This window comes from Manis pentadactyla, chromosome 4 (assembly GCF_030020395.1).
Source record: "Manis pentadactyla isolate mManPen7 chromosome 4, mManPen7.hap1, whole genome shotgun sequence".
Classification (NCBI taxonomy): Eukaryota; Metazoa; Chordata; class Mammalia; order Pholidota; family Manidae; genus Manis; species Manis pentadactyla.
Genome location: NC_080022.1, coordinates 188,568,106 through 189,554,755, shown reverse-complemented (window position 1 = coordinate 189,554,755; position 986,650 = coordinate 188,568,106). Strand labels below are relative to the sequence as shown.

The window sequence follows — 986,650 nt, the reverse complement described above, 5'->3', positions numbered from 1 at the left end:
ACGGAGCGCTGCGTTCCGAGTTGCTACAGAGCCCTGAGCGATCGCGTGTCGGTCCCATTTTAACAAGCAGCTTTCTGTGCCGGACACCCGCGCCGGTTGCGGTGCCCTCGGTGGGTGCGGGAGGATTGGTGTCCATTTTGTTCTGTTCTACTTTTCTGTGTTGCTTGAGGGTTTTCTTAACAACAGCACTTTTTTTTAATGGAAAAAATTCACACACTTGGCGCACCCCCCTGTGCAGGGCGCTACCTGTGTATCCGATGTTGGTGTGTGTGCCGCCCAAGCGAGCATCAGGCAGCTTTATGGAGACGTAATCCACTGGCAGAGAAAACCCAGCCCGACGCGCCAGTTCAGGATGGACTTCAGTCGGCAGGTTTTGCAGCAGTGGGGAAAATTCCACGTGAACCAAGCCCATTCCGGTCTGTGCTGTGAGTGTGTAAGGCGAGAATGAATCAGCGAGGGAGCCATCCCCGCCCACTGCCGCGGGCCTGCTGGCGCCGCTGCGGCCGGCGCTGAGGGGAGCGAGGGTCATCCTGGGCTGCGGCCTTGGGCTGTCGGAACCGGGGTGTCTGCTCAAGTTTGTAGGTCCAGTGGAGAGAGAACTGGGCTAGGGGGTTCTGGCTACAGTTTGGACAGGGAGACAAAATCTTTATCACCACATACCATACAACGGGACCATTTGAAGTGCACAATTCATTGGTTTTCAGTATATTCAGGGCTATGCAGCCATGGCTGTGATAATTTTGGAGCATGTCCATCAGTCCCAAAGGCCCCCCCCAATCCCAAAGGCAGGCGCTCCCCATTTCCCCATCCCCTTGCTGCAGGTGCCCACGAATCCACGTTGCAGGGCTGTGGATGTCCACGCCTGCCACATCCACGGCCGTACAGCTGTGGCTCTGTCTGGCTTCTTCCACTGTGCAGAACGTTCTCCAGATCCTGTGCTGTCGTCTGTCAGTTTTTCCTAACTTTTTATTGCCAAATAATATTGCATTGTACAAATATACCACGTTTTATTGACCCCCTCTGCCAAGTGGTGGATATTGGGTTGTTTCTGTCCTTTGGCTATTGCTGCGTGGACATGTGTGTGAGCATCCTGTGGACACGCTTGTCACCCCTGTAGCAATTGGCCCAAACTTGGTCAGTGACCACCAGCTTCCCTAATTTCTGCCTCTGCTTCCAACCCAGGACCAACCAGAGCCAAATACACCCCCGTGCCAATTCCACTAGGCACACCGCCTCGTCACCCCACAGCTTCCCCAGGCCCGCAGCCTCCAAGGCCCCCTTTTCCTGATGAGGCTGTTCCCCTCCTCTGCCTGCCTGCGTCTCTGCTAGGCAGGCGCCCACCTGTGCTCCTTCGGCAGTTTCCACTCGTTTCCACGAGTTGTGGGTCTCGATCCATTCCGAGTTGATTTCCGTGCAGTGTGGCGGGGGGCAGGCTCTGCTCTGGCACGTGGATGTCCAGCGTCCAGCGCCATTGGTTGAAGGGAGCTTCCTTTCTCCATTGAATGGCCTTCGCACCCTTGTTCAAATTTCTTGACAATACCATGGAATGTTTTGTAAACTGTAAGGTCTTTAAGAAAAAAGGCCGAGGTGACCATGAAATGCTGCCCAAATGTGAAATTAGTCAGCTTCATTCCTTGGGGCCAGATGGCCTACAGGAGGGGTGGTGTGGACCAGGGGCTGCAGACAGCCCACCCACCGCTCGGCTCACACTCAGCTGGTCTCCACCGCACGCAGACGGGAACGCAGGGGGACTTGGGCTTGCACACCCCCTGGGGCTGCTTTTGCACTGTTCCAGCCCCAGCTACGGTCTCTGGGGAACTTAGACGGCAGTCCTCCCATGCCCTGGAGTCCCTCCCAGCGTGCCCTCTGCACCCTGCCCTGCAGCAGTGCACCCTGCCAAACCAGACGGGGCACTTTGGCCCTCCGGTCCTGGTCCAGGGAGGCACTGTGTAAATGGGGCCAGCTGGGAGGAGGCTGGTGAGATGCCAACTTCCCAGACGATCCCAGGGCTCTGAATGAAAGCAGATTTAAGGAGGGAGAACGTGGCTCCCGAGCTGCCCGTCTCTGGCATTTGCTGCCTTTTTAATGCTCCTGGTCTGAGAGGCAGCCGACCCCTCATGACCTGGCTGGCTCACCCCCTCCACCCACGGTCAGCACTCAGTGTGGGTTCCCACTGCCCTGGCAGGGGCATCTGTGAGGTGAGGGCATTGGGCTGGTGCCTCGACCGTGTAAGCCCGTGCTCTGGCCCCCCGCCCACCTGGGGCCTGAAAGTGGGCCATGGCTCTTTGGTGCCCACCTCCAGAACCCGAGCGGACCCCTCTGGAAACACCCGTCCCTGTACCACGCACCAGGAGCTGCACCTCTGCCCAAGTGCTGGCCCCTAGAACTGGGTGGGGCCCGGGGGCAGAGCTGTCTGCTGGTTTAAGGTAATTTGGGGACAGAATTGAGAGGAACGGCTACAAAGCCTGGCTGACCCTGCAGGGAAAGGCAGGGAGGGCATGCTGGAAACGGGCGGGATCCTGGGCTGGAGGCCCCAGGACTCCAGAGGTAAACCGGCTGCCACCCGCATGCAATAGCTGCAGAAAGTTGGCAGCCAACTGACCACCATGTTTTTTACATACAGTGTAAAAATTACCATCATAGTTAGGTTACATTTTTAAAAAAAGACTCCTTTGGAGAAGTGCTTAAGTATCTATCTACAAACACATCTGGGGTTTGCCTCCAAATAACCCCAGACGGGGTGAGGCCTGAGAGGTGAATGCTCACTGCCTAGGCTGGGCGACTGTTTATTGTCTTCAGAGCAACCGTCACCACTGATCTACTTTTAATGCATGAAACGCTCCACAGCCGTCTCCTTGCTCAGGGATGAGATTCCGATGTCCAGTGAGCTGCAGAAAGACCACTGTCCATCCGGGGCCAGCTCCACCTCCTGTCCTGGGGTCCCTGAAGCCCTCAGGGTGGTACCCACACCAGCTCCCAGACCGCCTATCTGTCCGGGGGTCTTCGATCCAAAGACCCAGCCCCTTCTGGGCTTGCTAGACACCTGGTCAGCGCCCAAGACCACCTCGCAGAGGCAGGAGAGGGGAGCCCCAAGGCTACCAGCATGCTCAAACGTGTGTGGGGGGGTCCTGTGGCCCTCACGTGCTTGCCAGGAAGGGATGACCTGGACCCAGTAAACCTACTGCTCAGACCCCAGCCTTACCCCTTTCTCTCCTTGCCCTAGTTTTGGCCTGATGCCTCCCCAGCACCCCCCAGTTCCTTCTTTCCAGCCCTGGGACCGTGGCCCTGGCCCCCCTAAACTGGAGAGCCCTCTGTGAGACATGGGGTGGGGGGTTGTCTTACTGCCCCTGGCCTGAAGGGCAGCCCCAGCCCAGGGACCATGTGCACACAGAGCAGTTCACCATGTTTTATTAGCACCCCTGCAGACCCTCTCTGGGCTGGGGAGACAGGCCGCTTTGGCAGCGGAACCCCAGTGATGGCATTTTGGCTGACTGGCCACGGGAGGCCTTGTGATGACCACTCTCCACAGGGGGCACACCCCACAGCCCACTTCTGCCCGGGGAGCTGAGGGGCACCATGAACTCCCTCAAGATGGCAGCCGCCTCTTGCCGCTGAGTTTTGGCCAAAGTAATCGTTAAAGCAGCTTGGGGTGGGTGAGCAGGGGAATGAGGGCTTGACTGCCACCGGCAGCACCCTTGGGCCGCATGCTCAGACCCTCCCCCAGGCACACGTATGCTGTCCCTGCGTCATTCGCATACTGGCCCGGAAGCTGTCGGGGCATGGCTACCTTTCAGGGTGTCAGAAAAGCCACGGTCCCTGTCCCAAGATGAGAAAGACGAAGTGCATGTGAGCACGTGTGACTTGGTGAGCAACGCTGGGGCCCTCACCCCCTACTCTGCCCACCCAGGTCCTTGATGAAGCTGCCAGACGGTGCTGCGGGCCCTGACAGCCGCTCAGTGAGAGGGGACCTTGGGGGCCAGAAGAGAAGGTTCTGGGAACCCCGGACCCCAGAAAGCTGGACAGTCCACCCCTCCCACCTCCAGCACCAACTGCCGACTCAGGGAGAAAGCCAAGCCGGGCCCGGACACCGGTCCTCCCAGTGAGTCTTCAGGGGCAGGGAGGGCTGCCGGGGCACCGGGTGGGGAGAGCCCGGGCGGGCGGGGGGAGGCAGAGGGGACGCAGGTCCTGGGAATGGGCTCGGCCCAGGCAGGCTGGTGCGGCAGGAGCCTGCTGGGGTGCTAGGGAAGGTCCCGGGTGACCGGGCACCGGGGCAGGTGCTGGGCTCAGGGCGGCGCTTGGCCTGCTGACCCTCCAGCATGCTGGACGAAGCTGGCCCTGGCTCGCACGTGGTCCAGCCTGCCCCGCCCAGGACCATCAAGGCGACACCTTGGTGCCGAAGTGTTTGCGAAGCTGTTCCAAAAACACGAACGTGAGCACGGTGTGGGGCACGAGGCGGATGCCAGCAGGGAAGAGGCCCTGGGTGGGGGAAGGAGGCGTGAGGAGCCCCGAGACGGGCCCCTGCCTGCTGCCCTGCCCCCGCCCCCGCCCCGCCCCACCTTGTAGAAGGCCAGTGGCCCCAGCTTCGCGGTGTCCATGGCGCAGTGCAGAACGCCCTGCAGGAAGGGCAGAACCAGAGGAGGAGCAGCTCTTCTCAATGACCGGCACAAACCAGAACGAGCCCTGCCAGGGCCCGCGGGGGCCCCGCATGTGGGGTGGGCGGGCAAGGAGGGCTGGACTGGTCACAGGCGACCGCAGGAGGCGAGGCCGGGCCCGTGCGCAAGGCCAGCGGCCAACCCAGAGGCCCTGGAGGGGCCCCAGAGCGGGGCCGTGACCAGAACTGGCAGGCGCGACGGGAGCAGGGGCAGAGTCTCAGGTACTAAAGACACGGAAGGCACTGTGCGTGCGGGTGACGCCCCTGCGGGTGCTGCACCCACTAACTTGAATGGCACTGCACTTCACTGACTGCAGGGAGCAGGATGCCTGGGCATGGGGTCAGACAGATTTAAGAACACCCAAGGCCAAGCGCTGCTCCAAGACGGGCTGGGAGGAGGTCACGGGCTCACCCAGCCAGAGCGCAGCAGCGGCAGGACGGGGCCCCTGCCCGTGTTCCCAGCCTAGCTCCTGGGCCTGTCCTCTTAGAGGGACTGGTGCCTGCAGCCCCCACTCACCTGATACTCGCCCTTGGCGTTCATCAGGCGGGTCTTGAGCACATCTAGGGGCTGGCACAGGAACGTAGCGCACCCACCCTAGTGGGGGACCGTCACCAATGGGCCTGCCAGGCGGGGGGGCAGGCGCCCCACACACTCACCGCGCAGGCCTGCTCTGGGACGTCCCTGGCCTGCATCCCTAGGATACCCCAAGGCCTGCAGGAACTGGGACCATGGGGGGGACACCAGGACTCCCCTGGCTCGGGCACCAGGTGACCTGTGAGCTCCTCCCCAGGGCCCAGCACCCACCAGACTCACCCACAGCATTCTGCCTTCTGGGCCCTTGCCTCAGCTCCCAAGGCTGGTCCGGAACCCCCCACCCCCACCGGCCCAGCACTCACTGCGATGAAGCTGGCCACGAGGTGAGTGAAGATGCCGTCGGACAGGTACCCTGTGCTGAGGACCAGCTGCTTGGCCTGGTCATAGCAGGACAGCTGGAGGAGGAGGAAGGGTGGTCAGCGTCCAAGGGATGGCTCCCGGCTCCTGGGAAAGCGGACACATCCACGGGGACACCGCCTGGACGGACCACACACCTGCTGTGGGTCACCAACAGTCACCGAGCCTGGGCGGACAGGTGAGGCCCCAGCACAGAGGGGCCCGGGCAAGATCGTGCATCTGACTGCCTTTGCCCACCTCCTCAGCCCCGACCTGCAGGCCACGCCCACTGCCTTCCTCCGGGATCTCTTGGGGTACCGAGGCCGGGCTCCCCACGCGCTGTCCCAGCACATGCCCTACCTGGCCCACGGTGACAAGCATCCCTCGGCTGGATGCCATGGTTGCGCCCGAGAACAGCCTCTTCAGACCTTCTGCTGGAGGGAGGGGGGTCAGGCGCCGGTCCGCATCCCTCAGGCCTCCCCCCAGGTCCTGCATGAAACCCCCCACCCCCTCTGTGTTCTCAGGACCCTCCCCAGGGCCCCACCTGAGGCCGCCCCAGGTTTGCTCACACAAAGGGCCTCATCTCCTCACCTTCTCGGGCCACACGGTACAGGCCGTCCAGGGCGTGGGCATAGCTGCCAGGAGACACAGAACGGGTCCACATGAGGCTGCCCCTGAGCACCAGCTCCCACAGGAGCGCCCTCCCGGGAAGAGCCAGGCCAGCAAGGCCACGATGCCCTCAGAGGAGCACTGCAGGGTCCAGGGACCACGGCCTCTTTTGACAGCTCAGCTCAGCGCAGGTTCCCCGCAAGGGGCCTCGGCACCTGAGCCCACCCCCCTCAACCAGTTCCACAAGGAAACCCCCGGGCACCAGCCGCTTTGGGGGGTGCCAGCTCGGAGGCAGGTCTGCGGGCTGTAACCAGGGTGGGGGCACGGGCAGCCCTGCGGGGCCCTTGCCTCCCCCTCCCTCCATGGTTTGTGCTCCGGCTGGGGGGCGCCACAGGCTCCCCCCGGAACAGACTGATGCTGACTCCTAGGTTTAACTGAGGCCTCAATTTGTAAACACAGCTTGAGAGCTGACAAGTGTCCTAGACTTTGTGAAAAATGGTATTTTTATTATTAAAACAAGAAAAAGGGCCCAGCCCCCAAATCCTTCTAAAGGCCCAAACTCACTCAACCTAAACCATCCTCCATGCAAACATGTTCAAGGTACAAGCGAGGGCCCACGACAAGCCCCTTGGACCCTCCCAGTCCTCGCCCCCCAATCCCAGTTTCCGCCCACATGGAGCGAAGCCGGAAGTCCTGGGGGCAGAGGCAGACAGTGTGTTCCCACAGCTGCCAGCTGCCCCTGCTCTGCTCCAGGTGACCCCCGCCTCCCCGGCTATGGCGCCTCTGGAGTCCCAGCTGGGCCCTGGCAGCTGCTCGGGAGTCTCACGGGCCTGGGCTCCCCTGCACCTCCCAGTCACACCTCAAGGGCAGAACTCAGCCCCATGACTCACTTTCGGCGCTGATTCTGGGGCAGCTTCACGTCATTCTGCATCCTGAAACCACCAGGCTGGCTCAGGGAGGGGTAGGGGTCAGACATGCCCTACACAGACCCCAGAGGGCATGCGGGGCTCACTGCGGCCGTGAGCCCCATCACAGGATTAGCAGCACCCCCCTCCCAAGGCCCAGGCCTCCAAAGGCCAAGGGGCTTTTATTCCAGGCTGAGTACTCTGCAGACCCAGCCAGTGAGTCCCACCAGCACTCAGGGGACAGGAAAGACCTTGACCATGAAGGAGCCACACTGACCTGACGTTGACCATATCTGCAGGGGTCCCCACGAAGCCTCCAATGCAACCTGGAGCGACAGACCCCAGAGCCACAGTGTGAGGGGCTGGTGAGGTCTGCCTGCCCAGCCCACCTCTGCCCTCCTGGCGGCTCACCGCTGATGGAGCCCAGCAGCACCTTCTTATAGAAAGGCAGGGGCCCCTGGCTGTCCTTGGTCACTTGGTCCCGCACAGTCTCGTAGATGGCGAACCGTGTCAGGGAGTAGGTCATCTGGGGGGAAGGGACCCAGCTCAGAGGGTGCAGGTAGAGGGGCTGTGCTGGGCACGTCTGCACCCCTCGGCCCTCCCCATTCCAGCCCTCGGGGTATGTGGTCATCACCATGTGGACCACAGGGACACCAAGGTGTCCTCCCAAGACCACGCGGCTAGCAAGCAGCTGAGCTAATATGCAAACCCGGGACTGGCTGATTCCAGAGCCCTGCGCCCTCTCCCCCTCCCCGGGCCGCAGCCTCCCCACCCCTAAGTGGAGGTCTCAGGTAAGCTGCGGGAGCCGGGCTGACCCTGCAAAAGCAGAAGCACCCCGCACACCCCCTCGTTCTGCGTCAGCTCCCCAGGCCTTGTGGGTCTTCTTCTTAAGCAGCTTGGGTGCACACAGGGCGAACACCGTGGGTAGGAGGCCCAGCCACACCTGAATGCCAGCCTGGGAGACACCAGCCACCCCCTCAGCCTGCGTGGCTCGGAGCTGCAAACTCGGACCAGGGCCTAAGGGAATCCCTTGGAAGAGCCCTGGCCACGAGTCCCCCCGAGGCTGAGGCACCTGTCTGCACAGGGAGGCGCTCAGGCCGCTGTAGAGCGCCAGGATGCCGTCGGAGCGCACCACCTGCAGTGCCATGCCCGTCATGCGCAGCTTCACCTCCTGCTGCGTCTGCAGATGCACCTGGGGGGGGTGACATCCGCTCAGAGCAGTTCCCTACCCCAGGCCTGCTCCGCTCTCAGCCTTTCCACAGCTACTGCCTTGACACCCTCACGATGACCCCGTGAAGGCAAGTGCCACCAGCATCCTCAATTAGAGACAGGAAACTGAGGCACAGGGGGGCAGAGGCTGGGAGGTGCGACTCCATGCTGACACTTGGCACCAACCTCTGTGCCCCGCTATTGTTTCACAGGGGCAATCCCTGCTGTCACGTGAGGCAGGCGCATTAGAGGCTCTACAGGCACGTCTCAGTCCTCAGCATCTGCAGAGGGGCAGGGCTGTCAGCCCCACTTCACCTGTGAGGAGACTGAGGCAGGGTTCGGACCCCGACAGGGCACTCTTTAGCCAAGCCCACCGCTCAAGAGGTTGTGGGTATAACCTCATAGGAAAGAGTAATGGGGACTTGGAAGAGGTGGGTGGGGATGGAGGAGGCCTCGTGTCCAGTTCAGCCATGCAAGCCAAGATGGACAGGGCAGGGGGCATTGGGCCTGAGGGCAGGGCAACCACGCGGGCAGCAGCCCCAAGGAGCAGTGTGAGGACTGAGCCAGGACGTGGGGCAGAGGGAGAGATCAAGCAGCTCTAAAATGATTTTTCCAAGGACCATGCCGAGAGGTGAAGACCCCGGCCAGGACCCCCATGGCTGCCAGTGACTGCCCACTGTGCCTCACACAGGGCCACTGGGGCAGAGGGCAGCCAAAGTCCTGCGGCCATCTGCCTCCCCTGAGGCCCTCCTGGCAGGGGTTCTGCCGCAAAAAAACCCAGCACCTTGGGGTGGGGCAAGGGGACAGTGACACCCAACAGGGCCTTGGACAATGGACATGGACCTCGAGGCTGGCCTGGGGCTGAGGGGGGCTCCGAGGGCCCCTGGAGGCTGTAACCATCCCATCAGAGGCCCCGCAGGGGCGGGGGCAGGGACGCAGGGGTGTGCTTGAGCACCTGGAAGGAAAACAAGCGATACCCGGAGAGGTTCCTTTCCCCAAACCAAAAAGCACCTTCCTCTCCACTGCCACCGCCCTCTGGCTCTGCAAGGCCACCTCTCGGGCCCTGGGGGCTACCAGGAGCGCAGCCCTCTCCCAGGGAGAGCCAGGCCTCAGATCTGCCGAGTCTGCTAATCAAGAAAACCAAACTCCTCCCTTTAGGAAAAAGGCTGCTGAAAGCTGCCCTCAGGCAGGGGGCCTGGCTGGGTGCCAGGTCTGCTGCAGCTTGGGTCAGCCTGGCCGCAAGGGCCAATCCCTCCCAGGGGGCCTGTAAGGGGTGCAGGCTGCTTTGGGGTGGGGGTAAGGAAGCGGTGGCCAGGTGGCAGTCCCATGTGACCACAGCTCAGGTCCCCAGGGCAAGGCCTCCTGAGCAAACTAAACTTAGGCCTCTGGCCCACCCTCCTTTGTTCTTTGTAGTGAGAAAGAAGCAGAAAACACCCCCCCACCCCCGTTGCTGCCCTGGGAGACAAGTGAAGCTCTGTTTCATTGTGCCCCATAAACAACTTTCTAAAAAATGTAGAAAGTGGGAAAGCTTCTCACCACCCTTGGTAAGGCAGAGCCTTCATGCACGCAGGGGCCATGGCTTCCAGGTGCCCACACAGTCCAAGAGCAGCCAGCCCAAAACAGGGGTGCCTGGTCAGCCCACTGGCTCAGGCCACATGCCTCTTTCCCTCTCCCTCAGTGAGTACTGGGAACCCACTAGGCAGGGGTAGCGGCCTGGTTCGTGCCCTGGGTGTGCTAGAGCCCAAGTGCTTCTCCAAGTGCCAACAGCTGTGCATCCCACCAAACCACCCCCTCATCTTGTAAGCAGGCAGAACTTGTGTCCTCACAAGCCAAACTGGCTCAGAGAGACCCAGTGACTAACCCAAGGTCACACAGGGTGGAAAGCACAGACCAGAGCCTGGAACTGGGCGCCAACGACCGGGAGCCGGCCCGGCACCTCCACCGCCCCCGGGGTTGTAAAGGCCCGGACATCTCCTTCTACCCCTTCAGCAGGGCCCCCGGGCGGGTGGGGCAGTGGGCTGATGCCCTGTGGGATCCCGGCAGAGCAGAACCAGGCTGGCCAGTGGCGGCGGGAGCGGACGACCCCGGCGCCTCCCCTCGCACCCTGCCGCCCGCCCCGGCCCCGGCCCCGGCCCCGGCCCCAACCCCGGCCCCTGCCCCGGCTCCGGCTCCCGCCCCGGCCGGCCCTCACCTTGAGCAGGTCCAGCGGGTGCGTGCAGCAGGCGGCCCCGCAGGAGGCCAGCCCCCCGAAGTACCAGCGCGACACACGCGTCTCGGTCGCCATGATCCGCCGAGGATCGCCGCCGCCTGCTCGGCCCCGGCCCCGGCCCCGGCCCCGGCCCCGACCGCAATCCCAACCCCGAACCCGACCGCAACCCCAACCCCGACCCGGGCCCGGGCTCCTACACAGGTCCCAACCCGCCCCGCCGCCCGCGAGCGTTCAAAGAGCCGCCCGCCGCCCGCGCCCGGTGCAGCCAATGCGCCCGCGCAGCGAGGGGGCGGGGTAAGGCCGACTCCGCCCACAGGGCGGGGCCATAGCCTTAAAGCGAGCGCGGCGGCCAGGTTGGTGAACCGGTGGGCGCGGGCGGTGCCTGTCCGCGGGAGCCGGCTGGGCGGCCTCTGCCCCTGCCCCTGCCCCCCGGACCCTGGCGGCCCGCCCCCGCGCCGGGGGCGTGTCTCCGAAGGCCACGGTCGCGGCGCCCTCAGCTCCCGCCCCTCGCGGCCTCCCGCAAACGCCGCGCCCGGCGTCCCATGCCAGGGCGCCCGCCCTGCGCTACCGAAGAGCAGAACGCCTCCTCGGGCCAGGCTGAGGACTGCAGGAAACCCGGGGCTAGGCCAGTTCGGAGACCAGACGCCCGCCCCCGCTCCCTGCCACGGCCAGCCCTGGGCAGCCACCTGGGGGAGGCGGGAGGCGGGGCGCGGGGGTTCGGGGTCCCCGACTCGGGTCGCCCTGGCCTCAGCAGACGCGTCCACCGCGCGCAGCTTCCCCCTCATCCCACCTCTCAGCAAACACGAAACGCAGGTGTGGTTCGAGCGTGAAGCACAGCTGGGCAGGGCCACGTGGACCGGGCGCCCTTTGCAGGTGGCAGCTACTGATCTGAGGTGGGGCCAGAGACCCCTTCCTCAGAGAAGGACCTGTGTCCTTTAGCCACTGTAGCCTCCCACCCCAAAAGAGAAGGGTGAGGGGAAACAATTCCTGGTTCCCTCAACCTGTTGAGCCCCTGAATAACCAGTGCCCCCTGGCCTCTGAGCAATGCCTGGGCAAACCCCGCTACTTGCCTAAAGTGACCACTTGGAGGCACTAAGAAGACTTTTAGAACCCCAGGAGGCCTCCAACCCGAGGTAACCAGCTGGGGAAGTGAGGAGCAGGCCAGAGATGGTGTCCAGGCCCAGAAATGCCTTCAGTGGGGGAGTGTGGGCCAGGCAGCAGCCAGCTTGTCAGAGTAGGGCAGGGTGGGATCGAGGATGCCAGATGGCACGTGTCTGGAGTAGGGTGGAGGAGGTCGCAGGAATTCTCTAGAAAAAACCAGAGTGGGAGCTACATCAGAATTCCGTAGGAAACGTGAAATCCCGTCACTGGCCATCGAGGTGGCCTTCACAGCTAAATACACAAGAGCCTCTAAGAGATGGTGCCACTTTGTTTAAAAAACCAGAGCTGACCAATGGGCTGCAGGAGGCATGGTCTCCGAGCCTGAGGTCCCAGAGCAGGCAGCGTCATCCCAGCACACTCCCTCCGACAGGCTGGCACAGGCCCTGCCCAGCATCTTGTTCAGAGTGTACCCAGATGTCTGAGTCTGATTGGCCCAAGGGCAACATGATCGGCCCCCCACCACAAAGTGAACACCCTACAGCCCAGAAAGCAGATGCCAGGCCCTGGGGTAGGTGCCGCCCCCTTGCAAGGTCATCTACCAGGCAGTCTCCTGAACCGGCTGCTGGCAGGGAGAAGCCGAGGCTCAGGAACAGGAGCTAGAAATCAAGAGCGGAAGTACACTGCTAAGCAAAACTGCCCTGAAGACTAGGGGTGCCGTGGGAGAGCAGCCAGCAATGTGGAGGAACCCTGGAAAACGGGGACTGCAAGACAGGGCACCCTTTTAAGAAAAAGGTGGATTTTGCAAACTACAGGTCAGGGAATGCAAAAGGATCCCCAATCAAGTTCTCAAATGAATCATGACTTGTACATAAGCCCACAGGGTGATGGGGAGCTCGGCCTGGGACCTGGAGTCTGGTGACTCCACAGGGTGCCATTCACACTTCCTCAGGGTGTTAGAGGAGGGAGGATGGAGCTGCATGGGTGGCCTGGCAGACACCAGGGTCCTTGGAATGGGGGGCAATGGGCGTGGGAGGAATGTGCTCCAGTTCTGCATCTCCCTCTGCTGTGTCCTCTATGACCATTTCATCAGCCTGGACAGACACAATGCTGATGCCTACCGGGATCTTGCGGTCTCATGGGGGCACCAACAGGGCAACTCAGGAGGAACAGCAGACCTACCTCCCAGAGCCAGGCCTAAGGGCCGAGGCCAGTGGGCTCCAGGGTGATCCTGGGGCACACCCCAGCTATTTCCAGGCCTGAGACACTTCACAGGCCACCTGCTGCCTGAAGCAGATCGAAGGCAGCTAGGGGTCCCAGGACCCCCATCAGGAGCCTGCGCCAGCGATCTACCTGGGGAGGTGAGGCCTCAGGTTCTCACAGCACCTTCAGGTATCTGACGGCAAGGTGAGGTGGAGGGCACCACCTGGCCACCATCCAAGGACCAGGCTGGTGTGAGGCACAATGAGGTCAGCTTGACAGTGGCCCCTGAAGTGCAAGGTCACCCCCACCTTTGAACAGTCATCCCCAGCAAGTCCAGAACAGGGAAAAGGCCCTGGGGTGGGAGGGTCCCAGTTCACCTTGGCTCCCCCAAAATGAGGCACATACTTTCCAGGTCACCAGCGGGGCCCTCTGACACCACAGGCCTTACCTGGGGGCCATCCCTAAGGTCAGACCACTCCCTTCCCCAGGAATAGGCCATTGGGTGGGTCAATAGGACCCACAGCAGGGCCCCCAGTGGCCCAGCAGTCACCTCTGCACAGGGAAGGCCCTGCAGAGATCTGCTGAAGGCAAATGAACCCCTCATTTGGCGCGGGCAACAGGCTCGGCCAGCAGGGCTCCTGGTCAGGCCGCTTCCCCACCCCCAGACCCTCCCACAAGCCTAGCCACAGGGAGGACGCATTAGGTATGTGGGTGGGAGGGCATGCCAGGCACACCCGCCTAAGAGCCTGCCAGCTCCCCTGCATGCCCTGAGCCATCCTACAAGGGGTGACGCTCCTGGTCCCACACAGCCAGCTGTGCAGGACACTGTACAGACGGGGGACAGGGTGCAGGGGCAGGACCTGGAGAGGGCCGAGTGCTTAGCCCCTCATGTCACAGGAACCACCTCCCCACAGTGCAGTACCTTGCCCTCCTGGTCAGCCCAGAACCCCCGAGGCCTCCCTGGGAGCAGGCCTTGCCTGCCCTCTGCTTCGGAAAGGGGGGCTGCACTACTGACTCTGAAGTTGCTTCGTTTCCTGTCAAAAAGCTGTTACATGCCCCACACCTAGCTCCTGGTGAAGACCTGGCATCGGCTGAGTGGCAGCTGCCACCCCTCCAGAAGGATGGGCGCTGCCTAGAACCCCCAGGGTACTACTCTGAAGTTCTCAGGACGGGTGCCGGTACACAGCAGACCCCAATGATGGTCTGCAGATCCTCCCATCCCACCGGTGCTGAGGGGACCAGGAATGGGCCTTGCTGTCCTGAGCCGGCCTTCCTAGCCAGCCAGCAAGCTGACTCCACACTGCCCAGGGCGGCCCAGCCACACAGCACTCAGCGCACACCGCGCCTAAACCATGTATTTTTCTCTGTAGCATCCAAGGGGCGTGCGTGTTAACTCGTGGTGCATTCCGAGTCCATCTCTAGGGCACCTTCCCTGGGGCTCCCCGGGGCAGCAGCTGCCCCTCCCTCCACATCTCCGGAGGTCCATCCATCTCCCAGGACGGAGTTAGCCACGTGGTGCCGACCTGCTCCAGCCGGAGGCTGCTCAGAAAGCTGGGCCGGCCATGGGGCGGAGTGGCCGGGGCCCATCAGGTCCCAGGGACCTGTCGCAAGTCCTCTGAGAGGCCTACTCCAGAACCACAGTGCCGCCCACCGCCTCCAGGGCTGCCTTGATCTTCTCGGCCTCCGCCTTGGCCACGTTGGCTCTGATTTCCTGGGGCAGGGATTCCACCAGCTTCTTGGCCTGTCAGAGAGCAGAGTCAGGAACCCGGCCCAGGCTGCTTCAACCAACCTGTCCCAGAAGGGCTGGCCTGAGGGCTGTGGGTGGCAGCGGCGGGTGGTGCAGCATGCGGAGGCTCACCTGGACGAGGTTTATGCCCTGGACGTAGTTCTTGATTTCCTTGATCAGCTTCACCTTGTCCACAGGCTTTGCCTCTGTCAGGCGGATGGTGAAATGTGACCGTTCTTTCTGTTTGGGGATGTCTTCTTCTGCTGCCTGAGGGACAGGGGAGAGGGGGATTGGCAAGGTGAGTGAGGATGGGGTAAGGCGTGTTCACTCCTGGGCCGCTCTACCCTGGAGCTCCAGAGGTGCGGCCTGGCAGCACCTGGGGACCCAGCGGGAAGCCACACCTGCTGGACTGTCCCGCCCCAGGCACTCTCCCTCACACAGCCCTGATTTAGACCAGGCTGCAACACCACACATCGTCCCATCTCTTTGGAGGCTGTCCAAGCCTGCCTCACTTCAGTTTCCCCATTCCTTAAAAATGGTAATTTAGGAGCTGGGGCAGGGTGACATCCGCAAGCTTTGCAGGGAAAAAGTCACAGGAAAGTACAGCCGCTCTCAGCTGAGCCTAGTTACGTGTCAATGACAAACTCACAACCAGTGTCAGCTCCTTTGGCAGGTGACCTACAGGGCACCCAGGCACGATGGGGCTCCTGCTGCTGTGTGAAGCCCAAGGCGCCAGTGGGAGAGGGGCCACCTGGCCTAGCTGGTCTGGATATGCTGTCCAATTATTACCAGCTTTCTCAAATTATCTCAAAAGCATTCCCATTTAAACAATCAATTATACTGTAGTTCTCTTTCCTTGCCCTCAGTGTTCAGCTGAATCTGGTCATCCAGTAAAGCCACCTTCCAGTTCACAGGGCAGGGGGTAGATGATGCCTGTGAAACCATCAGACACACGTGGAAAGTGGGAAGTGCTACAGGACCACTGACCTGGCTTCCTCAGTGGGAGATGCTGGGAGAAGGGGGCTGAGGGCAGTGACCCAGATCTAAGAGACTGAGGAGACCCAATGGCCAAATGCCACACACAGAGCTTGTCTGGGCTTGGGTAAAAGAACATTATAAACAAAGTCTAGGACTGTTAGTGAAATCCCAATAGGCCTTGAAAGGAAATCACGGCTACTTATGTTCATTGTGCTAATGGCTATATTTAGGGAGGTGTGCTGGGGCAAAGAGAAAAGGGCAGAGCAGACATCTGCTTTAAGCATCAAGACACAGGTACAACAGATGGGGGAAAAACCTTAATACCTACTGAGGCCAAGTGACGAACATATATATGGATAATTGCTATTATTTGTACTTGCAAACAAATCTGAAATTTTCCGTAACAAAACCTGCAACCACACCTCCCCCACACATTTGTGTGTGCCTTGAAGTCCGCGGGGTTTCCTGGGGAGACCCACAGCTGCCCATCACTTCCCCGGCTCTGCTCAAGCCGCAGACATGCCACGTGGCCCTTGTAGCCTCTGCCGAGAAGGCCTTTCTCTTCCTCCACTCCTCAAATTTTCTCCCAGAGTGCCACCTCCTCATTGCAACCTTGGAAATTGCAGCCTTCTCTTCCCCTTACGCTTCCCCCCTGCTTTTCCCCAGAGTACACATAACATTCCATACTACTGAACATAACTTCTTTCTTTTTCCTTCATTTGGCTCTTGGTTCGCTTCCCTCTGCAAGAAGTGGGGTCTCTATGTGGGCAGGGATGAAGTACCAGGGAGGCTGCAGGGGGCCCAGTGTGTGACAGAGGCAGGACTGAGTTGGGGTGCAAGTGGTCTGACCACGTGGTGTGAGGCAGGCTGGGACCCTAGCCTGGGCTCACCTCCGGGGCCGCTGCAGCAGAGGCAGCACCGGGCATCACACCTCCCATCTGCATGAGTCCGACATCCTGGATCTTCAACGTTTTCTGCAGGAACATAGGACAGCAGTTTCAGTAGCTGCCTGTCACACCCAAAGACTCTCAAAGACAAGCCTGGCAGTCCTCACACTCAGGGAGCACACTTTTGACAATGCACCACACTCGCCAAATACACCAGGAGCAAGACACGGGCCCACATTTCGCTACCCAGGTTCAGGCCTGTGATACCTTCAGGAGCTCGTTGAGGTCTGAGATCTCTAGGAGTGTGAGGCTGGCAATGTCCTGGACCAGCTGCTGGATCTTAGGGGGGTACTCCTTTGGGGCGTTATCCAGTGGTGCACCAGCGAGGGCCTCCCCCCTTCGATGGCTGCTGCACCTCATCAGCCTCACCGCGCAGACACAGGGCACCTGTTGCCTTGCCCCACTATTCAGACAAATGGTTACCCTGGCACGAGGGGGACATAGATTGGGCAGTTAAGCAGGTGCCATGAGTTCAGATTTAGTTCTATGGTCCCAACCCAGGGTTCTGACTCGGGGGTCCACGTGGATGACAAGGGGATCTCTCAGCTATTCATGTTCTTCAAAGATCCTTAGAATCCACACAATTGTGTGCAGACATGCTACCCACGTTGTTTCCGGTTTGAATGAACTGTACCAGCCCACGGGAATAAGGCGGTAACTTGAAGGCGTTCTGTTGCATAAAGCCTTTCAGAACCTGGGGCCCTTGGCGGCGAACGCCGGATCCACTTTTAGGAGCCCTACCACCTCACTGGGGGGCAGAGGAAACTGAGGCTCGGAGAGGGGCGGGGACCCGTCCAAGGTCATCCCAGGCCACACCCGTAGTCTCCGCGGCCCGCGAGGTTAGGGGTCAGCACGCGGACGCCCTCACGCCCCCCAGATCCGCCGGGACTCGCCGAGTCGAGGGGGCGCCTCCAGCCCGTCACCTGCGGACGCCTAGTGCCCGGCCGACGGTCCCCCCGTGCGCCCCTGCCCCACTCTCGGAGGCCCGAAGTACCTGGCGAGACGGAGCGCGGCGCCCCGAAGGCCGAGACACGGCCCCCATAGGGGGCGAGCGGCCGCCGGCAGCATCGGTCCGCGGGCGGGAAGGTCACACGCGGCTCCCCGGGCGGAGCGACGCTCTAGCCGCCGAGCAGCGGAGCATACGAGCTAGAGGCGGGCGCTCTAGCCGCCAGGATCGCCGAGCATACGAGTTACGGGCGGACACTCTAGCCGCCTGGGCCGAACATACAAGTTGGGAAGACCCTCTAGCCGCGCCTTGCACTTGCCTCCTCTTGCTCCCCCGGATTACCCAAAAAGCGGAGAGCTGCGCAGGCGCAGAGGCTCGATGCCGGTGGCCGGGAGTCAGGCTGTGGTCCGCTCTGCCCTCGCCCTGCGGGGCGGACGAAGACCAAAGGAAGCTGAGGCTTGGCGCCAGGTTCCGTCCGAGTGCGGGAGGCTGGCCTGGCCCCCGGCCAGGGACAACCGCCGGAACCCTTGACCATACTGGACTGCGCAGTGACCACTGTCGCCCGCGCAAGCGTCAGTCGGTGGTTTTTGGCTGGTGACGTCCGCCCTGCAGCAGGGCGGGCACGAGGGTCCGGATGCCCTTCCTCAGCTGGCCACGCCAGCCCGCAGCCTGTGGCACGTAGCACGGGGTGACCCCGCTGCTCTCTCCGGTTCTCTCCCCCTAGACGACTGCCTTCCCGTCAGCACAGGAGCGAGGCCCGGTCAGGGCTCGGGATTCTCTGCTCACAGCGTTTGCTACGGGTGGTGACAGAGCCCTGGTAGGGTCCGAATGATGGGGTCCTGGGCGGAGAGACCGGTCTTCACCTAGAACAGACTCTGTAAGCCCTGGCTGGCTCCACTGCTCAAGTCCTCTGCACTCCCGTCTGCTTCCCTTCGAGCGCCCACACATCTGGCTCGTGGTGTCTTCGGCTCGGGTCTCTGCAGCTGTCCCCAGCCCTCTGCCAGCGTCTGTAGTGAGGGTCCGGAGCCTTTGCACTTTGTATGTAGCGTGCAGTGTCTCCTCCCAGCTGTCCCAGGTACCACAGATGGTCTTCTTAGTCAGGGCTGAAGCAGTCCCGACTTCAGGTCAAAGTGAGAAAGCAGGGTTGCCCTCTGCCAAGCACCCTCCTGTTATCCTGGCCCTGCCTTTAACTGGAGTTCTGGTAACCTCTGTGCCTAATAAACAACTTCATTCCTTCGTAGAAGAGCTAATGAAATGCTGACGTCACCTAAGGTTTGGGTGTTTAAGGTGTATGAAATGTTCTGAACTCTGGGTGCCAGAGGCTGGAGGCCTGTATTAAACATTTCCCTCTAGGCTGCAGTCAGACTAGAGTAGTGGGCCCCACGGGTCTCTCCCAGGAGTCAGGGCAGAGCCGCTTGGCCCCCCAGTGAACACAGCTCCACGGACACTGCTGTGGAGCCGGGCCTGGGGTGGGCAGGCCGGCCACCAGCTGCCCACCTTCCTTCTGAGCAGACACTCTGACACTTGCTGAAAGACATTTTATTATCAGTTCCATTCCATCTACTCAGGGGACTGGATGAAAGAAGTTCAGAAGCAGAGACGCTGGAGACAAAGCCCCCATTTCTGTGAAGGCCAGGAGTGCTGCTGCTGACAGCCTGGGGCCACAGGGGGGTCTCTGGGGAGAGCACACGCCAGTCACAGACCACAGGCCCCGAGGACGCACAGGTGGGGATGGATGGTGCGGGCTGTGAGGGCAGAGGGGCTCCCACTCCAGCTAGCCCTAGAATGGCCGATGTGGGGCTGGGGGCTTCCTCTCACAGAAGGTCTTTCCCTCTTACCCTCCTCCCCGAGACACAGCCCCGGGGAAGGAAGTCAGAGACCAACTCACAGAGACAGGGACAATGCACATTGGGGCCTTGGGGACATGGAGGCAGCAGGCAAGGACAGAAAGGACGGGGGCTGGGGTGAAGAACCACCCCATTCACATGGAGCAGGGACACTACGTGGTGAGGAGAGGACAGAGGCGGGCAGGAGGATGGCACTAGTTAGAGACGGAGGTGGTGGTTCGGAGAAACCTAGTGTTACTCTGGCCAGTGAGCTCCAGGCCTGGGTCAGTCGAAGGAGATGAGCTGGGCTTCACTGCCCTGTGCTGGTGGCCCCTGTGCCGGCGGCTGTTGGGCCACGGGGGGCTGCTGCTGGGGAGGGCCACTGGAGGGTGCCATCTGTCGGGGGGGAGGGACACATGGCCATGGGTCTTTCTAGGCCCCAGCCTCCCACCCTCTAAGGGCTTCTCTCTAGCACACTCCATCCTGGCCTTGCCCCCATGTGTAGCCCATCAAGCCTAGCCTGGGCTGTGCCCGGGCCTCGTGAAGCCCTCCTCCCGGCTGGGCATGCTCTCCATCCTCTTCCTGTCCCGGGGTAGGGCTGACCCCAGGAGTTCCCCACCACCTATGGAGTTGAGCTTGTAAGTAAATGTGTGACTGTGCGGCCTTGGGTGCTGCTGTGTACGCCTGAGTCCTTCTGGCCCGCACAGTCCACTCCTCCCGGCAGCAGCCCTGGGAGAGCTCACCTGCTGATACAGGGGCTGCTGCCCCGAGAGGTAGGGCTGCTGCGGGGGCGGCAGAGGCGCATCTTGGCTGGGGAGGGTGGTCATGAGATTCTGCAAAAGTGTTAACAAACCCCCAATGCTGAGAAAGGAGACAGGTAGCAAGATAAATGAAAATGTTTCTGTCTTGGAAAAATCAATGCCAACCAGCTAGGGGGACCCTTGGAGGGGCAGGGGTGTTGAGCAGCCTGCCCAGTGCTCCCCGGCCTCCCAGCACAGGACCCTGGGCCTCCCCAGTCAGGACGACCCTCCCCATCTCCATCCCTCACCTGCATGCCATAGGGCTGGTAGCCCATGGACACCGACTGGCTCCCCACGTAAGCCATGGTGCTGGACTGTGGAGGCTGGGAGATGGCTGGCAGGCTCTGTGGGGCCTGGGAGGCCGCATTCTGCAAGGAAAGAGGTGTGACAGGAGCTGGGCCCCGCACCCGAGAGCAAGGACCTGGTGGGGGCAGGGAGCGGCCTTGCCCACCTACCTGGTAGCCCTGGGTAGCAGCAGGCTGGTAGGATGAGTAGGCTGGGCTGGTGGTGGGCCCTGCCGGGCCCTGGGGGGCTGCCTGAGCGCCAGCGGCCCCTGCTGGGTACATGTAGGCACTCACCATGCTGGGATCTGTGGGGTAAGAGAGAGCTCTCAACCCTACCATGGGGAGGGTATTGTGGGTCACTTCTGAGTTTCCCTTTTTCTTTTGCCTTTAGAGACCAATTCATGTTTCACATTCTCACAAAAGGAAAAGAAATGAAATCAACAAGGATGAGAGGAACCACGAAACCCAATCAGGTGGAGGAAGTGAACCAGGTAAGGGGACTTAGTGATGCAGAAGGGGTGGGACACCTGCTGTGTGCCTTCTGGGCCCACTTGGTCCCAGAGCCCTCAGTCTAAGAACACCAGACCACAGACATAGTAAACTTGGTCAGGAGGCACTGTCCCCCAGGGCCTGGGCTGGCATTCCTGAAACCACTTTCTGTTCTAGGAACAGGTAAACCAGCAAACAGAGACCAGAGGCGGGAGCCACAAACATGGAGTTGGAGTAAAGTCAGTTTAACGTGTGCAGACAGATGGGTGCACGTCCGCTCAGACACACACACACACATACACACACGTGCCCTTGCTGTCTGCTGAGGTGCGGTGACACCCAGCACCTGATCTTGTTTCTAACGCCATCCTCCACTGGAGGAACAGGGCTCCCTGGAGAGATGGCCGACTGCAGGGCTGGGAAGCCATGACCACAGGTTACATCTTGTACCAAAAAAGAGAGCATCTGAAATGGGCTGGGGCGTGCCAGGACACGGGAGGCGGCCTGCAGGGCTCCCCTGGGCCACACCGGAGCAATCTGAGCACCAAAACAAACAGTGGGCATGAAGGCCTGTAATCTTTTCAGTAAAATGAGTCCACACTGATCTGAATGAGACAAGACTAAGGAGAAAGGACGGTGTTCTCTCCAGCAGAGAGATACCTAACAAGCAGGGCAGAGACAGGACACCAAGCCACCCTGTGGCCAGTGTCACAGTGGGCTCAAACCAAAATAAGCAAAAAATACTAATACTAGTGGATACGAACTTAAAAAGAAGAGTATTTGTAAATCTTATTCTACCCAGAACACTTAATTACCAAAAGTCACTTTACAATAGAGAAACCTGGCAGATCCCCCCCAAACCACACGCCCAGTAATGGGTAAGGGCTCACTGCTCACAGAACATCACACAGCTCCATGACAGCCAGCCAGCAGGAGCCTGGAGGGTCCTGCTGGAGGGCCTGCCAAACCCACACGGGGTGCTCTGTGAGACCATGGGTCAGTGCTGAGTAGCCACATGAAGCAAATGCGGACGGAGGCTGGTTCCGGATTAGGGGAGACGAAAGAGGCAGGACACCTGAATACCACATACGCGAGGGGTTTCCGACTGGCACAACAGGCAACCTGGGCAACTGTGGGAGCTGGGCCCGGCTGTGGGTGAGGCCGCAGCACAGCCCGGGGGCTCCTGTCTGCCTGCCTGGGCCACCAGGTCGTTCTGGTTCTGGAAGATTCACCTGAATCCCAGGTGCAAGGGAAACAACACCTGCCTACCTACCCCCTAAAGTGGGTCAGGAAGAAGGTGTGCACACATGTGCTCACCTGGATATGTGTGGAGAATGCAAATGTGGCGAGATATTAGTGTCTGGGGATCTCTTTGTACCATTCTTTTAACTTTTCTGTAGACCTGAAATTATGCCATAATAAAGATAAGGAAAAAGTGGTGGTCTGGGGCTCATCTTGGCTGGTTGGCACCTCTGCCTGCCTCTGTTACCTGCTCCAGCCCCAGGCATGCTGGGGTAGGGCCCGCTGGCGGCCGGTGCTGGTGGGCTCATGTACACGGTGTGCATGGGGGAGCCCTCCACTGAGCCTGCTGGGCTGAAGGTGCCGGGGAAGCTTGCAGGGCCAGAGGGCTGGTAGAGCACACCTCCGGCTGCGGGCATGGCCTGGAGCTGGGGACAGAAAGAGATGGCTGTCAGGGAGGTTCTCTACCACTGAGTCCCTGGTGGGGGTGGGACGAGCGGTGGGCGCATGCCTGGGCATAGGGCAGGGGGAAGGCGGGCATCTGGGCCCTCATCTGGATGGTCTGCTTCTGCTGCTCCAGGCGCATCTGCCGTTCTTTCTCTTGTTCCTGCAGGCGCTGGATGGCCAGCTGCCTCTGCACCTCCAGATACTCCTGTGGGCCACAAGGCGGTCAGGGCCAGCCATGCCCCCCGCGTCCCCACAGCGGGGCCGGCCGCCACACCTGCTTCTTCTGGCGCATGACCTCCAGCTTCTGGGCCAGCTGGATCTGGCGCTGGCGCTCGGCCTCCTCGGCCGCCCTGCGCAGCTTCTCCCGGTGCTCCTCCCGCAGGGCGCTGAGTGCCCCCCGGGCATCGCGGATCTGCGCCAGCTTGTCCTGCAGCCCCTCGTAGTACACTGTGGGGAGAGGGCAGAGCCAGAGCCCCTGGCTCTGAGGGATGCTTCTCATCACTGGGACCGCCCCCCCAAGGGCCCGGGGCACCCCCGGCGGCACCTACACCTGCGCTCATCCAGCTGGTTGAGCAGCTCGAGCAGATGGGGGTGCATGCCGTTGATGGACTGGAAGAGCGAGAGCACGGCCGAGTCGTTGGTGATGCTGCGGCCTCGCACGTGGTTGCTCTTCATGCGGTTGACAAAGGTGGTGACAGCGTTCTGCAGAGCCTTCAGAAACTGTGCATGGCTCTCCTCCGACTCCCCGTTCTGGTACTGCTGCTGGGGCACAATGGGGTCCAGCTGGGCATCACTGAGCACCCCCTGAGCAGGACCACCCTGTACAGGGGCCTTGGCAGTACCCCCTGCACAAACCCGCCGTGCCAGGCCCTGAGCTCTGGGCTGCTACGCGTCTCTGGCTTGACACTCTCAGTGGCCCCGCAGAGGGGCACGCTGAGCAACCCACTTTATAAACGTGGGAACTGAAGCCTGGGGAGGCTCTGCGCTCACCCACAAGCAGGGTGCCGGCCAGGATGGAGCTGGCCAGAGCTTGGCTGGCCGGGCTCTTTGCCCCTCGCCCCTCCCTGTAGGTCTCCCACTGGTGGCGACAGGGGACCTGCCTCCCTGCAAAGGCCCTGGTTTCCTACTCCAATGGCCAACAGCGTCTAGAAGCCCCAGAATAGGGCAAGGACTTATCTGGGTGGTCCCAGACCACCCTAGAATATTCTGGTCTGTTCAGGACAGGCAGCAAGAGGCTAAGCTCTGGATGACAGCCAGCCTCCAAGGTCCTCTCTGGGCACAGGCTGGCCCTCGTGTCAGGATAGGTGCCTCGGTGGGGCCTGGCACTCTGCATGCCAGGACCTTTGTTCTCCACCCAGCCTGGTGAAGGGAGCCCAGCTTACCTCACCAAAGGGGCCACCAGAGGGGGTCAGGGGCTGAGAATCTGTCTCTGGGAGGGGATTCTGGAAGAGACCAGCAGAAGAGGGAGGCTCCTGGCCTGTCCCAGTGCCTCTAGTAAGGGACCGTGGGCTAGGAAGGCCAGGAGCAGCCCCTCACCTCCACCGTGTTTGAGGGCGCTGCGTGCCCCTCCCCGGGCAGGGCAGTAGGCTCCGTGAGGGACACAGGTGCAGACGGGGTGGGACTCTTCCGTGCTTCCTCCTGCTTCTTCTCCCAGTAGTTCCGGTTGAGGTACCGGGCAAGCTGCACAGGCAACAGGGGGTCACTCCCGAGAGCTGGGGAGCAGCGAGGGGAAGGCCCCATGCCCAGGAACACTCTCACCTCAGGTTCAATGTCCTCAGCCAGAGGTGCCGATGAGTTCTGGGGAGACACAGGGTCTTAGGGCCACGGTCTCGTGGTCCAGCTCCTCCCGGACCACCATTTGGAAGGCCCAGGTGGTGCTGCTACGACGACACAGAGGATGGCCAGAGCCAGTCTGAGGGGCCCCAAGAGGCTCCCTAACCATGAGAAGGCAGAGGCGTCCTGCCAGCCCTCCCGTCACCACACAGATGGTCCCAATAGGTAGGCAGCAGGCTGTCTGTAGCAGAGCCCTGCACAGCTTCCAAGTGACTTTCTGAATCTTTGACCCCTGGCCACCCACCCCTACTTACATGGGATCTGGCCAGAAAGGTTGGGTCGACCCCTGCAGAAAGTAAGTCCTGGAAGGGCCACAGGGTGAAACCACAAGGCAGACACCTTTGACCCCAGGGCTCCCCACTTCTTCCTGCTCTAGGGGTTGTGGGACAGGGGGCCCCTGACCAGAGCCAAGAGCTGTGGAGGCCAGGCTGCCCCTTGATGTGTGCCCAGGGGTCATGGCACCTCCTTTCTGGGGCAGACCTTCCATGGGAAGTTGTCCCAGCCCCCGAGGGCAGGCTCACCACTGGCGACGAGTACAGGCTGCTGGCGGGGGGTGCCGAGGAGGCCACGGGCACAGGCTCTGCCTTGGGGTACGCAGCATACGCAGACTTCTGTCTCTGTGGGAGAACCAGGAAGAGGTCTGTGGGGAGCACCCCGGCACGGCCCAGCCTCCACACTCCTCTGCCCTCCCCAAACATGCAGGCGTGCTCCCCTACCACCCGATGCCGCAGAGCCTCAGGCCGCCTCCTCCCGCCTCCCCCCGCCTCACCATCCTCTCCTTCTCCTCGGCCTCTGACTGTGACAGGGCCAAGGCCAGCTGCAGCTCCTCCTCCTCCTGCAAGGCTGTCTCGTCCCTCTTGGGGGGCAGCTGCAGAAGGACAGGCTGGTGAGCAGGGCCCAGGGCAGAGGCACCCCCCGGGGGGCTGGGGCCAGTACCTGGGACTGCTGCGACAGGGGGCTGGTTAGGTACTCCGGGGGCAGTTCCGCTGTGGAGGCCTTTCCTTCTGCTTTCCTGCAGGCGACAGGAGGCTGGGGGTGGCGAGCACCAGCCCCCAGCCCCCGAGTCCTCCAGGATACCGCCTGGGACTTCCCTCCCACACCCACATGACAACCACACCGTCACAGAAAGGCTGGACCCACAAAGCAGCCGTGTTGTCCCAGGGCCTCGGGACCCCAGCTGGTCACCTGGCCTCAGCCACAGCCCCCTCCCAGAAGCAAGGTTCAAACACACTCTGGGCCAGGCTGTGGCTCTCCGCAGCACAGGGAGGACACCACGGCCCCGAGGGGCCAGCGTCACCACCGGCACTGGGACCCACAGACAGCATGGGCCTCTGGCCCAGCCACGCTGCCCGGGTCCCGCCAGGAGACAGACCCGCACGGGGCCGCGTCCTTCCGAGACGTCTGCATCACGCAAGACAAGGGCCGGAAAACGCCTGGGCTGGGGAGCCCCCAGGGCGATGGGGTGCGCAGCGGGGCTCACTTGTTCAGCTGCTCGAAGCAGGGCTCGCACACGCGCACCTCCTTCTCGATGCCGAACTTGGGGATGGTGGAGGACCTGGAGGAGCACTTGCCGCAGAAGATCTGGCCGCAGGCCCGGCAGTGGTGCTGTGACGCGGGCAGTCAGGGCGCGGCCTCGTCAGGCCCCCGCCCCTTGGCACGCCTTGCCCGCCCGCCTCAGAGAGCACCGGAAGTTGAATTTAAAAGAAAGACTGGCAGGAACTGTGCAGGAATGGTGCTGACAGACGGACTGGGCAATGAGGGGGGTCTGCTCAGACGCCCCGGCCCCTGGCCTGAATGCCTGAGGCCTGTGCCTCAGCGGAAGAGACAGACGGCTCGAGGGCCTGAGCCAGCCAGGTAGGGCCAGCCGAGAGGAGGCAGTGGGCCACCAAATCCCACCAGAGCTTCACCTGGCGGCACTGACCATCAGGCCCCAGGGCCTTGAGGACCACGCTGGCCACACAGCTAAGGGCTGGATTTGCCCCCCACACCCCCAGCCACGGCCCAGAGGGGAAGGCCCTTCAGTGGGTGCAGGGCCTCCAGGTAGCAGTGGGTGGTCTGGGACCTGCCAGACCCTCCCCTGTGGCTGCTCAGGGCGGTCCAGGCTGGCTGTACTCACCTTGCGGGTCACCACCCCAAACTGCACCCTGCACCGGTGGCACTCCTCGGCATCTACCCAGTCAGGTGCCTGGGGGCGGCGGGCAGGGTCAGGTGACACAGCCCCGCCTCCCTGCCAGGACTCCCGCTCCCCACAGAAGGGGGAAGACCCCAGGGTGAGCCAAGCCACTGCAGACTCAAGGAAGGACCCTCCCTCCAAGAGGGCTTTCCTGTTCTATAAATGGTGACAGCAATGAAGAGTTCCCGCAGCTCTGGGAACATGTAAACATCTGTCTTACAGCCACATGAGCCCACTAGCAGAGCCCAAGGACACCTCCAACAGCCTGGATCTCAGCCTGCAGAGGAACAGCTGCACGGTCCACTTGAGACAGTCAGATGTCCTCATTGCCAAGACAAACAGCAGCCCTGCTCCTGAGAGCCAGACCCTTCTGCTTCCTAAAAGCACTCAAGTTCTAGATTCCCAGCACCCGCAAACTTACTCTCTCTGCAGCAAACATGGCGTCGCTCTCCTTGAACTCTGGGAAGACGTGTCCTGGAGAAGGGGGACAGTCACTTGCATGTCCTCACACGGTCTGTGGTGAGACCTTGAGGAGCTATGTGCTAGCTCTTGGTTTCTACCTCCCCAGAAAGATTTATGAGAGGTGTTCCACACACCCCGGGTGGCAGGCACAGAGACCGCATGCCAGGATCTCGGCCCATGAGGGTGTTCCCCATGGGCACTCTGCTCCGGCGTCCACAGCAAAGAGCCAGGCTTGCTCCCACCAGGTCAAAGCCTCACAGGTCCCTGGGCCTCTTGTCTGCCTCCCAACCGCCCAGTCCAGCCAACTACACATCCTAGTACTGCTCATGGCAGGACTCCCAAGGCTCTTTTGAGGCCCAGACCCCTTGGGAACTTCAGAAAGCTTTGCATGAATTCTCTAGGAAAGGAGACATGTACACACACCTAGAATCCGATGTCCAACGCAGGGATTGAGGGCCTGAGGCCAGCCCACCAACCTGGATGGGACCCTCATCACGTTCCCCACATGGCCCTGCCCACTCCACAGCCACCAGATACTACCCCTGCTCGTGCTCGATGCCCCTACTTTAGGACCAGGGGACGTGGCCAAGGGCTCTGCTCAGCCCAGACGTATCCTTCACTGCCTAGTCCGAATGCGGCCACACCCACTGCCTTCTCTGCAGAATGCACTAGCTCTCCGTGGCCGCTGCAATGGCCAGGAGGAACACAGAGGGGTCCCTAAAACCCCCACCTCAGTGGCCACGCACCCACTTGAGCCCTCCTGGGCTCCCCAGCTCTGGCCAGCACCTCGGCAGTTGGGCTGCTGGAGCCCAGGACTTTGGCACTGCGTCCACTGTGGGGTACAGGGCCCAGACCCCCTCTCCTGGGCTCACGCTCATGCTCAGGTCTGGCCTGTGTGCTGCCTGCTCCCCAGCAGGACCTAGCACTCTCAGACACGAGTGACTGTTAACCTGTCACTGTGTTGTCTGCCACACCACCCACCCCTGCCCTGATGGGGCATGTGAAGTCTGGAAAGACGGACTCAACTGCCCAGATTAGGGATGAGCCCATGCTGCCCTGTGGGGACACCTGCTCCGTGCTCTCACCACCACTCACAAAGTGAGGTACCATCCCCCAGCCCTGCACTGGCTGGACACAGCTCCCTTGGGCCCAGCTGGCACAGGGAGGCCCCTCAGTTCCTGAAGGCCATGTCCCAAGCCTGGGACCGGACCTCCCCAGCACTCACCCTCCACCTTCATGATCTGGTACGTGTCCTGGACTACTTTGTACTTGGGCTCATTCCGGAAGGCATGCGCCCAGGCCTGGATCAGGTACAGGATCTTGTTTCGGACGTTCACTTCTACCTGCCTCTGCAGAGAAGGACGAAGAGCATCAGAAGGGCCACTGGACATGCAGGTGGCAAAGAGACCTCTTGGTGTGAAGAAGCAGCTGCCAAGACCCCATTACTACAGCCAGGAGGGGAGGGGCCCTCAAAGAAGGCAGGGGCACCATGTGCTGACCACTGCCCAGGCCCAGCCCTCCTCACAGAACCTCATTCCCTGAGGACAAACTCAGGAAAAACTGGGAGACCCCCAAGGCCAAAGCTCCCCAAATTCCACTACTCTGTAACTGCCTTTTTTCCTCCTGCCCCACAGGAGCCTGACTGGCCCCAGAATTCCCTTGGTCTGCAACCCACCCTAGCCAAGCCGACACCACGTTTTAACACATAGGACCAGCCAGGCCTGCACTGAGCAAACAGGTGTGTAGTGACCGGCCACCTCCTGGTCACTGCGGGCCTGGGAGGGTGGAGTACCTGCACCAGGGAAAGCCCCAGATGCAGAGCCACCACTCACACCGGGTTAGGGCACAGCCAGTCACATTCTAGAGCTCTCTCGGGGACACTGGCCATGCATGACATGCAGGAGGGTGGCAGGACAAGAAAGCTGCTTCCTGGAGATGCTAAGCTCACAGCTGGGCTTCTGGTCCTTTCCCGTAACCCTTGTCTAGTCAGTGAACCCCCGCCACCATCCCGTCATAACCCTGTTCCTCCAAGAGGGGAGTAACTGGCTCAGACCATGGGCAGCACGGGGACACAGTTGTGCCAGGTTCTGAACCTGTCCACTCTCTCAGTTACAGGTGGGACTGGCCTTGGCCACCAGTCAGACTGGAGAAGCCCTGCTGTCAGTTCAGGTCCCAGGTGGGCTCTTGGCTGCAAGGACCCACAGGCGCCTCAGGCCCTGGAAACTGTGGCCCGGTCCTCTGGTGGTGGCAGAGATGCTACGTGAGCTGTATCCCCCAGCCGGCACACCTCCGAGGGACACCCTGTCACCTCAGAGAGTGGCTGCACCTGACTCCACGTCACACAGCCTCCCGGTGTCGCCACCCACATCACAATCCCTGCAGGAGTGGCTGGCTTGGGACGACCTCTAGGGGCCCTGGGGGCTTTTCCTCCTTTGCTACAGGAGGTGTGACACCTGCTCCCCATGGAACCCCTGCTCTGCTGTCTCTACCCAACTCTCCCCCACAGATACATCCAACTCCTGTGCCTCCCTGCTCAGGACCCTTCTGGCCTCTTCCTGGGACCCACCTGCGCACGCTGTTCGCTGGCTGCTCGTGCATGCAGCTCCGTCCACCACCTCTCCTGCACTCAGTGAGCACCCGCTGCCCTTCAGGCCGGGGCACTGAGCCCTGCCCCGGGAAGCTTTCCACAACCCCCAGATGTAAGACCAGCTCACTCTGGTGAGACCCAGCCTGACTGGGCTGCAGTCTGCACGCAGTGCAGGGACTCCCAGCACCAGCCTTCCTGTCCTCCGCCCTGCCCGGCATCGCTCCTGCCGCGGGTGCCAGTAAGCACCCGGAAACACGGCTGGCCCCGCTGGACCTCCCTGCTCTCTGAGGGCACCTTCAGCAGCTCCTTCAGCTCCTCCATGGTCTGCTTGTTGGCTACCTCGTCATGAACTGTCTGGCCACAGTTCTTCACCACAGACTCCATGACCTACAGATCCCAAAGAAGGGAAGGGTGGGGCTGCTGCTCAGGGCAGGGACCCCACCCTGGATGGGCCCACCGCCCCATGAGAAGGCAGACCCTGACAGGCCCATCGGAAGGGCCCGTGCAGCCACCTCTGGGTCTGGCAGTAGCCAGTGATCCACATGGCCCCCCCACTGGAACAGGTCACCAGGGACAGCCAAGGAGGGAGACCAGAGTCAACCCTCGGGCCCTATGTCTGTCAGCCTCAGCATTTGAGGCACTACTCCCACCCCAGTCCCCAGCAGGCAGGCAAGGCCACAGTGTGGATGCAACTCTGCCATCTTGGCCACTGGGCAAGGACCCTTAAGGCGACTAGTGTGCAGGAGTTGGACTACCTCCAGGGCATACAAGGCCACATGTGGGTTCTTGTCATTGACTTTCTTCTTAATGGAACTCACAGCATATTTTGCTCTGGAAAAAAATATATATTAGTGAAAGCAGAGAGAGAAACAAAGAAGAAAACAATCTCAGCAACTAAGATGAGAAAAGCCCCCCCACTGTCTGGTCAAGAATTCCGAGCAAACATTACTGTAACCTGCACCTCCAAGTTGTACAGAGAAAACCCTTTAACTGTCCCTGGGTCTCAAAAATCCTGTCATGCAGACCACCCAGTCTTCCCCTTAAGTGCCTAATGTGGTCAGCTTCCTCCAGGGCAGAAAGCCGCAGGCCCCTGGAGGATCAGTGAGCCCCGAGCCCCGTGCAAGGTGAGCCTCCCCTGCTTCTGAGGGAGCACAGGCCCTCCTCACGTACTGCGTGTCCCCCTGGCGGATCAGGTCACAGATCTGGAGGATGGACTCCCAGTCAGTCTCCAGCAGAAGCTGGCTGGTCGCTTTGTCTACGGCAGAAACGCATCGTTACAGGGCATATCCTGCTCTGCGATTCCCTACACAGTCCCCTCAGCTCAGCCACAGGGTGGAGGGGACTGTCTCCTCTCCATTTGGGCCGGACGGAAAACCACGGGAAAACCCTCCTGATGCACGACAGTGACGACCAAAGTGCTCTCCTTCGCACATGAGAGACGAAGAAACTGAAGAAATTACAGAGAATGGCTGTCCTGTGCTGTTCCCAATGCTACAGGCCCCCCTCGCTTCTCATCCAGCCTTCTAAGGCAGGTAGTTCCACCGTTCTCGCACGTAAAGAAACTGAAGAGAGACGAGGCCACACAGCTTCCTGGGGACAGAGCAGGATTCAACACTGTGCTCAGCTGCTTCTCAGCAGAGAATTCTGCTACCTCACCCCTCAGAGTACTGTTTTTTCATCAGTTTAACCATTCAACGAGATCCCAGTAGGGGCAAGTCCGCACAGCACGGACTCTAGCCCTCCACTTGAAGTGTTTTGTGGGGCGAAAACAGCATCAACCTCCAAGAAGGATTCTCCAACAAACACCGCTTACAACTATCACCTCTACTCTGTCACCACCGTGCCTAAAACATGCGCTCTGAGGGGCTGCCTCACGTCTCCAGAAAAGACGACTACGTGTTCCAATTAGGTGCGCCCGCTTTCAGTCCTATCTGGCAGTAACTTCTAGATCGCTCTTGGAAGGGCTGCCTGTATGTTCCAAAAACAAGGAGGGCGGCTCATCTGAGGTCTCCGGAACAACTTCAAGGAAAGACGTTGACCGTTCCAGCACCCCGAGCGCCCGTCTCAAACCCAGAGCGCTCAGTTTCACAGGGGGAGAAGGGTACATGCCCACAAACATCTGGTTTCCTTCTTAAAACCTATGGCTTCTGCAAAACCCTTTAACAGTCCCAGGGTCTCAAAAAACTCTGAGAGGATGGCCTTGCACCTCCGACAAACAGGAATGGCTGGGGCGCCTCCCCGAACCGAGCGGGGACCGCCGCGGCTGGGCAGGCTCCTGGGGGACCCTGGGGCTCCACCCCGACCCCGGGCAGCGCGGACTCCTGGAGGGGAGGGGTCTCCGACGCTTCACCGCCTGAGTCACCGTTCCCGTGACTCAGGATGCTGGCAGACGCTCCGGATCCACACGGAGCCGTCGCTGCCCCCGCCCCTCCCGGCCGCCTTGGGAGCTAGGCGGCCGCCGTCGCCGCGGCACGGGCCCGGCCTCCTCGGCGGACCCTCACTCCGTCGGTTCCCTGCCTCGCGGCGCGCCCACCCGGGGCGGCGCACCCACCCCCTGGCCCAGGTAGCGCGGCGGCCTTCCAGTTCCGCCTCGTTCGGGGCCCAGCTGGGAGGGGGCGGGAGCCGCGTTACCTAGGAGACGCTCGAAGGTGCCGCTGCCGCGCCCCATGGCGACCCCGGACCCGGACCCGACGCCGCGACGTTCCGTATTTAGAGCCTGCGCGCCCCCGACTTCCGCTTCCGCCTTCCCCGCGGGTACGCGCTCGCGGCCGTTGCGGGTCCCAGTCGTGAGCCACGAAGAGGCGGGCCTTTCCGCTTACCCTGTGCGACGACAGGATCGCTCCCGTTGAGCCTCAGCATCAAGAGCCAATGAGCAGCCTGGAGGCGAGTCCTATCCAATGGGAGCGAGGCGGACGGGGGTCTTGCGTCGCGGGGGCACCAAATTACGGGAGCCGGAAGGAGCGAGGGGTTGTGATGTGTCTCTTGCTGGGGGCCACCGGCGTGGGAAAAACGTTGTTGGTGAAGCGGCTGCAGACTATTCTTCCGCGCGGGGTTATGGGACCGGGAGCCGGGTGTGCCCGAGGGACCAGGGCTAGAGGCGGGGTTTGAGGAGCCGGGGGCACCATGGTTGGGGGGCGGGGTTGGGGGGGTCTCCGGGCACCGGGGCCTGGGGGACAAAGGTGGGGCTTGGGGGCTCTCGGGGCGGGGTCCGGCCGCCGCCCGCTCCCTCTACTCTCGGGATCCTTGACCACCCGGCACAGCTGAGCTCCTCGGATGGGAAGGGCGCCCTGGGCGATGCTCCCCCGACGCGGCCCACGGTAGGCGTCCGTCCTCCCGCAGGTTTAGTAGTCGGCATGCCCTTTATGGTTTTAAGATCTTCGGGCTGTTTTAAGTGGAGGGTCAGTGTGTTGGATACGACCCCGGAAGGTGAGTGAGGTGTCAGAGGCAGGAACTGCGCTCCACTGAACAGAGCTGCTGTTGTGGTTGCGGATGTGGGTGCATGGCGAGGGACCCCGAACCGCTCGCCCCTCACCACTGTTTAGACTGCTTCCTCTGGTCGCCCCGGAGGGCGAATCCAATTGATGGGCATTGGTGCTCTGGCCACAGCGAGCCCTGAGGGGTAGGGCCCTTTACCCCTGGAAGCATCCTCTTCCTTAGGGTTCTGCTTAGGGCCCAAGCCCTTGAGAGGGGGCCTGTTAAGGTTTAAGTAAACCTGTTAGGGTATAGGTAAAGGACTGGGCAGGTTGCTATACAGGAGATCCAATGGGAAAACTCTTGTTTTTTCTACCTGCATTGGGGTTTTTTCCACAGGTGGGCACCAACCTTACTGACATCGTGGCCGAGAGAAAGATCACCATCCGGGAGCTGGGGGGCTGCATGGCCCCCATCTGGTCTAGTTACTATGGAGATTGCCATTCTCTCCTGGTAGGTCACAACCCTTTGAACTTCCTTTGGCTTGTGTCCTCTTTTTGGTATTGTCTGGACGCACTTTGTATAGGATGGAGTTTGGGTCAGTCAAGAGTCGCATCAGCAGGGCCCCCTTTGAGTTGCTGCCCTCTGGGAACCTGCCTGGTCCCAAGGCTGGTCTCCAGGCTGACATGAACACTCAGGGGCTTCCTGAGGGTGGGTGGTTGTGCTCGGAGGTAACTGCCTGACGCCTGCTGTCCTGTTCCCCTGGGTTGTGTTTTTATGTTTGTGTTTGAATTCTACATCCCCTGGGTTCGTCCCATCCTGTGCCCTAAATTCCAGGACCCTTCCTGGGAGAACTGATGGCCACACAAGTAGAGAGACTTCCATGTAGGTGGAAACAAACAGGTGACACCAGGTCACTCATGCAACTCATTTTCCTCTGCTCCTGCCTGTCCCCAAAGCCCTTTATTTGCTCATGAGGTCTGTGATGCTCCAGGGTGGAGACTTGGCAGGGACTCTCCGTTAGTGGGTGGCCTCAACCTCCACTGCCTTTTCCCCAGTTCATGGTGGACGCCTCCAGCCCCACCCAGCTCTCTGCATCGTGTGTGCAGCTCCTGGGTCTCCTTTCTGCAGAGCAGCTGGCGGAAGCATCTGTCATGATACTCTTCAATAAAACGTATGGGTCTGTGAGCCCAGAGGGAGTGCGGGGGGTGTCCCAGGGAGGAGCTCCTTGGGAGTGTAGCCAGGAGAGGGGCTCGTTTGGGAGGGGGCACAGCAGAGGCTGGGGCAGCCCCCTCTGACAGAGCACTTCTTTCACTCCAGTGACCTGCCCTGTTACATGACTGTAGAGGAAATGAAGTCATTAATCAGGCTCCCTGACATCATTGCTTGTGCCAAGCAGAACATCACCACGGCAGAAATCAGTGCTCGGAAAGGCACTGGCTTGTCAGAGGTTCTGCGCTGGCTCCAGGACACCCATAAGACCAAGAGTTGACTACCTGTGGAGAAACGTGGCTGGCTGGCCCTGTGGCAAGGAGGAGAGGCTGGGGTCCCTTGGCCTCCAGCAGTTTGTGCTTATAGACACAAGATGACCTGATGTATAAGCCCAGAAGGTGGTCTTCTGTGCCAGTTTGCAATGACAGATAAACTAAGGCATACAGGTTACAGAAACTCCTGACAGCTGGCCTTTGAATGCAGATTGTCCTGTGGACTGGAGAGGACAAGCCTGCACGTGTCTAGGTGTCCAACTGCATGGGGTGGTGCTGCTGGGATCTGTCCCCCAATTACCGGGAAAACAGCTCCCCTTTCCCCACGGAGTCTGGGCTGCACGGCATTGCAGAGCCTGCTTTCAGCTACAGCACAAGCTCCAACCTGCTGAGTTTCTGATATGCTGAGGGTGTGACCCCTGCTGCACGACATGAGGCTCTAAAAACCAGGCCTAATCCAACAAGAGTGACATGTTCACTGGTTCCTTTGTTCAGCAAACATTTGTCCCTGAGGAGCCTGCAGAAAGGGTTCGGCAGGTAGGAGGGTGGGGGAGGCTGGGATGGAACGCAGAACCTCAGGGTCAAGGTGTCCTATCCCACTGCGTTCCATCCTCTAAGCCAGGGGGCTTGCGGGGAACACCTGTTGATTGGTGTGTTCATATTCTAAGGTCCCTGCAACAAATCCCACAAACTGGGGCTTACACCAGTGGGAATTTACACTCAGTTCTGCAGGCTGTAAGATAAATCACAGGGTCAGCGGGGTCGGTTCCTTCTAGAGGCTTGAGGAAGAACCCTGCCTGGCCTCTGAGCTTCTGCTGGCTGCTGGTAACCTTTGGTGCTCCTTTGCTAGTGGCTTGGAGAACTTGAATTTTGGCTTGTCTTTGTGGGACCCTCTCCTCATAGGGACACCTGTCATTGGCTTTAGGGCCCACCCTAAATCTAGGGTGATCAAATTTTGAGATTTGTGATTGCATTTGCAAAGACCCTTTTCCCAAATTTCACCTTTACACGTTCTGGGGTTGTGACCTGGGCACATCTCCTCAGGGCCACTGTACAGCCCACTGCCACGGGATAGGCAGCTTCCGACCTCAGCTAGCAGCCTGGACTCATCGGGCTCCAGGCTTCTGCTCTCACTTCCTCTGTGCGGAGTGGCAGGCTCAGAGCCTCAGCCTCTGCAGGTTCCTGCTCTCTGCTTTGGGACCAAAGCAGCTGGCTTTCAGATGTCCCCCCATTTCAGAGCTACGGCACAAAGCACTCCCAGGAGACATGCACTTGGCTGTTTCAAGGGGTGACCGGCCTATGCTGTCTGAGCAGAGCCTCCAGCCACGGGCTTAGTCTCTGACAAGTGAGAGTCGGGCCTGGTGACACCCCTAATGGGAAAGCTGGCCCGGGCTAAGTTGACTAGTTTCATAGCCACTCTGACAGGGCCTGGGAAGACAATTTCATACTTTATCAGACCAGTGGAAACTGGTTTTAAGACAAATTTCCCTTAACAGCCAGTTTCTCCCTCCACTCTCATGCAGCACTTGATGTGCAGGAAACAGGCCCTTCTCAGGGACCTGCTCGCCCTGTTCCTGATGCCATTCCCATGTCTCAGAACACCCTATAAAAAGGATGCCAACTGGGCAAGTGGGCCTGCTGCCCATCCAGGCTGAGGGACAAAAACAGAAGGTGGAAGCACAGGTTCGGGGAGGAGGGAAGATAACCGAGAGCCAGGGTCAGTCCAGCTGCACGTGTTCCAGGAGGGAGTCCCAGCCACCTACCGCAAACAGCACCCCTGGTCACTGTGTGCAGGGGCTGGGGTCACCCGCCACTCAAACATGGCCCCAAGAGAATACCAGTCCTGAGTTCAGGTACAGCTTCCTCAGTCTAAATGTTTAATTGGAAAATAAGCTTCCTCGTAGATACAAACTCTGGGAAGGGTAAAGGGACCCCCAGGACCCACCAGTCTCCACACTCTTTGAGGGCTGCCTGGCTGGGACTGGGCTGGGCCTTCTCAACTGTGCACCCCCTCCTTGATGTTGAATTTCCAAAAGCTTTGGAGCCTCCCCGCCTCTCTCACCTGTACCCCAGGTCAGGTAACACCTGGCTGCTCCCACCTTGGTGCCAGTGGGGAGGTTCAAACCCTGCAGGCCCTGGCATTGGCGGGAACCTAGCACCTGTTGGGATCAGGATGGAAGGGACTGCATAGCGGCCTTCCCAGAGGAGCAACCCCGATATCCCTCCTGCGCGAAATGCCCCTTCTAATAAATTTGCTTATTTCGGTTTCAATTCAAGCTGCCCCTATCAGGGAAGAGGCCATATCCAATTCTCCCTGAAAATTTTGAGTGCTGGCCCTAAAGGAAATTGGAAAAAAACCACTACTGCCCTTGTGAGTACCCCCGATGATGGGAGAGTGAGACCCCATGAGAACTGGACACAAGCTTATGGGAAAAAAGATAGGGAAAATTTACCTGGGTCAAGGTCCCTTCCCCTGCCCCTACGTGGCCTCCAAATGACATATTCAATTAATGGCGACAGGTGGGTAGAGAACACATGATATTCTGTGGCTAGCCCGCCAGAGAACTGGCAAACTATAAAACAAATGACAACAGGACATTACCTACTCCAGCTCAGAAAAACCTCGTCTTACTGAAAATGGGTCTGAGGCACAGTCTGTAAAATTTGTCCCTGTCCGCCAAAAGGTCATTGTGTTCTTTTAGAGCCTCTTTCTTTCCTACCGGAGATGAAGAATGGGAGTATAGCTATGAAAGAATGAGAATAAAAATAATACATAATTACATTAAAAAAATAGAATAGTGAACTTTAGATTCCAAGAATCTGGCACCTACCTATCCTTTGTAATATTTTCTGGCTGCAATAACTAAGAACAAAGCTTACTTAGAAACAAGTTAACTGCTAGGACCTGCCAAACGATGTAATCTCATTCTCCAAACTCATGTAACCGTGCTATGTGTCAATTAAATGATTCATATCTGTACTTCATGTAATCAAAGAGTGTATAATCAGGCTGCTACTCTTCATTAAAGGCCAGGCTCAGCTTTGCTAGTGTCTGTGTCCTCATCCATTCAGTCACCAACACCATCCATCCTTCAGGGACTCCTGGACTTGCTGGAGCTGGACTCCGGCACATACCCCTAACGCGAAGGACCCAGAGCAGGACCTCGCCCTTGCTGTTGAGCCATCCTAAACCTGGTCTCCCCTGAGACCTGGGTGGCATAAGGATCAAACCCCAACGCTCTTGGTGTAGGTGTCGCCATCAGCCTCCACATCCAAACCACAGCCTGGTCGGGCCCCACCTGCCTCAGCACTGTGCAGCCTGAGTGGTGGAGATGCTAATGCCCTCACCCTGGGTCTGTCGGGCTGGGGCTGCCAGCCGCGCTGTACCTGCACTGTTGACCCTGGCAGTCTCCATCATCCACTTAGTGGACCTAAATTGCTGTGTCTACAATGCATTGGCATTTAGGGACAGGATTACGGGAATGGCCCTCCCTAAAATGGCCCTGGGTTGAGTCAAGTCTGAACTGTGTGTCCAGAACAAAGCCGTAACACTAGGCTTGGGAACAATGGCAGGTATGCCCAACTGTCTGTGTCTCAACCCCACATAAGGGACATCAGACAGCCTGCATGACACAGGCTGGTGGGCAGTCACTTTTTAGGGGAGAAAGCAAGGGGGAGCACAGACCAGGAGCCCTCTCCTCAGCCCAGGGTGCGCTCCAGGCAAAGGGTTCGGCTGCAGGCCACGGGGCTGCCTCGACCACCCAGGTGCGGCAGCCCCCATCTCTTGCCATCACAGGCATATCTTTGGCTTCTTCCCAGAAGGGAGGCAGGGTGGCTGAGCCCCCTGCCGCTGCAGCCCCTTCAGTGCCCTGTAGGCCTGCACGGCCCGTTCTCTCTCCTCCCCAACGATCCGCTGTCGGGCCAGCGAGGTGGCTGGAGGCTGAGACACACTGCTGGGGTTCACAAGTGTTCTCAGCATCAGCAATTTCCTGCCAGGCTGAGGAACAAAGACGGAAGGTGGAAACACAGGTTCGCGGAGGAGGGAAGACACCTGAGAGCCCGGGTCAGTCCAAGAGCTGAGAGCCCAGCGAGAAGGCCGTGCTCTTGTGTCTGTGGACCCAGGCCAGGCAGCTCCCTACCGCCCCGTCCCTGCTTACCTGGCCCTTGCTCATGCGCATCCTGGGCTTGGCGGTCAGCTCGGGGGGCTGCAGGACAACCTCGCCAAACCTCACCGTGTCTGGGGGCAGAGAGCATAGCTGTGGCCTGCTGCACAGACACCCACTTCAGTCCCAGCACCCAGAGCCACAGTCTGCCTGGGTGCACAGGTGCCCGGGCCCTCCCCAGTCCCCTCTGCTGGGACCTAGGCTGACATAATCTCTTTGGAAAGAGTGACCTTGGAGCAGCTCTCGCTCCAGCCTTTCTGCTGCCTCTTCCTCCCTTTTCTGCCGGACTTTATCCAGTCGCCGCTTCTGGAACCTGGGGAAGAAAGCACAATGGCACCCAGACTCCTAAACACTCATCCCACGGGACTTGGGGGGAGGTGGAGGTCACCTTGCCCATGAAGGCTGCCCCAAGTCCCCACTCCTGCTACTACCTGTAACCCACAGCCAACTGCCAGAGGGTGCAGACCCCTAGGCCCCTCCAAAGTTCCAGGTCAGTGGGTCTTGGTGGGGGCCATTTTGGGTTACTGCAATGAGGGGAGGCCAGGGTGCTGCTTGACACCTGTGCTGCACAGGACAGGCCCCGCCTGGGAGCCACCCAGCCCCAAGTGTCAATTGCTGCTGCCTCTGAAGGGCCTGGCAAAGTAGCAGAGATGTGACAAGGCCCCTTAATGTGGAGCCTTTAGCCACAGTTCTGGAGATGGCTGCAGCTTTATAGACGGTATCTGGCACAGGTTTCCTGTGATGTCATTGTTATCAGCTAACATGAGTGCAAAAATGACCATCCCACAGGTAACTCCACAAAGTTGCAAACAATCTCATACTTTCACAGCTTTCAGAGAAACTGCTCATGAAAATTTTGGGTTGGTTCACTTCCAAAGTTGCAGTTAAGGCAGAAACATCTCAAAAGACTCTTGTTTGCTAAAATCACCTTCCCAGCCCCGCCTGCAGGCTCATGGAGGTGGCACATGACTTCGTTTCCAGCTGTCTCCAGGGCCGGGGGGGCAGGAAGGGCAGACATGCAGCTGGCAGTAGGTTCTCTCCCAGTGCTGGATGCCACCCTCAGGAACCCTTAGGGTCTCACCCAAGCCTAGTGGAGAGGCCGGGAGCTCTGCTTTCCAGACAAGCAGATGAGGCTGAGAGAGGTCACAGAGCCTGTGCCAATGACATAGCCAAAGGCTGTCCATCTCCTTTGGACCAGAAAGGTGACTACTGTAAACAGAACCCCGGCCCAGGTCGAGGGAGAGAAGGTGACACTAGCTGACCAGAGCTGCGTGTCAGTCTCAGCTGGATCCCACCCACGGCACCGACTCCCATGGGGGCGGGCATGGCTGTCCGGAGTGTACCAACTCTCATCTTTCTCCACTTCCCTACAACTGGCCTGGGGTGGACAGGTGGCCCTTGGCCTCACCTGGCTATTGGAGGCCTTAGTGTTTTTCCAGAGAAAGGCAAAGACCAAGCCAGGTGTCCAGAGCTCCATGGGTTCAGAGTGCTCCTGAAACCCCTGGCTAAGAAGCTCTGAGGCAGAGAAAATGCTCGCTGACTGACCAGGATTTTAACTTTTGACCATGTCTTCCCTGAATCATGGGCGGGGTGTGGGTGTCTCCTGGCAAGAAAATGTTTTTGCTGGAGACAACAGGGGACCCCCAGCCCTGCTCCCCCAGACCTCCAGTCCCCACTCACGCTTTCTTCCGCTCTGATTTCTCTTTCTTGGCAGCTTCCAGCACCTCGGGTTGCCGGCCCACCTGGTTCCTGCTAAGGAACAGCACGTGCTGGACCTCTTGCTCCATGCGCTGGATGTAGGCTGCACTGGACTCCCACTTCCTCTGCCTGAACTTGGGGACAGTGATATCTGGCTCCAGTCCCTTTGCTTCCTTCTCCATTGTCTTTCTGAAGGCCACCTGGGCTGAGGACAAAGGGAGACCTCAGAGGGGGCATGGTGTGATGGATAGAAGGAAGAGGGTGATGCCAGGCCGACAGCCCACGCTGGCTTCCCTTCCCAAGGCCCCAGAAAAGTAAGACCAGGCTCAGGTGGGAGCAGCCCAACTGCAGTGGCTAAAGAGGCTCAAATATGCCTGTAGGGATGGGACCCCCACAGTCCACAGTTCATGTCAGTGGTGTCCACCACAGCTGGGCTGAAAAACAAACAAGAAACAACCAAAATATCCATCAATAGGGGGCCTGTCAAATGAATTCTCCTGTTACCCATAGACTTCACTGCGTAGCTGTTGAAGACAACACAGGAGAGCTGCATGCAGGGATGAGGAAAGCTCTATAAAATCCACGGTAAGGGAAAATCCAGGACACTAAGCAATATCTAGGTTGAAAGTACAGCTTTTACACTGTGAATATGTGAAAACATGCACTGTATCTCTCTCGGGAAGGCATACAGAGATGAGCAGTGGTTTCTTTCAAGGATTCAGAGACAGAAGGAGACTGTCCTACTTCATACCTTTCAGAGCTACTGATTTTACCACATATGTGAGTTTGTATCTTTTAAATAATTTAACAAAAAAACGTGCTGGTTCAATGGCTCAAAATGTGTTGTCTTCCTCCACAGCCAGTGTACCTCCTCTGTCCTCCCCTTCCTTGCCTCTAAAACCCTCTATGAAAAGCTTAAGGTTTACATAGAAATTATAAAACAGCACTTCTGAAAAATTAGTCCCATATTTGGGAAAATAAATACATATATACACAAAAACACATTGTTCTGTTCCCCAACGGGCTCTGAGCGTTTTCTCTGGCAGAGGCTGACAGGTGGGCCCCTGACATGGCCTTGGGGAAGGATGGGAAGGCTAAGTTTCTCAGAGGGGATCTGATCATTTCCTTCCTTAACCTTCGGACACCATCCACTTCTCTCTACCCCATTTCTGCACTGTGATCCCAGGAACCATCATTTCTCATCTGTGAGGGCCTCACTAGCCTGCTGTGTCCACTCTCACTCTCTTTTTTGTTCTCTCACAATTTTGAACTCTCCTTTTTGTTCACTCTCGCAATTGTTCCACAGAGACCTTTTCTCAAATCCAAACCAACCTGATGCATCTTTGCTACTCTTGGGGGTGAAATCAACGGTCCTCCCACGAGGCCCCGGGACTCCCTCGGGAGTCTCATCGGAAACCACACCGCCACCGGCCTCCAGCCACCACTTCGGCCTAGAGACACAGGCCTCCATCGGTCCGGTGAGGGCTCCCGCACCCTCAGACAGTGCGGTCTTGACAGATTTCGTCTGCCCGAAACACCACTAAACTTTTGGGCAGGTTACGTGGATTGGGACCCAGCTGTATCGTCACCCGGCATGGGCCTGCACATTACCCTCTTTCTTCCTCTTCTTGTTGCTGATGGGGTTTCTCATCTCCTGGCGGCTCCTCATAATCTCTCGGAGCCGGAAAGGGATTTCCTGTTCGTCCCGGTTCTTGGGCTTACAATTCACTTTCTTCTTTTCTTTGCTGGTTAAGAGAAAGGGGTGGAGGCAGGGGTGAGACGCGTCCTAAGCCCAGCATAAGCAGAGTCAGAGAAACCGAACCTGGGCCTGGGAAGAGGAGCTTCGCACGCCAGCCCGGCTGCTGAGACGCGTGCCAGTCCAGGGGGCATCCTCTCCCGGGGGCTGTCCCTGAGCTGGGTGCTCGCAGGACGCTGGGCTGAGAGGCGCTCCGAGAGCCCAGGGGCCCATCGTCCCTGACCTCATCCAGGATGACCAAGGCGGCTCCCGGAGGGTGGTCAGGTGCCACACCGGAGACGCCCTCGCGCCTCCGCTCACCCGGCTGATTCTCCCGCGCGCCCACAGCACCGAAGGAAGGTGAGACCCACCTGCGCGGCCCGGGCCTTGGTCCCGAGCGCTGCCTGCCTCGCGGCTGCTGTCGCCGCTCCTGCGGCTGCCCCGGGCTCCCGGGCCCCGCCAACCTCGCGGGGGAAGCCATTCGGCGCCCGGCTCCCGCCATCTGCACGCCGGGCTCTCCCTGGACAGCCAGTTCCGCCCTTGCGGGCCGCACGGCCCCACGACAGCCACTTCCGCTTCCTGCGCTCAGCCTCGCGGTCACTGGGGCGGTACAGCTCCCTGGCGGGCCGGGATTGGCCAGGACGGCCGCCGCTCACGGGTCGTGGGCCGGCAGCGGGCGATGCTGCCGCGGAGCTTAGCCGGGGGAGGCCGCGCGGTGGCCGCTGCCGCTCGCGGCCAGGCAAGTACCTGCGGGGGTCTGCTGGGCGTGTTCGGGAAGCCGGGACCCAGGACTGACCGGAGAAGCCCAGCCGCCGCGCCGGCTTCTGCTCTTTCTGCCCGCTCCTGGCGCGCGGGGAGGGCCGCTGTGCGGCCGGGCAAAGCCCCGGGCTGTGCGAGAGGCTTCCGAGCGCGCTTCCTCTGTTGGCAGCATCTATCCAGCGCCTGCAGCGTGCGAGCCCTTCGGGGAGGCCGCGGCAAACAAGGAGCTAATGCTCCTCGCAGGAGGTGCTAGAGAAATAAGTAGAGGTCGGGCGGTGTCGGTGTTTAGTGCCCTGGCGTCGCATAAAGCGGGGAAGGGGGCCGGGACTGCAGGAGGCAGGGGGCTGCCCACGAGACTCTGGGGATGACTCGGCAGGTCCGGGCTTCTCACGTTGCAGAGGAAAACGGGTGAAGGGGTGATGCCATCCAGATGGTCAGAGGGGCAGCGTACGCCGTGCTGGCTGGAGAAGGGGCAGTGGCACGGAGCTTACAGGCTTGCCCCGGCCCCCCAGTCCTGTCCACGGAGCAGAATCGTCCTGGCTGGAGAGCCAGATGTCCCCCCACCCCACCATCTGCTGGAGTGCACAACTCCTGCGAGACCCTGCATGCAGCACTTCTCATGGGTCACTTCATCCTACCAAAGCATTAGGTCCAGTTTACAAATGGGAAACCAAGTCTGGAGGTGAGGAATTGTGGAAGGTCGCACAGGAAGTGAGGAAGCTAAGGACATGGAGCCTCCTGCGAGTGACAGGAGGCTGAAATCTTCCCAGAGCTGGGGGCAGGCCAGGCCTCACCAGCTTCCTGGAGACTCATACACTTATCTGCATTCTTAGGGGCCCGGCCGACTGTCCAGCTGTGACCGGTGCCAGAGGATTCCTGGAGGCGGTGGCATTCTTCACAGGCACCCTGCCTGGGTCCAAGTCTGTGAAGGCCGCAGAGAGCTGGGGAAGGAGGCGGGCTCCCACGCAGGCACAGACAGCGCCAGGCAGTCCAGGTCGTCCCTGCCTGGCGGGCGCCCCTCAGAACCTTCACACCACCTGCCACCTGAGCTCCAGCCGCCCACAGACTGTTGCATGAGCGGCTGCCCCAGCTGCGTGTGGGTGCAGTACGCAGATGCGCTGCTGCACCACTACCAGGATGGCGGGCAGCAGGCTCTGGCTGCCCTGGAGGAGCATGTGGCCGACGAGAACCTCAAGGCCTTCCTCAGGGTGCAGATCCAGCTGCACATGCGGAATGGAGGCTGAGCTGGCCTGGCCCCACATCCTTGCCCATTAGGCTCCCGCCTGCCAGCTCCCTCTCAGAAAGTAGCACAGCCTCCTTTGTTTGCGGCTCCCTTGTGGGGCTTGTGTCAGGAACAGAAGGAGCTATTTGTTGACCCCTCCTGAGAATAAACAAGTTCTCCGTGGTGGTTAGATGGGCGCCCCTGTTGTTGCCTTTGGGCTTGTGTTGCCTTGTGAGAGAGCAGGTGCAGGTTATCATGTCTCACCATCTCTGAGGGTGAAGTAGGACCCCTTTCTTTGAATATTCAACTGATGATGACCATGGGGCCACATCCCAATACCTCCCGTATCCCAGAGGTCCTGCGTGGAGGTCAGCTCTGGTTACTCAGCAGGGCAGCAGAAGGAGGACCACCTAGTCTTGTGAAGTTGCCAATGGCAAAACCCTCAGCGGAAACAGATGCCCACAGACAGCCTGGGAAGCACCCCATGTGTCCAGCTGCAGTCAGTTTCCAACTGTTGTGTCCTTGGGTGGACAGTCTACTGCCAGCCAGGCAGAATCAACCTGCAGGGGCCTGAGCACCACTTAGTCACCAGTCCTTCCCGCTGCTTAGCCATGGCTCCCAAGGCAGCTGGCCAGGGCAGATGGACCTTCAGGCCTTGGGCTTTAGCCCTAGAACCCACCTCCTGGCCAGCCTGTTCCTTGGCTACAGACCTGGCCACTGGACCATCAGCCCAGGTAGGACTTTATCTTAGGGCCCTCACTGCCTGTCCCCATCTCCTGCTGACCCACATCCATGCAAATGTTCCCCTCTCCCCCCCATACATTCCAAGCCTGGCCATACATGGCCTGGCCAGGGCGGGGGCCAAGGAATTTGGGCCTGTTTTACCTCACTTAAGGGAAAAGTTAAAATTGTAATACAATTTCAAGAGGGATTTGAGCTGATAAACAGTGTTTCACATAGAGATCTGTGGATGGGAGAGCTAAACCACACAGCCACAAAACATGGTGCCACAGGCTAATACCTAGTAAGACACCCAGTAATTCAGGCTGTCATCTTGGACAGCTGTCATCCAGAAAGTGCTGGTTGGCTCAGAGAAACGTGACTATAGCAACACGTGTTTATTAGACTCTGTAATCTCAGAGAGCATCTAATCTAACCCTGTCCTTGTACAGATTGGAAAAAGGCCCAGGAAGAGAGATTTCCCCTAGAGACTGCAGCACAGCAGAGCTCAGTGTGCCCCCGAAGGTCTGCAGCGTAGAGGTGGTGTATCAGAGGTGTGGGGAGAGATTTGTTTTCCTCAAAAATAAGAACTTACAAAAGGTTTTCTCTATGTCTATACGTATGTATACACATTATATGTGTGTGTGTGTACATGTGTATATACATACGGTTTTACACGTGTATATATCCCACCCAGTAGATCCTATGAAACTAGGCTTAATTTGGAATAAAACAGCCATAGCAAACCTGTGTGGTGTGAGATGTCCCCAGAGGGTATCCATCGGCTTTGCCCTTCACAGTGGGGCAGGCCCCATTCCTAGATGGCAAACACGGCGGTCGAGCCTGCCAAGTTTGTGGGATCTTGTTTTTCCTCATACATCCGTTTGTTCCTCAGGGACTCCCTGAGCATCTGTGAAGCATTGCCCTGGGCTAGACCCTAGGGCCCAGGGGACGTCTGGGCCCATTCCAGTCTACTGTGGAAGGCAGAGGTTAACACAGGAATTACCCAAAAATACAACTACGTGATAAGTAAAGATGGAAAGCAGCACTGCCATGAGGTCTCCACAGCAGGCATCCTGGTCTGGTTTGACAGGTTGCCATAAGGATATGACGCTGGGGCAGAGCTCAGAAGTCCGGGAGGAGGGCGCTGGGGAAATGGGAGGGAGAAAACACACCACACAGAGGAGCAGCAGAGGCGAAGGCCCTGGAGTGGGAGGGACGCAGCAAGAGGGAGAGATGAACGGTGAGGACGGTCAGGGAGGCCCAAGACAATGGCCGGTGCCATCTGGCCTTCATTTCAAAGATGAGCAGCTCCAGGAGAGAGTCCTGCCCTCCCCTGGCTATTCCTGAGCTCTTCCCCTTCCTCTCCTGACCCTGGTTCATCCTTAGTGTGTGTCCAGGCTCCTGACTACACCTGAGGGGGAGCCCCTTCCATCTCCTGGAATCCTTAGCGGTGGTGCCTGCCTGAGTGGCCTGCAATCTCATTAGTGTGCGTCAGAGGTAGTCTTAATCAGCTTGCCCAGTGTGGGGATAAATGCCCTGCCAGCACCCTGCTGAGGGAGGCTGTGCCGCTCACACCCGTGGCCCCAAGACCTGCCTGTGCTGGTGAGTAGTGACCTCCAGTTGCGTTTTCTGGCAGCCACTTACCTAGGGGTGTCAGTGGGTATTTGCCCAGAGGTGGGGGGCTGGCAGGCTTTCACCACCACAATGAGGACTGCGTCTGCGGGGGTCCACCCACCACCCTGTTCTTCAGAGGATGCCCAGCCTATTGCCTGTGCTTCCCCATGTCAAACTGGTGCAGGCTGTCCCCAAGGCCAGCAATGGTACAGGAGCCTCAGACCACACATGTTTAGCCAGCTTGAGTGGGCACTAGCCACAGGCTAGGGCAGCTCCGGCCGCAGTTTCCCTGGGGACAGCATAGTGAGAGCTCCATCAGGTCTCAGGGCTGCGCACACCAGGCCCGTGGCCCAGGGGGAAAGGGTCTGCCTGGGCTCTAAGGAGTGGGTGTCATGGGGTCTGAGCAGCCAGGACTACCTGGCCCGCTGCTGTCTCCCTTAGACCCTGCGCAGATCTGGCTCCTGAGCCCTAGTCCCTCCCGGGCTGATGCTTGTCCCAGCACAGAGACCGAACCTTAGGGAGGGAAAGCCCATGGCAGGGTCCACCCCAATCCCAGGCACCCTGCACCCACTGCCAAAGCTTCCTCAGCAGTTGACCATTGGTCCCTGCATCCCAGTTGGTCTTCGCCCTGATGCTCTAGAAGGCAGCTGCTGGTGACCCAAGGCTGGTATCAGGCACTGTAGCCCACAAGACCAGGGCAAGAAAGGGGACCCAAGAGGTCATGCCTTGGGGCATCCAGTGCTGGGGGCAGTCGCGTCTGTCTGTGTCATGTGCTCAGCCCTTGAACCTTCTGGGCTCACAACAGCCCAGATTAGATTCTCGCTCTGGTGCTAATAGGCTTGGAGGAAGCCAAGCTGCCCTTGGCCAAGGTCACCAGGGCTTAGGGCAAACGGGGAGAGGCTCTGGGGAAGAGGAGAGGAGGACATCCTGTGCAGTGGTGCAAGGACACCAGCAGGTGACACTGGCATCCAGAGCAGGCTCCAAGCACAGCTGAGTGGCCAGGGTATTTAGTAGCAGAGGGAAGACACTGGCCGGTGAGGGCCACAGCTCAGCTCAGCCGCTTCCTGCCCAGGCACCTGCCTTCCTGTTTCTTGAGTCACTCATCTCAGCACTGGGGGCCTGATGTGAATGAGACCAGGTGTTCCAACCCCCAGGGGCGGGTGGGAACACAGGGGAAGGGGGTGGGGAAACACCCAGTACTCTCATTCCCCCTGTCTGGCCCCAAGTGGAGCCCCACAGTGCAGTGCCAGGGGCTTCCTGGGGGTAGATGCTACTGTCCAGGTCACACAGAAGATGGCTGGGTCCTGCATCTCAGGGTTCCCTCTGCTCCGGTGGGCTGAGACCTGAGAGGGGCATCAGAAGTAAGAGGGCTGACGGGGACCCCCGGCCTGGTCTGCCCCCAGCGCCCAGAGTGAGGAAGTCCAAAGCCAAAGGTCTCCACAACATCTCCACCAGCCTGGCCATGAACCTGGAGCCACCCAAAGCCGAGGTCCGGTCAGCCACCAGGGTGACGGGGGGGCCCGTCACTCCCAGGAAAGGGCCCCCCAAATTTAAGCAGCGGCAAACCAGGCAATTCAAGAGCAAGCCTCCCAAGAAAGGCATCCAAGGGTAAGCAGCCCAAGGGAGGGGCGCCTCTGTGAAGGAGTGGAGGCTGGGTGCCTAGGACAGGAGGGGCGGGGGGCTGCGCTCTAGGGAGGGGTCTGGGGAGGGCGCTGAGCCATCCTTCCTGGCTGAGGGTGGTCCCAGCGTCCTAAAGAGGTAGGACAGTTCCTGAGGGCCTGAGCCGCGCCTGTCTCAGGGTGCCCCATTCGGGGACTGGGGGGCGGGTGGGGCCCGGGGGCTCCTGTCACCCTATCCAGCTGCCATTGCCAAATGGGCATGGAAAGCACGCCCATGACACCCAAAGGCTCAGCCACAGCCCATCAATCACTGTGCCCCGTACACACCCAGGGCACACTCACACTCTGAGTTCTCAGGAACCTGCGCTCAAGTGCATTCATGCCCCCACCCACCGCTACACTCTCTCCCTGTCCACCGTCCCTGACCGCTCTGTGTCCTTGCAGGTTTGGGGACGACATTCCAGGAATGGAAGGCCTGGGAACAGGTATGACAGCTTCTGTCTGGGGTCCACGCAGGTGCCCCTACTCACCCACCCACCAGTGAGTCCAGCGCCCCAGCCCTCCTGCCTCAGGCCAAGGCTCACTTAGGGTACCACCCCCACCCCCAGCTTGTCCCTCATTTTCTCCCCCAACGTCAAGACCCTACTGAAGGGGGGGTTGTTCCCACTGAGCAGGTTTGCCAGGCGCTTGGAGAGGGGTCCTTGCTGCTGCCCTTCCCCCTTCCTTCTGGCCTGCTCTCTCGGGCCTGCTGTACCCATTCTCTTCCTGGGTAGGGTGCCCACTTGACACCCCCAAAGCTGGTGTGTCCTGGAAGGAGGGTTGTACACCTGGGACTTGTACCTGCACCATTTGGGAGGTGGACAACAGTACCAAGGGGACAGTGGCCCCCGGGGCCCTTGTGAACCTCCTGTTCCCCTTCTCCTGCAGACATCACGGTCATCTGCCCATGGGAGGCCTTCAACCACCTGGAGCTGCATGAGCTGGCTCAGTACGGCATCATCTAGCCTGGACCTGAGCCCAGGGTGCCAGGGCAGTCTCCACCGCTGCCCACTGAGACCCCTGCTCAGGATTCCTTTGAGGAGGCCCACCCTCCGAGGGTGTTCAGACTGCCCAGCTCATGTCTGGAGACCCTCACAGGGCAGTTGCTCAGGCCCCCAGATGCACTTAACAGGAGCCCACCACCTCCCTGCAAGATACCCTCTCAGGCCAGTCAGGCCCTGCTTAACCTCTGGAGACCCTGGCCCAGACCCTCTCCTCTCATGACTAGAAAGCCGGGACAGGGCCTCCCAGGACTCCCCCATGCCCCGGTTCCCCGGCCTTAGGGAGTCCTAAAGGCATCAGCAAGGAAGTCAGACCCCTCAGAACTCATCATGCCCACTGGAAGCTCGTCCTTGCCAACCTAGCTCACGCTTGCTGTCCCTCTTTTAAAATAAAATTAGTGTGTCTCTGCCTGCTCATCAGGAATACTGTGAGCGGGGCAGGGCCCAGAGGCATGTGTGTCTTCAGCTGGAGTGTATGGACGAAGGTGCAGGGTGGTGGGGACAGCAGAGGTCTGGCCAGTCTGAGAGGGAAGGAAACCCATTGAGGGCTGAGCCTGGGCACCCCCATGGCCGGGGGCACAAGAGCAGGTAGGCCTGGGGGGTGGCAGGCAGCCCCATGTGCTCCCAGCAGTCAGAGCAGGCCTCACAAAGGAGGTGGGGTCAGACAGGGCCCACGGGCCCACAAACAGCTCACTGCAGGACGAAGGAATGTCTGCTCCACCACACAGGTGAGGAAACAGGTGCAGAGAGATTGTGCAATTCACCAAGTGACCCAGTCAGCCTATCCTAGTGTCCACTCATGCTAGACAGGCACCCACCTGCAGCCTGCCAATCCACTCCTGACACCACAGCCAGGAGAGCAGGGGCGCCGCCTTCCCCCCCAGACCTGTTCAGACTGTCCTGAGCAGCAGTCAAGGCCCAGATGCCACTCACAGGTGTGTCCACATGAGCCAAGTGTCCTCAAGGGGCCTGTTTGCACAGCAGTGACCAGTGATTGTAGGGAAGGCCTTTTGTGACCCATTTATGTGAAAGTCAGAAAAGGCTGTGCTAACCAAGGGTGGTGAATCGGAGCAGGGGTGACCACAGGGAGGGGTCAAAGGAGCCTGGGGGCTGGGTCCTGAACTGGTGTGGGGCCGCAGGTGATTAGATAGATAAGAACTCCTGATGCAGCCCACTTAAGACTGGTGTGATCTACTGTACAAATTATACATCTCAGTAAGATTTACTTCCCCCTGAAAGAGCACTCTCAGGGGAGAGGCCTGAACTTCATCCGAAACCACCGTAACAGGCAAGGAAGTGGGAGGGCAGGTGCCAAGCTGTGCTGGGGACATGGGACCTCAGAAGTGGACCTCGTGGCAGGGGTCGGATATCCGCGTTGGAAGTGGGCTGCATGGTGGGGGCTCAGAGGCAGAGACCTGGCAGCTGATGTCGTCCATGCCCCACTCCCATGCTTGTCTGCAGGTCAGTGTTGGCCCACTTTGGGCCACAACAGCGTTTGTGAGCTGCTGGCACAATGAGTGGTCCAGAGGCAAAGGCCAGCTGGGCCTGGGGAATCACAGAACGAGGAAAGAGACATCAGGCTAAGTCCTGGGGCGAGGGGACCCCAGGGAGTGGAGGCCCAGCAGGGGCCAGAGGCCAGGGTGTCAGAGGCATGTGGTTACTCAGGCACCTTTCCTGGGGGGGAATGGGATGACCTGCAGCCCCAGATCCCACCCTGGTGCCCCAACTTTGTCCCCCCTACTGCACCACCAGGACCCTGAGGGCATAGCCACCCCAGCCCAAATATTCCTGTGTTGGAGTGGGGGACACAGCCACCTGCTCTGGGAAACACTCTCTAAGCTGCACCCTCATTCAGGCCCAGGGCCCTGCAGCCCCCTGGTGGTTGACAGAGGCCCATCTTCCCAGGACAATGCAGCAGGAGTTGCAGCAAAGCCCTTGGGAGGGCATGGGTGGAGGTGGCCATGGGAAGGGCAGGGTCTACTGTTCTGGGACCCACCTGTGTGGGGTGTCTCCTACCCTCCTTCAGTCTTCCATGGCCACATGGATGCAGACATCCAACGTTTCACACTGAGATGTCTTGTGTGATATCCTTACCAAACCCCTCAAAAGTGACCTTCTAAGTGTGCTGGCTCAGCCTTTATGGAATGGTCCCTGTGTGCCCACCTGGTCTTGGTTGGAGGGAGCAGAGATACACAAGGCCTGGCCTGGGCCCAGTGTGTTATATGTGTTTGTGTGCACACATGAGCGTGCACATGTGAGTGTGTAAAGGAGCATGCACATATGAAGCATGTGTACAACTGTGTATGTGTTTACGCATGTGAACATGTGTACAAGTGGGTATGAAGTGTGGGTGTGTGTTCATGTGGGCATATGCACATGTGTGTACAAGTGAGCACATACATGTGAGCACTTTGTGCTCTGGCTCCAGGCTCACAGGACCCACTGCCCATCCTGGTAGGTGGCCATCCCACCCATGGCAGAATGACTCAGTCAATGAGGAAGCCCAGGTCCAGGGCACCCTGGTAGTGGGTGATGGCCAAGTGCAGGGTGTGCTCCAGCCGTCCTGCCATGGATCCCTGAGTGCCAACATGCAGGGCCTCCACATCACCCTCTGGTATCAAGAAGGCAAGGATGTCCTGAAGAAGTGGCAGGCAGGTATCCTCACAGGGTACAGCTAGGCACCTGCCAGGCTCACTGCACTAGCTGCCAGCCTCTGCCCCACTGAACCCCACTGGGATGCCAGTGGGGAGTCACATTTTAGGGCTTAAGACAGCCTCTGCTTGTTGAGATGGACCATCTTTCTTTCTGAGCCCAGATTTTTAGCTTCAATGGGTGAATTCCCTGTAGCTCTGCAGTGTGGGCAGGGCTGTCAGGGTGCTGGTCCCCCAGCACTGTGGAGCCCTGTGTGGGCCTCAGCCTGGCAGGTTCTGCAGCTGGTCCATCAGCACATCCAGGGGATAAGACAGACCCTGGTGAACTGGTTCATGGCCACAGTCCTGGAATTTTATACCAGTCGCTGGTAATTAAATGCCAGTTCACCCCTGATTTTTTCACTGTAAAAACACGAAACTATTTACTGCTAGATAACATCCTTCCTGTTTTGAGGTCCCTGGGCTGCCCTAGCCCTGAGCTTCTCTTCTCAGAGACAGGAAAAAATTCACTGTGGTCACCACTGTGTCCTAGTGCTTGGAGGGACCCCAGCCATGCAGACAGAAGGTAGCTTATGCCTCTCTGACCCCAGGCAACCATTTGCTCTCTCCTTGGCCTGGATGGCAGTAGGAAAGCAGGCTCAGAGCAGACCCCCACCCATCACCCAGTTCTACAAGCCCTGTGTGTGCACCTCCCCACACCTTCCTCATTCCATCTGAGATGCATGTGTTTATGTGTGTCAAAGTTGTGGTGGGCTTGTGGGGCCCTCTGGAGGCTGCAGAGGGCAGAGGCTGCCAGGAGACCCTCTGCACGTGCTCTCATGGCAGAAGAAAGGGTGACCTCCCGGGAGATGCCACCTGCCCCGTCCCATCCCCAGCACAGTCCCTACCACTGCCCCTCTTCTTTTGTTTGACATTTCAGTTCCAGCTTCTCTCCCGTTTTTTAACAATCATGGGCAAGGTCAGGTACAAATTTGCAGGGCCCAGAGCACAATAAAAATGTGGAACTTCTTGTTAAAAATTAAGAATTTCAAGACCGTGACGGCTGAGCGTGGAATCACACACGAGACTCTTCTGAATTGCACGGGTCAGTGGCCGCGAAGCTGGCCCTGGTGGCATATTTCATGTGGCACATCCTGTGGAAAAGAAACATTGATCTGAAATGCGGTTAAACTCATTTATTTCTCATACGTTAGATGCAAGGAAAATACCTTTCTTTTGAACCATTTCTCTGTGGCCAGGTGTATGGAATGACGTTTTCCCGGCGCCAACCACCGACGCCTGCTTGTGTTTCTCCCTGGACCGTCTGCGTCGCCAGGCCGCAAGGCGGAGCCCACGCCGTGCGAAGGGCGCCTCTGCGGGCTACGTGGGCGCCTCGAGCCAGGCCGGCGCAGGCCCGCCGTGCGCCTGCGCGGGCCGCCGGCACGGCCGGAACCCGCTTTCCGGGCTGCGCGGTCGGGGGAGCGCGTCGGACGACGCACCGGACGTGGCGGCGACGGCTGCGGCGGCTGCGGGGGCGAAGCTGGAGCGGCGGTGGCGGCGGCGGCGGGAGGCCGGGGCTGAGGCTGGGGCTGCGAGGCCCGCGGGGCGGCAGGCGGCGGCGGCCCGGAGCCCGAGCCCGGAGGCGGGGTCGGCCGCCATGGCCGAGAGCATCGTGAGTGGGGGCCGGGCGAGAGCGGCGCCGGCATGAGGCGGCAGATTTCCCGGCGCGGCCTGCGCGGAGGCCGGGCGCCCGGCCGCCGCCTCCCCGGCCCCTCCCTTCCGCCTTCGCCTCGCTTGGCCGAGCCGCTTGGCGGCCTGGGCTCCGCCGGGCGGGGGGCTCCGCCGCGGCGGGCTTGCCGGGCGCTGGCGGAGGGGTCCGAGCCCTTGGGGCCGGGCTGCGGCCTTGCTCGCCTCCTGTCTCTCCTTCCTGCGCCCTCATCCGCCCCAGCAAGCGCCTTGTCACCGTCACCGAAAGGAGGGCACCGGGGGCAGATGGGACCCTGGCAGGGCCCCTCCTCGCGAGCCGAAGCCGCGGGGCACAGGAGCCCGACGCGTTCTGCCGCGCGGTGGCGGGGAAAACTTGACAGCTGCCTGCCCAGAAAGGAATATTAGAGAGGCTGAGTTCACTTTTTGTCCGAAATTAGGAATTGGCATTTCCTCTTCCCCCCGAAAGTTGGAAAAAAAAGTCAGTGAAAATGGGGGAAAAAAACAGTCGTGTGTTGACTTGTGGAAAGTTTCCCCCAGAAAGTGTGTCTGCGGAAAAAAAAAAAAAAACCAACAGAGCGGTTGGACAGACACATTTTGGTTAGGTGAAGGAATATTTGGGATTTCCCTGGGGAAGCAAAGCAGGATTGAGTGGCAAGCTGTGTTCAGGCTTCAGCCTGTGACGGCCTCTGCGGTTTGGCCAGGCGTCAGGCATGGCGTTGATACCCCTTCCTGAAAGACTTGGGTCTGCAGGAGACCAGCTCCCAGTGTAAGCCTTCCCTCTAACCCTTCCCCTCCCTTGCCCTCCGTTCAGGGGCTCTGTTGAATGGAGAGGGGCCATGTTGAAACGACAGAGATAATAGACTCCTTTTAAAATAGGATTTACTAATCATTGGGGACTTCTAGAAAAAGGTTAAGTATTAGCACTCAAAATCTGCTTTCAAACTTTCCCTTTACTGTAATACTAATTGAATTCAAGTATCCAGGGACAAGCGGGTTGTTGCAGACGAGGCCATTTTTCTGCTAATGTGTATAAGGCAAGGCTCTCATTGACAGCATTGGGTCTTGTTGAATTACTTAGATTGTGATGAATTGAAACAGACCCTTTTCTAAAATTGACTTCAAAAGTTTGCTGTTCTCTTTTAATTCAGAAGGTCTTCTAAAAAATCGTGGATATAAATATGATTTTTATCTCATATTTCCTTGACTCCCCCAAGAAGTATTTTTATAAGTAGGGAGATCTAAGTTACCAAGAGGCTCTGTGTCCATGTTGCCAGGGGTCTCATGTGTATTTTACTTTGTAGCCTGTTGTTAGAGGCCAAGCCAGAACTTGCCTCTGTACAAGTTAGGCTTGTTTCTTGGGATTTCAATACTGGGCTGAGCTTGGAAACCTGGACTGCCATGGCCTTTTGTAGATGATCAAGTAGAATGACTTCTTAGGTTTTAGAACTCTCCAAAATGTGTAAGCCTCACCTTTCAGCTCCTCAAGTAGTTGGGTGTCATGCTTTTGACTGGCTAAACGAATGGTCGCAGAATCTCCCGCAGAGAAACAGAGCTCTTCACGTCTTAGTGTTTCTCAGTGTTGGGAGACAAACTGCAGTTACAAACAAATGGAAATATCTGCCTGATACCCTTGCTGCATATTATGAAACCAGTTTTCTAGGTGTTGAATCCAGAGCAAAGTATACTGGAAATCAGAAGTCAACAGAATGTGTATTTGCACTCCAGACAGATGAGTGAGAAGGTTAAGGTTAAACGGATGTAGTTAAAAAGCAGAAAGGTAGAACATCTTTGAGGTCTGAACAATTGGGATTTCATAAGATGTTTATTTGAAACAATCTTAAAAATTGAGAACAGTATGGGGACAAAGTCTCTTGAGTCAAGTAACAGTTCTTAGAAAAAGAGGCAGACTCAATCTATTTGAGGAAATTCTAGATTGTTCTGAATTTGATAAAAGTAGACAGTAGCTCTAAAGCCTTTGTGGCATTTTGTTGTAAGTGAAAATAGTGTTTTTAAAAACAACAGCTTGTGACATTTTTCATCTGTATCATGTTTTAAATACAACGCACAGTGTAGTAATTGCTGATGAGAAACTGCTGCATGAGTACCTTCTGGCATAATGTCGTCGGTCTTTCCTCCCATCCCCTGGGCGGTCGGAGCGTCATGTCTTGTTTGCAGCAGGCGTGCCACTTCATGCTTACTCACTAAAGCAGGAACTTGTACGTTGGCCAGGCTAGTAACCCACCTTCAAAAGGGCTTTGATCAGCATAAAAACCAAGTCCTAGAAAGTGGCGCTCTCTACCCAGTAGTCTTTCAGGCCTGCTGACCAGGCTTGCCATGAAAGTATTTTTTAAAACTCTGTGCTGAGTTTTATCAGAGTATTAAACACCTTTATTTTCTTTTAATCTTTTTATTAAAAGTAGATAAAAAATTAGAAGATATCCTATGATTCAAGGTGGGGATTTTTCTTGCTATTTCTTTTTTTTGGTAAATATGAAGAGAAAAGTGTTAGTATTTCAGATATATATGCTCTGTAAATAGTGGTTAAAAATTGAAGTTGCATTTTATGAGCGAGATGATAGCTGAGAATCAGAGCAGTACTCTTAGGATGTGTTGATGGGTCTCACACCTCTGCTTCATCTTTTACAAACATCGGGTTGGGTATTGCAAGGGGAAGGGAGGGTGAGGTTTGGCTTTACATTTCAGTGACCCAGATGCTGAAAGAGTGCAGATTTTAGTCTCATAATAGATCAGGATCAAACCCATTTGTGTAACCATCTTGTTTCATTTACAACAGATAATTCGAGTCCAGTCCCCAGATGGGATAAAGCGGATCACAGCAACAAAGAGAGAAACTGCTGCAACATTTCTGAAAAAGGTAGCTGTGGCCGGGTGTTTACCTTTCAGGATCTTCTTTATCCTACCTGTTACTCCCTTCCCATCCTCTGCCTTTCTCTTTGCCTCACTTCCTGATTCTGCCCACCACCCCCACATGGCTTTTCTCTGGCATGATTGGTTGGATTGATAGCGGGGATTGTGTCACAGCGGGCAGCTGCTTACAATTGTAGTTCTGACTTTATTTGCTCAGGAAGCGTACCTGAAATCCTAGGATTTCCCTCTGGGTACTTTGTTGTCTCCTTGCATAGGGAAACAGACCCGAGAGCTGGTCAATTGGAAGAGGTTGGAGTCGGAGAGAGAGTTTAGTTTTGGCTGCCTGACCAGGGGCACAATAGATGTCTCTTAGGAGAAATTTTCTTGGGAATACTCAAAAGCAAACATATTTATTACTCTGAAATATGTTTCCCAGCAAATGAAAATCCTTTCCTCTGTTTATTAAAATACTATGGGTCAACTATAAAAAGTTAAAACAATACAGAAAAGGATAAAGAAGCCAGAAAGAATCACTTGAAATTCTACCACCCGGAAATGACTGTCAGCATAGCACGTACACACGCATTCCAGCAGGCATGCCTGGGTGTGCACTTAGCAAAATGGATTGGACTGTACTATCGCTGTACTTCATCGAATCTAAGACATTATTGAGTTTAAGGAGAAACATTCATACTATTAAGAAAAGATGCTGTCACGCTTGCTTTCCCTTGTCATTTAGATTTTAATTACATAAAATGCTTTTTAGATTTACTTGGAAATAATTTTAGTCGTGTATTACTCATAGGCATGCATAAAAATAATAAGCTAAGTGAAATCAATTGGGTAGGATCGCCCTGTGGTGTCACATTCTGAGTTTAGCCCTTCTGAACTGTTTCTGACTCAGCTGTCAGTGTCTGTGTTTTCCTGCAGAGGGTCATGGTCTGCTCTCAGGAGGGTCAGTGGGCCAGCTGCTGACACCTGTTCTTGGGGCTGGAATTCTGTCTGTCTCACCAGACCAGCTTAGCAACTGGGATTCGTATTCTTTCCCTGATTGATCATTAAATGGCTTATTGGATAGAAATGCTGACAGATGAGAGTTGCCCAGCCATGCCACCTGGGTGGCAAGTTGATATATGCCCAGGCGGTGACCCATATGGCAGTCCTGTTGTCCTGCAGGCAAGAACTGTAAGCTCGTCAGATGCATCCATTCCAAAGATGTTAATATCTTATTTGATAATTTGTAAGCCACTTTTTTTCACTTAATAGATTGTGGACATGGTTCTATGTCAATAAATGTAGGTTTACATCTTTTTAAAATCGTGGCAAGAAATAACACATAAAATTTGCTATCTAAATCATTTTTAAGTGTACGGTTCAGTAGTGGCTGAGTACACTCATGTTGTGCAGCCATGATCCATCTCCAGGAATTTTTTCATCCTGTAAACCTGAAATTATACCCATTCACAGCAGCTCCCCTTTCCCTTGCCCCCCCCACCCCTCCCAGTATTTACTGCCCTACTTTCTGTCTCTATGACCTAGGCTTCTCATGTAAGTGGAATCACACTCATTTTTAACAGCTACCAATTTGGCTGTGCATATGTGCTCAATAAGTGGGTTTTGAGACGGCTTTCTTGTCTCCTCACAAACGTGCCTGAAAACTGTGTCAGCCGTTCTGCACTTGCTGTCCCACACTTGGTAGCCTCAATCCTGGTTTAGTATGTGGCCTTGTGCCCTCTAAGGAAATGGATGTTTGCAAGTGTGATGAGATGTTTTATGCTGACAGTGTCTCACAGAATCTTAAGAGTTCTTGGTTCCTTTGAGACCATCTAATGCTTCACATTCAAGAATTCTCTCTCTGAATCATCAGACCACAGACCCTCTGGGACATGTTCTTCTGTGCCCACCAGTGCCCCTCCTCACCTCCGTACTGAGCTTGCTCTGTTGGGTTTCTGTTGTTGCCCCCCTGAAATGGTCCTTAGTGAGTCATCCCAGGTCCTACCTGCTCCAGTAGTGGGCGGTTCTGTCCTGTCTTAACTGGCCTCTGAGCAGCACGTGACACGGACCCATCTTAGAATACTTAAACTTTTTTTTAACCTTGAAGTAAGATACATACTAAGAAGTGCTTGAAAAACATGGACAAATGAGTGATGACGGGGCAGACATCCAGGTCAAAGTGGGGGCAGGGCCGGCACTGCAGAGGCCCCGCCCTCCTGATGAGACTGACTGCTTCTCCCTCCTGTGTTTTGCCACCTCAGTATGCATTCCTCAGCCCTAAATTTTAGTTTCACCTGTTTTTCTGAACTTAACACAAATGGAATCATGGCACATACTCCTTTTTGATCCTTCAATTATAAATGTTTGTATTCTATACCATGTTTCTGATTTTATAGCATTAATTGCACATCAAAATTAGATGTAAATACAAAGTTTTTTTAAGATTTTAATCATGTTCTTATGAGACTCTTCTAAGATTTCTTTTTAAATGTCCAGGGCCTTGTGTTAGGTTTCTGTATCTTTAGATAAAAAACTCACAAAGTTCACAGAAGCAGTTACTTTTTTTTTTTTTTTTTTAAATTAAGGTGTCACTGATATACACTCTCATGAAGGTTTCATATGAAAAACAATGTGGTTACTACATTTACCCATATTATCAAGTCTCCCCCATACCCCATTGAAATCACTGTCCATCAGTGTAGTAAGATGCCACAGAGTCACTGGTCTTCTCTGTGCTACACTGTTTTCCCCGTGACCCCCCAACACCATGTGTACTACTCATAATACCCCTCAATCCCCTTCTCCTTCCCCCACCCCTCCCCTTTGGTAACCTCTAGTCCCTTCTTGGAGTCTGTGAGTCTGCTGCTATTTTGTTCCTTCAGTTTTGCTTCGTTGTTATACTCCACAAGTGAGGAAAATAATTTGGTACTTGTCTTTCTCCACCTGGCTTATTTCACTGAGCATAATACCCTCTAGGTCCATCCATCCATGTTGTTGCAAATAGTAGGATTTGTTTCTTTCTTATGGCTGAATAGTATTGCACTGTGTATATGTACCACCTCTTCCTTATCCATTCATCTACTGATGGACACTTAGGTTGCTTCCATATCTTGGCTATTGTAAATAGTGCTGCAGTAAACATAGGGATACATATGTCTTTTCACATCTGAGAACTTGTTTTCTTTGGGTAAATTCCTAGGAGTGTAATTCCTGGGTCAAATGGTATTTCTACTTTTAGTTTTTTGAGGAATCTCCCTATTGCTTTCCACAGTGTTTGAACTAATTTACATTCCCACCAGCAGTGTAGGAGGGTTCCCCTTTCTCTGCATCCTCTCCAGCATTTGTTGTTCCTAGTCTTTTCGATGTTGGCCATCCTAACTGCTGTGAGGTGGTATCTTACTGTGGTTTTAATTTGCATTTCCCTGATAATTAGCGATGTGGAGCATCTTTTCATGTGCCTGTTGGCCATCTGAATTTCTTCTTTGGAGAACTGTCTGTTCATATCCTCCACCCATTTTTTAATCAAGTTATTTGCTTTTTGGGTGTTCAGGCTTGTGAATTCTTTATATATTTTGGATGTTAACCCCTTGTCGGATATGTCATTTACAAATATATTCTCCCATACTGTAGGATGCCTTTTTGTTCTGCAGATGGTGTCCTTTGCTATACAGAAGCTTTTTAGCTTGATGTAGTCCCATTTGTTCATTTTTGCTTTTGTTTCCCTTCCCCGAGGAGATGGATTCAGGAAAAAGTTGCTCATGTTTATATTCAAGAGATTTTTGCCTATGTTTTCTTCTAAGAATTTAAGGTTTCATGACTTAGATTCAGGTCTTTGATCCATTTCGAGTTTACTTTTGTGTATGGGGTTAGACAATTACCCAGTTTCATTATCTTACATGTAGCTGTCCAGTTTTTCCAACACCAGTTGTTGAAGAGGCTGTCATTTCCCCACTGTATATCTGTGGCTCCTTTATCATATATTAATTGGCCATATATGCTGGGTTTATATCTGGACTCTCTGTTCTGTTCCATTGATCTATTGGTTTGTTCTTGTGCCAGCACCAAATTGGCTTGATTATATGGCTTTTGTAGTAGAGCTTGAAGTCGGGGAGTGTAATCCCCCCAGCTTTATTCTTCCATCTCAGGATTGCTTTGGCTATAGAAGCAGTTACTTTCATAGGAGGACCATGAGAAAACCTAATACATAAGTTCATGCATTTTCCAAAAGTGGGATTCAACGTGTGTGTATGGTACTGTTGCTGGTTCTCATAATTGAAAATGCACCTGTGTCTTAGTCCTAATAGGAAGCATGAAGCTCTGGTCATGTGGTCTTAGGGGATTTACCTTCACTCGAAGGGCTGTACCACACCCCGTACCCCATTGTGGAAATTCCTTTTCATCCCAGGAGTACTGTGGTAACTTTGATGCAGCTAATAATACTCCTGGTAAGAGATTATAGTTTACAGTGCTTGTCTACAGAAAAACATCATGTTTTTGCAGAATAGGTGAAAATACCACAATTCCTTAATTTCAGTTTATATCCTAGCTGTTTCAGAGAAAAGTCAAAAGTAGTATTTTTAGTCTTTAGTCTTACTCTTTTTGCACTTGGGAAATTTTATGGTCTTAATTTCCCACTGCTTTATTTTCTTAATGCCACTTTTAGCTTGGAAAAAAAATCGTATGATACCAAATACTATAGCACATCTGATATAAAATCTTGACTGTTTAAAGTCCTTTTTACTGTCACTCAAAATTTTAGAATGATAGGGTGCTCTGAAGTTACTTTTAATCTGTTTTTTTAATTAGTAGAAAATAAGGTTAGTCTGCAAAGTTAATCATTAAATTTATTCTTTTCTTCTGATAGTGAACAAATACTAGGCTTTACCAATAATTCTGTCATAGGAAAAAAGCAACAGGTAGAACAAGGTATATACTCAGGTGGCCCTTCAGTCGCCTCAGGGAGCCTCATGCCTCCTGGCCAATCTCATCCTGACCTGCACGTTTAGAGCTCGTCTCTTCGTAGTGCTTCACTTACTTCCAGCCTTTCCTCTGGCCTGAGTTTCTGTCGGGTGTCGTTCTTCTCCAGCCTAAAGAGCGTCTGTTGGCATCCCTGTGGTGGGTGAGGCCTGCTGATAGCAGATGTGGCAGGTGGAGGCCTGCTGGCCTGAAAATGTTTTCATTTCACCCTTGTATTTGAAGGGTATTTTTGCCAGATACAGAATTCCGAGCTGACAGATTATTTTTTCTTCTTTATTTTTATTTTATTTATTTTTATTTTTTTATTTTTTTATCATTAATATACACTTACATGAGCAACAGTGTGGTTACTAGATTCCCCTCATTATCAAGTCCCCACCACATACCCCATTACAGTCACTGTCCATCAGCATAGTAAGATGCTATAGAGTCACTACTTGTCTTCTGTGTGTTATACAGCCCTCCCCGTGCCCCTCCACATTATGTGTGCTAATCGTAAGGCCCCCTTTTTCCCCCTTATCCCTCCCTCCCCACCCCTCCTCCCCAGTACCTTTCCCTTTGGTAACTGTTAGTCCATTCTTGGGTTCTGTGAGTCTGCTGCTGTTTTGTTCCTTCAGTTTTTTTTCTTTGTTCTTATACTCCACAGATGAATGAAATCATTTGATACTTGTCTTTCTCCATCTTCTTTAGCACTTTAAAGATGTCACTCCCCTGGTCCTGGAGCAGTTTGACGATGGTGCCAGGGGTAGTTCTCTTTTTGCTTATCCTAGTTTGGGTTTACTGAACTTTCTGGATTTGTTACCCTGTGTTTTTCATAAAATTTGACGATTTTGTCTGTTTTCCAAGTATTGTTCAGTCCTAGCCTTACTCTCTTCTCCTGGGGGTCATTTGATACTGTCCCAGGGATTCCTAAGACTGTTCATTTTTCTTTCAAATCTGTTTTCAGATTAAGTAGTTTCTGTTAGCCACTCTTTAGGTTAAATGACTCTTTCTTCTGTCATCTCCCTTTTGCTGATAAGCCCATCCAGTGAATTTTCCATTTCAGTTATTGGATTTTTCAGTTGTACAATTTCCATTGATTCTGTTTATCATTTCTGGTTTCTCTGCCAGGATTCGGTGTTTCTTCATTTGTTTAACTCTACCCTGACAACCCCTAAATGTTGAGCTCTAGCTTGGCTCCCTCCTCTGGCCTCAGACTCAAATACTAACTGCTTGTCTTGCCCCCACTAGGGTGTCCAGGAGTCACCTCAAATCTCAGTGATAAATGGAAGGCCTGATTTTCCCTTCAGCCTTCTTCCTCCTTCAGCCTCTTCCATGGTTCCCTCACAAGTGTCCTCTTCCACTCGGTTCTCAAGCCAGAAATCTGAACATCGTCTGATGTCCTTCTTTTTCCTCACCCATCCTGCCCCTCATCCTGCCCCCTAGCAGGGGCTGTTGATTATGGTCACCGGAAGGCGTGCCCCTCCCTCCGTCTCCACTATCCTGGCCTTGTCTGAGCCCCATCTCCTCTGGGTGGGACGACTGGCTCTCCTGATTCCTCTTCCCAGCAGCAGAATGGCAATGAGAAATAAGATCAGTGGCTTAGCAACCCCCTGCCCTCAGCCCCCGTGGCTTCCCAGCTCCTCAGGGCCATGTGGTCTTGCATGCCGCTCCTGTCTCCCTGCCATTCTCGTCTCGTACTGTTGCTACCTGCCCCTGGGGCTCCAGCCTCACTGGGCTCTGCCCAGCCCCTTCCTGCCTCCCAGCCGTGGAACTTGCTCCCCCTGCTTGCGTTGTTCCTGGCCCAGCTCTGTGTGCAGCAGCCTTGCTCTCCTCCTCCAGGCCTTTGCTCGGGCTTTCTCCCCACCTTCTCTGCCCTTCCCAGGAGTGGCCTCTCCCACGCTCCCTCTTTTCCTGCTATGATGCTGCTCTCAACCTGTGGTTTTGTCTCTGTTGACTTGTCTCCCCCGTCAGATGGTAAGATCCTCCACGGCATGACCTTGCCTGTTTTTATTCGCTGTTTGTGTTCTGGGTGCCTGGTGGAGCGGCACACGGGCCCGCTTGTTTGTCACTGGGTGAATGGGTTTCCCCACACCCACAGCCACACAGCATGTAGGTATCACTTATGTAGAGGTGTCATTCTGCCCTTCGTTCTGTTTCTGTTAGGTCTCAAAATTGGTTGGGTTTTTACAGTTGATTTTAAAAGTAGAACTTAAAGTTTTCAGAAATGACCATGACTCTTGCTTGCTTCAAATTCTTAAATGTGTTGTCAGGCTTATTTGCACAGGGCTTTGCTTCCTTTTGGCCACTTTTCTCATTTTACTTGGCATCTGCATAAACGATACAGATTTCCTCACAAGACAGCAAATTAAGAGAAATTTGGTTAATGAAGCTTTAAATGTAATGAGTGTTCTTCTAATCTTGTCTGATGTACATGTGGTTAGCGTAGTGATGCTTTGATACTTTAATCTCTGTTTTTGGGGGCTTGTTTTAGGTCGCAAAGGAGTTTGGCTTCCAGAATAATGGCTTCTCAGTTTACATCAATAGAAACAAGACGGGAGAGATAACAGCATCGTCTAACAAATCCCTCAATCTGCTAAAAATCAAGTAAGTGCCCAGTTGGGGGAAGGAGTGGGAAGGAAATGACGCCAGTTGCCCACCTGGGGTGGCCCAGTGTCCCTGTTTCCCCGCCCCACACTAACTGGTCCTATGCACTCACCAGAGTGCAGGTGGCTGTATCTCCTGCCAGGCGTTGAGCAGTTCCTGAATCCACAGTTACGTTGTGCTGGTTTGATTGACTTGCAGGGTTCTGAGATGGGTGTCACAGAGAGTCACGGTCTTGGGGGTGCTGCACACTCGGCTGCTGGTCTGCAGGAAGACCTTGATGCAGCCCTGTGGAGTTCCACCATGGGGCTGCCTGGTGGTGGGAGGGTGGCAGTTGCAGCAGCCCAGTGCCCATACCCTGTTTCTTGCTGGTGAGAACCCCTTGGGCTCCTTAGAGGTGATCAGTAATGTCAGGAGGGTGTCCAGAGTGTAGAAACCTCCTGCACAGTCTGCCGTGCCACCTGTTGTTTAATTGGAGCACAGCCATGGCCACCGGTTCACGTTTTCATGCTACAAGGGCAGAGCTGAGTGCTCATGACAGACTGAATGGCTTGCAAAGCCAAAAATTTTACCATTTGGCATTATACAGAAAAAACTTGCTGACTGCTGTCTAAACTGGGTGTGCCTGCTCATGCATCTGGGAGAGGAACCCAATGTCGCTTAGTCCTCATAGCAGGCTGGAGGCCCTCCGGTTGGGCTGCATGCAGCATGGTTGCTGTGGTCACTGGCTATGTGGCTGGGCTGGGCTTTGCTGGCAGCTGGCTGGGTGCCTGTTTGCTTACCAGTCAGAGTAGGAGGCTGGTTGGCATGGTCATTTTTAGGCTCACAAATCGGTATATCTAAGAAAAAAACGCAGTTATAGCATTCGTTTATTTGTTCTTCAGCAAGTTCTTGTAAGGCACCTGCCGTTTGCCTGCTCTGTAATCAGAGAAAGCTTTTCATTGTTATGTCCATTTCCAGTGTGGCTGATAGTTACCTTTCCTCCCTGCTTATCAAGGCTCTTGCAGCTTGAGAATCACTTCTCGTGGGTGTTGTACAGGTCTGGATTCAAGTGTACCACCTGATGGCTGTGTGCCTGGGGAAGTCCCTTAACCCCCTGGCCTCACCGCCCTTGCCTGCAGGGGTGAGCAGGGGGGCCTTTGCATGGTTGCCCAGCGCATGCACATGGCGACCCCTGACAGGACGATAGCTCTATTCAAAAACTGTTCTGACAGCTGGGCACAAGAAGGGAGGCTACAGAATGAAACACCTTTGGGACAAGGCCATCACACTGCAGTGTTGTCCCTCCAGTGCCGTACCAAGGGAGAGGGCTGGCTCATCCTGAGGTGGCACCTGGAGTGGATGTCTTCCCGAGTCACGTTAGAGAGTATTCTTCCGATGAGAGTCTCGGTGATTCCTGAACAGGCCTTGAGAGCTGCCTGAAACCTGTCTGTATTCAGCAGTGTCTGAGACTGTCTGAGTGGTGGTTACCCTTCTGGAGTCCTGTGTTGGTTCTGCTACACTAGCTCCTGGCTTCTGCCATCGTAGTTCAATCCATTATGATTCTCTTGTTCGTTTGTAAGTGGTTTGTTTCCTGTTCGGGATGCTTTTAAGACCTTCTGTTTATCCTAGGATCCCACAGTTTGTGCCTGACCTGTCCAGGTGTGGGTTCTTGGTTTCTTTAATCCTACCTCATGTATGTTGTGTTTTTGTACCTGTAGCTCTGGCCTGGAAAATTCTTGGCCATTATCTCTTTAAATATTACCTTTCCCTGGCAGTGTACGCAGAGAAGACAGGTAATGGATTCTATAGTGTCTTGCTGCACTCATGGACAGTGACTGTAATGGGGTATGTCGGGGGGGACTTGATATTAGGGCGAGTCTACTGACCATAATGTTGTTCAAGTAATAGTACATTAACGATACCAAAATTTAAAAAAGACAAAAAAACAAAACAAAACAAAAAAAATATTACCTTTCCCCAAATCTTGTTATTTCAGTGATTACATTTTCACTCTCAAATACTCTGTTTGACTCCACCTCAGACCCAGCCGCTAGCTTCACAGACTCATAGGGGCCACGTGGGTTCAGGCCCCTTCCTGGTGTCTGCTCTTCTCTCACACTGGCCTGCCAGGCGTGCAGGGAAGGCCCTGGGTCCCTGCCACACGCATGCTGCTTCCCTCTCGGGTCTCCTGGTGTATGCGGGGCTCACAAGGACACTGCAGTGTCGTCCGTGCTGTCTGGAGGCCTGATGTGTTGTCTGGCCCGCCTGTTTGAGGGGCATCTGAGAAGAGCCACTGAAGCTGTGGGCCCTGCCAGCCTGCTTCTCAGTGAGCCTGTCATTTTGGGAATTTTCTTTTTGCTTGTGCTTTTGCCATTCCATTTCATTTAACATTCCCCGTACGTTCATATTCCATATCTTGTCCTTCCAGATCTGAAGTCCGTGGCTGTCTAAATGTGACTATTGGTGTAGCTGCCCACTCTTGCACATGGTGGTTTATTTCTCTTATACATTTAGTGACTGTTCTTTGAGGGCAAACTTGGCCAGGTTGGCCAAACTTGGTCTTGGGGAGTCCTGCAGGACTTTTCTATGGGGGAGGGTTGCATTTGCTTCTGCTAGCACCAGAGGGTGCCATGGACCCAGCATGCCTTTGAGTTAATTTCTGTCTTTGGGCTTCCTGAACCAAGTAGCATCCCTAATTCTGGACGCATGCAGAGCAGGCCTTTGGTCGCAGATGAGCAGAGGTGACTCTTTCCCACTGTGCAGTGGGTGGAGGCTGATGGCATTCCTCCTTAGTTCCTGTCCCAGCTGTTGACATCCTTCAGATGTGTGAAATATATGTGGTGTTTCAGGCTCAGCAGCCCACTTTGGGCAAGAGGCTCAAGGTCTCCTCTCTTCTTGTCCAAGAAACAGCTGTGTGAGCCCACCTCAGTTCCTGTAGTGGGCTGGCCAGAGGGCAGCTCTGAGCTCTGTGTGGTCTGTGTCTTGTCTGAGCTGCTGTTGCTGTTAGGGACCCTGGGGGAGTTGCTTGCCTTCTTCAGTGCTCCCCAGGGCATTTAGAGTGTCTGTTGAACTGAGGTAGCAGCTGAACCCAGTATCCTGTAGCTGTAGGGTGTTTAGGAACAGCTGGCCCACTGCCAGAAACAAAAGTCTTTTGTTAAAGTCTAGCAATTTTGTCACCCCTAAATTTCAGAAGGAAAAAGCACTGTGAGCACGTCTGCCAACAAGCGACAGCCAATGTCCTTTGTCCTTACAGTTTGGCACTGTAACCTTTGGCTCCTCTTCTTTCCTTTTGTTGGTCTTCTGCTGCCACAGGCTGTTCCTTCACTCTTTTTTGTGTGTCTGTATTGCTGGTAAGTATTTACCAAGTGGCAGTGCTGCAGTGTCCTCCAGAGGCCGGTGTTGATCTGTAGTGTTGCCAACATTCTCCGGTGGTGCAGGAGCTGCAGTGCCTCTGGGAACGGCTCCTGAGTGGAAGTGTGTGTCCAGCATCAGGGTGCAGCAGTTTGGCTGTGTTAGTCAGCAGTGAGTGTGAGCAGGGAAAGAGTATAATTTACATGGAAAATGATGGAAAACCAGATGTTGCTGTTTGAAACGTCACCTGTCACAGGCTTTTTGGAAAGTGGTATGTCAGTGGCGTTAAAAACAAAAGCGCTTCAGTCTAACATGGCCACTCCCAGAACTCTGCCCTCTGGAAGTGAAACTCTATGCTGCCTGCCATTGAAACGGGCAGGTAGCACACCTGTCTGCCAGTGTGGGAGCTGCAGGAAGGTCAGGAGGGAATCTGCGTAGCCATTGGAAGTAACTGTGCAGGGGTTCCATTGGTGCTGTTGGATGGGGAAGCAGTGCAGAAGCATGTCTTTGATTTCTCATTTTTGTTAAGCAGTGACATATGTCTATGTACGTGTGTGTGTGGGTAAACTTGAAGAGAATTGTGAGGAAGGTAATAGGTAGATAAAATGGGGAAGGATAGATGGCTAAGGAACAAATGGGAACGTGGGAGCCAAGCAGAGTCAGAAGGAGGGAGCACACTGCTTGCAGACAGCCCAGGCACGTGTGGTTTGCATGTTCATCTGTGAAGTCGGACGGGCAAACGGTATATCACGCTTTCTCCAATGCAGTAGTAAGAGAGACTACAGTTACAGAGAACCCGCAGTTGACCTTGAGACTGCTCAGGAGTGTGGGGGCGGTGGAGAGGGAATTCTGGTCTCTTACTGGAGAATTCTGGTCTCTGGAATTCTTGGCGACCTTGTGACCTAGGCTTCCAGGCTGGTTGGGTTTCCTTTTTGCAGCTGTCAGACATTCTCACCTCCAGGGTGAGCACAGCTCCGGTGCTGGAAGAAAGGACCGCAGGCCTCCACGTATGTTTGTTATTTGAGCAGGCATGGCGATTTGTTGTTCCTGTTTCCCTCGAGCCTTGCTGGACCCTCGTCTGAAATGGAGACGTCTGCTCCCCCGGGATTGAAGGCTTGTGGTGCTCCCAACGTGGTGGAAGATGAGATCGACCAGTACCTTAGCAGGCAGGATGGAAAGATCTACCGCAGCCGTGATCCGCAGCTGTAAGTGTTTCATGGGCTTGTGTCCCACTGGGGGCCTCAGTGGGTCTTAAGACGTAGTATTTGTAACATGTCCCTTTCAGTGGGTATCTTGAAATTTAAGTGTTGATTTTGACCTATTTCAATTTAATTTCACTTCGTTATTTTGTAAGCTTTTTCTTACTGTCGGAGTCTCAGAGTAGGTTCCACATGTACGTTGAAAGTTTTCAAGTATTTGGAAATAAGAGAATTGGAAGAAGGGAGAGGCCTTGACCAAGTCTTCAGCACTCTGTCCCGAGCAGTACTTGATTGCCGCAGGGCTGACCAGGAGCCAGCAGCTGTGTGGGGCAGAAGGGTGGAGGGTGCCTAATGCGTGCTTGACCTCAGCACTATGCCTGCAGCACACGCTTCCTGTTTTCTGACCTGAACGCCCTTTGCTCATGCTGTTTTGAGCCCTCACTTCTCGCATGGGATTATATACATGCTTACACTGTATACACTTGTTTTAGATTTTTTGCAATTCTATTTGAAGAAGCCAGTTAGAAACACCCAAGTTTATCCTCAGTGATGTGAAATGACCTGAGTGAAGGTTGGTTATCTCTGCAGAGGACTCTCTTCTAACTGCATCACTTGGTGAACATGATGGGGATTCCAAAGACTGCATTAGCAATTGGTGTCTTAGGTCAAAGGGCCCCAGGTGGTGCACAGCTGCAGGTGGCATGGGGCCACTTCGTTGCCAGAGCCATTAGCCTGCATGCCTCTTACATTGGCATCCTGCCAGGGCACCAACGCCAGCTCCCCCATGAACTGTTTCCTCAAGGCTTCCTCAGGAATCTTGTAGTGCATGCCTGTGTGCATGTGTGCACATCATGACCTGTTACCTCTAAGAGCCTGCCTAGTAGAAGACATAGGCCGTCTCTGCTCTGACACGTAGAGCTCACATGCATCTCAGAGTTCTGACCCCACTTAGAAAGTGATCTGATTAACCCTGGAGGAAACCAACACTTGGCTTTCCCACCAACCCACCACTGCCCTCAACACTTGTGCACAGTTCACTGTCATAGTGTACATGTGCACATTCCACGTTTTCTCACTAAAATGATGGAAACCCACAGAGCCAAGCATTTTTTATGCCTTCTTGCAAAATGCACGAAGTGGGTGTTTTCCAGACTTGAGCTATGTATGTATCACTCTTAAGGTTTTTGCCATATCCATGTACCAACTTCCTTGGTATTTGACATTTTTATTTCAAATGACTTTAATCTGTTCACTTTTATATTTAGTTAGTGTCATTTCAGCAGTTGATATCCATGAACCTCACAGGTTTGATGTGTTGGTCAGGTTTTTCTAATGTACATCCAAACCATTAAATTATTAAAAAATGTTTGTACTATCTAAAGTAATTACAGAAAAAAAATCCCACTAGAAGTCCATTCTTGACTGTCAGTGGGGTAAGCAATGGACCTATCTGAACTAGGAAATGAGTAGAAATTCATTGTGCTGAAATCCATCAGCCTGCTATCAGTCTAGGTCAAGGACCATGGCCTCCTGTGGGGCACATTTGTACTCTTGTTAACGTGTAGATGTGGCAGTCGTTGACTCCCAGGTGCCATAGAAGCCTGCCATTGGCCATGGAGGAGGGATTGAGTTTTGGAGTCGTTTTGTGATTGGGAAAACATGAGTAGGGAAATAACATGTATTTATTTGTAATGTATGGTATATGTTTTATTAAGTATGGTGTATTTTGTACTTGTGGAGTTCAGTTATTTATCATGGTGTACGCTTTAATATAAAAGATGTTGGGTAGCAGCAACAGAAAAACAGGCCTATTAATTGCTGTTTATTTCTTTGTTGTGTGCTCCCAGATGCCGACACGGCCCTTTGGGGAAGTGTGTGCACTGCGTTCCTCTAGAGGTGAGAGTCTCTGCGGAGGAAGTCCTGGGCTGGCGCGGCGGGCTGCTTCCCAGAGCCAGCTAGAGGTCCCTCCAGGTCCCTGCACTTGGTCATAGTGGTTAAAAGAGCCGTCTATTTATTGCCCTGGCCTCATAGTCCCTCTAGTGCAGGCTGCACAAAGGACGAGCCTTTATTTACGGGAGTGACCTTCTGGGTGGATTATGAAAGGCTGAAGCACCTGTATGGCAGTGATAAAGGGGCAGCATTAACAGTGGGCTCCCTGGATGGTCCTTTTAAACCCTGGCACAAAGCTGGACCTGGGGGTTTTTGCTTGTCATCATTTTGATTTACTTAGTCCTGAATCTCCTGCTTCCCCTGCTGATGTGGCCTGGTGAGATTGAGAGTTACCATAATAATGCTGACTGGTGACTTATTAATGCTGAATCTGCGGTAACGAGGCCAGCCCGGTTTTTATGAGGTTCTTGCTTTGTCCTGCGCTTTTTTCCCCTGAAAATTTCCTGGTAGTTACTTGACTTGGAGCATTTTGTATTTAATAGAGATTCATTATACTCTTGAGAGGTCACTGGTGCACACAGACTTGGTTCTAACCTGGAATGATCCATGAGGGCCAGGCACCCATTCTCCGTAGCTCTCCCCGGGGCCTGGCGGGAGCTCGGTCGCCCTGCCCCTGTGACAGTACTGACTGTGTGTTCTGGCAGCCATTTGATGAGGACTACCTGAACCATCTTGAGCCTCCCGTGAAGCACATGTCCTTCCACGCCTACATCCGGAAGCTGACTGGAGGGGCTGACAAGTAAGCAACCTGAGTGCAGTCAAGTGGCGCCAGAGGCTTCTGTGTGCAGAGCTCGTCTTGTGCATCTGGCAGGTGTTGCTTGAAACCTCTGGGCCTGTAAATGAGAAAAGTAAAGGTCAGGGTCTAGGCACAGAGCAGCTGAATTCATGAATTTGCCCTGATGGTAGAAAAGAAACAGGTGGCTAGAGACTCGGATGCCCTGCTGTCGTCCATGGTGCCCAGTGTGCTGGCAAATGCCAGGCTGGTGATAGGCTCTTTGAAGGCCCATGGGGACCTCACAACCCCCCCCTTGGTATGTGATTCCCTCAACTTAGTTGTACCCGAAGGTGGGTGGGATAAGGCCGTTTGTGTGTCAGTGGGGTCTGAGCCCATGCTCTGCTCTCTGGAGGTCATCTTGGCTCACCTGGTTCACAGCCCCTGCCAGCTCTTTGCCCTGGAGCCGCCTCTTTGTCAGCCTAACTTCACAGCCGTGGGAGCTGCAGTGAGTGGGCCAATGGTGCCTCAGCAGCGGCTGTCCCCAAGCATGCACTGTGGGCAGAGGCCTCTTGGGCCGCGTGCAGTGCAGCTAAGACAGTGGGAGAGCTGGGAGCATTTTGGTTTCTTAAACCATGTCAGCACATGCCTCTGTGACCCCCCTTCTGTTGACTGGGCCATCGTACCATGATTTCGTGAGTCTCCGTCAATGCAACAAGCAGGGCCAGTGGCTGAACCCAAGTCAGCAGCATTGTGTGAAAAATATCGTGTTGGCCTGATTATAGTTTTTCTCTGACAACCCAGTGACATCCTAAAACGATTTTCTAAAAAAGTTAGACAAGGAGAAAAAAATCTCACTTGAAGTCCATTCTTGACTGTCAGTGGGGTAAGCTATGGACCTTTCTGGACTAGGAAATGAGTAGAGATTCATTGTGCTGAAATCTGTCAGTCTGCTGTCAGTCTAGGTCAAGGACCATGGCCTCCTGTGGGGCACATTTGTACTCTTGTTAACGTGTAGATATGGCAGTCGTTGCCTCATCTGCTATGGCACGTGCCATAGCAGCCTGCCATTGGCTGTCGAGGAGAGATTGAATTTTGGGGCCATTTTGTGAATGGGAAACTGGCCACGGGTGAAGTCAGTTGTGTAGCTTTTCCCTGCCAAGTTCAGGGTGGGTCACAGGACTTGGCAATCTCCTAGGAATAGTTTTTATCTGAGTCACAAGCAGAGTGCTGATGTCTCTGATACGTATCCTAATCAGGTTTTTCCTGTGACTAAGAATTTTTTACAAATGCCCAAGTACTAGACCCATAATGTAAATGTTGCTCATAAATTAATAAAACTTAAAAAGAGCTCCATTTCCTCTCAGTGGCATGGATTAGATCAATAGGCACCCAATAGAATTCTTCAAGATCTTCATGGGTTTTTTTGACAGGCAGTAAAAACTGAAACTAGATAGGAAGATAATGATGCAGTCTCCTACTGTCTGAGTGTCTGGGACAGAAGCTAGAACCCCAGCAGAGGGAGTTTGGGCACGTTTTTCCCTTCTGTGGCCTACCGCGCATGTAGCTCCTTGGAGCTCTGTCCAGGAGACATAAGGTACTGGGCGAGTTGTTTCCAGTGTGCTGCTAAACTTTATGCCACTGTAATGCTTACCTTACACAGTTGTGTCTTCTTTATCAGGGGGAAATTCATCGCCCTGGAGAACATTAGCTGCAAGATCAAATCCGGGTGTGAGGGGCACCTTCCTTGGCCCAGTGGCATCTGCACCAAGTGCCAGCCAAGTGCCATCACACTGAACAGACAGGTGAGACAGCCACTGCATCTGGCTTGCAGCGGGAAGCAGATTGGCTTTCAGAGCTGAGGAGTGAGAATTCCCAGAAGAGACCCCTCCTAGGAGAGAGGCGGCCACCAGCAGAGTGTTAATATGGCCAATTCTCAGGGATTTTTGACTGACCAATTGACCCTTTCTTGGAGATCATACACTGAAGACGTTATTTGCAAGATCTCTCTGCTCTCATAGCATAGAGGGAGGCTTTCAGTGTTCTCTTCTGTGGCTTGTATGAAGGCAGAATTTTCTTGGTGACTTTAAAATGCTCAGGGTTGTAGCTTTGCCTTTTAAGAAGTTGTGGCTGTGGCAGCTGTTACCAGAACCATCCTGGGCCCAGCTCAGCACCTGTCTAGGCCGGGTTAAGGAGGAGGAAGAGCACAAGGGAACACCACACTGGTTCCGGCCGTTTCCAATCCTTCTGTCCGTCCGTTGAGGCCTGGCTACCTGGGAGAAGGTTGCGCCTCCTGCCTGTTTGGCAACCTCTTTCTTCCTTCCCTTTTCTTTCCCTTCCTTCCTCCCTCTCTGTCTCTCTTTTTTTTTAAAATTATTTTTTATTGAAGGGTAGTTGACACACAGTATTACATTACATTAGTTTCAGGTGTACAACGTAGTGATTCAACATTTATATACATGACAATTCTAGGTACCAGCTATCACCATACCAAGCTGTTACAATATCTTGACTATATTCCTTATGCTATACATTATATCCCGGTTACTTATTTATTTTACCATTGGAAGTGTGTACTTTTGTTGTTGTTGTTTTTGTTTTTGTTTTTGTTGGTGAGGGTATCTCTCATATTTATTGATCAAATGGTTGTTAACGACAATAAAATTCCGTATAGGGGAGTCAATGCTCAATGCACAATCATTAATCCACCCCAAGCCTAATTTTCGTCAGTCTCCAATCTTCTGAGGCATAACAAACAAGTTCTTACATGGAGAACAAATTCTTACATAGTGAATAAGTTACATAGTGAACAGTACAAGGGCAGTCATCACAGAAACTTTTGGTTTTGCTCATGCATTCCTCTCTGTCTCTCTTTTCGGAAACGATTTTTTGCCTTAGAGATTGGATTGGGAAAACCTGCAGTTCAGTTCAGGTGAAGTCCCAGTAAGATGAATTTGAATTAATTTGTGGAGGACACCTATCCCTACCCCACGCACTCACCAGAATCTGAAGTGGTCTTTGGGGCAGAACAGTTTCTTAAAGCATTGTGTGTGTGCATTTAAAGAGCTAGGTTAAGATATTTTTGAATGGTTAAATACAAAAATCATTTATTTTTTGATGGTTCTCATTTAGCCCATTGTTGTTAATTCTACAGAAATACAGACACGTGGACAATATCATGTTTGAGAATCACACAGTTGCTGATCGCTTCCTTGACTTCTGGAGGAAGACGGGGAACCAGCATTTTGGGTATTTGTATGGCCGGTATACAGAGCACAAAGACATTCCGCTTGGCATCAGGGCTGAAGTAGCTGCCATTTACGAGCCTCCCCAGGTAGGCGTGCCCAGCTTAAACAGCCCTCGGCCTGGTTCTTTGCTTTGGAGGCTGTGTGGTGCCCTTTCCACATGGCACGTTGCTCCTCCTGCTTTATCATTTGTCTATCTGAACATCTCTCTGTGCACACATGTGCACACGCACATGCGGACACATGCATGCTCATGCACACACACACAGTATTTATTTTCTGAATTACTGGAGAGTAAGATCATGGCCCCTAAATACGTCAGTGTGTTTTTCCAAAGAAGAAGGATATTCTGACTAGTACATTTATCAACTTAAGTAAATTGAACATTGATACAATGTTTCCATCTCATCTGCCATCTGTGTTCTACTTCTGTCAGTTGCCCCGAAAGTCACACAGTTGCCCCCTCTCTTCTCTTACTCTGTATCTCCTCTGCCCCGCCTTCAGTCAGCTGTCCCAGGAACAAAGGAATTAGAGGACCACAGTTAGGCATGTTATGTATTTCATGCCCCACACAGCTGTCTCAGAATGACAGCACCGGCCTCACTCCAGTTTAGGACTGGAATCAGGTCAGGATTTCCTGGTGGGCGGGAGATAGTCCTTAGGGTACAACCGACCACTGGGACCAGCAGCGGGTACTGTGTGTGCTGAAATGGGCGTGCTCGTGCCTGCAGTGCTCTGTGACACCGAGGAAGCAGGTGGGTGGGGAATGAGGAGAGGTGCGGGTAGGACACATTACGCATTGGCGGCTGAATCTGGGTGGTAGGTATGTAGGTGTTCATGGTAAATTCTTTAAACTTTGCTATACATTTGTAATTTCTTATAAAAAAGTTGACAGAACTTGGCATTTCCAAAGTCAAATCTACAAACTAGGGACCCCCTTCATTCCATTCCTCCCTCCTCTGCAGGTAGCCCCACTTTTGGTTCATAGTTCTGAGGTTTGAATGTTTTAATATAAGCACTACCCACACAACTGCCCATCCTGTCTCCCTCTGTTGTTTGTGTGTGTGCCACACCATGTGCACTGACCCCTGTGCTGTGTCTGGGCACCACTCCCTGGCTGACTGACTTTTTGAGTACACTCGGGTCTGAAACTGTAGGCCTGCGTACAGCCGACACTCCGCTCCCTGGCTGTGTCACACGCTCCTGGCTGTGGCCTGCCCCTGTTGACATGTTTGTGTTCACTGAAAGCTGCAGATGATGTGCTTGCTGTGGCCTTTTTGGCTCCTTTGAAAGGAGACACCAGATGGCAACAGAGGCCTGGTCAGAGGAGAGAGACAGGGATCTCCCTCAGGGACGCGCAGGCGCTCTGCACACAGGCTGTGTCTGGGAGCCCGAGGTGCTCATGTTCAGCTCTGAGGAGGGTCTCGTCCTGAAGAGTTTCAGCAGTTCTGTGGAAAGTGTGATCCAAGGAGGAATCGGAACAGAGACCTCCGGCGTCCGGACCGCGGACCTCAGCTGAGGCCGGGCTCTGTGCACCAGTGGAGCTCTGGTCTGGGCTCCTGGAGGCAGGGGCGGGGGCCTCTCGGGGCCTCCAGCCCGTGAGACGCTGGAGCTAGTGCTGCCACATGTCCTGAGACAAAATCCTTGGGTTTGTTCTGAGTTTGTGATTTGACTTGCTCAGGGGTGTTAATGATTTCCCTGTGGCTGGTACCCAGCAATGCAAAGTTCTTCTGTTGCTTTGCCAGAATTTGGCTAATTACTAGGATATACCCAGTCAGTGTTGCTCAATTTGGGATTACCTTCACTTTCCTGTTCCTGCACTGAGGTTTCTGCTCAGTACAATACTTGCTGCTAATGACCCACAGGCTGCATTTCAGCACAGATTACAGATCGGCAAGCTTTGTCCACTGCAGGAAGTTGGGGTCCTGTGGCCAGGTGAGGTTGCCTGGGAGCCAGCCAGAGCCTGAGCCCATCTACTGCCCTGAGCCGAGTGTTGCAGCTGCCAGCCGGCTGGCTGCCCATCTCAGGTGTCTTTCCGTTTGCTCAGGGTTGTGTCTGTCCCCCTTACCCCATACCTCTCCTGTAGAGCTTGGCACTGTTCCTGCACACATTTCCCAATTTACAGCCCTAGTACTGCCTATAATCTAGCCATGCCTGTTTGGAGTGGAACTACATTCAAGGGAGTTTTGAAACTAGCTCCTTTCCCCAGCGAAGGAACCTTAGGAAAACGTGTGGAGAGCCTTCCTTAGCTCTGAACCACCACACACGTGTTACAGAGCTGACGGAAACTAGCCGAATATCACACCTCATTTTCCAAGTCTTGATTGGAAGCGCACTGTTGTCTGAGGAGGGAAAAGCCTGGGGGGCTGGGGCTGTGTGTTGTGGGGCCTTAAGTGTTTGACAAGGGGGCCCAGTCCTCCTTGGTGCCCCTGAGGCCACCCAGAGCTGAGTAGCTGTGCTGCTGCTCTGAGACCACTTCTCACCTTCTCCCCGTAATGCCTCCACAGATTGGTACACAGAACAGCTTGGAGCTCCTTGAAGACCCCAAAGCCGAGGTAGTCGATGAGATTGCTGCCAAACTCGGCCTGAGGAAGGTACTGAGGCTTTCTGTTGGCCCTTGAGGGGGCCCTAGGCTCTGGCTGGGGACATCCAGGTGGGTGGCATGGCCAGGCTTCATCTGGGACTGAACTCCAGCTGCTAAAGGTCAGGTGCAGGCCCAGCACGTTTTGAAGCCTCCTGTTTTTAACTGGGTGCTGGTAGCTTTTATGTTTCCTCTGACTTAAAGTAAAACAAGAACATTGCCCTGAGCATAAAAAACCAAAAAATGGTCCCCATGCAGGGGCTGGTACATTTAAATCTGCTGACCACACTTCCTGAGAACTGCCTCAAAGAGGGGAGGAGGGAAGCAGCCAGGAGCCAGACTCCCTCTTGCCCTGGAGGGGACCTCTAGGCCAGTTGTGTGTCCTTCCGCCTACTGTGGCACACACACACACACACACCCCTGTGGTGCACCTTTGCTTCACACATACACCTGTGGCACACCTTTGCCACACACATACACTCTCTCTCTCTCTCTCTCTCTCTCTCTCTCTCTCTCTCTCTGCTTCAGTCACTATGGGATTTCCTGTTAAGTTTAGACGTCCCAAGTGTGTAAGCCTTCCTGGTTTTACTGGATAGTTAGATGGGAGTTTCCTTTTTGAGTTTCTTTTTGAGTCTGTTGATCTAGTCTATCCTAGGTAAAATTTATCCTTGCTAAAACTCCCAGGAACTATAAAGATGGGTATTTACAGGTCCATGTTGAACAGGCATTTTAATACATCTTAGAAGTTCTCTGTTCATAGTTATATATACTTTATCCTTTATTTCCTAATCGATTTAGAAAATGAAAAATTACGTACAGTTAAAGGGGGAAAATTGGAAATGTGCTTCATAACTTAAGAATGTTCTAGAGCAAAGTCACTATATGATTTTAAGAAAAAATGTCCTATTTCTGATAAGGAGTCAGCATCTTGATTTAGGGTCATATTTTGATTTAAACTCTGAAAGTTTCTCTTGTTCAAAAGAGAAATCGGTGCAGGTCTTGATTGTTACAAGCGTGTAGCTCATGGTGATCATAATTATAGTAGATCTGGAACTTACTTCAGTGTATTTCTCCAAAACCCTCGTTCCTTGGCCCTTACTTTGCTCAGCTTGATTCTGATTCTGCTTTATTTACTGCTTGAGGTCACTTACCCTCTAAGTCTCACTTTCTCCATTGCCATCTTCCTTGGGTTCTTTGCTTCATGTGGGCAGTTTTAAAGAAAATAAGTCTCCAAGATCTCTGTGTCATCTGTAGGAAACGGATGTGAAGAGTTCTGTATTAGATGTTAGGCACCAGATCACTTCTCCAAAGGACAGAAGTGGGGTGTGTGTCCAGATTCCAGGCCTCCTCGTCAACCTCCTGGCCAGGGCTGGTTTAGGAAGGCTTCATGGGCACAGGAGCGCTGGGGGCCACAGATCACACAGACGGCACCGTGATGGCAGAATGCGCAGGGAGGCCAACCCTGCCTCATGCTCTGGGTGGTGGTAGGGTGCACTGGTGACCCCTCAGACCCTTGTGCCCCGAAGCTTCCTTTGGCTCCCAGTGGAATTCAAAGGGCAGCTGGGCAGGGTCTCCTTTGTACTATTCCTTCTTACTGTAAGGGCCTTCCCTAGGATCTGTTTTCTATCTCATAGAGAAAGCCCTAGCGTCTGAACAACTTTGTCTTTATGATGTGTTTGCTGTCTGTCTTCTTCCTTGGTGACGGCTCCCTGTTTGCTGACATCCTGCTGACCTTGTCCACCAGCAGTTGGTACTGTAGGGACTTCTGATGGGTGGATGAACTCTGCTCATTTACTCTCATCTCCAGCCCGGCAGCAGCAGAGGAGGTTGGCCGGTGTCTGCTGAGCAGAGCCCGAGAGCCCAGGTGTGGCCTGACAGCCTTGTGGAGGAGCACCGATCTTAAGCTCCTCGGGCAGAAGCCAGGGAACATTTGTCATCTATTTGGGGAAAGACTCGGAAGATACTTTCCTTTTTCATGCAGGTTGGCTGGATATTTACAGACCTCGTCTCAGAAGACACCCGAAAGGGTACAGTCCGGTACAGTCGAAATAAGGTGAGGTGGGTGGGGTGCCTGCTGAGCCTCCAGCACTGGCTTGCGTGCACCCGAGGGTCTCTCCACAGCTCATCTTGGCTTTTAGTCCAAAATATTTTCAACACAGTGTTCCTGACAAATTAAGGCTGGGTTTGTAAATTCTGTTGCTTGGAGCAAAACCCACCTGGCTTTTACAAACCAGTGCTTTTTAGAGGTGTGGCCTGCCTCGTGCTTCTGGCCTTCAGAGTCACTTGTGGTTTATATGAGGAGTCCATAGGGCTAGCATTGGAAGGGTTTGTTTCACTGCAGGTTTTCACGTGTTATGATTTAGTTCTTAGTATTTTCTAAAGAAATAGAAGCAGTTTTTGACATGATCTGTAAAACTTGATACGCTGGTTCTCTTTCCTTAGGACACATATTTTCTGAGTTCAGAAGAATGCATCACTGCAGGAGACTTCCAAAATAAACACCCCAACATGTGTCGGCTGTCTCCAGATGGACACTTCGGATCCAAGTTCGTCACTGCAGTAGCTACAGGTATAAGTGGGGACGGAGTCACAGCACAGATATCACTTCCTTGTTAGTATGTTTTGTTTCAGGAGCTTTGTATTCTTGACTTACAGTGCATTTTCTCAATGGGCCAATGAAACATAGATTCCCCTTTCTGGTTTATGGTAAAAATCCTGAACTTACAGTGTCACCTGCAGAACTGCTTCTCACTGCCTCAAGGTGGCTCTTCTCATCTAGTCCTGGGCCCAGGGGAGCTTGATTCCAGATCCGAGCCCCGTCAGCCTTTGCTCTCCTTCGCAGTAGCCAAATGTGACTTGCTGTGCGGGAGAAAAGGGATGTGCTGTTTCTGTTGTCGGTTTTTGACATCATGAATGGGGGTGTCCTTTAAGAAACTGTTTCTACAGCTTTTTTTGGGATGATGTGTGGGTGTGTGGTGTTATTTCTGTTCATGCGATGTACATTACATACATGATAAAAGATTATGGCCTCTAAAAAAGTGGCACAACATCTTTTATAACATGGTTGAGATAGGTTGTTCTAGAAAGACAGGACCATACTGTTTACAAGGAATAAGAGTTTGAAACTTGGAGACCCAACTCATAAAAACATAATCTGGTCTGTTTTTTTAAAGTAAACACTTAGCCCCATCCTGTGAGGACCTGGTTTCTACCCTAAGAGTCGATAATCCAGTTCATTGATGGTGACCATCCTTCCCAGTTCTGGAGAAAGAAGCATGCCCCCAATTAATAAACACTGGTTTACAGACAGCCGGAATGTACAAGTAACCAGATATTTCATTAATCCCAGTTGAGCCTGTGGGAACCATGAAGAAAAGCATCTGTCACACCATCAGAGTTTTTAAGATCCACTGATTGAAGATCCACTGGATTGACAGGCACCTTCTTTTTGAAACGAATGTGGTTTGAGGAGTGAAAGGCAGTGCTAGTTTGTGTCAGGGACAAGTTTACTTCCTTAAGTTGTTGCTACACCAGGTGTCAGGTGCCTAAGGGAGTGGATGGGGTGCTGGCCAGGAGCGGAGGAAGTGGTCCCCTGCTGCACGAGCCCGTCCAGGCAGCAGGAGGGCAACTGAGACCCAGCGCCAGGGTGGGGAGCAGAGAACACGCACTTGGGCGTCATGCGGGATTTGGCCAAGCCAGCAAGCTCTGTGCTGAGAGAGCGGAAGGAGAGTAGCTTTCCACCGCCTGCATCCCGTTCCGTTGCCCCTCCACTGGGCTGACATTCTGGGGGCAGTAGGCTGGACTGGTAGTTCTCAAGCCTGTCAGACTGGACGCCACATTTTTAGAACATCTTGTGATACTCCTTTACTATCCAGAAATGAAGAATCATAGGGAATACTCTGCCAGTACATCCTGGGAAAGCTGAGCAGTGGCCTGAGCTCAGCGCGAAGGAGAAGTGGTGGTGAGGGCGCACGCGGCAGGCTGGGGTTGGCATGTCAGGCTGGCGGTGCCGTGACGGCTGGAGCTGGGGTGGGGGTGGTCCTGCGCGGGCTGGGCTGCAGACAGTGCCAGTGGCTCTGCTGCAGTGACCTGCCCTCCTGGATGCCTGGCAGTGCTGCCCGGCCCTGAGCTGGGCAGTGTCCCCTGCTTGCACGGTACTGCACTCCTGGGGAACGTCCTGTGTGTTAGAGCTGTGTGCATTTGCTTTTGCTGTTCTGTGTGATTGGTTCTAATCTCCGGTTATCATAATAGGGGTTTTTGCCCCTGTGGGTGTGCAGGGGATGTTCCAGGTCACGGGGTGCATGGACCAGTTCTTTTATTTGCGGGATCCTCCCACACATGGCAGAGCGTCTGATGTCTCTGACCCCGGCCTGCTGAAGCGGGCAGCCCCCGCCCCGTCACTGGGGCCGGCAGCATTACCTCGCCGGTGCCCAGAGCTGCTCCCGGGAGCACCGTGGTTTCGGGCTCCCGTGGTGGCCGAGCCTCTTGGTGACGGTTTCTGTGGGGAATTCCATGATGGACCAGAAGAACTGGTGCACCTTTAGAATTAGAATTAGTTTCTGACTTGGGGGCTGCCTGTACCTTCAGTTACTGATTCATCCCCTTGTTGGGACTTTGTGAATTATAGATTTTCTGTGGAATTTCTGCATCTGAAATAGGCACTTCACCGAAAGGCTTTAACTATGAGGCAGTAGACAGTTTACAGTAAGGTCTGCAGCAGAGCCCTTCTGTTTCTGTGCTGAATTGTCTCCCCAGTGATGTCGTGAGATACTCAGGCTCACAATTCTGTCCCTTTCCCAGGGGGCAGCCGAGGAACAGGGGGTTATCCAAATGTCATAGATCTTCTAACTCCAAATGAAGTTCTTCCCCTACATCTGTGGTTCTTGACCAGGGACATGTGGTACCCGGTGGAGCTGTTTGAAACCCGTCCATTGCCCAGAGTTCCTGATAGGCCAAGAGGGAGCCAGCCTAGTGGCGGTCATTCCCTGGAGACCAGGCCACTGCATCCTGGGGTGCATGGTGCCTCCGCAGCACAGTGCTCGCCTCTCCCCAAGCTGCTGGCCAAGCCATTAGCCCAGGTGCTAGGCAGCAGGCGCAGCAGGCCTGGCCCCTTGCTTCATGTCTGTGGCTCCCCACCCTCAAGAATGTCCCCAGCTTGAGGCCTTTAGAGGGAGAGAGCCAAGATTGTGTGTCATGAGCCTATGGGGCATAGTGGGAGGAAGACATGTATCAGAGCTCAAGCTCAGACTCCTGTTGGGATGCCGGCGCCTCTGTGTCTTGGTCATTGGGCATACCCGTTTATCTGAGCTGTGGAAACTACTTTCTGAGGAATCTCAGGAGCAGCTATGTCTGTGTTCCTTCTGTCAAAGCCCCTTCCCATCCACATGTGGGTGTCCTGACAGGCTGATCTGGGAAGGGAATGGTAGTTAACTTGTCTGGCCACCTCTGCATCCAACCAGTACTGGGTTTCTGGCAAGGTGAAATAAACCTCTCAAGATTTGGTCTCTTGCTCGATGTGGAAAAGGGGGGCTTAGTGAACGTATCTTTGGGGACTATCCATATGGACTAATTTTGCTTTTTTAGCAGCCTTCAGTTTTACAAATACTGTTCTCCATGTTTCTCTGGTTTTCAAATGCCAGATTTTTCTTTTCCTAATGACTTACCCCATTTTAATGATGAGTGTAAGAACAGTGCCCACAGTACTATGCCCACAGTAAAGTGATAGGCAAGTGCGCACCATGGGCGGCCCCGCCACACTCTTGCCCGGCCTCCACCTTGTCTCTTCACAGACCAGAGCCCTCATTTCTGGGGCCGTCACAGCCCTGAACACACTAGAGGGTGTAGGGCCCTGTGTCTGCTGCCCGATGTTAATATGGTGGTCATGGCTAGACCTGGCTGCCTCTCCCAGGTGTGTGGGCGCATGCAGGGGGATGCTAGACGGGTTCTCAGGTGTGCCTTTGGAGCCCAGTGTGACTCGGCATTTGGAAGCCAGCTGCTTCCAGCTCTGGTGTGCAAAGCGGAGCAGGCATCAGGCCCCTGGCTTGTCCCTTTGGAAACTGGCTTTGCCGCCGTCCTCCACCTATGCTGATTGTTGGCCCATCCAGCCTGGTTTCTGGTAAATGTTTGAAAGCTAGACAGACAACATTTCTGTTCCCTGATCAGTAACTTACTCTGTTTTGTCAGAAACTAAAATAGAGATATTGAGGTTTTCTTTAAATTCTCCAAAGCCGTAGAGAATAATGAACGTTAGAGTTGCCAGATGACTCTCATTCTGGAAGTGGCTGTATCTGTGGTGGGGAAGTCGGCATGTAAGTGGTCTTGGCTTACCTCTTGCAGAGGCTCGGGCTGCGTCCTCACAGCCAGGCACCTGCTTGGTTTCACCTGACCACATCACGCCCCCTCAGCAGCTTTTTGTACCACTGACCTTTCCCTACATCCCACTAGAGGTTTTTATGGAGTGGCTGAGCATGGTAAAGGGCGAAAGGCACGGAGGGCACTGTGCCCTTTGGTTGTGTCCACACCTGATGTGGCTGTGCAGGGTTCCAAGGTGGAGGCCGCCATGCGTGCTACAAACACCGGCACTGTTTTTAGTGAGCGTGGTCTCTGCTGCTCTTGTCCCTCATGCCTGCACCTCTCCTTGCCTGCAGAGGAGCTCACCCCTGTCTCCCATGCACTCAGGAAAGGAGGTTTGCTAGATGCAGGGCTCTGCCTGTCACTCACACACCTGCAGAAACCAAGAGCCCAAGTACCTGGTGATGCTCTGTGTAGTTTTGGGCAGATATTGGAGAGCGTTCAGCAATCTTTCCCAATTCCGAGACCTCTGAGGAGCGGTGGTGGCATCTCCATGCCCTGTATTCGAGGTCTTGTGCTCAAGCCACTCGCAAAATTTTTATTGACCATTTTAGAATTCTTACCCAAGATCAACTCTTGAGTTTGTTCTATTGGTCTGAAGTGAAGAACATCAGATGGGACCCGTGCTGAGTATCTTTGGGTGGATTCTCATTGAAGGTCTTTGTCTTGCAGGTGGTCCCGACAACCAGGTCCACTTTGAAGGGTACCAGGTGTCCAATCAGTGCATGGCCCTGGTCCGTGACGAGTGCCTGCTGCCATGCAAGGATGCCCCTGAGCTCGGCTATGCCAAGGAGTCTAGCAGCGAGCAGTATGTGCCTGATGTGTTTTACAAGGTAAAAAAGTATGGTGATGCAAACAGTTAAGTAGATGGAAAACAGTGTGAACACTGTCTTGGCCTTTACTAATTCGGTGCTTTCTGGCCCTATAGCCATTAGTCAGCTGTGGTTGTTTGAGCCCAGCTTGTGGGTAGAGGCATCCTATAGCTTTCTGGGGCTTCTCATTAGCTACTCAGGCATCCATGATGTTAGGGCTTCTATCCAGAGGTGACAATAACATGCCCCGGGTCTGGGGTTGTGTGACACTAAGTGAGCAGCAGAGCTTCAAGCTTCTAGAAAATGAGAAGACGGTATGGCCAGGGCATCGCCAGGAGTAAAGCTGTGTGGTTGGTAATCAGGCTCTCCTGACGGGACCACAGCTTAAGCTAACAGTTTAGACAAATAATTGCCCATTTCTAAATCTTTGTTTCTTGTGAAAGCTATAAAAACTGTTTTTATTGAGAAATGTCTGGTTCGAACATGTAGAGTCAGGGCGTCCCTGGAGGACTAGAGACACGGATCTCATCTTCAGGCCTGAGCTGTTCCTAGTCTTAACCAAGGTGCCTACTTGGTCCCCATTCAGGGCAGATGCAGGTTTCGTCTGGCACCATTCTCCTGCCTGGAGGACCCCTTTCACATTTCTTACAGTGCAGGGCAGTTTTTGTCTGTCTGAAGCGTATTTTGTCATCACTGTTGAAGGGTACTTTCACTGTAAAGCATTCTGGGCTGGCAGATCGGCCCCGCTGTGGTGTTGCCGATGGGGAGCCAGTTGTCACCTTGTGTTCCTGTCTATGATGCAGCTTCCTGCTGGCTGCTCATCACATCCCCTCTTTATCACTGCCTTTTTGCAGTTTCATTGTGATGTGCCTGGGCACTTTTCCTCAGGTAGCCTGTGCTTGGGGTTTGTAGAGCTTCTTGGCTCTGTGGGTCTTTTAGCCGTTGTGTTGTTTTCTGTTTGTGCCTTGAAAAACTGCTGCAAAGGGCGGCCGTGGAACTGCACTGCGTGCTGCGCCTCAGCCCTGTGGTCTGGATCTGGGCAAGCGTGGCTGTGCTCTCTGCTCAGAGTATGTTGGGGATGGCCCTGGTCTCCGTCAAGGCTTTGGTGTCATCTGTGGCATGAGGCGTTGGCAGCGCTCAGTCCTGGGCACCAGGGCATGGTGGTGCACGGCGTGGCTGTTTGGTGCTTCTCCTTCGGGCTTGTGGGAGCAGCTGGGACTGCCACCAGCTTGGGCCTGGGGAGGGCTCCAGCTCCTGATTTGGCCACCCACCCAGATGATAAGGTCATCTGATTTTAAGTTCAGTTGATGAGTGACCCTAATTACTCACCAAACCTCCTTTGCCACATGAGGGAACATATTCACAGTCCTGGGGAAAAGGGTGGGAAGCACTTCCAGTAGGTTTCAGAGTTCTCTGCATGGCATCCATTCTTTGATTGCTCCCTCTCCCCTGGGGCTCCAGCCACACAGGCATCTGGCTGCTTCAGGTTGTCCCCCAGCTACTGATGCTCTGTTGATGTTATTTCGTCTGCCTGCTTCCTGTGTTCCACTGTGGCGGTTTCTGTTGCTATCTTCCGGCTCGTGCAGTGCCTGATCCCCAGTCCGTCCCAGCTAGGATATTTCATTGCTCCAAGTTCAGTTTGTCATTTTTGTTTCCCATGTTTCAGCTTAGCTTTTTGAACATGTGGGATACAGTTACCATGTCTGTTTTGATGTCCTTATCTACTAATTCTGCCACTGGATCCATTTCAATGAATTTTTCTTGCTGATTATGGGCTGCAGTCATGTTATTTTAAGGCCCCGTGTCCAGCGTTTGGGTTGTCTGTGGGTTTGCAGCTGTTGTCTGCTTGGATCATTTGTCTTTCCTCTTCACACACTTGGTGAGTTTTTGCCATGTGCTGGTCTTGGTGTGTTAAAAAGCCCTAGACCTCAGAGGACCTTTCCACCAGAGAGTACTTTGCCTTCCTCCAGTGGGGACACAGGGTGGTGGGCTGTCTGCCTCATCGAAGCAGTGCTCGGCTGGGCCAGATCTGACTTCCACTTGGGTAGGATGGTCTACTGCTGAAGCCTTTTCAGTGTCACCTCCAGATGTTCTGAGCAGTGGCTCCTGCCTGGGCAGAGTCTGAACTCTCAGCCTCTCATGATCCAAGACTGACAAACGCTCAGGCAGGAGAGGGCTTCGTCTCAGTGCCATTGATCCCTTTCCCTGGCTTTTCATCGATTGCTTTTATTTATTTATTTTTAAAAATTTTTATAAGAAGACATCTATTTATTGTTCCTGCAGAAAAGACCTGGAGTTATAAACACTAGTCTTAATGTGGGGTTAATTTTCTTTCTTCTTATTTTTTTTTAATTTTTGTTATCATTAATCTATAATTACATGAAAAACATTATGTTTACTAGGCTCCCCCCTTCACCAAGTCCCCCCCACAACCCCTACTACAGTCACTATCCATCAGCGTAGTAAGATGTTATAGAATCACTACTTGTCTTCTCTGTGTTGCACAGCCCTCCCCGTACCCCCCCACACACTATACATGCTAATCCTAATGCCTCCTTTCTTCTTCCCCACCCTTATCCCTCCCTTCCCTCCCATTCTCCCCAGTCCCTTTCCCTTTGGTAACTGTTAGTCCATTCTTGGGTTCTGTGAGTCTGCTGCTGTTTTGTTCCTTCCCGTTTTTGCTTTGTTCTCATACCTCACAGCGGAGTGAAATCCTTGGATACTTGTCTTTCTCCACCTGGCTTATTTCACTGAGCATAACACCCTCTAGCTCCATCCATGTTGTTGCAAATGGTAGGATTTGTTTTCTTCTTATGGGTGAATAATATTCCATTGTGTATATGCACCACATCTTCTTTACCCATTCATCTACTGATGGACACTTAGGTTGCTTCCATTTCTTGGCTATTGTAAATAGTGCTGCGATAAACATAGGGGTGCATCTGTCTTTTTCAAACTGGACTGCTGCATTCTTATGGTAAATTCCTAGAAGTGGAATTCCTGGGTCAAATGGTATGTCTATTTTGAGCATTTTGAGGAACCTCCATACTGCTTTCCACAATGGTTGAACTAATTTACATTCCCACCAACAGTGTAGGAGAGTTCCCCTTTCTCCACAACCTCGCCAACATTTGTTGTTGTTTGTCTTTTGGATGGTGGCGATCCTTACTGGTGTGAGGTGGTATCTCCTTGTGGTTTTAATTTGCATTTCTCTGATGATTAGCAATGTGGAGCATCTTTTCATGTGTCTGTTGGCCATCTGAATTTCTTCTTTGGAGAAGTGTCTGTTCAGCTCCTCTGCCCATTTTTTAATTGGATTATTTGCTTTTTGTCTGTTGAGGTGTGTGAGCTCTTTATATATTTTGGATGTCAAGCCTTTATTGGATCTGTCATTTACAAATATATTCTCCCATACTGTAGGGTTCCTTTTTGTTCTATTGATGGTATCCTTTGCTGTACAGAAGCTTTTCAGCTTAATATAGTCCCACTTGTTCATTTTTGCTTTTGTTTTCCTTGCCCGGGGAGATATGTTCATGAAGAAGTTACTCAAGTTTTTGTCCAAGAGATTTTTGCCTATGTTTTTTTCTAAGAGTTTTATGGTTTCATGACTTACATTCAGGTCTTTGATCCGTTTCGAATTTACTTTTGTATATGGGGTTAGACAGTGATCCAGTTTCATTCTCCTACATGTAGCTGTCCAGTTTTGCCAGCACCATCTGTTGAAGAGGCTGTCATTTCCCATTGTATGTCCATGGCTCCTTTATCATATATTAATTGACCATATATGTTTGGGTTTATGTCTGGATTCTCTAGTCTGTTCCATTGGTCTGCGGCTCTGCTCTTGTGCCAGTACCAAACTGTCTTGATTACTATGGCTTTGTAGTACAGCTTGAAGTTGGGGAGTGAGATCCCCCCTACTTTATTCTTCCTTCTCAGGATTGCTTTGGCTATTCGGGGTCTTTGGTGTTTCCATATGAATTTTTGAACTATTTGTTCCAGTTGGTTGAAGAATGTTGTTGGTAATTTGATAGGGATTGCATCAAATCTGTATATTGCTTTGGGCAGGATGGCCATTTTGACGATATTAATTCTTCCTAGCCAGGAGCATGGGATGAGTTTCCGTTTGTTAGTGTCCCCTTTAATTTCTCTTAAGAGTGTCTTACAGTTTTCAGGGTATAGGTCTTTCACCTCTTTGGTTAGGTTTATTCCTAGGTATTTTATTCTTTTTGATGCAATTGTGAATGGAATTGTTTTCCTGATTTCTCTTTCTATTGGTTCATTGTTAGTGTATAGGAAAGCCACAGATTTCTGTGTGTTAATTTTGTATCCTGCAACTTTGCTGTATTCTGATAACAGTTCTAGTAGTTTTGGAGTGGAGTCTTTAGGGTTTTTTATGTACAATATCATGCCATCTGCAAATAGTGACAGTTTAACTTCTTCATTACCAATCTGGATTCCTTGTATTTCTTTGTTTTGTCTGATTGCCGTGGCTAGGACCTCCAGTGCTATGTTAAATAACAGTGGGGAGAGTGGGCATCCCTGTCTTGTTCCCGATCTCAGAGGAAAAACTTTCAGCTTCTCGCTGTTCAGTATGATGTTAGCTGTGGGTTTATCATATATGGCCTTTATTATGTTGAAGTACTTGCCCTCTATACCCATTTTTCTGAGAGTTTTTATCATGAATGGATGTTGAATTTTGTCAAATGCTTTTTCAGCATCTATGGAGATGATCATGTGGTTTTTGTCCTTTTTGTTGATGTGGTGATGATGTTGATGGATTTTCGAATGTTGTACCATCCTTGCATCCCTGGGATGAATCCCACTTGGTTGTGGTGTATGATCCTTTTGATGTATTTTTGAATTCAGTTTGCTAATATTTTGTTGAGTATTTTTGCATCTATGTTCATCAGGGATATTGGTCTGTAGTTTTCTTTTTTGGTGGGGTCTTTGCCTGGTTTTGGTATTAGGGTGATGTTGGCTTCATAGAATGAGTTTGGGAGTATTCCCTCCTCTTCTATTTTTTGGAAAACTTTAACGAGAATGGGTATTATGTCTTCTCTGTATGTCTGATAAAATTCCGAGGTAAATCCATCTGGCCCGGGGGTTTTGTTCTTGTGTAGTTTTTTGATTACAGCTTCAATTTCTTTGCTTGTAATTGGTTTGCTTAAATTTTGTGTTTCTTCCTTGCTCAGTCTTGGAAGGTTGTATTTTTCTAGGAAGTTGTCCATTTCTTGTAGATTTTCCAGCTTGTTAGCATATAGGTTTTCATAGTAGTCTCTAATAATTCTTTGTCATCGACTGCTTTTTGCATCCCCAGGTCCCTTCTGTCAGCTGGTCCTGTGGCCGAAATACCGGGAGAGTGCCTGTCAGGAGCTTGGCCTCCCCCACCTCTCAGAGTTAAACAGCATCCCGTGTGGGGACCAGGCTTACACCCAGGCCCTGGTCTCCAGTTTTGTAGCCTGCCTGCCCTGCACATCTGCTGAAAGCTTGGCTGCTCTCTCTGTCTCCCGCAGGGGCTGTGTGACCAGCCACACTCCTGTCTTCAGGCTGGCATCAGCTGCCCCAGGCCACTGTCGGAACCCTTTGGGGTTCAGTCTGTTTGGTCCTTGTTTATCTTTGCTGCTCCCATAGATCTCTGACAGCCTCAAAGTGCAGCTCTTACCGTTTATTTGTTCCTTGTTGTGGGAGTGCTGACCTGCCTTGATGAGGAAGGGGAGGTCCTTTCCTTTTTCTTCTACCGTTCTCGCCCACTTTGAATATTTCATCATCCTGATCATGCTTCTGTTCTAGAATTTTCCTTACAGCCCTTTCATGATGAGGAAATTGTTGCTCCCATTCCAGTAGGATGGCCCTGGTTTGCCTGTAGGTGCACAGCAGCACCCACAGGGATTGTGACGCTGGCTTCCAGTGCGCCTTGTGCTTCCTGGGAGCTTTGTGGGTATTTCTTCTGATCCTCACAGCAGCCATAGGGTTGGTTTTGGTATGATTGTTGTTGTCGTCATCTTCATCGTCCTCCCTGATTTCCAGTTGAGGAAAGGGAGGCTCCGAGGTTCACGTGGCTGGTAAACAGGAGAGGCATGCACGGAGGGCTGTGGTAGCAGATTCTGGGTCACCAGCGTGCTGCTGAGAGGAGCCTCACTTCCCAGTGAGCACTTTAAAACGTGTGACCCGGCCCAGAGGTCCCCCTCTTTTGCTGTCTCTGCCGCCTCTTCCAAGGTGAGCCCGAAGCCTTGCAGTCGGTCCCCTCTGTGGATGCCCCCCCAGGAGCGCGTGCTCTGGATCCGTGGGCGGAGGCCTGACGGCAGTGCTTGCAGGATCAGCGCATCTGGTACTGTGATGTCCCGCACACCCTTTCTTAGGTCAGTACCCGCACTGAACAAAATTTTCTCCTAGTCTAAGTGTATTTAGACACTGTGTTTATAAAGAAAATGATTTTGAACAGTAGGTACTAATACTGATGACTTTTGTCAAGAACATGTATTCTAGAGTGCCATTTAAGTCAGTTTAATTCCTTAATGGTTTTTCACTATGGTGTAATGTTTTCCCTTTCCCTATTTTGTTATCCTGGTTTGTTTTCATTAGAATGAGTTTCATTGCAGGCATACTGTAAAGATTTGATTCATCATAATACATTTTTGAATCATTTCTGTTGTGAAATAGCCTGCATATGAAAGAGTCAGTAAAATGTGTTAAGAATAATAAAACACACGGGTTTTATCCTTCAGCAATAGAATGATGTCAGTATCGAGGAGCCTTTGGGGCCCTTGCCCGCAGCATCTTCATTGTGTGGCTTCTCCACTGTTTGCACCACCTATAGGGTATCCTTGTCTGCCTCTTCAACTGTATGTAAATTTAAGCCTGTGTGAGATTATTTCTTGGTGCCTCCCACTCCTTCCTCTTTGATCAGCTGGCCTGAACTGCACCTCACGGGTGTGTGGGGCTCAGAGGCTTCGTTCCCACCGCTGTGGCTGGTATGCAGCAGCCCTGCCCCTGCTCCCAGTGGGCATGCGGGAAGCCTGTGGGCCTTCCCTTCTGTGAGTAGCCCTGCTGTCCAGCTCTAGTCTCTGAATCCTGGTGCGTGTTGCATGAACTTAGAGTCCTGGGGGCCGGGTGGGCCCAGGTGCGGGATGGCTAGGAGGTGGGGTTTGCGCTGTTCTTTTTGACCATGTACCAACAGTCAGAGTTCCGTTTCTCCACAGACTCACCACCACTTGGTGTCATGTAGTATCTGAAGTTTAAACGTGGATTTCTTCAGTTACTAAAGAGCCTGAACATGTTTAATTACATCACATTTTATTGGTTATAGTGTCTATTGATGAATTCTCTTTCATGGCCATTATACCGTGTCCAAGATATCTAGGCCAGTATTTGATAATTTCCTTAAAATGATTTTAAATTTAAAATTTAAAAAATTTTAAATAAATGTGTACACTTCTGGCCATTTGTTTTTTTGCTCTTTTTATTATTTCTAGCAAGTCTAAATTTTGAAACAGCTTGATTGAGATATAATTCACGGGGCTTGCTTCTTTAAACATAGTGTGTGGTTCAGTGGTTTGGAGTGTGGCCACAGCGCCGTGCAGCCATTACCAGAGTTGAATTCTAGAACATTCTGCCTCCCTGAAAGGAAACCCCGTTGTCCAGCTGTCACGCCCCTTCCCTCCTAGCTTCCCAACCCTGGGCTGGCACTGACGTGCTTTCGGCCCATGGGTTCGCCTGAGGAAATCATACAGTGTGTGGTCTTCGTGACTGGCTTCTCTTACACCTGACGCATGTCGTCAGGGCCCGTCTGTGGTCACAGCCTGTAGTACTTCATCCTTATTGAGGAATAAAGCTGTATGTGCGCACCACGCCACCCAGGGGTGTCAGACCACTGGGAGAGCGCCCGGGAGCAGAGACAGGCCTGCGTCCTCACGGGTCAGAAGTAGAGCTGGTGGCTGTCCGGCATGGTCCACCCTGCAGTCAGGTGTCCATGTTACAGGGGGGCGGGGGAGGGGACAGGAGTGTGTAGGGCAGCCATGGCTTTCGCCTTGTTCTGTCTCCTCCTCGGCTCTCTGGGATGGAGGCCATACGCTGCTGCTGCTGTGGCCAAGGGATGCTGGAGGGGGCCTTGGAGCTGTGCTGGAAAAGCCGGGCCCATTAGTAGAGGCCTGTCCTCAGCTGCAGCCGTGCCATTCCTGTCACTGCATCAAGAGGTGCCTGTGGGGCAAAGGACAGTGGCTCTGCTGTTTCTGCTCCTTTAGATTGTTGCGTCTGGGTGCGGCTCACTTGGGCACCTCTCAGACTGGGGGACAGTGAAGGAGAGAATGGGGGGGTGCTCCGTGGTGGTCTGTGAGGAGGCAGCTCTCAAGCCCTCAGTGAGGAGGTCTTCCCTCCTGTCTCCAGTAGTGTTTAGTGAAAGTGATCTGGCTCCCAGCACGGACCTCGCCCTTGGGCAGGTCATGTTTGTGCATCAGATGCTTTGAAGCATCACAAGCTGTAAACTATTATTAAATGTCCATACATCAAATCACACCTAGAAATTAGCATGAGGGTTAGCTGTTCTCCCCCACAAGTTCCTACCTAACAAGGTACATTTGTAACACAGTGTTTTGTAATGCAAAATCAATGTTCTGACTCATTTTTAGAACCTAAGACCTTGGTGGTGCTGTCCTGAGATTTAGACCGTTTCATTTAACCGTTTTTGGACCAGCTTGCTGGTCTGTGGGCGGTGACAGCTGGGGTCCTCACGGAGAAGCTCAGCATGTGTTTTATAGCTGAGGCTCTTCACCCGGGCTGCCTGGCATCGTTAGAGGACTTGAGCAGTGCTGTGGGCCTCTGGTTCAACCCTGGCACATGCTCCAGAGACTTCCATGCGTAGTAAGAATGAATACGTCACTTGATTAATCAAACCACCATCTGTTCTCTTTTCAAAGTTTTAAAAATTAAATAGCGAGTACATATGAGAGATTTTATTTATAAAATATGTTTAAGGAACAAAGAACACCAAACCCTGAGTCTCTACTCTGAGTTTAAAGACCAGGACGTTCCTTGTGGCCTTGGAAGCCCCTGGGACCCTCCCCTCTGCTTCTCCCTCCTTCTTCCCCCCTTGGGAGGGGACTGTCATTTTCAATGTTATGCTGAGACTCTTGCCTTCCCTCCGCGTGCCCTGTGTGTTGCTTTCCTAACCAGGTAGTGTTGCCTGTTGCTGCGCTCGGTAGGTGGGAAGTGGTGCCCTTCCTGTCCCCCAGAGACTTGCTGTGCTCACTCTCCCATGAAGCTGCCTGAGACCCACTGTGTGGTTGCCCGTGTCAGCCTCGGCCCAGCACCCTGGTTGTACCGAACTGACCTCCACTAGTCCACAAGTGTCCCTGTCACACCCCCCATTCAGGCTCCAACATGGCGTTTCATCGAGCTGTAACACGCTGACCCTTGAGGTCAGGCTCCTGTTTATTTGTTTATGGGCTGTGAAGTGCATGTTCAGTCCAATCCCTGTTTTTCTCCCCCAGTTGCTTTGTCTTCATCTTAGTCCCTGTACTCTGCACCCTGACCCTTCATCAGCTGGGTGTGTGACGTAGTGTGCTGTCCTTCCAGGATCTAGTGTCATGTGGTGCCAGAGATTTGCGTTTCAGGCTAGCTTTATGACTCTTGTCTTTGTGGTTTGGCATTTTGAACAGTAAACATAGTTTGTTGTCTTCTGTGAGGTTTATGATTTTGTCTTAAATGTTTAGGTTCTTAGTTCTCCTGAATTGTTTTAGATGTTTGGTGTGAGGTAGGGACCTGGTTTCTTTCTTAATATTTTTTAACCATGTGGATAATCAACTGTCTGAATCCCATTTATTGAAAAAGCCCCTTCTTCCCCTGTGAATCTGTGGTGCTTCTCTGTCATTGGTGTCTCCACAAACATGGCGTGTTTCTCCATTCCACTCTGCGGGCTGTTTTTCTTCACCCAGCATTAGCACCACATGCTCTTCATCACTTTATTGTTATTCTTTACACCTGTTACTCCCAGCCCATCTTGCTTTCCAGGAGCCCAGGCTGCTCCTGACATTTCACGCTTCCATATTAATTTTAGGACTGGCTTGCAAGCTGCCTCAAAACAAACAGGTCTCGTGAGGATTCTGTGAGCCCCGTTCGCTGCAGAATTGCCCCTGAGCATGGGAGGTGCCGTGCGCATGTTACTTTCCTCGTGTCTCTCAGGAAGTCTTGCCCGTCACTTGTCAGATTGTCCCTAGGTACTTCATAGTTTGTGCGTGTTGCAAATAGCATCTTTTAAAAATTGCTTTGTCAAGTGATTGAAACTGGTACATTTTTTGAAATTCAACTTTGCTGTATTCATTCCTCTAGTTTATTATATATTCTTTTCAGGTTTTCTACACAGACAAGCATGTTATCCCGTAATGACAGTGCTGGTTTCCCGTTCCCAATCATTTGCTCCTCGTGCTGGCTGGAGCTTCAGAGGGTATAGTCTTGTTTGTAATCATGAAATAAATGCCCTCAGGATTTCATCATTAACCATGACTTTGTTGTGGGTTTTTTATAGTTTTTTTGTTTTGATAAATATCCTTTTATCAGTTGGAACATGCTTTTTATTTCCATGGCTCATAAGTTTCTTAAACTTAAGAGGTGAGTTCCCTTTTGTCATGGACGTATTGTTTCCTTAATCATACCACCACTTTCTTAGGTTGCTTACTGGCTGTGTGAGAGCAGGCTAGAAGTGCTTCCTGGGATTGTTTACAGCCCTGTAGGGTTTGAGACCCTCATTTCACATATGTTTCAGGAAAATATAGTTTGAGCAAAGAGACCTATGAAAGCAAGCATTGAAGTAATCCTTTTAGTCTTCCTGTGGGCTTTGGTGTTGGATTTAAAATATACATTGTAAAAAGCACTCACACCAGTGTTTGTCTAAGGTTGTTCATCATGATCTTATCTGGGGTAACAGAAATTGGAAGCTATTTAAAAGCCCAGTGACAAGGGCATTAAATTATAACACATTTATATGGTGGAATATTGTGGTCACTAAAGGTGTTGTCTGAAAATTATTAAAAGAGATGGGATAAAAATTACTGTGTAAAATTAAAAATGTATTTGTATATGTAATTTATCCCAACTAACTTTTTGTTTTTTAAAGAGATGTAGATGGTCATGCATGTGTGTGCATTCACATGGAGGACAGGAGCAGAGAGCCGGGAGGTCCATCAGGAGGGCCACGTGTCCCCGCTCTCTGTCCTGGGCAGGATGGTACAGCCTGTGAGGCTGGCAGGAGTATCCCCTGTGCAGATGGGAAGGGCGCGTGAGACCCGTGATGTGAAGAAGTAGTGTGAGTACCACGTGTGCTCCACATGAGCCCCACATGAGGCATATTTATAGGCCAGGTGCTTTTCCTGAGGAAATTCGTGCTTGGCGTGGGTTGACTCTGGGGCACTCCTGGATGGGCGTGTGCAGGTTCCCTTCCCTGCTTTCCCTGCGATCCATTATAGTTTAACAGCAGGAGTTACCTGTGCCCATGCAAACACACTTGAGCTCTGCAGAGACAGAAGACATGAGCAGTGACAACCGCCATTTGCATCTAGCATGGTTCCTTCTCATTTGTGTTTCTGTTCTTTTAAATGCATTCTTAAAAAGTGTAATTACTGTGAATAAATGAGTACCTTTGCTGAGCATGTGGCCAGGTCATTTGAATCAGCCTGTATGTTTGTAACAGCCGGTGGCCGCTTCAGTTGTTTCTGGTTGCTTTTGCGGCAGCTCGGCAGCCACTGCAGCGTTGGGCACAATGCAGATGCCCCTGTCATCAGCCAGGGTAGGAGGGTTTGGCTTAGGGGAGTGACGTGGCCCCTTATGTGGACCTGCAGTCATGGTGTTTTGACGGTGTCTGGGGCCACCAGTCTGGAAGAGATTGGGGCGTGATGTGACAGTGGACATGAGAGGTAAGAGCCAGCCCAGCCCAAGGCCTCCTACATGGGCGGGTGGCTGTAAGGGAGGCCTGGAGCAGAGACAGAGTGTGCCCCCCCCAGGTAGCTTAGAGGGAGCTGGGTGCCATGCAGAGGAAGGGTTTCCTTGCCGAAGGTGCTGGTGAGTCCAGATTGGGGCGCTCTTGGCACCACATAGCCAGCGGGACCTTAACAAGCAGCTTGCATTGACGGCAAAGAGGTTGGTTAGCCTGGGTTTAAGGAAGAGACCAGCGGGATCAAGACATCTTGTTGAGGTTTTTTTAACGCAAGAGAAATAACCTGCAGGGTGTACTGCTGGCAATGCCCAGGAAAGAGGGGTGACTGGTGGTAAGAAGGCAGGGGCTGCCGTGGGGGCTCTAGGGCCTTCAGAGAGCTGGCAGTGGGTAGGGGATGGACGGCGGGGATGGAAGAGGCTTGAACTGAAGCCCAGTTTGCTCACAGGAAGCCAGGGTCTCGGCTGAGCCTGAGGCGAGAGTGGCGCTGGAGGTTTGTGGAGTGAGCGCCCAGCTGCAGGTCCTGGAGCCGGGTGGTCATGGCACAGTGTCACGTGTTTCAGACACACATCTTTAGTGATCACAGGAGTGCCAGTATTCTCAAAATGAACACAGAAGACATTTCATTACTATGAAGTCAGATGTCCATTTATGATAGAAAACCAGAAATTATAGGTTAATAAGAAAGTAGACCCCCAGCAGCAGTCTTCACCTGTTTCCTGCTGCCCCCATGCACATGTGCATAGGGAGGCTTGTCGTGGTCCTGCCATGAAGTCTGCAGCCTCTTGGTCCAGGCCAGGATACCTGCTTGGTGTCATGCCCGGGTCCTGGGATGACCGTGGTAAACAGGTCCCATGATGCCCTCCACCCAGGCTGTCAGGTGGTGACTATTGGAGATCCTGATGTGGCGCTGCAGGGCCTGAAGCATATGAGAGTTAGCCAGGTGGGGAGGGAGCCCATCCAGGGGCCATACGCCAGGGGGCTGAGGATCATTTGGGCTGGAGTGTGCTTAAGATGGGAATGGTGGGCTGTGAGAGGCCACAGAGGCAGTGGTGGAAGGTGGTTCTGGAATGTTCCTTTTGAATGTGGTGTGAGGAATGGCTCGGAGGCAGGAGGCTTTTTTTTTTTTTTTTTTTTTTGCTGTTCCCAGTGAAGTTTATTTGGTGCCTAGCCTGGCAGCAGCTGTTTGCCCGTGGCACAGGCCGAGGCTGGGCCTTACAGGGTCTCGGCTCCTACCAGGGAGAGGAATGTCAACCGGGACAGTGAGAGGCAGTGGCGAGGAGCGTCCTGCTGAGGCCAGGGCAGGCGGGTGATGGGGGGGTTCGTCATGTGTGGACATTCAGCCGGGGTGGGGGTGGCAAGGAAGAGGTGGAGGGCGGGCTAAAGGAAGCCTCCCATCCCCACTGACCCCTGGCTTCAGCAGGGCCCAGCAGCTCAGACAACAGAGGTGGGGGGTGCCGGGGAGGGGTTCTCCTTCACCTCCAACAGCAGGGAAACACACTGCTATTTGGAAATATATTGAAAAGACAGCCTGTATACCAAAGTTTCTAGAAAAGAGGGGACATCCTTTATAAGAAGAGGGTCGGGTGGCAGGTTCATCCTCAGGGCCTGGGGGCTGGTCAGTCGTGGCCCACCATGCACCAAGCAGCTGACACCGAGATCCTGGAGAGGGCCTCGGGCTGGCTCAGCGTGTCCACCTTGACATGCCAGAACGCCCGGCATAGTGGGCTGTGCAGGTGCCTCTTCCACGCCTCCTCCGTGTCCCAGAACTCATAGACCACGAAGGTGAAGTCATCCGACAGCCTCACGGCCGCAGTGCTTAAAAAATAAAAGCATTTTCCTGGCAGGAGGCTTTTTTAGCAATAGCAGCACCAAGTGCCAGTGGCTAGGCCGGGAGAGGGTGCAGGCAAGATGGGAGATGGCCCGGGCCAGCATGAGTGCAGGAGGAGAGGTCACCGTGGGAAAAGAGGCCTTCTGGGCACGGAGTTGGGAAGCCCGTGAGAAGGCTGGTGCTTGAGCCAGGTGGCATGTCTGCTTCCTGTGGCCTGTGGGGATGGAGAGGTTGTGCAGGAGCCCGGGATGGAATCAAGTCTGCAGTCTGGGCAAGTGGCGGGTGTTGGAGCCATAGGCTGTGGTCAGCAGCAGAGAGGGCAGCACAGGGGTGCGTTCAGGTGCCTGTGTGAAGTTTGAGGTATGGCACAGGAAGGCAGTCGAGCAGTGTGGACTGAGAATGCCATTCTCAAGGTTATCTGCATAGAAAGCCCTGAAATTAAGGAGAGAACTGAGGTTATTCAGAGGATGAAGAGCTTGCTGGACAGACATTGCTTTTAGGGAGCTGGCCCAGGTGCAGGGGACAGTCAGGTAGCTTCCTGGCATGAAGGGTATGTGTGGGGTCAGTGGAGAGGGCAGGGACAACTGACAAGTGGCTGCAGTGGAGAGAGGGCATCATCCTTCAAGGAGCTGGCTGTGGAGGGGATAGGGGCTCTCTGAGTGTCTGTGGAGCACCTGCCATAGCCCTTGTTTGCTGACCTGGCCCTCATCTGGTCACAGGCTCGTCCCAGAGTCTGGAGCTTGCCAGCCGAGCTTTGTGGGCCGTTCAGGAGCTTCCTCTCCGCATGAGCTCACATGTGCTCTAAATTACTGGTGACAAATTCCCAGAGCCAGCATTATTTTGTTCAGGGATAACGTATTTCAAGGGCTGTATGCATTCTCCCAAAGCTCCTCCACGGCCCCTTGCAGGCTCTGCTGCAGACCAGTTCGGGGTGTCCGCCTCCTCATCCCCGCCTCCCAGTGGCTGTTGTCTTTGTGTGTTGCATCTGTGCACTTAGGAGTCTGTGAAATGATCGCTCACATTTGCATTAATTTGTGAGGTCTTAACCTCTGGTCATATCTTGCAAACACGTAGGCTATCATTTTCTTTATACTTTTCATACTAAGAAGATGTTTTATTTTCTGATTCCAAACATCCATCTTCATTGTAATTTCTGCCTTTGTCATCACACTTGGAAAGTAATTCTTTTCCCCTAAACAATGTATTTACCTACATTTTCTTGTAGTGTTTTTATGATTTAATTTGACATCGAGATCCATAATCCATCCACTGTTTATCTATTTGTTATAGCCTCATAATACATTTTTGTATCTGTTAGGGCAAGACCGTGCACTCTTCAACCATTTGAAAACAAATGTTTAATCATAGGAGATTATATTTGCTTCTAGCATTAGGAAAATTTATCAGTTGATCAAGAAATTGCCAAAAAGAAAAGAGATTCTGAACAACGTATCAGCATCATATCCCGGTTTAGGAAATAGAACTTTGTGGTCCTTGAAACCTTCAAGCTTAGTTTTCATTCTTTCCCTTGAGTTGGAGATGGCATCTCACTCAGCATGAGTCTGCTGTCGGGGCAGGGGCCTGTGGCCGCAAGGGCTCCCCAAGGACCTTAGTACACATTCTGATGCTAAGGTCCCAAGTTCTGTGGACGGCCCTGTCTCTGACACTGCACCCCTCACCAGCTCTCAGATCTCAGGGAGACGAGCTCATGTTGGTAGCACTTCATTCCCTCCCCAGGCATTGGGGACCCTGTGCCCACATGCATGCAGTGTCTGGCCTCTCTGCTGAAGAAGTATCAACTGCTGGCTCTCTGCACGTGCAGGCGCTCTATGGGTGCTTGTCCACTGGCCTCTCCTAAATGATGATTCTTTCAGGAACTTGGTTCTGAGAACCTTGTCTTTTCCTGCCTTATCCTGTGATGTCTGCCGTGGAGCCGCCCCGTTGCTGACTGTCGCTGGCTATTCTTTGTGCCAGCTCTGTAAAAAGAGAAGCAGTATGTTAAGGATCTCGTTTGCCTTTTCCAAAGCAAGATGGTGCCGCCCAATCAGTGGAGTTTGCCCTTATCCTGGCACAAAGCCCCTGTGCCTTGGAGCTAACAGACAGAGATCTGTGCATTGCCATTTGATGTCACAACCGTGGTGCCGCTGTTTCCAGACGTGGCCAATAGCAGGTGCTGAGGCTTTGGGGACCTTGATTTTGGACTTGCCCAGTGTTTTGCTGCAGGTGGAGATAAAACAGCTGACACCTTGACAGCTGCCCGACTTAGAATTAAGACGTCTTCCTCTGAGTGTTCAACCTGACATCCACTAACGCACATAAAAAGTAATTGCCTTTTAAAATGGTGTATAGGGCCAGGGATTGGTTGCCGAACACATTTGAGTGAAGGCATGGGGGAGAGAGAGAAGTTACCTGTTTTTTCCCCTAGGGAAGAGAGAGGGATGCAACACCTTTATTTTCTTGGCGAACTGAAAGGTGCAGTTGGATAGTTAAATCTGAAAGAGAATAGCAGGACACACAAAAAAAGATAGAGGGGCATTTAACAAGAAAAATCCCTAGACAGGAAGATTAAAGCGAACAGGTGCTAGAAAAATGTTTCTGCATATCAGAGCTTCATTAGATTTGGAGATGAATTCCAGGTGGGCTAATTATGTATGATTTGTTGCACATTATTTCTTGTAGGGGCAAGTCTGTATTTTTGGAAATGGTGATTTAGTTTGATTAGATTTGATTCCTGCCTCCTACCATATCTCCTCCTTCAAGAAACTGCTGCTTCCTCGGTCCCCAGGACCCACTTATCAGGTTGATATCTCGGGTTGCCCCTGTCAAAGCCGGTGGAGTCATGGAAAGCTATGTTCCACCTGGCTGCTGTAGAGACGAGCACAGGGCAGCCACCTGTCACAGGGAAGGACAAGTGACTGACCCAAGCGGAGTGGAAAGTAATTCTAGCTTCAGAGGAAGGCATGAGACGGAGCTGTGTGGCGCTTCCAGGACTCTGTCCTTTGGTGGGTGCTAATGCCCCTGGTGTAGCTAGCTGGTTGCATGTATTTGGACCATTTTCTTGGAGGGCAAAGGGGCAGGTTCTTCTTGGCTACTCTAGGTTACAGAGACAGGTAAGGAAGGTATGGATAGACCGAGATGCGTTGCAGGCTAGAAATTTGAATTTCTAAACAAAAGGACCAGGGCCAAATGGGGCTCTGGGCTCCCTGTTAGAATACTGGACTTGGTGTGAGTATGGAGCAGACTGTGAAGGCTGTGTCCCAGGATGGCATGGTCCTCTGACGTCCTGGGGAGTGCAGGGGTGGCCTTGCAACACCCTGTACCCCTCAGAGAGATCCACCTGGTGTCCCTGTGGATCTGTATGCTTTAATAAACATAAATGTTTATATAAGGCCCCATAATTGGGAATTAACGGATGTATGATTTACATGTGACTCAGTGAATGATTTATATAATGTTAAGTGATGATTTAGGTAGAAAACATTAGCCTCTCTTGCAGAATCTTTAATGAAAAGCATTGGTTCATATGAATTTATTTCTAGAGCTGTTTGAACTCAGTGTGTCTGACATAAATCAGATCTAATTGTCATTTTATGATTAATGAACATATGCTGGCCACTTTTCCCCCATAATTAAACTTTATGTTCTGTGCGTTAGACAAAGCAAAACAAATTTAGACTTCGACAGATCGGCAGTGAGAGTTTTCTCTGTGTCTGCATATTTGTATGTGTACTCATTTGTGTGTGTTTATTTTATTGACACACAAGTATTAAGTTCCCATAAAGTTGGGTTTTCAGAGGTATGAGTAAAATTGTTAAGAGTTAGCACTCAGACTTGGCTTTGGAGGCCATGGAGTGTGGAGAAGGGCACAGATGTGGCCTGTGGGGCCCTGGGCTGGGCTGTAGGCAGTGTTCATGCCAGGCCACGGGCAGGGCTGGAGTGGCTCCCAGTGGAGACGCCTTCTCAGCCAGGAGCCCAGCTGCTTTCCAAGGTTATGGCCATCGTAAAGAGCTCCAAGAAATGATGAAAGGTGGGTTCTTTGCAAAAATGTGCACATTTTCCTTTCTGCTTTCATACACTTCAACAAAAATCATAATTTACAAGGTGAGACAAGCATGTCACTGGCCAACACACCTTCACTCATGCCATTCACCTTCGTTTTCTGTTTCAGGACATAGACAAGTTTGGCAACGAGATCACCCAGCTGGCCCGCCCCCTGCCTGTGGAGTACCTGATCATAGACGTGAGTGTGTGTCACCTCCCCACCCTGCCTCGGCTCACAGTGGGGGTCAGGGCTGCTCGCGGTGTCCTTGTGAGGGTGCCTTGCAGCTTGACAGCGGCCTCCGCCTGGTGCAGGACAGGCATGCAGGAGGGGCTTGAATTTGCTGAGCTGGCAACCCTGAAAAGCTTGCAATTTTAAGGGCTATTTTTTTAGTTTCAATCTTGTTATTTCCTTAAGAACTTTAAGTGTTAACGTCTTGTAAACTAAACCTGGCCAACCAGCCTCTGGAGGTCAGTGAGCCCCAGCATGGGTCTCTGTGCAGTGGGCACAGATGCTACCCTGGTCACGGCTCCGCTGCTTGGCCGGGCTCGTTCCTGGGAGGCACAGCCAGGACAGTCCTTGCGTGAGGGCATAGTGCAGTTTCCTGGGTGGAATTTTAGGAGCCAAGAAGGGGGTCTGGTGCCAACGCATCTTCCCTGAAATCTCAGCTCCTTTCTGGAGGCTTGCTCTGGTTGTGGAGATGTGGCCCCAGGCCATAGGGCAGCGGAGTGCTGCAGGACGGGAGCCCAAAACGTTTGCAGCAGTCGGAGCTCTGTCCAAAGGGGCGGGAGGCGGCACATTTCCTAACTGCTGCCTGCCAGCATTCGTTCAGGCTGCACTTGGACTTGGGGAGGTCATGTGGTTCAGGTTGTAAAGTACCATTGCATTTGGAGCAGCAGGTCCCTGAGCTGTGCCTGTCGATGCTCCCTTCCAAGAACATATTTATTACCTAGGCCTCAAAGGCATCTGTGTTTTAGACTACCTAGGGTGTAATTAAGATGAGAACAGATTGATGGCACACACGTAGGAGGCATCTGCGTGAGGCAAAGCCAGCTTTCTCAGGCCTCCTCTCCAGCAGCCCCACCCTCCCTGTGTAAAGGAGCTCAGCCCTCCTTCATGAAGTCCTTCCATGGTAGCACGTGGTTGCTGCCAGAACCTGCTGCTCTGTGGTAGCTGCTCTCTCTGTTCCTGTTCCTGGCGACAGAGGCTGAATAGTCCTTTGAGAGCAGGTTCCCAGACAGGTGTACTCAGCCCCTCACCTGGTCCCTGACCCAGGCCGTCTGATGTCCTCAGACCTTGTGACCAGGCAGCTATTTAGTTGGGAGGGGGTGGGCCATGTTCCCTGGGCTTCTGTGGAGGTGCTCTGGAGGTGTCTGGGTGCCAGATAGATGACCCGAGACAGGCTAGTTAGGGAGAGGGTTTAAGCACAAAATGAGGTGTTGGAAGCCCTGCATCCTCTCCCCAGGTGTCTGTATTCGGAGACTGCTCGTGAGTCTTGGCTCTCCCTCGCCATGGGGCGGTCACAGGTGCAAGCGCTTCCTTACTTACTGGTGCACATCCTGTTCCTGCCGAGCTCTACTCCTTCCGGCTCCCTAGAGGGAAGGACCTGAGTGGTCCACAGGCCTTTGTGCAGCATGGACAGCCCCTCCAGTCTTTAGAACCATGACAGCCTCTAAGACTCGGCCCCGCGTGTGCCGGCCGTTCTGGGGCTTTGCGTGTCTGGGCATTTTAATCCTCACAGCAGTGTTGGGGCCTAGGTACTCAGGGCATCTTTATCTTTCAGGTGAAGAAAGGCCTAGGATCATAGCTGACAGGCCACGCAGATGGTATGTGGCACGGTAGCTCCAGTCCACACGGCTGCCCGTGGGGCTGAGACCTGGGATGCAGCTGGCGGCTCAGTGCATCCTTCGGGATGCTGGTGCAGTCGCAGTTCACCCTGGGCCAGCCGGCCTGAAACAGTGTGCTGCCTTTGCTGATGTAGAGAACAGACCAGAACAACATTTTCATTCTTTAGAAATAGTCCCAGAGGAACCAGAATAGCTACCCTAAATCTGGGCGACTGTCATCTGCTGCCACTGGTGTCATATTTAGAGGAAGAGCTGTGTCAACCGAAAGGTGTTTGATGGCTCACACTTGGGGACTTGCTTGGGGAGGGGGGTCTGCCAGGAGAAATGAAAAGCTGTGTCTGTATTGATTCTTGCACACTTACCACTGTCCCTGTAGCTTCTATTGATTATGTGTTAGGTTTGAATGCACTCTGTGGTCACTAAAGCATGTCTGTGCCAAATGAAGGGCTTAGGCTCCCCTTGGGACACAGGTTCCTGACTCCAGTCTATCTCCAGGGGGCAGCAGGAGAGTGGCGCCCTGCACCTCAAGGGCCTTGGTCTTCCTGCCTGGACACCCCACTGCGCGGGGCAGTGGTGGAGAATTCAAAGGGCCCTAGTGAGCTCACTGGAGGCTGCTGCGCCTCTCGAGACCACCCAGGCTGATTGTGCTGTGTCCTGCAGGCCGAGTGACAATGACAGTGGCAGTTGCTGAGATGGCTCCTCGCCTTCTCCATGTCGTCTCTGTCATCATCCACGGCTCGTCGCGTGGAAGCTGCGCCCTGCCTGGTGCTGCGGGGCTTGGGTTAGGTGTCAAAGGGGCTGGCGTACAGGAACTACCCATGTGGCCTACGACCTTAAAAATGAGGATAAAAATGATTTTTTAGTTCGCTTTCCAGAGTTGAAGTTTGAGAATGTTCAGCTAAGGGTCGCACTAATAGTTGACTGTTCCCTCCAGTGCAGAGCTGCTAGGCTGCTGCTGCTATGAGTAGCTCAGGGTGCGGGGAGGGGGGATGCTCAGGGCTGCTTCGGGCACTGGAGGGCTGCCCACGGTCCGTTTAGCACAATTGATCTTCGGTTTGTGTTTTTGTTTATTAGATCACAACAACTTTCCCCAAGGATCCAGTTTATACTTTTTCTATTTCACAAAATCCATTTCCTATTGAAAACCGGGATGTGTTGGGTGAGACACAGGTAAGCTTTTTGTTTTTAAAAACATAATTTAAAGTAACTACGACTTATTTTTCTAGCATCTGTATTGTCCTTTCAGAAAGCCCAAACTTTCAAACTCTCCTGATTCATTCTTAAGACAGAGCCCAGCTAGGCCGTTCCTGAGACCCTGGGGGCTGCGGGACCCTGTCCAGGGCCAAGGATGACAGGCACCACAAAGGCAAATCCCTGTGAGCATCCAGATTTGCTAGAAGGACCGTTCTCAGCCGACTTCTTCTTTCTTCTCCCCAAAATTTATTTGTCGCCTTATGTCCTCTTCCAACAGCTGTTTTAGTGTCTGATTGTTAGGAGCGCTCTTTGTGGAGCTGTCTTGGCACCACTGTTTGCTCTGTGCTGGCCCCGTCTTGCCAACCTGCTGCATTTCTCAGGCGCTGCCGGAGCTGTGTGGGCCTTTCGCAGCCTGGCCACCTGGGTTTTCTGGCACCTGGTGCTAATCTCACTCGTCACCTCCTCAATTATGGCCTTTACTCACTGGCGGACCAGGCCAGGCCAGAATTGCTGTGGCTGCCTGTACGTGCCACATAGGTCGTCTGTGAACGCACATTGGTTCTTAGATCCTAACTTGTTACCAGGTATTGCAGAAAATAGGATTTTCTTCTGAAGCAGTGTTCATTTACCAAACCTCTGTGATGCTTTGGTCTCCTCTCTGCCCATCTGCACAGGGACTTGGGCCACTTATGGAGGTGCAGAGCCACTTTTCAGGAGGCTCTCTAGAATTTCTTCTTTAGTCCTGCTGAAGGCATTAAGGTTGCGTGATCCCCTGTGCGCACACATATGCATTTCCTCCTGACAGTCATGCTGCCCTGGTCAGCGTGCAACCAGGCAGGGAAGGCAGGCAGGACTCCTGGCCCCAGTGAAGCCCCCTGGAGAGAAGGGGTGTCCCTCATCTGTTTGAACGTGTCTCACAGCTGGAGCAGCTTTGTAAACCTGCTTTCTTACACTTCTTAGTCAGATGTCCTGAGAGCATTTTCCTGGGAGAAGAGGGCCACAGCTTATTCTGCAGCTGTGTGTCCCTCTGTCCCTGGGTCCCCTTAGCAGTCAGAGAAGCGGCCATCAGTGCTGTGTCCCACTGTCACAGGAGGAAAGCAGCTGTCTTCCAGGCCTGGCACTGCGGAATTGTAGTGGGATGTTCATGTCTGTTCTTCTCTTCTGCCCCATCGTTCTAGGACTTCCATAGCTTGGCCACCTATTTGTCCCAGAATACCTCATCCGTGTTCCTGGATACTGTCTCGGATTTCCACCTCCTACTGTTTCTGGTCACCAACGAAGTAATGCCTCTGCAGGTACAGGCCTGAGTGTGCATGGCTGTGGGTAGAGCGCCTGGCTCTGGCCCAGGTGGGCTTTGACTATGAAGAGGTGCTTCCTTTCCATCACAAAGCCAAGTGCAGCTGAGGGCTGGGCCGAAGTCCTACTGCATCTTGTGGGCAGTCTCTTCACAAGGGAGTTAATTGGTAGAAAGATGAATTTTTCACCTTTATCATTTGCACTGAAACAGCTTCCTAGGTGTCTGCAGCCCCCTCTCCCCCATGATGTGTAGAGGTTTTTTCATTAGAATCAAAAAACAAATGCAGAGGTAGTCTAGCTCTGTGTCTTCTGTCATGGAACATGAGGGGTCCAACAATTTTAAGTCCTTCCATCCTGTTTCAGAATCACAGCCTCTGCCGCTTAATGTGTCTCACCTCCTCCCAAACTGACTGGTTTTACCACGTTGGCCCAGCAGGTTGGGCAGCACCCAGGTCCCAAGTACACAGCTGCACAGGTGGCATTAAGACACACTGCCAGGGAATAAGAGGGCAGGTGTCCCAGTCAGCAGTTGCTGTCTCTGTGTGGGGACAGCAGGCAGTGGCTCTAGCCAGGCCCTTGGCATGTGCCATGTTGTGGGTACCCTGGCCTTTGGCCTTTTCTCTGCCTGACACCCAAGGAAATGCCAGAGAGAGAGAAGGGAGTTCTTTTCTGAGCCCCTGCGTCCCTGACTCAGTGTGTCTCCCCAGAGGTGACAGAATAGAATGGAGGCCCCCCTCCCCTCTGCTCTTCCAGGTCAGGTGGCCTGTCGGCATTTGTTTTCTATCCTGCTGGGTTTATCATGTGTCTATATTTCATTCACAAACTACTCACTGCTGATACTTGACACTAGGCCCCCTGAGAGTTCCCACTGGCTTTTGCTTTCCCTGTGAAGCCTAGATTGCTGCACCTCTGACCAAAGGGTCAGCCGCTGCCTGTCCAGCTGGACAGGTGTGGAAAGCTGGCTTCTCAGTGGGGCCTCCTTGCTGGTAAATGCCCAGTAATTACAGTCACCCATTAGAAAACTTATTCTGTAGGTCCTGAGAACTAACTCCCTGAAGGCTTTATAAATCTCTAGTTATATGAACTATTTCAGTTCTCTGCATGTCCACTCTAAAGGCCTAGGGTATAGAGTGCATTTTAAAGACATGGCTGAGAAGACAGAGGGAGAATATGAGGGGAAAGGACAGACTTCTGAGCCACGGGGCTCCTGCCCACTAATCTGAGCCTCTGGCAGGAGGGACACTAGCTGTGATGACCCAGCACCTGAGCACACATCCCCCGTAACAGTGGCACAGCAGCCAGCTTGGGGCTATTTGGTAGGAATTTAAATTTTATCTCACTTTAGCACTTGTATTTATAGACCCAAGTGTATATTTTGCATTTCATAGTGTCAGCCTATGAGGTTAGTAAAAATCCCCTTAAAGTATGTCTTAATGTTGGGGAGGAGGAAACCTATTAAGAAAAGTCTGACCACCAGACGCAGAGCAAGTTGGAACCTTCTGTTTTGGCTTCTTGCAGGACAGCATCAGCTTGCTGCTGGAGGCCGTGAGGACCAGAAATGAAGAGCTTGCCCAGACGTGGAAGAAGTCTGAGCAGTGGGCCACTGTTGAGCAGCTGTGCAGTGAGTGTCCTCGCTGTTCTTGGTCCCAAGGGTCACGGCCTCGTGCTCCGTTGCCAGAGCCCAGAGGGCTGGACATGTGTTCTTCTGCAAGTCTCCAGTACTTCCTGCAGCCTAGAAACCCGACCCAGACGCATTCTGCTGGGCATTGTGAGCAATTAGGCACAGCTGACCTCTGCCAGGCCCCAGGGGGCTGCTCATTGCTTGTCTTATGTGCTGTAAAGTCCACAGATCGCCGGTGTGGAGCTCTGAATTCTTACCTGTGTGCACACCAGATCCACTCGTCTCAAGCATCTTGGGAACAATCTGAAAGTTGTATTAGATAAACAGAAACTATATTCACATATGTGTTGAGAGGATGGAGCCCTTTTGGTCTCCTCAGGCTTTTTCTTTCTCCCCTTTTCCTGCCAGTCCTCAGAGCTTTCTCGATTGATAGGGAGGAAACAAGGTACAGAGCAGAATGTGGGGACCTTGTCTCCAGGAGCTTGGTTCACTCACAGTGCCACCTAGTGAGGGCCTGCAGCCTGTCGGTCTGGGGCTGGCAGGCTCACGCAGCTGCACCGGGCTCATGCCCTGCAAGGGTCCGTCAGGCCCAGAATGCAAAACAGCAGGCAGGGTTCATGACTCTTCTCCTTGTTTCTTTGAGAAACACTGGATGCCCTCATAAGAAATCCTTGAAAATAATATCAAAAAATGTTTATACCATTTTCTCAAAATAGTGGGTAGATGTTAGAGCCAATAGCAAAGAAAGCCTTCAGTGGAATCTAAGCCACAAGGGAGCCTCGTGGAGAGTTCCTGTTCTCTTTCTATGCTGAAATACCTAGAAGCTCAGTGGCCTGAGGGCCTTAGTGGTGGTGGTGTGGTGCTTTTTGTTCAGCTTCCATTGTGTACAGTTCCAAAAACCACACCTGGCTGAGACCATGGCCGGCCAGACGTGCAGACTGTGCTGCTTGCCCCATGTTCTGAAATCCTGCTCAGACGCTCTGGGACAGCGTGAGTTGTTCCCACCAGATTCCCTGAAGTGAGACCCTGTGACCTCAGGTCCTCGGGGGGCTGTGGTGTGGTGGTGGCCAGCGGCGCTTAGCACGTGGGATAACTCTCCCAGGCAGCGGGCTCTCCCCGCTCCTACGCCAGGGTTATTTTCTGAACCTTCCCACAGGAACATTGGTTGCAGCAGGCATTAATGTTTTGGAGTCTTCTCTCTTGTCCCAGAAAGACTACCAGAAGAGACTGAGGGTACAGAGAAGCTTCACGGGGCCTGCAGGCCAGGAGGTTGTCCTGGAAATGCATTATCCTGGTTGGGGGAAAGGAAAACTACATCTGAAAGGCTTCATTCTGAGCATTTAGCATGTTTTCACCATCTCCACTAAATGGGAACCTAAAGCTAGAGAGCTTGTAGGAGCTGGGGCCGCAAGGGTGGGGAGCCCCAGCTGTGCCAGGCATGAGCCCCACAGCAGCAGCCAGAGTCGGTACCACCGCCTGCAGCTTCTGCCAAGGGAGCTCCTCGGTGGTGAGCAGCGCTCACTTTGCATCATAAGACACAAGGCACCTAAGGAGACATCCAATGGAAGCCACGTAAGACTTAGCTGTTTGAGGAAAGCTAGCATTTTGCCAAAAGAAGTACTAAGTAAATGGAAAGAAATACCATCTTTCTGGGTTGGAAGGCTCAGTACATTTTTAAGATGTCGATTTTCCTCCAAATTGATCAGTATAGTCCAATCAAAATCCTCATAGATTTGGGGATGAGGGGGCAGGTGAAAAATAAGATACAAAATTTATCTGGAAATGCAGAGGCCCTAGAAGACAGTCTTGAAAAGGACCAAAAAAGTTGGAGAACATGCACCACCTGATTTCAAAACTGTAAAGCTACAGTGATTTAAGACAGGATGGTATTGGTGTAAGAATAAATAGCCTGGTGGACCAGATGGAGGACTGGGAACTGGTGATGACACGGCAGCTGAGCACTCAGATGGGGGGAAGACGGCCTCGTCAAGAAAGTGGAATGAAACAGTGGTTATCTGTCTGTTCAGAGGGAAAGCTGGCTGCTGCAGGGCACACCAGATACAAGGATCTGCTCAAGTGGGTCACAGACATCATGGTAAAAGCTGAAACTAAAAAGCATTTATTTAAAACGACAAGGTGACTTATCTTCAGCACTTTGGGGTGGACAGAGGTTGTTTTAGGCGGGATGCAGGGTCTTGTGATAGGACAGAGGTCAGTTGGCCTTGAACAAGTGGAACACTTAACATGGAAAGGCACAGACTGGAAGAGAATGCTTGACATGTACGTATGATCTAGGACTCATATCTAAATATATAGAGAATCCCTTAATAATCAAAACAAAGAGCAGGAGTAAAGGCTGGGTGACAGAGAGAGAGGAATGGTTCTATATAATCAGAGAAACGCAGACTAAAGCAGATGAGGCACGTGACATGCTCATAGCACAGTAATGATGGGACAACAACAGTGTCATGTGCTGGGAAGCTCACAGAGCAGCTGGGCCCCTGGAGTGCCCTGGTGAGAGTGCACACAGCCTGGCGGTGTCTTCGAAACATCACAGGGCAGTCGTCACCCAGGAAGCCCTTCCTAGGCTTTTACTCAAGAGACGGGAAAACAGGCGCACACAAATATTTGTGCGGGAATATTCGTGGTAGCTTGTTCATAACAGCTCAAAACTAGAAATGATCGAATGCTCGTTGAGGGGATGGATAGGCTGTGGCTGTCCACCCAGAGTAACCCCCCTCGGCAGTAAGAGGGGAGGTACAGCAAGGGGGCAGGCGGGTCGCAGCTGACAGCTTTATTGGCAGGACTCTGTGTGTGAGCAGGGTACCCACCGCTGGGGATCCCAGAGCCCCGTCCGTCCATTCCTGTAGGTGTTGCTTTTAGCCCCCATTTCTCTCCACAAGCTGTAACAGACACATGGACAGACGACATCTTGGCCATGCAGAAATGCTGAATGCTTGCTTCTCTTCCCGCTCTGCAGGCACAGTCGGCGTGCCCCTTCCAGGCCTCCATGAGTTCGGAGCCGTTGGGGGCTCCACGCACACCACCACAGCCTCCATGTGGGCCTGCCAGCACTGCACCTTCATGAACCAGCCGGGCACCGGCCACTGCGAGATGTGCAGCCTTCCTAGGACCTAGGGCTCCAGGCCCCGCCAGCGGGACTGGGTCGCCCTGCTCTCCCTGAAGCCAGGATCGATGTGACTGTGCCCACCGTGGGCAGCCCTGAAGGGCAGGGTGGGCTGGTGGCCCAGGGTCTCTGACCCACGGAGCTTTTGGCACCAGCTGCCTCGCTGGAGGTAGGGAGGCAGGCTGCAGCCGTGCGGGATGAAGCCCGGCTCCTGGTGGAGGCGCAGGGCAGCCTCTCCTGGATGCACAAGCCCCTTGGTGATAGAAGGACCCGGTGCCTCAGCCGTCGCCTGGAGCTGGCGGGCGCGGGGAGGGCTTGCTGCTGCCTCCCAGCGTTCTTTTTCCTTCCTTTTGGATGCTTTTTGTTCTTGACCCTCCCTGGTGTTGGGTGGGCCTCGGGCCGAGCCTGCCTGTGAGGGCCCCTCCCTCCCCTGCTGCTATGGCGAGTGGCTGTGGGCTCCCCAGCCCCGGTCTCCTCGATCTGCAGATTAATCTTCCCACCCTTTTTCCTGCTCTCACCCCACATCCAGGTGGGACTTGGAAAATCTGCATTGGTTGTAATAACAGTTACCAGTAATTCCTGCCCAGGAGACTATTTATTATTTTTTTTAAGATAAAAACTGCATAAAAGGGGAGAGAGAGAGAGAGACTAGTGTCCACTTCCTTCCCCCACCTTCAGTGAGTCCCTGCAGATGTGTGCAGGGTGGCTGAGTGTGGATGAGGCCGACAGTCAGTTTCCTCAGAAGTAAACCTCAGTGCCTGAGACTTCTGCGCGGCCGCCCAGCCACAACGCTGCAGACACGGCAGTCCCAGCAGGAGTGCAGGGGGGCTGCCGCTGAGCAGGGCAGCGGCTCTGGTCCCCTTCGCCCTGCACACTGTTCCTTCCCGTTGTCCTGCCTGGCCCCTGAGACAGTTCCAGATGAAGGGTAGGGGCAATGCCTGCTGTGAGGACCACATGGAACAGCTCATGGGGGCATCAGAAAGTTGACACTGCTGATGGTGTGAGGTATGGGCCGTCCTAGGACAGAGGTCATGGTTTGACTTTGCACATGTGCCCTGGGGTCCCTGATTTCTTCTGTGACTAGGCTGTGGTCTGGCCCTTGCTCCGGGAGTTGTGGGCATCTTGATGCCCCTTTGCCTTAACCAGAGCTGACTCTGAGCTGCACTGCACCCACAGGAGAGGCTAGCGCTAACATGACCATGCTGGGGACTTCATCATATGTCGGCCCTGTAAGCAGAAGGGCAGGCTGTAGATAAGAGAACACAGTGTGGGCCTCTCATGGTGAGGGCCATGCCTGGCACCTCCAGGCCCACCTGCCATGGGACATAAAGTGAAAGGCACAGCCTTGTCTGTTCTTGGGGCCGGAGGCTGGCTGGGTTGGGCCTGGCCAGGGCAGAGCTGTTAGTTCTGGAGGGCCAGGAGAGGCAGAGTAGCCGTCTGAAGCTCTGCGCCCACTCGCGCGTCTCCCAGCCCAGCTGCTGGGACTGTCTGGCCTTGCTCTGGGCAGCTGCACCAGCAGAGCTCCAGCCCCTTCCTGTCTGTTCCACGATCAGATGTGAGGGTGTGCATGGGCATGGTGTCCCCCAGCCCCGTGCTGCACCCCTGTTGTCTCCCAGCTCCAGGGGAGGGCCATCCAACCTCTGAGACCTCGCTGCTCGCCCCCACGAAAGGTCTCTCCTACTTGCTCTTGCCTTTGTCCACCACGCCGGCTTCCTTTTCTCTTCCACTGTTTTCTTCACTCTGAAGTTGTGGCAACTGCGTGATTCTTTTTCTGTTGTTTTTTAGCTAAAGAAAAAGCATTGTGATTTCTCTGTTTCCGGTTTTGAGTCACCCTTTGTTCAGTAATGTGCTTCATAATATTGGCCAAAGAGACGCAGAGCTCAACATAAGGGCATGGCGGCTGTCTTGCCAGAGGGCTCAGGCAGCTCAGCCACCTCACCTTGCACAGGGCAGGGGGCCCCAGCCCCACCTGCCCTAACGTGGACACAGCCTCCTGCCACCAAGGCACTGTGACCCCTGGAGGGGTGACTGAGTACGTTTCTGTCCGGTGAGCACGGTCGGCTGCCCACTGGGGCTGGCAGGTGTGCATGAGCTGGGTTTGCATTAGCATCATCCGGACTCCTGTCCTACATACGAAGGTCCTGCTGAGCACCTGTCTTGTCATTTCCTGGCTGAGGCCTCTCCCGGTGCCAAGCCTCAGTCCAGTAACTTGACAACTTCCTCCGCACATCACTGCCCTCCACTGATGGGTTTGGGCCATTGAAGGGTAGAGACCCCACCCCCTGTCCGGCCCCTCTGCACTGGGCTTCCAGTGTAGCATCTGGATAGAGGAGGAGCAAGGTGTGCCCGGCCTCCCTCAGGTTCCTTTCCTGTGTCTTTCTACCTGCCAGCCAGGCGGCTGCTCCTGGGCCTCTGTGTGGGGGACAGGTGCATGCAGCCAGGCAGTAGTTGAGGGAGGAAGTCTGGAGTTCCCCAGACAGCACAGGTTCAGGGGAACGAGGTCTGGAGGTAACAGGCTATCTGCCTGAATTGCCCCATCAGGTGACAGCCAGGAGCCACCTTCTGATATGGCTGCTGGCCAGTCTGCACCTTTCAGGACTGCATCATCCTCTGGGGACTCGTTGCTCCCTGAACAAGGATCTAAAACAGACCCCCTGTGGATGTCTGAGTGTCCACAGCCTGGCCTGGCTCTGGGCTCTGGGCGGGGCCCTTAGCCGGGCCTGCAGTCCTGTCCCTGAGATGACTGTTCTCAACAGCCACAGCTCCCAGTTCTGGGTTGTCCTGATGCACCAGACCTCAGCTGCTGACTCGGTTCTCAGAAGCGGAGAGGTTGTGTTGCTCCCCCCTACCCAGGGAATGAAGCAAATGGAGCGCATGGCTGGGAAACAGCCCTGGGCTCCTGCCTGCCATGCAGCAACTCCCGCTGCCTGTGAACGGCACCCTGCACGCCAAGATTTCCCTCCCCTCTGGAGGTGAGTTTACCTTAGAAAGATGCTGCTGCTGCTGACTCGGCCACATGCTCTGCTCTCTTGCAGGCTTCCTGCCAGGAGTGTGCACCTTGCACAAACATACAAGAGACCCCCTTGCTCCATGTCACCTCTTAGCCCTGTGGGCTGGCCTTCAGCCCTTTGCTCGTGTCTGAAAACCTCCAGGGACCAGCACTCAAAAGCTCCCCTCTGTGCTTGGCAAGTCCATGTGATCATCAGTCATCACAGTGTGGGGCTTTCCTAGGCTTGGGGTCAGGATTGCAACCCACGTCACGCCTGAGCAAAGGGAGGAGGACAGAGGAGTGACCCTTTGACAGCGCCTGCAGTCGGCCTGTCCAGTCAGGGCTAACTAACAGAGCTGAGCCCTGTGCAGCTCAGCCCACCACCTCTCAAATCCACTTCCCCACAGAACATTCCTGGCGTAGCCCCTTCAGAGTTGGGAAACAGACTGGGATGGGGACTTGTGTGAGCCTGTGGCTCACGAGGACGTGTACTGGGAGAGACATCCAGTGCTCTGTCACTTGGAGGGAGCATGTCCTCACTTTCTAATTCTGAAGCCCCAAGTGGGTGTTGGTCTTCCTCATGTCCCCGCACCCAGGAGAGCATTTCCAGCCCAGACTGCCTGGGAGCAGAAGAGGCACAGAGCAGACTGCAAATGCCAGTCATGTGTCCATCCTAGCACCAGAAGCTAGAATAGCCGCTGGCCTGGCGTAGGGCCCACCTCAGCCCCAACAAGACGACTAGAACTTTTGCTAGTGGTTCTGTGTGTTTTGGCAGGCACACCAGCTTCTATGGTGTCAGCTTAGCTTCCACGCCCAGCAAACGTTTGGCAGCTGGGCCTCTTCAACATGCCCTGCCTGGCCACGCCCCCCAGATGCCTCTCCTGCTTAGGGGTGTCTTGCCTTGGAGATTTTCCCACTGGCTTTTAGGGACCATCTGGGTCATAAAGTCTCTAATCCTGAAAAGAGCTCTTGGCCCCTCTGGTCAGAACCTCGCTCCACAGCCCTGGAGGATATGCAGAGGGGGAGGGGAGAGGTGTCTTGTCCTGGCTTCTCCCTCACCCCCAGGCTGATTGCTGGTGAGCCCCTCTCCTGCAGGACCAGCCGGTCTTCACACTCCACCCCCATTTGTCTGCGCCCAGCCCCATTGTCCAGTCAAGCCAACACTCCCAAGGGAGCTCGTGTTCAGGCACGGGGGGGAAGGGGTACTTCTGCTCAAGTTTCGCCCAAACCCCTGGGCACAGAGCGGCCCCGCAGCGCGGAGGGAGAATATCTGCTCTCCCGGGCCCTGAGCGGAGTGCAGCCGTTCCCCAAACCCTGAAGACTTTTCAGGTGCAGCCAGCGGGGCCCCCGAAGGTGGCAGCCCTGAGGTTCCCGCGTCTGCCTTTAAACGCGTGGACGCGTTGCTAAGCCACGCTGTGTCCACCAGCTTGGTCGCAGCCCGCGCGCAGGAGCCCAGGACCCTGAGCCCAGCCCGGCCCCGCCCTTTCCTTGCCCCGGCCCCTTCCGGTCCCGACGGCTCCGCGCCGCTTTACGGCGGGGGCCGCGCCGCGACGTGGGCAGCCGGAAAGCACCCCCGCCCCGCCCCCGAGCCCCGGGCTGCAGGATGGCCGGCCTCGCGCCGCGGGTAGACTACTTGGCGCGCTTCCGCTGCCAGCTCAGGGGCCTGGCGGCGGGCAAGCCCCGCGTGCTGTGCCACGGGGCGGAGATCTTCCTGTCCACCGGGAGCGAGCTCGTCCACGTCTACGACCAGGAGGCCAGGCGGCTGACCGTGAGCGCCGGGCGGGGGCCCGGGTGCGGGGAGGGAAGGTTGCTTTCCCGGGCCGGCGCTTTCGTGTTAAAACTTTACTCTTCTCGCGCCACCCCGACGCCTGCTTCTGCCCGTGCAGATGGTGTACAAGTTTCCGAGTCCCGTGTGGCACCTGGAGCTCCTGGCCCTTCGCAGGACTCTGTACATTCTGTGCGCCGGGAGGGGCATCTACTGTTTGTCGCTGGACCAGGCCAGCCGGTGAGAAGCGGGCGCCGGGCTTTGGGCAGAACCCATCACCCTCCCCGTGGAGGAGGCGGACCCGGCCTCAGGCGCCTCGCTGGCTCTGGCCCGAGGCCACCTTGCTCTGCCCTCCTCAAGCTCCCGCCCCGTGACCTCTGTGTCCTGCTCCGCTTGACCCTGGATCGGGTTCAGAACAAGCGCTCCCCAGCTCGCACGTGTGGGAATGGCAGCTCGGCCAGCCCCCAGCACCTGCGTCTTCTAACAGGTGCTTCTTGATGGAGAGTCCTTAGGAAGCAGGGTTCAGGCGGCTGAGTCTGCAGCCTAGGGTAGAATCCTGCCCCTCTGGCCTTGCTGGGTCCTTTCTCCTCTGGGGTGACGCCCCTTCGAGGTGGGTCTTGGCGAGTCAGTGGTCAGAGGAATCTACACTGGGGAGCTGGGCCCTTCCCAGTCATGTGGAGCCTAGTTGACAGTATCTGCTCAGTACTGCTTAAGGCATAAAAAGGTAGCAGGTCGGGTCACAGACTAGGCCTTGGGTCCGACAGTTCTGCGCTGATAGTAACTTTCTGTCTGAACCCTGTTGAAGCCTGGGTGGACGCTGTTGTGTGTGTGTCTCAGGATGACTGGTGCCAAGCAGAGCAGTCCTTGGGGCAGGGGGGAGGCAATGTGGCAGGCCAGCCGCTCCCTGCCAAGTCTTCCCCATCCTGCTGAGGGTCTGGGACGCCTCCCTGTGAAGACCCCAGACCCAGCATGCTGTGTGCAGGCTGTGAAGAGTGTGTGAACGCCCTGACGGTTCCCTGTGTTCCTGAAGGTCCATGAGCCAGGACGATGGGGATGACGGGGACAGTGGGGACAATGAGGACGATGAAGATGAAGACAGTGAGGATGGTGAGGACGGTGAACCCCCATGTCCTGTGGTCACCGTGGACCCAGACACCTGTGCCCTGCCTGGGGCCACGCTGTGTACTTTCACTCTACTTGATGGCATGCTTGTCACCGTGGCGCAGGGCCCAGCCCGGTGGAAGGTGCAGCTGTTCGAGTGTCCTCGTCCTGGGGAGGAGCCCAGGCCCGGATGCCAGATAGGCGAGGTGGAATTGCCCACCGGCACCCCCCTGGTTGGGAGCCCCACGGAGCCTGTGGCACCCTGCTTCCTTCCAGTGCTCTGCTGCGTGTCACCGCGAGGCTGCCCACAGGGCCCTGGGAGCTTCATGCTGGAGGACACCCTCTTTGGGCTGCTCTTTGGGGCGGACGCCTCCCTCCTGGAGTCACCTGTGGTCCTCTGTGGTCTCCCGGATGGCCAGCTCTGCTGTGTGGTCCTGAAGACCCTGGTCACCTCCAGGTTGGCCCCTGGTGACCCGAAGGCCCTTGCCAAGATCCTCCATCACCTGGAGGAGCCCGTCGTCTTCATCGGGGCTTTGAGGACAGAGTCGCTGGCTGAGGGTGTGGAGGATGTGCACAACGTGCGCGCTGACTGCCTGGTGGTGCTTGGCCACCAAGGCCGGATGCTGGCTGTTAAGGCCAGCTGGGACGAGGCGGGGAGTCTGGTGCCTGAGCTGCAGGAGTACCGCCTCCCGGGGCCTGTGCTCTGTGCTGCCTGTGGGGGGCCCAGCCGCATGTACCACAGCACCCCTTCAGACCTCTGCATGGTGGACTTGGCTCGGGGAGGCACCCCCTGGGACCCCACACAGCCTGGTGGGGGCCCAGGACGCCTGCCAGCTCTGCTGTGTCCGGCCAGTTTGAACATCTGCAGCATCATCACCCTCTCTGTGTCGAGTAGAGCGACTGAAGGTACGAGCCACTGTGCAAACCTGGCAACCAAAGCCTCGGGCGGGTGGAACCTCCTCTCTGGCATCTCCTCCCCTGTGAACTGGCCTGTCCGCTCCCTGCCTTGCTCCCACTTTCTGTACACCTGGCGTAGCCTCGTGGCTGCCGCTCATCTTACGTCCAGGGAGTGCGCGGCTGGGCGTATCCTGTGTGGGTTTAGGGGCTGGAGGTGTGCTCCTGGGCAAGGTCCACTTTTGGTGACCCAGGCCAGGAGCGTCTCTCTTCCGTGGCGGGTAGTCTAGGGACATGCAAATCAGCTCAGGCCCGGCCTTTGCGTTTTTCCTGAAGGCAGAAAATGCCTATACCGCTTCCTGAGTGGCTGCTCGCGTCCCGCCCTGTGCCATGGGTGGGTGGCGCCTAGGCTCTGGTGGTAGTGTTTTCCCCAGACGGTGCGTGGAGGGTTGTAGTCATGTTCATCCAGGGTTGGGAGAGAGGATCAAGCCACCCTCCTCCCAGTGCATATTCCCTGGAGATGTTTCCCCCAGGGTGTCACGAGGCCTGCTGTGGGCAGTGCTCAGCATGAAGGAAATGCTTTGAAGGGAGAAGGCCATTGTGTCCACCACAGAGGAGGAGGGCCGTGCCTGGGCATGGTCACGGCAGCGGGGCACGTGCGTGTCTCTGAGGGAGCTGCTATGCTCTGGACCCGTGTCCTGGCCGCCCCACCTCGGGTGAGCTCGGCTGCAGTGATATTGGGTTCAAGGGACAAGCAGGTGGCTGCTGCTCATGCCCATTTTGGAGGCTCCCTGAGCCCAGGATGGGAAAAGGGGCAGACGCAAGAGAGCTGGTGGGCCTTCAGGAGGCCAGTGCCAGCAGGGCGAGGGCAGGGAGCTGTGGGCCTTCCTGTTCTAGACAAGCTTGGAGCAGCTTTGCTCGGCTGATATAGTGCCCCGTGCGGGTCCTCCCTTGGCCCTCCGTAGTCCTGTCTACATGTGATGTGCCCAGACACCACCGCACCGCTGCCTCTGCCCGTGCCAATGTCCCCTTCCAGGGAGGGCCCTTCAAGACGTGTGTGCGGTGGGCATGGGCAGCGCTGGCTCCGGGGCCCTTTGGGTCCTGCTGTCCCTCCTCAGCGATGATCAGGTCTCCTGCTCACCTGGGTGCTGGCCTTCTGCCAACACTTGCTCAGAGGGCCCTGCAGCTTGCCCTCCTTGCCTTTTGACCGGACCCCACATGGGTTCATCTGCAGGTGGTGCCAAGCTCCTGGCCCTATCCGCCAAAGGCCGCCTGATGACCTGCGGCCTGGACCTGAACTCAGAGGTACCTTGCCCCACCTTGGCAAATGCTGGCCAAAAAATTAAGGACTTGCTCTCTGGAATTGGCACCGTCTCTGAGAGGTGAGCAGCTGGACTGTGGCTCAGGTGGCCTGGGGCCGTGTCCTTGGGAGGTGCCACCCTGGGTGATGGCATTGGTCCGGACCTGGCCTGTTATGCTGCCTCAGGCCCTGAGCGTAAAGGCCAGGCTGCCTCAGAGATGAAACGGGACTTTGCTGTCATCTCAGACCCCACGTCTACCCTGTAGGGGGCATGGAGACTCAGGGGTCCCTCTCTCCTTGGAGGCCTCAGGGAAGGTGCTGGCCGCCTTTTGTGGCCCATTCAGAGAGAAAGCAGGCTCTTCTCAGCCTTCACCTGGCCTACCCGTGGCCCCAAGCGTCCGTGGGCTCCAGGTCCCTATGCCTTAGGGCCGTTCCCAAGTGCCTGCTGCCCTGTGGGCTGTCACAGTGGCACTTCAGAGGAGCAACAGGGCCAACTTGAAACTTGTCAGGGAGCGTGGTCGGGGGCTGGGTTGGCCCTGTGAGCGGGGCCCTGCCGCATGGGGAGACGTTGGCTCTGATGGCTGGGCACAGCTTTGGAGGTTCAGCACCAGCGGGACCAGGAGGCCCCTCCCGAGCGGGGCTTGTCGGAGAATGAGGTTCCGGCCCCCTCCCACCTGGGAGGACGCAGCAACCACCACCATGCTCCTCACCCCGCCCCTGGGTGTCACGTCTGCTCTTTCCAGAGTGTCCTCACTGAAGAGGGCGGTGGACCAGAGGAACAAGGCCCTGACGTGCCTCAATGAAGCCATGAATGTGAGCTGTGCCCTGCTGTCGGGCCAGGAGGGTGCCCGGCCCATCTCATGCACCACAACCACCACCTGGAGCCGCCTGCAGCTGCGGGATGTGCTGATGGCCACGTGCCAGCTGGACAACCACAGCGGCTACAGCCTGGGCCATGGCTGGGCCCTTTGCATCCAGGTGCTCACCAGCTCCTGTGCCGTAGACCTGGACTCGGCCGGCTCAGCTGTCACCTACACCGTTCCTGTGGGCCAGCTCGGCCCCGGTGGTCGGAGGGAGGTGACCCTGCCCTTGGGCCCTGGTGAGGACGGCATGCTCCACCTGCCTGTGACCGTGTCCTGTGCCCTCTACTACAGCCTCAGGGAGGTCGTGGGCGGGGCCCTCGCCCTGTCGGCCTCCTCCAAGGACCCCTCGTGGGACAAGTGCCCCTGTGACATCCTGCCTGAGAAGGAGGGCATGTGCCTGCCCCTGAGCGAGCACACGGTGGACATGCTGCAGTGTCTCCGTTTCCCCAGCCTGGCTATGCCGTGCATGCAGGCCCCTAGCCTGCTTGACCCAGCCAGCGACCCTGTGGACACGTTCCTGGGAGCTTGTTGCCTTGGGCCAGGCACCGAGCCAGCAGGACCCTCATGGCAGCAGGCCAAGTACCTACCCCCATCAGTGGCTGCCATCAAGGTGTCGGCGGAGCTGCTGAGGGCCGCCTTGGGACGTGATCACTCAGGTTGGTGGCCCTGCTGGCTTCGTGCTGGCCTCAGGGCCTGAGAGTGGCAGATGCAGCGCCCCTCATCCAGGATCCCCACATGCACAGCCAGCACCTCTTCCCTCCAGGCTCGTCCCTGTCCCTGTGTTGTGCCACTTTGCAGTGGCTTCTCGCTAAGAATGCTGCTGCAGATGCCGTGAGGGCCCGAGCACTGTCCTCTGTCCAGGGAGTGGCCCCAGATGGCACTGCTGTCCACCTCACTGTCCGCCAGGCAAGTGGGGGATCGGATCTCCCGTTTGGGGAAGTAGACCTTAGCGGTTCTCAGAGTGGGGCCCACGGGTTGGCGTCTCTGGACCATCCAGGAGGAGTCAGGTCCCTGGTCCCCGCCTCCAGAAGATGCCAGCTTGATCCTGGGGTCATGGCACCGTTGTGCTGGGTGGCTTTGCAGGGCTGAGCCTGTGTGGGCCTGGCATCTCAGGGCCCCATGAAGACCAGCCCCTCCAACAATGTCGCGTGTGGGTCCCCGACCCTGCACACCGTCGGGACCTGTAGCCACCCCGCCCTGGCCTGGCGCTGCTTGGTAATGGTGTGTCAGACGCAGCTGTCGCCAACATCAGCCTCAAGCTGTGCTATGGTATGGTGCCATACCCCACTGAGGAAACCCCTAAACCGGGGCTGCCGGTTCCCAGCCCCTCCTCACACACCTTCCTTCCTGAGACCCTCCTGGCAGCAGGCCCAGGGTCACCTCAGGCTTGCAGAGTAGCCGGGCCTCCGGGATGCGCATCCCCAAGGGTGGTGAGCTGGCCATCGCCTACCACACAGCCCTTTCAGGCCAGGCCGTTGTGTCCAGGCTGGGGCATCCTGGCGTCTGGTGGTGGCCCTGGAAGTCAGGGTCCTCACAGCCCTGTGGGTGCCCCTGCCCACCCCACAGGTCCCAGAAGGAAGAGCTGCAGTGACAGCATCCTTCCTGAAACTCCCCAGGCTCGCAAGGGTCTTGCTGTGTGTCCTGTGCACGGAGCTCTACCCACATGTGTTGTCAGCCAGCCTGCATCGCTTTTCACCCTCAGCTGGGTGTGCACAGGACCCCGGGAAACCTGGAGGGCCCTTGGCCCACCCTGATATCCCAGACCGCTCCCTGTTGCCCTGCTTGAAGCCCTGACCCTGTCAGGCCCTAGGATGCCCAGTGGGGCTGTGGCTGTGGACAAGGTGTGGGGTTTCCGTGGCAGCAGGGGCGCGGTGGTCCCTCGTCATAGAGTGTGTGCTGTACAGTCTGGCTCCTGAGGTTCTTTCCTGGACACATGTTTGCAAGTGAGCAGATGGACTGTGGCCTGGCCGCTGCTGCAGATGGGGTTGCTACCAGGGGTTGCCGAGGCCCAGGCGCCGTCCTGCACCCAGCCTTGCCCATGTACAGGGTGGGAGGCAGCCCAGGCCAGGGAGTCGGGGTGTCCAGGGACTCACAGGCTCATGCAGGTCATGTGGACCATAGGGCCAGTGGGGCTGTGGGCAGCCAGCCTTCTGTGTTACAGGTGGCGGTGACCAGCCTGTGCCCAGAAGGACCCATCCAGGCTGTGGAGATCCAGGTGGAGAGTCCCTCTCTGGCTAACATGTGCCAGGCCCACCATGCCATCATTGGGCGAATGCAGGTATGTCAGTCCATTCTGGGTCGACTTTAGAAGCCTGCGGGCTGGGGACCCGGGACTGTGGTGGTCTGCGGCTGCCTGCGCAGGGTTGCCAGACAGCCCCGTGCCTCCTCTCTACTCCCGTGTGCACGCTGTGCGGGTGAGCTGTGGACAGTGGGAGGTGCAGGGCAGCTTTGCTACTTAGTCCCTGGCTAGAGGCCCTGCTTGTGCCATCAGCCCCCAGCACACTGAGCCCACGTGGCCGCTCGGTGGTTCCCACTGTTCCCTGCGTGGGCATCCTGAGGCTTCGTGCTCACCTGGCCAGGCAGAGGCTGTGTGTGGAGGTGGCGCCGCAGGGTCGGATGCCCTGGGCATGGATCCTGGGGCAAGGTGACTACCTGTCCGAGCTTCCACGTCTTCGCCCACAAGTGGGAGTTGGTGGCCAGCCGCTGGGGCTTCACCCTGGCTCAGGGTGGGCTCAGGGTGGGCTGCTCCAGGGCGTGTGGCCACAAGTCCAGGGTCTGAGAGCATACGCCCTCGTGTTCCTAATGGAAGTCCGAGCCCTGACCTGGGGTCAGGCAGCCGGCTTCCTCCCACCTGCTCTGACTGCAGCTCGGCCCTCACAGGTCCACGGTGGCAGCTGCCAACCAGTTTTGACGACTTAAGTGTGGTTCTTGTATCAGCCTCCCCCCTGGAACTTGCTATCAGCACATGTGCCCAGGCCCCAGCCTAGACCTCGAGGAGCAGGGGCCCTGCAGTCCCAACTTTGACAAAGACCTGTCACCTGTGCACGGAGGGGCCAGGGCCCTGCATTGGCCAGAGCAGCGGGCAGAGCCACCCGAAAGCTGGAGGGCCACCTCGTGACCGCCTCACGGGGTGCTGTGACCCTTGCAGTCACGTCTCAACAGTGCTGTGACCAGCCCACTGTGACCACGGCCTCATGTCCGCCAGGAATCTAGTCCTGAGCCTTCCCAGCCATCCGGGTTGTTGGAGGGCTCTGCCTCAGAGGACACCCAGAGAGGCCGGGCGGGCTGTCATCACCCTTCTGCTGGCCTCAGCTGTGTGGCCTTCCCCAGCCCCTTTGAGCACAGCAGCCAGGAGGTGGACAGTGAAGCTTTGGGAGGGCGTGCTGACCACACCTCCTGCAGGAAGAGGGTGCCATGTGACAGGACCACAGGGTGCCGCTGGAAGCCCAGGACGAGGTGCCAGAGAGCTGGTTCCCCTGAGGCCTCCCTCCTTGGTGTGCAGAGGCGCCGTCTTCCCATATCCCCCCTGGGTCCCTGTGTGTGTGGGTGTGCTGACCACTTCTCCTAAGGACAACAGTCATAGCGGCCCAGGACCCTCCCACAAACAGCCTCATCTGATCATCTGCAAAGACCCTGTGTCTAGATGCAGTCACATGCCTGGGTGCTGGGCGCTAGGGCCTGAGCACGTGCATTTGGGGCCAGCTCGGGCCCTGACGGAGCACCGATGGAATCCTCGTGTGGGCTGCCGGCCCCGGTCTGCACTGGCAGCTGGCTCTGTGCTCTGTAGAGTGGGGGGTCCCTGGAGAGCCGTGTTTGTTCCTTCCAGTGGCTTGGTTCTCAGGACCCTGACAGGTGAGTGGCATCTGCCCCAGGCTGGCGCTTGCTGCTGCCTTTAGGTGTTGGTACTGCTTCTCAGCGCTGTGCTCCAGAGGCTAGCAGGGGCCTCACTGCCTGGGCCCCTTGGAGCCTGGATCCGAGCCCCGGGAACACGCAGGGCTTCCTCCCGAAGGCCGGACACAGCAGCCCCAGAGGGCGCTGCAACACGGACGGGGGGTGGCCGAGATGCGGCGGGGGGCTGCAGAGGGCATGGGCGGGCGAGGTGGTGGGAAGTGTCCCCTGCAGCACCTGCCCCTCGCGTCCCTCCAGAGAATGGTTGTGGAGCAGGCCGCCCGGAGCCGCAGCCCGCCTGACCTCCGCCTGCAGTATCTCCACCAGATCCAGGCCGGTCACGAGGTGAGGCCCCTTGGGGAGAGAGGGCTGTCTCTAGCTGGGCGTCTCTGGGGGGACACACACACACACTGAGGTGTCCGCCAACCCCGTGGTGCTGTGCCATCCCCATGGCCAGGAGTCGGGCTGCGGGCTCGGCCCCACTGCAGGCGGGGGTGGGCAGAAGGGGCGCTGCCGCTGTGCCTCTGGCCCCCTTCCCCTGCCTGTCCCGCTGGCTAGGACCGCCTGTTGCCGGCAGAGCACGGTCTCCCCTCAGCCCAGCCACATCCCCAGGGCCTTCAGGGCCAGGCCGTGTAAGGCCACGCCCAAGTGGCATGTGTGTGATGGCAGTCCCCCAAGGGTCTGGTGGTGTGCCCAGCAGGAAGGAGGGCCTAAGCTGTTGCCACCTGCCCCCAGAAGCTGCTTCGGGAGGTGCGGACCCTGCGTGACCAGCTGTGTGCAGAGGACGAGGCCCGTTCCGGTGCTGCCGCCACGCGGCTCCTGCAGGTGTACGCACAGCTTCGCAGTCCTAGCCTCACCCTGCTGTGACGGCCGGTGGGCCCTGCCCTCTGGGGCCTGGCCATGCTGCCAGCACCCTTAGGACTTGCGATGCCCTCGTGGCTTCATAGACCCAAACACGAGAGGCTGCTCAGCAGCTCCTCCGCTTGGGGTGCTGTGTTGGCCTGGTTGTAGCTTCAGGTCAGGCCTCACAGCAGGACACAGCCCTGGCTCCCGAGCAGCCACCCGGCCACCCCGACGGGTGGGTGTGCTCCGAGGTGGGGCAGAGGGGAGTTGTTGCAGGGTGGTCAAGCTAGTACCTGCTGCCAGTGCCGGACGCTGCCCTGGCCCCAGGTTCCTGTCCTCTGCCCATGCCACCCTCTCCATCCAGCAGCTGCCCTCGACCTCCACACTTTCCCCAGTCACCTGGGGACCAGAGAAGCTGCATCCCCTCCACTCAGAGGCAGGGTCTGGACCCCAGAGCAGGAGCATTGTTGCCCAAGTGGCTGCAGAGGGCACGGAGACAAGGGCTCTGGGTTTGGGACTCGGGCGGGTGTATTGCTGTGGTTACTGTCTCCACTGGGCAGGGCTGCCCTTGCCAATGGCACCAGCTGCCTCCCACAGAGCCTCTCCTCTCGTCCAGCTCTGGGTGCCATGGCCCTGCCTCTCCCTGCAGCTGCTGGGGTCACTAGGTGGGAGGGTTCCTGTGACGGAAGCACTAAGATTCTGGGGCTCCTGCCAGTATCCAGTGGCCGCAGGGTGGGTTGTGGCCAGAACATTCAAGGTGCCTCTGGCCAGGGCTGCGCTGTGCATCATTTCCAGGCCCCCAGGGTGGACTGCTACCCCCCAGCCCCTCCCTCAGTCTGGGCAGTGGCCGGGCCCAGCTGTGATACTGGTGCCCAGTATTTGGGGAGGGTGACACTGTCCCAGACTTCCACATGGTGCTCTTTTGTCATGTGTGTGGGAGCTGCGAGGCCCCCGCCACAAGAAGCCGCCCTTTGCCTGAAGCCGCCTTGGTCTCAGCTCACTTTTTCTCCCGTCCTGCCACAGTCAGTGGCAGCTTTGCCTGGATCCCTGGGCTCTCTCTGGGCTGTGCGCTGCTTGGGTGAGCCCCACACTGACCCCTCGTGGCCCGGGGGCAGCAGGGCACTTAGCGCTGTGTTGATCCGGTGCCAGCTGTGCCCATCTGGCTGTTGAGGGCTCCAGGGTCCCTCCCAGGGAGAATAGAGGCCCCTTCCACAGAGAGGCCCCAAGGGTGCCAAGTTGGGGTCTGGGAGTTGGTGATCACCACATGGACCCCACACTAGAGAATTCTCCAGGGTGGGAGAGGACAGGCGGCCCCCCAGTGTCACCCAAGTTCCCAGGTGCTGCAAGCAGCCGTGACAGCTGCCTTCTCTGAGCAGACAGGGGGTCCACCTTGGGCCTCAGCTTTTGCAGGGTGGTCTCTATAAGGCGATGTGGGGGCGGTGTGGCACCAGCTGTTCTGAGGGTCACCCTCCTGTCACCTCCCTAAGTGCCACAGGGATGATGGTGTGGCTGGGGCAGCCCACTGGGCCCCCAGAACCAGCCTGTACTTGCAGGGAGAAGGGTGACATGTCCCAGGCCCTGCCCACCAATTAGCCCCTGCTGCATCGGCTGCGTGGAGCCCAGAGCTGCCAGCCTGGGTCTTTGGGTGCCTGTGGGCCCTCCCATGGGGACCCCAGCTGTGCAGGGGGCAGTATGGTGTGTGGAAGCAACACAAAGACATTCCACGGGACCCTAGGTGTCTGCTCGGCCTCCCCCAGTCCCCACTGTGCAACTCCTGACAGGCGGCGATGAGCCCAGAGGCAGGACAGCCCGCCAGCAAGCCTACCACCTCTACTGGGCCATTCCCAAGGCCCCGGGGGTGAGTGCCAGGCCGCCTTTGAGTCCACAGAAGTGGGGCTGAGGGAGCTGCTGCACAGGCGGGCAGCCCTGCGGGAGCAGAGGTAACAAAGGCAGGGCTCACGGCCATGCCTAAGGGTGCAGTCAGTCTTCAGAAAAAGAGGAGAAAGACTAAAACCAAAAGGGGTGCATGCAGTGGAGCGGTCTGAGGTTGGAGAGGAAGAGGACCAAGCAAGGGCACCGGTGGGAAATGCTGCAGGATGCAGTCCTCCGCGCAGCCAGGTGGTGGGACAGCGTCCCCTTGACCTTGGCCGTGCCTTTCCCTGTCCCACCTTGGCCAGTGTGTCACCCTTCGCCTTGAAGTCCAGTCTCCCAGTCTGGGCTGCTGGGGGGCCCTTACTGCCCCCCAGTAGCCCCTCCTTGCCACTGCTCCTGACTGCTCCACTCAGCGGGTGTCTAAGGCCATGTGCACTGTCTGACCAAGGTCAGCGAAGGGGTGACCCTCCCCCATGCCCTGTGGAGTGAGGGGAGCTGAGTGGCATCAAGCACTGCAGTCTCGGGCCTGGCCCACCTTCCAGGCAGCGAGTGTCCCTCTGCCCGTCACCACCAGGGGGCAGCCCAGGCCACCACTTGGGACAGCCACCTCTGACGCTTGGCCCGCGCTGGTCCTGCCTCTGTCCCTAAGGCGAGGGAGGGTAGTGAGGCTGGGATCAGGCAGAAGGCAGCCGTGAAGAGTGGCTGTGGGTGGTGCCGGTTGCTCCTCCCTGCCCCCAGGACGCCCCTTCCTCTCCCTAGACCTGTGCATCCACTGCCCTGGAGCCGCCCTGCACCCTCTCCCTGCTGTCCTTTCCTGAAGCACCCCAGTCCCGGCTGGCCCTCCTTGGCCTACACCTGCCAGACGCACCAGAGGCTTCAGGCCTCTGGCCAGGGCAGGAGCTGCAGGCGTCAGGAGGGGTGTGGAGCTCTGTGTGGGGTGACGCCCTCTGGGCGCTGGGCCTCTGCTGGGCCCGTCCCCACTCCTTCCAGCAGGCAATCCCAGCCCAGAGGCACGTCTCCCACCCCCTCCCACCTCCATGGCCCAGGTCACCCAGCCCATCCGAGAGGTGTTGGCCTGGGTCGGGATCCTTGGGGGCCAGGGTTTCTGGGTGCTGGCTGGTTTGTCAGCATCCATCTCGTCCACAGGACAGCTGGCCTGCTGGGGGCAAGGCCGGCAGGACTCGCCAGGCCCACGAGAAGACAGTGCCTTGGCCCGAGAGCCGCACCTGGCACGGGGGTGGGAGGCCTGGAGCCCCCTTGCAGGGGGAGGTGACAGCCAGCTAGGTACCAGGGCCGAGAAGGACCGTCCCCGGTGGCTGGCCCCACACAGCCCTGTGTGGGATGAGGGGGTGGCTTCTCCATCAGGCGCTTCCAGGAGCCCTTAGACGGCCCCCGGGAGGCGGGCAGTGGATGGAGGAGACCCAGAGACCCTCTAACGGCGCCGGCTCTTCCCAGCAGCCCGCGCCCACCTCTGTCCATCTTCCCTCCGGTGGAGGGGGTCCTCCTTGGTTTTGGGGAGGGGCCGTGCGGCAGCGCGTGGAGGGGGCAGGACGAGAGGAGGCCCCGGGCTGTCCAGTATGGCGTGGGGCGCTCAGTCACCTGGAGCCAGGGCTTCCTGGGCAAGAGGGATGGGGCGCTCGCGCGGACACGGCTTAGTGGGCCCGGGCGGGCCGCGCGCTCAGTACTCCCAGAGCGCGAGCCCCGCCGGCGCGTCCGCGTCCGCGCGCAGCAGCCCCGAGGCGCCGCCGCGCAGGTACTTGCCGCTCCGGGCGCGGATGGCCAGGCGGCCGCGCTCGCGCAGCTCCAGGAGGAAGTCCTCGGCGCGCTCGCCGTCGCTGCGCACGCGGCCGTGGCCGCCGGTGTTCCAGAAGCCGCCGCCGCGGCCCCCGCCCCGGATCTGGTAGGCGCCGTCGCGGAAGCTCAGGCGGAAGGCGTCGTAGACCGAGCGGTTGGTGTCCAGCTGGTTGGAGCCGCGGCGCCGGCACACGAAGCCGTCCGGGCCGCGCAGCACCAGGAGGGGCCGGTTGACGAGCTTGAGGGTGAACTCCTCGGCCTCGCCTGGCGGGGAGACGGGGCTGAGGGGCTTGTCCGCACGGCTCCCCGGAGGGGCGTCTGGCCCTGCCACCGAGCCCCGGTGCCCCAAGGGTGCCGCGGAGGGAGGGCGCTCGGAGGTCCCACCGCCGCGCCACGTCTGGGCGAGCGTCCTGACCCGAGTGTCTGACGGGCGCTGGGCAGCGGCCCTCGGTGGAGGACGGGCGGGGGGTGCTCACCGACCGAACCGCTGACGGCCGCCAGCTGCCCGTTCTTCTTCATGCACACGTAGCGCCCGTTGCTGGCCTTGAGGGCCACCCGCCGGCCACGCCACTCCACCTCAAACATGGTGTTGGCAGACCTGGAAGGGCAGGGCAGGGTCCCCTCAGAGCAGCAGGACGTGGGGGCTCAGGGCCGGGCTCCCCCACCCCTGGGGAAGGGAGAGGCGCCTGCCTCCCACCAAGGCACCCAGCACCATGAAGGGCTGCTCCCCACCCCAGGGGGCTCCCTCCCTCCCTGCCTGGGTGGTACAGTGGGCCGGGCCCTGTGGAGCCGGTGGTGGTGGTGAGGGGGGTAGGGGTGGTGTGCTCACACTTGGGTAGCCGTGGCCTGGATGCCCCCGTGGGTGACCAGGGTCCAGTAGCCCCCGGTGCTGGAGTAGAAGGTACACTTCTTTGTTTCCTGGTCGGTCTGCATCAGAAACGTCTCTTGAGCCAGTTCTTCATCTTGGTTGGCCGAGACATTGATCCCTGGAGGGAGAGGTGGGGAGCCCCTCATGCCTCTCCCTGGGTGGGGGGTCGGGAGCAGAGGGGTGGGGGCATGCTCTTGGAGCAACCCTGAAGCCAGAGGGGGTCCCATCTAGAGCCCTCTGGAAATGAGATTTGGAAGACACTTCTCAGAGGGTCTGGGAGCTCTGCCCCCAGGGCCATGTGGGTACACAACAGACCTCCCCACACTGCTCCCTGGAGGTCATGGCCCAGCTCTGGCTGGGCCGTGGCAGCACATCCCCTGTCTCTGCTCATCATCAGGTAATCCGTCTGTTCCTGCGCCCTTGACCGAGACTCATGCCATCCTGTTTATAACTGGCCCTAAGCCTCTGGGTGGACATGGCTGGGCCTGGGTCCACTTCTGCGCACTGAGCTGGAGCCCCCACCCCCCTCTCATGTGCATGGTGTCCCAGGAGCCCTGAGGGAGGCGCCCAGGGCCTCCATGCCCAGTGCCGTGGTCAGGCATAGAGCCTCCCTAGCGTCTTCCCATAAAACATGCCCCTGTTTCCATGTCAGCTGCCCCTCCCAGTGATGTGGCAGATCACAGACTTCCCCAGGAGGCCAGGCTCCTGCATGTCCAGCCAGGGAGCAGGTGCTGTCTACCTTCCCCCAGGAAAAAAGGGCAACAGCAGGCAGGCCCCTACTGAAGAGGGTGGGCTGGTCACCCTTCACCAGCTCCCATAGGCTGCTCCTCCAAAGCCCCCCGGGCCAAGGCCTGTCCCTCTGACACAGTCACTGCTCAGCGGCAAAGGCAGCCTGGTGTTTTCACTGCCAGCCCCATCATCCCACCAGCACGGCACCTGCTGCCCCACCCACTCAGCAGAAACAGACACGATGGTTGCCCTCCGGGTGCTGACGGTCTGCAAAGAGTGGCGGACGGCAAAAACAGCCCATCCCACACCCACGGATGCTGGGGACAGCCTCACCAGGAGGGTGACACTGAGGCGGCACTGAGAGGGGAGGGCGCCTTCCCTGCAGTTCCCCAGGAGAAGTGAGGCCAACAGTCCTGAGGCAGGGGCTGCACCTGCTGCTGCCATCTCTGAGGCCAGGGCTGTCAGTGTCCCCAGTGTCACCCACGTACCTCCTCCAGAGGATGCAGCCCAGAGACTGCAGTTTGCAGCCATCTGCTCCCAGGACCCTGACTTTGAGGCCAGAGAGGCCTGGAGTCCTGGTTAATACCTGTAAAAAGCCTGGGTCCCACTCCCTGGGAGGGACTGGTTTGGTGGTGGATGTGTGTCTGCAGGCATTTTGGGAGGTATTTTCTTGCTTCTACAAAGACAGAGCCACTGCACCTCTTTTCTCTGGACCTTTTCCTGTCTGGATGTGAGGCCTGGAACAGCAGCAGCCCTCTTGTGGCCATAAGGGCATCAGCCTGAGGTTGGAGCTGTGCCAGGAGAGTGGTTCCAACAAGAGGAAAGAGCAGGGGACTTTGTGATGCCACTGAGCGGGCAATGGTGTCCCGCCTGCCTCTGCCCTGTGCCCAGCCCCAGATTTCCATTTGTATGAGATAATCAGTGTTCTCATGGTTGGAACCAGTTTGTGGCCATTCCTGTTACTGCAGCAACCTGCCACATCGCCGTCAGCACCACCACATGTGACATCCAGTGGCAGGCGCAGGGGAGCCCACAGACTGGCTGACAGAGGCACAGACAGACGGGGAGATGGTGAGGCAGGTGCTCACAGGCCAGAGATGGGGGGCTCCGGTGCTGCCTGGCCAGCAGCATGGCTGGGACCAAGGCACAGCCACTCTGCAGAACCTGCCACTTGAGTGGCCTTGGGATCTAGGGACCCTATGCCCCCACCCAGACTGAGATGCCACATCCTGCCTCCAGCCGCTGGTCGCCAAGTCAACATCTGGATATCGGGCAGGCTGAGTGCGTCCAGGCTTATTGCAAGTGCAGCAGAGACACGAACGTGAGGTTCTCTGGCTTCTACAGTGGGAGGCAGAGCTGTCCTTAGTGGGGGGTTCCCTTATCAGAGGGACAGCGTCAGATGCTCAGAGACCCAGAGAATGAAATGGCCTACACAGCTGCCACCATCACCGTCACTACCACCACCATCACCACTTCTTTCCATAACCACCACGCATCTCGCTCACAGCCTGAACATGGAACAAAAATACCTCTGTTCAGCATTTCCACTGACCTCACAGAAAAGCTTTTTCACACCATTGCTGAATTTTATTGAAAATTCCAGCACAGGGACCTTGGCCCAGGCCAGAAAGTGGTATGGCTATACCATGGGGCCTGCGTTGCAAAGGACCAGGGCTGTCTGCCCTCCACCACACCCCAGGACCTGGCCGCACACCACACAAGTGCTCAGGAGATCCTTCCAGATGCCTGTCCCCCGCACAGCACTGGCCCTGAGGACCTGACTGCAGGCAGGGCCCCCAGAGCCACAGCGGGGCTGCATCCCCCGGGTACTCACAGCTGGGCCTCTGCCACCTGCACAGGGTGGCAGTGTGCCAGGCCAGGGATGCCCAGCCACTACTGGGTACACAAAGCCAGGAGCCCAAGTCAGAGCAGTGGGCTGTGACTAGTGCTTGGCCAGGGGCTGGCGCCTAGCCGCCCTGGGTCACTCTGGAACCTCGGCTTCCTTTCAGGGAAGTAGGAATCACGCATGTCCACTCCACAAGCGTGCAATCACATGGAGCTGGGCCACCGGTCACATGAGGCAGGTGGCCAACAATCCTGGGTGCAGGGGGAGCCAGGCTGCTCCCGCCTGCAGACACAGTGCCTTCCCACCAAGGAGCCCAAGCCTGGGAGGGGCTGCCGGCTCCCTGCATCCCCCCAGACTAGAGGGACCCGAAGGTGTCACCTCCCCCCACTCTTGGGGCCTGACAAGGACTCTCACTGGTCAGGGCCATGGGACCAACTGCTCCTTCTGGCTCTTTGCCTTGCCCTTGACCCCAGTCGGGGCGGGGGGCAGTCCCATGTGAGCAGGGCCTGCCCCCCTGCCCCTCCAGCTGGCACTGTCCATCCCGCATTCAGTAGCCACCTAGCAGCCCAGGGCCCAGCCAAGACATCCCCAGGCTGTCCTGAAAGACCCCTTCCTCCCGGCCCTAAAGTCAGCGACCAAGGTCCACCCACCTGCTCCGGCGGCACCACACACACATCCCACCCACGTGCTGCCGTGCCGCCCCCTCCCACCACAGCTGGCCCACCGCGCGCTGGTTACCTTGACGCACCGACACATAGCGGTGGTTGGCAGCCACCATCACCACCTGTGGGTGACTCTCCTCCAGGTCGAAAAGCTCATCCTTGCCAGGCCGCGTGTTGGGGCCGGCCCTGAGCGTGCCTGCGGGCCCCATGGGCGCCAAGTAGCGGCCATCGCAGTCCTTGAAGGCCAGCTTGCCCGCCTTGAACTCGAGCGTGTAGCGGGTGCGGGCCTCAGGCTCCCAGACAAGGCGGCCGTCGCTGCGCAGGTAGCGGCCGTCGCAGCATCTCAGGCGGTGCTGCCGCTTCTGGAAGGTGAGGGTGATGAGCGCGCCCACCCCCCACGGCGTGGTGCTGTCCGCTGCGAGCCCCTCCTCCTGTGCGCACAGGTGTGCGTAGCGCTGCCGGCTCACGCTCAGCAGGTGGGCCTGGGGATGGGCGGCCAGGTGCACGGCCCACAGCTCGGCCGGGGAGATGGCCGTTGCAAAGCAGGACAGCCGGTCCTCAGTGCCACCGAAGAAGCGGCCGTGCGGCTCCGACTGCAGCACCCAGCGCCCGTCGGGCTGCGGCAGGACCCGGAAGTGGCAGTCGCGGCCCGGCCGCTCCGCCTCACAGACCACCCGCCCGTCCTCCTCAGCTGACAGGTAGCGGCCCAGATGGCTGCTGCGGAGGAGCACGGCCCCGCCCCGCCCCGGGGCCGGCTCCAGCACCCACATCTGCTTCCTCTTGAGGCTGGGTGCCGAGGCATTGACCTTGAAGCCGAAGCTCTCAGCTGTCAGGTAGCGGTCAGCGCCGTTGATGAGCCCAAACCGGGTCTTCAGCACCGCGTGCAGGCCATCGCCGGGCATCTCCAGGACCCGCCCAGGCTCCCAAGAGGGGCCCGGGGAGCTCCCTGCGCTCTCGTGGTCTCCAAGGCCCCACAGAGGCCCCGCTCGGCTGGGCTGGCCCTTGGCCTCCAGGCCTGGCCGGCGTCATGGACCCGCTGCCCTTTGACCAGCGGCTGCAGGCCTGGGCAGCTCTTACCTGGCCAGCGGGCCACAGAGGGCGGGCGGGAGGGCGGCTCAGAGCCGTGCCGGCTTAGGAGCAGCGGCTGCCTTTTATACCGCAGCTTGGATTTCAGCCACTCCTGGACGGCTCAGGGGCCGGGGCCTGGGGCCTGCAGGGCTGGGGAGCGCTGCCTGCCTCAGGGCCGACCACCTCCTTGTCCTCACTGCTGGCTGCTCAGGCCCACGGCTCTGGCCCTGTCTTGTAGTCCCCCCACCTCTTGGCCTCTGTCTTTGCCCCCCATGTCAGGGCCCCTGGACCTGAAGCCTGGCTCACCAGCCCAGCCCAGCCCTTTCCTGGGGCAGAAAAAGCTGCCTGGTGGAAAACTCTGAGGCCGCAACCTGATCACAGCCCTCCACCCTCAGTGGCCGCCAGATCCAGTTACTGCTTCTCTGATTCCTGCTGCAAGGCTCCCCAACCTGAGTGGCTGGCAGCCCAAGTCATGGCCGTCCCCTTCAGCTGCCCCATGGCCGTAGCCTGTAGCCCCGGGCCTGATACTTACATGAGGGTGGCCTGGGCTGGGAAGCGGTGGGCAGGGTGTACCCAGGGCCCCCGTGGCACTCAGACCCAAGCCTGGGAACACGGTGGCACCTGGCAGCCATTCTGCCACATTCCTGCTGGGTCAGTGGCCTGGCCGTGTGGGCCCCCAGGAAAGGACCCCTGGTTTGGGCCAAGAGCACAGCTGTGTGATGGGAACAGTGACACACCCCCTTGGGAGCAGGGGGAGGCGACAAGAGCCCGAGTGTGGGAGAGAAGCCCTCTGGGACCGCCTGGGAGGCGTCGGGCCTGGGGTCAGAGGGCCGGGCTTCAAGTGACACCTGTGCCCTTGGCACTCCACGGGGAACATACGGCTGCCCCCTCTTGTACCGGTGGGCTCTGGTGAAGCCAGCCTCGCTGGGTGGCCTTGGGGCCGCACATCGCTGAGTTGGCGGCCTAACTATGGGGCCACTGGGGCCAGGCCCAGGGGGCTGTGCAGTGTGAGGCCCTCCCGGCAGAGGGATGAGGCCAGCAGACGAGGAGAGGCTGGAAGCTGGCCGCCCCTGGCCCCAGGACCTCCCAGCCCTGGCTGCAGGGCCGCTGGCTGCACCTTGCCCCTGGGCCCACGGGGCCGTCTCCAGGACTGCCCGGACCCACTCAGCTGCGCCTTGCCTGCCTGTTTTCTGCACCTGCCTCGGGGGCCAGGAGCCAGGACATGAAACCAGAGCTGCCCGTCCTGGGCCCCAGCCAGCCTTGGTGTCTTCTTCTGCATCCCAGCGTGTGACCCTCAGACCTCCCTGGGGACTGGGACCAGGGGCTCTGGGGCACCTCCGGCCACAAGGACCCTCCAGACTGGGCCCTTCATGCTCCAGGCAGTGCCCCTCCATCCCCCCGGGGCCACGATGGGGCCCCACGCCGTGAGGGTCCAATGGAGTGGAAGTGCCTTGGGCCCCGGAGGTGGGCACAGGGGTCCAGTTGGGGACTGTGGCTGGGCTCAGGAGTCCCTTCTCCAAGCCGTGGGCAGTGACCTCGCCCAGCACATGCAGACACAGGCGAGACCAGGACGCCCATGCCCCTGCTTGGGCCGGAGTGGGATACAGGAAGGTGGACCCACGCACAAACCCCTACGCCACGGGTCAGCCAGGGGAGGGCCGGGCTTGGCGCTCCTTGCAGGCTGGCGTCATCCACCTCAGATCTACACATTTATGGGGCACCAGCTGTTTGGCTGACAGGCCTTCATGCCAGGCATCCTGAGGCAAGGAAATGCAGTCTGGAGTTTCACTCCTACCCAGAGATGGTGGTGCCCCCATAAATTCCCCCAAGTGCCCAGGAGCCCAGGCCTAGTCCTGATGCCAGGGAAACTCCTTGGTCTGGGGGTATGAACCATGATGCCCCTCTCTCTGCACGTCCCAGGCTTCAGGAACACTCCAGGGCACTCCCGCAGTGGCTCAGCATCTGTGCCCGTGGTCCCCCCAGGCAGGGGCACCGCCTGCTCACCCACACCCTCAACTCCCAGCCAGGCTGTGCAGTGCCCCGATTCGCATGACGTCCTCATCAGTGCTGACGGGTGCTGGCAGGGCCCAGAAGGAGGCGGCCCAGGCGCCAGGTGCTAAGTAGGCCTGGCTCCAGGCAGCCTCTTGCTGGCAGAGGCAGAAGTGGCTGTGGCCTCTCACTCTCAGGGCCCTACAGCCACTGGTGGGGGTGGGATGGGCTACCTGGCAGTAACCCTGAGTATGAGCCAAGGGGGGGGCCTCTCAGGCCCCAGGGGTGCCTGGACAGGCGGGTCCCCCAGCACGAGCTTCCTGGGAGGGAGGTAGTTTGCACGGATTCCTACCCTCAGGACCCAAGGCCCTTGCCCGGCTGCCAGCTCATGGCTCCTCTCCAGATCCTCCACATGTCTTTGGACACAGTAGGTGGTGAGTACGTGCCTGGGAATGTTTGGGGGAGGTCTGGTTCTTGCATGATAGGCTGAGCTTCTGCAGACAGACATGCAGTGTGTGTGTGGGTGCGTTGTGCATGTGTGAGCGTGATTTATGTGTGAAGGTGCACGTGGACAGGAGTGGGGCAGAAAGAGCCATGGCACCTGCTGAGTTAGCCCCAGCTTCAGAGCCCACTGTGGTTGCCCAGCAGGGTGTTCAGGGTGTGCACTGCACAAGGGAACCTGTTTCAGGGGTGCCACTCACAGCCCTGGTGTACATGACTGCCTAGTGTCTGTGGTAGGCTGGGTTCCAAGCATTCCCCACTGTCCTCAGGCAACAGGGAGCACCCCTCACAGCACCCCTGAGGCCATGCTCCCTGCCAGAACGGGGATCACAGCCAAGCCCTCGGGGCCCACAGTGAGCCTGCCACTGCAGCCTGTCCAGGCGGCACTCTGGGAGTCCCACTCACCTCTGAGTCCGGTGCAGTCCCCTCCTGGGGGGTGGGAGTGTGTACCCAGTGTGTGCCATCTGTGACCCCTGGACCAGGTCTGGGCACAGATGTCGGGCCACCTGACGCACCAACTCCAACATGTTTGACTGGAGGAGGGGCACTTGGTCCCAATGGACACCAAGGAGCCACTTGGGTGAGCAGCACCCCTGGCCCAGAAGGCAGGCGTTGCCTCAGCTGTTAAAGCCCCCAGCAGACAAGGCTGGGCCGATCCTTGGCCCCCTGCTCCTCTTAGGGTCCCGCTGTGGCCGGGAGCAGAGAGGGCCTTGAAGACACCCAGGCCCTGCTGTCCATCGTGGTGCGCTCAGGAGCTGCTTCTGGGACACTGGGGCCTGGTAAGGCCTAGCCACTCGGAGGGTTCCCCTGCCCCCACTTGGGCCTCTCTGGGGCTACCAGGGAAAGGAGCCCTGGTCCCACACATCTAGACTGCTGGCCCCAGATGCAAGAGCCTAACCCGGCTCCCACCAGCACACCGCCTGCTGCCATGGGGACTGACGTGCGTGCTGGGCTGGGAGCCCGGGCAACGCTGATAGCGGGGGCATGACTGGCACAGGCCGGGTGTGTACAGGCTGAGGAGGGGCAGGTTCCACCTGAGGGACCACCACAGGCCACACCCTCCCCAGACCCAGGCCGTGGCCCCCTGCTAGTCATGCCAGACGCGCCCTCCCCAGAAGCGGGCATCGCTGGGATTGCGCTGTACAGAGGAAATCCCTAGGGGCCCACCCTGCGTCCCCACGCCCCGGTCTCAGCCTCAGGCCCTGGCGGTGGCCGCTCTGGCATTCCTGTCCCACCCTGCTCAGGCAGTCTGCCTCTCCCACGGCCAGGGCGTGCTGGCCAGCCCCTTCCAGGCTTCTGGGGTCTCCCTTTGCGCTCTGTCCCCAGGCTCCTTGGCCCCACACCTGAGCGCTATCCTGCTGGCCTGGGTGCTGCCGAGCACAGACCATGGCCCTGATTTTCCTGTTCCTGGGCCTGGCAGCTGCTCCTGGGGTCCAGCTTGGCAGACACCCAGAGCCTTGCCTGCTGCCCAGTTCCTGAAAACAGGCCCATGGCTTGGTTGCCTCATGACTTTTTTATGCAGGGCTCTGTGGCCTGCAGTTCCACTTACTGGGCCTGGGCGGCAGCCGGGTTAGTTTACTCGAGGCCTGCAGGCAGTTTAGGGTGACAGCCTCCCTCTGCAGGGCGGCAGGGCAGGGGCAGTGTGGGAATGAAGAGTGGGGAGGCGGCTCCTGCATCTCACACTGGGCTGCCAGGCAAATCCTGGGGGTGCCCAGCCTGAAAATCCACTCCCACCCCATTGTCCTGCCCCCCACCCTCCTGTCCTCACCCCTCTCCCTCCCTATCCAGCAGGGCAGCTCATTGAAGTGCTGGTTCCTTTCATCCACTGAAGGCACAGAACTGCGGGCCAGGCTGGTAAAGCCTCCCCTTGGTGCTGTCAGGGTGGAAGGCTGCTGAGATCTCCTGGCTTTGGTCTCTTATAAAATTATAAAGTCCTGGGGATGGGTGGATAGCAACCAGAGCTCTCTGGGCCCTGCCAGAAAACCTGGGGCTCCAGCAAGGCCTGAAGTCCTGAAGGAACCCCAAGGACAGGACCGAGGCCATCTCAGCAGGCCCAGGTGCCCTGACCATCGGGCAATCTCCGAACACCCAAAGTGCAGGGCCTTGCACATCCCTGGGACCAGAGGGGAGGGGTCACAGGAGTTTCTGAGAGTCAGTCCCTGGCTGCATGGGGAGGAGTCGGGGTCGGATCAGCTCCAAGAGACCAGATGGCTGCTCACTGTCCAGGCACACAGGTGCATAGCCAAGATGTGTCATCACCGAGCACGATAGCCCTGAGCCCACAGCTCCCCAAGTGGTCATGGCACCCTCTGCTTGGCTCCTAGCCATGTGCGCTTTCACACGTAAACACGTGAATGAACATGTGCACACACACCTAGGCACAGTCAGACACAGACACGTGCACACACACAGAGAAGCATGCACGCAGACACACCCCCAGGCATGCACACATACGCGTGCGCACACAGGCACCCTGCACATCTGTCGTCAGAGGCTCAGCTCATCACGAAAGATCCAGACTCCTTGCCAACCATCACAGGCACTTACTAGGTACCTGCTGTGTGCCAGAAACCTTGATGGCATCCAAAAAGGACCCAACTCAATCTACTTCTGGGACGAAACAGAAATGGACCATTTATTTGTGCTAGTGATTCAGGCTGTGCACATGGCCACCTTCCTTTGTCTAGTGGCTCCCGTGGGGACAGTGCCACAGTGCTCAGCTCCAGACATTAATGCTGGTCTGCTTTTTATAAAAGTCTTCTCACCTGTAGAAGAGGACAGAGAACAAGAGAGAGGCCTTGGGAATTAAATATATGGTAGTTTATGACAACTAAATGTGATATGTGATCTCAGATTAGGTCATGAAAAAATGCTATTATGGAAGTCACTGGGCAATATCACCATTGAAAAAGACTAGGTTAGTGGGCAGTGTCATAGTGATGATAAATCGCCTGATTTTGGCCACTGTACTGTGGTCACATAAGACAACGTCCCTGTTCTTAGAAAAACACACTGAGGAACCAAGAGGTAAAGGGCAGAGTGTCTGAGACCAGTTCCCGAATGGCTCAGAGATGAAGAGAGAGAAATAACAGTAAGGCAAGTGGGGCAAATGGTGAACATTTAGTAAGTTTAAAAGTATCTCAAAAAGGTTAAAGACTATACTAACTAAAATAATAAAATGCACTGCAGGGTCAGACGTCAAAGAAATGTCCCAGAAAGTTCAAAAAAAAAAAAAGAAAATGAAATAGAAGGAAAATAATATTAAAAGATTCATTTAAGAGATATGACACCCAATTAGTAGAAATCCCAAAACATAAGAAAAAGAAAAACCATGGAAGAAAGAATACAAGAAAACTCCCAAGAACAGATGGATACTGTGGCCAGGGCCTAGACGTGGCCAAGACCAAAATGGGAGACTTTTCTAAGGAGTTTTCACTAATTCACTAAAGTTACACACTTAGAAATTTTAGATCAGCAGAAATAATGGGAGAAGCCTAAAAGCTCATAGAAACATAGAACAGGCATGGGTGCTGGCTCAGGACTCACGAGACCCATTCCCCAAAGCCACAGGACAAGCAAGAGAGGGAGCCAAGCCTTCAAAATCCAAGGGAACATCTTCAACTTGAAATTTCCCCCTTCACCAAACTACCATTCCCGGGGAGGGTAAAATACAGGCTCGTGCAGATACGGAAACTCAAAATCCTGCTTATAGGCCATGCCTGCCCCTTGCCGGCTGGGTGACCCACTGAGCTGTGTACAGGGGAAAGCGGGGCAGCACGCTGCCGGCCCGCAGGAGGGTGTGCCAAGGAGCTCAGCAGGCTTGGGGGCATTCCCCGCAGCAGGTCACAGCCACAGTCTCCAGGGACCGACCCACCCAGACAGGTGCGAGTGCTGCCTGGGCCACCTGCCTGCGGGTGTCACGTGTCCTTCCCCAGGACTGACCTGACCCCAGCCGGGCTCTCTCCGTGCCCCACCCCTGCGCCTTCAGATTCTGCACCTGTGCTCCTACACCCCCACCCCAGGGTAGTCCATGGCTCCCCACTGCCATGTTGCCTGGGGGTCTTCCCACTGCAGTAGCCCTGGCCACCTTCTGAGCCCCATAGCTCACAGCCCTGGGCAGCCCTTGGAAGAGTGGAATAAACTCTCTGCTTCCCGCGACCCCAGCCTCCATAGTCAGCGGGGTGTGTCCTGGGGGGTGCACAGAGTCCCGCCCCTCCAATCCTGGCTCTGCCTTTGCTGCCCTGTGGCCTGAAGGATCTCCGAGCCTCCCTCTCCTCTCTGAATTGGTTCTCAGCTATCCGCCCGGGCCTAGCCACTGAAATAATCCAGTAAGACGACTGCCGGGCAGCCGGCATCCATACCCCGCCCCGCCCCGCCGCGTGTCCCCACAGCCACCTCAGGTCCGGGGTCTGCCCTGGCCTCACGGTAACTGCGTGGATGCCGTCTGCCCCTGCAGAAGGTGCTGGAAAGGAGGTGGGCTTGCGGGGCCCTCCCCTCTTCCGTTCCCTGGGGGCGGGCTGACCGCGATCCCACCTTCCCTGCCTGCGTCAGCACTGGCTGAGGTCACCCGCCACTCCCAAGCCGCTCCCGGTGACCCTCGGGCTGCGGTGACTCAGGCTGGCCCTGCGGCGCCGGCGCCTCCCAGCCCGGGTCCGTGGCTGCGGGTCCCTCCGGGCGCTGGAGGGCCGGATCAGCGACCGCGGCCGGGTCTCCTCGCTCGCCCCGGCGCGATGCGGGACCCACCTGGCGGCCCATCTGGGAACGACACCGGGGCCGTCTTAGGGCTGGGCACTGGGCCCCCGCGGTGGGCCGGGGCTCCATTTCCCGGCCAAGGACGCCTAGCGCGCTGTTCCTGGGGGTGTCCCCGCTTCCTGCGGTGCCCGACCCGAAGACTAGCGCACCATGGGCCGGCACCGCGCCGCCTCGGGGGCCCGGGGCAGGGGAGATGCGGGCTGCGCGGAGGGGAGGGGCTCCTGCGCCAGGTCCGAAAGCAGCTAACGGCAGGAGCCGCCGCGTGACCCCCTCCCGCCTGCCCCGGGCCGGAGAGGCGCCCCGGGCTTCCTGCCCCGGTTGGCGCTGCTTCGAGCACAGGCTCTTCCGCGAGCCCCGGGGCGCCGCTGATACTCCCTCTCGGGCCCACCCTGACTCTCCCGGGGTCGCCGGCACTGACCCGAAGGGCGCAGGTATCTGGCTGGGAACCAGCCTCCCCGAAGACACGCGGTCCGGGCTCCGTCCCTGGACCAAACTAGGACACGTGATCCTGCCCCCCAGGGGGTCCACCCAGCCGGATCCAATCGGCTTCCCGGGTCGACCCCACCCACCAGCTGCGGGTGGGCGGGGCCGAGCACAGCGACGTCCGCACCCCGGCGGGTCAGCGTCCCCAGCGAAGTGGGTGCTGCGGCAGGAGCGCGCCGCCAAAGTCTGGACACCCGTCGGAAGCCCACCTCCCTCACTCTGACCACCCGAGACGCAGATTCACCCCTTGATAGGCAGTGGCGTGGGGCGCTGGAGCCACTGCCCAGGGTAGTGCCTCCGGCCTGCGTCCCGGCCTGATCCACCTCCAGGTCCTCTGCGTGGCGCCAGGCATCCCTGGCGGTGGGGACACCTTTGGCGCAGGGCCCTGACTTAGTCTGGTTTTGGGGAGCTCGGCCAGGCAGGAGCAATCCCAGGGCGGGGCCAGAGGGTGGGTGCAGGAAGGGTTAGACCTGAACTTTCTGGGTCTCCCCATTGCTCCACCTGTGCCCGTCCAGCCCTGCAAGCGCACCAGCTGTGGAGTCACGCTTGGGGACACAGCGCGACAAGACTCTCCCCTGTGTACCTTCTGCCTCTCAGTGAAGGTCCTTCCCATTCCTTTCATGTTCTCTGATGATGTGCAGGTTCCAGGCACAAGGGACCCCAGTTTCACCATTGCACTGGAGAACTTGCATTCTGGGACAGAGGGCAGAGGCCAACAGTGAATAACCAGCGTCCAGACGGGAGATGTGGGCTGGGCTTGAGGCCAGGGGATAGCCTGGAGTGCTGCAGGGAGGAGGCAGCCAACTGGAAGAATTTAACCGGCAGAGGTGTAGCCAAGCCCCGGTCCAGGACTAGAGAGCAGTATGGGAGGGGGTGGAAGGTCAGAGCCCACCATGGCCACCTCCAGCACAGGATGAGGGCTAAGGTTCCGTCTCGAGGCAGTGGGTGGTACAGGGGGCAGGGCAGCCTGCTTTGCAACATGAATTGTGGGGAAGCAGGAGGTGGGTGACTGGGCAGGACAGGGCTGCGCTGGGCCTGCTGAGCACCAGGTTGGGGCTTCAGCCAGGTGCCGAGGTAGGGCTGTGCTGAAGCAGCCAGGGGCCTGGAGCGCTGGGTGTAGTGCTTGGTTCCCTGCCGCAGTCTGCGGCAGCTCACTGGCTCACAGAGAGCAAGAAGTGTGCAGAGAGGGGAACTGGGGCACGCAGGGGCGGAGCTGTGGGCCAGGGCCCACACAGGTGTCTGTGACATCATGATTGCTGGCAGTGTGTGAGCAAAGGACTCTGACCATTTCCGGACCACCCTCCAGGGCCAGCACTCCGCCCACCCCCAGAGCATGGGGGCTGCTGTCACTCTAAGGCATAGGGTCTGCCTTCAGAAACCGAGGAGTGGCGGCCCCATCCAGGGCCACTGCTCTAGGAATCTCAGATCTGATGCCCAGAGGTGCTGAGCAAGTACTTAATCAGCAGCAAAACCTGAACACTTGGGGGCGTCAAGGCCCAGGCCTGGAAAACCTCAGCAGTGAGGCCTGGTAAGGGGTGCTGGGCCACTGTATGGACCTGTCTCCCAGTGCAGGAGGGCCATACACCCCTCATGCTACTGGTCCATCTTCTTTACAGAAACTGATGGACAGGGAGGCTGCAGCTGGCACAGTGCGAGCCTGGCCCAGAGCCCAGGCTGTGCCTCCCAGACTAGTGCTGTTCCAGGGGTTCCTTGGCTCCTACTGCACCACGGTGGGGAGATGGGAACGTCCGAAAGAATCTTGGTCTCCGAAAGGCCTGGAGCCATCCACTCCACAGTGGGGATGAGGGAGGGAGGGGCCCAGGGACCATCGCCCGAGTATCTGTGCACCTGACCCTCCACCCTCATGTCAGGTGCACCCTGCGAGCTTGTTTCCCTGCCTGTGAAATGGCACCATGGTGGCAACCTGGACAACAGCGCAGAGGCCTGGCTGGTGCCTCCTGCCCCGGACAAATGGCAGTGATGGGCACTCAGCATCGCCAAGTGACTGAACGGCCAGCTAGCTGCCACGAAGGCTCCAAGGGGTGGGTCTGGGTGCAGGAGGGGGCTGAAGTCCCAGCCTGCGGCCAGCTGTACCTCCCTGCTCAGTCTGTGAAGTGCTGCCAAGACAGCAGGTCCCCGCTGGGCACCAGACCAGAGACAGAAGTGTGCAGCCTTGACCTGGTCCTTTGACTTGAAACTCATGGGCAAGCAGGCCAAGTTGGCAGGAACCTGGCCTTGCCTGAAGAGCATCCCTTAGGACCACTGTGCCAAACAGACGGAGCCCCTATCCCCACGCGAGCCAGCCCTGAGAGTGTTAGGTGACGGAAAAATCGTCTTGCGTGTGACCTGTCCACGGGCCAAGGGTAGGGCACATTTGGTCTGCCTCAGATTTTTTTTAAATAAAGTTTTTATTGTGAGATAATTTAGATTTACAGAAAAGGTGCTGTATGGGCACTACTGTGGCGGTGCTACCCTTCCCCGAGGCTGATGTCTTAGTGACATTGTCACATAGATGACCTTGGAAATTACCATTCATCAAACTCCAGCCTGACTTGTCTTCACCAGTTTTTCCCTACCATCCTTTTTTCTGCTCCAGGATCCAACCCAGGATCCCATGTTGCATTTGGTGGGAGAAGGAAAGGCATTCCAAGCAGGTGGAACGGCAGAGGAAAGGGCCAGGAGCACATACTCACCACCAAGTTCCCTGACCAACGTGCCTGCCATACAAGTAACACCCTGGTTGGAAGCCGGCTAGAGGCAGGAGGCAGGCAGTACGTGTGTGTGGAGGGGGCGCTGGGGGCCATGCTGCCAGCTGCAGGGTGCCCCGGATTCTGGGGAGCACCCATGGAGGCTGGAGCAGGAAGACGACAGGCTGACGTGGGTGTCGGAGGAAGACACCGAAGGACTCTGAGACGCGTCGAGCAGCGCCAGAACCCCGGAAGTGGCCTGGGGCTAAGTCTCAGCGCTGCCACACTTCCTTCAGGTTGGCGCCACCTCCCTTCGAGGCTGTCTTCTGAGCTATTAAATGTACAGAAGATGGAATGAGACACAGGAAGGTCACGATAAATCCATCAAAGCCAGCACCGGGCTAGAAAACACATCACATTCTTTTTCTGGGCCCCGGGTCTCCCCGCTCTCCAGAGCCAGGGCTGCTACATTTGTGCCGTCCCCTGCCTGCGGCGGGGGGCGGACCCGCGCTCCCAAGAGCGCAGCCCTGAGGTGACCCTGGGCGCGGTCGCGCACTGCCCAGCTGCAAAACAGAAAAATCACGGTGCGGCGTACGGCTCGCCCCTCCCGCGGCGCCGGACCGTGCGGCCGCTCACTCCTGCCGCAGGGGATGCGGCGCCCCTCGGCTCCCCACCAGGCACCCGGCTGCGCAGGCCCCGCTCTCTACGGCCACCAGACCTCAGGGCTTACAGGCACCCGGACGCCCACTGCGGCCGCGGAGTCGCGGGACCTCGGGGGGCGGGGAGTGCAGCCCGGCCCCGCCCCGCCCCCGCCCCTTTGTTCCGCCGGCCAATCGGCGGCCTCTTTGACTAAATAAGGCGAGGAGTGCGCCGGGGCCCCCGTCCGTTACTCCCCCCCCCCGCCACCGCCCGGCCGGTGACTCAGGCCCGGCGGCCGGGCGGGACGGGGCTGCCCGGGCCGTGGCTTCCCGGGCTGCGGGCGGGGCCCCGGCGGCGCCGAAATCGCCAAATATGGCCGCGCCGCGCGCCGCCGCCTCCCGCCCGCACACCTGCGGCCGCACCTCGGCCCCTGCCGGTGACACATCGTGGAGGAGGAAGTAGCTCCCCGGCCCTGCGGCGGGGGGCTGGCGACCCACCGGCCGGCCGCCCCTGGAATCTCGGGGCCCCCAGGTCCCGCCCCACTTCCCTTGGGCCGTGTACCCCACGTCCTGCAGCCCGCGAGGTGCGGAAGGAGGGGGACGGGGCAGAGTCCGGGGGCCACTGTTCCCTCCCCCACCTGCCCTCAGAAGCAGCGCGGGCAGCCGCGGCAGCCACCCTCCCAGCCCACGCCAGACAAAGGAGTGCGGGACGGAACTGGGTTCTCAGCCGGCACGGGGGCCTGAGTGGAATGTGGGGTGCAGGGAGGCCGCAGATACTTCCCACCTCCCCCATGTGCTCTGTGGCATCTTGGGAGCCCCTAGTGGGAAGCTGTCCTTGCATCATAACGCCCCCTACCTGGGGCTTGATTAGGCCCTGTCTGCGCCCACCGGCGCGAGTTAAGAGTGGGTTTTCAGGGGTCCAGCCCCGAGTTCTCCATGGACGGGGCACGCACCTGACGGACAGCAGCCTTGTCCTGCACGCCCTGTTAAGTCTAGGGAGTCGTGACCCAGCTAGGCCTGGTGATCGGAGTCGCCGTGGGCGAGGCCTCGTAGTCTGGGGGGCCGCACCCGCAGGTGAGCCCAGCAGCTTCCATGTGGGCCCAGCGTCTTCAACCACAGAGGTCACCACCACATGACCTTTTAGGGCTCTCGGAGCGCCCGGCCCCGCCCCGCCCCCCAGTCAGACACCTGCCCGGTTGAGCTGAGCACCCCAGGACCGTGGACGAGTCCCTGGCCTCACTCTGCCCCGCCCCACCGCCATCCTTCCTGAGCCTGTGTTCTTCCCCATGCCTTCCGTTTAATTCTATACTGAGCTATCCCAAAAGCTTACAAATCAGCCCAAGGGAACCACAGTACCTGGTTCCCCGTAGTTGCAAATAAAGCATTGGCGCCAGCAGGTGCACCCGGGACCCTGGCTTGACAGATGTTGCAGCTCAGGTTCAGAGAAGGTGAAGGGTGTGCTCTGGACCCGGGAAAACTCACAGCCCTAGGGCAGCCGGGGCCCTGCTCTCCGTGCCCAAAGGGCAGGGGAGCACCATGACCAATGTTCCCAGAGACCAGCAAACCCACTCCAGCTCCGGCCGTTCCCCCCCCACGAACAGGACAGTGCTCGCAGTACCGGAGGCAGCGACTGGTCGGCCAGTCAGAACCCCCCTTTTCCTGCCTCAGTTTTCCCACAAATCTCACATTAAAATGAAAGCCCCTCCCCAGCGTATGGTGGGTGGCTCCGAACTCGGAGCAGAACTCTCGCCCAAGGACAATCGGGCCTGGGATATGAAAGCAGGATGCGTTGGATGTGGGGCTAGTGGGGTCTCGGTCTCTGCACGGCCAGAAACCGCAGGCAGGGCACACCCTCCCCCGGCGGAGAGGGCTGCGCAGTCGTGGCTGCGCTGGGGGACGGGCGGCTCCTTCCCGTCGTCGCGGGGGCGACATCACGGCTCTCTGGGGTTCCCCCGGGTCGCCGAGCCCAGATCGCATCAAGGGCGGCCGGCGGGGCCCCACACCGCCCCTCCCCCAGCCCGGCACCAGCCTTTGCGGCCTGGGCTCTCTGCGGACATTCTGGGCGAAGCTCGTGGGGGGTGCGCGGCAAACAGCCCCCAAGCGGGGCAGGGCCGCAGGGACACACCCCGACTCAGCGCGCGCGGCCCAGCCCCGGGCCAGGCAGTTTCGGGGTGCAGTCGGGCCCTCCCCCACGGCGCGCGGCAGTCCCGGGGCGGGGCCGGCCGGTTGGCCCTCCCTGCAGCCCACCCCGCGATCTCCGGGAGACACCCGCACCCCCACCCACACGACAGCCGGCGCGGGGGTCCCAGGCGCCCAGTCTCAGGCACGCGGGGGTGGAGGAGGCGGTGCGGGAGGGGCCATTGGAGGCGGTGCCGGGCACGGGGCCCCACGTGCCCCGGCCGGGCGGGCCAATGGGTGCCCAGCATTCGGAAAGATCGCCATATATGGACATGTTCTGGGGCCGCGCGCGCCGCCGGTTCACGCGCGCGCCCCGCTTCGCTTAAATACGAGCGGGGGAGGTCTCGCTCGGTCTCAGTCGTTGCAGCCGCTCCGCGCCCTGTGTTGTCTTGCTGCCGCCCGTCCTCCGCGCTCCTTGATCGCTGCCTCCGTCGGTAAGCGGTCGGGCCCTCGCGCCCTTGCGTCCGTAGCGCGGCTCCGTGCTCCTTCTCGAGGGGCCCGGCCCCGCCGACCCGTGGAACAAAGGGGACCCAAGACGCGCCGGGCGGTGTGTGGTTGGGCTTGGTCGGCGGGCGCAGGGGCCGCCGCCCGCGGGGCAGGACGCCAGGGCGGGGCGGGCCGCAGTGCGGAGAGCCCCGGCGTGGCTCCAGTAGGCCGCTTCCGCCGCTGCGGTCGGGGCCGGGGAGCAGATCTTAGCGCGGAGGGTGTGGGGAGAGCCCGACCCCGAGCTCGCCGGGGCCTGCCCCGCCTAAAGTGGGTCGCCCCTTTGAACAGATCGCAATGGAAGAAGAAATCGCCGCCCTCGTTATCGACAATGGCTCTGGCATGTGCAAAGCTGGCTTTGCTGGGGATGACGCTCCCCGGGCCGTGTTCCCGTCCATCGTTGGGCGCCCCCGACACCAGGGCGTCATGGTGGGCATGGGCCAGAAGGACTCCTACGTGGGCGACGAGGCCCAGAGCAAGCGCGGCATCCTGACCCTCAAGTACCCCATCGAGCACGGCATCGTCACCAACTGGGACGACATGGAGAAGATCTGGCACCACACCTTCTACAACGAGCTGCGCGTGGCCCCCGAGGAGCACCCCGTGCTGCTGACCGAGGCCCCTCTGAACCCCAAGGCCAACCGTGAGAAGATGACTCAGGTAAGCGCCGCCCCGGCGCTTCCGCCGGCCCAGCTGTTCACGAGTCATTTTCTGCTCAGCTTTGTTTTCTGAAATTCAAGTATTTCTTTCAATATTTTCAGGGTTCTGTTCTTCTCCTGGCATTTCCTCCCTGAAGTCTCAAGGTTTCTTATTTGTGTTTCTGCCTGCGTCCTTTTCTTTTTCCCACACATCACATTTGTGGTGATGCCTGCATGGAGTGTGTGAGCATGGGGTGGCCCCGGGTCCCTGCCCCTGACTGAGCAGCCCGTCGCCTCTCCTCCAGATCATGTTCGAGACCTTCAACACCCCAGCCATGTACGTGGCTATCCAGGCCGTGCTGTCTCTGTACGCCTCTGGCCGCACCACTGGCATTGTCATGGACTCCGGGGACGGGGTCACCCACACCGTGCCCATCTACGAGGGCTACGCCCTGCCCCACGCCATCCTGCGTCTGGACCTGGCCGGCCGGGACCTGACCGACTACCTCATGAAGATCCTCACGGAGCGCGGCTACAGCTTCACCACCACGGCGGAGCGGGAGATCGTGCGGGACATCAAGGAGAAGCTGTGCTACGTCGCCCTGGACTTCGAGCAGGAGATGGCCACCGCCGCGTCGTCGTCATCCCTGGAGAAGAGCTACGAGCTGCCCGACGGGCAGGTCATCACCATAGGCAACGAGCGGTTCCGCTGCCCCGAGGCGCTCTTCCAGCCCTCCTTCCTGGGTGGGTGTGGGCACGTTGGGAGGCGGAGGGCTCCTCTGGCCGCCACCTCGGGGAGGGAAGCGTGACCGCTGAGGCCCCCTTGTCCCTCAGGCATGGAGTCCTGTGGCATCCACGAGACCACCTTCAACTCCATCATGAAGTGTGACGTCGACATCCGCAAGGACCTCTATGCCAACACAGTGCTGTCCGGGGGCACCACCATGTACCCTGGCATCGCCGACAGGATGCAGAAGGAGATCACCGCGCTGGCCCCCAGCACGATGAAGATCAAGGTGAGTCAGGTGTGGCGGGGGGCGTGGGCTTAGGCCCTGCTGGGCAGAGGCGCCTCCAGCTACAGCCCCCGTCTTGTCTTCCGCAGATCATTGCCCCGCCAGAGCGCAAGTACTCCGTGTGGATCGGGGGCTCCATCCTGGCCTCGCTGTCCACCTTCCAGCAGATGTGGATCAGCAAGCAGGAGTACGACGAGTCGGGCCCCTCCATCGTCCACCGCAAATGCTTCTAAGCGGACTGGGAGCAGATGCGACGCATCTGCTGCACGCGTTCCTCCGAAGTAGGAGCTGCCCCGGCAAGTGTACACACTTGATGCTAGCCTCACGAAACTGGAATAAGCCTTTGGGAGGAAAGTTGTCCTTGAAGCTTGTATCTGGTATCAGCACTGGATTGTAGAACTTGTTGCTGATTTTGACCTTGTATTCAAGTTAACTGTTACCCTGGTTAATGTTTTAATACCCTGTACATATCTTTGATTTAACCCCTTGACACGTGGCTCGGTCACCTCATGGCCAAGGTGAGAACATGTTCACAGGAGGGAAGTCCATTGGCGTGGTAAGAATCTGCGGGACTGAGTGTGCTGATCTGTGCAGGGTGTTAATACACGGGCTGCCTGTTCAGGGTTTCTCCAGAGGCTGGCAGGAGCCCCGAACCAGTTGTCATTTCTGTCTTGCCGGTCCAGTGGGGTTGGGAAGGTCCGAGCCTTAGGACCCATTTTCTTTTCCTACCCAGTGTTTTCCCATCAGAACACAGTGGGTGGTTACTTGCCTTGAGTTGGAAAAGTTTGCATTTACATCTGTAAATTTATTCATCCTTTTAATTTATGTAAGGTTTTTGTACGCGATTCTTAATTCTTTAAGAGATGGCAACAAATTTTGGTTTTCTACTGTTATGTGAGAACATTAGACCCCAGCAACACGTCATTGTGTGAGGAAAAATAAAGTGCTGCAGTAAACCGGGCAGTGGCTCCTGTTTTGGGGTGTGGCACAGTGGGCGGGGAGCTGCCTAGAAGGGTTTTGAGGGCAGGACGGCCTCAGCTCAGGTAGAGCAAATGGTTTCTCCCAAATGGGAAATATCATTACCAAGAAAGGCCTGGGGCAGAGCTGGCCTCACAGCGCGACCAGAGCAGCAGCAGGGCTACAAGCGGAGGTCTCTGGCTGCTGTGGAAGAGTGGGTGACACTCAAGTTAAACAGGTTTTCTCTGGTAAGTGAGCAAACCAAAGGGTGTAGAGCTTCCAGTGAACCTTGCAACCCCAAGATGTGTTCATAATAGTATCACCTGGCGTGGGTGTGGCTAATGGGCCCTGGGCTGCTGACTGCCCTTGTCCTCCCAAGATGACCTTATTCTCTGGAGCTTTATGCTCATACTCAGTGAAGGGTTCAAGCCTTGATGGCTGGCAGGCTGTGTTCTGCATCTGTTTAAAATTTAAAAATTAGTGGATTGGGTCAGGAAGGCAAGATTTCAGTATAATTGAAAAAGTTCAAAAATTATTTGGAAGAACTTGGATGCAGAGAAGGTGGTGATGTTAAAAACAGTAATGGACCCTGTCTGCACTTGCCAGGTAAGGGAAGCAAGTCTGGGGGAGTAGGATGGTAGTGCCAGCTATGCCAAGGGCTGGGGAGGGGGCTCCAAGAGTGCATCACGCCGGGAGGGGGGGGCGGTGGCATGTCACAGCAAAGGGGTCCCCGCCAAGCTCAGGCATCTATCCTGCTTTGTTCCCATGACCACCCATGGAACGCAGTGGCCAGTCACTTTTGCCTCTTTTTCCAGTTGGGGCTAATGTCACTGGTACTGAGAGTATATAGGGAACAGTAGCCAGCTCTGCAGTTGACTGGGGCTGCGTGGGGTGGCCACACTGCCTGACCCTCCTGGCTCCACCCTTCCTGGCATTGGGGCCAGTGGGTAAGTCCTACTTGGTGTGCCTGTTCCCCTCTGCCAATGGGAGAGCAGTGCCCACTCCACCCAGGTGTGAGGACTATAGAGTCTTGTACATGGGGGGTCACGTGTCAGCCACCTCACCCTGTGTTGGGGGGCAAGACTTAGGCAGTACAGGAGACACTGGCCTTTTTGGTGGTGTTTTTGGGACAGTAAGCAGACATCAGGCCTGACCACTGCATCCTCAAAGGATCATGGTGTGGAGTCGCTCAGGGCACCTCACCAGGCCCAGTGTGTGGGCACAGCTCACTCCCCTGCCCTGGCACCTTCACAGAAGGAGGATTCACTGCCTAAGAGAAAGCCTTCCCTCCGAGCCGCGGTGAGGCTGCGCCTCAGGCCCATGTGGAATATGTCCGGGATACTGCAGTGCCGCCCCCGTTGGCGTCATTTTCCCAGGGAGCTCTGCATACTGAGCACTCCAAATTGGTGAGCTTCAGGAGGAGATGGCACGAGAAAAAGGTTGGCTGTACAGCTGCCATGACTTTTGAAACTGCTCAAACCAAAGCAAGACACAGATGGTTCTGGCCTACGTGTACACACAAAGGAGCTGTCGTCACGGAGAGCATCATCAACGGTCAGCGGACACAGAGCCAACACGCAGCAGCTTCAAAGTGGAGAATGGGGTAAGTCTGCAGACTGTGCAGCGGCCGCACGCAGAACAAGGCGAGAACAAGTCGGGAGCACCTGCAGACACGGGGAGAAGGCACAGGGCCAGGCAAGCAGGGCATGAAACCTCGAAGACCAACACTGCCTTAGATGCCACTCAGCCGAAGGAAGCTTCTGGAAGGGATGTGTCCTGGGAGAAGCATCTCGTTTCCTAGGGGACTCAGTGTACCCCTGCAAGGCTCCCCTTCCTCAGGGCCACGCAGTGTCCTGATAGAGGTGAAGGATGCCCTGAGTGGGCAGGAGGTGATGAGTGCCTAGCCTTCCTGCAGTGCCCAGAGCCTGTCCACACATCCACGTATGGACAGCGACTGCTCAGCCAGAAGTCAACACCCCTAGGCAAGGGCTGGCATCCTACTCACTAGATACAATTTCAAATCCAAGGCCTTTTCATCCCAAATGGCCAGCGTTTCAGTAGAAGGCAGGGACCATTTCAAGGAGGGCATTCAAACCTTCACACTGGAGAGGCTGGCCTCTGGTGACTCAAGCTGTGGCTTCCAGGCCCTGAAGATCAGACACTGAGAGCTCCCCAGGGGTTGCTCCCCTCTGACAAACACAGGAGCTGCTGCTGGGCTGCCTGGTGCAGGTGTGCAGGGCCCCAGAGCCACCCATGGCTGTGCCAGCCTGCAACCCCAACCCCTCCCATGGTTGGCCATCCACCTATTCTGTCCCAAGGGAGGCCTCCCCTCCACTGTCAGCTTCCCGCTGGGCCCTCCTGGGAGGCCTGCCACGCGGCATGATTCTCAGGAGTCCTTTCACATTTGTAGGGCTGTCCTGCTCTGGGGGCAGTTACACTTCTCACCCCACTGACGGGTTTGGCCGTGGGATGTGTTCTAGACAATGAAGTAGGGGTGAAGGGGCTTTAAGAGCCTGTGTGGGGTGGTCCTGCTCTCCTTCCCCTCTGCTCTGGAGCCAGAGTGTTCCGGAAAGCTCTCTGCCAGCCTGGAGGCCTGAGAGATGCCCTCAGAGCCAACCTGGATGGACATACAGTGTGACCGAGAAAGGAAAGCCTGCTTGCTGTCGGTCAGTGAGATGCTGGGGCCACTTGTCCTGCAGCACCACTGCTCCTCTCCTGCCTGGTACGGCATCACCGTGCATGTGGATGGCACCTCCGGAGTTGTGCAGGGCACCCCTGCACAGTCCAGTCCTGCCTCCATTCACAACCTGGGCTGCAAGGTCTTTTTTTTTTAAATTGTGGTATTTTCATAATAGCATAAAAAATAATGAAATACTTAAGAACTAACATCACCAAGGAAATGAAAGTCTTATATAATGAAAACTACAAAACACTGCTGAAAGAAATTAAGAAAGATATAAACAAATGGAAACATCCCATGTTCATGGATAGGAAGACAATATTGCTAAAATGTCAGCATTACCCAAGGTGGTGTAAAGATTCAACGCAAATCATATCAAAATGCCAATGACATTTTTTACAGAAATAGAAAAGTCCATCCTAAACTTTATATGGAATCTCAAGGGACCCCGAACAGCCAGCCAAAAGAATTCTGAAAAAGCAGAACAAAGCTGGAGGACTCACCCCCCTGGTTTCAAAACTGACTACAAAGCTACAGTAATCATGAACGGAAACTCATCCCATGCTCTTGGGTAGGAATAATTAATATTGTCAAAATGGCCATCCTGCCTAAAGCAATCTACAGATTCGATGCAATCCCTATCAAAATACCAACAGCATTCTTCAACGAACAGGAACAAATAGTTCTAAAATTCATATGGAACCACAGAAGACCCCGAATAGCCAAAGCAATCCTGAGAAGGAAGAATAAAGCTGGGGGGATTATGCTCCCCAACTTCAAGCTCTACTACAAAGCCACAGTAATCAAGACAATTTGGTACTGGCACAAGAACAGAGCCACAGACCAGTGGAACAGAATAGGTAGTCCAGATATTAACCCAAACATATACGGTCAATTAATATATGATAAAGGAGCCATGGACATACAATGGGGAAATGACAGCCTCTTCAACAGCTGGTGTTGGCAAAACTGGACAGCTACATGTAAGAGAATGAAACTGGATCACTGTCTAACCCCATACACAAAAGTAAATTCGAAATAGATCAAAGACCTGAATGTAAGCCATGAAACCATAAAACTCTTAGAAAAAAACATAGGCAAAAATCTCTTGGACATAAACATGAGCGACTTCTTCATGAACATATCTCCCCAGGCAAGAGAAACAAAAGCAAAAATGAACAAGTGGGACTATATTAAGCTGAAAAGCTTCTGTACAGCAAAGGATACCATCAGCAGAACAAAAAGGTACCCTACAGTATGGGAGAATATATTTGTAAATGACAGATCCGATAAAGGCTTGACATCCAAAATATATAAAGAGCTCACACACCTCAACAGACAAAAAGCAAATAATCCAATTAAAAAATGGGCAGAGGAGCTGAACAGACACTTCTCCAAAGAAGAAATTCAGATGACCAACAGCATATGAAAAGATGCTCCACATTGCTAATCATCAGGGAAATGCAAATTAAAACCACAAGGAGATATCACCTCAACACCAGTAAGGATCACCACCATCCAAAAGACAACTAACAACAAATGTTGGCGAGGCTGTGGAGAAAGGGGAACCCTCCTACACTGCTGGTGGGAATGTAAATTAGTTCAACCATTGTGGAAAGCAGTATGGAGGTTCCTCAAAAAGTGCAAAACAGAAATACCATTTGACTCAGGAATTCCACTCCTAGGAATTTACCCTAAGAATGCAGGATCCCAGTTTGAAAAAGACACATGCACCCCTGTGTTTATTGCAGCACTGTTTACAATAGCCAAGAAATGGAAGCAACCTAAGTGTCCATCAGTAGATGAATGGGTAAAGAAGATGTGGTACATATACACAATGGAATATTATTCAGCCATAAGAAGAAAACAAATCCTACCATTTGCAACAACATGGATGGAGCTAGAGGGTGTTATGCTCAGTGAAATAAGCCAGGTGGAGAAAGACAAGTACCAAATGATTTCACTCATCTGTGGAGTATATGAACAAAGCAAAAACTGAAGGAACAAAACAGCAGCAGAATCACAGAACCCAAGAAAGGACTAACAGTTACCAAAGGGAAAGGGACTGGGGAGGATGGGTGGGAAGGGAGGGACAAGGGGGGAAAAGGGACATCACTATTAGCAGACATGATGTGTGTGGGGACACGGGGAGGGCTGTACAACACAGAGAAGACAAGTAGTGATTCTACTCATCTTACTAGGCTGACGGACAGTGACTGTAATGGGGTATGTGGTGGGAACTTGATAATGGGGAGAATCTAGTAACCACAATGTTGCTCATGTAATTGTATATTAGTGATACCAAAAAAAAAAAGCTACAGTAATCGAAGCAGTGTGGTGCTTGCGTAAAGACAGACACATAGACCACAGAACAGAAAGGAGCGCCCAGGACTAAGCCCCCCTGCTTATATGGTCAAATGATGTTTGACAAAAGTGCCAAGAATGCCCAAAGGGGCAAGGACAGTCTTTTCAACTAGTGGTGCCAGGAAAACTGGACATCCACATGCAAAAGAATGAAGTTAGACCCTTACCTCACACCATTTATAAAAGTCAACTCAAAATGGATCAAGGACCTAAATGTAAGACCCAAAACTATAAAACTCTTGGAAGAAAACATTGGACAAAAGCTTCAAGACATTGGATTCAGCAAAGATTTCCTGGATATGGCACCAAAGTCACAGGTGACAACACAATAGGACCTCATGAGAACTTAAAAATTCCATGCACCAAAAACACACTGTCTGTCTCTGTGCATTTACCACTAGGACCCTCACCAAAGTGGAATCGTACAGTATTTGTCCTTTTGTGACGGTCTTGCTGCACTGAGCGTACTGTCTTCAAGATTCATCTGCACTGTAGCACATGTCAGAATTTTCCTCCTTTTTAAGATGGAATAATACCCCATTGTGGGGGGAGAGCACATTCTGCTTATCTGTTCATCCATCGATGGGCACCTGGGCTGCTCCCACCGCTCGGCTATCACGAATCAGGTGGAATCCTGCTGCCGTGAATGTACACATACAAATACCCCTTCACGTCCGTTTTCAGTTCACTTGGGTCTATACCAAAAAGTGGGGGGTGGGGAGAGATCGGAAGATGGCGGCGTGAGTAGAGCAGCGGAAATCTCCTCCCAAAACCACATATATCTATGAAAATAAAACAAAGACAACTCTTCCTAGAATAAAGACCAGAGGACACAGGACAACATCCAGACCACATCCGCACCTGAGAGAACCCAGCGCCTCGCGAAGGGGGTAAGATACAAGCCCCGGCCCCGCGGGAGCCGAGCGCCCCTCCCCCCAGCTCCCGGCGGGAGAAGAGCAGGCAGAGCGGGAGGGAGACGGAGCCCAGGGCTGCCGAACACCCAGCCCCCGCCATCCGGGCCAGAGTGCAGACACAGTGCGTGCGCAGGGGGCCCTGGATGCTAGGGAAACAGGGCAGCAAGAACAGTGAGTGGGCACCGGAGGCCGGGTGCCAGAGGACATAAGAAAAGGGAGCGACCATTTTTTTTTTTGCTTTTTTGCTGTTTTGTTTTGGCGATCGTTTTTTGGAAGTCTTAAAGGGACAGGGACCCCAATACTAGGGAAACAGGGCAGAAAGACCGGTGAGCAGATGCCTGAGGCTGGCGCCGGAGAATAAAGAAAAACGAGCGGCCACATTTTTTTTTTTTTTAATTTTAATTTTTTTTTTTTTTTGTGGTCGTTTCGTTTTGGCAGGTGCTTTTTGGAAGTCTTAAAGGGGCAGGGCGGGTCACCTAATCCAGAGGTAGGGAATCCGGGATCTCTGGGCACCCTAACCCCTGGGCTGCAGGGAGCAGGGAGGCCCCTTACGGAGATAAATAGCCTCCCGGCCGCTCCTGCTCCAACGCGACTCCACCATTTTGGAGCAGCTGCCCGAGCCAGGCCACGCCCACAGCAACAGCGGAGATTAACTCCATAGCAGCCGGGCAGGAAGCAGAAACCCTGTCTGCGCGCAGCTGCGCAGCACAAGCCACTAGAGGCCGCTGTTCTCCCAGGAGAGGAGGGCCACAAACCAACAAGAAGGGAAGTCCTTCCAGCCGTCACTCGTCCCAGCTCTGCAGACTATTCCTATCACCATGAAAAGGCAAAGCTACAGGCAGACAAAGATCACAGAGACAACACCAGAGAAGGAGACAGACCTCACCAGTCTTCCTGACAAAGAATTCAAAATAAGAATCATAAACATGCTGACAGAGATGCAGAGAAATACGCAAGAGAAATGGGATGAAGTCCGGAAGGAGATCACAGATGCCAGAAAGGAGATCGCAGAAATGAAACAAACTCTGGAAGGGTTTATAAGCAGAATGGATAGAATGCAAGAGGCCATTGATGGAATTGAAATCAGAGAACAGGAACGCATAGAAGCTGACATAGAGAGAGACAAAAGGATCTCCAGGAATGAAACAATATTAAGAGAACTGTGTGACCAATCCAAAAGGAACAATATCTGTATTAAAGGGGTCCCAGAAGAAGAAGAGAGAGGAAAAGAGATGGAAAGTATCTTAGAAGAAATAATTGCTGAAAATTTCCCCAAACTGGGGGAGGAAGTAATCGAACAGACCACGGAAATACACAGAACCCCCAACAGAAAGGATCCAAGAAGGACAACACCAAGACACATAATAATTAAAATGGCAAAGATCAAGGACAAGGAAAGAGTGTTAAAGGCAGCTAGAGAGAAAAAGGTCACCTATAAAGGGAAACCCATCAGGCTAACGTCAGATTTCTCAACAGACACCCTACAGGCCAGAAGAGAATGGCATGATATATTTAATGCAATGAAACAGAAGGGCCTTGAACCAAGGATACTGTATCCAGCACGACTATCATTCAAATATGACAGTGGGATTAAACAATTCCCAGACAGACAAAAGCTGAGGGAATTTGCTTTCCACAAACCACCTCTACAGAACATCTTACAGGGACTGCTCTAGATGGGAGCACTCCTAGAAAGAGCACAGCACAAAACACCCAACATATGAAGAATGGAGGAGGAGGAATAAGAAGGGAGAGAAGGAAAGACTCTCCAGACAGTGTATATAACAGCTCAATAAGAGAGCTAAGTTAGGCAGTAAGATACTAAAGAGGCTAACCTTGAACCTTTCGTAACCACGAATTTAAAGCCTGCAATGGCAATAAGTACTTACCTTTCAATAGTCACCCTAAATGTTAATGGGCTGAATGCACCAATCAAAAGACACAGAGTAAAAGAATGGATAAAAAAGCAAGACCCATCTATATGCTGCTTACAAGAAACTCACCTCAAACCCAAAGACATGCACAGACTAAAAGTCAAGGGATGGAAAAACATTTCAAGCAAACAACAGCAAGAAGAAAGCAGGGGTTGCAGTACTAATATCAGACAAAATAGACGTCAAAACAAAGAAAGTAACGAGAGATAAAGAAGGACACTACATAATGATAAAGGGCTCAGTCCAACAAGAGGATATAACCATTCTAAATATATATGCACCCAACACAGGAGCACCAGCATATGTGAAACAAATACTAACAGAACTAAAGGAGGAAATAGACTGCAATGCATTCATTCTAGGAGACTTCAACACACCACTCACCCCAAAGGATAGATCCACCGGGCAGAAAATAAGTAAGGACACGGAAGCACTGGACAACACAGTAGAGCAGATGGACCTAATAACATCTACAGAACTCTACATCCAAAAGCAACAGGATACACATTCTTCTCAAGTGCACATGGAACATTCTCCAGAATAGACCACATACTAGGCCACAAAAAGAGCCTCAGAAAATTCCAAAAGACTGAAATCCTACCAACCAACTTTTCAGACCACAAAGGCATAAAACTAGAAATAAACTGTACAAACAAAGCAAAGAGGCTCACAAACACATGGAGGCTTAACAACATGCTCCTAAATAAGCAATGGATCAATGACCAAATCAAAATGGAGATCCAGCAATATATGGAAACAAATGACAACAACAACACTAAGCCCCAACTTCTGTGGGACACAGCAAAAGCAGTCTTAAGAGGAAAGTATATAGCAATCCAAGCATATTTAAAAAAGGAACAACAATCCCAAATGAATGGTCTAATGTCACAATTATCGAAATTGGAAAAAGAAGAACAGATGAGGCCTAAGGTCAGCAGAAGGAGGGACATAATAAAGATCAGAGAAGAAATAAATAAAATTGAGAAGAATAAAACAATAGCAAAAATCAATGAAACCAAGAGCTGGTTCTTCAAGAAAATAAACAAAATAGATAAGCCTCTAGCTAGACTTATTAAGAGGAAAAGAGAGTCAACACAAATCAACAGTATCAGAAACGAGAAAGGAAAAATTACGACGGACCCCACAGAAATAGAAAGAATTATTAGAGACTACTATGAAAACCTATATGCTAACAAGCTGGGAAACCTAGGAGAAATGGACAACTTCCTAGAAAAATACAACCTTCCAAGACTGACCCAGAAAGAAACAGAAAATCTAAACAGACCAATTACCAGCAACGAAATTGAAACGGTAATAAAAAAACTACCAAAGAACAAAACCCCCGGGCCAGATGGATTTACCTCGGAATTTTATCAGACATACAGGGAAGACATAATGCCCATTCTCCTTAAAGTTTTCCAAAAAATAGAGGAGGAGGGGATACTCCCAAACTCATTCTATGAAGCCAACATCACCCTAATACCAAAACCAGGCAAAGACCCCACCAAAAAAGAAAACTACAGACCAATATCCCTGATGAACGTAGATGCAAAAATACTCAACAAAATATTAGCAAACCGAATTCAAAAATACATCGAAAGGATCATACACCATGACCAAGTGGGATTCATCCCAGGGATGCAAGGATGGTACAACATTCGAAAGTCCATCAACATCATCCACCACATCAACAAAAAGAAAGACAAAAACCACATGATCATCTCCATAGATGCTGAAAAAGCATTTGACAAAGTTCAACATCCATTCATGATAAAAACTCTCAGCAAAATGGGAATAGAGGGCAAGTACCTCAACATAATAAAGGCCATCTATGATAAACCCACAGCCAACATTATATTGAACAGCGAGAAGCTGAAAGCATTTCCTCTGAGATTGGGAACTAGACAGGGATGCCCACTCTCCCCACTGTTATTCAACATAGTACTGGAGGTCCTAGCCACGGCAATCAGACAAAACAAAAAAATACAAGGAATCCAGATTGGTAAAGAAGAAGTTAAACTGTCACTATTTGCAGATGACATGATACTGTACATAAAAAACCCTAAAGACTCCACCCCAAAACTACTAGAACTGATATCGGAATACAGCAAAGTTGCAGGATACAAAATCAATACACAGAAATCTGTGGCTTTCCTATATACTAACAACGAACCAACAGAAAGAGAAATCAGGAAAACAACTCCATTCACAATTGCATCAAAAAAAAATAAAATACCTAGGAATAAACCTAACCAAAGAAGTGAAAGACTTATACTCTGAAAACTACAAGTCACTCTTAAGAGAAATTAAAGGGGACACTGACAGATGGAAACTCATCCCATGCTCGTGGCTAGGCAGAATTAATATCGTCAAAATGGCCATCCTGCCCAAAGCAATATACAGATTTGATGCAATCCCTATGAAACTACCAGCAACATACTTCAATGAACTGGAACAAATAATTCAAACATTCATATGGAAACACCAAAACCCTGAATAGCCAAAGCAATCCTGAGAAAGAAGAATAAAGTAGGAGGGATCTCACTCCCCAACTTCAAGCTCTACTATAAAGCCACAGTAATCAAGACAATTTGGTACTAGCACAAGAGCAGAGCCACAGACCAATGGAACAGACTAGAGAATCCAGACATTAACCCAGACATATATGGTCAATTAATATTTTATAAAGGAGCCATGGACATACAATGGGGAAATGACAGTCTCTTCAACAGATGGTGCTGGCAAAACTGGACAGCTACATGTAGGAGAATGAAACTGGACCATTGTCTAACCCCATATACAAAAGTAAACTCAAAATGGATCAAAGACCTGAATGTAAGTCATGAAACCATTAAACTCTTGGAAGAAAACATAGGCGAAAACCTCTTAGACATAAACATGAGTGACCTCTTCTTGAACATATCTCCCCGGGCAAGGAAAACAACAGCAAAAATGAACAAGTGGGACTATATTAAGCTGAAAAGCTTCTGTACAGCAAAGGACACCATCAATAGAACAAAAAGGAACCCTACACTATGGGAGAATACATTTGAAAATGACACATCTGATAAAGGCTTGACGTCCAGAATATATAAAGAGCTCACATGCCTCAACAAACAAAAACCAAATAACCCAATTAAAAAATGGGCAGAGGAACTGAACAGACAGTTCTCCAAAAAAGAAATACAGATGGCCAACAGACACATGAAAAGATGCTCCACATCGCTAATGATCAGAGAAATGCAAATGAAAACTACAATGAGGTATCACCTCACACCAGTAAGGATGGCTGCCATCCAAAAGACAAACAACAACAAATGTTGGCGAGGCTGTGGAGAAAGGGGAACCCTCCTACACTGCTGGTGGGAATGTAAGTTAGTTCAACCATTGTGGAAAGCAGTATGGAGGTACATCAAAATGCTCAAAACAGACTTACCATTTGACCCAGGAATTGCACTCCTAGGAATTTACCCTAAGAATTCAGCAATCAAGTATGAGAAAGATCAGTGCACCCCTATGTTTATCGCAGCACTATTTACAATAGCCAAGAATTGGGAGCAACCTAAGTTTCCATCGATAGATGAATGGATAAAGAAGATGTGGTACATATACACAATGGAATACTACTCAGCCATAAGAAAAGGGCAAATCCAACCATTTGCAGCAACATGGATGGAGCTGGAGGGTATTATGCTCAGTGAAACAAGCCAAGCGGAGAAAGAGAAATACCAAATGATTTCACTCATCTGTGGAATATAAGAACAAAGGAAAAACTGAAGGAACAAAACAGCAGCAGAATCACAGAACTCAAGAATGGACTAACGGGTACCAAAGGGAAAGGGACTGGGGAGGATGGGTGGGTAGGGAGGGATGGGGGGGGGAGGAGTAGGGGGGTATTAAGATTAGCATGCATGGGGGGTGGAGAAAGGGGAGGGCTGTACAACACAGAGAAGGCAAGTAGTGATTCTACAACATTTTGCTCTGCTGATGGACAGTGACTGTAAAGGGGTTTATAGGGGGGACCTGGTATAGGGGAGAGCCTAGTAAACATAATATTCGTCATGTAAGTGTAGATTAGTGATACCAAAAACAAAACAAAAAAACAAAAAAAAGGGCAGTTCCTGTGTGGTAACCTCCAATGAGTTCTACACAAGGGTATAAAGGGCACATAAAAGTGTAGGCAAAGGGTCTGTTTGTGTTTATACAGAAGATCAAAGCCTAATTGGGCTACCCCGAAAATGAACTAAGATACGATATGAAAAAGAACTTCCAACATCAGCACTCTCTGGAAGACTCATGCCAGAAGATGATCATCAAAAAACCCCAACAACGATCCACGCACTGCTACAGCTGTAGATGCACTCATCCCACCAGTTCCTGGACTTGCCATGGGAATGAAGGAGACATCTAAGCTGGCCTGTGCATACGGTAAAACAACAAATTTGACTGGATCTATACTGTTCGAACTCAACCAAGAATTAGGAGAAGTGCAAATTGTAGCGCTCCAAAATCTTACAACTACAGACTATTTACTGTTAAAAGAACATAAGGGATGTGAACATTCCCCAGGAATGGATTGTTTTAATTTGTCTGATTTCTCTCAGACTGTTCAAGTTCAGTTGGACAATATCCACCATATCATAGATAAGTTTTCACAAATGCCTAAGGTGCCTTAATGGTTTTCTTGGTTTCACTGGAGATGGCTGGTAATTACAGGTATGCTTTGGTTATGTAACTATACTCCTATTATGTTAATGTGTGTGCGCAATTTAAGTAGTAGCTTAAAACCTATCCATGCTGAAGTTACTCTACAAGAAGATATGTCAAAGAAATAATCAATCTTCCCATGTTTTCTTCCGCCTGCTACTTCTATAGCTTTTCTTCTTCCTTGCTAATTACAACCCTTAAATAGAATTCGTGCCTCATATCAAATTTACCGAGTATCATAATTCTTCCAAGTGGTAAAGATACCTCAAGACAAATGCTGGGCACAGAAGCTACAGGGCACAAATATGCAAAGAAATAAAAAGCTAACCTTTTCAAACAATAAGGCTTCTCTCTCACTTACCAACTTCACATTTCCCTGTATGGCCCCGGAAGATGACTGGTTAGCCAGAGACGGGTAAGATTCCTCAAGGGAGGAACAACCTAAGACAGGCACAGTCGCAGGGGGGTCATCAGGTGAGAAATTGGGGATCAACAGAGGTGAGGCTTAGAGCCTCACCCCCCCGTTGTGAGAGAAATCTTCTGCATACGTGGATGTTTTATTGCCCTGGTCTAGCTTGGATTAACACATAGTCTACAGGCACACACCTGATCATCTACATTTGCCCTCTTACAACACTAAACTATGTTTTCTACCTTTATTTTGTATCTACCTTCCACTTCAGCATTTTACTAAAAATAATAATAATAAAGAGAGAAATGTGGTATCCACATATAAATCAAGTATAAAAACCAAATGAGTATTCATATTTGAACTGACTGTTTATAGTTCATAATGCATGAGCAAAACCAAAAGTTTCTGTGATGACTGCCCTTGTACTGTTCACTATGTAACTTATTCACTATGTAAGAATTTGTTCTCCATGTAAGAACTTGTTTGTTATGCCTCAGAAGATTGGAGACTGACGAAAATTAGGCTTGGGGTGGATTAATGATTGTGCATTGAGCATTGACTCCCCTATACAGAATTTTATTGTTGTTAACAACCATTTGATCAATAAATATGAGAGATGCCCTCACACACAAAAAAAAATTAAAAAATCCAATGGTAAAATAAATAAGTAACCGGGATGTAATGTATAGCATAAGGAATATAGTCAAAATATGGTAACAACTTGGTATGGTGATAGCTGGTACCTAGAATTATCATGTATATAAATGTTGAATCACTATGTTGTACACCTGAAACTAATGTAATGTAATACTGTGCGTCAACTACCCTTCAATAAAAAATAATTATCTACAAAAAAAAAAAAGTGGAAGCAAGCCTGGGTCCCACAGAGCTCTGTGCTCCACGTTCTGCGGAGGCGCCCTGCCGTCTCCTGCCCGCCAGCCCTGCGTGGGGCCCCGTTTTCTCCACCTCGTTTTCTGCTTTGCTTGTAGTGCTGTCCTGGGGGGCGCCCCACAAGCTCTTTGAGCGCAAGGTCCGCGCTGCCCACCAGGGTCTCCCACACACTCCCCTGAGACCCCTGGAGCGGAGCAGGTTCCAGGACGGGCCCGAGACCCGCGTGCACAGACGTGCTCCCTGCCTTCCGGGACGCAGGAGCACGCGGGGGACCCCGAGGCTCAGAGCTCGGGGGGAGGCCTCGGGCCCCAGGAGGTGGCGCGGAGCCCGAGCACTTCGGGGTGTGGGGGGTCAGGGACCAGCCGTCATCGGAGCTTGGCCCTTGCGGGGGACCCCGGCCTGGGCGCACGCGGCCTCCAGAACCTGCCGCCCGTCACCGCGGAGGCAGGGCTGGGCACTGGGGGGCGGAAGCCCTGGTGCCGCGCAGCCCCGCCGCCCCCGCCCCCGGCCCCGCACCCCAGGGCCCCTCTCCCCAGGGCCCCGCACCCTAGGGCCCCGCACCCCAGGGTCCCTCATCCCACGGCTCCGCACCCCAGGGCCTCGCATCCGAGGGCCCCGCACCCCAGGGCCCCGCTCCCCAGGGCCCCTCATCCCAGGGCCCCGCACCCCAGGTCCCCGCTCCCCAGGGCCCCGCATCCCAGGGCCCCTCATCCCAGGGCCCCGCATCCCAGGGCCCCCGCACCCCAGGGTCCCTCATCCCAGGGCCCCGCATCCCAGGGCCCCGCTCCCCACAGCCCCTCATCCCAGGGCCCCACACCCCAGGGTCCCTCATCCCAGGGCCCCGCATCCCAGGGCCCCGCTCCCCACGGCCCCGCATCCCAGGGCCCCTCATCCCAGGCCCCCACACCCCAGGGCCCCGCACCCCAGGGCCCTGCACCCCTGCTTTCCCAGGCCCCTCGCCGCTTGTGGCAGGGAGGCCCCTGCCTGGCCCCGTGCGCCCTCTGGGCCGTGTCCTCGCACCCCGAGTGGACGCTGCCTTGGATGCAGCTCGAGGCTTCAGCCCAGGGCCCCGGGCTGCCACGGCGGCGCCACCAGGCCAAGGCCAGGCCTGCCAGCACACCAGCCCGTGTGCCGAGCCTGCAGGGCCGCGTCAGGGTCGGTCAGGGCGCAGGTGGGGGGCGTGTCTGTGGATCAGGGCGCCACAGGCACGGGGCGCGTGGGTCACGCGCGGGAGCCTGGCAGGCGGCCCGGTCCGGCTCCCGGCGGGCCAGCACTGCGCGGAGCGGGGCCGAAGCCCACCTTGAGGCAGGACCAGCAGGGCCCCCGCGGGAGCCGCCGGCATCCACCCCGCTCCCGAGGGGCCTGGGTCCTCCCTCCCACTCTCAGGCCAGCTCTTGGCCCCATCGCCCCGGGGTGGCCGTCCCTTGGCCAGGGAGCACTCGCCCCTTGTCCCCAGGGAGGCTTTCTGTGACCAGGAGCCTCCCTGGGGGCGGGTGGGGCAGCGCGCTGGGAGGACACCGTGAGGTCAGGACGCCTGAGGACGCACCGGGCCTGCCTGCTGACCTGCCCCTTTTCCGAAACGATGACTCCCTTGTCAGCGGGTGTGGGCCAGGGGCTCCTGGCCCTCTCCTCCCCTGTGAACGGGTCCTGCTGGGGCCAGTGGGATGGCCGCAGAGGGTGCGGCCCCAGCACCCAGGGGGTGGGACTCAACCTCCGATCAAGTGAAACCGGAGTGCTCCCTGGGAGGGGCCCCGGGACTTCCTTGGTAAAGAGAAGGTTTGCTGTGTGCTTTTCTGGGTGTCATTTATACTTCAGTAAAAAGGCGGTGACCCCCTTCCTTTTGTTGCGGCCCCAGGGTGCCTCTAGAAATAAGGAGGCACATAGGGGGCCCAAGATCTGGGCCAGAAGTACGGAGCCTGGCATACTTGCTTTCCCCAGAGTTAAGCTGTGACTTAGCAGGGGCCGCAGGACCAAGCCCTGAGTCCCCGAGACCCTCCTTCAGGGCGCCCTGCTTGCAGGGGAAGGAGCCACTCAGCTGGTTCGCTGGGCAGGGGCTCTGGGACCCTGGGCTGGCCCGTCCAAGGTGAGGCCGCAGCAGTGGCAGGCGCCCCAGGACCCAGCCTCACACCCACCCGTTGCCCCTCCCTGTCCTTTTGCAAACAACCTGTGCATCTGGAAGGGGCTCCGGGTGTCCCAGCCTCTGGAGAGCCCGCGCCTTCCCTGGGGTCCTGCCTGCCTCTGTGGTCAGGGTGTCTCGTGGTGATCAGGGCCCAGATGCAGCTCCGGGTCAGCCTGTCTGCCCGATGGCTGCACACTGGGCCACGGCCGGCCAGGGAGGACAAGGGGCCTGGTCCCCGCAGAGCCGCTGGCCCCTGCCAAGGAGGGAAGAGGCCAAAGCAGCAGAGCCTCCGCCACGGTTACCCCCTCCTGCCCAGCATCCGGAGCCTCTGGGGCCTCGGCGCCCCCTCAGGGGGCTGTGCCCCTCCTGACGCAGAGCGTCTGCACCCAGTGCGTGGGATCCTCCTGTGAGGGGGACTTCTGCTGTCTCCCATTTACTGATCTTCTCCGTCATCGACTTGCATCGCTGTGGACTCGTGGGTATTTACCTTCCACCCGGGGTCACCGTCCGCTGTGCTTTGTTTTCCCGCTGCTCCGCCTCTGGCCACCGGGCGCTTTCGGTCTGCTCCTGTGCTGCTCCGACGTGCCCCACGTTGCCGGGGTTTGGGGCGCCTCCTCACGGTCTGGCCCTCCAGCGTCCCGGGCTCATGTGCACCGCCTGCCCCAGTCCCGGAATCAGCCGTTTCTCCGAGGAGCCCTGGTTCCTTTTAATGGGGAATGGGGTCGGAGACTAGGAGCTGGGTGCTGGGTGTGCTCGTGTCTCCTGGGGTCCTTGCTTCTAGGCCCTCAGGTGGCAGAGCGAGGAGATGCGTGAGTGCATACGACCCCGTGTGCGTATATGTAAGTATTTCTATATGCAACCATCTCTATCCGTGTTAAGCTAAACATGAGCTCCTACTGGTACTTCCTTCTCCTTCTTACCTCATGTACACCCCAGCCTCCCTGCCGCTCATCCGTAAGCTCCCACCCCAGCAGGAGGGCCCTGGCCACCAGCAGCACCACCATCCATGTACTTGACTGGCCCATCCAGGGCATGCGTGTGGCAGTTGCAGCACTGCTGCCCAGCACTCGGGGGACACTGCGTCACCAGCAGTCCAGCCTTCAGTCTTACAGAACCTGCTCATTTCCGAAGTCACTCAGGCCAGCCCTGCGTCCCCGCCCCATCACTGAGGGTGGGGGGGTTCAAGCATTTGTATTGCAGTTGGTTTCTTTTGTCACAGTCTGCATTCCATCCTGGGAGCCCCCTGCCCTCCTCAGGGATTTTTCAAAGATGTGCAGGCATTACGGTCCCCTTCTCTGTTGTGAACGTCTGTGGGTTTTAACAAATACATGGTGTCGTGCACCCACCAGCACAGTTCCATGGAGAGTATTTTCCCCACCCTGAAATGCCCTGTGCTACAACTTCTCAATATCCTCCCCTTCCCAACCCCAGGCAGTCACTGATCTGTTTACTATCTCTATAGTCTTGTCTTTTCCAGAAGGTCATATCATGTAACCATGCAGCAGGGAGCAGAGCGTAGCCTTTTCATACTGGCCTCTTTCACTTGGCAACATGCATTTAAGGTTCCTTGTGTTTTGTGTTGGCACAGTATCTCCATCCTTATCATAAGCAGTGTCCAGTGTACAGATAGTTCTCAGTTTCTTCACTTATTTGCCTACTGAAGGACATTCATTTGCTTCCAGGTTTTGGCAATTACAAAAAAAGCTGCTATAAAAATTTCTGTGGACGTAAGTTTTCAAATCAGTTGGGTAAAATATCTGGATCATAATAGCTGCTTTGTATGGTAAGATTATGTTTATCTTTGTAAGAAGCTGCCAAACTGTCCTGCAGAGTGGCTGAACCATTTGCATTCCCACCAGCAAATGAACAAGAGTTCCTGTTGCTCCACATCCTCACTGGCAGTTTGGTGTTGTCAGGTTCTTAAAAGCTTGTGGTAAAATGCATATAACATAACATTTACCATTCTAGCTATTTGTAAGTGTTCAGTTCAGTAGCATTAACTACATTCACATTATTGTGCAACCGATCTCCAGAATTCTTTCCATTTTTGTAAAACTGAAGCTCTGTCCCCATTGAACACTAACTTCCCATCCCACTTCTCCAGCCCCTGGCACCCCCTCTTCTACTTCTGTCTCTGTTGATTTGACCTCAAGAAGAGGTATTTGTCTTCTTGTGACAGCTTATTTATCTTAGTATAATGTCTTCAAGTTTCACCATATTGTAGCATGGTCAGAATTTCCTTCCTTTTTGAGGGTGAATAATATTCTGCAGTGTGGATGAACCCAGTTTATTCACTCACTTACCAATGGACATTTGGGAGGCTTCCCTGCTGTTGGTTGTGAACGACACTGCTATGAACAGGGCTATGCAAATATCTTTTTGAGACCCTATGCTCAGTTTTTTTTGGGATTTACCCAGAAGTGGAATTTTTGGATCATAATTTGGTAATTCTTTAAGTTTTGGGGTGAAATGACATACCAGGTTTTTTTTATTTCAGCCATTCTAATAGTAGTGTAGCATTTCTTTAATGACAGATTATGTTTAGCATATTTTCATGTGTTTGTCATCTGTATACATCCTTTGGGGAGCTGTCTGTCCAGGTCTTTTGCCCGTTTTGTAATGGGGTTGTTATATTCTTATTGTTGAGTTTTAAGAGTTCATTATATATTTTGGATATGAGACCTTTATCAGATATGTGATTTACAAACATTTTCTCCAAGTCTGTGACTTCTCATTTTCTGGACAGTGTCCTTCACAGAGTAAATGTTTTAAATTTTAATAAAGTCCAACTTATTTTTTTCTTTCCTTGATCATGATTTTGGTGTTGTATCTGAAAAGCCATCACCAAATCCAAAGCTATGTAGATTTTCTCCTATGTTTCTTCTTCTAGAATTTTTATAGTTTTGAATTTTTATATTTAAATTAATGGTCCATTTTGAGTTACTTTTTGTATAAGACATAAGGTCTGGGTCTAGGCTGTTTTTTTTTTTTCTCCATATGTACATTCAATCGTCCCAGCACCGTGTCTTGAAAGGCTGTCCTTTGTCCTTTGAGTCTCTGTTAAAAATCAGTTGACCACGGGAACGCAAGCTGGTTCAACCATTGTGGAAAGCAGTATGGAGGTTTCTCAAAAAAACTAAAAATAGAAACACCATTTGACCCGGGAATTCCACTCCTAGGAATTTACCCAAAGAAAACAACTGCTCAGATTCAAAAAGACAGATGCACCCCTATGTTTATCGCAGCACTATTTACAATAGCCGAGATATGGAAGCAACCTAAGTGTCCATCAGTAGATGAACGGGTAAAGAAGATGTGGTACATATACACAATGGAGTATTACTCAGCCATAAGAAAAAAACAGATCCTACCATTTGCAACAACATGGATGGAGCTGGAGGACATTATGCTCAGTGAGATAAGCCAGGCAGAGAGAGATAAATACCAAATGATTTCCCTCATTTGTGGAGTATAACAACGAAGCAAAACTGAAGGAACAAAATAGCAGCAGACTCAGAGACTAGTGGTTACCAAAGGGGAGGGAGGGTGGGGAGGGAGGGAGAAGGGGATTGTGGGGTAACATGATTGGTGCACACGTGTGTGTGGGGTTACAGGAAAGGCAGTGTACCTCAGAGAAGACAAATAGGGGCTCTGTGGCATCTTACTACACTGACGGACAGTGACTGCAAGGGGGCATATGGGGGTCTTGATCATATGGGTGACTGTAGTGACCACAGTGTTGCTCTTGTGAAGCCTTCCTCAGAGTGTATATCAATGACACCTTAACAAAGAAAAATCAGCTGACCGTATTTGCATGTCTTCCCTAAGTGACTTATCTATTCACTCACTGATGGGCTTTTTGATTGTGTCTAGTTTTTGGCCTTCACAAACAAAGCTTCTGTGAACATTTATGTACAGGTCTTTATGTGAACCTATGCTTCTCTTTCTTAAGTAAACACCTAGGAGTGGAATTGATGGCTCACATGGTACATTTCAGTTTATGGGAAACTGTCAAGTGGTTTTCCAAAGTGATTATACTATTTTACACTCAGGCTGCCAATGCACGGCAGCCCCACTAGCTCCATGTGCCTATGAACATATGTTGTTCAGCATATTTTTATGTGTTTATTGGCCTGTTCTATATCTTCTTGTGTGAAGGACTTGTTCTAATCCTTTGCCCATTTTTATTGCATTGTTGGTCTTTTTATTATTGAGGGCTAAGAGCTCTTTATATATTCTGGACAGTAATAACTCATCAGATGAATATATTACAAATACTTTCACTCTGCAACTTGCTTTTTCACTGAGGAACAGAAGGTTAAGCTTTTCTTGAAATTTAATTATCCATTTTTTCTTTTATCATTAGTGCTTTTTGTGTCCTACTGTAAAGCCATCAAGATTTTTTTCTGTTTTTTCCCCCAAAATTGTTTTACTTACTTTTACCTTTAGATCTACAATTCACTTAAAGTTAACTTTTATGAATGGTGAAGGAGTTCATTTTTTCCCACAAAGATGTCTAGTTTTCCAGTACTTTGTTGAAAAGGCTTCCTTTCTTCACTGAATCATCTTGACACCTAAAATGTCAAAATTAGCTGACTGCATGTGTGGGTCTATTTCTGACCTTTCTATCTGTCCCTCTGATGTATCTGTGTCCCACATCTCTCTCTCATCTGTTATCTATGGCCCACCTCTCTGATCTATCATGTCTCCTTATGCCTATACCATCCTGCCTAAGTACTTCAGCTTTATATTAAGACCTGAAATCAAGTAGTGTGAGTTCTCCAACTTTGTTCTTTCTTAAAATTGTTTTGGCTATTCTAAGTCCTTTCCATAACATAGATATATTAGAATCAGTTTGTCATTTTCCACAAATGAAAGTCTCTTGGAATTTTGATTAGGACTGAATTAAATCTACAGTTCAATTTGAGAAGAACCGACATCTTAAGAATACTGAGTCTTCTCCAAAATGAACATTTTATATCCCTCCACCTCTCAGTAAGATTTACAGTTCACAGTTGAGTGTGGTGCTTATCTCTTGTTCAACTTATTCTTAGGTATGTGATGTTTTTTGATACACATATAAATGGTATTGTTCTTTTCACTTTCCAATTGCTCTTTGCTGGTATATAGAACTAGTAACAACTGAATTTTGCATAATGACCTGGCATCCTGTGATTTTGCTAATTCATTTGTTAATTCTAGAAGCAGATGTTCTATACACATGATCATACCCTGTAAGTAATGAATATTTCACTCTTTTCTTGCAGATACATTTGCCTTCAATTTAACTTACTAGTTTTATCTTATTGTCCTGGCGAGCATAGCCAGTGTGAGACTGAGGAACATGAGCACGCATGATGAGAGACGTCCTGCTCCTGACCTTAAGGGGTAAGGCGTTCAGCTCCTGTTCAGTGTGCTGGGCTGCAGGTTTTTAACAGATACTCCATCAGGCTCAGGAAGTTCCCTCCTATTTCTACTTTGATGAGGGTCTTTTTTTTTAACCATGCATAAGTGGATGTTGATTTTTGTCACATGATTTTTCTGCATCACTGAGAAGATCATGTTTTTTCCCCTTTATTCTGTTATCATGGTGAATTACACTGATTGATTTTTGAATGTTAAACTAACTGTGTACTCTTGGGATAAACCCCACTTGGTCATGCTGTCTTTTTCTTTTATATATTGCTGATTTGGTTTGCTAGTATGTTAAGTGTTTCTGCAGCTGCGTTTTGAGTAGTATTCATTCATATGTAGTTCTTCTTTCCTGTAGTATCTTTGCCCACTTTCGGTGTCAGGGTAATGTTGGCCCAATAAAGACAGTTGAGGGAACAAATTACCTAAAAAAAAAAGTTGAAGGGTGTTTCCTCTTGTATTTTCTGAAAGAGTTTTTATAATACTGGCATTACTTCATCCTTAAAAGTTTGATAGAATTTACCAGTGGAGTCATTTAGGGCTGGAGAATATATGGATGTAAATATGTGTGCATTAATTTATCTACCTGTATATGTGTATGTATGTGTGTGTGTGTGTGTGCATGTAACTTTTCTTCTATAAGTTATGGTAATTTCTGTGTTTCACAGAATTTATCTGCTTCATATAATTTGTCAAGTTTATTGGCATAAAGTTGGCCATAATGTTCTCTTATCCTTAATATGTGTAGGGTCTGTAGTGACACCCACTCTGTCTTTCTTGATACTGGTAATTTGTGACTTTCCTCTTTTCATTCTTGTCTAGTTTTATTAGTTTGCTAGGGCTGCCATAATAAAGTACCACCGACTGGGAGACTTAAATAATAGACATTTGTCTTCTCACAGTTCTGAGGCTGGAAGGCCAAGATCCAGGTGTGGGTTGAGCTGGATTTTCCTGACGCCTCTGTCCTTGGCATTCAGGTGGCCCTCTTCTCCCCATGTCCTCACATGGCTTTTCCTGTGTGTGTGTCTGTGTCCTGAACTCTTCTTATCAGGACACTGGTCATATGGGATCAGGGCCCATCCTAATGACCTCATGTTACCTTAATCACCTTTTTAAAGACCCTCTCTCCAAATACAGTCATGTTTTGAGGTCCTGGGGTTTAGGACTCCACACGTGAATTTTGGGAGACACACTTTAGTGCATAAAACCAATGCAGCTAGAGGTTTATCAAAGTTGTTGAAGTTTTTTTTTTATTTCAATAAACTAGTTTTTACTTTCACTGATTTTTCTCTATTATTCATTTTCTATATCATTGACTTTTGCTATTTTCTCTGTTCTTTCTTCTATTTTGGGTTTAATTTGCTCTTCTCTTTTCTAGGTCTTAAAATAGAAGCACAAATAATTGATCTCGGACCTTCTTTTTAAATATAAACATTTAAAATCATAAATATACTCTAGGTACTGTTTTAGCTTTTTATATATTGTGTTTTTGATATAATTTAGTTAAAAATACATCCTAATTTCCCTTGTGATTTCTTTTATGATCTATGGGTTATTTAGAAATATGTTGTTTCCTTCAAATATTTAAAATTTTTCCAGAATCTTTTGTTGTTGATTTCCATTTTAATTCTGTTGTGGTCAGAGAACATAGTCTATATTATTTCAATTCTTTTGAATTTTTTAAAACTTTTTTATAGCCCAAAATTTGGGCAATCTTTGTGAATTTTCTGTGTGCACTAGAAAAGGGTATACATCCTACCACATGGGGTGGAGCGATCTCTGTCTGTGGGTCCAGAAAACTGTGTTTTTCAGCTTTAGAAGTTCCTTTCGCCTTCTTGTACAGCATCTCTCTCTCCCTTCATTGTGTTCATGCTTTGTTTTAAATTCATGAACACATAAATAATACCTATTTAAAGATCTTTGCTGATTCCATCATCTTTCTCATGTCTTGGGTCTGTTTCTATTGACTGGTTTTTTCTTCTGGTTGTAGGTCACATTTTCCTGCTTCTACACGTCTAGTAATTTTTCAGAAAATGCTGGACATTGTAAATGTTACATTGTTGAATCTTGGATTTTATTTTTCTTTTAGAAACTTGTTTTGACAGGAAGTCAACTGCAGATTTTGATCTTTCTGAGACTATTTTAAAGCTCTGTTAAGCTTTGTTAGAGTGAGTCTAGATCAGCCTTTTATTCTGGAATAGTTTAGCCCTGCTACTATGACGTGACTTTTATGGAGTCTCCTTGAAGTGCCCTGGGTCTTTAATGAAGTCTGTTGGGAACCCAAACGTCTCTCAGTCTTGTGTGAGTTCTGGGAATTGTTCAGCTGTGCAGTTCCCTGGGGGCTGCTCTTTGCTGAGTCCCATGGGTTTCCTTGTACATATGCACAGTTTAAAATATACTGAAAGCCTAAGGGGGCCTCTATCTACATTTCTGGAACTCATTCTCTGCACGGCTCCCTCCGCTTAGACACTCTGCTGGCAAATTAACCATGTAGGGCTCTCCAAACTCCAATCTCTGTGTCTCAACTCACAAGAACTCTGGATTCTGTGCCTCAGTCCAGAAAAATACCTCCAGGCAGAAAGCCAAAATAATTGTAGAGCTCACAACTTTTATTTCCCTTCTTTTAGGGACCAGTCTTGGGCTACCTATTGTCCAATGCGTAAAAACAGTTGCTTTGTGTTTTTCCTTTCCAGTTTTCTAGTTGTTTATAGCAGGAGGGCAAATCCCATACCAGTTATCCCAAAAGCCAGTACAAAAGTCCTTCTTTACTTTGTAATATATATATTGTCACACTTTTACACACAAAGGATATATTCTTCCATGACCTGATTTTTCTTTTATTGACATGTTAGTGACGTTTTTCCATGTCAGTACGTTTAGATAGCCCTTCTGCATGGCTATGTGGTATTCTGCTGTGGAAACTTACCATCAGTTACCCACCTTTCTACTGATGGCTACTGAGGTGGCTTTAAGTTGCTTATACTATACATAACACAGTAATGGGCATACCAATTTATGCATCTTTGTGCATTTGTCTGGGAATGCCCATTTTTTTCAAGCCTCTCAGCCAATCAACACTGAGTTTTCTCCAAGGACATTTTCATTTTAAGACTTTTCCTAATTTTTATGGAGACAGTCCTATTTAATGAACAGGGACTCTTCCAAGCTTTTTGCCAACTAAGTTCAAATGAGGGAGGCCTGATCAACTGATTTCTTGCTTTCAATAAATAATACCTCATCAGATGTCTCCTAAACAACTACAGGTTCGTCAAGCTTTCTTCACTTGACACTATAACCTAAGCATTTCCTCATATCATTAAATATTCTTCATAGGATGGCTGGATCAAGGTTCATGCACTCTCCTCGTCGGACAGCTGCCACAGGCTGTGGCTATAGTCAGCCCCGTCATGACAACGTGAGTATTAGAGGCTCCCCTCTGCACCTACCACCATCCTTAAGAGGTATTACCAGAAGTGAAATTACTAGACCATTGCATATAGTCATTTACAGGCTGCTCATTTATATCACCAAATTGCTTTCCAACGATTTGCGCTGACTTACAGACAACAGGTTAAGGAGCCTCCTTCTCACCTGAGGTCAATGCCCCGGGCCCCATCAGCCTGGTGCACCCACCTCCAGCCCTGAGTCAGCAGAGAATCCCATCTGTCAACGGATGGTGGCAGGGCTGACAGCAGGGGTGGGAGTGCGTCCAGAGAATGTCTGGTGTGTGGCACTGGTGGTATCATGCTGTAGTGGGGTGGCCAGAGCCATGCGGCAGCAAGGCTGTGCCTACTTGTCCGGCTTGGCAGTGGGACCTGGAGCTTCCCACCCAGCTCCACACCCTTGATCCCAATCCCCCCACCCTGAGCACCTTTAAGCCTCCCAATCTTGTTAAAGGGTTCCTAACCATGACAACCTGTTTCCCTGATGTCTCAGAATCCCTCACAGGGTGGGAGGCCAATGTGCCGTTCTGGCCAAAATGGCCTAAGGGAGAATCCACAGCAGGGGCTTCTGGGAGCGGAGTCTCTCTCCCAGAAGGCAGATGTGACTGGCCCTGCCTTTTCATCCTTTCTTCATGCTTCGACAGTGGAGGTGTATGTGATGTTTGGAGTCACCTCGCAAACCATGAGTACAAAAAGCCCATGTTCACCTGCTATGGATGTTGGAGCAGAAAGACTGAAAGAGTCTGGGTTCTGGATGGGGACAGTGTCCACCTATGGAGTTCTGGTTATATGAGGAAAACACACTCCTATGGCTTTAATTTCTTATTGGGTACTCTGTTACTTGGAGTATTCTGTTACTGGCATCTGAATTTAGTCCTAATACCCCATTCTTACTTGGACACACCTGGGGCTTGCCTCTGCAGATGAGTGTGTATATTTGCATGATGCTTGATGGCTTAGAAAGGCTCACTTTCACGTGCAACAACAGTCATTTCAGGCTACGTCCTCAGTCAACATTCTTGGTTACAAGCAAAGGACACCCAACTCTCGGTAAGAAAAGACAGTTGATGAGATCAGGCAGCCCACCAAGTCCACAGGGAGACTGACAGCCGCTCCCTGCAGGTGGGCAGGAGCCCAGGGAAGCAGGCACCCATCCCGGGTGCACCCACAGTGGTCTGGCTGTGGGGTCTCCTGGCATTGCATCTTCCGCTATGGGCCCAAAACTCTCAGTGCAGCTGCTAGTGATCCAAAAAATCCGGTTCATCTGTCACTACTTCCAGACACAAAATCCCAGTGGGAACAACTGACCTGCCCGCTGGGCTGGGCTGCAGGCATGGGGGTGTTGGCCCTTGTCTTGCAGCCAGCTTCACGTGGGTAACCAGAGGCTTCAGGCACAGTTTGAGGAGGACGCCGCAGGGTTTCTCCTGTTTCTCAGCTCTGCACATCCCAGATGCCCACTCTGAGTCCACGCTAGCTTTTATCAAGGTGGCGAAGTAAACGCAGAATCTCCATCTGCATCTCTACCCCACACGGCTCAAGACGATCAGGTGGGATTAGACCCAAAGTCGCCAGCTCCAGGCTCACCTGGGGTCAAAGGGAACTATGTTCTGGTTGGTTGAGGCCTGGAGCGCTTGACCAATCAGCTGGAGGGAAGGTCCCATGCCGCTACTGTAGTCGGGGAGGATGGGAGGCTACGCTAACAGGAAGGGAGCAGCAAGCACTGCGGTCAGAGACTGTCTCCAGAGCCCGCCTACAGGGGGTGGGTCCCCCCAGCCCGGGTCCCAGCCCTGCCACTTAACAGCTGTGCCACCTTAGTCAGGTCACTAAGCCTCTTTGGGGGCTTCAGTCTCCTCATATGTACGTGGGATCATAAGACTGGAGGACCTACCTCATGGGTGACTGTGACCCACGTAAATGAGTAAGTGCTGCGATCCCCACCCCCCCAACCCACCCTCCACTTTCTGAGTAAAAACAGAGACTGGAAGTTGAGGCTTCATGCTGAGCCAGCAGTCACTAAGCAACACCCTGACTCCAGGTGGGGTGCTGGGTCTGCCAATGGCCCCTCCGGTGGTGAGCTGATCTCTGCACCCTGGTAATGCCCAGCCTCTGGGAGGCCCTGCCACGTGGGAGGGAATACCTGTGTGGGCAGATCCTGGAAGGTGGGTGGGGACAGGTGTCTTCCCGTACACAGGACGGCCAAGAACTTTCTGGGCAGAAGGGGTGCTACTTGCGACAAAGGTCAGCAGGCCTGGATAGCTCAGCGGGGACCTGTGGAGCCTGGACCAGGGCAGGAAAGGGAGCCCTGAGGCTCCTCCCCAGGGCTCTACCCTTTGTCAGCAAAGCCACAGGGTCCCTCTGCTCCTGTTTTTATCACCTGCTCATGGTAGGTGCCTGACCACATCCGTTTCTTTCAGGGCATGACCATTCTCTACTGCTGTGTAACAAACTGCCCCCAAATTTAGCAGCTTCAAACAACAGTATCTGAGGGTCAAGAAGCAGTTTACCTGGTGGTTCTGGCTTAGGGTCTCCCATGAGGTTGAGGTCAAGCTGTGGGCTGGGCCCATGGTCTCTGAAGACTCTTGTGGCCGTAGGCAGGAGGCCTCTGCCCCTTGCCACATTGGGGACATGATCTGAGGGCCGCAGTGTCTTCTAACCTCATCTCAGATGTGCCATGCCATTGTTTCTGCCCCCTCCTATTGGTTATACCCACCTGCTCCGGCAGTGTGGGAGGGGACCACGGGCTGTGAGTACCAGGAGGCAGGCTGTCGGGGCCCTGCTGGGGGCAGCCCACCATGGATGGCTCCTGGCGTGTGGGTGTACGTCAGCCCAGCTAAGTGTTTCTCTGGGAAGCTTATCAGCCAGTTGTGTTAGTATGAAGCCTCCAGTCCACTTGAAGCAGGCTGAGGGTCATACCTAGAAAGCGGAATGTGGTTCTGCTGGGATTCTTCTGGAAGCCCCTCTTGGGAGGTCCTTTGGCTCATGTGGCTTCAGCCTTCCCAGTTTAGAACAAGAGTTCCCTTGAATGCTCACTCCAGATTTCTTTTTGCTGAGAATATCCATTTGCTGCAATAAATCTTTTTTGTGATGCTCACATATATTGCCTGTCTTGGTGATTTAGGTAAAGGAACAATCCAAACTGCCCCCGTAGCCTTGGCCCTAGGAGGGTCAGGCCCCCACCCAGCCCCGAGACTGTCTGTCCCCCTGGGGGGCATGGGCAAGAGAGGCCAGGGGCCAGGTGGGCTGCCTGATGGGGCTTCCTGACTGATGGGTGTCCATGGCTACAGGCAAACGAGCCAGCTGCCAAGGACAGCACCAGCTCTGATGCCACCACAGGGGGCGTGGCCCAGAGCGAAACCGAGGGGCATCAGGGAGACAGGGACAAGCCCTTCAGTGCTGGGGACCCATGACATCAGCCATCCAGGGTCAGGAGATAATTTGTCAACTCTCTGCCCCACACGGCCCCTGTGAAAATCAAACAAGCAGTCTTGTCCATTTTTAAAGATATATTGAATGCATCAATATAAAAAGTCAGGCAGCAGTGTGGAGAGGGCGGGGAGGCAGATGGCGCTGTGATTTATCAGCTCTTATAATAAGTATTTCTGGGGTTGTTTTGGCTGCCTTCCACCAACTGCATGGTGTCTGTGGTCCCCTCCACTGAGGTCATGAGCAGAGCTGACACCCCAACCTGGCACCACTGCCAGGCCAGAGGCTGTATCTCCCAGCTGGTGTCTTGGGAACATCAAAGACAAACTACATGGGGAAGGAGACAGGAAAGGGCAAGGGGCAGCCAAGAGGGGGCCGTCCTGGCCTGGGAAGGTCTCTGCAGCCACCCTGGTGTGGTGGCACTGCAGGCCGCAGCACAGCCGAGCCGCCGTAGCCTTGCGTGGGTTTCAGCAGCTGAGCAGAGCCCCTGCAGGGCTGCCTTGGGTGCTCAGCACCAGCCTTTGAGGCCACGCTGGGCCACTGCCCTTGCTCCCACTGGGGAGCCTTTCCCTTCATGTCCCCAGCGCCGGCCGTGACCACTATGTAATGCTCACTGGCCTGGCAGGTGGGACGACACCTCCTGGTTGGCCGAGTGTGCATGTCTGAGTTTGGGGGGCTGGAGGACCTTTCCATTTGCCAGAGGCCATCGGGAATGTCTGCAGTGGCTGCGTTCTCTACTGGAATGCTGCTGTTTGCCGGGATTATTAAAGACCCTCTAACATGTGAGAATGTTAATGTTTTGTCACCTACGTTACATGAGGTGGTCTGGTTTGCTGCCAGAGCACCGGCTCTGGGGTGGGGCTGAGAGGAGGGTGACCTTGATCAGGACGGCGATCTTCAGACTTACATTCACTCCTGTATTGTTGAATCCCTAGAGGGCGTCTGGGAGTCAGGCAGGACACAGCCAGACACAACGTGCAGAAGGAACTCAGTCTTGTTAAGGGGAAAAGCTTACAACCAAGCAGTCTGGGCAGAGCCTTAGAGGAGGATATGAGCGAGCAGAGAAAAGCCAGGGCTGGGATGTGGAAGGGACAAGGAGTAGGGGGGTTTGAGAGTTTAAATAGGGACCACAGGAGGCGCCTCTAAGAAGACACTTGAGCAAAGATTTAGAGGAGACTGGGCGTACCTAGACAGAAGGCAGAAGGGAGGTCCCCAGAGGGACAGGCAGTGCAAAGACTCTTGGGGGTGGGGGGCGTTGGCCTGGGTGTATTCCAGGAACTCCAGGGAGGCCGGTGTCCCTGGAGCAGTGAGGTAGGGGGTCACAGAGCAGAGACGTCATACTACGAGGGCTGGCTTCCGGAGAGGACTTTGCCTTCTGGGGGCTGCGTAGGCAGGTGTCCGTTCTCTAGTGCTGCAGTGTGTGTAGCTGAGCAGGATTCCCAGTTTCCACACAGAGCTCTGAGGCTGGGAGAAGCGCCCGGCCCCGGGTCCGCAGGCCCTTCTGGGGACCTCCTGCCCTCCCTCCTGGCAGGACCTAGGGTTTCTGACACACATAACCAGACAGCCCTTAGGGAGCAAAGGTCCAGGCCCACGGAGGAGCTAAGAGGGCCTCTGGAAGTCTCCCCGCAACAGGAAGGAGATGGGGTGGTCGCTGTCAGGTCACGTGTCCTCGCGGCGCAGGGACCCCGATTGTGAATGGGGCGAGGTGCCGCCGCCCCGGCCATCCATGTCCCTCTCCAAAGGGCTCCCTGGAGGAGGGAGTGGAGGACAGCACCTGCTCGGCGGCCCTCTCACTCAGCCCTTCCCCTCCCTGGAGGTCCCACCGGCCTGGAGGGCCCCCGTGGGCGGCCAGGCCTCACTCTCGGTCAGCTGGGCGCGGTCACAAACCAGGGGCTTCTCCGTGCTGCGGCTGCGGGTTCCAGAGGCCTTTGTGCGGAGCCTGCCCAGGCCACGTGGGAAAGGGCCATTTCGGAGCCTTCAGAACCCGGGACGTTATCTCCGCAGAAGAGGCGGGGGTCGCAGCTGCCCTTGATTGTTGAGTTACCCCCCCGAAGCAGAGCTGACTTAAGGACGGTCCCCCCTAAGCTTTTCTCTTAATCTTGCAGCCCGCCGGCGGGGCTGGGGGCGGGGCCTGGGGGCGGGGCGGCGCCGCCGGTCTCTGCGCCGCCTTTGTCTCCGGTCACCCAGAGCACCCTGGCTCCGAGGGCCTGCCCGCAAATCCTGCGTCTCCGTCTCGTGCAAAAGCGCGGCTCCGCTGTAAAACAGGCTTCCCCCTCCCGGCCCTGGTTGGAGGATTCGGGAGACCCTGGCGCGTGGGAGGCCGGGTCGAGGACGGGTGAGCACCGACCCTCGGTCGGGACGGCGGCACCCGGCCACGTCGGAGGACTCCCCGCGCGGCCATAGAGTGGCGGCGCATCCGCAAGATTCCCAGTCCACGCCCTGCCGTGAAGCGAAAGCCGCAGGGATTCAGACACAGCACGGGGCACGGAAACCACGAGCACGGAACAGACGGAGGACACACCCACAAGGGCGGGGCCAGGCCGCGCGGCCCTGTGCGCGCGCGCCCGTGCCGTCTTTCCCGCCGCGCTCCCATTGGGCGCTGGGCCGCCGCGCCCCGTGGTTGGCTTAGGCGGTCGCGCTCTCGGCCAATGGACACTCGGCTCCTGGCCAGCGGCGCGGGGCGTGGCGGCGGGGGCTCGGGTCGGGGTGTGCGTGGAACGCTAACGCTCCCACTGCGGCGCTTAGTGGAGCGGCCATTCCGCGAGCTAGCCCGCCCTCTCGGTCGGCTCCTCCACCCCAAAAGGACCGGTGCACGTACCCGCCAGTCAGCCCTCCGCGAAGCCCTCGCCCTTCGGAGGGACATTCCCCTCCGCCTGTACCCCTCAACCTCTGTGTCGCCGGAGCTGTCCTGTCTCTCGGCTTTCAGTCTCCACCCCAAACTGCCATTCCGAAAAGGGCAGACAAGCCCACACGTTTAAAAACCAACAATATCACCCAAAATTAGCAGTGGTCCTCTTAGGTGGTGGGGTTGGAGGTAAATATAAAATGCTTTTTTCTCTGCAATTCATAAATTGTTTTCAACGAATGTATAATTTATAATGAAAATATTATATAATAAGGAAACTAACAAGTGTTGATGAGGATGTAGAGAAATTGGAACCTTCATACAATGCTGGTGCAGCCATGTAAAACTCCGGGGAAAGGAAATCCCCGGGGCAAAATGCCTCTAAAACCAAAATCAGCCAAAGGGAGAAATAAAGTTTAAAACCCGTTAATTGCTTAGAAAGTACAGTTCGGGGCCATTTCTCTTTCCTGCTCCAGCAGAAGCAAACCAGCTCTTTCCCTAACCTCTCAGGTTCAGATAAGCCCTCTGTTGACCAGGTAATTACCCACTGATATGGAGATGAACAACTCCACCCCTGAGGAACCCCTGTTTATATGTGTATGCACTAAAGCCAGGCAGGATATTCTGGAAATATTACAGTTTTACCCCCAAGCCATTATGAAAAACAGTTTGTAATTACCTCTCATTCCTAGGTGTATACCAAAGGCACTGAAAGCAGGGGCTCCAGTAGAAACTTGCAGTCTAATGTTCATTGTACCATTATTAACAATAGGAAAAGGGTGGGAACAACCCAAATGTCTATTAACAGGTGAATGGAATATTAGCCATGAAGAGGAAGTTTGGACATATGCTACAACCTGATGAACCTTGAGAGATGCTTAATAACATAAGCCAGATGTAAGAGAACATATATAGTGTGACTCCACTTACATGAAACTTCTAGAATAGGCAAATTAATAGAGGCAGAAAGTAGATCAGAGGTTACTAGAGGGTGCAGGAGGAAAGACTGGGGGGTTATTGCTTAACAAGTACAAAGTTTCTGTTTGGGATGATGAAAAAGTGCTGGAAATGGACAGTGATGATGGTTGCACAATATTGTGAAAGTAAAACCACTGAATTACATGCTTAAAGATAGTTTAAGATGTCAAATTTTGTTACACATATTTTATGTCAGTTTTAAAACTTAAGGATCTAATATGCCAAAACCTTTTACATTTGAAACGGATGAATTGTGTAGTATTTGAATTATATATCTCAACAAAGCTGTTGGAACATTTAAAGCCATAATATTGTTAACAGTGTCTGCCATCTCTTTGCTCCAGAAGTGCCCTTGGCTTGGGTGTGGCAGACGAGTTCAGAGGCGGGTGTGGATTACTTCTGGGTGGGCTGGGACAAGCTGCTTTACGAGGTGTGTGAGGGTGCTTTACTAGGGAGAGCTGTGAGGGGCAGTGTCTCACTAGAAAACATAGGATGCTAGAGGCTGTGGCCATTGCAGAGACAAGGCCCTGGGTCACATGGCCAACTTTATGGGGATAAAATCAGACCCAGCCCCTGACCCGGTGCCCCTCCCCCAGTTCCTAACCGGAGCTCCCTCCACGCGTCCCCCAGCCAGGCCCTCTCAGGGATCTGGGCGGAAACAAGCAGAGTCATCCTAAGAGGCGTCTTACTTTTTACTCTCAAAGGGCAGCTCCCTTTTTGGTCTCAGGTTACCTGGGATCCAGTCGGGCACACGGGCGCGGGAGCGGCAGGGGAGCTGTCGCCTGGATGGAAGGTCCCGCAGACCGATGTCAAGGCGCTGCCCTCCGGCCGCGTTTCCGGGCGTCCAGGTAGGCTGCCTTCTCGTTCGCCGCCGCTGGAGGGCGCCCCAGTATTGCTCCTGCCGGCCGGCAGGCTCCCGCGGGAGGGCCCGTGGCGGCGCCGAAGGTTGATCTCTTGGTTCACGCCAGGATGGTAAGCCGAGGTGAGCGGGAGGCCACACAGGCGGCTTTAGACCTGTTCCCAAACCCACCCGGCGCCGACTTCCGGCCCAAAGGCTGCACCGCAGCTGGAGAGGTTTGGGCGAAAATGCAGCAAGGCTCCTTTCAGAAGTAGTCTTGTTCGTTCCTGCCCTTTGAGAGTAAAGAGCAAGTTCACCCACAAGGCCCTGTGACTCCCTGTTAACTAATTCGAAGTTCAGCATCTCTGCAAGCAAACCTGGGCTAATTACCCTCCCGAGGGGCTGCCTGCGCGTCCCCAACACTCACTTCCTAGGACATGGCGTTAGCTGGCCAAGACCAGGCCAAGATTCTCGGGTCCCTCTGGCCCATCTCCAACACTTTAATGCTCTACTCAAGAGGGAGGTGGGGGCCCTGAGCAGGTGACGTGCCAGCAAGAACTGTCACCTGTCTCCCCACCCCTCCCCGTACCCACCCCTCCCTGCCTTTCCTCCTCTTCTCCTAGGACTCCTGGCTGCAGAAAGCTGGGTCTGGGGTTCCAGCTGCCTCCCAGTGGCCCGGGCTGTGAAGGGGCAGCATCTGCACTGATGTTCTCAGCCACAGGCTGTGGCTGCAAGTCTCCTCCTCATCTCCCTGTGAAATACCCTGGTTACAGGCTAATGCCTGAAAATGGGACCCTCAGCCACCTCCCAATCCAGAAGTTGGTCAGTGCCCTTTTCAGCCTCTGCCCTGTGGCTCCTGAGTGCCGGCAGGTGAAAGTCTCCTTCTGACTGCTCTGTCTTCCAGGGGAGTTTGCTAATGAGATACTGTCTGCCTCAGGTAGCCCAGTAAGTCAGTTGACATTAAGGGACAGACGTGGTCTGGCTGTCTAGAGTAACAGTGAGATCATCACCACCATGGCACGTGATGAACAAGGGCACTTTGGTGAGGGCCCGTGCCAAGGGTTGCAGCTGGGAGGGGAGTCTGTCTCGCCTGACTCACAGAAACCCTGGTCCCCTGCCCTCAACAGCAACGCAGGAGAGGCAACCTCCCGGGGCCGGGGGAAGGGCAGCTGAGGTGGTGGCGTAGTTCGGGCAGGGGGCTCCTGAGCAGCCTGGGTCAGCTGGGCCACAGAGCAGCCAGCCCCTGTATCATGCTGGGCCTGCCTGAGAAGGGGCTTCCGCTCCCGGGGGGTGACTGGTGGGCCCTGCCATCACCTCTGCGGTCTGTTTCCTCTTTCCTCCACTGGGTCCTCCGGCCTCCCTGGGCAGCCTCCTCTCTTGGGTGGAGCCTCCCAGCTTCCTGAGGCCTCCATGGGAGAGCAACAAAATGCCTCTGAAAGTAGCCTGTGGTGCCAGGATGCTCTGTGCCCAAAAGGGTTGTAGGGCAGGGTGCTGGGGAGCCCAGAGTGCTTGCATCTAGGATGGAGAAATGGGTCTTGCTGAGCATGGAGGGGGGTCAGGTGCCACTCCCCACTGAGTTTCCACACCACTCTGTTGTCATCCCCCCAGCAACCCTGGGCTGGTCTTTTCTTCCCCCACTGTGGTCAGCACAGAGGGTACCTGCCCCCGGACATCAGGGAGAGGGGTGCATCCCACTCTGCTCTTCACCCTGAACCCTGGCCAGGGAGATGCCCCCTGGAGACGAGCCAGGCCCTGCTGCCCCTTGGCTCTGCTCTCCTCCTTCCTGGGCACTGGGCTCCCCGCCACCCTGATGGGGCCTTTTAATTGATTCCATTTGTCTAACAGTAAAAACGCTCTGCAGATGTCAGCCTCCCAGCACCCCACCCCCAGGGAGCCAGCAGACACCTGCCAAGGCCCTGGGGCTGGGAGGAGTCCTTCCCAGGCCACTACAGCCAGGCTTCAGGTTATGTGCGCAGGGGGGTCTCCAGCCCTCCTGCTGCCTTTTCGGAGCTGGAATGGGTGGCCTGGTGCGGCAGGGCCAGGAACCATCTACGGCCAAGGGACTGTTCCGTCAATAGTGCCGAGAGGCATTTTGAATGCTGATCAAATTCGAATCTTTCTCAGGGAATTTCATTTTTTATAGACTCCTGGGTCTGGGTGGGTGACCTAGACTATCCTGTTTGGGTCAAGCTGCCATTCCTGAACTACTGTCAGGGCTCCATCGTCTACATCCACACAGGCTTGGGGACTTTTCCAGGTCAATGGGAGATGAAAGGGGGGCCGAGGATTCCTTGGGGCCTGAACCCCACCCTGTGAGGGCCCCACTCTGGCTTGGTGGTCTCCTTGGTTGCCACCTGGTGGAAGGGAAGGAGCTGAGCCTAGGGGCTCCCAGCTGATTGGGGGCTTCACGCCCCAGTGTAGAGACCAGAAGCCCTGTGTCCACAGCCTGGGCAGCACGGGGATGTGAGTGGGGGTGCGTGCGTGTTGCTCTCTCTCACAGGGATATGTTTTCAGGCAATTTTTGGGGGGAAGATGGTGGTGAGTTGGAAGGGAGACTAAGACCTGAACCCCTGATCCTCTAGCCTAGTCCGGAGCCCTTTCTTCCTGAGAGGGCCCCAGGCTCCTGGGGCCACCACTTTCCGCCCCAGAGGGAGGCCACTGCTGAGAGCGACTGAACAGTGGAGGACGAATTAGAGTTTGCACAGCTGGCCAGGCTGAGGCGGCGGCTTCCGCCCCAGCCGCCACCCAGCTCCATCTGGGACAAGAGTCCCCAGCCATGACTAGGAGACGACTGTCATTCTGAGCATGGTCTCCCGTTAGCAAAACCCGGACACCCAGTCTCCCCTCCTCTACAATCTCCCACGTGCTCCACGCAGGAAAAATCAGAGCCTCTGTATCATTGACTTGTTACATTTTAGAAGGATTCCAACCTCATTTTTTATGGGCTCTTCTCCACAATTCCTAGGAGACCGGCAGAAAGCAAAGGTAAGGGCACGGAGCGACGAAGAACTGAAAGGGCTTGTCCAAGGTCAGACCCTGCACAGGCTGCGTGTCAGGCGGTTGATTCTTTCTCAGCAAGTTGGAGGTGGGTGGGTGGGGAAGGGGCGGGAGGAGGCCACCTTGAGGAGGGCGTCGGGCCCCGGCCTGCAGCCCCTCACCGGCTCCGCAGCTGCCAGGGCCTGGGCTCCAGGGTGGGGGCGCGCATCGGAGGCCGGGGGCGGGGCACGCGGCGCCGCGGAGGAAAGAACAAAAGGGAGCCCCTCCTCCTCCCCCCCCCGGCCGCCGCGACCAATCGACGCGGTCGCTGCCGACAACGTCCTATGATTGGCTGCGCGGATGCCAATCGGGTGCCGGGGCCGCGAGCCCGTGCAGCCCCACGTGGGGCGGCGCGCTCCGCGATTCGCGGGCCGCGCCTCGGGGACTATACTGCACCCAGCGCCCGCGCGCGGTACCCGGGATGCTCAGAGGCCCCCAGAGCCGCCCCAGCAGTCCCTGAGGGCCCCTGAGCGCCCTTGGCCCCGAAGTGTTGTGCCATCTCCTGGGTCATCTGCTGTGCGGGCCGGGCCGTGTCCCCATTGCATATGCGGAGTTGAAGTGACAACTTTAGAGTCACCCAGCCGTTTAGGCTGAGGTTGTTGGGGACCCGGCTACCCGATTCCGCTGTTCGGCCGCGGGCCCTTACCTGCCCCGGGGGCCCGGGCTTAGGACTTCTCCATCTGCTCCCCGCCGTGTCCCCAGGAGGCTGCGCGCGCCCAGGGGCCAGGACGAGAAGGAGCGGGCCGCCTGGGTTTGGCTGGAGGGGCTGAAGCACGTCGGCTGCAGGAGGGAAGAGGCGGTGTGCTGTTGGATGGTGCAGCGACCGGGGGGATCAGTTCATTCATTCACTGGGCCAGCCATTGACATCTCCTACTATTATGTCCTGGGGACACAAACAGCGGTGGCCCCGAGGAGGCTTGGGGACTAGCCTCCCCCTAGTTTCCATTAGTCTCCCAAACTACTCCAAGTGGAACACACAAGAACGTTATCTGATGTGGGTAATTGAGGTGGTCTTAGGTTTTTATGGCACTTTTAAACAGGGTATTTGAGGAGAGTTGAATAAATGGAAAATGACTGAATTAAAGAGATCCCAGGGTAGAACCCAGGGCCAGCACCAAAGGGGAGCTGTTACGGTCGCAGACCTGAAGGGCAGCTGTAGCAGCAGGAGGGGGTAGGAGAGGCCCGTCTGGGAGGAGCTGTGGCCTTGGGGAGAGGACGCGGCGACCTGGCAGGAAGGAGCCTGGCGATGTGTGTATACTGGCCTCACCTTCCTGTCTGCTGTTCCGTCTGTGGGCTCCTCATTGGCTGAATCTAGGCCAAGTGGGGGCAAAGGAGACCCCAGTGATATTGTGTCTACAGGCCAGCCTCCAGCCTGGGGCCGGGCAGCTGGGGTGGTGCCATGTAAGGTGCTGAGCACCTGTTCTGAAGTGTGGATAAAAGCATCTTAGCAACGCTGTTGTTTTGTTTTGTTTGTGGGCTATGACATACAGTCTAAGTGGGACCCATGTGCGCCTAGGCAGAAATAGCCTCAAAAGGGGTGGAATGGGGCTCAGCTGAGTCGCTCCCTCCTGCAGAACCACTTGGAGCTCCTCCAGTAGTGGGAAGACATCCCGTAAGTAGTGAGCTGAACATGAGTCAGAGCTCATGGGCCATGAATGTCAGGTGCTGCCTCCTCCAGGATGCCCTCTTGGATGTTTTATTTTCATTAAACAGTTGTCATGGGGCACTGTTGGGACCATAAATCTGGGGCAGGGATTGTTGTCTCCTCAAGGTGCTTGCATCCACCAATGGCACATGCTGGACGATGAATGGACCATGTGTTTTGCCTGGGCAAGGTCAGAAACAGGGCTTCCCTCTGAGGCAGAAGGCATTTATTCACTCAACAAACCTTTTCAGGGTGGCCTTTTTCTGCCTGGCAAGAGCTCAGTGCCAGGGGGCCCCAGTGAGGAAAGGATGTGTTGCAGGCATGAAGTTCGTGGTCCAGTAGCACAGTGACACGTAAGTTCACGATGAGGCAGCCTGAGCCAAGGCTTGAGAAGTTCAGGAGGGAGGGGAGGATGTGCAGAATGGGGGCGAGGATGGGAGGCGGCCCTTGAGGTGGCTTTGGAGGGCAGGTAGGAGTTGGAGTGGTGAAGGTAAAGTAAAGAAAGGCAAGAGGCAAGAAAGTGAAACAACGCTGTCCAAGGATGTGGCATCGGGAAGTCTGGCTCTGTGCACCCCCACCTCTGTCATTTGGGAGGCAGGAGGCCTGGGCCAGACACCCGCACTCCATTCCCCAATCCCGTGGTGGTCATCGCAGGGTTATCAGGCAGGTTGGAAGGGAATGCACGTGCTGTGCCTAACACTGTGCTGCCCCCAGTAATCTCCAGCTCACGGGCACGCTCATAACCACTCCTGTGGCCCAGGAGGTGTGGCGGGTTTGGCGGGACTCAAGGGGCCTTTGCAGGGGCAGTTGGGTGTGGAATGAGGATGGCTCTCAGGACAGCAAGCTTGCCTCTCACTCCTCCAGTACATGTGGAGGTCGCCCACCCATCAGCCCCCTCTGCTGCAGAGCCCAGAGGTGGCCCCAAGATCCTTCTCAGCACATTCTCCAGGCAGCCTCCTGAGCAATTGCGGTTGGCATCTAATAGGATGTAACGTACCATTCCGGACTCAAACAGCAGCAGAAACTGGAATTTGGTGGCCTGGAATCAGAAGTGCCAATTCCAGACCCTGCTTCTCTGAGCCTACGCCCTCCCCGGGTCTGATCTCCATGTGGACGGAAGACCCAGCAGGGGGGTAAATGGCTCTGGGCAGCAGGGAGGGCCTGTCTTTAAGGGCAGCATCTGGCGTGGGGGTCAGGACATGCAGGTGCCCTCAGTGCTGTCAGAAAAGCCCTGGCCTAGGCCAGGGAGGCCACTGTGCCGATGCCTATCAAGGCTGAAGAGAGGGGATCAGGAGGAGCTAGGGGTGCAGGGAGACGCAGCCACCAGGAGCACGAGGGCTCGGCCTGGGGATGCCACAGACCTGGAGCCTCAGGGCGGGAAGGCCAGCGTATCCTGAACAGAAAAGGGGATAAGGAGGAGGAACCCGGCTGGTCTGGGGGTTACAGTGACAAGACTGACCTGTGGACCCACGCTGTGCACCCCAAGACCATGCCTCCTCATTTAAAAAATCCACTGAGGCGAGTGTCGAGACCCCAAGCTGACGGTGGGTGGATTTGCACATTCAGGTACAGCCATGCGGCAGCCAGCACCCAGTGACTCCCTGCCCTCCAAAGGCTCCCTCGTGCCCCTCCCATCCCAGGCCCCAGAAGTGCTCCGACATCGACCGCTAGACATTACTTTTGCCTGATGTTTACATTCATATTAACGGAGCCGCTCCGCCTGTCCTCCGAGGCTGGCCTCTTGCTCAACAGAAGCTGTGCGATTTGCCACATTGCTGTGTTTGTGGCTTATCCTTCAGCGTCGCTGTTGGTGGGTGTGCCGCGGCTTACTTGTCCCGTCTCCCGTCGATGGACATGTCGGTTATCTCCAAAGTTTGCGAACGGTGCTGCTGTGAACATTCTGGTGCGTGTCTGCTGGGTTCGTGCGTGGCAGGGGGATTGCTGCGAGGCAATGTCCAGCTCTAGAAGATATCCCCGGTCCTCCAGGTGGCTGTCCTGATCACCACCCCCACCAGGCGGGGCTGCCCGCACCGGTGCCAGCACTCGGGACTAGCCGTCCTTTACTGTTGGCTGTTTGGGGGCTGGGGGTGCACACTCCACCTCTGGATCTTCCTGACGCCCATGAACAGGGTGATTTCCTGAGGAGCTAGTCCCCCCACTTACAGGACACAAAGCAAGGGTACCTGGTGGGTGAGGCCACAGAGCCAGTGAGTGCCAGAGCTGCTTCTGGAATTCCCTGGGGCAGTGAGCTCCAGCACCAGGTCAGGACTGCCGCAAAGAGCTGGAGAGGGCGCTCTGGGTGTTGGGGGAGGTGGGGGAGGAGGGCGGGAAGCAGCAGGGCCGTGGGAGCTGGGGAAGGGCAGTGGGGAAGGCGGTGCTGTCAGCAGTCAGCACCCATCTGGTGGGGGCTTGCTGGGTACACACTTGTGCCCAAGCCCTGATCTGGGCATAGGAATGTGATGGCGAACACACACAGGCAGGGGCCCTGCCCTCACATTAATGACGGTCCTGGGAAGCAGGCAATCAAGGAAATCCACAATAAACACATAATTCCAGGCTGTGATGAGTGCTGTGTGCTGTGAGAGGGCCCGACCTGGCAGTGACATCAGGACTGAGAAGGAACGAGCCTCAGAGGTCACAATACTCCAGGGGGTCTCGGAGGCGGTGTCCTAGCAGAATGGGAGTTGGGGGTCTGGGAGGGAATGGTGAGAGGGAGACGTGGAAGTCCTCAGCACGGACAGGCCGGTTGCAGGAGGGCTGCAGAGCCTGGGGGTGGACTGGATGAAACCGAACACTCAGAATGAGGTTCAGTCTCCACAGAAACTCCAAAATACATTGACTAAACCAGGGAGACATTTCTTTCTTTTTCACATAAAGCTCTACTACCTTCAAATATGGCTTCTTCTTCATGACCCAAGATGGCTGCTTAGCCTCCAGCCATCACCTGCAACTTCAACCAGCAGGAAGGGAGAGGGGACAAAGAAGAGCACAGTTCCTCTGTTAAAGGATGTTTCCCATTGCATGTGGTATTCTTGCATTCACTCTCATTTCTAGCTGCAAGGGAAGCAGAAATGTGACACTGATTCTGGATAGTTGGGATCCCCTTCCAGTTGGGCTTCTATTATTGAGGGAAAAGGAGAAGCAAAACATTGGAGCAATACAGCCTTTGCCTCTCTGGTAACTGGAAAGGAGGGGATGCGCTGGAGGTAAGAAATGACCAGTGGATCTCTGCGCACCCCTGCGTGTTGCCCATCACTCGGTGCCCAGAAGCTCAGAGGCGTGGGGTGTGCAGAGTATGCTGGAGTCTCCACTGATGAGCCGTTCTGCTGGTATCTCGTTCATCTTATTTTCACAGACAAGGAAGAGAGGTAGGTAAGTGGCCTGTCCAAGGGCCCAGAGCTGGGACACAGGCAAAGAGAGGCAGGCCTCCTAAGAACATCCTGGCACTCCCACTCATCTGGCAGGGAGGGCTCAAGACCAGGAGGCCCCCGTCACTCCCTTCGTCAAGATGCTCCTCCTCTCCTGGTCCGTTGCTGACCAAGGCTGTCACCATCGCCTCTTTAAGCAGGACACAGGAGTGGCCACATATCCCCCCTCCATCTTCCTACCCAGGGGGCAGGGCAGGGCCCAGTGGCAGTGGCCGAGCTCTGGAGGACCTGTGTGCCCTGGCGCTGTACAGAACGCAGGCAGGGAGGAGAGTCCCCGGGAGCTGCCCCTCCTAGCCCCTGCATGCTCTTCCCCCTGGCACCAGTCAGGCCCCAGTGCGGGCCCGAGGGCAGGAATGCCCCGTGCCAGAACCAGGCCTCAGGTCTGAGTCTCTGATGCTAACTAACTCCCCACTGTTTTCTGTCTTCACATGTGCATCAAAATTCATAAAAGGGAACATTCTTCTTAAAATAAAAGTGGGCACTCTGAGGTGCAAAATGTCAAAAGTCAAATCCTGCTCCCAGGTAATGGGGCCTGGAGCTGACCAGGGGTGGCTGTTTCCAGAGCATTTCCATGCACACGGAAGTGCCACGTGCACACACAGAGGTGTGAACAGGATGGGACACCCCGTCAGCCTGGACTGGGCCCTGCTCCGTCCAGCACACACCCTCTGCCACGGGCTGCGGTCACCTGGGTTTGGTCAGACTGCCGCTGATGGGCAGGCAGGCTCTTCCAGACTTCTGCTGGAAGTCTGAGAGGTCAGGCACCTGTGAGAGGCTTTGGGGCGGAGGGTCCAGGGGCCTGCGGCTCCCTTTCTCCCTCGCCAGGCTGCCACTGGCTGCACCTGCCGCCTTAGTGTTCCCGGGCCAGGGCCTGGGGGAGCTGGGCCATCCGCGGTGGGCCTGTAGCCGCTCCGTGAAACGGGCATCAGCACCTGACAGTCAGGGCTGGAGCGCCCAGATCCAGACCCTCTTGGGTCCGACTGATGGAATGTACCCAGACTAGCTCAGCTTAACATGAATGGCAGGAATGGTGCTGGCCTCTGGGCCTCAGAGGCCTCGGACGTCAGTGGAGATGCGTTCATCTTTCCATCTGCCTCCATTGGCTTTGCTTCTTTCTGCCTGCTGGCCTCTTTCTCCCCATGCGTTTCCCCCATGTGACAGGGGGATGGGGCATGACGCACACAGGGCCAGGCCACCCATCCCAGCTTGGTGACCTGGTAGGGATGCAGGGGTCTCTGTCCACACCCAGGAAAGGGTCACTTCCCTGGCCAGGAGTCAGCGCTCTGGCCGTCCAGGCCTGGGTCCCAAGCTCATCCCTGCGCTGGTGGGGAGGCCAGGGTGGGGTGGCATGAGAGAACCGTGTGGGTGGGATGAAGGCAGTCCCCGCAGCAAGCAGGGGTGTCTGTTACAGGAAGAGGTGGCCGGGAGGCCCCAAGCTGGCCCTGAGGCACCCACACGTTTCCCTTTCCTGCACCCATGATTCCAGGGAGCCCTGCCTGGTACAGTGCAACTGTCTGAGAGTCAAAAGAAACACTTTCTTCCCATCGGGACAACCCAGGCCATGGGAGCCGAAGGGCCTGGGACCTCAGTCCCCTGGGGCATGTCTACCTCCCGGAGTGGGGGGTTCCACCCAGTGTCTGCAGCCTGGAGAAGATGCCAGAACTCCCCATCACCAGCATACCTGATACCCCACAGCAGGCGGAAGCCGAGGAAGGAAGGAGAAAGTAAAAAGCACCCAACCCCACACAGGTCAGATGATCTTCCTTCCAGGGCGTCACAAGCCAGTCGGTGTTTGTGGTCCCTCTGCTGTTGACCTTCCACGTTGGCCACTAGCCCCTAGCCAGCGCCCTGGACGGGTGGGCTCTCTTCCTGGCGAGCCAGCCCAGTCTTCATTCCCATGGGGATCTGAGCCCCATGCCTACTGCCTTCCTGCAGCTGCAAAGATTCCTCATTAACACATCTGCACGTCATGAAGGAGTGTTCCGGAGGCCCCAGGGCCCCCCATGCCCCTGCCCAGCTGCAGGCCACGCCCGCTCTCCCCATTCCCTGGGCGCAGCCGCAGCTCCTGGTTCCCGGGCAGGCAGCGCCCTCCCCTGGGTGCCGTGCTGCAGAGCTGCCCAAGTGGGAGAGAAGGGAGAGCCCAGGGTCGCTGCTGTGCTGTGGGAGGCTCTGCCGGCTCCAGCCCTGGCCCCTGGCCCCATAGCTGGGGCTGAGGGAGAAGCACCCCTCATGCAGATCACACAGGCGGGCCCCCTCAGCCTGCCCAGGCTGTACGGCTCCTGAGCAGTGGATGCCAGGACAGCATGGCATGGGCATGGGCATGCTCCCTGCGGAACTTGTGCTCAGAAAGAGTTCCTTGGCTGCAGGGGCTGGTGGGGTTCCCTGAGCCAGTCCAGGGGTTCACTAGGCCCACCAGCCATCCAAGTCCCAAGTAGTGTCTATTCCTGCTGAGGACAAACTGCTGCCCATGCATGACGGAAGGGTCCAAAGTCATTGACACACCCTTCCCGCTCGCCCACCATACCCTCTGCACGAGCTCACTGAGGAAGCCCGAGCCTGGCCAGAGGGAGGGGAGGTCATGGGTGGCCCGGGCGGGTCACCTGACTATTAAGCACTCTCCCACAGTGGGTATTGTTCACATGGGCAGGCAGATGCTCGGCTTTTGGGCACAGCCAGAGGTGGTCAGACGTCTATCCTCCTCCTCCTTGAACTATCTTAACTCATCTGTCATTCACTCCTTCCAAGCCCCTCATGTCTGGCCAGATGGCTGGGCACTGCCACAGCATAGATGCTGGCCTTGGACAACCAGATCTCTGCTCAATGTTCTGCCCCCGGGGAGGACTGTCCCGGAGGCAGAGCCTGTAAGGGCACTGTGGTCCCCTCGGGGCTGGGCTGGCACCCGCAAAGAGCTAGCTGTAAGCCCAGGCTGACCCTTCCCTAGCAGATCAAAGGGCCTCACGGAGCGGGCCTGTGGCAGGAGTGGGCTCCAGTGGCCTCCTGGGCCTTCAGGGCCTGTGTGGCCTCTTCTGTGTGTACCTTTCCTGTCCCATGAAGGCCAGGTGGGCTGGGGAGCACCCAGTTTATGTCAGACAGCTGGGTTTCAAGGTCAACCCATTGTCTTGATAAACACAGGATTTCCCATTTACTTTGAATTTCAGATGAACGCGAGTAATTGGCAGTTGTAAGCATATCCCTAATGCTGCATAGACTATATTTGTATTAAAAGTTATTCGTTATTTATCTGAAAGTCGAATTAAACTGGGTGTCCTGGGGCCAGGGATTCAGTACCATGTCAGGTAATACCCGCTCCACCAGCCAGAGGTGGCCCTGGGCACAGCGAACTCATGGGGCCACCAGAAAAGGTGAGCTCGCGGCTCCACCCACCAGGGAACCCAGGGTGGACCCCGATTGGTTCAGCCTGGGTCATGTGCCCACACCCAAGCCACTCACCTTGGGAAGGGGGCGAGGCACCCCATTGGCCTGGGTCACGTGACTGGAGGGTGGCGATTCACGTGGCCGCGTGTGCCCGGCAGGTGGGCTGGGAAGTATGCGGTGTTAAGAGGCTCTTCCTGTTGACAGGGGGCTTCTGGGCCCCTGGAACAGTGGCCTCGGGCAGCTTTCGAGGGCGTTGGCTTCCCGCAGGCACTGGTGGCCGCAGAGCCCCTAGGGGCTGGGTGGCCTTGTTTCCCTGCTGAACCCGCGGAACTCACCACGCTGGCCTGGCCGTGGGCTCGTGTCCCCCTCCTGCAGGGTCCCTGTGTACCTACCTCCAGCCTGTGCCCAGCGGGCACCCCGTGGGGGGCCGCTGCAGGGGCCTTGGGGAGCCCCAGGCTGGGTTCATCGATCCTGAGCCCCAGGACCGGAGGGAACGACTGCAGGGCCTGGTGGTGAAGAGTATAATCACCCTGCCGGTGCAGTCTCCCACACCCGCCCCGCTCACCCCGGGCCCTAAGTCTGTTTCTTGTAAGTGAAAACAGATTTCCTACCAGGGGCAAGATCTTAAACTTGTTCAAAGGCTCCCAAATAAAAAGGGTGGTTTTAACTTTCCCCTCTCAGCAAACTAACTCGTGAGGGGGCCCCCAGACCCTTCCATCACTGCAGGAAGGAGCGGGGTTGGCCCACCCCTGCCATCTGGGGGCTGGTTTTCGGTGGAGCCGCAGCCCCTGCCCTCAGGCTCCGCTGGAGCAGAGTCCCCACCGGCCCCAGGGCCGAGAACCAGGCTGGGGGCAGTTCTCTGCCCCGCTGTGTCCTGAGGCCGTGCCCATGGAAGGTGTTTTCCACCCTGCGAACTCTCAGCCTCCCTTCCTCTGGGAGTGGCTTCAGTTTCATCACTTTTCTTCAGATTAAACCAGCTAAAGGAAACAGCTGTGGGTGCCCCTAGAAATCCTTTATGTGGGGCTGAATTTCCTGTGAGAAGAGCAAGACCCCCACCCCCAGCCCCAGCCATGGTCCTTGACCTGCACTTCCTGGCCAGCAGCGGCTCCGTAGCACTGGGGGCCCTGTCCGGCGCCCTCGGGCGCGGCCAGCTCAGGGCTTGCTGGGTGTGACGGCTGCTGTGCTGGCCTTCTTCCCTGCTGGGTTCTGAGCTCCTGGAGGGGGAGGACTCCAGGAAGCCCCTGTGGGTACTGCCTCCCGGTGCCTGGCAGAGGGTCTTGCACACAGTAAGTCTTCAGCAGGTACTTGACGTGACGACAGATGGAGAGATGGATGGCTGAGAACAAGTTTTGTTCCTGCTGGGAGCAGTTCACACAGCAGGAGTTGGAGAAACCCCCTCTTGGATGGGCAGGGTGGCTGCTCTCAAGATGTTTGGAGTAGGCTGGAGGCACTGGCAGCTTCCCCACCAGCCCTGGGTGTCATCAGGGGCCTGGTATCCCTCCCTGGTAGGGAGGGTTTCCCTGAACAATAGGCATTGGCTTGGCAAACCTAAGGTGCTGGCCTTTGCCTTTTCTTCCTGCGGACGGGTGCGGTCTGCCTTGGGAGCCCTGCAAAATCAGACAGGAAATGTCCGTGTGAGTGGGCCCCACTGGCCCTGGAGTGGGGTGGCAGGTGATGGGGACCTCCCCAAAACTCAAAGGAATGGGGACATGGTCGGAGGAGTGTGGGACCTAAGGTCTGCAGCAACATCAGGTGCCGGGGGTGGCTGCTGTTCTCTGGGCTCCAAGCCGTTGGCCCTCAGTCGGATCGCCTGCAGAGCTGTGAGCGGACAGTCTCTGGGCGCCATGCAGGGATGACTGCTGCTTCCTGCCCCGGCCGGCCAGCCCCCAAGGCATCAGGATCCGCGGGGGCTGAATGGAAATTGAAACATGTCCAAAACTCAGAATTGATGTAAATGCCCGGAGAGCTGTGGCCACAGACTCCATGCCCTCAATGTGGCACTAAACGCAGAGGGGTAATTGGAAGTCCACCTTGTCCTCTTAGCCTGGCCCTCTCTGGACCCCCGGGGGTTGGGGAGGGGACCCGAGGCTCTGTGGAGGGGGTGTCAGGAGTGCAGAACGCTGAGTCAGTGGTCTGAACATGCCGGCCAGGTGTGGCTGAGGCTGCCCTGCCTTGAGTAACCAGCCTGGGGTTCTGTTTCCACCAGAGCTGATCTGAGCTCCTGGTGCGGAGGTAAAGGAAGGAGTCCAGTGCGATCCACAGGGCCCCGCCGCCCCCCCACCGCCAGCCCCTTACCTCCTGGGGGTCTGGCCCTCAGGAGGTCTGATGGAGACTCTCTCCCTGGGACCTGGGCCAGCTTGGTGGGGACACGGAGCTCGACAAATGAGCAGCATGTAACAGGGCTCCTGACAGGCTGGGTTCCAGGAGCTGGGGCCTAGGGAGGGACCCTCACGGGGGAGAAGGGCAGGAGGGAAGGTGCGTCAGCAACCCTGCCCCAGCTCACTGCTCGGAGCCCCCTCACCCTTGGCTCCTCTGCTCACCTGCCTGGAAGCCTGGGCCTGCCTCTTCGTTCTCCTGCTCTCGTCTCAGAACATGGCCCCATAATGCTGCCCTACTCAGGGCTGGGCCTGGGGCAGCCTGGCATGGTGAGGCCCAGGCTAGTGGAGGGAGGGAGGCATGCCCGTGGCCTGGGGGACCCTGTCAGGCTGTCTTCTTCTTGCGGGGGTGGCAGGTGGCTGCAAACCAGACACCCGGTGGCTCCATGAGCATTGCTGGAGAAGGCACACAGCCTCCCTGCGTGCATCCTCTGGGAAGCTCCCATCAGTCCCTGGGACAGGCCCCTGGGAGGTCCCCCGACCCCTGGTGGAGTTGCTGCGGCAGCTCCCAGGCCCTGAGGGATCTCCAGGTGGGGGGAGGCAGGCTCCTGAGCAGGACGTGCGGGTGGAATCCGGCACCCTTGTGTCCAGCTTGGGGCCCTGTGTGTGTCCCCACCCTCCAAGCCCTGTCACTGCCCACCAGACGGTTTGAGGAGGCAGTGGGCTGGGGAGCGTGAAGTGCCTGGCCCAAGGCTGGTAATGGGGCAGCAGTGTGGGACCCAGGGAAAAGCCCTTGCTCACGATTCCTTTGCAACCCTCTGTGAGCTTCACCCCATTCTCAGCGGTGAGCAAGAGTCTGGGACCCCTCTTCTCAGACGGGGACGCGGAGACCCCAGGCCGCACTGGGGGAGAGCCGCCCACACCTCAACCTGCTGCACTGCTCTGCTTGCCAACGCCATGGTTCTTTCCGGAGGCCTGTGTCACCAGATCTCGCGGTGCGCCTGCCAGGGGTACTCTGGCTCCGGGTGGGCACTGAGGAAGGACTCGGCTTTTAATGACCCGCAGCCTGTCCGTCTGCCTGGAGCTCACACGCTGAGCGGCCATGCTCTCGCCGCCATCCCGGGCCTGAGCAGGTGCCTGGGGAGCGGCAGGAAGGCCTGACTTTTAGAGGAGGGGTGGTGGTTTGTCACCAGGACCCCTGGAGAATGGGACGGGGTGGCAGCAGGATGGCAGGGGGAGTGGAATATGGGGGTCAAGGTCCTCAGTTCCTGGAGGAAGGCAAGGCAGCCCTTCAGGGTCACTCTCCTGGGAGCTGCTCTGTCCACTTCTTCAGCCAGCGCCGGGAGCCCCAGAGGCGGGTCCCTCCCTGCCCCCTGCAGCTGCACAGACGCAGGCGGCCTCTGGGGCCCGTAGGCCCTTGGCCTTTGGCTGGCTGGGTGCCCAGATGCCCCCGCACTGGCTGGGCTGCAGCACAGACATCCCTGTCCCCAGCCTGGGTCTGAGCTCTGTTCCCACCCAGCCCCCAGCCACCCTGCCCAGGCTGGGGCACAAACAATTAAAGCCCCTCAGTCCCCAATTGGTTTGTGGTATTAAAACCGAATTGCGATCAGCTGGGTTGTCATTTCTACCTGATAAAACGTCACTTTTATTGATCTCACTCGCCCCATGCCGTCATTTATCTTGCTTCAGCATTTCACATGATGACTCGTTTGTCTTGATCAAAGTGTAGTCCTGCACGATTAACCCTTGGGGCTCTGCAGCCTACGGCCCACACCCTGTCCCCGGCCCGGGTTCTGGAAGGCAAGGGCCACCCTTGAGTTAAGGTGGGGAGAGGGAGGTGGGCAGGAAGGCAGCTGGGTCAGGGTGTGGGGAGCAGAAGGAAGGCTGCTGCGAGCAAAGCCCTGGGGCCACCTCGTCCTGCTGTGGCCCTGTAGTCCGCTCACCCCCCGCCCTGCAGGGCCCCGCTCACCCTGAGTGGGGCTGCAGAGGAAGTGGTCCCAATCTGATCGCAGCCCCTCTCCCTATAGCATCAGACGTGTCCCATTGTCCAGCTCACAGCGCGGATGCCCTTGGGTGCCCCTGTGAGACCGGCTGCAGCAGGGGGCCCAGTGCTGGAGCCATGTGGCCTGGCTTAGCCCCAGTGCCACTCTTTTGGCTGATGGGGGCCTCACCTATGACACAGTTCCACGGGGAGGTTGTCTTGGCTGCATAGCTGTCCTGTCTTTTCCTGTCTACCTCTTTCACGGAACCATGGTGTCTGGAAGATCATGGCGCTGGTCTGGGCTGCCTGGTGTACTGCTGGCTCTGTGCTCGTTCCATGGAGAATCCAAACCTATGACCTGCCAGCAGAGGAGGGTTCCACTGGCTCCTAGGCAGGTGTCAGGGCTGACCTTTCTGTACCTTGTCATCCATCCTGTCTGGCCCCACCCCCCTCTCTTGACCCAGAGCATCCCTCATGACCTCTGGTGCCCACCAGCCTCCCTGTGTGACAGACAACTCATGGGCTGGGCAGGAGGCACCCCAGGCCTTTCTCTCTGCTCAGGCTCCAGTCTGTCCTGGATTCTGCCCCTGCCTGTAACCAAAGGCACTGAAGCTGGGGACTCCCAAGCCCACAGGGGGTCTCTGGTCCCAAAGACTCCCTCCCCTGCCACAGAGGGTCCCTAGGCCGGAGACCTGGATGAGAAGCACTCCCTGGCTCGTTCACACCTTCTGGCACCAAGTCAAGTCCCGCTTTCAGCCTGGCCCCAGCCCTCCAGGCCCCTCTCTCCTTCCTCCTGCAGCAGCCCTGGAACTGGGCTCATGTCCCAAGCTGTTGGGGGGCGGGCTAGCCAGACCAGGAACCTCCCGGCTCACCTGGGCGAAGTCAGAGGCTGCTGACGCGCTCAGACTCAGCAAACCTAAGGGCGGAGTTTGCCTTGGGGCCCATTCAGAGCAGATGTGTGCCACGCAGCCCCCGCCTCTGGTTCGGGAACCCCATTCTAACCACCCTTGTTTGGTGGGCGCAGAAGGGACTGAGAGAAGAGCTTGACAAGTCTGTCCTGCCCCCAGTCCCCAAGCTCAGGCCTCTGACCGGGTCCTGCGACCTTCTCCTGCACCCCGGGGAGGGGCCTGGCTCTGCTCTGTCTGCCTTCTCTGATCAGGTCCTTCCAGCAGAGGAAATGAGAAGGCAGGGTAGGATTGGCTGTGGGCAACAAGTGTGTGCTTGTGTGTGTGTGTGTGCAGGTGTGCAGGCAGACATGTGCATATGCAAATGACTTGCAGCTTCTCACACACCTGGTGGGTCACAGCCTCACTCCCTATTCTTACCGTGGTCCTCGTGCTTGCCCTGACAGGGTCCCCAATTCCAGCTGGCACCTTCTTCCCCACAGGTCCCGGAGGTGAAGGGAGAAGAGGGCACCCCCTCTCTGCCTATGTGGCAGGGTTCTGGGAAAACCCTCCCGGGCCTGCAGCCTCAGTGGGCACAGCCTTCTGTAGCTGGGGGTGTGCTGAGGATCCTCTGAGCTCCGCAGATGTACCTTCCCTCCCAGCACCTCCTGACTGTGCATTGTCAACTCTGTTAACAGTAAGGAGCACTTGTTTATTTATAGCTCTGCACACCTGCCAGTCCAGAAAATGTTTGCTGAATGAATGAATTCACACTTTCCTTGAGGAGGGCATCTCCTGTCTGGTCTGCTCAGATCCCACTCCCCGTGGCCACGACACCCTGGGGACTGCCTGCCTTTCCCCTTGGGCCTGGGCCTTGTGGGGGCTGACCCTCCCCACGTCCCCTCCAGCGGCGCCTGCCCTGGCTGCATGGACTTGTTCAGGCTGGACACTGACCCACCTCTGGTGAGATCTTTATAAGGAAAGGGGCCGTGTCCTGGGGGCTTCAGAGGCCAAGGCCATCCCAGGCCCATTCTGGCCACACGTTCCCCTTGCGGCCCAAGGGGCTCTGCTCTGGCTAACGTGGGGCGGGCCTCACCCGGATGCCCCAGTCTCAGGCCTCGGCCACATCTGCGAAGGCCCTTGAGCCACTGGGGCCCCCAGGGGGTCACTGTCTCAAGTGCACATGAATGCTGAGGCGCAGGTAGGATTCTGGAAGACTGAAAAGCTGTACAATAGTTCATATATTTATTCTTAAGCAAGTTATCAATAAAAAATTTAATACTAAAATGCCTTTACATAGAGTTTGCTGTTCATAAAACCTTTGTGTGTGTTTTGTTTTAGTGTTTACATTGAAAAAACATCCACCCATCCTCTTAGTTTACACATTTACAATAATCGTGCTTTTTGCCAGGTCCAACCATGGTCAGCGGGGCAGGGCCGCACCGTCCACACGCACACAGCAGGAGAAGGGAGGGGGCAGAGGGAGCCCAGCAGGCGGGGAAGAATCAGCGAGGGGGCCCGGGAAAGGCCTTCCCTTAGCTCGGTGCTCGGGGTGGGAAAGAGCCCTCAGTCCTCATTGCTGCAGCTGGGCCGCCCCGCTCGGTGCCTCTGCACAACACACGTCTTCTCCACTCGGCACCTTCTGCCTCCCCAGTCGTGAGAGGACCTTGGCCGCCACCTCCCGGATGACCACCAGGAATGAAATATTGCACTTGTGCAGAGACAGAGAGGAGAGTCGGGGCGGGGGAGGGACGCTGGGGTGCAGGGGGCCTCTCCCTGTCCTGGCGCTTCCCGCGGGGCCACCAGGAGCGGGAGGAGGGCGCTCTAGAGGGGCTGGGGGGGTCCTGGTGGAAAATAAAAGGGGGCTGAGGGGCCGACGGGGGCACTCAGCACCCACAGACACCCCTCGTTTCCTGGTCTGGGCTGTGGGTCCACAGGTCACTCAACTCACCCTAAGGAGCGGTGGCTGACTTGTGGGACTTTGCCGGGGCTCCTGGTGGGGCCTGGGGAACCTCGGTGTGGTGGGGCATGGGGGCACACAGCCCTCAGCGCGTCTTGAGGACAAGGGCTGTTGGTCCACAGGTCTGGTTCTGTCTGTCCCTCCTGACTGCTGGGGAAGGCGGCAAGTTCTCTGGGGCTGCCAGGTGGGTCTGTGGGTCTGGGGCACCCACCCGGCACCACAGAGCCCAGTGGTACTGGGTGTAGGGGTAAAGAGACCCCTGGGGGGTGCTCCCTGCACTTGGGGCCAGGGCATGGGCTCGGGCGGGGCGGGGGGATCCCTGCTCCATGCCCCAAGCTAGCCCAGCAAGCCCTCTGCCTGCCGCGTGACCACAGGCAAGGCCTGGAAACCTCCAAGTGTTGATGGGGCTGGTCCCCTCCCTGCTGTTAGTGGAGGCCAAACTGGCCATTGAAACAGAAATCAGAAAACTTAGAATATTCAGTAAATGAGATCAAAACATCACTTTTTCATGTCTATACTTTAAAATATTTGTTCATTTTTGTTTTGTTTTAAACAGAGGTAAGATACATATGGCTGCTATTGTGCTGTGGCCAGAGGACCGGATGGTCCTGGCTTCCACTTTAGCCTCTAGAACCCCGTATCCCCCTGAGGGACCCTCTTTCTTGCCCCCATGCCCCCCAAAAAAGGATTTCTTTCTTAGGAGATGGATTAGAAGGAAATACACTCGGGTGTGGCTTCCATCTCATGCAGGCCCTCCAAGGGTCAGCGGGGCAGCCAGGGCGCCCACCTCCACCCACCTTCGGAGTCACAGAAGCCGCGTCGGAACTCAGCTAGGCTGAGGACAACAGTGCATTTTCAAAGAAACCCCAGAACAAAACCTCCCCCACATACACACGCACACACCCATGCACACATCCCCTCACCACGTGTGTGGGGAAAAATCTTTCCCATTTTTTTTTTCCATAAAACTTCCCCGCAGAAATACAATATTTACATAGAGAAATAAATAGACAGCACACCTGACTCGGCTCGCCCTGGTGGGGACAGTCGGAGGTACTAGGGAAAATATGGCTTGGATTCTAATCTCTCGGGTCCTGCCGCGGGACAGCAGAGCGGCTGTGGCCCCGGGCAGGCCGCGGCTCCCAGGCCCCGGCGCTCTCTCCTTCCCGGGGAAACAGGAGGGAAGCCTGGTTCTTGCCTTGGTGGGTTTGCATATTTGCTCAGATGTGCCCCTCCGAGGTGCGGGGCACAGGCTCGCGTGGCGGCACGGGGTCACCACCGCCTGTCAGCCATCCTCCTGCCGCATGCTCCTGGCACCCCTGGGCACAGTCCGGGCGCAGGCTCAGCACACGATGGGCACGCCGTCGGCTGTCACCAGGCGCCCCGTGGTGGGGTCATAGGTGCCTGCCAGGTAGTAGAGGTCTCGCCGGTCCTGGCACTTCCGGCTCCGTGTCATCTGCTCATACTGCTCGCGCCCCACGACCTGGCACTTGTGGGAGATGGTCTGCACATCGTTCTCATCCTCGTGGCAGGACTGGTACAGTGCGTTCTGCCAGGCAATGAGGCGAGGAGTGTGTGGTGTTGGCAGCCGGCCTCGGTCAGCCTGTCCCACCCACCCCAGGATGCACCCCGGGTTCGGGAAGGGCCACTTGGAAAAGCTGCTTAGCTGTATGGCTGGGCACCCTTGCCTGGGACACTCTTTGGCCCAGCAGACTTAGAGAAACACTTGTTTCTGAGCCACCTGCAAACATGGGCTTTTCTTGGGGGAGATGGGGGAGCTCGCTGGGGTGTTTTCTGTCTCAGGCTGGCATGGGAGGCAGGGAGCAGAGGGCCTGTGGGGTGGGGAGGGGCTACTGAGGGTGGGACCCACTCAGTGCCACGTGCTGCCGTGGTCACAGCCCCCACAGTGAAACCCTCACGCATTTCTAGGAAGCTATGGCGGTGCAGCCAAAGGGACCCGGTGGGAGGAGGCGGTCTGGTGCTGGGGCCCAAGCCCTGGGCTGTGTGGCTTCCTGCAGAGCCTGCCCGGGCCCTGGGCCCAGAGGCCTCCGGTGTGGGGGACGCAACAGGATGTCTGCAGGCAGCTGCAGCCTTGTTGTCCACACCCCCCAGCCCTCACCTTCCCATCACTCCGCCGCTTCCCCAGCTTGGTCTCCTCTGGGTGGTAAAACCACTTGACCTTCACCACCATGTTGCTGCCCCATGACTCCCACAGGCTCTCGATGCGGCCGATGTAGGGCAGGTTGGGCCGCCCGGCCGACAGGAAGACGGCGCAGTCCCCGATGTGCAGCGTCTCCTTGCCCCTGACGATGGCCTTGTAGAACAGCTTCCTGGCCCTCCCCTTCATGCCCCGCCTCTGCAGGGAGACACCCAGAGGCAGGGGTGATGAGGGTGCCCAGGGGTCTTGGGGACAGGTGGTGGCTGGGAGACAGTAGAGACAGGACGACAGAGAGAGCACGTGGGGAAGACGGGGAGGCGTGTGTGAGAATGTGCATGTGGGCACCTTCGAGGGCGGGACAGGCGGTAGCCACAGACCCAGGACCTGGCCAGCCCCGCGGCTCTGCCCTGCACACGGGTCACGACATCAGGTGGACAGGGACTAAATGAACACTGGCGCTGGAGGTGTGAGGGCAGAGCCCAGAGATGTTCTCCACAGAGCTGTTTACGAACAGCTGCCCGCTGGCAGAGATCTCGCGCCCGCAGCAGAGCGCTCTGCCTCCCTCCCCGCGCTGGCTGCGCTGCCTATGGAAGTCGGAAGATGGCGGCCACAGCCCCCAGAGAAGGGCACGCTCGCATGCCGGGGCGCAAAAATCATTTCCACAATCACACTGGCAAAGGGCTCGGAGGGGAGCAACAAGGGTGGTTGTTTACCTCGCTGGATTACGGCTGCCACTTTGTTTTTCCTTTGAATCTCCCTTTTTTCTTTTGGTTGAAATTGAATAGAACAACCCGAAACAGGAGAGAGAGGGAGAGGGGGCCAAGGAGCAGAAACGCGCGCCCCCTCCCCAGGCACCCGGGGCTCCTGGGGGCGGGGAGGCGGCGGCCCACCCACCTGTGTGGGGCTCCCGGACCACTTCCAGAGCTGCCGGGCAGGCAGGAAGGCTGAGATCTTTGGCCGGTTCTCCACGGAGGGCGGCCGCTGCCTCCGGGAAAGCTCTTTGGCTTTGGAAAAGCTCGGGGCCTCCTTGCGCTTGAGTTTGGACTTGCTGCTGCCGGGGCCCGTGCCCGCGCCCGTGCCCGCCGCGGCCCTGGCGAGGAAGCAGCGCTGGGCGTGCACGTGGGGGCCACCCCCCTTGGCGCGCAGGGTCTCGGGCTGGGCCAGCAGGGCGGGCACAGGGTGCGTGAGGCAGGTCTGCAGCAGCAGGGCCGGGTCCTCGTCCTCAGAGCTGTAGGATGAGCCCTCGTCGTCGGAGGAGCAGAGGCTGGACGTGGACAGGGAGCCCGAGGAGGAGGAGGTCGAGGAGCCCGAGGAGGAGGAGGGCGCGGGCAGGCGGGCGAGGAAGCGGGCGGGCACGCCGGGGGCCAGCCCGGGCCCGTCGTCCTCCTCGTCCGAGTAGGAGCTGTGGCAGTCGCTGTCACAGGGCAGCGGATACTCGGCCTGGCCGGCGAACTTGCGCAGCGCCAGGCCCACAGGCAGCGGGTGGGCGGGTGCCCGCGCCTTCCTGTCCTTGCCCACGAGGGCCGGGTGCGCGTAGCTGGGGCTTGGCAGGGGCCGCCCCAGCTTGGGCCCCAGGTCCTTGTCGCCCATGAGCAGGGCCTTGCAGTTCTTGTTCTTGGGGGAGGTCACACCCTCGTGGTCCAGCTTGACCAGGAACTCTCCACCTGGCCTGCGCCGCCCGCCCTTCTCGGCCTCCGCCCGCTCCGCTTTCTTGGCCCGCAGCAGCTTGTGGGCGCCCCCGGGCAGGCCCATCCCGGCTCCGCTGACAAAGGGCGCGTAGGAACTGGCCAGGCTGCTGAAGGAATCTGCACGGAAGCCGTTGCCGAACACAGGTGCAGCCACGCTGTGCACGGGGAAGAGCGCCTCACGGGCGCGCAGCTTCTTGGCGCTGCCGTTGAGCTGGAAGAGGTTCGGCAGCATGCCTGGTCCCTTGCTGCCCACCGTTGCCGCGGCCACAGCCTTTCGCTTGGTCTGTGCCACCGGGGACCAGCTCAGCAGTGGGCTGCTCCGGCGGCCCAGGAAGTGGTCGGAGGCCCCCAAGGGGGACTTGGCACCTGAGGTTAGGAGCTCCGCTTTGCCTGGGTGGAGGCCAGGTAGGGTCAGAGGTACCACCTGCCCAGGCCCCCCGCCTGGCCCTGTACCGCCTGGTCTCCCACCCCAACCAGGGTGCTCTGCCCACTTGGGCTCTTGGCCGTCCCCAGTACCAGCTTTGTCTTTGCCGATGGATTTCTTCCCAGGGGTCTTGGAGGCTTCGGGGCCATCATGTGCCTTGGGGGACAGGCTGGGAGCAGCCTCGCTGGGTGCGGGGGCCGTGAAGGAAGCTTTCTTGGTCCTCCGGCAGCCGCTGGACACCAGCAGGGCGGGGGAGGGCTCAGTGCCTGCAGGGAAGGCCAGGGCTCAGTGCTGGGCCACGGGGCGACCGCTGCCCCTCGCACCCTCCTGGGGAGCCTGACGTCAGCGCGGGGGAGGCCCCAGGGCTCACACTGGATCTTGAAGTCCGGGGGCAGCAGCCTGATGTCGGAAACGGCGATGTGGCCCGTGTCGCCGTCATCAAACTCCACCAGCACGGAGTCCAGGTCCTCCTCCTCGTCGCTGGAGGTGCCTGGGGACAAGGCTGCCTGAGCACATGGCCCTCTGCTCGGGGCCCAGGGGTCTCTCTCTGGCTGCTGGGTGGCCGGGGTGAGAGGAGGACAGGAGGACTGCCAGGCACCTAACAAGTGATTCCGGGACGATTCTGCTCCCTGCGCGTCTGACCTTGGGGCCGCTGGGGAGACAACGGTCTCCTTCCACCTCCTGAAGCGGCGGCATCGCCACCACCCGTCACCCCCACCCTTAGGTGCGAGCAGGGACCCAGAGCCCCAGCCCCACACTCACTCATGCACAGAAATGCATGCCCGCCCAAGGCCCCCCGGATGCCGCCTGCCTGCCCACCCACGCGTCGGACCCGGGGGCCCACGTGCCCTGCATGGGGGATCAGGAGGGTCCACCCCACGGGAGTTGTCACTGGTTTTCCATCCCTGAACTGGGGCTCTGGGTCCCTTCCCCGCCGAGCCTTCGGGAGGGCTGGAGTCCCCACCCAACAGACCCCTTTGCCTCTGGAGACTGGGGGGCCGATCCCGTCTTCTGTCTGCCCTGCTCTGGCCGGGAAGCAGGGTTCCTCCCCAGGCACTCCGGGGGGCATCGGAGGGGCCTCCCATAGGCAGCTCTGCCCGAGGGAGGGGCTGACAGCCTCACTGGGGGCCCTTGGGCACGGCTTACCCCGGACCACGTTGCCCGGGTACAAGCAGTGAGACTTCTGGCTCCAGTAGGCACAGACCCTTGTCCCGGGCGGCAGGCACCTGCTGGACTGGGGCCGGACATCGAGCACCTGTGGGAAGGGGGTGGGCGGCTGCCTGGGCACGGGCAGGACCGGGCGAGGGGCGCCGGGAAGGGCTGGGTGCAGCCAGGCCCACCTCCCCGGGGCAGCGGGCCTGGGGGCCGCCCCTCACCGCCTCCTGCAGCAGCTGTTCCAGCGAGTAGACCCTCTGCCGGTTGCCCCTCTCTCCCTCGATGACGATGCTGAAGCTGAGGGGGGTGGGTGGGCAGCGTGAGGGGCCTGCGGTCCCCCCCAACCCCGCCCACGACCCTCCCTGCCCACACCCGCGCCTCACATGTCGGGGGGCTGCAGGGTCCTGACGCTGCCCGCGTATAGCAGCCTGTCCTCCTTGGGGACCAGCACAGGCAGCCCGTCCTGGAGGTCCTCCTTGTGGATGGCGCATGAGCGTGCTGGGGGGACAGGGCCGTCACCGCCCGGCCCCGCCCGCCGCCTCCCGTTCGCTGGCCGCCCCCTCCCGGCTGCTCACCCAGGGCGGCGCTCTGCTCCGCGCTCAGGGGGCCCCCGGCCTGCTCCTCGTCCTCCTCCTCGTCCTCGAAGCTGCTGCTGTCATCAAACTCGAAGCGGTCCTCTACCGCGAAGCTCTCCAGGAGCCGACTGACCGCCCGGCCCTTGCCCTGAGGGCCCACAGGGGTCAGCTGTCGCAGGAGGGGGCGGGAGAGGGCCAGGCCCTGGCTGCATGCCCGGGGGCGGGGACACTACCTGCTGGCTGGCAGCCTTGCGCTTCGCTTTGCTCACCTTCCTGCCCTCCCCCAGGATGGCCTTGGCATTGCGGGGTGACAGAGCGATGGACAGGGCCCCGTTCTTCCGCTGTTGGGGGGCAGGTTGGAGGGACTGGGGTGAGGGCGGTATCACCTCCCTGCCCACAGCCAGCTCAGGGTGTGACTCAGGCCGGCCTGGGCAGGGGGCACAGGGCAGGGCAAGGGTGGCGCGAGGGTCCCCGCAGGCCTTCCGGATCTGCCCCCGCCCCTGCCGGGCTCAGGACTCTCAGGTGCCCACTCAGATGCCCGCCAGCCTCACCCGCAGTCCTGGCGGGAGCACGGTGCTCTTGCGGGTGGCTCTCTTGAGGCGCTCGTTGGCTAGCTTGCTGCTCCCCTCCCGGCAGGTGAAGGCCCGGGCGGGGCTGAAGAGGGTGTCCCGGCTGGGAGTGGCCCCTGGCTCTGCCCGCAGGCTGCCCCTGGCTCTGCCCACTGCGGTCCTCCTGCCTGGGGGCCCGCGCCCCGGGGCCCGCTGCGGCTTGGAGCTCCCCTTGGCCCTCACCGTCCGCCTCTTGATCTTGACGCCACTCTCTGGGCTGGACAGGCGGCAGGCCCCTGCGTGCGGGGGGGCGTCACAGGGGCCCCGGCCCCCAGCAGGCCGGCCCCAGCCCGTCCTAGCCTCCGGGTTACCTAGCAAGCTCTGCCTCTCCTTCTTCTTCTTGGCCTTCTGGTTGGCCTCCATCTTGACCACGGAGGAGGGCGAGGGCCCCAGCACGGCCGAGCTGGCCCCTGAATGCAGCGCCGGCCCAGGTTCCTTGGGGGGCGCCTCTGTCCCCAGGAGGCCCTCGCTCTCACTGTCAGAACCACTGCCTGGGGGGAGGCGGGGGTCCAGATGACTCAGCCTCGGAGCAGCACCATTTTGGGGTGGAGTCAGGGGGCTGAACCTCGGCATGCATGTGGATATGTTGTGGTGCTGAGTGAAGCCCCATCACGGTCACCCCGGGCTGCTCTGGGGCACAGGCACCTGGACCAGGAGCTCAGGTGAGGGTGTTTGGACAGGGTTGGGAGGTGCCTCTCTCTGATGTTTTGCCCGCCTTTCTAACGCCTTGGGCAGTGGGGTGCCGCTTTGCATGCTTGGGGCACCCCCTCAGGGCAGCCCCTGCCCCTTCCTGCCAGACCACCTCCTGACTCCTCACCGCCCCCTCTGTTCTTTCTCAGGGAGGCCTGGCGGGGAGGAAGTGTCTGTTTTTCCAGGCTCCTGTTCCTGGACACATGTGTTCGCTGGGGGCCGGATAACTCCTCCAGGTCAGCCCGGCCGGACGCCGCAGGGAGGCAGGCCCGAGAGGCCGAAGGGCTATTTTTAGCCCCCTTCCCAGGATGTGTCCAGTGGCTCCTTTCCTCCCCTTGGCCCCTGACGTGGGGGTGGGGCACAGAGAGCCCCTGGGCTCTGCCCTGGGTGGGGTCTCCTTCCCCGGCCTATGCCAGCAGGAGGTCCTCCTTGGGCCTGGCACACTCCATGTGCCCTGACTCAGCTCCGGTGGACGTCCCAGCCCCTGCCAGCCTTCTCCTGCAGCCCCTGGGTGACCGTGGCCCACAGGCCCTGCTGTGGTGCTGGGACCATAGACTTGCCTGCTTCATGTGCTGTGGCCCCTACGGGCTGGGCCCCGGCATCACCAGTGGGCTGTCGGTGCCGGGCTACCCCAGAAACCTTGGTGCTCTTGGCCCGGGATAGCTTCTTCCGGATGCGACCCCCTGGGGCGGCCTCTTTACGCCTGAAGGGACTGAGGCCAGTGGGCAGCCCTTTGCTCTTGACCTTCGGCTTCAGCTGGGCCACCCTGTGGGCCCCTGGGGACACCAGCTCTCCCCGGCTGCTGCTCTTCTTACACCGAACCTTCTCCTGCAAATAGGCAGAGAGCAGCTGCACCTCACCGGGCCCCACCTGGAGCCACAGCCCGGGGGCCTCCAGCCTCCCCTCTGCCAATGCTCAACCGTCAAGGTCCCACTTCCCCAGGCCTCGCCCTCCACTGGAGCTGGTGCTTGTGCCTGCCTGTCCGCCACTCCAACTAAGGCTGCCAATCCTACTAAGGCTGAGGAACGGGAGGCCAGGGCCCAGATGTCTGTTCGTGTCCTGGGCGAGACCAGCCTCCTGCTCTGGGAGGGATGAGAAAGGGACAACATGCCACGTCCCCCTCACCGTCCCTCCCAGGACCCTGGAATAGGGGTGGGGTGGGGGTGTCCTGCTGCAGGGAGGACTGGGGTGCTGGCACCCATAGGGGGCCCCCACTACACCAAGTGTGCACCTGTCAACATGGACGGCATGGACCTTGCACCTGAGACATCTTTCTGTGACCTGTACTACGTATTCTTTCCTGTTCTTCTGCAGGTGGGCTGAGGGGTGACTGTCACGGAGCACAGCCAGCCCGGAGCACCACCAGCAGGTTCAGGGGATAGGGCTGCCTCCGCGTCTGCAGACGACATCCTGCACCCGGAGCCAGAGGGTGAGGCGGCCTGGGACTCACCACGGAGGCCGAGGCAGAGGCTGAGGTGGAGGCAGGCCGCAGGCCCGCGTAGATGCCCTTCTCCAGTCGGCGGTGCTTCCTCCCGGGCTCGTCACTGCCCCGAAGCTCAGCACACAGCAGGCTCAGGCTGGACCGCACTGCCCTGGGGGCACGGGGACGGGCATGGGCCACATGCAGCACACCTGGGCACCCCAGGCCTTGTCCCCTGACAGTCCCTGCAGTGGCAGCCAGGGCACCCCGGTGGGTCATGGGGCACAGCCGCATGTCCAGGAGGCCCCCTTTACCCCCCTGAGGGCTCTGCTTCTTTCTCTGGCCAAGGCTGTGTTCCTGGGACAGGCTCCTAGGAGCCTCTGCAGGGCAGGGGGCCGAACCACCGCGGAACCCTTTGGCACCCACCTCCCAGCCAGCCTCTGCCCACGGGCTGGGGAGGGGCAGCTCAGTGCTCAGGAGCCAGGGCCCAGTGGCCGGCTGGCCGCTGTGTGGCAGGCCCTGGCCCCGGCCGCTCTACCTGAGAACGGCCGTGGTGAGCGCGGCGCCTCTGCAAGGCCGGGGCGGGTACAGAGGCCAGCTGCCGCTGCCATCAGGGACAAAGGCGCTCTTGAGAGCGTGATCTTCCCACCCTCTCTGCTGCTGCCAGGAGGAGGAGGATGGGGGCAGTGGCCTGAGAAACTCGTGCCCAGGGACCCCCACTGCAGGCCCAGAGCCCTCGGAGCTTCTGTCCTCCACGTTCGATTCCAGGTCTGGAGGGAAGGGACCCTGCAGACCGTGCGGACCCTGCCCTCCGCCACCCCTCTCCCAGATGGAGCCCGGGAAGCCACTGGCACACACTCGTTTTCTCCGTGCCCCACAGGTGTGAGGCGGGGCTTGGCCGCCTGTCTTTTTGCCAGACGGGGGCTGGGACTGCGCCTCGCACCTGCCTCTTTCTCCACTGCACGGCACGAATGAAACGAGCCTCAGACGGAGGTTGAGGGCCCTGGTTCTCTTTTGCCTTCCCATGGAGAGGAGGCTGGGCCGGAGGTGCCCACAGCCACGGGCAGCTGCAGGAGGGCAGGGCCCCCGCAGCAGGGAGGAGGCCCACACAGGGCGGGGCAGGAGGGAGCCCATCCTTGGGAAGGGAGGGCCCTGGACTTGGTTTCCCTCCCTGTCCTGAGGCTGCTGCCCTCAGTCGGGGCCTGTTCCTGGGGTCAGTGGAGAAAGTGGCCACAATGCAAGCACTAGAGTGGGCTGCTGGGGCCGGGGGTTGGTGCCAGGCAGGCAAGAGCAAAGGGCCCATGGCCAGCAGCCCCCACCGTGCTGGCTGCTTCTCAAAAAGAGTCCCCTGGAGCCCCCTGCGGGGTGACACCTGGGCAGGGGGAGGGCCAGCTCAGGGTGGCCCCCCAGCCATATGGCCCATCCTTGCAAGGCCCACAGGCGACGGACTCCCTCTCCCTGTAACCTTCTCTGCATTTGCTAATGTTTTGTGACATAAAGCCCTGAGATTAATTTTTTGCCTCTGTCTTAATTGAAGGAACCATTTAGTGCCGATTTAACTATTATTACCGAATCATCAGGATTGATGCAGTGCGCACACGCGCGCGCCAATCGTGTTTGGAGGAGCTCGGAGGATTTATGCAAATGGGCCTGCCGGGAGAGGCAATTTGTAGCCGAGAAGGACAATTATACCAGGCCCGGGAGTGAGCCAACGACTGCGAGGGGCGGGTAATGGATAATAACATTGCGCCGGCAGCCGTGAGCGGCACGGCAGCGTGACCAACGACTTTATACAGTGCAGATAAAGAGGCTTCTATGCAATGCCGCCTCACACTCGGGGGGGCTGGGCCAGGGCCTGGGGCGCGCGTGGGGGTGATGCCACCGCCCAGCCCAGCCAGGTGTGTGGAGCTGGTGTGGCCGTGCGCCAGGCCCCCCGTGGCTTCTGAGCGGAAAGGAGCCCAGGGCCAAGGGCTGACAGTGGGCAGAGAGAGGACGTCTGTGCTGGGCTCTGCTGCTGGACACGCCCCGGTCCAGCATGCTGGGGAAAGAGCTGGGTCTTCAGGAGGGGCTGTGAAGGGGTTGCCGGCAGCCCAGGAGCCCGTGCCCAGGCCTCCAGGGCTCCCTGGGTCAGGCTCACCCCACTGCATGCCCTCCAGCCCGAGGTGGCCCATGCACACAGGACTCACTTGACTTGCTTGCTGTCGCCCCTGGGAAGCTGACCCCCAGGACGCAGGGCAGGCAGCAAGCTGGTGTGTTTGCGCTTCCTGGGCCTCCCGGGCCCTCGCCTTGCAGGGCTCCTCGCGCTCTCGTCTCTCCTGTGGGCGGCAGAAGGGGCAGTCAGAGGCTTACACCTGCCCACAGTGGCTCCCTAACAGGGGTCCAGCAGAGGGCACAGCCTTTGCGGACGGTGGGGGACAGGTTCTCTCAAGACTTGGCCCAGGGAGCCTGGCCCTCAAGGGTCAGAGGGAGGGCAGGGCCAGGCCCCTCCCCGCTGTCCCCACCATCCCCACCTCCCGGCTCCAGCTGTCCTGCAAGCACAGGTCAGGCGAGCTCCCGCCGGCTGCCATACCTGCAGGGGCTCCCTCATGGCCTCCCAGCCCTGCCTCCCCCCTCACACTGCCATCCTCACCCACACCCTACCCACCTGGCTCTCCCATCAGCATCACCCCCACCCCAGTTGGTTTCTCTGCTGGGTGAGCACCTCAACCCTGTGCTGCTTCTGGGGACCCTCCTGGACCCCAGCTTCCAGCCCAGCCCAGCCCGGAGGCTCCTTTGCATGAGGGAGTAGCCCTGGCCTGTGTGGAGCCATCACCGCGCGCCTGAACCCGGGGGTCCCCCTTGCCCTCCCCCAGGCTGGGGCGTACTCGCGGTCGTGCCTGCGCTGCAGGCGGGCCAGCTCCCGTTGCTTTTCCTTGTAGCGCCGCTGCAGCTCTGCCAGCTGCACACGCAACTCTACTTCCTGCGTGTCCAGCTGGTCAATGGCGGCCTTCAGCGGGCACACCTGGTGGGCAGGAGCACAGGGGCCTGTGAGCCTGGCCAGGGCCTCTCAGAGGGGCCGGGGGTGGGTAGTCAGCCTGGGTGCCCAGGGGTCCCCCTGGGTCATAGCACTGGGCAATGGGAGCACAGGGCCTGCCACTCACAGGCTTGATCTTGGGGGTCCAGCTGTCCTTGCGCTGCAGGATCTGCATGCGGGGGGTGAGCGTGGGGGCACTGCTGGGGTTGGCAGCAGGGGGTTGAGCTGAGGAGGCAGGGACGTCTAGGCCAGCAGCCTCCACCAGAGACCAGGCTGAGGCCAGGGTGGCCAGGCGCTGCAGGTTGAAGGCCAGCACATCTTCTTCTGTGGGGGACACGAGGGTCAGTGCATGTGGAAGACAGGCACACACTGCCCTTCAAGAAGTGCCTGATGTAAACCTGCATCTCAGAACAGCCCAGAACCCGCAAGGCTCCCGAAGACATGAGGACCAAGGATGAGGATGAGGCGGCTGGAGCAGCAAGATGCCATTGGGGCAGGGGCACAGCACCTGTCTCGGCTTCTGGTCCCCCGGCTGCTGCAGGCCAGGCCAGCTGGGATGGACAAGCCCTCCAGGCAGTGCCCAAACCACTTAACAAAGGCACATGGCTTGTCAGGCTTCCAACAGAAACTGCTTGTGTGCTTGCCTCTATTCCCACATTCATGAAAACCAAACCCGGGTGTCACAGCCCTAGTGGGATGGCGAGGGATGGCTCGGCGAGGGATCAGAGCTGAGCCAGGGAGGGCAGTATCCTTCCAGGGGGAGACGTGGAGTGGAGACTCCACACCCAAGTGCAACCACGGGGACAGGGTGGTGGCAGAGATGGCGGGTTGGGCATGCATGAGCAGGCTGAGCCCTCCAGGAGCTACAGCCGGGGACCAGCAAGGAGCCCTGTGGGGCTAGATGGGACCCGGGGCTGGCGGTGTCAGGGGGCAGTGGGGATTTCCAGGGCAGTCAGCTCTGTCTCCCGAGAGGGCCTGTGAGCAGCAACACCCCAGAGCTGATGTGCACACCTAACACCCAGAACTTGGCTTCTAACACCATCCTCTGAGGAAAGGGACCCGGCTCCTCAGAGGAATGGGTGAGTCCAGGGACGAGGGAGGCATAGGGTGAGCGAGGAAGCGCTCAGAGAATGACAGGGACATCAGTGCAGGCTTGGGCCGGCTGAGGGGGCCAAGCCTGAGCCAATTCCATCATCAAAAATTAAATAGCAGCGGTGACAAATTATAACCGATTGAAGAGAATGAGAATCCACAAGTCACACTGATAGAAACAAAAGTGTGAGGGAGTCCCGAAGAGGAACGGGATATTCTCCCATTTCACAGCACCTCCCTGCGGAATGCTTGATGACTTCAGAGGGGAAAGTGTCTGGCTGCCACCACCGTGAAGGAGCCGCCGGGAGAAACCACCCTCAGTATGGCACAAAGCAGAGCTGGTGCCAGAAACGCAAATATCTAGATGCCAGTTCTGGGCCAAGGCCGCCGGAGGCCCTCAGCCCCCAGGTGGGCTCCCGGGTCAGCAGTGCCTGGGGACTGGCGGCACAGGGCGGGTGGCTTCCTCTTCCCAGCGAGCCAAGCGGCTCCCCCACCAGCAGTTGGGCAGGGCTGTCTGCAAGTCCCATTTCAGCTAAGAGCTCCGAAGGGTCTCCTGGATCTTGGAGTCACTGGGATCACGGGAAGCCTCTCTGCTCCTGCCCCCACCCACTCCTCAGGATACGCCTGCGGAGGCTCTGCAGTCCGCGAGTCTGGGGCGGTGGTTGGTCTGGGGAGATGGGGCAACACCCTTCATGACCCTCTAGTTCTGGGGCCTGTGAGAGGGAGAGACAGTAACTGCCCACCCCCCGCCTCAGCGGGATGCCTCCAGTCCCTATATCCAGGCACGGGGCTAGGCTGCCCAGGCAGGCAGTGGGCTCTGCAGACAGATGACAGCGGGGGCCAGGGCCTCTCCACCACAGCCCTGCCAGGCAAGGTGGGGAGTTGGGGGGCAGGGAGATGGCAGTTCAAAATGGGGGTGGTCTGGGGACACGCTGGGATCCTGGCCCATCACCTGGTTTCAGGCTCACTGGGGAAAGAAGGGGCATTCATGCTCCAGGAGGAACAGGGTCTGGGCCTCCCAAAATTTTGGGGTTCATGGGAGGCCCAGTGGGCACTACACCTCTGGGCAAGCCCCTCTGAATGCAGCACGGGGTGTTCTGGGCCTCAGGGCCGGGCCACTGCAAGCAGGCCCCACCATCCAAGGCCAGACGAAAGAAACATCTGGCTACCTGCCCCCATCCCCGCAGGGTTTGGCCTGACGCCAAGTCCCTGTGTCCAGGTCAGAGGTCTGGGGGTCAGGCAGCCTGCCCGCTAAGCTCCCTGGACTTGAGCCGGGTGGTGGCAAACCAAGGGACCTGAGGCTAAGGCCTGCTGGAGGGGGCTGGGTGCCCAGGTCAGCAAGGGTGGGGCTTAGGCTCAAACCCCACCTGGCTGTGGGACCCAGGGGCCATGTCGACTTCCTGAACCTGATCATCTCCTCACCTCCATATCTTGGGGGCCCATCCGGACTCCCAGCAGTCACTCTGCCTGGCCTTAGGGGGCCTCCTGGGGCCCCTCTGAGATCTCTGCCCTCTCAGCCCCTGCTTCCCAGGAGGCTCCCGCTCTGCTCTTTGTGACTTGTTGCAAGAATGGGCTGATGTCCTAGTAACTTCAGGAAAAGTGCCCACTGTGCTTACAGGGAACTGCTCTGGACCTGAGCAATGAACGTACACCTGTACCAATGAACTGGGGCAGAAGAGGGGTGAGGCCCCATGGGTGGCAGGGGGCAGTGGAGACCAGGCCATGCAGCTTGCATGGCCGATACACCCTGGCGCTGGCAGCGCCTAGCCGGCTGGCAGCTGCAACAGCCACACTGGAGCACACGTGGTGCACACGTGAGCCTTCACTCAGCGAGCGGGCACTGGGCCAGCAGGCACGCCCATGCACAGACTGGGTGGCCACACACACGGAGCCTGACATCCGCTCTACGCACTCCCGCCAGCCACATGCACACAGGGCCTGCCCAGGCACCCCTGCCTCACCCTGCAGCCCCAAGCCCCAGTGGCGTCCGGTGGGCGCCTGACTGTAAGGGCTCCCTGGCTACTCCCCTCGGCACAGTGGATGGGGCCCCCTCCAGGAGAGGAGTGACAGAGGCCTTTGGGAAAATTCAGGAGCATTCACTTTATCTCCAAGCAGCACAGTGAGGGCTTACACGTCAGGAGAACGAGCAGGCCGTCCTGAGGACTTGGTGGGGTTCCTTCTATCAACACCAGTGCAGCACAATGCCAGGCTGGAGGTGCTCCCTGGGGAGGGGGCTTCCCCGGGGACTCCCAGGGCCACTGCTCTGGCAGGGAGGAGGGGCTTCTCTTAGCGGAGTGCCTGGGCAGCAAGGAGGGCCAGAGTGGGGTCCTGGGTGCTTGGCAGAGGGCTGGAGCTGCTTTGCAGGGACGTGGCCCTTGGGTCTGGTCCCTTGTCTCGCTGCAGGGCATGCCCTGTGCCTGAATGCTGGGCCCTGGGGGTGCGGGAAGAAGGGCATCTCCTCCCGCAGCAGCGCCAAAGCATAAACTGCTGGCATCCCAGCCTCCAGGCCTGGTGAGGCTGTGGGGGACATGGGGGATATGGGGGTCCTAAGGTGGGACCATCTGATCAGTCTCGTGCCATCTCCTCTGGTGGGAGGTAAGGGCCAAAGCACCCTGAGCCAAGCCCAGGCAGCCCAGGGCCAGGAGCATGGAGCCTGAGGTGGTGGGAAGCTGGGTTGGAAGCCCGCGGGCGGAGCACAATCCGCGCTGCGATGCCTGCCCACCACCCGGCCCCCGTGGGCCTCGCGCCCTCCTGCATGACACGGGCTGACCAGGGCCAACTGTGCCCCCCTCGGGGCGTTGTGAGCATCTTCAGCAACAGGAGGGGCTTCCCAAGAGGCCCCTCCTCTGAGACCACCCTCAGGGCACAGTCTTGGCCTCAAGGGCCCTAACCCTGGGGACCCACCAGCAGCCAGGGCTTACAGAGACATGGCATGGAGGGCCAGTGGGCAGAGGGGCAAATGCAGGACCATGCTGTGGGGCCAGCCGAGCTGCAGGCTGTGACCCGGACAGCTGGCCCTGACCCGTGCCTGGGGGGCTGGCTCCAGGGGCCCGGAGGCTTCTCAGGGGGCAGCGCTCACCTTGCAGAGCAGGCTCAGTCTGCGGCTGGCTCTCCAGGTCGGCTAGCTCGCTGAGCAGGGCGATTCCATGAGTTCCTGAGCTATGGGGCAGGAGGGCAGTGCTGGGGGGCCCAGCAGGGGCAGGGGGCTGGGGGTCCAGGGGGATGATGCCAGGCAGGTCCCCCAAGTCGATGGTGGCTGCCACCAGGGCGTCCAAGCCTGGCAGCGTCCTGCGCAGGTAGATGTTCGGGGCCAATCGCCAGTCACCCTCTGTGTCCTCTTCCAGGCCGTCATCTTCGAACTTGGCCTCCTCTTCCAGCTCTGCCTCCCCAGGGACCTGCTGCTGGCCCCGCTCGGCCCTATTCAGGGCCCCTGGGCTCCTCGCTGGCTGCCCCAGGGCCTGGGGGCCAGCCCCCAGCAAGGGCCCTTGCTCTGCCCCTTCCCTGCCCTCCACTGGGGTCCTCTCCTCTCCAGCCCCTCCCTGAGTAGAACTAGCCCAGCCAGGGGCTTCGGGGCCCCCTCCCTCAAGGAGGGCCCCACACTGCAGTTCTCCCAGCCCCTCCAGCGGGCTGGGGTCTGCTGCCTTCCCCGGGGCTCCCTGCTCGGCAGGGTGGGAGGTGTCGGCAAGGTCCTGGGTGGCCTCCCCAGCCGCTGAGGGCAGGCCAGTCTCTTGCTGGCTCTGGAGGCTGCAGGGGGGTGGCTCCCCGGGCAGGAACGTCCTCCCCTGCTCAGGCTGAGCCCCAGGGGCAGCGGCTTGCATAGTTTCGGGGTTCGAGAGGTCAGCTGAGTGCACGTTGCGGGACAGGGCGAAGCCAGAGCCGGCTGCAGGGCACGCGTATCCGGGAGGCCAGTCTGTGAAAGAGGGGCGCTGTCAGGAGAGCAGCCTGGGCACAGGTGGCCCCATCACAGACAGCGAGAGACCCGTGCCCAGGAGGAGGCCCAGCCCGCCCTCCGCCCTCGGAACGTGTGAGGCGAGAGCAGGGGCAGTGGGAACCCGGGGGCTAGCTGAGGACCCTCGCCCTGGCTCCTATAACAGTCTCGGGGCCCCCAGGGGCCATCCCTGCCATGGTGTGGTGTGGCTGACCAGAAAAGGAGCGGTTTTAAAACAAGATTCTGGAATCAGGGCTTTCCCTGAACCAGAGCGAGCCGACAGCCTGTCGGAGGCATTACGCCCCATTAACTGCAATAAAAAAAAAAAAAAAAAAGAAAAGAAAAAAAGTCCTAAAAAAAAAATCTCTGCTGGCTTGGTTTCCTTACTGTGGAACTGGGGCGGGTTTTATGTTTGTTGCGCGGGTTTCCAGTGTAAACTCTCAGCCTAATTCCGAGAGAATCAAATAGCTGTCGGGCAGCTGGCCACGGAGGGCGGGTTGCAGAGGCCTCGGCGGGGCCAGGACCCCCTCCACGTGGGCCCCAAGCAGGTGGCACCTCCGGCCCTCGTTCAGCTTTGCTGGGACCCAGACTTGCAGCTGGGGACGGATCCTGCCACCACCCTGAGCAGGCCAGACACCTCATCATTCACGGAGACGGCCAGGGCTGGCCACAGGGCCTGACCCTCTTCCTGCCCATCGGCCAGGGGCTGGTCTGGAGGGACCCTGAGCTCTCCAGGGTCTCCTGGGTCACCAGGAAGGGCAGTGGAGACCTGGGGCCTGCCAGGGGCTGGGTAGCCCAGGGTACCCTTGAAGGTGCCAAGCCAGGCGGCCCCCAACTCAACTCTGCCCTGCCGTGCGGTGACCAGGAGAAAGGCCTCGGGGGGTGGGGGCAGCCAAGGCCAGGGCCGCGCTCCCGCTCTCACCTGGTTCCGATGGGTTGAGGTCGGCTCCAGGCCGCCGGCCCTCTCCATGCTTGTCCTCAGTGGTGGGCAGCTTGGAGCCTGGCCCCGGGCTGCCCACAGGGCAGACAGATAAAGTGCACAGGGCTCGGGGACGTGGCGGTGGTGTGGGGCAGCTGGCAGGGGGCTTTGGGGTGGGTGAGTGGCAGCAGGGTGACAGCGTGGCAGGGCCTGTGGTGGGGGCTGAGGGGGTGCCCCTCGCTGTGGGGGTTAAGGCAACTGGCTTGTGGGCAGACTTCGCAGTCGTCTCCTGGGTCGGCTCCTCCAGCTCCAGGTGGTGGTCCTCCGGCTTCCGCTGTGGGGGGAGAAGTTGAGCTGGCTTGGCTCCCCAGCTTGGGCATCACCGCTGGCGCTGGCTGTGCAGTGGGGATGCCTAGGCCCAGCCAGGTCAGGTGTGGGGAGAGGGAGCAAGTGGCACCCCGGGTCCCAGCTAGGGGTGGCAGCGGGGTGGGTACCTGGAACTGGGTGGTGCGCTGCAGCTCCAGGGCCTGGGCGGTTCGCGGCTGCTTGTGCTGCAGAGCGTACAGCTCCTGTTGGCGCAGCAGCTGGGACCGTGAGTAGACAGGGAGCTGGCCCGGGTGCTGCATGTGTGGGGCAGGGCCCCGGCCCCCATACATGGGGGGCCACAGCGAGGCCTGGTCCATGACATCAGCTGTGGGCAGGGGCCGGGGAGCCGTCAGCCCCAGGGGAGGACAGGGTGCCTGGCTGCATCCTTAGCCTCCTGTGCTGGCCCCCTCCCCCACTCACCTCCAGCTCCATCCACCTCACACCTGCCTCCCGAGCCCTGGCCACTGTGCTGGCCTCACCGCCCTCACCCTGACCCCCACCCCCACCCGACAGCTCGCTTCCTCAGACCTGCTTCAGACAGCTCCACATGCAAGCAGCCTAGCCTGGGAGCCCCCTTACCGAGAGCATGGGGGGCAGTGTGGGGCGAGGGCTCCGAGGGCAGGATGACCAGCTGTGCAGGGCTGTCCTGGGGGAGGGGGAAGACGGAGGGCATGGAGCCGGGCACGGAGGTGGGGAAGCCGGGGGGCAGGTTCTGGTGCAGGGCGGGGTGCCCAAGGCCTGGGGAGACAGGGCACAGTAGTCAGGCATTTTTGGGCAAGGAGCAGAGACCCCAGACTGGCCAGGATCCACGCCAGTCTCAAGCCTCCCACAAGAGGCTAAGGGCCGGTCTGCCCCAGGCAAGCCCCAGGCCAGCCCCCCCACCAAGCCCAGACAGAACTTTTGCCCTGCGAGGGCCAGCTGGCTGACCCCCAGCCCCCTGCCCCCACCTGCCCTGGAGCACTGACCGTAGGAATGTCCTCCCATCCACAGGGAGGGGCTGCGGGTGCGCGGCAGCCAAGGGGGGTGGGCAGGGTGGGGGTGGGAGGCCGGGTCCCCACCCAGCTGGCTGCCCTGCAGGGAGGAGCCTCCGGCAATCATGAGGTGAGGGGCCAGGTCTCCTGGGCAGCCACTCGGCGGGTGTATCCGGGTGAATTCCACAAGGTCCTTGTTGTCCCTGTACATCATGGGCGGGAGGTGGAAGTGGGAGGGGGGTGGGCGAGGGCTCACCTGACTCCTCGACCCTATCTTGTGGCCATCAACCTCAGAGGGAGGGGGCTTGGAGGGTCATGGGGAGACCCCAGGCTCAGGCATCGGCAGCGGGGGAGTTGGCAGACACAGGCGGGAGCCCAGAAAGGCCTGGGGACGGGGTGCACAGCCCTGCCTAAGGCCGGTGCAGAACCTGACACCCTGGCCCTGGTATCCCGCGGGCCAAGCCCTCAGGCCTGGCTGGCCCTGCCCGCGAAGGTCCTGTGTCCTTACTGCAGCAGCAGCTCCCGGCCAGCGAGCCCCAGGCGGTCCTCACACAGGCGCGCCCTGTCCTCGTCGGCCTCCAGCTCCAGCGCGTGGGTGGGGCGGGGTCCGCCGCCAGCTGCACGGGTGGGAGACAGCAGAAGGGAAGAGGGCTGGGGCAGGCGGGGAGCCCGCAGCTGTAGCAAGCAGGGACCCCACTTTCAACCAAATGGGGCTGATGAGCAGAGGAAGGGTCTCCTGCCCTGCGGGCCTCAGGGAGCTTGCCCGGGGTGGGTATGGAGAGCGGGTGGGCTCTGGGGGCAGGGGTGGGGCAGGCCAGGCAGACGAGGGCAGGTCAGCAACCCCTTTCTCCCTCCCTGCAAAGGGCCTACCTTTGAAGGTGGGGGCTGCCCGGCCCTGCCGCCCAGTGTTGGAGCTGTAGGTCATCTCTGGCCGGCTCGCCGTGTCCTTCTGCCGGGCCAGGGCCACTGCGATGCCCACAGGTGGCTGCCGCACCTCTCCGTCGCTGTGTGGGGCATCGTGCTCCCGGTTTCGGGCACAGTCAGGCCTCTCTACCTCGCTGGGGGCCTGGCCTGGGCCCTTGGAAGCGGGGAACTTCATGTCCTGCTGGGCACAGCTGGCCTTCAGACCGCCCAGGCCCATGAAGGGAGCCTTCTGGCCGACCACCAGTGCCTGGTTGCTGTACTTGAGCAGGTTTTTCATGGCCGACACCTCATCAGGTGGGGCAGGCAGGTCCTGGGACAGAAGGGCAGCCTGCTGTAGGCCGCTGCTGAAGGGGTCCAGGTAGGCGCCGCCCTTGCGCTCCTCGCCAATGGCCATGGTGGTGCCCTGGCCTGACTGGACGCTCCATGGGGGCAGATGGGGCCCGCCATAGCCCAGAGATGCCAGTTCCAGGGATTTGCGCTTGGCCTCAGTCCCACTACCCCCGGGGTCCCCCTCTGGAGCCAACAAGTGCTGCTCATGCCGGATCCGGGCCACTTTCTGGGCTCCTGGGGGGCCCATGGGGACCTCCTTGCTGGCAGCCTTATCTAAAGTGCAGCAGGCCTGGGTGACCTTTCCACCCAGTGGATCCTGGTGACTTGGCCGGGCACAGTCCTGTGTGGGCAACTCAAAGTAGCTGCTTTTGTCCAGACCACCTTTGGGGAGCCCTGGGAAGGGGCCCTCAGGGCCTGCGCTGCTGAGATACTCCAGGCCCTTTAGCCGAGGGTTGAGGGTGGTCTCAAAGCCCCCAGGCCGCCGTTCGCCCTTGCCCTCGGCCTTCAGGTGGGCATAGGAGACCCCATAAGGTGCGGCATGGTCAGGGGCTGTGGCCCCATCGAGGTGTCGGTCTTTGCTCTCACCCACCACAGCACAGGCCTCAGCCGCTTGGAAGGGGCGGCTCTTGTCAGCAAGGTGGCCCACGGAAGGCACGAAGGTGGGCCCGCTGGCCTTCAGGTCCCGGGGGACTTTGTCCTGCAGCGGGCAGAGCCCATCGGGGCCTGCGTGCAGCTGCAGGCAGGGGAAGGAGCCGGCGGCTGTGCTGAGGGGTGGAGGGGGCCCAGCAGGCAGGCCGGATGGCACCGTGTAGGACACGGCGTGGTGCAACATCTGCCGCCGCTCCAGGCACTCGCTGAAGGCCGGCCCGGGCTCTGCGGGGCCCGCTGCCTCCTTGGGGCAGCGTCCGGAGGCTGTCCCGCCCATGCCGGGCCGCACCAGCACACCTCCCGCGCAGCCGGCCAGTGCGGCCTGGCCCACCTCTCCGCCGAGCACCTTGGTGTTGAGGAGGCAGGAGGCGAGGTGCTTGGGGCGGCCCTCGTAGGCGCCCCGGGCTGCAGCGCCGCCTTCCTTGCAGTGGCTGTCCCCCAGCATGGGCAGCACCAGCTTGTGCCGCTCCTTGCCGCCATCCTCTTCCGCCACCACCCGCTCCTTGCCCTCTGCCACCTTGCCTGCCTTCTCTCTGCCCAGCTCTTTGCCCATGAGGAAGCGGTCAAACTCCTTGGTACCCTTCTGCAGGGGCCCGGCCTCACCCCGGTCACGGCTACAAGAGCCGATGGGGTGGCTGGGGGCAGCCCGGGCCACGCTGGGGAAGCTGTGGTTGGTGGGCAGGAGCGTGGGCTGGGGAGGCAGGTTGCGCAGGTAGAAGTTATCTGCGTGTGGAGAGAAACAAGGTCAACAGGAGAAGCTGGGGCAGAGGCTGGAGAGCTCAGACTCCCAGGACACTCGCTCCAGGGGCCTCCCCATGGCCAGCTGGCAAAGGCCCAAGGTTACTGCCTGAGGAAGGTTTAAGTTGTAAAGGACACATTATGTAAAGTTTACCACTTTCACCATTTTGTGCGTGCAGTTCAGCGGCATTAAGAGTATCAGCATGGTTGCCCCACCACTATCCACCCCCAGGACTTTCTCGTAGTCCCAAGCTGAGGCTCTGTCCCCTTAGTTAAATGCTGAGCCTCCGCCCCTGCAAGGTCCTGACTTGTGTTCAGCCCTCCAGGAGATGGGAGCTGCACATGGCCCCACCCCGCACCCAGCCCAGGGCCCACCCATGTGGATGAGTCGGCGGGGAAGACTGGAGGGCCAGGAAGGTCTGGGGTAACAGGCATCTGCACAGTACTGGTGACTGGCCAGGTCTTTACAAACAGCCATCAGAACCTAAACGCTGAGGGGGCCATGGCCCACCGCTGGGGGCTGGCTAAGTGCACAGTGGCCCCCGCGGCCTGTGGTGTGATAAGGCCACTACACAGATTCCTGTGCCAGGGTGTCTGAGTGAGCCTGCTGCAAGTAGGACCATCCCTGGGGATGGCTAAGTGCCTGGCTCTTATTATCCCTTGGGGGTGGCTACGTGCTAAGACCCCCAGGAGGAAGTGAGGCCCAGGGTATGGGCTGGGTGTGAAGGACCCGGCTTGTCTACCTCCTGAACCCCCAGGGAGGCTCCCAGCTGCTCTGCCTCCTAAGTGTGGATGCATCGTAAGGACGGGGGTGTGGGGGTGTGGGGGGAGGTTGGGGGGCTTGCCTGATCATTTAAAGAGGGGAGGAAGGAAAATGGCTCTTGTGGGCTGTCCCTACCAGCCCACTGTCAGCTTTTAAAGTCCCTGCAGCTCTGGGCCCGCCCAGCCTCATGGGTGCACCAGCTCCCCACCCTGGGCCCTGGCCTGCTGTCCAGCCTGGGCCCTGAGCCAAGGCCAAACCCTTCCTGCCAAGGCCTTGCTCTCCACATGGGTCCCCAGCCCACCCGAGAGACGCCCCCCCGCTCCTCAGGCTGGGCCCAGGTCACCACCTCCGGGGTTCCTGGGAGCCACAGCCCTCTACACGCAGCTGGGGGCGGACAGGCAGTGTGGGTAGCCTGGAGCCCAGGGAGAAGACCAGGGGAGACGAGAAGCATTCGGAACCTGTAAAACTGTCCTCGACTGCGTGAATTCTTTGTCAATTTCCTGCTAATTAAAGCAGGGAGGGCAGCAGCCTGGGCAAAACCTAATTAGCTCAACCTCCAAAACCGAAGTGCTCTTGGACGGGACTCCACCAAACACTGACCGCCGAGCGGCCGCCACTGGTTGGGTTCCTGCGGTGGGACCGCCAGCCCACCCTGACGGACGCCGTCAAAATCACTGCACCTGCCGAGGCTGACCGCGGGTTCGGGGGACCCAGCCGTAGCTGGTCAGGGATGTGCCCAGAGCAGCAAGCACCCGGCCTGGCCTCACCCCCAGGAGACTGTTTCCCTGCAGCATGCAGGTCTGTCCCGCCCCTGGGGGGGGCGGTGGGGAGCTTTCCAGCCCGCGCCCAGGCGGGGTCTTGATCCCACCATCCCAGCTGGCCAGCCCGGGGCTGGGCCAAGGCCTTCTGCAGCCTCAGTCACCCTGCCAGGCCCAAAGGTGCAAGATGGGCCCCAGGACCAGGACACGCTGAGGTCCGACGGTGGGAGGCTGGTGGGGAAAGGGGCTGGGCAACTGCAGGGTGGAGGGCAGGAGGCCCAGTCGCAGGCACCCCCCAGGACAGTCAGACTGGGTCCCCTCGTGGGGCCCCCTTCCTTCCCTGAGGCCTCTTCAGGACGCTCTTCACCCGCCACCTCCTGAAGGCCCACTCGGGGTTTGGGGGCTCCTCTGCCCCACTCAGAGCCTCTGTCTCGTGGCTTCCTGCTCCCCCCTGCCCCCGACGACATCCGTCCTCGTCCACCCTCCCCACCAGGATGGCCCCTCTCCTTGGGTGGGGTCGGCCTCCCAGCCTCCAGTGCCCCACCAGGTGTGCATGGCTGCCTCATGGACACTCCTAGGACAGCCCCTCTGGTACCTCTGTGCAAAAACTGACAGTTCCTCACCTTCAGAGGGCTCCCCCCACAGCCAGGGCTGTGAATGGGGGTCACTGAGGACCCCCTGGCCCTCATGCCCCTTTCAGGCCCTCCATGGGACCCCAGGCCCCGGTTCAAGTCTATGGCATTTGTCATTTGAAAATGGCTCCTAACCTGACAACCTCTGGGCCCCAGAGGCCCCAGTGCCCCCAGGGCAGCCAGGGAGATCTTTCCCAGAGGCACAGGAGGCAGCAGCCCACCCGGGACAAGCCCTAGGGACGGCACCACACCTGCCCCACCTCCAGGAGGCCGCCTCTCCCGCGGGCTCCCGGTGGGCCCCCTCCAGGCTTTTGCACTTATGTGTGTGCCGTCCCCGCAGCTCTGCCTTATCGGCAAAGCCCCAGCCTCAGCGTCCCTCTCCAGAAGTGCTCTGCAAGGACCCCTCCTGCCAGTGGGGTGGAGCCTGTCCTCTGTCTGAGGGCATCATTGTCCCAGCACCTCCCAACCCCAAGACTCTGAGCACAGGCCGGGCTGTGGGGTAGCGGCCTGGGCCTTGTGCCACTCAGTGAGGCCGGAGTGCAGACTTCCAGGGGTTCCCTGTCCCCACACAGTGGCATGCTCTCTGAGCTGCTCTGGGACCCCCGAGCTACCAGGGCAGGGCGGGTACAGCTGCCTAGGGAGCTGGGCGCCATGCCCTCAGGGCTGCAGCTGTCAGGGCTGCTGCCATGTGAGACACAAGAGCTCCAGACAACATGGCTGTGCTCGGAGCGCTCGCCCCGCATACACCCTGCCACTAGGCGGCGGTCTGGGGACCCTCCAGAGGCCTGAGAGGCAGGCCCACTCTCCGTCAGGCCTGAGACCTAGAGGGGAGGGCCCACCCAGAGCCCCAGCCCCTCTGCCCTGGCCCCCATGCCTCCGGTGGGCCCTTGGAGTCCCACACCAGCACTTACCTTTTTGGGTTCCATAGAAACGATGTTGCCCATAGAGAACGTTGCCGTTTCCATGGTGATCCAAGTGGCTCATGGGTAGGAAGGTGGATGCCAGACTCCCCGAAAATCTGGGGTACCCTGGAGCTAGAGAAGCAAGAACCGTCTGCAGAGGTGCCTCCGGGACCCCTAGCCCACACCCACCCTGACCCCAGGGAGGCGAGGAGCTGGTGGGCAGCTCAGGAGCGATGCCCTGCAGAGCCTGGCATGTAGCCCACCGGTGGGAAATCAGCCCATAAATACATCATATTAACTCTGACTCGACTACTACCGTCCCTCTGGTGCAGCACAAACTGAACTGCTGACGGGCTGGGAGAGGGGGTGTGGGGGCCGGAGCCTCTGCTGCCTCTCCCAGCGGCACAGCGGTTGGAGCCTGGAGGCAGGCGACCACAGGGGCTCCAGAGAGGTGGCCGGGGGAGAGGCTCAGGCACATGAGGCGGACGTGGGCCCTGGCCGCACCGCACAGGCAGGGGTGTGCCAGCAGCACAGTGGGGTGCGGCAGGCTCCCACCTCGAGCCCTGCCAGCAGGGGCTCCTCTGCACTCCGGGGATGTGCAGAGGGTGCTGGCGCCCAGCCCAGTGACCCTCCCTGGCATCTCCCAGTCATGCCATGCAGGCCCCGTTCTGTGCCCCTGAGGGCCCCAGACTCTTCCTGGCCTGGCCCTGCCCAGCACAGAGACACCAGCCATGGCCTTGGGCTGGCCCCACCCATCTCCTTGGACTTCGGGGGCTCAGGCCGCCTGAGACGCACACCCTGCGCGCTAAAAGGAATGAGGACAGACAGAACAAATCAAGAGCCCAGGAAGCCCACTCAGGTGCCAGCACCCCGGCCGGGTGCAGGAGGGGAGTGGTGTCTGCCGGATGCCTAGAGCTGCCAGCAGCCTGGAGGGTGGCTTCTCCACCAGGCCCAACAGGGAGGGGCCGAGCTGGGCAGAGGGCCCCCAGCTGGGGTGGGCAGTGCACTGTCTTCCTCTGAAAACTTGTACTTTGAACGAATGTTTTGAACACTTTCCTCCTGAGTAACGGGTCCCAGAGGATTTCTCTTGGGGACCCCATGACTATCCCAGTGGCTTCCCATCCAGCTTCTGGGCTGCCCCGGCTGTGATGAGGGAGGAGCCCCGGGGCGCCCCCAGGAGGCAGTGGCCCTCGGGACAGGGAGGGGCATGTGCAGGTGGCCAGGGACAGCAGGCAGTCCCAGGGCGTTAGAGGCCCCCCACAGCCGCGGCCCGGTGCAAGGGGGCCAGGAGGCACATGGCTGGCGAGCAGGGGCGCCAGTACCCTTCTCAGTGTCGCAAAGTCACCGGTAAGTCCTGAAGCAGAGTCCCATTCCATCTTGCTCACTGACTGTTTCCTAAACCCCTCTTAGGACAGAACCCCTTTGCGGCTTCAGTGTTCCTCCTGTGACAGCTCGTGGTGGGGCGCTCCGTAGAACACAGGCTGCGGGGCAGACAGGGCGGGCTCCAGGACGGACCTCCAGGCCTCCACACCCTCCGAGGACCTGGGGTGTTGGCCGGGGGCCTGAGGCTGGCCTTCCAGATGGTGAAGCTGTTGAGATGGGGGTGGAGTCTTGTGGGGCCTGGACTCTTATCTCTGGCCTGTGGGTGCATGGGGAACAGCAGGCCGGCGGCCAAGGGGCCATGCGGGCGGGTGGGCCTGTGGAACCCAGCTCAGAGGTAAGCCCGGACAAGGAGCCCCAGGGTACAGCTCAGTGGGAGATGGTCAGGTGTCAAACAAGGCCCCCAGCCCAAACAGGGCACCGCAGGCCCCTGGCCAGCAGCAGGCCACCGTTCAGCCCCTAATGGTGCAGCGTGACGTTCTCTGGCCGAGGAACACCCTCCCCCGTGCCCATGCAGAGCTCATCCCAGGTGCCGTGAGCTGGAAGGGTAACACCCACACCTGCCCGTCCGGAGGCTCACGATGAGCACGCACCGTCAGGTCCCCAGACTTCTCCCCGCTTAGGGCCCACATCCCTGTCCATCTCGGGACTCGGGGGAGGTGCCCAGGGCCACCCTGGCCCATCCCCCTGCAGCCGCCTCCTGCAGAGGACATGGGCTGAGTCCGGAGAGCCGGGCCGCTTGGCCCGGTTTGTGTACGGAGACACATCTGGAGCAGACATTTCCTCTATTAAAGTCACTCCTGGCAGACTTGACAAAGGCTGTAGCCGGAGGGATGGGAACTGGCCGGGCGGGGCAGCGGCCTGTGTGTGTGGGGGGAGTTAAACCCTGCAACTGTCCCCCCTTAACTGGCTGCTGTTAAATGTTTTACAGGGCCTCATTTTGGTAAACAGAAGTCTGTAAATTCCTCCTTCCCAGACACTGCTTCCCGGGCGTGCATCCCGTGACCCCTCTAGAGTCCTGGGCCTCCTGCCCACCCGCCCTGGTGTTGGGGGGGCAGGCACTGAGCTGGCCGAGTGATGCACTCCTTCCTGCCAGCGTCCTTTGGGGATGTGTCCCTCCACTTCTGACCCTGAGCTGGTGGCCATACAGGCCAGGGAGTGGGGGTGGAATCTACCAGGGGCCGCCCATCTCCTGCCTGCCTGAGGCCCCATCCTCTGGGACCCCAGAGGGGAGCTGGGGATGGGGGGAGGCGGGAGGGGCAGATGGGAAGATGGAAGAATGGAGGGGTGTGGGCGGTGGGTGGGGGTTCCTAGAAAAGTCCCTTTCTTTTCCTCCAACAAGACAGTACTTTGAATTGCAGAGGAAAATAAAACATGATTTCTATGAATCAGAGCAGCTGTTCTGAGACCAGAAGCCAGGGCTGCCGTGGAGGGGGTCCAGGGAGCAGGGGGTGTGCGGGCGCAGGAGCGGATATCAGAGCAGGGCTGGCTGCAGACCCCAGGCCAGGGGGGACCGGACACCCCAGAACCCAGGACGAGCGCTCCTTGACCCCACATGATTCAAGAGCCCCCTTCTCAGACCCTCAAAGCCCTTGAGGGGTGACGGCTATTATCAGCCTAACCGACAGGTGGCAGGCCTGTAGGCAAGCCTCAGACCCGCTGCCCGCGGTGCCCCACTGCTCTGGGGCCCGGGAGGGACCCTGCGCCTCAGTGGGCGTCTTGCTGAGGCCGTCCCACCATCCTGCCCCTGCCGCTAGGACCCGCAGGAGGCGCCGCCCAATCCCACGACCTAAGTGGCTGGGACGCGGAGTCGAGGCCGTCAGCCCCGCGGGGGGAGTGAAGTGCAAGTGGCGGCAGCCGCCTGGGGGCAGCGCAGACCGGGTCTCTGGGCCCCTCCCAGCGTCCCCTGGGCCTCTGCTGGCCACTTCCAGGAAGGTCAGGGGGCTGGCGGGAAGTATGTGGAGTCGGGGGCAGGAAGAGGGGTCAGCAGGCAGCCCCGCGGCAGGACCCGAAGGACAGAGCCGGGAGGGAGGGGAAGCAGGGGGAAATGGACCAGGGGGTGGGGGCTCCTCCTGACCCCCAGAGAAGGGGTGGGTGTCCGGAAGGCCCCGAGGCCTGCTGCAGGCCTTCAGCTGGAGAGGAAGGGGGGGTGGCTCTGCCAGGCACTCCGGGCTCTGGCACCCCCATACCCATCCTCCTCTCCAAGCAGGGTCACCTCAAAACCTGCTGCGCAGCTTCTCGCCTCCCTGGGGTTTCATGGTAGCACTTTCCATGGCGTCCGAGACCGTTCCTGCTCCAGGCCAGACCCAGAACCTTCTCCCCTCACCAAGGCTGGGGAGGCAGGAACCTGCCCCCTGATCCTGCCCTTCCAGGGACCACCCCCTGCAGGGAGACTGGGGGGCTGCTCTTGGGTCTCTCGGGAGGCTGGGTGTGGTGAGTGCACCCTTGGCCAGGTGTGGGGCAGGGCTGCGTGGCCAGCCCACTGGAGGACCAGGATTCTTTGGGGGATCAAGGGTCCTCCCACCACGGGGCCCCACGGACTCCCACCCTAGGCCCGCAGAGTTCAGCACAGATGCAGCTTAATTCTTCTGGGGGCGGCTCGGGGCTCTCGCCACCCCAGCCCACCAGCACCCTGCCCCAGTTCCACCCTAGCTGCCCCCACACCTGTGAGGGCGAGAGATTCTGAGACAGACACCCCAGCCCCCGGGCCACCTTGACAAATGGCACTGCCGCCTCCCTGGAGAGCGGCACCCACAGCACACTGGTCCTGAAGCGCCAGTCGCTAGACGGCTCTCCCCACCCTGAGGCTCGAGCCGTGGCCGGGGGCCACCAGCAGGGACCGGACATCAGGGCCCGAGAGCAGGTCCCCAAAGCCCATCTGGCGGAGTTCCCTGGCAACTGGGGCTGCGAGTTTGTACTTCCCAGCCAGCAGCCACACCAGGCGGCACCCCAGGAACTGGGGCTGGGCCCTTGCAGTGCTGGTCTGCCCGCTCAGAGGCCCCATGTCACCTGGGGCAGGCCCGCCTCTGGGGCTCTGCAGTGGGGAAAGCCTCCTTGGAGGGAGCCCTGGCAGACCCCCACCCCTGGCCCACCTCCAGTCCTGAGGAATCCCGCCCTTCTCCACCCACACTGACAACTGCAGCGACACCAGGCCTGGACACCAGCTCCCATCCTCGGGCCCTGGCACACTGCCCTTATTCGGGATTCTCGCCCCTGGCCCAGCGCCTGGCACTAACTGGGTGCTGGCTCACTCCAGTGTGGGACCTCTTTCACTCAGGGCATCAGTGGGTTTCAACTGAGGTGTGTAAGTCTACCAGATGATAGCGACCCCCTAGAATGCTGGGTTAAGAAGGATTCGGAGGCTGCATCCACACGCATTGGTAGATTGATAATGTCTGCCCGGGTAGAGGAGAGACCCTGGCAGTGAGCTGGCAGGATGCTTGCCATCCCTGCCCTAGGATCTGATGGCAGTGACCTTGCAATGCCTCCTCCCTGCTCCCTGCCAAACAGTCCGTGGCCGGACCCCTGGGCATGCTGGCTGTGCTCAATGCAGCTCCCAGGGTCAACCGCCCTGGGTTTTGTTGGGAGGAGCCGAGTGAGACCCCTTCTAGGGGCTGGAGTGGGCTTTAGAAGCTCAGCCCCTCGGGCAGGCTGGTGCCCAGCCCTCCCAGTGGGGCCGGGACTGAGTGTGGGCTCCGGGTGACGGCTGTTTCGTTCCATCCCGTCGAAGTCCACCCACCATGCTGTCCTGTAGGGCCCTGGCTCAGCCTCTCCCAGTACACACACAGGCCCCGGCTGCCCCCGGTGTGGGGTCTGGCAGCCTGGGGCGGTTCCCAGGCTGAGAGGAGCGGCTCAGAGCAGGGGCAGGTGCCTCTGGAACTCAAGTAGCAGCAGGCTTCCTGTGACCCAGGCAGTGCAGGGACAGTCCTGGGCTCCTGGCCCGCACTTGGCAGGAAGAATCAAGGTCCAGTGGCAGAGGGCCGGGAAGGGCTGGGGCCTGGGGCTCGCCACAGGCCTCAAGCTGGGGAGGACAGCAGAATCTCAGAACTTGGAGCGGGGCGCATGCCAGTGTGACCCCTAAAACCTTCGCTGACATCAGTGGCTCTGACTCCAAGGAGCTCAGCTCTAGGGGCTGCCCCGCCCCACCCCTGTGCTGACTTTCTGTCCCTGGCTCTGCTCCCTGTCCTCCTGTGGCTCCAAGACCCCTGGAAGGGGTGTCCTGGACACAACTGTGTCGTCGCGCCCAGGGATCCCAAGTGCTTGCAGCCACAGGAACCACCTGCCCCAGCACCACACACAGACGTGCACATCTGCCCAGCAGTGGCCCCGGGCCTCTCCCCACTGTGGGCAGACCATGCTGAGGGCATCCTGGCCCTGGGTCCCGGGGCAGCCTTCACACCAACAGCCTTGCCAAACCCCGGCACTGGGACCAGAGGGAGCCGTGAAATGTCATCCTGGGCGCTACCAAGTGCCGCCTGGCCTCGCCTAGAGCTCGGGATTGGCCCTGGGCCCCTGGCTCAGGCCCACCTTTATTCAAACCAGGGCCAGGCAGGACGGACCGGCGAGGTGCTGTAACCCCTGCCCTCAGCAGCTGATTGGACAAGGGGCACATGAGGGGAGTCACGGGGTGCTGGGGCTCGGGCATGAACACGAGCAGCGGGTCCCAAAGGCAGAAGGAGCAAAGTGGAGGTTGGGGCCCTGCCGGGGAGGCAGGAGAGGTGGGGTGCAGCGAGGGGCTGGCGACAGGAGGGGGGTGGGGAGGCTGGCCATGCAAGGCCCCAAGAAGGCCCTAGAGGGGGCAGAGGTCCAGACCTTGGGCTCCCCTCTGGCTTGGGTGAAGCTGGCCAGAGGGGGCCTGTCCGGCAGGGCAGCGGGCTCCCCGTCTGGGATCTGGGGAACTTGGGCCCCTTCCCCACTGATATCCCCAGACCTCAGGGCAGCCAGCTGTCCCCACCGGCCCAGCCCTCCCCAAGCACGGACAGGGGACAGATAGTCTGAGGGAGGGGTCCGCAGCCCCATCAGGCGGATTCAGAGGCCATTTGACCCGTTAAGGAAATGGAGGCCAGGGGAGGGGACAACGGGGTTTGGGGAAAGGGGCGGGTCCGGGGCTGGGAGGGGGACAGGGCACAGAGCCCCTCTAGGCAGTCCTGGAAGACGGAGCTGCAGGAGCCAGGAGGGCTCCTGAGGTCACACGGTGGTGGTGATGCTGGGTGGGACCTCTGCCCCTCACACGGACATGCATGTCCCACTCCCACTCACTCCCAGAGGCCCTGCTGGGCCCTGAGGTCTCAGAGGGGCAGAGGGGACAGCAGGGGGCCCTAGGAAGCTCTTTGGTGCAGCTCCTGCCCCTACTGAAGGCTGGCCCAGCCCCGAGGGACAAGGGGCCGCCAGGGTGAGTATGGTTCCAGCAAAGAGGCTGGCCAGGCCCCCGCCAGTGCTGGCTCCTGTGCCCGCTGCTGCCCAAGGCCTCCCCTCCAGGTGGCACCCAAGGCCAGGAGTCGCCCAGGCTGGGGAGCACAGCCATCCCAGCCCCCACCGCTCCCCAGCTGAGCCCCCAGGAACAGAATCTCCTTTCATCGGCCCTGTGGGTGGTCCCAGCCCGGCGGCTGGGGGGTGGGGGTGGGGCTGGGCTCACTGACATTTGGATCAGCTGTGCTGCAACCCCACCTCCACCCCCATTCTGACCTGCCCAGGGCACGCTGGCTGGACACCGGCTCACCCTGTCCCGGGCCAGCTCTACCACCCACCAAGCCCAAGCCTCGAGGGGACTGTGCGCTTCTGGCAGGCCCCCTCACTTGGGTGAGCCTGGGGGCCCAGGAGGCCTGGGGGCTGGAGAGACAGGCTCTGCCCCCCACCGGCCAGATGTTCTGGGGCAGCCCCTCCAGCCCTGGGGTGCCTCCCCTGGACCCCAGCTGCCCCACCAAGGAAGCAGGAAGCCCTGGCTCTGCTCTTACGGCTGCACCCCGATGGTGGGCTGGGTCCACCCACGGAAAGGTGGGAGTGGAGGGGCCACCTGGGCCCATCCCCCAACGTGGGCTGCACTTGCCAGCCTGTCCTGGCCGCTTTGCCCTTAAGACCTTAAGATAAGAACCCCTTCAGGGGCCTCGCCCTGGCCACCCCCAAACCAGCTTTGCTGGCACCTGTCTCTCTGCCCACCTGGGGGGGTGGCGGAAGGAAGCACCACAGGGGGACAGCCAGGCCTCTGAGCAGCCCTCCCAGGCAGCCCACCATGCCTGCTGACCCCCACTCTCCGGCCGTGTCGCGTGCCCCCGCCTGCCTCCCCCTTCCCTCTGTACACATAAGGCAGGGAAACAGGCCCCGGCACGCAGGGAGCCAGCTGGCACCCAGTCAAACTAGCAGCCAGGCACACTGCCAGGGCAGCCAGCCAGCGGATGCTGCCACTCGCTCCAGCTCCGCCCGCCGGCCTTTCCGCTCCACACTCGCAGCGAGGCTGCCGGCACCACGTGGCCTGTCGGGGAGCGAGGCTGCAGCGGGCAGACAGGCAGAGGGCGGAGGGCAGGGGAACCCCCGCGGGAAGGGAATCCCGGGGCGGGTCATCTTAACTGAAGGCAGAGAAGGGGAGTTGGCCAGGGGGTCAACTGAGGCACCGGCCTGGAGGGTGCATGTGGTATATGGTCCCCAGGACTGACCCAGGCTAGCTGCTCAGGTGGGGCACGCTCCCCACCGACTCATCTGCAGCCCAGGTGGACCCTGCTCCTCACCCAGCTTCTGTTCTGGAGCCTGGGTGGGTGGCTCAGAGGCCACAGCTCACTTCCCCTTGCCCAGCACCCCAGCACACAAGCCCTCTCACCCCAGACTGTGGGCACATGCAGACTGCGAAGGTGCTGGCAGTGTTTCAGACTTGGGTGGTCAGACAGATGACTACCAGTCCTCAGGAAGCCTTAATGCTCAGTACCGAACCCTCTTCCTGCTGGGGTCCCCCCTGCCTTGAAGGAACTGCCCCTCCAGGATGCAGGACGGTGGGGGGCAGGCAGGGGCCAGCACTGGCCAGGATACCACACCCACACGGACTCCCCTGGGGCTGCAGCCGAGGGCCGTGGGGTGCCCCGAAGGCTGGAAGTGACCCCACGGAGGCGGCCGCAGGCTCAGGGGAAGTGAGCGCCTGAGGCCGTTGAGGGCACTGTCTGCCTCCCAGCAGCCCCAGGGGGCAGGATGGGGGCACCTTCTCCCAGGGCCCCAGGGCAGGTGGTGCTGCCCACAAACCGTCCTGCTCGCCACTGAGGTCCCCAACGGTGGGGTGGAGGGGAAGCGGGATATTTGCCCCCTGATGCAGAGCACCGCCACCCCCAAGCCTGGCTGGGGGCCACTGCTGTGAGGAGGGGGACCCAGCCAGCCAGCCTGTTGGGCCCCTGCACCTGTGTGGGGGCCGGGGCAGGGCAGCAGCCGTTATTTCAGTTGAGGTGGCCCCCTGCTTGCTCCCTAACACTCCTGCCTGAGCCAGGAGTGTGCCGGCAGACACACAAGGGCAGAAAGGTGGGGCTGGCTGTGCGGGGAGCGCGTGGGGCCAAAGGCCAGCCCCTCCGCACTGAGTCTCCCTTCCAGGCGGTGGAGGCAAGGCTGGGCCAGCGACCCTGCTCTGCCCACCTGGTGCTCAGGGCTGGTCCAGCCTCCTCTCCACTGGGAAGAAAGCTGCTTCTTATCACCTGCCCAACACGTGCGCTCTGCACGGGGCTTAAAGCCCAGATTGTTTTAACAACCGTCCCTCACTTGTCACCTGTCCTGTTTGGAAAACAGCCCCTTTCTTGGTGCACACAGAGAGGCTTCTCTTGCTCTCCAGCAGCACAAGACAGTAGGCCCCCTACCTGGAGCGTGGCCGTGGCAGGCACCGCGCGTGGGTCCGCATGCTCCGCACATGCAATGTGCACCGCTCAGCAGCCAGGGAGTCATGGTGGCGCCAGTGCCAGGAGCAGGGGGACCTCTGCGACCACTGCCAACTGCAATTACTTCTCCTCGTGTCAGTCACCGCCGGGCTTAACCCTTCCCACCCTGCTGGAGTTGGGGCAGCCAGATACCAGCAGCCATGGGCTGGGGACATTAGGGCCGAGGCTGCCACCCATGCCACAGTGCCAAGGGGGCTGAGCAGACAGCAGGGTGCTGGGTGGGGGGTGCCTGTGCTGAGTAAACCAAGGGGAGCCCCAGATGCCTAGAAGGGCCTCCAGGGGCCCTCCTGCCAGTCATGCCGCCTGTGTGCCCAGGCAGCGGTTGGAGGCCTGGGAAGGACACTCCTCCAGGCCAGGCCCTGAAGGTGGCAGCCCGAGCATGTTGACAGTTCTCTCCTCTCTGCCCCTCTCTCCCAGCTGGCACATCTGGAGTCCATGCGTCCCCAAGTCTGGGGAGGTGGGTGCAGCTCGTGGCAGAGGGCGCAGCCCTGCCCAGTCAGCCCAGCTGTGTTCCACATTTCCTCGGCTCTCTGGAGCCCTCCCAGCTCCACCCCCTCTCTCCCTCTCTGCCCATCTGTGATGCACATCTGGCCAGGACCACTGCCTGGAGGGACCTGCCCCCCCATTTCCAACCAATCACCACCTCCGCCGTGAGGTCCTCCTTGGTAGGGAGGCAGCCCCTCCCAAGAGCACTTGGCAGGGCCTGCCAGCCAGCTTGCGCCCACCGAGGGGGCCCTTTTCCTTGCCATGCCCCGGGCACCTGGTCAGTCACCCCGGCTGCAGTGCTCTGCTGGGAGCCCGGCCTGACTTACCTTCGTGGGAGGGAGAGAACCAGATCTGGGAGGCGGCAGGGTGGGAGCCACGGTAGGCCTGCTCCGAGGAGGAGGGTGCGGTGCCACCAGGGTGCGCGGAGGCTGCCGAGCCCAGGCTGCCAGTGAGGAAGCCGCCCATGAAGGAGGGGGCCGGAGCATTCCCCATCAGACGGCTGCTGGCTGTGGGCACAGGGGGCGAGAGTAAGTCTGGGCCGGAGGTCCCGCCATGGAGCCCTTTGCCAGCGGACTCTCGGGCCCCAAGTTTCAGGGGCTTTTGTTGGCAAATATCGGAGAAGCCAGCGGTGGGAGAAGCTGCCCACTTGGACCCCTGATCATCACAGTTGGGGCCCAGAGGCCCTGATGCCTATTACTGCAAAACCCACAATGGCACTTCTGAAGCTACCATGTCACCCACCACCACCCGACCCCCACCCCCACCAACCAGGTGCCAGGTGCTGTGCCAACACACACAGGGCCTGTGAGGAAGAAACCGCCCTGCAGGCAGGCCTGTTCCCTGGAGAAGAGCCCCTGGCACTCCCAGGCCGAGGTGGTGGGCAGCAACAAGGCCTCCTAGCTGTACCCACACCTCCCCGAAAGGCCCGGGTCAGCAGAGCCCCACCAGAGGCCCTGCCCCAGCCCTGCGGGACCAGCAGTCTCAGCCCACCTCCTAGGTGTCACTGTGGGGATGGTGTCTCCCCAAACGGGTATTCCACCTTTTCCCCAGATCTAACTAAAATGCCTTGTCAGACTGGGGTGTCCATCCCAGAAGAGCAGGAGGGGAAACTGAGGCAAAGGCAGAGAGAGGGCTGGGAGGAGCCCGGGTTGTAAGGGTGTGGCCTTTCCGACCCCCTGGGGGTTCTCGGGGCGCGCTGGGCTGGCTTGGAGACACAGCCAGCCATTTACCCCCAGGACACCGGCATTTCCCAGCAGCTGGCCTCCATTGCACCTTCGGCCACTCTGTCCCCTCTCTGCTCAAGGCCAAGGCCAAACAAGCCTCCCTGGGTCTCCATGGCGACGGGTGGCTTGCACAGGAAGGACACAGGTGCACAGAAGCTCTGGGCAGAGCAGCCCCCATGCCTGGTGGGCGGTCTGGGCTGTGCTGCCTGGCTCCCAGCTGGCAGGGTGCCCTGGCACCTCTGTTCCATGGGCAGTGAGCCTGGCTTAGGTCTATCCCAAGGGATACAGGCTTGCTGTGCACTGGGCTGAGCGTAGGGGCCTGGCAGGGATTTGCAGGGGCTCTGGGGGCCCCCAGAGGCTGCAGGCACGGCCCCAGGAGAGTCAGGGCAGCTGTTTCCCTGACCAGGGGGCAGGGGGAATTTGTGCATTTTTGATGCCTCATCCAGCCTGGCTTGGCCCTGGGAGCTTCCCAGACAAGGGGTGACTCAGCAGAGAGGCAGCAAGGCCTGGGGCTGCGGGGGAGCGGGAGGGGGTGCCCCGGCCAGGACCCTGGCAGCTCCCCGCCTCTTTGCTCCTGTGCATGAATGGGACATGTGGATGAGAGGGGCCTCTCCTGGACACGGGCCCAGAGGAAGGGTCTGAGAGAGGAGAGCTGGCTGGGGCCCAGGGTGTGACAGGTGTGCGCTGACTTCTGTGGTGAGTGTCAGGCTGCAGAGAGATCCTAAGAGGACCCAGGGGCAGGGGGCAAAGATGCCCAGGAGCCAGGGACTTCCCAGACCGCAGGGCTGGGACGGCCATGGGTCATGGCCAGACCACAGGCACGTCCAGCCAGGGGAGGAGTCTCTGGGCGGGAAGGGAAGTGCTGGCCTCCCGGGGCAGCGGGTGGAGGGTGGGAGGCCCTTGCGAGACCCCAGGGACTCCAGGCGGCCATGCCTGTGGGATGACCGGAGGCCTCTTCCTGCCTCGCCCAGGCCCGCCCCCGCCCCCTCCCAGGGAGGTCCCTCCCCGCTGCTCCTCCCGGACGGTGGGAAGCAGCCCAGGCCAAAAGCTGGGTCTGGAGAAAGGATTTCCTCAGGGGCTCAGCCTGAGAACCCCGCACCTGGGGCGCTCCCACAGCCTAGGGGGCGGGAGGCGGGGCGGGCCTGCCCAGGGTGGGAGGGAAGGCAGCTCCAGGCAAGGCCCTGATGGGCAGATCCAGGGAAGGGGCAGAGGAAGCCCCCTCCCTGGGTCTCCCATGCCCCTGCAGGGGCAGCCAGCTACCGCTGAAGACCCACTATGCATGCCCCCAAGGCCACCAGCCTGTGGAAGGCCTGAGGCCTAGCAGGTGTCTCACCCAACTGGACCCCTACGCTGGAACTGGGGGGAGGCAGCACGCCCCCCAGGAGACAGCCTGGCCTCGGGCGAGGACCATGACCATGGGTACCTTGTTCCGACCCCATCTCAGAAGGGGCTCCCGCTGCACGGGGCCTGGGGGAGGCACCGCAGCTCAGCTGGTCCCTGGTACCGCTCCACACGGACACACCAGTGACCGGCTGTGTTTCCTGCCCTGGCCGGACACCCCGAGCTGGGCCTACATCACCCCATGCAGGCCTGTCTCCTGACCTGGGGGCCTCTTGGGATACTGCCTCACAGTTGGTTATTCTGAGTCCACAAGGAGGGGACCCCTGCCTCAGAGTGTGGGAAATGAGGGCCACGGGATGCATCCAGTTGGGCCCCTATCCCCTTGGGCCTCAGGCCAAGGCTCCCCTGGCCCAGCTCTGCTCCAAGCCTTCAAGGCACTCCTGCCCACCAGACCTGACCTCCAGCCCTGTGGGCACTGGTGGGCCCCTGGCAGGCAGCAGGTGGGCCCCAGGGTCCCATCTCGGGCCGGCAGTCCATCTGTGTTGGGGGTCTTCTCTGCCCCTTCCTGCTTTCACCATTCAGGTTGTAAAGAAAAGCACCTCCTCATGCAAATACGACGTCCTTACATGGTCATCATAAATGCTCCGGAAACAGGGCAGAGGAAGGAAGCAGAGGTCATCCTCCCCCTGGGCCACCACGTGAGCCCGTCCAGGTACCCAGGGGCCTCTGCCTCGTACCACCCTGGCTCTCACGCTCCCTGGCCAGCAGGCAGGCCCTGAGGGCATGGGCGCTGGGCAGGTGCACAGCCAATACCGACAGGGCCCCCAGCCTGGGTCCTACTCAGTGGGGCTCCATGATCCTTGCTTGGAAGGGTCAAACTCTTTCCAACCATCCTGGACTAGAAGTTTGGAGGCACCAAAGGTCCTGCAGGCCCAGCCAGGTAGTCCCTTCGGGATGGGGGGAGCACCTGCTGGCCCCAGAGTGCCCCCCGCAGCTGGATCCTGACTGGGGACAGAGTGCCCTCGCTCCGTTGTCACCTCCACCTCTGAGGAGTTTGGCACTGGCATCGTGCCACCCCCCCCCAGCCCCACCCACCAACCAGGAGCCAGCCCCAGACAGAGCCCGAGCAGAGGCGGCCTGGGCCCTGGCCGGCCCCCAGCTGCATGGCCAAGTCTGACCGGGAACTGGCTGGAGGCTCCTTCCCTCTTGGCAAGGTCCCTGCCCACGGGGTGCTGCGGTTACCGGCCTGGGCGGGGACAGTGGGCGCCCCTAGCTCTGGGCCCGGCCCTCCCAGGCTGGGAGCCCCCATCCTGGCACCACCAGTATCGGCCCCTGCACCTCCTCAGGCTCTCAGCAATCCCCGTCACCGCAGTCCCAGGGGCGAGCCGGCCACAGGGCTGACACAGGGACAGGATGTAAGTCTGGGCCCCATGGTCCTAAGTGCCCAGGCGGAGGTCTGAACAAGGCCCATCTCCCCCAGCATGCATGGTCAAGGTGGCCACACCTGGGTTCTCCATTGGCTCTTGTCCAAGGGGTACAGCCCGTGTTTAGGATTACCTTGGGAAGGGGATTGAATGCCGTGCACAGTGTCAGCAGGGCCACGGAGGAAGGCCATTCTGTCCTGCCCATCGGCCTCCAGCCTGGCCAGACCCAGCCAGCGCTTGCAGTCCCACACAGGACTCCAGCGCCGCCTCAGCTCCACCCAGCACACCCCGCAGTGCCTGGCCTGGGTGCTGGGCTGGCTGAGAAAACTGCTCTGGAAGCCAGCATGCCTGGGAGGGCCGGCTGACACCCCCTGGCAGCCCAGCTCCTCAGGCCCAGCCCACTCCCCTGGTGGCCTGTGTGATGTGAGGGCTGAAAGCACCTGGGCGGGGAGACAGGCCGTGCTGGACACTGGCCGCAGCGCTGCTTCCCTCTTAGCTGCCCCTCGTACAGGAGACCAGCTGCAGCACCCTGACTTCCTGAGATTTTCAGGTGACCACGGAGCCCAGCCTTTGCCCCCAGGGCCACTATACAGAGTGGCTGACACCAAGCAGGTGGCAGCAAGCTGCACTGTCTGTGGCAAAGGGGCCCCTACGTGGCCAAGCCAAGGAGAACGGGGCCTTCCCCTGCCAACCACTTGCCAGGCCAGCCCCACAGGTCTGATGGGCAGCAAGGCTGGTAGAGCGCCCACTGCACACCCAGAGCTCGAGGGGCCGGCACACTAGAGGCTGGGGCTGGGGATCTGGCTGCAGGTGCCCACCAAGGCCGTCCACTCCACTGTCCCTCCCTGCCAGGCTGCCCTGGGTGTGACTCCAAGCTGGGGCAGAGGGAGCAGAGGGAAGGAGGGACGGGTGGACGGGACTTGCTGGGCTGGGCAGCGTGGGCAGGAGCCCAGAGCTGCAGTAGAACACACATTGGTTTTGACCCAAGTGAGCACCCAGACGGACCCTCCTTTTCTGGAAACTGCAAAGTGGGTTGTAGAAAAAGACCTCACCGGGCTGGCTGGCAGCAGCTCCTGAGAAGCCCGCCCCACCCCAGGCTCTTGGCGCTCCTGCACGTCCAGGGGCCCAGCCTCTGGGCTGCTCCGAAGCACTACCCTCGGCTGGCTCCCTCCCTGCCACTCACACCTGCTCAGGGTCCCTTCCCCCAGCACTGTACCTCCCCCGGGCCCTTGCAGAGCCCACCTGGGTGCCTGGGACACCCAGCACCCCTAGGGACATACTTGGGTCTGCCCCAGGACACCAGTGGTGGCTGAGATACTGGAGCCTGGGAGGCCACAGCACCCTCCCCCGCCAAGCCAGGCCCCACAGGGAGCTGAGGGGAGAGAAGGAGGTGGCAGGAAGGATCAACAGCCTACCGCAGGGACCTGGCCCACATTCCTCTCATCTCAGGAGGGGAGGGAGGCGGGAGGGAGGAAGAATGTCCACACAGGATGCCCTGAGCAGGTTAAGGTAGAGAGGCCTTGGTCCAGCCTGTTGGGAGGCAGGTGGGTGTCCGTCTGTCTGACAGCCCAGGGAAGGGATTGGGGGTAAGGGGACACAGGGATGAGGAGACCAGGCCTTGGTGGGAAGGGCTGCTCCGCCACCGCCTCCAAACCCAGAGAGCTGCAGCAGGGGCTGTGCAACGTTACTGCTCACAGACCCACTCTGGTTGCATGTGCATAGGTTTGCAGGCTCAATTCCAGGAACCACCAGGGAAGGTCCCCCCGGGCTGGAACCCACCAGTAGCCAGGCATGAGATGGGGTGTGTGTGTATGCACGCAGAGGGACTGTGTGGGCATTTGCGGAATGTCTGCACATGCAGGCATGGCTATGGGTGTGCATACAGGCTATAGATGCGCATGCACGTCTGGGGCATGGGCTCAAGCGTGCACCTGGATGTGGGTGCGCACGTGGGCTCTGGGCATGCACAAGGAGGCTGGCTCGGTTCTCCCACGAGTTGGGTGGGCCCTCAAAGATGTTGCTTTCCTGGGTCAGATCTCCAAACTGGTCCCTTCCCTGGCCTAGACCCTGGAGAAGGCTCCCAGCCGGTGGTCCTGTCTGACCCTGCTGGTGGCATGGGAGGGCACCTGGCTGTCTGCTAGGGGGCCCACCCACCTTCTTCTCCCCTGGGGGCTAGGAGCATATCCAGCCTTACTTGTGGTGGAAGGGGAACCCCTAAGAGGTCTGCACCAAACTGCAGCTCCAAGGCCCCTGACCTCCGAGCTCCTGCTGCTGGGAGTGGCTGCCTCCCCAGCCCAGCTACTCAGCCCCAGCCACCTGGACCCAAAAGAGGCCCCTGCGGCTGGGTGGGCTCTGGGGGCAGCGGGCTGGCCATGCAGCCAGGCCTGTCTCTCTAGAGGCAGCCGGACCCCTTGGGGGTAGGAAGCAGCACAGCCTGGCACAAAGCCCTCTCTCATCTGGGACCCCCTGCCAGGCAGGCTCTCTGGGGCCCCTGAATCGTCCAGGTCGAGGGCTTCCCCTAAATGTTGGCCTCTCCAGCACCCCTCACAGGCCTCACTGGACACACAGCCTGCCCTGGGGGTCTCTGAGGGCACCCCCCAGCAGCCCCGCTGCCACCCACAGCTCTGGGAAGGTGGCTGGGCAAGAAGGGGAGGCTGAGAGGGGCACGGGGTGTGTGGGGGGAGGCCAGAGGGGACGGGAGGCTCGGGCTTGGGAGGGGTACGCGCAGAAACACGAGCATGCCACGTGAGAAGCCCCTCTCAGCCGGCCCAGGAGGAACCCCTGGAAGCCCTGATTGGCCCAAAGGCAGCATCTCAGGCCATAATAGGAAAATTCTGTGGTTGCTGAGCCACTCAGCCCACAAACGTGGAGAGGCAAGATGACAGGGGATGGGCTGAACCACCAACAGCCCAGAACTAATAAAAGAAAAGGAAAATTGGAGATAAGTCTGGTTCTTATTAAAAGGGTAAATTTAGCCCTTTGGCTGGGGGGGCAAGGCTCCCCACTGAGGTGGCCCTGGGACCCTGGGCTCAGAGTGACTCAGAGTGCCCGGGCCGGGTGGGGCCGAGCAGAGCGGCACTGCCCCCCCTCTCCCGTTCCTCACACCTCCTTGGTCGCCTCTCACTCTCTCCCTGGTGGGCAGCCAGCACCTCCTCTTCCAGGACACTCCTGTGAACTGGCCAGCGGGCAGGGGCCGTGGGGAGGTGACCAGGGCCAGCCAGCAACAGCCCTCTGAAGCACCCCCATCTGGAAGGCACATCTGCCCCCCCACGGTCCTGAAAGAAGCCAGCAGCATGGACACGGACCCCAGGCAGGACTCCGGCTCACACAGGCACGCGCACACCCACGCGCCAGCCATGCTGGTCCCCTCAGAGGGAGAGCCCATCTGGGCAGGACTGGAGGTGTCCACCCCGCCCTCCTGCACCCTGTCCCCTGGACCCAGGCCCCCAGCCCCTCGAGCTGACCCTGGGCATGCCCATCTCAGCTGTGGGCAGGGGGAGGAAGAGACCGGCTTGGACATGGGCGTCGGCCTGCCTACAGGGATCAGCCCGGTCTGGTCACACCCGCACAGAATGGACCCTGGGGCACTGGGTTCACGCGAAGGCCTGAGGGCAGTGAGTCTGCCCCACTGGCCAGTCCTTCCCCATCTGCCCAGGGGGCCCGGCGACAGCATCCTCACAGCCTGGCACTAGACTTGTGTCCAGCAAATGTGACCTTCCTTCTCCCGCCAGCCCCACAAGGGTGACACCCTTGGCTGCTCTGGGCGGAAGCTCCAGGGTCAGCACAGGAGAAACTGAGGGCTGGGGGGGCAGGCGCGGGGGGCGGGCACTCCACCACCCTGTGCATGGTCCGGGGCGGTCAGAGCCAGCCCACGCACGAAGTTCAGCGAGCCCCTCACGCCACCCCACCGCATGGCGGCCACCACCACTGGGTGCCCCCAGGCTCCGGCCCTGCAGCAGAAACCATCTGTGTAGCAGCCCCCTCCCCCGCCACCCCAGCCCTGCTGGCCGGAGGCCTTTCTCTGGGTGCTCAGAGTGGGACGAAAGCATCACTAAGCCTGGCCTCTGGTCCCTGACTGGGCTCACAAGCGCCTCTGCACCGTCAGTGAACACAGGGTGCTCGCCCTGCTCAGGGGTTGCCGTCTCGGGGGCTGTCAGACACACCGCAGCTGCCCAGGGTAAGAATGGTGTCACGGGCCTGACCCCCAGCTGACACCCCCACGTCCTGCCCAGTCCAGCCACAAGGCCTTGGTGGGTTTGGGGGGGGATCTGAAGACCTGTCCCAGTGCCACCTAGCAGGGCCACAGGCAGACCCAGACCCCCTGCAGCCTCAGCCAGGTAGGAGAGACACCACTGTGTGTTACCGGGCTCTGGCAGGGCTGTGCCGGGTGGGCCAGGGGGCAGGGACAGCTAGGCACACCGTGGTCACCACTTCTGGTCACGGGGCCGGTTGCTTTATTGGGCTTGGAGAGTCCGCCTGGCCACCATGAGGACTCGGGCCAGCTCCTGCTCCCTGGTGCCTGAGGACCTGCACACCCTGGAGTGGGGCTTGCAGGGGTGGCCGAGACCCCACAGCAGCACTGCCTTTCTCGAGAAGCTTCGTGGGTGTCTGCTGCTGGTGCCAACTTTCTGTCCTCATTTCCCAGCCAACTGCCTCGGGTATGGTCTGATCCAGTCACACCGGGACTCACACTCCAGCGCTGCCCTTTTCAGGGCCACACAGCCCTTCCCGACTCTATTTTTCAAGGCACAGTTCACAACCAGCCTGACCCCCTTCCCAGTGCAGGTCCCCTTCTCAGAGCTCCCCACCACCTCGGGACCCTCTACTCAGCACCCGTCTGTGCCTCCACGGGGCTGCGTACACATCCATCCCCTACCACGTGCAGCCTGGTGTCAGGTGTGCGGCCCAGGGTCTGGGAACTCAGTCTCATGGACGAATGGGGTGGGAGGAAAAAGAGATGCAGGAAAGAAAGGCGGGCGGACTTGGGGTGCTCCAGAGCGCAAGGGCACGGGCACAGGCAGGGCAGGGCAGGGCAGCCACGGGGACAGCAGGACACGTGGGGCTGCCTGACGCCAACTCCCCGCTGGAAGCTGGTCCAGCCTCCTGCCCTGGCAAGGAGCTGGCTCAGGACTGGCTTCCCAGCCCCAAGGGTTTGCCTCCAGAAGGGGAGCCCTCTAAGTGGGGGAGACCAGTGAGAAGGGCAGAGAGCCAGAAAGAAGCCCCGGGCAAATGTGCCCGCACAGAAGAGCTCAGGACATGGGAGAGAAAACAAATTACGATGCACTTATAAAAGGCGGCAAATGCCGTTTGGGACGTGAGACATGACAGGCAGGGTGGAGAAATGAAGAAAATGCAGGGGTCTAATGAGCACAAAGTGTTTACTTCTCAGCAGGACTGCTTTGCCACAGGAGGTGGCGGAGTCCGGGCTACCTGCCAAGCCTGTGCCCCTGCCTGCATGGCCTGGACGTGGCCTGCCAAGCCAGTGGGTGTGACTTGTCCAAGAGACGCCCAGGTGAGACCTAATTCCCAAGGGGTCCCTGGGGGAGAATGGATTTTGGCCTGCTCACCACCCAGATCAAAAGCTCACAATTCATTCCCAGCAGACAGGATGCCAAGAGCTCCAGGACCCTGCCTCTCCCAGCAGAGAACTTGGGGACTTCTGATGGGTCACCCCTCCAAACCTATTGCTGTCCTCCCTCGCCCCCTGACTCTCCAGGAAGAGAAGCAGAAGACCTGCCACCAGGGCTGCCCACCGGCTCGTGGTGGGAGGAGCATGCCAAGGGCAGTCCTACCAGGCAGCACAGATACCCCCATCCCCCCCGGACATTCCTGGGGGCACCCAGGAAGGAGGAGTCCCCTGAAGGGTGCCCCTCACACAGCCCTGGAGGACCTAGGGGCTGCAAGGTGTACAACGACCCTCTGGCTACCTAGTCCAGCGGTGACCAGTGTTTGCTGCTTTAAGCTAGTTCGGGTTGGTCTATTACACGGCAGTAGCTGACTAATACATAGAGAGGCGACGGAACCTGGTAGATGATGGGGTTTGCAGCATTTATGGGGGAACCCAGAGCAGAGAAGACACCTTCAGGACAGCACAGGGAGGGCCAGGAGGGGAGTGAGCAACTCAGGGTCAGATACGCTTCTGCAGAAGTCAGAAATCCGCTTGTGTGTGAGGCCCCCCCACCCCAACCCAGCTGAAAGACAGCCTCTTGACCACACCCCACAACACACAGACGTGTCCCCTCCTCCACACCCTGGAGTCAGCTTCCCCTTCAAGGCAGGCCCAGGGTCACTTCAGTCCGGCACCACTGCACAGACAAGCGGCTGTGGAGGTCCCTGGAGGGTGTCTGCATCCTGTCCCTCCCTTCTTCTTTGCACCCTAAGGATGGCGTACCCATCTCCCACCCAAGGACCCTTGGACTCCGTAATTTTAGATTTCTACCAGGTATTTATCATCAGGTCTGCAACAAGTTATGGAGGGTGGGAGAGGCCTTGCACATCCCAACTTTTCTCAGTTTTATCTGCATTTGTACACATTAAGGGCTTTTTAAGAGCCCAAAGATACAATTTAATTTAATTTAGATTTAATTTTAATGTTAATTTAAAATAAATTAAAAGATTATTTTTAGGAAACCCATGGGGATGCAAAAAGTTTCAAAAAGGGGACTGGCTTCCGGCAAACTGCCCATGCCAGCTAGATGGCCAGGGCACGTGGCAGGCTGACTGGACGGGGAGCCTGCCCTGCCGGGCAGACCCAGCATGTCCTAGGTGAGCCATGGAGCCCAGCTCCTCCCCCTTGGTCCTTCCCAGGTCAGGGAGAGTTCTGCCCATGGCCAGGGACAAAGGGGTCGGCCGTCACCTTCCTGCAAGGTGCCACTGAGGCCAGGAGGCAGGTGGGAGCCCCAGTCCTGTCCTCACTGTGTCCACCTCCAGGCCTGGGTCCTGAATCCACCAGCTGCCAGCTGCCAGGGCCCTGTGGGGAGGGACAGGGAGGAGGCATCTGTGACCGCGCCGCCCTGAGGGCAAAGGGCTGCTGACCACACAGGCGCAGGGGCATGAAAGGTGTGCTGGGAGCGGGAGAGCAGGTCCGGACAGGTGGGCAGGGGTGACGGGGGCACTATGGGGCATGCCTGGGTGTGACGTGCAGGCTGCAGGAAGTGTGCAGGGCAAGGGGGTGTCCAAGAGCCCAGAGAACCCCCCAAAAGCTCCGTGGATGGTGCGGAGGGCACACCCCGGGGCATGAGGCAGTGTGGAAGGGCCTGATTCGAGATGCCCATAGAGGACACACTCATCTCCAACCCCCAGCAGCCCAGGGACTCCTGCCCACATGCCAGCTGCCCGCAGATGTCTATGGGCGAGGTCAACAGACTGGCCCGGCTCGAGGTCCGCCCCCGGGGGGCAGCAGAGGGAGGGAAGAGGGGAGGAGAGACAAGGAGGGAGGGCAGCTGCGGACCCGGGCCCCCGGCCCTCTGCACTCGGTCAGGATCTGGGCATCGGAGGACGGACCCAGCCAGCATGGTGGGTGACCCCTCCCCACCCACAGGTCACCGGTCCCCCACCCCGACCTCTTCCCTGGGTCTCCCCCCACCTACTCGTTCTCACCAAGCCTCCATCTGAACTGACTACAGTTCTGGGCCGGAGGTCCGGGTTCTCAGGCCTACCCCCAGGTGTGGGGGAGATGTACTCACAGGTCCAGGCTGTGAGCTGGCCCCCAGTCTCCCCAGCGTCTCACTCACATGGATAAATAAGACTGACAGGGCCTCTCACAAAGCATGCTTCCCAGGAACCGCCCCAGGGGATCTGCCCCGAGGGACCTGAGGCAGCCCTTGGTGCACCTACACCAGCGCCACTCCAGGAGGGGCTCCCTGGAGCTCCCCCACCCAGAGGTCCCACACCTGCAGTCTCCAGAGACCCCCAGCACCCCAGCTCTGCCTGCGGGTCAGGGGCTCCCTGCACTGCACGGTGCAGCTCCAGGACCTGCAGCCACGCCCACTCCACCCCAATCCTTTCAGACCCATGGGAAGCCCAGACACAGTGTCCCCTCCTCCACACACACACCTCTGGCCCCCAGAAGCCAAAGCCCACATAGGCAGAGGATAAGGGGGCGGTAGGGTGTGGCTGGACCCCAGTGCCCAGACGGGAGCTGAGGCCCTCTTTCCTAATCCCATAGTCAGACCAAGGCCTCAAGATTGCAGGACCTGAAGACAGATGGCAAGGAGAGGGGCTGGGGGCACCATGCCTGCATGTGCCTCCCTGCCTGTCCCCAGGGAAGCAGCCCCTCTGGGGAGGCCCGGAGGCCAGTCATACCCCCCAGGCCTCTGGGCACTACCTGGGGGGGGGGGGTGTACAGGTGTGTTTGTCCAGCCAGTTCCTGTGGGCTTCTAAGGGGCAGAGCGGGGGCCACCAACTGCCAGAAAGCCGGGGCAGGGCCGGTGCTGTCAGGTACCCCTCCCACGCTGGGGCTCAAGCCGAGAACCAGGAGTGAACACCAAGGCCCAAGGCCGGAGGAAGGCAAGGTGGCGCAGAAGGGCCTGACCTGGTGACACATGCAGCCTGTCCCTTGCCAACAGGCCCTGACTGACTGGATGGAGATGCCACAGAGGGAGAGGGGTGAGGCCCCCAGCCCACCTTCTCCCTGCTCCCCGCTCTCTGCTGTTCCCTCGTTTTCCTTCTGCTGGCCAGCCCCCAAGCCCCTACCTCCACTGCCCACACAGCCACCATGGAGGGGAGCACCCCCAGGCAATCCTCCTCCCCCGCCACTGTCCTATGACCCAGATGGAGCTTCTGGCTTCTGCCCCCAATTGTAGGTGCCCCACTGCACACAGAGCCTCACACTGATGGTCAGAGGGCCACCGGCTGGGGCCAGGCAAGACAGAGTAGAAGGGCCTTGCCAGGTCCCTCCTTCACTGCAGGGGGTTGGGGGGAGGGGGCTGTGTTGTCTCTCCGCAGGGACAGTCCCCTCCTGGGCCTTGTTGGCGCCCTCCCTCCAGCACAGAAACACACATGTGCACCCACAGGCCAGCCCACGCCCCACGGCTGACACCGGGTCGGACTGCTCAGTGAGCCCCTCCTGGCTGCACCCCTGCCACCCACTCCCCCCTTGCCACCGGGTGAGGCACTAGAAGGGAGCAGATAGCTTACTCGGCGCATCTGTTCGGCTCTGACACCTTTTACAAGGGAGCACATGCAGCCTGGGGGCCTCTGCAGATGACAGGAGATGCTCGGAAAGGCATGGAGGGAGGCCACGCAGGCTGGGCCTACGTAGAGGGAGCCGCCGGCGTGAAGGGCCCAGTCCTGGTCCGAAGCAGGGGCGGCGCACCTCGCTTTTAGCTGGAGTGTCCCCACCTCTCTCTCTCTAACTCGGAGCCCCGGAGCCTGCTGCTTCTTCCCTGTCCTTCATGCTGGGGGCGACTTCAGGAGGAAACCAGGTAGGGCTGCCCACACGTACACAGACCAAGTGCGGGCGGGCACACCCCCCTCCAGGCCTCTGCCGTCCTGGGCGGGAGGCCAACGACAGCCAGGCCCAGCTCAGGGGGTACAAGGGGACAGAGGACACAGGCATCCCACACTCAGCGCCCTGACATCCTACAAGGAAGGAAGCACTGGCCAGGGCCGCAGAGCATGAGGGACAGAAGACAAGCTGGAGGCCCAAGAAGGGGCTCGCTGGTCAGGAAGGGGGGACGGCAGATCCGGGGCATGCTGGGGGGCGAGCGGAGCCGCCCTCCACCAGGCTGCAAGGCAGAACCGGGCCACTCAGAGGCTCTGAAAGTATGTGGCTGGGACCCTCTGCAGATCTGAACCTGGGGGGGCCGGCACTGCAGCTGTAGAAGCTGCCCAGGTGGAGAGCTGGCTGGGGGACTCCAGGACAGGCAGGGGAGCAGAGGTGTTTGGGGCAGCTGGGGGCTGGGGTGAGGGGCACAGGTGGCCAGAGCCTGGGGTCGGGGAGCTGGGTGCTGAGTATTTGGAAGCCTTCATGGACAGCGGAGTGAAAAGGGGGTGAGTGGGGGCTCAAATAATGGAGACCCCAAAGGAAGGCCAGGTCCTCCTGGAGTTGTTCCACGTGGGAATGGCTTCTGGGAAGCGGGAGCCTGGGCTGGGACGGCCAATCCTGAAATGGGTTCCTCGGCACAAAAGGGCAGGAAGGAACTGGTGCAACGGCAGGGCGGTTAGCAGGTGCCAAGCCCTGCACGCAGGCCCAGGGCGTGCCACAGAGGGTCACTGGGGACCTGCTGGCTCACTCCGGCCGGCGGCCAGGAGCTGAGGGACAGAGCAGGTGGTGGGAAGTGGAGATGGACCAGGACACATTCCAGTCACTGGGCAGGCTGGCTCTCCCGGGGCCGCTGGAATGTGATTCCTTGAAGGCCGGTTATGAGCGTGAAGACCTGTCCGGTGGCGAGGATGAGCAGCGTGTGATGGATGCCCATGCACGGGGGGCAGCGTAAGCTCGGCCAGCTAATGAGCTGGCTGGCCCTTGGGGCCGTGTGGGGAGGTCCGCCCACAAAGCGGACACGGGCTGGGCCCATGCCTGTCCTGCCTGCGTCAGCTGCAGTGAGACGTGGGGTGGACACTGGCCAACAGTGTGGCCCCTTCCCCACCTCACCGCTGCACCGCCACTCCGGGCTCAGCCCCTTGGGCCTTGTCTGACCACCCCTACCCACCTTCTGCTCGCCAGGCCCACTGTGCCCTGCTTGGGTGGGAGGGAAGTGCCTGGCTCTGTGACGGAGCGGCCATGGTGCCTTCCACTGGAGACCCCTGTGGCAGTCCCAGAGAATATATGGGCATCTAGAGACGGGCAAAGGGGTCAAGACCTTCCTTTCCCAGGAGGATGGCAGCAAGGTCGCTTAGTCTTATGTAATATCCCTAAGGATCCTCTTTCTTGGCAGGGTACTCCAAGAACACAATGCCTGCAGGCCATCCTTGGGGACCCCAGCCTGCTGCTCAGGGGCCCATCATCTCCTGTCCCCTCCACCCCATTTCTGGAAATGTTAGTGGGAAACAGAGTTCCTGCACTGAGGGGTGGGGAGGCTGCTTCATCTTTCCTTCCCGTCCCCAGCCTCAGAGGTATTTGTATCTAAAGACACTGGGTTCTTTGTTGTGGGGGCCTGGGGCTGGAGGGGGCAGGGCGCCCAGCCCACCTGTTTATGCCCTCCTCCTGTCCCCACCCCAGGTCAGAACGAAGCAAATGCTTCCTGGCTGATCCTATCTGGAGCACAGCGGGCAGCACAGCTGCAGCAGCCCCCAGACGCCAGCTCCCTGCCTGGGTGTGGGATGCTCCCCGTACCAGGCCGCACCCCCTGCAAACCCAGTGCTGGCCTCATAGGCTGGGCCCAGTGCCCCACCCCCAGCCCACGCCTCGTTCCCACGGGGCCCCTGTCCTCTGGAGGCAGCTGCTCACAGGGCCACGGAGGCAGTAATATTATATATTACAACAAACAGGGCGGCCCACTGACAAATAGACCTATGTGATCTAAACGGTATATTATCCCATAAAAACATCAGCGGGCAGAGCGTCAGAGCCGGGTGGAGAGACAGCCCCACGCACTGGGGCTTCCAAGGCACCAACCTTCCTCAGCATGGCCTGGGGCTGCAGGATATTTCTCGGTATCGCATGCTGGTTTTGATTTTGTTGTCTGCTTGTAATACTGAGTCTTTGGTGGGAGAAAGGAGGCCCCAGGGGTTAATGAGGACGAGGGAACCCTAGGGAGCCATTCTCTGGCAGGCAAGGGTGGGAGCTGTGTAGTCACCTATGTGTCAAACAGATGGGGGCACGTGCTTTGCATCCTGAAGCCCTGAAGTCCCACTCAGCATCTGGCTAAAGAAATGTGATGCGAGGCTGACTGGAGACCTCCTGGGGGGCTTCTCCAAGGGGCGCCCTGGGGAAACCACCCCTCCGGAAAGCTGCCAGCAGTGCTGGTTAGAGAACCTTCCCTGGACAGGTGATACACCAGGCCTTCAGAGGGGCATAGGCAGTGCCTCTGTCCTGGGGGGCAGTTTCTTTTTGGATCCTGCCAGAAGTCATCCAGGGTGGATACTACTCAATATAGCATTAGTAAGGCCCCTGCTCTCTGAGGATGTGAGGCTGCAGGGGGTGGTGCCACCCAAAAGGCTGTGAAGGATTTTCTCATGGGATTCTGTAGGCAGAGACCAGCCCTGAGGTCGCCCGGGTGGGGTCCTTGTATTCCACACTGGCCCCACCACAGGTGATCAGGGCCCCTCTGAGAAGGCCCTCTGAAGGAGCACCCACACAATGGACCCAGAGCAAGGGGATTGGCGGGACCCTCCCCTGGGACTCCATTATGCCAATCAAGGCAGCTGCCACCCGGGGTGCCTGAGGTAGAGGGGCAGGGCAGCTCTATTGGGGCCTATGTTCAGATATTTATGGTAGGGAGGAGGCCAGGCGGGCTGAGGCCTCTCCAGGAGGAAGGACAAGGGGGCCCTGGGGGTGGCCACCAAGGCCCCCTTCCTCCCACCCGCTGGGAAAGCACTCATCCCCAGTGGCACTGGCTGAACCACCTGTGCTTGGGAATTCCCAGCACAGGGCGGGTTCCAGGCTGAGACCCTGGAGCTAGACCAAGGGCATTCTGGGAAGTGTAGTCCTTGGGGAGTTAGAAGGGCCTGGTGGGATTTCCCACGGCATTACTTTAAAGAGAAGAGAGCAAAGGGGGTTACCCAGCCCCTAATCCCAGGGTGGGCGTTTGACATTCCAGGGAAATGGCTGAACCTGTACATCTGCTGTCTGAAAAGACACCAGCCGGGGGCCACGATTCCAGCTTCAGACCACACCAGCAGTTTTTCTGAGCAAGCCATCTGGACCTCTTATTTTGGTAGGGAGACCTGGGAACTCCCCAGAGAGGAAAGGCCCCAACAAAAATACCCCTCATTCCTGTCCTCTGGCTACTGCCCCAGACACTGGGAGAGAGAAGTGCCCATCAGAGGACAGGGGTTGCTACCTGTCCAACTCTGCGAGAGCCTGCAACACATCCCCATGCTCTCGCACATTATTTATGCTCACAGCCCGCTCTGATGACATATGTAAGTTGACAGCGAACATCCTATCAACTTGCCAGAGTGTATCTTGATTGTTAAAACACACTCTTAAAGGTGTATGATCATTTATCAAATTAAAATAGCTGCGCCTTGCCTGCCCCGCCCCTGTTCTGCTTTTCTTGACCTCCCCTTCCCCCCACCCACCACAGCCGCCTCCTTCTCCAGCCTCCTGTGCATCCTGCTCTTGCACCCGGGCCCTGTTCCTCAGGGAACACAGCCCCTCCTTCCAGGACCCCAGCCCCGGCACCCCTCCCCACCCCACTCCAGGCCAGGGCAAGCCCACTAATCGCCAAGAAGTGACAAACACCAGAAGCCCCACCAATTAAATTTAAACTCATGCAAAGCTCAGTGGCTAGTAAATTATTTTTATTAGCTTGAACCAAGTTCCCGTAAGAGAGAAAGTCAACTTGCTCCCATGAATGGCTCTTGTATAATTTATTTAACTCTGTGCTCTTTGCCAAAGCCTGGAATATTTTTAGCTTGTTCTGTTGTTGGATTTGGCTTTTTTATGTGTGTTTCTTAGGGGTATTTTTAGCCTCATCCATGTTATTCTAACAGCCTCCTATGCGTTCTGTCCTGTCAGTGAGGGCTGTTGACCCAGTCTCGCAGCAGAGGAGGGTGATTTCTAAGAATAACGGGCAGCGTTTGGGGATGCGCATATTTTCCAGGGGAGATGCTTAATGCACACAAGGCCACTCCCTGCCTGTCTCGCTAATCTGCCTTACTACTCATGTGACCTGGATATCCCTATAGGAATATCCTTATAGGAATGATCAGATATGGAGGCAGCACAAACCCCACTGAGAAAAAACCCACATTCCAAAAATGGCTTCAGTGGGGCAGGCGAGGTGGCCACCGCAGCCTGCTGGCCAGTCTACGTGGCCACCCGGCCACCGGATTCCCAGGGTTCCTCAGCACGGTGGTGGCTTTGATGTCTGGTTCTGTCTCCTCCAGAGCAGAATGGGTAGAGTCCTTGGAAAGTAACTCTTTTCACACCTACTTAATGCTGGTAACTGTTGCAGAAACACTCTATGGTGTCATTGAGCTAATGAGGTATTTACGAAAATGCATTTTTTTCTTTACAAAAAAATATCACATGACCAGGGAAGGGGAACCTTTGATGGGGTCTTTTCACACTAGGAAATTATCTTTTTTCCTCTACTAAGTTTTTTTTTTTTCTTCTTTTTAGATTGGAGATCAGAAGCACTGTTAACAGGGAAGAAGTTTGCTGTTCTCCCGCCAGAAGGGACCTGCCACTCTGTTTGCTGCCAACACCCCCGGGCCCAGGACACTCAGCTGCCAGGCCACGCCATTTACACCGCGAAGGAGACAAGAGGCGGCGAGAGGAGCCCACCCGCAGCCAGCCGCACTGCTGAAACCCAGGCCAGGCACCTCTACCTCCCTTCCGTGGGGACCCGGTAACTCGGAGACTTGGCCCGCGGAGGGGGCTGCGCAGAGGGCGGGGCTGCGCAGAGGGCGGAGGGCAGAAGCTGACCGGCCGGAAGAGGGGGCGGGGACGGGCCTCTCTCTGGCTGGGCTGCCGCCTTATTAAATGCGCTCCAGGGGAGGCGCGATCCCCAATCGCTCCAGGCAGTAGTGCTGAAGAAAAATCTTGGGTTGATGCGTTGTTGATTTTCCATCCCCCCCCTAGATTTCACAGCTTTGCCTCCGGACCATCTGTATTAGAGACAAAATCTAACACTGCACTAAAAATAATGATTCCAAACATTTTAATTGCACCTTTTGGTGACAAGGTTACTGGAACAGCACTTTACCATAAAGCCCTACAGCCGATGGTAAAGCTACCGGCACTTTCATTTCTAGAAAAACAGTGGAAGCTCTGGAGCCCTACGTCCCATCAGGGAACCTCGGGCTGACATTTGAAAGCACTGAGTGTGGACAAGGAAGGACCGTGCAGGCGGCCTCCGGGGAGGGAGCCCCGTGGCCCGCACCGGGTAGCCGCGCAGAGAGGAGCGGTCCCGGAAGCCAGGGGTTCCACGTCTGGTGGCTGGACCTACTCCCATGTCAGAGCCTGGCAAATCGGGAGACGCTCGGAGCAGTTTTCCCCTCAGTGGGGCAGCAGAGGGAGGGAGCGGCAGGCCGGATTGCTGCAGCCGAGGCCTGCAGACCGAGGCTATCCGCAGAAATGGGAAGGAAGTCCGCCAAACTGGCCATTTGGAAATCCGCACATGAGAGGCAAAAAAAAATCTTTTTTAACTTAATTCAATTTTTTCTTTCTAAGCCAGATCATATATAGATACAGACCAAAGCAAAGCAATCTGGGGCAAAATTCCTTTAAAAATATTGATGTAGTTAAATTTTAAAAACCAGTATGAATATTCTGGCTTTCAGCAATTTAAAAAGGCTTTCAGTACAGATGCTCCTAGCTGGACGCCTGCTTGGCCTGGCCTTCCTGCCACAAATGGGCCGAACATCTCCAAGCACAATAGGCCTCTCGGGTCCCCCAGGGGAGTGGAAAGGTCTCCAGGAGCCGAGGACACGTGGCCCTCCAGCCCCCTGTGAGGGCCCTGGGGACCTCCAGCGCCCTCTAGAGCACTCTGCATATGGGCAAAGGCTGATAGGGTCTGGGTCAAAGAAAGGGACCAGGCCAGTGTCCACCCAATTTCTCCAAACCCTCTATGGCCTATGCTCAAGAACCACGTGGTCAAACTTGGCCTGAGCAAGACAATGGTTTGGGCCACACAGACCACATTCCCACCTGAGTTGGTGGTGCCAGCATCTGGAAGTATCTGCAGAGAGACGAAATGGCAGCTGGCCAGGACCTAGCCAAACTGTGAGCTGGTGAATGGGGACAGGGGAGGCAAGAGTGACCCGAACCTTCAGGGAATCCGGCCTGGCTGTGCCTCCCTATGATGGAACAGCTCCAGCTTGCCTATCCACTACTGGGAAACCTTGATGTCTGGGGCTCTTCCATACCCTTGTTTCTGTGGTCTTGCTACCTGCCAGGCCAGAGGGTATGGCACACACAGGAGGGGGTGTGTAACCAACTGCTCCCTCACCATCCCCCAACCTGAAGGCTCAGGCTCCCTGCCCTTAGCAGGGGCCACCAGCCTACAGCCAGGAGAAGGGACTGGTCAGGGAAGCTGTGGCACAGTCCCTGCTGCCACCACGAGATGCTGTCTGCGGCCCCCTCACCCTCCCAGGCAGAGCTGGGCAGGCAGCATCTCCAATGCAGGGGTAGAGAAACACTTAACCGCAGGGACAGCTGGGACAGATATTTTTAAATCACCAATTGCCCAGGCAAAGTACTTTCCCTCTTTCCAGTTATAAATCCAGAGGAGAGAAAAAGAAAGGGAAAGAAAGAAGAGCAGGCAGAGCGACAAAGCAGTCCTGCAGGTCTGGCGCCGGAAACACCGCGATGCCGGGCTAATTCCAGGGGCGCTGGAGGCCAGCCTGGCCTAACGGAATCTCCTCAGATTGTAAATGCTAAAAGCCTATTAGTAATTAAGCAGTTTCGTCTTTTTTTTTCTTTTTAGGAAATTCACGTTTTTCTCTCTGACTGCCCTTCCTTCTGACATTCTCTCTTCCAGCCTCTCTGAGCCATCCGTTTTAATCCACACGCTAATTGTAATCCCATTAAAGCAGATATAATTTTATTAGTATTCACAGTTCATCAAGCTAGCAATAATAACTGTTACTGCCAAATTAACAGGGAAAAAAAAGCGGCAAACAACATTTCTGATGTTCAGGACAAACTGTAAACAATAGCAAGCCAACCTTCAAGGGTGACCGGCAGATCCCCAGCGCAGACCCTGGTGCTTCCTGCAAACTCGGTCGGGGCTGGCCAGTGACCTCCAGGGTCTCTCGGCGAGGTAGCTGCCCCTTCGCAACCCTCCGCCCGGGGCCTGCTTCTCCTCTGACCTCGCTCATCATTACTATCGGAGAAACCCGAGAGGCAGTCTGCCCCGGAGGCCTGGGTCCGCTCCGTCAAGGGCCGGCCTCTCCCACCGCGAGGACGGGAGCGGTGGCCGCGGTCTCCGTGGTGGGGTGCACTCGCCTGCACCGAAAGCCGCGCCCGCGCCCCGCCGGCGCCCGCCGCCCTCCCCCTGGGCGCGCCGCGCTTTGTCCGGCAGGAGCGGGATACCAGCGGCACTTGTCAGCGCAGGGGCAGCCCCTGCGAACCCATTCTCGCCCTGACACTCCAAGGCTTTACACAGAAACAGGATTTGCCCGTCTTACACCAGCGGCCCCTGCTAACGCTCACCGCACGCACACCGCCCTAATCCGCGAGGCCGCGGCGCCCCCACCCCGTCACCACAGCCGTTTTGTTCCCGCAGAAGGTGCCTAGTGGTCCCAGCCCCAGAATGTCTCAAGGACGTGAATGCAGAATGCAGAAATGAGGGTTCCGCGGAATTCACTTCTGATGCAGGGAGGGGTGGGAGAGGGCGGCATGGGAGGAAAGGGCTTTATTTGTAGCCGGCTCAGGGGCTGCCCCTCCGAGACCCCGGGGGACCCCCGGGAAGGCCGCTCTAAACCGCGACGATCCGGCTCTGGGCGCAGGACGCGCTGCCGCCCGGCCGCCCCGGGGTCGGGCCCGGGGCCGGGGCAGGGAAACGAAACCGAAGGCTTCCCCGCAAGTGCCCCAGGAGGGGAGAGCGGTCGCCCGTCCGCCCCCGCCGTGCCCACCTCCAGCTGGACCTCTCCCGCGCCCGCACGGCCGGCACTGACCTGCGTGCGAAGCCATGGGCAGCGGCGACGGGAAGTACTTTCCGGGCTGGAAGTGCGCCGGGGGCTGCGCGGCGGGCCCGGCCGGGGCGAGGCGCGCGGCTGTGGCGGCAGCGCTGCGGTGGCCCAGGCTCCCGCGCTCCGACAGCAGATGCGGCGGCGGCGCGAAGTCGCGGCCATCCATGCCGGGCCCTGGCCCCGGCCCGCCGCCGCCTCCCGGGAGCAGCGTGGCCGGGGCCCGGGGGCAGCGAGGCGCGCGGGCGGCGCGGAGGCGGCGGCGTCTGGGGTCACCGGCGGCGGCGGAGGGGCCGGTCAGCACGCCGGCGGACTGGGCTCCTCGGCGGGCGGCCGCGCGCCGAGCCTGCGGCCGCCGTGCGGGTCCATCGTCTGCGGAGGCAAGCAGAGGACACTCGGTGACTTGGAGACTCGGCTCACCCGGGGGTCCCCGCCCCGCCCGCCCCCACACCCCCGCCGGCCCGAGCGCGGCCAAGCCGGGCGGCCCGGCCCGGAGCGCTCGGCGCGCCTCCCCGCTGCACGTGCGTGTGCCGGCCCCCCCGGCCCCCGCGCGCACTCGCACCGTTCCAGCGCCGCTCGGCCCCGCAGAGCCTGGGGGGCCTGGCCGCACCGCTCGCCGCCTCCCCTTGGCGTCCCCGCAGGTCCCGGAGGCGAAGGCGCCAAGGCGAGAGGCTGCTGGCTCCGCTGGGTGATAAAAACCCAAATCTGCGAAGCCATCACGCACGCACACACACACTCACACTCACGCACACCCTCTCCCCTCCCCCGCTGCCCGAAGGTGTCTCGGAGGAAAAGGCCGAGGGTCCGCGCTCGCTTTTTCCTCCCCCCTTCCCGAAGTCCGGCTTTTACTGCATTCCGCTTAACCGAATAACCATGCTAATTAAGCGAGTAATTTTATTGATTGTAACCCGAGTTTTTTTTATAACCTTCCTTTTCTCCCCTCTCCCATCCCCCCCCCTGCGTCTTTTGGTCCTTTCATTTGAACCCGCCCCCCCACCAACGGGCTGGTACCCCACCCCCAGCACACAGCCAGGACCCAGCTCCCCGGGAGCCCCGGGCGTCCGCGTCGCCGGTGTCACCTGGGCCACCAGCCGCAGTGCCGGCCCGCCGGCCGAGCCGGGAGTGCCCCGGCGAGGCTGCAACAATCTCCCCGCCCTCCAATCGGAATCGCCCAGGATCTTCCTCCGCGGATTGGGTGCTCTGGCTGGGGCGCTCCGAGAGTCAGAATTTGTTCTCTTAACTCCCCAAACCGGCCACGGCTTGCTCGCTTCAGCGCCTGTCCAGGGTCCCCGAGCCGAGGGCGGGGGATGCGGGGTCTGCTGCGCCCGACCCGGCCCTCGGGCCGCGGAGAGGCGGCCGGCGCAGCCAAGCTCAGTGGCCGCTCGCGTCCCAGCAGACTCGGCCTCCGTCGTCCCCGTCTACCTACCCACAGGGCCTCTGAAAATGTCCCCTCCCCGTCCCTTCTGTTCCACCCCCACCCCACGAGGGGAGCCCACTCTCAGGCGAAATTGGGGACAATTTCAGATGCTGCTTGCGGAGCGATGGAGCAAGCGACATAAACCGCACCACTGTGTGCCCGCGTGGACCTCTTTCACTTTGTATATTTCTCATTTCCCAAATCAGTATTGTTTTAATGTGTGCTATCACCATAAACAAAAAGAAGCTGGGTAGGCTCAATAATTTAAATTGTGGACGGTGCAAAACCTTCTGAGTTTTTTTTATTTAGCCATCCCACCGGGACAACAAACCGACTAAGATGTTTTCCATTTTGCGAATACCATTTTAAATTGCTATATTTAATGCTACGGGTTCTTCAACGTCTTATTTGCAGACTATTTTGTGTTTGATTTAATCTATAACCGAAAACATAATGTATTAAGTGAATACATATTTGCTCAGCTGATAAGCTTTTTTAATATTTATTCGGAGAGCTTTTGCATTGTAAATAAACGGTACCTACACAAAGAGTTCTCTTTGTCTCTCAACTTCATACACAGACGTTTGGGGCTCCCTCGCCTCTAGGGATCGCCAGTTCTCTCCCCCGGTCTAACAAACAAAACGCGGCTCAGGCCAGTACTGAGAGCTTCAGGCCCCGGGGCCGAGAAGCTCTGGGCGAGGGGCTGCCCGCGCGGGGGTCAGGGAGGGGCTGCCCGCACTGGGCTGGGGGTCTGCGGGCAGCTGCGAGGCGGGAGCCGGGGGGGCGCTGGGCGGGACAAAGGGAAGAAGGGGAGAGAGGTCGGGACCGGCGGCTTCAAAGGCACCGGGGGCTGCGCGAGCGAGGGTACGAGGCTCCCTGCGGCCTCCGGGAGTCATGTGCACTAGGCTTTTGTTTTGTGGGGTTTCCTTTTTCCAAGACAATTTCAAATTTGTCGAGAAAGCTCGAGCTGCTCGCGATTCTCGGGACGCGGGCTCGGCCACCAGCAGTTTTCATCTTCCACCTCCTGCGGCGGATCGCGGGGCCAGACTGATCTTCCTCACACGCCCGCTAGACCTTTTACCTGGGCAAGGGTGGACCGTGCCGTCCCTGCCGCTGCGATTCTTACCGGGTCGGAGGGGCTTTTGTTTTGGTTCTTCGCTCCCGGGGAGAGGCCAAGCACCTCCTCGTCCGCCCGGGCCTGGGAAGGCCGAGCCGGCAGGGAGCGGGCGGGGGCGCACGTCCGCCGCGGCCTGGGCCCAGCGCTCCGGAGAGCAGGCGCCACCTCCCGCGAGCCCCAGGGCTCGGAGCCCCCTCCTCCCCGCAGGCCGGGGGACGCCGCAGCAGAGGGCCGTGCGCAACCCCGGGCCCAGCCAGTCTAAGAGGAAACGGAGCAAAAGCGGCGGTGGGTAGGAGGCTCCGCGCCAGCCGGAGGATCGCTAACAAGGGCATTTTGGAAAGAACCGAAAGAGCACGCCAGGCTCCTCCCCGGGGTGGCGGGACGTGGTCTCTGGAGCCCCCGTCTCTCTTGGCGCGGCACGCACGCTCCTGGATGTGGGGCTCCTTCAGGTTTGCTTTGTTTTTAACCTATGCACCCCAAAAGCCCACACTCGCTTCGGCCGCCCGCCGAGGAGGGGGACCCCTTCTTGTCTGCCAGCCCAGGCGCCGTCTCCTAGCTCATGGGCGCCATGGGGCCTGCCTGCAGGCTGGGCTGGAGCCAGACGCACACCGGGGCGCGGGCAGCTGGGGCGCCACCGCAGAACCCGCTCCCTGCGAAACGGCTGCGCCCACCCCCTTCCCCCTCCCTCCCCTGGGAGAGGACTTAGGCCCGTCCCGCGCCGGACCCCCGCGCCCTAGAGCCCACCGCCCTGAGACCCCCGCCAAGCAGGCCATGGCCGTAGCCCCGCGCGCTGCCCCGACGCTAGCGGTGAAAAAGCCCTGCTGCGCCGGCCTCGCTCGGCCCCCTCCTCCACTCTCACTCCCACACACCAGAACATTTTTTGAAATGTTCTGCAACGAATTAAGCCCTGGAAAGCGAAAACCCAAGAACTCCCCATTACCCCTCTGCGCCCCGACCCCTACCTAGCCCAGCTCTCAGCCGGCAGCCGAAAAGCCCCTGTGGTTGGCGGCCTGGGCCGCCTCGGCTACCACCAGCCGGCCGGTTCCCTGAGCCGCGAAGCCACCGGGCGGGGCCGGCTGGGCTGCCCAGGGGAGGAGGCGGAATGGGGATGGGGGGGGGCAAACAATTGGGGCTCTTTCCCCGTGCGGCCGGAGCCGGGCGCGCGTTGGCCGCGTCCGGGACCTCGCCGACTGACTGCCCGGAGCCGCCCGCGCGGCTAGCGCCGGGCGCAGCCCGAGAATCCCTACCCGGTCGCGATTATTTATTTTTAATGCTGGGTGTCGATCGAGACAACAAGCGCTCAGAGCAAAGCAAGGGACGCATTACGGGGGGAATTTTAAATCAATCGATATTTTTTTTCAGAGGAAAAAAATCGCTTATAAATAGTCCATCTTAAAAAAAAAAGCCTGCTCGACATTATAACGGAATTTTTTAAAGGGAAGATATATATTTCTTAACATCACAACCCTGAATTCCTCTGGCTAAAAAAAAAATGTAAATCCCCAAAGCCAAAATAAAAAATATAATAATAAAAATACAAAAAAAAAAAGAAAGCAATTTCAGTTACTTACTGGAGGCTGTTTCCTGGATACAACTGAATGCAATACAATTAAATCAGTAAATGTGACTTTGTTTTGTATTCCTATTGGTATTTTCAATGTGCTGACTGTTGCACTGTAAATGCACCGCTTCCACAACAACGAGTCTAGCGAGCCCATCCAGAGCGGCTCTCAAACCTGCAGCCCGGCGCGGCGAGCCACGGGCCCTGCATACTAATAAGCTCGTGCCACTCAGCCCGGAGCAGTGCGCGCGCTGATTGGTCGCGCGGCCCTCTGCGGCCGGGAGCTCGTGCCACTCATTCGGCGTAAACAGGCCTCCCAATAGGCTGGCGCGGGGCCAGGGAGCTGCCAATCAGGGAGCAGCAGGGCTACTACCGAGCCTGGTGGCGCCTAATTCAAGCCTGGCGACTGCGCAGCTCCTCTGCGCAGATCATTGCTGCTGAATGGGAATGTGGTGGCGCAGGGCGGGAGAGCGAGTGGGAGCGCGTGTCCGCGCGGAGGGGGAGGTGTTTTTTTTTTTTTTTTTAAATCCAGCAGGCCTAACGTTTGGCTTCTGGTGCACAGAGGCCAGGAGAAGAAACTGCAATACCCGTTAAAAAAGATGCTTTTAAAATATACCTCGGATCTGTCTGGCAGGTGGCTGAAACCGCGCAGGTAGGCCCTAGCTCCAAGCCCAGAGGCCTCCTCAGGTTGCCCCATCCTTCTACCACTCCCGAGTCTCCACCTGCACGTACCGAGCTCGGAAATACTCTCATGCCCACGACATGGGCAGCACAAGCTTCAGAGTCTCCTGCCTGGTCCTCTCTTCTCCCTGCATTGCGGATCAGACCCCAGGAAGACGGGACCTACGTCTCTGGCCATCTATCTGCCCACGCTCAGTTTTAATCTCCCTTGACCATCTTTTCCAACAGAGCACAAATCAAAATGAAAGTCTGGCATTTACGGCCAAGACAGAGATTGTCCTTTTTCATCTGCAACTAGATTTTTTGATACGCATGGTGCGATAACCTTGCACAGTATCTCTCAGTGCCAGTCTCCTGGACATCCGTTAAATTATCTCCCTAATTAAAAAGAGCCACTGAACGATTATCTTCATCATAATCAGATGCAAACCACTTTAAAAAATATTCTCCAAATGAACATTTCTGTCAGAATTTGGTTTCCCAACAAAATGCTATTTATTCTCAGGGAGTCAAGGTGATGTCGAGGCGATGGATACATCTTTATTCCTTTTTTTCCATGTGAATCTCTGCCTCCCCCTCTGGGGGACAAAAAAAAGGATATTTACACTAGCCCACCAACGCATCCACACGGGTTAGAAAATCTTCACGGGCTCGTTCCGGTAGGGACCCGAAGGGGTTAAACCTGAAGCCTGCCGCTGTCTCCTTCCTTTCTCCGCCCTCCCCCGCCCGCTCCCGCGGGACCGCCGGGATTGGCTGGCACTCCGCCAGCAGGCTGTCAATCACCGAGTGTAAACAAGGCGCTGATTGGCTGTTGTCCAGTCCGCACAGGGTCTCCAGAAAAAAGCAATTACTGGCTCCGCTGTTTCAAGGCGGCCCAAGGCCGCTTGATGAAAGGAGATAAGCTGGGGACCGTTTCCAGGACCCCCGCGGGCCGACCCCGGCAGCCCGGGAGCCGGGGTGCGGTGGAGAGCCCGCGGATCAAAGGAATCCAGAGAGAAAGGGGAAGCGGGCGCACTGCCCGGGCGGCCCTGCCTCGCGGGCGTCTCTGACTTGGGGTGGGGGCTCGGGCCGCAGGCGGGGGTTCCGGGATTGGGTGCCCACTACGGGCGGCGCGGCCGGCGAGGCAGCTCCGGAGAGCCCGGGGCTGGCAGGTAAGCGCCGGGGCTCCGCGGGGCCGGGGGCTCAGAACAAGGCTCGAGGATCCGAGACCCGGTTCCGGCGACGTTCCCAGCCGGCTGCGGCTTCCCCCCATCCCAGGCCCCGCGGCCCGAGCCCCAGGCCAGTCCCGAGGCGGGCGGCGCACGGCGGCCGCGGGAGGAGAGGCGGTGTGCATAAATCCAAACAGCGCCCGGAGATCCGATTAGCGCGAGGCTATTCATTAGGCCTCAGGCGATTGAATTAGGACCCCGGCGCGGGCCGGGGAGCGGGGTGCGCTGGGCGCGGCCGCTAGGGGTGGGAGTGGGGGCGTCCAGCGCGGACCATCAGGATCGGGCTGTGGCTTCCGGAGGATGGAGTCGCAGCAGGCGCCCTGGAGTGTGTTGGGGAGGACAGGGTTTCCCGGATCCCGGCCCCGCGGGTGTGTGCGGAGGCCGCCCGCTTCCCACGCACAAGGGGAAAGCCAGCAGACCCAGCCCGGCTCCGGAGAAATCGTGCCAGCGGAGGGGTGGGCGGGCCAGGCAGCCGCGACTCCAGGATCCGGCTCGGGCCTTGCGGCGGGGGCGGGGCGGGGCTGGGAGCGGCTGGCCGCGCGGTCCCCGAGGTCTCCGAGAGCGTCGGGCTCGCGCTGCCTCCCCGACTCCGTTGGCCTGGCGCACAGGCGCTGCCGGCCGGCGCATCCGGGGCCCAGCCCGCTTCTCGCAGTCTCGGCGCCGCTCTCCAGCCGGGGCCTGCCGCCCTCGGAGTGCGGGAGTCTCGCTCCTGCAGGGCGCCTACTCTGTTTTGGAAGCGGAGCTCCCCATGACTGACTTTCTCCAATGAACTTGTTTTCCTGTCCAGGAATATTTAAAAATTTTTAAAGCCCCATTTGAAATAAAAAAAGATGAGAAAAACCCTGCATCCAAGAGAGAACACCTTGGCGACCGGCGATGTCCCAGGAATCGCTCCGAGGTCCCGGAGCGCGTGCTGCGGTGGCCCCGCTGGCCTTTAAGTGGGGTAGGGGCTCAGGCCTCGGGCCGTCCTGTGGGGGAGGGGAGAGCCCTCCAGGCCCCCGGGCCCCCACTCCTCCAGGATGTGCGCGGAGGGGCGCTGGCAATGAAGCCACCCGGGTCCCCAGCCCTGTCCCCACCCCCACGGACAGAAGATTCTCTGAGGGTCCGCTCCGGGTCCCACTCCACCAGTCTCAGACTCGCTGGCTGCCAGGGAGACGAGACCGCAGAGGACAGCGCAGTCGGGGCCTCCCTCTCCGCATGCTGGCTCAGGTCCTTGCAGCTGGCCCTCACCAGATTCCTAATGTAGGGGGTGAGACTGGCTTTCAGAACCCCCGGCACCCTGAGAGAGGCTTCCCTGGTGGGGAGGGTCTGGCGGCCTTGGGTGTTCCTGGGCCCCGTGGCCCTCTCTGCCCGTCTCGCCCTCCCCCAACCCCCAGCGTCACTTGAAACAAATTTAGTGGGCTTTTTTTTTTCAATACTGTTTCAAAACAGTTGTTACAGCAAATAGCTGCCGACGGGCCTGCTGGATGCGGCGGGGGCTGGCAGCTGCCCAGCACGGGCACCGGGCCGCTCAGCAGCTCCCGCAGTACCAAAATAAGCTCCCTGTGTTCCCCGTCGGAAGACGGCCGCGAGGCTCCGCAGGCCGGGGCATGTTTGGCTGGGCGCGCTATCAGCTCCGAGGAAACCTCCGGGTTTCCCTTTTTACTCTCCCTGCTGTCCAGAGCTAACAAATGTTTTTAACTTTAGAGGAACATGGTGCAGGGATCTGCAGACTTACCTTCCACTAGGGAGGAAGATAGAAGCAGGGAGAGGGGATCAGGATAGGCGGAGGTCGGGGTGAGCTGGGAGGTAGGCACCTCTGCCACGCCTGCCATTCCACAGAGACACAGGCTCCCAGTCAGGCAAGGCCTGCAGGGCCAGCACCCCAACCCCTGCCCGAATTCCCTGCGGCCTGGAAGCCCCAGAGTCCTCCCTAGCTCACTTCCACACCTCCCAAGACCCATCAGCTTGCCTTCTGGCCTGCGGGGAAGATGAGCAGGTGCCCCCACACATTTCCAGCTTTGCCCTGACACCAGGGCAAGCATGGTGGAGCATCACAGTGGGTGAGCACACTGCGCTCATGCACACGGACACCTCACGCAGCTCACACAAGGTACGTACAGGACTTGTGTGCACATTGCACAGGCACACACTTGAGCACCATGAAGCACATCATACTCCTATGTGCACACACTCCCAGAGCACACCAGAGAACCTGCCTTCCCGCAGACGGCCTGGGGACCCTGTCACCCCAGAATCTATCCTATCCCTGGGGACCCCAACATTTGCCCACACACACTGCTCCTCGAAAGTGGCAGTTGACGGAGGTCTCCCAGCTCCAGAAAGGCTACAATCCCACTGTCTGAAATCATGAAATAATCGTTTTTTAAACACAAGGGGCATGGGGGTGTCTGGGGAGTTCCAAAACACTGAGTTAGTTGCTGCCCCAAATAAACACCTGCTTGGGCCAGAGACCCACAGAGCTGCACACCCAGGTAGGCGTATGTGTGTGTCTCTCCATTGTTCCCTGGGCCATTAGTCAAAAGCCAAATTAGAAACAATTTCTTCACAAAAATTGACTCTTATTTTTCCCACCAGAGGTGCTGGGACCGAATCCAGAGGCTGGGCCACAAGGCAGGCAGGCCCACCTGGAGGGTGCCCTGTACCAGGGGTTTGCACTTGCCCAGCATGTTGCACTTTTGCAGGAGAGGGAAGAGGGATGTTCTGGGCCCTGTGGGGGCTGCAAGGGTTTGCAGCACCTCCATCCTTCCTCAAAAGGAGAGCAGCATCACCCCACTCACCCCCAATCTGACTGCCAGCCCCTGGGTTTCCAAGGAGAGTTCAGAGATTAGGAGTTAGCATCCTTCCTCTCAAGTAAGAGGGCTGAAAAGCCAAATGCATCACGGGAAGGGCCCAGGCTAGGGGAGCTTCCCTGCAGCACTGCAGCCTCAGGAAGCAGGGCCGAGCCCCAACCTGGCCCCTGGAGGATGTCTGCAGTCGCCAGATGAGGGTGGTTCTTTTTCAGGAGGGCCTCTGGCCAGTGCACTGGAGTGAGCAGGGGTGTGGGAGGAAGGCCAGGGTGGACCAGCCCCTGCCCAGGCTGAGAGGCAGCCAGCCACTGCCGTGGCTCCTTCTCACAAGAGATTCACCAGGGCAGCCTGTGCCCCATCTTCGCAGGTGCCCTCAGCTCTGCTGTGGGTGGACTTGGGAAGCCCAGGACTCCCAGAGTGCTGCACGGGGAATTTGTGCCTAGACCAGGGGTGGCCTTCTGCCTTTGGGGGCCTGAGCTTTGTTGGGGCAGGCCTATTTTGAAGGGGAGGGGAAGGGGAAATATCTCCCAGCCGCAGCCCTCCCCTGCCCCAGGGAAGGGGACAGCCCCCACCAAAAACAAAGCCTCCAGTCACAGCCCCTTCATTATCAAGCAAAGCCTGCTGGGCCTGGGAGCGCCAGGCCGCAAGGGCAGGCCCCTCTCTGAGGCCCAGGGTCAGGGGGGAAGCAGCCTGAGAGGAAGAAGAGTTGTCAGAGCCAGGCCTGGGTGGGAGGGTCCTCCAAGCATACCTCCCCCAGCCCTGTGCGCCAATTCCTCCCAGCTGGGCCTGAATGCTGAGGCCTGCACCCTCCACACTCAGACCCGAAGCTGTCAAGGAAGAGGCACAGCTGGTCCCTCCAGGCCACAGACAGGCTCCAAGCAGACTTGGGGATGTGGCTGTAAGTTGTAAAAGGCAACAAGAGAAGCCAGGGAGTGAGACTTTGAAGTCAGAGGAACAGCCTTCCCAGCCCCTCCCTCCCAGGGGTTAATTCTGTCTTGCAGGTTGGTCCAACCAGGTCAGGAGGCTGTTGGGCCCCCTCCACTTGGGAAGGTGCTTGTTAAACACAGAGTCATAATTTGTGGCTAAATATAACTCCGTGTGTTCACACAGAAAGTATAATTTAGGGTGCTGGTTGCGTGAGGTTATCAACCTGGAGACCCATCTGGGTTACATTGCCAGATTTCTCCTCCCTGACTTTTTATTTAAGACAGTGGGAGTGTCATTGCTATTATGCGCATAAAGGGGGTGGGGTGCAGGCTGGGACCCCCAGGAGTGAGGAGTTCTGAGGAGTTTATTCCTCCAGCTAGGGCCCTTCTGGGTTGCGTTTGGCTTTTTCCCTCCTCCTACTTAAAAGGAAGGATGCAAACTCCAAAATGCCTCCCCACCTTCCTCTGTCCTGCCCCCTCCAGCTTCCTGACCGCTTTCTCATATAGGCTGGAGAAAGGCAAGGGACCCGCAAGGAAGCCTCGAAGGATTCATTAGTGTTTGCAAGGCTGCCTTCCCCAAAGACTGCTGCCCCTTCCCTACCAACATTTGTCCTCTGAAGCTAAAATTGGGGGAAATGCACTTTGGGGGTCTTCTTGCAGGAGGCTGACCCAAACTGGGCCCTCCGTCCTACCCATGAGGATGGACCCTTCTTATGACCAGAGCCCAGACCTGGTCTATGGGAATGGGGGCAGGTGGTTTAGTGGCTGAAACTGCCCTGCTTGGGGACAGAAGCTCTGGTAGGGCCTAATGAGGGGACAGTTACTAGGCGCCTCCAGGTACACCCCTGCAGCCAGAGCCTGGCCGCATGCCCTCCCTTGGAGGGACACCTGCCTCCCTGCAGACCAGGCCTCCCAGTCCAGCCAGAGTAAGCAGAAGTGCCAAGTAAGCAGTTGCTGCTGGCTGCCCTTTGTGGCTGTGTTTGGGTGTGTTTACACGTGTCCCTGTCAGTGGATGTCTGGATGGGCTGGACTTCCAAGGCCCGGTCTCACACTGGAGGGGGGGCCCTGGGAGAGGGGTGCGGGCTGGGCGTCAGGGTCTCCTCTGATAAAGCCCAGCTGGCCCAGGCAGAGCTGCCGCAGGAGGCAAGGCCAGGAGCGAGCCTGAAGGATGGGGTCTGGGACCCAGCTGACCCTGATCTTCAGGGCCACTGCTCATCAGCCCCCAGCCCCCAGCGCCCAGCCCCACCGCCCACATCCAACAAAGTCCCTCTGAGCACCAATGATGTAGCTTGGGCAGGCAAAAAGGGGCACCCACCCCTGCCCACCACAGCCCCCAGCACAGGCAGGAACCCGAAGCCAGCTTCCCGCTGGATTTCTTCACAGTCCCAGACCTGGCAAAGCCCCAGCCTCTGCCAGGCTCCTCCTCCCACGTCTGCCCCAGCAGAGGGCTTCCAAGGGTAAGGGGCTGCCCACTCCACAAAAGGGGAGGCCTCAGCGCTTCCTTTCAAGGGGCCACACACCCCACCCTCTGGTCCTCCCACTGCGAAGTTGATGCAGCAAGCTCCCCATTCACATCCGGACCCAGCTCACCCCACAGGCCTCCAGTCCCTGCTGAGCCACACGCCTGCCCTGCCCTGCAGCCCCTATGGCTTTTCTCCGCGTCTGAGGGCCAAGCTCCCCCTCTGGCTGCTTTTAGGAAGAAACCAGGACTAGATCAGGGCTGAGAAGGCAGCAGACACGCCTTGTTTCTGGGGGGACCGTCTTTGGCCTGGTTACCTGTGGCATATATAGACCAAAAATAAATTATTCCCATCAGCGCTCCCGCAGAGCAGCCTGGCCTGCAGCAAAGGCCTTTCGTCCTGGTACTCAGAGGCGGGCAGTGGGGCTGGCCGCGCGGACTGTTCCGCCGCCGCTCTGGCCCTGCTTGAGCAGCCACTGCCTCTTTTGTTAACAGGACAGTGGTCCCATTTAATTAGAAAGCATTCAATAGATCCGTTTTTTTCTGACCGGCACAAATACATAGTCCACCCCAATTCGTGATTTGTCTACATCCCCTGAAAGCAGCAATTGGTGGAGGGGGTGGTGGCTCTGGGAAAGTGTCCCCAGGGGAGACTCGCCAGAAAACTGCCTCTTCCAGCGGCCCAAGCCAAGATGGCTAGAGGAGCCCGCCCTGGGGCCCGCGCTGAGGGAGGCCCAGCCATCCGGGCTGCGCCGACAGCTCCTGCCGACGCTTCCGCTGGGGCCTTTTTCGAGCCCATTCGACTAGGCCGAGTTCTGGCGCTCGCTGGGCCGCGCCCCCCGCGCCCCGCGCCTTCGCGGGGTCGGTGTCAACATGCAGACCCAAGCCGGCGGCCGCTGCCTGCTCTACCCAGTGGCAGCGCAGACGCAAACGCGGGCGGGGGTCTTTCCACCAGAATTGATTTTGTTTGGTTTGCATTTGTATTTAATAGCAGACATTTTCGATCCAAAACCCCCAACCCGAGGCGGGTTTGGGGAGGAATCAAAGCCCCTCCATTCCAGCCAGAAACAAAGCCCTTTGGAAACTGAGCCGCAGGGCGCGCTCTCCGGGCGCGGACGGATCGGCGCGGGCCCGCGTGGGGAGAAGCGGCCGCAGCACCTACCGCACGGCGCTCCTCGCGGTTCCCGCTCCGGCTCCGCCCCGGCTTCGGGTCCGGGCGGCCGGTGTGCGGAGCGGCCGCGGCGCCCCACCTGCTCACCCGGTCCCCTAGAACTGGGAGGCGGCCGGAGGCGCCATAACCGCGAATTTATGGCCTGGGTGACGTGTTCCCTCTCCCACAATGGGGCCCGGTGACATTAAACAGAAAATTGATGAGAGAGGAGCGAGATCTAATCTCGGCGCCCCTCGCCGGCTCTTTCCGCCTTTCGGGGAGGGGCTGGAGACCGCGGGCAGGGGCGCCCCGCGCCAGATGCTGCCCCCCGCATTCGGGCCTCCGGTCCGCGGGGCTGGGGGCCGCGACCCTGCCCCGGGCCGCCCCGCGAGGCCCGCCGACTCCCGCCGCGTTTCGCGTCCCGGGCCCTCCCGGTCGCAGGGCTCCGAAGCGCCCCGGCCCCCGCTCTGCTCCCCAACTCCGGTCCCCTCCCCCCCGGCGCGGAGCCCTCCTCCCCGCTGGAGCCGCAGCGCGCGGCGACAGGCCGGCGGCGCAGGGCTGGCCGTGAGTGTCCGCTCTCTTCCGCCCGCGGCGCGGCTCCCCCGGGGCGCGCCCGGCGCCTCCTGGCACCAACCCCGCCGCGCCGCGTCCTTAAAGGCGCCGCCCGCACCGCGGCCTTTGTGCGCGCCGCGGGGAAGGTCATGCCGTGGGGCGCAGGGGCAGCGGCACCGCCCGCGCGCCTAGCGCCCTGCCATCCTTCCACCTTCGGGGCAAAATTCCTCCGCGACCCCCTCTGCCCTCCCATCCTGTTCGTTCCGTTCCCTGAGAAGGCCAGGCTTGGGCAAGATGCTCTGTCGGCTGGGGTACAGGGGTCAAGGGCCTGGCTTTCAGCAAGTGGGGTGAAGGGGGCTTCTCAGGGAGAATGAATGAGCGACCCCAATGGGGCGGCACAGAGCTTAGAGAAAGGAAGGACTGTGTGCTCACAAGAGAAAATACCCCCACCCACCAGCCGGGCAACCGGGCCGTGCTGGCCCCAGCCCATGAGCGGCTGTCCCAGGAGATGGACAGAGTCCTGGCTGGGGGCCCAGACCAGATCCAGAGGGCAAGTGTTTGGGCAACTCCATTGGTCCACCTCTTTGGCCTAAATGGCAACATGGGCATCTGGCACCAGAGGGTGTCCTGGACACTCATTCAACCCTCTGGACAGCTGGGACACATGACTGTACCCATTTTAGAGATGAGCAAAGTGACCTGCCTGGCTCTCACCCAGGGACTAGGGGGCCTGGGCCCCAGATTCTTCTGCAAAACCGGGACATGGATTGGCTGGCCTTTGAGTCCCTGACCATCCAAGGTTCATGGGCAGGCAGACCTGCGTCCTGTCCTCCATGAACTCCTTGCCCCTGCAGAGGGGGAGCAGAAAAATGTGGGCCTCAGGACCACAGAAGGATGCACCAAGGACCCGTTCTGCCTGGGAAGCCCCCTCTGCAGGTTTTGCCAACCGGGCTATTTCTCTGAGTCACTGGGATACAGGTTACATCTCTGCAGCTGGGAAGAGCTGCTGATATCAGGCAAGAATCTGGAAGTCAGATTCTAAAAGGTCACAATGGGCTGAAACCAGCAAGATTATGTTTAACAGGCTGGATGTGAACCTCCACTTTTAGGTTCAAAAATCAGTTGTAAAAATGCAGGCAGCTTCCCTCTGAACACATGACAAACCGACTTGCAGCTGTCTGTACCGTTCAGGCAGAACCGGCTCCTGACGCAGGTCCCATGTGAATTTCCCTGAGCCCCAGCAGCCGAGCCTGCGCCCCTCAGGGCTCTCCTGGGATGTCAGGCTCGCTGGGGGAGGGGATGCAGCTGGGGACGGCAGAGAATGGGGGCCTTGTGCTGCTCTCATCAAACGCAGGGCTGGATGAACACAGCTTTGTCTGCACCCACACTCCCGTGGTGGCCACGGGACCAAAGACCAGCTCTTGGGGCTGGGGGTGCTTCAGAACAGCAGTGGCTGCTTTGGGGCCTGTTAACCCTTGAGTGGCATTTGGACACCCCATCTTCCCCCAGCTTTGTGTCTGGGCCCGGGGTCATGCAGAAGGGGAATGGTCAGTGGCAAGCCTTGTCAGACCCCAGTGTTTCTGGCTTGAATTGGCTGCAGCCACGGAGGGAGGCGCAAGGGTGGCCCCAGGACAAGGTCTCCAGCTGGGGGTGACTCAGACATATCCCACCTTTCCCACAGGACCCCCTTCCCATATCAGGCCCAGCTGGTCACAGAAACCCACGCGATAGCACCCCAGTCCTGGTCTGGCTCTAGCATGCACCTCACTTTGGGGGGAGGTTCTTGGTCACCCAGAGGAGGAGGCCCCACACTGGGCATCCATCCATCTGCTCTGGGTCTCAGGCCTGACGGGAGACCAAGGAGACCCATCTCCAGAGGGGGGGGTGCCTGGGCAGCCTTGACTAGAAGAAGGATGACCCTCAAGTGGCTCCATGACATGCCGGGGTGGGTCGGGCAGGAGTGCTTCTTCGGAGGCAGGAAGGGTGGGCAGGCAGGCACTGGATGAGGGTTATGGGCAGGCCAGATGGCAGCCCAAGTGGTCTGGGCCAGGGAGGGCTGCCCTCTGTGTGTGAGCGCTGTTCCCGTTCAGTGAAGGGTGAGGGCGGTGAGGACAGCGGGGTCATGGGCACCCGGGGCTGCAGCTCCTGTCCTCCAGGCAGCACCTGGCTGGCCCACTTCTCCTTCGGGCTCCTTGGGGGCTGAAGGAAGTAGCAGCATGAGGGGTGGATTTTATTATCTTTAGAGTTTTCTGTATTTCCCAAATTTCCCTTTTGAAGTGTATTCATTTTTGTAATGAGAGAAAACAAAAACATTATCTCCCAGTAAGTCTCTAGGTCCAAAGATCCTTATCCTCCAGCCATTTTGCAGGGTGGGGGTGGGGGTTCCTGGGGCACCCCACTCCCTCTTCCGGGAACCTGTGAATTCACTGCCCTGGCTCATGCCTCATGTTTCTCCTGAGCCCCCTCAGTGCCATCCCTACCCCGCAGATCCCCTGAGAGCATTCTAGGCCCCAGGTGCCTCAGTTTGCCCTGCACCCGCCCCCTGCCTGTGGAGGGGAGCTGGACTTAGGATGGGTGCCACCTGCTCTGGCCTCAGTCCCTAAGGCCGTGGCATCAAGAGAAATGCAGACCCACCCTCAGGAGCCCTTCCCACCCCAGGTGCTGCTGTGGCCGGTTGAGTGAGTGTTTGTCTCCTGAACCCCCACAGCGAGGTGGCCCCGGGTAGTTGGGTCCCCATCCAGGAGAGGCCCACAGCATGAGCACGTGCCAAGACCAAGGGTGCTGGGTACCCAGCGACAGCAGGGCATGTCGGGCCATTTCTGGCTGAGGCTGGGCCCCCTACAGGGTCAGGGGCCTGGGAAAAGCCCTCCCAGGGGTCAGGGTCTGCTGCCGACAGGCACACCAACAGGTCCCAAGGCATCCTTCTTCCCGAGGAAGTGAGACTGTTTGGCCAGTGGGCGGAGCCCGGTGTGAGTGAGACACAGACGCCCCAAAAGGCTGAGCTAGCTTCCTCCAAGACCCTCGCTCACATCCCTGCAGGGGCGCCCACGCCGTGGCCCCATCCACCTGCATAGGCTGTGGTAGGTGGTGGACCGAAACCTCCTCACCAGGGCTGCTCTGTGGTGCTCACTCTTGGTTGCTGCTGGCTTTGCCCCGTAGCCCCAGGATCCAGCGCCACAGCTGGAACACCCTGTGGGTACGCTGGGGTGCTGGGTGCTGGAGGCTGGCTCCAGGGAGCACACATGGGGGTGAGAGGTGCTTGGGGCCCTGGGTGTGGACAGAGCCGGACTAGGACCCTCGGACCCCTGGGGAGGGGGCAGGAGAGATTCCCCAACATGGAGAAGAAATCTGCGTGGGTTTGGGGCAGGAGAAGAAACGGCCATGGTCCTGGGAGGCCTAGGGTGTCAGCCGTGTGAGCCATCCTGCGGGTGGGCTGTGCCCCTTGCCAACCACAGGGAGAGCAGAGGTCTGAGCACGGAGCCGCAGTCACTGGGTAAGTCCCCTCCTGGTCAGGGGCACAGAGGCAGGAAATGGGGAGCCAGGACTTGGACCCAGGTCATCCACCACTGTCTGAGCTCTAGCTACTGTGCCCTCAGCTCCACAAACCCTGAGAAATGCAGGATATGGGTTCTGATGGGCCAGACTCAGAGGCGGCTGCTTCCAGCTTCTGGTTCGGGATAACCAGAGTTGACCCAAATGTCCGAATGGCCAAGAGGGGCTCTGCAGAGTGTTTCGGGGGTGGGAGGCTGTCCCCAGCCTCCGCTGAGCCCAGCCCTTGCGTCCTCCCTAACAGCCATGAAGCGGATGCCTGCACACCTCCAAATGGAAATGGGGCTGGGTGAGGGTTGTCCTCAGCTTCTGCTTTACCTGCGCTCCGGGTGCCCACTGCCTTCCTTACCTGGGCAGGGAGGCTGGTGCTGAGTGGTGGGGTCCTTGGAGGAGGGGTTGAGCCAGAGGCCAGCGTGTCTGGAAGAGAACAGGAGCACGATCCCGCCCCAGGGGTGAGGGGACAGGAGGTGACATGCCCAGCCCAGCTCCTGCTGCTTCCTCCTGTTGGGTGGCTCACAGAATTAATGTACTTGAAGCCGAAGTTCAAAGGTTGAGTGGCACACAAGTGGCAGAAAGGCCGACGGCTCCTAGGCCTCATATGCTGCCATTCAAAGAAAGCAGCTGTCAGAAGAGGAGGTGGCCCCATGAACACTGTGTGTCGGGCTTTCCAGGGCCATGGTGCCCCCCCACGCCTGTGCCCCCCCCATGCCTGTGCCCTCCCCCCATGCCACACACTGTGTGAGGCCACGCCCGGGGCCCACACCACCCAGACACCCAAACGCCCACAGTGCGGCCTGGACCCCGAGGACTGGGGCCTGCTAGGGCAATCCTGAGGTCCCTCCTCCCCAGTTTCTAGGGCTACCCAGCATCCACAGGGCCCTAATGACTTGGGACAAGACTCTTCACTCCTGCAAGCTGTTCCTTGACCAGCTGCCCTGTGCACATTTGGTGGAAGCTGCAGGGCCACCCACTACAACACCCAGTGCCCTCTTGGTGTCAAGGACAGCAGCCCCAGGTGTGGTCCAGGTCTGCCAAGCACCAGCTGGGCAGGCACCTTACCTCCCCGAGCCTGCCTTTCCCCCATGATCTTGGGGAGACCCTCTCTGGTGGGGACTAGAGGAGGAGGAGGGGTGGCGGGGTGGCCCCAGGGGACCCAGAGCAGCCTGGGGGCAAGTGCCTGGATGAGCACTGCCGTGTTCTCGTTCCCATCCCTCTCCTCGGTCAGAGCCACCGTCAAGTCCACCGCGGGGCCCTCTGGGCCAGGCCTCTTGCCTGCAACCCCGTCCGGTCTTCAGGCCGGCGATGGAATGAAATGGAACAGCATTTCCATTAAGGAGTTTGGTGACTTGCCCACAGGCCTCAGACCCCACACCCCTCGTGTGTACCCACATTAGCAGAGGGCTCTGTGGGGGCTCCCAGAATGTCTGGGGCATCCTACTGGAGTGGCAGCACCCAAAAGCTGTGTCTACCCAGATCCTGAGAATGTGGCATTATTTGGAAAAGGGGTCATTGCAGAAGTGACTGTGGTAAGGAAGTCACGATGAGGTCACTCTGGGTCAGGGTGGGCCCTGAATCCAGTGACAAGTGTCCTGCTGAGAGAGGCTGAGGGAAATTTGGGGTGGGAGGAGAAAAAGGCCAGGTTAAGAGGGACGCAGAGGCTTCAGTGATGTGGCCACAAGCGGGGGCCCTTGAGGGGCCCCAGGATCTAGGAGAATGAGGAGGGTAAGCCCTGGGGCTTCAGAGGGAGCAGGCTGCCACACCTGGGCGTTGGGCCCCTGCCTGCGGGACCGCAAGAGAACACAGTTCCGCTCTTCAGGCCCCCAGCTTGTGGTCGTCTGTCACAGCACCCCAGGACATGCGCCCCCAGGCTGGCCCTGGCCCGTGGGTGGTTCTCTGTCCTGGGTGGAAAGCGAGGTGCACGGTGCTCCAAGACAGGGTCCACCAAGACAGCGCCTGTGGGAGGCGCCCTTCCTCCCCCCAACCGCCAGGCAAAGCCACGGCAGAGGGGAGCCTGGCTTGGGGGCCGCAGCCGCCAGCCGGTCAGAAGGGAGCAGATTCCAAGTACTGCTCCCCAGGAGGGGAGGGAGGCCTAAGTCACCGGGGTGGAATCCAGGCAGCTCAAACCGTGCTGAGGAGCAGCTGATTTTCTCTGGTCACCCCTTCTTCCCATCTCCCTCTGCTGAGCCCCTCCATGATCACCTGGGGCAGTGCCATCTAACAGAAGCATGAGGCCAGCCACACAGACAGCATTTAAATATTTCTAGTAGCCACAGGCCTCAATTTGCCCTGCCCCAAGAGTAATTTCCAGTTACCATATCCATGCATGTGCACACACGCACACACGTGTTCATAAGGCACCCCTGCGTTGCTGGTTTCGGTCCCCCACCTTGACCTGGCCCCTGTCTTCCCTGGAGTAAGAGCCACTCCTTATGCACCTATGGGAGCTGTGGTCCAAGACAGATGGGACCCTGATGCCAGACGGGTAGAGCCAAGCTTCACATGCAGAGTCACTGACTTCCCCAAACCCTGGGCAGCATCCACTCCCTGCCCTCCCCCATACCTGAAGGTGGGAACCCTATCCCAGCAGGCTTCCCGTCAGCCTGAGGCTTAGGTTGGGGCTCCTCTTTAAATTAGGGTACTGCATATGCACAGCAAAATGCACTTTTTAGTTATGGCCCTACAGGCTTTCACCTGCACAAGCCAGTACCCAGAGGAAAATAGAACGTGTCCTCCCTTCGTGGGTGCCCTCGGGGCCTCTGGCCTCCCGCTGCCTCCCGACCAGGTGCTGCTCCTCTGACCGCACGCGGATTCGCTGGGCTTCCTCCTCTGCCGTTCGTGTCTGGCTTCCTTCACTGCGCCTCTCCTGTGAGATCCAGGGTGTGGTATGTTCCTGCAACGCATTCCATGTTGTTGCATCGTGTTGCGTGTTCCTTTCTGTAGCTGATCACGTTGCACTGTAGGAATAAAACACCATTTGTTTATCCATCCTCTTTTTGATGGGCATCTGCGTTGTTTCCAGTTTGGGGTTTGCCGAATGATGTGTCCCCACCGAAAGGTATGCGCACCAGATGCTCTGAATGTGACCTTATCCAGAACAAGATGTAATGAATGATCTGGAGAAGTACTTCCCCTGCATTAGGATGGGCCCAAAATCCGACGACAGAGGTCCTCGTGAGAGTGAGGCAGAGGGAGGTCAGATACCGACACACAGCACCAGGTGACCTCGGAGGCAAAGCCTCGGGTGAAGAGGCGAGGGGCCGCGAGGACTTCCCCGGCCACCAGGAACCAAGAGGGGGTCGCGGACAGACCAGCCCCCTGATCCTTCGGAAGGAACCAACCCCGCCGACACCTTGTGTGTCGACTTCCAGCCTCCAGAACCGTGAGAGGACACCTGCGTGTTGCTCTGCACCGCTCGGTTTGTGGCAGCCACGGGACACCGCCACGGGGCGCAGGTGAATACAGCGGTGAAGCTCATTCTTTTTTCACGCTTTTGGGTGACGAATACCCTTACTTACATATTCCTGTCATAGCCTATTGCCATATAAGGAGGGGTTGTTCCCTGTGACTGTGGAGGCTGACAAGTCCCCAGGCCTGCAGTTAGCAAACTGGAGATGTCGGAGGGCTGATGTTTCAGCCTCAGGCCTCAGGCAGGGAAACCTCATGTCCCACCTCAAGATGGTTGGACGTGAGCAAGTTCCCTTACTTTCCGGAGGCTTCGCCGTCTCATTCCCTTCAGGCCTCTGGCCTCTCGGTCGGGTCCACCTGCACTGGGAAGGGCGGAGTGCCATCCTCAGTCTACCGATTCAAGTGCTTGCCTAGTCCTACGTCACAGGGACCCTCAGAATCACATTTGACCTGATGTCCAGGTACCCACTGGCCCAGTCACACTGACACATAAAATCAACCACCGCAGGTGGGAGGGGAATGACTGGGCCACAGCTCAGGTGAAGGAATTCACAGAAATTGCCAAATGGTTTTCAGGAGCAGCCGCGCACCTGGGGGTGCGGGAGTCGCTCCGTATCCTCGGTGGCACTGAACCCCATCAGACTTTGCACTCTTAGCCCTTCTGATGGGTGTGAGGTGGTATCTCGTTGTGGTTTCAATGTTTATTTCCTCCATGGTTCAGGAGGCTGCGTATTGGCCGTTTGGTTAACCTTAAGGTCTGTGAAGTGCCGGTTTGAGCATTTTGCCCATTAAAGACAATTGGTTTGTAGGGGCTCCTCATCTATGCGGGTTTCGTTGTGCGCAGTGGACGTCTCCCTGTGTGTAGCTTACCTTTTCACTCTCAACAGCAGAAGTCCTTAATTTAATGAAGTCCAGCCCTTTTCTTATGGCGAGCACCTTTTGTGTCCTTTGTAAGAAATCTTTTTGGATGACGGTGTCTTGAAGAGATTCTCTTAGGTTTTATTCCAGAAGCTCTTTTGGTTTTACTTTTCACATTGTGATCTCTGATCCATTTTTAATTACTCTTTGAGGATTTAAATGTGGGGGTCAGGGGTCATTTTCCCATCAATGTGGAGCTGACATGCCACCCTGACTGGGAAGGCCACACCCCTGCTGCAGCGGCTGGCAGTTCTTACAAATCAGTGGGTTCCCTGAGGACCCCTGTGTGGGCGGTCTCACTCTGGCCCCTCCCTCCTGTTCCTCCTGTTTTTGTGGAGCCTTCTGCTCACCACCCACCACAGGCCTGAGCAGGTGGGGCCCCTGGGATGGGGCTGCAGGGTCCCTCACGTCTGCTCAGCTCACCGCCCTGAGACCCAGGAGCAGCTCCCAGGCAGGGGCTCCATGTAAACGTGGGCCAGTTCCTGAGGCCGAGCATGCCTCCTGGGGGAGTCTGTGGATGAGGGTGGGGGCAGCTCCCAGGGAAGGGGCATGCCAAGGGCAGCCCCACCTGCCACGACAACTCCTCCGGCCACCACGCAGTCATCTGGGACCTGGTGTGGGTGCACCGGCAAGGGGTCCTCATGGAGCTGAATATTGGTGCCTACATTGTGGTGGGGTGCGCTTGGGGGGACAGAGCATGGACAAGTCAAACAGGTCAATTACATAGCATGCTGGAAGTGGGTGCCTGGCTCCTGGGAGGCTTGAGGGGTGTTGCAGTTCTACACAGGGTGGTCAGGTGACATGAAGCAGCAAATCCTATGGGTAAGGGATGGGGCGGGGGAGCATTTCAGACCGATGGGCTGGCAGGTACAAAGGCCCTGTAGCTTCCAGGAAGGAAAGGAGGCCATTGGGCGGCCAGTGGGGGTGGGAGGGAGGAGAGATGAGTCAGAGAACGGGGAGCCAAGGGCTGGATTCCAGTGGTCCTTGTGGGCCCTGGGGAAGACTGGCTTGGGAGGTCGGTGGAGGGCTCTGAGTGTGGGAAGGACAACTGCTGGGAGGAGGTGAAAGGCAACGCAGCAGAGCTGGAGGAGGCAGAAGATCAGGGAGGAGATGGCAGCGCAGGCCTGGGGAGGGCACAGTGCCAGGGGGAGGGCTGGAGCCGGATTTTGCATGAATTTTGAAACTTCAAGCCATGGGGATTTGCTGTGGATGTGAGGAGCAGAGTCAGGCATGACTACAGCCTTGGGCCTGAGCCTGGAGGCCTGGGGGGCCCTTCACTGAGATGGGGTGCCGAGGGTCCGTAGGCTCCGGGAGGCTCTGGCCGCCTTGCGCGTCTGCTCAGCATGAGGGAGGCTGTCAGGCGGCCAGGTCAGTCTGGAATGCGTGAGGGCCACCCACCGGCTTGTGGACCAGGACTCTGAGGTCCAGGCATAGCTGGGATGGGAAGCAGGGGTGCGGACGAGTCAGCCTGGAGGCGGGGAGGCGGGGAGGCGAGAGAGGCAGCAGGGCCCCCGGGCAGGGAAGCCGGGAGAAGGATGGTCCCACCAGGCCGGCACCATGCCCTGGGTCAACCGAGAGGGCCGGGCACTGACCCTCTGGTCTGGCTCAGCGGAGGCCGCCAGCCCCGGGCAGGACCCTGTTTCGTGCCCCTTCCCTCTCTCGGGCCAAGTGCTGGTGCACAGGCCCGGCCCCCCTCCGCTCCAGCATGCACCCTGGGCGCCCTCCCTGAACTGGCCTCCGGGCCCCAACTCCTGACCCTGCAGGAAGGCCCCAGCTCTGCATGTGTCCCCAAGGCGCCCTGTCAGCCCTGAAATGCCTAGAGCTGCCCAGGGACCTCCTGGCTTCCGGGGGCTAATAGCCCTCGCTGTCCACTCCAGTCTCTGCTCTGCCGGCACATGGCTTGCCTCCCCATCTCTGGGTCTCAAGTCTCCCTCTGCCTCACTTGTTTTTCTCTTTAAAATTGTATATTTTTGAATTGTGGTAAAATGTACATAACCATTTGTAAGCGTTCAGTTCAGCTGCTGGACACACAGCCACACTGTTGCACAGCCACCCCCTTTCCCAGAGCCTCACTTTCATGAAGGAGTCACTGGATCAGGGCCATCCTACCCCCGGTGACCTCATCTCCATCAGCCTGCACACACCTCATTTTCCAATAAGGTCACAGTCATAGGGGGACTTCAACATATTTTGGGGGCACACAATTGCACCCATTAAGTGGGGCTGCAGTGAATGAGGTAGAGGACATCTGAGGGCCTATCCCAGGCAGAAGTGACCATGTGACAGTGCAAACTGGGACCCCAGGTTCAGCTCAGGAAGCCCTGTGTGCCCGCCCCCAAGTGGCTCCGTGTGGCCCCCACTTCCATACCCCCTGAACCCCAGCTGCCCCAGCAGGCTCCCTGTCCGGCTGGTTCTCCAGGTCCCTGAGGACCCTGCTCCATGGTGGCCTCTGAGGGCCTTGCTCCTGTGGGGCCTTAAGGGAGAGAGGGGAGAGAGGCGAGTGGGTCGAGCCAATGTCTGGAGGAAGGATGAGGCCAGGCAGACCAGGATGTCAACTGACAGCTTCTCCAGGTGGGCCCATGACATGGGGTCAGGAGTCTGGGGTCAGCCAGAGGGATAGCAGGATACTTCCCATACCCCCCTGGCAGGAGAGGGGTAGTGGGTCCTGCCTGGGCTAAGGGGCCCCCAGAACCTGCACCATCCCCTCTGGCCCTACCCTGGACCCAAGAGTGATTCTGCACAGCTGACCCTGTGAGCCTCATCTGAAAATCAGGCTAACTAGCCTCACGGTGAGAAAGAGCCCACCACCCTGCACCTGGGAGCAGAGAAGGGCTGGCTGGGCTCTACCAGGCCTGAGCTGGGACCGCACGACGCCCTCTGGGCATCTCCTATCCTTCCACTGTCCCTCCAGGCCTGCAGAAGTGACGCTCAGAGAGAGAGCTTCTCAGTTAAGGTAGGTCCCACACAGGCCCTTTCTGTGGATGTGGAAACAGCCCTCTCCCTAAAGACCTGAGCCTCCCAGCCTTCACCCCACCCTGTAGGCAGACTGGGAGGACTGAGGGGCTCGGTGGTCGTAGGCAGGACCTGTGAACCACCGTTCTCTCCCGCTGGGAAAAACGGCTGAGTCTCATGGCTGATGTCGCCCACAGGCCAGCCTCTCCTTCCGAGACGCAGGAGGCCAGGGGCTGGGGCTCTGCGGCAGTGGGTTGCTGCTGGGCACTCAACAAGGCATCCGAAAGGCCTACCTCAGGCTGCCTCATCAGCCCCTCCAGCTCCCGGGTGCCCCCGCCCTGTCTGAAGCCGCCTGGGGCAGCCTTGCAGAGGAGAGAGCTGCCTCTGGTCCTTGGGGCCCACCCAGCCTCCAGCATGGAGGAAGTGCCTGCAGCCTCGGTCGGCTTCTCTCCCAGCCACCCCGGCTCCACACCTTTGCAGGCCCCCTGCAGAGCTTGGGGAGCACAGAGGCTGGACGGGCTTGGTGCTGGCTCCTCCCAAGCCGAGTCTTGGGTAAAGTCTGGTGGCCAGGCCGAGTCAGTCCCTGTGAGTGGCCAACAGGGCCCCTGAGGAGGAAGGGCCTCCATCTGCCTGCGGCTGAGGAGCAGGGGTCACCAGGCCAAGGCCCCATGGCTGCAGAGCCCAGGGCCGTCTGATCCCCAGCGCTGCACCCCACTAGCTCCAAGGCTGTGTTCAGACAAGGTGCCACCGAGGGGCTGTCAGCTGGGCTGTCAGTCAGAGCTGCACAGGTGTGGCCACGCCAGCCCTGCACAGCCCACTCTCTCAGCACAGCGCGGGTTCTGCGTCATGTGGGAGTCACCCTCAAGCGCACACTGATGCTTCTCCTGCAGCTTTTTGGGCGTCTCCTTCTCACCCTCACCAGCCTCCCTGTGTGTGACCCTGGGCCCTGGGGGCAGCCAGGGCGGCATGAGTCATCCTGGAAGTAGGTTGTGTCCTAAACCCAATGACAGGCATCCTTGTAATAAAGGCAGAGGGAAGTTTGAGGCTCAGACACGCAGAGAGAAGCCACAAGAGAGAGAGGCAGAGACTGGAGCAGCCACAAGCCAAGAGGATGCCTGGGGCCACCAGGAGCCGGAACAGGGGGGAAGAGCTCTTCCCTGGGGCCTTCAGCGGATGGAGGCCTTGCGAGCACCTGCCTTTAGGACTTCTGGCCTCCAGAGCTATGAGAACAAATTCCCATTGTTTTAAGCCCCTAAGTTTGTGGAAATTTGTTGTGGGAGTCCTAGGAAAGAAATTAAAAAGAAATACAAAAGATAGATAAGAGGAAAAGGCGAAAGGGTGCTGGGCGACGGCACGGGCACAGTGGCAGGCTGCCATTCTGGCCAGGGGACCACAGTGCCCTGTGCTTGGCTGCCACCTGTCCCAGCCTGGTTCCAGCCCTGCTCCAGGTGGGCACCTCGGGGGCTCAGCTGCAGGGAAAGCCTTCGAGTGGAGCTGTGGGTGAAGGGCACTCGTATTTGCTAGATGAACGCTGCTCCGTGGCACCCCAGGCTGTCCCAGCTGTCACCCTGTCCACGGAGCCTGGACCGTGCCTCTGCTCCTGTCCCATCAGGGCCACTTCACAGGGAGGCTTGGAGAATGGGGGCCTCTGCTGCACGGGCCACAGCGGTGGTTCCTCGGGGTGCCGTGTGGCCAGGGGAGCTGGGTCAGCTGCCTCTCGGGGCTGGCTTGGTGTCCCAGCACCAAGGCCGTAAGGGCTGCGCCAAGGGCCTCCTGGCCTGGTGGCGGGAGGAGGGCTCGCTCCTTCCCTAGGCGAACTGATGGACGGGCAATTACCTCGCCTGTGGTTATGTTGGCAACTGAACTGAAACGGGAAGTCACGTTATAAACCAGGCCCTTCAAGTTATGACAAATTCATCAACCAAATGAGCCTGAGAGCAATTGGGGCAGCACCTCCGTGCGTGGCGGGAGATAAGCCCATGCCAGCGCTGAGGCCTTCCAGCCCCTTCCCCAGGCCCCAGGCCCTGTTTCCAGACAGAACCGTGCGCAGGGCAGAGCCTGAGCCAGTTCCAGGGCCGATGCTGGCAGGTGTGCGATCTGTCTCTAGGCCTCAGTGTCCTCTGCTCTGTGGGTGGCGTGGCGCCGATTCCCCCCCCAAATTCCAGATGCTGGACTTGTCCTGATGCTGCTGGCACCTGAGCAGGGTCCCCACCCAGCCCTCCCTGTAGAGCAGGTTCTGAAACCTCCATTCCCTCCAGGGGCCTGAAGTGCTTAGCAGGACCTCAGGGGAGCCACTGCTTGATACACAGACACACAGCAGGCCTGAGCAGCCAACCCTGCCTGCTAAGGCCTTGTGCTCACGGGTCTGGGCTGTCTCTTAAGTTTTAGTCCCAGGGTTGGTTTCAAATGGCCCTGATGCCAACAGAGGAGGCTGACCAGCGTGGGGAGGGCAGTGCAGCCTTGTTGCAGGTGGGGGCTCACGTGCAGCCTTCCCATCTTACAGGGGCAGTCTGAGCCTGGGAGGTCCGCCTCTTGCACAAGGCCGTGGGGCTCTTACACTTGGGGGCAGAGTGGGGGCTGGGGAACCCCTTGTGCAGGGCCTGTCACCAGCACGCTGCCCACCACTCCCCCAGCCCGGGAAGAACCACTCTGGCCAGTGCAGCCCTGAGGCTTTAGGCTGTAGCCCCAAGAAGGAAGAATCAGGCAGCGGCTCCCCCTTGGGCTCGGTCGGGTTCCCAGCCGGCACTTCCCTGGCTGCAGGCAGAGTGAGGTGACTCATCCCTGGACAGGGCGGCTGCCTGCCTCCCTCAGCAGCGGGCACACAGCCGTTCCCCCTGCGGCTGCTTCCTCAGCCCTTTGGTCCCGCTGATGGGACACCAAGCCCAGGGGTTCTGGGAGACTGCAGCAGTGAGCCCCACGGCTTGGTACCAATGCAGGTTCCACCTGTGGTGGGTGGGACTGTGTCCTCCAGAAAGTTATGTCTAAGCCCTAATCCCTGATACCTGTGATTGTGGCGTTTTTTGGAAACAGGGCTTTTGCAGGCATGATCAAGGTGAGATTAGCCAACCTGCATGAGGTTATGTTGACAACTGATCTAGCACAGGAAGTTAGTGTTATTATCCAGGGCCCTAATCCAATGAACAGGGCCCTTATAAAAAAAGGGGAATTTGCACACAGGGACACAGAAGGGAGACAGTATGTGATGACGGAGGCAGAGCCCAGAGTGACACAGCCGCATCGCACCAAGAAATGTTGGTAGTCACCGAAAGCTGGAAAGGGTATGGAGCAGACAGACACTCCCCTCAAGTCTCCAGAAGGAACCAGCCCTGCTGACATCTTGAATTTGGATTTCTGGTTCCCAGAACCATGAGAGAATAAATTCCTGTTGTCCTAAGCCACCCAGTTCATGGCAGTTTGTTACAGCAGCCACAGAAAAGCGACACACTGCCCTCTGCTTTTCTCTTTTCTCTCTTCTTTTCCATTTCTCTCGGCTGGAGCCAAGGAACCAGCCCATGCAGGCGATGAGGGAGGAAGCAGACGTGTGGTCGGACAGCTAAGGGCAGGGCAGCCGGGCCAAGGGCAGGGGTCTGGAGGATAATGGCCCTGGGCTTGCCCACATGATAAGCACTCACTTGTCCCGGGTGTTTCGGACATGGACGGGAGGAAGGCTGGGGTCAGTGCTATGGAGCCGGACTGCAACTGTAGTATTGCCACGAATTCATTTTTTAATGTAGAAACAGACACAGATGTGTCTGTGTGTTTCTTAGCTCTGTCTGCCAAAGGAGCCCAGAAACCATAGAGTTCCAGCAGCCGTGAGCACACCTAGTGTCCAGATCGTGGTTTCTGAATTCCATTCTTCACCAAAAGGAGAGGACTTTTTGGAGAAATGGCTGATTCCAGGGCTGGAGCAAGGAATGCTCCTGATGGACCTGGAATACCCAGTGGTGCCAGAAAGGAAGGACATGTTCAAAGACTGATGGAAATACCGAAAGCTTGGAAACACCTTGAAGGGGTCCCATCAGCCGGATCTGGCCAAACCTGGAACCTTCTGAGCAAGAAAATAAAGATAGTAATGGATTGCTGTCTTTATTTATGAAATAAATAATCCATGATATAAATAAATGAATGAATACATAAAGGGGAGAGAAAGCCGACTCTAAAATGTAGAAGGAATAATGGAATTAGAAAACTTTTCCATTTGGCAACCAGGTTAATAATTGATTCAGAGAGGAGTTGTTAGCTCTCCTGCTGGTGAAAGGCAGATAGAAGCGGTATTTGCATAGACTCAAAGTATTTCCACACAGGGTTCTTTTACTAATTATTGCTTGTTAATTTTATAAGTTCAAATTTCTAATTAATTAGCTGTACAGGGGAGAAACCTGGCCGATGTGATCCTAACCAAGTGGTAAACATTCACTTGTCCCACGATAGGGACACACACCTTGTGCCTCCCAATTTCATGCACCCAGAAAAACACATTGCTTCTGAGATATTCCTGCAGAAAGTGCAGAAATGGAATCTAGTCGTGAAGAAACATCAGACAAACCCCAACTGAGGGATATTTTACAAAATCACTGGCCTGTACAACTATCATAGTCATGAAACATAAAGAAAGACCGATCTTATCTTAAAGATTTATTTATCACATTTAAAAAAATGTATTGAAGTATAGTGGACATAAATAGTATGTTGGTTTTAGGTGTACAACACAGGGATTGGACAATTGTATAATTACCAAATGTTCACCTGATAAGTCTAGTCAGCATCTGTTATCATACAAAGCTGTTACAATGTTGCTGACTATATTCTTATGCTGTACATAAAATCTTGAGTCCTATTTATTTTATAACTGGAAGTTTGTACCTCTTAATCCCCTTTATACCAATTTCACCCATTCCCCGCTTACCATCCTTCCCCCTGACAGCCGCAGGTTTATTCTCTGTGTTTATGAGTGTTTCGGTTTTGTGTTATTTGTTCATTTGTTTTGTTTTTTAGACTCCACTGTGGGATTAATGGGATTAATACATAAATCAAGTAATATAGAAATCAAATGTACAAATGCATATGACCTGATTGTTTCTCCTACAACTCCTGATGCATGATCAATAACAAAATGAGTAAAGACATAACAGTTCCTACAACTCGTGACCGTCCTTACATGGTTTTGGTGTCCTTGAGGAGCGTCATGCCCTAGGACTGAACTTAAGGTCAGATGATAATTGTGTGTTGACCATGTGTTGAACCCCCTACTCAGAATTCTTTGGATGTTTGGGTTCATTCGCTCAACAAATATGAGGAGGGCCTTTTCGGCATGACTCTTGCGCTGTGACGCCTTAGTCCCCTGGCTGGCCTTTCAGGTCTTCGATGTCTCATTGCGTCTCCTCCCTTATCTGCAGGACAGAGGCAGGGAGGGGACGGACACTCCACATGTAAGTGAAATCATATGGTATTTGTCTTTCTCTGTCTCAATTATTTCACTTGGCATAATACCCTCTAGGTCCATCCATGTTAACGCAAATGGCAAGATTTCATTCCTTTCTATGGCTGAGTAATATTCCATTGTCTATATGGAACCACCTCTTCTCTATCCATTCAATGGACATTTAGTTTGTTTCCATATCTTGGCTATTGTAAACAATGTTGCAATAAGTAAAAGGGTGCATATATCTTTTCAGTTAGTGATTTGTTTTCTTTGGGCAAATTCCCAGAAGTGGAATTGCTGGATCATAATGGTATTGCTGTTTTTAGCTTTTGGAGGAACCTCCACACTGTTTTCCATAGTGGTTGCACCAATTTACAATCCCACCAATAGTGCATGAAGGTTCCCTTTTCTCCACATCCTCACCAACACTTGCTGTTTCTTGTCTTGTTGCTATTGGCCATTCTGACAGGTAAGAGGTAATGATCTCATTGTGGTTTTTCATTTCATTTGCATTTCCCCCGATGTCAGTGATGTTGAGCATTGTTTCATGCGCCTGTTTCCCATCTGTGTGTCTTTTGAAAAATTTCTATTCAGGGTCTTTCCTTACTTTTTATTCAGATTATTTATTTTTTTTGATACTGGGTTGTATGAGTTTTGTATACATTTGTGTTATCAGCCCCTAATCAGATATATCATCTGCAAATATCTTCTCCCATGCAACAAGTCACCTTTTTTGTCATGTTGATGGTGTGCTTTGCTCTACGAAGCTTCTTAGTTTGATGTCGTCTCACTTGTTTGCCTGTTTTTGTCGTCCTTGCCCGGGAAGGCAAATCAGAAGCAGTATTGCTAAGGCCGATGTCCAGGAGGTGACTGCTTGGGTTTTCTAGCCTAAGTTCTATGGTTTCAGGTCTTACATTTAAGTTTTTAATCTATTTTGAGTTTATTTTTGTATATGGTGTAAGAAAGTGGTCCTGTTTATCACATTTTAAATTAGATTTTTTAAAAGTGATTTTCTTGTCTTCTGACCTTCTGTGATGCCTTATCGGTGGGCAGTGACTTGGAGTTTCCACTCAGGGGGTGTGTGGTCTTAGGGAAGGGCTGGTGAGCCCAGAGACCCCCTGTCAGTCAGCTGTGTGATACTGTGTGAGCTCCTGCTCTTTCTGCCTCCGTTTGCCCATCTGCTAAATTTGCTTTGCTTGGCCTGCCTTCTTCCCTGAACTGGAAGGTACTGACCCTTAAGTGTGGAACAAAAGCTTTCGCAAGTTCTAAGTGACAGAGCCACGTAGAAAGATTCAAATTCCAGACTGAAGGAGAGCAAGGAAAACAGGATGACAAACCAACATGTGGCCCTGGATTGGATTCTGGGCCGATATAAGGCATTATTGGGGCCATCCCTGAAATTCTGCTGTGTGAAGGGTGGTACCCTATCCACACTGATGTTCCGGTTTTGATTGTTATGCCCTGGCTTATAGGAGCGTGTTCTTGTTTTAGGAAATACACCCTCAAGTATTAAGGGATAATGGTCTGCAATTTACTGTTCAATGACTCAAAAAGTTTTAAAGACAACAGAATAAGAAAATGTGATAAAATATTAATCTTTGGGGAATATGGGTGAATATTATGTAGGAGCTTCTTGTACTATTCTAACAATTTTTCTCTAAGTTGGAAATTATTCAAAAGTTAAAAGTTAAAAAAAAAAACAACACTAAAAACTCACCCTGTTCAAAGGATGAAAGGCAGGCTGCAGACTGGAGAAGACAACTCCCAGCCCCACATCAGGCCAGGCACTAGATCTAAAATGTGGAAAGAATCCTTACAGCTTAGCAGTAAAAAAGCAATTGAATTAGAAAATGGGCAAAAGGTATGAACAGACGTCTCACTGAGGAGGCTACACAGATGGCAAATAAGCACACGAGACGATGCTCCACATCATTACCTGTCAGGAAACACAAACTAAAGCCACTGGGAGATAGTGGTGCACACCTACCGGAATGGCTAAGACAAAAATAGTCACAAAAGCAAATGCTGGTGAGGATGTAGAGAAACTGAATCATTCATACATTGTGGGTGGGAGTGTAAAATGGCACGGCCTCTCTGGAAAACAGGTGGGCAGTTTCTTTAAAAACTAAACATGCACCTACCTTAAACCCTATGATATATTCCTGGGCATTTATCCCAGAGAAATGAAGACTTGTGGTCATGCAACATCCTGAACATGAGCAGATGTGGCAGCTTTATTCGTAATGGCCAGAAACAGAAAACAACCCAGATGTCCTTCAACAGGTGAGTGGTGAACCAACTAGTCCCTCCATTCTATGGAATCCTTCTCAGCAATAAAGAGGGACAGCTGACAATACAGTGACAATATGGCTTAATCCGCAAGGAATTAGGCTGGGTGAAAAAACAGTCCCAAAGGTCACATGTGTCACACACACTCTAAGACCCCATTTATATAACATCTGGGAAATAACAACATATTAAAAGTGGGGAGCAGAAAGGTGGTTGCCAGGGGCTAAGGTGGGGTGGGAAGGGAGTGGGTGTGGGTGTGGCTATAAAAGGGCAGTACAGGGATCCTTGTGGGGAGGCCATGTCCTGATTGACTGCACGCATGCTGATATCCTGGTGGGATACTGTCATATAATTTTGCAAGATGTAACTGCGGGAGGAAACTGGGTAAAGGGCATGCAGGATCCCTCTGTGTTATTTCTGACAACTGTGTGTGAATCTATAATTATTTCAAAATAAAAAGCTTAACAACAAAAACTATAACTGATATTTTTTTGTGTGTGTGTATCATATATATATATATACACAAATAAAAATATATATCCACAAATAGTGATTTTATATTGCTAAATATATACTGCTGCAAAGTATTTGTTACATATATTTGCATATTTGAATACAATTCATACTTGAACAAAATCATGAGTGCTTAGAAAAAAAGACCAGTTCCTGGGTCTCCTTCAGAGCCTCTGGGCTGGACTTGCTGATGGACGGCCTCTGCCCGCCAGCACGTTCCCAGGCTGTGTCAGATGTGTGCCAAGACCAGGACCCACCTACGAGGCCCGAGAGCAATGACTTCTCGGGCCGTCCACCGCCACCAGCCCACTTCCAGTCCCTCTGTGAGCAGGCAGTGGGCTGGCGTCGGGGTGCAGAGGCCACAGGGCCCTGCCTCACAGGCTGGGGGACTTGGCCGAGGGAGGGGCACACAGACACCCCTGCATAGCCCTTCCCCTGGCCCACCTCCTGGTCCCCGGAGTCCTCTCTTCCCGCGGAAGCCTGTCCACACTCAGTCCATCCAGCTCTGTCCCACCACCCACTAGCCATGCACTGCCTGTGGGGAGTGGTGGTCCCGACCTCACGGGTTGAAAAAACTAGGAGAAAACTGCTCTGATGTCTCTCAAAGTGAGGTTCCCCAGGGACTCAGTATCCAAATCAGTCAGGGAGCCTCTGATGGGAACTTCCTGGGTTCCACCCCAAATTAAGACACCAAATTGCCTGGCTGGGAACCTGAATTTAGAACGTGTGCCCCTGGGAATTCTGCACGTCTGCAAGGTCCTAGCAGTCATTCTCACTCCCCGGAACTGCAGCCCCTGAGAAATCTGGACATTGCCCTCATGTGGTAGTTTGAAAATAAACAAACATGCTTCACAAATTCTCTGATACTCCCTCAACCTCCCACTCCCCTCACCCCGCCACCCCCCTACCCCTCCGCGTCAGGGCTGCTCCTTGTCTAGCGGAGCCCTGGGTCTGGGACACTAGCCCCTGGAGCCCTGAGGTCGGCGTCAGGAGTCTGACCCCTGGAAGCTGCCATGTTGAGGGGAAGCCCAGGCCCCAGGCACAGAGCAGGGTGGGAGTGACTGACAGCCCAGCTGAGGCTCTGGCCAACAGCTGGTATCAACTCAGACATGTGTGAAGTGTTTCCAGATGATTCCAGGCCCCAGGCCGCTTAGGTCCCCTCAGCTGTCTTCCCAACAGAGGCCTCGGACATCACAGGGCAAAGACAAGCCATCCCCACTGTGCCCAGACTGAACTGCTGAACACACACACTGAGTGAGCATGATGCAATGGAGCCTCAGCCACTGCACTGGGGATGTTTGTTATGCAGCACTGGTAACTGGAACATAGAGGGTGTGTCCCATGGGGAAGCCCAGGCAGAATGTGCACCGTTCCTGCCGCTCGGTTCAGGAGCACCGCGTCTTCCTGTCCCGTTGGACTCCCAGATGTGCAGCGCTCCCCTCTAGCCCTCAGGGAGGCCAATATCGCCCCAGGTTAGCTGCAAGAATGCTAAGTGATGCAGGCATGCTGACCACATGGTGCTGTGGACATCCAAGACAGAGTGACCCCCAGGCGGGGGGGCAGTGAGAAGGCCTGGAAGTTACCTGCACCTGTGCATGGAAAATCCAGCCCCTGGAGTTGTCATTCAGAGAGAGGAGGATGGGGTCCAGGATGCCGCACTCCAAAGGGTGGGTGGAGAAGGAGGCGGCCACAAAGGCCTCAAAGAGAAACAGGTGGGAGGGCAACTGCCGAGTCACGGGATGTCTTCAGAGACTTTTGCCTGAACAGGAGGGGTGGGAACAGAAGCCAGGTGGCGGGGCGGATTCAAGAGCGCGCGGGCGCCCCGAGCAGGAGCCGGGCAAGGCAGCGTTCTCCACGTGTGGCCACTGACACAGCGTCGGGAGTGGCTGGTCACTCATCCGCGTTCAGACGAGCGTGGAAATCTAGGGAGCATTTAGCAACTTTTATAGCAATCCGACAGAGTGATCTGCTGAACCGAATACTACAGAATTAGGGCCTGCATTTCGGATGTCTTTTGGGTTTTTATTTCATTTTTCTGGTAATTCATTTTATTATATTTTACAAAAGTATTAGTCTGCAATGGATTCGGAATAAAACAAAACAAAACAGCCTCACTGGAGCAGATGGCTCTTTCCAGATGCTTTGCTGGGAAGTGAGGGGGCAGGCTGGGGCCCGAGCTGTGGGGCGCTCGGGGTTAATGGAGGCATCTGGGGGAGTTGGTTTGTTGACGACAATGGTGTTGTTTGCTTTTAGCAGGAGAGAAACTTGAGCGTGCTTGTGCACTGAGGAGAAAGAGCCAGCGGAGAAAGACAGAGACGGCGGAGACAGCCCAGAGGACAGAACTGAGGGAGTGAGGTCGCCTCCCGAGCGCATACGAAGAAGAAAATTCAAGAGCACACGCATGGAATGAGAAAGGGACTGAAAATACAAAAGCAGAGGGATTTTTTTTTCTTAATTATGGGAGTGCTAGGTACACCTCTGTACCGAAATAAAAAGAAATCTAGATTACTTTCTAGAAAAAAAAAACTAAAATTAAATCAAGGAGATATAACCTTTGGAAGTTGGAACAATGGTCAAGAATCTGTCCTTAAAAATGTCACCAGGCTCAGATGGTCTTAAGGCAGGTTCTACTGCATTTTCAAGGGACAGGCAATTGCCATACATGTCAGCTTCCCCAGGCATAGGAGATTGGACTCTTCCCGACTGCCACAAACCCCAGGTGGGAAAACCAGAAGAAATCCATGTTTCAGGGTCCAGTGTTCATTTATGAACACAGGTGCGAAAACCCTAACTAAAATGCCGGGTTTCTTTGTTGCTTTTTATTGACTTCTCCGGTTGAAAGCTGAGCGTGTCCCTTTTCAATCTTCCTTGTTCCCCAATAAGTGAACTTAACACTGTCAGTTTTCCTTTGGGATACCCCCTGGGTTTTGAGATGTGGTTCTCTTGTTTCTTCATTCATAAATAGTTTGCATTTCCGTTTTGATTTCCTTCTTTAGCCAAGAGGTATTCAGAAAGGTGTCCTTGGACATCCTTAATTAATATCCAAGTAACTTAATTTTTTTGTTATCTTCTTCCTCCTAATTTCTCAATGGTTTCATTGCAGTCAAGGAATATGAATGACATGATTTTAGTTCTATTAGGTTTCTTTTTCAGCCCCCCAAATGGTCAACTTTTTGCGACTGGTCCATATGTGTGAAGATAATAGAGTCCCTGTTCACAGATCACAAAGTTCTCTTAAGTTTGTTAATTGTGCTTCTCAAATCTGCTGTATCCTTAATGGTTTCTTGTCCGCTTGGTCTCACAGTTTCTGAGTCTGATTTGTTAACATCTGCTATGTCTGGGTTTGTTAGTATGTGCACTCCATGATTCTTTGTTCTCTGCATTTTGAAGATTTGTTGGTTGGTTCACAAAAGGTGTGGCAGACTCTGAGGAAAGAGGCCCACCACCTACTCTAGCCCCTTCTCTCTTGCCTTTCTCACCTCGCTGATGGAAATGCCCAGATTCCAGGTCTCCCTTGAAGATAGGGTTGTCCACATGACTGAGTCCAGGCCAAGGATATGTGAGCACAAACCCCTGCGAACTTCCCTTCCTAAAAATAAAGTACAAGTGTTGTGGAGATAAGGCTTTATCCCTTGGCCCTTACCCCTTCTTCACTTTTGGAAACAGGATATAACTGGAGCTGCAGCAGCCATCTTGCAACCATGAGGATGAAAGCCAGATGCCACCAAGAGACAGAATGTGTATGTCTGATTTTCTTAGGCAGCTGTGTATAATCTTGGGCTTTCAACTTCTGCACTTCTTGCTGCATGAGACAAAAACCCTTTGCTGGGTGGCCTACTACTATCTGTTAAGTTTTCTGTTACCTGCAGCTGAACAGTTACAGCGACAGCTGATTCAACTGGCATATCTCTGGGAGGGCTGAACTGAAATGCAGTGTGGTGGGGTTTTTTTGGTCTCTTTAGAAGTGTTTTGCCTTGATTTCTTTCTGTCTTTTATTAACATTACTACATCTGCTCTTTTTTGTTAACATTTCTCTGATCTTATCATGTTGTCTGTAGACTTATGAATTTTATTTTCTTTTTATTGTGGTATAATATACAAGTTACATTTATCATTTTAGCCATTTTTAAGTGCACAATTCAGTGACATTAAGAACATTCACAACATCACACAACGATCACCACTGATACGGCATTCCAGAACTTTGTACTGAAACACAATACACATGTATAAAAATGCACCCATCTTAAATGTGCAACCATACAAGTTGTCACCTAATAAACATACCGTGCCCCTGACACCCAAATCACGAGATGGAACATTTGCCTGTGTCACCTTCTCCCTCTTCATTTTCTGTGCTTCTGCAGTTTTCTTCTGGGCAGGTGTGAGGGAACTCTGTCTCAGACTGTACCAACAACACTGAAGTTTAATGTTTCATATGACAGAGGGGGCCAAGCGCCAGGGTTGGTGACTGAGGCCCACCAGTGTCTCCCAGATTCGGAGTCCTTTGCTCTTACTTCAGGGGGGTGGGGAGGGGTCAGTCTGCCCTCAGTTTGTGCAAGGGGACCAGTGGGACCCAGGAGGAGACCAGAGTGTCTCCTGGAGGGCTCATAAAAATAAGGAGCCTGCCCAGAGTCCTCTAGCACATGGACCTTTGCAAATGTGGTGCAGAACTGGCCCTGTGCCCACCCAGCCCAGCTCTGGCTTCAGTGGTGGGATCACCACGACTGGCCTGGGCCCCTCTCCGCACCTGGAGAAGTCTGTGGACCCCATCTCAGAATAAAAGATACATAAGACACAGGATTATAAAGGAAACAATTCTATTGAAGTATAGTCATCAAAGTCTTTATACGGTTTTTGTATGCTTTGTACTCGTGTTATATCTATGTATACCACAAAAAAGGGATACTTATGCTTCTTTGTGGTTTTTTGGATATATTTTTTCTTGAAGTGTAGTTGATGTACATTTCCTTGCTAACACATTAAATAACTACCAAAGTTTTGAAGTCCTGATGAACAGAAACAGTATTTCAAGATATCTGCAAGAATTGCATCACAACTTGAAAATAACTGTCATGTCAGTTAATAACTGAAGGAAATGCCAAACTGTACTTAGAGACCAGAGGAAAGAAACGTGTAATAAGGTCGTCCCACCCAAGTTCCAGGAACCCCTGGCCTAGACCAGCCCTCTGTTGGGGTCAGCCTCACAGGCAGCAGGTGTCTGCAGTGTGAATTTGTGTCTGTCCCAAGTGTCTCTGTCTTTTAATGCCTAGCTTTGACTTGCTAGCATTCACTGTGATCAGCGTACGCTGAACCCGAGCCCCGAGATCTAGCTTTGTGTGTTTTCTGCAGCACCCATCCCCCTCCGGCCCCATTTCCCACCTTTGTTAGATACGTCAAGTTGTCTTTGTTCTAAGTTTTCCTTCTAATGGTTTGAAACTTTTACATCATATTTCTACCCCCCTACTGATTACTTGAAATTTTAACACCCATATTTGAACTTACCTTTCCCTTCCCATTGTGAGAATTAATCAGTGTCCTGACTGCCCCCGTGAAAAAGACACACGTCAGTCCGATTCCCTCCACCTCTCCCTCTGCTGCCCAGGATGAGATCATCTGCATTTTCCTCCCAGACTGTGGAGAGTATTTTCCAGCCTGTGTCCCCTGATAAAAATAGTTTCTCTGACTCCTGCAGCCCATGTCTTCCTCTTGGATTTGTTTTTTGTTTTGCTCGAGTATATAATCTAGTAATTATTTCAGACAGTATTTGTTGGACATCAACTCTCCAAACACTTGGCATGACCCAAAAAAGTGTTTGTTTTTCCTCCCAACTGAATGGCTGTCAGGCCTGGCAGAGAATTTCAGGCCCAATAATTTTCCTTCCAAGCCGTGAAGGTGCGCCATGGCCGTCTGGAACCCACCACGGTTGCCCGTGTCTGATGTCAGGCTTACCATTCTCTTTCTTTTTTCCGGGGTCATGTGCTTGTCCCCTACGGGGAGCTTTAATTCGATCCCTTTTCCCTGTGTTCTGCAACGTCATTGTCACGTGTCTTCAGCCCAGGGCGGTTAGCTGGGATTCTTTCTGGAAGCCCCACATCCCTTCCCTTCCAGTCTCTGTCCCTTGGAATTCCTTCTAGATAACTGGATAGAAAACTGTGGGTTTACTTTTCATGTTTCATAACTTCCTCTACCTCCATTACAACTTTTTGTCTTTTACTGTTTCCTTTTCTCTCCATAGGTATTACTGATGTTGTTTTTAAACATTCTGTGTGTTCGGAGAACTGCAGCTCTTCATGCTTGGCCTAGGTTAAAGTGCTACACCAAGCAGACCCCAAACGTAAGAGTTCACACAGATTGGAAGCTGATTCATCTCTGGCTGGTCCAAGGCACGGGGTCCAACTGGGGGTGGGAGCCCCAGTCTGCAGCACGTGGCTTCCACGGTTGCTCTGACTGGGGAGGTTGTTCTGGCCTGAAATTGGCACACATTGCTTCTGCCACATCCTGCCGGCAGAACCGGCTACCTGACCACCCCTATTGCAAGGGAACCTGGGGAATGTAGTGTAGCCAGGGGCCAGTGGGAAGGGGAAACAGCTTGTGGGGGACAGCTAAGACACCTGCAGTGTGCCTTCTGGCCTCCGGATATCCTGAGCACCCAGCCTTCTGGCGTGGAGAAAAGATCACCCTGTCTGGAGGGAGGTGACCCCACCCAAGGCCACATCTTGCAGCCTCTCGGTGGGTCCAGATGTGCAGACAGGTGACCCAGTTATCTGCCTGCACCCTGAAATCTGATCCTCAACCCGATTGTTGCTGCTGCCCCCTATTGCCTCGAGCTACCTTTGGGAAGCCCCTGAGCATCTCCTCCCACCATTTGAGCTGTAAACACTGGGCCCTTCTGGCCTGTGAGGACCCCCTTTCTGAGCTACCCCTGACCTCAAGCAGCCCCCTCCTCTGTAGGGCTGTGGTGGCGCAGCAAGGACCGGCCCGCGCACTCAGGTTCTGGCTCTTCCCTACTGCCTCCCAGTTTTCCCAAATGTTTTGCCGCAACATAACAAGGGAAGCGTGTCATTATTTCCAGCTCACCATATCAGTTTCCCTGCCATCCACAAGCCACCCCAGAGCCAACACCACATACTGTAAGGTTTTGTCACACCAGCTCCTTGTGCACCCATTTCTGTATTAGGGTGGGAGAATTAGTCAGCTGTTGCCACAGCAAATGCTGCATAACAAACCACTCCAAAGTCCCGTGGCGGAAACAGCAGTCCGCAGTGCTCACACTCCTGGCTCTGAGGGTCAACGCAGGGTGGAAAAGCCACAGGAAGGGCTCCAAGCTGATAGTGGCCTCAGCTCCAGCCACATTCAGGGTCTCAGGCTGATGGTGGTTCTCCATCCTGCACGGGAAGCTTCCGTGTCACTGGAGGACCACCTCTTGGGCCCATGGAAGGGGAAGAATGTGAGGGAGGTGCCAGAGTGGCACCTACCATGTCCGCTCACACCCACAGGGGAGGGCTTGGCTGCATGGCTACGCTACTTGCTGGGGAGCTTGGGAATGGAGTCTAGCCCATGCCCAGGAGGAAGGGGATGCTACGGCAGTGCACAGCTCAGCCTCAGCCTGCCTCATGCGTCAGTTCTTCATGTGCCAGGTCTCTTGTTTGTCCATCAGCGAGTGGTCAGTGGCCTTGAATGACAGTGTGGAAGGTCCAGCAGGCTGCTAGGGGCATCAGTGACCACTTTGGGAACGTGGGACTCTTTACTCCTGCCAGGTGCTCTTCATCAATGGCTTCCCTTCTCCCTCCACTGCCTGTTGCTTCCCACAGCCAAGGGCGGGCCGACCCCCCCCCCACTCAGATGCACCCGGGGGTCACCCTGACACTTGCCCCAGGCCACTCAGATGCTCCTTTCCAGCCACTGTCACCTGCCAGCAGATTCTGCCTCTGAGGTTTTGGCTGTGGTTTCTTCCCTCGAGCCAGAGAAACAATGCTTCCCCATCTCTCCAGAACTTTCTGGGTTTTCTGGTCCATGGAGAGCACCCTTCTTGTTCTGTTTTTAATGGATTTTAATTTTTCTCTGTCATTTCCGGGCATTAAAGGTGAGACTATAGAGCCTGAGGGAAGTGTCTGGACCACCGCCTTAATTCCGTCTCTTCACGGCATCGAAGTGCATTCAGTTCTCAGGCCTTGTGCGCTTACTCCCTGGGAGCAGGATCTCCACGGACCTGCGGACGGACCCTGTTGCAGCCCAGCCCGGACCAGGGCAGAGGCCTACAGCACCATCCCCTGGCCCCGGAGGTCAGTCTGCGGGCTTTAGTGATGAGGAGCTGGCTGGTGACTCTGGTAACAGCGGCTCCACTGAGGTGAAGACAGAATCCTCAGGCCAGACTGCGAGTCCCGGAGCGCCTGTGACACGGCAGGGCCCTCTGCCCCGTGGTGCCTCGCCCCAGGCTTCAGCTCCCTCCTGGAGGAAGAGTCCCACGCCAGGCAGGCCCTTCTCCACCGCCAGGGCTTCACCCCCACCCACCTACGGATGCTCTGTCTGGGTTTCTACTTTGGTTTATTTGTGATTTCATTACGAGCCACCGTTTGGAACCAAAACACTCTGGAAGCCACCCTCCCTGAGGCCTGGGACCACACGTCATGGTTGCTTGTCCTGGTGGAAGTCCTGGTGTAATTAAGACCTATCTGCTACTTTCTTTTTTCTTTTTCCTTTTTATTAAGGTATTACTGATACACACATTTATGAAGGTTTCACATGAAAAACACTGTGGTTACTATATCCACCCGTATTATCAAGTCCCTCCCATTCCCCACTGACGTCACTGTCCATCGGTGCAGCAAGATGCCAGTCACGAACCTGTCTGCCTCTTTCAAGGAAGGCGCACTACTGAGGTGGACCCAAGTCCTCTGTCCAGAGGCAAGCGAACCTACTCTGGGCATTTCCTTTAGCGAAAAGGCCTCCTTTCTGCGTGCAGGGCAACAGCGGAGTGGGGAAGGGGTCAGAACCGTTCAGGGCAGAGCCCCTGCCTCTGACCCCTTCTCCGGGTGGGCCAGGAAGAAGCCCGCCTCCAGGGAGGGCGCGGAGAGCAGCGGGCACGCCGGCCCTGGCTGCGGAGACTCCCGATCCCGGAGCTCCTGGGCGCCGGCTCCTCTCGTATGACGCAGCGCAGCGGGTCAGGGGGCCACTCCTCGTCCGGGGTGACCCTGGGACGGCCGCCAGGCGGTGAGCGCGGCCAGGGCTGGCTCCTCGGCCCCCATGCCGCAGCGGGGGACCCGGCTGCAGACCGGGCTCTCTAAGCAGCACCTCCCCCTGCCGCGCAGGCCCTGGGCCGGCGACGCTGTCCCGTCCTCGCTCTCAGGGTGCCCTCCCCTCCCCCCCGGGAGCTGCATTTCTCTGAAGCAACTCGGAGGGGCGTACACGGCGCGGAGCGGCCCTGGGGCGGGAGGAGCTGATCGGGGCTGGATGCCACGGGCTGTGCGGACCACATCCCCGCAGGCCTCGGGGGTCCCGCCGCCGTCTCTCTGCCACCGCCGCGCTGGGGGCGCTTTTCGGACAGCGGAGGCGGCCCCAGAGAGGGGAGAAAGCGCGGGGGCCCGAACGGTGAGTCATCCGCTCGGCGCCTCAGCTCCAGGCGCGCGCGCGCCCGACCCCGCAGGGCCTCGGAGCCGCCCGGCCCGCCCATTGGCCCAGGCGCGCGCCGCCCGCGTCTCCGCGCAATCCCATTGGCCCGTGCGCGCGGCCCAGACAAAGGCGGCGGCGGCGGCGGGCGGCAATTGGGCGGGGCCGGACGGGGGCGCGGGGCGGGGCGGGGCCGGGCGCCCCTGAGGGCGGCGGCCGCGGGGCGCGGGAGCCCACCCGCCCATCTGCCCAGCACCCCTCCCGCCTGGGGCTCCTGCCTGGACCGCGGCCGCCGCCGCCTCCTCATCCTCTGAGAGGGCTCCGCGTCCATCCCTGCAACTCGGCCGGGAACGTGGGAACGCGGGTGCCCGCGCCGAGCAGAACTCCCCAGGCCGGGGCCCGGACCTGCAGCTGGAGCCGCAGCCCAGCGGCGGTACGCGCCGCTCCCTGGCCTCCGAGCCCCCTTCCCGGCCCGCCGAGCTGCAGGACCCTCTGCCGGGTCCTGCACAGGGAGGAGGCGAGGTCAGTCGCAGGAAGATGGACGCAGCGCCCGCGCGGGAAGCTCCTCGCGCTTCCTGGAGAGTTGGCTCGGCGGGGTGCGTCGCTGGGGAGGGAGGGACGGGCCATGGGGCTACCGGCCGGGCGGGAGTGGCGTCTGGGGGGCCCCCTCGCCAGCGTTGTGCCCGCGAGGCCGCCCTCGGAGCGCCGCCAGGTAGGTACGTTTTACTTGTTTCCCGCGCGCCCAGAGCGCAGACTGGATGGGGAAGGAATAAAAACCCGGTTGGTGTGTAAGACCCTTTCGCTGCAAACGTGTCCTTTCTGCGGGGCTCCGGGAGGGCCGCCGTTCGCGGGGTGGACGCGGGCCCAGCCGGACGGCCGCCCTCCACTCCACCTCGGGGCGCGCGGCGAGTGCCCTTTGGAAAAGCTTTCCCTTTTTCCCAGATTCTGTTTCATTCACCGAAGAGACCGTGTTCGCTGCCGCGGTCCGGGGCTGGGCGACGGGGCTTTTGTTCCCCGCAGTCTCTACCTCTGAGAACCCGGGAAGCTTTTTCGAGCGAGGACGCGCAGGGTCTTTTTGTTGGGGGAGGGGGCGCGGGGTTGTCGGAGGAAGCTCAGGATGGGGAGACCCGGCCGCGGTCCCGTGCGGGGCGGGAAGTTCCCCCGACCCTGTGTATCGAGCCGCTCCCTGCCGGCCGGGGGAGGCCCGTGGGCTTTGTGTTTCGGGGGTGCTTAGGGGAGGCCTGGGGCGGGCTCCTGCCCCTCCCCCGTGCCCACGTCAGACAAAAGAAGTCCTCAGAGAGTCTGTCTGGGGGGAGCACCCTCCTGAGTGCGAGCCTGCGGTCCCCCCACCCCGCCCCTGTTCTTAGGACGGGACCGAGCCCCTACAACAAAGGGGGGAGTTGAAGAGAAGGGCGCTCCTATTTGGGGATCCTAAAGAGAATATGCCTCCCCTCTCCACTTTCTTGCCTGATTAATGGGGCTTTAAGTGGCGGTGGATTTGTTTGGAGACTTTCAAAAAAGGAGGAGTCCTAGATACGTGGGAAATGGGAAATTTGGCCTCCACCGGTGGGGAAAAGGCCCCCATACGGTGAAATGAATTCTTGCCGTTTGGGGTTGGACTGAAAATTAAGGGATTTGGTGGCTAACGAGGAGGGGATGATTTGTGTCCTTTCCTCCCGCTCCCCCGACGCAAAGTTAGAACAAAGGGCTGGGGCGACAGGGGCAGGGCGGCGCGGGCGCGGGGCTCGGGTGGGGCGCGCTGCAAAGGCTCCCGAGGGCCGCCTAGGCCCGCGCAAGCCCGGCTGTGCTCACTCCAGTTCGGGCTGGAAAGGAAGGCAGCTCCCCACCCGCGCTCGGGTTTCCTGCCGGTACCCGGACCACGAGACTCCCGCTGGTCCCACGTGGTGACCGCGCCGGGGAGAGCGGGAAGGCCGGTCCACCCGCAAGGCGCGTTTGCCGCCCCCTGATTCCTCGGCGCAGACGAGGCGGTCGCGGCACCCTCGCTGTGGGCGTCCCGGCCCAGACCCGCGTCCGCCAAAGCCCCGGACCTCGTTCCTCCTGAAATAAAACCCAACAAGCCGAAAAGTCTCCCGATTCCAGTGGAAGAGGCGCCTGAGATTTATGCGGCCCCGAACCCCCACACTCGGATTACCGCCACTGTTTTTAGTTGATTTACGGGTGGTGACCACTAAAATAATTTTCCTTTTTGGAATTTTTTTTTTTTTTAAACATGAAAACTGCAAGGTTCGCTCCTGTCTTGACCCGCTTGGGTGGGCCTTTTTCCGCGCCGGAAGAGGAGAAAGCCGGCCTCCCTCCACCTTCTCTACCGCCTCTGGCCTGTCGAGCCCCCTCCCACGACCCCTTTCCTTGCAATTTAAGGGAACGTATTTTTTCCTTCCTCCCGTCGCCCAAGGGCGTTCACAGGGATTCCTCCTGAGAAGCCCTGCCGCGCGGCGCGTTGGGTGCGCCGCGGACTGCGCGGGACCCCGAGCCCCACCCTGGCCCCGCCGCTGGGGGGGAGCGGAGGTGGAGAGCAAGTGCCCCACGGTCTCAGTCTGATCACCCTTCATTCCTCGCCGTCCTGGGGCCCGCGCAGGGCACAGCCTGGGCGTGGAGGGACCCCACTGTGCTGACCGACCGCTCGCCGCTGCCTGGAGGCCCCCTCCCCCATCTTCTTCCCTTTGTTCGCATCTCCGGACGTTGAGTTGAAAGTGGCAGGAAAAAAATAATTAGATGAAAATCAAAGATTAGCCGGGGTGCGCTGGCGGCCTCGGGGAGGCCTGGCTGACACTTCCGTGGGCGCCTCATAAATCTTTGCGGGCCTGACAAAAGCCGCATCCTCCGGCTACCTGGGAATTTCGGACTTAAGATCTCGGCGCTGTCACCCCAACGGTCCTCTTCGGGGGAGGGCGGAGGGTCCTTGGGGACCCGGACTTCTGGCCGACTCCTGACGCCCCCGACCCAAGCCTGGAGTCCGTCAGTTCCCAGAAATAGATGAAAGCGTCGCAGGGGGAGGGCGTGGTCTGGACAGCGAGCGCTGGCCCAAGACCCCCGTCCGAGAACCAAATAAACATCAGGGTGCTGCACCACCCCACTCCAGGCTGCCTGAGGAGGGCTTGGGGGTACAGGCGGGGAAGGGTGGGGGGCGAATCATCCCCTCCTCTTTAGCCACCAAATCCCTTAAAAGCCCTAGTAAGCGACTCCTTTGTCTGGCACTGCCCCCGCGGAGACCAGCGGGCGCCCAGCCCGAGGGCACCGCGGCCGGAGGGGCAAGCCGGGCTTCGGAGGGCTGCTGCTCTAGCCCAGGTGTGCAGACCGCGGGCGGGGACGGCGCGCGCAGGTTCGGGCTGGGCCGCGAGCTCCCCGCGCCGCTGACCAGAGGTCCGAGTGTCCGAGGTCTTCCCTGCCCACGTGCGGTCCACCCCGGAGCTGCGCCCAGACGCCCCCAGCCGCCGAGCGAGGAGAACGTGAGGAAGCTGGGCCCGTTTAGGTCGTTCTACAAACTCGGATTAATTGGGAAATAGTAACGGCGCCTCCCAATGCAGAGGAGAGTTGGAGGGGGTCTTTCAAAAATTGTACCCTCACCCCGTTGTTCTGGTTGTTGCTGACCTCTTCCGCTCTTAAAAGAAATGTTGCCACATTTAATTTTTGTTGCCATGAGATACGGAGAGAGTAGCCCAACATTTTGGAGTAATTTGATAAGCCTTCAAGTAGCGAATCGGAAAGGGAGGCTGGCTGCCCAGGTATAGTTTCTTTATAACCTGAATTTACAATGAAAGCGTTCTCCTTTATGGATATAATAGATTAGATTTCACAACTTAATTCACCGGAATGGCTCCGTTTAAGGGAGCTCCGGCTGATTTTATTACGCCAAGCCAAATTGGATGTTTGTGGTCTTAACGAAAAGCGATTGTGACATAAAATATATAATTTTTAAAGTAAAAAACCAGCGGGTTCGACCCTGTCCCCTCCTCTCTCCAGTTTTCTCTTCACCCCCAGGTGCCCCAGTTTGGGAAATACCGAGAATTATTTGTTTGCTGATTTCTCCCGAGAGACTGGAGCTCACACCTCGGAGCTGGGGGCGGGGAGCGCTCCAGGCGGGGCTGGGCCTTCCCCGCGGCCTCCTCACGCTGCGCGGGCCTCGCAGGCGGCGCGCACGCGGTGCCCCTGCCCGGCGAAGGCTCGGGGTCCACTCCGCGAACTCTTCCTTCCAAACCTCATTCCCAGCGCAGGCTCCGGAGTCTCAGGGCCCCGGTTACGCCCGTGGGGGTCAGGCGTCTGCCCGCCCCGCGGCGCCCAGACTCCCTGGAGGGTCGCCCACGCGTTCGCCCCGCATGGACGCAGGGACCAGACCCCGGCGAGCTACTGTGCAACATGCCTGCGCTCCTGCAGGGCCTGCTCGGGGTCCCCCACGATCGGGGCCGCCCGGGCGGCAGCAGGAACCTCGGCAGACGGCTTCCCCCTGAGCCCCGCGCAGCCCCCACGGTGAGGCAGCCCACAGGGAGTGGGCGTCGGTGCGCAGGACCTTCCAGGCCCAGCCAACCCTTGCCGGGCGAGGAGAGGCACGGCCCGCGTGGCCGGCGGATGACCGCGGTGGCGGTGGGGGTCTTGGCGGCCCGATCAGGCCACCGTGATGGCCGGCCAGCGCCCGCGGCCCGTTCTCCTGTCCCTGCTGATTAGGATCCGAGTCTTCTCCCGACAGCAGCGGCGGCCTTCTCCCTTCCCCGCCCCCAGGTCCCGGTGGCTTGCTGACGGTTTGGCCCCCGACCCTCCCCCGAGGACCGGGACAGTCCGCGGCCCAGGGCCTGGCGGGAGACCGGCGGCGGCGTGGAGCCAGGAGGCCCCGGGGCGGGAGCTCGCCCCCCGCGCCCGGGTCTGGTGCGTGCCGGTGCGCGCCTCGAATTCAATCTTCGCAGCGCCTGACCTTGTTTTTCCTGGGCCTCATCGAGGCAGCAGCTGTTTTTTCCTGAATTCCTTCTGCTGGGGGAGGGGCATTATTATTATTTTGGGGGTTGTCACAACCTCCTGGAAAAATTCCCTGGCCTCGGAAAGTGTAACAATGACCCAGCGGATTTCTGGAGGAAGTGCCCCCTCCCCGGCTTTCTCCAGGGACGCCTCTGCCCTCCGGCTGCAGCAGGGACGCGAGGAGTGGGGACCCCTTCCCCTGCCCGGGCCCCAGCCCACTCCTGGGGCTTTCGCGTCTGGCTCCCTAAATCTGCCTCTGCCTTGGAGTCCTGCCCGACCCCCTTTCAGCAGGAAAGGCCGCCGCAGCTCTCTGAACTGGGGAGAAATTCGCCTCCTCCAATAGCATCAATGGCGGGTGGGGGTGAGGGATGAGGGAGAGCCTGTCCGCACTGCTCCCGCCCCACCGCACCCCGAGGCCACTCCAGGTGACCCCTCACTGGGGTGTTCCTTTTGGGGTCAGCACTAGACCCGAGGCATTTAAAGATTAAAGGGCCTGGGCCCTGGGGGATGGGAGGAGGGGGTCTGGGGAGGGAGTCCGCCCTGTGGTGTGTGCCGGCCTCTACAGCCCCTCGTTGGGCATAGCCCTGGTCTCTAATGCTGCTCCCCAACCCATAGGGCAGAACAGTGGGTGCAGGCAGACAGCAGTTGTGAGCTCACCTGTCTGGCCAGGGAGGAGACGGGGGAGCCCTGGTCGCTCACGGTACCCCCATTCAGCTTCACCCCAGCAGAATCCCAGTGGGTAGTGTGGAAAGAGGAGGAGACTGGCCCTCCTGGCCCTCTCCCCAAGTGATGCAGGAAGCCCAGGAAAGTGGCTGTGCCCGGCTGGGGCCGGGAAAGCCCGGCTGGCCAGCGGGTCCTGCAGCGTGCAGCTGGGCAGCCCTTTCTGGCAGCTGTCTTGCCAGGTCAGTCCCATTCTGCTTCTCTGTCTCTGGGGCTGTGGGGCCAGAGTGCAGGGGCTCTGACACAGTGCTCCTTGGGCAGGAAGGAGAAGGGACGGCTCCACAGAGCCTCTCTCCCCAGGACCCCCTGACCCATCACTCAAGGGCTCTACCACGAAGCCTCCGGGACCTTCCCTGAAGCCCCTCGTCCTGTCCGTACGTACACTTGTGTTGCACCAGGTGGGGGGATGTGACCCACAGCATCCCCCAGCCTGCATGGATGACAAGACTTGAACTTTAGTCTCCAGGCAATTAAGGCAGCGGGGACTGTACTTCATTCATGGTTATTATGCAATAAAAGTGATAAAACTGGCCCCTATTTGTGACTTAAAAATGCAATTTATTTTAATTTACATTTCTGAGTACTTCTGGGGTTTGATGGGGGCAGTTAGGGCATCTTTGGAGAGACCACAGCCCCTCTATTTGGAGGGACAGGGAATGGCCCAGATGAAACTGGACTGGAGTAGCAGGAAACAGGAAGCTGGCCATGCGTGGCCTCGAGCTGAATGTTATTAGGCTGGCAGGAGGTGAATATTCTGGGCTGCCTTCTAAAAAGCAGTGAAAAGGCACACTATGGCCTTGCCCTCTGTCCCTGGCCGCGCCGCCGCAGAGTGGGCTTGGGGAAGCATTCCTGAGCCAGACATCTGGAAGGCTGCTGGGCAGGACTGTCCCCCAGCATCCTGGGCCCTGGGCACATCAGTCCCCCACCCTGCCTGCTGGGAAGCAGAGCAGGTTCCTCGGGTCCAGAAGCAGCCTGCCTAGTGCCCTTGGAGAACCCCAATGTGGGGACCGGCCTCGGCTCAGCCCTCCTTCTCCTGGCCTTGTGGGTGGACTGGATGCCTATTTCTGCAGCATCTGGACAGTCCAACTGTGCCTTCCCTGCTCTGTCTAGCCAGGCAGGCATATGCAGTGCCAAGGCCCTAGAGCCCCAGTGGCCTCTGCAGAGGTGTCTTCTTGGTTCCCTCTGCGCCCCTCCCCCGCCCCCATACAGGCTGTGGGCACAGCAAGAACTGAGCATCAGGAGAGCAACATGCCAGCTCCAGCCTGAGGGCCAGAACCCCACAGAAGAGCCAGGGACGCCTGCGGGGAATGTGGACCCCAGGGTGGGAGGGGAGGAGCCTGACTTTCCACGACAGGGGAAGTAGAGGAAGGACCCCGGTGAGGGAGTGTGGACAGGACGTCTGAGAGCCTGAAACACACTCTGGCCCTGGTGGCCAAGGGATCTGTGGCCACCGGCTCCTGCCATTTAGACCCAATGCTAGACACATTCGCGGTTCACACGTGGACAGTCAGAAACAGGGCTCCCAGCCCAGCCTGTCGCCCCCACAACACACACACACACACACACACACACACACTTCAGCAGCCTTGTCCCCTCCTGCCACTCACTAGCTGCCCTGAGTGGGCAGGGGGTGGGGCAGCCTTCTGATTCCTCTGTCCCAGGCCCCGCGGGCTCCTGCTGACCGCGGTCTATACCTGCTACCCCTGACCCTCCTGCAAGGCCCTCCCAGGCCTCTGCCTCCTCCCTCTTATTCTGGGTGCCTTGGCTTGCCCCTTAATGGGCAAACTTTCCCAGAAATAAATTCAATGGATAGAAATTAGTAATTTTCCCAGCATTTTTCTCATTGCCAATCATGCCAGCTGGGTGGAGGGGCCCTGGGGGTGTGAGGACCCCTGAAAGGCTGTTAGCGTGAACACGATCTTCAGGGGCTCAGAGCCCTTAAGCACTTTAGGAGCTCTGCAGCCCCAGGTGCTTTGGAGGGATCCTGCCACCCCTGCACCCCACAGGTCTCTTGCTGTGTGACCTGGGTCTGATGGAGTCTTCTGGGGTACTTCCAGCTGGGGTTTCTTGCACCAGGAAAGTCCCTCACAAGAACAGTAACAGAATGGGGGAGCCCCGACTGAACACCCAGAGACTTCTGGGCTGTGGCGGAGGGGCCCTGAAGAGCCCAAAAGGAAAGACAGGAGAGGGTGGCCGTGGGGCTGGATGGGGCCAGGGAGGAGACCAGGGACACCTGTCCCTGTTTGGAGCTCTGCTGTTGGAGACAGACGGTCTCGCTTGTCCACCCAAGGCAGGGTGGCACTGGGACTTCCCTGTCCTTAGAGAGGCCCAGCCCCCGGCCACACTGTGCTAGAGTTCTGGGCTTGCCAGATCCTGCTCACGGTGGGTGGGTGGACGGAGATTCGACGCTTGGGCAAAGCAGGCAAAGCTCAGGTCCTGCCATCCCCCTGTCCGGGTGCGAGGAGGGCACAGGGCCGATGGCTGTGTCTCCAGGAGAACTTCATCACCACCAGCTCCTCTGCTGGCTGCTTGGCTGGACCTTCAATACCTTCCAGAGGAAGCAGGGGCCCTGGCTGAAAACCCAGTGGGAGGTGTGGGTGTGACCAGCAGGTACCCCAGATGGCAGTCCAGCTACTACCGAAGAGAGACTGGGAGGCTGGTGAGGAGCAGAGCTCTGCACACAGGAAGTATTTGTTGAATGATGGATGAATGGGTGAGTGGATAACGAGGTGTCATTAGGGGCAGGGGCAAAGATGGCTTCTTTGACCCCTTTACGGTCCACACTGCCCGCTGGGGGCAGAGCTGACTTCACTGGCTCCACACAGAAATGTTCCTTGGTGAGAGAGACTGTTGAGCTGGGGGAGCGGTGAGGGGGTTTCCTGGCCTCTTCCTGACCAGGCTCACAAGGGACATAAGAAAGATCCCTCCCCTGACCAGAGCAGGACATGTAGGGAGGCCTGGGATGAGCCCCCCACCCAGCCCACCTCACACCTCCATGCTGGTGAGAAGCTGGGATGTGATCAGCGGGGAGGGGCCACGAGAGCACGCAGGCGCCGCTTGTCCGGGTCCACTGCTCCAGCTGGACAAAGCCTTTCCACCCGCCTGGCAGGTGCAGAGACCACCTGTGCCCTCTGTGGCCATCCTTTGCCCAACTTGAGCAGAGGCGGCCCCTCCTGGGGCTTGGTGGGCTTGTGCTGGCCCCACTGCCAGCTCCAGGCATCCTATGGGCCTGCCAAGCGGCTCTGTCCTGAGGCCACAGACGTGAGGGAGGAAGTGCAGAAGGAAGCGAAAGGGGCTGATTCTGGCCGCCACCTGGACGTGGTACTTTAATAGCATTAGTATCTGGGTCCCCACCGCTGCCTCCCATGGAAAAAAAACATTAGAGATGAAGACAAGAGGCACAGAGAGGCTCTGTAACTTGTCCAAGGCAGCACAGCAGGACTTGAACCAAGTCTGTCTGACTGGGAAGCCTGCCTTTGTCCAGGACATGACATATTGAATATTAATTAAAGTCATCATCATAGCAGGGTGCCTGACAGATCCCTCGCCCCTGCCTGGGACAGTGCCCATGGCCGGGACCTGACAGCTGGCCCAGCCTCCTGGGCTGGGCAGGTTGTGTTGGGCCCTTCTGAGGGTGAGGGGCTCACTGTCACCACACAGCTCGGGGCCTGGAGCAGGCCAGGGGCCAGGGGGTCCACCCGAAGAACATCACTGGGAAAGGGCACCCCTCCTCAGGAGCGCTTCACACTGGCTGCTCTCTGTCCCATGGAGCCACTCTGGGTGCCCCGATAGATGAGCACAGGACCCACGCTTCCATCTTTCTTTACGTGGTTAACTCGGCAAGGTGGCCCGCCTGGCACTCAGACGTGAACTCTTACGCAGTTGCAGCCCCTGGCAGAGGTCACACGGGACCGGTGGTTTGCTTTCTAAGTTTTTCAGCCACCCTTTGGCCAGAGGGACTAGGCTCTGGTTGGAGATGGTGCTGGCTTTGTCCCCCCTCCTCTCACCTGCCACCCCATGACTGGGGCCTCGGCACAACCAGCTGGGCCCCTGTCCTGGTCACTGCAGGTAATCAGGAGAAGTTTCCATGGGCTAAGGGACATTTTGTACATGCAACCATCCAAGCATGGCCCCTGGGCCCTGAGGAACCCTGGGCACTGTGGGGTGTGGGCAAGAGCCTGGAGGCAGAGGGTCCCAACACTCTGGAGCTGCGGTGCACCCCCACCCTAGCCCGATTTCACTGAGTCCCCCCCGTCTGGCCTCTGATGTCTTGTCTGTAGCTCAAGGTCACAGCCTGGTGCCTTATGTGTCACTAGGTCACTGCACCTGCCCCTGGCCTCCCTGACCCAGCCTTTCACCCCACTTGTCCTCATCTGTCTGAGATCCACATGCGCCAGGGAACCCCAATGGCCCACATGATGTTTCCAAGCTCTGGGTTCGGCACCCTCCGTCCTCCCTGGCCTTCCCTGACCCGGCCCAGCCCCAGCACCGTGGAACATTCTGAAGGTGGTGCTGGCCTGGTGGGGAGACCCTGGAGCCAGGGAGAACAATGGCAGGCACTCAGCTGTCCCCTGCCTGCCAGGGCGGGTCCTAACAGGTGTGGGCTGGCCCAGCCCCCATCTGGGGCTTGGGGGTCTGCTGCTCGCACCAAGTGGAGTTGGCTCTATGCTTGTCAATCAGCTTGAGTTAAGGGGCCAGGTGGTGGCTTGCTGATGCCGGAGAGCCAGGGCCCTGGGCCCCCACTCAGTGCCCCGCTCTGACCCTGGGGCTGACCCTGGGCCCGCATGGCAGAGTGGCCTCCTCACTTGGCCTCTGTGGGTGGGGCTTGGAGAGGCACCCGCTGGAGACCAGAGGGCGGCCGGGGACGAGGGGTGTGCAGCTCACTCGGGCTCTGGGCCAAGGAGCCCTCGGCACCCCTTCTGCGGGGTCACCCTCCTTCCCTGGAGTATGATGGCCCCACCTGCCCACCCTCTTCGCTTGGTGCAGAGAGCTCACCGGGTGGGCCTGCAGGGCCTAGTGACCCGACCTTGCATTGAGCTTAGAGCCGAAGGCCTCTTGGAAGCGGCAAGTCACACACACAGACCTTGCCAGAGACAACAGCACACGGGCCTTCTCGGAGGCCTCCCCAGGCCCATGCCAAACTGATGGGCAACCTTCCCTTTCAGCCTTGCCACCTTGGGGACCCCGTCGTAGTAAGAGGAGATCCTGGGAAACGGGTGATGCCCTCCCCACTTCCCTACCCTCACCGTCACCTCCTTCCCGGGCACTGGCAGCTACAGAGGAGGAACATACGGCCAGCACACTGCTGGCACCCCCTGCCCCCCTGGGGCCCTTGGCCCAGGCCCTGGGGCCTTCCTGAGCCTCCTCTTAGGAGGATGTGTCAATTCTGGGGGCTGGGTCCCCAGCACTGCAGGAGCTCCAGCCACACCTCTTGGTCTGAGGATCAGGCGCCCCGGGGGCACTCTCTGAGGGGCTCCTTGGCCATTCCACCCCTCCCTCACGTCCAGCCGTCCTGGGTCCTGTGCTTTCCCTGCTGGCCCCCTGGCCAGCTCAGAGGTGAAACCAAAGGCAGGTGCCACCTCAAGGAGCCCCAAGTTCACCAAAGGCACTGGTCATCCAGGCCTGGGGGTGGCAGGCAGCACCCATCAGAGCCCCTGGAGCAGCAGTCCTGGCAGTGGTGACCATGTCACTCCATCTCTCCAGGCCTCAGTCTCCTCCTGGTGGCGCACAGTGTCACCTGCGTGAAGCTCTTGTCCGGGATGCCTAACCTGTATCAAGCCCTGGGAGAACAATAAAGGAAATCCAAGTGGAAGGACTTCCTGCAGAACCATTACCCTGAACACTTTGAAAAGGTCAATGTTAAAAAAGACAAAAATATGGGGTGTCTGCTCTACAGGGAAGGGTGGTAAGGAGGTGTGACCACTCATTCAGCTCAAGACCTGGGTGGGGGCAGGGTCAGCTCTAAAGGACGGAGGGAGTGCGGGGACTTGGTGCAGGGGTGAGTGGGGCCTGATGGGGGGGCTCACCCCTGTGAGATGGGAAAGCCTGGGGTCCTCAGATGCCAAAGTATTTGGGGTGAATTGTCGTGGTGTCTGCAACTGACTCCCAAATGTTTCAGCAACTTTATGTAAAGGGAGAGAAAGAACAAAGGCAACAGCATCATTTTTAAAAGAGCTGCTGGGAACAAACTCTATATGAACAAATCAATTTTAATTTATATGCTTAAGTCCTCTGGGGCCTGGGGGCTCCAGACCAACAAACCCAGGTGTGCGCACTGAGCTGCTCCTGCTCTGGCTGTTTGCAGCATTTGTCAAGGCAGTCCTGTCGCTCAAATGCGTCTTCTAGGAGTGCTCTTGGCCCCCGGACACCTGTCCCCACCCCCAGAGAGTAGGAAGGCTCCTGGCACTCACCAGAGGTGCCTGAAGAGGACACAACAAAGTCCTGGCTCAAATACTGACCGATGGATGCTGCCACCCCGGGGCGTTTGCTGTTGGGGACCAGTTCTTAAATGAGGAAACTGAGCCTCAGAAAGGCAAGCTCAGGGGCAGGCTGGGGCACAGAGGCTCGAGTGATCTGGCCTCCACTGGGCCCGGGCCACCGGCACGGCTGTGCACACAACACCGGCCGACCCTCACGTGCTTCAGAGATGAGGAAGCTGACGTGCAGGGAATTTCAGCACAGCCCAAAGCCCCCAGCCAGGGAGGGCAAACTGGGCCTGGTCCCACAGGCAGGGGCCCCAAACCTGCCTGCTTCTCCTCTGAGCAGCACAGTCCCTCAGGTGGTGTGGACAAGATCTACACCCAGGCTGCCAGCCCTGGGCCTCTAGCAATGTGGACACAGTCTCAGGCCTCAGACTCCAGCACCACCCATAAGGCCACACACTTGCAGGAGGGTGCTGAAGGCTTCTGCCCTCAGAGGGCTTGCTCCAGGCCCTACCTGGCTGAGCGAGTTATTGCCACCATCGCACTGCATGCTGGTAAATGCACCACATTGGAGCCAACAGGTGCCCCTGGAACCATGCCCCCCATGCTCTGTGGCTCTGAGGACAGGTGTCCTCATCCCTGTGAGGCCTTCTGCATTCTCACAAAGCGGAGCACACCGAGGGGCCTCCTGGACCACCACCTCCGTTCTCATTAGGGTCATGGGGTGGCTTGGCCCCAGGTCCTCTGTTTTGCTCCTGAGATCCCAGCCAGGCTGCAGAGCCCATTCAACCTCCCCCAGAGCTCCAGAGGCCAGGAGGCCCAGCTCACCACTGGTTTGACCTTCCCCCCTTTAATTTGCTTTCTGTGTGCTGGATTTGGGGGGGCCAGGGCAGGGTGCCTGGGTCCAGCCTCCAGGCCTGGCTCACTCACTCTCTGCAGCCTCAGCATGGGCTGAAGCTTGGGAGTCATGGCAGGGGGTGGGGACAGCTCAGAGAGCCTTCCCAGGGACATGTGGGCAAGAGGTCAGGACAGGCAGGCAAGGGGGTGGGCCCTGCGCCCCAGAGCTCACAGCACTGCCCCTGGCCAGCACCCCAGGCACACCCAACGTGGCCTTGCTAACCACACTGGCCTCCCCTCCTTGGGCCTCTTTCTGGTCAGGACCAGCCTCTTCTGCCTTCCATTCCTGGGTGTGCCCCACCCACAGAGCCAGGCTCCACTTGGTCCCCCCAAACCAGCGGGCGCCCCTGCATCCGGGTGTCTCCTGGTAGTGGTCAGGGGCTCAAGAGAAGAACCTGAATTTCTCTAAAGGTGATGGGCTGGGCCTGGAACCTGGGATGCTTGTTATCATTTCTGACCCCAGCCTGCGCCTGCCGATTGGAGCCTCTCAGCGCTTCCAGCAGCACCTGGGATGGGGGGGTGGAAGGCCCTGACCCACCCCCTCCATCTGGGTCTTGCCTCCCTCCTCATCAGGACCATGCCACCGTCAGCCCAACAAATAGCAAAAGGGACAAAGTTGGAGTGGGAGGCAGTAGGGAGGCCTGGCACGGGACACAGCCATCTGCACCCAGCCCCGGCAGGCAGGCCCGGCCACCCCCACCCCATCCCACACACTGGCCTCGCATCCCACCGCACAGCTGCCCCCGCCCATCTGTGCCTTCCGGCCTGGGCGCCTGTGCCCTTCGGGGAAGTTGTCCCTGGCTCTCCAGCGGGGCCTCCTTTCTGAGACCTTGGGTGTCCTTGTGCTGATCAGGCCCTGTAGGGAGAGCCTCCCTTGTGGCTGCCTGGCCCCCACACAGCCCCAGTACATGGGGCCGGCTGGGGCACAGTGAATGGAGGAAGCAGGGAATGAAGAAGAAATTCAGCAGCCAGCACACCCTGGCAGGGCTGCTGGGTTCCAAGTCAGCCCCGACAGGAGGGATCCCCTGGGAGGTAGGTCACCCCACGCCTGAGTGGTCCTGGCTCCTCCGGCAGCGAGGTGTGGGACTTTGTGCCTGACTCGGCTCTCTGCCCCCAGGCCTGGAACAGCCGCCCCTCTGCCCCAGGTGAGAGCGAAGCATGGAGGGTGGAAGGGTAGGGCCAGCCTCCAGGCCTCAGGGCCTTAGAGGTCACTTGAAATGCTTGTTGAGCAGATGACCCGTCCAGAGACAGACACAGAGGCCAGGGAGCAGAAGCAACTTGGTTGAAGCTCCACAGCTAACAAGAGGCAGAGTAGGGCAGGAAGTCCAGTTCCCTGCCCTGCCTTCAGGGCACCGGCTTCCGCATGGGCAGAGTCCCCTGCGCGGAGTGCCTGGGAGGCCCGCCTGGCTCCTGGGTTCCGGGCTGGGAGACAGGCAGCTGCTGCGTCAGTGTGGGGACCCTGCCAGCTGGGCTCAGCCAGGGCTGGAGGCCTGTGTGGGGGTGCGAGGGCGCCGCAGCCCGGCCCACCTGCCCTGCCCCGGGCCCAGGGTGGGGTTTCCCATCTGTGCTGGAGCCTAGTCAGGTTTCTCACTTCACCCGGGGGGCAGGGTGCAGGGCAAAGGGGCCCCGGCCAGCCATGAGTCACCACCCAGCCTGCCGGTCTGCCTGCCAGGGCTCCTGACAGCTGGGAAGAACCCATGGGAAGAAGCCAGGCTGGGAACAGCCTCGCTGGGCCTGGGCGGGGGGGTGGGGGGTGGCTCTCCTGGGCCCCGGGGGGGCGGCTCCCGCCAAGCCCAGCACCCCCCACTCCTCCAGCCGGAGGTCCGCCCAGGCCCCTGCAGGGTGGGAAGTGTGGACACTGCCCACACCTGAGCCGGAGCCGGCCTCACTGTCCCCAGGCCCTGTGCTGCCGTTTACTCCAGCAGGATCTGTAATTCCACAGGCTTCTGTTTCACCTGATCTTGTCCCAAGCGTGAACATCTGTGGAATCGCAGGCCTGATGTGTTAGTTTCATTTTTTTCTAACATTCGCTAAAATAAATCGTGCGTTTAAAAAAATTTGCCAGGGCCATCTGTGAATCACATCAGGCATGTCCAGCCTGGGGGAAGGCCAGTCCCTCCTTTGGAAACGTGGGGCCCTAAGGGCATTGCGGGTGCAGCTGGGATGACCTGGGCAGGGGCTGTCCCAGGGCAGCCCCAGAGCAGGGAGACCATGGCCTTGCATCCAGGCCCCACCTCACCATCGCAGGCGCCGACTCTCAGAGTCAGCCTCTCCGGGCAGCCTGGGTCCCTTGCTCCGCCCCCACCACTGTGCAAGGCCCGGACGCCCAGGCATGCTTCCGGTGGGCTCATGCCCATCACGGCTTCCCTGAGTCCCCCGTGTCGGCCGCTGCTCTCATCCCCAAGCCCCCATTCTTAGCCCTTGCTCCTCCCAGTGCAGGGAGGCAGAGGCCCCCAGTGGTCCTGCCCCTGGGACTCCAGAGCGTGGTGGGGCAGTTGGCCTTGTACCGGGCTCTGCACACCAGGGAGCCACGCACACCCCTTCCGCCCCAGCCACTCAGGCCCGGAAGCCTGTGGTCATTACAGGACCCAGAGAGGGTCATACAGCCCCTCAGGAGAGGCAAAAGTGAGGCGGCTAGAGTGCAGAGGACGCCCCCTGCTGGACAGGACAGCATGCCGTGCACAGGCCCTTGCCTGGGATTCTGACCAGGCCCCCAGCCCTCAAAGCCCCCACCCCCTTGCAGAGGAGTGAGCCTTGCCCCACACTCAGGCAGGAAGGAGGGGAGGACCACCCAACCCTGTCTGCTCGCCCCCCTTTCCCAGGCCTCTTCTCCCAGGGGCTGCCGGGTCCTCTTCCCATCCCTGCCCTACCTGCCCTGGGGGCCTTGGGAGCAGTGGAGAGGGAGAACTTGAGCTGGATAAAGTGTCGGTAGAGTCCCTGACGCCTCCAGCCTAGGTTTAGGGTGGGCTAGGAGCGGCCCATCTGCCCAGCGTGGGGCTCCAGGGGATAGTGGGGATGGTTGCATAACACTGTGAATGTAGTTAGAGCCCGTGAATTGTACACATAAAAATGGTTAAAATGACTGATTATATGTTATATATATTTTACCACAGTGAAAAAAGATTAAGAAAAAGGATGGGTCCCAGTGAGAGGTGTGTAGAGGCCCTTCCTACCTGGACTTTGAGGGTCAGAGTCCCTAGCCCACCTCCTCGGCTGCATCCCTACCAAGCAGGCCCAGCTTAACAGGAGGTTCAAAGCCACTCTGTATACCCCAAACCGATGCAATATTGCATATCAACTTTTCAATTAAAAGAAAAAGCAGTTATCTCCATTTGTTTCTTATTCAAAGGTGAATAAGAAGGTGAAGGTGAAACTATTAGCACAAGTGAGGTTTGGGGACCCCCTCAGGCTCCTCAGATCTCCACCCCCCTGAAACCCCATTGCGGGACTAGCTGCTGCCACCCTCTCTGCCCCTATTGGGGCTTCCCCCATCCTCTCCTCTCCCCGGGCCTGGTACCTTTTCTACTGCCCCACCTTTGCAGGGGCTGACCTTCGCCTCTGGGCTGCTGCAGGAGTGTGGGCCTGAGCCAGAACCTCGTCCCGCCATCACCAGCTGGGGGGCCCTCGGGCACAGACACAGACTCTCTGGGCCGCCAGATCTACATGGAATCACCCCACGGAATCTGTGCGAAGAACAGTTATCTGCACAGGCGAACCTGAGGCTCGGGCCCCTGGGGGCGCTCTGTGACCCGGCTCCTCTCAAGGGCGCTCAGAGGCCTGTTTTTCCGCACCTGGGGCACCTGTTGCGTTTCAGGATTTACTCTGTGGCTCTGTGGAGTCCTGGAGGGAGAGCACAGGCCTTGCCTGAATTGGCCCCCCTGTTTCCAAGCTGTGAACCTCGGGCCGTCTGCGTAACATCTCTGAGCCTCAGTGTCCTTGTCTATGAAGCAGGATGATCCACGTCTACACCACAGAAGTGCCGTGGGACTCCGTGTCGGCAGAGAGCTAGTTTGCACGGCCCCTCGCACAGGCAGCGCTCTTGGAGGTGGTTAAGCTGAGGCTGTCCCCAGGTAGTGGGTTGTGGGTTGAATGTGACACCCTCCCCCACCAAAAAAATGATGTGTCCACCCAGAACCTGTGGATGTGCCCTTATTTGGAAAAAGAGTCTTTGCCTGGCCACCCCCGACCAACCCAATGAGGTAGATTTGTGGGCCCCATGGTTACACCGTCTTCCTGCCCATGGACACATCATTGCCCTCAAGGCTGAGCTCGAGGGCTGCCCCGGGGGCCTACCAGGCTCCCAGGAGGGGGTCAGAGAACCAGCTTCTATTTTGCTTTGTCCCCTCCCCTGGAGCTCAGGGTCTCAGCTTCAGGCTCCCTTCTTGGGGGGCCTGTGTCCAGTCTGACCAGCTGGCAGTGTGCAAGCTGCCAGGAGGGCAGAGCAGACCTAAGTGAAAACCTGGTGTTGGACACCCCAGCCTACTAGCAGCAGGCCCTTGCATGTCCAGGGCCCTCTGTGAGCTTCAGTCCCCTCGCCAACTAAACGAGGATTTAGTTTATGTCAGGAATCACTGAAGTCATATTTGCCAAGGGCCTCAGCGGCTTGGATGTTGTTTTGTTATTGCAGTGGGCATGGGACTATTTCCAAAGGGGTAAAGGGCCCTAGGGCCATAGTGCCGGGATGGGAGGGTCAGGGAGGCAGGAGGATGCTGGACTCTTGCTGGGGCTGTGGACCCTGGGCAGACCTGAGGGGAAGCTGGGGCTCCTACGGCCAGGACCCTCACTGAACTTACACCACTTGATGATGTAACTGGCCTGTTGCTAGGCCACCGCTTGCACACCTTTAGGCAATGAGCTATTACTGCGCTATACAGAGAGCTTGGCCTAGTGCTCTGGGTGGAGGCAGAGACGCTAGTGCTCAACCTACCACTGGGAGGACAAGCTGGGTAATAAACCCTTTCACCCCAAAGAAATGTTCTGTCATTTTTTTGGTCACACTGAATCCATAGCGAACTTGCCCGGGGCTGAAACCCATTGGCCAGACAGCTCTCTGAGGCCTGGACAGCCTGCGATGCAAGGCCCTTCCAGCTCCGCCCTCCCGAGTGGGGTGGGGGTCGCAGAGAGAGGAGGGGCCCCTGTGGGCGCCCCCTCCTTGTCCTGATGGTTTTCCACCCAACAGGAAACAGGCCCCGGGTGTGGTGGCCTTGGCCTGGGCGCCTGGGTTCGCCAGCCGGGCTGCCCGGCCCTGCGGGCGTGGAACCGATTTATTCGGTAGCTTTGCCGCTGATTAGTTGCAGGTGAGTGGATGGCACGTGGTTTGTGTTGTAACAATATTTTGGGACAATTAGATTAAAACCACATTGTTCAGGCCCACTGGCAGCTGGCCCCGGCGCTGCACTCTCTGTGCCCTTTGCGGCTGCCCGGCTGGCCAGCCCCCCTACCCTGCCCCCTGGGCCCCGCAAGGCAAGAGGGAGGGCCTCCCACTGCACCCCCGCTGGGGCTCTCCCCACCGGCCTCCAACTGACCTCAGCCTCCAGCTGCTCTAGAACACAGCTCCCTCGTAGGTGGGGGAGGCCTGGGCCCCCGAGGGGGACTGCCAGGCCGGGTGGCAGCATTATCCCTGCACATCCCTGTCGCCCTCCGACAGAGGGGTCCACTGAATACCTGCCTCCCCTGCCCCAGCTGAGAGTGCCCCAGACTGCAGGCTCCTGGAGAGGCCCCAAACCCAGTGGTCCTGGGGCATGGACAGCTGCTGGGGGGATCCCATCCTGTCCCCCCAGTACCATGCCCTGGTCAAAGTGGCCTGGATGCCAGGGCATCCCTCTTACTGAGGGGGGACCATGCTCTTCACCCAACCCCTTGGGAAATGGGGTAGCTGACAAGGCCCAGAGTGGGGGCAGAGCGGGACCCAAGTCCTGCCCACCCCAGGCCAGCTGGCACCACCTCCGGCGGGGCCTGAGTCCCAGCGCTGCCATCTGCAGATGGGATTTTAGACCCAGGGTTAACCAGGCCATTCCGAGTCTGGGACGTGTGCAGAGTTGGGGGTGATGGGGGTGGAGGCGTGGTACCTTCTGTGGGCAGCATCAGGGGCTCAGACCCCACTCCCTTCTAGAGAAGCTTGGGGGTCACACTTTAGGCAACAGTTCTGGCCCAAAGCATTCTGGGACGGCCCCTGGGGTGGGGATTGGGGGAGGGCCCAGGCTGGGTTCAGGGCCACTTCAGGTGGGTAGTGAGTGGCCTCAGACAGGGGTGCTCCTGGAGACAGGATCCACCCGCCTGCTGGAGGCCCTGCCTGGGGGTGCTGGGGCCTCCGCCTTCCCCTCTGCCTGGAGACCCCTGTCCCCAGCATCTTCAGGCCCCCAGAGTCTGCTGCCAAGATGGGAGGGCATGGGGGCCCCTGACACCAGGAGAGCAGCGGTAAGGAGAGAATTGCTTTTTGCAACCAGATTACAGTGTTTATCGGGCTCCCAATTTAATTCTAATAATGCTCATTAGCAGTTGCAATGTTTCTAATGCTTCCCAAGCACTTAAGGGTAATTTTTCCGAATGGGATTTTCCTGGAGTTCTGCTCACTTGCCCACATCAGCCTTTGCTGTTTCTTCCCCAGAATCTGCAGCTCTCTGCCAGGACGCCACTCCAACAGGGGCGGACTTGTCACAGTTCCCAGCGGCTCTTGCTCTGTGACAAAGGCCGGTCCCACGACCAGAGGATATACAGGCCCAGGGGCTGAAGCCTCTGTGTGCAGATGTGGGGCAGGCTGCCTGGTGGGTCCAGGAGATGGTAGAAGGCCTGTGGGGCCCAGCCCACAGCAAACGGTGTGGAGAGCCAGCTCTCCCCTCTTCTCCCACTCTTCTGAGCCTTGCCCACCTCTCAGGCTCTGTCCTGGGAGGCCTAGCCACTCTCTGTGGCCCGAGGCTTGGCACTGCGGAGGCCACATGTACCGCGCTCATCTCAGAGTGACACTGCCAGGTCTCTGTGCCTTTGTTTTACTAGAGCCCCGGTCCTGGCCCAGGAGTGAAGAGGTAAAGGGGTGTGAGGGCCAGGCAGTGGGCTCTGCCCATGTCCTGCCTGGCCGCTGTCCCGGCTAGGGGAGGCCTCAAAGAGCTTTCCTCGCTGGGGCTCCAAGCTCTACTCGGGGAAGGTACTGTATGGACAAGATCTGGTGGTCATGTGCCCTGTGCCTGTGCGACCCTATACAAACCCTTTTCCAGGTGAGGTTCGAGGCCCAGGGAGGCCAAACAGCTTCCCCTGGTCAGTCCCAGATGGACCCTCGAGCCTGTGCCCACCCCACCCCTGTGTGTGTGCTACACAGCCTCCTGGAGGGCTGGTAAGTGAGTGCGCACGGTCCCTGTGACCACACTGGCCTGTGTTCCAAGTCCCAGCCCAATGCTGGAGGCTCTCTCCTGGTCAGACTGTGGGCCTCATCTGCTAGAGACCCTTGGGGACAGGCGGGCACTGCTCCCAGAGGCCCCAGCACACAGACGGTCCCCAGGAAGTGTATACTAACCAAATGCAAAATGGCTCGGCCTGGGTCCCACCAAATCCTGTGCAGGGTCCCATGATCTGAGGGCTAGGCTTGCTGGTGGGGATGAGCGATCCCTGGCCCAGGCCTCCCAGGGCCCACCCTCGGTGGCCCTACCTCGCAGGAAGAGGTGTCTTCAAGGGCCCCCTCTGACCTTGGGCGGGGTGGGGGTGGGGTGGGGGTGGAGTGAGGGCAGTGGGGAGGCCAGGACTCCCAGGCACCTGTGCCCCACCCCACCCCGCCTCCCCAGGGACCAGGACCAGTCAGCTACAGAGCAGCACCCCACAGCGGGCAGTCGGGGCAGCCCAAGCCGTTAGCGTGCTCTGGCTGCAGGAGAGCAACCGCGGTGGCCAGGCCCCTGCCAGCACCCAGTCCACCTTGCTGGTCCCCACCTACCACCAAGGACCCAAGGGCAGCATGGAGGGGAGGCTGGCAGAGGTTAAGGGCTTGCCTCTCTGGTGTGGAAGGGGTGAGGCACAGGTTTCCTTCTGATTAGAAGAGCTGGCGCTCCGGGGACAGCGCCCCTCACCAGGTCTCACCTGGTCAGGCTGTCGATCACAGGGCTCCTCAGCCAGGGGCGGGCTCGTGGCCCTGGCTGGCCAATCAGAGCAGGCTACGCGGTGATCATGTGTCGGTGGTCCCTCACCTTTGCCTCCGCCCTCAGGAGAGGTTGCAGACCTGGGCTGAATAGGAGCTGCAGGTAGACCCCCCTCTGGAGGGTGCCACATGGCCAGAGCGCCTGGCCCAGGGTCCTGGCTGGGTCCAGCGCAGACCTGCCTTTGCCCAGTGCGGGCTTCCCCATCTGCACTAGAGGTTCCCCGTTTCTGGGGTTTGCGCCCAGCGGAGTCCACACCCCAGCAGAGGGGAGGACAGGCTGGCGGCCCCCGGTGGCCAGACTGTGGACCCTTGCATCAGTGCTCAGCGCGGTCCCTGGGCCAGTAGCACAGCAACGACTGGACGTTTGTCAGAGACGCAGGTTGTACCACAAGCTGGGGTGGGCCTGGCCCCATGCTAGGTGTGAGCCTCTGGGTGGCCAGGCAGCAGAGGAAGGCAGGCCCTGGCCGGAGCTGGCAAAGACAGTGCTTTCAGGAGCTGGGGACCTGCCCAAGCCTCTTCTGTGCTGCTGTGAGAGCAGAGGCCTGTCTCCAGGGATTTGAAAGGCATGAGCTGGCCAGGAAAGGGGGTACTGAGGGCCAGGGCTGGGCCCTCTGTGAGGCTCGAGGCGCCTGGTGGGGGTGGGAGGCTGAGCCGACGCCGCACAGGCCCCATGTCCACTTCTCTGAGGCCGTCTGCAATCACCCAGGATCAGGTGACCCCCAGGAGGCTGTGTGCCCTGACTGTGCTGGTGCCCCACGCATATCTTCGTCTGCCCGCTGGCACTCCGGCTTGGCAGCCAGGGCACTCCTTGGGGGGTCTGCTGGGGGCTTAGAGTGGGAGCAGGATTCCCGGAGGGGCAGAGGCTGCCGATAGCCATTGGCCCACTGAGTCCCAACTGGCAGGTCAGGCAACCACATGCAGCCTTGAGCGCACATCTGTGCCCTGGGCTGGGGGCTGGCTGGGCTCCCTGCACACAGTTCTCCCTGGACTCCCAAAGCATGAGGTGCTGGGTGTTAGTGGGACATTTCTGAGGTGGGATGAAGCCCCAGTCACCCGCGTGCCAACCCGTCAGCACACCTTCATTGGCCCTCCCTGCCTCTTGTCCCACTCCTGAGTTCCAGGGTCGCCTCCCGCAGACCATGGGGCTCTTTTCTTGAGACCTGCTTCAGGGGCACACAAGGGAAGATACTGGTGACTTGGGCTGCCGTGACAAAAGACCACAATTTCAGTGGCTTAAAACAGCAGACATTTATCCTCTTATATTCCTGGAGGCTGGAAGTCAAACTCCAGGTGTGGGCAGTGCTGGTGCCCTCTGGGGGCTCTGAGAGGAGCCAGCCTGGTCTCTCCAGTGTCCGGGGGCTCCGGGTGATCCATGGCGCTCCTCAGCTGTGTCGCCCTGGTCCCTGGTCCTTCGCACAGCCTTCCCCCTATGTGATGTAGCCCTGTCCTCTTACGAGGACACCTGCTTAGGGCCCTCCCTATTCCCGGAGGATCCCCTCTTGGGATCTTTGTTTACAAGGGCCCTTACTCCAAATGCAGTCACACCCTGAGGCTCTGCGTGGTCACAGCATTCAACCCACTGCAGGGAGGGACCGTAGGAACTTTGCTGTCACGATGTGGGGGAACAGTTGGGTGACAGCTAACCTGAGCTTGAGGGGAGGTCTCAGAGAGTAAAAGTGACCCAGGAGGGAAAGAGAGGGATGGGGCTCCTTCTTCGAGGGGGCCCCGCAGGCGAAGCAGGCCTGGAACAGAATTTGGATCGCTGACTGGGAGCAAAGGCCTGGCCCAAACAGCCTCACAGCCAGCTGCCTAGGTGGGCTCCATCTCACCCAGGGGTCCAGGCTGGCCGCTTGGGCAACCTCCTGGGGGGGCTTCGTCCTGCTTACCACCACTTCCACTTCTAGTGCTCTGTCTGTAAGACTGTGGCCACAGGGGTTCTGGGAAACACAGTGGTGTGCAGGAAGAAGAGGGCATGGACTTGGGGCTCCCGGAGCGCTGGTGGAACGGGCGGCTTTGACCCAAGGGGCTGGGGCTGATGCTGTAGGGACCTGGCCCCACCCCCTGATGGGCAGCCCCAGCCCCTCATTAGGATCCCTGTCCCCTGTCCCTGGCCATTCGCATAGGGCTCATCCCATTGCTGCCTGCAGCTTATGATTGTAATTTCCAAGCCCCTGCACCTGTGATGGGCCCTGAGGTCAGAGGAGTGAGAGTCAGAAGCGGGCCGAGCTGCCCGTATGCAGGACAGGACCTGTGGCGTGGTGTTGGTGTCCCAGGTGGGTAGAGACGCTGGCCTCCACACTGCTTTCCCATAAAACCCTGCAGACCAGTGGCACAGCTGCCGAGGAGGGAGGTGGTGATGTGTGAGCAGGGTGTGTGTGGGCCCATCTCTTTGGAAACACCTACAAATAAGTGGGGGTCAGTCAAGGGGGCCAACTTCTGGGGGTGAAGCCGTCATGATTGGGGTATACCAGGAAACTGTGATGAAACCCCAAAACCACACACAGTTTATTACACAAAACATTTGAAATAGAGAAGATCGTTATTAACAAATGTCAAAAGGCAACAGACTGATTAGGGATGTCACCTCCGTGAGATGCCAGTGCACATCCCAGGGAGACTGAAAAAGGCTGGCAGGGTCCGAGTAGGCAAGGACGTGAACACTCCCACTGCTGGGAGAAAGGAAATGGCACGGCCCCCTGCAGAGCCGGTTGGTGGCGTAAGAAAACCCCGTGCCTGCCAGGGGACCCAGCCACGCCTCTCCAATGCACTTACCAGTGAGAGGTGAAAACATTCACGCATAAACAGGCTCACACTGGGATGTTCATGGCAGCCTTATTCATGGATAGCCCTACACTGGACGTCCACCACGGTGCATGGGGCAAACACAGAACCCCAAACCACAGTGGCCATGCAGATACACACCGCACCCAGCTGGGACGAGCTCAACGCCAGTGCATCCTGCACGATTCCATCCCTGTGCAAGTGGAGGAGAGGCCAGACTGTTCTGCGGCGACAGGAAGCCGATCCGGTTGCCCGGGACTGAGATCTGGAGCCATATATTGGAAGGGGGCCCTGGGGACTTCCCTGGTGCTGGGAATGTTCTGTGTCTTGACTGGTGGTGGTTACATGCTGCATGCCTGTGTCAAAACTCATCGAACTGTACATTTAAAGTGGGTGCATTTTGTTGTATCTAAGTCCTGTATCACTGAGACTGGTTAAAATGAAAAGTCCAAGAGGGCGCTGTTTGTCACCTGTCAGATAACAGAGGCTAAAATGATTGCTATTATCTAGCTTTGCCAAGGACATAGGGAAACGGAAGTTCTCACGCCTGCTGGGGTTGTGTACTGGCACACTTTTGCTGAGCAGTTTGGCAAAAGCAGCCAAAATTTGAAATTTGCATTCCTTATCAACTAGGAATTTTATCTTCCATACACACTTACCTAAGGCCGCAAAGATATGGGAACAGAGATGTCCTTTGCAGTAACATTTGTTGAGAATCTAGAAGCAATCTAAATGTCCAACAGGACACTGGCTAAATCCACGTAAACTGCTCATCTGTCCCATTTTGCCCGGGACCATCCTGGAATTAGCATTGAACATCCCCCTTCCCAGGAAACCCCAGTGAAGAATAGGATTAAACAGAACAGGCAAGACGCGGGAGGCATGGAGTCGCTCTTAGACGTTGCCTCTGGAGACAGGGGTGCTGGGGAGACGCCACCTAGCTTTATGTCCTATTGTGCCAGTGGATTCGTCTATTTTGCATGTGTATGGATTTTATAATTTAAAAAAATATTTTCTAAAGGAAGTGTGACCTTGGTTGGCAGTGGAAGGCAGGCGGGTGGGGCCTCTGAGTTACAGCCACCAGGGGGCAGATGCAGGGTGAGGGAGGGGCCGACGTCCCTGCAGCCGCACAGGAAGGGGCGGGGGTGTCTCCAGGTCACAGTCTGGGGGACCCCGTTCCCAGGAAGGCGGAGGCTGTGGGCTTCTGGGCGACCTCCAGCTCTGCTTCCTTCTGGAACTGGGCCCTTCTGGAGGCGCCCCTCACCCAGGACCTGCCTTCCGGAAGCTGACTGGGCTCCCCCGGCTGCCTTAGAACCCCTCACCATTAGCTGGCAGGCCAGGATTGTTACGCAAATTGACTGGTGGGTCCCTGAGCCCGGCTAATTCCTGTGTCTTAATGAGTGGGAAGATGAGGTTTTTATTCATCACTGGGGCTTTAAAAATTGCAGCAAAGTGGCCCACTTTATAAAGAAAAAATCAATAGAGAAAAGAAAACAGGAGTATGTAAATGGACAGAGTGACAAAAAGCAGGCCAATTACCCCCCAAAATGAGACACGGTTATGGTTCCATTAACTCAATTATATTTTCAAAAGGATTTCTTACTCGGCCCCCACCCCACCCCACCCCCACACGCCTGTAATTTTTACATCAACTTCAAGCCATTAAGTTGCATTAAATTATTTTGTTAGAGAGAGAGGTGTGTTTGCAAGGGGGAGCTGAGGTCCTGTCCGGCTCCGCTGGGGGACCTGGGGTCAGTGTGAACAGGCTGGGGAGAGCCCAGCAGTGGGGAAGTTGGGGGAAGGGAGCCCAGACCTCAGCCTCGAGTTATCAGGACCAGGAAGCATGGATGCGACTGGAGCAGGAGCGGCCATGGGGCTGCAGGGTCCCCTTTGTCCTGCCCACCCCCTGCATTTTTATTCCCAGGTGATTCACACCAGATGGGCAGCCCTGTGGGGCCCATCCTCAGGTCAGTACCTAACCTCTAAAGCTCCATCAGTTGTCTCATTAGAGTTAGAAAGCTTTATATTTTGAAGGAATGGAAAAGCAAAGTTGTATTTTAAAAAACCAGGGACTAACTGGGGACCTATTGCAGAGTCCCTACATGTGAGGACTCTAAAAGACTTCGGGCAATTATCTGTTCAACAAGGATGGCCTTTCGATTTCCTCAGCGGTGCTGGGAAGGCCCTGGAAGTCCCAACAGGACACGTGCTCTGCCCAGAGCTGGCCCACCTGCGTTTCCTGGCAGTTCTAAGGCAGTGCCTGGTCCGGAGACTCGGTGGCTTGTAACCTGCTTTTCCTCTCAGCTGGCCCCTGGGGAGCAGGGCCTGCCCTACGTGAGCCTGTGCCTGGGTCCCCAGGATCCAACATGATTCCAAGGATTTCCGGTGGGGACTGAGGAAGGGTTGAAGGCCTGGGGCAGGGAGGGGGTCAGACAGGATGTCCCTGGCCAAGTTGTCCAAGCCACTGGGGCAGGTCACAGGCCAGAGAATATAAAACCAACTAAAGGCAGACATACGGAGGGGTGGGGACTCAGGCTGCTGGTGGGCCTGGGGTGAGGACCGGCTCGGGCCCCTCCAGGGCTGGCGCAGGGCAGGGTTAAACCACAATAAGGAGAAAAAAAACCAGAATCATCCCCCTCTGCTGTGTGGAGCCTCAGACGCAGGCCCAAGAGCTGGCTGATCTCGGCAGCTGTGCCGACGGGTCTCTGAGGTGTCCAAGGTTCCCAGGGGATGTAGGGGGACAGCGGGGAGGCAGAGAGGAGTCCCCTCTGGCCTGGAAAGGGCCACCTACAGGTGATGGCACCACGTGAGCACTTGCACAGGCCTTGGCCCCTCCTAACCTCCATCACCCCGTGAGTGCCCGGCTTGCTGTGTCCATGCTGCTGCAAGGCCCTCAGCCCCCAGTTTAAGAACCTGGGAAGGGACCAGGTGCATGTATGTATGTATGTGCTCATGTGTGTACATGTGTGTGCATGTAAGAGACAGGATCCACCCCAACTCCCACAGCCCACCCCCAGCCCCTGGGAGCCTGAGGCCCAGCATGGTATGTGTGCAGGCAAACGGTGAGGCTGCCAGGAAAGGGATCGCCATCCCCACCAGGCACGGCCCTGGGCTGAGGGCTGAGGCAGCCACGGGGCAGCGCCCCGGGGCAGGGCCACAGCGAGGCCCGGGAGATCCGTGAAGGGAGATGTGGCCAGGAGGGCAGCTGCTGGCAAGCAGGCCCTTCGGAAGGGCAGCTGGGGGCGCTGAGGCTGGCAGAGGGGAGCCAGGCAGCCTGGGTGCAGGGGGTGACAGGCCGCCTTCATGCTGGGAGGATCCTGCCGAGGGGCAGTGCCCCACCTGCCCCCACCGGCGCCCCCACCATGTGCCTGTTTTCTGCCACACCAGACCCTCCGGTCATCAGTCCTCCCCACCCTCAGGACCCCTTGAGGTCCCCAGGCCCTTGGGACGGAGGGTGCCTGAACCCAGCCCTCCTAGCTGCCCTCCGTCCCAAGGAGCCCACCATCAGAGAGGCCAGGGTGGGCGAGGGACCCAACCTCCCCCTGGGACGGGAGCCCGTGTCCTTGTTGCTCCCTCACACCCTTTCAGCCACCTTCCTGCTTGTCAGGCCAAAGGCCTCCAGCCAGCCTGTGCCTCCAGCCCACTTACTGAAAGGCATTATTCCAGGGGCACATGGAGATACCCACCAGCTTTCAGACAGCTGGTCAGGGTCAGACCCAGGAACCCCGGCTGGGCCAAACTCAGGAGACCCCTCAGGGCCAGCGTGCCCGGGCAGTGCTTGGAGCGAAGCCACCTCCCTGTTCTTAGCCGCTGCATCTCCATCTCAGCCTAAGGGGCAGTGGGCTGCTGACACAGGCCCAGGACTCCAGTGCCCTAAACTGGTCCAGCGGAGGCCCTGGGAGAGAAGTACCAGGTGCTGACTTCCCAGGACAGCCCAGCATCAGGAGGGGCTGGGGCAACCTCTGCCAGCCCCGCTCAGCACAGGCGTCGGGCTTCTGCCCTCTGCTCTGCTGGGCCTTCACTCTGTGGGCCTCTGGGTATCTCTCCACCTCTGCACCCACTTCCCATACCAGCCCTCACACCCCGTCCTCTGCAGCGGTCCGTCTGCTGGAGGGACTGTGCTGCCCAGAGGCGTCATGCCCTTGCTGACGGTCACCCGTGGGCACCTGGCCTCTGAGCCCATGCATGTGGGCACTTGGCTCCCTCCTGCCCATTCCCTGCACCCTGATGGGCTCCCTGACGCCCACAGCACCTCCCAGAGAGCCACACAGCCACTGCTCCCACTCACCTGGCCTCCAAGGCTCGGCCATGGGGCTCCCAGAGGCGGGGACACTGTTGGCCACTTGTCCCACCCAAAGACTGTGTGGTTCCGCTGGGCCCTGCAGAAGGAGGGTGCGGGGAGCCTCGGGGCGCCCTTACATCTCTCCCTGCTCACCCTCAGAGAACACCACTGGCTCCCAAAGGGAGCAGCTTGAGGGCTCTGCAGCCGTGGCCCAGCAGCCAGCCCTAGGCTGGGTGAGCCCTGGAGTCCCCAGGAGCCATAAAATGGGCTGCTCCCGGTGGGAGTGTGGGAGGTGTGCTGAGCCCCCCACCCTGCAGAGGAGCTGCAGTCGACCGGCTCCTGCCCTTCCCCCCCCCCCGAGGGCAGCTGCGCAGCTGGGGTCTGGGCCTCCTGGGTTGCCCCCTTCTCAGTGCAGCGGCAGGAGGGGCAGTGTGTGGCCGCCTTGGGATAGGTGGGCCCGGCCACGAGGCCACAGTCTGCCTGCGTAGCCCTGCACCCCCCCCCATCCCGCCCAGCCCCACATGCTGGCTCTCCCCAGCATAGAGCCTCGCAGTCACAAGGGCGTCCTTCAGGGCTGCGGGCGCCCCACGCCAAGGTCCAGGCACCAAGGTCACTGCCAGCTGAAGGAAGGGGGTGGAGTGGCCGAGAGGTTACAGTGTGGAGGAGGAAGGGGCCGGGGGAGGGGAAATAAAAAGAGATTACACTTTTTAAAAGGTACTCTAGCTGTCTGCTGACACCAGCTCTGGTCTCCATCCGTTTTATAGCCTGACGGCTCAGCCAGCTGGGCCTCCTCCGTCGGAGCACGGGGCTGGGGTGCAGAGCCACCCCCTCACCCAGGGCAGCCTGATCGACGAGCCTCCTCTCCCCGGTGCCTTGCTCCTGCTCGGGGGGCTGCCCAGGCCTGGGAGCCCAGCCTCTGACAGGTGGGGGTCACCCAGAGCAGGGGGGACGCCGAGGATGGAGGGGAAACTGGCCCCAGCTGGCGGCCACTATCGCTGCCCATCTATCCCCCTGACAGGTCAATTTTCTCCCGTGTTTTACAGGACCTTTCAGAGCAGGAAATGTGACCCAGCTGCTGATTTATGTCCTTACCTGGTCTTCGTTCACAGCCTTTGCTCGGCCCCCGCCCCCAGCCCGGCGGGAGGACAGCTCCTGCCCAGAGGGATTCCCGTCCCAGGCTCCTCCAGGGACTGGGGCGGCCTGGCTCACCTCTGACATGGGGAAGCTGGTGTCTCCTGGGAGGGGTAGCCTGAGGGTCACTGAACATCCTCCTACCACCTGCGCGTGAGGCTGGCATCCTGGGGACCACGAGGAGGATGAAGGAGCTGCGTCTGGGTACAGATGTGCCCCCTGCAATGCCCCCAAGGTTTGAAAGGGAGGGTTAATTGTGTTATTTGTGGTGACTTGACTTTTGTTTCTCAAACTGAGTTTTTCCCTGATGCTGTGGCTGACCAGGGGTGCAGGAGCGCCTCTCCCTCGTCCCTCTGGGGGAGGGAGCAGGTGGAGGCCCCCTCCTGGAATAATGAAATCTTCTGTGCACAGCTGATGAGCCAGCAGGAAAGTGGCATCGGGCGTACTTAGAAAACTTTTATGGGCTATTCCAAGTGAAAGCTGCTCAGTGCGCGGGGCCCCTGCCCTGCCCCCCACCTGTGCCAGATGCTACCCCCCACCCTTCCCACAGAGAATTCTGGGAAACCAGGACCGTGAGGTCCCTCACCGGTTCTGCGTGGCCTTGTCATGGACTTGGGTGCTAACTGAGGTGACGTACCGCTAACAAATAGGCCGGATGCCATCCCCCCATCTCTGCCTGTGTCCAGGGCTCACCCCAAAGAAGCTGCTTTCTGGTCACTTGATTGGTAGGCAGGCAAGTGTATCAAGTGCCTCAGCCCAGGGGCAGTGCCAGCATCTCTAAGGAGGAGATGGGTCCTGGCCCTGACCCCCGGGCTCCTCTCCAGTTGGGAGATGCCGACATGCGCTCGGGGCCATCACAGGGCAGACGGCCTCCCAGCAGTCCCCACTCCGGGGCAAGGGGCTGTGCGCACTGGACCAGCAGGGCCGGGCATGCTCCCTGGCTGAGGGAGGCCCACAGCGGTGTGGTCTCTGCCCCCACAGGGAAGCCCAGATGCTGAGATGAACACCCCTGGGGGTGGCACACGTGTGTAGCCCAGGCCGCAGAGGCAGACTGCCTGGTTCTGGGAGTTGGTTCTTGGCTGAGTCACCAGGTGAAGGGACAAAGAGAGTCCCTGGGGTGTGGCTGGCTGGGTGTCCAGCCAGGCTGTGCCCGCTAGGAGACAGGTAATGCTCTCCCTGCTTCCTCCCTCCCCAGGAGCCCTTGTTTCCTGAGCCCCACGTTCTAGCCACCATTTCAGCTGTGAGATCCCATTATCGCTCCAACTGCATCCTGTGTGATGGTGAGAACAGTGCTGGTTTCTATCGCCAAAACCTGATAGAAAGCGTTTGGCTGATATACGACCCAGACCCACCAAGATGAAAGTCACGGTGCTGACACTTGTGGTTCCACCAGGAGGGAACCGTAGTCTGGGTTATGCACCCCCCCACCCATTTATCAATCCATCCTCCCACCCACCCATCCACACACCCACCTGCCCACCCACCCATCCACACACCCACCAGCCCACCCACCCATCCACACACCCACCTGCCCACCCACCCATCCACACACCCACCTGCCCACCCATCCACCCCTCATCCATGTACCCTTTCACATATCCATCCTTATCCATCTTTTCCTGCCCCCGCCTGACCACCTCCCTGTAAGGAACGCTGACAATATCCCAGGTCTGGCACTAGCCCTGAGACGCCACAATGGTACATGGGACCTTGCAGTAAGTCTTCTTCTGGTGCAAGAGACAACATGTAAGTCCAGGGGTCCCTGAGGCAATGAGCAGGGAAGGTATGACCCAGCTGGGGGCAGGAGAGGGCCAGGGAGGCTTCTAGGAGGAGGAGGTGCTGGACCTTCAAGACGGGTGGGGAAGAAGGGCTGTTGGGAGAGGCCAGGAAAGACTTGGTTTCTGCAAGGTGCCTGGCTCTGGAGACAAGAGAACAGAGTGGGGGACAGGGGTGGCCCCGGAGCTGCAGAGCTGGTGTGACAGCCTTGTTCCCAGTCCATGGACAGGAGAGAGGCGCCATGGGTCTGTGTTTTGAGTGGCTGCAGCCATCCTACCAGGCAGGGGCAACCTAACACCCAACTCTGGGGACTTCCCGAGTTCCCGCAGGAGCCCCCCCAGCCACCCACTGAGCCCGTCAACCCCTGGGCTGCGTCTGGCATTTCAGCAAGTCTCCCAGGAAGCAGGGCGTGCTGCACGGGCGGGTATGTATGCACGCTCAGAAGGGCCCCCTGCTCTAATACTGTCTTGAAATTCCAAGTGATTTTATCTTTCAATCTGTGTTTGGCGAGTGGGACAGTGGCTCTCACGCTGTGTGTTCGTTCCCTCTGTCCCAGCTGCCCCATTTTGTGGTCTGGGAAGCTCTGAAAGCAGAATCTGGGGAACCATGATGGGAGGGCCCCAATATACACATGGTCACTGTGTTACATGTGAGGAAGCAGTGAGGGCTGGGGGGCACCTGCTGTCCACGGGGAACACGCTTTCCCTGACACCCAGAAATCCCTTCAAACCCAGAGAGGAGGCAAGCGTGTTGTAGGAAACAGCAGTGGCCTAAAGCTCTTCACATCCTCTCCCTTCCTGGTGTCCCGTGGCATCAGCCGGCCACTCCCACTGAAGAGGAAGACGGGGTGCAGAAGGCCAGCAGCCCTCAGCCCTCCAGGGCTGCCCACTGCCGGCTTGTGGAGGGGAGTGCAGATGCGGCATGTGTACAGCTGAGTTAGGCGTGTCTGTACTGTTTTGTTAATAACAAAATACAAGACTGTGTGCTGGCTACATAATACAGACGTGTGATTTCACTGATTCTGCCTATTTTTGCATTGCGAACGGGCATCACACAGTATAAAGATGGACAGTAAAATGCATGCTAATAGTTCAAATGTTGCTTTGCTTAGAACAAACTGAATAGCCAATAAAAAGTGAAAGTAGAGAGGCCTCCTCAGAGACGGAGAGAGGCGCTGCGCTTTACACCTTCCCCGCCTCTCCCTGGCCTTTGGAACCGGGCCCCATGGGTCACGGAGGAGGTCTGGCAGATGACCGAGGGGACTTGTTTTCCCCCTGTGGGTGGGGGTGCAGACTTAGGAAGGCGGCCTGGCCTGGGCACCTTCAGGAATCGGCTGTTGGGGCAACTCCCCCGGCCCCCACTGCCTCAAATGCTGGGACTTCAGGTCCCTGTCAGCTGGGAAGTCAAGGTGACCTTGTGGCTCAGCCCCAAGGAGATAGCTCACCACACAAAGGGTCCCTTTCAAGATCTCCCACTGGGGCTGCAGGCCCCCAGGAAGGGTGGGGGCAGTCCCCTGCAGCTCCCTCCTGTGACCACCTTCACTGCCCAGCCTACTCCCAGAGATGCTGAGCACAGGGTGACCGTGGGGAAGGAGCCGTGCAGGGCCGGGCGCCTGGCGGAGAAACGGGGTATGGGACAGTCATGTGCATTCTGAACCCTCTACCCGGCCAGCGGCCACCCCACTGCTTCCCTGGCCCTGGGGGTGGGGGTGCTGTGCTGTGGGAAGGGGTCCTCTTTTTCCCAGCCCACCCCCGGTTGGGTGGAGCACCGTTCCCTCACCCAGTGGGGAGGGTCAGTGGAGGAGCCAGGGGTAATCCAAGTCTGCCCCAGGCCTGATGGGCCAGGCTGGGGTCACCCCCACTGGCCTGGAATTCCATGCCCATGCGTGTGGCCTGGGCCTTAGTCGGGTCTGGGCCCCCAGACGGCGTGGTAGTGATATAGCCGCTGGCAGGGACAGCACCAGTGTCCCGAGCCCCTGCCGCTTCCCACAGACGCCTGTGTCCCCCGGGAGGCCCGACACACAGGCACTGTGACCGCCCTGTCCACGCCAGGAACAGGCCTGTGAGCCGCCAATGTCCCAGCAAACAGAGGAAAGTCTCTCACCTGCAGCCGTGATGGCTTCCAGAGGACGGGGTGGGTGGCATGGGGAGTGGGCGGGCTGCTCGCTTACTGTGTTCCGGGACCTTTCATTTCCTGCCACTGAGAGGAGGGTCGTGTTTAGTGCTGCATTGCAGATGGGGACCCAAGGCTCAGGTGGAGGCTCCTGCCCAGCGCTGGCTGGAAGGTGGGAGAGGATTTGGTCCCTGGGCAGCGGGGGCCCTGCAGCACCTGTTCGAGGCAGAGACATTTCCGACTGTGGGAGGGGGTCTGAGGACTAGACGGTCTGGGTGTGGGCCTGGCCGGGCCTCTGCCCTCAGCTGTGCCCCTGGCCCCTGCCTCCACAAGGGCCTCCCTCCACCCAGAAGCAGAGGAGCCAGGTCCCCGGGGAGAGCTGCCCCATATGCCCACCTGTGCTCCCTCCCCTGTCTGTCGCTTGCCTGTCACCGCCGGCTCTAGTCACCCAGGTTCCAAGGGTCTGGGCCTCTGCCCAGCGGGGGAGGTGCTCAGCTCTGTCCCACGCCCGGGCACGTCACATTCCTGCTTGTCCTGTCCCACTGCAGGGCAGTTGCAGACGGGTGCAGGAACCAGGAGGCCCGGCCCCAGCCCAGCTGTGTCACCCTCAGCCTGACTGTAGCTGTGTCCCCAACCTGGTGAAGCCCCAGCCTTTCAGTCATTTATCACGTGGGTCAGCTGGGGCCACCCAGAGGGCCCTGGTGTTCTGACCGTGAGGACAAGGACAAGGGCAGACTTCCCCAGATGGGAATGTCTGACTGTCCAGGGCTGCCCCTGCACCTGAGGGTCATGGCCTCCCCTGGTGTCTGGGCAGGGCCCTTGGGCCTTGTGGTGTCTGGACAATCATACTTTTTGGGGAAACAAGTGGACCCTCTGACTGCGAGGCCGCTCCCCAGGAGAAGGGCTGGTCCTACGGACGTCTCCCTGTTTGTGGGGCCCAGGTCAACCAGACGTAGAATGGGCAGCTTCTGAAGGGGCTGGAGAAGAAGGCAGGTGGGATCCCCTCAGGGCCCTCTCCACCCCCACAGGCCACATCTGCTCAACTTGGGCCACTGCTGCTGCCCTGTCCCTCCTGGAGTGTGAAATGGCCTTTCTGCGCCCTCTCAGAGCCTTGGGCATCTCACCTGGGCAAGTCTGAGGAGCACACACCTGCTCAGGGGCCCCTCTGCCCCCAAGGTGCTGCCTGGAGCAGGAGGAAGGCCTTGTACCCCCTCACTGGCCAGCCTGGCAGAGGGTCTGTGGGGCAGGGAGCAGAGTGGGCTGAGCGTCTGAGCCCCGCTTTGCCCTAATCTGCCAGGCCGAGGCTGGGCAGAAGGTGGCCACGGAACGCGCCCTGGTGTCTTGGCTTAGGGAGGAGCAGGCAGGGGAAACGTGTCCCCACGGTGAGGGGTCCTGGTCTACTTGGTGTGTTGGGGGAGTGAGTCAGGTGGAGAATGGGCTCAGAAATGGCCTTTCCTGCACCTCCACCCCTGCCTGCCTTCAGCCGCAGCAGGGAGACCCCCTGTGATTTCCCAGGGGCCTGCGGTGCAGACCTGCTTGTACCAGGGCTGCGAGGACGGTGCCAGGGCCTATGACTGGACATGCGACTACACCTATGTGTCTGGGCACCTCTCCCCTCATGACAGGAGCATTTAGGAAAGGGGAAAAAATGTAGCTGAAAGCAGGTTTTCCATCTTGTCAAATTCCCAAACACCCTTCTAATTACATAACACTAGATTCAGGGCAGTTCCCTCCTGGTGGCCAAGATTATGACCTGCGGCTTTTGTCTCAGTCTGGGGACATCGCAGTCACGCTGTCCCTCCAGCTCTGCCTGGCTGCACAGAAGCTCCTCCCTGATGGGCCCAGGGGCACACGTCCTGTCACTGCGGCTGTACAGGACCTGTCCAAGGGCACCCCACCCAGACCAGGGGAAGCGGAGGCCCTGGTGGTCTGCAGAGGGCCACACGAGGCCCCGACCAGCCTGGGGTTGGATCTGGAGTGCTGTGGTAGTGTTCATTATATCCTTGGTCCTCTTAAGTGGCCCCAGGGCCCAGTGCAGAGGCATGGTGCTGGACACCAGCATTAGCTGGAAGACGCTGCCTTCCTCAGCCCAGCCCAGGGGCAGAGGCCAGCAGCTGGAGTCAGGGGGCTTTGGAGCCACAGCCGCCACACTCAGGGGTCAGGTGGCATATGAGCATCTCCCGTCACCTCTCTGCGCCTGTTTCCCCGTCTGCAAATTGAAGAGGTAACAGGGATGGCCATTGGCTGCCTCCACCAGGAAACCCCAAATACCAGAGGTTTGCCCCCTCTGGGGTGGGGGGCCTGAGGCTTGGTGGTACCTCACCTCTCGCTGTGGCCTCTGCCCTTGGGATCTGAGGCTTATTTGCTCCTCAGCAGATGCTACACCTTGCGTTTTAGTGGAAGAAACAGACAGGACGCTCGTGACATAACTAACAGTAACAAGTTAAAGGCTGTGTTAGGAGGTGGTGAGGCTACAGGAAGACCCAGGCAGGTAGAGGGTTGGGAGGCAGGGGCTGGGCCCCTGGCAAGGATGGGCAGAGTGACCTCCTGGAGAGGTAGGGGGTGGACCCAGGCCTGGAGGATGGGAAAGACAGCCTAGGAACATCTGGGGATGTGCCCCAGGCAGAGCAGACAGCCAGTGCAAAGGCCTGGGGAGGGGCCAGCCAGCAGGGTGTGGTTGGTGGGAACAGCGAGGGGGAACATTCTGGCAAGGGGCTCCACTAGGGGATGGGGCCGATTGTGCGGGGCCCCTTTGAGGACTTGGGCTTTACTGTTAGTGAGAAGGGTGTGAGCAGAAGCAGATGTGATCAGACCCTCTGGCAGCTGTGTGGTGAACAGACTGTGAGGAGGCCAGGGTAGCAGCTCTTCAGTGAGAACACTGCAGCGATGCGCAGAAAGACAGTGCTGACCTGGACAGTGGTAGAGAGAGGAAGTGGTGAGAGATGGTCAGAATGGTGGGTGTGTGAGCATGGACTCAACGAGATTTCCTGATAGATTGGATGGCAGTGTGACTGAAAGGGAGAAGTCAAGGATGGTTCCGTGGCAGCTGCAGGAAGTCCAGCCATCACATCTGCATTCCTGGAAGCAGGAATGAGAAGGGAAGAACGTAAAAAAGACTATCAAAAAGACTTTCCTTCTGCTAACATTGGGCAGGTCTTGGTCACATGACCATGCCTGGCTGCAGACGGGGATGGCAACAGTGATCTCTTGGCTGGATATAGTGTTTTTGCCATCCACAATGACAGAGAGATGCTGCAAGTAGGGAAAAGCAGAGCTCAGCGTCAGGAGGCCACTTCCAGCAGTGGGATAACGTCAAGACGCTGCCTGAGGAGCACTTAGCCTGGAGTCAGCTCTCAGTGGGCACACAATGCCATGAGGGCTGCTGACCTTGGCCAGGCGGCATGCTGATGGACAGGGTCTCTAGAGGAGGCCGCAGCCATGCATCACTCAGGAAGGGAGGGGAGCCGGAACAGGGCTGTGGGCTTGTCAGCAAGGCTGCGCAGGCTCCCGGATCTGCTGGGAACAGACACTTCGTGTGCGGTGCCGCTGGCGCCAGGGCCCGTCCCACTAGGCAGCTCCTCCCACGTGGTGAGAAAACTGAGACCAGGGGAGGGGGCGTGGCTTGCCCGGGGTCCCACCGCCACTGGATGCAGAGTCAAAGGCCCCCACTCTGGGAACAGCATCCTTTCTGCTCTTGGGGCTTGACGAGGAATCAGAGATTGCTTTGGAGGGACTTAACTTCTGCCCTCCAACCGTGGAGAGGGAAGCGAGGCAGGTGGGAATCCCCAGCCCCTCAGCTCTGCCCCAACCAGACCTGTCCCTTCGTGCCACCTCCCCGCCCCACAGGCGGCCCATGGGTGGAGCATCTGCAGTGATGACCCCGGGCCCCCAGCAGCCTAGGGGGCAGTCACACCAGCCACCAGAGCTGAGCTCAAGTCACCACCATCTTCACTCCAACCCAGGCAGCGCAGAGCAGACGATGTGAGGGGACACAGGCCACGAGGGCACTGGGCAGCTGGCAGGGCTGGGAAGGATGCTCCTGAGAACAGGGGGCTCCTTGTCGGAGGTGGGCATCCCAGGCCCGAGGTGCCCTTCAGTTCTAGAATTTGCTCAAAGAGAAGAGAGCCCTTAGAGGCCATGCCCTGCCAAAGGCTGTGCTCCCTCCCACTGGTGGGCCTGGGGCACTGCCCACTCCGGATGCCCCCTGCCCTACCCTGTGGGTTCCCCTCTGCACTCGCTTTAACGGGACAGATTCCTACAGTTCTCAAGAGCCAGTGTCGTACATTAGGTGGTGTGAATGTTGAATGTGGCCTGTGTGAGGATGCAGTTGGCAGGGGCAGCGAAGGGTGGCTGGGGGTGGTGAGGGAGAGCCAGGCAGGGGAGCAGGGGCAGCTGAGAAGTGCCCCAGGGGACCGCTGGCCACGGAGCAGGTGAGGCTGGGTGTGCGCAGCGCAGCAGCGTGGCCTGAAGTCTGGGAGTGCCGGAGTGGGCAGGGGGTCAGTGTCCGGGGGCTGCCCTAACAAAGTGCCACAGACTGGGCGGCCTAAATCGACAGCTGTTTATTCCCTCCCACCTCTGGAGGCTGGCAGGGCCGGCTCCTTCAGAGGAGACCCTCTTCCTGGTCCCTTTCAGCTCCCAAGGCTGCCACACTCCTTGTGTTCTTGGCTGCACATGCATCCCTCCATCCTCACAGGTGTTCTGTGGCTGTGTCCAAATTTCCCCTTTTTATAGGGACACTAATCATTGGATCAGGGCCCCCCTTCTCCAGTATGACCTCACTGCAACCAGTCACACCTGCAACAACCTTATTTCCAAACAAGGTCCCATTCTGAATTCTTGGGGTGAGGGCTGCACATATGACTTGGGGGTGCAGTCCACCATAGCCTGCAGGGGGAGAAGGTGACCCTGAAGACTGCAGCAGTGGCTGAGGCTTGGGAAGTCACAGGCCTCATCGGTGAGTGTGGAGGCCCTGGGGCAGTGGGGGGACCATTTCTGAATTCCTTGCAGAAAATGCCCCTTGGCCTTCCCTCTCCCCACCAGGTGCCCTGGAGCGGGTCTCCCCAGCGAGGCTCCCAAGGAGGGCCAAGGGAGAGCGTCTGAGCCAGGCTGCAGGCTGGGAAGAGATGTGGGTGCCCTTCCGCAGCACCCCATTCTCAATTCCAGCCTTTCAGTCAAGGGTGGAGGGGGGGCTTGCAGACCACCCGAAGGAGAGGCCTGGTCACACTCGAGGCTGGCTGGAGGTCTTCCTCAGGGCTGGGTCCGCCAGACAGGGCTCTGGGGTGGACATGGTCCATCTGCTCCAGGATTCTTGCCTTCCCAGCCCCTGGGAACTTGTGGCCTGGGTGGGAGCCCTGGAGGACTGGATGACCCGTCTTTGGTATTTCCAAAGAGGATCTCAGCTGTCCCTGCTCCTGCAAGAGCCCTCTGGACGCAGGGTGACCGGTGTGGATAAAGTGAAGGTACCGATGGCCAAGATCCTCACCTGAACCTAAACTACTTGATGTAACTGGCCTGCTGCTACGCTGCTCCCACACCCAAGGGCAATGAGCTAGTATTGACTGAGTCACTATAGAAAGAGCTCTGCCCAGCGCTCTGGGAGGAGGCAGAGACAAGGAGGATTACAGGCCTGCAGACTGTTGAACGGAGACGAAGTTCTAGTGCTCCATCTGTCGCTGGGAGAACGAGCCAGGTAATAAACCCTTTCACCCCAAGAACGTTCCAGTGTCATTCCTCGGTCTCACTGAATCCAGAGTGAACTTGTCCGGGGCTGAAACCTATTGGCAAGACACCAGTGTCCAAGGCCCTGGGCGGACCCTGCCAGCACCCTGGGCTCCCCCAGGCATCCAGCCCAGGTGCCCTGAGCAGCCCACTGGCCTTCCTCTCTCTGGTGCCTGGCCTGCTCAGCACAGCCTGGAAGACTGGGCCTCAACCCCCAGCCCCCGGCCCCTGGAAGTCACCAACAGTCTGAGCTCTGGGAAAAAGCTTTTGGGTAGCAGCTTTTGGAGCTCAGGCCAAGGACGGACTTCCAAAGCCTGGCCCACCCCAGCGTGGGCCATTGGCAGCTCCCCAGCTCCCCACGCCCAGGTCCATCTTGGCTCCCCTGCCCCCGGGTGGGCTCCCTAGGCATCTCCAACTGGAGGGCGGGGGCAGGCCCTGACAGGGAGGAGGCCTTGTGCTCATCCTCTGGAGGCACTTGGGCCAGCCTGGGCCTCCCCAGCCTTGGTGTCCTCCTCTCCCCCTCCCCAAGGAGATCAATGAAATAAATGGAGCTACGCAGTCAGAAAACCCCCGAGGCTGGTGGGAAGGCACTAGGATGGATTCCCTTCTCTTCTCACACCTCATAAGGCCTGTCTGCCCCCACCCGCGCCTCTGCTCAGAAACTTGTGGCCCGGCCGGGGCAGTGTGTTTGTGTGTGTGGTGTGTGTGTGTCGGGGTTTTGCACCTCGAAGTTCCCTGAGTTGCTGGTCATTCCACGTGGCTGCTGCCCCTCTGCTGTGGCCCGGCTGTGGGAGGTATTGGTGGGTTCCACCATAGCGCTGAGCCGGTGACGCCCCTCCCAGTGGGTGCTAAATAAGATCTATTCCTGTCCGCCCCACCTGTCAGTTTTCTGGCTGTGGGGTTACTTGGGCGAAGGGAAGAGATTGCAAGCAGATGGGGATGGAGCCGACAGCTGGGCTCCACCTTCCTTCCTTCGGACCCTTCCCTGGATCTGGGGGGCAGCCTCAAGGCTCTGTTCTGATGCAGACAGTTGGAAAGGGAGGAGCCTAACCAGAGAGGGGGAGTGAACTCGAGTTTCTAGACAATTCAGGCCCTGGGCTGGAGAAAACATTTGACCCCTGCTTGACCCACATGAGGCTCCTGGGCACCCCTCTCTGACTCAGCCACAGCTCCTGCGTGGTTTAACCTGGGCTGGGTGGTGCAGGTCTATGGGGAAAATGGAAGTTCCTACGGCCAGATCCTCACCTGAACCTAACTCCTTGATGATGTAATCGATGTACTGCTGAGCTAACGCTTCCACACCCGAGGCAATGAGCTAGCATTGACTGAGTCACTATAGAAAGAGCTCTGCCCAGTGCTCTGGGTGGAGGCAGAGACAAGGAGGATTACAGGCCTGCAGGCTGCTGGATGTGGACATGACTCCAGTGCCCAAAAAGCTGGTTAATAAACTCTTTTACCCCAAGAACATTCCATTGTCATTCCTTGGTCTCACTGAATCCAAAGTGAACTTACCCGGGGCTGAAACCCGTTGGCAAGGGTTGAGGTAAGGGGACAAGAGGTGGGGGAAGGTGGAGAACTCACCCCTGGTAAAGCAACACCCTCTCCTCGCAAATGCAGGAGGAAAAGTCTCCTCACCTCACTACACACATGCAAGGTGGGTATCAGCTCCCACCTCTGAAGAGCACCAGAGCCAGAACAGTGACATGGCTGTCATTTCCAGTGACCTGCTGGAAAGTTGCTGCCCTTAGAACTGCCATTTCAGTGATGGGTGCCCTGGAGCAGATTCAGAGAGGTTCATTAATGTGCCTGCGGTCACACAGCCTTTATGCTCCAGAAACCTCCAGTCTCCCATGGGACACGGGCATCCCACCAGCTGTGGGGATTGGATCACGTGTGCGCCAGCATGTATGGAGTGCGTGCAGGCTTATAAATGGCCAAGTGCTGCTTTTCTTTGTCTACTCTTCACCTTACACTTCAGTCCTAAAACCTTCAGGTGGGACTGGGGGAGGCGAGTGTCTGCCAGCAGGCTTGGGAGGTGGGAGGCCACTCAGAACGAAAGTGGGTGGGGAAGGGGGCCAGGTAGTGGGGGAGGCAGCCCAGGGTGGGGCACCAGAGCCCACATGAGGGGGGACAGCCTCAATCAGGGCATCACACACCCGGGTGGGGAGAGCCCCAGGATGGGTGCTGGCCCTGGGCCCCCAGGGCTGTTTGGAGGTGTTACTGTGACCTTCTGGCCTTCGATATCTGTAGATAGATTAAGAACTCTAAATGTGAGTGTGTGGCATGTGCACACCAATCTTCTGGCTTGTCTGTTGAGAGACCCAGTTGTGGCGGCGGCCCAACACCTGTGCACACCCAGGGCCTGGACCTTGGCTTCTATCACCTTCTCCACCAGCACGAACAGGACTCTGGAGAGACAACTGGTCCCAGGAAAAGGACAAGTTGATCTGGGGACTTTTTATTGAAGGAGAAAACGAGGATGTGCTCAGAAAATGCTGGTGACACACCTGAGGGCACAGGAGCCAGTTGAAGGGGCTCTCACCGTGTAAATCTGGGACAATCTGAGCATCAAAATAAGTAGTAATAGTAATGGATTATAACCCATTGAATAAAACAGGAGAACACAGGTCCACATGGATGTAGATAAAGCAGTAAATTAAAAGTTTGATAAAGACCAGAATATTTAGTTTCAAAGTCCCTCCTCACAAACCGCTTATTAATGACCAAGGAGAAAGAGGTAACTGAGGTGGAGAAGCTGACCTAATCAAAGAGAACGTCACTAGTAATGAGGCAAATCAAAATCTTGCAGCACCTGATAGGATTCAGTGAATCTCCAGAACCTGTGAATGAATCACCTTAAGTGTCAAAATGGACTTTGCAGATGTGATTAAGGTTACAGACCTTGAGATGGGGAGATTATCCTGGATTATCCAGATGGGCTCAATCTAATCACATGAATCCTTAAAAGTGGAGACCGTTTTCCTGGCTGGAAAACTAGAGATGCCACGAGAGAGGGAGTTGACCCTTCCCCACCTTTGCTGGCCTTGAAGTGGAGGAAGGGGGTCATGAGCCAGGGGATGTGGTGGCTTCAAGAAGCTGGGAAGGGCTCTGTTTGCAGCTGGCAGGAAAATGGGGGCCTTGATCCTATCACCCTAACGAAAATTCTGCCAGCTACCTGTATGATAGGGGATTTGTGTTGGCGAAGCTAAGTTTGCAGTGATTTGTCTCAACGGTAGTGAGAACTACCCGTCAAGGAGGCACCCAACAAGCCCAAACTGAGGGGCGTGGGGTTAGTTATCAAGCACATGGAAAGAACTCCTCAAATTTCATAAGGACAAAGACAAATAGCTAATTAGAAAAATGGGTGAAAATGAACGGGCATTTCAGAATATAAATGGACAATGAAAATATGAGTAGATGGTTAACCTCATTTGTAATTAGGAAGAACAAATTAAAACCACAATGACATTCCATTTTATTCACCAGATTGGCCACAATGATAACAAATGTCAGTGATAATTTAGAGCAGGGATCCACAATCTACAGCCCACAGACCCAATGAGCCAGACTATGCTTTTGTAAATAAAGTTTTATTGAACCACAGACACATTATTGCCTAGGGCTGCTTTCAAACTACAACAGCAGAATTGAATAGTTTTGACAGAGACCATACGGCTTGCAAAGCAGAAAATTTTTGTTATCTGACTCTTTACAGGAAGTTTTCCAGCCTCTGAACAAGCAAGAACTCATAACTACTTTGAAGAGCAATTTGGAATGTCCAGTAAGATCAAAGGTATGCATACTCTTGAATCTTCAAGTCCACTTCTACATATTTACCCTGGAGAAACTCCAACATATTAAGGAGATGATAAGTAGCATAATGTTCACTGCATCACTGTTTATAACGGCAAATAACTGGTAACAGCTCAGGTGCCCTCAGCAGGAAATGGATACATATATTCTGGGCAATTTAAACAATGAAATTCCATAGAACAGCAAGCATGAATGACTTAGAACACATGCAACATGATGATGAACCTTGCAAAGTAGAGTGAAAAAGGAAGTTGCAGAAGAATATATATGTATAAATCCATTAGTATAAAAGTCAAAAATGCAAAAACTCCCTGCCCCAATACACTATTGAATTAGACTACAGCTTTGGTTTCATGAAACAGAGCCCAAAATAACAATGGCTTACACGAGATGGTTTGTCTCACAGAGCAGTCTGTGGAGATGGTCAGGGGCTAGGTTGGTAGCTCTGCTCTGTGACTTTGTCAGGGGTTCCAGGCTTCTAGACCATTGCTCCACTCCTGCCACTGTCTGCACGGCCCAACATGGTTTCCTACCATCACAGCTATGTTCCAGCAGCAGGATGAAGAAAGTGGGAAGAAGGACAGACCCCTCTTTCTAAGGATTGATGTAGAAATTGGGTTTGTCATTTCTGCTCACTTCTCATTGACCAGAACTTAGTCACATGGGCATCGTTAGCTGCAGGTGAGGCTGGAAAGTGTATTCTTTATTCAGCCACATGTGCAGGCTAATTTGGAGGACAGAGTAAATGAATATTAAGAGATAAATAGTAATCTCCTCCATAATTGTTTAGGGATTTGTCCCTATATGGTAAACCTTTAAAGAAACGTAATGAATTAAAAAAAATTTGGATAGTGACAATCCCAGGATGGCTGTTCAGAGGGTGAGAAGGTGGATTTGTGTACAAAGGGAGGATTGAAGTTTTTGCTAATACTCTGTCTTAAAGCTGAATGGTGGGTTCATGAGTATTGTTGTTAAAACAAGCATGTAAGTTTCATATCCTGTTTTGCATGCATATTTCATAAACAGTTACATAATATAAAGCAGGCTATAGAATGTATGATTTATATAAAAATTGATGAATGACACTGGTAATTTTGGCTTAGCATTTAGTTACTCTTTATTCCGCATTTCATCTTCTTCCTCTCAGTGTTACTTAGTGGCTGCACTGCCCGTAGCTGAGGAAGCAGCCTCTGCTCTAAGACCTAAGGTCCTTCGTGTGCCTACAAACGTGGTTCCTCCTCTGTCCTCTCCTGGCAGCCTTTAATGCTTCCTGCAGAGTTCTAGCCTGCTTATTCCTGCGAAGGCCATTCCCAGCCCTCCGGTCTCTGCATCCATTCAGCAGACACAGTGAGCACTTGCCAGGTGCCAGGATTCACGTAAGTATCAAGGCCTTTCTCTGTTCTATCCCCTCCCCAAAGCCCTTGCTACACTCCGATCCCATTTGTCCCTCAGAGCCCCAGCCTAGAAATCACCTCCTTCTTGAAGTCCTCCTAGATTTCTCTGGGCTTCTCGGTCTCTGCTTCTCCGGTTCTCCCACAGCGTTAACTTTGCGCTTTTAATATTATTGAATGTTAGAGTCTCTCCTTGCACCGCTCTGGGTACAGTTCCGAAGGGAGCCGCCCGGAAGAGGCAGATCCTCACGGCCCCTTTTACGATTTGTGTGCCATTATCTGAGTCACCGAACAACTCTGTGCTCAGCGTCTACTAGTAAAGCGTAGGTGCTAAGTTCTCTGGGGTGCTCGGCTGCGACAGCTATGGCCTCCGCGCCGCACCGGAGGCACCGAGCGCACGCCCCGAAATCGCTCCAGGGGTGTAACTGGTGAAAATGAACCTGGAACCCCCGCCCCTCCCCGGAAGGCTCAGCGTTGCTCTCTCTCTCCTGCCCTCTACTGCCCTTCCGGATGGAGGCCCGAAGGAGGGAGTCCTGCCGCCCTGGCAAGGTGGGGTTCGGGAGCCCCGACCTGCGGGAGCAGCCGCGCGCTCGAGACCAGGGTGCCGCCTCCCGCCCCGGCCTCGCCCCGCAACCCGCCCCGCAACCCGCCCCGCAGCCCGCCCTCAGGCCCTGCCCACAAGCCCCGCGCCCGTCTCTCATTGGTTCGCGACCCGCCGAGGGCCCCCGCAAGGCCACGCCCCCACAAAAAACCCCCGCTACCCCGTCGGCTCCGCCCCATCCTTCTCCTTTTCTGGCCTGCAGGGTCCCGAGGTCTCCCTCCAGGCCCGCCTATCATTGGTGCCCTACCAGCCTAGCCCCGCCCCTTAAGTCACTTCCGTGCAGAGGCGCCGCGGAAGGCGGAAGTGTGCGCGTCCGGGCAGCCGCGAAGCCCGGCTGAGGTGTCACTCGTTGGCGTCTGGCGGCTCTTCCGGGTCTGGGCTCGGGGACACGGAGGCAGCCGGCGAGAGCGAGCGGGGACGAAGGAATGAGGCGGCCGCGGGTCCTGGCAGGGCCTGGAGGTTGACTGCCCCCGCCGCCCTCCCTCGCACCTCCTCCAGGCTGCCGCCCGTCCTCCTCAGGGTCTCGCTCTCCGCGGTCCTCTCGGCTCCTCAGACCGGGGCTCCCGGGCCCCAGACCCCACGCTATGACCGCGGCCGCCGCCTCCAACTGGGGGCTGATCACGAACATAGTGAACAGCATAGTAGGGGTCAGTGTCCTCACCATGCCCTTCTGCTTCAAACAGGTGAGTCCAGCGGGACGGCGGTCGCCGACCGGGCTCGCCCACTCAAGCCCTCTGCCCCGCGGGGGGAACCGGGATCGAGTGGAGGCGGCTCCGCGGCCCGCCGCCTTGGGTCAGAGGAGAAATCCGAGAGGACGAGAGGACCCCTCGGTGAAAAGCTCCCAGTATTGGAGCCGTTCATAACTTCAGACCGAAGTGCAAAGTGTAGCAAACAAAATGATATTCCAGACATGGAAAGTGAACCAGGATTCAGCGCTGTTTTTATTATTTTTTAACTCTCACCTGACTGCTCTTGTATTCAGAAGCACACACGTCAGGCCCCCAGACCTTGGAACTGCATAGCAGTGTTGGTTACAGGGGGATTGCAAAATCCCCCAGATCGCACCCTTCAGGTGTGTGCGTTTCACCATATGCAGATGTTACCTCAATGGAAAAAATCTGAAATATTAAAAAATTGGTGTTATGTCAACATTAAATACTGCACGAAGCAAAGTCACCATTTCTGAGATGTGGGTTCCTTTGGCTTCTATTTAAATAATCTATAAATACACAAGCATTCAGGACTTTAGAAAAGGGAGGTTGATGGAATTATCAAGTCGGGTAACTCATTTCCTAAAAATAAACCTAGCTTCATATGTGCCATGTCTGGAGTTGCTCCCCTGCCTCGGGGCAGGAGCTGCCCACTAGAGAGAGCTGGCTTGCTTGAGGATGGGGGCAGATAGGCAGGTAGTCCCAAGTCTGCAGAGACGAGCCTCACATGATGAGACCAAATAGGTAGAAAAATGAAAATAAAATGGACATTTTGGAACTGAAAATGGGCAGCTGTAGTTTAATTTTAAATTTGCATTTAGCATCTTTTGGATAACAGCAAATATCTTTTTTAATCTGGATATTTGGGTGAGAATGTGTTGAGGGTTCCTGCATGAGTTCTTGATCTGACTTGGTTGGCAAGCATGTGGGTGGGAGGACTGGCATCTGTGGACAGCCAGGCTGGCAGCTTCTGGATCCCCTGGGGCAACATCTGTAGGCATTATGGATCCCAACGAGGGCAACCCGGCTGGGTGTTTCTACAGGACTACGCTTCCCAGCATACATTGCAACTTGCTGGCACAGAACTGCACTTTGGGATGTGTAGTTGGCTGGTTGTGCATCTGCATGTCCAACACTGCCATTCTTGGTGCCCGTCTGCAGAGTGACACTGTGGTGGGGCTGTGGTGTAGACACCTGTAAAATACATGTTCAGGCCAGGCAATTCTGCCATCCAGACTTTGAGGATTTGCCGTGTGGTTGGCGTGAAGTCCCTGCCAGAGCATTTAAACAAGGGCCAGACTTACTTGTTTGGGAAGAGCTGGCAGCTTAGTGGTGGAGGCCCATGTGCAAGCAAAGAACTAGAAGTGGTTCCCCTGCCCTGAGGGCCTGGCACGATTGAGACGGAGCTCTCATCCGGACTCAGCCTCTCCTCTGTGGGAAGCCCACGGCCAGAGCACCAGAGGCCAACGGGCATTTGGGGGATGTGTGTTTTTAGTGTCTGGCAGCCATGTCATTTAAAAAAGTTTTGTTTTGGGGTTTTTGTTTAGTTTGGAGGATTTTAGTAATTTTGGAGCTTTTACAAAAAATTAACATTTTATTGACATACAACATGCATACAGACAAGTGCACAGATTTCAGGTGTACTCCTGATGAACTTCCATAAAATGAACAAGTATGTATAACTAGCTCCCAAATTCTGGAACCATCACTGCCAGCCCCTTCCAGGCACTGCCTCCCCACTACCCATCTAGCGCCCCACTTTAGCACCTCCAATCTGTGTTGCCTGGTTTCAGCTTTTTGTAAATGATTCCATTGTATGGGTATACCACAATTCATTTGTTCTTTCGCCTTTGCTGGGCATTTATGGTGTTTTCCATCTGGAGCTCCTGTGAACACATGCAGGGGCTCTGACTGTGTGTGCACTTCTGGGGTATTTGCCTTTGAGTAGAATAGCTGGGCTGTAGGCTGTGTGTGCATTTGGCTTGAGTAGGCACTGTAGGACATTTGTTTCTTCAGCTTGTGGATTACAGATAAACCTGCTATAAACATTGGCATACAGGCTTTTGCATGAACACATGTTTTCATTTCTCTTGGGTAAATACCTGTGAGTGCAACTGCTGGGTCAGATGGTAAGTGTCTGTTCGACTTATAAGAAAGGTGTAAATGTCACTTTTAATCTCCTTCCAGAATGTGTTTACCACAGTGGCTTTGGATCCAAATGGCTAGAAGGTGGCCCACTGTAGGGTGTGTGCAGACAGTCGGGGAGAGTAGTTGCTGGCCACACCTAGCTGTTTGTTAAGGCTCCCAGAAGGGCCAGGAAGGCAACCGTGTCCTGATGCTCTTTCAGAACCATGCGTGGGTTTTATGTCCCTGGGCCAAACTGGCCACCACATCCAGGGAATGGGTCCCTGTCAGTGCTAGGAATTGTCACCTGTAGGCAGGGGAATGGAACAGCTAGGGTCTTGCTTCTACAAGGGGCAGGGGAGCACAGGGGGCTTGCGTAGGCCACACATGTGCCAGGCAGTGCAGTTTTATTTTGTCAGTGTCTCTTTCCTTCACCCCTCTAGTGTGGCATCATCCTGGGGGCCCTGCTCTTGGTTTTCTGTTCTTGGATGACACACCAGTCCTGCATGTTCTTGGTGAAATCTGCCAGCCTGAGCAAGCGGAGGACCTACGCTGGCCTGGGTGAGGACCTTGACTCTTGTGTGGGGGTGGCTGGGTTGACCCAGCACCTTCCTGAGCACCGTGCTCTTTGTGGGGGGGGGGTCCTTGCTCGTCACTTCTAAGAGTTCCTTGAGCAGTAGTGTTTTTCTTATTTTAAAATTGAATGCAATTTAAAAAAACTTTCAATGTAAACATGTTTCAAAATTGAAGTGACTTGTGCACCTGTCTCCTCTTGAAGCAGATATACACGGAGCCCCCTGCAGATTCAGGCGGGAAGGCACTTCCCCACTCGTCTTGGGCGCTTGCTTATTGTCTGCTCTCCGGAGCGCCCAGAGCCTTCCCCTGGAGCGCTGGACGGGAGGCTTATGGTACTTTGAGTGCCACGGAGGAGACTGTTGCTGGGCCCAGGCTTATAGCTGGGATCAAGTCACCATCTCCCTGGATGCTCTCTGTTCCTCATGCTGTTGGTCGCAATTTCATTTCTTTTAGTTCTTTCTTTCTTCCCTTTATGTCAGCCGAGGGCAAGAAGGCTGCATTTTCTGCTTTCTTTTGGTGTGGACCTGCTAGCAGCTTGGCTGGGGGGGCAGGATCTCTCACTGTGCGGCTGTGCTCAGGCTGGTGTGTGCACACCACGTTCTCTGCCTGCCTCAGAACCTTTCGGCTCTGCATTCCATTCTGGGGGTATTCCACGTGGGTGTTGAAAAATCACACATGTTCTCTGGAGCTGGCCTGGGCGTGTCTGGGGAATTCCTGGCCTCTAGATGAAAGCCCCTGACCTGCCAGCCAGTGTGTGCCCGGGACTCTTGGTTGCCCGCGGATCCTTGCCTGGCCCTCAGCTCACAGCTCTCGTGGCAGAGAAGTGGTGTGCAGATTCCCAGGGGCCAAACAAAATAAAAACACCTGCAAGAGCCGTGCGCGGGCTTGTGGCCACGTGGCCTCTCGTTTCCTTCCAGTCTTCTTTGCATTGGCACCGGGGTACTAGCATTTGTTCTGGACTTGGAATTGCTGGGGCACTCCCTTCTCTTTCCTTTTTTGGGGACGCTGGAGCTGTCAGGCTTTTTTATTGTTCTTGGAGTCACTTGAGGAAGTGAAATTTACCAGGTAAACTTGACCGTTGGTGAGATAACCTAATTCAGCTTGCAGTGGAATGTGTTCCAGGAGGCCCCTTCCTTCTCCGCAGAGCCGGGTGGGGCCTTCGGGGTGACCCTTTTCTCCCCACAGGGGTATCCGCATGGCGGAGTTCCTGTGGTAGACGCCCCATGGAATCTTGGCTCTGCTCTGGAAGAGGATAGGTGACCCTAGACGAGGGAGGCCAGGGTTTTTGATAGCTGTCTGTCTGATTATTCTTAGAAAGTCCCTGAGCAGGCAAACCGGTTTGGTTAGATGTGAAAGACTGAAAGAAAATCGCCCCATGGACACCCTCCTGGAGGCAGCGTGGGGCTCCTACCTTTAACTGCAGTGGGGACTGCAGCCCGGTTCTAACCACTAGAGACAAACAAGATCTGAAACCATCAGTCTCCGGTAGTGTCTGTGGTACCAAGTGAGAGGGCTCAGTTGTGTGAGCCCCACCACAGTCCCTGGCCCATCTGCAGCATCAGCTGCCCTTTATCCGGGCTTGGCCTTGGCACTGTCTCTCAGAAATGGAGAGACCCTGCCACTTGGAAAGGAGCCCTGGACAAGAAGAGATGAGAATCTTGGACCCTGTGGGTCAGCGGCCCTACCTCACTGTTGGCCGTCTCCTGCTGCCTGTGTTCGGAGACCTACTGTAAACTACTGTAAAGGGCCTTTCTCCCCATCCTCCTCCTTCTCCTGGTGAATGGATGCCACAGAGAGCTTGCACTGCAGCCAGAGAGGGTAGCCCAAGGGGACAGCCCTGACTGCATCCTGGTGCTGCAGGGCCAGGACAGTCAGCCTTTGTCAGCAGACCCCCAGCTCCTGTGTCATCTGCTGGATCCATGGACATTGGGCAGCTGTGGGGTGAAGGAGATGGACAGATGGCTCATGTCCAGTCCAGACTGGGAAACAGTGAGGGGATGGTGTGGAAATTCCTGGAGCAGCAGACACAGCTCGAACAAATAGCCTGTTTGAACCATACGTGCTCTGCAGACAGGTGGGCAGCTTTCTCTGAGTGATGTCTGGCGTGCTGAGATGTGACTTTGAGTTTGTACAGCGTCTCAGTTTGGGTAACTCTAGGCAGTGGTCACAGCATTGCCCCCTCTGCCATGGCCGGTGTGGAGCCATCTGCTGGAGAATGAACTTTGCCCGTTTGGGGAATGACAGTACCGAACTGTCATCTGGTAGATTTTTTGTTGGTGTGATCTGTGTGTTTCGTGGTGTTCCGTTTGTGAGCTCTTTTTTGTGAATTCTCTCCACTTCTTACCTGCCTGTCCTGTAGTTTATGTAGACTTTTCTAATCCTCATTTACAGAAGATGTACAGATAAACCAGCTAGTTGGCCTCTGAGCTCTCAGTTGTGAGAGGAGTAGATGCTTCTGGCTCCATCATCTGACTGCCCAGGTTTCTGTGGCCCTGGCCAGCCTGCCGCCCACTCTGGACCTGGGACTGCGGAGGACCCGTCCAGCCAGTTTTCTCCCTGCCTGTCCTCGGATGTGTGGTCCGCACATGTGGATACTTGCCCTGGAGAATGAGGCTGTAAAGCCAAGCTTTTGACCCTGGGGGTCTCACGCCCCTTCTTCATCCAACAAATGTTTATTGCAGGGGGTAGTGGGGAGTCAAATGCCATCCATGGCCTGGCTCTGAGGATGGCTGGCTTCAGGTTGTCCCCTGCATCTTAAGCAGTGGGATTTGGTGTGTGCACCCCTTTCTGTGCCCTGCTGCTGTCAGGTGTTGACAAGCAGGAGGCTTTGGGTGATAGGTGGCGAGAGTGGGAGTGGGAGTAGGGTGGCTGCACAGCAGCCATGGAACTGCAGGCCAGGCTGGGGCCCCAGGAGAAGAAGGCGACCCAGTGTCTTGGAGGCCAGGGGATGGATGTGGGGCAGGCGGGTGGGAAAGACCGGAGAGCCACTCCTGGTGCTAGTCGGAGCTCCTCGGGAAGCAGCATCACTGTTAGACCAGGGTTCGGCTGTGCTGTCTCCTCGTCCCCGAGGCCTGGCCCGTGAGCTGCAGAGTGCCCACCGCGGGTGAAGCAAGGCCCTGTCCCCACGCCGTGCTGGGGGGGAGGCTAGAGTAGGGGCTCCAGGCGTTCGTATTTGAGACTTGGGGTTAGAGGTTGCGAAGGATTGATGCTTGAAATGGTGTGAGGAGTTGGGGGGCTGACCCGAGGTGAAGAAAGTGGGTAGAATGGGGGGTGCAGGGATCTGGAACAGCAGGCCTGTCTCAGCTCGGGCGGTACCCTGGGGCAGCCCCCATTAGGATGTCATTCTGGGGACCAGTTGAGTCTTTCTGGATGAAGATTGCCATCTCCTGACTTGGTCTTCTGACTTCCAAGAGGACCTTCCTTTTCTTCTCTGCCCAGGATGCAGGTGTGTTCTGGAACTTTCTCTGATGGAGTATGCTGAACTTTTGGAATGTGCTGTGGATACTCTGCTTGCTTTTGTTGAAAGACTGGGATGGCTGGGAGCAGGGCCACCTCCACATTTTGTGTCATGTCTGGGGCCATGCTGCCTGACAGCTGTCCTTGAGGAGCTTGGAGCACCTCCTTTTGGTGACAGCATGGCATTGGGCTGCTGTCCGCTGTCTGGAGTTCTTAGTTTTTGAAATTCTCAGCTTGACCTTGGTCAGCATTCCATGCAAAGATCTTATCTTGGTTTCCATGATGCAAACGAGCTTCATTCGAGGAACCTGAGATGTGAGTCTCCGCAGAGGGGTCAGACCAGCCAGGAGGGCAGGGGCGACCCCTGAGGCAGAAGCCTTTGCTGCTCACAGCCGTCTGCCCCTTCATGGCCTGCGTCACCTGTGTCAGATGCGAAGCTCACTTGCTTTTGGCAACACTGTGCCTCTTCCTAAGTAATTTAAAAGTCATGAGTGTTTTTTGGGTTCATTCATACCAACTGGCCTGTGTGTTCCCTGTTTTCCGTGTCTCCTTGGAAGGCCCTGACTCCCGTGTATGGGAGGAGCAAGGGGCAGGAAGCTGGGCTGTCCTGTCACATACACCCCTTTCTGGCTGCTCCTCAGAGATTAGAACTGCGCCCTGCCCTTGTCCCACTGACCATGGGAGGGAGGCAGGGTCACCACTGTTAGGTCCTGGAAGGGGCCTTGCCGAGTCAGCTCTTGATCTGTCATCTGCCTGAAGCAGCTGTTGTCAGGAAGGAAGGACAGGTGGGCGGCTCCTCCCCAGCAGGACACGCTGGGTGGCATGCTGGGTGCTGTTACCAGTCCAGTTCCTTGAATGTCTGCCCCAAAGCGGGCAGGCCGGGGAGTGCTCCTCTCCTCCCATCCAAGTGTGCCACGCTTGAAAGGACTCTCCATATTTTCTTCTGAAATCACAAAAAGTGGACATCAAAGCCCTTAGCCGAGTCCCTTTGGGATGTGCTGGGCCTGGGCCTGGGGCTGGTGCTGGCCAAGCCCTCCGGCACCTGGGCTCCATCCCGTGGCCCCTGCTCGTCGCAGCTCCTCCTTGGGCAGGCCGCCTTCACGGCTGCCTACTTCCAAAGGACAGGTTTTTTTTTCTTTTCTTCTTTGTTTTAGTGAAAAAAAACAACCTGCCTATGTCTTTTCCTTGCTTTGTTCTTGTTTTTTGTGATTTCCATTTGTGGAATGGTAGACCCTAAAAAAGGACGAGACCAAAATTTTAAATTACCCTTATGCCCTTGAAACGCCAGGACAATGGATTTTTGTCCAATTGCCCTTCACAACTTTTATCAGGAACATGTTTGCTGATGTGCCTCTCAGATTTGGATTGGGCATTAACTTTCTTCTCTTTTTTTTTTTTTTTTGGAGAGGGCATCTCTCATATTTATTGATCAAATGGTTGTTAACAACAATAAAATTCTGTATAGGGGACTCAATGCACAATCGTTAATCAACCCCAAGCCTAATTCTCAACAGTCTCCAATCTTCTGAAGCATAACGAACATAACTTTCTTCTCTTTTGCACTAGCATTGCACGCCTACGGAAAAGCAGGGAAGATGCTGGTGGAGACCAGGTGTGTGGTGCACCTCCCTGTTCCCTTGCAGCTGAGGAGAACCTCCAGGATTGTCACCAGACAGGCATTGTGTTCCAGATGTGCATTGACTTATAACTTACAGTATTTTTCTGAAGTGTTACTTGTTAAATAGTTGAAAGTTCAATTTATTGTACCCTTAAAATGATTAGTGTCAAGGCTGAAAACCTTATTTAAGTCTTACTAAGAAAAATATAAAAATGTAAAATTTGGGGAACACAGCCAAATAGGGCTCCTTGGTCATAGTGAATCCCTCAGCACTGTTCCCGAAACTCAGACTCCCCCTACGCCCAAACACTGTTATGTAAAGGTAGTATTAAATTGGAAAGGTCACATCTTTCTCTTTGGAGTAAAATTTTATGAGATGAAAAAACTGCCAGGAAATTGTACTTTCAGGTTTCTAAATTAGGGAATTGTAAATTCAAAAGAACAACCCTTTTTGAGAGCAGTTGATTGTTCTTTTAACTTCTCTAGCATCACAGTGCCTTTTAGTAGCCCCTGAAAGAACTTTCAGAACCTCCTATGGAGAGGAACACGTAACACCATGTAAAGGAAGGTTCAGTGTTGTTCCGTATTCATTCCAAGTAAAGCAGTGAACCCCATCAGACACACCCAAGTTCTATAAGCTGTTGCCCATTCGAAACCGAATCTTTGGGTCGACAACCCAGCCTTTGGGTTGTCACGTGTCAGCAGCGACACAGCAGGAACAGGGCTGGGGTTCGGGGCTTCTTCCCCAGACCAGAGGCGCAGTCTAGGCTGGCGCTTGGCTAAGGCGGGGAGGCAGCAGGCTCCTGGTGAAACGCCCTTTCTACTTGCCTGCCTTCCCTGCAGCATGATTGGGCTGATGCTAGGGACCTGCATCGCCTTCTACGTTGTCATTGGTGATTTGGGGTCCAATTTCTTTGCTCGGCTATTTGGTTTCCAGGTAAGGAGGTCCTGGGTGCTCACGGCTGCCTGTGGGCACAGGAGGGCAGGCTGGGAGGAGCTTCTTTCCACCCTAGGCTGGGTTGGGCCCAGGCCCAGCTGCAGGCTCAGACTGACTGGGTGGCCCCTCCAGGTGACTGGTACCTTCCGCATGCTCCTGCTCTTCACGGTGTCCCTGTGCATCGTGCTCCCACTCAGCCTGCAGAGGAACATGATGGCCTCCATCCAGTCCTTCAGCGCCATGGCCCTCATCTTCTACACTGTGTTCATGTTTGTGGTGAGTGTCAGGCACTTGAGGCTCTGGTCTGGCTCCAGTTGCCTCCTGGGGATGATGGCCAAAGGGCTCAGAGCCTAGGAATAGTGCTGGGATGGCCCATGTGAGCCCCTGGGGGCTGGCTGGGTGCCTGGCTCAGGTGTAGCTGCTGGCAGGAGTGGGGGGCTCCAGGCAGGCCAGCAGCTGGCTCCCTGAGAGGCAAAAGTGGGTGCTCCTCATTGGGCAAAGGGTGTTTTACATGGGATCAGTGACCAGAAGTCATGGTGCCAGCACTCTGTCACAAGGGGCAAGAGGTTTTCTGAATGAGTGTTGACAGCCAGCTGCTCAGGAGGCCCCATTCTTACCAAGTGCAGGGCCCCAGGACCTAGCCCTGGCTGCCCCCTCCTGGGGAGGTGGGAAAGGACTGGTCCTGAGAGAACGGAGCCTGAGAACCTCACAGCACCGGGTGGCTGTCACCAGTGACTGTTACCCCTGCTCTGCAGCTAGCCCAGGCTTGGTGGGTCTGTCAGTGGGGCTGGGGGAAGGACTTGCCCAGTTTGGGGGATGGTCCCGGCCCCTGGGGCCTCTGGGGCAGCCGATGTAGGTCTCCTGCTTCCTGTGTGCATGAGTGGGCTTGCCCGGCTCAGAGGGCAGTGAGCCCTGCAGGGTGTAGGACCTGAGCCATCTGCCTGTTCTCCTGTCCAACCCAGCCTCAGCCCAGCAGCCGCGGGTGTCATTGGCTGATGGTCCCAACCCTTGCCTTCCTGCCGCAGATCGTGCTCTCCTCCCTCAAGCATGGCCTCTTTGGGGGGCAGTGGCTGCAGAGGGTCCGCTATGTCCGCTGGGAGGGTGTCTTCCGCTGCATCCCCATCTTCGGCATGTCCTTTGCCTGCCAGTCGTAAGTACCGCCCACTCCCAAGGGGCTCCGAGATGCGGACGTGTTCTGCGAGGTGGGGGTCTGATGCCGGGAGACAGGGCTGTGGGTTTTCTTTAATTGGATGCTACAGGCCACTCAAGAGTAATGTCTTATTCCATTGCGACCTCTTCCCCCTCCAAGTTGAAGATAGCTGTTTCTATCCAGACAGAAGTTGACTTTATCTGGGATATGTTGCCGGCACTGCTGGGTGAGAACCCTGGTTTGCCAAATCCCCACGAGAAGAGTTGGCTGTGGGCAACACAGAACAGCCCGAAACCATCTGATTCACAGAGTCCCAAGCATTTTGCCAGAATTTAGCTGTTCATGTGAGAATATTTAAAAGATTGCGCAAACATTGACTTCAGACTGCTGCTGGGACTCTTTCAGGGGCTGTGTGCATGCATGCAAGTGTGCTTCTCTCTGGCACACACAGCTCTGTAAATGCAGACCAGGCTGTTTTCATAATTCCAGCAATGTTACCCTCTCCACCAAAAGATGAGAGCCAGTGGTTTATGCCCGGTCAGAAGGGTAACCTACGCAAGAGATGTGTAAATCCAGCGTGGGCGGGAAAAGACCATCGTGTGGGGCTTGGAGCAGGCCCCCGTAGCTCTAGTGGGCATGGATTTTGCTAGTCGTAAACTAACTTGACAGATAAAATTTGTCATACTGCTGTTCACACCCACATGTGAGATCCAAATCATCGTTTCCCACTTACCGTCTCTTGGCAGCTCGGTCCCCACAGAACCTGCCCCACTCCTGCTGTTTAAAGTCCCCGTTAACAGTCAATGACGGAAGTTACATTCTCGTACCGCGTGCCTAGTTCCAGTTGTCTTTTTGTCTGTGACTTTGCCTTTTTAAAATGACCCCATGGTTGGGTTCTTGGATGGTGGTTATGTGGCAGCCAACGTATGTCTGTTGGTTTGGCTCTTAGTTCAGATTATAGGTTCTAGAAGGGTCACGAGCACACGTCTGGTTCTGCTCACAGAGGGTGTCGGACTTGCAGATACACCCACGTTCTTCCCACGGAGAGGCTGGTGAGGGGCTGTGCGGCTTGGTGTGGCCAGTTTGCTGGCCTCGCTTCCCCTAAAAGCATCCACATTTGCCGAGGGCAGAGCCGGGCCCTTCCCTCCCACTGGCTGCCCTGCTGTGCGTGCCGGGTGCGGCTCCTTGCTGCAGGGCCAGGCCTGGGCCTTGCCGTTGCTCTCTGGCCCTTTCTGGTCTTCGTAGTAAATGAATACTTGATGGTGCAGAACCACCAGGTCTTGTGGCCCAGAGAAGCGGCCGAGAGAGTGTGGAGCACAGAGGGCCTAGTTCACTTGGAGGCCTGGGTCTGTGCCTTGGGGCAGGTGAAGAGTGTGGACAGGGCTGTGTGTGGAAAGCACCATCTGACCCAGGTAAACTGAGTCAGGAGGCTTAGTGAGGTGGGTGGTCTGAATGCTCCACAGGGTGTGAGGCGGCACTGCTGTGGGGGCATGTGGCTCCCACCATCGGGGGTTTCTGGGGCATGGGCAGGATTGGAGGGGGCCAGCGCCTCAGCCTTTCCATCCTTTCCCATGACTGAGTGCCAAGCACAGCCTCTCCCCACAGTCCCTGACCCTGTGGCAGGGACTCCTCCCCGTGTGAGTGGGGAGCCGGGTAGGGAAGCCACTGTCCTGGGATCTGGTGCTCCCCCAAGCTGGCAATCCCTTGGGTGGACCCTGCTCCAGCCCGAGAGCTGGCCAGCACTTAGATGTTCCTTTTCCCCTGTGGGCCTCTGTCCTCTTCCTGGGCTACACGGGCATGTGGCTGCCTCGGGCCCTCCATCCAGGCCAAGGGGAGCTGTCCGTGGGCGACCCCTGTGTGCTGCGGGTGCGCTGACACGGGAGTGTGTGTGAGCTGAGGGAAACGGGGTCAGCCTCTACTGCCTGGCCTACCCTGCGGCTCCCTGCAACCATGCCCTCATGTCACTTTGTAGAAGCTGGCATGTCCTCTCCTTTTTCCTTCCACATTTTAAAGGTGGTTTTGGAGTTTGGCCCCCTGTTGTGCTTGTCCACTTGTGGGCTGATGATTTCCCGCCCCTCCCAGCTGTGCTCCCTGCTGACTACCTGGCCCCGGCAGCAGGGGAGCCGTGTCCGAGAGTGCAGGACGCAACAACAGCCAAGATGGACAGAGGCCGCCTCTCCATGATTTGCTCTTATCACAGAGCTTGTCCCCTGCTCCCTTGTACGAGCGCCCCTGGCACAGCATCCTCCCCCACCATGCTCGCTGTCTGCCCACTGCCCTCAGGGACCTGCTGTTTGCTCCCACCCCCCAGCAGTGCTGCACTGCTGGCCGTGGGCCATGGGACAGAAGCCGCTCTTGCCCTACCCATGTTGGCTGTGGTCGCCTGTGCGGAGGCGCTGAGATGGGCGGGCGGCCCGGCCGGCTTATGTTTGTTTAACTTTCCGTTCATTCAACAGCAAGGCTCTGCACCGCTTCCTGCTTCCCCTGTAAACACGGCTGCCCCAGCCCAGCCCAGCCCCCCCTGGAGCAGTCACGCTCCTGCTTCCGTGGAACAGGCAGCCTTTCATTCTGTGGCACTTCTGAGATGTTTACAGAGAGCGCACTGGGGAGGGCCCTGAGCACACACCGCGCATCTGTGGCTGTAGTATTGCAAAATCAAGTGTGGTGGGAAGTGTGGGGGGAAGAAGGGTGTCAGCCTCTTGGCCCGGGCCTGGGAATCGCGCAGCTGGAGGGGGTGTGTCTTTCTCTGGAATCTGCTTGGTGAAGTCTCTTGTTTTCACACAGCCAGGTCCTGCCCACCTATGACAGCCTGGATGAGCCATCGGTGAAAACCATGAGCTCCATTTTTGCCTCCTCCCTCAACGTGGTCACCACCTTCTACGTCCTGGTAGGAACCTTTCAGGTGTCACTGGCAGTAGTGCCAGTGGGACATGCTTCCGGCCCCTTAGGAATAGACTTGGCTCTTGACCCGTGCGGCTTGTCCTTTGCTCTCCTGTCCCAGAGCCTGGTGGCCGAGGGGAAGAACCCCAGCAAAGTGCAGGGCTGGCCCTGAGCCCGCTTCTGCCCCGGGGTGTGGGGTCTCCCAGGCTCAGAGCAGCGCCTCCACACAGGGCCGGCCCTGGTACGCCTCCCACTGCCTTGGCAAGACCTCTGCCAGCTCACTGCAGAGAGGGGCGTGGCTGCTCACCAGCCACGGGAACATGGACAGAACAGAGGATGAAAGCCTCGGGCCTGCTGTGGGCACTCCCAGTGGCCACTTCGGCAGGCGTCTCCCCGGTCTTCCTGATGGTCCTGTTTGTGTGTTCATGTTTCAAGTATGGTCGTAAACATGCTAAAACAATAACTGTTCCGCTGCACTTGGCGGTGGTCTGTGCAGGTCATCCTCGACACATAGTCCCTGAGGGAGCACTGTGCCCCCCGCGGTTCCCTGGTGCAGGTTCTGAACAGATGAAGATGGGCGCTCTGCGGGACATGCTGGGCATCCTGGGGCTTCCTCTGCATGCACGCAGCTCTTGGGGTCTGCTGTCCTTGTGGAAAGCCCTGCCCGACCCCCACCTGCAGGCTTAGCTGTCCGGTTATCAAGGGAGGAATTTCGTGAGCCAGGCACCTGAGGGACATCGCAAGCCTCGGATCTGGCTGGAGCTGCGTGCGAGGCAGCTCACAGGCCGTTTGGGGCCTGCCACACGCTCCCACCTTGTCCTTCCGCAGGTGGGCTTCTTTGGCTACGTGAGCTTCACGGAGGCCATCGTGGGCAACGTGCTGATGCACTTCCCCTCTAGCCTGGTGACCGAGATGATCCGCGTGGGCTTCGTGATGTCGGTGGCCGTGGGCTTCCCCATGATGATCCTGCCCTGCCGGCAGGCCTTGAACACACTGCTTTTTGAACAGCAGGTAAGGTTCTCGAGGCCCTTCAGGTGACATTTTGCTGGGAAATGTTCTTTTCCTGATCTCAGTTACGTTCTCTTCTATCAGGTTTTGCTCATGCTTTGCTTCCTGGGCAGTGGTACAGGGAGCTTTCCCTAGTTAGAAAGAAAGAAGCTTCAACTAAAATGAAATCTTTAATTTTTAAAAAACACCAACTTTAGGGAAAAGAGACAGCGCCAGGATAAACAGGGACGTATTCACACAAGGGACACGGAGTCAGGTCCAGGGTCCAAGCGGGCTAGGCTGTTCCCTCTGAGTTCCCAGCTATGTTGCTGTCATCCTGAAATCAGAGAAGCAGCAGGAAATTGGGGGCTTGCCTCAGCGCAGCCTTGGCGGGGGAGGAGCGGAGGGGAGCCTGCAGGAGCCGCCTCAGTTGGCAGGAGCTGATGGTGGCCTGGTGGGCAGGTGGGCTCTATTCTCTTTACGTTTGTGTAACTGCAAATTTAAACAGTTTGACAAGAGCTGTCTGAGCCGTGAGAGAGGCTGAGTGTCACTCACTATCATGTGCAGGCACGGCGCTGCTTAGTCCTTTTACAAGTTCTCAAATGTGCGGGTTAGAACCAAAAGCTTCCCAGGCTCCCTGTTGTTGAGAACAACAGAAGGTGCCCACGTACTAGCTTGTGCACAGGATGTGGGGGTCTTGGAGCCCATGGGCCCTCAGTGTTTTTCCTGTGGCAAGGTCCCACGTCCTGCTCCAAGTCCTTGAGCCTGGTCTGTGGCATCCGCCAGGACTCATGGTGGCCACACAAGTTCTGCCTGAACTGCTTAGGCCTCAGGGCCGGGGGATGTGGTCTAAGAGCTCTAGGTGACAGGCCAACAGCCGGACTGGGAGGGTGGCTCCTGGGCTCCAAAATAGCCGGGACGGGGCTTGCCTGTCTACATGGTCAGCAGGGATTCCGCCACCAGAGACAGTAGCTCACGCCAGAGGCCAGGCCCTAAGGGACGGGCAGCCCCTACTCGGGTGCCACTGCAGCATGGTTTAGCACCTTGTCCCTTGGGGAGGGGGTCAGCTTACCTGGCTGTAGTCTCCTTCTTGATGGCCCAGCCCAGCCTCTGCCCTGTGGGTTGCTGACTTCCATCGTTCACTCTTTGATGCGAGCATGCACTTTGTATCTGAACAGTGTTTCTGCATATGATACATTTTTATCATTTTTTAAATTGAAAAATCCACAGTGGTATTAGAGGAAATGTTAAATCAAGAGAGAAGATTCACCGGTGTCCCTTCATTCTCTCATGGACGACTTGGCGTTTGTGTCTCTGTTTCAGAGTTTCTCTCACTGTGTTTTCTCCCGTCTTTGTCTCCATGGAAACCCACAGCGTCTGCGCTGTGCTCTCTGCTCTCTCAGCTTTCATGAGATGTTCTGTTTGTGGCGGGTCTTTCACCCTTGACCCATTGGGTAACTTCCCATGACCTCCTCCTCTCCTCTAGGGGAACTGGGTAAATTCTAGTGCAGGAGTTCCTGGGTCAAAAAGGGAGTCTGTGAAAGCCCTCCTTGCAAGACTGGGTATGAGTTATCATCCTGACGTTGATCAGAAATTCTGGCTCCAGCTCCCTTAGCCCACCCTGAGAAAGCCACCTGTGTAAAAGCCTGTTTGGGAAATTAGGTGCTTTGAAAATACGGTTCTGGAAGGTTCTGAAGCCTCACTTGAGTGTTTTCCCAGCCCATGAATTGTAATCACGGTCGGCCTCTTATGTACCTGACACTGTTCCAGAAGTTTCACTGCTGTCTTCACAGCCTGACAAGGTGCTTCTGGTATCCCCCTGTTTATAGGCACAGAGGACCAGGGACTTTGGGTTTGGTCACTCTACAGCGTGTCCTCCTCTCATCTTCTTACCGGGCTGTGCGTCACGCATCTGCCAGAGAGAAGGGCAGCTAGCATGTGTGGGTGTAGTGGGGGGCTGTCTGCTGCACGCTGACAGCGTGGGTGCCGTCTTCTGTGCCACGTGGCACTTGCTCCAAAAGAAAGACGGAAGGATCGCTGATAACCTTTGGGATGAGGGCGCAGCACTCACCCCTGTGCAGGCTCCAGGGGCAGCTCACACTGGGGTTGCTTGGTCACATCTCACTGTGCACACAGTGCTCCCCTGCTGGCCTCCCGTGTGCTCCCAGGGGTGTTGGCAGAACCCTGGAGGGCTTGCTTACAGGAGCCCAGTAGAGGGCAGTCCTTTCAAAACCTGTGTGTTTGTTTTTCTTTCTCGCAGCAGAAAGATGGGACCTTTGCGGCTGGAGGCTACATGCCCCCTCTGCGGTTCAAAGTGCTCACCCTCTCGGTTGTGTTTGGAACAATGGTTGGAGGAATCATGATCCCAAACGGTGAGCGGGGGCGCTGCCCCAGTGACCGCCTGCCGCCGGTCCTTCCCACTGCCCTGCTCTTCTCCATCCTTGCTGTTATGTGTCAGGACCTAGGCCGTCCCCACCTTGAGTCCCAACATTCAGCCAAGACCCCTCGAATCTCCTGCCATCCTCTCTGGTCTCCTTAAAATGTCTAGAAGCTCTCAGGTGATTTTTTCTTTGGTGCCCTGAGAAAGGCATGGGACGCCTGAGCAGCTGACCCTGGGCAGCAAGCTGTGCAGAGACACAGGCCCTGTGCCTGTGAAGCAGCTCTGTCCTTCCTGTGGACACACCACCAGGGGAGGAGGTGAAGGCTCTGGGCCTGCTCCCGGCAGCCAGAGCGAGCTTGTCAGCAGGCCTTGAGGGGAGCCTGCAGGTGTCCTCCCCAGGGAGCAGCCCCGGGGCCTCCGCACTCCAGGCCGTGGCTTCTGTGCGCAGCCCAGGACGGTCCTGCTTGATCAGGTGCCCCCCTGGCTGTTCCCAGGACTCGCCCTGTGCTGTGCTCATGGGAGACCCTCACCCCCTCTGCCTCGCATGACGTGGCATCCCCATGTTTGCAGAGGAGGAAAGGCTGGCTGCCACCACCCAGGGATGGAGTGGTGTTGGTTCTGTTTTGCTGGTGAGGAAACCAAAGCAATAGAACTTGGCCAAGATGCCACAGCCAGAAAGGGCAGCCCCGGGCTCACACGGGCTGACCCCACACCGTCCTCTATCATGGTGTCACATGTCCTCTACCCCTAGGTGTCTTGTGGGCACGGAGGGCTGGGCTCCCCGCTACAGTTTGGAGGCAGGTGTGGCTAGGCCTCAGACAGGGCCAGCCCACCTGGGTCCGCGCTCACTGCTTACTGCCGCTCTTGTCCCAGTGGAGACGGTCCTGGGCCTCACGGGCGCCACAATGGGGAGCCTCATCTGCTTCATCTGCCCGGCGCTGATTCACAAAAAGATACACAAGAATGCGCTCTCCTCCCAGGTGAGTGCTGCCTGCGTGCGGCGCCTCGGGTGGGGCGCGGGGGAGGCCATGCTCGCAGGTAGGCGCTGGGGGCCAGCCGGGAGCTTCTTAGCACTTGGTCCCAAAGGCCTGGGAAACTCGGGTTAAGCCAAGGCGAGGGGTCTTTGCGCTGTGGGGCCACCCTGTGTGCATGGGTATGCATATGTGTGTGTGTGTGTGTGCACTTGTTGGGGGCTTTCAGGGCCTAACGTGTGGTGTCACCCCAACATACTTATCTGCGGGCCAAATACTGAACAGCTGTCCCCAAATGTGTGGCCGGGTGGTGACTGGATAACTCTGTGTGTGCTCACACTCCACATCCCTCCCCACATGTGTCCCCCTTCTCAGCCTCCCACTGTCTTGCTAGGGACTGTCTCTGATGGAGTCACCCCTCCAGTCTTGTGCTATTGCAGAGACAGTTATGACAGGTGTCTGTGCGCAGCTTTGTGATGTATTTGAGGGTGAATCTTAAGAATCTTTCCGGAAATGGAATCCCCAGTTCAGTGCATGTGGCCGTGGTGGCCCGTGCCCGGTGTCCATGTGGAGTTCCGCCGCTGACACTGCATGGCTGAGCACAGGCCTCCTTCCCCATCATCAGCCTGCAGTGGAAACTCTACTTTCCTTGTGTTGAGAAGCCACTGTGTTTCTTTTTCTGTGATCTGTCCGTGCTTTCTGCGCACCTTTTATGAATTATTGACCTTTTCCTTACTGATATATCTGGTACGTTTTCTAGAAGTCTAGTGTGCACACAGCAAAGCACGCAATCTCACATACAACTTGATGAATGAACCCAGCCATGGAACCACTGTCCAGGGCGGCCATAGAACATTCTAGCACCCAAAGCTCCCTTGGGGGTGCCTCACAGTCTTCCCTCCCGGAGGTTTCTGCTTGGCCCTCTTCCCATGCTCCGGAGTAGCTTGGCGTGTCCATCACGGTGGTGGGAACGGTCCTATGCATCTGGTCTCCTTACTGGGCCTCATGAGAGCTCACCCGTGTTATGGCAGGGGGAGATAGCCTGCCCCTTCTCACTGCTGTGTGGCATCCACTGTCCCCTGGGGCAGACAGCGTCCCCCACTTTTGGTGCACGTGTGTGTGTCTCTGTGGGCATTTCACATAGGCAGGGAATTGCCGGGGGTTATGTCTGCCCAACCTTAGTAGATTCTGCCAGACTTTTTCTGATTTTCCAAACCTGTGCTTAGGCAGCGTGTTAGAATTTCAGTTGCCTTTATATCTCCTGTCCCGTGTGCGCACTGCATGCTGGTTTTCATCTGTGATTCCCGGTGGCTGATGACGTGGAGCCCCTCCATGTTCTCGGCCGGTGCTGCCCTCCTGTTTGGATGCAGCTCATGTCCTGCCCCTTTTTTGTCTATTGGGTTGTCTGACTTTTTCTTACTGATCTGTGGACTTTTTTCAGAAGTTCTCAATAGAATTCTTTTTTCAGAAATATATATAGCAAATGTCTTTTCATACTCTAAGCTGCCTTTTCACTTTTGTAATGATACTTTTTGATCAGATGTTTTTAATTTTAGTGTAGTTCATTCATTGATCTTCGTTTGCAGGGGGATTTTTATGTACTATTTAGGAAATTTTTGCTTATTCCAAGGTCCTGAAGGTAGTCTCCTATCGTGTATTCCTGAGGCCTTTCATTCTATCTTTGACTTATAGATCTGCCCTCCGTCTGGAATTGATTGGCATGAGGCGGGGTGAAGGTTGTCTCTGTGTGGTTCTCTGGTTGATCAGCATCCTCCTTGCTGGCAGCTTCTTAATGAGTCCTGATGTCAGGCAGCAGAGTCCTCCGACTTCATTCTTGTAAAAGGTGGTCTTTCTTATTGTTGGCCCTTTGCATTTCCAACTAAGTTTTATAACTGACTTATCACCTTCCTCCAAACAGCCTTGTTGCATTTCGATTGGGGTTGTAGCAAAGTATAGGCTGAAGAATTGACACTGTCATTCAGTTCATAAGTTCCTAATTTCCGTTGTTATTTCTTCTTCCATCTGTGGCTTATTTAGGTTTCCAAACTTTGGGGGATTTTCTAGTAATCTCCCAGTGTGATTGGAGAATTACTGAAGGATTCTAGTTCTTTGACATTTTTGAGTATTACTTGGAGGCGCAGAGCGTGGTCTGTTCTGCCAGGTATTCCCTGGGCTGCACAGTCTGCAGTTGTTGGATGTGATGTGTTGTGAGTGGTTAGGTCTGGCCTATTCACTGCATTTTCAGATTTTACCTGTTCCTACTGATATTTTTTAATCTTATTATCAGTTAGAATGGTATGATAAATCCCCCTGTATTACATATTTATTTCTCCTTTTAGTTCTAGCAATTTTTGGTTTTTATTTTGAAGCTGTGTTATTAGGAACATACAGTTTCATGATGGTTATATCTTGTTAAACTGATCCTTTTTCTTGTGAAATGTCCTTTGGAAGTGCTTCTTTTCCTAAAGTTGGCCTTGTATGAGGTAGTGTAGCCAACCCAGCTTTGTTTTGGGTTTATATTTGCACTCTTTAGTCTTTCTTACCTTTTCTCGTTTGATCTCTTCATGCCTTATATTTACTGTGTATATGAATGATGGTGTATAGTTGGCTTTCATTCTATTTTGGTTTTGTCCAGTCTGTTAACAGATATTTAAGACTATATACAGTTGATGTAATTACTGATTCAGGGGATTAATGCTTCTGTCTTAGTTTTTGTTTTTTATTCTTCCCTCTGTGCTTTTTTTTTTCTCTTTCTTGCCTTTTGAATAAATCAAGCATTTTAAATGTTTATTTTTTATTTCTCTGTTAGCTTTTGTACACTTCTGTTCTAGTGGTTATACAAGGCAGTTTAGTATGAATTCTTGGTTTATTAGAGTTGACTGTAAATTAGTTTTTTTTAACCACTTCTCAGACAGGGCAAGTATCCCACAATATTTTAACTCCATTTATTTCCTCTGGTCCTTGGTGCTATTGTTTTTTTCTGTTGTATTGGCATAGCTTGGTGTAATTTAGACACCACACAATCATTATTGTTGTTTCAATAGTCAGTATTTAGTCATTGATCCTTCGTAGCTGCTTGGTTTTCCATCACTTGGTCACATCTCCTAGTGTGCTTGGTAGTTTGTGGACATTGTGTCTGAAAAATCAGAGAGGTCTGGATGATTCTTCGTGCCACAGACAGGGCACACAGAGGCCTGTGTCTGGCTGGACAAATCTGTTTCTGGATTCCCCTCACTCCTGGGGTAGACCTTCCAGGCTCAGTGAAACGCCATTGCCCTCAGATTGCTAAATTCCCCGCTTACCTTTCATCCTCGGCAGCTGATCTCTCCACTGTCCTGGGGCTGGTCACTGGCCTGCACCTCAGGAGACCCACACACAGAACATGGGCACCCTTCTCTGAGGCCTCCTATCTTCCAGGACAGTGGTCCTCAAGTTCTGGGGTCCCCCCTCCTTATCCCCGCTGCCTGCCTGTGCATCCTGTGGCCTTGGGCCCTGGCCCTGCTACCTTGTGCCCTGACCACTGGTCGGGAGGAGCCCGGGCTCACAGGGCCCCCACTCTCACCTCTGGAGTCTCAGTGGCTGAGGTTGTTCGCTGGTGTCTTCAGTTGGGTGAGTTTAGTGGGACAGAGGAACTCTTTATAATGTGAGGAAATTCACCAAATTCCAAGTGTTTTCCCCCGTTCATTAAGTCCCACTGTTTTAGACTCTCTTTATGGAAAAAATGTCATCGTTAGAAAGACCCTCCTGTTGCAAAGTTACTTTAAAAAACTCCCCCCTCAGTTATCCTTGAGTATTTTCATGACTGCATTCATTCATTTAAATCTTTGATCATCCGCATTTTATTTTGGTGTGAAAACAAACAAAAGCAGGTGCCCAAAGTGTTTCAGGGCCGCCAGTTGTCAGGACGCTGTTCATCTGCCACTGATACAGAATGTTACTGCTTTCGTATGTTAAGTTCTATATGCATCAGGACTAGTTTGGGACATATCTTTTAAATTCCTGGCTGGCCTGTCCAGTCATGCAGCCCCCACACTGCTTTGATTACCACGGCTTTGCAGTAGTGCTCCCCGCACTGTGACGTGTCACTCAGAAAACATTTTAATCTAATCCCACTTCTTCACGTTTATTCATAGTGTTTCTGGATGTTTTTGCTCATTAATTTTTCCATGTGAATGTTTAAGTCAGCTGACCTGACTTAGCAAAAACAAATGCATCCTTTTGTTTTTTGGTCTAATTGGAATTTGTTGAAGCTGTAGGTTGACTTAGAAAGAGTCGTGTCTGGCTCCCCTGTGGTGTGTCTTGCCGGCCTCCCTGTGCAGTGAGAGGGCGCAGTGCTCCGTCAGGCCATCTCCTCTTCCTCTCTCCTTCCCTCCTAGTACCGCACACCTGCTGGCCTTGTCTGTACTGCTGGGCTCTCCCACTGCCTTTCCTACCTGGTGGTATGGAGGGAGGCTGCAGGTTTTCATGTTAACTTTTTACCCATTTACCGTACTGAATGCTTACAGGGTCTCCTGATAATCCCCTTTACCTTGCCAGTTGTCAGGATTTTGCTCTCTCTCACCTTGCGTTGCCTTGTACCTCTAGCCATGGCGCTGGCAGGGTGAGGGGCCAGCTTCTAGCATTCAGCCTGGAACATGTTGAGCCTAATGCTGGCATTTGGCTTCGTGTATAGAAATGGATGTGCACATCCACACACCTCCACATGTATGCAGATGTAAACACACATAGGGTAGTGTTAGAGAAGCATTTGTGCCCTTTTAAAATATGTTGAATTGCATTATCTACTTCTTGGCCATGCTTGGAGAAGACAGTAAAGTGCCTCCCTCTGACTTAGTGTCCCGGCAAATCACATCGCGAGTCACATCGCAAGTCAGCTCTAGAATGGACCATCTGACTGTGATGTACTTTCATATGCTCTGCTGTGTTTTATTTCCAAACTTGTAGCTGTAATGTTTTGAGGGAGATGAATCTTCCCAGGATGCTGTGGGAAGCATGGCTGGAGTTTGGTGTGCACGGGCCTGGAGGGCACCAGGTTGGTGTGTCTGGGCTCCGGCTGCTGCCCCCGTAGAAGGCAGACCTGGCATCAGGCCCGGAGTCCACTTGCCCCAGCCCGCCTGAACACTCCTCAGCATGGCAAGCTTGTTCCTGGCCATGGACTTTCAGCAAAGCCAGAAAAGGTGGGTGGGCATGGGTCATGGGCACGTTGGGGCTAGGCTGGGCAGGATGAGAAAGGACTGTTCTGAGAAATGCCCCAAGAAGAATAAGCAAGAGCCGTGGAGACAACTGGCCCTCTGCGAATCGGAAGAAGCCTTAGCTGCCATCACATGCTCCTCCTGTACCTTGAGAGTCAGATTGGATGGTCCCTCCAGCCCTGACCTACATGGAGGAGCCAGTCTGCCCCCGGATTGGTGCGCTGTGGCCTGGCAGCCAGCAGGGGGAGCGGAGCCACTGGCCGCCAGGAGAATAGGCTGAGCCCCAAGTCCCGCTGGGGCGCTGAGGGCACAGCCTGAGCCTGCCCAGTGTGCACCATTCTCGCAGCGGCCTGGAAGCCCACCCTGTGCTCCTGAAAGACATAAACATGCACCATGACTTGTAGGCAAGTGAGCCGCCGGTGGGTTGGCCTCCTGACCTGGCCAGAGCACGATACCTGAGGCCCTCAGGGCCGGGGTCTGCGTGTGGGGCCAGGTGTCTGTCAGATTGCGGCCGCACTGACCTGGAGACCTGAATCAGGAAGCTGGCAGCAGGGTGGCTGGGCCTGCCTCCAGGTGTGTGTTTCCGTGCTGAGGTGCAGAACTGGACTCTTGTGCTGTCCAGGCAGCCTGGCGTGCTGCTCATGGACATGACCGTGTCCGTCCCCACATGTACGCTTTCCTCTGCTTTTGAGTCAGAGCCTCTGGCACACCTGAGGCCGCACTCACAGCTCAGCCCAGGCCCTGGTTTCGCCAGGCCTGGGCTGACACGTCATGGTGTGTTTGCATTTCTCCCCATGGCAGCCCTGCCTCCCCATTAAGAAGGATGAAAGCCAGCAGGGGTCCCTGAAGTGAGCCGGCGCACCAGCCATGCTCGTCCCTTGGTCCGTTTTGCAGCGGCTCTGTAGGTTTGCAGAGAGCGTACCTGGAGGGCGCATGCCGAAGGGCAGGCCTCAGGGCCTCAGAGGTGAGATGCGCCCAGGCCCAGACTGGCTCCACGACTGGTGGGCACAACCCTCGGCTCCTTCCAGGACCAACGCCGCTTCCTTATTCAGGACTTTGGACATGATCAGCCCTGTGTGCGCACACCAGCAGTCAGCCTTCCAAACCTGGGCAGTAGAATAGGAGCCTGGGAGCTCTGGCCGTCCCCCGACGCCCCAGGTGTGAGCTGGCAGGCCTGCAGCTGGCACATTGTTGTCATGGCTGCCTCTGCAACTTGGGTGGTTCCTGAGTTCTTTCCAAGTGCCCAGCCCACCTAGAGTGTCTGACGCTGCCACGTGGGCCATATTCCTGCTCCCACACGGGCTCTGACTGACTCTGGCTTCCCAGCTTGTTCCTGCTTGTAGACTGATGTCACTGCCTGGGCCATCACTTGTGGAACAAGGCCTGCTTGGTGTCCAGCAGGACCCACAGCATCCTCCTGACAACCATGGGGCACTCACCCCAGAGCTCTGGCTTCCTGCCTGGGGTGCTCATGTGTCTGTGGTAGTTCTTCCGAGTTGAGGGTGACAGTGGGAAGCTTAAATGTGCAATCTGCTACGAGGGTCAGCTGACCAGCGGGCTGCTCACACAGTCAGCGGCAGTCCTCTGGTGAGTGCCCTGCAGAGCCCCGGGGTGGCTTGCGAGCCAGGTGTGTCAAGACAAGTGGGGTCCTGGCACAGGTGGGGTGGGGACTGCTTTGGGGTAGGAGAGGGTTGGTGGGGTCTTTGTGGACGGGGTGGGCCAAAGGAAATGCTCCACAAGTGGGGGTGCTCCACAAGCATCTGGGCCGTGGCGGTGGCCGGAGTGTGCATGGCACCTGCGGGGCTGGTCCATTTTCTGGGACTTCCTGGTTCTGTGTAGGCACTTCGTGAATCGATCTTAAGTTGATGCTCTTCGGACATCTCCAGGAAGCTTGCTGTCTCCTAGCGTTGACAGAGTTGACGTTTCTTATTTTGCATGCAATTTTGTCTGTTAAGCCAGAAATCTGAGGGTTGAGATAAATCATTCAGTTACGGATGAAATGTCTGTTGCTTGTCAGTCTCCCATGAAAATATGATATTCCCATAAAAATAACCCTACATAAACTGACCAACCAAATATCTTCTTCTTTGTGTCAAAACTACTTTCAGGGCCACGCACATCATGGCTGGGGGTGTATGGGGGTTCCACTCCTGCCCCCAGGTGTGGTGAAGCTCAGGCGCTGTCCTTGGTGTCCCCTGGACCTTGCCCCCAGCTGGTGGCAGAACAGGGCAGGGCCTCTCTGTTTCCCTTTGAAGTATGTAAGGACTCTCACTCGGGTCTTGTGAGTATCCTCTCCGTGCGGCTGGAGTCCAGGTTAGGAGGTGGGTTTTTGTTGCCTCTGAGCAAGGTCATTTCTGCCATCAGCTGGAGAAACATACAATGCAAAGGATTTAAAGTTTCTTTCTTTTAAAATTTCTTAAAAGTACTTTGGTTACCTCCAGCCACCATTACTGCCACACAAATTTTTCCTTCATGGTAAGAAGCTGATCTTAGGGCACACAGCTGATGCTGGGCTTACACACACTTTAAGGAAATAATTTGGGGCAGGGGGAGGGGCTCTTGACCCTGAGCTGTGCATTTTAGAGGCTGCAGACAGTGCTTGGACCTCAGGGGCACAAATCAGTGGGGACCCCACATGCACCTTGGGCAGCCCTGCTGGTACCTGATCATGGCCAGCTGATGGGCACTGCTAGGGGGTTCCACGAGTCACAAGCTCTGTGCCCAGGCCTCCTAAGCCGTGGCTGACCCCAGGCGCCTTTGCAAGTGTAGCGCCAGTGCAGTGTCTGCAGAGTGGCAGTGAAGGAAGCAGACTTGCAGCTGACCCATCTGCTTGGTCAGTGCCCACCTTCCTCTCTTCCTGGGGAAATCTCTCTTCTCCAATTGTGTTGGATAATTTTGAAAGAGTCAATGTGCCTTTCAAAAAAGGGTTTGAGTTGTGGCTCAGAGACTGCATGGAAGGGCGGGGTGGGCCCCAGCTCTTCAGGCAGGCAACCTCCTGGCCCCTCCTGCACACTCTGCAGAGCCAGGGTTCTGCTCCCTGGGGAGGGCTGGGCCGGGCTGCAGCACCCCCATGGTGGCAGCGTCCGTCATGTGTGTCCTGAAGTGGCAGCAGCGCAGGAGACAGAGTTGCGTAGCTCGGGGTTTGTTGTGCTGCACGCCCGGGCAGCATTCCGTCTCAGGAGGGTCGGGGCCGGGCAAGGCCCCCGACAGTCACCGGGAGCCCCGACGGGCAGCCACAGTGGAGGAGGGTGAGGAGCCACCTCCCGCTCTCCATCTCCCTGTCTGCTTCTGGCCGCACTGGGCATGTTGGCTCACTGGGTGGTGCTGGGAGACAGGTCATTTGTCATGGGGCTGTGAGGGGCTGGGCACCCAGTGCCTAGGCCCTGTACACAGCTTCTGGGTGAATGGGGGGCCTGCAAGGGGCCCTGCAGGTTGGGCAGTTGCCCCAAGACTTGCTCTTCTGGCAGAAGCTGTCAAGGGCCACACCTCTGCAGCCATTGGTGCTGGTGGGTCCAGCCACCAGGCTACCTGGGAGGCTTGTCAGTGGAATGAGTTTCTGCCAGTCAGTGGGCAACTCTCTGCCAGTGCTCCTGCCCTCAGGCCCCCTTGGGCTACCGGGCACCACTCCCATCGCCAGCATGCTCCAGCTTGTTAGCCTGAGGCTTCAGTCCTGGTACTCAGTTGGAGACCACTGTCTCCTGGCCGTCGGTGTGGGGGGCAGGCAGGCAGGACTGTGGCCTGTGTGTGGTGTGCAGCCTGGCCCCTCCTGCCTCACCAAGGCGGCTTTGTGCCCATGTGCTGCCTCCTCCCTGGGAAGGGCAGAGCGTGGAACATTGTGACCCTCTGCTCCCAGGTCTTTGTCTCGTGCAGGTGGTGCTCTGGGTCGGCCTGGGCATCCTGGTGGTCAGCACACACACTACCCTGTCTGTGAATGAGGAGATCCCAGTAGACTTGGCAAAGGAAGTTCCAGGTGGCCAGCTTGGAGAAGCCGACAGTGCAGTGAAGGCAGAGGCGGCCCGGCTGCCAGGTATGTGGCTCTCAGGCACCCACATAGCCCCCCAGCCCACAGCATTCTCAGGGCACCCAGTTGTGTGACCTTGGGGTCATGGGGACACAGGTGGTGCTTCCCAGGTTGTCTCGCCTACCCAGCTGCCTCTGTCGTTTGTGTGATGGAGTGGGGGCATGGGGTCTCCAGGGACTGGTGGGCCACCTGCATGCAGGGGACAACTGTGGACAGTGGACACAGCCCGGCGGAGCATGCAGTGCCCACCATTCAGTGCTCTAATAGGTAAGTACATTTGTGGGTGTCGCTTACATTTGTTTGTTTTGAGGATGTAAATTTTGATCCAGGTTTCATCTGCACAAAGTGCGGGCCACCCCTCAACTTTGCCTCCTGTTTCATGGTCTTTCTTACCTGTCGACTGCCCGCTGAGTGTGGTGACCCACACCCACTCGTAGCTGCAGTGCTGTGGCCCCATGGCTCCATCTGTGGCCATGCCCACAGAGTGCAGAGTGTTTTCCGGGGTACAGCAGGGGCTCCCTTGTGTCTGGAGATGGCTGGGGAGAGAAGAGGCTTCTCAGGGCCTGTGGCCTGTGCAGCATTGACAGGAGGGCTGCAGGGGAGGCCCTGGCATGCATTGAGGTTCACCAGGCCGCCCGCCTGGCCGGCTCCTCTGGGCATGTGCCGTTTGCTAGAGGGATTCAGGTGCCTTTTGATGGTGACGGCTACAGAGTGCCTGTTCTGGGTGGAAGCCCAGGCTCCCCAGCAGCCTGACAAAAGAAAAGGTCCAGAGGGCTGGCGGGAGAGGCAGACGTGCCCTGGGTGCTTGCTGGGACCGCACCACCAGCAGCGGGGGCATGTGGCCCTCGGATTTGTTGCCATCTCCATCCTGTGCTTGGAAAGCCCTGGCCAGCCTCTGTGCCCACACAGACCTTGCTGAGGGAGAAATTCTCTTCTCAGAGAGCCCTGTGCTTAGCCCACTCTCTCTGCCTGCTGGGATAGTGGTGGCTGGAGAGGAGATTCTCCCTGTGGGGTTCTCTGCAGAGGGGACCCCAGGAGTACCAGGGTCCGCCAGAGAAACAGGTCAGAGTGGTCAGAAGCTGCCTGGGTGCCCACGCTGAGTTGCGTGGATTTGGTAACTTGGATGGGAAAATGCCCACCTGAAGAGATGTGGGTGTGTGCCCACCCGTTGACAGCCCCGCTGGGGCCTCCCCTCGGGCTCGCAGGCCTGTGCACGTGGGGCTCTGGCAGAGCTGGACTCAGGCACCCGCTTCCATCTCAGGCGGCGGCAGGCCTGCTGGCCATGGGTTTCTTGGTGCTGGGCAGCAGTTCCCACCGCGCTGTGCGGCCTGCAGTCCGCTGCCAGTGTGAGCAGCTGTGTCCTGTCGTGGAGGCGGGGCCGGCTCACCTGGAGCCCGCGGCGGCCACATCTGGTTTCCATTTCTTCCACGAGACTGTAACAAAACACATGGCCCCTTTCGGAACCACATGCTGGATGTTTGTAGCGCGCTCTCCGTTTCTCTCACCCCCAGCCTCCCCTGTAATTGATGGGTTGCCTGCAGCAGAGCTGGGCCCGCAGGGGCCTTCGCTGTGTGCCCCATCCAGCCTCTGCCCGCCATCATGTGAGCAGGTTTCATTGGTGTCTTTGATATCACAGAGGCCTAAACGGTACTGACTGTCCTCAGAGTCCCTGAGGCAGCCCTGGGACTGATAGAAGTCCTGCCTCCGCCCCCCGCCAGCACGTGTGAGCCCCACACAGGGCCCTGCCTGCTCAGAGCACAGAGCCAGAGCGCCTGTGAGGCGACCAGCGGTTGCTGAGGCTTGCGAAGGCCCGTGAGGCAATTATCCGTTATAAAGGCTAATTAGGCCGTTTATCTGGTGTTTGATAGTGCCCTCGGGGTCTGCCAGGGCTGCCGGATTTTGTGACACTTTCTGCTCCCTCCTTTGAATGCGGCCATGTGCCCTTCCTTCCTTAACCTCCCTGTGCCTGCACCCCTGTCTCATGATGTCGGGGAGCAGCCTTAGTCCCCACCCAGCCGTGCTTCTGCTCCCTGCAAAGAAGAGGATGGGCAGGACAGGCTTCCAAGCACCCAGCTGGAGAGAGCGCCAGGCCTTCAGGAGCATGGGAGGCAGGCCTGCAGGTGGCAGCGTCTGTGTGTGCCTATGCAGCTGGCAGATGGGGGCCACAGGCCTGAGCGGGAGCCCACCACTGCCCCCTCTGCTCCTGCACCACCTCTCCTGAGGATCTGCCCCAGGGCCGTGCACACCAGCTGCGCATGCACACAAACAAGAACACGTCCCAACTCCTGCAGCAGATGTAGGGAGCCGCGCCTCCCAGCCTCTGCCCCCTCTCCTCGCCTCAGAGAGCAGCCTGGCCAGCAGCCCCTGTGCCCTGTTGGGAGGGGCTGCCACCTGTCTCTGCTGTGCCACAGGCCCCCCGCCTCTGGAGGCTTCTCGTGTCAGGACGCAGCAGTGAGCTCATTTCACCAGCCCAGCCGAGACAACCGCAGCCAGACTCAGAAGGGCCCCTCGGGGGCAGGGAGGGGGCGCTGCCTCCATGATGCGCCCTGAGGGACCCAGGCTCACCCTCGTGGGTCCTGCACCCCCACACTGGCCTCCACCTGCTGTCCTGGGTAGACGCACCTGTTGGCAGAAGCGTGAGGAGTGAATCAGACTTGTGCCACCCGGCCGGGACACTCAGATCCAAGGAGCCGTTGGGATTCCCCATACTGGGAAAGATGAGCAACCATAATAGCCAAGGTTTCCCCTGCCAGCCATGCCAAGAAGAGTGGGTTCAACAAAGCCTTAGCAAGTGACCCTTCCCCATGGCAACACCAAGGGCAGAGGCTTCAAAGGAAAGGCAGGAATCAGATTATCAGCAGTGTCACCAAAAACCAGGGCCTGGCCTCTTAAAGGACTCTCAGTGGGCCATCTTGCTGTGCAAGAACATGGCCCTGGGGTCCTGCATGTCCCTTGAACTTGGAGTTCTCCGGTTGACAGGAACTCCACTGTGTGACTCAGGTGTAATCTTAAAAGTCACTTTATTTTGTTGCTTAGCAGTCTGAGATGACTGCTTCCACCTTCAGTGATCACAAGACATAGGGAGGGACTGGTTGATACTGGTGACCAGCAGAGCACACCTCAGACGTGGCAGAGCCTGGCCCCGTCTTCCGCAGTGGAAATCCTCCTCAAATGCAGAGTTCCTCGTGGTGGTGGACCGGACTGCTCTGGGTCTCGCACCCCGAGACTGCTGGGCATCCCCCGTTCCAAGGACGGAGCCCAGTACTGAGGGTGTTGGTGGTCTTTGGCCCCGTGTCCCTGAGCCAGAACTGCTGCACCACTCGGTGCCCACACTGGACACTGGAAAGGAAAGTGATGGGCAACCGTCCACTAGCCTGTCTTGGAGCTCCAGCCCGAAGGCCTTGGTGGGAGGCTGCGCACGTCCCTTGTCAGCATGCAGTGCCGGTCTGAGTGTGGAGGAGGGCCACTGAAACCTCGGACTGCCCTGTGGAGTGAAGCATAAACAAGGAATTTTCCTGGGCTGGCTGCCTGGCCAGTGGTCACTGGAGAAGGAGGGCGGGCCACCCTGAGGGTGCAAGGTGGGCCGCCACCAGGCACGGGAGGCCCCTGGGAGCCAGGATTGGGAGCCACCGGGCCCACCCTCTGCCAACTGCCCAGGGGAGTTGGGGCACCAGAGCCCTGGCTCTAAGCAGTAACATTCAGATGTGGGTGCCCAGCCTTTGCAGCGGGTACTGCCCACCAGCCCTCAGGGCAACTTTGTCTACAACCTGCCCTTGCCTCACAGTGGGAAGCCAAGCAGGCGGGCAGAGCACGCTGATTTTAGCCTCTAATCCTGAAGCTTTGTGTTAGTTTCAGAGCAGCCACGAGGTGTTACTGGCAGAGTTTCTGAAGAAGAGCTGTGGAAAGGGCAGGACAGCTGCGGGCAGGCAGCCCAGGCCTCTTCCCCTGCCCGGCTGTGAAGCTTGGGCCCACAGATGGTTAAGACTTGCCCGTGCCCACAGTGCCTTCGGAGGGCCCTCGAGGGTGACTATGCCGCAGCCGTCCTGGGCAGACAGAGCAGAAGTCCCCTCGCCCTGCAGCTGAGGCCACCCCTTCTGCCTGATGGGGGGCCCTGGGTCCATGGCACAGTGCTTTCTCTTAGTTTTCTTAGTTTTTCTGTGTGCTCCCCCTTGGCTTTTAATCTGCCGGACGCACACCTGGTGGTTCACGGTGGTTCCATCTGGGCACAGGGGCCCCCACAGGGGCTGACTGTGACGGCAGCCAGAGCGTTTCACCTGCCTGGACGAAGGCCACACACTTGGCTCGAAGCAGCCGCCTGGTTACGCTGTAGCATGCGGTCTGTTCCTGCTGACTAGTCCCTATGCCCGGCCTTGGGGCACGGCCCAAACTGTGTGTGGAGGTGCCTTCTGGGCCAAGACAGCAACGGATGGAGTGGGTTCCCCTCTGGACGGGACAGTTGCTGCACCAGAGGCTGCATGGGTTCCTCGCCTGTCTCCCCTATTCCAGGGCAACTAGTGTCCTGAGATGGGCAACAGGGAGGGGTTGTTTGAGGCCTCCAGGATGAAATGGCTAGTTATTAGCTTTTTTCCTCTAGTTTTTTAGTTTCTACCATGTTGGCTTAACACGTTAAAAGTGGCTTTTAATGGAGACAGTCTCCTGGTGGCCATCCTTACACAACGCCCGCTGAGGACCCGCACTCCTGGGCGGCCGAGCTGTGCACCTGCCAGGGGACAGCCGTGTGGGGCAGGACTGCTGTGCCTGGGGGAGGTGGGGTGAAGCGTCAGGGCAATTTCCGCCTGTGATCGTGTTTGCCGTCAGTGAGGTGCGGACAGGATTGCACATCGGCCTTCCTAGCGGCGTTTCCTTAAACACCTCTCACCCCGCCTCCCCTGGCCTGTAGCAAGGTTTTGGGATTAGGCCAGGTGGTGTCCCGGGGAAAGCGGGACACGTGCCAGCGCCAGCCCCGGCCACGTCTGAAGGCGGGTTTGTGCCGCCATCTGGTGGCGGCGCCCGTGCAGTGCCGCCCCGAGGCTGGCAGCCCCGTCCCACATCCCATGGCGGGTTCATGCTGCCATCCGGTGGTGGCACCCGTGCCATGCGGAGTGTTACTGTTCTGCACCCAGCTAGGTGTAAATTGCATTTTGACATATTTTTGTTATGAATACACATGAAAAATGACAGTTTTCTGTGCTACTTAGCTGCTAATGATTGAACAGGGAAAAAAATAACTGCTAGGCTCTGCCATTCGACTGGGAAATGTGATTACCATCCAGGGAAAACCGCCCAGTTCCCGTGCTGATTGGCAGTGTAGCCATGTGGAAACGCTGCTCAATTAGCTGTGCCGTGTTACAGGCCAGAATCCAATTGTGGACGTGGCAGAGGATGGCCGAGATAAGCCAAAACTGCCAAATGAGAAAGATGAGATGGAGCAGGCCCAGATCAAGGGCCCCGTGAACGTGCCCCAGAGGGAAGCCGCCAAGGAGAAGCAGGAGCAGGCGCAGGAGGAGGCGCAGCTGGACCGCCCTGGCCAAGGTGGTGCCGCCCAGTGGGGGAGGGGTGTGCTCAGACCATGGCTCTTCCCCTCAGCCCTGCCCAAGTTCTGGTCCTTTCTGCCTTTATCCTGGTGTACACGTATGCTCCCCTGGACAAAGCCACTGGTTTGCAGCCCTCTGTGTAATTTTCTAGAAATAGCAGCAGTCCTCAGCTAGGCAGCAGTTGGATCTGTAAGAGTGGCAGTTGCTGGCCTGTGTCCACCATTGGGCACTAGACCTGGGTTCACATCCCTGGGAAGTAAGTTGGGACCGTCCTCCCCTACGTGCTCCCCTACATGTCCTCTTGTCTTCCAGGCATTGCCATACCCATGGGTGAGGCCCACCGCCACGAACCCCCCATCCCTCATGACAAGGTAGTAGTGGACGAAGGTCAAGACCGAGAAGGACTGGAGGAGAATGAACATCTGTCCAAACATGAGAATGAAAAGTCTCCAGAAGGCAAGGGGCAGATGGTGCCACCTCTGCCAGATTCAGAAAGAGAGAGACGTGGACAGGACCAGGCCTTGGGGGCTGTGGCTGGTCTTCCTGAAGATCTGCAGAAGGTTCCAGAAGAAAATGGTCAGCCAGCCATAGAGCCTGTGAAGGAGGACCTGGGGCCAGGCAACAGGGGTCTGCATCCAGGGCCCCAGGCAGCGCTCCCTGAGGGGCAGGACACCCTGGCGGCAGGTGCAGGGGAGAGAGGAGCTGGGGCCCCGCTGCTGGGCCCCGCCGGTGGAGCCGCGGACAAGCTGGAGGAGAGGGGTGAGCCTGGCGGGCGTTGGCTGGGGCTTGTCTGGGCAAACTCCCCTTCCCCTGGAGAGGACCTTTGGTGTGGGGCTTGGGAGAGGCTGGGCTTGGGCCAGAGGAAGGATTGTTCACGAGGTTGGCACGGAAATGGGGCAGCCCCTCCACAGCTGCTGGGGAACCTGGGGTCTGCCGGCTTGCAGCTGCTCCAGGGTCTGTCACGCAGGTGTTTGCCGGACCACTGACCGTCAGAGCTGCGCCGCCCTGTGCCTGGGTGCACACGGCCGGTGTGGGGAGCGCTGACAGGTGCTGGCCTGGCTCGGTGCCGTGAAACTGGTGAGGCTGGTTCCTGCGTGTGGATTGGTGGAGGCAGTTAGTGCTGGCTGCTGCCACCAGCCTTTTTTTTTATCACTTCCCTGGTAATCATCAGGCTGCATAGGAACTGCTGACAGGAGGGTGGGGCCGAGGGAAAGGTCGTCTGGGGAAACGTCTGCCTCCTTTGTCCCTCCTCTGCCTCCCGTGCCCCCCTGACTTCTGGGTTTCTTGCACACCTCCTGAGTCCTCACCATGTGTGCAGGTGGGAAGGCCCCCCTCCCGGTGAGGCCGTTCGCTGGGGCTGGGCAGGTGGAGCCCCGAGAGCAGAGGCATGTGGAGGCACAGGGCGGGGGCCGCCCTGGCAGCAGGCTGGAAGGTAAGGCTCCTCTCACCTTGTGCCTGCCCTCCCTGCGGGCCCCGGGGAGGACAGCGGAGGGGCCTTCACAGCCACCCCACGCTCGGTACCTTTAGGCCTCCCACTGAGGAAGGCCTTAAATAACCCCCTCTTCCCACTGACAGCTTTTCTCTGGCACTTCCTAGGGATATTTGTTAATCTCCTTTCTTCCCATAGAAAAAAATCTGTCTCTGGCATATGGTTTCCCGTTAGCATTTGTAATTCACCTCCAGGCAGGTACCTTAATGTTCCCACCCTGGGTCGCGTTGAGAGCTGGCCAGGTGTGGGCCTTAGTGTACTGCTGCATAGCTGATATGGGGTGCACCTTCCAGACTCGGCTGGGAGGCCCAGGGGGATGTACTGCTCTTACTGCCCCTCTCTGCAGTGGCCCAGCCCTGCATCAGCCCCCTCAACTGGGGCACGTTTGTGAACCTGCAGCAAAACTCCAGCACCTGCCCTGAAACAGAAGCTGGCCATACCTCTCTCTCCAGCAAGCAACTTGCTCTGCATGCTCCACACCTTCCTGCCCATTTCGGGGGCTCCAGCTCTCAGCTGCCCTGCGGCCTCACCCGTCTGGCTCTGGCTCTGTGGCAGAGGTGGTGACGGCTGTTCTGGCTCACGACCTTCCATCCTGGTTTCCCTGGTGACTGGCAGGCTTCTCTGCCCCCTCTCTCCACCCCATCTGAGCCCCCGGGGCACCACCATCCTGGGTGGCTATTCCCTGGGCCCTGTGAGGGCGTTTTGCCCTGCTCTCTGGGGTCTACATATGTCGTCACAGCAGAGCAGCCTAAGGTGGGGTTCATGAGGTGTGCACTCCGCTGCCTCCCGGGGGGCTTGGTCACCCAGGGCACTTGGGCAGGGATGCGGCCGAGCCTGTGACCATGCAGGGGCTGGAGCCGAGAGGTGCTCCGGTTCTCCGGAGGTGGAGCCACTTAAGGTGTTTGACACACAGTATATGCCTATGGTTTTAGCTCCTCCCTGTTTACCAACTCCCATCCTTATATTCTGTACCCTAAACCTATTTGATTCTTTGGTTTTTTCTTTCTGAAAAGAGAATTTTCACAGTTTCCTATTCTGCCTTTCTTCTGTATGCCTCTCAATGGGATGAACAGCTGAAATCAAAAAGATAGTAGCAGGTATGAGCCCAGAGGAGTGTGGCACAGAAAAGGCCGCTCATAGAGAAGTTACAGATGCAGGAACAGACAGTGCAGGCTGGCTGCCCGGTAGCAACCCTACGCAGAGCACATGGGGCAGGACCCCGGGAGCCACACAGTGTGCCCCCAGTCCAGCCCCAGCCCTGAGCTCAGCCACAGCCTCTCAGCTGGGGACCCCTGATGCCCCCCCTTGTCCTCCTTTCACACATGCCGCGGTCCTCCTGAGCCCTGCCCTGCGCCTCTGTGGCGACGGGAAGACTGTGGAAGCCCCGCCGAGCTGGGAGTGGTCTTGAGTGTGATTGTTGCCATGTGCACGGCCCAATGCTAATGTTTTTTGCACGTACATTAACGTCTGGGCAACTCATCTCATCTGAGAGCCTGGTCCCCATGGCCCTGGTGGGCTGGGCTCTGGCCGTGGGCACAACTTGTCACCTCCACTGTGTTTCCGTCTGTCCTGTGTGTCACTTCTGGCTGCACGTGGTGCTGCTTGCCCCTCCTCCAGCACAGGTCTGGGGGTAGGGGGTTCCTGAGACCTGGGTGAGGAGCGGGGCTGCTCCTCTAAATCCACGCCAGGGACAGCAGTGTGGGTAGCACGTGGGGCCACCCTTTCACCAGTGACACTTACATGGTGATGAGCTGTAGGCACCCATGGGGACAGGGTGGCCCATGGTGAAGGTGGCTAGTCTAGAACCCTGTGGGGACAGCTATGCACCCCTCATGGGAAGGGTGGTGTCAGGGCCCAGTCTGATCACAGAACCTCTCGGGCAAGTGTCTTGATGACCTTGGGACATCTGGATGTGTGCCTGGCAGGGGGCAGGGCTGCTGCACTGGTGCTGGCCCAGGGGTCCCATTCTTTGTGTGGCCCCATCCTCCCTGTGGCCCTGTCTCTGCATAGTCCTGTCCTTCCTGTGACCTTGACCTCCTGTCCTCTGTGTGGTCTTGTCCTCTGCATGGCTGTGTCCTCTGCATGGACGTCCTCTCATCCATGTGGCTGTGTCCTCTGGCCACTGTCCTGTCCTCGTGTGGCCCTGTCTTCCTGTTCTGTGTGTGGCTGTGTCCATTCCATGGCTCTGGCCTCCCCTCGGTTGGCTTCTGCATGCCTCTCATGGGCCTGCCCACCTGCACGTCTTTGCACCCATCTCCAGGGGGGAAACCATTGCGGTCTTTGGGAGAGGGCCAGGCCCAGGCTGTTCTGGCAGGACGCAGGTCACTATTGGGGAGGACAGGCCAGCACATCTGTGTGTGCCCAGCATGGGGGCCCTTGCTGGGAAGCTCACAGTCACTGCTCACAAAGCCTTCCCCCATTGGGATTGAGCCTTTAGTCGTGGCAGCCCCTAACTGAAGCTCCCTACCTAAGCCTACGTGCTGTAAAGTAACCCGAGGCTGCTTTCTGAGCTGGTGCTGAGGCATCCGCTGTAAGCTGCGCATGCCCTGCGCACGCACGGGTGGCACTGCTGGCACTGGGGGTTCAGACTCAGGCATTCCCCTGTTCTTCCCCTGGGCCCACATGGGCATGGCAGCACCATGGGGCCCTCGCATGCCCCTGCTGGGCCTGGCCTTTCCTCTGCTCTCCCAGCGCTCCTTTCACGCCAGCCTGCAGCCCGTGTCCTGGGGGTGGTCAGAGTGGAATCAGGACTTGTGGGCATCTGCAGCTGGCCTCAGCTCTCATCTCCACTGGAAAGGAAGGTGGTTCTGCTTTTAAAATTCCCACATTGGGAGAAAGTTTTCTTAAAGTGCCGATATTCTCATCTTGGCACCATTCTGGCGTAGAGTGCCATTCCCCACCAATCATCGCTGTTCCGGGACCTCCTGCTGGGCTTTCCTCTTGGCCTTTACTCCCAGTGAGACAGGGCAGCCAGCATTCCACTGGGGGCGTCCAGACCCCGGGCTGGTGGGAGAGCCAAGCCATTAGGCTGGTCGCAGGCTGTGCCCCGGGACGGCCTCGCAGAGGAGCTGCAGGACAGGGTCCCCTTGGTGACCTCGGCGCTGTGGTCGGGTGTCACGCTACCCTCACCCCGGCGCGTGAGCCCTGCCACCCCGCAGGCTCTGACGGTATTTCCCGAACTAGAAGCCGGCCGGGTGGAGATGCTGGACCACGCCGTCCTGCTGCAGGTGATCAAGGAGCAGCAGGTGCAGCAGAAGCGGCTGCTGGACCAGCAGGAGAAGCTGCTGGCGGTGATCGAAGAGCAGCACAAGGAGATCCACCAGCAGAGGCAGGACGGCGAGGAGGGCAAGTCTGGCTGCCAGGGGGGCCCGAGCAGGTGGCAGCGGTGGGCTGGCAGGCTGGGCAGGGGCAGGCCCCATCTGGAGGGGTGGGGGCCAGAGCTGGGCTGTGGGGGTGGAGAGGCGTGGTCAGTGTCCCTGTGCGGCTGGATCCGGGGCTCTGTGGCCGGGAGTCCTGCTGGGCAAGTCCCGGCATCAGTGCGCATTTCTCACCTGCCAGTACGGGTCTGATTAGCCCTTGTGTAGGTGGCTTCTGCTTGCTCCCAGGGCTGAACTGATAGCCGACTTCACTTGCAGTGGACGTGCAGCCTGAGCCCGGGGTGGCCGCACCCCAAGGGAAGGAGCAGGAAGCCCAGGACAGAGGGACGGTGGGGCGTCCTCCCCCGCGGCCTGTGGAACCTGTACTCCGAGCTCCCGGGCGACCCCCAGCTCTGCCCCAGGGGCATGGCCAGCACTCCATGGAGGATGCCAAGGTGACCGCAGGCAGAGCCCCGGCCAGTCCGCCCAGTGGTGCAGACGTGAAGCCCCGGGCAGCTCTGACTGAGCCGAGGGAAGGCCGGAAGGGCGCTGTGCCCAAGATGGCCAGCTTTGGGGTGCAGGAACGGGTCCCTGTGCCAGACCCTGCTGGGGCAGCTGGGGGCCCAGAGGAGCTCATCGCTGGGGAGTTCCCTGGGCAGAGTCAGGATGCTGTGGACGGGGGCTCCCGTGCAAGGAAGAAATCTGGGAAGGAGGTAGCAGCTGTCGGTGCTGGTGTGCAGGAGGCAGACGTGCTGGGGGCAGGAGCAGAGATAGGGGACCCTCACGTGAAACCCCAGCAAGGGAGCCAAGACCCGGCTCCTGCAGGCCTCGCCAGCAGGTGGGGGGGAGCAGCGCCTCAGGCCCAGGCTGTGTTACATCAGCCGGAACACCAGACCGTCTCTGCCAGGGGTCTGGGTGGGCAGCAGCGTGGGCAGCCGGCCGTGAGGAGGGAGGCCCTTGGCAGAGGCCATGGGCCCACTCCTGGGGAGGATGTTGCCAACCAGGAGCCTGAGCACAGGCAGGACTCTGATCTCGGGCCCAAACTGCCTGTCTCGGGGGGTCAGAAGCCAGACTACGCCAAACCCAACCGAGACCTGAAAGTCCAGGCCGACTCTGACCTTCGGAGGAGACGGCGGGATGTAGCCCCTGGTGCAGAAGAGGTGGCCCCGAAGGACAGGGTCATCATCAGCTTTAACCGCCTGCCTGACGTGCAGGTCAGTGATCTCCGCAGCGCCCTGGAGACCCAGCTCCACCAGGCTGCAGGGGGCGCTTTGCGGGTGGTCCCTGGCCGCAAGATCAAACAGTTGCCCAGGGCCCTGGAAGAGCCCTGAGCGCCTGCTAGTGGCCGCCATCCTCCTGGTCACCTAGTCTCACCCAGCCACACCCAGGCCACTGTGAACCTGGACCACAAGCGGGTGCTGAATTCCAAAGGTCACACTCTTGAGTGGATGTCTGAAAGCTCTCTCACTGCAGCATCATTTTCTAGAAGGGTCTGCAGTCCCTGTCCCACCTCTGAAACTTCTCTGGGTGGCTCTGAGCTCACCACAGCCTCAAGGAGAAGCAGCACTGGTTGAGACTAAGGAGACGTGGCCTCTGCCTGTGTAGGGCCCCAAGGTGTGTGACTGCCACCTCCACTTCCTCTGAGACGGTGATCCTGTGTGGCTGGGGCAGCGGCCAGCCTGCCCTGCGGGGTCATGGATTAGGGGTTGGCACCAACTGCAGCCCTGACACAGGCTGCCGGGAGAACCACCCGTCCACCAGACTTCCAGTTACTGTTTCGTTATTTATCTGAGGTTCTCTGAGTGTTGCAGGAAACCTCAGTAAACCCTCTGCCTTCAATCTGCTTCTCCGTGAGTCCTGCCCCCTCCTAAGGGCCCCTCTGCCCTGTTCACAGTCAGCTCTGCTCTCCACATTCTCGGTGCTTTCCCAAACTGTCAATAAGGTTTTTAAAAAATAAAACATCTGATCAGTGAAGCTGGTGTTGAGGGATTGCCTAAAGGGAATGGTCAGCATTCCTTATGACCAACATAGAGCGACATTCATGCATTTGTGACAGTGACAAGGGAGCCAGACGCACAACACCCCGTGAGCCTGCACACCTGTGCTTCCTGGCGCTCACCTGGGCCTCAGGGTGGGTCTGCAGCTCTCCAAGCCCTCCTTGCTGCACCCGGCTCATCTGTTGTGAGGACTTTCATGGTGTTTTATCTTCAAGAGCAGGAAAGCCTGTGGTCGCCCACAGCTCCAGAAGCCTGGTCGGCAGGTGTCCCTGGCAGGTGAGGTGGGCCGTCCTGCCCACAGGCCAGCCTTCAGTGCTTTGTCCAGTGTGGGCCCGCTCACTGGTCCCCAGCCAGAGGTCACGTGGAAGGCTCCAGCCTTGGTCGCGGATCCTGCTCTACCCCTGTGCCTTTTGAAACCATTTTTATTTTTTATTGTAACTTCTATGTCACTGGGCAGCCTGAAGTCTAGGAATGAGTAAGGAGTGGAGTTTTCACTTCCGGAACAGAGCTGATCCTTCCTGAACCTGGGGGGCGGGGGTGGGGGGCAGCTGCTGCTCCTGCAGAGGAAGCCCCCCTCACAGGGGGCAGGTCTCAGGGTGCTTCCTCTCCTTTCCTAAGTAAGTGGTTCCAAACCATGCCGGTGGGGAAACACCCTCTGGCTGGTCCCCTCAGATCGGAACCCCATTTGTTAGGCACTGGGGGTGGGATTTTACCAGCCCTGTTTACCTCAATAGCTCACTTTGATCCAGGCTCATGCCCTTTATCTGCCAAGAAAGTCCTCAGAGCTATGCCGTGGTGCCCTGGGCCCTCCACCCACCACGCTAGCCTCCTGGCTCGGGCCACTCCCTCCCCCAGCCACGGCCCCCAGGGCTGCAGGAAGCCTTTGGGGAGGGGCTTTGCTTTCTGCCCACAGACCATCCCTCTGTGTGGGTCCCCGCGCTGGTAGGTGTGACCAGGTGTCCTGGCCGAGCAGTGAGCTGCTGGTGGCCCCGTGTTGGCGGCTGCACTCCGTGGACATGGGGTATGGCCCACCTGTGCCACTAGGACAGGACCGTCTGCGAGAGCCCAGAGGAGGGACATGAGGCCGAGACCAGGGTGAAAAGGCTGGGTCAGGGCTGAGCAAGGGCCCCACCAAGCGAGGATGGAGACCTGGCAGAGCTATCAGAGAAAGTCAGATGCCACCCAAGGGCCAGGACAGGTAAAGGGTCGGGGCCGCGCATGGGGATTCCACATGACCCAGCCGAGGCGATGGCAGAGGGCTCTTCGTTGCATCCCCACACCAACTAGGTTGAATCCCCTTGGTCTTAAACATGGTCTAGAGGATGAATGAGTGTGGGAAGCCACCGTGGGGCAGGGACAAAGGCCGAGGGGGTTAGAGGGCTGTGCACGGCGTGGCTTGTCCTGGCAGCAGCTGTGGCTGATGTTCATAAAGGCTGGAAGGAGTGCACCTGATGGGATGGTTCTGGAGAGCTGGGAGCAGCGTGCCCCTGGAGGTGCCCAAAGGTCTAGCCAAGAGGCATCAGAGGTCAGAGTAGAGCATGTGGAAGGGTCAGGAAGTCTGTCCTCGGACTGGATGCACCTGCTGGGCCCCACGGTGAGGTCTGGGACACAAGACCGGAAAGGGGTGAGGCACTCTCAGCAAACCTGTTCCCTGGCTCAGCCCCTCCCCTCAGGCACCCCAGCCAGGGCAGGAGCTTCCCCTCCGAAGCCACCCTGGGAGCTGCGTCTGACGGGTGGGCACTCACTTCCCGGGGACGTGGGGCCTTTGCCTCCCAAGGGGAAGTCGGACCAGCTCTGGAGCATTTGGGGAAACAAGCGCACAGGCTCACTGCGTCTGACCTGGACTCTGGGACCCTGGGTGGGCGGCACCCAAGGACCCAGGCCCCCGGAGGGGCTCGTGGAGGGTTCCCGTGTGTCGAGCAGTCTGCGCATGGACCTGGGGACTCAGCCGGCTGGGCACGAGGGGGCCTGCCAGGCTGGTAGGGTGAGGGGGGTGCTGCACCTTGATCTTACTCGGGATGGTGGGGAACTAGAGGGGTCAGGGGCTTGGGCGCTGACTTCAGAGGAAGCTGCACAAGGTGGGGAGCCCCACACGAGGCCCGCAGCCCCAACTCCTACCGCTCTGGACCCACTCTTGGCTTGTGCCCGTCCTCACTGCCTTGCTGGTAGGATAGCAATCCCCTCCTTCTTCTCCAAGTCCACGTGGGATCCCCCACAGTGCGGAGCCCTCTCTGGATGCCCTCTGAACCGGGAGCCCCATCTAGGGGCTTCAGCAGATTCAGACATGTTTCTGGTTGGAATTTTTTAAGGGAAACTCCTGAGCAGTCTGTCCTGTGGCTCAACCCTGCTGGCTTCCTGGGGAGAGGCCACGCCCACACACGCTACGTAAGACAAGACAGTTCTGAAGTGTGTGCATGGTCTTTATTTACCGCATTGTGCTTTATTTGTGTCCATAATGTTGGAAACCAACCCCCTCACCGCCACGGCTCGCCCTGACAGGGCTCCGGTCCTTGTAGCTCCAAGAACTTGGGATACTGTAGCTGTGTGCCCAGGGGACGTCAGTGCCAGGTGCCCGGCTTCACGCCCTCAGCAGGAAACAGGTGGCAGGCAGCACTTGGTCCTAAAAGCCTCCCTTCAGAGTCCTCTTGGCCTGGAGGGCAAAATATTTGGTCTGAATGGGTTGTTTCCAAGTTAGATGTGGCTCCTAAGTAAGAGAACTACTACACCAAATGCCACTTACAACAAATACCTCAAGGGGAGCCTAGCCGTGGATGTGAGGCAGGGGGTGCAGCTGGTCAGAGCCCTGGGGGCTGGGTCTCTGTCCAGCTTTCCAGGCTAGGGCCCCATCAGCTCTGTGATGCTGTGACACCGAGCAGACCTTAAAGCCACCCCTGACCCCGTCTAGCAGGAGTTGCTTCTGACAGGACATCTCAGGTCACATGCTGAAACACTTGCCCAGGGACAGGGCTCACGGGGACGGAGCTGGGATTGGGAGCCTGAAGCCTTTCTGCCGACTCACGCGGCCCCCACAAGCGGCTTGGATCACAGGCCGAGTGGCCAAAGACAGATTAGTCAGGGCGCTTCCTTGTGGTGGGAAACACTCAAGCACCCTGTCCTGAGCTGCCAGTCTGGCCTGCAGTTAGTTCACCTTTGGTGAAGAATGGGCATGAAACAGCAAGGGGCTCCTGGGGGCCGGGCCTGCACTGTGGGGACATCTCTGATGGGGACAAAGTGGCGTGAGGAGGTCAGAGGTGACAGGTAACTAACTCCCCACCAAGCTCAGGAGGTGGAAGAGAAAATCCTGTGTGCACCTCAGTTGTAAATCCAGCCGGCAGAGTGAAGGCCTGTCTCACCTCTGGGGGGGCTGAAAAGCGGGGAAGCTGCCAAGGGGCTGGAAGCAAGTCCAGGGGACAAGTGCCCCCATCAGATCTGAGGTTGGTGACAAAGGCCAGCTGGGTGGAGGGGGGCCGGAGGAGGTGGTGTGTCCTGGCCATAATAACCGTGAGGAAGGTGCAAGGAGTTCTCCGAGCCCTCCAGGAAACCAGTATGGGAACCACCTTCCTGGGCTGAAGACGCGGGTACCCTGCCTACTCAGCCTTCCTGCTTTGGATAATCGGAAATGTAGGAAACTGCCTTGAACCCTGAACTCCACTGACCTCACCCAACTGCCCTTTCTGCAGTCCAGTCCTCCGATCAGGGTGCCTAGGGTGGGACCCCGTCCAGGTTTCCTGAGAGCTCACCACCCCGAACCTCCTCAAATTCCACCTCCTCCGCGACCTTCCCAGATACACCTCAACACCCACACTAATTGTGTGCAGTGCTTGATTTTCACGAGGCTCACGGGCGCAGTGTGTGATCAGGCCCAAAAAGCCTGGCTCAGTAACACAAAGGACTGGCTGCTCAGCGGTTAGACGCAAACGGAGGCCAGACTGCAGGAGGAGCGGCTGTGCCACCACCGTGCTGCTGTGCGGGGAGAAGCCGCCTCGCCCAGCCTGGCGTACGAAGAAGGCAACCAAGCCACATCCTAGATTCTCCTTCCTCCCTCCGTAAACCCGGGGTGTAGGGAGAAGGGCGCCCCTCGGTGGGGCTGGATGGAACCGGCGGTAATGGGGTACACACGGGGGTCGGTACTGGAGTCCTGGGTTGGGGTCCCTTGGGGGGTTACTCCCCGGCGGCGGTACTGTCACTGTCTCCACAATGGGGTGGTGCTCCCCCCACGTGACGGGCCCGTGGCGGCGGGGGTCGCGAGGGCTGCTGGGCCAGTGCCCCGCGTCTGCGGCACCAGCACGCGGCCACCACCAAACGCAAGGAAAGAGCACACGGGGGTCCCCGCCCCCCTGGGTCCCTCCGCCAGACGGGGTCCACCTACCGCGGCGGCGAAGCAGCTCCGCAGGGCCTCGAACTCCCGCGCGCAGCAGTCCTTCCTCAGGCGGCCGCCAGGGGCCGTGGACGCCTGCACGCACCGGCCGTAGGCCGCGGCCTGGGGGTGGGCGGAGGCGGGCGTCGCGGTGGCCCCTACGCCCGCGGGTCACTGGGCACACCCCGCCGCCGCCCGACCCCGCCTGCGCCCGCGCCCTCGGTCACGCCCCGCCGCCCGCCCGACGTCTCCTCACCTCGGCCGCACAGGCAGCCAGGCCCTCAGGGAAGACGCGGAGGCGGCTTCGCACGCGCCCCCATACCGCTCCGTTCACCGACATGGGGGCTCTTCCGGGCACCCCGAGAGCCGCCACCTTAGGTCCGGCCTCTTCTGGCCTCCAACAGCATGATTGGTCGGCGCTTCAAGCCATAACCTTTCCTGCGCTCTCTAATTGGCCAGGCTTCAGCCCACGCCCCCCCCCGCGCCCCCTTCCCCCGCCCGCCCCATGCCTTTCCTCGGCGCCTCGTACCCAGAGCCCTGCAACTAGCTCGTGGCCTTGTCTGTCTTTGGCCTGGGACTTCGGATTGGTTCGGAAGCAAATTGTTTACTAAAGTAGGCCTCAGGGTCCGCCCCGCGCAAGCGATTGGTCAGCGGAGTGGAAGCGGGGCGGGGCCGGAAGATGACAGGCGTCATGGCGACCACGCCGCTGCTGCGGGACCGCCTGAGCTTCCTGCACCGGGTGAGTGCGGGCGGCTCCGGCCCCGCTGCGCGCCGCCAACCCCTGGCCTCACCGTGGGCCAGGAGCCGTCCGCCTCCCTGACCGGCTTGGCCTCCGCCGGGGTCGCCCCTGCGGCTCCTCCCTGGCTCGGCGACACCTCCATCCCCTCCGACCCCTTCCGACCTCCCCCGACCCCCTGCGCCCCCCTCCTCCTCCGCTTCCCCCTCCGACCCGCACCGTCCCCTCCGCCGCTGGGCCCCTCCCAAGGCCTGGGGATCGCACCCTTGTACGTCGCCTGGGCAGGTCAGGCCAACCTTGCATCAGGACCACCGGGGACAGTCACAGCCGAATTGGGAAAGATTTGAACTTCTGTTCTCTTAACCAACTTAAAAAGCAGCTTTACGTTAAAAGCAACAATGAGTCCTGAACTCTGTCCAAGATAAACACAGCCAGACCTTAGTCCGAAAGCAGGGGAAATCTGTCACAATGTGGGAAAGCCATTAGCTCCACCGTGATGTGGGCATTTTAAAGGGAGAGTGGAACATTAGAAAGGGTCTGGCAGTGTCCAGGCCACTTGGCATCTGTGTCTGCTAGCCGGAAGTTACGGAAATTAGGATCCTAGCACCCGCAGGGACTGGAGACGGGCCCTGTTCTTCCTGATGACTGCATGACAAGGATGGCCCTCGGGTCCTTGAGAAAGATACTCCTGTAGGAGTTTCATGTTCACAACTGTGAGCCCTTTTTAGGAAATGCTCCGAGGTGGGTGGGGAGCCTGTTACCAGGTGTTGGTCAAAACAAGCAGTAAATTCTTCCGGCAGCCGTGAGCTCTCTCAGACAGGTGTTTTAGGGGCACTGGATCAACCTTACGATGCCAGAAGCCCCGCCAGTCCTCTGTGTGCAGAGGTGCCTGGACATCTGTAGTTCTGCAGATCTGTCCAGCTCCCCTTTGGGTCTTGGTGGACAAATAGTGTAATACTTGTGTGTGCAAAGCCTCACATGACCTTCAGGTACGTGCTGTTGTGACAGTAGACTGCTGCGGTTCAGAATGTTGTCTGTGGCCACCACCCTGCAGTCCCCATGTGAGTCATTCTTCTCATCCCTGAGGTCCTCTGTCCTGTCTTTGCAGTGGGACTCATGCCTCCCTGGACGCTGAATGACATGGGAACAGGCGTTTCCGGTTTTCATCCCTGTAACGGTCACTCACGGGTAGGGGCTCTCACTCCCTTTCAGCTCCCGATTCTCCTGAAGGGAACATCGGACGATGACGTCCCGTGTCCAGGCTACCTGTTTGAGGAGATCGCAAGTATCCTTCCTTTTCATCCGTGTGTGGGAGCCGTGGAGGAGAATGGGGGTTCCTGGGATTCTCCTGCCCTGCACGGTCTGCAGCTCCTTTACTGTAGTAATCGGGGGTGGGTGAGACCTAAAAGTCACGTCACCAACAACAGAGCCCCGGAGACCCTGAAACCAGGGCCTGGGGCGGGTGCCTGCAGGGTGGACACCCTGAGAAATCCAATGGCAGGAAGGCCGGGTTTCTCTTCCCAGCCAGCCCAGCCTGGTGTGGCCTGGGGTCAGCTCGCCCCTTCCCTAACCTGAGCGCCTCCCAGAAATTTCCCACGAGTCCCTGGGCAGCAGCCAATGCCTCCTGGAGTACCTTCTGAACCGTCTGCACAGCGGCTCTGGCCGAGTGAAGCTCAAGGTAAGTCCATGAGTGACCCTCACAGACACTCCCGGGGGACCGGTCAGGACCTGAGCTCCTGCCTGTGAGGGGTTGGCTCTGTGCTGAGCAGGGTCCCGCACGTGACTGCCCCAGGTGCTGAAGATCATGCTCCACCTGTGTGCTCATGGCTCCCCGTCCTTTCTGCTCATCCTCAAGCGTGACCCCACCTTCATCCAGGAAGCCGCAGGTACTGGGGGTGCACGGCCCTGGGGAGGCCTGCGACCCCATCTCACCGGCCAGGCCGTTCTCTGCTCCAGCCCCACCCCGACCCCCAGCCCCTCCATGCGCCCTGAGCCCTCGTGCCCTCAGTCCTGCCTGCCACCTGGGGGCACCATCACCTGTTTGTGTCTGTGTCCTGCTGGGCCTGGTGCCCAGACCTTGCCTGTCACAGAGCCCCATGCTCAGGACGTGCTGGGAGTGTCTGTACCGCCCACAGCCCTGCCACGGGTCTTCTCCCCAGGGTCACTCCTCAGGGCTCTAGATGGGGTGCTGGCAGCCTCCTGCGGGAGGCCGGGGCGGCAAGGCCCTCCAGGGGGTGGGGCTCTAGCCGGACGTGGTCCAGGCGTCGGGTGGGTCTGGGGTGGGTCTGGGGTGGGTCCGGGGTGGGCCCCCACCCTTCCCGTGACCCAGGCCGGGGCTGTTGTGCACCTCACTTGCTGGCAAGGACTTGTGGGGGACGTGGCCTGAGGCCTTCCCCTCTGGTAGAGCAGGCACCCAGTCAGGGTCAGTCTAGGGGGCACACCAACCCTACCCCCCCATGTGCCCCGCGTGAGTCTTTGGGAGGCCTGGCACTCAGGCAAAGACCATCCCCATGCAGACGGTCCCTGTGGGGGCAGCACCAGGGAGGGGACCAAGAGCTCTTGGCCACCATTTGCTAATGGGAGACACGCAGCAGTCAGCACATCCCATCTGCCAGGTGCTGGGATCCATTCCCCGCACCCGGAAGCCCCTGTCACCCCTGTACTGGGGCCAGGCAGCCACACCCAGAGCCTTGGGAGCCTGGGCACAGCTCACCCGGTAGATGTCCAGAGGTGTCCGGGGTGCCTGGGGACTGCATGTGATTGCAGCTGGGCTGTGGACTGAGACAGTGCGGCCCGTTCATTCTCACCAGCTAGCGGGTGGGCCCCGTGCGGCTGTGGCTGGCACGGGTTGTCCCCTCTGACCCCTGAGGAGAAGGGGTGTAGCAGACTGAGGTTCGAGCCATGAGCACTGCCCCCAGGGTGAGGAGAGCCCAGAGGGTTTGCTCAGCGCCATTGGAGCCGTCGGAGACAGGCTTGTGAGAAGGGGGCCGGGGCACGCAGAGGAGGGACTGTGCGGATATGGGCCCCAGGGCGGGAGCAGCAGGGAGCCTGTGCCATCCGTCTGCTCGCTGACTAGCTTCCGCTGGACATGCAGGCTGGTGTCTGTGCACCTCGAGGCTGGTCTGCCTGGTGCAGACGGCAGGGGGGTGCTGCTTCTTGCTCTAGACGGGACCCTAGGAGGGTGAGGCCCGTAGTGGGTGCAGAGGCGCCTTCAGGCCTGCAGAGGCCCAGAGGACAGAGAACCTGGGTGGGGGATTGAGGAAGAAAATGGGATTTGCTGCAACTAAGGGGGTGCCCGGCACGCCAAGCCCTTCATCTGTGGTGGGGAGCCGGAGTTTTGTTTATGGCAAGTCCCTGGGAACCTTCAAAGCTTTGAATTGGACGCGACCCCTCCATGTGGCCTCTGGGTGGAAGTGGGGCACGTGGAGGCAGTTAGGCAGCTGATGCAGGGACTCCCGGGAGAGGGGGCGACCGGCCAGCAGGGGATGCAGCTGTGATGCTAAATCACGGGCCTCCCCCGCTGGGGGCCTGGGAGGCAGGGAGGGCAAGGGGCTGTGGGGTGCAGACTCGGGGGCGGGGTTCCTGGGGGTTCCCGGGGTTTGCCCAAGGAGCAGGGGTGCTCAGGAAGGGGCAGCTTCCCCAGGACTGGGGGCGCTGGAGGGAGGCACTCTGCACAGTAGGGACTCTGACCTGGAAGAGACGTCACAGGGGATTCGAGGTCAGACCTGTGCCTCAGAAAGCTCGTCCGGCTCTGGGGAAGCCTGGGAGGGCGCAGACCTCGGGCGGTGCTGGGGGCCTGGATGGCCTTAGGCTGTGCCCTCAGGGCGGTCAACAGCGCCCAGCTCAGCTCTGCCCCTTGCCTGCAGGTTTTGCAGGGCCTCCGGATCCTCTCCATGGGAGCAGTTTGTACCAGAAGGTGCGGGCGGCTGCCCAGGTGAGCCTAGGGCCTGGCTCCACCCCTGCCACAGGACTAGCTCCCCTATGTCTGCCAGGTCCTTGGGGGTGGGGGGCACGTGGCCTGACCTGCGGCCATCTGAGTGCCCTCCACACCCCCCAGGACCTGGGGACCGCCTTGTTCTCTGACACCTGGCCACCTCCGCCTGCCGCCCAGCCTCCCAGGGCCCTGCCCCCAGCAGGTGTGTGGCCGCATGCAGCTCTGTCACCCTGGGGAGGGCTCGGGGTTTTCCTCCCACCCTGGGCATCCCTGCCGCTGACCCAGGTCCTCCCTGCAGGCATGGGCGCCCAGTGCAGGCCCCAGAGCACCCTCCAGGGCTTCGGCTACAGCAAGGAACAGGGCCGCACAGGTGAGCGCCGCGTGAGCTCGGGGCGCCTGGCCAGGTCCTGTCTGCACCTCGTGTTGACTTTGTGCAGCCCTGCGGGAGGTCAGGCAGGTGTGGCTGGGTCTGCTTAAGCAAGAGGTGAGAAGCCAGGCTGAGGGTCAGTCCTCTGCTCAAGCCCCCAGCCCCCGGCTCCTCGGGGGGCTGAGGGCAGAGGACTGTGGTCCAGGCTACGACTGGTAACTTGGCAGGAACATGTAGGAACACCAGCCTCGTGGCAAGGCTGGGAGTGAACGTGAGGCGGTGGCCGTGGGGGTGGGGGCTGGGCCCCATCTGTCCAGCTGCTGTGCTGAGTGTGGCGGGCGCGGCCCTGAGGCCCAGCACCTCCAGGCGCTGATTGCTAGAGCAGGTCTCCCCTGCGGCCCTGCCTCCTCTTACTTGGGGGTGCTGGCCAGCTCACTTCTCTGTCGGGCACTCACTTGGGCAAGGGCACCCCCAGCCCTGGGTATGGGCATCCCCAGGTGGCCGTGGAGATCCCCAGTTATTGGGATAAACACCTTAGGAGGCCCCTTGCTCTGAAGTGGGGACCAAGGGGACGCAGGACCTGATTCTGCTGTGAGCTGTGGGAGTCCACGCTCCACAGGGCCCAGGAATACCCCGAAGTGGATTCACTGAGGGAGGTCCTGCCACACAGCCCCTGTTTTGTAACTGCAGTTCATATCCTGGCCCCCCAAGCCCTGAGCAGGAGGACCCCCTGCAGGCCCCTCATCCTGGGAAAACCTAGGACACCTGGAGGGGCTGGCACCATCTCCCCTTCCCTCTGGCACAGGCTCTGCAGGGGAAACCTTCCTCTCCACCATCCAGAAGGCCGCAGAGCTGGTGGCTAATGCCATGCGCCCTGGGGCTATGAGCCCCAGCGCCCAGAGGCCCCTGCGGCAGAGTGATGCCTACCAGCCCGCCGTCACGCCTGCAGTCAGTGACTCCCTCCTGACTCCTCGGGCTCCAGTACCTGGAGCCGCCCTGGGCACCAGGAGCCGAGGTAAGACTCCTCCCCGAGGGCCTGGCTTCCCCCTCCTAGGGTCCCGGCGAGTAAGCCCATTCTTGGCACAGGCTGCAGTGGGGCTCGTGGAGCAAGTCACCAGCCAGAGGGGCAAGGAGAGGGTGGGGAACGCAGTGAGCCCGGGGGCTTTGCAGCCTGCCTGCTGGCCCCACCCCCGCTCAGGGGCAGCGCTGCACTTCCATCGGCCACGTGGGAACCCCGCGGAGCCACCAGCTCACTGTGTGTCCCCTGTGGCCTCTGGGAGGGCTTTGCCTCGTGCACAGCGCCTACATGCTGTGTTGGGGCATGGCTTTGCCAGGGGCTCCTAGCAGGATCCTGGGTGTCACGGCCCTGAGGGGCTCTTCCAGGGCAGAAGTGGGGCAGAGCCCTTGGGTGGCTCTGTGGGGGCGTGGACAGCAGCAGAGGCCTCATCAGTGCCAGGAAGCGGTCAGTGGTATCAGCAATATGTGTGGCAAGAAAGGTGGGCAGGCAGGTGTCAGAGTGGCCTGCACCCCGCTGCTACTGGAAGCTTCTCGTGTGTGCCAGGCTTGAAAAAAAAATGTCAGCACTCCTGAGACTTGAGAGCTGCTGTGCTGGGTGCTGTTCTGCCCAGGCTAGTGCCCACCTGGCCTTGGCACCTGGTGCCTCTGCCTCTTCATGACCCAGACCCCAGGCGGGTGTGTCCTGTGCCAGCAATGCCCACCAGAACCCCTGTAACCTGGGGTTCTCTGGAGCTGGAGCTCAGGACCCACACCCCAGGCCCTTCCTGGGGGTCCTGGCGGATGGGCAGGAGACAAGTCTGAGGCCCGCAGGTCTTACCCGTGGCCACTGTCTCTTACAGCCATGAGACCCCAGCCTGGGCAGGCTGGAGGGGGCTGGGATGAGCCAGACAGCAGCTCCGGCTCCCAGAGTTCTTCCCAGGAGAACAGCACCCTGAGTAAGGCCTCGGGCTCAGGCAGCCACTCGGGCAGTGACAGCCCCTCGGGGGCAAGCCAGGCCCCCAGTGACCTGGCGGAAAGGTGAGCCAGTGCCTCCCTGGCCCCTCTCTGGGTCCCATCCCCACGGAGGAGCGTCCTGGGAGGGCCTGGCCCACCTCAGCCCTGACCGCTGTGCTGATAGGGTCGAGGCCGTGGGCCTGAGCGGCTGCCTGCAGGAGCTGAGCCTGGTTGAGACTGTGATGCGGGGGCCACACCCCTTCCTGAGCGGGGAGGAGGTGCAGCACTTCGTCACAGAGTGAGACCCCCGCTCCTGAGCCCCCAGCCCTGCCAGCCCTGAGCCCCCCCCCCCCGCCCCGCCTGGCCCCTGAGGGGCGGCCCCAGCTGCCCGCCCCCACCCAGGCGCCCCTCCCTGCAGGTGTGGGCTGCTCAACTGCGAGGCTGTGCTGGAGCTGCTGGTCCGCCGCCTGGGCGGGGCCCGAGAGTGCGCGCAGATGGTGAGGGCTGCCCATGTGCTGGGTGGGGGGGCTGGCGGGGACCGCAGGGACCTCCTGACTGGGGGTGCCCCGCAGAGAAGGGCGGGAGGGGGGCAGTGCCCTTGGCCTTCGAGCTGGTCGGAGGGCCTTCTGGGCTGGACCCTGCTGGCCTGTCCCTCCTGCAGAGAGCCCTGTGTGCCATCGCCTCCCTGGGGCGCACCGACCTGCTCTCCCAGGAGCATGTGCTGCTCCTGGCCCGGCCTCGGCTGCAGGAGCTCAGCGCAGGCCGCCCTGGACCTGTGGCCAGCAAAGCCACCAAGGTGGGCAGCAGCCAGGCCCAGTGGGGGGGGCAAAGGGTGCCTCAGCGGTCCCACTCCCCATGCCCACTGGCCTGTCCGACTTGCCCCCTTATGTCCCTGTCCTTTGCTGCCCGGGACAGCTCAAGCCCTTAAAGCAGCAGGTGGGTGCCACCCCTTGTGCTGGCTCCAGGCACTGCAGGCCCACTGGCCTCTTCCAGTTCCCAGAAACCCCCAGAGCTCTTCTGCCGTACTGCCCAGCGGCTCCCTCTCCCACAAGGCAGCCCAAGTGTGGCCTCCTGCAGGAAGCACTCCTGGACTGCTCAGATTTATTCCGCTGTTCACCCTCTGTCACAGCACGTGGGTCTGTGCTTGGGTCCCAGATCCCCAACTCCTGGAAGGCAGAAATGGTTCTGTTTACCTGAGTCCCCTTCCCATTTGTGCTTGATTTGTGTGGAGACCGCCTGGGCCCTCCCACAGGGCGGCAGAGGGGGCCCTCCGGGCAGTGCCCGTGGGCCACCGGCCTCTGCTGCAGCCAGGCTCTGGCAGCTCCATCCACCTGTTGGCGTCCCCTGGCTGCTTCTGTTTTCTCCGTGGCCTCCGAAAGTTCAGATCCTTAGTCACCTGCCCTTAAATTGCCCTTTGTCAAAGCATTAGTGACCCTGAGGTAGGTGAGATGCATGTTGTAGAGGTGTTTTAATCATGAGGACAAAGAAGGGCTGGTAGATGCCGGTGCCCAGCAGTTGGGAACGGCCGATGGTGTGAGGCCAATCTCTCCCCTTGGGGTCTGTGTTGGGGGCCTGCGTGGTACCCAGCAGCACCTCTTTCTGAGCTGGTTCCTCATTGGATGACAGGGAAACATCCATTTGTGTGACAGCAGGTCGGGGAGCAAACCACACGGCTGTGGTGGGGGCCCATGTGAGCTGTGGGCGGGGTGGCGATGAGGGACACCTATGGGGGGCCCTGCTATCTGGACAGAGGCCTGGGAGGGTGTCCCAGCAGCTTCAGGGAGCACAGGACCCCTCAGCGAGTCCCCTTTTCCATCATCCAGATTCTGAGGCACTTTGAAGCATCCTGCCGTCAGCGACCCCCAGCCCAGAGGCTGCTGGCTGAGCCCAGTCCCGCACCTGCCCGCATGGGCCCTTCTGACCTGCTGACCGACTCTGTGCCCTTCACGGGGGACCAGGCGTTCCTGCAGCCTCTCAGTTCAACCCTGTTCCTGCCCAAGGGCACTGCTCCCCCATCAGGGCTGCAGCCCAGCCCCGCGCTGCCCCCTCCCTCGGATGGCACCCTGCTCGCAGTCTCTGGGGGTACCAGGGAGGCTGAGACCAGACTGGCAGGTGCCAGAGAGCAGGGGCCTGGATCTGAGCAAGACCCATCAGACACAGACACCCCAAAGGGAGAGCCAGAGCTGGGCCCAGGCCCCAGTGACTGTCTGTGGAGCCCAGCAGCCAGCATTGGCTGCAACTCACTGTTTGCTGGCATGGAGCTGGTGGCCTGTCCCCAGCCTGTGGGTGCCAGGACTGCTGTAAAGGAGCCCCTCCCAACCCCCCAGGCTGCCCGGACATTGTCACAGAGGGCGGCAGCGGAAGAGCCTCCTGGCCCAGAGCCCTCGTCAGCCTTCGCGTTCTTAAACTCGTGACCTTGCTGGCCTGGCCGCATGCAGTCCCTGTGTCCCCTGGCCCATGCCTCCCAGTACCTGTGACTGCCGTCCCCTCTGTCTGTGGCCCCTGTGGCCCACCAAAGGTGGTTTTCCCCCAAGTGTCTGCGGACCTCGCCCCCCATGCGGCCTCTTCCCCACCCACTGAGGCCTCGGTGTGGGCCGCTGCCTGGGTGGCTGTCCCATCATCCAGTGAAACAGCCACGGGTGAGCCTTGGGGGACGTTCTGGTCCACAGCCAGCCAGAGCAGGATGGCCCTGCAGAGGGGTGCTCTGCCCACGGACTCAGCTCCCAGTCTTGCTTCCAGCAAGTGCCCTATTTTCCTGCTGGGCAGGACCTCACCCGAAGGCCATTCTTATGGCATAAGGGCTGGACGAGCAGCCCACAGGCCGTGCAGAGAGGGCGGGAGAGGCGTGGGGCCTGCTGGTTTCTGGGCAGGATGAGCTGAGCCGCTTGCTAAGGTTGGCAGCTGGTGAGCCCTGGGCCGCGCGTCTCCTGCCTTGTGGCTGTCCGGTCTGGTGGGCTCAGTGCACCAGCCGTGGGTCCATCTGCGAATGTCACCAGGCTCCAGCCCAAGGCCAGAGGGACGGGCAGGGGGTGCAGCAGGGCAGAGAGTACCACTTGGCCTGCTTGGTGGGGCAGCGGGAGAGACCAAATTCAGAAGCCAGATGGCCTGTGGAGCTGTCCCAAATTCCCAGGGTCCTCAGAGGTACAGCAGAAAAAGGTACCCAGCACCTCCACGGGGTACAGTCAGGAGGAGGCGGAGAGGCCCCCTCTCCAGGCTGTGGCACCTGGCCAAGCTGCTACCATTATTTCCAGGTGACGACCCTGAAGAAAGGGACCCCAGGGCTACCACCTGGGTCCTCATCCACTGTACCCAGATCTCCTTTGCCGGGGGCTGGCAATTTGGACTTGAATTCCTATAGTAGTGGGCATGTATGAGGCAGGGCTTCAGGAATGCTGAGCCGGGGGGCCCTGAGGACACCCCTGCCTCCCCGCCCTCAGAAACAAGGCTGTGTGTGTGGATCTGGGACCATTGCTCAGGTCTTACCTTGTTTTTGAGCTCAGATCCCTCCTGCCACATGGCGGTCATAAGCCACACACCTTGTCCATAAGGAGGTGGCCGTTTCCAGCGTCAGGTCCCCGTATGACCCATGTCTGCTGCCTCCGCGCTGACTGCTCCCTGCAGATTGCGAAGGGCCAGCCCCCAGCTGGCGGCTCTGGCCCCTCGCAGGACTGAGGACGGCTCCCGGGATCCCACTTCCGAAATAAACACTGTCATTCATACAAAGCCACACCGTCTGCTTTCTTTCCGTGTGTGTGTGTGTGTGTGTGTGTGTGTGTGTGTGTGTACTCCCCAGTGGACCTATCTGGCCCTGTAATTTTCTTCATTGCAAGGTTTTTATGAAAAATTTTAAGTAGATATAGTATATTTAGGTAATTTATTTCTTTGTGAGTTTTAGTAATTTGCATCTTACAACGAATTGGTTCATTTTACGTAAGTTGTCAACTATGGGCACAGAATTTTTTTGTAGCATACTTTTATCATCCTTTAATTTCTGTAGGGTCTGCAGTGATATTCCATCTTTCATTTCAGAGACTGATAATACTTTTCCCTCTCTGAGAATTTTTTTATTATAGATATTTTCAAAGAACTAACTTGGGTTTATATTTTCTACTGTTTTTATGTTTCCTGTTTCATGGATTTCTGTTCTTTATTATTTCTTCCCTTCTTTTTTTTTTTTCTTTTTCTAGTTTCTTTAAGGTAGAATCTTAGATAATTGGTTTGAGACCTTTACTTTTTTCCAATATGAGCAGTTCAGTGTTATAACTTCTCCTCTAGAGATGCTTTGACTGCATCCCAAGAATTTTGATATTTTTATTCAATTCAAAATATTTTCTAGTCTCATAAGACTTCCCTTTGTCCAATGGGTTATGTAAAGGTATGTTTTTGGGTTTTACTATTTTAAGTCTGCTGCAGTAAGAGAAAGCATTTTGTACGATTTCAGTTGTATTGTTAGATCACAAATCTTTGTTAAAGTCTGTTTTGTGGCCCACAGTATGGTCTGTCCTGGTGCATGTTCCGTGTGCCCTCCACCTAGAAAGGAACCCCAGGGCTACCTTGGCCCTCACCCCCCTGGAAACAGACCAAAACCCTTCATGAACATAGATGAAAAGAAATCCTTCAAATATCAGCAAACTGAACCCAGCAATATACAAAATGAGTAATATACCACGATAAGTGGAGTTTTTTTGGGGGATGTAAGACTATTTAAATATCTGAACATCAATAGGACACCATGTTAACACATTAATGAAGGAAAAAAATCACATTTTATGCGGGAAAGACAAAGTTCAACATTCATTTATGAAAAAAACATAAACTAGAAATATAACAATTTGTTTCACCTAGTAAAGGATATCTACGAAATTCCCACAGCTAACATCATGCTTAATGGTGAAAGACTAAATGCTTTTCCCCCAAGACTGGGAACAAGGCAGTGGTACTATCCTGAGCGTCTCTGCTCCGCATTGTGCTGGAAGTGCTGGCCAGTTCAACAAAGCAAGAAAAAAAAATCCTAAATGCATTAAGGAAGAAATAAAACTTACTATTTACAGACAACATTGTTTTCCATGTAGAAAATCCCACAAAATTCACAAAAATTGCTAAGACTACTATGTGAGTTAAGCAAGGGCACAGGCCACAGAGTAAATACGATCAATTATATTTTTGTATACTAGCAATACACAATTGGGAATTTAAAATTTCAAGACTATCATTATGATAGCACCCCAGAAACGAAATAGATATATAATGTAAAAAATATATGTCTCTGTCTGCCAAAAATACAAAAGATTGATGAAAGAAATCAATGAAGAGCTAAATAAATGCAGAGATACACCATGCTCGTGGACTGGAAAACGGTATTAAGATGTCAACTCTCCCATATTGTACAGATTTAACATAATCCCATAAAAAGTCCAGCCTGATTTTTTCGGAGATGGTAACAAGCTGATACTAAAACTTATAGAAAAAATAAAAGTAATTTGAATAGCCAAGGTAACTCTAGAGAAAGAACAAGAAGACTCACAGTACCGATTGGGAGGCTTTACTGTCAAGCAGCACTGATCAAGAGAGCAGCATCAGCAGGAAGTCAGACCAGACCGATAGACGGTTCAGAAGGAGGCCCACGAACACAGGCAATTGACTTTCTACAAAGCTGTGGAGGTAATTCAGTGGAGAAAGGGTAGTCTTTCATATGGTGCTGGAACAATTGGACATCCACATGCAAAAACATGAAAGGAAAAAAAGAAACTTCAAACCATACCTCACACCTCACACAAAACTTAATTGAGCCATAGACTAGAAGTGAAACTTAAAACTAAACCTTCTAGAAGAAAAGAGGAGAAAATGTTGTGTCACTGGATTAGGCAATGGCTTGTCTATGAGCTACAAGAAGCGCAAGCTGTAGAGAAATTGGGCTTCATCGGCGTTTACGCATTTCTCTTTGAATGACACATTTAAGAGAAAGGAACGACAAGCCACAGACTGGGAGAAACCATTTGCAAATCACACATCTCATGAAGAACTTGTATTACGAACATGTGAGGAACACTCAACACCCGACAGTGAAACACCCCAATTCACAACATGGGCAAAAGGTTTGAACAGACACTTCACCAAAGCAGGTATATGAACACAGAGCAAATGAGGACATGAATAGATTTTTGACGTCATTGGTCATTAGGGAATGCCATTTAAAACATATGTTACACCATTAAATACTTACATTACTCAAAAAAAACCCTGATATAACCAAATGCTGAGAGGGCGAGAGCACTGGACCCTGCCCCCCACTGCTGCCTTTGGGTGTAAAGCCATCCAGCTTCTTTGGAAAACAGGCAGTTTCTAATAAGTTATGCACGTACCTACCATCTGATCCAGCAGTCCCACTTCTAAGTAAATATTTTCCCAAGCGACCTGAAAACTTACGTTCCCATGAAAGCTTAAACACGGATGTTTACAGCAGTTTCATTTAAAATTGCCCTAAGCTGGAAACAACCCTCATGCCCTTCATTTGATGACTAATAAAGTGGGGTTCCCTCACACCGTGGAAAAAATTAAGAACACTGATGAATCTCAAAATGTTAAGTGCAGAAAGCCAGGCCCAGACGGCTCACAGTGGAAATCCCATTTCTATACACTTTGGAAAGGGCAAAACAATAGTGGCAGAGAACAGGTTATGGGGGCCAGGGGTAAAGGATGGGGAGGGTTTGGCTAGAGAGAGGCAGCCCAAGGGCATTGGGTCAGGGAGAATGCTCTGCGGCCTGTCTGTGGTGGTGGTGACACACCTGTGCATCTCAGTCAAAACAGAACTGAGCCCCCAAAAGTGTAGATTTTATTGTACATATATTTGCCTAAATATAAAAAGCACCTGATTTGGAAAAGGGGCAAAGATCAGCGATACGCTGTTATTTTAAGGAGAAAGATGACTGGGAGAGACCAAAGTCTGCAGCAGGAGAGGCACCTGACCTGGACATCAGGGGGCACAGGGTGGGGGCTTCGGGGGAGAGGGAACACAGGCGGAGTCCGGCTGCACCCGAGGGCCAGGAAAGGCGGAAGGAGGGCAGGGGGCACTGCCCGTGGGACCTGCTGCCTGTGCGGGGCTGGGGGTGTTAAAACGTTGGGGAAGCAGGCAAAAAAGCCAGCACAGGGACAAAACGGGAGCGGAGTCAAAGAAGGCAAAGGCCACCGCCGTCTTGGGAGATGAGGAGGGAAGTGCACGGGCGTGGGTCGCTGTCCAGATCCCGGGGGCAGGTAGGAGAAACAGGGCTGGCGGGGTGGGGGTGGGGGTCCAGACAGCCGTCCGCGGGGCACACGAGGAGGATGTGGGGCCCGGGGCCGCGTGGGGGGCACGGGAAGGCGTGGGGTCCGAAGACGCCGTGGGGGGCCCGGGAACGACGTGGGGCACGGGATCAGCCTGGAGGCCAGAGGACCGCGTGGGAGAGGACGCCGGGGTCCTGGACCCCGGGAAAGGAGAGGCGCGCAGTCGCGCTCCCGGGCCCCGCCCTCCGTCTCCCCGCCCCTCCTGCCCAAGACTCCGCCCAGGTCCCGCCCACGCCTCCACCTAGGCCCACCCCTCTCTAGCCTAGTCCAATCGGCAGCCCGCTACCGCCTCTTGGCCCCAGGTGTCGCGGCTTCTCCCACGCTTGTACGTTCCGAAGGACAGCCTGGCGGTCCAATGAGCTCTCAAAATGGTTTTCCAATTTTTGGAAAAACCAATCCAGAAGCGGCGCGGGCAGGGAAGGCGGGCCTCCGTGATGGACAGGAGGGGAGATTCCAGGATTGTTGCTGGTTACTAGCTGCCGCCCGCCGCCCGGCCGCTTCATTGTCACCGGGCCTCGGAGCCAGCGCTGGCCCCAAGAGCAAGAGGTGGCCGTTTGGAAGCCCGGGCCCCGCGCAGCTCCCGCGGATCAGCCCGGCAGGCCCCGCGCCTCAAGCCCGCCCCGCGCAGGTGAGGGTGTCCCCGCGCAGATGAGCGGGGCCAGGCCCTGCGCAGGTGACGGTGTCCCGGCGCAGATGAGCAGGTCCGGGGCCAACGCAGGTGGGAAGGGGCTCGACCCGCGCAGATGAGGCGGTCCAGGGCCATGCCCGTGAGGGCCCCTGCACCGATAGGTGGAGTCCAGTCAACAGTTTCAGGTCCCACCACCTTGAGCCAAACTCCAGGGAGATAGGGAGCTGCCCCGTGAGTAGCCGCCAGGGGTCTTGAGGGTTTCAGGCGGAGGCTGTGGACACCCAGTTTCAAGTTCTGGGAGGACATCTTTGCATGGAAGGTGAGGTCGGGCCTTGAGTTTTCTAGTGAGAGGATGTTTGCCCTCCCAGAGCCTGGCGCACTACTGCTCTTGTGCCCAGCCAGCCGGCCTGGGTCTGGCTGGGTGTGGCAGGTGCCCTGAGGAGAGGAGGGTGTTAAATTTCATCCACAGGTCCAGAAACACATAACTGAGGACCCTGGCCTGGTGCCCGGCAGGGTCTGCTCCCCACTCCAGACAACAGGAGCGTCCGGCATTGGGCCAGGGGCCTCCCTATGGGTGTCAGGGCTGGAGGAGGCCATGGAGCTGACTGTGGGTGACGGTGGGTGTGTGCCTGCTGGCCCACCAGCGTCCTGGGTGGCAGGGAGGGCTCTGTGCATTCCTCTCTGGTCATTGCTGGTGTCGTTCACCTGCTCATCTGCTCCTGTTACCTGAGTGTCCACCAGGTGCTGGCCGAGTGCTGGGGCCACACGGTCCCTCTGCTCATGGAGGGAGCCAGAGGTGATGTAGGCGGGAGGGGATCCAGGTAAAGGGACCCGCAGGAGCAGAGGCTTGTGATGGAGGCAGGCTGGTGCTGGGTGAGGGGTGGCTGGAAGGCTGGTCTGGCCGCAGCAGGGAGAGGCAGGCAGAGGGTGGCTGAGAGCAGACCAGAGAGAGCAAGGCCAGCTCGGAGGGGCATTAGGCATGTGGGCTTTATTCTCCCTGCCTGGGAGCCCTCGGAGGGTTTTCCGAAGAGGCCCAGGGCCCAGTGTGATTGGAGACCCTGCTCAGAGAGGTCAGTCTGGCCGCATACGGTGGGGCCGGCCTGGGGAGGGGGACGGGGCTCCTGCTGTCCAGGGCCCAGGGGAAGGGGCCCCGACCAGGTTGTGGGGGGGAAGCGTAGGAGCGGGTCCAGATGCTCGCAGGTGTTGGGGGCTCTGAGGAAGTGGAGGGGGCCCGTGGCCAGACGAGGGGGACCTGGGTGGGCAGCGCTCATCACACCAAATCGTGGTCAGAATATCGCTTGTCAGGTGCTCACCATGCGCCAGCCTCGCGGTCCTGTCTGAGCCCTAGGACATCCCCCAGGGGCGCCCTTTAAATGCCTGTTTTACAGATGGAAACAGTGAGGCTCAGGCAGGCAGGGTGTCCTGGGGTGGGGGCGTGACAGGGCTCATCCCAGGCCCCCCTCAGCAGGGTTCCTCCTGGGGGGGTCATCTTTGTTGCTCACCACTGGGAGTCTGCCACACGCCTCATTTTCCTGATGGGGAGACTGCCGCAGCGAGGGGGGTGGCTGGGTGGTGGCAGGCTTCCTGGGGGAACTGGGAGCAGACAGACCCGGGTGCCCTCGGCTCCCTGCGGCCCTGCAGGAGGTGTGTGCAGGGCACCTCCTTCCTTGAAGGGTGTCTCACTGTGTCCCTTCCTGCCAGCTCAGGGCCTGCACCCACAATGAGAGGCTCCCGGGCTGTTAGGGGTGCCCCCGGCCCCCCCGAGAGCAGCCCAGAAGGCGTGGACCTGAGTCTGACAGGCCTCCCCCCGCCTGTGACCCAGCGCCCCAGCAGCGCCTCCAGCATCAAGCCCATCGCCCGCCCCGTCTCTGCGGCCCTGGGCGCTGAGCCGGTGAGCCTGGCACGGGTGAGTCCCCCCCCTCGCCTCCCAGGGGCTTCTGACTCCTGGGCAAGCTCTGAGCCGCAGCAGGCCCCCCACCCATCCTGTGGGGGCAGGCAGGAAGGATTCCAGCCCCTGGGTCAGGGAGCTCACTCACAGACACGGTACGGCCAGGGCCGGCAAGTCCCTGCCCCTCCTGCCCCACCGCGTTTGGGGTCGTTGGGCTCCTTGACTGTGGGAAGGAGGGGCCCATGGTGGCACTGGAGGAGCCCCAGGTTGGGGGGAGTCGCCGGCTGACTCACTGGTGAGTGGGTGACAAGGACCAGCAGCCTTCGCCCCGAGGCCAGGCCTCCCGCATTTCCTTGGACCCTCCAGCTCCCAGGGCTGCAGGCCTCCCACTCCATGGGAGGCAGCTGGGTCATAGAGGCCGGGGCCCTGTCCTGGACCCCCACGCTGCCCTCCCGCCTGTCCAGGTGAGCCAGGAGGCCCTTCCCTCCACACCCACCCGCCTCTTTAAAGCTGCTTGCCGGGGCCTGGCCTGGAGCCAGGTGAGCTGGCGAGTGTCTGAAACATTTGCCGTGTGACTGGCTATTTCCTCCTTTTTTCAGGAGGCCACAGAGCCCGGAAGCCCTCACGCCACCAACAAGCTCCGAAGACCCAACAGCACCATGCAGGTCCCCCAGCCGCAAGCCAGCCAGGCCTGGGCCAGCACCCCCAGGTGACCCCTGCCATCCTCGGGCGACCGCAGCCTGCTCCCTTCCTGCCTCTGTCTGCCCCTCTGGCCTCGCCGGCGTGCACTTCTGCTTGGCAGTGGGGTGCGGGGCGACTTCACACGGCCCACTGAGTGGGGGCAGGCGGGCCAGGCCTTCGTGTGTTTCGTGTGGAGGTCTGACCTCAAGGCCGCTCTCCTGGCTGCTTGCCTCCCGCACCCCTGGCGTGGTTTTCTCCCAGGCCTGCTTGTCAGATAAGGGACCGAGAGGCCGTACTGAAGCCGTCGGCCGGGCCGCACAGTGCCCTTCGGTGACCCACCCTCCCTTCCCGCCTGTGTTCCTGGAATCGGCCTCCCTTGGGGGGGGGACTAACCTGGCCTGCTGAACTCTATCCACAGGCCTGCCGAGCCCCCCGGCTTCATGACGCTCTTTGAGGGTGGCCCTGGCGGGACAAAGAGGCTGGCGAGCCCGAGCAAAGCGTCCAGCGAGAGGGGAGCCGCGTGGGCTGTGCCGGTGAGGGCCGGGGCTGCGTCTGAGCGCCCCGCGAGCAGCAGCGTCCCTGCTCTTGCCACACCTGCGGGAGGCCGTGAGGGGAGGGGGTGCCGTGAGGGGAGGGGGTCACGTGAGCCCGCTCGGACCGCGTTACCACGTGAGGAGGGGCCAAGCCCTCCCCGGCCACCCCACTGCTCCGCGTGTGTGAGGCGGGGGGTGGGGCGGCATGGAGGGGACACGCTGTCGGCAGCTTCACGGGCTGAGGCCGAATGCGTCCACACCAACAGGATGACCAGCCCCGGGCCTTCAGCTTGCCGCCTGCCGCCCAGAGCCCCAGCACCCTTGGCACACCAGGGGGCTCCCGGAGGAGAGAGTGCACCGTGCCCCTGGCACCCAACTTCACCGCCAACAACAGGTGCGACCTGCTGCAGGTGCCTGGCACGGCCCCACCCCGAGGCCCCCATGGCGGCCGTGGCCGGACCAGGGTGCTGTGGAAGGAGTGAGTGGGTGTCCAGGGGAGCGGCTCTACCTGAGGGCCGAGGAGGAGGCCACAGGGTGGTGTCTTCACACAGGGGCTCCGCTCCGGTCTGGGGGCCTCAGAAGGGCAGGTCCCCTCCCAGTCCTGGGTGCAGCTTTACTGTTGGAGAGGTTGCCTGGCGAGTCTCATGTGGGGCGACCAGCAACCTTTTAAGGCTCGTGGGGGTCTCTGGAGCCTGGTGGCTGCCCCCGTGTCTTTAGGAAGGAAGCAGCCTGTTGCCCCTGCCTGCACTTGCTCGCTGCGGGTGGAGAGCCAGGCAGTGTGCGGGCTGTGGCGGTCACCTCTCAGCCCTGCCAGCTGTGCCGTGGCAACGGCACGTTCAGAGCGATGGCTGGGGCGGCGGGGTAGGGGGCGGGGGCCCGGGCGGGCCGTGGCCTCCATCAGTGGGGCTGGTGGCTGGGCCTGGGTTGGGCAGGGTGAGCATGGCCAGAGGGACCCACAGAGGAAGTCGGCTTGGGACCTCGGCTGCCAGGAGAGCCGGTCCTCTTCGCTCTCGGCCTCCATGGGCCCAGTGGCCAGACGGACAAGGACCCGTGCCTCGGCACAAGCGCACGTCCGAACCGTTAGGGCCAGTCACCTAAGGAACCGTGAGACTGGTGTTCTCTCTTCCCAAGCCTGTGTTCGTGCTGTCTGAAATCAGCCGCGCAAGGAAGACAACACCAGTGTAGTTGGCAAATGCTGCAAGTAAGAGCGTTCCCCCTGAGAAGCGGCTGCCAGGCCTTGGTTGGCACAGCCTGGTACTGAGTGTAGGTGTTTGAACCGTCCTGTCCTCTGCTTGGCCCCAATCTCCATCACGTCCTGCTGTCTGTTGGCCTTTGGCAGGCGGGTTGTCTGGAATACTGGCTCTGTCGGAATCTAAGGAGGCCCTAAAGCTGGTGCCTGGTGTTTGGCAGGGACCTGGCTGCTGTATGGCGGTTCCCACCTGTCAGTATCTGCGACTTTTCCCTGGGCTGCTCAGTCTGTCCGAGGAGAGTCTCTGGTCCCCACCTAGGGGTTACAGTCCTGCTGCCAGAGGTGTGGGCCGGGCAGGTGGGGGTGCAGGTGTCCTGGGTGGGTCACCAGACCTCTTCACCTGGGGAGGGCCTGGCTTGGTGCCTGGGGGCAGCTGCTCCTGTGGGAGAGCCAGATGCCTGCACTTCCTGCACCCCCCTGGGACCTGGAGGCAGACCAGCCGCCTGGCGCCAACCCCATAGCCCCTGGTCCCCCGACTACACCTGGCTTCCTGATGGCTCTGCTGTTCCTTACTCTGTAAACTGTGGGCCCCTCTTTGCTGCTGTCCCCTGAGCCCTTGTCCTCGTGCGTTTGTGGCGTGTTTATTCCCTGCTCTGGGTCTGAGGGGAGGATGCAGCACGTGCCCCATTGTCTAACTGGTGCTGGAAGGCCTTTGCCCTGCCGACTGATGACCTGTGACCAGTCTCCCAGCACAGGTGTGTCCATTGTCAGGGGTCACGGTTTTCACTGCTGCCTCGGTTCTGCTCGGCAGAAAACCCCAGGTGGGCTTTCCCGGTCTGAGAAGGGCCCCGCCGCTGGGCGAGGCGGCCGCCGAGGGGTCCTGCTGGAGGCTCGGCCTGCGCCGCGGTGAGCGCTGAGCCCGGCGTGTCAGGGACCCTCTCTCCGCCTCCCGGGGCCTGACGCTGCCTCTCGTCTCTTCGGGCAGGAGCAGCAAGGGAGCCGTGGGCAACCGCGTCACCACTATGGTGCACAACCGCTGCGGCCTCCCGGAGAAGCCTCCGCCCCCGAGGAGCTCCAGCCGCTCGCCCCGCCCCCGCAAGTAAGGCTCTGACCCCCGGGGCCCAGGAGCTAGGTGCGTGAGAGCACCAGGGCCCAGGCCGGGCGCCGGGGCCGAGGACGCGCAGACCGTGCTGGGCGGGCAGTCCGGCTGCAAAGCCTCAGCCTCTCCAAGTCCCCAGCCCCCTGGCTGAGTCCAGAGCCAACGTGGGTCTGGGGCAGGGCTTGGCACCCCCGTGCCCACTGCCGGATGCTCAAGTTGGAGATGGCCTATGAGGTGTCCTGCGTCACTGTCTGGCCCTGGGATCCTGTGGCTTTACAAACATTTTGCTCTTTAAAATGTAAAGAGCCCGTTAACCCTGGGCGCCCCCAGATGGTCCCTGTGGGGGGAGCAAGTGGCCCAGGGGGCTGGCCAGCAAGTCAGTATGGGGGAGCAGGCCCTCGCCCGCTCCTGATATCCCGGACACATCCTTCCAGGCTCAAGGCCTTGGGACAGAGCCAAGGCACCCCCTGTGCCCACAGGCAGAGCCATCCCCTGGGGGCCGTGCGAGGGGCCGGGTCAGGCAGCCATGAGCCTCCTTCTGCCCTCCTGCCAGCAACCTCGTCAAGGCAGCCGCCGAGGAGGGCGAGGACAGCAATCTGGAGACACCGCAGAAGAACGTCGCCAGCAGCAACCTTGTGGCCGGGAACAGTGCTGGAGTGGCTGCAGACTCCACAGCCCAGCCCAGGCTAAAGGCAGTGACAGAGGAGGAGGCTGAAAGGTGACCGCGGGCTGGGGGCCCGGGAGGGGGCCTGATGCCGGGTGATAGACTTTCCCACCCAACAGTGATTTTAAAATGCGAAGGCTGAGAAACCACACATGTGACTCCATTTGTACAAAACATCAAGAGGCAGGTGTGTGGACTCGGAGTGAAGGTTCTGGGGTCTTTCAGGGCGACGGAGACATTCTCAAATTGGTCCCACGGTCTGTAAGCTTGGTAAGATCATTGAATTAAGTGCTTAAGATGGGGTGGATTTTAGAGTACATAAATTGCACTTCAATAAAACTGTTAATTAGAAAGGCATTAAGTGAGAAGATGACCCTGAAGAATCCCAGCGACCTCCAGGGTGCCCCCTCGGAGCCAGCCGGGGGCACAAGGGTGGGCGTGGTGGCCTCTACGGTGGGCCCAGCTTCATGGGGTTGCCCCCGGCCAGGAGCCTACGGGGTCTGGGCCTGGACTCTGAGAGCCCCCGCCTCGCTGGGCGGCCACACTGTGGCTCTCTCCGAGTCTGGGGACCAGGCCCTGAAAGCGGGCGCTGGGAGGTAGGAGCCAGGAGCTCTGTGCACCGCCACCTGGCTGCCCTTCCCTTGGCAGGACGTGCCGCCCTGCATGTGCCCCATGGCAGGTGGCCGGTTGCCCCCTGTATCTCCCTCGGTATCTTTGCCGAACGAATGCAGACGGTCCTGAGAGCCGAGCTTGAGGCTCTTTGTTTGATCAGCTTTATTGAGCGTAACTTACATAGGACGAGATGCGCCGTTTTGCGCCATTTTAGTTGTACCGTCGATGAGTTTGCCCCTCATGTGCAGTCATGTCTGCACGTACAACATGCCACGACACAGAGTTTCCAGCACCCCCAAGACGCCCTTGCCTGCTCTTCGTCCAGCTGCTGCCGGTCCTGACCCTGACCCTGACCCCAGCACACCTAGGGCTCTGCCTTGCTAGAATGCTCTTGACTAGCACACATGGCCTCTGCCTTGTGCCCAGTCGAGTCTCTGGTTTGCTGCATTTTGTCCACGAGCAGCGTCAACCATGAGGACACTCATGGTGTTTACTCGCAGCCGGGTGGCTGGCCTTCGGGTATCTGAATAGTCTGTGTGGATGGGTGTATTCATTTTCCCGGGAAACATGGTTCCACCCAAAGTGGGGCTGTGCTCACAGCTTGTGGCCTCCCTGCCTCGCTGGGCCTCGGGGAGGAGGCAGCGTTCGGCTGCCTGCTTCTGCAGTCGCATGGGGCCTCACCTCGGTCCTGAGCCCCACTGTTCGGGCAGGTTCATCCACCAGGTGAACCAGGCCGCCATCACCATCCAGCGCTGGTACCGCCACCAGGCACATCAACACCGAGCCAGAGCTGCCAGCCTGGAGCACCTGCTGGCGTCCAAGCGGCAGGTCAGTGTGGGTATGTGAGCCATACCCCAAGAGGCAGGTGAGGAGCCCAGGGGCCCCAGCCGTGTATGATGGGGTTTCTGGGACTCGTGTGATTGAAACAAGAATCGCTCCATGGGTCCAGACCCCATCTGGAAGCCCAGCCACCTCCCTCCCCTGAGTCCCTGGAATCAGTAGGGCCTGGATGTCAGAAAATGCCTGTCGGGTCCCCTCTGGCTGCAGGGCCCCTGCTCTGTGGTGCAGTCATCTACCCACCCCGGAGGAGTCACCGGCTGCCCGGGAGACGGCTCGTCCTCTGTGGGGCAGAGCCTCGCGCAGGGCCTGTGGAAGCCCAGGTGTGGACTGGGCGACCCCATCTTCCCAGTCCAACCCGCCATGGCTTCGGCTTCTGTAGGAGCAGCAACAGCGGCTTGGAGAGGGAAATGTCTTGGACCTGCACCACCAGAAGGAGGCAGCCAGGAGGAAGGCCCGGGAGGAGAAAGCGCGCCAGGCCAGGCGAGCAGCCATTCAGGTGCCTGCGGTGGCCTTCGCGTGCTCAGGGTGATCTGAACAGTGCGGGGAGCGCCCCCCGAGGCAGGACCCCTGTGTGCCTGAGAGCACCACTGCGCCCCTGGGGGACCCCTGTCCATTCCCTTCCCTGAGCCTGCCCTCCTCAAGCCCCTGGAAGTCGGACCTCAGGGCAGTCGGCTGGGCGGGGAGGGAGGCCGTGCCCTCCAGGGGGTGAGGCTGCCCGGAGGTGCTCCCTTAGTAGGAGCTGCAGCGGAAGCGAGCCCAGAAGTCAGGCAACACTGAGCGTGGGCTGCCCGAGGAGGCCAGGGGGACAGGGAAGCCCCAGCCCGCCCAGGGGCCACCCCCGAGGCCTGGGACAGCTCAACAGACCCGCAAGGCCAGGAACTTGGGTGAGCACAGCCTAGAGCCTGGCCATGCCCTGCCACACCCCCGCCTCTGCCTCCTAGCTCTGCGTGGGCACCCATGGGTGTGGGCACTCCTGGGTACAGACACCCTTGTGCCTGGCCACCCCTCCCCTCCCTTGGGGAGCTCTGTGTTTGAGAGGGAGGTGCCACTATCTGGTTAGGGGCTTCCACCCTTGGGAGGGGGGTGCCTCAGCTATGCAAGCAGACCCCAGGCTCTGGCCTCCTCTCTGCTTACTCTAGACCTGGATGTGGGGACCGTACAGAGCACAGGATGAGAGTTCTGGGGTCACACTGGCTCCCCAACTTTCTACCCCAGAAGGTCAGGGTTCCCTCTGCTCTGCCAAGCCCATTGTAGCACATGCTGTCATGTGCTCTGCCTCCCCCCTGCCTGATCTGAGGGGCGCCGTCCAAGTGGGCTCATGCTGTGTCCTGTTGTGCAGGGACTGGCTTCCATACTGCAGGCCCAGAGGACCCCTGCCAGCCTGCCCCCGACTGGTCCCTGGAGCCCTGGCAGTTTCCAGAGGACAAGCCCCAGGTCTCAGCACAGCCCTCCCCACCTGCCCTCCCTGGCTTCCATGTTGGGGTGGCCTGAGCCCGCCCTTTCCCTGCTCTTCCACAGCTGTGGGGGCCCCGCACACCAGGAAGAGCTGCCCAGGACGGGTCTTGTTGCTCCAAAGCAGGGATGGCGCTTCTCAGATTGCCTTGAAATCCTACTGGTCTTCACAGGCGCCCTGGGGTGGGGCCCGTGTCTGTACCCACAGACATGAGCGGGAAGCTCAGGGGTTAGGGTTAGACCGGCCAGGGCTGAGGGGTGGGGGGCCAGACCCAGACGCGTCCCAGCCAGCTGGCCTTCCTGTTTCCCTGAAGGTGGGCTCGGGTGAGCCCAGCCTGCGTGGCTCTTGGGCACACGCCTGTGCCAAGGAAGCACACCCCAACCTCGCCTCCACGGCCCTCTGGTGGTCTCGGCTCTGACGGCCTCACTGGCCTCTCCTGCCCACCCACTGCAGGATGCCAGCTCCCAGGATGTGGCTGGTGAGGGCCTGGAGGCCGTGAGCCCTGCTGGGGACAGGGCCGCGTCCAGAGCGACCCTAGACCAGCTGCTGGACACTCTGAAGCTGCTGGAGGAGGAGCCTGAGCCACTGCCCCGCCCCAGGGCCAACCCCAGGGGCAGATACGCCTGGATTGGCGAGGTGGCCGCCCAGGCGCGGGCTGCGCTGGGGCACTGGGGGCCGGGGACGCCCACTGGGCTCCTCCCTGCCTAGTCAGGCCCCTAAGAAGGGCCAGATGGGGACTTGCTGAAGCCCCCTCCCTCAACTAGGGGCTGGCAAAGGTTGAGGACCCTCAAAGTAACCTGGGGTGGGTGCTACCCCTCTGCCAGCAGTGCCCCCAGGCAATGACGCGGAGGGTCTGGGTAGCCTGAGAGGCCCTCCCTTCCAGACCAGGCCTCCCCAGCCTCCCCTGCCTCCCCCCCATCCTGTCCCTCCCCTGCCCCAGGGTCCCGGCCAGAGTCCTCCTGCCCCAGCAGCCCCTAATGCTGGGTCCCTTGCAGGACGAGGCCAACTCCCTGACAGCTGACAACCTGGAGGAACTTGGGCAGCTCAGCGCATCTGCCGGCCCCGCCCAGGACGGGACGCTGCTCTCAGAGGCCAAGCTGCAGAGTGTCCTGAACTTCCTGCAGGAGATGGACTTGGAGGAGTCGGGGCCGGGCCGGCCAGCCTCGGCCCCCCAGGTGCGGTGGGTCCCCAGCGTGGGGCACAGGTCGTGGGCAGGCGAGCGGGCCTGCCTGATGTGCGCTCTGTCCTCAGGGGCTGGTGCTGGAGGAGCGGCCAGGGCGCCCGGAGCCCAGGTCCGAGGTGAGCCCCTCCGTGATGCGGCTGCGGCCGGAGGTGGAGGAGCAGCAGGCGGCCGTGCTGCTGCACAGAGCCCTGGTGATGCCCCCACCCTGCCGAGCGACCCCTGGGTGCCGCAGGGGGCCTTGTCCCTGGTCACGGGCTGGAGAGGTCTCCCTGAGAGGCCTCGTCCGGCCCTCCCTGCAGGCGCAGCGGCGGGATCTCACCATCCGGCGGACCAGGGAGACGGAGGAGGAGCTGGGCCGGCAGCAGCGGGAGCATTACGAGGCCACCATCCAGCGGCACCTGTGCTTCATCGACCAGGTGACACCGCCCGGAAAACGGGGTGCCAGGGCAGGGCTGTCAGGACCCGCTGGGCCCATGGGGCGGGGAGAGGGACAGGACAGGGTTCCAGACCAGCTGGGGCCTCTTGGAGCCTTCTAGACCCATAGGCCTTCCTGGCTGGGCCATTTCCTTCTCTCCATAGAAACAATCAGTGTCTTCCCTGGTGGGGACCAGGTGCCACCTGCCTGGGCTGGTCTGAGGCACACCAGCACCTCTGGCCGCTCCCCCCGTGACTCCCTCTACGGCCATGCTCCCGCCCCTCATGATACGGGTGGGTGGGGGGCAGGTGGGCAGCGCACCCTCTGTGGGGGGTCCGGCCACATGGGGTCACTCAGAGGGCTAGTTGGCCCTGTGGGGCCTGGTGGGAGGTGGGCACACACCCTGGGCCTCTCCCATGCCCTTCCTGGGCCACCCTGCCTCAGGGAGGCTGCTTCTGGTCTGCCGGCTGGAGAGGCAGCCCGTGCTCCCCCAGGTGAGGGGCGGTGGGCGCTTCCCCACCCTGCACTCAGCTGCAGACCTGGGGTCCTTTTCGGGGGAAAATGTGTGGGGTCTGCAGAGGAGAAGGAGCCCAGAGGAACAGGCCCCCGGTGGCTATGAATGGCACCCACTTGGCAGTTGTCGGTGTGTAGCCCTCGGGGCGGCCAGGCGCCATCCTGGGGGCTTCACAGAGACCCCCTGGCTGGCCACAGGAAGGTCCTCCACAGGCTGGGTGAGGGGGCCCTGGAATGACCCCCAGGAAGAAGGGAAGGAGGGGGCCCAAGATTGTGGCCCTGGCATTTTAGGGGCACAGGCCTTCCCTGGCAAGGGGAGGTGGGGTCTCTTCACAGTCAGGGGTCACGCAGGGCGGGCTTCACCTCCGGCCCCCTGACCACAGCTGATTGAAGACAAGAAGGTCCTGGCCGAGAAGTGCGAGGCCATGGTGGCCGAGCTGAAGCAGGGGGACAAGAGGCACAGGGAGCGGGAGGCCCAGATGCAGGCGCACCACGAGCTGGTGAGCCCTCGGCGGCTCCCCCGCCCTGCCTGCCGCCTGACTGCAGGCCTGCTGCTGTCGGGCCCGGGGAGGGGCGTCCTTGCCCAGCCGCCCCAGAGCGGGGCGGCCCCTCAGCCTCCTCCAGCCGGGGAATCCAATGTCGTCGGCTTGTGAACAGGACCCCCAGACCCGCCATGGCATTTTGGAGCCGGGAGCCTGTGTATGTGCCCCAGCCCAAGATGCCATCCAGCAGGCAGGGGTACCCCAGCACCAGCTCTGTCCCCTCCTTCCCCTGGAGCTGCATCCCACATGCCTGTCGGGAGCCAGAGGGGGCCAAGGGGCTCGTGTGACCCCCGCGTGTCACAGATGAGCAGCCCCCACCCCCACCCCGGCAGCGACAGCCGTGTGCGAGCCGTCCCACCCCAGCTCTGGGTCCCTGAGCAGAGGGACCTCGCTCAGTTTTCCCGGCTCCAGGCCAAGGCCTGTCCCCACTGTCTCCTGCTTTGCCAGCAGTCGCTGTTGAAAGTCTGTCTTGCCCACGCGTCTCGGCCTGCCTGGCTGTGCTTCCCCCCCGTGGGGAGCGATGGTCCCAGAGCCAAGACCTGACTCACGGTGGGGGTGGCACCAGCACTTTAAGCCCCCCACTTCCAGGGACCACAGTGGGCAGCCGGGGTTGGGACCGCCTGTCACAAAAGTGTGGGCTCGGGCGTCCCCGTGGGGCCAGCGCAGGCCAGCTGACCTCCTCATCTCGGGCCTCCTGCTTCCCCGAGGGGGGCAGACGGGATTGCCAGGAGTCACGTGGAGGGGCTGGCGGGCGCACCTCCTGACTGGCACCGGGAGAGAGTCCCCGTTCAGAGACTGAGGGCATGGCCAGGGGGCAGGGGGCCTCTGCATCCCCGCTTCCCACGGCGACTCTGGGGCCTCCCGTTCTCTTGCTGGTAGGAGATCAAGAAACTGAAAGAGCTGATGAGCGCCACTGAGAGGGCCCGGAGGGAGAAGTGGATCAGCGAGAAGACGCGCAAGATCAAGGAGATCACGGTCAGAGGTGGGCGCAGGGGAGGCTGGGGGTGCTGGCGGGCAATGGGCTCAGCACAGACGCAGTGCCCCAGGCAGAGCCCGGCCCCAGGAGGGCTGGGCCTTGCGGTCCCTCAGAGCAGGCTCCTCCCTCCGGCTCCCAGGGGGCCAGCCTGCGGGGTTCGGGGGGGCGGGTCCCAGGGTTTCCCAGCCCCTGGCATCACCCCCGTTCCCCCACGTAGAGAGTGGATCTGAGGGCTGAGGGGCAACCCAACTGTGCCTGCCAGCACCTGGCCATGTCCAGCCTTCCTGCCCCTGCACCCCCTTCACAGGGACCCTCCTCTAGGGAGACTGGGTACCACCAGGGGAGACCCTGTAGGCCAGTGCCTCATAGGGGAGCAGCTGCAGTGCCAAAGGCAGGGAAGGGTGCTGTGGGGCCAGGTGGCCTCCGCTGTGCTTGGGGCTGAGACTCCTGGGGTGGCCCAAGTGCCCTGGCTGGCCTGCAGCCCTGGTGTCTCAGTAGGTGAGAGTTGGGGATCCCCTACAGTACTGGGGGTGAGGATCGGGGCCCCCGCGGCACGGTGGGCAGAGGTCGGGGGTCCCTGCAGCCTGGCGCTCCCCCCAGGCCTGGAGCCCGAGATCCAGAAGCTGGTCGCCAGGCATAAGCAGGAGGTGACGCGGCTGCGGAGCCTGCACGAGGCTGAGCTGGTGCAGGCGGACCAGCGGGCAGCCCAGCGCTGCGACCGCCAGGTGGAGGAGCTCCGGGAACACCTGCAGCGGGAGAAGGAGGCCCTGGCACAGCAGGAGAGGGACCGTGCCCGGCAGTGGTGGGTGGCCCTGCCCTGGAGACTGGCTGGGGTGGGCAGGGCGCCGCAGGCAGCTGAGCTGGGGTGTGCCCAGACCCCGGTGATGTAGGCAGCCGTATGTGTGAGCAGCGCCCTCCTCCCGCAGGATGGGTCAGGTGCTGCCCAATGCCAGAGACAGGCCGGGTGGGGAACTGGGCGCAGGGCTGAGTGGCGGCCTCCGTGCAGATGCCGCCAGGGCCTCTCAGGGACTGTGGCTGCGGGTTGGGCGGGGGCCGCTTCTGGCGGCCCCTGGACCCCTCTGTGCGCCGTGGCCGTGCCCGCACCTCTGCTCTGAGCAGCCCTCCTGCCACGGCGCGCTCAGCGGTCCTGTCGCGGCAGCTTCGAGCGGCAGCTGGAGCAGGAGCAGTGGGCCCTGGAGCAGCAGCGGCGCCGGCTCTACAGCGAGGTGGCCGAGGAGAAGGAGCGGCTGGGCCAGCAGGCAGCCAGGTGCCGCCGGGAGGCCCGGGCCAGCGGGCAGCCGGCGCCTCGCGCCAGCGCAGGTGCTGACGTCTCCCCCGCCTGCAGGCAGCGTGCGGAGCTGGAGGAGCTGAGGCAGCGGCTGGAGGAGAGCAGCTCCGCGGGGGGCCGGGCCCTCAGGGCCGAGTTCGAGAAGGGGAGGGAGGAGCAGGAGCTCCGGCACCAGGTGTGCCAGGCCCGGCCCGCCCTCCTCCCAGGAGGCCCGCAGGGTGGGCTGTGAGGCTTGCTCACGGCCCTCTGCCTGCAGACGGAGCTGAAGGCCCTGAAGGACCAGCTGGCAGTGGAGCGGCAGCTGTGGGAGGCCAGCCGCGCCAAGAAGGAGGTGGGGCGTGGGCGCGGCCCGTGGGAGGGTGGCACCCGGGCAGCAGAGCCAGCGCGAGTGGGTCCGGTGGGCACGGTTCTGGGTCGCCGGCTGGGCCGCTGGGGCTGGCGGTTCGTTCTGGGCTGGCCGGCCCCTCTCGGGGGGGCTCCAGGAGTGGCCGGAGCCGTGCACCTCCTCTCCAGGAAGCGTGGCTGCTGAGGCGGGAGCGGGAGCTGAGGGAAGAGATGCGGAGAGACCGAGACAAGGAGATCGAGCTGGTCGTCCACCGGCTGGAGGCGGACATGACGCTGGCCAGGGAGGAGAGCGAGAGAGCCTCGGAGAGCCGGTGAGGCCTTCCCCTGGCACCTGGCGCTCCGCCGCGCCAGGCCCGGGCTGCCCACCCCGCTGACCCGGCCCCTGCCGCCCCCAGCGTCAAGCGCGTCCGGGACAAGTATGAGGCGGAGCTCACGGAGCTGGCACAGTCCGAGCGGAGGCTCCAGGAACGGTGCACGGAGCTGAAGGGGCGCCTCGCAGAGGCCGAAGGGGAGAGCGGGCGCCTGCAGGGCCTGCTGCGGCAGAAGGACGAGGAGCTGGCCGGCGTAACGGCGGTGAGAGGGCTTCGGGGCTGCCACCGGCCCCCGCCCGCTGCCGCTCGCTGTCCTGCTCATGGCCTCCCCGCGCCGCCCAGGTGAATGCGCACCTGGCCGGGGAGCACAGCCGCCTGTCCCAGGTGCTGCGCCAGGAGTTCACCAACAGGCTGGCGGCCTCTGAGGAGGAGAACCGGCAGGTCCGGGCCCAGCTGGCAGAGCTGCAGGCCCGCCAGCGGCTGGAGCTGGAGCAGCTGGCACAGGAGAAGCAGGCGGAGCTGGAGGAGGTGCACGGGAGGTAGGCTGTGGGGTGGCTCCGGGCTGCCGGGCTGCGTGGGGTGGCGGGCAGGACCCCACACCTCCGGTGGCGGACTCTCGGGCTGAGGAACCTGGGCCGGTCAGCAGCAGCTGCTGTGGGCTCCATGCTGGGCCCCAGATGGGTGCTGTCGTGTGGCCGGGCTCTGCCTCTGTCCCAGGAGCTCCCCAAGAGGGTCCAGCCAGGGTGGGCGCCTCCCCGTGGGGCCCCAGGGACGCAGGTGCTATGTGGAAAGGGCTGAGACCCCACGGGGGTCGCAGTGAGCGGTCGCCCCACAGGAGCCCTTGTCATTCCCAGCGGGTTCTCTGAGAGGCAGGGGGTGCCTCTGGCTCTCAGCCCCTCCTGGGTGGGCACCATCATCCCACTGTGGGCCCCGACCCCGACCCACCCTGTTTCTGTGGGCAGGGTCCTGGTGCAGCCGTGGGGTCACAACCCTGTCATCAGCTCCTCCGGACGGCCCAGTGCCTGCAGCCAGCAGGGCAGGGACGGGGCGGGCAGGACTCTTCTTGGGGTGGAGGCCCCTTGCTGGCCGCCCTGCTGCCATCAGAGCTGTAGACAGCCTGGGGTCTGGCCGGGGCACCACACAGAGCCAACCGTGTGCCCCCCGCAGGGTGAAGATGGCCCTGGTAAAGAAGGAGGAGGCTGTGAGCAGCCTGCAGAGGCAGCACGAGGTGGGTCCCTGCTGCTGGGCCTGCGGGGGGCAGGGAGCGGGGGGCCCAGGCCTGACCGCAAGTGGACGGCGTATTGCAGGCGGCAGTGAAGCGGGCTGACCACCTGGAGGAGCTGCTGCGGCAACGCCGGCGGCCAGTCCCAAGCACCAAGTGACTGCCCGCCGGGCAGGACGTGAACAGGCCGACGCGTCAGGGCTGACGGTGTGCAGCATGCAGTGGACACTGGCCCACCACGGCGCCTCCTCCCCTGCCCTGTGCTTGGGCCTCCCCAGCCCAGAGCGCTGTGGCCGCAGTTTATCAGTAAAGAGGTGCTTTGCCATGCTTGGTGTGACCCTGCCTCAGCTCTCTCTCCTGGCTGGGTCCGGGGTTGGCAGGGGCTGGAGGCTGCCGGAGGGCCCACCACGGAGTCTGGGGCTGACCCCATGCGCTCCCTGCTGGGCCCCCCAGCTCAGGCCGCAGTTCCCGAGCAGAGGTGGCCCTGTGTTCTGTCCTGGACCTGGACGAGCCCTGAGCCACTCAGGTGCCCCTGCTGACCCACCACATGCCCTGGAAGGGGCTCTGAGGCAGCCTGCTGGGTGCCCTGCCCATGGGCTGCTGTGTCCCCGCATGGCTGGCAGCCCCCCAGGAGACCCTCTCCTTGGTTCCCCAACTTGGACACCCCCGGAGGTGTGGTCGCCTGGAGCCGTAGAGAAACGGGCACTGGAGGGGCCCTGCCCGTGAGCAGGGTGGAAGCCCATCCCCTAAAGTCCAGGCAGGGGAGCAGCAGGGCGCTGGACAGGGTGCTCCTCCTCGGCACCCTCCCGCCCTCAGTCTGCCGGGGGCTCTGTCGCCACTGCTGCCTGGGGCGGAGCCCCTCCTGCACCCACCGTCCGCCCCGGGGGGATTTGGGCTCTCGCAGTGTGTCCCACAGCAGCCACTCTCAGCCCCAGTGCCGCGGGGCCAGGAAGGGCCTTGGCAGACTCCTCGTGGGCCTGAGCAGCTTGCAGCAGTGCTGACCTGCATGCAGGGCCCTTTCACCCCAGCCCCTGCCCTGGAGTGGGGGGTGGGGGCCGGGCCCCTCCTGCACAGGAGGCTCTTTTCCTTCTTTTGGGCCAGAGCCAGAAACGGAAGTATGGCTGGAGGGAGTGCCTGGCCTGGCCCGGGCAGAGTGCATGTGCGCGCTCCACGTCCCCGCCCTCACGGCCGTCTCATCGCCATGAGATGACCGTGCGAGAGGAAGCCTCACAGCCCCTCCAGCCCCAGCTGGGACTCCGTCGTGGGGCTTGAGATGAGGAGGGGGCTTGCTCAGCACACCAGAGGGGCTGCCTCAGTTGCCCAAAACTCTACTGGCCCCCACCTGTGTCCCCTCGGGGCCAGCTTGTGCCAGAGCCCCTTCCCCACTGGGCCTGTAGCCTGTCCCAGCCCCACCCTTCGGCCAGCCGGGCCTCTGCCAGCTCCTCTGAGTGCCAGGCTGGCCTCTGACCATCTTTCCCAAGTTCCCAGCACAGAGAGATGGGGACGGGCGGCCCCGGGCCAGGGCTTGGGGCGGCCTCCACCAGGAGAGTGCCTGTTCAGATCTGCACTGTGTCTCTGTCCTTCTGTTCTTGATTCCTAACCTTCCCACGGTCAGAAGATGCGTCCCATGTTATTCCAACCGTTTGCTTCTACGGAGACTCGCTTCCAGGCCAGCATGTGGCCGGTTTTGCTAAGTGCCCACCGGGTGTTGTGCCAGATGCGGCCATCTTCTGGCTCACAGCCGGTCGGTCCGTGGTTCCGAGTCGTCCTGTCCTCACTGATCTCTCCCCCACCCTTGCCGCTCCAGCAGAGGATGCCACTTGTCCGTGACCGTGCAGCGCCCACCTCGCTCGGAAGCCGCATTCCGGCCTGCGTGTCCAGGGTGTTAGGAGGTACACATCCGTTTAGAGCTGTGTGCTTACCAGCTGGCCCCTCTGGGCACCTGGGCACCACGTCTGGTGGTGGGAGCCACGCAGATTTCTCCATGCAGGGCTGGCGTGGCCTGTCTGCCAGCTCCTTCCTGTCGGCCCTCCTGTGACCCTCTGGTTAAGTCAGCGCAAAACCAGGCAGTAGGCAGGGAGCAGGCCCGGGCCCCGGCCCACAGGGAGGGTTGGGTTGTGCCTCTGGGGACTGGCCCGGCTCTCCTGTCTGCCCTCCTAGGCCCACAGGAGCTGCGACCAAAGCCCTCCTCCCTGCCAGGTACTGAACACCCAGGGGGCCAGGTGCCTGCCTCAGCTGCTTGGCCTCAGCCGCCATTACCTACTGCCAAGCACCTGACAGGGACTTGCCTCTCAGGGCCTTCCTGGGGTTTCTGAACCCATCTTGTGTCCTCAGTGCTTTGCTTACTCACAATAAACACTGTAAAAAAACAAAACCACATGGTGTAGTAGCCAGGGGATGGGGTATGCTGCAGGGACACAGAGCCACCACGGAGAGGGCAGGGTGCTCAGCAAGGTGAGCACGTTGTGACCTGGTGGGTAGAGTGACCCCTCTGGGAGGTGACGTTTGAGGGAAACACCGAGGAGAAGAGGGAGCTAGTCACACAGAAATCTAGGGAAGCACGTGCCAGGCCTGGGAACTGCCGTGCAAAGGTCCTGGGGCGGGGCAGTGAGGGGGCTAGTGCGGCTGTAGCAGGGCCGGGGGATCTGAGATCAGGTCGAATGGGGGGAGCCAGGGCGGGGGGCATGCCAAGGATTTGGCTTGACTGGGAGAGGGGACCTCCGGGTGCCTCTGGGCGGAGCAGTGGGTCTGACTTGATTTTAAAAGGCCCTCTCTGGCTGCTGTGTCGAGAGCCAACTGTCAGGATGCAGGATGTGGAGACAGGGAGGTCAGTTCAGGGGCCCTGGCCATCCGGGCAGGAGGTGGTGGTGGCCGGGCTGGTGCAGGGAGGGGGCTCTGGGTGCATCTTGAGAGCAGCCCGTGGGCTCACCACACGGGTGGGTGTGAAAGAGGCGGTAAGGACGGCGCTCGGCGGGGAGGGGCTCAAGCTGCTGCAAGTGGGCCCTGCGGACGCTCGCCTGCCCTGTAGCAGCCAGGGGCACTCCTGAGGGGCTGCGCCTTCACTCCTGGGGCGATCCAGCCACCTTTGGCCCCAACATCCTAGAGGGTCTGGAGCCCATGTGGCAGCTGGAGGAGGGGCCCCGCGTCCTGTGACCACAGCATAGGTGACATGCGCCCCTCTGCTTGCCCCCAACACCCAGGTGCAGAGGCCTGGGGGGGTCCCGGGCTCCCACAAAGACCTGTGCCCAGCATCAAGGGGGCAGTGCCGCCAACACCGTCTGGTGACCGCGAGGCCCCTGGCCTGGGCAGCCCAGGAGCGACGCGGCTGTAGTGGAGGGAGGGCCGCGGGCGGCGGGCGGCCAGGGCTCAGCTCCATCGAGTGTGCGGTGGAACGGCGTCGGGCAGCCAGAACGGGCAGGGGCGGCGGGCCGGGAGGGTGGGGGGAGCTGCCGCTGCACAGGGGCCGCTTAAACCTCAGGACGGGGCCTGCCAGGTGGCAGGTGTGGGAGGCGCGGGGAGGGGCTTGTTCCCGGAAGAGCTTAGGGAGAAGTGGGGCGTTGAGGGAGGGAGGAGGAGGCAAGGGCGAAGCCTGGGGCACAGGGGGACCCGTCTGAGCCCGCCCGGCTGCTGTGCAGGCCCCAGGCAAGAGCAGAGGCCGGCTGGTGCTGGGCAAGGGGGCCCGCAGCGTCAGCCCGGACCCGTGAGGGGTTGGGGGCCGGGTGGACGCACCCCTGGCTACCCCCCCCCCACAAACGCACGGGCTGTGTCGCTTCTTTAGTGTTGTTTCCCTTCCATTTTCCTGGCTCGAGCTGCGTCCACCCCCGTGGCCTCCTGGACGGCCTGTGTGTCCCGCAGGCTCCTCCGGGGACGCTCTCTGGGCCGGGCTGGCCGTGGGCCCACTCTTTCCTTGGGATTTTCTCCTTTTCAAGCAATTCAGAAAATTCTAAAGGAAGAGACAGATTTCTAGTAAGTAATCCCCTGGCTTTTGCCCCCTGAGCCCTGCAGGCCCAATGGAGTGCGGTGTTCCCTCTTATGAAGGAGGACCCCAAAGTCCAGGGGGCCTTCGTCTTGCCCTCCTGGGCCCTGGGTGGAGTGCTGCCCCTACCTACAACTGCTGTGTGCTCTGTGCCACGGCCCGCCTGGGGGCTTGGGACAGACGTGTCCCTGCAGGGACCCTCAGGCATTCCCTCCAGAGCCTCCTGAGCAGGTACTCCTGTGGCCTGCCTTTCTCTGGGGAAACCGAGGCACGAGAGGCTGGGCTGTGAGTCCTGGACAGACCCTCACCCACGCCGCCCCCTTTAAGCCCCGAGGCTACCTCTCCAGTCAGGCTTTGCAGCCCCAGACTTAAGGACTGGCCCACGGCTGACTGGCACCTCGGACACCCCTCAGAAACCCACCCCTGACCCCACGGCCCATGGTGCCCAGCTGCCCTTCCCCAAAGCTGGCTCAGGCCACCTCTCCTCTGCTCAGAAACCCGCAGCGGCTCCTGTGGCCCAGTGACACACCCTGCCAGGCTCTGCATCCCTGAGACTCACTGTCCCCATCTGCGAGCTGGGGAAGCTCACAGGAGGCTGTGACTTCCGAGGATGACAGCGCCTACTCAGCGCTGCACAGATGATACAATGTGGGCTCCTGGGGGTCAGGGTCAGGAAGGTTCTGAGAGGTGCCCCGCTCCCCTGCCCCACCTTCAAAGTCAACCCTCCCAACCCCGTCCATGTTGGCTGCCTGGACCACGGCCTCAGCCTTCCCATCCGTCAGTGGAGTGACCGCCGTGCTGCTGGGATCAGTGGACGGGAGGTCCCTGGGGTCAGGGGTGGGCTTGGGTCAGAGCTGAGGAGGCGTCTGGCTGGTACCCAACGGCTCACAAGGTGCTCACCGCCCACTTTGCAGGTGGGGAGACGGGCCCAGCTGAAGAGGGGGCTCAGGGCCTGGGCCCCATGCCGTGGACCCGGACCCTGTCTCTGGCCAGCTGGTGGTCCGATGTGGGGTGTGAGGTCTAATGGGGTAGGAGTGGTGGCTGTGGACGGGGCAGGGTTTCAGAGCCTGAGGTGCCCACTCCCGGCCAGGAGCGGGTACTTGACCTCACTCCACTCAGTGAAGCCGCTCTTGTCCTTGTCCAGGGTCTGGAAGGCCCGGTGAGTGGCACTGTCCAGCTTCCCAGAGGCCTGGAGTTGAAGGAGCCTGGGACAGCCAGGCACAGGTCACCAAGCCCAGGAGGGGGCTCCTGCCCTGGGGTGGGGGCTAGGCCCTGACACTCCCCCTGTGCATCCTGAGCCACCCACCCCAAGGAACGGGCTCCTGTGCCCACTGCTTCCTTGGCCACGGCTGGGCCAGGGCAGGGGCGTGTGCCTGGGGGCTCGGGGGAGGCTGTCCCAGGGTGCCTCATGTCCATGGGCCGCAGCAATATGTCCGTGTCCAACAGGGACGTGCCCGTGGCTAAGGCCGTCTTCTTCATCTGAGAAGTCCTCGTCCATCCTGGCTCTGCAGTGGACAGGGAGCTGGCTTGGCTGATACATGGCAAGGGTGGGGCTCTGCCCAGAGCTGACTGCTGCCCCTGAGTGAGGGCCCGAGGGGCCCAGACTGGGCTTCCAGCTGCCCTCAGGCTGCAGAAGGTACTGGAGGGGTCAGCTGCCCAGCACCCAAGATGTCTGGCATTGCAGAGACCCCTGCGCCCAGGGCCCCAGAGGAGGTACCCTGAGGTACTTTCCTGGACCACAGAGGGGAGGCCTGAGGCTCCGAAGGGGAGTCACGGCACCAGGCCCCTCACCCTGCTCAGAAGAGGCCAAGGTGGCAGCTCTCTGGTTCCCCAACACCGTGGGAGAGGTTCTCTCTGTCCTGTCAAGGGCCACTTGGAGTTGCCTCCTCTGGGAAGCCTTCCCGGTCACCTGAAGTACCACCTCCTTCCACCGTGACTCGGGGCCAAGGTGCTTGGCCCGGCAGGTCTCGGTCGCCTTGGCTGGACCATCAGCCCAGTGCCAGGTGTGCTGTGCACTATGATGTGTGCCGAGTGCAAGCCGGTCTCCAGCTGGCCCTGGGCTGCGTGAGGCACAGACACTGCCTGGGCAGGACCACGGCCCCCTTCCAGGCATTGCCCACAGCCCCTGTGGGGGGGGAGTGCATCGCTGTCTCCACTTCACAGAGAGCTGGCGTCAGTCAGCGGCCACCAAGGCTGGCCTGGACTCCAGCCAGGCGGGTGGGGGTCTGGACACAGCCCAAGGGGCCAGCAGACAAGGACTGGTCCATCCTGTGGGGGTGGGTTCTGGGTTTTGTGGCAAAACAGCTGTTTCAGAGGCTCCTTGGCCTTTTTGAAAGTTCACAGGGTGGTGGAGCTTTCTTGAACGTGCTCCTGCACCAGGAAGGGCAGCCCCGTGGCCCGTGGGTCCTGAGCAGAGCTGGGCAGTGGCTGGAGGTGTCTCTGCTCCTCTCCCAGTGGAAAAGCCACCAGTCAAAGGCTGTACCCCACCCAGTGTCCTGGGGGAGCAGGGGCGATGCTGATACAGCCCCTGGCCAGGACCTGCCTCCTGGCCCTGGACCCGCCGGCCGGCTGCTCTGGGCCTCAGGCTCCTCACTGGGAAAGGGGCAGAGCCCTGCCCACCCTTCCCCTCTACAGCGTGTGTGAGGAGCCGTGAGGGGAGGGAGGTGGGGAAAGGGCTTAGGGCCCTGCGGGGGCCTGGAGCAGGGCTCCCCACGAGGCACCCCTAATGGCCCACTCCTGCAGCCAGCCCTGGAGGAGGGCTCAAGCAAGGACCAGGGGCAGGCCCTACCACCCTACATCCTGGCTGAGACGCTGATCCCCTCCCACCCTGGAGTCTGGAAAGTGCATTCTGGGGGGACGGGCAGCCCGCCTGCTGCTCAGCCCTGCCAGCGGCCAGTGTCACTGCTTTATGGAGGGGGGACAGGGCCAAATTCCAGGCCAGGTCTGGTAGAGTCAGAGGCCAACATCCTGTCTGCAGAGTGCCGTGGGTGCCCTGGGCCGTGCCATTCACCGCCCGTGTCCACCCCACTGCTCTCTGGGGCACCCCCATGAAGGCAGGGGAACCTGACGCCGGAGCTGGAGGTGGGGTAGGCAGGGCCTGCGGTCCTGGGCTGTTGCTGGTTTATTTATAGCTATTTCGGGACCTGGGATGGAGTCTCACTCACCCCAGAGTGAGGCCGGCATGGCCCGAGTCGGTGGCGGACCACACAACCCGGCCCTGCAGCCCCCTTGGCCTCCTGGGAGCCCCCAGTGCCTGGAAGGGCCCCACCCCTCCCTACCCCCACCTCATCACTCTCCACACACAAATTTGCTGGAACTTTAAGGCTAAGAACCCCAGGCCCTAACATGTTGCTGGCATGGCCGTGTGCTGAGCACCCAGTGCTGGCAGGAACCTCCCCACGCTGCCCCGGAGCCCTCCGCCCACCCACAGGCCAGCTTCTGCCGGCAGATCACCCGGTTCAGACGCTGAGACAAGGAAAAATGCCTTATGGACCAGTGGGAGGTGGGAAGGGGGTGATGGTGGCAGGGGGCCCATGGGGCTGGGCGCAGGGGCCCCAGGGCCAGCGCAGGGGGCCTACCAGAGCTGCCAGATCCTTTGACCTTGGGTGCTCTGCTCTGCCAGCCACCACCCATCCGCCTGGCACTGTCCCCCTTAGACGTGCACCCAGACCTGGGCACGCAGCTGCCTGTGGGCGCGGCTCCCCTTCCTCCTCCTCTTCCTGTCTCCCCTGGACCTCTTTGGGAGGCCCCAGGGCCTCCCCTCATTGCCCCAGCCCCTGCCGTGCAGCTTGGCAGCTCCGGCCCCACCCAGCGTACCTCTCCCCAGGCAGGACTCACCTCTGCCAGGCTTCCTTCGAGGGCTCTGGGGAGGCTGGTCAGGCTGGGGTGCTGAGAGTCTGTGTGGGCTCCAGCTTTTATACGCGGAGTTGTTCAACCTGTTTATAGCTTAGGGCTGCCCCTGTCCCCCAGCCCCTCCCCGCACTCCATCCTGGCGCAGGCTGCCCCCAGGGGCTCGCTGGCACTTGGTGCATCCACCCAGCTGCGCACACTGGCCTTCGGGGGAACCTGGCCTCCCCGAGCAAGGGCATGGTCGGGAAGGGGGGCGGTGCTGGCGGGCGGGTAGAGTTTCTGTCTATCGCCTGAGGTTCCCCTGCCTGCTGGCCTCACGGGGTGGGGATGTGGTGGTCCCAGAGATGGTCAGCCAGGAGAGGGTCCCCCAGAGGGCACAGGCTGGCCTTCGTGTCCAAGAAGCCTCAGAGGACAACGGGCCCCTCGAGGTGAGCCACTGGGCTGTCCTTTGCCCCTAGGGGAGCCATGCCAGGGCTGACCCTAAGGATGGTGTGTGACAGGCCTGGAAGGCTCCTAGGGCACAGGGAGCAGGACTGTGAGACCCTGGGCGGGGTCCTCACGGAGTGGTCACCAGGGTGAGAATGGGGGACCAGAGAGGAGGCCAAGAGCCCTCCCAGCCATGGCGTGCCTGGAGGGAGACCCTCCCTGCCTGTCCACCTCAGGCCCCAAGCATGACAGTGCAGGGCATCCGGGCAGCCACTTCCCAGCCCAGCCACCAGCAGCCCTCTGCCCTTTGTCATTTCGTGCAGCAGTGAGGCAGCACTGAGGTCCCCCTTCTCCGTGTGAAGGTTTGTCACATGTCACCAAGCCTGCGAGGCTATGATGTAAATGGCTCTGTCTTAGGCTGACAAGCTAAGGATGTTCTAGTACCTTCCTCAACTGGCCCCCTGCTGCTGGACCCTGAGCAGTGACCGTGCCTGCCGTCGACGTCAAACAGTCCCGAAGGGGAGGCGTGGAGCTGAATAAATATACAAATCACTCTGAGAAGATGCCCCACGTTGGGCGCCAGATGTAGTGTGCTGCACATCTTCTTTGGGTAAAATGAGAGAACAAAAAAAACAGACACAGACAGACAGACAATGGCTGCAGCCCCGAAGTGGCGCAGCACCTTATTTTTACACTGCCTTTCTCGGACCTCAGCCAAGTGCTGTACTCATCTCTCCCTTCTCAGGGGGGGCAGGCCAGAGCACCTTGGTGATTTTCTTAGAAGCTGCCTGGTAAGCAGAGGCGGTGTTTTCACACGTCCTCAAGGTCTCCCTATTTTCAGAGTGAGGAGTCTTGGCTCGTCTTCGAGGACAAGATATGTTTTTGTGGGCAGATAACGTCCAAGGACGGCACCGGTTGCTCTCAGGCTGGTGCTTTCCGGGGCTGCCTTCAGGCATGTGAGAAGACAAAGGCCGTCCCCTACAGAGCAGAGCCCAACATTTTTATCAAAAGACGCTATTTCAATGTGCGTCTCTGTCCAAGTGAGAGTGTCTCCTGTTCCTCGGCTTCGTTCACCAAGTCAGTGACCTGGACGCCCCATGCCCTGCGGTCTCCCTGCATGTCCACTCACCCTGCAACCAGTCTGCTTCTGTCTTTGCGGGTTGGCTGATTTTGGGTATTTTATGCAAATTGAATCACACTTGGTCCCCAAGAGGCAGCACTGATGTCCATTCTACATGTGCATCCACACGGGAATATCAGCCTGCCCTGCAGGGAGGGCCATGCGGACACCTGCAACTCCATGAACCCCACAGCCTTATGCTGAGCGAAAGAAACCAGAGGGCCTTAGAGCGTAACGATTCCATGTGTGTCAAATACCCAGACTTGGCCACAGAGACAGAAAGCAGACTAATAACTTAAGGGAGTTTGGGGAGGAGGTGATGGGGGTGATTGTTGGAGGGGGTTGGTGTTTGACTTTCAAGTGATGGGAATGTTCTGGAACGAAGTGGTGATGGTTGCACAGCATTGTGAATGCACTAGTGGGAACAATGCTTCTTTCTAGACTCTATAATGTTTTGCTCTATTTGCTTTATTGCATATCCATCCATCAATCCATCTTATTTTGAAGACATCGGTGCACTGCACGCTTAAATAGGTCAGCTTTGTCATCGTTCACAAAAAACTATTCTTGTACTCACCACACTATGGTATTATTTGTTTTTATTGAAGTACAGTTGATACATAATATTTTACTGCTTTCAGGTGTACAACATAGGGATTCAACAATTACATACATTAGGAAACGCTCACCATGGTATGTGCAGTCACCATCTGTCACCATACAAAGATATGAGTGTTTCCTATGCTTTACTTTCATTCCTGTGACTTAATTCATTTTATAACTGCACGCCTTGATCCCCTTCACTGTTTGCCCAACCCCCCTCCCAAACAATGATTTCATGAAGCATAAATCAACAAAACTAAAAGAATCAAACTGCCTCAGGGTCTGCAGTGTGGCCACTCAACGCTGAGCCCGCCTCCACCTGCCCCTACCAGGGACACAGGGAGGCCTTGCCCATGTGCACCCCTGCCTGGGCCCTGAGGTGAGGGTGGGGAGTGGGCAGGCCAGCTCCTGGACGCAGCACTGGCCCTGAGCTGACAGACAGTGGGTCCCCAAGGGGGTGGACCCTCTGGTTTCTTTTCTGTCCAGAGTGGGGCCACCCTCTTTGTCTGCAGCCCTCTCCCCAGCTCATGGGCCCTTGCTCTGGGCTGAGCTGGCCTGGAGGGGCCGCAGGGACCACCTCCCAGCTCTGGGGACACTGCTGTCCCGAGCACGGCAGGCTCTGCCCCCTCCAGGAGTGGAGGCTGGCACTGCCCTTCTCCCACCTGGAGCAACTGCGGGCAGGGGCCGTGGGGCTCTCAGTCCTCCTGCTGCCGTCTCGACACCCCCTCCAAGCCCTGCAAGCCTGTAGCAGGCCAGTCCTGGCCCAGGATGAGAGCGTGAGGTCTACAGAGGAATCAGCTCTTCTGTTCCTGGGACCGTTTTTACCTAAGGACAGAGCCCTTTTAAGCCACAGGCTCCCCCGGATCATGTGTGTCCCATTGGGGGGTCTGGGGCTCTGGTTGGCTCAGAACAGTGGGTGACATCTTCCCTTTCCTGGAGGCCTAGGTACCCTTGGCGGCTGCACCCTGCTTTCTGAGGCCTCTTGGTGAATGCTGGGACCCCTTGCCCCTACCCCACAGAGCACAGCTGCAAGGGTGGGGGGCATCTCCAGGCAAGTGCAGGTGGGGGCAGCCCTCCCGCTGTGCAGGCTCCCCCCACAAACACACAGGTGGGGTGGATGTGAGTACAACAGGGGCCCTGTGCCCCTCCTCCACCTCCAGGCCAGGCTGCCTCCAGCGGAGGGGGCAGGAAGGAATGGAGCAGGGTGTCCAGCACCTGGGAGCAGAAATGGTGATGTTACCGTTATCACAGGAGGGACCCTGGAGGTGCTGCCCCTGCCCCTGTGTCATCTGTCTCTGCAGTGGGGCAAATGGTAACCCCCAAAAGATATGTCCGTGTCCTGATCCTGGTTCCTGTGAATGGGACCTTGTCTGGAAATAGGGGCTTTGCAGAGAAGACCAAGTAAAGTTGATGTCTTTGCAGGATCAGGATGGGCCTAAATCCGCTGAGTGGCTCCTTATGAGAAGAGACACGAGAAGACCACGTGAAGGGGCAGAGATTGGAGTGACGTGCTGCCATGCCGTAGGCCAAGGGAACCCTGGGGCCGACAGGAGTGGGCAGAGGCTGGACCTGTCCTCCCAGAGCCTTGTGGGGAGTTCAGGCCTCTGGCCTCCAGCCTAGAGAGAATACATTCCTATTGTTCTGAGCCCCCAAGTTTGTGATCATTTGTTATAGCGGCCCCAGGACACTGTCACAGCCCCTCCTGGAGACCCCCTGCTCTGTCCCACTGCCTCCCGGCCCCAGGCCTCGTCACTGAGGCCCCTCCCTGAGCCTCAGGGATGGCCCCGGATAGACTCAGGGAGGGCCTGCTCCCCCAGGGGTCCGGAAGATCCCAGGGCACAAAGCAGCTGTGTCCCCGAGGCTGGCCAGACTCTTGGCACCACCCACGGTGCTACCCTAGGGTGCAGATTTAAGGGGTGCCGGGCCTGCAGGTGAGCAGTCCTGGCCTCAGGCACCCAGATAGCTCAGCCCTGTTCCTGCTCCTGCCTTGAATCAAAACTGTGCTGTTGCTCATCACGGATTTTTCTCATTAATTTTGACTAAGATATTGCATTAAAATATTACCCTGATTACTAAGGTTGTTTCTGACAGCTTTATGGACATATGATCCACATACCATAAAGTGTGCCATTTTAGAGCACCCAGGCATGTTTTTAAAGTGCGCTTCGGGGACTGTCCAGCCTCCACCTCTGTCTGATTCCAGAGCCCTTAGTCACCCCACATGGAGGGAGGCCTTGTGGCCCCCAGCGCCTCTGGGCTGACACCTGGCTTCTTCCCTGAGCACGGACCCAAGGCCCGTCCGTGCTGCAGCGGGTGTCCCCGCTCCGTGCCTTCCACAGACTGTGATCCGCCATGGCTTGGGTGGGCCCTGCTCCCTGGGGCCGCCTGCCATGCACCGGTGCCTGTGTCTGGGCCTGCCCCACGCCACCCGCCCTGCTCCTCCTGCCCATGGAAGACACGGCCCCTCGGCCCCTGGGACCTGCCGTCCTGGGGCCTGCAGCCCCCACAGCAGACGGGCTCCCAACCTAGGCCCGGCCCCCGAGGGTCAGCTCCTTCCGGGTCAGCCTCAGTCAGATCTCTGTGGGCCAAGGATGCACTGTGTCCTGTGGTAGAGAAGCCAGGGAATCGGCAGGCCTGGCCTTTGCAGGTGGAAACACACTGTGACCAGACCAGCCGGTGCTCCAGGCAGCAGCCACTCAGGTGTGCGGCTCCTCTGCCCCCACCACGGTCAGGCCTGGGCTGCTCAGGCTGTGGAGGGCTTTGGGAACCCTGCCTCCCCCAAGGCCAGGGGGTGGGGGCATGTCTTCAGTGACCAGTTGCCATCCCAGGATTGGCAGAAGCCGGCAGAAGCGACTGCCGGTCCCCCCCGGACTGCAGGTCCACCTGCCCACTCTCACCCTTGCACGTCCTGTTCACAGGGGTGCCAGACAAGCTAGGCTGGGTGGCCCAGGGTATGTGGGGGGTTTTATCACTAGGGCTTGGGTTCTCTGCTCTCCCTTTTCTCAGACGATGGGGTACTGGCCCTCAGGTGCCAAGGCTGGAGAGAGCCCCATGCAGCCCAGCCTGTAGGTGGCCAGCCCTGAGCTGCTCAGCTCTGCCCTCCACATGACTTTTGCCCATTCATGCCAGCTGCGGGTTGGCTCACGGCTGACCTAGGGGCCTTGGGCTCAGAGGACCCTGGAAGACAGCAGTTCCCGTCCCAACTCCAAGATGCCTTCAAACAGACCCTCCCCTGAATGCCGGTGCCAGCCTTCCTGCCCAACAGCACCGTGAGCAGTAATTGCTTGGTGGCTGGCTGCACGCGAGAGGCGTCGATCCAAAGAACAGTTGGACAGTCACCCTGCTTGGGGAGCAGCAGGACTCCTGGCTCTGATGGTAGCTCAGAGGAGCCCAGTGTGCAGGGAGAATGGGGTGGGTGTGCTGGCCCTGGGGCCTCGAGTGATCTCCCCTACTGCCTGGGCCGTGGAGGAGGACACACAAGCCGAGAGCCCCGGAGATCTGGCCTACTGTCTGCATGCGCCTTCTGCGGCAGGAGCCACACCGTGTGTGCCCCTTTGTGTGCCGGTGTGTGCACATGTGCTGCGTTCATAGGCAAACCCATGTCACAGCTTCTTCTGGCCCTGGGCACTGAGGTTGGCTGTGGCAGCATAGAGGGACTGGACACAAGCAACTTAGAGCCACTGGTCATTCCCCTGCCTGTCTCCTCGGAGCCGCCCTGGCTGCACTGAGGTCCAGGCGTCTGGGGCACCTTCCTGGAGGGCAGAGGCAGGACCCTCCCTACGGCGCACTGCTCAGCTTGCCTCTGGGGTGGGGAGGGGGTCATGGACCCAGCTGCTCATACTGGGCGCACTCCTGCATCACGGCCCTCAGCCATGTTTGCCATTGGTGGGCTCTGGCCCTCTTGGCCCCCGGGGACCGAATGCCTGTCATGGGCCAGGCCATCTACTGGCCACTCCACCTGTGTCCCCTTCATCCTCCACGGGGTCCTGTGGGGCAAAGTTCCTGAGAGCAGTGGCTGTACAATCAGAGCCTGGAAGAAGGTTCAGGGTGCCTCAGCCTCTTCCACAGGCCTGGGGGTGGGGGTGTGGCCTCAGCCGGGACCCCCTAAGGTCTGAGGGGAAAGGAGGGGGATTTTTGCTTTGCCACTGGCAGGACTTCCTACACAATGGACCAGCTTGGAATAAAAAAGGTGCATCCTGGGACCCTCTCCCAGAGGGGCCCATCGATCCTTGCTCTCCCCAAAGCCTTTTGGCACCTGCTGGAAGTAGGTGGTCCTCCTGCTCCCACAACCCCTGCCCTCCAACTGGGCCGTGCCAAGGGGCTTTGCTCATCTGACCAGAGGATGAATGGGTGGATGAAGGACTATGACCTGAGTCACGTAAAACTCAAATCTCGGCTGCACTGTAACTCCCCGGGCTCCACGGATGGGGGAGGGGACGGTCCCCAGCCTTCTGGGGCGCGCGGCCGCACCGCCCACCGGCAGACGCCGCATCAGTGCAAAATGGCGCAGCAGGCACGGCGCCCGGGCGGGGAGGGGACGGTCCTCGGTGCCGGCGCGGCCGCGCAGCCCCAAACGCCGGCGCTGTTCACTCCCGGGCGGGGGCGACCGCCTACTTTACGGTTGTCGCAGCGAGGCACAGGCGCGTGGGCTCGTGCAAAACCAGCCCCAACCCCTCTCAAAGGTCGCCACCCAAAGACCGCGGGGGCTGACCCGAGCTGCTTCCTAAGCCTGCGTGTGCAGACCGCGGGCCAGGCCCCGAGTCCCGTGCGCGTGGCCCCAGACGCGCCTCCGAGCCTCCCCGTGCGAGCTTTCCATTCCTCCTTCGTGCCACGGTGCCCACCCCCGCGTGCACCGCCGTGACCCCCGCCTCCCTGCACCCCCACCTCTCTACACCCCCGCGCCTCCGTGCCCCCATCTCCCTGCCCCCCGCCCCCGCGCCTCAGTGCCCCCACGGCCACCCGGTCCCCGCTCCGCGCGCCTCCGTGTCCCCCCAGCCGGGGAAGGCGCCCCCCCTTGCGCGCTCCCGCCGGTGTTTTCGGACTGCACCAGCCGGGAGCCCCGCGGCGCCGCGGCCGGCCTGGCGGAGGCGCCTCTTCTGCCGCCGCCCGCGCCGCCCGCGACCCCCGCGCCCGACCGGCCCTGCGGCTGCGGAGGGGCGCTCGGGGGCGGCGCGGCAGGCAGGGCGCGCTCCGCACCTGCGAGCCGCTCGGCGATGCCGCGGCGCAGGCCGGGGCCGCGGGCGTCCTGAGCGCAGCGCCGCCGGGGATGCCGCCGCGCCGCCGGCCCCGGCCATGTCGTCGTCTTTCTTCAACCCCAGCTTCGCCTTCAGCTCGCACTTCGACCCCGGTGAGTCCGCCGGCTGCGCCCCGCGCCCTGCCCTGCCGCCGCTTCTCCCCACTGCGGACACGGTGCTTCCTGAGCGCCGGTTTCCTAGTTCGCATGGAAATTAACCCTTTCCCCACCCTGAGCGGAGCCGCAGAGGCACGGCTGGGGCCGGACCCCCAGAAGCCCCCGGTTTCGGAGGCGGGAAGGCCTGGGGCTGGCACCGTACAGCTGAGGCCTCTGGCGGTGGCATGGGCAGCCGAGGCACCGCTGTGTGTCTGTGGGCCCTTTGGCACAGGTAACTGGGGCGGGAGGACCTGCATTAGCCCCAGATGTCCGAGGGAGGAAGTGGCCTGGACCGAGGGCCCCGGGAGGCGCGAGAGGCTCCTCCCCAGGCTGGGAGCCGGTTCCAGGGAGCCTGCCTGGCCACCCAGCAGCCTGCACAGGGAGGTGAGAGCAGTGCCCGGCTCACAGGACAGAGCCCACTGCGCAGAGACTCAGCAGAGATGGGTTCCTAGGCCTCCTAGACAGTGGGCGAGGCCGGGGTGCACTGCCAAGCAGGCTGCAGGGGACCCAGGGCCAGGCCTCTAGCCTGCCGGACTGGTGGCCTCGCAGCCTGTTTACCCTCGGCTGCCTGCCCTCTTGGCAGCGGAGAGCAGCTGGGGTGGGCAGAGGGGCCAGGGGCACCTGTCACCAGGAAGTGATAGGCCTTCCTCCCTCTGTCTTCATGAGCCTGGCCCCTGTTGGGTCAAGTGGGAGATGAACCCCTGCCCTGGAGTCCTGGCCCCAAGCCCCAATTCCCACCCCCATGCCCCTGGGGCCCTGGCACAGGCTGCTCCAGCCAAAACAAAGCTGGGCACACACGGAAGCTTTCCTGGGTCCCCCTCCCTGGAGCAGCCCCAGTGTGTGCAGCGATGCGTGGGGCTCCCTGGGCACGGCCCCGTCTGAAGACACCTGCCTCAGGAACGGTGAGCTGATGGGAGGTCTGTCTGTTGGGCTTAGGATGTGGGAGTCACTGGCTCAGACATGACTTCCCAGGCACCTCCCAGGGCTTGGAGAACATGGTGTCACCCTGGATGGACCAGAATCCAGGTGGCAGCGGCTCTGGCAGGGCCCTGAGGATGGGGGTTGGCGGTGGCCTTGCTGAGCAGCCCCAGGCCCCGACCACCTTTAGGGCCAGGAGTCCAAGAGCTTCAGGGGGTGCTCCAAGCAGCTTGCCTGCTGGGAGGCAGGGATCCGGCCTCGGGACTGCCGGCAGGGTGGATGGTGTGTGTGCCGGGACTGGCCCTGGGCTGCGGGAGGCCCCCCGGCTGCCGCCTCGTGCACTCTTGTGGGGCTCACACTTGGCCTGAGCGGTGCTCAATCACCCGCCTCCCACGCCTGCACCCAGGTGTGCCCTGGCCACGAGACTCTTCCCCCATGTTAGAGAGAAAACAGGGCCTTGGGCTTCTTGCAAGTGTTGGTGTAAACAGATGGGGTCAGTGTAATTATAAAGTGTAGTTTGATGACTGAGAGGGGAAAAGTTGTCAGGAGACAAGGGGAGGTCTCCAACGTGGGTTGAGTGGAGGGGAACACTGGCTGTGCCCCACTGCCGGCAGGGCTGGCCTGGACGGGGACGTCGGGAATGAGCTAGGGCGTGGGGCTCTGTGCTGGCCGGACATGGGCCCCGGGGAGGACTGGAGGCGGGGCCGCCTGCCTTCCTGCTAAGCGCCGCATTGGGAGCCCGGATCCTACCCCGGAGTCCCTCTGCTCGACCTATGCCCCTGAGCCTCAGCTTTCTTGTCTGTAAAATGGGATAGTTCCCAGACCCTGGGGAGGGCTCAGTGCCTGGGGAGACCGTGTACTCTGTACATGGCACTCTGTACACAGGGACCGCTACCCTCTACTCTGGAGGGCTGGGGTGACCAGTCCGTGGGACTTGGAGTCTGGGGAAGCTCACGGAAGACAAGGCCTCAGTGGCCTGGTGGCTTTTCTCCATCCCCACAGGGGAGAGAGCTTCTGCTTGCGTCTGTAGGGGGCGCAGCTGTGGGCCTGGCCCTGGGTGTGAGGTCCTCCCAGTCATCAGGCCAGGTCCTGACGCCCATGGCTGACTCTGCATCCTGCCTGGCTCTGTGGTGGGCCCCACCCGAGGGTGGTGATGGTGACAGGTATGTCTAGAGAAGGGGACTGAGCCTGGGGCTCAGGCTGTGGGCACATACTCCAGTGTGGCCTGGGGCAGAGGCCTTATCTAAGCCGATGCCTTCCCAGACCACCACCACCTCTCAGGTGTGGCCAGGGCAGGGAGCCTTCATGTGTGCTCCTGGGGAAACATGGGCCCCAAAAGACAAACATCTGGAAAGGCTGCCCCCTCTGGGGTCCAGCTCTTCCCCAGGATGTGGGTGACCATGGAGATTTCTTGGCAATATAAGCCTTGTGACCTCAGTGCTGTGTGGCCTTGGGTCAGTCACTCAACCTCTCTGAGACTCAGCCCTGCATTTGTGAAATCTCATCCTGGGGAAACCAGATGGGTGGGGCATGGAAGCCAAGAACTGAGGGGTGCCACATGGGAGTCAGGAGCAGCTGGGCCCAGCTGGGAGGAGGGAATGGTTTGGCCTTCAGAGAGTGGCAATCTTCTCTCCCACTGGAGTGCCCCAGGGCAGGGGCTGACCTTGTTTCTCACCCTCTGTGGCCTCCGGCCAACCAGGTGCGGCCTGAGGTACCTCGGCAGGTGGATGGCAGGTGCAGGCCTCAGTCCGGGTGCTGTGGGTTCTGGGCAGCTAGCCTTTGAGCCCCTGAGCCTGGAGCTGCCGAGGCTGCCAGCCAGGAGCAGGAGTGAGGTCACCGTCTGGCCCTGGTTTCTCGCCCAGGACCCTAGCAGTTGGTGGTGGACCAGCTCTCCCTGACCCTGTGGCCCTCTCTGTGCCCCAGTTCCCTAAACTGTAAGATGGGAATTACCGCAGTGCCCACCCCTGAGGGTCGTGTGAAGGTCAGCAAGGTTGGTGACATAGAGCACCGAGGGAGAGCACCCTGGCAGTGCCAGGCAAGGCCGACCCTGGGGCAGGGGTCACCATTCCCCCATCGGTGGGACTTGGAGTCTGGGGAAGCTCTTGGCAGACAAGGCAGCCCCTGCACCTTCCCCCCACCTCTCAGCTCATGGCATGTCCCCCCCAACGCCGCCCAGGCTGGGAGCTGGCTTCCCAGTGTGGACCTGTGCACAGTACCCGGGGCCTTGTGGTGGAGGCGTCTGTGCAGGCGGCATGGAGAGGGAGGGAGTTCCAGTGGGACACCGTCTGCCCTGGCCTAGGACTGGGGCACTTGGGGACTTGCGGGCCAAGAGGGCACCCCAGGAATGGGCTTGGGAAGGCTGCAGAGTCCTGCTCCCTGGTCCTGCACGTGGTGCTCCACTGCTGGCTGCCTGCTGAGCGCAGGGCCTGGCGTCTCCCTAGCCGGGGCTGGTTCCGGGTCTGCACTCCTTCCCTGCACCCGAGAAAGGCTGGCCATGGGGTTGCCTGTGGGGTGTAGGCCAATGTGGGAGTGAGGGAGTGGGAGGCCATGGTTCCCTCTGGGCAGGAGGTGAGGGGAGACAGTTTCTGTGCATTCTAGCACATTCTCTAGGAAGCCAGGTGTTGCCTTTCCCCCATGAGTCCCCATAAAGCCCCTGTGCAGCTGCTTACACACAGACTCACCTGCCTCACATATGTGTGAACATGATACACACACATGTTGGCACAGGTACAGTCACACGCATTCACATGTGTACAAGATACCTATAAACACACACAATCCCTTGCACGCACATACATGTGCACACTCCCACAGGCGACCACAGCACAGTACCCTTGCACACCACCTGCCCATGGAGATGGACCCTCGTATGCGCCCTCCTTGTGCTCAAATGCAATGCACAGCCAGCTGTTTAGAGCATGCCTCCTTGGGCGTGGGGGCTCTTGGGGCACAGTTCCCTCTGAGGTGGCCTCCTGAACCGCTGACCCCCACCAGGTGACCTCCCACTTGCCCCCTCTGGGCACCCCTTACTCCTGTCAAGCAGAGCCTGAGCTGGGGGCCAGCCTGGACCTGGTCCCTCCAAGGCCAGACCATCTCCCTGGCCTTGGTTGAACTTGAAGTGGACATGTTGGTGCCCTGGCTTTTGTGTGCAATTCCCTGCCACCTCATCTGTGGGGGTCTCAGCCCATGAGGCCCACTCAGCCCTACCCAGGGCCCAGCATGCTCATGGCCCTGACCTCTTGCTCAGCTTCAGCCCCACCCCACCCAGCCCTGGTTGGTCATCAGGCCTCCGACCCTGTACTGGTATTGACCCCTGCTGGCACTATGGGCTACTACAGGGAGTCAAGGTCATGGCTGGGAAGGAGCCAGATCCCCACCTCTCCTTTGGTCCCCAGCCCCAAGCTGCCCCTACTGGTCAGGGGCGGTAACCACCCTGGAGTCTCCATGGGCAGGGCTGTCTGTGCCCTGAGCAGGTGGCCTGGTGTCTGGGCATGTGCATCCCTCCCAGAGGCTGGCTCTCAAAAGCAGTCCCTGCTGGCACCCAGCCACGGGGCTTCCCCAGGGTGGGTCGCACCACCTCTCCACCTGCCATCACGGCCCATCTCCTAGCTGGTGCTCCCCCAGCACCCCATCTTCCCTGTGTTGTGGCTGCTGGGTGGAGTAGCATAACCCCAAGAGTCAAGCCCACCCGGAGCCTCAGAACAGAACCTCATTTGGAAATCGGGTCTCTGAGGATGTTTCAGACCCATCCTGGGTTAGGGCCCAATGCCTGGGGTCCTTAGGGAGAGAGCAGACAGGGGTTTGGGGAGAGGAAAGGCTTGTGATGATGGAGCTGGGGGCCTCAGGGGTGCGGCCACCAGCCAGGGGACGCCTGCAGCCTCCAGAAGTCGGCAGAGGCAGGGAGGCCCCTCCCCTGGAGCCTGGAACGGCGCAGCCCTGCTGAGGACTCCCGGCCTCCGGACCGTGACACACTGCAGCCTGTTGCTGAGCCCCGTGCGGCATGTTTCCGCTGCCTCAGGACACTCCTGCAGGGCGGTTCTGAGCAGAGGGGCCTTGTCTGGGGCCACACCGGCCTCCACCTTCCCCCTGGCCTCCATTTCTGTGTGGTGGAGGCAGCCACACAGCTGGTGGGGGCACGTGTGTCCAGTGTCACAGGAGAGGCTGGACGCTGATGGGCCTCACTCCCCGGCCCAGCCAGTGTCTCACAGAGGAACTAGGGCCAGCGGGACCGACGGCCTGAAGCTTCCCCGCCCTCTACCCCCCTGCCCCCACCCTTCACCCCAGAGGAAGCCAGGGAGGAAATGAGGGCAGCGGACACAGGCCACGCCAGTTCCCAGGCAGCCTGTCTGGGTGACCGCAGTGGGCAGTGTCCATGCCAAGCCCCCTGCCTTCCTACGCCAGGGCCAGGGCCAGGGGCCCACATTCCCCACAGTGGGGCTGGGGTGTGTTTGAGTGTCACTCGGGTTAGGTCGGCAGTGGAAGCAGCCACCCGGAGCCAGGTGTGTGGGGGTTTCTGGGAGACAGGAGCCCGCCTCCCACGCCAGCCCTGGGGGTGGGGGCTTGTAGTCACGAGGCAGAGCCCCTGCTCTGGCCCTGCAGTGGGCAGCTCAGGGCAGGCTGAGGGTCACCTGTCACAGGGTGTGTGAGGTGAGGCAGCAAGACGCTGGCCATGGACTGGAGGGCTGGGCAAAGCCCTCAAGTCACCTCCAAGGTGGGTGTGACAGGGCCTGGCCTTGCTGGCCCTGGCGAGGGTGTGGTGGTGCCCCTCCCAACCCAGAGGAAGGGCCGTGTAGCCCCCACCCACCTGGCCACTTGGACACATGGCACTGGGCAGCCCTGGCCATCTGGCCTTGGGCTGTCCAGGCAGACAACTTGTCTGTCTGTCTGACAGGCCAGAGAGGGGAGCAGGGTCCCAAGCCTGCATTCTGCCGAGGTCACCCCTGTGCTGAAGCTGCCGTGGGATGGGGCTGAGGACGCTGTCCTGTGCCTTGGGGATCCCACGTCGGGGGTCCGGCTCCAGGGAGGCTCCCCCAGGGCATCACGCTGTGCTCACACTCTCTTAGAATTCCTGAATATTTTGAACAAGGGTCTCTGTGTTTCCGTTTTGCCACGTGCCCTGCAGATTCTGCAGCCAGGCCTGCTGAGAGCCACTGTCCGGCCTCAGGGCCGCTGGGAGGGCAGGGGTACATGTCCACGGGGGGGGCCACGGTGACTTTATAACGGACGGGGTCTTCTGCCCAGCTCTGGGCCGCGCTGGGAGCCTCCGCCCGTCTGTCAGCTTTACTGAGACAACTCACACGACCTGCCGTTCGTCCACGTGGGGTGTAGGCTTCAGTGGTCTTCAGGCACAGCTGGGCGGCCATCACTACAGACAATTCTAGAGCGTCTTGTCTCCCAGGAAACCCATACGTGCTGGCAGCCGCTCCCCACCCCCCCCCCGCCCGGGCCGGCCGACCACTCCGGCTCCTCTATCCGCTTTCCTCATCAGTGAACTGAACTGCAGGCCTCTCTCCAGGCGCCCTGTCGGGATTCATGGTGGGAACGGCTGGCCGGGGCTTGGGCGGCTTTACCGACTGCCTTGGCCGTGGTCCTGTGGTTCACACGCAGCCCTGTCCCCAGTGCTGCGCGTCGGCCCCTTTCCGCTGTAGCCGTGGGGACGTGGCGTATGCAGCCTCACTCGCCTTCCCAGCCACCGGACGCCACCAAGTGCCTTTCCGGGGGCTTCCTGGCGCTGGCGCTGCCTGTGGGCGCCTGCCAGCCTTCCCCTTGCCTGTCTGTGGCGGCGTCCGCGTGGTCCGACACCGAGCCCTCGGTCTGTCCGTGTGCATGGCTGTGTTTTCACTGCAGCCGTCTGCGTGTGGGCCGCCGTGTGGGGGCCTCTGTGCTGGCACCACCTATATGCTTCTCTCCTGCCCCCGAGCTCAGTGGTGTTGCTGGCGCTTGAGCTGGGCCCATGAGAGGATGCACCCCAGAAGCTGGTGAATGCCTCATTGGGACCCCCCATTCTCTCTTTTCCAGAGAGCTGGCTGTTCAATATTTACCGGCACCCCATGATCGGGGCCATTTTGTTTATCCCAGGAAGCTGCCTGACATGTTCTTGGCCCTAGGCAGGCACCCCGGAAAGGCACTCTCTGGCCCCCATGGATGAGTGGCCTGGGGGATGATCCCGCTCTGACCCCTGGACTGGCATGGGGGCCTCTCAGGGCCCCTTGGCCTGGAGGGGCCACCCTGCCCGAGCGGTGGGGCCTGCTGCAGGCAGGTAGGGCCATGGCTCCTTCTGACCCGCCCAGGGCACGTTCCTGCCTGTGGCGGAGGCCCAGCTGCCCGGGCTGCCCCACCTCTGCAGCCGGCCTCAGCCCCACGGTCTGCCCAGTGAAGTGGGCAGGAAGCTAGGGACGGGCTGCCCGCCAGCCCCTTAGCAGCTGGGCCCGGAGCGGGCGCCCGGGAGTCCGATTCTGCTGTGCTTTTCCCTCCTGGGACAGACAGCCCTGAATTCGAGCTGACTGGCCCAGGTGTGTCCCCAGTGCTCTCTGGGTCTGGCCATGCACCTGTAGGCTTCCTCTCAGGAGAGTGTGAGCCTGGTGGCCCCTCGCTCCTGCCCAGCTGCTGTCCCCTGGTCCCTCCCCAGGCCACACTCGAGAGGAACTCCTTTATCTAGCTCCGGTCCCTCTGGGGACCTGGTGGCTAGAGGTGTCAGGGCAGGGTCCCAGCTGAACAAAATGGGCAGACCCTGCCCTCCCAGGGCGTTGTCCATGAGCTCCACGGGGTGCGGGCCTCGGGACGTGCATGTCGGGAGGACAGGCGGATAGGCTGGAGGCCAAGTAGGAGGCGCGTTCGTGCAGAGGGGACGGTGTGTCAGTTGGGGGAGCAGCCCTGGGGCGAGGGACAGGGAGGTGCCTGTGTCACTCAGCTCTCGGCGAGACTCACCAAGCCACCCCTGCCGGCCGTCCCTTGGGGGCTTCTTGGCCATTGGACCTCGGGGGCTGGGACATCCCAGATGCCTGCCCTGCCAGAGGACTGGTTTTGGTGGGCCCTGTGGCCTCCGGCAGTGTGGAGGGGCCCCTGTGTGGGTAGCTTTCTGGTGTCAGCGTCCACATGGAGGTTTTGGAACTTTGTCCCCCTGGGTTTGTGTCCAGTGCTGGCCCGAGAGGGGCAGGCAGGTCGGATGGCTCGGCTGGCACTGGGGGCCCACTGTAGGGTCCTGGCAGGAGCTGGTCCCATACGAGGACTGAGTGCCCACCTCCCAGACTGCCAGTGTGTGTTTCAGGGAGTGTGTGTGAAGGTGGCATGTGCACACCTGTGTGTGTGTGAAAATGTGTCCAGGTGTGAGTACATGTGTTGTGCTGGGAGTTCTGGGTATACATGTAAATGTGTGGGTGTGCAAAATACAAGCACATATCTGTGAGTGTGCGAGCATGTGAGGACATAGCACTGTGTGTGTGTGTGTGTGTGAGCACGCGTGTAAATGTACAAGTGTGTATTTGGGTCACAGCATATGTGTGTGTGTGTTTGAATGCCAGAGTGTGAGGACATGGGAATGCGCGAGTGTGCTCCCCTGCCCCGTCCTGGGGGTGGAGGCCCCAGGCCCCCACATCTCCCCAGCTCCTGCGGACATTAGAACCCAGGGGATCCCCTTTTTGGCTCTGGGTGACATTTTCGTTCCTGACCCATGTTGCCAGCAGGAAGGGGAGTGACAATGGCCACACCTACTAGCCCGCCGCCCTCCTCGGATCTGCGGCCCGGGGTCTGGGAAGGAGCCACCTCCGCGCACCCCCACCCCCTGCCCGGAGCCTCCGCATCCTGCTCCTGCTTCAGCTGGGGGCTTGGGGTGGGGGCGGGGGGACAGCGGGGCACATGGGGGGTCACTCTGGGGCTCCCCTGGATTCCAGGCGCCCCAGGCGCACACACCACCACCCTTCGTGCTGTTTGCTTGCCTGGGCCCCTTAACTCAGCGAAGCGCCGCCTGGTTGCACGGTTCCTTCCTGCTTAAGATCCTGTTTGCATCACCGGGCGGGCGCTGGTGGGGGGGGAGGCAAGGGGACTGGTGCCAGGATGTCCTCGGATGCCTGGCCAAGGCCCCGCCCAGGTCTGCTGGTGACCCCTGAGTGTGAGCCGTACCGGGGACAGCAGTGACCTCACCCGAGACCAGGCTCGCTGGCCAGGCTGGGGCAGGCCCCGTGGACGTCAGGCTGCTGGGGGTCAGCAGGGAAGGCAGCCTTCAGGGCCTCAGAGCCTGTGGCCAGCCCTGGATGAGGTGCGTCACGAGGCGGGGGCATGGACAGGTGCCGGGTGTTGAGAGAGTGGATTGGCGGCTTCAGCTGTGCTGGGCAGACGACTCGGTTAGTGGAGGGGCCCTGGTTAGTGGAGGGGCACTGACTCCCTGGAGACATTCCAGACAGCTCAGCCTGGGGGTCTGAGAACCGCCTCCTGCAGGGGGCAGAGTGGACAAGTCAGGGGCCAGGACGGGGTGCTGGCTCCTGGGGTGGGTGGGCATGGGGTGCGTATGGGGGGTGGATGTGTGGACAGTGTCCTGGCCTGTGTTGTCTTGACCAGCAGAAGAGGGGCATGTTCCACCGGACAGAGCATCCAGTGAATGTCAAGGCCAGATGGGGGTGGGGCAGGGAGCTGCCGTGGTGGTGGGGGCCCCTGAGGCAGCCGTGCTCTGTCCTCTGCGCCTCCCGCGCCTGGCAGAGATGCTGGTGGAGTGAGCTTGCTCTGGTGTGAGCAGCCCAGGGCACCTGGCCACGACAGGGGACGCTGGGATGGGGGACCCCGGGAGTGTCACCCACTGTGGTGTGGCCCCTCTCCCAGGAGGGTGTGGGCAAGTCCCCGGAGGGTGGTTGAGAAGTGGGGCTGAGGGCGCCTGGTGGCAGAATGGAAAGGAGCTCTGGGGGGAGCCGGGGGTGCTGGGGGCTGGACAGGCAGGTGCACCCCTGACCTGGCCTAGGCAGCTGTCAGACTGCTCACTTCAAATTCTTTTTTAATTTAAGTGAAATTCATATAACATAAAATCAACTGTGGATAATGTCGCGGCATGTCGCACATTCACGGCACCACCTCTGTCCAGTTACAGACCATTCTCGTCAAGCCTCCGGCTGCCACTCCCTGTCCCCCAACTGGCCACCAACCTCTGCTCTCTCCCTCCATGGACACAGCATGCCTGCTAGTGGGGTCACACAGGGTCACCTCAAGGAATCCCCTTCCATGGTGTCCTCACCGAGGCTTCCGGGTGGGCCAGATCGCTTCCTTACTCTTCAGGGCAGCTGCCAGGCCAGACGGCAGGTGGGCAGGTGGGGGTCAGCGTGGCAAGAGGGAGGGGCCTTTGCAGGTGGTGATTGTAAAAGAGGCCTCCAGGCCTGGGCGAGAAGCAGCCTGGAGGCTGTGGGTCCCGGAAGGCTGAGCAGGGCCCTGGGCCTGCTGGCGGACGTGGTAGCCTAGGTGAGGCCGGGGATGGGAGAGGCCAGGGGATCCAGGGGACCTCCCACTAGGGGAGGGAGAGAGCAGGTCCGCTGCTGGGGCGCTGCCCGCCGGCTTTGGTCTGAGATGCTTGGGATCGCCAAGGGAAGGGCCGGGATGGGTGGCCATCCGGGTGTGGGGCCCTGAGGAGGTGCTGGGGTCAAGGCCGCCTGGGGCCCACCTGGGGGCAGGGAAGGAGGGTCCCGCTCTAGACAGAAAGCGAAGCGGCCACTGGGAAGGTGAAGGCACCCCAGGGCTGCCCCGGGACTCAGAACACGGCTCAGCCGCTGTCCCTTCTGCACACCAGCTGCGCTGAGAGGTGGCCAAGACCCAAGTCCCTCAGGGTGGGCCCGCCAACCTCAGGGTGGAGCTGATCCATTGCCTGTCGCCTGGTTAAGGCCACCTCGGCCTTCCCTCTCTGTGTCCCCGTTGCTTCCCTGGGGAGAGCTCGCTGACCTCTGGCCAGGTGGCTCCGCAGGGTGGACTTTGGGGGAACAGACAGAGACCCCGCGGAGACCCCAGGACTCTGTAATGTCAGGGCGGGTCTGGGCTTTATTGTGGGTGTGGTGAGGCCTCAAGAGTCTTTAAAGGTGGCAGTGATGGGCTTAGGTGTGGGTGATGCATGAAATCACACACGTGTGATTCTAGATGGAGCGCAGGCTTACTGTAGAGAATATGACAGGTGCAGACAGCGAGAAAGAACTAGATGCCCGGAATTCCATCCCCCAGGACAGCCACTGTTCAGGTTTTGAGTTACTTTCTTCCGGTTTTTTGTTGTTTTACATAACTGGGATTCAGAATTGGTAAACAATTCTACATCCTGACTCATTTTCAATTTTATTGAGGTATAATTTAAATAAACTATATCGTGCATGTTTAAAGTGTGCAATTTGATGAGTTTTGACATAAAGATCTATCACAACTCAGGAAATATATGTATTTGGGGGACCCTATGAACCCTCAACCCTGCAATCAAATCCCTAACATTTGCCTCCCCCGAGACCTGTCCATGTTATTGATGTTTCCTAGTTTACCTGAAACGTCTTCTTAAATTCACTGTTCATGGCTTCTTTTGCCGCTGTACCTTTGTTTTTAGGAAGAGTTGTATTTGTTGTATTTTCAAAAATATATGTGGTTTTGGGAGGAGACTTCCGCTGCTCTACTCACGCCACCATCTTGGCTCCTCTCTGTACCTTTGTTTTTTAGTCTTTCTTTTATTGTTGAGTATTTTAGGCTGTTTTTTAATCTTACAAATGCAATGAACATCTTCGTGTGAAAAGTGTTCTCTGCAGAGATAATGTGCTCAGCCCTTTGTTCATTTTGGTTCTGGATTTGTGCGCCCTCCAGGTTATATAACCTCTTAGTTTAAATACCCAGACAAGGAATTACTTAGCCCAAGAGCGGGCAGCTGCTCACGGCCCTGCGTGCTCGTCCAAGTGGCTGCTCCAATTTGCGCCCACCTGAAGGCTTGGGCAGCTGGTTCTTGGGTACCAGCCTCAGCCAGGACATTGGGTCCTAAAACCTCCTGCGGTCTGGAAGCTGGACATTGTGTTTTGAGTTACATTTCTTTGATTCTGGGCAAGGCTGAACATTTTCTTGTGGGTTAGACAGATCGTGGGTATTACCTCATTTGCAGTTTGACTTTGTTTACGTGGTGGGGTCTTAAAGTTATTTTTTTATTTTTTGCTGATTGCTTCATAAAGTAATCATTCCAGTCCTTTGACATATTTTCTTATTTATTTATTTATTTTTATTAAGATATCATTGATATACACTCTTATGAAGGTTTCACATGAAAAACAATGTGGTTACTACATTTACCCACGTCATCGAGTCCCCCCATTCCCCACTGAAGTCACTGTCCATCAGTGTACTAAGATGCCACAGAGTCACCACTTGTTTGACATATTTTCTGTGAATCGTTTTTCCTGGTATGTTGTCTGCCTTTAATTTGGGGCTTTTATTGAACGTATGTTTATGTAACATCCAACCCATCGATTTTTTTCTTCTCTGATTCTTTCCATTAGTCTCAAAAGCTTAAAAAAAAACTTTCTCCATCAGGAAATCTGATATGTACCAGTTTTCTCCTAAGATGCTGTGATCCGACTTGCATCAGCCTGAAGCCACTCTGGTGGGTGCTCGGAGGCAGACAGCTACCCCCGCACGGCCCCGAGGTCACAGTGTGCCTGTGCACCATGCTGGGCCTGCGCCGGGGCCAGCCGGCCCCTGCGGTGTGGGGTTAGGAGGCCCGAGGCGGAGGTGTGCTGCTGAGCTATTGGTTGCAGTGTTGCTATTCCCCGGGGTTGTAAGCCTGCCCCCGGAGTGTCACCAATCTCGGGCGGCTTTGCGCGCGCTCCTGCCCCATGCACAGGAGCTCTTGCTATTTTCGGGATGCTTTTATTTCATGGACACGTGGCTTCATGACCATCTTTTCACACGAGGGACCTGGGCTCTGCAGCCCCTTTCTGTGTGAATACGTCTGATTGAAGTAGAAGCTGTACCACGACAGGAAGGAACCCCCCTTGTGGCCAAATAGCACTGGGGGGGTGGGCTGGGCTCTGGTCCCCTGCTGTCCGGGGCACCCTGCCTCCACCCCGTGGAGCTTTCCTTTGGACCCTCCACCCACCTCCCTGCCCCTGCAGCTGCCACAAGGCTGGGGTGGCCCTTGGGCCCAGGGTTCATCCTGTGCTCTGGCCACACAGGCCCTGCCTCTCCCAGCAATGTCGCCACCCTGTTTCCAGTGTGCTTGCGCCCTGCCCCCAGTTTTGCCTGCAGAGCGGAGGCTGAGAGTTGAGGCTGAGGCTGGGCCTCCTTTGCTAGTCCTACCCAACAGCAGCCTGTACGCCCTGAGGGCAGCTGGGTGATGGGTCTCTAGGGACCCAGCTGGCCAGGAGACTGGGCCAGGCCCCAGGAGCAGCCCAGAGAGGGAGGTGCAGAAGCTCGAGCAGGCAGGGGCAGCAGGAGGGGCGTGAGCTGAGCGCCCCCCGGTGGCCACGGCAGTGGTGCGTCCTTGAGGGCATTCACTGCTCCCTGAGAGTGCTGGGAGCCTGGGGCTGCTCAGAGCCCTGCAAGTACGCAGTGGGCAAGGGCCCGTGTGCCCTGCGCTATGTGGGAGCCCAGTGGGGGGCTTACACCGTGGGCGGGGCTGTGTTCTAATGTGTAGGCACAGGCACCCACACGCTCGCACACACAGCCCAAACTTTGCATGTGGAGGCCCCTGTGAGGGTATCTGCTCACAACCCCACAGGACTGGGGACACGGCCTGTGATGTTCAGCCTCCCTGCAGGCAGCTTTCCTCCGGGGGCAGGCTGAGCTAATGTCTTCTGCCACGGTGACCCTGCCCTCCGCCTGGCCCCACTCCACGGGCCTCCCCTCCCTGTGTGTGGGTGTGGGGAGCAGGCTCAGAGACCTGAGCAGGAGAACCAGCTGTGCTTGCTAGCTTCCCGGGCCCTCTGGCTCACACCGCCTCCAGGGAGCCCTCCCAGATACCTGTTAGCTGTCAGCACTGGCTTCCTGTGTGGACACAGAGGTCAGCTTGCCGAGCTTGTTTCCCTCCTGCCAGTGGGGACAGGCAGCCAGCTCAGTGACCAGTTAGGACCCAGTGAGGTGCTGCTGAGATGTCCTCTGGCCTGAGCTGAGGGAACTGTGTTGGCAGGTGTGCTGGATCAGGCGATGGGGTCTTGAGAGACCAGCAGTTGGGAGCTGAGGGGCTGGGTGTTCATGGGCAGAGGAGTGGGGAGCCGACAGAAGGCCTCCAGGCCAAGTGGAGGACGGACAGACAGCAAGGCCTTGGAGTAGGGGCATGCACAGGAGTCCGTGTGGTGGACAGTGGGGCCAGCCAGGGTGGAGCTGTCAGCCCAGTGTGTCCCTGTTCTGTCCAGGGGACCCCCAGGCTGGCCCCGCCAGGTGTCCCCAAAGCCCTTGCTCTTGCTGGGAGGTTGGGGCAGCTGGGAGCCCTATTTGGGGCCATGCTTCTGTGTAGGGGGGGCCATGTGGTGCTGCCCTGGAATCTCAGTTCCCCATCTGGTTAGCCACTGGTGGACCAGGTGCTGCAGAAGGGGGTTCCCACTGTCCTCAGGACAGAACCAGCACCGAGGTGCCCTTGGGGGCCGACTCAGCAAGACAGAGACTTATCAGTGCCCGGGTGCACGGGGCACAGTGCTGCCCCGCTGTTGCAGCACCACCTTCTCAGCAACAGTGGGGTCCCTGGGTCTCAAAGACCAGACTGGCCTTCTAGCCATGGCCCTGGCTTCCCAGAGCCTAGCATGTGGCCAGTGGCCAGCTTTGAAATCTCTCCCACTTAGCAGGGCCCTGTCCCCCTTCTGGCCTCCTTGGGTCCTGAAACCCTGACCAGCCCCACACTATAGCTCTGGCAATGACAGCCCTGGGGCAGGCCCCAGAGGGCCAAGGTGGGGTGACAGAGTCCGAGAGGGACATCGAGGGGGTCACTGCAGCCTGTAGTCCATGACTTCACAGAGGGGTGTCTGTGAACTCCCAGAACTGGGAGCTTTGCCAACCCATGTCCTCGCCTGAGGCCAGAGCAGCGCCCAGTGGCCGGCCACGGGACCGCAGGCTGCTTTTGGTGGCCCTGTGTATCCCCCTGCTCTGGGCCTGGTGGCTGTGCCTCCAGGTATGGGGAGTGGGAGCAAGTGTCAGGGGGCTGGAGCTCACAATGTGTTGACCTCGGGGGTGCTGGGGAGCCTGGGACGGGGTGGGGGTCTGGCTGGTTCTGAATGCCCCCAGGGGACTGGGTGCAGTGTGGGGGCTGGGCTGCAGAGGCGACCCCTAACCCCTCTCTCCGTCGGCAGACGGTGCCCCACTCAGCGAGCTGTCCTGGCCGTCCTCCCTGGCTGTGGTGGCGGTGTCTTTCTCTGGACTCTTCACTGTCATCGTCCTCATGCTGGCCTGCCTGTGCTGTAAAAAGGGGGGCATCGGGTTCAAGGTGAGGGCTGGGGGCCCGATGGGGCTGTGCACACAGTCCTGAGGGCTGGGCCCTCTCACCCCCACTCCACACTGAGCATCCCTCCCCACTGGGACCCCCTAGGGACCATACAGACCTGGGCCCGGACCCACAGCCTGTCCTCTGCGCACAGCTCCCCCCGTCTTGGGTCGCCCCTGTGGGGACCTGGCCTCACGCTATCACCCTAGCTCAGTCAGGCTTCTGTGTACGCGCAGGTTGGGCCCTCCAGGACGGTGAGGGTGGGCCTTTCAGGGGCTTGCGGGGGCTCCAGAGCTGGTGTGGAGGGGGCTGGTCCCCCAGGGGCCCTGGCTTCTCTGCAGAGAAGGAGGGACTCTATGCCTAGAGGGTCCCCAAATCAGCAAAGGGAAACCAAGGCTCCCAGACATGCTGACCTGGCACCAAGGCCACCCTGCCAGCTGGAACCCCTCCGGGCACCTTCTGCCCACGGGAAAGGATGGTGCGCTGCCGCAGAACCCGCGTGACTGTGGGCAGTGGCTGTGACCATCGCTGCCTATGATTGTCTGCGGCCGTCCAGCCTTCACGCAGGGATAAGCTCCCCGGGATCCTCCTGGCTGGATTCTCAGGCGGAGGACCCCCTCCCAAGGATGCTGGCTGAGGGCCCTCCCTTGGGGAGCTGTTCCGCTGTCCTGCAAGCCCCCCAGCTGCCCCCCACACCCAGCAGCAGCTCTGCGGGTGAGGGGACCAGGTGGAAAAGTTGGGAGCTGAGGTCCCCAGCCAGAGGCCTCCTGCACACAGCCTGTGTGGGCCAAGTTCCTGCCGACTTGGCAAACAGCGGGCTGGGCCGCAGTCAGCCACCCGCCCGCGCACACGAGGCCAGCCACACCCTGGGCTGGAGGTCAGATTCCTGGGCCTGGCGAGGTGGGGATGGGAGGGGCAGTCCTGCAGCCGCACACACCTGCTCACTAAGCAGCCCCCATTTTAGAGGAACAGCCCTCTGGTGTCACCCTCTAACGTGTCACGGCACAGAAGGGGGCTGGGGCGCTGCCCGCCTGCCTTTAGCTGGGGAAGCTAAGTTCCTAAGTGGCTGTGGGCTCTGTGTCCTGCCCAGCTGTCCCTGTCCCTGCCCTGGGGAGGTTCTCGCTGAGCGGCAGGCACAGTGGGCTGGGCCAGGCAAGGCCGCCTGCAAGGTCGTGGGGTGCAGGGGTGAAGGCGGGGGCCCAGGGAAAGGACTCTCTGGCCTTTGTGCAGGTCAGCCCCTCCCCCCCGGGCGCTGGGAGAACAAGGCCTCAAACAAGGGCCAGCCTCCGCGCCTCCTCCCCACGCCCTCCTCTCCTCCCCGGGAGCATGGTGCCCAGAGCAGTCCTGCCCCAGTGCACCCCGGGGGGAGGGCCTGCCTGCACAGTGGGCTCCCGCCCGGCCTCGGGGCCAGGGCTGGGCTCCCCCACTTGGAGCTGTGCTGGGCACGGGGCTGGGCAGCGATGCTCACAGTGTCCTATCTCGTCGCCCGTGCTGCTGGCGTAATCCGGGGGGCCTCCAGGTGGCCCTGTCAGGTAATGGGCTGGGCCGGGGTGGTTCTGCCAGCCCCAGGCCCCAAGGACATCTCCCGGGTGCTAGGGAGGGGAAACGCCGCTGGCACCAGCCCCTCCTCCGCCCCCTGGGGTCTGTCCTCCCTGGGCACAGACCAGGACCGGCCCGTAGCAACCCCGCCAGAGAGCTCCAGCCTCTCTCCTGAAGCTGAGAGATCCCACGAAGGGCAGTTCCCTGGAGACACTCGCGCCGGCCCAGGAGCGTGGGCCCCCTGTCCTAGGGGCCGTGCCCTGAGGGGCCCTGAAGGCCTCCAGGGGTCAGTCTCTGCACCTGGGCTGTGGGGTTGTGGGTCCGACAGTGAGCGAGGCTCACCCGCTGCCCCAGGGGCAAGAGCCCCTGTTCACTAGAGGGCTTCAGTCAGGCCCGGGGTCTCCCTGAGACTGGGGGTCTCCTCTGGAGTGTGCCCAACCAGACGGGTCTTCCCCACTCAGACAGGTGCGGCAGCAGCCACACTTCAAAACAGCAGCCAGGCCAGGTGGGGCCCAGCCCCAGGCTGCCCAGGACCAGGCTCTTAAGGAGCCCTGGAAGCAGACAATGGCCCGCCTGGGTCAAGGTCCAGGGGCCGCCTGCAGACAGATGGCCGTGGTAGGTGGCAGGGTGCTGGGCCTGGGGTGAAGTTGGGGCATGGGCTTCTTGTCCAGGGGGCCAGGGTACTTAGTTGTTTGTCCACTGGGGCAGGGTGGGCTGGGGTGAAACTCTCGTCTGCCCCTCAGCCCTGACCCTGAGGTAAGGGCCACATGGCAGGTGGGACCCAGAACAGGGCCAGAAAGGGGTTGCGGGAGGCAGGCAGCAGTTGGGGCTGAATCTGGAAGGGCAGGGGCAGGGCTTCTTGGTCTCTTGCCCCTAGCCACAACCACCGCCCCCTGCCCCCACCAGCATGGGGCCCGGTGTGTGCCCACCCTGCCCAGAACCTGGAAGGGGTGGGCTGAGGCTGGGAGAGGCGCTGCTGCCCTGGGGCTCATGGCCCCACACTTGAGGCTCTAACTTTGGGAGGGAAATTCACCCCCACAGCCCTGCAACCAAGAAACGCCAGCCCTCCTGGGGCAGCTGGTGTCCCTGGGGAGGGAGGGGCTCCCACCTGGTCTCTTCTCTGCCCTGAGGAGCCAGGAGACGGGGTCGAGGGTCCATAGCAAGCCAGGGGTGCCAGCCTGGGTGGGGGCTCCAGTTCTGGGTCAAGTCCCCCAGCCCACTGCACCCCCAGAAGAAAGGGGCTTTAGGAGCCTGGCCTGCACTCCCCGCCCGCTCCCTGGTGCCCCAGTCTCCCCATCTCGGGGGCCTGGCGCTCACTGTGTGCCCCGCCTGCCCCGCAGGAGTTTGAGAATGCCGAGGGGGAAGAGTCCTCGGCCGACTTCTCGGCGCACGGCTCCCCGGCAGCAGTGGCTCCGAACGGGCCCGACGTGTATGTCCTGCCACTCACGGAAGTCTCCCTGCCCGTAGCCAAGCAGCCGGGGCGCTCAGGTGAGTGGGCCCCGGTAGGCCTCCGCGCTGGGCATAGGGCTTAGGCCGGGGGTCAGGCCCGGCCTCCTCACCCAGCAGCCACTGCTCCCAGGGAGGGCTGACAGGGCTGGTGGGGCCCCTTCTGCCGAGACCTGAGGCACTGTGAGCAGGCCTGCGGAGGGCCCTTGACTGCCACCTCCCCTGCCGGAGGGGCTGCTGCAGGGAGGGGCGGTGACAGGCACTGGTGTATGGGTTGCCCACTCTGGTCTTGTGATGGGCTGTCCATTCTGGGGGGAGGGGCTCCTCTGCTCTTCCCGCCTGCTTGACCCCAGACACCTCCCTTGGCGCCTGCTGGCCATGCAAGGACATGGGATCCATTGTGCCCAGTGGGCAGGACCCACCCACTTGGGGGGGGTCTTTGGGCTGCCCCTGTGGGCTGTGAATGGGCCTTTCACGCAGGACCTGGGGCAGGAGGGCCGGTCCCACCCGCGCATGCCAGGCAGGCAGGGGCCTCTTCCCATAGCTTCCTTTCCATGCCTCCCATCCTCCCGTCCTGGGGTCTCCCACCAGCCTGGCTGCCCACAGCTCAAGACGTGGGGCCCAAGCTCGAGAGGTTACGGCAGGGCTCTGGAGCTGTTCTGGGGCCTGGGGAATCCTGGGCCGTGGGCTGCTTCCGTGGCCGTCTGATCTCAGGCCGCCGCACCAGAAGCTCCTAGACCAGGCTTGTGTCATCCCCAGCTCCTGCAGGGGCACTGAGGGAGGGTGGCAGGCCCAACCCCCTGCTTCTGTTCAGGCCCTGCTGGGCCCTGTCCACTGTGCTGCCCGCCCTGGAGCCAGCCTCAGTCATGGCCTGGGGGGCCCCAGGCACTGGTCTGAGCCCCCAGAGCAGGCTTAGTGGGCCACTGGCGGCCAGCCCTAGGGCCCAGGGCTGCGTGGGTGTCACCCCTACTCACCAGCCAGTGTCTCTTAGGAGATGTCACCTGCTAGGCAGGAATCAGGTGGGGCTTGAAGGCATCTGTCCACTGGCCCCAAAATCACCCCATAAGACCTTGAAGGTGGGGCCTATGCTTCCTGGATGACCATGGGGGTCTCCGCCTGTGCTGACACTGCTGGACACTGGGAGCTGGTGGAGGTCAGGCCTGCCCCAGGACACTGTGCCCCTGGCCTGGGCCTTTTGCCTCTGGGCAGTGTGTGCCTCTCAGGGCTGCAGGGGGCTGCCTGGGGGGAGACGGGGACGAGGAACAGGGAGAGCTGTGACCACCATTCTCTCCATTTTGCAGCCCTGGTCTGTTTCCTGTAGGGCGCCCTGCGTCCAGGGAGGGGGAGACAGGGGAGTGATGCTGGGAAGGCAGCCCACCTAGAGGTCAAGGACCAAAAGCCCAGGCAGTAGGTGCCAGCACTCAAGACTGTAGAGGGGGTCAGCACAGCCAGGCCTGGTCTCTAGGGTCCCCAGCATGGCTCTATGGGTGCCATCCCCGGCGGATCCAGGCATTCCTGCCCAGCCTCTGTGCCTCCTGCAGCCAAGAGGGGGCATTCCTGCTGGACTGGCAGATGGCGCCCTCCATCATGGCCCCGGTGTTCTCTGTCAGGACCCCCCACTGCTCAGGCAGACCTCAGATGGGCCGGTGGGGGGCCCAGGAAGAACTCCAGGACTCAGGGACAATGGGACCCCCACCCGAAGTTCTGCTCATCATCAGGGTCAAAGTTCTCTGGTCTCTGGTCCCTGAGAGCAGCCCCTGGCCCCTGGCTCTCCTGGCAGCCAGCTTGGCCTGTCCCCTGGGCCCTCCAGGCAGCTGGCGTGGGAGCAGAATTCGGGGAATCCCTCGGGGCGCAGGCAGGGTGCGAGTGGGTTCAGCAGCTCCGGCCCTTGCTCTGGGGCCCTCTCTGACCCCTCCTCCCCGCTGACTTGCCCAGCCCAGCCTGCAGGAGAACGGGCCCAGTGTGCTCCGTGCGGGGCTGTGCCAAGCAGCCCCCAACAAAGGCGCCTTGGTGTGCTCGGTTCTGGAATGCCAGCCTGCGGCAGGGGTGAGGGACAGGCCACCCCAGTGCCCTCCTCCTGGTGGCCTCGGCTCCAGCCACACTGCCTACCAGGCAGTGCCCACACAGCTGTCCCAGCTCCAGGTCCTGCTGTCTCCAGCCCGACTTGTCCCTGTAGCTAGGGGCACAGCCTTCCCAGACCCACCCAGAAAGATGCCCTGGGCAGCAGGTGCCCTACTCCTGATGGCAGCCCCCAGGTGTGGCCCTGGCTCTGGGGGTCTCAGGGTGGCTCCCCGGCACAGGCCCAGCGGCCAGCCCCTCGAGGGGCCAGGTGAGGGGAGTGGGGTCCCTGAGCCCCCTGCCCTGTTACAGTGCAGCTGCTCAAGTCCGCAGACCTGGGCCGGCACAGCCTCCTGTACCTGGAGGAGATCGGCCACGGCTGGTTCGGAAAGGTGAGTGGCCAACCCTGGGTGGGGAGGAGCTGGGAACGTGGGCCCCTCTCTTTGCCCAGCAAGCAAAGGGGGCAGGTGGATACCTGCTTCTCCTGAAAGCCATCCTGGCCCTGGGGTCCCCTCCCCAGGCCCCTACCCTGCTGAGCCCCTCCCGGAGGAACTTAGGGTCTAGTGGTCCCTTCTCTGCAGGCCTTGGTATCCGATGCTTGGAGGGGCCTCCAGGGGCAGGGGGTGGGGGCAGGGGCAGCAGGGAGCAAGGGCTTCGTCCCGGCTGCAACCAGACCCCCAGGCTGGGCAGGGCAGTGAGTCCCTCGGACTCACTGCAGATGCCCAGAGATTGCCAAGAGGGGGACCCTGAGAGACGGCAGAGGTCCTTGGGGGTGACGAACACCAAAGACAGACAATTACAGCCAGGAGGGGTTCCCGGGGGGGGTGGTCCAGAGCCCATTCTGCAGAGTAAATTAAGACACAGAAAGAGAAGCGCCTTGTTCTGGGTTCAGGAGAGGCAGAGCGGGTGGGACGACAGCCTCGTGGTGACACCACCCCCGCAGGTGCTCCTCGGGGAGGTGACCTCGGGCATGGGCAGCACCCAGGTGGTGGTGAAGGAGCTGAAGGCGAGCGCCAGCGTGCAGGACCAGATGCATTTCCTGGAGGAGGCGCAGCCGTACAGGTGGTGGCATCTGGGCGCAGGTGTGGCTGGAGGAGGGGGCGGGGCCGGGGAGGTGGGCGGGGCCTCAGGGCGAGGCCCTGGACACAAAGGCAAGCTCCGCGCTGCCCTCTGCCCCTCCCTAGCCCCGCAGAGCCGCCCCCCCCGCCCCCCACGCCCTCCTGCCCCGGGTGTGAGTGGGGGGTGGCCTGTCGGCTCCCGCAGGGCCCTACAGCACAGCAACCTGCTCCAGTGCCTGGCCCAGTGCACAGAGGTGACCCCCTACCTGCTGGTGATGGAGTTCTGCCCCATGGTGAGTCGCCACTCCCTGGCCTCCGGCCGCTCTGCCCTGAGCTTCTGTGCAGGAAGGGAAGGAGGGCCCGGCCTCCACACAGGGGCCTTCGCTGAGCTGGGGACCCCTTGGCCCCACACTGCGGGCCTCATATGCCCCCTAAATTGGGGTTCAGGGACAGCCTTAAGGGAGGAGGTGACCCTGCTCACCGGAGAGGGTGGCCGTAGTTGCTGGGCTCTACCCCCCTCCTGGGGAGGGGCCCTGCTGCCTCCTTCCCCCCGGCTGCTCAGAGTTGAGGCGGTTTTCCGGAGAGCCCCTCACACCTGTTCCTCGCTTCCACGGCCTCGCTTGGCAAGGTTTAATCGTGGGGCCTGTGACTGTGCCTGCAATCTGCCTCCTCCGGGCCCCGTCCCAGACACACAGCTCCAGCACTGAGGACAGGCACCCACGGTCAGGTTTCTGGACTCCTGGCCACAGCCATGACCTCCCAGGGCCTCCCCAAGACGGCTGGGCCCTCCCTGGAGCTGAGCAGAGTCAGCAGGGCAAGGAGTTGCCCCCTGACCCTCCAGTCACCTGCCCTGGGTTCCGTCCAGCTGTGAGGTGGCAAGCATCTGGGCCCCAGTGATCTGGACATGGGATGTGGCCCTGCAGGACTGCCTGGGTCCCTGGGGGCGGTTTGGACAGTGTCCTCTGCCTGTGGGCTGGTGCTGCCAAGAGCTGGCCGCTGGGTGGCCGGGCGCAGTGGCTCTGCTGGGCAGCTGCAGCCCTGTGGCTGTTAGGAGGACCCTGGGGATGGAGGGACAGGGCAGGGGGCTTGGACAGGTGCCTCCTCCCCCCCAGCCAGTGACGGTGTTGCCCCTTCTGCAGGGGGACCTCAAGGGCTACCTGCGGAGCTGCCGGGTGGTGGAGTCCATGGCGCCTGACCCCCTGACCCTGCAGCGCATGGCCTGCGAGGTGGCCTGTGGCGTCCTGCACCTGCATCGCAACAACTATGTGCACAGGTGAGGGCGAGGGCAGGGCCGGAAGCCCAGGGGCAGCCTCTGCACCTGCAAAAAGGGGCACCAGTGATTCCTGCCTGGGCTGTGGGGGGGTTAACCCGGTAAGTCTCTGTTCAGCTCCTAGGGACCACCACACAAGGGAGTTTCATTAAATAAAAGCCACCAGGCAGGTGGTGGTTGGACACGTGCTTCTGCAGGACGGTTAAATGCAGCAGCTGGCCTGGACCCACCCGCAGCAGGGCCCAGGCCCACCCTCTGCCCCCTGCTGGCCCCATACTGGCCCTGTTCTCCTCTGTCGCCCTCAGGCTGGGGAGGGGGAGGGATGGCCTGCCCTGCTTCCCGCCCTGGCCCCTGAAGTTGGGAAGATGGCCAAGGTGCTGGCCTGGGGGATGTGCCAGAAGAAGCAGCCATGGATGAGTGGCCTGCCAGCCCCCGACGCCACCAGGCTGTCCTCCCCAACAACATCCTGGTGCTGAGTGATGACGCACACAACTCCAGCATCAGTGATTTTGTTGAAGAGGGCTGCTGCCAGCCTACTGACCTGCCCGCTGCCCGCCCAGCCCCACTGCGCCCACAGGTGCAGGCCCGTCTGGGTCCCAGCACAGCAGCGGCGTGGCAGCTGGGTGCAAACCCCTCGTTTGCCCTCGCGCCCTGTGCCCCCAGACACCCATGTGGCCACCAGGCAGGAGACGGGCAGCCTGAGGCTGGCTGCTGGGTTGGAGGTAGTGGACAGGGTAACCCGCGTGGCTGCAGGCAGACGCTGCACACTCCCACCTGCCCTGGGACACAGCATCAGCTTCCCCACTGCTGCCTGCCCCTTGGAGAGCTGGGCGTGGCGGTGTACTGGGCAGAGGGAAGGCTGCCTGTCCCTGGCCTGCCTTGCCCCCTGAGGGGGTCAGCAGACTGATGTGTGAGAAGCGGTGGGGTGCGTGAGCTGGGCTTGAGCGGCGTTCCCGTGACGGTGGGGCCTGCCCTTCGCTGAGGGCCCTGGGCCAGATGCTAGCCCTCTCTGGGCCTTGCTTCCCTTGTCTGATTGTAACACTTGAGGCTTGTCCACGTGACACAGAGTGCCCAGTGTTGGGCAGAGCTCTGGGCAGGGGAGGGTGGGCAGCCTCAGATGCCCTTTCCCACGCCCCCATGCTCTGCTGCTGCTGACCCCGCCCTCCTGCCCCCCAGTGACCTGGCCCTGAGGAACTGCCTGCTCACGGCTGACCTGACAGTGAAGGTTGGCGACTATGGGCTTTCTCATGGAAAATACAGAGTAAGTGGGCTGGGCTGGCTGGAAGGCAGGGCCAGCCACGGCAGCCTGGCGGGGTAACACTACCCCACCTGCCAACAGGAGGACTACTTTGTGACGGCTGACCAGCTGTGGGTGCCTCTGCGCTGGATCGCGCCTGAGCTGGTGGATGAGGTGCACTCTAACCTGCTGGTGGTGGATCAGACCAAGGCCAGCAACGTGTGGTGAGTGTGGCCCACAGCTGCAGCGCGAGGACGTGACCCCCAGAAGGGGCTGTGTTCCTGCCTGCTGCCATGAGGCCTCACGGCAGCCCTGCGTGGCCCATAGAGTGAGTCCACTGAGGACACGGCCCGCAGGCCTGCTGGCACCAGGACACTGAGTCCTACCTGCCAGCCTGGTCCCTTATGTTGGAGGGCATGCAGGCCGGCTGCTCAAAGGCAGGGCATGGTCTGTCGAACCACATCTCTGAATGAGGGGGCCAAAGCTGGCCCCAGGCGAGGTCGTGGGGAAGGCTGGAGCCACCCGAAGCTGCCTGGGGCGGGTGAGCGGGCCCCGCCCCTCTTACGACCCTCTGGGCCAGCACCACAGACCTCAGGCAGAGCACACCTTCCTGTCGGAAAGCCCACCTGGAGTGGCAGCAGGCCCTACTGCGGAGAGGTGGGGCCTTGGCGTGGTGCCTGTTGCTGTGGAGGGGCTGTTGGGGGCTGGGGATCGCCTGTGACTGCAGCCTGGAGGTACCCCGTCCTGAGTGCCTGGCCCCAGCGGGCACAAACTGGGCACTCACCCCCTGTACTGCAGCCATTGGAGGGTCCACCGTGTTGACCTCCAGTCCCTGGCCTTGGCCAGCCTCTGCTTCCCGCTCCCACCTCCTGCTGGCCCCCCCAGGCCTTTGTGTGGCCTCGCCGTGCTCCTGGTAAACCTCAGAGCAGCCCCACCCTGAGCTTCCCAGGGGTCCTTCCGAGCCACTACCCTGTGCTGCCCCCAGAGTCCATTCCCACGCTGATCCAGTTGACCCTCACCCCGTCACCCACCCTGCTGCACGAGGACTGGCGTCCCCTACGTGGCTCTGGCCCAGGCCACCATGACTTCTCTGTTGCCAGATCTGCCGTCCCTCAGGCCCCTAGTCTCCCGGGACAGCTGGGGGTCCCAAGGAGCTGGGTGAAGCCACTGATCACCAGGAAGAATTCCGTTGCCTTCTCCCAGCCCTGCACACTCCTGCTGCCTTGCCTGACCCCTGGCCCCCCATGCTGGGCCTGGGTGTCCTTAGACTCACACCTCCCTCCTTCCAGCCTCCACTGGTGCCCTGTGGACTTGGAGCTTGGCCAGGGCTTGGCCACACCTGGCAGTGTGTAGTCTTCACTCTGGCAAGGGAATGAGTGAATAGGCAAAGGGGCCTGGGTTTGTGGGTAGCCAATCTGTTTATTTGCCTGGGGATCCCAGGCACAAGCTAGGGCCTGGCCGGGGCCGTGTACTGGCTGTTTACTGAAGGAAGGCATGTCCTTTGGGAGGGGCGGCCCCAAGAAGCTGGTGCAATGACGGGAACCACTCCTTGGTGCCCAAAGTTCTGAATCCTCTGCAGATGTGCCGTCTGCCAGCCCCCGTTTGATGGCATCGCCCCCACAGGTCCCTGGGTGTGACCATCTGGGAGCTCTTTGAGCTGGGCGCACAGCCCTACCCTCACCACTCCGACCGGCAGGTGCTGGCCTACACGGTCCGGGAGCAGCAGCTCAAGCTGCCCAAGCCTCAGCTGCAGCTGACCCTGTCTGACCGCTGGTGAGGACCCTGTAACGCCAAGCTGGAATGGGGTGTCTGTAGCAGGAAGGCCAAGGCAAATGGGTGGTGCCCTGGTCCCAGCAGTGACCTCTGGGCCCCACCTCGTGCCCGCAGTTGGAAATGGTCTCTACTCCAAACATAAACTTGCCTGCAGATAGGGCCCCGATGGGCTAAGGGAAAGTGCCCCACGCACTGCTTGCTCCCCAGCTGCTGAGCCCCTGGCCTTAATAAGTGGGAGATTTCCTCAGCTGCCCTCAAGGCATTCTGGATATGAGAAGGAGGGGACCCTGGACCTCCTGCTGAGGGCAGATGGCTAGCTCACTCCTGCAAGGCTTGGGGCCCTGCCTGGGCGGTGCCAGGGGGAGACTGGCATGGCCCGCGGGGCTGACCCTGGCTCCCCTCCCCGCAGGTACGAGGTTATGCAGTTCTGCTGGCTGCAGCCGGAGCAGCGGCCCACAGCCGAGGAGGTGCACCTGCTGCTGTCTTACTTGTGCGCCAAAGGCACCACCGAGGCGGAGGAGGAGTTCGAGCGGCGTTGGCGCTCTCTGCGGCCGGGCGGGGGCGGTGCGGGTCCCCGGCCAGGCGCAGGGGGCCTGGCACTGGGGGGCGCCGGCGAGCTCGCCGCCGTGTCTTCCTTCCCGCTGCTGGAGCAGTTCGCGGGTGACGGCTTCCACGCAGACGGCGACGACGTGCTGACGGTGACCGAGACCAGCCGCGGCCTGAATTTCGAGTACAAGTGGGAGGTGGGCTGCGGCGCCGAAGCGTTCCCGCCGCCGGGGGGCGCGCCGAGCCCGGGCCACGAGGCGCGCCGGCCGGAGCTCCGCGGCCCCGACAGCGCGCCCCCTGGCGTGGTGCCGGTGCTGAGCGCGCACAGCCCCTCGGTGGGCAGCGAGTACTTCATCCGCCTAGAGGAGCCCGCTCCCACCGCCGGCCACGACCCCGACTGTGCTGGCTGCACCCCCAGCCCTCATGCCCTGGCCCCGGGCCCGAACAATGGCAGTGACCACGATGACGACTCTGATGGCAGCCTGGCCCCCTCGCTGGCCATGGAGCCCCTGCTGGGCCACACAGCACATGCTGAAGGTCCCTGGGGCCACTGCGACTACTACCTGTCCAGAAGCCACGCTCAGGACCTGCTGGGCCTGCCAAGCTCACCCTCGCTGGGGCCCCTGCTGGTGGAGCCTGCAACAGAGGACACTGACTGGGATGGGGCCACCTTCTGCTCACCTTTCTTGGAGGACCAGTTGGGCACGTCCTCCGGGAGCTGCGGGGCCCCCCTGTGTCTGGGCAGGGAGGCACATGGGGAGGCTGAGGTGCGCAAGGCCACCCAGCACAGGCACTGGAGCTCCAACGTGTCTGCCAGCGATGGTGGTGATGGGGCACTGGAGCCCCGGGACGCAGGCTGCTGTCCTGGCCTAGAGTGCACCCTGCGGGCAGCCCCCGAGGCGAGCCACCCCCTGGCCCCAGAGGATCCCAGAGAGCCTCTCCTTGGAGCAAAGGGGGCCTCCTCTGGCCAAGAGCCAGGCCGCTGCCCTGGCCTCCCCCGGCTGTGTCCTGCTGAGAGCCTGCCACCCGTCACCTGCCTGGTCATATTGCCCTGGACAGAGGCGGCTGTAAGTGGGGGTGACAGCCCCCAGGCAGAGCCCAGGCTTGCTGAGGAGGCCGAGGGCTCTGCTGGACTCCAGCTGCCCCTTCCCTCCATCCCATCTCCATCCCAGGAGGGAGCCCCTCTTCCCGCTGAAGAGGCCAGTGCCCCCGCTGTCCTGCCAGCCACGCCCACTGGCAGCAGGTCGACTGCCACCAAGCCAACGAAGGCCCTGGAGACACCAGCAAGCAAGGACGGGGACACGACGGAGGCCCCTTGCGGTGGCTTCACGGACTTGGCTACCAATGGTTGGGAGTCCAAGGTGTCTGATGTGACGCCAGCCCTCCCATCCCAGCAGAAGCAGGTGGGCACCCCCAATTCCCTGGACTCGCTGGACGTCCCGCACTCAGCCGGCGATGGCTGTGAGGTTTTCAGCCTCTTGGCTGCCGGCCCTCACAGTGGGCAGCCCCGAGCCCTGGACAGTGGCTATGACACAGAGAACTATGAGTCTCCCGAGTTTGTGCTCAAGGAGGCACACGAGCCATGTGACCCCGGGGCCCCAGAGGAGGAAAGCCTGCGGCCTGAGACTCCGCTCTGCACCTCCCCGGGCGGCCTCTGTGAGAAAAACCCCTGCCGCGACTCGGCCTACTTCTCGGACCTGGATACGGAGCCCGAGCCCACCGCGGGCCCCGAGGAGGAGCAGGGGGCGGGCCCGGGCCCTGGGCCAGAGTGGGACCCCGCGCGCTCTCAGAGCCGCGGGCTGCAGGCCACACGGTCCTTCCCTGAGCCTGGGGCTGTGGAGGCGCCACTGCCACACCCGCTGCTGGGGGACTACTGCCCAGAGCCGCGCGCCTGCCCTCCCTGGTCCCAAGGCCCAGCCCAGGTGTCACCCATGCCCAGCCCTGGGCGCTCCAAGATGTTCCTGCTGACCCCAGTCCCACAGAGCTCAGAGAGCCACCTCTTGGAGCTCCAGGAGGCCCCGGGACTGCTGCCTGGGTCGGCCCTGCAGGAACGGACGGGGGGCACAGGCGCCCCCAGAGCCCCACTCCTCCCGGCCCTGCCGGGGCTCCCCGCTGCCCTGGAGGGCCGGCGGGAAGAAGAGGACGGCAGCGAGGACAGCGATGAGTCGGACGAGGAGCTCCGCTGCTACAGCGTCCAGGAGCCGGGCGAGGACAGTGAGGAGGAGGCGCCGCCAGTGCCCGTGGTGGTGGCCGAGAGCCAGAGCGCGCGCCGCCTGCGCAGCCTGCTCAAGATGCCCAGCCCGCTGTCCGAGGCCTTCTGCGAGGACCTGGAGCGCAAGAAGAAGGCCGTGTCTTTCTTCGACGACGTCACCGTCTACCTCTTTGACCAGGTGGGCGGCTGCCCGGGGTTCTCCCCGCGGGTGGGGGCCCCCCCTAGGGCGGGAAAGAGGGAGGGGCCGCTGCTGGTGGCCAGAGCCGCCTACCGCTCCGATCCTCCAGGAAAGCCCCACCCGGGAGCCCGGGGAGCCCTTCCCCAGCGTCAAGGACTCGCCCCCACTGTTCCTGGCCAGCAGCCCGGGCTCCCCCAGCGCCCCCGGCCGGCCAAGGCCGGCTGACCGCCCAGAGGACGGCTCCGCAGCGGGAGAGGGTGAGCTGGGGGCGGGGCCTGCGGCGGCGCGGGGTGGGCGTGGCCTGGGCCCGTGGAGCCGGTGGGTGGGCGGGGCCGCCCCGGGGCCGCGGACGCCCGTGACCGCGCTGCCGGCTCGCAGGAGGTTTCGGGTGGGATGACAGCTTCGCGCCAACGCCCGCCGCGGAGCCCGGCCCTCCGGCGCCTGCCGCGTCCCCCAAGCTGGCCGCGCGGGGCTCCTCGCGCTTCACAGTGTCGCCCGCTCCAGGCTCCCGCTTCTCCATCACGCACGTCTCCGACTCGGAAGCCAGGCACGTGGGAGGTGAGGCTGCGTCGAGGCCGGCGGGAGGGAACACCGGGTCGGGACGGTGAAGACGCCGGCCAGGAGGGCACCTGCTGGGTGCAGAGGCCCTGTGCCCATTTTCTGTCTTCTGAAAGCAAGCTCAGTTTTCAGACGGGGAAACAGGTTTGAAGAGGGTGGATCACAGCTGGGCAGGTCTGTCCCCGCCACTTTGGTGCTTGGTGCGCCTCCCTGCCTTCTGGGGAGATGTGATGTTCCAGACACAGCCGACCTGGAACCTCGCTGGGCCAGGGCATAGCCTGGACACTGGCCCTCAGGCCTCGCCCTTTTCTCCCTCCTCTGGAGGCACCAGGCCAGACACTGAGCACCTCCGCCCCACTCTCTGCCTGGAGTTGGCCCCCCAAAACCAGCAGCCTTCTCTCACCAGAACCTTCTGAGCCCCTTTGGCCAACCTCACCTGTGTGGCCCCCCTGCCCCCCAGGCCTCCGACTGGGATCTGCACATATCCTCTGATGGCTGTCACCAGAGGCATGAGTGGTGGTGGCTAGGTGCCCAGGGCAGCCCTACTCGGGCACCTTAGCAGACGCAGGGCTGCCCCACTGGACTTGGCCTGTAGCTCCAGCCTCCAAGGAAGGGCTGTGGGCCTCTCCCTGGTACCCAACGCCCACCCTTACGGGACCTCTGCAGGCAAGCCATCTGGAAGCAAGTGTGCGGCGCTGGCCGGCCCAGCGTTCAGTGTTCAGTCTCCGTGGCTGTCCAAGGAGGGCTCAGAGGGCGTTTGCCGAGCCTGTTGGCCTGGGCCCTGGTGGTGCCCTGGGAAGGGAAATGGGCCCAATGCCTGCCTAGAAGGCAGAGCTGCCACAGCCGGGGGCCTAAGGGCTGCAGCCCCGGCTACTCGGTGGCTCCAGGTCAGGTGGCAGTTCTGTGGAGGCAGACCCTGGCTGTCCCCAGAGGAGCTCCTGTACCCCTGGCATCTCATGTGGTGCTTCCTCATTGCCAGGTGCAGGGGGCAGCTGTAAAGAGGCGTGAGGCCCAGTTGGGCCCGCCTGGGAGCCTCTGCTGGTCCTGCCCCAGGCAGCGTGAGGATGGCAACTCAGAGCTGGGACCTCGGTCCTGGCCGCAGTCAGCAGCAGCTTCCAGGCCCGTGGAGCCTCACGCAGCCCTTTGGAGGCACAGGCTGGAACGAGGCCCCTCTCCGGCCCTGGACGGTGGAGTGGCCATGCGCACCAGCCCCGTGCTGCCCTGGGGGTAGGATCTTCCCCGGACATTGGGTTTGTTGCTGGCCCCCAGGGATGCCCTGCAGCCCCAGGCTGCCTGCACCCCACAGCTGCCCCTCCACTCTGGAACCCCGCTGTTGGACTGCTTGCCTTCTGAGGTGAGGGGGCCTCTTGGCTGGGGGATCCTGGCACACCCAATGCACTGGCTCCTGTGGTGCACTGCAGGATGCCCACCCCAGTGAGAGTGGGCCCAGGCCCACTGGGATGGCCTCCCCCGGCCCCTTTCATCCTTTCCGTCTGGGTCTGGGGTTGCTCAGTGTAGGAAGAGGACCCCAGCTAGTGTGCCCCTGCCCCCTGCTCCCCTCACCCCAAGTCTGGCTCTTACTTCCCCCTCACTGACTCAGCCGGATCTGTGAGCCCTCTTCCCCACTGGTCTCGGCTGCCTCCCATCTGGGTCCCACCGCTAGAGCCCAGGCTGATGGGCCAAGCTGGGGAGCCCACAAGATGAGGGGCTTCTGGGCCACAGCCCTGCCGCCTTGGCCCGGTTCTGGAGGGGCCCAAAGCTGGCTGGCGGAGGCAGCTCCCCTCTGCAGGGCACTGCCCAGCCTGGCCCAGCTGCCAAGGGAGGGCAGGCTCCTGCCCCCAGGATAGGACAGTGGGGAGGGCTGGAGCTGGGAAAGGGCTGGGGGCAGGGCAGCACGGGGAGTATATTTTTAATGGCTGGTGTCCACATGAATGGAAATGCGATGATTTAAGTTACTGCTGCCAAAGAGATGGAAAGGTCATTGCTGCTCTCCGGTGCGTGGGGGTGCTTGTTTTAGGTTTGTGTCTTGTTTTTTATTAGTTTGAGGCTTAGGATGCTGGTGCAATGATTTTCCCGTTCCTTTTTTTTTTTTTAAAGAGAAATCAAGCTAAGAAAAAAAAAGCCTTCATGCTAAGCTTGTGTTTTCTTTTGGGGTCTGCAGATAAAGCCCTGGGCAGGAGAGGGCATGGGCTGGGGTGGGGACCCAGCTGCCAGCTCTGGGTAGGCGTCACAGTGGGCCCTTCCTGATCACTGTCGGGGTGCATAGCAGGGAGGTGGCTGCTTCCCCGCCAGGTGTCCTCGGCATACCTTGGTGGAGGGAGACAGTGGCCTGTGCCCCCATGGTACCCAGGTGGGGGTCTTCCCAGAGTAGGGAGGAACTGACCTCTGCAGCCCGCTCTTCCTGCTCCACAGCTGGCCCTACCTGGGTAAGGATGAGGAAGGGGCCCACAGACCTCCCCAGGACACTCTCCCCCTGCCTTTCCAGGGGGCTATGCCTGTCCCTGGCACAGGGGCAGCGGTTGGGGGGTTGGGGGGTGGGGGTGGGCTGAGGAGTCCAGGCTTCTGTGCATCCCCTCCCCAATCATCTGCCCTGGGTCCTCGTCCCCACCCCCACACGGGCACCCCGGCCCCTGTGTTCCTTGTCCTGGAGTGTGGGCAGGCTTCAGGAAGCTTGGGGCCCCTGGGAGGCGCACGCTCTGCCCGGAACTCCCCCCTGGATGAGGACACCCGGCACAAGCACTGTATTTCAGCTAAAACGCCAAACAGCATGGACCCGATAATACACGTTTCCAAATCTTGTATTTCAGCAGAAGTACGGAAGCAGGCAGGACCCTGGGTGGCTCACAGCCGGAAGATGCAGGCCGCAGCACCGGCTGCCCACCCGGGGTCAGGGAGGAGAGCTGGGGAGGAGCTTGGGTGGGAAGAGCTGGGCTGTGGGGGCCCCCCGAACGCCAGGGGAGTGTGGGTGGTTATCAGAGCAGTAGTGGAAGCCGACTGGGAAGTCGCGTGCTCATAAAAAATTCCTCTTGCAAAGAAAGGTGGCAGGCTAGTCCCACCCCCTCAGCTGGACGGGTCACAGAAAGGTGACCTTTCTTTCACTGACTGGACACAGAAGCTGTGAGCAGTGTGGGAGCTGGGTTCTTCTCCCAGCTTGTCCTGACCTGCACCCGGGGGCTCTGTGGCCCACATAAGCTGACGCTTGCTGCAGGAGGCTGGCGCCACGGCCCAGAGGGCAGGTCCTGGCTCTGGGCCCAGCACCCCCTCGCTCTCCTTGGCCATGGCCCGTGCCCTCCCTGCCGGAACAGCCCAAGCTAGATGGAAGTGGGGCAGAGAGACAGCCAGGCAGGTGAAGGGCTTACAAGGAAGAGAACGTTTTCTACGTAGGAACCATGCAGATCATAATACAAGAGGTGACATGTAGGGGTCGGCGTGGAGGGGCCCAGGGGGCAGCAGGCGCAGAGGGCCATCAGCTGAGGAGGGGGGCAGACCTGTCGTTGGTCACTGTCGGCTTCAGCTGGACGCTGGTGAAGGGATTCCTGGAAGAGGGCAGAAAAGCAATTTTAGGACAGAGGGAAGGGGCATTTTGACCACCACCTGCCCTCTGCCAGGCACAGCCCCGGGGCAGCCTGACCCTCCCAGCTTGGAGCCTCAGGCTGCAGAGATGCTGGGGGGAGCCGATTTCTGGGTGTGGATGAGCACGGGCCCCCAGTGTGCCCCCACCTCCAAGGGTCAGCCCTCCAGGCAGATAGGTGGGTGTGGGCAGGGGCCCCATCACCCTCCCCATCTTCCCTGGGGCTGGAGCCAGTTCTTTCTCAGTGACTCCAGGTGGTCCCAAACGGGCCCATATCCAAGTCCATGAGCCGCCCCAGGCCAAGGAGCCCACCTGCCACCTGCCCCAAAGCAGGAGCAGAGCATACTGGCGGGCACACATCTGTGGACACACAGAGACACAGTTTAGCAGCTCCACACATCCCAGATGATGGCCGGACACAAGACACAGGGCCTTGGCTTGCCCCACGCTGACACAACAGACACGAGGTACACGCACACTGGCAGCAACAGGGCCTGCAGGGGTGGGTGCCTGAGGCCCCTTGGCAGAGGGGCCACCCACCTCTTCAGTGAGGCTCAGCCCCCTGGCACCCCAGGGGAGCCACACCCGCACCTGTGTGCCAGAGGCCACAGCTGACAGATAGATGGACTCGCAGACAAGAGGCTGAGATGGGACAAGATGAGCACAGCGTGGGCTGGCATCCGGCCTGTCCTTGTGGCAGCCTCTCCTCCTTGGAGGCCCTGCCTGGGCAGGACAGCACAGGACAGCAGGCCAGGGAACGGCAGGCAGCCGCAGCCTGGGGTGACAGCACGGATGGAACGTGGACGCGGTGGGCGTGGCATGGACAGGGCCACATCCAGCGAAGAGCTCGGCTCTGGAGCTGTTACCTGGGGCGGGAGTCGCCTGGGGCCCATTAGGGCCGGTGTTACGGGAGGGCGGCGCTGCGTCAGGGCTCAGGAGGAGCGCGTGCAGGGCAGGTGCCTCGCTGGGTTTTCCTGAGCACTTGGTGGTGTCTAAAAACGGAGACTCTTTGGACTGTTTTCACAGGAGGAGCTGTGCGAGGAGGCCGGCCGGTCAGTGCGTGGCTCCTGCATCCCCAAGGTGGCACCCGGGAGCCCTGCAGCACAGGCTGGCGTCTGGGCGGGCGCCTTACAGCCTCTGGATGAAAGGCCACTTCGAGCTCGCCGCTCTGGGCTTCTTTACCACTTGGATCTGTGCAGACAAGCTTCAGCTGCGACGGCCTTGGGCAGGGGCCACCCGGGGTTTCCAAGGCCAGGTCCTGCGTGACCAGTGACGTTTGTCCCTGGGACAGGGGGCTCAGGGCAGCCCAGCCCACGGTTGGGACGGTCACTCGGTCAGCGACTAGACTCCAGTTCTGACTCTAGGCCTCATTCCTTGGCTGCCCCCAACCAGAGTCAGGCAGTACACCCGGGGGACTGGAAATAGGGCACATTTGTCCACCTAGAGTTAGGGACGGAGCAGAGGAAGGAGTGGAGACCCTGAGCCCCAAAGGATGCTCCTGGCAGACCAGAGCGGGGCAGATGGCACAGCAGGTTTGGGCAGCAAGCACCTTACACTGCCCCCACACATGCAAATGCCCATCAGAAAGGGTTCGGGGCAAAATGGCACTCAGCCAGGGCTGGACTAGGGCTGCAGGGCCAGGAAGGTCTTACGAGAGGGCACCTGGCCTCTGACCCGTTTTTTCCTTATGTCCTCCTCTGAAACAAGGTGACCGATGGCCGTAGGCACTCGGGACCTTGCATGCAACTCCTTCTGCAGCCCCTCACAGCCCGGGCCAGAGACCCCAGGGGGGGACATGCCCACCCCTCAGCACCAGATGAGCGGCCAGGGCCCCTCAGGCACCTACCAGCTCTGGAATGTTCTGTGAAAGAACAGGCTCAAGGGACAAAACAGGATAAGACCCGTCCTGCAGACACTGCCACAGCAGGGGGTGGCCCTCGGCCAAGGCTTCCTCCAACCTCAGGGCTGTACACGACGGACCCAAGCCGGTGCCCTGAGCCCACCAGAGGGAGGCACCCCGGCATCTGGGCGCAGGGAGCCCAGGGGCAGAGGCTGCTTCCCGCGGGAGCCGCCCAGGCTCCTCTGGCCAAGAGGCCGCGTCAGGAGCTCCTGAGCAGGGGTGCTTTTCCGCGGGAAGTGGATCCCCACCCACGGCGTAGAGCAAGCCCAAGGTCCCCGCTGTGCTCAGGAGGTGGGAGCTGGGACCCTCCCTGGGCAGGCTGGCGGGCAGGGAGCTAAGGGCCGGGCTGCCCACGGAGTCATGCAGGCCGGGGGGGGGTCCCCGCACGCCCCCTGCACCAAGGAGGGCTGGGCCCCGCAGCCGGCCTCTTCAATCCCAGTCTCATGGCACATATGTCGCTGTGGATTTGGGGGAACTGTTTAGTATTATTTCCTGAATCTCCTACTTGAATGAGAAACAGCAACTCTGAGAAGAGCCATGCGGTCACAAAGTGTGGCTTCCTTCCTTGGGCGCCTTTGGACCAGAGGGAGCGAAGCACAGCCACTGCACAGACTTCCACTTTCTCCGGAACTTTCTCACCTAAAACCTAAGTGGTTTCACACAACTTGAGAACATGGGCTCTTCTGGAACTGAGTCATTCTTGTTCCAGGGCATAAGCTCAGGGCAACACTGGACAGGCCCCTCCATGAACCCAGGTGGCATCTGACCCCAGCTGAATTGCTGGGCCAGGCAGCCGTGTGCTCCGTACTCCTGGGGCTGAGTGCAGCCCTGGCTTGTCCGGTGCTCACGGCACCCTTGGGCTCTGCCCTACACAAAGTGGTCCCAGGCAGGGGCGGAGCTGGCCGCCAGAGCCGTCGGCCCTTCCAGGGCCTGTAATGGGCAAGGGCAGCCACCAGCTTGAAGCCACGGGGGCAGACATGGGGGCTGTGCTGGGCTCGGGGCAGGGGGCAAGGCCTCACAGAGAGCACCATGCGAGGGGAAGGACCTGGAGGCAGGGGAGGAGGGCAGCCCGCACCAAAGGCATCTCTACTGTGCCTCTATTTCAAGAGTTTTGTCTCTAGAACTTTCCAGAACTCACACCAGAGCTCCCAAACAGAAAGGCAGTGAAAGCAGAGTGGGAGCCCAGGGTCTGTGGAGCAGTCCCCCTGCCCTCAGAGGATGGCATCCCTCATCCCCAGGGGGGTGCGCTCCTCTGACTGGGCTGGTGGTGGGCACAGCCAGGCAACAGGGCCACCTGGCCCAGGCACAGGGGCCTGAAGCGGCGGGTTCCCCTCTGCCAGCTGTCGGTAACTGCTGTCCGAGTGCTGAGGGGAAGGGGCCGTCACTGAGCTGGGTCGGCAAAGGTCAGCAAGGGCACCTACAGGTGGGGGCTGAGGGCCGCCCATGCTCTGGGCAGCCTGCTGCAGCCCCTGTGCCCCGTCAGGGCAGGGATGAGGTGAACGGGGGCAGAGGGCCAGTGGAACCACTCCACGCCCTGTCCCCGGTGGGGCAGACGTGCTCCTGCTCCAGTTGGGCGTGTGGCACTCACCGGGCACAGACCCGGGACCTGTCCCCGAGACCCACTGAGGGGCTGCGATACCGACGCAGGAGCCGCCAGGCCAGGCAGGGCTGGTCCGACGGGACACTCAGCCAAAGGAGCCCAAAGCCACCTTGCAGCTGACCGTGGGGCTCGCCCTGACTGTGGCCCAAGTGCCAGCAGGGGCAGGAGAGACATGCAGAGAGAGGCCAGGGCCAGCCCGCGCCCAGCAGTGGGCGGTACAGTGGCCGCGGGGCGGGGCTCACCCACAGGCTTCTGGGCAGGAGGAGGAAACCCGAGAGCCCAGGGCGCGATCCCAGGAGAAGCAAGGCTAGGAACCCAGAGCAGACACCGGCCTGGAGGGCCCCCGGGCCGCACCCTGCCTGTACGGACTGAGGCCAGAGGGTTCCAGAAGCCCTGGGAACGCAGACCGGCCAGCACCGAAAACCAGGGCAACTTACTAACTGATCAGGGCAACTCACAATCTGGCCACTTCCACATCCACGCTGCAAGAGGGCACAAGGCTTGGTTGGTGCAGGTGGGAGGGACAGGCAAGGCCCGAGGGCTCGGAGGGCACGCGCAGGCTGGCCGAGGAGGGGCCGCCTGGCAGTGGTGCACGCTGGCATGGGCGTGCGCCACCACCACAGGGCAGCGGCTGGCTCTCCCGCTCCAGGACGGTGCCCCTGGACCAGGCCCGCCCAGCCCCGCTCTCAGCCAGGGAGAAGGGGGGCAGGGAGAGCAGGGTGGGCCGCCCTGTCTGCTCACGGAGGGAGGGGCCTGGCTGTGGCACAGCCCAGATGCCAGATGCATGCGGGGGCTGGAAGGAGGCACCACACCCAACTCAATGCAATAAATAAAACTTTTATTCAAACAACTGCAGTACAGGGCGCAACTCAGATTAAAAAAAAGGGGGGAAAGAAAACGGGAAAAATATTTTCAGCACTTTACATCTTCATACAAGTTTTGCGTCTACATTCATCCATTGAGCATGGAATCCCCTGGATTTGAGATCTTTTAGTAAAATTAGACCAACACAGAAGGTTCTTTTTACATAGGTCCGTGTTCTGGCTTTGTGTTTTTCTTAAATATAAAACTAGGTCTGTCTTGAACTGCTTCTCCCACAAACACTACCAGCCACATCCTAGTCCACAGCAGGGTGGGCAGGAGGGTTTTGCTAAATCACATCAGAAAAAGGAGCACCCATGGCTCCCCAGGGGCTCCCGCGTGGGAAGGGACGGGCGGGGCTGCACCCTCACTCACTCCCCAGATTCAGGGTGTGAAGAGGCAATACCAGTAGCCACTGAGTCCAGCATGTCTCTTTCTGAAGTCACCAGGACACACAAAAAGACAAGAGCGTTTAGGGAGGACAGGGCAGGGACTGCCTGCTTGCCCCTGGGCGGCGGGCTGGGGCACTTGCCCCAAGCTGCCCTCTCTGGGGCCAGCCTTGCCAGGCCCAGCCACATGCCCCTGCCCCATGCAGCCGGGTGGCCACGGGTGGCCAAGACTCCCTCACGAGGCTGGCTAAAGCAACGATTTTCAGAACACGTCAAGGGAGGGTGGTCCCTGGAGCTCTTTGGAATGTCCCAGTGTGGCCGGGCAGCGCCTGCTCCCAGGCCCTCCCCGCCAGCACGCCGTGTGAGGTCACATGCCCTGCTAAGAACGACGCCACACTGCGGTCTCTGTACACTGTCCAACAATGTGCAGCAGGAGCCCTCGGGAGCCTGGCCTGGTGGGCCGGGCAGGGCCGGGGGTCGCGGCCTCCCTCACAGGAGCGGCCAGCTTCCTCAGGAGGCCCCCAGCTCGGCAGGAGCCCCTCTTGGTGCGGCCCTGAGCCCTGGAGCCCGGCACCCTCCCGTCCGACGCGAACGCCAGCCTGCGCTGGGGGATCAGATGCAGAAATGACAGCACGCACACCGCAGGCCATGCATGTCTGTTTTTTGTTTTTCAGGAAAAAAAGTCCTTTTCCTGTTTTTCATCTTTTTTTTTTTTTTTTTTAGGGTTTTTCTTTTTCCTCAAACTTTAGACCTGGCTCACCGCGAGCCTTCAAAAGGGGACAGAGTATCATGACCCAGCAGCTGGGCGGAGGTGAGGGCACCTCCCAGCTGCCTGGCGGGCCACACGGGCTGGGGCGCGCTGACACAGGGAGCAGAGACGGGGCAGCACCATGGACCCTGGGGGATTGCAGAGTCTGGGGTCACCAACCAGAAGGCGGGGGGCACGTGGGAAAGAAAAATAACCCAAGAACAAACCAACGAGAGCTGCGGAGGAAACCAGACAGGTGGGGGGGCTCCGAGCAGCAGCTGCCCGTGGTCAGCGTCCTCACACTGTGGACACCAGCGTGCCGCTGCCGCTGTGAAACAAAGCACAGGACAGCTGCTGGGCCGCACAGCTCCCCCACAGCAGCCCTGTCGGCAGCTCAGGGTCGGTGTCAGCCAGGTTGCCCACCCCGGACGAGGCTAGGTCGGGGTGAGCCCAGCTGGGAGCCAGGAGGCCCCAGCCGCCCACACCGGCCCGGGCTGGTTCCGGGGAGACAGCCCAGGGGCAGACAGGTCCCCTCCTGGCTGAAAGGGGATGAAGAGCGGGCACAGAAGAACTGGGCCCAGGGGGCTCCGGCTGCAGCCAGGTGCAGCCCAAGGCGGGAGCTGCCAGGGGCTGGAGAGGGTCCGGGCTCCGGCCAGGGCACCCTGCTCTCAGACCCCCATCCTTCAGAGAGGACTGGGGGCTGCAGGGTGAGGAGCAGAGAGAACAGGCACCCGGGTCCCACATGCCCTGACCTGGAGTGTAGACCACAGTGTCCAGCCAGGCCCCCATGGAGTAGGCCGCAGAGGGCCCCAGAGAGAACCGCACCCCGCCCCAGCCTCTGCTGCGACCACTCCCCACCTGCCCACGGCTTGGAAGGACGCATCTGGAAGTCCCTTACCTGCTCACAGCCCGTGCCCCATAGTCATCCAGCCCCTGTGGAGGAAGGGTAGATACAGGTCAGGCTGGGGTCCCTGGGCACAACGGAACCAGCAGGGCAGAAGCAGGCTGGGCAGGTGCCCCTCTGGTCCCTGGGGTGTGGGTGCCACCTGCAGCTGAGGGCATGGGGCTCTCTCACTTGCAGAGTGGTTATCTCCCAAATTCACAGGGACACCTCCCTGTCCAGTGGCCACCTGTGGATTGTGTGACCTCACATTCATGGGCAGAGTAAGACAGGTCACCTGACAGTTCCTGCCACATGCACCTCCCATGGCGGTGGTGGAGCAGCTAGGCAGGTGAGGTGGGGGCGGCCTGGCAGTCTCCAGTCTCACAGCAGGGGCAGAGGCCTCCCTGGAAACCCCACGTCTGAAACCAGTGGAGTTTGCAGGTAGGGGCAACGGATGGGTGGGGAAGCTGGGCTGGCAGGGGACAGCTACAGTGGGTGGTCATTTACGGGCCTGCCTGCAGAAGGCCAGGGCTGCCCGTGGGCAGAGCATCATCCTGAGCCCCAGCCCAAGCTGCCTCTTCCGGGCTCGGGGAAGGTAGGAAGGGTGGCCCTGGGCGGGGGTGGGCGGAGGCCTGGCCCAGGGCCGCCACGGGCTGTTGCGGACACCCTGCTCAGCTGTCCCAGCATCAAAACAGATGTGGGGACTGGGGGTGGAGGCAGCACAGTGGTCGGGCCCCAAGGCCCGGATGCAGCGTCCCCGTGCCCAGCAGGCTGTCTCCTGGCCCCACTGCTGCCCCGGGCACCAGCTGCACCTTACCTCTTTTAGAAATTTCCACCCAGGGGCCCAGCCACGGCCCCCGATCTTGCCCACCTTACCCCTTGTCTCTGAACAGATGTTCACACTGCCTGCGCCCTCAGCCCTTCCCACAGGGCCAGCGTGCTAAGCTCTCCTTGCAGATGGGACGAGGCAGGCGAGGCTGTTCAGCACCATGAAGGAAGAGTGGGTCGCTACAAGGACCCAGAGCCCTTCTCTGGACCTTGCCCACCGCCTGCCCCTGCATCCAGAGCAGACGAACGTCTTGGAAGCCCCAACCCTTCTAACCCACAAGCCTCGAGGGTGGAGCGGTGCGGGACCCAGTGAACACGGTCCACACTCAAGCTCTGCCCCACCTGACCTCAGGACCATGTGCTGCAGGGGCTCCATCAGGGGACTGCACCCAGGGCCCAGGCCTTGGTCCTCTGCCTTTGGCCTCCCAGCCTGGGCGTCCTGACCACACACACCGAGCCCTGCCTCCTAAGGGACTCAGAGGCACACTAACGAGTAGGTTCTGGACACATCCAGGGCCCCGAGGGCAGGCACACAATTGCTCCTTGGACCCAGGACTGCAGGAACCCTGCACTCTAAGGGAGGGGCTCCTGGACACAAAGTCCTCCCTGAGGCCCAGGCTCCTCCCAAGAGGTGACGCCTCAGCCTGAGAGAGGGGCGGGAAGAAGCCCCCATGCCTTCTCTAGAGCCCTGAGTCTGTGGAGGGCACCTGCCAGTGACCCGGGAGGTGGGCACAGCCAAGGCGTGGGTGCAGGGCCCAACCCTCATGTCCAGGCCGACCGAGTGTCTGCCGTCCAGGAGGCACCGAGGTCGGGCTGCAGCCGAGCCCACCCGTCAGGAGCCCTCTGCTGGCACTCACCTGGGAGAAGGTGGGCACAGCCACGCTGTAGGGCCTCTGCTTGAAGGTGCCAGCCGCCTGGGCGGGGAAGGCACGGGAGGACGTGCTGTAGTCGGGGGGCGGGAGGGCCGGGTCCTCCTTGTCCAGCAGGTTCCCTGTGCTGCTGCTCTTCCCCTGCTGCAGGCTGAGGGGCAGGTGCTCAGGACAGGGCCCCTGCCCAGGGCCCACCCACCCGGGCCCGCTCGCCCCCAAGAGCACTGCCCAGGAAGCTGCTCCCAGGGGCCGGGCTGCAGCCACACTGACCCCTTCGTCTCCCTGCCTCCTCAGGACCCGGCACAAAGGCGTGGCAGGGAGGGACTCCAGAGCCTGTGGCCTGGCTGAGTCCTGCAGGGACCCAATCCTCCTGGCAGCCACGCTGCCCCTCTGTGGCTCCAGCCACAGGACCAGGAGGCTCTGGGGAACTTGTGGGAGGCAGCTGGGCTCCCACATGCCCTGCTCATAGGGGCGTGCTGCCAGTGACCCCACAGGGTGCTCAGACCCCTTCCTCGCAGTGCACCCAGGGGCTCTAATGTGCCGTAGGCTGGGCCACTGGGGCAGCACTGCAGGGCAGAGGGGCCATAGCCTGGCCAGGCTTCCTGTGCCGAGGGCCTGGGCTACTCTCAGGGGGTACGTGCACAGCTTCTGTTCTCATGGAAGCCCCGCTCCAAAGATAAGGGCCAACGCCCGGGCTGGCAGGCTCACCTCATGTGCAACCTGTCACTGCCATCACTGTCCAGGACCCGAGTGTAGGAGAAGGGAAACCAGCCCCGCCTGAAAGAGAAGACCCAGCTGAGGGCTCGCCCAGGCCCCTGGCACAGCCTGGTTGCATCTGTCTGTTGGGGAGGCAATGTGGGCACTCTAGGGAGACCAGGAGCCCCCAGTCTGCACCCAGGGCTCTGAGCCACCCCCCGCCACCCCATATACCTAGACAGGAAGCCACACACCCACCGGCAGGGAGGGTGGACATGCCCAGTACACAGACAGACAGACAGACACACTCACAGACACACCCACGCAAGCCCCAGCCCAGGCTATCCCGGCTGGAAGCCCCTGACAGGACTCAGACCTGCCAGAACACCTGCGGACTGCAGGGCTGGGCGACTGCGCCTCTGTGCTGGGATGGGCACTGCCCACAGGTACTCACATCTTGGTCTTCTCGCTCTCGCCATAGTGCCAGCCATCACGGGCCTCAGGCACCAGGAGGGTGATGAGGTCGCCCTCCTTGAAGCTCAGCAGGGTGCTGTTGTCCCCAGCCGCGTGGGAGAAGATGGCCTTCACCCGCATGCGGCCGTTGCGCTCCAGGCCAGCTGCCATGGAGCTCGAGCGGGGCAGGGTCTTGTTCTCAGCTGTCAGGACAAGGCGGCAGGCATGAGGGACGCGGTGCCCCTCCTGCCGCTCAGCTGCCCTATGGGAAGACTCTGGAGGCCTGAGTGTGGAATGCACGCCAGGCTCCAGGGCGGTGTGGCATCAGGGTCTGGAAGGGCCCGGGCACCGGGGAGCGGATCCAGCCACAGACCCGCCCTTCCTCAGCTGGGGCAGTTCTCTGGGCCCGGGCCCCAGCGTTCCCATCTGCCAGGCAGGAGGCCCTCTCAGGCGAAGGCCCTGGTGGGGCTGGGGCACGGAGGGAGGATGCCACCATGGCAGACGGGGCTGTGCCATGGCCAACAGATGCCTCCTGAGCACTGCCCGTCTGCTCCCATCACGGGCTGATCTGAGGGCAGCCTGGCACTGCCCCACCACGTGCCAGACACTTAAAGGGGGAGCCAAGCAAAGCCAGAGGATCCAGCATGGAAACCTCAAAGGGGCCCCAGAGCGCTGCCTTGGGCCCCCCAACCTCCCTCGGGGCGGCACTACTGCTGCGGGCCTCAGGGCATCTGGGGCCCAGCCCAGCCCCGCAGCGCCCTTACTGGTGGCGTAGCTGCTCTTCGGGGCCACGCTCTTGCGCACAGGGAGCGTGTTGGAGTAGGAGTCGCTCAGCTTGCTCTGGGCCTGGGGAGGAGTTGAGGCCTTGGTCTGGGTGGCCTTGCGGTCAGCCCAGGGGCTGTAGTCCTCGCTGTCCGGGCCAGAGACGCCGTTCATGACCGGTGTGTTCTCCTGGGCAGACAGTCGCTGTCAAGAAGAGGCAAGGACGTGGTATTGCAGGAGAGGCCTGGCCCGGGGAGACCAGCAGGAGAGCCCCTCGCCCCCCGCAGGGGCACCCCGGCTGCACCAGGTTGGCGCACAGGCGGACCATCCTCCCACACCCATAAGGCTTTCTAGAGGCTGAGAGCTCACCCCCACAAACGGGGCCAGCTCAGGGGGCACTGGCAGTGGCTTGGCCCCCGGAATGGGGTCTGAGATGACCAGGTTGGACTTGGAGGCCGACAGGGCACTGGGGAGGATGGAGCCATTGCTGCTGGCCATCTGCTGCATCAGCTGCACGGCGCGGTCCGGGATCTTGTTGGGGTCGGCACAGGCCTGCTGCCACAGGGGCAGCTTCTGCGCCAGCAGCTCCTTGCCCTGAAGCGGAGGAAACAGGACCAGATGGGCATCAGGGCCGGGCCCAGGCTCCCACAGCCAGGGGCATCCCAGGGGCCCTCCCCCAAGGGGCAGGAGAGGCCAGGACCTGCTGCTGACCTCCTAACCATGCTCGCCTGGACCTGGTGCCCTGGCCCCACCCCGGGAGGCACTGAGGACACACCCCACCCCAGGAGGTGGGCCCCTGGCTGGCTGAGGGCCACTCATCACCAGAGGGTGACTCATAGCCAGACCTGAGTCCCTGGCCCCACCCCAGAGAGGGGCTGCTGGGAAAGGAGCTGGTATGGTGTGGTGTGCTGCGCGGCGCAGGAGCCACCCGGGATGGGAGAACAGGCCCAGGCCACACCTGGGCAGGGCCTCCGCAGGACCCGGGGGGAGGAGAGGTGGCACGGCAGCTGGGGAGTCTGCCCGGGAGACCATGTGGTACAGGATAGGGAGGGGCATGGGGAGGGACAGAGCCTGGGAATGTGGCAGGCGGTGCTGTTCCCACCCACCACCCAGGGGCCTGCCTAGAACACTGCTGGCAGGATGGGCACAGGGACCTGACAAAGGACAAGGAAGCCACAGGCCTGGTGAGGGGGTCCCAGGAGGGGGCTGTGACACCAGCCTAAGGCTCCCCACAGCCCACCCGCACGGGCATGCTCAGGGCCTGGCGGGCAGCCGGGCCCTCCACCTCCCAGCCATTTGGCTAAAGTGGGCTCAGCGTGTGGTAAAGCCTTGACTTGGTGGCACTGCTCCCCAGCTGGGGCACTCACTGTCCCAAGGACCTCCGAGGGGCTGCCCAGCTGCGCCACCTCTCACCACTTGTCCTCCCACTTCTCCTGACCCATGCCTAGGCAGGGATGGGGTGCCTGTGTGGGAACCTGGAGGATGCCGGACACACAGCACTCAGCAAGGCTGCACCCCTCCACCACCTGCTGGTCTAGACCAGGGGCCAGCGAACCACAGCGGGAGGACTGGCTGCCCGCTTTGTGAGTGGGGGTTGACTAGAACGGTCACAGTTGCTCGTCTGCACTAAAGTGGCCACTTAGGCCCCGATGGGGACAATGCCAGGGTGAGGGTGTGTCCCCAGAGGGGCTCCACATCTGAGGCGACCCAGTGGGTGACAAAGCCCCCATCGGGTGGGGACCCAGCGCCAGGGCAGTGCCTGGTGGCCTGCTGCTGGGAAAAGTCTGGGTCCTGCCCTGCACCTGGGGACCCAGCACCGGGGCTCGTGCCTCTCTGCGCCCACTAGGGCACTGGGCCCAGGTCTCTGCGAAGTTGGCTGTCAGCTCTCGGGCAGTGGCCCTGGGGAACGACGGCTTTCTGCTCTCCGTGCCACCTAAGGCAGGCAGGCAGGCAGGCGCACGCTCCCCCGGCCGGCTGCCGCCAGAGGGCGCGGGCGCCCCCGCAGCACTGCCTGGGACCGCGTGGGCGAGCAGAGCCCCGGCTGGAGCCCCGCGCTCGCTGGGCTGCTGCCCGGGCGCGGGAGGAGGCTGCCCCCGCCCCCCGGCTCCCGCGGGGGATGAGGTCCCGCCGCTGTCCCGGCCGGGCACCTGTGACAACGGGCTTGGGCAGTAGGGGCCTCTCTGGGAGGGGGCGCCTGCCTGCGGCCCAGGCTGTGGGGACCAGCACCTCCGATCAAGCACCCGAGAGCGGGTGCCCTGCTGACGAGCAGAACCCTTCATGAAAAAAGACATGAACTCGGGCCTCCTTGGGCTTAGCTACCTAAGTACACCGTCCAAGCTCTTGGAATGTTCTAGAGTGGATGGATCTAATCTCACCCCAGTTCCTGCCTGTGGACTGTGGGGAACATGGTCCCCGCTGAACCTGCCTGTCCCCATGGGGGAGCCTGTGTCCTTCAGGTCTTGCTGGCTCTGGGGGGTCAGGCGACCTCTGCGAGGGCTCCTGGCCCTGCAGCCGCCACACCAGGAGCTCAGGCCCTGGAACAGACCCTCTCTCAGCAGGCTGGCGGTGTGACTGTTGTCTAAAACACACCTGCAATTTTTAACAAGAGTCTCAAAAACAGTCACAGCCTGGTGGTTCTAGAACTCTACCTGTGGGGAAGTCTAAAATGCAAGGGAACGCCCAGCAATGCATGACTTCCTCACAGCCCAGGACTGGACACACGCAGGGGCCCGAGGGGCCAGCGCACCTTGGAGTGGTAGGCGGCGGAGTTCTTGGCCACGGCACACTGCTTCTCCACCAGGAAGCAGAACCTCCTCCTCTCCTCGGTGAGGGCAGTCTTGTAGCCATCGGACACGTAGCTCTCCAGCTCACCCTGCTTGCTGCTGATTGCGTCAATGTACTGGTGGGGGCGGGACGGGGGACAGAAAATGGTCACGCCCAGTTCTGGGCAGCCCCACAGGAGGCGAGTGCCCCTCCCGGCCACCGTGCGGGGTGGAACTTGGCTGCGTGGCTCACTTAGGCCAACAGGGTGCAGGCAGAGGTGATGTGGGGCGGTCCAGGCCCCACTGTGCCTCTGTCCCCTGGGAGCTGTGTCCTCCTGCTCCATCCATACCCCATGCTAGGGCCAGAATGTTCCCTGATTTTGCAGCTTGGAAACTTTCAGTAACAAAATGGCAGAAAGACCGTGGGCAGGCGTCACGGGGTGGTAGGAGCACCCCAGACTCACACGGTCAGGGTCTGAGAGCCCCAGGCAGACACCCCCTGCCCCGTCAGGGTGTCTGTGTGGCTAGCTGCTTCAGAAGGGGGCTGCTTTGCTTCTTAGCACAGGAAGGCCCCCCCGGCCCTCTTCCCACCTCAACTCGCCTCCTGGCCCTCCTCAGAGCCAACCCACCCCTGATCCACCGTCCACCCAGGTCCCAGGACCTGTGTCCTGAGCAGTTTTTTTGCAGCCGCAGTTTCCTCCCTGCGGCAGCCCTGGGAGCGAGGGGGTGGCCTCCCCACCCCCAGCTCTGACTCAGCACGGGTGGGAGGTGCTGAACTGGGGTGGGCGACAGGAGGGGGTGGGCAGAGCAGGCTGTGCCTGCCGCCTCCCCTCCCTGCAGTGCCCCGGGGAGGGCAAGGCAGCCTGCCGGGTGTGGCCTGTCCCTAGCAGCATCCCAGAGCCACGCCACCCCAGGCAGAGCCCACCAGCCCTGTGCCAGAACACGGGACTCGGCCCCCTGGCCCTGCCGACCTCACCTTCCTACACTGAACTGTCTCCTCCCCTCAGGCAGGGCAGCTTAAATGGGCCTCAAGAGGGTGGGCCCTCTGCCCTCATCCCTGAACCAAGCCTACAGCCTCATGGACCAGGTTTGGCCTTCGGTCACCTGCAGCCCCGGAGCCTGCCTGAAGGGGACCCAGGAGGCCAGCCTGGGAGGAGGGTCTGGATGCAGGTGGGAGGCTGTCCAGGGCCACCCCCAGCAGGCCCAGGCAGGCCCTGCTCTCTGCCAGCGCCGCCCACCCCCTGCTCCCGGCAGCCCTGGTGTCTCTGAGTACTTTTCCTCTGGTTATGAAACCTGTGCCGACAGAGCCTCCCCTGCAGGCTCCTCTAGGAAGTCGGGGAGCAAGGACAAAGGGGTAGAACCACGCTCTTGGGAGAGGACTCCTCAGATGCCACCCACACGCGGCTGTGGAGAGGGGCACCTGCCATGGGACCACTGACACCCTGTACCCCGGCCTAGAAGCCCCATGAGGTACGTGTGAGGACAGGAGGGCGCAGAGGCCCAGAGGTGGGGAACCCTCTGCACAGAGGGGCCTGGAAGAGGCAGGGCTTGCTCAGCGAGAGAAGGGCACGTGCAAGAGGGGGCCGCAGACACCCTCCCCTGCTGCCCCAGACCCATCCCCCAAACCCCACCCAGCGCCAGATGGCAGCTGCCTGCACGGTCCCAGGCTCCATCCGCTCTGGGGCTGTCCTGCCCCCTCCAGGGCCTCACAGGGACATCGGCTTCGGCTTGCAGCTTCGACCAGCCACAAGGACCCTCTCTCAGCCTGTCTCCATGCTCAGGGGCACCACAGGGGCTCAGCTTGGTGCCCAGGAGCCCAATGGGGCCACCTCAGGTGAGGAAGACCATAGGGAGAAAAAGCCCCAATCCGCCCCCCTCCCCCTCTCTGGGGGTGTTCCTCCGTCCCTGCCCCAGAGGCGGCCAGGACTGTGGTGAGCTCCAGGCTAGCCAGGCACAGGGAGACGCCACCACTGGGCAGGAAGGCCGAGGTGCTGATAACAGCCAGCACGGAGCCTCAGGCGGGGGGCTGCCCAAAGCGCCGGCCTGCACTCCAGCTGTCATGTACACAGTGACCCCAGGGCGGGGAAACCGTGACAGGGGCCCCTGGGTCCGCCTGCCCCGAGCTGGCTGCAGAGAATAGCATGGCCCCTCGAGCCGCCCCCACGCATTTCTGGGTTTTGAGGCTGTGCTGACGTCTGTCACATCAACATGCTCCCTGGAGGGAGAGAAGCAACCTGGACACGCTGTGCGGGGCGCTGGCCTCATTAGTCGGGTCTGGCAGCCTCCCAGGGTTTTATTTTTAAGATTTCCATTTATTCAAATGAGCCCACTCAGGGCCAGGCCCCCACGTGGGAACCAGAGGCTGAGGGGGCCAGCGTAGCCTGGAGGGCTGCGGGGCTGCCGAGCGGCTCCCCAGGGGCTGTGCCGAGGTCGCAGGAGAGCCGACCGAGCTGCACAGGTAGGGGCGGCTGGGGGTTGTGTGACACCTTCCACCATGGCCCGGGCTGCTCGGCGCCCGCATGCAAGGCAGCCGGGACGTGGGGCCGCCCCCGCCTCTGTCCAGGAACTGCAGCGGCTTCCCTGACCTCCTTCCCCGGGGTTGCCAGCTGTGTGTGGCGAGGCCACAGCCTCGCTGCGCAGGTCCTGGAGGCGCAGGCCGGGCCAAGAGCCCCCCGGCCCTTCAAGCTGCAGCCGCTCTGGGGGCAGGGCCACCCTCGCACGCCGGGAGTTTTCCCGCTGTCTGGAGGAGGGCGCAGGGCGGACCTCGGCCTGGCCCCCCACCTCCGGGCTGCTGGAAGCGGCTGGGCCCGGCCCCGCACGGGCAGGCTCCTGTTCCTGGCTTAGCGGGTGCTATGGTGACGGCGCTATAGAAACCCTCGCTGAAAGCATTTAAGACCCACAGAACGTTCCCACTTAGTCACCCTGCAATCCGAGAAGACAAAAGTGATCGGAACATATGTCTCCTCTTCTCTGCAAAGCAAGCTGGTGACTCAGAGTGGGGGAGGCGCTTTCTAGAAAAATCTCTGAGAGGCTTTGGTGCACCTCCTCCAGTGTGGCCACTGCTGCAGCTTCCCGTATTCCCCAAACCTCATGCTGCCCCTTTAGCCCCCGCAGGTAATGGACGGGAGCGTGAGCATCATTCCTGGCCTGCAGTCGTCACCACCGGTACCTGTTACTCCAAGGAGACGAGGGAACCCAACCGGCTGCGGTGTGCAGGCTGGGGAGGCAGGAACTGGATGCCCTGCTGCTGAGCAGTGGCTTCCCTGGAGCCTGCTGCCACCTGCACCCCTTCCCCGATGGGCCTGGCACCCAGGCAAAGCTGGGCCATGGGGGTGGAGGAGGCCGAGGCGGCAGTTCCATGGACTGGAGCATCCTTAAAATCTCATTTAATCCTGAGAGCTCAGAGCACAACTTGGGGCTGAGGCAGCGGTGCTGCCCTGCCCAGGAGCCAGCAGGTGGGAAGGCCGGCCATTCAGGAAGAAACGGTAGGGCCCCTCTGGCAGGTGTCAGGGCCCCAGATTCCCACTTTCCAGATTGGCAAGAGGGTCCGTGACCAACGGGTCCCAACCGCCCACGTCCTACCCCTGCACACCTCCAGGCCCCGGACAAGCTGCACACCCCTCTGGGCCTGTCCCCTCAGCTGCAGACCGCAGGCGCTGAGCCACCTCGTCCAGCCTGGCCTGGCCCGCCTGGCACGGCAGCCCCTGCCTGGTGCACTGAGGGCCCTGCAGGCACAAAGTCTGCACTGACTTCAGACTTGGCAGAACGTGAGGTCTCTCACTGTAGTTTCTATGATTACCCAACAAAATAACTTTCTAGATATATTCAGCTAAGTAAGGTCTATAATTAAAACCAGCTTTACCTGCTTTTTTCTTTTAACGTGGTTACTTTTAGGCATTAAGTGATGGGTGCAGGGTGCCTGACGCTACCCTTGAAAGCCTCTTCCGGCTCCAACAGCATAAGAAGTGCCCGATTGCTCTCAGCACTAAGGAGGCACCCCAGGCCGGCCACCGGTGGAGGTGCCATCTGGGGTGGGCGGTGGGCATGGGTGGGGTGCCAAGCGGGGACGGATGGAGAGGGCCTATGTGGCTCGGTCCGAGGCTCACAGGAGCAGTGTCCTGCCGTGCCCGCCCCACGGGCAGTCCCTCCGGGCACCCTGAGTACCACGGTGCCACCTCTGGACAAAGAGGCCCTAAGAGGACGGGCTGGCCTCTGGGTTCTCACACTCATCTTTCCAGCGAGGAGCCGTTTATACCCCAAGGAAAGCAAACGCCCCCACGGCACTGACGCGGCCCGTCCGCAGACTGCCGTTAGTGCTGAAGAGTTTTTTAAACGTGAGAACAGCAGACACATAAAGGGCTTAAACCGCCAGTCAAACCCCACACATCAGGGACCCGCCTCTGCCATTGTCTTTTTTGAAGATCTAAATTACGGTTATTTTGTTTCTGCTTTGTTAATTACACACCCCTTTAAATAGAACCAGTCTCTCCCCTTTCCCAGACCTCGACCTGCACTGTGCGCCTTCTGGAGCGAGCGGTCCCAGCGAGCAGCCAGCATGCCGGAGGCCCCGCTGCCGGCTGCGGAGGCCCTGCCCGCCACCCTCTGGCCGGGCCCTCAGACACTCTGCTGGCGTGACCAGCTGGCCATGGCTGCCGGCTCTCCTCCCACAACGGAACGGGAAGGTGGGCCTGGGCCACACTGAGCTGCCTGCGGCTCCGGGCACCCTGGCAAGCTCCGTCCCCAGTGGGTGGGGAGGCCGCGACACCCCTCCAGGGGCTGGTGGCCCTGCGTGGGCCTGGGCCTGCCCCGCACCTGCCCGCCCACCTTCAGCTTTTCCTCCCTGGTGTCTCTTCTGCCTCAGGACCCCAGCACTGCCTGGGCGCTTAGCAGCCCCGTCCTCAGTGTTGGGAGCCCACGTGTGGGACAGGAAGGGCACACGCGTTCTCCATGCCCGGTCAGGCTCACACCCAACGCACACCACCAAGGTGCAGACGACTGCTGGCTTTCTAAGTGGTGAGGCCCTCAGAGGGCGTGTGGGTGGCGTGGGTGGCCTCGGCCTGATCCGCCCCGGCTGGGTGGAGGCAACGAAACAAAGCCAGCGGAAATCTTCCCCCATGTCCTCAGGAGGTGCAGAGGGGAGGACGCACTGCTTCTGCCCAAAACAGGTGCCCTCAGGGCCGGCCACACACAGCCTGGGCCCTCGCTCAGAAGCCCTGGGGACCACTGCTGGGACTGGCCTCTCATCAGAATCGCCGCAAGCTTTGAGAGCCCTGACACGGTCAGGCTCCATGCCACCCTCCTCGTGGTCCCATGCCCAGAGAGGGTGACACAGGCTCAGCTGAGACCCCTGGGGCCTAGGAACAGGGTGGCCAGACAAGGCCTGTGACCACATGCCACCGGACATAGCACCTCCACCATGTCCACCATGGCACCTTGGCCAGGGAACAGGCAATGACCGGAGGTGTGCAGAGTGACCTTGGCTGTGAGGGCAGCACTTGGCGTGTCCCCTACTTCTAAGACAGAACCCTCTGTCCTAGTTAGCACCTCAAATGCCTCCAAGCACCTGTTCTCCTGACCTACAATTATAATAAATTCTCTTCATGGAAATCCCAAAACACAGTCTCAATTATCAGCAGTTCTTGAAAACGGCTGGCTCTGATGCAGCCCCATCACTGACAGACAGACGTGCCCAGTCTCTCTCTGGGGCAGGGGTCTGATCAACTGCCCCGCCTTTCTACCTGCCAAAGCTGCTCCCCCCGCCCCGCTCCCCCGGGGCAGTGGCCATCCTGAGGCATACCTGACCGCTGGCCCAGGTGGCCAAGCCTGCAGCAGAGCCCAGCAGGCGCCTGGGAGGGCAGGGGGTGTGGGGTCCTGCCAGGTCAGCACCCCTGAAGTGCATGCAGCTGCCCGACGAGCTCCAAGGGCCTGTGCCCTACTGAGGGGCACCTGAGCAGCCCGCACTCTCCCCAGCCAGTGACCTGCACACTTGAAGCTCCGGAGCAGGGGTGCATGGGGCAGGTGGCTCTGGAAGGCACACAGGTGATCCCAGTGATATGGTCTTCGGAAAGACCAGCCACCTGTCCAGAGCACTGGGCAACCCACACCTGAAACCGTGTGCTGGAGCCCCAGCCACAGCGACCACAGCGGAGTAAAACCAGGGCTCTGTGCACTGCGGCAGCCAGGGTGTGCGACTGCTCTTCCAAGGGCAGCTCACGGGGGCAGCCCTCGGCGGGTGGGGCTCTGGTGCAGCTTGCGGACCTCCAGGAAGAGCCCCTGCACCTGGACCCCTCTACCTGCCTGCATGCCCACTGGGCTGTGTGACCCAGGCCCCTGGTGAGGGCTCCTGCAGAGTTCGAAGGGGCCCCTGGGGCAGGTCACTGACCGTGCCTGATGCCCAGCTCCAAGGGGCCCGCGGCTCGGCTCACTCCCACCTCCTTGGTCGGCTCAAAGACGTGGACCAGGCCAGAGTCCCACCTCCTACGCCACAGCCACTGTGTGGGTGACACCTGCGTCTCCTGGCTCTTCTTCAGGGCCAGAGACAATCGCCGACGCTCCCAGGACCCACCAAGGGACACCCAAGAGGAGGCGGGGCGCAGAGTCAGCGAGCAGGCAGGTCCTGTGAGGCGGGCTCTGAGGCAGGGCCTGGAGCTCCGGCCTGGGTGGGCCCCAGCTGCCCCCACAGCCAGCGCTCAGCGGCGAGGTGCTCACAGCTTCCGGGCAGCTGCCTGGGAGCTGGGCTGGCCGCTCTGGGAACGGAGAAACAGGAAAGGGAGTCCTGCCTTCCTCCCAGAAAGGGCATCTCAAACAAGCCACTTCCTGCAACTGCCAGGCTTCAAGGAGGCAGGCCTAGCCCAGGGAAATGGTGTGGAGGGCAGGAGCTGCCCCAGCGGAAGACTCCCAGGTCCCCTGCTCCAGCGGCCACGCCTCAGGCGGAGGTGAGATCCTGGTCCCTGGCTAGGTGTGCAGAGGCTCAGACAGAAGGAACAGCCTCAGCTGCCAGTGGGCCCAGCATCCCCACAGAGCCACCAGGCAGGCTGGAAACGCCCCCATGGGACAGGCAGCCAGGGTGCGGCCCCAGCTCGGAGCACACTGAGTACCCCGCTCCCTCTGGCACGACCTGGGCTCCATGCCACCGGGGAGCAGGCCACGCAGGACGGACAAGCCTCTGCCTCCACCCTCAAACAAGCAACTGAAACAGCAGCTCGCACTGGCTGCCACTGTGTGACCCCCGTGCTGGGTGCCGAGGGGCACACAATGCTGAACGCAGGACCCAGCCCGCCCCAGAGGGAGCTCGGTCACTCGGGAAGAACCACCACAGAAAAACCTCTGGGTGGCCAAGGGTCCAACAGGGAAGGAAGGTGGGTTTGGAAGGCAAAAGACAGAGGAGGGGCTGGTGGAGAGGGAGGGCTCCCCGGGCCTGCCTGCCGCTGCTCAGAGCAGGGAGAAGGGCAGTAGCGCCCCACCGCACCAACGGCTGCGTGCACCTGGGGCTCGCCATGACCGCACCTGTACGGGCAGAGCAGGCCCAAACCCAAACCCAAAGCCAAAGCCTGACCCCAAATCCATCTGGGCCCAGGTGGGGACAGGCCAGCCAGTAGTGGGGGAAGAGCCGGGAGGTGGCTCAGCTAGAGCCGAAGGAAGGAGAGTCGCCGGCAGAGCAGACAGCAGGGGTGGGGGGGCGGGGGGGGGCGATAGGGGGTGGCTGGACCTTGCTGAGTTGGCAAGGCTGTGCTAAGGAGACAGGGCCCTGGGGATCCTTGGTGGCGGGGTGACCCTGAGACTTAGGAAGAAAAATTGGCTTCAGACATGTTGAAGTAGAGGCCACAGGAGGCCAAGGGGCACATGGCTGGCCTCGCCAGACTGGACAACTGCTGGGAGACCTCTCTGCGAGGAAGACGGCCTCCAAACGCCTGTGCGGAAGGATGAGGGTTCGAGGAGCCTGCGCTGCGTCCCCTTCAGCCCTGCACGGCTGAGGAAGCAAACGCTGCTCTCTGGGATCTGCAGGCCTGGGGCCTAGGGTGTGGGAGGGAGCGTGGCGTGGGCGGCCGGGCTGGCCTGGCAACACTGGCACTAGGCAGAGGGGACTGGAGGGATGACAAAGGGTGGACGCCTGGGAAGCAGACAGCACTGTCTCTGTGACGCAGCAGTCCCGTGTGCCTGCCACTGAGCGGGGGCGAGTACGTCCAAGCCACCGGCACATTCACGCTCCCTCCACCCAGCCCTGCTCTTTTCCCAGCCACAAGGTGCTGGCCAGGGTCCTGGCCATGCCTCCACCAGTTGGCTGCAGACCACTGCAGAGCGAACCACCGCTGCCAGCCAGCCAGGGCAGGGAGAGCGCCTGCGTTACGGCCATGAAAGGGAGCAAAGCACCGACGCACTACAACATGGGTGAGCCTGGGGAACTTCACACGACATGCAAGCAGCCAGACGCAAAAGGCCCAAACGGGAGCTGCACAGACAGGTGGGAGACTGGCGATTGTTTCTGGGCAGGTAGCAAATGCGAGTGACTGCTGGCGGGCTTTCTTTCCCGGGTGCTGAGAAGGCTCTGAAAGGGGCTGTGGAGACAGGTACACAACTCCGACACTCAGAGCCTGGGCCTCTGCTCTTTAAGTGGCTGAACTGTATGGGAGCCCGATCCCAACAGCGTGCCGCCAAAGGAAGGGGCACCCCGAGGAGGGGGCACAGGCTCCCAGCCCCTCCTGGCAGGAGCGGAGCCCCCGACAGGCTGACAGGCTGACAGGCCGGCTGTGGAAGGAGCCCTAAGCAGAGGACACCTGCCCTCAGGGTGCTACTGTGTCCAGAGCAGCAGGGGCACCATTTGCCAGCCAAGCCTTTCAGGAAGCAAATGGCAGAACGCATCAAGGGTGGCACAAAGAGACAAGACAGCAATGCAGGAGCCTCTGAGCCTCGCAAACACACGCCCAGCCACAGGACCTGCTCCCGGGACTCAGGCTCCCTGCGGCAGCACCTCAGAGCTGGGTGGGAAGGTCGGCGGAAGGCCATGGGCACAGCTGGCTCAGGTAGGAAGGCACCGGAGACAGGCAGGAGCTGGATCAGTGCAGCTCCGTACAAGATGCACCAGAAGTGGGGGCCTGGGAGCAGTGCCCTGCTGGCTGCAGGAGCATCCTGCCCCCGGCACCTCCGGGCTGCTCCCTACATAGGCACCGTCCCATTTGTCCTGCCAGGCACTCCCGCACCAGGGGTGCCCTTGCACAGGGGCACGGTGGGTGGGACACATGCAGTGGGCAACTCGCCCACGGCAGGTCCAGCCACAGGCCCTGCGAGGCAGCAGTGTCCCAGCACCACAGGGCCTGCGTACCCACACGCGGGTCTCTAGGCTTGCCAACCTGACAGCTGGCAGGAAGGGCTCTGCGAGGGGAGGCGTTGACCCCGAGGGTCACACCCACACCCCCGCTCAAGGTGCTTTGCCAAGTTTCCACCCCTGACTGGCTCGGGGGCTGTTTTCTGATGTTTCCTATGCTAACGCCCCATGTCCTGACCCCAGTCTCCCCCTGGTCTGAGTTAGGCATGACCTCTGAGAACCGAAGCTCTGGGCCTGATCTGTGTCAGCCGGCCGTGGTTCTGGAGAATCAGGGCCTCGGGGCCGTGCCGTCCGGAATCTTTGCCCTGTTCGGCACATATGCCTCCAGTGATGGGCAGGCTGGTGAGAGAAGCCACACCAGGGCTGGTCCCTGCCGTGCCCTCCAGTGCCATCTGCCTCACACTGCAGGGCTGCTGGGACGCTTGGCCGGCTGGCGTCTGCCTGCCCTGAGGCTCCGAGCCCCGTCCTGGGGGCGGGTGGGTGGAAGTTAATTATAGGAACAGTCTGGGGTCTGTCTGAGGTGGGAATCCCGGAGGACGGGGCAGAAAAAGATTTCCTCTGGGACTTTGCTCCTTTGGCAGAGAGCCTTCTGGAGCCCTACTGAGGCTGCCAGCACAGGCGAGGGGCCACCCCCGGAACCCACCAGGCCTGGAGCCTGGCTGCCCGATCTCACCGGGAGGAGCAGCTCTTGGCCCCCCGTGCGGGTGGGGGATGCACAGCGCCCTTCCTCCCCGCCCCCTAGGACGGGCGGGAGCCCCGGAGCCCCGGAGCCACAGCGCCCCACCTGCAGCTCCTTGTCTGAGTACTTCTGGGGGTTCTTGCTGCCTTGGCTCTTCTTGCGAAGCTTCTTCAGCTCCGCCTGGCACTTGTCCAGCGTGTCGCCCTTGCCCCGTTGCTCCGCCTGGTATTTCTTGAGTGCGGCCTGAGGTGCAAAGAACAGTGCAGAGCATGTGAGCCCTCCGTGCCCGGCTCTCTCCACGGCTGCTGTGCCCAAGACCCACGGGATGGCAGCCAATGCTTGACTGCAGATCTGGGGGGCACTTGGCGGCCTGGGCCACCCCCCACAGCAACCCTCTGCTCCCCAGAGATGAAAACCAGGCCTGGGAAAACTGGAACCTCACCCCCTCTTACCCCGCCGAGAGCCAGCCTTGTGTTAGCCGGTGTCATAAACCCTGGCTGTTCTGGTCTGCGGGCTGGGGAGAGGCGAAGGACAGGCCCGAAGGAGCCCACAGGTGACAGCAGGGGACCAGGAGTCTGTGCAGATGCACGGCTGCTCACACCATGTCAGTGCCTTTACCAAGAGCAGCTGAGCTGCAGGGATGCCAGACCCGCACTGGGGCATCAGACATGATGGGCTCACCCACAGGATTGCACTCACGTGGGTGAGAATGCCCCAGGGCCACAGGGAAGCCACTGGCTGGGAAGCTCCCAGGAAGCGAACACCCCCGGAGGACGGAGGACTTTCCACACCATCGGGAGAGCCCGAGCACCGCCAGGTGAGCAGCCAGGAGTGGGCAGGGGCGACTTACACTCAGGTACCTGGAGTCCAGCTCTACCTTCTGCTCCAGCTGCGTGAGCAGCTCGTTGTGAAAAGACTTCAGCTGGACGTGGAGAGAAACATCAGCAGTTCGTCAGCAGGAGCCCTGGAAACTGGGCACCCCGTGTGAAAAAGGGCCCCGCCTGACCCACAAGCTGATGACCCTGCACAGACACGTGGGCCTCTGGGAGCGGGCTCCAAACAGAAGCCTGGAACTCAGACCGTGTCGACTTTGACAGCCATGGGGAAACCCTCCCCAATGCCCCCTCTGCTCTCTGGTGCTGGGGAGTCACTTGGGTACAACTGACCCCAGCTATGGACCTGCATGCTGACTGGGAAAGCCCTGAGTGACCCCTGGCATTAGGCCAGAGGGTCCCGGCTGGGCCGGTCATCAGGGGCCTCGTGCTCTGGACTCTCCACTCACTGCGCCCCTGAGCCTGAGACCCTCACTGGCCTGTGCCCTTTCCTCCCAGGCCCTTCAGTGTGTGCTTAGCCCCAAGGTGAGTCACCCTGCTGGGCCCGGGGTTTGTCCCCGCCCTTCCAAGAGCAGCCACGAGGCCATGCAGCGTTCCCAGGGGACGCAAGGCCGCAGCACCACCGGCTCTCGCCCTCGGCTTTCACCTGCCTGCCTGTCTGCATGTGTCCCTTCCCCCCAGAGGCCTACACAGGGGGCTGGGGCTCACCATTTCTTCCAGCTGATTTTGAATCTGCCTGTGGACTTCAGCCATCTGAAAGAGGACGTCTCCTGGAGAGGCAGGGCGGCGCAAAGAAGAGAAGGGGAGGGGAGTCAGGTGCTCTGAGTCACAGCCCCCCCCCCAACCAGGCCAGGCTCTGCGCCTCCGTCGTCTGGAGTGGCAGAAGGCTTGTGCCCAGCGAGGCCCCGTGACCAGCAAGCGGTCACCCAGTGGGCAAGGGAGAGGAGTGCTTCTGTGACACCCTGAGGAGGACATGGAAAATTCTAGAACCAGGGACGTGGGCCTCAAATGCATGATCATGTCAAGCCTTTGGGGGTGGTGGGGTGCAGGGTGTCCTCAAATGTCTGCATCAGAGCTGAGGTTCATGACTAAGGCAAAGAGACTGGAAGACCCTGTTTGCACGTCTCCAGCCTGTGTGTCAGTGTGTGAGCTCACACTCACAGATGCCAGCCATCAACGGCCCACCCACCCGGGGCCAGGCCACACCAGAGGGAACACACCTTCTTCAGGGGCTGTGCGGGGCACGCACAGTGACCCTCTCTGACCCCGAGGGAAGCAGGAAAGAGGCCTAGAGGCGGCAGGGCCTCTGGCCCCAGGCCTCACCTCGCAGCCAAGTGGGAACAAAGAGGAGACCGCACCCAGGCCGTGGGCCCGGCAGCAAGGGTGCCTACAGAGGTCAGCTCCCCGAGCCTGCAGGCCCACCAGGGCACTCGACCCGGCCCACGGGCATTTCCCCAGGCCTTCTCCCAGAGCAGCCACCTCAGGGACGTGGTGGTTTCTCGGTCCATTCACAGTAACAGGTCACCCAAGGCCGTGTCAGCCCAGATGTCGGGGCTCCCGGGCCTTCACCTGCACGCTTCATGTTATGGGGGGCTGGCCTGATACTAGACCGAGCCCCCAGACACTCTGTAGGCACCACCAAATCGCAGTGTCCATACGCCTCCCGGCTTCTACCACAGGGACAGAGACCAAAGAGCAGCAGGGGCGAGGCCTCCAAGGGGGGCGGAGCCAAGCCACAGCGCCTCCTTCTCCCAAAGCTCCTGGCTCCCACGCGGCTATGACGCCGAAGCACGGCACCGGGGAGCTGCAGTGAGGCCTGTGCCTCGTGGCCAGTGGGGCTGAGGGAGCCTGGCTCCAGAAGACCGGACAGCTGCAGGTGTGCGTGCAGCCTCGCTGTGCCCCCAGGTGTGGACATGAAATGAGGGGTGCCCCACGGCCCAACCAGTCCTGTCCCCAGAGCCCAACACCCACCCCACATCCGCGCCCTGGACCAGGAACCCTGGCCCAGCAGCACCTGGCTCCCAGGACACTCGGGGCTGCCCGCCCGCGCCTGCAGAGCTGGCGTGAAAGACCCCTGCGTCCGTCTGGGCAAACGGCCGTTTCCTGTCTGCAGAGGGAGGGGCTGGAATAGGCCATCCAGGACACGTGCATCTGATCAGCAAATATTTGCTGAGCGGCCATTTCCGGTGATAGGTGCTGACCACGTGCTGTGGACACAAATGGGGAAAAAGGCCTGTCCCTGCCTTCAGGCACAGTCACTCCCTGACAAACCCTGCCCCCAAGGTGCTGCCTAACCAGGATGCCAACCCTCGCTCACGTCTGGGCCACCCGGGGTCACGTGACCCAGAGGCCCTTCCAGGGGCAGCCACAAGAAGCACCCTGCCCCCAACCAGGCCAGCTAGAAACCAGAACAAGCTCCCACGGACCCTGCAGAAGGCCCTGCCGGGATGGCATGCCCTCCAAGACCAGGCCACTGGCCCTGAGGATGGTCGCCACCTGGGTCGCTTTCCCTCCCAGAAGCACAGGGGTCAGGGGGAGGCCAACCTCTCCTGGTCATCTAGCCATTGCAAGCTGCCAGTGCTTCTGGCCTGATGCCCATGGGGCACAGGGGGCCCTGACAAGACTGGGCACTTACAGATGGATCTCCTTCAATCGGCACAGCCGCCAGGTCCACCAGCCCACCTGGCAGGCCACCAAGCTGGCAAGCGGCGTGGAGCTGGCCTGGCGCCCCACCCCCCTGGGGCGCTCCCTACTGCCCTAGAGCCACTGGGCCACCCCTCCAGCCATGTACCCGCCTGCCACTCCCAAGTGACTCCTGCTCAGTGCTGTTGGCACACAGATTTCAGTCAAGGGAGGAGGGGGAAGGGACACAAAGTTTCTCACCAGGCAGCTGGGACCAGGCTGCTGCCCGCCACGGGGACGTGCGTCCCACCCCAGGCCGTGTGAGGCCCAGCCACATGCTTCCTCCTGAGGAGACGGCGGGTGTGTGGGTATGCTGGCCACAGAGGGAGACCACACCCAGCTGGGGCAGCAAAGGAATGGAAGGCAGGTGGGTGGGGCACCAGCCACGGTCACACCAGGTGAGAGGGTCACTGCAGAGGCGGGCCGGCAGGCAGGACCAGGGCACCCGGTGCCTGTGTGCATATGTGTGCCTGTCACTGAGGGCCGGCAAGGGTGAGTGAGTGTGAGCCTGAGCTCCCCTTAACCCTCCGGCAGCCGGGGCACTGCCATGGCTCTGGGCACATGTGGCTTCAGGAGCTAGGTGGTCGGGCCATGACCATGTGGGCCATCGGGACCAGAACTCGGTCACGCGGGGTCTTGTCTCCAGACCACACTTGTCCACAAGCCTGGAGGGAGAGGGAGAGGGGGAAGACAGGTGAGCAGGGCCAGACTCTGGGAATTCCTGGTGAACAAACCATCGCATTCAAGGTAACAAACACCTGCTAAACTCCACGGCATGCCGGCACCTCCATGGCACCGGCTGAGGCCCATCGGGGACAGAGTCCTGGAAATTACCTCTGCTCTGGCCCCAAACAACAGCCTGACCTTGGGCCTGAGGGTGCTGCAGGGACGGCACAGTGGGGGGGCACCTGGGAACAGGAAGGCCCCTTGGTCAGGATGGGGCCATGACCACACATGGTCAATGGTCAACCACATGCTGAGGGGGGCGTGGAGGCTGCCCAGGCCCAGCATAAGAGGACACGAGTCTCCCTTGGCCTCTTCCGACCCCGACTCCATGCCTACCCAACCCCCACCTCAGGGGTCCGAGGGGCCAAGGGTGACAGGGCCAGAGGTGATATGAAGGCGCCCAGTCCCTCCCTTGACTGAAAGGAAGCCATTGGGACCCACTGGGGTGGGCGCCGCCAAGGACAGCCCAGGACATAAGGCTGGGTGCTGCCACCACGTCCCGCCGGGTGCAGACCCCGGCTCCCGCCAGTGCCGCGCACGAGGTGAGGCTCCCAGCACCGCCCACAGACTTCCCCTGCCCCCAGTCTGACGTGCACAGCGGGGACGCCGTCCTGTGTGTCAAGAACAGCATGTGCAGGGAATCCAGACCCACGGGGCAGACTTCTAGGACCAGCCGAGAACTGCAGAGGGGCGGCTCCAGGCTCACACTGCTTCTCTGCGCCCTCGGCTTTCTGTAAACATCTCAGGACCCACACCCAGTGCTCCGAGCTCAGGAACCGCCTGTGGTCTTGTCTGTGTGCCTGGAACATGGGGTCTTCCGTGTCGGAGTCCCCGGTCCACTTCCCAGCTCTGAGGCTGTGGGCTCTGGGAATCGGTTAAACCAAAGCCAAGGGGCAGTGGGGCCCACATGGGTGGCCTGGCTGGTGCGGGGGACCTCGGCCCAGTATTCGGCCCTGTGGGCATCACCTTCACATGCCCACCCTCGGCCCTCTCAGCGTTCGCAGGGCATCGGGTCTATAAATAAGACCCGAAGCAGGCGATGGTGGCAGTGCTCACACACGGTCAGCGAAGTCCCAACAGGGTCAGGGCCCGTGTCATAGGCCATGCTCATCAGTCCCCAGAATAATAAGTTACTGTCAAGATCAAATTGAAAATATCCATTTTCTTAAAAGGCTGCATGCCACTAGTTCCAGGAGAGCATGTGAAAAACAACGAACAGCAAATCCTTTAGAAAAGGAATTCCTGATGCGAAAGAGAGTACATGAAGCTTCTGGAAGAGAGCTCTCCGGCTCTGCTGACACGCTCACACACACCCCAGCATCTCCACCAGCTGCAGCCCACACCCTCGGAGGTGGGCCCAGCCCCCAGTCCCACAGCGATGCCGGCAGCGCACCACCGGGAACATGCAGCCAAGGCAGGCACACAGCTCTGGGCTGCAAGCCGGTGGCCGCACAAGCCGCCCACACAGTGAATTTTACAGGCAGCTGCAGGGAGCCACATGCACGTGAAGCATGCGAGGTGGTGGTGTGAGTGTTTGCAAGCTACCAGCAGGCCCCGGACCCAGGAGAGCTGCCAGGTGCGCTGAGCTGGCTGCAGAACAGTCACCTTTGGCATGGCAACAAGGCTGTGCCCCAAAACAGGCTCTCCGAGGAGCGCAGACAACCTCAAGCCATCCTCTCCACGTCCTGGAGGGTGGGCTAGTGAGGTAGAGCCGGCGAGCCAGCGAAGCTGGGGCTCCATGACCCCCTGCGCCCCTTCTCCCTCTCACAAAGGCAGGGTGACACAGGGATACCTCACGAGGGCCACCCTGCCCGGGAAGGAGCAGCCTGTGGGCTTTCTACCCAGCTCCCTCTGAATGACGACACCACAGCCCCTGGGAATCCAGGTCTCTGGTTCATAGCACAGGTAGGCCCTAAACTCGAAAAACTGGGTTTAAAGTAGCAGCTCAGACTCAGCCTTGCCAGAGCAAACAGTGGGTGAACGGGGTAACTCAGCCCCAAGAGCCACCGCTCGATGGACCGCCAGGGCTCCAGAGAATCAGCAGAGGGGGAGGAGGCAGCAGGTGGCCACGCCCCTGGGCGCTGGCGGGAGCGCAACGGGAAGACAGCCTCCGCCACAGAGGGGCTTGTGCATCAGGGAGCCCTGGAGCCAAGTGGCCGGGCTGGGACTGTGGCTGGGGGCCACGCTGGCCCAGGAAGTCACAGGGTGCAGAGGAGAATTCAGGAGTGGGAACGGGATAAGGGCCATCACGAGTGGGGACAGGAGAGGGGACAGAGCACAGGAGGATGCCGCCAGGCTTCATCTGGGACAAACCCGGATCAGAAACACAGAGGAACTGGAAAAGAGGCCACGCACTCTTCAGCCCTCCCGCCAGGCGTCTGCCCTGCCAGTCAAGCAGCCAGGCCAGGGGGGAGCCGCCTCCCGCTGCACCTCCTTCAGTCCTGAGTTTTCAAATTTCTGGGACTCTCAGGAACCACAAATGGCCAGCCTCACATCTCAAGATCAAGAACGGGATGCAGTCCACATGGTAATACTGCCCCCGGGGGAGCAGGGGCCAGGGCAGCTGGCACATGAACATGAGCACGCACACACGCATACATGCACACACCTGCACACAGGTACACACCTGCACCTGTACACATCCATACATGCACACACACACAAGCACATGCATACGGGCACATGCATGCACACACGTGCATACACACATCCATACACACACGTGCATATAGGCACACACATGCATACGCACACATCCATACATGCACACTCATGTGCATATGGGCACATACATGCACACGCACACACTGCACTTCCTCATGCATGGGGATGTGCTTACCATACTCCCCCACCCCAGCACAGCCCACTGGGCAGAAATGTGTAGGAAACATCTGCCAGGACATAGGCTGGTCTGTCTCATGTGGCTAACACAGGACGATGGGACAGTCCCTAGAGCCTTTGCTCCACACGACAAGTGTGACCTGTGAGCCCAAGCCATCAGCCTGTGTGCAGTGTGCAGCCAAAGACAGGCCAGGTGGCCCCAGAAGCCCAGCCAGGGCTAGGTCCTGTGTCCCCCAGCGTGGTGGCCCTGCCATGGGCAATGGGCAGGAGGGACTGGTCCAGCCTTCGTGCAGGGACACGGCCCATCAAGGACACGGTGCTGCATGGCTGGCTGGACAGGATGCGGCTGGGGTCCAGGCCTGTGTGAGCCCCCGACAGGTGGCTCGTCCTCAAGCACGTTCCCCAAGCCCAGCGACTGCCTCCTCTAATTCCCAGAGCATCTGCATCACCCTGAGAAACCCTGCCCCCAGGAGCGGCCACTCCCAGCCCCAGCTCCCAGCACCCAGGCCTGCCTCTGTGCATCTGCCCCTTCTGGACATTTCACATAAGCAGAACTGGGCACCTGATGTCCTATTGCGTCTGGTGCCTTCACCAGGCACGAACCTCACCCACCAGTGCGCACGCCAGCACGTCCATCCCTTTCACGGCCACATGGCAGCCCAGCAGGCAGATCGACGGTGTCGGTCACCCGCCCATGGACCCTTGGGTGTGTCCACCTTTGGGCTGGACGATGCTGTGTGAGCATCCACTCTCTTGAGGAAGCAACCTTATTTTAGGGTGCCCCTAAACTATTTGCATAAAATCAGTCTTCACAGTGTTCTGAGGTCTTTCCATCTGCTTACAGCAAGAGTGCTGGCCAGCGGACCCCAGGAAGCCTAGTAAAGTGAGGTCCCCCAGCCAGTGCTGTCACTTGCAGGGGTCAGAGCCTCAGAACTCCAGCACTGCCAGGCCCTCTGCCAGCCCTCCACTGCCAGGGAGGAGCTGGAGTCAGCGCCCGCCTCCAGGCACTGCCAGCACCTCTGGGTCAAGCTTCCTGCTCCAGGCTGGCCCAACCCCCAGGGGAGACAAGGCAGGCCCACCACCGGTGGAGCTGCAGGTTCTAACAGGGATCGATTCCACAGTGGCAGCTGGCCTCCCGGCGGTTCTGGGTGGCTCAGCATCCTTCTCCCGGGAGCCCAGCAGGCAGGCATGGGGAGGGTGGATCACCCCAGGGAAGCCCTGCCTCTGCTGGCCGCCTGGTAGGAACTGGCTTCTGCCAAACCCTCGGGATCGTGAGGGGTACCAGGGCCCACTCACCTCTGCCTCCCTTGAGCTTTTTATTTCACTACTGCTACAAAAACGTTCCCGACAGGCCCTCAAAAATGTGCACAGTCCTTGGGAAGAACCTCAGCGCCAAGACAAGGGTGGAGGGACCCAGCTAGACCCACATGGAGGCAAGTGGTGGCCAGTCTCTGGTGGCTACCAAGGAGAGAAAAAGGCAGAAACTAGAGAGCCACTGGCATAGAGTGAGCGTGCGATGGGCCGGACCATGGGGCGCAGTGGGCTCCAGGGATGCCAAGGCGAGGAACGGCCTGCGCCAGGGAGGATGGCCAGACAGGGCACACTCAGCAGGAGAGCACGGGCAGGACTGAGGATCACAGAAGGATCCTCAGGAGAAGGTACAGAGGTGGTCTTGCTCAGAGGTCAGGGCAAGGTCAGGGCCAGGAGGAGGAGGGCACCCTGGCCTGACACGCCCGTCTTATGGCAGATGACGCAGGGGACAGCCACGCACCCCGGGTGCTCAGAACTTCCAGAAGGATGGCACAGACAAGTGCGCGGCCTCTGGGGCCTGGCCGATAGCAGGGGGTGGCGGGATGCACTCAATCACTTAGCATATGTTCAGGGACACAGGACCTCACAGGTGACATCTCAAAAATGGGAGAACATTCAAATGATCCCCAAATTGGGCCCTTTGGGGAAAGATGAGATTGCAGACGACTAGAAAAAATTACACGTGCTGGATTCTTAAAAGATACAGACTCCAGCAACTGCAGGCTGGTCCCATGGGTGAGAGCCGTTACGCAGCAGAGGCCACTGCTCCTGGCCCGAGGCGCCTGCTCAGACACTGACTGTAGGCCAGCCCCACGGCTGCTCATGGAGCACCTGCCAGGCGCTGTTGCCGGTGAGCCAGTCGCCCCACCCCGCCTTCACAGCCTGCGCACGCTCCTGGGAGAGGCAGGCGAACAGGTGACGGGAGGGTGGGGGGAAGGCAAAGAGAAGAGCAGGCGGCCAGGAAGACCAGGACGAAGGCCAGCAGGCCGGAGGGGGCGCGGTGATGGAGGACGTGGCTTTGGTGGCCACAGGGGGCGGCTGGCAGCGGGGACCCCTGTCTTGTTGCTTCTCCAGCCCCAGACCAGGACAGGTGCACAGACACCTCCAACTTGAACTCAGCAAGATGCCAGGCAGTCGGTCCCCCACGACACCCAACCCTGGCTCAAGGGCACTCAGATTTGGGCAGAGGGACAGTCTGAGGCCAGTTCTGCAGCCACACCAAGAGGCATCCATCAGTGGCTCTGCGCAGACACCAGGGGATTCACCCGAGATCAAAAGGCCATGCATGAGTCCCGGCTTTGCCAAGGCCATGCTTCTAAGCAGCCTAGGAGACAGAAACTCTCCTCCCAGCTCCACCGTCCAAACCTCCAGAAAAGCTTCAAGAATAACAGAGCAAATGTATGTACAGTTGTGTGCACAAACGCTTTGGCTGAACCATCTGATTAGCAGCAGCGTGCGTCACAGCATGGCCCCCAACACAGCCGGCATCCTAAGGGCAAGGGCCTGCGGCCACATCAGCACACCACCACCCTGACACTCAGGCAGCCTCCATCGACAGGACACCCTTCCAGAGAAGAGCCCACCATGTGCCCCGACACTCCATCGTGCCATCTGGGAGCTCCCCACCCAGCCCTCTAGTCTCTTTCAGTAACCGCTCCTGCTTATTTGAATGCTGCTCCACACGCCTTTGGAACAAATCGTGAACAGGCTTACATGTGGGATGCGAGGAGTGGGTGCCGGGCGGCACCAGAACCCTCATCTCCTCTCCCGGGTGTCAAGTCTTTACTCTCGTTAGTCTAGAGTCCTTCTCAACACTGACGTTTTTAAAGATTCAGGCTGCTTTGCTGTTTTGCAGAAACTCGTTGGTATAACCTGCAAATGACAGGAAGCTGAGAGGGGGCAAGAATCTGGGAGGAAAGGACAGGGTGGGGAGGGGCCTCGGGCTCCGGGTCGGCCCTCAGCCCAAGCCCGCAGACGCTGCAGCTCATGCCCTTACCTGCGAAGGTGCAGGGTGGGCCAGACCCCGCCCGGGGGCCCCCCAGGGCCGTCACGCTGGGCTCCTGGTCCCAAAAGAGCAAGGGAGGCATTTCGTGAGGACTTGAGCTAACACCCCACTTAAGCTCAAAAAAGAACACGGTTTTGCCAACACAGCACGGCCCAAGGCGACGGGCTTGCCGATGGGTCCCATGAGGAAGGCTGGTGGCCGGAGCTGACCCCACAGGGGATAAAGGGGCTAAGGAACTGGTTGGCTCCAGACCACAGGGCTGGGCACACCCCACGCAAGGCCAGGCCTCCGAACCCTGTGACCACCCTCGTGGCTTCCAGAATCCAGGCCCACAGGGCCGCCCAGTGGGGACTCTCCTCATACCTGATCACCCTGAGGAATGGGGAGGAGGCGGGGCGCGCAGCTGGGCGGTCACGACTGAAGCCCCAGTCTCTGCAGGGTGTGGGGGGGCGGGAGGGGCCTTCCGGGGGCGGGGCCTCGAGCCCACTGCCACACACAGAGGGTCCAGCCTCGGGGCAGAGGCCGGTTTCTGCTCTGGCACCTGTGCACTGACAGGAGGATGTCTGCATCAGGGAGGTGACCGACCCTAACAGAGGGGCCTCTGTGGGGAAAGGGCTCCGGCCGGCGGATCCTGGCAGACCTCATTTCCTCATGGCTTCAGTGGCTTACCTGGTGCCAGGGTTAAACCAGTACGACCATGCCCCTCGTGATCAGGGGTGGGGAGGGAGAGGCACTGGCCATGGTCCCTGCCCAGGGAAAGGGCCAGGCCGTCACCTGCCTCCATTTTTAGTAATGGTGACAATGACAGCCAGGTATCTGGGCACAGCCCCACCCGGTGCCAGCAGGCCTCGCATATGCACAGCCTCCTCCCTTTGCAAGAGGATGGCGGGTGAAACAGTTAAGGGAATGCGCAGAGACAGGAAGGCCCCCATCTGTAGGCAGTGTTCAGTCTTCCCGCCAATCAGGGCCTGGGCCTGCAGAGGGCCACGGCCCACCTGTGGTCTGGGGGTGGGCACCACCCATGCCCCTTTCCTCCTAACCAGCTGGTGACAGAGTGAGGTTGGGCGGAGGTCCCAAGTATCGGGGGTCCAAGCACCAGGCTCCTTCCCCGCCATGCCCACTGCATGCACCTGTGTCCTTCCCTGGTAGGAGCCAGCCATGTTTGTCTCTGACCCTGGCCGTAAAGTCGGGTCTGCATGGGGCCGAGGACACAGGCCCAGGGAGCTGCCCAGGAAGGTGCTGTGCTGGGGTGCATGGGCAGGGCAGCCGCTGCTCCGAAAGAAGGAGTGTCTTAAGCACCCTCGCAGACATGGGGAGTGCTGCCAGGAGCCTGGCGCCCAGGCCTGGGGGAGGGGAAGCGCCGGCACTCTCGGATGGCACCGGGAGGCCACAGACAGCACTCGGCTCCCAGGATGGGATTCTGCAGGGGACCCAACCGTGAAGGCCTGTGCGCCAAGGCCCGGCTCACGTGTGAGCCCTGGGGACCCAAGTCACAACCATCACCTCTGAGAGTCCCCCTGGGGCTGCCGCCGGCCCTGTTGAGGAGACATGTGCCCCCTCCAAGGCCCCCATGACTCCGGCTCAGTGTTAGTCCCTCCCCAGGGTGTGACTGCGTGACAGGCCAGGGGACAGCACTCTCTGGTGGGGCTACAGTGAAGATGGCTCAGGAGGCAGGTGGCCCAGGGCTGGTGGCTGTACCCTGGAAGGTCCAAGCCCTCCAGGACCCTGGATCATAGCCACCAGGACACCCCCAGGGATGGGGCCGCAAGGCTGTGACTGCAGCCACGAGGCTGGCCTGTGTGCCGGGTGGGGTGGGGGAGTCGTGGGTGCTCCCTGCCTCCTCCCAGCCAGAGCCACACGCCGGAAGAGTCCTCAGCAACCCCAGATGGTGCTGGAGGCTGCAGACAATGCATCTGACCTTCCTTGGGGGACTCGACCTCCAGCCTGTCTTCCTGGAGCTGGACTTGAACCTGGCGGGAGGGCCGTGCAGTCGCTGACAGGCCGATACCTCACTCCTTTTAGTCACCAGTGGCCACCAAGGGCACCAAAACACCCACATTTCCGGTGTCTGTCATTTCAGGAGGGGCGGGAGCCCCTATTCCCGCCAGATGGCAGGTGGGCTCCGAGCCCGGGGGTCAGCTGCTCAAACTTGGCTGGGAGTGCACATCACCTTCTGGAGCCTTCTGAAGCAAATATCCATAATGCTCAGTTATTCTGGTGGCTTCCAGAGCAGAAAGGCGCCTGAGAGAGTCAATTAGCATATGCCTGAACAAGGCGCGAACACAGCGCTCTCATGACAGGCAGGCAGACAGACGGCTGAGGGGCTGGCGGGCATCTGCCATGAGGGCCACTGGGGCGGGACACAGTCCCCAGACAGCGCCATGGGGCCGCCCCCCAGGGACCAGCTACCAACCCCACCATCCTCTCTGCTGGCCTCCTACCACCAGCTTCTCCCTGGGAAGAACAGGGTTTTCCCCCACCTGCAGAAAAGGCAAAAGTGGAAGGCAGCGTGGCTCGGGTGGGGGGGGGGAGGTAACCCAGAGAAAAATCGATGGCCGTGTTGCCATGGTGATGAGGCAGCCAGCAGTCCTCAAGGATGTGCTATTCTGAGGGAAGCAGACCGAGGGCCCATCAGTGTCAACGTGCCAGCGTGGGCCGCCTGGGCTGCCGTTTGCCCAGGCCAGCCTCCTTTCCCTGTGCTGACCGTCCCGGGCTGCCACCCCGGCCTGTTCCAGATCAGGTCCTGGGCTGGCATCCACCACACTTGGCTGTCTGCTCTGCGTCTTGGACTCTCAGGCTGTTCCAGGACTCCTGAGCCAAATCTGTGTCAGACGCTGTCCGAGGGCGGCTGGCATGCTCTCCGGCGTCTAGGGTCACCGAGTGGGGGCGGGCTCCCCGGCTGCCTATCTATCCAGGGTGGCTAGGGTCTTGCCGACAGGGTGATGTGGAGCGAGTGGCTGAGCTCCGTCATGCAGAGCAGGGCGCAGAGCTTGGCAGGGACTTTGAGTTGATCTGCTGTCTCCCTGTGGGCCAGGGGGCCTGGCTGAGCAGGGCCCTTAGCAGCAGAGGGCAAGCAGGCTGGCGAGATGGGGGAAGCGTCCCCTACACCCGCTTCTCGCCCCACTGTCACCCAGATGCCCCAGCCGGCAGCCTGGCCGCCCCTCGCGATGCCGGGCCTGCTGCCTGCTGCAGCTCGCAAGGAGGTGTAAGGGGCTATCAGAGCACAGAGGCCTCTTCCTACACCCCCACTGGCAGCGAGGCCTGCGCGCCAGAGGCCCAGCCCCGCTGCAGGAGGCACCTTCCACAAGGCGTGCGGATACCTGGCCCCAGTGGGCCCGTCCCGGCCAAGCCCCCAGGCGCTGCTCAGCCCCTCACCGAGCACCCTCAGGACCCTCCACCATAAGCAGCACCCGACTCAGCCTGCCCCGGCACTGCCTGGTGGACATCTCCTGGGGACAGTCCCAGGCACGGGCATGCTCTGACCTTGTGGGACACAAGCAGGGACCGAGGCCATGTGGGGAGTGCTGGGCACCAGTCCCCAGGCCACTGCAGTCAGAATGCCAGCAGTGCCTCTGCTGTGCCTGCCTCCCGCCAATATGGGGGACCCCAGCAGCCACTGGCACCCCGGGGACAGGCAGGGATCTGCCACGGACGCTCCTGGGTCAGCACTTGCGCCTACCCCGCAGCCACAGTCCAGGGACAACGAGCTGCTCCCCTCCTTGAACCCCCACTTCAGGCTGCTGGCACCAGGCTTCAGGAGACACTCTGGGGCCACGGGACCAGGGGCACTCGAGATGCTGGCCACCATGGAAACAGTCTCCCTGGTACCTTGAGCTCCGGGCCCCAGGCTGGCCAGAGCCTGCTGCCGCAGGATGGGGCTTAGAGGCCGCAGGATGGGGCCAGGACGTGGGACAGCAAACGGGCCCCTCTCAGCACAGAGACCTCAGCAGGTCCTCACAGGCCGGCCCAGCCTGTCACTGCCAGGAGACGTGCTCAGGATGGAAGTACAGCTGAAGGCACCGTTCTTCTCCCCCCAAGCAGGAACCCCCACAGGCCCGGTGGGCCCAGCCAGTCCTCCAGAGAAGACCCAGGCAGGCACCACCGTCCCCTCAATATTCCCACCTGGAGCAGGTGCCCAGACACCGAGGGAGCGGGAACACGGGCTGAGCTCACTCTCCTGACATCACAGCTGCCACTGAGACGTGGCCAATCCAGTTAAGATGCTCATTAATCTCTCCAGCAAAGGCTCAATCCGACACCAGAAAGCTCTCAGTGCAGGCAAAGCTGGTGCACCAGGGGACCCTGAGAAGGGATCCCCCGCCCTGGCCCCAGCTGCCACGCTAGACAAGCAAACGCAGCCCAAGACGTGAGGCCATCCCCCTGCCCTCTGGCCTCAAGCTAGCGTCCACACAAAGCTGACCTGAGGGCGGCCAAGCCCTGGCAGAGCGACAGGACCTGAGGCAGCCCAGGAGAGTGGGGTCTCGTTCCTGGGGGCTGGGGGCTGCCTATATGGCAGCCCCGGCAGGTGCTTGCCTAAGGAGCACCCCCTCCACGTGCTCCTGGGGGCACAGGGTGCATAGTTGGGGTGAGCCTAGGTGTTATTAGCTGAGAACGGGAAGTAAAGGCAGGTTGCAGGCAGAGTCCAGCCCCACGCTGGCCACAGGAATGCCATCTGCTGACGGCCATCTGTCATGGAGGCCCATGGCCACCACAGGACAGCAGACATGGGGGCTGTGAGTCAAGCCCCTCAGGGGTGTGATACTGACACAGCTCCACTGTGTGGGTCTAATAAATGGCATTTTTCAGGAGGGTTTAGCATCAAAGACAGGTCCTGCTGTTATAGTCTGACAGTAGGTGGCACATCAGGCTGCTGTCACATGCCTGAAGGGGAGGCTGGGACACATGTGAGCCCCTGCACCAGGTGTGAGTGGCTCTGCTGAGGCAGATGGGACAGTAATGCAGACACAACTTCCAACAGGGAGTGCAGAAGCCAGACCAGGTGGGCAGTCTGACCATGTGGCAGCCCAGTGCCCCATCTCAGAACCACCTCTGCCAACAGGAACCACCTGGCAACAAAGTTCCCCGGGGCCACATGGCCAAGGGTGTTGCCTGTCACCAGGCCCTGCGTATAGGTGACACTGCACAGGCACAGGTCACTGCATGCGCCTGAGCCTGGGGCCAACCTGGAGAAAGGGCCACCGCTCAGATGCCTGCAGGAGCAAGACGAGGCGCCCAAGTCCCACCGGGTGTGGGAACACTTGCCTCTCTTCTTCACTCACGGAACCAGGTGTGGACGGGAGCCAACTGCCGGGGTGTGTTCAGGCCACACCTTAATGCAGTGACTTAGCGGCCTAACCCAGCCCAGTTTCAGGCTGGGGGAACCAGCAAGCATCCTGCCTGAGGCTGAGCCCAGCGCAGGGCTCTGGCCGCTCCCCGGGTGTGGGCACAGGTGCAAGAGCAGGCTGAAGGCAGCCGGGTGCAGGCCCAAGGGCCCTGCAAGCTCACACATGCCCCAGGATCACAAACAAGCTCCTCTTCAAAGGCAGAGAAGAGCCGCCAGCCCTCAGCCCTGCAGATGGACAGACAGGCAGGGCAGGTTCAACAAGGGTTCTGACGGGAGCAGGAAGCTCAGCCACACATGGAGGCCACAGAGCGCTCAGGTGCCCATGGCGAGGGTGCCTCACTTCAGACAGCACTGCCTTCCTGGAAAGTCCAGGGCTCTCTGCAGGGCTGTGGGGCCTCGGTCTCCCTGCAGGGCCAGGGACGGCCAGAGGGTGGGCAGCACAACCTCTTCTTGCATGAGTGCTTCCAGCCCAGAGTGCCTGAGCCAGCTGCCCACCTACTCACGCTCACACACTGTACCAGGACCAGGTGTGTTGGGCCCCTGCCTGCACCGCCTACTTTGCCCACCTCAGCCCAAGTCCAACTCTTTGCACAGTGCCCCAGTGGGAAGGAACCAGGGGCCTGGCTGCAGGCTGCCATCCGGCAGGTGGGGCATGCTCCGGTGTGCAGCACCCCGGGGGTACCACAGGCCAGGGCACAGCTGTCGGTGAGGCGGACTGGACAGCACCCTTCCCTGCACAAACGACCAGAGCGACACCCACCCGAGAACTGATGCTGGGGAAGCCAGGACAACACACTGTGGCCCTGTGCCAGGCCCACCCTCGAGTGGCCACGATGTGGAACAGAGGCCCAGAAGGCAGCCTGTCCACCACCTGGACAGGGAGCATGTACTTTCAGCCCCACAGGCAGGGCCACGTATGCTGGTGGTGCACACAGAAGCGGGACAGAGAAGAAGCAAGGTGACGAAGAAACACAGGAGCAGCAACATGGCCCAGAGACACGGCAGCCGTGACCTGCCTGCACCCAGCTGGGAGCAGCACCCGGGGCTCCGTACACTGACCCTGTGCCTTGGTGTGGACGGACACATCCTGAAACTTAAAGCTTGAAGTGGTGGAGTGCCCGGGGACACAGCCTCTGCCCCTAGTTCTCCTCGGCTTGGCCCTCTGCTGGGCAGCTCTTCGGATGGTGCCTGGGACAGGAGACAGATGCCAGTACCCCTATGTGCCTGGAGAGCCTCTGCTGAGCCAAGAGAACACCTGAGAGCAAAACAAACCCCAAGACCTGAGCTGAGCAGCCCCAAAGCCCATCCTGGGACAGCCCAGAAATACCCACCACTGTTTTACTGTGCTCAAGACGGGGGTGGAGGAGGAGAAACAGACGCACTCAGATCCCAGCAAGTCCGGGGTTCCTGGGCCCATCAGCCCAGGAGCGAGAGCCCCTCCAGGGCGGCCGCCCTCAGCCACCACCGGCGGTTGGCTGTGGGGACAGCGCCCACACATGCTGGGGACTGGCCACTGCCTGGAGCCGCAGGTCAGCCTGAGCGAGAACAGGCAGCCAGGCGGGATGGGGCCCTGGAAGGCGCAGACGGAAGGGGGCAGGGCCTGCCTGTGTGACACCATGCGTGGGCTGCAGGTGGCACTGAGGCCTCAGCAGAGGGGAGGGTGAAGGTCAGAGAGACTGAAGTTAACCAGTGCTCAGTCAAGGGTGAGCGACTGTGGGCCAGGGTTTAGAAGGGCTTCAAGAAGGTTCCAGAATGCACACTGTGCCCGCACTCACTGAGTAGCAGCCTGCAGAATAAAGCCAAGCCCTCAGTGTTTTCATTCCAGCGACACCGAGAAGGGGTTCCCCGAGCACGGCCTGGTGCTGGGAGCAGAGCGGAGGAGAAGAGGCACAAAGGGGCAGTGGGCAGCCTCACTGCCCTGCTCTGAAAGCACTGACGACTTGCCCCTGGGCACCGCTGTGCGTGCGCACTCAGGGGAGCTCTACTGGGCGCCTGAGGGCAGCTCCAAGCAGCGTGCCTTTCCTGGGGGGTGTTGCCGTCAGGACCCTCTTCTTTGCAGGAACGGGAACAGGGCTGTGCTGGGACAGGGGTCGGAGGGCAGCGTCTCCACAGCAATTAGACAAGGGTCAGCGCGCTTGACGCACCAGCAGGTGGTCTGCCCAGAGAGCAGAGCAGGGGCCAAGGAGGCGCCCACGGGACGGGGAGGAAAAGGCAAGGAGGCCCTGAGGAGCAGGGAGGGGGGCCAGAGCACAAAAGGGGCGGTGAGAGGGGACTGGCCAGGGCCGCCGTCACTGCCTGCCAGCAGGCCCCAAACCCACAGCGCCAGGGCTGAGCCCAGACGGATGCAGGCAGGAAGGCAGCAGCGAGAAGGCAGAGAAAGTCCCGCCTGGCTGTGTTCCAAGACCCAACAACTTGCGGGCCAAGCAGTACGTGGGCCTGGCTTGGGACGCTACCGGGAGGGCAGAGCCCCACCTCCCCAGGAGCACTCACTCCTCCAGGGTCCTGGCTCGCCCCCCAGACAGCAGGGACACTGCGTCTTTTCCCTCCTGTTCCGGGCGGAAGGCCTCGGGGGAGAAAGTATCAGAAACGAGCAATTCTGCAGGAGGGACCAGCATCAAACAAACAGACCGAAAAGCAGGACTCTCAGTTAGGGGCGTAGCAGGGCACCACAGCAGGACAGGGCTCAGGTCAGGGAGATGCGTCCGCACAGCGTGTGCTCCACACACACGGTGACACACCCGGCAAGTGCGTGAACAGAGCCACGGAGGCACGAGCCCACCATCCTGGGCACGACGCACTCCTGCTCTTATTATTACGTAGGCGAAGTTACTGAAGTTTTGAACACAATTAGGAACCTCCCACCCACAGTCAGAGACTATGAGGTCTCCTCAGACCTCACACACGCATGCAAACCCAGGCCACACGCTGGACAGAACAGCCTGCCGGTGAGCACCCGAGACTCCGGGTCATCCGGGGGTCAGCACAGGCCCCCACACCTGGGGTCTCGGCCCGCCTCCAGGGAGGGGGCCCCGTGAGATGCCCATGGCCACAGGTGGAGTTAAGGGAACCAAGACCCCGCACAGCTGGGAGGACAATGTGTCCTAAGCAAGTGACCTCAACACTGAAAACCCCAATGACATTCTTCATGGGCACAGAGGCCAAAATGTGCCACTGAGCCCCAAATCCCTCCACACTTAGCCAAGAGCAAAGGACCCCAAACCTGGAATTTCTGCCAGGGCTTCATGGCGGAGGTGAGCAGCTCACAGAACCCAGAAGACCTTGCCGGCTGGATCCCCTGCCTCTGGTACACTGGCACCCAGCACACAGCCCAAGCTGTACAAAGTGGGAACAGTTTATCCCGCTAGTGCCCAAGATGCCGGCCTGGCTTTGATTTTCCCCTCCAAGAACCAGGTCAGAGTCAGAGCTGATCGGTAGCAACTGCTCCTCTGCCTGGGGGTCGAGGCGGCCACAGGGTGGGGCTCGCCCACACAGAAGGTGGCATGGGGGCATGAGAAGAGACGGTGGCTGTGCTGAGGCTCCCACAGATGGGAGCATTCCAAAGAAAGGCTCACACTGAAACCTCACAGGCCAGGAGTGGAGCCGCTGTGCAGGGCAGCCCCGCAGAAGCACACAGGAGTCATCACACGGGACTCAGCCTTGTGGTCCCAGGGACCAGCCCACTCAGGGCAGCAAACCCACCAGGGACACCACAACATTCTATAGCAGTGAGAACAGAACAGCACTGAAGTCAGCGGCGCTCTGAGCCAGAGGACCGCAGGGGGTGCCCCAGCCCCCAGGAGAGGCCAGGACCCACCTGCAGTTCTAAGCCAGCCAAGCCTTTAAGAAGAGAAACATCTGCAGGTGACATGGGCTCAAGAACATGTTTCCTACTTACCTGCTGAGGAACCATTAAAGAAAAGGATGACCTCCACTAACTGAGGGAGAAACAGGACTGGAAAAATGCTCAAGACCCAGAAAACACAGTCGTGGGGACAGAGAAGGGGTGTCCCCTACACAGGAGGATGAGGTCTAAAAGGAGGTAGTGGAGCAGCTGGCCAGGAGGAGCCCAGGCGCCGAGGGCCGGGGAGGGCAAGGATGGCACAGCAAGAGCCAAGCAGTGAGCCCAGAGGTGACGACCAACTCTGGGGAAAACAGTTGCAAGAAAAATCATAATCAGAGTCGTAACAATAAAAACCCATGAACTATACATGGTTCAAGAAAAATATCAATCAGATTTCATTAAAATTAAACATTTTTGTTCTTTTAAAAATAGTTATAAAAACGGAAGGCAAACAAGGTTGGGAGAAGATATTTGCAAAACATAAATGTGACAAGCAGTTCTAGCTCAATATACAGAGAACTTTCACAACCCAATAGTAAGACAAAAACCCGACATAAAAAAAAAAGAGGGGAAAGATTTGAACGGACGCTTCACCAAAGAAGGTAAACAAATGACGAATGAGCACAAGAAAAGATGCTCAAATTGTTAGTTCATTAGAGAACTGAAAATCTGGAAATGCCCCAAACAGGAAACCCAAATGCCCATCAACAGGAGAATATGTAGGCAACTGGGCCACATACACAGCAGACACCCTGGCCGAAGCGCACAGGAAGGTGGGTGACTTCCAAAATACTCGTGCAGGTTAAAGAAGCCAGACCTGACGGAGTGCACAACCCCTTGCTTCCCACTCGTGAGTCCGGCCAGCACACAACAGGCCCCCCTGCAGGAAGCACATCAGTGCTTGCCTCGGACGGGGGCCCCGGAAGGAGAGGGGCAGCAGAGAGTTCTTGGGGGCCCCAGAGTACTTCAGGGGTGATGGAGCTGTTCGTGATCTTCACAGGTGTACACATGTCCAAACTCATCACATCTGCTTTACTCCAGGTACACCTCGAGGAAGCCGCACATGCCGCGGTCGTAAGCACATGGGTCTCGGCAGCACAAAGCGCTCAGCCGGCCACCACAGAAATGCTACGTGGATTTAAGCAAGAGCTGTGATCATACTGGGTCAGGAAGGGGACGGTATGAAAATGCTAAATCCAATTCTCCTCTAAGAATGCATTAGACAGTGTCTAAAATAGAAAAGAAGAAACAGCAGAAACCTGCCTTTTTAGATGCATGGATGCAACAGCCAGGAAGCGGCTAGCACTGCAGGAGGCCCTGTCTCTGAGAAGTGGGCCTCTGGGGCAAAGGGACTGACTTCTTTTTTTTTTTTTTAAGGTATGATTGATACACACTCTTATGAAGGTTTCACATGAAGAAACAATGTGGTTACTACATTCACCCATATTATCAAGTCCCCACCCACACCCCAGTGCGGTCCCTGTCCATCAGTGCAGCAAGTTGCCAGAGATCCACCATGTCCCTTCTCTGTGCTACACTGTTCTCCCCATGACCCCCCACACCATGTGTCCTGAACAAGGTACCCCTCAGGGACTAACTTGTTTTTAAACCAAGTGTTTTAAACCAGGTGCTGCTCTGATAGAAATTCAGCTTCCAACCACGAGGCCCAGCAATTCCATGCCCAGCCATAGGTGAAAAGAGTACCCACACAAGTACTTGTACGTGATCGCTCACAGCAGCACTATTTAAATTACTCAAAGGGTGGAAACGACCTGAATGTTCGGCGCTGGGAATGGGTGAAGAGGTCGTGCTGTATGCACGCCATGGAATATTACTCAGCCATAAAAAGGAGGAGACTGACACCTGCTGCAAGGATGAACCTCGGAAACCTCGTTGACTGAAAGAAGCCGGACACAAAAGGCCCCTGTGGGTCACTGCACGAGTCTGTGCACAGGAAATGTCAGAGCAGGGGCGGCCTCTGGGTCCCGTGGGCGCGGGGCAGATGGGTGGCTTCCAGGGGCTGTGGGCGGGGGAGGAGTGGTCACTAACGGGTGTGGGGTTTCTCGGGACAAGCTCTGGGACAGACACACCAGCGGACGGACCAGGAACTACTGCACGGTATGCCTCCAGGGGGCGTGGCCTGTGGTGTGTGAATTACGTCTCGATAAAGCTGTGACTTGAAGAAAAATTCAATGCCAGAAGCAGGGGGTGTGGCCTCAAAGAAAATGTATGTTGGTCCGGGTCCCTGGCTCCTGACTCAGAGCTCCTAAATCCCTTGGGATGTCTTTTGTTCAAATGAAGTGACTCTTGGTGGGTTCCCAGAGGGCTTCAGGTGGGGGCTGGGGAGACCGGAAGGACTAGCTGTGACTGCAGTCGTGGCCTTGCCCCCGTGGCCCCCGTGCTGCAGGCTGAAACACCTCCATGATGAGGCCCCCGTGACAAAGCCTCCAGGTCAGCCCTAAAATATGGGGTGCACATGTGCTGGGAGGGTGGGCACCCCGACTCTGCAGGGGCAGGGCTCCTGTGCTGGGGACCCCCCCAGACCTCGCCCTGTGTGCCTGTCCACCTGGCTTTTCACCTGTGTCGTTCATTATATTCTCTATAATAAGCCGCTAGGAGCGGGTGAGCGAGTGTTCCCGAGTTCTGTGAGCCATTCCAGCAAATTATCCAACCTGAGGAAGGGGTCACAGGAACCCGAATTTGTAGACAAATCAGACAGAAATGTGGGTAACCGGGGGCCCACTGCTTGCGACTGGCCTCTGCAGCAGGGGCAGTGTTTGCGGAGGAATCCTCAGCCCGTGAGGTCTGCCTGAAGCCCAGGGAGAGGCTGTTACAACCGAACTGGACTGTGGCGGCCAGCTGGGGTGCTCAGGGCACAGGAGGACCGGCTGGCACAGGGGCGTCTGGTGTCAGAAGAGTCTGGGTGGAGGAAATAGTGCCCTCCTTGCACCGGGATCTTGCCAGGCCCCTCTGAAAACACGCGGCAGGAGGCCCCACTGGGTGATGGACCCCACGCTCCAAATGAGCCCCTGGAGAGATTTCAAAACTCTACAAACAAACTGGAAGCTCCCTGATTCCAGCCAGAGCTCCTGGAGCAGAAGGGGTACCTCGGCAGCCCTCCCGGCTCAGCTCGCACCCCTTCCTGCACCCCCTGGGCCTGTTCACAGCAGCCACCCCAAACATTCTGCCAGCAGGAAGTTCTGGAATCGCACTGGTTTTGGACACACCTACTGTCACTCTGGGACACAGGAGCCCTGCTTTCCTGTGGGAAGGCCCCTGCCCGCTGCGTGTGTGTGTGATGGCAGAGAGGAGGCACGCCTGGCCCTCTAGAGCAGGCCTCCCCTCAGCCACCACGTGATTAACCTCGATGAGAAAATGCCCCCTTCACAGACACACACGCAGGGTCACACACGACACCGGCTTCCCTTGAGGGGTGGGGGACCCAGACCGTGGCTGCAGGATCTGCAGTCGGGAGGCCCAGTAGTACCAGAAGGGGCCCACGTGTGGCCTCTGAGCCCACAGCCAGCTTGTCAGGAAGGAGTCCAGGCCTCCATCTGCCCAGACGTCCTGCACGTCACCAACCTGGGAGCCTGGCAGCCTGACCACCACAGCTCACGTCCTCGGGCCCTCTGCGTGCCCGTGGGGCTGCCAAGGGTAGTCAGCACACGTCCACAAGAGGCCAGATGGTTGCCCTCAAGACACTGGGCTGGAGAGCAGATCGGCCTTCCAGACGCAGGAGGAAGGCCCACCATGCCGGCCGCAGAGCCCAGTGGTGTGAGAGCCTGGCGCTGGCCCCTCATGCTGCCCGGCCACGTCTGCCTGTAGCTTCCTGCCCCTGCCCCTCCCCTCAGCCGGGGCAGGTCCCAGAACCGTGTGTGTCAACAGCAGCTGTGTTCTCACACTGGCCTCCAGGAAACCAGGACGCGGCTCTTGCTCTGCCAAGGTGGCAGTCCCGGGGCTCACAGCACACACCTGGCAGGCTTCTGTGGGGCACGGTGCTGACCTGGGGCCCGCTGGGCCCCTAACAGGCTCAGGCCTCCACGTCTTCAGACAGCGGAGAGGCAGAGGCCACTGCAAAGCCCACAGTGGCCAGGCCAGCTTGTGGTGCAGGGCAGTGGGGAAAGCGGGAAGGGGCTGACAGGGCTGCTGCCGGAAGCCACCGCCCGAAGGAGGCAAGGCTGCCTGGGGGGCCAGAATCCTGGGTGCCTGCCAGCGTACCTCAGGACCCGGGTCACTCGAGGGAAGGCGCTGCGCCTCATGCGTCACGCTGCTCGCCCCGGCCATAAAAGGAACACGAGCTCATCACAGACAATTTGCAAAACAGAAAAACAAAGTAACGGCCGTCCCAGGGATTCCAGCAGCTGCGCCCAGGTCTCGCCTCTGCCGGGAGATGCGTATGGCCACACGTAGCTTTATAAAGCTGAGTCACGCTATGGGCGCACACTCTTTTTCATTCATTTTTATACCAGGAAGGTTTCCTCATGTCGTTAAATGCCATCATCTGAGACCAAGTTTTTACACGGCTTCCCTACACCAGCCACTGAAGTTTACAAACACCTGTATGCCGGGACCGGCCCCGAGACGTGCTCCTCAGGACGGACAGCCCTACCAGCACCCGAGGCTGCCCGGGGCACCTGCCTTCAGCACGGTGTGATGCCACCGCCCTTGCTAGCTCTGACGGCTACTGCCACTCAGGGAAGCTTTTCTCATTTGACAGGGAAAACCTGTCCCCAATCAAATTAGGACCAGACACAAGACAGACCCAGATCCACCCGTCCGACATCAGCGGCCCTGGGGTCTCTGCTGAGTCAGGGCTCTTACCCAGCTCCTTGGAGCCCTGGCTCTCGCTGGCCAGCTCGCCCATCTTCACTAGGGCATCGAAGTAGCCTTTGGCAGCATAGGTCACACCTGAGAGGAGAGAAAGGTGTTAAAGGCCCCCCGGGACTCACAAGCCCGGGCACCTGGGCAGCAGTCGCCTGGGCCCGCGTGCACTTGGGTCCTGGGCTGCAGCCAACTGGGGTTCCGCTCACATTCCCCTTCCATCCCATCCCCAGGCTCCTTCTCCTCTGAGAACACAGCGTACATTCAGGTCCAGAGCTACTCGGCCGAACTGCAGGGGCCCTTGGGCCCTGTGGTCTCTGGCGAGGGGTGGGACCGAGCGCACTTCCCAACACAGAGGCCACTCCCTCAGGACCCCCCAAACCGGGCGGTCCCAGGTGTCCACGTGGGGGCCACCGCCCACCAGGCAGGCTCAGGTCAGGGCTTCCCACTGCTCCCCACGGTGTCTTCGGCTCTGGTCAGTAGTGGGCCTGACCCCAAGGGGCCCACGGGGGTCACTGCTGCTGAACTCCCAGGCCCAGCGCCCCAATGCCTGTGGCCTGTGAACCTCTGGGACCCTGGGTGTGCCTGGCAAACTCCTTCATCTGAGAAGAAGCCCACCTGCCCTTCTGCCTGGAGGGAGGCATGATGCCTCACTGGCAGGGCTGCAGGGAGCAGCCACCAGTGGCATAATTACAATTTCTAATCCGTTTTCTACAGAACCCAGTTAGGCACCTATAACTGGGCAGTTCATCACATTTTATTTAGGTGGTTTTCAATTAAACACGCCCAATTTGTTCTGCAGCCCAAGAGTGTGTGCGGCTCCATGGGGTTGAGGGCTGTGCTCAAGACAAATGAAGGGTCGCATACTGGGCACGAGTGCACACGGAGTGGCTGAGGGCAGCTGGAGGATGGTGGGCACAGCCGGGGAGCTCTGTCCTATGGTGCAGCCAGGAAAGTGGGCAGAGAAAGGAGCCACCCATGCCTCATGGGGAACCGGGCAGGGCGGGCCGGAGGAAACCGAGGGGCATCAAAGGGCCAGAGCGCCCACCCAGAGGAGGACGCGGGAGGGGCCTTGGCCCCGACTCGGGGAGCAAAGTTGCATCACAGCGAGCAAAAGCCGTGTCAGAAGCACCCCCCAGACTCTCTCGGCTCAGGGAAGGACAGCGCCTTCTAACAATTCTGGCTGCGCAGAATCTGCGTCTGAGGCGCAGGGGCCCAGGGCAGCGTCTCTGTGCTCAGGGCGGAGGACGGTGACAGTGGAAGAGGGCGGCCCAGGAGACCCTAGCAGGGTGCCGGCTGCAGAACTCCTGTGTGCGCCCCGCAAGCAGAGGGCAGCATGGGGAGCCTGCCCTCCAGACCGACACAGAAACAGACACAGCCAGGGCGGGTCAATGCCATCGACTCCTACAGCAGGAATGGGGTACAGTCCGTGGGGGCACTGCTTCCACCCCAGCCCACAGCAGTGGCTCTAGAAGGATGGACCAGGGTCATCCTCCTGGTATGACCCTTGCTCGAGCGCAGGCCTTCCTTCCCCTGGACGTGGCAGCGGGCAGGCCTGTGACCAGATACCCCACCTGGAGTCCAGCGAGGCCACTGCTGCCGGATGCTGCACGGGGGTGCCTGGTGACCATGGGGGAGAAGAGCACAAGCTGCTCACCAGGCCCTGGCCCTGTCGCCCCACAGCACAGCCCCCTGACGGCAGCTGGCAGAGGGCAGGCATGTCCTGCACACGCTGTTGCTTACCTGTGGGGGTGGGGGCTTGTCTCACAAAGACGTCACAGTCAGGGTGACAGCCTGACACCTTGGCCTGCAGGAACGTGGCCAAGGGTACAGGAGACCAGCGGTCAGTCCCCAAGAACAGGGCGTGCCAACTCCGTGGGCCCTGCTGGGCGGGAGGGGCCAGACGGGCCCACAGCCCCTGCTGCAGTGACCTGGCACCTGAGCGGGACAGGTGGGGGTCTTGGAGAGACTGGGTGGGAGGGGGTCTTTGTGAGCTGCAGACCCCAAACTCAAGGCCACCATGGATACCAACTGCTTCATGTGAGCCCCAGTCCTGTAGCTTAAGGCCAGCGTAGCAGAGAGACACCCACAGCCACCCGTCGTCAGAACCCAGACCCTGTGCTTTGTCACTGCTGCAGAACAAGGCCGAGAGCACGGCTGAGCCGTGACAGCGGGGGCAGATCCAGGGCTCGGCCGTCCGTGTGCTGACAGGCCGCTCCCCGGCCCGCGGCTCACCTGCCAGGGCCTTCTCGTAGTTCTTCCCCATGGCAATGAAGTTCCGGAGGCTGGGATTGAACTGCTCCATGATGGTCTGGAAGGAAGCAGAGCAAGAGCATTAGTAGCACAGAGACGGGGCCTGGGAGCACCCCACCAGGAAGGGGCGTCTAGCAGGCACCCCCTTCCAGGGCCCCAGCACAAGGCCCCTGTGAGGCGCCCGCAGTCTGGACCGCAGCCCTGCTGGCCGACCACACTTGGCCATGCCTTCCATGTGGAGCCTGGGGACAGACCCAGCACCCGCGAGCTGGGCTTTGAGGATTAACGGGAGAGATGTGCGGGGCACTCCGTACAACCGGCGCTCAGACATGGCGCTGCTGAGGGGCCATTCCCACGTCTGGCAGGGCTGAGTCAGCCGAGGGAGGCCCCCGCGGCCACACAGAGGCGCCCCCTCCCCCAAGCTCCAAGCAACACAGCAATTACCACACAGCAGCGCTGATTAGAGGGACCCACAGCTACTCTGCCAACACTGTGCTATGAGTAATCCCACGGGCTCCCGGGCTGTTTGCCCCATGGACTGACGTCTGGGTGCCAATACCAGCAGTTCTGAGAATGCAGAAATTAGATTTTCACTGCAAAAGCCAAATAAATGTTTTAATTACAAGGCGTAGAAACAGGCGCACACAAACAGCAGCCAAATGTAGGCTCTCGGGTGGGTGACGCCCTGCCCGTCAGCCCGCAGGGGGTGCTCAGCTGGGTGGGCCACTGCCCATGGCTCCAGGCCCGTTACCATGACAGGTGGCTGAGCTTTCCTGAGGATGAGACGGAAACTGCCCAGTGCTGCCCGGACCCCGCAGGCCCAGGCGCTCCTGTGGACGGGCGGCGCCACCCTCCCTGCCCCGACCCCAGGTAACACTGCCAGCCCTTGGCGGGGGCATCAGGGACAGTGTGACAGCACGCCGCGAAGGACCGCGGAGGTGAGTGGGAGAGGAGGCAGGCTCAGTGGCGGGCACCGCAGAGGTGGCAGGTCTGAGCAGATCCATTCGGTCTGGCTCCATTTTTGAAATGGCTGCCCTGGGAAAGCCCTTCAAAGTGAAGGTATGAGTGCAGACCGGTCTGGGGGCTCGCAGCAGAAGGAGGGGTAAATGCACAGCCCAGCTGACCTCCACCCAGACCTCAGGGCAGAGAAATGCTACGGGGCTCCTGTGTGCTGTTCAAACCACAAACAAGCAGGGCCAAACCTGGCAAGAACGGCCGGGACCCCAAACCCGGAGCTGTGTGTGCACGTGTACACGTGAGCGGACACCAGCACACGCAGGCATGCAGCTTCAGTATGAGGCGTGTTTCTCACCATAAGACAGACACACATCTGAGGCACACCCTAGAGGGTGGTCATGAAGAGCCGACCCCACGCTGAGCTCCAGGACAGCCTGACCCACCCGGGGCTCCATTCAGAAGAGCAGGTTCCACCCAAGCTCATCCTTTGAGTCCCAACAGCACCCTGAGTGACAGCAGGAAACAGGCTAGAAGCCACTCAGGCCAACCGACAGGGTCACTATGGTGGCCCACCCACGCCTCCTGGTGACACATGGGGACAGCTGCCAGGTTTCACTTCCTTAGTGCAGCATCTGAGCTCACAGACAAGGAATGCTGGGGTGAGCAGGCAGGGCAGGAGGGCCGCCGGGGTGCCAGCCAGGCCACCTGGCAGGGTATGCCTCTGCTCTGCTGAGAAGGGGTGGGGGACCAGGTCTGGTCACACAGGAGCTGCTGTGCACCTGGAGGCAGCAGAAACGCAGTGCCACGGGCCTGGCATCGGAGGGGGCCCTGCTTCCTTCTCTGCAGCCAAGTGCACAGAAACCCACCCCTGGGCTAAGAGCGGGCCTCCTGGGGAAGCCTGCAGTGGGTACTTGCAGTCAATGTCACCCACCAGCCAATTCAGGAGAGGACTCTGTCGGGTGGGATCCCAGTGGCCGGAGCAGGGCCCAGCCCCTTGGGAGAGGGTCCTTGCTGGGAGGTCCCCCAGAGCCTAAGCCCACTGTAGTTCTGGGGCTCACACAGAGGCATTTGGACCTGGTGGGCCATGCCATCTCCAGGCCCAAAACAGGTCCAGACCCACCTTCAGAGGACTTAGGTGGGTTCCTGACAGCACACCCCCGGCACAGCCACCACGGGTGAGCTTTCTCCACACCTGCCCCCATGGCCAGCTCCTCTAACCAGGCCTGCGCAGCCTCTCCGCGAGCCACAGGGGCGTCTGGAAGCCTAGGCCAGGAGTGCCAGGAGCTTCGACCCCAGTACCATGCGGAGGGCGATTCCGCGGGCTCCAGTATCGGCCACACCACACTTTATCGGAGGGGACAGAATGGCTGCGTCTTCTCACGGGTTGCTTAGCTCCCAAGGAGCTGAGGTCCAAACACCCCATATGGTAGGTCCTGCTGCGGCCTGGGCCCATGTACTCAGAAAGGGGGAGGGAGGGCCTTTCCAAAGGGTGTTCAGAGGCAGGAGCCAGGCCAGGAGGGGGCACTTCCCTGTCTTGGCGCCTTGGCTGGCCCCTGCCGGTGGTCCGGGAGCTGCGGGCATCCCAGGCAGGAGGTGCTGGCCTCTCGCCTGTCCTGAAACTTGGCCATGGGGGACACACACAGAGGTCCCAGGACCCCTTACCACAGCCAGACATTCTACAGAAGGAGCTGTGACCAGCATTTCCTTCAAACTTCAGTACCTGTCCTATGTGACTGAAGCCCCAGAAACTGCTCGCACCCTGCGGCACTGGCCACCATGCGTTCACTCGTCTGGCAGCTTTTGGGGGCCCAGAACAGTATCAGCACTGGCCCGTTCTTGCTCCTATGCACTGGCTCATTCAGTGTTCACCAGGAACACCTGCCAGGTTCCAGGCGGGTGCTGGGGTGCTGTGGGGGCCCCCGGACATCCCCACAGAATACACACCTGGGAGGGTGGGGTGAGGAGGGCCCTGCCAGACACGCACAAGCTCAGGCGGGTACAGTCACCCTCCTGCCCGGATGTCACAGCCAGTGAGCCCACCACCCTCGGAGTTGCAGGAACCCTGGCCTTCACTGCACCTTTAGGGCAGGGGTGCCCGGCCACCCCCTCTGTCCCATGACCCAGCCGTGCATTCCTACAGGCGCACCTGGGAGGGGTGGGACCCTGACAGCGGGAGGCCCGGAGGCCTTCCTACCGGGTGGCCTGGATGGCTGCTTTTATTTGCTCTGGTCACGGGTCTGCCCAGCCAGCGAGGGCAAAGGGCAGTGCGACAGCCCCAGCTCCAACCTGGGGGAGTGAGGGGAGCGGCCAACGCATTCCTGGAGAGGAGCTCTGCCAAAGGACACTGCTCCGGCCGCTCGTGCACGCGGCCGCGCCAGCCCAGGCACGCTGCTGCTCCCGAGCGACGGCCCCTCTCCGGCACCTTCTGGCAGAGCTGCCTCCAACCCAGAGCACAGTCTCTCTGCGGACAGTGGAAGGACACACCTTCTGCTTCCCTCCAGCCTGTCCTACGGCAAGGCCAGGGCGGACGCACCGGTCTGCACCCTGAGCACACGGGGGTACGTGGGGCCCCGCCAGGCTGTGGCTTCTCTCTCTGTACCCACAACACCTGGAAGAACAAACTTAGGGGTCCAGGCAGCGCTGGGACCACCAGGCCAAGTGGGGGGGGGGTTAGCCTTTAGCCCCTCACCCTGTGTCCTTACCTGGCTGATCCATCTGACAGACAGACAGACAGAGGGAAGGAGCCCACTGACAGGGTGTGAAGGGGCAGTGTTCCAACTGCAGGCGGCCGCAGAGCCGAGCTGCCCGCCATGGGCCCCTGCTGCCCGATGGGCCACCTGCCCCGGGCTCCCTCAGAAGCCCCATTCCAGCAACATCAGACTCAGGCTGGGGGCTGAGCTGACTCTCGCCCACTCCAGGGAACCTCATCCCTGAGGGAAGGGCGCCTGGTGCCCACCCCATCCACACACCCAGGACACGTGGTCTACAGCCTCCGAGGGGCCGGTGCCTGGCTGCCCCGACCACCTGCCCTTGTCTCATCCCTGTCATGATTCGGCAGGACAAGCGGGTGCTGTCTTTGGGGCCGAAGCCTGGTCCACTGCCCAGAAGCTGCCAGGGAGAGGCTAGTACCTGCCGTCTAAGAGCAGCTGCCAGACGCGGCCCCCTGAAGGAGCCCCGACTGGCTGGGGCCCTGGGGAGAGGGCCTGGCTCACAGCACAAGCTGGGGGTGGAAGGACTTGGGAAGCTGGGCAGCTCTGCATGGCTCCCACCTGCCATCTTGTCTCCCTCTAAAGACTGGACATCTGTCCCAGGGACCCGTCCTGAAGGAACAGAACCAACTCCAGAAGTTCAGTGGGTGCTGAGAGGGCTTCCAGGATGAGGAGGCAGATCTTGAACCAGATCTCCCTTGGTTAGAGCCAGAGAGAAGGTAGGAATGCATTCACACTGATTTAGGGAATGAGTAGATGCAGTGGAAGCTTCCAGAACAAAAATGCCTGTGGGGTGAGGACGGGAGGGCAGAGGCCAGCAGGGGACCACAGGAAACGACCCCCCGGGGAACCAAGAGCCCTCACAGGCCACCAGCTCACCCCAGGCCTGCCCAAGGGCACGGGGAGCCCACACCCCAGCCACAGCCGGCGCAGGAGAAAACACCTTGTGGCTGACGGGGTGTGAGATGAGGCGCCGGCCCTTCCAGAACAGAGGGCTGGAGTCCCCACCGCAGGGAGCAGGGCAGGCGGGGGCAGCACCTGGCTCTCTGGGTGGTGGAGGAGAGGCCTGGGGGCAGCTGCAGGAGGGCCTCCACACTATGCGGAGGCTCCACCACGCCTCAGAGCTCGGCCAGGGCCAACCAGGGGGCAGGAGAGGCCAAGAAATCGCCCTGCACTGGGGCAGTGGTCTCAGTCCTGCCAGCTTCCCAAGAAGCCACCAATTTACAATAAAGTGACGACTTGTGTCTTTGGCTGGGCGCCCAGGAACACAGTGGCTTCTATTATGAGGGGCCACAGGGTGAGCACCCCTTCCCATCACCCCTGCAGGCCCTGCACCATGGGGTTCTGGGTCCCTGGGAGGTGGGATGGCCTGAACAACACGGGGATGATGGCAGAATCCCAGCCAACTCTCCAGTCCCGGCTCTTTGCAGGGGCCAGGCACAGGGTCTCAGCATATCACCGTTTCCTTGGGCCTTGGACACCCTCACCCCCACCCCAGCTCTCTCTTGGGGCCTGCAATCCTCAGGTGCCCCAAGCCTGACCCCTCCTGGCTGAGGTCCCGGCGGGCAGAGAAGCCCCAAGTCAGGGGCCCAGCAGCCAGGCAACTTCCTTCCTGTCTGGGAGGCCCATCCTGCCCATCCCGGCTTCAGGGAGCACAGCCCGTGAGTTGCCGCACACTCCTGCCACGTCCAGGCCCAGGCCCCACGGCCCCCGGCCCCTCAGCCCTCAGAAGCGACAACCGCACCAGGGGACGTGGGCATTCGGGCTGCTGTCTGCCCGGTTAGCACAAAGCCGGGGCCCTTGCTCTCCACCAGATGCCGAGATGAAGCCAGTGCACCCTCCAAAAACCATACCACACTGAGGCCTGCCATGTCCCTGAGGTCAGAGGGAAAGGCACGTGGGCCTGGAGATTCAGACACACAGCCCCCAGGACCCGGCTGCACCTTGGGGCGGGGACCCTTGGCTCACTGGGTGTTAGGGGCTGAATCTGTCCCCTAAAAACGCAGGTGTTGAGGTCCTAGCCCCCAGCACCTTAAATACTGTATTTGGAGAGTCTTCACAGGGATCATTAGGTTCAAGGAGGTCATGTGGGAGGGCCCTGATCCACTATGGCTGGTGTCCTTCTAAGAAGAGGTCGGATGATTCACGCACAGATGGACCTTGAGGATGTGGGAGGAGAGGGCCCCAGGACCCCGGGCCAGCACTGTGACACCCCGTCCAGGCCCTGACACCCCGTCCCGGCCCTGTGACTCCCTGTCCCAGCCCTGTGACACCCCATCCCAGCCCTGACACCCCCTGTCCTGGCCCTGTGACTCCCTGTCCTGGCCCTGACACCCCATCCCGGCCCTGTGACACCCGGTCCCAACCCTGTGACACCCGGTCCCAACCCTGTGACACCCAATCCTGGCCCTGATACCCCATCCCGGCCCTGTGACACCCCATCTCAGCCCTGTGACACCCCGTCCTGGCCCTGTGACACCCGGTCCCGGCCCTGTGACACCCGGTCCCAGCCCTGACACCCGGTCCCAGCCCTGACACCCCGTCCCGGCCCTGCCACCGTAGTCCTGGCCCCAGCCTCCAGGTGGGAGAAACAAGTGTCTGCTGTTGCAGCTCAGCCTGCAGTGCTTTTTCCTAGCGCCCAAGCCTGCAGAGGCCCTGGGTCAGTCCCAGCTCGTGGAGCAGGGCCAGGGCTCCGGTTCCCCTGTCACTGCTGACAACAGAACTGTCTGGTCACTGCTTGGTAGCCAGAACATTCCAAGGCCACTGACCCGTCCTTGTCCCGGGGAAGACTCCCTGCTGATGAGCAAGCAGGCACGCAGCCCTGGAATGCCCTGGAACTGCCTCTCCTCCCCCACACTCACCTCAGGTGGGGCGAGCTGGCCCAGGGGGAGACTGTCAGGCTGACGGGCACCCAGGAAGTCAGACAGCGGCACAGGCTCAGCCTGCGCCTCCCCACTCCGCCACTGACCTGCTCCCCCAGAACTCTCCATTCTGAGAGCTGGTAGCCACAGCCGCCACCTCCCCGGCCCATCTATGCCAGGAAGCACCCTTTCACCCCACGCAGTCATTAATGAGAAAATGGCATAGAAACAAAGAGCTTGCCTGAAACCCAAGGGACTCCTGATCGGGGTCCAACCCCAGGTCAGCCAGGTACCAGCTGATGGCCTGGGACATGCCACGTCACATCACTGGGGCTCCCCGGCTAGCTTAAGTCCCCCAGAGCGCCCCTCGAAAGCAGTTTGGGATGAGGGAGGTCACCCTCATACAGCTCAGCACAGGGCGTGGACCGTAGCATCACAGGTTCTTCACGACGACCAGCAGGCAGAGCTCAGGCAGCCCAGGCTGCCATTCCACCTCCCGCAGCGCAGAGCCGGACGGAGAGCGCGAGGCACGTGCTCTCACAGCCCCTCCGCAGGTGGGGCCTCGCCAAGGAGCCTGAAGCAGTACTCCTGCCACCTGCTTGGCTGCAGCCCCCAAGCCTGGGCCAGCAAGGCCCTGACTCCCAAGGCCATGAGCCCCGTTGTCCCCGGACTGCAAAGGACATGTCTTCTGCAGGAGGGGCAGGAGGGCATAATGGAGGTGTGGACAACAGGCCACTTCTGCCAGAGTGTCACTGGGGGCAGAGGGGTCTCGACTGGCTGCACTGGCTCAGGGGGGTCCCAGGCCCACTGTACCCCAGGCGAGGCACTTCTTCTTTCAAAAGCCCCCCGGAAGCAGCAAGGCCGCTCTGCCTTAACAGCCCTGACCACCCTCAGCTCCAGGTGCTCAAAGTTCTAGCTCCGGGGGTGCGGCCACCCCCCATCTCCACCCCACTTCCAACATCAAGATGTCAATTTCTTTCACAGCACAGACACCCCAGAAATCCAGTGCATTTCACGATCTGCTACATGCATGTCATCACCTGGCATGGGCCTCCCTGGTGACTGTCCCTGGCTTGCCTGGGCAGGGCAAGCCTGCACGTTACACCCACAAGCCCATCAGCAACTAAAGAAGGCCAGGGCCCTGCCTGCTGTCTGAAAACCTTTGATCAAGAAACGAGTGCTGGCAAGAAAAGCGACAGAACGGGGTCTGGGGGCCTGGAAGATGACCCCAGAGACTTGCTCAGGAAGCGCCCGTCATCAGCCCCTGTGGCTCAGGGGAGGGGCTGCGGGGCACCCTGACACTGACAGCTACCAGCTGAAACAAAGTCTAAAAGAGCCAGACTTTGAACGCAAAGCAGTTTTAGCAAAACCCTACCAGTTTATTCCATGCACACTTGATAAATGGTTTTTAAAAAAAATCTGCCAACATAATTCTAAAACTGTTCCCACAAGTCGAAAATAAAAATCCCATGCGAGAAGACAGTGCTGTGCTCTGGTCAGCAGCCCTGTTTCCTGGTGGCCCAAAGGCCTCCCAGCGTCGCCACGGCAGGGGTGTGGGGACCCAGGGGCACGTGCGAGGACACCACCCCCACTCCACCTGCTCTGGGCAAGCGGATGGGCCCTCGGGGTGCTCGCCTCACAGCCAAGGACATCAAGACCAGCTTCACAGACCCTGGACAGGCACTGGGGCCAGAAGTGGAGCTGCAGGGACACGGGTGCGTGCTGGCCACCGTGCATACTGCAGGAGGGGGACCCGCTCAGCCTCCGAGCGGGGCAGGAAAAGGCCTGGCGAGCTTCCTGCCAGCCTGCCCTGCAGCCGGCCAACGCGCCGGGGTCTCTGAGGCAGTCTGGAGGAGGAGCCAAAGGCGGGTGGAGGGGTTCGCTCAAGGCCCTGCCTGCCCCTTGGCAGGAGGAAGGGGGTCCTGCCAGCAACCTAGGCACAGCCCCTGTCTGCCCCCCTGAGGTTCCAGGCAGCACAGAGACGGGCCTGGGTCTCACCTGCATCAGACCTGCCCTCCCACCCCTGCCACACACCTCAAAGGCCTGACTGTGCCCTTGGGCCTCTCAGCTCCCCCCCACAGCATGGGGACCAACATCAAGGACCCCAACTGCCCAGCTAACATCCAGGGTACCCACAGGCCCTGAGCCACTGCTCTTAGAGCCCACAGCTGACACGCAGACCCCAGAAGGGGCAGCCCAGCAGTGCAGATGCAGGCACCCTACAGCCCAGACATGGGGCTCACCGTGGCCAAGCAGGGATGCTCACGTGCCAGCCAGTGGGGGAGCCACGTGGGGCCTGAGTCACCACACCTGGGTCTCACGCGAAGGCTGGGGACAGAATGTCTTTCATTTTAAGAGGTCCTGGGCACCAACCTCCTAGGCATCCAGAGGGGCCCATGGGTGCACCCCCAACCCACCCTGCCCTCTCTGGGTTGGGGCCCTTCGAGCCACCTTACAGCTGCACAGCACAGCCAGAGCCAGGAGTGAATGGGAGCTGGCGGGTGCGGGGGCGGCGCTGGGGGAGGTGCCATCTCAGCCCATGCGTGCAGGCAACTGATGGAGGCACTGCCCTGAGGGCAGCCCGTGCAGTGTCCGGGGCACGTCTGTGCCATCCTGAGGCCCCAGTAGGGTGGCCAGGAAGGCAGTGCAGGGTGGGTCCTGGTCAGTGCACCTGGGGGCGAGGAAGGAGGACAGGAGCCAGCCTCGCTGGTGGCCCAGGATGCCCCCAGGCCAGATCAGCTGCTCATGTGCCCTCCCCAGGGGGTGAGAGCACAGGCAACACTTGCCCAGGGCCCCACTGCAGGCTGAGCGGGCACGCGTGAGTGGCAAGGCCGGCCCTACCCACGGCCCACCCGGTCTCTTGGTGACATCTCAGGACCTCATGAACAGGAACCAGACCCGCAATCTGATGGGAAAGGGCCAGCGGGGCCCTGGGCTCCCTGCTGGCCTGCCACCCATGCTTGGGAGGAGAGCCCTAAGGAAACCTTGTCCCAAATTAGGTGGCAATGAGAACACCACCCCCACACGGCTCCCCGCTGACAACACCCATCAAACCTGGGCCAGCAATGCCCACCATTCTGACCTGGGGCCTGGGTCCGTTCCACGTGACAAGCCAACTTCCCCAGCAAAGGACACATGCTTGAGGCAAGACCCATCGCCCAGGCAAGATGCTCCCAGCCCAACTGGAAGCTCTGCAGAGCCGCCTCGCCCTGGGCCTGGGTGTCCCCGAGCCGCCCGTTACATTGAGTAGCCAGGCACCAGGCACCCCACAAGCCAACAGCAAGAGTCCTGTGCCACAGAGCTGCCCATTCCTGGGATGTGCCTGGGCACAAAGAGCTGCTGAAGCCGGTCAACTCAGAGGGCAGTGCAACGAGCCTGCCCTGGCTACTCTGAGGATTCAAGGACCCTGCTTCAATGCTGGTGGGAGGAAGGCAGGCGCCATGTAGCAGGCCTGAGAGAAGCAAAGCAGACATCTGCTGAGGACAGCAGGCAGTCTTATCAGAAGGCACCACCCCAAGTGGGAGCCCCTGAAAGTGCCTCTGAAGCAAAGGGAGCAAAGCACCACATGCATGCACACAGGCTCACACATGGTCTGTGTACATGTGCACACACATGCACAGATGTGCACACAGGCACTTGTTCACGCTCAAGCACTCACATGCACATGCATGCACACAAGCTTGTGCATGTTCTGTATACATGTGCACACATGCACAGATGTGCATACAGGCACTTATTCACACTCAGGCACTCACATGCATGTGCGTGCACACATGCTCACACATGTTCAGTATACACGTGCACACACGTACGTGCACACATAGCTGGGCCTGGTGCTGGGACCCTTCACCTCCTTAGCAAAGCAGGCCCTGGGTCTGCTCCTCCCAGAGGCATCTCCACTGCCAAGGAAGTGCCTGAGTCCACTTCACCCTCCAACTAGGGGCCTGCTGGCTCTGTCCGCTCCAGATGCCAGCTTCTGACAATGGCCAGGAGTTTGGCATGACTGGCCAACCGTGGGTGAAGGTGGAGAGGCTCTGAGCCTAGTGGCATAGGGCTGAGGGGCCCCATGCTTCCCAGCACTCCCACAAACACACACCTGGGAGAGTGAGTCGGATGTGACAGAGGGTAGCAGGCAGGGCTTGAGCAGCCAGGACTCAATCAGAAAAGCCAGCAGTGGGCTCTGCCCTGCCCAGGTGGATTCCTTCCTACCAGCGCCTGATGCCTACCGCCTTTCACCAGCCCTCACCAGTTGGCAAGCCTGACCAACTCCTGGCTCCAGGCCCCTACTGGCACCTGCCACCTTCACAGGGCAACTTCACATGGCCAGGCCAGCTTTCCCATGGCAGCTGCAGGGTAAGGATGACAAGACAGCCTCTAGTGACCACCTGGCATGTTGACCAAGGCTTGATCGCCAAGGCACCACAGACGGCCCGAGGCCTTCCTGGGGATTCCGCCCCCCTCTGGCTGTCTCCCGCCTTCCGGCATCCTCAGGACCAGCCATGGCACCACCTAGAGAAGCTGCTGGTGCCGCCACCCTCGAGGGCCATCAAATCACACAGGAGTAGGATACAGGACCAGGAGAAAGACATCCGGCCGCACCGTGGAACCACCAGGAGCTGAGGTCGGCGGCTGAAGAAGCCCTCTCCAGCACACAGGGGCGCTCAGGGGGCTCTCCCAAGGGGCTGTGGTTGGGCTTAATTCTGCGCAGGAGATGCCCACCCCTCACCCTCTCCCCTTGCCCCTCGCCCCAGGTCCTGGGCTGCAGGCTGTTACCTGCGCCCACCCCCGGAGGGCCCAGCCCAGTGCCTACCCAAGAGGGCTTCAGTCCGCATCCCCCTGCCCAGGGTCGGAGGGTGAGCGCTCAGCAGGCACCAGGAAGCCATCCCGCTCCTCCCCCCTTCATCTTCCATTAAATTCCCTGAGGACGCAGCTCCCGCGGGAACCCAGCCGCAGGGGAAGAGGTCAAAGTCTCCGTTATGGATTCTTCCAGGGGGGAGAACCGAGACCGTACACTGATTCTCGTATTTTTAATCGGCAAAGCCAAAGACAGGAGTCCCTGCTCCTTCCTTCTCTGCCGTGGCAAACACCACTCAGCCGCAGCTGAGGAGATGCAGGGGCCAAAGCAGACAGCTGAGCCTCGGCGCAGGGTGACACGGCGCGGGGCCACATCCCAGCCACTCTTCCCCGGCCACCAACCCGGGCACACAGGCAGCAGAGACCACGGGACGGCAGGCCAGCTGGTGTTGACGCACGGTTGACTCCAGCTGCATCCCGACTGAGCCTTCGGTGGGGCTGGTTTCCGCCCGGCCAGCGCGCCCAGGCCGCCGACCAGCACCGGCCCTGCCTCCAAACCTCAGGCTCCCCAGGGTCAAAACACAAAGTAACAGAGGCGGCACTGAGTGGCTGCAGAGCGTCAGGCCGAGCACCGCCCACAAACCCAACCTGCCGGTGCAGTGCGGGCCTGCTCCCAGGCTCCAGCGTTAGCAGGGGGCACGGCCTGCACACACAAAGCCCGGCGACCGGCCGCAAAGCCCGGGGCTCAGTGCCACACCTTCCCACGGGAACTCATTCGTCACCCGACCTGCCCAACGCAACCCAGACCTGCCTGTTGAATATGTGCCCCAAACCCTCCAGTCTGCTTCCAAAGGGGCTACGAGCCCCCAGGCGCAGGGATTCTAACAGTTTCCTGCCACCACTCCGCGGACAGACCCCACTTCAGACATCCAGACAAATCACAGCTGTGTGGAAGCTGCTTGGCTCTCGCTGCAGCCTCACTGCCGGGGTTACAAGAGTTGTATTAAGCGTGATTGTGGGATTCCCCGGAGCAGAGCCATACCACGCTCCCCTCGTAATTCTTGCTGTGAAACTTCCCGTTTAATGGTTTCGGGGCAGAAACAGGGAAAATAGGAAAAAATACTCTGACCAGCACTCCTCTCCCACCCCCTGCAATAATGAGCAAATCATCGCGGAACTAATGAGTAATGATTTAATGAAACTCCGTCCCCTGGCAGCATTTGCAGAGCAACGCGACCAGAAACGTATGCCACCGACTCTACGCGGTGCCAAGCGTGTACCAAGGCTGCTCCTTTTGCGCTCCGCCCCCGCCGGTCTGCTCCGGACCGCCGGCGGCTCCCCGGGCTTCGGGGCCACAATGCTAGCGCCTCCGCGGGTGGGAGACCGGGCCGAGCACCGAGGCCTGTTGCGCCGCCGAGACCCCGCGCTGCCTGGGCCCCGGCAGCCGGGCTCCGGCCCGCGACTTCGGACGAACGGCGCCGGCGGGCCCGCCGTTACATAAGAGCTCGGCTCGGTCGCCCGCCCCCGGCCCCGCGGCGCCGCGGACCGGGAAGCCCGGGGAGCGCCGGGGAGCCGCCCGCCGCCGGAGGGGCCTCCGAGGCCGCCCCCGCCCCCGCGCCGCCCGCGTCGCCCCCTCGCCCCCATCCCCGAGGGCGCCAGTCCGCGCGAGCGGCCAGCCGGGGGCGGGGCGCCCGCGCCCACCTGTGACCTGTAGGCGCCGGGGTCCCGCCGGCGCGCGGGAGGACCCCGAGGGTCTGCGGCCGCCCGAGTCGGGCCCGAGGGCGCGGGCGTTGCGGGGCTCACCTTGTAGACATTTTCCGTGAGCCGGTGCATCTCCTCCGAGCGCGACAGCGACATGGTGCTGGTCCGGCGGCACCACGGACCGGAGCGGGGGCGCGGAGGTGGCGGGAACTGCGGAGACGGCGGGCACGCGGAACGGACCGAGATCGCGGCGCCCCGCCGGCGGCCGCCTTTATAGCCGCGCTTGCCCCGCCCCGGAGGCCCCGCCCCCGAGTGCCCCGCCCCCGCCGCGCCCGGTTCGCGCCCCCGGCCGCCCGCCCCCAGCCAGCACCGCCGCTGCCAGGCAACCGGCAGGCCCCGCCCCCGCACCGCCCTTCCCATTGGTGAGTTCGGGAGTCGGGGGCCGGGGGCGGGGCCCGTGGGCCGACACCGGGCAGCGATTGGCTGGCGGCGCTGTCGGTCGCGGGCGAGGAGGTGGAGGTGCGGCGCGGGATGGGACCCTGAGAACAGGCTGAGGGGCCGGCGACAGCCGGGCCGGGGGCGGCGTGGCGGGGGCGGGCGGCGCAGGAAGAAGGCATGTAGGTGGGGAGTGGGGGCTTCGGCGGCAGGCGCGCGCGTGGGGGCGGCTCTGCGCACAGTGGCGAGGCGGGGCGGCCGGGCCTGGGCGCTGCTACGGCGAGGGCGGCGGTGTCGCGGGCTGGCGCCAGGCGGGAGGAGCCCTGGGCGCTGGGACGCCGGCCGCGCGGGCCTGGCCGGGGAGGAGGAGGAGAGGCCGGCGCGCGGCCCGGTGAGTATGCGAGGCGGCGGCGATGCCGGGCCGGCCTTCTCGGGGGGCAGGGGTTGGGGGGCCCTGGGATGAGCTGGGAGGGCCTGGGCGGCAGGGCCCTGGGAGGGGAGGGCCCGGGGGGCCGGAGGGGCCTCGCGGCGCAGAAGGTCCCGCTTAGGGGGGCTCCCTTGGGGAGGCCGGGGGAGGGGCGGAGCTGCCTGGACTCCGAAGGCCTCCGCACGAGCTTCTACTGAGGAAGCGGACCGACCTGCACCCCGGCCTCCCGTCCGATTCACCTGGAGAGCCTCACATGAATTAGACTCACTCGGGAACTGTTTGCTTTACGCGGAGGACGCCAGGCCTGAGTGTTTCCCTTTAACTAAGACCGGCACTCACCCCCCAGCACCCCCATCCCTTCCCGTCCCAACAGCCTGTCGTTTGACCTTCAAGTGCGGGCGCCCGGGGAATCACAGACCCACCAGACAGCAGGCGGACCCCCGACAGTCAGCAAGGAGCCGAGACAGGCCCGGAAGAGGCAGCGTCTGTGGCCCGGATGGGTCGTGCTCAGCTTCATGGGGTCGCAAAGACTGGAACAGTGGTGTTCGGGGAGCACGGCCTCCCCTCCCAACCGCGAGCCTTCCTTTACAGACAGGTCCTTGTTAGTTTATTTCCTTCCCTCGACTGGCCCTGGCTTCCTCCTTTTTCTTTACTGCTGGCAGTGTTTTTTAAGGTGGATCCCTGTGTATGCCGTTCCTGAGATTCGTTTGGTTGCAAGTGACAGAAAGAATGGGCAGTACTAATGAGGGCAGCTACTGGCCCACAAGCAGGAGGTCCGGACCGTCCACCTCCCCACGTCCCTGTCCTTGAGGCTGGCTTGCTGTGGTACACACTTCCATCCTGCCAATTCTGGGCTGACCTGAACAGGGTCACAGGCCAAAGTGGATCTGGGTGGGGGCTAGGGAGAGTGTGCTTGTCCAAAGGGGAGTGAGTGGCTGGAACCAGAAGCACGACGGGGAGGCCAGCAGGAAGAACAGGACTCTCATCACTCCAGGACGGGAACCAGCCTGCAGAGAGCGCCTCTGGCTCTCTGCTCCCACAGCCACGAGACAGTAGAGGAAGGGGAGAGGCCCCGCCAGGAAAGCGTCCGTGATCCTGAGCCTGGCTCCACACTCTAGAAGGTCCTGTTGGTGAGCACCCTCCTCCTGCCCAAAGATCGCTCACATTCGGTGTTGGCTGATGTAAGGGATCCACTCAGAGCCCACCCCGTCTTCCAAGTGCACAAATGGCTCTGAGGTCTTATCCCGGGCCTGCTTCCTCTGCCTGCAGCCGGGCAGGAGGTGAGCAGCTGGGGGGAAGCCCTCAGTCAGAAGAGCATTCACAGAGCACCTTCTACCAGTGGGCATGAGAGCTGCCCAGGAACACACACCAGCGACGGCAGGCATGGAGCAGAGCGTGGGAACAGTGCACACAGGTGTGGAGAACAGAGGCAGGAAAGTCAGGGTCCTGCCCAGCAGCTTCCCTGACCCACCAGCATCCCCTTCAGCAGAAAGGAGGAGGTCTGAGCCCCAGGCCACAAGACCACTAGTGTACTCTGAGGCTCTTCTTATGTGGAAGCCCCTTCGAATGGCGGCGGGGTCTGGGGTGGGGGCTGAGTACCAAGGGTAAGGACCCAGGGCCCGTTCAGTGGACGGGGCCAGTCAGTGGGCTGGGTGTTGAGAGGTCAGCCCCAGCACAGGCTCCTGGGAACCAGGGAGGCATGCTTGTCTGGCACCTTTTTTACCCTGGAGCTGTTCAGAGCTCTTTACAAACCTACCCGGTTCCTTCTTCCCTGGACTCAGAGAGCTGGGACGGTGGGATCTAGTGACGGAGGTTGGAAGTCTGCACCTGAGAAAGCCCTGCCCAGACTTGGGGTCTGGCCCACCCCCTCCAGGACCAGCACGAGAACCACTGCTCATGGAGAAGCTTTGCCCTTCCCACCTCCTGCAAGATGTCTGGCTAGGGTGCAGCACCCCAGGCCTGACCCGGGGACCAGGCGGTGTGTCCTTCCTCGCCTGGGGCAGGAGGAGGGAGCAGCTTGAGTCTCCGAGAACTGCTGGTCTTGGTGTCACTTCTGATTGCCAGTCGTCCCCTCTGCGGTCCCCAGGACGGGGGAGGCATGTAGCCATGGTGACCTTCAGCACCCCAGCTCTGAGGCAGAGAGTCCCTTGCCCTGTGCACTGGCGATGGGCCCTCAAACATGCAGGGTGCTGAGCTGGGGTCAGAGGCGAGGATCTGGGGCCACACACAGCCTCCAACATTGACCCCAGGTCAGCTGGCTGGCCTGGCAGCCCTGGGGAGAAGGGCTGGAAGCAGGGAGAATAAAAGTGCATCTTCTTCAGCTTATTTTTAGTTGTGTTATGTAAGTGGCTTCATCTCAACGTCACGTAGGGAGGGGGGTCTCAGATTTAATTACAGGATGACAGCCTTTGCTTTGCAAGCAAGCTGTTCTCCTGGCAAGGCAGGCGCAGGGATTGTGAATTTTTGCTAAACAGAAGGCACCCTTTCTGGGGTGGCCACCCAGAAAAATTAGCTCTCTTTTTGACCAGCCTAGCCTGGTTTCAGCTGAGCTTCGCTTCAGGTGGTGGTTTGTCTTAGATCACAGGGAAATTCTGTGCCTATCCAGGGAGCTGTGCCCCCCCCACCTCCCCGGAAGCCTCCCTAAGAGAAGAATCCAATCGCAGCTCCTTTTCCCCTTTCTGGATGAACGCACTTGTGGCTGGTAACCAGAAAGTTCCAGAGCAGGAGACACAGGAGGCATGGGACCCTGTCTAGATGGGCTTCTGGACCAGAGCCTCATCTCCCCCATCCTCTCTGGCCTTCATTTCTTCCTCCTGCTATGCCAGGTGCTATGGGCAATCAGCCCCCCTGCCAGGGTCACAGGGCAAAACCATCCCATTTGTGTCCAGAGTGGTTTTCCCGGTTCCCATCCAGGCTCACCTTCTTCACAACTGTCAGCATCATGAGCAAGAAAATGGCGCCTGGCGCCCGAAGCCCACAGGCTCGGGGAGTCCTGCCTCCAGCCAGCAGGAGGGTCACCTCAGTGCACCCTGGCTTTGTCCAGTGTAAAAGGCAGAGCTACGCTTCCTGCCACAGGGTGAGGCCTGGCATCCACCGGCTGGGTTTGCCATTGGGGGAGTAGGCACAGAACGGAGGGGGCCAGTCACTCGGGTGCCAGTGGCCCAGTGAGGCCTCTGAGCCCCACCTGCATGTGGAGGCCGGCGGTGGCCCCTGCTGCCAAGGTTGGGAGGAGTCAGGGGGAAGCAGTACCAGGCCCCTGCCGAGCCCTGCCTGTTTTAGAATTATCGTTAGTGATTAGGTGGTACATTTCTAGAGAGCACCCAAATGCCACCCTGAAAGGCTGCCTTTTAAATAGGAGGGTGCCTCAGGAAGACTCCCAGCCCTTCAGTGTGGGCCGTGTGCAGCGACTTGTGAGCGCGCAGGATGGTGGGGGAGAGGGTGACAAATGGAGGCACGGCAGGCACACCTCGGCCAGGGGAGCGCAGCCACATCAGCAGCGGGAGGCACATGACCACACGCAGATGTGAGAGGGTGGCGCTTGCCCTCCCAAGCTCACAAGCCCGGCCCCACCGTGGGAGACACAGCAGGCAGCTCCCGACAGAGGGAAAGGACGCGGAATCGCTGCCCAGCGCCCTCAGGCTGCCTGGGGCCCGAGGACCAGATGCCCCGTGGGCCCCGGGAGCGGGCCCCGGAGCAGGGGAAGGGGGTTACATGTAGAACAGGGGAGCAGGGGCTTCGGTTGGCAACAGCAAGTCCATACGGGTTCCTTAGTGTGACCGTGCGGCCCACTGAGCTGTTGCGGAGCAGAGCTGGTGGGGGACGTCTATCTCTGTGATGACTGCATGAATCCACAATTGCCCTAAACTTTTTACCAAGTCACTCTCAACCTTGGCACAAGGCCCTGCTTGGCCCACAGGTCTGAAGGGGAGCGCCGCCCGCCCCCTGGGCCCCACCGCTGCTCTGGCCCCACATGGCACCCTGGCCAGCCCGGCAGCTGGGCCCTGCCTCCCCCGCAGGCTTTGACTTCAATCCCATTCACCCTTTCCGCAAAACCTGCCCGCCCTTGAGCAGAACATGGCCCAAAGGCGCTACCTGGCAGAAGGTGGGGGCACTGCCAGGAGAGGCCTGGAGGGCAGCCAGGAGCCCAGCGGGGGGCACGGCCTCCTGGGGGCCCATTGTTAGGAGGTCCTGCCTCAGCCCTCCAGCCAGGCAGCCTAGAAAGTTCCTCTTGCTGGGGCCTCCCTTAGAGCCTCCTGAACGGCCGGTGGGCTTTCTCTGGAGGGGTGGCAGGCTGGGAGGGGCCTCCCAGCAACCAGCCCCCTTACATAATCCAGCGTGACTCCGGGCGCCCGTGGGAGGCGCGGGGGTGAGCGCAGGGGCGCCAGCGAACTCAGCCGCACTGGGTGCTTCTCCCGGCCCCGCCTCAGCATCATCCTGCGTCTCCTGGCTGGGGCACCCACTCGCTTATTAGAATGCAGTAACCGACGACGCAGATTCAAATAGCTCAGGCAGGTGCACCTACAGAGCCCCCTGCCCTGGGCCTCCTGCGGGCCCAGGCGGGGCAGAGAGGGCTGGGGGGTGGGCAGGGCAGCCCAGCCAGGGGCCAAGGCCACGCTTGGGATGGTGGAGGGGTTCTGGAGGGGGACAAAGCAGGCGGAGAGCAGGGAACCCCACCCCGCGTCGCACTCTCTCCCCCTTACACGCACACCTCGCCTGCCGCGCGTGGAGCCCGGGTGTGGACCGGCCGCCTCCGTCAGAGCGGGCGTCACGGAGGTGAGGGGCACGGGGGCCCGAGGGCTCCCCGGGCCGCGCGGGGTGGAGGGCGGCGCCCCGGCCTGGCTGCTCCCAGGGGCCAGGGATCGGCCGGTCCCTGTCTGCCCAGCAAGGATGGGGAAAGGGCGGCCGGCTTTCACATGCAGTGTGATGACTCCATTTACCCCTGAAATGTCTTTGTTTTCTTGTCACTCCGCCTCTTAAATGACTTTTGTTGCCTTGAAAGTGAACTGAAAGGTATTTTGGGGGAGGAAACCTGCTCTCTGGAGTCTGAGCCAAGAGGAAAACAGGCCCTCTCTGCGCCCGCGGGTCCCCCCGACGGGAGGCACACGCCTGTGCCGGCCAGCTTCCTGAGGGCCCACCGCGGGCACTGCTGTGCCGCCCCCCCGAGCCAGGGGCTCCCTGCCCAGGGCGCCTGCTGCTAATTTCGGCTGCTGGAGGCTCCGCTCTCACTTGTTTTTATTCCACGTTTATTTAAAGCCAGATTTTAAAATGTCGTCTTCAGCCCTGAAACCTGACTTTCTCTTCTTGCTGCAGATCCTAAAACCCCTCTCTTGGAGTCCACCGGCCCCACAGGAAGAACTTTGCGGCTGACGGAGGCTGGGCCGTGGGGCACTGGGTCGTGGGGCACTCCACCCGTGGGCCACAGAGCCGCCCCCTACCGACATTGTGCAAAGGAACAGTTGGATGTTGGGCTGACGTTTCTTTCCCCTTAGAGTCAGTTGGCTGGCGCGTCAGCACAGCCGGTGCAAGGAGAGCCCCTCTGGGAGCCCTTGGTCCCCAAACACGAGCAGGGGAGGGGAGCAGGCCCCCTCCGTGCCAGTTGCTGCATACCAGATAGTGTCTGGAGCCGCCCACCCATCGTCTTCCTGTCAAGGGCCCTGACGCAGCGGCACCTCTCCCAGTCCGCGAGAGTCCCCCTGGGGTGGGAAGGGATCAGGTCAGACCCACCGTGCCACTGGCTTCTCCCTCCTGCAATCTCCCTGCACTCGGGTCTCCCCACATCTTGTGTATTTGGGAACTGAGGATGCCTGGACCGCTCTGATGGGAAGATGCCATCCTGCTGTCCAGACGTTCATTCACACAGTGTCAGCCAGCGGGCAGCTCTGGGACCCACAGGCAGGGTGACCCAGCTGGGTGCTCAAGAAGTGTGGGGTCCTGTCCTCTTCAAGTAGCACATGACTACCTCCATCCCCTTCTGCAGCTAGAATGTGCCAGAAGGACTGTGATGAAAAGGACAGGAAGGAGACAAGACCCAGACAGGCCAGCTGGGCCACAGGGAGGACACCATGGGGACGGAGCACCTTTGTCTGGCTACCAGCTCCTGGAGCAGACAGTAGGGAAGCTGGAGGGGGGTCTCGTGGAGAGCTGGTGGGCCCCAGTCCAGGCTGCCACGACCAGACTAGGGGCACAGGGCCGCCCTCCAGCAGGGGCCGGAGACGGCTGGGCAGGGTCCGGCTGAGACACTGGGTGTTGGGCCTGAGACCATCACTGCACTGTCAGGCTCTTAATTCCTCAAAAGTTGGCAGAAAGGACATTTATTCAGGTTTATGGAAAACTTCAGCTGTTTCCAGCAGTCCAGATAAAAAGAATATTCCATCCATGGGCACAAACAACTTACACAGATCTGGGTGACATCTAACCCCCAGTCCCAGCAGACGTTGGCTGCCGGCAGCCTCTGCAGAGCGGTGCTCCGTGAGGACGGAGACCAGGCCCCGGCAAAGCCCTGGCAGCTTGGCCTGGAATCTGCTCTTAATTCTCACCTCGATTTTGAACTTTTCTCTGCACGCAGGAGCCGGCAGAGCCCTTTGTGCAGCCTCAGGACTGGGTTTTCAGAGCCCCTAGGGCTGCTGGTGTTGGATTTGGTTGTAATTTTCCTCCATTCTTCGCCTTGTGGAGTTCCCACTGGGAAAACCCCAGTGACCTTGATTCTGATCAGGAAAGTGAGTGGCAGACTCTCCCAGCAAGGAAACAGGCTCCCTGTTGGAAAGCCGTGGGCTCTCCGTGCAGCCTTCCAGGGAAGTCGACGTGGTGATTTGCAAGCGGTCTGGAGGCACAAGCAGGTCAGACGGCAAGGGTCAGCTGTAGGACGACCCAGCAGCCGAGGCGTCTGCCCTCACGCATCCAGCCTGGAGCTCAGCCCCGTCAGAGGTGGGCAGGGGGCTGAGGACGCACGTGCATTTGCGTCCACGATAAGCCTTGTCCTTAGGGAGAAGGGACCCTGCACCGCGGCCCTGGGCGGGCCGGCAGGGACTCCACATCGGGGAGCCTCCGCTGCCACCTGGTGGACGGCCCAGGAAGGTGACGACGCGTGGCAAGCACAGGGAGCAGCGCCCAGGCGAGGAGGGGCCGTGTCCGGAATGTGCAGAGCATCCTAGAGGACAGCGGGCTGAACAGGCTGCAGGGGGTCAGCGGGTGGTGGCAGTCCTGGGGCTTGCCCCTACATCTGGGCAGTTGGCAGCTGGCTGCAAGGGCACGGGGCCTGTGGGCCTAGAGCTCTCCTAGGATGGGCGGCATCCAGGAAATGCCCCAGGCCACTTCGATCCTGTCCCATCAACGGAAGTGGGGGAGTCCCCTTAGCAGGCCAGAAGGGAGAAAAGGGTAATATATGTGGGCAGGTCTGCCTGTCAGCTCGGTGCAGACACCGCCCGGAACCTGCAGAGGAAACGTGGGGAGGGATGTGTGATCTCCCCAGGCCACCGACTCTACGAGGAAAATGGCTTGCTTTCTCAAAGGGCTCTAGGACATCTTTTTACAAAATTGGGGAAAAACTCACATAACATAAAATTAACCATTTGAAAGTATATAATTCAGTGGCATTTGGTACTTCACGATGCTGTCCAGCTGCTGCCTCTGTCCAGTTCTAAAACATTCATTCCCCCTGAAGGAAACCTGTCTCCGTTAGCAGTCAGTCCTCCTTCCCCACAGCCCTGGCCCCACCCATCCACTGTCTCTACGGATTTGCCTAATTGGACATTCTGCATAAATGGCATCGTACAACCTGTGGCCTCGTGTCTGGCTTATCTCATTCATCCACAATGCAGGCGTGTGAAAGAACATCATTCCTTCCTGTGGCTGAGTACTGTTCCCTGTGCCGCAGCCCGCTGTTTGCTCACCAGCTCACTGGCAACAGGCCCTTAGCCGTCTCCTTTTGGTGACTGTAACTAGTGCCGCTGTGCACATTCGTGGTGTGAGTTTTTGTGTGACACCTGCTTTCAGCTCCTTTGGGTGCATCTCTAGGAGTGGGATTGCTGGGTCGCATGGTGATTTTGTTCAGCCCTGAAAAGCAGCTGTTTTTCCCAGCCAAGTGCCCTGTCTACATCCCCGCCAGCAACGCGCATGGCCTCCCATTTCTCCATATCCTCACCAACAAAATTCTGGCCATCCTAGTAGGTGGGAAGTGGGGCTCACTGTGGTTTTGATCTGCATTCCTCTGATACCTAAGGACACCAAACATCTTTTCCTATGTATGGCATCTTTTAAAGGAACCTGACTTTTCTATCATCTGTGTTTCAGAACTTTGTCAGGGGAGTGAGCCTCGAGACATCATGGAGGCCCACCAGCCCACACTTGGCTTCCTCCTGGAGTCTTTTAACCAAAACTGGGCTTCCCTAGTTAAATGAGGGACTCCCTGGACCAAGTCCAGCCCAGACAGAGTTCCAGAAGCAGCAAGGACCACCACAACTACATTCTGGATTGAGCAATTCCTGTGTGCCTTTAGGACACAGCCCCGTGGCCTGAAGAGGGTGGCCGTGTGCACTGGTGTGTGGGTAAGGGGGCCCTGAACCGCAGAGCTCGAGGTGAGGAAATAGGGCAGCTCCCCCAGGCACGCAAGTGAGGGGAAGTCCTGACCTGCTGTCTGCAGACGCTTTGGGTGGGAGCCCAGACCATCTGAGGCCCTGGCAGGAGGACCATGCCACCAGGTGGTGGCCGGGAGCCAGGGAGCCAGGCTCTGCAACCTGCCCGAGGCATCTGCCCACCAGCCTGCAGGACAGGAGAAGCCGAGGCCGTGCCACTCCTGGGGCTTCTCCCCTCCAGGGGCACCAGGCAGCTGCACGTGCCAGTCCTGGCAGTCAGGAGCCCCGGAGACGTCAGCAGAAACAGGCTTTGTCGGAGAGACTGGGTGGATTACCTGAGCCAGACCTGGTGGAGGGCCACCTGGTCCGTCGAGCAGTGGCTGGTGCTGGGCCGGCTGTGGACACCTGGGCCCATCGCCCTCGCACCACTGCGACCCTGCCTCCCCAGCCCCTCCCACCCGAGGCCTGACCTCTGCCAGGGCAGCTGCTGCTCCAGAGTCAGAGGTCGTGCCCTCACGCAGCCCCAGCACGGCGGCCTTGCGGGCTCTGAGACGTCACTGCACAGGAATCCCTCGCTGAGCCGCGGCCACGCTGCTCTCCAGCTGGGCATTAGGTGAGGAAATGTGACTCTGACACCCCACCCCCAGGCAAGCACCCAGGAGAGGGGCCCAGGTCACAAGCAAGCAGCTTGATTCACTAGGGGAAGTGCTGGGGCTCAGACTTGCCCAGGCCCGGCCTCTGCAGAAGGTCTTAAATATTCTTCTCTACGGATTCCAGTTCTCTGTTGTAATTCCCCATTTTTGAATCTAACTTCTCCATTGTTTAGCCTATTAAAAAAAACACAACATCCTGGTCATAGATCTGCCCAAGTTCCCGTCTGCCAGGCCCACACCCAGAGCCCGGTGGGCCGGTGCCCCGGGCGGGCTTCTCCCAGTTTCCAGTCACCTGGTCCTCAGACTGAGAGCTGTCGCCAGGGACTTACAACTGGACGCACTGGACCAGGGTCAGCAAACTACAGCTTGTGGGCCAGCTGCCTGTTTTTGTAAAGAAAGTTCTATTTACAAAGTAAACAGCCATGCCCATTTGTTTACACAGCATCTCCATAGAGGTGGCACAGCAGAGTTCAGTAGTCAGAGAGCCTATCTCCTGAAACATTTACTATCCAGTATTTTTTTTTAAAAGTTTTCCTGTAGATGCTATGTTCCAGCAGCTGAGATTCGGCCTTTTCCCTGTAGGGAGGTCGACCACCTTCCCGCAACCAGGACCGAGCTGAGTGTGGGAGAGGAAAATGGAATTAAATCCCTGGGTTTAAAATTCAACACTAACATTAACTGGAAAATGAACTCAAGTAGCCCCAACCTTGTGGCCAGTAACAGGGGACAGTTTCTCTTTGTTCTCCCTGTTAGTTCTGAGTCTTAGGGTCAGAGATAACGGAGGAAGCTGATTTTTGCAGAACCCAAGCCATCCTGTCCCAGGGCACTGAGGAGGAACTGCTAAGAAAAACAAAAAGCAACTGAATTGGCACAAGAATGTTTGCTTGGATCCTTCCAAGTGGCTACTTTACAAGTCTGGTCAGGAACCCCATGGCCTCTCTCCCAGGATGTCCCCTTTAAAAGTCCCACCTGCTGTTGCTTCAGGGGGACAGTGGTTCTTTAAGGCACAAGCCTCCCACTCTTGCATTTGCTGGCAAGTTTTAAACTATTTGCTTTCCTCAAAACCTCGTCGTTGTGCTTCGGGATCTGATGTTGGCGGCAAGGGCCAGTTTTCGTTAACAAGTGAAGCCTGGCTGCAGAGTTGGTGAATCTGTCTCCAAAGCCCCACTCACTCCTCCAGAACACCCACCAGGGGCCTGGTGTCACCGTGGCCTCTCCTCTGGGTCTTGGTTTCCTCGGCACCAAGGACGGTATCCATCCCGCTTTCCAGAGGTTTGCATGTCCGATCTTTAGCACCGCACCTCCCAAGTTTGCAAAGTCTTGGGAGGAGATGAGCCCTTAAGTCTCCGTACTTGTCCTGGTCAGGCACTCCCAGATCTGCAGCTCTGTCAGTAAGCCCGGCCTGGCAGGTGCTACCTGCAGGAGGTCAGCCTTCAGTGGCATCTTACCCTCTGCACCTTTACTGCTTCTGCAGCTCTCCAGCACCCTTAGTAGGATGGCTCTTACCTTATCTGGTTGTTCCAGTAGCTCGAGGGGGCCCTGCCCTGCCACATACCATTCCATCCTGCCTGGAGAGGGAGTCGGCTTTCCGTATTTAAATCTTAGTTCCAGTTTTTAATGTTTATTGCTAGGAAACAGAAACACCTGTGGGATTTTGTGCATTGACCTAGTCCTCTGTTACTTCACTAAACTTACTGATTAGTTCTGAGTTTCTTACAGATTCCTTTGGGGTCTTCTGTGTACATAGTCATGTTGTCTATAAACAGGAAGTTTTATTCCTTCTTTCCCAACATGTGCGTGATTTCTTTTCCCTGCTTGTCACCCTGACCAGGGCCGCCAACGTGCTGCTGAAGAGAAGGGGTAGGAGTGGCCGCCCTTCGCTTTCTTGAGGGTCTTACAGGAAAAATGCTCAGCATTTCACCATTCAGTGTGGTGATAGCCATAGGGGTTTTTAAAGTAAAGGTAAACAAGTTCCCTTGAATTCCTCATTTGCTAAAAGTTTTTTGTAATCATGAATCAATGTTGAATTTTGCCAAATGCTTCTCCTAAGTCTACCGAGATGTCGCATGGGTTTTCTTTACTGTTACTATGGTGAATCACATTGATTGATATTTGAAGGCTGAACCAATCTTCCATTCCCAAGATAAACCCCATTTGATTTATCCCAGAGTAAACAGGTTACTGCAGGATGAAAACACCTTTTTTTACACTGCTGGGCTCCATCTGCCAGTATGTCATTGGGGGTCTCGCATGTGTGTGCGCCAAGGGTCCAGGTCCTCAGCGTTTATTTCCTGTGAGCACCTCATGGTATCTGGGTGAGGTTGGCCTCGTAGGGCACCGAGACCTGTTCCCTCCTCATCCACTTTCTCTAAGAGTTTGTGCAGAATTGGTAAACTCTTCCTCTAATGTTTGCTAGAATTTCTTTCAATAGATACACAGCTGTTCTGTTTGTGTTCTCGTGTGAACTGTGTAGTTGGTGTCTTTTGAGGAATTTGCCCATTTCGTTTAAATTGTTGGACTTATGGGCATAAAATTGTCATGTTTCCTTAATATCCTTTTAATGTTTACAGGGTCTGTAGTGATATTCCCTCTTTCATTCTTAATGTAATTTGTAGCTTCTCTTTTTATGCTGATCAGTTTAGCTCGAGGTTAATCAAATTCATTGATCTCTTCAAAGAAGAAGTTTTTGCTTCATTGATTATTTTTGTTCTAAGTTTGGCTTCTTCTACTTCTTATTTGTTCTGATTGCATTGGGTTTAATTTGCTCTTTTTCTAATTAATTAAGGTGAAAGTTTAGATCATTGATTTGAGACTTTCTTTTTTAATCTCATCATTTAATGTTATAAACTTCCCTTAGTGGAGAAGCACTAGTTTAGCTGCAGAAATATTAAGCTGTGTTTTCATTTTCACTCAAACATATTTTCTAATTTCCCCTGTGATTTTCCTCCTTAACCCATGAATTATTTAATATTTGTGGCTTTTTCGGATATCTGTTATTGATTTCAAGAGTAATCTCATTAAAAACATACATTGCATGATTTCAATTCTTTTAAATTTGCTCAGGTTTATTTTACGGCCCAGAACACAGCAGGTCTCGGCAAATATTCCATGTGCACCTGGCCGGGGTGTCCACGCTCTGCCGCTGCTGGGCGGACGGCGGAGTCTGTGGGCGGGAGTGAGGCGCAGCTGCTCGGCCATGCTCAGGCCTGCTGTGTCCTTAATGACCTTCTGTCCGTCTGTCTTTCCTGTACTGAAGGGGGAGTGTCTCATCGCTGAGATTCTCTGTCCTTTAGTTCTCAGTTTGTACTTTCTGCCTGTTGAAGTTCTGTTATTAGGTGATAGTCGTTTAGGACTGTCATCCTTTATCACTACGTAATGTCCCTCTTTATCTCTGGTGATACTGTTTTGAAATATACATTGTCTGACATTAATAGAACCACTCCAGTTTTCTTTTAGGTTCCTATGGTGTATTTTTCCCTTCCTTTTACTTTTTTATCAATCTCTGTCTTCATATTTAAAGTGGGCTTCTTGTAGACAGCATATAGTAAGGTGATTTTTTAAATTCCAATATGATAATCTGTCTTTAATTGGTGTGTGTACACCATTTACATTTAATGTAATTATTAATATCATTGAATTTAGGTCAGCCATATTATTTTTTTGTCTGTCTCTTCTGTTCCCTCTTTCTTGCCTTCTTTTGGATTATTCGAAAATCTTTTTATATTCTACTTTAATTTACCCACTGACATTTGGCTGTATCTAATTTTTTTAATGGTCACACTAGGTATGTATTATTTCAGTATATATACCTATCTTTTCACAGTTTATTTAATGTGCCATTTCAACTGAAATGTAAAGGTCTTACATCCATATAAATTCCTGTCTTTTCCCCTTTATGTTATAGCTGTCATATATATTTATATACATTGAAAATCCCACCAGATATTGCTATAATTTTTGCTTTCAAAAATCATCCAGGAGAAGGGGCGGAAGATGGCGGCGTGAGTAGAGCAGCGGAAATCTCCTCCCAAAACCACACATATCTATGAAAATATAACAAAGACAACCCTTCCTAGAATAAAGACCAGAGGACACAGGACAATATCCAGACCACATCCGCACCTGAGAGAACCCAGCGCCTCGCGAAGGGGGTAAGATACAAGCCCCGGCCCCGCGGGAGCCGAGCGCCCCTCCCCCCAGCTCCCGGCGGGAGAAGAGCAGGCAGAGCGGGAGGGAGACGGAGCCCAGGACTGCCGAGCACCCAGCCCCAGCCATCCGGGCCAGAGTGCAGGGCCCTCGATACTGGGAAAACAGGGCAGCAAGAACAGTGAGCAGGCACTGGAGGCTGGGCGACAGAGGACATAAGAAAAGTGAGCGGCCATTTTTTTTTTTTTTTTTTGCTTTTTTGCTGTTTTGTTTTGGCGGGTGCTTTTTGGAAGTCTTAAAGGGGCAGGGCGGGACACTTAATCCAGAGGTAGGGAATCCGGGGACCTCTGGGCACCCTAACCCCCCTGGGCTGCAGGGAGCAGGCAGGCCCCTTACGGAGATAAATAGCCTCCCAGCAGCTCCCCCCCCAACGCGACTCCACCACTTTGGAGCAGCTGCCCGAGCCAGGCCACGCCCACAGCAACAGCGGAGATTAACCCCATAGCAGCCGGGCAGGAAGCAGAAACCCTGTCTGCGCGCAGCTGCGCAGCACAAGCCACTAGAGGCCGCTGTTCTCCCAGGAGAGGAGGGCCACAAACCAACAAGAAAGGAAGTCCTTCCAGCCGTCACTCGTCCCAGCTCTGCAGACTATTCCTATCACCATGAAAAGGCAAAGCTACAGGCAGACAAAGATCACAGAGACAACACCAGAGAAGGAGACAGACCTAACCAGTCTTCCTGAAAAAGAATTCAAAATAAGAATCATAAACATGCTGACAGAGATGCAGAGAAATACGCAAGAGAAATGGGATGAAGTCCGGAGGGAGATCACAGATGCCAGAAAGGAGATCGCAGAAATGAAACAAACTCTGGAAGGGTTTATAAGCAGAATGGATAGGATGCAAGAGGCCATTGATGGAACTGAAACCAGAGAACAGGAACGCATAGAAGCTGACATAGAGAGAGACAAAAGGATCTCCAGGAATGAAACAATGTTAAGAGAACTGTGTGACCAATCCAAAAGGAACAATATCCATATTATAGGGGTCCCAGAAGAAGAAGAGAGAGGAAAAGGGATGGAAAGTATCTTAGAAGAAATAATTGCTGAAAACTTCCCCAAACTGGGGGAGGAAATAATTGAACAGACCACGGAAATACACAGAACCCCCAACAGAAAGGATCCAAGGAGGACAACACCAAGACACATAATAATTAAAATGGCAAAGATCAAGGACAAGGAAAGAGTGTTAAAGGCAGCTAGAGAGAAAAAGGTCACCTATAAAGGAAAACCTATCAGGCTAACATCAGACTTCTCGACAGAAACCTTACAGGCCAGAAGAGAATGGCATGATATATTTAATACAATGAAACAGAAGGGCCTTGAACCAAGGATACTGTATCCAGCACGACTATCATTCAAATATGACGGTGGGATTAAACAATTCCCAGACAAACAAAAGCTGAGGGAATTTGCTTCCCACAAACCACCTCTACAGGACATCTTACAGGGACTGCTCTACATGGGAGCACTCCTAGAAAGAGCACAGCACAAAACACCCAACATATGAAGAATCGAGGAGGAGGAATAAGAAGGGAGAGAAGAAAAGAATCTCCAGACAGTGTATATAACAGCTCAATAAGCGAGCTAAGTTAGGCAGTAAGATACTAAAGAGGCTAACCTTGAACCTTTGGTAACCACGAATTTAAAGCCTGCAATGGCAATAAGTACATATCTTTCAATAGTCACCCTAAATGTAAATGGGCTGAATGCACCAATCAAAAGACACAGAGTAATAGAATGGATAAAAAAGCAAGACCCATCTATATGCTGCTTACAAGAGGCTCACCTCAAACCCAAAGACATGTACAGACTAAAAGTCAAGGGATGGAAAAACATATTTCAAGCAAACAACAGCGAGAAGAAAGCAGGGGTTGCAGTACTAATATCAGACAAAATAGACTTCAAAACAAATAAAGTAACAAGAGATAAAGAAGGACATTACACAATGATGAAGGGCTCAGTCCAACAAGAGGATATAACCATTCTAAATATATATGCACCCAACACAGGAGCACCAGCATATGTGAAACAAATACTAACAGAACTAAAGAGGGATATAGACTGCAATGCATTCATTCTAGGAGACTTCAACACACCACTCACCCCAAAGGATAGATCCACCGGGCAGAGAATAAGTAAGGACACGGAAGCACTGAACAACACAGTAGAGCAGATGGGCCTAATAGACATCTACAGAACTCTACATCCAAAAGCAACAGGATATACATTCTTCTCAAGTGCACATGGAACATTCTCCAGAATAGACCACATACTAGGCCACAAAAAGAGCCTCAGAAAATTCCAAAAGATTGAAATCCTACCAACCAACTTTTCAGACCATAAAGGCATAAAACTAGAAATAAACTGTACAAAGAAAGCGAAGAGGCTCACAAACACATGGAGGCTTAACAACACGCTCCTAAATAATCAATGGATCAATGACCAAATCAAAATGGAGATCCAGCAATATATGGAAACAAATGACAACAACAACACTAAGCTCCAACTTCTGTGGGACACAGCAAAAGCAGTCTTAAGAGGAAAGTATATAGCAATCCAAGCATATTTAAAAAAGGAAGAGCAATCCCAAATGAATGGTCTAATGTCACAATTATCGAAATTGGAAAAAGAAGAACAGATGAGGCCTAAGGTCAGCAGAAGGAGGGACATAATAAAGATCAGAGAAGAAATAAATAAAATTGAGAAGAATAAAACAATAGCAAAAATCAATGAAACCAAGAGCTGGTTCTTCGAGAAAATAAACAAAATAGATAAGCCTCTAGCTAGACTTATTAAGAAGAAAAGAGAGTCAACACAAATCAACAGTATCAGAAACGAGAAAGGAAAAATCACGACGGACCCCACAGAAATACAAAGAATTATTAGAGATTACTATGAAAACCTATATGCTAACAAACTGGGAAACCTAGGAGCAATGGACAACTTCCTAGAAAAATACAACCTTCCAAGACTGACCCAGAAAGAAACAGAAAATCTAAACAGACCAATTACCAGCAACAAAATTGAAGCAGTAATAAAAAAACTACCAAAGAATAAAACCCCCGGGCCAGATGGATTTACCTTGGAATTTTATCAGACATACAGGGAAGACATAATACCCATTCTCCTTAGAGTTTTCCAAAAAATAGAGGAGGAGGGGATACTCCCAAACTCATTCTATGAAGCCAACATCACCCTAATACCAAAACCAGGCAAAGACCCCACCAAAAAAGAAAACTACAGACCAATATCCCTGATGAACATAGATGCAAAAATACTCAACAAATATTAGCAAACCGAATTCAAAAATACATCAAAAGGATCATACACCATGACCAAGTGGGATTCATCCCAGGGATGCAAGGATGGTACAACATTCGAAAGTCCATCAACATCATCCACCACATCAACAAAAAGAAAGACAAAAACCAAATGATCATCTCCATAGATGCTGAAAAAGCATTTGAAAAAGTTCAACATCCATTCATGATAAAAACTCTCAGCAAAATGGGAATAGAGGGCAAGTACCTCAACATAATAAAGGCCATCTATGATAAACCCACAGCCAACATTATATTGAACAGCGAGAAGCTGAAAGCATTTCCTCTGAGATCAGGAACTAGACAGGGATGCCCACTCTCCCCACTGTTATTTAACATAGTACTGGAGGTCCTAGCCACGGCAATCAGACAAAACAAAGAAATACAAGGAATCCAGATTAGTAAAGAAGAAGTTAAACTGTCACTATTTGCAGATGACATGATACTGTACATAAAAAACCCTAAAGACTCCACCCCAAAACTACTAGAACTGATATCGGAATACAGCAAAGTTGCAGGATACAAAATCAACACACAGAAATCTGTGGCTTTCCTATATACTAACAATGAACCAACAGAAAGAGAAATCAGGAAAACAATTCCATTCACAATTGCATCAAAAAAAATAAAATACCTAGGAATAAACCTAACCAAAGAAGTGAAAGACTTATACTCTGAAAACTACAAGTCACTCTTAAGAGAAATTAAAGGGGACACTAACAGATGGAAACTCATCCCATGCTCCTGGCTAGGAAGAATTAATACCGTCAAAATGGCCATCCTGCCCAAAGCAATATACAGATTTGATGCAATCCCTATGAAACTACCAGCAACATTCTTCAATGAACTGGAACAAATAATTCAAAAATTCATATGGAAACACCAAAGACCCCAAACAGCCAAAGCAATCCTGAGAAAGAAGAATAAAGTAGGGGGGATCTCACTCCCCAACTTCAAGCTCTACTATAAAGCCACAGTAATCAAGACAATTTGGTACTGGCACAAGAACAGAGCCACAGACCAATGGAACAGACTAGACAATCCAGACATTAACCCAGACATATATGGTCAATTAATATTTGATAAAGGAGCCATGGACATACAATGGCAAAATGACAGTCTCTTCAACAGACGGTGCTGGCAAAACTGGACAGCTACCTGTAGGAGAATGAAACTGGACCATTGTCTAACCCCATATACAAAAGTAAACTCAAAATGGATCAAAGACCTGAATGTAAGTCATGAAACCATTAAACTCTTGGAAGAAAACATAGGCAAAAACCTCTTAGACATAAACATGAGTGACCTCTTCTTGAACATATCTCCCCGGGCAAGGAAAACAACAGCAAAAATGAACAAGTGGGACTATATTAAGCTGAAAAGCTTCTGTACAGCAAAAGACACCATCAATAGAACAAAAAGGATCCCTACAGTATGGGAGAATATATTTGAAAATGACACATCCGATAAAGGCTTGACGTCCAGAATATATAAGGAGCTCACACGCCTCAACAAACAAAAAACAAATAACCCAATTAAAAAATGGGCAGAGGAACTGAACAGACAGTTCTCCAAAAAAGAAATACAGATGGCCAACAGACACATGAAAAGATGCTCCACATCGCTAATTATCAGAGAAATGCAAATTAAAACTACAATGAGGTATCACCTCACACCAGTAAGGATGGCTGCCATCCAAAAGACAAACAACAATAAATGTTGGCGAGGCTGTGGAGAAAGGGGAACCCTCCTACACTGCTGGTGGGAATGTAAGTTAGTTCAACCTTTGTGGAAAGCAGTATGGAGGTACATCAAAATGCTCAAAACAGACCTACCATTTGACCCAGGAATTGCACTCCTAGGAATTTACCCTAAGAATGCAGCAATCAAGTATGAGAAAGATCAGTGCACCCCTATGTTTATCGCAGCACTATTTACAGTAGCCAAGAATTGGAAGCAACCTAAATGTCCATCGATAGATGAATGGATAAAGAAGATGTGGTACATATACACAATGGAATACTACTCAGCTATAAGAAAAGGGCAAATCCAATCATTTGCAGCAACATGGATGGAGCTGGAGGGTATTATGCTCAGTGAAACAAGCCAAGCGGAGAAAGAGAAATACCAAATGATTTCACTTATCTGTGGAATATAAGAACAAAGGAAAAACTGAAGGAACAAAACAGCAGCAGAATCACAGAACTCAAGAATGGACTAACAGGTACCAAAGGGAAAGGGACTGGGGAGGAGGGGTGGGTAGGGAGGGATGGGGGGGGGAGAAGTAGGGGGGTATTAAGATTAGCATACATGGGGGGGGTAGGAGAAAAGGGAGGGCTGTACAGCACAGAGAAGGCAAGTAGGGATTCTACAACATTTTGCTATGCTGATGGACAGTGACTGTAAAGGGGTTTATAGGGGAGACCTGGTATAGGGGAGAGCCTAGTAAACATAATATTCATCATGTAAGTGTAGATTAGTGATACCAAAAACAAAACAAAACAAAACAAAACAACAACAACAACAATAAAAAAAGGGCAGTTCCTGTGTGGAGACCTCCAATGAGTTCTACACAAGGGTATAAAGGGCATATAAAAGTGTAGGCAAAGGGTCTGTTTGTGTTTATACAGAGGACCAAAGCCTAATTGGGCTACCCCGAAAATGAACTAAGATACGATATGAAAGAGAACTTCCAACATCTGCACTCTCTGGAAGACTCATGCCAAAAGATGATCATCAAAAAACCCCAACAAAGATCCACGCACTGCTACAGCTGTAGATGCACTCATCCCACCAGTTCCTGGACTTGCCATGGGAATGAAGGAGACATCTAAGCTGGCCTGTGCATACAGTAAAACAACAAATTTGACTGGATCTATACTGTTGGAACTCAACCAAGAATTAGGAGAAGTGCAAATTGTAGCTCTCCAAAATCTTACAATACAGACTATTTACTGTTAAAAGAACATAAGGGATGTGAACATTCCCCAGGAATGGGTTGTTTTAATTTGTCTGATTTCTCTCAGACTGTTCAAGTTCAGTTGGACAATATCCACCATATCATAGATAAGTTTTCACAAATGCCTAAGGTGCCTAACTGGTTTTCTTGGTTTCACTGGAGATGGCTGGTAATTACAGGTATGCTTTGGTTATGTAACTATACTCCTATTATGTTAATGTGTGTGCGCAATTTAAGTAGTAGCTTAAAACCTATACATGCTGAAGTTACTCTACAAGAAGATATGTCAAAGAAATCATCAATCTTCCCATGTTTTCTTCCGCCTGCTACTTCTATAGCTTTTCTTCTTCCTTCCTAATTACAACCCTTAAATAGAATTCGTGCCTCATATCAAATTTACCGAGTATCATAATTCTTCCAAGTGGTAAAGATACCTCAAGACAAATGCTGGGCATAGAAGCTACAGGGCACAAATATGCAAAGAAATAAAAAGCTAACCTTTTCAAACAATATTGCTTCTCTCTCACTTACCAACTTTACATTTCCCTGTATGGCCCCGGAAGATGACTGGTTAGCCAGAGACGGGTAAGATTCCTCAAGGGAGGAACAACCTAAGACAGGCACAGTCGCAGGGGGGCCATCAGGTGAGAAATTGGGGATCAACAGAGGTGAGGCTTAGAACCTCACCCCCCCTGTTCTGAGAGAAATCTTCTGCATACGTGGATGTTTTATTGCCCTGGTCTAGCTTGGATTAACACATAGTCTACAGGCACACACCTGATCATCTACATTTGCTCCCTTACAACACTAAACTATGTTTTCTACCTTTATCTTGTATCTACCTACCACTTCAGCATTTTATTAAAAATAATAATAATAAAGAGAGAAATGTGGTATCCACATATAAATCAAGTATAAAAATCAAATGAGTATTCATATTTGAACTGTTTATAGTTCATAATGCATGAGCAAAACCGAATGTTTCTGTGATGACTGCCCTTGTACTGTTCACTATGCAACTTATTCATTATGTAAGAATTTGTTCTCCATGTAAGAACTTGTTTGTTATGCCTCAGAAGATTGGAGACTGACGAAAATTAGGCTTGGGGTGGATTAATGATTGTGCATTGAGCATTGACTCCCCTATACAGAATTTTATTGTTGTTAACAACCATTTGATCAATAAATATGAGAGATGCCCTCACACACACACAAAAAAGTACACACTTCCAATTGTAAAATAAATAAGTAACCGGGAAGTAATGTATAGCATAAGGAATATAGTCAAGATATTGTTAACAGCTTGGTGTGGTGATAGCTGGTACCTAGAATTGTCATGTATATAAATGTTGAATCACTATGTTGTACACCTGAAACTAATGTAATACTGTGTGTCAACTACCCTTCAATAAAAAAGAATTCTCTACAAATAAATAAATAAATAAATAAAGCATTGCCAAAAACTGCCTGGGAGAGCACACTTGAGTCTCCACCAGTGAAAAATGCATGTTCAAATCATGTAAGCCATATTAAATTATTGCCCTTCTGTCCTGATATGCACAAATCCAGCTGCTGATATCCCACCAAGGTGTAAAAAAAAAAAATCATACATACTTTTAAGAAATTTAAAAGGAAATATTATTTATTGACTGGTATATTTACCATGTTGGTTCTTCCTTCATTCCTGAAGATACAAATTTCCATTTGGTATAATTTCCCTGCAGCCTGAATAGTATCTTTTAATATTTTCTTTTACAACAGGTCTACAGAATGAATTCTATTAGTGTTCCTTCATCTGAGAATGTCTATTTTTCTTTCATTCCTGAAGCATTTCTTTGCTAGATATTGAACTCTGGGTTCACAGTTCTTTTCTTCTGCTATGTTAAAGATACTGTTCTGCTCTTTTCTAGCCACTGTGGTTTCTGATTAGAAATCTGTAGTCATACAGATCGTTGTTCTCTGTACATATTTCATTTTAACTGAGCATCTTTCAAGATTTTTTCTTTGCCTTTAGTATTTAGGCGTTTATTTATGATGTCTCTAGGCATGATTTTCTTTGGAGTTCTCTTGGTTAGGGATTGCTGAGCTCCTTGAATCTGTAAACTAATGTCTTTCACCAAATGAGGAAACTTTTAGCCATTATTTCTTCAAAAATTTCTCCTGTGCTCTCTTCTGGGATTTTAATGACACATATATTAGTCACCTGATATGGCGCTACAGGTCCCTGGGGCTCGGGATTGTCCCCCATTGTTTCTCTCGTCTCCAGATGGGATAATTTCTGTCGATCCGTCTTTAGTTAATTTGACGAGAAGCACCGGCCACAGAAGGCAAGGGGAACCTGCCGCCTGAACTAGCCAGGCTGGTCAGGACTAGCTTCAAGTTCACCGCACCTTTCTTCGGTCACCTCTGTTCTGCTATTGGGTTTGTTGAGTGATTTTTTTGAGGTTTCTGGTATTATATTTTTCAGTTCAGAAATTTCCATTTTGTTCTTTTAATAGTTTCTACTCCTCAGCTGACCTCTATCTTCCCATTTGTTTCAGGTGTGTTTGACTTCCCTTATGTGACATGGTCACAATAACTGCCTTTAAGTTTTGTCTGATAATTCCATCCATGTCCTGGGTCATTTCAGAGTTGGCATCTGTTGTCTTTTGCCCTGGAAACTGGTCACAATTTTCACGATTCCTTGTATATTGAGTAATTTGTGATTGTAAATTAGACATTGTTATGTAGACTCTGTTATAATCCTCAGGAGAACGTGGATTTTTCTGTTGTAGCAGCTTATCAACTGGCTAGTTCAGATCACCAGGTCCGCTTGCCTTCTGTGGCCAGTGCTGTCGGTCAAATTCAGTTTCAAAGTCTCTCTGTGCTGCTGTGGACTGAACAGGAAACGAAAAAGAAATGGGTTTCGTTTTGCAGGAAAAACTCTTCATATGGACTTTCTTTTTCCTGTTGGTAAAATTTTTGGGGTGGAAGTGGAGTAGAAACATCTAGACATTTAAGGGGAAGATATCCACTTCTACTCAAAATTGTACTAGACGTTTTAGGGCAATTAGGCAAGGAAATGAATGAAAAGCATCCAGGTTAGGAGGAAGTAAAATCTTCTCTATTGTACACGGTATTGCCTTGTATATAGAAAATCTTAAGGATTCCACTAAAAACCTACGAGAGCCAGGTTGCAGGATACAAGCTCAATATACAAAAAGTAATTGTATTTCTATACACTTGCAATGAATAATCTGAAATTGAAATAAAAAAAACCCTTTCATTTACAAAAGCATCAAAAGAAATATAAAGCTTACGCTCTGAAAGCCACAAAGCTTTGTTGAAAGAAATTAAACACATGAAAACACACCTGTGTTCCTAGGTCTTTAGGCCTAATATTGCTAAGATGGCATTATTCTCTAAATTGACCAACAGATCCAGTATAATCCCTATCAAAATTTCATCTGGTTTCTTTTCAGAAACTAACTAGCTGAACCTAAAATTCCTATAGAAATTCAAGGGACTGAGAATAGCCAAAACAATCTCGAAAAAGATGAACAAAGTTAAAGGATTTAGATTTGCTGAGTTAAAAACTTACTACAAAGCTACTGTGAGAATATAAGGATAGACGTACAGACAAATGGGATAGAACTGAGAGTCCAGAAATAAATTCTCATATTTATGGCTAATTGATTTTTGACAGAGAGGCTAAGGATTCAATGGGGAAATAACTGTCTTTTTAACAAATGATACTGGGACAACTGGATATCCATATGCAAAAGATGAAGTTGGATCACCAATCTAACCATAACACAAAAATTAACTGAAATGGATCAAAGTCCTAAATAAAAGAACTAAAACTATAAAACCCTTAATAGAAAACATAGAAATAAATCTTTATAACCCTGGATTAGGTTCTGGTTTCTCAGACATGACACCAAAAGCCCAAGTAACAGAAGAAAAAAATGGATAAACTGGACCATCATGATTAAAAATGCTTGTGTATCAAAGGATACTATCAAAAAGTGAAAACAAGCCACAGAATGGGGGGAAATTTTTGCAAATTTTATGTCTGATAAGGGTCTAGTATCTAGAATATATAAAGAACTCTTAAAATTCAGTAAGACAAATAACCTAGTTAAAAAATAGGCAAAAGATCAAAATATTTTCTCAAAAGATACATATAAATGGCCAACAGGCACAAGAAAGAATGCTCAACATCATTAGGATAAAGTGCAAACAAAACTACCATGAGATCCCACTTCTCTTCTACCAAGGTGGCTGGAATCAAGCTAGAGAATGGCTAGTATTGACCAGGATGAGGACCTCACACACTGCTGGGGGGAATGTAAATGGTGCAGCTACTGTGGAAAACAGTCTGGCAATTTCTCAAGTGACTAAGCGTGGGGTCACCATGTGACCCGTGCTCCCACTCCTAGGTGTGCACCCAGGAGAAACGATGTGTACGCAAAGCTTGCATAGGCATGTTCGCAGGAGCATTATGTATAATAGCTGAAAAGTGGGCACAACTCAAATGTCCATCAGGTGATAAGACACATAAAATGTGTTATTTTTCTCTACAATGGAATATTACTCAGCCATAAAAAGGTCTGTGTGATGGTTGTACAACTGTGTAAATTGATGAATGTACACTTTATATCAGGGTGAATTGTACTGTACAGGGTTAGGAATTCTACCTCAGTAAAGCTTTTCAAAGCACGAAGGGAAGCCAGCCCTCCTCAGGGGGTGCAGACGCCCCTGCTCAGGGGGTGCAGACACCATTGGGGGCCTGTGCCCACGGCTTCCCGGCTTGCTCTTCCTCTGTGCTCTCTCGCCCTCGAGTTCACTTCAGAGTGTCTGCCTCCTAAGCCAGCCTCATTCACCCAAAGCCAGACCAGAGATCGTGCCCTTTAACTGCCTCCCCAGGGCCGGCCCACTCCTTCAGCTGTAGGTAGAAAAGAACATTCCTTCCAAGTTTCCTGGCTCCTCAGGGGCAAACAAGATCACAGGTAGAGAGAGGTGCCTTGGAGGGCACCACGGTCCCCAGCATCAGATGTGGTCCTCAGTGGGGGCAGGCACCACAGACGAGGTGGGGTCATTGAGGAGAGCTCGTTGGCAGGGAGGGCACCCAGATCACAAGGAAGGAAGGTCTACAGTATTCCCATTTGCTCACTGAGATCCCAAACCCAGGGCTGGAAGGGTGCTGAGGGTCAGTGAAAGGGCGGGAGACATGCCACAGTCGCTGTCCTTGGCCGAGGGTGCAGGTGTCCACCAGGGAGGCCCCAGGCTGCCTGGGCCCACAGCAAGGCTCCCCCAGGCCAGGCCTGGCCCCACCTGCCAGCCAGCTGCCCCCACACCCGTGCAGAGGATGGGTTCCCCCTGCCTCCTTGGGGCACAGCCAGGGACCCGGCCCCTGGCCTCTTTCGGGAAAGGCAGATGGCACAACGGGAAGCTCCGCTGTCGTGGCGATGTCCCCACATTCTCCCTGAGGGTGGGGGGACTCGCCGGAAGCCCCCATGGTGTGGCGGTGGGGGCAGATGCCTTCCCAGGGTGGGCTGGGCTCCAGGACATTGCTCCCCCCCACTACCACCCCAAGGCCTGGCGCAAGGAGCAGGGCAACCCCCCCATCCCAGGTGGTGCTGCACCCCCATTCCCTGAGCCCCGACTCCCCACCTCCCCACTGCCCATGCCCGGGACAAACGTGCCCCCAGCCAGATGAGTCCCGGTGGCTGGTCCTGTCCCCCATGGCCCCCGGCCTGGCCTGTCTAGGCCAGCTTCCCAGGAAGGCCCTCTGGTCAGGCGGCCCCGTGGCTCCCCGTTCACGCCTCCCACGCACCCTGCACGGCTTCTGGCTGCTCCAGCTGCCCCTGCGCTCACCGATCTCGGGCGGGACGCCAGCTCCGCGCCCACCAGTGTTTGCCGTCGGCTCTTCGTGGTGGTGACAAGTCCTCACGGCCCCAGGACTGGAAGGAAGTCGGGTCAGGGTTGGGTGGCTGTTGTAGGACCAGGATTCATCCTGGCGGGAGGGGCTCACCCCCACCCCCGCGCGCGCGCACACACACACACACACACACACCCTCGCTCTCCCCTGGGGCCAGGAGGAGCACACACACACACACTCACACACACACACCCTCGCTCTCCCCTGGGGCCAGGAGGAGCACACACACACACACACTCACACACACACTCACACTCACCCCCACCCCCGCGCGCACACACACACACACACACCCTCGCTCTCCCCTGGGGCCAGGAGGAGCACACACACACTCACACACACACTCACACTCACCCCCACCCCCGCGCGCACACACACACACACACACCCTCGCTCTCCCCTGGGGCCAGGAGGAGCACACACACACTCACACACACACTCACCACCCCCCCCGCGCACACACACACACACACACACCCCCTCGCTCTCCCCTGGGGCCAGGAGGAGCACACACACACTCACACACACACTCACACTCACCCCCACCCCCGCGCGCACACACACACACACACACCCTCGCTCTCCCCTGGGGCCAGGAGGAGCACACACACACTCACACACACACTCACACTCACCCCCCCCCCCCGCGCACACACACACACACACACACACCCTCGCTCTCCCCTGGGGCCAGGAGGAGCACACACACACTCACACACACACTCACCCCCCCCCCCGCGCACACACACACACACACACACACCCTCGCTCTCCCCTGGGGCCAGGAGGAGCACACACACACTCACACACACACTCACACTCACCCCCACCCCCGCGCGCACACACACACACACACACCCTCGCTCTCCCCTGGGGCCAGGAGGAGCACACACACACTCACACACACACTCACACTCACCCCCCCCCCCCCGCACACACACACACACACACACACACCCTCGCTCTCCCCTGGGGCCAGGAGGAGCACACACACACTCACACTCACCCCCACCCCCGCGCACACACACACACACACACACACCCTCGCTCTCCCCTGGGGCCAGGAGCACACACACACTCACACTCACCCCCGCACACACGCGCACACACGCACACACACACACACCCTCGCTCTCCCCTGGGGCCAGGAGGAGCACACACACACTCACACACACACTCACACTCACCCCCACCCCCGCGCGCGCACACACACACACACACACACACCCTCGCTCTCCCCTGGGGCCAGGAGGAGCACACACACACTCACACACACACTCACACTCACCCCCACCCCCGCGCGCACACACACACACACACACACACACCCTCGCTCTCCCCTGGGGCCCGTGAGCCAGGCGACCTCCACTGCGAGAGTCCGGCTGTCAGCTCAAGGTCACGCTGGCTTCCAGGGCAGAGACTCCCCAGGCCCATGGGAGGAACATGCGGACTGGTGTGACCTGACTTCCTGGACAGTGAGGACCAGGGGCCCCAGCCCCGTGCCCCAGTGGAGGGCCAGGAAGCCTGTGCTCCCCACGGATGGTCTCCGTGTCCCCGTTCCAGGGTTCAGGGTCCCCAAGCGCTCACCAGGCTGGGTGGCACCTGCCACGCAGCCCCAGCCATGATACTGTCAGTTGGTGGACCTCCAAGGGCAGGCCGCACAGACGGCTCCCAACTCCCAGTTCTGGAGCGACAGAGAAAGGAGTCCCACGCTGGTGGGGGCTGGAGAGGCTGCGGCCGGGTGTGCACCCCCCAGGGAGGCTGTCGGGGGGGGGGGGGTTGTGGGGGAGGCCCTCCACACCCTTCCCCGGCCAGGGACCCAGGGGCAGAGGGACAGGGTTGACAGGAGAGGCATCCTGTTCCTCCTAGTTGATCAAACTGCCCTTGGGGCCACCTCATGTCCTGGGGACAGATGGCGGCATGTTACCAAAGCAAGTGACACCAGGTGGGCTAGGCCCAGCAGGCTGACTGGCGCTGGCACTGCCAGTTTCCTGCAGAACCCCTGAAATCCTGGCAGAGCACCCCCTCCTGGCTGAGGACTGCACTGCAGCCGGTGAGGGTGCTCACACACAGCATGAGGCCTGCAAGCCCAGCTTGCCCTCAGCCACCCATCCAGCACCTGGGCTGCATCCCACCCCCACCCTCAGCCCACTGCGCCCTCCAGGCAGAGGGTGTGGAGCCCCCCTTAGGTGGGACGCCCCGCCTCTCTTACTCCACCATCTGGCTTCCACCGGGGCACCAGGACTGTAAACCAGCCCCATCCCAGAGACACCAAACTACACACCTCCCTCTCCATGAGGGGTCTGAGGCCAGCCACCAGCCACAGGAGTCACACAAAGCCAGGTGAACAGGGACGGCTGCTGGCATCCCCTCTAAGGGGCTGGGGCCGTGTGCCACCATGTCCTGTTGGAGGCTGATGCTTGGAGGTGGCCGCCAGGGCCCAGGGCCCACTCAGTGCTGGAGCCCCAGCCCGACTGCCCACCCAGGCAGGGTGAGGCCTCCAGTGCTCCTGTGTCCCCAGCCCAGGGTCTGCCCGCGCAGGCGCCCTTGAGTGGGTGCCCATGAGGGCTAAGGGGCGTGTCCCAGGGATGCCAGAGGGGAGCAGCCACAGCAGACCTGCCCTGGCGCCCCCACAGACCCATGAGGCAGAGGAGTGGCGTCGACTTTAATATATAGCTGACAGCCTGGAGGCCAGGAGGGCCCCCTGTCCTCCTGCTGGGAGTAAGGTCCCAGCGAGACTGTCTCAGACCAGAAGGAACCGTGCACCACGGAAATCATGCCCATCCTCTGCAGCCTCTGCCTGGCACTGGCAGCTCAGAGCTGGCAGGTCAGGGGGGTCCTGGGGCTCTGGCAGCTCAAGCCCAGCTGGAGAGCGTCCCACGGCCGAACGGGGCCTGCTGGCTGTCCCGGAAGCCCCTCGGCAGGGCCGAGCCTCTCTGTACAGGACCCACAAGTGACGAGGGGTGGTCAGGGTTCCTGTAGTCGTCAACCCAGGAGGATGCGCCCCTCCTGGCCTGCCACTCCCAGAAGCCAACACAGCAGCAGAGGTTGCCACCCCTGAACATACGTGGAAACTGGGCACGTCAGGAAGCCAGGCCAAGCCGGGCCCTTTAACTGAAGCCCCTGCCAGCTGATGGGAGCAGAGTGTACGAGGGAAGCGAGGGGACCCTGGGCCTGACGGGCCACAGAAGAGAGGAAGCTGCACTGAAGGTGGCCCGCGCAGTCCTGCTGGCCTGGGCTGGGAGTGTGGCTGGCACCAGGCCCACAGGGCTGCAGCCAGGCCCTGTGGGAACACAGCTTCAGAAGCTGTTTGGCTCAAGGGTCTGAATGCTGCCTTCTGGTCCAGAAATGAGAGCATGGCAGTGCCCGGGAAAAGCTCTGAGTTGTCCGGACAGCAGACCCCACGCGCAGTGCTGTTCCACAGGCACCAGGGCTGGCACAGGCCACCTGGGAGCCTGGGCAGGGCTGGCCACACCAACGCTCTCTGTGGCTGGTCCTTGGGGAGCCCTGGCCTGTCCCATGCGAGGGGGTCGGGTTACGAGGCTGCTACTGGGTCCACCTGTCTGGGCCTGGCCTTGACGGGGACTTTGTCTGCGGAAGAAACAAAGACAGGTTTGCTGAGAGCAGAAGAGCCACCAGAGGACGGCAGGGGCGGCGAGGAGCTGGTCCCAGGCTCTGCGTGCGGGGAGGGGCCCGCGCAGTGCCGGGCCGAGGCCAGTCACACCCGAAAGCCAGGTGGGGCCGCCAAATGGGGCGCACCTGGGCCCCACACTCAGGCGGGACAGAGGCCTCAGGAGGGAGGTGGACGTGGGGATGGAGCAGAAGGAACAGGAGGGGATCACAGGGGACGGGTCCGGGCGGCGGTGGGGCACCTCTGAGGGCAGGTGTCAGGGGATGCCAGGGGGCAGCCGTCCCAGGGCCAGGATGCTTATAGGACAGCGGGTCCTGGGTGGGAGCTGGCTGGCCTTTCCCCAGCTCTGACTGTGGGCACGCCTCTCACGAGGTTACTCACCCCTCCCACTTACCCCCCCAAAAGCCAGGCCCACCCCCAGGGCAAGGCCCCGCGCTCTGCCCGAGCTGGTGCCCGGAAGCTCGCCCACTGCCTGGGGGAGGTGGGAGCCAGCCTCTGCCGAGCAGGGAGCGCAGGACCCCACGGCCGCGGCGCCTGCTCTGTGCTAGGACCCGCTGCTTCCCAAGGACACAACGCGGGGGTACCTGGCTTCTTTTCCGGAAGGGGCTCTGAAGGGACCTCCGGCAGCTGTACTTGCTCCTGTAAAAATGGAGGGTGGGGGCAGTGAGGCGCAGCCCCGAGGCCCTCTCGGCCTCCCCAGAGGAGGGGGGACGCTCAGCAGGATTTTAAACGAACAAGAGCCTTCCTGTGCAAGGCCCCGAGGGCATCCTCCTGCTGCCAGTGTCTCTGAGACTCGAGCCACCTAGGGGGCCCAGTGGCCACTATACGTGGTTTCCCTGGAGGTCCCGGCTCAGAGTCTGGGCCACGCGAGGGCAGCACCCAGGTCCTTCTGGCATTCAGGTCTGGGAGCCCCTGGGGCGCCTCTGCCATGGCCTCCTGCAGCGGCCCCTCGGGAGGGCCGAGGCGGGTCTGGCCGTCCCAGCGAGTGCAGCCGCCTCCTGGACTACGCATGGTGCCTTAGCTCCCCGCTGCCCTTCCCTGACCGCACACAGGCGCTCGGCCCTCGGGAGGAAGCGGGTCAGCAGACAGCTGCGTGGGGGCTGCCGAAGGGTGGTGGGCAGCAGCGCTCGGTGCCCGCTCCTCCTGGCCCAGCCTGCAGCCGGGGGGCCCAGCAGGAATGTGGCAGTGGCCCAGAGATGGACAGCCTCGGCCAGGGAGCAGACACAGGACTGGACGTGACAGCCCAGCAGGACCACGTGTGCAGGCCTGTGCACCACGGAGGGTGGCGGCCACGACGGGGAAGGAGCACCTGTCTGATCTAAAAACCGCACGCTGTGCTCGGGGAGGCTGGAGCCGAGGGGCTGGGAGGGCCGGCATTCCACAGGCGCAGGCCGCCCGCCTGCCTGCAGTGCTCCTGGGTGGGCTGCACGCTCGCAGCCCTTTCCAGGCCATGTCAGCCCAGTGGGCATGGAAAACAGTCAGTTTAGCAGAAACGACCATCGCTTCAGGGAGACCTGCAGCAAACCAGGCCTGTGCCCAGGTGAGACCCCGGCCATGCCCTCGCCGCAGCCTGGGAGCTCAACGGTGGGCCTCGGGGTCCGGCTGAGCGACTGCTCGGTCTTGGAGGTCCCGCTGCCGCCTGTGTGGCTGGGCTCAGCGCCGGGGGGCCCGTTACCTGGGCGATTGTGTTCAGCTCCTGCAGGATGGCGTCCTCATCCTCCTGGGTGAGGCTTCCTGCCAACAGCTCGTCTATTTGCTGCAGAAGGAAGAGCTGAGGTGGAGAGCGCGGCTGGGCTGGGCAGGGAGAGGCGGCCCCGAGGGGGAGGGGGACACAGTGCCATGGACCCTCGAGGGCGGCTGGCGGCCACCCGCTGGCTGGGGGACGGCACGGGCACCTACCCGCTGGTACTCCACGGCCTCCTGGGTCTCGTCCAGTATCCGCTCCACTTCCTCCAGGGACATCACCTGACCAGGTAAAAGCATTTGGGCCTCGTCAGGGAGGCAGATTAAATAGAGGCACCCGGGCAGGCCTCGCCCCCGTTCCTGCTGAGGCGAAGCCGGGCCAAGCGGGAATGACACCTCTCTGATGGCTGTGCCCCAGGCAGGGCCCGTCCCCTGCACTCCTCAGCTCCTGCCGGCCCTTGTCACCACACTGCCTGGCACCCAAAACAACCTGAGCAGCTTCAGGTAAAAATAAATAAAAAGTATAAAACTTCCTCTGGACAGGCAACTTGATCTTTAGGGGTTTTCTTGACTGGCAGATATACTGCCACATGGACACTCAGGGATGCAGCGTGGGCCACTCACTGGGAGTGACAAAGTGGGGCCTGTGCTTGGCTCACCTTCCCTTTCACCCTCCACCTCTGTGCTCCTGTGATCGTTGCATCCTGAGATAGGCTGTGTTCGCTTCCACCAGGAAGCCCTCCCAACCAGTTCACCACATCTTCCCCCACCCTAACCAGACTCCATCATCACGTTAGCACCCGTGGACCCAACTTATAGTGTGTTTCCATCACCCCACTTTCAGGTCAACGTCCCTGTGTCTGTCCTGCTAGACTGTCACCCTCCCACAGAAGTGACCAGCTTCCCATGCTCCTGTCTAGCACAAACACCTGCTGGGCGACAGGCTGGACGCAGGCATGGCCTCAGGAACAAGCCTTCCTGCCCCACTGGCCTCGCGGCCCCAGGCCCATGAGCACCTACCTGGTGCATCTTATTCAGACACTCGTTTCCCAGCTGCAGTCCCTCCATCACCTTCATTTCAATCTGGGTGAACTCGATACTCTGGACCTGGGGTGGACCGAGACTGCACGGTCAGGGCCCACCGCACCCACCGCCAGGATCCTGGGCCGGCACTCTGGGCCCCGGGCTGTCCTGTGCCCTCCCTCCTTCCACCCTGCCCCCTTGCCCTCACCACTACTGGGACCTGACAAGCGGCCGGGAGGGAATTCGGCACGGCCGACCGCTCAGGAGCGGCTCTGGTCAGCAAGATGGCAGGAGCAGATGCGGGCCCGGACGCCAGGCACGCTCTGGGAGCCTGCCACGACTGCTGGCACCCCTCAGGCACCGAGCAGACCCTGCCTGCCCTCACCCCCCAGCAGCCCCGCTCCCCGGCCACGATCCTGCAAGAGCCGAGGGCTGGCAGCCCCTAAGGCTGGCAGGTTCTCGTCAGATTCTCCTGTACCGTCAGGCGTGGCCCACTCCTCAGCCCGCAGCTGAGGGTCAAGGAAGGAAGCCGATTCCTCTCAGCCCTCTGGGGGGCTTCTACGCTGCTAAGCGGCCCGGCCTCCCCCCACACTGCCCACCATGGCCTCCAGGCTGGTGATCTGGTTTTCTGTCTTGTCCAGAAGCTGCTCCCGGTACCGCTTTTTCTTGAGCAGCAGCTTGGCCCGTCTGCAGAGGGAACCCGAGTGGTGACGCAGCAGCACGCCCGCTGGCTGGCCCGGCCCACCCCGGCCCCCGCCTGGCCTGCCTGGGCCACTCACTCCTTCCTGCCCTCCCGCAGGAGCTGCCGGGCGATCTCCCGCTCCCGCTCCAGCTGCTGGGAGACCCTCCTCTGGTACTGCTTCAGCTTGTCCCGCTGCTGCTTCAGGTGCTGCGAGAGAGGCGGCTGCGGGTCAGCAGCGAGCCAACGCGGTGCGGGCCCCTCGCCAGCCTGGCCGGCACCAGCCCAGCCCGTCTGGAGGCAACAGGCTCATCAGAGGCCCCCTCGCCAGCCAGGCTGCCGACTGCTGCCCGTGGACGCACACCCTTGAAACTGAGTTCTCAGTGCGAACGAGACTGACCCCAGGGCACGTGGAGCAATGTGGGGAGGCGTAACTGGCTGTCACAACTGGGGGTGCCATGGCATCCGGTGGGCCCAGGGATGCTGCGCATTCCCTGCAATGCCAACGACACCCACCAGAGCGGGCCTGCCCATGTCTGTGAGGAGTGGGTGCCTTGGGGGAGGGTCAGGGGTTGAAGCCCCTGCCTCCGAGGTTCAGGGACAACAGGCTGCTGGTGACAGTCACCCCAGAGTGGCTCGGGTCTGGGGCCTTCCCTCCCAGCCATGGCCTCTATGGGCTTCAGCCCTGTTCTTCATGTGTTTAGGTCCCTTGCTCCGGTCGTTACTGTGGTGTCCGAGCGGGCACCAGGTGCACATGTAAGTGGTGCAGCTGCACGTGGCGAGAGCCCCGGGCCTTGTGTGCTGCCCCAGGAAGTGTGCAGGCCATTCACACGCCTCAGCCTACCCTTGCTTAAGCCATTCATGTTTCTTCCCAATTTCACAATTTCAGATGATGCAGTGGGACTGGGGCAGGCACAGGGCCCTCCTCACCTGTAGGATCCTGTCTTTAGGGCCAATTACTGTGCGAGCTGAGTCAAGGGGTGCACATACGAAAGACCCAGCACAGCACGGCACCACCCCCTGGTGCAGCTGTGGTCGGCGCTGTCTGAGGGGCCTGTTCCACGGCTCCCCAACAGCACGCTGGGCGGGGTCTGCCCCAGCGCAGCAAATGGCCTGTGAGTTAGCCTTGGTGACAGCTGTGTGTCCTCTCCTTGGGACAATGGGTGGCACCCACTCTCCCAGCTCCATGGCCCGGGGACCCTGGGGCTGGCCCATGTGCTGGGTCTTCCCAGCTCTGGCTGCCACCGGGCCGCGGCCCCCTCCCTGGCAATGATCCCGGCCGGCTGGGTACAGAGCATAGAGAGGGGCCAGCAGGAGGCAGGTCGGGCTGGGCTGCCCTCTGCGGGGGCGGAGGTGACAGGACCGCACACTGGGGCTTAGGGGTTCTTGGCTCAGCTTTTCATCCTAGCAAAACACCAGCAAGGATTTGTTCTAAACCATGTTATTCCTGTTCTGACCCCACCAAAGTGAATCCTCTGCAGGGAGAAAGACCTAACCGAAGAGAACCCCAAAGCCGAGTTCTTAGAGAGAGGAGAGAATCACCCTGGGGCCTCCCGCGGGGCCAGAGACGCTGTCAGCCCCGGGCTGAGGGCGGGTAGGGCCCTGCCGGCCTCCCTCCCGAGAGCTAAGCCCCGTCTTCCCGCGGGTCCGCAACCAGGGCCGGGCTCCCTAGCGACGGGCGTGCCTGGTGTTCCTCATCCGGGGACCTTCAGGTAGGAGCCTTTCATAACCTGTGGTCTCAGGAGCCAAAGTGAAAAACCGCAGAACCACCTGCCATTTGAATTCGTTTCTCAGGACAGAACCAACATGTTCTTGTTGCAGAAAAGCAGGAAGGAAAGCTTTAGCGGGCGTAAACCCTGCTCTCGTTTTGGGCTCCCTCCTCCCAGACACCTTTTCCTCCCTACACGCACGGAATACTCTCACATGCCATCTCTCAGGGTGCCACAGGGCACTTCCACCGAAGCTAACGTTCCTGCCAGGGTCCCCCGGAAAAGACACTCGAATGTACAGGTAGGAACATCATCAAAAACTCGCCCCAGCAACGGCGGGCCCGGGGGGCCGGTCCGGGCCTGCGGAGGGCAGCCGGGGCCCGGGCAGGCGTGGAGCCCGTCCCGGGCCCCGCCCGCTCACAGGCCACGGGGTTCCGGGGATCAGGGCCTCGACTACTCCGAGCCCCCGGCTCTGGGGGTTGGGAACGGCCTCGTCGCACGGCCGTCCCGTCCCCGGGCCTCCGGCCGGAGGCAGCCGTACAGACGGGCCGCCTCGCGGGCGGCGCGTGGCTGGGGCGGCGAGGCCGGGGCTCGCCGCCGGGCCAGGAGGGGCCGCGCACCGTCGGGTACGGGCCGCCTCCGAGGCCGGAGTCCCGGAGTCACCTCCGCGCCGGGAGCCCGCGGCCCGCAGGGGCCGAACGAGCCGGATTCGCGGAGCGCCGCCGGCCCGCCCGTGGCCGGGCTCCGGCCGGCTGTGCCCGCGTCCCGCCGCTGCTCACCAGGATGGCCTTGTCCTGCTCCGTGACCCGGCTCTGCTTCTTGCGGCCGAACAAGTTGCCCATGGCGCCCGGCCCACCGCCGCCCCGGCAGCGGCCCCAGCCTCACGCCCTCGCGGCCGCCATAGTTCGGACCCGCCCCGCTACGGCGGCCGCACGGAGCCAGGCGCCGCAGAACGCGATCCGCGCGGCGAGGGCAGGTTCGAATCCACTGCCCCCAAGGCCTATGCGACGGTGGCACGAATACACTGACGGTGGAGCCTGCTATGTTCTCAACGACATATTTCACGTGCATTCCCAGAATGTCCCCACATGTGCAGATGAAGACTAAAATTCCAATCTCCTATTTAGGAGGGATCCTTGCAAGTTAGCTGGGTGGACAGCCTCCCCAGGTCAGAGATCTTGGTCCGGTCAGCCCTCTGCTCCCTCCAGTGCTGACCGCAAAATACTGCATTTAGTGATGTTATGCACGACCTTTTGCGCTTAAAAGTGTCTGCTGAAATGCTACCATGACGTCTTCTTCCCACTGCCTTCCTGGGCTCCCCTGGCCTGCCAGTCAGTGCCCGGATTTGCCCAGCGTGGCCCCTGCAGAAGCACGAGGCTCCTGTGGGGTAAGAAACATTCCCGGGGCACTGGGGTTACAGGATAGCCCCGGCTCCCACCTGCACGTCCTGGTGGGGGGGTCTCTGGTGGTGGTGTCCGCCGCATCTCACAGGATAGCTCCCGGCCTGCCGGCCACCCCAGCTGACCCCGAGTCTGCAGTGGTTCCCAGGCTGTGGGTATGTGGTGAATACCACCCTGTGGGCTGCCCCTTCCTTGGTCAGAAGCAGTGTTGTGGGGACACCAGCCTGTAGATGTGCTGTGGGCAGGAAGGCAGACCCATGTCCAGAGCAAGTGTCTATTCCCCTGGGGACATGTCACTGCCCTATGATGGGGGTCCCGATTCACCAGGCTGCTGTCAGGGGGCTGGCTCATCCCCCAGGGAATGGTGCCGTTTGGGGGGTTCAGTGCTGTTGACCAGAAGTCACAGTGGCCGGGTAGCCTTGGTGAAAGGAAGCCCATGTGTGGTTTCCATCCCTGCGGCCACAGACACCACATGTGGGCCCTCTGAGCAGGCAGTAGGGGCCGGGCAGGCCGTCACCTCCACTGTGCCGGCTCACTTGGCTCTGGGCCACCAGCCCTCCTGCTGTTGTTCAGGGCAGGCACTATTCTGGGGCGGCTGACTGTGTATTTCATTCTGGACATGTTGATTAGCCAGAGACCCCTGCGGGTGTCCTCTGTGCACCAGGGTAACCTAGCTGCCTGCCCGTTAGGTCCACACTTGGCTGAAGAGGGTGTGGCTGCCCTCGGACTTTGCGCCTGGGTTGAAGGTGGGTTCCAGAAGTGTGATGAGAATTGGCCTGCAGGAGAGCCCACCAGTTGGCCAGGAAACCCACGACAGGATCCACGGAGGCCACAGGAACTGCCCCCAGGGCCTGGGAAGCTTGCTGGGGCGTGGGACAGACAGGAGGTCTGCAGGAAGCAGCCTGCAGTGGCAGCGATGCCACTGAAACATCTCCTGCATGCTGGTGGGCCGGCGGCTGCGCTGAAGACGACAAAAGCAAGCTGGAGCCAGAAAGGGAAGCCCCTTCCTCTGCTGGGCTTTGCCTGCGGTGCCCACATTGCCCTGATGAAACCACCACTGAGCGAGCTGGCAGCTGGGAAACGCCTGCAGGGTCTGGCTCGCCACCAGCAGCTGGCCAGAGGCGAGGCTCCCTCAGGCAGCAGCAGTGCTCTGGGACTTCCCAGCCCCCATCAGAAGAGGTGAGAGGCTCCCTTTTGGAACTCAGCTGCCAAGTCAGAGGCACCCTGGACAGGCCTGTGTGCAGGGGAATTGCCAGTCAGCACCACTTGCCAGCCATGTGAGCACATGGTCCTGGAAGGCGAGGTCTGGTCCCCACCAGTGGGCCCCCCCGCTGCTGTCACTCTGCTGCTGTCACTCGGCAGCAAAGCCTTCCCGCCGGCTCAGCTGTGGATCTGTAAGCTGGGTGAAGGGTGGCTCTCATGCCTGGAGGCTTGAGGGTGTTTGCTCGGTGACCGGAACACATGCAGTGGTTGGGCACTGAAGGAGGGTGGCTCAGCCTCGGGTGGAGGGCGGGCATGCCTCTGTCAGGTGCCTCACGTCAGACCTCTGCTGCCAGATCTGGGGCTTTTCTTAAGGGCCAACCCAAGCTTTCCGAGACCATCACTTCCACTCCTGGGGCACGCGACCCACTGGCTGATGCCTGAGGCTCTCCAGCTCTGCCCATTGGGGTTCTGCTCATGTGTGCTGCCCTTTTCACAATCCTGGCCCCCATCTCTGGGCTTTGCCCTCTGGGACTTGCAGGAGAAATCGGGGGATCCAGCTTTGACTGCACTTTTGATACCATTGCTCCGGGCCTGCAGACCTCAGAGAGCTTCTCAAGGACCCGGGGTCCTCACCCAGGGGCCCTTAGACTCTGCCAAGGGACTGCTTCAGGGCGCAAGAGCCTCAGGGAGCAGACTGTGCCTGGATTCCCGTTGTGTGCTTAGCTCCCTAAGCCCTTGGGAGCTTCCCTCTGTATTAGGCCAAGGAAATTCCTGGCAGCTCAGGGGGGCTGCACCTCGCCCATCTCCAGCACTAAGGAGCAAACTGCTAAGGCGATTGTCAGATGAAACCGAACAGCGGGGCCCAGAGCGCCGGGTCCAGCCACCCAGAGCGGCCGCCTCGCTCGGCTTCCACTCTGAGTCGGCCACAGGGTGTGGCAGAGCTCCGCTCACCCAGAGTCAGCTGGGCTCTCGCTGTTTATGGGCCTGGGGCAGGGATGGGTCACGGGTGGCGTCATGGGGAGATGGGGCTCCCTTTAGCAGGTCCCTGCTGCGGATGTGGGCTCCATGGGAGGTGAGTCGCCTCTGTTGGCAGGCAAGGCTGAGTGGGATTACCGAGGGGGCCAAGGGCAGTCCTGCCAACCCCCCCACAGATGGATGCCCTGACCTGGTGGGGCTGAGAAGTCAATTTACGTTGTAACCCTACAACCGCATGATAAAACTTGGGGTATGATTTGCAGATACAACAGTCCTGCTGCAGGAAATAAGATTTTCCTTTATCGGCATCCTGTGTGTTTTCTGACTCTACCCTGCACTGCGAATCCCAAGCCCCTGGCTTGTCATTTTATTTATTTATTTATTTATATTTCAGTATCATTAATATACAATCACACGAGGAACACTGTGGTTACTGGATTCCCCCCATTATCAAGTCCCCCCCACATACCCCATTACAGTCACTGTCCATCAGTGTAGTAAGATGTATAGAATCACTACTTGTCCTCTCTGTGCTACACTGCCTTCCCCATGCCCCCCTTCCCCACATTATGTCTGCTAATCATAATGTCCCTTTCCCCCCCTTATCCCTCCCTTCCCACCCATCCTCCCCAGTCCCTTTCCCTTTGGTAACTGTTAGTCCATTCTTGGGTTCTGTGATTCTGCTGCTGTTTTGTTCCTTCAGTTTTTGCTTTGTTCTTATATTCCACAGATGAGTGAAATCATTTGGTACTTGTCTTTCTCCACCTGGCTTATTTCACTGAGCATAACACCCTCTAGCTCCATCCATGTTGTTGCAAATGGTAGGATCTGTTTTCTTCTTACGGCTGAATATGTACCACATCTTCTTTATCCATTCATCTACGATGGACACTCAGGTTGCTTCCATATCTTGGCTATTGTAAACAGTGCTGCGATAAACACAGGGGTGCATGTGTCTTTTTCAAACTGGGCTGCTGCATTCTTAGGGTAAATTCCTAGGAGAGGAATTCCTGGGTCAAATGGTATTTCTACTCTTACTTTTTGAGTAACCTCCATACTGCTTTCCACAGTGGCAGCACCAGTTCACAGTCCCACCAGCAGTGTGGGAAGGCTCCCCCTTGCTCATCATTTTAGCAGGTCACCTCCTCCGTGTGGACATGGCCAGCCGCCCCGCCGTTCCCCGGAGCCCTGCTGGCAGCCGCTCTCGGGCTCCCAGAGCCTGGCGTTCGGGAAGCAGCCTCCCCGACCCGCCCGTTCTCGCTGACTGCGCCCGGCTGCTGGGCTGTGCGGCTCACATGTTGGCAAACCACTACCTCACAGGCTAGGCTGGAGCTTCTAGGCTGGCTGCCCTCCAGCCTCGCGTGGCCTCTGTGCGCGCACGTCCCCATCACACTTCCCCTTTTCCTAACACTGGACATACTGGATCAGGGCCCTAATGACCCCCTTTACCCCGACGGCCTCTGTAAAGACCCTGTGTCCAGACAATCTGTGCAGAGGTCCGGGAGCTGGGGAAGCAGCCGACGGACGGGCTCCCAGTGCAGCCCACACGCCACCAGGAGCGCCGCACTGCTGGTACCCGACCCGGCTTTCCCTCTCCCATCTGTCACCTGGAATGACTTCTGGAACTGCCTCAAGGTTCACCCCAGAAGCAGGCAGCCCAGCTGGGGAGGGCGCGCTGGGGGCTGGCCTGGGGGCATGTGCAGCTTTCACACACGGGCAGGGGGTGCCACGTCAGTGTTCTGGTCAGGTCCTGAGGGTCGGACTAAGGAGGCAGTGACGGAAACGGCAGAGAATGCTGGATGAGTCAAGGAACATCTGGAAGACTGAAAGAACGCAGGCACATTCCCAGGGCTCTTACGAGCCCAGGAAACGCTGGTGCTGAAGACACAGAAGGGATGTTGGTGGCGCCCACTGTGGGGACATGCCAGGGGCACGGCGGATGGGCACCCTGGGGCATGGGCTGGTAGGAGCCCCCAGAGCAGGCATTCTGGGAGAGCTGCGGGTGCAGGGGGCCAGGAGGGACCGCGAGCCGGGGGCCCAGGACCAGCTGGGGAAGGCGGGGCCGGCTGGTGACCCTCTAGGGACCCAGGTCAGTCGGGGCGCTGGGCCACACGGGTCCAAGGTTGAGACACATCTGGGGCCCGGGGAGCAGAACAGACGCGGGCCGCAGGGACGCCCACCCTCCGGTAGGCTCGCGTAGCGCGCTCGGCGGCCTCCGTCGCGCAGGGCAAGCCCCGTGGTGGCCACGCGGTGGCGCTGCAGGACAGTCTGGGGCCAGGGCAGCCCTGGGCCCACGTGGGCGGCTCCGCCAGCGCAGCGTGCAGAACACCCGGCTTGGGTGCACCGTACCCTCCGAGCACCCCGCGTCCTCAGACGCTCCGCGTCCCCAGGCACCAAGCACGTCTTTCGTACCTACCAGGCATCCCGTCAAGCGGTACCAGCACGCCGGGCCACCCTCACCTGGAAGGTGGGAGGGTAGAGCTTTCCTCCGGGGCAGGTGGGTGACCGCGGAGGGTGCTGCTCCCCACAGAGAGGCCTGCGGGCTGTGCAGCGGCCTCAGGCCGGGAAGGGAGGGGGCCTGCGGTGGGGGAGCCACGGGTGTGTGGGCGCAGAAGCTGGGCGGAGTGCAGCCGGGCTGCCAGAAGGCCCTCGGGCAATCCCATGTCCCCCTGGGCCAGCGCTGGTCAGAGTGGGCAGGAAGAGAGCAGATATGGTGCCGGGCACTCCTGACACTGGGTCACATGGGCACAGGGGCCTTCATCCTGGCCAAGCGTTTGACAGCAACCCCATAGCAGAAACCAGAACCAACCCACCTGGTCTCTCTGGATTCCTGATCCCCAGCCGCTGTATGTCTGTCCATCGCTGTCCCCGCAGAGTTTAGCGGCACTGTCATGCAGCAGGGGATGGGGACAAATACGTTGTGACAGTCTTCCCCCAAACTCCACGCTCTATGCTTACCTGTGGGCCAGGACCCTTGCCCAGGCTGGCTGGTGGTGGGAGGGCTCCCATCCCGATCGCCAGGCGACTTCCTCCAGAGCTGGTGATGGGGTGCCTGGCGGCAGGGGCTGCCCGGTGTGGGCTGTCCCCTCTGAATTTCTGGGCCCTTCGCGTCCTCTGAGTGCTGGCCTTATTGTCCCTGTGGAGTTCTGCATCCCCACGGACTCAGAGACGCTGTTTCCCATAAGCTGAGCCCCAGTTTAAGCCTGGGCCATGGTCCTCAGGGTCACTTTGTCTTTCTGCCATTTTTTAATTGAGGGAAGTTCACAAACAACTGGCGATCCCAACGTGAACAGCCCTGAGGCATCAGTGCATTCACTGTGCTGTGCAGCCCCTGCCCCCATCCAGTTCCAGAACAGCCTCAGCACTGCAGAAAGCAGCCCTTCACCATTAGGTGACTGCTCCCCTCCTCCTCCGGCCCTGGTCTCCTGCCTGTTTCTTGGAGTTACCAGCGCAGGACACGCAGTAAAGAGGCAGTGGGGTGCCCTGCGGCCTCTGTCTGGCCTCTTTGACTCAGACTGCTTCCACGTCCATCCGCTAGGAGCCTCTGAGCCTCCTCCTTGAGGTGGATCCCCTCTGCTGTGTGGACAGGCCACACTGCTCGCCCACCGCCCGCTGACGGGCATTGGGGCTGTTTCCACCTCTGGGTTGTGTGAGCGGTGCTGCTGGGAAAGCTCACGTGTGATTTCTGGTGGACGCAGCTTCTCGGGTGTACCTCAGGAGCGGAATCGTGGGTCACTCCGCGCTCGGCCGTTGGCGGGGCGGCTGCGCTGCTCTCCACGCCCCTGGGGCAGGCGAGGACCGCGTCCTGGCTGGCACGCTCTTCGTCTTGGCTCCAGCCACCCCAGGCGGCGTGAAGGGGCCTCGCATTGTGTTGTGGTCTGCGCCTCCCTGGTGACGACTGACGCCAAGCATCTTTTCATGGGCTTGCTGGCCATTTGAACATCTTTGAAGAAACGTCTGTTTGGGTTCCTTTGCCCATTTCTGAATCCGGTTGTCTTAGGGTGGCTGTGTTTGAGGAGCTCTTTATATGTCCTGGATATTAAACCCCTATCAGCCGTGTCATTTGCAAGTATTTTCTCTGGCAATTTCTTCTGTAGGTCGTCTTTTTCATATTCTGGATAACGTCTTTGGAGGCACAAAAGTACTTCATTTTTACGAAGTCCAATTTGCTCTCTTTTTTCCTACCGGATGCACTTCAGGTGTCACATCTCAACCCCACTACCAAGCTCAAGGTCAGGAAGGTTTTCCCTTGTGGTTTTTTCTAGGAGTTCTATAGTTTCTGCTTAGTTTCTAGCTCTTAGATTGAGGTCGTTGACCCATTTTGAGTTCATTTCCATGTATGGCGTAGGTCAGAGTCCAGCTGTCCCGGCACCACTTGTTGGAAGATGATTTCCCGTCTCTGTTTATAGATCTTCTCTGATTACTTTCAGCTATGTTTGCAGTGGGTGTCCAGGTCTTTCACCTCCTTTTTTAAATTTGTTGCTGGGTATTTTTTTCTTTTTGATGCTGTCGTGAATAGAATCGGCCAGATTTCCTTTTCTGATGTTCGCTGTTGGTGTGTTACTTGTTTTTCCCCAGTCCACGAAGTCTGGTAAATAGCAGAAGAGAAAGAAAACCCCACGTGGGTCCCGGTGTCCTGGCTGTGTCACTGCTGGCCTCTGCTGCCCTCCCCTGTGGAGCTGGGCTCACCACTCCCCATAGGGCCCCAGGGCTGCAACCTGTGCGTGGGGTCCCCTCCCAGCCTGCTGGTTGCTGGAGGTGCCCGGTCTGGGCCTGCCAGTCGGGGAGTGGGCTCAGAGTGCGGGCTGGGGGGCTGCCCTAGCCCCTAGGTCCCTCCTTCTCGGGGCACAGCCTGGCCAGTGCCCCACACACCCTGGTGCTCAATCCGTGTCCCTCCCAGGTGTCCTGCTTGCAGTGGGCCTGCGCAGGGGTCCGTGAACCGACTCCTCCCCTGGACCCTGGATTCTCGGTTGCTTGTCTCACCTGCACATTGTAGGGCCCTGTTGGGGCCTGGGGCTGCTGTTTTCTGGGCTGACCAGCTGGCCAGCCTCGCTGGAGGCCCCTTGGGCTGAGACTCTGGAGAGAAGCCTCCCAGCCCCTGCATCTCACCCTGTGACCCTACCTCCCAGCTCGGATGTGGCAAACACTGTGAAGGGAGAGCCTAGGAGAAGCTCCTGCAGCACCAGGGAGACGGCCCTCTGCCTCCCAAGCCCCACCCCTCACCTGGTGCCTGGCGGTGACAGGATGCGGGGCCCCGAGGGCTCTCCTGGCTGCCAGGCTGGCATCTGCTCTGTGACGCTGCTGATCCTGGCGATGCCAGCCCCTGCTCACAGAGGCCCAGCGCTGGCCGTGGGGGCCCTGCCAGCCGGGGCCTTGGGATGTCTAGAGGAGGCTGTAGCCGTGGCCACCCCCAAGGAATGAAGAGGTGGGTCCCTGTCCCGGGGGCAGCAGAAACTGCTTGACCCACCCTCCTACCCTCCTGGCCGCAGCCTGGAAGGGGCTGGGCCTCCAGGTGTCCAGGGCCGTGGCTATACCCGCCCAGGGGCTGGTTTGGACCACAGGGCGGGGCTGGCAGGAGCCGGACACCTTGAGAGAAGGAAGAAACTCTCCTCATGAAGATGTGGCATGGTCAGGGTTCTGGATGGTTCTACTGGACCAGAGGGCATGCCACCCACCTCGGCTCCCTCCATGGGCCCGGGGAGTGGCAGGCGGGGGTCTCAGAGGCGGCCCTTCCCAGGATGTGCAGGCTTGCTGGGGAGGCGGGTGGGGAGGGCAGGGCACATCCTTGGCCCATCTTGGGTCGTGAAGGTCATGCCCATGGGTGGAAAAGGCCGAGTCCTGCAAGGCGGAGCGAAGAGGGACCTTCACCCCAGGAAGGAGGTCTGGGGTGGGACTGATTCCCAGGGGCCTTCTTTCTTCTGGCCAATGCTGCTGAGGAGCAGAAATGGATGGGATGCTCCAAGCACCACCCAGGAACCAGTTGGCGCGGGAGCGAAGGAGAGAGGGCGGACCAGCCCCAGCCACTTGTGAGGCCACCTGCCAGGACCGAGGACTCATGAGGGCCCCTCTGCGTCCACTCCCCGAGAGAAGCAGCCTACCCCCAGCAGGGCCCCGGTGGTCCCCAGCCCTGTCTCATCCCCCCGCCTGCACTCGCTCTACGGGCCTTGCTGAGGCTGGACTGGCCATGGAAGGCATCTGCCCACAGGCGCAGGGGCACGTGGCCGCTGCGCCACATCACCAGGAGCACGTCTTTGCTGCAGGACTCCTGGTGCCTCCAGGCCCTGAGGGGCATGGCAGCACCAGGCGGGCACAGTCCTGGGGGCTCCTCAGATGGGCACAGGGGTTGCCCAGGGCGGGGCCTCTCTCAGCAGTCCAGTCTGATGCCCCCTTGCAAGGCAGTGGCTGCCCCTCCCCACGCCGTCCCTGTGGGGTGTTGGGCTTCCTCCTGCCCCTTAGAGGGGGTGCAGGGACAGTCCTGGAGGCAAGTTGGCCTGGTGTGGCCCCTGGCGTCTCCCTGACAGCCCGCTCCCACCATGTGTCCATTTTTCATTTTTATGAGCACTTATTTGTACTCGAGTCCTGGTGACAGGAAAATTGATGACGATAGGAATAATATTACCCTCTCTGCTGACGCATGCCAGGCACAGTCGCGTAAATGCTGGGCATCCTTCTTGTTTAAAACAGACCCAATTTACCCAGGACTTCCAGCCGTTCAGACCCCCGGTTTCCATAGCGACAGCTCCCCTCCCCACCTTGCAGTGGGCTGGCAGCAGAGCCGCGGTGCAGGATGCCCTCCCCACTCCATCCCACACCCAGACCCTGGTAGCTGTCTTCCTTCTGTCGCTTGGCCCACCCACCGTGGTTTGGCTGAGGACCCCACCCCACGGGCATTTGGGCCCTGCTTTGTGGGAGGTCTTTTTCCTGTGCCTTGTAGACAGAGGGAGTGCTTGGCAGAATAAAGCCCCCAAAATGCCCAAGCCCTAATCCTGGGAGCTGCGACTGAGCATGGTCACATAGCAAAGGCGGCTGGGGCGGCTGATGCAGGGGCCTGTGCACCAGTGACGCTGGTCAGGGTGGATCGTGCACGGCCCTGGGTTGTCATAAGGTCCTTAAAGGGCAACAGGCAGAGTCAGCGCCGGCATGGGCTGTGAGCACCGCGCCTGGCATTGCCAGCTTTGAAGGGGAGGAGGGGCCACGAGCCAAGTTGGGTGGCACATTCTAGAAGTCGGAATGCCAGGCCACAGTTCCTTTGCTGGTGCCTCATCAGGAACTTACGAATCTTGGTGTAGCCTGGTGGCACCTCCTGGGGCCCCCTCGAACCGGGACAGTGATTTGTTTCCTGGCCCACGTGGCTGGGACGGTTGCTGCTGCAGCCATGGAGGCTGACCTGGGGCTCGTTAACATGGGGACTCAAGAGGGAGAGGCCCGTGCGGTTCCCAAGCCCTGGCCCTGTCTGTCCCCTGGTGCCGCCTGTCCACCGAGGCCCCGACACAGTGCACTGGCCTCCACACACAAGCCCAGGTGAACACCCACCGTCCCGCAGCCGGGACAGTTCCTGGGTCCCTGGGACACTGTCTGGCACCTCCACGGCCTTCCTGCCTTTGCTGGGGGCCAGGCCCTGTGCAACCCTGATGCCTGTGTTTCTGCTGGAACTACCCCCCAAGCACCCAAAATCCTCCAAGCAGGGCTGCCTCAGGCCACCAGCCTCAGGGACATGTGCATGGCATCTCTGTCATGCGCCAGTGCACCGACGACATTCCTGAGACCAGCCCACTTCCTCTAGGTTTGCATCGCCATTTCCTCAGGAGCTGCCTGCCCGGCACCCCCCTGGGGGATGGAGGTCTTTGTGCAGGACCTTGGGGTCCAGAGGCCCGAGCTGGGATCCCAGTTCCTGCCACTACCCAATGTGTATGTCTTTGTGTGAGTCACTTAATGCCTGGGACCCATTTCCGTTTCAGGAGGGTGACGGCACCTGTCCCCAGGCCCTCTCCAGGAAGCCACACCCCCGAGGAATGATCCAGGGCCCTCATCTCCCCCCGGCCAGTGTCTTCGGGAACATTCCCACCCTCTTCGGGAAGCGTCGTGAGGTTGGTGGGGCCCAGGGCTGCAGAGTCCCGCCACGAAACAAGCCCTTTCAGAAACGGCGGGAGGGACTGTGCAGCAGGAGGGTAGGAGTCCTGCTCAGGACACAGTCCTGAAGGCCACCAGGTGGGCCACATGGCCCCTTCCCGGGCCGGGGTCAGAGCGAGCCTTGCACTGCCTTTGCGGATGGGAAGGGGGCCCCGGGAAGCTGCAGACGCTGGGGAGGCAGACCTGACCCAGGACGAGACGCCCACAACCGGCCCCCCGGAGGCTCGCGTCCAACCTCCAAGGGTGAGGCGGCGCGTGTCACTTAAGAAGCAGCAGCGGGAGTCCTGTCTGGGCTCTTCTGCTGTGTAGGTTTGACCCCCAGTTGAAGGCCTTTTCTCAGACCAACTGAGTCACAGGGTGGGGGTGGCACCTGAGGATGGAGGCCTATCCTTGCCAAGCGCACCAGGTGGGCCCGCAGGGAGCCCCTTGCCGTGCACATGGGGCCTGTGCTGGTTCCTAAAACAAAGCTGTTGGCCAGTCAGCTCCGCATTTGTGTATTTTATTAACAGCTTGTCTGTCATTGTTCCTGCTTTCACATCACAATCCCGTGTTGCCTTGTCTTTTTCAATTATTATTTTGTAAAATAAATAGAGATAAGTGAATCTTTAGGCCGTGCTCTCTCGAGCCTCAGTCAACCTCATGATTGGATCTTCGCATCGGATCTGTGAAGACACAGCCTCGTTGCGGGCTGGTCTCAAAGCAAACGGAATCGCACATGAGCTTAGAGAGTGGAGTGAGTCACTCCGCGAGTCAGCTGGGTGTGGGTCAGACGCTCTCAGTGTCTGGGTGGGGTTCAGCTTCAGGAAGATTCTGGTGTCTGCCTGGCCCGCAGTGCGGGGCCGGCAGGCAGCTGGGGGAGCCAGGCTCTCCGTGGCCTTCCTGGCCCCGGCAGCCTGCTCACCCAGAACGGTGGGGCTGGAATCCGGGCCAGGGTCCTACCGGCTGGGGACACGGACGCCTTGTGCATCTACCCATGCAGATTCCTGCCTGTTGGCCAGGCCGCGCCCCCTGTGGCCATGCATGGGACGGGGTGCCACCTGCAGCGCGGGGTCCACTCTCCCACAGCCCTCTGCCCAGCCCGTTGTCGGGAGAACCAGGTAAGCAGCTCACTCAGTTACCTGAATAGTCCTGATTCCCAAGGAAAATGAAAAATGCTTTTTAAAATATCATAATTGTGGTTGTGTTTTGTTTCCTAAGAGGCCTGTCTGTGCTGGCTCAGCATGCTCTGCAGCCCCTCCTGGGGCCAGCCTATCCTGGGGCACCCCCGCCGCACACTGGCACATACTGACGCCCAACATCGCTAAAGCCACCACCAGGAACTCTCCTGTGTTGCTCATGATGAGAACCAAACATGAGCTGCACAGTGTGTGGGGCACAGGGCTGGACACGGCCCAGGTTACCCACAGGTGCTCTCGGGCTCACCTGCTCTCCACACGGCACACGTGTGACGCGTGTGCAAGCACAGGTGGGGAGGCCGTGGGGCACACCAGTGTGCGCTCCACTGTACGGGAACGGGGGAGGCTGTGGGGCTGCGGAGGAGCCCTGTGGAGAGTGAGCCCTGCGGCCACAGGCAGTGGCCAGACAGCCACAGGCCAGCCTCACCTGCCCAAAGCCCCAGGCCCTGGCTGGTAGTGGATCTGGGGTAAGAGGGGCTGACGCTCGAATCCAAAGTCGCGCCGTGGGGGGCGGGCAAGCCGCGGTTTGGCGGCACGGGTGCCCAGTCGCCTCCTTCCCCACGAGCTGGCCGCACCTCCACGTGGCCCAGTGGCTCCGTCTCGGAGCTTCTATGGAGCTAATGCTTGGATCACTGGGGAAATAAAAGGAGTGTTTCCCCCTTTTAAGGAACTCAGGAGAAAAAGAGGGTGGGAGGGGCACGGGGACTATGTCCTCCGGCCCGGAAGCTGTGTCTCAGCAGAGAAGCAGCTGTCACACCCGGGACCCTTGGAGCTCCTGCCCTGGCTCCTGGGCGGGACAGCGCAGACAGACAGACGGCGGGGCGTCCTCGGGCCCTGGGCAGCGGGGCGGGCCCACTATGTACACGGTGGCAGTGGGCTGGGGTGCCCGCTATCTGACGCGCTTCTCCACAGAGTACACGGAGATGTAGTAGTCGTTGCTCCCCACGGCCAGGTGCGGCTGCGGGCAAGAGGGCTGGTGAGTGGCGGGGCCGCGGCCTGGAGCCCCCGCCCCCGCCAGGCAGGTGAGCAGCAGCTCCCCGCAGAGCCGGCACTCCCATCCACCCCAGAACTCGACGCTACCCACGGTTCCCTGGTTTTCTCCCTCCGTGATTGGGTCCCAGGGAGCCGAATGCCCTGTGGAGGCCCTGCCGCAGAAGGCAGGCTGGCCGCATCCACATTCAAAATGCACCAGCCCACAGCCACCTAGGCTGCTGTGCTTAAATTAAGGACAGGGAGGACATGTACGTGTCCCACGCACCTAGGGTCTCTCCAGCGGTGGCCTTTGGGGTGGGGGTTGGGAGAGGCCCCGGACAAGCCCTTCCCTGGGGGTCACTACCCTGCACCCATGCCCAGCCCAGCAGACAGACCCAGTGTGGGTGGAAGGCCAGGCAGCTGATGGCGCCGACCCGCTGGCCCATGAAGCCGTCGTAGTACTTGATGCTGTTGACGAGCTCGCCGCTGCCGCTGTAGATGGCCGTGAACTGGTTCATGGAGCCGCTGTGGGCAGGGGGTGGCTGTTAGCTCCTCCTCCCTTGGGAGGTGGGGGGCGGGGTGATCAGCACAGGTCCCAGACTCAGGGGCCTCCTGGCCCTGTCAGCCTGGAGGCCAGGCAAGTGACCAGCAGCAAAGGGCCCCACAGGCTGCAGTGGGCTGCTCCAGCCGGCTCCCCGCACGGGCATGGGGTGGTGCCTGCTGCCTGCCCGGTGCCGGAGCTGACTGTGGGCCCTCTGGGATACTCAGGGCAGGGGAGGCCCCTCATTTCTTTCTGGGGGTGGAGAGGACGGATGGCACCTACCATGCGATGAGGTTGGCCTGGGGATGGATGTCGAGGGCCGTGAGCCCCTTCACGATCTGAAGGACGTTCACAGACTCGGGCATGCGAGGGTCGAAGAAGCGCACATCCCCATTGACACTGCCGAGGGGGAGTCACGGTGATGCCGGGCCGCGCGACACAAGGCCGAGGCTGCCTGGACCTTCAGAGTGCCAGGGAGGCCCCTGGCACGGTATGAGCCCACCCCACGGACACCAGCAACCCGGGGCTGAGAGGGCCCTGCCCCGAGGCCATGAAGCCTGCAGTGGGGGTGTGACTTATCGGCTTCATTTCCAGTCTCGAGACTAGATTTCTGCAGCCGGCGATGCAGGTCGGGAGGGGAGGGGAGGGGAGGCCTGGGAGCTGCCGCCGCCCCAAAAGGCCGTTCCTGCTGCCCTCGGTCTCTGATGGGACTTGTTCTAAGAGTGATGCTCTGTTTTCATGTTACCAACAAGGGAAGGAGCGTCTCTGACGGAATGGCGGCTTATGACAGTAAATCAGGGTTGCTGTCCCTTTAATGGGCAAATAAACCCTTGCTGCTCTCAGCACGGATATACCAGGAGCAGAGATGGATTTATGAGTAGGCGGCGGCTCCACACGGGTTCCCCAGAGGAACACGCCCGGCAGAGGCCGCTGCCTGCCTCCGCCACACAGGCCCTGAGGTTGCCGGCCCACCCCTGCCCATCGCTGCAGGCAGCGCTCCCACAGGAGGACCCATGTGTCTGTCCCTTGCCTTGTGCTGGCCCGTCCCAGAACAGAAGTTAATTACTGCCCTGAAATGCTATCATTTCTCAGCTGTTTAAATACCAAGACATATTTTAAATGGAGGGAAAATAATGTTTTTACAGCAAAATGTCTCATAAATATCGTGAGCTCATTACCTCACGCTCATGATGTGGCCCTCGGGGTGCTTCTGGAGGTAGGCCTTGACCACCCAGGCTGTGTGCTCCCGGTAGGTCATGACGCGGCTGCAGGGGAGAAGGCGGGGTCACGCTCTCCGCTCACCAGCTGTGGGGCCTCAGGCAGGAGACTGCTGCCTGGCCCTCGGCGCTCGCCTGCCCACACAGGAGACAGCACCTGCCCCCCTGGCCCCACCCAGCCCTTGGCCTCAGGGCTGAGATGTGGGGCCCGGAGCAGCCGGGCACGCTTGTTGCTCAGCACAGTACAGTGCCTGTGCGTGCTCTCTGCCACCGGCTCCCCAGGTTCACCTGCACAGCCAGGCAGGCTGGGGTGACAGCCTGGGGGTGTTTAGGTGCCGTGCCAGGACCCCGAGCTGCTGGCTCCCCACTTGTCAGCCATGGGCATGTTCCAAATGGCACATCCACGGCTGTGGGGGAGCTACACTCGTCTACGAACCATGGGAATGGGACCTGGGCACCCAGCAGACTTTGGGGGGCTCATGCCAGCCGGTCAGGGCAACCACTGCCATCTGCAGGGTGCCCGTGCCTGGCGCTGGGCGGCCGTGTGGCGCAGTTACCATTCGCTGAGCGCCATCCTTCTGTCGTAGACGCGGATGGAGCCGTCGCCCAGGCCAGCCACGATGAGGGAGCGGTGCGAGTCACAGGACAGGCTGGTCACGCAGCTGTCAGCACCCGTGGGGATGTCCTAGGGCCGGACACAGAGACTCGTGAGGCCTCGTGGCGCCGGGCCCACCAACAGCGGCTGGGGGCCGGTGGAGCCCCGGCGGCAAGTCCTTCACCCCGGGGGGGCCCAGGGCACCGAGCCAGGCCCCTGTCCCGAGTGACGGCCGGAAATAGCCAGCAAAGTCCGGGGTCACGATTGCCCTTCCGCATGAGGTCACCTTGCGGTTCCCTTTCTCCTAAGGAGGAAAAGCAGTCCCGGTGGGGAATCCGCTCTGGCTCATACTGAAAGCCCCCAGTCAGCTCAGGAGGGGGTCTAGGAGGAGTTCTGCCGCCTGGGAAGCAGGCCCTCGCCTTGGCTCCAGGTGGTGGTCAATGCTGGAGAAGGGCAGGAGTGAGGGGTGCTCCTCGGGAAAGGGCAGGAGACAAAACGGGCCATGAGGGAGGGTGCCCACCCTTAGGCCGCCCGCGGAGGTGGGCCGGCACACTTGGATCCTGTAGTCGGGCCATTTACAAGGGCCTCAGCCACACCTCTGGGAACACCGCTGCTCAGGGGGTGGGCAGGGCCAGGGGTGAGACCCCAGGCCAGACCAAGGTGCTTCTGGGACAAGAAGCTGCTGGCAGTTGCTGATGCCCAGAGAAGTGACCCGTGCATCAGAGCATCCAGCTTGCAGGGAGGACTGTGTGGCCACTGGCCTGTTTCCCGGAAAGGAGTGTGATGTGAGTCCACTGCACTTGCTGGACGCCAGATGGACAGAGCAGTAGTGACGGCTGCACCCTGGCCCCATGTCTGTTCCCCAAGCCATGACCTTCCGGCTCCGTGGGGGAGCACAGGCCTGCCCCTCCGTCTGACCCAGGGCATGGCGAGAGGCGCAGGGCAGGATGGCAGGTGGCCTCAGTCTCCTACCAGGCAGCTCTCCCCAGGACCCTGGGAGCCTGGAGCAGAGGGTGCAGTGCCAGCATGGCCTCCTGCAGCGCCTGCAGCCCCAGCACCAAACACAGTCAGCCGAGTTCAGTTTCCAGCTGACAAGCCCTAGGCCCTCTCTCTGTTGACCTTCCAGGGTGTCTGAGGCGAAGCCAGTTACTCCCTCTCTTATTAAAACAATAAGAGATGCTTTAAGAAGCACGCAGCCAAATAATCACTCTGATATGTTTCAGCCTCCGGCCTTCTGGCGTCCTCTAATTTGCACAGATACAATGTGAGTGGAAGTGACTAGGATCAGCAGAGGCCTAGTCATGCCACAACACGGGGCCCAAGTGTCCCGGTGAGCAGGCACCCAGAGGCAGTCCACTTCTAAAGGCTGCGGCGAGTCTGTGCTGCGGCTTCCTGCCCGAGCTGGAGGGAATCAGGCACGGCTGTGCTCAGCGACCCTCCTGGGTTCCCCAGGACGAGTGCAGGGCCTGCTGTGTGCGGGACGGCAGAGCTGGGAGGGCGGGTGGCCCACAGGGGCGGGTTACCTGCACTTTCATCTCCCGGTCTGTGTCCCAGATCCGGACGATCCGCACGTCCCCCGAGCTCATGAGGAGTCCCGTCTCCTGCTCCCAGTCCACCACCATCCCGGCTCCTGGGGACACAGATGGACACGGCGTCACCTCAGGAGCCATACAGTACTCAGCTGGTGCCACGGAGCACCACCGCACCCACACCGTCGGGGACCCTGGGCCGGCTCCCAGCACACTCCCAGTCTGGGGCGGGGCAACAAGTCAGGGCCTTCCCCAGATCCCTGCTGTACCCGGGCATCTGCTGGAAGGAGAGTTCGACCCCGGGACTGTTTGTCCCGGACACCCGCCTTCTAGAACACAGCACAGTGGGCAGCCCTGGAGACTTTGCACAGGGTCAGAGGCAGGGAGGTGCGAGTCCCCTGGGGCCGTGTCCCAGCTCAGGCCTGCAGCTCACAGAGCAGGGAGCCGAGGCCAGACGGTGGGGCGAGAGAGACAAGGGCCGCCCTCCCCACGCCGGGACTGGACGAGGAAGCAGGTGACCGCAGCGTTCCGAAAGGCAGCACGAAGATCTGACCAGAGGGACTCTGTTTAGTAAGGTTTACTTTTAAAAGGTTTCATTATAAATATTTTAATCATACAGAAAGAACACCGTGTCCCTAAATGAACCTGCAGGTGGAAGGCATCCTCCTACTCCAGCCCCCGTGCACCCCCTACAGGAGCATGGTCCCCAGACCACGGGCACGCCTGAAACATTCCAAACTACGTCACTGAGTATAAATGGGACATATTTTCTAGCGACTTGCACTTTTCCTTTGATCTTGAGGATTTATCTGACCCAACAGATAGATCTGGTTCATTTCAGCCTCTGTGTAACAGTACATTTGGGATGGAACTGGTTACCTTAGCTACTCCCTGACTGAACGGCAGCACATCCAACATTTCCGGGTGTCCTCGTGCACAGGCGAGACGGAAGCACCGCCATGAGAGCCTCACCTGCAGCCTGTGGACAGGTGCAGCTTCCCCGGTCCTCGCCGACACACGTCTGGGTTTCCCACACCCAGTGCACATGCTCTCATGCTCTCGGACCCTGTGGGTGGCAAATGCCCTCTTCTGTCTGTCGCTTCCAAGGCGACTCCCTCCGCCTCCTCCTGGTCCTTCTGCTGAGGTGTCTGCCACCTGCCTTTGCACCGCACCAGCTGCAGCTTCTGCCTGTGGCTTCTTTCTACTTTCTTTGGGCGTCTGTTCTCCTAGCTCCGTGGGTTGGACGCTGAAACATTCACCTGCTCTTCTCCACTCTTCCTCTTAAGGCTATGGACTTCCCTCCAAGTCCCCGCTCTTCTTTCGAACCTCAGACGGACGGCGTACATGCTACTTGAGGTCTCTGACTGTGTGTCTAACTGGTATAACCGGACCCTGGTCCTGTACCACCTCCATCACCAATGATGGCCTCCTCCGCCAGCTGCAGCTCTGCCCAGGCGGCGTGGGGGCAAGCCCTGGAATCCTGATCACCCCCGCCTCTCGCCCCACTCTGATACACACCAGACCTCAGAGCAGTTCAGCGCCGGCCGGGGCCACCGACCCACTCCCATGACCCTGGCGCCTCCCAGCAGGGCCCCGGCTGCCACACGGCCTGAGCTCAACACAGCCAACAGTGTGGTCCTTCCAGACACAGCCCATCCCCCTGAACTGGCAGCAGGCCCCACTGTGCCCTGAGTCCTGACCGTGGTGGACATGCACCGCGAGGCCATCACACTGCCAGCACTGGCAGGACACTGCAGCTCCTGCCACCATGGCATGGCGCCTGCCTGACCTGCCCTCTCTCCTTTACTCCAGACCGCATGTGCCCATGCTCATGCCTTTGCTCTGCTTACTGCTATCACGTCTGCCCACGAGTAAGCTCCACGCAGGGGGGAGGACAGTCTTCGCCTCTGGAGTGCAGTCTCCCAGCCGTGATGCGTCTGACCCCAGGCAGGAAGAAATACCCAACACGCCAGAAAGGCATCTGCTATGGTGACGAGGCTGCAAGCCTTTCAGCCTGGCCACTAGGCAGGAGAGGTGCCCTCTGGAGGGCAGGGGAGGCATGTGGCCTCTGTCCTTCTGCCAGAGAGCCATGGGCAGAGCCCAGCCCCAAACACGCTGCTTTCCCTCCGCCTGATACGCCTGGCGTTCAGTTGTGTAAGGGGCCGGAGGACACGCTGCCCACTTAGCAGGGCTTGGGGGCAGCCCCAGGTCACTGGTGAGGCCACTGCCTGAGGCTCCTGGCACGTCCATTTGGGAGGCTGGCTCCACTGGCACAGCCTGCCTGGGGGGCGTGCAGGGCTACCTGCCAGGTATCTGCTTCCCTCAGGCTAGGAGGCAAGAGCCCTGGGCTCCGCTCTTGGGGCAATGCAGGGATAGCGTGGTGCAGCTGTGGAGTGCCCACATTCCGCCCCATTTAGGAAAGAACTGGTGGGCACAGGGTAAGCTTTGGGGACTTGAGAACATTCAGGGCCAGCTGAGGTGCTGGCTGCACACTGTGAGCCCACTAATGTGCCTGAATTGGACACCTGAAAACGGTCAGTTTAACATTTGTGAAATTTACCTCAATAATAACAATTTAAAGAGACAAACATAGAAGAGAGGTGAGAACCCCCTGCCCTGCTGAGTGTCTGCTCTCCTGACCAGAAGCCTGCCTGCATGGACCCCAGAAGCAGGGCCCCCGGCCCGGAAGGAGCCGATTCTGGGACACAGTCCTCCTGGCTACTCTGGAGACACCAGGATGGAACCAACAGGAGGGAAGGCAGGGACAGGGTAAGGGGGGCCTTCAGGGTGTGACTGTCTACACGCTGAGCATGGCCACAGGGCGCTGACACCCCCGGCACGCACACTTCATGCTCAGTCTACGGAGACACGTCTGCTCCAGGGCAGGAGGGGAAGCAGGAGAGGCCCTCCAGGCTTCCAAGGCGGCTCCTCTGCCAGGCGCCCATTCCTACGAGGAGGAGAGCAGCTCTGAAGTTCTACTGCTTTTAGATCCCTGTTCTATTATTAGTTTTGAAGCAATTGGTAAACAAAGATAGTTAAAAATGGAGAGCATAATTTCTCTCTCTGGCCCTTTAGCTGTTCACTTTAGTTATCTGCTCCTCTGAATTTAACCTTTTGGAGTAAAAAACCCAAACCGACACACTCAAATACTAACGAGTTGAACACTAGCTGAGGACTTTCTGGGGTGGCCCCAGGACCTGTGTCAGTGCTCACCACCGGCCCTCAGTGTCACTCAAAGCCGCCACAATCGTTCCCTCAGGAACCAGCTCAGATACCTGGAGTGGCCCTGGGCAGCCCCCACTGACTCCAGGTGCCCTCAGGTTGCAGGCGGAAGTGCCCACAAGGTGGCCTACTAAGCTGGTACCCCAGGAATTATAACCCCACGGCCAGGTTAGGGAGTGAAATGGACCCCCGCACACATATCACCCGTCTGTGACCCCCCTGCAGTCTCTATGGGGCCCTTGATAACAGGGCAGGGATGGCCCACGGAGCAGTTGGATAGGCTGAGCATAAGTCAGTCACACAGGATGACACTTAAGTCTGCCTGTCCACTCAAGAGGAAAACATGCCTTCACTAAGCAACCCTCTCCAGGTCCTTGGGATGAGCGAGTGGGCAGACAGACAGTAACATGCTGTGGATGCAGCATGTTGACGGGATAGAAATGGGGTCAGGAAGGTGGACCCAGCAGTGTCCACACACGTGAGCAAAGCTCGCCGAGCTAGACAGCCTGGTTCCTCCAGGAGCAAGTCCTGTGGCTGAGTGAGTTCATCAGACATGTGCTCAGTCTGCGTGATCCCTGGGCCCGCTGCAGCGGTGGCCCACGGCAAGGAGACAGGCTGCCACCGTCCCCACGTAGGCAGGACACAGCCGTGCTGAAGAACAGCCACCTCAAGCCTAAGCAACAGCCCCCCTAGAGCACGAAGGGCGTTGGGGGGCAGTCTGAGCCATCAGTCCACAGGACCCTCCCTGAGGAGCTGCTGGGCCCCACGGCTAAGGTCTTCCGCCTATGACACTCGGATGGTCTGGGATTTGCCTGCTTGTCATCCTGCTTGTGGGATGGAGCTTCGAATGGAGCCGGCCTTCGCCCCGCTCATCAGGGGCTGGGGGAGGCCCCAGGCCACAGTGTGGGGCCCCCAGTTCTGCCCACTCCTGTCTCAGCTCAGGGCCAGGACGAACACCACAGACTGGGTTGTCTGCAATGACTGCAACTTCAAGAAACATTCTTTATAAAACTGAAAAACTAAAAGCAATTCGTTTTGTATAGGCTCTGCATGGGTTTAAAAAAAGCAGATTCACAAATCAGGAAGTGTCGTGGTCAGACCAGACGCCCCAGGAGGCAAGGAGCCGGCCGGGCCCCCCGGCGGCGAGAGCACCGCACCCAGCCTCTCCCGCTGCCAGAGCTCAGAGCGGAAGGCCCTATAGCCCCTCCCGAAAGCGGGCACGGGCACCACAGGGTGGGCGGCCTGTGTGGTCAGCCTTCGCGGTCTCCTTTGCGCTGGGTGTCCGCCCCGCAGGGCTACAGGAGCACGTGATATAATGTGCGCGGCACAGATCGCAGGAACACAGCACCCGTGTCTGGGCCCCACACTCTGGGCCACGGGGACAAGCCAGGATGGTCGGAGGACACAAGGACTCGAGCAGCCCTAGACCCACACCACACTGCGCCATGCCCCGGGGAGTGGGTCGGCTTCGCAGGTCTGGAAGGCCCGCCAGCGCTGCCGTGCGGAGTGTGGAGGGCAGCTTCCTTGCTGATGCGTTTCCAGCAAAATGCTTCAGAGCCAGCCCACCTGGACTGGACCCTCCCTAGTGACCCTACTTTAGCTCAACTGCCTCTGTCAAGACTCTCTCACACGCAGTCACCTTGGGAGGCCACAAAGCCCACACACCAGACCTCAGCGTCTGCGTCCAGACCAGTGGCTCTGGGAGGTCTCTCACGGTGGTGGCGATGAAGACCGTGTGAGCTCTCGGCCCCTGTCCAACTCCAGATTCTAGGATGCTGAGCAACTTTAGGCTAGTTCCGAGGCGTGCCATGAAGGCCTGTGCACCACACCGGGGAGGGCAGGGCCCAGGGTGTGCAGAGGTGGGGCCACAGCACCCTGCTGCTCATGATTCCAAGATGCAGGCTCTGTCCACAGCTGTAGTGAAGTCCGGGCCCCCCACACTCGGGTCTGGTGACGCCCTGAAAGAGCCACGTGCCGCGACCTGAGCAGCACAGCACGGAGGGGCGGCCCCAGACGTGGAGCTCCCGCTGCCGAGTCACGGCCCTCCTCCAAGCTGATCTGAAGCCAGGCGCCCACAGGCCTGTCCCAGAACCGACGGCCGGAGCCTCCGTCTCCATGCAGGACGCTTCCTACTGGAGCCCAGGGGCCCTGGACAGCCTGCAGGGTGTGTCCCTCTGAGTCAGGGACGGTGGGTGTAGTCAGAGCAGGGTGGGGGCCTCCGGAAACAGCAAGGCAGGATATTTACAGTCAGAGCAATGTATCTACATGCAAGGAAACCCCCTACCAAAACTCTGTGTTGAACATTAAGCTCTAGAGCCATTCTTCCGTGAGATCAGTTACCATTCCCCAGATAAACGAAAGGAGCCTATGCTTTCATTATGCTGATCATTTGTAATCATGCATGCTAAGTGCTGTCTTTCCTCCTTCAGATCTGATGAGGTGATTTGCAATCTGGGCAATTAATAATGGCAAGCAGGCCCGGCCATAAACGACACAGTAAAAGGCAGGAGGGATTCCATCTTAAAAATAAGATTGCATTTTAGTACCCAGAAAGTTAAAAAGTTAGATTCTTAACTTACTCTTTAGCAAACAGACAAGACCTCAGCTGACCTTGGGGGCTGGGCAGGCGGTCTTGCTGGATATACTACCAGACCAAGATGCTGGTATCTCGGGGAGAAATCAGAGCAGTAAATTTCTTGTATTAAGTTAATTTTAAATATTCAGGGACCACTTAACAAGTCCACACCCCTAAGCCTTTTATCTCGTTCCCCAAAATCCTCAACTGCCTATAAAACCCCTAGACAACACACAGCTACGGGCTCTCTTGTCCCCTCCTGCTGTGAGCCAGGAGCTCTGTCCTCTCATTTTCTCTCGCAATAAAAGCCCCTCCCTGGCTCGCCTGCCTTGGGTGTTTGCAAAGTTTATTCTTTGACTCCGCAAACAAGAACCCGGGCATCACTTCCATCCTATTTTTGGTCACAGACCTAAGGCTCAGATTGGTTTAGAAATTTTCAAAAAAGCGGATAAGAAGAAAGAGCCAGGCAGAGTTAGGACCACAATCGGAGCCCACCAGTTTCTCCCCGAAGCCATGCTGCTTCTGACGGGCACCAGGGAAACAAAGAACTATGTGACAACTCAGTTGTTTCCTCTTTTAAACAAAACTGGCTGCTGAGATGCACTCAATGGCTGGCAAATGGCCTGACCTTCCAGTGCCCCAGGGTCCTTCCTGAGTGTTGGCCAGAGGGCCCAGGGCCCCAGCCTACAATGCATCCCTGTCCCAGGGAAGCCACACTGCACCTGGGGAAGGCGATCCAACACTGAGAGAAGGCAGTTGCCCAGCCTGACAGGATGCCTCACCTGTGGGGGACACAGCCTGGGTCCAGGCCAGCCAGGTGAGTACTGTGGGGCTTTCCACATGGCCAGAGACGCTGTATTTCCATATTGCTGGGAAAAAGGGGCATTAACATATAGTCAGAGCAGCCTCTGTGGTAGGTTTTGGTTGAAAACCAAGACCAAGAGAACAGGAATATGGTTTGGGAGCTTTGTGGTGGGAGCCATCTCATCTAAGATGGCCTCCTGTCTGAGGATGGTAATCCCAGATCACTGTGAAAATTGTTGGGATAAAAGCGGTGACCTGCCCTACACCCTCCCACCCTGTGTCCACACCAGCCCCCCCGACAGTCCCCTCTAGCTCTCCACGGGTCTGGAACCCTGATGGCCCCCTCCTGCCCACAGGAACACAGCCACTGGCCCTCCCCGAGGCCTTTCCTGACCCAGCCCTGCCTGACTCCCAGATGCAGTGGGAGGACGGGGGTCTGACTCATCATGAAGATAAAAAGGTGACACCCTCTTCCTAGACGTGATGAATACAAGAAACAAAATTGATGGCTGTGGTTTAAGTAAAGCTCATAAAATAAGACTGTGGTGACCTTGAAGGCCAGCGGAGGCTCCCACCCGCTTCATTCCTGTGGAGAGCTGACTGACCTCTGCAGCACCTCTCCCCTTCCCACCTGCCCCCCGCTGGTCTCCCTGGCCCTTCTGGTTGGTGTCACCTGGAGGATCAGACAGGGTGCTCTGGGCTCCCCTCTGGCACAGGGCCACCCTGCTGGCTTCCTCCCCTGCCCTGTCTTCCCTGATGCCTTCAGGACTTGGTGACCATGCTTTCTGTCCTGTGTTTAATGGAAGCTGACTGCGTGTGACAAGCATTGGCTGTGTCAACAGCTCCTCCCAGGGTCTGAAGGCTGAGGCCCCATCCCAGCCTGGCCGGCCGCAATGCCACCGAGACTGAGATCACAGCCCATCCACATGTGACGGCCGGTTTCACTACCGGGGTAGGGGAGTGGTGGGCACTGCCCCCAGGACACATATTCCGGATCCCACCTGGCTATATTCTGGAAACTAAACCTGGCCAAAGAGGGAACGTCTTCCTTAGTTAGACACATGGAGCAGAGATGGCTGTGGGATAGGAAACTGGAATATGCATGTCAAGACCAGACAGCATCCCAGGCCCTGCAGCAGACAGTGAAAAAGGAGAGTGCCTGTGAGTCTCGGTGTCCACACTCGGCCACCCCAGGTTCAGGGCCGGCCACACCGATGCTGGCTTGAAGGGCTGTCGTCCAGAACTGATGGACATGACCCCACGCCCCCGGGGTGCAGATGCAGAGCCTCCGCTTGGGGTCAGGCCTCCCTCCGGGGCCCTGTGAACACCTCCTGGACATCGAACAGTTTAGAACCTTGGGGCTGGCAACAGAAAACTGGGCTTGAGAAACCCTGCTCCTCAGGAGCAGATGATTTCACATAAACTTGTTTCTCACCTGGAAATGGGCCAAGAACACTTGGCAGCCGCTCTAAGGTCCGGAGGAGACAGGGTGGGACCGCGCCCTATCAGTTGGGCCGTGCGGTGTGGGCACCCGTGTGGGAAGCCTCCTCTTGAGAGGAGGGCATGGTGCGCTCTGCGCCTCGGATCTCCCTATTTCTGCCTCCAGCACTGAGGGGCGTCCTTCCCGCTGGCTGCTGCCAGCTTCAGATTCTAGGCCTGCCTGATTTCTGCAGGAAACCACACCACGCCCCGGCGCCTGCTTGCGAGTGGCACAGGCTGGTGGGGCAGCTCCGGAGGTGCCGGGCTCCCAGGCGCTCCTGGCTGACGAGGCCCTTTGGTCCCCGTGGCTCCCAGCAAGCGCGCAAGTATTAACACCAACCAAACGCCAAGACAGGTCAGCGTTCACACCACACGCCGGGCTCTGGGCTCCATGTGGCAGAACCCCTGGCGCTGGCCTGTCGGGGCTCTGTCACCGGGTGGAAGGAGCCGGCCCGGGAAACCCCCTGCTCACGTCCCACCAACCAGGCGCCTCCCCAGGCTCCCGCCACGGAAGGTGCGCCCCGGCCCTGCCCTTGGGTTTGCAGAGACAGCGACGGTCAGTCCTGGGAAGCACCCAGGCCCTTTCGGCAGAAGGCCGTGGGAAGCGCCCGCCTGGCCGCTGGCTGCACGGCCGTGTCCCGTCCGCTTGGCTCTGCCCCTGGGCTTCGGAGTGGACACAAAGGCAGTCTCGAGTTCCCTCCTGTTTTTCCCCTTCAGGTTGGACTTTACCGAAGAGTTCCTTATAAAAAACTACAACGCGGGTCCTTAAGGTCTGCGGAACGGCACGTTTCCGGCCTGGGGACACGGCTCCTCCTCCGGTTCCGACCACAGAGGGCCCAGCAGGCCAGGTCCTGCTGCAGAGCGCCAGGGCGGCAAGGCCCAGCCCCACGCAGAGGCTGCGCCCGCAGCACCTTGATTTGCAAATCAAAGGCCTAGAGTGATGTTTGCTGCCTGACTCGGGAAGCTCCTCTCCCTACAATTCACCTAAACAGTGAGAGAAAGTGAAGAAATCACGAATTTTACTTTTGCTGACCTCGTGTTACGGGTCAGCATCCGAGGGCAGTTGCACATGCTGTTTTGGTAATAACCAAACTTACTTATGGGGCTTTCTGAAAAAGATTCCTTATTGGAAGTTCGGGTGGGAAAACAGTGCTCCATCTGAACAACCTCTCTGAGCTGTGAGCCACCGTTCCTGGCGCATGTGGCCTGCAGAGCTGGGCTGCCTACTGGGATGGGAATCTGTGAGCATCCCCTTTCCAGCAGATTTAATGGGGACTATCTCCCATGCCTGGGCTGGTGTGAAGGAGACGGGCAGAGCACTGGAACGCCCCACGCAGTCCGGGCCCGAGGGTATGGCGGGGCGGCGCAGAGAACGCACCACTCGGAGCCAGCCGGCCCTGAGCCTCTCTCCCTCTCCCTCTCCCTGGGAGGAGGAGGCGCAGGCAGCGCGCCCACAGGCCTGGGGGCCAAGGGAGATGCCTCTGTTTTTTTCTAAGATCATCCCCACAGCCTCACATGGCCAAGCGCTGGCTGTCCTTCCGTATGGGAGGGGTGAGCGGCTGGAGCAAGGAAACCAAACCAGAGCCCTGAGCCTCTGCGGGCCCACAGAGCACCGCAGGCGTGAGAACGCATGTCCCCGGGCGGAGGAGGGGGCTGAGCTCCTGCCCCGCCCTGTGGTCGCAGGTAAGAGAGAAGGGACTCACCTCCCTGCTCACTGCGGTCAAGACAGACGGAGACCCTGCGGTCCAGACCTGCGAGGAAACGGATCACGGGCTTGGTGCAAATGTAGGCCGGCCAGCCAAAGCAAACCCCGCTCAAGTCAAACATCACGCAGGGTCAGAACACCCAGGCAGAAGGGAATGGGAGCGAGGCAGGTGGCCACGGCGCACCTCCATTCACAGAAAAAGGGTCGCCTCACTGGACAGCCTGCTGACCTCGGCAAAATTTACCTGACAGGCGAGAAAACCCAATTACCAGGGTTTCTGGCCCCAAGAGCAGTCTCTCTCTAGAGGGAAAATAGGGAGGTGCAGCACACTGAGAAGCATGACCCAGCCTGGCGGCGGGGCTCCCCACCCACGAAGGCACAGAGGTGAAGTCCGCCACGGCTGGGCAAGAGGGCCGTGCACAGGGAGGTAAGTGGCCGAGGCACCTGTGGTTAGTGCAGCCAAGCTGGCGCAAGCTGCCGTGCAGGCGCTGCATCAGAGGGAGGGGCAGAGGGGCGGGCGGTGCGGGCCAGGCTCCTCTCCGGCTCTGAGAGCTGCCATCAGCTCTGCTCCACAGCGGCCCTGCGTCAGTGGGTGTGGGGGCTGCCTGCGCCTGGGTCGGGCCGGCCGGCCCACTCAGTGTGGCTGCACTGGGCTGCCAGGGGTGTGGTTGCCAGGGCTTGCCTTCAGTCCGGCCCACTGTGGGCGGCAGGGCAGTGTGTATGGCAGGTACTTGACAACGATGGAGGCCCTGCATGGAAATCTCCAGACTTCTGAGGGGCGGAATGGGGCTCCTGCAGGAGACGTCCTCTTCAGTCACAAACAGCGGAATCCAGGTCTCTGAGAGTGGACCCCGGCTGGACAGGGCTCAGGACGAAAGACTTCACAGGCAGCACTTTCTAACTGCTTCAAAGGGCTCCCCTCTGTCCCAGCCCTCCAAGTCCTCTGGGTCTGACTGCGCCCTCCTTCAGCTGCCTGGCACATGGTGTGCACGGCGAGCCCTCCCTGACCTCTGTAGAGAGGCCCAGGTTGGCTGGGCTGCACGGCCTGCAGGTCGCTGTGTCGGGTCCTCGGCTGTGGCGGAGGTGGGGAGGACCACAGCCAGCCCCCAGACAGCACGCCTCCTCCCAGCGGACGGCTGGCTGGCAGCTATTACTCGTGGGCCGGCGGGTGGAGAAGCAGCTTCCAACACCAGAGGTGATCTGGAGGAGCCGTGTGGGCTGCTGCCCCCGCCCGAGCTCTGAGGGCACCGCCTTCCGCTGCAGGGGCACCCGGGATGCGCCCGGGTGGATGTGCTCCGGGCGGCGTCCGCTCCACTCCCAGTCTCTGACCATCCTGCTGAAGGCCAGAGCTGACTCCCAGGAGGGTCGGGGGCTGATGGGCAGGAGCAGTGAGAAGGCGGTGTAGGGGTCAGAGTCCCAGCAGACCTGCCCCCAATCGCTGAGCTTCAGATCCTGAAACTGTAGTAGTCGAGGCGTTTCTGATCCTGCTGAGGCCGTGGGGCAGGAGGGCACGCGCCAGTGAGGCGGCAGGAGCACCGGGTTCCTCCCGGGACCTTGTGCACACCAGCCCGTCCTGTCCTGATTCTTAGAGCAGCTGGTCTCCCAGGCTCCAGCCTCTTCCATCTTTCCAACCTCCCAGAAGGACAAGAAAATAATGCTGAGCCACTGAAGCCTGGCCTCAAGGCAGAGGATGCAACCTAAGAAACTGTGTGGCAGCTCAGGACAGCACAGGGTGACCCCCCAGAACCCTTCACCCTCACCTGCCAGCCCCCTTACCAGCTCTGTGTCCCTGGGGGAGATTTCTGAAAACCCAGGAGAGGGGCAGAGGGTCCAGAGGGGGAGGGACCAGTAGGAAACGCAGGTCCACACTGGTGGAAGCTACTCTCAAGTCAGGGCTGCAGTGGACACCTGAGACCAGGAGTGGCTCTCCACATTCCAGGGGATGTCTGGGCCTCTGAGGGGCTGGACACCATGCAGGGGCAAGACCCAAAGCATGCCTCTGCTATGTGCCAGTCCCCTCACCCCTGCTTCCAGACCTCCAGCCATCAGCTCACACCTGTGTGCCATCCTCCAGGCCTTCCTCACCTCACCTGAAGCACAGGGCACTGGCATTATGGGTAACACTGTTCCTCATGCCCCCAAAACACATACACGCACAGCATTTGGAGGCAGACAGGTGGGCACTGGCAAGATCAATAAACCTAACACCCGTGTATCTACAGAGCCACTGGGGGCTGCCAGCCTCCCACGCCTTGGCGTGGCTGTGAGCCTGACTCTGCTCTCTGCAGTGCTTGCGTTGCCCACGCACGGGTCTCTACCGCCCGCAAGGAGGGGCTGGCGGGAGGGCCGCCTGGGGCGTCGCCTGCGGGGACAGGCAGGAAGCCAGTGTCCTGAGGGGACAGCCCTCCAGCATGTGTCCTGCAGTGGCCCCGAGAGCGTGCCCCCGACAGAGCTGCCAGCAGCAGGGGGTGGGGAGGGGACTGACAGGCAGGTTTTTGCTCAAATGTGGGAGCAAGCAGTACAAAGATGAAGGCACCCTGTGACCACAGCCATGCCACCCACACCGGCACACGACCTGGTCCAGAGAGGCTCAGGTGGTGTGAACTGGCAATGCTGGGGGTTGGGATGGGTGAATATGGGTGGCTATTTTTTCCTAAAAAAAATTAAAAACATGGCTGCATTTTCAAAAACAGTATACAAGGAGCTCTCTGCCCTGGGGCAGCCCCCCGCCCATGCGAGGCCACCTCCGAGGGGCGCAGGATGACGGAGAGAAGGAGCCACAGACAACCGGCTGTGAGGAGCATGGCCACGCGATGACAGGACCCAGGAAGGGAAGGAGCACAGGCAGGGCCACCTGGGAAGGGACGGGACAAGGTGAGGAAAAGGTGCACAAAGATGCAGAAATCCCAGGTTAGCAGAGGAGCAGAGAGTAAGCCACCTTTATTGTCGTTTCAGCAGCACCAGTGGCTTTGGGACCAAGTGAAGGGAGACAGCTCCAGCTGTGGGGTGGCTCTAGAAATCAGCTGGACAGCCTGGCCCCTGCAGCCTGTGGTAGGCGCCACGGAACACAGCCAGTCTGCGAGTGCAGAGCTTGGAGACCATGCAGCTCTGGCAGGTGCACGGGCACATGAGTGTCGCCCAGCCACAAAGCGGTGATCGTGCCCACCTGACAGCAGTGTGCGTGCTGTGCCTGGCTGGATGCTGCAGCCATTGAGATGCCCTCTGTCAGCCCAGGGCAGGCCGGGCAACTACACATGGCTTCCACCCATGCACAAGATGCCCCTGGCATGCCTCCATGCACTCATCACAAGGGAACTAATCTGGGCACAAAGAGCGCAGGACCAGGCCTGCCTGCAGGACTGCTTCTCTGAGCAACATGTGCTTCAAGCCGAGGAAGAGGGCCAGGGGCGGGTGCCCCATGGCCGGGGCCTGCTCAGGCAGGGCAGGGGCCAGCTGGGCTCCCTCCTGCAGAGCCCAGCCTCTGGGCAGAAGGACTTCATGGTGTTTGGAGGAAGCTGGGTGGTTTATGACTTGGCGAATGTGAAGATGGCCTGTGGAGCCACCACGGGGGGACATGGACGGTGGGCCCCCGTAGCTACAGGATCTTCTCTGCCCCTGGGGGGACCCACCTCGAGTTGTTGGCAGCATGTCTGAGAGCCCCTGCCAAGCAGTCACCATTTCTGGATTCTTCTCCAAATCAGCAAAATTCTTCCAGACCCTGATGGCGCCATCATCTTGGGGAGAGAAGAGGACATTAAAACCCAGGCCCGGCCGTTCTGGGCAGAAGACCCGACCCAGAGGAGGCGCCATGAGAGGACTGCTCAGGTCTTGCGCTTGGTGGCCTGATGCCAGAGGGATGGTTTTCTGGACGCTTGCTTCCTCGCTGTGCCCTGATCTACACGGGGGCACTTGGGGAAAGCCACGGCGAGGGGAGGGAGGGGTTGGCTGTTTCTCCTGCCCTCTGCCCCCAGGCCACTCCAATTTCCCGAGACTTCCCTGCAGGGACTCACTGTGTGCAGAGAAGAATAGTCACTCTCCCTGAGGAACAAAGCCCCTGGGGTCTTTCCGCCCGCGCCCACGACCCCTGAGCTCCAACACCCGTGGGCCTTGCCTCTGCCACGTGACCTCACCCGCGGGCTCTCGGGCCGGGAAACACTCAGCGTGGCGCATGTGGGCCTGCGCTCTGGCAGAGCCGCGGTGAGCTGCAGGTGCCCTGCGCCTCCTTGCTTCCTTTCCCGACGTTGGGGGCCCCGAACTCCACTTTCTGGCCTCATTAGCCCTGCACACATGGCCCCCAGAGGATGACTTCAAGCCCTGAGCTGCTTGCAGCCCTGTTGTCACCTGCCCTTGAGGGTGACCACTTCTTGTGCAACAGAGAGACGGCCAGGCTACTCACTGAGCTGAGGTCCTGCCCTCCCCCCGTCTGCCTGACCCCTTCCACAGTGAGCTTTCTGTGCCACAGAACTCAAGCTCCTGTGCTGCTTCTGCACTGGGACCCAACTTGTGAGGACCCTTGGTCCCTCTCTGGTGTCCCTGATGCCCAGGGGAGCACCCTCTCCTCCTCTTGGGCTCAGAGCAGCTCATTGGAACCTGTGCTAAGACCTCTGCTGAGCCTTCCTGACATCCTGCACCATGGCTCTGGCTATCTGCCTCTCCTTCGCCCTGATGCCTGCTGTGGAGGACACTGATTTGGACCACAGCGTGACTTCACTTGGCCCTGAGGTGGCAGTGCGTGGGGAGTGGCCACTGGCAGGACCTTTCCCCATGGGCTCACACTTCGCAGCAGGCCCAGGAACACTTTAAAAGAAGAAAGAGGTTGTGTTGTGGGTGTAACCAGCTCAGCTGTCTCAATGGCTCAGAAGCCCAGAATGAGGGCAGGCCAGGCGAGGACCAGAACAAAGACCTGGCCAGGAGTAGGCCAGGCCAGGAACAGGGCCCAACAGGTCAGGATCAGAACAAAGAGCAGGCCAGGACCAGGGCCCAAGAGGCAAGGATCGGAACAGGCGCCAGGCCAGGACGAGGCCGCACTGGGACCACCCGGGGTGTCCAGCTCAGTGCCTGCGCTCAGTGCTCCCTTTTTCCTCCCGCCTCCCCCACCACATGTCTGTCATCTCGGAAGGAAGTGTCGCAGGTGCGGCAGTGACTTCTCACCAGGAAGCAGTGGGTCACACTCTCAAATGTGAAGGAGGTGGCATCTGGCTGAGGGCAGCTGACCTGGGAAACTACTGTCTGAGTGAGGTGAAGTGACATTTTGGACCTGTTGCTGAAGGGACCACAGGCGGCCTGCCGGGAAGGGGCTCCACCCCGAGGAGGCCGGAGTGGGGAGGGGTGGGCGCAGCGATGGCAGGGCCTGCACCCTGGTCCTTTGTGTCCTGAGACCTGTGGCCTTGCCTCCAACAGCGTCACAGACACAGCAGGACACTGACTGGCAGCGGTCACTCTGCTCACCCCACCTTGGGGGTGAAGCCCTTTCCCACAGAAAGCCCCCACCTCCTTAATGATGGCCCTCGTTACAAGAAGAAACGATCATGGTCAAAGGAGCCCGCGCAAACCGGGGCTGGTTCCCACGCAGAGCCACTCACCTGTGGCTGTGAGCAGAAGCGAGCGGTCCTGGCCGTTCAGATACTCCATGGCGGTGACCCTGGTGTAGCGAGGGTTCCCATTGTGGAAGTAATCCAGCTTCTCGCCCTTCTCCCAGTCCCAGAAACTTCAGGGGACAGAGAGGAATCAGGCCAGTCATCAGGGAAATGCAAGTGAAAGCCACAAGGAGACACCCCCGCCCCCAGCTGGGGCGACCACTCCTCATCACAGAGGACAAGCTCTGGTAACATGTGGAGACACTGAGCCTACGCAGCCACATGTTAGACGGCGTGGAGGTTCCTCGGGGCGACCCGGGGCCCCACCTCTGGGTGTCCAAACAGGTATCTGTGCACCCATGTTCCCAGCCGCATTATTTACACAGACAACAGGCGGAGACAAGTTGTAACAATCTCTCCTGGTGGATACTAAGCAACCAAACAAGGGGACTTGTTCTTATAATGTGTTATTAAGAATATATGTTTGTCTACAGATTCTTTAATAAAAATGTTTCTATTTTGAAAGGAACAGTTAACAAAAATAAATATACTATAGCCTGCGGTAAATCAGAATCTGAGGTAAAATTAGTATCAAGTATGTTACTCAATGGCAGATAGCAAAAGATTTAATTATGCCACAGTCATTTACTTTATTTCCTGTTCTAACAAAACCAAACCCAACAAATAATCAAGGTGGACTTTACTTCGTTTTGTTTTGCCTTCCTTTAAGCTGTGTCGGAAGTGAACATATTTTTTAAAAACGGGAAAGTTAAAACCTGACCATACTAATACAGTGAAAAAAGAAAGCTGCAAACCACCCCAGTGTCTATCGATGGTGAGTGGATGCAGGCGTGGTCCACGCTCAGCGGTGATCGAGAGGGGAGTCCGGGCACCTGCTTCCAGGTGGAGGGGCCTTGGGGACACGGCGCTCAGCGGAGTCGGCCCCGCACCAGGGGACAGAGCCCGCAGGACTACACTTGGGGGGTCCCTGGAGGAGCCACGTTCGCAGCCACTGTGGGACGGAAGGTGCAGGGGCTGTGGGAGGCCGGGGCCAGTGCTCCACGGGCACAGAGATTCCGTTTTACAGCGTGAAGCTCCGGAGACGGATGGTGTGCGGGGCTGCGCGGCGTGAGTGTGCCTGACGCCAGCGCGCTGCACACTCCAGTGATCAAGGTGAATTTTGTGCCGTGCATTTTGCCACAGTAAAGAGAAGCGGAGGGAGGTGCGCAGGACCCTCCCGTGCCCCGCGCCCAGCAGGGGGCGCTCTCCCCGCTCGGCCACGCGTGCCGGCGGTCCACCCGGGGTCCCGGTGCGGGCGCACTTGCCTCTGCGGGGGTGGCGGGAGCCAGGCCCCCCGCGTTCTCCGCGCGCCTGTCTTTGTGCTCAGTGGGAAAGGCCTTCCTCCCCGCCCCCCACCTGGACGTGGCGGCAGGATTTCAGGGGGCGGGGCAGCGTGGGGGCGTGTCCCCCGCCTCCAACAGCCGGGAGCTTCCCGGCCTCATGTGGAGGGTGGGGCGTGACAAAAGAACGCGCGCAGCAAACTGTTACCCGGATGAAATGCAAGTCCTCACGGGCCACGCACCAGATGCTGTCTTTATCCGCCACGGCCACACACGGCGTGAAGGGGTGAAACTTGACCACGGAGGGGACGCCGGGGTTCCTGTTCAGAAAGATCTGGTCGTCCAGCCTTGTGATGCCTGCCCAAGGGAAAAGGAGGGGTCTTAACTCACAATAACCATGGACTTCCCCGAGGATTTCCCCGAGGCCAGCCCATGCCTCCTGCCTGCAGATGGGGAGGCAGGGGAAATAGGAAGGCAGGGGTAGGAGTGAGGCCTGGCTCCCTGGCCACAGGGGTCGGGCCTGTGCGTGGCCCCTATAGCTCCAGCACACACTGGACACATGGCACGTCTCAGTCACGCCCGCCGACTCGTGTGGTGACAGCATGAGTGATGTTCGGGCTGGTGCAGCCTGGTGAGGGCGTTCCGAAGGCTGCTGTTCATGCTTTGGGGCAGCCATGGCTGTTCGCAATGCAGCTGAAGTCTTGGGGGGGGGTCCGTCAGTCTAGGTGACGGCCATGAAATCACAGGATGACAGATGATCACACACTGCAGAGGCGGATGTGATTTACTCACCAGGCCCCACAGGCTGGCACCAGGAAGCTTTGAAAGTTTGTTTTAGAAGGACAATTAAGAGGCTGAAATCGCAGAGAGCATCGAGATGGGTCGAGGCACATTTTGGTGAGTAATGGGCTGATTTGGAGCAGCCATGTGCACGGGACCCCATTCCCTGCAAGGTCACAGAGGGAGGGGGGACCAGCCCCCCATGCCTGTGGCCGTGGGCAGCAGGCCAGGCTCTTGCGGACCTGGGTGGGCAGTTCGGACACCACATGCTGCCACTCGGCTGCTGCCCCAGTGATTTCAGTCCTTCAGGTCCTGTTACAACAGCAGACACTGAAACCCACGGGGTGAGGACCAGGACCTAACAGAGGCCCTGCCAGTGCCACTCTGTCACCCTTGTGAGGCCTCGCCCTGAGTTACACATCCCTCGGGGCAGCCAAGGTGGCGAGCCTGACTCTGACCACTGAAGGATGCAGGGGACAGACCCACAGGCTCTTAAGTGAGTGATGCATTGTGAGTATGTGCAAACTGCGAGCATGACGGCCGAGGTCACAGCTGTTAGGCGGTGGCTGCAGGGGCAGGAACTGAAGCCCATGTGAACATGCCCGTCGCCTTCTTCTGGGCCTGCGTTTGGTGCCTGTGCTCCACCTACAGCCTGACTGCCTCGGGCGTTTACATCTCCCCACACACAGCTGGCTCAAATAAAGGCGAAACCTCACATGGATCGATTCTGAGCTTCTGGTGATCCACGGGTGGAGGCCCGCTTCACGCTCGGTTCCTGGTGCCAAGCCCACGTGCGTTGACTTTTCAGACTGTGATCTCATTTGCTAACCTTTCCAGTGCTTTCGGAGTTCTCTTAGTGTGTCTTTGACAAGCCCGTCTCTTCCCCCAACCCCGCAGCTAAGACAGGAAAAGAAAGCACCTGATTCTGCCTTACAAACACATGCTTTTGTTTTTGTCTAGAAAATCTGGCTGTTCCCTGGACGCCTGGCTCTGTGTCAGCCCCTGCTTAGTGCTGAGCAGAGGTGCCACCCAGAACGTGGCTCTCACCACTGGGGCTGGTTTGCCTTCAGAGGTCCAACCCGGGGGACGGCAGGCTCAGCACCAGGCCTCTCAAAGGTACAGGGAAGCCAGTCTGTCCTGCTGTCCCAGCCAAGAGCCCCAGGGTCCTGAAGGACTGCAAACCTCCAAGAAAACAGCCTCTCGATGCTGAAATGCCCAGAGCCCCCATCAGGCCAGGAGGCTCTGTGCTCTCCTGCAGAGCTGCGGAGGAGGCCCATTTGAGCTGTGACTGCCGGGCCGGCAGGTGAATTCCGAAGCATGAGAGAGTCTAGCTGCCAACAGCTCCCTCGTGGAGGCAGAGTCATAAACAACCGAGATTAGTTTTCAGTAGTGACTGCACACGTTAATGAAACACAGCCTCAAGGCATTGTGCAGGGAGAGCTCTGGACACAAACGAGGCTGCACGTCAAAGGGCTTCAGAAGCACTGCTGGTTTCTAGAAGTAAATGGTCAGCTGTGGTGCCCAGTGGGGCAAAGGGGCGCATGGGGCCTTGGCAGCCTCGCTGACATCTGCGGTGGCCCTTCTGCCTTGGCAGGAGGGACGTTCTGTCTTATGGGTCCTCACTGCCCACTCTAAAATGTAGCCCATAATGACCATGGGAATGTTACAGGACGGGGAGGCAAGGCTGAAGCGGTAAATCAGGACCGCTGGATGACCCGCTCCGCGGTGCCTGAGCCCCAAGATTAGGCCCCACCTCCCTGCCTACTCAAAAAAACGGCTTGGGCCAGCCACCCGGTGAGAGGCGGGTCTTTACTGCTGACTCAGCATCCAGAGGAAGGGAATGGGGTCCCTGGGCGAGGCTGCCCGGGCGCTGGTCCCTGTCCTGAGCAGCCAGAGGCTGGCGGCTGATCCTCCCTCCCTGCCTGAGGGCAGGGGCTTGCCTGGCGTGTCCTGGGCCTCTCACTCCCACTCCACCCCCGTGAGCCTGGGGCACGCAAACAGGGTGGTTTAGCATCTGTTGGCAAACTTGGTAAAAGTTTGATGAAAATGTGAGTGACATGCAGCTTTGGGTGACAGACAGTGATTCCTTCTGGGACGGGTGGGGGCTAGTTGAACAACCAGGTTCTGCATTTGTCTTTTGTCCCCGGGTAAGGCGCAGGGCCCACCCTGCCAGGCAGCCAGGGCAGGGCAGGGCTGGCTCCTTCCCCTCAGGAAATGCCAACGTGCGGAAGCTGCGCCGGTGAGAGGCTGGCTCAGACGGGGTCCCCTTGGGATGCTCCCAGAGGGCTTCAGCGGCCCCCACCGCCCAGGGTGCCGGCTCCCCCTCCTGAGGAGCGAGTGCGTCTCCCTGGCCTCCATCTCCTCCTCCAGGGGACACTGCCTGGGCCCCCGGGGCAGGAGTGCTGCGGGGAGCTGGGCCACAGAGCCTGGGTGCAGCCTGGCTGGGGAGGGACGCTCGGGCGCTTACCCCTCTGGACGACCTGCTGCGCCTGCCTTCTGACGCGGTTGTTGCGCAGGAACCGCCATTCCCGCTCCTTGCGGATCTGACTCTCCAGGTCATGTTCCTCTGGGATCTTCAACAATAAAAGACATGAAGTTCGGCAATTAACAAATAACCTTTCCAGAGTAAAAGGCTCCTTCTCCCCAGATGTTGAGAACTTGGGTTTTCTGGTCTGGTGAGTGTCCAGACGCAGACTGACAGGTACAGAGCAGAGCGTCAGGGACGAAGGCGGCGCTGTGCCCCCTAAGTGGGGTGCTCATGGCCACCCCAACCTCCAGGCTCTCGGGAAGGAGCACCTGGCTTCCCACCTGGTGCTGGGGCGCCGCTCTCCACTCATGCTGCCGGTGTGCAGGCTCTGCGACCTGGGACCCGGCCGAGTGCACTGTGATGGGGGCAGACACTTGGGAAACACCCCCTGACCCAGAGGCCACTGCCCTGCTCCGCAGGTGGCAGCCAAGCCCTGAGGAGCGCCAGGTGGGCTGTTTTCAAATCACACAAGAAGCTCCCAAGGAGGGCTTCAGGGACAAGGGCTTGGGTGTGTCCACAGGAGGGGGACACAGTGGCCCAAGCTTGCCAGACACTGGCTGAGCCCAGCAGAGGCTAACACCTCACACATTTTAAAATGCAGAATCAGAGGAAGATGGGTGTGCTCGGGACGTCGGCCGTAATTCCTTCTGGAGGCAAGGGGAGCTTGGGAGGCAGTTGGAAGATACAAAGCTGAGAGGTGACAGGCGAACAGCCCTAGCGGGGCCAGGGTGAGGGCGCTGGGAGCAGATGCCTGCCAGAAGGAGGGGCAGTGAGAAAGGCCATGCTAGCGTCCTGTGTGCGGGCGTGGCTGGGCAAGGCGGTGGCTGCCACACACACACAGAGGAGTTTAGACCGTGTTACAGGGGTTACCCCAGGAGGTGGGCCCAGCGTGTTCTGGGGTCCCCGCCCTGAATGCTTTGTGTTTTCTTTGGTCATAAACCCAAGCAAACAACGCCAGACCACGCTGCTGGTGTCTGGGCACAGGTGACCTGGTGGCCTCTGTTGCCCGGCATTTCATTGCTACACTTTCTTTTCTTTAAAAAAAATCTCAAAAACAGAGCCAGCAAGAAGAAAAGGTGTCCATTCCCCCACAGCATGTCCACCACAGCAGACCGGGTAGACTGGGGGTTTTTAACAGCTAGTTTCATTTTCTGGCAATCCAGAGCTTATTAAAAAAGAAATGACAAATGACCAATAATGTAGAGCAATAAGAAGGAAAAAACCCCAACGAAGAGACTCAAAACACAAACAGGAGCTGGGGTATTGCTTAGAGGAGGGGCCTTAAGGCTTAGAGCAGGGAGGGCAGGGTGGGCCGCACAGGGCCCTTGGATGCCTGCCCAGCTCACAGGCGACAGAGGCGGGGGCAGCCCAGGAGGCTCCCGCTTGGCTCCAATGCGCCAGGAAAGCAGGGTATTGGTGGGAGGCCAGGCAGCACCTGTGGGCCCATGGGCAGCCGGGTCTCCGCCTCCCAGTGGGGCTATGCTCCCCTGGCTGAGCATGAAGCAGGCGTGGGGTGCCCCCCAAGCCTGTCCCCACAGGCCCACCGAGTTCACGGAAGGGTGCTCAAGATGAGCAGTCAGCAGCTCTGCGGCCATGACTTGTGTCCAGCCGGAGACAATGCCTGTGAAGCACCAGGAGGGACACAGGCAGGGATGGAGCGCAGCAGGCCCAGCGCAAGAGGCAGGGGTGCGGGCGGGTGGTGGAGAGAGACAAGGGAACAGGGAAGAAGTGGGCGCCTGCCGCGCAGTGTGCAAGGGCCCGCTCAGGGCAGAGGGACCAAAGGCAGCCATCCCGCAGACGTCCTTCTGCACCCCCTTTCTTCACACTCCCCCCTCCCCATTGCTCTTCAGGCTCGGTAAGAGCTTCACAGCAAACAGGCCCAAACCCCAGCTCATGCTTCCCCTGCAGGCGCTGCAGGATGTGGGCGGTAATGGGGCTACATGATTAGGGTCACGACACCCCGTGGATTACTGACACCTCCTGGCTTCTGCTCAGACAGAAGACAGTTACATCTGAAGCCTCCCATGGAGTTGGTGGAGGGTCAGTGGGGCGCATCCGTCCTGCCCCTCACCTTTTGCTGGAGTGATGGGCTCAGGAACCGAGAGGCACGGGAGGGTCCCCAGAAGTCAAAGGGCCAGCCACGGCAGGGCCATTCCACATGGAGCACATCCTTATTCAGTGAATTGGTGAGTCGCAGGGCTAAACCACTTTCAATAGCTTTGATTTAAAGCGGCCCAAGGTCCACAGGATGAAATTGCAAACAGGGCATGACCATCGTGACTGGGAAAGACTTGACGAAGGCAAAGGGTACAGGGACCTGGAGACACCCGTCAACTGGATGTAAATTCTCAGATGCTGAGCCCAGAACTGAAATGCAATCTGAGGACGTGGCAGAGCGCCTCTGCGCCTGCTCTTCACCTGAGACTCCACCTCCTCTCCTGCTGGGCCACTGCAAACCCTGACCTGACACAAATGATGAGGTCATCTCTGCACACACAGGGAAGTGGCACGTGCTGAGCGTGTGTGGGCAACACAGCGCTCACCTGATTGGTCCGGGCCTCCTCTGCATGTGACATCCAAGGGGCCCTTCCAGTCCACACTGCAGGGGCCCCAGTGAGCAGCTCTGGAGGGATGTCAGAGCTCAGTATGCATGACACCCAAACAGGGCACGTCTGTCACCTGCCCACACATCCCATTACTATCAGGACTGAGACAAGACTGACACAGAATTCACTTCGCCCCATGGGGCACAGTTCTGACTAGTGTTCAGTCCTGTGACCACCATGACACTCGAGATGCAGAGCAGCCACAGTGCTTCCTGCCCCTCTGCAGTCGGCCCCGAGCCCGGCCGGGCAGCCCCACTGGCTTCTTGTTTGGTTCTAACTTTTCGGGGATGATATAGAAGCAGATGGAACAGGACAAAGCCTTTCACCAATCACAGTGCATGTGATTCATCCATACTGTGTGAGCATTAGCTTACTGAAGAATCTTTGGGGGTGACCAGTATTTCATTGTATGGCTCTATTACAGTTTATCTACCGGTGAGGGGTATCTGGGTTGTTCCTAGGTTCTGGTGGTGATGAGTGAAGGCACAGTGAACAGTCACATACAGAGTTCTGAATGGATGAGTTTTCATCTCCTGCATGAGGATTCAGGAGCTGTCCGGGTTGGAGGGTCAGTGTACACTTAATTTTATAAGAAACAGTCAGACATTTCCAAGGTGTCTTATTTCTGCTTTGCAGCAGCAAAGCCTGAGTTCCAGGTGCTCTGCACCCTGTTTCAGCCCTTGGTACCAACAGATTTAAACTGTAGCTGTTCTAACACACTTCCTGACACCAGCTGCCTTAAGTCACATCTCACGTGCTCATTTGCCATCTGTGTATCTCTTTGGTAAAGCGTCTGTGCAAATCATTTGCCCATTGTCTTTAACTCGGTTGCCTATATCCTTATTATGGGATTTTGACAGCCCTTTATGTATACTGGATACAAGATTTTTATCAGATGTGTGTTTTACAATTACTTTTTCAGTCTGTGGCTTGTGTATCTATGTTCTTAACAGTGCCCTTCAAAAAGCAGTTAGCGTTTTTAACGATGGCAGCATGGAGGTGAGATAGAAACCTCATCCTAAAACCACACATAATATGAAAATACAGCAAATACAACGAATCCTGAAAGAGCAACAGGAAAGAAGGCTGCAACAGACTGCCTGTACCTGGGGAACAGAGCAGACCTCACAGAAAAGGGTAGAGTACCAAAGCCGTGAGCTGGCAGGACCCAAGCCCTTCCCCCACCCCAGCTCACTGCAGGGAGGAAGAAAAATGGAGCAGGGAGAGGGCGGAGGCCTAGGACTGCTGAACACCCAGCCCTGGAGATCTGCTCTGGGAGCACGAACCTACATTGCATGGTGCTCTGGAGATTAGTGGGGTTGGAAAGCTAAGACAGGTGGAATACTTGGAGACACTGAGATTTCAGGTGCTTGTGGAGAACAGGTACCCACAACTGGCTGCTCTGGAACAAAAGAAAGGTGGGCAGTCTGAGAGACTTCCTAACAGTGAGAGGGCTGCTGAAGGGGCAAGGATTGCACAGAGCTTGCTGCTCAGGAGAAAGGACAGGTGGAAAAAATCATCCCAGTGCACTCAGCACAGCAGGTTGGGACCTTTCAGGAGCTTCAGGCGCTCCTTCCCCCTGGCTGGCAACGCAGCTACGAGGCTCCCCCACTGTGATATGCAACCTGTGGCTCCTTCCTCTGGCTGGCACTGGCTTGCAAACCGGCTGCCCAGGCCATTGTGCCGGGCAAGCCAGAGGGAGGCCCCGCCTATGGCAGCCACAACTGTATACCACAGAGGCTCCTCCCCATGCACTCAGCCCCCTGGCCCTGGCAGTGGAGGCAGGCACTGCAGCTGGGAAGCAGGCATGAGCTCTTTCCTCCTGGCAGGCTCCGGCGCCACTCTCCGGCAACCCCTGACATTGCTCCAGGGGCTGAGCAGCTCTAGAGAGTAGGGCTTCTGGGCGCTAGAGGGCGCCACCTACAAATACGAAATGTCAATTGAACCTGGTTCAAACCAAAATTCCACAAACACCAGAAAGAGGGCCAAGTGAAGCTGAACTCACCAGTCTTCCTGAAAGAGATTTCAGAATAAAAATCATAAACATGCTCATGGAGCTACAGAAAAATATTCAAGAACTCAGGGAAGAATTCAAGAATGAAATAGAAACTTTGAAAAATACAGTATCTGAAATGAAACATATAATGGAGGGATTTAAAAGCAGATTAGATGAAGTAGAGGGGATGGTAAATGAACAGAAATTAGAGAACAGATATACAAAGAAGCTGAAGCACAGAGAGAATAAAGGATCTCTAGGAATGAAAGAATATTGAGAGAACTGTGTGACCAATCCAAATAGAAAAATATTCACATTATAGGGGTACCAGTAGAAGAAGAGAGAGAAAAAGGGATAGAAAGTGTCTTTAAGGAGGTAATTGCTGAAAACTTCCCCAATCTGGGGAAGGAGATTGTCTCTCAGGCCATGGAGGTGCACAGATCTCCCAACACATGGGACCCAAGGAAGACAACACCAAGACATATAATAATAAAAATGACAAAGATCAAGGATAAGGACAGAGTATTAAAAGCAGCCAGAGAGAGAGAAAAGATCACATACAAAGGAAACCCCATCAGGCTATCATCAGACTTCTCAACAGAAACCTTACAGGCCAGAAGGGAGCGGCAGGATGTATTTAATGCCATGAAGCAGAAGGGCCTCGAACCAAGAATACCCTACCCAGCAAGATCATCATTTAAATTTGAAGGAAGGATTAAACAATTTCCAGATAAACAAAAGGTGAGAGAATTTACCTCCCAGAAACTGTCTCTATAGTGTATTCTGGAGGGACTGCTATAGATGGAAGTGTTCCTAAGGCTAAATAGCTGTCACCAGAGAAAATAAAACCACAGTAAAGGAAGTAGACCAATTAATTACTAAGCAAATAAAAAATTAAATCAACTACCCCCAAAGTTAGTCAAGGGATAGACAAAGAGTACAGAATATGATACCTAACATATAAAGAATGGAGGAGGAAGAAAAAGGAGGAAAAAAAAAAGAGAACCTCTAGATTGTGTTTGTAATAGCATGCTAAGTGAGCTAAATTGTACTGTTAGATATTAAAGAAGTTACCCATGAACCTTTGGTAACCATGAATCTAAAGCCTGCAACGGCAATAAGTGTATATCTACTGATAATCACTCTAAATGTAAATGGCCTGAATTTATCAATCAAAAGACAGAGAGTCACTGAATGGATTAAAAAACAAGACCAGTCTATATGCTGCCTATAAGAGAATGACTTCAAACCCAATGACATACACAGGGTAAAAGTGAAGGGATGGAAAAAGATATTTCAACTAATAGGGAGAAAAAAGCAGGAGTTGCAGTACTTGTATTAGACAAATAGACTCAAAACAAAGAAAGTAACAAGAGACAAAGAAGGACATTACATAATGATGAAGAGGGCAGTCCAACAACAGGATATAACCATTATAAATACCTATGCACCCAACACAGGAGCACCAACATATGTGAAACAAATACTAACAGAATTAAAGGAGGAAATAGAATGCATGCAATGCATTCATTTTAGGAGACTTCAACACACTACTCACTCCAAAAGACAGATCAACCAGACAGAAAATAAGGAGACAGAGGCACTGAACAACACACTAGAACAGATGGACCTAACAGACATCTACAGAACACTCCACCCAAAAGCAGCAGGATACATATTCTTCTCAAGTGCACATGGAACATTTTCAAGAATAGATCACATACTAGGCCATGAAAAGAGCCTCAGTAAATTCAGAAGATTGAAATTATACCAACCAGCTTCTCAGACAAAGGTGTGAAACTAGAAAAAAATTAAGCAAAGATAACAAAAAAGCCCACATGGAGGCTTAAAAACATGCTCCTAAATAATCAATGGATCAATGACCAAATAAAAACAGAGATCAAGCAATATATGGACACAAATGAGAACAATTCAACACCGCAAAACTGGTGGGATGCAGTGAAGGCCGTGCTAAGAGGGAAATTTACTGCAATACATGCCTACCTCAGAAAGGAGAACAATCCCAAATGAACAGTCTAAACTCAGAATTAATGAAACTAGAAAAGGAAGAACAAATGAGGCCCAAAGTCAGTAGAAGGAGGAACATAATAAAGATTAAAGCAGAAATAAATAAAATTGAGAAGAATAAAACAACAGAAAGAATCAATGAAAGCAGGAGCTGGTTCTCTGAAAAAATAAACAACATAGATAAACCCCTAGTCAGACTTATCAAGAAAAAAAAGAGAGTCTACACACATAAACAGAACCAGAAATGAGAAAGGAAAAATCACTACGGACACCGCAGAAATACAAAGAATTATGAGAGAATACTATGAAAAATTATATGCTAACAAACTGGATAACCTAGCAGAAATGGACAACTTTCTAGAAAAATACAACCTTCCAAGGCTGACCCAGGAAGAAACAGAAAATCTGAACAGACCAATTGCCAGCAAAGAAATTGAATTGGTAATCAAACACTACCCAAGAACAAAACTCCTGGATCAGATGGTTTCACTGCTGAATTTTATCAAACATTTAGTGAAGACCTAATACCCACCCTCCTTAAAGTTTTCCAAAAAGTAGAAGAGGAGGGAAGACTTCCAAATTCATTCTATGAGGCCAGCATCACTCTCATACCAAAACAAGGCAAAGACACCACAAAAAAAGAAAATTACAGACCAATATCCCTGATGAACATAGATGCAAAAATACTCAACAGAATATTAGCAAACCAAATTCAAAAATACATCAAAAAGACCATCCATCATGATCAAGTAGGATTCATCCCAGGGATGCAAGGATGGTACAACATTTGAAGTCCATCAACATCATCCACAACATCAACAAAAAAAAGGGCAAAAACCACACGATCATCTCCATAGATGCTGAAAAGCGTTCAACAAAATTCAACATCCATTCATGATAAAAACTCTCAACAAAATGGGTATAGAGGGCAAGTGCCTCAACATAATAAAGGCCGTATATGACAAACACACAGCCAACATCACAGTTAACAGTGAGAAGCTGAAATATTTTCCTTTAAGATTGGGAATAAGACAGGGATGCCCACTCTCCCCACTTTTATTCAACATAGTACTGGAGGTCCCAGCCACGGCAATCAGACAACACAAAGAAATAAAAGGCATCCAGATTGGCAAGGAAGAAGTTAAACTGTCCCTGTTTGCAGATTACATGATAATGTACATAAAAATCCCTAAAGAATCCACTCCAAAACTACTAGATCTAATATCTGAATTCAGCAAAGTTACAGGATACAAAATTAATACACAGAAATTTGTTGCACTCCTATACACTAACGATGAACTAGCAGAAAGAGAAATCAGGAAAACAATTTCCTTCACAATTGCATCAAAAAGAATAAAATACCTAGGAATAAACCTAACCAAGGAAGTGAAAGACCTATACCCTGAAAACTACAAGACACTCTTGAGGGAAATTAAAGAGGACACTAACAAATAGAAATTCATCCCATGCTCTTGGGTAGGAAGAATAAATATTGTCAAAATGGCCATCCTGCTTACAGCAATCTACAGATTCAATGCAATCCCTATCAAAATACCAACAGCATTCTTCAATGAACTGGAGCAAATAGTTCTAAAATTCATATGGAACCACAGAAGATCCCGAATAGCCAAAGCAATCCTGAGAAGGAAGAATAAAGCTGGGGGGATTATGCTCCCTGATGTCAAGCTCTACTACAAAGCCTCAGTAATCAAGACAATTTGGTACTGGCACAAGAACAGACACATAGATCAAAGGAACAGACTAGAGAGCCCAGATACTAAAGTTTTCCAGATATAAACCCAAGCATATATGGTCAATTAATATACGATAAAGGAGCCATGGACATACAATGGGGAAATGACAGTCTCTTCAACAGCTGGTGGTGGTAAAACTACACAGCTACATGCAAGAGAATGAAACTGGATCACTGTCTAACCCCACACACAAAGTAACTCAAAATGGATCAAAGACCTGAATGTAAGTCATGAAACCATAAAACTCTTAGGAAAAAACATAGGTAAAAATCTCTTGGACATAAACATGAGCAACTTCTTCATGAACATATCACCCTGGGCAAGGGAAACAAAAGCAAAAATGAACAAGTGGGACTATATCAAACTAAAAAGTTTCTGTACAGCAAAGGACACCATCAGTAGAACAAACAGACGTCCTACAGTACGGAAGAATATATTCATAAATGACATCTGATAAAGGGTTGACATCCAAAATATATAAAGAGCTCACACACCTCAACAAACAAAAAGCAAATAAGCCAATTAAAAAATGGGCAGAGGAGCTGAACAGACACTTCTCCAAAGAAGAAATTCAGATGGCCAACAGACATGAAAAGATGCTCCACATCGCTAATCATCAGGGAAATGCAAATTAAAACCACAATGAGATATCACCTCACACCAATAAGGATCGCCACCATCCAAAAGACAAACAACAACAAATGTTGGCGAGGTTGTGGAGAAAGGGGAACCCTCCTACACTGCTGGTGGGAATGTAAATTAGTTCAACCTTTGTGGAAAGCAGTATGGAGGTTCCTCAAAATGCTCAAAATAGAAATACCATTTGACCCAGGAATTCCACTCCTAGGAATTTACCCTAAGAATGCAGCAGCCCAATTTGAAAAAGACACATGCACTCCTATGCTTATCGCTGCACTATTTACAATAGCCAAGAAATGGAAGCAACCTAAGTGTCCATCAGTAGGTAATTGGATAAAGAGGATGTCGTACATATACACAATGGAATATTATTCAGCCATAAGAAGAAAACAAATCCTACCATTTGCAATAACATGGATGGAGCTAGAGGGTGTTATGCTCAGTGAAATAAGCCAGGTGGAGAAAGACAAGTACCAAATGATTTCACTCATCTGTGGAGCATAAGAACAAAGCAAAAACTGAAGGGACAAAACAGCAGCAGAATCACAGGACCCAAGAATGGACTAACAGTTACCAAAGGGAAAGGGACTGGGGAGGGTGGGTGGGTAGGGAGGGATAAGGGGGGAAAAGGGGGCACTGCTATTAGCACACATAATGTAGGGGGTGGGGGGACGGGGAGGGCTGTGCAACACAGAGAAGACAAGTAGCGATTCTACAGCATCTTACTGCGCTGATGGACAGCGACTGTAATGGCATATGTGGGGGGGACTTGATAATAGGGGGAATCTAGTAACCATAATGTTGCTCATGTAATTGTACATCAATAATACCAAAATAAACAATAAATTTAAAAAATAAAAATAAAAATAAATTAAAAATATATATATAATGCTTGATGTTCCAGTTTTATAAAACCAAAAAAAAAAAAAGAAAAGAAAAACAACATCAAAAACATTCAAGTCGCGCCGCTTCACCAGGAGGGAGGGCAGGGGACTGTGTCAAGGAGACTGAGCTTCTGCAAATAGGAAACTAAAGCCCGTCTGAGTCCCATGCAGACCACAGCCTCATTCTAAAGGCTGACCCACCACGTTCAGCACAAGTGTCACGCTGCCTCCTGGCACAAACTCAGCATTTGCCCACCGCCCTCTCCTTCTTTTGCACCAGGACTCTGGCGAGCGGAGGGGCGCTTTCCTCGTCGTGGGAGCAGCGCCTGGAGGCGGGCCGGACCAGCCAAGCCGGTCTGGACAACAGTCTCTGTTGCCAGAACTTAACACATGGACCTCATCACCTGGGGTTTGTTTGCTTAATACTTTACCTCCATGATAAAGGTGCGTCATGCTTCATGTGGAAAATGTAGAAAAGACAGAAATGTATAAGAAAAAAGCAAGTTCGGTGCCACCACCCTTGTGTCATTTGAGAGCCTGTTCTCGGGGCTGTTTCCTTCTACCCTTCTAGTCTTTCTTTTGTGCACAGATGCCTGTACGCACGGCGTTTACCACCATGGCTGTCTTGGAGCCAGCTCACATCCTGACACCCTCCTTTTTTAAACATTTTATATTTCATTATTATATTAATTTTAAAGCTTAATTTTTAATGGCTCCACTACTAGGATACCAAACATTTTGTAATTTTCAAACTGTTCTCCCACTGTTGGACATTGAAGGGGCCCCAGTTTTCACTATTTTCAGTGCACAGATCAGCTGAAGCTGACTATTTCTGCCAGCTAACACCACAGCAGCGAGTCCCTGGGCTGGAGCGATGGCCGCTCACTGCATCTGATATCTATTGCCAAACTGCTTTCTGGAAGTCGAGTTCATTTACAAAATGAAAGCAAAATCCCTCCCTTTTCCATAAAGGGCTCCATAAATTAGAGCTTTACAACCTGCTGTAGCACTACAATGAGTGTTTTGTGTATTTATTGACAAAAATCAGTGTTACTACTGGGAAAAGGGAAAGCAGGAAAGAAGTTGTAGTAAAGTCCAAACACTCTACATGGAAGTTAGACACGGAGCTTGATTGACAATTAAGAACAAGCTACAATTTCTAATTATCCATGTTAGGGATGGGGAAGGTGGCTTCTCAGAGTCTAAAGCCGAGCCCCTGTGGTGCTCCTGGGGAAGGACGGTGGAGAGATTCCACACAGATCAGGCCCCGCCCTCCCCATCCGTGTCCTGCACATGGCTCGAACCTGCAGAGCACGGCTCCTTCCCCAGCCCCTGCCAGCTGGACACACTAGCAGCAGCGGGCACAGGTCCTCAGGAGTGTCAGGCAGCATAGCCCAGCAGTCTCGGAGGCTGGGCGGGCCGGAGCAGCCCTCCCCTCGAGGTGCAAGGAGGCCTGCAGGGGCCTTGCCGACTGAGACAGGACCGTGCATCACACAGGGGAGCTCAGGGGACACAGGCTGTTCTGAGACAGGAAGGTAAGCAAGTCTGCATCTTTCGCTGTTTTATTTGAACTGAACACCAGCTACATGACAGCAACCTGGAGTGGCCCTTCCCCAGCTGTAAATGTGGTGGGACAAAGCCCTGGTGCAGGCTGGGTGGCACCAGGGGCCCTCTGCAGCCCTGCCTCAGGCTGCAGCTTTGGGAGGCAGCCCACGTGTGCGGGCCCCAGTAGCCCCCAAGCTGGTGGGAGCCATGGTGAGGGGCCGGCCGAGGTCATGGTGAGTAGACCCTGTGGGGTTTGGACCCTCAGCTCGGAGCAGAGGGTTCAGACCCCAGGCAAGGGGCTGGGGTTCCTGCGAAGTAAGAAGCCGCAGGAGAGTGAGGCTCTGGACTGTGAGGGGCACACGCTCAGCCAGGGCTTCTGGCTCTGACCCCCAGGCCAAGGACACATGGCTACCTTCATGACAGGCTGGGCAAAGTATCGGGCACTCCAGTCACAGAATCCTGTCTGCACCGCAGCCGAGATGAAACTTTTGTGTCCGGCAGCATCATCTGGATCGTCGGTGGTCTTCGGGACATTCGGAAAGGAGGGGGGAAAGAGCAACATCAGTCAGGCCTGTCATCCCCACGCCTCTGCTCCAACAGTCCCAGTGGGACAAAGGCACAGGGGCCTCAGGCATCGCCACGTTCCCCTCACTGTGGGTCCCGGGGCCCCGTGAATGCTGCTCAGGGAGGCCCTGGAGTCTGTGCTCCGGGGGCCATGTGTCCCGGAGCCAGCCAAAGCCCGCGCCCGATCAGCAGGCCCACAACCCACAAGCCTCTGCTGCTCAGTACGGGGCTTGCAGACCCCGTGAGGCCAGATACACAGGCACCTGGCGGAGGGCGGGGCTCCTAGCAGCTCTGCGCCCACCTGGGCCAAGTGGCCTCTGAGGCAGAGCGCGGGCCAACTGGGACTGCTAAGTATAAAACTTAAGGTTCTTGGTGCTGCTTATTGACATGATGCATCAGCTCGCTTCCTGCGGGAGGACCTGCCCTGCTGGTGCTGCCAGGACGGGACGTGGCCTCGCTGCGTGTGGCTGGGCATGAGCCCCCGTGACACACAGCACAGCAGGGCTGAGCCCCTCAGAGGGGCCCGTCATCCAGGGCAGGCCAGCTTGGTAGGAAATCCTACAGATGAGACACAGTGACAGGGTCTTATCACCCACCCGGTGGGGTCACCACGAGCCATGTACTGCCCACTCAGCTCTGCTGGGCTGCGGCCCCAGGGACAGCGAGGACCCCCATGGCCAGCCACTTCCGCCTGGCTACCCCGGGAGGCTGGGCCTGACACTGGGCGCTTGTGGGTGTGTTTGCCCCACAGCCATCCAGGAGAGCAGGTGGCCCTGAAAGCCCGGGTGGGTGAGGGGCCGTGTGCACATTAACAGGCACGTCTCATTCCCCAGTCACCCCGCAGGCTGCTGTGAATGTCTCATTAAACTGCTGGTTACAGTGCGTGGAGCCATGCAGCTGCCGCGGCAGCCACAGCAGCCTGGTGCCCTTGGTGCAGCCTGAACAACCTCTGTAGACCAATTCCTTGGCTGAGAAGGTGGCCAGCCGTCTGGGCCAGACAGCGAGGCCCCAGCTCCTGTGTCCCTGATACATGTCCTCACAACCCCGGAAGCAGACACCGCTTCCCCTCTGTCCTGAAATGTCTTTCTCAGCTCAGTTAAACGCAGAGACTGCACAGCCTGTGATGTAGCCGAGTGTTTACGGACAAGCTAACACCCCGTGCAGAACAGGCACTTCTGTGCAGCGGCTGCCACGTCAAGGGGAGGAAGAATGCGGTCTACCCACAGGGGGAGGCACACATTTGCCACACGTGCTGGGCCGTTACTGGGTGTCATCGAGTAAAGCGAGCCTAGAAGATGAGGTGCAGAAGGGAGCCCAGGACACCTGTGAAGACGCGACTGCAGGAGGGATTGCGACATGAGCCACCTGACTACGAGGCACCCACGTCTGAGGAGCAAAGCTCTCAGCGTCTGACTCAGTGTAAGACGGGTTTGGCATGGTGGGGTGCTGTGGGGAGGCCCCGTCTGTACCTGGTCAGGGCCCTTGTCAAACATCTTGCGCGTCCGGGGGAACTGGTGGGAGTGGGGTGTGTACTGCACTCCCGTGGGGCCGGTGGTGCCAGGCCGGCCAGCAGGCAGGTCCCGGCTGATGGGCTGCTTGGCCACGTCGTTGGTCAGGCTGGAGCTGCTGGCACTGCAGGTGGGCGGGGAGCCTCTGTTGGGGAAGAAGGAACACCATGTTTTACCCGGGACTTGGAGCTCGGAAACCAAATGGTGCTGGCAGCCCAGATACTGCTAAGGGGCCCGGGGTCATCCGCTTGCAATGCCCTCGACCACCTGCCAAGTTGGCAAGACCCCGAGTGCTGACTGCTGCTGAGCTGACGAGCTCTCTAGCTCCCACCTGCAGCTTCCAGGATCTTCCACTGAAAAAGAGTGAGCCCAAGAGGCAAGCTAGGTCCCCATAAAGAGAACCGGCCCTGGGGACAGGAGGGCGTCATTCCCTGGCTTGGGCACGTGGCCGGCTGCTTCCTGTGATGTGAACACTGATGTCCACCTTGCTGTTTACTGACCAGGAACACAGAGACCCTCACCTGTAAGATGCTGAGGGCCAAGGAAGTCAGCTCGGTCTGACCTCTGCCATTATGAAACACGCAGATGAATGTAGGAAAGAATTCTAGGGAGGGATCCGAGTAGACAGATGTAGGAGTGTGTGTGGGAGGGCACGGAGGAGGGGAGGGAAAACGAGACGGAAGCTGGTCACGGGGGTGGGCAGAGGGCTCGTGGGGGCAGGGCAGCACTCACCCCGCCTGGTGAATGTGGATGCCCTTGTTGGTGGGGCTGGCGGGCGCCGACTGCGTGAGTGAGGACGCAGTGAGGATGCGCTGGGGCCGGGCGTTCACTGTGGCCTGAAAGAGCAAAGGGACATGAGATGTGCACGGGCAGCTGGCCAGCTGCTGGCCTCTGAGGCCACCAGACAGAAGCACAGCTTAGCGGCTGCTTTTGAGTAGTTCCAAAATTGCAGGAAAGGCCTTTGGCCGAGGAAAAGTCACCCACCAATGGCAGGCTCCAGCTGAAAAATCCCCCAAACGTCTCCCTGTGGAGAAGATGATATTCCTTGCTTTTCTGGAAGCTACCTGCCAGTCCAGTGAGGCTCTAGGGATGGCACTCCTGGAGGGGCATCGGCTGGCGACAAGCCTTCAGGGCCCAGGACACACCTCCAGCCGGTGCCTCCCCACAGAGAGCAGCCGCCTCCCTGCCCCTCCTCCTCCGCCTGGGAGGCCCGCTACACGCGGGGAAGGCCTCCCCCAGCTGTGCTGCTGTGGCCCACACGTCAGAGGCAGGCCCACAGCAGTTTCCCCGGACGTGGCACTTGGTGGACGGAGTCAAGACGCAGCTTCTGTGAGCCTCCCCCACCAAAGGCGGCAGGGTAACATTTGGAAAGGATTTGTACCAGCCTGAGACTGGCGTTTAGGCAGGAAGTGGCTTTGTTTTGATTTTTTTAAATAGGGTTTTATGTTGACTTGGAAAGCGGGTGCCTGCTGGAGCAGTGAGTGAATAGGGGACAAGCCAGCAAGGGTGTGTGCTCCTCTGCAGGCGAACCCGCCCTTTGCCAGGCTCCCTGCGGGCGGTCTGCTCTGTGCCCACTGCACACCTGGGCAGCTGGATGGCCCTGCTCTGACTGCCAGTGACAGGGCAAGGTGAGCGCCCCTTGCATGAAGGGGGCAGCGCGGGTGGCCCATTAAGGTGGCCACCAAGTGCTCCCTGAGTGCAGCTGGTGCCAGAGCCGGTGCTCAAGCTTGGGGCACCAGCCAGCAAAACAGAAGATTGACATTGGTGGGGGCATTCCTGTGGGGTTTCGACTGGCTGCCGACGTGGGGAGCCCTTGCGGTGTCCTCTGACTTCCTCAGCAGTCAGGAAGGCCATCCCTGTGTCCAGCCAACATATACAATCATGGAAAACAAAACCATAAAGCCCTTCGTTTACATAATATCAGTGTTTTCCAGCTGTTCCTTCACTTTGAAATAGAACTAGCAAGAAAACGGAACCATAACCAGCCTTTTGAAAATGCTTTTCGTTTTTTGAATTATGCAAGTTGCAGTTTGAGAACTTGCTTTGGCCTTTATCTGGCCACGTCCTTGTCACACCCTACACCTGACAGGCAAATGATCCTGTAAGAAGTCTAAAAAGAGGAAAGAAATTTAAGTTCAGAAACTATAAACCTAATATGCATCTCCTCCAAGTGTCCAGAAGAACAGTGGGAGGTGACGGGGACGGCGGCAAACCCTTGGGGGTGAAATGAAGATGTTGGCAGCACCTGTGCACCTTTCCAGGGCTCCAGAGCACCGAGGCGGGAGGCGGCCCGAGCTGCGGTGACTCGGCCCAGCCCTGCACACCCCGGGCACAGGGCACGGCAGTGGCTGCTTCCTGGCTCCTGGTCTGGTGGTTGGTGCGGCCTGGGCCTGGCCTCCTGCCGCCTCCAGGGCAGACAGGGCCCCTGAACGGGGTCCATGCCAATGCCGTCAGGTTTGGGAGTCCTGGGAGGCAGGCCAGGCCCAGCTCAGGAGACTAACTCGGGCCACTGCGAGGCTTCGGGCCTTGGGAAGCCTTCTTCAGCTAATGATGCAGATTTGTTTAACGAACACACAATCAGCGTGTGGGGCCACAGCGCTGATGGGGAGGAGGCGGCCGGGCACACCCGCCTGGCCACAGAACTGCCATGGGGACAGAGGTGGCTAGGGGACTGGGCAACGAGCGGGTGTGCAGGGGCCCCGGAGGTTCCTCTGTGCTGGCCCAGTCACCTGGTAAATGGCAGGCACACTGCCAGAAAAGGTTACAGGAAAACAGTGTGTGTGCTTCATGACAGGGTTTGGGGATAAACTGAGGAGGACCCAGCAGGCCCGCAAGAGCCCACCTGCCTGTTTCCTGCACCCGCCTGTGCCCGTTGCTCACTTGTGGTGCTGCACTGGGCACACTGGATGGGAGGCCTGAGAGCAGCTCACTGCCCCGGGGGCTGAGTCTGGGAGAGGGCGGGTGGCAGGGAGAGGTCAGCTCTCCAGGGGGCATGAACATTACCATGTTAAAAGTGGAATTTTTAGGTCAGATGTGTTCTCTCAGCCCAGTGCAAACAGAGGAGTGATTTGCAGGGACACACGCACATGTGTACACACCCATGTGTACACACGCACACATTCATCAGCCCCACCTTGGCTTCCTGCCCCGAGCAGTTAAGTAGGGGCTTCTGTGCACTGCCGAACACCCTGGGAGCCTGAGGCTGCAGCCCCACTTCTGTCTCCAGCTCCCCGAGTGCTTTCTTTACACTCTGCTTCTTCAACGAGAACACGTGGCCTCACCTGGCCGCACGAAGCCCTACCCAGTGCCCAGGAAGGACCAGAGGGACATGGGTGAGTGGGACAGCGAATCTCCCACACCGACCGCACGGCGGGCGTGCAGGACAGCAGCGTAAGCTCCTGGCTGCCCTTTCCTGGGGGCTGGGAGTATTTCAGAAACGCCCCAGTTACGTGTACCGTGGACCGAGGTCCCAGAGTGAAGGGCAGGCCCCGGAGGACTGTCCAGATGCCGCCTGGGGCCCAGCAGGTGCGGCATGCCACAGACCACACGGGCCACCTGGTTGCTGAAAGGCCACGATCCTGCCCACCATTCAGTAACTCTGCCCAGGGCAGGCGAGGCTGTCAGACAGCACTTCCATGCAGGGCCTCCTCGGAAGCCAGGGAGCGAAATGGTGCTGGGCCTCCAGAGCTGGAGGGTGCAGCTTGTGTCCCCACTTCAGGGAGGGGGTGGCAAGCCGGAGACGTCAGGGCCAACGGCCATTCCAGAGAGAGGGACGACAGCACCAGAGAACCCTTGGCTCTGGGAGTAAAGGCCATTTTGACTCGACTGAAAAGAAACCAGGATGTTTACATGCACAGTGCAGGAGCCTGCACAGAGGTCCAGGTGTCAGTGAGGGGACCTCAGGGGCTTCGGGGCTCGGCCCTGCTCCGGCCCAGGGGCTCAGTGCAGACTTGCTGAGTTCAGTCAGATTTGGGGCGGGCTGGTTTTCTGGATTCTAACTAAAGCTGTCAATGGGAGGAGGGGATTCCCATGTGGCAGTAGGATTTTAAAAGAAATCTTGGTGCATCACCAGTACCATGAAAGTGTGAAGCTGGGTGTAATGAATTCTAATGGTATTTTTGAATATGCTTTTCCGGGTATCTCCACCTTCATTTTATTTATCAGCCACTTAGGCCTCTGGCTTGTAAGTCAGTCACTGCCTTTGATGGAGCATGTGGATCTCTGATACTCCACGTGGCTGGCTGCATGAGCCCTCCATGGACATGGTAACTGACATTTTGACTCTGAATGGTGAGTGTCAAGAGGCTGTGGTACTATTTTTAGGTGAGTTTCTATGTTTATAAACTTTCTCACAAATATGAAAAGAAGTGGTGTTTATTATACATCTGAACACCCACAGCTTGGAGTGTCTTTCTCAGTGTCACCCCGAAGCCCCAGCAGGGCCGATATGTTCCTGAGGGTCATCATACTCTTTTTACTTCTGTGAGGCTTAACATTTTCTGTAATAAAACCTGCATGCACTGTGCAAACCCCAAACCACATAAAGGCTCATAAACATGGAAACGCGCCCCGGCTCCTGAGCTGTGCGGCTCCTTCCTGCTCAGCTGGGGGCGATCCCTGCATGTGAGTTCAGCACTCTGTGGGGCCTTCCACAGTGAAAAGGCTGCTTTGACTATGATAAACACGGGCTTGGCTTCAGAGTTAGGTGTCTACAATAGGCCCGTTCATCTGTACACTGAAATGTGACCCCCTCATTAGTTACTAAAGCAGAAAATAAGACATTTTTTGAAATTAAATTAAGGACAAGAAAGGATTTTCTTGATGTTTACGTCTCCAAATCCTTCAGTACCAAGGTTTACTCTAAAAAATAAACACACACATATACACGCGTACATACATGCAGAGACACCCATCACCACAGACACACGTACACAGACACACGTGCAGGCTGTGCTGTACCACTGCAAGGTCTCCAGGGAGCATGGACTCCAGAGAAGACCCGTCCCTCTGACTTGGGTGTGCCCGCCATGTGCACAGTGGGGTGTGTGTCACCCTAGATCAGTGAAGCAAGCAGAAAGCCACATGCCACCTTCATGGGTCTTTCGGGCTCAGCTAGAGAGTGCTAAAGGCACAGAAGGCTACGCTTCAGGTGGCAGGGTATGAAAGTGCACGAGATGTTTAATTACCCTCAGGTGGGGTGAGCGGCATTTCTGGCTTATAGCTACACAATTTACACGTAGTCCAGAAGGACGTGGTGACATGGTCTCTGTGCTTCACACACTGGAGACTCCTGAGAGGAACCTGACAGCCTGAGGTCAGGTCTACTGCGGTGAGCCTGCGGTTGTGAAATTAAGATGAGGTGCTGAGATTGTATTTTTAAATAATTCATGTTGACTTTTAGTAAGGGTTAATACATAAAAGCCACCGAAAAATAAACTTGGATAGGCCAAATACTGGTTTCATGGTGAACAGAATAATCAAGAAGATAAAGAGGGAAACAGTCAAGCCGTCTGGACGGTGCGGCCTCGGGCTGTGCCGGCTGCGGAGGCCGCCAGGCTCCCTGGAGCACCACAGGCTTTCAGGCAAAGGGGGGAAATGGCCAGGTTCCTCTTTGTTTAAACACAGATTCTAAAAGCTTAAGCCATTCATTAATGTCCATATAAAGCTTCAAAATTATTTAAGTGGAAACAGTTGTTTAAAAACAGTTTTTGAAATTTTAAACTGAAAGTCGGAGAGGCTACTTTGAGTTTGAAGGAACAGTGGTAAATGGTAAGACAGACCTCCCCTACTACGTGTCAAGTGGACACGACGACTTCCGGCCCCAAACCTGCAGAACCTCGGCTCCCCCGAGCGTCCCTTCCAGCGCCGGCCATGGCCCGGGGTGACTGGCAGCCTCCCCCGGGGGGGCATCTGCGTGCCTCCCTCTGGGCGCTCCACCTTCCTTCCTCCCTTGGTCACAGACCAAGTTATAACAAATACATTTTTTTTAAAGCCTTATTTTTGAATTGATCCTATTTTTACTTGAAAAAGCAGATGATTAGACTATTTCTTAGTTTTCTAATACACAATGAAAAAATGAACTTGACTGGTTATTTTCCATAGGCCAGTGACAAGTAAAAGGATCGACAGGTTCCCTGCCCCTCAAGGGTGGGACCACCTCCAGTGCCCCTGCAGCTCCTGCAGGTCAGGATGAGGAAGGAAGCGGGCTGGGGGCTCGCTGGGGACAAGGGGAGGCCAGGGCGGACTCCCACCGCCAAGGGTAGCGCGTAGGCGCGGTAACGCCCGGCACGTCGGCACCCCGCAGGAGCATCAGGGACGTGCTTCTCTAAGTCCTGCTCCCACAGGGCCACACGCGACCACAGCTCGAGGTAAAACCCAGAATGCACTTCTGCACTGTTCTTGTGGCTCCTTTAAGGAGAAAGAGGAGGCCGATTTAAAATCGGGGAGGCGAGGAGGCTGTCACCCTGCTCGTGACACCACCAGCAGCAGAAGCGGCAGCCGTGGAGGAGGAGCGGATTCAGTCGGCCAGGAAAGACACGACCACGTCATGAACGTACTGCGGGCGGAGGGGCCGCATGCCCCTCCAGGAGGCCAGGTGCTGCGGGAGCTGGTGGGCAGCGGGGGCCCCGCACTGGGCGGTGGGCAGACAACGAGACGCTGACAACTGGCTTGGGAAGAATCGCGGGCCCCAAATACGCCCCTGAGCCACACGACCTCGGGCGAGGGTGAGCTGAGGACAGCCCCCTGCTGCGGTGAGGGCCGGGCGAGGACAGCACGGGGACACCCCAGGGGAGCTGTGACATGGCCCACGTTTCCCCGAACTCTTTCTGCAAATTGTCTGTGAGTTTGACATTTTATCAGAAAGTTACAAAAATTCAAAAAAATGCTGTAATGAATGATTTCTGGTTCCATTCAGAAAAGAGTAACTGCCATGTAAATTGTCAAAAATTGGAAAACCAGAAAAAAATATATGAAACAGCTATTTCCAGACAGGCTACGGTGGGCTGTGACCTTGGTGACAGGGGGTCACTGCCCGATCACACCTGTAGGCAGTGACCTGGCAGTCCCAGGCGGTGGTGCCGGAGGCCCAGGGAGCAGAGGGCTTCCGAGGTCTGCAGGAGAGCCCCCTGCAGTCTTCTGAGAGCCTCTGCTTCTGTTTGGGGTGAAAACCAAGGCTGGGTATAGGGAACCTGTGGAACCCCCCAGGGCTCACAAAAAGGACTGGGCGAGTTTGCAGTCCCCAAAGAAGAAAGGACCTGAGCTTCCATCTTAAGATCAGAAGAGCAAATTAAACCCACAGTAAGCAAAGGCAAGTAATAAAGAAAAAACGTTATCAGTAAAATGGAAAATGAATACAACAGAGAAATACTAATGAAACCAAAAGCTGGTTCTCTGCAAAGTTTTCTTTAAATGGAATGGTCATGAACAGGAGAAGTCAAAAGTTCCTGGTATCAGGAAGGAAAGAGGGGACAGCACTACAGGTCACACGGACACCAAGAGGATTCTGAGAAATAATGACAACCCGCACCTCATTTCCTGGTGCTGATGTGGGTGAGCAGAAATAGTGAAGTGTGCTCTGGCCAGAGCCACATCTAAACAGAGTTCAGGGCGTGTTGTAAATCTCCGGATTCAAAATGCTCGTTGAAAGTTCTCAGACTGTGGCGCAGGCCTGACTGTGGCTGGAATTCCCTGCCTGAGTGCCCGGGACTGAAGATAGCGACTTGAGAGCTTCGCAGAGAACGCCCGCCACACGTACCTTGCAGGCAATGCCATTGAGCACTTTCATGGCCAGATCGGAAACATCCGGGTAGGGGTCTGCAGCCAGATGCAGTAAGACTCTCCAGATTTGAGTGTAGACACTATTAAAAGAAACCCCTAGAAGAGAGAAATGGGAGATGTTTCAGTAACAAACAGCTCCCACCTGCATGCTCGCAAGCTCCCGAGACAGCTCCCTTTTCTGACAACTTAGCTCTGCTATCAGGAGGGGACACTTTGAGAAACTGGGTTTCAAGAAGCCCTGTTTTGTTATTCTGGTGGGAGGCCAACTGTGAAATGCTCACATGAGTTTGTCTTCTGAGGCTGGATCTTTCTAGAAGGACAGGTGAGCTGGAGAAGGCAGGGCTTCCTGGGTGCCCTGGCCAACTGGGGAGCAGCACCTTGTGCCCAGGGGAGCCGTCACGGCCTCCATGAGTGGTGTGCATCAGATGACTGTCCCATCTCCCCCTCACCCCGTCCAGGTGTGCCCTGGGTGCCGAGGCTCCCTGCGGATGCTCCTGCCCACACACCACACGCCACGCTGTCCCAAATCCCCAGAAAACCACAAAAGGTGTTGCTGAGTGTGTTCCTATATAAGGTCCTCTCTGCATGCCTGAATGCCAAGGTGGATGAGATGGGTAAACTGTGGACACGACGTGAAGGAAGGGGACGCTCACTGAGGGCCTCATCCTGTGCAGGCTGCTCGATCCCACGTAACCCCCATGGGATGCCATAGGCATTGCCCTTGGCATCGCAGATGTGGACGGCCAGGCCCTGTGGCAAAGGGTGAAGGGTTTGAATGTGCACCTGTCTGACCTGCAAGCCTGCCATTTCCATGACACTGGGCTGCCTGGCAGCTATGGTAATGGGTGAGTGGTTCCTTCTGTCAGGAGTGGGCCTGTGGTAAGGGGCCAGGAAGGCCTTATAGAGGCACAAAAGTGGGCTTGACAGGAAGCAGGCCCGTTCTTCTGGCAAAGACCTTCCTGGAAGGAAGGTCAGCAGAGCAAACAACAAACTAACACAGGGCGATGGAAACCTCGGAGCCGCTGGAGAAGCAGCACGACTAGAGTCCAGACGTGCCAACCAGAGACGGCGACAGGGCGGCGGGTGCTCGGTGGCCAGGCGGGGCTGAGCAGGAGAGCAGAGCGTGTTCGGGCCCTGTGCCACTCCCGAGCGAGCCTGGGGGCCGGGAAGCAGAGATGGTCCTGTTCCCCAGGAGCGTGTGGCTGGATGGGGAGGGAACCACATATAGATGTATCCCTTCATTTTGGGGGGAAGCTGGACAATTTGTTGAAAAGTTAAGTGCTTGTTCAACAAAAAGAGAGAAAGAATTTCAAAGAAGCCACGGTGCTGCACCGTGTGACCAGCCTGCTCCCAGCAAAGACCCTCTCATGCTTGAAGGGGTTTAAATATTAGAAGTGTTTCTTGATTGTTCAAATGGAATGGATTTTTATGACACCTTCAATCAAAGAGAGCTGGGGCAGAGGCCTACGGTCCCAGTTGATTTTGTGCATGAGCACCTCACAGCCACCTCGACCCACACCCCATTAGCGCAGGGGCCATGGGACCCACTGCCAGCTGCCCACTGCCACCCGAGTGACGGAGGTAGAGAACCCCATCCTCCCGGCTTCTCTGCCGAGGTGACCAGCACCAAAAAGGCTCATTGCAGCGAGCGCTCACAACATCCCTCCAGTCACTGCCTTTCTCGTGTACCGGTGTCCCCAGCGCAGCCGGGTGGAGGGTGGCAGTGCAGGGCAGCTCCCACCATCGCGGGCGAGGCAGCGTCCCCTCATTGTCCATGTGCATGTGCTCAGCGTGAGCTTACGGTGCGCGGGGAGGACCTCATCAGCTCCTGACCCCCAGGAAGCAGGGACCGGACGTTTTGGAGGCCTGGGCTCCACAGTCTGACTTGTTAGATGAACCAGGCAGATGAACTCCGCTTGTCAGGGACCCCGCATCAGGGGAGCAGCTACACAGAAATGCGCTCCCCACTTCAAAACAGAGACAGAGCACAGACCTCTCGACGCTCACCCTGCAGCCTCAGGACCGCTGTCCAGATGATGCCCCAAGCCCAAGGGAACTGGTGAAATTAGCACAGAATCTCTGAGAAAGTGTCCTAAAATCTACTTTGCTATCCTAGCAGATGGCCTGCCAACAGAACTAGCCTCTGTGCTGTGCAAGGACCTCCAGGAGACTGCAATCCCTCCCAAGAGGTGGACGCGGGCGGGACGAGGTGGCTCTCAGGGCCCTGGGGGACGGTCCCTAATCCAAGCACTTTGCGGATGTCGCTGGCTCAGGAGGGGAAGGGGAACCTGCCCCACGCAGAAGCGTGGTCGAACCAACATGGGGAGTTCTCAGAGGCCCCCAGCTCATTCCGGCCCTGAAATTTTCCCCCTCCATCATTTTTGGGCTCTCAGTGATGGCGGACAGCTTCCTGAAGCGAAGCCCAGCTGCTGTGTGACAGTGCCAGGAAGGGCCCTCGTCACAAGAGCCGGGGAGTGCGGGACACCGGCATTGGCGGAGGGTGGGTGAGACCTGTGGGGTCACAGCTAGAAGTCTCGTTGATTGGGTGCCGACCCGAGAGCCGCGCCTGAGCCCAGCCCCGAGGAGCCTTTGACAGGAACATGAGGCGGGGGACAGGGCGGTGCACGGGGCCCGTTCTGCCCCTTCGCGGCTGTGTCCCAGGTCATCAGGTGGGGTGGTGGAAGCAGACCCCAGGGGTGGGGGCACAGGACCACGGGTGCCCTCCTCCCGCACCAGCTCCATCTTGGATGCATCACTACAGCGACACATTTTCAGTGGTGGCAACTGCCACTGAATGTCAGAGACATGAAAGCCGTGCCCCCTGGCTCGGCCGCCCAGGCCGGGCCTATCACCACAGCTGCAGGTGCTCCGGGGTGAGGACGCCGTGGCGGGAGGAGCACTGACCTGCCCCATGCACCTGCTGCACTGTGTCTCCAGGATAGAAACCACCCCACCTCACTCCCTGGATGGCTGGGCTAGACCCTAACCAAGAAGCAGAGCGACAGGGTGGACAGGGCGCACAGGCCACGAGATGCCCTCGAGGGCTGGTGCTCATCTGGAGCCTTGGCAGAGATGAGAGCAGCAGTGTGTGACCGTGGGGAGGGCAGACACTGGCAGCGGGCCAAGGAGGCACATCAGGGCTGCACATGGCATCAGGCCCTCCACCATTGGGCACCAGAATCGGGTGAGGCTCAGAGCCCTATGGCCAGAAGGCAGGCTAGGCCAAAGGCCTGAGGGGCCGGGGAAGGCCTCGCTAGGAGCCCGCAGCCAGCACATGCCCCCGTGGGGAGGCGGATGCAGAGGTGGGGAGTGCGGGCGGAGAGGATGTCCAGGCCGCACGGGAGCCCACAGCCGGCCTGCGCAGGCGCTGCAGTGGGAGGTGGGAGAGGCCGGAGCCATTCGCGGGAGGAAGGCCTTGGGTGGCAGCTAGCTTGGACCCGACAGGAGGTGCAGTTTTAACGAGGCTCCAGCCACATAGTGGTCTGCACAAAGCTGCTCCAGCAGGAGGCCTTACGATGGCAGGGAGTGGGATCGGAGGTTCCCTGGTGCCTGGGGGCAGAACTGGGAAGGGCTGACTGTGGAGCAGGCCAGTGGCTGAGAATAAGTGGATGGAGACATCAAAGAAGATTCCAGAATGTGAGGAGATAAGGAGACCCAGGTCCTAGCGTAGATTCACCAACATCGGGCCAGGCACGGTTCAGACACAAGGGATCTGCCTACGGGCAGAGGAGGCCAGACTCCTTCCCGAGGGGCCTCACTGCAGCACAGGGGTGAGGGCGCCTGGTGAGCACGTCCTGCCACGGGCGAGAATGCTCTGCAGGGCTGGGGCCCGGGGCTCGGTCCTGGGGGGGTGGGCTTGGTGGGAAAAGACGGGGATAAATGGACGTTCTGGGCTGCCATGGTTTTAGAAACCTCTTCAGCAATATCCAGTGAAAGAGGTCAAAGAGATTGCTGTTCTTTGGTTGAAATGAAAGAAAAAATTGCCTTTAAAGAGGCGAATGCTGCAAGTAATGGGATTCAGAGCAGGTTATGAATTTTAAACACTTATGCAAGCACCACAGTTCCCAGGCGGACGAGAGCTCGAGCTCGCCCAGTGTGCACGCGCCGCCTCCGGGGTGCCAGTGCGGTCTTCCTGGGCTCCTCCAACTTCAGCTCACTTTGAGACTTTCCCCCCCAAGTTTTCAAAGATTTGAATGATACACAGATAAAACTCAGTTTCCTCCAGCAAAAAGCATCCCAGAGTCAGACTGTGAGAAAGCAGGCAGGGGTCAGCATGTGGCTCTCAGTCTTGGTGGGGAGACGGGAGGCGGTGGTGCGGAGCTGAGCTGCGGGGCTCGTTCTCAGGGGCAGAAAGCGACCTGCTTCTGCTCCACAGCTGCCGAGCCCCGACTTGACGCGGCCTGAAATGAAACGTGGATTCCTCATCCCTTAGACTGCCAAGACGGGTTTCCCCAATCTAGTGCCAAGGACAAAAATGACATTTATCATCAGGGACCAGAGCTGTGCTCCAGGCATGTCCCAGCTGGCCAGGGCACCGCAGACACCAGCTTGCCACGTTAAACAAGTGAGACAGCACGCCGGAACCTTCTTCTGGGCCTCCACCAGCATGCAGGGAGACCTCCGTGCGGTACTGAAGACGCCCAGAGACGGGGGAATGCCGAGGAAACAGAGGCCTGCTGAGGGCGCTCTCCATGGCCCAGGGGTGACATATGCCTTCAATACTTCTCAGCTTGCGATTCCATTTGACAAATGAAGGGCAGTGTTCCTGCCAGCCTGGAGCAGCAGGCTTCACTTTCTTTGGATTTCTTTTCCCGATGGCCAGCTATGCATGTGAGTATTTGTGAAACAGGTGAATAGCACCCTCAGAACTCAGGGCGGTCAGGGCAGCATTCACCACGAGGCACCTGGACAGGTATGAAAGGCAGGATACACACAGAGCCTGAACCTGGGTAGGGTGGGCGTGCAGGCAGGGAGACCAGTCAGGAGAATCTGCGTCCAAGAGGAAGGCTGGAGAGCAAGGGGGTGGGGGAGGAGAGGTGGGACCAGGAGGGGCCAGGGGACAGAGGGGAGTGGCAGACACACCCCGCTTTGGGCTGGTGGTCCCTCCCCTGGGGTGGGGAAGAACCCACACTTTTAGGGAGTGGAGGTGCCCGCCATGGACACCAGCTCCGAAGTTTATACGCTTTTATGAGCATTTATACGCCTGCTTCCTCCGCACCTCCTCCCAATGCCTGGTGTCCGGGGCGCCTGGGAAGTGCCCACTGACTGAAGTGCGGAGAAACGGCAGGAGACTTCCCGGCTTCCCAGGGGCAATCCTGGGGCCTGGAGGGCAGCTCTGTGGGCAGACCATGGTGGGCCAGTGTGGCTGGCTGCTTGTTTTCTATGGCTTGCACACTAAGAATGGTTTTTATATTTTTTAAATGGCTGGAGAAAAAAAAAATCAAAAGAAAAACGATGTTTTGTGATGTGGGTATTGTATGAAATTCAAATTTCCTACATAAATAAAGCTTTATTGGGACGTGGCCGTCCATTTGTTCTCACGCTGTCTGTGGCTGTTTCTGCATCACAGAGGCTATACCGCCACTTGCCATCTGGTCTTTCACGCAGGAAGTCCGCCTGCCCCGCTCCAGCGTGGGGCTGGAGGGCAGCACTCACCTTGACCCTGGGGGACTGCATGCGGAGGTGGGGGAATTGGGGTTCACATGGACCCAGGTTCTGAAGGACTCCTGTGGGCCAGCCTGGGAACTTGGCCACTGTCACAATAATCCTATTTGGAATGTGTTTCACTTTGAAGCAAACATCCTGCAGGCGAGTTTTCTTGGTGAGTCAGGACCCGTCTTCACACTGTGTGTCAACGCCGCCCCTGCTGGCGCTGGGGGACCAGCACACACCCAAATGCGCACATGCAATGGCACCTCCCAGTCTACAGGGACCGGCTGGTGCTTCCCGCCAAGGCCTTGCGTGCGCAGAGCAAAGATCCTCTTCCAGTTCTTACCACCCTGGGGTGGGCTGGCCACCTCTGGGCCCTGCTGTCCGGGCAGGTCCTTACAGGACACCACAGACGCATCCTGCAGGGACTGGGCGCATGTCCCGAGTCTTCTCTAGGGCTAGCGGAGGAGCGGTGCTCACGCACGAGATCAGCCCCCTGCAGACCAGACACTGTGTCAGAAGGTCCACATCGCAAGACCCAGCTCTCGGTTGGAAAGCGCCGGCTCTTGGGCACAGGGGTCAGAGAGGAAATTAAGTAACTCAGAAGTGAACATTACCGACCAAGTGAGAGCAATGCACATGAGCGGCGGGAAGGAGAATCACAGACGTCAGTACCTAGCCCAGAAAGGAAGAGGCACCGAAAGATAACGAGCTGTTTCTATTTCAACTCCAGAATTGAAAAAGAACAAGAGAACAAACCTAAAAAAAACCCAGAAAGAAATAAAGATAAGAAAAGAATTACTAGAACACAAGATGAAGTCAATGATGAAGTAGATCAACTAAGAAAAAGCAGGCCTTAAAAATGCTAAAGAAATTAACAAACATCTTACAGGACTAAACAAGAAAAGGGAGAAAAAGTAGCCAGTAATAGTAATAAGAAGAGAGATGCCTACAGAGACAGCAGCTATTAAAAAGTCATGAGAATACTTTGGAAAACTTCATGGGAATAAATGAGAACATTTGGCTGACATGGATGCCTTGGAAAAATATAAGATGCGGAAACCGACATGCAGAAAATGGACAAGCTGGATAATCCTGTTAAACAGATGGAGTCAGGAGTCAAAACCCATCCACACACACCCCACGAGCCCAAGCAATTCTAGAGGCAAGTCCTGCCTACACACCTAAAGAACACACCGACTTTGTCTTACGCAAGTTGCTCAGGAACAAAAAAATGAGGGCACAGTCCCGAACTGATTATGAAACTAGCATAAACTTGGTATCTAAGTCAGACGAGGAGAGTACAAGAGAAAAACTGTAGGCCAAACTTACTCATGAAATACTGACAAACTTAATAATGCCGCAATGTGAAAGGACATTACCAAGCTGGGTTCACCCAGCAATGCAAGGACGGTTTAATGAGAAATTCAAATCACGGAGTCCACCACGCCGACAGAGAGTAAAGGTGCAGAAACAGGATCACGGCGACAGACGCAGAGGAGCCACGGTGAAGGGCATCGCAGCAGCCCGCACCCCCTCATGTCTACAGAGCGCCTAGCCGGCACCAGGCCCTGGGGATGGGGGGGACACAGTCGTGGACAAGACCACATTCCAGGACTCGTGGCTCTACGTTCCTGGGAGAGGGGGAACCAGGCCCCATGAACAGGACAAGGGGTGTGTACAACCAGCCTGGTGGTAGACGTTCTCAGAGAAAAACAGCAAGAAGCAGGGCTGGGGAACCTGTGATGGTGGCACCTTCTAGATGGGGGAGGGCAGTGGAGGAGGTGGCTTTTAAGGTGATATCGGGCAGAATTCTGACTAAACCAAGGGAGTGGTCTACAAAATAGCAGCAGAGAGCTCTGCAGGCAAGGGGTGGGAGCCCAGCAGTGCTGCAGGGCAGGGAGGGAGGGAGCGCTGCAGAAGGCAGGCCCAAATCCTGAGTCTGCTCATGGAAAAACGATAAGGGGAGTCTGAGCCAGCGTCGCTGCCCACCGACGGGGGAGCGGTCGGGAGCGGAGTGCCGCATGACGTATGCACGGGCTCTGAGGCCTCTGGAAGGACACCGTGGACATTCTGGGGGTTCGAGGTGCAGAGGGAGTGTGTCAGGACCCCCACGGGAGGGGCTCTGGGCTTCCAACTCTAGTTGACATTCCTTAAGTTGAGAAAAAACAAACACACAGATGTGTTATATGAGCCTCTCCAAGGTTCTCTGTGTCTAAAATATTTCTTAGTATTAAATAAAATTTCAAACGAGGCCTGTTGAGCCGCCCCAGGTGGTCAGAGCAGGAGCAGAGGAGGCCCACCTGGTTACTGTGAAGAGTGAAACAGCTGCAAGTGGGAAAAGCGTGGCGAGCTCCTGCTGCAGCGGGGCTGGGACCCGCAAGGCAGGACGAGCGACCACCTGACCCTAAGCAGGTTCCGGTTCTGGGCAGCTCAGCGTGAGGTCGCTGCGCTGGGTGACGCTGGAGGTCCGAGGAGAGGGCCAGGCGGGGCGACCGAGGGGACTGCAAGGAGGGGTGGGCCTGGTCTCGGGGGGATCAGCCCTCGGCCCCAGCACGTGCCCTCGGGGTGTCGCCTGTGTGCAGTGGCGTGTCGCTGCCAGGACAGCCAACACATCTCCCGGGCCAAGTCCCCGCTGAGCACTGCTGCTCCGGGTGAAGACGGATGGAAGGCTCTGGCCCAGAGAGCCCAGAGGGGCAGGGCGAGTGTCATCAGATCCAAGTCCAGTGACGGAAACCCGCTGCCACGCACGGTGCCCCCTCATGCCCTGCGCCCCAGCCAGCTTGACTCTCTCACCGAGGGGCTCCGGCACGCACCCCCCACAACACTGTGGTCCCCGCATCTGGGGGCGGCTTGGCGCCGGGCAGACTCACCGATGAGGGAGTTGAGTGACGAGTAGGAGCTGACGCGGCGCATCTTGTCGATGGTCTCAAAGGACAGGATGTACTCCTCGTGGTCCGGGCTGCCCAGGGCACTGCTGGCACTGCTGCTGGTGCTCAGGTTCCCCGGGGAGAATGCCACGGTGCTGCCAGCTGGCCCAGACCGCAGGGAGGGTCAGCACAGTGCCCCGGCCCCCTCTGGGCCTCCACAGTGGCACAGGACTGGCCTGTGCCCCACACACGGCCTGCGCTAACCTCCCCGGAGCTCGTGTACCCCAGCCGGCTGCCGGCTGCCTGCTGTCTGCAGCCTGGAAGGTGCCCACTGCTACCCTAGGGGCCATACTACATCTGTGGTATGAACACCTGCTAGTCGCCAGGGCTGTGGGGCATTTATGGTGGAGAAGGGGGGCAGGCACGAGGTCACGTGAAAAGTTTCATAAAATAAAGCCCACGACTGCCCTACCCAAGTACCCCGTGTCCAGTATCTTACATTCTTCAGTCAAGCTCAGATTTTGCAAAGACTTGTTCAAGCTCCTGGCTGTGGCGACGGCCCGGATGTTCCCGTAGGAGCTCACAGAGCGCAGTCTGGGGGTGCACGGGCTGTCCCGCACGGGGGTCAGGCTCCCGCCCTCTAGGGGGAAAGGAGGGAGAGCGTTGCCGCGGGCCAAGGACGGTGGCAGCCACAGGTGAGGGCGGCAGGGGCAGCGAGCGCCCGATGAGCTCGCGCTCTGGCAGGCCTGGTCTCAGAAGGACAGCTCCACGGGGCAGGGCCAGCTGGGCAGAGCTGGGTGGGGCGATCTGGTGAGCAGGGGCCGCAGCGAGCAGGACGGGGACTGCCGCCTCTCCAAGAGCAGCACCGGGTGCTCTGTGATGCGGCCGTGGGCTGCTGCCCCGGAGGCGACAGCATGGCGGCCGCCGGCTGGGCCCAGGCAGGACCCCGTCTGCTGCCGCCTGCCCCCAGGCACACCAGCTGCCTCCACCGAGCAGGCTCCCCCTCGCCGCGTTCCCTGGAGCACTGAAGGGGTGATGCTCACGCTGCTGACCACAGGCCCTCTTCCTGCAGGGACGGCTGTGTTCTGGGGGCGCGGGCAGCCCAAGATGACGAGCCATAAACTCGGTAGGAGGCTGGGTGCGAGAAGGGGAGCTGCCTGACATGAGTCACCGGAACGGGAAGCGGCAGCAGCCCGATGGAGTGACTCATCACGGGTGAGGCTGCGTGCCTCTCTGCGAGCCTGGACGCAGGTTCCCACCCCCAAGACTTCTACGGTTTCCAAAAGGGTCAAAAAGCAAGAAGAGGCAGATGATCAGCACAGCGCCTTTTCCTGCCCCCTCTGTTCTGCTAAGTGCCTGGGAGGATGGGAGTCACGGGGGCCACGCAAGGCGGACGTCTGCGCTCAGGCCCCGGCAGCGCTGAGGGGCCCGCTCACGCTCCGAGGAAGCGTCCCCAGCTGCCTGAAGGGGCGGGTGAGAGGTTCGGGCTGCACGAGTTCAGCTGCGTACCTGTGGTCGCCGGAGACGGCAAGGGGTAGTTCTTCTCCTCTTCCATGAACTGCAGGGCCACGGTGCAGAAATTGCTTTCATACTGAACCACGAGGTGACTCAGTGCCACCACCAGCTCCTGCCGAGAGGGAGAATGGACCGGAACACTTACTGGTGACTGGAAGATGGTTGTGTAAAGCAGTGAGACTTAAAAGCTAACACCAAATGCTTGTGTCTCCACAGAAAAAAGAAAGGTTAAAACAAAACTATGCCCTCTTGGCGCAGAACTGACCCTTTTGGTGAGACACTTGGGAGTATCCAGTGGGAGCAGGTGCTTGAAAACAAGCAAGTGTGGTCAAGGCCACGGGCCCCCTGCTGCAAGGGACCAAGGAACGCAGCGGAAGGCCCAGCAGGGCCGAGAGTGCGCTGGACAGCATGCCGCGCAGATCTGTGGGGGCCTGGGTGAATCCCCCCTCCAGAGTGGCAAGGCAGGAGGCCTTGGGGCCTCGAGTTTCCAGTACATGCCATGACCTGGCTGAGAGGCCTTTTGGTCAGACCCCAAGATTGGGTGACCCACTGGTGTTCTGGGCACATGAAGCCAACACATCAGACAAGCTAAAGTGCACTCTTTTCATTAAATGCAAACCCTTCCAAGACAAACGAGGGTCCAGGCCTTAACAGGCTGTAAGAAAGTTCTGCATGATCTTCAGGCCTGCCCGCCTCGGTTCAAGGATGTGCACAGGCTTCTCCTAGGACGTCAGAGCTCTAACAGGGGCCTGCAGCCCTGGGTCCCCGGGAAATGAAACTGGAAGGAGGTTTGCATCACTTTCCCACTGCTGTGCAGGCAGCCCTGCCTTCAGTTTTATTCAGCAGAGAGCCAAGGTCTTTCAGAGCTCTGCCGAGGCGCTGGCTCTGGACGGGCCGAGGGCACGAACCCCCAGCACAGCCTCACACACTGCTGGGCCTCCGGCCATGCGTGGTTTGCTCCCAAACGTACCCTTCCCTGCCCCACCTCTCGAACAGCAGGCTGGTCTTCCTCTACCTAAGCGCTCACGCAAACCCCAAGCTCAGCCTCCCAGCCACCTGCCGGCACTGCCCTGCTCAGCCCCTGTGAGTGACCCCCTGGCTCGTGCCCATGAAACCACAACCCTGTGATGGCTTAGGCTGGAGCCCTGAATCAACCCTGATCCATCCTTCCCACCTCAGCCCCGCCTCCTACCCCATCCATCCCTGGGAGGAAGGGTGCTGGGCCCTTTGCCACCCATGAGCCTCTCTGCGCCAGCCAGTGACACATTAGCCTACCTTCCTTGTGTGTGGGAACAGCATGCTGCTGAGGGACCCCTGTCTGGTTTCCCTGCAAAGATGAGGCCTGCGCCATCCCTAAGAGGCACTGACTTCCCCCTTCACTGATGTGGGGAGGGAACAGCCGTGCTGGGACCTGAGACGGCCCCTCCCTAGGTCTTGGGCCCTTTGATTCAGGGAAAGCCAAAGGCACCAAGTGGATCTGGGGCAGCGGGCACTCAGAGGGTGGCTGCTGCTGGCCCCAGGCCCTGTCCTGCCGCTGATGGGCCTCCTGGGTGGGTGCTTTGTTTTGACGCAGATCTCAAATGCGCGGATACCTCGGGGTGTCTGCAGAACGAGGCAGAGGACGGGCCAGGGAGCACACGCTGTGGCTCCGGCCTTTGGGAGACGGTGCTCCCCAGCTCCCCAGCGCCGAGACACGCGTCTGTGCCCCTGGCCAGCAGAGCCTCTCACCTGGGCAGCCTTGGCCTTCCCTGCAGGGTCAGTCCTCCTCCCTCCAAGCCTCCCACCCTCTGCTCCCTCCGAACAAAACGAGGCCTTGCCCCCGGGTCCCAGGCACCACCACCACCTGCCACGTCACTTTCCGGTCTGCTCAGTCTCCAAGTCACCCTGTCCCCAAGCACAAAGTCTTGAGGGAGGCTCCAGGTTCAGTTCATGACGGGGACACCAAGGCCTGGCGACCCAGGGCCCGGCACACAGTGGGTGCCGACAACATCTGCTGAACGAAGCCCTTCCTTCAGGCACAATGTGTATCGGCCTCTCCCCTTTAACACAAGTTTCTTTTTTAAAGCGTGTTGTCACAGCGCCCAGGGACATCACGCCCGGGCACAGGCTGCCCAGCAAATGCTCCCCGGTGGTTGTGTGGGGGAGCCAACCACGTGCCTCCGGGATCCTCCCTGTGGTCTCCATGAGCCCAGTGTCACTCCCGGCTTCTAACAGTTTGCTGGCTGACATTTGCTTGTGGCCCACAGACGCGGCGCCCAGAACCCGCGCAGGACAGGGCCGGGTCTGGGCAGGGGCGCATGGCCACTCCGCCGTGCACTCCCTCCGTGCTCACCTCAGGAGCAGGGGCTCCGGCCCGGGAGGCCTGTGCCCACAGCGACTCCATCAGAGGCCTGCGCAAACAGCCCGATGCTCTTCCCCAGGGTCGCCTGAGCCAAGCGTGCGGTTCAGGGGTGCTGCCCCTCTGGGCTCTGGGGTTACGAATGAGTGAGCGTGAACCCGAGGCAAAGGATGCCACGCCTCCTGCTTCCTCGCTAAGGTGGCCAGAGCCGCGGATGTGGGGCTGGCCTGGTCCCCACGCCACGCTGCTCCTTGCTCCTCCCAGTCAGCCCTGGGGAAAGGCGGGCATCAACTGGGGGGTCAGAACCTGCCCCCCTTGCCTGGCCTTCTTGATGAGGTGGGGGTGGCTTGCTGACTGGGCAGTCAGCATTTTGTCCTTCAAGGACAAGTTCAAGCTCAGAATGACTTGGAAGCTGGTATGAATCTGCTGACTTTATGATTTTATCGGTAAGCTCTGTAACAAGCCGGCAAAGGCCACCCTCGGCTATCACCTGGGAAGGACGCTTAATTGTCAACAGTGAATGGATGCATTTTTTTATATGGAATCCCTGTGACCATGAAAACCCCACCATAATGTCCAGCTTTTCTCTCTGGCACGAGCTGGACAGCATGGGCAGCTAGAGCCAGGGTGACAGTGCCCTAGCTTCAGGTCGGAGCCGGGGTGTCGGCCCTGAGCTGGCAACACAGAGCGGCCCCCAGCCCAGGGGGCGGCAGGCCGGCTGGTGGAGCTCAGGACCACGCGGGTCTCCTGGGGCTGGGCCCTCAGAGCGCCACATACCCTGATAGTCCCACCATGTGGCTCTGAACAAAGGGGACAGTGAATCAGGGCTCACAGAGAAGGCCTCCCTGCCCACTACTAAAGACGCACCCTCTCTCCAGCCCACCCCCACCCTGCTCTCCTGAAACCTCTGTGTGCCCTGCGCTTCCGTAGCGAACGTTACTGCGAAGGCTCACTTAACAAGCCTGCTGTTGGCTGCCAGTCTCCCAGTCGGAAAGCAGGCTCCCTGAAGGCTCTGGTGGGTCCCGAGGCCTCACCAGTGCCTGAAAGAGAAGGCAGGGCCAGGGAGACCCTCCCCACAGGGTGCCCAGGATGGCAGCTACGCCCTCCAGCCTCGCCCCTTCTGCCCTTGGGGCTCAGCCCCTCAAGAGGGACCTGTGCACACACACCCCCTTCCCTGGCTCCAGGCTGCTCAGCCTTCACAGGCCAGGTACCGGCTCTGCCCTGCGGTAGCCTTCCCAGCCCTGCTTTCTGTTGAGGCAGGGCAGCCACCAGCCTACCCAGTTCTGGAGAACTCGGGCCTGCCTCTGGGCTGCTGCTCATTTTCGAGAGCTTCAGCGCAATTATGGGATCATATCTGCTCTCAACCACACCGCGTGCTCCTCGGGGGCAGCTCGCCCTCCCCTCTGTGCTCCAGAGCCTGCTGTCAGGGGAATCGGCCCACTGGGCTCAGATGGATGAGCACATGGGGAGAAGGGCCCTTGCTGGGTCCGGGGGATGTGGCATCTGGCAGTGCGAGGCCCACAGTGAGGATCTGGCTGCACCTGAGCCTCTGGAATACAGAAATAAGGGACAGCGAGTGGACTCAGCCAGACGGGAGCCCGGGAACCACGTGAGGCCCTTGGGGGCGCGCCCCAGCACACGGCGCTGCGGTCGTTCCTATGGCTTTGGTGGCCACTGTCCTGACACTGGGGACTTAGAAGGACACTCTTCTTTAAATCAACATTCTTTTTCAAGTGCTTTTAGAGGAAGAAAAATGCTCTCCTTCTTTAAAAGTGGGAGACAAAACAGCCAAATTGCTGCTTCGATTAGCGAGTCTGTGTGAAGGTGGCCTGTCCTGTGGGGGCCGATTGCTTGTGGTGGGAGCCCGAGGGTGACAGGGCCGGGGCCAGGGAGGGACGGCCGGGACCTGTCTCACGCTGTTCACGCTTCCCTAGATAACGTGACGTGTGATAGCAGGCTAGTTGGTCGCTCAGAGGAGTCGAGACAGGGTGAGGCCTCCGTGTCTGGGGTTTGCTCACATGGTGCCCCTCCCAGGTAAGTCAGGGGGTCCTACTCCCCACAAGCAGCTCCCCCAAACCACACCCAACTTCCAACCGCCACCCCCAACCGCCCCTTCCCTGGCACAGCGTCTCAGAAGCCCTGCGCGATGACGTGCCGGCTGGCAGCTGCCTACAGGGCGCCTGGCCTCCCTGGCCCCAGTGCAAGTCTCCACTCCAAGGCAGCTGGCAAGGTCACGTGGAATGCGGCCCCTACACCGCGAGTGGCTCCCCAGGGGCCCCTTCCGCCTGGGGAGGGCAGGGGGTCTAGTGCAGGGCCTGCTGGCTGGGGTGAGATCTTACATGGAATTCCCACACCTAAACAGACCAGTAAATGTCTCCGACATCACACACGTCCGTTCAGTCGCTGACGCACATGGGGGCGGGGCGGGGGGCACACTCCACAAACCTGTCTGTGTGTCTGTGGGTGACTACTGCCCTTTTGAGTCTCTGTGGCATGTTTGTGTGTTGCTCCCAGGCAGGAAGGAGCCTATTACACAAGCTGCCAGGAGACGCAGCCTGTTACATGCCTTTAAATGAAGCAAAGACAAGAGTATCTGGTGAAGAGAAGTGTTTTGGAGAGAATCAAACAAACATTTAAAGATCTGCTCTCTGAGGGGTGCGTGCAGGGGGAGTGAGTGCTCATTGCTGCGGCCAGGCCGCTGGCTCAGACCCCGGGCGCTGTGGGAGACCGGCCGTGGCTCTCTGCTGCCTGCACCCTGGGGGCCACGCACCTTCCGGACCACGGGGCTCCCATCGCTGATCAGCTGGGCCAGCATCATGGCCACGTTGTGGTCGATGGTGGTCGAATGGTCAGTCCTCTCCGCAGAGTTGCCCACAAACGTGCCGAGGGCGAAGACAGCCGCACAGCGCACCTGCAGGGTGGGGACGGGTCACAGGCCCGCCCGGCTGCCAGGCTCCGGGGTCAGCGCAGCTTGCTCGGCCCCGTCCACTGCGCATGGGTGCCCCGCACAGGCTGCAGGAGGCTGCTGCCCATCTTGACGGAGCAGGGATGGGCAGGACCCAAGGAGGTGTCCTCGCCCCTGCCAGCAGCCCACGGGGGCGTGAACTTCTGGAGCCATCAGTGAGCAAGCCAGGGGTCAGGGCAGGAGGCTGGTGGGCCAGCAGAGCAAGTGGACGGTTTCCAGACACGAGGTGGCATGTGGGCACCAGCAGGCCTCTGTGGGCACTGCCTGTCATCCCTGCTGGCACCTTGACCTCGCTCAGCCTGAAGTCACTGGCCAGCGACAGACTCACCTCAGGGATGGGGTCGGACAGGAGGCTGCAGAGCTTCTCGTGGGCACTGTCCCTCACCCCACACCACCGGGCAGAGTCAAAGTTCTGCCAGATCCGTCCTAAGCAGATGGCCACCCACTGGCGCAGCAAGGGGTGGGGGTCGTCGAGCTGCTCCAGGCAGATGGCAACCAGGTTTCCCTGGAGGCAGGCTTCCTGCGAGGAGGCAGACGGCACAGTGTGGCTCACCCGCCAACCCAGGGTACCCGGCACAAGTGTTGGGCCAGGTCACTGCCCTGACATTTCCTGGGGAAACCTTGCTTAATCCCAGCATGAGATTTGCTCAACGCTTCTCATTTTAAATCCCATTAATTATAAATCACCCTGCCAACGGCCAGCTAAGTGAGGGTCTGGGCCTCGGCTCTACCGCGGCATGTCCAGTGGGGCCTGCTGGAACGGAAGATGTGCCGACCCCTGCGTGGCGACTGCCTGGCAGCCCTGGAGGGCGCGTGGCCGTGCACTCACCTGCCCGGTGGTGTAGCCGTTGACGATCACAGCGAGGATGAACGCCGTCATGGTCCTGTGCTCGGCCTGCAAAACAGAAGTCACCCTGGCTCTGCATGGGCCACAGTGGGCTCCCCACTCCCCAGCGAGCTGGCCCCAAGTCTTTACGATGCGCCTCATGTGTAAAGAAAAGAGATCCAGCTTTGCTGTCTTTTAATTTGAGTCTACAAAAAAGAACAGCCCTTTTGAGAGAGTCTCACAGCTCTGGGCTGGCTTCTGGGGGACAGATCGTCCTGCGGGCACAGGGCTGCTGTGATCTCCCGTCAGGAGGCCGTCCTGCTCCCAGGAAGCTCCCTGACTCCTCGGCCGCCCCGAGCCAATCACGCCGGTGGCAGCGTGAGGGAACAGAGTGTCCCCACCCGGCCACCTTCCCAGGCCACGGGGCGGCCCACCCCCAGGCCTTCCTGTCTGCATCTCTGCTTCTCTGGGAACCAGAGTGCCCGCTTCTGTTTAACGGTGCTCAAGGCCTGACTGCGCGCACTGAACAGTCTACTTAGTCCTCCTTCGCGTCTGCCTTGCATCAGTGCCAGGCCAGGGCCCTCACTTGCATTCCTCCTCAGGCATAAAGCCCTCAAATTCAGGGTCATGATCATTTATTTTCACAGCCAATGCTTGTTCAAATAGCCTGACAAGTCTGACAGCCTCCTAGCTTTTCCTTGCGTCCTGCAGCCTACTTCTCCCCTGGGTTTGCTTGGGTGGGGGTCAGAACGTGAGAAACTCTCAGTCTCTGAACAGGTGTCGGCTTCACCCTCACCGCTGAATGATCCGTTAGCTGGGTGTGGGACTCCAGGGCGCCAGGTCCTGTGGCATATTGCCAATATTGCCAATATGCCTGCTCTTCTCCACTTGTTCAGTTCACCCTCGGCCACAGGAGTGATTCTTTCTGAAACTAACTTCGCCTGAGCTGATGCCCAAATGCCACGCTTAAGTCACAGCACAGAAATACTATTTAGCTTTTGTGTAACGATCCTGTTTTTCATGCTTTCTGCTTGTGGCTGTTTTTATTAGTAAGTTTTTTTGTCATTATTTGGTTTAGAAAGCCAACTAGAGGGAGTGACTACACCCAAAAGTTCCTTTATATAACCAAAGCCAGCGGAGACTACATGAGCTGGTGCACTTGACTGAACATTCAGGTAAAACTGAGCTACTGACAGAATTATTCAGGATGTCTGTTCTGTTCTCTTTACTATGCGAGGAGCTAGAGGAAGGCAATATAAATCATAAAACATTTATAGGAGTTGCTATATATGCTATTCGTAGGTTACTAATTTTTAAGCAATGTAACACACTTAAACTTAAACTTCCAATCCCCTCTTTCTTTCCTGCCCTTGAACTGCCACATATAGATTGCAGGGACTCATTCATTCAGCTCAGGTGACAGCAGGGAGGGACGGCGGGTTCTGCTATGTTGCACAGGTGTGCTGGGGAAAGTGGGCCCACGTAAGCAGAGCAAGCCCGACCTTGGCGTGAACGCTACCTCTCAGCGGCAGCGAGGAAACAGCGGCTGAGGTAGCATGTCACCGAGTAAAGAGTGCGTTCCAGGGATGTGGACAGTGTGCACATGGCCTCCCACAGCCTGGCCACACTCCACTGCAGCCCCTGTGCTTGAACGGGTGGGTGGTGAGGAGCAACCTTATCTGGACCCTCCTAAAGGCACAACAGCACGGCATGTGGGCAGGCACGCCTGGCGCAGACCCCATGGCTGCCCGCGGGGGGCAACGCCCGGCCCTTACCGGCATGTAGGGGTCCGCCAACACCGACAGGAAGTACTTGTGGCCATTGTCCTTCACCAGGTCAGCTTGGCACGACTGCAGAGACAGAGGACAGTGAGTGTGCTGGGCTGGCTCCCAGGCCTTGGGATGGAGGCGCAAAGGAATATGCAAGGAATTTATGCCTTAAATCCGTGCTCAAGTCCAGTGTCTGTTGGGAAAGCCCTGGACTGTGGGTGAAGGGCTGGCGTCTCAGAAAGGTGGCAGCTCCAGGATGTTCTCTGAAAACACCTTTGCACCTGATGGGCGTGGTGCCCCTTGGAGGCCTGCCTGCACCCTGTGTCCTCCCTTCCCACATCCTCCCAGCCGTGCACCCTTCCTCTTGCCTTCTGGGCTGGGAGGCACTGACACTCGAAACCCACCTGTAGCTGGGATGCTGCAGAGCCCAGCCCCCAAAGGTGTTCCTTCGCATTCTGCTTGGACTACAAAGGACAGACAATGTGGCACATGGGTGTGGCCACAGCACGATTTGTGCGGCACGCTCTATATTAACAGGTGCCGCCTGGCAGCCCAACTCAGTGCCCCCCAGAGCAGCCCTGAGGAGAGGGTTTTAGGTATTAGGCAACTGCTGGCTCTTCAGATGGCCCTGAGCCCGTAAGCACCAGCATGTCCGCCACAGCACACATGTGAGGACCACGAGGTGCCCCGCACTGCCTCTGTCTGGAACAGAGACCACCTGTCCCTGCTCGCAGCCTCCTGGGGGAGATGGCTGGGTGAGCAGCTCTGGCACCTGGTCGGGGGACCCTGAGGGCTTGGAGAGAAGGGGCTGTGTGCTTTTGGAGGGGATGCCTAAGCCGAGAGGCAGCTGGGATCCTCCAGGGAGGAAGGACAGATGTGGGGAGTCTGTTCCTCTAAGTTGCAGGGTGCAAGGGGAGGCGGGGAGGCAGATGGCCTGGGGCTTTGAATGCTGCCCCAGTGGGGCCCCGAAGAGGCCAGGGGGGTTAAGGCAGTCAGACTGCAGGCATCACACTGGAGCTGCAGCGGAGGGTGAGCGGCAGGCTGGACCGGGAGGGGCAGCATGAGCGCAGGACAGAGGGCATGGGGCCCACCCCACAGGCATGAGGAGGCTGTCCTGGTGGGGTCTGGCCAGGAGGGGCGGAGGGGGTGCACGATCCAACTCCTGGATGGGAAGTCATGAGGGAACAGGGTGCACACCCCACGCTCAGGTGGAGGCACTGGGGAGCAGGGGCCCCTGGTGGACAGGGCCAGCAGGGGCGAGGCAGGCAGCGGTACGGGGCCGGAGCCATGGAGACAGGAGCCTGGCTTGCACAGCCGGCTGGCTGATTTGGGGGTGTCTCTTTAGGAGACCTTAACGATCATGTCCTGGACGCTCAGGCTAGAGGACGACCCCGCAGGTTTGTGTGCACAGTGCAGAGGACAGGAAAGGGCAGGCATGGAGGCAAAGAAATTGGGGGGCATGCCCAGGGTCCCCCCTCTTGCTAGCTATGCAGTGTGGAAAGTTTCAGAAATCTGTGTTCAACTAGTGGAATCAAAACCTAAAACATCACATATGTGAAAGCAATTAGAAAATTCGAGGGGAACCCACAAAATAAGGTCATGATGTTAAAGGGGTTCACAGCAAGCATCACACGGCAGCTGCAGCCAGGGGGCACATTCAGGCCACGAGGATTGTAGGAGAAAGTAAGCTTAAGGGTGATAAGATACATGTTTTAATGACACCAGCAGAGGCAAATCTTCTCCACCAGGTAGGATGCATGCAAGAGAGTGGTCCTGTGACAGGACAGTGGCAGGAATGGGACCTCGTCCTGGTCTAGTGCACCAGACTTTCACCCTCCTCCCTGTGGGTGTTACAGAGGGGTCACTATATAGGGCTACGGGAGGTACAGGCACTGGGCATGAAGGTAAAACAAAACTTCCTCGCAAGATGCTCTTACCTCCTGGACGTTTTGGGTACAGTACCGTGACCTCTGGGGGCCACTCAGCTGTTACTCCAGGAATACACAGGAGGCCAGCTTCCAGGCCTTTTCCCCCAGGAGCCAGAAGGGCCAGCCATTGCTGGTCCACATGTCGAAATGTCCAGGGCCACGTCCACTCAACAGTGTCCCCAGGGTTTAATGCAGCGGGCCTGGCGGCAGGATGCTGCTCTGCTGGCCGTATTGTGGCTTCAGTGACTCATCTTTGGTTTGCACATACAGTTGTGTAGGAGAGGCAGCAAGGTGTGTTAGCATGTCCACAGGGCTCAAGGCTCCTTTACGTGGCTTCACATTCAAATGCCATAGGATTGTCCATAGGCGAACTGACAAGCCCAGTAGACTATTGGTGTCTGAATTCAGGCCTGATTTCAACAAACCGTTGTACGTCTCTATCATGCCTGCCCTGGTAGGGTTATATGCTACATGAAATTTCCACTTTATTCCTAAATGCTGCACCCATCCTTGTAACGCATGTCCAGTAAAGCGGGTGATTGCTCTCAGTCACCTGCGGCCGGCCATAGGCTGCAAAGAGATGCTCCAAGCCCCCCTTGGAGGTTTGCTGATCTGCACAACATGCAGGAAAAGCAACCAACAGGCCAGTAGCCGTGTCCACACAAGCCATGGCGTACCGATATCCTCCTGATATGGGCAGAGGCCCAGTATAGTCTATCTGCCACCCGACAAGGGGTATTGGCCCCCTTACTATTGTCCCATGTTGCTGCGGGACTCGGTGTAAGTCCCTCTGAGAGCACACAAGGCACTCCTTCCAGGCTCTGCTGACTTCTTCAAAGGTCAACGGCAAGCCCCACTGACAGGCTACAGCCCACATTGTCTTTTGTCCCATGTGCAACAAACGCTGGTGCAGCCATTGGGCCACATCAGAGGCAGGCTTTCCTTCTAGCCAGTGCATCTGGGCCAGTGTGTCTGCGTCATCACTCCCTGGGGATGCCAGAGGCAAATGGCCAGTCACATGATACACGGTAACAGTCTTAGTCTGATCAGAGGCCCATAGGTCTTGCCACAACTCTTGCCCCCAAAGAGGCCGGTGACCAACCATCCAGTTGGCATGGTACCATGTCAGTAGCCACAGGGTCAAGCCCTGATAGACGGCCCAGCTGTCAGTGCAGACAACTATGGGGGAGGGCTCCTGGGTGATTAGGCGCCATATTGCCCACAGCTCAGCCCACTGGCTGCTCTTCCCCTCTCCATCCTCCATCCATACTGTCGCAGTCTTAGGATGGAAAGCCACAGCCCTCCACTTCAGGGGCTGCCCATGACTGGATCAGTCTGTGTACCAAGCATCTTCAGGTACAGGGGCTTTTCCCTCCTGAGAAGGACTCTTGGCTACCAATGGCTGAAAAGCAAGTTCTTCCTGCTTTTCACTGGTATACATCGCTGGTCCCAATAAGCGTTGGAGTTCTCCTCTTAAGGGGCTAGTACAGAGGGTGCTGCGCTGCTGTAAATATGTGCCCCGTGTGGCCAGTGCAGGTGTCTGCCACACCACTCCATGGCATTTGGGTCCAGTCTCACACCCACTCCGCAGTGGGATAGGTGGTTATTACCTTGGTCGGCGCTGTTCCAGCAATGGGCTCAGTAGCCAGCAAGGCGTGGCACACAGCAGCCAGTTGCTTCTCTATCAAGGGGTTCTGGACCTCTGCTCCTTTCCATAGTTGTGACCAGAACCGAACAGGTTGGCGTGTCTGTTCGAGCCGCTGCCAAGGACCCCATCCATGACCATCTTCAGTTACATGAACATCTAGCTCACAGGGCCTTGGTGAGGCCATTACACTCAAGGCCTGTACGGCCTTGACTGCCTGCCTGGCAGCAGTAAAAGCAGCTGCACGTGTCTCATCCCAGTGCCACCTGATGCCCTTTCGTACCAACCGGTAATAAGGGCCTCAGAATTTGTGCCAAGTGTGCAATGAACACTCACCAGTAGCCCAAAAGACCCAAAAACTCTTGTAATACTGCCACAGTGGGAGGGGTGGGGAAGAGCTGGACCTCGTCTATGACAGCTTCAGGCATAACTTTAGTTTTACCCAACCAGACAATCCCCAAGAATTTCACAGACAAACCAGGTCCCTGAACCTTGTTCACAGCCCACCCTTTTTCCTGTAAATGTTGCAACAGTCTAGGGACTGCCCTTTCTAAATCTCAAAGAGAATCAGACGTCAGTATAATATCGTCAATGTAGTGATACAACCGCACTGTTTGCGGTTTCTTCCATGTGGCCAAGTCCTGGGCTACAAGTCTGTGACAGACGGTGGGACTGTGGAGGTATCCCTGTGGGAGGACACTGCCGGCCTTCCCACGTGAAGGCAAACTGTTCCTGGCTTTCCTGTGCTATGTCAGTAGAGAAGAAAGCATTAGCAAGGTCCACTACATAGAGCTGGACACCCAGCTCATGGCTGAGGGTGTCCAGAATGGCTGCTATAGAGGGGACAGCAGCCTGCAAAGGGGGTGGGACTCTATTCAGTTCCCTGTAGTCCACAGTCATACGCCAGGAGCCGTCTGGCTTTCTCACTGGCCACACTGGGGGGAACTAAAAGGACTATGAGTGGGCTTTATAATGCCCACCTTCTCCAACTCTTACAGGGTTTCTCCAATTTCCTTGTGCCCCCCAGGCAATTTATACTGCTTAGTATTTGTTACCCACTGAGGTACAGGTAGAGCTACAGGTGGGTACTTAGCGTGTCCCCTCAGAACTGCCCTTACCACACATACCCCCAGTCTGATCTCCCCTGCAGGGGTCTGTAACCACAGGCCCTGCAGGATATCTACCCCCAAAATATATTCAGGGATGGGAGAAATTACCCGGTGTACTCCTTTGGGGGTAAACACCCTGTCCCCAATGAGATGTGGGCTTTCTTCACTCACTGCCTAACCCCCATAGCCATCTGTCACAGCAGGGGTCCCGGGAAAACGCTCAGGGTTGCCATATCAGTGAACACTCAGCTCCTGTGCCCACCAGCGCCAGGGCACGTATATTCACAGCGGACCAATGAATTGCTAATTTTACATGTGGCCTCCAGTCCCCTCCATGTTCCCCGGGTGTGGACTTTGACCCCCCCAGTCAAACCATGATGCCCGATCACCCTCCTGTGGGTGTGAGGGCCCAGGTGAATCCTCAGTACTGTCCCCCAGGAAGTTCTGCAGGGACACAGGCCGGCATGAGGCCTTGACTCTGGCTTCCATGTCCTGGGCCTCAGCGGCTGGAACTGCTGCCCTGGCTTCAATTGGCGCCTCAGTCCTAACAAGATCCTACTGGGCTGCCCATCGAGTTTTTTCACTACCCCGGCCTTTATCAGATCAACCCACACCTGGGTCCTCGAGACCTTCACGGGGCCCTTTGCACGTCTCCTCTCAGTCGTGGCCTGTACTTCCCTCTGTGCCCTTATTGTTTCAACCTCCCCCAGATCTGCCAAAGCACGAGTAGCCTCCCTTATGGGGTGCCCTAGGTGGGGGGGGCAAGAGTATTCACTAGGGACCCTAAGAGAGATGGGGGAGCTGTGTGCAGCACCAGGTTTCTCACTCGTACAGTGAACACCTCCTCATCGGGGCCCTGGGCGTCCATATCATAGATGATGTTTTTCATACCCAGTTCCCGCAGTACCTGGTGGAGCTCTGCATACGTTTTCCAACTACTGGGAAAATATGGTAAACCACCCTGATTAGGCCAAACTACCCTGATGGCAGCTGCCAGCCATTCCAGGAGTGTCTGATTCCCTGAGGCATGACGGGCATTTTGCAACCGCTACTGGAGGGAAGGGTGAGTCGTCAGGGAAGCCATTCTGCTCATCCCAGTACCAGACACAGCAGTGTTTTCCACCCCCATATCCCAGAGACATAAAAGCCATGTGGGCAGAGATTCCCATGGCCTCTGCCTATACCGGACGCGCATGTCCACCAGCTCATCCTGGGTACAGGCGCGGAGCACTGGGTGCTCCACAACCCGGGGAGGAGGCGGCTCCTCCTCCACCATTTCTAGGGCTGAAGGCCCCGCTCTTCCCTCCCTTCCCCCAGAGCCTCCTGCAAGGCGGCTTTTCCTGCCCCCTCCCCCCTCGCCGCCGCTCAGGAATCTTCTAGGAGCATGACCTGCCTTTTCAGTGACTGTCTCTCTTCTTTAACAGCATCCCAGAGGTTTTCGCCCTGCTCCTCCAAGAGATGCTGAAGTGTGTCTCTCTCCCACCCAAGTTCCTCACTCTCCTCTCCAACCCTCTCAATAATCCTCTCTTTCTCCTGTATAACATTTTCCACTCTCCTGTTGAAAAGAGTCCCTACGATGCCAGCTGCTACACGGCCCCCTAAGGTCTCCAAGCAGTCTTCCAACCCAGGGGGCTAATTCTGCGGCTTCCGGTGTCTCCACCCTTCCCCAGGTACTTCACCCTAGACCAGTTCTTCCCTCGGGGTTTCCAAATTGGAAGCCCCACAGCTCGGGGCATAGTAACAAGGGAAGCTGCACCCTCTGCCGCTGCATCCACTGGGGCCACCCCACCATCCACGGGGTGGGGAGGCGTCCCGGGCATCTCCCCATCATCTGTAGGAGCAGCCCTCCCAAAGGTCGCACCCATCATGACAGATTTCGCGTTCAGAGGAATCCTGTCGACTGCACCAGATGTTAAGTCCGGGGAGAGGAGATCCCGGGGCAAAATACGTCTAAAACCGAAATCAGTCAGAGAAATAAAGTTTAAAACCCGTTTATTGCTTACAAACTGCAGTCCGGAGCCGTCTTCCTCCCCTGCTCCGGCGGAAGCCAGCCAGCAAGCAAGGACCTCCCCTTAACCTCTCAGGTTCAGACACGCCCTCGGTTGCCCAGGCAATTACCCATTGATACGGAGATGAACTTCTCTGCACCCCTGAGGATCTGCAAATGCGCTAAAGCCAAGAGAGATACTCTGGAAATGTTACGATTTTACCCACACCCACACTTTTTAAGTGTCTTTTTGCCTTAAGACGTCTTCCTAGTCTTTCAGCCCCCTCTCTCTCTGAGGTAGCCCCCACTCCCCTTTCTCTGAGTGTGCACTTTCTCTTTTTAAAGAAAACTTAAACCTTGCGGGGCACCTCTCCTCCCTGAGGTTGCCTGCACTTTTTCTCTATTTAAGTAAATAACTTTAAATCAAACCTTTACTCTGCTTCACTACTGTGTTTCTGCCGTTCAATTATTTGTTGCGGCAGGGACGAGAACAGAGGAAAATAAACACCACCTCCTACCACTAGCGTGCAGGAACCTTAGGTAACTGTCTCCTCCCCACTAATCATGTCAGTCAGCAGGAAGACAGACTGTAACCGGGGCTGGAGGGACCACTCCGAGCACAGCCATGGCCGCCTGCAGGGGCAGCCGGCGGAGGCTGCAGAGTCAGCTGCATTTCCTGCACTTCCTCACCCACACGTAATGGCTCTCAAGTCTGATCCCCTCACAGGGACTGAAGGGCAATTAAAAACAATCCTGTCGCCTCTGTTCTCTCTCTCTCCCTGCTTTACTTTTTGAAAGTTGTATATAGCACGAGGCTTTGCCTGGAAATTTTCCTAAGGAGAAGAACATTCTCTTACATAACCACAAAACCACTGTCACCGTCAATAAATTTAATGATGATATGATACTATTACCTGATATTCAGCACACTTTAAATTTCTCCCAATTGTCCAAGAGTCTCTGGTTTCTGACCCAGGACCCAATCAAGACCTGCACTTACTTGTCACACATTATTAGTCTTAATCTAGAACAATTCCTCCCTCATTTTTTCCTCTCTTGAACTGGAAATCTAGAAAGGAACAGTACAGTTGCTTGCAGACTCTCCCACAATTTGACTTTTTAACAGCTCTGTTGAGGCATAAGTGATATACAAACAACCACACATATTTCAAGTATAGACTGTGATAATTTTGGACATATATATATATATGCCTGCAAAGCCATTCAAATAGGAAATGAATCCCTCTCCTCGAAAATTTTCTTATGCCTCTTCAGAATCTTCCCTGCCCCCAGGCAGCAATCAATCTGGTTCTTTCTGTGACTACACTTTGTATTTTCAAAAATTTTATATAAATGGAATCACACGGTATCACCCTTCTTTTACTGGCTTCTTTCACTCAGTATAGTTATTTGGGGTTTAGCATATTCTTCTTTTTGGCTGGGCAGCATCCCACTGTATGGATAAATCACTGTGTTTCCATCCAGCTGTTAATGGACATTTGGGCCATTTCCACTTTTTGGCCAGGACAAAACTGCCATAAATATTTGTGTACACTTTTAAATGGACATATGCTTCCATTTCTCTCGGGTGAATGACTAGGCATGGGATGACTAGGTTTTATAGTTAAGTGCGTGTTAACCTTTGTAAGGAACCGTGAACTGACTTCCCAGCATGGCTGTACCACGTGCATCCCTGACAGGACGCAGGAGGGTCTCAGCTCCTCACAGCTTCATCCACACTTGCTATCCCATCCTTTCCGAGCCAGACATTCTGGCAGGTGTGTATGCAGTGGCGTCTAGCTGTGCTTTGGTTTGCATTCTCCAGTGTCGAATGATGCTCAGCACACTCCCACCTGCTTCTCTGCCATCTGACTTGTTCTTTGGTGAAGTCTATTCAAATGTTTTGCCGATTTTTTTGGTTTACATTTTTTTCCCATATTGTGTTTTGAGTGTTCTTTATATATCCTCATGCAGAAAAAATTGTAATATTTCCAGAATATCTCGCCTGACTTTAGTGCATCTGCATATCAAGAGGTGTTCCTCAGGGGTGGAGAGTTGTTCACCTCCATATCAGTGGGTAATTACCTGGGCAACCAAGGGCTTATCTGAACCTGAGAGGTTAAGGGGAGGTGCTTGCTTGCTTCTGCCAGAACAGGAAAGAGAGATGGCCCCAGATTGCAGTTTGTAAGCAATAAATGGGTTTTAAACTTTATTTCTCCCTTTGACTGATTTTGGTTTTAGAGGCATTTTCCCCCAGGATTTCCTCTCCCCAGAGTTACACCTCACTAGAAGTTTTTATCACACTGGTGATTTGCAAATATTTCCCTTGAGTTAATATTGAATGTGCTACAAGGTATTCACTGTAGGCCGTTTTTGCACATGGATGTCCACTTGTCCCAATAAAAGTTGAAAAGACTCTTTCCTTCATGGAATTGAACTGTCTTTGCATCTTTGGTGGAAATCAGTTGCCCGTATGTGTTGCCCACATCTATTTATTAATTTTATATTGTTACGTTATAGTAGGTAGATAGCCAGACATGAGCAGGGAGGGGGTTGGGTACTTTGACCAGTGTTTATATTTGGTTAGATGCTTGTTTATATTCTACACATTCCATGCAAACTGTTCTCGGGAATGTGGGGAGGGAGGGTACAGAGAACAGACCTGCCAAAGCTGGATGGATCCAATGAGCAGAAGCTGACCCTGACCTCACTTCCTAATTAGACGCTCATTAGCATACCAAAACCACGCCCCTCGGCGCCACCACAGTTCCAGGCTGACCATGTAAGGACAAATGAGGGCGTCACCCTATTTCCCAGAATCCCCTCCCTATCCAGGGAAAACCCCACCTCGCCGGATGAATCCTGCACCCCCGCTTAACCTCCAGCCACGGGGCGCCCAGCCCGACCCCAGCTGCCGCTCCCCTCCGGGGCCCACACCCCCGCCCTGGGTGCGTCCTTCCGCCGTATTCAACTGCTCTTCGCTTGTACCTGCTCGGCCTGCTCGGCTTCTTCCTTGATCCGAGTCAAGAGCCCTCCTGCGGGATGAGGTCTCACCCAGCGTGCAGGACATCTCCCCAGGTCGGGCTGCCCGACAACAGTTCCAGTGATCTACTTGCCCATTGTTATGCCACTTCCAGTTTTGATTACTGTAGTTCTGTGATAAATGTTGAAATCAGTCCTTTAACTCTCTTCTTTTTTTTAAAGATGTTGTGGCTATCCCAGATCCTTTGTATTTACATATGGATTGTAGAATCAGGACCCAGGATAATGGAATCTGCATTTATTTAGGTTTTAATTCCTCTTGCATATCTTTTGCCAGATTTTATCCCTAGGTATTTCATATTTTTGGTACCGTAGTAAATACTTATATTAATTTAACTTCTCATGGTTAATTAATAGTATATACAAATAAAATGGATTTTTGTGTGTTGATCTTGTAAACTGCTATCTAACTAAGCTCACTTACTAGTTTAAGTAGTTGTGGTTTTTTGGTACATTCATTAGATTGTGTACCAAGAGAATCATGCTGTTTGAAAATAATGACGGTCCCATGTCCTTTCCAATCCAGATGCCTCACGACAATACCTGGAACTATCAATCCAGGCTCGAAGGGAGGAGATGAGGGCAGACACCCTGGTCTCGCACTACTAGGTGTGGTCTGGAGACAGTGGGTCAGGGTGGGGGACACCCCCTCTGTTACTGGTTTGCTGAGAGCTTTTTTAAAAACTCAGGAATAGATTTTAGGTTTTGTCATACACTTTCTTTGTGCCTACTGAGATGACAGCCTGGCTTTCCTTTTGCTACCACGGTAAATTACACTGATTTTTTTGATTGTTAAAGAACCTGACATTCCTGAAATAAACTCCACTAGGGCATGATGTATTTATCCTTTTGATATATCGTTGAATTTGACTGCTACAATTTTCCATAGGAAATTTTGCCCCTATCTTCATGAAGAACATTGACAGGTTTTTCTTTCCTGTAATGTGCTTGCCCAGATTTGGGCACAAGGGTAATGCTGGTGCCACTGAATGATGCCATTCACACATTTCTTCCTTAATGTTCAGGAGAATTCATTGGGGAAGCCAGATGAACAGAAATTTTTTCGCAGGAAGTTTTTAACTACAACTCCGATTTGTTTAACAGACACAGCTCTCTTCAGACTCACTCACTGGAAGCGAGAAGTTCGTGTCATTCAGGGAATGTGTCTCTTTCATCAAAGTGATCGAATGTTTTGGCATCAAACTGCTAATAATTGCTTATTATGCCTTTAATGTCTCTAGAACCTTTAGTAATGCCACGTCTCTCATTCCCGATCTGGGAATTTGAGTCTCTGCTTCTTTATCAGTCTGGGCAGTGATTTGTCAGTGTTATTGATCTGCCCAAGGAAGCTGCTTCTGGTTGAATGATTTTCTCTACGGCTTTGCTATATCCTCTTGCATTGATTTCCACTATGATCTTCATTCTTTCCTTCCCCCTGCATTGGGTTTAAGCTGCTTTTCCTTTACTAATACCTTAAGGTTGAAGCTGAGGCCAGTGCTTTGAAACCTTTCCTCCTTTCTAATGTGTGCATTTAGTCCCATAAATCTCCCCTTCAGCCGTGCTTAGCTGTTTCCGAATCCTGATGTGCTGTATTTTCATTTCCGTTCAGTTCAAGGTATTTTTTACTTCCCTTGAGAGGTCCTTTTTGAAAAAAAACTTACTTCTTTAATTTCACTGATTCCATAATTAATATATGATAAATTATGTGAATTGTTATATTAAGATACATATTTTTTCCAGCTTTACTAAGGTATAATTGACAAAAATTATACATATTTAAAGTATAAAATGTAATGCTTTTATGTGAGTGTACACTGTGAAATGATCATCACTATCAGGTTAGTTAACACACTCACCAACTCACATTTTTTTCTTTTTCTTTTTGGTGTGGTGAGAACACTTGGCATCTACCCTCTTCACGACTCCCAGGTACACACAGAGGCTTCTCACTGCGTCACCACGCGGGACATAGTTTCCCAGAGCTTACCCACCTTGCAGCTGGAGGCGCACCCTCTGATCACACCTCCCTGTTTCCCCCGCCCCTCAGCCCCTGGCCACCACCCTTTCACTTTCTCAAGCTCTGAGTTTGACTCTTTTAGATTTCCCAAATAAATGAGATCAGAACAGTATTTATCCTTCTCTGACTGGCTTACCTCATGTGGCATAAAGTCCTCCAGGTTCAACCATGTTGTCACAATGGCAGGCTTCCTCTGTGTGTGTGTATCACATTTTCTGTGTTCATTCACCCATCCATGGACACTTAGGTTGTTTAATTTGTCACTGCTTTTTTTTTTTTATTTTTATACTTGATTTATATGTGAATCCCACATTTCTCCCTTATTATTATTATTATTATTTTTTTTTTTAAATAAAATGCTGAAGTGGTAGGTAGATGCAGGATAAAGGTAGAAAACATAGTTTAGTGCTGTAAGAGGGCAAATGTAGATGATCAGGTCTGTGCCTGCAGACTAAGTATTAATCCAAACTAGACAAGGGCAACAAAACATCCACGGATGCAGATGATTTCTCTCAAAACAGGTGAGGTGAGGTTCTAAGCCTCACCTCTGTTGATCCCCAATTTCTCACCTGATGGCCCCCCTGCGACTGTGCCTGTCTTAGGTTGTTCCTCCCTTGAGGAATCTTACTCGTCTCTGGCTAACCAGTCATCTTCCGGGGCCATGCAGGGAAATGTAAAGTTGGTAAGTGAGAGAGAAGTAATATTCTTTGAAAAGGTTAGCTTTTTACTCCTTTGCAGATTTATACCCTGTGGCTTCTATGCCCAGCATCTGTCTTGAGGTATCTTTACCACTTGGAAGAATTATGATACTCGGTAATTTTCGATATGAGGCACGAATTCTACTAAAGGATTGTAATTAGGAAGGAAGAAGAAAAGCTATAGAAGTAGCAGGCGGAAGAAAACATGGGAAGATTGATTATTTCTTTGACATATCTTCTTGTAGAGTAACTTCAGCATGGATAGGTTTTAAACTACTAATTAATTTGCATACACACATTAACATAATAGGAATACAGCTACATAACCAAAGCAGACCTACAATTACCAGCCATATCCAGTGAAACCAAGAAAACCAGTTAGGCACCCTAGGCATTTGTGAAAACTTATCAATGATATGGTGTAATCTGTCATTGTTTTTTAGAGCAACTGGAATTTTCCTCATGTTTCTTGTGCTTGGAGTTCGTTGCACTTCCTCAATCTGTGGGTTTATAGTTTCCATCAAATTTGAAAATTTGAAAATTTCTTAGCCATTATTTCTTCAAATATTTTTTCTGCCAGCCCCTTTAGGGGCTCCAAATATGCCTGTATTACGTGACCTGAACTTATTCCATAGCTCAACGATGCTTCCTCTAGTTTTTAAAAACATTTTCTTTTCTCACCATTCTTCATTTTGGAGAGTTTTTATTACTGTCTTTAAGTTCACTAATTTTTCTTCTGCAATGTTTAACTGCTAATTCCATCCAGTTTATTTCTCATGTCACATATTATAATTTTCACCCCTAGAAGTTTGAGTTGGATCCCTTTAATGTCTTCCACATGTCAGTGGAACATTTTATGTGGACCAGACTTAATATGCCCCCGTCTGGTAATTCGAACAGCTCTGAGAGTTCACAATAGGTTTTGATGGACTGATTTTTTTCTCATTGTTATGGGCCATATGCTCCTCGTCTTCACAAGCCTGGTGACTTTCACAGTAAGTGTGCAGTAGTATGGCACAGGGTGACTTGGGCAGAAACCTTCTGGGACCAGTTCCTTGGAGGAGATCGGCCTCTGAGACAGCAGGGAAGAGGTCTCCTCATGGGCTGTCACTGGGTTTCCTCGTCCTGAGCTGGGCCTTCTCTGTCACACCTGTGTCTCCCAGAACACTGCCCGCTCAGCCAAGGGGCATCAGTTTCTTCTGCCCCTGCGCCTCTTCTTGGAAGTTCCCTCCTTCCTTCTTCCCAGGCACAGCCTAGTTCTTCAAGACTGAAGTGACTCCTACCACCCCTGAATGTTGGGAGCCCTTCATGCGATGGCACACAGAGGGCACTCAGCATACACTATGGTATAAGAGGGGTCCAGCCTGATGGGGCCGCTGCTTGGCAGCTCTGGAAGAACCGAGAACCGGGCAGCTCCCCAGTACAGCGAGAGCTGGGACACGGGGGCACCGGCAGGCCTCGGTCTGTGCCTCCACACAGGGGTTTATCTAACAAAGGCACCCGTCTATAAACGACACGTGTGCTGACCCTCATGGCGGCTGTACCGAGGACTCACTGCGGGAGCTCTGGGCTCTGCAGGAGCCGGGCACACGCCACACACACGGGGCACACAGAGGCTGGCCGCAGAGGCCAGGCAACAATGAAGCAGGACTTCCGGCCAGATGTGAAGACAGAGCAGAAGAACTCCCTAGAAGTGCACGACTTAGTTTCTGGGAACCACGGTCAGGGGGAGCGTGAAAAGGAAGGATGAGATGAGTGACACTCAGTCTCAACCGGAAATATTTCAAAACGTCTCTCAGTGGGATGACTGCTTTGAAATCAATACGTGCAACAAGCTGGGTAAGAAATTAATGCACAGAATGGTCCCTGGCGCTGGCAGGCATTAACAGGAACATCGCAGGCTAGGGCATTTCCTGCTGGGCTGCAGGAACCAGCGCCTCAAACATTATTAAGCGTGTAACTCCTTGGGCAGCCTGCAGCTATAAGACCACGGCCCTGAGCTTTCCTATGGCAGGGCGCAGAGAAGGCGCCCCACAGTATTCATGCCCAAGCTGAGCCCTCCCACTTCAGGCTCTAGAGATAAACAGGCCCCTTGGAGATAAATGTGACCAAGAGGTGGTTTTAAACAAGATTCCTTATACTGAAATGTGATGATCAAGTGTAAGCTCCATGAGAAAGAGAAGGTGACAGCAAACCAAGTGCATTCAGAGGGGCCACCACTTCCATGGGAAGAAAAAATTAATGCAGAAATAGCCACCTCTGAGCCTGAAAACAAAGACCCAGCCTGTCTGCAGGTGTCTGCAGGTACTGAAAACACTGAAAGTATGGGACTCCAGACTGGCTTCAGCGTGCTCACGCAGGCCTGGCCCTGGGGAGGCAGTGTCGGGGGGCCTACAGGAGCCCACTTCTGTGGGTGGCATCTTCATTTCTTCCCTCCGTGTAGCCAGGCTTTTCCTTGAATCTGGCACCCTGCCTGATGCATCCAGCAAGCTCTATGCATGGTCCTCACCGGCCAGGTAACAGTGCCAGTCAGTTTCCAAATGGGCACACAGATGACAAAGGTACTGAGGTAGGAGAAACAGGTTCACAACGATTTTCTGAGAAGAGCCCTTTTGTTCACACACCTTGGCTCTTCAGTAAAATCTGAAGAAGAGCAAACAGAATGACAGCAGGGGCAGCTGCCTGGCCCAGGCGGCTGAGCTTTCGGGCGGTCAGAGGCTTTCCCGTGAGGAGGCAGGCTGGGCAGACACGAGCTTTACCCTCGACCCCCTCTCCTCTGCAGCATCCCAGGGGCCTCAGGTCGTGGCTCTGATTTCTGTAGCTGCAGCGGGAGACACTGTGGGCAGTTTTACAGAGGCAGGTGATGGCTGTGGGAGGTGGGAGTGGCTTGCTTAAGGAAATGAGTGTGACAGGACTCAAATTTAGTCTTTTAACTCTTAAACCCAGATTCTGGCCTATCTTTTAGGGAAGCCATTGTTTATGCAAAGGTAGTTCAGTGGATAGGAAGTATGCTTTTTACTGAAATGTGTAATATTCTGCCATCGTTATGAGTAACAAGCAACAGGCCTCCCACTGGACACAGCTGTGCACAAGGCGCCAGGACCAAGAAGGGTTAAGGTCAGCCTCGGGCGCCCTGAGGAGGGAGGAGGCTGTTCCCAGCATCAGGATCACGGACACCAGGAACGTACAAGGATGCACAGATCACTCAACAGTGTGGGATGGTCCTGGTTGGTTCCACTGGACCAGGAGCATGAATGAGACCCCCCACCTGGAGGCCAACAGGCTGGCTGTCTGCAGACAATAAGAGCCACTGTGTGGAAACGCCGAACAACCGTACCACCAGCCCTGAGCCACGTGAGTCAGCAAGACTGCAGAGAACACACAGCGAGGCCCCCAAACACCATGACACTGTCGTGACGGCCAGTCTTCCCTGCAGAAGGGCAGAGCTGTGCCTTCAGGGAGCACCCTGGCCGCCACAGTGCCCAGTGGAGAGGAGGATCTGGATTCGTGTGGGAAACTCGCTGGGTGGGCAGCGGGAAGCTCGGAAGCAGCAGGGGCTTGTCAGCGGGGCCTGAGTGAGAGGCATCCCGGTGGCTTTCTCCATCCCAGTGCCAGGCTGATGAAGGAGCGGATGGGTGGGAACAGGGCCAGGCTTGGAGGGTCTGCCCAATTTACTGTCACCTCCAGGCCAGCCAGCACTGGCGGGTGGGAGCGGGGTGGGAATTTGCTGAAGGGAGGGAAGGGGATGGGCTGCAGGCTGCTGCAGCTGGGTGTGAAGCATGAAGAGGCTCTGGAGAGGGACTGGGGGCACGCATGGGCACAGGGACTGGCGCTATGCCCCCACTCCCACGCCCCACGCTCCTTGTGGGGAAGCGACGGCCTTGCCTTCCAGCGGCCTTCCCACCGGTGTGTGATGAGCTACGCGATCCTAGCCACTCACTCAAGTGGGCATTTCCATACCTGAGAGCAAACTGCAAAACACGCAGCCATTGAGGCCAAACCAGAGCCCGACACCTGGCATCGCCCCGCACACGCAGCGGGCACACGCACGCGTGCAGGAGGGCAGCCCGAGTTCACTTTTAAACATGATTCTTTTCTCCTATTTTCAGATGGCTTAGGCCACATTTTGCTCTAAAACAAGCAAAGCCGCCGGCCTTTTCCTGATGCCAACTCGCTTTGCCCTCCGCTTCCCTGCCCGGCGGGGTTCCTACCTCTGCGGTCACACGCGCTCTTCTGGTGCTGGCCGCCGAACGGGACGGCCTCTGCGCATCTGTCCCCTGCCGCTGGGTGCCCCGGTCAGGGCGCCCTCGCCCTGGAAGCTCCTCCTGCTCTGAACAGTGCTCCTCCAGCCGGCCCTCTGGGTAATTCTCCTCCCAATCGTCCTCCCCCACCCCCGGGGAGGCGCTCCAGCAACTTCCACCCCAGCCCTCCCAGCCCCGCCATCCCTGTTGGGAGCTGAGGCCCTGGTCGGGGTCTCCAGGCGGCGGGTCCCCTCCCAGGTGGCCTCTGAATGCTCGCCCCATAGCTGGCCCCCCAACCGCACGGGCCACACTGCCCACCCCTCACACTCCTGAGTCGGGCACCGGGGCTGCCCAGGGCCTCCTCTTTGTGAAATGTCGCCTCCGTGCATGTGCCTCCCAGCAGAGGGTTTTGACCCCACAGGACAGCGAGCCTATCAGGCTGACCTTGGTGGCACCTGTGCCCGGCGGGCAGACATGAGGACTCACAGGGATGGTTACTGCAGAGCTGAGGGGGAGGGGACGGCAGGAAAGTCTCACTGGGAAGTGACTGCTGGTGCCCAGGGCCCAGCCCTCCACGTGACAGGCTGTGTGTCCATGTGACTGCTCCCACACTCCCGGTGGGGAGAGAAAACGTGCTGTGGCAGAAGGGCCCGATGGAGGCTAGGGTGCGGCAGGAGGGAGTTCCAAGAGGGAAGTGGTCAGGTCATTGGCTGGCTGGTGGGGTGGCTGGGGACGGGCAGGAGGCAGGGCATGAGCGAGCCCGCAGCTCACGACGGGCGGGGCGAGAGACCGGGATCGGCCTCGAGGGAAGCATCTCCTTCACCCAGAAGAGAGGAAGCAGCCACAGTGCCAGGCAAAGGGCGGGAGGCCTGGGGAGACGGGGAAGGAGAGGCCCTACCTCGGTGGCCGGCCCCCCACTGCCCCCGCGGCCCCTGCCACTCCTGGCAGCCACTCCCGAGGGCCAGGTGGCCTGGGTTCAAGGACACTGTGGCCTGGCCCACACGCAGGGAGCACGTGCCCCATGAGGAGGACACACAGGTTACTCACACTGTCCACGGCAAGGATCTTTGCCCAGATGAAAACAAGAAGAGGCCGAAGCTCTCGGGCCGAGCTCTGCAGCAGTTTCAGCACGTAGGGGAAAATTCCCACAGACAAGGCCTGCGGAGAGAGAAGCGCGGGAGCAGTTAGCTCTCAGGGCCCTGTGCGCACCCTGGAGGGATGGTGTGGCGTGGGCAGCGGGTGGCACTGCCGTCAACGTGCGTGGGAACTGTGACGGACTCGGATGTGCTCACGGAAAGCAGACAGGCTCCTCCAGATCCCTCACCTCTGATTCTATTCCTAAAGCTGTGGGTATCTGCAGTCCTGCCAGGTCTACAGACCCCAGGACCCATCTGCACAGCCTCCCCTGGCCTCCTGGGAACCCAGTGACCTTGCCCTCGGGTGGCCTTGCTGCTCCCAGCAGTGTGAACCCCGCCTTGTGCTCTGCAGCGTGCCCGCGGCTTGCTCCAACATTCCTGGGTGCAACTGGCATGGGCCTTTGGGTAAGACTTGCACCGAGGTCGGTGTGGCTGGTGTGTGGCCTGGCCATGAGCGGGAGTGGCTCATTCATGGCAGCATGTCACCCTGGGGGTCCCTCTGCTCTGGGGCAGGTAGGTGAGAGAGAAAGTGGGTGTCCCAGTGGAAGGATGACTTAGTGGCATCTGCCAGCATCAACTGCCTCAGTTTTTGCTGTCCTCATCTCATTTATTGAGATTCCAAAGATATCCCTGAGGCACCCCTCAGGACAGGCGGAGGGTGTGACCTAAGCCCACCGCCGCCCACAGGGCCCGTGCCCCTCTCTTTGTGAAGGCGGGTCTAGTGGGGGATGGACATTCACTTCCCCAGTTCAGGCCCTCACCTAAGGGCCAGGTCTGTACCTGTCACACCACCTCATTTATCCCACATCTTTTCCTACACTGGCAAAATATCCAGTTAGCATAAGCTTAATTCTTTAAAGGGCCAAAATCAGTGTTAAAACACTAACCATACAAACGAGCACCTCTTCGCAATGCCACTGTCATGTGCTCCCCTCGCCTCCGAGGGAACATAGCAGCACGGGGCATGCGCTCCCGTGACGGCAGTGCGATGCCACTAGGCACACGTGCACACGCCCACACTGTCCTGGAGCCACAGGGGCCCTTCCCAGGGCTCTGCCCCGCCCAGGGCCACCTGCGGCGCCAGGCACGGGGCGGGCAGCAGTCTGGTGACGCGCGTGGACTTGCTCTGCCCCGTGCCTGGGTTTTCCCTCTTCCCCTTCGGCTTTGAGCTGCCGCGTGTCACTCTCAGTGGACATTATAAATGAAAAACCTTAAAACACATGCAGGGAGATGAGACGATGTGCTGAGCTCCCAACGGCTCCCCAGGGGCCTCAATGGCATCGGCCCAAACAGACGTCGCTCTGTGCCCCCTGCCCACTCGTCCTGTCCTGCTACACTGAGGCAGTTTCTACACCTCACATAATTTCATCTGTGGACATTCCATACTCATCTAAAAAATGGGGTCTCTTTTGTAAAAACATGACCGCATACCATTATGCACCTAAAAAATGAATTACCCTTTAATTACAAAATATGCATGTAAAATATATAATTGTTTTATGAATACTAATTTTTCAAACTTGAACTGTCAAGCTTTTATTTGAAAGCAGAACCAAATATTCCAGTTGGTGATGGGTCCACTGAGTCTCCTTTAATCTACAGATTCCCTCTCAAGATCCTTTTCTGTGATTTGTTGAAAAAACAGACTTTTTGATTGCTTTTGTTGTTTTTGTTTTACAGCAGTTTCTATTCTTCCATAGAATGAGTAACTCGAAAAGTATTTCAGAATTGTGCCTAAAATTGGTGAAAAGACAGTGAACGAAGGCTCACAGGCTGCCCCTGGGAGAAAGGGCAGCCTGTGTGGCATGGACGGGGCAGGGGCGGGCCGCTCCCTAACCGGCCACAGGCTGGCAACGCCTCCTGTCCTGTGGAGGTGAGGCTCCCAGCAGATGGGAAGAAGGCAAAACAGACCCCCAAGCACGAGGCCACGCAACACGTTTCTTAGGCCTCACGGGCTTACTGGCCGGCCCCGCGGTCACCCGCAAATGCTACCGTCATTCCGGGTAAGCAGGCCCCGGGTCACTGGAGACAGCACGCACCAGGCTCACCGCCCAGGGGCCCAGGTCCAAAAATCTTCCCAGCAGATCCAGGGCTCTCAGCCGGTGCACCTGGCTCAACAGCACCTGGGAAGAAAGGAGACGGTGTCACCGCAAACCTCAAGGACGCAAGGCCTCTGGGGGTGTGCTGCTAACCACGGGGGTCTGACTGCATACAGATCTGCCCCTTGCTTCCTTCCGTCGACACCTCTGGCAGGCACTCCTTTCTCTAGTTAACACTGTTGGATAGGTTAGGAAAATGCTCGACTTCATCAACAAGTAAACGCAAGATCTGTAGGAAGTATTAGACAAACACTGTTCAACTGCATTTAAAAAAAAGCCACCGACGATGTTTTGGTATATAAACTTCCAGACATTGTTCTCCTTGCACACACTTCCCTTATTTATGCTAAACTAGATACTATATTATTGTATATTTCTCATCTCCTTTTTTAACTAAGTAATACGTGTGAATCTCACACACCACATCACCAGGTATCTGGGTGCATCATTCCCGATGGCAGCACAGTGTTTCGTGCACATAAATGGGCGTAATTCATGTACACAATTTCCCCATTGCTAGGTATTTAAATTATCATCAATTTTTTGCTGTTATAAATGATGCTATTAAAAATATCCTAACAGGCATATCTCTACATTTACATGACTTTTTCCCTAGGATAAATTGAGCAGTAGAATGACAGGTCAGAGCACACGCACTTGTACTGCCGAACCAGGTCACACTTCTAACTCGAGCGCACGGCGCCCCCGCTCCGCCCTCTCACTCTCAGTGGCGGAGGCTCGAGTCTGCTGCGGGTTCACCTGACCTTGGGCAAATCACTTAACTTCCTGAAACTTTATTTCTCAATTCAGAAAGCAAGGATGACACAAAACCCACCCACAAGGCCTTTATTAAATTAAATAGTAAATTAAAAGATCCTGAGACAAGGCTAGCCCAGTTACACAGTTATTTGCTAGTATGATAGGTAAAAATGACCCTTCATTCTCGATGCCTCTGAGAACCAGCAGGCTGGTGACTTTTCCGTGCGCCACTCGGCTGTCTCTGCCGTGAACTGGCGGTGCAGGCGCTCATGCTCCCACCCCCACCCCGCCGTGTCTTCCACTGGTGTGGAGCCACTTGCACACCGCTGTTTCAAGGTGGACGTGTGAGCAGCATGTCCCGTGCTGGGGGATGTTGAGACATCCTCTGATTAAGAAGCTGGGGCAGGTTTTGTGGGGCTGCTCACGAGGACGAATGTGAGCTGGGACCTGACGCCTCTGCCACCTTTCACCCCTGGGTCGCCGGCTGCCTGGAGTTTAGGTGTGGGGGACAAGGCTGGACAGCAGGAAGTACGGGCTTTGAAGGCAAGCTGACCTGCTTTTAACCCCAAGTCTCACTTCCTCACAGTGCGGCTCAGATCACTTAACCTCTGGCAACCACAGCCTCCTCCAGGCAAGCGGAGACGCAGCATTTCATCCTGGCCTGATGACGCCCCGCCGCTGCGAAATGAGAAAGGTCGCGACATTTCAGCGTCTGGCACAATGCTGCTGGTGTGGGGGCGCATGGTGGCTTCAGTGGCCAGTTTAGGGTGTCCCGTCTTTCAGAAGCAATTTGATTTGCCTGTGTTTGTTTACAGAGAAAACAAAACTGCTGGTGGTTCGAGTTTTCGAGGACCCAGGCTGAGCAGTTGCCATTCACTAGGTCTGTAAAGGTGGCTGTGGCCCGCCCCAAATCAGACATCAAATACACCTAAAGCTTGTAAAGATTGTTTTCCGACTCCCTTTGTTATTTAAAACACTGTCAGTGTGAATAGAGCTCTGTTTTCTAAGGCAAGTCCTGGAGCCTTCACGGCGGAAGGAAAGGTGAGGTCCTGTGGTCTGTCTGGCATGCGCATCGCCCGGCAGCGACGTCCCCACTGGGAGGCTCACTTACAGATGCTCTGCGAGTGCCTCGGGGCCCGTTCTGCCACCGTGAGTCCTCGAGTCCACTGCCCACACCGAGGAGCCGCACAAAGGCGTCCAGTGGACGCGTCTCAGACTCAGAAGCCCTTCAGCAGGGCTTCATGCGATTCTTAATATTTCATCCAGATCCTTCCTTCTCTGCCCAAGGCTTTGCACACAGGAAAACAAGCTGTCAATAGTGAGTCCTGTGGAAAATGGCAAGTATTGGATTTTTAATACATTTTATCTTCTTTTTGATTCCTTCTGTTCACTTATATTAAAAAAAAACTGAAGCCAAAATACATTAAAATTACTTTGCAAATAGGGACTGGCTTTCGCACTTGTGTTTTTTAAAATTCCTGTTTCAGCCTGCCCCAGGATCTGTGGGACTTAGAGGGAATAAACGCTGGTAGGTGAGTTGTTAGATGTCTTTTCATCTGTGGCAACTCACCGTGGTGACATGAAGACCCAAACGGAGAGGAGCCCGCTAGGGGCACAGGTTTGCCCTGTGTGCAGAGAGGCCACCCAGGCACCTTGGGCTGAGGCTTTGTGATAGAGCTGCTGCTACAAAGAGCAGATCTCAGATCTCAAGCTGCAGCCCTGGCGTGGGAGCCCTGCAGGCCGGGGCACCTGGGAATCGGACGGTCGGAGCTGCTAGAGCCACCGACACATATAATATGTACTAACAACACCCTGGTCACCACCCTGCTGCTGCCAAATAATCTTCCTGGGCTTTCAGACCAAAATTCTGTTTGTAAGTGAAATGATACAGTGAAAGCAAACGGGACTTTCCCAGTGAAATGCCCACACGGACTTGTGAAGTACTATAACCGTGCCCTATAACACCCCCTGTTCCCTCTTCTGCCACTTCCAGATCCTTCCTTCTCTGCCCAAGGCTTTGCACACAGGCCACCGGGGAGGTGCGCACAGTAACGTTGGCCCGGCAGAACCTCCAAGACCAGGAGGCTGAGTGTGCACCTCAGGGTTCACTGACCTTTCTTCCTCTTCTCTCTGTTGGTTTACATTTTTAAAAGGCAAAAAAGGACACGGGGTCTGAGAGCCTGGAGAAGCGTAATGCCTACACTTACATGAGGGACCGCAAGTCAGCTGGCCTGAGGAGACGTTTCATTTCACCCTGCCGGTCATCAGCTAATGCCTGAGTTTTCGGGTAGAGAAAGTTCTCTGGCTTGTGGAAAAAGTAGCAGGGGTTGAAAAAGCTATGAAGTTACTGTACCGAAGTCCTTTCCCTTAAGCAACACGTCTTGACCTGCCGAGGCGCGAGAGGATGATTTGTGGATAACAGTGTCCAGGCTTTGGCAAGAATAAAGCTCCTTAGGAGGAAGCAGGTGAGGGCAGCTGAATCATGGGGAAGGAGGCCGGCGCCGTGGGCTGCGCCAGTGAAGGCGGACCTCCTTGCACCCCGTCTCTCCTTATTTTCTGCTCAGGCAGAGGTTCGCACACGGATCCAGGGTGGGCACAGCCTGGGAGACAGACCCTCCAGGATGATGAGGAACACACCACTTAGCTGATTTGGAAGGTCAGACAGAAAATGCCTCCCTGCTCTCCCACAGACGTATTTTTCCCGTTTCAGCTCTATGAGGTCCTCTCTTTCCCAGAGAGACTGTGGGGTGTAAATGGAACATTAAAAAAAAAAAGAGAGAGAGAGAGTCAATGGAAAGTCGTTTGTCACAGGATTGTTTGCCAGACTGGATCTATCACGCGGGGCGCTGCGGCCCTGCTACCGACGCAGGGTCAGCGGGAGGACCACCAGCTCCTCTCCAGAGGGTCCCGCTGACCCAGGAGGAGCGCCACTGCCCCCCCCAAGGCCTGCGCCCACTGAAATGAGAACATACTGGCTTCTGCTGAATGGCTGGCTTGCTTTCTTTGGTTGTTACCACATTTTAGTTTTTTTTTTTAACGTTTGTTTATAGCTCACCTTACAAATTCAGGAATCTAGAAGCATAGAAGAGGAACAGTAATAATTTCTGCCCTCTTTTTATAATGTCAGAAAGAAGCAGTCATAATATCTCACGTGAAAACTCCTGGTACAACGTGACTGTCGCCACCTGATTATCACTGCCGGCAAGGACAGGCTGCTGTGCGTTTTTACAACTTGACACCTGCTTCTCTTCCTCTCAGCTCCTAGCTTTGCTGTCTCACATTCTGGGCACATGGTCCTGAATCAGGTGAAAACGCAGTTCTTTGCAAGCCAATGACCTTCACAGCCTGCTGTGCAGCCAACACAGAGGCAGGGTAGACCGACACCGGAAGAAGGGCTGCACGCTCCATGCTGGTGGCAGAGAAGCTGCTCACCTCATCTCCCGGTGACCCTCGGCAGTGGGCGTGCTCGGTGTCTGGACTTGTGAAGCCCAGTGGTGCCAGGTCACGAGGGCGTTGGCAGCAGGAGGAAAGGATGCACAGCCCCTTCTTGGTAGGAAGTGAGGCCCATTCCTGGACAGTGGATGGTGAGCCCCCGCCCCTACTTCCCGGAGACAGAACCACCTCATCGGCTTTCTGGGGGGAACCAACAGAATGCACAACCCTCGTGACTAGTCACAGATGTGACACCAGTGCCTTCTGCTGCAGGCACGACCCCTCCCACACGTGGCCACAGGTGCTCGCCCCGTGTCACCTGTACCACCCCGAACACAGAAAGCTCTCCCAGGTTCTAGAGTGAGTTATTAGAGTTATTAGACTTGGGTGTCTACACTCACTGACCAGTGGTCTTAAAACTCATGTGACATAGTTCCAGAGTAAAGCAGCTCTCCTCTGTGCCGGCCCAGTCCTCCCCACTAAAGACACACGGACTGAAACAAAAGTCCTGTGAAAGCCTCCTGCTTTTCCACTGGGCTTCACGTCTGACTCCATCTGATCTCATTAACCAGGAAACGTGTGGGGCAAGACCCACAAGACCATCAGTGGGGCACAGCCTGCGGTGTGGGTGCAGCCCAGGGAGAGTGGGTTGCCTGCACCCGCACTGCTGCCCGGCTGCAGTTCCTCCTCTTCCCTTTCCTCCAGCGGCTGCTTGGCATCTCACAAGCCTCCAAACAGAGGAGGCACTGATGCAGAGAGCGGCACTCCAGGCAGTGGTCTGCCAGTCCCCCAGGGGCTGGGCAGGGGGGCACGCGGGAGCACTGCAACCTCAACGCGTAGCTAACTGAGGGTGGGGGGGGATTCGGGCACCAGCAGGAGGGCCTCTGAGAACAAGTATGCAGTCAGCCCCCAGGGCTCTGGCGGAGCGGGCGGTCTACCCCCCCACACCATCTGGCCCAGGGCACACACGTCCCAGACAGCCAGTGCCCAGGAGGTGGGGGGGGGTTTCTGCTTCCTTCTGTGACATACACTCGGCCAGCATGCCCGTCTTTAGAAACTCACCTGCAGAACAATGGGAAGCTGTTCAGGGGGGTTTCTGTTCTCCACGCCCATCGTGAGCCACACCTGGAAGGCAGTCAGCTGCTCAGCGAAGAATGGGCTGTGCTGGGGGGACAGAGGGGTGTTAGTTAGGAACCCACGGCGCTTCCTTCACCCCCACCCCTCAGGTCTTCAGGAGGCACGGCCGGCAGGCAGGCAAAGCAGGGGCGATCCTCAGGCAGAGTGGCCGCCGGCCAGGGAGACCAGAGCAGACCAGGCCGGGCAGAGGAAAGGCCTGCAGCGGGGATGACCCCACGCTCCTGCCTGAGCACCGGAAGCCCAGGTGGGGGGACGGTCGGGGAGGCAGGATGCAGAGGTGTGGGGAATCCAGCCCTGGACACGCTGAGCTAAGAGCTGGGCACTGGTGTGAAGACATTGGGCAGGCAATGGGCTGTGTGAGTCCTAGTCCAGGAGGGAGGTCTGGGCTGGAGATGAAAGTCAAGTGACAAAGAGAAGCAATCCCGGGCCAGGCCCTGGAGCCCACCAGCACCGAGGGGCCCTGCTGACGAGGTGGGTGAGCCAGGGAGCACCAGGGCAAGGCCCGCAGGGATGAGCAGGTGGCTGGCCGGGCGGCTGCGGGAGGGCCAGGCAAGCCCCATCTAGACTCCAGGGTGGTTCAGCCCCAGGGGGTCCCTGGAGGCGGTGGGCACCATGTGGGGCAGGTCCAGTGGGGAAAGGGTGACCTGGAGGGGCAGGTATGGAAGTACCTTGAAGGCATTTGGCTGCCAGGGGAGGATGGGAGTGGAGGGAAAGGGCAGGTGGCTGAGCTCAGATGTCAAGACGGGGCAGAAGGGCGCCTCTCGACAGACAGGGAGGCTGCCACCCTCAGTGGGCAGGTGGGGTTGAGGGCCACCCCGACACCTGGAGATGGGTAAGTGGATGGGCCTGATGCAGGGCTGGGCAGATGCCCTGGGGACCCGCAGAGGTGGTTCCAGGTCCCAGCAAGACGGGGGGGAGGAGGGGCTGGCACTGGTGGAGAGGAGAGGCACGGGCAGGACCCCCATGGGTCAGACGTGGGTCAGCGGTTAAGGGCAGTGACCACAGCAGGGCCCCAGGGGGTCTCACTTCCAGCTAGGGTGCGGTCTCAGCTCAGAGTAGACAGGCATGGAATTAGTCGGGGACCAGGGCAGCGTGGTGGCGGTGCAGGGAGCAGAGGGGTGCTGAGAACAACTGAGTCCCTGACCTGGGGCCAGTGGAGTGAGGGGGCCAGGGGGCGCTGGGGTTGTGGGGCCGGGAACTGGTGAGCTGGGAGCGTGGTGAAGTGGGCACGCTGGAGGGGCCGCGCTCGGGGTGGGTCTCTCCTGCGGCGGCACTGCGGAGTGGGGGCCTGTACGGCGAGGGCAAGGATGGGGGACCACAGAGGTGGCTCAGGTGTAGGGCTGGCCGGGCTGTGGGAAGCGGGCCCGGGCACGGAGCAGCCGGGCAACAGCACCACTGGGTTTTCTGCCTCTTACAGTCACTTTCACTTCACACCCAGCGCCCGAGAAGAGTAATTCCAAAGGTGCACATCCCGGCCTCCCATCCACCAGCCTCCCTGGCCCCTTTCTGTGTTCTTCCCACGGGGGAAAGCAGGTGGCTGTGTGAGGACGGCAGGGCGGACGGCAGGGATGCGGCCCTGGCCCCTTGTGGATACGTGCCCATAAATGACTACGCTGTGGGCAGGGCCTTGGCACATCTGTGCGCCGAGCTCCGAGTGTGCGCCCCAAGCCTTCCACAGAGGGGCCTGGTGGGTGGCCCCAGGCCCCAGAGTCGGGCGTCATGACGAGTGCCCAGGGAACGGGCACCGCTGTGGCGCTGCTCCTGTAACGTCAGCCTACGTTCGGAGGGCAGCCTGTGCACTGGAACGGAGCCCCAGTGACTCTCTTGTTTTTAAGTGTGAATCATTCATTAAGTGGTTTAAAACAATAATCTTGTTAAGGGCTCTCTCCCTGCATCTGGCGAGAACAGTTTTGCTAAGTCTGGGAAAACCTTGGGCCTGTGAGGGTAAGTCTGGGAACAGTAAGTACGTCTCCTCTCCCTTCCTTTTGGATTCGTTTCTGCCCTGGACACTCGGGCACTGCCAGAGAAACTGCTCCACGCAGACCGACGAGCCGGTCTAGTTGCCTGAAGCTCACAATGAGGGAGAAGCTCTCGCCTGAGGTTTGTCACACTTCCTGCAGCCACGGGGAGCTGATGAATTGGAGCAGCTGCGCGGCCCCAGCGGGGCGCCACGGCTTAAGTCACACCCTATGGAGCATCTTGAGAGCCAACCCATATGGGGTGACTCACAGGCTGACGTTTTGGGCCAAATCTCTACGATTACCTCCAAAGTGTGTCAGAGCTACCGGAAGCCAGGCTGAGTGTTCTGGGGGCACACTCACACTGCTGTGGGCAGGGGCTGAGTCATGTGGTCATGTGGCCAGGGCCTCCCAGGACAATTCTGATGCCAAGAGGTCTGCTCCACTGTCAGCCCACATGTCAGAGAGTCTGGGGGTCTGAAAACAATGCGCTGAAAGCGAGATGCATAGACGGACACCAGGAGCCACACTCGACCACTGGGGCTGATCCACACAGACTTCCACGTCGTCATTGTGGGAGAGGGAGGCCGGCCTCAACACACCTCTTCCCACCACTTGCTGTCCATGGTCCAACACCCCAATGCCAGCCGGCGTCTGTCCCGGCAGCGGAGTGGTATACTCACTGTCTATGGCGATCTCACTGCTTAGAAGCAGAGACAAGAGAAAGCCACCAAGGGGCAAAGGGCTTCCAGCCCTGCCTGCCTGTCAGAGCGCTCAGCCTGTGAAGGACTGTTTAAGCCCCTTGAGAAAATCGGCCGTCCAAGTTTCCCACTGTGTGCGAATCCTCCCCACTGGGTGTGAATATTCCTTGCCTCTCTCCCTTCATCAATGAGCACCGTTCTGATAGGTCTCCTTTTATTTATTAATTAAAATCTGTCACTTCCAACTACTAACTTTGGAAGAGTGACATATATATGAGGCTCTCTTTTAGTATGTCTGAAACGGAGGTTTTAAGATAAGACCAGTAATTTATAGGAAAATTATTAGAAAAAAACAGTGAATTTAGTAAAGTTGCTATACCAAATCACTTGTACACAATATATACACGAAGAAAGAAAAACCAAACTGAAATTTAAAAAGGCACCATTTACAGCCAAGACTCAATATTGTAGAGATGTCAACTTCCCCCAAGTCAGTCTATGGATCCGCTGTAACCTCAGTCAGAACTACTCTCACAACCAGGCCCGTCTAGCATGTGTCCAAGGACAGAGGCGACCAGAGCCGCAGAAGAGAGAACCTCAAAATGGCCGCACAGATGGCCCCCGACGGGGGTGAGCAGCGCTGTGCTAGACACCCAGGCGTGAGGAAGACACACCCTGACCCCCACCTCACACCGGACACACAGGCCAGTCCCACACGGACTGCAGGTCGAAATGTGAAAGACAAAACCACAAAGCTTTCAGAAGAAAAGGAGGACATCTCCTCAGGGATGTTTGTCTCAGAGTAAGTAAGGATTTCTTAAACAGAGTATCTAATCATAAAAGAAAAAATTGGTAAACTGGATTATGTTAAAATAAGAAACTTCTGTTCGTCAAGAAAAAAACACTGAAAAAGTGAAAATGAAGCTCCCCAGAATGAAAAAAGATATTCACAATGCATGTCAAATGGTTCGTGTTCAGAATACACACAGCCACCACAACTCAGCCAGAACAGAAAACTGAAGAAAAATGATCAAAAGACTGCAACAGGCAAATCACAAAACAGGATATTCAAATGGCCAATAAATATATAAAACTGTGAACACTATTAACCATCAGGGAAATGCAAGACGCCGTCGCAGCGGAACACCTTTTCATACTGCACCAGCAGAGTCAGAAGAAACAAGGTGGAGATGCTGAGTACCGACGGCGACACAGGGCAGCCCACAACGCTCAGAGCTGTGGGCGTGGCGCACACCGACCGGTCACTTTGGAAAACTGGCGGTATCTACTAAAACTGAACATGCACATACCTGGTGACCAGAAATGTCACTCTGGGTGCACGCACCTGGCATGAATGTACCTGAGTTGGCAGGGCCTTAGCAGCAGCTGGCTGGGCTTCCCAGGGCACGGCAAGGGAGGCATTCGCCTCAGGCACAAAAGTTAAAGGGCACCAAAACCTCACTGATTGAGAAAAATCACCTCAACAGAATATTTAAGAAAATAAAAATCAATGAAAAAATCCCTAATGAACAAAATACCAAGGTTCAAGTAAAGACAGGCTCAATATTGCTGATTTCTCCTTTGCCTCAGGCTCCTGGCCAACAAGACCTGTCAGGGCTGCAACCTGGAAACTCAAAATGCCCACTGGCCACGGGGTGGACAAAGGACGTTTGGGGTATTCCCTACTGTGCTGAGAGGCACCTACGACCACGTGGAGCAAACTTCATGCTGAGTGAAAGCGTGGGACACAAAGGCTGCACCCGTCTCCGAGGGAGTCTGTGCACCCAAGACCCGGCAGTGAAGTGCTCACCCTTGGCGGGGGAGGGAGGCAGTGGCTGTGAGGCTGCCAACATGCTTGATCTGGGTGCCAGGCCCTTCTGTATGTTCAACGTGGAACAATTCGTCAAGCTGCATATTTATGATACATGCAATTTTCTATGTGTATGTTATGCTTCCAAAAAAGTGAAAACAAAATTAAAGCTGGCATGTGGTCTGATCAGTTACCCCCATCCCTGCCACAACTGAGTGAAATTATTCACGACTGCAGAATATTGATTCTAGTAGATTAGAAATGATCCTGGCACGAGAGCAGAGGGTAGGAACACAGGGATGGGTTACTTTATGGGAGAGCATGTTGTTCTGATCCCTTAATGGTACAAAGTAAATCATGCAGAGGACAGAAGATTTTCCAAATGCGTGATTGTGGCAACAGCCTCCCTGAGGGCTCAGGCACCTGGAGGGCCACCTGGCTGCAGGGGACAGGGACTGACGGGGGTGGTGGTGGTGGTGAGGCTGAAAGGTCGTGACTGTGGATGGGACCTGGCCCTACCCCAGAGCTGAGATCAGGTGGGGAAGGGGCCCCAGAGGCAATGCTAGACACACCGGCGAGTGCCCGAGGGGCCCGCCCACTCCCACACTGGGTAGCCTATGGCCTCCCGGGAGGCGCGTTAAGAAAACATGGCTGGACAGAGGGACGGACGTGCTGGAATGTATGTGGTGAATGCTTAGGGCAGGACTGAGTGGTGGGCACATGGTATTCACTGGAGAATTCTTCCAACTTTGCTGTCAGTTTGAAAATTTTCATAATAAAATGTGACAAAAGTCAAGCAACAAAGAGGGAGGAAATACAAGACAAAAGAGGCAAATCTCTTTGCCTGATCAGCCCATCCTTGGGGCACATCAAACCCAAGACACATGCACGTGCACACACACACACGTATGCACACCCCCATGCACACGCTCTGGAGTCAGTAGGTTCAAGCTCCCCTGATGGCTCCCTAAAAAAATCAAACCCTTTTGTAGTGATGGCATCACCCATCCTGGACACAGCGCCCCTGGCCTGGGCTCAGGGAATGACATGCTGGCGCTGGTACCCCTTGAACACACTAAGGGCGAGGAAGCCTGGCCACACAAGCCATGTGCCAGGCTCTGTCCCGAGCTCTCAGCCGATGCTAACTTAACTCCTCCAGGCCATACATGCCCTGGGAACTGGACATACCATGACTCCCCTTGAAAAATGAGGAAACCAAGGCATGTGGGTCTGACTTGGGTAAAAGGGCAGTTGGCGGACCCTCAAGCATCCACCAATGATGGCCTGGGGCCAGGAAGTTCCTTAGGGTGAACATGACACTCTCACAGGGCCCAGAGTCCTGGGGAACCCGTAATGTACACACGGCTGAAGAACTAGCATCCGGAACACGGGATGTGTTTGCACGGGGAGTGTGCACTAGGAAAAGCAGGTTTATGAGAGCAATATTTTAAGAGAAGAAATTTTTTAAGAGCTCACCATTTCAAAATCTGACTTTAAGCCCTGGTTGACACAATCTTTTAAACTTGTGGCTAACTGCACCTTTTCCTATGTGGATGAACAGAATCTAACCCCAGAGTCTGGGAGTGCCACACTGACCGGGGGCTTTGCAGACCAGGTGCTGAGAAGAAGCCACCAGGGTGGACTGGGGAGGGTGCCCTCAGGGGGACTCACCCGAAATGCAGTGCCTTCCTCGATGATCGTAGGCAGCTGAGACAGACAGATGTCCACGGCAAGGTCCCAGGCCTGCCTGGGGAGAGAGCAGAGAGGGGCATGCGCCAGCATTACTGACGGCTTCACCCACAAGGGGCCTCGACAGCAGAGCGGCCGACCACGCTGCAGGCCCTGACGGGCAAGGAGGGGCAGGAACACGCAGCTGGCAGCACACTAGAGCCACTGTGACATTTTTTCTCTAACTGAAATGGGAAAAAAGCTTGGGAAAAGAATTTTCTGACATGGTTTCTGTTAACTTGTATATTGCTGGTATGTGCAGCTGATGGGGCAGGTGGGCACCAGGGTGCCGGACAGCGGCTGTGACCCATGCAGGTGCCACAGTGCACCGGGTCAGGCCAAGGCGCTTCATCAGAAAAGGCCTGGGACATGAGGATATACCTGTGGCCCCACTGCCCCAGATGCCCCTCATCCTGCCCCCAGAGTCAGGACTGGCCCCCCAACCCCGGCACTGCCTTGCCCAACACAGGCCACGGGGGATGAGACAGGTCGTGCTCGTTCAAGGTGGAAGGGCAACAGTCCCTGGCGAGTGACCTTGGTTACCTTCTCTGCGATTTCTTACGGCATCGGGCCTTGGCTTGACACATGTACGAAATGGGGTGGTGTTAGGCCTGGGCCTTGTGCCCGTGGCCTCACCTCCCTGGGGTCAGTTTCACCACCTGTGAAACGGGCTGACGACCATGTGTCCCTGACCGGGTCCTTGCGGGGCCCCGGGCCTGCTGTCACGCCCCAAGTGAATGCTACCCTGGACGCAGCCGCCTCGTGTTCTCCACGACCACAGACCCCAGGGTGGGCTCCCAGGGAGTAGGACTTGCTCAGTGTCCCGCCCTCTTTTAGAAACACGCTCCTCAGGGAAGCAAACCGGGTCAGCACGGCGGATTAGTTCTGAGCACCGCAGCCCCACCGCAGCGCCTTCCCCAGGCAACTTCCCGGGACTTGGGACTCCTTGTCATGTGTATTTAGACTAGTGAGAAGACATGTTTGTATGTAGAGGCACCTTTTCATGGGGTCCTCACAAAGGATCTAAACATGAATGAAAAATTTAAATACCCAGGAAAACAGTAAAAATTACAGATGAACAAGAATGACTAGAGAATGCCTCTTCGCCACCCAGACACACGAAACAGATTTCATTTTCCCCAGACTGGCCCCTCTGCACAAGTATGCCCTTCCCCCACCAATCTAATTAAGAGGCAATCAGCAGATAATCAAAAGTGCCTCAAAGTACAGGCAATAAACAGCTCCCACACGCTCAATAAGTGCCTGGACTGCAGGCCGAGTGGTTATTCAGCAGTGCTGAGGGAGTATTTTCTCTGTTTAGATAGAAGCAGTCAATTATTGCAATTAAGCTCTATAAAGATTCCTTGAATTTAATCAAATAAAAAGTTTCAGCTGCAGGAGTTGGACGTGAGCACATGCCAGGGGAGGTGGAGGTGTGAAGTGGGTGGGGTCCGGGGCAGCTGGCCCCGCGCCAGCCCTGATCTGGGGCCCTTCTCCACGGCAGGTGCACATGCCCTGCACTGGCCCCGTCTCATCAAAACCACACGGCTGGAAGAATAGCAGCCCATTAAAAACGAGGTCTGGGCCGGGTTCTAGACAAAGCATTAGAAAATGAGGCTGCCCCAGAAAGACCCTCCGTACAGTCCCCACACAGCTGCGTCAGGGCCAGAGGGTCACAGTCCTGAGAAGTGCCACCCTCGTCGCCACACTTGGCATGACTGCTCCTAAGGCCAGGCCCTCTGCGGCCCACCACTGGAGGATGGGTCCTCACCCAGCAGCACATTTCCAGGCCAGAAGAGCGGCTCGGATGGCTGTGTTTGACCTGTGCCCCGGGGACCGGAGCCAGCTGCAGGGGAGCCACAGAGGAGGGGCTGGGCCGAGGTCCCTGGGAGCCACGCAGAGAGCTGCTCAGGGGGCAGCTGCCCAGGTGAAAGGAGGAGACATGAGGACGTCGGGGCCCCACCGGAAACCAAACGACCAACACCGTTATCAGCCCACAGAGGGCAGTAAGCCTCAGTGAGGTCCCAGGGAGGGCACAGTGGGCGGCGCTGGGCAAGCTGGCCACCCTATCAGACCTGGGCCTTTGCTTGTTTATCTTTACAGAAGGAAAGGGTCAGGTGAGAGGACCTCCGAGCTCCCATTAAACTCTTAACTGCATAGCAACGGACTCCGTTGAGCAGTTTATCAGCTGATCAAATCTGGCTGCATTTTCTAGGGTAAAACCAAAATGAACTTGGAGTCTTGACTCGGGATTCTCAGTGGGGAAAGCAGGAGAGTCCTGTCAGATCCAGACATGGGGACTGTGGGCTCCAGCAGCTGCCGCCTGGGTTCTGGCAGTGGGCATCCCAGGACCAGGGAGGTGTCTGCCCCACAGCAGGGTGAAGCAGTCTGGGGGCCGAAGCAGAGCTGGGAGGGCAGGAGCCTGACGGGCCTCCCAGCAGCTTGTAGCAGAGTGCATGGCTGTGGGCTGCTCTGTGCGTCATGGAAAACATGCCATCCAGCCAAGCACGGGTTTTCAGGGATGGGCCTAGATGGCAGGTGCCCAAGCTGTGGGCTGGGAGGAAAGCCTTCCAAACGTAGCCTCCATCCGCTCCGATCCATCAGCGCACCCGCGATGGAGTGGAAGGGCAGGTTATTACTGCAGAGAAATGCAAGGGCTTCAGGACCTGCTGAAATTGAGAGCAAAGGAGAACGACTCCCTGATGGCTTCGCATCAAAAATTAACCAGGAACCAGGCGCCGTGCATTTTATCATCAGTGGCCCCACCGGAAGCCAAGTGTGCATGTGTATTATTTTGCGTTTTAACCTCAATTTCTGTTAGGCTTTGTTTCCTTCTTCCCCCTGCTAAAAATTCAACCTCTCCATCACCACCCAAGGAATATAGTAACTGGATGGTAAATTATTTATCCCAAATGCTCTGACTACCACGGCTGCGCACTCTCCGGGGATGTACAAACCCTGCTCTATTTACGAGGAGGGGGAAGGTGTTCTAGCACCCGAATGAGTTCTGCAAAAGCTCACAGGAACTCTTCTGTGGCAAGGAGCCCACACTGGCACTGGGAATCCAGGGCACCTCCCACCACGATAGCAGGCGGCAGAACCTAAGCGCAGGTGAGCACCACCTTCTCGGTTTCTGGGCCTCATGTCCTCACTGTCCTTGCCACTGAGCCCACTGCTTGCTCCCTGGCAGCTGCTCTGCCTCATCCTCTGAGCCTAGGAGTTTGAGGCGGGCACCTGCTACCCAGGACGGAGAGCACACGCCCAGCCTTCCAAAGAGGTGTGCTAGACATGGCTGCAGGGCCAGAGCAGAGATGAGCCGTGCCCCTCGGCTGGCCGCTGCGAGTAGCCTCCTGCCTGGAAGAGGCCTGGGCCCCGACAGCTTGCACTTGGGTCCCATGGCAAAGAGACACAGGTACCTGTTTGTAAAACTGCTGGACTCTGGGGTACCCATGAACCTGTATTTCAACCACCACATCTCACTACTGCCAGGGCAGAAACTCTGTGCATCTTTCCATTTTGACCAAGTCAGAGTCCCTCGACGGGGTGTGGCTGCATGTCCAGTGTAGCTGCTTGACCTAGTGTTTATACCAAGCATTCTGATGTCCAACTTGGTAAAACAATTCTGAATGATTTTATAAGGAAACAAAGTCGTTATCAACTCTGGGTGGCTCTCTCCTCCCTAGCTCCACAGTGTGGCGGCACGGGCCAGCTGGGGGGCCTTCGTTAAACTAGCTCAAGCGTCATGGCGCGTGGAGTGAGGCTGTCCCTCTGGTGAGCATCAGTCACCTTAGCAGACACGGGAGCGGGGCCGAGGGCACCCAGCCTCTGGGATGCCAAGGGAGAATGAGCCCTTGCCTGGGGGTGCCTCATCCCCTGGAAGCTCATTACTCCTTCGTGGGCAAGAAAGCACGAGCAGGACCAAGACGCTGTCACTAGGGCACTCCCCTGGGACGCAAAGCCCTTCTTCAAAATCATGTTCACTGTGATGGGACGTTGCTCGGGATCGCCCACCTGTGCTGCCAGGGAACCTGCACGCAGCAGCTGGGCACTGGAGCTGGTCGATTCCCAGGGACTAGGATTCAGGTTACGTTCAATGGAGAGCTTGCGAACAGCATTAAAAAATTGCTATCACTTGAAATTTGGGTGGGGGTCTACTTACCACTAAACGAATCCCCCTGAATTTCTTGGATGCTTAACGAACTCACACTGGCCTGGAAATTCATTTCTCCGGGCGGGAGGACTTGGGGAGGGGACCGCAGGCTCTGAGAGAGGCCAGTGTGCAGGCGGCGGCTGGAGCCGTCGGGGGGGCCTGCTGACCAGCTGGACCACGTTTTGGCCTCTCCTCTTCTTCACTGCTTATGTTCCTGTGAACATGTTTCTTCTCTAAATGGGAAGCCTGATTTTAGATTTGACCTTTCAGAAAAAGATCCCAAGGGAGAGGACCTTTGCACACAGACAGGTAAAGCAGGTTCACTGTGCCAACGCGGGTCGGGGGCAGCCACACCAGGAACTCCTCCCTGCCGCACAGCCAGTGTTTCAGGGGCCCTGGGGGCACCGAGGAGCTGCACCCCATTTCCTCCGCAGGGCAGCTGTCGCCTGGTGCAGAGCCCCTGGTGCACAGCCTACCGCCTGTATCAGGCCCTGCCATGGGCTTAGTTTGGCCCTCTGAATGTTTTCTTAAAATGCTGTATTAGATACCAACATTAAAAAATAAGGAAATTATAAGTGAAAATATGAATTTTTGGCTACTCTTTAAAATTTAGCGTGCATCAAGACTGCCACACAGAGTCCAGACACGGCAGCTCTGCTGCTCTCGCCATGCCACACGCCTACATCCGCCTTGCCGGCACCTCCGCCTCCCCTGAGGCCTACAGGCCCCCCGCACGGTGGCCTCCTTGCCGAAGCCCCCCCAGGACGCTCAGGCACCCGGCAGTGCCTGCCACAGGAGGGAGGGCCGCGAGGAGGGTCCATGCTGCCGGAGCCCTCGGGGGCTGACTGCTTCTTCATGCGCACACTGAGAAGGGGCCGCTCCACAGCCTCCTGCAGGTTTCTGGAAAAGCCGTTTTTTATGTTCTGAGACCTGAGAGGGACTCTTTCCATAAGTGGCTTTTGGGCACAACACAGGACCCCGTGCCGTCTGAATGCCCTCAGTCTTCGCGCCAGGCAGCATCATCTGCTCAGCTTTTCAAGCGGGACCCTGGAGAGGCCCCTCCACGCAGCCTGTCTCAGCCTGGACATAATCAGTCACTGACCCTGACATTCCCAGCAAGCAGATGCTCTGAAATCTGGCTCCTCCCATCAAACCATGCTGCCACGGCCAGGCCACTGTTTTTCGTTTCTTCCCACAGTTCCCTGCCACTGGCTGTCCCTCGCCACTCCACGCTCTGCATCCCTGGCTAGGCCCCACCGGCTCCGGCTCTGGGCCGAGCCTGCCCTGAGCCCAGCAAGGGAAGTCTGGCCGCCTGCTCGGGCCATAGCCACGCCCTCCCCCGGCACCCCATCAAGCTGGGCAGGCCCAGAACATTCTCCCTCCCTTTACCCCTCATTGGCAGCCTTCGGAATGAGGCCAGGCGCCATGCTGGTTCTGAGCCGCGGGTGCTGTGTCCTCGAGTGTCCTTCCAGCAAGCACCACACCACCATCCCATCTCCAGGCTGCCACCCCGTGGGGGCTGGGCCTTGTTTTGATGTCTGGGTATCCTCACACCTAAATCAGCACACTGAGGGCACTCTGCCCACCTTGGCCTCCAGGCACTCAGGCAGAACAGCGCAGGAAGGAGGGACCTGAGCCGCTTGGCCCAAGCCAGGAATGGCTACGGGTGCAGGGCCCCCCCAGGGCTCACTGCGGGGCAGCGAGGGGCTGGTGGAGACGAGGGAGGAGGCCCAGATGGCCGGTGCCGAGCTAGCACAGTGTGAACGGAGTTAGTGGAGCGAGCCTACGGTCTGGCCGCGTGAGATGTGTGCCAATGGTGCCCCGTTAAGAACACAGCTTTCTCTCAGGGTCTACCTGCACGGCTTCGCTCAGAGGACAGGATCCTTAGGGATGCGGAGGAGGGAGCCCGGGGGCAGTGCGGGCAGCAGCTCCAGGAAGCCTACCAGAAAGCTCTGGGGGGAGGCTGCCCTGGGGCCGATCAGAACTACACCCGGCAGGCAGTTTGCTCTCGGGCTCCGGCCCCAGGAGCCCCGGTGACTGCTGGTCGGAACCATTCCCTTCAAAGCAGTTGGACGGCTTTTTTTAAGAGCATTTCTCAGCCTCATTTAAACTCCATGAAGGCAGAGGCTACGTCAGTCTTCCCAGGCTGGGACCCTAGGCCCTGACACTCAGTAGATACGTGGACATTCTTTCGTATTTTCCTAGAACGGCCTTAGTGTCTTTACGAAGCCCACGCAGTGCCCGTAGATAGTGGGTGGGCAGCTATGTGCCACACTGACCATTCCTGCCTTTTGGTGTCCCAGGGACCAGGCGACTTGCTGGACCTACCACGGGACTGGGTCTAACGTCTGTGAATCATTTCCCGCGTGGACCTCAATGAGCTTCCACATCTGAGACACATCAAGTGAGACCGAGTCCAGGTACCATGCCCTGGGGAACCCTACTAGTTACCAGCTTTTTCAGGCAAAGAAGTCCTCAATGATTTCTTCTGTTTCCAGTTTTATATTTTTCACAAATAATGCTTTAACCATAATGACTCAATTTCTAAAAATAGCTTTTAGTGTTTCTAAGGCTAAAAAAACTACATGTAGATTATAATTACAAACATAGTACCTCACATGCAAGCCCTGCCTCGCGCTGCACCACCCCGATTCCGTGCGGGCTTCCTTTCTACACGCAGCGTATCCTGTGACGATGGTGCAAATGTACTGCTGATACAATTTGGTTTTTCTCATTTAACATATACTTTGCATAATAATAGTCTTCATAAACATAACTTTAAGACTGATCACATTCTTTCCAGTATACGTATTTTAGTCACGCCGCGATTCTGTCAGCTACCAGGGCTACTCCCGGTTCCTCCGACACAGCTAGCATTCTGATGAATGGCTTCAATCGTCAGTCTGTCGCAATGTCTCGCTGGCCCTGCCCCCAGGCTCCTCAGCGGCCTGCCCATTCACCCTCTGGGCTGAGATGGGTGGACGTGAAGCCGGGGGTGGGCGGTGGGCGGGAGATGCAGGGGGAAGGCAGTCAGACCTCAGGGCTGGGAGTGCACTGCTCAAGGAAGGGGCCGGGGTCAGGAAGCCAGAGGCCAGCAAGGCCTCGGCCAAGGGCAGAGGTCCAGAGTCAGGCAGGTCCAAGGCCTGGCACTCACAGCAGGGCACATCATGACGAGTAAGATCCCAGAATGGCTGTTTATGCCCTGCTACCTCCGTGTCCAGGAGGGAAAGGCCTAAGGCTCTGGGCCCTAAGGCGGGGTATGGCTGGCTGACACCCAGGGACAGGGCACGCCGGCCCGGAGGGCTTCTGGGGAAGGCACGGCGCCCTGTAGAAGCCACGCCACCTCCCAACCCTGACCCCTGCCCGGCACAGTGACACCGCTGGACAGTTCATTAGACGAACTCCTGGGTGCTGCGAAAGCTGCCTGACCGCTGACGGCGATGCTGTGAACCACAGCACATCAGCCTCCTGCAGCACGAGATGCCAGGCCCCACTCGTGTCCCCATCATGCGTCATGTCTGCGAGGTGCTCTCCTGTCCCTGGGTGAGTCTACAGGCCCAGTCAGGCCTAGAAGCTACGTGCGCACGTGCTGAGTCGGCCGGGAGACGGCGGTCTGTGGCGCCTCCGCTCCTCACGTGTAAGCCAGAGGGAACGTGGCGGAGGACACGCACAGTGCTCAGAACACGCAGCATCCAGTAGTGCTCACCAAGTCACTGGCGTTAGTATTTTTGTATTTATCACCTTTTAATCACTTCCCACGCCCTTGCCTCGGTAAGGACCATGGCGGTCACCTCTCCAGGCCCCGGTTCCTCCCCGCTACGCCATGCCTTCTGCACTGCGTCCCCAGTGACTCCCCAGCTGTCCACCTTCAGCAGTCAGTGAACATTTACAGTAAGATCCTGCTTATGACGGAGGCTCTGAGGATGGTCCCCTCCCTGCGGCGTGCATGGGGCCTGGGACTTACTTCCAACAATAGGATTGGCAACAGGACAGCTGTCCGCGATCATGTTACACCGGACACCAGCTCCCTGATGGCTCTGAGGATGCATGAGGCCATGTTGGGGACCCACGTGGCAGACGGTGGGCGACCTTGAAGCCTGGTGAGACCCTCAGGGGAAGTCCAAGTCGAGCCATGCCTGGACCCCTGCCCCACAGAAACTGTGCCACCACCACTGTGTGTGTTTTAAGCCACTGAATCTGTGGTAATATTGCTATTTAACAATAGGTAATGGCTACACTCCTTACTTTTTTCAGAGGGCAAAATTTCTATTTCCATGTAGTGATACTTTCCTATTACTAAATACAACATTATGCCCATCAGAAAAAAAGTCAACAGATTCTCTTATAATGTGTATTTCATTTGTAAGTTTCTGTTTCTGCCTTCAGCACATAATCTCTTTAATTTTGGTACATCTGCTCCCCTGGGCTTTCAAATTCAGTGGTCCATCACTAAGCCCGCTTCAGTGGGAGTCACTTACGTCCCAACCACCCTTCCTCCCAAGCTGGATGACAAGCAAAACGGCTTCTTTACTTGCCTGTGAAATGCCAAAACGGTACATGAGGTCTCGCTTGAGGTGTGGGTTCAAAAAAGAAAAAGAAAAGTCCAAAACACATAATGTTCCTTTGGTTGCGTGCAGGCCCCTTGTGCCCCACCGTGCCCCACCCCAGCCATCTGCACAGCCTTTGGAAGACGGTCTAAGGCACCGCTCGGGTCCCAGGGCGGGGGAAGGCTGTGACGGTCAGGGCCGCCCCTTCACCTCTCCAGGGCAGCTGCCAAGCAGCACTCATGCCTCACCTCCTAGAGGCTTGCTCTCCCCTAAACCTTTCCTCTGAAATGTCTGTCAAACAACATTACAAAAAAACCATGAAGTACACAAAAACAGGTTCAGAACGTTGGAGGAGGAATGGCTGGGAGTGAAGGACTATCAGCTGCCCGCCCCTCTTCCTGCTGGAAGGACTCCCTGTGTGGGACAGTGGGGCAGCATCTTTCAACTCGACTTGGAGAGCTGGGAATGGCCATGCTACGATTTGATCTTTAAGGACACTCTCATGTGAACAAATCCAGTTCCCTGAACCCAGGATCGCACAGCCCCGGTGCCAGTCAGGAGCTGCTGGCCACTTGGTTTCAGCCCATCCTGCAGTCACCACAACAGACCCAGCGGGGCCAGGGACAAGCTCTGCAAAACCAACTGGGAAAGGTCGCTTTTTGGGTTAGAAAATATGTTTCTAGGAACTAGACTGCCTGGAAGCCTGGCAGATGGATGCTCAGAGGAGAGAAATTCTGTTCTGTGGGTCCCAATCTCCAAACGACCCATCGAAATGACAGACGTGGGATAATGGAAGCCCAGGCCACGGTGGGGGACCACTTCCCTTACAGTGCAAGGCTGCTGGACCAGTGCTCAGAAGTCAGGTCTGCCGGCCCTGCCGATGGGGATGCCCTCCCTGGGGCCTCCACCCAGGACAGCCTGTTGGAGAGGCGAGCGGCCTGGCCCTTCACTTCACGAGACAGTCTGGAGGCACATCCTGCCTTCAGAACTCCTGGGTTGGCAGAGGAGAGCTGCTGAGCCTCCATCGCTGCCCGACTGCTGCCTCCCCAGCCACTGGCTGAATCCTGGAGCCCCACCGTTGACCTCCAAGTCTGCCCCCACGGAATCAACCTGCAAGGACCACAGCACACCTGCCAGGAGCAGGGAGGGCTCCAGGCCAGAGCCTTCTAGGGAGGGGCTGTGAAGGCTGGGCGACAAGGACAGACTCCCCTCTTCAGGTGCCAGGATGGCAGAGGCCCCAGTGCTCAGCAATGACGGCAGTTCCATGCGCCTGCAAACGCCCGGGGGCTTTCCCCTGTTATCTGGGCCTCTGGGTTGCTGCGCTGTCTCAGGGTTCTCCCACAGCCAAGCAGGAGGGGCCCGGGTCCTCGTCTTCAAGGCTGGCATGGAGAGGTATCAGTAAGACAGCCGGGGTGTCTAGACTTCGGAACTTACATTAAACAGCACTGATACGAGCTCCAGAGCTCAGAGACACCCCAGAGGCCAAGGCTGGAGGAAGGTCTCTGGGGTGAGACAGGATGGTGGCGTCATCCTGCGCGGCCGCCGCCCCGCCCTGCCGTCCTTCTCTACGCTCCAGCTCCACTCTTCACACTGTTTGACTCTCTGCAGCTGGGCACAGCTTACGGGAGGTGCCCACACCAGAGGGACACGCACTGCCAGGAAAAGTGTCTGCCTGGCTGCTGGGGCAGGGCGGGCGGCACAGGGGCCGTGTGGCCCTTCCACCCACTTCCTCTGGCTTCACTAGTTTCTGTCCAAGCACAGAAGTGGTACTGACCCTGTTCAGCTTTTTCCTTTTTCTTTCCTTTTTTATAATAGATGTTTATGAAAACCTAGTCAAAAGAAATAGAATTTAAGACATCACTTTTTCCTAAGGGAACATGAGGATCTGCTCTTCTAAAAATGTGGGTCTTCATTCTACTTATTCATTCTAAGTATTACCAGGCCTTTCTAATGCGAGTTTTCACGGGATAATGGAAGTGGGGCCTATCGGGCCTGCCACGCTGTTGGCACGTGACGTTCGTGGCTGGCCCTTCAGCGGGGGTCTCCCCCTGTCTCTATGACTCCCCATCAGGGTTCTCTGCTGTGCTCCACACACGCTAAAGGAAGGAAGGCGCATGTTCTAACTTGCTGTTTACGGTCTGGTGCTGCGGCCGGCACAGTGCGTCTGGACTTACCTCACAGGTAAGAAGCCTGGTTCCTGATTTTCCTTGAGCATATGAGAGACAGTGAGTTTACAAACTCTGGGGCAGGGAAGTAGTTCAAGCAAATATTTTAAAAAATGACTAGCTGAAATAAATCTGACCCTGAAAATTCACTACGAATGGTTTTTAAGGCTGACCGGAAGTGAGCTGCTCATTTAAACTATCTGATAAGATTCTCCCACTGGCGGATACAACTAAGACTCATTTCTCCTCTGTTATCTCCCCATTTTAACACTTCCTCAAACTCTGCTTGCATCCCAAAGGCAAGGGAACAGGAGAAAACCAAGTGCCTTTGGACATAATGTCTGAATTAAAGACAATTTACATAATTATTGTTGTTAATACTATTATGGGCAGCATAGGGGCAGACCCAGTTTTTGGGGAAATTATCAACAGTCATGAAAGGTCACGTGCGTGTGTGTGTACACAGGCATGTGTGCATGAAATAAGGTCGCGTGCATGGTGTGAACACGTGCGTACATGCAACAGGCCAACGAATTAGCTGGTCGGGAACTCAACAGCATGGATTCTCTGGTTCGATCCCAGACACACTCCATGAATCCAGTGGGCAGCTCCTTCCCTTGAGAGACAGCCTCACCTACAGGCTCCGCTCCGCCCGTAAGGTACAGGACCGTAAGGCCTCTGGGGGCGCGGGGCCTGGTCCGCCTGGGGAGAGCCACAGAGGCACCTAATGCCTGCAGGAGGGCGGGTGTCCCGTCCGGGGGTGACCCCACCACTACCACCACCCAGGCCTCCATGTTTGGCGGCAAGTCTTCCAATTCTGCTGAACTTGCACTGTTGTAGAAATGAACAAAGACCATAATGTTCAGAGAACTTAGCATCAGCCTGGGGCCATCTGGCCATGAGACACTTACCACATTGCATGCATGTACGTGGGGGGCAGGCGTGGGCTGCTGACAGGCGTGCAGTTATATGACCTCATGATCCTTTCTGCCAATAGGAAATTTCGAAACAGACTAGCCACCAGCAGGTCCTGTCTGAAGAGCTTTTGGAAGAGATCTGGGGGCAGATAAAAAAGGTATCCTCAGTGACTCATGTCCAGCACTTGTAGCAAGTAGACCATTAAAAAAAATTTCATCAAAGAAAATTTTACAAGCAAGTTGGGGCTAATGTGCACATTTCCCACTGGTGATAAACACACACACACACACACACACACACACGCGCGCGCGCACGCACAAGCAAACACCAAAACCTAACCAGTCAGCAATGGAAAGCCACAAACTTGTCCTCTAACAGCGACTTCTGGTTTTGAGAAGTAAGGGTAGTGCCGATGACCACGGGGAGAGGCAAGCCGAGCCTGCCCAGGAGGTGACACGGACCAGCCAGGTTGGGCTGGTACCCACTGCGTGGGTGCCTGACACGGGACCTCCAGGCCACCTCCAGAGTTGTGCCTTCTCTCCACCCCTCGGTGCTCCTCTGGACTCCCCTCAGCCTCCCGGATAGCAGGGATCCTGCCCCCAAGGGTGCACGGGCAGCCTCACCCCGAGGGAGCACGTTCCACGCGATGGTGTCTGTGATCGCTGTGAAGATCCAGTTCAGCTCGCCCAGAGGAGTCCTCCTGTCATTCAGCCGGCCAGGAATCCTAGGGAACAGTCGTTTTCGTTAGTGACTACTGACCACAGGTACCTGAGGGGAGCTGTGGGGGAGACAGAGCAGAAGGGAGACAAAAACTTCAGACCCAGAGAACCCCGTGTGCGCAGCTCCTTCAGGTGCCTCCTGGCATACGGACCAGACCCAGGGCAACAGAGGCTATTCTTGTGCTTCCACATCTGAGACAGGCCATTACTGAGCCCCACTGGGCAACCAGTGGCATCTGCACCACATCCTACAACCCTGTCCCTGTGGCTCCAGGCTGCACAAGCTCACTTGCAACCTGAGTGCCAGGGGAGGAGAGCCAGTCCTTGAAGGCCTACCTACTTTCCATGTGCCCAACAGTATCTCTGGGCACCTGCCAGAGGGCTAAGCGTATGCCAGCACCAGCGATGGCTGTGCTGTGAAGTCCCTGCTCTTGTGGAGCTTACAGTCGGGAGGGAAGGACAGCTGAGACTCAAATAAGTACACAGGTTACACGCAAAGTGGTGGCAAATGACGTCATGACATGAGCTGGGGAGAATGGGGCAGAGACGGTGAGGGTGCTGTGCATGAGCACGGGCGAGAGAGGCACCGTTGCAGCAGAGGTGGCACTAGTGGAGTGAGGGCGCAGGCCAGGCGGCTCCGAGGAAGGACAAGTCGGGCGGAGGGGTAGCGAGTGCCGAGCTCGGGGCGGGGCCACGTTCTGCCTGCTCAACAGCAAGCTTCACTGTCTCCACTGTGCAGAATTCTAATTATATCTGACAGAGAACTCTTTTTTCTCTCCCTAAAGGAAAATGTTCACAGTAATTTGGTTCAGGGACTGAAGTGTGACTCCTGCTATTTTCAGGATTTAACATTAATAATTCCCATTATAGCACCCAGTTGATGGCATGGTCTGTGCTTTAGTGACACTGAGGAGGCTGGGCCTCACCCGGGTGCAGCTGAGCGGACCTGACTTCTTCACATGCTTCTGCTGCATGTGGGCTCCGACCTTCCATTTCAGGAATAAAAAGTCTACTCATTTCCTCAAGTAGGCTTCATCACAGCAAGAAAATTAAGAGATGAAGAATCCGTAAAATACTCGAAAACAGCATTATGGCTCAAAGAACATCTGAAGTCTCAAATAAAGATTTCCAAATTCGAGAAAAATTCTGCCTCAACAGGGGAGATTCCAGTTTACTCAAACTAAAAGGTTTTAAAAACACAGGTTATTTATTGATCATGGCATGGCTGATTTAAAAAGCAGTTTTAACTGGCTCTGTGTGCCAGGTACCTTGAAGGTTTCCCACTGTTTAAAAGAGTCCAGGTCTCCGAGGAAAGCCCAATGGGTGTGTGCCACTTCCTTGGCCTGCAGGCTGTCCCCTCTCTGCCCACTCTCTCTTCAGAAGGGACAGCATCACGCTGGGTGGCTAGGCGGCCCCAGCCCCAGAGCAGGGAGGTGAGGGTCTGTGAACAGCGCACAGCAAAGACCCCACTTTCTAACAAGCTGCACCCAAGCTCTGCCTTGTGGCGGCTCAGTGAGGGTGGGGGTACCTCCCAAGGGAAAATACTCTTCACAAAACACAAACAGCTTGGGAAGTCATCTGACCACCGCTCTTCTAGGCCCTCGAGTGCTGGTGGACACCGTGGCTCGCTGCCCCGGAAGGGACACATCACCAGGAGACAACAGGGGGAGGAAGGGGCACCAGGAGGGCTGGATGGCAGACGTGGAGCCCGGCATGTGCCTGGAGATGGGAGCGCGCACCAAGAGCCTTCCTGAGGAGACAACTAATGAGGTCGCCGACAGCGCCCAGCAACAGCACCGCCCTTTCCTTACCGGGGCACCCCTGGAACTTGTGCCTGCCCTGCCCGTGAGCTTGGCCTGCGGAAGATCACAGCGCAGGAGGGAGCGCACCCTGAATGTCTCAGCTCTGTCGCTGGTACATCAGGACTTGGCCAGACTGCGAGGTTAGAAGGCAGCACTCCAAGCCTTCCTTCACCTGGCACCCCCCACCAAGTTTGGGGGTTCTCAAAACCACCCTCAGTTTGGTAATTCACCAGGAGACTTGCAGAACCCAGCGAAAGCTACTACGATTACAGTTCATTACAGGGAAACAGAGATTCAAACCAGCCCTTGGCAGGATGCATGGCGCAGCGTCCAGGGAAGTACCAGAGGCAGGCCTTCTGCACCCCTTGCCACGGAGTCAGGGTGTGGTCCCCTCCCAGGATCCACGTGTGACAACATACCTGGGGCTCTGCCGGCCACAGCCCAGGGGCCCTGGTGCCGACCATGGAGGCCTGGCTGGCTAACTGGCTAACCGCGTGCTGGGTCTCACCTCCAGGTGGACCGATACGACACTCAAAGGCCCCACCTTAAATCACGTGGCCTCACCTTCCAGGCAGGCGGGCCCCCACCAGACTGACTATTGGTGTGACACAGGTCACCGCCCTTTGCTGAGGGCAAAGGCCACTCTCTGTGCAAGGCCGAGCTGTTCCCTTCACAAACGGTCTGGGCAACATGGACAGCGAAGCCACGCAGGCCTAGACGTCAGTTTTTGAAGCACACGCACCCCTGGGCACAGTGCTGGCAGGCCGCGGCTTGCCTTCTCCGGACTGAAACCCCAGATGGGGCTAACTCCAGTGAGCTGTCTTAGGGGAGCTGAGCCTGCCTCCTCCCCATCTTTGAGTTTGTACATGTGAAGACAAGACCCCCGTACAGTCCCAGGTAACCCGGTGGTGATGGTCCCGATCGGCTCCCAGGGAAGGAGGGGCTGCTTTAAAGTCAGTCTGTGGCCACCACGCACGATGCTGTGTAGCGTCAGCTGGCAGGGTGCACTGGGGAAGGACAGACACACGACGGACAGAAAACGTTAAGTGCACCTCCAGGCATCAACTCTGAGTTGGAAATGAAGTGAGGAAACAAGGTATGCGGAGTTTTATTTGTAGCTGTGAAAGTCAGAAACGACAATGTTACCAACACGAGAGAAATGACTAAGTAAATTGTGGATCAAGCACAATGGAGTACCACAAGCCATTAAGCGGTTGTTTATGAATATTTTAATAATGTGGGAAAAAGCTTGCTTTATAACATTAAGAAGACAAATATTGTACAATCATAATTACACACAACACGTGTAAGGAGAAATAATGGAAAGAAAACCCCCAAACCGTGCTGGTGGTGGCGCCTCCGCACCCTCGTATGTGTCTGTGGTCAGTACTGGCCACGGCGTGCGCACCCACTGGAACAGGGACCGGAGCAGACCCTGACCCACTCCCCTCCCGACCGGGGCCCTGGGTGGAGCTGGCGGGAGCCCGCGGCCACCGCGGTGGGGCAGGGGCAACACACGGGGCACTTGTGGATGGCAAGGACTGCTGGCAGGAAGGCTGGACAGGCACGGCCCTGACAGGAACCAGCGCCTCTGAGGCACGGGCGGCACAGCCCAGGCCCGTCTCTCAGGCCCGACCCCTCGGGACATGAACCTGTGTCCCATGTGCACAGCACCGAGGAGCTCCCTGGCACGTCGCCAGCACTGGGTGGGCAAGCCACCGGGATGAACAGAGGCCAACTCTGGTGAGGTCAGGGTCAGTGTTTTCAGAATTCTTACCCGTGACAATCCCTGGCAGATGAATGTAAAGCTGGACCGACCAGTCTCCCAGAGAGCCCACGGTCACTGTCACTAAGCTCCTCGTGAAGGCACAAAGCCACCTGCCCCGCTGAGCTCAGATGGACCTCGCACCCAATCAGCCGGTCAGCCACAGCATCTCCCCCTCCAGGCACGCTGAGGGCCACGCCGGGAAGGCAAAGGCGGAGGACAACGTCCCGCCTCTCTCGCCTTCCATGTCATTTAGATAAATCACTTCAGAATCATTTGTTCCTGTTCTCCGTGCGGTGGCCGACCCTGCAGAGTGTCGAAACCCGAGCCGTCTGAAGGCCCTGGGCCACTGGTGGCAGTGGCGGGGCCTCTGCAGGGACGCAGCAGCGCAGGCCACATTTACCATGACGGCAACCACAGAACCCCGGTGAGCTGAGTTCACAGGTGAGGGGGTTCTTTCAAACTTAAACCCACGGGGTTAATCGAGGGCTAACCTCATGTGGAGAGCATAACGAGCTCTCCTTTAGGAACGCTGAGCTGGGGGGTGACAGACCTTGAACTCTCGCCCCCACTGTGCTGCGCCTGGCAACTTCTGTCCCCGAGTTTCTCTGCTGAGTCACTGAGGCCGGAGCATGTGCAAAATGGGACAAAAATAGTGGATGGCACTTCAAGAGGAGGTGCGGCAGACCCCTCCCTGGAAAGGCGTGCTGCCTGCACACTGTCAGCGCTGCCGCCGCCAGTCGGTCTCACTCCCCGACACCAGCTCACCTACAGCTCAGACTCCTGCCGGCAACCATGTTCCTGACCCAGGTGCCCAGGGATTACCGAGGACCCCCAACACCCCTCCACTGGCAACACGCTAACTCTACCTCGGCTTCCACACCCCAACTGAGTTACTGGGGCAGCCGCCAGTAACCAGGAAACTGAGTGAAGTGGGGCCATTGTGGGAAGGCCGCACGCAGCCTGCGCCACCGCTCGCCTCCGTCCCTCCCCAGCCCTCCCCTCTCCACCTCTGGTCCTGTCTTCCACAGATGCCCCAGCGGGCCCCTGCCAGGACCCTGAGGAACAACAGCAAAGCCCCCGCACTGGAGCCGAGGAGAGTTCCCGCTGTCCACCCCCCGCGGCTGAGCCCGAGGCGGACGCCCCCGCCCACTCCCGCACCCCTGGGTAGGCTCCCTGCCTTCCTGGGGCCCGTCTGGGCTCAGCCCTCGCAAGCAGGGCTCCAAGCTCACACCCACGACCACGTCCTCGACCGTGACAGTCTAGCTTGAGCTCCTTTTCTGTCGGGACTGAATGAGAACCTGCTGCTTCCTCGGGTTTCTTCGGCAGGCCATGAACTGCTTACCTTTTTCTTCCCTGTGTTTATTCCCACAATGATCCCTGCATGTTAGTTGTCTGTGTAACCAGATAACTAATTCCTTGTGGGCAATGACTTATTTTCCTCAATATAAATCAATCTCCTTACGGTTTCTGGCAGAGCGCTCAGCGCACAGCATGCTCTCAACAGCCCACAGATCTGACCCGCGTTACTTCCCTGTCTGAGAACAGCTGCCCCCACTCCCACGGCAGCCCCCATCCCAGGGGTGGCCCGGCTGAGTGGAGGCGCCCCGCCCAGGACCCCCGGGAAGGACCGCCTGCTGAGCCGGAAGGAGTCTGGCCAGGTGACTCTCCCACCAGGACTCGGGGGGCCCCAGCTCAGCTTTCAGGCTGCCCTCTGCCAGCCAGGGACAGAGCACGGCACGTGCAAGGCCTGGCCCCTTCCCAGGACGCGGTGCCCTGTGCACTGGCAGTGACCATCCCAGCTCTGCATCGGGGCCCTTCTTCCTTGCCTCCCCCCCGTGACACCCCAGCAATCCCGTGTCCCCTTGTCTTGGTGTCTACACCCTGACCAGCGCAGTGGTAGGTGGGAGATGCTGTAGCCTGCACGTATTCACCCTCCTCGTGTCACCGTTTATTTCTCCCCAGCTCTCTCCCCGGACCCACTCCTTCCCAGCTACACTGGCCTTGTCATTCGCAGCAAATAGCTGACGTGCCCTCGGACCCGCGCAGACCACCCTCCCGCCTTCCTGGCGCAGGGAACACTGAGAAATCCTCAGGTTATGCCTCCTCTCAGAGGACATTCCTGGGGACCTCCTCCTGTCCCCCCAGGGCCTCCGCAGGCGTCCAGGCTACAGGAGAGGCTCCCATGGAACGCTGTAGCGCCTGCCATGACGGCAGAGGCTGCCCAGGCTGTCCTCAGCGGGTCTGGCCTCCATGCTCCTCTGTGTGGACACACTGCTCCCCGCGGCCGTCTAATGTGCACGGACTTATGGGTCCACTGCGTGATCATAAGCTCGGCGCACATGAAATGTCCCATGAGATACTAGTTTCCGAGAAAGTGATACAAACTCACTAAAAATACTTGTGCGTGAAATGAAAGAATACAAGTCACCCCAAACTCCACATTTAAGAATCACTAGGAACGTTCTGGTGACCATTCCGCCAGGTATCTATGGACAAAAACAAATAATTTTAAATGCACTGAAACAAAACTATGTAAAGACATGCTACATTTTGTTAAAAATACCTAAAATATACTTAGAAGAACAAGTCTGGAAGGGTGTGCACCGCAGTATTAACAATGAGTGTCCTGGCACAGTGGAGATCATGGATGACTTTGATTTCTTTTCTTTCTTTTGGTTATCTGTATTTAATGATATATCTGTGCTGAAAACATACTACTTGCAGAATGAAGATAAACAAAGCATATTTTTAAATAAGAGGAAGGCTATCAACAATTTTCCTGAGAAGGGAAGATATTTTTTTTTTGGTATCATTAATCTACAATTACATGAAGAACATTATGTTTACTAGGCTCCCCCCTTCACCAAGTCCCCCCCCACATACCCCTTCACAGTCACTGTCCATCAGCATAGTAAGATGCTGTAGAATCACTACTTGTCTTCTCTGTGTTGCACAGCCCTCCCCATGCCCCCCCCACTATACATGCTAATCATAAGGCCCCCTTTCTTTTTCTCCGCCCTTATCCCTCCCTTCCCACCCACCCTCCCCAGTCCCTTTCCCTTTGGTAACTGTTAGTCCCTTCTTGGGTTTTGTGATTCTGCTGCTGTTTTGTTCCTTCAGTTTTTGCTTTGTTCTTCTGCTCCATAGATGAGTGAAATCATTTGATACTTGTCTTTCTCCGCCTGGCTTATTTCACTGAGCATAACACCCTCTAGCTCCATCCATGTTGTTGCAAATGGTAGGATCTGTTTTCTTCTTATGGCTGAATAATATTCCATTGTGTATATGTACCACATCTTCTTTATCCATTCATCTACTGATGGACACTTAGGTTGCTTCCAATTCTGGGCTATTGTAAATAGTGCTGTGATAAACATAGGGCTGCATCTGTCTTTTTCAAACTGGGCTGCTGCATGCTTGGGGTAAATTCCTAGGAGTGGAATTCCTGGGTCAAATGGTACGTCTATTTTGAGCTTTTTGAGGAACCTTCATACTGCTTTCCACAATGGCTGAACTAATTTACATTCCCACCAGCAGTGTAGGAGGGTCCCCCTTTCTCCACAACCTCGCCAACATTTGTTGTTGTTTGTCTTTTGGATGATGGAGATCCTTACTGGTGTGAGGTGATATCTCATTGTGGTTTTAATTTGCATTTCTCTGATGACAAGCGATGTGGAGCATCTTTTCATGTGCTGTTGGCCATCTTCATTTCTTCTTTGGAGAACTGTCTGTTCAGCTCCCCTGCCCATTTTTTAATTGGATTATTTGCTTTTTGTTTGTTGAGGTGCGTGAGCTCTTTATATATTTTGGATGTCAACCCTTTATCGGATCTGTCATTTATGAATATGTTCTCCCATACTGTAGGATATCTTTTTGTTCTATTGATGGTGCCCTTTGCTGTACAGAAGCTTTTCAGCTTGATATAGTCCCACTTGTTCATTTTTGCTTTTGTTTCCCTTCCCCGGGGAGACATGCCCATGAAGAAGTTGCTCATGTTTATGTTCAAGAGATTCTTGCCTATGTTTTTTTCTAAGAGTTTTATGATTTCATGACTTACATTCAGGTCATTGATCCATTTCGAATTTACTTTTGTGTATGGGGTTAGACAATGGTCCAGTTTCATTCTCCTACATGTAGCTGTCCAGTTTTGCCAGCACCACCTCTTGAAGAGGCTGTCATTTCCCCATTGTATGTCCATGGCTCCTTTATCGTATATTAATTGACCATATATGTTTGGGTTAATGTCTGGAGTCTCTATTCTGTTCCACTGGTCTGTGGCTCTGTTCTTGTGCCAGTACCAAATTGTCTTGATTACCGTGGCTTTGTAGTAGAGCTTGAAGTTGGGGAGCAAGATCCCCCCCACTTTATTCTTCCTTCTCAGGATTGCTTTGGCTATTCGGGGTCTTTGGTGTTTCCATATGAACTTTTGAACTATTTGTTCCAGTTCGTTGAAGAATGCTGTTGGTAATTTGATAGGGATTGCATTGAATCTGTATATTGCTTTGGGCAGGATGGCCATTTTGTGATGATATTAATTCTTCATAGCCAAGAGCATGGGATGAGTTTCCATCTGTTAGTGTCCCCTTTAATTTCTCTTAAGAGTGACTTGTAGTTTTCAGGGTATAGGTCTTTCACTTCTTTGGTTAGGTTTATTCCTAGGTATTTTATTCTTTTTGATGCAATTGTGAATGGAATTGTTTTCCTGATTTCTCTGTTAGTTCATTGTTAGTGTAGGAAAGACACAGATTTCTGTGTATTAAGTTTGTATCCTACAACTTTGCTGTATTCCGATATCAGTTCTAGTAGTTTTGGGGTGGAGTCTTTAGGGTTTTTTATGTACAATATCATGTCATCTGCAAATAGTGACAGTTTAACTTCTTCTTTACCAATCTGGATTCCTTGTATTTTTTTGTTTTGTCTGATTGCCGTGGCTAGGACCTCCAGTACTATGTTAAATAACAGTGGGGAGAGTGGGCATCCCTGTCTAGTTCCCGATCTCAGCGGAAATGCTTTCAGCTTCTCGCTGTTCAATATAATGTTGGCTGTGGGTTTATCATAGATGGCCTTTATTATGTTGAGGTACTTGCCCTCTATGCCCATTTTGCTGAGAGTTTTTATCATGAATGGATGTTGAACTTTGTCAAATGCTTTTTCAGCATCTATGGAGATGATCATGTGGTTTTTGTCTTTCTTTTTGTTGATGTGGTGGATGATGTTGATGGATTTTCGAATGTTGTACCATCCTTGCATCCCTGGGATGAATCCCACTTGGTCATGGTGTATGATCCTCTTGATGTATTTTTGAATTCGGTTTGCTAATATTTTGTTGAGTATTTTTGCATCTACGTTCATCAGGGATCTTGTTCTGTAATTTTCTTTTTTGGTGGGGTCTTTGCCTGGTTTTGGTATTAGGGTGATGTTGGCTTCATAGAATGAGTTTGGGAGTATTCCCTTCTCTTCTATTTTTTGTAAAACTTTAAGGAGAATGGGTGTTATGTCTTCTCTGTATGTCTGATAAAATTCCGAGGTAAATCCATCTGGGGAAGATGTTTTACAACTACATTATTTTATAATTTAAATTATCTCACATTCCATTCAAATACAGCATGATACACTTTTGTCTACCTTAAGTGACTTAATGAAAAGCAATGATTAGAGAGAACCGTGGGCTAGTTCAATTACTTAATGCCAATAATTCATGGCCTAGAAACATTTCATGACTATGAAAAATGGGATGTGAACCTAGTAATTTCTTTTTTAAATGATTCTTTTGAACATCCAGGTCAATGCATATGGTTAGGTTTTTGCTAAGATTAAAGCCATATATACAAGACTATGGTTCTCAACTTGCAGGGCCCGCAGTGGCAGACGGCTTACAGAGTCATGACATGTCCTTGAACATGTGTGCATGTGTGCATCATATGTACATGCATTTTCTCAATTGGTGAATACCATGCTGAAACCAGATTACACATATACACAAATAGACACACACACCATCTCAAATCACTGCCAAAACATGGCTGAGTGGAGTGGGGGCACATCCGTGAAGTGAAGGCTGGGAACCACCACACCCGAGTGCACTTTCTCCTGAATCAAATCAAGCCACATGCCCACAATAGCCCTTCCCCGTTGCTCTTCCTTAAAACTGTGCATCATTCAACACCCTTTCCTATTATCTGAATCCTTGCCTGTCATTCAGTGATGATAACCCAAGTCCACTCTCGCAAGCATGAGATCTTCAGTGCAGAGGAGATATGACACCTGTCTGCGTGGTTTGCGGATTGACAGCCAGAGGCGAATCCCTCTTTTGGCTGGGCTGCAGGACCACGTCTGAGTAGTTAGAGAGTGAGAAGTGGGACAAAATGCAGTAGGAAGTCTGGCTAGAAATCGGGTCACACTTGCTTAAACACAGACAGCCTGCAGATGTCCGGCTCCCCCAACTGGGCCCCAGGACACCTGGCCACACGGGGGCTGCGATGCTGCCTGAGGAGCGAGGGGCCAGGCCCTGAACGACATCCGTGAACCACGAGGCGTGTGGCTCACTTCATCTCTCGGGCTTTAGATGGCGCCATGGGCTCCCCTCCTGGTGATGGCACATTAGGGGACTCAGACATTCTCCGGCTGAGAACTAAAAAGGCTGTGTGTGCGTTGCAGGAGGGAGAATCTCTCGAAGGCATTGGAAACTGGCAAGGCCGTGAGGACTCAGGGGGCAGACCTGGGAGTGGGGAGCCCGAGGCTTGCACTGGCATCTGGTGATGCCACAAGCAGGCCTGAGAGGCAGAGATGCTGAGCGGAGCGTGACACTCTTGCAAGTGAAGAACGGAAACCGGCGCGGAGGCCTCTGCGGGCGGGACCCAGGATGGACCAGAGGTGACTCAGGCCTCAGCCTCCAATTGCCCCAAATCTCTGCACCATTTTCATTTCTCATTTGCAGCACTTAATAAAAAATAACCAGGCATTTACTGAGAAACTCTGTGTTTGAAACCAGGAAAAACAACTGATAGGAGGAGATGGACAGCGGATTCAGATAATGGCGACATCAGACACAGACTCCGCAATCATTTTACTTAATATGTTCAAGGAATTAAAAGACAGGGAGGAAAATTTTGGTAGAGAAGTAGAAACTATAAACTTTGGGGACTCTAGAACTTCAAAAACTTAATATATTAAATAAGAACTCGACAGATGGATTGGAACAGCAGGTCAGACAACACTGAAGAGAGAAATGGAGGCTGACTCAAAAATCCGAGCATGAAGAGAAGAGAGGTTGGGGCATGAGGAATATAGCGGATATAGTGACTGGCTCTACAGTACACACCCGAGTCCCAGGAGGACAGAACACAGGCAATATTCAAAGATATAATGGCTGAGAATTTCCTATGACTGATGGTAGATACCAAGGCACAGTGTCCAGTAAGCTACAAAAGCTGCAAATCTCTGCTGAGGTAGATTTAAAAGACTTAAACACATGGGGAGATGTACTATGCTCATGGACCAGAAGATTTTGTATTATGAAGATGGTAATTCTCATATTGATCTATACATTCAATGCAGTAGTGGCAAAAATCGCATCAGGCTTGTCAGAAACTGATGAGCTGATTCTAAAATTTATATGGAAATGCAAGGAACTAGAACAGCCAAAACCCTTTGAAAAGGGACATATTTACTGTAAAGCTAATGTGGTACTGGCACAGGATAGACAGAGGTCGACATAACAGGACAGAGCAACAGAACGCCAGGGTCGTCCTCAAGGGACTCTCTTCACAGGCGTTGGGGAGATGCAGTGGGGAAGAGAAGGTCTCTCCACGATGGCGCTGGGCAGCCGGACGCCCACACAGGAGGAGGACCGGACTCACTGAACACTACTTACAAAGGTTAACCTGAGGGGGCGGAGCCAACATGGCGGCGTGAGTAGGACAGTGGGAATCTCCTCCCAAAAACATGTATTTTTGAAAATACAACAAATACAACTAATCCTAAAGGAGAGACCAGAAGACACAGGACAACAGCCAGACCACATCCACACCTGAGAGAACCCAGCGACTGGTGAAAGGGGTGAGATATAAGCCCCGGCCCCGCGGGAGCCGAGCGCCCCTCCCCCCAGCTCCCGGCGGGAGAAGAGCAGGCAGAGCGGGAGGGAGACGGAGCCCAGGACTGCCGAGCACCCAGCCCCCGCCATCCGGGCCAGAGCGCAGACACAGTGCGTGCCCAGGGGGCCCTGGATACTGGGGGAACAGGGCAGCAAGACCTCTGAGCGGGTGCCGAAGCTGGTGCCCCTGTGACAAAGAAAAGCGGGGGCTTTGTGAAAGTCTTAAAGGGACAGGGACTTAACAGCATGACGGAAACAACCCAGGTCACAGCCCAGTGGCTGGAAATTACAGGGAAAACCGGGCGCACTAAACCCCTGGGCAACAGCTCTGAGACCCCTCACGGAGGTAAACACCCAAACAGCCCCCCGTCCATTACCCCTCCCGGGGCCCCGCCATTGCAGAGCGGCGGCCTGAGGCTGGCCACGCCCACAGCAAGGGAGCTTCCTCCATATCAGCCGGGCAAGACACAAAGACCCAGCCTACACGCAATTACCCAACACAAGCCACTAGGGGTCGCAGTTGTCCCAGTAAAGAAAGGCCAGTAGCAAGTGAAAAGTTTGGCCTTCCCAGCTGACAGTCAATAGCACCTGTCAACATGAAAAGGCAAAAAAATATGATCCAGACAAGACTAACCCAGACAGCTTCGGTGTCTGCTACATCTTCCCCTGAGAAGGAACCTGGGGAGATAGATTTAACCAGTCTTCCTGAAAAAGAATTCAAAACAAAAGTCATAACCATGCTGATGGACTTGCAGAGAAATATGCAAGAACTAAGGAAGGAGAATTCAGAAATAAAACAAGCTCTGGAAGGACTTCAAAACAGAATGGACGAAGTCACCTACAAAGGAAAACCCATCAGGCTATCATCAGACTTTTCAACAGAAACCCTACAGGCCAGAAGAGAATGACATGATATACTTAATGCATTAATGGACTAGAAAACAGAGAACAGGAACACAGAGAAGCTGATGCAGAGAGAGATAAAAGGATCTCCAGGAATGAAAGAGTTTTAAGAGAGCTGAGTGACCAATCGAAACGGAACAGTATCCGCATTATTGGGATACCAGAAGAAGAAGAGAGAGAAAAAGGGATAGAAAGTGTCTTTGAAGGAATAATTGCCGAAAACTTCCCCAAACTAGGGGAGGAAATGGCCTCTCAGACCACAGAGGTACACAGAACTCCCATGACAAGGGATCCAAGGACGGCAACACCAAGACACATAATAATTAAAATAGCAAAGACCAAAGACAAGGACAAAGTATTAAAGGCAGCCAGAGAGAAAAAAAAGGTTACCTACAAAGGAAAACCCAACAGGCTATCATCAGACTTCTCAACAGAAACCCTACAGGCCAGAAGAGAATGGCATGATATACTTAATGCAATGAAACAGAAGGGCCTCGAACCATGACTACTGTATCCAGCACGAATATCATTTAAATATGAAGGAGGGATTAAACAATTCCCAGACAAGCAAAAGTTGAGGGAATTTGCCTCCCACAAACCACCTCTACAGGGCATCCTGCAGGGACTGCTCTAGATGGGAGCACTCCTAAAAAGAGCACAGAACAAAACACCCAACATATGAAGAAGGGCTGAGGAGGAATAAGAAGGGAGAGAAATAAAGAATCATCAGACCGCGTTTATAATAGCTCAACAAGCGAGTTAAGTTAGACAGTAAGATAGTAAAGAAGCTAACCCTGAACCTTTGGTAACCACAAACTTAAAGCCTGCAATGTCAATAAGTACATACCTTTCAATAATCACCCTAAATGTAAATGGACTGAATGCACCAATCAAAAGACACAGAGTAATAGAATGGATAAAAAAGCAAGACCCATCCATATGCTGCTTACAAGAGACTCACCTCAAACCCAAAGACATGTACAGACTAAAAGTCAAGGGATGGAAAAAACATATTTCATGCAAACAACAGAGAGAAGAAAGCAGGGGTTGCAATTCTGCTATCAGACAAAACAGACTTCAAAATAAAGAAGGTAACAAAAGACAAAGAAGGACATTACATAATGATAAAGGGCTCAGTCCAACAAGAGGATATAACCATTATAAATATATATGCACCCAACACAGGAGCACCAACATACCTGAAACAAATACTAACAGAACTAAAGGAGGAAATAGAATGCAATGCATTCATTCTAGGAGACTTCAACACACCACTCACTTCAAAGGACAGATCCACCAGACAGAAAATAAGTAAGGACACGGAAGCATTGAACAACACACTAGAACAGATGGACCTAATGGACATCTATAGAATTCTACATCCAAAAGCAACAGGATACACATTCTTCTCAAGTGCACATGGAACATTCTCCAGAATAGACCACATACTAGGCCACAAAAAGAGCCTCAGTAAATTTCAAAAGATTGAAATCCTACCAACCAACTTTTCAGACCACAAAGGCATAAAACTAGAAATAAACTGTACAAAGAAAGCAAAAAGGCTAACAAACACATGGAGGCTTAACACACGCTCCTAAATAATCAATGGATCAATGACCAAATCAAAATGGAGATCCAGCAATATATGGAAACAAATGACAACAACAACACTAAGCCCCAACTTCTGTGGGACACAGCAAAAGCAGTCTTAAGAGGAAAGTATATAGCAATCCAAGCATATTTAAAAAAGGAACAACAATCCCAAATGAATGGTCTAATGTCACAATTATCGAAATTGGAAAAAGAAGAACAGATGAGGCCTAAGGTCAGCAGAAGGAGGGACATAATAAAGATCAGAGAAGAAATAAATAAAATTGAGAAGAATAAAACAATACCAAAATCAATGAAACCAAGAGCTGGTTCTTCGAGAAAATAAACAAAATAGATAAGCCTCTAGCCAGACTTATTAAAAGGAAAAGAGAGTCAACACAAATCAACAGTATCAGAAACGAGAAAGGAAAAATCACGACGGACCCCACAGAAATACAAAGAATTATTAGAGACTACTATGAAAACCTATATGCTAACAAGCTGGGAAACCTAGGAGCAATGGACAACTTCCTAGAAAAATACAACCTTCCAAGATTGACCCAGAAAGAAACAGAAAATCTAAACAGACCAATTACCAGCAACAAAATTGAAGCAGTAATCAAAAAACTACCAAAGAATAAAACCCCCGGGCCAGATGGATTTACCTCGGAATTTTATCAGACATACAGGGAAGACATAATACCCATTCTCCTTAGAGTTTTCCAAAAAATGAGGAGGAGGGGATACTCCCAAACTCATTCTATGAAGCTAACATCACCTTAATACCAAAACCAGGCAAAGACCCCACCAAAAAAGAAAACTACAGACCAATATCCCTGATGAACTTAGATGCAAAAATACTCAACAAAATATTAGCAAACTGAATTCAAAAATACATCAAAAGGATCATACACCATGACCAAGTGGGATTCATCCCAGGGATGCAAGGATGGTACAACATTCGAAAATCCATCAACATCATCCACCACATCAACAAAAAGAAAGACAAAAACCACATGATCATCTCCATAGATGCTGAAAAAGCATTTGACAACGTTCAACATCCATTCATGATAAAAACTCTCAGCAAAATGGGCATAGAGGGCAAGTACCTCAACATAATAAAGGCCATCTATGATAAACCCACAGCCAACATTATATTGAACAGCGAGAAGCTGAAACCTTTCCTCTGAGATTGGGAACTAGACAGGGATGCCCACTCTCCCCACTGTTATTTAACATAGTACTGGAGGTCCTAGCCACGGCAATCAGACAAAACAAAAAAATACAAGGAATCCAGATTGGTAAAGAAGAAGTTAAACTGTCACTATTTGAAGATGACATGATACTGTACATAAAAAACCCTAAAGACTCCACCCCAAAACTACTAGAACTGATATCGGAATACAGCAAAGTTGCAGGATACAAAATCAACACACAGAAATCTGTGGCTTTCCTATATACTAACAATGAACCAACAGAAAGAGAAATCAGGAAAACAACTCCATTCACAATTGCATCAAAAAAAATAAAATACCTAGGAATAAACCTAACCAAAGAAGTGAAAGACTTATACTCTGAAAACTACAAGTCACTCTTAAGAGAAATTAAAGGGGACACTAACAGATGGAAACTCATCCCATGCTCGTGGTAGGAAGAATTAATATCGTCAAAATGGCCATCCTGCCCAAAGCAATATACAGATTTGATGCGATCCCTATGAAACTACCAGCAACATTCTTCAATGAACTGGAACAAATAATTCAAAAATTCATATGGAAACACCAAAGACCCCAAATAGCCAAAGCAATCCTGAGAAAGAAGAATAAAGTAGGGGGGATCTCACTCTCCAACTTCAAGCTCTACTATAAAGCCACAGTAATCAAGACAATTTGGTACTGGCACAAGAGCAGAGCCACAGACCAATGGAACAGACTAGAGAATCCAGACATTAACCCAGACATATATGGTCAATTAATATTTGATAAAGGAGCCATGGACATACAATGGCGAAATGACAGTCACTTCAACAGATGGTGCTGGCAAAACTGGACAGCTACATGTAGGAGAATGAAACTGGACCATTGTCTAACCCCATATACAAAAGTAAACTCAAAATGGATCAAAGACCTGAATGTAAGTCATGAAACCATTAAACTCTTGGATAAAAACATAGGCAAAAACCTCTTGAGACATAAACATGAGTGACCTCTTCTTGAACATATCTCCCCGGGCAAGGAAAACAACAGCAAAAATGAACAAGTGGGACTAATTAAGCTGAAAAGCTTCTGTACAGCAAAAGACACCATCAATAGAACAAAAAGGAACCCTACAGTATGGGAGAATATATTTGAAAATGACACATCCGATAAAGGCTTGACGTCCAGAATATATAAAGAGCTCACATGCCTCAACAAACAAAAAACAAATAACCCAATTAAAAAATGGGCAGAGGAACTGAACAGACAGTTCTCCAAAAAAGAAATACAGATGGCCAACAGACACATGAAAAGATGCTCCACATCGCTAATTATCAGAGAAATGCAAATTAAAACTACAATGAGGTATCACCTCACACCAGTAAGGATGGCTGCCATCCAAAAGACAAACAACAACAAATGTTGGCGAGGCTGTGGCGAAAGGGGAACCCTCCTACACTGCTGGTGGGAATGTAAACTAGTTCAACCATTGTGGAAAGCAGTATGAAGGTACATCAAAATGCTCAAAACAGACTTACCATTTGACCCAGGAATTGCACTCCTAGGAATTTACCCTAAGAATGCAGCAGTCAAGTTTGAGAAAGACCAATGCACCCCTATGTTTATTGCAGCACTATTTACAATAGCCAAGAATTGGAAGCAACCTAAATGTCCATCGATAGATGAATGGATAAAGAAGATGTGGTACATATACACAACGGAATACTACTCAGCCATAAGAAAAGGGCAAATCCAACCATTTGCAGCAACATGGATGGAGCTGGAGGGTATTATGCTCAGTGAAACAAGCCAAGCAGAGAAAGAGAAATACCAAATGATTTCACTCATCTGTGGAGTATAAGAACAAAGAAAAATTGAAGGAACAAAACAGCAGCAGAATCACAGAACTCAAGAATGGACTAACAGGTACCAAAGGGAAAGGGACTGGGGAGGATGGGTGGGTAGGGAGGGATAAGGGCGGGGGAAGAAGAAGGGGGGTATTAAGATTAGCATGCATGGGGGGGTGGGAGAAAGGGGAGGGCTGTACAACACAGAGAAGACAAGTAGTGATTCTACAACATTTTGCTATGCTGATGGACAGTGACTGTAAAGGGGTTTATAGGGGGGACCTGGTATAGGGGAGAGCCTAGTAAACATAATATTCGTCATGTAAGTGTAGATTAATGATAACAAAACAAAACAAAACAAAAGGCAGTTCCTGTGTGGTAACCTCCAATGAGTTCTACACAAGGGTATAAAGGGCATATAAAAGTGTAGGCAAAGGGTCTGTTTGTGTTCATACAGAGGATCAAAGCCTAATTGGGCTACCCCGAAAATGAACTACGATACGATATGAAAAAGAACTTCCAACATCAGCACTCTCTGGAGGACTCATGCCAGAAGATGATCATCAAAAATCCCCAGCAAAGATCCACGCACTGCTACAGCTGTAGATGCACTCATCCCACCAGCTCCTGGACTTGCCATGGGAATGAGGAAGGAGATATCTAAGCTGGCCTGTGCATACAGTAAAACAACAAATTTGACTGGATCTATACTGTTGGAACTCAACCAAGAATTAGGAGAAGTGCAAATTGTAGTGCTCCAAAGTCTTACAACTACAGACTATTTACTGTTAAAAGAACATATGGGATGTGAACAGTCCCCAGGAATGGGTTGTTTTAATTTGTCTGATTTCTCTCAGACTGTTCAAGCTCAGTTGGACAATATCCACCATATCATAGATAAGTTTTCACAAATGCCTAAGGTGCCTAACTGGTTTTCTTGGTTTCACTGGAGATGGCTGGTAATTACAGGTCTGCTTTGGTTATGTAACTGTACTCCTATTATGTTAATGTGTGTGTGCAATTTAATTAGTAGTTTAAAACCTTTACATGCTGAAGTTACTCTACAAGAAGATATGTCAAAGAAATAATCAATCTTCCCATGTTTTCTGCCGCCTGCTACTTCTATAGCTTTTCTTCTTCCTTCCTAATTACAACCCTTAAATAGAATTTGTGCCTCATATCGAATTTACTGAGTATCATAATTCTTCCAAGTGGCAAAGATACCTCAAGACAAATGCTGGGCATAGAAGCCACAGGGCATAAACATGCAAAGAAGTAAAAAGCTAACTTTTTCAAACAATAAGGCTTCTCTCTCACTTACCAACTTCACATTTCCCTGTATGGCCCCGGAAGATGACTGGTTAGCCAGAGACGGGTAAGATTCCTCAAGGGAGGAACAACCTAAGACAGGCACAGTCACAGGGGGGCCATCAGGTGAGAAATTGGGGATCAACAGAGGTGAGGCTTAGAACCTCACCCCCCCTGTTCTGAGAGAAATCTTCTGCATACGTGGATGTTTTATTGCCCTGGTCTAGCTTGGATTAACACATAGTCTACAGGCACACACCTGATCATCTACGTTTGCTCTCTTACAGCACTAAACTATGTTTTCTACCTTTATCTTGTATCTACCTACCACTTCAGCATTTTATTAAAAATAATAATAATAAAGAGAGAAATGTGGTATCCACATATAAATCAAGTATAAAAATCAAATGAATATTCATATTTGAACTGACTGTTTATAGGTCATAATGCATGAGCAAAACTGAAAGTTTCTGTGATGACTGCCCTTGTACTGTTCACCATGTAACTTATTCACTATGTAAGAATTTGTTCTCCATGAAAGAACTTGTTTGTTATGCTTCAGAAGATTGGAGACTGACGAAAATTAGGCTTGGGGTGGATTAATGATTGTGCATTGCGCATTGACTCCCCTATACAGAATTTTATTGTTGTTAACAACCATTTGATCAATAAATATGAGAGATGCCCTCACAAACAAACAAAAAAAAAGTACACACTTCCAATTGTAAAATAAACAAGTAACCGGGATGTAATGTATAGCATAAGGAATATAGTCAAGATATTGTAACAACTTGGTATGGTGATAGCTGGTACCTAGAATTATCATGTATATAAATGTTGAATCACTGTGTTGTACACCTTAAACTAATGTAATACTATGTGTCAACTACCCTTCAATAAAAAATAATTATCTAAAAAAAAAAAAAAGATTAACCTGAAACACATACAAACTTAAACATGAAAGTTAAAACTACAAAAGTTTCATAAAAATCTTCACAACTGTGGCTAGATAAAGATTTCTTAGGTGGGACACAGAAAGTAAAAATCATGAAAGAAAAAAACTATGAAATCATATGTTATCAAAAGGAAAAACTTCTTTTTAGAAGACAATTGTAAACATGAGAACACAAGCCAGGCTGACCAAAAACATTTGCAGGACAGAGATCTGACGACTCACATCTGAGATTCACGAACTGAAGACAAACACCACAATTTAAAAACTGGCAAGAGACATGAATATATTTTATTAAGGAATATAAATTAATGGCCAATAACACATGAAAAGGTACTCTGCATCACTGGTTACTAGGCAAACGCAAATTAAAACCGCAAAGACACAGCACTACACATCCCGTAGAAGAGCTAAAATTGGCAAGACTAAGAACGGCAAGAGTTTTGACGTGGCTGTAGAGCGCCCCGCGCACTCATGCATCACGGGTGGGGGTGGAATGTGGCGGACCACTTTGGAAACAGGTGGGAAATTTCTGATGGAGCTAGACATACACCTGCCATTCCACTCTTTATCCAGGAGAAATGAATTCACATTTCCATACAAAGACTTGTACCTGAGTATTTGTAGTAGCTTTGTGCTAACAGCCCGCATGGAAACCACCCACATGTCCATCAACAGGTGAGTGGATTAAAAACACTGACGTGTGCAATGGGGCACCACTTACAACGCACACCCGTCCACCCAACAGGGACACGGCTCAGGCACTGCTGAGCGGAAATGCCAACAAACCCATTCACGATCATTCCCTATTTACATGAAGCTCTGGAAAAGGCAAGCCTGACGCAGGATGACAAGCAGCAGAACAAAGGCGCAGGGCCTGGGGGCTGGGGCGGGGGGTTAGCTGGGATGAGGTACAGGGACCTTTGGGATATAGTCTGAGTGGGATGGTGGCTCCACTGGTGTATAAATCTGTCAAAACTCATCCAACTACACACTTAAGGTGAGTTCATTTTCAACAACGTTGAAGGGGAAATTAGGGCATTTCCAACAATAAGCACAAAATTTTACTGGCAATATGGCAAGTCCTTCAGGCGGAGAAAAATACCCTGAGATGGAAGCCCAGAGATGGGGAGGGGCAGAGGGCAGCAGGAGACCAAAGGGTAGGGGCAGCCTGCACGAGCATTAGTACAGGGGCCACCATGCCGATGGAGAATTAAAATATAGGACAATGGCTGTTCACAAGTCAGGAGGTGAGCAAAGGTGTTGTAAAGGTGATGTGTCCTAAGGTCCTTGCCCCACCTGGGAACGGCAAACGAACTCATTTATATTAGACTTGAGCACGCGGGGGCTGCCAAAACTATGCCTGAGGGCCAAGTCCAGCCAACAGCCCGTTTCTGCACAGCCTGAGAGCTGGCGATGGTCTTCAGACCTCCCAAGGGCTGTCACAGAAAAGAACGAATGCATGCCCGAGACCTGATGTGGCTCGCCAGGCACGCACTTCCTGGCCCCTAACAGAAAGCCCGAGGAGACCACTCTTCCGGGCAGCCATCCACGCGCAGGGACAGCACAGACAGTTCAAGGCCAGCCGAGGGAGGCAGGAGCAGGGAAGGTGCTGAGTCAAAGCACAAGACGGCAGGAGGAAAAAGGAAGGCGGGAGAAAGAAACAGAGGGAAAAGCAAGGAGGCGAACAAGATCGTCTGCTTAGACCTAAATACATCAACTGTATTTACCTGAATAGAGAAAGACTAGACACTTCAATTACAGTCAACAATTTTCAGCCTGGATTTAAAAACAAAAGTCAACCGTATCCTGATAAAAAGAGAGACACTTTAAGTATACATAAGGATACTGAAATATATATGAGGACACCTGCTTAAATATACACAAGGATGAAAAAGACACTCTGTGAACACTAATAGCTGCATGGCTACTGTCACCGCCCCACGAGCTGGACCCCACGGCAGAAGCACTATCAGAGATGAAGACCGGCACTTCCTGATGAATAAAGGCTCGGTTCTTTCCACCAGGAAGGGGGGATCAGCCATGGCTAACTGTCCTGCACTTCTGAAGGGCAAAGCCGGCGGTCAAAGGGGAAGGGGCTTCTAATTCAAAGTAAAATGGCAATAAATCATCAACAGTATTTCTCGACCAGGAGAGGAGAAAGTCGAGATGTGAGCATCACAACACAGCAACGTGGCAGGTCACGGGAAACCATGACAGGGCCCGGGGCTGCTGGAGGGCAGGGATTCGGGACTGCAAACAGGGATGGGCGGCTAAGTATTCACAGCACCGACGACCACTACAGGACGGCTGGTAGTGCGCCCCGACCCCGCGTGGGCAGCACAGCCCTTCAGGTTCTTTGGACCACTACTCCTAAGGATGGAGGGCCTTTGGCACGGTGACCCGATATCCACATACATATATATACAATCACATGTAAGTATTTATATTCAAACACAACCAAAGAACATCCATGTTACTAGGAAAACAATCCAGTATTCTCTATCCCCCTTTTTATTTTAAAGGAAAGCTGTAACCCACCAAACTGATTTTACAGCCACTAACTGTAACCTGCAGTTTAAGCAGCACCGGCCTAAATGAAGCTCTCGTTAACTTCTCTGGGAGGACACTGGCTCAGGGTCATCAGAACAGTCTGATGGTGAACAGAGCACTTGGAAATGTTAACAATGGGAAAATTACAAAATTCTGCCTCTAAATAAATAGATTAAAAAATAAAACCTGCACAGGCAGCTTGTTTTCTAATGATGTAAAAAAATCTGTACTGAGTCTCTGCATCCAATGGCTGACGTGCGCAGTCCTGCTGCCCCTCGGAGCCCTTTCTCTGGGCATTTAACAGCTCCCACGGAACGGAAACCTGCTCATCTTTACTTGTGAAGCAAATGCTGAAAAATGTACTATAAATTCTGGAGGAAAAAGAGAGATGATCTCCATGGCTCAGTGGTGAGCAGGAGTTAATACAACACTGGAGATAATCTGGCTTTTACCGGCTTTACTGCAGAATGAACCGCGGCTGGTCCCCCAGGGCCTGCCCGACCTGCCCCAACAGCACCAAGTCCAGGACGCACCCCCTGCAGGCTGCAAACAAAACTCAAAGACGTGGGATGGAAGACAGGGCAGGGGCACGTTCCCATTTGCTTATTCGACATGTTTATGACACACTGAAAACAGATTCATTTTTATTAAATAGTGCAGATTCCAAACTTTATTTAGAGGCAGAATTTTTTATTTAGAGGAATTGTTTATTTAGAGGAAGGCTTTCCTGAGAAAAGCTCATTTTCCTTGGACTTCCTAGTGTCAAGACTGGTTGGTCTTCAGGCAGACCCTTCCTGAGAGCAGTCACTGCAGCCGAGCAGAAGTCTCGAAGCTCAGCGGTCTCTGGGCTCTCATACTCAGGAAAGGGAGCTTCTAAAATGAGGAGAAGGGACAGAATTCAGACGAATCCCGGGGGCGCTCCCCTTTGAGGCACCCTGCTCTTTCCAGCTCTGTCCGTCCAGGTGTCTCCTGGAAGGTGTGGAGGCACCTCTCAGCGAGCTTCTCTGTAGAAGTCCGGACCAAGGAAGGGGGAACGGGTGGAGGGGCGGTGGACTTGGCTGTCGACACCCCCGCTGTTGAGCGGAGCCTGTTACCGACTTCCTTCGCTGGCCCTCATCTCTCTCGCCCATGAAGAGACCGAAATGCCAGGCTCATCCTACAGCTTGGGCTGAGCCGGTCTACGCATGGCCTTGCTGCACATTCTGCCTCTTCCTGTGAATTTGCTAAAACGCCACAGAAACAACCGCTTCCATATACAGTCGGGTTGTGTTTGCTGTTCTTGATCTCCTGGGACAGTTGTCCTCTGAGGTTTTCCTGGCAGGGGCGCCTTAGACAGACGTGAGCTGCTCCTCCTCCTCCCATGTGCACAGTGCCCTGACCAGACCAACTGGTCCCTCCTCCTACACCATCATTTTGCCCACATCTAACCTGCCCTAGGAGACCAGACGCACAGAACTCATGCCACCTCCCTCATAAGACATTTCTTGATATGTCCCCAAACCAAATTAACCTTTCCTCCCTCTGAACTTGCAGAACATTAGGAGATTATTTCATGTTATGCATGGCACAGAGATGAGGGGGTGGAATCACACAGACCTGGGTGTGAATCCCGCAGGCTCTGCCGCCTCCGGTGTGGCCGTGAGCCGTCAGTTAGCCGTGCGATGCGGTCACTCACCTCTACGACCTGGCGCCACTCCATCATGGAGATGGAGGAGCGGAGCGAGCTGGCACACGGTAAGCTGGCACACAGTCGGCGACATGGTAAGGCTTGGGAAGTAAAAGTTTTGTCACCAAAACCCCTACAAGTTTTAAAGAAATTAAATGGGAAATGTTGGAACTGCCCAAATAAACTGAATTCCTAATATAACAAACATGGTAACTTTATGAGCAATTTATGTCGCACATTTTTGTTTGTAACTTAAAATGTGTCCTTACAGAAAACATGTGTAATTTATATATCTGAAAAGAACTTACATCTAAAGCACATAAAAGACTCTTACCACCCAAATAAAGAATGGGTAAACAGATGCTTCACTACCAAAGACGTATGGATGGAAAGTAAGCACACGAGAAGATGCTCCACATGGCTGGCCACTGGTGAGATGCAAATGACAACCACAACGAGACCGCTTCACACCCACAAGAATGGCTACCGTCAAAGAGGCAAACATGACCAACGGGGAGACCCCCCCACTCTCGAGCATGGCTGATGGGAATTCAGATTGATACAGACACTGTGGAAGGTAATTCGGCAGTTCCTTACAAGTCAAACATAAATCTACCATCTGACCCAGCAATTCCAGTCCTAGATATCTGCTCAAGAGAAATGAAAATAGATGTCCACACAAAGGCTTGTACATAAGTATTCACAGCAACGCTGCTCTTAACAGCCAGTGAGTGATGACAGATCGTAAGGATGAACTGCTAAGTAAAATGGACCACCACTCCACAATGAAAGGAACAAAACACGGACACATGCTACAACATTAATGAACCCTGAAAACATGTGCTAAGTTAAAAAAAAAAGCCAGACACAAAAAAGACCGCGTTGCATGATTCTGTTTATATGAAATGCCCAGGAAAGACAAATCTATAGGAAAAGAAAGCAGATTTATGTTTGTCTGGGGCTGGGGGTGGGAATGGGACTGGCCATCAATGGGCACAAAGGATCCGAAGACGGAAATGTTTCAAAACTGGAATATGATGATAGCTGCATAAATTGGTAGTTTCATTAAACACCACTGAACTGCACCCTTAAAATGGGTATGGAAATCATACCCCAATGTTGAAAAAATGGAGCAAAGGTGACCCCAAAAGCCTTGGTTTTGGGGGTCACTTTTGGATAAATGATACCATATAAAAAAAAACCCTGTATATGTCACTTTATTTTCAAAATGTCATGTTTTCTGCACTGACCCAATAAGAGTTGGAGGAGAACCATTTGTTGCTGTGCTACTAAATTTTGCTACATTACCTCCCTGCTTTTTAAGAGGTTGCCTTTTTGAAGTTGGCATCTCATTTACCTACTGACTTGTGCCCACTTAAAGATGCACAGAAGTGAGCAGAGGCATTGGCTTGGGGTGGGCTGGGTGGCCAGGATGAGAATCCCAGCGGCACTGGGCAGCCCTCGGGGGATGAGCGCCACCAGGAAGGCCAGTCTGGGTGCCCAGGCTGGCGCCGAGTCTCACACAGCCTCCCCTACCCTTGATGCCCATCTTCCACAAAGAAAGCTGCCTGCCAAGCCATCTGCAGCCCTGGGTCTGGGTGGAGCTGGGAGCCTTACAGGCTCGTGGTTTCTTTAGGACCCCAAGAGGGTACCAGGGGCACTGGGTGTGAGATAAGATCAGGGCTGCAATGGGCAAACGTAGAGGGGAAGGCCTTTGTGTGCTGGCAAAGGCCGGGGCTCAGGCCCCACACAGAAGGAAGTGGGTGCTCCCACGCTGCGTGTAGGCGCCCATGGAGGCCTCTGAAGGCCCCCATGCTCTCCCCGGTGGCTTGTCCACAGAGCCTCTCAGTGCTGGCCTCCTGCACGCTGGTGACCAGACCAACCAGGGAGGCCGGGCAGGGTGTGTGTCCAAAACACAGGGCTCCACGCCCCTCATCCTCCCTTCTGAGCTCGAGGGGCTGAAGCAGAAGAGGCCGAGCCACCTGCCCCAGGGTGGGCGCAAGAGGGCAGCTCTCCTGCTCCGTCGCGCTGCCCGCTCCTGGCGCTTACCTGCAGTCCTCCCCTGCACAGTTTCCCGGGCTTTTGTTTTCCCCACTTCGTCTCTGAATGAGCTTCCAGTCAATTACGACTCATCAGTGACTGGCAGGCATTAATGAATTACTGATTTTTCACCTGCAACCAGCTAATACAATATATTTATGTTGGAAAGAAAGGTACTTTGTGAATGAAGACTGGCGCCTTTTGGTGGCTTTCCTATCGAGCATGATACACGTGCACGACTCCAGCTTGACAGCAGAGTAGATCTTAGTCCCGGCTGTGGAGCCCAAAGCACTCGCCGCCGCCTGCCCCTGCAGACTCTCCGCCAAGCTGGCCCTCGGGGCTGCTGCTTCCGTCTCCTGCAGTGCACGCTGAGGGCAGGCGGCCTGGCTGGGTGCAGGGGCTCTGCCCAAGCCCTGCCCAGCCCAGCCCTGCGGCAAGACACTCGGCAGACTACCAGCCTGCCCACTTCAGAATGGAGGCAATGACACACCTGCCTCTGAAGGGCTCCAGCGAGGACTAGAGTCCCTGTCAAGCCCTCACCCCGGGCCTGGCCCCGAACAGGCGCTCAATGCAGCGCACCTTCCTCCTGCAGCCGCCTGCCGGCCCTGTACTGCCCAGCACCAGCAGGCTCCCTGCACACTCCTCCACGTCCCAGGACTCACACGGGGTCCTATGGCTGGAGACCACCGCTAGCTTAACAAGTGCTCAGGGCTTCAAACCTGAACCGAACTCCACATGCAGTCTTCAGCGTTGGCCTGCTGCTCCTGGGTGAAGCGGGGGCTCAGCCGCTCTTCTGAGAAAGCACAACACAGCGACTATTTTATTCAAGACACAGTGTTGTTAGCTACTTAAAATATGCTGTTTACACAATGGATGTTAATTGGGAATAATTTTTTGGCACGCTTTTTGCCTCCAGTGATTGGATTACTAACTGGTGGCCCCGTGGGGTAGGTTCCCTGTCTTCCCGACTCCCTGGGGCTCGCTGAGACCCCGTATCTCCAGCTCTGTTTAAGTGTTTCATTGCTTTGTTCCAGGGCTGAAAAATGTCCCTTAATTTCCAAGCATGGATCTTATTAGCACTCTCCCAAAGGATTCAGAATATAACTATGTACTGCAGCGGCAACATGCTTATTCAGCAGGCGGCTGGGTTGGCTTGGATAATTAGAAGTCGGGGGGCGCTCAAGGAAGGTTCACTGTAATTTACTTCCAGACACAGCAGCTTAATTAGAAAACAAATTCCTCCCTTAGCTTTAAAGACTGCGAAATAATTATAATACACACACACATACACACACACACCACCCGTAGCTTCTCTCTGGTCTTGTGTTGAGACTCAACAACACGTCTCGCACCTCTGACAAAGGGAGCAGAAGCTGGGGAGGGGTCAGTACCCACTCTCCTGGGGAGCCTCACGCTGAGCAGTTGCGAAGAGGCAGCTGCTTGAAACAAACCACATTAATACAGAATAAGCATGCAGCAGGTCTGAAGTGTGGGACTTCTCACTCCCTCGTGAGGGTAAAGAGGATGATGACGGGATCCAGGCTGGATTTCTCACTGTCTAGTGGCAGCGAGGGGAGTGGCTGGCCCTGAGCTTCACGTTTGAAAAGGCGGGTCACAGAAGTGAAGCTTGGCACACCCACAGCTCCTGGTCCTGAGGGCAGGACTTCCTCATCAGCAGATGCTGACACGAACAGCGAGCTCCGTCCTGATGGGGCACTGGCCCTGGAGGCCTGGGCACACACTGAGCTGCGCATGGCGGAAGCGCAGCTTTGAGGAGCAGGAGACGGTGTGGGGCGCAGACGGGCGCCTCCCCTTCTGGTGCATGCACGCCCAGTGCTGCCCGGGCTCCGCAGGCCGGCTCAGCACTGCACTTACAGGTCTGTGTCGGGCCAACCCTTTACACCGAGCTGGGGCCTGGGAGGGAAGCAGGCAGAGGACGAGACGCATAGCACTCTGACCTTGTGCAGGTCATTGAACTTGAAGGAAATGGAACCCAACCACACAGGCCTGCACTCTCCCTGCTTCAGCTCTGAATCATGACTTGTCACTCTCGTTACGTGGTGGGCCTAGTGGCGGAGTCGCTTTCACCCTGAGAGGTGACAGGGCCTCCGCAGGGTAGGAATTCCCATGTGGTGAGCTGAAATGAGAGTGAAGCTACACAAACCAAGTGTCCGGGACTCTGACAAGGCCGGCGGAGATCGACCACAGGGCCCCGCCAGCTGAGCTCAGCTCACGCATCTGCAGGCGCTCCTACCAAGGCCCCGCACAGCTCACAGCTGCAGGTGGCCCGTCACACCCGTGCAGGTGCTTTCTGGTGGCGAGTGTTCTTCGTCCCCCACAGAGACCCAGGGTTTGGGTTTGGTTCGGAATACAGAACTGCTAAGAATTAGAGAACCTGGGCCCAGGGGCCGAGCACAAAGTCCCTTCTGCGGGGTCCCGTGATGGTAACCGACAGCCAATTATCCCAGCCATGAGCCTGGCCTTTAATCAATGCACCCAGAGAGCTGCACCAGATGCCCGCGGAAGCGTCTCCCAGCTCTGCCGGCGAGGCCAGGCGTCCTGCACAGGAGGGCGGGGGAGAGACAGCCACACAGCCGCCCCCAGGGAGTGAATGCCCACACAGAGGGGGATGGGTGCCCCGTCAGCTTTACCGCAGACACGCTTCAAGGGGCCCACAGCCGCACTCCTCTCAGAGAGCGGAGCCAGTCACAGTAGGTGGGGACGCGTGGGACTATCACCCGGCCAGCTGCTGGGCTCTCTAAGATCTCACCCAGCAACCACTCCACCAGCTTTGTCCACATCGTGCAACTGTGTTATTAAAATCTCTCAAACTATTAAAAAAGTTACGTGTTGTGAAATATTCTGTGCCTTCTCCAAATAGCAGCTACTGACAGGCTGGCGGAAGGTGCCTCTGCCCCCACCTCACTCAGTCCCACAGCCAAAGGTGAATCTTGGTAAGCAATTGCGGGGTGCTGCTTCGGGGCCCCAAGAAAGTCTTTGAGTAGGACAGGGCTTCTGAGGAGGGATGCCCTCCTGCAGAGTCTGACTGGGGCAGCAGAAACCCTCCAAGTCCCATGCAGTCCCAGGAACGGTCCTGACCCAGAGGAAGCAGCCAGTCCCGCGAGCAGGGGCAGTGAGTTCACTTCTGACTGCTGTGCTTTAGGAAAGTTTTGAAAAATTAGACAACCCACCCCAAAACTTAAAAGACTTTTGTGCACGTGTCAGCTGTCACCCCGAAGTGGGGCACTTTCATGCTCAAAGCACCAGAAAGAAGGAAGCTGACTGCAAGGTCTTCTTTCAGACATGGAGCTCTGGGCTCATGTCAGGGAGGTGAAACCTGTCACCCACAGGCACACGGGACACAAGACCGCCCGGAAGGAGCTGGGGGAAGCCTTGTCTGGAAGCACAGTGGCCCCGGCATTTTGCACAGGGTAAGGCTTGTCCCGCCCATACCAAGACCAGCAGGGCAAGTGCAACAGGGTGAGGGCAGTGGGGACCTGTGTGGGAGCCCGGATGGATGACAAAACCAGCCAGAAGGTGAGTGGCGTCCCTCACATGCCTGGCCTCCCTCTGAACTGCCAGCCCCAGTTCGCACCAGGCCCCGCCATGCTCCTGTTCTCACTTTCTCCATCCCCTGGGCCCCATTTCCCCTACTCTTCCACATCTTGGTGAAAGGATTTCATCTTGTACTTGACTTAAAACACGACACAACAAAACACGAGCATACGTGTGAGTCTGGACTGTGCAGACTTCAGCTGTGACAGCGGATGAAGTTGCACTCCCTCCTAGAGGCCCGGCCTCCTGTGGCTACCCTCAGGGGAGGATGGTTGAGACTCACACACCGGGGGAGGGCAGCCTTGGATGGAGAAAGCCTGCACACACAAGCACCACCCCGTCCTGACCAGGCACTCACTCGGCACGTCTTCAGGCGAATTAGAAACTAGGCAGCAGCAGTGGGGTGGCGCTGTGCAGAGGAGGCGCCTCCGAATGGACAAAGGTCACAGCATTTTAGAAACTGGCTGATGAAAATGAATACGTTGCTGAGATGATGGAAGGGAAAAGGGCGAACTAAGTCCTCCCTGCTGGAGGGGGTACAGTGTCTGAGTGTGAGCTGTGTCACACGGCGACGCCCCAGGCAGACTGGCCTTGGCAGCCGGTCCGTCGCGAGGAGCCAGCCTGGGGGGCGCGGTGGGACACCAAACAGGGAGGCAGGAGCCACAGAGCCACTGTAACCGAGAGCTTCATATTTTGAGAAGAAATTTCTAGAAAATGGTAGTAAAATAAGTGAAAATAATGAGACTTGTCCCCAGAAATGTTCTATGAATGTAGAAACCACAGCAGCCGGGAAGATCGTATTCATTACAAACGGGCTCCATTACCGCCTGGCTTGGGAACCACAAAACCAAATCTGCTTACTGAAATTCCTTTTTCTTATAGACTAAGCATGACTGGGAAAAAAAATCTAAAAATAAAAAAACATAATAGCATTTTATTTTAAATGGAGGAATCTCTCATGTAAGCCGCAGAAATCAAGAAGTCGTATTTACTCAGAAACAGATCTAAGGCAGTGTGGCGGGTACTTTCTGGACCTTTATGTCTTGATTTTTTCTAAAGTATAAAATTCTGAAGTTTGGAGTTTGTCCTGGTATAAAAACATTAACATAGTTCAACCACTCACATGCAGTCCCACTTGGCCAGGTTACCAGGCAGGGCACCACATGGTACGGCCAAGGGAAGTGCTGGCTGTGTCGGCTGAACACACCTGCTGAACCGTACTCAGAGGCTGGCCACTCGGACCCTCAACACACCTGCAGGGGCTGCTCACAACGGACTTGGGGCTTCTAGAGCCACCAGCTCCCGGTCCCTGTCCCTCACCACAACCACAAAGGAAGCGCCTTGCTTGATGCCGTGAGGGGAAAAGTGTGGATCATTCTGGACACTGGTGGCCCATCCCAATCAATCTCGACAATAAGCTTTTCTAAAATGCAAACCTGAAATCAGAACTCATGCTTTCTAATTGCACAGTTCGACTTGGATATTGATTTTCCAGCCGTGTGCAGTCCTCACCTAACGGCTTCAGAAAGTGAGGTCACACTGACAGAGCACACAGCAGCTCCAGGGAAAGTGTGAGGACAGCCAAAGTGTTTGTGGGGTGGGGACAGACCGGGGAAAGAGGCGTGTCTCACGAGAGTAGCTTCGGGGTGAGAGCGGGGCTTCAGCCACTCTGCCCGACCCCACGTCCACGTTCCCTCCCCAACACCCATCCCCACTCAGGATGCATTTTGAAAACTGCCTGCTGTTAGGGACAGTTAATTATGCTTTCATTGTAAAATTAAAATTAAAAAGCACACACCCACTTCCAGGATTTAACTGACTTTGTGGCATCACCAGGCAAGGGAGAGGGTGCAGAGCAGAGGAGACGCAGATCCGCATACCCCTCGGAGGCCCGAGTGCAGTCAGTGGCCGAGGACGTCAGCGAGCAGGGAGAGAAACACCGTGTGGTCCCGAGGAGGACCCGGCGGCTGCAAACTCCAAGTCGGGCTTGAGAAAATAATGCTACAGACGCCAAAGTCCTCACATGTAAGGGTGTTTACTTCTACTTTCCAATCTTTGTTAACCAGTTTCAATAATGAGAGTAAAGGTTTCTTCCCAAGAAACAGAGCACATTTCATGGAAAAACAACGGCTCTGGCCCTCTGGAGCCTGGTCCCAGGCCCTTCCGCCTGTCTTCTTGTAAAGTGTTCCTTCATGTCCTTTGTTCAATTCTAAATTGGGTAGTTTTCCCTTAGTTTGGAGTTTTGAGGTATCTTTGTACGTTCTGGATACAAGTCCTTTGTCAGCTGTGCAATTTGCAAATATTTCCCCAAGTCCGTGGCTTGTCTTTTCACTCTCTTTGCAACGTCTTTCAGAGAGTGAACATTTTAAACTAAATGAAGTCCAGTCTGCTGTGCGTGTGTGTGTGTGCACGCGTGCACATTGTGCTCAGGGTGTCGAGTTGCCATGCTCACTTTCAGCCTGAGAAAAGTGCCAGGACGGGGGCTGGCTGTCCCGACACCAGAGTCAGGTAAAGGGAGGCCTGTGTACAGGAAGGACCAGGGAGACACCCAGAGACCGGCCGCAAGAGAGAGCCACCCAGGAAACTGAACTGAACCAAACACCGTGCTCTTCCGTAAACCCGGGGCAGGGGTGGTGAGGGCGGGCTTCCAGCCACACCATCCAACCCCACGTCCACGTTCCCTCCCAGGCCAGCGACTGCACTGGAGCTTCTGAGGGGGTGCAAAATTGTATCAGCCAAATAATTTAAAGAATGCGTATTTTTAAATTATGTGATTTTTAAAGCTGTTTTTACTCTGGAGAACCCTGAGCATGTGATACTGTCTGGGGCACAGCTCGGAGTGGCCACAGCCATGCTGAATCCCGGAAGGAGCACGAACTGGGGTGCTGGTCTCACGTGGAGACAGAGGTGTGGGCTGGGGTTGGGCTTCATGCCGCCCACCTGATGTGGGAGGAACAGCGACTGCCCCCTTCACAGGGGGCTCCAGAAATACAGGGAGGCAGAAAGAAGACATCAAGGACATTTTAAACCGAGGACTGTCTGAGAAGACTGCCAGCAGCGACTGGCCACGATGAAACGCTGCTTTATGGAAATTTTAATGGGTACAGCTTATTTGAGGAATTATATGTATATGCCAATAGGCGGATAGCTAATGGAGTACTTCAGAACTCAGAAATGGGGGGAAATAAGACCCAGAAGAGAGAACACAGCAATAGCTGCTAAACAGAGTTCTAATAAAACAGCTTTGCAAAGCTCTGAAATCTCATCAAGGAACCAGACCAAACAGATCAGCTGACCAGACAGGGCTACTATTGTATCATAAAAAAAATTCTTTTCCATGTGGTGTTCCCTGATGATCACACTGTCTGTTGGGCGTCTGTGAACTGCCCTCCAGGCCGCGGTGACTCCGGCCTGCAGCCCCTGCTCCGGCCACTGGGTCTGTCAGGGCAGATGGCCTCGAGTCCGGCTCCCCTGCGTGCAGCTTCACCCCGGTCCTCAGCTGGCCCGCAAGGCTCCCACTACCTCGCTTCCGGCTGGCCAGCACGCTGACCTGCCGACACACCTCGACCCCGCACTCCTGCCCTGGCGCTTGCCTTTCTGACAAAGGCTCCTCAGCAGCTGTCAACCAGGGGCTGGCTTCAGGAGGACCAGGACCAACCCTCGAGTGGCAGGGCTGCCAAGCTTTTTACGTGCCCTGCTGCCACCGATCAGTGTTACGCTGGCTCTTTCTTGTCATAATGTTCCATCTTCCTTGTGAACAAGAGCACCTGGAGTCACTAGATACAGTGGCCAACCAGTCACATGATCTCCTGGGACATTTACAAAGTATAAAAGGAGAAACCATACTCAGTGATTGCTGGCAGGTGTCCCATTCATACTTTGCTGATTCCTTCTTTTAGATTTATTTCTACATGTAAAATACATGTCTATATTATCATAAACATTTTTTAAAGATGGGAAAAAATTGGAATCAATTAATGCTGCTCCTCCCAGAGTGAACTACAAATATATCATTTCATGAGTTTTTAGTGTGTGCTCATTCAGAGCTGCGCATTGTTCTGAAAATTCTCTCGGAAGCCTGCTGCGCGGACTGACTTCCATTTGCTTTCTTCCCAGAACACCATGTCTGACAGGCCATTCTGCATCAGCACGAGTGAAGCTACCGCATTCTCTTTATTTGCCTGAGAATGAACAACCCCTCATTGGGAACCCCCGTGGGTGGGAAGGGGCCTTGATCGATTCCACCACGACCTTACTGGCGGGCCTTCTGACATGATATTCTAGAATACTGTTCCGGATACACAGGCAGTAGCTTTCTAGGAGAGAGACCTAGAGGACGGTCTGTGTTTCCTGACTAATTTAATTAACCTCAGCCCTGGTTGTTTGAATCACGATGTTGCCTGTCCGACTTAGAAAACGATGGGCTTGTATGTTAATTCCAGAAGAAACATGCTCAGAGCGGAGGGTGCAAGGAGCGCCTCCCACATGAACCGGATGAGCACCCGGAGGACCAGACAGAGAAGGCAGAGCCACAAGAGGGGTCTCGGGCCCAGAAGCTCCCGGCAGGCGGCAGACGAGCTGGCTCACCAGCCTGGAAGGCCGAGGAGGGCCCGTGTGACTCGTGGCCCCAGGGAGGGCGCCTCCTAAGCGGACCTCTTCACCTGCTCCATGACGGGACATGGAACTGGGCTTGGGGACGGGAAGGTGCAGAACAGTAGAGGGAAACCGAAGGCAACACGCGGACAGCGGCCCACGTTCTGGCACCGGCAGGCAGGGCGTGAGACGGTCTGAATGAGCAGCAATCCGTTCTCGCCTTAGCCGAGTGCGCGAGCACGTTTACATGTTCAAAGGATTCAGCGTTTTTGCTCCTTCTTTAATGTGGCCCCCAAATTAGCTATGTCTTATGCAAGCCCTGGTGTGACTGTCACAGCCGCAGCCTTAACCGGAGAAGAAAGGCGCGCCCACCTGAAGGGGAGCCTCCCCTCGGCAAAGGACGTGCCCCCGGAGCCAGAGGGAGAAGAGGAGGCCCCAAGGCCCGGAGGCCCCAAAGCCCAGGCTCTTACTTACTTTTCTATCAAATCCAGTGTGACTCCAGGCACCAGACTAACGCATTTCTGCATGCAAAACCTGCGGGGAGAGAGAGACAGTGATCACACGGGCGGGCACGCCACAGGGGAGGCGGCAGCGCCGCAGATAGCGGGGAGGTGCAGTGGGGCGGCTGAGGCGGAGGCCCACTCGCCGATGAGGACCCCCTTCGGGCCTGGGCGCGAGCAGGCCAGCCGCAGCGGCGGGGGGCAGGGTCCCTGGGGGGGCATGGGGCGCGGCCCGGAAGGAAGCTCCCACCCAGGTCCCGGGCACACCGGCCTTTTCTGTCTTTTTTCCTTCTTAGGAAAGTACGCATGGGAGAGCGGTGAGGACTGAGCGCCTGTGAACGACCTCCGGGCACAGAAATGAAACCGGGGAGGACAAAGACAAGCGAGTCAGTCACATCGTTTCAAATATCATGAAGGCGTGTGGTCAGAGCCAAGGGACCTGACGCTCGCAGGCAGGTGCTCCTGCAGAGCCGGGCCGCTGGCGGGGCCCCTCCTGCTGCGTGCACAAGCGGGAGGCAGGACACTGTCCACCTTCCTGTCAGGGCCACTGGCACTCGGGACAGAACCAATAGTAACAGAGGGTACCTGGCACCAGGGCATACATACAGTGCGAGAAATGTCAAACGCTTAACTCACCTGCTTTACAAATTAAGAATAACGCCCTCTAAGAAAATGGGCAGGCACACTGCAGGGACTCACACCTACCAAATGCATTAAATGCACCACTAGTTGACAGGATAAGTAGAGGAAGATGGTGGGCCCAAGGGAGGGGACAAGCCCACGGACAACCAGGCCTCATTCAGGGAGACGAGTGTATGGTGGCCACACGGGAAGAGCGAGGAAGAACCAGGATGCAGGCATGGCTGTGGAGATGGCACTGGTGGGCAAACGGCGACTGGGAGGCAGCCCCGGAATGCCAGATGGTGGCACCACACCCGGCCAGGCTTCCACCCTGACCCCAGGAGGCAGCCCCTCCCCGTCCACAGCCCCAGCGCCCAGACCTCTGCCAGCTGCTCAGTGACATTCCAAGCAAACCCTTCCGTTCCTCCACCTTCAGACAGTGTGGCCCAGACCACTGCCACCCTGCGCTGCAGCCATGCACACGCAGCCCCAGCGGTTCCAGGATTGGCAGGACCCAGGGGGTGAGGTGATCTGCAGGAAGCGCATTTTCAGTCTAATTCCAAGTCCTTTGCAGACCATGCTGCTTTGTTGTTTGTCATTTCATCTGTAATGTACTTATTGACCGGGACATCGGGGTTCCAGTAATGGCAGAATAATTTGTACCGACTAATCCTTTTGCCAATAACAATAAGCAGCTCTGGACAAAACATAAACAGCAACCATCTGAGCACAGCAAGGAGCAACCACACACAGGCAGGAACAGAGGGACACCACCCTTAGAAGCAGAGTAGCTCCGGCAAGGCCCACCTCTGCCCAGCTTCTCCCACGGGTGCTCCTCAGCACACGCAGCACCTGGCAGCGGTGCTCATGGGCCGAGGGGCCGGGGCTGAGCACTCAAGGCGCCTGGAGTCTCAGCGAGGAGGGAGCCCAGCTCTGTGAGCTGAAATGCTCTCCCGGGGATTTCAGCACCTGCCAGTGTGCACGCAGACAGGGAGAGCCAGCCCACCGAATCAGAAGGGCTCGTCAACACCAAGGGCTCCCACCGGCACCCTGGAGAGGGTGCCTTCAACCAGCTCTGGGATTGAGAGCCACACCCGGCACTCGGAGCAAAGCCAAGGGAGGCCAGTCCTTCCACCAGTGACCACAAGATCACCGAACCTGCCTGCAAGGACAGAGCAAGACCCTCCCGACAGGAAGATAACAGAACCCACATTCCTTGGTGTCACATCCACATTGGAGTTCACTGTCTAAAATCAAGAGAAAACACAGTTAATAAAACTAGATTCATAGTTGGCCAGACTTTGGAATTAGCAGTCTTTAAAATTAAAAATAGCTTAATGATTGGATGGAAAATAAGCATTTTTATAAATCTGCTGAATTATAAAGTTCCATTAAATAGGAAACTAAAAATAGAGACATCACGCATCAGAAGATCCATGGTGTGGCTATCTGCGTAAAAGCAGCAGACAGATGAGTCACTGATAACCGAGGCTCACGTCGGACAATAAATCAGTTCCCTTTGCACGTCCCAGGATGGTTAACGACCAGCTTCGTGTGCCGCACGATCTGTTCCTTCCCCTCAAGAGAGCGTCCTAGGAATGGATGAGAGCGAACCCCAGGAGCGGCACAGTCACAGGTGATGCGGACGGCTCCCAAGAGCCCCAAACTGGATATTAATAATTGTAACAATAACCACAACAGTGGGCGCTTTACTGAGCGCTTACTAGGTGGCATGGGGGATGGGGCGCATAAACAGGTTTGGGCCTTTCTTACTCCACTCACATCCGCACAGTCAGGGGCTCCTGTCCGCCTTAAGTCAGTTACTCAGCCCTGGCCACGCCCACCTCCTGCCCGCAGCCCCCAGGCACTAGGGCACCGGCTGGGTCATTCTTCAGCAAGGGAGGCAGCATCTTAGCCTCGACCCACACAAAGCCAGCAGCTGTGACAACACAAAACCTCTCCCTACATGGGCTGTGCAATGCCCCTGGGGGCAGAATCATCCCCCTCAAGAGGCACAGCCCCAGGCCAAGCACCAGCGTCTCCCACATTTTCCAGAAGAGTCTCTCTGTTTCTACTCCTTCCTGCCCCCCTTACCCACTCCCAGCCCATTCTCTACCCAGAGCAAGCCTTTTAAGAGGAAATGTTGAAGTTGGTCATTCCATCTGCTCGAAACCCTCTGGAGGCTCCCTGCCACTCAGAATGAAGTGCAAAGCCCTTACCCAGGCCCCCGGAGACCCTGCAGGGCAGGCTCCTGCCACTGCGCCCTTCATTTCCTCCCGCTGCCCCCTGCCCACCCTGACTCGTTTCCTGTTCCTCCGACATACTGAGCACAGACCCACCAGAGGGCCTCTGCACCCGCCGCTCCCGCTGTCTGCACCACCCTTGCCCCGTAGCTGTTGCGGTTTACTCCTTGCTGGACTGAAATTTCTACAGTGTCTGAGCAGCCGAAGGTAAACAGCGCCTCCGTTCCCCATGGCCCCATGACGGTGTCTCCTACTCCCTGCTTTATTGTGTATTAGGCTATTATCTGTCTCCGTCACAGGAGGTGAGTACAAACAAGGAGTACAAGGCCTTCTCTGTTCTGCTCATCACATCCCCAGTGCTTGGGACGGCGCCTAACAGTTTTGATACTCAGTAACTGCATGGCCACAAGTGAATATGGTATAAGAGTGACTTGGCAGTGTTGATGGATTCTAATATTCACATATATTCTCTTTTCCTGTCACTCTTGAAAATAAGTGGTTTCAAGATTTTTATGAATAACAAATTAATGTTAAAAAAGATACTTGGCTCTGTAACCTTGTAAAGCATCATGCAACTGCTGGATGCCATTGTTTTTGAGAATGGAAATATGTTAATTTTTCTAATTGAAAAAAAGGTACTAACCATAAAAAACTAAAAGTACAGAAAATTACAAGGGAAAATAACCCAAAATCCTGACATTTTCACATTTACCTTTTACAGAAAATTGAATTTTGGTTTACTTTGTTATAGGATAAAGGGAAATCACAGTCACTCTAAAATACAAACAGTAAGATGTGTCAGGGAAAGTGAAGTCTGTCCCAGCTACCGCCAGACTGCGCGTGGCGCTTGCGTACGTACAACTCCCACCCTCCGGACTGTGTGCGGCACATGCATACGTACAACTCCCACCCTATAGACTGGGCGCGGTGCATGCGTACTGGGTTAGTACCTACACTTAGGTTTGTTAGGTTGTTTCCTGTCCAGAACAGAATTGTGCCTTATATGCTACAACTTTTTTTCCCTGACATTTCAAACATTCAATAGAGTCGAAAAAATTTTAGTAAAAACATGTATCCCCCGACCTAGGCTCCACCATTATCATTTGCCTACATCTGCTTCATTACATCTGCCTTTTCATCCATTAATCATCTCCTTTTGTTGCATTTGAAGATATGGTACGTGTCCCTTTAGACTCTTCAGCACACATACCTGGATCTCAATATTTATTGTTTTTGTCTTTTGATGTAAAATTACATGTGATCAAGTGCACACATCTTACACAGCCACTGGTTTGTGACAAATACATACACCTATGTAAGCAACCCAAACTCCTCCGAAACCACTGCCAACATCCCGGAAAGGTTTCTCTTGCATTTCCCAGTCAATTCTGACTTCCTCCCCAAAAACCCTTCTGATCTTCCCACTGGTTTATTCCTCTGTCTAGAACTTCATATAAACAGAGCCATCCAGTGTGTACTTTTATATAAGGCCTCTTACAGTCAGCATAATGCTTTGAGGTTTATCCACATCCTGTCTGCATCATAGTCTTATGTTTTATTGCTAATTGGTACTCCACTACAGAAATGCACCACGGTTTAAGCGGGTCTGTAATTTTTACACATGTATCGTGGACAATATAAAACCTGATACACAGAAGTTACCTTTTTCAATATCTGAAGGAACCTGTTTGTTTGAACACTAAGTTGTCCTCAGGATGCATTCTTAGAATTGGAGCTGCCTGATAAACGGGCACCCGTGTGCTGAACGACCACTCAGAGGCAGATGACTCTCCAGAAGGGAAGTGCCATTTACTGTCTCAACAAAGATGATCATACCCTTTCTTTTTTTAACTTCTTGTTAATACTGGGTTTATAAACACACACACACAAAAAACCATCTCTGCCCTCTGCCCAGCTCATAGGAGAGAAACAACAGGTTATGTGAATTTCTTTGATCACTGAGGTTAAGTGTAAGTTAATAATTTTTTCAGGTCTCTGTGTTTTTCCTGTCGCCTGTTTTTATCCCCTTTGCATTTTTCTATTGGAGTACTCCTCATCTGACTGATCTTAAGAATGTTTTATATTTTACACATTAACAGAACTAACCCTTTGTTACATGTTACACAGTCTTTCCCAATTTATTATTTTATTTAAAATATTGTTTATTGTCTTCCTTGCCAGATAAAACTTGAAATTTATGTTTATAAGCATACCTTGAAAATACTGAGGTTCGGTTCCAGGGCCCGGCAGTGAGGCGGATATCGCAGCAGAGCTAGCCAAAGGCATTTCTTGGTTTCCCAGAGCAGATAAAAGGTATGTTTACACTATGCCCTAGTTTAAGTGTGCAATAGCATTATGTCTAAAAAAACAGTGTACATACCTTAATTAAAAATACTTTATTGCTTAAAAAAAAAAAAAAGAGCTCAACTAAGCGTCCGAGCTCCCAGGAGCCCTAATCGTTCGCTGCTGAGGGTCCTGCCTCCGGGTTGGTGGCTGCTGACTGATCAGGGTGGTGGCCACGGGGCGGCTGCGGGCACTTCTTAAAGTAAGACAGCCGTGAGGTGTGCAGGACCAGCTGACACTTCCCCTCACGAACGGGGTCTCTGCAGCGGGCGATGCCGTTTGAGAGCGTTTTCCGCGCAGTCGGCGTCAGTCTTCTCGTACCTGCTGCTGCCTTGCGCTCATGCCCTGGTCCGCATCCTCTGCTGTCATTTCACGCGGCCACAGCATCCTCAGCGGGAGTAGGTCCCGCCTCGGGAAACCCCGTGCTCTGCTCACCCCCAGGAGGCAGCCCCTCGTCTGTGCGAGTGTGAAGACGAGGTGCAGCAGCCCGGCCCCACTGTCGGGCCCCGCTTGCGATCCAGCTCCCGAGCTGTCCGCCCCGCGTCTGCAGCCCGTTCCTGCACCGGGTCTGAGCCCCTCGGAGTCGCCCCTGAGGGCTGGGGTCCCCTCCCCAACTCCCCTTAATGCTGGCCTTTTGACCCCCTCCCATGAATCATGAATGTTCCTAATGGCGTCTAGAGTGGGGAGTCCTTTCCCGAAGGTTTTCAGTTCGCTTTGCCCAGATCCACCAGACGAATCATTATCTGTGGCAGCTACAGCCTTAAAAAAGTGTATTTCTCACATAATGAGACTTGAAAGTCCCCCAGTTGGTAATTTTTCTAGTACTTCTGTGAGTTTTTTGTATTTAAATATTCAGTATATTTGGAATTTTTTTAAGTTAGAGGTAGGGATTTTAAAATTTCAAATGTGTCATGTGACCCAACTGTAAAACATTGAGTGATTCACTTTTTTTCCGAAATGATAAATTCTTATATACACAGGTCATGTTTTTGGAACTCTGTTTTGTTCCACTGACTGGCATGTCTACTCCTACTCCCATTGTACCTTCACAATGCATTTAGTCACTGGCAGGATACATTTTCTTTCCCAAATCTTCTTTTTTTTTAATGTTCATGACTGTTCTCAAGCATTTACTCTTCTAGTTGGCCTTTAAAATAACTTTGTCAGTATTGTGTTAAATTTATGGTTTAATTTAGGGAGAATTTATATCCTTAATTTACCGGATCTCATCATGTAATGGTGTGGTCAATCCTTCCGTTTATATAAACGTCCTTTCCTATTAATCAGGAGGGCTTTATGGGATTTTCTATACGTATGTCTAATACTTCAGCTAGTTTATGTTTCTGTCATTATTTGCTACTGTTGGTATTGTGCATCAGATTCCCTCTCCTTCCCAGTATTTCCTTGCTATTTTTAATAGAAAAAATTGCAACAGTTCAAAACAAATTATTGTGAAGTATACCATATATGAAAAGCAAATATGATATAGATGTGAGTTTAAGGAACAACTAAGTAAATTAACCACCACCGAGATTAAGAAACAGCACGTGACAGGATGTGCAAGGCCCGTGTGCCCCCGGCGGTGCCTGCTCCCGCCCCCTCCGGAGCGCCTCTCCGACTTTTACGGTATTGATTTGTATGTACAAATTCACTTACTAATCAGTCACTATGCTGAATACTCATGTTATTACTAATAGTTTTCCAACGTACTTTATTGGGGTTTTTTTCGCAGAGTTGAAATTCAGATCATACATAAATAATGCAAATTTGCCTTCTCTTTGGAGCACAAAGACCTTTTGTTTTGTTTCTCATCTAATTATCATATTGACAAGCACTTCCAGAACAGTGTGTTGAATAAATTAAAGTCAGTATACATCCTTCTCTTAGTTCTAATTACATTAATGGAAACTCAAAAATTGAGGTATTAGAGTATGATGACGGCTGCTAGCTCAGAAGAAAATTTCTTCTATGTGAAGTATTTTATTATTATTGTAAGTTTTTATTGAAATCCATTTTTAATTTTATCAAATAACTTTTCTCCTTTCACCTATTAAGATGATGGATTATATTAATAGGCAGCCTAATAGAAAATCATCAAAGCGGCCCTGGAATGAATCTCACTTGGCCGAAGCTTATCGTTCTCTTACGGTACTGCAGTGTTCTAATTACCACTGTTTCATTGTGAACGTGTCTTGGCGGCTGTGTGCGCGCACGTGTGTGTGTGTGTGTGTGTGTGTGTGCGTTTGCGTGCGCACATACACGTACACACTGTGTGAGGTGTGGCATCCCAGCCACAGTAATTTTTTGAAAAATGTAAGAAAGCTTTTATTTGTTGAACTATGGCACATGCTTACGTACTGTTTTGTTACCATTTGTTCTATTCCATCTTTTGAGAATAATTATCTGTATGTTGAATCTTCATTGTTTTATGCTCCATGCTTGTCATTTTTTATTGCTTCCATTCTTGTATTACCAACTCTACTTCTGATTTTAAGGTCCTGTGGATTTTGGTTTCTTAAACTTTTTCCTTCTCTTTGCCTGCTCTTTTTTCATCTTGATGTACTATTTTATCATCTCAGTATTTATCTATTTTTTTTCCACAGAGACCATTTTCCTGTAATTTCATTGAGGGCACAAAGCATATGCTGTCCCCTTTCTGGGGAGTGGTAGGAAGGCCTCTGGACCACACTGAATGAACGCTGGTGAGGTGACTCCGGGCAGGCGCTGGTCACCAGGAGCCCAACACTGGATGGAGGACGGGAAGATTCACCCCCAAGGCTGACTGCTGACTGCGGGAGGGAAGGGGGCTGGAGCCTGAGCTCTATACAAGCCTTGAATGAGGGCGTGTGCAGAGCCTCCCACTGGAGAGCTCACCAGGGTACTTCCTGGGAAGGAGGCACACCCTCTGTTCTCTCCATCCCTGGGGGTTCCTCTCACCTAGAAAGTCTCACTTCCTGGTGGTCTGGCTTTCAGCACTGCTGTGTGACTCTGGCACGTGGTCCCAGCCGGGGGACACAGGAGAGGGATGGACCACAGGTTGTGACTTCAGTTTGGACCTCAGCTCCCAATGTGCCTGCCTGCTTTGCAGGGCCCACGGCCTGTGGCTCTATATTCCAACCAGAGGCAGTACTCAGTGGGGTGCGAGCAGAGGCCACTGCCTTGTGGGCACAGGGAGTCTCGGGGGCTTCAGCCAGTAGAGATGCCATCAAAGCTTTTAAGATCAGACGACTTGAACCTAGTCCTTCTGCATATGAAGCACATTGCCAGAGCTGTCAGCCTTTCTTTAAATATTCCTTTTTTAAAGGGAATTTGAGGAGACAGCTTAAGTGGCAATAAGATACTATTAAAGTACAACAAATTCCTTGGTTCTCATTTAATCCAGGAGGTTTAAAAAAAAACCAAAACCCCACATAAAACCAGTGTGTCAATCATCTGGTATCTGTTACTAAATTAAAAAGTATGCCACTTGGTATTATCAGAAAAAGAAAGTAGAAGATACTTCCCTAATTCACCAACCTTAAAGAGCCGCCGCTGTAACTGCACAGAACAGCTTACTCCTTGCTCGGGACAACTTCAGATTCACCAGGCTCCTCGGCCTGATTCCAATCTTAAGGCATTTTTACCTAATAATCTAAAAATAACAAGGACTGTGTCTACACTACCTACTGACAAAGATAAGAACCTGCCTGGAGGAAGACAAGCTGAGTCAGAGGGGGTGGCCGCGGAGGACAGGAACTTCGCAGTCCCGTGCACAGACCTCTGACCCTCTTACTGCTGGCGTCTCTGGAGCCCCGGCTTTGCAGTTCTTCATTAGGAAGTGTCCTCACATGCATTAAAAACCTGCCAGTGGTGTTGAGGGAAGGCTGCAGGTGGGGGCTGAGGCTGCCATCCCTTGGAAGCAAGAATTCTAGTAAAGGGTAAACAGTGCTAATGGCAGAAAGGGGAGGTTTTCTGTGAAATGCACCTGTTTATTTTCACACACGGCAGCTGGGCTGTCATTTATCCTTGTCTAGGAGGTAGGATGACCTTGTGACAGACCCAGAAAGCTAGATGTATGTAAAAATGAAGTGATTCTTTTAAAGAACCAAACACTTTCTACAACATCCCCCATGTTTATTTCCATCTGATGTGCTCTTTCTGTATTCAGAAGCTATGCCCCTAGTCCCTAATCCTTCCTCTGCACCAAACTTCACAGCCAGGTCAATTCACACCTGTGTCACAGGACGGAGGAAACACAGGCCCGCAGGAAGCCACCCGTGCCCGCCAGGAAGCCAAGCTGACAGCAACGCACAGCTCCAAAACTGTTGTGCGTCTGGTGGCCCTACGCCAAGCCCTGGTTCTACTCCGAAACACAAGCAAGGACACCGGCCGGAAGGATCTCCAACAGGACTGGAGGCCAAGGTAAGTTGAGCAGGACATGGCTCCTGCTGCACCCACAGTCACGCCCGCTGGGCTCGGGGCGCCCCCCGCACCCACTGGAGCGCCAGGGCACTGTCTCCCTGAGCCCTGGGCTAGCGTTCAGGCACCGGGGTGGCCAGGTGGAGGAATCGGCCCCAACTCCAAGCCCAGCATGGCGGGCTCAGCCTGTAGGGACGGCCGACCCGCTGCTGTGGCCCTGCTGGAGCCGACCTGCAGCCAGAACACCCTTAGTTCCCACGAGGAGGCGCCGCTCTGCATAAGCCCCGTGTATTCTAAACCAGGGAAGTTCAAGTTCTTGCAAAAACTTTGAATTTTCTGACTCCATTGCCTTTGGGCAGCACCAGTGTAACTCCTAAAGGACCCAGAGGCAGGGGCACTTGCTCAGGCGATGGCACGGGGGCCGGGACAGCACTAGAGTGCCCCAGCTACCAGAGGCTCAGGCCGGGGGAGGAGCATCTGTTCAGTGTCTCCTGCAGCCAGTTTGGAGGTATGCTATCATTAGCCCTAGTTCTCAGGGGTCAGTAGCTTCTGGAACTCCCCAGGTTGTGGAGTGGCTGAGGGGAGGGACCCACACGCCCACATGCCCACAGTGCAGAATCCACACAGATACGATGCAAAATGTTGTTCCTCTCCATACTTGAGAGAACGAGATCGTTGCAGCTTTTCCACTCACTCAGGGAAAGCAGGAGAAGGGCAGAGGGCACCAAGGTGACAGCTTTGGAGGGGAGGACGGCCCTGCGCACATGTAAGGCCCATGGGGGTGAAGGCAGGGGCAGGGCAGTTGCAGGGTGGGGGCAGACGCCCGGGGCACGGGGCAGGGGCGATTGCCGGCTCTGGGGAGGGCTGATGGGAGTGTCTGTGTGCACGTCTCCCCACAGCCGAATAAAGACACGTCAGAGTATCAGCAGCTCACAAACGCCGAGGCGCATCATCAAGTTCCACTGAGGGTCCAGTGAGCGCATCATTCCCGAGTCTCCATCTGCCCGGGTCACGGCTGATGCGCCAGCCGGTCTTGGCCAAGGTGTGCCAGGCTGCCAAGTTCACACTGGGCTGCAAACCCTTGTCTACACTGTTGTCCTCCTTAGGATTTAAACCTTAATGTCTTTCACGTCCAGTATTTAAAGTTAAAGCAACTCCGTAACATTGCCTCTCTCCGTCTCCCTTCCAACTCCTACGCTCTCCCTGTATGCCTTTCTCCACTCGTGACTCCAGTTACACTCAGGGGAAGGAAACGCCTGGGACACATTTCCAAACATTAATAGCACTAATATGACGTTAACGTCTAGTGAGTGAAACATTTACCAATCAAGTAGATTGACAAGTAGCAATACTTCAGCTGCTTCTGGGCCTGGTAACTTAACAGAGGCACAAGGACATGAAATAACACTGCTGGTCTGAGGACGGGGGCTGGGAGGACAAAGGGAGTGGGGAGCCCCCCCGAGGGAGTGTGTCCTCCACCACAGAGGAGCACTGCAGCACCAGCAGGTCAGTGAGGGCAACGAAGGCCGCTCCCCCTCGGCTTCTCTGGGCCCTCGTATGCCTCGGAGCCACTGGAAAAAGTTCCCAAGGGCATGGGAGTGGGGAAGAGCACACGGAGAAATGGAGCTAATTCCTGGCACTCTGGTAGCAAATCAGTGAATGCATGCTCATCTTCCAATTACCCTTTAAATGTAAATTGTGTTCCTTAACATGCCCGACACACAATTTGCCCCTGTGCTCCTACACTAGGTAGGGAGCTCGGAAATGATGCTATGTGGCTGTTCCTTCTGTCACACGTGCTGACATCATCTACTTGTGCTCCTGGTCTGCGGTTGAGACACTTGGTCAGTGGCCTCGGACACCACCTGTCACTGAGATTCTCTCCAAGCCTGCCCTCATGGCTCCCAGGGCAGATGAGCCCTCATGAGGAAGGGGCAGCCTCAGGGCCCACAGATTTCAGACTTCCTGTTCGCAAGGGACAGCCCTGACTGCATCAGAATTTTACGGCTCTTTCCATTAGCCGTGTTTACGGCACTGAAGAAGGAGTAGACAGAGATGCTGCCCCCCCTGTGGGTCTCTCACTGACCCCTTCAGTGTGGCAAGAAAGCCACATACACGCCTGCCCATCACAGGACATAAGTGACTGTTTACCTGGCTGGGTACCTCAATGAGACACTAGACAACTTGAGGACAGCAGTGGTGGCCTGTGGTTTACTGTCACTTATTTTTGTGGATGATTTTGGTATTTCTATGGGAAGAAGCTCATATCCATAAATGAAAAGCCAGTTTATTGCAACACACACATGCAAACAAGAGTTCAACCTATTACGCCTAGTCCTGCAGGCTCATTCAGTGTCATCTGCACAGAGGCTGGGGACAGCCGAGGGGATGGGATGTGGAATGCTGCCCATCACTGAACCTGCACATAAATTCATGGCACTGCTCTGCCAGTGACGGTGGCGGCTGCAAACCGTGAGGCTTGTTTTTATACTAAGGTACAAGAATACGGTCCAAGCTATCGACATGGCCGGCCCAAAGCTGCAGCACCACTGTCCAGTCCTTCCCGAGGGCGGCCGGGCACAGCGGGGTCACTTGCCTCGGGAGCCACACACACACTTAGGTTTGAGCTCATGCTTCGGTCCTTCCCTCCAGGCCCATCCGAATACTCAGTGAACATTCTTTTAATCAACTGCAGTATGTAGAGAATGTGATGAAAAAAACCACACTAACATTAAAATGGAAGAAAAAAAATTGAAAAGATGAGTTCATTGCAATTCCAATTATAATGCTTTTGAGCAAGGTGGGTAAACTGACTCCCAAGATGCACAAAACACAAAGATCCGCCTCCGGAGATCCGGACCCTGGGGTCCACTTGGAAGGAAGTACGACCAGGGGTGGAGCTTCCACGACCTAAAGAAGGTCGGTTGATTTTCTATCTGATGCCATTAAGAACAGGACCCAAATAGCTCTTCCCAAGGTAAAAAGCAGAGAAGTGGCTGAGTCTGACATCCTGTGACATAGAATAAGTGTGATCCTGTGTGGTTTTATGTGGTTCTAGGAAAACTAACTTGAAATGGATCAAAGACTAAATGTAATGGCTGAAGCTACAAAACTCTCAGAGGGAAATATGTGTGTCAATTTTCATGGATTTGGCCATAGTTTCTTAGATATGACATCAAAAGTATAAGCAATGAGAAAAAAACAGATAAAATGGAATTCATCTAAGTGGAAAACTGCTGAATCAAAGAACACTATCAAGAAAGTAAAAAGCTCACAGAATGGAAGAAAATACCTGCCAACATTTTTTGCAAATGAAATACCTGATATGGGTCTAGTATCTAGAATGTATAAAGAACTCTTACAGCTCAACAAAAAAAAGCCAAAGACACAGTTAAAAAGCAAGCAAGGACCTGGACCGACGAGTGATGATGAGTGACACCAGGACGCAGAGACGCTGGACCTCTGCGCTGCCAGGGGGCCTAACATGGTGTGGCCCCTGCGCAAGACAGGCTGGTAGTTCCTCAAACCGTTGAACATAGGATTACCATGCAACCCCGAATTCCATTTTAGGTGTACCCGAGAGAACTGAAAACAGGTGGTGACACAAAAATGGATTTGCAAATATTAACTGTTCACAAGAGCAAAAAAGTGGAAACAACTGAAACGTCCATCAACATTTGGGCAGATAAACAAAATAATGAACGTAATAAACATATGTAATATATAAACATTAACAAAATAAAAACCAAAGATAATGGATACTATTCAGCATAAAAGCAATGAAGCCCTGATACACGCCACCAACTCACAGAAGGCTGCATGTGATTCCGCATGCGGAGGGTCCACGACAGGCAAAGCCAGACGGCATGCGGACTGCTGGTGGTCGGGGGGCCGGGGGGTATCTGCTCGTGGGTACAGGGTTCCTTGGGGCAACAGGAATACTGTGGAATTAGTGGTGGTGGCTGCACAGCATCATGAAAATACTTAAAAACACTGAGATCTATATTTTAAAATGTTGTAAATAGTGAATCCAGGTGGTGAATTTTCTCTCAATTTTTGAATGATGCAAAGTAAATAAAGAAGATGCCATGCCCTGCTATCTAGAAAGCTGAGTAAAAGGGCTCTCCCTTCCCCAGCTTCTGAGTCCCAAGCAGGGAAATTTAAATTTGGAAATAAAATGCTGGATAATGAAATAAAATCATAATCCTAAAATTTAAAAATAAAACACAAAAATATATAATGCTAATTAAGAACAATTATGTGCAAATATGGACAAAAGGTATAAAGAAGCATGGAAAACTAAAGCAGCTGATTTACTGGCCAGGTGGAATTCTGGGTGATTTTTCTTTCATTTCTTCCTTTTCATTGTTTACTGTTGTGCTACTCTTTGGTCAATAAGTTAAAAGAAGACGAAAGCTTGCTCCAGTGTTCTCACAATGACAGGTGTTTCTGGGTCACTCGGTCTGAAGAGCAGAGCACGGGGAGCGGGCTCCTTCCGCCTCCGGCCCTGGGCCACTGCCCCGGAGGGGCTGCCCTTGCCCTGACACTGCAGGCCGCGTGGCCGTGGAGCCAGGCCTGCTCTGGCCCTGCTCCTCACCTGCTCCACGGTCCCCTGCACTGGGGAAGGGACACAGAGGGTGGGAAACAGGCAGAGGGCGATCCAGACAGGCAGGATTTGGGAACAGTGTGGGTAAAACGGCTGAAAATGAGAATTAAAAGCCTTTGCATTTCCTACCCCGCTGGAGACTCTCCAGTTCTGGAGGAGGCCCCATGCTCCAGGCCCGGCATGGTGGCAGGGGCACAGGCTCAGCTGAGGGAGAGGCCCAGGCAGGCTGCCAGGTGGGCCGGCAGCAGACCAACACCGTGTGTGGGTGCACACGATGAGAAAGGGCGGCCGGATGGACACGGGGCCCACGGGCGTGAGGACAGGCACAGAGGGACCCTGAGGAGAGCGACAGTGCACCTGGGGACTGGGTCAAGGAAAGCCAAATTTTAAAGGAAACAATGTAAGGACATGAAAATTTCCTGCACCAGAAGGGAAGGCATGGGAAGACTAAATGCTTGAGGACGGACAGTATCTGAGTCCTCTGATTGCTTTGTGCCACCTCACAGCCCGGCAAATGGTGAAACTCAGGTGTGACCCTGTGGGACCTTCCAGGCCAATACAAACACACATCACACAGCCTCACAAGGGGACAGTGCAGTCCTGCCGGGCTCCGAAAGGTCTGTGGTGCCCCCAGAGGAGAGCTGGCTCTCACAGGAACCACGGAGCAGCAGTGATGAAATCACCGTGCGGTAACACAGGCCTGCATTTATAAAGCAGGCAGCATGGAGCAGCGAACAGAACACAGTTTGGGATCTGGGATCCCCATTTCCGTCCGGCTCCACTGTCAGTGAGCAGCCAGCTCTGTACCAGCAGTGGGGATGCTTGATGCCTCGTGCTGGCTTTGACGAGCCCTGGGTTATTAGCAAGAGCAGGCATGCAGCCACAGGGAAGGTGTGCTGTAAATGATGGCGCTTCCTACAGTCAGCACTACAAAGGTTCACATTTCTGCTGCCGTTCCCATGCCAAAAGTGCCATCCTGTATCGCCTCGCGGGCCCCCTCCATGAGAAGCAGAGGGGAAGGTCCAGAGAGCTGAGGACCAGAGCGGTGCCTGCTGCCAAGGTGGGCTGGGGCCACACTGGTGTCAGACTCTCAGAAGCACTGGTTTCTCAGGATATCTTGGCATCAATTTATACTAACAGAATAAAAGCCTTTACACACTTGAGGTGTTTTTAAGAAACGTGACAGCCAGTGCTCCTGTGAATGGACAGGGTGGACACCACGGGAGGGGACGTGCAAACTACAGCCTGTGTCCTGAGAAGGGCCTGTGTCCATGAGCGCCAGGTCTGGCCTGGCCGTCGTGCCCCGGAGTTGTCTGGAGGGGACTCAGCGGGTCAGCCTGTCTGCAGAGAGCTCCGCGTACAGCAACGCTATGTGCAAGGAGCCACTTTGTTTTCCAGAAAGACTTTCTGGCAGCCACGCAATGACAACATGTTCCTGATGATGGCACGTCCATCCTGGGGTCTGTCCAGAGCCTGCCAGGAGGGTGAGCTGTCCCAGCGAAAGCAACAACAAATAGCACCCAGCACGGAGGGCGGCATCAGCCTGTGAGCAGAAGAGATGCCGGGCTGGGAATGGGTTAAGGCTCCAGCATCCTCGGTGTGAAAAATGCCCCCAGTCGCCTGCCTTGGAGCAAAGTACAGGCATAAATCAAAATAAAGGGAGGCCCTTTCCACAAGCTTCAAGCTCAACAATTGGCAAGGGAGTGAGAGAGAACAAGAGAGACTGGCCCATAAAAAGCAGAGACATTTTAAATGGCTGCTTTTCCATGTGCTCGTGGAATATACTGCCTCAACAGCAGCGTGGGTATTGAAGCCTATGCCAGCAGAGGGGTCCAGCGGCCCCTGCGCCACACCGTGTCAGCCTGCAGGAAAATCCCCTTGGCCGCACCTTGGGCACAGTCACTCTGAGAGTGTTGGTGAAGCCCCATGTCCAGAGCAGTAAACGGCACCCATGCCTGCCTGTCTGGCTGGCATCGGCTGTGGGAAGAAGGCTGCTGGGTGTCACCAATTTGGCCACACACACCCCCTGGCGCCACTTTCTCTGACAGGAGGACCCTCCGTGACCCTGGGATTCTGTGACGAGGGCGTTCTACTATAAAGAGACACTGCTTTTTAAGAAACTCTGATTTCAAAAGACATGCATTTTTAAAGCCACTCAGGAGTAACTGCGGAACGGCAGAATGGTGGTAAACACAGCTCCCAGACCCTGGCTTCCAGGGCCAGCTTCGCCTCCTGCCAACTGCGCGAGTCTGGGCTTGGCAGCAGCTTCTCTATGTTTAGCATTTTTCACTTACAAAATAAGGACAATATATTTACAAAATAGGAATTACTGACATTAAAAGAAAGTCTTAATTTGTATCTGGTACACAATAAAATGAAATAAATACTAGCTTCCCCCTGAAGGAAAGAACCTTTGCTCACTCCTTCCGTAATGACTTCCAGAAAGTTCCCTATACCCAGTCGTGGGGCTGGGGCTGGGTACTCTGGGGGAGTACACTGAGGTCCGGTGCCCACCCCCACACCAGGCCCCTGGAGCCCTGAGGCTGTGGTAAACGTGGTAGAGGAGAGGCTGGGGACCCTGGGCTGCCACGCCAGCCTCTGAGCCAGGTCTCTGCCAGCAGCGAAGGGAATCTGGGCACAGGAAGGGCCAGGGCACAGCGAGGAGCAGGGATGCGTGCACACCAGGGTCCCTCCGGTCATGGTGAGCCATCTCTGTGTGCACAGTGCCCACCTGGCACCGGAATCAGACATCGTGGCACTGGAAGGGCTGCCCGTTCCAACCAGGGCTCCAGAGGAAATGGCTTGTTCGGGTTTCTCATGTGATATTTGGGAGGAAAGCCTCCCACTCACTTGAACCGTCAGCTAGGGCGGCGTGTTAACTGCAGTTTGGTCCTGCAGCACGCGGACATGCTTCTCCGGAGTGAGCACACGGCCGACCCCAGACCCCCGCGGTCGCCTTCCCTCGGCGGACCCTCGCCTCACTGCCTGGGGGCTCCCTCCCTCCGCCGCTCAGTCTTCTTTCTCTTTGTGCTGATTTTTGGAGGTCAGGGGGTGGGGAGGACACGGTAAGGAAATTACAGACACGGTGATCGGAGTGTCTCCCCCCACCTGGAACCCCATCTGCGCCCCTCCTGGGAAGGAAGGTGCAACTAATTCCTGCGGTCAGATGCCTACCGGAGGGCAGGCCTCGGGTGCTCCAGCCCACTGCGCGGTAAGCGGAGAGGCCACACCCCAGTTATGATACACTCCCCTCCAACAAAGCCCAGCGGCGGAACACCTGAAGCCCACATGTGGTCAACGTGAGCAAAACCTCAGGGGATCCGCAGCCAGACGCCCCTGGAGGAGCACCCTCGAGGGAACATCGGTGGCAGGCGGCAGGCTGTGCGCACCGCAGACCACCACGCCCTCCTGCCCGGACCCCAGGGCGTCAGGCGGCAGAGGCCCCGCGGCCCTGGCGGTCCATTCTCTGGGGCCTCCAAGGTACTGGGGGCTGCCACCTCATCCCCGGGCCACGACAGGCTGCCCTTTCCCAGCGGGACTCTCCTCACGCTCCCCAGGGCCCCAACACGCCAGGGGCAGGGGGCGGCCAACTTCTCCGGACCCACTGCCACTTCTTGCCCAGGTTTTCAGCGGCTTTTTTTTTAAAAGGCCTCCTCAGAGACCAGGCCAGCCGGCCACACCACCATGGCACTGCGTTCTTCCAGTCCCGCCGCTGCCCCCACACCTCTGCCCCTGTTCCCTCTTGTTCCCCGACCGCCGTCACCCTTCCAGATGAAACCCCCCAAATCAAGGACCTGTCCACACACCAGTGACCATGAAACCCTTCAGGGCCACAACATCCTGGGCCTGGGCCTTCCGCCCCTGAGGCCCTGAGCATCTCACAGCCTGGCCTCCACCCTTACCCCCGGCCCTCGGAGTCTTCTCATTTCTGAACCAGTGGCCCCTGGTTTGTCTCTCCCAGCCCAGGTCAGCCTGGGGCCACTCCAGCTCCAAGACCCACAATTTCCTCATCCTCTGGCCAACTGTCACATGCAGAGCACCCCGAATACCTGCTTCTGTTCTGGTTCTTACAACTCTGCCTGCGCTCCACTGCTAAGCTGTGTGACTGTCAACTGGCTCACAAATTCAGGCAGACCTCACAGCCGCCCAGCAGTCCCGGTGAGGGGCCCGGCCACCTGGCCCTCTTCTCCAAGCCTCCCTCCCCGTGTGTCCCCTCACCCATCTCAGCAGACCTCCTGCTTTGGGAGGCCACCAGTGAACTTCCTCCGTTCAGAGCTTGCCTGCGTTCTGCTAAGAGGAAAAAACGCCCCGCTGTGGGCCCTGAATCTGTGGTCTGGATGTAGCCCCTCCTCACGCTTCTCTACAAACGTTCGCCTACTTAGAACAACAAGAATGCATAAAAGGCAACTAGCTTGACCAACCAAGCCCTCTCCTTGAACCTCCCAGTCCCCAGGGGGCACCCTCGCACATTCCCGCTCCCTCTGCCAAGAAGGGGGTGTGTTTGTGCCATGGCTCCTTCCCAGCCACCTGGCACTTCGCCAGCCCCTCATCTAGAACTACACGGTGACCAATGGCTTCCCACCTGCCACGGCCTGCCTTAGCCCCCACCCAGAGCGTCCTCCTTGCAACTCAAGGCCAGCTGCCCTCCCGGGCTCTGCGCTCCCTCCCTCCCTGCACCTGGGCCTGGGTCCCCGGTGCCGGATTCCTAGCCCTCTTCCGGATTACCTTCTCTCTGAGAGACCTTAACCACATCAGAGCCACGGCAGTGCCCCGCTGACACACCTGCCCTGGCCACGAGCCTCCCCCTGGGACGTCGCCTGCGTGAGCCCCACACGCCTCAAGCACAGAGGTGTCCACATCAATAAAGAGCCCACAGCCGCCCTGGCCTTGTTGGCCTGGTTGCCATCCTTCCTCCTGCCGGGAGAGCCTCCCCTTACTTCTCCTGCAGCCCTAGCCCGCCTCCCCCGGAATGCCTTCCCTGTCGCCCAGTCCCATTTGTCTCGCGTGGCTGCTCCATAGTTTTGGGTAATGAGAGGAGGGAGTCAGAATGAGCTGGAGAGCCTCTATCACACCACTTGCACACCCTGGCTGTGGCAGGCAGGGCAGAGGCCAGCTGGGAGCGCCCAGGTGCCCTGAACCCCTTGGGGTCCAGCAGAGAGCCACTGCCGTGGCCAATGCCAGGCCTTGCCCACCCTGGGAGGTGGCCCCCACTGGCTGCTGTGCGCCCACATGCCCTGCATGTTCCCAGCAGCACCTGGCCCTGTGGCTTCCAAGTGAGGCGTGCGCTCCTGAAGGGTAGAGATCAGGAGACCTCACCGGGCTGGAGACCAGGCCTGGACCCAGGCCGCAGGGCCTGTCACCAGGAGTCGTAACCACAAACCAGCCCACCCTCTGCAGTGTGTCCCTTTCTCACTTCATGGCCACTGCCCCTTCCTGACACATGGGACAGTTTGCCGTCGCCCAAAGGTGGGTTTGGGCCTGTGATCAGGATGGGACGATCTGGCTGGAACGCCCGGCATCCCCCCACTTCAGGAGACTTCCGTCCTCTCAGGAGGTGGGGACCCGATGACACCCAGCAGCAAGACGCCACCTGGCCCAGCAGCAGGAGCTGTGGCTCTCCGGGACAGCACCCTGAAGGTGTGGGTCCCCCTTCCGACGACCCCGCCCAGCACACAGTGGTTCGTCTCACAAAGCTCTGTAATTTATAAAGTACTTAAGAGGCTACCTGCAACAGAACAGGTATCCAAAATAAGTTACTTCATAGGGTCAGTTCAGCCTCAGCAAAAGCCCCCATTAGGCCGCCCTCATGATGGGACAGCACTTGACACCAAAGTGAGGTGGCGCCTGGCCTTGTGGTGTGTTCTGAGGCCCCTGTGAACAGTTTACTGCCCCACATCAAGTCTGGGAACATCAGGGGAGCAAACGACAAGAAATAAGAAAGCCAAAGGAGGCTGATGTCTCATGTCCTGATTCACACCATTTTTGAACACCTGGGGTCACTACACCATGGTATGCACGGCTCCTATGTGATCACGTGGCTCTGGTATTCAAAAGAAGATGCTATTTAAGGACCACCGATTCCATTCTAGCAGTAAAAGGAGAATGGAAATGGTTTATGCAATACAATGTCCAGTTCAGCACCAAATGATTGCTATTTTATTTCCATAAGGGTCATAAATGTCCACTACAAAATAGGCAGCTGCGTGAATCAGCACGTTTGAAAGCAATGTAACTTAATATTACTGATTATACATGTAGGCACACAGACCAGATAAGAAGTCAAAGTACCATTAAAATGCCCAGCAGTTTAATAAGAAGATATGAATAGACAAGCAAATAGTTAACAAGTGATTGTTTTATAAAATGTGATGTAATTCAGTTGCTGCGCAGGTATGATTTCAAACAGGGATTGAGACGAATCTGGAACACAGTGACTATGGTATCAAAACCGCAGAGGACAGAAGACTTTCCTCCCATTGGCCACTGATAATCGGGGAGGGAGGGAGGCTGGGGGGCGGAATACTATTTTATGAGTATTGTTTCAGCCAGAGCTGATTTCTTGGAATTATATCAATAACTCAGTGGCAGTAAGAACCCCACTGTGAGCTGAGCTGCACATAATCTTTATTCTCTTCTGAACATCCTGTTAGGTTAAAAGAATATTCTGTTCACGCTTGCTACCCTTGCGTCTTCCATACACATTACACTCTGATGTATCGAAACTCTCACAAAAGACTCGTTCACTCAACTGCCTGTGAGACCCCGTCTCAGACCGTGCGCTCTGTGGTTCTCTTGTTAGATGAACGCTGGAGGAGAGAGGATGTGTGCCCAGAGTAAGTCACCAGAAGATAAGTAAGCCCCAACACGAACCAAAAATAAACAGCGACCTGCCCTTTAAAAACAAAGTCATTAAAGAAAATTTTTTCTTAGGGAAATAGATTTTCAAATGGCCCTAGGTAACTGAAATTTGGCCAAATTGGTCAATGTTTAGGCAGTTAACTCTCTAAACATTCTTTCTTAGCTTTTACCATTATTGTCTGCATTGAACTCTGGAGCAGGACTTTAATAAAAGGTCAGCTGATACTCAAAATAGAAGGGGACATGATTTTAACATACAGGTATTTCACAAAGTGCTGTCTAGCCTGTTCATATACACGACCACTTAAGATTTCAGGATCCAAAGGCACCCACACCTATTAAATGTGTGTCCTTCCAGACCTTTGTTTACGTGCATGAACAAGTTTATGCTGCATTTTTTTGTATTTAATTTATAAATCTGAACCTGTTTCTTATTTTTTCACTCAACACTGCATTTAAAAACATTTAGATCAACTTTAATGAGATGCAATCTGCATACAAAATGAATCCATTTTAAGATCACAGTTTGGAGCACCTGGCAGAGGTGCACCTCTGTGTAGCCTCCTGCACAGTCCCAGGAGGGACATTTCCACTCAGATACTGGCCACCCCCCTCCTGCCAATCCGGCCCTAGCACCCCAGATCCACTTTCTCTCTTGGCAGTTGTCTTTCTGGGAACTTCACGCCATCATAAGCTGTGTACTCTTTTGTGTTTATCTTCTTTCAATCAATAAAATGTTTCTGAGAGTCATTCATACTGTGTGTGGACCGATAGCGTGCTCCCCTTCATCGGTAGGCAGGGACACACTATGGACGCGCCACGATCTGGTCATCCATTCACCGACCCATGGACACTGGGGTTGCTTCCCAGCTTTTGAGACCACGAGCAGAGCTGCTATGAATGTTCAGGTGCACATCTTGTGTGGACACGTTTCCGTTCCTCTTGGGTAAATACACAGGAGTGGCATTAGTGGGTTATATGCTATGCATTTAACGTTATTAGAAACTGCTGAGCTGTTCTCAAAGTGGCTGAACTATTTTGCATTCCCACTGGCAATGTATGAAAAGTCCCAAATCTCTACATTCTCTCCAACACACTGAGCATCTTTCATTTGTCAGCCGTTCACTATTTCCTTTTTAAAGCATCTATTCCAATTACTTGGCCATTTTTTCAAAACTGGGTTGCCTTCTTACAATTGAGTTTTTAAAGGTCTTTATATATTCGGGGTACAGGCCTTTGTGAGATACACCTATCGTGGGCCTTTTCACTTAGTTTGTGGCTTGTCTATTTACTTTCTTAACAGTGTCTATCAAAATTCCAAAGTTGTAAATTTGAACTTCAATGTATCAATTTTTTAAATGGTTTGTGTTGTCTCATGTCTAAATAATCATGAACAATTTCCATACTTTCATCTGCAAGCTTTATCTTTTACATGGAAAAGGTCAGAAGTTAATTCTTTTGAATAGTGTTAATTTTTCTGTATAGTGTAAAATTGAGGGATTTTTGTTTTTGTTTTTCCATTCAGGAAAAGGATAGCATTCTTTTTGTACCATTTGTTGAAGAGAGTCCTTTCTCCATCGAATTATCTTGATACTTTTGTCCCAAACCGACCGTATGAGTGTGAGTCCGCTTCTGTGCTCTGCCTTCTGCTCCCCTGATGCATATGCCTTCCCTTACGGCAATGTCACAGTGATATTACTATAGTTCTATTAGATCAAGTCTTTACAGAAAGCAATGTACCTTGTTTTCAGAAGCATTTTGGCTAGGCCCTTTGCATTTCGGTATTAATTTTAAAAACAAACTTTTCTAAGAAAAAGAAAAAAGGTGGGATTTTGGGAATGCACTGAATCTATCAATCAAGCTGGGTAGAAGGATCATTTTAAAATACTGAGTGCTTTACTCCATAAGCACAGTGCAATTCTCCATTTATTTAGGTCTTTGGTCTCACAATGTTTTATAGTTTTGTGTGCACGGATCTGGCATATATTTTGTTCTACTCGTCCCCAAGTATTTCAGAATTTTGATGACATAGCAGATCATATTTTTTAAAATTTCAATTTCCAACTTTTTGTTGTTATTATATAGAAATGCAATTGATTTGGGGGAACTGATGTTATAACCTAGATCCTTGCTAAAAATGAATTACCAGTTCCAGTGACTTTTTCTTAAACCGAAGTATAGTTGACATACAGTATCATGTTAGTTTCAGGTGTACAACATGGGGATTCAACAACTACACACATTATAAAATGTTCATCATGACAGGTGTTGCCACCGTCTGTCACCAGAGCCCTAATATCATCGACCATGTTCCCCCTGCTGTGCTTTTCATCCAGTGGCTTGTGACTCTCGTGATGTTCTATGCAGACAATCATGTTGTCTGTGAACAGTTCTTTTCTTTGCCAATCTGCACGCACTTTTATTCTTTTCTAGCCCCCCTGTGCTGAGTAGAGCCCCCGGTGCAGCGGTGAACAGCGATGGCGGGAGTGAACACCTTTGTCTTATTTTAGTCTTCCAGGGAAAGTGTTTGGTCTTTCACCCTTAAGCACAATGCTAGCTATAGGTTTTTCTTAGATGCCTTTTTATGAGCTTAAGAATGTCCCCTCCTACTCCTAGTATGCAGAATTGATTTGTCATGCATGCGTGTCGCATTTTGTCAAATAATTTTCATGCATCTTTTGAGATAATCATATGGTTTTCCTCCTTTATTCTGCAAATATAATTAATTACATTTACTGAACTTCATGTTAAACAAAATATTGTAATTCCTGAGCTAAACCTTACTTGATCATAACACTATATTCTTTCTATCTATTGACAGACTTCCTTTGTTAATATTTTGTTAATATTTTATAGTAGGTGTTGATGAGGGATCTTGGCCTGTGGGGTTTTTCTTTTTTTCTTTTTTTTTTCTTGTGGTGTCTCTGACTTTGAATTTCAGGGTAAAGTTAGCCTCTTAGAATGAGACAGGAGTTGTTCCCCCTTGCTCTATTCTCTGAAAGAGTTTGTATAAGATTGGTATTACTTCTTTCTTAAATGTTTGAGAGTTCAGCAGTAAACCTATCCAGGCTTGGAGTTTTCTTTATGAGGCTTTCAAGGAGGAATTCAATTTCTTTGTGAGATATAAACTATACAGTTATTTTTTTTACTTTTTGTGTCAGATCTGGTGATTTGTGTCTTTCACAGAATTCATCCATGTCATCTAAAATGTAGTTTATTGTATAAAGTCCTTCATATTTAAAAAGAGTTCTTATGATGCCTGTGGGGTCTGTAGTGATGCCCCCTCTTCCATTTCTAATGATCAATCTAGCTACGGTTTAAACACTTCCACTGAACTTTTTAAGAACAATCTAGTGTCATGGGTTTTCTAGATTTATCTGGTACATTTTCTATTTTGTTTATTCTTGCTCTTCTTTTATTTCCTTTCTACTATTTATGTACTTAAGGTTTAAAGTGTTTCTCTTTTTTCTGATCTTCTCCAGAAAGACCATAACTTTTAGACTCTTCTAATTAAAATCTATAAATACCACTATGATTTTGAGATCAATTATTGTTGGTATATATAAGCCTAGTTCGGTAAATTTACTGCTTGCTTCCAGGACATTTTACCCATGATTCTCTCATGGTAAACATTCAGTTAGTTTATCTCACAAATAGTGCAATGAGTGGACTTCTGCAAGCATTTCTTTGTGCCACTAAGAAAGAAAAGGTGCTGCCTGTTAGCAGGCATGTTATTTATTATGAGATGGTGCTGGATCTCAGATATGAAATGGGCAGCCTAGAATGGATGATCTCTGACAGATGATCAGCCCTAAGAACACAGAGAACTCCAGGTTTTTGTGTTTCTCCTACCAGCTATTTATTGCTCCTGTCTTACGGGCAGCCAGGACTTCTAGTACTGCAGCAGTGCAGAGGGAATCCCTGCCTTACTCCCAACCTCAAAGGGATGACACCTCATTTCTCTGCTAAGCACAGTGTTTGCTGAAGAGCGTGGCATAGCCTTTATCAAGTTAAGTGAGACCCTTGGACCTCTGTTTAAACATGGTGGATTAAATAGAGACATGGGTCTCAACTCCCTCCATAACCACCACACTGAAACAGAGAGAACTGGGGAGAAAGTTACAGCAAACAAGAGAAGCCAGTCATCAAACAGAGGGGAAGAACATGTCAGCAACTTTGAGTGTCCATTCTTGAGTCAGGGCACTGGGGCTGAACCTACACCCCTGCCGCCTCCACGTCCTCATCCTGAGAGTGGGACTAGAGGCGGTCCATGCCTCACAGGCCTGCTGCAAGCACTCAGTGAGCTAATTCGTGTAATGGCCTTGAAGATGCTCAATAAATACTAGCTGCTCATATCCTAATTTTAAGATTTCAACAAAATAGAAGAAAGAGTGGGACAAGTCGTAATGACTCACAGAGGAAGGGGGATGAGACCCTAAGGAAGGACGGGGAAAAGCCAAAGAGAAGTAAGCCAACTCAGAATGCAGACCTTCTGGATGGATAAAGAACCTGGGGTGCTGTGCCGGCTTGCAGGAGGGACTGACAATGAGGGTCCTGGTCCGAAATGTGTACCAAGAGTGCTTACAGTCCCAGGCTTTTCTTGCCCATTGGTAGAATTCTGGAGAAACTGACCGGAGGGGCTCTGGACTCGGAGCGGAGGGCTGCCCGCCCCGTCACGACGCCCGTCTCCCGTTTCCTTGGGTTTACGGCATCTCCCCCTGGCCCTTTAAGAGGAACATTTGGTTTCTCTCTAACTTTAATCTTTGTTTTCTGGCTGACTGTATTAAACCCTAGCCTGCCTTAGCGACATCCCACAGATAGGAAAAGTGGTGCTGTCACTGTCATTCAGCTTTGAGTATTTTAAAAGAAGTATTTCCTCTTCAAGGATTTTTCTTGAAGAATAAGATTTTGTTTTCAGATATTTTTTAAAACTATTCTTTCATTACCGAACTCCAACTGACTGCATGGTGTCTGAGGACAGAGCTTAGTATTGGGATTATTAAAGCTTCCTTTGTAGCCTAGAGCAGTTTATTTATATGTGTGGTCCTGCGTCCCCCCCCTGGGGTCTGGCTGACCAGCCCTGCCCCGGGGATCCCACCCACTCTGCTGGCTTCTCACTCCTTGCGGCCCCATCTCTGTGGTCCTGAGGGACCTGCTTCTGTCGTTCCCGGCGTGCGTGGCTGAAGTCACGGTGTCAGACACACACGGAGTCAGGATCAGTGTATCTTCTGGATCTCCTGCTCTTTTCACCACAATAAAACGTTTTTCTTTGTCCCTTTTGATATTTTCTATCTCAGATTCTGCTTTGACTCCATTAAAATCGTCACTCCAGCTTTCTTTTGGTTCATGTTTCTCCTCTTTCATCCTTTGCTTTCTAGCTTTTCAGCCAATTTAACGTGCGTCCTGTGAGGGACACACTGCCACACGAGATTCCCCGGACTGGGGACCCCTGGCACCCGGGGGGGAATTCAACTCACTTAGAGTTACGCAATCACTTTTATTTCAAAATTTACTTTGGCCATCCTGTATCACATTTTCTATTTACCATGCTTTTCTTTCTTTTTCTACCAACTTTTAGAGACAAGGCATTTTTCTCTCCTTCTGTGAAAATTATACATTCTATTTTCATTTTTTTGGTGGTCATCTCTGACAACACCAAGACCTATGCTTTACTCATTTCTCATCATCAGTCCTTAGGTATCTTAGACACTCAAACTTTAATTTTATCTTCTGGTCTCTCATTCTTCCCCCCTCTGTCTCTTTGGTAGTAATTCCCTGACCCCATTTTCTAGCTGGTTTGTCCTTTGGCTATACCCATAGTGCTGTTTTTCAGTCCAGCTCCTAAATTCTTTATTTCATCAATGATATGTTCATGCTCCCACTGAGCTGCCTTCTTAACCGCCTGTTTCTTCACATTTCCAATATTCTCCTTATCACTCTGAAGTGTCCGTTACCCTCCCCCTCAATTCCTTTCCTGTCCGGGGTAGTGCTCCTGCTTTTTACAGGCATAGGTCATCCTGCGAAGGAGAGCTGGTGCGCCATCTCTCTTTCCTTCCCTCCTTCCTCTCTTCCACCTCAGCCCCAGACACAGCAAAGCACATCCAGGTCTCTGGGGAGGTCCCGTGCACACCAGGAAGCCCACTCCTCGGCCTTCAGCCAGCACCCCTGGTCCTCTCCCGCTCTGCCGTCCCCACTCCTGCCTCATCCCCAAGGGCTCTACACCCTTTCTGACTCACTGAGTGAACTCACTCTAGGACCCACCCATCTTCCTCCTGGGGCATCCTGAGGCCTGGGTTTAGGGGAGGGAGTCAGCAGACCGTGCTGTTCTGTCTGATCCAATTCTCCTTGTTAGTAGCATAAATCAGGTTTTTGCATGTCAACACTTTTAAAGGTGTCCCATTACAATACATTATGACATTCATCTTAATTGAGTGTATGTCAGGAGACTGGGACAGTGGAAGTACATTGTCTAGTTCGGAGGAAAAAAATATCGTCCTCAGTGGGCACATGACAAATTACATGACCCAAATGACTTTACAAACTGACCAGAAACCATTTCAGGGTTTTTGCAGCAGGACCAGATTACGGCTAAGGCCATACCGTGAAGACCTCCAGATAAGAAAACCATCTAAATAAATTTCAAATTAAACTCACCTAGTAATAAGGCCTAAGGCACAAAAGAGTGACATGACTACAAGGCGAACAATTACATTCACTGACATGTCAGATTGTGTCGCTCCAAACATACGGCAGAATCACTATATTCAGCTTTTCAAAAGAAGCTGGAAAAGTTCACCACACATAGAGCACCGAGTGGGTAGGCAGAAAGTTTGTTCTCTAGCAAAGAAGCTGTATTTTAGGAAATTCTACAGAAAACAAATGGTTAACCCCATCACCAAAACCCAGCAAGAATTTATCTTTCCAAAGGCAATACTGACTGATTCTTGGCTGAGTCTTTAAGAAAGACCCCAAAGCAAATGTTGCTGTGAGTATCTGAGATGAGGTGAGACAGGCAGGGCACCAGGCTCGGAGGGACCGGAGCCCCGCTGGGCGCACCCCACCGCACAGGGCGTCTGTGCCTCTGCCAGCACTCGCCGGGGCACACATGGGAGCCAAAGCACATCAGTGTATTTCTGTGGTGACAGATACATTAATACTACGTCATTAACATTTCAACTCCTTGAAATCCCTCAATTTAATTGGAAGAAAACACATTTCTTGACCTCTGTTCAATCCAAAATAATATCTATCATTTTCATTAATAGGCAATATGATCGCATGTTGCACAACACAACGGCATCAATCTGTGTTACAGTAAGTCACCAGCAAATTAAGTACCACCGAGTTAGAATGTTCAGTAGCACACAAATACACCCACAATAAATTTAAAATGGTGTTCTGCCACTCAATCAAAGAAGTAGGAAAACACTAAAGGAAAAATACACTTTGGATTCCTACACTACATTCACATATATGGTGAGTAAGGTAACCACTTATATTGATGATAATGTAAAAGCTCTTTTCAGAATTACTACAAGTATTAGTTTCTGAAACTAGGAAAGACTGAGGTGAAAAAGAAATCAGAGAACAATGCTTTCCAACTACTTTGTCAAATAAGATTCATAAACACAGTTGCCATCAAATACAAATATACGTATTTTGTACATATAAAGCAAGGCTGTGTAATGTTTCCAAAGCACATAATGCTGACATAATGAGTTCAGTGTTGTCAGAACCGTCTTCTTACCTGCTTTAGTAGGAAGGCAGGACGGGAGCCCTCCTGAGCAGACTGTCTAGGCTACTCACTGACCAGTAGATATGCACACCAGTCATTTGCAGCTACAATCGGGGTTCCATGTTCCGAAACAGAAGCTGGCACACTACAGCCACGTCCTGTTTCTATCAAGTCTTCCTGGAGCACAGCTCTGCTCCTCGGTTTACGTACTGTCTGTGGCTCTTTCATGCTGCAACAGCACAGCCAGGGCGGTCCGGCCCACAAAGCCTAAACTATGTACTATCTGGCCCTTCACAAATGTTGGCAAACCCCTACCAGAACTGCTCTGAGCTTTCCTACCTTTATTTCCTTAAATCCTACAGCCTAAAGCCTAGACTTTGGTTAAATAAACCATGGAACATCAATACAGTGAAATATTGTGCAATCAATACAAATGATGTTTACTGAGAGTTTCTAACAGTCTAGAACAAATTTATTATAATGCTGACAATCAAGTATACGAAACTATAAATTTAGTCTGATTATATCCATGTATAAATGTACACCATCGATAGGCAATACACCAAAAAGTTAACCCTAATTATGGTAAAGATGGAAGAATCTTGGATAATGTTTTTTCCTTTCACTTTTTAGTAAATTTTCTACAAAGAATGTATACTCTACTTTTAATTGGAAAATACTAAATTGACTTTAATTGAAAAAAACAAAATCTTAACCCTAAAAATACAAGTAAGTACTGCCTGACAAACGGTTTCCTTTTCTGTTTTAAAGGAGCTAATGTGTTTTTTTTTTGAAATGATTACTGAAAACAGTTTATTTTTTAGTTCCTTTTTCCTTTAGGATATATCTCACTATGTATGTACAATCAAATTACTGTGTTTTAAAGTCATGGGAAATAATTCCCCATTCTGTAGTTAAGTCACAAGCTACTTGGTTAGATCCATTTGCATTTAATTAGATTGATATTGATTTTAATTTTTAGATATATTTTTTACCTTGATTTGACTATTATAATATGTAATATATTTACATGTTTTTTTTTGAGAGGGCATCTCTCATATTTATTGATCAAATGGTTGTTAACAACAATAAAATTATGTATAGGGGACTCAATGCACAATCATTAATCCACCCCAAGCCTAATTCTCAACAGTCTCCAAGCTTCTGAAGTATAACGGACAAGTTCTTATATGGTGAACAAATTCTTACATAGTGAGTAAGTTCTTACATTGTGAACAGTGCAAGGACAGTCATCACAGAAACTTTCGGTTTGATCACGCATCATGAACTATAAACAATCAGGTCAGATATGATTATTCATTTGATTTTTATACTTGATTTATATGTGAATCCCACATTTCTCCCTTATTTATTTATTTATTTATTTTAAATAAAATGCTGAAGTGGTAGGTACATGCAAGATAAAGGTAGAAAACATAATTTAGTGCTATAAGAGGACAAATGTAGATGATCAGGTCTGTGCCCATAGACTAAGTACTAATCCAAGCTAGACAAGGGCAACAAAACATCCACGGATGCAGAAGATTTCTCCCAAAACAGGGGGTTGAGGTTCTAAGCCTCTGTTGATCCCCAATTTCTCACCTGATGGCCCCCCTGTGGAGCTAATGTTTTTTTTATCAGCTGTTACAAAGAAGGGCACATTTCACTTGACAATTCTTCCAGGGAATATAGTTTATGGCCACTCCCAGGCTAAGGTCACCTCAGCAGAACAGTCTGTTCAACCCAATTTCAATACCTCACTATGGCAGAAAGTGGTTCACCATAAAAGTCTACCAGCCTGGGACACTGCTTAACTGTTAAGGCAGTGGGACCTGATGACCATTACCTGCAACTGTGGCACAGTGACTTTAAAGTCCACCTTATGGTAACCACATTAGCTTGATTTGTTTTTTACTGTGCTTCCCACTAAATGCTTACTTTTAAAAATTCAGTTATATCCTAACTCCCAGAAGGATTTCAGGGAGCTACTGCATGAAGCATCATGTCCTGGTGGAAGGAAAGCCCACCCCCTAATCAGGTGGCAGACACACACCAGAATGGAGGGTCATCTGGCCTCTGTGTGAGAGCGGCAGCCGTAGGGGCACAGAGCTCTGAGGGAAGGGGCGCCAGGCCCTTCCTGACTCAAGGCTGGGGAAGAGAGGGCCGGAGGGTCAGGAGATGGACGCCCACTGGCTGAAACACCTGGCAGCAGGGGCCCTGGGGGTAGGGGGCGGCAGCTGAGATCTCACTTCAGGCGCCTTGCAGCTTCCTCTCTCCCTCCCTCCCTTCACCTCCAGCCATCTGCCTGGAAATATGCAAAAATGCCCGTAAGGTCCCAGCAGATAAGGCCCAGTTGGGTGGGACCCTGAGCAGACACACAGTGTCAATTCTGGACCGGGCTGCACCGAAGCAGAAAGGGCAGGGAATCCAGAGGGTGAGGAGGGCAACAAGCGGGGACAAGGCGTGCTCCTCAGGACGCGCCACTGTGCATCTGGGGAGCTCCTGCCTCCAGGCCCCAGCCATGCCCCCCTTCCTACTTCTGTCTGACCGGACCACAACTACACTGCTGAGATAAAGGCCAGTGATGGCCAGGGTCACCCCATCACTGCGAGGGTCATGCTCCTGAAACACTATCTCACTGAGGCGTCCTCCCACATAAACACCATGGGGGTTCTCCCTGGCCAGGCTTAGAAGTCCAGGTCGTCAGCCCACCAGTCAGAGTCCCCCAAATTGGCCTTGGTCCGCCCTCTGCCCTCACTCAGGCCCTCTGGGTGCCTCCCTCTCTAGCTGGGCTGATCTGCCTGCTCTTCTCAAACCTGTGCCCTGCCTGTGCAGCTGCTTGTGCTGTGTGCCACGTGTCTGCGGGGCATCTCCACGCCCCTCCAACTCCCCAGCCTGCGGCTCCAAGTCAAGTGCATCTCCTCCAAGAAGCTTTCCCTGACCCCGCTGGCCCCAAGGGGTCTCGTCCTCTGGAGTCACGGTGGCCGTGGTGCCGTGAACACCTTCAGTTCTTGATCATGTGCTGCCTGAAACGTCCAGGTTTCCTCTGCCTGGCATAAAGCGCCCATTTTAGAACTAATGTTCAAGCCACATCTTACCTTAACTAGACTATACATTTTTGAAGGCAACACACCTCTTTGCATCTCCTACAGTGCTTGGAGTAGGTTTTAAGTACACAGTTGGTATTTAGTAAATCAGCTCTTGGATGATGCATAAAATGAGTGAAGTCCTGAGTCATCTGGACCACAGACCACCCTGGGGTCCTGTTAAAGCCCTCATCAATCTTTTCTGACAGCAATCAAACAGATAGCTAAGAAGAAAAACTCACAAACTGTAATGAATAAAAAGACCCATGTCAAGAAGAACTGCCCCCACAAGGAGACAAATGACTCGGGGCAGAGAGCAGCTCAGAAAAGGGGCTTCTGAGAGTCTTCGTTCAGCAAAGTTGCTGTGCCAGGCACACCCTCAACCAAGGTCTTTCGCCTTCTTTCCAGCTCTGGGCATGTGCCACGTGACCTTCAGGAATACTCCCCCGCGCCATCCTCCTCCTGCCCGCGAATGGGGCCGCCCCTTCCCGTCTTTTCCTTCCGGTCCTCTATCTCCACCCCGCCGCCTCCTGGGCTCCTGGGTGCATCAACACGGGGCGCAGCCACCTACCCCGCCTCAGACCCCACCTACTGCGCTCCCTCTCTCCCCTGGCTTCCACCCGGTCCTCCACAGCCTCACCTCCTGCCCCCATGTCTCCCACCTTCACCTCCACGAGGTGTGGACCACCCTTGCTTGCCAGCCCTGCTTGCACACGTGCGGTTCAGCCCTCCTGTGGCATCTGCGCCCTTGGGCGCCTACTTTCCAGGGGCAGTGGGCAGGGCCCTGGGACAGCCCCGGTCTGTGCCAGCTGGGGGACACTGCTGATCACCCCGCTGCCAGCCCTCTCCAGACAGCTCCTCTCCTCCTCCTAATTTCTCAGGGGCATGTCACACTGGCAGAGGCCTCTTCCTGGGGGCGATCCACAGTCCCGGGATTTGGGAGGACTTGGTGGGGGAGCTGAAGGCTCAGGGGAGCTGCTCGGGCAGCCCTCCATCGCTAACCCCTCACTGGGGTCTGGGGCCGACCGGCAATGTCACCGCAGAGGCAAAGCAGCAGGTCCGAGTTTGCATCAATCAAGCAGCTCAAAGCAGCCTCAGCCCCGCCCCGCCCGGCCCAGGCGCCCTCACCCACAGGGGCTCCCCAGCGGCTCTGCGTGGCCAGCCACCTGAGTCCACACTTGCCTTGGAAGTGTTTCCAGGATTTGGGGGAGGCAACAAGCGCCTGAATTTGTGCTGTCGGGTCATCCTGCTAGAAAGCTCGGGGAAGCGGCCCCCGCAGGGCAGGGCTTCACCCCGAGCCGCACCTCTCTCTGCACCTCGCTGGAGATGTGTTTACCTACCAGCTGGTTAATAGCTACTACACGCAAGCTTTTCCACAGAACAAAACTGGAGAAGCCGATGTTAAAGAGTGGCAGGATGGTCTAGGGGAGAAAACCGGATCTGGAGGCAGGAAGCAGGCATGTTTCACTGTGAGCCAGGCCACGGTGCAGGGTCTTTACGGCTCTGGAATAGTCACACGCGGAAGGGCCCTGAGCTTCTCAAAAGAATGGTGGTGGGAAGAACCGAGATTTTTCTTACTGCTAAGAATAAAAGGAAGATGATACTTCAACTGGAGCAAGGAAATGACTTCTCCTTTCATGACAGCCTTTCTGTTGTCAAAAACGAAGTCTGCTTTCCAGTTCAACCACCGTCGGTACCCTCTACGGCCACACCCACAGCAAACAAAGATGCGGACGGTTTGTGGACATCACAGAGTGGCGCACCACGCAGGCGGCTGACCCCGGAGGGAGAGGGCAGCCTCAACTCCCTAAGAGCGCAGGTCAAGCGTCAGGGCCCCGAACCCACGGTGCAAAGCCCAAAGCCCCAGGGGCGCGGGCTCAGGGGGACGCAGCAGGCGCCACTTACCAGCGCAGGGCGGTTTTGATGGGGGTGGTGAGGCAGGCCGTGAACAGGTCGGCCGGGAGGTCGGGCATCATGGGCAGGAGCTCGCTGGCCTCGCAGGCCGCCAGCTGGATGCAGTTCTTCATGGACGGGGGCAGAGGCATCTGGGCGAGGGGATGGTTCGGGTTGATCGCGGCGACCTGCCGGGAGACGTTAGGAACAGAGCTGCTCTCAGCCGCTGTGCGCACCCGGGGGGCACGCTGGACATGCAGCGCTGACGGGAAGGCCAGGCCGCTGAAGCCTCGAGGTCCAGGGGTTCCCTCCAAGTCCCCCCAGGAGGGGTGCCGCTGCCGGGCCCTCCCCGGGAGGGGGCCCAGCCCTCACTACCAGGCCCCCTCCGACGACACGCGCTTGGTCCCCGCCGGACCAGTTTGCCCGGTGGTGTTCCTGCCGCGGCCCTTCCGTCCTTGGTGACTGTACCACCGCTGCCCACACTCGTTTCCCTCCAGGTCTCTGCTGGGGTCTTACTGCTAATTTAAAATTCAGTCTCTAACCCAGCCTAACCTTACTGTGGTGTGCTTGGTGACATGGGACGGTGCTTGGGGTGCAGGAGGTCACCACCACCACGACCACCAAAACGCGAACGGCAAAATCTCGGTGTGGGCACCCCTGACCCTTCACACCGGGACGACTGGAGGCACACGGAGGGCCCCAGGGTGACTTCCTCCCTCGCTTCTTCACCTGATATCTCTAAGTGTCCTACAAACAAATGGGCATTGGGGGAAAGTTTTTTCTTTAAATACGACCATTTCTCTTAAAGCAGGCAAGCAATACTTGCTCGTGGTCCCCAGTGAGACTCCGGGAAGGGCGCCGGCCGTGGGGCTGACAGTGCACGACGTTTCAGGAGGGCAGGCACCCAGCTAATTATTGTACACGGTGAAGATGCACACGAAACCTTATTTTTGACTGAATGAAACCTAATAAGTGTAAATTTTTGAAAAGAAATAACACAATGCATACAAAAATATTTTTTAAATCACAGGACTGCCAGAATCATGACTTCACTGTACCCTTATAAAAACAGCAGCATTCGGCGACACCAGCGCCCCGCGGAGCGGGTTTTACTCCCCTCCCCTGCGCATGCGCGGTGCAGATGCGCGGCCCTGTTCTCCACGCAGCTGGGCTGCTGTCTCCAGAAACCCCAAGGTGTGCGAGGACCCCGCGTGCGGAGCCCGGCCGCGGCCCTGCCCCTCGGGCGCTGTCACCGGGGCCTCTCGGTAACACCGTTCAGAGGCTGAGGAGCCGAGTGACCGGCGCCTGTGACGAGGCTCACAGGCCCCTTGTGGCTGCGTGCCACTCCGGCTGGTAAAATGTGCCAGGCTGCGGGAGGCCTCGTGTGTACACGCCGCTCCGCCTGCTCCTGGGAACAGCTGGGAAGAACAGAATGGGAACCGCCGCGCCCATGAACCGCCTTCAGCAGGGAACCGGGGGTGGCGGCGCTCAGCCATGCGGTGGCGAGCTGCCGGGAGGGCACACGGGAGACAGGGAGGCCGGTCCGGACGGAGCGCAGCTCTCAACCCCCCGACCCACACCCCCTGCCGACACCCCCTGGGGGAGGAGGAGGCTCGGGAGAGAGGGGTGGACACTGCAAGAGGTGGACAGGCACAGCAGGCCACTGGGGAGGCCCCTTTCCTGTGCTCTATGTGCCCTGACTTAGGACTTGCCCCAAATTAAGATACTTGAGAACACTGGTTATGCAGGTCCACACAACCTTGAGGACACTGTCATTCACTCGCCAAATACCCACCACTTGGCCATAGGGACAGCTGTTTACCAGGGCCCCTGTAACCCAGCCCACCTCGGTTAGGGATCTGGCGTAACACAGCTTCATTTCAAACCTCGTTAAGGCGAAGTTTGATGACTGAACACATCTCCTCCCAATGCAGTTCTATTCATCATGCCAGCAGCCGCAGGATCCGGTGAATCACGTTACAGCTGCCGGTTACTCGGCTCCAGAGCCGCTGAAAGGTGTTACTGAGCAACTCCTCGGATCACGATGCCCGAGGGGCAGGGCTGCTTCCCACGCAGGCTGCAGCCGGGCTCCAGAGCATGTGCTGAATGTGGGAGGGGGCAGTCGCACCTCAGAGGCCGGAATGGGTCAGGGGGACGTGATTTTGTCACTGACTGTGACAGATCTATTTCATGATTTGAAAAGAATGTTTACGGATCTCGGTTTGCTCCTCACTGACAGTCCCTTCTGTTTGCATAGTAGCTGGTATTTTTCAAAGCTCTTCACACTGACAATTTCATTTGCTTTACCACATCCTCATGAGGTAAGTTCGTCAGCAGGTGGGTCCAGAGAGCCGAAGGCTGCTCCCGACCTCAGGGCGGCTTCCACTCTCACCCCATCTGCGCCCTCCCGCATCTATACCCAGCACCTGTGACGTCACATGGGTGCTCTGCGGGCACCCCTGAACGTAAAGCTGCACTCACTTATAAAAACCGATGCACCAATTATGACACATGAAGTGTAATTATTACTGTTGATAAAAAACCTTGTTTTTAACAACTCAGTTTCTCAAATGGAAGGTAGCAATGGTTGCAGTTTTATTAACAACCCCATACGATGACAGGAATGTCAAGCCCCGAATACAAATCAAATCCTAGTATATTGAATAATAAATAAAATTTGAACTTTTTAATTAAAAATGCAATTTAAGGATTTTTCTAATTGTGGTAAAACATACATAAAATCTGCCACTTCAGCCATTTTACGTGTACGGTTCAGTGGCATTAAGCACATTCACACGGGACACCCACCACCAGAGAGTGGGTTTTGAAAGCAAACAGAAAAAGGACGGCAGAATCCTGTTTAAAATCCTCTTCTAAACTCTCTCTCTAGAAGCCAGAACAACGCTGGCGGGCAAGCTGCCCCACCCAGATCAGCCTGGGTCTGCCGCGATGAGCCTGCCCAGGACAATGGGCCTGGGTGCTTGGCAGACCTGAGTCACGCAGCAGGACGCACGGGGGCGGCAGCGCCACACGTGGCACCAGAGGACACAGGCATGGCGATGCAACCACAGCCCTGGTGGGCACGGGTGACAACAGCAGAGGATGAAAGGCAACAACTTAAGGAGGGAGAAACAGCCATTGATATAAAAGCTGCGTTCAATATTCTTGTGCTCCTTTTCAAAGAGAGAAGCATTTTCACAGCAGAAGTATCAGTGTGGTTTACTGGTTCTAGCTTTGCTGTTCACAACTTGCTTCCACGTTCAATTCTCTTTCTAACAGTGCAGAGAACAGAAAGCCAGAGTCTCCGGCCACTGACCCTAAACACTGTAGCTATCCCACCTCTGCTTTCTAGGGGTCTTCTAAAACCGAACACCCCTCAGCAGTGAGGCAGTGTGTCACATCAAGGCCACCCTCAGGGTGGACACAGGCCCCCAGCGAGCCAGTTTCCTCAGGCAAAGGCGGCCCGTCAGAAGGTGGTGGGTTTCAGAGGACCTCCTTAGGGGTCAAGATCAAGAAGAGCGTCCCCTCTGGCCCGAGCAAGCTCCCATAGTCCCAACAGAGCCATGCGGTGCTGACGAGTGGCAAGCTTACTCGGTACCTCTGTGCGTGCTGTCCCCAAATCTACACCTGGGGTCCACCAGCACTAGGGCCAAAGCCTGGCGAAGCACCTGGGGCACAGGAGACACTCCGAGAATGCTGAGTGAGGAAATGAACAGGTAGATGTTCAAACATCTTTATCCCAAAGAAGTCTACCAGAAACTAAGTTTCCCAATTCTAAATGAACTTTGATAGAAACCCCAGCAACTTAATAAGCCCCTGCAGTACACCGGTGTGCAGAAGAGAAGCAGGACGTCCCACTGCAGAGTCTGACGCATGGACCTGCCGTCTCGTGTTTGGCGAGAGGCCTGCCAAGGTTAATTCTCTCCTTCCACGGCACCCCTGAGCACATAGAAGCAGGAGAGCTCTGCTTTGGGGGTAATTAGTGCCAGTAACACTGAAAAAATGACATTCAAGGCAAAGGATTCCACCAAGGAATCATTACTTTTCAGGCTTGCTAACTCAGAAAAACAAAAAAATCTGTTTTAATGGATGAGTTATTTCCCATCCATTGTTTTGGCTTTGTATTTATCTAATATACTGACCTTTTAACTGAAATTATTCTTTGGAAACAGCCTGCATGTCAGGCTAACCACCAATTCACAGAAGTCTGAAAAGCACCGAGGAGTAGAAGTGAATGGTTCCGGCTGGCACCACCCCTTGTCCTAAGATGTCCTTCCTCCCACCGAGGTTTCTCCTAGAGAACGGAGAGACTCCAATATCAGAAAAACTTTCAACTTTAAAAGCTCACTAGAGCCTTCTGGAGGATTTGGGAAGGATCCAGAAAAATCTTCAGATGTGACACACAGCAACCAGATCCAAAATCGGCATCTGCTGCACCGTCCACACGTGTGGTGACATGGAGCCCTGGTGCTCAGAGGTATGGGGACAGCCGGCCAGGCAGAACCGCACACGAAGCCTGAGGCCTGGTCCGAGCAGAATGTACTGCTCTTAGGGGCGGCGGGCACCTGCATTTCTCATTTTCTAAATTAAACTGACAACGAGCTGCCGTCTCCCCCTATCCAGCTATGTCTACATCTGTGAGGCATCTTTATAAAGAGAAAGCAGTGAGTCTTCAGCAAGTGCATCTCTGAAAATAACATCTACTTGGTAACAATGCCAGTTCTAGCTTAAAGCAACTTTTGTTCTCAATTCAACACCTATTATAATGCACATTTTGTAAAGTTCAGAAAGAAACTGAGATTTGTAAGGGAATCAGTGTATTGCTTACCAAGCTCATTTCAAAGGTATTAATGGACCACCTATTACGTGACAGATTCCGCACTAAAAGCAGCAGATATGAAGTGGAAGCTTTAATTTTTAAAAGGGTCTCTATATAGTTTTACATTTGTCAAATACTAAGTATTGATTTAAAAAACAAGTGGTATGTGTTGCTGGGAACCATGAAACCTAGGCCGAGAGAGCAGAAGGATCACATTCGTCGGGTGAAGACCCGTAATGATGTCGAGAAGCCCCTCAGTGTGGCCCACCAAGGGCAGGCAAAGAGCCTCTTTACAGCAACTGTTTGTCACGATTATCCAGAGAGTTTACCCAAATGCACCACCCACTGTTTGAAAGCCATTTAGCTGCTAGCCATTGAGCAGTTTCTAGATGGCTCTAGAATCATTTTATAACTCAGTGAAGATGCTTAATTACAAATTATAACCAAATTCTACTCCCCAATTACTCTGAGATAGTCAGCAACTAAAGAAAAGAAGATACTTAAAAATTTGCAACCTTTTACATCAAGATGAGCATTTCCATGTTTTGGCTATTATGAATAATGCTGCTATGAACATTGTGTACAAGTTATTGTGTAAATACATTTTCGATTCTCTTGGGTATAAACCCGGGTGTGGAATCACTGGGCCACACAGTAACTTTAACATCTGAAGACTTCCCAGGCTGTTTCCCAAAGCAGCCACTCTGTTTACTTCCCCACCAGTGGTGTGTAAAAGTTCTGATTCCTCCACACCCTCACCAACACTTGTAACTACCCATTTCTTCTACCTGAGCCATCTCAGGTGATATGCAGTGCACCTGTATCTGGATTGTCATTTCCCTAGTGACTGACGTCCTTTCCCTGCCTTATTACGTGGGTTTGACCTTCCAGCACAACATGGAATATGAATGGGAGAGTGGACATCCTCACCTTGCTCCCAGTCTCAGGGGGAAACATTCCATCTTTTACCATCAAGAATAATGACACAAGAATATTATCTAATATCAGCTGTAGGTTTTTGTAGATGTTCTTTATCAAACCAAAGAAGCTCCCCTCTATCCCAACTTTGGTAAGAGTATTTTTAATCATGAAAGGGTATTGAATTGTGTCAAAAGCTTTTCTTGCATCAGTTGATATGACCATAGGATTTTCTTCTTTAGTCTGTTAGTAAGGTGGATTATGCTAATTGATCTCTTGAATATTTAGCCAGACTTACATACCTGAAATAACCCTCACTTGGCTGTGGAATATAATTCTTTTTATCAGATTGCTAGAACCCATTTGCTACCATGCTGTTGAGCTCTTGCATCTGGTTTGTAAGAAGTAATGGTCTGCATGTTATTGCTCTTTTGTGTTTTATTGTGTAGGATGCATCCACGTGGGCATCAGGGTAATAATGACCTCAGAAAATGAACTGAGACATGTTTTCTCCGCCTTCTATTTTCTGGAAGAGATCTGTATAAAACTGGTGTTAATGCTTCTTTACATATTTGGTAGAATTCTCCAATGAAACTATCTGGGCCTGGAGATCTCCTTTTCAGGAACTTCTAAATTGCAAATCCAGTTTCTTTAGTGGCTACAGAACTATTCATATTACTTATTTCACCTTAGTTGAATTTGGTTGTTTGTAGTTTTAGAGGAACTGGTTTCCCTCTTTGAAGTTGTCCAATACATGAGTGTAAAGTTGTTCACACTATTCCCTTATCATTCTTTTAATGACCACAGGATCCTGATCTCTCTTCCTCTTTTGGGTAGTCTTGCTAGAGATTTAGCCATTTTATTGATTGTTTCTGAGAATCGTCTTTTTGTTTCGCAGATTTTTCTCTGCCTCTTCTGTTTCCAACTCACGGATTTCTGCTCTTAGCATCATGATCTTCTTCTTCTTTCCTCTGGATACTTTGGGTTTACAGGTGACCTTGAACAACAAGACCTGAACTGCACGGGGCCACTTACATGCATATTTTTCTCAACATACTGGAAAAATTTTTGGAGCTTTGTTACAATTTGAAGAATGTTTATTTACTCTACCTTATTGTGAATATGGTATATAGCACATATATAACATATAAAATATGTGTTAATCAACTATTTGTTATCAGTAAGGCTTCCAGTCAACAGCTGACTATTAGTAATTAAGTTTTTGGGGAGTCTAAAGTTATACACGGATTTTTGACTGCATCAGGGGTCAGCACCCCAACCCCTGTGCTGTTAAAGGTCAACCGTATTTTGCTGTCCTTTCCTAGTTTCTTGAGTTAGAACTATGGTCTGAATGTTCGTATCCCCACCAAAATGAGTTACATTGAAATCATACTGCAAAGGTGATGCTATTTGGAGGCAAGGCCTCTGGTAGGTGCTTAGGTCATGAGGACAGAGCCTTCAGGAATGAGATTAGTGCCCTTAGAAGCCTGAAAGCTCCCTTGATTCATCCACCTCGGGACCCAGAGAGAAGGCATTGGCAGCGCAGAACGAAGAGGGCTCTCACCCAACCATGCTGGCGCCTTGATCGGGGACACCCAGCCTCCAGTGCTGTGAGAAGTAAGATTCCTGCTGTTCATAAACCCTCCAGGTCTTAGGCCCAAATGGACTAGGACACATAGGAACTTAGATTATTGATTTTATATTTTTCTGTTTTCCAGTATAAGGATTTAAATCGTGCTATAAATTTCCCTTTTAATTGCTTCAGCTGCATCTTCTCAATATTGACATGTTATATATTCATTTTCATTCAATCCAATGTATTTATTTTTATCTTCCCTGAGATTTCTGACCCATGAACTAAATGTTAATTTTTATCTGAGCTTCCTCAAGAGGGGTGTTGGGGAGAGACTCCTGTGATGGCAGGTGGGGCCAGCAGATGACCCTGCACCATATATATCCATGGTGTTAGCCATGATCTATAGTCCAGAATATTAAGCAATTTCTGAACATTTCAAATATGAATGTGGGCAAAATTGTAATATTTCCAGAATATCTCACCTGGCTTTAGTACATCTGCATATCAACAAGCATTCAGAGGTGGAAAGAAGTATGGCTTTAGTGCATTTGCCTCATTCCTCAAGGGTGGAGAGAAGTTCATCTCCATATCAGTGGGTAATTACCTGGGCAATGGGGGGCTGATCTGTACCTGAAAGGGGAGGGGAGGGCCAGTTTTGCTTCTGCTGGAGCAGGAAAGAGAGACGGTCCGGGACCGCAGTTTGTGAGCAATAAATAGATTTTAAACTTTATTTCTCACTTTGACTGATTTTGGTTTTTAAAGGTATTTTGCCCCGGGATTTACTTTCCACAGACTTACAATGAAATTATGAAAAGATGAGACTGGAAAAAAGAATTAATCTTAGTTATGGCTGTAAATGGCTCCTGGATTTATAATAATTTTGTTGTTTATTTTTATATTTCACACAAATCAAAGGTCAAACATATTCAGTGAACCAGACACACCTAAAGAAGACAACTAAAGGAAGTTTATTCAGATGTTTGTTTACTTATCAGACAAAATCTGTAAATACTTCCTGAACATCTGCATCATACACAGTGCCTGTAACAGATTTAAAAGAGAACCACAATCCCAGTGAGGGAGGCGCTGTGAGGCAGGCACGAGACCATGCGGAGCTCCTCCGCAGGAGGCTACCCAAGGGACGCTCTGGGCTCAGGGTGGCAGGACTTTATACCCTGAAAGCTGAGTGTGCTAGTGACAGACTTTGCGTGTCTGTGGATTTCACTCTGAACCATCAGGGGTGAGAGCTCCTCAATTTTTTATACAGAGGAATCACTTTCCTTTCTCCCAAAGCCTCCAATTTACAGGACTAGGAATAGCAAAAGGTGCCAACAGAAAAGGGCTCAGTCTTTGCACATGAACCGCAGAAGGGGGGGGCCATGGTGCAGAGGGTGGCCGAGGGCCTGGAGGCTGGCTGCAGGCCGTTTTACTGCATGGGCTGGGATGGGAGTAAATGTAAAAACACTCTGCAAACTAGGAAATGCCACCCAAATAAAGGTAGGAGCATCTGTAAGGTAAGACTTGCCCAGTACCCCGGCCGTGGCACGGGGGCCAAGCTCTGCAGTGTGCCTCCCCCAACCTGGCCTTATGCCTCCCGCTGCCCCTCTTCTCCTACCAGGCCTCTGCACTATTTGATTTTTAGAATCATGGCTATACTAATTTGGTAAAAATAAAAACACTTATTTTAAAAAGAGCACTGAAAGCAGAGAGATCTGAAGACTTTCCTTAATTTTCAAATTAAAAAGCAGTATGACACAGTGAAAAGTGTAAGGAAGGTCACTGAGGACAGAAATGCACTTTCCCAGCCCTTTCCGCAGCGCCCCAGTGAGGGCGTCTCCCCGCCGGCAGGACCCCTCTGGGCTGGAGTCGCAGTGAGCAGGCTCCTGGTCCCAGCACAGCACCGGCCACCAGGAGCAGGCAGGCTGATGGTCACCCCTTAAAATCTATGTCATTCATGTTTACGTTACTGTTGATCACGTGGAGGCTTTCTGGTCCAAGGAGACATTTTCTTGCATCACATTTGTTTTTACCCTCTGTATTTTTTAAACCCTGGCACGAACCATTTTACCTGTCAACTTCTTTCAGCTCACATGTTATCACCTATGTAATAAAAGTGATAAAATGTAAACTTACAAAGAATCCGGCCAAATGTACTAGAGACGGTAAGAATTTTTTAAAAGAATAAAACTAAAGCCACATAGGACTTGTTTATACAGCAGATAATAAAATGACAAAAGGGAACATTAAGATATTAGCTGGGAGCCAATTTTATCATTTTAATTTCCGCTGTTTATGCAAGAGACCAACCGAACAACAGCCAACAACAGTAAGTGTGATGGAAAAACACAAGACTTATCTACACTGTAATTAAACAAAAAAGAGTGAAGATAAAAGTCAGAGCTAATTATAAAGCATATGGTATTACTGCACTGCCATCTATTCACCACCCCAGATAACATTTTTCATTTGCTCTCCTCCATGAAAAATTAGCCAATTAAACTTTTTTTTCCCCAAAAGAGATGCACGGATATCTTTTTTGTTGTACTCAATGAAATGAACAGTTTCTTAGGCTGATTAATCCCTGGAAACATACAGAGAATACACACAGTACTGACGGAGCAGATACTCAAAGTTTTTGAAAGCAAACGTTGAGTCTCACATACAAGAGAGAAATGCCTGCCTTCTGCTGACAGCAGTGAGCAAGGGGCTATATTTAACATGTTTTAATTAACTGAGGCTGATGCATTGGTGTTTCCTTAACCACACTAAGGCTCATAAATTGGGGATAAAAACCAGCTAGGATTCTTTAGCATTTTTATTTACATATCTTAAATGTAAAAGAAACAAAACCGTGGTTTGCAGTATTTGTTACTTGATGTGGGGAAGAGTAAGTCACCTCTGGTGCTCTGAGTTTTGTAGTGCTCGATTAGATGGCTGCCCCTTGAGTGAACTTAGATGAAATCCTAAAGGCAAGGTGAAAATCTGACGGTACAAAACTTGATCTTTCCTTCCTCTTTAGAATGCAATAATAATAATCAAAAGATTGTGGCACTTGGTTCCATTTTCCAAGATAAAGGGCATTTTATTTATTAGTCACTGTGTGCAATGCTCTGCATAAGGACTTAATTTACAAAATATAAAATATTAAATTGTATGACATGTTAATTTTAAATTCTACCAAGTAGAATTTCACATTTTATTGCTGATTATTTCAGCAGTATCCTCTGATGAAATGTGAAAAAAACATAACAATACATTAAAATTGGATAGATCAAAAAGGCTTGAGGAAATGTGTACTCAGGACCATTTCTGTTCCTGAATTGAGAATTTTCTACTCTGCAACCAAATGGGATTCCTGACCCCCTCGAGGCTGCAGCATGTCTTACTCCTGTGCAAGCCACAGGATGGAGGCCTCTTCAACGGAAACTGCCTCTTCGATCCCTCTTTAGAATTGACTATTTAATTCAAACATCAAATATTAACTAAAACAACCAAGTAAAATGCCTCTTCATGCCCAGAGCTGCGCTGGCTCCGCATTCTATGAAAGGAAGCTACCGACGGCGGCTGTTTTGCATTGTTGTCTGTATTCAGCTGGGTGGGCTTTTTTCACCCAAAAGGAAAAAAATGGGGCAACAACAAAGATAGTAGTGGAATTGAAGACTGTGCCCAGACATGGGCCCATTTCTCCTAAAATCAATGTGTTTGTGTTATCTTAACCTTTATCTCATAGGCAGAGACCACTGGGACATAAATCAACCCTATTAATATTATCACTTCATTATTGTTGAGATTAAAAATGACATGAGTAAAATGAGATATAAAATTAAGCCCATAAAGCTTGCACCACGTACCCCCAAGTCCTTTGTCATCAAATACACCTTGCCCAGAGCACTCTGAGCAATTCCCCACCAAAGAATGAAAGGAAACCCCCCAGAGTCCAACAACCTTCCCCCTCTCCCCACTCCCCTTCCCCGAGGAAAGGGAAGCTCAGCACCAACCAGGGTCAGTGTGGGCCTCACCTCCAGCTCCTGCTCCCTCTGCAGAGCAAACTGCTTGAAGGACTTGACGATAAGGCCAGCGTTGGAGCAGTCGTAGACAAATATGGACGGGCTGCCCATCCAGGTCTGCAGGTCATATATAGACAGGGGGATGTACTGCGTGTAGTTCTGGAAAAGAAAGGACAGTGTGCTGTGAGACACCCGGAGAACCCTGGCTGACAACCAGCACATGCATGGCAAAAAAGGTACGACACACCAGGCCTGGCTTCAGAGAGCTCTGGAGCTGTCATTTCTGCTCAGTGTGAATGACAGCAAACTAAGCTTCTGCACCCTCTGCTGCTGTTTTATCCAGCAGTGAGCACTGGATGGCTGTCACAGGTCAATCCCCAGCCCGGAGCCCACCGGCAGGTGCCACCTGGTTCAGTGGCTGCTGTCTCCTGGGAACAGGGGCTCATTCCCACGGTGGCTGTGGGATTCCCCCAAATCCTACCCACGGGGCCTCCACCATTCACCCTTCCTATCCGGCCCCTTGCAACCAAACCACAACTTCCTCTGATAGGCTGACAGGCTGCGCGTGCTATTCCAGCCATTCCCCTGCTGGCCGATTCACCCGGGTGTCTCTGTGCTCACAAAACATAACACACACCTCGCTTATAAAGGAGATGAGCTCCGAAGACTTGATCAGGTCCTCAAATTTGCATGTTTTACCTGTTGTCCCTTTCGCTTCAGAGACACCCATAACCACTTTATCCTCTAGATGATTTTAAAAATCACACTGAAGGAGTACAAGTGGATTTGGCCCTGTAATTTTTTCAAATCACAGAACAATAAATTATTAACACAAATTCGCCAAGTGAGATATTTTTCTGGACACACTGTACTGTTCAGCACTCAAAAACACTCCAGTAAATACTAGAAAACACAAAGAAGAATGTTCCTCAATTCACCAGAGAAACAATTAAAATCCCCATTGAAAAGTAACGTTTTTAGCAATTCTTCTGCACAGAACACCATCACTTATTCACCACCTTTCCCTGGGCACTGACACTGATGAAACTGGCCGAAATCAGTTCTGTACACTTACAGCGAAGGTGACAGTGCTTCTCAGCAGCTGAGCCACGAAAGCTGCCCCTGGTACTGCCGAGAGGACCCTACACACAGCAGGGAAAAAGGACAAGAGACAAGCAGAGCTAGCAAGGGGCACAGAGCCTTCTCCATACACACAGCAACGCTCCAGACAGGGCAAGGCACAGGTGTGTATGCACGGGGTGTACACGTCTAGGTCCCACAGGTGTGTGTGTGTGCACGTGCACAGGTGTAGACGTCTAGATGTCTGTCTTGCCAATGGGTTTCAGCCCCAGGGAAGTTCACTATGGATTCAGTGTGACCAAAGAAATGACAGTAAAATGTTCTTGGGGTGAAAGGGTTATACCCAACTTTATTACCATGGTAGCAAGTCAATCACTAGAAACCCATCTACGCAGAGCGAGTCTGCACACAGCACGGTGGTCTCTGCCTCTGGGCCTCTCCACCCGCACAGCCATCCCAGTCTCTGTCCTCAGCGCTGCCACCACTCCAGACTCTGCTCTGCTCTCCTGCAGCCTTGCAGCTGTGACACCCTGTCGCCCAGAGCACAGGACAGGGCTCTTTATATAGAATCAATATTAACGCATTGCCCAAATGTGTGTAGTGAGCTAGCCAACCAGGGCACTTTATCCTTTATCCACAATCATACAGAGTGTGTGTGTGTGTGTGTGTGTGTGTGTGTTGTGTGTTGTGTGTGTGTGTTCACGCACAGGTACAGATGTCTAGATCACATGAGTGTGTGTGTGTGGTGTAGACGTCTAGACCACAAAGGTGTGTGTGCACAGGTGTTAACATCTAGATCTCACAGGGGTGTGTGCATGTGTGCACAGATATAAACGTTTAGATCTTACAGGGGGGTGTGTGTGTGTGTGTGTTGTGTGTGTATGTGTGGGTGTAGACATCTAGATCACACAAGTGTGTGCACAGGTGCAGTCGTCCAGATCCCAGGTGTGCATGTGCAAGGGTAGACATCTAGCTTACAAAGGGGACTCTTCACCTTGACTCCGCCATCTCACCTTGCTAAGCTGTCCTCACCACTGTGCTGTGTAAGCACGCCTGGAAGCGCTCTCTGTAATGAACTCCTCACCGATGGATTTCAAGATGTCCATTCTTCCCCAATGAATCTATAAAGTCAATGTAAGCCCAGTAAAAATACCAGCAAGGAATCTGACAAGCTGATTCTAAAGTTAGTGTGAAACAGAAATGTGTAAGAATAGCACAAAAAAAATATTTTAAATAAAGAATAATGAGTAGGAACTCGCACTGCCAGCTATTAAATATACGTCTGTGGTAATTATAGGATGGTATTAGGGAGCATGAGACAAATCAACAGAAGAGAAAATCCAGAAATAGACCCACATAATAATTGTAAAGAGAAGAACAATTCAGTAAGTTATACTGTAAAATCTAGCCATTCAGTATTGCTATCTGAGATTTTATACCCAAAAAATCATGAGATAAAAAAGTCAAATATAAGAGCAGAATAAAATATTTTTTGATATAAAAAAGCCTTCTTAAGTCACAAAACCTAGAAGACAAAGAAAAATCTAACATAAAATTATATAATTCTGATAAAAACACATATTAATGACAAGCAATGCAAGAACAAAGTAGACACAACATACGTGACAGAGTGTGTCTAGGTGCCTGCTGCAGAGCAGTGACAGGCAGAACCGGGGACAATATGCAGACAGGCAGAAGGCACAGAACGGCGACTCACAGAAGAAACACTGGTGATCAACACCGGCAGAGTCTCACACTCGACCACGGAGCCACCGATCACAAGCAGAATCTTTTGTCTGTCTGTCTCATCTGGCAAACTGGTAAGAAATACTAAAGGCCCATGATACCCCATGGTGACCAGGATGTGTTCAACAGGCCACAGGTTCCCCGCTGGTGGGAATGCCAATTCAGGGAGCTCCTCGGAGAGCAGTTTCACAGGACTTCAGTTTTTAAGTGCACATCCCCCTTTGACTTCCAGTGTCTGTTGTATACAAAGACTTGCATTTGTACACAGAAACACATGTACCAGGATGTACAATATCTCTGGTAAAAGCCTGGGAGCTGTCTCCATGCCACCGTGGAGACTGCTAATCTTACACCTGTTTCATCCTTATCCATCACCAAAGGAAGCGGCTCTGCACACTTCATGGCTTCCTTTGCAGCTAGGTCTGATCTTACAGCCAAATTCTGGCCAGTGGGGCAGGACCGGAAGCAATGTGTCCAAATTACAAGTGCCACCACACTCACCCTCCCCTCTAGTCCTTTCCCCGTGGGAACAGGAATGTGGAGAGCCACCTTTGCCCACGCAGAGGACAAGAGCAGAGGACAGTGGAGGTGTGTGACGGAAGGGCCTTGGCTGCCCATCTTGGTGAGGGCACAGCAGGCGTAGATGGCCTGTGCGACACCTATCCTGGATCCTAACACATCCAAAGTAAAGGAATTGTGGGCACAGCGGGGCCCATACATGTGTATTATGGGACACCCATGGCCCTAAACAGACAGGTGACTTACTCACACTGACATGGACATATGTCAGAGGTTTATGACTTTATACATCAAAGTTTTAGAATATCAAACATAACATGACCCCATTTTGTGGGAAGAAATGGAAAAATTGTGTGTGTAAAGCACCCAGCATGGCTTTGCACACAACTCAGTAAGTGCATGTTGAATGAACAAGTCACATAAATGGTGTTTAAGAATAAACATCAAACTGCTAAGGGCTGTCTTTCCCGGTCAGGGAGGTAAGGTGTGCGTGTGGGGACACCGTCACATCTACTCCTCTCGATACTGGTGTCCTCTTGGAATCTTTGTATAATATAAATCACTTGCATTTTTTTAAAAGACAAAACACATGCAAACTATTAAAAGGAGGGAGGAAAAGAGTAACCTCCAGGGTTTACTACCATATACTTCTTGTTGATTTAGTGTTTTACGATGAGCAGCTATTACATAGTATCTGTGTAAGTAAACAGTCTTCAGCAAATGCCACGGCAGACAGAGCAGGGCTTGAATGTCTGCCTTCTGTCCCCTCTTCCCAGCACCCTCCACTGCCCCCTTGAAGACACGCAGCCCCCACTGCTGGCGGGAGGCGGGGGTGCGCAAAGTGAACCCTTTAATTGGGCAGGGCCACCCCAACCCTGGAAGGAGAAAGGATTTTAGCACCAGCCTGGGGAATAAGCGCCGTTACGTGCTGGCAGCCCTGTGTGGGCTGTTTATTTACCTCCCACCGTGTTCTGGGCTCTGAGGAACATCCAGCACAGCTGGTGCAGCTCTGACCGCATTCCCACCACCAGGTCAGCTGCATGGCCGGGAAAAGGCGATGCGGTCATGTTTGCTACCTTAGGCACAGGCCTACAAGGTCCCAAAGGCAGCGTGAAATAAAATACATGTTAACATGCCATGTTCCAAGGTCCTGCCTTTTGAGCTAAAATCTGACTTTTGTATTTCCCCCAAATCAAAAGCTACTTTTGAGATTTCTGAGGCACAAAGTTAATTAGTGGTGATTCATTACAATAATGAAGCACTAACACATGGGAAACCCACTAACAATGTCTCCTTCTGTCCTCCGACCGCTGGCCACTGCTAGCAGGGCTCACGTGTACCCTCAGCTGCCCAGTCCCACGGAGGGCGGACTCCCTCCATTTCCTCGCCCAAACGGTGGCACGGCAAGGCGGCCCCCCAATCTGACAGTCGGCTTCACGAGTTTTAGTTTAGGAGAGGGACTTGCGGCCTAAGCCGTAGGGGGCTGCTGCGCCCCAACACTGGCAGGCCTGAGCCTCGGGAGCACCTGCTGAGAAGCAAATGCCTCTGGGGCTGCTTCTTTTGCTCAGCAAGGGAACCGGGGCCTGGTCACCTGGTGTGGGGCCATCCTAGGCAGTGTCCCTGACCCCAACCCACTACCGGTCAGCAGCACTTCCTGCCCACTTATGCCCACTGAAAGGGGCTCCAGACGTTGCCAAATGTGCCTGGGGGATATCTCCCCGGGTGGGGACTGCTGCCCTTCAGGAGAGCAGTTTGCATTTAAGACATTAGCAATATGTGTTAAGTTTAGTCAGACCCCAAACTCGGAAGTCTGTATCCTTTAGGGAATACAAAATAACTCCATTAAACTGCACTGTGGAGCATGACCTTTGAGAAGGAATCCTTACTGGAATGTGACCATGTAGATCTCGTTTCCCATCTCAGAGAGATCCTGAGCAGCTTGTCAGAATCACACCCCTCAACCTGCAAAGGGCAGCCTTGTGGGGTGACAGCCTGGCACTGCAGGGAGCGCGCCTGCGGGGCAGGAGCAGACAGTAGAAACATCCAAGAGCGCCTGTTGCTCTCTGTCCCCATGGAACGGTCCTCTGTCATTGCGGCTGAACCGACCCGCGCAAGCTGAAGGGCTCAAAGGCCCCCTGTGTGCACTGAAGGCCACCGGGGACACCCCAGAGCCTTTCAGGCAGTGGTGTGGTTTCTCCCCCAGCAAAACTACAAGTACGGAGAATTCCTCATAAAAGCACCTCTCCCTTTTCGTGAAAAAACATATTCAAGGCTTTGGTTTCAAACAAAAAAACAGAAATAGGTTTTAGATAAGTTATTCATTACAATCCACTTTATCTGTCAGGTCATATTAAACATCAAAAGAAAAGTGCACTGGCTTCAGGAACCATCACCTCTGGCTGCACTGAGCAGAGCAGCAGGGCACCAGGACACGGGCCGGGCAGGAAGGACACTCGGTTCTCCAGGCAAAGCAGCGCCTCTGGAGCAGCAGCTCCCTGAGACCTCTGAAGCGCAGTCTCAGTACACACGCCACCCAGCCAGGACATCAGCCACACTGCGCAGCACCCTCCCGAGAGCCCCCCATTCGGCCCCATAAGGACACGTGTCTGCTCCTGACCTCACGGCAACAACTGCAGGCACATCTGGCCATGTCACCCACACTGTCCCTAGACTGTGCTGGTGTCTGCACACAGCTGTCCTCCACAGAGAGCAGAGGAGCAGAAAATTCAGCTCCTTCTAAAGGGTGTTCTCTGAACACACATCAACTGCAGCAGGAGGTGATGCCCAGAAATGTCAGGCGTCAGGGGAGCAGAGCTTGTGAACCAAGCGGTGGAGCCCAACTCCGGAGCATCACCATGGCCAGATCGATCCCTGGAAATCCCCACAGCTCAGGGCTGGGGGCTCTGTTCAACTTCCGCCTTTTCTGTGTTATAGGGAAGTAACTGTTTGCATGGAATATCTTTCTCCATCCCTTGACTTTCAATCTGTGCATGTCTTTGGGTTTGAGGTGAGTCTCTTGTAAGCAGCATATAGATGGGTCTTGCTTTTTTATCCATTCTGTTACTCTGTGTCTTTTGATCGGTGCATTCAGTCCACTTACATTTAGGGTGATCATTGAAAGATATGTACTTATTGCCATCGCAGGCTTTAAGTTTGTGGTTACCAAAGGTTCAAGGTTAGCTTGTTTACTACCTTACTGTCTGACCTCACTTGCTTATTGAGCTGTTATAAACACAGTCTGATGATTATTTCTTTCCCTTCTTTTTCCTCCTCCTCGATTCTTCATACGTTGGGTGTTTTGTTCTGTGCTCTTTCTAGGAGTGCCCCCATCTAGAGCAGTCCCTGTAGGATGCCCTGTAGAGGTGGTTTGTGGGAGGCAAATTCCCTCAGCTTTTGTTTGTCTGGGAATTGTTTAATCCCTCCTTCATATTTAAATGATAATCGTGCTGGATACAGTATCCTTGGTTCAAGGCCCTTCTGTTTCATTGCATTAAATATATCATGCCATTCTCTTCTGGCCTGTAGGCTTTCTGTCGAGAAGTCTGATGATAGCCTGATGGGTTTTCCTTTGTAGGTGACCTTTTTCTCTCTAGCTGCCTTTAAAACTCTGTCCCTGTCCTTGATCTGTGCCATTTTAATTATTATGTGTCTTGGTGTTGTCCTCCTTGGGTCCCATCTCTTGGGAGTTCTCTGTGCTTCCGCAGTCTGAGCAACTATTTCCTCCCCCAGTTTGGGGAAGTTCTCAGCAATTATTTCTTCTAAGATACTTTCCATCTCTTTTCCTCTCTCTTCTTCTTCTGGTACCCCTATAATACGGATATTGTTCCTTTTGGATTGGTCATACAGTTCTCTTAATATTGTTTCATTCCTGGAGATCCTTTTGTCTCTCTCTATGTCAGCTTCTATGCGTTCCTGTTCTCTGGTTTCAATTCCATCAATGGCCTCTTGCATCCTATCCATTCTGCTTATAAACCCTTCCAGAGTTTGTTTCACTTCTGTGATCTCCCTCTGGACGTTATGTAATCTCCCTCCGGACTTCATCCCTTAGCTCTTGCATATTTCTCTGCAGCTCTGTCAGCATGTTTATGATTTTTATTTTGAATTCTTTTTCAGGGAAACTGGTTAGGTCTGCCTCTGCAGATCCTTTCTCAGGTGTAACTATCTTGGACTGGACCAGATTTTTTTGCCTTTTCATGGTGATTGCAGTGGCTGTAGGCAGGTTGCGGGTGTGTCAGCTGGGAGAAGAAAGTCCTTTCCTGCTTGCTGGATGCCTTGCCCTTCTCCGCTGCCTGTGACGGCTACCTGCACTCCTAGAGCAGCCACTGGGTTAATCTCCTAAGCTGCTGTGGGCGGGGTGTCCATCAGAGCAGCGCAGAGCCCTGCGGGGAGTGGCAGGCATGCCAGGTGCACTCTTCTGTGCTAGCGGCGACCCTGCCGGGCAGCTGTGTGGCAGCAGTGGCCTTTGGGTCTGGCCCGGGCGGCTGTGCATTGGGCTGGGATTGCGGTCGGCTCCTGGGAGTGCGCCTGCTCTCTCTGGCTCCGCTGCAGGTGCGCGCGGGGCTCTTCCGCACAGGTTTCTACTGGGCTCTGGCTTCACTGCCGCCGGTGCGCGCAAGCCGTGCCTGGGCTGTTCAGTCGCACCGCTGCGGGCTAGCACAAGCCTCTCCTGCAGCGCACGGATCTGCTCTCAGTTCCTTCCAGCGCTTCCGCCCCTGGCGTGCGTTCCCACTCTCCTGCTACTGGGCCCGTGTGTCGGGGTCCGCGCCAGTTGGAAGAACGACTGGCAGGCTGCCTAGTGGTGTGAGGGGCTTCAGAGCTGCACTGCCTCCATTTGGGGCACCTAAGTTTCCCCAGTATTCCCAGCTGCTGGGACAACTTCGTCCAGCTATGGGGTCCCTGTCTCTTTAAGACTTGCAGAAAGCTCTCGCTTTTCTTTTGTCTCAGGGGTGCCGGTTGCGGGGACCTGCCCACAGGTTTTGCTTTCCCGTTTCTCTAATATCCAGCACCCCGTGCACCTTGTATCTGCGTTCTGGGTGCGGATTTCTAGAGCTGGTTGTTTAGCAGTCCTGGGCTTTCACTCCCTCCCCGTTCCGACTCCTTTCTTCCCGCTGGGTTTTGGGGTTGGGGAGCGTTCGGGTCCCGCCTGGCCGTGGCTGGACCCCCTTCGTGTGATGCTGAGTTCTCGCAGATGTAGATGTATCCTGGCTGTTGTACTGCATCCACTGGTGTCTCTTTTAGGAATAGTTGTATTTATTGTATTTTCATAAATATATATGTTTTGGGGAGGAGATTTCCTCTGAACTACTCATGCCGCCATCTTCCCGTGATCACCGGGAAGTAACTGTTTACCCCATGATTCCTAATAAATGTTATTAAAATAATAGGTTTATTGGTTTTTAACACTGCATGTCACGATCAGACGCCTCTTATTCTGGTTCAACATATGATTCACTATTGATTCTCTTGAAATGTGGACCATAAAGGTTTTTTTTCTCTTTCATAAAGGTTTTTAATTGCGCTGTTATCAAGCAGATACATCCATGAGTTTTAAAAGCAGTACTTATGCCGGACCACATTTATCATTGGCTGTAGTTATTTTATCTGTAGTGAGAATGCAACAGGGTCCAAACAAAAGCTGTCCTTTCACTGGACACCTGGCCTCCCTTCCGAGGACTGCTAGCCCTCGTGTCTGCTTGTGGCGGCTCGAGGCCCTCGGCACAGCTCTGCGGCCTTGGGGGAAGTGGTGGAAAACTCGGCATTACCACTTTATGTAAGAGCTTGGAACTTTTTAAGATATGACTTCCTCGATGCTGAGAAATATAACATTTTAGATCCTATCTTGATTGATTTCTCAGATGTCCTGCACTATTTGAAACCAAATTTGGAGAGCAATAGTCTTCCAGTAAGGGTGCGTGGACTGGCCTGGAGGCCCTCGGGCCCACCCAGAGAGGGCCGGGGTCCTGCCACCCACTCTGCTCCTAAGTTCAAGACACTGCTGCTGCTGACCCGGGACCCAGCCTCGGGGAACCCTGGGGGGGGACAGCGCCGGAGCGTACTGCCCACAGAGGGCATTCAGTCTCCGGTTCTGGCTGACCTGTATGCCTGATGCTTTATAAAGAACTTCCCAAACCCTTTTTTTCCATCAACGATGATTTCCCACTTTACATGTATAATCAGGAAACACTTTGCTAGTAAGATGATATTTAAAAATATCCATTCATCTATGAGTGAACATGTAAGAAGGTTTTTATCTATAAATTCATTTCTTTGATTGATAATAGATTTATTCAGTTTTTTACTTCATTTTGGGTTACTTTTGTTAAGTTCTATTTTTTAGGTATTTCCCATCTAATTTGTTAAATTTATTGGAATAAAATTATTAAGATTTCTTGTCTTTTCAATGTCTGTAGGATAATGTGGTGATATCCCCTTTCATTCCTAAATGTTGACTGTGTCTTTTTTTTTTTGATCTAGCTAGACTTGTTAATTTTACTGAACTTTAAAAAAAAAAAAAAACTTCAGCTCTACTTCTTTTGCCTCTTCTCTATTTTACTGGTATGTGCTCTTTACTATTTCTTGCCTTCTACTTTGAGTGCAGCATGCTCATCATTTTCCAGTTTCTTAAGGTAGAAGTTTAGACTTTAATTTTAAACTCAAGGCTATACATTAGCACGTAAGCCCTGCCTAAGCTGTTTCCTACAAATTCTGACAAGACATATTTTCATTATTGTTTCCTAGGAATTATTTTTATTTTCTCTAGTGACATCTTTGTTGACCCATGTGTTGTTTTATTTCCAAATATCTGAGGATTTTCCAGACACTACTTTTCAAATTCTGTGGTCAGAGAATATATCCTGTGTGATTTCAGCCCTTCAGACTTTACTGAGACGCCCTCATGCCCCCAACACGTGGCCTGCCTCCGTGGACTTTCTTGGGCACTGTGAGCCTGTGCTCTGCAGCTGCTGGTGGAGCGCCCGGTGGCCACTGAGTCAGAGAGGTTGATAGCACTGTTCCCATCTTTTATATGAATAACTGATTATTTCTTCCAGAAAACATGTAACATCCCATGTCTGGATTTTGAGAACTGGATTAAGTTCTCCTTTCTCCCTCTGGTACTAACAATCTTGCTTTACGTAGACTGAGCTCCCAGATTGGTGCACAGACGTTCAGCATGGTTCATGTCTTTCTCTGTTCGTCACTATGAAATGTCCCTCTTCATCCCTGGAAGCACTCCTCATCCTGAAGCCTATGATTAGTAACGTGGGCCACTCCACGCTTTTACAACCAGTATTTGCATGAGTTGTCTTTTACCACTCAACCTTTATGTGTCTTTGTATTTAAAGTACATCTTCTGTGAACAGCACAGTCTGATGTAAACATATGGAAAACACATTAAACTAGAACGTGAGATATCCTAGAGGAAAATTGGTCTGGACTCTTTAAAAAGACAATGCCCACTGTCAAGAAAATGAAAACAAAAGTCAGAGACTGGGCGAAAATATTTACAAAACACACATCTGATAAAGGACTTGCACCCAAAATAGAAAAAGAACTCCTAAGGCTGAATAAGAGAACAACCCTATTTATAAGTGGGTAAATGATATGGACACCCCACAAAGAAGTATACAGATGGCAAAGAGCATATGAAAAGGTGCTCCACGTATGTCATGAAGGGATCGCAGGTTAACACGACCATGAGATGTACTACTAGCCACCTACGCAAAAGGGCTAAAATTCAAAACACTGTCAACCACAAATGCTCAGCAGGCTATGCGGCGGCAGGAGCTCTCATTCGCCACCGGTGGGTACGCAGAGGGACGCGCACCTTGAAGACAATGTGACGGCTTCCCAGAAAGCCGAACATGCCACCTGGGGGATCAGTGGCACTCCTAGGTACTCACCCAAGTGAGCAGACACTGATGCCGTATTTCTACACAAAACCTGCCCACAAAAGTTGATAACAGCACTACTCACAACCAAGGTGCCCTTCAACTGTGGTCCATCCAGACAGTGGACTCCTAATGCAGTGGTGAAGAGATGAGCTATCAAGTCACGAAAAGAAATGAAGGAATCTTAAATGTAAATTCCTCATTGAAAAAAGCCAATCTGAAGAGATTACACACTGTATGATTCCAACTATATGACACTCTGGTAAAACCACAGAGACAGGAAAATTCTCAGTGGTCGCCAGAGGTCAGAAGGACAGGCAACAAGGGATGAACAGGGGAGCACAGGAAGTCTAGGGCGATGAAACCACTCTGTGTGACGCTGCAGTGGCGGGCGCGTGACAGTCACAGTACTCATTAGGCAGAACTGGCAGAGCTGGCAGACAGAAGCTAAATCCATTATATACACCAAGACTCTATACTCAGCAACGATGTATCAACACCAGATCACCAGTTGTAACAAAGTGTAACATGCACCACACCAAAGCAAGACGTCAGTGACAGAAACTAAGGCTGCGTGGGCAGAGAGCACAGAGAAACTACTTTCTTTTCAATTTTTCTGTAAAACTAAAACTGCTCTAAAAAATAAAGTCTGTTAATAATTTGAAAAAAAGACTGATGTGGAACTACACTACCTTACCAGGGGAGGACAGAAAAAATAACCTCACTAAAAAAAATGTTAACGTCAATAAAGAAAAAACGGCAGAGAGACTGATGTGTATTTGAGGAGACTGATAACAAGAACAGGCAAATGCGGTGCATGAACTAAGATGGATTCCGGATCCAGACAAAATCAACAGACAATGCCCATTAAAACCCATTTTTGAGACATTTGGGAAAATGTGAGTATGGATTCCATATTAAATGATATTACAGAGTAGATGCTAAATTTCTTGAGCAATCTTAGAGCATTGGAGTTCTGTAGGAAAATGTCTTGTTCTTCATGTCACAATGTCTTTATCATAACTTTCAAAGGGTTAAGGTAGAAAATATTTCTCTCGGAGAGAAAGCAAATGTGGCAGTGTTAACGGCGGAACCTGGGCGGACAGCACGGCAGGACTCACCCTGCCGCTCCGGTCCTCCTGGAGGGCCAGCAAAGCTACCTGCCAGGCGCCTGAGAGGAGTGGTGAGGGCGGCCAGCAAGGAGAGACAGGCCAAGGCACCCGGCGTCAGCATCAGGAGCGAGAGAGGAAACACCAGGAGGCCGGACTTCACAATCAGCAAGGAAGTATTATGAGCCACTTCCTAGCAACAAATTTGAAATGTAGCTGACATGAGCAATTTCCTACTAAAGTTAGTTCAAGTGGCTCAAGAAGAAACAAAGTCTGAACAGCCCTTTAACCAGGAAAGCAACTAAATCCATAGTTGAAGTTGTCTCCACAAACAAATGTAAGCCAGACAGCCGTATTCGTGAGTGCTACCAAATACTCACACACATACGCTTACCTCTTATAAAAACTATTCAAAAAGGAACATCTCTTCAACTTATTTTCTAAGGCCAGTTATAATGTGAATCCAAAGACAGCAGGAGAAAAAAAAATTCCAAGCCAATCTCATTCATGAACACAGCTGTAAAAACACTAAACAAAATACTAATAAACTAAATTCAACCATATTAGGAATAGATAATTCATGATGACACACTGAGTCATCCCACAGATCAAACATCATTCAATCAATGCATTGCCAATTTCAAGGAGAAAACTCATATAATCATCTTAAAACACACATACATACACACTCAAACAATGACTCGGGAAAAAGCAAAATCTATTCATGACTTCAAAAAATAAACTAGGAATAAAAGGGCACTTTTTAATCTGATAAGGAATTTCCTTATTTTTTTATTTTTACAAGAAGTCTATGGCAAACATCACACACAAAACTCAGAAACGAGGAGAGACAAGGACCCCACTGGGGGCGCCAGCCAGCACAGTAAGACAAGGACGATAAACAAGCGGCACAAGACTGGAAAGAAAAAAGAGAACTACTATTTGCAGATGACACGAGAGTCTATCAGGAAAATCAGTAAGTATGACAGGTAAATTACTAGAATCAGTAAGAGAATAGCAAAGTTGGTAGATATTAAATAAATGTACAAAACATACAAAAATCAACTTTCCATGTACCCTAGTAAAACTTACAAAATACAATTTTTATAGTGAATATAACATCAAGAAATATAAAATAACTAGAAGTATATCTAACAAATGTGCAAGTGCTATTGATAGACACCAAGAACATAGTTCATAGGACACAACACTGTAAAGGTGTTGAGTCTTCCCCCATTAAGCCGCTGATTCCCAAGTTGACTCAATATTTTCATGGAAGATTGAAAGGCCAAGAACAGCCAAGACACCACTGAAGAGCAAGGAGGGGAGACTCCCCAAATATCAGGAACCCTTGGAAACCTCCATGCACTAAAACAGTTTGCTGGCCTGAGACAAACTCAGGATGGAACAGAGCTCAGAAGCACCCCCACACCCTCTGGAAACTTGATTTCATTCAAATCTGGCTTTAAGGGTAATGGAACAGGGGACTATCCATTTGGGAAAAAATGAATTTGAAACTCTACCCAACAGTATGGGAAAAAAATCATTTCCAGGTAAATTAAAGACCTAAAAGTAATGGACAAAAATCCAGCCCTTTTGGAAGAACACATAGCGGAATGCTTTTGTGACTTTGGCACAGGGAAGGGCGCAGCCCGCACTGGGGGGTGTCCGACCCCTCACTTTCACCCAGGGTTTGAGGAGGACCTGCAGGCGGCCGGCTATGCTCCCAGGAGAGGGCAGACCTGAGTCTGCATCCTCAGGTGCTTGGCCGGAGCTCTTGGCAATATTTACACCATTTTATTTTCTAGAAAAACCACTGATTCTCAAAGGAAGAGTCTAACAGGATTGGGAGATCTTGTGTTTGCACAAACCAGAATGCAGACATTCTTGAGATCTCTCCTCAAAGACCTACAAACAAGTCAGCTCCCCACGGGAGAAACAGCTCACACCTGCCACACTGTGAGACTCCCCAGCCATTCCATTAAGGCGCTTCGCAACAGAAACAACTTGCACCTGATTACTTCTCAGCTTTCACCACTGAAACAGAAATGCCTGCACAACTTGCCACCAGAAAGCTGGCCTGCCGGCCCTATTCAACCTCACTGAACCTGGGTCTATGGAGACAGATGAAGCATCCGTGGTTCCAGAAGCTGCGGATGACCGACACCTGCAGCCCAGACGGACAGACCATCTGGCAGAGAGAAATGAGCATGGCTCACACGAGCCTCTGCCGGCGCTCCTACCTTGTTGAAGACCCAGATCTCCCCATTCACCGTGGGCCTGGGCACCCCGTGGCCGTTGTAGTGGAAGAGAACCCGCTCCTCCTTGGCATTCCGGCGCAGAGACGTGCAAAGCTTCTTCACCTCGTCCACGGTGGGATCGAGGCTCTGCTTGTACCGGGCCTGTGGCAGGAGAAGAAGGTAAGAAACTTACAGTGGATCCATGGTGAGACCTGGGACATACTCCGTTCCCGACTCGGAGTGTGCAGTCAGCGGCTGTGTGGCCCTGGACAAGCGGCCCCAAGTCTCTCCACCTACAAAATGGGGATAATGACTACTTCACTGTGTCTTTGTGAAAATTCATCCATTCAACTAAGCATTTATTGAGAACTGCTATGACGATCACAGGAGATAAATGAGTAACGCCTGCCGCACGAGCAGACCCAACGAAGGCAGGGCCACTGCATCCTTTAGAGAAGATCATCTGCAACATGGAAAAGATAATTTACCTAAATGCAGGGGCCCTGCAACGTAATGCAGCCACAGATAGCATCTAATGAAGAAAGACGGAGCACAAACCACGCTGGCCCCCACTTGCCACAGCCACTTTGCTTGCCTGCCACTCCTGTCTGGACCCTGCTGATGACTGCAAATAATTCACTGACTTGGCAGGACTTAAATTAAGTACAAAAATCAACTACACACATGGTTAGAGGACATAAATGTAAGGAACCCCCATCTATAAAGCAACAGAGCAGACTAAATACATAGGAACAAAATGAACAGAAATGTACAAAACCAATGAACAGAAATGTACAAAACCCAGACAAGGAAATGCTTTTCGACTCTCCTGGAAAATACAGAGGTGACTGGAAAACGGGAAGATGTTGGGGTCAGAGGCCCAGAGAGATCAGTGGGCCTGGGAGCTACCACATAAAGTCCAGAATTAGATCCAAACACATGCTTCCTGGATTTCTGGGGAACAGTGTTTACACAGAATGCTGATTTTATTTCATCAAAAACTGTTCTGCCTTCAAGACAATCTGAGTGTGGAGGGCTGGCCAATGCAGAGACAAGCCCATATGGGGGACACTGAAGCTGTGTGACGGGTGCAGGGGTGGTGTCACGGGAGGTCTCTACCCTACATTCACTTCAGGTGTAAATTCCCAGCAAGGAGCTGCAGGAGTCCGTCCATGGCCACACTGCGTCGTGGGGTGGAAGTGATGTGTATAAAAGCACTAAAGCCACACTGGGAACTCAATAAAAATGCCCCAAATTGATAAACCAGTAAAAAGGATAAACATTTTCTTTACAAATATGGTGGCTGGTCTCACAGTTTTAGGTCCATTGTGTAAGAAAGACAATGTCTGGGCTCATCTAATTAAATACATGCCTGTAATACAACTTATGACGACATAAGCCCTTGGTGAAATAAGGACTAAATGTAAGTTCAGTTTTTTCTGTGAATCAGAGCTGCTATAATGGCCAAACCAGGCAGCAAAGGACACCCCACCTCGGAAGGCATTCTGAGCACAGACACCGCTGTGGTTTTGGTGCAAGTGCTTTACGGCAGGAGGCAGCTGGAGGCGTTCAGAACATCCTGGCACCAGGAGCTACACCCCAGGCCTGAGGGCGCAGGGAAGAGGTGGTTCTTTTGCAAGCACCAGCATTACTGAGCCCCCGGGTATGTTGGGGCAGAGGGGAGAGGTGCTGGGAAGACTGGATGTGTGTTTTCCCTGCTTCCAGGAAGGCTTCCAGGCAGCTCGGGCACGGAACAGCAAGGGTGGAGAGGCCGGTGGGCCTGCACGGAGTTCCGAACGCTACTTAGATTGCCTGTGGGCGCGAGGGGACTGAAGGCACGCTCATTTACTACCAAGGGCTGCAGCAGGGAGTCAGGCTGGCAAGAGACCCAGTTCGAATGAGGCGGGGGCTTTCCAGTCACCTCTCCCCAGAGCACCCCTTGGAGGGCAGGGCTGCCTCTAGCTGTTGAAGGATGGTGCGCAAGACACTGCTAAGGAGGAACCAGACCCTCCCCCGACCCAAATCACTTCCTCCAGGGTGTGAGGAAACCACCTGGGGAAGATCCCCACTCCACTCAAGTCCCATCAGTCCATTAGGAAGACACGCGGGAAGGGCCTCCTGCCTGGGCTCAGAGGGCCCTGGGGCCTAGGACAGCCGTCGGGACACAGCCACCCCTTCCCACCACAGCGACCATCAGGAGCAGTGAGTGGCAGGGAAGCTCCCAGAGAATGTGCCCCACGAGGTCCGGGCAGGGCAGCAGGGATGGGAACCGCCCTGCCACCTGCATGCCTTAAAAAGTCACTGAGTTCCAGTGACTTTCAGCTCACTGACAGCTTTCTCAGACGACAGAGAGAAACCCACACAGGTCTCTAGAGCACAAATGCTTCTTCCCCACCCAGGACTTGTTTCCTGAAACGTCCTACTACCAGCAAATACCACGAGCCACAGGCGCCGAGTACTACGGTCCCCTCTGAGCCCGCCCTCATCACTACTTACAACTACTCCCAAACAGCTAACATGGCAGAGTCCTGACAGTCCTTCAGCCAGCGACGTACCCGCGGTCTCACCCAGCCGCCAAGGCTCATGCAGGCGAGGGTGTGCCCACCTCACGTCCACAGCCCAGCCAGGGGCAGCAGGCCACGCAGGTCTCATTTGTGACCGCCTCTGATCCGGCCTTCGGCCTGGTGCCAGGTCTTGCGCTCACCACGCTGCCTCGAGCTGGGCGGCACCTGCCTCATTCATGCGCTTGAAGCCAAGGAACCTCACTGAGCACGGGACACGGCTCTCTGAGTCAGGAAGACTTCCAGTGTCATGAGCTATAGGTACAGACACAAAGAGATCATGTGCGGAACTTTCCAGATGGCAGGGCAAAGGGAAGGGGAAAGGCCTGAATGAAACCCCAGACCTCAGGGAGACCCCTAATTTCAAACATCCTTCTGAAGGCTACAGAACCCTGACGTGCAGCTGCGAAGACGTTGCTCAAAGACAAGGCACCCCAAGATATGAACAAGCCACTCTACATGGCCGCACACTGTCTCCCAGGCACGGCAAGCTCATCCATGGTGTCTGGATTCGCCTCGCAGCCCACAAGACTGCCGGGCACTCCTCGACGGTCAATGGCAGGTGCTTCCTGTCCCGTCTACATCTCACTTTTACTGCAACACAAAGCTTTGCTCAGTTCTGCCCTCCTCCATGCAGCTCTCAACCAGGACTTGTGAAGTGCCGGCTCCAGGGAAGGACCACTTGCTGTCTCTCAAGATTAGTCCTAAACAGGACTGTTGTTCTCCCAGGCCTTCCACAAGGCCACGGATTGACATTACCCAGCGACATCAATAAAGTCAGGGACTTGTCATCTCTGACCTCAGCTCCATCAAGGTCTTTGCACGTGGGGTTGCAAAAAAATGATCTAGCCTCATTTTCTTAGGGTCACACAGAAAGGACACACTAACGGGCTGGCGTGAGCAGCACTGTAGATATTAATGGCATGTCCCCTGGGAGCTCATGGGGATTAATTAATACCGGTAAGGGCATGAGATGAGAAGCAGTGACTTAAATGTCACCCCTGCAGCACACTACGCTAGGGTGCTGCTTCGCAAGGACAGTGCCTGGGGTGAGGGTGCCACGGTGTAAAGGCAGCAGTGGCACAAGAAGCATGGGCCACCTGGGGGATTTCTAGCAATTTCAGCTGGGCATCAGAAACGACAGAGCCAGACTCTAAAATACCTCCCACTGGGCTCGGCAGCGCCCCTCCCACCCGAGTCCCAAGGTGAACAAAGTGCAGGAGGGACGCGGAAGGGGCAGGCAGGCAGCCTCCTCCAGCAGGCGAGGAGCAGGGAGCCCCCGGTTTCACTTCCTTCTCAGCGAATCCTCCTGCTCCCAGGCGGCAGCTGGTGGCCCGCTGTGGTCATGAGGCCTGAGAAGTGGCTCGCACTCGGCATGCCCTGCAGAGCCCTGTCTCCTGTGGCTCCGCTCACGCACACAACTCACGGCTGGCAGGCCAGGCGGAGGCCCTGCTGGGTCTGCAAGGCCATGGACGCTGCCGCGGGCAGAGCAGGGAGCTTTGCTAGCAGGGTTCCTCCCGTCAGAGCCGGACAAGGAACCCTGCGCCACGCCACGAGTTCTGCTTGCACTTCACAGGTTTCTAGTAGAGAGACTGCCACCTCATAGGCCAGGTATGTATGCAGGAATAAAGCTACCCCATCACCATCCTTCCACAGCAGCGCCGGCGCAGATCGAAGAAACCAAAATGCCTGACACGTCTTCTCAGAACTGCTGGGGAAGCAAACATAGCACTAGATTTAGGGCCAGTTCTGTTCCAATCTGGGGTCTCGAAAACATTCCACCCCTGCCACTCACCATCCCAAGAGGAAGCGAGGACTTCTGGGAAAGTGCTGGGCGGGAGGACGGTCAGGTCTGCTTGGAGGATGCCCGTCCCAGATGACAGCCCCATGTAAGGAAGCTCCAGGCCCCTGGCAGTTAAGGGGCTTTATGCTACCACTCTTCAAAAAACACTTTTTTGTGCTTTAGCTCTTCCATCCTCACTATTACTACTGAAGGCAAGCTGCTGTGGACACCATCACCATCACTGTCACAACTGTCACCATCACCATCACCATCACCACCACCACCATTGCCACCACCATCACTGTCACACCACCACCGTCGCCAAGTCACCATCACCACCACTGTCACCATCACTGTCACCATCACCACAATCACTGTCACCAACACCAACACCGTCACCAAGTCACCATCACCACCACTGTCACCACCACCATCACCACCACGATCACTGTCACCAGCACCACCCTCTGCCTCTCAGATCACTACTACAACTTCCCAGCTAACCAGCCAGCCTCATTTTGCTCTATCCAAAGCCACTCTCCAAAACTCAGTATGTCTCACTTGCTGCAAACCCTCTGATGGCCTCCCAATGACCTTGCAAACTTCTCAGGATGAGCCCTTTAGTCCCTGTGGGACTTCCAGCCTTGTCTTAAGCCTTGGAGGTTCTGCACTCCAGCTGCGAGAGTCTCTCGAGTCTTTTACCTTCTTATGTCCTCACCCACCTTCCAGCCCTCTCCCAGACCCTCCTACTTGCCCTCTGTCTCCAACTCCAAGCTTTGCCTTGACACTTCCTCTTCCTTCTTTAAGTATCAGGTGAAATGCTACTTCTCTGGAACTCACCTCAGATGCCCCGCAGAAACCCCATGCCAAATGCCCCCACAGCACCCCTGGGACACCTACCGCGGCACTTATGACCCTTGACTATCTCCCTGCTTTTCATTTGTCTGCCTGCCCTCCACCTTCTTCCTGACCTGGTTAAAGCCCAGTGGAGGCAGAGATCATGATGCTTCCCTGCTCACCATGGCACCCTCGGGTAAGTGCAATGCCTGGCATTTCGTTGGTGCTCAATAAATATTTGTGTATGAACAAATGATGAATAAATACTTCCTAATTTTTGTTTGTAAAATTCAACGAGCTGCTCTAAAAAAGAGTTATTATATCAGAGATGCGGCATTTCTGCATTTTAGAGCAGCTCCTCTGCTCTGCTGGGATGAAGTGCAGCAGGGGAGCAGGCCTTTTGCTACAGCACCCAGGCCCCTCAGCAGACAATCTCCTGCCCCGACAAACTATCTGCTGCTCCAAAAGGGCTCGGAGCAGGTGCAGGTGGAAACACACACTTCATGGAAGTGCCTGGCTGACATAGTGGAGTGACACTAGGCTGACACTCTCCTGGGTGGACAGGGGACCATCCATGAGCCTTGTTATTTGTCTGCCACAAGCAACCAGGAGTGCCGTCTACGAGCGGAGGCGGGAGGCAAGAAGATTTGCTTTGTCACTGGCAAATACACGTGTCTTCCAAGGTTTGTAACTGCATGGCAAGTAAAGACAAGACATCTCCATCGCCCAGCACAGCTCCCTGGAGACGAGCGGCTGGAGAAGCAGCCGCGCTCAGCCAGGGGCGTGGTCTCGGACTGTAAGGAAACTTTCCTAATGTAAAGGTGAGGGGAAAAAGAGCAACGTGCTAAGTCAGTAGCGTCAGGGCAGAAGAGAGCTGAGCAGGGGACTGGCTGGGCGTGTCCCCCGTGAGCTCCTCCTCGTCCCTCTCTCCACGGGAGGCCTGGCATGTGAGGACAGCCCTCTGGAAGGGTAACAGTAGGAACTCTTGCTACAGCTCTCAGCTGGCCCCTTCCAAGCTGCTCCAACATGTCACCACTGGGCTCAGGATGCTCGCGGCGACTGGAGCCCGGAGGCCTTCCGGGTCACACCCACCAGGGAGTCGAGGTTCCTGCTACGAGCCAGGGTCCAGCACCTGGCAGGGCTCCTCGGCCCCCTGAGGCCCCCCTCTCCACCCCGAGACCACCCTCCCTGCTGCCTCTCAGCTTTCCCCAGTCCAGCCTCCTCCAGCGATCCTCGGATGAGTCTGTCACTAAGCCTCCCTTCCCTCACATGACGTGCTACCCCCAGGCAGCACCTTTAAGAGCAAATTGCTTGGCACCCCCACCCTTACCCTCGCATGCCCCCCGGGCTGCCTACCTGAGCCACAGGCAACAGGCCAGCTCACCACCCTTCCCACAGCCCTGCCTCCAGACAAGCCACCACAGAGCACAGCCCCTCTGAAGTCCTGGATCCCGATCTTCAGACACACAGAAGTCCTGTAAGAGAAGCGTGGGGAGTGAAGCCCTGGGGGTCTGCGGGAACTACAGGGGCTGTGAATATACCATTTACCTTAAATTAACAAAAGTAGAACTCCACCATCCCAGAATAATTTTGCTCATCCCAACACAAATCTCAGGGCTAATTTGTCATTAGGATGTAGGGCAAGGCGTCATGCAGCACAAATTCAACGCCCCATTTTATTTGCATATTTCATCTTTTCTTGAAATGTTTTCATTGTTTCATAGTAAGATGGTATCTTATGTATTTTTTCCTGATACTATCATTATAAGACTGCTGTTTCCCCAAATGCCTTAAAAAATAAATAAAAACAAAAACAAGCTACCACTTCTAAGTTTAAATGAAACACTTGAGTCCTGGAAGTGTAACCAGGAGACAGGAAGCCACTGTTCCAGTCCACACGCCTTGAGAATCTACGTGGCCCTCGAGGAATCCAGCAGCCCTGCCTCCGAGTGTCACACATAAGGAAACAGCTGCAGTGTTCACCTAAAATGTCGCCAGCATCCTGTGTAAACTCATCGCCAAGATGGAACTTGGCAAATCAAAACCATCTCAAAAAAAAGGGTAGCCCATGGCAGAGGCACGGCAGAGTCCCCTGCCCCAGCTGGGATGACAGGCCGGGGCTGCTCACTGCGCGCCTGCTGTGTGCCGCATTCTGGCCACTGTGCATGGGTGGGACTGAGCTCACTTGTTTCTCAGAAATAAAAGGGGTGAGTGTGACCTTCAGAAAATGTCAAGAGCACGGAAATCACAGGTCACCTTCCAACAGTTCCCGCTCCTTCTTATATGACCCTGGAACTGGGCAACGTGAACAGAAAGTTGTCAGTTGTCACATCACGATCCATTCCAGATGACCTCGCAGGAGGACCCCGGCTCCAAGAGCGACAGACAGGTTCGGGGCATTTCCAGGAGCGCGGGTCACCACTGCAGAAAAGGCTGCTCCGCCTTACACCCCTCGGCCCTCGGTCTGCAGGGATCTGACCTAGATTTACGTGTGCTTCAACAATCCAGGGGTCCCCCTCCACAATTAAGTAGTAAGTTATTTTTAAAACATACTTTCTCTCCTCTAAAGACTCCTCCTCTCGGTTCAGTCATTAAGGCCCCGCAGGCCTATTCTAGAAATCAGCGCCCCCTGCGTCACAGGGCTAGCTTAGCAGCTGACACAAACATTTTCAGGAATCCCACCCCCAGACCCCACCCACATTTGCTAAGGGCAGCAGCGTCTCAAACAGGCTTTGATGGCTTCAGACAAGTGCCTGAACTGCCCCCCTAGGCCCCTCCCCAAGAGCACGTCCCAGGCCACCCCTGGGGGCTGACGGTAATGCGGCCAGCTGGGAGCGCTGCACGCACCTTCAGAGAAAGCCAAGCGAATGCAGGCCGAGGTTCTCCAGGGCTGTCCCTCTGCTGGGTGCTGGGAGCCTCTGGGCCGCTTTCCTCTCCCCCGACCCCTGCCCTGGGCACAGCCTTACTGGGCCCCTCCCTGCGGGTGCAGTCTCCATTCACCACCCCCACAATGCTGGAGATCTCAGAGGAGGAGTCTGGTGACCCACTGTTGACTCCCTCCCCTTATAAGAGCCAGGGTCCCCAAGATGGAAGGCTGGGGGCTCACCCCACAATTCACCAGGCATTTGACCTGGGAAGCTTGTAAGTTAAACCAAAAACCTGAGTGGCCTCCTCTGTAAAACTACTAAAATGCTGCTGCCTGTCTGTCACAGGCCACGGGGACTGAGTCAGAGCAGCTGGGGAGCAGTAAAGAGCTGAGGGGGTGGCGATCCACGCTCATACTGCACTGCGGGCGCGCCAGCTCCCGCTCAGAGCCCTTCATCTACGTGAACACACCACACCCCACCCGCAAGTGAAGTGGGCACCATGTCATCCTTGCTTTACAGACAGGAAGCTGACGCACAGAGAGGCTCAGCGAGTACCATAGGTCACGCAGCCGGCATGTGGCAGGTGTGTGTCAAAGCCAGGCAGCCTGCTCCAGACTCCTGAACAGTAACCGAGGGCATCCGTGGGGCCTGAGGAACTAGTGGTGAGCTTTCTCATGCTTTCACGCCCTGGGGACAGCAGCGGTCAAAGGACAGAAGGGCCAGCTCTAGCCGTCCTAATGTGGTGATGCCCCTCTTGCTTAAACACGGCCTCGGGGCTCTAGCACACCACTAAAGGGCAGTCCCTTCTGTGGAGAAGGGCAGAATCCTCGACAGACCCTGAGAGCCTGTCTTTGCTGAGCAGCAAAACAGAGAGCTGCTTGAAGGAGCAAGTCTCTCTTGGCTGCAAGAACACAATACCTGAATCATTCACAGCTACAGATTTTTGCCAGTTCCCACACAATACCACATTAGCACTGAAAGAACCGCTGGCTCCTTACATTAATGCCAGACTACCTCCAAGCCAGATCAATAACTGCCAGTTACCTGAAACACTCAATATGTACCCACCTGCCTGGCGGGAGAGAAAGGGAACACTCAGAACTTAATAAGCCATATGGAGCAGACAGGAGGGTGGGGGAGGGAGGCTGGCCCTGGTCACTGGGACTAAAGGAGCGGAGGGACACTGGGATGTGGCCACGCCAGATGCGCAGTACCACAGCTGGCAGAGAATCTGAAAACAGCCCTCACCTATCGTATTATATGATATCTTTAAACACTAACAAAATGAATACAGTAATAAATAAATAACTAGAGCAAGCCTCACCCTGAGCAGGAATAGGTATTTGTTAAACGCTTGTAATCCAGGCCAGCAGGCCGCGTGCTAGGGTGTACACCTCAGGGTGTGCCCATGACCTTGAACCACACATGAATTCATTTGCAGAAACGGCCACCAAGCAACTCACGAGAAAGCAATTCAAAGAAAGTGACAGGCACACCTTGTTTTGTTACACTTTGCTTTATTGTGCTTTGCAGAAAACATGTTTTTCACAAATAAAAGGTCTGTGGCAACCCCGTATCAAGCGAGTCTATCAGAACCAATTTTCCAGCAGCATCTGCTCACTTTGTGTCTCTGCGTCACATCTTGGTAATTCTCAGTGTTTCAAAATTTTTCAGTACATGATTTTATTTGTTACAGTGTCTGTGATCAGTGGTCTTTGCTGTTACTATTATAATTGTTTTAGGGAGCCCATAACAGTGGCCATGTGAGGTGGTAACCGGTGAATGTGTGGGCTGTCGCTGCTCCCCGACCAGCCCTTCCTGTCTCTCCCCCTCCCTTCCCTACTCCCTGTGACACAGTATTGAAATTGGGCCAATTAATAACCCTGCAGAGGCCGCTAAAGGTCTGAGTGAAAGGAAGAGTTACCCGACTCTCACTTTAAATCAAAAGCTAGAAATGGTCAGGCTTAGCGAGGAACGTAGGGCGAAAGCCAAGACAGCCAAAAGCCAGGCCTCATGCCCCGAACAGGGAGCCAGGTCGTGGCTGCAGAGGAAAAGCCCCCGAAGGAAATTAAAAGCTGCTCCTCCAGTGAACACACGAATGATAAGAAAGCGAAACTGTCTTACTGCTGATATGGAGAAAGTTTTTGTGGTCTGGATAGAAGATCGAACAGCCACGACATTCCCTTAAGCCAAAGCCTATCCCAAAACAAGGCCCCAACTCTTCAACTCTATGGAGGCTGAGAGGTGAGGAGGCTGCAGGAGAAAAACCTGAAGAGAGCAGAAGTCGGTTCCTGAGGTTTGAGGAAAGAAACCATCCCCATCACATGAAAGTGGATGAGGAGCAGCAGGTGCTGACGGAGAAGTCGCAGCAAGTCACCCAGGAGATCAGCTGAGATCATCCGTGAAGGTGGTACCCTAACCAGCAATGCAGACGCGTCAGCCTCCTATTGGAAGAAGATGCTATTTAGCACTTACGTAGCTCGAGAGAATTGAATGCCTGGCTTCAATGCTTCCAAGGACAGGCTCACTCTCCTGCGAGAGGCTAATGCAGCTGGGACTCTAGTTGAAGCCAGTGCTCGTTTCCCATTTCGAAGGAACCTTTAGAGTTATGCTAAATCTATTCTGCCTGTGCTCCATAAATGGATCACAAAGCCTAGATGACAGCACAGCTGTTTACAACTTGCTTTACTGAGTGTTTTAAGCCCATTTTTGGGAACTTCTGCTCAGAAAAAAACATTCCTTTCAAAACATGACTGCTCCCTGACACTGCACCTGGTCACCAAGAGCTCTGAAGGAGATGGACCAGGAGATTCACGCTGTTTTCATGCCTAGTAACACAGCATTCCTCCTGCAGCCCACAATCAAGGAGTCATTTTGACTTTCAAGTCTCATTATGTGAGAAATACACTTTTTTAAGGCTGTAGCTGCCACAGATAATGATTCGTCTGGTGGATCTGGGCAAAGCGAACTGAAAACCTTCGGGAAAGGACTCCCCACTCTAGATGCCATTAAGAACATTCATGATTCATGGGAGGGGGTCAAAAGGCCAGCATTAAGGGGAGTTGGGGAGGGGACCCCAGCCCTCAGGGGCGACTCCGAGGGGCTCAGACCCGGTGCAGGAACGGGCTGCAGACGCGGGGCGGACAGCTCGGGAGCTGGATCGCAAGCGGGGCCCGACAGTGGGGCCGGGCTGCTGCACCTCGTCTTCACACTCGCACAGACGAGGGGCTGCCTCCTGGGGGTGAGCAGAGCACGGGGTTTCCCGAGGCGGGACCTACTCCCGCTGAGGATGCTGTGGCCGCGTGAAATGACAGCAGAGGATGCGGACCAGGGCATGAGCGCAAGGCAGCAGCAGGTACGAGAAGACTGACGCCGACTGCGCGGAAAACGCTCTCAAACGGCATCGCCCGCTGCAGAGACCCCGTTCGTGAGGGGAAGTGTCAGCTGGTCCTGCACACCTCACGGCTGTCTTACTTTAAGAAGCGCCCGCAGCCGCCCCGTGGCCACCACCCTGATCAGTCAGCAGCCACCAACCCGGAGGCAGGACCCTCAGCAGCGAACGATTAGGGCTCCTGGGAGCTCGGACGCTTAGTTGAGCTCTTTTTTTTTTTTTAAGCAATAAAGTATTTTTAATTAAGGTATGTACACTGTTTTTTTAGACATAATGCTATTGCACACTTAAACTAGGGCATAGTGTAAACATACCTTTTATCTGCTCTGGGAAACCAAAAAATGCCTTTGGCTAGCTCTGCTGCGATATCCGCCTCACTGCCGGGCCCTGGAACCGAACCTCAGTACCTCCGAGGTGTGCCTTGAAGTCCCTGTGAGTAAAGCCCCACACAGGGCTGCCCTGGGTTCAGCAGCAGCCAGCAAGAGGACCAAACTGCCAGAGCCCATCTTCATTTGATTTATAGCTGTAAACTCAAATCTTCAGCTATGGTAGGAGCATTCTTGCTAATCCCATATTTACTTTCAAAAAAATTCCTGATTTGTTAGACCTCTTCTTAATGTAGAGGCTAATCTGAATTCCACAGGGAGCATCGGGAAATCAGGGAGAAGACAGGAGGAGCTCCTGAGGCCCATGACCTCTGAGCAGCACCCCCACCTCTGCGCTGCACGCTTGCAGAGGCTGCCCTTGGGTGCAGGCCTGTGGCCCGTGGATGTGCTCCAGGACACTCGTCTGCGTCACCCCACCGGCCCCTGGTAAAATGCCCTGGCTTCGTCTGCTTTACCCAACAGTACGACCTGGTCCTCCAGCCCGTGTGGTGAGAACAGCTGCACCTGCAGTGCTGGGTCGTAGCCCAGTGGGAGGTCTGCTGGCGTGCCCTGGTCAGTCAGAAAGCAGGGGTGACTGCACCGGAGGGCCTCTGGCCCGAGGCAATAGGTCTGTGAGCCCCTGCACAGGTCCAAGTAACTCCTGGTGCTTTCAGCACCTACCTTCCCAGTAAGAGTTGTACAACAAATTTGTAAAATCATTGCCTTTCTTTCTGTTATGTATTATTCAGTTCTCAGCAGGGAGCAATTCTGCCCCCCAGGGACACCTGGTGAGGTCTGGAGACAGCCCTGGTCAGCACAGCTGAGGGGGCGGCAGATGTACTGGCAGCTGATGAGTAAATGCCAGGGAAGCTGCTAACCACCCTGCGAGACTGTCCTCCCAGCATGTGGAGACGTGATCCCCACAAAGGTGAATTAACTGGCCCAAAATGTCAATAGGACTGCATTTGTAAAACTGCTTTGGAGAGAAAAATGGAGTTTTGATTCTAATGAGCATAAACTGATTCTAATCTAATAAAGTGAAAAAACCAAGGTGGAGAAAAATGTGTACAATATAGATACTATTTATCCACGAAAAACAGAAACAAGCGTGTGTGTGTATATGTGTTCCAGGGGCCAAGGGCAGGCTGCCCCAAGATGTACCACTTTGGCATGCAGACTACTTCACAGCTGAGAGTGATCAGGGCCCAGAAAAAGCAGAAAGAAACAACACACACACCAGCTGCATGTAAGAGAATTCACACGGAGGACCTGGCTTTACCACAGATGATATAGCCTAGGGGTGGTATGGTATGCAGGGAGGAGCTCGGTAGTCGGTTGAGATTGCACTCGGCGCCCCGCTGTTTCTGTGTGGCCCAACAAACACTCAGGCAGCAACATTTCCTCCTTCGGCTTCCTGTGAGTTGCTTCCCTTTTCCTTTGAAGGCCCGGCCCTAGCCCCTCTCCTTGGTTCAGGATGACACGTTTATCTCACTGTCCCAGACTGTCTTTGTAATCTCATGTCTACGGAGTCCTCAAACATATGTAATCAATCTTTGGTTTTTACTCCTATTCATCTTGAGAAGCAGAGGAAATGTCTTCCTCCCCACCAATGTAAGTGTACATACATTATATACGCACGCGCTGTTAAAATGCTGAAATGGTCACCAACAGAAGGAAGGCGGACACAGGGCTGGGAGACCAGACTTCTCTGAATACACTGCTTTGGTGTGCTTGACTTTGGGTCCATTAAATATTTTACATGACTATAAAGCAAAATTAGAAGTTTTAAGTGGCAGTCCTTGAAAACTGTGAGTAAAATTAAACAAATGATTGTACGTGTGAGTCCAGTTGGCTGTACAGCCAGAGCAGAACTCTTCCAGGAGACTTTAAAACAGGATAATGTGGCCCCATCTCTAGGTCCTGATGTCACGAGAACCGCAAGTGCCTGGTGAGTGTTTCTCAGTGGCCACCAACAGGGTGCTGGCGCTGTTCTGAAGGTGCCTTGGGCCGCGTGGGGCAAGAGAAATGGTTGATTACATTCGGTGCAGGAGAAAGCAGACACAGTTGTAAGACCCCTGGGAGTCCTGAGACGGAATCAATAAAGAGCTCATAATGCCTTCTATCCTCACAACAGAGAGGGATGGAGTGGGAGCAATAAGCACCCCTGGGGCCCAGACTAAGCTTTCTAAATACCAATTCCCAATTTAAAAAAACCAGGACTCCTCGGCGACTTGGCTGATCTCAGGTCTGAGGCAGAAAATGTACAAAATGAGTATGGAACATCCTGACTTGTCACACCAGATAGGAAAGAGTGATCAAAGACCCCTAGAGCTGCATTAGACAGACTCAGGAGCCAATCAGAGGCTTCTACTGGCCAAAGATGAAACGATGTGAGCACCAGTTAAACTTTCACTGCACATCAACTAGGACAGTCAAACACCCTCCCACCCTCCACTACTGGTTACCTTTGAGACAAGCCTACTCATTTTGTAAGAAAAATAAAAGAAAATAATTATTGATTCTGGCTTTCCTATATGATCTATACCTCAAGTGACCCAAATAATCGATGAGAAGAAGTTTCTCTTTACAGAGATATCCCAGTGAACAGACAAGGCCCAAGCACAGAATTACACCACCATCATTTTGCGATTTCTAATGGTTGGGTCCAAGTACTGGTCATCAGTGGCTGCTAAGCTCACAGAGGGGACAGTCCTTTCATGCGTCCTAAAGGAGGCACACACCACCACCTCGGAGACACCTCCTGAGCACCCCCTCCAATTTGACCAGATCTGGTCAGCCCTCTAGCTTTATCTGCCACATGGAGGAGAGTCAAGGACTGAGGCAATTGAAGCTTATTTTGAGCAAGGCGCTGAAGCAATCCACAAAAGGCAGGCTGTGAGGCACACGACCTGGTTTCCTCAATAAACTGCAGAAAGAGACAAACAGATGACAGGAGCAAGATGGGGCTGCGAACTGACTTTTGTATTAATCCTATGGATTAAAAGGATAAATCAACCAGTCATGACTTATTTACCGTGTGTCCTGATTCAAATTCAAATGTGTGTGTGTGTGTGTGTGTGTGTGTGTGTAAAGGTACAGTTATCTTTACAGATACACTGGAATATTTATAGATGCAATCATTTGATGCTTGCGATAAGCCAGGGAGTGGGTGGCAGCAGAGCCGGAAGAGGACTGGGACTGAAGAAGGCCACAGGGGCGGACGTGGGCATTTTCCATAATAAAAAATGTCTGACATATAAATAAGAGGCATCTTTCAAAATCTTTCCACCATCAACAGGAAGTCCCCTAAAATGGTGTTTTTTTAATTTAACTTAATGGCAGAGTCAAAATTGGCTATTTTTTATTAAAATTTGCTTACATGCAGCATTTTCTCGAGGCTTGGCCAGATGTTTTGAGGTGAACAGACAAGTACAAATCTTAAATATGTACATACCAATAACCTGAAAGATTGATGCATCTGGAAAAAAATACTGCATAAAGCTTTGTCTAGGAAATCCGTCTCCAGTGAGGTGTCTGGTTCCCCACCGTGGGTCCCTGCTTCCCCAGCCCTGGCCACCTCGGTGAAAGCCTTAAGGCAGCCAATCCCTGGGAACACGGGGAACTTCGGAGGTGACAAGGCGGTTGGCCAGACGGCGGCTCCGGCAGCATCGGGGAGGCGCGACTGCCCTGCACCGGAGGCCCAGCCCCAGGCCTGGGGGGGTCTTGCTCCGCGGGAGGTGCCCTCACCGCCTGGGAGAACAGACACTGGAGCACAGGGTCTACTGTTCGTGCCACAGGCCAGAGCTCTACCCACTGGCTGCCGGGGTTCGGTGAGTCAATGAATGGTTCACCTTGCAAACGGAGAGGTGCCATGCAACTTCTCCAGGAATAACCCAGAAGCCAGCCTGTTCATCTGTTCACTAGCTTCTGCGGGGTGGGAGCCATGAAAGTATCAACTGGCCTCAGAAGGTGACCGCACCCGCTTTAAAATGGCCACACATCACGACAGACTCCAAAACGTGCAATAATCTGATAATGTTTATAAATACTTGAGATAATATTGCTAAGCAAAATCATACTCAAATTCAGAAATGCCACTTGCCAGTACTTGATTATCTTGCAGGCTCTCAGAGCTGCAATAGGCCAGCTGCCATTTTGCATAAGAGGCTGAGGCAGGGCAGGGACACGGGACAACGGTCAGGCCAGCGCAGAATCTACTCAGCCTGCAAAAAAGGCCCAGTTTATTCCTTAACTTAATCCATAGGCTGTTCTTCCTCCTCTTCCCTCCCCTTAATCAATTAAGTAACTTTGTAACCAGGACAGGACACAGACCTCCGAAGTGTAATGAACCTATGTGGGTAAAGAATGATGAGATTCAGATCAACACAGTCCCCTAAATAACCCTGTTCTTAAGACAAAACTTGAAAGGAATTATGAATCACCTGTACACATCATGTCTTACTCTGACCCCTACCCAAAAGGCCCTATAAAAGCCCAAACCCCAGATGCTTAAAGTGAGCCTCCTCTGAGGGTGCCCACACTCCGCGTTCTTCGAGTGCGTACTCTCTGCCTTAGACCTCTCACTGCCCAGCTCCCTGTGTCTCGTCTCTGCGCTCTCCAGTGGTGAGCTTACTTGTCACTTTGCTCTTTCGCTCTGTTCTCCAGACCTAAGCACAAGTCTTCACTCCGTCTCTGTCCTACTCCGGATAAGCAGGGAGGGGCTGCTGAGAGCTCAGATCTGGGCTGGTGAGTTTCCGTCGCCTCAGTGACCCGGACAGGCCTGCAGCTGGACGACATGCCCTTTAGTAGCCTCCCTGAAAATCTCCTGTCTTTGCCTTTGGGAAGTTCTCAGAACATGGTCTCACCCCATCCAGTGCTCTGCGTCTCCCCACATCCTGGGGTGGTAGGAACTCAGTTCCCACACCGTGCAGATTCAAGCGGACATTGGATGACAGGTGACCCTGGCTTTAGGAGTTGCCAAGGGACCTGCCCTATGCCAAGAAGGAGTCCAGTGAGCTTCCCTCTCCTCCCTCTGCTCTTCCTTGCTCTGTTGCCTGCACGGCTGCTGCCATTCACTGCCACTCTCACTTTAATGAATTCATTCCTTACCTACACTCTTCTTCCTGCTAGAGAATTCCTTCTCATTCAGAATCAAGAATCCTCTCCCATCCAGGCTGAGGTTTTACTTGGTGTGCAGGCAGACCCCTCCCCAGACACAGCTGCCCAGCAACAAGGCTGCTACAGAGCCAGCTCCATACCCACCAGGGCTCAGGGCTGGGGAGGGGAGTGGGATGGGGCTTCAGCACTCCTTTGCCTGAGTCAGGCTACAGACCTAAGCTGGCAAAAGGTGACAGCCCATTCTTGCCATGCCCTAGAGATACATCAAGTCTCAGTAAGAGTAAGAAAGAGCAAATAAAAAAGGAATGGGGCAGGGAATAACACTGGCTGCCTTCCCACACCCCTTCATGCCTCTAGTGAAGCATGCCTTGTCCCACTGCAGAGGCTGAAAATCTCTCCAACATCAAACCTGACCAGAAAGACCCAAGGGAAGCCAGCTGGAGGGCTTCTGGAAGTATTTTCCTTCATAAAAAAAGAATGGCTGCTTTTCTTTCTCCCTTTGAACACAACTGTAAGGATGTGATGTTTGGAGCCACAGCAACCCTCTTGCCATCATAAGAACAGAGTCATGAAAACAAAGAACTATCCCAAATCTTGATAATAGTACAGCACATACGTAACCAGTCCTGGAACCACTGAGCCTCAGAAGTCAAGATGAAGCCTGCTTTCTACTTATGGAGTCAGGAAAAAGTAATGGTGTAACGGCTCAGAGCACGAACTCTGGGCCCAGGGAGACCCAGCTCACACAAGCTCTGTGATCTGGCAGACTATGTGACTCCTCCGTGCCTCCAATTCTTCACCAGTAAAATCAAGGGGTTCAGGGAGTGTCTACCTCACAGTTTTTGTGAAGATTAAATGAGTAAATATACAAAAGTACCTGGCACTACACAATACCACTATTATCAGCATCCCAACAAATCAATGACCTCCTCCCAACCCAACACAGGCTCCTTGGCCCTCAGCCTTTCCTACATGCTCTGCCCCCAAGACCACCCATTCCTAACGTGCCCCTACTACCGTGCCCCTACTACCTGCTGTGGATGTCTCTGAGATACTGCCGGCCCCGACCTCTCTCCCCGAGTCATTCTCACCACACACCACTCCATTGACTCCACGTGACATTTCCCCCAAATCAGTGCATCCTCCTGCCTTCTGTTTCTTTGCATTTCTTACAGTATTGAACACACTGACTCTCATACACTGAACAGCCACTTAATATAAAACATATGTAAAATAAAGGAATACCATTGGCTACAACTATGTCAATAAAATCCTAAAACATCTTTAATTTTCCATAAAATTAAAGCTTTCCAATATGCAATGGTTAAAACAAAAAGAGTAATGAAGCATGCAACCTTAGTAAATCTGACCTAGACTACCTGTCTGTTTAATTTAACCAGTATCTCCTGAGCCCCAAGCCTGGACCTCCGGGCTGCAGGTGGAGACAGACTGCCCAGGCAAGGGGCACGTGTGCAGAGTCTGCAGCAGACGGCTTGGAGGTGAAGCCCCAGGAAGCGGGGATGCAGCATCAGCTGTACCTGCGGTCAAAGCCAGCAGGTGCTTAGGGCAGGCGGCCACAGTGCATGTCGGGGGAACACAGGTGCGGCAACCCCCGGGAGCTTTCTGGAACTCACCCTTTACCTCACTTCATCACAGGGTCCACTGTGAAGCTGCTCCTTCGCTGCAGTGAGAGGATGAACTAAGCCTGGGGCAGCCAGAAAGCTTGGAGAGAAGCCCCGAGAGCCTTTCCCACCCCTCCTCCTACAAGGCGATGCCACTGCACCCGCTTTTCACAAACCTTCACATGTGCAAAGTGCAACATCCAATCAACACCTGTTCACAAGTGCCCACTAAGTGCATGTAAGGTGGTGGCCTGGGGGCAGAAGAGGGTGCAGCCCTGGTGCCTGGCCTGCCCTACAGGAAACGAGGCCACCCGAGACTGCGAGCCCAGCCCGTCGGATGGGGACTCACTTTGGTGACAGAAGACACATTTCTCAGGTGCCACTCGTTGGTTACTGGCTTGTGAAGACAAGGGTTAGCCATCAGCTCTCCCTAGAACTGACAGATTCAAAAACTATGTGATTTCAACCATCAAAGCCTCTGCTTTTAAGGCTCCCATTAAAATAAATCTCACTCAGAATGTCAAGCAAATTCCATCTAAGGGCCCAAAGTAGGATGGCCCAACTGCCCGTAGAAGCCGGCATGTGGTGAAGCTGCAGCCTCACCGCCCACCCTCTGGTCCGCGTGGCCCTGCCCAAGTGAACAAGACCCTCGTCTCCGCAGGAGAGCGTGGAGGCATGCAGCCTCCTTAGCAGCGTCCTTTCCAGCCCTCCCAGGAGAAATGCCTTCCAGGAGACAGACTCACTGCAGAGAATCTGAATTATGCCAATGGCCCAGGAGAGAAAACTGGGGAGTTGGAGGCATTTTCTCTTCATTTCGCAATGGAAAAAGGGCTCCGGTCATAAAGGGCGGAAGCACCCTGGACAAGGAGGCAGGAGAGTCAGTGGCCTCATCTGCAGACGTGATTTACCGGCAGGCTGTCCAGGGCTGGGGCAGGGAGGACATGGTCTCCGCATGGCACGCACTGCCCTCAAGTCTGGACTCACCAAACCTCCCACCCAAGTCCCTCATCTCAGTGACACAGACTCTCAGGAGGGCGCAGCACCAGAGGTTCGGGTGGCCTGCCGGAGCTCGGAGGCCAGGCCCTTCCGTGAAGCCCCTGACAAACAGTTCTGCCAGCGTTCACCTCTGTCCCACGCAGCACGACCCGGCCCTCCGCAGATGCCACCATCTGCCCCCAGAAGAGCACCGACCCCTGGAAGGTTGCCCGCAGAGGAGAAACGCGCTCCTCACGGTGACCACCTCGCTCCTCTCTCCGGATGACTCTGCTGGCCCCTCGACTCTCACTACTAGGAGGGACTTGGCAGCCAGCCAGGAGCAGCTGGCAATGTATAGGGCCTCACGGTCATCACCGTGAAATTAAAAATCATGGGAATAAAAAATATTTTAAGAGAAAAGTGGGCAGAAGACCTGAACAGACAATTCACAGCAAAAAATATGGAGATAGCCCTCACACAGACAGCAACAGCCCACTTCACTTCCAACCAGAATAGGACAAAACGCCTGAGAGAGCACTTCTCGCCAAGCACCGCACACCGGCGCCTGGGAAGGCTCCACGAGGCACTCAGCGCATCAGGGGCTTGCACGCGCTGCCGGGGGTGGGGGGATGTGAGGCGGCACATGAGCCTTGTGCAGGGAGCTCTCAGAATAACCCGGAAAAACCACGTGTGTATTCTTGTGACCCAGTGATCCTATTACCAAATCTACCTGAGGATACATCCTTAACAATACAGAACACATCTGAACAAGGTTATTCACTGCAGCCTTGTTTGAAATTGCAAAGCACTACAATTTTAATAGCAGTTGCAGGAGGTTGCCTGGGTAAATTATGGCGCATCCACACCCTGGAGTACAACACAGCCCTAAAGCAGGATGAAGACAGGGCAGTTCTTGGGCTATGCCAGGAGCATCCACAGTGCCACAGCTTCTGTGTGAAAAAGAACAAGAAAGGGGAAAACCCACAGGCATGCCCTTATTCAAAAAGACGCAGAAGAAAGGTAAATGAGAAACTGAAATTTGTCACCTACAGGAGGTGGATGGGAACAGCAGCAGGGGTGACAGTGAGCATAACATGTGATACAGTTCGACTTGGGGGGTTATGTTAAAATTTTACACACTCAGAAAATTAAAAATTTTTTAAATGAAGGAGGAGGGAGTGCTAGTGCATTGCTGCAAATGTTTGACTAATGGTGTACAGGCAGGGCACGCAGACCCAGGTGACCTCTGAACCCAAGCCTTGGGCCACAGAAAGGAACTGCAAACAATGACTGATTGGTGTCAGAAAGCTACAGGGCCAAACCACAGTGCAGGTCAACTGTCAGCTGTCAGGACAGCGTGCTGCCGTGGAGGAGCCACAGCAGGTACACGCATGCCCCGGCACAGGCAGAGAGACTGAACCCACGTGCACCAGGCAGCCTGAAACCGGAGGCCTAGACAGAGAGCTGGCATTTCCGCAGGCACGTCTGCTTCTGTCTAGTTTGAGAGAACGCACAGGGTTCTCTTCCTAAGGAGATACCGATCTGAGTCCAAAGAGACACGGAGTTACTCCCTGGTAGCTCTAGAGCCTGCAGCTCACTGCCTGCCGGTAACTGACCTTCCACAGAGCATGTGGCAGCCGCTGTGCCACTCCTGCCCCCACCGAGCCACAGTCCAGCATGCCAGGCCTCTTGTCCGACACACCCACAACATGCATCGAGAGCAGAGCTGTGGGCACTGGAAACAGACAAGGTGTGAAAGCAAATGCCAGCTAGACATGAGGGGCCACATGTCTAGCCCACATGTGGAGTCTAGAGAGGTCTATCCAACCTGTGATTCTCTCACCACGTGTGTGACATGGATTCCAGACGTGGGTCTTCAGGTCCATGCGAGACCACCTGCAGGGCATCTCTGCTCTTGCTACATCACTACTTAAGCCCCTCAGGGGCAGCATAGGATGCAAACCATTTCATTTATTGATTGAGTCGACAAGTCACCCTACAAATATTTACTGAGCCCCTATTATTTCACAAGCCTTGTGCTGACTACATTAGTGGGAACCTGTTTTAGAGCACTCTTATATTCGTCTCTGGATCTGATGGTCAGAGCAAGTCCACTGGTGTCAGTCAGGCACCTGAACCATGTCCCACATTGTGCCAGGCGAGGCAGGGATTTACTCATCAAATACTGACAAGGCCACAGCCTTAGGATTTGCACAAGAGCCAATGGAGAGAACAGAGGCCCTCTTGGCGGGCAGTGGGCTGGGATTCGTGTCAGCTGGGTGCCAGGGCTACCATGCTTGGTATTCCCTATCACCCACCAAAGGGGCTTCATCTGGAGGAGCTGTGGGATTTCAAGGGATCACAACCACTTCCCATTAGGAAAAGGTCAGGGAGTCCGTGCGCAGTCCAGAGCAGCCATCAAGGCAGAGCCTTGGGAAAGAAGGGGCGCTCAGAGGGGAGGGAGAGAGGCGGCCGGGAGCAAGCGCTGAAGGACAGAGCCACACACTCAATACAGAGATTCCCGCCCAGGAGAAGACCCCGGGTTTCTAACATACTAGGGCCCCAAGGAAGAAAAGCCTAGATTTTGGAGACACATACTGCAGCAAAAACATTTAACAGACAATTTGAAATGCATAGCTGGAGTTTGGGCAGAAAGACATGCCTGGGCGTGGAGAGCTAGACTCACACAGCCTTCGGCCGAACGACAAACGGGCCAGCGCTCTCAGGAGAAGGACAGGCGAAGCAAGGTGACAGCAACACTCCCGGGTCTGGAATCGCTACGAGGAATGACCTGAGCATTTTAAGTCCAAGACAGTGACCATTTTGCCTCCTTCCCCCTCTCGGAGCTCTGGGAAAACCATGCGGACAGCTTGGCACAAACAAGCCCCCTCCCCATCCCACCCGTACCGTTGCCCCTTCTCTCCGCGGGAGAGACTGCCGGTGAAAGGGGGGGAGGGGGGTCGTGTGACCCACACGGACCGGGAACGCTTGCTCGGACCGTGCACGCCCCCGACTACCCTGGGCTTCAGAAAACCAAACCTGGCTCTGAGGACACTGGGTCCTCACCAACTGTTGATGATGTAGTGCTTCACACTCTGCCTTTTCAAAACAGGATTAAGGTTAATAAGTAAGTTACTTTCACTGTAGAAAAATTAATGACTTGAAGGCTGAAAAATTAGGCCAAGAGAAACAGAAAGGGAGAGGAACTGAGAGAAATCCTTAATTTTAAATTCATTCAGGTGGGTCTATAAAAGTATCATAGTATTCTGGAGCCCTAAACTGTGGGAAAAGGAAGTAATAACATCATTTTTAAAATCGTAACTTAGGTGAAAAATAAACAAAAGAAAACCACCGCATTTTTCTGGCCTTTCCTAACTGACATGGAGCGAGCGTGCAACCTTGCGGTCAGCAGAGACTCCTCATTCAGGGGACGCGCCCCTACAGTTCCTTTCTTACCGTTAATTCACACAAAACCAGACTTCCACCCAGAGGAAAGAAAAGAGGAAGAGGAATAATCAGCAGGGGACACTGTGGATAATCAGAAAAGGCAAAGGAAGAAACGCCTGGAAGATGAACAAGGCCACTGCTGGAAAAAAGTCGTAGGAAGAACCCACCCCACCAGATGCACAATAAAACCCACTGACCACGAGGCCAGGAAGCAGAGGGAAAACGTGTCTGGAAGGTTTCAACCCACACAGAGAGGAGCCATGCCCTGGCCCTTGACTCACATGCACAATCCTGGATGCCTGTCATCGCCAGGCGGAGCCTTGCAATGGGGCAGAAATAGGGAGGATCAGAGGATTCGGTGGGACTGCGGCTCTTCCTTGTGTCCAAGTGTGGGCATATTATGTCATTATGCTGAAGGCATGGTTTTTATATGGTTCCGCTTCCCTTGATTTTCTATATTGTTTGGGAGGAAATCTTTGGAGACAGATGTAAAACACCACCATTGTCACTGGCACCTGGAAATCTCCATTCCTTGTTCCCCTGAAGCCTTAGAGACCAGTGAGAATGACATCAAGGTGATAAGTAATAAATCTTACAGTACAGTACATCTTATGGAGTAAATATAACATCCTATGGGAGAACAAAGGAGCAGGCGTCTTTCCCAGGATTCATTTAGGATTACGGATTCAGGAAGGCTTCCAAAGAAAATGACATTGAAGATAAGACCTGAAGCATGAACAGAGTTCAATGGGCAGAGGAAGAGAAAACCGCCCAGCAAAAGTGGAAGGAAGGGTCAAGCAGCCTGGAAGTCGGGCTGGGTCTGGGGTGGGGCACTGAGAGCCACAGTCAGTCCCAGAGATCAGGGACCAGATCAAATGCCACCTCTTAGCCGCTGAAGGTTCAGACTTTGTACTGGGGCCAGTGAAGAGCCATTAGAGTGCTTTAGGCAGCCCCAAAGCCCTCTGAAATGAAACCTGTACTGTCCCCAGAGCAGAGACTATGTGCCGAGTTTAGGAATTGCCATACGGCTTTAGGGCTACATTTTATTGCACTTCACAACGAGAGAAAAGTTATGATGGTTTGAAAAGATGGCATCTCGAAGTATCTCTAAGAGCACAACGCAGAAGGCAAACATTAAGGTGACAGCAAAGGAAGAAAAAGGGTTGTTTACTGCTAAGAATAAGAAAATACTTCCACAGTATAAGAATAAGAAAATACTTATTTTCTTATCACAATAAAAGCTGCTCACAACAAGCTCACCTCACAATAAACACACAAATGGGTAACATATATCATGCAGTAGCTATTCCCTAATAGCCAGTAAGTCAGTACCCTCTGACTATGCCAGGCCCACCGACATCAGACCAAGACTCAGGAGGCTGTAACCTAGCTGCTCTCCTCCTACTTGGTTTTCAAGATCTGCCTTAAGCTGATCATTAAAATAAAAATCTTCCCTACAGTGTTGACTTTAATTATGTTATATGAGGCGGTTACCCCAAAACCACCGACTCTGTGTGGTGAGTCCCTGTACCTCCTGGGGCCTCCATTCTTCATAAGACGCCTCGGGGACTAAGCCAGAGGACCTCCGCGGCCCTGGGTCCAGGAGTCATGCAGGCATGCAGGACTGAAAGTCTTCCCTTCCACACGCTACACTGCATTTAACTTAACGAGCTACTGGTCGGCCCCAAACATAACTTCACTCAAACTCCCCACTAGCTTCACTGCTGATCTTCCACACCCCGACTGGCATGCCTCGCCCAGGGTCGGTGAGTGGACATCCCAGGAGACAGTGACGTGGCCACCGTGTGAAGATTTCTGCTATCTCACCTGCCCTTTGATCCAATTCCAGGGCAGCCAGGGTCATCACTCTCCAGTGAATCTGAGGGCTCCCTGGTGTCTGGCGCTTGTGCTCTTGGGACTAGGGGAGCTGTGGCTCTGGACATGCTGGCTATTTTTTCTTTTGAAATTGCTTCCTATTGTTTAAATCAAAGTAGGAGGTGAGTCCATCTGTGCAGTGACTCACTTGCCTCACAGTGACTCACCTCCCTCAGAGATGCTTAAGTTTAGTCAAATTCCATTCCCCACTCACCTTTACTTAAGCCCTTCTACCTACTGGAAACTCTGCCAGCAAGTGCTGGACATCACAAGCGTGCAGAGACGCCACAACTTCCTTGCCACTCACTAACACAAGGCTCACCGCCCATAAGTCTCCAGAAGTGCCTTCAATTCTTGGGTGAACTTAATACTACCCGTCTGCCGTGGACAGTAATTCATCACTGGCTGCAGCTATACTTGATAGCAGGCACTCGGCTACATTTTCCATTTCAGAACCATCAGGTTGTACCACTCAGACTCTATGATTTACTTCAATTCACATCCTCAAAAATACTTCATCATACCTCTCAGCTCTAAGATTAGGGTCTGGAACTGTCATAGCCCTTGGAAATCAAATCTGCAGAAGTATGGTGACCACAGATGAGAAAACGCCTAGCAGAGAGGGGAACCTAGCTTGTTGGGCGCCTCTCCCACCACAAACAACGAGAGACGTTTTGGGGTGGGTGGGAACAGGTGGGGAATGCCTTCTTAAACACAAGTAAGGAATATTTAGGTCATACACTCAAGTTAGGACCTGAGACACGAATGGGAAAGAAACCTGATTTCACCTGAACAGCAACTGCCCAGCCCTGTGCCAGAGCGTGGCTGTTTGCAGCCACAGTGGCTTGAGGATCAGGAGACAATGCCCAAGGCCTAGGCCAGGTGGCAGGTCCCAGAGAAGATGGCCCTTCCGAAAAGTGGGGCAGAAGGCCACAGACTCCAAACAGGGTATACCCAAAAGTAAAACCACCCCACCAAGAGGCTGCAAAGAAAATTATCTGTTCTCTAACCCAGGTAATACAGGGAGTGAGAAAAGCTGGTCTTGATATGGGTTTGCAATCATACTATCTGGGTCGGATAAAAAAGCCCTAAGCCAGAACCTTAAGTATTTGATAGAAGCAAACCTAAATAATTTCTGAAAAAAACAACATATTCTAAAGCTTCAAAGATTTTACACAAACTTCAAAGGAAAATTACTAATTGTCAATATTTTTAAAGTACCTTAGAAAACAGGCACAGTGAAAGCCAACAAAAACAGCAACTGAAGCCAATGCATAGACTGAAGACATCAAAACAACCATGAAATAAAGTGATTCTGTTTATTTCAGGAAAGAGAATTGAAAGGATGAGAAAGGACAAGCAGACATGAAAAACAATTACAAGAAGTCATAACAACAGCAAAAAAAGTTTAATGTCTATTAGAACTTAAAATAGAAATGAAAAGGCTTCTCAACAGATTAGATACAGCTGAGCAAAGAATCTGTGAACTGGAGGACTGATCTGAAGAAATTAACTGGAAAAGAGCCACAGAGATGAAATAATGGAATATAGGAAAGAAAGGTTAATAGGAAAAACTGAACAACAGAGAAGGTCCAACATAGTTTTAATAAGATTCCTACAAAAGAGGGACTGGAGCATGGGCAATATTTGAATAGAAAACGGCTGTGAAACTCGAGGACTTATGAAAGACACCAATACCTAAATTTCTGAACACCCCTGAATCTCAAGAAAAATAAATAAAAATAATTTTACATTATATATATACTAATGATTCTGCAGAGGAAGAAAAAAAAAAAAGCTCTCAAAAGCAGACAAGGAGAAGAGACAAACTCTCCTAAGAGGCAGTTGGATTGATGGCTGACTTTTCAAAAGCACAATTAGAAACCAAATTATGTGCAATTATGCCTGTGATATACTGAGAGCAAATAAATGTCAAACAACTCTATACCCAGGAAAAACACCTTTCTGAAATAAGAGTAAAATTAAAATATATTGAGACGCCAAAAACTAAGAAAGTCCGCCCTAAAAAGAGATTAATACAGACAAGGAAATTCTAAAGGATGAGCTTCAGACAAGAGGAAACTATTAGGCTAGAAGGTCTGAGATGCAAAGGAATTGGCAAACACCAGGGTAAATATAAGCAACCAAATACTGATTGTATAGGAGAATAACTACACAACTCCAGCTGTATCCTCTGAAAAAGCCTAGAAAAAGTAGCCAAAACAGTAGCAATGAATGTCCCTAGCTCTGTGGCCTTGAAATACAATGAAAAACAGTAAAGGAAACCAAAACTTATTGGAAAATGGCCATTTCCAGGTCTGGAAATGTACAAGATGAACTTGGACCATCGTGCCATCCAGAGAGCAAGGAAGCTACATGGGAACGTGAGGGACAATGACATGTTGAAAGGACCTGGGGGCCAAGCCAAGTGGAAGAGGCCCCACTGCCTAAAGATGGGACAATTTGGGCTTCAATCATAGTGGAAATTGAGATGAATTACAACTCCTCAAATACGTTTAAATCCAATAGTTCATAACGACTCAAAAAAATTCAATAGCTCCTAATAAACTGTGCTTTCCTGTATTCAAGTCCTGTGTAGTCCCTTCCCACAATGACCCTGGCATTGGACATGTGACCTGCTTTGACCAATGAGCTCACAAGTGGGATGCAAACAGAGGTGTAATAAGCACTTCAACACAGGACCCTGTCCTCTTAGAAAACCCTTCCTCAATGCACAAACTACCATGTATACGTAAAAAGGCCTGGCAACCTGCTGGGAAGAACACCTGGAGAGACAGCGATGGCCAGCCCACAATGGTCCAGCCACCTGGACTGCTGCAGCAGACACAGAATGATGTCATCCTAGATTCCAGCCCCAGCCAAGGCTCTGATGACTGTAGCTGCCTGAATGGCCTCAGGAGAACTGAGCAGAAGAACTGCCCAGCTGGGCCTAGCCCATAATGTACAACTGAGCAAGTAGATGCTTATTGTCTTAAACCAGTAGGTTCTAGGGTGCTCAATTATGCAGCCCTGGAAAACTGAAACAAATGTCTTGGAATTCATTACCAACAAAAAAAAGTTAGGTTATTCTGAGCATTTATGTGGAGTCAAATTAGCAGAATTGGCAAATTAACACAAAACTCTAAAGACAGCATTCTACTCTTGATCGTAGTGGTGGTCACCCAGCTTCTGGAAAAAAAGCTTGGAGCAGCCTAAGGTCACTGTTTATTATTTGGAATTGACTGTCCAAAGAATACTGTTTGGCTTCCCAGCATTTTTCTATAGTTAGAAGTACTATTTTCAGGTGGTAGAAAGTCTCCTATAATAATTGCCTTTCCTGTGTCTTACCTTTGACAATGATGCCACAGGTTGGCAACCAAGCCTTTGACCAGGAGTTCAGCAGTAGATCATACAAATTATTAAAAAACTGGGTGTCTATTAAGAAGAAATGGAAAAATAAAAATCCTAGAATGACTTCCTTGGTAAATTATGCCATTTTCAAGTTTTAGGTTAACAGAATGAGGCCCAGGACATTGAGTATGCGTGCAAAACCCAGCAACCAGCAAGCAAACACTGCAACATAAATTCCAAAGTGTTTAAGAAGTGTGTCAGGACAGAAGCAAGATTCACCTGCCTCTCCCCAGATGGAGAAGGAGAAGATGGTGTGAGGTACATTACTAATTGCCATGCGGCCGTTTGGGAGTGAAGCTGCCATCAGCACTGTGCCTGGGCCCCCTCGCACTGCTGCATTGCTCTCAGGGCCTGCCTAGCCTGGGGGACACGGGGGCGGCACAGCATCAAGCTGGGCTCCAGGACGGGATCATAGCCCCTCATGCCCACCCCCAGGCCAGATGTGCTCTAGAATTCTGAATTCTTGTATTTTAGAAAGATAATAATGGTGAATAAACACACAAACAAGTATCTCTTTTGACAAACTTATAAATAGTTAATTCGCTTTTTTTCCCTTTAATTCCCTTAACAGCCTCATGTTATTCAGGTTGGATTTTACCGCCAAGTAAGTTTTGGTGCCAAATATGGGAAAACTTAAGTTTTCAGAAATTCTGAATTTCTGAATTTCAGAAGAGAAACTTTACTATGACCTAAACCTCAATTTTACTGTTTGACAGCTCTTTTCTGACTACCCAGGAGAACCTAATCAAATATTTATAAAAAAGATTAGTAGTTTTACATATAAAAGGTATGAATAAAAATTAATAGCCAAAATTTAACAAGTGTATTTTATGTACATTATGTCATTCCAGGTCTGCAAAAACCTTCTGAAGTGAACATTTGTTATTATTCTCATTTTACGATGTGTAAATTGAGGTACAATGAGGAGAAACACTGCTCAGGGTGCTTCTGCCAATGAGTTAGCTCACACTCGAGTCCTGCACCCTATGACTCCTGACACAAAAGCAGAAATCCTGCTTCCAGGGAATGCTCCAAGCTCCGCGCTAACCGATCTTCGGGGAAAGGCTAGTATTTATGCATCTCATCCAGGAATATTCTATTAACCTCTTAGCATCTCTTTCCTTAAGAATTATTCTCAAAAATGCTAACAGATAGATGAAACCAGGACTTGAAGTAACTTTCCCAAATTTGAAATATAATACAAAATGTCTACATGCAATAAATAATATTATGGGGACCTAAGTCAGAAAAATTAAAAGAAAGGCCCCTTAGCAGCAAAAACTGTTTTTTTTGCCAAATGTGCCACAAGGTTGTGTTGTTCCAGAGACCACTCTGCATCTCCATGCCACGGGGTTTGGGCCCTAATTCAGAGTACAACTAGTCACCTAGGTCTTCTATCTCTAAGCTCCCCAGGCACTTACCACCAAGATAATTCATTCTCATCTCCGTGCACACCTGATCATAGCCTGAGATACTTCACACTCAAAACTAATCAGGATTAACGAACACTCCAAAGCAAAATCATTCTTTTCTTGGCATGGTGGCAAGATTTTAGCTAAGCATCAGCCAGGATGGTGCTTATGCCAGAGGTTGCAAGTTTTTTCCAATACCCATTCCTCTCTTTTCCTGAATAACAGAACCCCCATTTTTCATGTGGGCACAGGGCCACCAGACAATATTTTTCTGTCTCCCAATGAAAGTGCTAAGTGTAAATTTTAAGAAACATCCTTAAAGGTAAAGGGAAGGGCCACCTTCCCTACTTTTTTCTTCCCGCAAGGTGAAATGCACATGCAATGGCTGGAACTCCAGCAGTCATTTTGGAGGTGACCAAGACAGTAAAATCCTTTCTAGAAGCCAAGGACCCTGATATTATAGAGCACCTAACAGCCCTGACTACTACTGAATAGTTTTAATGTTACTAAAAAAACTGCAATTTTATCTACACTACTGCTATTCTCCACCCCCACCCCCTGTGATAAATACTTAGCCAAACCAAACCCTAATAAGGTGAACATAAAGAGATATCAATGTGACAATCAGGGAGGGAGGAACCAGGGCTTTCACTCTACCCCTTCAGCACCTGAATATGAACAGATTTCTTGGACGGTATCTGCTCAAGCCTATTTTGTGGTATTAGTCCTTTTTCAAAGACAAACCCATCACTAACGGTCATATCTTTAAAAAAAGCAAGAGTCAATGTACAATAGAAGTGATTATTGGAACTTACCAAGGGAATGTAGTGCTATAGCAGCTGCTACGATACTGAGACAACGGTGAAAGTCAAAGTCAAGCTGGGGGCTCAACAAGGTCAACAAGGATCAATGAACACCTGGTGTGTGCCAGCCCTGAGCCAGGACACCTATGGTCAAAACAGAAGTCCTGCCTTCCTGGAGCCCATTTTCTTGGGGAGAACCAGACACCAAGCATGATCAATACACTGTACAGTGAGTCAGAAGCACAGAGACAGACAGTAGGGTGGTGGGTGCAGGGGGGAGCACATGGGGAGTGAGTGTTTCACAGAATGAAGAGCCTGGAGGTGGGCACTGGTGCTGGCTGCACAGCATGAATGTACCTAAAGCACTGCACACCTAGAAGGGTTACAATGGTCAACTTACGTTCTGTGTATTTTGCCACAAGAAAAAAACCGGGAAAAAGTTATACAGCATGTCAGAGGTGACCAGTGCAATGAGCCGTCACACACTATGGGTTCATCAAGTGGGACATCCACAAGTGCTCTCAGCAAAGTTCAGGATGGACCGAGGCACAAAAGGTTAGAAACAGCCAGACCCAGGGAATCGGAACTGGGTCTGGTGCGTGAAGAGCCGGAGCCAGACTGAGGAGGCGGGCAGGAGGCGGGGAGGGCGGGGCAGACTGCACAGACCCCGGGAGGGAGCCGGGGCCTTGGTGACCAACTGGGCAGGGTCGGAAAGAAGGCGGACGCTCCAGAGGTGCGTTCCTCGTGTTCTACCAGAGACAGAAAGAGTGGAGTCCCGTGGTCAGATGTGAAGCAGTGGCCACATGAAACTGGTTTAAGAGAAAATATTGCTCGCAGTGAAGAAGGAACCAGGTTCCAATGCTGCGTCAGCTCTACGAGCAAGGCACCTTCTCTGTCCAGAACCATTTCCTTACCCATCCAGGGAGGGCAACGAATAGACTTTTATCCCCCTTCTGGATGTAAATTCATCCAATTTAAGGTGAGTTCCACTTACCACACATATCTAAGGATGCTTCAGTGAAGTGCTGTTGTAGAGGGCAGCAGACACACAGCGTGAGAGAGATTAAGAGGTCAGGCCCAGAGAGGCATTCAGAAATTAAACACAGACGAGACAACTGGAGGGAGGAAAATTAATTCTTTGAATTTATATCAGATGAAAGGAGAGAATGAAAAGAAAAGGGAGAGACACCCATAAAAATGATGGCCAGCTGGTGCCAGCACAGGAGGTACCGTGGTGCTCACCTGCCATGGAGTGTTTTGGGCTGACAGGGCACAGGGGAGAAACACCACAAGAATGAAAGACTGTATTCAACAGGACAAGGGGCGGCGGGGCTCGGCAGAAGCCACTGAGAGGTTCAAGCAGAAAGGGCTGCGTTGCCGGGCACTCCAAGGCCCACAGAACATAGGCTGAGCTCCCTGGAACAACACGCACCGGACCAGCGGCCTGCCCAGCAGCTGGGAAATGCCCCGGAGCCCCCACTGAGCCAGCAGCCCCCCTCAGCATGGCCTCCCCTCCCCCATGCCGGCTGCCCAAGGCCGCTAGGGAGTGTGGTGCGCCAGCTCCCACGGCACTGCGGGGCTCAGTGTCCAACGGCATCTGCCTGGACTACTAAGCCTCCTCCCTTTATTGATATCCATCTTGTCCTTTACAAAACACTGGATAGGAAGTTGCCACCTAAAATGGTTGGTCTGAACATGTTCGATGCTCTGATCAAAATGAAGAGGAAGCACTGTCTGCAGACAGACCTACAGCAAGGCCCCCTCTGCCCGGATCCCTCAGGAGGCCGCTCCACTGCTCAGGACACTGAAACAAAGGTTTAAGAAGATACATAGTGAGAAAAGGTTGCAGAAGGCACACAGAAAAGAAATAAAAATGTGAAAGGAAGCAGCAAGTTCTTCATTTTCTCTCCTCCAAAACCAGTGAGAAAGGTGTGGAGAACAAGACATCTTGCTGTGGCCCATGAAAATCACAGCCCCCTACCGCCTCCAAGACCACCCTGCACAGAGCGAGGGCTCTGTGGACTCCGGCCTGCAGCCCCGGCCCTCCGAGCCTATGGCAACGACACAAAGGCCACCCGGCACTTCACAAAGGCTGGCAGTCGGAGGAGGCAGCCAGGTGCAGAGGACCCGGGCATCTGTCGGGGGCAACCTGCAGCTCAAATCTGCCTTGGGGGGGGGGGGGCGCCCACTCCAGGGGGCCCGCCTCGGGGAACGCCATCAGCTGTGCTCTTACGACGGCTCTGAAATCTGTACTGGGGCACAGCCCCAGGGTAAACTCCCCCCTGAAAGTCAGATGTCTTTGCCACCTGATCCCCAGGTCACACGGTGGCCAGATTACCCTCGGAAGGTCACTGCACCCACAGCACTTATGTTCTTGGCAAAATGGTAGTTCCTAGAGGGCTGGAGGGTTTTCTCACTAAAATGATTTCACAAAAAGGTTAATTTTTTTCAGAATATTGGGCGATTGGTGGGAAGAAGGGGAAAAGCTACCAACTGGTTTTATGGACATTATCACAATCACATAGTTACTTCGCTGAAATCTCCCGAATTGCCCCCGAGACCTTGTGCCCCAGGTGCACTCAGCTAAAGCCACCGAGAGCCGCCATTCATCCCATGGCACCTGGGAGACCGTCACGCTGACAGTCCTCTGACTTGTCACCAGCTTGCTATCCTGGCGCTATGAGCTAATCAAAGGGTTCGGCGTGTGAAGGGCACAGGTGCAGGCGAGGCCAGGTTGTCAGCCACCAGCAGGGGAGGCCCCAGGCACCATGGAGCACCTTTGCAATGGGGAAGTAAGTGTTTCGGTTCAAACTATTAACTCTGTACATCTTGGTCAACATAGCTAAGAGAACCTTTGAGAACAGCCTGGGTAGGGAAAAAAATGACATTGTATGGCCAGTTTTCAGCAGGGAAGGTGGCCTTGTCCTGACTTGATACCTCTTCAAGTGCCTGCTCCATCTTCAGGTGCACCACCGAGCTGCGCAGCCTGGAGGGGAGGCCGGCCCTCGCCTCGTCCACCTGGCCGGGTCCAAGCACCCCTGGCTCCTGGCTCAGACACGGCCAACTCCGAAGCGCTTCCGAGCTGCTCGCCCCCTGCCTCCCAAAAACTAATCCCTCCAGTAAACCTCAGGGTGGCCTCACAGCCGCATACACTGAACACAGCGAGATGCACTGAAAACACCGACAGGCGCCTGGGGAGCAACAGGCAGACCTGTTCTCGGGGCTGGTACCCTGAGAAAGGGAGATGGAGATGGCAACTCCTACCTTCCCAGGTCACTGGGAAAATCCATGCCGATCAATCAGAGCCCTGCCCACACAGAAGGCACTGGCAGAGGGTGCCTGCCGCCCCGCCACGGCTGAGTGTACGATGATGGCAGCTGCTGGCACGGCGCCACAGCCTTCTTTGGGGCATTGGGGACCCGCTCTAGCCCACAAGCACTTGATTGGGAATTAATTCCACCGGCCTCTGGCCAGGAGCACATTCCCCAGGCTCACAAAATATAGTCCTTGTCTTCAGGTACTGCTTTTGGTTTGCCACCAGCCTCCCACCTTGGCACGACTCTGTGACCGCTCTGGGTCTCCATCACCAGGATTCATGCTCCACAACGGCAGGAGCGGATCTGGGGATGTTCAGTCTGAGCACAGTATAATCTGATAAATATTGGATGAATGCATGAATCAATCAGTATCTGCTTTCTCTGTAAGACTTGGGGCTCTATGCCAGTAGGAAGCATCTTATTTTAACATCCACAGCAACCAGCAAAGTGCCTCATATACGGCAAACACTCCATCATATTTTGTTGCATTGATCCAAGTAGGCACAGTTTTCCTGTTCTCGCCGTCCCTCTCTCTCGGCCAGCACGCGGATCCGATTCCGGCCTCGGGGCTCCTCCCCTACCCTGGACACCAGCAGGGCACATTCTGCCTCCGGACCTCCTCCACCCCCCACCTTTACTGTCTCAGCGGGCCGGAGAGAGGGGGCAGGAACAGGGTCTTCCCAAATTCATACCAAGGCGAGAGAATAATAAAAATAATCTTTGTTCACTAAGCCAAATTTGAGGACAGGTGATTTTTAGGTAATACCAAATGGCAATTTCATAATATTTCACATGAAAGAGAGAAAATCATGTTCTTCTCTGGAGAGAAACACCGAGAATAAAAGACAAACCCTCCTCCCTCTTCTCGCCCTCAAGTGTCACGGCCTGGCCGAGGAGGTACTGCGGCGGACACGGACTCCCTCCGAAGGCCCCCCCGAGCCTGCAGGGCCCGAGCTGCTTCTGGAGGGGCCGTTCTCAAGAGCAAACGCCCGCGGCGTTAGGGGGCAGCCCCGTGACTAGACAGCGGGTCTCCGTTTGGCCCCCCAGCCCCGGCTCTTTGCGAAACCCGGGACCTTTGATGCGAGGCAGCCACGACCCTCCCAGCAGGGTGACAGGGGGCACCCAGGAAATGCAGGCCGGCCAGGGCACCGCACCCACGGTCAGCATCAGCACAAGTATCTCAGAAACCTCATTTCAAGCATTTTAATTGACAGAGATAAAGAGGGAAGAAAAGAAAAATGAGGAAAAATACAGAAGGATAGGAGGAGGAAAAAAATCTAGGAGGTCTGTCTCCACAGCTCAGAGGAAAAAAATCCTTTTTGTTCCTTTTGAAGAGTAACGCAGGTCACAACTGAACCAATATTCTGGACGTAAAATTTATAAAAGCATCTTCTTGTAAGAAAAAGTCCAGGTCCTTCTAAGCAAATGAACACTATAAATTTACCTCGGGCACTTCCAGTTAACAACCACATCATTAGAAACGCTCCGTCTTCTCATCAGGCCAGCTTCCGGCAGGCAGGGCTCCTCAGGCAGCCGGCCGCGAGGTCAGGGGTCCCGAAGGCCAGCTGCGGGCCCAGGGGAGGAGCGAGACTAGAGGGCAGCGGGGAAGGGGCAGGGAGGGAGCTGGGGGACGGCGGGAGGCAGAGCTCTAGCTGGGACCCCCGGCACCTGCAGCAGAAAACCAAACCCGGGTCTTGTTCCTATTACTTAAAAAGGGAATAAAAACGAATACAGCTAAATGCACTTGTACTGGGAATTTACAATGGATTAGTATTTCCCGTTGTTTATCACTGAGAGGGAAAGAATGAGAAGCGCCCACCAGCAGGACCCCACCGCCGCACCGCCAGGAGGAAGGCAGCGCGGAGTCACTGAAGGGGGCAGACACACAGCTCTACAGGCAGCAAGGCCCTTCCCAGAGCCCACGAGCATCCTGCATCTGGGCCAAAGGTGTGTGCCGGTCCTCCTCCACGGGGCGTCTGTACCGGCAAAAACCACCAAGGGCCAACTTCCATTCTAGTGTCATTAGGGGACATACGGAGCTGCAGAAAACTGAGAACCCAAACCGGCCGAGATGAACCTCAAAGCAGTTCTGCATACAGGAGCACACAGTGTTGGAAACAGGCAAATTGACCAGTCTGTTTAGGGTCCTGTGCACACACACACGTGTACACACACACACAAAGCATGCTCACACCCACACACAGGCATGCACGTGCACACACAGGACTACTCTAAAGAAAACTGGGGAAGGCACACAGCCCTGGCCAGGGCTGCCTCTGCAAGACCAAGGGGCTGTCATCAGAGAGGGGCTGGAAAGGGTTTTAAAGCTACAAACCACCCACTTTCTTAAGTCTAATAATGGGTAAGGGCAAGTAATTTGATTATCTTCTAAGCTGTGCACATTATTTATATGCATGCTTCCATAATAAGCACAAATAGCCTAACTGGCTCCCCACTGCTAGGAATGTGTACTATTTGGGAGGAAAATAATGTCCAATGCCTAACCCAAGAATTCATTCAAAGACAACCAAACACCTCCTAGCTCATTTATGTTCCAGTTTTCACGTCTCCAGAGTATGTGGAGAAAACTGTAAATAAGATTTCTCTGCAGATTGCCTGGCTCTGCAAAGAGAAACAGATGATTTTTGTAATTTTGCCAATTTAGAGCTGCTTACAAAATATATCGGAAAACATACAACTACCCCATGACCTGCAGTCCCATCCTGAGGTATTTAATCAAGAGAAATGGAAGCAAATGCCCACACAAAGATTTTCACATGAACACTCACAGCAGCTGCACTCCTAATAGCCAAAAACTGGGGAGAACCCAAATGTGCATCGGCTGGCAAATGATAAGTCTTGGTACCTCCATATAATGAGACACGACTACACGACAAAGAGGAGCAAACTGCGGAGACACAGAGCAGCAGGGGCGAGTCTAAGAAACATGACGCGGCGTGGAAGGCAGACACCAAGAATGCCCCGTGTATGAGCACACGGGCGAAGGCCCAAAATAGGCAAAACCAATCCACAGGGACTCCCAGAAAGCAGCTTCCCCCGCCAGGGGACACTGACTGGGAAGGGGCGCGAGGGAAGTTCTGGGCAACCAAATGCTCCGACATCTTGTCTTGAGAAGCAATGAAAGGGGAGGATACAATGGTGGAAATTTGCCCAAATAAAGACTTGTGGTCTTGTGCATTTTACTGTAAGTGATGTCTAAAAATTGCTTGTAAAGAAATTTGTAAAATGGCAAATAAAAAAGGGACTTCTTAATTTTAAGAGACTTAAAAAGACATGAAATATATGAAACTGAAAGTAGAACAGACCTTCCTGTACACCTCCAAGTCTGCTGTTTTGGCTGTGAGTTACGGAGGCCCTGATGCGCAGGGCCATGACCCTCCTCAGAGCCCCCGTCCAGACTCTGTGAGCCACCCAGCAACTACCACAGCCATCCTGGAGCCACAGGATGAGGGGTCCTGGGAGAGCCCGGGGAATCAGCAATGGCGTAATGCCGACACGCGGCACAGACCGCGGGCTCACATACCCTGCAAAAACCCACTAGCAAACACGGGGGGAATCCTTTTCCCAAGAGCAGCAGAAGCTCTAAGAGCCGTAACAAGAAATGCACCAGACCACTGTGAGAAATTCTCAGGCCTCACTGAAAGACATAAAAACAGGAGCAGAAAGCATACCATGGTGTGGCTGTAAAATGCCAGTTCTCAAGCTAATCTAAAAATGCAGTCCCCTCCCAACCAAAATGGGAGTCAGGCAGGCTTGGAGGTTCTGGGGCTCCCACCCACCCCCCTGCTGAGACCCGAGCAGGGCTAACCCTCCTCCGCGGCTGTCGCCTCCACCTCTGAGATGCTGTCTTACGTGTGCCCCTCACTGTCTCCCCCATGCTCTGACTCGGAACCATGCCGCCCTCCTGATCGGTCCCAATACTGGCCAGGATGACGAGTCACTTCCCATCTCCCCCAAACCCAAACACATGGCACATGGGCCACACATAATCCCCAACTTGGGCTTCAGCCTAAGCACCTGCCATCTCCGTCCCAGCCCCGGAGCTGTAGCGCGAGGAGAGGAACAGGTCAGGTGGGCAGCAGGCTGAGGGGGCGAGAGGTGGGCGGGCGATGTGCTCTCAGGGAGGCAGGAAGGCCACAGCAGGAGGGACCAAGCACACCAGCAGCACCCGGCCGGGCGCGGACGGAGGTGCTGCCGCTACAGCCGACCACGACTGTGTCTGCGCAGGCAACAGCACCCCAGTGAACTTGAGGAAGGTCAGCCCGCAGGTGGCATGTGGGCAGAGGCACCTGGAAGAAGACACTGCTGCACCTGAGGTCAGGAGGCGGCTGGTGAGCCTGGGAGAGGGAGGAAGGCCACACGCCCCGCTCTGTGCCTGATGTAAGCACGGCTGGACTGCTCCGAGCCCCTCTCCCCCAGCGGGCACTGGGCTCGGAGCAGTAAGGGTGTCCTGCCTGCTTCAGACGCCATGTGCTCCTCATTCTGCCAAACACAAAAGTGAGTCGGTGGTGCCCAGCTTTCTGTATTTCAGACCCCACGGAATGTGTTTTGCGGGGGCATCCTTCCACTGCAGCATGACACAGGGCACCAGCAACCACACTGTGTGCCAGGGCAGGCACCGCTGCACAGTGCGGCCTGGACTGTGGGGCTGTGTGCCACCCTTCGAGGGCAGATCTGTGTGCCTGCTCCTGCTGAAGCAGGCATTGCACGCTTGCGTCTGGCATGTGCACTGCCTGTTCTCAATGGCCTCGCATCACACACTGGCCTCTCCCTTGGGTGGCACCTGCCTTTATGTCCAGCCACACAGCCTGGCCACCCCATGAATACACTCTTTGAGGGGAACTTAATGTTGAAAATCCAACAAAAAATGCAGCTAGCAAAGAACTGATGCTGAGAAGAAAGGTTATAGGTGACGTTAGAACATGGGGGTTCACAGCATGACAGACTACAATAGGACTCAGGGTGAGGACCCCTTGAATATGAGCTCCACAAGGCTTGGGCTGCGGCTGGTTGGCACCAAGACCCAGGACAACAAGGGCCTCTCCTGAGCAGGCAGTTGGCGAGTACGTGTCAAACAGATGAAAACATCAGAAAAGGAAAACAGGCCAACATGCATGAGGAGGCAGAGAAAAGATCTTCAGGGTAAAACAGAAGTGACCCTAAAGTAGAAAACACCCAGAGGGGCACAAGTTCATGAGCAATCAGCCGCCTGGTGAAAACACACCCCAGCCACTGTGGAGGCCCCGGGCCTGCTGGACCTCTGGAGCTGTGCGGGGATTTCCAAGGGGCCCAGCTCCCCACTGCTCCCCATGGGTTGACCTGGGCAGGAAGGTTCTCAGGTTCTCCATGTTACATGATCCAGGTTGACTGGACCACAGCTCTCTGAAACTAAACACACCTAGCTAATGAAATGGAATAGATAAAACATCTAATTATACAGTATATGAATCAATATAATCACAGAGACACCCTCCCCACTGTTATTCAACATAGTACTGGAGGTCCTAGCCACTAAAATTAGACAAAACAAAGAAATACAAGGAATCCAGATTGGTAAAGAAGAAGTTAAACTGTCACTATTTGCAGATGACACGATATTGTACATAAAAAACCCTAAAGATTCCACTTCAAAACTACTAGAACTAATATCGGAATTCAGCAAAGTTGCAGGATACAAAATTAATACACAGTAATCTGTGGCTTTCCTATACACTAACAATGAACTAATAGGAAGAGAAACCAGGAAAACAATTCCATTCACAATTGCATCAAAAAGAATAAAATACTTAGGAATAAACCTAACCAAGGAAGTGAAAGACCTATACCCTGAAAATTACAAGACACTCTTAAGAGAAATTAAAGAGGACCTTAACAAATGGAAACTCATCCCATGCTCTTGGCTAGGAAGAATTAATATAGTCAAAATGGCCATCCTGCCCAAAGCAATATACAGATTCGATGCAATCCCTATCAAATTACCAACAGCTTTCTTCAATGAACTGGAACAAATAGTTTAAAAATTCATATGGAACCACAAAAGACACCGAATAGCCAAAGCACTCCTGAGAAGGAAGAATAAAGTGGGGGGTATCTTGCTCCCCAACTTCAAGCTCTACTACAAAGCCACGGTAATCAAGACAATTTGGTACCGGCACAAGAACAGAGCCACAGACCAGTGGACCAGAATAGAGACTCCAGACATTAACCCAAACATATATGGTCAATTAATATATGATAAAGGAGCCACGGACATACAATGGGGAAATGACAGTCTCTTCAACAGCTGGCGCTGGCAAAACTGGACAGCTACATGTAAGAGAATGAAACTGGACCATTGTCTAACCCCATACACAAAAGTAAATTAGAAATGGATCAAAGACCTGAATGTAAGTCATAAAACCATAAAACTCTTAGAAAAAAACATAGGCAAAAATCTCTTGGACATAAACATGAGCGACTTCTTCATGAACATATCTCCTTGGGCAAGGGAAACAAAAGCAAAAATGAACAAGTGGGACTATATCAAGCTGAAAAGCTTCTGTACAGCAAAGGACAACATCAATAGAACAAAAAGGTACCCTACAGTATGGGAAAATATATTAATAAATGACAGATCCGATAAAGGGTTGACATCCAAAATATATAAAGAGCTCACACACCTCAACAAATAAAAAACAAATAATCCCATTAAAAAATGGGCAGAGGAGCTGAATAGACAGTTCTCCAAAGAAGAAATTCAGATGGCCAACAGACACATGAAAAGATGCTCCACATCGCTAGTCATCAGAGAAATAAAAATTAAAACCACAATGAGATATCACCTCACACCAGTAAGGATCACCACCATCCAAAAGACAAACAATAACAAATGTTGGTGAGGTTGTGGAGAAAGGGGAACCCTCCTACACTGCTGGTGGGAATGTAAATTAGTTCAACCATTGTGGAAAGCAGTATGGAGGTTCCTCAAAATGCTTAAAATAGAAATACCATTTGACCCAGGAATTCCACTTCTAGGAATTTACCATAAGAATGCAGCAGCCCAGTTTGAAAAAGCCTGATGCACCCCTATGTTTATCGCAGCACTATTTACAATAGCCAAGAAATGGAAGCAACCTAAGTGTCCATCAGTAGTTGAATAGATAAAGAAGATGTGGTACATATACACAATGGGATTATTCAGCCATAAGAAGAAAACAAATCCTACCATTTGCAACAACATGGATGGAGCTAGAGGGTATTATGCTCAGTGAAATAAGCCAGGCAGAGAAAGACAAGTACCAAATGATTTCACTCATCTGTGAAGTATAAGAACAAAGAAAAACTGAAGGAACAAAACAGCAGCAGAATCACAGAACCCAAGAATGGACTAACGGTTTCCAAAGGGAAAGGGACTGGGGAGGATGTGTGGGAAGGGAGGGATAAGGGCGGGGAAAAAGAAAGGGGGGCATTACAATTAGCATGTGTAATGTATGTGGGGGGGGGCACGGGGAGGGCTGCACAACACAGAGAAGACAAGTAGTGATTCTACAGCATCTTACTATGCTGATGGACAGTGACTGTAATGGAGTTTGTGGGGGGGACTTGGTGAAGGGGAGAGCCTAGTAAACATACTGTTCTTCATGTAATTGTAGATTAATGATACCAAAATATATATATATATATGTGTGTGTGTGTGTGTGTGTGTATATATCACAAAACTTTTTAATAATGATTTCATAAATGGAACAAACCCACCAGGCCAAAAACTATTTTAAGAATTAAATGTTGTTATGAGGTTGTCAGCAGACATCACATAAACTATTTGGAAAGGAAATGAGTGACAACAAAAATTATTAAAAATCTCCACTATGACTTCCAGCAAGTCAACAATAACAAGTAACCCAACTAAAAAAAAGGTACAGGACTTGAATAGACATTTCTCAAAAGATGTACAGATGGCCACAAGCACATGAAAAGATGCTCAACATCACTGGTCACAAGGGAGATGCCGATCAAGACCACAGAGATACCACTTCATACCCACGGAGATGCCTGTAACAATGGCAACAGAAAACAAGTGTTGGTGAGGAGAGGGAGAAACTGGAACTCTCATACATTGCCAGTAGGAGCAGAAAGCAGTACAGCTGCTGTGGAAAACAACTCAGGAGGTCCTCAAAAAGGCAAACATAGACGTACAGGGCCCAGCAATCCCATGCCTGGGTTACACCCGAGAGGACGGAAAGCATGTCCACGAAGAGCCCCCCCACACACACGTCCACAGCAGCACTGCTCCTGACAGCCAAAAGGTGGGGACGGCCCATGTGCACCAGCAGACAGACAAAGTGTAGCGTGTGCATCCAATGGGATATTATTTGGCCATTAAAACAGTTGATTACTGATACATGCAACAACGTGCGAGCACAAGGATGATTTTGAAAACATGCTGAGTGGAAGAAATTAAGACACACAAGGCCACAGATCATATGAGTCCACTTGTAACTTTATGTTATGTGAGTTTTATCTCAATCAAAAAAAAAACTACATTATATATCACACCAAGTAGATCCTTGACATTTAAGAGGGGCATGTCCAGAAGCCTCTGTGAACCCCCAATTCATGAATACCACTGTGACATACAGTTTCCCCTGCAAAACAAAATCAAGTGTAACCCAAGAAGCCATTCCCTCCAATCCATCATTATCTTCCCCTTGTATCAGAACTTTCCCATTTGGCTGGAATATAATTTGACAACTCTTCTCGGTTACATATGGTGAGCATACGGTGGCTCCTCATCACCACATCCAAATTTTGCTTTCCATCTTCAACGCCTCACATCTTCTGCTTCCTGACTTAGAACGAGCACTTCCTCAGACATCTTTATTTCCAGCCTAGCACGTCCTCCAGAGCTGTTTACACGTCGCTCTGTATCATGGGCCTCCAGGTTAACTCAGGAAACCAACATTGCACATGAAATCTGTGGATGCCCGCCATCTGAGCTAGTTTTAGCCCTCCAACTGACAGCGCCTGGGCTTCATCTGCAATTTGTCACACACACAGAGGTAACTCTCTTGTTAAACGGAACATGAAGATGAGAGATGATACCCTGGAGGGGTTTGTTAAGGACAGAGGTAAGCCCTTATTTCTCTCTAAAAATACAACACTTCAAGTAGGTCAGTTCATAGAGGAGAGCTGGCAGGGGAGGCAACCAGGCCGGAGGATGGGGCTGGAGCAGACGCCCTGCGCTGGAAACAGCCGTGTGCCGTGTCCATGTGTAGCCTTCACCGTCTCACCTGCCGGGAGCAGGGGTGTGCAGGTAGGCTGCCACGGGCCCCTCGTGGAGCAAACACTGTACCTCATTCTGTTCTCTACCTTAACCCTTCTTTCACATTTACAGATCTTAAAAGTTAAGTTGCAACCTTTCAAAGGTACATTTCCAGGAAGTACAAACCCAAAATCCAGCAAGTCCATGTTCCTCTCTGGTTCCAGGCTATGGCCTCGCCCTTCCCCAGACCAGGACCATGGGAGGGAAGAGACGCCCCAATGCTCTCCCTGCCAGTGAGGGGAGCCCCCAGCCGCACAGGACTATTCAGACACACAGAGCCAGCAGAGCGATTCTCGTGAGCTGTGGCTAACGGTCCGAGTGCCTGCTAGGCAAGGCACCACCCCATGGGGCAGGCCTGTGCCCCCGGTGGGCTCTCAGGAAGCCACCCCGGCCACCTCAAGAGCAAAGCCCATCATCACAGAGAAGGCGAAGCAGCGTCACCTCCCAGACCAACCGTCACAGACAGCCAGCCCCCCAAGAGCCTAGAGTTTTAGTCGCACAACAGGCTATTCATCCCCCAGGCGAGATGCAAAATTTCTTTCTTCCTTCTCCTCTTTTTTTAATGTATTTGTTGTGTTTTTAAAAATAATTTATAGGTCATGTCTCCAAAGCTGCTTTGAGTGATGGCAGTGGGATGACAAGGCCTTTACGCTCTTGGGAAATGCAAGGAGAGGCGGGGTTGGTAGGAAGAGTTTGGCATGAACTGTTTTTCAGAATCCAAACCCCACGTGGGAGGCTGTTTCCAAGAGCATGGCCTCTAGGGACAGGGCAGGACAGGAGGTGCGTGGGCAGGGCTGAGTAAGAGGCTCTCCTCAATCAGAATTCCCCGAGCAGGGGCGAGGCACAGCCAGCAGGTAGGCAAAGGCAAAAAAGCCGAGAGGGGTGAAGCACAGGAACATGATTAAGGCCAAAGCAAAAATATAAATAAAACGTTTGTCACAGGTACAAATTTTAAAGTTCCGGGGGAAAGCAATTAAGTGAAACTGCCGAAACACCACAGTTAACCCCGAGAGGGCCAGGGGACTTCATCTGCACTGTCACGGAAGTTTAATGAGCACCCGATGCAAGGTGCTTCACACCAGATACCAAATTATGTAAACTGTGGCAATTCCGCCTTGGGGTGCAGTCTTCATTTGCAGTTGCCACAAGACACAAGTGAGGTGGCTCAAGCCCAACCTCAGGACCCACAGAGCGGGCTGGCCAGGACAGCAGAGCCCCGACACAGTCAGGGCAGCGCTCAGGGGACAGCAGCCACCTCCTCACAGGGCCGTTTCCCCCGCCGAGCGGCACTGTCAGCGTGGGATGAGGGTCGTGCTGGGACAGCCCCGAGCCAGCGCGCCCACAAGAACAATCCCCAGCTCTCTCCAGGCGGGCAACAGTCCCACGCAGGCTTGGGTTCTTCCTCAGCCACCCACATCTGACTCTGAAAACCCCAAGAAATGGCAGAACCCACTTACAGGGCTTGACTGCATCCCTGTATAAAATTCATTCCAGAACACTGAACGGACCGGGTAAGGGGAGTCATCAGCATTTGTGCCTGCGGCTCTGCTGCTACTCTCACCCCAAGAAGGCAGCACCACAGCCTGTGGGCCACACGCGCTGTGACCAGCCCCAGGAAGGAGGCCAGAAGGCCAGCATGACAGTCACCCAGCAGTTCGCTGGGCTCCAAAGCCCGGCCCTGCACCTGGGCTGCCAGCCTTGCCTACAGCCGTCAGCGCAGTGGCCGATCCCAACGCTCGGTGGCTCGTTACGCCGCGGGACCCCTCCCCAGGATGGCCAGGCCAGGCTGTCAGCCCCATTTCAGGGAGAGAGTGAAGGGCCTGACCCCCCACCGTGAACACTGGTGCACAGAGTAAGCGTTAGGGTGTGTGCCTGAAAGCCAAAGGCGAGGCCGTGAATGCCCAAACCTGAACGAAGCCGCTGCTGCCCTTGGCAACCCCCTTCCTCCCCAAACTCCCCTCTGATGTGTGACGTCAGCTTCAGTTGCCGCAAGCAGGCTCCCAGGGGCGTGGGGACGAGTCTGTGGCCACAATACCGCCAGACCAACTGCCACCCAACCTGAAATGAATGGCAAGCAGGGCAGGTGGTGGGGTCCCGCTTTGTTCCAGACTTCTCTCCCTGGGTAACTCAGTCTGGCAAGAGCAAGATAAGAACAGGTCTTTCTTTCTAAGAGCACAACTCACTTTCAGTCCCTGATGCACAGTGACTGTGGCAGCCCTGAGAAGCACGATGGAGCTGAAGGAAAGACTGACATTTAGAATCTGCAAAACATAGTCCACGGCGTCACTGTGCAAGGACACCTAAGAACTGTCAGGGTGCGTTCACTGGGAATCGTCCAGCGTCCCAGCTCCTGAAGGGCCCAGCTGCTGCGCAGGTGGGCCACCTCCGCCACTTGCAGCCCCACTTAGGATAGGATGAGCTCCACCAGCAAGCAGAGAGCTGAGTGGCATTTTCTGCCCCTTTCCTAGACCAGCACAAACCCATGAACTACTGGGACAAACGGATTTACTCAGGTCACCTCAGATGCCTGCCAATAGGGGAAGTCGCGCCCAATTCCTTCACCTACCCTAGTAAGTCACAAGCATTCCCACATAAACTCGTCGCCCAGCCGCCCAGAACGGCACTCAGCCCGAGGAAAGGCACCGCGCCTCCACCTGGGCCTGTGTGCTCTCTGGGGAAAGGACGGTAGACAAGGATGGAGGCACTGCCACCTCCGCCGGCTCCAGCTCCTAAATCAGACCTTGCACTAAACTGCCAGCACCCTTGATTTGTAGGAAAAAGTCTTAAAAAGATAAATTCTTCACTGTATATGCTTTGTAATCTCCTACTGCCATCTCCCAGCAAAGCTTTCTGTTGAGACTTTGATGAAACGAGTGAGGTTTATTTAACTACAGAATTTTCCGCTGAAACAACAGTTGGCACTTCTTCTTCAATCTCCTGCAGAACACAAATTTATGTGCCTACCATGTAATAAGGAGAAGACTTAAATTTAATCAAAAGAAATATTTCACTAGTGGCAAATTGATAAATTATTTAGAAAAGGGCACAATCGACCTGGCAAGGAAATGGGGGTCTGACAGTCTGTCAGCTTCAGAAAAAAAATCGTTGTTATGGTTTCTCTAAATTCCTTCTTGACCCCAAATCACCTTTATCAAAATGTTCAATCTTGGATGGTTAAAGCTGGAAAAGTAAGGAGGAGAGAGTGAGGCGCATGGCAGCAGGCAGGAAATAGCAACTCAAGGCCCTGCTCTTACAGTGCTGGCAGGTTCGCAGAGGTTGATTCTCTGCACGTCCCCGAAGGGATCAGACAGCAGGATTTCCTAGCCTATTTCCACCCACAGCAACATGGAGGCAGGCGAGGATTTCCACAAACACTAATGAAAATGACCTTATTTCCAGTTGCTGAACCTTTGTGAGTCTTGCAAAATAGAGGATATAGAGACAGAGAAAACTAGATCTACGGGTATTGACATCAAAGATCCAGAAACTTAATAATGTTCCCATTGTTTTATTGCAGATGCACATCAACCTCTATTACTGCAGAAAACTCGAGAGCCCTGTGGGGTGCAATAAAGTGGTGTGTGTTCAGCTTTGTGATGTTTCAAAGCACCCTGATTTGCAGGTGCCTTGCACACAAACATCTGAGCTTGGTAACTGCCTCATGTTTTCCACAAACTCTGTAAGGGAGCACGAGGCCGGTCACACAGAGAACCACGCCATGGATGCCAGCCTCCCTCCCGCTCCTGTAACCCACATGAGGTTAGGAAGGGCAAGAAGGGTGCCCCTTGCACAGGGCATGTACTATTACTACGCAGTGCACAACCCCACAGACAGTCAGGTATCCTGCTGCACCCACTACCTCAGGCTTGTTTCTGAAATCGGTGAGTCCCTCTAACAGTGGAGAGCAGCAAAATTTTAAACATTTTTATCACATGCAAAAATGAATGCAATGGTCTTACTATGCTGATGGACAGTGACTATAATTGGGTATGTGGTAGGGACTTGATAATGAGGGGAATCTAGTAACCACAATGTTGCTCATGTGATTGTATATTGATACCAAAATAAAAAAGTAAAATAAAAATTAAAAATGAATGCAATGGTCTCGGCATTCGAAAAAGACAGTGTTAAGTACTCCTTGTTGTGGCTGTGCTTCCTGAATGCAGGCAAGAGACCTCGCTCGGCGTGAACTGCTGCTTCCCAGGCTGCAGCTGATACCTCATCCCTGATCCACCCTGTAAACTCTCCCTGGGGGATCCCCCCGGCACTAGTTCACTGATGGCTTTTCCTAAGCATCCTATAATCTAGAAACAGTCTTCCTCAACAGCCCTCTGAACTCTCTCTCTCCCTCCTTCAAAAACTTACACTGCAGATGAATTCATGCAATCTCACCAATTTAACAAATATTCTCAGACTTCACTGACTACCCGCAGGACCATACGCCCCTGAACAGTGGCCTGCCACCCACTGTCACAGGAAGGTAGTCTCTCAGTCCTATATGTGACTCTGCACTGCTGTTTTTGGACCTGCAACCAGTTCCCTATATTTAAAGGTTGCCTGCCTTACATGGTGAGCCCCCTTCCAGATACCGTGAACAAGGTCTGCTCTCAGACAGAAATTTAGGTTAAAAATAATGATAGACCTTACCTGAAAATCCCATTTACTATCTGCTAGCGTGAACTAGCTGATACCTACCAAGCTACACTAATAACAAGAACAGCAGTAAATCAACCCTTAGCATGCCGAAAAAAAATTGTAGTAAGTCCCATCAAATGGAATAAACATACGATATCTTGAAATATTAAACATGTACTCTGAAAGACTGTATCTTCTCATGTAATAATTCTTTAACAGAAAAAAGTAGTCAAAACAGCAGATACCTGTTCCACAGAGAACACAACTATGGATCTGAATTCATCTGGCTGCATTCTCTTTTACACAAATGTACCCAGCAAAAAGCCAGAGCAGGAAGTCAAGCCCAGGAGATATCAGAGGTCGCTAAAGCAGAAAGGCACTCTTTTACATTTAAGTAGCGCTGGTTCTCCATCTTCCAGACGCCAATGGTACCATCCTTTGTTCCAGGTGCATACTGTCACACTTGGACCAAAAGGCCTGTCTGCACCACTCACTCCTGGTTAAGTGTCTATGTACCTCGCCAGGGTCCTGAGTACCTTCAAAGGTCTCAAAGAAGCTATTTTCTGTTGATAACACTAGACATCTCAACTGTTTTGAAAGGAATACACCATCAAAATATATCTCTGGTCCTCATCCAAGCCCCAAACACACTGTACTCTCCAGAAAAAGGCTACAGAATTTTTATAAAAACCATCAAGAAGTAACAAATCTGATGGAGGAAAAACCAAAGTCTATAGGCATGGATCAAAACCACCACTAAGAAAGTGCCTTCTAAAGAATAGGGGTTCATTATTACTGGCTTGACAAGTTAGAAACTTGAAGCACAGAGGTGAACCCTACAACCTGCCGCTGCTGCGTGACAGTGAGCCATCCCACCACTGTGAGCAATGGCGGACATCACCTGAGGGCACTGTCACAGGCAGGAACAAATCCTCTCTGGCTATTTTCTTCTCTTAGATGTAAATAATGCACAAAGAATTCCTATATTTCACAGCATGTGGATACATGATCCACAAATGAAAATACCAAGCAGGCAGTGTCCTCTGGGGTCTCTGAGCCATTTGCTTCCATTACTCAAAAAGGGAGCGCGCAGACTCGCAGGAGGAGGCAGGCAGGCCACCTGCTCGCTGCCTGTCTGACCACACCCTTTAGGTAACCAGAACGGCCCCTCACACAAGCCTGAATGGAAAATACCCTCCATTAATTCTAAAGGCCCTCCTAAAATTTTAATTTTCTATTAGAAGTATTAAATCCTCAAAGCAGTTAACAAGAAAGGCTGAAGGAAATAGGTCTCTGGGTGTTTACAAATAATTCAAGATCTTAAAGGCAATTCGACACAGTTATATTCTATGCTGCTTTCTTTGAAAAAACAAAGACACAGAAAAAAACTGTGAGCTATAAGCAACAAAAGGCTCAGTAATTGGTAACTGACTCCCTGAAGAGAACCTTACCTTTTGAATCAAAGACAAAGCATTTAATAGGTGTCATCTTTTATACTGGGCCCTTTTTTTCTCAACTGTTTGAAAACTGAAGACAAAAGAAATAGCTCTAACTAGTTGAGGCTGCAGAAAAGTTATTAAAATACATTTCTGTGCAAAGTAAAAACCATGCTTTAAGAGTAACACGAAAATGCCTTATTTGTTAAAAATCTGGGGAGAACTTAGGCAAAATCACTAATAGACAACCCACTTATGACTCACAGGAGGGCAAGTGCTGCATTACAGAACGGGACGGCGTCACAGGCCAGGAGGGAAGGCAGGCGGGAAGAGCAGCCCCCGGTCACCGACTGCCTGACGGTGACGTGTGCTCACCTGGCTGCCCGGAGACTGAAACCAAGGAACTGAGGTCTCCTGGTAAGGAAGAAAGAAGAGCAAATGGATGCTCACCCGTGGCTGCCAGTTCTCATACTGCTTCTGTAAATTTGCACCGATGGTTTCCAGCGCTTTCTGAGGACCCATGGACAGAGGATCTGAGGAAGAAGGAGAGAACATTTTTATCTGCACATCTGCTCCCCTGCTGAACCTCTTCCAGACTTTCCACCTACAGAATTCACTTCAGGGCCACCTTCAATGAAAGAAGACGCAACTGGGCTTCGCTGGGGTTACAGAACTGCTGACGCACCAAATGGGCTAACGCGCCACCGGTGGCACCTCTCTGGAGGAAGGGGATTCACTAAAGTCGCTGGCACAGCACCTGCTCTCTCCCAGCCCCGTCTGTCTGTCACGCCAGCACCTGTGGCTCCCCGGCATGCCTCCTGTTCTGCCGTGTGCTCCTGATGGGCTGTGGGACAGAGACCAGAGACCGGGCCTGGGCTTCTGCCAAAGCAGAGGTGCGGGGCGCTGGGGCCAGCAGTGTGAGCACCAGGCACTCTTCCCACGTTCAAACTGCAACTCTCGTGCAGGAGCCACAGGAAGACATGCGAGGACATAACACATTTTTAACAACTCCCCCATGTACTCTCAGTTTCACGGACATATCTACACATTCACAGGCTACCCATCTATTCAGGAGTAGCTCCTAGAACAAGTAACTAACCCAGCAATTCCCCAAATTTGTCTGGTTCTGGGACTTCTCTGTACTCTTTAAAATTACGGGGGGGACACAAAGAACATGTTTAAGTGGTTGCTTCTGTTGCATTTACTGTATTCAAAATCAAGATGAGAGATTATTTATTTACTTATTCATTCCTTTAAAAGCAGTATCAAACCCATTACATTTGAACATAAATATTTATTATGAAAAATGAGTTTTTTCCAGAAAAAAATATTAATGAAAATAGCAGTGCTACACTTTTGCAAATCTCTTTAATATCTGGTTTACTAGATGACAGCTGGACTCTCCTATCTGCTTCTGCATTCATCTGCTGCAACGTGCGTTTCTGGGACACGTGAGAATCCTGCCTCCCACAGGACTGTGGGGAAGTACAGGAGTGCTCTGGGCGTTCCTAGGCAATCAGGGCTCTTCTTTGACATGATACCAAAACTTGACAAGTAGAAGCCTCTTTAATATTGTTCAGACTGTGGAATCTGAAACCACAGCAATGAACTTGAACCCCATTCCAGGAAAATCCAGTCTATCTTGCACTGTAAATGGATCTTTAGCTTATGGATGACTTCGTACCATCATCACCGGTCATTTTGGTTCCCTAAGCTATGCAGACCTTCCCTATTTCACTCTCTATTATCTCCTTATTTATCAGCAACAACAAATACTGCCAGTTGTTGTCTTTAAAGTGACAGTTCACTTTGTTTTCCAGAAAATGTCTGCCACGGTCCCTGCAGGTAGAAAGGGTGCCAGGAGAAAGCAAATGGTGTGGCCTGCAGCTCATCGACAGCACGGTGCCCTCCACCCCACCGCCAGTGCGCCCCCATGCCTACCGCATACACCCCGCTTCATCACACGGAAGATCAGACATGGGTGCAGAGGCTGAAATCAGCAACATCTGTAAGTCTTGCTGCTCTACCAAGGGCAATCTGGGGGCGACTGGATGTTTTCACTGCAAATGTGTGGCTGCGAAGCACACCATGGCTTGCACTTTGGAGCCAAGGCCTCGTCTGCACTCAGGTACCAGCTGCTTCACCCACCATTGCTTTTGCCCCATCAGCGCGACCTCCCAACACAGGGAAAGGCCAATAGCATCTTAATAATATTATAAAAGAGCTGCAGCCCTGTGGGTCCCTGAAAGGGCCTCAGAGACTTCCAGGGGCCCACAGATCACACTGTCAGCATGGCTATACAAAGCTGTTTTCAACACAGATGCTCTGACTTCAACCAGAAAGCATTTTTCAAAGAAAGAGGTTAAACTACTGGATAGATAGAATACTTATGTTGGCTTTTATCTGATCCTCCTCCCAACCGAGACTAATCCTCCCATTCAGTGTTCTGGACTCTAGCTCAGCCCACTTTCTCAGAAGCTAAACTCCTAATCCCCAGGCTCCAGGATACTCAGCCTCCCCTCTTAACCAGAGCCTTCCCAAAGGCTTCCTCAACTCTAAGTTATGCACATATCCTTCCTTTCAAAAGTCAGACAGGGTCAAAAGGCTTTAAACAAAACAGCAGCAGTCCCCTGGCCCCTGCGTCCACCTCAAGCCTCACTTCTCAGGAGCGACCATTTCCAACCAGAACAGTCTTTGCTTGATACCACCACCATTTTTCTGAACATCATGCTTATGTGGCTGTTTATGTCCACTGCAGACGCCAGTGCAGCCCTGCTCCTGGGATGGCGTCACCCCCTCTTCCACTGCCGCCCCCTTCTGCCCTCACTCTGCTCTCCCAACAGAGCCACACACACATCTTATGAAGTTGACACTCAGGGTTCCTCACACTGGGATACCTAGTGAATCACGCGTTGAAGTTCAGCCAGTCCGTGCACTGAAGCGATGCCTTTCGTGCCGCTTCTCAGCCTCCTGTGTCCGTGTACAAGCACTGACTCTGCCCCAGTCCCCCAAGGATCTCTCTCAAATACTACCTTCCGCATGGTCAAGGGTGGCTGACCCTTGGACAACACAGGTTTGAACTGCATAGGTCCACTTACACACAGATTTTTTTTCCAATAAATATATTGGAAAAATTTTTGGAGATATGCAACAGTTTGAAAAAACCTGCAGAAGAATTGAGTGGCTGAGAAATATCAAAAAAATAAAAAAGTTAGATATGTCATGTTGCATAAAATATATGTAAATACTAGTCTATTTTATCATTTACTATCATCAAATCAGCAATGGGAAATAAAAAGTTACATGTAAATTTTCAACTGCACAGGGGGTCAGCACCCCTACCCGCCCCAGTTCAAGCTGTTATCACCTAATGTATTCCCTCTCCTTGACCACCCACTGCACAATCCCATCTTTGGCAGCAAATGTGAGATTCCTCTTTGCAGAAACGGATTGGCTCCCAAGCAAAGAGCCTTAAGGGACCTGGAGACAACAAAAGGTCTAATACTTGTGTCATCAGAGTCTCAGAGTGAGAAAAGTTTGACAGAGCTCAAAAAACAGTTGAAGATACAATGCTTGGTAACTTTTCAAATGTGACAATATAAATGTACAGATTCGAGCAGCTCAGTGAACTAGAAACAGACCAACCCAAGGAAATCCACATCCAGACACATCACCAAGCACTGAACACCAAAGGCAAAGCGAATCCTTCGAGAAAAACCAGATCGCAAAGAATCATGAATGAGAAAAGCTCTGGGTTCCCAACAACACTGAAAGCTGGACAAAATAGAGCAGTGCCTTCAAGTCCTCTGTGAAAATAACTTCAACCTGTTGTTTGACTATAAGGGTAAAATAGAGGTCTGTTCAGACATGCAAACACTCACAAAATCTGTGCATGTTCCTCGGGAAATAAATCACAAAAAAAGACAACAAAGGATCCAGGAGAAGACAGAGACAGAAGAGAAACCACAAATGCACATGTACCAGATCTAGAGACCAAGCAGTCCCATGAGAGATGGAGGGGTGTTAAAAAAACAAAATTAATAGATTATTTGAGCACAGGGAAAATTGATAGCATTTGACAGATCTACTGGAATATCTATAAAAAATAAAATGAATTCATAAATTCACAGCATTAAGCAAATAAAAGTAACTAGTCAATCTGTAATGGGGGGGATTATATATATATAGACAAGAAAGGAATCATTCACAGTATCCCCTCTGGGAAGGGCGGGGGCAGGAGACAGGTTTTTCTTAATAAATTTTTTAGTGCTATTTGATTTTGAAGCTATGTTACATTGATTTTAAAAATATATGTGAACTATAAAATTAAGTAGCAGGATTTCAGAGCTGGAAGGACCTTTACTATGTGTATGTCAAAGTCATCAGGGACTTGTCAAAGCAGAGATGGCGGGCCTTACCCTGGAGAGTCTAATTCAATAGCCTGAGAAGAGCCTGGCCGGCTAATGAGCACCTCTAGCAGAACCTGGTAGGAGTCGGGTTATAACTAACTTGTCCATAAGAAGTACGGTCAATATGTTTTAATCCATAAGGACAGAAATTAGACATTGGTCTTCCTCTCTCTTTGTTCAGGTAGCAAAGTAGTGCTAAGATCTCAAAAGAATTAGAATAATCCCAATGAACTTTGCTGTGATCTGACTCACAAGACTGGCAAGAGACAGGAAAGAACCGGGATCTGAAAAATAAAAACTGAGGGCCACTGAAGTGTACAAACAAAGGGAAGAAGAAAAAAGCTTCAACAAATAGAAACCATTCAAATAGCTGGCCACGCCTTCTGCATGATGACCCACAGAATACATGCCAGAGCTGGTGTGAAAGCGCCTGTCATTCACCTGCACCTCCGTGGAGCACCATGCAGCCAATGCTCTGGCTGTAATCCACAGCTCAGAGAGCAAAACCGGTTTCCTCAGTAAAACAGGCCTGGCCGGGACTCACGTGGATGGGAGGCAGCCCTTGGGCATGGCGTCTAAAAGCCCGTCAGGGGAGGAAGGGCGTTCAGAAGGTCCACGGGCCAGGGGAGGCCTACTGCACTTCCTCCTTGACCTTCACCCTTGGAGAGCCCAGGCCCTCCACCCCACACCAGCCTCTCCCCAGAGTTCCCAAAGAGGGGGCGTGGAAAGCGTGCCAGAGGCGGAGAGAGCTGCTGCCAAGCTTCTCTGCACACCCCGCCAACTTCCAGTGACAAGTCGTGGTGCCTGCCAGTGGCACCCACTTTTCCCTGACCTTAGAGCAAAATGCCTGCCCCTGGGGGGGAGGAGCGGGGCAGCTACTGGCCAGTCATGAGGCTGTGACCAACCAGGTGGTACCTCCACATCCCACCTCCCAGGAATCCCTGTGGCCAGATGATCTTAGGGTTTCCTCCTGAGAACTGGACAGCGAGTGGGACAGGGAAGAGATGGGAGAAGGGGAGGGAAGGGAGAGGTCACAGCTACTACCTGAACTGCAAGAGACAAGCCACCGAACTAAACGGACTTTAAACTCCTGCTGGGTGTTACCCCAATGTTATCAATCTGACGTTGGACAAAGTGGACAAAACATAAATACAGACTTACAATTCCGTCTTAAAATACTTCCTCCTAATGCCCTCATGGGCTTCAGTTCAATGACCTAAGTGGACGGGTGGGTGAGTGGATGGAAGGAAAAGTAGGTGGCAACTGGCATTTGCTCAAAACATTAGCTTTTTCACCAGACTTCCTTCCCATCTGCAAGCTTGTCAGCACAACCTGTGTATTTCACAAGCTTAGCACTTTACGTGGACAGACATTTCACCCACCTGAAGGAGACTGAAGTGGTCAAACGACCTGGCCCAAGGTTATGAAGGCTAATGGTGCTGGCACTCAGCCTTCCTGAAGAGTGGGGCACTTCTCCCCTCCCTGGCTTTCACACACAGCTCTACACCCTCCACCCATTTTCTTTGAAAGAGCCTACCTCCATTGTCAACTGCCAATGCACTGGGCCCACCGATACGCCCACGCAGAAACACCAACACTCTCCTGCCTCCTGCCATGTTCCTGGAGGTTCTGAGGCGGGCACAGTCCTGGGGAACAAGGCTTCCCTGACCTGGCCTCCTCCCAACCCACCCAGGTGAGGGCTCCCTGATGCCGCCCCGCCAAAGGCCAAACCCAACAGAGCCCCGCATGCTCCATTTAGATAACTTGCAGAGGAAGCACAATTAAGATAAACTGCCTGCACAGTGAGACCTGGGACGGGATGGCTGGAAGGCGGCAGGAGCCACGGCTCGACTTCTGGCCACGGTCACGGTCACACCGATTCCTAATTGGGTGTGATCATTTGAAAAAAGTTATCAAGCTATGTGCTTGGATTAGAGCACTTTCTGTATGCAGGCTACACTCTGGCACAAACTTAAAATTTAAAAAGAAAGCAGAGCTCACTGCTCAAAGCGCACCTGGATTCTTTATGCCTTGTATTAGTGTACATTTCATAAGTGCTTGCTAACCGATTCATTGTCTAGGTACCGCCTACTAGATCAAGTGCAAATTTCTGTGAGGCTTTTCAAGGACTCAGCCACTAATTAGCTGTGTAACCTTGAGCAACTAATTTTTGACTGAGAAAACATACAATGGCAAAAGGGCCAGTTTGAAATTAGACATGGTTTTTAATAGCTCTGTATTATATTAGCCATAATATCACCTACATCTATTTTATAATTAGTAGCATCTCATCTACTGAGCTGAGGACGGAGCTGGTGCCCCCAGCTGCACAGCCTGCGGGTCCCAGGATGGGAGCACCAACCTACAGGAGGGTCCTCTACAACCCTGCCCTGTCCTAGCCACTTAGCACGCCTCCGCACTTAGTGCCCATGCCATCTGCTGCTGCGTTACACAAACACCAGGAGCTGGGTAGATTCTCAGCAGAGCCAGGGAGGTGGCCGGGATGCCATTTTAATGTAAAGCCTGTAACCTACACGGAAGTCACACTGTAGAGTGGAGAGAGAGGGAGGCTCCAAACATGCACACTGTCCTTCACGGAAACCATTATGAGAGGCCAGCACCACGGACAGAGAGAGCAGGGCTTCCAACCAGGATCCCCAAGGGACAGAGGCTGCATCGGGCACAGAGGTGTGCCAGAGCACACAGCAGCAGCGGGTGCCCCATGCCAGGTGTGCCCAGAGTGTTCTCCCAGGGCTCAGCCCCTACGGCCGGGCTCCTTCCCCTCCTGGGGTAAGTGGCTCGTCTCCTCTGCAAAGTCCCTCCTCCCACATGGCCTTCCCAACTGTCTGAACTCCTAAGTCGCCCAACGTGGGTCTGTGTCCCGAGTGCGGTCCCCCTAGCTGTACCACAAGCACCCAGCGAGGAGCCCAGCCTATTTCTGCGCTCACCACCACTTAGTTAACACCTGCTGACTGCCCTGACTTACGTATCAACCCCAAGTCGCTGTAACAATCAAACACAAAGTCTGGGCAACTGTGCTGGAAACACGAGCTGTGCAAAGAGCAGTCAGTCTATTTCGAGCCCCTTCATGTCCACATACGTGGAGGAAGGAGAAAATGCTTTCCTCTAAGGAACAAGAGAAAAACAAAGTGCCTCCCAAATACTTCCTTAGAATAATGCATTTCCAGGCACTGGGCAAACCTTTGGCATCCTTATGGCTTATGATGCACAGCCATTAGCCAGGATGCAAAAAGCTCTGGGCTACATCATACTTCCGCCTGTTCGCGGGCAGCGCATCCACACCGCTCAAAGGCAGACACCCCGCTGACAGGCTATGGGCTCTCACCATTCTTCAGCAGGACTTAGTGTTACTGTCGTAGTATTTAATGTCAGGTCATAAAACAAAACAGCCAATTGCCTGCTTCTCTGAGAGGAGAGGAGTGTCACTTCTTTGATATGAAATAAAACAGCACTTTAGCCTAAGGGAAGGGCAGGTCAGGGCAGGAAATGAGGTGTTAGAGCCCAAAAAATGCCTGCAGGCTCTCAAGATCCTCTTCATCTTCGCTTGCTCCCCAGAAGCTGTAAGGGCCTGGGCGTCACCTTTCTCCACCGGAGGTCCAGCCCCAGCCTCCCCCCTGCGCCAGCCGCCAGGAGAGAAGCCTGCCTGTCAGCCAGGCCATGCAGGCGTTTCTGGGTCACAGGGCTTACTCTGTCAACAAGGGCCCGTCACCACAGTGACACCAGAGGACCACCTCACCAGCACTCAGGCACGCTCTCTGCAGCGTGGCTGTAGGCAGCGAACGCACAGGCACAGCAGAGCAGACCGGAAGGGAAGACTCCGCCTACCTCCCAGGCTACTCACAACCCTCGTCCTGAGATCAGAGCAGTTTCAACCAGCACAGACCTTCCCCATTGGCCTGATTTGTGTCTGCAGAGGAAGAACTCACGATCATCTGTCCCCCACCCCCACCCCCTACTGAGACCCTTGTTACCTGACTTAATGTCTACTTTTTAAAATAAAATGAGAAACATGGTGAATTCTGCTGTCAGACATCTGCTAGAAGCCTGCAGCCAGGCCGGAGCAGCTGCCCGCTGGGCCCGAGCAGGAGCAGCTCGGGGCCTGAGGCTGGGTCTCCTCCCCTCCCTTTGGGGGTGAGCGCACAGCGCTGCACACCAGAGGCTCGGACGCAGGAAGCAGCTCGAGCTCCCACTGGGCACTGGGGGGTGGCCTGCTGGGACAGGGGAGTGTGTGCTCGAGTTGGGAGGTGGCCTAGGCCTGCAGCTGCTGCTCCATCCTGCAGGCAGTCCCCACCCTGAGCCCCGTTAGTGCACCCGGTTAATCCCCCTCCAGCCAAGAGGTAGATGAGTCGTTAGCTCCGTTTTCCAGACGAGGACCCTAAGGCCCAGAACAATTAAGGAACCAGCTGAAGTGGGGAAACTGGGGTGAATGCAGGGGGTTCTTGATGAACGGAAAGCCTTTTGATTTCTGGTGATGGGGCATAGAATGCTTAGACCAAACAAAATCCCGATGAGCTGCTTTCTACCCACAACGACTTCTAAATTATTTAACCATACCAAACCCCGCAAGGGGGTCTTCCTTGGGACCGTTTACTAGTGGCCACAGCAGGCTCCAGACATTCATGTCTTGAAAAAGACAGAACCAACCCGTCATCAAGCCCGGGCATCCTGGCCTCAGCAGCTAAGCCACCGCACAGCCCTCGCCACCTTGTCTTCCTCACTCTCCGGGCTCCTACCACCTGCCGGGCCCCCAGCTCTCACCCTCTGCGTCTCGACTGGTGACAACGCGAGGCACCACCGCCCTCCTCCTGCTGCTGCCCACCGGCAGGGTCTCTGTCCCAGGTGCACCCTCCCCACACACTCAGAGCCCTGGGTCCGCCCCTCTCCTCCCATCAGCTCATTCTCAGCAGGTGATCGCTCTCAAGCCCCCTTCCCCAACCAGACAGGCCTTTCTCAGCTGTGTGCTGGAAGCTGCCTCTACTCTGAGCATCCTAGAAGCACCTGACCTCACACAAAATGTCATCTCATTAGCTCCCCAGCTGGGCTCCAGCTCTCATTTTGGTCTCTGGTATATCATCATCCCTTGGGCTGGCCAAGCCAGGACCCTAAAGCACTTGTTGAAAATGCTGACAGCCCCCCTAACAATCCTAAAGCCATTAGGTGGGCCTGCACAAGACTGGCATCTGCTCCAGGATGAGGTAGACTGCAGTGGCCCCAAAGGTGCTGTGCCCTCCCTGAGGGTTTCAGCCCAGGCAAGTTCATTATGGATTTGGTAAGACCAAGAAATGACAAGGGAATGTTCTTGAGGTAAAAGGGTTTATACCTGGCTTCATTCTCGTGGTGGTAGGTCGAGCAGTAGAATCACGACTGCATCCAGCAGCCTGCAGATCTGTACCCTACCTTCATTCCAGCCTCTGCCCAGAGCGCTGGGCAGAGCTCTTTATATAGTGACTCAGTCAATAATAGCTCATTGCCTAGGGGTGCGGAAGCAGCCTAGCAGGCCAATTACAGCATCAAGTAGTTCAGGGTCAGGTGAGGACCCCAGCCCTAGAACTTGCATTTTCCCTACAAGCTGTCAAGTCCCACGAGGGGCTCAGTGCCTGCACAGGCGACGGGAAGAAGGCATATCCGTGGATGGTGCCGGAGACCCGGCTGTGAGGAGGACGGTGGAAGGCTGGTCCTGGTGATCATGATTTCAGCAATACGCAATAACGAAAAAAGAATTCTGGAGATTTGATTCAGCAAATCTGCAGTGCTAGCTAGCAGTCTGTATTTTAATTTTTTATTGTGACAAAGAAAAACTCTCAAAAGATGCCAGGTTCTTTTCCTGCTTCATTTGAGAGTAAGCTGATGAAATGATGCTCCATCACCTCTGAATCCCTTAGTGTATAATTCCTAGAAATGAGAGTTTCTCCTTCATAATCACAACATGGCCGTCACGGTTAAAGAACTGGCATGGGCGTCCTGCTACCGCACAAGCCTCAGGCTGCACTCGGGTTGGCCAGTTGTCCTTAATGTACTTTATGGCACAAGGTCCTGGCTCAGCGTCACAGGCTGTCCTTAATTTAGTCTCCTCCATCATCCTGGAGCAGGTCCTCAGTCTTCCCTTTACTAAAGGCCAAATGCAAATTTTTCAACTCAGGAAAGGCATATGACTTTTGAACTCAAAATCCACTGAAATTTTTACAAAGTAGATTACATTCCTAAATTGCACAAAAATTTTAAAACACTATATAAAAAATCTATTCATTTGCTGGATTTTTCACACCAGGAAGGAAGTAAGGAATTCTGTTCATTTTCATTAACACTGTCCCATAAGTACTAATCAAAGAGACTATGAGTGAGAAGGAGGGTTCTTTTGATTTGGGGGTGGGGGGTAGGTGGTGGAGGGAAGGATCCCAGGAGAAACCCAAGGATCCTCAGTCTGGAAGGTGCAACTCTATGCTCAGACCCACCACTCACCAGTTCCCAGGGGGCTCCCACATTCCTAGGAGCACACTCCAGGATTTAGGTCAAGAAATGTTTTTAAAAAACCTATCATAAGAGTAGTTAAAGAGGGAGAAAATAGCAAATGATCACATTCAGCTTTGACAAGGGATAAATTAAGTGGAACAGTCAGTGGTGGTTAATAAGAAGTCATTTTCAACCTGCAGTCACCAGGAGATGGCAGAGGGCCAAGAAAGCATCTAAGAAAAGTGGCCACAGGAAGGGGCTACTCTGTTATGGGGTGTGAGGGGCAGGGGGCCCGGGCAGCGTCCACATGACTGTCACCCTCAGACACCCCAAATAGTGAGACAGGTGAGTAAAACGGGAAGAACGACTTTTTTTTTTCAGTTCAAATCAGAATACAGGCTTCCCCCACTACCTGGAAGCAGAGCTTTCCTAGGAAGCCTCTCATAAGCCCAAGTGGCACGACGCAAAGGAGGAATTACTGCTTCGTCAAAGTGACAATCTTCCTTGGCTGTCTTTCAGTTAGCAAAACAGGCATCAATGTAGGTCTTTTGTAAAAGCAAAGTGGCATAAAGTGAAGGTTCAGTGAGCAGGGGAACCGGTAATTTGTAACATTTGTTATTAAAAACAGATAAAGGGAACTCCTGCATTTGCTTAGGGTGGGGACACAGGGAAGGGGGCCATTGCTCCCAATCCTACCATGAGAAAGCTGAATAATCAACAATGAAAACAAAGGAAAATCCATACTGAGATGGCTTCATTGTTAAATCATACCAAAATTTAAAGAATTATACCAAAATTTAGAGAACTAACTCACTACAAACTCTTCCATAACACAGAAAGATGGGAATACTTCTCAACTCATTTAATAAGGCCACGATTATCTTGGTACCAAAACCAAACAAGTATGTTGCAAGAAAACCATAGACCAATGCGCCTCATAAACAGAGATGCAAAATTTCTTTAAAAATACTAGCAATCAAATCCAGTAATATATAAATAACACAAGTGAGGTTTATTCCAGGAATTCAAGGTTGGCTCGACAACCAAAATTCAATCAGTATAACTCACCACATCAATAGACTAAAAAAGAAAAGCCAGGTGATTGTCTCAATAGATTTGAGAAAACATCTTGTGAGATTCATCATTGATTCTTGACAAAAACTCTCAGCCAACTAAGAGTAGAAGTGAATCTCTTTTCCTCAGAAAAGGAATCTAAAAAAATACTTCAGCTAATATCATGCTTAATGGAAAGAGCCTCATGCTTTCTAAGACCAGAAACAAGTGAAGATTACACACTCTCACCATTTCTGCTCAACAGTGTGTTTAAGACCCTGCAGGGAGGATGGGAACAAAGGACTGAGCCCTCCATCCTCGGAAAGAACCAGGACTCTTTGCTGTGCACAAGGGAGACACCTTCATGCAGGTACCAGTATTTAAATTTTTAAAAAGTGTATAAAGCCACTCTTACATGCCAAATACAGGGCAAATTTAAAGGAGGAAATTACATAATCTAATATTCAATATTTTATTAATGTTCCTTGAAATACTTCCTCCACTACAAATCATAGGTGAACCCACCTAAAATAACTTAAAGATTCTATTACTCCAAAAAGAAAAGAATTTCTCAGATTTACACAAACCAGCGACCGCCTCTGGGGACCAGGATAGTGGGGGACAAGCCCTGCCAAGCCCAGAACCCTCACACAGCAACCTCCACAACAGATCGTAGGGGAGGGACCCGCACTTACCAATCCAGCATTCTAAACGCGCACAGGGGGTGGTCTTCACCACATCTGGAGGGTCCACGCCGACATTCAGGCACAAGACTAAGGCGACACTGACAGTCTTCATCTAGAAACAAGAGAAAAGACAAGTGTTCAACAAGAAACTCACTGATGTGGTTTTCCAGTTTTTAAAGATGTTCCTTAACATCTGAAACCCTGTCCCCACTAGCCTGCTCCCTGCCCCACATGCCCACTGTTGGCCCCAGTTCATCCACCAGCTGACACTCGAGACAAATTATGTTCCCTCTACCTCTACAAGGGCAGTTAATGAACTTTTAAAAATTCTCAGTAAAATAATTTGATTTAATTATAAAAATTACTATATCAGAAGCTCTCCAAGTCCTTAGACAGAAATGGAAGCTAACGGAAGCACAGCAAACTCTTTAGTCCTAGGAGACGAGGAGGCCGAAGGGCCTCACTTCTCCACACCCTGTCACCTGGTGCAGTCTTCATGACTAACAAACGTCACCTAGAGCACGATTTCCATTTGCTTTGAAGGTGAGCAACAGGAGAGCACGGCCCTCACACACAAAGTGCGGCTGGTTTTACTCCACAATGAAGGACGTGGAAGGAGTACATGATTTACCCCTGCTTAACTGTCCCCGCATCCTGCTCTCTACCTTTTAAGAAAACAAGAACAAAGGTCTCAAGGGTACACTGGCATGTGAGCCGGAACAATGTATTTGGCCCAACACCTCACTACCAATTTAGTTCCACAATTGGGCAAAGGACATTACCAGAAAATATTCTTAAGCCAATCAAATGTGTCTGTGTTTCTCTGCAAATTTTAATGGTGTTGGCCTGATTTCATATGTGGTGAGTTTTTAATTCTTAGCTATACCCTAAAGTGTCTTTTAGGTATTTTATTTTCATTTCTATAGTAACCTCATTCTAAAAATTCTAGATTTATGTTTTTTAATAACACAGTTATAGCATTAAGAAAATGTAAGGGCTATCAAATTTAATGTGCCAAAAACTGCATAACAGTACATAAAAAAACCATTTTGGGCTTTAAAACATTTCTTCTCCAATGCAATATAGTTGAAGATGGCAATTATATCCCCAGAGGTTAATTCTGAATTTGAAGAGAGTATCGCTTTGAGAAGTTACAAAACATTAAGTAATCACTGAAAATGTGTGACCCTAGACATGTCAGCTAATTCCAGCCTCTCCTGAGCAACTTCCTTACCCTTAAAATGAGGGGTGGGCTGCAGATCACCTCTTAGGAGCTGATGATTTCCTCAGTTCTCAAGTTCTGACTCTGGGACTGGTCTCTCCAGCCATACTAGAAGCAAGGCATGGAGCATGCTGCCTCGTGAGTCTGGGCGCAGCCCAAAGGTCCCCACATCATCTCCGGTACAAGGTGGGAGAGGCTGGGGGCAGTCGGGCAGTGGGGGCCTGACGCTACTGTAACAGCCTGGGCAGTTTCCCCAGACAATCCTCTGGTGCCAAATGTGTTTTTGAAATTCAGAATTTTTCAGATTCACAGAAGGATAATAAGGCTCAAATCCTGTATCTCACATAACACACCCAGGAGTGTGTGGAGCAACACCCAGTATTCAAAACCATTAAAATCTTCACAGCGAAATGCACTACCCATGTAAGACTATCAACAGACTCACACCAGTTCAAATCCAGTTTGCCACCAAATGAGTTATGAAAACATTTCCAACGTTCAGAGCTTTTCAGATTTCAGAACTGCAGATAGGGGCCTGTGAACCCAGACCACCACCAGCCCTGCCTGAAAGCACCCACATGCTCAGGTGCCAGTCACCTCTCACTAAAAACGCATTACTGCCTGTTGTTCAAACACAAAATCACAAGGGATTCCTTCATTGGTTTCTTCCTCTTTAACTGATGAGAAAACACATTTTTTTCAAAGACCCAGTTGATCAAGTGGTACAACCAAACCTGAATTACATTCACAGGCTGACACGCTACGGCATCCAAGCTGTTATGCAGAACGAGGAAAATTACATACGTTAGACAGGCCAATCACTGCTTTCTGCTCCCCACATTGAGAGCATGACTCACTCCTTATCCCTGCGGAGAAAAACAACCAAGCAAAAAGGAAAATAGGCAGAAAGCAGGACCAGGGTTTGCCAGATGCCACAACATTCACGACTCCCCTGTTTGTCTGAGCAAAGCCACCCAATTCCCAGTAGTGTTCATTAAGATTCAGAGCATCAAGCAAAAACTCTGAGCAGAGCCGAAGCTATACAAATGCATAATTTATAAAGAAAGTCAGAGACTAGAACATAAAGCAGGCAGAACTGATACAACACAGGAAGTGGCGCGGGGTGGGGGGTAGGGGGGAGTGCGAGTTGTTGCAGAAAAGGAAAAGCCAGCCTGCCGACTGACTCCCATCCCGAAGGCTGCAAGGAGGAGGTGAGCAACGAACTAGCAAGAGCCTGTCAAGTGGGATGTCTGCAACCCAAACCTGTAATAGGAACACGATCCTCATCACCAGAGGCAACTGTGTGAGCTTGGGCGATTCCCTATTTGTAGGTTCCTTTGTTCATTTCAACGGGAATTGGAAATGAGAGCAGTTCTCCAATTTATGAGTCAGTCTGTTACCTTGAGCCGGCAGCCTAATTTAGTTTTAAGCACTTTTTTTGAGGCCAAATTCTGTCTGTATTTCCCTGCTTTTGAAATCAACCTCCACTCCTGTAAAACAATCTAATACAAAGGGAAGAGACAACAGGAACTTCTTAACACCAAAAATTAGAAAATCTCATCTGCTGCTATCGTCTCAAAGGCGTGTACCTCAGTGTCCTTTCTTGCCTCTTCCCAGCCCATCAGGACAGCTCAGGACACTGGGATCAAGTGTACTTCCAACATCACTGACCCTAGAGAAATTATGGTGCCTAAAAATGAAATTAAGAAACTGCATACAAAACAGGTTTTTGGAGAGATCTGAATAGCTTTAAAAAAACTTGAGAAATCCTTTCTTAAAGGAATTCTATACTGAATCTCTCTGTGACTCCTTCATGAAACAAAGGGTCTCCACTAGTGCCAGCTGGCAAACCTGGGCATCTGTGGCCAGGGGTCTGAGGAGCCGGTCTATTCGCATGAAGGAGCTGAGTGAGGGCAAGCATGACTTCTTTGCCTTTTCCTGTGACACCTTATGGGGTGAAATATTTTAAAAAGAATACAATTACTGTACAGCAAAGGACACCATCTGCAGAACAAAAAGGCATCCTACAGTATGGGAGAATATATTTGTAAATGACATATTCAACAAGAGGTTAACATCCAAAATATATAAAGAACTCACATGCCTCAACACCCAAAAAAGCAAATAACCCTATTAAAAAATGGGCGGAGGATATGAACAGACACTTCTCCAAAGAAGAAATTCAGATGGCCAACAGGCACATGAAAAGATGCTCCACATGGCTAATTATCAGGGAAATGCAAATTAAAACCACAATGAGTTATCTCCTCACACCAGTTAGGATGGCCGACATAGAAAAGACTAGGAACAACAAATGTTGGCGAGGTTGTGGAGAAAGGGGAACCCTCCTACACTGCTGGTGGGAACGTAAATTAGTTCAACCATTGTGGAAAGCAATACAGAGGTTCCTCAAAAAACTAAAAATAGAAATACCATTTGACCCAGAAATTTCACTCCTAGAAATTTACCCGAAGAAAGCAAGATCTCAGATTCAAAAACACATATGCACCCCTATGTTCATTGCAGCACTATTTACAAGACCCAAGATAGGGAAGAAACCTAAGTGTCCGTCAGTAGATGAATGGATAAAGACATATACACAATGGAATACTATTCAGCCATGAGAAGAAGAAAAATCCTACCATTTGCAACAACATGGATGGAACTAGAGGGTATTATGCTCAGTGAAATAAGCCAGGCTCACTGATGCACAGTGACTGCAATGGGGTATGGGGGGTAATAATAATAATGGTGAATGTAATAACCACATTGTTTTTCTTGTGAAACCTTCATAAGAGTGTATATCAATGATACCTTAATAAAAATTTTTTTAAAAAGCCAGGCAGAGAAACACAAGTACCAAATGATTTCACTCGTTTGTGGAGTATAAGAACAAAGCAAAGCTGAAGGAACAAAACAGCAGCAGACTCACAGAACCCAAGAGTGGACTAACAGTTACCAAAGGGGAGGGGTGGGAGAAGGAGAAGGGGATTGAGGGGCATTATGATTGGTGCACATGGTGTGGGGGGGGCACGGGGAAGACAGTGTAGCACAGAGAAGACAAGTGGTGACTCTGTGGCATCTTACTACACTGATGGACAGTGACTTCAATGCGGTATGGGGGGACTTGATAATATGGGTGACTGTAGTAACCACAATGTTTTTCATGTGAAACCTTCATAAGAGTGTATATCAATGACACCTTAATAAAAAATAAATAAAAAAAGAATACAATTACCTATTCAGTTTCCTTACCTAAAAAAGTGAATATTTAACTATCACAGAGGGGTACATGAAAATATATAAATACACTTACAAATTAACTCTAAATAATTCAACAATTATTAAGAAGTCTAAGTATGGAAACCTAGGAGTCTGACTTAAAGGGTGTAAGAGGATCCAAAAATGGCATATGTTAAATGGTGTCATATACTACATGATGGCACATCATACCACCTTTCAGCAACATATTTTCAGGTTGCACCATTCCCCTCGTGAACTTCAATTTGAATTGTATTTTGAAAAAGCTGTTTAAATAAATAAATATTTTCCAAGACTGTTAAATGGCAAGGGACATACCCAAACATAATTTCAGTGAAAAGAGGACAGCACTAAACCATGTCCGTAATCACTCCGAACTGTAAATATGCATATACAAGGGACACAGGATGAGAAACAAGACATCACATGGCTGTGGCCTCCAAGCAGCGGAGGATATAGATGACCCCGCCTGTCTTCTTTGTACATGGCCCTTCTGTATGCATATTTTCAAATTCTCTACCATAAATATACATTATTTCTATAAGCAGGGGGGAAAGTTATAAAAATGATTTTATCACAATAGTCAAGGATTTATTTTTTGCGTGTGTGCACATGCACATGTGTAATTTTTATTACATTCTGAAGATGTAGAAAATAACCTGTTTGGTTAGCTGAAGCTTGGACTAGTACCCAAGGCAACAGTGAGAGCGGGGGTGGCGCGAGGAGCGCAGTGCAGGCGACACCACACGCGTTCACAGTGACAGTCACATCTCCCCTTACCCGAGGACTCCGTGAGTCAAGCCCAACCCAGCCCTCATAACCTTCACAGAACAGCAGAGCAAAGGACTCTAATCTATTTTTTTTCCACTTCTTCCCAGTTTAAGCCACTAGATAAAGCCCACTGCTAAAATTTCTGTTATGGGGAAGAGATTTCCTGCTTCAATAAGTGAACTGATACCCAGGCTGTTCAGAGATTTGTTCATCTGATAAAATGCTGGACTGCTGCTTTACTCCCGGTGTCCATGAAACTTAGCAGCAGCATGGGACCGAGTCATTTGTGAAGGACTGATTTTTCTTGCACTCCTCATTATCCAGCTATATGTACCCAAGCACAGGCCTCATAAAAACAACCCCAAGGCAAATAAGACCACGTAGAGCTCCCACGCTGGCTGAAAACACACTGCTGAGGTAGCCATGCACCTCGATGACAGGCGTTTCCCAACGTAAAGGTCCAAGGATGCTGAGTGTGGCTATTTCTGCTCCCATCCAGGCTCTCGGCTGGGCCAACATGTATTACGAAGCAAGTCTCAAAGGTCCCATAGCTCCAGGTGGAGGGCAGGGTGGATTCTGATAATTAGGGCCTTGAAGAGGATCCCAACCAGGAGCTGGCAAAGGGGCCTCACTGAAGCCGTCAAGGCAGAACGGACATTTTCAAGAAGGCTAACTCAGGACAGTACTGGGCTAACGTTTACTTGGGAAGGAAGAGCGTGGAGGAAGGGAAATTGGCCAGGAAGCTGGTACAGAAGGCCTGCACTAGGGGTGGCAAGAGTGCAGAGACAAGAAAGAACCAGAAAGAAAGAAAGGAACCTGTATTTCAGAGAACACATGACGTAGCATTTGCTGCTACATCAGAGAAGAAAGACACGAGCAGATCGAAGGTCCTGCACAGCCGCAACTCCGCGTCACCCGTCCAGTGTAACATCTGCCAGCAGTAGCTCCCCAAGACCTTTTCAGCACCTTCCATACATTCTGATAACCTCCTGGGCCACGCATCCTGCCTGCCCACAGCAGGAAACAACCGTGTCTCAGACTCTTACAGCTGAGGGACCAGCACGTGGCCTGGGCTCCTCCAGTGGATGCACCTGCTCAAGAATCAGGTTCCGAATCCAGCCGCACCAGGCCACCACCCCACCAGGAGCTGCGTGGCGGGGGCACCTGGCTCGAGGGTGGCAGATGGCAGGGCTTCTAGGTTCTTCTGGAAGTCCCAGTTGTCCAGCAGCTACAGAAGCTCCCACTGGGGTCTTTGTAACTGCAGGGTCTGGCTCTGGGTTCTCCCGGAGAGCCTTCAACAAATGTCTTTTCTGCTTAACCTAGCTGGAGTGGATTCTAATGTCTGGAATTAAGAGTCCCTAAGGCTCCTTAGGAGAGAAAACATTCATAAGCTAAAATTATCGTTGGACTTAACTGTATGGCATCTTGCAATAATCACCAACTCTGGCATCATCAAACCAGGGAACTGAGGACACACAGATCTGGCCAAGGTGCTGTTAGCCCAACAGGTGGGAATTTTACCTCCGGTCTCAAGCAGACTGACTGTTCCCAAGAGAGAGAAGAGGAAAACAAAAGGTCAGAGCTGAACCATCACCGGAACCTTTCTGAGCGCTGGACGCACTCAGTGTGAAGGCACCAGAAGCAGCACCGTGACCCCGCGGTGATCTGGACCTAACGCTGGTGCCGGCCACTCCTTTACTCCAGAGAGCAGGTCTGGAGGCAGAAGTTCCAGATGTTCCTACAAGAGGGCCAAGTGCTGCGGGAGGGGGCCGGCAGCAGCCTGCAGCTCACAGGGGCCGGGAGCTCAGAGAAGCAGGGGCCAGAGTGCAAGCAGCAAGCCGCCACGGTGTTCCCTGCCACGGCACCCAGCAGACGTCAGCCTAGTAAATAATGTCAGAATGCCCCCACCCCACGACCCGACTATTCAAAGGAATTCTAAATGAGAGAGTACCACAGGACCAGAGGCAGGAAGAATTACAAACATGAACTAACAGTAACATTTCAATTTCCTTCAAGGTCCTGCTGAGAATGGCCACAACACACACAAGTATCCTTTGGGGATTATCGACTCTAAACCATGCTGACAGCAAACCATGGTCTATAACCAAGCCCGTGGCCCAGAACTCACCGGAACATAGTCCAGCACGCATCTCTGCCAGCTGCTTTAAAGCCTCCCACCCTGCAAGTGTTACTACTCAGCAGTGAGGTGTTTCCTACTGCCATTCACCGGGTACATTTCTCCTCGAAATTCGTGCAACTCTGACTGCTGAAAATATTTTTCTTTAATATTCTCTATCTCCTCTCACATCAGAGACTGTTGGAAAACCACAGAACACACCCAAGTGAAGAAGCCACATTCTACCAACACCTTGGTGCTGAATCTGAACAAAGCAAAGCCTCACTAAAAAAACAGGTTTTCCTGCAAAGACAACCAAGCATAAGAAAAAAATATTCTTGAAGGAGCCATAAAAAATCACTAATAATTCCAATAAAACATATTATTTAAAAGAAAAGGAAGAAAAGTAAACTGAATTTAGTGCTAGTGGTAAAACTCTCTTTGATAAGCAACTCGGAAGAAAAATTCAAGAGCCTCAAAAACACAACATGTAGATTGGTTATTTTTTCTTTAAAACATTTTTTTTTTCAAAAATATCATCCTTCAGATGGGTGGGAAGGGAGGGATAAGGGCAGGGAAAAAGAAAGGGGGCCTTACGATTAGCATGCATAGTGCATGGGGGGTACGGGGAGGGCTGCGCAACACAGAGAAGACAAGTAATGATTCTACAGCATCTTACTACGCTGATGGACAGTGACAGTAATGGGGCTTGTGGGGGGGACTTGGTGAAGGGGGAGCCTAGTAAACATAATGTTCTTTCTGTAATTATAGATTAATGATACCAAAAAAAAAAAAAAAAAGATACCATCCTTCAGGAAACATTTCAAGCATGAATCATGCAAGGCCATGGAAGCACTGAAGGTGGGTCCCTTCCTCGGGGGGTCACCGCCCTGTCCCCACCGGCCAGCCACGCAAGCCTCTTGGACTGCAGCACCAGCCTCACATCATCTTTGAAGCCCCAGCACCTGGGCCCCTTGCTGACATGAAGGTCCCAGACAAACACGGGCGAGAGGAGTGCCAGGCTTCTTTGAAGCTAGGTGACAATCAAGGCCCGCCGACCACTACTCCAGAGCAGTGTGTCTGGGGGATCCTCCACCAACACCAGGAAAAAAGTCAATATTCTTCTCAAGATCTAAGACAAGAAATCCACTTAGAGCAGCCACCCTGGGTGCAGAGGTGAGCACTGAGACAGACACCTCGTCATATTTACACAGTCACTGGTATGGAATGCAGAGCCCAGCTGAAATCCTAACACCATTTCAATAATCCTTTCCCCTCTGAAACCACAGAGTCACCTGTATCCACTCCGTTCTTCTTGAAAATGTCTGCATGTAAATGCTATTATATATAAATATATGCACACAAAAGAAGGAACGAGAAAACAGGGATTCTCAATATTCGTTTAAATGTCTTCATCAAGTGACTGTGGCATCAGAGGTAGTCTCAGATTCGGGGCATAACAAGAAGGGGTTAGAACTCACCCTGTCCATGACAGAATTAGAGAAGCCTTTGCACGGAAAAGGGACATTCTACCTGGGTCTGGGGAGAGAAATCATAGACCGACACAAGTTCCAGGCGGCACGAGCTGACAGGAGCCGAGAGGGGAATGTGGTTGGGGTGCCCCTAGGCAGCGCAAGACCGTGGCCCAGCGACTTGGACAAGTGACCAGAAGGCTGCACACCACCCGAGGAGGGGTACTTCACCTACAGGCGTGGGGTGCGCAGAAGCTCCCTGGATCTGGAGCACTGTGGTCATGTTTACAGACTGTGGAATTTGAGTTGCATTGTGGCTCTTTTTATAAATATACATAGGCACTAATATATATTATTTACCCCTTAACATTTCTACCCACATTATAGCCTTACATCTTTGACAATGACTTTCAAACTTAAATTAAAAGTTTAAAGAAGAGTACTTCTATCCAAAACAAGACACAAGCTTCAGAGAAAAAATTCAGTCACAAAGAAAAGGTTGACAATCAGAATGGCTTCCGATGTCTCAGCGCGGAAGGAAAGCAGGCCAGATTTTCAACCTCGAATACAACAGCTAAACAATCAGTTAAGTATGATGACAGAGTAAAATTAAGACTCATTAAAAAAAAAAACCGTTCCATTTTAGAATGATGGAGAAGTCTAAGTTAAAAACTGATCACTAACGTGAAGTGAACACTTATAAGGCATTCTTGCCCAGAAGAAATAACCTGAATATAATCGTACCTCCAGACTAAACTCCTAGTTTGTAGGAGACGTGGGGGATAGATAAACAAGCTAAAGGGCACCAGGAAGAGACAATCAGCAAACCTCCACGCGGGGCATTCTCCGATACAACCAGCCTAGAACCTTCCTCAGGAAGTCAATGTTGTTGTTTTTTAAGAGTTCTAAATTTAGAAAAGACTAAAGAGGCGTAAACAAATGTAATGGGTGGATATTGGTTTTAAAAAAATCCAGCTATGACTTACCAGGTGTGCTACTTACTTTCAAGTGACTCAAAAACAAACAAAAAAACGTCAAAAAAAAACAGCAAATACAGCAAAACAAAATGTAAACACCTGCTGAATGTAAGTGGAGGACACGGGCGTTCGCTGTGCCCTCTTCCAGCTCCTCCTGCTGTGACAAAGTTTTTCAGAATGAAGACTTGGAGGCAAGCTACACAGAGGAAAGCAAAACTGACCACAAGAATCCAAGCAGACAGACTTGATGGCTGGAAGGTAGTTTCCAGGTAATGAAGCCCTCTGGTTTCCAAGAACCATTACACGCACAGACCGCACACACATCGGCACAGTCCTGAAAATCAGCAGAAAAGGCAGAAGGGCCACAGTCCCCGAAGTCAGCCACACTTGCTGCTGCTCTCGCTGATCGGGCAGCCAGCACGGCGGCCCCGCCGGCACAGCCGGGGTCAGTCGGTGGCCCCCTCAGGTCCCGCCAATACCACGGGTCACGCCCTTCCGTCACCGGCCCAGTGGTCCCGCGGGCAGGTCCCACCTCCTGCGCCCCCGGGCGGCGGCGGACCAGAACCGTCCAGGGGCAGCGGCGGGGCCACCCGGGTCACCCCGGTCCAGAGACCCGCCGCCAGCTCCCGGCCGCACCGAGTGCCCCTCCCGCGCACGCTGGGCCGCGCGGCCAAGGACAGCAGCACCCAGCCACTGGTTCTCCATCGCCAGTCAGGCCGATGAAGCCCACTGGACCCTTCTTATTAACAGCAGCAAAACACTTGCTCCCTTTAATGAGCAACGGCAGCTGGCAACAATGGCAATGCTAAACATGAACAAATTCAGGAATGTTTTCCGTCTATATGATCATCAAGTTGTACAATCAAGCTTTTTTGCTAAATGCAAAGGAAGAGGAAATGTCTTAGATTCGGCTGAGCTGACTGTGATACTCAAAGCAGTAGAACTGAACAAGTGACTATGTGGAGGAGGGAGAGGAGAGGAGAGGAGGGCAGAGCGGGAGACGGGAGGGGAGAGGGGGGACGTGCGGGAGGACAGCGAGGGGAGAAAGGAGGAGCGGGGGCGCTTGCTCCTTGAGGGTCCCCTCTCTTGGGGCTCAGCCCCGAGTCCTCTGACCTCTCACAGTCCCCACGCCCCGCCTCCACCCGCCCCGAATCTGTGCTGTTGTGCCATCTCCTGGGTGCATGAAACAGAGACTGCCAGTTACCCAGCTCCACGGTCTGGACGCTTTGCCCCGTCTAACTTACCCCGAGGCCTGGGCCTGTTCCCTCTACACTGACGTCCACTCAGCCCCTCTCGCGCTGCCCTGGCTGCTGTCTTAGCCCAGGTCCCAGCGCCCCCACCCAATACACTCTCCTGCTACCCCCCGCTCTGACCCCTAGAGTCTCCACTGCAAGGCCACATGTGCCTTCTGAGCTGACATCCTATTGGCTTCGCATCACCCAGAAAGCGCCCTGGAGAGGGCCTGGCGCCCACCTACACTTGCACTGCCCACAATCCCCGAGACTCCCAAGGCTCTCACACTGCCTTTCCTCTGCCTGGAACGCCCTTCCCTTCACCATCTGCTTAACGACCCTGACGCCCTCTGCCAGCCTGAGTTAGCTACCTGGTCTGTCCTTCCAAAGCCCTGGCACATGAGCCCCACGGTGGATGCCACATGGAGCACTGACTGGTGCACTGGTGTGCAGGAGGCCAGGACCCTTTACAACGACATACACGTGAAGCATTTAACCAAGTATGCACACACCCAAGAGACCCACAGTCACCAAGCGTGCTATGGAGAGAGATGTTCAAGACAGGCTCATAGACCAGAACACAGGACCCAAGAGTCAGAAATGTTGCCCAATACCTCTAAACAAGCAATGCCAAAAACACTGGGGAGCATACAAAATCAAACTTAAAACACACATACGCACACGCACACGCACATGCACACCATAGGAAGCTCTAGGGAATGATGGGCAAAACTTCAGTTTTGGAGTCAGGCAAATTGAGTCTGAATCCTGATTCAACCACTCAGTGGCTAGACTAGAAAGCAGGAAAGATTACAAAAATAATCATCAACTAGTGAACTAGAATAGACAGCAATTTTTTAAAAGCCTTGAAACACTTCATTGATGGGAAAGACTAGATCATTAAGAGATTTATTAATTACCAAAACTATAGGTTTAGATCCAAAACTGCCTTCAATTATAACTAAAATCTGATACTGTCAACAGCCATAGAATAATACCATTTTCATACAACTTTCAATCATGAGTTCCCTCTAGAAATACAGAATTAAGTTTCAACAGAATAACGGACTACTGATTGCTAACAGGTTATCATTCATAGGTAGATACACAATGTCACCCCCACCACCTCCGAAAAAAAGACCTTTAAATGAATAAATGAACGGGTGGGTAGATGTGTAGGTAGGTAAACAGGTAGGTAGATAAACAGATTATGAGCGAATAAACGGATAGGTAGATAGGTAGTTAGGACAGATCTATGGATGGATAGACAGAAGCCTGAAATCTGCCTCACTCAAATAATTTCCCAGTGTCATCTCTATAACAAAATAATGCAGATACAAGCAACAACAGGACTATTACCAGAGTCCAAATTAATCAACTACTTCAACTAAAGAAAGATGTGGGGAAACTGTCAATCACTAAGACAACTGCTACATAACTGCACCCACTCTTAGAGAGGCCACACGGAAATTTCTCAGTAGCTGAGGAAACCACCTCCTTAAAAAATATACTGGTAAGAGAGACCCCACAGAAAACTACAACACCCCACAGAGAATGAGGGTGCCCATAGAGAACAATAGCCCATTGGGAACAACATAGAGGACGTGGGACAACAGCACTGCGCTCGACTACCTCACTTACTAAAGCCTTGAACTTCACAGTTATGCTCATTTCAAAATCTTGGACCCCAGAGGTCAATCATCCTGAGTGGTACCAGTTCCCACTGAGCAAACCCACTACCTTTCTGATTTATAGCCAGCATTTGCTATGGAGCTGGCCAGGGCCTGACACCGGACAGGCCCTCATCAGGAACAACTGTGCCGATGCATCCATGAGTGCCTCCTGTGCGTACGGTACTGTGCTGCGTCCTTTGTGTACATGACTTTTCATTTTCATGCAAAGGTAAATATTTTCATCTCTACTTTTACACGTCATGAGCTGTGGCTCAGAAAGAGACATTCCCATGTGATCCCAACTAGGACTGACACCTCATTCTCTCCATTTGCAGCCAGCACACCCCCACTTTTGAGCAATCACCAGATAAGAGACTTTAGGCATTCCCTTCCTGGCTCCAAACAACAACCCCTCTCTAGGTACTCCCCAGGGGTGCAGACACAGAACCCAATGCTCTCCAGATCCAACCAACCGATTTTCACTGATTCATAAAGCTGGGAAGGAGGTTTATGTATCATCCGCTTTGTCATCCACTGCCTCCCCACATTTTCTACTAAACTTCCAACAAATGAAACCCGAGAGGTTATATAACTTTCAACATAGAACTATTATTCAGTAGAAGAGTGACAGCAAGCCCCAAGCTGTCAGTAATTTCACTCTGAAATACTGAGTTAACCCCCAGTCTTGGACGAGATTCAAGATGGCGGCGTGAGAGGTGAGACGGGGAACCCTCCCAAAACCACAGATAGCATGAAAATGTAGTCGTTGACACAACTAACCCTGAAACAGCAACAGGGAAGAAGGCTGCCCCAGACTGCGCACAGACCTCACGGGCAGAGCGGACCTCACCCAACAGGGTGACGCACCAAAGCCCCGATCCGGCGGGACCCAGGCCCCTCCCCCGCCCCGCCCCGGCTCACCGGCGGGGGAGAGAAACGGGCGGGGAGCGGGGGGAGGCCCGGGACTGCGGAACACCGGCCCTGGAGGTCGGCTCTGGGGGCAGGAACCTACACTGTGCGGCGCTCCGGACGTTGGGGAGCTCGGAGAGGCGGGGCGCTTGAGAGACTGAGGTTCCGGCGTTTGTGGAGGACGGGATCCCCACCCGGCCGCTCTGGGTCGGAGGAAAGGCGGGCGGTCCGAGAGGCTCCCAGCAGCGAGGGGGCGGCGGAGGGGGCGGGGTTTGCGCGGAGCTCGCTGCGCGGGGGAGGGGAGAGCCGCACGAGGTTGTCTGGGCGCACTGCCCAGCGGGTAGGGAACTTGGGGGAGCTTCAGGCGCCCCATCCCCCGGCTGCCTGCTCAGCTCCGAGGCCCCCCACTGAGACACGCAGCCGGCTGGGCCTCCCTCCCGGCCTGATGGCACCGCCCGCCAACCTGCAGTCACTGCGCTGGCGTCAGGCCAGCCACGGGGAGGCCCCGCCCACAACTGCCAGAGACGCCGAGCACAGAGGCTCCCACCTGGGTGCTCCGCCCGCGGGCTCTGACACCGGAGACGGGCACCGCAGACGGGAGTCAGGACACAGATCTCTCCGACCCCCCCCGACCCCGGCACCAGCTCCGCTCCCCTACAGCCCCCAACCTCCCTCTAGGGGCTGAGCAGCTCCAGAGACTGGAGCTTCTGGGCACTAGAGGGCACCACACAGAAATATGAAACGTCAAAAGAACATGGTCCAGACCAAAATCTCACAAACCCCAGAAAAAGGGTCAAATGAAACTGAACTGACCAACCTGCCTGACAGTTCAAAATAAAAACCATAAACATGCTTATGGAGGTACAGAAAAATATTCAAGAACTCAGGAACAAATTTAAGTCGGAGATTCGATCTTTAAGAAATTCCATATCTGAAATGAAACATACAATGGAGGGATTTAAAAGCAGATTAGATGTAGTAGAAGAGAAGGTAAATGGAATAGAAATTAGAGAAGAGGAATACAAAGAAGCTGAGGCACAGAGAGAAAAAAGAATCTCTAAGAATGAAAGAATATTGAGAGAACTGTGTGACCAAACCAAACAGAACAATATTCGTATTATAGGGGTTCCAGAAGAAGAAGAGAGAGAGAAAGGGATAGAAAGTGTCATTGAGGAGGTAACTGCTGAAAACTTCCCCAATCTGGGGAAGGAGACAGTCTCTCAAGCCATAGAGGTGCACAGATCTCCCAACACAAGGGACCCAAGGAAGACAACACCAAGACATATAATAATTAAAATGGCAAAGATCAAGGATAAAGACAGACTTTTAAAAGCAGCTAGAGAGAGAAAAAAGATCACATACAAAGGAAAGCCCATCAGGCTATCATCAGACTTCTCAGCAGAAGCCTTACAGGCCAGAAGGGAGTGGCAGGATGTATTTAATGCCATGAAGCAGAAGGGCCTCGAACCAAGAATACTAACCCCGGCAAGGTTATCATTTAAATTAGAAGGAGGGATTGCACAATTTTCAGATAAGAAAAAGCTGAGAGAATTTACCTCCCACAAACCACCTCTACAGTGCATTTTGGAGGGACTGCCATAGATGGAAGTACTCCTAAGGCTAAACAAAGGGATAGACAAAGAGTACAGAATATGATTCATAACAAAGAAAGAATGGAGGAGGTAGAAAAAGGAGGAAAAAAAAAACCTTTAGGTTGTGTTTGTAATAGCACACAAAGTGAGTTAAATTAGACTGTTAGATAGTAAGGGAATTACCCCTGAACCTTTGGTAACCACAAATCTAAAGCCTGCAATGGCAATAAGTACATACCTATTGATAATCACCCTGACTGTAAATGGTCTGATTGCACCAATCAAAAGACACAGAGTCACTGAATGTATAAAAAAAGAAGACCCATCTATATGCTGCCTACAAGAGACTCACTTCAAACCCAAAGACATACAAAGACTAAAAGTGAAGGGAGGGAAAAAAAGATATTTCATGCAACTAATGGAGAAAAAAGCACGAGTTGAAGTACTTGTATCAGACAAAATAGACTTCAAAACAAAGAAAGTAACGAGACAAAGAAAGATATTACGTAATGATAAAGGGGTCAGTCCAACAAGAGGATATAACTATTATAAATATCTCTGCACCCAACACAGGATCACCTACATATGTGAAACAAATACTAACAGAATTAAAGGGGGAAATAGAGCACAATGCATTCATTTTAGGAGACTTCAACACACCACTCACTCAAAAGGACAGATCAACCAGACAGAAAATAAGTAAAGAGACAAGAGGCACTGAACAACACACTAAAACAGATGGACCTAATAGACATCTACAGAACACTCCATCCAAAAGCAACAGGATACACATTCTTCTCAAGTGCACATGGAACATTTTCAAGAATAGATTATATATACTAGGCTTAGTAAATTCAAAAAGATTGAAATGTGGTTAAAATAATTTTCTCCATCTTTGTAAATGTAGTGAGCTAGTCTTTTGATGAAAGAGCAGAGTTGATCTGGGAGTGGGGCTGGATCAAAGTGAGATTATTCTTGTTGATGGAGATGTTTTTCATAAAAAAAATGAACGATGTGATGATGAGGCAGCAACCACCAAAGTAGTGCTCACCTCTCACCAGGCTTCAGGAAAAGCCCCAAGCCTACAGGGGTGGACAAGCACAAGGTGCAAGGCTTTCTGACTGTGATGATGATCAAAGTGAACAGCCCAAGAAACTCAGAGGTCTTCCCCAACGGCAGCAAGGCTGGAATCATAAGGCCAGGGAAGCTAGAGAAAGCTGGAAGGCATGAGATTCCTGAATCTCTGGGGCTCAGCAGCCTGCTCTGGCACGAGGCGTGAGTGCTGGCTGCAACGCAGCGGGAGCGGGCTCCACGGCCCACAGCTGCACAGCAAACCACCCCACTCAGTGGGGATTCTGTGGGTCGGATTCACAAAAGGGCAGAGGGCAGCATGTCTCTGTTCCACACTGTCTAGGGCGTCCTCTAGCAAGACGCAAAGGCTGGCAACGACTTGTGCTGGAACCATCTGGAAGCTCCTTCTCTCACATGGTGGTTCACGGAGGTCGTGGATGGGACCTCAGCTCAGCTGTCAATGGGAGCACCAGTGCGTGGCCTCCCCACCTGGGCTCTTCCGTGGGGCTGGCTTGGGCTCCCTCACAGCATGGTGGCTGTGTTCCAAGCACAGTATCCCCAAGAGAATCAGGCAGAAGTCGTGCTGTCTTTAGTCCCCCAGACACAAAGCATCATTTCTACCATGGTCACTGCCCGCCAGGCCCAAGGGGAGGGAAAAGGGACACGGCCTCTCAATGGGAGGAGTGCCACCATGACACTGCAGGCAGGCGTGTGCGATGGGAGCTGCTGAGTCCTCTTTGGGAAACACAGTGCACCAGGTGGTCAGTTCACAGCCTTTCCCATGCAAAATGCACCTGACACCTCCCTAAGGCCCCAAGGTCCCCTAGGCCCGTGGGATCACCACCTCAGCTTGAAGGCTGCGATCTCATCATCATCATCCAAATCATGCCCAGAGGAGGATGAGGCTCCTCACACACTCCCTCCAGTCTAAAGACCCATGACCCAGAGCCCCACACAGCCCCGCGCCTGGTGGGGCTGGTGCAGGACGGCCTGGCGGCACACCCTGGTGAGGGCTCTAGCCTGCCGCCTAGCAGCTGTCCTCCCAGGCTCCCGGCCACCCATCAGACACACTACATTTCCCATGAAAAGTGGCACGTGTTTGCAACTGGGTGGTTTTCTCAGACTGTTCCTCCAAGTAGAATCCGGGTGCCCAAAGGCCTTTCTCATTTTGTACTGTCTGTTTCTTTCGGTCTAAGCAGGTACATAATTTCTGTACAAACTTGCGGGCTTTTTGCGTATCAATTTATCATCTACTCCACTGGGATACAAGCCTGCCTACCTCGCTTGCCTTCAGATCCCGAGACCTGCTGAGAGGAAGGACCTGCGGGGTCACCCCGGAGGCCTTCAGTCCACGGGAAGGGCCGGAGGCGGGAGCACCTCACATCCAGGCCTCGGCCTGCTGCCCGCCTGACGCCGGTTCTTCACTCAAGGCCCCTCTGCTTGTAGAAGAGGCTGGGGACAAGGAGGAGTTCCATCTTCAAACCCAGCAAGTCCTGTCTCTTTACACTGAGTTGTTCTCTAGTCCCCTGCTCCTCCCAAACTTTGTCACAGGCTTGAAGTAGAAGCCAGGTGGCTCTGAATATTCTGCTTGGACATCCCCTGAACTAGGGGATGGGGCTCGTCACCTGCACCTGGTACACCTTCCCCTTTACCACGGCGACAGGAACCCCAAACTTGCCGCCACCAAGGGACAAGGGCGCCCAGCCCTCCAGCTGGAGAGAACAGGGGCCCCTCTTTGCTTCCAGGGCTGGGCCATGACCTCCATGCCCACCAAGGCAGGGGAGGGCAGACAGGCACCCCCAAGCCCTAGAAGCCCCCGTGAGACTTTTGCCTTCCACCTCGTCCCAAAGCCAGTCCTGCAGGCTTTAGGATTTAATATGGAACCTGTTTCCAGCTTCCAAAATATGTTCATGTTGCCTACTGCTGTTTAACAGACTCCCCTTATTTAGTGGGGTATACATAATACATATGTATATTATATAGTACATAGTATCATATAATATACATATATTTATATGTACAAATATAAATATATATTTAGTGGTTTTCTCAGACTGCTTCCTCCAGTAGAATCTGGGCATCCAAAGGCCTTTTCTCATTTTGTACATACGTAGGTAGTGAATTATGCTCACAGATTCCGCAGGTAAAGAACTGAGAAAGGGGCCTGCAGAGGGCGCTTTTCCACCCAGTCTGGGGCATCAGCTGGGAGAAGTCAAGCTGGGGGCTGGACATCAGCGTGCACTAGGTTCCCTCCGCGCCTCTTCACTGGGCCACAGGCTTTCCTGTCGGTGAGGTGGCCCCTCTGGGAACGAGGGCTCCAGCAGATCCGGGCGTGAGCCTGCTATGGCCTGGTCCTGGAGGTCACATGGCCACAGTCACAAGGGCCCAGATTCAAGGGGAGGGAACAGAGAGGTGTCACACTGTGGCTGTTTGGGGAAAATACTACCTGCCAGAAGCAGGGTTTGACTGTCTCCAGGCAATTCATTGCTCACCTCCAAACCCTGCATCTGCAGCAAGAAATCCCAGCACAAGTAGATCTGTTCACGACACAATCCCTGTTCCTCTGAATTCCTTGGTCAAAGTGGCTTCTGCACACAGTTTAAGGTGCATGAATAACAGAAGCTTTTTCTAACATCTGAATGTTTAAAGAGAGACTGTTTTGCTGAACAGCTTTTCTGGGTTCCTATGGTGACTCCATCCACTGCATCTTCAGTGCCTTTCAGGATGCCCATTCTCTGTTCCACGCAGGTGATGCGCAAATTCCAAACACAGAAAGAACTCATTTTGTCAGCTAGCATAATTAACAAGCTCCAAATTTAAAAGGGCCTCCAGAAATCAGGACTAATAAAATATAGCAAAACTACCCTTTGAAAAGGTAAGAAACCACTGATTGCACTCCAAGGCATCTTGATACAGAGATGCTATCAAGGGTTCTCTCATACTGATAAACTGTACGGCCTTATAGTTTTTAAATTCCTTTTCAGCTCCCTGTAAGAAACAATGGCCCTGCAAGAGTACAACATCAAAGAGTTTGGTCCAGAAATCTGGGTTTATTTTTCTTTTCTCAGTTTCATTTTTCTTTCCCTTCTGAAGTACTTAAGATATTCATTATCTTGGGCTCCCCCAACCTGTCCCTTTATTAATAAATAAGGTGTCAAAGGCTTTGCTCCTCCTTCTAAATGCCCCTTTACCTCCATCACATCTTACTCCCACTTCTAATCCTCTACATGACAGTGACTGTCTGGTGCCTGGACCACCTAGAAACTCTGGTTTATAGTAGCTACTGGCTCCACTTCTCCCCATGCCTCACTCAGATTAATCTTTAGGAAACATAGCATTTACCTGCTGACAACTTTCACCATTCCCCACTGCCTTTATGAGTTAAGGACCAAATTCCTCAGCCTGGCACCCTGGCAGCCTCAGTCTGGCCCTGGCAAACCCACCTAGCCCCACCTCCAGCTACGTGGACCCTCACAGCGTCCCGTGGAAAAGTCATGGTGTCTCCTCTGGAAATCGTCATTAATGTCCTCCCTGCACTTAGAGTCCCCCGCCTCTGCCCAGCCGGCTCCAGGCCCCGTGGGGTGCCACCCCACTCTGCACCGCCCAGCCCTCTGCACGGCTCCTGCTGCTGAGCACCTCAGCTGTGTAAATCCCAGGGCTCAGCCACAATCCGCCTCACTTGCTCGTGCTCAGCCGTGGCGGGTGCACTCATCCTCAGCGGTGCATTGGTTCCCAACCATGCAACTATGTTCTGACGCTTTTTGCAAACCCCCTCTGCTGCCAAGCAAGTCAGTCAGCAACAGACACCTGCCGAATGAACTGACTGCCAAACGCCACAGTGACGTCACCTGCTGCTGCACCACTGCAGTGCCTCCCAAGGAGCCAGAGCACAGTCTCCAGGCAAAGCGAGCGTGGCTGGGCTGAAATGCTGGTCCCCACCCTCCTGTAAGAGCAAATGACACTGTGTTTTGAGAAGATGTTTGATAGCCTGTGCTGTGATAGCCAGGTCCCTTACCGAACTCCACCCCCCCCAAGTCAACCTCTGCAAAAGTCTACTTACTAAGAGAGAGAAGTATTAGCATCACCAAAATTAAAACTGCCGTGCACTCTTCTCCCAAATGCTTTCTAGACAGGAGTTCCAAAATGCCAACAACATCAATATTAAAAGAATACAGTATAAAATGTTACACAATCTCAGAAGTAAGTTAAATGAAAAGTAAATCTGGGTGTCCTATCCATCACAGAGAAGCTCTAAGTGTCTCAAAACCACCCAGAAGCCCTACACATAGCACGTGCCTCCCGACATGTGCAGGCACACTCGCCCTTGGAGGACCCACAGCTGCGAAGGCAGCCTAACAGTGAAGAATTAAAGGAAAAGAGGAAAAAGGGAAACGCAAGAAGGAAATTTTATTATAGACGTAGCCAAAACAATGAACATATTTACTTTTTACTTATTTTTTTTAACATCTGCAAAGTACTGATAGGTCCATCCTCTACTACTGATCCCAATCCCAACTAGGCAGATGTGAGAATGGGGACATGGCAGGAATAAGCAGGCTGCCTTACAATAAAATATAAACAGAACAGCTGACCATGTAAACCACTTCTGGAGGACCGTGGTCTCCGACGTGCTTTCCATACAGCACGTGTCCTGTGAATGAATCCCTCTCAGCCTTAGACAGCATGAACTGACATTCAAACTAATCTCCCCAGCGTTTAGTTTTAAATGGTAATAAAATGAAAACTGTAACCATAAAAGTTGCCAAGATTTAAACTCATATCGGTCCAAAGGTAAGTCAATATTTCAGTTGCATCATAGTGAAGCCCCAGCAAAATCCCCCCAAACCACTGCACCCCAAACGGCAGGACAGCTGGTTGGTGCCCAGAGCCCCTGTAAGAAAAATGCAAACAGCTCAGCAATATTGATGAAAACATTGAAACCAAAACCATACCCCACACACCTTATAAGGAGAGGAGGTACCCACACCCCTAAATACTTGTGCCAAGATGGCACTGCCTGCCTCAGCCAATCACCACACCCCCGGTGACAGCGCCAGCTACTGTATGGCCCGGCCTTTTTCTTTTTTTCACAATGAGAAAATCCATCTGAATCCTACTGTTATTACACTGCAGGAGAAACCCCAATCAACCCACTTGATAAGTTTTAAAAGGTCTTAAAATTCTAGCAACCTTCCCCTAATCTGAGTAGTTTTCACACTACAGTAACTTCAAAGGCAGAAAGACTAAGCCCAGCTTTACCTTATTTTATTTAAAAAATATATGAACACGAGAACAAAGAATCATGGTGTTCAACCCTTCTGCCTTCCAATATAGTAATTTTGGAAAATAAACAAACTGAGTGCCTCTGTACACCTGGGCACCTCTCACACCCCAATAATTAGTCAAGCCCTCAATTAATCCAGGTGAAAAACAAAGCAAACGGAAAGGCTCGCCAAGGAATTCACGTGCTGGTCATGTACTTTCTCTTCCTCTGACTCTTGGCACACGCAACAGAGCAGGCATTTACTGAGCTCTTCCTGAAGGTTCTCATAACCTCCCATCTCTAGCTTCTGAAATACACATAAGCCAAAATAAAAACAGACAGTGGTCCAAGGACAGGTGTTGCAGAGTTTTATCTCCAAGCACATCATGGGGGGAAATCCCACTCACCAACCACCATTCACCACAGAGCCAAGTGCAACCGCTGCTGATTAATGTTGCCACACTCGAGGAGCAACGCAAGAGAATAGGCACCCTGTGATGGATATTTTTAATTAAAACGTTCAATTTTCAGTAATGGCTGGTTCTATCTGCTGAATTTTAAAGGCCTTTTTCTTGCGCTGTGCTTACAGCCCGCAGACACAGAGGACACAACACTTTTCTGGTTCAGAGAGCAGAAGGAAAACCCTGCAAAAGCGCTGTTCCCTCGGTGGTTTCCTAAAACGAAGGGGCATGCTTTGCTCAGTGCAAGTACTTCATGTGAAACATCACACTGCAAGAGCATTAGTACAGAAGGGAGCCTGCCTCTGGTCGGAGATGCCAAAGTGTACCTCCTCTATTTGAGTAAGTGGGAGACCACTAAGTATCATTTTTGTTTCTTTGAACCAGCAGTTCTCAAACCTTCTGGTCTCAGGACCCCTTTTTACTTCTAAAAACTGTGGAAGATCTGAGAGCTTTTGCCAATTGTAACTACCAATATTTACCACGTCCCAAGTTAAAACTGAAGGTTTTTTCATTTTCATTAATTCATTTAAAATTAACAACCACAAGCCAGGCAGAGAAAGACAAGTACCAAATGATTTCACTCATCTGTGGAGCATAATAACAAAGCAAAAACTGAAGGAACAAAACAGCAGCAGACTCACAGAACCCAAGAATGGACTAACAGTTACCAAAGGGAAAGGGACTGGGCAGGGTGGGTGGGAAGGGAGGGAGAAGGGGAATAAGGGGCATTACGATCCGCACACATAATGTGGGGAAGGGGGGCACAGGGAAGGCAGTGTAGCACAGAGAGGACAAGTAGTGACTCTATAGCATCTTACTATGTTGATGGACTGTGACTGTAATGGGGTATGTGGGGGGAACTTGATAATGGGGGGAATCTAGTAAGCACATGTTGCTTATGTGATTGCATATTAATGATACCAAAATATTAAAAAATATGGACACACACACACAAAAAAAATGAACAACAACCTATTACATGATAACATAAATGCTGTATTTTTCTTTAAAGAAAAAAAACGAAAACTATCTTCACAAACAAAAAACTTCAGTGAGGACAATGGCAATGTTTTCATTTTTACAAATCCCTTTAAGGTCTGACTGAGAGGTGCTGGCAGGATCCTCCCATTTGCTCTGTGTCCGGTCTGCTGCAGTGTGTTCCTTGGATCGAAGCCTGTGAAGAAAATCCAGCCTCGTGCAAACACGGGGAGGCACGTCTATATGCAGTCTTCTCAGGTAACTGTACTTCTTGATACTACACCAAAACTCCACAAGTGGTGGTCCCTCGAAGGTCATCTGCCATGCAGCCTGAAAGCATCTCAAGGCCCTTTTCACACTGTCACAGTAAAGTCTAATGTCCCGTCCAGGGCTTTAACTGCCTCTTTGACCCTCATGTGACTTTGTGCTGCCAGGCCCTGGTCATCTAGAAAAAACTGTTTCCCCAAGCTATGCAGTTCTCCCAAACGTCTGTTAGTTTCCTTCCACAACACTGAGCTCACCACTGGTGCCCTCAGAAAAGGCTTTAGGCATAAGAAAATCCTTTTGTCAAGTTCACTGGGGCAGATACAAGTTTTTCAAAATTGTAATTGTAAGTCAAAAGCTCAAATGTCATTGCTGGCAACAAATGTCATCAGCTGTTTTCCTTGAAGTGACAGCTCCATTCACATGTGAGGAAATTCCTACAGCCATGAAAACCCACTAGTTCGACTCACAGCTGGGCTCCGGATCCGACGCTCCGCAGCAGTGCTACGGCATGCTAGGGAGAAGTGCACCAAAGGGTCTCATATATTCATCCTAGTCAGTGTCCATGTCCCCGCGAGTGCGACATGCTGAGCACGGGGACAGGCCGGGTGGAGCCTGCCTGACCTGTTCCGCTTCATTCACCCACTGACGCCCCTGACCATCAGTGCACATGTCAACACCGGAAAAGGCAAACAGCAGCTCTGTAACTGACCTCACAGACCCCCCAGGAGGGTCTTGGAGACTCCCCAAGAGTCTGCAACACACTTTGAGAATTTTACTACTGAATTTGTAGGAATGTGAAAACAGGCTGCACTGAATTATCTTTATTTATCACAAGAATTGAGAGGATACTTAAAGTAAATGTTCCTAGGGACCTGTTTGCCCCAGTAAATCTATCTGTTAGGGAACTAAATAATCATGGAGATAAATGAAAAGCTACACAGCAACAGCGTACTAAGATCTATTGGGCTAGACAGTAATTAATGGTCTGTCCTACAAAGAGTATTTTCAAACAACTTGCTCAGCAGCGTGTACTGTCCCGCCGCCTCTCCCACGGCACACGTCCTGAGTCTGCGCTCCTCCTGCCATCGCACCACCAGCGCCTCTTACCCACAAACGGTCATCCTCTGCCTGCTGAGGAGCCTTGCTAGACACTTCTTCCCTAGTGGCCCCCTCCCCCGTGGAATTCCACTGCTGCAGGCACAGTGCACACGGTGTACCACACGTTCATCTGTGCTGCACGCATGAAGGGCGGGACGTTCCCAGGCCCTCTTCCAAGAACCACTCCCCTGCCTGGGGTGCTACTGGCCTGTGGAGACTAATGGAGAAAAAAGGCACAAATAAACCACTGTCAAAAACAGAAAAAAGCAAGCTCTACATACACTGGAAAGACAGGAGGCCACTTTGAACACTGCTATGCACTAAATATTTTTAATGTACTAGGTAAAAAGTCAGATCCTTAGAAAAACACAACTCTCCAAAACTGACTCAGGAAGGCATAGAAAAAACATGGAAATTCCTATTACCATTTAAAAACAAATCATAATAAAAAATTATTAAACATAGAAAACTCTAGACCCAGATGAGTAACTAAAAAGTTCTACAAATCCTACTGAAAGCCAGACAATAAAAAAGATAGAAAACATTCCTCCAACTCATATTTTTCATGCTAACTTGGCATTAAAACCTAACCAGAAAAAGTACCAGGGGAAAAAGCAAAACAGCAGGTCACTCTCATAAAGAGCACGTGTCAAAAATCTTAAGCAAACCAAATCTAGCAGTGCATAAAAAACACGAGACACGATGCCCACTTGGAGTTATATCTGAAACCCAAGACCCAAGACAGACCTGCCCCCTTCTGCACACCAACCAATGAAAGGAGAAAGACTGTGGCCACCTTGAAGACGCACAACAGGCATTTCATAGACTTCAGTGGCTGTTCATTATAAAAACAACTCCTAAAGCAAGAATACAGAATTCCTCAATCCGATCAAGATTGTCTACAAAAAAACTAGCAAAAATCAACTTTACCAGTGAAAGATGGAAAGCTCTCCCTGTGAGATTAAGAGCAAGCTAAAGGTGCCCTCACTCCGATTCAACACCAGTCCTATCAGGGCAGCACAGTTAAAACCAGAAAGGCAAGAGAAAAAGTATAAGGATTGGAGAAGAAAAACAGATCCATCATTTGCAGAAGATTGTGATTATGTTTCTTGAAATCCAAAAGAATATGTGGATAAATATTCAAATTACCAGAGTGTTGAGCAGGCTACTGGGAACTAAATCAGTACATAAATCAGCTGCATTCCTATGAACCAGAACTAACAATATAAAATGCCTAAGCTACCATCAAAATAGCATGTAAAAATTCAAATACCTGGGGATAAATTCAATAAAAGACTTCTACATGGAAAAAACCAGAGAACTTAACATTGAAAATGTCAATTTTCTACTGAAAAGATCTATGACCTATAGACCTGAATAAATCACAATAAAAATCTCAACAGGTCTTCTTGTCCCCTTGGTGAAACTTCACCCACTGACTCTAAAATTCACATGGAGATGTAAAGGGGCGAGAAAGGCGGCACCATTTACCTTTTCAGATTACCTGGAGCCACAGAGACAGAGGGAGGCTGGCACAGAGACAAACAGACCCCAGACTGGCACCAAGGGACCAGAAAGAGACCCGGCATACCCAACACTTGATTCATCACAAAGCCAGCGCTGCGGAGGAGGGACAGTGGCCCCAGCAACAAAAAGTGCTGGCATCTTCTCGTATATTCATATCCATGTGGAACAAAATTAAACTGAACCCCTACCTCACAACACATGCAGGTGTGGTCAGGTAGGCAAGAGAGTATGATTATTTGTCACCCAAGCTGGACACTTTTGAGAATAAAAAAAGGATTTATGAATAATTACGCCAGGATAGCAGGCATAAGCTGTGAGTGCCCTCAGCACACGGGGACTTACGGTCACCCTAATTATGGACCTAAATATAAACAGCAGAACTATAAAGCTTTCAGGATATATTATAGAACAAAGTCTTGACCTTAGGGTAGGAAAAAATGCCAATATGAGCATGCACCATAGGAAAAATATTTACATTCAAATATAGTCTAATTAGTATTTCTATTTATCAAGAGTCCATGAAAAGACGGAGAAAATCACATCACGGAGCAGGAAAAGAAATGTGCCACACATCAAACAAATTTAAAAAGGACTTAATCTAGAACATACAAAAATTCCTATAAATCAACAGCAAACAACTTAACAGAAAAATGGGCAAAAATCCTGAACAGGCATTTCACAAAGAAGCTATATAAAAGGGTATTCAACTTCACTAGTCATGAAAGGAATGAAGATTAAAATAATAAAATACATACATACCTATAAAAATGACTAAAATGAAAATAATAGTGTTGGCTGAAATACAGGGCAATTAGAACTCACACACATTGCAGGCAGAAGTGCAGAACCTCTGTGAGAAGCCATTTGGTGGCAGCTTCTAAAATTGAACATTTGTATAGGCAGGTATACCGTGACCCTGCAATTCTACTCCTGGGCATCCACCTCCCCATCAAAAAATTCATATATATGCTAACCAAAGGACATAAAAAAGTGTTTACAGCAACACTGTACATCATATACAAAACCTGGACAACCTAAATATTCGACAACCGTGGAGTGGATGAATGAACTGCAGTCCAGCTGCATGCGCCCCTCGGCAATGAGAATGAATGTGGTTCTGCTGCAAACCCACCAACTTATCTCAGGCCTTCCACGTGCGGGCCTTCCACATGCAGGGATCCCCCACGTGGAGGTCCCATGTGCAGGCCTTCCACGTGCAGGGATCCCACACTCGGGGATCCCACATGCAGGCCTTCCACATGCAGGGATCACACATGCAGGGATCCCACGTGTGGCCCTTTCACGTGCAGGGTTCCCACCTGTGGGGATCCCACGTGCAGTCCTTCCACATGCGGAGATCCCACGAGCAGGCCATCCACATGCAGTGCACTGGCCCAGGCTGGTGAGGCTCCTTTGTGGGTCTGATGGTGCCAGTGTTCCTTTCTGGGTATTTATTTTTGGGGTATTTCACTGTATATTTGTTTTTTGCATCTTTCTGTGCATATAGCACATTTGTAAAACTTACAAGGGTTAAAGAAGACATAGATGAAGTGATACATGACAAGTTCCTGTTTTCACTCAATAAACACTTTCTGAAGACCAGTTCTATTAACTAACAGGGGAGGGAGGACTTTCTCACCATCCAGAACATTAAAATCTAGTCTGAAGAACATACACCACCACAATATATGGCGAAATGTGGTCAAAACCATTAGAAACGTGACACGTTGCAGAGCAAAGGTGAGACCTCTGAGCTATACCTTAAGGAACGGAAAGCCCCTGGACACCCAGCCGTGGGACAGACCTCCTGGCTGTTCCCAGAGCGCCACCCATGTGAAGGGGTCAGCAGACACAGCAGGGGACGAGCGTGGCTCTCAGACACACGAGGAGGCACCACAGCCCTAGGCCCACCCAAACCTTCTTATGGTCTTTCTCCTTTTAGTACTTTAATCTAATTTTCTCAAGAAGGACATTTCAGTGCAGAATTTTGGCCGTAAAGAGAGTGGAATAAAAACAGACATCCGCATCCTGGAAGGGAGCTCTCCCCAATAGGTCCCCTGGAATCATGACGTGGCCCCTACATGAGGGGCGCCGGGCAGGTGGAAGGCATCTGGCCAGTTCCACGAGCCGCAACTTAGCAAAATCTATGACAACTCAGGTACGGATTTTTGTCTCTCAGGCTCACTTTCAGAGAAAAATAGGCCTGTCTAAAACTGCCATTTGTAGGAGAGAGCAGGACGGCCTGGAGTAGAAGTAAACGTATGACTTCCCAGTTGAACCAAACAATTAAATCTGTGCCAGAAACTAGAGATTGATGCCCTCCCAGATTCTCAGCAGCCTGCCTCTCAGCCCCTCCATCTGCCCGGCTGCACGGCACCTTCTGACAAACTGCAAACCACATCAGGACGTGTGCAGGACTGGTTAGTTTACATGCACAACTGAGAACGGGGACTCAGAGCACTTCAAAACAGTATTTAATGCACTGAATGATGGACTCCAAAAAGACTGCACACATGCCTACACTGCAAAAGAAAGCAGATTTAGAATGAGTATTTTTCATGAACACTGCAATTTTTGAACCTCCAGTCACTACAGAATTTGTTTAACAGGCTTTCAAATATTTAAAACCCAATCCAAAAATAATTTCTAGACTAAGTAAATCTCAAGGGTCCACTTCACAATGACACATTATAAAATGTCTAATTTCTAAACTATTTGCAAATAGTAAAAGTAAAATTCACTTTGAGAACACCATTGTCCTTAACTATATAATTGTTTAAGGTTCATAAACCTGGGTGTCAACAGCAACGTGCACAAATGACATAAAGGGCGCCCCTGGAGACACACAGCCGAGCCGGCACCGTGGATACAGGAGCTCCACGGGCTGCAGAATGCTACAAAAAAACATGAACAAAAGCATTCAAACAACAGAGCTTATAAAACTAAGAACAGTCCTATGTAATTCGGTTTTAATTCAATTTCCAATGGACCTCCTCACAAGCTTCCTGTAACTACTCACATGAAAGCAAATTCTTGTTCTCTTGCGAAAAAGTGTAAAAAACTGGGAGAAAAGATACAAAATCCAGCCATAGCCAGCTCATGCTCCTTCTGTATTTTACAAGCTGATATAAATAATATGTGGCTCATTTTAAATGTTTGAACTCTGGTAGCATCTTGTCAATAAATATCCAACACATCCGAAATCATTTATTTTAATAAACTTTCATGACTCACCAGCTACCAAAGACTTGATATAATTCAAAGTTCAAAATATAATTTCCATTTTCTCATGATAAAATTTTTTTCTAAATAAATAATAGATCACAGTAGCATCACAGTGATGGCACCCAGATTCCACACAGGCAGAGAGGGTGAACAACGGATTCTACAGTCAGCCAGCGCTCGGAAAAAGGGGGAGATCACAAGGAAACAGAGAGGGGGAGACATTAAGCAGACAACAAAACAATGGAAAGGACTTTCTTCACCATTTCACTGGCAGGGGGTAACACAGTAACACCTGGCTGAAAGGCACACCTCTGTCGGACCCTTTAGTCGTGCAAGGTTGTACCTGGCAGTGGTGGCCTCTGCTCCCTGAGGGCAGGAAATTTCACAATGCTCTTCCCCACAAGAATCCCATCCATCTTGAAAGGCACTTATTTACAAGCCACTCTATAAAGTTTAAGTGTTTATGTTTTTACATATTTTTTTCTTAGTTCCCATAAGCTCTAACCTTAAAAGCTCAAAGAAAAATTCAGCACTCCACAACGCTTCTGAACCCCCAGGTGAGTAGTTTTTCTGTGGCTCTCAGTAAAATCCCAAACAACGAAAAATAAACTTCATTAAAGTACAATTCAGGATGCTAATTTATTCCCTTTACAACCTAGAAAGAACACTGCATTCAGGATGAAAAAGGTTGAAGATGGAGAATGGAGATCTGCCCGGCTCCATCCAACCGGCCACAAACTGCACAGCCTCCAGGCGGACTCCTCACCAGGTGCAGCAGTTTCAAGAACCTAACTGAGAAAAGACGCCCTGTGACGATTAATTTTATATGTCTACTTAGCTGGGCCATGGTGCCCAGACAGTGGTCCAACCTGCTCCACGCGTGTCTGGGGATGAGACGGACATTTAAGCCAGCGGACTGCGTAAAGCCGACCGCCCTCTGTTGTGTGGTGGGCCTCAGCCAATCAGTTCAAGGTCTGTCTAGACCTGCCTGCCCCCCAGCAGCCCTGAATTCTGCAGCAGACAGCCTTCAGGCTTGAGTTACATGGTCCCCGAGGCCCCTCCTGCGGGCCTACCTCACAGACTGCGGGCTTGGCAGCCTCCATAATCACGTGAGCCTATGCACCCGTATCCTATGGGTCCCGTTTCTCTGACAAACCCTGACTTATACACCCTCCCCCCGAATGAGTCAGGGCCATGTCCAAGAGGTGTTATGAATAAAAAGAATGGATCAAGACTTCCCACTCCTCTCAGAGTCAGCAGGCAGCTGGTCGGGCCACAAAATCAGACGGGTTAGTGAAGACAGGAGGTTGTAAACAACATGCTCACTTCAGTAAATGGGATGCCTGGGCAAAGGCCTAATTTTCTATACAACATGATCCAAAAAAAGAAAAAATTAAATGTCCTTGTCAATGACAAGCTAAAAAACATCTGATGATGAATGACATCAGGAGGGCCGATTACAATGGCGATGCCTTGGTTTCTCTTTATCCGCCACTTCCCGTACAGTACCACACATGCCTCCACCCACGACCACAGCAGGAGGCCGACAGGACTCTGGTTTTATAGCTGAAGATTCTGAAGAGAAAGAAGCTAAATGGATCCTGTAAGCACAAGCAAGGGGCCCAGGAGAGCAGGCCCCTACAGTTCAGCCTTAAGACTCTCCACTGGGTACCAAGTGTGACAGGCCTCAGAAAGAAGCGGTGGAGACAACCAGCTTTTGTTTTTTTCTGACAGATGCCCTTACCTGCACTGAATGTGTAAGTGAAGCTAGAAATTCTGATAAACTTTCTAATACAAAGGCCACAGACTTTAAACAACGTATCTGCCCTGTTATATCTTCCTAAGAGATTCGTGCACCGGACATACACACATAAATCTGCATTAAGAGGATCACAGCGCCATGCAATCTGGAGCTCCGGGAACCTGGGAGCCCCAGGGCACGTTCCCAGGGAGGGCACAGGACTACACTCCAGGGACTTAGCAGCCCAGCCTCTTCATATACTTGCATCGATCATGGGAAACAGGTATCAATACTTTACGGGAAAGTGATTTTCAGAGGGAATTAAAGAATCAATCATTCCAAGACCACGGGCCAGGAGTCGGCAAGCTGTACTCCGAATTCAGACCCACTCGGTCAGCATGCCTCTCCCACAACATGAAGCACCCTCCTGGCAATGCAGAGACCCTGATGTCCTGGGAGATGCCCATCCAGCTGCTCCTGGGATGTCTCCATAGGAGCTGATGACACCGCTGGTTGCCCCACTGAGGGGCCTGTCTGTGGTGGGCCACTGGGGTCCGCTCCTCAGGATCCCAGCAGGTCTACAGGCACTGGGCCCAGAAGCAGCTCTTCTGGGGTTGAAAGGGAGCCGGCCAAGTCCCACTGGGCCATCCCCCTCATCCCATGCTCCCTCCCTCAAAGGGCCCCTGCTTCAGGGCCTCTTGGGACCTTAGTCACTTTTCTCCAGCCGTCCTGCACCTGGTCTGGTCTGTGGATGTCTCTCAAAATAGGAACCCAAAGTTATCCACGGTACACTGCACGTGGTCTCAAGTCCTCAGGGTAAGAGGCATGCGGGGCTCCGAATGGAAATCTATGAGGCATCAGAAACTGAAGTTTTTTTATATCCCTAGGTTTTTGCACATTAATTGTCTGTATTTATGTAGCTGGTGGAAAAAATGGGAATGGGAAAAGTGGGGGAAAGCAAAGGAAGAAAGGCGGCAGGAGGGAAGGAGCCCGGCGCAGGACCTGCAGGGCATCCGCACCCTCCTCTACAGACTCCAGTGCACTTCACCCTCACAGGCCCACGTTCAGTCCTGACCTGTCATTCACATCTGTCACCTGTGCTTCCCGATGTTGTACCATCAGCAAACTTGGTAAGCGCACCTTCCAAATCTTTATCGAAGGCACTGACAAAAATGCTGAAGAGAACAGGGTCAACGCCTGGGCAATGAGCCGCTCCCAGGGGCCTCCCTCTAGGCTGTGAGAGGCACCAAATAACCCTCCACATGTGCAGAGCCACCCATACCAGCACCGTGCAGGTCACCTGTTTTCACTCAAAAATGGGCAGAGGGTACAAACAAAAAAGGAAGCAATACAATGGACCCGTAAATGTGTAAACTGTTCAACTGTACTAGTAATTGAAAAGTATGATTAAAACTGAGGGTGGGCAACAGTACGGCCAAGAGGCTCGTTCAGGCCCACCCACAGCTGGGAGAACGTGCACTAACCAGGCTCCTCTGCCCTCTTCCTGATGCTCTGACGCCTGGGCCTTGCTGACCCTGGAGCAACCACCCTTCCAGGGCCGTCAGCTTCTGGAGAGAGCAAAACCGTCTGGCCTTTGAAATGCGAACCCACCCAGCGCACCCTCAGAAACACCCCCCTTGCCCACCACCTCCTTCGCCGGCTCGCACACCAGCCACAGGGCCAGGTCCCTACAGCTCAGGGCAGCCCCTACCCCAGGGCTTAAGGCCTGCCTGCCGGGCCTGCCCCGCCTGCCTGGCCCTCCCAGTCAAAACCCAGCACAGGCCAAGCCTCTGCCTCCTGGGGTGAGCTCAGTACCTCCCCACGTGGCCCTTCCCTTGGGAACTGTGAGTAAATAAACTCTTTTCAATGGCAATTGTTTCCTGATCTGCTAGCCTTACTATACCTTAAATTTTCTATCAACACACTATCTTTTAAATATCTTCCAGAACAGCAATTTTGCAAAATGTGTCAATACCACTTCATATGTTCATATCTAGGTTTTTATAACTACTAGAAACTTATACTAAAAAAAAATAACCAGAAACCTTAACAAAGAATACAAAGATTCCCTAACATAATTTATAATAATGAAAAATCAGAAACAGCCTAAATATCTAACAATAGAAAAGTAGCTTAAAGAATTATTGGTACATCCCAGTAACTTTAAACTTTAATGTTAAATAACTTTAAATATGACTTTCACTTACTATGGAACACGTAAAAATCACATTTTAAAAAATGTGTAAATAATAAGGGGAAATACACACAATTTGATATTAAGTAAAAAAATCAGAATACAAAACAGTACGTAGAACAGATCTGAATTTTTGCTATCAAAAGCGGGAGAAAGAAAAATATGTCTGGATAATTCCAAAGAAACTGCTGACAAAGAAAAGACAACAGGAAACGCAGGCTGCTCTTAACAGAGCCACATCTACACCAAACGATGCATTCTTGTCTAAACATCTGCAAGTCAACTACTTTTGAAGTCCTGGCCTTTCCGCACTACAGAAGCCGCAGCCGAGCACAGAGGCAGCGCCGCGGGCCGGGATGGCGTCACACGGGCAGCTCTGGGATTGGCGTCACCGAGGGAAACCAAGGGTTAACAACCAAGAAATTCACACACAACTGTGCTGGGATTCTTGCTCCGGGAAACACGGCTCACAACAAAGGCTGAACATGGAGTACAGACCTCTCTGAAATATCTTCATACTCTCTGTTATTTTTAAACAGTAATCCCTGGGCAAGGCCAGCACGCTCACTATGGGTGTCGTGGATGTGTGGGTTGGGCTCTGACTCCCACCTCCTCCAGACAGAAAGGACTGGATCTTCCTCCTACGTCCGTGGTGACTGGGAGCTTCCCGGGTGCTAGTCGGGCCAGTGTTGGGGAGGCGACTTGAAGGGGTCCACAAAGTTCCTGAAGCCCCTCATTTGGGCGAGAATAACAGACTCACTACCTGTGAATTAGGTTCGAATTAGAATTAAGCAAGATCCTCCCTGTGGGGAATAGTCACTGCAGAGCGGCACGGATAAAGGGCAGCTGCAAATTTACAAAGTAAACCCCACCACCACTGTAGTGGGCGGCAGTTCACATATGTTGGAGGGCCGGAACAGAGGCTGCACGCCCCAAGGCTGCCATGCTGTGACCCAGCTGCGGCCCTCAGCCCCATGCCCGCCCCAGGGGGCCTCTCCTGGGTTCTGCCATTAGGGACACTGGAGGGAGAGGCCAGCAGCAGGCGGGCGCTCCCAGCAGCTGCCTCACCAAGCACCAGCACAGGTGCCAGCCCCTGGAGTCCACACCCCGCTTGCAGGCCCCTTCTTGAAAACTCTGGATCTTGTAACTCCAGCCTCTTCTCTTTGCTCCTGGCCCAGAGGAGCCTGTCAGTCATCAACACCTCGAATTGCCGCTTTGTCCTCTGGGCTCCGCTGAAACCAAGTCCCTACCTAAACCCCCGCTGTTTAGAGACCCTGGATGTGTTCTGTTTTCTGGATCCTGATGGATACACTTTTGTCTCAAAGAGAAAAGGACACATATAATCATGTTCTAGACAGAGAGCTACAGAAACTGCCTGAAGACCCACAGTCTGTCCTGTCACCTGGCAACACTGAGAAGCTGGCTGGCTCTGGGGTCAGACACAGTGACTGGAAGGTGTCCCCTCCCTTTTCCCAGCCCACCCACTTGGGACACAGTCAGGCCTAAATTCAAGGGACCTTGTGAAATTGCTGCACCTCTCACACCTTCAATTCTGTCCTTTGTAAGCTCGGGATAAAAGTAGCACCAACATCACATACCCTGACGACACGAATGGTGGCATTCGCCCCCCACCCACCAGCCCCCAGGAGAACACTGCTCCCGGCCACACATCCCTGACACACGCCATCCCCACAGAGTTCTGAATCCCTTCACAATCTCGGCTGCACACTTTGAATAATTCCAAATTAATGTACATTCTTTTTAAAGATAGTACTTATAAAAAACAGCTCATAAACAGGAAGACTATCTCCTCCCTCGTTCTGGACACTGCATTCTGTTAATGCAGCCAAAAGATACAGCCAAGGTCTGAAACTGTTTGTTTTTGACAGCGCATCACAGAAGTCATATTTTGCTTTCAATCAACTAAAACACCTAAGCATGTTTTCAGGGGCATAAAAGGTGCTCAAACTGATTAATACCTCATTAGTGTATGTCTTCCAGACAATCTTGAGTGAAAACCTTTCTGCATCTCAGCTATTTTCCCTCTTCCTGCCGGGAGGGCTCTACCTTCTGACAGCGGCCCTGGAGACGGATGGGACTGGAACACAGCATGGTGGAAGGTGTGGCCTCTGCAGAGGGACGGCCAGGCTTGAGTGCTGGCTATACGTCTGACAGCGGAGCAAGTCTCGCTGCCCCATGCCTCACGTGCCTCACCTGTAAGTGGGGTCACTGTGATAACTCTTTTTTTTTTTTTTAGATAATTATTTTTTTTATTGAAGGGTAGTTGATGCACAGTATTACATTACATTAGTTTCAAGTGTACAACACAGTGATAAAACATTTATATACATAATTCTAGGTTCCAGCTACACTGTGATAACTCTTAAAAGTGCTTTGAATTTACAGAAATGGTAGTTCTTAACTAAAACAGAGCTACCAACGATAATGCTGTTTCCATCAACACTTGGGCAAGTCTCCTCAGACTGACCTATGGACAGACTAAGCACTGAGCCTGAGTACAGCAGTGATTAGAAGGGGACCCAAAGGCTGGGGCTGAAAGGGGGTTTCCAACAGCACAGTGCCTGGTCAGGGGTGACCCACGTTCTCATCTACACCTGAAGGGGGAGGTTTAGAATGTGTGCTTATCTTAGCTAGCTGAGCTGGAAAGGATTATAAATAAGCTGGACAAGAGAATCAGGAACCCAAGAAAGATCTGGCAAAGCCACCAAACCAAATGAGATAAAACTGAAGATTAAAGCCTAGCTTCTGCAGCCAGAAAAAACCACCTGACAGGTAGAGAGGGGCAGGCAGGAAATGACGCTCACAGGAGTGTCTGATAGAAAGCGTCCCACGAGCCAGGAGGATGGACCCCCCAGAGCCCAGAGCAGGTGGATGGACCTGGCTATGCCGACGAGGTGTCCATATCCAGAACGAAGGTGATGACAGCCACGTCCACCTACTCCTCACCCATCGACCAATCCCCTGAGTGTGGTATTCGGTCCTGATCACTGTACTTACACATAACCATAAAAATAACTTTATAATGATTCTGATTACAAAAGAAGAACCAGAAAAAACTACTGCTCAGATATTCATGTTTTCTTATTTTCTTTATACGACACAACACAGGCCATATAAGGTCCAACTTTTCCTCACTTAGTCTAGTCATGCATGAACATTTTCCTATATCATTAAAAGTAAACCAAAAGCTTTTCTTTCTTTATACTAGTTAAAATTATTTTCACCTTTCAACCAATCTTCCCAGGCACTGTTTACAGTAAAATCAATGTATAAATATAATGCATATAAACAAAAAATATGGTTCTTTAATTGAGTGAACAAATCAAGAGCTTCTGGTACTGATTATATTAACATAAAAATGTGCTTCAATTGGAAAACTATCTCAAATCTGATGAGGGAAAAACTGAAACGACAGAGTGAGAGCAAAAAGGGACCCAGCCTAAGCGGCGGCCCTGCCCCCCGCGCGTGCGGCCTGCCCCGCTGCCTGTGCAAACCCCCTACACGAGCGTAGGCGCGACCTGAGCGACACAGGTTCTCCTGGCTTATGACGCGCAGCGAGGGCACAGGTCAGCTTCGCCCGCCAGGCCCTAGTCCACAAGAAGCAAGCTTCACCGCAATCGTGCAGGGTTCACCTTACGCCCACTTCACAGGTCAGCCCGCACAGCTCATTATGTAGCAGACGCAAGATGGGAAGCTGGCCCTCAGCCCAGGCCACCGGGGCGTCCTGTCATGCCACCTCCCATACTTGGGGACAGAGCTGGGGGCAGGGTGGAAGGGCACGTGAACACCCACACTTGAGGACCTGCAGGAGGCTGCCCACTCAGGCCAGGCAGGAAGCCCGTGGCAAAAACCACGTTAAGTCAGAACGGACTCTCACGTGAGGGGCTACGAGGCCAGAGCCCTCCCGGCCGGCGTCAGCTTCGCTCTGCCTTTCGTTCAGTCCACAGGGCGAGCACCCGACGCCCAGCACTCATACCCCCGGCTGCCCAGCTGCAAGGGGGTTGTTTCAAAAAGCAGTATGATGCCGCAGGAGGGAGATGTTATGCCATGAAGCAAACATTTTTTATCTGAAAGTGTAAGTAAGAATACTTTTCCACTGCAAACTGTGACAAGGGCATCTCTAGCTAAGCATGTTCCCACGTCTGAAAAACAAAGTGGAAAGGGCAAAATGTCCTAAGGAGAACAGCATGGGAGGCAGCCTGCACTTCAGGCGGACGGGCAGGGGCCGCGGCAGCAGTCTCCCCTCTCTGCTCTCAGCCCACGGCTCCCGGGCCCTGTGCTAATGACGTCACTCACAACGGGGGGGGGGGGCGGGGGGGGCTGAACATTCAACAACAGGTGAAGCGGAAGTATGTACCAACAAGGAACCGTTAAAACTAGATCAGAGCATTTAGCAATATGGAAAACCTGCATGTGATCAGGTAAATACAAAACATGAAACACAAGATTGTATGGGTATCATGGCAACAATGTAATCACATATGCACTTGAAAACTGTTAGGAAACTCCCAAATTCATTCAAGTAGCTCTTAGTATTATTTCATTATTATTACTATTCGATTTTTCAAATCTTCCACCATATTGCTATAGACTTCTGTAAGTTTTTTTTTAAGGTAAAAACAGCACAGTAATCTGTAAAATGAAGGTAATTTATGTTCCAGGACACAAAGAGGCACAGAACGCTATGGGATTAAAGGAGGAGGCGGAGACAGGATTCCGGAAGAGGCTAGCATCTGAAATTGACTTGGGAGGACGACGCGGTTTACCAGGTTGGAAGCAGGCACACGATCTGTGATCAAATTTTTATGTGTTCTGCGGTTCAAAGGGTGTGTGTTTGTGTGTGTCTACACACACAGCCATGCAATTCCAAGCCCTATGACCTTTTGTCACACAGGGATATAAATTTGTGGGCACATGTGGAAAGCCTGAAATAAAAAAGACAGTAACACGATTTTAAAAAATCATGACTATTTATACGTAAGTTAATACACTATAAATTTAAACTCAAATATTTCATTAACCTCATTTCAATTCACTAACTCAGCAAATATGGCCTTTCAGTATTTTTAATTTAGCAAAAAGTACTAAATATATTGTATTATTAATGCCTAAGCTTTTCATTCATCCAATGCCTTTACTGAACTATATCCATTCCTTTCCTGTTCTTACCAAGAAAAGCAAACAGTGATGGGTGATTCATAAAAACCAAAGCTTAATGTATCTGAGCAAAACCTCAAGAATGGGAATTATGTTATCCATAATAATTACTATGACAATTATTTCACTTTTTAAAAACTTCCAGCAAACAAATGTGATCAACTTATTTTCAACCCTTGTCCGCTCCCTATCACCCAAAATCAACTCAATTTCTAAAATTATTGTGGTAAAATAATATGCAGAAGTTTAGCTAGACAGGTTGCCCATGACCCCAGTGGCAGCCATCACCCAGGATCAAGGCCCACTGAAATTAAGGAATGAGTTTATATCACTGGTGTGACTAATAAATGACACAGAAAGGAGCCCCAGAAGACCAGAAATGTTTAACAGGAGTGTAGGAAACAAGCGAGCAGAGGACGTCCGTGTCCTGCAGCCAGGACCAGGCTCCCTGGGCCTCCCCCTCCAGAGCAGGGCGGCTGGGGCAGGGCAGGCCAGGAGGGGGGACCTGCGCCGGATATTCTGCTCTCTTTTGATTTGTAATCTCTTTAAAAGCACTGAGAAGCTGTCAAGACAGTAAGAAATGACAAGGCCAAAATCTAAGGGACAGCAGAGACTCCAAGGATGAAGAGGGAAACCATGGGGGTGCACAACTGAGGGGTTCGAGTGTTCTGTTCTGCTACCATCACCAGAATCCAACACGGGAACATTTCTATCCCTCCAAGGAGCAAATGCTGTGCCCACCTGGAGTCACGCTCCAGCCCCTGCCCCTACCCCAGGCTGATCTGGACATTCATACACTATGTCATCGTCTGTGTCCTCCGTGCATTTCTGCTGGGCTCCCAGCTCTGGAGTGCCTCGGGAACCTCAGTCCATGCACTTGGGGTAAAATGATCCCAGACTGGGACCAAGAAACACGAGCCCACCCCGGAGAAAGGCACCCTTATCCGGGGCCTGCCTGATCCCCACAAATAACCTCCCAAGGCAGAGACAGTATAACAGACAATTACAAAGCACACAGATCAACTCAGTACCAGAGGCAATGATTAACAAGCAGCAAACAGAAGAGCGCAAGAGCTTCAGATTGGAACACTAGACAAATAACAAAACACCAGACAGATTAATAAAGGCAAGTAATAAAATACTAGACTGTACTTACATACCCCAATGAACTAAAAGACAAATTGAAAATCACTGTAGAGAACAGGAAATTTTTTTTAAGCATTGTAGTAATAAACCAAATAAAGTTCTAAAAAAATGAGAAACACAGAAAACATTCAGGTTCAGGCTTGGGAGGATTAAACAGAATACATCACGTTAGAACTCGGTGGATGACTAAGAGCAGCTTGGCACAGTGAGACTGCGTGAGATGGACTTGGTAAAGAAGAAGCTGTCCTCAAGGCAGCAGGGGACAAAAGGGGAGATGTGGAGAAGAGTGAACAATATCAAATCGGAGTTTCACAAACAGCACGGGGGGCTAGGGGGTGGCAGTGACGTCCCCTAAGCAACAACAAAGGCCAGAGGTGATGCCAGGGTATCTTTAAAGTGCTGAACGAAGCTGTCCATCTAGAATCCCACTCCTAGGAAGCTTATATTTCAAGAATTGGGACTAAGCAAAGACATTTTCAGATTAACAATGAGAATTTGTCATCAGCAGACCCTCATGAGAGGAAATTCTAAAATCTTTCAAAGTGAAGTGATTGCATATGAAGGTCTGGGATCCAAAAGGGATGAGGTGTGGGGCCACAGGTGTGCATGGGGATCTGGCAGCACAATGACCGTGGGGAACAAGAATAACAGCAAGTGCTTGTGGTGCTGACAAAACAGAAATAAAACACACAACCATACTAACATAAAGGAAACTTTAAAGAGTTGAATGCATTTCCAAAGTCTCAAGTGGTCCAGGAGAAGGACAAAGGCCTTGATTAGCTTTAGCCTTTTTTTTTTTTCCTCAGTATTCCTGCTATAATGGCTAGAAACTATTAAACAAGAGAAAAACAGTATGCTACTTCAAAAATAGTGGAAAGAAATAATAAATATGTTCAATCAATAAAGAGGCAACAACAACAAAAAAAGAAATAGTACAGACAGACAGGACAAAAAGAAAACATAAAATAAGATGGCAGGTCTAAGCCAAAACAAATGTAAACTGACTAAATACTCCAATTAAAAGACAAAAATTGTCAGACTAGGTTTTTTTTACTTCATATAGCAGTTGTTTTACAAGAGACTTAGGAAAAACAAGAGGACACACAAAAGCTGATGTATATAAACGGACAGGAAAATAAACAGCGCAAACACTAACCAAGAGGAAACTGGGTTCATGAGACGACAGACTATAAAGCAAAAAGCATTATTAGGGATAAAAAGTGACTTCATTACAACACAGACTCCAATTCACTAGGAAGCTACACAACTTTAAATGTGTATGATATAGTAATATAGCCTCAAAATATAAATGAAGCACAAATGGACACAACTATAAAGAGAATCAGACATATTCACAATGATGGTGAGAGTATGTAATACACCTCTCTGTGTTATGACAAAAGTCAAAAAAAGTCAGTAAAGATGACTTGTAAAATTCTTGGCTTAATGAGCGCATACAGAACGTGGCACCCAACAAGCGCAGATAAACATTAGGCTGAAGCACACAGGGAACACACACAGCTCTAGAAGGCAAAGTCTAACAAATTTCAAAGGACTGAAATCTTGAGCGTGTACACATGCATACGCGAACGTGCACAGAGCTGGGCAAGTTGCATGCTCCACAACACCAGGGGGCGCCATTCACACAAGTCAGAGGTAAATGGCTCCCCTACTGATGTGCAGGGGGTTACTGCTCTGCCGAAATCACACAAATGTGCTGCGACCAAAATGCAGTCAAGCAAGAAATCGAAAACCAACCCTAGGAAAATTCCTCAATGTTTAAAAAATTACAAAGCATACTTTAAAATAACTCATAAATCCACAGTAGAGCAGATGGACCTAATAGACATCTACAGAACTCTACATCCAAAAGCAGCGGGATATACATTCTTCTCAAGTGCACATGGAACATTCTCCAGAATAGACCACATACTAGGCCACAAAAAGAGCCTCAGAAAATTCCAAAAGATTGAAATCCTACCAACCAACTTTTCAGACCACAAAGGCATAAAACTAGAAATAAACTGTACAAAGAAAGCAAAGAGGCTCACAAACACATGGAGGCTTAACAACACGCTCCTAAATAATCAATGGATCAATGACCAAATCAAAATGGAGATCCAGCAATATATGTAAACAAATGACAACAACAACACTAAGCCCCAACTTCTGTGGGACGCAGCAAAAGCAGTCTTAAGAGGAAAGTATATAGCAATCCAAGCATATTTAAAAAAGGAAGAGCAATCCCAAATGAATGGTCTAATGTCACAATTATCGAAATTGGAAAAAGAAGAACAGATGAGGCCTAAGGTCAGCAGAAGGAGGGACATAATAAAGATCAGAGAAGAAATAAATAAAATTGAGAAGAATAAAACAATAGCAAAAATCAATGAAACCAAGAGCTGGTTCTTCGAGAAAATAAACAAAATAGATAAGCCTCTAGCCAGACTTATTAAGAAGAAAAGAGAGTCAACACAAATCAACAGTATCAGAAACGAGAAAGGAAAAATCACGACGGACCCCACGGAAATGCAAAGAATTATTGGAGAATACTATGAAAACCTATATGCTAACAAGCTGGGAAACCTAGGAGAAATGGACAACTTCCTAGAAAAATATAACCTTCCAAGATTGACCCAGGAAGAAACAGAAAATCTAAACAGACCAATTACCAGCAACGAAATTGAAGCGGTAATCAAAAAACTACCAAAGAACAAAACCCCCGGGCCAGATGGATTTACCTCGGAATTTTATCAGACATACAGGGAAGACATAATACCCATTCTCCTTAAAGTTTTCCAAAAAATAGAGGAGGAGGGGATACTCCCAAACTCATTCTATGAAGCTAACATCACCCTAATACCAAAACCAGGCAAAGACCCCACCAAAAAAGAAAACTACAGACCAATATCCCTGATGAACTTAGATGCAAAAATACTCAACAAAATATTAGCAAACCGAATTCAAAAATACATCAAAAGGATCATACACTATGACCAAGTGGGATTCATTCCAGGGATGCAAGGATGGTACAACATTCGAAAGTCCATCAACATCATCCACCACATCAACAAAAAGAAAGACAAAAACCACATGATCATCTCCATAGATGCTGAAAAAGCATTTGACAAAGTTCAACATCCATTCATGTTAAAAACTCTCAGCAAAATGGGAATAGAGGGCAAGTACCTCAACATAATAAAGGCCATCTATGATAAACCCACAGCCAACATTATATTGAACAGCGAGAAGCTGAAAGCATTTCCTCTGAGATCGGGAACTAGACAGGGATGCCCACTCTCTCGACTGTTATTTAACATAGTACTGGAGGTCCTAGCCACGGCAATCAGACAAAATAAAGAAATACAAGGAATCCAGATTGGTAAAGAAGAAGTTAAACTGTCACTATTTGCAGATGACATGATACTGTACATAAAAAACCCTAAAGACTCCACCCCAAAACTACTAGAACTGATATCGGAATACAGCAAAGTTTCAGGATACAAAATCAACACACAGAAATCTGTGGCTTTCCTATATACTAACAATGAACCAACAGAAAGAGAAATCAGGAAAACAACTCCATTCACAATTGCATCAAAAAAAATTAAATACCTAGGAATAAACCTAACCAAGGAAGTGAAAGACTTATACTCTGAAAACTACAAGTCACTCTTAAGAGAAATTAAAGGGGACACTAACAGATGGAAACTCATCCCATGCTCGTGGCTAGGAAGAATTAATATCGTCAAAATGGCCATCCTGCCCAAAGCAATATACAGATTTGATGCAATCCCTATGAAACTACCAGCAACATTCTTCAATGAACTGGAACAAATAATTCAAAAATTCATATGGAAACACCAAAGACCCCGAATAGCCAAAGCAATCCTGAGAAAGAAGAATAAAGTAGGGGGGATCTCACTCCCCAACTTCAAGCTCTACTATAAAGCCATAGTAATCAAGACAATTTGGTACTGGCACAAGAGCAGAGCCACAGACCAATGGAACAGACTAGAGAATCCAGACATTAACCCAGACATATATGGTCAATTAATATTTGATAAAGGAGCCATGGACATACAATGGCGAAATGACAGTCTCTTCAACAGGTGGTGCTGGCAAAACTGGACAGCTACATGTAGGAGAATGAAACTGGACCATTGTCTAACCCCATATACAAAAGTAAACTCAAAATGGATCAAAGACCTGAATGTAAGCCATGAAACCATTAAACTCTTGGAAGAAAACATAGGCAAAAACCTCTTAGACATAAACATGAGTGACCTCTTCTTGAACATATCTCCCCGGGCAAGGAAAACAACAGCAAAAATGAGTAAGTGGGACTATATTAAGCTGAAAAGCTTCTGTACAGCAAAAGACACCATCAATAGAACAAGAAGGATCCCTACAGTATGGGAGAATATATTTGAAAATGACACATCCGATAAAGGCTTGACGTCCAGAATATATAAGGAGCTCTCACGCCTCAACAAACAAAAAACAAATAACCCAATTAAAAAATGGGCAGAGGAACTGAACAGACAGTTCTCCAAAAAAGAAATACAGATGGCCAACAGACATATGAAAAGATGCTCCACATCGCTAATTATCAGAGAAATGCAAATTAAAACTACAATGAGGTATCACCTCACACCAGTAAGGATGGCTGCCATCCAAAAGACAAACAACAACAAATGTTGGCGAGGCTGTGGAGAAAGGGGAACCCTCCTACACTGCTGGTGGGAATGTAAGTTAGTTCAACCATTGTGGAAAGCAGTATGGAGGTACATCAAAATGCTCAAAACAGACTTACCATTTGACCCAGGAATTCCACTCCTAGGAATTTACCCTAAGAACGCAGCAATCAAGTTTGAGAAAGACAGATGCACCCCTATGTTTATTGCAGCACTATTTACAATAGCCAAGAATTGGAAGCAACCTAAATGTCCATCAATAGATGAATGGATAAAGAAGATGTGGTACATATACACAATGGAATACTACTCAGCTATAAGAAAAGGGCAAATCCAATCATTTGCAGCAACATGGATGGAGCTGGAGGGTATTATGCTCAGTGAAACAAGACAAGCGGAGAAAGAGAAATACCAAATGATTTCACTTATCTGTGGAATATAAGAACAAAGGAAAAACTGAAGGAACAAAACAGCAGCGGAATCACAGAACTCAAGAATGGACTAACAGGTACCAAAGGGAAAGGGACTGGGGAGGATGGGTGGGTAGGGAGGGATAAGGGGGGGAGAAGTAAGGGGGTATTAAGATTAACATGCATGGGGGGGTAGGAGAAAAGGGAGGGCTGTACAACACAGAGAAGGCAAGTAGTGATTCTACAACATTTTGCTATGCTGATGGACAGTGACTGTAAAGGGGTTTATAGGGGAGACCTGGTATAGGGGAGAGCCTAGTAAACATAATATTCGTCATGTAAGTGTAGATTAGTGATAGCAAAAAAAAAAGGGCAGTTCCTGTGTGGTAACCTCCAACGAGTTCTACACAAGGGTATAAAGGGCATATAAAAGTGTAGGCAAAGGGTCTGTTTGTGTTTATACAGAGGATCAAAGCCTAATTGGGCTACCCCGAAAATGAACTAAGATACGATATGAAAAAGAACTTCCAACATCTGCACTCTCTGGAAGACTCATGCCAGAAGATGATCATCAAAAAACCCCAACAAAGATCCACGCACTGCTACAGCTGTAGATGCACTCATCCCACCAGTTCCTGGACTTGCCATGGGAATGAGGAAGGAGATATCTAAGCTGGCCTGTGCATACAGTAAAACAACAAAATTGGACTGGATCTATACTGTTGGAACTCAACCAAGAATTTGGAGAAGTGCAAATTGTAGCGCTCCAAAGTCTTACAACTACAAACTATTTACTGTTAAAAGAACATATGGCATGTGAACAGTCCCCAGGAATGGGTTGTTTTAATTTGTCTGATTTCTCTCAGACTGTTCAAGTTCATTTGGACAATATCCACCATATCATAGATAAGTTTTCACAAATGCCTAAGGTGCCTAACTGGTTTTCTTGGTTTCACTGCAGATGGCTGGTAATTACAGATATGCTTTGGTTATGTAACTATACTCCTATTATGTTAATGTGTATGTGCAATTTAAGTAGTAGCTTAAAACCTATACATGCTGAAGTTACTCTACAAGAAGATATATCAAAGAAATCATCAATCTTCCCATGTTTTCTTCCGCCTGCTACTTCTATAGCTTTTCTTCTTCCTTCCTAATTACAACCCTTAAATAGAATTCGTGCCTCATATCAAATTTACCGAGTATCATAATTCTTCCAAGTGGTAAAGATACCTCAAGACAGATGCTGGGCATAGAAGCCACAGGGCATAAATATGCAAAGAAGTAAAAAGCTAACTTTTTCAAACAATAAGGCTTCTCTCTCACTTACCAACTTCACATTTCCCTGTATGGCCCCGGAAGATGACTGGTTAGCCAGAGACGGGTAAGATTCCTCAAGGGAGGAACAACCTAAGACAGGCACAGTCGCAGGGGGGCCATCAGGTGAGAAATTGGGGATCAACAGAGGTGAGGCTTAGAACCTCACCCCCCCGTTCTGAGAGAAATCTTCTGCATACGTGGATGTTTTATTGCCCTGGTCTAGCTTGGATTAACACATAGTCTACAGGCACACACCTGATCATCTACATTTGCTCTCTTACAACACTAAACTATGTTTTCTACCTTTATCTTGTATCTACCTACCACTTCAGCATTTTATTAAAAATAATAATAATAAAGAGAGAAATGTGGTATCCACATATAAATCAAGTATAAAAACCAAATGAGTATTCATATTTGAACTGACTGTTTATAGTTCATAATGCATGAGCAAAACCGAAAGTTTCTGTGATGACTGCCCTTGTACTGTTCACTATGTAACTTATTCATTATGTAAGAATTTGTTCTACATGTAAAAACTTGTTTGTTATGCCTCAGAAGATTGGAGACTGACAAAAATTAGGCTTGGGGTGGAATAATGATTGTGCATTGAGCATTGACTCCCCTATACAGAATTTTATTGTCGTTAACAACCATTTGATCAATAAATATGAGAGATGCCCTCACAAAAAAAAAAAAAAAAAAAAAAAAGAAGGACAGACTTCCAATGGTAAAATAAATTAGTAACCGGGATGTAATGTATAGCATAAGGAATATAGTCAAGATATTGTAACAGCCTGGTAGGGTGATAGCTGGAACCTAGAATTATGTATATAAATGTTCTACCACTGTGTTGTACACTTGAAACTCATGTAATGTAATACTGTGTGTCAACTACCCTTCAATAAAAAATAATTATAAAAAAAAAAAATAAATAACTCATAAATCAATGGCAGTCAAAATGAAAATTAGAAAATAATTTGAACTGAACAATAATAAAAACACTATACATCAAAACTTGCTGGACCCAGCTAAGGATTTAATTATTTATATAATTTGTAATTTATAATTTAAATATTTACCATATACCTGTATTAGAAAAGACAAATGACCAGTAATTAAGAAGCTAAGAATCCATCTCAAGAATTTCTCCCTCAAGAATGGACAGAAAGGAATTAAAAATAAATACAAGGAAAGTAGAAAAAAGGAAATAATAAGATTTAACAACAAGTCAATGAAATATTAACAAGCATATTAGAGAGTATTAATAAAGCCAAAAGCTGGTTATTTGAAAGACTAAAAAAATGGGCAATCCACTGGCAAGAACTGAAAAAAGAGTGGATGTATAAATACTCAATGTCAGAAATAAAAAAGGAATATAATCTCAATCTATAGACTTTTAAAAGACCACAGGAGGATATAATGAACAATTTTATGCTGAAAATTTGCAACCTAGATGAAATGGACAATGTTCTCTAAAAAATGTAACTTACCCAAACCAACTTTTAAAAAAGGGAATACCATTTTAAAAGCCTAAATCATAATTTTTAAAAGCTCTTTTTACAAAGGAAGCTTTAGGATGCCATGGCCTCACTGACAGGTTGTCTAAGCCACGCGCCCGTGGAGCAGGAGGTTCCAACACCGAGGGATCGCTCTCCACGCAGCCTGAGCCTCCCCGCCAGAGCCGGGGGGGAGGCCCTTTCTGGGGAGGCTGACTTCTCACAGCCCTGACACCCTAGAAATGTACCTAGTGAAGCTAGAGAGAGCCGGCTGCTGCAAGGGACTGGCTATCCCATACTGGGCTCTTGGGACCCTTTGACCCATGAGACAGCCCCTGAAACAGAAGACCTGTCCAGCGTGGTCTTGTGATCACAACAGTATTAAACCAGTAAGAAACCGAGGCACAGCTGCACTGCGCCCACACATGCTCCACTCCACCCCCACCTCGTCCCAGCAGCCTTACACACGGGGTGCAGGGCGCGAGGCACAGGAAGCTGTGCACACTCCCAATGAGATGGAAGATGCTATGAATGCTGCACATAAAACCATATACAAAAATAAATGACACATCCTCACATCCTTGTACGCTAGCAAAACAAATGCATACATATACAGCTAAACAATTAGATTTTTTTAAAGATGCTATTTAGGAAAGCATCAAGATAGTATCAAGTACCTAAACAAAATCAAACAAAAGATAAGCAACACCTCTACAAGAAAAAGTATCTAACCTTATTCAGGGAAATTAAGGACCTACTGAAATAAATGGAGATGTGCCATGTTCATGGACTGGAACACTCAATTTTTTTCAAGAATTCAAATCTCCCCAAATTGATGTACAAGCTCAAAGCAATCCCAATCAGTATTCAACTAACTCTCTTTCTTTCCTCTCAACCTTCTGACAAGCAAAAGAACAAGAGCCACAACACTCCCCAAGAAAACGAGTGCGAGGACCTAGCTCACTCCGTTTTTCATAAAGCCTCGTAATTAAGACAGTGTGGAAGGTGCAAGGGCTGGCCAACAGGAAACAACAGAAAGCCCCAAACACACCTAAGCTGACACAGTCACCTGACAACAGAGCACCGCCACAAAGGGAAGGGTGAGCTTTTCCACAAACACCACTAAGACAACTAGATATCTGCATGGGGGAAAAGGAAACTGGACCCTGCCTGAGAGCAACCCGAAGTGCCTAACAGACCTGCAGAGGGAAGGCCAAGGCCAGGGTCTCCACAGGTAAGGCGGGAGCACACCTTCATGCTCTCAAGCTGAAGGAGGAAGTGATAAACCTGACCCTGAAACTGGAGTGTCAAAAGCCTCCTCCAAGAAAGTGAAGATACAAGCCTCATACTGGAAAGGTGTTTACAGCAAACACACAAAATTTATAAAACTCCTAAAATCAGTAAGAAAAGGACAACTCAACAGAAAAATGGACAAAAGATCTGAACAGGTTTTTTTTAAGAGAATATAAATTATCTTGTACCTGTACTCTATGCCTGCTTAGTGTGCAGAATACATAAGAATGCTCCTTCCAACACCATTCAGGAGTAGAATAAGTAAACTGTGATATGTATGTGTCATGAAATATTACACAGACATGAAAATGAAGTCATACACAAATGTTCAACAACCTGGGTGACTTGTACAAATATAATAATGAGGAAAGAAGCTACACACAAAACATAAATGCAGTGTATCATACACCGAAACTTTAAAGTGATAGAACAGAAGTATAATTTTTAGAGACACACATGTAGGGGGGAACCACTAAGAAAAGTGAAGAAACAAGTGTCGCCCAAAAAAGTAAAAATGGCACTTGACCCCAAGGGGAGGAGGCACTGTGGTGCGGGCGGGGCACATCAAGGATGTCCTGGGTGCTGAGATGCTCTGTTTCTTGACTGGGGTTGGGGTACACGGGTGTTGTTTTTGTAAATACTGACTAAGCTGTAAATAGATGTTTATGCATTTTACCTCCTAAGTTTTTCAAATAGAAAGAAAATAATCAAACAGTACTAGAAAGAACCTTCTTAAATAAAACAGCTAAATGAAAAGAGCAATTAGACAATTCCTTATAGGGCTCTAATGATTATTAATATGAAAAGAGGATTTCCGCACAATTAAGCAAAACTCTTAAGGTAGCAAGTCAAATCCCAAGCTCCAAGGCTGCCTGACAAAAGTGCCCAGTTTTTAAACTCAAAATGGATCAAAGACCTGAATGTAAGCCATGAAACCATTAAACTCTTGGAAGAAAAAATAGGCGAAAACCTCTTAGACATAAACATGAGTGACCTCTTCTTGAACATATCTCCCCGGGCAAGGAAAACAACAGCAAAAATGAATAAGTGGGACTATATTAAGCTGAAAAGCTTCTGTACAGCAAAAGACACCATCAATAGAACAAAAAGGAACCCTACAGTATGGGAGAATATATTTGAAAATGACACATCCGATAAAGGCTTGACGTCCAGAATATATAAAGAGCTCACACGCCTCAACAAACAAAAAACAAATAACCCAATTAAAAAATGGGCAGAGGAACTGAACGGACAGTTCTCCAAAAAAGAAATTCAGATGGCCAACAGACACATGAAAAGATGCTCCACATCGCTAATTATCAGAGAAATGCAAATTAAAACTACAATGAGGTATCACCTCACACCAGTAAGGATGGCTGCCATCCAAAAGACAGAGAACAACAAATGTTGGCGAGGCTGTGGAGAAAGGGGAACTCTCCTACACTGCTGGTGGGAATGTAAGTTAGTTCAACCATTGTGGAAAGCAGTATGGAGGTACATCAAAATGCTCAAAACAGACCTTCCATTTGACCCAGGAATTGCACTCCTAGGAATTTACCCTAAGAATGCAGCAATCAAGTATGAGAAAGATCAGTGCACCCCTATGTTTATCGCAGCACTATTTACAATAGCCAAGAATTGGAAGCAACCTAAATGTCCGTCGATAGATGAATGGATAAAGAAGATGTGGTACATATACACAATGGAATACTACTCAGCCATAAGAAAAGGGCAAATCCAACCATTTGCAGCAACATGGATGGAGCTGGAGGGTATTATGCTCAGTGAAACAAGACAAGCGGAGAAAGAGAAATACCAAATGATTTCACTTATCTGTGGAATATAAGAACAAAGGAAAAACTGAAGGAACAAAACAGCAGCAGAATCACAGAACTCAAGAATGGACTAACAGGTACCAAAGGGAAAGGGACTGGGGAGGATGGGTGGGTAGGGAGGGATAAGGGGGGGAGAAGTAGGGGGGTATTAAGATTAACATGCATGGGGGGGTAGGAGAAAAGGGAGGGCTGTACAACACAGAGAAGGCAAGTAGTGATTCTACAACATTTTGCTATGCTGATGGACAGTGACTGTAAAGGGGTTTATAGGGGGGACCTGGTATAGGGGAGAGCCTAGTAAACATAATATTCGTCATGTAAGTGTAGATTAGTGATACCAAAAACAAAGCAAAAAAAAAAAAAAAAAAGGGCAGTTCCTGTGTGGTAACCTCCAACGAGTTCTACACAAGGGTATAAAGGGCATATAAAAGTGTAGGCAAAGGGTCTGTTTGTGTTTATACAGAGGATCAAAGCCTAATTGGGCTACCCCGAAAATGAACTAAGATACGATATGAAAAAGAACTTCCAACATCTGCACCCTCTGGAAGACTCATGCCAGAAGATGATCATCAAAAAACCCCAACAAAGATCCACGCACTGCTACAGCTGTAGATGCACTCATCCCACCAGTTCCTGGACTTGCCATGGGAATGAGGAAGGAGATATCTAAGCTGGCCTGTGCATACAGTAAAACAACAAATTTGACTGGATCTATACTGTTGGAACTCAACCAAGAATTTGGAGAAGTGCAAATTGTAGTGCTCCAAACTCTTACAACTACAGACTATTTACTGTTAAAAGAACATACGGCATGTGAACAGTCCCCAGGAATGGGTTGTTTTAATTTGTCTGATTTCTCTCAGCCTGTTCAAGTTCAGTTGGACAATATCCACCATATCATAGATAAGTTTTCACAAATGCCTAAGGTGCCTTAATGGTTTTCTTGGTTTCACTGGAGATGGCTGGTAATTACAGATATGCTTTGGTTATGTAACTATACTCCTAGTATGTTAATGTGTGTGCGCAATTTAAGTAGTAGCTTAAAACCTATACATGCTGAAGTTACTCTACAAGAAGATTTGTCAAAGAAATAATCAATCTTCCCATGTTTTCTTCCGCCTGCTACTTCTATAGCTTTTCTTCTTCCTTCCTAATTACAACCCTTAAATAGAATTCGTGCCTCATATCAAATTTACCAAGTATCATAACTCCTCCAAGTGGTAAAGATACCTCAAGACAAATGCTGGGCATAGAAGCCACAGGGCATAAATATGCAAAGAAGTAAAAAGCTAACCTTTTCAAACAATAAGGCTTCCCTCTCACTTACCAACTTCACATTTCCCTGTATGGCCCCGGAAGATGACTGGTTAGCCAGAGACGGGTAAGATTCCTCAAGGGAGGAACAACCTAAGACAGGCACAGTCGCAGGGGGGTCATCAGGTGAGAAATTGGGGATCAACAGAGGTGAGGCTTAGAACCTCACCCCACCGTTCTGAGAGAAATCTTCTGCATACGTGGATGTTTTATTGCCCTGGTCTAGCTTGGATTAACACATAGTCTACAGGCACACACCTGATCATCTACATTTGCTCTCTTACAACACTAAACTATGTTTTCTACCTTTATCTTGTATCTACCTACCACTTCAGCATTTTATTAAAAATAATAATAATAAAGAGAGAAATGTGGTATCCACATATAAATCAAGTATAAAAACCAAATGAGTATTCATATTTGAACTGACTGTTTATAGTTCATAATGCATGAGCAAAACCGAAAGCTTCTGTGATGACTGCCCTTGCACTGCTCACCATGTAACTTATTCATTATGTAAGAATTTGTTCTACATGTAAGAACTTGTTTTTTATGCCTCAGAAGATTGGAGACTGATGAAAATTAGGCTTGGGGTGGATTAATGATTGTGCATTGAGCACTGACTCCCCTATACAGAATTTTATTGTCGTTAACAACCATTTGATCAATAAATATGAGAGATGCCCTCACAAAAAAAAAAAAAAAAAAAAAAAAAAAAGGACAGACTTCCAATGGTAAAATAAATAAGTAACCGGGATGTAATGTATAGCATAAGGAATATAGTCAAGATATTGTAACAGCCTGGTAGGGTGATAGCTGGAACCTAGAATTATGTATATAAATGTTCTACCACTGTGTTGTACACTTGAAACTCATGTAATGTAATACTGTGCGTCAACTACCCTTCAATAAAAAATAATTATTTAAAAAAAAAAAAAAAAGTGCCCAGTTTAAATCTGTAACACCAAAACAGGAAAGGATTTCACTCTTAAGTCCTCTTACCTGTTTAACAATTATTTCAGTTTCAACCTCTGACCTTTGTAAAGCCCAAATGCAATGCAAATGTTTCTATCAGGGAAAGGAGGAACCTGAAATCTAGACTGGGCAGGCACGTGCAAATGGAGCTCCTCCACGCTTCAATCTGTCCCTTAATTTGATGCACCAACGCAATCTTAAATTTTAATGCCACATTTAGGTTGGAAAATAAAACTCCTCTGGGGGAAAAATAAGGTTTAATGAAAGAACAAGTCCAACATATACCACCATATTAACTGTAAAGAATCGACTATCAACCACTGGAATCTGCTTAATAAAAGGGGCATCATTCGTCTCTCCAGCACTTCCTGCCTTCCTCGGCTCTCCCCCAGCACAGCACACTCAGGGAGCCGCCATTTCCAGGAAAGACGCAGTAACTAGTACCAGACTAGTCCTCCCACCACACACAACCAGAACTGAACAAAATACATAAAACACTTCTTCAGACATTAAACAACATGCAGTGTAGGAATGCGATCCCCGAGAAAAAGAAAGCAAACGGGGTGAGACACATATCACCAGCTTTCCGTGTGGAGACAGGGGCCCCCAGCAGAGCACAGTAGCTCACTGAGCACGGGAGACGGGGACCAGAACTCAAGGAGGCTGAGGCAGCCGGAGGTGGTGGGCCAGAGACCCAAGGAGAAGAGAGCTACCTGGAGAGGGTGCTCCAGAAGTCTACGTGGGGGCCCTCGCACCCCTGGCTGAGCAGAAGGCCGCACATGCAGTCAGCAAGACTCCGGGGGGCCAGGCAAAGAGCAGCTGCTGGGTGAGGCTGGGAGGCACCCAAGTTCTAACCAGTCAGAATGAACAGACCTCACTGAACACCCAGAACATTCAGCAGAAGCCCCGGGAAGGCCAGAACTTGGGCATCAGGCTAAGCTAGACCCAGAGCAAAGGCTTCTCTCAACTAGTGGTATTCAGTTTTTTCTGAAAAGGGCCAGATAGTAAATATTTTAGGCTTTGTGAGCCATTTTTCATACAGTCTCTGTCTCACTCAAGCTTGCCACTGGAGCATGAAAGCAGCACAGACAATAAATGAACAATGTGGCTGTATTCCAAACGACTTTATTCACAACACAAGCAGTGGGCCAGAGAAGCTCTACAGGCCACAGTTTGCCAACCCCTGATCTACACCTGCTTGAACGAAGCTAGGAAACAACCCTGGGAAGAATGAAGCTGATACACTAGTAAACTGACTTCCCGACAGAACAAAACTGAACATTGTTCAAATGAAGACAGCATTCAGATGCTCGACAACACATCCACGGTGCCCAGCACCCGATCAAAAGTTACCAAATGTAAGTAAAAGCAGGAAAATCCAATCCATAAGCAGAAGAAAACCAGTCACTAGAAACAAACCCAGAAATAACGGTGCTGACGGTAACCACAGACAAGAGCTTTGAAATGGGATTACAAATTTGTTCAAGGATTTAAAGGAAAACAACATAAAGAAGAAAAAAGACCCAAGTAGAATTTTTAGGGAATAAAAACATTATCTGAAATGAAAAATATATCAGATGGGCCTAACAACATATCAGACGCTGAAGAATAGATGAGACAATGTGAGGACGTTGCAGCAGACACCAGCAAGACTGCACCGAAGAGGGAAGAAAAGGTGGAGGAAGTGGGGAGAGAGTCTCGGTGGAATAATGTCGAGTCTTTACGATAAATGTAACTGAAGTTCTGGAAGACAGGAGGAGAGCAGGGGAGGAACATAAAAAATGAAAGAATACAGCAATACATTTTCCAAAATTTTGATGAAACTGATAACCCTGCAGATCCAAAAATCTCAATTGACCACAAACAGCCTCACCACAAAGAAAACCACACTGACGTACATCACAATCAAACTGCTAAATTCCAGTGATAAGGATAAAACTCTTAACAGCAGCTGGAGGGAAAAAAAAGATATATTACATACTTGGGAACAAAAATGAGACTGACAGCAGACTTCTCATCAGGAACAATGAAAGCCCAGAGATACCCTTCAAAAATGATGGTGAAATAAAGACATTCCCAGACAAACAAAAACTGAGAAAATATGTTCCCAATAGACCAGAAATGTTAAAAGTTCTTCAGACTGAAGGAAAATGATACCAGATTCCAACTCAGAGCTACACAAAGTAATGAAGGCTGGAAATAGAAACATGGGTAAATATAAAAGAGGTTTCTCTTATTTTTAAAGTTTCTTTAAAATACAATTGACTACTTTTTAAAATAACAATGTAGTATGATGTTTATAACATGTAGAAAAAAGACACATGACACTAATAGCGAAAGAGTGGAAGGACAGAAGTTAGGTTCTTAAATTCCATATGAAGTGGTACGGTATTACTTGCAGGTGCAATGTGGTAGGTTAACAGTACAACACTGCAAACCTTAGAACTACCAAAAAATTAAAACAGAGAGGTACAGCTCAGAAGCCCACAGAGCACACGTAATCATAAGAATCATCCTTTTAAACTAACATTAAAATAATCGTGCAGGTTTTAAAAATTAAGTACAGGATGAAAAATACAAGTTTTTATAAATATAATTCTACTGATCCCTCCTTCCCATCCCTATCCCTAAATGTGTACCTTTCCATAAATTTTTTACATAGATAAGCACTTATTTGTACATGTATACGCAGCTTTTTAAAAGCACAAATAGGATCATACCATATAGTCTGTTCTATGCCTTGTCTGGGGGGTTTCTTTGTTTGTTTTAATAATGTATCTTGGAAACCTTCCACAATAGCACATGTAGAATGCCGTTGCTGTCTTCAGTAACTGCATGGAAGTCTAGTGTATGATGAAGCATATAATTTAATTAATCAATTCCCTATGGATGAGTATTAGATTATTTGCAGGCATTCAATAAATACTAAGTGAATGAATGAATAAATGCTGCAATGAATATTCTTATAGAAAATCGAGATGATCTTAAAATGTTTGGTTTTCTACATTTCTATATTTGCTTGGATTATTATTCCTAGGTTTAAATAGACTCACAGCTCTATAAAGACAATTCCATAAAGTCATGATATTTGTGTAAATATTAACATACTTTCAGAACACATCTCTATGTATAAATCATCATTGAAGAAAAAATAATCTACAGAATCAACAGTAATCTACTTAGTATGAAATTCTCAAAGAAAAAAGATACTGTCAGGAACAATCTGGCAACTATTTCTCAAAGTATTTATTTATGAGAAAATATATTTTGTTAAGTGAAAAATATCAACAAGTTCAATAAGGCAATAAAATAGATCATAGATTAGGACCCACTGTCTACATTAAATGGAGTAACATAAGAAGACACAAAGATGGCCCTAGAACTGAATCATAAACAAGCATGTCCTGGTAGAGCTGACAGCGGCACGGGCAGAGCAAGGGCCCACGGTCAACCCCCTGCCAGGCGGACCAGATGAGCGCTAGGGAGGGAGGGGTGCACAGGACAAGAGCCACGGGAATCAGGCGATCTCCAAGCCCACTTCGGGCATGCCTCTGGTGCCTGGGATCCAGGACAGCACCCGAGGGAGACACAGCGCACGGAGCCCAACACCACTCGGGGTCGCTGCTCCTTACACTGGGCTGCAGAACCCAGGCAAAGCCAAGAAGGGCGAGCCAGCCAGGTGCCCCGAGCTGAAGCAAATCAGAACTCAGGGAGGAAACTCAAGCCCTAGGACTTAGTAGCCAGTGCCCAGGTTGTTGTTAGAGCAGGATTCCCAGAACAGAATAAAGGAGAGACCTGGTGATCAGCATCAGCAGACGGAGACCCAGACCTAGGTCAGAGGAAACGTGGCTTCAGGCACAATTCCAAAGCCCCATGGTCAGCGGCAGGCCCCTGACTTCTGGGTCAGCACCCACACCCTTACTCCCAGTGGGGCCCCAGGAAAGCTGAGGTACCTCCTGCTTGGCTCATTTCTCCTGGGACTCGGGACAGCACTAGGCCAGTGAGCCCACCTGTGGGAAAGGCAGCACGGAGTAAGAGCCAGGGCTCGACCAGCAGCAAAGCGAAGGGGCATCGCAGCAAGCCCACGCTCAGGGGACTTGTCACGGCCGCCGCTAAACCCAGCAGTTGGCCCCACAGATCAGTAATACTGGAATAGGGCATTTCATCTTCAGAGCACCTTTACTAGAAAGAAGGGAACAGTTTTGACCTCTCCTTCCCAGTCCTATTGGTAGATTCCCCCAAACTGTTTTTACGAGAACACTTATTCTGAATGAAATAAATTTGATGTCTAAAATACATGAGAGCCATTACTGAACATCTAATGCTTGCCATGATGGCTTGCAAAAATCAATTCACTTTCTCTAGTGTTCACAAACACTGATTTATGGGAATTGTATCATAAAAGCTAGTTTTTGATAAACCTCCAACATTTACCAGAACCTCACATAAACACACTGAGGTACAGTGTGTATCTCAGGACAGCTCATATCCTAGACATGAAAGGGGCTGGCAGCACTGTAAAGGGGTAAAAAAAAAAAAAAGAAATCTAAGCTTGCCCGGTTTAGGGCCCCTCGCAGGATGATGGGCGCCTGAACCACAGTGCCCCTTACCAACTGGTGCGGACAGCCGGCACAGCCTGTCTCAGGGGAGGCAATCTCTGCTCTTTTCTTCCAAATAGGTGATCATTTGCAACATATAAGCTAGCACACACAATGGACGGAGCTCATTAGCAGCCTGCAGTAACAAGCATATTATGACCCCTTGGGCAAGAACAGCAGTCACCCACCAGGCGCCACACCATGGGTCACGGAGTCCCCAGAGCTTCACATATATTATCACACTTAACCTCACGACCGCCCTATGAGGTAGTAGCCTTAAACCCATTTTCTGGTGAAAACACCAGGATTTAGACCAAGAGCAGACGGCTAGAAAAGGAACCAGCTTAGACGAAGGTCAGTCTGACACCAATATCCATTTTCTTAGATAAAAGCTTGGTTGCTTCTTCAATTCTTTGAAAAAGTCCATCAAGATTTTCTGAGTCTCCCTAAGGAAGGGCTTTTAGCCAATGAGAAATCTCGGCCAAGGCTGCACTGAGAACAGGGTAGAAGCCCAGTGGAAGCCTGGCCTCCTCCACTGTCAGATCAGGACCTTGGACTCCTGGGCCTGCCTCCTAGCAGCCAATGAATTCCATAGGGTTAAGTACCCTAAGTGGCCTCAGTTCGCTCAACTCTAACAATGGGTGCTTGGTGGACACGGGTGCTGTCAGGATTAAATACACTAATCCATGTGAAAAAAATGTTTCCAGGCTGTAGACATGAAGTGCCACAGCATAGCCGCACCCCCTCCCTGGAGCAGCGCGCAGTGCACCCCAGGGCCCTTCCCTCCCCACCCCCCACCGCCTGCCCTCTTTGCTCTGCTGGCTCCTCTGCCTGGCAAGCATTTGCTGCTATTGCCCCCAACGCCAGCCACTTCTGTCCTCCCAAACTCCAGACTCTGTGACCTTGCCTCCTTGATGACGGTTCCCCAGAAATTCAGTTCCCACTGAATTCCTTATCTGACCATGGCCTCTCTCTCAGAGGTCACGAATGGCCCTGGCTCCATCATGCAACAGATATTTACAAAGCCTCTACTATGCACCAGACACTTCTAGAACTGTCTGTCCAGCGGTAGGCCTCTTGATCACAATGTTGGCTCCTGGTGGGTGAGGACCGTAGGTCTCCTTTCTGCAGTTTTCAAGGTCATATGGATTCCACATGTTGGCAAGAACATGGAGGACCTGGAACTCCTGCAATGCTGGCAGGAATGTTTGACAGACAGCCACTCTGAAAACCTGTGTGGCAGGTACCTAAGAAGGCTAATTATATGTATTCTCTATCCCCCAGCAATCCCTCTCCTACATATCAATACCTAAGAAAAATCAGCATATACGTTTCCCAAAAGACATATAAAAGAACATTCACTGCGGCACATGCAGGACTAAGCTACAGCCCTGCACCCCGTGAAGCACAGGACCGCTACTGACAGCAGCAGGACAGAGCCTCAGAGACAACACTGCCTGCCTCTCGGGAGAACGGAAGCAAGAGCTCCACTACCTACGGCAGGCTTCAGGGGGTGGCTTCCCGGGAGGGGGCGCTGGCAGCGACAGTGGGGAGGCCCAAGCAGCACCTCAGTGGGCTGGTTGCTCACGTCGCCTCCTTTTCTTGGTCTGGGTGCTGGTCACACAAGTGCTCACTTCACGGCAATTCACAGAGCATTTGGGATGTGAACTCTCCTGTTAGGTTTCAACGGAATTTACTATAAATACCTCAAAAATGTGAGTCTCACTTAAGTGACCCTAAGCAACTTCATTTTATGAGGACATCTAGCATGGGGTCCAGAAGAGAGCAAAAGGCCCCAACCTCAGGAAGGACGGAAGAACAAGGGCAAGGAGGCAAGAGGACCCGGCGTGGAGCTGAAGTGCACCCTGGGCCTCCACCACTGCCATGGCTCAGCCGTATGCTGCATCCCTGCGCAGTAGCTTCTTCACAGGTGGGCTCTGCCACTAACAGAGCACGCCATGACCCCTTGTCACCCAGACTTCATACTTGTCCACTCATGTTTCCCGATTCAAATTCTACAAGAGAACCAAATCGGTCCAGCTCATCCTCCCATCTGCCAGGCCATACACTGTGGCCTTCGGAAGTGAATGCCCCTGGGTCAGAGCTCCAACCTGCAGTCGGGAAGGGGCAGGGCCATGTGGTCCAGCAAAGCTGCTCCTTCCGGAGGAGCTGGGATGAAAAAGGAGAAAATATATCACTGGAAGGGGCTATGGACTGGCAGACACCCAGTGGAACACTTATGAAATGTCATAGGTCAACTACTTCCCAAAGAAACCCTTTCTCTTCCTCAGCACCTGTTACGTTCCAGGATTCTCTCTCTCCTTATCACTGACTGGTCTTTCCCTGATAAACAACCCCGCTTGTTCACCCTTCCACCACCTATCATCACCCCTATGCAGTTTCTAAATTTATTTCTCCAAACTTGACTCATGTCTTCAAATTTCAGTGTCCCCAAACTCAACCTGCCAAAAACCAAACTCATTAGCTTCCTTGCAGGACACCTTTCCTCAACTTCACTTTATGTTACTAATCTCTTAGTTCAGATTTAAAACAAAAACAGAAAAAATAAAACAGATTAGACTTGAAAACATCACTATGAATGTATGTTTAGCTTAACACAGATAGAGATGGTTGCATATAGAAATACTTACATATACGCACACGGGGTCGTATGCAAGCACGCATCTCCTCGCTCTGCCACCTGAGGGCCTAGAAGCAAGGACCCCAGGAGACACGAGCACACCCAGCACCCAGCTCCTGGTCTTCGACCCCATTCCCCATTAAAAGGAACCAGGGCTCCTCAGAGAAACAGCTGATTCCAGGACTGGGTGCACATGAGCCCGGGGCACTGGAGGGCCAGACCATGAGGAGGCGCCCCAAACCCCGGCAACGTGGGGCATGTCGGCGCAGCACAGGAGCAGACCGAAAGCGCCCGGTGGCCAGAGGCAGAGCAGCGGGAAAACAAAGCACAGCGGACGGTGACCCCGGGTGGAAAGTAAATACCCACGAGTCCACAGCGATGCAAGTCGATGACGGAGAAGATCAGTTAGTGGGAGGCAGCAGAAGTCCCCCTCACAGGAGGATCCCACGCACTGGGTGCAGACGCTCTGCGTCAGGAGGGGCACAGCCCCCTGAGGGGGCGCCAAGGCCCCAGAGGCTCCAGATGCTGGAGGGGAGGGGGTAACCGTGGCGGAGACACCGCAAGCACACCCCAGTCAGGTGACCAAGGTCACATCACGGTGCTGAGTCGGGCTGAGGGCCCCACCCTGGCTGGATGTGACGGGGACAGCCCGTTCCCTCCCAAACCCACAGGCCCAGCCCCACCAGGGGAGAAACATCAGGCAGCTCCCAGCAGAGGGACAAGCCGCAGAATCGCTGCCCAGTGCTCCTCAGGCTGCCACGGTCGACCGAGACAAGGTCAGCCTGGGAGACGGCATAGCCAAGAGGAGCTCGGGAGCTGGAGAAAGAGAAGTTCTTTCTTCTAATTAGTCACCAAATCCTACAATTCTCTTTCATCTTTCAGAGTGTTTACTCCAGACTTCACACCCCACCCCTGCTCAGAAACCTTCAAAGATTTTATTGCTTTCCAAATGAATGTCACTTCCTCACCCTACCCTTCAGGCCTTTAAAGACTTGGCTCAAAGACCTCTCAGCCTCGGGCCAGAGACGCTCCTGACTCCGGGCAAACCCTTCCCTTCCCCACCTCCATGCTGTTCTTTCAACTCTACTTGCTAAAATCCTGCTCCGACCTTCAAACCCTTCTTGCGTCCACAGCTGCCCTGACCACCAGGTGTGCGAAGCCTCCCTCCCTGGAGGCCGCCGTCTTTGCCTTACGTCACCTGCCTGGGCTCCAAGTGCCCACTGAAGCACACAGATCTGGTTCCTGAGTGTGGCGGGGGGTTCCAAGTGTTTGTTACGCTTCAGATCTTAAAAAGGTAAGAAAAAATCGGTAATCCAAAGTAATCCTTTAGGACACATACAGCGTAATCATGGTGGTGGGAAGGGGAAAAGGGAAGACAGAGAAGTGGCAAATACACCAAAATATTAACAGTGCCATGGTGGGACTTCATATAATTTTTATTGTCATTGTTAGTTTTTCTGTTTTCTAACTAGTTTACAATAGCATGTATTATTTTTAAAATCTGAAGGAAAACAAGTTTTCAAGGAACTCAGTCCCTCCAATAAAAATGTTAAAATATTTTTCAAGTACTAAGACCATTTTCACTATAAAGTTTTATTTAAAGAACAAGATATTCCTTATTACTCAGCCATAAGAAAAAGACAGATCCTACCATTCGCAACAACATGGATGGAGCTAGAGGGTATTATGCTCAGTGAAATAAGCCAGGCAGAGAAAGACAAGTACCAAATGATTTCACTCATCTGTGGAGTATAAGAACAAAGCAAAAACTGAAGGAACAAAACAGCAGCAGACTCACAGAACCCGAGAATAGACTAACAGTTACCAAAGGGAAAGGGACTTGGGAGGGTGGGTGGGAAGGGAGGGATAAGCGGGAAAAAGGGACATTATGATTAGCAGGCATAATGTAGTGTTGGGGGGGCACGGGGAAGGCAACATAACACAGAGAAGACAAGTAGTGATTCTACAGCATCTTACTACACTGATGGACAGTGACTATGGAGGGGTATGTGGGGGGGACTTGGTGAAAGGGGGAGCCTAGTAACCATAATGTTCTTCATGTAATTGTAGATTAATGATACCTAAATAAATAAATAATTAATTAATTAATTTAAAAAAGAACCAGATATTCCTGCCTGCTGACCAAGTAAAACCACATCTTCAGGAGTAAAAAACTGAGGAGCGGCTCTCGGGAGCAGGGCCCTGGAGCCAGGCTGCAGGTCCGACCCAGGTGCTGCCGCCCACGTGGCCAGCCAGCCACCGAGTGGGAACAAGGCACCGCGGTCGCCCGCTTGGTGAACATGTCCCTACATGTCACGTACCCAGCATGTCTACTGCAGCGAAGAAACAGGACGCCTGGTATCCCGGCACAGCTCTCGCCTCTGTAGAAACTAAACCTGGGCCTCGGCCGGGGCTTAGAGGGGATGCAGAAGAAGGGAAAGTCTGATTTAACATTTGGATAGTCCTTTTATTTTAACTGCTTGTCTGATCAACTTCCAAGGATAACAGAAGAAATTACACAAGAAACAGCAAACGGAATGATACTCCCAGTACGCAGCTCATCGCCGACCCCTGCAGGCATGAGGACCAGGGAGCGGAGGGCAGGAGGAAAGAGGACCGGGCGCCAAGGACACCATGCAAGCGACGCCTCCGGCATTCCCCGCAGAAACGCTCTTTTCAAACAGGAAGGACACGTTCTCCAACGTCCACAGCAGACATGTGTCCCTGCCCTTCCCGAACGCCCGCAGTGGCTCGTTCCTCTCTCACATTCAGCCAGAGGCCGGCAAGTCACTGCCACCCCGGGGACCCAGCCAATGACCAGGCGCGATCAGTCCTGTCCCAGGAGCATCAATCCTCTCAGGGCTGCCCAGCTCCACCCGCTGCCTCTGCCCATCCTCAGCACACTCCCTAACGCACACTCACCTAGTCACACACACCCACAACACACACAGCACACACTCCAGAGAGATCTCTAAAATGCAGTCCTGATCATGCCATTACGCTACTGTAAAACCTTTCTGGATTGTCCATGAGACAAAAGGGTCTTATAAAGCCTGCCATACCTGCCCTGGCCCCTTCCAGCCTCAGGTCCCTCCCACATCTCTTCACACACTCTCTGCCCCTTTATTTGCATGACTATCTGCACAACATGTCTACAAAGCACCTACTGCCAGCCGGTCACTATGCAGAAGCAGCCGTGAACAAAACCACATCCCTGTTACATGTAACCCAGTGTGAGGTGGCAGTGCTGTAGGGACAACAAAGCATGTGGGGCTGCAGAGTGGCTGGCACACAGTGTTAGCGGAGAACCACACCTGTTCCCCGAAGCCAGAGGAAAAAAAGAGCTCCCTCTCTTCCCACTACCTACTGGCTCAGAGCACCAGCCCCCCACAAAGGCCCCCACCCTCAGTGTGCTACCACCAGAACCCCAGCATCCGGCCTCCTGTCTGAGTCAACCCAGCTTCCCCAATAAACAGGTAAACTCCTTAAACACAAGAGTTACCAATGAATTGCCAAGACTTAGCCTATTGCCTGGTGCATAGAAGGAAGCGCTCAATAAATATTAGCTGGATTACTGAATTTTATAAACCAGTTGTTTATGACTTTACTCTTTCCCCTCCCAGCACCCCAGCACCTGGCCTGTGCACATACGCTGTCACTTTCCTCATCGGGAAATCACCAGGCTCAGCCAAGTGCCTCGGTCATACAGACACCTTAGAAACGTCCAGCAGGCTAAGCTCCTGAAGTCACTACCTTGTTAGCCACATGCAGACACTTAATTCCTGTAATGTGCTTTTCCACGACTTTGTGTAAGGATGCCGTTTTTCTTTAGTAAGATATAAACTCCCCAAGGGCCATGTCCAGCTCCTTCCCTCCCACACAATCCCAGGCTCAGGGCTCTACGCGTAAATGGTACTAAATGCCTGTGAGAACCATCATTTCCCCACAAGGCACTGAGAAACCCTGAAACTGACTTTTAGATGGCACAGACTGGTAGGACTTGTGCATCTCACTGTACGTAAAGTCTGCCTCAAGCAACGAAGTAAACATTACCTCTGCATTAGGTTTGCTTCCCCAAGAGCTACAGGTTCTCACTGTCGGGAAGCAAGTGGCAAAACCAAGAAGAGGAAAGATGAGGTGCACCCTGTGGCAGTCGTCACACTGAAGACACCTCTGTACATTCCTGGTGCTCAGCGGACAGGGGCACGCAGGCAGACACGTCTCCACCCTCTCTCCTGCTGAGGGGCCTACAAACAGCAGCATACGAGCAGCAACGAGCACACATGAAGCCCAGACCTTGTTCCCAAAGCCCATTCGCTGCCAAAGGCACCAGGGACCCTTGAAGAAAAGGTTGATCAGGGCTGAAGCAGGGAAAATACAAGAGGAGCACGGACCACCTCACTGCACCAGGAAGTACAGAAGTGCAAGACCTGGCATCCCAGAGGGTAATGGCGACAACGTGAAGAGGCCTTACCAAGCAAGCAGATCAATAGTGAGAGGGACAGAGCAAATGGTCAAAGGCGACGATACTGGGACGAACCGACATCGTGGGCTTCCTGCATGAGGCTCTGGGAAGAGCACATCACTTCCACAGTGTTCCTGCCCAAGGCGCACGGCCTGAATCTGAGTATGAGGACACAGCAGGCCCAGCTTGAGGACATTATACAAAATAACTGCCCCGCCCCCTTGAAGAACGTCAAGGTCAACAAACCCGTAGAGACAGAATGGAGAACGGAGGTACCAGGGGCTTTGTCAGGAGGGCAATGGGGCATTAGTGTTTGATGGGGGCAGTTTCTGTTTGGGAAGATGAGAAAGTTCTGGAGGTGGATGGCCGGGATGGTTGCACAACAAATGTGAATGTGTTCGATGCCACTGAACTGCATACCTAAAAATGGTTAAAATGGTAAACTTCACATTACATATATTTTACCACAGTTTTTTTAAATGTCAAGGTCAAGAAATTCTAAGAAAGCATGAGAAGCTCCTTGGCTACACAGACAAGACCACTCATCGCAATGAGTGACCCTAGACGAGGAGAGAAGGGCAGAAATGGCTGATAAAGGGGCACTGTTGGGACAAGCAGATATATTTAATGTGCACTGTGGATTGATGATGGCAATATATCAATGACAAGGCCTGATATTCACAACTGTCCTGTGGTTACACAAGAGAATGTCCCTGCTCTTAGCAGATACACGCATAACGGCATGAAGGAGCAGAGTCTCCAACTCTCTCTTCAACAGTTGAGGGGAAATTACATGTTTACATGTGTAAGTGGAGAATGAAGTAAATGAGACAAGATGTGAACAACAGTGAATCTGGGGAAAGGGGCATGGGCCCCATTATACTATTCTCATGATTTTTTTTAAGTTTGAAATTATATCAAAACTAAAAAATATAAAATAGTACTAGTCAAGAACAAGACACATCTGGAAAGCACACTGGTGAGCAGGTAAAATCAAAACCTGTGATCAGTGGCAGGCCCTCCCTCCGCCGTCTCCTCTGCCTCTGGAGGCCTGACTGCAGAGCTGAACCTACCTGACAAGTTTAAGGTTCAAGAAAATGATTAAAGCATTAAAACATTATGCCAAACATTTACTGGAGTGGTATTTTCTATGTATTTAATTAAATTCACACAAAGAAAAGGTGTCCAACCTCAGCCCTACTGAAGCAGTACAGCAGGTGCCCGAAGTACTCTTCACTGCCTTCTGAGTAGAAGGACGGGACCAGAAGCCCAGAGGACGCCACTGTATATAACCCGCACGCTCTTGTCAGAACTCCAGCTTTAGAATCCCACAAGGCGATAACGAGGAGGAACTGCTCCATCCATCCCAGGACTGCCACAGCACACTGTCCAAAATGGAACACGGCATATTTTTTTAAGGTTAAAAAAAATCCACATAGATAGATGGCCCCTTGGTGGCTCCTGAGCCTCACAGGACGGCTACCAACTCCTCAGCTCAAGAGTGCACGCCCGCTCAGCCCAACAAGCGTGCTGGGTTCACGGTCGGCGCCCCCTCTGTGACACACTCCAGCCAGACTCTCGGTCCGGCCTCCTGGTAGCAGGAGAGCCCCCGCCTGCTCCCCGGCCCCCTGCACGGCTCGCTCCTGGCCACGTGGCTTCCCACCCGGACTACAGATGCCTCTGCCGTTGGCCTTCCCTCCTCCAGTGCCATGTCCTCCACAATCTCCAATCCACCCATGGTCGAAAAAATCTTTCAAACACAGATCTATGTATGGCATCACCCACTTACGTCCTTAGGCCACTCCCATCGCCAACCACAGAAGAGTCATTAGTTGCTGAGACTTTAGTGCTGGGTCAATGTAACTGATTATACACTTCACAAATGCAGTTTAATGCAAATGATTTACTTATCTAATACAAATTCAAGGTTTTCCTGAAAATCATGTCCTTCTCAAGTTATACTGGTAAACACACATGTAGCAGCATTATCATGACTTGGTGCTAGCGTGCCTGTCTGTCCTACTAGACACTAGGTTCCCGGAGAGCACAGCACGTGGTGAGGGAGAAATAAACTTTTGTGGAACTGTTGTGAAGGCTCCCGGCCTACTTCCCTGGCCATACTGGATCCATCCGCTCCGCCCACAGGACAAGTCCCCACCAGGTGAGCAGCAGGACACCGGCCAGAGGTCCAGGGCGGCAGGAGGCCCTGATGATGGCTAGACAGCCACAGGTAAAGGGCAGCAGCCTCCACAGTCACACGGACTCTGCGTACACACATAGCCCAGAGAACGGCACAGACAGAAGAGACCCTTCTTAGGTCTGGCCGAGTCCCTGCTTGATACCCAGGGCCAACCACCTGGTATCCTCAAACCCTTCTTCCTAATTTAAGTGTGACACCCACTTTAAGGACAATTACAAGTCTCAAACTTTTGGTAACAGAACACCTTCACACTCTTGAAGATTACTGAGGACGCCCAAGGAGCTTTTTTTATGAGTTACATTTACCAGTATTTCCCATAATAGAGGTTAAAACCAAAAAAAAGTAATACATTTCAGCATTAATTCACTTAAAAATTATAAACTAATTATATATATTCAAACAAATATTTCTATGAAAAATAACTACATTTCCAAAAACTTGTCAGATGACTGACAGATTTTTGCAAATATCTTTCATGTCTGCCTTACCAAAAGACAATTGGACTCTCATATTCTGCATTCAATCTGTTGTTTTGATTGATGTAGATGTGGAAAACGAAACTCATAAAGATATGTAGTTGGAAAGGTTGAGAGTATCAGAATATCCAAATAATTGGGAATAGTCTTCTCTATTACATCAAAACTCTACTATTACACCAAAAATGGCAGTTTCTTAAAGGTTTCCTGCAATCTATCTGCACAGAATATAAAACAGAATTTCTAATCCATCTGATACCATAGCGATGAACTCTGTGTGCCCTATCACATTAGAATCCACGGGCCTGGCTCTGAATGGGTCCTTCCCCCCGGACGGCTCTGTGGTGTCATGGGCATTTGGAGACAGTGGTTCACTGAATTAGGCAGCCGTTCCAAATATGATGCATTTCATTCTACAATATAAGAAAAAATCATATTCATTAATATCACCATGATCTCATCAGAGAAGTCTTTAAGTACTGGGATGCTATGAAGCTCACAGTGGCAGATAAAGGTTTTCCAAAACTTTAATTTCCACTTGAAAGTTCAAAACCTATCACTGGCAACAAATACTCAGGAGTTTCCCTTGTGGTGGCAGCTGGCTGTTCACTTTGGGGAAGACACCTGTGACAGGCCCAGCCTGAGCACCCGCCGGGTCCGTTAGCCTTCGTGCGGGTCCGCCGGTGTTCCAGGAAAAGTGGCAGCTCGTTCAGCCTGCACCGCACAGGTGCTGCTCCAAAGGCCACCACCGCATGCAGCAGAGGCGTCACAGCGCAGAGGCATCACACAGTTAGACAGCCGTGCACATGAGAGCCAACATGTTCTGCGATACCCTTTTTTCCTGCTTTATCGGTGGCATCCTCGAGGGAATCGGACTGCTCCTGTGCACGTGGCGGTGAAGACAGCAGCCTCCACGCAGTGCAGTGCCACGCCTCCGTTCACGCCCAGGCGCCGGGCAGCTCACCCACCGGCTCTTTGCACTGTGAGCGCAAAGCTCAACAAAGCAGAAAAGGCTAATGATGCCTTCTGTTATGAAAATGGTGACCTTGTGGACTGCCTGAACAGGCCGGGGAAGCCTGGGAGGCCACAGGACAGCTGTCTGGTTCTGTGTTCCTGCCACCACCAGTTACCGTCCCAATACATCTGGCTTTAGCCCCACAACCTCTCCACATGAACCCTTCAGTACAGACACTGCAATACAGTTTGGTGTGTTTGCTTGGCCAGCAAGGCTTCATTTCTCAAGTTCCACTTCCTGTCGCTGCAAGCCATGCGACGTAGGTCCCTTAGGCAAGCCATTTAACTAAAGCCCGTTTCTTCCTAAATCACATGAAATAATGATCCCTGACTAACTTAGGTGCTATTGAGCCTTAAAGATATGACCAAGGTGGAAACCCTTTGTAAATTATTCATTTCTTCATCAGTACATTCTTAATGAATCCTTGCTATGTGCCAGGCACTGTTCTATGTACAAGCAGGAACAAAATCCTTGCTTTATAATAAAAAGCTCAGTTCTTGAACAGGAGGGGTCTACCAAGGAAAATATCAGAGAAATCAAGCATGATCATGAGAGGGGGAGCTGCTTGGGATGGGGTGATCAATTCGGGAAGGCCTCTCTGAGGAAGGACCCAGCAGCTGAGCCCAAAGGACAAGAAGCAGCGAGGTGTGCAAAGAGCAAAGAGCATTCTGGGCCTTTCCATTCAAGAAGCAGAAAAGGGCAGGCAGGGCTCGATCCTGAAGCTCTGTGAGGCAGGGTGAGGAATCTGTTCTACTCCAAGCACTCAGGAGGCCCTCAGAGAGGCTGATGAGGAAGTAACAGGACCCGATTTACACTTCTAAAAGATGCCTCTGGCCACTCCATGAAGAAAACGGTCATGGAGCAAGAGTGGACACAGCAAGCGCAGCCAGGATGCAGCTGTAGTCACCCAGACAAAGACCAGTGGTTGCCTGAACTGGGCCCGCATTGGGGGGGACAACCTGGGGCCATCCACTGTGAGATACGCTTTGGAGGTAAAGTTGACAGGTTCCACTGATGAAGTGGCCGGGGCAATGGAACAAGGAAGAGGACAGAATCAAAGATAAATTCTCGATCTACAGCTTGAACAAGTGAGTGGGCGGCGGAGGCGGCATGCTGTGGAGACAACTAGGCAAAACAGGCAATCAGGCATCTGAGACGGCCGGGCAGGTCAAAGCCCCAGGGCCAGCACACGGGCCTCTAAAACTGTGAGCCTGGGTGAGGCCAACTAGTGAGGGGCGGGCACACAGGAGACAGGGGCCCACGAGGAGGCCCAGGGCACTCCACACTCACTGCCCACGGCGAAGGAGTCGCAGGAGGGGTGCTGAGAGGCCTTGGGGGAGCCCTGGAGCTATGGGGGACGCAGAGGCAAGAGGAAGGGCTCCGCTGTGGAATGCTGCTGAGGTGGCCCGAGACAAGGATGAAGAAATGACCTGTAGATTTAGCAGTGAACACGGCCATGCGCAGGTGGGCAGCGCCTGGAAGCGAGCCTGCCTGGGGGAGACAGAAGAGCACGTGAGGAGGAGGAGTCACATGCGATGATGGAGCGTCACTGTTTGTTTACCTTTTCTTTGTCCACATAGCAGTTTGATGTATCTACTCGGCTTCCTCCACAGTTCACTAAAAGTGTGGCTTACAAAGCAAGGTGTCTACGTCTAGAGATGGTTTGGGAAATGGTTTCGTCGTCTTACCGCTCTACTGCTTACACACGTGCAGGTATAGTGTGTCTGCTGACGTTCTTTCAGAGCAGTAACTCTCGAGCTTCCCTGCGTCCATCCCACAACTGTGGGGTGGGGCAAAAGAGTCAAAGGCAACCAATCACCTAGGCAGCCCACTTTCCGGTGGGGAAATGAACTCTGTGATAACTATAACTACCACAGTACAACAACGGGAGCGATCTACACACATCAGTTTTGGCCACAGGTCTATGAATGATTCATTTTGAACCGTAATTCATGTAAATCTAGTTATTTGAAAATTACAAGCCAAAAATGCTACTGGTGCATATACATATCATTTGCTATGCATAGTACAGTTAACCAAACAACAAACTGATTTGATAACGACAGTATTAAAATAACAGTACCTTAGTATTTAAAATGCACTAATAGGGGCATTTGAAAACCAGGAGTGATTCAAAAGAAGACTGTGGGAGTTCCAACTGCGAGAGGCACGTGCTCCAGCTCTGTAAGGATGGATGCCCCCTGCTGAATGCAGAAAATTTTTTGGAGTCATCAGTCAACTTAAGTCAAAATGCCAATTTTGGGAATCCTTAACTCCACAAAATAGGCCACAGGTAACCACTAATATATATGTGAAATGGAAGTATGTGGTGCCACACATGGATCACGGGAAGAAGCGAGGGCTGGGTGGTCTGAGTTTTGGGCAGTCAGCAGCCCACCAGAAGTGACGGGGGCGCGGGTCTGTGGACAGGACAACTAGGCCCACACATGTGGCTTCACAACAACACTGCTGCAGCACAGGGCGGCAGTCTGGCCATCCTGGAATTTCCAGGCTGCCTGGAACTGCAATACCAGAGCAGAAGTCACGAGTAACCCACTGGCCAGAACCAGCCCCACAGACTGGGTCTGTTTGGCCTGCAGTGTTGGATCGCTTCGTGTTTTGTAATATACGAATTAGTGCCAGTATTTTAAAATTGGAAGACTTCACATTTAAAAAAAGTAAGTTTCTGGCTTCTCAAAGGAAAAGAAAAGGGAAATGCAGAGATCTGGCCGAGTGAGGCCCAGCTGCTCTTCAGCTGCCCCAGCGCGCGCTCTTCAGAGCCCACGATCCCAGCCCTCCCGAAAATCAAGCCTGAGTCAAATACCAGCTGCCAGCATCTCTGAACCTGCGCCATTATTCTTATATCTGTCCTGTTTTATTCATTTATGCTACCTTCCAGCGCTTAGCATCATTTGACTTAGCAACCTTTGTCCCAGTAGGGTGTGCTGAAAAGAGCCCCTCAGGGTTTAACCAGAGAAAAGGGACTACAAGGACTGTTAAGATAGCAAACTCTCACAAACTGAACTAAAAATGTTAGCTGTCCTTCATTAAACTAATTGCAAAGGTCAGATAAGCAAACTTTCTCAGACTCACAGAACTTTTCCTTCTCTTAATAACCTATGAAAAGCTTACTAATGAATGTTGATCATTCACAAATCAATGTTTTAATTAAAAAATCAAAAGCATATCCATTATCAGTTTTGCACAGTTTGAGCATAGGTTTAGGGCAGCAGAGGGAACCAGTTTTCAAAAAAAGGCCCTCCAAATAGAATGAAAAAAAAAGATTAGACAGTCACTTGAAAATAAATTTCTTTTCATATGTGCACAGGAACACAAAAGCTCTTAACTACATAATTAGTACTGAAGATATCCATAAGATAGACTTTATACAATCTCTTCCAATAACCATCTCTTTTATTCCTTAAGCTACTTTTGAATAAAACAAATTTTCCTAACCAAAAGTAAACCACATCATTAACTGAAGGGGTTACTAGTGACTAACTAGAATTACCATAAAGGTAATCTTCTTTTATGTGTTCAATGTTATATATGAAAAACAATAATCTCATATAAATGTGTTCATAAGAACAATCACACTATTGTAACACCAACTACCCACTTATACCTCTAAAATATTTAAATACAATCTTGAAGAAAGTAAATCACAAAAGACAAATTATAAGTGTATATAGGTGAAACAGCCCCCCCCTTTTGCTTTGGAGATGAGGAAATACATGGTGGTGGCCAGATTCAACAAAATTGGCTATTTTCTTCCCCACTAGCTGCTTGTGAGTCACTATGCTCCAACACCACCGGACTCCCTAAAACCTGGACCCCACTTCTAACTCCATATACTCATACTCTAAGTCCACTATTGGAGAAATTCTGTCTCCAAGTTACAGCAATATGACACCAAAAAAAAAAAGGAGAAAAGTCTGGATTCAAGATAAATTGTTTAGAAGGCTGTAATGAAGTTCATCGTAACTCTAAAATACCTTTGCATTGATTTGTTACTAGCTGAACACGTGCCAGCAATCTTGTTTCCTGGCACAGTATATCAGACCTTGGCACCTCACCTAGCTTGGATAAAAAAGAGAACTGACCACAAAAGCAGACTAACCACATGGGTGCAAGTATTACGTCCCAAGGTGTCTTTTTCTCTCAGCGTTAACAGCATTAAGTATAACCAGAGTGGTAAACACTTGCAATGCTATATTTTCAAGCTTAAGGTTAACTTTTAGCGTCTGAATTAGAACTTAGTTTGAATTAACACTATCCAGTGAATAAATCTAACTAACCAAAACAGCCTTTTCCATTTGCAGCCAAAAACTGGAGTCTGAAATGGTTTCTTTCTGGATCACTTGCAACATGTGTCTGAGTGAAAATCGCCACTTTCCCAAGGACACTCTTGTGGCTCTGAACTTTATTCCTCGAGAAAACTGCCAAGGTCCAAGAGGTGCAGCGGGAATCCACTTACCCGATCCTTCATCCTCCAGCTCTGAGCTAAGGATTTGGAGCCTTCAATTTTCTCACAGTGCCTCTTTTTCATAAAAGCCAAAGGCAAGTTCCAGTCCGTAAGGTCGGCCTCGTCTTCCTCCCCCAGGCCCAGAAGAGGCGACTGCAGCATCTCGGACTCCATTACGGGGGGAGGAGGTGGGGGAGTCCTTGGAAGCAAGCGCTCGAGAACCTCCAGCCTTAAAAACTAGTGTGTACCAGAATGGGCGAAATAAGAAACAGAAAGGGAAGGAGTAGGAAGAGAAATGAATGGAGAGTGTGCGGAGCCCCCGGGCTCTAACTCTGCGCGGGAAGTCGGAAGGGCTGGGCAGGGCGGGTGGGAAATGGGGCGGCCCGGGAGCGCACAGACACAGGCGGCCCCAGATGCTGAGCCGCGGCCCGCCTCTGAGCCCGTCAGCGCCCGGGGGGCTGCGCGCGGGCTGTCAAGGGCGCGGGAGACTTCAGGCCTCCGACGCCGCGGCCGATCCGAGGACAGGCAGGCCGCCAGCCCCTGATGCCGGCTCGCCGACCGGGCTGTCTCCGGCCACGGGGAAGAGGTTCCGAGCGCCTCGGGTCTCCTCCGGCTACTCTCAGCCTTGCGGGTCCCGCACTCGCCAGAGCTGCTGCAACGGGAGCCAGGACCGGCCCATCGTGCTCGCCCGCAGCCGGCTCCTCAGCCCCAGGTCCGCGCGGCCCGGCCCGCCCTGGCCTTCGGCCCCGTAGCTCTCTCCTGCCTGAGAACGAGTCCTGAGAAACGGGCAACACGGAGCCGCGGAGGAAATGGGTAACGTGGACTTCTTGGGTTTGGGCAGTTTTGCCCTCTGGTTTGAAACCACAGTGAAACTCCTCTCATCAGCACATCAAGGAGGACGCCATATTGCCGAGGCCCAGCATGCCTCGCGACCTACGGCGTGGCTGAAAGGCCCAACTTCCTCAAAGCGTTCCGGCCGCGCCTCCCCAGAGGCCACGAAAGAGAGTCGCGCTTCCTCTCCCCGTTACCATGGTTACCACAATTCAGCTTTCCAGCGTTCGTTACCGTTCATTCAATAAATACGTGATATCAGTCAATTCTACAAATGGAACTATGCTAATTTAATTAATTGAAAAAAGCGTATTATTACAAGTGGCTACATGTTTCTGAAATAAAAAAGAATGGACCCCGTGTTGTTTCTTCCAGATTTTGAAAAGGTAGCAAAAAAGCTTCGGAAAGAACCATTGATAACATCATAGAAGAGGAGAATATTTTGGGGGGGTAGAGGGGGCGCATAGTATCCTCTACTGTATCAAACAGATTCTCTTTTTAATTTTTTTTTTTGAGAACACCAAGTGAAAAAATTAAGTCCGGGTACAGGTTTTTGTTCAATCCGTGTTATTTTCTGAAACACTGTTCTTGTTTTGATACAGCTTCCTGTACAAACAACCAGAAAAGCTACACCATTCTGTGCGTGGAGGCACGCCTCCTGCGTTACTTCCCGGTGCAGCGAACCCTGTTTATGTACAGCCTGCGAGAACTGTGTCTGGAGCAGGAGGGAATCTGAGACCGAATGCAGCATCGCGCAGTGCCTGCCTTCAAAAGGCAAAGCCGGGCAAGGGCCAGAGGCTCATCTCTCCCTCTGCGCCTGGGCTTCTGTGCTCGGTGCACCCGGATCTGAATCTTGGCTGTGTCTCTTTCCATCTCTGTGACCTTGGTCAATCCCTTAGGGAGCTCAGTCTGTTTCCTCAACTGTAAAACAGATCATAATCCCACCTTAAAGGGTAAGATTCATCCGTGAGATGCCTAGTATACAGTGAGTACCTAATAAAATTGAACAATAGATAGAGTAAAATCTGGCAACCCTGAGTGGTTGATTAATCTAAAAGCTGAGGCTGAGCTCTAGAAGATACCTGTTTCTCAGTGTTTCCCTGGGCTTTGACACAATGGTCCACATCAGAACCCTGATGGTGTTTGTGTTCCTTGCAACATCCAGGTGAATAGTACAATCCCAGATCTCCCACAGAGCACATAGCAAGCATTCAATGAAAGTTCTTGGATTAAATCATTACCATTCCAAACATCCATTTGTTTATTACATCCCCCTGAGCCCAATTCTCACAGATGGAGGCTACAGTCTTCCTTTCCCATTCTCTGTGTTAGCAAAATGTCCCCCTCAGTCCCCAGCAGCGGCTTCCAGATGGGTCCTGGGAAGACCCTATTCTCGCCTGAAGGCAACAGCATAGCCCCCACTGTGGCCCTGTCACTCTGCAGCACCTGGCAACTCTTGGAGGAAGCCTCAACCACAGAAAAGTGGCAGCTTTAAACCCAGTCATTCCTAACTAGCTCTGTGACCTGGGAAAACCCACTTCATCTTTGGAAGACTCAGTTTCCTCACCTGTGAAGTGTGTGTCACCTTGGGAAATCCACTCCCTCTGTCTGGTATTCCAAGTGAAGGTAGTAAAGGAAACCATGGAACCTAGGCTGGCAGATCATCAGGCCCACCTGGGAAACTCTAAAATATAAAGATGCCTGGGCCCCACCCCATACCTCCTGAATCACAGGGAGTAGAAGATAAGGTTCAAGGTTTGTATTTTTCAACCAAGGGACCCTGGTGATAGCTTAAAATCAGCCAAATTTGGGGATATTGGACAATATTCTCTCTAAGGACCTTAGATAATATTCTCCTCCAATGATTATCTTCCGAATACATGGTGGGCCATCAATAAATATTTGTACCAAATAAATGGACCCTATAAAGCAATTACCCAATCTTCCATCTAATAAATCAGAACAAGACATACCCTCTGCTGTTTTGCAAACGTGACCCCAGAAGCCAGAGGTCATTTGGGGCCCATCTGCTGGGCTGAGGCTCAGGGTACACATATTCTGGCCCCCAGACCACCACCAGTCCTCACAGACATTGGCAAAGCCTCTGCCCTTCTCTGTCCTCAGCCTCCACATCTGTGACATGAGGATCTTGAAGGTGAATCTCTAAGGACACTTGAGGCTCAAAATTCTGTGATTCATGTGAACATCAGAAAGAAGCTGGTGACAACCCAGCTCCCAGCCTGAAGATTCAAGAATGGGCTTGAGTCATTTCATGGAATGATGACATTTAAAAGAAACCTCATTCCAGTATGTCATGGATTATTCTATTCAAGTCCCAGATAAGCTTTCGGACGTGTGGCTCCAGGTTGGAGAAGGCAGTGAGTGTCTATGACTCATGACGGGCTGGCAATTCAAGGGCTTTATATTCTCACCTGGTGATCTCATTACCACGGTGTGTGATCTGCTAGCCACTTGAGCCTGCAGTTCCGATTTCCCATGACTCCAGTTCTTCACAAACAAGGACGTCTCCTGCTTTCCACAAAGCCTCTAAATAAGACACTTTAATCTTGATAACAAGCTTTATGAATCTCAAAAAATGCACAGATCTTGAAACTGGTCTGATTCAAGCTATGAAAATGGGGGGGTGTTGATGACATCCTGCTGGTGATGAACATCGGGCTACAGATGTAAAACTAGGAGAGAGGAGGAGCTTTTCAGCCCAGCGCTGGTCCGAAACGGCAGAACACCCTGCAGCCTGCCCGTACAGAGAGGGGGGGCCTTGTCCTAGACTGTGAAGGTAGACCAGATGACCCCTTCCAGCCTTAAAACAGGCTATTTGGCAACCAGAAGCCAAAGATACAGCGAAGTGAGCACGAAAACAAATATAAAAACCTGAGTGCATTGGTCAAATACAACAGAAGTCAGGGGTAAGTATAGAGGCAAAAGTTCCGAGATACGGACAGGGTCTGAATAAATGCTTCCACTAGGTTCCATGTTGCCCAGAAATAATGAAGGAGGCTGGGTTCTCACAGCATCCAAGCTCGGCTGTTGGCCCACGGCAACCAACCTAAGCTATTCTCAAGACCATCGCCACGGCAACGTTCCATCTGCAGACAGGATGGGCCGCGTTCCACCCTCCAGCAGCGCAGGTTCCCCACTCTGTCCATCAAGGGCACTGAATGTGTTCTGTCATCAAGAACCGGGAGTGAGACTGGAGGTCAAGCAGCTGCAGAAAACCGGGAGCTTCGCTGAGCAATTGTTTTCCACACAGGGAGACCGGCCAGCTCCCGTTCTTTCCAGAGAAATCGGTGCTTAGCTTAAAAAAGCCAAAATAGACCTGAAGTATTTTGCTTCTGTCTGAGCACCATTACTCTGTTTTTAGCAAAATCCAAGCCCCCCCCCAACAACTGCAGGTCAGAGGTTTTGTTGACAGTGAAGTGAGAAGAGGAGGGAGGGAGGCAACAGGGCCTCACCAACGCGCTCCACGGGAAATGCCAGGCCACACGGAGCCGCCTGGCTGCCTCCCTCTGCCCGGTTCATCCATCTAAAAATAGGGTGATATTTGTGCATGTGATTTGCACCCCAACAGTGTACCTTTCTACTGTATTTATAATTTTTTTTTTACACTGAGCATGAATGGTTTTGATAAGCAGAAACAAATAACAGTGTTTTTCCGATTTAGAAAGGAGATGACCTCTGAGTAGCATGGGGGCTACGGTAAAAATCACCTCATATTGAACAAACTTCACCTGCTGTCCAATTTCTTCTTTCAGAACTGAGGCGTTTTGCACAGCCTCAGCCTTAAAGAGCTGGCCGCAAGACAGAGCCGAGAGGGAAACGCACAGAGGCTAGGAAACAGAAGTGGGTCCTCAGCAGAGGGTGGCCTGCACCCCAGCCCTTTCTTTCCTACTCTGCGCTGCTCTGTGGGCAGGAAGGAGCCTGTCTGCAGAGCCAAGAATTGGGAGCAAGGCGAGGGCCTGAAGCCAATGTGCCCCAGGCCCAGTCCTCTGGGCCCGGCTCCCAGCACGGGCACCCTGACTGCTCAGGCCGGATGGGCTGGTGCGCCCAGCCCCAAGCCTCTGCTGGAGCAGACACCCCCGGGGTCAGGACTGCATGGCCCCCGGGAATTCTCTGTGGAGAAGGGATGAGAGCAGTGCCCTTTCCCGGTCCGGAGTCGCTCTTTCCTCCCCCAGGACCCTGGAGGCAGAATCACGGAGATGTGGTCTAAGCCCAGTGCAGAGTGTTTTAAGAAAAACAAAGGGGAAAGGGAAGCTTTTATGATAGAGACGATACTGAGAAAATTTGTTATCCAATAAAAAATATGCAAACTGAATTTTAAACCTTTTATTTTAATAGTATTGCCTACAATAAGATTTTATCTTTATGGAAGCATAAACAATATAACCAATTGTCTTTTTTTAAACTCTCCATTTGTTATTTTATGTAATAGTCACATCTCATCAATGATTCTCAGGTCCTCAGCGAGCACAGGCTCCTGGGGGAGCGAAGACTGACCCAGCCGTCCCCTCTGCCCTCCGTGGGGAATCGGAGAACCCACCCGTAACTGAAACATCGCAACCCCAGTAGTGTCTGAAGCGAGCCAAGCCCTTTTCATAAGAATTAACTCACTTAATCTTCCTACTAACCCCATGTAAAGGTTCCTGTTTTAGATCCATTTTACCAGGAAGGAAATTGAGACATAGAATGATTACACAGCTTTCTCAAGATCTCTCTCCAGGCCAGGGCCACGTGAGAGTCCAACTAGTACAGTCTAAGGCTGGGTCCTGTCGGGAGCGCCTCTGAGTGACCCTGGGTTCAAATCCCTGCCCTGGTGTTTCCCTGCCCCGAGCCCCCCCAGTGAGGTGCTGGGCACACCCCAGTCCCAATTTCATGTGGAAACTAGGAAACTAATAGTTGCGTTTCATAGACATGTTGTCAGTAGTAAGCGAGCTAATGCCAGGCACACAGCAAGCCCTCAAGAAAGGCTAGCTGTTATTATTAACAAAGTGCCCTAGGAAATAAGCTCCATCTGGGCCTATTAAAAAGCCTTCATGGGAAACACAGCATGTGAGCCTCAGCCTCCAAAATGGATTTCCTTTTCATTTTTTGAATAATTTTAATTGGTTTTCTAAATGGAAGTCTTACATGTGAGGCAGGAGGGAGAAGAGGGAAAACTCTCATTTCTCTCAGATGTCAGGGGGTCAGACTGTGAATGCATTTTTCTTCTATTAAAGCATCATTGTTATATAATCTTATGTTGGTTTCAAATATACGACACAGTGGTTCAACAGTTACCCATATTATTAAATCCTCACCCCCTCTAGTGTGGTCACTATCTAACAATGTAGTAAGATGTATAGATGCATTTTTTAAGTGAAGAAAGACACTGGAAATATGCTATGCAGAAATGGTGAGGTGGATATGAGCAGATATAGCCCAACACGTGAACCAACTGCTCCACAGGGTGGGACTGGCATGGGGCAGGGGGCAGGGACACTGCCCTCCCAGCATAATTCCAGAAATAATATTTGACATTTTAAATAGTGTCACATGGTACTTTGACACTTTTTCTTAAATTTAAAAAGTAAGAAGTAATAAATACTTGCTGGAGAAATTGGAAAATGTCAAAAAGAGTGAAAAAAATGAAATAAAATTGCCCATCAATCCACAGCCCAGAGTAACCACTGTTGCCATTTTGTGTATTTCTTTTCTGCCTTTTCTTTTGACATAACTAAATTTAAAATTCAAGTTGCTTTATGTTACAATATTATCCTGAAACATTGTTTTGAAAATAAGGAAAAAAGCAAACACTTTAAATTCCAGTGTGCAGACACACTGCTATTAATATTGCTTTGCATAGCCTTCCAGTATATATTATAAATACATATTATAAGTAGATATACTTAATTGTATAGTTTTTGCGCAAAAGAACCATTCAGTTTTATATAAACAATACTATGTAACAAAGCATTTATTCTGTGGCTTGTCTTTTTCACTTATGGAAGGAGCATGCATCTTCCTTCCCAGCATTTTGCAAATCAGCATCATTACTGATGCATATACTCCCAGCCCAGACAGTAACTGGAAAGCCGAGAGGCATGACCCACTCGCAGGGAGACAAGGATTCTTTCTTATTTTTTTTAATTGTGGGCACAGCCCTCAGGGCTGCTGCATGCTGCCATGATTGCATGTGATTTAATCAAATTCAGCAGGCTAAACCTTTGGCTACAGAGACATAAGGCGAACACCCTCCCGTTCATTTGCAAAAACATCTCGAGGGACCTCAAACCTGCAAGCAGAGCCTGTGGAAGGCTGACTGTCTGATTTGGTACTGAAGTAATTATGGCAATTCCGATGGCCTACACACCCAGCGCACCTCCTCTGCACGAGCCTCGCTCCTGCGCACTTCGCCCTTGCTAACTCAGTACGCACAATGCACCTGTGGTCCCCACTCGGCAGACAGGGAAGCTGAGGCAGAGGGTCACTCGCCCAGAGTTACACGGGTAGTAAGTAGTAGAACCAGGATTCAAACCAGGAGGTTGAGTGCAGAGCTGAGGTTCCCGAATTGCGCTGTGTGTGGGAATTGCCAGGAGCCTTAGAGCGCTCCGCAGCACCCAGAGGCTGGCAGGGCATGTCAGGCGACCTCTCTGCATCCTGGAATCCCCAGGCGCTTCCTGCCAGGCACGCGTGGGACCCGCGGCATCCAGTCCTGCATCCGTAGCCGCGGACGCACGGATTCCTGGAAAGTGCGGCTCAGTCCCATCCCAGAGATTGTGTGACATGGCATCCCATCCAGGCTGTGCCATCTACACTTCGCTCTTGGGGAGGACTGGGTCCAGAGCTGGGAGCAAGCTGGCCAGCGCGGGTCAAGGTCCTGGTTTCCTGGGACATGCTGAGTTCACCCTGTGTCCTGACATAATGCTTAATAGTGCCTCTTACATTCTCAGAGATGTCCTGGTTTGGATGATAAACTACGGTCAGCCTACCTCATACCCTTCTCGTGAGACCTGCACTTTTTACTCATTGCATACATCACTGGTCTATTCATTCCCCACCAGACAGAAGGTCCTTGAAGACAGGGACTGGATCTTCTCGTTCTCCACTTCGTGCCCCACAGGGAACACAGAACTTCCTAGAGCAGCGGGCACCTAGGATCTGTTAAATGACTCATGAGCAGGAGCCCCAAGGAGCGCACGCCTGGCCTGAAGCGGAAATGGGGCGGGGAAGAGCCTGAACAGCTCACGCTGCCCGGCTGGGCTCAGCACCAGGCTCAGGGTCACCGCGGGGGCAGCGGCGGCTGAACCCTGGGAAGGAACGGGCGTTGGCGAGGGGTGGCCCTGGGTAATACCTAATGACACCCGAGAATGGCTGCACGAACGCCAAGGACAACCACTTGGGGCCATGCTGCCCCGGCTCTGAAGAGCGAGTGACTTTATTCTGAGTCCCCAGGGGAGCAAAATGGGGCATGGGAATAGCCTGGCCTCTGAATCTTTGCTTTTATCCATCTCTGATTTTTTCCTTGTACCAGCAGCTATGCTAAGTGCTGGCACCCGCCAGTCTCAGTGGGAGGCCCTTGCGCACCCTCAGGACAGTTCAGTACAGTTGGGTGGAGTAACCTTGGGGGCACAGACCATGTCTGTCTTGTAGGAGCCACCATCCCCTGAGCCCTGGGGTCGGGGGAGGGCGGAGAGGGGGGTGTGCCTCTGCTAGATGTCTGCTCCAGCCACAGGGCTGGAGGGCGGTGAGGTCTCCCTGGCTCCCCTGAGGCTGGGGCCTTGGCCACACCCAGTCATGCACCACAGCTCACTGCAAGGCAGGCTGGGAAATGCAGTGCCCGGCGCAGGGGGAAATGGAAACACATTTGGCAGATCAGGAGATACAAGATTTCTCCCTAAGAATGAAAGAGTAAGGAAAGGCTGTACTCATTTGCCAGGGGCTCACAGAGAGCCACCAAGGGGATGACCTAAAGCAAGGGAAGTTTGTTGTTTTGCAGTCTGGAGGCTGGAAGTCTGAAATAAAGGTGTTGGCAGGGCAGTGGTCCCTCTGATGGCTCGGGGAAAGCTGCCCCTTTCTGTGCCTTTCTGCTAGCTTCTAGCACCATCCGCAACCCTGGGGCTTGCTGGTTCGCTGCACATCCCTCCAGCCCCACCTCCCCATCCCTCAGCGTCCTTCTCAGTGTCTGTCTCTCTTCTTCTGAGGACACGGATCACATTGGATTAAGGGCCCACCCCAAATCATCTTAGCTGACGCCTTCATTACATCCACAAAGAAGCCTACCTTCACGGGGACCAGGGCTTAAGCCTTGGATAGATGTCTCTGGGGGACACAATTCAACCCAGAAGAAACAAAGGGCGTGAACTTTTCAAGGGTTCTTGAGACATCCTCCTGTTGCTTCCAAAAAGATTGTTCCAATCAGCAGACACACCAGCAGGGATGAGAGAATGGATGTCAAGTGTCATTCCACCTTCCCAAACTGAGCAGCAGTATTTTGGTTTTCTTCCTTAGCTTTATTCTCTGTTTTTGCAAACTTGGTAAGTGAGCAGTGGTATCTCATTTTTGTTTTGATAGACACTCCTTAGGAAAGACATGGGAAGTGTAAACATGCACAAGAACCACGTCATCCATTACAACGGAAGGATGGCACTCAGGATCCAGGGCTGGGGATGGCGTTGGGCCAGTGTCCTCGGTGCAGGCCCAGGTGCGCAGTGTTTGCTGATCAGTAAGCAGCCATCACGGGGCAGAAGCCAAGCAGGGACTTAGGAACATTTAACTGGCTATAGTTAGATTCTGAGATCATAGCTCTCTTCCTGCAGAAAGCAAACATCAGAAGGCAGAGAAAACAAAAACTTCCATTTATCTATCTGAAATTAATGTTTCCAGCAAGAAGGCCTGGGTGCTTTCTGCAGACAGGCCAGCTGCCGAGGTTGCGTCTTGTCTGGTTCGCTTGTCATGGTGGCAAGCTCACTGTGATGGTGACAGCAGACGCCCAGATGCCATCCACAGGGTGACTCTGCCAGGCCACTGGTGCCATCACCCGTCAGAACGCTACGTGCTGAGTCCAGAGGAACCCCCGCCCCATGAATTACTCCCACCAGCCACCTTATGATACGCGATCACATTCCAGGCAGGACGTCAGCCCGGGAAGGATTTGCAAGCGTAATCTGTATCCTCAGTTTCTGTCATAGAGTTGGTCATCATTTTCCCTCTTAGCACTCCGTGTCCCTCCTGCATCTCCCCTTCTCCAGTGTTAATCAGGAGCATGTGCCAGACTGAATCTGAGAGTCGGCCTTCCTTCAGAATGTGGCCGGTCATGGCAGAGCACAGCCTCAAATCTCTGAGTTTATGATACATATTTTTATTGCCTTTGAGTGAATGTGATTGCTATATAGTTGTCTCTGTCAACCTTAAAAAACAAAAGAGCCGGCAGTTTTAACAGCAAAATGAGTTTTTGGGGGATAGCAGTGACTCCAGTCCAGGACCAGCAGACGATGGTGAACCGTAGGCAAGTCGGGAGAGCAGAGGAGAGGGGAGGCTTTTACAGGGAAAAGGGGGAGTTGGGAGGGGCTGTTTCCAGAGTTCTCAGTGGCTGGGCTGTTGCCAGGCAAAGAGAAATTCTTCCTCCTGCCAGGCTACCAAAGTAGGCTTGTCCATGAGGGGCATTCAGGGCATATTTCTAACGGGGGTGGCCACGTGTGAGAGTGCCCTCTCGGGGCGGAACTCCATTCCCGCTCTGGTTTTAATGAGGTTCCCTTTATTTATTTTCATGTCTTCTTCTTAAATATATATTCTCCTTTCACTTATTTGGAGTATGGTTTGAATTTTGTGCATCTTTCAAGCTGTTCTGCCAAAAGAGGTGGGAGGGGAAGCTGCCTCTCACCATGCAGTGTCCCTGTCACTGTCACAGCATCCCCAAGGGGACAGTCTCCCGTCCCCACTCCTATGGGGTAAGCAAAGAATCCCCTCCCGACCCACTTCCAAGGAGGCCTTAGAACCAACCCCCAGCTATAATCAAGGCAGGGAGGTGGAAAGAATGAAATGGAATGGATAGAAAAAAGCCATGTAGCCGTCGAGCCGGTGTCCACTGGATTAAAGACCCTTGTGAGGAGAGGTCCAGGGGGCCTAGGTAGGCCCAGAAACTCATTTCCAGAACCAGAGGCTGCATCACTGACCTAAAATCATTCAAGGCTGACAACATAATCAAGGTCAGGATCCCCCTATCTTGGGCCCAAGTCTGCTGCTCCACGGGCCTACCTGTCAGCCTTGCAACACAGACAGGACCACTGCACAACTCCACCCCAGCCCTGGGTTAGGTATCAAAGGTGATGAGGTCCAGTGAGAGGACTGGACGTCTCGTGAGCAGATCCGCTTTCCAAAGAGACAGGTTGGACCTTGCAACCTCTCACTTTGATCCTGGCATCACCCAGTCCACTGGCCTGAGGGAGAGAGTGGCCAAGCCATTCACACCTTGGGTCACTCACACAGCCCCCTGATCGTGGGCTGCCACAGCGGCTTTAAAATAAAACAGAACCAGGTCCCAGCACAGCTCTAAACGCACAGGCTCTGCACTCTCGGGCAAGTTACTTAACCTCTCTGAACCCCAATTTTCTCTGCAGAATGGTGAAATGATGAGATTACCCAGGGCACCACATCATGAGAGTGTAATCAGATAGGACTTAATAGGAACTTTGCAAAGTGACTCTTTTAAAGATCAGATCAGCTTAGGGACCATCTAGGGCTCAAAAGCCTCCAACAGCCCCATCTCAGGATAAATCCAGAGTCCTTACCATCACCCTGAAGCTTGGCATCTGCCCCCATTTCCCCTCGGATCCATTACAGTCTCCCTCAGAACTGCACCTCAGTGGCCTCTGTGATCCTCCTGGGACACCCCAAGCCAGACTCCTCCTCACCTTCAGGCCTGCACGTTCTGCCCCCTGCCTGGAACATGCTTCCCCAAACGCCCGCGGGCTCCCTGCCCTCGTTTCCTCAGGGACCCCACTGACGTCACAACCCACAGAAGGCTTCCCTGGCCATCATCCTCTCCGTCCCTCATCCCGCTTTCTCTCTCTCTGCTCAGCCCATCGCCACCTGGCACGTCTCACATCTACGGTTTATTTACTTACCGCTTGCTGGCCCCTCGGGGAGGTGAGCCAGGTGAGGGCAGGAGTTCAGGTCTGCCGTGGAGTCAGCACGAGGTACATACTTGCTGGATGAAGGACCCAAGGGGAGTCAAGCAGCTGCACCACTGAAAATGACCCCCATCAAATGGCGACGGTTCCAGTGGGGGAGAGGGGCTAACAGTACACATGGGCAGCACCACAGGTCATGGCTGGGGAGGCCCAGGAGAGGGCTCCTCACCAAACTGGGGACATCTGGAAGGCACCTGGAGGCAGGTAAGGCACTGCTGGGGAGAGGGAGGGCCCAGACGCAGCTGGAGGGTGAGTGGGGCCTGAGACAGCGGAGACGGCGGCCTGTCTGCGGGGGGCCAGGGGCCGCGGTGGAAGGACCCCACATAGGATGCCCCTGGAAGCCAGCCAGTTTCCCAGAAGTCCACAGAAGGTGGTTAAAGAGAGTGGCCCAGAGGCAGGGAGACTGCCAGGCTTGGCTCCTTACCAAGCAGAGGAGGTGGAATGCAGCCCCCCCGCCAACTTTATTGCCCCCTCCCCAAATCTAAATATTCCTACTGTCCACGGTTCCGATCAACAGTTCAGGAGTCTTGAGTAAGGTACATAATCCTGGTGAAATATGAAGGAGACCCAAACCTGGGCGTGAGGCAGGTAGGGGGAATGGGGCGGGGTCTGGAGCTGTCTGGGAAGTGCAGTGGGGGCCTGATGGTTGATTGGCTTGGGGCAGGGGGCTCAGAGGGCACTCCCACCTTGTGGTTCAGGCAGTCTGAGCCCGGGGCATGTGGGCCAAGACGCAACCTTGCCGCAAGGTGCTGCCCACCCCTGGTCTCTGTGCTCCCCAGCCATGCTCGAAGCCGCCGCTTGAAACTAAGGAAAGTGGGAACGGTTTGATTTGGGGATGTAGGGGCAGTAACGATGATGGAGGGCCGGCATATGCTCCGGGCTGTTTGGAGAGGAACTAAGCCCAAACGGTTGGATGGGGGTGGGTACCAGCTGGAGGAGCGGGGACTGGGGGGCTTCGGGGATTCTGGGCGTGAGCAGAGGGCCGGATGACAGTGTGGCATGGCGTCGAGGGAGGATTCTTGAAGAAGGCAGCTTGAGCATGTCCAGGAAGCACACGGGCCCAGACACGGGCTCCCGCTTGAGGGTCCCTGGCAGCAGAAGCCGTCCCTCTGCGGGCTTCGGGGACATCAGACCACAGGGGGACGGCTGGGAGGAGCGGGGACTCTCCCATGTGCCCACCTGGGCTGTGAGCTGGTGTGGGGTGCCCCGTGGGTACAGGCGGGCAGGAGGGGGCACTTGGGGCATCATCGCCTTTGGTGACACGCGTGAAGTGGCCGTCGCCCCAGCACAGCCATGGTACTCACAGAGGCGGCACCACCTTGTCACACACAGCCACGCATACCAGGGTTTCTCAGCCTCAGCACTATTGACATTTTGGGCAAATTATTCTTTGTTTGTTTACATTTAGCATTTTTTTAAACATTGTGGTAAGTATACATACCAAAACACTAGTCATTTTAAGCGTGCAGTGCAGTGGCGCTAGGCCCACTCACCTTGCTGCGCAGCCACCCTGCCGTCCATCTCCGGCCTCTTCATCTTCCCAAACTCTGTCCCTCTTAAAGTCACTCACTCCCCCTCCCCCGGCCCCGGGCGCCCACCATCCTTTCTATCTCTATGAACTTGACTCCTCCAGGGACCCCACATAAGTGGAATCCTGTGCTATTTGTCCTTTTGTGACTGGCCCATCTCACTGAGCATCATGTCCTAAGGTTCCTCCACGTTGTAGCAGGTGTCAGGACTCCCTTCCCTTCCAAGGAGGAACAATTTCTGGGCACACAGTTCTCTGCTGGGGGGCCGTCCTGCACACGGTAGGGTGTCGAGCAGCATCGCTGGCCTCTGCCCACTAGAAGCTAGAAGCACTTCCCTCCTCCCAGTGTGACAACCACAGATGGCTCAGACTTCGCCACATGTCTCCAGGGAACAAAGCCTCCCCTGCTGAGAACCGCTGCTCTGTGCATGCTCACCCCTGAAGAACTGAGTCTCCCCTCCATGTACCTGAGCTCCCCTCAGGGCAGCCGCACCTCGGCGGAGGGGCAGGGGCCCCTCGGGAATGCGTCTCCAGCACTGGCTGCAGCCCACTGCCCAAAGCCCGTCGGCAAGGCACAGCCACACACACTTCACGTCAAAACCACTTAATAATGTCAGGGCAGATTCTCACAATAGCCATCTTTAATAAGCATTACAAAATAAAAACCTCTCTTTTCTTAAATCCACACCAAGCATATGGCAAGCCATGTGCTGGCTGCATCGCCTCCTGCAAACTGAATGCCGGCCCCTCCTTTCATTCCTTCCATCTGGGGAGACATAAATCCTCCTTAGCGCCAAACCTCAGGAGATACAAGAAGCATGAAAGAGTCAAAGGCAAACAGGCCTGCTTTGCCCTGGGACACGTAAGCTGGATTTTCTTCAGTAATCCAGTTCCTTCAGAGAAACAGCAGAGAGCAAGGAAACTTCACGGCAAAATCCATAACCACACACACACACACACACCCCAAAAAGAGTGAGTCTGGCAGCCCAGGCAGCTGACAGCCACAACCTGGGCAGGAATTCAGCCCGCTCACCCCCTCCTCCCCGACGCAGCCAGCACAGTGGCATTTTGATCCACACAGATTCCACGTTGCCACTCAAGCCCCATACAGCCCTGCTAATGCCCATCAACCCTCAGATAAAATCTTTTATTTCCTATGAGCCTGAAATAAAAAAGATGAATTTGCAGGGGCTTTAGGAGTGAAGGAGAGACACCGGAGCCCCTCAGGATTATCTTGGCAGGGAATGAATTTCGTTTGCTTGGGTATGGTTCATCAGGCGTTGTTCAGGAATCATAGAAATTTGGAATTGGAATCGATAAGAGCACCTTAGAGCAGGAGAAATAAACCTCTCCTCCAGCGCCAGATTGGAACTGAGGGGCTGTGATCCCCCAGCTCTCACAGAACATTCCAGAAAGGCAGAGATTTGCCTCAGTCCTTCACCCTTTCCCGTGTCCCTGTCGCATGACTTGTAGCTCTTCCCACGGAGTCAGACCCTCCTTCCTGACCTTTACTTCAGACTTGGCCTTGAGCCTTGTTGGGCCAGAGATCCTAGTGGAATAGCAAACACAGGGGCTGGAAAACATGCCTGGGTGGGGACTGCCCTTTGCGCACCTCTTTCTCCAGAACGAGAAGCCACCACCGCGACCCACTGGTCCAGGAGCATCGGGGCTGGTGCGTTAAGTCGTGAGCTGGGGCTGGTTTTTTATACATCGTTATTGTGCCAATAGCTGACCAACATAGAAACTGGCTACATCATGCTTCCTGGGGCAGGGTGCTGAGTGCTTGGCACGGCTTTTGCACAGAACTAGCTGACTGGTGTGACGAGGAGAGCCCTGCTCACAAGGCAGACGTTGCCTTGCCCACATGCGTTGCTGGACAGTGACTTTCCTGTTGCTCTGGTTTTGTCTCCACCAGGCCATGGGCGGGCCCGACCGCTGACACAGTCTAGAACAAGGGTAATCAGTTCTGGATTCGGTGGCCTATCAACTACTTTGTGAGCTCTCGAGTCTGCCCTATAGCGCCCTGTATGCCTGGGGAGACACCAGCTACAGAGAAGACTCGGTCATGGCATCAGGTGTGCATGTCGGCTGGGCGAGAGGTGGTCAAGCCAGAGGCCGGGCCCCTCGTGGAGAAAGCAGAGTCCCCAGAGCAGCCCGCCAGCTCTGATGACCCTGCCCTCTGCCCCTCTCCCCCTTGCAGGCTCCCATCGCAAGTGACCTGAGCAGATGCGTGGACACCCAGGCTCAGAGCAGCATCACTCACAACCACCAGAAGGCGGAAATCAGCCCGGCACAGAAGGACAAACACTACGTGACACCACACCTATAAGGTACTTAGAGTGGTCGGACTCATAGAAACGGAAAGTAGATGGGGGCCCAGGGGCTGGGGGAGGGGGGCGGGGTCATTGTGTGACGGCCATTTGGGAAGATGACAGAGTTCCAGAGATGGATGGTGGGGGGGCTGCCCAACAATGTGAATGGTAATGCCACTGAACTGTGCACTTAAAAATCGTTAAAAGGATCGATTTTATGTTATGTATATTTTACCACAAATTTTTAAAACATGGCCTGTCCTATGGCCCAGCTCCTGAGGCCCAGCTCCCACCTGGCTGTCAAACAGGGAAACCATGGATAAGTGGAAGTGCAGGTAGCGTGGGCACGGCGAGGAGGCGTGGAGGCGTGCCACCTGCTCCTGCCCTCCTCGGCTGCAGCAGGGACCTCCAGCATCCTCCTTGCTTGAACTCAAATGAAGTGACTGCTAATGGAGATGACCCATGCGTAGGGGCGGGCCAGTAGGGGGATCCTGGGGACAGAGAGGGAGCCCCCTGACGCCCCTCCCATCCCACACAGAGGCTGCCGGCCTCCTGCCCTGCGGTGCAAGCCTGTGCAGGGCATGCTTATCGCACTATCTCCGCGGAAGGAAGGGCTCTTTGTGGCTGGTGTCCAACTAGAAAGCTGCAGCTTGAGCAGGTGGAATTTGTGTAGATGGGGGAAGAGAAGGTGGGGACAACCAGGGCGAAACCGAAGGAGCGAGGACCATGGAGGAGGGCAGGGCAGGCTTTGGACCTGCAGACCTGGGCTCATGTTCCAGCTCTGCCACGTGCTGGCTCTGTGAGCTTGAGCTTGAACTTGAACTACCCACCTCCCCAAGCCCCACGTCCTCGTCTATACAGGGAGCATAGTACCAGGACCTATGCCTGGTGGGGTTTCATGCGGGGTAAGAGAACATGGTGCCCAGGAAGGCTTGTCCAGCATGCGGCCCACAGTGAGCGCTCAGTTAATGTCAGTCATTTGGTTGCAGGCCCTGTGGTCCGTCCCTGCCAGTGCCTCCGTGTGGCCCCCTCCCCTGCAGTGTGGACACCTAGGGACTTGCTTCTGACCGCGACCAGCAGAGGTAATGGTGCTCCACGCTCCCGAAGACGTTACCAGCGGCTGCGACCTGCGTCCTGCCGGCTCTCCTCTTGCTCTCTCTGGGGAAGCGAGCTGTCACCTCGTCGTGATGGGGGTGTGAGGGGCCCACATGGCGAGGACCCACCCCATCGGCGACCACCCAGCGAGCAAGGACATGCATCCTTCCCAGCCTCTCAGGGGCCCTGCCACGCCAGGTGACGGTCCCTCCAAGTCCGTGACAATAGCTGATGTTCTAAGCCGCTTCTGTCGGGGCTCATCTGGTTAATGATCCGCCAACAGCCACCTGCTGTTCCCAACCACGGCTAGACTCCAGTGCTCTCGCCTGTGACCCCACCTGCCAGGCATCCACCGAACCCCCCAGGCTTTCCTACACTAGGCCCCCAACACCACACACACCCATGACACACCACACACTCACGACACATAACACACATGACACACAACACATGCACCACACACAACATACACGCAACACGACACACAACACACAAACACCTCACACACCACACGACACATGCATGACACACAACACACACACGACACACAAACACCTCACACAACACACACACTCCACATGCTTTTTCTAACACATGGTGCCAGAGACTGCATCTTCCAGGATGCAGCGTGGCCGGGCAGTGAATGCGGGGGTCTCTGCCCGGGGTCTAGAGACTGGGCTCCCAGGGGACAGGGGGCACATCGGTGCCTGCCCAGCACTGCCAGGGGAGGCCTGCAGGCAGAGCACCCCCAGGGCTGTCCCCCTGGGCTCCCTGGCTGGCTGCAAACACCTACTGAGCTGCTCCAGCTGCCTGGTTCCCATTCCGCCTCCACCCCCAGAGCCGGAGCCCAGGGCCCCTGGCTGCGGACGCGCAGGGATACACCCACCTGCTCTGTCAGTTTTCTGGTGTGTCGAGAGATGCTGACATCTAAGTTCTTATGACACCTTGAGGGCCACTGAGCCTGTGGAGAAGGAAGGCCGAAGGAGCCCGGGGCTTGGGCTCGAGTCCAGCTCTGCCCTGACAAGCTGGGCCACTTTGGAGCAGTTCCTGCCTGGCACTGAGCCTCAGTCATACCCCCCTCGGGCGTCTGCTGTGTGAGGCCGAAATAAGATAACGTGTGTGAAGGACCCTTGTTCTCTGGCCAGGCTTCAGGCAAGATGAGCTACTGCAGCCAGAGGCCCCAGTGTGGAGCTCTGGGCCCCCCTCCCTCTGGGAGGCAGCCCACTGCCACGGGGTTCCTCCTTCCGTCTCTCGTGAGGTGGGTTATCATGAGTCGATTCCCAAGAACCGAGGCTCTAAAGGGTTGAGCGTCTGGACCCGGGAGGCGGAGTGCTATCATCCTGGGCTGAGCATGTCCTTCATGACACCATTCTTGAATGATCACAATACCCTCTCACTTTAAAAGAACAACCTTCACTTGACCCTGCTGCCCAATAACTTTTCTCTAAGATTCTGCCAGGCTGTGGAGGGCAGACAAGAATGCAGGCTGTAAATCGGGAGCCCTCGTGACATTTAGATCCATTAATCCACCATAAGAAGATTTGCTACCTCTTAGTGTCCAGAGGGAGACCAGAAATCCTCTCACATGGTTGCCCAGAGGCTCCGGCACCACGGTCAGCACTCAGCACATTGTACTGTGACCTTTAGGAAGTTACAGGGCGTGAGCGCTGCTCCCTGAGGCCGACCGCCTGCCGTTGCATGGACACCCAGACCCACCCGAAGGAGTCTGCTCCCAGGGGCCTGTGCCTGTCCCCGCACCGTGTGTGAGGGACGGAGCTAATCTCGAAATGTTGGGGAGAACCTAAGTCACCACTGAAACCTACAGGATCCAAACGACCACCCAGACTGGGAGCTCGTGAAAGCTGGACCCACCTTTGCCCTCCAGCTCTTAGTCCTGGGCCTGGCAATGGGCGATGGGTGGGTGTATGGATGGGTGGGTGGGTAAATAAATGCCTGGCCAAGAACAGAAGTTTTCCCCCAGAATCCACCACCCACCCTGGTAGCTTCTCCATTTGTAAAATCAGGTGAGAGTAGTTCTTTTTCTACCCATCCCATAAAGTTGTTGTGAGAAAATATTGATGATATAAATACACTTCTTCGGCTACCTCTGTAGAATTATACCAATGAAAGGAAGCTTCGAAAGAAAATATTTTCTTCACCCTAATAGATGCTTTCAGAACCCGTGGATTCAATCACCAACTTAACAAATCTCCTTGGGGGAACACCTCTTCGTGGGCTCTTATGGGCAGGGTTCCAGACAGAGAAAGCTTGGCCGCCGAGCCGCCTCCCCCTAGGGCTACACATTGTTTCCTTAGGCCTGTAGCTGTGTAGGACTGTGAGCTGGCAGAGGGCAGGTACTGAGTCTTAGGCCTATGATCCTCCTCATCAGCAAAAATGAGCAATTAATATCTATCACAGTGATTTCAATAAAATAACAAAATCATAATGTCAAAGACACAACTTTACAGAAGACAACAACATAGACATACTAGAGTGAAATACCGTGTGTGACTTGTGTCCTCCTTGTCCAACTCTGAATTTAGAGATTGCTATTTGAAGTGGCTTTTTACTCATATGAACCCTGTTTTAAAGATTGACATAGGGCTTGTGTGATTGGGGACGGTGAACAGGGACAGGAAGGGGCGGGGCTTGGGCCAATCTGTGCAAACAGCCTGATGCAGCAGCTAACCTATAAAAATGTCTGATCCACAGCAGCCTAGTATGGCCACAATGATTCGGGGCCCAGGCCTGCCACTGTGTCACCATCCACTGTGGCCCTGGACCCTCTGTCCCACTGGCCTCCCCTCCCCTTTTGATGGGGCAGGAGGTGGCAAGGGCTGTAGTCCGGGTCAGAGGAGGGACGGGAGCACGGCAGCCCAACAGGAGGGGCTGAATCCCTGTGTGGACACCTGTCCACTTTCAGTCCCTGCTCCGGTCATGTCGGCCAGCCCCCAGCTGTCAGTGCTGGAGGGTCCAGCGTTTACTTTCCTGGGTGGGCACCAGGGTGCAGAACCATCCCTGACTTGGCCTGGGGCTCTGGACCAGGCTGTCAGGCTGGGCTGGAAAGGAGTGAGCGCGCGAGCGGCTGTCACGCTGTGCTCAGGCTCATCCTCAGAGCACCCCAACACGCAGCAGGCTGCCTGCAGTAGGGCTCGCTGGGGCCGGGCACAAGGGAGTGCAGCGGCAGAGTCTATGCATGACAGCTCCATGAAAAGGGCACCGCATTTACTTCAGCAAATTTGGGACCGGAGATTGGAGAACTGACCAAAGTTGGTAAATATCAAGGGTTAAACAGCAGGCCCCCCCATTATCAACCCTGGCATGGAGTTGCAGACATCACGCTTTCTAAAGGATAGGAGCTGGGGTCAGGGGGCACTCACAGCATTAGAATTCCTAATATCACAGTTTCACACTTGGGGACAAAATGAAACAACTCTATTTTAACCACAAAATGTCCCCAGGAGCTGAACTCTGAATGATCTCTAATTATTACAGGAATCTCCAATTTCTGGGCCGGCTTCCAAGGCCACTCTTGTGGCCGTTCATCAGCGGCAGCCCCAGCATGGGGGCCCTGGACTGGTTGTCGAGAAGGCAGACACAGGGGAGCCGGAAGTCACGTGAGACCCACTGTGGGTTCAGGACCCAGCCCATGCTCTGGGTGCCACAGACAAGGAAGCATTCCTTTAGCTTCAAGATGTCCAATCCCCAGCTGAACAGACAAGCTAGCTGGGCGTGGAGACTGGTGCCCAGACCACTGGCCTGAGGGTGCCAGGTGGCTTCCACCTCTCTGACCACTCCACCTGAGAGGTTTTCACTCCGGACCGTGCCCCCTTCCCAGGCTCTTTCAGAAGTGAGGAGGGGACTTATCTCTGGTTGTCACATTTCTGGGGACGCTGCAGCGCTGAGTGGGCAGGTGCCAGGGCTACCAAATGCCCCACACCGTGCACTCAGCACCACTGTGATGGTCAATTTTCTGTCACCTTGGCTGCACCACAGGGCCCAGTTTGCTCCAACACCAGTCTAGACGTTGCTGTGAGGGTGCATTTTAGACAGATGAGCGTTGTACTCAGTAGACTTTAAGTAAAGTAGATGCCCCCGCTAGCGTGTGGGACCAGCCAAGGGCCTTAGGGGGAAAGACTGGTCCCCAGAAGAGAAAGGAATTCTGTCTCCAGACGGCCTTGGGCTCAAATGCAACATCACTCCTGCAAAATTTCCAGCCTGCCGCCTGCCTGCAGATCTCAGGTGTGCCAACCCCCAGTCTCATAAGCCAAGTCCTTAAAGTCCATGCCTTTCTATATATACACACACATATCATAGGATATATATATATATAGGTCCTATTGGTTCTGTTTCTCTGAAGAACCTTGACTAATACAATCACCCTGCCCCAAACACTACTGGGGCCCCCCAGAGAGCCACCGAGTGGCCTGGACCAGTCCCACAGGCCTCTAAAATAAAGGGATGGGCCAGGAGACCACTACACACTAAAATTTCTGAGGTTCTACATTAAAAGTGGACCCTGTGAGCATTACGATTAGCATGTATAGTGCATGGGGGACACGGGGAGGGCTGTGCAACACAGAGAAGACAGGTGGTGATTCTACAGCATCTTACTGCGCTGATGGACAGTGACTGTGAAGGGGTATGTGGGGGGGACTTGGTGAGGGGGAGCCTAGTAAACACAATGTTCTTTCTGTAATTGTAGATTAATGATACCAAAATAAAAATTTTTTTAAAAAGTGGACCCTGTGAGGCAGCCCGTGGGCAGGCCCCTGGTGCCTAGAAGAGACGAGCTTCCCGTGGTGGAAAGTCATCCGCAGCCCGTCCCCCTGAGGCTGCCTGGGGGCCCACCCACCTCCTCCGAAGCCTGCAGCCCCTCTGCGAATGGATCCAGCCTGGGGCCCTTCTCGGATCTGAGCGGGAGGCTCGGATCTTCAGTTAATTGGCAAAACAGGGCTGTGCGAGGCCATGACGGCAGCCAAGTCTGTCCCATGGGGGGCTCCAGGGAGGGTCTCTGGCCTGTGTTTTTCTTGCCAGGTTCTTCTGGAGGCCGTGTTGGCTCTGAAACCTCAGGGCACGACCTTGCTCAGAAGCGCAGCTGTGGACAAGCAGGGCCGGGGAGGAGCGCTGGGCTGCAGAGCCAGCTGGGTCACGAGCCCTCGTGGGGCAGCCTCGCCGTCCGCCTGAGTGTTCAGAAAGTCTGCTTCTCCTGGGGGCCTCCAACCTTGACCGCCAGAGAAAGTTGGTATTTTTAATTAAATAAAGTGTATTGGGGTTTTTCCATTGTAAGTACCATACTCACTATTTACGTGAAAGAAACGGACCCAGCACTGTGCTTAGGTGCTGGGGACACCAGGTTGACCCCAGGCTGACACAGTTCCTGACCTCCAAGAATTGACAATCAAGGTGCTACTCGTTATAGAATATTTGGGATTTTTTTTTTAAGTAGAGGGGAAAAAAAAATCACCCATTGTTCTCCACACATAAATAACCACTGTACACATTTTGGCGAACTTATTTCTGATCCCACTACGCATCAGGGACTATTTCCATCGTGGTCTGATGTCTGATGTCAGGTGATGCTTATACGATGTTTGCAACTTAGTCCTTTTTGTTTCACACAAGTGTTTTCATATTATTTAAACTTTTCATAAGGAATCTGTGTTTAGTAAGGCATAGTATTCCACTCTAACTTTCTTGTCACTTAGTCATTCCCTTATTGTTGGGTATTTCAGGTTGTTTTCCCTTGTTTGTGGCTTTTATAAATAAGAGCGTTATGAACATCTTGATTTGGAAGGCTTTTCTAATATACCTGTTTCTTCAGGACACATTTCTGGAAATGGAATTACAAAAGATCTTCTTTTTTTCATTTTTCAGTGGCTTAAAACAACAGACACTCATTATCTCCCATTATTCCTGTTGGGAAGGAGCCCGGGCACAGCTTAGCTGGGTCCTCCGGCCCGGGGTCTCTCCACAGGCTTCAGGCAAGCTGTCGGCCAGCCGTGTTCTCATCTGCAGACTCGACCGGGTGGGGGGACCTGCTTCTAAGCTCATTCCTGCGGCTGTGGTTGGGCGGCGAAGATGCTGTGAGCTGTGGGCTGTGAGCCTCACTTCTTTGCTCTTTGTTGTTGGCTGAAGGTTCTTTGCTGTGTGGACGTCTCCACCAGGCAGCTCACAACACAGCAGCTGGTTTCCCTCGGAACAAGTGAGAAGCCACAGGGACACAGGATTTTGAAGAAATGCCAGTCCCCCTCCACCCGCTCTCAGCACGAGGATGTCACAGGGCCGCACTCGCTGCCCGGGACAGGCAGCCACCTGACCAAGGAGCAGGCTCATCGCAGCATTCCTGAGGTTCAGACCCTCTAAAATCCAAAAAAGGGCTTTGGGTGGTCGGTTTTCTGGCCTGGCTCAAGGGACAGAGCCCCATGGGTGCCATCAACTTAGCCTGTATCACAGATTTGCTCCTCTGCTCCTCTCTCTGGGTGGGGCACAGGAGGGCCGCACCCTGCCTGTCACACAGTGAAAAAGCAGAACCAAAGAAGTCGCCTGAACTTCTGTCCCCTCGTGTCCATTAAATGGTTCGCCACGGGCCTGACGAAGCTCAGTTCTATGTCTAAGAGTGGCCGAAGGATACCCCGAGAAGCGGCAAGTGGAAGGCTGTGGCTGTTCACTGCGGGCTGCCCAGGTTCTGGGCCGATGGCCCGAGCACCACCTTGTAGGTGGCCCCCTAACTGCTCCCATCTGGCTCCCCAGGCCCATTCTCCATCCTGAGCCAGAACAATCTCTTAGAAAACTCAGGTCTGGCCTTGTCCCTCTGCTGCTCAGAACCCAGAGACTCCCTGGAGCTCTTGGGATGAAGCTCAGGAGACTCGGCCTGAATCACTAGGCCTCCTGTGACTGGTTCCTGCCCCCTAGTTCCTCCCAGGACCCCCTTCCCACCCTCCTTCACCGCAACTCCACACTGAGCTCCAAAGGTGCCCGGTGGGCGCTCCTCCGGCCTCTGCACGCACAGTGGAAGTCCCGCACTCCACGCCCCCCTGCTAGCTCCTGCCTCCAGCCCAGGCCTCACCTTCGGCACGGTTTCCCAACTGTCCCTCGGCACATCCCCAGCCCTGAGCCTGGCCTGGGTGCCTCACGCCCTCCTGCTGGGGGTCAGCCTCCTCCCGCAGACTTGGGGCACCCCCGGGAGAGGGCTCTCCGGGTCTCTGCTGGGGAATGTGCAGAGGAGCACCTTGTGGGGTGGGAGCGGAGAAGCCCCCTCCATCCCTCTCCCCTGCCAGGGTTGCTGGGGGAGGAGGCAGAGCCGAGGGGCTCAAGGGAAGCTTTTGTTCCTGCAGGATGACCCTGATTGAAGAACGAGATCTGCACTGGATTTCTGGCTCCTGGGGTTTTACCATGTGCCCCCAGGTGGGTCAGTTAACCTTTTGTGCCCTGGCTTGCAAAGGAGAGAAGATACCTGCCCTGCCCGCCTGGAGGGTCCACTGTGGCTGTGTGCGTGCACGTGCGTGTCCATGCGTGTGTGTGGAAGTGCTTTTGGACTGCAGAGATGCAAGTGCAGACAGGATCCCGGACAAGGGCGGGCTGCACAGATCTCGGCCTGCAGCTCAGAGGAAGGAAGGTGTGCTGGGGCATAGGGCGCCGAGCACGAGGGGAGGGGCCTGCGTTCTCGACTCAGAGGATCTGCGTTCCAGCCACTCATTTGCTGTGTGACCTTGGACGAGCCACTTGTTCCCGGGTGTCAGCTTCCCCACCTGTAAGTGAAGGCACCCAGGCTTTGGGTGCTGGTGGCTCCAGTGAGCCGCCACGACCCTGGTATCCTGGGCCTCTCGGCAGCTGCCTTGAAGCACAGCCTGCCAGTTCTCCATCCCACCTGCGCCACGCCCACCAGCCGTGCCAGGCTCAGGCAAACAGACAGCACGCCTCCCCGAGGCTGGAGAAAAGCCTCTGCATGAACGAGAAGGCCCGAGGCACCACAGTGACACGGCGCCTCCACGGCAAAGACCAGGATGTCACGGCCAGGAAAGGCAACAGGAGCTCCAGGAATCACAGATGTCTGCGCCACGGGTAGAGGGCGACAGGGGAGACAGGGGCCAGGGCAGCAGCTTCTCCACAAAAGGGGAAGGGAAAGGAATTGAGATGCAGGAGGAAGAGGGGGGCCCGGAAGAAGGCCGGGTCCAGTACACACCAGCTGGAGTCCAAGAGCCCAGGCGAGCCCAGACCTCAGACCTCAAGGGGGCGCTCGCTTTAGGGAGGAGAGCGAGGCCGTGGCCAAGGGGGCACTGCAGGAGCAGGGCGGCCAGGGCGAGGCCAGTGTCCCCTCTCCCTCCTCCAGGGACAGAAGCTGCTGGCAGTGCCCACCCGAGACAGGTCCAAAAGTAAGAAGGTGTGAATGGGGGACTACAGGTCGACGGCCCTGGACCAGGAGGGCAAGGTGGTGGTGCCCACAAGCCCAAGCTTCCCCTGAGATGAGGGGGATCGGAGAGCATCTCTAAAGCAAAGCATCCAAGAAACAGCACTGGAAGCAAACTTCAGACTCAAGGAGGCGCCCATCACCACCACGGAACATGGAAACAGGAGCTGTCACCTCAGGGCGCGAGAAGGGAGGGGCAGGGCCCAGCCGGCACCCACTGTGCTACTTTCTTATGTATGAATTTGACTCCTTTAGGGGTCTTATGTGAGTGGAATCATAAAGAATTTGTCTTTTTCTGACTGCCTTATTTCATTTAGCATCGTATTTTCAAGATTTATCTACAGTGTAGCAGGTGTCAGAATTCTGGTGGTTTTCCGGCTGAATGCTATCCCGTCGTGTGGACGGACCACACGTGTTCATCCATTCATCCGTTGATGGGCACTTGGGCTGCATCCACCTTTCGGCTGTTGCGTGAATCATGCTGCCATGAACACGAGTGTGCAAGTATCTCTTTACAACCGCTTAGTCTCGGGACTTTGCTCATTCACACAGCCACCCTTTCTCTCCCAGAATTCAAAGCACTAGTTTTTTGTTTTTATTCTAATTTATTTTGGTACCATTAATCTACAATTTCATGAGTAACATTATGGTTACTAGGCTCCCCCCATCATTAAGTCCCCCACACACACCCCATTACAGTCACTGTCCATCAGCGTAGTGAGATGCTATAGAATCACTACTTGTCTTCTGTGTGTTGCACAGCCCTCCCTGTGCCCCACACCCCCTACATTATGTCTGCTAATCGTAATGCCCTGTTTTCCCCCTTATCCCTCCCTTCCCACCCACCCTGCCCAGTCCCTTTCCCTTTGGTAACTGTTAGTCCATTCTTGGGTTCTGTGAGTCTGCTGCTGTTTTGTTCCTTCAGTTTTTGCTTTGTTCTTATGCTCCACAGATGAGTGAAATCATTTGGTACTTGTCTTTTTCCACCTGGTCAAAGCACTAGTTTGTAAGTGCATCTCCCTGAGTCCATGAGTACAGCCGAGGTGGCAGAGCCCTCCCCCAGCCCTGCTCAGGCTGAATGTCCTTTTCATCTGCTCAGGAGGGCATGTCTGCCATCAGTCCCACTTTATAGATGAAGAAACTGAAGCCCGGGGAGGCTGAGAAACTCGTCCAGGGTCATACATTTAGCAACTTGCCGAGGGAAGGTGGAACCCAGTCAGGCTGACGCCTGAGCCCAGGTTCCAAACCACTTTGCTCGGTGGTTTCAGCGTCCGCATGAGAAACAGAGAGGCAGGCAAGCTTGTCTTTCTGAGGAAAACCTCGCCACAGCGGCTCTGATGGTCACACAGCCGTTACCACCAAGGCCTGTTCTGTGACCTGGAACCCGCGGCACAGTCCTCGGCAGCCCGTCCAGCCCCCTTCCCCTCTCCCCTCACTGTGCCCTCACACACACTGTCCCTTCTGCCTGTCCGTCTGGGGTCCAGCCTCGGTCAGCCACAGCCCAGCAGAGGCACTGCAAGTCCCCGAGAGGTGAACATCTGCTTGGCCCTGAGTGGATCGGACACGAGAAAGGTCAGGCAGCCAGGGAAGCTGAAAGCCCCTAAAAGTGTAAAGGGACCCTGCCGAATGGGTGATTGGCTCCCACAGAGATTAGTTTTAATCAATTATTAAGCAATAACTTAGTATTTTAAGAGTTTGTTCAATCACAGAGAAATGAGAGCATTTCATGATTTTCTTCCCTTGTATGTTCCAACATAAAAACCATAGCTGTGGTGACATAGATTTCTGAAAAACCCTTTCTATTGAAACAACTGGATGTCTTTATCTTCAACTTTTAAACTTCTGTACGCCCCACACAGCCTGGCCTGATGGGAGCCTGAGGGGGCTGAGTGCTGACCACCTGGCATTCGAGCACCAGCTCTGTTCAAGGGACCTCAGGAAACACCACCATGTCCTTAAGTCTCCCCGGCTTCCCGACACTTGGCACAGTCCCAAGCCCTCCAGGCGGGCCCCACGGCAGAGACCGGCGTCTGCTCCTCTGGCCGTCACTGGCCGTCCTGCAGAGGTCTGGACCCCTCCCCCACCCCCGTGCTCCCCAAGCCCTGCCTTTACCGTCAGGAACTGGGAGCAGCAGACAGAGGGCAGCAGGAGAAGAGGATTCGAGCACATTGCCACCTATGTGACCAACCCCGAAATAAGAGAGGTAACTCAGCTCCCATTTTTATTCTTTGTATGATTCCCCTTTGAAATCCGATTCGATGTGCCTTTTTCCACCCATCCATCCATCCACCTGCCCCACCCACCCACTCATACTCATCCGTCCATCGAGCCACCCATCCATGCACCCAGCCAGCCATTCATGCAACAACACGTGCCAGGCTCCAAGTCAGGTGCACCAGACAGTCACTCTCTGAAGGGAACCGGACCTGGAATCCTACCTGCCATCCAGGATGCTGGGTACTGGACCAAAATGTCCCCAAGGTACGCTGGGCACACAAGGAGAGTGGCCCCTGCTTGGGGCAGGTGGGGCTCACAGGGAAGGGCCTCGGAGTCCAATTGAAGAAAATCAGATGGGGTGTAGAGATGCTGCTCCTGGCAAAGGGACCAACCCTGAGCTGCGAGCCCCTGACCCCATATGGCTCATGTGTCCCCGTCTCAGCACACTGCCCCCCAACATCCAGCTTCCCGCCCTGTCAAACAAGGACACGCCACACATTCTCTTGGGGCCCGCAGGGCAGGGGGCGCTTTGAAGTGGTGTGGGTGCTGGGCAGACCCCAGCATCTCCTGCCCGCCCCATCTCCCAAGGGGAGGGCATATGAGGGGGAGGTTCAAGGCTGGAGCCCTCGCTGTGGTGGATGACTCAGGCTCATTTGCCGAATCTAGATCATGCCGTGTCCTAATTAGCACAGACCTTCAAGGTTGCACTGCATTTGCAAAGTTTCTGAAATGGGCCAGTGCCTTCCACCTGCTTCAGCCTCCCCACCTGGAGATGCCCCTCCCGGCTGCTGCCCCACCACGTCTTCCCATGTGGAAGTCCCGCACCACAGCAACAGCAGAACCGGCTTTCGGCCCACTAACCACGGGCATTTTATAACGGATTTACTTCCATAAACTTCACTGGTGACCAACACGCCCAGGAACGGAGCCACTCTGGGCTACAATTCTGTCATTGTCACGTACGGGTTGTTCTCATGGGGCAGCACCCAGGAGCAAGGGCCCGACCCGAGGCAGGAGCCTCAACCCCAAAACACACTGGTAGGGCCAGGGCCCACCCTTCCCTATATTCTTGGGGTTCAGTAACAGGGTTTGCTTTAACTCCTCAGTCAGGAGCTGTGTGTATCCTAAAGACAATACATAAAATATTTATTAAGAGAATATCTATTTTTAAGTAGGGATGATTTCAGTTCTATAATTCATGCAGCCTCGAGGGCAGGCTTCATGCTTATTGGCAGGAACTGGGAGACACAGCAGAGGCAAATCTGAAATCAGAGGCAGGGACCTGGGTGAGGGCAGGGGGCATCCCCAGCAGGGGTGGGCACCCCATGTCGCCCGCCTGATTATAGCCACAGGCCCACGTTCAGGAACGCTGTCTGCAGGAGCTGGCCAAAGCTTTGGCCTCTTTTTAAACACAAAGTTATCTGTGCCCCCGGCTAGTCCTCGAGAGACTCCTCACAGGGAGATGCCCAGGGCCTCACAGGAGTTGTGGAACACGGCCCCTGGCAGCCGGCGAGCCCAGGGCAAACCTACCAAGAGAGACAGGCGCCTGCCCCCGCGGCAGCCCCGTGCTCACAGTGTTTTGAAAAACAGGCCGTAACCCGTCAGAGCCCAATGAGAACACGCTCAGCCAGCGGCTAGGCCAGTGAAGGGGCCAGGGCAGCGACCTTCCGCTCCCCCAAGATTCCTGGGTATAAAGCTGCTGAACATCTGATCACCCCAGAGCAGGAAGATGCCTCCCACACATGCCATGCAGCGAAGGACAGGGTGCTGGGGTCAGCGGACAGAGATGGAGTCCCAAGTCCCCCTGCACCAGCTCTGGGACCCTGTCCAATCCCTTAACCCCTCTCAGCCTCAGTGTCCTCTTCCATGAATGTGGACCCTAAAACAGGGGCCTTGGAGGTGTCCCAGCTCATAGCAGATGTTCCCACTGGGTGCTGGCCCAGACCAGCACGTACTTGGTACCCAGGCAGTAAGTGACAGTGGACACACATACCTGGGGGCAGCCAGCTCGCTCAGACTACCCGTTCCTCCACGGGGTGGGTAAGGAAGCGGCGAGAGAGGGAGGGGGATGGACGACAAATGGCTGTTCTCATTCGAGCAGGGCCTCTGTTGACGCGTTCTTCCATTTAAACCCGGAAGTCTCTGTACTTTCACTGTTGCTACCCCTTTGCAGAAGAGGGCCTGGGTCCCAGGAACCCTTCCAGTGTCCCCCACATGCAGACACCACGTCAGAGGGCAGGCTCCCACACCCTGGAGTCACCTAGGCATCCAGGGTGCCGGCCAGGGCCTCACTGGTCTCTGGGGCACGGGGCAGGGAGCTGCCTACCCAGACCACCCTTGAGAAGCACACGCTGTGCCAGGCACCCCTTACACCTGCTCCAGGTTCCGTGCCAGCCTGAACTTGGGTGGAATCAGAGCTGGGCATGAGATCTGGAGGCAGGAAGTTGTGATGCCCAGGGTTTAGAGATCATCAGGGCCACACATTCAGAGACAGAAGGCGGCACGGGACAACTACGTTGGTGCCAGAGGGTCCCTGCAAAACCCAATTACGATGCGTGCTGTGAAGGCCGTGTCCTCCGGCTGTGGGGAAGGTTGCCAGGTCAGAGTGGCTGTGTCTGCCTCCCTCTGGGACCCTGGCCTGCATCCGGGGCTCTACCCACAGACCCCGGACAGGCCTGCTGCCGTTTCCGAGGGCCCGTGACTCCTCAGTGGAGAGGAAGTGGGTGTGGAGACACCTGCCCTGTTCTCCTCACTGGCTGCCCCCTGCCCCTCGTCCTGCCCCGCCCTCCCTCTGACCCCTGACCTCCCTCTGCCCCCTGCCTCTTCCACTCAGCCCCCTGGGAAGCTCACAGCTCAAGTAAACCCCAGATGTGGGGGTGTCACATTGCCCACCTCAGCCTGGCCTTGCTCTCAAATTCGGGACCCCCAGCCCCCACCCCATGGGGCAAAGCCCAGCACCGGAAGCGGAGCCCCTCCTCCGCTCTCTCTCCTCCGTCGGGGTTCCTCACGGGGTCCTGCCTGCCGCTCCCCTTGACTCTGCAGCCCGACGCTCGCCCTGCTTCCAGCCCAGCAGCTCCCAGGAGTTCTCACCCAAAAGCGTCACCCTGCTTTGGGACGCACGGTCACATTTAATAAATACCTGTACGATCTGAATTGTTTCTCATGGGCATGTATTTTTTGGTTTTAAAAAAGTGTTATTAAGTATGAAAATAAAGTCAAGCATTTTAAAGGCAAGAAGAGAGAGGCCCGGGGTCGGAGGGCGGTAGGGGCCCTCGGCTGTCAGAGGTGACACCTGGGACGCGGCTCTCAGGCCGAGCCTGCAGGGACCCCCCCGATCCAGCTTGAGTCCAGGCCCCCGGCCTCCCCCGCCCTCCCCACCGGCCGCAGCTGCGTCCTGCCACGAGGGAGCAGCGGGGCCCCTGCAGGGACGCTTTGCCGCCAGCCAATGTTCGGTCCCGTCCTTGACCTAAGATGAGCTCAGATTGCCCCCACACCCACCCCAGCCTGGGCAGGCTCAGCACCTCCTCTCTGTCGTGGTGGGAAGCAGACCCTACAGGCAGCGGGCCTCACAGGACACAGACCTACTATGCGCGCCGATCCAGGGCAGGGCAGAGCTGAGGCTGCACACGCGACAGATGACAGCCCGCGCAGCTGGCGCCGGCGCCTCTGGGCCCAGCTCCTGGGAATGGAGACCCTCACTGCCTCCACTCCACACACAGGAGACCGAGACTTAGCGGGTGGTAGGACCTGCCCAGGGGCACAGTCGGCGTGCTGCCAACCAGTGCTCGCACCAAGGCTGGCCTGGCGGCAAGGCCCACACCCACGACCAGCAGGGCACACTGCCTCCCCGCCGGCTGCCCCGGGCTCCGGCCTGCAAGAGGGCCGGGAGAGCAGTAATCAGAGGTGTCCCCTCTGGCCTGCCTCACCACCATTACTGTGTCCACCATGGGGGGACAGCCGCTCCCCGTGCTACCCTGGCTTGGGACTCATAGCCTGTGCCCTTCCCCCATTCCTGGCAGCCCGCAGAGAGGCACCTGGCGCAGAGGCAGAATGCACGAGTGGCGTCTCTCTCCTCCCCGGTGCTTGCTGGCGGGGGCTGCCCGAAGCTCGCACAGTGCTCCACGGTGGACACTCACACGACACTTCCTAATGGCCAAGCGATTAGCTTTATTTGCATTCCTCTGTGGAGAGGCTAGAGGCTTCCTAGCAGTAAAACATTTTAAAAACAAAAAAGAGAAGTCAGGATCCCAATCACAGGAACCCTGGGGGGCCACAGACACTGGGAGCCTGTAGCTGGCACTCAGCTCTTTGGACAACGGCCTGGTCCCCTGGCCGTGCGGGCTTAGGAGGGCAGCCAGGCTCCCTGGGAAGGGGGGCGGAAGTGGGCAAGTGGGGCTGAGGGCTGAGCTGGCGGCGAGAAAAAGATGCAGGCTGACTGAGCGTCACCGGCTGCGCACCGTGGTTGGCCTTGGCGGACCGCACTATTATGGGGACTTGAGATTCTATTATGTCTAGACACTTGCCAGGTGCCTTACATATTCCTACCCTGTCGTCTTTCCAGAAATCCCATGTACTGTCGCCATATTTCAGATGTGCTCATTGGCATTCTGATTAGTTTGTGCTGGGTGCACAGATGGCATGGGTGCAGCCAGCATTCAAGCCTAGGCTGGTAGCAGGCACACGCTCTGAACCGTTAGGCTGCATGGACTGAAGAGGCAGGAAGGTCCCACAGGCGTTCACCCCAGTGCACACACGCACACAACCACACGACTTTTCCTCAAGCACCTGGCACCGTGTGTGAAAGCCGGTCCTTATCTGTCCCCCTGGCTGCCTGGCCCACACCCCAGTAACATGCTGGTCCATGGCAGCTTAAATGGCCTCCTCTGCCAAGCCGTCAGTTACGAAGAGGGAAAACCAAGACTTCCCAGTCAGGTTAGGCAGAAAGGAAGTTGCTAGAGGGGCACTGGCTGCCCCGAAGACAAAGCCAGGGAGCCAGGCTCGGGCAGGACCGGGAGCTGCTCGGCTGTGTGGCCGTAACAGACAAGACTTCAGTGGCTTCAAACATCAGGTTCCCTTTCTCGTTCCCTCCCAGGACGTGTCTGCCACAGGTCACCAGGGGCTCCTCCCACCCTGGTCACTCAGGCACCGGGTATCTGGGCCAGAGAGAAAAGAGAGGGACCCCGAGGGTCTGAAATGCCCTGCCTGAAATGACCTTATCATTTCGGTCCCCATTCATTGGCCACAGGGACAGTGATTCCACCACAAGGGAAACAGAACGACTCGGCCAATGTGCTGATGAGACGCCCAGTGTCCCTTGTCTGCAGCTGGTCCCCCGGGAAGGGGGCTGAAGAGCCCACCTGGCAGGGCCCTGACCTCTCTAGGCCGACTCTGCCCTGGGTGGGAGTAGCCCTGGGACATGCAGAGCCCACATCGCCCCCAGGGCCAGCCTGCTCTGGGGGCCCCATGGAAAGGGGCACAGCTACAGAAGTCCCCTCCTGCTGAGCCCCCTCATCCGGGCCGCAGCCAGCCCCAGGATGGGGACTCTTGAGGGCCGGCAGAAGCTGAGGTGGCTGCCGAAGACAGAGGGCACCGCCTTATGCCCCTGGTGACCCAGAGCCCGCAGCCCTGGGCCCCCACCACTGCCTTATTGTCTTGTTCAATGTGCTCCTGGTCTACGGCTCCCCTCTGGACACCTTGTCTGGCTCATCCACAGCTGGACACCCAGCACCCGGGATGCAGTCACACTCAGAGGCTAGTTGTAGTTGCTCACTTGCTGCCCTGGCCCAGAGCTCCCCATCCAGTGACCTCGGCAGTGGGGCCTGTTTGCATCCATTACGGTTCACCCCTTCCAGAGAGCCTTCCAGAAGGCCTGGAATACACCATGGAGGAGCTGGCTGGGGTAGGCTGGGACTCTGCAGACAAGCCTCTGAGCTCCTCTGTGTGGCCTTGGTTTCTGCATTGGTAAAAAACAAAACAAGCGATCCAAAACTACTAGAACTAATATCGGAATTCAGCAAAGTTGCAGGATACAAAATTAATACACAGAAATCTGTGGCTTTCATATATACTAACAATGAACTAATAGAGAAATCAGGAAAACAATTCCATTCACAATTGCATCAAAAAGAATGAAATACCTAGGAATAAACCTAACCAAGGAAGTGAAAGGCCTATATCCTGAAAACTACAAGACACTCTTAAGAGATATTAAAGGGGACACTAACAAATGGAAACTCATCCCATGCTCGTGGCTAGGAAGAATTAGTATCGTCAAAATGGCCATCCTGCCCAAAGCAATCTACAGATTCAATGCAATCCTTATCAAATTACCAATTTGAACAAATAGTTCAAAAATTCATATGGAACCACCAAAGACCCCGAATAGCCAAAGCAATCCTGAGAAGGAAGAATAAAGTGGGGAGATCTCGCTCCCCAACTTCAAGCTCTACTACAAAGCCACAGTAATCAAGACAGTTTGGTACTGGCACAAGAACAGAGCCACAGACCAGTGGAACAGAATGGAGATTTCAGACATTAACCCAAACATATATGGTCAATTAATATACGATAAAGGAGCCATGGACATACAATGGGGAAATGACAGTCTCTTCAACAATTGGTGCTGGCAAAACTGGACAGCTACATGTAAGAGAATGAAACTGGATCACTGTCTAACCCTGTACACAAAAGTAAATTCAAAATGGATCAAAGACCTGAATGTAAGTCATGAAACCATAAAACCCTTAGAAAAAAACATAGGCAAGAGAGAACCAAGATGGTGGCGTGAGTAGAGCAGCAGAAATCTCCTCCCAAAACCACATACATTTTTGAAAATACAACAAATACAACTCTCCCTAAAAGAGAGACCAGAAGACACAGGACACCATCCAGACCACATCCACACCTGAGAGAACCCAGCGCATCACGAAGGGGGTAAGATACAAGCCCCGGCCCCGCGGGAGCCGAGCGCCCCTCCCCCCAGCTCCCGGCGGGAGAAGAGCAGGCAGAGCGGGAGGGAGACGGAGCCCAGGACTGCCGAACACCCAGCCCCAGCCATCCGGGCCAGAGTGCAGACACAGTACGTGCCCAGGGGACCCTGGATGCTAGGGAAACAGGACAGCAAGACCTGTGAGTGGGTCCCCGCAGCCGGCGCACCAGGGACAAAGAAAAGCGAGCGCTTTTTGAAAGTCTTAAAGGGACAGGGACCCCACAGCTGGACAGAAGCATCCCGGGACACTTAGCCCAGCAGCTGGGAATCTGGGGAACTCTGGGCACCCAAACCCCTGCAGTGCAGCTCAGAGGCCCCTCACCGCGATAAACAGCCTCCCGCCTGTTTCCCCTCCAACGCGGCCCCGCCATATTGGAGCAGCAGCCTGAGGCCGGTCATGCCCACAACAACTGCAGGGCTAAATAAACTCCATAGCGGCCGGGCAAGAACAGAAGCCCCGTGTGCACGCAGCTGTCCTGCACAAGCCGCTAGAGGCTGCTGTTCTCCCAGGAGACGAGGGCCACAAACTGGCAAGAAGGGACTTTCTCTTACCCAACACATGCACCAGCTCCCCACAAATATATCTATCGCCATGAAAAGGCAGAAGAAATTGATACAGACCAAGATCACAGAGGCAAACCCTGAGAAGGAGATAGACCTAACCAGTCTTCCTGAAAAAGAATTAAAAATAAAGCTCATAACTGTGCTGATGGAGCTGCAGAGAAATATGCGAGAGCTAAGGGATGACGTCCGGAGGGAGATCACAGATGTCCAGAGGGAGATGACAGACGTCTGGAGGGAGATTACAGAAGTGAAACAAACTCTGGAAGGATTTATAAGCAGAATGGATAAGAAGCAAGAGGCCATTGATGGAATAGAAACCAGAGAACAGGAACGCATAGAAGCTGACGCAGAGAGAGATAAAAGGATCTTCAGGAATGAAACAATATTAAGAAAACTGTGTGACCAATCCAAAAGGAACAATATCCATATTATAGGGATACCAGAAGAAGAAGAGAGAGAGAAAGGAATAGAAAGAGTATTTGAAAAAATAATTGCTGAAAACTTCCCCAAACTGGAGGAGGAAATAATTGATCAGACCATGGAAGTGTACAGAACTCCCAACAGAAAGGACCCAAGAAGGACAACACCAAGACACATAATAATTAAAATGGCAAAGGTCAAGGACAAGGACAGAGTTTTAAAGGCAGCTAGAGAGAGTAAAAAGGTCACCTACAAAGGAAAACCCATCAGGCTATCATCAGACTTCTCAGCAGAAACCCTACAGGCCAGAAGAGAATGGCATGATATATTTAATGCAATGAAACAGAAGGGCCTTGAACCAAGGCTACTGTATCCAGCACAATTATCATTTAAATGTGAAGGAACGATTAAATAATTCCCAGACAAGCAAAAGCTGAGGGACTTTGCCTCCCACAAACCACCTCTGCAGGGTATTTTAGAGGGACTGCTCTAGATGGGAGCACTCCTAAGACTAAATAGACGTCACCAGAGAAAATAAAATCACAGCAAAGAAAACAGACCAACCAAATACGAACTAAAGGCAAAAATTAAAATCAACTACCCACAAAAGCAGTTAAAGGAAGCACAAAAGAGCACAGAATAAAACAACCAAGGAGGAATAAGAAGGGAGAAAAAGAAAGAATGACCAGACAGTGTTTAAAATGGCTCAATAAGTGAGTGAGGTCAGACAGTAAGGTAGTAAAGAAGCTAACCTTGCACCTTTGGCAACCACGAATCTAAAGCCTTCAATGGCAATAAGTACATATCTTTCAATAATCACCCTAAATGTAAATGGACTGAATGCACCAATCAAAAGACACAGAATAATAGAATGGATAAAAAAGCAAGACCCATCTCTATGCTGCTTACAGGAGACTCACCTCAAACCCAAAGACTATAGGAACAAAGAAAGACTGAAGGAACAAAACAGCAGCAGAATCACAGAACCCAAGAAGGGACTAACAGTTACCAAAGGGAAAGGGACTGGGGAGGATGGGTGGGAAGGGAGGGATAAGGGCAGGGAAAAAGAAAGGGGACATTACGATTAGCATGTATAATGTGTGGGGGGACACGGGGAGGGCTGTGCAACACAGAGAAGACAAGTAGTGATTCTACAGCATCTTACTACGCTGATGGACAGTGACTGTAATGGGGGTTGTGGGGGGGACTTGGTGAAGGGGGGAACCTAGTAAACATAATGTTCCTCATGTAATTGTAGATTAATGATACCAAAATAAAAAAAAACAAGCAGGGGGACCAGGTGAGCCAGCAGTCCTGCTTCTGGTACACACCCAAAAGGTGGGAGCAGCCCAGGAGAGTGGATAAACCCTGTGCGGTCTGTCCACACACGCCAATATTGCTCAGCCCTAGGGAAGGGAGTCCCAACACCTGCTACAGCGGGCGTGGGCCTTACGAGACACATGCCAAACACAAAAAGACAAATCCCTCAGGGTTCCGCTTACGTGAGTCCCTGGAGGAGCCGAGTTCACAGAGACGGAGAGGATGGAGATTACCAGATGCTGGTGGGAAGGTGGGGAGTGTTTAATGGGGACAGAGTTTCAGTTTGGGAAGACGAGAAAGTTCTGGGGAACGACGGTGGGGTGGCTGCACAACAGTGTGAATGTACCTAACGGTACTTAACTGGACACTTAAAACGGTTGAAATGGTACATCTTATGTTGTGTATATTTTACAGTTAATAAACATCTTTAAATTTAAATTTAAACTGGGAAGGGCTGCTTTGCAAGGGTCCAGCCTGTGCTGCTCAGAGACCCACCTTCCTTCCTCCTCCCTGGCTCGGCACTAGGCCCTCACACAGCCCCTGAGCATCCCTCTCCCTCCTCGTGTTATTCCCAGTACCAGAGCGTCTGGAGGGCGGGAAAGACAAGAGCATATCAGCATTTACTGACTGCTATCATGGGGCGAACCATGCTAAGAGCTTATGGGGCTTGCTAGTGAACCTTTGACAGCCCAGAGAGGGAGGTCACCCATCTGAGGTCACACAGCATCTAAGCAGAGGAACTGCCTCTGGCCCAGGCAGAATGCTGAAGCCGTGTCTCTCACTGCCAGGCTCCCCTGACCATCTCCCCACTGCCCAGGAGCACCTGGGAAGCAGGCATAGAAACCAACAGCACCTATGGATCCAAGTCCTGCCTGTTTCTGGGCTGTGGCCAGGCCAAGCCGTCTCCACTACAGCCTGTGCTTTCTGAAATGCATGGTGGGTCTGCCAAGGAGGACCAGCCTGTCCTTCTATCCTGCATGGTGATGCCCGGCTGCACTTTTCTGTCTGGAAAGACTCCGTCCCTGGCCCCAGGATGTCCTCCTTCCCTGGACGGCCCCCAGCTGCCCAGCTGCATGAGTCCAGGGGCCTCACACACCATCGTCGGAGCCCACAGATACTCTGAAAACCGCTCTCAAGGGGGGCAATACTCACCTTGTCCTGTTTCCCCGCGGATGGGAAAAGGCGGTCTGGGCGGCTGGAAGGGGCCCTCCCCTCCCAGGTCAGGAGACGCTGGTGCATGGCCACCTCTGCCTCTCTTCTTTGGGACCCTGAGAGTCTCACATCTTTGCACTCTTACCTCTGTGGCACTGACAGCCCACCTGGGGAAACGGTCACCCCCCAAGGGTCTTTGGGGGAAGTCTCTGCAGGTGGGCATCCATCTGCCCTGCGTGGGACACTGAGGACTCACTAAGCCCCCCTCTGTGCACCCACCATGCCCGGACCCCAGTCCATGTCCTGGGCCTGTGGCACGTGACCTGTGTGCACATGGCAGGGAGGGACGGGAAGCATACCTGACCCTGTGGATGCTTTGCGCTCCCTATAAATGCTAAGGCAGCAAATCAGGTTTACAGAGCAGGTTGTCCCTTCTCCGCAACCGGCCCCAGGACACTTGACTTAGTCACTCTGGAACAATTTCAGAAGATAGCCAGGGATGCACAGATCCCTCCCTTCCATGATCGGTGGCCTCGCCAGGGCCTGCAGGGACTGGAGAGCACAGGGCAGAGCCTGGCGGCCAGCACTGCGAAGCTGCCTGCTCTGTGCCGGCTCCCCTGCCCCCTTCACTTCTCTCCCCTCCCCTACCAGAAGCAGAGCTCTCCCGAGGCCTCCCCTGCCTGGAAGGAGGAGCGGAATGGCCCGCTACCCCCACCCCCACTGGAAAAGAAATCCCAGGGACAGGGTCTGTCAGCTGCAGGGGCGTCTGCAAGTGGAGATGAGGGAATAGACTAAGGGCAGCCTTTCAGGGGCCAGCGATTCCCAGCAGGGATCTTGTGAACTGCTACCCTGTCACCAAGCAGCCCTTGCCACAAGGGGGTGCTGGCGACCCAGACTGCACTTCCAGGACCCACACTCCCCTGGGAGTTGCGGCACTGACTGTACTGGGCAGCGCGAGAAGCTGCACTCCGTGGGGGACGCCCTCCGGGGAACGCTCCCTACCCCCGGCCCCCCTGCGGCAGCTCCTGGCTTCCCGGGACCGCTGGGAAGGAGGCCAGCACGACGCCGGAGAAGCATTTTCTATGAATGGTCCAAGCTCGGTCCAGCTTCAGGCCGCAGCACGGCCGGCAGCCGGCAGCCAGTGGGAGGGGGGCTGCTGCTCTCGCCCTGGGAAGGCCTCCCTCTCCCCAGATCTGCTCACCACCCCCAACATGAAGCCTGTCCCGCCTTTGCATCCTCTGCCCTCCTTTTAAAGGAAATACTGTGGATTTAAACCACAAATTAAATTTTTAATGAAACTGCATCACGGTAGGGCCCAGTGCAATGCAATACTGATGAGATCACAGTGTCTGGCCGGCAGGAGTTCACCCCAGAAAGCTTTTTAGGATATTATGCAATATGGAGTCAAATTAATTATTTGCAACAAAGGGATCTGTGTGTCTTGTAGTGCTGCTGGGCCCAGCGAGCGTAAAGCGGACGCTTTTCATCACAGCCAGCTACAAGCGGCGGCCGCAGGAGCGGCGACCTCGCAGACCCAGATGCTAGGAGCGCGAGGCAGCGACGAAAGGACGGAGGGCGGGGAGGGGCGGGGGGTGCAGGGCACAGAGGGGGGCCGGGGCTCCGGGGCCCACGAGCCGGCGCTGCGACGAAATGCAGCTGATTTCTTGGAAGCAGGCTCGGAGCTCCCACAGCCGGCTCTCCGGGGCACCCCCTCGCGAAAGGGCGCAGCAAGCCGGGCCGACTGCCTCCGGCCGGGGCCCCAGACGACCCCCCCACCTGGGGACGGCAGCCGCCCACGAGGCGGGTCCGCAGGACGGGTGTGCGGTGCCTGGGTCTGGCCATCGGGAAGTGGGTCTCTGTCCCAGCGCGCCTGACTCCAGCTCCGACGCGGCCCTCCAGCAGCCTGCCCAGGGCCCGCGGGGCGTGTCGCTGGACCCCGAGCCCCTGCGGGCCGGGAAGAGCCTCCCTGGGGGCCCCCTGATCACCCGCGGTGGGGGCGGCACCGGGAGGGGCGGGCCCACAGCGGCAGGAGCCGAGCCGGAGGGCAGAGGGGAGCAGGGAGCCGCCTCCTCGACCCCGCCAGCCCTCCATGCCGGCCCCGCCTCCAGCCCAAGCTCTGCCTCTCCGTGTGCTTTCCGGGTTGGCGGAAAAATACCTCTTCCGCAGATGAAGACCTAGGACCAGAGGTCAGGCGTCTTGTCTCAGATTTGAAGACTGGAGAGGGTGCACCTGGCCCCCTCGCCCCACCTCCCACCCCCACCTGGCCACTAGGGCACGTCCACATCGGGGCTGCTTTCCCACGGCGCGGGTGGGCGCCCCGCTCCCCCGCCTCCACTTGAGCCCCGTGTGGAGGCTACAGGACAGGCACAGGCCACGGGGCTGGGCAGGGCCATACAGCACGAGTGTCGGGCGCGTCACCAGACCCACCTACAGAAGAAGGAAACGGGAAAAGAGGCCAGCGGGACGTCAGAGGCCTGTGGGGGCAACGGGGCTGCTGCGTCTGCGAGGAAGCCCCACAGCGGCTGTCAAGGCCAAGGGCTAAATACGGTCACTCTTGTAGTTCACGCAGAATGGATGCGTGATTGGGGGTGTTCTCCCGCCTGTACCCTTGCTCCCAGCCGCCGTGATACTGCTCACAGAGGCTCCTAACTGGCCTCCTGCCCCTTCCGGCACCAGCACCGGGTCCATTCGCCCCCAAGGGGCAGGCAGAATCTTTCTAAACTAGTCTCCTGCTCCAAACCCTTCTAGGGTTCCCCAGGACCCTAATGTAGACGAAACCCTTTAATGTGACCTACAAAGAAGGCCCTGCTGACCTCCATGCCCACCCCTCTGCTCACCCCAAACACCTTGCTGCCCCAGGGCCCTGGCACACGCTGCCTTGCCTCACTGAGAATACGTCTGCCTGGATGACTCCCACTCCTGCTTCAGAGCTCAGCTTCCATGTCGCTTCCTTGGGAAGATCCTCTGTGACCCCCAGCCTAGGCCGGGTCCTGCTGTACGCTCCCCAGGCGTCCCTGACTTAGCTGCACCACCCCAGAGGCAGAAGCGAGGCTGAAAGCGGTTTGTGTGTGAAGTGGTCCGGGAGGGAAGGGAATGCTAGGGGGGTGATGGAGCTGGCCACTGCTCCTGGGACCTCCTGAGGGGGCTGCCAGGGCCACCTGCTTGGAGGTCAGGAGAGGTTCTTGTCCACTGAGCCTTTATGCCACTCGTCAATGGTGGACTCACATTGCCCACCCCAAAGCACATCTGGGGTGTGCACATGTGGCTGTGCAGAGAGAGGGCTGCTGGTGGGGCCTGAGAAGCCCTGGGGCCATAAGGACCGGGGGCTGCCTGCCTGCCCCTGTGGGGAGCTGACCACAGCTAGTGCCCACCTGACCTCGGAGGGGCCTGCAGTAAGACGAGAGGGGTACGCTCATGCTGCGGGCATCCTTGTCAGGGGCAATTTCCCTTGTGTGAGGGTGCACCCGGGTCCTCTGCACGCTGCCCGTGTGCCCAGCACCACCTGGCCCTTGGGCGGCACTGAGCACAGAGCTGGAGAGAGACGCAGACACAGAGACACAGGGAGCCTTCCTCGTCCCACTGCTGAGTCTAGGGAAGGGGCCAGAGAGGGTCCCGGAGGACAGTGTGCAGCTTACACAGCGGCGGGGGGTCAGCCGGGCCAGGAGCGCCTCTCGGCGAAGGCTGAGCTCCCGCTGGCTGGCAGCTGGTGGGCCGAGAGGCGGCAGGACAGGAGGCCAAGGTGGCTCTGAGGCTTGCTCCTGCGTTCCCACCGCAGCCTGCCTCCAGGGGCACTGGGCTGACCCCGCGCTGAGCAGAGAACACAACCGGAAATGAAAATCTTCCCAGAAAGGGGGCTTTGCAACCCCAAGACATCCCAATGGGGGCTTCATTCCTTGGCTCTTTTGTTCTCTTCCAGTTGGATGAACAGGAAGATTTCTCCTCTCCTCATTCACACACACACACACACACAGACACAGACTTCAGGAGGGCCCCTCCCCAGGAGCTGCCCCTTTGTCCCCAGGAGGGGCCACACACCCCAAAGCATCAGACCCAGCATTATGCAAAAAAGAGGCAGACCCATGGAACACACAGCCCCAGCCAGGAGACAGCCCCCTGCTTCCCATGTGCCTCGATGGCTCCCCTCCTGCCCAGGGCTGTCCCTGGATGGCCGGGCCCTGCCCACAGCCCAGCAAGGTCACAGGAACAGCCATCACCATCTCTGAGGGCACACTCGCTGCATGCAGGCCTCTGCCCACAACCCAGCACCATCGATGTCACCCCGATCTCACCCAGGGTCTCACCCAGGGAAATGGTGAGGCTGGAAACGGGTGGAGCTGGTATGCTGAGTGACCCTCCCTCCCAGCGCGCCTCACCCCGCACCAGAGGGGCCCACCACATCTGTGACATCGCTATCCTTGCTGGGGCCCTCTGTGAGCCACCGTGAAACCCTGCCTTGGAAAACTGCAGGTCGTTCAAAGTCCAGGCTTCTGGCCCAGCCGGACACCCTCTTAGAGGGATCTTAATATAGCAGCTGGAGTAGATGCCAGTATCTTAAGGAAAGTGCATGAGATTGAAACTTAAAACCAAGAACGTTCTGAACATCAACCTAAAATAAAATCAGCGGGAAACCTCTGTGTCCCCACTGTGTGAGAGAGTCCCTGGCAGCACGAAGGACGTCCTGGAAGACTGTCCGTGGAATGAATGAACAGAGATGGAGGCCAGGCCCTGCGTTACTGCAATCTGCTGTGCTGCTCAGGCTGAGCCCTGGAAGGCAGTGAGTCTTGACGGCCTGTCTGTAAATTATGACATAAACACAGAAGAACCCGCTGTGCTGGCTTCACAGGCCCCTCATGTGATCAGATGCAGTAAAATGTGGGAAAGCATCCCACCAGGCACTGGGCCAATTTGGGGTGAAGGGGCCAATTTGAGTTGTGTCCTCTGGTCCACTGGAGGCCCTGAGGCACCTCCCCGCCCCTGGCAGCCTGTAACCTCCATCCACTGAGTCTTGTCGGGGTGGCCAGGTCCCACCCCTGCTGGCAGGAGCCTGAGCCTTTCCCCCAGGCCTGAGTGATGGCTTCTTAGCCTCGTGATAGCTGTGACCCCCGCCGGTACACACCGCTTGTATTCTTGACACCGGTATGCCTCACCTTCTTTCGTGTTTCCTAATGCCCTCTCCTGAGGTCCAGCAGATGGTGAAACTGATGAGTGAGGACACAGCGGGCTCATGGCCTGGCACCCACCGCACCAGCCCGACGCCACTAGCTTGGGCGAGCAAACCAAATTAACGCAAGCTGGGGTTCCCAGGGTTGGGGCTCCTGGGCCGTTCCAGACCCAGCCTTCAAATTTACTAGCTCCAAAGTTGGGAGGGCAGGGAAGACAGTGATGGAAAGCGCTCTGATGTCCGCAGTGCCCCACAAACGGCGGAGAGTACCAGCACCTCTCCTTGGTGTTGTTAAGTGCGGAGATCAGAAATCCTAACAGAACAGTCCCTGTTGGGGTCAGGGCACTTTCCTCCATCCCTGGGTGGTCTCCCCACCCACTGGCTGTACCCCCACCATCCCGAAGATGCTCCCAGGACTCGCTCGTCAGCTTGACTCCGTCCCGACCCTCAGCCCCTCCATCTCAGCTCGGGACCCGCCTCCTCCCTGGGCACTGGTGGGAGCCCACTGAGCGCCTGGCCAGGACCAAGTGCTTGGGCATCACTGCTGCAACCTCCTCCCGGCTGCTGGGTAACCGCTTCAAGGGAGACGTGTCCCGTGTGAACTCACGGTCTGTCTCTCCCTCCAGACCTTCCCCTCCTCCACCGCGGCACCACCAGCCCCTCGCCCCCCTCGGGGCCAGTCGGGGAATCAACCCAGCCGCCTCCTCTGCTTCACTCCCCAAACCCAAGTCATCAGAGTCCTGACGATTTAGCCTCCTGCAGTGTTCTCAGCTCCACCCTTCTCTCCAAACCTGGCTCGCCTCAAGGCTGCCTTCCAAGAAGGGCTCCTGGGGGGAACCTCCTACACCCAGGACCACAGCCTTCTGGCCAACAGGAAGAAATCTTGGCTCCTGGCCCCAGGCCTGTCCCACCACCCCACCCACACCCCTCCCACGCCCCGCTTTGCCCTCTGCTCCTCCAAGGTGAAGGACATGCCTGTGGGCCATGCCTCCCCCCCATCGGTCCCCTCTCCCCACCCACTCTCAGGACCCCTCTCTGGTACCACCTCCTCAGGAGACGTCCTGCCCACTCACCTGCCACGCTGAAGGTGTAGGTACACCCTTCTGCCCTGCAGCACAAGCGCTCTCCAGGCCGGAGGCGGTGGTTTCTTCTGCCCTGGTCCCAGCTCCCCTCAGTAGATGCTCTGGGAATATTTGTGGGCCTTCCCCAGAAGGACTCGTGGTGGTGCCCCTGAACGCCTGTGGGTCGGGGTCGGAACATCCTCAGTTCAAGTCTCCTCACCCGCAAGGCCAGGGGCGGGCTCAGTCCAGAGGAGGGCAGGCTGGGGACGGACACCACCCGGGGCTCCGTCCGCAGCCAGACCGGGCCAGTCGCTGCCCTGGGAAGGGCTCCGAGGAAGGAGGCCCTCGCTGTGGGGAAGCCCCAGTTGGGATCAGGGAGTCCGGGGGCCCAGGGCAGCCCAGCTGAGCTGGGTTGGTGGGGACTGCTGCCTTCTCCTCTTCCCGCCCCTTGGGTCGTCCCACACCCCCCTCCCCAATCTCCTCCCTGCAGGGGCAGCTGTTTCAAATGACAGGGCAGACCCTCACACTTAATGGGCTCAGAGATAAGCAGTGAGCCACTTTTAGCAGAGATCACACCCAGCACCCCACTATTGCCCATCCTGAAGGGATCTCTGCCTGAGATTCTAGACCAGTTTGTGGTCTTGTCCTGAGAAGAGGACAGCCCAGGAGATGCCACAGGGTGAGAGGAGGTCCAGGGTGCAGCTTCAGCACCTCCCTGGGTGGGTTCCCACCATCCACTAGGTAAAGACCCTCAGTGGGCACTGGCATCTTCAGAACACCTCCTGACTTACCTATAAATAGGTGTGCCTTCATATGCCTGCCTGCCTTTACCATGCTGGCCACAGCCAGGGAGCCCCGGGCCACACCTCCCCAACTAGCCCCCTTGGCCTGCCCTACACGAGGCACCCCCCAGTCTAACCTCTGAAGGCCTCCCCATCCTCTTCAACCAGGCCTGTGTTGAGCAGGCTGACAACAGCCGATTGCTACATTTCAGGAATTTGCAAGCTGACTATTAAACACAGCCATCATTAAAATTTAAATCATATGAATTTACAGTTAAATTATATTAAGATCAAAGGTACTACATACTCAGAATTCATTGCTTTCTAATTACTCTTACTACATTTTACTATTATCTATTCTTTTGAGGTTATTCACATCTTGCGTGGCTCTGCTGGGAATACCACGTAATAGTGTGGCACCGCACGTCTCTTTCCGACTCCAGGGGGAGTGTTTACAGGACTTCCTCCCCACCCCACAGTGGGAGAGAACCGGGTGCCCACACATGAGGGTGCCCCTGCATCCCCCAGCCTTCTGGCCAGGATGCTAGGCAGCTGGGGCTCCCCTCGGGGGTTTTTGCGCAGAGTGACCCTTCATTGGCCTCCCTAGCCCTCCCGCCCAGATACCAGCCCACGCAGGAGAGGGAGAGGAAGCCGCAGACATCACCAGGATTGAGTTCCTGTCTGCCCAGTCTTGAGTGCAGTTGCAAGGATTTAAAGACAGGGGCCCCTGCACTGCGGCCCTCCGCCAGGCAGTGCCCCGCGTGCCTGCTCAGGGGCCCTGCAAAGGCTTTCTGGCCAACGGTGTGCTCCACAGAGGTCCCAAGGGGCGCGCTGGGACTCAAGGGTCTCGGCCCTGACAGCCGTCTCCGCCTCTCAGGACCCCACACTCCCGGGACCCCTGGACACTGCCCCAGGCCCCTTCCCCCACAAGGGCTTCTCAGCTTCTGGGGGGTGGTCCGCCCCTCCGTGCCCCAGGGCAGAGGTCTGCTCCCTTGGCGGTAAAAGCTCCATCCAGGTCTTGGGCGCGGGCAAACCCCTGCCACACCAGGGGCTCAGGACGCGCCCTTCGGGATGGCCTCGCCCTCAGGCCCCTCAGGGAACGGCCTTGGACTGACACAGCCCTGGGCGTGGAGGGACCCCCGTCTGGTCTCGGAGTTGGCGGCAGAGGCGGCCTTCGGAGTCAAGTTCTGGCCTGGGGCGCCGGGTCGAGAGCCGCCGCGGGGCTCAGCACTGGGTGGTGGGCAAACGGGAACGCTGGGGCCAGGACCCCGCGCACCCCCGGGGCGCGGCGCGCAGAGCCCGGACAGCCACGTGCGGCCCGCGGGGTCCCTCTGGCGCCGGGAAGCGGAGGCCGAAGGACGCACCGGACGTGCAGGGCGGCCCGGGCTCGCCGCCTGGGGCTGGAGAGGGCTCCCGGCTGAGGCGGCGGGGCGCCCCCGGGGCGGGGGTGGGAGGGGGCCGTCGGGGTTTGTCGTAAGGCTCTCGGTTAAGCCGCTGCTTCTGCCTCTGCGGGGGGGCCGCTCACCGCAACCTGAAGCGCCGTGGGTGCCCGCGGGCGCCCCGTCAGAGGCTACGGGGTGGGGGGCTCACTGGGTGCTTGGAACGCGCGACCCGAAAGGCCTTTGGCTCTGACCCCCCGGGCGGGCCTGCAGCCTGGGTCCTGGTGGGGAGCCTCGAACGGGGCGTCGTAACCCGGACGGGAGTCCGGCAGCCGAGACCCACTGTGCCGCGGCCCAAAAACGGGTTCCAATGTATGGGTGGCGGTGACTGAAGTGACCCCTCTGTGGAGCGCCGCAGGGGCGATGCCCACAGCCGCTCCCCACCCCCGGCAAGTCCGGAACGCCTCCCCACCAGCCACACGCCGAGAGGGGACGAGCTGGGGCGAGTGGGGTCCAGAAAACCCGACACGCACACGCGGACACACACCCAGACACGCTCACTGACGGGCACACGCGCCCGCGCTCGGGAGCGCGGAGGGTCGGCCCGCTGGCGCGCTCGTCGGCGCGGCGGGCCCGGCGCCTCCCCGGGACCTGCGGGGAACATCCAGCCCCAGCGGCGCCGTCTGCCGAGGACCTGGCCGGCTCCGCTGGCAGGAAACGCCCGATCCGATGGGGGCGCCTCCGAGAAGTGCCGCCCGCCCCGCAGGCACGGGGTGGGGGCTGTCATTCCCCCGGGGCGCTGCGGGTCCCCAGAGCCCGGGGCTTGGGGAAGAAGGGGGCGCAGGGGAGCCGGGAACGGGGTCTTGGGGACGTCCCAGACCCCAGGGTGCAAGCTGCTTTCCAACCCACACGGACACCGAAGAATCGTGGGGCGGCCCCGCGACCCCCGATCTGGACTTCGGGGCGCCGCGAGGCTCCGCTCCGGGCGCTCCTCACCCAGCACGCGGTGTAGACGATTTGAGTCCCTGGGGACGCGGCCGGCCTTGAACGTCACCCGCGCGGGCCCCGCGGTGTTCTGTGCAGCCGAGCGAGTTGAACCGAGCTCTGCCTCCCGAGCCCGCCGCAGCCTCCCACCGGCCCAGAGCCCCGTCGGAGATTCGGGGACAGCGCGCAGGTGGCCCATCCTCTATCCAGTCCCGCCCCCTTCCCTCCCCCCGGCGGCTCTGGGAGACTTCGGGGAAGCGGCCGGCGGCGCGGGGGCGGCCCGCGGGGGCGGGGAGGAGACCTGGAGGCCGCCCGCCGCGCGCGTGCGACCTCCGCCGCTCAGCGGGCCGGCCGCAGGCAATTAAAGCGGGATTCCTCCCCCGCTGACGTCGGCGGCGCCGAGGCCCCTCCCGCGGAGGCATAAAAGGCGCGGGCTCCGCAGCGCCGGCGACAGCGAGGGCCGGACAGCGCGGCGGTGCGGACTGCGCGGCCGAGCAGCGCGGCGCCCAGAGCGCGGGCCGCCCGCGGAGCCCCAGCCGAGCCGAGCGGCGCCGAGCCGAGCGGGCCCGCAGTGCCCGGACTCCCGCCCGCAGCGATGCCGGCCGGCCGCGCCGCGCGCACCTGTGCGCTGCTCGCCCTCTGCCTGCTGGGCGGCGGCGCCCAGGATTTCGGGCCGACGCGCTTCATCTGCACCTCGGTGCCCGTGGACGCCGACATGTGCGCCGCGTCCGTGGCCGCCGGCGGCGCCGAGGAGCTCCGGAGCGATGTGCTGCAGCTCCGCGAGACCGTGCTGCAGCAGAAGGAGACCATCCTGAGCCAGAGGGACACCATCCGCGAGCTGACCGCCAAGCTGGGCCGCTGCGAGAGCCAGAGCACGCTGGACGCGGGCGCCGGGGAGGCCCGGACGGCCGGCGGCCGCAAGCCGCCCGGCGCGGGCAAGAACACCATGGGCGACCTGTCCCGGACACCGGCCGCCGAGACGCTCAGCCAACTCGGGCAAACTTTGCAGTCTCTCAAAACCCGCCTGGAGAACCTCGAGGTCCGCGCGCGCCGCGGTTCCCCTTCCGGCTCGCGTGCCCCCTGCCCTGCCCCACCCCCACTCCCGACCCGGCCGGACACCGTCCACCCCGCCTCGGCCGGGCGCCGACTAACGCCCGCCCGGGTCTGCCCAGCCTGCGGGGCCCCGCGGACGGCCGCTCGCCCGAGCCCTCCGCCGGGCCGCCCCCGCAGTCGCCCTGAGGGGACCGCGCCACCGGCACGGTCCCTGCGCCGCGCGTAACGATGTGGCTTCCCCCCGCCCTTGCACCCGCAGCAGTACAGCCGCCTCAATTCCTCCGGCCAGACCAACAGCCTCAAGGATCTGCTGCAGAGCAAGATCGACGACCTGGAGAGGCAGGTGCTGTCTCGGGTGAACACGCTGGAGGAAGGCAAGGGGGGCCCCAAGAACGACACCGAGGACAGGGCGAAGATCGAGAGCGCCCTGACCTCCCTGCACCAGCGGATCAGCGAGCTGGAGAAAGGTAAGGGATGCGGGTGGTCGCGCTGCCTGCCCCAGCCCCCTGGACCCAGGGGTCCCTGCCTCTGGTCCTGACTCCCTGCACAGCACCCCAATCCCTCCGGCCCCTTCCCGATTCCCCATCCCCATCCCAGGTTCTGGGTGTCCAGCTGGCATTCCTGGCCCGGCTGCGGTACCCTGGTTTGGGGACATCCCCATGGAAGGGGCTGCCTGGTGTCCTCCCCCTTCAGCCCCCTCAGACACATACACCCGTAAGATTTTTCTGAGTCTGATTTGTTTAATCTCCAATAACTTTGTGCTGCAGCTGTGGCAGCCCAAGCCATCCCCGGCTGAGAAAGCCTGGCTCCAGTCCGTCCCTGTCCCCAGCAGAAAGCAGGCTCAGGCTGGGCCGAGTCCTCCTGGTCCCAGCCGATTAGGGTCCTGGGCAGGCTTCCTCTCGGCTCCCAGGCGCCCCTGGCATCCTCTAGGGATCTCTGGGCACCCCCACCCCAGTCCCTTCCTCACAGTTTTCTCTTGGGAGTGACCCAAGTCCCGGCATCTTGCACTCCCAGAGGTCCCTGGGTCACCTACTCAGGCAGCACCCCCATTGCAGCCCAGGGAGCTCGTCAGTTCAGCCCTGAAGTCTCAGAAATCAAACAAGGTTGTAAACGGGTGGGGGGGGTGCCTGGCTCAGAGCAGGGCCACGTGACCCTTCTTAGACCGCAAACTGTGCCTGATGGATCTAAACAGTGCCATCTTAAGGCACGTTATGTAACTGAAAAAAACAAATCAGGGGAAGAAGGATGGGGGAGCGTGGGGGGATGGGAGAGGGGAGGTTGGGGGAAATGAAAAACACCTCCTAGAGAGGCCAGAGGTTGGGTCTGTCCAAGGGAGGGGGGGCGTTGTGATACTGAGTGGGTGTGGGGAGCACCACCCGGGGCCAGCCCTGCTTGGTTCCCTGACACCTGGCTTAGGGGCGGGAGGGGGAAGGTGCTGGCCCAGGGGGATGCCTTCTAGAAATCATTCTTGGCCTGGGGGGCTGGCTTGGGTTCTGGGCCCCCTGGCAAGCCCCAGAGCACACCCAGGAGCTGGCAGTGGAGTGGAGCTGGCTCTAGGCCTGGTGCCCATGCCCACTGTTAGGTTGGAATGTTTTGCTTGGAGTCAGGCACACGGTGGCCAGTGCCACAGCCGCGGTGTACGTGTGGGTGGAGAGGGGGCAGACAAGCCCTCCCTGGAGACATCACTAGCAGGCGGCTGCTGTGGCCGGGTGCAAGGCAGGCTATTGAAAAGGGTGCCTGATTTTTCAGGAAACATAAGCTCACCCAGAAGTGAGTGCATAGCGTCAGGGCAGTCACCCTGGGGGGCCCCTGACCCTGGGGCTGCCTCCCGGTCCCCTGCTGTCCTGCCCCCTTGCAGGCTCCAGGAAGCATGGCCCCAAGAGTCCGGGAGGGCAGAGTTTCCGTCCTGTGGGGTGGATGGGATTCTGGAAATAGCCTGAGTCCTCAGGGCTAGTGGGCTGGGTCAGAAGGGTGAGCAGGGACTGCAGCGGGTCTGGCCTCAAGGGAAGTGTGATGGGAACCAGGGGCCTTGGTTGTCCTGGGTGGGGATCTGAGAAAAGGGAGTGGTTCTGAGCACCGTCACCAGCCAGCATCCTGGAATCAGGCCAGGCCCCCAAAGGAGCTGCTCTGAGCTGGTCTCTTTCAGGGCAGGGAGGAGACCTTCTTTTTCTGTAGCCACAACTTTGAGGGCGGTTTACAGGATGTGCACTGACCCACTTCGTACCCATGTCCACCACTCAGCCCAGGTGCGGAAGCTCAGTCCACCGTGTTTCCCGCACCCCCACCCCAGCCTCCCCAGGGTTGGGCGCTGCGGGAGCCAGACTCAGAGAGCAGAGACCTTTGCTCAGCTCTTTGGCCCTGGACTGGTGCCCTGGCATCTGCAATGGAAACGGAGTCTGATCTGTGAGCTTGGCGGGGGCTGAGTGGGCGTTAGAAACAAGCCCTTCACGAGGTGCAGCTGTCAGGACTGTGTCCTGCCTTCCCCAGGTCAGAAGGACAACCGCCCTGGAGACAAGTTCCAGCTCACATTCCCCCTGCGGACCAACTACATGTATGCCAAGGTGAAGAAGAGCCTGCCCGAGATGTACGCCTTCTCCGTGTGCATGTGGCTCAAGTCCAGCGCAGCGCCTGGGGTGGGCACGCCTTTCTCCTATGCCGTGCCGGGCCAGGCCAACGAGCTGGTCCTCATTGAGTGGGGCAACAACCCCATGGAGATCCTCATCAATGACAAGGTAGAGCCCCACCCATCTGGGCTTGCAGGGCGGCAGGCCTGTGCCAGTCATGGGACACGCAGCTTCAGATGCTGCCCGTGGCCCCAAGGGGGGTGTGTGCCAGGAGGGACTGAGGGAGGGCGAGGGTGAAGACCAGGAGCAATGGGAGGGGCACTCTTGCCTGCACTTCATTAACAGGATGAAGCTGGAAACTTCCCAAAGGCCCAGGAGGGTGGGGGATGGCTGAGGATGATCCAGGGGACTGGTCCGTTCGCAGATCCAGTCCTGGCCCTAGCTGGCTTCGGAACCGGCTTTGCTCCATGTGTTTGCGGGACCGTAGACCCGTAGATGCGCTAAGGATGGTGAAGTTGCCCTAGAGATTCTTCCCAAGTCCGAATCTATCCCGCCTGACCCCTGACCCCTGGGAGGAGTCCAGATCTGAGCGGACCCCTCGGAGATGGCAGCCTTTGCCCTCCAGAGAGCCCTTCTCCACAGTGGCCTTCCTTCAGCTGTGGAATTGAATGCCAGCTCCTAGACTCCCTCGTCTCTACGCCAGCATTGGCAGTACATGTCCGGGGCCCTGGCTGGGGACTGGATTCCAAGCCCTTTGCCGTCGATGGCTTGCCCAGGAAGGGTTGCTCCTTTCTGGGCCCTGTTTCCCCAAGCTAAAAGGGTGTGACACCTACCATCTTCTGTCTGCTGCACCATCCACCCTCCTGGAATGCAGGAGTGGAATGAAGCCCCAGGCAGAGGCAAGTCAAAATTTAAAGGCATGGTGCCACCTCTCCTGGTGTCTCTGAGTCTCTGCAAAGGCTGGGCAAGTTGAGGGCCCAGAGAGTTCAGCAATTAGCTGAGGCCCAAAGGCAGCAGTAAACTCAGACCCCAGGGATGGCTCCCGTCCAAAGGCTTGTTTTGTAGACTAGCAAAGAGGGAGGAGGGTGAGCAGGAGTGAGGAGACGGTACACTGAGACGGATCTTAGGGGTTCCCTGGACAAAGCTTCACACTTCCTATGTGACTCTGCTGGGTGGGGCCGGCGGCCGATAAAGCCTGGAGTGGCAGGTGGTGAGAGAATTCGATACTGGCTCGTAGCATTTATTTTAAATGTAGCAGCAGGAAGAATGACAGTGGAACTAATGACTAGCAGTGATCACTGACCCTGTGCTGTGCCCCTGGGTCCATAAAATGTGTGTCATCCTCCTTTGCAGGTGGCCAAGCTGCCCTTTGTCATCAATGATGGCAAGTGGCATCATATCTGCATCACCTGGACCACCCGGGATGGGGTCTGGGAAGCCTACCAGGATGGTACCCAGGGCGGCCACGGGGAGAACCTGGCGCCCTATCATCCCATCAAGCCACAGGGCGTGCTGGTGCTGGGCCAGGAGCAGGTACTGCCAGGGACCAGGGGGCGGCCTGCTGCAGGGGGAGGAGCCAGAGCCGGGGGTGGGGGTGGGGCGGTTTCCTCTGGGAGGCAGCCCAGGGACGCAGCTGCACAGCTTTGGGCCAAGTCCCTGCTCTGGGTGGGCTTGTTGGGAAACGCAGGCTGCCCGGCCTCGGGGCCCCACTCTCAGTAGCTGCAGCAAGACTTTCCTGGTCGTGGGAAGGCTGATCCTGCCTTTAGCCATGCATAATTTATTTCCTGGAAGTGGTTTGTCTCCCATTGGGCACCCAGGCGGAAACCTGTGGGAGAGCCCCAGGCTTCTGCTCCCGTTGGGTGGGTTGCTGGCAGAGAGCAGCGTCTGAGTGCTTTGACTGGATCGGGGGAGTAGGGGAGGTTCCCCTGGCCCCGCTCCCACGGCTGTCATGGCCCCAGCTGACCTCTCCCTCGCTGGCGGAGGGACTGACCGCAGGGAGAGGCCACGTGCAAGTGCCCCCAGGAGCAGCCCCACATCCCGGACAGAGGCGGCCTTTTCCTGGGCTCCCTGGGCGAGGGGGACCAACACTTGGCTGGAGGCCCAGAGACAGGAGACCAAATGGTGCTCAGGGCTGGATGTGCAGAGCCCCCAGCGGGGGGTGGGGATGCCCAGAAACTCACCCCACAAGGGTGGCCCTCTCATGATGCCCTACCTCTGCAACCCCCTCCCACCTCATCCTCTTCTTGTTTCTGAAGGACACTCTGGGTGGTGGGTTTGATGCAACTCAAGCGTTCGTGGGCGAGCTGGCCCATTTCAACATCTGGGACCGCAAGCTGACCCCGGGGGAGGTGTACAACCTGGCCACCTGCAGCACCAAGGCCCTTTCTGGCAACGTCATCGCCTGGGCCGAGTCCCACATTGAGATCTACGGCGGAGCCACCAAGTGGACATTCGAAGCTTGTCGTCAGATCAACTGAGGGCCCTGCGGGGCTGAGCCCCTGCCCTGGCCCGGCCCGCCCACCTCACCCCTGCTTGTGCCCTGATGATCTGTCGTCTCGCTCCCTCTTCCCCAGGAATGACAAGGCATCACCCTTGCACACCCGCCACGCACACGCACGTAGCCTGGTTCGTCCTTGTGCACATGAAGCAGGTCTGGTTCTGGCCGTCCCCGAGGAGGCCCCCCGTTTCTCAGGCATGCCCTGTTCACCACCAGGACAGGTGGCTGCAACATTCTCAACAATGAAGAAGTAGGTGAGAGGACGGGTGTGTTTACAGGTGTGTGTCTCAGGGCTGGGGGGGGCGGCTTTTTCTTTTAGAATGAGGTATTTCATTTCCTTCTTTCTTTGTGGCTTTGGGAAATCTCATGACTGGTCGAATATGTGCATTTGCCGACCTTGTTAGCTGCCTGTGTGCCTTGGGGCTGGTGTGGCCTCTTCAGCACACATTTGTCTTCGTTTGCAAACCTCTTTTAGAACTAGGACGCATCCCTCCACTGATGAAATAAATGTCTTAGGGTTTATTCACGACTGGGGAGGGAGCCTCCCCACGGAGAATTTCTATCTTATAGTAGAAGTGATTCTCCGAGGGCTGAAGGCTGGTGGTGTCCTGGGGTGGCACCACATGCTGTCGGGTGGTGAGGGGCAGAGGAGGTGGGGCTGACCCCAGGAACTGGGCAATCCCCAGCCCACCGCCCAGTGCCCAGCCAGCAGCCCTGCAGTTGGCATCTGAGGAAGCTGGCCTGCATGCCTGGCTTGGCTGGCTCTGACCCTCGTCTTCCCACCTTCTTGGACCTGCGAGGCTGGGACCTGTCCCTCTCTTTCACCCACAGCCCAGGAAGCTAGGGTCCCCGGACACCTCCCCTTTTGCCCTGGGCTGTGGAAGACCAGAGGCTTCAGTGGGGACATTTCAGACAAGGAAACCCACACTGACGAAGACCCATGGACACAGGGCCATTGAGACTCAAATCTGACCAGTCAATGAGAAGGTCCTTGGTAATTTTGGCAGCCATAGTCCTTCCACGCTCCTGGGCCCAAAAAGCTGGTTCAGTGACCCCCGCAAGGGGACAGGGCCTCCGGAGACCTCTTAGGTGGCCAGGGCTGAGGTCTGAAACCTATGCCACGGTCTTAGAGGGCTGAAGCCCTGCAGCAGCCCCCAGCCTGTCCCCAGCTGGTGACACTGAGACACGACCAGGGCCCAGAACCTTTGACTTTTGTTTCCCTCATGAAAAACAACCATGCACATTTTCTTCTCCGAGGTGGGTTGATGAGTGTGTGTGTATGTGCATGTGCGTGTTGAGTGACAGAGGAAGCATGTGGACAGATCACGTCCGGGGGAGGGTGGGCTCCCTACTCTGGGGCACCATCTGGGAGTCGCACGCCCCAAGGGCACCCTGGACTCTCACCAGGAGTCTAATTAGCAAAAGGCTGGAAAGTCTTTCTAGAAATTCTCCCTCACTGCCTGGCTCCTGTGCAGCTGCAGGCGTTTCTTCAAGAGGAGCAGGTGTTCTGTCTTCTGTCCCTTCCAGGGGCACCTGTCTCCTTAAACGCAGGTCCGTGTTGTGTTGGAACCTAGTGCGTCTGTGTGAGTCTGTGTTGGTGTCTCTGTGTTAGCGTCCACGTGGTGTCTGCTCAGCAGCCCACTGCCGTTCTGTGGCGTACCGCGCTCTTTCAGAGGATGGAGTCCAGGCACCACGCTGTGTGTTGTGGTCCAGCAGTGGCTTTTCTGAGACCCTTGTGCTCCTTAAGAGCCCAGCGGGTTGTGGCATCTGTGGGTCTGCAGAAACCTTCTCTGTTTGCATGTTCCTCGGGGTGGCGTGTCCCTTGCTCCCTCAGTCTGACGTGTGCTCCCCTGCCTGCATGGACTTCTCTGGTTCTGTGTCGTGTACCGAGTGACACCCATTGTTCTGTGATCATCTGCGTAGCTACCAAAAAAGGCTGGGTAAGCAAGCCAAGGATGTCGGAGGAGGTCAAGGGAGAGATCGATTTCCCTCTCCCCCTCCCTGCTCCCCAAACACACCAAGAAGTATTTTTAACGTGTAGGTTGAGAACAAGCCTGAGCAATACCCGTGGTTGGGAGAGAGCGAGAGCTTGGAGTCACCCCTAGACCAGATCAGCCCCACCCCTCACGTCAGCCATCTGGAGCTGCCGCGTAGGCAAGGCCCCGAGCGGGCTGGGTGCTCTCCCCTCAGCACCTCCCACTAGCCCTGCCCATCTACCGGACCCCAGACCACCTGCTGCCCAGAGGCCGCGGTGGGAGCTGTCCGTTCAGGACCACAAGCCATCCTCTGCCCTGACTAGAGATGGGCAGAGCACACCCCAGATGCTTACGCCTGTGCCCTTTCGGCCTCCCGGCCCGTTCACCTTCCCTGGCCCCTCCCCCGATGCACCCATGGTGCCAGGGACAGAAGCTGACACTTAGCTCCCTCCCCGCTCCTCACCGGAGCCTGTGCCAGGCCCACCGACTCCCTCACTGTGTTAACACTCGGCACTTTGCTGGCCCCAAGAAAGGTGGATGACACAGCCACAAATCTAATCCACAGTTCCCATCTACTCCTTAATCTGACTGACGTTCCCTCTTGCACTGAATAATACATGCCTATCTCAGGTAAGCCATTTTATAAAATAAGAAGATAAAAAAAAACACTGTCAAGGCAGTGTTTGCTTTTGCCGAGCTGGTGTCCCACAGCTCCCGGGGTGTCCGAGGTGGGAGAGCTGATGGAGGCTCTCCAGGCCTTTGGGGCTTAGATCCCACTTGAATCGTAAGCCTTCTTGCTTTTGATAACACAGTGTTATTTCTCTTACTGTAGAAGAAAAAGTTTATTACCAAACAAGAGTATTTTTATGAAAGAAAAGGACAAACCTATAAATTAACTCAACCTATATCTCCCTTGATACTTTCAGGCTCCACCAAAACATAGGACTGAGAGCATGTATTTTGGAAGAAAAAGATACATTTTGTATGCTTTCTTTTCCTTTTGTAGATTCCCAGTTTATTTTCTAAGACTGCAAAGATCACTTTGTCACCAGCCCTGGGACCCGAGACCAAGGGGGTGTCTTGTGGGCAGGGAAGGGGAGGGAAGAGGCTGGCATGAGGTTCACAGTCATTCCAATGAGCTCCAAAGAGGGACCACCTGTTCTCAAAGGCATACTGGGGACAGGATGTAACTTGGCTATTTACGGTGGACCCTTTGCTCGGAGCTGACTTTTAAGTTGAGGACTTGATTATCAGTTCCAAACGTGCTAGAGAAACTAGGGTTACATACTATTAACGTTAAGAAGATAGTATACTTTGTAATCTTACGGCAACCAATACGTGTCATCTCTTAAAACACAGTGTAAATTTATTCAACTAATGATCGGAAATCTATCACTTCCATGCACAGTGGATTTAAGTGCAATTTGTTGAAGGGGAACAAGTCATTGAGGAGAAAAAAAAGCCCAATACTTAGAGTCCCGATTTTGTGTTATTTGCCAAAAAAAACACCAAAAAAAAAAAAATAACCAACAAAGCAAATCCCCGATGGTTGATATTGTTACAATGTATATATTGTATAATATGAAAGAGAATCAATGTATCTTACTTTTTCATTATTTGCTAACCAAAGCTGTACATTTTTCATATGATCTGCAGCCTTTTGGGTATCAAATGGGACAAAACCATGGGACCTGCCACCTCCCATCAGCAATTCTGGAAATGCACTGTTTCTACTGGTACTCTTGCTTTCTTCTTTTTTTCTTTTTCATTTTCTTGCTGAAATGACATGAATTGTTGAGTTTATTTTTACACAGTAAAGAGTGAAGAAAGACTGTGGTCTCCTTGGGATGTGCCTTCTTTCCCAGCTTGCAGAGGCCATCTCGATCTGCTGGGCCACCTCAAGGGGCCTGCCAGGGTCCCGCGCCTGCAGAGAGGAGGCGTGCCTCAGCACTCCCACAGCCCTCCAGGGGCACTGGGCCGCCGGCGGCAGGGAGGGGCCGCCCCAATTCATAGATGCAGATGACATCTAGGCAAACAGAGGTGAAGGGGTTTCCCAACTCAGTGGCGAAGCCACACTGGACTTGGGATGCGGAGTAACTCCCCATTCCTCACTTTGCCTGCAGCCCTAGCGCCTCCTGGGTGAAGGGGGTCCTACCCCCACAGCTCCACTGGGCACAGGTTCCAGGCAGCCTCGGCCGGTTCTTCCCAAACAACCCTGCCCCGTTCTCCTTTGCCCCATCCCTGCTCACCAGTCCTTGGCCAGCGCCTCCCCTCTTCTGGGGCTCCCTGGCCCCTTCCCTGCACTCAAGCATGCGAGCATCCAGGAACCACATGACAAGGGGAACGGGTGACGAGGGAACCCTGGGTGCTGGGGAGAACTTGCCTTCCTGGCCCCTCATGGACCAGGCTAGACTCTGGACGGACATAGAGCCTGCAAGCTGCTCCCTTCCAAAGTAAGAGACAGCCAGGAGCCAAGAGAGCCTGCCCAGTTGGCTGGTTTCCCAATGCCCGACACGCGCATGCGTCCACACAACGTCAGCAGGAGGCACCAGTCGCTCTGGCTTCCTGCTGGCACTACACAGAGCGTGCCTGTACTCCTGGCCTCACCTACAGACGGCCGGCCCGGGGCGGTGGTGTTCTATAGCCAGAACCCGGGAGCTGGGGTTCGCTGGGGGGTGAGTGAGCCACGGCCGGCCTGGCACGGTGTGAAGGGAGGAGCTTAGCCCTTCAGCAAGGGCTACTGTCCGCTTCAGGCAGGCACTGTCCACTGTCACTCCTGCAGGAGGAGCCTTGGTGGGGAGAGAAGCCCCGCCCAGCGGGAGGCCCTGGGCCTATGTTCTCTAGAGTCGCCCTTGGTGCTGCGTCCACCTGTGGCCTGCACCCTCATGGCTGGGCCCAGGGAGGCCCCCAATTCCAGCAGTTCCAGCCGACACGCCGCCTCTCTGCCTCCCACTCAAGCAAGTGCATAGTTACGCCTGCAGTAGCATCGCTCACACATTTCTAACTTCTGTAGAAGGGCTCATTCAGAAACGGGGGTATTTTAACTATCGCTAGGAACAAATTACTTTCCACAGTGCTCACACCTGACCTCTGCACATCGGTGAACGACTTCAGGCGGCCACAGGGCTGAGAACAACAGCTCTGAAGGCAGCCGCGGGCCTTGCAGCTGAGCTGGCTCACCCGGAAAACCAAGTAGAGGGATACAGGCTCCAGATTTCAAAGCTGGAGAGTGTGTTGGAAGCCGTTGACTCCACCAGCCCATTGGGTGCATGAAACTTCTCAGCTCACACACTTCTGGTGATGGGAACTCATTGTCCCATACAGACAGGCTGACCACGTTCAGACAGCTCTATCAGGGAGCTTTCTTCCACGGGTCTTTTATACGTCTTGTATAATGTGCTCGGTTCCTTGTATTGAGCTTCAGCTCCCGACCATCTGTCTGCACACATGAAGACAGCCACCATGTCCTCTGAGTGTTCACCGTCTCTACCCCCTTAGCCACCCAGCCACACTGGGCAAGAGGCTACCTGCCCTACTTGTGGCTTGTCCAGCTCTCTCCTTGAGGAGAAAGAGACACTGCCTGGGATGTCTGGGTTGGGAGGGCCTTGACGGTTGTCTAGTCTAGCCGGTCCACTTTTCAGATGAGGGGACTCGAGGCCCAGAGAGGCTGTGCGGACTGTTCAAAGTCACACAGTTGTCAATGCTGCGGCCAGAATCAGAGCCCAGGGTTCCCGACTCCCAGCCCGGGGCATTCACCTGGCCTGGCTAAATGACAGTACTCTCACCTGGACCGCAGGGGCCACAGCCTCCACTTCACAGGGTTGTGCAGGTGGGATGAGCAGCCATGTGCAGGGCCTGGTGTGGAGCAGGCACACATGGAGTAGTGCCCTCCCCTTCCCTTCCTGCATCACCAAGAACCCCCCTCCACACTCTGCTCAGGAGGCGGGACACTGTCCCTCACTCCCCCACAGAACCCCCCCCATGACTAGTCCCTCCTAGGGCACAAAGACCCATGAAGATCTGGGAGATGTTGCCCAGGTTGGGGGTGGTCTCCCAAAGCTGGGCTCTGGGACATCCTGGCTGCAGCCCTGGACTCCAGGGACTCCCCCATCCTCAGGGCATCTGGTCAGTATCAGGCATCTCAGAGGCCAGTTCTCAGCTCCCAGAAGCCCCTGAGGGCTGCTCCCTCCCACCTCAGCCCCCAGGATGCTGGGGGCTCAGCCTTCATGTCGCTCCTGCACCACCTGCTCTCCACTGACCTGCTCCAGGGCTTGTCCAACTCCCCCTTCCCTGAGTCCCCCAGGGGACACCAGGGGACAAGGCCCTGGTGCGTCTGGGATGTGACTGGAAGTAGCTCACTGCACGTATAAGGTCTCTCTGAAATCCTCCGTTATCTCTTCAGCCATCAAACGGATGTGTGCCTCTCTCCCATTGGGTCCCTTGTCTGTCCCCATCTAGGTCCTTGCTTACGAAGCTAGGGCATGCGTCATGTACTCCGCCCCAGGCCCCAAGGGTGGACCAGCGCAGTTGAAGGCACCCAGCCCACTCCACCTGCTGAGTTGGCATCCCGCAAGGTGCCCAGGCTGCAGACACCTCCCCAGGAGCCCCTCCCTGTGGCCCTCCAAGGAGCACACACACTCCTTGGGCTCTGAGGAGGTAACTGCTCCCCGGAACCAGGTAACAGGAGGGAGGAGAGGTGGTGGCCATGGGGATGTTGCAGATGGTGTGGAACTCCTCGGAAGGCCTGTGGTTCTGGGCTCAGAGTTTGGCTTCTCCATAGAAACCAGAAGCCTTGGGGAAGGTGCTGGGCTGCCTGCTGACTGCTGGGGCTCTGTGTGCTCAACCCAGGGCGCTTTTGCCTGGACCCCTATGAGACTCCTCACCCGCCCCGAGGCGCTTCTCTGCAGCCACAGCTGGCGCCCACCTGGGCTCAGGGCCCTGGAGGAGCCGCCCTCAGGCTGTGCGGCTCTGGGCCTCTGCAGCATTCACTCTGTGCTTAACGCGCTAACATATTTTATCTTCCTGATCCCGGTGGCCACCCTGCTGACAACAGATTGCAGATAAGTTGCTGGGGGAGAGGCTGGGGGACCTGCAAGCTCTGGAGTGGCAGACGAGTGTGCACACCGCAGAGCCCTGCCTTTCCACGCTAGCCCTCTGGTGCGGCGTGAGCGACAGGCAGACCCCCACCTCACAAAGGACCCAGGCCCAGTCAGCTCTTGGATCTCCACCCAGACCTGCTCTTCCCTCGCACTTTGCTGCTCGGTCATCCTCGGCCCGTGGCTCTCATGCACCCACGTGCAATGCGCAGGTGGATCCCTGCGGCCTCGGCTTCCAGAGATGCCCCCCCACACCCCCATGGGAGCAGAGGCTTCTCCTCTCCTGATGTTCAAGTAAATTGTTTCTAACAGTCTAATCCTTAAAACCTGAAAACCATCTCATTTCCTGGTCTCTCCAAGAAGCACACCTGCACTTCCTGATTCTCACATGGGCACTCAAGGAGGGTTTCCCCCAGCACGGAGAAACCAGATGGTCTCTGTGGTCCCTCTGGGCTCTCCCTGGCACCTAAAGACGGGCCTCCCCAGTCCATGGGCACCACTGGAGTCCTTCTGCACAGGGCACCTGCCCCGCCCCAACCTGAGCCCCGCTGTTCACACAGGACTCTGGCCCCCTGCCACCCACCTGAGTCCCCTGGCCCACCGGCAGCCCTGCAGTCACATGACCTGCCCTCACCAGATTTTTGCACAATGTTGACTGCCCACTGCGGGTCCCTCTTATCCCTCATCAGACCCTCAGGCCAGACCCCTGCCCTTTCCCCCACGTGAGTGCACACTCCTGGTCATCATTGGTGAGCCTGGGTCACATTTTCTTCCCAGAAGCTTCTTAGCTATCATAGATCAGGTGCACACAGGGACTCGGGGGTGGGGGTCTGAATGTGGGAGGTCTGGAGCGCCAAGCCCCCTGCCATGCCCCGTTCACATGTCTATGAGTCAGCACCCCCTCGGAGGACCTGAGTTTCAGCAGCCTCCTTTCTGGGAAGGGTGCAGGGTGCAGGAACAGAGCAGAGTGCCAGGGATATGAAAAGCCACACTCTCGTCTCTACAGACACATTTGTTCATCCCTCGTGCCTCCCGATCACCTATCGTGAGTAAGCCCCAGGGCCAGGTGGTGGTCTGCCAGCCAAAGGAGGGGCCCCCATCTCTGGCCGGTTCCCAACCAGCTCCAACGGCGGGGAGGGTGGGGCTGGGGGATGGGGTGAGTTTGCTTGTGTGCCTAGAGGACATTGCCAAGGAAGCCGTCTGTCCCCTGCTTGATTTCTGTGCTTCTCAATTCAGGCCAAGGTGGGGGGCCATCTGCTAAAGTGGGCACAGAGAAAACATTTTGGCTGTGCAGAAAATTGGCTTCCAAGGGGAAGCTGTGTGCTTAGCACAGAACCAGCCTGCAGAGGCGCTTCAGGAGGCGCTGGGCGGGACGGTGGGGGGGTGCGGTGGCTGGAGAGGCTCCCCCGCACCCCTGCCACAGCCTTGCTGGGCTCCAGGCCCGGACTGCCTGGGGTCTCCATGGCAGCAAGCCCCTTCTTAAACATTAGGGGCCCGTGCATGGGGAGCCACTGCCTCCTTCTTAACAGCTTTGAGATATATTCACCTGTCATACAGTTCACTTATTTCAAGCATACAATTCAATGGCTTTTGATATATCACATTACTAATTGTTTTGAATTGTAGTAAATGTAAAATTTACAATTTTAACTATCTCTAAGTGTATAATTCAGTGTCATTCATCACATTCACAGGGTTGTGTAACCATCACCTCTACTTCCAGAACATTGTCCCAAGCAGAAACTCTGCCCCATCAAACCCTGACCCCCATTCCCCACCCCCACCACTCCCGGACCCTGCTCACCTTTCAGCTGATTTCTGTCTTTATGAATTTGCCTATTTCGGTGCCTCATATAAGTCGAATCAGACAATATTTGTCCTTTTCTGTCTGGCTTCTTTCCTGTAGTGTCATGTTTTTGAGGTTCAGCCATGACGCAGCAGGTGTCAGAATTTCATTCCTTTTCGTGGCTGAATAATGTTCCACCGCGTGGAGAGACCACACTCAATCCATTCATCCATCAATGGGCACTTGGGTTGTTTCTGCCTTTTGGATATTATGAATAATGCTGCAATAAACATGGGAGTACAAGTGTCTGTTTCAGCCCTTGCTTTCAATTACTTTGGGGACATACCCAGGCGTAGAATCATATGGTAACTCCATGTTTAGCTTTTTGAGGAAATGCCAAACTTTTATAGTGGCTGCATCATTTTACATTCCTTTCAGCAATGTACCAATGTTCCAATTTCTCCACTAACATTTGTTATTTCAGCTTTTTAAAAAAAAATAGTAGCCATCCTAATGCAAGGTGGTATCTCCTTGTGGTTTTATTTGCATTTCCTTGATGATTCATGATGCTATGTGATGATACAGTGGTTTTCATCTGCTTATTGCCCATTTGTCTACCTTCTTTTGAGAAATGTCTATTTAAATCCTTTGCCCATTTTTAAATTGAGTATTTCCTTATTTCTTGTTGAGTTGTAGGAGTTCTTTATGTATTCTGGATACTAGAACTTTATCGGGTAAGGGACGTGTGAATATTCTCTCTCATTCTCTGGGTTTTTTACCCTTTGATACACAAAAGTCTTAAACTTTGATGAAGTCCAACTTCCCTGTTTTTTCTTTTACTGCCCATGCTTTTGGTGTCACATCCGAGAAGTAATCTACTCGATAAATCCTACTCACTCCCCTTTACCCCCAAATCCATCCTAGTCATTCTGTCCTGTCACCTGTTCCCTTGGCAGTGTGGCCACACCCGGTGGGTCTGCAGGGCGCCGAGGCTCCCCAGCCCAGAACCCGGTGGGGACAGGCTGCACCTGTTTCCTTCCTCCCAGAAGCCCCTTCTGGCTTGAACATTCTTGGCTCTGGGCTTTGCTCTTCAGAATTTTGGTTCTCTAAGAATCACAGAATGTTAGCACAGATGTAGAAAGAAGAAAAAAAATAAGAACTGGCTGCTTTCATATACCACAGGAACAGTATAACTACTAGGCCAGCTTGAGTCCATTTAGGAAAATTCCCCCATGGCTTTTGTTGTTCTGAAAGGTGGGCTCTGCTCGGTGCCTACCCACTCCCCTGCCTCAAGGGGCCCAGGCAGGAAGGGGAGAGAGCAGAGAATTGCTTGCACAAAAGTGGAGGGGACCGTGGTTTTCACAGACCTCCTGGGAGAGAGGAGAGAGGAGCTCAGGGAGCAGAGAATGGGGAGAGAGAAGGTGTGATGGGGTCCAGAAAGGCAAGGAAAGAGACGTCTAGAGCCAGAGAGGATGTGCGGCTCCACCCCTCGAGCCGTCAGAGAATGCGGCTGCGCAGACAGTGGCTCGGGCACCCCACGGGAAGGTGCTTTGCGCGGATGAAGCAGCTGAGTGGTGTCTGGCGCAGACCACCCATGAGCAGGCAGCAGAAGCAAGAAACGTGCAGGGAGATGACGAGGGAAAGCGTGCGAATCCTCTTGGGACACTGGGTTTTCCATCGTATATGGATGGGGGCTGTACTGGGTTGAACAGAATCCCCCCAGAATTCACATCCACCCAGAGCCTGTAATTTGACTTTGCATGCAGACGCAATCCAGTTGAGATGCAGTCCCACTGGAGTAGGGTGGGCCCGGATCCAGTGCCTGAGGCCCTCGTAAGGGGGATACCTGGCCAAAGACGCAGACATGCAGGGAGACGCCCTGTGAAGGTGGAGGCAGAGAGAGGGCTCATGTGTCTACAAACCAAGGGACTAAGGATCGCTGGCAACCACAAGAAACCAAGAGGCAGACATGGAATCAAGCCTCCACAAGGAACCAACCCTGCCGAAGCCTTGATTTCAAACTTCTTGGCCTCCAGAACCGTGAAAGGGCACATTTCTATTATTTTAAGCCCCCGAGTCTGTGTTATCTTACTATGGCAACAAAAAACAAATAAAGGGGCCGAACGAATAAAGGGTCTTTCATTTTAACAGCAAAGGAAAGGGAGGCCCCTAACGCTGGAGGACTGGGACACCAGGAGGCTGACGCTGGTGGTGGAGTCCCTGCCCCCAGTGGCCCCAGAAAAAAGCCAGACCCACTTTGGGCAGAGTGGACAGTAGCTCTGAACTCCAGCTTTTCTGCTCTTTCCAGCTCAGTGGTGACCAGCTGTCCCTTGGCATCTGGCAGTGGACAGGGGAGGCTGAGATGCCAGGCCAAAGCCCCCATGTACTATGCACGTCTGCCCGCAGCCAGCTTTGGTCTCTACAGCAGAGACAGCTGACTGAGTGGGGTCACTGACCAGAGGAAAGGCCCAAGTGCTTGGGGAGGGCAAGAGCTACACGCAGGAACCAGGTCCTTCCGCCAGCACTGCAGGGCACCGGTGTGCGGCCCAGCGCCCCCATGGTGGGATTTGGTGGTGACGTGGGGAGAAGCCCACGGGATGAGCAGGGGTCAGATGGACGTAGGATCCAGCAGGTGGAGGGAAGGTGGTAAGAGCCATGATGAGCAACAAGGGACAGAGAGGCGGGGCAGGGAAGGAGGCCAGGGAAGGAGGCCAGGGCTCGGCCATGTGGGTCACTGGGCAGAGGCACCGGCCCCTCGGGAGGGACAGCCTGAAGGGGCGCCTGCTCAGCCACGAAAGGAAGCTGCATGGCAGGGAGGGCGCAGCAGGTGAAATGCAGGGCCACTAGGGTCAGGTCACACTGGGCCTTGGACAGGAGGAAAGCGACTGGCCTTGGTGTTCCTACGCGGGTCAACCGGTGAGTTTATGGCTGAACAATGTCACCCAACACCACCATCACACAAGGGTCTCTGTGGCCTGGATGCACCGAGTCAAACACAAGAACATTCTGCAGTCGGGTCTGAGCACAGAGAACACACACACTGTCCAGTCCTTCTCAGTGAGCACATGTTCCGTTTCCCTACTTTCTAGATAAAAATGAGTAAGAAACAATAATGGAGGAACCACCTCTGCTTCCCCATAGTCTCTGGTCCAGCCCTCGACACTCTCACCCCCTGCCAGGTCCCCCTGTACCACTCAAGCCTCGTGGGTCCTTGCTGATACCTGCACGGATGCAGCCCAGGGCTCCCAGGACTGGTCTCCCTGGCTTCAGGCCACTACAGGTGCGTTCCCGGAAGTCTTTGCATGGATGATCGCTGAGACCTCCTACAGCATGGAAAGAATGTCGGGTGTTAGAATGATATGGGAAACCAGTGGATGGCATTAAACAGAGAAGTATATAGTGATTTTCAAAAGACACACCCTGGGAGGCTGGTCAGGAGGCTCTGTTTGGGAGTGCAGGTGATGGCAGGTGGGGTGGGCTGGGGGCTCTTTCTGCCCTGCAGGGCAGCCAAGGAGTGAAGGTGAGAACATGTGATGGCCTCTGGTCCCAGGACTGTTTCTAAGGGGCTTCTGAGATAGGAACTTGGCTGCACTGAGCTGGAGAGGGCTGTTTGTGTCACTCTCAGGCAACAGGAGAGGAAGCATCTAACTGGAGGAACGCAGAGGTGCCCAGCCCAGCTGCCAACCTGACCCTGCCCAAGCAGAGTGGCCATCACGCGGAGGGCATCCTGTAAGACAGAGCTTACGGAGAAGAGAAAATCCACGTGGACCTGCAGGTACTTAGGAGCCAGGACGTGTGGGGTCTGTACCTTATTCTGAATGGTCCGATGTGGCAGCAGCCCAAAGGACTGTCTGGACGGATGGTAAGGTCATTCCCATGACCCCGGAGAGGGGGGTCAGAGGGACGGCGTATGCTCAGCCAAGAGCTGAGGGGCCAGGTGGGAAGCTCAGACGCACAGGGCGTACCCTCTCCCCTGCCCCAGCACATACACACACAGATTCCAACTTCTGCCCAGGAGGGTGGGCTAGCCAGGGGCTTCTTCCAGAATAGGGTGAAACCATGTTGGTGGGGGGGTCACCCTTTAGTCTCCAGTCCCCAGGGAGGGCAGACGCAGTGTGGCTTTGGCCCCCTTTCTGCCTCTGCACTGCTTTCCCCTGGGCCCTCCCGCAGCTGGAGGGTGGAGAGCTCTGTGGCGCCATCGCTCGCCTGGACTGGTGGGCACCTCAAGCCTCACCCTGACCTTGTCCCCCACGCCAACACTCCTGACCCACCAGGCGGCGAGCACTTGGGACCACAGAGCTACGGAGCATGGAGGGCTCACGTACCCCGGACACCCTCCACTCGGGAGGGTGCAGTTCTGGGAACCAGACGCCACACCCGTGTCACCGCAGGTCGCACACTGGCTGCCCTGGGGTCCTGCTGCAGCTCTCCGGGTGTTAGGGGAGAGGAAACTGTCACGTGAGGACCGCCATTCCCACAGATACATAAGGGTCCCTGGAGCCCTGGGGCATATCCATAAATGTTACTCAAAAAATATATATACACAATATAAATGCACTGGGGGGAAAAAGACTGGAAGAAAATATTCTGAGATGTTAACAGTGGTTACGTCTTGTGGATTTTATACTTCCACGTGTTTTCCAGATTTTTTACATGGAACACGTGTTAGTTATATAATTTAATTTTTATTTATTTCTTTTTAAACAAAATCCTCCAGCCAACTGTGCTCTTCCCCAATTGCAGTAACTTTCCTTTGAGTCAGATTTCTGGGCGAACCCTAGGGACGAAGAAATGACTCCCTCTCCAGCTGACAGTACTTTACACACAGTCGCATCACTGCTTCTTAGACGGCCGAGGGCGCCGGGCGGCTCTGCGGAGGCCCCGCCAGGGCTGGGGGCACGGCGGCCCGTCCTCGGGGCGCTTGCACCCCTCTCCCACCTCGGGGTTGGGCCCAGGCCGGGGCCCGGTAGCCGGGCTGCCCCCCACGCCGGCCCACTGACCCCGGGCCGCCCCATCTCCAGACGCCCCGTCCTCGCCCTCCACTACCTCGAGGGGGAGGCGGCGGAGGGGCCCCCGCTGAACTCCGGTATCCGGGCCGCGCCCTCCAGGGACCGCTGCGGGACCTCGGGCCCGGGCGGGCAGGGAGGTGAGGCCCGGCGCCAGGAGCCCGCGGAGGCGCGACCTGGGCGGCGAGCATGGCAGGAGGGCCCGGCAGAGGCGGCGGGCAAAGTGCTTTGAAGAAGCCAAAGGGGGCCGACCGGGCCTCCTGCCGGCGCCGCGGCGCCCTCCCCGAGCCTCCCACGACGGGGAACCCCGGCCTCGCCGCCCGGAGGCCCGCTGGCTCGGGGACAAGGCCCCCTGGCGCAGCGGGTTGTCACGGTAACGCGCTCAGGCGCGCAGCGATTGGTGGAGCGCGGAGGGCGGGCCTCGCGAGAGCTCGCTTCGCGGCTTCCGGCGGGCGTGCGCCGCGGGCCGAAGGCGGGGATCCCAGACCGGCGGCGGCGCCCCGCGTGCTCCCACGGCCTCGTCTTCGCACGTGCGCCGGCGCCCTCACCTCCCGGCTCGGACGCCCTGGGAGCCCAGATCACTGCCCTAGTCTCCGGCCGAGTCCCCACGCAGCAGCGGGGGCTTCGTGTCAGTGCGGCCCTCCCTCCGCGGTTCCCGGAGCCCCAGGAGCCCCAACGCCTGCCCGCCCTTCCGCCACGCCAAGCTGTCGAGCCGGCCAGGCCTCGCTCCGCCCTGCCCCAGGCCCTTGGCCCCTGCTGCCGGGAGCTGCCCTCCCCAGAAGCCCGCCGGACTCCCTTCGGGCGTTGCTCAGACATCACCTCGGAGAGGCCGCCGTCCCTTGGCCGTCACACACCCCTCCCCCACTCCTCCCGTTTCCCTCCGTCAGTCTCATCACCGGGCGGCACAGCCCATCCCATAACGGTGTGAGATGTTTACTGTACGAAGGTACCAGTTCTCACACGTTGACGATTACCCTTTCACCAATGAAGCAGGCTCAGAAAGGGCAGCCGCAGGACCTAGATCGCGCCACTAGTACACAGCAGGCCCAGGTCTTCAATCCAGCTCTTTGTGGCCGAGAAGCCTGTGTTCTTCCCAGGGCATGATGCTGCTTCTCAGGCAGGAAGCCAGACACGCATGCAGGGCTGCCTGGAATTGCATCCGAACATCCGGATAACTGGCTTCTCTGTGGGCATGGGCCCTGAGAGAGGAGCTCTCTGCAGGGTGTGTGGCTTGGGCAAGCCAGGGCAGCCATATGCTGGCAACCTCGCGGGGAGCAGGGCACAGGCCACCCCAGGAGCCAGATGCTCCTGGGCCAATCTGGCTCAAAGGTATTTCCTTCAGGAGATGGCGCCACCTGGCCCCTCTCCTCCCTCCCTCCTGCACCTGCCTCCCTCCCAGCTCCGAAGTCGAGGGTTCCAGGGCTGTGTCAGCAAGGGGCCGGGCTGCACTGTCCTTCTGTCACAGGACACTGTGGCCTGGAATGGACATCTGGTCTGCCTCAACCCCCACAGCCAGGGCATCTGTGGTCCCGAGCAACTCAGCGGCAAGGAAAGCCAGGACCAGGGAGAGGCCATGCTCCACTGTGAGCTTGCCAAGTGGCAGAGCAGGGCCCTCCTGGCATCACCCTGGCCACTGAGGGTGACCCCCGAGGGCCCCACCCTGCCAGAGCTCCCGCTGCCAGGTCAGGTCTGCTCAGCTGAGGGACAGAGGGTGGGGCATGGGCCGTGACTGATGATGCCAGACCCGGGGATCTGGAACCTGCAAATGGGAGGGGGAGGAGGGTAGTCCCCACCCCTTGCCCACAGTATGCCCTCCTGGCTGGCAGAGGCATTCCTGCTCTGCAGAAGTCAGATACACAGACTTCTGGCTAAGGGAAAAACCTAGAGGCTGCTTCCTTCGGCAAATGGAAAAAGTGGGGTTCCGAGGGGCGGAGGGTCTGGGCTCCGTGGGCTTCGCCTTCTGCTCATCAGCCCCTTTTCAAGAGGAGCTGGGGGTTGGAAATGGGTGCCATCTTCAAGTTGTCCTAAGTGAGCCGGTTCCCTGGGTCCCTGGCCCCTGCTGGCCCAGCCCAGAGCGGGACACCAGGCAGTGCCCACACTTGCCATGAGAGGTAAAAGGCTGAGGAGTGGGGGGACCCGGGTCAAAGGCAACCATCCTGCCAGAATCAAGAAGTTTTGAGGCCCCAGCTGGGCTCAGAGCCAGGAAGGAAGCCACCAAGGGCAGTGTGGCCATGTGGGCCGACACTGTGCTGCCTGCCCTGCCCTGCCCCGTCCGTGGGGTCGCACTGTGTCACCCGGGCCCCGAAGAAACAGAACGTCTTCGGCCTCCACGTGGGGCTTCAGATGAAGTCATCAGTGACCCCTCCTTCTTCCCAGCCTCTTCCTGATCCTCTGAGCACCATTCCAGAGGCAGAGGGGCACCCCCTTCACCAGCATGGTCACCACGCCGTCATGACATGTCGTTAGCCCCCTTCAAGAACCAGACAGCCTGGCCGGGGGCAGGAGGGAGCCAGCTGTGCTGGGTAACTGGCATGGGAGAGGTGCGGAGGTCTCCAGGCCCCTCCTGGCCGGGCTGGAGAAGGCGCCATGGAGGAAGGGTCTGGTCCCTGGATGGGAGAAGGGTCCCCGGATGGGGAGAAGGCATCTGGGCCTTGGGGTCATCCAGAACAAGCTGCCCTGGAAGGGAGGGTCTGTCTGGAAGCCAGAGTGCACTTCAGGGCTGGCGGGAAAGGGTGCATCTGGGGGCCATAGCTGGTGGGCCCTGGGGGCCAGGCTGAGCTGTCGGCACTTGTGAGCCACGGGGAAGTGCGCATGGCTCTGAGCCCCAGGCTCATGGGCGCAGAGGAAGCAGCTTTTCAGCAAGTGCTTTAGAGCTTTCTTGGAAGCAGGATGAGTATAAATTATAAATAAACAAACGAGAACTCTGCGGCAGGGCGTGGGCCGGCGGGAAGAGGGGAGCAGCAAGGCAGAGAGCCACTTAGACGCTCGCGTCCCCCTGCCCCTTGACTCTCTCCCCGGCTGGCCCTGCCCTGCACCTGGCGCCCGGGGGCCTCCTGCTATCGCCCGGCTCCAGGTCTCCATGGGGCTGACCTTTGCCAGGCTGCGGGGGGGAGGCCAGGGTGGACCCCCACTCTGGGGAGCGGGGAAGCCTGCCTGGCTCACACCAATCAAGAGGTGCAGGCCTGAGTTTCCCATGGACAGAAGCAGGCCCTGTGGACACTCATCCGTGTGGGAGGTGTCTTACCAAATGTTTGAAGGGAAAAAAATCCCATTTTCTTAGCTTTTTTTTCCCATTCTATTTTTTGATTATTTTTCTAGATGACTTCATTTCTAAGAAGGGTGTAGGGAGAGAAGGAGGGCAGAGGGAGGGAGGAAGGACATGGGTCCCAAGGGGGGCCGGGAGGGTGGGGAGGAGGGGGGAGCGGGGAGGGTGGGGTCTTGGGTTCCAGGGAAGGGCCGAGGCCTTCAGCCCCAGGGACCTAGGGGCCCGGCTTGTCCTGCACACAGGGGCCTGCAGCCCAGGCTGTGCGCACCCCACTCCTGATCGCACACGGATCCCTTGGTGAGCTCCACTCCCACAGGGCCCTGGGCAGAGGTCAGCTCTCATCCAGCTGGGTTAGCAGGCAAGGGCCGCCTGGCAGCTTCTCTCTAGGGCACAACTACCTGCCCCGTGGACGAGGTGAGGTCTCTTAACCCCACGTACCACTTGGAAGCTACAAAACCCACTCTGGTCAGCTTACTGGAAAAGGAAGTCACTGCAGGGTATTAGGAGGCTCAGCCTTCTGGAGAGACGTGGAGGTGCTTGTGGCCACACCCCCGGAAGCAACACCCCAACCACACGCTCCGCACTGGGCACAGACCCCGCGGCCTGAGCCGCTGCCCTGGAATTCAGTGCCCTCTGCCACAGTGTTGCTAGAAAAGGAAATTCGGGGCATTTGCTCTCCAGTGTTGCTCACGTCCGAGTCAGTCTGCTCAGGTGCTTCAGGCTGGAGGAGCCCAGGCCACCTGGGCCCAGGGAACACAAGGTCTGACTTCTGCCTTAAGAAGGTGGGACTGTGTAAGGCAGGAAGCCCACTCCTACCGGTGAGGCAACGGCCACCCAGGATTCCCTCAGCCCACAGTGGGCTTTTCCGGCCCAAGTTCCCAGCAGCTGCTGAGCTCTGAGCCACAAAGGTTGCAGGCCTTTCTCCCAGCCCCTGGTGGCTGCCGGCCGTCCCCAGCATTCCTTGGGTGGTGGGCGCACCACTGCAGCCTGCCTCCAGCTTCAGGTGGCTGGCTCTGAGGCCAAGGCCCAAATCTCTCCCCGCCTTTCTTTTCTGACACTTGATATCGGATTTAGGGCCCACCCTAATCTAGGACGATCTCATCTCAAGATCCTTAATTCGGTTACATCTACAAAGGCTCTTATTCCAAATAAGGTCATGTTCTGAGGTTCTCTGTGGACACATTTTGGTGGCGGGAACCACCATTTGGTCTACTCTTAGGTGCATGAGAAATGGGCATAGAGCAGGAGGCCAAGGGAGGGAGTGGGGAAAGAGGAGAGGCAGGGGGTGGCAGGGGGGAAGGACTGTTTGGGCAGGAGAAGCCCACTGCCCCCAGCTCGGCATCTGTGGGTGTGGCACCATCTGGCACTAGTTACTTAGACCCCTGCTTGTGGCCGCTGAGAAGGGCTTTCCTGCTACCTCTGGTCTCCCCACCATCTTTTCCCCAAGACCAGGGTGTCCCAATTTCAGGTGCCAGGAGTACCCCACCTTCTCAAGGGCCCCAAGGGAGCCCTGGGCTCCGAGTCCAGGAAGCAGGAGGAGCTACCTGCGCAGGACAGCGTCTTGGATTTCCTAAGCACGTGGAGAGGGCGGGTCCCACAGTCCCTGGTCCCCCAACTCCCCATGGCCCAAGGCTCTTCCTTTTCTCCTCCCCAGTCCTCCCGGTCAGAGCTTAGGCTATTTCTTCCACAGGGCTCGTTCCTGTTCCTGGCAGCACGTGCTCTCAGGGACAGGAAGCCCAGGAGGTGCACGGATCAGACCCAGAATATAGAAACGTTTCTCCTACATTGTCAGACCTCAGTACTGCCTGCACAGGAGACGCTAATCCCACTTTAGACAAGGAGACTGAGGCCCCATGAGGCTGAATGGGTTGCCTGTGTTCCCACAGACAAACCTGACACTTGAACCCAAAGTCCACCTCCAGCTTTTAGCACTCTTCCCACCAACTCCCTCACACTGGATCCTATCATGTCCACCTCAGGCTTGAATCCTCCTAGGGACAGGGAACTCACCCCCTAACAAAACAGCGAATTGCATTGACAGTCCCAAGTGTCAGGGAAGCATCCTTCATTGAGGGAAAGTCCTTCCCCCGTGGAACTCGGCCTCCCAGACTGGGTGATGGGCAGTGCCCCTGTCCCCGGGCTTCTCCAGGATGAATTCTGCTTCCTATTCCTTTCCTGAAAAGTGGGGCTCTGGTCCCTCTCCAGGGCACCCACCCTAGGAGGGTTTCTGGCCTCTTGATGCCTAGCCTACAACATCACAGACACAAGGTCCTTGGGTCGTGAGGCAGCTGCACAGGGTGACTGGCCAAGTGTCCCTGGTTACTGTGCCTTAGGCGGAACTAAGGACTGTGACTGCCCTGGAGGGACAGAGTCTGCCCAGGAGCAGAGCCCGAACTCAAGGCCTGGCCGGTCATCGGGCCACCGTGGCTGCCTGGGGCCAGGGCCACCATCATGGGCACTCCCGGGCAAAGGTGCTCACCCTGCCGCAGCACAGTGTCGATGCCGCACTTAAGAAAAGGAAAAGAAAAGGCAGTAGTCACCAGCAAGCCGAGAGGCTGAGTACAGCTGAGCTGAGTCACCCCCGGGCTGGTGGAGGCGGCTGCAGGGGTGGGATGGGCCTCCCAGGGATGGGCGGGAGGGGAGAGAGGCCCCGGGGCCTGCCTGGCACCCTCCCCGGGCTTCTGGGGCTGTGCAGGGCCAAGGCTCGGCCACCCCCCAAGCAGGGCTTGCGAGACCAGGAGCCCGAGGGCTGGGGCTGCCCACCAGGGCCTCGCAGCCAGCGGGCTCGCGCTCCTGCCCCAGCTCTGTGTCCCGTCTGTG

At 55.7% G+C, this 986,650-nt stretch overlaps 24 protein-coding genes and 1 long non-coding RNA gene across 78 annotated transcripts; 13 read left to right on the top strand and 12 right to left on the bottom strand.

Moving 5' to 3' along the window:
• Positions 1-3,392: 3,392 nt before the first annotated feature.
• SLC25A10 (solute carrier family 25 member 10) lies at positions 3,393-10,682 on the bottom strand. 2 transcript variants are annotated; one of them, XM_036910617.2, is made up of 11 exons: positions 10,497-10,682; positions 8,169-8,288; positions 7,508-7,622; positions 7,374-7,422; positions 7,082-7,123; positions 6,174-6,217; positions 5,943-6,013; positions 5,549-5,641; positions 5,169-5,246; positions 4,557-4,613; positions 3,393-4,476 (listed from the first exon to the last, which is right to left on the bottom strand). In XM_036910617.2, exons 1-11 carry the CDS (start codon positions 10,587-10,589, stop codon positions 4,375-4,377), a joined length of 864 nt encoding a protein of 287 aa, XP_036766512.1. In that variant the 5' UTR covers positions 10,590-10,682; the 3' UTR covers positions 3,393-4,374. The 2 variants fall into 2 exon arrangements, 1 of the variants encoding a protein (XP_036766512.1); XR_008997511.1 differs by lacking the exons at positions 3,393-4,476; positions 4,557-4,613 and adding an exon at positions 4,786-4,837 and having other exon boundaries at positions 5,169-5,641.
• Positions 10,683-14,152: 3,470 nt separating this feature from the next.
• MRPL12 (mitochondrial ribosomal protein L12) lies at positions 14,153-17,968 on the bottom strand. Its single transcript, XM_057501819.1, has 5 exons — positions 17,461-17,968; positions 16,674-16,890; positions 16,410-16,493; positions 14,674-14,808; positions 14,153-14,556 (listed from the first exon to the last, which is right to left on the bottom strand). The coding sequence occupies exons 1-5, from the start codon at positions 17,532-17,534 to the stop codon at positions 14,440-14,442; spliced, it is 627 nt and encodes a 208-aa protein (XP_057357802.1). The 5' UTR covers positions 17,535-17,968; the 3' UTR covers positions 14,153-14,439.
• A 967-nt stretch (positions 17,969-18,935) lies between these two features.
• HGS (hepatocyte growth factor-regulated tyrosine kinase substrate) lies at positions 18,936-32,315 on the bottom strand. 3 transcript variants are annotated; one of them, XM_036910592.2, is made up of 22 exons: positions 32,184-32,315; positions 30,723-30,807; positions 30,308-30,383; positions 29,847-29,939; positions 28,191-28,314; positions 26,925-26,977; positions 26,447-26,515; positions 25,811-25,935; positions 25,267-25,342; positions 25,100-25,198; positions 24,852-24,947; positions 24,256-24,294; positions 24,034-24,177; positions 23,880-23,939; positions 23,046-23,259; positions 22,772-22,944; positions 22,562-22,702; positions 22,301-22,478; positions 20,494-20,627; positions 20,287-20,406; positions 19,982-20,071; positions 18,936-19,634 (listed from the first exon to the last, which is right to left on the bottom strand). In XM_036910592.2, the coding sequence occupies exons 1-22, from the start codon at positions 32,218-32,220 to the stop codon at positions 19,524-19,526; spliced, it is 2,337 nt and encodes a 778-aa protein (XP_036766487.1). In that variant the 5' UTR covers positions 32,221-32,315; the 3' UTR covers positions 18,936-19,523. The 3 variants fall into 3 exon arrangements, with proteins under 3 accessions (XP_036766487.1, XP_036766488.1, XP_036766489.1); XM_036910593.2 differs by having other exon boundaries at positions 23,046-23,256; XM_036910594.2 differs by lacking the exon at positions 23,880-23,939 and having other exon boundaries at positions 23,046-23,256.
• ARL16 (ADP ribosylation factor like GTPase 16) lies at positions 32,299-37,493 on the top strand. Of its 3 annotated transcripts, XM_036910624.2 has the most exons (5): positions 32,511-32,586; positions 32,811-32,869; positions 33,363-33,476; positions 34,022-34,137; positions 34,284-37,493. In XM_036910624.2, exons 1-5 carry the CDS (start codon positions 32,526-32,528, stop codon positions 34,453-34,455), a joined length of 522 nt encoding a protein of 173 aa, XP_036766519.2. In that variant the 5' UTR covers positions 32,511-32,525; the 3' UTR covers positions 34,456-37,493. The 3 variants fall into 3 exon arrangements, with proteins under 3 accessions (XP_057357806.1, XP_036766519.2, XP_057357805.1); XM_057501823.1 differs by lacking the exons at positions 32,511-32,586; positions 32,811-32,869 and adding an exon at positions 32,299-32,435; XM_057501822.1 differs by lacking the exon at positions 32,811-32,869 and having other exon boundaries at positions 32,511-32,570.
• On the bottom strand, positions 36,302-42,614 carry CCDC137 (coiled-coil domain containing 137). 2 transcript variants are annotated; one of them, XM_036910619.2, is made up of 6 exons: positions 42,415-42,611; positions 41,920-42,053; positions 40,291-40,513; positions 38,841-38,923; positions 38,605-38,684; positions 36,302-38,444 (listed from the first exon to the last, which is right to left on the bottom strand). In XM_036910619.2, the coding sequence occupies exons 1-6, from the start codon at positions 42,543-42,545 to the stop codon at positions 38,238-38,240; spliced, it is 858 nt and encodes a 285-aa protein (XP_036766514.1). In that variant the 5' UTR covers positions 42,546-42,611; the 3' UTR covers positions 36,302-38,237. The 2 variants fall into 2 exon arrangements, with proteins under 2 accessions (XP_036766514.1, XP_057357801.1); XM_057501818.1 differs by lacking the exons at positions 36,302-38,444; positions 38,605-38,684; positions 38,841-38,923 and adding an exon at positions 38,944-39,762 and having other exon boundaries at positions 42,415-42,614.
• Positions 42,615-42,635: 21 nt separating this feature from the next.
• On the top strand, positions 42,636-44,216 carry OXLD1 (oxidoreductase like domain containing 1). 3 transcript variants are annotated; one of them, XM_057501820.1, is made up of 3 exons: positions 42,672-42,782; positions 43,201-43,484; positions 43,636-44,216. In XM_057501820.1, the coding sequence occupies exons 1-3, from the start codon at positions 42,723-42,725 to the stop codon at positions 43,877-43,879; spliced, it is 588 nt and encodes a 195-aa protein (XP_057357803.1). In that variant the 5' UTR covers positions 42,672-42,722; the 3' UTR covers positions 43,880-44,216. The 3 variants fall into 3 exon arrangements, with proteins under 3 accessions (XP_036766520.2, XP_036766522.2, XP_057357803.1); XM_036910625.2 differs by lacking the exon at positions 43,201-43,484 and having other exon boundaries at positions 42,636-42,782; XM_036910627.2 differs by lacking the exon at positions 43,201-43,484 and having other exon boundaries at positions 42,659-43,048.
• A 1,737-nt stretch (positions 44,217-45,953) lies between these two features.
• Positions 45,954-49,493, top strand: PDE6G (phosphodiesterase 6G). Of its 2 annotated transcripts, none has more exons than XM_036910628.2 (4): positions 45,954-46,349; positions 47,817-47,969; positions 48,425-48,465; positions 48,908-49,493. In XM_036910628.2, exons 1-4 carry the CDS (start codon positions 46,279-46,281, stop codon positions 48,982-48,984), a joined length of 342 nt encoding a protein of 113 aa, XP_036766523.1. In that variant the 5' UTR covers positions 45,954-46,278; the 3' UTR covers positions 48,985-49,493. The 2 variants fall into 2 exon arrangements, with proteins under 2 accessions (XP_036766523.1, XP_036766524.1); XM_036910629.2 differs by having other exon boundaries at positions 46,242-46,349; positions 47,765-47,969.
• Positions 49,494-53,159: 3,666 nt separating this feature from the next.
• On the top strand, positions 53,160-112,652 carry NPLOC4 (NPL4 homolog, ubiquitin recognition factor). Of its 2 annotated transcripts, XM_036910596.2 has the most exons (17): positions 53,160-53,322; positions 56,152-56,232; positions 63,670-63,782; positions 68,141-68,317; positions 70,159-70,207; positions 70,906-71,000; positions 72,655-72,778; positions 74,128-74,307; positions 76,726-76,812; positions 78,781-78,852; positions 79,242-79,368; positions 83,823-83,983; positions 101,882-101,953; positions 104,674-104,769; positions 105,972-106,088; positions 107,608-107,710; positions 110,691-112,652. In XM_036910596.2, the coding sequence occupies exons 1-17, from the start codon at positions 53,308-53,310 to the stop codon at positions 110,846-110,848; spliced, it is 1,827 nt and encodes a 608-aa protein (XP_036766491.2). In that variant the 5' UTR covers positions 53,160-53,307; the 3' UTR covers positions 110,849-112,652. The 2 variants fall into 2 exon arrangements, with proteins under 2 accessions (XP_036766491.2, XP_036766492.2); XM_036910597.2 differs by lacking the exons at positions 53,160-53,322; positions 63,670-63,782 and having other exon boundaries at positions 56,154-56,232.
• A 2,698-nt stretch (positions 112,653-115,350) lies between these two features.
• On the top strand, positions 115,351-125,465 carry FAAP100 (FA core complex associated protein 100). Of its 2 annotated transcripts, none has more exons than XM_036910586.2 (9): positions 115,351-115,594; positions 115,713-115,831; positions 116,622-117,598; positions 118,821-118,968; positions 119,630-120,405; positions 120,513-120,655; positions 121,911-122,027; positions 123,896-123,982; positions 124,376-125,465. In XM_036910586.2, the coding sequence occupies exons 1-9, from the start codon at positions 115,430-115,432 to the stop codon at positions 124,502-124,504; spliced, it is 2,661 nt and encodes an 886-aa protein (XP_036766481.2). In that variant the 5' UTR covers positions 115,351-115,429; the 3' UTR covers positions 124,505-125,465. The 2 variants fall into 2 exon arrangements, with proteins under 2 accessions (XP_036766481.2, XP_036766480.2); XM_036910585.2 differs by having other exon boundaries at positions 115,353-115,594; positions 124,373-125,465.
• A 2,565-nt stretch (positions 125,466-128,030) lies between these two features.
• FSCN2 (fascin actin-bundling protein 2, retinal) lies at positions 128,031-133,722 on the bottom strand. 2 transcript variants are annotated; one of them, XM_057501816.1, is made up of 4 exons: positions 132,328-133,722; positions 128,976-129,132; positions 128,606-128,744; positions 128,031-128,516 (listed from the first exon to the last, which is right to left on the bottom strand). In XM_057501816.1, exons 1-4 carry the CDS (start codon positions 133,151-133,153, stop codon positions 128,031-128,033), a joined length of 1,608 nt encoding a protein of 535 aa, XP_057357799.1. In that variant the 5' UTR covers positions 133,154-133,722. The 2 variants fall into 2 exon arrangements, with proteins under 2 accessions (XP_057357799.1, XP_036766510.2); XM_036910615.2 differs by having other exon boundaries at positions 128,031-128,410; positions 128,623-128,744.
• A 13,120-nt stretch (positions 133,723-146,842) lies between these two features.
• ACTG1 (actin gamma 1) lies at positions 146,843-149,642 on the top strand. The gene is made up of 5 exons (XM_036910616.2): positions 146,843-146,981; positions 147,322-147,690; positions 147,974-148,412; positions 148,503-148,684; positions 148,771-149,642. Exons 2-5 carry the CDS (start codon positions 147,328-147,330, stop codon positions 148,912-148,914), a joined length of 1,128 nt encoding a protein of 375 aa, XP_036766511.1. The 5' UTR covers positions 146,843-146,981; positions 147,322-147,327; the 3' UTR covers positions 148,915-149,642.
• Positions 149,643-200,485: 50,843 nt separating this feature from the next.
• On the bottom strand, positions 200,486-261,723 carry BAHCC1 (BAH domain and coiled-coil containing 1). Of its 10 annotated transcripts, none has more exons than XR_008997510.1 (28): positions 261,530-261,723; positions 257,413-257,796; positions 236,018-236,197; positions 225,934-226,056; positions 221,100-222,854; positions 220,738-220,846; positions 220,224-220,432; positions 219,838-219,996; positions 219,387-219,583; positions 218,896-219,226; positions 217,125-217,955; positions 213,081-213,277; positions 212,805-212,941; positions 212,127-212,255; positions 209,971-210,112; positions 209,077-209,348; positions 207,774-208,317; positions 207,456-207,563; positions 207,223-207,370; positions 207,031-207,145; positions 206,833-206,944; positions 206,639-206,747; positions 205,863-205,982; positions 205,585-205,758; positions 204,275-205,458; positions 203,342-203,578; positions 202,242-202,771; positions 200,486-201,369 (listed from the first exon to the last, which is right to left on the bottom strand). XR_008997510.1 is itself a non-coding variant. In XM_057501814.1 (28 exons), the coding sequence occupies exons 2-28, from the start codon at positions 257,591-257,593 to the stop codon at positions 202,565-202,567; spliced, it is 7,935 nt and encodes a 2,644-aa protein (XP_057357797.1). In that variant the 5' UTR covers positions 257,594-257,796; positions 261,530-261,723; the 3' UTR covers positions 200,486-202,564. The 10 variants fall into 10 exon arrangements, 9 of the variants coding, with proteins under 9 accessions (XP_057357797.1, XP_057357789.1, XP_057357795.1 ...); XM_057501814.1 differs by having other exon boundaries at positions 200,486-202,771; positions 207,774-208,066; positions 208,142-208,317; XM_057501806.1 differs by having other exon boundaries at positions 200,486-202,771.
• Positions 261,724-343,959: 82,236 nt separating this feature from the next.
• Positions 343,960-383,030, top strand: SLC38A10 (solute carrier family 38 member 10). Of its 6 annotated transcripts, none has more exons than XM_036910570.2 (16): positions 343,960-344,352; positions 346,947-347,064; positions 352,102-352,147; positions 352,997-353,090; positions 353,223-353,366; positions 354,116-354,240; positions 357,025-357,127; positions 357,949-358,131; positions 360,368-360,479; positions 361,361-361,467; positions 370,521-370,677; positions 376,024-376,203; positions 376,518-376,964; positions 377,524-377,637; positions 380,881-381,039; positions 381,330-383,030. In XM_036910570.2, the coding sequence occupies exons 1-16, from the start codon at positions 344,254-344,256 to the stop codon at positions 382,379-382,381; spliced, it is 3,240 nt and encodes a 1,079-aa protein (XP_036766465.2). In that variant the 5' UTR covers positions 343,960-344,253; the 3' UTR covers positions 382,382-383,030. The 6 variants fall into 6 exon arrangements, with proteins under 6 accessions (XP_036766465.2, XP_036766464.2, XP_057357786.1 ...); XM_036910569.2 differs by having other exon boundaries at positions 380,878-381,039; XM_057501803.1 differs by lacking the exon at positions 376,024-376,203 and having other exon boundaries at positions 380,878-381,039.
• Positions 383,031-385,454: 2,424 nt separating this feature from the next.
• On the bottom strand, positions 385,455-460,882 carry NDUFAF8 (NADH:ubiquinone oxidoreductase complex assembly factor 8). 4 transcript variants are annotated; one of them, XM_057501801.1, is made up of 4 exons: positions 460,878-460,882; positions 387,661-387,748; positions 387,417-387,527; positions 385,455-385,697 (listed from the first exon to the last, which is right to left on the bottom strand). In XM_057501801.1, the coding sequence occupies exons 2-4, from the start codon at positions 387,742-387,744 to the stop codon at positions 385,668-385,670; spliced, it is 225 nt and encodes a 74-aa protein (XP_057357784.1). In that variant the 5' UTR covers positions 387,745-387,748; positions 460,878-460,882; the 3' UTR covers positions 385,455-385,667. The 4 variants fall into 4 exon arrangements, with proteins under 4 accessions (XP_057357784.1, XP_036766461.1, XP_057357783.1 ...); XM_057501800.1 differs by lacking the exon at positions 385,455-385,697 and adding an exon at positions 385,718-385,907; XM_036910566.2 differs by lacking the exon at positions 460,878-460,882 and having other exon boundaries at positions 387,661-387,816.
• TEPSIN (TEPSIN adaptor related protein complex 4 accessory protein) lies at positions 387,944-398,118 on the top strand. 5 transcript variants are annotated; one of them, XM_036910558.2, is made up of 13 exons: positions 387,948-388,143; positions 389,353-389,425; positions 389,727-389,818; positions 389,933-390,026; positions 392,007-392,074; positions 392,198-392,276; positions 392,373-392,444; positions 393,247-393,456; positions 394,298-394,475; positions 394,555-394,689; positions 394,810-394,888; positions 395,053-395,187; positions 396,215-398,118. In XM_036910558.2, the coding sequence occupies exons 1-13, from the start codon at positions 388,084-388,086 to the stop codon at positions 396,803-396,805; spliced, it is 1,866 nt and encodes a 621-aa protein (XP_036766453.2). In that variant the 5' UTR covers positions 387,948-388,083; the 3' UTR covers positions 396,806-398,118. The 5 variants fall into 5 exon arrangements, with proteins under 5 accessions (XP_057357776.1, XP_036766453.2, XP_036766458.2 ...); XM_036910563.2 differs by having other exon boundaries at positions 387,949-388,143; positions 393,282-393,456; XM_057501794.1 differs by having other exon boundaries at positions 387,949-388,143; positions 389,665-389,818.
• CEP131 (centrosomal protein 131) lies at positions 402,130-418,420 on the top strand. 3 transcript variants are annotated; one of them, XM_057501789.1, is made up of 27 exons: positions 402,130-402,339; positions 404,041-404,245; positions 404,827-404,936; positions 405,327-405,441; positions 405,708-405,835; positions 406,573-406,695; positions 407,616-407,729; positions 408,283-408,447; positions 409,716-409,833; positions 410,225-410,341; positions 410,582-410,729; positions 411,185-411,279; positions 411,752-411,934; positions 412,294-412,473; positions 412,550-412,672; positions 412,781-412,897; positions 413,793-413,909; positions 414,831-414,933; positions 415,528-415,729; positions 416,087-416,194; positions 416,273-416,390; positions 416,472-416,546; positions 416,729-416,871; positions 416,956-417,133; positions 417,214-417,410; positions 418,039-418,099; positions 418,179-418,420. In XM_057501789.1, the coding sequence occupies exons 2-27, from the start codon at positions 404,060-404,062 to the stop codon at positions 418,251-418,253; spliced, it is 3,399 nt and encodes a 1,132-aa protein (XP_057357772.1). In that variant the 5' UTR covers positions 402,130-402,339; positions 404,041-404,059; the 3' UTR covers positions 418,254-418,420. The 3 variants fall into 3 exon arrangements, with proteins under 3 accessions (XP_057357772.1, XP_057357773.1, XP_057357774.1); XM_057501790.1 differs by lacking the exons at positions 402,130-402,339; positions 406,573-406,695; XM_057501791.1 differs by lacking the exons at positions 402,130-402,339; positions 404,041-404,245; positions 404,827-404,936; positions 405,327-405,441; positions 405,708-405,835 and having other exon boundaries at positions 406,682-406,704.
• PVALEF (parvalbumin like EF-hand containing) lies at positions 421,633-425,252 on the bottom strand. Its single transcript, XM_057499547.1, has 5 exons — positions 425,234-425,252; positions 423,451-423,574; positions 423,170-423,274; positions 422,779-422,894; positions 421,633-422,036 (listed from the first exon to the last, which is right to left on the bottom strand). The coding sequence occupies exons 1-5, from the start codon at positions 425,250-425,252 to the stop codon at positions 421,633-421,635; spliced, it is 768 nt and encodes a 255-aa protein (XP_057355530.1).
• AATK (apoptosis associated tyrosine kinase) lies at positions 433,083-464,791 on the top strand. Of its 8 annotated transcripts, none has more exons than XM_036910540.2 (15): positions 433,084-433,414; positions 445,892-445,961; positions 448,639-448,772; positions 451,649-451,796; positions 454,125-454,204; positions 454,756-454,874; positions 455,076-455,163; positions 456,010-456,143; positions 457,317-457,401; positions 457,480-457,601; positions 459,001-459,150; positions 459,560-462,086; positions 462,196-462,343; positions 462,465-462,644; positions 463,624-464,790. In XM_036910540.2, exons 3-15 carry the CDS (start codon positions 448,728-448,730, stop codon positions 463,650-463,652), a joined length of 3,855 nt encoding a protein of 1,284 aa, XP_036766435.2. In that variant the 5' UTR covers positions 433,084-433,414; positions 445,892-445,961; positions 448,639-448,727; the 3' UTR covers positions 463,653-464,790. The 8 variants fall into 8 exon arrangements, with proteins under 8 accessions (XP_036766431.2, XP_036766432.2, XP_036766435.2 ...); XM_036910541.2 differs by lacking the exon at positions 433,084-433,414 and adding an exon at positions 442,498-442,628; XM_036910536.2 differs by lacking the exon at positions 445,892-445,961 and having other exon boundaries at positions 433,083-433,414; positions 463,624-464,791.
• Positions 464,792-465,426: 635 nt separating this feature from the next.
• Positions 465,427-528,904, bottom strand: BAIAP2 (BAR/IMD domain containing adaptor protein 2). Of its 2 annotated transcripts, none has more exons than XM_036910530.2 (14): positions 528,748-528,904; positions 515,607-515,682; positions 513,372-513,458; positions 490,509-490,570; positions 489,818-489,889; positions 489,073-489,210; positions 478,951-479,103; positions 476,574-476,798; positions 476,207-476,408; positions 475,444-475,645; positions 475,002-475,070; positions 474,282-474,444; positions 472,612-472,646; positions 465,427-466,180 (listed from the first exon to the last, which is right to left on the bottom strand). In XM_036910530.2, exons 1-14 carry the CDS (start codon positions 528,799-528,801, stop codon positions 466,111-466,113), a joined length of 1,608 nt encoding a protein of 535 aa, XP_036766425.1. In that variant the 5' UTR covers positions 528,802-528,904; the 3' UTR covers positions 465,427-466,110. The 2 variants fall into 2 exon arrangements, with proteins under 2 accessions (XP_036766425.1, XP_036766427.1); XM_036910532.2 differs by lacking the exon at positions 465,427-466,180 and adding an exon at positions 470,537-472,041.
• On the top strand, positions 480,307-484,347 carry LOC130683623 (uncharacterized). 2 transcript variants are annotated; one of them, XM_057501798.1, is made up of 8 exons: positions 480,307-480,436; positions 480,701-480,800; positions 482,072-482,131; positions 482,565-482,738; positions 482,861-482,985; positions 483,467-483,648; positions 483,828-483,979; positions 484,132-484,347. In XM_057501798.1, exons 1-7 carry the CDS (start codon positions 480,432-480,434, stop codon positions 483,851-483,853), a joined length of 672 nt encoding a protein of 223 aa, XP_057357781.1. In that variant the 5' UTR covers positions 480,307-480,431; the 3' UTR covers positions 483,854-483,979; positions 484,132-484,347. The 2 variants fall into 2 exon arrangements, with proteins under 2 accessions (XP_057357781.1, XP_057357780.1); XM_057501797.1 differs by having other exon boundaries at positions 484,091-484,347.
• Positions 528,905-529,244: 340 nt separating the features above from the next.
• LOC118925093 (uncharacterized) lies at positions 529,245-531,832 on the top strand. Of its 3 annotated transcripts, none has more exons than XR_005029889.2 (3): positions 529,245-529,262; positions 529,881-530,921; positions 531,289-531,832. It is a non-coding gene; the product is annotated as an uncharacterized LOC118925093 (long non-coding RNA). The 3 variants fall into 3 exon arrangements; XR_005029888.2 differs by lacking the exon at positions 529,245-529,262 and adding an exon at positions 529,269-529,471; XR_005029887.2 differs by lacking the exon at positions 529,245-529,262 and having other exon boundaries at positions 529,594-530,921.
• Positions 531,833-557,785: 25,953 nt separating this feature from the next.
• On the bottom strand, positions 557,786-564,799 carry CHMP6 (charged multivesicular body protein 6). Of its 2 annotated transcripts, none has more exons than XM_036910529.2 (8): positions 564,644-564,799; positions 562,256-562,365; positions 562,076-562,163; positions 561,474-561,560; positions 560,670-560,735; positions 560,446-560,526; positions 559,355-559,409; positions 557,786-558,730 (listed from the first exon to the last, which is right to left on the bottom strand). In XM_036910529.2, the coding sequence occupies exons 1-8, from the start codon at positions 564,704-564,706 to the stop codon at positions 558,675-558,677; spliced, it is 606 nt and encodes a 201-aa protein (XP_036766424.1). In that variant the 5' UTR covers positions 564,707-564,799; the 3' UTR covers positions 557,786-558,674. The 2 variants fall into 2 exon arrangements, with proteins under 2 accessions (XP_036766424.1, XP_036766423.2); XM_036910528.2 differs by lacking the exon at positions 564,644-564,799 and adding an exon at positions 563,086-563,732.
• Positions 564,800-576,057: 11,258 nt separating this feature from the next.
• Positions 576,058-914,266, bottom strand: RPTOR (regulatory associated protein of MTOR complex 1). 5 transcript variants are annotated; one of them, XM_057501786.1, is made up of 35 exons: positions 913,210-914,259; positions 840,630-840,732; positions 828,452-828,534; positions 778,828-778,986; positions 764,254-764,400; positions 752,934-753,109; positions 719,113-719,172; positions 684,675-684,775; positions 684,045-684,189; positions 672,215-672,290; positions 666,000-666,101; positions 660,687-660,770; positions 658,559-658,669; positions 640,851-640,925; positions 639,079-639,144; positions 638,578-638,769; positions 638,055-638,195; positions 632,941-633,058; positions 631,931-632,071; positions 631,435-631,593; positions 622,890-623,008; positions 615,866-615,969; positions 615,095-615,278; positions 613,474-613,584; positions 601,550-601,655; positions 598,545-598,659; positions 596,969-597,093; positions 595,016-595,120; positions 591,385-591,432; positions 581,596-581,702; positions 580,035-580,162; positions 579,439-579,525; positions 578,543-578,659; positions 578,115-578,244; positions 576,058-577,705 (listed from the first exon to the last, which is right to left on the bottom strand). In XM_057501786.1, the coding sequence occupies exons 1-35, from the start codon at positions 913,369-913,371 to the stop codon at positions 577,637-577,639; spliced, it is 4,056 nt and encodes a 1,351-aa protein (XP_057357769.1). In that variant the 5' UTR covers positions 913,372-914,259; the 3' UTR covers positions 576,058-577,636. The 5 variants fall into 5 exon arrangements, 4 of the variants coding, with proteins under 4 accessions (XP_057357769.1, XP_036766418.1, XP_057357770.1 ...); XM_036910523.2 differs by lacking the exon at positions 591,385-591,432 and having other exon boundaries at positions 913,210-914,256; XM_057501787.1 differs by lacking the exons at positions 752,934-753,109; positions 764,254-764,400; positions 778,828-778,986; ... (1 more) ...; positions 840,630-840,732; positions 913,210-914,259 and adding an exon at positions 738,075-738,093.
• A 38,235-nt stretch (positions 914,267-952,501) lies between these two features.
• On the bottom strand, positions 952,502-980,820 carry LOC118925086 (uncharacterized). 3 transcript variants are annotated; one of them, XM_057501785.1, is made up of 4 exons: positions 960,600-960,908; positions 957,455-957,564; positions 953,481-953,647; positions 952,502-953,394 (listed from the first exon to the last, which is right to left on the bottom strand). In XM_057501785.1, the coding sequence occupies exons 1-4, from the start codon at positions 960,784-960,786 to the stop codon at positions 953,202-953,204; spliced, it is 657 nt and encodes a 218-aa protein (XP_057357768.1). In that variant the 5' UTR covers positions 960,787-960,908; the 3' UTR covers positions 952,502-953,201. The 3 variants fall into 3 exon arrangements, 1 of the variants encoding a protein (XP_057357768.1); XR_008997509.1 differs by lacking the exons at positions 952,502-953,394; positions 953,481-953,647; positions 957,455-957,564; positions 960,600-960,908 and adding exons at positions 970,227-970,703; positions 975,578-975,839; positions 978,781-978,882; positions 980,606-980,820; XR_005029880.2 differs by lacking the exons at positions 952,502-953,394; positions 953,481-953,647; positions 957,455-957,564; positions 960,600-960,908 and adding exons at positions 970,227-970,601; positions 975,578-975,839; positions 978,781-978,882; positions 980,606-980,820.
• Positions 961,059-970,508, top strand: NPTX1 (neuronal pentraxin 1). Its single transcript, XM_036910515.2, has 5 exons — positions 961,059-961,626; positions 961,900-962,107; positions 964,128-964,372; positions 965,558-965,737; positions 966,460-970,508. The coding sequence occupies exons 1-5, from the start codon at positions 961,183-961,185 to the stop codon at positions 966,679-966,681; spliced, it is 1,299 nt and encodes a 432-aa protein (XP_036766410.1). The 5' UTR covers positions 961,059-961,182; the 3' UTR covers positions 966,682-970,508.
• Positions 980,821-986,650: the final 5,830 nt, after the last annotated feature.

What these genes read in the sequence shown, in the direction of transcription:
- TEPSIN (XM_036910558.2), top strand. Translation starts at nt 388,084, where the DNA reads ATGACAGGCGTCATGGCGACCACGCCGCTGCTGCGGGACCGCCTGAGC. An exon ending in GCCTGAGCTTCCTGCACCGG is followed by an intron (nt 388,144 to 389,352) that starts GTGAGTGCGGGC and finishes ACTCCCTTTCAG; the next exon opens with CTCCCGATTCTCCTGAAGGG. An exon ending in CTTCATCCAGGAAGCCGCAG is followed by an intron (nt 390,027 to 392,006) that starts GTACTGGGGGTG and finishes CCTTGCCTGCAG; the next exon opens with GTTTTGCAGGGCCTCCGGAT.
- PDE6G (XM_036910628.2), top strand. Translation starts at nt 46,279, where the DNA reads ATGCCCTGCCAGCACCCTGCTGAGGGAGGCTGTGCCGCTCACACCCGT. An exon ending in CCCAAGACCTGCCTGTGCTG is followed by an intron (nt 46,350 to 47,816) that starts GTGAGTAGTGAC and finishes CATCTCCACCAG; the next exon opens with CCTGGCCATGAACCTGGAGC. An exon ending in AATGGAAGGCCTGGGAACAG is followed by an intron (nt 48,466 to 48,907) that starts GTATGACAGCTT and finishes CTTCTCCTGCAG; the next exon opens with ACATCACGGTCATCTGCCCA.
- AATK (XM_036910536.2), top strand. Translation starts at nt 433,360, where the DNA reads ATGTCGTCGTCTTTCTTCAACCCCAGCTTCGCCTTCAGCTCGCACTTC. An exon ending in TGATGGAGTTCTGCCCCATG is followed by an intron (nt 455,164 to 456,009) that starts GTGAGTCGCCAC and finishes CCCCTTCTGCAG; the next exon opens with GGGGACCTCAAGGGCTACCT. An exon ending in CGGCTCCGCAGCGGGAGAGG is followed by an intron (nt 462,344 to 462,464) that starts GTGAGCTGGGGG and finishes GCCGGCTCGCAG; the next exon opens with GAGGTTTCGGGTGGGATGAC.
- SLC25A10 (XM_036910617.2), bottom strand. Translation starts at nt 10,589, where the DNA reads ATGGCGACCGAGACGCGTGTGTCGCGCTGGTACTTCGGGGGGCTGGCC. An exon ending in GCTGCTGGGCTCCATCAGCG is followed by an intron (nt 7,423 to 7,507) that starts GTGAGCCGCCAG and finishes CTGTCGCTCCAG; the next exon opens with GTTGCATTGGAGGCTTCGTG. An exon ending in ACGCCAAGGGCGAGTATCAG is followed by an intron (nt 4,614 to 5,168) that starts GTGAGTGGGGGC and finishes CCCTTCCTGCAG; the next exon opens with GGCGTTCTGCACTGCGCCAT.
- BAHCC1 (XM_057501806.1), bottom strand. Translation starts at nt 257,593, where the DNA reads ATGGATGGCCGCGACTTCGCGCCGCCGCCGCATCTGCTGTCGGAGCGC. An exon ending in GATGGGAGGACATTCCTACG is followed by an intron (nt 219,997 to 220,223) that starts GTCAGTGCTCCA and finishes CTGTCTCCCCAG; the next exon opens with GCCTTGGGCACCCCGCCCTG. An exon ending in GGTCCGGGAGCCCCACACAG is followed by an intron (nt 203,579 to 204,274) that starts GTGGGTGGGCCG and finishes GTCTCCCTGCAG; the next exon opens with AGGCGGGGCATGAAGGGGAG.
- FSCN2 (XM_057501816.1), bottom strand. Translation starts at nt 133,153, where the DNA reads ATGCCCGGCGATGGCCTGCACGCGGTGCTGAAGACCCGGTTTGGGCTC. An exon ending in CTATGTGTCGGTGCGTCAAG is followed by an intron (nt 129,133 to 132,327) that starts GTAACCAGCGCG and finishes CTCTCCCTCCAG; the next exon opens with GGATCAATGTCTCGGCCAAC. An exon ending in TCGGTGAGCACCCCCCGCCC is followed by an intron (nt 128,517 to 128,605) that starts GTCCTCCACCGA and finishes GGGACCTCCGAG; the next exon opens with CGCCCTCCCTCCGCGGCACC.
- CHMP6 (XM_036910528.2), bottom strand. Translation starts at nt 563,370, where the DNA reads ATGGGCCAGCCCCAGGGTCCCCGGGCCATGGAGCTGGGAGAGTGGGTG. An exon ending in AGGCCGTGGAGTACCAGCGG is followed by an intron (nt 560,527 to 560,669) that starts GTAGGTGCCCGT and finishes TTCCTTCTGCAG; the next exon opens with CAAATAGACGAGCTGTTGGC. An exon ending in AGCTGAACACAATCGCCCAG is followed by an intron (nt 559,410 to 560,445) that starts GTAACGGGCCCC and finishes CCATTTTTACAG; the next exon opens with GAGCAAGTACAGCTGCCGGA.
- PVALEF (XM_057499547.1), bottom strand. An exon ending in ACTGAGTGGAGTGAGGTCAA is followed by an intron (nt 422,895 to 423,169) that starts GTACCCGCTCCT and finishes CCCTGACCCCAG; the next exon opens with GGACCTCCCGTCCACTGATC. An exon ending in TGGGAGGGTTGACTTTGAAG is followed by an intron (nt 422,037 to 422,778) that starts GTGGGGCAGGGG and finishes CTCTTCCTTTAG; the next exon opens with AATTTTCTGAATTGCTTGAA.
- NPLOC4 (XM_036910596.2), top strand. An exon ending in TGCACTGCGTTCCTCTAGAG is followed by an intron (nt 70,208 to 70,905) that starts GTGAGAGTCTCT and finishes GTGTTCTGGCAG; the next exon opens with CCATTTGATGAGGACTACCT. An exon ending in CCATCACACTGAACAGACAG is followed by an intron (nt 72,779 to 74,127) that starts GTGAGACAGCCA and finishes TTAATTCTACAG; the next exon opens with AAATACAGACACGTGGACAA.
- ARL16 (XM_036910624.2), top strand. Translation starts at nt 32,526, where the DNA reads ATGTGTCTCTTGCTGGGGGCCACCGGCGTGGGAAAAACGTTGTTGGTG. An exon ending in GTTGGTGAAGCGGCTGCAGA is followed by an intron (nt 32,587 to 32,810) that starts CTATTCTTCCGC and finishes ACCACCCGGCAC; the next exon opens with AGCTGAGCTCCTCGGATGGG. An exon ending in ATGATACTCTTCAATAAAAC is followed by an intron (nt 34,138 to 34,283) that starts GTATGGGTCTGT and finishes CTTTCACTCCAG; the next exon opens with TGACCTGCCCTGTTACATGA.
- NDUFAF8 (XM_057501800.1), bottom strand. Translation starts at nt 387,744, where the DNA reads ATGTCGGTGAACGGAGCGGTATGGGGGCGCGTGCGAAGCCGCCTCCGC. An exon ending in TGGCTGCCTGTGCGGCCGAG is followed by an intron (nt 387,528 to 387,660) that starts GTGAGGAGACGT and finishes GCCCACCCCCAG; the next exon opens with GCCGCGGCCTACGGCCGGTG. An exon ending in GGAGCTGCTTCGCCGCCGCG is followed by an intron (nt 385,908 to 387,416) that starts GTAGGTGGACCC and finishes TCGGTGTCACAG; the next exon opens with CATCACAGAGCTGATGGGGC.
- LOC118925086 (XM_057501785.1), bottom strand. Translation starts at nt 960,786, where the DNA reads ATGGGCCACCTGCGCGCTGTCCCCGAATCTCCGACGGGGCTCTGGGCC. An exon ending in CTACACCTTCAGCGTGGCAG is followed by an intron (nt 953,648 to 957,454) that starts GTGAGTGGGCAG and finishes CTTCTTCTGTAG; the next exon opens with GTGGGTCTGGTGACGCGCCC. An exon ending in GGACGTGCCCTAGTGGCCAG is followed by an intron (nt 953,395 to 953,480) that starts GTGGGGGTGGGA and finishes CTCTGGTCCTAG; the next exon opens with GTCTTCATCTGCGGAAGAGG.
- BAIAP2 (XM_036910530.2), bottom strand. Translation starts at nt 528,801, where the DNA reads ATGTCGCTGTCGCGCTCGGAGGAGATGCACCGGCTCACGGAAAATGTC. An exon ending in AGCTGGCCCCGTTTGTGGGG is followed by an intron (nt 476,409 to 476,573) that starts GTGAGCTCTCAG and finishes TCTTCTTGACAG; the next exon opens with CGACTGTCTGCCCAGGAGAA. An exon ending in GAAGAGCAGCTACGCCACCA is followed by an intron (nt 475,646 to 476,206) that starts GTAAGGGCGCTG and finishes TTGTCCTGACAG; the next exon opens with CTGAGAACAAGACCCTGCCC.
- ACTG1 (XM_036910616.2), top strand. Translation starts at nt 147,328, where the DNA reads ATGGAAGAAGAAATCGCCGCCCTCGTTATCGACAATGGCTCTGGCATG. An exon ending in ACCGTGAGAAGATGACTCAG is followed by an intron (nt 147,691 to 147,973) that starts GTAAGCGCCGCC and finishes CCTCTCCTCCAG; the next exon opens with ATCATGTTCGAGACCTTCAA. An exon ending in CCAGCACGATGAAGATCAAG is followed by an intron (nt 148,685 to 148,770) that starts GTGAGTCAGGTG and finishes TGTCTTCCGCAG; the next exon opens with ATCATTGCCCCGCCAGAGCG.
- NPTX1 (XM_036910515.2), top strand. Translation starts at nt 961,183, where the DNA reads ATGCCGGCCGGCCGCGCCGCGCGCACCTGTGCGCTGCTCGCCCTCTGC. An exon ending in CCCGCCTGGAGAACCTCGAG is followed by an intron (nt 961,627 to 961,899) that starts GTCCGCGCGCGC and finishes TTGCACCCGCAG; the next exon opens with CAGTACAGCCGCCTCAATTC. An exon ending in GATCAGCGAGCTGGAGAAAG is followed by an intron (nt 962,108 to 964,127) that starts GTAAGGGATGCG and finishes TGCCTTCCCCAG; the next exon opens with GTCAGAAGGACAACCGCCCT.
- FAAP100 (XM_036910585.2), top strand. Translation starts at nt 115,430, where the DNA reads ATGGCCGGCCTCGCGCCGCGGGTAGACTACTTGGCGCGCTTCCGCTGC. An exon ending in AGGAGGCCAGGCGGCTGACC is followed by an intron (nt 115,595 to 115,712) that starts GTGAGCGCCGGG and finishes CTGCCCGTGCAG; the next exon opens with ATGGTGTACAAGTTTCCGAG. An exon ending in CTTGGGACGTGATCACTCAG is followed by an intron (nt 120,406 to 120,512) that starts GTTGGTGGCCCT and finishes TCTTCCCTCCAG; the next exon opens with GCTCGTCCCTGTCCCTGTGT.
- CEP131 (XM_057501789.1), top strand. Translation starts at nt 404,060, where the DNA reads ATGAGAGGCTCCCGGGCTGTTAGGGGTGCCCCCGGCCCCCCCGAGAGC. An exon ending in CGCTCGCCCCGCCCCCGCAA is followed by an intron (nt 407,730 to 408,282) that starts GTAAGGCTCTGA and finishes CCCTCCTGCCAG; the next exon opens with CAACCTCGTCAAGGCAGCCG. An exon ending in GATACGCCTGGATTGGCGAG is followed by an intron (nt 411,935 to 412,293) that starts GTGGCCGCCCAG and finishes GGTCCCTTGCAG; the next exon opens with GACGAGGCCAACTCCCTGAC.
- HGS (XM_036910592.2), bottom strand. Translation starts at nt 32,220, where the DNA reads ATGGGGCGCGGCAGCGGCACCTTCGAGCGTCTCCTAG. An exon ending in CCGAGGAGAAGGAGAGGATG is followed by an intron (nt 24,948 to 25,099) that starts GTGAGGCGGGGG and finishes GTTCTCCCACAG; the next exon opens with AGACAGAAGTCTGCGTATGC. An exon ending in CTGAGGACATTGAACCTGAG is followed by an intron (nt 24,178 to 24,255) that starts GTGAGAGTGTTC and finishes TTGCCTGTGCAG; the next exon opens with CTTGCCCGGTACCTCAACCG.
- RPTOR (XM_057501786.1), bottom strand. Translation starts at nt 913,371, where the DNA reads ATGGAGTCCGAGATGCTGCAGTCGCCTCTTCTGGGCCTGGGGGAGGAA. An exon ending in AGGAAGGCACTGCATTTCGG is followed by an intron (nt 666,102 to 672,214) that starts GTGAGTCCCCCT and finishes CTGTCCCCCCAG; the next exon opens with CACAGCCCATTCTTCGCTGA. An exon ending in GGAGCCCCGTGGTCCGGAAG is followed by an intron (nt 633,059 to 638,054) that starts GTGCGTGGCCCC and finishes CCCTCTCGGCAG; the next exon opens with GAGCTGGTGGTGGCACTGAG.
- MRPL12 (XM_057501819.1), bottom strand. Translation starts at nt 17,534, where the DNA reads ATGCTGCCGGCGGCCGCTCGCCCCCTATGGGGGCCGTGTCTCGGCCTT. An exon ending in GCCGCGCTCCGTCTCGCCAG is followed by an intron (nt 16,891 to 17,460) that starts GTACTTCGGGCC and finishes CCCTCGTGCCAG; the next exon opens with GGTAACCATTTGTCTGAATA. An exon ending in ACCTCAACGAGCTCCTGAAG is followed by an intron (nt 16,494 to 16,673) that starts GTATCACAGGCC and finishes ATGTTCCTGCAG; the next exon opens with AAAACGTTGAAGATCCAGGA.
- LOC130683623 (XM_057501798.1), top strand. An exon ending in CAGGCCGGCCACCGGTGGAG is followed by an intron (nt 482,986 to 483,466) that starts GTGCCATCTGGG and finishes CCCCTTTCCCAG; the next exon opens with ACCTCGACCTGCACTGTGCG. An exon ending in TCCCACAACGGAACGGGAAG is followed by an intron (nt 483,649 to 483,827) that starts GTGGGCCTGGGC and finishes CTTCTGCCTCAG; the next exon opens with GACCCCAGCACTGCCTGGGC.
- CCDC137 (XM_036910619.2), bottom strand. Translation starts at nt 42,545, where the DNA reads ATGGCGGGAGCCGGGCGCCGAATGGCTTCCCCCGCGAGGTTGGCGGGG. An exon ending in CAAGAAGAGGAAGAAAGAGG is followed by an intron (nt 40,514 to 41,919) that starts GTAATGTGCAGG and finishes CTTTGTCCTCAG; the next exon opens with CCCAGGTGGCCTTCAGAAAG. An exon ending in GGAGCGAGAGCTGCTCCAAG is followed by an intron (nt 38,685 to 38,840) that starts GTCACTCTTTCC and finishes CTCTGCCCCCAG; the next exon opens with ACACGGTGAGGTTTGGCGAG.
- OXLD1 (XM_057501820.1), top strand. Translation starts at nt 42,723, where the DNA reads ATGCTGCCGCGGAGCTTAGCCGGGGGAGGCCGCGCGGTGGCCGCTGCC. An exon ending in CCGCTGCCGCTCGCGGCCAG is followed by an intron (nt 42,783 to 43,200) that starts GCAAGTACCTGC and finishes CTCACGTTGCAG; the next exon opens with AGGAAAACGGGTGAAGGGGT. An exon ending in ATGGGAAACCAAGTCTGGAG is followed by an intron (nt 43,485 to 43,635) that starts GTGAGGAATTGT and finishes CTGCATTCTTAG; the next exon opens with GGGCCCGGCCGACTGTCCAG.
- SLC38A10 (XM_036910569.2), top strand. Translation starts at nt 344,254, where the DNA reads ATGACCGCGGCCGCCGCCTCCAACTGGGGGCTGATCACGAACATAGTG. An exon ending in AGAATGCGCTCTCCTCCCAG is followed by an intron (nt 361,468 to 370,520) that starts GTGAGTGCTGCC and finishes TGTCTCGTGCAG; the next exon opens with GTGGTGCTCTGGGTCGGCCT. An exon ending in GCTGGACCGCCCTGGCCAAG is followed by an intron (nt 376,204 to 376,517) that starts GTGGTGCCGCCC and finishes CTTGTCTTCCAG; the next exon opens with GCATTGCCATACCCATGGGT.